General features: G+C 35.8%; 6 protein-coding genes, 2 long non-coding RNA genes and 1 pseudogene across 56 annotated transcripts in view; 4 read left to right on the top strand and 5 right to left on the bottom strand.

Annotated features, from left to right (window-relative positions):
* The window catches only part of mmd (mind-meld), a 1,228,927-nt gene extending 828,425 nt beyond the window's left edge, over positions 1 to 400,502 (top strand). For 17 of the 28 annotated variants that reach the window (XM_067784016.1, XM_067784007.1, XM_067784005.1 and 14 more), the window contains 19 exons: positions 56,615 to 56,688; positions 91,425 to 91,497; positions 101,123 to 101,269; positions 173,546 to 173,836; positions 193,291 to 193,460; positions 244,819 to 244,988; positions 281,559 to 281,722; positions 297,390 to 297,554; positions 300,405 to 300,549; positions 303,761 to 303,932; positions 304,383 to 304,505; positions 308,428 to 308,605; positions 316,687 to 316,837; positions 335,557 to 335,695; positions 359,439 to 359,600; positions 362,009 to 362,070; positions 375,557 to 376,289; positions 390,404 to 390,760; positions 398,775 to 400,502. In XM_067784016.1, the coding sequence (XP_067640117.1) occupies positions 56,615 to 56,688; positions 91,425 to 91,497; positions 101,123 to 101,269; positions 173,546 to 173,836; positions 193,291 to 193,460; positions 244,819 to 244,988; positions 281,559 to 281,722; positions 297,390 to 297,554; positions 300,405 to 300,549; positions 303,761 to 303,932; positions 304,383 to 304,505; positions 308,428 to 308,605; positions 316,687 to 316,837; positions 335,557 to 335,695; positions 359,439 to 359,600; positions 362,009 to 362,070; positions 375,557 to 376,289; positions 390,404 to 390,760; positions 398,775 to 399,366 (4,068 nt within the window). In that variant the 3' untranslated portion in view covers positions 399,367 to 400,502. Of the gene's footprint in view, positions 1 to 56,614; positions 56,689 to 91,424; positions 91,498 to 101,122; positions 101,270 to 173,545; positions 173,837 to 193,290; positions 193,461 to 244,818; positions 244,989 to 281,558; positions 281,723 to 297,389; positions 297,555 to 300,404; positions 300,550 to 303,760; positions 303,933 to 304,382; positions 304,506 to 308,427; positions 308,606 to 316,686; positions 316,838 to 323,056; positions 323,163 to 335,556; positions 335,696 to 359,438; positions 359,601 to 362,008; positions 362,071 to 375,556; positions 376,290 to 390,403; positions 390,761 to 398,774 lie in introns of all 28 variants that reach the window. The other 11 variants (XM_067784029.1, XM_067784025.1, XM_067784024.1 and 8 more) reach the window with 11 other exon arrangements.
* Positions 400,503 to 402,622: 2,120 nt separating this feature from the next.
* LOC137247759 (jerky protein homolog-like) lies at positions 402,623 to 424,055 on the bottom strand (annotated as a pseudogene).
* Positions 424,056 to 457,613: 33,558 nt separating this feature from the next.
* Positions 457,614 to 461,592, top strand: LOC137248356 (uncharacterized). Its single transcript, XR_010952161.1, has 6 exons — positions 457,614 to 457,755; positions 457,814 to 458,153; positions 458,207 to 458,736; positions 458,792 to 458,925; positions 460,655 to 461,038; positions 461,098 to 461,592. It is a non-coding gene; the product is annotated as an uncharacterized lncRNA (long non-coding RNA).
* A 59,626-nt stretch (positions 461,593 to 521,218) lies between these two features.
* LOC137248355 (vitelline membrane protein Vm26Ab) lies at positions 521,219 to 521,774 on the bottom strand. Its single transcript, XM_067779225.1, has 2 exons — positions 521,728 to 521,774; positions 521,219 to 521,589 (listed from the first exon to the last, which is right to left on the bottom strand). The coding sequence occupies exons 1-2, from the start codon at positions 521,731 to 521,733 to the stop codon at positions 521,293 to 521,295; spliced, it is 303 nt and encodes a 100-aa protein (XP_067635326.1). The 5' UTR covers positions 521,734 to 521,774; the 3' UTR covers positions 521,219 to 521,292.
* Positions 521,775 to 528,786: 7,012 nt separating this feature from the next.
* Positions 528,787 to 529,376, top strand: LOC137248354 (vitelline membrane protein Vm26Ab-like). Its single transcript, XM_067779224.1, has 2 exons — positions 528,787 to 528,860; positions 528,999 to 529,376. The coding sequence occupies exons 1-2, from the start codon at positions 528,855 to 528,857 to the stop codon at positions 529,314 to 529,316; spliced, it is 324 nt and encodes a 107-aa protein (XP_067635325.1). The 5' UTR covers positions 528,787 to 528,854; the 3' UTR covers positions 529,317 to 529,376.
* Positions 529,377 to 573,485: 44,109 nt separating this feature from the next.
* cac (cacophony) lies at positions 573,486 to 1,076,796 on the bottom strand. Of its 22 annotated transcripts, none has more exons than XM_067783979.1 (34): positions 1,076,066 to 1,076,796; positions 1,012,881 to 1,013,358; positions 955,199 to 955,438; positions 847,225 to 847,543; positions 846,259 to 846,398; positions 841,955 to 842,055; positions 828,120 to 828,275; positions 826,860 to 827,080; positions 814,958 to 815,061; positions 810,659 to 810,774; positions 810,212 to 810,271; positions 800,696 to 800,800; positions 797,989 to 798,012; positions 777,269 to 777,466; positions 772,286 to 772,799; positions 757,004 to 757,339; positions 746,134 to 746,697; positions 732,501 to 732,644; positions 731,471 to 731,672; positions 723,408 to 723,572; positions 720,550 to 720,660; positions 713,985 to 714,068; positions 675,190 to 675,372; positions 657,261 to 657,355; positions 651,882 to 652,160; positions 646,461 to 646,663; positions 644,654 to 644,862; positions 635,468 to 635,530; positions 610,780 to 610,904; positions 608,159 to 608,322; positions 595,975 to 596,175; positions 585,877 to 586,028; positions 585,556 to 585,782; positions 573,486 to 576,979 (listed from the first exon to the last, which is right to left on the bottom strand). In XM_067783979.1, the coding sequence occupies exons 3-34, from the start codon at positions 955,435 to 955,437 to the stop codon at positions 576,829 to 576,831; spliced, it is 5,955 nt and encodes a 1,984-aa protein (XP_067640080.1). In that variant the 5' UTR covers position 955,438; positions 1,012,881 to 1,013,358; positions 1,076,066 to 1,076,796; the 3' UTR covers positions 573,486 to 576,828. The 22 variants fall into 22 exon arrangements, with proteins under 22 accessions (XP_067640080.1, XP_067640081.1, XP_067640099.1 ...); XM_067783980.1 differs by lacking the exons at positions 810,659 to 810,774; positions 841,955 to 842,055 and adding exons at positions 814,006 to 814,121; positions 829,578 to 829,678; XM_067783998.1 differs by lacking the exons at positions 635,468 to 635,530; positions 797,989 to 798,012; positions 810,659 to 810,774; positions 841,955 to 842,055 and adding exons at positions 620,728 to 620,737; positions 624,289 to 624,506; positions 814,006 to 814,121; positions 829,578 to 829,678.
* LOC137250719 (uncharacterized) lies at positions 902,299 to 941,829 on the bottom strand. The gene is made up of 3 exons (XR_010953055.1): positions 941,745 to 941,829; positions 916,919 to 918,643; positions 902,299 to 902,436 (listed from the first exon to the last, which is right to left on the bottom strand). It is a non-coding gene; the product is annotated as an uncharacterized lncRNA (long non-coding RNA).
* Positions 1,076,797 to 1,121,507: 44,711 nt separating the features above from the next.
* On the bottom strand, positions 1,121,508 to 1,122,778 carry LOC137248737 (uncharacterized). Its single transcript, XM_067779646.1, has one exon. The coding sequence runs from the start codon at positions 1,122,776 to 1,122,778 to the stop codon at positions 1,121,855 to 1,121,857; it is 924 nt and encodes a 307-aa protein (XP_067635747.1). The 3' UTR covers positions 1,121,508 to 1,121,854.
* Positions 1,122,779 to 1,144,799: 22,021 nt separating this feature from the next.
* On the top strand, positions 1,144,800 to 1,150,004 carry gd (gastrulation-defective). The gene is made up of 5 exons (XM_067779223.1): positions 1,144,800 to 1,145,288; positions 1,145,379 to 1,145,529; positions 1,145,784 to 1,145,994; positions 1,148,644 to 1,149,294; positions 1,149,367 to 1,150,004. The coding sequence occupies exons 1-5, from the start codon at positions 1,145,076 to 1,145,078 to the stop codon at positions 1,149,866 to 1,149,868; spliced, it is 1,728 nt and encodes a 575-aa protein (XP_067635324.1). The 5' UTR covers positions 1,144,800 to 1,145,075; the 3' UTR covers positions 1,149,869 to 1,150,004.
* The last annotated feature ends 3,429 nt before the right edge of the window (positions 1,150,005 to 1,153,433 follow it).

Genomic DNA, 1,153,433 nt, shown 5'->3' with positions numbered 1-1,153,433 from the left:
GAAAAAGAAAGAAAAGTACCAAAACCGTGCCGAAAAAGAACCAAAATTGAGAAAAAGGGACCAGCGGACCATATAGGGTTGGAAGGAACCATTTTTGGTCCAAATGGACTGAATTGGCAACCGTGTTCTCAAATACAAGCTTCCACATCAAATACATATCCTTATAAGTACTTCGACATTACGAAATACATTGTCGCGTTGTGAGGCAAAGTATTGTTGCATAAAAGCTTTTTGACCACCACAATACCACAGACTAAGTATAAAATCTCACAAAAAATAATTGTTTTCGAAAAATCACACAGAATATACGCAGTCATTGTTTACGAATTTAGAAACAATGAGAATGGCAAATACGAACGTGATGAAATGTAATGTCAAAATGTATATGCACATGGTTGTATTTATATGCACGAAAATTCTAAAAGCGCATGAAATTGTTAAAATAAAGTTGAAAAAAAAAAAAAGATAAATATTTTAATGTAAATAAAAAGATTATGCTAATTGCTTAATTGTAAACATTTGATGTCGGATCGGTGCCCTGCTATTCTTGTTTTTAACTTATTTTTCGTTGTTCCAACATATTCTTTCGTACAAATATTATTTCCGTATCCTGCACATGGTATCTTGTATACAATATTGTTTTTCTCCATCGTTTCTAATTTAGTTTTCATATTCTTGAAAAATATTTGATTTGTGTACGCCGGTTTGTGTGCTATTCCGATTCTTTCTTTATCATAAATATTTGAGCATTGTAATCTTTCGGAAAAGCCAGGTATATATATTATAGATTTGTATGTGATCGGTTTTTTACCTTGGATTTTTGATTTGGTACCCTTATGATGCATGTTTATCAACCTACGTATTACACCGGACGGGAAATCGTTCATCTTGAGAATGTGTTCGATACGTTTTTTTATTTTCAGGGTGAAAAATTTAATCACTAGTATCTAATACTCGCCGGATAAAATTTTTCGTTGTATTAAAAATCTTTCAGCGCTAAATTTAAAGTAGATTAGTACCAAAAGCCTACATCTTCGGGACGTATTATAAATTATTTATCTAAACATCCGAAAAATATGATTTTTACTTTATACTTCGTTTATCATCGGTTTTACTTTGGCGCTGTATTCAGTTTTGTTTCGTGTACATCGTTCTGTTGCTACCGTCAGAAGACTGATATGACTTTATTCATTTTATTGCACTGTTGGTCTTACTTATCCCAATTAGTGTTTTCGTTTACCACAGTTGACTTTCTTGCTCAATAAGTTACTTGAGTACTGAACTGATTCGTGGCTTATGAGCGGTTATTCATTTTACGAAGCATGACTATGTAAATGCGTGTTAGTGGATATAAGTGCTTCATATTCTTTGTTTGCATACGCACTAATACTCATTTTTTGGTTAGTCCACTAATAACCTTAAAAGATGAATAATTGCAGCTCACTGGTGTGCACACATCTACCGCCAATTACTTGACTCGCGAAAAACAGCATCTCGAACTGATTAGACGCTGTTCACCTAACATCTGAACTCATGTATGTATGTTTGCAGAAATGCTAATATGTTTATACATACATATATATGTATATATATGCCTGTGATAAATTGTGTAAAATAAAGTGTTTGTTTATTTATTATTGTAGTCCCCGATGACGATCTCCGTTGGAGATCGAAATATATTGGAACAAAAACAACAACAACGTGTTTAATTTATTGACCTAGAACCAGTTTGAAGAAATAACTGTAAACTAAATTAAAATAAATTAAACTAAATTAAATTAAACGAAATAAAATAAAATTAAATTTAATTTAACTAAATCGATTTTTAATCGACAAGTTGTCCGTCTGTTATTGAAATGTTTTAAATTTATAATCGAAAAAATATCTATATAATATAAATATATTATCGATTTGTTATCGGATTGTTATATAGTTCTTATTGGAACGCTATCGATTTGTTGTCAAAAATGTATCGTTTACTAAGCGACAAGTTATCAATATGTTATGAAAAGAATATCAATTTGTTTTCATAAACTTGTAGATTTTTTATGGGAGTGTTACTATTTCGTTATCGGCGTGTTATCGAAAAGTCATCGATTTCGTTAACAAAAATGTATCGATACGCCATCGAGTTATAACTTCTCTCCAGCTCAAGAAACTTTTTTCACGACCATTCCGAGGGAAATGTACAAAGCTTAATTGGTTTCTTTTCTCCCGTTTTTCAATGTTTAGTTTATCATACTTCAAAAACATTGAGATTCAATACTTTTTTTTTTGACAACAAAGTTTTTCCATATACCCCCTATTGCGACGTTATTTGTCCATATGTTGTATACAAGTAGAGTTTGAGTTGTGGTAAAATTGTGCGAGTGATATGAGTTTATATCAATGTTTTCGTGTTGTTATTATTGTTTTGATAGTCTCTTAATAACCTCCGCTGAATTCTCTCTGGGTTAAGCAACTGGAATAAAAAATAATGCCATGTTCATACTAAAATGATTGTAAGAGTAAAAATTGCTTAGTTTTTTTTTGGCAATATCTTTCTTTAAATATACGTAAATAATAAATTTGCAAGGCTTATGTAATAAATAAGGTACACCTGCACACACAAATCCGGTGATCCTACAATTAATTAGATTTACCACAAATTAAAGTTTTTGGCGCTATTTAAGCCTTATTGGTTTTTTTTAAGTCGTGAACAAGTTTAATTGAGATTTATGACGAACGAAATATACCCTGACATCATAGGTATAAATGTCCATAACCAATTACAACGCTGTATAGGCTGAATATTAAGTCCTTCCGAAAGTATTCCTCGCTTAAAAAAAAAACAACAGTATGCAGTATATAACAATTAATATGATCCGGTTAACAATTTTAATTCCTCACAACTGGAGATTTTGATCAGCGGAAATCCCGCCTTCTTCTGCTGTTAAATTCTGAATTTTTTCTTGGACGGAGCATCTCCAACCAGTCCCACTGCAAGAACTTTTCAAGAAAGCCTTCATCGTTAAACTTCCTTCCATATGCATTGTTGGCATCACTGAGAGGATTTTTTTTTTTTTTTTACAGCTGCCATGATTACGAGGTTTCCATCACGACGAAAGGCTTTGCGGCCAGAAATTGTGGTTCACTCTTTGCCAGAGATTTGATCAGGTTTGTTGTTAATACAAAGGACCTTCCACAAAAACCAATGACAGGTTGACCCTGCTTACAATGATCACTCTAGGCTCTCCATGAACAAGTGGTATAACCATCAAATAAGCCCGCATTCTGTGATTTTCAGTAACGCAAGGTCGTGCTATATGGGAGAATACAGAATGTAAGCGTAAGTGTAGTCACTAAAATGTAGCGTCACGTGGAAACGATGTACGTGGTTAAGTTAATATGAGAGAAGCGGTTTGATAAGGGTTGGTTATCGCTGAGCACTCTGCCGGTAATGGGCGTGTTATCTATATCTTATTGACGAGTTGTCGACCAGCTATAGACTTGATACCGAAATGTTAAAAGTTTGCCAGGCTTATCGACCAGTTAACGTTTTTGTATCGATAAATCATTGGTTTGTTATCGAAAGTTTAAGGATTTATTATGGAAAAGTTTTCAAATAGTTATGGGAATTATAAGATATGATATAGAGAGATATTGATTTCTTACTGCGAAGTCAACAATCATGAATTTTTTTATCAAGTTAAAACCAATAACAAGCCGATAACATTGCGATATTGATTCACAATCGATAATAGGCCAAAAATAAAATAATAAGTTGTTGTCGCTATTGTTGTTGTGGTAGCACTGTTTCGTCCCATCAATTATTTTTGACCACTCGCAAATTGTCATCAATATCCTGTAACGGGAGTCCAAGGAAAATTTCAGTTTCAACAGGAGTGGACTAGAGAGAAAGGAGTGTTAAATACGTTGGTTCCACATTGCAGTTGAATGGATGGCTGGTGTGATGTGAGGACACTTTACAAGCAGAACATACACAATGTTGCCGGCGTTGATTCTAGATAGGTAAGAGTATAAGCTGCTACACCGTGCACATCCTCTAAAGCCGTCGATAACTGTAAGAGGGTGCTAGGTGAAGCAACCAACCAGGCAGCTGTCACTCTCAGCTGGGTACCCGGCCACAGGAACATTAACGGCAACGAAAAAGCGGATGACATAGCAAAGAAAGGAGCATCGCTAGTCGCACTGGTCGTTACGCACACACGCGAATAGAATGGATATCTCCTAAAATGGTGGTGGGAGGTGTAGGAGCTATAGACAGGAGGGTGCCGGGGAATCGGTTACTCAATTTCTCTTCGAGTGCCCATCCCTCGCGAATTTTCGGTCCCGAACTCTAGGCAGTTATGTGTTTCCGGACTTAATGGCGGTGTCAAACTGCCGAATCAAGGACATCAGTAGGTTTATTGATCTAACCAAGTGGTTTGAGGAAAACTATACCCAAGGTACATCAATCCAAAACGTAATTGGTTCCAGGAGGAAGTGTATCAAAATTGCGCCTAGAGCATTACTTGGACCCGGCTCCATAGCCGGGCAGCACAGCAACCAACCAACCATAAGCTGCTACAGTATTCAGATCGAAACTAAACTAGAGTGACTCTCGTCTCCCTTGGGAGGTTGCTTTCCTCTGCAGCGAGTTTATGGACTTTAAGAAGGGGATTCGCCAGGAAATTCATGCACAGAGATTTTATGGGTTTTGGTGGATTTCTCTGTCAGCACCGCTTGTTAACTATAAGGAATCGACGAAGGTCTTGCCCCTTTTGTGGTTTATTTCTAGCTCTAGTGTGCGAACTATTTATTTTAAAAATATTAGTATTCTAGACGTACACCTGTATGTTTACACTACGAATTTTACAAGTACCTGGTGCATTCTAATAAATTTTCCATAATTTTTTTTATACTAAATAATTAAATTCTGCATACAAGCACTCAAAATAGAGTATAAAATTTAAGGGTGTGAAGGTGTATGTACAAACATACTTACTTACTTGTGGCTGAGTGAGGATAGTCGTTAAACAAATTTGCTTGGGCGTCAGTTTTGACACAAAAAACCCGGATGTAATCAACTTTGTGCACCAAAAAAGATTAACATAATAACATTATTAAATTTCGTGTGCATACCCCAGTGAGTTATTTGGCGGATATTTAAAACGGATGCACCGACAAAGTGTGCTAGTTTTTCTTTTATAATTTTATAAATTCTTTGGGTTGTTAAATATACCTAAAGTACGAAAACAAGTGAATTTTTGTGCACATTTGTGTATGCTAGAGTTAGTTACGTGGTACAGTTATTTCAACATTTTCACGGCGTCAGGTTCGGTTTTTTTTTTTTTCTCGGACGTTGTGGCAGCGCACTACCCTCAAGTGGCCCAATGAAACGAGGCTAATCCTGTTTTTTTTTTTTTTTTTAATTCATACATCCTTTTTTTTTTTTTTTTTTTTTTCCTAATTCTTATTTATGTGTTATTTATAATTCTTTTGTTACCGAGTCTTTGAGAGGCAGTGGCTTCTTAAGCGTCGAGATCTAAAACCGCTCAGCTACAGAGAAACTCATCAGCTGAGAAATATAGATTCACAAAATACAATAGACTAAAAAAAAGTATAAATATAATTTTTTAATTATTAAGAGAAGAGCAAAGAGCGAGTCCGAAACATCAATTATTCTCGAGTGAGAGTTATAATCTTCACACAAACATAGAAAAGGTTCGTGTAGTTGGAAATTGCTTCTAAATTGTTTAGGAACTATAGGTTTATAATGCCTTGTAACTCGGCATGGAACATTCAAGTTTACTTCGTTCAAAAGAAATGGGCTTGAAATCGATCCATTTAAAAGTGTAGCCATAAATAGTACACCTAGCATTTCTCTACGACTTGCAAGTGTAGGAAGATTTATTAGTTTTATTCGATTAGTGTAAGGAGGAAGATTATACGGAGAGTCCCATTGAAGATTTCTAAAGGCGAAAAGTAAAAACTGTTTTTGAATTGATTCTAGTCTATCCACATGAACTCGATAACGCGGATTCCATATTATCGATCCATATTCTAATATCGGCCTCACCAATGATGTAAAAAGGGTTTTTGTAACATAAGGATCACTAAACTCCTTTGCCCATCTTTTCACAAGTGCTAAAACTCCTCTCGCTTTATTGAATGTGGCATTAATATGAGGGTTGAAACTAAGTTTGCAATTCATTGTAACTCCCAAGTCGACAAAAATATCAACGCTTTCCAGAGTTTGGCCATTAATTGTGTAGGAAGCTGGCTGTATGCTTCCACGTGAAAAACACATGGATTTACATTTTTCTATGTTGAGAGGCATAAAATTCGCATTACACCAAGTAACTGAACGATTTAAATCCGCCTGGAGTACAGAACGTTCTTCAACCGACGCGTATGACTTAAAAAGTTTTACGTCGTCGGCATACATTAAAATTTTAGAATATCTTATAGTTGTGGAAACATCGTTTATAAAGATCAAAAACAGAATAGGACCGAGATGGCTGCCCTGAGGCACACCGGAGGGAACATCGATGACATTCGACCAAACGTTTTTAAAAATGACTCTTTGAGTTCTACCGCAAATATAGGAGGAGATCCAGCGAGTTAGGCCAGGTTGAAAACCAAGCAATTCGAGTTTATAAACAAGTAATGAATGACGTACTTTGTCGAATGCTTTGCTGAAATCAGTGTATATAACGTCGGTATGATGATTGTTTCTAAATTCAAGAAATTGGTTGTGGTTGATTTGGCTCTACAAAAGCCATGCTGAGAACTATCTATCAATGTAGAAATCGAAAGTGTAAGTTGGTTAGTAACGATTGCTTCGAAAAGCTTAGGGATAGCGGAGAGCTTTGTTATTCCACGAAAGTTTTCAATAGACGACTTGCTTCCTTTTTTATGGAGTGGGATAAGAAGAGATTCCCTCCAAGCCGACGGGAAAATGCCATTTTTTAAAGAGAGGTTAGGCAGATCAGTAAGAGGCTGGTAAATGTATTCCGCACATTTTTTAAGTAAACATGTTGGGATCAAATCGGGACCATATTTGAAGGATTCTTTTAGGGTCTTTAGATGTAGTAGAACATCTTCAGGCAGCAAATGTGGGGCATATATTGAGTTACTAGAACGGAGCTCATACGGATAATTTGTAGGTGACGAATCAACCACAGCAGAGTAATTAGAGTGAAAGAATTGAGCGAAGAAGTTTGCAATCTCTTGATCGTCGCTGGAAATGCTATTTCTAAACTTCATGGCAGAAGGAAACCCGTTAGTTCTACGTTTAGAATTTACGAAATCATAAAAAGACTTCGGGTGGCAAATAATGTTTCTTTTAATTTTACATATGTAAGCTTTATAACACTTTTTATTAAGTTCAAAATACTTATGACGGAAAATAGCGTACTGTACATAATGAGAATGTAAACCGGTTATCTTATATAATTTGAATAAACGTGATTTCTTATTTTTTAAAGCTTTTAAATCTTTAGTAAACCAGGCTAGCACTGGTTCAATGTACGAGCATGTGCGTTTGGGCACATGTTTTTCAAATTAAGTATAAATGGTTTTATTAAAATGTAAAACGTTTTCCTCTACATCCTCTTTATATCGAGGCCACGTTATCTCAGGAAGCTCTTTATTTAAATTGTTGAAATTAGTTTTGGAAAAATCAAAGCATCTGACACGTGTTTTGTTAGTGCAGCCGACTTCGTTGCTTATGATTTCGTAATTGATCTCAAGAGAAGGATGGTATTGGATTGTTTTGCCAGAAACAAGAGGTTCACAGCGATTTATAGAGAATTTAGATATGTCGTCAACAAATACTAAGTCTAAGGATTTTCCATACTTATTCGGAAAGAAGTTGATCTGATTAAGGCAAAGATCAGTAATTCCATCCAAAAAGTCATTGTTATGCATCTTGGATGACACGGGGACAATATTGTGATCCACAGTATTCCAAGATATATGTGGCAGGTTAAAGTCGCCTAAAACAATCATTGAGTCCGTGGGCTTTATCATAGAATTGACTGATTGTAACAGTGAAATATGGTGCATATACACTGATAGATCAGAAGACGGTATATAGCAAACGGCTAAGTAAATATGACCCCGGCCTAGTAAGATTCGGATGCATTTAAACTCGATGGAGTAAACTTCGGCTAAACTAACATCTTCAGATGGAATTGAAGAATGTACAGCTAGCAAGACACCACCTCCGGTCCTATTTAAGCGATCATTTCTATAGATCTGATACTCAAAAAGTTCGGAATTTAAAACACTGGTCCTGTTTTGTATGAAACTGTGCTAATAATTGTTTTTGAGCTTAATTTCTCAGTATTTTGAAAATTTGAATTGTAGAGATGTGATGTAGTGATGTACTGATGTAGTGATACTATGATGTGTTATGTTGAGATGTAGATATAATGTCAACATATTGGTTGTAATGCTTGGTTTTCACTAGGTCAAATTTGACCATTAACTTTTGAACATTAATGAAAACAGCCTTTCATAGGTACAGCATTACTGCGTTTGCCGTCCGTTTTGACTATAAAGTGTAAATCAAATTGACCGATAAGTAAAACCGGCTATTGCTATATAGAAAATTTTACATTCAAATTTCATTTGCTAACATGTCGCCAATTTATTTTCGTTTGCTAACAGGCGTCCCATTAATAAATAATATCATTTAAAAAACGGGAAATATTAAAATGGTATATGAAATAAATGAACAATAATTTTAGCGTTAGTTTTGACTACGCACTGCTCTATCGACGTCGAATCAGTAATGTGGCATAATGGTAAAGCTTTTGTCCCCAATTGAGCAGCAGGTCATCTTGAAGCAGTTTCTGATGATATATCGACTTCGAGTAAGTAATGTGACATAATGTAAATGCTTTTTAACCCCAACTGAAAATAGTCATTACAGTATCTAAACGTTCATTGACAAAAAAACCTGGTAAAATCAATCGAATAGAGGGTAAACTCTCCTAAAATTTATCTAAATTTTTGTCCATCGGATAAGAATAACAGTGAAGAATGTTGATATGATGGAGATTTCACCATGTCTATAAGATCAAAATAGTGAGCGCCATGAGCGTAAGTTTCTCTTTATAATTAGCTGATGCATTTGCATAATATTGGCAGTTGCTCACTGTTGAAATAACCAATGAAATGAATCAGTTCTTTTAACGGAAAAGTCACTTAGATTAATTAAGAATCTGTAATTTTATTAGAATATTGTAAACTTCGGACGAACTATTTCTCTTCTGTTAAAATTACTTAAAAAATTTGTTCTCTTCACAAAAATCTCAGTTGAATTAATCACAATGCAATAAACTTACGTGAATGTCTCTTAATTAAACAACAACTAACTAGGTTTGTGGACTGAAATCAAACTATGAACTAAAATTAAATGTTTTTTATGTATACTAAACCACGCTTTTTGCTTTTAGAGCGCACGTGACAGTTATTAAATTCAAATTTTATTCATATTAGAATGCAGAAAGAAAATCAAAATAAAATAAATTTTAAAAGTATTAATTAATTTCGCTGTTTTAACCACACTAATTACATGCACATAATATCGCCTTCAAATTAACCACCTACTTGTCGGTCATAAGCTTAAATTTCAAAATTCACAAAATTTACTGCATTGCGTCGTTCGCATTGCAAATTCAGAGCAACAAACGCACATTACTCTTTTCTCACTTTTCATTATTCGTTTCGCAATTGCAATTTGCAAAATTTCCTTTTTGTATTTATTTCACATTATTTTATAATACGCTATTAAATCTGTGCTTGCATTAATCCGCTTGAAAAAATTTAATTTGACTTTTCGCTACGAATTAGCACGAAATTATTTGTATGCACATTGCGAAATATTTTTGCTCATGACATTTGTTTTTTTTTTTTTTTTGACATTAAGTCTCAGGTGATGTATGTATGCTGATAATTAAATAGTCGTAATATCAGAGATTTCTACCAAATTTGTATACGTTTGTTCGAATCCATTAAAAAAGGTCAACGAATAAATTTACTAACTTCTACCTGCCTGCAAGTACGCCACAACTGATTCTGATACATTAAAAAAAAATGCGGTCCAATTTACATTGCGATGTCCTAGACCAGTATCACTCCTTCAGAGTACTCCATGGAACGCCTACCGATGATAATTTTCTGATAAATCCCAATAAAAATACTTAATGGACCACACACAAGCAAAGCTGCAGCTGGTCTACCTACTTCATATTGGAGCACTAATATGACAAAAATTTTATACATGACAACTATTTATTCCAGAGTCGCGGAAATAATGGCACCAGACCTTTTACTATAAAAATAAAATACTTATCCCATGCTCAAAATTAAATAACTACCAAAGCAAAGCGCAATACTTCAAAACGATTTCAAATCAAAAGGAACTAAAAAAATGTTTCAAACCAAAACGCAATAATTATAAACAACTATATGTATTAACTTCAAATCTGGACCAGGATTACGTATTCCGTTAATTAAACACTCGCCTCTTAAAAATGCCCTTTTGGTATTACGTGATAAGTGAACGTAGCCAACAACTGTCACAAATTTCTATTCGATCACAAAAATATAATTTTATTTAAGCTTTAAATACTGGTTTTATTTGCTCAATGTAAAATAAAAAGGTAAAAAGTGGTAAAAAGGCGCTGCTCACTCGCATTTCACTCAATTGTCAAATAAAGTTCCTTTTATTGACAAATTTCTAAAATGTCATAGGTTTTAAATTATCCTTGCTACAACATTTTTTATTTCGCTTGCTTTTTTGGTATTTGTTTTACAGAATTTTGACTTTTAATTGTAAAATTTGCTTTTACAATCCGGTATGAACCTATTACAAACTGTGAGAAATTAAAATACGATACCAAAAGTACACCATAATAGTTCAACGAATTTTTGGTGATTTTATGATAATTATGCACATTCTCCTAATGTTCAAATCGCTGAACTGTCGAATAAATAACTCCAATATTCAGTATTGGAAAATGGTCTTTATTTGGACTACTTTACTACTTATACTTCAATATCACCTACTTCAAAAAAGCGTGCTTATATCAAACTGTTTACTGATTCCTCAGCTTTTGCTGCTTTTATACTCTCGGTTTTATCGTTCACCCATTTCTCTTAAGGTCTAGTCATTTCGCGAAAATGTGTTAGAGAGCAGTTGTATCTCATGCTTGGTTACCAGCTATATACATGTAGATTTATAGTTTGTGCTTTTATACTAGCTATATGCATGTGTATGTGTGAGTATTAACTTCTGCTCTTAGCTGATGACTACATATGTGTATGTGAGATATTCTTTGTCGCCTTCTATGCAAGTTTGGCTGCTTGCTGTTTTGTTGTTGTGATTATTTACTAATAGCATAGTGATGCTAATATTCGCCACAATACCTATATTGACATGCGTACGATTACTCACTTATTTTTTTTCATACGATGCCATTTCGATCACGGAACACGTAATTCGAGCCCTAATTGTCCGATAGATGTGATTTTTGCCCTGTATGTGTGTTCTTTCATAACTGCTTTAATATTATAAGTATTGTTTGAAAATGTGTTTCCATTCAAAACTAGGCATATTTCCTCATTTATCTAGGAACTTGTTATGAGTCACATATTGCTTTTTGATTTGGAAAGCTTCAGATCAGAAGGAAAAATAACACAAAAGATGGCTGGTTTGTCTCTAAACGAAATTTGACAAGGGTTGACATTTCAATATACGCCAAATGAATCATTTTTAGAAATCTTTAAAATCGCCACGGATATTTCTTTCCGGAAAATTTTTCCGCGAGCTCGTTTGAAAAAGATTAGTTTAGTTTGATGTCAAACATTGTCATACCAAACAAAATGGCTTGTGCTACTATATCAAATGCGTATGCCGACAGCTTGGAGCAAGAGATGTCAACAAAAATTACAAATACGCTGAAGTTAACCTGTCAATATAACCTACCGGCCAAGTCAGCACCGGGGGAAGCTGTATGGTTCTACTTTTTAGTTAGGCTGTTTATTTTGATTTTTAATTCGTTTTGTTAGTGAAGTCATTCGGTCAATGTTTAAGCGTTGAGCGTTACAGCCGCGCCTCATATTTTAACAAATATGTATGTGGTATGTATGTACGTTTGAGATTACACAACCATGCTGCTATAAATATATACAAATGTTCAGACATAAAAGTTTAATTGTTTTCATAATGGTTGGTTTTCATTAGATCAAAATGACTGCCGTCAGAAACTGCCTCAAGCTGACCCGCTGGTTAGTTTGGGGTCAAAAGAGTTTCCATTATGTCACATTACTAACTGAAAGTCGATAAAGCAGTGCGTGGTCAAAACCCGTGCTTAAATTGTGTGTTAATTTATTTCATACCCCATTTCATTAATTCCCGTTGTTTCACACGCTTTGACATTATTTATTGATGTGTCGTCTTCAGGCAGATGAAAATAAATTGCTAACATATTAGGAAATAAAATTTGAATGTCAAATCTGCCTTATCCTTGGGCATTTGCCGTTTTCACTTATTTGCTATCTTAATTATCACTTTGTTGTCAAAACGGACGGCAAACGCATTTGACGCTGTATGACAAGCCGTACTTATTGATATGGCCATGTCTGTGAATAAATTTGATGTAGTAAAAACCAAGCATTATTATGTAAGTACCCTTCCAAATGCTTAACATACCATTTTTATATTTCAAAGCAAAAGCCGTGCTGTTAATCTGAGGCTAATTAATTCCACTTCAATTTTAAATGATTTTTGGCTATTAGTGCAATGTTTTTCACTCTAATTTGTAATGCTGCTGCAACATGCTCAATGTTGTAGTAGCCCTTTACTTTATATTTTCATTTCGCCTATTATTTTTAAAAAATTTTTGTGAACTCTTTGCCTCTTGTGCATACCAATAAAATTTTGTATGTGAGTTGATTTGTGGCTTTGCAAAGCATTTGCTAAAATTGAGTGCTCTTTAAAATGTGTTGTGTTGTTTGCATTTAAGTTAAGAGAAAGCTGATTATAAAATTCAATTCAAAGAGTTAGTTGTAATAGAAAGTGAAATATTTGATTTTAAATTTTCTTTTTTTAGACTTGGTTATTTGTTATGTAAAGCTTTATATCTTTTTGTTGTAGATTATGAAAAAATTGTTAGGGTGGTTGTAGATCAAACTTTTAGTAAAGGTTGTTTTGAGGTGTGATGTTGATATTTTCTTATCACATCAAAACAAGCTGTTGGTAATTGATTTTGCTTATCTCCTAATGCCTGTTAGTATATCAAGAAAAGTTTGTAGCTGGAGTTTTTTTGTGCTCATTTGGATACGATGTATGATATATAGGACTTAAGCATGATTATGTTCAGCACAACATGCTTACATCCAAGGCAAGTTAGTTGATACTGCGTAGCATAGGGTGGTCATGAATATAGAGAAAGACCTGGAACACCAAGTATATGCCTTAGGTGGTTTTCTGGTCATTGTCGGGGCTGTCAATAATGTTTCGAAATGATAAATCATCGACATTCTAAGCTCGATGGAAGTAAATCCGGCCTTAACAAATTGGATCGGCTTCATGTAAGCTTCACATTGATCACCTCGCAATGGGGTCTATGCGAGACCACACAATCTGCAATTTCACCAACCAATTGCTGGGCGGTTCGAAAGAGGACCAGTCAAGCTGATGGCGTATGCAGATGACGTTTCAGTCATCATAAGTGTCTGATGTCTACCAACAATCAGCTCTCTGATGGATCAGGGAGACGGGTTAAACACCAACACCAAATTTTCTTTCGAGCTTATGACCATTTCAGGAAAAACATTACACAGTAGCAACTCAAGACCAGTACAAAAACATAAATTTTCCGCAGAGTGGATTAGACGTTTAGTTAAATATGCCTTTCATATTTTCATATAGACTTAACAAGAAAATAGTTGTTAAAATTGTAGTACGCGAATTGAAAATAACCTTACGGTCACTTTAGAAAAAAAGATTTGAATTTAGAATCGTTTCAGAAAAGCAGATGGTCTTATTGTCAATCACGTTTACATTGCAACCATTTCAATTGACGTTGTGGCCGTAGACCTTATGTCCTCTCTCCAAATTAATAGTTCCATTGGCGCACAATCAGTTTTTTTTTTTTTTTGTGTGAAAACATTGTAACTTTTTGAGTTTATCGCTGTTTTCATGTATGTGTTCGATATGCGAAGTGAACGAATGTGATAATTTCAGTAGAATTTTATTATTATTATTATTGATGATTATGTTTTTAAATTCCTGCGAATTCCCACGTTTAAGTATTAAAATAATGCCATGTTTTGTTTATGATATTTTGTGATGTCATATTAAGGGAATGGTATGAAAACTAATTTAATGTAACGAGACGCAAGATATGATGCCTTGTGATGTTTGAGTCTCATGATGCGATTCAATGTCATTTGATATACACTGATGTATAGATTTTGCAGTGTAAGGGCAATAATTTGTAGAATAAACTTTCATTTGTAACAAATAGTTAAAAACAAATAATTTTTTTTAAGTGAGGGGTATTTTCTCTCGGAGCATCACATATGAAGAACATGATATATGATGTGATATAATCCAAAAGGATGCATATGGAAGTGATTTTATGCTTTTTAAATAAATACTTTTAATGTTGAAGGTCTAATTTTTTGTGCTACACAGACTTTAAAAAAAATCGGAAATAAATTCCGTATAAATATGTAACATAACATCGTCTGATATGTACCGATTTCGCTGACTGCCGAAAGTTGCTCATTTAGTATATTTGTTATACAGATCACATCATATTAATCACATTGCAGCTGTTGCTTTGTAATCAACAAATTGTTATAATTTCTCACATTTTGCTATTACTATCAGTAATAACCTCAAATATATTTGTTTTAATCTCTCTTAGCATAAAAGCTTATTTAACAAATGACTGAGCATCATCGACGGATTGTTTTAATAATTAAAATCGGAATGTTTTATTGTGAATAAATTTTTCATTTGATAAGTATGTTTATCTACATACATCAGATGCATAAACAGCATACGTATTGTTTATTGCTCTGAACAAAATTATCAAAAGCAAATCATCAGCCAAATCATAATTTTCATATCTTCAAAGCCATTTGTGCAAAATTTCACTTTCTCTGCGAATTTTATTGCTTTTTTTACCTTTTATCATCTGGACTTGTGATTCAAAATTATTCAAAGAACATTGACCTTCAACATGATAATAAAAGTATGTGTTATATAAATGTTTTCATTAGGCTAAAAGCTTTTACTTACTTATGTTTTTACATACAAACATCATGAGGTATTTGAATACGTTCGTATATAGCTCATGTAAACCAAAACGCCTTACAAAACTAGTATCTCAATCAGTGCCTTTGGTTTTTACTTAACGTAGGTGTTTAAAGTTGTGTGTCCCTACTCATCGATAAAATTAATATATACAGGAAGAACAAATTTTAGTTTTATTCCCTTGACATATATCGAGGAATTTTCTCCACAGTGCTTCTGTCACATCGCTATTTTTTTAGTTGTTCGGTATATAATTAGGTCCGAGTTCTCAATGTTATCCGAACTGGAAATGAAAGGAATACAACTAGATGTATTGCAATCCTTCAAGCATTCTTGCACCACTGGGTGTATATAAGTATGCAAATTTGTATTTATTTATGCACTACAACGATACCTGCCGACCGCACAGATAAGTGGCAGTCCACATTTTTAAATTGGAACAGGATTCACCCTTTCCTCAAGGGCTTTTGGTAAGGATAGCGGTACGAGTACTGTTCCATGGTGGGGTTTTTACTTCAGTCTGCAATTTATTTTTGTGCTGAGCGCGGTTAGATGCTATACAATTTTCAAAAACAATGCTGATGATTGACAAGATTGGCAAGGCAACAGGATGAATACAAGTGTCTTGGCTACTGGCGATATTAGAGATATCGGACGTTATAAATCCACTACGTTAGCTGGTTTCCCAGGCGCTAGTAGCGGTTCCAACCTCGCAATTTTCCATTTTTTGGATAGAGACAGGTTGTAGACGATTTGCAGGTAATTTTAATCCTCATAACCAAGGTTTTCAAGCCTCGACATGGCAATCCCGTTCGTGCCTACTACTTTAGATGGTAAAGTATGTCCGCTGGCTACTTTAACCTCTGTGCCGGTGATGGTAATAGGAGACGCGCTGTGCTTATGCTTATGTGCGTGACGGCGCGCATATTTTTGTTTACAAGTTGTTCTGATGCGGAGGGTTATGTTCCTGATTTGAGGTCGCTACAATCTTGCTATTTTAGAGATCACGATCTCTCGCTAAAGTTGCGGGCACTGTTGGCAAGTATGGACGAATTTTCGGAGCTCTTCCAGCAGGAATACAACGAGCCCACGCTCGTTCAATGACCTTTTGGATAGCTCATTCGTCTTTATGGCCATTAAGCGGGATTGGAAGGGCAGCGGAAATATTAACTCAGATGTGATGAATTCGAGTGATCATTCAAACGAGAGAAGTATGGATAGTGGTCGGATGCTAATGTTAACATCGGCTGCCAGTTGCCGCAGCTCACAACACCTTTGCTTACGATAGAGATATCTGGAAGAGTATGACAATTTCATTTTAAAAGTGTGGCTAAGGTGCAGACTACGGAACGCCCTGGTGCGGCAACGGCATGATGCCACAAAAGTTTTGAAGAAATTACGGGGTGAACGAATATAAGGATCTATAGCTCGAAAGACGTATGTTCGAAACAACTAGCCTTTGTACGATACAAACTGACATGAGCAAGGCTGTTCTTAACAGACTCGTTTCCGGCACACGCAACAAACCTATTTCTCAGGGTCAGTGTTGAGCTGAGCAACTTTCCGAAGCAAGTGATTATGGAGTAGTCCCGCTGGAAGGATCTGCTCTAAGGACGACAATTTGTGAGACGGGCACAACAAATTAAATTGTGCTACACTGAAATTATATCCATTAATAAATAAATAAATGTAAGGCGCGATAACCTCCGAAGAGATCTAAGGCCGAGCTTCTCTTCCAATTTGCGTCGTGCTCCATTTGATTTTCTCTACAAATTGGCCGGACGGGACCTAAATGGTTTATGCCGACTCCGAATGGTATCTGCAAGGCAGATGAGTTTTCACTGAGAGCTTTTCATGGCAGAAATACACCCGGAATGCTTGCCAAACATTGTCGAGGGGCGACCCCGCTTAGAAAAATTGTCTTCTCTATTGTGAATTAGCAAATGAAATGTACATGCGAATTGCAAAGTAAGAAGGTGGAGGCAGTGTGACATATGTACATACAAACAAACACACACATTCCATGTATTTTTTTTTTATAATTTTCTGCTTTAGTGTCAAAAACGTACTGCGCCCAAACGTTGAAATGTCAAAGCAGCTATATAAAAGTAGCAATTAGCTGATTTGCTCACATCACCTGGTTGGCTCCTTGGCGGAACTGTTAAGCTAGTTGAGATGTTTTTTAAGCTCGCTTGCTTGAAAATGCAACTATGAAACCGGCTGTCGTGGAAGCTGCTTGGGTGATATCGTCATCAATCTAAATTACCCTGGTGATATCGTAGACGACAGTATCCCGTATATAACTCAGTAAGAGTTCGTAGATCCTGTCTCCTAATGCAGAAAAAGTAGTGAGCATTCTACAAAGAGAAGAGAATAAACAGAAAAAAGTGCAGTTAGTTGACGCTTAAATTTTGTATGAAAGTTAAGGAAAAGGAATATTTTGTTGTAAACCTTTGTGAATGTGGTGTGAGCATCCATTAGCACTTTTGTATAATTACTTTGGTACATCATGTAAAACATTTGCCTCATACACTTTTTGGTTCAATAACGACAAACTTAATTACAAATTGCCTGAAGCCTTTTTAGTTAAAATAAAAGTGAAAAAAGCAATTCCTGACATACATACATATGCACTTTCATTTGTCCATCATAACTCCATCAGTAATTAATATTAACGTCAGCTTATAATGTTTGCGTGTATGTATGAGTTTTAAGCTTAATTAATGAAATTATATTTCCTTTTTTTTCTCCCCTTTGTGTTTTATAAACGCAAAAAAATCATGGTTATTAAAAGAGAAACTGGGGAATAAGCAAATTATATTTATGTGGTACTGGTAATAATGAGTGTTAAAAAATGATTAAAAAAATATGTATGTATTTGCAAACAAAAAACTAAATCCTTTGGTGTATTTTTTATGCCTCAGTTAGTTAGGGTTGGCACTTCAGTTATAATTTGTGCGAGGAGAAATTATTTTATGTGACTGGCCATATGAAAGTGAATTGAAGAAAAAGAGCTGCATTCAAAAATAATTACATTTTATATTTTACATCATTTTTTTTTCAATGAAGTTGCAGAGCTTTTAGTTTAACAATTTTTTGGGAAGTTGATAAAAAAAATAGTAATACAATCAGCGGTTATCGCTGTAGACAGCGACATCAATAATATAATCAGGTTTTCAGCCTGGCCTAACTCGCTGGATCTCCTCCTATCTTTGCGGTAGAACTCAAAGAGTCCTTTTTAAAAACATTTGTTCGAATATCATCGATGTTCTCTCCGGTGTACCTCAGGGCAGCCATCTCGGTCTTATTCTGTTTTTGATCTTTATAAACGATGTTTCCACAACTATAAAATATTCTAAAATTTTAATGTATGCCGACGACGTAAAACTTTTTAAGTCATACGCGTCGGTTGAAGAACGTTCTGCACTCCAGGCGGATTTAAATTGTTTAGTTACTTAGTGTAATGCGAATTTTATGCCTCTCAACATAGAAAAATGTAAATCCATGTGTTTTTCACGTGGGAACATACAGCCAGCTTCCTACACAATTAATGGCCAAACTCTGGAAAGCGTTGATGTTTTTGTCGACTTGGGAATTCCAATGAATTGCAAACTTAGTTTCAACCCTCATATTAATGCCACAGTCAATAAAGCGAGAGGAGTTTTAGCATTTGTGAAAAGATGAGCAAAAGAGTTTAGTGATCTTTACGTTACAAAAACCCTTTTTACATCATTGGTGAGGCCGATATTAGAATATGTATCGATAATTTGGAATCCGCGTTATCAAGTTCATGTGGATAGACTAGAATCAATTCAAAAACAGTTTTTACTCTTCGCCTTGAGAAATCTTCAATGGGACTCTCCGTATAATCTTCCTCCTTACACTAATCGAATAAAACTAATAAATCTTCCTACACTTGCAAGTCGTAGAGAAATGCTAGGTGTACTATTTATGGCTACACTTTTAAATGGATCGATTTCAAGCCCATTTCTTTTGAACGAAGTAAACTTGAATGTTCCATGCCGAGTTACAAGGCATTATAAACCTATAATTCTTACACAATGCAGAAGCAATTTCCAACTACACGAACCCTTTCTATGTTTGTGTGAAGATTATAACTCTCACTCGAGAATAATTGATGTTTCGGACTCGCTCTTTGCCATAAAAAAGACGGTTCTATCTTCTCTTAATAATTAATAAATTATATTTATACTTTTAATCTATTGTATTTTGTGAATCTATATTTCTCCGCTGATGAGTTTCTCTGTAGCTGAACGGTTTTAGATCTCGGCGCTTAAGAAGCCACTGCATCTCAAAGACTCGGTAACAAAAAAAAAATATATAAATAACACATAAATAAAAATTAGGATACCAAAACCTGGTTTTATCGGGCTGCCCCAACGTCCGAGAAAAAAAAAAGTCTTGGAAACCTATAAATATTATGGCACTTTAAAGGTTCTTTTCTCAAGTAAATTTTAAATATCATGTGTCCCGTAATAACATTTTTTTTATTCAACATAATTTGTGTTTTTAGACGAGAAACACTTAAAACCTCACATGACAAAACGTCTAGACAACGGAAAGCAAAGCCTGCAGAGAAAAGTATAGTGATATGTTGAGTATTTGCAAGCGTGGAATTCGCAAGGATTAGAGACCATCCTGAAAAATTGTGTGCGGGCATCGAGTTCTCCAGGGAAACAGCGCCGTCGAGGAAAGTCCCAGCAAGGGGAAGTATAGTTCAGTGACTAATAAGGAAAGAGGACGGGGAATTGCCACGTAATAGTGAAAAGTCCCTTAAAAAACATCACGACGCACATTTCCCACCAAGATGTGATGCAGAAGAGCCAGTATACAACACTTAACTCCGATCGTGGAGCGGGCAGTGCCTGGCTTGGGGACTAATCCTAAGTTCGAAGGGGCAAGTCTTTTTCTAAGTTTTAATTGCCAGTCCCACATGATATTACTACAAACCTCGGGTAGAGCGATCGTTAAAAAGCTTAAAACAATATTCGACGGGTGCTTAAAACCAAATCATGTACCCAACTCTTTGAGAACTGCTTGTGCCATTGTCCTACCAAAGGCGGAGAAGTTCGGTCATATGTATCCCGAACACTACAGACCCATTAGTTTAACATAATTTTTGGTCAAAACATTTGGGAGGCTGATATATGTGTATATGAAGTCCAGCATGAATGTAAAACTGTTCTCCATAATACAACATGATAGACTCGGCACTAAATACGGTGGTTATAAAATTACATTAAATAAATGAACAATAATAACTTAAAAACCCAAACAAAGGAGAAGGAAATAGCGGTCAATCCATTCTAGTAGGAAGGAAGATACCTCGATCTCCAGAGGAGCGTGGCCCATCGGCTGGGGGCCTTAACAATACGAGAGCAGAGCTTCGCCAGCTGCTACACCGAAGCTGTGCAAAAAGAGCCCCAACAGCAAGGCTCAAACAGGCACACCAACATTGAGTGACTTAATTAAGCAGGCGTCAGCTGCGTTAAATCAAAACCCCCCTGGAGAAAAAAAGATGATCAAGCTAGGCAAGGCGATTGAGAACTTGATGCAGTTCTTCATAAAAAAAAATAAATGTAAGACGCGATAACCTCCGAAGAAATTTTAGGCCGAGCTTCTCTTGCAATTTGCGTCGTGCTCCTTTTTAATTTTTCCTACAAATTGGCGGGACGGGACCTACTTGTTTTTATACCGACTCCAAACGGCATCTGCGAGGCAGATGAGTTTTCACTGAGAGCTATTCATGGCAGAAATACACTTGGAGTGCTTGCCAAACAGCAGTTCTTCATAGGGCGTAATAATATACACCCGGAAATCAAGCGCTTGTCCTCCGTAATAAAATTGCTGAACATCGAGTCGGCCCTAGAGGTAAAGAACTTGGAACATAAATTTCGTGTAAGTGAAAGTGCCAAGGATCGAAGTCCATCATCCCCAGGAAAGCGACCGAGGAACAACTCGTACTCGACCAAGGAGAACAACGTTGTTAAACCCACTACCACACCAAAAGACGTCATGCCATGGCACGTGGGTAGTCACAATCGACGGCAAGTAACGCAAGAGAAGACGGAGTTAAAAAGGACACTGCTGCCCAAAAGACGGGAGAGTGGCAACTAGCTAAAAAGACGAACAAGAAAAAAGCACTTAAGGCTAGGCCGAACGCGATCATCATTTTCAAGCCGGGAGATGCAACGTACGCCGATATATTGCACAAAGTGAGAAGTTGCGACGAATTAAAATCCCTGGGTGGTAACGTCAAAAGTATTAGAAGAACGAAGAAGGGAGAGCTGTTACTAAAGCTGAAAAAAATTGCAAGATGGGAAAACAAGTGCTTGTCAAGCAGAAATTGAAGCGGTACTAAAAGGATCGGCTAAAGTTATAGAAAGGTCCCAAATGGTCACACTACAATGCAGAGATCTCGATCAGATTACTACGCCAGAGGATGCAACATCAAACGTCCAGATTTGACTGCCATAAAAAGCATACGCACAGGGTACAATGGCACGAAGTTGGCACTTATAAGCCTTACAGCGCATAATGCCAAGGCCAGTTCTTAGTACTCAAAGAATCCGGGTAGGATGGGTTTTCTGCCGAATTAGAGAGACCAAGCACGATAAACGCTGTTATAGGTGCTGGGGTTACAGCCATATAGCTCAGAAATGTAAGGAGACTGTAGATAGGTCTAGACTATGCAGGAAATGCGTTCAGGAAGGTCATAAGGCTGCAAGTTGCGAAAACGCACCGAAATGCGCTATGTGGGGGACAACATTCGACAGGCAAGGAGGTAGGCAAAACAAGTAGGTACCCTCCCACCAATTTGTAGGAAAAATTTAGTAACAAACGATTGGTTAGTAATTTGAAGTTGGGTTTATTGCTTCCGCGGGCATTTCTTTACTCCCAGGGCTTCAGCCTAAAAAAAAACGGTGTTTTGAGTTATTCTTTAATGAATGATTCCACATGGGTTCATACTTCTTGAACGGTTGGTTACCGTTTTAGCGAAAGGAGATTTTTACTATATTTTATATCCCTCTCTTCAGGCGTCTCGATCGACTTCTTCACAAAGAACTTTTCAACACCACTCAACGATAATTTCGCTATCGATGTTAACTCGATGATAAATTAATTACTTGTCAGTATCGTTTGTTACCGATAAGAAGCCTACGAAGCTCTTCTTAAATAGCCCGAAGTTATTTGTTTCTGGTAAACCTACCTCTAATGTTATTTCATTCCCTGAGGCTCTAGTTAATTTTAAAACACTAGTTTTTTTAGAAGTTCTTGCACCTCTTTTCTTGCACCTCAACATTGCCTTCTGGCTTTCCAAGTGCCTAATGCACTGTTGTTTTTGTTGGTGTAGTGATAGATACACTCCTCAAAGGTTTTTTGGAAGTGTTATCAGAGATGATGGTCATTTGCTGGATATAGATCTGGCACTTTGTGGTAAGACGCACCATTAAGGTACAAACCTGACCATCTCGGGAACGATTTGATATGACCACATTGAATATTCTAGGCCAAACCACACCCATCCCCTGCTTGGGATCACTAGAGTCTCGGAAGCTAAAGAAACAGGATTCACCATGGGTTAGAGAGTTTGACAATTGGGTTGGAGAAGCTATAAATTGCGCTGGCACCCAATTGAAAGGGTTGCGCTACATAACCCCTTGAATCAGTTGGTTATTGGAGTCGCTTATTACGACAGGCATACCTGCCGTGGGTACATTTTAAGTCGTCTAACCCACAGTCTTATGCACTGCTTTGGTACTTTTGGTTATCCCTCCGGCGGAAAACTGGCTGTGTATCATCTCAGTTTTTTATGAAATGATTATATAAATGTCACCCTCTTTTAAATTTTAAATTGCTGCTAAGTTCTACATACGTTACTTTTGTATAAAAAAAAGATTGCTTTTTTAGATAAATTGTCTATTGTAACCAGTAGCGCGAACAGCAATAATTTTTAACTACCTTGGAAAAATGGCCAGAAAATTTTAACCACGGGTTAAAAACTACACGTTTTACTTCAAAATATGTGTGTAGCATACGCATTTATTTTCTGCTCCATAAATTTTCTAAAGCAAGAGTTCCACATGCATTACTAAGGCACACCCAATAAAAAATACTGAAAGCTATAATGACAAATAAGGAGTTTGGAAACAGCAGTGCCTGCTCGCATTGTATTATATTTATATCAACTTATATCACACCCTTCATTATACACAGTTGACATCACTGGTGTTTTTTCTTGAACGCCCGAGTTAAGGCTAACTAATTTAGCAGCAGCCAAAATACGCACTGAGAGAAATCTTTCTCGCTAATTATTACTCCACTTGGCTCTTACACCTGCTCACTGAGAGAAATCTGCGACCTGACGATGAGTAAAGTTGCGTTGCCTCGGAAAAAGAGGACGCTGCCTATAGAACTGCGCTGCATACGGTCGGCGGAACGCGCGGTATATTGGGACGAAAAATTTCAAACCCGGGACATATTCCTGCATAAATAATAATGTTAACCTCGTACGGAGTGTACTTAAATTGTGGACCACTTCTCCTCACTGCTAACTAACGAGGCAGAAGACAAAATAAATACCCCAATCGCCGATAATGGAAAACACGTTACGGCACCCGACTATGACGAAATGAGAATGGCAATATCCCGACTAAAAAATCACAATGTGGCTGGTAGTACCGGGAAGATTTGGTAAGGAGCATGCATTAACTGCTATGCAAAATATGGTCGGATGAGCGCATGCCTAATACTCTGCCCAAACCACAAGAAAGGGGATCCCACAAACCGCGCGAACTACCGTAGAATCAGCCTGCTAAGCTCCTGTCCGAAGTACTGAAGCCCATAGTCAGCGAACTAATAGGATCTTACCACTGCGTCTTCATATCTTGTAGAAGATTCACGATAGGAGAAGCGACACTTACCATCTTTTTGACGACTACGAAGCAACCTGATTTTAGGGCATCATTTTATGATGGGCATGCGTAGGAGCATGTAGAATAACTTTCATCCTAGTTGCTAGCGTGACAATTCCTCATACCTACTCATTTACATATTTTTCAACTACGTAGTCTCTGTATTATCTAGTTATCTTTGGTTTATTACATATATTTTCTTCACGCCGCAGCAGTCATGATAAGCTCTAATGTGACCATATCTGTCTTAAAATCTTCTAGCGATTCAACTCTACAGTATACATGTGTATAAAAGGAAGAATACAAATACACAGAAACATTCCCAAGAAGCTTTGTTGGTTATATTATTGTCTCTAGAGTATGTGAAACGCAAACAAGAAGTTTGGAATTCGTTTCTTGAAACAACCTTTTTAAACTAAATTTTAAGCTTTCGAATTTGACAGCATTCTTTATAAAACTTTATTTTTTTAAATCCATAATTTTACAAAAAAATATAATAATGACTTGGCTAGAAGCTTGGCCCAAAACTTTGCTTATTAAAATTTCAGTTTAATTTGCAAACAAAAAACAAACGTCCCTTTCATTTGTTCCACATTTGACGCATACTTGACTCCAACCTTCATCTGTGGCACCAACGTTGTTATTGTTAATTTACCGAAAGCATGCTATATAAACAACGTCCACATTAGCTGAGTTCCAGTGAACAATGCAAATTCAACAACAGCGTTTTGGTCCCGAAATTTTTCGGTATATAATTTATAGACTTTTGATTATTTTTCGATAACATATCGATTATTTTTCGGTATAAAAACGGAAACTTTCTGATAAAAAAATCTATAATATTTTAATAAAATATCGACAAACTACCGACAACAGTTCGACAGATTTCCGATAAAAATCGATACACTATTTATAACAGATGGGTTACTTTCAGTTAACAAATGGGTAGCTTTGCGTTAACAAATCTGTATATTCTCGCACGGTGCGTGGTTGCACGGAGAATATATATATATATATAGCATTATATATCAGGTCAAATGAAACTTTTTTTCAGTCAAATGAAACATTTTTTATTTCAAATGAAATTTTTTCAAGTCAAATGAAATTTTTTCAAGGCAAATGAAACATTTTTCATTTCAAATGAAACTTTTTTCAAGTCAAATGAAACTTTTTTCAAGTCAAATGAAACTTTTTTCATTTCAAATGAAACTTTTTTAAAGTCAAATCAATTTTTTTTTCATTTCAAATGAAACTTTTTTCAAGTCAAATGGAACTCTTTTCATTTCAAATGAAACTTTTTTCAAGTCAAATGAAACTTTTTTCATTTCAAATGAAACTTTTTTCATTTCAAATGAAACTTGTTTCAAGTCAAATGAAACTTGTTTCAAGTCAAATGAAACTTTTTTCATTTCAAATGAAACTTTTTTCATTTGAAATAAAACCTTTTTCAAGTCAAATGAAACCATACTACTAAGGTAATTGTCAATATATTTATATCGTATTCTACAACGCTATTTATCAAATTTTTCTTTAAGATGACAACTATTTCTAATTAACCACATTCAAGGCAAAATTTTTGCCCAAATTTTCTTTGTGAATTAAAGCTGCAGTTAAGGTCAGATTAGTTTAACCTTGCCTTTTGATCATTTCAATTTTTTAGTAGATAAAGTAGCAGGGTTAAACGCTAGGCAACTTATATACTACAGTTTAATCACCCACTGAAAATAAGGAACTATATTTTCTACTTGAAAAAGGAACCAAAGAGCATGGTGTGAGCGTATTTTCTATTCACTGTCTGACACCAACTAACACATCGGTTGAATCCTCTGTATTATGCTTTGCTCTTTGACCAACGACTTACCAAACAACATAGAACGATAGCAAGGTATTGAGAGAAACATTACTTTTACCAACTATATATGTAGTAGAGCATGTGGACTGTGGAGAGATCTTTTTTAACTATGCTGAAAAACATAACCGTAAAAATGGATTTTTTCTACTCTGTGGCGCAGTCACATTGCACTTCACTCGTTTGGACCTTTGAAAACAAAAACAAATATTCCATTATTTTTCATTGTATATTGTACTAGCCTTACCCGGCGTACGTTGTAACGCCCGAGATCGAATTAATGTTGCATTATTTTTTCTGTTTCGTTTGTTGATAATTTAGTTTATTGTTCTGTGAATTGAATTGAATTTTGTACGCATATTTTGTGAAATTTTCTGTTAAAACATTTTATTATCGTTTTGGTTTATTCGTTCGGTGCAAAGATAAACAATTTTTTTGGCGTTCCAACTCTAGAGCAAGCAACATATAGCTGGCCATGGGAAAAGCACGGACTCTCTAAATTTAATCCTGCAACAGTAAGCGATTGTCCTTGTGCTTTGTTGATTGCAATTGCAAAAGCACGGCGTACAGGAAACTGTAAGAGCTTAAAATTGAATGGAAAATCTGTAGGAATCATTGGGATCCGTGGTATGAGCACATCTTCACCTTTGCTTTTACCGTTGATAATTGTTGCTTCTATTACATTCGGCATTAATTTCTTAACGCAAAGTCTGGTTCCATTGCACAATTTTGGTAGGTCTAAATTCCGAAGATGTTTGATTGGTGAGCCAATTTACAAAGTTAATATATGCGCCGGCATTCCAGAGTTTAGAAATTCAATTGGATAATTCACAATTTGATCTTCATCTGTAACTGTGTCGATCGAATTATATTTCGTTACTTCGGCAGGAATTTGGTTTTGAATGCGATCATTGATTTTGTTACATGATCTTTTTGGGAGCTAAGGTTGCCCGTTCGCATAGCCAAAAAAAAAAAATATATATATATATACTGAAAATTCTTAATTCTGAAATATGAAATATGAAAAACCTTCGTCTTTATCGAAGGAACTTATAGCCAACATTTGGTGATGATTGAAGTGTGGGAAATACGTTTCCATAGGAAACACACACACAGAATTTGATTTTTATAGAAGATGTAGATAGACTGAAGCTACCAATTTTTTTTAACGGCGGCAGATTACTAAATGTCCAAAAGAATTAACAGCCAAACTCAACAATGCAGTCAAACTTTAAGTGTTAAAATAACCTAAGTTTATACGGCAGCCATAGTTCTGAAAAATCCCATTTGTAGGGAAGATGCAACGCCCCTTTTTTTCCAATTCCACATTTTACTGGAGGTGTTAGGGCTTAACGTCATATAGCTCCTTACCAATTTTCACTATCCTACCATTACTACATCCAGAGATATGCAGTATGATGTATTCCATTTGTATGGGGGTTGCCACGTCCCCTTTTTCCTAATTCCACATTTTATTGGTGGTGTTAGGGATTGACCTCTTATAACTCCTTACTGAATTTCAATGTTCTGGCATGTATACTTTCAAAGTTATGCAGTACCAAAGATTTCATTTGTATGGGAGGTGCCTCGCCCCTTTTATATATCCAAATTGTTTTTAGCCTAAAACCTTCCCGTTGATCGAAGGAACCTATAGCAAAAATTTGGTGATGATTGAAGTGTAGGAAATTCGTTTCCATAGGTAATACACACACAGAATTTTATTTTTATGTATATAGATTTAAATGTAATACTTAGAATATCTATATTAGACTGGGTCGATTTATAAACCCATATCGCGCCGTCGATTTTTCGATAGGATTTGGGCTCAGGAAAAAAAGTTCCACTACGCATACCCAAAAAAATAATATTCGAGCCTGCGAAATTTCATTTTTTTTTTTACTTTTTTTCGACTTTGATTTTTAAGGTTTTTTTCATGACCTAGAAAAAAAATGTTTATATGTCGGACCCAAAAACGTCCGCTAAAAACGTTGGTATAGATGAAAATTATACAATCAGATGATGGCTAAACTGTAGTATACAAGTTGCCTAGCGTTTAACCCTGCTACTTTATCTATTAAAAATTGAAACGATCAAAATGCAAGATAAAACTAAGCTGACCTTAACTGCAGCTTAATTCTCAAAGAAAATTTGGCCAAAAATTTTGCCTTCAATGTGGTTAATTAGAAATAGTTGTCGTCTTAAAGAAAAATTTGGTAAATAGCGTTATAAAGTACGATATAAATATATTGACAATTACCTTAGAAGTAAGGTTTCATTTGACCTGAAAAAAGTTTCATTTGAAATGAAAAAGTTTCATTTGACTTGAAAAAAGTTTCATTTGACCTGAAAATGCTATATATAGAAAAAGAAGTAAAAAGGCAAATAGTTATACTAGTATAATGACAATAATTATTTTATTTGTATGCTAAGATGGTACAATATTTTACCTTTGATGTGTGATGTGGCGTGACAGCAGCAGCGACTTTCTTCCTCCGTGGTTGAAAAAGAACAGAATGCAAGAAAATGATCTCCGTTGTGTCGGACTGGAGATCGTGCGTGGGTTTTCCAAGGGATATTTGTTATCCTATGGAAAATTAAGTTACCCCTGTGATGTTGCTTATATATGTGTGTGACTATATAAGTGTGTATGCATACGTGTGAGCTATACATGGCAATGTGTTTATGTACATATATTTGTGCAACTAAATAAATTATGCTAGGATGGCCGTGTACAAAGGATATCAATATTTAGGTTCTGATCTAAACAAAATCAATAACTCATCTAAACCTCAAAACCACCCATGACAAACCGATTACTTCCTTTCACGGCAGCCGGTTCTGTGTACCGCAGCGACTCGGGTTTATTTCCAGACCAATGAGTGTTATTGCAACTAGCCCCATTTAATTTATTGCGTTCATCCCCCAAGTTTTCATACTAGGAATAGCTACCTGCAGCTTGACTGCTTCATACTCTTTTGTTGTTGTTGTTATTTTTGTGGCGATAAGGACTCTTCGCGAAGGCCTTGGGGAGTGTTATCGATGTTGATGGTCCTTTGTCGAATGCAGATCCGGTATGTTCCGGTAACAAAGCACCATTAAGGTACTAGCCCGACCATCTCGGGAACGATTTGGTATGACCACATGAAACCTTCCAGGCCATAACGCCCTCCCACCCCCTAGATATATCAGAAGTTCGGGGTCGCCAGAACCTCGGCTGCTAATGAAACAGCATTCGCCACGGGTAGGTGAGGTAGACAATTGGGTTGGAGAATCTATATATTGCGCTGGCAACCCCTTGAATCATTTTGGTATTTTAGTCGCCTCTTACGACAGGGATACCTACCGCGGGTATATTCTAAGCCCTGCTATAGGATGTTGTTGAACCCAACCCCTGTCCTAAGATATGAATCTACTCTATACACCGGAAAATTATTTACCTCAGACGGGCATACTCTTGTCAGCGTGTTGCGTGCAAAAAATTGTTTCATCATTGTTTCATCATTGTTTTTGTTAGCGTTCGTCGTTCTCGAAATTTCTACACAACTTTTGTGGCTCTCTGCTGTTTGAGTCTAAGGACGTCCTGCAGTTCACGCTCAAGCGTATCTCCGCCATCTTCTAGCATGTCGTCGTGTTTCGATTCCGTCTTCGGTTTTGACTGCCAAACTTCCCTTTACTTTCGCCATCTCTGCTTTTTTCTTTTCTTTTGCTTCAGCCAATGGTACCGGATATCTCAAACCAGTTAAGAATGAATTCTAAAGTTCAACAAAGAGAAGTTATTTCCATTTCATAGAACATCACACGATGGATGTTTAAATTGTGAGTTGAAAGCACTGCGAGGTTGTATAGATAGAACTAGTACCGCCTACTCTGGAATCAGTGCGATTAGCTGCAGGAATATAAAATTCTTATATATTCAGAATTAACCCCGATATATGCAAGATATAACTTACTTAATTGGCATTTAATCGTTTACTTGGTTATGGTCGTCCAACAAGGAGCGCCAGTCACTTCTTCTGAGGGTTAACTGGCGCTAATGTTTTCACAGAAGTTTTCCGATAAAAATTCTTTCGCATAACATGACCAGCTAACATAGCCGCTGTATTTTAATTTGCTGGACTATGTTGGTGTCATGAGTAAATCTTCTACGATACTTTTGAAAACTCCCAGAACCGTCTCAGCTGATGTTGTCGTGGTCCATGCTTCTGCGTCGTATAGAATTCATTGAACACTAAGGAGTTTAAATATGACTGAGGGAGTTGCGTTTTTCAAATACGCATAGCGCCTAAAAAGTTTTACATCATCAGCATATACTAAGATTTTGGACTTTTTTTGTTGTAGACATATTAGCGATAAATAGCGAAAACAGAATGTAACGAAAATGACTGTGTACTATGGAAAGCTCGTAAAAGTATATTTTTAAACTACTTTTTCTGTTCGACCACAAGGACAAGATAAGACTTATCGCATGTTCATACTAACCTTAGTTTACTGTGAATCAAACCCATCATACACTGACCATGCAATGACAGAATTATTTTTTTGGAAAAAATTAATAAGCATTTAAGGCAGCGGCACAATGAAATTTTCCATATAGATGCGTACCAGTAACATCGCCACAATCAACCGAGATTTTGTGTTTATAAATATGAAGGAACTTCAGACTTGGCAATTAAAGTTTATTACGCCTTGTCCATTCACATACAAAATTTCGCGAATCACTGTTATAAACTTTCTCCCTATATAACAAAAATACTTGCTAACATATTTTGTGTCGTATTCATTTGTTATATTGCAGTTTTTAATTGCGAAAAATATTAGAAAAGTTACCAACGAGTGGGAAAAACAATTTCACTTGTAAAGTGGGTCGCACCCTCAGCCAAAGCAAGTGTCAAATTCTTCTTCTTATGCTTTGCTTTGCAAAAGTTTGCTAGTTTTCTACTTTTTCATGTCAGATGGCGCCAGTGTAGCGCAATCTACCGTTCCCTATAAAAATACGTGCAATCTACTCATAATGCATAAGATTGAGTAAAACGCATCTATATGAAAAACTGCTTATGTGACGGTGCTTTTAAAAGCCATAACTTCGTCATTCAAATGTAATGTATGCTAACTGCTAACTAATTACGAGCAACGTAAAACATAATAATTACGAGCAACGTAAAATATACATAATATTCCATGGAAATGCCAATTAGAAATATTGCTTACATATGTTAAGTGCACTTGGGAATTATTGCACAATCTCAAGATATGTATAAACACACATAATACAAATTCTCAGAAATTTCATTAAATAGTTAGTATTGACTTTGTGAAAAGCTGATAGAGTTATTAAATAGAAAATTAATTAATTTTTGTAGATTCATAATGCTTTTGGAGGATACTTTATATAGTTTTAATATGTTAGTTTAAACATCAATCTATCAAGAGATAAAAACTTTTAAAGTGCAAACAATGCAGAATAACGTACACAAATCGATGAGAAAATAGCATTAGGAGCATTCCACGGATGATAGGAGAAAAATCGTACGCATTTTTTCAACTTACAACCTTAACTTAAGACAAAATATATATTTTCTATATATACAAATTATTTAGTGCGTTAATATTATGTGGTTCATGTCTAACTAAAAATTGTTATCTGCTTTAGAAACACTTATGTACAAATATAATCCAAATTAAGCATGCGTTTGTACGGGATAGCAAAAATTTGTGGTTAAATTGATTCAGTCGGAGTCTCAGCATAAACAACATTATTTAAAATAAACTTAAAACAGAATTTTAGTTAAAATTACCTATTTAAAAAACAAAACCAAAAAAGTTAGAGAGTGAATATAAAATGTGTTGTACGGGACGCTTACGAAATTCAGCCTTAAAACTTTTATTCTCATTTGCTATATAGAAAAATTGATGCAGTTATTATCTAATTGTTGATGAACTGCTCATGTCATTTTTCTTACGAAGGTGTGGAGGATCAGTGATATGTATCCCAAAGACTACAAACTAATTAGCTTTACATCATTTCTGCTCAAAAGCTTTGGGAGGCTAAAAGATGTGTATATAAAATCCAAAACGATTGAAAAACTGTTCTCCAAAATACACCATGTATACACCAAAGACAAGCGGTTGACATGGCACTGAAAAGAGTGGTTATAAACATACAGAAATCCTTGGAATATAAAGAGTACTTTTTCGGGGCCTTGTTATGCATTGCCGGTGCTATTGACAATTTCTCTGAACAGGCGATCATGGAGAGTTTAAATATATTGAAGTACATTCAACCATAACCAGATAGATTGGCTGCATGACAAGGCGAAGGAAGAAGACGTGGACATGCTTGAGGACATATTATTAACATCTCTGCTATGAACACATGTCATCAACCAACTACTCATGCGGTTTGAAGTGAGATCATATGATTTTGCAGTTGTAATAAGGGGAAAGTGCTTTCCAGCAATTAGACCGAACGCTGAAAAGACCGATAAGGTTTTGTATACTATGAGATATAAGGTTTCGAATCGGTCTAGCATAAGCTAGAAGGTGTGACCCTGCTGGAGAAACCTTGCACACGATGTCTAAGAATCATTCTAGAAAGTAGGTTGTCATGGAAGCTCAATGTTAAGGTGAGAGTGAAGAAGGCATCGACGGCACTTTATGCATGTAAAAGAATGCTGAGGTAAACGTGGGGTCTATCGCCATCTCTCTCTAATTGGATATTAACAGCGATTTGTAGAGACCGTCCCGTACTATGGAGTCCTTGTTTAGTGAACGATCCCTCAAAAATAACATATTTCAAAAAATTATAGAAAGTATTTTGTAGTGGGAGGAAAGCTCGGTCTCAAATCTCTTCGGAGGTTATCGCACCAAGTATTTATTTATTTGTAGTAACCGCGATTTAACCAGTGAACCACTGGAGAAAATAGCTTAAACTCAAGCAGCCGCGTAAATTTTCACATTTACAGCCAAGCAACAATTTAGGCTATGATACCGCATAGCACAACATCTAAAAGTATGCTAAAGTGTAAGCATTTCCTGGAAAGAATCGGGATAGATATAAGCATAGATCTATATTGGGTCCCAAAACATATGGGAAAAGATGGAAATGAAAAAGCGGATGAGCTAGCTAAACAGGGCACATCGCACCAAGCTTGTACCGTTGACATGTCAATCAGATTGGGCAAGATTAAAAGAAGACGAGAGCTCCATAGACCAAGCAGAAAAGGCATGGAACTAAGTGCGAGGCTACAAAGTGTCGAATATTATGTGCAGGTCTTAAAACCTTAGACTTACAAAGGTACTCGTATCATTGTAAAGAGAGACTGCAGGGCCATAATGGGTATTCTGACTGGAAACTGCTCTTCGGCGTCACATGCATTTAAAAAAGGCCTTGTCAATGATAGCAGATGTAGGATGTGCGATATGGAGGAGAAAACGGTAGGGCATGTTTTGTTCTCGTGCCTTACGCTCGCAAGGCTAAAACTGCAGCTACTAGGTATAGCACAGCTACCAGATCTAGCAGCAGCAAGTAGCATAGATCCTAGAACGCTTCACGTATTTGCCAAGAGGACTGAGTTATTTTATAACATATGTGTTGGTTTCTTGTAGGATTTTTTGTGAAGACCTTTTTTGTGAACACCTCACGGATCAGCCAGTTCAACCTAAGCTAAGCTTGCTACCTTGAGGTGTGATACATTTTAAATATATTTTAGTTGAAAATCAATAAGTAAAGCAAATCGAAAATTGCGTTTTTCGATGGATTGCTCGATAAGAATTGAGTGGACCTTCATTTGAACACAAAAAAGTGTATGCGCATTCCAAAGCGTGAATGGATATTAGTATCCAAATGAACAAAAACAAATAACAATTGAATTTTCATTTTTTTTTTTTGTGTTCATTACTTTGCACGCAACTCTCTTCGTCTTGTTATTTTTCCGACAGTGCGCTTTCCTCTCACTTCACGGCTTCTTCTCTAAAGCTAACAACAGTAATGCCAACATCAAACACATTTTAATTTGTTAAATGAGCATGTCAGGCAGACAATTGGATTTTTATACTTTTCAATTTCACTACTTGTATTTTACTCAAACAATGGCAGTCATTGTTGATAGAATGCGGCATTTACAAGGTTGCATTTTGAAGATTGTTTGGTGAGCCGCTTGGGTGTGCCATCATGGAAAGCTGTGTGGGCAGAGCCTTTTCCCACAATTAAAACAGGGCCTCAAAATCGCAGTTGGGTATAAATTAAAAAAAAAAAAAAATAAGCAGAAAAAGTTGTGTTTACGAAAGTGTATTTTTTATACCCAGCTGTACTTGTACACAGGGTATTATAACTTTTATTGGATAACGGTTGGTTGTACAGGTATAAACGAATCGTGATAGATATAGACTTCCATATATCAAAATCATCAGGAAGGGAAAAAAAGTTGATTGAGCCATGTCCGTGAGTCCGTCCGTTCATCCGTCTGTCCGCTAACACGATAACTTGAGTAAATATTGAGATATCTTCACCAAATTTGTTACACGAGCTTATCTGGAACCAGAATAGATTGGTATTGAAAATGAGCAAAATCGGATGATAACCACGCCCACTTTTTATATATATAACATTTTGGAAAACACAAAAGAACTGATCATTTAGTAAATAATACACCTAGAATGTTGAAATTTGATGTGTGGACTGATATTGAGACTCTTGATAAAAATTTTAAACAATTTTTTAAAACGGGCGAGGACTTGTGATAAAATCAATTTTACAAATATTATTAATCATAAATCAAAAACCGTTAAACCTATCGTAACAAAATTCGGCAGAGAGGTTGCCTTTACCATAAGGAATTTGAAGAATAATTAACGAAATCCGTTAAGGACCACCCCACTTTTATACAAAAGATTTTAAACAAGTAAAGAAGGCTAAGTTCGGGTGTAACCGAATATTACATACCCAGATGAGAGCTTTGGAGACAAAAAAGGGAAAATCACCATGTAGACAAGTGAAGCTAGGGTAACCCTGGAATATGTTTGTACGACATGGGTACCAAATGGAAGGTATTAAAGAGTATTTTAAAAGGGATTGAGCCATAGTTCTATAGGTGGACGCCATTTCGGGATCAAGGTGGACCAGGGGTGACTCTAGAATGTGTTTGTACGATATGGGTATCAAATGAAAGGTGTTAATGGGTATTTTAAAAGGAAGTGGGTCTTAGTTTTAAAGGTGGACGCCTTTTCGAGATATCGCCATAAAGGCGGACCAGGGGAGACTCTAGAAAGTGTGGCGTTTTCGAGATATCGACCAAAATGTGGACCAGGGTGACCGAGAATATCATCTGTCGGGTCCCACTAATTTATTTATATATATAATACCACGAACAGTATTCCTGACAAAATTCCAAGGGCTTTTGATTTCGCCCAGCAGAACTTTTTCATTTTCTTCTACCCATTTTGCAAAGTTTTTTCTAAAGTTATATTTTGCGTCAATAAACCAATCCAATTACCATGTTTCATTTCTTTTTTTCGTATTTGGTATATAATTATGGCACTTTTTTCATTTTTCGTAATTTTCGATATCGAAAAAGTGGGCGTGGTCATAGTCAGATTTCGGTCATTTTTTATACCAATAGAAAGTGAGTTCGGGTAATTATGTGAACTGAGTTTAGTAAAGATATATCGATTTTTGCTCAAGTTATCGTGTTAAGGGCCGAGCGGAAGGACAGACGGTCGACCGTGTATAAAAACTGGCCGTGGCTTAAACCGATTTCGCCCATTTTCACAGAAAGCAGTTACCGTCATAGAGTCTACGCCCCTACCAAATTTCAGAAGGATTGGTAAATTTTGTTCGACTTATGGCATTAGAAGTATTCTAGACAAACTAAATGAAAAAGGGCGGAGCCACGCACATTTTGAAATTTTCTTTTATTTTTGTCTTTTGTTGCACCATATCATTACTGGGGTTGAATGTTGACATAATTTACTTATATACTGTAAAGATATTAAATTTTTTGTTAAAATTTTACTTAAAAAAAAAAATTTTTTAAGTGGGCGTGTTCGTCATCCGATTTTGCTAATTTTTATTGAGCCCACATATAGTAATAGGAGTAACGTTCCTGCCAAATTCATTATGATATCTTCATCGACTGCCAAATTACAGCTTGAAAAACTTTTAAATTTCGTTCGTTTAAAAGTGGGCGGCGCCACGCCCATTGTCCAAAATTTTACTAATTTTCTATTCTGCGTCATAAGCTCAATCCACCTACCAAGTTTCATAGCTTTATCGGTCTTTGGTAAAGAATTATCGCACTTTTTCGGTTTTTCGAAATTTTCGATATCGAAAAAGTGGGCGTGGTTGTAGTCCGATTTCGTTCATTTTAAATAGCGATCTGAGATGAGTGCCCAGGAGCCCACTTACCAAATCATCATGATACCTCAAAATTTACTCAAGTTATCGTGTTAAGGGACAGACGGACAGACGGACGGACGGACGGACATGGCTCAATCAAATTTTTTTGATATTGATATATGGAAGTCTATATCTATCTAGATTCCTTTATACATGTTCCACCAACCGTTATCCAATCAAAGTTAATATACTCTGTGTGCAAAGCACGCTGAGAATAAAAAAGGTCGTGGACGAATAAAATAAGCTATATCTTTGCAAAAAAGAGCTTTATATCAATGGTATTTCATTTCCCAAGTGGATTTATAACAATAAATAGGAAAGAATTCAAATTTAAAAAAATGGGTATGGCACCGCCCCTTTTATGACTAAGCAATTTTCTATGTTTCGGGAGCCATAACTCGAAGAAAAATTAGTTCAGAATAGAACCATATGTATATACATATATTATTGCGTAGCCTTGTACACTATTAAGCACACAAAACAAGCAACAACAGCATTTCAAGTATACAGTGGGTATATAATGTTCGGTTTCACCCGAACTTAGACTTCCTTACTTGTTTCATTTTGATTTTGAATTGATGTTGGTATGTGTATGTGTGTCATTTAAAGGCGTACAATGTCATTAAGCGTTTATGTCATATAGATTTGGACGCCTTTTAAAATGCCCTCAAGCGCAACATTTTAATAAAGAATCGTCTATAAAGATTCGTCAAAATGTTTTTGGAAAACAAAATACATATGTATATGTAATAAAGAAAAAAGCGTAAGAAAAAATCTCACTTATTTTGCGCTGTGAAGCATGTCATTTGCTTGACATCATAGAAACTGTCTTTCCGTTTTATTTTTGCTTTTTCACTACGCGAATATTTCGTATTTGCTCTTAAAATTGCTTCATTTATTTTTCTATAAAGGTAAAAAGAACATTATACTATGTTCAAACAGAAAAATAAATTGAGGCTATTTCGATTTAAATTGAGTGGTGTTCATACAACTCTATTTAGCTTACACAATAGTAATTTGATAGCTGGTTGGCTCATCTCTACAGTAACAACATATCTTTGTTGAGACTGTCAAAATGTGCGTGTTGGTATTAGGTGAATAGAATGGAATGAAAACATAAAACTTTGAAATTTTTGTGTGTTGTAAGAAAATGTGTTCAGTGTTTTGTTTTCATTTTGATTTTGCCATCTTCTTTTGACAGTCCCTACTCCAGTGAAATGAAAGACATAAAATCAGCTGATGAAATGAGCCAACCATATAGTTCAGCCATGCGTAAGTGACGTTTAAATATACTCAATAAACACACTTTACAATGTTGCATTTGCAGGTTGACACAATTTATTACGCAATTTTCTTTAAATTGGCAATTTATTATTACAATTTATTATATGACAAATTGCGTAATAAATTGCCCAAAGAGTATAAATTGCCAATTTGGTGTGTGTTTGAACCTAGTATTAGCCTGACTTTGGTAAGAAAAAAAATTATCTCGACATCACAAGGAAATTCTGATTTTATATTTTTATTATAATTTTTTAATATAACTCATTCTTTTGAGTTCCGTCTTTAATCGGCTATATTAGTTTCACGTGTCTTCTACTGCCTGTAAGTGGTTAGAAAATATTCGCGGTAGTTATACTATTCGTAAAAGGCGACTTTTATACCATGGCTCATCCAATCCACTAGTGGCGTAGTATTCGAAAGGAAGCAGTGTAGACGCGGCGTATCACTTTCGCGATCCTATCACGATCTTTATTAAAAACTGGGAGCAGGAAATGTAATCTATGTAATCTATATATACTATATCATAGTTACTTGTATACAGGTCTCATCTCCTGTGCTTGTGATCTGATCCCTAGTGAGAGATTCTCAGGGGAGAGAGGAATTCACTTTTGGGGATCTTGACAGTATAGCATACTCAATGAAGCTATGCAGTATCTTCTCCCCTGTGATTAGGTTAAGTTGGATGGGCTGGTCGGTGAGGACCTCATATGGACTGAATGAATCCATAGTGTTGCCAAAAGTTTACTCAACGACCAAATTGAAAACCCCTATCATCTTGAAGTTGACCGTTAAGCATTCTCTACCGACTAATGTGTTGTTTTTATTAAAATGTTGACAATAATGCATTATATTCCGGGTAATGTGGTCTGTTCTTTAGAAAGTTTACAATTAATATTTATCTTCAGAGTAGGTGATCTCTTCGTTAGAAAGTTAACAGTACTCTCTTCGGAGCTATGCGGCATCTTCCGCCTTGTTGTTTATTTCACATTATTCTTGACCAGCTTAAACATTTCTTCCGGGGTCTCTTTGCTCACGACTTTTATGCGGTATTGATTCATATGTTTTTTTATGTTTCCCATATCCTTCTTCTTTCCAGTGCTCTGATTCTTTCTACGAAGTTTGTTTTCTCACAGCTTGAAGCCGTACAGTAACGTGGATTGGATGATATTCCTTCGCAGCTTCCTTTCTTATTCTTTCTGTTGGTTCCCGGATATTTGCCATCAACATGTTTAGCAACGATACCTGCTTAGATATCTTTTCATTCGCTTGTTAAGTCTGCGCCCAATATGTTGACAGCCTTCTTTGACGTTATATTTCCAGAGAAAGTTTCAAGGTCAACTTCTAGCGGTCTAGAGTATCAAATCGGTTTTTCCTGCTCCAGGCTGGTCTCCGTGAAAGTCAAGCGACTCTCTGCGTGCTTCCTTTGTGTTTCGGTCCGTAATGACTGCATCGTTATCGTCTGCATATCCGACTAAGAATAATTTGTCGACCATTTCAATATTGAAAATTTCATTGTAACTGACGTTGTACAGATCAGGATCGATATTTGATCCCTGTGCTGTTACGCATGTGGTTTCTATGGTCTGCGGACCCTCTGAAGTTTGATATGTAAGGATCCGACCACTGAGATAGTTTTTGGTGACGTGATATAAGTAGCATATGATTTGGAAATGACATCATCCTATCAGGAGACATTCGATTTTCAAAAGTGAAATATCATAATTTTGGTGTTGTGAAGCTAGATATTTTATAATAATGCCAGTATGACTACTAAAGTCGTTTTCATATAATTTTGGCTGTTCAGCCAGTGTTAGCAACTAAAAATTTCAAAAGAACATAAAAATTAACTACAGAGCTTCTCAAGACTAATAACTACGTATCTATTGTAAATAAAACGTCAAGTAAACATAACAGAAAAGCAAATTGTTCACCTGTTTTTGCACCGCTCTCTTCAGAACTAAAAATGTTGAATCATCAGTTTGTTCGTTATGATGCCGCAAATCCTCTCAACTTTATCTTAACTGCAAGAGTGAATTTTTGCAAATTTTTAACCGAGTCTAATGTTCGTACAAATGTACTTGAATATATATCTTTGTAAATGTATATTACCGTTTCAGTAATAAGATTTTTGTGATCGATTTCTAATCGTCTACTGATGCGATAGCAAACAATCTCCAAATTCCTGGGATTACAATAAACACTCATTATATTTGAAATAGCAATTGGTGAAAAGTACATAAATAGGTTTTTCTTTGAAGTGAAAGCTTCATTTTAAAAATGTGGTGCCATTTCCAATGCATATATTTTTTGGTTACTTATTGACATGCGAAAGATATTTAGGGTTAAGTTATTGTTTAGGTGTACATTTTATTTTCTAATGACCTCTGCATGCCAATAATTTGGTTGTCTAGAGAGAGCTCTACTAAATTTCAATGACCGTCTATAGCAGAGAACGCACGCATGGGACAGCCCATATACCCACCTTTTTATAATTATTACTAGGTGTCGATGTACTGCGACCTTTGTTTCGATCCATTGTGATTCACCCTCAAGCCTATCACTGTGTATGGATACTTTATGTTATTCAAGTACCACTTCAGGCTTTTTACTCCATATCACGTAGGGACTAAGAGTCACGCCACCTAGATGGGAGTGTATCTGCCTTGTCAGAGCGATGCGTTCTCAAAGAATGTGAACCGGCGTTTCATTCTCCAACTCACACGTTTGTGTATAAGATAGATTTAACTTTTTTAGATCATATCGTAGAATACAGTGTACCATAAAGTACCCAGTGACAGTTCTTAGGTCCTCTCTGCTTAGATTGATGAGTTTGATGGATACTCTCGTTGCTGGGAGTATAAACAATTTCCTCTGGTCATTCAATCCAATGTCGCCTGAACTGCTTTATTTTCCAGATACTTATGATTTCCTTAGTGTGTACCTTTCTGTGTCTGCAGATGTGGTGCGCGAACATAGAATCCTGCGCAAATACCCTGGTTAGGTAAATAGTCTGCGTATTCTTTACTTTCATGTCCCTGATACCCGAGAACCTGTCCTAACAAAACTTTGTTTTTGGCTCCAAGATAATTTAGGACTCTTATGGGTTCATCCACTAACTAAGCTTTAATTATGTAAGATTGCAAGGCACGTAAGGCTGCCTGGCTGTCTGACAAACTTCGGAGACAGATATACCCAGCTTACTCTGACATAACTTTGCTCTCGCTGCTATAACAGAAATATTCATCAAGATTTAAGAGTTATAAATTAATTAAAAATCATGTAATCCGTGACTTAAAAAACCAATATAAGAACACATAAAACCATATGGACCATGAATAATCCAACATTATTTCACGTTTGGAATCGATTATTAACATTAGAGCGTATCATGAAACAAAATTTGCAAATGCTTCCGCTGCTTTCGAATAATTAGCTTGTCATACATTTTTTTCCGAGCTCTTAGATTATGCCCACAAATGTACGTTGTGAGTTTTTTCAGTATCAAGACTTGAGAAAATACTATATGGGTCAAACCCTTGCAAAGAATTGACACCCCATCTGCATGGTGTCTTTTCAAGATGCAAACAAAATGTTTGTGTTGCCGAAGCCTGGAAAAGTGTATGGGTGGTGTTCACATCTAAAGCAGAAAAACTTAACCACCCGGAAGCCAAGAACTGCAGGCCAATAAGCCTCTCCTCATTTATCCTTAAAACACTTACATAAAAGAGACATAGCAATTTTTTAAATGATGGACGCAGCTCACATGCATACCGGAAAGGAGATTAGTTGAAATCACCCTTCAGGAGCTATTCAGTGTCATCGGGATATCATTGCTTTATATTGGTTTTTATTTTAATTAGAATCTCTTTTAATCGTGATATGATCTAGTGTTCATGTCTACATACATACATAGATTCAGAGAGGATTGCCTTGTAAAGAGTCAACAATCGGGGTGCAAAACATGCACTTCGTGCAATATTCGACAAAGAAAAGGATTTTATATTACAAAAATTGTAAGGGAGTCGGAGTTTGGGTGTAACAGTGCATTATTTACCAAGCTGTTAGCTAGATGGCATTGTAACAACAACACTTAAGCGTCTCATTTAAAAGGCAATAATCAGTCACGAACTGTCATCAAAATTCTTCAACGGAATTCTAATTAAAAAGTTTCAACAGAACTGAACCAAAAAACAGTGCTACAGACCATTCATTTGCTGAATATAGTACATCTGGTAAATTGGGCTTAAGTCTGGAAAAGTCAAAAATAAAATTGTTTTGCTATTTCTTTGCCCACAATATCCAGAATTACGTGGAACCCTCTGGGGAGTCTGACTCCCTATACGAAAAGGAAACGAAAAAACGACAGCGAAAGAAATTGCTAGCTGAAACCAGTTTATTTTTTCCATCTAAGAATAATTTATACATTACAACTTATAGCCTAACAAAATTTTAAAGCTCTTTGTGATTTGCACAGTTGAGTATAAAAATTAGGCATCGTCACAAACTTTTTCATATGAAGATTACTATGAAACAAATGAACGTAAATTTTTAATATTGGTAACAGGAACTTTTAATATCTCCTCGTTACATTGACTGCATTGTCTTTGCTGTATATCAAAACTTTTATCAGGAATCGCAAATATATTCTGATTGGTAACAGCATATAATACATTAGCGCCAAATAACATATCAGCTAGGTTAGGTGGTAGCTGTCCTGGTAGGGGAACCTCACTGGGGCAGCATGAAGGTTTGTTGCAATACGACATAAAATAACAGTGACGTAGCTATAGCTACTTAGAGATATAGTTTCGAATGATCCGAATGTCAACCAAGAAAGGGCTCATCTAAATGAGACGTCTCTAAATCCTTAAAGCCATCTTCATCTGGTTAAACTGTACCGATGCGGGGGAAGAGAAACGCTTGACAGCTGCCAGGGATATCACTATGGCCCGGGACCAGATAAAGTTTATCATAAAATAATTTGACCTAATCGCAAGCGAGGTCAGGCACTCTTAGATCGCCCTTGATCACACCAAAGGTGAACTCAAGGCCTTGGCCATCAGAGTAGGCCACTTGGCCATTAGAGTAGATGTTGTTGTTGCCGATAGCCTCCCTGCAGTAGTAAAAGGCAAGCCTTCGTGTCCCTATCTTTCACATTGGGTAACCAGGACAGTTCAGTTAAGTATGTAGTATATATGTACATATTGTGAGCCTACAATTTCTACGTCATGTTTTTTTTTTTCAAGAGCATTTCAAGCAGGTTAGAAATTTATATACAGTTTTAAATATACAGATCTGATGAAGCGCATATGTTTTGAGGATCTGCTAACCAGCTGGCTTTCCGGAAAATGTATTTTTAATAGTTAAAGAATTTATACTTAAGCTTTTTTGATCACTAGCTCTTAATTTGTTCGATATCTAGAACGGTTTTGAGGTATCCAAACTTATAATACTTTACTGAAAGCCATGATGATGTGACTTTGATAATCATACTCTCCCAAAATCAATTTTGAGCTATTTAGGCTACATTTGGATCAATATACTCAAGGTAATAACACATTGTCTATGTCTCAACTATGCCCTTAAAACAATGTATGCAAAATTGAGGTAAATATTTTTTACAGCCGTGGTGCTTCATTTACCACATCGAATGTCTTGGGTTCAAGACCCGGTCAAAGCAACGTCAAAAATTTAAAATAAGTCTTCTTCGTTGAGCAAACTCATTTAGTGTACGTAGGGTCTGCCAGTTCAACCTAACCTAACTGAAGTCACCCTTGGCAGTGGTTTGGCAATAACTCTCGAGTGTATTTCTGCCATTACAAGCTTCTCAATGAAGACTCATCTACCCTGCAGTTGACGTTAGGAGTCGGCATAAAACATGGGATCTACATGTCCCGTCAATTTCTAGGAAAATTTTAAAAGGAGCACGAAGCAATTTAAAGCTAAGTTAGATTTACTATTTCCGACATAATTTTCTTAACCATCTTCAATCGATAACAAAATGTATCCTTTGACTATGAGACTGCAAAAAATTATACACAAACACATACAAACAAAGATATGTAACTAAGCTGATGGTTTTGTTTAGCTTGGCTGCTGATATGCGTATGTGATAAATATTAATGAGTTGCACAGCAACGTTGACAGCATATTTCATTTAGACATTATCCAAAACAAAAACAATAAGATAGCAAAAGATTTAAATCAGGGACCCATTTTAATATATTTTTTTTCTTTTTGAGTCGATAAAGTCCGGGTCATAAAATTGTCATAGGTTAAAGAAACGAGTTTTGTACCAATCGATTCTCATAAATATCTGAATTTGAAACCTGGGGATACACTTCAAAGTGTTTGCTACTTATACTAAAAATTTGTCTGCGTTAAACCATAACCAACTCTTATACGGTTGCTATTTATATTTTGAGCCTAATAATGAAAAGACAGTAATTTATTATCGAAAATGGATTTATTGTTTTACGAAGTGTTCTCCATGATAATCAAAACACTTTTGTTCAAACAAATTTTCGTAGCACTTTTTCCACTCCGATTGAGGTATCTCCAAAACATGGTTTTTGAATGCATCAACGGCTTCTTCAGGCGCCGAAAATCGTTGGCCACGCAATTTATTCTTGATTTGTGGAAATAAAAAGAAGTCATTTGGCGCCAATTCAGGGCTGTACGCAGGGTGACTCATTAATTCGACGATTTGGCCAGTCAAATAGACGGTTGTTTCAGCCGTTGTGTGAGAGCTGGCATTGTTATGATGAAGAATGATCCTTGGTTGCCGCTTCTTCTTCCGTATTTCACCAAGCACTACTGGCAAACAAATGGTTTCGTACTATTCGGAACTCACCGCTCTTCGTTGCTCTAATGCCACGGTAGCCACATTTCCAGTTATTCCGAAGAAACAGGCGGTAATTTGCTTCGAAGTGCTTCGCGCACGACTCACTTTTGTCAGATTTGGTCCAACTTGGAAGACCCATACAGTGGATTGTTGTTTTGTTTCGGGCTCATACGCATAGATCCAAGATTCGTGACGTGTGTAGATGATATACAGCTTTTGATGCACCGCGATTGTATTTCTTGAGCATTTTTTTGCACCAATTGACACGAGCATCTTTTTGAGCGTTTATCAAATTATGCGGGATCCAACGCGAATAAATTTTTTTTCAGAGCTAAATATTCATGCAATATATAATTGATGCTCGTCATACTAATGCCCAGGGATGCATCAATTTCACGATAAGTCGTATGACGATCTTGCAATATAAGTTCGCGCACAGCGTCAATGTTTTGTTGCAAAACAACTTATTTTGGACGACATTCACGACTTTCGTCCCTGAGCGAACGGCGGCCACGATGGAATTCGTTATACCAGCGCTTCACACTGGCAAAGGATGGAACTTCATCACCAAAAGTGGAAGTAAATTGCTCAAAGTACTCCTGTCTTGATAATCCACGTCGAAAATCGTAAAAAATCATCGCTCGAAAATTTTCACGAGTTAATTACATTTTTTCGCTAAGATACAATTTTTAAGTTACTGTAAACAACACAAGTTGTGCTCAAATGTCAAAATTTTCTGAAGAAGGTTATGCTTAAAAACGTCAAATTTTCAAACTGAAAACGTCAGATGGCGCCGGCAAACAATTAGTGTTGACAAGGCTCAAAATATAAATAGCAATCCTCGTATTACTTTACTTATACTTTTCCATACTTAGTAAACTTGCATTTGTTTTTTTTCGCCATAAGATTTGATCCAATTGAGATATTGCGTTGAAATTACATTCACCGCATTCTTTTGAAACTAGAAGGATTCTGTATGAAAAAAAAAAAAAAACAAACAAACAAAAAATCGTTTCATTTGGATGAGCCGGACTTTAGGAGGACTTTTATTGCGTGTGTACAAATAAATAAAATAAATAAATTGTTTTATTTGCCCACAATATCCAGAATTACGTGGAACCCTCTAGGGAGTCTTACTCCCTTTACGAAAAAAAGACAGCGAAAGAAATTGCTAGCTGAAACCAGTTATTTTTGCAATCTAAGAATAATTTATACATTACAACTTACAGCCTAACTAAATTTTAAGCTCTTTGTGATTTGCACAGTCGAGTATAAAAATTAGACATCGCCACATACTTTTTCATATGAAGATGACTATGAAACAAATGAACGTAAATTTTTAATATTGGTAACAGGAACTTTTAATATCTCCTCGTTACATTGAATGCATTGTCTTTGCTGTATATCAAAACTTTTATCAGGAATCGCAAATATATTTTGATTGTCAACAGCATATAACACATTAGCGCCAAATAACACATCAGCTAGGTTAGATGGTAGCTGTCTTGGTGAGGGAAGCTCTCTAGGGCAGCATGAAGGTTCGTTGTGATAAGACATAAAATCACGGTGACACAGCTATAGCTACTTAGAGATATAGTTTCGAATGAGACCGATCTGAACCAAGGAAGAGCTCATCTAAATGAAACGAGTTTTTTACCAATCGATTCTCCTAAATATAGGAATTAGAAAATTCTAAATGTTTGCTACTTACATATATAGATATTTGTCTTCGTTAACCCCAACCAACTCTTATATTACTTTACTTATACTTCTCCATAGTAAACTTGCATTTGTTTTTTTTCGCCATAAAGTTTGATACGATTGAGATATTGCGTGGAAACTGGACTCACCGCATACTGCTGAATTTAGGAGGATTCTGTATGAAAAAAAAAAAAACGTTTCATTTGGATGAGCCGGGCTTTAGGACGACTTTAATTGCCCGTGTAAAAAATAAAAGTCCAGATTTAAATTTTTCTTCACGAAATAATTTTTTCTGAAGATTTTTGTTATAAAAGAAATAACATTTAAGGTCCCTGATTTAAATAACAACCATATCATAAGCAAAAGCATACTGGGTAAAATGTTAGATATTAACTTCTCCAATATTACTATATTGGATTTTTAGCATAAAAAGGTGCTTAGAATGTATTTTTGCAACATAAAAGCATTCGAGGCTTACACAGTTACAAGTCTAAATGTATTCACCCACTTAACATTTTTTCTTATTCCAGCGAGTTTTTTTGCAAATACATGGAAGCATATCCGAGATATTGGTATAGGCGTTAAGGACAATGCCACCGATGCACACATAAATGTAAATTAGTTCAGCTATCTAATTGTGACAGTAACGTACGTATTGATAGGTATAGTGATTGTTTACCTAGTTCATTACCTGGTTTTTCATTCTCCAACGTTGATTATTGTGCAGTTATTAAGTCCGTTCTTAGTATTAAGTCTAATGCTACTGGCCTAGATGGTACTCATCCCAAGTTTTTTAAGTGCATACTTCCCAAAATTTTACCATACGTTGCCCTCAATACTATCCTGTCCTCATCTATTTTCCCTCCATTTTGGAAGGTAGTTAAAGTAGTCCCAATTAAAAAAACAAATGGGGAATATAGGCCCATTGCAATACTGCCGTTTCTGTCCAAAATCCTCGAACGTTTAATGCATGTCCAAATAAGTTCTTTCTTAAGTCGTAGTTCCTTTATTAATTGGACAGAGTCTGGATTTAGAACCAACCGCAGCTCTACAACTGCTCTAATTAAGGTATATGACTATATTAGACTGAACATAAATAAAAACCTCGTAACGTTTTTGACGCTTTTGGATAATTCAAAAGCCTTCGACACTGTCAACCATACGATCCTGGCCATGAAGCTCAAAAACTTGTTCAATTTCTCACCACCAGCGTTACGTTTATTACTCTCATACCTTAGCGATCGATCGCAAGCTTTATGTGTCGCTAACAATATATCTGATTATTTAACGATTAGCAAGGTGGTTCTCCAAGGCTCGATTCTTGGTCAACTGCTCTTTGTGTTATATGTAAATGACATTCAAAGTGTATTAAAGTACTGTGATATTCACGTCTATGCGGATGAAGTTCAATTATATGTAAGTTGTCCCACGGTTTCCGTCAATAGCTGTATTAGTCTTCTAAACGCCGACCTTGAGAGCATAAACAAGTGGGCATGTGATAATGGGTTACTTTTGAATCCCAACAAATCACAGCGCATAATTATTTATAAGAATATTCTGAAATATGAAGACTATGACAAAGTTATATTAAATAATGCAGCTATAAAATGTGTAAATACTGCAAAAAACCTAGGAGTAATTTTTAATAGAACGTTTACTTGGAATAACCACATATATAGTGCAATAAGCGGGGTCTACGGCATGCTACGTTCACTTTGGATTATCCAAAATTTTACCCCAGTGCAAGTTCGACTGCTTTTAGCTAAACCATTCATGTTCCCAACCCTGTTCTATGAATGTGAACTGTATGCCAGTTGTGATAGTCTGTGCCGTAATAAACTTTATGTCCTATACAATAGCATCGCAAGATATGGGTACGGTGTTAAACGTCATGAACACATATCTGCTTATACCATACAACTATCTTCCATAAGCTTTGATAATCTGCTAAACTTAAAATGTCTAACTCTACTTCAGAAGGTCATTATCTCACAAGAGCCCAAATACCTCAGGGAACATCTTCAATTTATCAGATCGCCTTGTTCGCTAAACTTACTTAGTATGAAGTACACCAACCTTATAACTGAGCGCCAGTTCTTCGTTTGTGCTGTCCGCCTTTGGAATGCCCTGCCTGTGAAGCTTAAAGCTATACAAAACTCACTGCGCTTCAAAAACGAGCTGCGGCACTACTTTGCTCAATAAAAGACATGCATATATGGTCAGGTTGAGGTTAAGGTTGTGTGTTTGAAAAATAAATAAAAATGTTTAAGTCGGATGTGGGTCGCATGCAATCTGGTTTGTTCATAGTTTTGTTGTTGCTGTATCGATAAGGACACTCCTTGAAGATTTTGGGGAGTACTATCGATATTTGTGGTCCTTTGTAGGATAAAGATTCGGTACGTTCGGATTTCAAACAGCACTAAGGTGCTAGCCCGACCATCGCGGGAACAATTTAATATGACCACATTGAACCTTCAAGGCCACCTCCCCTCCTCTCCCCAGCAACCAGTTCAATAATGAGCTAAGGGCCGCCAGAGCCTCGCCTGCTAAGTATGTGTTTGATACATTCATATTTGTAACAGGATTCGCTACCGCGTAGGTGTCGTTGACAATTGGGTTGCGAAAGCTTTGAATTGCGCTTATCAACTCCTTGAATCCCATAGTTCTTCTCAGGGGTCAACAAAAATTACTAGACGCAATAGAGGACACGTTGTTCGAATTAAAACAATATAATCGAAAGGTTAATATTATAATCTGAACAAATATATAAACGAACTCAAACATTCAAATTCAAAGAAAATAAAAAGCTGCAAAGAGTTGCAAAATATTATTCGTTTGTGCTTCATAATGTTGACTGGACTTTTTATATACACTGAGAGAAATGCCTTGGCTCTTGTGTCCGCTGTCGACACGCTTGTGTCCAATTATGTATATGGGTAAAACATACAGCAGCGAATAGAAAACTAGCAGTGAAAAATTTCATCTAAATTTGGCAGTCAACTTCTTTTTGTTTTATTTTTGCTATTTTAGAAAAAAATATATTTGTATTTTGTAATTAAAACTGTGCAAACTAATTGCAAACATTTTTGGAAAACTCGATAAAAATTCACGAAATTTTCAGGCTTTGCTTTTGGAGTTCTCTGTGTTTTAATCAATAATGGCATTGCAAGCCCGATCAGTAACACCTTATGTTAGCTCCACCTGTATGTTTGTATATAACCGACCGAATTAAGATCAACGGACACAAACTCAACTGAACTTATGACCACTTCAAAAGGACAGTAAGTCAACTTTATGCGCGTATCAACGACAGATGACAATAAAATAATTTGATGGTTAGGTGACTTAAATTCAACGGATATAAGATCAATTCTCCTCATGAGTACTTCTAATTGCATTAAGATCAGTCGAAACTTTACACATTACACATGTATCAAGGAAAAATTAATTTAATGACTTGTGACCACTTAAAATTGCCATAAGGTCAATTAAAATTTTGCACACGTATCTAGGAGCGGAGCAAAAATTTTATGGTGGGGGACATAAAGTCAACGAAATTAAGGCCAGTTTAGCTTATGGCCATATGAACCGGTCATAAGGTCAATTGCCTATTTGAAGTTGTCATAAGGCCAACTGTTTTTGTGACTTTTCAAAATTTGGTGCAGTGGCCATTTGACCATGTGACTATTTCGGGGGAAAGGCCATAACCATATTTTTAATAAATTGACACCAGCGCAAACACACGAAGTAAAACATTTGAAATATATAATAATAATTAGAAAAAACGGAAAAAACCAACCAAGGTCTCGCAAAACTCGCATTGACTTTTGACAATTTTTTTTCGTATGTTGTTTAAGATTTTCCTCCATTCAAAATGTAAAATTTTTTTTCATATGGAAGAAAATCTGGACCACCCTTCCGAAAAAACTTGTCAAAAATCAGGCATCAATGGGCAGCAAATCCGCACACTCAAAAAAAAAATAAATTAAAAGATCTCCAAAAAAAAGTTCAAAATTTTTTTAAGACTTTCTCAAATTATTTTGAAAAGGTTTTTGAAATCGGTTTGCATAGTTTCGTTTACAAAATTCATGTTCTAAAATATCGAAAATAAATAAAGCAGTGCATAGAGGTCTGGCGGCCGCCGTGGTATGGTGGTAGCGTGCACTGCCTACCAAGTCGATGATTGTGGGTTCAACTTCCGGTCAAAGCAACATCGAAATTTTAGAAACAAGTTTTTTCAATTAAAAGAAATTTGTTTAACCGGGATCGCCCCTCGGCAGTGTTTGGCAAGCACTCCCAGTGTATTTCTGCCTTGCAGTGCCGTTCAGGGTCGATATAAAACAAATAGTTGCCGTCACATCAAAAGGTAAAATTAAAAGGAGCACGACGCAAAATGGAAGAGAAGCTCGGCCTAATATCTCTTCGAAGGTTACTAAGCCATTCGTTTTTTTTTTAATATATAAAGCAGTGTCTAATTGACGAAATTTGAAAAAAAAATTTCACACTGTTGTTGTGCTTTTGGCTGCTGAATATTTAGTACAAACTCAATTTGTTATTCACCTTTTCCACCTTTATTAAAAAAAATAAAAAAGGAGTATTTCAGAGAAATGAATTGTATTTCAAAAAACTGAAATGTATTTCAGATAGTCTGAGATTTTTGATAGAAATGCACCAAATATGAAAATTAACTCTAAATAAAAAATTGCGCAAGTTAAAAGGATGAAAAAAGCAGCAAATTAAACAAAATTCGAAAAACACTGGTATAACACTCCAACTGACTGACATCCAGAGGCATCTAAAAAAACTAGATGAATGTGGAAAGGTTAGGTTTAGTCAGCTGTTGCAACTGTGTTTTAAATGTGTCGAAGAACCCGCCTACATACATACATTACAAACGTTTTTACTCCTGGTCCATTCATGTTGGGAAGTGCCCTGTTGATTTTTACTAATTATTATATTTTTCTTATACATTTTTCATTGTATTGAGCATCGACGGGAGAGATCTAGATGTAAAAGAATTTCTGAGCTATAATAATTGACCTTTTACGACTCAGCATGAGTCGGGGCTCTGTGTCGCATAATGACGAAATCTGTCAAAACGTCGAGTAAGGTCGTCAACTTCATTAAAAGTTCTTGAACCATTTCTGCAGCCCTTACCCTTTTGAATAAGCAACGGCATGTTTCCATCGCTCGCATACTTTATGAGCTTATACCACAGATCTGCCGCTATTGTTCCTTATAATAATAATAATAATAATAATAATAATAATAATAATAATAATAATAATAATAATAATAATAATAATAATAATAATAATAATAATAATAATAATAATAATAATACCCAACGGACTAATACCCTCCAAAGCCCGCCCGACCGGCGCGAAGGCGCATCCGTATGACGCACGGATTTGTTTTTGTTTTTGCCGAGTTGTTGATAGGCGAAGATTTGTTAAGCGTGGAGATCTAAAACTGCTCAGCTACAGAATAAAAATCATCAGCTGAGTAATATACATAACAGTTAGAAATTATACTTATACTACAACATTGTTAATTTAGAGAACATATTTAGTTTATTCTATTGTTTTTTTTTTTTTTTGTTACGAATTAAGATAGGATAAGACAGTTTTCTTTATGGTAAAAAGTGAATCCGTTATATCAAATGAATTAGAATGGGTGTTAAAATCATGACACAAACACCGAAAAGGTTCTTTCAATTCGAAGTTAGTTCTACACTGCCTCAAAAGAAGAGGTTTGTAATGTCTTGACACTCGTGATGGGACGTTAAAGTTTACTTGGACTAGAAAACAATCCATTCAGGAGCTTAGTCATAAATATAACGACTAGCATTTCTCTTCGACTTGCAAGAGTTGGAAGATTGATAAGCTTCAACCGACTTGTATAAGGCGGTAGATTATACGCAGAGTCCCACTGAAAATTCCTTAAAGAAAAAAGTAGAAATTGCTTTTGTATTTATTCAAGTCTAGCTGCATGAACTCGATATTGTGGATTCCAGACTATTGATCCGTATTCTAGTATCGGTCGAACTAACGTGGTAAAAAGGGCTTTAGTTACATAAAGGTCACTAAATTCTTTAGACCATCGTTTCACGAATGATAGAACACCTCTAGTCTTATTGACAGTAGCATTAATATGAAGGTTGAAACTAAGTTTAGCATCTATCGTGACTCCCAAGTCCGCAAAATAGTTTACTGATAGAAGACAAAAATTATTAATTACGTAAGAGGCTGCTGGCAAAGATCTTCGGGAGAGGGACATGAGTTTGCATTTATTGAGGATCAGCGGCATTGAATTTACGTTGCACCAATTACCTAGGCAGTTTAAATCCTTTGTCAAATGCTTTACTGAAATCAGTATAAATAACATCGGTGTAAAGATTTTCTCTAAATCCATTAGAAACTTGAGTTATGAATTCAAGTAGATTTATAATGGTAGATTTACCTTTACAGAATCCGTGTTGCGGTTCTGCAATCAAAGTAGAAATGGAAAATGTTAGCTGATTGGTAACGATGGCTCCAACAACTCTGGGATGGCCGACAACTTTGCTATTCCTCGATAGTTTTCTACACATGGCCTACTACCACTTTTGTGCAGGGTATGAGAAAAGATTCCTTCCAAGCAGAAGGAAAAATTCCACGTTTTAGGGACAGATTAAATAAAACAGTTGGATTCTGTTAAATGTGTTCAGCGCATTTTTTAAGAAAACAAGTGGGAATTAAATCAAGACCGTACTTAAAATAATAATTAAATAAAAACTATTAATTTCGCTTAACACAAGTTATGGTAACAAATAATTTTTTTGTTGATTTGATAGAAATTTTAGTTTTCTAGACGAAGGTTTCTTTCCTTAAATACAATCGTGTTTTCTGAAAAATATTTGAGATTATGGGAAATACTATAATTTATTAAATTTTGATGAGCTCGAGGCAGTTTAAAAAATTGAAACACAGTTTAAATGTTTGTATTTCTAATTTTATTTGGTCGATATTTCGATCTCATTCTGAGATCATCTTCAGGAAACAATCGAATATGTTTTCCGACACGGAAGATGATCTCAGACTCAGATCGAAATATCGACCAAATAAAATTAGAAATACAAACATTTAAAATGTGTTTCAATTTTTTAAACTGCCTCGAGCTCATCAAAATTTAATAAATTATGGGAAATACATTCAAGCTTTACCGAAATACATACATTTACTGAAATACATTTGCACTTTTCTGACATGCACATGAGCTTTACTGAAATACAATCACCTTTTTCTAATATACAATTGGAAAGTGTGTAGTCATAGATTTCCCTCAGTGTAGCTATATTCACTAGATATAAAAGCACAAGTTTCGTTTAAAGTTGCGACTGATGGCATTTTCACGCTCAAGGGAAAACTGGGCATACTTTAATACTAAATGCAGTTTGTTGTAGTTTTCCGTTAATAGTTTTGTAATGACGAAGCTAAAATTATTTGATGTAAATTAAATTTTGTGCCTTGGTTATTTGAAAAAAATAAAAATTAAAAAAAAAACTTCATTTATCACATATGATGTATGACTGGACAGAAATGAGGAAATATTTTCTATGTACATATATACAAGCAAGTGAGCATTGAGCTTAGCAGCGGTTAGACCAATTAGCTGAAAATAAAAGCTTTAGTTCTGAACTGCTACACTTCTTAATAATTCAGAATTATTACTAGTCCATTTTTATAATTACCAGCATTTTACGAGGTGGGAACTTCGACCAATAATATCTTGGATAAGGGATATAAAAATTAACGCTTGCATGGGATTGCTAAACAGAGACATACAAATTCATCTTTATTTGAAATGAGCTAAAACCTTTGCCCCTCTTCTTTCGCAGGGTTCTGGCATATAGCAATTTTTTTCAACTGATTCAATATCGATGTCATGCATTTGCCCTAGGAAGTGAATTAGGAACTGACCTCTCCCAAAATAATTTTAATTATGGTGGGGGTCTCTTGAAATGCAATATCTATTTCATTAGATTAATATTTGAGCTACCATTTTTTACTGTATGTGCACCAAACTTCAACATCAAACTTTTCCAAACAAAATTATTTATAATGCAATTTCCTTGAAATTTGGAACGTTCGTAGCTTTCTGCCTAAACTTAAATTTTAAATTTTTGGTGTTGGCGAAGGACGTGAACAAAGATAGAGAGAGGTGAAGGGAAAGAAAGATTTACAGGGAAGGGAGAGGGACATTTTCTTACCTCAGCGGGTTAGGGGGCTTAGAATATATCCGCGGTAGGTATGCCTGTCGTAAGAGGCGATTAAAATACCAAATTGATTCAAGGGTTTGTGTAGCGCAACCCTCTCAAGGGGTTGCCAGCGCAATATATAGCTTCTCCAACCCAACTACCCGTGTTGAATTCTGTTTCAATGACAGCCGAGGCTCCTGCAACCACGAACTCCTGATGGGTCTAGCGGGTGGGAGGGCGATATGGCCTAGAAGAGTTCATGTGGTCATATCAAATCTTTCCCGAGATGGTCGGGCTAGTACCTTTATTGTGCTTGTTACCGGAACGTACAGGATCTGCATACGGCAAAGGACCATAAACATCGATGACACTCCCCGATGCCTTCGGGAGTATCCTTATCACTACAACAACAACAACATGGACATTTCTTGTTTGTACCATCTGTTTACAATACGCTTAATTTATATATATGTACATAAATACATATTTATGTTTGTTTATTTAATAGTGTGTTCAGTTTATACTTATATTTAAGAATTCATGAGCTCAACACCGGCTTATAATAACTGAATTTCAATTATTATGTTTTCTAAGGGAAACTGAAAAGAAAAAAACATTTACTGGCATATTGCGATGGAACCATTACGAAAACCACCAACGTAATCATCATCAGGCAATTTTGTACTGTTATCAAAGGTTTCACTGAGACTCGAACCGCGAATCACATGCTCAAACAGCAGCAGCCTTAACCACTAGGCTATCCAAATTGTATTATGGCTGTTAAGCTCATGAATTCTTAAATATTAAGAGTTCGTTTATGTATTTGAGAACCAACATTACCCTAAAAAACAATATCAGCCTTGAAATCCAGAGAAGAATCACTCTTGCCAATAAATTTTACATTGGACTGAGTTGGCAGTTGAAAAGAAAAGTCCTCTCTCGTCAAATGCAAATCATGCTCATAAGGTCACTTATCGTACCCGTCCTGCTATATGGTGCAGAAGCATGGACATTGACAACATCAGATTAGGCGGCTCTGGGAGTATTCGAAAGAAGATGTTCCGGCTAAGAAGGTGATCTAATCGGAATCCATCTACGGAGGCTGAAAAAAAGAGTGGCCCCCACCAGGGTGGATCTGCTATATACGAAAGCATATGGTGAAGTTTGGATCTGATAAACTGAGGAAGATATGAAAAAAATCCTCTTTTATGAAAAATCTGTTGTATGGGGGATATATGCTATAGTGCTCCGATCCGGCTGGTTCCGACAAATGTCTAATCACACACCTAAATATACAAGTTCACCAAATTTTATCAAGATATCTCCAAAATTGAGGGACCAGTTTGCATATAAACAGACAGACAAACAGACGGACATGGCTAAATGAACTCAGCTCCTGATCATTTCAGTATAGTTATTGGTGGGTCTAGCTATTTTCCTTTAAGGACTTACAATTTTGAGACTCGTGTCGAAGTTATTATACTATTTCATTTTCATGTAAGGTATAAAAAAGGATATTGACCGACTCAACGCAGATCTGAACGCTTTTACAACCGCAACGCAATTAACAGTCTTATTTCTCCCAGCCCCATTTTGCGTGGGCGCCATTAAATAATATAAAGTGAACTTAATTTAATTCACATTATTTCTCTTTCAGTTTCTGAATTGATGTCATTTATATTTATAATTTTCTTTCAAAAGCGAATTAATGTGAATTGACGTAAGCTCCATTGACACTACTACACGTCACCTTCTAGGAGATACATATATAGTTTCAATATGATATCATTGCACTCCTAGTAGTACATAAGATACTTTTTTATTATACTTCATTCCCGTTACGAAAATGTTCTAGCTCAGGAAACTCTTGAAAAATTCTCTAAATATTTCAGAGTTTGTCGAAGCCCTCGCCAACGTAGGGCGATATTACACTCACAAGTTGATAGTTTATTTAATTTCTATACATAAATATTTATAATGTTTATATATACATTTTCCAAAAACGCTTAATGTACTTAAACATTTTCGATTATCTCTTTTCAGAAACACTTTCATCGCACCTCACTGTTAATTAAGGCCTTTAATCATAAGTTTCGCTTAGACTTGGAATTAAATTCGTGAGTATTCAGACTAAATACATTTTACATATTGGAATTTGATGTACTATTATTTTAGTACTCTGTAAAGCAAAAAAAAAAGTTGAAAAATGTTTCAGTAATTTAGTTTCACTATGAAAAACCAATACGTAAATATTAATTTTTGTCATTATAAACGCCAATTACTTAATTTTGCTTTTACACAAATTTAAAAATATTTTCTATTCCCTCACACACACATTTGTTCTTTTATGTTTCTTAATGAGCTGACAATTTAACGAGCATACATACTTACATCAATATCTCTACATCTCTATAAAAGAAAGGGCGAATAAATTGCTTTAAAGTGGATTATCATTTGAATGAGCTTTGGTTATAATGTCATTGAAATGCAAAATTTTTTAGCTTTGAGATGGCGCTGACATTTCCAATTTGTCGCTGTCTTGTTCATATAAAATTTAGTAACGAAATTTTAATGGTAGTGAGAAGGCAGAAGGATTTAATGAAAAATTATGTGGAAAATATTTAATATATGTATATTAATTCAAACCTGTGGACAGTACATTGATAATGAATTATCTGATTAGTTGTTCTAGAAGTTTTTTATTGATTCATGTACGACTTCTTAGATCTGGGGCTTTATTATAAACAAGTAAGTAAGTCTAAGCTAAGGTCCCTTTTTCGCTCTTTTTTGGAATCCAAATCTTTGGGCATTATTGGTCTTAGTGCTTTTGTTTAGCTATATTTTATTAAAATAATTTGTTAAAAATAAACGATTGTGAGCACACAAAAAATCAATTTGTAAAAAAAAAATAAAAAAAAAATATTTGATTAGAACTAACACTGCATTACCAGCAGTTGCTAACATTCGCCAGATGGCAGCGCAAGCGCAAGTAAGTTTTTATTGATAGATGATTTATTGATAGTACAGCTGTTTCTGTTGATATTTGATATGAGACTTTTATATTTGTTGCGCACGGATCCGGCTAGTATATTTAAAAAGTGATGTAATTACCATTAAATAACATGGAAGCTAAAATATACTATTTTATAAGCTTTTATTTAGTTTCATGTATGTAATGAAATCTTGCAAGTTAAATTTGATACACTTCCCGGTGTCCCATTGAGCTGAAATTTTGCACACATGTATAACTCCGATGACAATGCAAGATTAATTAGTGAGAATTCGATAAATTAATCGATAACCGAGTTATCGGTAAAGTTTAGTATTCACAAGGGAATAACAGCCTAAGTCCTCAAGAACGTAGGTAACTTCGCTTTGGTTGTGTATGCTGTTATTCCTCAAAGTTGCATACTTTTTGTTGCATACTTTTCTGCGCACTTGATTTTGTAATACAGACTTTTGGCGATCAGGGTTGCCCCTTCGGTCCATTTGGACCAAAAATGGTCCCATCCAACCCCATTTGGTCCACTGGCCTATTTTCTTCAATTTTGGTCCTTTTTAGGCAGTTGCCACGATTTTGGTACTTTTCTTTCTTTTTCACTCAGGTAAAAATTTACAATATTGCCCAAAAAATTTGCAGCACATTATTTTTATTTATAATATTATATTATATTATATTATATTATATTATATTATATTATATTATATTATATTATATTATATATTCTCACCACAAAAATTGCTCATTCAATAAAAATTTACGAGAACAGTGACATTTCACCTAGGAAATAATTAGGCGAGGCATTAAAAAGAAAGGTGTCGTTAATGGTTGATGAAACAACCGACTTATGAAAAAAACTCTTGTTTAATACTTATAATAATAATGATTAAATATTATCATCGGTTATTAAACACTTAGTGAAAGATTTTTGTCACTAGTAGAGCTAAACCAGGTGCAGTCATAAGTTCCTGAAGATGACTTCAGATTGAAGTTGAAATATTGGCAAGACAAACCATTCGACAAATAAATATACATTGTTTAACACATTTGCTGTATTTTAATAAACATATGTATATATTGGCCTAGAGCTCAAACCTACTTTGAATATAAGAGCTAAAAATATGTATTTCAAATGCACTTGCGCCTCTAAGAAATTTGACAAGGCTTGCAACTGATGAAGCGTAGAGTTTAATGAATTGAAAACTAAGTAAAAGAATAAAACTAATTTATTTTATATTAAGTGTACTTGCCACTTACTTAATTCAAGCCTACCGAGAGATATTGAGAGTTTGTGAAGGCACGTCGATATTTAAATCTTTTTCACCCAGCACAAGAAATATTTTTACTGGATGGCAGACATACTTCTTGAAGGCGATAACTTTATAGATGTACAACGAATGCAATTAAAAAATTTTATTTTTATATTCAGCTTTTGAAGCAAATGCAAAAGAGATTTGATTTTGGAAGAAATATTTTGTGTAAAATTATCCCCGGTAGGTGCTAGCATTAACCCCTGATGCCAGGTATTAAACTCACACTTACTGAATCTAGGCTATGATATAAAGTTTAAACGTTAAGAGAAAAAGTAAGCATCTATAGAAATAGAACTAACAAAATTGCTTAGTTTCATTTATGCTCTACTGAGTTTTCCACATAGTTCGACCAGAACGCAAATTTTTGAACCCTTCCATACAAAAACTTAACTGCGCTATACATTTTATTTCATTGCAACCAACAACGTAATGTTGGAACTAAAAGCTTTGTGAGCAAATCTAGGTTAACAACGTTAGGTTGGTGAACGACATACACCTATTCTGGAAATGTGAAAATGTAATACCATGAACTACATTTTATTTTTGTTTGTTCCTTGAATTTAAGCAAAGTATTTATTATGTCCAGTAAAATTTTATATAAGGAACCATGGAAACGTCCTAAAGTTTTGTATTTTACAACGAATGCGACCTCTTTTTTTGAGATTTCGTCCTTTTTTCCGTGAATTTTGGTCCCAAATGAAACATGGTGTGGTACCGTGTTGGCGATGGAACAGAGCAGAGATCTGCAATGAGTAGTTGTAAATTGAACGCGACATAGGCAAAATCACAATAAAAAATGATTTTATGTTAGCTAAAACTCGAATAGAAGAACTTGCTGTTCAAAATTGACTTCGAAGAAACATTGTAATGTTGATGCATTAAAAGAAATGGCTAGGATGAGAAACGTTACAAATAACTAAGTAAAGATTACATAACTAATTTAAACAATATTTTACCCTATTAAAAAATAAAATAAATTCATATTTAATTTAAATTTAACAAAAAAGCTTTTCTAAGAACAAGCTTCTATTACTTGTTAATAAAACGAACTAAAAAGTAAAAAATAAAATTAAAGAAAAACAATTTTTTTTTTAAATAAACTTTTATTATTGGTTAATAATATTAACTAAAAAGTAAAAAATAAATTAACTGTAAAGAAAAATAACACTATAAGTTCATTGTAAATTTTAGCGATAATTAGGCCTTTTCGTCTGCGACAAAAAAATTACATATTGTACATAATTGTATATTTTTAACATTAAAACTTTACGATCATATGTATTTAATTAGCGAGCTTTGCTCATATTGCTTTATACAATGGTTTTTGTAATTGATATTAGAGAAAAATTGTAAGTTTACAAACGGCGATGGTTACTAGGATATGTTTCTGAATTTCACTTCTTCAGCAAAGCTCGCTAATTAAATACATATGATCATATTGATATAATAGTAACAGCGGAAGTATTAAAAACAAATACTGTAAAAATCCGAACAAATGTTACTAAGCTTTCAAAAGCACGCCTAAAAATCATATCCACACCATTAGGAATAAACTACATACAGAGTGTATGTGCCTACATGGTGATCAAAAGGAATATAAACAAAAAAGGCAACTCTTAGAGACCAATTGTACAGCGAACAACGGAACATTCATATGGCGTAGCAGCTAAAAAGGCTTGCACTGATATGAATGTTGGAGACTCGAGTTCAACGCTCAGCTCCCGAAAAGCTAGCTGATGAAGAAATGAAATTCAGAAACATGTCCTAGTAACCATCGCCGTTTGTAAACTTACAATTTTTCTCTAATATCAATTAAAACTTTACACCTAAATCTTACAGTTAATATCACGGTCCTAATTGTTCGAATAAAAGCGTGTTACATTGTGATAGCAAGAAAAGGAGGTCCTAAATGTTCTTACTTATATCATCAAAATATAACACGCCTTTTATTAGAATAAATAGGACTATGATATAAACTGTAAGGTTTAATAATTTAGGTGTAAAGTTTTAATGTTAAAAATATATAATTATGTAAAATATGAAATTTTTTTGTCGCAGACGAAAAAGCCTAATTATCGTTAAAGGTTACAATGAACTTATAAAGTGGGTTATTTCTTTACAGTCAATTTATTTTTTACTTTTTAGTTAATACTATTCACCAATAAAAAAAAAACTTATTTTTAAAAAAGTTTTTTTTTCTTTAATTTTATATATAAGTAAGCCTGTCGTGAGCAGCTGAAAAATAGATACTGTCACAGAAACAATGTTCCTATAGAATCTCGCTAAACTTTGCAACAGTTTGTTAGACTTTTCCAAAATTCTAGCAAGTTTCTATTTTTCGTCATAAAGTCAACCCACGTATCAAGTTTCATTAATTAATTATATCATTTATTCGTACCAAATTTCAACATTATGTCTTTTATGGCCTTTGAATTACGGCTTGAAAAACTTTACAATTTTCTTCTCATAAATGTAGGCTAGATAATTTTCAAAGATTTTACAAATTTTTTGTTTTCTTCATTAAGTCAACTAACATATTAAGTTTCGTTACTTTATCGGTCTTTGACAATGAATTACCGCATTTTTCCCTATAGAATTTGGACAAACGGACGAATGCGCTAAATCAAAATTTTTTGTCGATGCTGATAATTTTGTATATGTATATTTGTATATTGTGTGCCGAAAGTTTATAATACTTCGATAGCAACTGGATGGCTCATCTATACCTCGTCGAAAATATACTGATAACGAACCGATAAGAAGTGGATAACACGCCCACATTCAGTAGACAATAAACCGATAGCTGTTCGATAAGAAACCTTTAAGCCAGCAGCCTTGGCACACCATTCTCCAGATTACTTTGGGGTTTCTCTAGTGTGGCCCTTAGGTATCGTTTTCTCACCAAAAAGTTATCGATGCATTATAAAAAGGCTATCAATTTGTTTTCGGAAACTGATGGAGTTTTTTATTGTTACCAGTCCGAAAAGTCGTTGATTTAGTAATTAAAAGTGTTTCGATTAGTTAACGAAAAAAATCTATTTCTTATCGGAGTGTTACCAAATCGTTATCGGCATAGTATTTTAACGGCATCTCAACGGTTCGTTATTACTCAAATACCTTTAAAATTTCAACATAAACTCGATGACGTATGTGTAACCTCGATAACAAGCAGATAAGAAACGACAAGCTTATCCTAAATTAATATCTAATTGGGTTTTTTCGGCGGCGGTATGAAGTGTTTTGAAATATGCTTCCACTACTCCTGCATTCTGTCGGGTTTCTTTGTGCTCACAGAGAGCAGGCGTGAGAATCGAGTTGCGAAATCAATCTGTTGTTATTGCAGCTTTTCGACATCTAGCTTTCCTTGTGTGTTTTGTTCCTTGACTGTACACGCGCATAGGCGGGTCCATATTTTTGCTGCGACAAGATGGGGACCCGATAAGATATTAGGTCCTCAGATTGTGCGCACATCTAAAACAATGCAGGCGTACCGTCTGTCTTTCACAACTTGGTCGATCTGATTACGTATTTGGCTGTCCCATGTATCTTGATGTATATTTTATTCATGTACTTGTTCGAGCTCTAGTTAACTTAAAAACTTTTATTTCCTAAACCTTCACCTGTATGCTTACCCATCGAACTTTACGAGTAGTTGGTACTTAGGTCTTTTTATACAACTTTCTACGTTTTTCATAAAATGTTTCTTAAGTATAAGCAAAGAATAAAAAAGTTTTAGTTTTGAAGAAAGTTACCTACCTTTATTTAGGTTACGATTTCTATGTCGAATTATCATACACCATTTTTCCTTATTAGTGTATTCTTAATAGCGAATGTGTGAAATTCCGTATCCTGTACCGCGTACGTCCATGTTCTCCAAGCTTATACCAAATTAAGGTAAACACTTAATAAGATTATTTATTTATTAATTTATATATAGCCTATCGATTTATAATCAAAGAAGCTCTTGCTTCTATTTGTGTTACTCAAGATTTCGCAATTTTCCTTTCTCTTACACCTTTTCATGCTATTCTCTTCATGTGGCAAATGTAGAGCCTCAAACAAATACGCGCATATGCATAAAGAAATCAAGGCAAATAAAAACCAAAAAAGTTACAAAAAACAAAAAAAGCTGACAAATTTGTTCGTTCTACACGTGTGCAAAGAACGCTCGACGACCTTTTGCAGAAGTTAGAAAAATGAATAGGATTTGAATGATTTTCATACCAAGCAAATATTTATTTGTGTTGCACCTTAAGGGTAGCTCACTTCTTCAGTACTTGTATACATAGCTTCATACCAGCGGGTGTTGGTTGTCTCTGGATCATGGGCGAAAACTTCCGAAAAGAGACAATTATTCGATGGCCACCTACTGAGCTAATACAAGGCTTCCGCAGAGCGGCGTTCTATGTTGACCACAAAAACCAAAGTGTCGAAAGTGGCAATAGATTTTTATTGCTTTTATTTGTTTTTATTCTTCCTATCAACTTCTTCAAGCTCTAGCTTTTTATTGCCTAGATAAGATAATGGCACATTGTTGTTTTTTATTACTCTACCTTTAACCAAATGGTTTTTGCCAACTCGTAATTTCGTAAATGCAAGTTGAGGTAGTGGGTTCAGAGTAGAGGTTTACGCCGATCACTTTGTCGGCGGCGGCGGCGTAGGCTCTATTATATACCGGCTGCGTGGGCGGCGCGCCGGCGTACGCCGGTGTTCTTACTTTAAAAAGCTTGATTTTTTCTATTTAAAAAAATAATATTTAGTAAAGGTTTTGTTTGTATGTATTTCAGGAAATCAACTTATTGGCCATTTCGGAAAGATCTGGGGTTTTTGCTTCAAAACCTCGCAGATCGTTTAAAAATTTTCTGGAATAGCTCCTTGCGGAGGGACTGTCCCTCGTTCACTTACTCCAGAGAGGCTTCGAACTTAACCCCGGCCTTTGGAATTGGTACTGCTGCGTCTGCTTAAAAGAAATACAGATACATAAAATGGTCACACTTTTGTCTGTGTATCTCGTGCAAAGCGTAGTTTCATCTGGGGTTAACTCCTAATAATCGTCGCGAAAGCAATTTCTTTAAATCATTTGTGGCTCCTTGTGGGTCACGCACAAAGGCGACTTACGGTTGGTATCAATTATCTACTAATAGTCATGACTCTCGTGGCACAGGGCGCCTCCAGTTTTTCGGCCGTTTTTAGGAGCTCCAATTCCCGATGTGCGAACAGTAGTAATACAGACCACCAGTCGCTACCACGCCTCCTGACCCTCACACCACATGCCAGCACAGAAGCTATAGCACTGCGGCTTCGAAGTCATACCTTCGACGACGTCACTTCCTTAGAAGCTCTTGGTGTAGCTCCGGAGACTTTCTAACGGATGTTTTTGTCGCGCTATGCAGCCGACGAAACACCTTGAAACGTTAGAGAGTTACTATTCGGTCAAGGATGCCGCCCTCGAAATCATAAGCAGTCTAAGTGGGTGTCATTGCGTAATGGGTGAAAATCGTATAATCCTCGGCACATCTACATAATTAAAATTTTACAAGGACCCTGTATAAAATTTTTAAAATGTAGACCAAAATTTGCAGACGTTTGTGTTCAAAACATTGATTCAATAGTCTTCGTTAAATCAAAACGATATTTTAGAATTAAACTCGACCGATTTTTAGTTGAAAGACGTTGACTGCTGTTTCCGGCCTTATGATATAAGAGCTCATTATGGATGACCGCGTAGATTCAGTTTTCAGACTAGTTCGACTGTCCACTACGTTAGGGTAGTAACACAAACGGTCATTAGTTCAACTGTCTTGGGAAAGCTTTTGCTTCACCACTTTGAGTGTTCTTGCGAAGGACAAAGCCTCACCTGGTAAAAATATATGTGCTTAAGTATTCACATTTGTAAAAGTAACCGTAACGTGTAGGTGATATTTAAACTTGGTTGATAGGCTACAATCAATGTGATTGACTCCAAGGGACTAGTTTTGGATAGGGCCGCCGACTTTAGGAAATATCAAACCGGGAAACTTGGGTGTTGAATGATGAAGTGTGAAAATCTAAATTTACATTTCAGACCCTATTGTATAGTTTTGCAAATAGACAACAGATGTTTGAATGTAAGCCCAAGTCATTTTTCAAACCCTTATACGTACAAATATCCTCAACTTAAGTATGAGGTAAGAATCATTTCAGAGGATTGTGTATGCCCCTAGAACCTACTAAAGGATTTTGCATCACTGATTTCGCCTATTCTTTCAGCCAATCGCAATATAAAATTAAAAAAAAATCGGCACCTTTTTTGGGTAATTTGCTTTTCTTGACAACTTGAGGAAAATTTGAAAACATGTTCGCCTTGGGTCATTTCATTTGAATTCGTTGTTCATTATTTTAATAACTTGGTGAATTGGGTGATGCAAAGTCCGTTTTAAGCTGACGTCGAAAGCGCCTTTTTATACTCAGTTGAGCAGAGCTCACAGTGTATATTAACTTTGATTGGATAACGGTTGGTTGTACAGGTATAAAGGAATCGAGATAGATATAGACTTCCATATATCAAAATCATCAGTATCGAAAAAAAATTTGATTAAGCCATGTCCGTTCGTCCTTCCGTCTGTCCGTTAACACGATAACTTGAGTAAATTTTGAGATATCTTGACCAAATTTGGTATGTAGATTCCTGGGCGCTCATCTCAGATCGCTATTTAAAATGAACGATATCGGACTATAACCACGCCCACTTTTTCGATATCGAAAATTTCGAAAAATCGAAAAATTGCGATAATTCATTACCAAAGAGGGATTAAGCGATGAAACTTGGTAGGTGCGTTGAACTTATGACTCAGAGTAGAAAATAAGTAAAATTTTGAAGTTTTGAAAGCTGTAATTTGGCAGTCGTTGAAGATATCATGATGAAATTTGGCAGGAACGTTACTCCTGTTACTATATGTATGCTCAAAAAAAATTAGCAAATTCGGAGAACGACCACGCCCACTTAAAAAAATTTTTTTTTTTAAGTGAAATTTTTACAAAAAATTTAATATCTTTACAGTATATAAGTAAATTATGTCAACATTCAACTCCAGTAATGATATGGTGCAACTAAATACAAAAATAAAAGAAAATTTCAAAATGGGCGTGGCTCCGCCCTTTTTCATTTAATTTGTCTAGGATAATTTTAATGCCATAAGTCGAACAAAAATTTACCAATCCTTGTGAAATTTGGTAGAGGCTTAGATTCTAGGACGATAACTGTTTTCTGTGAAAAAGGGCGAAATAGGTTGAAGCCAAACCCAGTTTTTATACACAGTCGACCGTCTGTCCTTCCGCTCGGCCATTAACACGATAACTTGAGCAAAAATCGATATATCTTTACTAAACTCAGTTCACATAATTACCCGAACTCACTTTCTATTGGTATAAAAAATGACCGAAATCTGACTATGACCACGCCCACTTTTTCGATATCGAAAATTACGAAAAATGAAAAAAGTGCCATAATTCTATACCAAATACGAAAAAAGGGTTGAAACATGGTAATTGGATTGGTTTATTGACGCAAAATATAACTTTAGAAAAAAACTTTGTAAAATAGGTGTGACACCTACCATTTTAAGTAAAAGAAAATGAAAAAGTTCTGCAGGGCGAAATCAAAAGCCCTTGGAATCATGGAAGGATTACTGTTCGTGGTATTACATATATAAATAAATTAGCGGTACCCGACAGATGATGTTCTGGGTCACCCTGGTCCACATTTTGTTCGATATCTCGAAAACGCCTTCACATATACAACTAAGGGTCACTCCCTTTTAAAACCCTCATTAATACCTTTAATTTGATACCCATATTGTACAAAGACATTCTAGGGTCACCCCTGGTCCACGTTTATGGCGATATCTCGAAAAGGCGTCCACATATAGAACTAAGGCCCACTCCCTTTTAAAATACTCATTATCAGCTTTCGTTTGATACCCATAATGTATAAACGCATTCTAGAGTCAATCCTGGTCCACCTTTATAACGATATCCCGAAAAGGCGTCCACCTATAGAATTAAGGCTCACTCCCTTTTAAAATACTCGCTAACACCTTTCATTTGATACCCATATCGTACAAATTAATTCTAGAGTCACCCCTGGTCCACCTTTATGGTGATATCTCGAAAACGCGTCCACCCATAGAACTAAGGCCCACCCACTTTTAAAATACTCATTAACACCTTTTATTTGGTACCCATATCGTACAAACAAATTCTAGAGTCACCCCTGGTCCACCTTTATTGCAATATCTCGAAAAGGCGTCAACCCATAGAACTAAGGCCCACTCCCTTTTAAAACACTCATTAACACCTTTCATTTGATACCCATATCGTACAAATTAATTCTAGAGTCACCCCTGGTCCACCTTTATGGCGATATCTCGAAAAGGCGTCCACCTATAGAACTAAGACCCACTCCCTTTTAAAATACTCATTAACACCTTTCGTTTGATACCCATATTGTACAAACGCATTCTAGAATCATCTCTGGTCCACCTTTATGGCGATATCGCGAAAAGGCGTCCACCTATAGAACTAAGACCCACTCCCTTTTAAAATACTCATTAACACCTTTTATTTGGTACCCATATCGTACAAACAAATTCTAGAGTCACCCCTGGTCCACCTTTATGGCAATATCTCGAAAAGGCGTCAACCCATAGAACTAAGGCCCACTCCCTTTTAAAATACTCATTAACACCTTTCATTTGATACCCATATCGTACAAATTAATTCTATAGCCACCCCTGGTCCACCTTTATGGCAATATCTCGAAAAGGCGTCCACCCATAGAACTAAGGCCCACTCCCTTTTAAAATACTCATTAACACCTTTTATTTGGTAGCCATATCGTACAAACTAATTCTAGAGTCACCCCTGGTCCACCTTTATAACGATATCCCGAAAAGGCGTCAACCTATAGAACTAAGGCCCACTCCGTTTTAAAATACTCATTAACACCTTTCATTTGATACCCATATCGTACAAACAAATTCTAGAGTCAGCCCTGGTCCACCTTTATGGCGATATCTCGAAAAGGTGTCCATCTATAGAACTATGGCCCACTCCTTCTTAAAATACTCTTTAATACCTGCCATTTGATACGCATGTCATACAAACACATTCCAGGGTTACCCGAGGTTCATTTTCCTACATGGTGATTTTCCCTTATTTTGTCTCCATAGCTCTCAACTGAGTATGTAATGTTCGGTTACACCCGAACTTAGCCTTCCTTACTTGTTTTGAATAACTTTTGAACAGTTAGAAAGATTTAAATTTCGCAATTAGTTTCTTATAATTGGCCGTGATTCGAATCCGTTGATACCACTTTCGACCATATCTGACCAATTTTCGACATATAGTGGCCTAAACAGTCTTAAACGAGTAGAAAATATAGTAACGCGCCGGACGCCGCCGCCGCGCCGATATTTTTGAAATTCGGCGGCGGCGTGCGAATAACGACAAAAATCGGCGGCGTATACCTCTAGTTCAGAGCTAAGTGTATACGGCTCGATGGACACTTAAGTACTCTTCAGCTGATATTAATATTTTTATTATTCAAAATAAAAAAGTTTCTTCAAAATTAAAATAAATAATAAGCACACAAATAAACATAATTTTATGTCTGAAAATTATAAAAATATCTCTAGCAGATAAAACGACTTGTTTGCACAGGTTTGCCTGTACCTATAAGTGTGGGCAAGTCCATCGTAAAACATAAAGTTATCGAGCCCCGACAAGCATTCAGAATCATAAAAGTGTTAAAAATAAGTCTAAACGCTGTACTTGTTGTTGTTGTAGTGATAAAGACATTCCACTAAAGTTACAAGCTCAATAAGGTACAAGCCCGACAATTTGGGGATCGATTTAATATGACCAAATTGTACCTTCTAGGCGATACCCACTCGCCCCCCCCCCCCCCTGTAGTTCCATGAGTAGCTTGGTGTAGCCAGAGCCTCGCCTGATAAAGAAACAGATTTCGTCCCAGGTAGGTAAGGTTGACAGTTGGGTTGGAGAAGCTTTAAGTTGCACTGATATCCCCTTGAAAGTTTTGCACTAGACAAATTCCTAATCCCGTCGGGTCGTGTTTACATTGAGTGCTTACTGGCACTTGCGACGCCGTTGATCGCCTTTTGAAAGTAGTAAATATCACTTAAAGTAACCATTTTGTAGTTTTTTACATAGACTTCGGAAAGCACGTAAAATAGTTAAGTTACTATTTGACAAATGACGTTGCTACGACCTCTGTACGCATTAGCAAAAAATTATCCGCGTCTTTCAAGAAAAACAGAAAATTTCCAAACGACACTGGAGTTTTTATACTGCAATATCCTCAACTTGATGATGGAGAGGATGGTTCAATATACAAAATAAATTCATTTTGAAATAACCTAAGGTTAAGTTAGATTGAACTGGTCGGTCTTTGAGGACATCACATAGACTGAATGAGTCCGTAGTGTTACCAGAAGTTTGCTTTACAACCAAAATGATAAACCATATCAAAAACCAGGACCTGTGTTATAAGATAACTCCGTCCTCTTGGGAAAAACTGGATTTTCTAATAGCTGGAGTTTTAACCTGGCAAGTGCAGTACACGAGCACAAAATATTTTCTTTCTCCGAAACGCACTTCCTACATCTGCTATCACTGACCAAGCGTAATTTAAAGGCATGTTACACCAGAAAGCAATGTCCAGTCAGAATACCCGTTATAAGTCTACAGTCCTCTCTTTTTAATGATAGAAGTAACTTTGTTACTCTAACGGTGTAAGACCTACACATGATCTTCGAAACAGTCCCGCATTAGAGTCCATGCCTTCTCTTATTCTCCCCCATATGGGAATAAAAAGTCAGATTAACTAGCTGAATAAAATAATTAAAAAAAATTGTTTTAAGTTAAACGGTTTTATTGAAAACAATACTTACAAGAAGTAATAATAATACTAAAAGCTAGAAAATAATTAGGTAATTTCTAGGTACTAGTCATCACACTCCTCATCAATCTATGGCGTTGATCAGACAACTAAAAGCGTTGGGCGCGTGAAATTTCTAAAAATGTAAGGCGTACCATAACCTGATTAAGGTTCAGTTGGTCTTATATATGACGATCAATAGAAATTTGACGCATCCAACGCTTTTATTTAATTGTCTTATCAACGCCCTAGATTGATGAGGAGTGTGATGACTAGTACCTAGAACATACCTAATTACTTTCTAGCTTTTAGTATTATTATTACTTCATGTAAGTATTGTTTTCAATAAACCCGTTTAACTTAAAAAATTTTTTTTAATTATTTTACTTTCAAGTTTTTAGTCTTTATTTAATTGCCTATTATTTCTCATTCTATTTAGTTCATTTAGTGACTCATTATTACAAGGACTCTTTGCTGACAATTTGCTACAATCTAAGTCTTCAATACAAAATCCTTCCAAAGACTTTACTCGACTCTGCGCCACGTATGCTTGTCCCTCCTCCAACTCCAAAATATTTTGATGTCACTTCTACCGGACTGTATGTAATATTTGTTCCAAATATGAGCCAAATCGGACATCATAGGTCGCTTTCTATTCATATATATATTATGTGCTCCAAATATGGACCAAATCGGACCACAAATACGATTTTTGTGAATATCTCGATCCTTGCGCCACCTAGCGGCGATTTTTTTCTTATTATTGCATTGTCATCGGGTTCTGAACTATATTCCAAATTTCAAGCTTGCAGCTTATCGGGAAGTTACTTAAATTTCAATTACAAAATTCGTTCACAACGGCCGTGCATGCGGCCTGCCTGTCAAGTCAAGCTAAATAAAACCGTTTAATAAAAAGGGGCATCCGTAGACATCCCAATTTTATTGGGCGATATTAGGAGTAACCTTGCAAATGAAAGAATAAAGTGCATAAGAGATTGTTATTTCTTTTGTTTCTAATTAACATCAATTATCGAGAAAACCAAGCTACTAGTGAAGCGAAATTCAACCTATTAACAAACCATTCAACGGTGGGTTAGGGGCTTGAAATATTCCCGCACTACAACAACACCAAAATCTAGGGGCGGGTGCGATAAGGTCATATGAAATCGTTCACAAGTTGGTCTGGCTAGTATCTTTATGATGCTAATTTTCGGAATGTGCGGCATCTATATCCGCCAAATGTATCGATAATATTACCCAAAAAATCTTCGGAGTGTGTTTTTATTGCTACAGAAAAAAAGAAGCAGACAGAGATGGCGTATATTATTTTGGAGATTCTTCTGTTTTGTTTGTGTATCACAGCTCGGTGGATAGAACACTTAACTATGATGCTGAAATGATCGGTTCGTTGCCTGCCGCGGTGTTTTTCTTGTGTATATTTATACCTTTCATGAAAATGAAATGGTATATTAATTTCGTCACGAAACCGAAAATTGTAAGTCCTTAAAGGAAAATAGATAGACCCACCATTAAGTATACCGAAATAATCAGGTTGAAGAGCTGAGTTGATTTAGCCATGTCCGTCTGTCCGTCTTCCGTCTGTCTGTTTGTATGCAAACTAGTCCCTCAATTTTTGAGATATCTTAATAAAATTTGGTGAGCGGGTGTATTTGGGTGTCCGATTAGACATTTGTCGGAACCGACCGGATCGGACCACTATAGCATATATCCTCCATACAACCGATTTTTCAGAAAAAGAGGATTTTTGTAATATCTTACCCAATTTAACAGATTGAAGCTTCAAACTTCACCATATACTTTCGTATATTGCACATATTGTTGCCTGAAAAAATTGATGAGATCGGTCGTATATATAGTATATATCCCCCACAACCGATTGTTCAGATAAGGAACTTTTCGTAATTACTGCCCTATTTTAAGAGCTAGAGGCTTCAAATTTCAACGAATGCTTACGTATATAGCATATATTGGTGTCTGAAAAAATCATAAAGATCGGTGGTATATATACTATATATATGGTGGTATATATAGTATATATATATATATATATATATTTTCGCAAATTTTAGCCCCATTTTGACAGCTAGAAGCTTCAAATTTCATCGAGTACTTACGTATATAGCATATATTGTTTGTGAAAAAATCATAGAGATCGGTTGTATATATAGTATATATCTCATACAACCGATTGTTCAGATAAGAAACTTTTCGCAATTTCTACCCCATTTTAGCAGCTATAAGCTTCAAATTTCACCGATTGCTTACGTATATAGCATATATTGTTGTCTGAAAAAATCATAGAGATCGGTTGTATATATAGTATATATCTCATACAACCGATTGTTCAGATAAGAAACTTTTCGCAATTTCTACCCCATTTTAACAGCTATAAGCTTCAAATTTCACCGATTGCTTACGTATATAGCATATATTGTTGTCTGAAAAAATCATAGAGGTCGGTTGTATATATAGTATATATCTCATACAACCGATTGTTCAGATAAGAAACTTTTCGCAATTTCTACCCCATTTTTACAGCTATAAGCTTCAAATTTCACCGATTGCTTACGTATATAGCATATATTGTTGTCTGAAAAAATCATAGAGGTCGGTTGTATATATAGTATATATCTCATACAACCGATTGTTCAGATAAGAAACTTTTCGCAATTTCTACCCCATTTTAACAGCTATAAGCTTCAAATTTCATCGAGTACTTACGTATATAGCATATATTGTTGTCTGAGAAAATCATAGAGATCGGTTGTATATATAGTATATATCTCATACAACCGATTGTTCAGATAAGAAACTTTTCGCAATTTCTACCCCATTTTAACAGCTATAAGCTTCAAATTTCATCGAGTACTTACGTATATAGCATATATTGTTGTCTGAGAAAATCATAGAGATCGGTTGTATATATAGTATATATCTCATACAACCGATTGTTCAGATAAGAAACTTTTCGCAATTTATACCCCATTTTAACAGCTATAAGCTTCAAATTTCACCGATTGCTTACGTATATAGCATACATTGTTGTCTGAAAAAATCATAGAGATCGGTTGTATATATAGTATATATCTCATACAACCGATTGTTCAGATAAGAAACTTTTCGCAATTTCTACCCCATTTTAACAGCTATAAGCTTCAAATTTCATCGAGTACTTACGTATATAGCATATATTGTTGTCTGAAAAAATAATTGAGATCGGTGGTATACATAGTATATATCTCATACAACCGATTGTTCAGATAAGAAACTTTGCGCAATTTCTGCCCCGTTTTAACAGCTAGAAGCTTCAAATTTCACAAAATTCTTACGTATATAGCATATATTGTTGTCTGAAAAATCATAGAGATCGGTGGTATATATATTATATACTTCATATAAACTTTCATTTTTGCCCCTTTTTTACGGCTAGAAGCTTCAAAATTCATTAAATTTCATCAAATAGTTACGTTTACGTCATATATTTTTGAAATACGTGATTCGTAGTCATACTTTTTACATGCAGGTCACAAAAAACATGAAGCTTTGCATCCTCTCACAAAGTACCTACCTATTTTTTATTTTATATTTATATTAAAAATCGTTTAGGTATGTAGATCTGTTCACTAGATATTTCTTATCTTATACATCCGATTATTCGGAGATTACGAACGGGATAAGATTATTGTTCAGCCCCATTCATGAAAGGTATGAAGTCTTCGGCATAGCCGAAGACAGTCCCGTCCTTACTTGTTTTATTTGTTATTTTATTAAAGCTATTTGCACAGCACTTAAATTCGTTCTGTTTTATGCATACAAACAAGCAAATTGCTGTGTGCTTAAATGGTTTTGGGTAGGCTTTATTTGCTACTGTTATTTTTATAGTTTTTTTGTAAAAAATAACAACGTATCTAAATAAAGAAATATGCTCTTTAAAATAAATTTCTCTCAATTATATGCTCTCCTGTCCCTTTTCTGCATATCGATGTGTTTGCTTTGTTTATTATTATTATTTATGCCATTTATTTTCTGCCAGCCAAAATTATTTTTACCACAATTATTTTGTGGTTACATACCTTGTTTGATTTTAATTTATATGCTTTTACATTGGCCGATAGTCAACCCCAATATTTTTTAAAAGCGTCGTACTTAGAAGATATAAAAAATATTTTCAGTACTTTGCAATTACAAAAGCATTGTTCAATTAAAGAGTCTATGCAAATATATTTCTGAAAGTCTGTGTGTGTGTGTGTGTTTGTGTGTAAGAATGTTGCCAACTACACATTTTTCAGATTGAGTTCAGAAAAATACCAATCGTACTCAGAAAATTATATTTCAAAGTCAGAATTTTGAATTCAAATTCAGAAAGTTGAAATTGAGGTTCAAAATATGAGAACAAGAATTTCCAAATCAAGTTCAAAATTTGCAACTTAAGCTCAGAAAACTTCAAATCCAGTTCAAAGTTTCGAATTTAATTTCAAAAACTGCTGCTTATGTTCAGAAAATAACTTTCTGAATCTAAATTGGAAATTCTTAGTAAGAGTTCTAATTTTCTAAGCTTGAATTTGAATTTTCTGAATTTAAAATGGAATATCTGAACTTGAATTGTTACTTTCTGAATTTTAATTCTTTACTTGATTTCGAATTTTTCTGAACTAGAAATATAATTTTCTAAATTTTAATAGGAAACTCTGAGCATGAATTGTAATTTTCTGAATTTGAATTGTAATTTTCTGAATTTGAATTGACGCTTTCTGAGCTTGAGTTGTTATTTTCTGAATTTAAATTGGTATTTCCGAACTTGAATTCTATTTTTCTGAACTTTAATTTCAATGTTCTGAATTTGAATTGAAGCTTTCTGAGCTTGAGTTGTTATTTTCTGAATTTAAATTGGGATTTCCAAACTTGAATTGTACTTTTTTGAACTTTAATTTCAATTTTCTGAATTTGAATTGAAGCTTTCTGAGCTTGTGTTGTTAATTTCTGAATTTAAATTGGGATTTCCGAACTTGAATTGTACTTTTTTGAAGTTGAGTTGTTACCTCCTTATTTTAATTTGAAACTCTGAATTTAAATTAACATCTGTGAACTTTCTGAATTTAAATTGGAAACCCTAAACTAGAATTATAATTTTCCGAACTTTAAGTGCAACTTTCTGAATTTAAATTGGAAATTTTTAGTGAGAGTTCTAATTTTCCGAACTTGAGTTTTTATTTTCTGAATTTAAATGGAATATTTCAGCTTGAATTGTAACTTTCTGGTTTTAAATTCGAATTCTGAATTTCAGTTGTAACTTTTTGAACTTGAGTTGTAACTTTCTGCATTTAAATTGGAAACTTCGAACTAAAATTAAAATTTTCTGATCACAAATTTTAACTTTCTGAATTCTAGTTGGAATTTCTGAAATTGAATTGCGAATATCTGAACTTAAATTAAAAATTTTGAACTTGAATTGTCAAACAAAATTATTATTATTTTCAGGCCTCGATGCACTGCGACCTTTATTTAAATCTAATATGCTTGACCTTTTAGCTTATTACTGTATGTGGAGGCTTTTAATATATTTAAGTACCTCTTCAGGCTTTTTATTTCAAAGCACGAAGGGATAAAGTGTCACGCCACCTAAATGGGAATGTCTCTGATCTGCCAGACCGACCCATTCGCATAAAGTGTAAGCCAGTGTTTCATCCTTCACCTCACTTTTAACTTACTGAGGTGATATCGTAGACTACAGTGTTCAGTGTAAACTACCCAGCGAAAGTTCATAAGCCCTCTCTGCTTAGCTTAATGAGTTTGGCTGATACTCTCGTTGCTGAGAGTTACTTATGGCTTCTTTAGTCTGCCTTTGTGAATTCATAGATGGTCTCTGGTCCATAGCATGCTGCTATAGCACCTGTTTTGGCTTGGTAGTCTGTATGACTTTAATATCTTGACAAAACTTTATTTTTTACACCCAGTTCATTTATGGCTACTATATATTTATCCACTGGCTTAGAAGTAATTGCGTAAAACTTCGAATCACGTAAAGCTCCTTGGCTGTCCGACATATTTAGGAAACTTCTCGAGGATAAGCTTCGCCATAGTAATGCTCTACAACAAACTCTTATTGCACGAATTTTCCCCCGACTACTAGTCAGGTAGCATCAGATTGGTAATGATTTCTTGAAGTTCGACCCATAGATACCAGCCCACGTTGCTTTCCAGCCCGAACTTTTTCCCGAAGAGTTCTGTCCACAATATACACCTCAAAATTCCATAAGATTCTGATTGTGGGGGCCATTGCATCACGTAGCTGAAATCCGGCAGCAAGTGTTGCCTCTTTCTCTATTAGAATAGGGAAGGAAGGTATTCCCACTAAGGAACTAAATGCATCAGTAGGAGACGTTCTCATCGCATTCGTCATTTCAATACAAACTGGTCGATGCAGTTTGCTTAAACAAAATTTTTGTTCATTGTTCGATATAAACAATATTTCATTAAATTTTTGAATTTTATCAGGACTAGATGTAGTAACTAGTCAATCGTGTCTGTTCGAGCGTGAATTCCGGAAACGGGGAAACTTTGGGTAGCCGGTTCTTGAAACTTGCGATAATAAAAACTTACCAGCTGTACCTAGCTCTCCAACAAAAAGTAGACAAATTAAAAATGCAAAGCTGTATGTTGTAAGTATATATATATATATATATATATATATATATATATATATGATAGCCTGTCGCACAGGCCTTTATTAAAAATATGAAAAGATTAAACAAAATGTATGGTAAAACACTCACCTGGTGGTCACTGGTAAAAGAGTAAGTGAGAGTCTATAGCTGTTCGTCCCTTTTATAGGCCCCAAGGAGCTGGCGCCATTTAGCGGAACCATTTTTTGTAGAGCAAAGTCCAAAAAAGGAAAAGAAACGCAACGAGTGCTTGCAGCGAGTTTCTACAAGCGACCTCTCCAGGTGAGGTTCAGGGATGATAATGCAGGTTTTAACAGTGTCTAAAGAACTTATTTTTGCAACATCTAACTCAGAGACGACACTGCTGAGCGCACAAATTTTTTTACTAGCAACAGAAAATTAAACCTGTACTTCAGGCAGATCTCTAACGTAATGTCCAAAGTTTTTACTAAAAAATCAAATTTTCGATACAATAAGAAATAAGTCATTTATTCTACACTTTGTATGGTAATCATTTACGAGTTTCCCCATAAAACTCCATTATTGTATAATAGAAATTTTTCATTGCATAACAATTTAATTTAAATTTTTGTTATGGCCAATATTAAAGCACCACTTAAACAATAAATTAATTCATTCAGGGAGCCAAGCGTCGCTTGCAGCCTATTTTTATTTTGAATAAAAACAAAACAAAAAACAAAAACTAACTTTGAGTTGTGCGTATAAGTGGCAATTAAATTAGATTAAATCAACGTAGCATGACAATGATTAAAGAAAATAACCAAAGTGATTTTATTTATAGATTATTATGAGCTGAGATTTGATATAATTTTTTCACTGAAGCATAACAATATAATGAATTTCTACTGTTCAAAGTGTTATCAATATTTTTCTTAGTAAAATAGTTTGCGAAGGATGCGTGGAGAACGCATTCCTCATTTCGGTCTAGAGATTATAAATTTGGGGTGGGGACCCACAGCCCGTTTCACAAAACATACAGGTCTTGTCATATAAGCAACCTTCTACGAAATAGAATAAATTGTCAGAACAAATTCGCTTGTATTAAAAGATTTGTCTTTTTGAGAAACGGGCCCCAGACCTGCGCACCAGTTTGTTTAACCCAAATTCAGTAACATAGTTCTTAAGACTCTGAGGTATACATTTTTACCATGAATTGTAGTAGGAAGTAATATATAAAACCTACTGTAGTAATAGTAGGCGGGGCTTATCCCCTTACCTCACATGGGCTACTTATTTTCATCCAAAGTGCAAAAATTTGGTGCATGAGTGGGAAAAGAAACAAAAAATTTCAGGAAAATGAGAATCCATGAGGAACTTTAAATATGTGCGGAGCTATACGAAAATTTTGCCATTTTTACCAAATTTTTTCAAATATACTTATTATTAAGAATTCATGAGCTTAACACCGGCTTATAGTAATTGAATATTCAATAATTATATTTTTCTAAGGGAAACTGAAAAGAAAGAAAGAAACATTTACTGGCATATTGCGATGGTACCATTTCGAAAACCGCCACGTAATCATCATCAGGCAATTTCGTAATATTATCAAAGGTTTCACTGAGATTCGAACAGCGAATCACATGGTGAAACTGCAGTTGCCTTAACCACTAGGCTATCCTGCTTGTATTTGTTTCCTTGCTTAATTCAGTTTATCTCATTTCTACACTAACAACACAATTGAGACATTCTGGCTCTATTAATTTGCGTGCTGGGTAGATTTGTTTTTGTGAAGTTTCTTTTTCGTTGCGAATGAAAAGTTTTGTAAACTCGGGCTCAGTTTAGCGTATTTAAGTTTGTTTGTTTTAATGGTGTGTTCGATTTATACTTATTATTAAGAACTCATGAGCTTAACATCGACTTATAATAATTGAATATTCAATAAAATTATTTTTCTAAGAGAAACTTAAAAGAGAGAAAGAAACATTTACTGGCATATTGGTTAAGGCAACTGTAGTTTCACCGTGTGATTCACGGTTCGAATCTCGGTGAAACCTTTGATAACATTACGAAATTGCCTGATGATGATTACGTAGCGGTTTTCCAAATGGTACCATCGCAATATGCCAGTAAATTTCTTTTCAGTTTCTCTTAGAAAAATATAATAATTGAACATTCAACTTAGTATTATAAGCCGGTGCTAAGCTCATGAATGCTTAATAATAAGTATAAATTAACCACACCATTAAAACAAACAAACATAAATATGTAAAAAATTTTCAGATATATTTTTTTCAATAATTTAAGAAAAAGCGTTCATGAATTTTGTAATGTAAACTATGTTAGACTATTTAAATATCTTTTTCGAAGAAATTTGAAAATTTACGCAATTTTATAAAGGAATATGAGGCTGTCTAATTAAAAACATAAAAGTAATGTTGATATAATTGTGAACTGTGGAAGCATTGCTATTGTAACGAATTTAAGGAAATCGTGGTTATTATGTACCTTCTGCTAATGTTCGAATTGCTGGAATGTCGAACGAATAACTGCAATATTCAGTATTGCAAACTGGTCTTTATTTTGATTACTTTGGGAGCACTTCACAATTATACTTCACTTCATAATTAATAGCGTGTTTAAATCAAACTGATTAGTCATTCCTCAGCTTGCGCTGATTTTATACTCTCTGCTGCCTCATCCGCATATTTCTACTAAGGTCTAGACGTTTCGCCTTCTAGAACTGTTGTATCTTCTGTTTGGTAATTGAGTTATATGCGTCTGTATGTGTGAGTAACAACTTCGGCTGATGACTACATGTGTGTTTGTGTGTGAGCTATCTCTTCACTTGGAGCTGCTGGTTATGTGTGTGCATGTACATAAGTTTGGCTGCTTACTATATTTGTGTTGTGCTTATTTACTAACAGCATAGTGATGCTAATATTCGCCACAGTATTAATTAACTGCTAGAAAATCCATTGTCACTAATCAAGCTCTGTTGAACGGGCCTAAAAATATTCCATACAATTTGGATTAAAAAAATGTTATACACATATAGTATACATACAACTTAAAGGATCTTTGATGCTTTCACTAAAAAATTAAGGAGACAACTCGCTCCACACAAAATAAGGTTTAAAGTTTAATACAAGTATAGCTTTATTGAGTGATTAATTAATTAGCTTATAAAACAACTCGAATGACTTACATGCCTCCCGAACAGCAAATTCCCAAATGTTCTTGGCAGTTTGCCCGAGGAACCTCAGCGCCGACGGCAGCGGTGCAACCCTTATGCAAGTGTGTTTGAATGCCACAGGTGAGAATGGCTGTGGCTTTGATTTTCCACAAGCGTTGTGTTACGAAATTATTGTTATTGCGTTTCATGGCGAAATACAACTATGCGCTGCAGCGTCGTGCAACGATCGATGGTAAAAAAAATGTGCTGACGTTAAGACGCGTGTGTTGATCGAATTTGGGAATGATATGAGTGGGAAGTGACTAAGAGTATTAACTTACGTACCTAATTGTGTATAAAAGGAACAGAAACAGCAATCGTGTAAATATTGTTATTTTTTCTAATTTCAATAACAACACAATTTTACAAAGCAATACGAGCGTGCCTCGCTAATTAGATATATATAAATAATAATATTAATATAAAACTTAACAGCGGAAGCATGACTAAAAATGCACTGCTAAAAATGTAATGTCACTAAACAAGTTCTGTTGAACGCCCCTGAAAATATTTCACACAATTTGAATCAAAAACATATAGTACACATACATATGTACCTAATTGTGTATAAAAGGAATATCACCAAAAAGGCAAAACTTTGAGACAAATCGTGCAGGGGGATATTCACACGGCTGAGTAAATAGAGGCATCTGCCTTTACAGCAGTATGAATGCAGGAGATTTCGAATTCAAACTCAGCTCCCGAAAAGCTAATTGATGAAGAAAAGAAATTTAGAAACATGTCCTAGCAACCATCGCCGTGTGCAAATTTTGTCATTTTCCTCTAATACCAATAATGAAATATTGCCCTGTCTCGCTTATCCTTTTTCTCGTGTTCGCAACTATAACTGACCGTTCTAAGGCCACCTGCCTTTTGTACCGCTCAAATACCGCGAGCAAGCAAGAAATGTGATCCCATTGCTTCTTTCAAAATATCAAAAACAATTTTTTTTTTCTGTTTCAGTATTGCATGGTAATTCCGAAGATAGCTGTTTTATCCAGTCAGCCACTCAAAATAAAAATTTCAATTAAACCATAAATAAATGCACGTGTACTCGTAAAGAAAAAACACGAAATAGCGAAGGAAATAGAAGAATTTATGTATGTAGTCAAATTGTTAGCACTTTATAAGCATTGAGTGTATGCATATTTAAGGAGCAGATAAAGAGAAGTTTTTATTACAGGATTTATTTCCAATTTGCCGTCGTACAAAAAGTGAGATTGTCGAAGATCATAAAATCCAGAGAATGGGTGGCTGTTTTTGTTTTTCGTTCCTTTATTACGATTATAAAACTAAATCTTTCCCAGATGAATAGCCACTTAGATATTACACGACGATATTTTCTTACCGAGTTATGCTTTACACAAAAGACATTATGTATATATGTATGCGAAGCTACGTGGATGTTTGCACAGGCCGACAAATACCAGAATCTCTACTTTTATAAGATCTCGCGGTACGTTGAAACGAAAACTTTTTTATGTGTAAACATGAGGGAATTCTGAATGCAAGTGTAAGATGTAAGCACAAGCGTAAGCATTGTCTTCGTTAGTGATATGCTATATGGGGGATGTACAAAATTTTTATGCACGCAAGAGCACGAAGAGTTGTATACACTGCTGTATTAACAACGAAGTGTTAACAAAAACCAAGCACGTCAGTTAATGTTGAAGTTTGTTTACCTTTTTTATTTCTTTTTGTGGTTTTTTGGTTTTAACATCTTTTTACATTATTTGGTTCGATTAATATTAAAGAGTATTAACTAAATTTAATGTCTATATTTAACAAAATAACAAAAACTAAAATTAAAATAAATAAAACTTAGTAGAATAAATAAATAATTAATATAAAATGGAATAAAAAAATAACATATTTAATAATTTGGGAAAAATTTAAACAACGTGACATCAGGGCGGACAACTAAGGTATGACGTAGCTGAATGCGTTTATAACCATTTCAACTATCGTAGGAGTGCGGGTTCGACTCCCACTCCCGGGAGAAAAGGCTTTGAAGAGATTTACAAGGTATAATCGAAACAACTGTCGCCTTGTCCGTCCTGATGTCACGTTATTTAAATTTTTCCCAATTATTAAATAAATTATAAAATTAAAATTGCTTGAAATAACTGTTTTCATACATTTAAAGCGATACGGGCAATGCCCGGTTAACTCATATAAGTAAAAAAAATAACAGTTGTTTTTATTTTATCGGCCTATTGATAAAGAACTCCAGGTTCGACCTCGACCTCAAGGCTTGTAACAATAATATTTATAGTAATTATCGTTTTTTTACAATAATTGAAAAACAATTTTTTAATTTGAAGTAGAAGATAGAAAAGTTTTCAGACACCTTCCATAGCTGCGCAGATAGATCCATTTTGAAGGTAACTAAGGCTTCATCATCAGAAAAATTTAAAAACAATTTTTCAACTGTAGAAAAATTTAAAAAATGTTATCATCAAAATAATTGTTATATGCTCGAATTCGAACCTGGGTTAAAATGAAGAAAAAAAATTTAAATAAAATAAAATTAAAAAAGATAATAATTAAAATAAAATAAATTAAATTAAAAACACTAAAATAAAAAAAGTAAAATAAAACAAAAACAAAATTAAAGAAAATATCATGAAATAAAATGAAACTTTATGGAATAAAGTAAAAAAAATTTTAAACGAAATAAAATAAAGTAAAAAAAAATATAAAAATATAAAAACAAGTAAAAAACAAATAAATCAAAATAAAATAAATTAGAATATAATAAATAAAAACTATGCAAAATAACATAAATATTAATTAAATAAAAAAAAAACAAAATTAATAGAAATATAATGAAATGTTATAATATTAAAAAAAAATGTATTTATTTAAAAAATCAAAAACAAATAAAACTAATATAGTAAAATAAAACTAATTAAAATAACGGCCACCGTGGTGTGATGGTAGCGTGCTCCGCCTACCACACCGTATGCCCTGGGTTCACACCCCGGACAAAGCAACATCAAAATATTAGAAATAAGGTTTTTCAATTAGCAGAAATTTTTTCTAAGCGGGGTCGCCCCTCGGCAGTGTTTGGCAAGCGCTCCGGGTGTATTTCTGCCATAAAAAGCTCTCAGTGAAAACTCATCTGCCTTGCAGATGCCGTTCGGAGTCGGCATAAAACATGTAGGTCCCGTCCGGCCGATTTGTAGGGAAAATCAAGAGGAGCACGACGTAAGTTGGAAGAGAAGCTCGGCCTTAGATCTCTTCGGAGGTTATCGCGCCTTACATTTATTTATTTTTTTTTTTAAATAACTTAAACTAAATTATATCAAATATGATCGATTCTTAATCGACGAATTATCCGTTTGTTGTTATCAATATGCCATCGATTTGCTATCGAAAATGTATCTATTACTTGCCAAAAAATATATAGATATGTTATCACAATGATATTGTTGAAAACTTTGGTTTTAACTTTAAACATTTTCACTTTGGGGAGAGCATTTTTGACTAATAATACTCAAGCTATGTGTTTAGAATATTTCACAAACTGGTTGGGAACTTAAAGCGAGCCCAATAGCAAGTAAAAATAAAAGACAAAGGAAAAATGTTCAAAGCTTAAGTCATTCGAACAATTTGTTCTATCAAAGACTGTTATGACGGTGCAAAACTGAGCTTGCACTCTTAAAAACATTAAAGAGGTAATCGAAGCCGTCATAGTGGGAAAAGCACTTTCATAGAGGACAGTATCAGAGACTTGAGAGCTAGCGAAAGTTGGAAAAAACAAGGGGTTTGGTTTAAAGATCTGTTCAGGATCTACCAATGTGAAATATATAGGGCGAGCGATGTCTCATGAAAAAATGTCTGTGTGGCCAGTCCAGTGAAACAACAAATCTGAAGGAAAGTCATATATCGGTGTATATAGTCAAGAGACTAACCAAATCAGAGTTAAAAAGCGATGATAAAACATTACTCCAAACACATTAAAAATGCTAACATGCCTCTCCTGGTGTTTCTGTTATTTCCAGTATTTCTGGGGCTGTAGACGGTAAAAGGGGCCCGCTCTCCAATCCGTGCTTCTGCATTTACTACTTGTATAATTGAGGTGGGCATCACACGGACTTCCTTAGTTGCTCGGTTGAAGAAGCCTAGTCTCTACTACATGACTTTTCAACTACTACCTACGAAAGAAAGACGTGTCCACTACGATGTGTTGAGGAAAACTTGTCTCCAATCCTTACCTATAATATAGCTTGTTTCAATGTGCATTTTGCTCCTTTTATATTATTACCTAGTCAAAGCTTCTGCGTCGCAGCCTTTTCACGTGTCTTTACCACTTTATTATATTTGCAATCACATCGCATGCTTCTGTCCATTTATCGCTGGTTTGTAGCATGTATATGTCTTCGCCAAATATGCTGCGCAGTTTTTATCTTTAGCGATTACGATTTATATGTGATCTGCTTCGCCTCCACGGTAGTCAGATATGTTGTTTTTTTTTTTTGTGTTTGAACCGGTGAAGGTCATCCTTAGAACATCGGTGCCTGTTTAAGAGCTGCGTTAGATTTTTGTTAGCCACAGCTTCAAGACGGGTCCAAACTGATGTATCCAGCGACTCTTTGTACTTCGGAGCGTATATTAGATCTGAGAGTGTTTTAAAATCACAGTGCACTCTACGCGCACAAAGGCATTACGTTGACATCACGCTGCAGAAATGTCACGCATAATCTGTGGCCCGGTGCCAAACCGCAGCCTCGTCAAATTTTTGGCTTTTCACCGTGCCTACGAATAACTGGGGTAGACTTTGCTTTGACCCTCGTGCATATAGAGTAATTCTCTGTGCATAACTTCTTCAGACTTCTTGAGGATGTGGAATAATATACAGGTTTGTAAAAGACGAAAAACGTGGTAAAACCGTAGAAAGCGAGAAAGAGTTTATTGTCTCCTTTTGCCTTGTTTGATGGCATACGGACCAAAATCCTGTCTGCCTGCTGGTATTTTTTTTTTTAGTATATATTAAAGTAAATCACTGTAGGTTGCAAGCTTATATTCAATCTGTTTGCTTACATATTCGCAATATGCTGTTATGTCTGCTAGGCTTATGAGTTTGCCTTGTTTCCATCTTTTACTTGCTTTAGTTAATTAAAAACGTCTTTAGACCTTTTGGCTTGAAGGTCGATCATTCCGGTCGCTTTTTTTTTCTGTGCTTGAATAATAATATGTCTCTGCACTTGTAATATGTAATTGGAATTCGTTGGGGCAATAAGCATTTGTGTCTCTATATATTTTGGACAGTCGTTCATATACAAACATAAGTATGTACATATGTATATAACTGAATTTATAAATGATGGTGTGTTGATGGTGCTTTATTAGAAATGAACTTAAAACGAGCTGTAAGATCAGCCAAGTGTCATACATTTAATACTTAATCAAGTACTCTTTTAGACATTCATCTACATATGTTGTTTACATATGTTGGCATGTCCTTATTTGATGTAAGGCCATCCATCAGGTCTTGATATTCGCAAAGCATATTTAATTGAATTGGATTTCTGAAGGATACTAATGAACATTTATTTTGCAATTTAATTAATATTATTCTTCATTATTCTCAATTCCAAAATAGGTAAATAAAAATATACCAGCGCTATAGAAAATAAATTGGGAATTCAAGTGATCACCGAATTCAAGGTTTACGTAGTTTGTTGTTTCTAGGTAGGTAGGTTGAAGTATGTAGCTGCCCGAGAACACACACACATGGGCCAGTAGCATTGAGGCCTGTTTTGATACTAAAAAACACCATCATTACTTTTGCTCTTCAAACCATTTTAAGAACCTGACAAAGGTACCAAGTCCTTGATGTCATACTCCACGATGTGCTGCAAATTATCTGAAAAGAGAGCTCCCAAGAAGCACTGTCGCAGGTCACCTAGCGCCGGAAAGTTTCAAATGAGGTGAACCACCGTTTTTTTCTCTTCATCCTCCTAGCAACTCCTACAGCGCCACCGATAAGGCGCTTCTAGCCATTTTGCATGTCTTCATATAAGTCAGTGCGCAGTTAGTACTCCTACTGGTGTAGAGATTGTATCCCTAATTAGGGTGTATACGGGACGGACTTTTTAGGAACCAATATTAGCTAGGTTTTCTTAGATGTCCAAAACCCATGTGTTAGTATCAACTTTGCGTCAGCTTGACTGTCGCTGTGCTCATTTTGCAATAGCTTGCATGTGGAAAGCTACGCGTTCTTTATCGGGAAGAATGCGTCTGGTGGTTTCCAGTTTTCCCCGATGTGCCTGTACCATGGGACCCATGTGAGGTGTACATGCTTCTATTGGGCTATCCCAGTTTAATGCAATTTCAGAATTTAACGAGTGAGAGTGGGGAGATCTGAAAGCAGCCTGGCTGTCCATGAAAACTAAAATTTCGACGCCGATATTGTGTGTCTTATCTACGGTTTCCATAATGGTTGATACCTCTGCCTGGAGTACACATCAGTGGTTGAAAAGTCTGAACGATAATTTTAGGTCTAAGTCCATTGAAAAAACTCCTCCTCCTACTTTGCCTATTAGCTTAGAACCGTCGCTGTATATGATAATGATACCGTCAACAGCAAGGCACATATCCTACTCCGCCCAATCATCCTTACTGAGGATGTTTACCATAAAGTCGCTTTTCGTAATTGCTTTGTGCGCATAGCGATCTGTGCTAGGAGGAAGAGAACTGTATTTGTATAGTATTGTATCGATTTTTAAGTATTTCTGATTATTATGCACCTTCTGTTAACGTTCGAATCGCTGAACTCTCGAGTAAATAACTCCAATATGCAGTATGGCAAAATGGTCTTTATTTAGCACCTCATAATTACAATCAACGTGTTCTTCACGAATAGCGTGTTAAAATCAAACTGGTTCCTTATTCCTCAGATTGCGCTGCTTTTATACCCTCCGTTAACTCGTTCAGCCATTTCTGCTAAGGTCTATACTTTTCGCGAACAGCTGCTTATTTATGTTTCCTTTATGTATCTGATATTTACTTTTTTCTTCCAGTTATATGCATGTGTGTGCGAGTAATAGCGTCGTTCTCAACTGCTGCCAACATATATGTATGTGAAATATTCTCTTTGCTGTTAGCTTCACTGTTTACAGGTATATGTAGCTGCTTGCTTTATTGTTGTTGTCCATTTTTTTAGTAGCAGCATAGTGATGAATCGAAATGCTAATATTTTCCACAGTATGCTGGCGGCCACCGTGGTGTGATGGTAGCGTGCTCCGCCTACCACACCGTATGCCCTGGGTTCAAACCCCGGGCAAGCAACATCAACAATTTTAGAAATAAGGTTTTTCAATTAGAAGAAAATTTTTCTAAGCGGGGCGCCACTCGGCAGTGAAAACTCATCTGCCTTGCAGATGCCGTTCGGAGTCGGCATAAAACATGTAGGTCCCGTCCGGCCAATTTGTAGGGAAAATCAAGAGGAGCACGACGCAAATTGGAAGAGAAGCTCGGCCTTAGAGCTATCTCTTCAGAGGTTATTGCGCCTTACATTTTTTTGTGCTAGAATGCCATATGGTTTTATTATTCCACACTCTTAAAGGAACTGATAATATCCGCTGATTTATGGATATCTGCATAGAACCCAACTACGGTTTGCGAAGTGGTACTCGATATACTTCTTAATAGTTTCGATTTCATCCCAAAGGTAATTACTGTGCGTCATTCTGCCCTAGCTGTCACAAAACATTAACATGTCAGGGGTATGTGCTGCGCGCCACTCTTTTTAGGCAGATGCCTAGCAAACTTCTTTGCGAAGATAATACGAAGCATAACATATCTGCATTCAGCCCATCATCAATTTGCGGGGTTTCGCTGGTACGATCCGACAAACTTGATAAAAATCTGTCCCACTACTGCCGTGTGACCTTTGGGAATCTGCTTGTAACTAGAGGCTTCGAAACCGGGATTACACATTTCATACCAATATTAGCTCCAAAATGTTCACTAACTTCGATTTAAACGCTGCAAGGATTATTGTCTGCAATTTTCTGATGCGGCTGTTAATTTCACAACCGATATATCCTCGAGGAAGAAGTTGGGTAAGGTTATCCACTAGAGCAGTGCTCTGATAAACTCATTTATAGTTCTTTGCTTAATGTGATTGTTGTAGTAGTATTATGTGAAGAATAATAATCCCGCGCTAGATTAAGGCTGCCTTACCAAACCAAATTCACCGTTATCAAGAATGCGTTGGAGAATTTAAATAAAGGGTTTGTTGGCTCCAAAATGGCGCGGTTTACTCTACGACAAAAATTATGTGGGTTTCAAGGTATTGCCTTGCGGTGCATGCGAATGTAAGATAGCTGCCGCTAGGGACTTTTAATCACCTTAGTAAGCGGTAACGGGATATTTGTTGTTGTGGTGAAGCTCTCAGTGAAGTTACAAGGGTGCTCGATAGAACTCAATGCGGTGTGGCTCAATATTCTAAACAACTCCAGCTATGTTAGCTGCATAGAGGATGCAGGGTGGAAACAAATTTTGCTAGTGATCAGATTGATATTTCATATTATGCCTTGGAAAAGCTCATTCCCTCTTCCTCTTACTGCCGTTCTTTCATATCTATGAAATGAGAATATAACACTTTCATAACATCTATTTACAAATAAATATCTCTCAATTGTGCTATATTCATATATGTATATGTATATGTTTATTTAGTATTGGTTACGCGCATATACTCGTATGTAGATAAACTGAAGTTGTTGCGCATTTATAATCGACCCATACATTTTCTGCACACCATAGTATAATGTCAACCTTCAAAAAATAATGTATTTTCAAAATCATCAACTTTATTTAGCTACATACTTATACGAAATTTTGTTGGTATATTTAATCACTTCTGACTTAATTCCCATAGCTAATAATAATGTTGCGAATTTGATACTACACATGTCAACATCCCACATAGAGTATTCGTTTCAATTTCGTATTAAATATTTCTGATGTTAACACATATATGTATCGGTAAACTAAATACATTAATTTATACCCTGCATTAAAATTAACTAGTTTTTAGCAACTCACAGATGTGTATCTATTGCCTTCAATTACAATCCAAAATCACTTTTTTTCTAAATCGTTTTACCCTTAACATTGGTATGGAAGAATGACACTAATTTCAGTAAGAAAACTTAATACAAAAACAAGTAAGGAAGTCTAAGTTCGGGTGAAACCGAACATTACATACCCAGCTGTATACTTGCAATGCTGTTGTTGTTTGTTTTGTTTGCTTAATAGTGTTACAAGGCTGCACAAAAATACATATACTTATGGTTCTATTCTGAACTAATTTTTCTTCGAGTTATGGCTCCCGAAACATAGAAAATTGCTTAGTCATAAAAGGGCGGTGCAACGCCCATTTTTTTAAATTTGAAGATTTTCCTATTTATTGTTATAAATCCACTTGGGAAATGAAATATCATTGATATAAAGCTCTTTTATGCAAAGATATAGCTTATTTTATTCGTCCACGACCCTTTTAAAAATCTTTTATATAAAAGTGGGCGTGGTCCTTAACCGATTTCGTTAATTTTTCTTCAAAGCATTCCTTATAGTGAAGGCAACCCCTCTGCCGAATTTTGTTACTATAGATTTAACAATTTTTTATTTATGATAATTGGTAATTGATTATATCATAAGTGGGCGATACAAGGCCTATTTTAAAAAATTTTAAAAATTTTTTATCAAGAGTCTCAATATCAGTCCACACGTCAAATTTCAACATTCTAGGTGTATTATATACTAAATAATCAGGTTTGTTATGTTTTCCAAAATGTTATATATATAAACAGTGGGCGTGGTTATGATTCGATTGCACTCATTTTCAATACCAATCTATTCTGGGTCCAGATAAGCTCGTGTACCAAATTTGGTGAAGACATCTCAATATTTACCCAAGTTATCGTATTAGCGGACAGACGTACGGGCGGACAGACCGACGGACGGACATGGCTCAATCAAACTTTGTTCGATACTGATGATTTTGATATATGGAAGTCTATATCTATCTCGATTCCTTTATACCTGTACAACCAACCGTTATCCAATCAAAGTTATAATACCCTGTATACAAGTACAGCTGGGTATAAAAAAGGGAGTGGTAGTAGACGACTTTTCCTCATATCTATATCCGAGACCCTTAATTCTGCAAAATTATAAAAATTATGCTACGGCTGGCAAAAATTTAAAATTTTCAAGTACATAAAGTTCATCCTTTTGCCAAGTTTATCTACTTTACCATTATTTGTTAATGTGTTGTCCCATATTTTCCATTCTTCGTCGTTTCTGATATTAAAAAAGTGGGCGTGGTTATTATATGATTACTTTGATAACAAAATATGTTATGAGTTAAGATAAGCTCGTTTTCTAAATTTGGTGAATATATCTCAATTTTTGCTTAAGTTATTATGTTAACGGACGGAACAGCAACAGCGTTTTTGAAGTTAAAGCATTAATTTTATTCTAAACAGAATACATTAAAATGAGGCGGGGTCGTGTATATTTGCAACAATTTTTTTATAGTCGTGATTTGCTAAAAGATATCACTACTTTTCACCTTAGTTTAATTTAGTTTGTATGCTTGTTCGAGCTACAGAACTTTGGTTTACATTTTTTCTTTCTATATGTTTCAGTTAGTCCCCAGTAAACGTCTTCAGGGGTAATTACAAATTTATAATAAACATATTAAGTCCAAGAAAAAAAATATGTGCCTACATTAATTAACACGCCTGTACGCTTTTACGTGGCGCGGTGCCACCCCATTTTCCAAAATTTTACCAAATTTTTGCTTCTCGTCACAAAGTCAAGCCTCGTATTATATTTCATCACTTTATTGATGTTTCGTAATGAATTGTCCCTTTTTCCCTTTTTTCGAAATTTAAGCCTTTTTTTCACACAGTGCATATGTATATAATAGCGAGGTCAGCCACCATGTCGAATTTCAACATAATTACTTCAACGGCTTGATTCCCGGCCTGCAAAACTTTTAAATGTAGGCGGTGCCACGCCCAATTTCCAAAATTTCTATTTGGGGCCTTCAGATTAGCACATGTATCATGTTTCAGCACTCTAGCTATCTATCTTTCGTAATAAATTCACGCATGTTTTAAATTTTTGATATCAAAAAAAGGCACGTGGTTATCGTTCGATTTCGGCCATTTTAAATACTGTTGGCAACACTTGCCGCACTTATGACTTAAGCAGATACAATACGTCACTTATTTGGTCGCCAAGTAAGAAACTAACAGCAGAATTGGCTGTGCTTATATTTATGGTAAACGCCAGATAGGCAACGTATCAATCATCGCATCCGTCATATTTTGGCAATTTTTTACTTTTTTTTTCAGTATTTGGTGGTTAAGTATCGAAGGAATGCTATTAGTTGACCGGCTATGTACTTTCATTTTGATAATGGAATTAACAATTTTTTTGCTAAATAAAAGTTGTTACGTCAGTCGTTATATATCTCACATTTCACCACGTACGTGCTGTCAGTGAAAAATAACGCACGTCGTGACTGTGACGGATTGAATCTGCTGAGCTCGTTATGAATATATTCAACCTTTTAATATGAGTGTAGGGTGGTATTTTCTATAAATTAAGTTTGCGTATAATAAATCACAGCTTTTCTAGGAAAACCTATTTTTAGACTTTTAATATTTTCAATCTTTTTCATTTTGTTTTTTGCAGGCAACTTTTATCACCAAATATACAACAAAAACATTACCACGCGAGTGGCTATCTGGTAGATGGTAATCGGCATGTAAGTACATATCGATATTTATAAGTATGAAATAATCTCACAGATTTTCAGATACACATATGTACGTTAGGGTGCCTTACTAAAACAACGATACATTTTATTCACCGAAATAATAAAATTTAAGATGTTCCTAGAACATGATAGACGAAGTCCTTCACTGTATCCAGTTTATATCCGACAGTGCCGTAGTTGCCAAGGCGTGAATACGCCAAATCTTCCTTAGCTGACGGAAAGTACCTCGGTTTGTCGTCATTTACCGCAACATCCTACTTAGTTGCTTCATTATCAAATCTAGGGAAGGCAGAACTCACAGCGCGTTTGTTAATAATATCAATTTCATCAACATATTTAGGCCAGTATTTGTACGCTCTTGTAACAGATTGTCCCATCACGGTTTAATTCTGCTGCTAGAATTATCTTCTACAGTATTTTAATAAAGAAATCTCCCGCGAGAAGTCGCTCGGAGAGGTCTCTCCCAATTCTAACTGAGCTGGTGATGTTGCTCAGCGTCATCTGGCAGAGCCCTTTTAATTTAATAGCGAACTTAAATTCTGCAGCATACTTATACATAAGCAACTCTTTTTCGCGACTTCAAGTGCTGCTTTAAAGAGGTAGCAAGTAGTCATTAAAATGAATCATACATTTCTTTATTCTTCACTCACACTTATTTTAATTTTAGAACTTAACCTTAAACTCATACTTGGTACAACGGTTTTTTTTTTCGAATCACCATGATTAACTCAAAGCCATTATATGGTAAAAATCTGTTTGAATTTAGGTAATTCCTTTTTTTGGCATAAACCGGACGCTTGTTTACTTAACTCAAGAACTAAGTTGGAAATTTCATGAATATGAAATGACCTTCAGATACCTACATGCATTATCAATCACTCAAAAGTTTGGTTACATCAAATGCTTATTACATTTTTTTAAGGGCAAAATTGTAATAAGCCTAAAGGTATAGCAAGATTTGGAATACATCAAAGCACAAATACTTGCAAGCATTCATATTGTGGGGAATATTAGCATCACTATGCTGTTAGTAAATAATCACAACAACAAAAATAGCAAGTAGCCACTCTTATTTACATACATGTACACATTAAGGCAACCAGCACTTACGTACATAGAAGGCAACGAAGAATATCTCACATACACGTTATTAAATAAAGACACAACAACAGAAACATTAAGCAAGCTACATAAACACATTAATCATCATTTATCCACATACATACAAGGCAACGAAGAGATAACTCACATACAGATGTAGTCTTCGTTGGAATTAGTACTCTCATATACACGCGCATATAGCTATGCGAGATGCTATAAACGTGTATCTGTAGGTAACCAAGTAGAAAATTCTAGCAGAAGAAACGTCTAGACATTTGGGCGAAGAGTATAAAAGCAGCGAAAGCTGAGTAATCTGTAATTAGTTTGATTTAAGCAAGCTATTGGTTGCGAAGTATAAGTGTTATTGTGAAGTACTTTAAAAGTAGTCTAATAAATGCCATTTTGCATTATTGAATATTGGAGTTATTTATTCAACAATTTAGTGATTCGAACGTTGGTAGAAGGTGTAAAATAAGCGGAGTTCCCAGAAAATCGTTACAATATGATCGTGAAATGACTAGACCTTAGGAGAATTGGCGGATAAACACAATTCACAATTGTGAAGTACTCCTAAAGTAATCTAAATGAAGGCCCTTTTGCAATACTGACTATTGCAGTTATTTATCCGACAGTTCAGCGATTCGAACATTAGCAGAAGGTGCATAATAACCAGGATTTCCCTAAATTCGTTACAAGTGGTGTCAGAAGGGGGATTGTTGAATAAATTCCGAAGATTTCGAGGACATGGCCAAGTTGAGTAAATTAAATTTACCATGGGATACGTTAAATAATCTGTCGCCCTGCCGCTGCCGATTAAAACTGGCCTACGCTAGAGAGCCGTCGAGAGATGTTTGGTGTCTTGTTTGGAGTAAAACTCATAAGAGGGGTGATAGCGAGGCTGGTTTTGCTTTGCGAAATGAAGATGAATTTTCCAGTCATACCGTCTAGACTTTTTCAACATCTGCATATAGAGACGTTAAGTCTTGCAGCAGAACTAAACCGTGATGGTACAGTCTACTAAAAGAGCGTACATATACTGGCGTTATACGCTGTGAGTTCTGCCGTTTCTTGATTAGTTGATGAGGCAAAAAAAGTGAGCTTTACGGTAAATGTGAAAAAGGCGAAATACTTGCTGTCATCCAAGAAAGAATTCGCGCATTCGCGCCTTGACAGCCACGTCTCCTTTGCGAGTATAAATTCGAGACTATGAAGTATTTTGTCTATTTTGAAATCAGCAAAAATAAACAAATACAAGGCGCGATATACCTCCGACGAGGTTAAGGCGAGCTTCTTTTCCTAACTTATTTTCCAACACGCGTGCTTCGTTTTAATTTTTCCAACAAATTAGCTGAACGGGACATACATGTTTTAGGCTGACTCCAAAAGGCATATGCAACGCAGATCAGTTTTCAATGAGAAGAGTGTTTGCCAAATCGCTGCCGAGGGGCGTGTTTGGAGCGTGTGTTTGAAAAAACTTGTTTCTGAATTTTTGATGTTGCTTTGTCCACAGCAAAAATAATGTCAGATTAGAAATCAAATGGAAAATAGCTCTTGCCAACAATTCCTACTTTAGACTGAGTGGGCAATTGAAAACTTAAGGCCTCTCTCTATGAACAAAAATCACGCCCTAACAGATTGCTTATCATACCTGTCTTGCTGTATGTCTCGGAATCATTGACGGTGTCGAAAGAAGATGAGACAGCTCTTGGAGTGTTCGAGAGAAAAGTTTTCCGGAAGCTGTATGTCCCTGCCCGTTATGCCGAGGGGGAGTATCGAAGGAGGTATAATTATGAGGTGTATGACTAAAGGCTTTGCTAGCTTGGTCATGTTATCCGAATAGACGAAGACGCTCCGGCCAAGAAAGTATTTCAGTCTACACCGCAGTTTGGTAGCAAAAAAAGGGGAGACCTTCACTGAGTTTAGAGAGGCAGGTGGAGGAAGACCTGACCTCCCTTGGTGCTACCAATTGACGTAATTTATTCGCGAAACAGGAAGAGCTGATGAGACTTGTTACGAGACGGCCAAAATCGGCTAGTCTGATAAGCGCCAATTAATTATGATGTATCCAGAGAAAGGTGCGAAGATGTTGTTTGTTTCTTGGGCTTTCAATTTCATTTTGAAGAATGATTAATAAAGTACATAAGCTTTTGTGGTTAATATTAAGTAATTGCCTATCTGTGAGGACTGTGTTCTGTTCAAATATGTATGTATATACATATAAATAAATTAGATTGAATTGAATTTAGAAATCTGTAAATGCAAATAATATATTTCCTTGGTTTGATTTTTCCATAGCGGTAAGTACGGTAGAGGAAATGTATGAATATAAATGATGTTGGCTATGAAAAAGAGGTAGAGGAGTCCATTGAAAAAAATTTGTGGAAAGAAAATTGGGTAGATTTAAGGTGGCAAACTAAAAAAGGCAACAGAAAGAAAAGAGATAGAGATAAGAACCTGAAACCTTAGATATCAAAATGAATTTGAATAAAGATACATACGTGATTGGGTATCGGCATGTTATTCAGTTTTTGTTTTTTTCGATACATAAGTACCTCTCATGTCCTTCTTTTCACAAAAACCGAAAATACCACTTCACCACCGGCTGTGTTCATTCATTTAACCTTCCCTATCATATTTTTACTTTTCGTTAACTATCTCCATTTCCATTTCTTCCAATATATGTACATACATACACACCTGTATACATACCTGGCTACCTGTCTTTTCATATGTTGGGTATAAACTGGCTCTCTCAGACCTTTTGTGTAAATCGTTTAGTTGGCTGCAATAAATCTGTGCAGGTGACTTATAAACGTATAGAAGAACTGTATATATATGGTAATATATTATTTTTTTTTTTTGTTCTACTATTCCGACATTACATCGTATTAGGAATATTTTCGGTATGTGAAAAAAAAAAATAAAAAATATTTGGAATATAATTTAACATTGATAACACTTGGCGGCAGCCCCCTGGCAGTGCTTGGCAAGCACTCGAAGTGTATACCTGCCATGAAAAACTCTCAGTGAAAACTCATCTGCCTTGAAGATCCCGCTCAGAGTCGGCATAATTGTCGAATGTAATTCATCTGATGAAATTATATACTTAGGTTATTTTAATTTAAGTAATATTTCTTGGTCAAGTGATTGCAATACTTTACCCACAAATATTAGATCCAATATCGATATGCTAGTTGTAAGCACCTTGTTCTCATAGCTAAAATAATACAATACTAATCCTAATAGGAATGGCAAATTTCTTGATCTAATATTTGGATCTGCAGACCTAAAACTATCATGTGGAGAATCTCTATTTCCAATTTTGGAAAATAGCTTATACCACAGTTGGCTATAAATTTCGAGTTTTATAATTTTGATAAAAAACAGGCTACATCTACGTTGGAGTATAACTATTTTAAGACCGACCGTGTGGCTATAAATCAGTTTCTCTTAGCCACTGATTGGACTTTCTTGAACTCCTCCAATGAACCACAGTCTTCTTACGAAATATTCAAGGAAATACTTTTATCAGCCATTTCGAGTTTCGTACCTTTAAAACGTAATAGTTCTAGTAAGAGACCACCCTGGTATAATGCGAAACTTAATAATATTAAAAATAGAAAAAATAAAGCCTTCAAAAGATATAGAAATAGCTCTAATGAAACTTATCGACTTAATTACATTACACTTAAAAGGCAATTTGATCATCTTAATAAGTTTTTATTCAAGCAATATATGATTAAACTTGAATCGAAATTGAAAACAAAACCGTCTAGTTTTTGGTCGGTTATAAATTCCAAGAGACAGATTAATGGCTTCCCCATGACCATGGATTATGATGACGAAGTCTCCAGCAATATGCAAGATGCGTGCAACTTGTTTGCGAAATTATTTCAGAAGGTATATTCAAAGTTTACCTCTTCACCAATTCCGGTATTTCACTCTGGATACCAATCTCAAATTTCTTCTTTTGATATTACTGCAGATGATGTTCTTCTGTCGATCTCTAAGCTGCCAAATAGCACAAAATCAGATATTGAGGGATTTTCTCCGTTATTCTATAAAATTTGTTCGAACACCATTGCAGAGCCCCTGGCGCTTCTCTTTCGAGAATGCCTGAGCAATGGAAGTTTTTTCGACTCATGGAAATTATGCTCCGTAAATCCCATATATAAATCAGGTAGCCGCAATGATATATGCAACTACAGGCTAATTGTTAATCAGAGTACTCTGGCAAAAGTATGCGATCATATATTGCATAGTAAACTATTCGATTACATTGGTAATGCTATAGTTGAGTGCCAGCATGAATTCTTTCCTGGAAGGTCCACTTCCACTAATTTAGTTTTAGTCACCAATCAAATTGTCGGTGCTTTTGAGAGCCAAGAGCAACTTGATGTTATTTATACGGACTTCTCTTAAGCATTTGACAAGGTCGACCATTCTATACTGCTACGAAAGCTGGCGATGTACGGTATCAATGGTAAACTGTTGCAATTCTTCTCAAGTTTTTTGGAAAACAGGATGCTATATGTATCAATTGGAGCCGATATGTCCCTGCGGTCCTCTATTATTCCTATTTTTTTATCAATGATCTGCCTCAGCAATTTAAGTTCGCTACATGCCTAATGTTTGCAGACGACGTCAAGCTTTTTCTAAGAGTCCGTGATATTTCCGACCACTTAAACTTACAATCTGATCTCAAGTCTTTTCCCGAATGGTGCTCAAACAATAACTTGCTCCTAAACATAATCAAATTTTGTGTTATTTCATATTTTAAAAAGACAACCGCAACATATTTTAATTATAAACTAAATAACAGATCTCTGAATTGCTGTAATGAGATTAAAGATCTGGGTGTGATTTTTGACACTAAACTTTCTTTTTCAAGTCACATTGATTACGGTATTTAACAAAAAAGTAAGTACTTGGCGCGTTTTACCTTCGAGGAGATTTAGGCCAAGCTTCGCTTCCATTTTACGTCGTGATTCCTTTAATTTTTCCCACAAATCGGCGGGATGAGATCTACAGCTTTTATGCCGGCAGATGAATTTTCACTACGAATCTTAACATGGCAGAAAAATACACGGAGTGTTTGCCAAGCCACTGCCGCGAAGCAAGCCCCGCTTGGAAAAACTTGGTTTCTAAGAAGAAAGGGTGAGCACGTTCTGTGTTAGTGTCCTACGTACGCCAGGTAAAGGTTCCAGCTACTAGGGGCGGCAGAGCTGTCACATAAACTAGGACCTAGAAATCATTTAGCATTTGCCAAAAGGACGTATTTATTCTATTACATAGGTCCTGGTACCCAATCGAGAATTTTCCGTTTGGTTGTCAAACAAATTCTGGTAACATGTTCATAATACAGTCTATGTAAGGTCTTTACTGACCGGCCATTTCAATCTAACCTAGCATTTGAATCGAAATTAATTTATCTAAAATTCTAAAATGTGCTGCTGAATAACAGGCACGTTAAGCAGAAACCAAAATTAAATTTGTAATTCCCTGGAAATTTAGTGAGAAGACCCTTTACAACCTAAATTTTCTACCTCCATGATTTTGTACTATAAATTCGGTTTAGAAAATCTTGAGCCATGCAAATTAACTCGGTCTAATATACTTGAGTTTATATTCTGATCTACTTGTTTACCTTCGTTAGAAACCAAAATGGCATAGAAATTAAATTAAAAGAGAATTCGAAACGCTCCTTTCATTACCATTGCTGAATGCGATTTATTTTCGCATATTTACATTTGATATATTTGTTTAAGTTCATTTGAAATTTAGGTTTACTTTTTTTACCCATATCATTCGATATGTAAGTGACATCCTGAACGATTTTCACAGTCTAGTGTAAGTCTACATATGTACTTACATATGTGTGTTACTATGTGTATATCTATTCTAGTTTGATTTAGCGAATTTTCTTTATTTTTTTTTTTTTTTTCATATAAGAGTGAGCATATTTGAGCATAGCGCAATCAAAGACTCAATTGAAATTCGATAAAAATTCTTGGTAAATAATTCAATTTTATACGCTAATGTATGTGCGAACCTTGCATCAAAAGAACCCGCTTTTAGTATCCTACAAGTGAAAGAAACTTAAATTTTTAAATTGAAAATTCCAAAGCCTTCAGGCCAATAAGCATGGCATCCTTTGCTCTAAAAGCAATGGAGAAAATCATAGACCACGATATAAGATCAAACACTCTCGGAAGAATACCGCTATATCCCGGTCAGCATGCTTATAGGACAAGAACGTCGATAAACACCACACTTTTTTAGCAAACCACCGAAATTTTAAGTGCGCTCAATTACGGATATGTTGTGCTATGAACCTTTTTTGGATATAGAGTGGATCTTTGGCAACACCGCCCTGATATTGTGAATCGTGCGCTTGAGAAAACAGAAGTTCAGAGACTAATACGAATGTGGATAAACCCTTTACCCCGTACAATGATTGCCAAAACACCAGTTGAAAATAGCACTGTGTAGATTAAGACTACAAAGGGATGCCTGAAAGAGGCGTCCTGTCACCCCTGCTATGGAGCCTGGTAGTGGACGAACTTCTACAAAGGCTGACAGAGTAAAGAATACGCTGTCAGGGGAATGCTGACGATATTGTCATAATTGCAAGGGGAAAATTTTAGAATACCCTTTGAGACATAGTCTAAAGGGCGTTGAGGATAACAACTTACAGGTCTATCGTCCCCTTCAATGGGAGAAGAAAAGTGGACGGTATGAAATATTGTGAGTTACTTTCAACTCCAAGCTACAGTGGAGAGGCGTTACGACAACATCATTTCAAAAACGACAAGAGCAATAACAGGTTGCAGACGCATTGCAGCGCTACATCCCCAAGATCCTATGGTGGATGTACATGATGATAGCAGAAGTTGCGTGGGCGCCAAGAGCATTGATTATACAGAAATCACTGAAAAAGCTTAAGCGCACATTCCCAACCGCGGTATTGGAGGTGCTGCTGGCAACCAGGCACACGCTGGTCAATATTTCCTAGAGAGCTCTGGTAGGGGCAAAGTGATCAATTCCCGGTATATAGCTTCACAAAGATGTCAGCAGGAAACAGATTAGTTTTAAAAAGTGTTTTACTATAGAGCTGGCGAACAAAGTTAAAAGAAATACTTCTAAAGAAGGTGCTCTCCACCAGAAAGACACTTTCATATGGTGCACCGATTCCTTAAAGACCACAGAGGACATCGCAGCGGGAATCTACGGCCCGAAACTCAAAAAACAATCATATTAATACCACTCTGACATCATCCGAGCATTTTTCAGATCAAGGTTTTGATCATAAGTTGGTGTGCGACGATCAACCTGCAACGAGTTTTCACAAAAGAGATAATCGTTATAGTCAGTGTCAGATGAGATTGGATTATCAACTGTCATTGAGTGCGTGGAGAGTTTGAATCGTTTATGTGATAGTTTGGCTTGAACACCGGGCCCATAATGCCTGAGCTCATGATGGCGATAAAGTCTCACGTAATAAGGGCAGAATTCAGGGAGGAGGAGGCACGCCTCAGGGAACGACACTGGCATGAATTTCCAAGACTTTGTCAGGCAAAGGCACTGATAAGAAGATATAACACAAAGCGCTATAAAGCCATGATTAACCTCTCAAAAAGTAGCTTTAGAATATTGACAGGCATACTCACAGATCACTGCAGAATGAACAGCCACATGCACAAACTAGGTGTGTGGTTTAATAATCTCTGTCGTTTCTGCGACAGCGAAGATGAAACGGCAGAACGCATTCTTCTCGAATTTTATGCCGTCGCGAGAAGAAGAATAATGATCCTTGGATCGCTAAACTAGAAAATAAGCATATACACTCTCTAAAGGCAATTATCGTCCTGTGAAGGGAATGAAGGTATAACAAACCTATAGGGCGCATTACCTCACAACAATCTATCTGTCTATCTAGTCTCATTGGTATAAATTATTGAAGTAAAATTTAACGACATATGTCTGTTTTGTAAAACAAATATGTATATTAATACTTGTGTAGATATGCATTTAGATGCGCACATGTAAATTATTTATTTACTAGCGTGTTGATTTGCCTTTTCCCCACAATTAACTTGATATATTTGACCTGGAATTATGAAACGACCCTGTTGTACGAAAATACCGTTCTTCACTTTTTGAGTGATTCTTATAGGAAACTTAACGCTCTTTCTAATGGAATAAACCGCAGTTTTACGCATTTAAAGCCAAATCGGACCACATATACGATTTTTTGAAATCTTTCAATCCATGCGCCACCTATCGGAGTTTTTTTCTTATTATTGCATTATCATCAGGTTCTGAACTATATTCCAAGTTTCTAGCTTGTAGCTTATCGGGAAGCTATTTAAATTTTAATTACAAAATTCAATAAACAAAAACTTTAAACGCATTTTTCTCGAAAACTTGTTTTCGCACAATAGGGTCCTTCCATGATTCCAGGTAACATATATATTTTTATATGTAAATCTCCATTTGTCATTATTAACAGGATATTGAACATTGCTATTACCACGGCACCGTTAAGGACTATCCAGGTGCTAGCGCTGCCTTCCATACGTGCAACGGGGTGAGTGGAGTCATACACATTGGCAACGAAACGTTCGTTATACATCCCTTCTATGGAGGCGATCTTTCGGTACGTAATCGAGATCATATACCGTACACATTTAAAATTGCATGATATTGATTAAATCATTTACTTTAATAATTGCATTGCGTTAGTCTCATTCAAACACAAACACAGCCTTGACCGATTTCGAAATTTTGTTTATTTGTTTCGCTCTTTACGATTCAAGGATGATTCAGAAAAAAAAATTTAAAAAGTAGGCGATACCCAGCTCCTTATTAGTGGAAGTGAGAGTTGGAGCGAGATTCTGAGCAGGAGTGGTAGTGGAGTGGGATTACGAGTGAGAGTAGAAGTGAGAGTGGAAGTAAGAGTGGAAGTAAGAGTGAGAGTAAGAGTGAGAGTTGAGAGATAAACGGAACAATGGATGGACAAAAGTATGAAAAAAAATGGTGGATAAGGTAGAAGTGAATGGAATAGAGAGAGAAGAGATGATGCAACCTTGTAACTCAGTTAGCAGCTTTTACCGCCGGGGCAACGATAATCTGAATTTTAATGACAAAGTAAAATGAGACTATTTATCTTCTTCTTAATATATAAAAAACACGTGTCACTCAATTGAGCCCAATGGACTCCTAAACTACTGAACCGATTTTGAATTTGTTTTGCACCCCGTGTGTAGTTTGGTCTAACTTGAAATATAGGATAGGTCTCTAGGGTCTCTACGATCTCGAGATATATGCCAAAACGTGGACCCGGGTACCCCTAGAGTGTGTTTATAGAATATGAATATCAAATGAAAGCTGTTGATGGTTGCTTTAGTAGAGAGTAATTTTCATACCCTTGGGTGACTAGGGTCTCGAGATATAGGCCAAAACGTGGACCGGGTACCCCTAGATTGTGTTTATAGAATATGAATATCAAATGAAAGCTGTTGATGATTGCTTTAGTGGAGGGTCATTTTCATACCCCTGGGTGACTAGGGTCTCGAGCTATATGCCAAAACGTGGACCCGGGTACCCCTAGAGTGTGTTTATAGAATATGGATATCAAATGAAAGCTGTTGATGGTTGCTTTAGTGGAGGGTAATTTTCATACCCCTGGGTGACTAGGGTCTCGAGATATAGGCCAAAACATGGACCGGGTACCCCTAGAGTGTGTTTATAGAATATGAATATCAAATGAAAGCTGTTGATGGTTGCTTTAGTAGAGAGTAATTTTCATACCCCTGGGTGACTAGGGTCTCGAGATATAAGCCAAAACGTGGACCGGGTACCCCTAGAGTGTGTTTATAGAATATGAATATCAAATGAAAGCTGTTGATGATTGCCTTAGTGGAGGGTAATTTTCATACCCCTGGGTGACTAGGGTCTCGAGATATAGGGCAAAACGTGGGCCAGTGAATGCCTAGACAGTGTTTGTACAATATGGATATCAAATTAAAGCTGTTGATGAGTGCTTTAGTACAGAGTAATATATTATCCAGAGATGGACTGGGACTGGGATTAGGACTAGGACTGGGACTGAGACTCGGAGTGGGACTGGGACTGGGACTGGGATTGGAATATAATACATACCACCTACTGGGACAGGCAATAAGGGATGCAGAAGAATGAGAAGAAATTGAGAGAAGAGAAAAGAGAGACGGAGAAGGAGATAGAGAAAGAGATAGAATGAGAAGAAGATGGAGATAGATGAAGCTAAAAATACCGAGGGAGGAGTGAATAAAAGGATTAGGAAAAAGTTAAAAGGGGCGGAGGGCAGAATCAGTCGGAAAAACCTTATTTAAATGTATGCAGATTGGTCAAATTTAGGGCAGGACAAAGTCTGCCGGGTCTTCTAGTTTTACATAAAAATATGATTGCAAGAAATTTTATTGGCCTCTAAAAACGTACATGCAAATAATATAAGCGGATTAGAAATATGAGCATTTACAGCACATTCTGTGCATATTTTTCATGAATTTAGAATCAACCACTCCAATCATAATCTCCGCCACAAATATTTACTTATAAAGCACAAATATTTACAACACCTTGCGCATTGCAGACGTCATCATTACATTCTTAGCAAGTTACAGTCTGCAGTTATACATATGTAAGTAAGCTTATGTATGTGAGAAGTTAGACTACCCTGCAATAATTATGTACTTAACTCTAAATAGAGTAGTCTAGAAGTATTTTCAAATGAGAACCTGTGCACATATAATATTTTATGAGAAGTGACTTGAAACAATTTTCCCTCAAATAATAACTATGCAACTGTCAAACTATTTCTAAACAGTATCGAACTATCGAATAAATTACTCAGATATTCAGTGTAGCAAAATGTTCTTTATTTACAGCACTTCTACGGTAGTAGTACTTGACAATTAAATTACCTGCGTACTTCACTTACGACCTTTCAAAATTAATCTGTCTGATTATATTACTTAGCTTGCGCTGCTTTTATACTCTCATTTACCTCGTTCGCCTATTTCTCCCAAGGTTTAACACTGTCGCGAACAACTTTCTCGATTAGTTACTTGAAAATGGATTGAATGGATTTTTCCTTCTAACACGAAGTTTCTAAATATCTCGCTAAGAACTCACCTATCCGAATTTATCATTTTATTTAATGCATTTTTATCGGAATCTCATCTACTTATGAGGTCAAACAGCAGCAAATACGAAAGTTGCAGTGAAAATTTTTATCAAATTTTGGCAATTAGATTCTTTTTTTTATTCTTGATAATGTAAAAAACAATTCGATGAATTTTGTAACTGAAGCTATGGAAACCAATCGCAAAATCTTTTTGAAAGATTGCAAAATTCGAAAAAATTTTCCAAAATATCGAAATTTTTATTTGTAGTTTTCAAAATTTTTAGGAGTGTGCAATTTTGTAGCCCAATCAATTTAAGTCCAATAAAGTAAAAGTAATAGATCTGTAAAAATTTGCATTGATTTTTGAGATTTTTTTCCGTAGCACGTTTTAGATTTTCTTCCATATAAAAAAAAATTTGATATGCGCCATTCGCAAGAAAGCAAATCTTAAACACCTTTAGGAAAAAAAATTGTAAAAAATCAATGCAAATTTCGAGAGCTTATGACTTGTACTTTGTTGAACCCAACCTGATTGTTCAACAAAACAGCATACTCCAAAAATTTCTGCAGCTTTTCTGTTTTTTTTTTTTTTTTTTTTTTTTTTTGTGAAAACGTTTTTGAGAGTGGTTTGCGTAGTTTCAGTCATAAAGAATCATTGAAAATTTTTTTTAAATTATCGCAAATACAGAAAAGATTTTAATTGATGAAATTTTGTGAAAATAAATAGCAATAGGAATCGTGTTTGCAGCTGTAAGTATTATAGAACACTATAATTTTCATGAGTTTAATGGAAAGCTTTTATGGACTAGTAAAACTTTTGGTTATTACTTATAAGTAATTATGTTTTCTAGTTTGACGTTTGACTGCAGGGTTTTTTTGTGTAACTGCGCATTGATTTTCATCAGCCCTGTTCAAAGATAACTTACTCTCCTGAAATTTTAGATTTATTTATATATCATTAGTACGAATATGTCACAAATTTCGTATTCTCTACTCGAGCCGCTACCGTCACCTCATACTAACTACATAATAAGGCTCCATAACGATGACCTAGCATACCCTTGGCGCAAAGGTGTTCGTTTGCAAACAAACTGACATACGTAAACATATATATGCATTAGGGTGACCCAGAAATATTAAATAGCCCTAACTTTTTTATATGCGAAAATTAAGGTTAATCAAAAAAGATAAACCTCTACCCGGAAGTAGCGTGAAATCGTTGAAATTACTCAACTTTTTCAAGGTTCGATTCGAGCTCAAGGCCAGAACAATAATTTTTTTCTAATGATAATTATTATTATTTTTTAATCTTTCTAAATTTTGCCAGTCAAACAAACCACCGTTGTATAGCTAAATGGTTAGCGCAGCATGCCTAAAGCGTACTGATGATGAAGGCTTAGCACCCTTCGAAATGGATATATCTGCGCAGCTATGGCAGGTTGTCTGAAAAATTTTCTACTTACTATTCCAAAAACAAAATACAATTATTCAAATTTAGAAAAATTAAAAATAACAATAATTATCATTAGAAAAAAATTATTGTTCAATAGGCCGATAAAAACAAAAGTGATTATTTAACTTTTTATTATGAATTTTTTTGAGTAAGCGCTTTTGTAGCTAATTAAATTTAATGATATGCCAGCTTCAAAACGGTATCGACTTTTAATTTTTGTGACCGGTTTTCATTGTTGTTGTAGCAATAAAGACACTACCCGAAGGTTTTAGGGGGGTGTTATCGATGTTGATGGTCCTTTTCCGGATATACATAGGTACGTTCCGGTTATAGACACCATTTAGGTTTAACCTCTATTTAATATGACCACATGGCAAGTCTATGCTATCCCGACCCCCCCCCCCCCCTTCCCACCTCCTACTTCCATAAGGAACTTGTTGTCGTCAGTGCCTCGGCTGCTAAAGCAACAGCATTCACCACTGGTAGGTGAGACTGACAATCGGGTTGGAGAAGTTAACAAATTGCGCCTGTATCCATTTGAAAAGGTTGGGCTTCTTTGATCATTTAGGTATTTTAGCCGCCTCTTACGACAGGCATACCTGTCGCGGGTACCTTTTTAGTCTCCTAACTTGGGGGGGGGGGGGGGGGGGGGGGGGGTACGGTGTATGGAATTTTCTTCAATACAATAAATGAGTAAGATCATTTTCAATTTAAATTATATTTTGGTGTGTGGTTGTATTTTTAATTAACCGATTTCTAAAATTGTAGAAATTTTAAAAAGCACGGAGGTAAAGATATACAAATTGCTTTAAAAAGGACTAAACTTTACTAGGGTAAAGGAATATGAACATTTGAAATAGTTAAAATCCGTCCTTTTTCAGGCATTCAAGCGCTTTGCGCAACCTGTTAGTTTTTTTTAATCTGCATAATATTTTGCATGTATCAGTGTTTGCCCTATTCGAATAATTCTAAAGGATAAGACCAAAAATGTAAACACTTATTTTTTACATAGCACTAAGGGCCACCCTAATGTACTTATACCTACAATATAGTTTGCAGACATTCTTCCAAACTTAGATTGTATGTACCTACGTGTTTGCATTTATGTTTGTCACAAAAATATTTCGAATTCGAATTCGTATAAATTACAACACCAATAAGTCATAATTTTCCACACTCACTTTATGCGCTACGTCAATGTAAATTTTTTTTTCTTCTGAGGTTGAGGTGTTCAACTTTTAGTGTTGAAAATTTTCCTCGTTTTTACGCTTCAGCAGCCAAGTACGGTGAATGCTTTAGCGGTGTGGCCACACAAAATTGTTTCGCTAACATCGTTCAACTTTTAGTTTATTTATTGTTATCGTTTTTTATTCCTATTTGGTGATTTCTTACATAAACATGTTTGAGTGTATATATGATTGTACCTTTTTTCTCTTATAATTTATTGCTGTCGCTGACATAAAATTTCGCAGTTACCGCCAATGTAGCCACACATATTGAAAAATATTGCCTCAAGGGCAAATGTGCCACAGGTATGAAATAAAAAGAAGTAACAAAATCGTTATGAGTTGCTATGGTGCATTGCATACCCCTTCTAGGAAGTGCGGATAAAATCATAAATTATTACATCAAAAGGTGTGAGCACGGTTTTTTTTAGATTATTTGAAAGCTATATGGGGGAGAGTTAGCGAAAATGTGAAAACCAATTTGAAATATATAAATATGCTTTAATAGTAATAACCTTACTAAAAAATTATTGAAGTGAATCTTAATCTTTATTTGGCACTCGATAAATATACGATCATTGAAAGTTTTGTGTGCACAGGTTGTAGTATTATTGAAAGCACACAACAAAGGTGTATTTATGGGGAACGCCGAAGGCTTGCAAATCTTCTTTATCACTTCTCCGTTCAACACTTAAGGTGTGTGGTTTGGAAACGCATCCTTTCCAACCTCCCATGCAGCACAAACATAATTTCTGTTCGAAAATTGTACTCTGCTGCTCGAAATCAAAATTTTACACCACAACAAAAAAAATTTTTACATATTAAATGGAGAAAGAGCTTTACAAACCACAATAAACATCGTCCGCCTTTCGATCGCTCAATTATGACCTTATGCTTCTCCAAATTCCGTCCATTCCGACAACATGCTCAACAGTCGTTTATATATATAATTATATTTGCTATACTCGGCATGTCAAGAATTTTAAATTAAAATAAGACAATCCTTTCCAACCTTCTAAAAAGCCAAACTTTTGTGCTCGGAGTCCCGTTCATTTCGACACCATCAAAAATCGTTATGTATATGTATATTAAATGTGTATGTAAGAAAAAAAAAATTTTACAGTTTTTTTTATTTTTGTTATGAAAATTAAATCAAAATAAAAAATATAAATATGAGAACAGTAAGAATCATGGTGGAATAACCAGGTGAAGTAAGCCGTCAATTGTCTCGCTCTAAATTCTTCTTTGTTCTGTCATTCGGCTATCTGAAATTTTTTCACCAATGTTGTCCCCGCAAAAGTGTTGCTTTGCATTTTTCATGAGTAAAATATGCCATTTATAGTACTTTTTTCACATAAACTATTAGGTGAATATCGATGGACCTTTACTGGATTTAATTACAGAAATTAATCAATTAGGCTATCTTTGGTGTTCTCTTCCATAAGTAAGGCCGTGCTAAACTAATACTTCCATATTTTTACACTCAGTTGAGCAGAGCTCACAGAGTATATTAACTTTGATTGGATAACGGTTGGTTGTACAGGTATAAAGGAATCGAGATAGATATAGACTTCCTTATATCAAAATCATCAGTATCGAAAAAAAATTTGATTGAGCCATGTCCGTCCGTCCGTCCGTCCGTCCGTCCGTTAACACGATAACTTGAGTAAATTTTGAGGTATCTTTATGAAATTTGGTATGGAGGTTCCTGGGCACTCATCTCAGATCGTTATTAAAAATGAACAATATCGGACTATAACCAGCCCACTTTTTCGATATCGAAAATTTCGAAGAACCGAAAAAGTGCGATAATTCATTACCAAAGACGGGTAAAGCGATGAAACTTGGTAGGTGGGTTGAACTTATGCCGCAGAATATAAAATTAGTAAAATTTTGGACAAGGGCGTGGCACCGCCTATTTTTAAAAGAAGGTAATTTAAAAATTTTGCATGCTGTAATTTGGCAGTCGTTGATGATATTATAATGAAATTTGGCGGGAATGTTACTACTATTACTATATGTATGCTTAATGAAAATTAGCAAAATCGGAGAACGACCACGCCCACTTTTAAAAAAATTTTTGTTTAAGTCAATTTAAAAAAAAAATTTAATATCTGTACAGTATATAAGTAACTTATGTCAACATTCAACTCCATTAATGATATGGTGTAACAAAATACAAAAATAAAAGAAAATTTAAAAATGGACGTGGCTCCGCCTTTTTTCATTTCATTTGTCTAGGATACTTTTAATGTCATAAGTCGAACAAAAATTTACCAATCCTTGTGCAATTTGGTAGTGGCTTAGATTCTAGGACGATAATTGTTTTCTGTGAAAAAGGGCGAAATCGGTTGAAGCCGCGCCCAGTTTTTATACACAGTCGACCGTCTGTCCTTCCGCTCGGCCGTTAACACGATAACTTGAGCAAAAATCGATATATCTTTACTAAACTCAGTTCCCGTACTTATGTGAACTCGCTTTGTATTGGTATACCTAAATTTGACTGTGATCACGCCCACTTTTTCGATATCTAAAATTACGAAAAATGAAAAAAAAAATGCCACAATTCTATACGAAATACGAAAAAAGGGATGAAACATGGTAATTGGATTGTTTTATTGACGTAAAATATAACTTTAGAAAAAAACTTTCTAAAATGGTTGTGCCACCTACCATATTAAGTAGAAGAAAAGAAAAAGTTCTGCAGGGCGAAATCAAAAGCCCTTGGAATCTTGGCAGGAATACTATTCGTGGTATTATATATATAAATAAATTAGCGGTACCCGACCGATGATGTTCTGGGTCACCCTGGTCTACATTTTGATCGATATCCCGAAAACGCCTTCACATATACAACTACCACCTCTCCCTTTTAAAACCATTTATTCCTTTAATTTGATATCCATATCGTACAAACAAATTCTAGAGTCAGCCCTGGTAAACCTTTATGGCGATATCCCTAAATGGCGTCCACCTATAGAACTATGGCCCACTGCCTCTTTAAATACTCTTTAATACCCTCCATTTGATACACATGTCATACAAATCCATTCCAGGGTTACCCTAGGTTCATTTTCATACATGGTGATATTCCCTTATTTTGTCTCCATAGCTCTCAACTGAGTATGTAATGTTCGGTTACACCCGAATTTAGCCTTACTTACTTGTTGATATTATCATTATATACATATGTTTAATTTGTTCCCAAAAAAATTGAAAACGGACTTTGTTAAAACAAACTATTTGCATCCACGTCATATTCAACCATGGATTTTCCCCTGTACAGTACTAGAAAAGACTTTCGAAGGATGTTTTTCTCATTCCTACAAGAACTCCAAAATTGTCGTATTATACCTTATTTTGAAAAAACTTTGGCTAAACAGTGGTATTCTAAATATACAAAAAATTTTAACTCGCTGTTGCTGTTTGGCCTTTAAAATCAGAACACTAAGATGAGAGGAAGCACTACTACAACAACAACAGGAATGTTACACTTAAGGATTGTAATTTAGAATATATGAATCCAGCCCGCTTTCGATCAGCATCTTATCGTTCTAGGCCGAATGCAATTGGGCTCGCACTGGTCCTTTGTATGCAGTTTTGCACTGATATGCTGAAAACCGCAATTTCTGTAATGGCTTTCATAGCAAGGTATTTATTTTTCTACTCCTATTTCTTCAAAGCGGGTAAAAATGTTACCCTCTTCTGACCGTCGAAAATACATCACTACCGTTTCAGATAGCGTACATCTTCTGTCTTTTTTTATTTACTTCACCTGGTGATTCCACCATGGTGTGAATTTTAAAATTTTTTTAAACGTCATTTGCCTCTCACCGCTGTTACCTGGTAATATTTGTATCATGAGCATTGTGAATTCATATAATTTCTTGGGCCTTTGTTATTCAGTATTTTCGTAAACGATATTTTTTCGGTTTGTCAGCACAAGAAAATGCACGCATATGCAGATGACATACAATTATATTTGTCTGGTAATTTCACGGACGTAGCCAACCTCTGCCTTAAAGTAAATAATAATACGTTCGTCTTGCCAATTTCGAAGAATAGATCCGTTGATGCCATTGCCTCACCAATATGCATTGGTAACACGGCTTTACAAATTGTTTCTAGAATTACAAATTTGGGTTTTCTTATCAACTCTAATCTAACTTGTGAAGACCATATCAATACAGTCATGGGTAAAGTGTATACCACTTTGCGCAATCTTAGGCAATCTGCACCTTTCACACCTCCGCATATTAGAAGAAAACTGGCCCTACAGCTTCTTTTGCCAATAATAAACTATTCAGAGCTCGTTAATACAAGTTGGACTCATGTTCTGCACACAAAGTTGAGGTTGCCTATAATCATGTAACTCGTTACGTTTTCGGGTTGCGAAAGTTCGATCATATTTCGGTTTGGAGGTCCAAACTATTAGGATTTAACATATTTGATAACCAAAAAGCTAGAATAATAAACTACTCAGAGCTCGTTTATAACAAGTTGACTCATGATCTGCACACAAAGTTGAGGTCGCCTTTAATCATGTAAATCGTTACGTTTTCGGGTTACGAAAGTTCGATCATATTTCGGCTTGGAGGTTCAAACTATTAGGATGTAACATATTTGATTACCAAAAAGCTAGAAGTGTGATTTTTTTGTACCGCTTGATTATCACAAAATCAACAGCACATCTTTTCGAGAAATTGACATTCTCTAGGTATCCCAGGACGAGTAATCTAGCTGTGCCTCACTTTAACTTTGTTGCCTCGACAAGGCTTTTTTTCGTCAACACCGTACGTATTTGGAACTCTATCCCAGTTGCAATTAGGAATGATGTAAACCAAAGCAACTACAAACATATTTTTTCAGTTATTTTTCTGGTCAACAAACTTAAACTGGGCATTAATTTTATTTTTATTTTATCTTAATCTAATTTAACCAAAATTTAATTTAAAAAAAATGTAAAATTTAAAGTTTTGTAGTATTATTTTGATATGCTTGTTATCTAGCATCTTTTATTTATTTATTTATATACAAACATACATATTTATTTAATCATACATATTTTAATTCATATATTTATTTTTTCCATATCGGTAACATGTACTTAAATATTCTGACTTATTTTACGTTATATTGAGTTTTTGTAATATGATTCCCTTTAGTCATTATGAATTATGTTTGTTGTACTACAGAAGACAATTTTTCTTACTGTACTAATGTATATTCTCTTAGTAAATGAAATAGATTAAATGAAAAATCTTTCAGTTCCTCCGCCAGAGAATGGAGCAGAGGTTTGTTTTTGCTCGCGGTTATTAAATCGAAGTGCCATGAATTGCACATTTGTGTTTCAAATCAGCTTTTCATTAAATACGTATAGAGAAAATCAGACTACATATTCATATTCATTTCTAAAATCAAGTTAATAGATTAAATTTGAGTAGCTAGTTATGCAAGCATTTTAAAATGTGTAAATTATGCAATATACCAGTCGTGTACAAAAATGTTTTAAAAACACTATTGAGCAAATGATTTAAGTAATCGAACAGCGATTGAACAGGTGATCGAGTCTGTTTACTATTGTGAACGTTTTTATCAAACATTCGCCACTTGTATAAATTCACAATGATCATGAGCTATAATATCAGCCAACATGTTTAACTCCTTTCAGTTTTTCCATCATAATGAAATTACAATAATTTACTAATAGTAATTATTGTGAATACGTCTCAAACTCATTAAATTTACGAATGTTATAGGTATTCCCTATACGAGTATGTGTAAATTGAGGTGAGTGCAGGTTAGGTTAGGTGAAGAGGGCGTGCGTGAATTTTACCCACATTTTTTTCCATTGTGAGTGCCGTCAGTAAGTACGGCAAATTCGTTTAGCCCCACTAGCTTTTAGTGGTCCTCAACGAACCACTTGCTTTCCCTGATGAACCCAAGGAGAAGCGAGACGTCCACCTTCCCAACGTCTGTCAGGCTGTCGAAGAAGCGTGAGACCAGAAATTTGAGACTTCTTCTTTGAAGCGCCGGATATGGGCAGAGAAAGTGGTAGATCGACTCCTCCTCCTCCTCATCCTGACAGCTTCTGCAGAAGTAGCTTGTTGGTATTCGCACCGTCGGAGGATTGGTGCCATAGCACAATGGCCTGTGATGACACCCGTAAGTACCCTCACCGCATATTTGTTCAGTTTGAGAAGGAAGCTGGTGCCTTTTCTATCCAAGCATGGCCATAAGAAGCTTGAGCTTCGCAGTCAACCTTATTGGTCCATAGCAAGTCCGTTGCTCTGTTCTCATGTTCGTCGATTCTCACTAGGAGATTACTCAGCGGCGGTCGGAAGCAGCTGTCCACCTCACTGGTGGTGAGGTGAGTGTAAGTGGGAGTAGAAGTGAGTGTGGGAACAAGAATGGGAGTGGAAGTAGAAGTGGGGTGGGATTTTGAATAGGAGTGAAATGGTTTGGAGAGCGGGAGGAAGGTAAACGGAAAAGTGGATTTACAAGAATTAGAAGAAAAATGGAATCAAACGTAAGAAGATAGAATGGGATAGAGAATTCAGTGGAGAAGCGATGCTCTGCTTTGAAATGTAAGCAAACCAATTTTTGGGCAAAACAAAGTCTGCCCTTGCTTAAGGTAAAGTCTTTTATTATAGTTTCAACCGAAATCCCTAAATTATATGTACAGCCTTTAATCATCTTCTTAATTTTTGTTTTCACTTTCACTTTTTTTATATTACGCACTGTTCCAAACTGTTTACTGCATACTTCAATTGAATTAAACACCTTTGCTACATTGTTGACATAAATATTTAAATTTTATTACGTGCAGAACACGCGATAAATAGCAAAAGGACCAGATGTTTTTTATTCTGCATACAAATTCGATCAAGAGCCATGGTTACTTAATATTAATGACAGCAAGACATGCATACCTAATTTTTTCTTAAATATTGCTTCCGTTTTAGCATATTTTATCTCAATTACTTGATGCTATTCACCTTGATTTTATGTTTCTACCGATTTATACCTTTCATGAACATAAAATGGTATAATAAAGACCTCAAACAGACTGAATATTAAGATAGTAGATTTACATTATTGCATTTGAAATTTGGTGTAGAAATCGTTAATATCAATCCCATACAAAAGATATGTCCCATACAACTTTCTGTTTGTACAAATGTAAAAAAGAACAAGTAAGGAAGGCTAAGTTCGGGTGTAATCGAAAGTTACATACTCAGCTGAGAGCTTTGGAGACAAAATAAGGGAAAATCACCATTTAGCAAAATGAACCTAGGATAAACCTGGAATGTGTTTGTATGGCATGGGTTTCAAATGGAAGGTATTAAAGAGTATTTTAAAAGGGAGTAGGCCATAATTCTATAGGTGGACGCCACTTCAGGATATCGCCATAAAGGTGGACCAGGGGTGACTCTAGAATATCTGTTGTAGGATATGGGTATCAAATGAAAGGTGTTAATGAGTACTTTAAAAGAGAGTAGGCCTTAGTTCTATAGGTAAACGCCTTTTCGAGATATCGCCATAAAGGTGGACCAGGGGTGACTCTAGAATGTGTTTGTACGATATGGGTATCAAATGAAAGGTGTTAATGATTATTTAAAATGTAGTGGGCCTTAGTTCTATAGGTGAACGCCTTTTTGAGACATTGCCATAAGGGTGGACCAGGGGTGACTCTAAAATGTGTTTGTACGATATGGGTATCAAACTAAAGGTATTAATGAGGGTTTTAAAAGGGAGTGGCCCTTAGTTGTATATGTGAAGGCGAGATATCGACCAAAATGTGGACCAGGGTGACCCAGAACATCATATGTCGGGTACCGCTAATTTATTTATATATGTAGTACCAGGAATAGTATTCCTGCCAAGATTCCAAGGGCGTTTGATTTCGCCCTGCAGAACTTTTGTCATTTTCTTCTACTTAATATGGTAGGTGTCACACCCATTTTACGAAGTTTTTCTAAAGTTATATTTTACGTCAATAAGCCAATCCAATTACCATGTTTCATCCCTTTTTTCATATTTGGTATAGAATTATGGCATTTTTTTCATTTTTCGTAATTTTCGATATCGAAAAAGTGGGCGTGGTCATAGTCGGCTTTGGGCCATTTTTTATACCAACATAAAGTGAGCTCAGATAAGTACGTGAACTAAGTTTAGTAAAGATATACCCATTTTTGCTGAAGTTATCGTGCTAACGGCCGAGCTGAAGAACAGACGGACGACTGTGTATAAAAACTGGGCGTGGCTTCAACCGATTTCGCCCTTTTTCACAGAAAACAGTTAGCGTCATAAAATCTATGCCCCTACCAAATTTTAAAAGGATTGGTAAATTGGCCTTAAAAGTATTTTAGACGAATTAAATGAAAAAGGGCGAAGCTACGCCCATTTTGAAATTTTCTTTTATTTTTGTATTTTGTTGCACCATATCATTACTGGAGTTGAATGTTGACATAATTTACTTATATACTGTAAAGATACTCAATTTTTTGTTAGAATTTGACTTTAAAAAAAAATTTTTTTTTTTAAGTGGGCGTGTTCGTAATCCGATTTTGCTAATTTTTCCTTAGCACATATACAGTAATAGGAGTAACGTTCCTGCCAAATTTCATAATGATATCTTCAACGACTGCCAAATTAGAGCTTGCAAAACTTTGAAATTACCTTCTTTTAAAAGTGGGCGGTGCCACGCCTATTGTCCAAGATTTTACTAAATTTCTATTCTATATCATGAGGTCAACCCACCTACCAAGTTTCATCGCTTTAGCCATCTTCGGTAATGAATTATCGAACTTTTTCGGTTTTTCGAAATTTTCGATATCGAAAAAGTGGGCGTGGTTATGGTCCGATTTCGTTCATTTTAAACGGCGATCTGAGATGTATTCCCAGGAATCTACATACCAAATTTTATCAAGATACCGCAAAATTTACTCAAGTTATCCTGTTTACGGACGGACGGACGGACGTACGAACATGGCTAAATGAATTTCTTTTTTCCCCCTGATTATTTTGATATATAGAAGTCTATATCTATCTCGATTAGTTTTTGACATTACGGATTACCTTTATGCGAACAAAGTTAATATACTCTATGAGCTCTGCTCAGGTGAGTATAAGATACTCGTCTCTAGGCAGTGCCAAGCCCATGGGTATTAATTAATTATAATAACTAATTATAAAAATGTTTCAAGGAATTTCGTTCCTTCAGCTACTTGCCTCACCAAACTAAACGATTTTATAGTTTAGCTACATTCATAAGGGTATAAGTAAAATTGCGAGAATCATATCAAGGTATGACTGGAATACCATGCGTATATCAGCCTCAGCATCCCCCTAAAGAGGGTGGAGGTTCCTTAAGCAAACCTAGATCAACGAAATCGAGAAAACTCCAGAAGCATTTATATTATATTTCATAAATCATAAAAAACCTGGGACTAACCAAAGAAGTTGCACTATGAAAGATTTAGAGGAATCCAATAATTTCCTATAAAAGACGCTTATGACTGGATACAGCAGTGCTTGTCGCCTAAGAAGATTCAAAGAATAGTTAAAGCCGCCATGCTGAGTCTTCGTCGAGGACAGGTAAAATATTTAGGTTGCCTGCAGGGATGAGTTCAGGGGTATGTTAAGGATCTAAAAGCGCGCAATTCAAAGGCGAAGAGAGCTTCTTGGAAACAAATTGTGTGCGGATATCGAGTTTTCCAGCGAAACAGCGTTGTTGAAAAAATATCTAGCTAGGCGAAATATAGTCCAGGGAATAATAGATAAAGACAACGGGGAAGGGTAGTGAAAAGTTCCTTAAAGCGCTTCTCGACGCACATTTTCCATCGAGAGATGATGCATAAGAGGCAGTAAACAATACCTGCACTTCGATCACGGAACGGGTAGTGCCAGGCTAAGTGACTGTGACTGATACCAAGATCGAATGGGCGATTGTGGACTGGCTTGAAATAATATTCAACGGGTGCATTAGGCTTAATCATTAACCCTACTCTTGGAGATCTGCTTGAATTTTTTTCATACATTTCCTAAAAAAATCCATAAGCTTAACATCATTTCTGCTCAAAACGTTTGAGAGGCCGACAGTATATATATAAAGGCAAATATGAAAAACTGTTCTCCACAACACAATATGCGTACACCAAAAGCAAACCAATAGATACGGCACTGCTTAGGATGGTTATAAACGAGGAGAAAGTTTGGGAATATAAGAACCTTAGAAGTCTTCTTACACATTTCGGAGGCTTTCAAAAATGCCTTTAAGCGTGCGATCATGAGGACCTTAAGTGCATTGAAGTACATCCAGCCTTGACCAGGTGGATCGGTTGTAAATTTAATTTCAGATAGATTACTTCGCAGTGGGGGATGTATGAGCCTACAAAATCGGTAGACAGGGGCACGCCGCAGGGCGAGGTATTGTCACCCCTGCTGTGGACGCTGGCTATCAGCCTACTGCTCAGACGGTTCTATGTTGGACCCGTCAAATTTAAGGCGCACGGAGATGGTATTGCCGTTGTCATAAGTGGAAATTGCCTACCCACAATTATCTCTTCGTTGGATTGAGCTCTTTGGGATATACATACCTGGGCATCTTACGCCGGGTCCGGCTCCAAGGCGGAGAAGACAGACATGGTCTTGTTTACTAGGAAGTATAAGGTCCCGAAATGGTCTGAGCCTAAACTAGAAGGTATGACCCTGTGGGAAAAGCTTTGTGATAAGTAAATAGGAGTTATTCTAGGCCTAAGCTAGGATGTGTGACCCTCCAGGTGAAACCTTATACCAAATATGTAGGAATCATTCTAGGCAGTAAGTTGTGGTGGAAGCTCGACGTGGAACTCTCTTCTCTGCGGCATTTTATTCATGTAAAATATCTGCCTTCATAACTCTCTTCTCTGCGGCATTTTATTCATGTAAAATATCTACCGCCCAATCCTTGGATATTTACAGTTTTGTATATCCTATACTAGGGAGTCGTTGTTTTGTGGCCAGTTTTTGTGTACTAAGGGTTAGGCTCTAGTAAATTTTTTATAAAAACTTAAAAATGTCTCATACGATTTGTATGGAAAACTAAAGTCGCAATAAGCTACCTCTATAAATTAAAAAGGGGAGCTGAAATTTTTAGAGGCTATCTTTTTGATTCCTTGAATAATATTTTCACTATGCCTAGAGGATTTCTGTTGGGGCCACCCTAATAGCCATCTATATAGTTATGCAAATTAATAGATTTCGCACTGAAAGTATTCTCAACGGCATGCAATTTAAGCACAAAGCTAATCAAATACATGCATGTATGTGAAATCCGTCAGTGCGGTTAGGCCTGCAATGAAAAGCAGTGAGTGAAATGGAACATTGTATACCTAGGTGTAAGAGAATAGCCAAAAATATTTGTTTTAGTATATTTTTCTAAGCGTTGGTGATTCGACGGGTGAATAGTTTTTTTGTTATTATATTATTATATTATTTGTTATATATTATATTATTACAAGCACACTCAATGGCTAATGAAACAAACGAACAAAAAATGTTCATAGTTTAAGTCACTTAAACAATATTAATTATTTAAATTTGCCATATATGAATTGGTGCAGTGGGTGTGAAAGTTAGAGTTGCAACGAGAGCGATAGTGGGAGTGAAAGTGGGAGTTGGAGTGGAGATGTTTTGGGGGTTGAGAGTGGGAGTTGTAGTGCGAGTGGAAATGACAGCGAAATTAGGAGTGGGATGGACAATAATTAGCAGTGAAAGTTGTTTAAATGTTTCGTTAGACTCAAGCAGTAAAATGGTATTTGTATGGCATATTTACGAATTATTTTTTTTTGATGATCACTGAAGTAGACTATAATGTACAAAAAAGAGAAAAGAGGAAGCGAGGCTTACTTTTTTAATATAAGCAAAACAATTTTCGGGCAAAATCAAATCTGCCTTATACACTAGTTTTAAATAAACTGCTTTGAATACATCATCTACTGAGGTATCTTACTTAACCAACTGTACTCGAAATTGATTACTTTAAACCAATTTATTCTGCATTGCATCTCTATTCTCTCAGTTGAACACAGATGGATGGAAATTTGTTACAAAAATCTGTATTGTTTTACCCTATTACACGCCTCTATCACTAGCACCACTGGCTATATATATATTTATGTAACATATCTAAGAACGCTCAGGGCAATTACTGTTTTAAACCATGCCAACTGCTAAAGCAGCCGCCACCTTTGAATTCTAATAATTTTTTTTTATTATTTCTTTGATGTTCTCTGGTACTTGACATGTCGAAACGACCACGCTTTTCACCACAAGGATAATTATCCTTATAATATGCCGGTACTCTGTATAAGTAAGAGTATAACAATTGAAGACTACAATTTTAAATACATACATATATACAAGTATTTATTCAACTTGATCAAGTATTTAATGAAGAAGATAAAATATAAATGAAACGTGCATAATTAACTTGGTAGAAATTATTCATTTACTTTATAAAAAATTTATTTTCTTACTTTACTTAGAAATTGACTACCACAATTTATGCCTGACAACATCTAAGAACGCACACTTAACGTAACAAAAAATGTGTACCTTAATTTTATTTTTTGTTCACCGTTAATACCAACTTACACATATTTGCATTATCATTCAAAGAATTACAAAACACGTACCCACTTAAATAAAGTTCAAACAATAAAACGGGAAAAACAAATTTATAAGCCCGCTACTGGGCACCTTCCCAGTCGGAAATTTAATGACTTTAGCGGTTATGCACGCGAATGCTTGTATACATGTAAAAAATGTAAAGCTACGGTTTAATTGAGAGCCTCATTTTGAAATGGGCCTTTACTCGCGGCCCAGTTCGCACGAGAAAAATACATTATAAAATGATTGCGATATGCCCCAATAAGGTCCTGAAAACAGTCCTGAGACAATCCAGGAAATAATCTTAAAACAGTCCAAAATAGGTTACAACATTAAAGCGCACACAACCGCGAAATAGTCTGGAGTTAAACTCCGTAGTTAGAAGGAACTACTGCATTTCTTAAACGATGGGGTCCTATACTCCCCTGAAATCGTTTTTTACGAAGTGATCCATAAATGGTCTGGAAGTAGTTCTGAAAAGAAATAGTCTGTCGAAATAGTCCGGCCACAGTTATAAAATATTCCGCAGCAGTCCATCGCAATTGTCTACTTTGAAAACATTCCCGAAACGATCCGAAATATAAATAAATGGATTCAAACCTGAAAAAGCCAAGAAACTGATACAAAACAGTCCCAAGAAGATTTCAAACACAAACGATCCCGACATAGGCGTAAACAATCTTGAAATAGTCCCGATAAGGTTCGTAAAATAATAATAAAACAGTCCCCAAATAACGCAAAAGTAACCTAGAAATAATTTAGAAAGAACACCGCTAGAGGGTGCCAAAATAATCCTGAAGTAATCTGGAAATAGTCCCGAAAAGATTTTAAACACAGTTTCAAAATGACCCGAATAGTCCCGAATATATTCAAAAATAATCCAGAATAATTTCGAAATAATAAACAAAAAAATTGCATTAGATGACACACGCGTCGAGAAAATTAGAAAATTTTATAAGAGATTTGGAATATTTCTTCGATTTTTATGTAAACTCCTGGCAAGCCAGAGTCTTGCAATTTTAAACGTATTTCAGAAGCCTTATGGAGTGCAATATCTGTCACAAAATATTCCGCTGTCGTATAGATCGAAGTGTTTAGAAAAGGCGTACATAAGAGGAAATAATTTTAAGAGCATCGCGGTTGATCTACTAGCTTAACTTTTACACTTGGTTCAGAGCATCGGGATAAACAAATTTCTAAATACATTAAATATATTCTCAACTGCGAAGCTTTCAATATGGTGGTTAATTTAATATCGGTAGTTGAGCTCTACCTTGACAGTTTCTTTTGTGATAAGCTGTTTAAAATAGCTACTGTTAAAAGGACACATCTCCGCTCGCTTTTTGATCCATTTATATAAAGGAAGTGTTTACAATGTTTGTTCTACTTTTAATTTTCAGAAATAAATGTTTTGCTCTGAGTGTAAACCAAACATTATCTTATGAAGTTCAAGAGCTATTTTCGGACCGAAATATCGTATAACGCTTTTTCAATTTGTTGAAAGTTATCCGAAAAATTTCCTAAATTTCATAGCGACTTGTGTTATTCCCAAACCATTCATCAAGTTAAATTCTTCCTTAGTATTAAAATAAAAAAAATAAATGTAAGACGCGATAACCTCCGAAGAGATTTTAGGCCGAGCTTTTCTTTTCCAATTTGCGTCATGCTCCTTTTAATTTTTCTTACAAATTGGCGGGACGGCACCTATTTGTTTTAATGCCGACTCGGGACGGCATCTGCAAAGCAGATGAGTTTTCATTGTAAAACTTTGCATGGCAGAAATGCACTCGGAGTGCTTGCCAAACACTGGCCAGGGGCGACCGCTATTATACAGATTTTCTTCTAATTGAAAAAACTTGTTTCTGAAATTTTGATGTTGCTTTGCTTTTTTCGCTTTTGCCTTTTGCTTTTGCCCGGAGCGTGAATCCAAGATCTTCGTTGTGGTAGACGGAGCACGCTACCATCACCCCAGGTCGACCGCCACCTTGGTATTAAACGTTTTTTAAGCGAGTATCAAGTACTCAAGAAGTTCGATGTGTAAACATACAGGCGTAAGTCTAGGAAACTAAGGTGCTTGAGTTAATTAGAAATCGTCCAGTGATTGAAGTTGAACCACAACAGAGGCAACCTTACCAGAAACAAATAGTTTCGGGCTTCTTGATAAGATCTTCGTCGGCTTATTATTGGTTAGAATCGATACCGACAAGTTATTGCATTATTAATTGTTATTGATAGCTAATGCCTCGGGGCAGCTTGAGCGCCGACCATACGACCCTAGTAGTATAGCGTCATCAATCACAAGACGAGCATACTACCTGATTCCCTATCTGCGCTTCGAGGGTGATTTTAAGGCCACAATAGAGGTGGACGGTTGGCGCAAGGGTGATCAACAAGCGGACGTGGAGATACATGTGTACACAGATGATTCCAAAGTAATGGAAGGAGCAGGGTCTGTGGTATAATGTGCTGATTCGGAAATAAAGACTTCCTACAGGCTGCTGGATTACTGTAGCGTTTTCCAAGCGGAAATAGTAGTCGTAACCAAAGCGGTAGAAACCCTGGAAGAGAATAGCTTAAGCTGCAACCGTGTTAACTTTTATATTGACAGTCAAGCAGCAATTAAGGCAATAATCTCGCATAGCACAGCATCTAAATGCGTGTTAGAGTGTAAACAGTCCCTGGAGAAAATCCGGACAGGGAGAAGCATACATTTTTTTTGGGTCCCAGGGCATATGGGAATAGATGGGAATGAAAAAGCGGATGAACTAGCTAAAAAGGCCGCATCCCTTGAAACTTGCTCCGTAGACGTCCCAACTAGACTGGGCGAGATTAAGCGAAGGCGAGAGGTGCACATGATCGACCAAGCAGGAAAGGCGTGGCTTCAAGCGCGGGGTTGTAAAATGTCGAAGATTATGTGTAGGTCTTACAACCTTAGACTAACAAAGTTGCTTCTATCATTAAAAGGAGAGGACTATAGACTCATGATGGGTATTCTGACTGGAAACTGCCTTCTGCGGTCATGCCTTTAAATTATGCATGGTCAGTGAAAGCAGATGTAGGAAGTGCGGGCTGGAGGAGGAAACGGTCGAGCAGGTTCTGTGCTCGTGCCCTGCGCTTGCCAGGCTAAGACTCCAGCTATTAGGAGTGATACAGCTGTCAGATCCAGAAGCAGCAAGTGGCTTAAGTCCTAGGAAGCTTCTAGTATTTGCCAAGAGGACGCAGTTATTTTATAACATAGGTCCTGGTTTTTGATTGGGGGTTTCAGTTTGGTCGTTAAAACAAACTTCTGGTAACACTACGGACTCATTCAGTCTATGTGAGGTCCTCATGGACCGGCCAGTTCAACCATAGCTAATTATTATCGTTGAGTTCTCGATTTATTATAAGCTTGTCATCATCTTATTATTGGTTTTTATCAGCTTGTTATCGAAGAGTTACACATGCTTAATCGATTTGTTATTAAAGTTTGAAAGATATTGTCGCTATCCAATCGATAACATGCAGATAACAAATTGGTAACACTACTAAAAAAATCGATAACTTTTCCATAACAAATCGATACGTTTTATTCTGTTTTAATTTATTTGTACAAAGATATTAATACCAACGAAGTCCTGTAAAGAAACGAACTTCAATTTAAAACTGAATGCCTTGTTTCAGTAAACACTCTCTGGCTCTTTATCTCCACCAAAACAGCGGTGTATACATTTCTTCGTGCCCCTGCACGCGTTCAAATTTTGTATATAGTCAAATATCAGAATTAAAATATTCTTCCTCAATGTCAACTCAAGAACTAAAAACTTTACAGTTACATTCGAAATAAACGCTAATTTTATTTTCTATTTACTTAATTAATTTGATCTCTTACTTTATCACAATGTATTTAATTCAGGCATGCTTAACCAACGAAACGATATCATTTCGTTACGATAATCAACGTTAATAAACGAAACGAAGTCATTTCGTTTCGTTTATTAACGTTAAGATCGTCAAATTAACGAAATGATTTCGTTTCGTTTTCTGCCATATAAAAACGAAATCAAATAGTTTATGTTGATTATTAATTTCAAACCATGCTGGCAAAGCTGATTGATGGCGGAGTCATTAAAGGTGGAAGCATTAGCCAAGCTGATTGCAACTTTTCTCATGAATTTTGACAGTACGAACATTTCTCAGAGTATTTTTGACATTACCACCAACGAATTACACAAACAAATTACATAGAGTTTGTGTGTGTATGTGCGCTCGTTGTTGCCACCTTACGGCTTCAGCATGGCTATAGCATTGCCAGCACAATTCAAACATAAAGTATCACGTTTTTGTTAACGTTTTTAACGTAAACGAAAGCTTTTCGTTTCGGTTAAAAACGAGATACAATTTATCTTGATAATTTCTTTATCGATAATATTTCGAAGTGTTTCAACGGAAACGGTGGAAATTTTTTGATAAACGATTAGCTTAACGTTAAGGTGCATCCCTGATTTAATTTAACAAATGTATGTATGTTATAATGTATGTAACATAACATCAATTTTCGGTTATTAAAATTTGAGTAACATTGGTTACGCCTAACATAACATAAGGCTAACATAAACTGAAGTGTAACTACATATATCACTATATGCTCAAAGAATTTAATTTATATGTAGGTGACGTGCCGTATAATTTCGCTCATATCAACTTTACCATGCACATTTTTGTCCCATTCCGCTACATTGTAGTGGTTATTACTCTTACATTTTCTATTATTCCATACATAGTAATAATAGCACATACAACGCCTACGCTTACACATTCTCTAGTACTTCAAACATTATATCAATATCACGCAGTACGTCGGTATTCACATTCTGCTTATGTGCCCCATATAGCATACCACTTACAAATACTACGCTTACACCTTACGCTTACATTCAGGATTCCGCCATACCATTAGCAAAGATTTTTGCGCATCAATAACTAAACTGACGAAATTCGATGACAATTGCCACTGCTTTTTTCGTGTTCGCTGCTGTACACTCAAATAGCCACGTTTGCTTGCCATTATTCTCCATTTTTGTTCAATTTGTCTTTTCAATTGTCGAAAGTGAGAAGCGAAGCAAAGCCTATCAGCACAGTCAATGAATGAACTGTAACAATTATATTTAATTGGTTTCTTAAATTGGTATGCATTCAGCAGTTGCGTTTTTTTTTATACTCAGTTGAGCAGAGCTCACAGAGTATATTAACTTTGATTGGATAACGGTTGGTTGTACAGGTATAAAGGAATCGAGATAGATATAGACTTCCATATATCAAAATCATCAGTATCGAAAAAAAATTCGATTGAGCCATGTCCGTCCGTCCGCCCGTCCGTCCGTTCGTCAGCCTGTTAACACGATAACTTGAGTAAATTTTGAAGTATCTTGATGAAATTTGGTATGTAGGTTCCTGGGCACTCATCTCAGATCGCTATTTAAAATGAATATCGGAAATCGAAAATTTCGAAAAATCGAAAAAGTGCGATAATTCATTACCAAATGCGGATAAAGCGATGAAACTTGGTAGGTGAGTTGAACTTATGACGCAGAATAGAAAACTAGTGAAATTTTGGACAATGGGCGTGGCACCGCCAACTTTTAAAAGAAGGTAATTTAGAGGTTTTGCAAGCTGTAATTTGGCAGTCGTTGAAGATATCATGATGAAATTTGGCAGGAACGTTACCCTTATTACTATATGTACGCTTAATAAAAATTAGCAAAATCGGAGAACGACCACGCCCACTTTTAAAAAAAAAAATTTTTAAGTCAAATTTTAAAAGAAAAGTTAATATCTGTACAGTATATATAAGTAAATTATGTCAACATTCAACTCCAGTGGTGCAACAAAATACAAAAATAAAAGAAATTTTCAAAATGGGCGTGGCTCCGCCCTTTTTAATTTAATTTTTCTAGGATACTTTTAATGCCATATGTCGAACAAAACAATATAAATCCTTGTGAAATTTAGTAGAGGCTTAGATTCTAGGACGATAACTGTTTTCTGTGAAAAAGGGCGAAATCGGTTGAAACCACTCCCAGTTTTTATACACAGTCAACCGTCTGTCCTTCCGCTCGGCCGTTAATATCATAACTTGAGCAAAAATCGATATATCTTTACTAAACTCAGTTCACGTACTTATCTGAACTCACTTTGTATTGGTGTAAAAAATGGCCGAAATCCGACTATGGCCACGCCCACTTTTTCGATATCGAAAATTACTAAAAATGAAAAAAATGCCATAATAATATACCAAATAAGAAAAAAGGGATGAAACATGGTAATTGGATTGGTCTATTGACGCAAAATATAACTTTAGAAAAGAACTTTGTAAAATGGGTGTGACACCTACCATATTAAGTAGAAGAAAATGAAAAAGTTTTGCAGGGCGAAATCTAAAGCCCTTGGAATCTTGGAAGGATAACTGTTCGTAGTATTACATATATAAATAAATTAGCGGTACCCGACAGATGATGTTCTGGATCACCCTGGTCCACATTTTGGTCGATATCTCGAAAACGCCTTCACATATACAACTACCACCACTCCCTTTTAAAACCCTCATTAATACCTTTAATTTGATACCCATATCGTACAAACACATTATAGAGTCACCCCTGGTCCACCTTTATGGTGATATCTCGAAAAGGCGTCCACCTATAGAACTAAGGCCCACTCCCTTTTAAAATACTTATTAACACCTTTCGTTTGATACCCATATTGTACAAAACAAACGCATCCTAGAGTCACCCCTGGTCCACGTTTACGGCGATATCTCGAAAAGTCGTCCACCCATAGAACTAAGGCCCACTCCCTTTTAAGATACTCATTAACTCCTTTCATTTGATACCCATATCGTACAAACAAATTCTAGAGTCACCCCTGGTCCACCTTTATGGCGATATCTCGAAAAGGCGTCCTCCTATAGAACTTAGGCCCACTCCCTTTTAAAATACTCATTAACATTTTCATTTGATACCCATGTCATACAAACAAATTCTAGAGTCAGCCCTGGTCCACGGTTATGGCGATATCCCTAAATGGCGTCCATCTATAGAACTATGGCCCACTCCCTCTTAAAATACTCTTTAATACCTTCCATTTGATACACATGTCATACAAACACATGCCAGGGTTACCCTAGGTTCATTTTACTACCTGGTGAATTTCCCTTATTTTGTCTCCATAGCGCTCAACTGAGTATGTAATGTTCGGTTACACCCGAACTTAGCCTTCATTACTTGGTTTTTTTTTTTTTTTTTTTTTTTTTTTTTTGTTGGTAGTAATCTTCTTCTTATAGCTATGTTTATGCCCATGTAATTTAAATTTTCATTGTCTGACATTTATGGCCATTAGTTGTGTGTTGGTTGGCTTTCTTGTAGTCAGCCCATGTTTTGATTGTTGTTACTAAATATTGGTGTTGATATAATAAAGTAAGATTAACTAGTGAACTTGCTCATACTCTAAATATTTATATCTGGGTCAGCGAGGTTGATGGTCCTTTGCCGGATATAGTTTCTGTAGGTGTCGGTAACTAGCACCATTAAGTTACAATACCGATCATGTCGGGAACAATCACAAAATGACCAATTTGAATATTCTAGAACATCCCGCCCACTATCTCCTTGTTACACGAGAAACGAGGGGTCGTTAGAGCCTCGCCTGTTAAACGAACAGAATTAGCCACGGATAGGTGAGGTTGAAAATTATGCTAGAGGAGCTATAAATTGTACTGGCAAGCCCTTAAAACTGTTGCACTACACAGCCTTGCATGTTAGACCAAGTAAGCCACTGTTAATGTAAAGACAGAATTGTGCGAGAGCGTGAAAATGGGATAAAACTGAAATTAGCCAAGAAAGCAAATACAACACAATAGCCCAATGGTTAGGCGATTGTGATTTCAGCAGGTTGGCCGCGGTTCGATCCCCGGTGAAACTTGTTGAAATAAATAAACATTACGAAATTGCCTGACGATGATGACGTGTCGGTTTTCGAAATGCTACCATCGCAATATGCCAGTAAATGTTTCATTATTTTCAGTTTTTACCAACAAAACCAAAAATTATTATTGAATAACAATTATTATTTACCGGCGTTAAGGTCATTAATTCTTAAAGATCTTAACTAAGTCACTATGTTAAAGATATTTTTTTCTTTTCGCCTTGTAAAAGAGAACTTGCTAGTGAAATTATATTTCACTAAATCTTATAAGGAAAGGTAAGGCAAAATTTCTTTGATGAGTTAGGGCTTGGTTGCATTCCCCAAAGAAGAGTCAGTCACTACTTCGAAAAGTTCTCTAATTAAAACAGCAATATCTTGTTGCATTTATTTCAAAATCTGTTTCAATAATGGCGTGAATTAGTCTAAGGACTTGTACGTATGCTTTTTGAAGTCACCGGTCTTGCAGCAGTGCGACTCCACACTGAAATAAAAAGCTTGTAAAATCAACTGTATTATGTGTCATTTCAACCGAGATTTCTGTCAATTTTTATCCACCGCTAATAGCTGTAGAAACAACTCCGTTTATCTAAGAATCTCATGTGGAATCAACTCCGTTTTTCGAAAAATCTGATGTTGAATCAACTCCGTTTTTCTAAGAATCCGATGTTGCATTTTTCCAGGTTTTTTCTCAGGATTGTCGATGTGGTAGGAGTACCACACTGCCATCATATCATGGTGACCGCCTAGCTCTGGGGAGTTAGCTAACTATTATTAATGGCACCCTAAAAATACCAATGAAGATTGTCAATTTGACAGTTGCAGTTGATATAACAGAGATTTCATATTTTATATTTCTTTATTCAGTCTATGATTTACAAGAATCTTACAGACTATATTAAACATAAGGTTTATTTACAGTAAAGTTAATTTAAAATGGAAAATAACTTCGACGAGATATCGAAAAATCAATACAATAATTATTATTGATTGAGTTAATAGGAATTAGAGCGCCAGTGATCGGGCCATTAAGTGCGTAATTAGATCTAAACTGGTCAATTACAAAGATAGTATATTGGCGCAAAGTCCGTGATGGAACATAAATGTTCAAAGACTCTACAGTATCGGGCAATCAATATTGCCATTGGAAATATCATAAATAAACATTATAGATGTAATTAATCTTCGACTTTCTAATGTGTGAAGATTAATTAGCTTACACCTAGAAATATATGGATGAAGAGGCAGAGGGAAGTTTATATCGTATAAACAGTACTTCATGAATATTTTTTGCACACGTTCGACTCTCTTATTGTGTATCTCATAATAAGGACTCCATATTATGTAACCATACTCAAGCGTTGACCGTACAAAGGCATTGTATAATAGTTTTTTAGTATATGGGTCCTTGAACTCGGATTCATTTCTTTTAATAAAGGCCAGTATAGAATATGCTTTGGGGATAATACAATTTAAGTGCTCGGTGAATGTAAAAGACGAATCAAATACAACACCTAAATCCCGAATTTTATTCACCCTAAGTAACGGCTTATTAGAGACATAGTAAGACGAAATCAATTTATTACATAATTTGGAATAAGTTATGTAATAACATTTGTTGGCATTCAGCGCAAGCTTATTTTTACAGCACCACTCATTAAAATTATTTAACTTAGATTGTAGTATGAGAGTATCAGACTAGTTCTTGATCCTGAAAAAAATGTTCAAATCATCAGCGTAAAGGAGATAATTGCATTGCTTGAAACAAGCACTTACATCATTGATAAAGAGAATAAAGAAAAGTGGGCCAAGGATACTACCTTGGGGCACACCTGAGGTTGCTACGTAAGGCGATGACTTTACATTGTCAATAACAACAAAATTTATCCTATTGGATAAGTATGAATAAATCCATTGTACAAATGTTGAGTGGAAACCCATTTTTCGCAATTTAGCCAAGAGAGCTTTGTGCGAAACTCTGTCAAAAGCTTTGGATATGTCCGTATATATCCAGTCAACTTGACAACCATGAGTAAAAGACGAGATGCAGTAATTCGAAAAAACGACCAGATTAGTTACTGTTGAACGCCCCGGAACGAAGCCATGCTGACATGGGCAAATATAGCGCTTAAGTGTGGACGATAATTTAAACATCACCGTTTTCTCAAAAAGTTTTGAAATCACGATATTGGCCGATAGTTTGTAACGTCAATTTTACTACCACTTTTATGAATAGGTTGAATAAAAGTAGTTTTCCATTCATCCAAAAAGATACCAGACTTTAATGATAAATTAAATATATGCAACAAGGGCTCTGCAACGGAAGCTACACATTGCTTCAGGAAAAAGGATGAAAATTCTTGATAACCACATTGCTTGGAACTCTTGATCGTCTGAATACTTAAGATAATATCATCAATATCTAGAACTAATGAGGAGAAGTCGAAACAAGACGTTATCTCATTCAACATATCCCCGTCGTCATTCCACAGATCATCAATAGCAAAGTTTGCTTTAAAAAATTCTGCAAACAAATTTCTGTGGAACGGTGGTCATAAGAAGAAAATAGTGGGCGCCGTTAGCTTAAGTTTTTCTTTAAAATTAGTTGCCGTATTTGCGTTGAAACTTATTCGACGTTGATCAATTAAATCAGTTCTTTTAACAAAAAATCTGTTAGATTAATTGAAAATCTGTCATTTTTACAGAATATTGTTAACTTGAGACCCATAGTTTTTCCCCTGTTGGAATGATTATACAATTTTTTTCTCTTTACAACCAATTCCATTGAATAAACAATAATGTGCTCCATTTCAAGGAATAACTGTTAGTTCAAGAACAACAAACCTGATTTTTTAATTTTACTACCTTCATTTCTTTCAGTGATATAACAGTTGTTTTGCAACAAAGTAACAACGGTATTTTTTTTTTTTTGAAAGATGGTATCGCACAGATTAATTTACATTACAGATTAGTTTACTTTAAGGTGTTCTACAGCCATGTGCTCAAAATTTTTAAGAGTTAAAGCTTTGGTTCTTAAGTAATATTGTTCCTTATAAAATAAGTAATATTTCATGACAATGCTTGGAAATTCCAAAAGTTCTCCTTTCACAATTTTTTTACAATTTTCACGGAGGCATCGGGAAGTTGCTGCGTGTTGATGCAACACGTTGCTAAAGATTTTCTCGGCATTTTAACTTCTGAGTTAAAAATTGTGGAAAGACTTATCAAGGCGAGTTGGAGTGTTGTTATGAAATTTTTAGCTTTGTACAAAAACAATATTTTCTATGACACCAAAGTTGTAACACTTCCAGTTTTTTTATTATGTTTAGCGAAAATGATCTCTCAGTAATATGTTTTATAAAAAATTACAGAGTTTTTCTGTTGCAAGAAAAATTTTAAGTTTTTTTGTACTGTGTTATTTTCTGAGCATGAACTAGGTTAGGTTTTGTTGCACTGGCCAGTCCGTGAGAACCTCACAAAGACTGAATGAGTCCATAACCTTACCAGAAGTTTGTTTAACGGCCAAACTGAAAAACCTTACCATAAACCAGGACCTATGTTATAAAATAACTGCGTCCTTTTAGCAAAGACTAGAAGAAATCAAGGACCTATACCATTTGCTGCTTCTAGATCTGATAGCAATATCACTCTTAATAGCTACAGTCTCGCAGGAGCATGCACAAGCATAAAACGTGCTCAATAATTTCCTCCTCCTTCTTGCATCTGCTATCTTTGACAATGCCTCATAAAAAAGCAAGTCTCGCCGGAAGGCATTGTCCAGTCAGAATACCCGTTGTGAACTTACAGTCCTCTCTTTTTAATGATCAGAGTAACTTTGTAAGTCTAAGGTTGTAAGCCCTGCACATGATATTCGACACTTTACAGCCTGGCGCTTGAGTCCACGTATGTGAACTATATTTCATTTTTGGTTTAAATACTATTAAATTTTCATAGAAGCAACAACAGCAACATATAATAGCTTTTAGATCACTTAATTTAACAAATGCACTCCCAAATGTACGCTTTCACAAATGCCTTTTTAAATACACAAAACCACAACCAAACATACTTAATAATTTCATTAATGCCTTTGTATCTGGTAATGTTAGTTTGTGTGAGTGTTTATTAATGCAGCTGATAAATGTTTTATGCACAAATAAAGTGGCATTTAAGCATTTTAATGGCATTTGCCAGCATTTTGGGTGACATTGAGTTGTGGACGGCCCCCGCCACTCCACTTCCATTGTACTTTTGCTGTAGCACCAGTTGGCAGTCAGCAACCTATTTGTTTAGCACTTTCATTTTCTTTAGTCTTTTTTTGTGTTGTTGTTATGATACCAAAATAAAATCCCTTTTCAGCATAACGCCTACTACAATTCTTTGTTATTTGCAAAGTGAAAATTAAGATTTATGACACAAAAAACAAATCACTGCTTTGTGCGTATTTTCATGCACAACTCAGACATCTAAAAATAAACAACAAAATCAAGAGACTATTGATATCAACAGGAAATCAAAGCAGATATTTAAAGCGAATTAATGTTTAAATGATGAATGCTCGTAAATACTCGTTATGGGAATATCGAAAAGTTTTCACCCTTCATTTTGCACATTTTATTCTCTTTATGCGAAAAAGTTGTCATATGAGATTCTAAATTATGACACGTACGCAAAAATCTAAGCTTTCTCTGCATAATTTGATGTCGCATGCTCTTTAAATAAACTAATTGCAAACAGTAGCGAATACGAAATAAGCAGTGGAAATTTTGATCAAATTTTGTAAATTTATTTTTTTTATGACTATATGATGACAATTTTTTAAGCCTTTTGCCAAGGTTATTGAGCAAACAAAACAACTTCAGAACAGACATTCATATTTTAGTTTGAAAAAATTTTCATTCTAACTATATTTGAACATAAACATAACGTTTCTTGCTGTGCAAATTAGTATACAATATTCTTTTTTTCATTGACGCTTCGCTCAATCACTTCTTAATTGTCCGCATATTATAATGTATGTAAGCATTATGGACTTTTTTGCCTCAGCTGTATATCCCGGTTGATGTGCCGAGCCTTCGTGCGTCTTCGTTTAGCCCTGAACCCAAATAACATACTTCCCAAGAAGGCTTCACATTATGCTACCTTTTATTTAATGGCTAAAGTCAAAAATACGCCTCGAGGCAATCCTAGTCCTTTATTTAATGCATACAATTGACTATGGAACGAGTCGTGTAGGAATTCGATTAAGAGCGTTTTATGAGCGTTTTATGAGAGTGATTGGAGTCTGTCCGAACTCTCCTTCAGTAGTCTGGTCTTATTGAGACTTACATAATGAATGAAATGAGGCTCATATCGGACGACTATCGCAAGAAGGGAAATGCGTTTATTTCGGACTCAAAAATGAGCTCTTAAAAAACGCTCTCATTTAGGACACCTTTCTGACTCTTTTGGGTCTCCGAATGTTTGCTGGGCATCTATCTATGTACAAACATATGTAGACATATATAACGTTAGAATGTGTGAGCTATTTTATTAATTAAAAATTTCTAAGCAAATCCTTAGGCCGCACGCACAAAATATTTTTAACAAAAATGTATTTGTTTGAGCTGTTATTTGTAAGAACTACTTTTGAACTTCTTGAATACACAAAATTTTAAATCTCACTTATTTTCTTAAAACTCAATGTAAATAAATATACTTGAAGTAAACATTGTTCTAATCTGGTAATTTTGTGAAAGCAAACATTCAATCACGCAATCATACACGTAAGCGTAATTCTTCCTCTTAATTCTTAGCAACTTAAACTTTTCAAATATCTCAATCGAACTCTTAACAGCTTATGTTACTTAGTTGCTTGCCTGCTAGAGATAACTACATACTGGAATGAATAAGTATATGATATTTATGTACATTATCGTGGGTCGATTTGTATGGACGAAAGTTAACCGATATCGCGCCGTTGATTTTTCGGTAGGAATTAAAAAAAAAAAATTTCCTAACAAGTTTTTTTATTTACTCACTCGGTTTTTATTCTTTTTTTTTTCAAAATATTCGTTCAAATTAAAGAAGATGTGGACAAACTGTTTTTTTTTTTTTACCCAGTCTATTTTACATGGTCTCAAAACTGTGTCGAAATGATCCAGAAGCTTTTCTGAAATGACACTCAAAATAATCCCGAAGTTGCTCAGGAAAAAAAGTTCCACTACGCATACCAAAAAAAAATTTTTCGAGCCTGCGAATAAAAATGGTGAAAGGGTCAAATTTTCGACCAAAACACTCCAAAAAATATTTTTTTTTTTCAAAAAACCGTTGTAAAAACGTAGGCGATAACTAATGCCTAATATACATGTTCATAAAATTACATCTTCTATAAGACTTGTTCCGTTTGATCAAATGATTACAAATCAGAAAATTTAATTTGTAACGAAGTGATTTGTAATCAACTTCCTATACTTCAACATATTGTCATGTGCTGATCTGAAGCTTGTCCTTCATCGCTATAGCAGACGCCAAGTGGATTCTACAGCGGGTTAGGGAACTTAGAATAGACCGGCGACCAACTCAATTATCAACCTCAACTACCCGTGGCGAATCCTGTTTCTTTATCACCAGAGCGGGATGGCCTAGAGGGTTCCATGTGGTCATACTACATCGGTCCCTAGATGGTCGGGCTAGTACCCATCTGTGTCTCCCAATTCAGTGGAGGTCTCCATCCAAGGCCGAGTTGCTCTTTCGATTCGCATCTTGCTATTTTAAATGTTCTCTACAAATTGGCTGAACAAGACCTACATGTCATATGCCAACTCTGAACGCCAGCTGAAAGACAAAGGCATTTTCATTGAGAGGCTTTTCATGGCAGGAATAAACTGGGTTTGTTTGCTGCTTAGACAATTTTTTTCTAATTGAAACATTTTTTTTTATAAATTTTGGATGTTGCTTTGCACAGGACTTCTCAGAATGCAGAACCTTCGGCGTGGTAAGTGGCGCACGCTGTCACAACACCACGGTGGTCATATATTAAGATTATCCTAAATAATGGGTTATGATTGTCCTACTATTTATATTACGATTATCTTAATATTAGCATATCCGTCGAAGATATTGTGATGAATTTGATTTACTTATATAATTTTAAAACTTTTTCAATTATTTTTTATCTCTCACACCTGGCACCTCTATGTCTCCGTTTCCCTCTTTACAAGCTTCTCCCTCATCTTCCCGTGTCTTCTCCTCATACTTTTCCTTCTTGTTCTGATTCCGCTTTTGCTTCTCTTTCTCCTTCTTTAGCTCAATTTTCTTTTTCCTTATATTTGACCTCCTTATCCTTTTCGCCACTTCCTTCTTTCCCACTTTTCTCTTCCTTCTCATTTGCTCTTCCTTTTCCTTCTTCTTTTTCTACACTTTCTTCTCCTTTTCCACCTTCTTCTTCACCTTCATATCCTTATCCACATTTTTCCTCCTTTTCCATTTTCCCTTCCTTTTCGTTTTGCCTTTTCTTTTTTATTCTTTTCCACATCTTCCTTTTCCTTATACTCTTCCTTGTCCCTTCCTTTCCTTTGTCCTTTATTTTTCCTTTTCCTTATCCTCTTCCTTTTCCTTTTCTTTGTCCTTTATTTTTCCTCGTCCTTTTCCTTTACTCCTATCTATTTTATTTTCCGTTTTCACCTATCCCCCTTTTTCCTTTTCTTTCTATTTTACCTTTCCGTTTCATTTTAAATTTTCTTTTTTTCCTTTTTCCTTTCGCCTTTTATTTTCCTATTGCTTCTCCGTCTCCTTTTCCTTTTGCCTTTCATTTACCATTTCCCTTTCGTGTTACCTCTTTCCTTTTTTCTTTCCGTTTTTTTGTTATTTTTGATTTAATTTCTTCTTCGTTTTCTCTTCCTGCTTCTTTTTTCTTCTCCTTTTATCCTATCTTTCGTTCCCCTTCTCCTTCTCATTTCCTCTTCTTCTGCTTCTCCTTTCCTTTCTTCTTCTTTTCTAATTCACCCTTCCGTTATTCTTATTCTCCTTCCTATTCCGTAAGTATTTTTGAAAGCTATACGTTTCGCAGAAACCCAAATACACTTCTTTTTCTTCTTACTCAAAAGTAAAAGAAAACATTTTGTTGTCATCACACACCTCCCTTATTTCCCATTATTTCGTATACCATTTTATATTGTTATAATCATAATCAGACGGCTCCAAATCTCCATTTCGTTTACACGTCCACACATTTATTTTCAATATTAGACTCTTCTTGCCAATTAAATTTTTGAGACTCCAGTTTCGGGTTGTAATTTATGCCAAGTAAAAACCAAAAGCAAAAAAGCAAGCCAGATATGGAAAACAAACAATTCCAAGAACAATAATAACATGCAATTGAAACTGACTAACGATATTCTGAGAATTCTTTCAGTTTCCGTCGTTGAGCCCCCTCAGCCTCTTAAGTACATATACTACTATGTATATAGGTAAAAATATTTTTAACTGGAAGCACGCTTGAATGTGTATCTGGGTAGTCAAATAGTCAGGCGGTTAAGCTGCCATCATGACGTATGTATGTATGTGGGTTTAAATTGTTCATCTGACCCCTATATACTGTATATTGAGCTATCTTACTTTGTAATCCCCAAACAGCATTTCTCGGAATTGTTTTTAGAGTGCTTGCTGATTGTTGAGGGGTAAGTGTAGGAAGGTGCATTCATTTAAGTTTTTTCAGTTATTTTTGGAAAACTTTTAAACTTATACTTCATGGAGTCAACAGTAGGGTAATCGAAATTTAAATGAACTGAGCTGTTTTATTGAATAACATAAATTTATATAGTGTGCATGTATTTGTGTGTACACAAGATTTGTGTTAGCAACTTTTTATTAATTACTTAGGTGGTTCTTGAAACTTTATGATTATTTTATGGCACAATACTCTTACCTGTTCTTTCCCAGCGCTTTACGTATTTTCATTTCTTTATCCTATCGTGAAAGAGAAAAAATTATCACTCTTCTGATATATCTATTATCCTTCGTATAGGGTTGAAGAAACTACGCGATAGGGGGCGGCCCATTTCATGTTACTTAAGCGTAAAAATACTCACCGAAGGATAAAGGTGTGCTATGAGATTTGAAGTAGTCATAAGGCAAATTGATTTCATGACCATTTGAGCAGATCATCAAATTTATGCACGTTATTTCCGTTGACCTTGTATCATCCCACCATGTAAGCATTTAACGAACTCGTCTTGTTTATGAGAACTGTACAACGAACACATATCAATTTTTTATAAAATAAACCAGTCATGACCAAAATTGAAACTTTTAATGTATTGGTAAGAGTACTATCATTTTAGTGATGGTGGTTTAGTCGCTGACTAACGAGCAACGCGGCAAGAAATTTGCGCGCATATTAGTTCACTATAAGTAATTCTGCACATTTCACTGTAGACCTGGTGGCGAAACGATAGCGTTAACAACCGCAACGTAGGTCAGTGCCTCGGGACGGCTTGAGCGCAAACCATATAGTCATACTAATATAGCGTCATCGATTACTGAATAATAGAGGTGGGTGGTTGGCGCAGGGGTGCCCAAATGGCGGAAGCAGCCATACACGTGTACAACAAAACTTCCAAAGTTATGTAAAGAATAGAATCTGTGGTATACTGTGATAATCTTACAAGCTGCCAGATCACTGTATTGTTTTTATGTGGAAAAAATAGCTGAACCAAAGCAGTAGAAACATGCATCGCTCGAAAGTTGTACCTCAGACGTTCCAAACAGATCGGGCGAGAATAAACGAAGGCGAAAGCTGTACATGATCGACCAAGTTAAGTGTCGAAGATGATGTAAAAGTTTTAGAACCTTAGATTAAGAAAGTTACTCTTACCATTTAAAAGAGAGGAATGTAGGCTGATGATTGGTGTTCTACCTTTTGGCGTCACATGCTTTTAAATAAGGCCTTGTCGTGATAGCACATTAGACGGAGTTGTTCTGTAACTATGAACTCATTCAGTCTATGTGAGGACCTTACGAACCAGCCAGTTCAAGATAACCTTACGTATTTAACCAAACATACTTTTCTAGCATGAACACAGGCAGAAAAATTGCTGAACTGACTGTGTGTTCCTGTGGTATCACAAATGGTACTGGAATATGATGTTAAATATAGATAAAACTGGAGCTGCAGTTTATTAAGAAACGCTACGTAAAATTTTGCGATAAAGCAGATTGTACTACTTAACCAAAATCTTTCTTCGAAAAAATTTCACTACCTTTTTGGAGCACCCTTTGTATGCATGAACAAATATATGTAAATAAATCGGTCAGTAGAAGGCAACACACTCAAGTGAAAGGAGCTGAATACTACGTACCTACCACGTTGCTAAGCGGCGAAAAAGAAATGAAGCGTAACGGGATGTAGTTGCAATATACAATTTGAGATCAGCCATAAAATATTTCAATATTTTCCACAACGGCTGAATGGAGTGTGAGGGCGTGGCATACGCAATATACCGAAAAATCACTTGAGAGCCTTTGAATAGGCGTAACTATAGTGAGATATTTGCCGTACAGCATCAAGGATAGGAAAATGAGGGCGAGAACGTGAAAGATACTCAGTAGGGTGAATAAATGTGCAAATGAAGCGCTCCAATTGCAAGGCAACAGTTGCAAGGGCAACGTGAAGCAGGCAGAGTTTATACATTTTACTGGTCCGTTGACGGCTCATGGATAAATGGTGAACTATTGTAAACAAAAAAAGAAAAAAATAAAAAATATTTTAAACAAAAATACATACACAAACATAGACTTAAATGCGCACACATTCACTAGTGTGGATAGTCCCAATGCCATGGTTGGCTTAAATTGTAATTCCGGCCGATCTGTGTTGAAATTTTAATTACTTATGAAAGACAGGCAAATGGGATTTAGCGAGTGAGGCGTGAGTAAATGTATTTTCGACCGCTGCATAGAGGGGCAAATTGCATGCGAAGTTGTATTTGTGCATGGGAATATACTTATGCTTATGTATAGCTATGTTAGATGTGTTGAAACAGGAATTAAGTTATAAAACAAACTTTACAATATTGGTTAACGAAATTTGTTTGCAGAACCTGGCCAAATGTAAAATTAAAACATGTTTTGTTTTATTTGTTTACTAATATTTAAAATATGATGCTGAAGTAAAATGGTGCAAGCTAGCAATTTAAGCTTATTTGAATGAACTTACCGAAAGCTGCTTCAGTAATAGAATTATGAAAAAATTAACTAGGCTGTGACTCTCCTGCTTTCAATGATTAGTTTTATAAGGCAGATTAAGAAAAAGAGTGCCATCGAAAAGTTGCGACCACCCACAAGTTGTCATAATTATCCTCTAATGGGAGTTCGAGGAAACTTGCTCTTTAATCAGGGTTGGACCAAATAGTTAAGTGTGTTAGAGGCACTGTTTTCACATTGCAATTGAAAAAATTGTTAGTGACATGTGACGACACGTTACAACCAAGACTGGTTATGTCGGGGTTGATTCTGTATAAGTAAAAGTTTCACCTATTAGATCCAGTAGAACTAGAGTCATGCACGTCTCCCTGGGGAGGTTACTTTCCCCAACTGCGAGTTCAGGGTACTTGTCGTTGAGAACGGGGTTCACCGGGCAACTATTGGCATAGTGGTCCGACGACTTTTTTGTATGTCTCTGAAGCCCTTTATGCTCCTTTACTTCATATGGCTCTTAAGAGCCGGATATTTTCATAGGGATTGCCGAAATGAGTTCTTAAGTTCCTGGTAGGCGGAGCCTCTTCAATCAGATCGCAGTTGGGTTGCCTGGTTTCTCGGTATTCAGCAGAAACTGTTTGTTCAGTATTTCATTTCTCTCCTTTAAAGGGAGTATTCCTACTTCACAATGTAGATGGTGTTCTATAGAGATAAGATGACATCCGTGGCAGTTCTGAGCGCGGTGCTATGACAGGCCTACAGTTTCGTCTAGTGTCTTTCTTTTGACCTCGATGACCATATTCAGAATGTGTAGCACACAAGCGTGCCATCTTCTATATCTACGAGTATATATCTATACATTTATTATTTTTTGAAAGAGGTAATCTTGCAACTCTTTAGAATATACTCTTACATTTAGCTTTAAAAATATAGCTACTTAAAATACAAATTAACCCATCCACTTCTAAGTTATTTAAGAATTAGGTTTTGCTATTTTTTACACAACGGCCATCACTACTATGAACGAATGCAAGATCAAAGCTTTCGCGACAAGAAGTGTTATTGCGTGAGTCGTAAATCAACTGCCTTTCGTTTATTCGGCTAGAAGTTTTTTTTTTTGTCGTATGTATAATTGATGATTTTATCACACATTGAGCACTTTACACCTTTTCAAGAAGGTACCAGCACATATAGGGTTTACCCTGAGTTAAAAAGATAAATTGCCGATCTGCAAGTGTGCCTTTAAAGTGCTCATTCAGGCTTTTATCAAAATTGAATATTAATCTTTGATAGAGCCACCATGGATGAGCAGACAGCAATAAAGAGGCTGGAAGCATACACATGCATCAGTCGACACGAATATTCTCTGTTGATGACTGAAAATTGTGTATGCGAAGAACTGGGGTTGAGTTATGGCTTTAACTCTGTAGAGAGATGCACTCGTACGGAACCAGCACAAAACTAAGTATCTATTAAAGACGACAAAAGTTTTTATTCTGCTTCATCGCAGCACATTCAACGGGAACTTTCAGCATTTGTATTAGCCTGCTGCAAATCATATTAGTTTCGAACTATTCCAGATCTATCGCTTAAAGACACGGCACTACTTCTAACTGTGTTGCCTTAAAGGGCTTTCAATAGACACTTTTAACATTATAATGTCATACGACATATCAATTACCCCTTTCACAGAGATTTTGAATGCGTCTTTAACACGTTCAGTCGTATGTGGTTTTGAAATAGTAACAGCTTCTAAGTAACTAATTTAAATTCATATACCTTAAGCGCTCTTGGTACATGTGTGGCTACCAGCTGTCCCGCTCTGCATTTGATTAGCATTAGCTCCGAGGTAGTCATTAAACTTGTAGTGCGAAAGTTCCATTCTCCGAAAATGGTGACTGACATCTACATTGATGACACTCGCTTCAAAATATATAGTACATCTCATACATATTTTCGCTGGCTAGGCCTCGCATTCAAAGAAATGGGATGAGGATTTTTCTAGGCATCCAAGTATATTCAATCTTTGATAAATTTCAAACAGCATTTCGATTTTTGAGTAGAATATCATCCTATCTCAGCTGTCTTTTTGAAGCGTCATCTATCAGAAAACCCTTGATTGACATCCGATTTCAAAAATTGTTTGAAAACCATCTCAAAATTTCTAACCTTTCGTGAGAGTTATATGGTCTTCTCGCGGATTTAAAAATAATCCAAGGAATGTAAAGAGGACTGAACCCAGCAACTTCGTTGCCTCGGTCAAGCTATGAGACCGGCAGAAAATTTTTTTATCAACACCTGATTTTTAACAAGTTAAAAAAACTTCAATCAATATATTTTCGAATTGCGCCAGTTATTGCTAAGGAGGTTCATAGCAAAATGGTCGTAAAATGCACTTACTGCTTTTTATGAATTTTAATGCCAATAAATTTCTGCGATTACATTTTACTCATTAACTTAATACTTATTTAAAACTAATAATGAAAAATAAAACAATGTCTAAAATGTGAGGTTTAATTGAAAAATCTTAAATTCACCAGATGCTTAGATGTACAGCAGATGACATCAGTTGCCCATCAGTTTCCACACTGCTGAGTTGAGCGTTTGTGTGTTGTTTGTTTGTGTTTCAGTGACTATTGATAACAAACAGATAATACTTTGATAATCATCCGATAACTCGTCCATAAGCAATCAACGATGCACCGATCATCATTTGTTACCGATTAGAATTTTGACAACCTCGACGACCCTTCATGGATAAGTTAGAGATCTTTTTTTTGAAGTGTAAGCAGCATCAGATTAATGACAAAAGCCCTATAAAACTGCAATAGCAAATCAATAACTTGTCAGTAACGAATTGATAACATGTAAATTATAAATGGATAACTCATAGATAACAACTCGATAACAAATCGTTAACAAATCAATAAAGAATGACGCCGGTAACTTTTCGTTAGCCAATTTATACAGCTTCGATAAAAAATCGATACATTTTCAATAGCAAATTTATAACACTACGATAAGTAATTGATAACTCGTCTATACCCCCTCGACAAAAAATCGATGACAAATGGATAACAAACAGATCGGTTGCTATCGATAACAAATCGTTTAACCTTCAATCGCAAAAGGGTAACAGGCCATCTGGTTTTGAATAGAGTTTCAGTTTTTATTCCCCATTATTCCTATTTTCCTTGCCTTTCTGTACCACCCATTTCCTGCCTGTCATCTGGTGTTTTAATCTACACGCATAGAAGTTAAATATTCAATTAAAGTTCATATCGAAAGGGACCGAGCTTATAAACCACAAGCTAACTAATGGTGACACCTTCCAACAAACGCCAACGACAAATTCCAGCCGCTAACGCACCACAAGCGAATAGAGAAATAGAGAGAGAGAGTCAGTTGAACCAACTGTAACAACATGCTAAAGGTCACGTTGTGTACTAGAGTAAAGCTTAATGCCATTGCTAATCTTTTCCCAAAGCGCAATGACATAATTTGCATATGTATGTATGTATGCAAATCTATTGTATATCTGATAGTATGTCTTCACATTCGTACATATATCTACAGGTCGAAGGATCGTAATCACAGCATTTGCGCCAATGTAATCATGGTGAATGTTATTCATACGCCTTGGCGACGCATAATCAATATGCTATCTATGTACATGTATGTAAGTGTGTGCGTATTTGCGACTATTTGTATGAGCGTTAAGTTGCTTTAAATTATTTTGTTGCTTCACTCGTCGTGATTGCGAGACGGACAAAGTAAAGGTGATATGCACATATATTTGCCACAAATCGTTGTCATTGTTGGTATGCACGGTATGCTAGCTGGGTGAGTTGTTATTGTTGGAGCTGCAATTTAATAGAAGCCAAGTGATTTATATTTTCAGTTACAAAGACTACCTTGCAGTAATATTGAACTTTTGTGTCTTTTTACCTCTCATACATAGTGGTGTTTGGTTTGAACGTAGATTACGACTCACGCAGGGAATGGCAGATTATGTTTTTTCTTTTCGAAGAATTGAATTCTAAACCTATTATTCTGTTAAGACTGCTTCCTAAACATATGCACTCCTTAAATTCTCGAAACTAAAATTCTAAGCAATAGAGCAGTTGCTGTAAAGTTAATGCCTTATCTTGTTTTGTTGATTTTCCGACAGGGTGGGTAAATGATGTATATTGGAACGATTTTCCGTCATCCCATGTCAAATTTGGTTTTGAGACAAACCGATTTCGGCGTTGTGCCATCATCAGTGTCGCTTTTCGTTCTGATCTGTTGTTGTCGTTTGTCATATATTTATAGTTCGTAGGTACATGAGCAGGTATTGTCAAAATTGATGCCTGTGAATGTGCTGCGTGTTCATTCAGAACCGAGGGTGGTTTACTAATCGATTTTTGTGGCTGACTGGGGTAGGTAAAAATCCGTGTTTTAGCCGTTCGACCTTCTTTGTGGGTTTGTTGTTTTGGTGTGTTAATTTGATGTTGTGTGTTTGTATGTTGTACCTGTGTGATTACTTTGTTTCTTGTAAACAAGTTTTAAAGGCTCGAATGTTGTGTCAGAAATTGTGTTTATCTGCTCGTTTATTATTCTACCGTCGAATGTTTTCTGTTTGTAGATTTCCATGTTTTCGAGTACGTTGAGATGTCGGCCTATTTCTGGTATGTGAAGAACCCTAACTGTTTTATTGATGTTTGCTGGGGAACATTCATTCTCGACCATATGATTCGCGAAGTTAGATTCGGGTATAATGTTTGGATTCCGTATTTTTTTGTAATCTCCAATATACATCATAAAATTAATGCGTCGATAGTTTCTTCACCGACAAGAAGTACTTGTGGATTGTGCAGGCAAAGACTTACTTTCTTCTCCTATTTATCCAGATTATTTCATCAATACTATCAACATACCCGTTTAATGGCATAGCGTTAGTTTTTTTTCTTCTTTTAGCTAGAAACGGTGGTAAAGATTATATTTTATCCTTACGGACCAGATGGTTCTGCTCAACGTCATTTGGTATACTCATGTTAGCTAAGTAGTCAAAGATCTGATATCTCATCTTATTTCTCTGCTTACAAATTCTGGTTTGATTTTGAATTGAATTGATTTATGTATCATGGGTGTTATACGGTCCTTAGCTTAACATGAAAAACTGAAGGAATGCAATATACCGTCATAAAATAAAATAAAATAGTTAAAAAAAATGTTAAGTTAAACGGTTTTATTGAAAACAATACTTACATGAAGTAGTGAGGAGGTTGTAACTTCTCTTCCAATTTGCCTCGTGCTACTTTTTTCTACAACTAGCCGAGGCGGGACCTACATGTTTTGATCTGACTCCGAAAGGATGAAATATACTCCGAGTGTTTGTCAAACTACTGGCGAGGGGCGACCCCGCTTGGAAAAAAACGTTGCAAACGATCACAGTACAGTGACAAACATACCGTCATATGTGACATAAATTGACTTGCTTTTGCGGAAGGGTGCGCTGGCCGGAGGCTCGCCTTACCGTCAACTCTGTTCTTGTTTATTTGTTTAATGGTGTGTTCAATTTATACTTATTATTTAAGAATTCCTGAGCTTAACACCGGCTTATAATAATTGATTGTTTATTTGCTACAGAGGCATAGAACCATGTGATGTAAGAAGTATTTGCCTTCATAAACGTTGAACGTTATGCACATCAAGCAAAATGTCGCCTATTTGTTTCTGCAGGAACTTGATCCAATTTTGTGACCGTTCAACATCCGCTGGGAAGGTCGAAAAGTTTTCGAATATTTATAAAAAAAAGTTATCAAAATGTTATAATATGTTATCAAAAAGTTATCGATTTGTTATGGCGGTTCTATCGACATATTTCCAAAAAATTATCGGTTTGCTTTCGAAAAGTGGTCGAATTGTTATAGATAAAATATTTTCTTACTATCGATTATTTATCGAAATGTTATCGATTAGTTATGGGCTTATCTTTTGTTATCTACAATTCATCGGTTTTTTATGAAACAGATACCGGTAAAACTTTTATATGAACCCGACGACTGTGCGATAGCAAGCCGATAATAAGTCGAAAGTTCAACGATAATTTCGCTTTCAATAATAAGTAGATAATAAAAGGATATCTTTTCGGAGTCGTTTGTTAATAATGAGAAGCGGACGAAGCTCTTCTCTAATAGCGTGCAATTATTTCTTAGTTAGTAAAGTTACCTCTCTTATGGTTAGACTTCAACCACTGGGCGTGCTCTTCTTAATTTAAAATTTAATTTAAAAATATTAGTTTTCCAATGATAGTTATGGCTTGTACCATGTTCTTACATTATGGCTGAGGTAGAGAGTCAGATCCGAGTCAGATCTCCAGTCCAGCTCAAATCTCGGAATAAATATTGCTAAATAATAATAACAAACGTTGTAAACCTCAAAAAGCTCGAGTATGCCGGAGTGCATCCCCACTGTTCTTGTGTTGTTTTAACAACAAAAACGCGCCACACAGCCTTAGGTAGCGTCACGGATATGGGCAGTCTTCTGTAGCAGAGAACATGGCTACTCCGGCACTAAAACCTTTTCTTAACGCACTTCAGGGAGCGATTTTTTTTAACCAACTAGCCCTAATTTCTGCAACTTTTAGCCGCCTCTTACGACAGGCATTCTTACTACGGGAATATTTTAAGCCTCTAGCCCTCTGGGTTGCTAGCATACGGTTTCTGTACTTGGCTACGATGTGGTTTAGCTTCCCCGAAACTTGAGCATGCAACTTTAGTACAAAAGGCGGGCGAAGTCGAAAAGGACCTCAAAAGCCGAAGGGAAAAAAGACAGGTGGAGGTCCCCGACGTCACCACGAACGTGCTAGAAGAGGACCAACCGCTAAATGGTGCTGTGACTCGCACAGAGGAACACCCTGCACAACAGTCACGAGAGGCAGAAGGGGACTCGAATACTCTAAACCAAAAGGGCAAGGGGAGGACGACGAAGGTGCTGGAGGGGGACAAACAGCCCAATGGTGCTGCGATTCCTACAGATAAACCTCCAATACAGTAAAGTGGCGTCGAGTGAACTCCTCCTAACCCTTGAGGAGGGTTCGTTTGACGTGGCGCTGGTCCAGGAGCCGTGGCTCTCATCGGGAGGAAAGGTTTCTGGACTTAGCGCGCGCGGGTTAGGCGTTTACTACGCGCAAACGGAAGGACGGGTGCGAGCTGTAATAATGGTAAGGAAACAGCTGCATTCATATATGCTGCCTAATTACACCACTGAGGATCTCGTAACGGTGGCCGTTGAGCAAAAGAATAAGCAGGCATTTATCCTGGCATTCTGCTACATGGCCCATGCTGCGGAGGTCCCACCGATGGAGTGCAAAAGGCTAGTACAGGAGGAAGGACGCAAAGGGCGGTTGGTCATAGGCGCAGATGCAAATGCGCACCACAATGCATGGGGAAGAGCAGATACGAACGAGAGAGGCGAATCTCTATTTTGTTACATCCTGCAAACCAATTTGCAGATAGCCAACAGGGGAAATGTTCCTACATACATTGGTCCAACATCCAGCAATGTTCTGGATATTACATTGAGCTCCGAGCGTGATATATCAAGGTATGATTGGATGGTTCTCGATAGACCATCCTTCTCCGACCATGCGTATATCATCTTCAACATCCCACTAAAGAGGGTAGAGAAGGGAGGAACCTTTAGAAACCCTAGGTCAACGAACTGGACTAAATTCCAGAAACATGTGGAAACAAAACTGGGACAACCCAAAGAGGTTGCTAATGTAGAGGAACTGGAGGAGTCGAATGAATTCCTAACAAGGACGCTTATGACTGCGTATAAAAAAGCTTGCCCTCTAAGAAGATTCAGAGGAAAAGCAAAGCCGCCATGGTGGAGCAATGAGCTGAGTCTTCTAAGAAGACAGGTAGAAGAAATGTTTAAGCTCGCGTGAAATTACCAGGGCGAAGAGAAACTTATGGAAAAGTTTCTGTACGGACATAGAGTGCTCCAGCGAAACAGCACTGTTGAAAAAGTCTTAGCAAAGGGAAACATAGTCCAGGGACTAATAAAGAAAGAGAACGGGGAATGGTCACGTAATAGTGAGGAATCCCTTGAGGTACTTCTCGATACACATTTCCCATCGGGAGACGGTTTAGAGGAGCCAGCAGACATCACTCACACTTCGATTACGGAGCTAGTAGTGCCGGGCTTGGTGACCGATACCAAGATCGAGTGGGCAGTGAAGATGTTTTCTAAGTTTAAATCGCCGGGCCCAGATGGTATATTCCCGGCCATACTACAAGTCTCAAGTAGAGCGGTCGTGGAATGGCTTAAAATAATATTCGATGGGTACATACGACTGAATCATGTACCGCACTCTTGAAGAACAGTTCGTGTAGCTTTTCTACCAAAGGCGGAGAAGATCGATCACGTGTATCCCAAAGACTATAGACCCATTAGCTTGGAATATAAGGAGTATGCTCTAGGAGTCTTCTTGGACATTGCCGGGCTTTCAATAATGTTGCAAAATGGGCAATTATGGATGGTCTTAATTACATTAAAGTACATCCTGCCTTAATCAGATGGATCGGCTGCATGTTAAATTGCAGAAAGATTACATCACAATGGGGATTGTACGAGGCCACGAAATCAGTGGACAGGGGCACGCCGCAGGGAGGGGTGCTATCACCTCTGCTGTGGACGCTGGTCATCAACCAACTGCTCAGGCAATTCGATGAGAGACCCGTAAAACTTACGGCTTACGCAGATGACGTTGCAATTGTCATAAGTGGAAAGTGCCTTCCAACGATTAGTTCTTTGATGGATCGGGCGCTTTGCGATATTCATACCTGGGCATCTATTGTCGGATTGAAAGTCAATGCGGAGGAGACGGATATGGTCTTATTTACAAAGAGGTACAAGGTTCCAAATTGGACCAAGCCTAAGTTAGGAGGGGTGACCTTACAGGAGAAACCTTGCACAAAATATTTAGGAATCATCTTAGACAGTAAGCTGTCATGGAAGCTCAACGTGGAGGAGAGGCTCAAGAAGGTCTCAACGGCACTCTATGCATGTAAAAGAATGCTGGGGTGTACCTGTGGCCTATCGCCCTCTCTTTCTCATTGGGTTTTTACAGCGATTGTAAGCCCTATTCTATAATATGGAGTTCTTGTTTGGTGGAAAGCCACACAAAAAACAACATACCTCAAAAAATTAGAGGGGGTATGCAGACTATCGATGGTTAGCATTACGGGAGCCCTGAAAACAACCCCGATGGCTGCACTGTATGCCATTTTGCACATCCCACCTGTAGACCTGGTAGCAAAGAACAAAGCGTTAACGACCGCAACCAGGCTCGGTGATTCGGGGCAGTTTGAGCGCCGACCATATGGCCATAGTAGTATAGCGTCAGCAATTCCAAGACGAACAGACTACATGATTCCCTATATGCGCTTCGAGGGAGATCTTAAGGCCACAATAGAGGTGGACGGTTGGCGCAAGGGTGCGCAAATAGCGGACGAGGCGATACATGTGTACACCGATGGTTCCAAAGTAGTGGAAGGAGTAGGGTCTGCGGTATACTGCGCTGATCCGGAAATAAAGACATCCTACAGGCTGCCGGATTACTGTAGCGTTTTCCAAGCGGAAATATTAGCCGTAACCAAAGCAGTAGAAACCCTGGAATAGAATAGCTTAAGCTGCAACCGTGTTAACTTTTATATTGACAGTCAAGCAGCAATTAAGGCAATAATCTCGCATAGCACAGCATCCAAATGCGTGTTAGAGTGTAAGCAGTCTCTGGAGAGAATCGGTACAGGGAGAAGCATACATCTATATTGGGTCCCAGGGCATATGGGAATAGATGGGAATGAAAAAGCGGACGAACTAGCTAAAAAGGGCGCATCCCTTGAAGCTTGCTCCGTAGATGTCCCAATTAGATTGGGCGAGATTAAGCGAAGTCGAGAGGTGCACATGATCGACCAAGCGGGAAAGGCGTGGGTTCAAGCGCGGGGCTGTAAAGTGTCGAAGATTATGTGTAGGTCTTACAACCTTAGACTAACACAGTTGCTCCTATCATTAAAAAGAGAGGACTGTAGACTCATGGCGGGTATTCTGACTGGCCACTGCCTGCTGGCGTTACATGCCTTTAAACTAGGGTTGGTCAGTGATAGCAGATGTAGGAAGTGCGGGTTGGAGGAGGAAACGATCGAGCACGTTCTGTGCTCGTGTCCTGCACTTGCCAGGCTAAGACTCCAGCTATTAGGAGTGATACAGCTGTCAGATCTGGAAGCAGCAAGTGGCTTAAGTCCTAGGAAGCTTCTAGTATTTGACAAGAGGACGGAGTTATTTTATAACATAAGTCCTGGTTTTTGATAGGTTTTTTCAGTTTGGTCGTTAAAACTAGCTTTTGGTAACACTTCGGACTCAATCAGTCTATGTGAGGTCCTCATGGACCGGCCAGTTCAACCTACCTACCTAGTACAAAAGATAAGCACTCTATAAACCTCGGCGGTTGACGAGAATTCAAGGCTTGATGAGAATTCAATTTTCTATTAGGTAGACAAGTGGAAAAAAATTTGAAATATATACCTCCATATCTTGACCTAGGTATGGAACTTTTTTTAGGTAATATTTTCATATTTTTTCGAAATCGTAGTAAAAAGTTATATGCACTACATTACTCCTTACGTTTAAGGTTGATGGAAGTATGTCTAACAAACTACACAGGAAAAGCCAAAGGCGCTGAGCTCACACGATTGCCCTGAAGCTCTCTTTAGCTTTGAATTGTTGTCGGTTATACTATTTCAAACGTCTCTACCCATTGTTGGTTGGCACATCCGACCATTTAGCAGACAACTCATTCTTATATTAAGATAATGAAATGTGATAATTTATATGCATACATTAAGTATATATGTAGGTATTTATGCACTACTGTCGCTTGAAGGTCACTCAAGGGTACTTAAGAGAATTGAAAAAGCTATGCTTGGCTCTACATTTCGAAGTTTGATTTTACTCTGCATAAACAAGTGTACAAACATATCTACTTTTATACATATTGAAATACATATAAATATCTTTTTTATAGCCATTCTGCTATTTTTATTGAACTTTTGAAGAAGTTTAAGTATGGCAGTAGGGAAATAATTTCAAAGTCCATAAAATTTCAAATTAAAATATGCAAATTCCTTGATAAAAGTAAATCGTATTTGATTTAATTTAATAAACTTAAATCTGACTTAATTTGCATAATATTTGTTGTTTGCATTTGGGAGTTTAGTTGTATCTAATTCTATCAATTTCAAATAATTCTCAGGATCATGTGTTCTTAGAATTGAAATAATAAATATTTAAAATTGGATTTTTTATATGTGATGATATTGAAAAATATTTGTAGGTGTATAAAAACAAGCAGGGAAGTTCTAGTTCGGGCTAACTCGCATATTGTATAAACTGCTGTGTGTCGTTACAGGGGAACACAATTTACACCGATTTCACAAAAGCTTTCGTTTCACACGATACCATATCGTACGCATAGAATTCTATTTAGTTTTCCTTTCGTGGGCGAACTCATATCTTACCAAATCTTCCTCCTCTATCGCCTCTTCCGGTGTGCCTCAAGGCAGTATTCTTGGCCTGCTCTTGTTTGTTCTTTTTGTCAACGATATTAGAACATTTTGGGACATACTAAATTTCAGCTCTATGCCGATTACCTTGAAGTTGCTTAGCGAATTCTCTCTTTGTCTGGCGTTTATCGGCTGCAAAATGTCCTCGCAAATATACCCAAGTGGAACATCAAAAATAAACTGTCCCCGAATATGAATAAATGTTTTCATATCACCCTGTTGAAAACTCAAAATTGAAATAACTCAAGTAACTCGATTCTTCACAATCTAATTGTCTTCAGTTGAGGCACTCTCTCATCTAGTAGTGACTTTGGTTTCACTTTTGTTAATCTCGTAAATTATGTTATTCCCAAGACATATGCCAATTTAGCTTTTTAAATGTGATATGCGAAAGATATTCAAGATCCTTTTCCGAGGAAATCCTTTTATACTTGTCTTGTCCGGTCGAAGTTGGAGTACGTTTCTTTTTTCTGGAACCCTTTTTATACTTGTCATTCTGGAAGATAAACAAGTGTGCAACGCAATTCCACTAAATTTGCTCTCTTGCTGCTCCTTTCGCTGATACTTTTCCATCCTATAACGGCCAATGTTTACTCATGAACTTGATATCCTTTGCTAGTGGCCGCACAATTAAGTCCCTTATGTTCATCTATGACAATTATTAATGGTTTAGTTGACTGCCCAGCTTTGCTAGATCAGATAAGCTTAAACGTCGAGATGTGGCAATAAAAGTGTTTTGAAGTGGTTGTTATCGAAAATTTATCGATTATTTATCGTAAAGTTATCAAAATAGTAACAAAAAATTACAGATTTATTATTAAAAAGTTATCGATTTTTGATCGACTTTCTATCGAAAATTTATCGACTTCTTATCGGAGCATTATGATTTTTTATCGGCGTGTTATCGATTTAGCAACAACAACTCATCGGTTTGTTATGAAACAGATACCGATAAAAGTTGAATATAAAATCGATAACATATCTCCCCCGTGATAAAACAAGGTTAGGTTATGCTGGAGTGAATGCCCGTGAGCACACTAAGGCCAGTGACATAAGCCCCGTTGTGACACCAAAAAAAGACACCACTACCATTCCTCTTCGAACCATTTTGAGGACCTGATAAAGGCAACTAAGTTCTTGATGTCATACTCCACAATCTGGCGCAGATTAAATGGGGAGATACGAGAAAGTGCTGCCTTACACCACTTAGCGACGGACAGTTTCTGATGAGGTGAACCACCCTTTCTTACACTTCATCCTATTTACAACTCCTGCAGCAACGACAATAAGGCGCTCATTATATTTCTACATGCCTACCTATAAGACAGTGTTCAGTTAGTGCTCCTAAAAACGTTGAAATTTTATCCCTACTTAGGGTGTAAATGTTACGCGATCCTTTAGTATCTCATTTCGGCGAGGTTTCCTTCGATGTCCGAATCCCCGGTATTTTTAGTCATCTTTTATGGGCTTGATGGTGCATTTGCTCCCTAAGCATTAGCTTGCATGTGGAGAGGGTTATACCTACGCGTTCTTTGTCAGCAAGAGTCTGCCTGGCGGGTTCATCTGCAATGCAGTTTCCATCGATATTCCTGTGTGTACACTGCTGGGCCATCTCTTGAGGAGATTGGCGTCAGTTAGTGTTAGTTTAGAACTGAACGAATAAGAGTCAAGAGGTTTGAGAGCAGCCTGGCTGTCGCTGAAAATAAATATTTTGTAGCCGATATTGTTTCCCCTACCCTAACTTCGGCTTCTATGCTGTGTGATGAAAGACGTTACAGAGATCGGGTAGTCTGAAGGAGAACACCATTTATGCTTATCGTATTAGATTCATGGAGTTCACCCAACAAGTTTACGACTGGCCACCATACAACTATTCCATACAGCAGTAATTATAAGTAATCGCGGTATAAATTCTCCAGCATACATTGCGACTAAGTCCCCATTTTTTGCCAATGGCCCTTTTTCTCGTATATAATACAATATCCGCCTTCTTTTAGCTCTGAATGACGTTGTCCTTCAAAAAAATCTTACATCTATAATTTTTAGCAAAAATTACAGAATATGGTAACTAAACCTTAATTCTACAACATGTTTTTTGTTATCACAGATTTTTCGGTACTTTTATAGGTAGCTATTTCGGAGGAAAAAAACTACTATGAAAAAACCTCCGCTATAAATCTTAGAAGCTAGTTTGATTATCTTTACATAAAATACTAAACCTTAATTATAAAAATTTGAGATTAAAGTATTGTCAGACATACTACAGCGTATTTTAAACCGTTCAGTCATTTTTTGAATTTGTTCATTTATCATATTTACATTCCCTATGAAGTCTTCTAGTGGAAAAATCCCAAGGTAGCCCTAGCATCATTTTGAGAACTTTGTTTTGGCATATTTGCAATTTTTTAATATGCGAGTTTGCAGTTATGCCCCATGCTGGGCAAGCATATAATATTATAGATAGGAAAATGGAATTGTAGATTACTAATTTATTTTCCTTGCTCAAATTGGAGTTCCTATTAATAAGAGGGTATAGCATTTTGATAGCTATATAAACTTTTTCTGTTATATATTTAACATGATCGCTGTAAGTGAGTTTTTTATCAAAAATTACTCCGAGGTACTTAACAGATTTCTCCCATGATATTTGATGAGTGCCAACCTTAACCTGGTGCTAGGCAGATAACAAGGACTTCTTTTTCTGGTGAAAAAGATGGCTTGTATTTTTCCAGCATTCAGCTAAATGTTCCAATTATGCATATAGTCAGAAATACTACGTACCGCACGCTCCAGTTTTGCTACAATTTCATCGCCGATTTCATGCGAATAGAATATACCAATATCGTCAGCGTACATACCATATTGGCAATTTTCAACTTGTGGAAAATCTGAACAGTAAATAATATATAACAGGGGGCCAAGTACTGATCGCTGAGGAACTCCAGCGGGTAATTCAACGATTGGCCAAAAAACTTTTTATCAGCTTTACGATATGCAGAGGAAAGTTAAAGCTGATTAACTTATGAATCAATCCATCATGCCAGATTGAGTCAAAGGCCTTTTCAATGTCAAGTAATATTAAACCAGTAGACTTCCTGTCACCAAAACTATTTTTTACCTGATTGGATATGCATTTTACCAAATGCGTTGTACTGTGATACTGCCTAAATCCGAATTGTTCATATGGCAAAATTTGGTATAAGTCAATAAATAGACATTATTTGTGTTTTATGACTTTTTCAAAAATTTTAGATAGGGAACTTAGGAGGCTTATAGGTTTATAACTTTCAGCAATATTGTTTGGTTTACCTGGCTTCCAAATAGGTATAATTTTGGCTGTTTTCCAGGTCTTTGGGAAAATATTGCAATTTAAGGCAAGAATTTATAATATACGTGAAATACAGCACTGCTTCCCTAGGCAGATACCTTAACATAATATTTTTGACATCATCATGACCTGCTGATTTTCGTAATGGCACCTGGTGTATAAGGTCTTGAACCTGCTCTTCTGTTACGTATTCAGACTCGGGAGTGTCCAAAAACTGTGATTCACTTTGGTTTACTGATTGGGCTACTAAATTTTCTATCTGTGACGTACCTAAGTGAGCAGACGCTTTATGATTATTGAGAAATTTGTAAGCAAGAAGGTTTGCCTTTTCATCATCTGGGAAAACGATTTTATCATGGTCATGCAACGGTGGTATTTGTGTGTGCTTTTTTCGTAGCAATTTGCAAATATTCCAAAAAGTTTCGCTCCTTTTTTCGAGCGAGCTAAGCTTCTTTTTCCACGATTTATTTCTAAATTTGAAAATCTCACTTTGAATTTTTGCAGAATAGTATTCCACAAGGTCATTGTCTGACTTTTGCCTGTTTCGACTCCACTGTCGGCGATGTTAATTTCTGACCCTTATTATATTGACAATAAAATAAGGGAGTTTTAAAAAATTTGTTTTTGGCACTTTAAGCGGAACAGCACTTCTCATAGCAACATTTATACTATCATAGAAGACTTCTATATTTTTGTCAATCTCTTCAGTTAAGACAATATCATTGACATTTGTTGGTAAACTGTACAGTGCATTTTTGTGCTCTTTGTTTAGAACTTTGCCTAAGAATTTGGTGTTGTCTGGCAGGTTGACGCGCACCATTTTGTGGGGTGAGTTTAGCGGTGTTATTTTGTATCGCGTGTTACACTAGACAAGCTCACTTTTATCGGAGTTAATGCTGAGCCTGCATGAGGAGGGTTATAGGGAAACCCCTCGCAATACTATCTGCATCGTGTCGCATAAAGTTTGGCAAACTTGCCTCCGTAAGCAAAGCTAGTTCGTCAGAATATGCCACATTTTTTCCGCTCCTCTGCCTTGTATCTATTTAACACAAATTTACTGTAAGGTTCCATAAAAGCGGGGAAAGCACATTACCATGATGTGTGCCCATTGCGACGCAGCGTATTATATACTCATTCCCATTGAAGAGAATACTTTCCGAGTAGTTGATCAATCAATCCCACCAGGGGCTTATCCATATTAGATGTCAAATTATTCCAAAAACGTTTAAATTTCTTGTTAGCCTTAAGTCTAAAGTTTTTCATGCACGCTAACATTTTTGGATCGTAGTATACGCTGTTTTCATTCGTAATTTTTATTCAGCTATTTGCTCACTCTCAAATATAACGTACCTCCTGCCAGAGCCTTAGAACTTTTACCACTTTGTTAAGCTACAGCTCTACACTATGCTCTATTCATGTTCAGAGCTGGAGCTATTGTGGAGTATAAATTTCGTTGCAACTTCTCCTCTGGAGTAGCAAATGCAAACACTGGTACTATGTATATTCCTTCCTACTTACATGTACATATGTATGTGCTGCATTATTAAAATTTGTATAAATGCTATTTAAGTATACTGCATTCCTAACCAAATCCGACAAAAGTCAACCGCAGAATTTGCACTTCATGGAACAAAACAAAATAGTCGAAAGGAAAGCTTCAGGATATACGAAAATCTGATGCTATTGCTAGGTTGCTTGTGTTGATTTTTGTTGCCGTTGGCATATGTCGCATTCACACCAACTAACAACCGCTGCACAGCGATGCAACCACCGCTGCAATGACAACAATAACAACAATTGCAATAACATCTTGGTTGTATTAAAATCTCGCTAGCAACATACAAATTAACAATGACACTAACAACAATTACACGCATTAAATGCTTTGTTAGCAGCAGTCTCTCTGACCTTCTCACACCCTTCAGCGAACACGCTTGAGCAATATTTTAGTGCTAACTTTAGCTGCGCGATGAAGGACAAATATTTATAAAGCGAATACGGTTATATGACAGTGGAAAGGGTCCTAGAAAAGTGTAAGTTAGTTTTTGTTTTTGGGGTCTGGGTGGTTTAAGATGTGTGTAGTTGAAAACAGCAAAAGAGGTGCGTGTGTGCGTATCTTGTGCGTACTTTAATAACGGTGCCCAGATATCTGAATAAGGATTTTTATGATGAGGGCCGTTTGCACCACATCAAGGAGGGAAACATTGAACAACGTAATTATGTTACTTTAAGTTATGTTATGTCAAGTTATATTATGTTATTATAGGTTATTTTACATTGTTATATTATATTTTATTATGTTATGTTTGTTCTGTTGCTATGTTGTTTTATATTTTATTTTATTATATTATATTGGTTTATGTTACGTTATCTTATTTTATGTTTATGTTAATTTATACTGTTGTTACGTTATGTAATGTTATGTTATGATATTGTATGGTTTGTTATATTATGGTATATTCTGTTATGTTATTCACGTTGTGTTATACCATGTAAAATAAATAAATAAAAGGTGCGATAACCTGCGAAGGGATTTTAGGCCGAGCTCCTCCAATTCGTGTAGTGATCTTTTTAGTTTTTCCCACAAATTGGCGGGACGTGACCCATATATTTTAGGCCGACTCCGAATGGCATCTGCAAGCAGATGACCTTTCACAAAGAAGCCCTTCATGGCAAAGTTACATTCGGAGTGTTTGTATAAAACTTGTTCCAAAATTGTTGATGTTTTATCTTGTGTTATGTTGTGTAATGACAACCTTTGTTATTTCATATTATGTCTTGTTGTTTTATGCTATGTCAAGTTGTTTTATGTTATGTTATGGTGTCTTAAGTTATATAATTTTTATTGTTATGTAGTTTAATGTCATTTTTTTGTATAATGTTATATTATGTTATGTTACGTTTTGCTATGTACTGTTAACACAGCAACAACAATAACGTTATGTTTTATTAAGTGATGTTACGTTACGCTATGTTATGTTATGTTGCTATGTGGTGTTATGTTAAATTATGTCAAGTAATGGCATACTGTGTTCATAAATATAAGCACAAAACGATTGATTCGCTGTTGAAATGCTGGATTTAAGATCGCCATTTAGTGTTAAGTGCAATGTGATAAATACTGTCAAGCATATGAACGAAGTTGATGAAGTGGTCGGGAGACATTTTTACGCAGACATAAACAAACTGCAGCGAATAAAAGCTTAAAAGGTAAACAAATGTTAAGCAAATGTGTGATAACCTATGCCGTTGTTGTTCTAGCGATAAGGGCACTCCCCGAAGGCCTTGGGGAGTGTTATCGATGTTGATGGTCCTTTTCCGGATGCACTCACCCACCCCCTAGATCCAAGAGGGACTTGGGGTCGTCAGAGCCTCGGCTGTAAAAGAAACAGGATAGATGAGGTTGATAATTGGATTGGAGAAGCTATATATTGCGCTGGCAATGCCTTGAAACGGTTGCGCTGGGCAACCCCTTGATTCAATTTGGTATTTTAATTACCTCTGATACATCTGTCAGATCTAGAGCTTAAGCCCTAGGATGCTTCTATTATTTGACAAGAGGACGGAGTTATTTTATAACATAGGTCCTGGTTTTTGATAGGGATTTTCAGTTTGGTCGTTAAAACAAACTTCTGGTAAAACTACGGACTCATTCAGTCTATGTGAGGTCCTCACGGACTGGCCAGTTCACCTCGTATGACAAGCATACCTGCCGCGGGTATATTCTAAGCCCCCTAACCCACTGGGAGGTGTGATAACCTATCATATTAGAGGATACTGATATAGACTCCTGGGATTAGAAGAAAAATCAGTACCGATGGCCACCTTTATAATAGAACAAACACTGTCATACAAAACACATGCCGCACACGTTTAAGGTAGCTTCATCTACCAAAAGCATGTGGGCTCCTGCATTTTTGTCAAGTGTTTTCCGTAAGTATACATATGTATATTTATCTGTGTGAAAACACCTTTTTCATACACTTGTATGTAACGCTTCAGATTGATGTTCAAGTCACCTTGTCAACTCATCAGCATGTCAACACGCATCATATGATATAATATTCTGCCATACTCTCATAGCATTTGTTTTGTCACCACAGCAATGTTGCTAAGAAACTAGCGAACTAGGCATGTATGTTTGTATGTATATGCTTGACATACCATCATCTGGGATTCTTGGTGTTTTTCTTAGCTGTGGCTTAGCTTTGTAGTTACCTTTTACTATAGTAAACTATCGTTCGCATGCAAATGCGAAAGGCAACATATTAGAAGTGATATATTTAGATTTAAGTTATATATTTACATAAGAGGTTATATAGGTATGCGTTGTCGACTTAGGTTATATGATTATGCCAGCAGATATATATGCGTAACTCCTTACATAATATTTTACTAGAATAACATGCATAAAAATTATGTGGTGAATATTCGGTATGGTGAATGCAGGACTTTCCCACCAATATTTAAATTCGCATTCCATTTGTGTAATGAAAAATATTTGTAGAGCTTTGGACATTTTTTTTACAACTTACTAAAGTACTTGGCAGACTTTCTTCTGCCCGAAAATTGTTTGGCCTACATTTCGCTATCTATCCCCTTGTTTTTCACTTTATCTTCTCTTTTTTCTTATTCTTGTCTATTTCTTCTTCCAATTTATCTTCTTCCCGGAACACTTGCTTCGCCTGACTGGCTGATTTCAATATATTTGTTTTTATAAACCGCCACAAAGCTATACACAAGTAAAATATTCAAAATTGCATTCCTCTCTATAATAAAGATATAGAGAGATAATTGAGATGTTCTCCTGTCCGATAATATTCCTCCCTGTCATATATTTACTTTCTCAGTGAGCAGAGACATTTGTCCTTTCGAAGCTTCTGCAACAAAAAATTTATCTTCTTGCACTCCTCTCCATGCTTGATCCCTGTCTCTCCTCCGTATCTTCTCCATTCACATTCTCGATTTTCTTCTTTTCTACAACTGCTTAATTTCTCTACCTTAACTATCCTCTATATTTCTTCATCTCCCATCCTTCTCTTGGCTGCTCTCGCCATTTTCTTTTTCTTTCTCTTCGTCTCCAATTCCACCACTATCTCTTATTTTCCTTTTCTCTTTTTCAGCATCTGGATTTTTGAATACCTCTGCCTTTCCCCCTCGCTCTTCAACTTAACCCTTAAATGTTCTGGGATCACCCTGATTCACATTTTGTTCTAAATATTAGAAATGGGTCGACATATTACAAAAAACTTTATGAAACTGAGTTTTAAATTTGGATCTTCCGTTCTTTAGTTATATAAGATTAACTCATTTTACAGGCTGCCAACGGGCGCCAAGTGTTCACACCAAGGAAGTTTATGTCATCTCCCACCTGGTCCCTCCAGCGGAGTTGAGACGGCCCTCTTCCTCTGCTTCAATAGGCAGGTGCCGATAAAATTACTTTCTTAGCCGGAGCGTCATCTTTCATTCGGATAGCATGACCTAGTCAGCGTAGCCGCTGCGTTTAATTCGCTGGCCTGTGTTGATGTCTGCGTAAAGCTCGTACAGCTCATTATTAAATCTTCTTCGGTACTCGCCGTCGCCAAACGCGTAGAGGTACATAAACTTTTCGAAGAACTTTTCTCTCGAACACTCCCAGAGCCGCTTTTCTGATGTTGTCAAGGTTCATGCTTCTGCACCATATAGAAGGATGGGTACGATAAGTAATTTGTAGAGTATGATTTCCAATTGCCTACCTAGTCCAAAGTAGCATTTATTGGCAAGAGTGATTCTTCGCTGAATTTCAGAGCTGATGCTTTTGTTAGTGTTAATACTGGTTCTCAAATAAACGAAGTCTTTTACTCTTTCGAAATTATGGCTGCCAATAGTAGCGTCGTTGCCAAAGCGCATATGTGCTGACTCTTTGCTCGATGACAGCAGGTACTTCGTTTTGTTCTCATTCACCATCAAACCCATCTTTGCCGCTTTGATAAATCCTCCAGTTAAATTGTCCGATACGGGCTAAGAGTTCCACTTGACAGTTACCCGGGATATCACTATGGCGCGGGACCCAGATTCATAATCATAAAATAGTTCGATGCAATTTCAAGAATAGGTGTTAAATTTCCTAACCGTAGTAGAACTGGATAGCAATTCGGCCACCGCATCCTTAATCGTACAACTATCGCTTGGAAAACGCTGCAATGATAAGCCAACATAAACTTATGGCTTAGATTTAGCTCTTGACAAAAGACCCCCACCAACCATTCCATCGATTTACGTTAGTTTTTATTGAATAGAGAAATTTACTAAGCATGATCAGGCTTCATCTCTCATCAGCTTTACATATTAATGCGGTGAAGCTGGCAACCGGTACTTTATGTATGCATGCCTATTCTTATCCCTAGCCCTTGAAACATTCGTAGCAACTCTAATGCAAACGCTTGTGTTTATAAATATACAAAAACACTAAGTTTTTGCGCAAAGCATAATGAACACAAATATATGTTGACGTGCAAAAACTTTTCCTGTAACTAACATCATAATGCTTTCAATTATACTTCATTATTCTAAAATTTTGTTTAGACTTTCAGTTTAGCAGAATGGAAATTTCGAAGTGCAAAGATTTTTCATCAACATATTTTTATTGGTACTAAAAATATATTGTTCAGGGGGCCTACTCTGTATTGCGATGCGAAAGAAAAAATACGCGAAATCGCAAAATCGGTACTCTGTATCTTGACATTCGCATGTATATTTTGACTTTCGCATTCACATTTTGCCCATTCGCAATTTTTCTCCCTTTTTGCATTGCCGGCACTCTGTAAAGCGAAAGCGAATGTCAAACAGCATTCATTTTCGCATTTTTCTTGCTACAAGTAATAGGCATTCGCATTGTTCAAATATGTAAGTATTAATTGATGATTTTATAAATTGATATCTTTATATTCATTTAAAAATATATAGGACAACTCAAAAAACAAAACAAACACAAAAGCAACAATTTGTAATCCTAGTGGACTTAAAATACATAAATAAATAACAATTAAATCGAAAACACTTTTTTATAAAGCATTTCTATTTGAAATCATGTCATTTTTTATTTGTTCTCTGATACAACTAGCAATATTTCCCATTCTATGATTTTTCACGTTTTCTGCATTTATCACGTTCACTTCTTCCAGTTCAATTTCTGAACTGGGAGGATTTCTTCATTTAAATCAATCCTCTCTTCATTTAAATCGTTCCATAATGCTACAGAATCCTTTTTTTAATTTGTTCAACAAAAATTAATCGTTTGCCGAAATTGTAATCGCCTTGTTTCTTTTGTTATCTTTCTTTGAGTTTGGTCAGTGATGCATACTCAAGCAAAAAATTTGCGAAAAATAAAAAAGCGACATTGTTAGCGATGCGATAGCGCTACAGAGTTCCAATTACCTTTCGCATCGCAATTTATTTTCGCATCGCACTGCCTTTCGCATCGCAATACAGAGTAGGCCCCCAGTTGTTTTGCTAGCATTTTTTTTAGTGAAGAAGTAATTCTCAGAAATCATGGCAGTACTTGTAAGCTTAATTTAAGCAAAAAATTGAAGTACAACAAAATTTCGTTACGTATTTATTATTCCCAATATAAATATGCGGCAATTTTGCACAGAGATTTTAAAAATACTGGTAATGCGGCAGTTACTCACGAACGTACGTAGAAAAAACGTGTCAACTGACACGACCTAACTTATGAGTGTGCAATGTAAACGAAAACTCACCGACGTGCAACGCACATACGTTCGTAGCCCGGAACGTAGAAATCAAAACAATTTTGATTTTTGCCGTAAGAACGTGTCAGCTGATCGCTCTCTCACTAGACAGAGTTGCCTAGTAAACTTTTGTGCGCTAATTTTTGACCGGTTGCAGTTTTATGCAAAAACACCTAATTAAAATTTGAAAAATTGTGAAAATAATTCGAAATAATTATGTAAAAGTGCAGATTATAAATATGTGATCTATTTATATTTATTTAATATTAATTCCAGCCTTTTAACATCAAAAATTAAATTGGAAAAAGTTGACGTTTCCATAAGCATGCATGTAAAATGGTCAATGGCAACAGTGCTTATCTGTAAACAACCCTTCAAAAAACGCGAGTACTCTATAAATAATGTAAGGAATACTCCTTTGGGAGTATAGGACTGCTCCAAATCTAATCTGTATTCATACAAAAAATGTGCTCCAATTAACATTGCGATGTCCTAGGAGAGGAGTAAGTGATCCCACTCTCGCTTTGTTTGTGAGTATTCCATAGAGTACATACGTGAGAGTACTTTCCAAAGTACTTTCACTGTTGTACCCCATGGAGCACCCACAGAGGATCATATGCCAAAGTACTAAAGAGGAATTGTGTCGGAAAGAATTATCGAAGTGAATTTAATTTAAAATGCAAGTAAATGAAGAGGGGCAATACAACTTTTATATTTTATACTACGAATATTCTTATGTTATTTAGCATTTGCGTGAATAAAGAAACTAATATTTCTCTATACATACTTTAGTATGTATACATAAAACCAGTGCCTGTTGCATTTTATCAGAGTTGCCAAAGTAAAATTTTATTATTAGTTATTTGCATGCAATATTTTACTTTTGGCAACTCTGTTCGATCGTCATCGTGTCGTGATGACTGTCGTTAAAAAACGAGCAATGATCGGCTGATGGTGGTCCGCAAACGCATTGCAAAGGAGTATTGTTAGAGTACTCCAACATGAAGAAAATGGAACACGTAATCCAACAATTTTTGCAGGGAATACACACACAAATATGTTATGTACATGTACATAGACGCACACATTGATTCCTACGGGCTTAAGGGTTCGCTCAAACGTGTTTCGTACGACAAACGTGCATTCGTACGACAAACGTGCATACGTACGGCACACGTCGGTGGGTAATTGCCGCTTAAAACATAAATATCGAAAGGTATTAAACCGATAGGTCCTCTCAAAGATCAGCGCAGGCCATTACAAACATTTTAAAAAAGATAAAGTTTAGCGCTTAAATATCAAATTAAATCTGATACTAACACAGATGCCAAACTTGTATTGGTTGTGGATTGTTTAATGCTGCTGTGTTGCGAAAACGAGCAGTCCTACTGCAAACGAACTCAGATTTGATCTCGCGAGCAAACCAACGAAGAGCATGTAAATATGTTTGTACTTGTTTTGTTGCAAGTATATCTTGAGGTTCCGCAAATATGAGCTAATGTGTAATTTTCTTGGCTGATATTCAAAGTGTTTACAAAAAGAGAATACTATAACTTAAAAACCTAGGCAAAGAGGGATTTAATTATCTAGCGCATGTCTTCAACTTGTCCCTTTCCACCTTCTGCATCCCCAAAAAATGGAAAATGGTCAAAGTGGTTTCGTAACTAAAGCCTGGGAAACCAGCTAACATAGGAGATTCTTATCGTCCGATATCTCTCCTATCGCCAGTACCCAAGACACTCCAAGCCATTGTGCTTCCCAACTTTAATGCAAATGTGCAACTAGCCAATCATCAACATGGCTTTCGAAAATAGCATAGCACGACCACCGCGCTAAATGCCATTAGCACTCAGATAAATTGGGGATTAAATTAAAACCCCCACCATAGAACGGTACTCGTTGCGTTAGACCTGTCAAAAGATTTTGATACGGTCAACCATGGAACGCTACTGCAAGGCCTGGAAGGGTCTCCCCTTACTCCAAGTCTTAAAAGGTGGAATGCAAATTATCTGTCTGGTCAGCAAGCATCGGTGCAATTCAGGAACGTAACATCCAAACCAAGAAGAATTAAACAAGGGGTGCCACAGGGTGGTGTCCTGTCCCCACTTTTGTTTAACTTCTACATATCATATCATACCTTCACCACCAGAAGGACTCACAATCGTTTCTTCTCCGACGACCGCACAATAATGGCCTCAGACCAGGCCCACTAATCTCTCCAGTTTGTTCGCCTCGCTAAACCTGACACTGTCACCGACCAAATCATCGTCGACCTTATTTACAACATGGACGTCCCAAATATCGACCATTTTGAACATCTACTTCAATGGCACTACTACCCTAAAATCTTGGGTATGATGTTCGATTAGGATCTACATTTTGGAGAGCATGCAGTCGCAATTGTACCGCAAATCCGGAGCCGTAATAAAATCCTCAAATCTGTCGCCGGCAGCACTTGGAGTAAAAATAAAAAAACGCTCATTACCACTTACAAAGCAATTGGCCGGCCGATTGCATCCCGATATGGTATCCAAGCCTAAAGGTTACTCACTGGAAGAAAATACAGGCCTGCCAAAATATTGCCCTCAGAACCGCTACGGACTGTCTTCTTATGTCCTCAGAACACCATCTACCATCTCTCCCCGTTAGGGAGAGAAATGAAATTCTAACCAAACAGTTCCTGTTGGAACCTTGGCATCCCAACAGACACCTGATTGATGAGGCTACACCGCCCAGGGGCTTAAGAGGTCATCTCCGTAAGCATTATGAGGAAATACGGCATCTGATAACACAGCCATATGAAGCAAAAAGCACAAGCAGGTCATCAGTGTTACCCACGGGCAGACGTTGGACCTCTATGCCGTTACAGGACATTGATGACAATTTGTGATTGGTCGCACCTATTGGATGGAGCGAAGCACTGCTACAACAACAACAACATTACTGCTCGAAAATTTATTGGTTTTTTTGGTTGCAAGATTTGTGTGCACTACTTTGTTAGTTAAAATAGAATTTAAATTATTATAATAAAAATGGATGTTGCTTCGGTAGGGACTTTTATGCAATACAACGAGTCATTATGCAATACAACGAGCAACAGCGTTGACTACAAAATTAATTTTGATATGACTCTGAAAAGTGTAATATTGAACAATTACACCAAACTATGTAAACATTGCGCTGAGTTGTTGCTAAATTTGAAAGTATACCAAAATTAGTCTTGATATTACTTCGAACAATATTACCACTGCACTTCACTGGGAAGTGCAAGTGTGTTTTTTTTTTTTTTTTGCTTGTGAAAAACTTGAAGAAATTTTGATATATTTTTCCACTAAAAAATTGCTATTCAAAAATTTTAAAGACAGACAAATGGCCGCTGTGAAAACCGAATGTGTGGGCAAAACTTTGCCGATGAAGGAGTTGAGCTGCTCCCGATACTGATCTATCAAGAGCTATCCGTGATAAACTGACTATAAAAATTTTCTATGTTATACAAAACATTTAGCAGCGTGAGTCAAAGGAATTTGCATAGTGCAAAAGCGAATCCATTTCAACTCGACAATCAGTTCACCTCGTTGCTTTTGTCATGGTTTACGCTAAAAAAAAACTCATATGTAATAGCCACAATAATTCGCACAATAAACCAATTATTCAGCCGAATAAGACAAGGGCAGTTGATTTACGACTCACACAATGATACACCTTGCCGCTAGAGTAATCAGTTTGCAATGCTGTTTTTTAGTGTTAAAAAAAATCTATATGTAAGAATTTTTTAGAGAAACATATAGCAAAATACCGAAATTAACTCTTTTTCAAAATTTAAGACATTAATTTATAATATACTAGAAGACCTGGCAGACGTTGTCCTGCCCTAAATTTGACCTATCTGCATACATTTTTATAAGCTTTTTCCGTCTGACTGAATGTTACGTCAAACATTTATACTACAAGTTTTGTTCGAAACAATCAAGTGTGGCAACTACATGCGAGAGTAGAAATTGAGAATGAGCAGAGCTGCAACTGAAAGAATTGAGAATCAGTTTTGTGACTACTATTTTCATTTCTGTTTGCAAAGCGAAGTTCAAAACTATAAATTAAATAAATTACAAAATATAAAATTTGTGCGTTTAAAATAATAAAGTGTATAATGTTTAATGTGTGCCAGCATATTTGATGTAGCCCAATTGACGTTTGGTTAGTAAGTGCCACCGTGGGGTGATGGTAGCGTGCTCCGCCTGCCACACCGTATGCCCTGGGTTCGCACCCCGGGCAAAGCAACATCAACATTTTAGAAGTAAGGTTTTTCAATTAGAAGACACTTTTTCTAAGCGGGGTCGCCCCTAGGCAGTGTTTGGCAAGCGCTCCGAGTGTACTTCTGCCATGAAAAGCTCTCAGTGAAAACTCATCTTCCTTGCAGATGCGGTTCGGAGTTGGCCAATTTGTAGGGAAAATCAAGAGGAGCACGACGCAAATTGGAAGAGAAACTCGGCCTAAAGTCTCTTCGGATGTTATCGCGCCTTACATTTATTTACAACTTGTTTTGTTCATTTGACTGCTAAAATGGCCAATTACGAATCAACGATTTGTGCGCAGTTGATTCAACATCTTGTTGCGATGGATAAAAATTGACAGAAATTTCGGTTGAATTGACCCGTATTTCGGTTGATTTTACCAGCCTTTTTCTTTCAGTGTACATGTATATATTCAGTATTTCACAGGTATGAATTAAATATCAAATAAGGTTTTAATTTTTTATTTTTTTTGTGAATATTTTGTATGGCACGTTTACCGCTTTTACTCATTCAACAAAAAATTTAGTTTATATTGGCCCAGGGTCAAATGTAATACGCAAGTAAAAATATATATTTATTTACCTGCAAAGTTGCACAATAATTGAACAAATAAGAACATCCGAGTAAAAGCAAACACGACTGGCATTTTGCGCAATAAAAATTAATTAAAATTTGATTAAAATGTTAAAGTTTGGAGACACGGGACAAACATTTCAACGCCTATATACACATTAAACAAGATTTACACACAGGTGAAGAAGTAAGCTACGCAGTGCGGCAGCTGGCCTTCGATCAACGGTGGGCAGAAGAAGAACGAATAAATGTGCTTTTGCAAAAAAAAAACTTAACATTGTGTAAATGGATTTCATTAATATTCGAGGGACAACTATTCAGCAGCCACGTTTAGAGGGATGGATCAGAGGACAATTTTGATAGGGTAATCAAAAAAAAAATGTCAGGTTGTCATGGGTTTCAATGGGTTGTGTAGCGCAATTCTTTCGCAGGATTGGCAACTTAATTAACAGATTCACCAACTCAATTGTCTCCACTTGACCTACCCTAGGCGAACCCAATTTATTAAGCAAGTGGGGCTCTGTTGACTGAGATTTTGGGTGGTGCTATTTTCCGGAGCGTGCTGCATCAGTATCTGGCAAAGGACCATCAACATCGGAGAAACTCTCAAAAACTTTCGGCGAGTCTTATTATAAAGATCTTTTGCGGTCAGCTTACTTCAGCAAACATTAATGAGGGAAGACTAATGTCAATATGTTTCTTTACGCAAAGTTACGCTCAATCATTAAACTGAAGCACTTACGAAAACACGAAAAGATTATGAAACTCACGAGATCATAACATCAATAGAATAACTCGAAAGTATTTTGTAGATCTACACCTAAATACGTGGAGGAACAATAGCATGTAAAACTTTAAACTCACCACGGTAACCAAAAGTATGTTTCGAATGCTACCATGCAACTACACATTTTTCTCACAATAGCGGGCCTTAATATTTAAAGTTAACTTTAATGTGTTTGTACTATGATGTTGAGTTGTCTCAGTCCCCAAATAGGATTAAGTTCAATATTGTATCAGGGCATCCAGTTTCAAAGCCTTGGCAAATGAATTCAAAATCGATACTATGTGAGGCTCCGGGATGTTGTTGCTATAATGTCAACTGAGACTCTTATGTTTCTTAAAGTCATGCATTATGTTGTAGAGGACGCATGGAGAGGCAGAAGGTAAAAGCAGTTTGAAAAGCCTTCAACTAGTACCAAACATTCTGTGTAATCGATCATTTTTTGCGCAACTCGATGAATATGGCGAAAGTAGCATTGCTGCTGGGTTACACAATAGATACTAAGTATGACTAAGACAAATAATCATTTGGTCATCGTTAGATCTGTATAGCCTTTCCTAGCTCAAAACGGAACTTTTAAACTCCCTCCTTTGGCCTCCGTGACTGGAAAGCAAATATATGTTTTAAATTCATCATGTCATCAATATCACATGTTATATTAACGGCCGGGGCAGCAACAACAACATGTTGCAGTGTGGATTTTACAATTAATGCTCATCTCATGGTTCTGGCCTACAGAACGATATGACTTACTCACTTTAAAATATTGCGAGAACTATGATTTTTGGGTGAGTTTGCCATGCTTCTGCATTGATTTAGAAAAAATAAAATAAGTCGTATTTGCACCTATTTTTTAACGCCTATGGAACTACAACGTCAGCACATATATTTGTTCATGCGAGTGAATTCAATTATGCGTATGGAAAAACCACACATGTGATGATGATGTTAGTGTGTGTGTGTGTTGACAATGACAAAATAATTGTTGTTTTAGTGACGACTAAAATTTCGTTATGACAGCTGTTGCTTGTTCGTGAAGCATACCTCATTATGAAATCAACATGAGAAAGGCTGCCTAGCCTAGAAATCAGCAATAACAATTTGTGTGTATGTATTAGTGCCGACGACTACTGAACGTGAGTTACACCGAAAACAAAGCAAACAAGTAAGGAAGGCTAAGTTCGGGTGTAACCGAACATAACATACTCAGTTGAGAGCTATGGAGATAAAATAAGGAAAATCAATCTGGGGTAACCCTGGAATGTGGTTGTATAACATGTGTATCAAATGAAAGGTATTAAAGAGTATTTTAAGAGAGAATAGGCCATAGTTCTATGGATGAACGCCATTTAGGGATATCGCCATAAAGGTAGACCAGGGCTGACTCTAGAATTTGTTTGTACGATATGGGTATCAAATGAAAGGTGTTACTGAGCATTTTAAGAGGGAGTGGGCCTTAGGTCTATCGGTGGACGCCTTTTCGAGATGTCCCCATTAAGGTGGACCAGGGGTGATTCTATAATGTGTTTGTACGATATGGGTATCAAATGAAAGCTGTTAATGAGTATTTTGAAAAGGAGTGATCCTTAGTTCCATAGGTGGACGCCGTTTCGAGATATCGCCATAAAGGTGGACCAGGGGTGTCTCTAGAATGTGTTTGTACGATATGGGAATCAAATGAAAGGTGTTACTGAGCATTTTAAGAGGGAGTGGGCATTAGGTCTATAGGTGGACGCCTTTTCGAGATATCGCCATTAGGGTGGGCCAGGGGTGACTCTAGAATGTTTGTACGGTATGGGTATCAAACGAAAGGTGTTACTGAGCATTTTAAGAGGGAGTGGGCATGAGGTCTATAGGTGGACGCCTTTTCGAGATATCGTCATTAGGGTGGGCCAGGGGTGACTCTAGAATGTGTTTGTACGATATGTGCATCAAACGAAAGGTGTTACTGAGCATTTTAAGAGGGAGTGGGCATTAGGTCTATAGGTGGACGCCCTTTCGAGATATCGCCATTAGGGTGGGCCAGGGGTGACTCTAGAATGTTTGTACGATATGGGTATCAAACGAAAGGTGTTACTGAGCATTTTAAGAGGGAGTGGGCATTAGGTCTATAGGTGGACGCCTTTTCGAGATATCGCCATCAGGGTGGGCCAGGGGTGACTCTAGAATGTGTTTGTACGATATGGGTATCAAATGAAAGGTGGTAAGGAGTATTTTAAAAGGGAGTAATCCTTAGTTCTATAGGTGGACGCCTTTTCGAGATATCGCCATAAAGGTGGACCAAGGGTGACTCTAGAATGTTTGTACGATATGGGTATCAAACGAAAGGTGTTACTGAGCATTTTAAGAGGGAGTGAGCATTAGGTCTATAGGTGGACGCCTTTTCGAGATATCGCCATTAGGGTGGGCCAGGGTGACTCTAGAATGTGTTTGTACGATATGGGTATCAAATGAAAGGTGGTAATGAGTATTTTAAAAGGGAGTAATCCTTAGTTCTATAGGTGGACGCCTTTTCGAGATGTCGCCATAAAGCTGGACCAAGGGTGACTCTAGAATGTTTGTACGGTATGGGTATCAAACGAAAGTTGTTACTGAGCATTTTAAGAGGGAGTGGGCATTAGGTCTATAGGTGGACGCCTTTTCGAGATATCGCCATTAGGGTGGGCCAGGGTGACTCTAGAATGTGTTTGTACGATATGGGTATCAAATGAAAGGTGGTAATGAGTATTTTAAAAGGGAGTAATCCTTAGTTCTATAGGTGGACGCCTTTTCGAGATATCGCCATTAGGGTGGGCCAGGTGTGACTCTAGAATGTTTGTACGATATGGGTATCAAACGAAAGGTGTTACTGAGCATTTTAAGAGGGAGTGGGCATTAGGTCTATAGGTGGACGCCTTTTCGAGATATCGCCATTAGGGTGGGACAGGGGTGACTCTAGAATGTTTGTACGATATGGGTATCAAACGAAAGGTGTTACTGAGCATTTTAAGAGGGAGTGTACATTAGGTCTATAGGTGGACGCCTTTTCGAGATATCGCCATTAGGGTGGGCCAGGGGTGACTCTAGAATGTTTGTACGATATGGGTATCAAATGAAAGGTGTTACTGAGCATTTTAAGAGGGAGTGGACATTAGGTCTATAGGTGGACGCCTTTTCGAGATATCGCCATTAGGGTGGGCCAGGGTGACTCTAGAATGTGTTTGTACGATATGGGTATCAAATGAAAGGTGGTAATGAGTATTTTAAAGGGGAGTAATCCTTAGTTCTATAGGTGGACGCCTTTTCGAAATATCGCCATTAGGGTGGGCCAGGTGTGACTCTAGAATGTTTGTACGATATGGGTATCAAACGAAAGCTGTTACTGAGCATTTTAAGAGGGAGTGGGCATTAGGTCTATAGGTGGACGCCTTTTCGAGATATTGCCATTAGGGTGGGCCAGGGGTGACTCTAGAATGTTTGTACGATATGGGTATCAAACGAAAGGTGTTACTGAGCATTTTAAGAGGGAGTGGACACTAGGTCTATAGGTGGACGCCTTTTCGAGATATCGCCATTAGGGTGGGCCAGGGGTTACTCTAGAATGTTTGTACGATATGGGTATCAAACGAAAGGTGTTACTAGCATTTTAAGAGAGAGGGGGCATTAGTTCTATAGGTGGACGCCTTTTCGAGATATCGCCATTAGGGTGGGACAGGGGTGACTCTGGTATGTTTTTGTACGATATGGATATCAAATTAAAGGTATTAATGAGGGTTTTAAAAGCGAGGGGCCCTTAGATGTATATGTGAAGGCGTTCTCGTGATATCCACCAAAATGTGGACCAGGTGATCCAGAAAATCATCTGTCGGGTACTGCTAATTTATTTATATATGCAATACCACTAACAGTATTCCTGCCAAGATTCCAAGGGCTGTTGATTTCGCCTTGTAGAACTTTTTCATTTTCTTCTACTTAATATGGTAGGTGTCACACCCATTTTACAAAGATTTTTCCAAAGTTATATTTTGCGTCAACAAACCAATCCAGTTACCATGTTTCATCCCTTTTTTCGTATTTGGTATAGAATTATGGCATTTTTTTCATTTTTCGTAATTTTCGATATCGATAAAGTGGGCGTGGTTATGGTCAGATTTCGCCCATTTTTTATACCAAGAAAAAGTGAGCTCAGGTAAGTACGTGGGCTAAGTTTAGTAAAGATATATCGGATTTTGCTCAAGTTATTGTGTTAATGGCCGAGCGGAAGGACAGACGGTGGACTGTGTATAAAAACTGGGCGTGGCTTCCACCAATTTCGCCCATTTTCACAGAGAACAGTTACCGTCATAGAGTCTATGCTCCTACCAAATTTGAGAAGGATTGGTAAATTTTTGTTCGACTTATGGCAATAAAAGTATTCTAGACATACTAAATGAAAATGGGCGGAGCCACGCCCATTTTGAAATTTTCTTTTATTTTTGTATTTTGTTGCATCATATCATTACTGGAGTTGAATTTTGACTTAATTTACTTATATACAGTAAAGATATTAAATTTTTTGTTAAAATTTTAATTTAAAAAAATTTTTTTTTAAAAAGTGGGCGTGTTCTTAATCCAATTTTGCTAATTTTTATTTAGCACATATAGAGTAATAGTAGTAACGTTCCTGCCAAATTTCATCATGATATCTTCAACGACTGCCAAATTACAGCTTGCAAAACTTTTAAATTACCTTCTTGTAAAAGTGGGCGGGGCCACGCCCATTGTCCAAAATCTTACTAATTTTCTATTCTGCGTCATAACGTCAACCCATCTACCAAGTTTCGTCGCTTTATCTGTCTTTTGTAATGAGTTATCGCACTTTTTCGGTTTTTCGAAATTTTCGATATCGAAAAAGTGGGCGTGGTTATAGTCCGATATCGTTCATTTTAAATAGCGATCTGAGATGAGTGCTCAGGAACCTACATACCAAATTTCATCAAGATACCTCAAAATTTACTCAAGTTATCGTGTTAACGGACGGACGGACATGGCTCAATCAAATTTTTTTTCGATCCTGATTATTTTGATATATGGAAGTCTATATCTATCTCGATTCCTTTATATATGTACAACCAACCGTTATCCAATCAAACTTAATATACTCTGTGAGCTCTGCTCAACTGAGTATAAAAATTATACAGAAATGCTTTGATGAATCGGTTAAGGCAGCAAAAGACAATAAGAGATTGTGAAGTGCAGGAGGCAACTGTAGCGCTGGTGAACACCGATTAATTTCGCAATAACAAAAATAGCAAAAGTTTACTCTTTATTGTGCTTCGCACTTCGTTCGGTATGTGGGTCGCATGCCTTTAGGCCATTATATGTAAATATATGTATATAGATATATGAATGCATACTAGCGTGGGCGTTTTGCGCACATACATACATATTTATATGCTTTTACTGTCAAAATTGACACCAGGATTTCACACTTGGCGACCATGAACGTGCTTGCTAGCGTTGGGCCATCGACGCTTGATTCAGGGTGGATGCGTATAACTATATAGCTATTGATGTGACTGTGTGAAATTTTGGTCGTTTCACAAAAATGTTAGGGTTAATAGGCTCTTCAAAAACTAATTAGAAAACGATGCAAGAAGAATATATGTATGTAGCTAACGCAATACATAGTATTAAATATTCGGTTGGAATCTGGCTGTTATTTTGTTTGGATGTTAATAGCATAGGGATAGTATTACTGCTTTTGAAAGCTATTTAATCAACTTTCATTAGTGCTGCATTCCCAATAAAAACTAATCCGGCGCGAGAGGATTTCTAGGTTCGCTATCACCATAATACGAATAGTAATAACTCCACCACTCCCAAACAGATCGAATCTGGTTTACTGGTAACTGGACGGTGAACTGTGGAACTGTTTTGTATTAAGGCCGAGCTTCTCAAAGCATAAATATACTCATGCCTAACTACTGCCGAGGAGCCATCTTGATTAGAAACATTTTTTTCCAATTGAAATAACATTTTTCTAAATTGATGATGTTACTTTGCCCGTGATTTGAACCCAGGATCATCGGTCTGGTAGGGGTAGCACGCTAGCACCAAGCCACGATGGCCGCTGAACTGTTAGAAGTTCGAAGCCTTCGCATTAGTTTTTGACAATTTTATTTTTTTTTTTGAAGAGTGTTTCAGATTTTCTTGCACACACAAAAATTTGTTAACACCTTGTATGGAGGGAAATCTAAAACACTCTTTAGAAAAACAAATTGTCAAAAACTAATGCCAAATTTGAAGGAGCCATAATTTGTAGTCTCTTGGACTACAATTTTTTTTACTACATAGCTGCATTCCCAAAAAAAAATTCATAGAATCTTCGTAAAATTTTCTCAAATTTTCGAACTTTTTCGAAAACGATTTTGGGATTGATGACATTTGTTACAAAGAATTGCCACTGCTACTTATTTGTTCACTGCTGTATGTCAGACTATCAACAGAACACAGTTAACGAAAAAGTGTTATGATGGTGAAATAATACGGAGTTTTAAGGCAAGTTTCTCTTCCGATTTCCGTCGTGTTCCTTTTCGCTTTCCATACAAATTGGCGGAATGGGACGTACATGTTTTACGCCGACCTCGATTAGCATCTGCAATTTTCATGGAAGAAATGCACTCGGAGTGTTTGCCAAATCACTTCCGAGAGGCAATGCAGAATATTTAAATTTCATAGAACGACATTCAGTTTCATCATTTATATCGATTTATTAACATTTTTTGTTCGTTTAAAATCAAAACAAAACAAAAACAAATTTACACTTTAAGATAATGAAATATTATTTCTTTATTTATCTCATTTACGGCGAATTAATCGAATTTCCACACAGGCATACACAAATTAGTTTACGCTTATGTTTTATAATAACGTTTACATTTAACAAAAAACATATGTATGTATGTAACTTGTTTTGGCTCTCCTCTCATACCTTCTAACCAATTCGTTTCAGTAGAAGCATCCGCATGTGATATTTGAGGCACGCACTAAAGCCAATAAAGGATGCGCCAATTCCGGTAATTTGGATTCGTGGCGTTTGTCACGTCGTACGAAACATCTATCAGCCGGTGTCATCGATGAAATTCATCCGAATGGTGCGGGCCGTTATAAACGTGATGTACGCGAAGCAACAAAATACATTGAAACTGCAATTATTGTGGACAAAGCAATGTTCGAGAAGCGTAATGGCAGTACACGTGCCGAGGTTATACATGATGCTATACAAGTGGCGAATATCGCAGATTTGGTAAGTAAATAATTGATTTAGAAATTTTTATTAATTGAAAAAATATATCTACGACCATATTATAACATGTTAAACTATATTTATGATACTTCATCGATACTTAGTCAAAACACAAGATCTCCTGTTCGTCGTACTTATGTGAATCAATTTTTTAATTGCAAACTATGAAAAAAACTTTAATATTACTATTGAGATTACTCAAAATGTAGCAAAAATTCCTCCTCAAAGTTCCGATCCAAAAAACTTAATTTAATATCTTGCTTAAGCATTTACTATCAAAACGTTAAAGGCTTAAATACTAAATTAACTGACTTATATTTGAAAACCATTCACTGTAACTATAATATTATTGCTTTTACCGAAACATGGCTGAAACCCAATGTTTTAAATTCCGAAATTTTTTGTGGTGAGTATCAGACCTATAGAAATGATCGCTTAAATAGGCTCGCTGTACATTCTTCAATTCCATCTGAAGATGTTAATTTAGCCGAAGTTGATTCCATCGAGTTTAAATGCATCCGAATCTTACTAGACCGGGGTCATATTTACTTAGCCGTTTGCTATATTCCACCGTCTTCTGATCTATCAGTGTATATGCACCATATTTCACTGTTACAATCAGTCAATTCGATGATAAAGTCCACGGACTCAATGATTGTTTTAGGAGACTTTAACCTGCCACATATATCTTGGAATACCGTTGATCACAATATTGTCCCCGTATCATCCAAGATGCATAACAATGACTTTTTGGATGGAATTACTGATCTTTGCCTTAATCAGATCAACTTCTTTCCAAATAAGTATGGAAAATTCTTAGACTTAGCATTTGTTGACGACATATCTAAATTCTCTATAAATCGGTGTGAACCTCTTGTTTTGCCAGAAGACGCTTACCATCCTTCTCTTGAGATAACTTTCGAAATCATAAGCAACGAAGTCGGCTGCACTAACAAAACATGTGTCTCTACCAGATGCTTTGATTTTTCCAAAACTAATTTCAACAATTTAAATAAAGAGCTTTCTGGGATAACTTGGCCTCTATATAATGAGGATGTAGAGGAAAACGTTTTACATTTTAATAAAACCATTTATACTTAATTTGAAAAACATGTGCCCAAACGCACATGCTCGTACATTGAACCAGTGCTAGCCTGGTTTTCTAAAGACTTAAAAGCTTTAAAAAATAAGAAATCACCTTTATTCAAATTATATAAGAGAACCGGTTTACATTCTCATTATGCACAGTACGCTATTTTCCGTCATAAGTATTTTGAACTTAATAAAAAGTGTTATAAAGCTTACATATGTAAAATTAAAAGAAACATTATTTGTCACCCGAAGTCTTTTTATGATTTCGTAAATTCTAAGCGCAGATCTAACGGATTTCCTTCTGCCATGAAGTTTAGAAATAGCATTTCCAGCGACGATTAAGAGATTGCAAACTTCTTCGCTCAATTCTTTCACTCTAATTACCCTACTGTGGTTGATTCATCACCTACAAATTATCCGTATGAGCTCCATTCTAGTAACTCAATATATGCCCCACATTTGCTGCCTGAAGATGTTCTACTACATCTAAAGACCCTAAAAGAATCCTTCAAATACGGTCCCGATTTGATCCCAACATGTTTTCTTAAAAAATGTGCGGAATACATTTACCAGCCCCTTACTGATCTGTTTAACCTCTCTTTAAAAATGGCATTTTCCCGACGGCTAGGAAGGAATCTTTTCTTATCCCACTCCATAAAAAAGGAAGCAAGTCGTCTATTCAAAACTATCGTGGAATAGCAAAGCTCTCCGCTATCCCTAAGCTTTTCGAAGCAATCGTTACTAATCACCTTACATTTTCGATTTTTACATTGATAGATAGTTCTCAGCATGGCTTTTGTAGAGCCAAATCAACCACAAGCAATTTGCTTGAATTTACAACTCACGTCTTTAATGGGTTTAGAAACAATCATCATACCGACGTTATATACACTGATTTCAGCAAAGCATTCGACAAAGTACGTCATTCATTACTTGTTTATAAACTCGAATTGCTTGGTTTTCAACCTGGCCTAACTCGCTGGATCTCCTCCTATCTTTGCGGTAGAACTCAAAGAGTCATTTTTAAGAAAATTTGTTCGAATGTCATCGATGTTCCCTCTTTGATCTTTATAAACGATGTTTCCACAACTATAAAATATTCTAAAATTTTAATGTATGCCGACGACGTAAAACTTTTTAAGTCATACGCGTCGGTTGAAGAACGTTCTGTACTCCAGGCGGATTTAAATCGTTCAGTTACTTGGTGTAATGCGAATTTTATGCCTCTCAACATAGAAAAATGTAAATCCATGTGTTTTTCACGTGGAAGCATACAGCCAGCTTCCTACACAATTAATGGCCAAACTCTGGAAAGCGTTGATGTTTTTGTCGACTTGGGAGTTACAATGAATTGCAAACTTAGTTTCAACCCTCATATTAATGTCACATTCAATAAAGCGAGAGGAGTTTTAGCATTTGTGAAAAGATGGGCAAATGAGTTTAGTGATCCTTACGTTACAAAAACCCTTATTACATCATTGGTGAGGCCGATATTAGAATATGGATCGATAATTTGGAATCCGCGTTATCAAATTCATGTGGATAGACTAGAATCAATTCAAAAACAGTTTTTACTGTTCGCCTTTAGAAATCTTCAATTGGACTCTCCGTATAATCTTCCTCCTTACACTAATCGATTAAAACTAATAAATCTTCCTAGCCTTGCAAGTCGTAGAGAAATACTAGGTGTACTATTTATGGCTAGACTTTTAAATGGATCGATTTCAAGCCCATTTCTTTTGAACGAAGTAAACTTGAATGTTCCATGCCGAGTTACAAGGCATTATAAACCTATAATTCTTAAACAATGCAGAAGCAATTTCCAACTACACGAACCTTTTCTATGTTTGTGTGAAGATTATAACTCTCACTCGAGAATAATTGATATTTCGGACTCGCTCTTTGCCATAAAAAAGATGGTTCTATCTTCCCTTAATAATTAAAAAATTATATTTATTTTTAGTCTATTGTATTTTGTGAATCTATATTTCTCAGCTGATGAGTTTCTCTGTAGCTGAGCGGTTTTAGATCTCGGCGCTTAAGAAGCCACTGCCTCTCAAAGACTCGGTAACAAAAAAATTATAAGTAACACATAAATAAGAATTAGGATACAAAAAAAAAAAATAAAAAAAAGAAAATAAAAAATAAAAAAAAAAATATGTATGAATTCAAAAAAAAAAAAAAAAACACAGGATTAGCCTGGTTTCATCGGGTCACTTGAGGGCAGTGCGCTGCCACAACGTCCGAGAAAAAAAAAAAAAATTAGGGCTTCACAACGAACACAACATGGGTGTTTAACACAATCCCGACTTTAAAAATTCCGAAATATATAATCCCGACACGACGGAAGCACGACAGGTCATACTCATGACACGGCCAAATCCTGATGGTTCATAATCCCGACAATTCATAATCCCGACAGAATCAAATCCGACCATTCATAATCCCGACACGACCAAATCCCGAAAAAATCCCCACAAAATGTTAATTAAGAAATCACACATGATATCATAAAAAATACACAATTTCGGTAATGTTATACTATTTTAGTTATCTCTGCACGACAGCAGAAACCCGCCGACAGCGCACGGTAAATGTGCAATAACGAAATTTAAGTTAAATTGTACGGATTGTATGTTGCCGGGATTTTACCAAGAGGGGATATTATGTTGTCTGGGTTTCGGAAAATTGTGGAGATCATGTGTTGTGGGGATTTTGAAAGTCGGGATATATGTACATACATACCGTGATATTAGATAAAAGTTATACTTGCCTCTCCCTGTTCATTTCGCTCGCCCTTTTCATCCCCCTCTACCTCTGCCCATTTTCTTGCCCACCACCGCTCTCCAAGTCCTAACACTCCCTCTCTCCGTATTTCTCACCTTTCGCTCTTAAGTTTACACTACATTATCAATTCTATCGACATCTTCCTGTGCACTCTCTCTCAACGCTTTTCTTACTTTCTCACTCAATCAGGCTCTGCAACTGTCTTTTCTTGTCCTTCTGTAGAAGTGGAACTTTGCCAAGGTGTGTGATATTTAGATCGAAGGGAGCCACACAGGCGAGCGTCGTGCATACTAGGAACTTGAGATAACGGACAATATATGAACCGTTTGAGTTGTGCTTCAGTCTTCATTATTGAATTGACGTATCCGCCATTAAATTTGCATCAATTGCCTTACTATTTTTTTAAATATCCAACTATTGATTGGACTCTTGTTGAGACATATAAACGAATTTGTTTTTCACAAACTTGCGGTTACTCAACTGTTCCCCCTTTCTTTTTTGAACATTACGCAGAGGATCACAAACCTTTATGGATTTTTTAAAATTTATGATTCACGTTTGCAGCGTAATCATTCCAGATTATCAAAGTAAAGACCAAAAGCAAAAAAGTTTCAACACGCACAAATCTTCGAAAAAACAGTTTTGCAGTTAACCACAAATCTTGACAAACAAAGCACCAGCCCAACGAAATATTGGCATTTTCTTTTCAAGTACTACTTGCTTCTCTTTACATATGAATATGATGACGTTATTACTGCACATGCCAATTTTGACATTGTGCTTGGTCTGAGGGCATGGTGCTACATCTTGTTCTTGAACGTATGTACAAACTTTAGACCCATTTTTTTTTTTCCAAATAGGCTCCAAGTTTAGTTGTTTGGTATAAAACTTACTTAATAGTCCAACCCAACAACGCGCTAGTTGCTTCTTCATTGGGTTAAGTGGAAAACAAGGAAATTGAAATCGTTTTTCACCTGGTCCTACCAAAGGATTGGGGGTCGCCCCCTATCTCTGCTTCCATTAGCGAGTTCCGATAAAAATACCTTTGCAGCGTAGCCTCTGTGTTTAAATTTGTTGGACTATGTTGGTGTCTGCATAGAGCTCGCGCAGCTCATCATTAAATCTTCTTCACTGCCAGAGCCGCCTTACCTGATGTTGTCGTAGTCCATGCGTCTGCACCATATAGCAACTCGGGTACAATAGTAACGTTTAGGACATAGTTTTCGTTTGCCGAGAGAGGACTTTATTCTTCAATTGCCTACCTAGTCCAATGAAGCATTTATTGACCAAAGTAGCATTGTTTGTGTCAATGCTGGTTCTTAAATAAACGAAGGCTTCTACTATCTCGAACGTATGGCTGCCAACAGTAGCATGGTTACCAAGGCGTAAGTGTGCTGACTATTTGCTTGATGACAGCAGGTACTTCGTTTTGTCCACATTCACCATTCAATCACCATCAAACCCACCTTTTGCGCTTCCTTTTCTAGTTCTGCATTAGCCGAACCTACGGCGCTGCTATTTAGGCCGATGATGTTAATTCCATCAGCATACAGCATACTCTTATAGAATATTGTTCCAGTTCGGCTAAGTTCTCTAGCATCAAATCGCACCTGTATAAAACTACGTTTAATTTCGAACGGCTCGAAGTGGTCCTGGCCAGTTCCGATTGAGCTGATGGTGTTTAGCTCAACGTAACTTTGCACAGTCATAGTAGTTTTACAGGAAATCACATCCGTTCCGACAGCATTATTAATCAAATAAATGGGAATCAGTGTAGCTCGGCATCGCGTCCATTTCGACAAAATATTCAATAATATATAAACGAATGTAAAATTGAAGTTAGTTTTAAATATCGTGTGCTACTACCTGCAAGTTGTGAGTTTCCAACTACGAGAAAGGTGCGATGATTGAAAGCTAATATTTTAATAATGGTACAAAAGGTATTCCGTCCATCGCGACATCGTCAGCAATATAACTCGAAGTTTACTTTTATAAACTACATACTTAGTGTCTTAAAAATATATCTACTAACTCAAATTTGTTAGAGAGTAATGTGAGTTAAGGTTAAGTTGAACAAGCCGGTCAATAAAGACATAAACTGAATGTGTCAATAGTATTACCCGAATTTATTTGACGTCCAAACGAAAAACCCCAAAAAGGTACCAGAACTTATGGTATAGAATAAATCCGTCCTCTTGACAAGTACTAGAAGTTTTCTAGGACCTATCTCAATTGCTGACTCGAGATCTGCTAACTCTACCGCCCCTAGTAGCTGGAGCCATAAACTCGCGAGTGCAGGACACGAACACAGATCGTGCTCAACCGCTTCTTCCTGTAGCTCGCACGTCCTACATCTGATGCAGCTTATGAGCATGTGACGGCAGAAAGAAGTGTCAAGTTGGCATGCATATCGTGAGTCTTAAGTCTTCCCTCTTTAAAGATATGAGCAACTTGGTGAGTAAATCGTAATTCTTTGCCAATTCATCGGCCTTTTCAGTACCTTCTATCCCTTTATGACCGGAAACCCTATAAAGATGACGCGACTGCAGCCTAAGCTCGCTTCCTTCAGAATTTTTCCTGCTTTCTTCATGGCTACAAATTCCGCCTGAAAGACATTGCAGTGATCTGGCAGCCTGCAAGATCTACAGCAGACCCTAACCCTTTCATTATTTTTTATATGTATATTACGGTTTGCCATTTCCGCACCTCTGTGCCAACCCTCAGTCTCTGTCGTTGCCCCAATATCTCTTTCGAAGCTCAGGCAGGGGACCATATAGTCCGTTCGCCCTATATTGGATGACGCTATACTTCTAAAGCCATGGCCTACACTCAAACTGCCATTAGGCCAAAAGCCTTGTTGCATTTGCTATCGCTCTATTTTTGGCCATTAGCTCTGCAGGTGGTATGTGTGGATTGGCATGCAATGGTGCTGTCGGGATAGATTTTAGGGCTTCCATTATGCTAATCATTGATAATCTGGATACCTCTTGAAGTTTTTTGGTATACTTAATTTTTTCGCGTTGGTGGTTAACCCGACTCCAGATGCCCAGACATGCACATCCCGAAGCCCTTGATGTATCGGAAGGCTGATTGTTTATAGACAATTGTGCCGTGATTCTGACTGGTACACTTTCGAACCGCCTAAGCAATTAGTATTCAGGTAGTACGAAAAGATTACAGTATTTCAAAAACAATTCCAATATTTTTTTTTTAATCAGTCTAATTTGGAAACATACCTATGTCTGTGGCATCCCTACCAACTTTGCCATTTAAAAGTGGACAAACGGAGGTGTAGCACGTAATATTTTTTGCGCATTTCCCTCGTTATCTAAATATTGTGTACTTTTCTATACATTTCTACACTTCAGGTACATATTTACAAAAGTACCTTGTCTAGGATTTTCTTTTGCACTTTCAAAGCTAAGCTTTTTACTGCTTATATACAAACATTTTTGTTGTCCTCTTAGTGCAGAAAAAAAATTATTTCAAAATTGAAATAAGACAGTTGCTTTGAAGTTTAAGCAGGCGTACTTTGGTGGTATTAAATTTAGTTTCGAGTCTTGTGACTATTTGTTTGGCACAAAGTAAATTAGATGCACTGGCAGTTGGTACTTAAGTCACAAAGGAAGCGTTCTTCCAGAAAATTATTCTGAAGTACAGAAAATGGATTCAGCAATAAAATTAAATAAAGAGAACAAGCAATTTTCATAAATAAATATTACAGTACTTGAAGTACTTATGCAATTTCACGCTGACTTTAGTTTGCTTGACAAAAAAATAAAAATTGAAAAAATAAAGAGAAGCTAAACATTATAATGATTAATTCAGGTCTTTAATTGCGTACTTGCAAAATTAGTTTGCTTCTTTCGTTGTGATACACAAAGATACCTACACTGATACCTACAATTTCGTCTACTTATATCCATCACATATAGGCGTTAAATTTATTTCGCAAAAATTTTTGAATCTGAATTGAGTATTCCAACAGTGAAATCAACAAAACCATTTCATCAAATATAATCCACAGCTCTATTAGGTGTTAGGTTGAGCTAGCCGGTCTGTAAAGACCTTAGACTCAAACGGAAAAGCCTCAATTAGGTACCAGGACTCACATTATAAAATAATTCTGTGTGCTTGGCAAATACTTGAAGTTTTCTAGGAGCTAGCATTATTGCTGATCTCTTAAGATCTGGAAAACTCTGTCGCCCCTAGCAGCTGGAGCTTTGACCTCTCGTGGTCAAGAAAGAAGCACAGAAGGTACTCAAACGTGTCTCCCTTTAGCTCGCACTTCCTACAGCTGTTGTTATTGATGAGGCAGTGTCCAGTTAGTATGCCCATTGTGAGCCTTAAGTTTGTTCTACTTAGTTCTATGTGAGTCTCGCGACTTGCTCTTAAAAATATTTCTGTCCCGCGCTGCGGTCCACGCCTTTCCTGCTTGATGGATCGTATGCAATTCCTGTCCCGTTATAATGTTTCCCAAACGAATTGGAACGTCTACTGTCGATTTATTAAATGCTCTACTTTTCTCTGCCAACTCATCGGTATTTTTATTACGTTCCATCCTTTTGTAAATGAAAAGCCAGTATAGATGTATTGCCCGACCTGAGCGATGTCTCTCCAAAGCCTATTTGCACCCTAGTATACTTCTTGATGAAGTACTATCAAAATATGAATTGACACGACTGCAGCTTAAGACCGCTCCCTTCAGAATTTATGCAGCTTTCTTCAAATAAACAACTGCTGCCTGAAAGACAGCGCAGTAATCTGACAGCCGTAGGATCTATTTATTTCTGTATCGACACAGCAGTCTCCACGTCCTCCCAGTTATACCGAACATTCGGTATATACGGCTTACACTCAAGCTGCCCCGAGGCCTTAAGCCTTGCAGCAGTTGCCAGCGCCAGTTTATCACAGCTCTGTTAACAAAAAAACAATAAAAAATTGCTTTCTCAAGATTTTTGATTTACAGCTGTTCGCTGTTGATAATTTTCAATGAAATTAGTACTTTTAACACAAAAATCAGTTAGATTGGTTGAGAATCTGTTATATTTACAGAATATTATTCACTTGAACAACAGTTTTTCTTCTGTTAAAACGACCAAATAATCCAAGCATCCCTTTGTATGATGGATAGGCAGCGGTAAGCTTGATCACCACTTTGGAGAATTTCACGCCTGTTTTAACATCGTCTTCTGCTCTAACAGCGGCATCTAGCTACAAGGCAGCTCTCTCTTCCTTAATGAAAGTCTGGATATTTCAATTACATATCCAAGATCGTCAAGAGTAAAGTATTGCTCGGGAGACAAAGAAGCTGTGCAGCACATTCTTCGTTAACCCTCCTCTGTGCAGCTAAGTGACTTAAAATAATTTTACACGACAGGCAAGCCATTACTTTTAATTGAAATCAAAGAAAGTAAACTCAACATAAGATGTTATTAAAATATTTTTTTTTTTTTTTTTTTTTTTTTTTGAGAAAACGAAAAAAGTTTTAACTTATTCATACAGCTTCATTACTACAGCTTCCAATGAAAAGAAAATTAAGGCCTCGGATATTCTAGTAGAGCATGCAATTAGTTACTGGCATATGCTGACGACATTGACATCATCGGCCTGAACAACCGCGTCTTTCCCAATTCTGATTTTTCATGATTTGGCGCATGAAAATCTGGTCCATATAGATTCACCAGGTCTGAAGTTTCACTAATAAGGTACAACCATTCTTGGTGGTCGTTAATCTTTCGCACAATGCGCTTAATGGGATTTTACATGCATTTATTCCATGATCATGGATTGCGGAATCAGGTTCATTATCTTCCCTGGGCATTTTATAAATCTCTCCATTCAGGAGCACAGGGAATCGTTCCCTCCATAATCTTAGAACCCTCTGTACATCAGTGTACTAGGTTGCGTATGCGGCTTTACAGGTATTTGCCTCAGGGTTAACACCTTCTTTCTGCCGCCGGTTTTTTTGGTAAAATTTGCGGGAGTTAGTCCTCCCACTGCTCCTCCATTTCGTAGTATGAACTTATGCTCTCATAGAGCAGGTGTGAGAGTCGAGTTGTGAAATGATTGGCAGTCTGTTGCGAATGCAATCTTTCGATGTCTAGTTTTCCTTGAGTTTTTCGTTGTAAAATGGAATTCATTAAGATTAATTAAACCATAATAGAAGTTATTAACACATGACTCTAGAAGTAATATCTATGCAATTGAATTGATCAGCTTAAATGCTTTAAACGCGTTATGATCATCGTCGGCTGCGAGTTTAGTGTACCGTTGTTTAATTTCCATTCAACATCCACTTACGCTAATACCGTTAACCATAAAGTTTCAAGTTATATATATGTAAGTTTAAGAGTTTTTCTTGATGCAATCTTATATCGAAAGAAATATGTTAAACATCGAACCGTTAATAGATCGCCCATAATAATTGCATACGCTCATACATACAACGACAAATAGAGGTATGCTGTTGAAAATGTGAGGCGTAGCATAACCTTATTAAGGTTCAGTTTGTCTTACTTATGACTATCAATAAAAATTCGACTCGTCCAACGTTTTATTCAATTGCCTGAATAAAAGCCCTAGTTTGATGAGGAGTGTGATGACTAGTACCTAGGACCTACCTAATTATTTTTTAGCTTTTAGTATTATTATTACTTAATGTAAGTATTGCTTTCAATAAAACCGGTTAACTTAAATTTTTTTTAAATTTTTTTTTTCCAAGTTTTTAGTCTTTATTTAATTCCCTTTTATTTCTCATTCTATTTAGTTCATTTAGTGACTCAATATCGCAAGGACTCTTTCCTGACAATTTGTTACAATCTAAGTCCTCCATACATAATCCTTCCAAAGACTTTACTGGACTCTGCGCCACGTATGCTTGTCCCTCCTCGAACTCCAAAATATTTTGATGTCATTTCTACCGGACTGTATGTAATATTTGTTCCAAATATGAGCCAAATCAGACACCATAGGTCGCTTTCTATTCATGTATGTATTATGTGTTCCAAATATGGACCAAATCGGACGACAAGTTGGATTTTTTTGAATATCTCGATCTTTGCGCCACGTAGCTGCAATTTCATTGGTCGCTTTCTATTCTTGTATGTATTATGTGTTCCAAATATGAGCCAAATCGGACCACAAATGCGATTTTTTTCACAGGTCTCTTTCTATTCTTTTATGTATTATGTTTTCCAAATATGAGCCAAATCGGACCACAAATACGATTTTTTTTAATATCTTGATCCTTGCGCAACCTAGCGGCGATTTTTTTCATAGGTCGCTTTCTATTCATGTATGTATTATGTGTTACAATTATGAAAAATATCGGACCACAAATGCGATTTTTTGAAATATTTCGATCCATAGCGCCACCTATGGAGTTTTTTTTCTTATTTGCATTGTCATCGGGTTCTGAACTATATTCCAAGTTGCAAGCTTGTAGCTTATTGGGAAGTAACTTAAATTTTAATTGCAAAATTCGTGCCAGCCAGCCAGCTAGCCTATCAAGAATCGAAACAATACTTTGTGAAAAGTCTAAAAGTAAAATTTCCTCCAAAAGATAATTTTCAATTAAATTTTGTAAGCACAGTTATACTGGTTTCACACAGACGGCTTATTGAATAATAAAGACAGTTTTCTACATTAAGACGCTTATTGAGCTCAATCTTCCCTACAAAACTCGAATCTATAATTATTTCATTAGTAGCTAATCGAATGCCTAATGAAGTCAAAAGCACAATGCAACTCTGTTCGGAGCGTTCAGTTTCTTAGTTTTTGGTGTGTTCAGTGCTTAAAAATGTCATTTGTCAAAGTAAATGTCATTGTCTGCATGGCGGAACGATGCAAGGTGGCCGCATCGAACAGCTGATTATAACCTTTTTTTATTTGATTTGATACATCAACTTCCGGCGCAGTACGATTTTGACATTTGTCCATCGAATTTACAAAAACAAAATACATGGAATTCTTATTTATGCATGTAGGTATGTCACCATGCTGCCACCTTGTATCGTTCCGCCATGATTGGCTGTCATACAGCATTGTCATTTTATTCGCCTGACATTTCATCCTTCATACTAATCGAGCAGTTACTTCTGTGTGAAAGCACAAAATTTACGATTTCATTAGAAGGTGAAATGAGATCATTAAGTTTCTGTGTGAAAACAGGATTACTTCGCTCATAACGGCCTTTTAATTTTTCTCGGTGTTTTCTGTAATATAAATAATAAGCACGCTCTTGTGCTCTACGTCCTAGATCACATAAAACAAAAGCAGCCGAATATGGCAGGCGATTCTATTTACCGGAGCGACTTGGGGTTTTTTCCCCCGACCCAGGCCTGCCATTGCAGTGTAAACCCATTACCCCATAACGGCTTGTACGTAAGTAAAAACAATTTGCATTGGAAAGGCTCTAGGCGCAATCATTTTTAAATATTTTTCTGTTAAAAGAACTGATTTGAAATGCATCAACTAATTTTAAAGAGAAACTAACGCTTCCGGCGCTCACTACTTTGTTCTTGTGACCATCTTTGTCAGAATCAACAGGTGCACTGTTATTCTAGTGTTGACGAAAAACAGTTTTCATTGGTATCTTTAGAATAACAGTAAAAGTTGTTAAGTTAACAGAGCTAAAACTTAAGCATGATGCGATTTGTTTTTGTTGATTTACCTGTGAGTCCATCAATTCAGAACTATCAATTTTTGCGAAACTAATTCAACGGTTATTTGTGATAGATAAAAATTTACATAAATTTCGTCTGCATAAACCTATAATTTGTTTGATTTTACCAGCTTTTTCTTTCAATGTATTCGCATTGGTGTTACTGAATGATAACGGTCACATAGTTTCATGCTTAACCAAAGTGACCAAAAACCACATAGAGATTTTTGGTCATATTGTTGCCAAATGATTGCTTTATAAAACAATAAACGTTCGCAAAGCCTACGGCCGTTGAATGGTATTTATGAGATAAACTTGGGAGCAAAGAATTTGTTGTACGTGAACTTTCTCGTAGTCACAAGTGTATCTATGTATATACCAATTTGGAAAGCACTGGCATACATAAGTGTTTTTGTTTGTTATTGCACTAAACCAAGCATCAGTCATTCATGCTGCATACATGCATACATAAATTTGTATACGCCAGCTTACAGAAAATGAGTACAACCATTTATTTTGCCTTATCCCTCTATCAATTTCCCTCAGCGGTGAACAAAGTTAACCTCTTGGTCATTACTAACGCAGCTCACTCACTGTCTTTGTCTTCTCTCTTTATCCCTGCATTTCACCTACCACTTCCGTTAAATCCATTTTATTTATTGCCTCAGTCACTCTCAGTATTCATTAGGTCATTAGTTAAGCATCGTCGATATGACTTAGGTTCCCTTAAATCTCATCGGCATCTTTAGTATGCACTTTCCTGCTTTCTGTTGTTGAGTGCAAATCATTCCAGTAATAGTAGAGTGTTCATCTTTCTTTGGGCTAAACTGGCATCTTAAATTATAAGCTCCCTTGTGTATGGTTCTGCATTTATTTGCATGGTTTATCCTTAGCTTTTGTGTAACTTTTAAATAGTCTCTTGTGTCTGTACACTGAAAGAAAAAGTATGTTAAAATCAACCAAAGTTCTGTCAATTTGAATTAATGTGTTCTGAATTGACCGTTTCAACAGTCAAATCCTTAAAAAAAATAGCATCATATGTATGTAAGTCTGTTAAGCTCTGTTAGCTTTGCAGCTATTACTCATCTTTATAAAGCTATTAAAATAACAGATTTTCGTTAACATTAGAATAACTGTTAAAGTTGTTGATATGACAGAAATTTTTGCCGCACCATGGTCATAAAACAAGGTGTATGTTTATCTTTAAAATTATCTTAAGTATTTGCGTTGACACTGATTGACTTGCTCACTATTGATATTACCAATGAATTCAGTTCTTTTAACAGAAAAATAATATGACTGATTGAGAATCTTTCAGCTTTACGGAACATTATTAACGTGTGACCAATAGTTTCCCTTCTGTTGAAATTACTAAACAAATTTGTTCTCTTAACAGAATCCCCATTTGGTTTAAACAAATTTCGATCAATTTTACCGAATGTATGTATATTAATTCAAGATCTCCAATGCGACTTGTTGTTTTAAATAGCCACATTTCCCTCAGTGTATGACCGGCACGTGTACACGTGTGAGGTTATTGTATTTAATTTGAAATATGAGCACTTAGTAATTAGTTGGGGTATAAAGGAAATGGAGCGACATGTCGCCAGGGTGTGTTGTTACTTTTACAAGCCCTGCAAGTAAAAAAATATGGGTACTTCATAAAAGTGTAAAGAATACTCTTTTAAGCATGAAAAGAAGACTCCGGAACTAATTCTAAACTAATTATCGCTTTTGCTTTGTTTCTGAGTACTCCTCTACTCCCTGAGCATACCTACGCGTAGAGTATGCGCACAGTTCAACGCTACTTTTTAAACTTTTTTACCTACATTTAAAACTAGAGCGTACGATTTCTTTTCGAACACAAGCGAGATTTTTGAGACCCGAGAAATCGAGAACTGAACTTCTCGTGAGATTCTCGTGTCTCGAAGTACTCGTAAATCTCGCGAGTTTCTCGACATAAACTTAATTGCTGTATGGACAGTATTTATACACTCGGTGTTTTTTTACTTGTTAATTTTTTTTTGATTATATTGATTTTCAATGACACTTAACTCAAAACATATTTATTATACATAGAATTTTGTTCACAATATTTTATTTTTTTAACGAGACATCGAGAATACGGCTTCTCGCGAGATTCTCGAATCTCGAAATACTCGTAATATTCGCGAGCTTCTCGACTTTCAATTCATTCGCTGCATTGGCAGTATTCTATACATTTCGGTGTTTTTTAGATGTGGTTTTGTGAAAATTTTCGTTTGTGCTCCAAAAGAAATCGTAAGCTCTATATAAAGCAGCCAATGAATCGATTAAATTAAATGTCGAGAATCTCGCGAGCAGCCGAGACTCGCGAGAAATCTCTTCTCGAACAAGTTCGAAAAATCGTAAGCTCTATTTAAACCCTTTGCATTTACTACTCTATTTTTTTCATTCGGTTTAAAATTTTGGCTTAGCTGAAGAACAAGTCGAAAGTATCAAAATTGTTTTAAACCAACAGCGAAGAGATTCAAAAATTCGAAAATGTAATCTATGGTTTTAAAACAAATGCCAAAAGTTTAAATCTGAAACTAAAAAATTTCTGAAGAAGTGTTATATCTTTTTGTACTCAGCTGAGCAGAGCTCACAGAGTATATTAATTTTGTTCGCATAACGGTACCTCGTAACGGCATAAAGTAATCGAGATAGATATAGACTTCTGTATATCAAAATGAACTGGGCGACAAAATAAATTCATTTAGCCATGTCCGTCCGTCTGTCCGTAAACACGATAACTTTGAGGTATTTTGAGGTATCTTAATGAAATTTGGTATGAATGTTCCTGGGAACTCATCTCAGGTCGCTATTTAAAATTAACGAAATCTGACTATAACCACGCCCACTTTTTCGATATGAAATTTTCGAAAAACCGGAAAAGTGCGATAATTCATTACCAAAGACTGATAAAGCGATGAAACTAGGTAGGTGGGTTGACCTTATGACGCAGAATAGAAAATTAGTAAAATTTTGTACAATGGGGGTGACACCGCCCACTTTTAAAAGAAGGTAATTTAAAAGTTTTGAAAGTTGCAATTTGGCAGCTGAGTATGTAAATTTCGGTTACACCCGAACTTAGCCTTCCTTACTTATTTTATGTAGATTTATAGTTCAATTTGTGTCGTGCTCCTTTTAAGTTTTCCTACAAATTGGCCAGGCGAGACCTAAATCATTTCCGCCGACTCCGAGCGGCATATGCAAAGCAGATGAGTTTTTTTATTAAGAAGCTTTTCATTGCAGAAATACACTCGAAGTGCGTGCCAAATAACTATGCCGCTTGGAAAAACTTTTTTCTACACTTTTATTTTTTAATTTTTGATGTTGCTTTTCCCGGGGCTGGGACCCTGTATTCGGTGTGGTAAGCGGTGCATGCTACCACCGCACCACGCCGTATAAATTAAATCGTAAACCAAATATGGTTTGGTGATGTATGTAGTGTAAGAAAAGTTTCAGATTAAGATTCAAATTTATAACCGTTTAGCCTTAAACTCGGGAGGCTTTTTTGTTCTCCGAAATCACTCGATGTTGATGAAAATACTATTTATTCATAGCGCCTAATGAAGGCTATGATTTTATTTTTCATAAAACTTGAATCTCTTTCGAAACTCACACCTTGGCAATGTGCAAAGGTCTTATGTGTCAGTAGCTTCAAAAGCAATCCCATTCGCTGCTTTCAGTGTATGTGATTCTCTACTTTGTGAAGTATTCCGTCGAGTATCCAATGAGAGATATAGAGCATATTTACCTCCATCGCATGATAATTACCTTTATTCTCAATAACAATCTAAACCCAAAAAAAAACGGATCTTTGTAAACATAATGGATTTATGAGATGACATTATTTTTAAATGTTACTCCGGTTTACGGACAAACAAAATTCCTATGTCCTCCTCTACCCCTTCTATGACTACAAGTAGGCCTCATGGCAAACAGGAAAGAGTTATGAGCGCCATTAAGCTGCGCCTCATCTATGGATGGGGGATAACGAGCCGCTGTTGAATTGCATTTTCGCTACGAGAACTCTACTAAGTTGGAAGTGTCGGCGCTTAGGACTTCATTTATTTACTATTAAAAAAATTTAGGAATCAGCATTAACAGCGAAAGCAATATCATCCTTTAATTAAGTGGCCGTAGCCAAGAAGACTTATTTCAGGCCGATTAGGAAATTTAAAAGAAAAATCGAAGACTTTAAACTATTGTAACGAATTCACTGAAATTCCGCTTATTCTAAATCTCCCGCTAACGTTCGAATTGCTAAACTGTTGAATAAATAACTCCAATATTGAATAATGCAAAAATGGCCTTTATTAAAGTACTTCACAATAACACTTATACTTCGCAACTAATAGCTTGCTTAAACCAAACTGATTGTCGTGCCTCTACTGTTGCTGCCTTTTATATGCTGTGATTTCTCGTTCGCATACTTCAAGGCGCTTCCAGAGTTTACTTAGTTACTGCTATAAAACGATAACTATAGATGCACGTGTATAGCTTCTCATATGCGCGTGTATATGTGAGTGACACTTCCACAGATAATTGCCTACTTTTGGGAGCATCTCAGATAAGATATATGCATGTGTTTGTGACTCTTCTCCGCTGCTCGTATAGACATATGGTTAGACATAATTATTGATTTGTTGGTGTGCAGACGAGTCACTGCTTAGTATGGGCTTAGAGATGATAGTAACCCTTAGTGTTGCTAGTATTCGCCACACTATATAAGTATCTCTGTGGACAACAAGTCCTCCATTACAATCACAGAGAAGCACAAAGACGATAAATCTATTTAAGGCCATCAGTCCACGGCCATAAGTATATGAATGCCACTTGTAGGCTGCTATTTATCCGTGGAAATTTACTATGGCAGCTCAGCAGCTAGCTTTAGAGCTAGAGCACTTATTTCAAGAAAGCAATACACTACAGTTGATAGCACAACCAACAGGGCTCTCTGAGAGTTACAACAATATTATAAGTTACACGTGTACTTAGTAAGAGTGCTGGTGACTGGCTATTACCAGACGGACAAAAGCCCATTTAACGTGTTCAGACAAATATGGCGTCGCATAAGTTAGAGCCAATTATCATCATTAGTTAACCGCCTATTCTTTTGGCGGATTCGCTACAAGTAACCTCTGTTTTGCGATACCTCAAATCTAAGGAAAGCAGCAAGGTCGATCAAGTCTTCCTTCACCTGCTTCTCCCGACTCCGTGGAGGTCAAGTTAGACCTCCTTCCAAATATGGATTTCGATAAAGATACGTTTTTGATCGAAAAGTCTTTGTCCATTCATAAAAACTGCCGGCCAAGCCTGTGGGCTTTTATAAGCAGCACTATTTTAATATCCAAGTAAAGCTAGGACCAAAAGTCTTGTGGACAACTTTTCTCTTGAACATTTCAATGGCTATTTCATATTTTATCGACACCATCCATGATTTCGCGTCATACATCAGGACAGAGGAATTTTCTTTTCAATTGCTTACTCAGTTTAAAGTAGCACTTGCTGGCATTGTTTTCCCCGGTTAATGCTGGTTCTCAGATAGGCGAAGTCGTTCACATTCTCTAATTGGTGTATATCAGTTAACAGGGTTGTAGATGCAATAGAACAAGTGTGCCGATTCATTATTGGTCGGCAAGAAGCAAGCACTTCGTCTTGTCTTCATTTACCGCTAGATCCATTTTTTTTGTGCCTCTTTATATAGTCTAAAAAAGGCAGTTTTTTCGCGCGTTTCTTTAAATTTATGCTATCAATATCAACAGCATAGCATGGAAATTGTACACTCTTATCATGGATTTAACCATAGCATGATAAATCTTCTACTAGAATTATCTTCGCTAGCATTAGGTTAAAAAAGTCATTCGAGAGTTAGTCGCCTTGTATGAAGCCTCTTTTGGTTTCGGATGGCTTGCAGAGGTCCTACCTAGTCCTTATTACAACCTTGTACGCGGTAGGTTAGGCTGACACGGTAGTATACGCGATTTGTGGAATCGGCTTGCTTGTGGATTGGGCAGAGCACACTTAAATACCAATGCCGAAACATGCTTTTTACCAGTTCCTCGAATCCATGTTTGAGCACCTTTGCAGGTAGTCCATCTTATTATCATTTAGCATAGATAATGCTTTCCACACCTCGTCACAGACGGGGGGTGGAACGTATATACCGCTATCAGTGTTGGCGTATCGGATTCGTATTGTTCCTGTCTATCTTGAAATGAAGCTAAGTGCTCTCTCCACAATTTAAGCACATTATGTACATCGGTAACCTTGTCGCCGTTATCAGTCTTGCAAAAATCCGCCGCATTCTACTCTCAAATGATCGTTTCACCGGCTTCGTTACATAAGAACACCGAACCTTTGTTAACTTAAGAGAGGTTAGCATTCGACTGATTTCCAACCGCCTTGAACAATTCTGCTCATCTTATACTAGCAGATGATGGTTTATCATATCGAGCGATATCTTTTTGCCAATGGAGAACACAATTGAAAGTACAGAACCAGTGGTATGTCCAGGATGTGAAGTGCTTCCGCACGACCCAAACCATATCTTCCATTGTTATGTGAAACCAATGACCCTTTAATATACGAATGCACCCAATGCTTTCTTTCTCTTTTTCTTTATCGTTCTACATTTTGACAGCTCGTACTTTTATGATCGTTTGTCGCATTATTTGTGGGTCTGTCATCGTCGCTTCATTAAAAATACGAGTATGACACGATGCCGAGCCGATTCGTCTGCGGTGGATCTAAATCACAATAACAACTCTATCATTGCTCAAATATTTTTGTACAAAGTGATGAGTTTCAATATATATAAAAAAGTCGATATAAATAAAATGAACAAGCTGACCTTTTACTTTTAATTTTCCTATCTTTACAGTACTTTCGCACACTAAACACCCGCGTATCGGTGGTGTACATTGAAACGTGGGGCAAAAATCAGGCGGTCATCGATGGCAGTAAAGACATCAGTAAAGCTATATCGAATTTCAACGATTATACGTCGCGAAATCTCTTTCAGATTGAACGCGATACAACGCAATTGCTAACGTAAGTAAACACAAAAATTAATTTGCCTAAAAACTTGATTAAAAGCAAAACTAATTCGATTTCGCACACCAATCCATAAAGCATTAAACAAAATGTTCGAATAAAATTAATTGAAATAGTCTTAGCAGAGTCGAATTGATTTTCAGAGTCAAATTGAATTGTATGTGAAAGTGGTATTATGTGAAAGACTATTAACATGTATACGTATAAAGTTACATTTACATGCACATATATAATTAAGTGCATACATTAGACGGTTTCAGAAAAGAAACAAGTTTTTGTTTTTTTTTGTTGCGAATGTACTAATGCTTTAACTATAGCTGTTTTTCGTTGCTAACTAGTACAATTAAAATACTAGCTAGCTTACCGAATTGCATGGAAAGCAACAATAAAAAGTAATCGAGTTGAGTTGGCTAAGCGCTTTCAGTTGAAACCGCTTAGGTAATTGTCGACCTGATTGATAGTGTTGTATAGTGTTAGGATAGGATAGGTTAGGTGGTAGCTGCCCTGATAAGGATAGCTCACTTGGACAACACGAAGGTCCGTTGTGATACCACATACACCAAAAATAACGGTGACCTAGATCCAGCTACTTAGAGAATCGTTGGGTAGCAACGATAAAGCTCCGAATGATACCGATCTCAACTTTGGATATATCCTCGGGAGATCCAAGTGAGTCGCGACCGAAGTACTTTCGCCTAATTCTGGCAAAAGCTGGACAATCAAGCATAAAGTGATTTGGTGATTCCACCTCATCATCCTCCATACAGCTGCAGCAGGATGGAGTTTCCAGTATATTGAGACGTACCGCATGGATACCCATGGGACAGTGCCCTGTCAAAACCCCAATGACCATTGATAGGTGAGCCTTAGTGAACCCAATTATTTCAGCAGACCTCCTGCCATCCACTTTCGGCCAGAAAGATCTTGCTACCCTGCAAGACGTGGTATCCGCATAACGTTTGCTGAGCTGATTCGAGGCCCAGCTATGGAGGAGCAATCCACAGGTGGCCAGCGGGATCCCGAAGTCCCTACAGCCATCTTCATCCGGTTCAGTTGTACCGATGCGGGCTAAGAGATCCGCTTGACAGTTACCCGGGATATCACTATGGCCCGGGACCCAGATAATCTTAATTGTAAAATAATTCGATGCAATCACAAGCGAGGTCAGGCACTCCCAGACCACCCTCGATCGCACTGTAGTTGAGCTCAAGGCCTTGATAGCCGATTGGCTATCAGAGTAGATGTTAAATTCCCTAACCGTGGTAGCAATGGATAGCATTCCATCCACCGCATCCTTAATCGCAGCAATTTCCGCTTGGAATACACTGCAGTGATCAGCCAACTTAAACTTGCGGCTTAAATTTAGCTCTTGACAAAAGACCCCCCCACCAACCTTTCCATCCAGCTTTGACCCATCCGTGAACAAGTTAACCGGTCCCATGCCCCAGATAATTCCTCTTCCCCAATCCTCTCTCTCTGGAATAACTGGGGTGAAGGTTGTATAGGGAGCTGTTATCGGCATACAGTAGTCCGTTCTGTCCGGGATGAAGTCGAAACTGGTAAGAAGGCTAGAGTGTCCGCGGTCAGAAAGTCTATATCCCATATCACGAAGCCTGACCAACGACCTTGCCGCGGCCGCCTTTCCCGCAATATCTACTGGGTATATGTTCAGCATGACGTTCAGTGCCAAGGTAGGCGTTGTTCTGAGAGCGCCACTGATACCGATCAGCGCCGTCCGTTGCACTGACACTAACATTTTGGAGGTGCTCGCCGTGTCCAGTGCTTTCCACCAGACCAGCACCCCATATAGCAGAATCGGTTTGACCACCATCTCATAAAGCCAGTGTACTATTCTTGGCGAGAGTCCCCATCTCTTTCCGATAGCTCCTCTGCAGCAGTACAAGGCAATGGCGGCCTTCCTGGCCCGATCTTCCACATTGGGTCTCCAGGACAGTTTCTTGTCCAAAACAATCCCCAAATATTTAACCCTATCAGAAAGTACCAACGGTACCCCTCCAATCGAGGGAGTTCTGAAATCGGGCACCTTATATCTTCTTGTGAAAAGGACCAATTCCGTTTTTCCCGGGTTGACCGCCAATCCACATGATTCAGCCCACCTAGCCACAGTATCCAGGTAGCCCTGAAGAACATCGCGCAGGGCGCCCAGAAATTTGCCTCTGACTAGGATAGCGAGGTCATCTGCATAGGCAACCACCCGACAACCATTGGCTTCCAGCTCCACAAGAAGCTCGTTGACTACCACAACCCAGAGGAGAGGAGATAGGACACCCCCCTGTGGCGTGCCCCTGCACACCTTCCTCTTAATTATGGCTCCTCCGCACTCCGCTGCGACAATTCTGCCGCATAGAAGTTTGCTAATAAATTCAACCAGAGCCGCCTCGACTCCTAAACCCACCAGAGCTCTTTCGATTGACCCCGGTAAGACATTGTTAAAAGCTCCCTCGATGTCTAGAAAGGCACCCAGAGCATACTCTTTGTGTTCTAGGGACCCCTCTATTTGCTTTACAATCGAATGGAGAGCCGTTTCCGTCGATCTGCCCTTGCAGTACGCATGTTGTGAAGCCGACAGTAACCCCCGAGGTATCCTTTCCCGTAGGTACAGGTCAATCAACCGCTCAAACGTCTTAAGAAGAAACGACGAGAGACTGATTGGCCTGAAATCCTTAGGTGATACATGAGAGCTTCTGCCGGCCTTCGGAATGAAAATAACCCTAACCGTGTGCCAAGACTTCGGGATATAGTTAAGCCTGAGGCAGTTAGTATATATGATGGCCAACCAGCGGCAGGAAGTCCCCAAAGACCTTTGAAGCTGCGCAGGAATGATTCCATCCGGGCCCGGAGACTTATAGGGCTTGAACGACCCTATAGCCCAGGTTATCTGACTTTCCCGTATTGGAATGGCAGGCACTTCTGCATGGGCAACGACCGCCGACCATGCAGGCGAAGATCCCTGCGCAACTGGGACATCGGGAAAATGATTGTCCAGTAAAAGCCTTAGGGACTCCTCGCTACTCATCGACCAGTCCCCACCATCATCTCTCAGATACCCCAGAGGAGCGGGGTTCCTAGAGAGTATTTTTCTAAATCTCGCGGATTCATTGCAGCCTTCTACGTTTTCGCAGAAGCTTCGCCATGCATCTCGCTTGGCTATTTTTATTTCATATTTATAAATCCCCAGACTCACCTTATAGAGCTCCCAGTCCGAGGGTAATTTACTCCTCCTGGCTCTGTTGAAGAGCCGCCGACTGGACGCTCTTAGGTCGTCAAGAGAATCCTACCACCAGGGCGGCTTGCCCTTCCCTCTGTAAGTTTTCAATGGGCAGGACAGCTGAAAGGCGCTATTGCTTGCCGAGGTGAAGTTTTCCACCAGAACGTCTATCTCAGATTCGGACAGGCCCGAACTAATGATAGGCACCGCAGGCAGTAGCTCTCCCAGCTTCCTACAATACAAGTCCCAGTTAGTACTTTTAGGGTTCCTAAAAGGTATTTTACCGGGACGTTCTTCGTTCACTGAGAACTGAATATATCGGTGATCAGAGAAGGAGTGCTCGTTGCGAACCCTCCATCCAGATATCCGACCTTCCAGTTCTCTACTAACCAGGGTGAGGTCCAGGACCTCCTCCCTTAACGCAGTAATAAAAGTCGGGTCATTCCCCCTATTACATATACAAAGTCCCTCATCTACAATAAAAGTAAATAAAGACTCACCTCTAGTGTTGGTATCCGAGCTTCCCCAAATGCTATGATGGGCATTTGCATCGGCACCGATGATCACGCCAACACCTCTCCGCCTTGCTTCAGCGGTGATTTCACCCAGTATCGCAGGTGGTGGTCCCACTACGTCCCCGTGGGGCATGTACGCTGAGACCACCCACATTTCATTACTTCCTCGCTCGAGGCAGACCGTGGTTACGTCAGCATTGCTGAAATTAGAGAGAATAAAAGCTTTAATCTCTTTTTTAACAAGCACACAGGATCTAGGCCTACTTGCCTCCCCATGCACCAAGGTGTTGAATTTTCCAGTCCTTAATCCAGAAATCTTACTGCCGTTACTACTCAGCCACGGCTCCTGGACAAGGACTATATCCACTCCGCCTTTTTCAAGGCAGAGCACCAAATTTGCGGAAGCCGCCTTAGAGTGCTGAAGATTGATTTGACGGATTTCCATCAAAAGCGCTCTTCTTCCGCACCCCATCCTTGGCGGATTCGTATTAGTATTGTCCATTCTAAAAAAGTCCCCCCTCAAGGCCGCTATCCGGAGCCGATTGTGTAGTCGCCCTTTAACGATCTCGTGGTTATCTATGCTACGCAGGGAGGCCACGCGAGGGTTGACGCATTACCTTATGAGTAATGCGTTCAGAGCCAGACCGGACGCGAAGCGGGAAAATCTTCAACCGCACCTACACCACCAACTTAACGGCGACGGAGCCGGAACGTACCTTGAGGCCCGCCACGGCTTTAACGGGACGTGGGCAGGTGCAGCATTAGCCTACCAGCCATTTTGGTAGGGTTTCACCCCGACCTACTAAAGTGGCAGAATACCGCACCTACCAGCCCAATGTCATCAAGTCAAAATGTAATGTGAAATCAAAGTCTTAAAACAGTCCAGTTCGTCACCGTTGTGTACCGATCTTGACTCTCCCTCCCCTGAGCTCGGCACAATGACTCAAGGGGTGCGGGTTTTATCGAGTTGTCCTCTCTAGATCCGCCATTATCAGTAGAAGCAGGGGCACCTCGTGCAGGACGTGATAACTAATCACGCGTGACATTCGTCACTATGGCCGGTCTAAGACTGATATCAGTCCCTGATCCAGAGCCTGAAACCACTTATGATATCCAAGCCAAGTATCGTAGCCCCTTGTATAGTGTTGCATATTCAAAAATAGGGCACTATTGTGAACGAGCGAATGAAATGAACATACGAATGTGCAGATAAACAAAAATAACAAAATAACAGCGGGGCGGCAGGGTGACATACATACAAACAAACACACGCATTTCATGTATTTTGTTATTTTAATTCTCTGGTTGAGTGTCAAAAACATACTGCGCTAGAAGTAGAAATGTCATAGTAACAATTAGCTGATAAACTCCCACCATCTATATGGTTTTGGCATAATGAAACTGTTTAGCTAGTTAAAGCAAACTTGTCGTTTTGTGTCTATCAGGCCAGTTCTGAATTCCGACTCGTTTTGAAAAGTAAAACGAGGCTGATTCCGAGTCGATTTCTTTTTGGTGTTCGATTGAAACAAATCGATTTCGAACCGTTTTCATTTCGAGTCGATAATCAAGAGAAACAGCTGTTTTTATTTATTTTGGTTTTAGTTAAATTAAAATTGTGCAAAAATTTGAACAAAATGTCAGCACCAATGGTTTTCGGAAATGCAGAGGCAAGAAAACGTGCAACTGTGCATAAAAATCGGAAAAATCGATTGATCGAAAATGTGAACACGTCGGTTTCCTTTCGACCAGAATCGCTTTGCTTAGCTTGGAATATTTTTGATAGGAATTTTCAAACTAAGATTTGTTATACTAAATTAACAAATAGTCCAGCGAAAAGTTGTTATAAATCCTCCAAATAAAATGAATAATTTAATAAAACTTATTTGTGGGAAAAATAATGTAATTATCTGTGATTAATAGGTTAGTTACTTTCGATTCCGACTGCTCAGAGGCAAAACTTTTCAAATTCTGGTCGGAATCGATAATCAGAACACCAATCCATTTCGTTTCCGAATAAATTCGTCGGAATCGAAATCCAGAACAGGCCCATATATTCATTGCTCTGCCGCCATCGTTGTGTTTGTCTTGACGGCATTAAGACACATTTGTAACATGTCATTCTTTTGTCATCCTGAAACATCTTTCGACCTCGGATATTCAGTGTCATCTTTTCGCGAATTCTATAGCAGTTTGTGGCTGTGGTATTCTTGGAGGTTAAAAACCTTTTCCTACAAACTGTCTGACCTACATATCGAAGTTTTGGAACATAGTCAAAGTTACCTTCATTTCAAAGCTCTTAACGAGCCCTTACGTATCACCTTAATATTCCACACCAATCAGTGTCGCTACGTTTTTCCTGCAAACGTTGAAGCACCTGATGTTACTGTCGTCAACACAGCCTGCCAATTGCAAGGGCAGGTTAAAAAATACTTTCCTCTTTTCGATTTATTAGAAAATGGTGGGTCCCTTTAGCACCAGAGCTTATTCTGAATGTCGTCATATAATAAAAGACACTTCAAAAAGGACAGGAAATTGCTCTCAAGGAAAGACCTAAAGAGCCAGTCATTTGCCTTGGACTTTTACAGAGCAGCAGGATCTGAGAATTTGGGCAGCAGGATCTGTACGGTTAGTACATACGTTTTAGTACAATGGACAGCGCTTGCTGGTATCAACGGAGCTCTGTCGAGAGCTGGTCAATCACTGTAACATTTTCAGAATTCAGTGGCTGGGATGTCCTCCAGGTATGCTACAGTTAGACAATTTTGCATTTATTTTGATAAGTTAACGTATTTTAAAATCCTAGACTCAAATTTGGTAGGTGTGAGGGTAGTTTGAGATTTTCTGATTACTCTTGCGAATGCAACGAGCTATTTTAAGACCCGGATCAGCTATATGGAGGGTCATATTCAATCTATTATCTCACTTGGACGAAGAGGTATGTACGAAGTTTCAAGTTCTGCTGGCCCCTTTGGTCTGCTACTGTACAATGGGTTTCAGATCTGCTAAGCAAATGCTGGGTGGACATAAAAACAAACAAATGCAAGGTGCGATAACCTCCGATGAAATTTTAGGCCTAACTTCTCTTGCGATTTGCATCATGCACCTTTTAATTTTTTCTGCAAATTTTCGGGACACCAAACGGCATCTGCAAGGTAGATGAGTTTCCACGGAGAAACTTTTCATGGATAGCAGAGACACTTGAAGTGTTTGATAAATATCTTGCCAAGTGGCGACCCCGTTAGAAAAAAGAAGCGGGTGGTGGTAGCGCGCTCCAGCTACCACACCGAATATCCTTGGTTCGAGCTCCGGAAAAGCACAACCAAAAGTTCAGAAACACGTTTTTTTAGCTGAGCAGACATTACCTCTTGAAAAGTAACGAAATACTTCTGGAAGTGAATGACAGGATCGAGTCAATTGGAACTCCAAAATATATATCAAGGATCAATGTCATTCACCGGTTAGGAGACCAAATCTATATCCGCGCAACACACATTTACCCATAGTTTTTCTTGCGGGTATTACAATATCATCAGAGTTACAATAACCACATGAAAATTTTAAATTTTGTTTGCAAATATCTCTGAAAAGTAATAAAATTTCCAATTTCGCTTTCGGATTCGTGATCCCTTGTCCAAAGCGCGTCTTTTGACACCACCCCCGATATTTTTGGATTTGTTTTAGCAGTTGTGAGCTAAAGTAAATAATTACCCTTTTTCTCTCTGTTGATTTCGCAGTTATTCTTGTACCCCTTAATTAACCATCAAGTTGAGAAATAATATCATTAGCCAAGTCTGGGGTTAGTCGGTACAGCTTTCGAAACTCCATTGCATTCAAGTGGAATGTGTTATCTACTTCTCTAAGAAGGTGTCTGTCCACTGGCGATGGACTTAGTAATTCTTCATCTTGTGATAAAACGTACGCTAAATACTCAAATGCCATTTGATTTATAAATAAAGCTGACTTTCGTGCTTGAAAGTATTTAATTAAAGTTCAGATTTTCTTTTTTAACTAAAATTGCCAGAAATAATTTCGTGATTTTTGACGCAGCCAATTTACTTGCCGTTTATTTAACGAAACAGCTGATCGTCGTTAAACAAATATCGTTACAAAATAGTTACTGTATAAAGAAATCGTTATAATTATCGATTCGCAAATAAAACGATGGCGAATTTCGTTAAAAAAGTTAGTGAATTCCACTACAGAGTTGATTTGTAAACGGTAATAGGGGCATTAATTTAGTGACCTTTAATAAAGTACCTCTGAGTTAAGCTGGCTCGAGGTCAGGAGCATGTCCCAAACTTTGTTTTTTGCTATTTGTTCTGCTTTAAAATACGACGTAGCTCACAGCATAGGGCTCTTCTCTATGCTCTGTTCATGTTCAGAGCTGGAGCTGTATTGAAGCTTACTTTTCGTTGCTACTGCTGCTCTGGACTAGCAAATGCAAATACTGAGCAAAATTGATTAAGTGGCAAAGTGCAAATTAATAACATATATAAAAAAGCAAGAAGTAACAAGTATTTTGTAACGGTTTAATATCTCAAAGTACACGAACTGAACTAGTCCATCAGCTACATATTGCTTTTGTGGGCAGCAGTTTCCGCTAATGCACATAGAAATGGCAAGTAAATTTACGAATGTATAATTGACGCATAGTAATTGTACCAGCAATAAAAACAACAACTATATTTGATTACTTTTGCACAGTGTGTGAACTGCAAATGAAAATTTCAATTGGTTTTGTGGGGAGTCCAAGCTTAGTGGTCTCTACAGCTGCTGCGAGCTAACCGTTGCTATTCATTCGCGAGTGTTTTATTTATGAGTATTACAGCTAAAATGGCTTTGGGCGACTTTGTATGAAACAAAGATACAAGCACAGAAAAGTGCCGGTGGTGCCATATTTCTATTTTTTGTTCAAGAGTATAAGTCAAAAAAAAAAAAAAAAAATAAATACATGGCGCGATAAACTCCGCAGAAATTTTTGGCCGAGCTTCTCTTCCAATTTTGCGTCGTGCTCCTTTTAATGTTTCCGTAATTGAAAAAACTTGTTTCTAAATTTTTGATGTTGCTTTACCTGTGAACTGAACCCAGGACCATCGGTGCGGTAGGCGGAGCACGCTACAACCACACCACGGCGGCCACCGTATGAAGTATATGAGCCTTTTTCTTCATGCCCTGCTAAAATGGATGTCGATAGTAATTCTAACCGATTTGGTCTTGTTTAAACACGAAATACCAGTGATCAATGGATCGCAGTAGGCTAAAGCAGTTCATGACCGGTCATATAATCTTGGTAGCCTAGCACCTTCTTAGCTGTGTCAAAACGCATCAAAAGTCTGACATTTCTTTTGCTCCACATGTTTAGAGTACTAGCGATGACATTTCGTACATGAACCATTATCAAGTCGAGAAAGAGAACATTTATGAATCACTATCCACTCGCCAGTGTTGAGTTAAGACCTTTTTTTTTCGTTAAGCTGCTTAAGTACATTTTAATTTCTTTTATGCCATATATGAGTTATCTAGCTTCTGTCACCAGTCAGGTCTGATGACAATGCAGTAGTTAACTTAATTCTCAATTTATGGGCCTGTATAAGGAAGCATATTCAAACCCGGGAGGAGGAGGATGCCTAAAGTAGAAAGGCGCGTTACTTGAGACCAAAACTCACCATGGGAAAGCATTATCGTTCCTTCGTCGCTTTTCTTTTTGGCATCCAAATCTTTTGCATGGGAATCTGAATTCATTCGTGTCGTGTTGTTTTTTCGACCCGATTCGCTACTCTCATCTATTTCTTGGGCTCTTCGCGAAGACACATGCTGGCCCTTATGTCTTTGGACACGGTATGACAGTGAGCTTCTTACAGGCACTGTTTCCCCTGTACCAACGGATGTGGCTGAGTGTTTGAAGCGGCCGGTATCATTTCTGTCGATATGTTACCTTATAAGGGCACTACCGACATCTGATTGTATGTTTTGTTATGTTATTTTATTTTATGCTGTGTTATGTTATGGTATGTTATGTTATGTTATGTTATAGTAAGTTGTGTTATGCTTACATATTTAAGTTTTCATATTTTATACACTTGTACTTCGTGACTTACCATACATATACATATGTATGTACATCCCAGTTCTCAAATACACATTCTCAATCTATCTTATGTATGTCCACTTCACATCTGGCACCTCCATTCACTAGCCGCAATTTCACTTAACATTACCAAGCTAAGCCTTTAATAGATCGCCTTCAACGCACTCAATGTTACGGATTATCATAATGAGTAAAGTGTGCGAACTTAGCGCGCTAAGTTATATAATCCTTTTCGCACTCAAAAAAACAATGATAGCCCACAATAGCAATGGAATTACGTACGTAGTAGAGATATACGCCGCCGATTCGCGTTGTTTTTCGCACACCACCGCCGAATGTCAAACAAATCGGCGCGGCGGCGTCCGGCGCGTTACTGTATTTTTTACTCTGTTGTTCATCTCGAAAATTAGTCCGATATGGTCGAAAGGGGTATCAAGGTATGCGCATCACTGCCAGTTATAAAAATCCAATTGCGAAATTTAACACTTTCTAACCGCTCAACAGTTATTTGAGAAAACAAGCGCTTCCAATGCCAGCTTAACACAGATTTTGCATCACCGATTTCACCAAGTTATTAAAACAAAACACTTTCAAGAAAAGTTATATAATAAATTTAAATGCTCACTTCGCATAATTTTATCAAAAAATTAATAAAGAACAATGAATTTAAATAAAATATCCCAAAAAGTCGAACATATTTTCGAATTGTCCTCAAGTTGTTAAAAAAGCAAGTTACCCGAAAAAGATGCCGAGGTTTATATCCCGATTGGCTCAAAGAATAAGCAAAATGATGCAAACTCCTTTACTAGGCTGCAGTGGTTTAAATTCTCCTTTAAAATGATTCTCAGCTCACACTTAAGTTGCATATACATATCTTCAACACGGATAAGAAGGATTTGAAAAAACACTTTATTTGCTTAACTATAAAATAGCGTCTGAAATCTTTATTTTGATTTTCACACTTCATCATTCAACACCCAAGTATCCCGGTTTGACATTTCCTAAAGTTGGCGGCCCTTTCCCCCAACCATGTTTAAATGTGACCTACACGTGATGGCTCCTGTTACAAATGTGAATACGTAGGCACATTTTTTAATCAGGTTAGGCTATGTCCTTCGCAAGAATACTCAAAGTGATGAAGCAAAAGCTTTCTCAAGACAGTCGAACAAATGACCTGGTGTTCTGATACCCTAACGTAGGGGATAGTCGAGTTAGTCTGAAAACTGAAGACGGTCATCCATAATGAGCTCTTATATCATAAGGCCGCAAACGAAGACTATTGAAGTAAATTTATCGAACACAAACGTCTGCAAGTTTTGGTCTACATTTTAAAACGTTTATCCACGGTCCTTGTAAGTTTAAATTATGTAGATGCGCCAAGGATTATACTATTTTCACCCATGATTTACGCAATGATATCCACTTAGACTGCTTATGATGTCGAGGGCGGCAGCCTTGGCAGAATAGTTACTTTCTAATGTTTCAAGATGTTTTTTTTTTTTTGATGTAGGTCGGAAGCATAACGAACATCCGTCAGAAAGTGTTCGAGAGCTTCTAGGAAAGTGACGTCGGCGAAGGTTCCAGTTCAAAGTCGCAGTCCTATAGCTTCTGTGCTGGCATATGGTATAAGGGCCAGGATGCGTGGTAGCGACTGGTGGTCGGGATTGCTACTGTTCGCACGTCGGGAATTGTAGCTCTTAGAAACAGCCGAAAAAACTTAAGGCGCCCTTTGGCGCCATCAACAATAAGCCAGCATTGATGCTAATCGTTAAAACTGTGCCACGAGAGTCATGACTATTAGTAGATAATTGATAGCAACCATAAGTCGCATTTGTCCGTGACCAGCATGTAGCCACAAATGATTTAAAGAAATAGTGCCGACCCATCTTAGAGTCCAGAACATCTTCAGCGAAACTACGCTACAAAAGTGTTACCATTTTAAGTATTTCTCCCCCTCTCCGCAAGGAGCTAATCCCGAAATTTTCTGAACGATCCGCGAGATGTTGAGGCAAAAACCGCGGATCTTTCCAAAATGGCAGAAACGTCGATTTCCTTAAATACATATAAACAAAACCTTTCCAAATTATTATTTAAGTTTTCGCTTTACAAGCCTCCCAGATACTCATCCGCTAGTTAATGATGTTGTTACAGATCGTCAAACATACCATTGACGTCAGTAGTATGTTTCCATATTCATTAGTTGTGGACAATGTGATACTCTGAAGTCCAGCCATTCAATTCAGAGGTTTACGCCGATCACTTTGACGGCGCGCCGGATACGCCACCGCCGCCGCCGCCGATTAAGTGACCGGCGTAAACCTCTAGTACGTAGGCACTTTGAATGGGTTTGTGCACTAAATGCAAAGAGTCATCAACTTATCTGCCCCACTCTAGAACATAAAATTTTAATACGCATTTCTGATTATATTTGCATACCGTATTTGAAAGGATAATAAATTTTAATATTTAACAACCGTTACCCAAAACTATGCCTCACCACAACAATGAAATTATGTACGCACATCTGCCTTCACACCACCCGCACATATCGCTTGAATTTCATTTCGTAGAATTAATATTAGCATAAAATATCAGCAATAATTTGACTATTTTACTGTTTCTGGTGGTGGTGCTTCATTAATATTTTTGTCCCTCATTCTGTAATACTTTAGAGGGTCTTTAATAAATGACAAACGCATTTTGTTGGTAAATTGGTTACATCAACATTTCATTATGTCAAAATTTTTTGGGTTGAAATAAAATGTGTTGGGTCTGCTGATCATTTTACTATTATTTATGTGTAACAAAAGTGACAGATAAATCGTGTAAACTCGTCACACAATTTTGAGATAATAAATCCGGATGTAAACCGAAGTGTAACATTGGGCTCATTTTGATAGCATGAACACAGGCGCATGTAAATTGCGAATAGCCGCGTGAGTGATTGATGATCGAGTATTATGTGATAGTTGCAATTGTGGTGAACAACCATTTAATTTATCCTGTTGTGCTGTAGTTTGGGTTGGTGTCTGGAACAATTTTTTAACTAAACACAATTCGATCCAGGACAAAGGGTTCAGCACAACTACCAATAAAAAGCTAAGGATTTTTCACACATATACACATTAGGGTCGGTTTCTAGTCAGAGATTGCATTTAACGGTTACCTAGAAAAACTATTCGATTTATAACTGATAATCCTAAATCAAAAAAGGATTTTTTCAGTGAAATATCTTAATTTTTAAATTTTTTCGGCCTTTCTCATTTCTGGAGTGTACGGGATTATTATGGGACTATTTTGCGATCTTTTCGGGATTGTTTTTAATTTTTTTTGCGATTTTTTAGGTACTATTTTGAGATACTCATGAGATTAAGCATGAAAATCGTTTGGAACCGTTTTATAGAGTTCGGAAAATTCATTTATGAATACGAAAAGTTATTTGGCTATTATTATTAATGGATTATGATCGTCATATTAAAGACGTGGTGTCGACTTGTTATCGATAACAACTCTTATCGACGAGTTATTGGTGAATTATCGAAGTGTAATGGCAAGAATATGGTTTTCTTAACGAAAGGGTATTGATCTGTTATCAAAATAAATATTGAATCGTTTCATAATCGATGTTTTTACGGTAAATTTTCGATAGTAAATGGATGTTCCTTCGGCAACTTTTCTATAATAAATGGATACTAGCCGGACCCGTGCGCATCTTGCGCAACAAATATAAAGGTCTCATATCAAATATCAACAGAAATCAGCTGTTCTATCATTCAATCATCGATCAATAAAAACTTACATGCACTGGCGCTGCCATCTGGCGAATGTTAGCAACTGCTGGTAATGCATTGTTTGTTCTAATCAAATATTCACAATAGTGCCATAGTACAAATAGATTTCTTTGTGTGCTCATAATCCTTCACTTTTAACAAACTGCAATAATGCCCAAAGCTCGCTAGCAGCAAGAATCCCGATCTTTACAACCAAAACTTTATTTATTGATTTATTTTAGTTAAGAGCGAAAAAGGGACCTGCACATAAAAACAGAAATCAGAAATAATATATGAGATTTATTCGATAGTTAATCGATATTTTAAAAATAACCAATCGATACATTTTCGATAATGATTTGTTAGATACAAAATCAACAAATTTTCGATAACTGTTCGATATCAAATCAATATGTTTTCGATAAAAAATCGATTGCTTTTTCAAAAGATATCTGTATTTTTCGATAACTTTTCGATAATAAAATGATATTTTTTCGATTAAAAATCTATATTTATTCAAAAATATTTCGATACTAAATCAATCAAGTCATCAACAACATTTTTTGTCGATTACAAACTTATAACTCTTCGATTAAAAACTCCTATGCCTCTTCGATAACACGCCGATAACAGGCCGACAAAAAATGCATAATAAGCCGATTTAAATTTGTTCAGTAATCGGCTAGTATCGTTAACTAACCAAAACAGTCGTTCTCTGTGAAAAACTGAAACCAGCAGTACCGGCATTTAATAATGATTTTAAGAGTGTTCATTAAATAACTGTTTTATTCGAAAATATTGATGTCGGAAACTTTTATGGGCGATCTCTGCTTATATATCCATAAAAATTAGTGCAAAAGTAATAATTCTAACTATTTTTCGGCGATTGCCATACAAAAGAAGTAAGCTTTTTTCAAAAATAATTAAAACAGGTAATAGTGTCCGTGGGCTTATTAGAAATCTACTGGTAGGTAGCTCGAAAGTACCTTTTTTCCAGCTTATTTAATATCTTTTCAATGTCAATATATACATATATATTTTAATGAAATCAGTATGAAACTAAGTTATAGCTGTGTGCCTATTTGATAAAAATTCAAAAAGTTTTAAAAAGATTTTTTTTTTGGAAAAATTTTAAAACCTTCAAATAAACAACTTGAATTTAAAAATTTCTTTTATTGAACTCAAGGCCCGGTGTTTAAAATAAAACGCTTAAATGTGTATTTTATTTGGGTTTAATTTTTCAATATTTCGACTTCAGTCTGAGGTCATGCTCAGGAATCTTAAGACGCGCTTTGAAGACCTTAAAAAGCCGGCCTTGAGATCAATCAAAATTTTAGTTATTCTAGATACTAACGGCTAAAAACGAGACAACAAATATAAAAACCTTTATTCAAAATTAGTTGCTCAAATAAGAATTTTTTTATTAAAGCAGTTTATTTGAAAGTTTTGAAAATTTTTCAAGAATTTATCGACTTGTTTTTGAACTTTTTTAGTAGAATAAATAGGCTTTATTTTGAGAAACACTCAAAACAATCGAAACCGACCAGTAGTGCAATAAATTTTACAATTTTAACAAGTAAGGAAGGTTAAGTTCGGGTGTAACCGAACATTACATACTCAATTGAGAGCTATGGTGACAGCATAAGGGAAAATAACCATGTAGGAAAATGAACCGAGGGAAACCCTGGAATGTGATTCAAATGAAAGGCATTAAAGAGTATTTTATGAGGGAGTGGGCCATAGTTCTATAGGTGGACGCCATTTAGGGATATCGTCATAAAGTTGGATCAGGGTTGACTCTAGAATTTGTTTGTACGATATGGGTATCAAAAGAAAGGTGTTAATGAGTATTTTAAAAGGGAGTGGTGGTAGTTGTATATGTAAAGGCGTTTTCCAGATATCGACCAAAATGTAGACCAAGGTGACCCAGAACATCTTCTGTTGGATACCGCTAATTTATTTATATATGTAATACCTGCAAAGATTTCAAGGGATTTTTATTTCGCCCTGCAGAACTTTTTCATTTTCTTCTACTTAATATGGTAGGTGTCACAACCATTTTATAAAGTTTTTTCTAAAGTTATATTTCGCGTCAATAAACCAATCCAATTACCATGTTTCATCCCTTTTTTCGTATTTTGTATAGAATTATGGAATTTTTTTCATTTTTCGTAATTTTCGATATCGAAAAAGTGGGCGTGTTCATAGTCGGATTTCGTTCATTTTTTATACCAAGACAAAGTGAGTTCAGGTAAGTACGTGAACAAAGTTCAGTAAAGATATGTCGATTTTTGCTCAAGTTATCGTGTTAACGGCCATGCGGAAGGACAGACGGACGACTGTGTATAAAAACTGGGCGTGGCTTCAACCGATTTCGCCCATTTTCACAGAAAACTGTTACCGTCAAAAAATCTATGCCCCTACCAAATTTCAAAAGGATTGGTAAATTTTTGTTCGACTTATGGCATTAAAAGTATCCTTGACAAATTAAATGAAAAAGGGCGGAGCCACGCCCATTTTGAAATTTTCTTTTATTTTTGTATTTTTTTGCACCATATAATTACTGGAGTTGAATGTTGACATAATTTACTTATATACTGTAAAGATATTAAATTTTTTGTTAAAATTTTACTTTAAAAAATTTTTTTTTTAAGAGGGCGTGGTCCTTCTCCGATTTTGCTAATTTTTATTAAGCGTACATACAGTAACAGGAGTAACGTTCCTGCCAAATTTCATCATGATATCTCCAACGACTGCCAAATTACAGCTTGCAAAAGTTTTAAATTACCTTCTTTTAAGTGGGCGGTGCCACGCCCATTGTCCAAAATTTTACTAATTTTCTATTCTGCGTCATAAGTTCAACTCACCTACCAAGTTTCATCGCTTTATCTGTCTTTGGTAATGAATTATTGCACTTTTTCGGTTTTTCGAAATTTTCGATATCGAAAAAGTGAGCGTGGTTATTGTCCGATATCGTTCATTTTAAATAGCGATCTGAGATGAGTGCTCAGGAGCCTACATGCCAAATTTCATCAAGATACCTCAAAATTTACTCAAGTTATCGTGTTAAAGGGCGGACGGACGGACGGACGGGCGGACATGGCTCAATCAAATTTTTTTTCGATCCTGATGATTTTGATATATGGAAGTCTATATCTATATCGATTCCTTTATACCTGTACAACCAACCGTTATCCAATCAAACTTAATATACTCTGTGAGCTCTGCTCAACTGAGTATAAAAAGTATCAAAAATCGACTGCAAAAATTAATGATTTTTTTATATATCTTTTAATGAAAATTTCGAAAAAAGTTACACAAGATTTTTTATATTAATTTTGTTTGTTTGTAGAAACGTATTAGACTAAATATGTTTCAAAAATAACCTCAAGAATTAAGCTGCGATTTCGATCGCTCCTTTTTCACGGTTAATGTGACGTGAAATGCTCCGTATAACAAAATAATATATAAATACTCGCATCATCCTGTGATGTTTTAAACATTAACACGCCTGTTTACTTTTGCCCCAAAAAGGATTTCTCACTTGTCAAAAGAAATATACATTTCAGTCTTTTGTGCCCTAAGGAGTTTATCAATGTATGTATGTATGTATTTATACGCTAAGCGCCTTACAGTTGATTTGCCTATGTATTTTTAACTTAACATTTTTGTTTGTGAGAAGTTTTCACTTGAAGTCACTTACAAAGTGGTCTCACATAATGCCACCGGAATTGACGGCTTCGCTTCAAAAAACACAATACAAGTCAACATGGATTTAGGATTTTTTGGGCTTATTTCTGTTTTTAGATTTATGTCCGTGAAACTTTTCAGACATAGTACACAACATTTACAATTTGGTTAACTTGTGCTATTAAATGTTGCCGGCCGATGGACTTCGATACATAAGATCTGATATAATGTAAATTTTTTGGCAAGGTTTGAGGGGGTACCATGATTACTATTTGACATAGTTTGTTATTATTTAGCAACGACTGGATTATTTATCTTCAATTAAACTTCAACGAGCTTAGGTTAGGTTAAACTAGCTGGTTTGTGAAGACCTCAGATAGACTGAAGGAGTCCACAGTGTTACCAGAAGTTTGTTTAATGACCAAACTGAAAAACTAAACCAAAAACCAGAACCTATGTTATATAACAACTCTGCCACCATGGCAAATACTAAAAGCTTTATAGATCATATGCCACTTGCTGCTTTTAGATTTGATAGCTGTATTATTCCCAAAAGCTGGAGTCTTAGCCTGGCAAACGCAAGGCACGAGCAAAAAACGTGCAGTGTCCAGTCATAATGCCCGTCATTAGCCTACAGTCATCTCTTTTCAATGATAAGAGTAACTTTGTCAGTCTAAGGTTGTAAGACCTGGGCATGGTCTTCGACGCTGTACACTCACATGCTTAGGTATACGCCTTTCCCGCTTGGTCTGTCATGTGCGCCTTCTCTTAATCTCGCTCAACCTGACTGGCACGTCTACGAAGCAAGCTTCGAGGGATGCGCCCTGTTCAGCTAGCTGATCCGCTTTTATACTTTGGGGCCAAATATAGATGTATGTTTCTCTCTATCCCGATTTTTTCCAGGGATAGCTTACACTCTAACCCACCTTTAGATAATTAATGCTCTGTTCTTCGCCTCCAGGTCTAGTGATGGAATGTGCAGAATGAGATACAGTGAAGCTGTCGGGACTGTTTTCAAAGATCCCGTAACGCTAAGCATTTATAGCCTAAATACCCCATCCAATTTTTAGTTGCGCTCGTTTTAGGGTGGTTGTACACCAAACAAGGTCTCCATAGTACAGGATTGGCCTTGCAATCGCTGCAAACACCCAATTAGAAAGAAAAGCGACAGACTCCACGTACACCCAAGCATTATCTTACAGGCATAAAGTGCTGTCGACGTCTTCTAAATCCTCTCCTTCACGTTGAGCTTCCACAACTTATTGTATAAATTGATCCATCGATTACTAAATAGGACGATATCAGTCTCACCCGCGTTCGCGGTTAACCATATATTGAGTGCCCAGGTATGTGTATCCCAAAGCGCCCGATCCATCAAAAAGCAAATTGTGGGAGGGAACTTTTCACTTATGATAGCTGCAAAATCATCTGCGTACGTCGTAATTTTTACGGATTCCTCATCGAACGGCCTGTACAGTTGGTTAATGACCAGCGTGCACAGTAGAGGTGATAGCCTGTCCACCGATTTAGTGGCCTCACACAACCCACATTATGAAGTATTCTTTCTGCAATTTAACTACAGCCGATCCATCTGATTATCGCTGGATGTACTTCAATGTATTTAAGACGATCCATGATTGACTGCTTTGACACATCGTTGAAAGTCCCAGCAATCTCTAAGAAGACTCCTAAGGCATATCAGGCCTATGCAGTGGAATGGCTTATTGAAACTTTACAATTAAATTATGCCATAGAATATTCAGGGATTCACTTTGTTTAGTTCCTTTTCTGACAGCGTTAGTTGATGAATATTAGAACGATTTTCTGTCACCCATTGTCAAATTTAGTTTTATTTTGACATTGTCTTATATTATATATCATTTGTCTTGTATTTATAGTTCGTATGTGTATATGAGCACGTAACTGTTTTTTTTTTTTTTTTTTGATAAAGGATGTATCACTGAACAATTTGAGTGGTAAGCTGTGGCAGGTAGAAGTCAGTCAGTTAAATATTCTGACATTTTTTGTGTGTTTGTTCGTTTATTGGTTTGTTTTAATTGATTGAAGCGTACTTGCCGGTTGTACCTGTGTGATAGCCGAAGACATTGCCGTCCTTTCTCGTTATTTTATACCCAGCTGTACTTCTACACAGGGTATTATAACTTTTATTGGATAGCGGTTGGTTGCACAGGTATAAATAAATCAAGTAAGATATAGACTTCCATAATCAAAATCATCAGTATCGAAAAAAAATTTGATTGAGCCATGTCCGTCCGTCCGTATGTCCGTTAACACGATAACTTGAGTAAATACTGAGATATCTTCACCAAATTTGGTAATAAATGAGCGAAATATATATATATTGTAACAAATTTAGTGAAACTTCGCTTATTTTACACCTTCTACTAACGTTCGTATCGCTAAACGGTTGAATAAATAACTCTAATATTAAATAATGCAAAAATGGCCTTTATTAGACTACTTTGATAGTACTTCACAATAACACTTATGCTTCGCAACCAATAGCGTGGTTAAATCACATTGATTAAGGACAACTCAGCTTTTGCTGCTTTTATACTCTCTGCCCAAATGTCTAGGCGTTTCTTCTTCTAGAATCCTCTACTTGGTCGCGCGTGTATTTGGAATGTGTAACCATATGCGTGTGTATATGTGAGCGAAGTAGTAGCTGATGATTGCATACTTTTGTGAGTATCTCAGATATACTCATGTGAATTTTTTAGCTTGTAGTCTCCCGCATAGCCATATGCGTGCGCATATGTGAGTGCTACTTAGCTGATGATTGCATACTTTTGTGAGTATCTCTCCGCTGCTTTTAAGTACATATGCGTATACATAATGATTTATTTGTTTATGTACATACAAGTGACTGCTTAGTATCGGCTTAGAGATGATAGTATCCCTTAGTGTTGCTAATATACGTCACAATATATAACATTTTGGAAAACACAATAACCTGATTTTTTAGTAAATAATACACCTAGAATGTTGAAATTTGACGTGTGGACTCATGCGTAGCACCGCCCACTTGTGATAAAATCAATTTTACAAATATTATTAATCATAAATGAAAAATCGTTAATCCTATCATAACAAAATTCGGCAGAGAGGTTGCCTTTACTATAAGGAAGGTCGGGAAAAATTAACGAAATCGGTTAAGGACCACGCCCACTTTTATATAAAAGATTTTTAAAACGGTCGTGGACGAATAAAATAAGCTATATCTTTGCAAAAAAGAGCTTTATTTCAGTGATATTTCATTTCCCAAGTGGATTTATAACAATAAATAGGAAAAATTTCAAATTTAAAAAATGGGCGCGGCACTGCCCCTTTTATGACTAAGCAATTTTCTATGTTTTGGGAGCCATACCTGAAAGAAAAATTAGTTCAGAATAGAACCATTTGTATATGTATTATTGCGCAGCCGTGTAACACTATTAAGCACACAAAACAAACAACAACAGCATTTCAAGTGTACAGCAGGGTATGTATTGTTTGGTTTCACCCGAACTTAGACTTCCTAGCTTGTTTTTTTTTTTTTTTTGCCTATTCTATTTTTTTCGGAAATGCCTATTATTTTAAGCTAATACCTGTCTCTAATTTTTGCCCTTGGTACGTTGAGGTGAGATGTATTTTGTATATATTGACATTGAAAATAACAATGAGAGCAATTCGAAAGTGGGCGGAAATCTACGATTTTCCATGAAATGCTCGTACAATTCCTTAAACTAACACTCAAAGCAATACGAAAAAAATGGTTCTTCTAATTTATAATATTGTGACGAATACTAGCGACACTGAGGGGTACTATCATCTCTAAGCCGACACTAAGCAGCGACTCGTATGGACATCAACAAATCAATCATTATGTCTACCCATATGTCCATGCGAGCAGCGGAGAAGAGGCGCACAAACACATGCATATATCTTATCTGAAATGCTCATAAAAGAAGGCAATAATTTGTACAGGTATTACTCACACATACACACGCATATGAGAAGCTATAAACGTAATTATAGCTGGTAATTTTATAGCTGATAACTAACTAGTAAATTCTAGAATAGAAAAGCCTAGAAATATGCAGCGAGGAAACCAGACAGTATAAAAGGCTGCAACAGTAGAGGCACGACAATCAGTTTGATTTAAGACGCTATCTGGCGAGTAATAGAAGTGTTATTTTGAAAGTAGTCCAATAAAGGCCATTTTGCATTATTGAATAGTGGAGTTATTTATTCAACTGTTTAGTGATTCGAACGTTAGCAGAAGGTTGCAAATAAGAAGAACTGCACTAAATCCGTTACAATATATACATATGTATGTACATTTATATCACCACATACTTAGTTGTAGTTCATAACTTTCATGAAAGCTTGACAGCGAGTCATAAAAACTATTCGTGCATGAATTCTCAATTAGAGGCAAGGCAAAATAAAAAACATTCACAGCAATTGCAAATAGTAAAGCCACCCTTCATATAACTGTGCCTCATTCAAATATACACGTGACTATCATCGTTTGAGTCAGGCATGCTTAACCAACGAACCGATATCATTTCGTTACGATAATTAACGTTAATAGACGAAACAAATTCATTTCGTTTCGTTTATTAACGATAAAAACGTCAAATTAACGAAATGATTTTGCTTCGTTTTCTGCCATATCAAAACGAAATCAAATCGTTTATGTTGATTATTAATTTCAAACTATGCTGGCAAAGCTGATTGATGGCGGAGTCATTAAAGGTGAAAGCATTAGCCAAGCTGATTGCAACTTTGCTCACGAATTTTGACAGTACGAACATTTCTCAGAGTATTTTTGACATTACCACCAACGAATTACACAAACAAATTACATGGAGTTTGTGTGTGTATGTCCGCTCGCTGTTACCACCTTACGGCTTCACCATGGCTATAGCATTGCCAGCACAATTCAAACATAAAGTATCACGTTTTTGTTAACGTTTTTAACGTTAACGAAAGCTTTTCGTTTCGGCTAAAAACGAGATACAATTTATCTTGATAATTTCTTTATCGGTAATATTTCGAAGTGTTTCAACGGAAACGGTGGAAATTTTTTGATAAACGATTAGCTTAACGTTAAGATGCATCCCTGGTTTGAGTAAATAGAGTTTGTCAAATCTAGCGCTGTACTATCTTCTATATCTATGCATATTATAAATCAACGTCGTAAATTTTGGATAAAGGTAGTCTGCGGACACTACTGAAAATATTGAGTAACAACTTAAAAATATAAGTATGTTCATTTATCTCTGAAAAGAACGGTGCTATAGCGGCAAGAAATGTGATTATGTGGGTCGTAAATCAACTGCCGATTTTTTATTAGTCTAACGATTTAGTAATTTTTTTTTTTTGTGTGGTTTTCATTCCACCACACATTGAGCGTCTTAAATCTGTTCAAACAAGTACAAACTAAGTAACAAAATTAAAAATAAGGGGCGAATTGGCGCTATGTGTAAACTCAGTATCGAGTTCAAATGAATTCGCCTTTGAACTTTTAAAGTGAAATGGCAAGTGTATCATATGGCGTATAGTATTTTTCCTCTTCAGCGAAACGATTCACAATTTTTTCAGATTTATTTTATTTCTAATCTAGAAGATCAGTTCTCTACACGATGTTGTAATGCTGGGCAATCTTCAGACGATTCAGAAGTAAGGCAGTTGGAGTGCATATTCCGGATTTTTTGTGTTGCTATCCATGCTCATGGCGTGTCAGCTGACGAACGCCGTTATAATGCTCCTAGCACTACATAAGTAGAAGTTCTGATTTCCGGGCAGCAATTTAAAAGGCGAGACTTTTGTCTGTGCCAGTCTTATGATTATTTGTGTGGATGAAGATGGATACACGTTAAATATTCAAGAAATGTATCCCGTCACCGGAGGGTAGCCTTGCAAAACGGTCTCATCACTAAACTATTATGCGTATCGTAGCGCTGCGGGTACAAGTTTGACAACCAACTGTCCCGCTCATCATCCGATTCGCATCAGTTCAGAGGTAGTTATTCAACCTGCAGTGCCAAGCTATCGCTTTACTTGATTGTCTCTCATTTTCACCTGCAGAGTGCTTACAGTATACTTAGACACCAAACTCGATATTTTATGCCTACATTGGACTTGGTAAAAGAAAACAAAGAGCAATCCTTGATTTTAAGCTAATGCTGAGATCGTATTGGAACAGTTTTTTATTTCATATAACTTATAATTTTTGCTTCAAATTTTAAAAATTTTATGCGTCAATATTTTAGCCTTGAGGAGCGCTATAAGTATGTATGAGCTCTAAAGTCGTTTCGCATCAGTGTTTGTACCAAGATGTCACTGTTGTTGTTGTATCACACTCCACGAAGCTTTCATTGTTGATGGTTCTTTGCTAGGTTTAGATGCGGTACGTTCCGGTAATAAACATCATTACGGTACAAGCCCGAAAACCTCGAAAACTATTTAATATGTCCACATTAAATCTTCTATCTATCTATATCAAAAATTCCACGCGAGCATAACAGCATTTTTGGCAGGCTAGTGTAGGTTGAACTGATTACTTCGCGAATGAATTACTAGCGTTGCCAGAAGTTTGCTCAACGATCAAACTACAAAACCTAACCAAAAGTCGGGACCCATGTTATAAAATAGCCCCGTGCACTTGGAAAATAATAGAAGCTTTCTGGGACCTATGCTACTTGCTGCTTCTAGATCTGAAAGCTGTGTCACTCTTAATAGCTGGAGTCTTAGACTTGCTAGTGTGGGTCAAAAGCACAAAACTTGCTCGATCGTTTTCTCTACTAACCGCACAAGCACCTCCTGCATCTGCTATCACTGTGTTAATTAAAAATCATGTGTGTTTATAAGGCAGTATTTTAATAATAAAAGTTACTTTGTTAGCCTAAGGTTGTAAGACCTGCACATGATCTTCGCAGTTTCTCATAAATGTATAAACAAAAAAAAAAAAAAAATACCGAAACTGAAGTTGGCGCATTTTCTCACTGTTTTCAAACCCATACACGCTAGAACTGCTTCTTTAAGTTCTGAAAATAGAACAAAAGTATTTAAACAAAACTACCGTTAACACATCCAGCGTATACTTGGTAATATTTTTACTAAGCGCTTTAAGCGCCAACAAGGGAATTGTTTGCACTTGGTTATAGGGCAAAAATGCTCAATTAACGAAAGAGAAGTGAACATCCACGGTCACACACACAGACATAGCTAACAACACACGCACATGGAATGCCATCATCAAACTTTGGCCATCCGCTGCCGCACACCACCACATTTCCTTCGTTACTTTTGCGCGCATTTCCGCTTCCTTTAGCAAACTAATGTCAGAAAAGGCTTACGAATGTACAAAAAAAAATATGGTACATTTATATTTGAAATATATGCAAACGAATTTAAATTCCCTGCAAAAATGCGATTAGTCTAGGATGAGTCCAGTATGATTGGCAAAGGAATATGTGACTAAAGCTAGTTCTTATCTCTTTATATGGGTTGGAGTGATCTCTTTTCCTATAGAGAAACAATTAAAACTGTAAGCACCTGAACGTGTAGTGACGGACTGGTCCTCCTTAAATACCTGCGAGTACTTGGACTGGTCCGCTTCTTATCTCTATGGGCAGTGTCGGGCAAGTCCTATTTCTACTCGTGCGGGAACTTTTAACGATTTAATAACTTTTTTTGAACTCTAGTAGAATATTTTGAAATTTTTTTCCTATTGGTAATGCAGAAAAATAAAAGCAAAACCAATACCTTCATAATGGAACATGTGGTACTAGTATCTTAGGCTCGGTATAGGGCCTGGCATTATTCTTCAATACTTTTTTTCAATCCCATTTATTTATTTTTTTTTTACCTATTTCACTGCCGTTGTTTTTATACTCAGCTGAGCAGAGCTCACAGAGTATATTAATTTTTTTCGCATAACGGTACCCCGTAACGGCATAAACTAATCAAGATAGATATAGACTTCTATATATCGAAATAATTTGGGCGAAAAAGGAAATTCATTTAGCCATTTCCGTCCGTCCGTCTGCCCGTAAACACGATAACTTGAGGGAATTTTGAGGTATCTTAATAAAATTTGGTATGTAAGTTCCTGGGCACTCATCTCAGATCGCTATTTAAAATGAAAGAAATCGGACAAATAACCGCGCCCACTTCTTCAATATCGAAAATTTCGAAAAACCGAAAAAGTGCGATAATTCATTACCAAAGAAGGATAAAGCGATGAAACTTGGTAGGTGGGTTGACCTTATGACGCAGAATTGAAAATTAGTAAAATTTAGGACAACGGGTGTGGCACCGCGCACTTTTAAAAGAAGATAATTTAAAAGTTTTGCAAGCTGTAATTTGGCAGATGAGTATGTAAATTTCGGTTACAGCCGACCTCAGCCTTTCTTACTTGTTATTGTTAAAATTTGCAATCATCCGGTGGCAAAATCCTGAGCCAGATAAATAATTTTGCATGTAAATGCAACAACAACGATTTGAGCCAGATAAATCCAGATAGAAGTCTGGTTCAATTTGTTAGCCAAATAATTTGTTAATTACTTTTTTTAGTTTGGTAACGCTGCCTTTAGTAAACCTGCTTTTTCAAAAATAGATGTCGCTGCGTAGTCTTTCGCCGTATGAGTTAAATGAAAAACAGCGGCGGCATCTGCCTATCACATTTCACGTGGGCGAAAATTTCACGACATCTGCTTCTCAAGTCTCTCAATCATCCAGAGCATTCCCGTGAAAATTGAGCGTCAGCCGGAGCTGTAAAACTGACTGGAAGACGACAATTGGCCACATACATTTTAAACTCCCTAATGTCAGCTGGACCCCAGAAGGTCTACTGGTGGTCAACTATACCACAGAGTACACAAACAAGATCAATCGCAAATCTTTAGGTATTAGTCGCACGATTTTTTGCAGGGTATTTATTCATTCACGAACAAGTATTCATGTACGAGCAAATGCAAACTAGCACGAGAAAAGTAGGCTGTGGAAGTGGGCACGACTATGCATTGGTATTAGTATTAGCCGCGTTGAGCGGCTATTGAAAGAAGGCTGTTAGATGAGGGAAGAATGTGTATTGTGCAGTGTTTGCTGGAATAAAAGTAGCTGATGTGAATTTTTTTTTATTAAAATTTTACCGTCGCTACCCAATGGCTGCTGTAATGGCAGTTTATGCTTTTTACGCCTAGTAATTTAACAGCAGCATAACCCTTTAGCTGCCAAGTGTACATAAAAAGGATGCCAATTTTTTCGATTTTAATAATCACGGGATTTTTGAGATCTGCTTATTGCAATGAGGGGATCAGGCATAACTTGAAAAAGGTAAAACAATACTGCTTCTTTAGTTCCAAAACTGCAAAACAAATAATAAACAAAAATATATTTTAAATTATTTTTATCTATTTATTTATTTTTTTATTTATTTATTTATTTTTTGACTACTACTTCTTTAGTTACAAAACAAACAAATATGGTTCATTTTTCAGGTGGAAGGTGCTTTCAACAATGTAAAATCTTACGCGGTAGAATCAGCCCTCGGTAAGGCAGGGTTGGAGGAACCATAAAGGAATTGGATCCCGTCTATTCTTCTTACCCACGATATATCAGCTGAGGTGGGGTGCTCTCACCTCTGATATGGCTCATAACTTTAAACGATATTCTAGCAAAACTCAACACAAATAGTGTGAAAATTGTGCCGTATGCTGCCGATGTGGCGATCCCGATCCAGACCCGAAGGCCCATTCGCTTCAATGATTTGTAAAATCATGGAAAAACGTTAACAAAACTAAGTAGGTGGGCCCATAGATGTGGCTAAATTTGAAGAATATGGATCTACCTCTCTTCACGATTAAGTAAAAGTCATCCACCTTTGCATTACGACCAGAAATCAACTGTATCGAGTAGTACTACATATCTGAAAGTACAATCGATTTTAAACTCAACTGGAAAGCTTGAGGAACGGGTATAGAAGGTCTGCATCGTTTTCTATGGTGCAAGGCGATGTTCGGTAAGAAATGGGGTCTAAGGCCAAAGATAGGGCTATTGCTGCATGAGGCAGTAGTGAGACTAGTGCTGAAGTATGGCTCTATAGTGCGAGCTACAATCTCTCTAGCCTACTGAAAGTTCACCGCACTGCATGAGTTGGTGCCTACGGCTTCAGACGCCATCATAAACTTGCTTCCGATAGACATGCACATAATTTGTAAGTCGGCGCATACCGCACTGAGACTCATGGAATCTGGGTGCTGGAAGGATGCTATGAAAGCGCATATCAGTATTCCTAATTTACATCCGCCGAGAAATTTTAATTGCGAAATAGATTACTATTCCCGCAAACTGGTGTTTGAAGGCGGTATTAACGCTATCATGCCAAGTAGGCATGATTGGAGGAGGGGCACGGTTCCAGTTAAACTTATCTGCACTGATAGCTGTAGCCAAGGGAGGAAATTCGGAATTTTTTCATACACAAGGCACAGCAAAAGTAAAAGAGCGCCACGGGCTGTGCGATTTCAAGAGCTGCCATGTAGCAGATTACAATAAAAGAAGGACAAGAAGTCTACTTGGGTAGATCTATTGCCGACACTCATAAACTTATAGCGGTCCGCACTGTTTATTGAGCACGCATACGAAAAAGATGGATATTCCACATACTGATCACTGCAAAAGTTGTAAGGACACTGATAATTTTCCGTATAAATGCCTGGCTTTTGCTAGAACACATTAAGGATACGTCGGAAACCCTTTTTTGAAAAATCTTAAAAACTAGAAGTATGGAACGTCAACCTGAATAAGTGTCAAAGCGGTCCTGTAGTGGGCGTGGGTTTCAAAGGGGTTTTTTTTAGTCTATAGACACATAGTTGCTGCGACGGCGGAAGGTATGGGGAAGTACCATGAATGGATTCCATCTCAACCTGAAAAAAAAATATAACAAAATATAGCCTTGACTCCGAAACCGTGGGCTCTTATTCGCAGCACTATGTTCTTATTTGTGTCAATCTCTTACAAGTCGTTGTTAAATTTCTCGAATAGATTTTACAGCGCCCATAGTTCCGAACTACATTATTTTTCTTCTTCTTGTAGCTATAAATACACTCATTGAAGTTTTAGGGGCAACGCACCTTATTCTTCATTTCCCCCGTGGACGTTTAGTTACAGAACAAGCAATGCTTATAACTGATGTTTAATTCAGTACATAGTCGGACGTCCATTACATGGCTACTTCTTTCCCATTGATTGATTTTTCTCTAAAGATAACAACCTGATTGACATTGACACCTTTCCTATTGACAAAGTGGAAGGTCAAACTCTTTATAGTTTGTTATAGAAGCCATAAATATGTAATAAATACCTTTCGAGGCAGCTACCCAAAGAACCTGTGGAGGACCGCATCCAATTGTTTGAAGTAAATAGCACGCCAAATCTTTCATATTATATTCAAAGTTTTGTATTAATTTTTTGCACATCACTGTTAAAACTACATACATTGGCACAATCCAAATTCTAGTAAGTATTTATTTATGTTATAGTTTTTATTGGTTTACGTAATTGGAGCGAAAGCTTGACGCAAGCTTACAACAAATAAAACTGACACTGAAAGAAAATGGAATGAGAAAAACAATAATAATAACAAAAATAAAAAACAGTATGAAAACAAACTGGCAGTTTAGTCCAGTTGTGTTTATTGTTGTTGTTGGTAATATGCTTACTGTGTTTGGGTTTTGGCATAAATCCACTTCAATAAAGTTGGAAATTACGCAAAGCTTTCACGGTGATTTACTTTATTTGTGCCACTTAATATTTAGTACATCAGCTGCAACTGATTGTTTAGAGAGATTGTTTGTTACACTTCTATTATGTTCTTAGTTTGACTTTCAGCTTTTTCTATTGTAATAAAAATCACAGACTCACCCGTAAAAATTGAAAGCTGGTAACCTCTGCTGAAATGTTTCAATCATTCTTTGCTTAGAGTCAACGTTTACAGTGCACGCATGTGTCGATAATATCCAGTTATGCTCGTTGTGATTCCATCTTTCGCGATCACTTTCATCAGTCCCCAGTAGAGATATACGCCGCCGATAAACGCCGCCGCCGCCACCGATTAGGTCGTCTTGCGCACGCCGCCGCCGAAAGTCAAAAATATCGGCGCGGCGGCGGCGGCGGTTGCGTCCGGCACGTTACTGTATTTTCTACTCGTTTAAGACTGTTTATGCCATTTATTGTTCATGTCGAAAATTGTTCGGATATGGTCGAAAGTGATATCAGCGGATGCGCATAGCTGCCACTTATAAGAAACTAATTGCGAAATTTAACTCGTTATAAATGTTCAAAAGTTATTTAAAAAAAAGGCGTTTTCGATGTCAGCTTAACACGGACTTTCAATCACCCAATTCACCAAGTTATTAAAACAAACCACTAATAGAAAAGTTATATAATAAATTTATATGCTCACTTTGCATATTTTTTCAAAAAATTAATAATGAACAATGAATTCAAATAAAATGACCCAAGGCATTTCAAATTATTTTCAAATTGTCCTCAAGTTGTAAAAAAACCAAAATACCGAAGAAAGGTGCCGAGTTTTTTAAAAAATATTATATTGCAATTGGCTGAAAGAATAATCGAAATCAGTGATGCAAAATCCTTTAGTAGGTTCTAGGGGCATAAACAGTCCATTGAAATGATTCTTACCTCATACTTAAGTTGAGGATATATGTATGTCTGAGAAGGGTTTGAAAAGTCGCTTGGGCTTACATTCAAACATATGTTGTTTATTTGCGAAATTATACAAAAGCGTCTGAAATGTTAATTTTGATTTTCACACTTCATCGTTCAACACCCAAGTCTCCCGGTTTGACATTTCCTAAAGTTGGCAGCCCTATCCAAAACTAGTCCCTTGGAGTGAATTACCTTGATTATAGCCTATCAACCAAGTTTAAACATCAACTACACGTTACGGCTCCTTTTATAAATGTGAATACGTAGGCACATATATTTACCAGGTGAGGCTTTTACCTTCGCAAGAACACTCAAAGTGTTGAAGCAAAACTTTCCGAAGACAGTCGAACTAATGACCGTGTGTGCTACTACCCTAACGTAGTGGACATTCGAACAAGTCTGAAAACAGAAGCTACGCGGTCATCCATAATGAGCTCTTATATCATAAGGCCGGAAAACAGCAGGAAACATATTCAACTTAAAATCGGTCGACTTTCATTCTAAAATACCTTTTTGATTTAAGGAACACTATTGAAATCAATGTTGTGAACACAAACGTCTGCAAACTTTGGTCTACATTTTAAAAATTTTATCCAGGGTCCATGTAAAATTTTAATCATGCAGATGCGCCGAGGATTATACGATTTGCACCCATTACGCAATGACTTCCACTTAGATTGCTTTTGATTTCGAAGGCGGCATCCTTGGCCGAATAGTCACTCCCTAACGTTTCATGTCGTTTCTCTGGTGTAGCTCGGCAGCATAACGCGACAAAAGCATCCATTGGAAAGTCTTCAGGGCTACACCTAGAGCTTCTAGGATAGTGAAGTCGACGAAAGTATGAGTTCGAAGTCGCAGTCCTATAGCTTCTGTACTGGCATATGGTGTGAGGGTCAGGAGGCGCGGTAGCGACTGGTTGTAGGGATTGCTACTGTTTGCACATCGGGAATTGTAGCTCTTAAAAACAGCCGAAAACACTAGAGGCTCCCTGTGCTACGAGAGTCATGAGTATTAATAGACCATTAATAGCAACCGTAAGTCGCCTTTGTGCGTGACCGCTAAGGAGCCACAAATGATTTAAATAAATTGTTTTCGCGACGATTATTAGGAGTTAACCCTAGGTGAAACTACGCTTTGCACAAGATATGCAGACAAAAGTGTGGCTATTTTATGTATCTCTCTTTTCAGCAGACGCAGCAGTACCAATTCCAAAGACCGGGTTAGGTTCGAAGCCTCTCTGGAGTAAGTGAACGAGGGACAATCCCTCCGCAAGGAGCTACTCCTGAAAATTTTTGAACGGTCTGCGAGATCTTGAGGCAAAAACCCCGGATATTTCCGAAATGGCCAACACGTTGATTTCCATACATACGATTACATACAAACAAAACCTTTCCTAAATATTATTTTTTAAAAAGCTTTTTAAAGTAAGAACACCGGCGTACGCCGGCGCGCCGCCTACGCCGCCGCCGATAAAGCGATCGGCGTAAACCTCTAGTCCCCAGGGTCGCAGAAGCACAGCAGCGGCTACTTCTCCCACATCCATGTGGGTGTTAGATTTTGTTGCTTCCTCCTACCCAATAAACGAACATTGCATACTTATAGGCAGATGTTACGTGTTCCAACTACAACTGTTTCAACGAAAGTGCCTGCATTTTAGCTCTCCCAACAACAACCAAACTCAAGTTAACACCAGCAGCGTTTACTATACAATGCTCGCTAAAATAAACATACACACACGCACACGCGTAAACTCCAAGTATCGGCTTCTACAGCTTTACGAGCCTGGTGACTGATCATGGTGATCGTTGTAGATGTATGAGGATAAAAAACGCAAGACGCACTTAGATGGGTGGGTGGGCTTTTTGAATGAAGGATTTGATCCGAAAAAAAATAGAATGTACAAAAAATGAGGAAAGTTACATCTAAATTATGATCTTATTTATTTATGAGAAAATTTTCATACAATAAAGAACACAAACAACTACATATTGTTTTATTTTAATATCCTCTGGAGAGCCGCAAAGGCTAATATCGATCAACGACTTTGGTGCGGGTCAATTCTCTTATCGCGTTTTTCCAGGATTTACGTGTATTAAGATCTAGTCAATGTCTAATACGATGTACGAAGACACACTGATAAGGCGCACAATCCGATATTAAGGATCCTGATGCCGGAATATTTGATGCGATTTGCCATTACTGCTTTGAAATAATTGGCTCATCATCCGACTGATTTTCTGGTATAACTGTTGACCTGCAAGCAACCACGATCTTGCACTTCATACATTCATGAGTTTCAGTTTCCCAATTATATCTTTGTAAAAATCTCAGTTTCCCCCTGCACTTCAGTTTTTTCGTCTGGTAGTTTGTTTTATGTTTAAGGGCCAACTGACACGTTATTTGATAAAAAATGTTAGGTGATCTGTCAAATAAAGTTAATTTCCACAATTGTTTTTGTTTTTATCGGCCTATTGATAAATCATTCAAGGTTCGAATTTTCTGCTTACTATTCCAAAAACAAAATACAATTTTTCAAATTTAGAATAATTAAAAAAAAAATAACAATAATTATAATTAGAAAAATTTATTGTTCTGGCCTTGAGCTCGATTCGAACCTTGAATGATTTATCAATAGGCCGATAAAAACAAAAACAATTGTTAATAAACCATGAGCACTTGGGAATGTCAAACAAAGTAATTGACAATAAACAAAAATCCAGCATTATCAGTGATTTCGAGATGGCGCAACACTGAATAAATATATTTGGTAAAAAGGATTAGAAGTAGCAAATTTTCCAGTCAAACAAACCACCGCTGTATAGCTAAATCGTTAGCGCAGCATGCCTAAAGCGTCGTGATGATGAAGGCTTAGCACCCTTCGAAATGTGATCTGCGCAGCTATGGCAGGTTGTCTGAAAAATTTTCTACTTACTATTCCAAAAACAATATACAATTTTTCAAATTTAGAAAATTTAAAAAAAAAATAACAATAATTATTATTAGAAAAAATTATTGTTCTGGCCTTGAGCTCGATTCGGACCTTGAATGGTTAGTTTCCACATTTATTAAACGAGATGAATGACATCTACTCTAGACTTTAGCATGCTACCTTCGGATTTCGCATCTAAATTGCGGGATATTGCCGGTTTTAAGTTCATTATGTACGGAATATACTCGAACTGCTTGCAGAGAGGATTTTTCAGACTCTCCTCTTAGTCAGGAGAGATCAGCAGCTCGATGTTCGATCCACGGACATTGACTTTCCATATACCCCTTATGCGTTTCATCCTCTGCTTTTCCTTCGCGATAGGTAGAAATATTTTAGCTCCAGAAATCTATTTGAGGTTAAGACAATTCCAGGAACATATTTCATAAGATCATTTGCTCGATAGCCAGAATGAAGTTAGCTGATGAAGTTGGATATGGCGGAGCAGAATTTTTTTCCTTAGTAGCTTTTTTCCGATCTACAACGATCACCACGATCAATCACTAGGCTCGCAGAATTATAGGAGCGGATACTTGTCCCATATCCATGTGGGTGTAAGAATTTGTTGTTTCTTTCTACTCATTAAACGAACATAACATACTTATAGGCTGATGTTATTTGTTCCAACTGCAACTGTTTCAGCGCAGGTACTTGCCTATCAGCTTTTACAACAACAAAAAACAAGCTAAAATCGTTTAGTAAGTTGGAGGAAACACCAAATTTTTATATACGCATAAATTAAAAGTATCAACGGCTTCTAAACTTCTGCGAGCCTGGGGCCCTATTCGCTAACTATATAATATATATATAACTATATAATGGCACCTCCAGTTTTTCGGTTTTCTCAATATCCTTCAAAGAGTCTTGTCGCAAATTTTTTTTCGTACTCTCTTTTTTCCCATCTACAACGATCACCGTGATCAACTACCAGGCTCGCAGAACAATAGAAGTGGATACTTGTCCCATATCCGTGTGGGATCTCGTTGCTTCATTCCACTCGTTAAACATTTCAGTTCCACCCAACAACAAACATACTCAATTTTATATTAACGGCCTTGAAGTATGCAATGCTAAACTGACGAGTTTCAGAAAGCAACAAATTTTAGCAAACAAATATACACACATACACACGCATAAATTCCCAATACTTGCATTTCTGCGAGCCTGGTGATTGAACATGTGATCGCTGTTGATGCAAAAAAAAGAAAATTAGGAAAAAAACTTCAAGGGACAGACACCCTTAGTTGGGTGGGCTTTTTCAATGCGATCCGAAAAAAACAAGACTTTAAAAAAATAAAGAAAGTTGCGTCTAGTTTTTGATCTTATTTATTTATGAGGAAAGTTTCATTTAATAAAGAACATAAATAACCATATTTTGTTTTATTTAAAAATTTTCTGGTGAGATGCGAAGGCTAATGTTGATCAGCGACTTTGGTGCGGGTCAATTCTCTTATAGCGTTTTTCCAGGATGATCGTGTATAAAGATCTAGTCTATATAAGGCATACGAATTATGAAGGCGCACAGTCCGATATGAGGAATTCCGGTGCCGGAAAATTTGGTGCGGTTTTCATTTACTGCTCTTGAAGAAATATGATCATCCTGCGATGGATTTTTTGGTAGAACTTCTGAGTTGTCAGCAACGAGGACCTGGAACTCCATACATTTACGCGTTTCATTTTCCCTCTTATATCCATCAAAAAACTCAGTTCCCTCTTCCATCCACGATACCACTTACTGTCACCGCTCACAATGCAATTTCCACATTTATTAAACGAGATGAATGGCGTCTACTCCAAACTTTAGCATGGTATATGTGGATTTCGTACCTAAATTGCGAGTTTTACCGGTTTTAAATTTATTATGTCCGGAATATACCAAAACTGTTTGAATATAGGATTTTTCAGACTCTCTCCTTAAGGATCAGAACCTCTTATGTTCAATCCACAGACATTAATTTTCGAAATACCCCTTACGTGTTTCATCCTCTGGTTTTCCTTCTATCTATTTGTGGTTAGAACGATTCCAGGCACCTGCTTCATAAGAGCGTTTGCTCGATAGCCAAACTTAAGCCGCCACACTCTTATTAGCTAATGAAGTTGGATATGACGGAGGAGAGTCATGAGTTAAGCTAGTGTAGAATTGGTGAAGTGAATTCTTCTTCTGTAATAGAAGAAAAAATGGAAAGATCAGAATTTATCGTAAGATCATTGATGTATATAATATAAAGGTGCACCTCCAGTTTTGAAGTTTTTTCAAATTATTTATTAAGAGACCCAACCGAAAAATTCCACCTACCCTAGGCGAAATTTTTTTCCTTAGTCGCTTTTTTCCGATCTACAACGATCACCACGATCAATCACTAGGCTCGCAGAATTATAGAAGCGGATACCTGTCCCCACATCCATGTGGGTGTAAGAATTTGTTGTTTCCTTCTACTCATTAAACGAACACAGCATACTTATAGGCTGATGTTATTTGTTTCAACTGCAGCTGTTTCAGCGCAGGTACTTGCATATCAGCTTTTACAACAACAAAAAACAAGCTAAAAACGTTAAGTGAGTTGGAGGAAGCACCAAATTTTTACATACGCATAAATTACAAGTATCAGCGGCTTCTAAACTTCTGCGAGCCTGGGGCCCTATTCGCTAACTATACAATATGTATATAATATATAATATATTTTTCGGTTTTCTCAATATCCTTCAAAGAGCCTTGTCGCATTTTTTTTTCCTACTCTCTTTTTTTCCCATCTACAAAGAGCACCGTGATCAACTACCAGGCTCGCAGAACAATAGAAGTGGATACTTTTCCCACATTCGTGTGGAATTTCGTTGCTTCATTCCACTCATTAAACATTTCAGTTCCACCCAACAACAAACATACTCAATTTTATATTAACGGCCTTGAAGTATGCAATGCTAAACTGACGAGTTTCATAAAGCAACAAATTTTAGCAAACAAACATACACACATGCACACGCATAAATTCCAAATACCTGCATTTCTGCGAGCCTGGTGATTGAACATGTGATCGCTGTTGATGCAAAAAAAAGAAAATTAGGAAAAAAACTTCAAGGGACAGACACCCTTAGTTGGGTGGGCTTTTTCAATGTGATCCGAAAAAAAAATAAGACTGTAAAAAAATAAAGAAAGTTGCGTCTAGTTTTTGATCTTATTTATTTTTGAGGAAAGTTTCATTTAATAAAGAACATAAATAACCATATTTTGTTTTATTTACAAATTTTCTGTAGAGATGCAAAGGCTAATGTCGATCAACGACTTTGGTGTCAATTCTCTTATCGCGTTTTTTCATGATGATCGTGTATAAAGATCTAGTCGATATAAGACGTACAAATTATGAAGACACACTGATAAGGCCCACAATTCGATATGAGGAAGTCCGGTGCCGGAAAATTTGGTGCGGTTTTCATTTACTGCTCTTGAAGGAATATGTTCATCCTGCGATGGATTTTCTGGTAGTACTTCTGAGTTGTCAGCAACGAGGACCTGGAACTTCATACATTCACGCGATTCATTTTTCTTCTTTTATCCATCAAAAAATTCAGTTCCCTCTTCCATCCACGATACCACTTATTGTCACCGCTCACAATGCAATTTCCACATTCATTAAACGAGATGAATGGCGTCTACTCCAAATTATAGCATGGTATATCTGGATTTCTTATCTAAATTGAGAGTTTTACCGGTTTTAAATTTATTATGTCAGGAATATACTAGAACTGTTTGTAGATAGGATTTTTCAGACTTTCTTCTTAGGGATCAGCAGATCTATGTTCCATCCACCGACATTAATTTTTGAAATACCCCTTACGCGTTTCATCCTCTGGTTTTCCTTCTATCTATTTGTGGTTAGAACGATTCCAGGCATCTGTTTCATAAGATCGTTTGCTCGATAGCCAGACTGACTGCGCCACACTCTTATTAGCTAATGGAGTTGTATATGGCGGAGCAGAATCATGCGTTAAGCTAGTGTGGAATTGGCGAAGTGAATTCTTCTTCTGTAATAGAAGAAAAAATGGAAAGATCAGACTTTGTCGTAAGATCATCGTAATATATAAATACACCTCCAGTTTTGAGGCTTTTTCAAATTATTTATTAAGAGACCCTACCGACAAATTCCACCTACCCTAGGCGACATTTTTTTCCTTAGTCGCTTTTTGCCGATCTACAACTATCATCACTAGGATCGCAGAATTATAGAAGCGGATACTTGTCCCACATTCATGTTGTTCCTTCCTACTCATTAGACGAACATTGCATACTTATAGGCTGATTTTATTTGTTCCAACTGCAACTATTTCAGCGACTTGCATATCAGCTTTTATAACAACAAAAAACAAGCTAAAATCGTACCAAATTTTTACACACGCATAAATTACAAGTATCGACTGCTTCTAATGTTCTGCGAGCCTGATGATTGATTGTAGAAGCTAAGATTTAGGAAAAACATTTCGGTACATTTGTCGGGACTCAATGAGTCGGAAAAAAAACAAGACAGAAATGGAGAAAATTTCTCTACTTTGTGATCTTATTTATTTATGAGGAAGGTTTTAATTAATATGAACAACTATATTTTGTTTCATTTAAATATTTTCTACTTCCGACTTCAATTGTCACGGGATTACATCAACTAATTTGGTGCGTGTCAATTCTTTTATCATATTCTTTTCCAGGATTGCTCGTGTCGTAAACATCTAGTCTATATTAGACCACGAAGTATGGCGACACATTGGTAAAGCCCACAATCTGATTTTAAGGATACTGGAATTGCGATATTTGATGCCTTTCAGTGTCGGCATAACAGCTCTTGCTCTGGAATTTCTCATCATGGGATGAATGTTCTGATAGAACTTTCGAGCTGCCAGCAACCAGGACTTGGAGTTCATACATTCGTGCGCTAAATTTTTTCTTTTCTTAAATCTTTCTAGTAGTCTCAGCTCCCTCCTCGAGCCACGTTAGGACATTTTTAACCATATCTGTTTAACGCTAACTGGCGCGTTATTTGTCAGAAATAGAACGGTGACCTTTCAAATAAAGACCCTATTTGCGTTAACCGGAGATGGAGTTCACGGCCCTTAATGATGGAACCTAATACACCTTACCAAATTTTTAATCACAAGTACGGAACCTTGGCTTTAACTTTCATTTGAGATATTCTAAAAGCAGCGAGTCTTAAACCCAGCACAAAGAAGTAAGGAAGGCTAAGTTCGGGTGTAACCGAACATTACATACTCAGTTGAGAGCTATGGAGACAAAATAAGGAAAATCACCATGTAGGAAAATGAACCTAGGGTAAACCTGGAATGTGGTTGTATGACATGTGTATCAAATGGAAGGTATTAAAGAGTATTTTAAGAGAGAGTAGGCCATAGTTCTATGGATGGACGCCATTTAGGGATATCGCCATAAAGGTGGACCAGGGCTGACTCTAGAATGTGTTACGATATGGGTATCAAATGAAAGGTGATAATGAGTATTTTAAAAGGGAATGGGCTTTAGTTCTATAGGTGCACGCCTTTTCGAGAAATCGCCATAAAGGTGGACCAGGGGTGACTCTAGAATATGTTTGTACGATATGGGTATCAAATGAAAGCTGCTAATGAGTATTTTGAAAAGGAGTGATCCTTAGTTCCATAGGTGGACGCCGTTTCGAGATATCGCCATAAAGGTGGAACAGGGGTGTCTCTAGTTGTACGATATGGGAATCAAATGAAAGGTGTTACTGAGCATTTTAAGAGGGAGTGGGCATTAGGTCTATAGGTGGACGCCTTTTCGAAATGTCGCCATTAGGGTGGGTCAGGGGTGACTCTAGAATGTGTTTGTATGATATGGGTATCAAACGAAAGATGGTAATGAGTATTTTAAAAGGGAGTAATCCTTAGTTATATAGGTGGACGCCTTTTCGAGATATCGCCATAAAGGTGGACCAAGGGCGACTCTAGAATGTTTGTACGATATGGGTATCAAACGAAAGGTGTTACTGAGCATTTTAAGAGGGAGTGGACATTAGGTCTATAGGTGGACGCCTTTTCGAGATATCGCCATTAGGGTGGGCCAGGGGTGACTCTAGAATGTTTGTACGATATGGGTATCAAACGAAAGGTGTTACTGAGCATTTTAAGAGGGAGTGGGCATTAGGTCTATAGGTGGACGCCTTTTCGAGATATCGCCATTAGGGTGGGCCAGGGTGACTCTAGAATGTGTTTGTACGATATGGGTATCAAATGAAAGGTGGTAATGAGTATTTAAAAGGGAGTAATCCTTAGTTCTATAGGTGGACGACTTTTCGAGATATCGCCATAAAGGTGGACCAAGTGTGACTCTAGAATGTTTGTACGATATGGGTATCAAACGAAAGGTGTTACTGAGCATTTTAAGAGGGAGTGGGCATTAGGTCTATAGGTGGGACGCCTTTTCGAGATATCGCCATTAGGGTGGGCCAGGGGTGACTCAAGAATGTTTGTACGATATGGGTATCAAACGAAAGGTGTTACTGAGCATTTTAAGAGGGAGTGGGCATTAGGTCTATAGGTGGACGCCTTTTCGAGATATCGCCATTAGGGTGGGCCAGGGTGACTCTAGAATGTGTTTGTACGATATGGGTATCAAATGAAAGGTGGTAATGAGTATTTTAAAAGGGAGTAATCCTTAGTTCTATAGGTGGACGACTTTTCGAGATATCGCCATAAAGGTGGACCAAGTGTGACTCTAGAATGTTTGTACGATATGGGTATCAAACGAAAGGTGTTACTGAGCATTTTAAGAGGGAGTGGGCATTAGGTCTATAGGTGGACGCCTTTTCGAGATATCGCCATTAGGGTGGGCCAGGGGTGACTCTAGAATGTTTGTACGATATGGGTATCAAACGAAAGATGTTACTGAGAATTTTAAGAGGGAGTGGGCATTAGGTCTATAGGTGGACGCCTTTTCGAGATATCGCCATTAGGGTGGGCCAGGGTGACTCTAGAATGTGTTTGTACGATATGGGTATCAAATGAAAGGTGGTAATGAGTATTTTAAAAGGGAGTAATCCTTAGTTCTATAGGTGGACGACTTTTCGAGATATCGCCATAAAGGTGGACCAAGGGTGACTCTAGAATGTTTGTACGATATGGGTATCAAACGAAAGGTGTTACTGAGCATTTTAAGAGGGAGTGGGCATTAGGTCTATAGGTGGACGCCTTTTCGAGATATCGCCATTAGGGTGGGCCAGGGTGACTCTAGAATGTGTTTGTACGATATGGGTATCAAATGAAAGGTGGTAATGAGTATTTTAAAAGGGAGTAATCCTTAGTTCTATAGGTGGACGACTTTTCGAGATATCGCCATAAAGGTGGACCAAGGGTGACTCTAGAATGTTTGTACGATATGGGTATCAAACGAAAGGTGTTACTGAGCATTTTAAGAGGGAGTGAGCATTAGGTCTATAGGTGGACGCCTTTTCGAGATATCGCCAATAGGGTGGGCCAGGGGTGACTCTAGAATGTTTGTACGATATGGGTATCAAACGAAAGGTGTTACTGAGCATTTTAAGAGGGAGTGGGCATTAGGTCTAATAGGTGGACGCCTTTTCGAGATATCGCCATTAGGGCGGGCCAGGGGTGACTCTAGAATGTGTTTGTACGATATGGATATCAAATTAAAGGTATTAATGAGGGTTTTAAAAGCGAGTGGCCCTTAGATGTATATGTGAAGGCGTTCTCGCGATATCGACCAAAATGTGGACCAGGTGATCCAGAAAATCATCTGTCGGGTACTGTTAATTTATTTATATATGCAATACCTCTAACAGTATTCCTGCCAAGATTCCAAGGGCTGTTGATTTCGCCTTGTAGAACTTTTTCATTTTCTTCTACTTAATATGGTAGGTGTCACACCCATTTTACAAAGTTTTTTCCAAAGTTATATTTTGCGTCAACAAACCAATCCAGTTACCATGTTTCATCCCTTTTTTCGTAGTTGGTATAGAATTATGGCATTTTTTTCATTTTTCGTAATTTTCGATATCGATAAAGTGGGCGTGGTTATGGTCGGATTTCGGCCATTTTTTATACCAAGATAATGTGAGTTCAGATAAGTATGTGGGCTAAGTTTAGTAAAGATATATCGGTTTTTGCTCAAGTTATTGTGTTAACGGCCGAGCGAAAGGACAGACGGTGGACTGTGTATAAAAACTGGGCATGGCTTCCACCGATTTCGCCCATTTTCATAGAGAACAGTTACCGTAATAAAATCTATGCCCTACCAAATTTGAGAAGGATTGGTAAATTTTTGTTCGACTTATGGCATTAAAAGTATTCTAGACAAACTAAATGAAAATGGGCGGAGCCACGCCCATTTTGAAATTTTCTTTTATTTTTGTATTTTGTTGCATCATATCATTACTGGAGTTAAATTTTGACTTAATTTACTTATATACAGTAAAGATATTAAATTTTTTGTGAAAATTTGAATTTAAAAAAAAATTTTTTTTAAAAGTGGGCGTGTTCTTCATCCAATTTTGCTAATTTTATTTAGCACATATATAGTAATAGTAGTAACGTCCCTGCCAAATTTCATCATGATATCTTCAACGACTGCCAAATTACAGCTTGCAAAACTTTTAAATTACCTTCTTGTAAAAGTGGGCGGTGCCACGCCCATTGTCCAAAATATTACTAATTTTCTATTCTGCGTCATAACTTCAACCCATCTACCAAGTTTCATCGCTTTAACCGCCTTTGGCAATGAATTATCGCATTTTTTCGGTTTTTCGAAATTTTCGATATCGAAAAAGTGGGCGTGGTTATAGTCCGATATCGTTCATTTTAAATAGCGATCTGAGATGAGTACCCAGGAATCTACATACCAAATTTCATCAAGATACCTCAAAATTTACTCAAGTTATCGTGTTAACGGACAGACGGACGGACGGACGGACGGACATGGCTCAATCAAATTTTTTTTCGATACTGATGATTTTGATATATGGAAGTTTATATCTATCTCGATTCCTTTATACCTGTACAACCAACCGTTATCCAATCAAAGTTAATATACTCTGTGAGCTCTGCTCAACTGAGTATAAAAAGATAAACCCGACAGATCTGAAAGGGAGTCTTGCGAAATTTTTTTTCCTTATTCGCTTTGTCCCCATCTACAACGTTCACCAGGCTCGCAGAAGTAAAGAAGCCGTTGATACTTGTAATTTATGCGTGTTCGTGTGTAAAAATTTGTTGCTTCCTCCAACTCATTAAACGATATTAGCTTGTGTATGATTGGGTTGTAAGAGATAATATGCATGTACCTGCTCTGAAACAGTTGCAATTGAAACAAATAACATCAGCCTATAAGTATATAATTATCGTTTAATGAGTAGGAGGAAACAACAAATTCTTACACCCACAGGGATGAGGGATAAGTATACACTTCTATAATTCTGCGAGCCTGGTTATCGTTGTAGATGGGGAAAAAAACGAGAAGGAAAACGTTTAGTAGATCTGTAGTTGAGGATTTAATGAAGGATTTGAAAAAAAAACCTCAAAACTACAGGTGTCATTATATATTACGATGATCTTACGATAAAGTCTGATCTTTCCATTATTTGTTCTCTTGGAGAAATTGCAAACCAATTCCATACTACACGTTCGCATAATTCTGCTTCGTCATTTGTCGGGCCAATAAAGGATTTGAACAAACCACAAAACTGGAGGTGACATTATATAATACGATATATTTACATCTTCGCAAATTTACTTCACCGATTCCACACTACCCTTTCGCGATAATTCTGCTCCGTCAAATCCAACTCATCATCAAAGAGCGTGGTGTCGTCAGCAGTTGTTTCTGTATGACTCTCGAGCAAACGATCTGATGAAACAGATGCCGGGATTCGTCTTACCGTCAAATAGATTGGAGTTAATATTGCAACTATCGGGATGAAAAGTCAGAAGATGAAAGGTGTAAGGGGTATATTAAAAGTCGTCTTAGCCTTGCAAATCTTTTTTAATTCGTCTTCTGGTTTTAGCTCTACCTACATATACCTTTGATAAAAATGTGTTTATCTATCACATTTCGAGGAAAATAATATTCGTAATGAAAAATTTGCATTTTGGTTCATTATGGCAAGCTAAATGGGAGGTTATGAAAAAATAGCAAAGAACAAAAGTAATGAAAGTATTAATTGTCGCAAAAAAGTAATCAAAAATGAAAAGCAACATACCGAAAATTTGAAAAGAAAATGTGATATTAACTTGCCAAACATAAACGTGCATGCTTTAGTATGAATTAAAACAACAACCATAAGTGTATAGCCAACAAAAAACTGTCACAAAAAAATATAAACGATATTAGAAGAAGCATTACTTTCGAAACCTGAAAAGAAATGCTGAGAAAACAGTTTCTGCTGAATACCCGAAAATCTGAGCATCCCAACAGACATGTAATTGAAGAGGCCCCATAAGGAACTTAAGAATTTATCTCCGTAAGCGGAAGAAAAAATCCGGGACTTAAGGAGTTGATCCGTTTGAAGAAAAGGACCTTTCCTCAGAGACGTCCATAAAAAGTCGTCGGATTACATCGCCAGAGATTGTCTGGTGGACCCCGTTCTTGCAGTAAAGGAAAGCAAACTCTGCATGCAGACATGCGTCACGCTAGCTCCACTTCGATCTGGAAACTGCAATAGATAAAACTTGTACTTAATCGAAATCAGCTCCAACTTACACAATGTATGTCATGTTCGTAACGTGTCACCACATGGCACCAACCATTTTTTCAATTAAAAAAAAAAAAATAAATGTAAGGCGCGATAACCTCCGAAGAGATCTAAGGCCGAGCTTCTCTTCCAATTTGCGTCGTGCTCCTCTTGATTTTTCCCTACAAATTGGCCGGACGGGACCTACATGTTTTATGCCGACTCCGAACGGCATCTGCAAGGCAGATGAGTTTTCACTGAGAGCTTTTCATGGCAGAAATACAATCGGAGCGCTTGCCAGACACTGCCGAGGGGCGACCCCGCTTAGAAAAATTTTCTTCTAATTGAAAAATCTTATTTCTAAAATTTTGATGTTGCTTTGCCCGGGAGTTGAACCCAGGGCATACGGTGTGATAGGCGGAGCACGCTACCATCACACCACGGTGGCCGCCATGGAATTAACATATCTAGCAGCAACATCTCTATGGTCCTACCCTGTTGAAAATTTCCTCGGACTCCAATTAAAGTATATTGATACGAATTCACGTTCTTCACGTTCGTACGAGTTCACGTTATAAATAAATTGATTCCCTCAGATATTAGTGCATTTTACGTTCGCTGAACTGGTTTGCAATAATACAGACGCATTTAAGTTCTGTTACTTTCTTTAGAGGTTAACGTGTAAATAAAGCTTCTGTAGTTCCTTTTACTAAAGTTTTGCATGATGCACAATTAATTTATTTTAATGGCTTATCGTGTTCGAAAAAAAGTGTTTCAACTAACGCCATCGATTGATTATTTATACCTGATGACTTACACATTTTTTTTTGCACAGCTTAATCAACGATTACGCGAGCCGTATGAGTTACTGTCACATCCAAGCATTTGAGACAAAGACGTCAGCATTTGTGTGCACAATTTCTTTGATTTAAACAAGCCGGTTTAGCAAACAAAAAACAAAACAAACTAAAAAGTTTAAGACTAATAGCGAACGTTTTTTTAAATATTTGTTTTTTAAGTTAGGACATGAAGAGGGTTTGAAGCTGAAAGTTCCGATTATGAGAAATAAGCGCATTGTTTTATTGAAAAACAACCAAACCAAACCCAAAAAACTGATACTTTATAGGAAAGTACCTATGACGCCGATTCAGAATCCTTCTTTTCTCTAATCTTAATTCGTCTCTAATCTTCTCCGTCGTCCACCCCGGAACCGCTTTCGCATAACTTCGGGGTGGCTTTCCATATTACTCGTTTTTTTAAAGTCGTCTGTTGTTCCTGCGTACAGGTCCCGCTGTTATGCTCTGAATGTGGTTACTAGGAAAATTACTAATTTTTTGCCACTCATCTGGGCCGCTCAGAGTTTTTGCTGTAACAATATTGACAGTGATTTGGCCAAATTTTTCCTCAAGCATTTATCGGGTGTGGCTCTATCGCGAACATTTGAAGAAAGTTTGCAAAGCATCGCCCTCGTCAGCAACACCGTAAACGATCTTATTATCTGTGACATTTTTTATATTATGTAAATATTTTTTGAAGTAGCCGTGCCCGGAGAGCATTTTGGTAACGTAGTGGTTTACCAAGCCAAACCAGATGCTCCCTGTTTAACATTTGTTATTACATATCTTCGCTGTTCATCTGTTTCGTTGTTCATTTTCTCACCATTGTTGCCACATTCTGAAAGTTTCTTCCCTCCTCTCTTTGCTAACGGATCAAGCGTGTGCTTTTTTGTTTCACACAACCTTCCTCTTTCCAGCGCTAATAGGTCGATGGGGATTGTTTCACTAAACACTTGTACAGCTGGTGCTGAAATAATGCGATACGCGGAGGCTACTAAGTTCTGAATCATCCTTCGATAGTTTATGTGTGTTGGAAAGCGTTCTTTTCTTTCTTTATTAGTCCCTGGACTGTATTTCCCCTTGCTATGACTTTGCTCAACCGCGCTGCTTCGCTGGAGCACTCAATGTCCGCACAGGAATGTTTTCATAACAGTCTCTTTTCCCTGTAAATTTCACGCCTGTATATCCCCAACAGATCCCTGTCTCTGCACATTTCGCTTTCCGCGACCTTTACTAGCTTAGCCATTTTTTATACTCAGTTGAGCAGAGCTCACAGAGTATATTAAGTTTGATTGGATAACGGTTGGTTGTACATATATAAAGGAATCGAGATAGATATAGACTTCCATATATCAAAATAATCAGGATCGAAAAAAAATTTGATTGAGCCATGTCCGTCCGTCCGTCCGTTAACACGATAACTTGAGTAAATTTTGAGGTATCTTGATGAAATTTGGTACGTAGGTTCCTGAGCACTAATCTCAGATCGCTATTTAAAATGAACGATATCGGACTATAACCACGCCCACTTTTTCGATATCGAAAATTTCGAAAAACCGAAAAAGTGCGATAATTCATTACAAAAGACCGATAAAGCGACGAAACTTGGTAGATGAGTTGAACTTATGACGCAAAATAGAAAATTTGTAAAATTTTGGACAATGGGCGTGGCACCGCCCACTTTTAAAAGAAGGTAATTTAAAACTTTTGCAAGCTGTAATTTGGCAGTCGTTGAAGATATCATGATGAAATTTGGCAGGAACGTTACTCTTATTACTATATGTACGCTTAATAAAAATTTGCAAAATCGGAGAAGGACCACGCCCACTTTTAAAAAAAAAATTTTTTAAAGTAAAATTTTAACAAAAAATTTAATATCTTTACAGTATATAAGTAAATTATGTCAAGATTCAACTCCAGTAATGATATGGTGCAACAAAATACAAAAATAAAAGAAAATTTAAAAATGGGCGTGGCTCCGCCCTTTTTCATTTAATTTGTCTAGGATACTTTTAACGCCATAAGTCGAACAAAAATTAACCAATCCTTTTGAAATTTGGTAGGGGCATAGATTTTATGATGTTAACTGTTTTCTGTGAAAACGGGCGAAATCATTTAATGCCACGCCCAGTTTTTATACACAGTCCTCCGCCAGTCCTTCCGCATGGCCGTTAACACGATAACTTGAGCAAAAATCGATATATCTTTACTAAACTCAGTTCACGTACTTATCTGAACTCACTTTATCTTGGTATGAAAAATGAACGAAATCCGACTATGACCACGCCCACTTTTTCCATATCGAAAATTACGAAAAATGAAAAAAATACCATAATTCTATACCAAATATGAAAATAGGGATGAAATATGGTAAGGTAATTGGATTGTTTTATTGACGCGAAATATAACTTTAGAAAAAACTTTATAAAATGGTTGTGACACCTACCATATTGAGTAGAAGAAAATGAAAAAGTTCTGCAGGGCGAAATAAAAAACCCTTAAAATCTTGGCAGGTATTACATATATAAATAAATTAGCGGTATCCAACAGATGATGTTCTGGGTCACCCTGGTCCACATTTTGGTCGATATCTGGAAAACGCCTTCACATATACAACTACCACCACTCCCTTTTAAAACTCTCATTAACACCTTTCATTTGATACCCATATCGTACAAACGAATTCTAGAGTCACCCCTGGTCCACCTTTATGGCGATATCTCGAAAAGGGGTCCACCTATAGAACTAAGCCCCACGCCCTTTTGAAATAATCATTAACACCTTTCATTTGATACCCATATCATACAAACAAATTCTAAAGTCACCCCTGGTCCACCTTTATGGCGATATCTCGAAAAGGCGAACACCTATAAAACGAAGGCCCACTCCCTTTTAAAAATACTCATTAACACCTTTCATTTGATACCCCTATCGTACAAACAAAGTCTAGAGTCACCCCTGGTCCACCTTTATTGCGATACCTCGAAAATGCGTCCACCTATAGAACTAAGGCCCACTCCCTCTTAAAATACTCATTAACTCCTTTCGTTTGATACCCATATTGCACAAACGAATTCTAGAGTCACCCCTGGCCCACCTTTATGGCGATATCTGGAAACGGCGTCCACCTATAGAACTAAGGCCCACTCCCTTTTAAAATACTCATTAACACCTTTCGTTTGATGCCCATATTGTGCGAACAAATTCCAGGGTCACCTCTGGTCCACCTTTATGGCGATATCTCGAAACGGCGTCCACCTATGGAACTAAGGATTACTCCCTTTTAAAATGCTCATTAACACCTTTCATTTGATACCCCTATCGTACAAACGCATTCTAGAGTCACCCCTGGTCCATCTTTACGGCGATATCTCGAAAAGGCGTCCATCTATAGTACTTAGGTCCACGCCCTTTTAAAATGCTCATTAATACCTTTCATTTGATACCCATATCGTACAAACGCATTCTAGAGTCAACCCTGATCCACCTTTATGGCTATATCCCTAAATGGCGTCCACCTATAGAACTATGGCCCACTCCCTCATAAAATACTCTTTAATGCCTTTCATTTGATACACATGTCATACAAACACATTCCAGGGTTTCCCTCGGTTCATTTTCCTACATGGTTATTTTCCCTTATGTTGTCACCATAGCTCTCAACTGAGTATGTAATGTTCGGTTACACCCGAACTTAACCTTCCTTACTTGTTTTACTCGGCTTCCAAGAAAACTGAGCTCATTGCTCCGACATAGCAATGCTTTTCGCCAGCATATTCTTAGAGGATAATCTCTGTTATACGTAGTGATAAGCGTCGTTGATAGGAATTCATTGGATTTCTCCAGTTCCTCCACATCCACATTGGCAACTTCTTTGGGTTGTTTACCAAAGTTTGTTATCTATTCTTTGTTTGTTTGTTATTCATTTATTTCCAATAAATTTTCGATTTTTTATATCCTGTTTTGGTTTTTTCATTTTTCACTTCAACTGACATTTGGCGTGTTGCCAAAAGTTTTAATTTTATATGCCGTGATTGAGTTTATATTCAACCAGTTTGAGATACCCTTCTAAACACATACTTACAGTACAGTCGGAAAGTATTAGAACAAGATAAAAAAAAGATGTTGATGTTGAAATAGCCTCAGAATTGTATTTTTCCAGATTGGAAATGGTCAAACGAAAGGAAATATTCGTCGAAATACGAGCCCAAATCATTATTTTACAAAAAACAGGGAAAACCTATCGAGAAATAGCTAAACTTTTGAAAATATCTATGTGTTCAGTTCATACGGCCATTAGCAGATATCGGGAAACTGGACCAAATACTAACAGAAAACGACAAAGACAAATTAAAGAATCGACAACAAAATATATGCAATAAGTAAGGCCAATCGACGGAAATCTGCATTCGTGCTGAAATCAATGAAAACTTGGATTCACCAATATCGTTTACGACAGTCAGAGGCCGGCTTAAAGAAAAAGGTATGATTGGACGCATTGCTGTCAGAAAGCCACTTCAACGGCCAGTAAATAAACAAAAAAGACTGAAGTTCGCTCAAGAGTATACTGACTGAACGATTGATCAGTGGAAATCAGTTCTATGGTCAGACGAATAAAAATTCGAACTTTTGGGTAGCCATAGGCGTCAATATGTTCGCAGAAACGTCAATGAAAGATTCAAAGCAGATTGCATTGTGCGAACTGTGAAACATAACAGTGGCTCAGTGATGGTGTGAGGCTATTACAGCAACGCTGGCGTTGGTCAACTAAAAAAAATTGAAGGAATTATGAAAAAAGAGCAGTATCACAATGTACTCCGCCATGCAATACCATATGGCATTCATTTGATTGGCCGTGGATTCATTTACGAACAAGATAACGATCCGAAACATACACCAAAATATTTTACTTCTTGGTCAACTAAAAAAAATTGTAGGAATTATGAAAAAAGAGCAGTATCACAATGTACTCCGCCATGCAATACCATATGGCATTCATTTGATTGGTCGTGGATTCATTTACGAACAAGATAACGATCCGAAACATACACCAAAATATTTTACTTCTTATTTATAAAGAAAAAAGACGCAACTGACCTTGATACAATGGAGTGGCCACCAAAATCCCCCGATTTAAATCCCGTCGAGCTATTGTGGGAAGAATTGGATCGACGTGTGAGAGATCTAAAGCCAACAAGCCTTACTAACCTCTGGGATTGTTTGAACGAAGCGTGGAATAATATTCCACATCAAACACTTCAAAAACTCATCGAAAGAATGCCGAAATTATGCGCTGCAGTCACCAAAGCAAAAGGTGACCATTTTCAAGAAAATCTCTTAAAGTAACATACTCACTTTTTTCTTATAAATTTTGATGGAACTTTGAGGAAAATCGAGCACTTTCTGTGCCAGTGCCCTGCGCTTGCCAGGCTAGGACTCCAGCTATTAGGACTGTTGTCAGATCTAGAAGCAGCAAGTGGCTTAAGTCCTAGGAAGCTTCTAGTATTTGCCAAGAGAGCAGAGTTATTTTATAACATTGGCCCTGGGTTTTGATAGGGTTTTTCAGTTTGGTCGTTAACCTTCCTGACTATTTTCATTTTTGAGCGACACATTCACATTTCTCGGTCTCTTAGACCGATTTCAAGTATTTCTCGGTATCTCAAAACTATTATAAAATTTTCAAAACCTGTGCAGTGGACATATTTAACAAATTAATCTGTAATAACTGAAGTAAGAAAAAAACAAAATTAAGTTTTTTCTAACTGAAGTAAGAAAAAAAAACAAAATTAAGTTTTTTTAGCTCACAGCAGCAATTTATATTTCATTACAATACTTTGGCATTTTTGATCTTAGATCTAATATAAAAATAATTAAAAAATTCATTCGCAAAACACAACATTTATAAAATGTTGTTCGAAAGTAAACACAAAATGAAAATGAATTCAAGAAAAAACAGGAACACTAAAAAAAATTAATTACAAAATGCTTAATGACGAAAATGTTACACTTAACTGTCGGTCTCACAAACCGTCTTAGTAGCAATCACCAGTACAACACTTCAACTCAAATGCATTTGCTACACTAAAAGTTGTATAATGAGAAATAATGAAGATACTGAGAGAATGACGGAGTTGCCATTTTTTGTTTTCGTGAAATTAACACAAAACTTATTCAATGGTCTCACAGACCGACGAAATGGTCAGGAAGGTTAAAACAAACTTCTGGTAATACTACGGACTCATCCAGTCTATGCGAGGTCCTCATGGACTGGCCAGTTCAACCCAACCTAACCTTGAGTAAAATTCATTCAAAATGTCTTCGGATCATAGAACAACGTTGAATGTAAAAAACTACTGCGAATATTTGAATAATATTTTTATAAGTCATACGATAAACTGACAAAAACAACTTTTTTCATCTTGTTCTAATACTTTTCGACTATACTGTATGTATGCATATACAGCTATTATTTGTATATTCAACAACCTTGAACAATACTCATCGCCCTTCGGTGACCCAATGAATATTTAATAAACCCTCAGTTGATGATTGCGATAAGTAATTTCAACCATTCGTATTGAAATATTTTTTTAAGCTATACAGTTAAAATTGTTCAACACATCATCTACAATTCCACTCTCTCTGAACCTTTTCGAATTAAGGCTTACTTAAGGTTATAAAAAAAAGTAAAAAATAATAATAAATATTCTTAAATAGGAAACACGAAAAATCATCAAGCCACAAGCTATAACTCATAAACTATTAACATTTAATACTTGTTTTTTCTATTTTGTCGTATTTTACAGTGGCGAGACTTTTGCTGGTGGCGAAGCGGGTATGGCGGTACCAGAGACGGTGTGTACGCCGCGTGCAGTTGGCATTAGTGTCGATATCAATGTGTATGAGCCACATCTGTTAGCTGGTACAATGGCGCATATGATTGGTCATAATATTGGCATGGGTCACGATGATGGACGTAAGTAGTAGTGCAAGAGTAGATGAAAATTTGTATACAGTTTGATGCATGTTATGACGTTAATAGAGATTGAAACGGTTTATATCTCTCAGAAATAAAAGAAAATTTGATAAATTCAGGCCTTTCGCTGCGCAAATCATTTATAGCCTTACTCACTGACTTAATTGGCGATTAACTGTTTAAATGCTTATGGCCGTCCAACAAGTCCTTCCTAGTTGGATAAGATCTTGCTAATTGGTTACACCAAAGGAATTTAAATCGCCGCCCAAGTGGTCCTCTCTGCTTCCGTAGGCGGGTCAGATAAAAATACTTTCTTGGCCGGAGCATCATTTTTCATTTGCATAATTAGACCTAGCCAGCATAGTCACTGTATTTTAATTCGCTGGACTATGTTGATATCTGCGTAGAGCTCGTACAGCTCATCATTAAATGATATTTTACAAAAAAACGAGTCATCAATAAATCTTCTTTGGCACTCGTCGTCGCCAACGCTTAGAGGTCCGTACATTTTTCGGAGAACTTTTCTTTCAAACACTCCCAGAGCCGCATCATCTGATTTTTCATGGTACATGCTTCTGCACCATTTATCAGGACATGTACGATAAGTGACTTGTAGAGCATGACTTTCGTTTGCCGAGAGAGGACTTTGTTTTTCTATTACCTAGCTATTGGAAATTAGCTTTTATTGGCAAGACCAACTCTTTGCTGGACTTCTAGACTGATGTTGTTGTTTGATTAATGCTTATTCCCAAATAAACGAAATCTTTTACTATTTCGAAATTATGGCTTCCAACATTGATATGGTTGCCAAGGCGCAAATGCACTGACTCTTTGATTGATGACATCAGGTACATTGTTTTATCCTTATTCATCATCAAACTCATCTTTTCCGCTTCTTTTTCCAGTTTGGAGTAAGCAGAACTTACGACGCGGGTGTTTGAGCCCATTATTTCAATGTCGTTATAGAATATTGTTCCAGTTAAGTTCTGTAGCTTGCAACTTGTATCATTTTCTCCTGCATCAAATTTAAAACATTGCACAATCGGAGGTCATCCTGTCTAAAACCTCATTTAGTTTCAAACGTCTCAGAGAGCTCCTACCCAATTCTGACTTAGGTTATAGTGTTGCTCGGCGTCATTTCGCACAGTCGTATACGTTTTGCGGGGCAGCAGAGCTAAATCATGAACTTTCAATTAACTGCACTTTCTGGGTTTTTCGAAGCGTTTATTAATTTTGCTAGGCAGCTATCTCGAAAAAAGAACTCATCGGGTTTTCTTCAAAAATAAAATTTCTGAGTCAATAGAAGTAGCCTCTGGTCTGCCTCAAGGCAAGCATTTGAGTCCCTTACTTTTGGCGTTCTTCATTATTGCCTTAACAAAGATAGCTTCGCATTCCCGTACTCTAATGTAGGCAGATTACGCAAAATTATGCTGCACTTACTTGCCTTCTGAGTTGTCCTGTTTGGATCAGCTGCAGGCCGATTTGGACTCATTTCTATCATAGTGTACGGAAAATCGAGTCGCTTTGAATTACTGCAAATGTAAGCAAATGACATTGCACAGGGTCAACCCAGTTTGAAAATCTTATAACCTAGGTGGAGCCCCCTTGAAGTGTTTATTTGTAGTAAGTGATATAGGGGTCCTTTTTGATGCGAGTTTTAACATGCATGTTTCAGGTATCATAAACAAAGCAACGAGTGTACTCAGACTTATTAAAATATGGGCTAAAGAATTTAATGATCCTTATCCAACCAAGACCTTTACACATCATCTGTACACCCAATGCTTGAGTATTGTGCTTGGTATCCGGGATATAAGAACTTTATAGCTCGAATTTAATCGGTACGGAAGCAGCTTCTATTCTTTGCATTGCTAGGTCTTAACTGGGAATCAAGTCTTCATCTTCCGCCTGATAGTAAACGACTTCTTCTCTTTAGTTCTCCAACTTTAGAGAATTGAAGAATATTACTCAGAGTAAGGTCACTTCATAAAATAATTGTTGGAGAGTAGATTATTGTGACCTTGTGAGCGGACTAAATTCTTTTGGTTCCTACGAGAACGTCGAGACACTATGTACTCTTTCATTCGTTCCCCGCAAAATGTTTCTGTATTCGCAACTGGCACTCGTGTAACAACGAATTGTACAAATGTATTAGTTTTGATCATTCGCTTGCTGCTCTAAAATGTGTAGTTATAGTTTTAACATATGTCAACAGTCATGTCTTTAATTTTACTTTAATATTAATTCCGATTAATATTTTGGTTTAAATTTTAGTTCTTAATTTAAATTCTTATATTGATTTTATTTTAATTTTTATATTTTATTTCATTTTAAACTTATATTTGTGTTCTTGTTATTTATACTTTAATAAAGAAAACAAAACAAAAACAAATAAATGTTATTTATTTATTTATTTTTTACTAAAAAATTATAATTTTTTTGTAAAAACCAATTTCCCCATTACAAATCCCGGCATGAACAACAATTTAATATGAACTCCTTCCAGAACCTTTTGATGTGTATTTTGTTTTAACTAAAAAATGGATAAATTTTTACATTTAAAGCAGTGTTGCACTCGTGAGCTTCGTTAAGTGCCGGAAAACTATTCAGCGTTCACCGACATGTCGTGTGAGCGCAGCGACAGACTCGGTAAAGCAAGCTGTCAATCAGTTTTAGCTTGTACTTCAACCTGCAACCATCTCATTCGTCAGTTCTATGCTCAAACATTCTCCATGAATACACATACTACTACCAAAAAAATAGTCGCGTTTGATTTCGAAGATCTGCCGTTGTTGTGCACCACTGTTTTAAAACTGATCTTTTTTCACATATGTACTTTATTAGGAAGAATCTTCATATTTTTGAGAATAACAAGTAAATCAGTTGCGCCGAAGACTTCATACCTTTCATTAATGGAGCTGAGCAGTAATATAATTCCATTCATTATATTCGAATAATTGGCTGTATACTATGTGTAATATATAGAGAAGAAATGTATATAAGCGATATTTTTGATATAAAAAATAAATAACTGCAAGGGGCGATAACCTCCGAAAATATTTTAGGCCGAGCTTCACTTCCAATTTGTGTAGTGTTCCTTTTCAAGTTTTCCTATAAATTGGCGGGAAGGGACCTACGTGTTTTATGCAGGGTCCGAATAGCATCTGCAAGGCAAATGAATTTTCACTGAGAAGGTTTTGATGGGAGAAATACCACAATAGAAAACCTTTTTACTACCTTTATATTAAGTCCCTTTCATGTTTGTCTCCTCATTTCCATACGAATTTTTGACTCACAGAAAAGTCTTTTTCCGAAGCTTCCCGTTAAGCTAGACACTTGATACTTAGAACATAGTTTAGATCTGGGGGACATTACAATGCAAGTGAAAAAAATCCGCTAGGTGGCGCACGGATCGAGATATACAGAAAATTTATTTTAAAATGGAAATTTTGCGATCGACTTTTAACTAACTTCTCGGTGATCCAGAGACTTAAAACTTAGCACATAGTTTGCGAGTCGATGGCACTACAATTCGTGGAAAAAAAAATGCCACAAGGTGGCAGACGAATCGACATAAACGAAAATTTCTGAAAAAACGCAGGGAATTTTGCGATCGATTTTTAATTAACTTCCGGGTGAGGTAGAGACTTGAAGCTTGGGCCGTGAGTCAAAACCCGGTGACAATGCAATATTTGATCAACAAAATTTCGCTAAGTGGCGCATGGATCGAGATATTAAGAAAATTAGTTTTGATTTGGAAATTTTTCAATCCATTTTTAACTAACTTCCCGGTGACCTAGAGACTTGAAACTTGGCACACAGTTCGAGGCTTGGTGACAATACAATTTACAGAAAACAAAATTCCGCTAGGTGGCGCGCTAAGTGAGATAAATACAAATCCTTGAAAAACTGCCGGTGAGATAGAGACTTGAAATTTGGGCCGTGGGTCATAACCCGGTGACAATGCAATATTTTATCAAAAAAACCCGCTAGGTGGCGCTTGGATCGAGATATTAGGAAAATTAGTTTTAATTTGGGAATCTTTCAATCCATTTTTAACTAACTAGCTGGAGATATGAAACTTGAGCCGTAAGTCAGAACCCGGTGTCAATGCAATTGTCGTCGATGCGAAATAAAAATCTGTCGTCAATTACGACTTGCGAATTTAACTCCACGTATTAATTTATTTGCGGGTGTTTTGTGGGTTTATTTCTACATATTTAAAGGAAACTATTACAAATATGCTTAACATTCAACAAGCTAACAAACAGTACTTACCGCAGTGTTGTTCGCTCCAATTCTTCATCGACGACTAAAACGGTCACGAAATTCATAGCAACTTTGTATGCAAGAGTTAGAGCGACTAACATTGCGGTTTACAAATAAATATAATTGAACAGTTATGAAGTCAAATTTATGTACCTATGCGAAAGAGCGAGACATTTTCAAATATGTATTCATGTTTAGCGGACAATTTCCAGGTTTCAATAAAACAAACAGACTGTGACATATGTACGTACATATGTATGATGATAGAACAATAAATAAGGATGACAAAATATTTGAAACAGTTCATACAGTAAAAGGGCCGTGCTTTAACATCCCCGCCTCCGTGAATCAACCAGATTCACCACAATTTATGTCAAGGACGGCCAGATTCGACGCCGCTCTACGTTTTACGCCACCAGAAGTTCTAACGTCCGCTCGCCGAACTTCGCCGTCGTGCCCAGGGTAAATGCGTTCTATTTTACCGCGACACCAGTCGCGTCTAGGCACGTTCGGGTCGCAAATGAAGACAAGGTCCCCTTCCTGCAACTTCTTTGCTCGTTGGCACCACTTCACCCTACGCGTCAACGTGGGGAGGTATTCGTTAATCCAACGCTCCCAGAAGTGATCTCTCAACTGCCTGGCAATTCTCCACTGTTGGCGTAGACCAGATACCCTTTCGATGACGTCGCCCACAGCTGGCGTTTGTGCGTTATTAGATTCGGCTAGGATAAAGTCATTAGGTGTGAGTGGTTGTTCTTGATTCACTTCTACAGCTAAATGAGTGAGAGGCCTTGAGTTGACTATATGTTCTGCTTCAATTAAAAGGCAGTTGAGGGTGTGTTCCCGTGGTGCTACCTCTTTCAAAGTGTGCCGTAGGACACGCTTAACACATTGCACCAACATTTCCCAAGCACCCCCCTCTGCTGGATTAAATGGTGAATTAAACACCCAGTCAACTCCTCGTCGAGACAACTCATCTTGCACGCGAGTACAATCAAAAACTTCGCTAAATCTCTTGGCCTCTTTGTCAGCACCCACAAAATTTTTCCCGTTATCCGAACGCAAGTGTATAGGTACACCGCGACGGTTTACAAAATTTCGAATTGCAATGATACAGGAATCGGTGCTCAAATCGTGGGCCAACTCCAAATGAACCGCTCTCACAGTCAAACATGTGAAGAGTGCCACCCACCTCTTCTCCGTGCTGCGTCGTACAGTTACAGTTACCAGGCCGAAATAGTCCAGTCCTGTATAGCTAAATGGGCGGATATATGGTGTAAGCCTGTCAGGAGGCAGTGGTCCCATCAAAGGGGCCTTCGGCTGTGCTCTACTTATACGACAGACTAAACATCGTGCTATTACACCACGTAACAAATTTCTCAGCCGTGGAATCCAGTAAGTTCGACGAATTTCACATATGGTAGCTTCTGTATTTTGGTGATGCATGATACAGTGATAGTGCGTTACGACAAGCTTTGTGAATGCGTGTCTCGGCGGCAATATAATAGGGCGCCTAGAACTTATGGGCAGCCAACTGGCAGCGTCAATACGACCTTCCACACGGAGCACCTTTTCTTCATCAATGTACGGCGAGAGATGGACGAGCTCGCTATTATGGGCGATGTTCTGTCCACTTTCGATTTGCTGGATTTCCGTGGAGAACGTCTGACGTTGTACAAGTCGACATAGTAAGCGTTTTGCTAATTCAGTTTCTCTAGCGGACAGACCATGACATTCATTTGCTTGTGTTTGGCGGCGGCAAATAAAACGCCATACCCAGGCGGCGGTTCTGACCAGTTTCCTGAAGGTAGAAAAACGTTTAAATTCAAAGAGATTAGTGTCAATAATTACCAAATCATATTTAGATCGGAGCTCTTCATCAGGATCTGCATTCTCGCAAAACAAAGATTCACCAGTAGGCCAAGAAAGATGCGATGTTTTGAGAAATGGTGGGCCGGCTAACCAGGGCGTTGTCGAATCGAGTCGCACCTGATTATGTGTACGTGTGGCTACATCTGCAACGGTAAGATCAGTAGGAATCCACCTCTAATTTGTTGTTGTTGTTGTTGCCAATATTTCTGCAACCCTGTGTTGCACGAATGGCTTATATCGACGGTGCTCGCTATTGATCCACCTTAAAACCGTCATTGAGTCGCTCCACAAATAGCAGTTTTCACTGTCTATCGGATGATCTTCACGCACACAGTTAAGTAGGCGAGTTCCTAACACAGCCACCTGTAGTTCAAGTCGCGGCACAGTTAGTGGCTTTATAGGGGCGCATTTGGACTTGGCGCATATGAAAGATACTTCTATTTCTCCGCTCGAACTTACCGCATCTACAAATATGTGAAGCTGCAGCATTCGCGGAGTTCCACATCGAAAATAAAAACAGGGCATGGTGTACTCACTGACCGCAGCCAACTGGTTTCGCCACTTTACCCACGCGTCGTTGATGTCATTTGGCAGTGACTCATCCCATCGCATATTTCTTTTCCATACCTCTCGCATTATTAGTTTGGCGCTAACAATAAAATGAGCTAGAAAACCTAAGGGGTCGAAAATAGACATAACGACACTTAATAGCTCACGCTTAGTGGGGCATCTTGATCCGCTTATGACCGCGGGATCGACGTTATTAAATTTTAACTGAAACCCAAAGCAGTCGGTTGATGGTTTCCAAAATAGACCTAAAACCCTTTCAGTCAAAATGCCTTCTTTTTGGCCAATTAGGCGTGTGCACTCGTTACCACCTAGCATGTTAACTACCCTTTGTGAGTTCGATGAGAAATTTCTAAGCTCGAAGCCAGCTTTCAAATGGATTTCCCGTACTTTCTCTGAGATCGTGATTGCTTCTTGCTCCGTTGCGCAGCTGTCCACAAAGTCGTCTACGTAGTGATGATTTAAAATAGCATCTACGGCTCGGGATGTAATTTCGTCGGTATTTCCATATTCCATTGCGTTGATAGTTTTAACATAATTTGCAGAGCATGGTGAGCAAGCGGCACCAAACGTCATCACTCGCATTTCATAAACTTCAGGCTGTTTTGTGGAGTTACCATTGCGCCACAGGAATCGCTGCGCACATCTGTCGTCTGGTTGCACTAGCACTTGGTGAAACATTTCTCTTATGTTACCACATACTGCATAGGCACCTTTGCGAAAATGAAAGAGTATCGAGGGCAATGCTTTGTACTCCTGCGGTCCCTTCAGTAGGCACGAGTTAAGAGAGACACCTTCAACCTGAGCCGCGGCATCGAAGACTAAGCGTAATCTGCCTGGCTTATTGGGATTTCTGACGGCGAAGTGAGGTAAGTACCATGTTTTGGGCGACAATAAGGCTGCTTCTGTTGGTAGGAGCTTACGTGCGTATTTCTTCTCTATATATGAGTATATGATGCGTTCATATGCAGCGCCAAATTCAGCGTCGCGACTCATTTTCTTCTCTACACCAACCAACCTCTTCAGTGCTAGCGGGAAGCTATCTGGTAGTACTGTGTGGTCACTCTTCCAAATGAGCCCAGTCTGGAACCTTCCATCAATACGAAGTGTGGTTGAATGCAATATCTGTCGTGCTCGGCTGTCGGATTCACTTTCTATTGGCGGTGCGGATCTAACTCCGAAGGGTTCAGTATCGAAAAAGTTGGCCACCATATCATGGAGTGACTGATCGCTACAATTGTTCAGCAGCAAACATGACGCCATCATTGGGGCGGGCATGGGTATGGATATGCTCGATGTTGGGCCAAACAATACCCATCCTAGTTCGGTGTTCGCAGCGAAAGGACCACTCTCTCTAACTCTTACGGTAGTGGATGGCAATCCGAGGTGGCAATGGTCAAGACCGATCAGAAGTTTCGGTCTAACTTGCGGATATGTCTGTACTGGCAACTCACTTAGATGCGACCCATGGCAATTCAACTCGGACTTACTTAAACTTTGAGATGGCAACTTCAAATTTGAAACCCCATATACGTTTCGTAGCTTGTGCTTCTTGCGAACACTTACTCCACTTATTGACAGGTCAACAATGAGGGCTGGCTCCTGTGCTGCGCGACCAACGAACCATTGCAAGTTCAGACTGCTCACGTCCTCGTAGTCCAAGTTCGTTCAGAAGAGTATTGTCAATCATTGTTATTGAAGAGCCTTCATCTAATAGCGCATACGTCTCGACCGATCTGTTGATTCCATACAAAATGACTGGTAAAATTCTAAATAATAACTTACTTTCAGCGCCGTTACTGCAACTGAGCACAGCTGCTTCTGCGTCCTTTGGCTGTTGACTACCTACTGGCGGTTGTGTGTGCATTACGGTGTGATTCTTGGCTTGAACCATCGAAGTTTCGTGTCTTTTGGCTGAATTTACTGCTTTAGGCAAATTGGTCGTTGGACGTTCGACCTCATGTAGGAGTTTATGGTGCATTCTCCTACAACCCTCTATAGCGCATGGCTTGCGCCGTTGACAATCACGCATACCGTGCTAAGACACCCGAAGCAAAGGCGGCTCTGCTTTACTTGAGCCCACCTGTTTGCAACAGTCAGCTCAATAAATTGTTTGCACTCAGATATTTTATGTTGACCCTGGCAGATTGCGCAATTTGATTGACGGTAAGTTTGCGCAGTGTGAAGTACGATCCGGCGTTTGGATCACCATCCTGAACTGTACAGATGACACTCGCGAGATTCGTGAGCCACTCGCTAAACTGTTTCACGGTCGCATATGGTTGTACCATTGCCGCATAACTAGCCCACTCGATTCGTCTTCTCATTGGCAATTTCATGACAAGCTCGTCGAGTAGCGTAGGGTTGGCTAAATGTAGATCTCCTCCTCTCGCCGATTGTAGGAAAGTGCAGATATTGTTCACGTTGATGGCAAACGGGACAATTTTTACCATTGCATTTTCCGCTATGGGTGCAATTTCTTTTACGCGTGCTAGCTGGCTACGGATCAGCTGTTCTGGCCGGCCAAATATAAATTTAAGTTGCTCTATTATGTTGCTAACGTTGTTCGGGTGAATAAGTAGAGACTTTACCGATTTTCTAGCTTCGCCCTTCAAGCTTCTCTGTAGCCGCTGATTATTTTCGAAATTGCTGTACCCGTAGACTGCCGTAGATTCTGTAAAGGCAGTATAGAATATTGGCCAGTCTTCTGGTTTCCCACAGAAATCCTGCAAAGCTTGCATTTTTCTAGGTAAGCAAGACGACGGTGCAGCTACAGAACTCATTTGTGTATAGGCAGGAGTGCTGGCAGGGTTAAACCCTAGCGGAGTGGCCCTAACAGCTGGCAGCGGATTAGCATACATATTATTAAGCGAAATATATTGGCAATTTGCGGTAGACGTAGTACTACAGGCAGTGAAAAGTGGCGGCGAGTACCGAATGTCGGCTAGTAATGGAAAAGGAGGTGTATTAGCAGTCGTAGCTCTTATTTCTTGCGTTCCCGTCGGGTGCGCAGATGGCAATTGCGTCGTTGGTGGCTGGGGAGCTGCCGACGTAGCACCCATACCATTGTTTGCTGCATTTTGCGCTTCATGATCCCTCAACTTTGCTTGAGCAGCTCTGAGGTTACTTTCGAGTACGGCTATACGTTGTTGCATAGCGCTAACCACGCTTTCTTGACTTGCTGCTGAAGTTGTTGAGGAACCTAAAGTAATTATAGGCGAGGCTGGTTTTGTTGCAGGCATACTAAGTGTTGTGTTTGACATTGGCACGTCTTTTTCCATTAAAGGCATGGCTGTTCTTTGTGCTTACCACTGACTGGATTTAAACGAGTACTACGGCGTGGGGATTTATCCATAAAAAGGGCAATGCGCGGCTACTTATTTTTATCCCCAACGATTTGACGAGTTCCATAAATATGTAAATGTATTTACATTGCGAAATAAAAATGTGTCGTCGATGCGAAATAAAAATCTGTCGTCAATTACGATTTGCGAATTTAACTCCACGTATTAATTTATTTGCGGGTGTTTTGTGGGTTTATTTCTACATATTTAAAGGAAACTATTACAAATATGCTTAACATTCAACAAGCTAACAAACAGTACTTACCGCAGTGTTGTTCGCTCCAATTCTTCATCGACGACTAAAACGGTCACCAAATTCATAGCAACTTTGTATGCAAGAGTTAGAGCGACTAACATTGCGGTTTACAAATAAATATAATTGAACAGTTATGAAGTCAAATTTATGTACCTATGCGAAAGAGCGAGACATTTTCACATATGTATTCATGTTTAGCGGACAATTTCCAGGTTTCAATAAAACAAACAGACTGTGACATATGTACGTACATATGTATGATGACAGAACAATAAATAAGGATGACAAAATATTTGAAACAGTTCGCACAGTAAAAGGGCCGTGCTTTAACAGCAATATTTTATCAAAAAAATTCCGCTATGTGTCGCATGGATCGAGACATTTAAATTAGGATTCTTGCAATCTATTTTTAACTAACTTCCTAAATCTAGAGACTTCAAACCTGAAATATAGTTTAAAACTCGGTGACAGTGCAATGTTTGATCAAAAAATTTGAGCTACGTAACGCACAAGTCGAACTATTTAGAAGATTAGCCCATACCTTCATGGCTAGCCTCCTGAGTGTTGAAGGCGTTGTAGCATTCCATCTCGTAGAAGGCCCAACTCAATGCACGTCCTTGCATACTTTTAGGCGTACGCGACTTTCACCACAATTCTTTTAGAAATTCAGGCGTATGCGAATTTCACCACGATTTTCAGCCGTACAAATTAAGTAGCTGACAAACGAGGTGGAATTCTCTTGTTATGATGCACATTCACCAGCAGTGAAAATTCACCACATCATCAATTGTGTTGAACTTACTTCCTCAACAATTGTGATCATATTCATCAACAACGATTGCGTTGTACTATCCGGCTTCGCCAATTATGAGAATAATCGCCAACATGAATCATTCACCACATTCATCCTCTTTGTCCAACTCACCCGCTCCACCTATATCAAGAACATCGAACAGCTATAATAATTAACCGATTTATATGTAGCACACATACATCTTTCTACAGTGACCTAAGCCGAATATAGATAGAGACGTAGTACGTCCGAGCAACGCCAAAGAACGGGTAGCTCTTTTGAACCAATTAATAAAGATAAGAATTTTCACTTAGGAATTACTTAAATTACTAATCAAAGTTGCAATTGCCTTTTGGTAGGCAGTACTAAAAAAATGAAAATAAAAAGATGATAAAAATTTTAAGGACTACCTTTATATGAATGGACCAAAAAATTTAAGGCAATTTTTCCTTTAATACAGACATAGTCTTGTTGAATTTTGACTAAAAAACTTTAACAATAGCTCTTGTAAAAGAATTTTGGGATTTAAAACTATAAAGGTGGACAACAATTGTTTGTATGGGGTATATACTTTATATACGACCGATCTCTACCATTTTTTCAGACAACAATGTATGCCATTTCCGAATGCATTTGGTGAAATTTGAAGCTTGACTGATAAACTGGGCAAGATATCCCAAAAAAATTTTTTCTGAAAAATCGGGTGTATAATGGTCCGATCCGGTCGGTTCCCACAAATATTTATTCCGTCACCAAAATACATCCGCTAACAAAATATCAACAAGATATCCAGAAAACTGAGGGACCATTTCATTTCCTTGAAAAGTATAAAAATGCAAACGTTTTCCAGATATTTCAATTGTATTTCAGAAGACATCAACTTTACTTCAGAAAAACTCAAGTGTATTTCAGAAATAGTCAACTCTGTTTCAGATTTTCGAAATGTATTTGTGAAAACCACAAATTTATTTTAGAAGATACTAAACATTTTTCAGAAAAATTCAAATGTATTTCAGAAATTTCAAATGTATTTAAGAAAGTCTCAGATATTAAAAAAAAATACAATTAAAAAGTTAACCAAGGCAAAAGTTTGAAAAACGCAGCGAACTGAGTCTCTCAAATACTCCTCGTACATTGATGCTAGGAAGCGCTGTATTCGTTATTAAGTAACTTGGTGTTGCCGGTCCCAGACATAAAATACTTGCTTATCTGTTATAACAAACTTTCAAAAACTAAACGTGACACGGCGCTTTGGTGCACACAGTGGCTAAATCGTTCAAAACGTTGCTTAAAGTCGTCCACTTCATTACAGCTTCTTGAAAAGTTTCTGCAGATATCTGCTGTTTAAATGAGCGACTTCTCATGTACAACAATAGCACAAACCTGGGAAACCAGCCAACGTAGGAGACTCTTATCACCCAATACCTCTCCTACCGCCAGTAGCCAAGATTCTTCGCCAATCATCAGCATGGCTTCCGAAAATTACATATCACCACCATGGCTAAACGCCAGCAACACACAGGTAAACTGTTTACTGAATAAAGAATCCTGCAAAAGAATAGTACTCATAGCGTTAGTCTTATCGACCGCAGTCCGCAGCACGTTACTGCAAGATTTGGAAGGCCCCACCCTTCTTCCCAGTCTCAAAAAGTGGACTGCAAATTATCTAGGTGGTCGGCAGGCAATTCAAGAACGTTACGTCAAAACCCAAAATAATACAACAAGGGAAGACGCAAGATGTTGTGCTATCCCAACTGTTGTTTAACTTTTACATATCAAAGGTCCCTTCCCCACCGAAAGGAGTTAACATTGTGTCCTACGCCAATGGCAAATGTCGACCATATTGGACATCCACGAGGATGGCATTACGCCTCTTACTGTCATACATCCAAAAAATAAGCGGGAAAGGCGTGAACCCAAATATGGGGCTGTAATGTTTCGAATATCATGTGTAGGCCTTACAACCGAAGACTAACAAAGTTACCTCCCGGTGAGCTGGATATATGAAACTTGAGCCGTTAGTCAGAACCCGGTGACAATGCAAATAAATTAATTTTAATTTGGGAATCTTTCAATCCATTTTTAACTAACTTCCCTAAAAAGATAGGATTGTAAACTCATGACGTGTATTCTGACTAGACAGGGTCATATGCTTTTAAATTGGGTCTTGTTAGTGATAGCAGATGTAGGAAGCACGGATTATGCTCGTACCTGCGCTCGGCAGGCTGAGACTCCTGATATTAGCGGGTGATCACCAACTTCAGCGCTAGTCAAATACATATAATATTGTGGCGAATATTAGCTATTCCGCCACACCCTATGCCGGTATTAAATAAATGCTGCACAGCCACAACAGTAGTGTTAGCAGATGAAATAAGATAGAGCTACACATACATGTACATAGCAACAAAGACGCAGACTACATTACTTACATTTATAAAGAGAATATAAAAGCGAATATGAGGTGTAGACATACGAGAAAAGTAAATCAGAAACTAATCAAGAAAGCTGCTAGCAAAAAGTCTAGAACCTGGGAAAAAGAGGCGAACGAATCAATTGAGAGTATATCAGCAACGCAGTCTGTAAAAGAATCAATCAGTTTGATTACAAAACGTTGTAAGTGAAGTACGCGAACAATTTCAATTATGAAGTTCCACTTCCATAGTGGTACTGTTAATAAAGACCAATTTGATGTACTGACAGTTCAGTGATCGAACGTTAACAGAAGAGAACAAGTAATCTAGAATTCGTAAGATTCGTAACATTATGTTTATTTTTACTATCGTTCTAAGTATGGCAACCCAGACAGAAGAGTCCAACTAACAAAATTTAAAAAATTGTCATACGAATTTACAAAGTCTCTTTCGAGTGCAAATCTGAACAATATTTTAAAATATAAGGACTTTATTATTAAGAATTAATGTGCTTAACACCGGCTTATAATAATTGAATATTCAATTACTATGTTTTTTTCTAAGAGAAATTGAAAAGAAAGAAATAAACATTTACTGGCATATTGCGATGGTACCATTTCGAAAACCGCCACGAATTCATCACCAGGCAATTCCGTAGTGTTATCAAAGGTTTTCACCGAGATTCACACGGTGAACTGTAGTAGCCTTAACCACTAGGCTATTCTGCTTGTATTTGTTTCCTTGTTTAATTCAGTTTATCTCATTTCTACACTAAAAACACAACTGAGACATTCTGTCTCTATTAATTTGTGTGTATGCAGATTTGTTTTTGTAAAGTTTCTTTTTCGTAGCGAATGAGAAGCTTTGTAAACTCGGGCTCAGTTTTACATATTTATGTTTGCTTGTTTTAATGGTGTGTTCATGGTGAAGAATTCTTGGCGGTTTTCGAAATGGTACCATCGCAATATGCCAGTAAATGTTTCTCTCTTTCTTTTCAGTTTCTCTTAGAAAAAAACATAATAATTGAATATTCAATTATTATAAGCCGGCGTTGAGCTCATGAATTCTTAATAATAAGTACAAATTGAACACCCCATTAAAACAAACAAAAATAAATAAGGAGTTTACATAAACAAAAAACTTACAGCTGCGTTTGTTATATATTGAAACGAATATTAGCAGCACTAAGGGATACTATCATCTCTAAGCCGCTGCTAAGCAGTGACTTGTATGCACACTAATAGATCAATCATTATGTCTACACATATGTATGTATATGCAGCGGAGAAGAGACGCACAAACACATGCAGATATCTTATCTGAGATGCTCCCAAAAGTATGCAATTATAATTGTGGAAGTGTCGCTCACAAATACACGCGCATAAGAGAAGCTATAAACGTAGTAATCTTATAGCTGATGGCCAACTAGTAGATTCTGGAAATGGAAGCGCCTAGAAGATGCGAACGAGAAATCACAGAGTATAAAAGGCAGCAACAGTAGAGGCACGACAATCAGTTTTATGTAAGACGCTATGTTGCGAGCAATAGTAGTGTTATTTTGGAAGTACTTTAATAAAGGCCATTTTGCATTATTGAATAGTGGAGTTATAGAAGATTGCAAATAAGGGGAATTGCAGTAAATTCGTTCGTCGTATAAATTTTGCACGGAAATATTTAAATAAGACCCATTTAGACGTTTAAAGCGGTGATATTTGGCAATTAATTGCACCTTAACATATAAAAGCTTTTTACCAATCAATCATATACGTGTTATGCATATTTTCAAAAAGCTCACCAAACAGCTAAAATTAGCTCAATTTATAAATTTGCTTTGTCATTTATAATTGCGGTCCCTACTACACAACCTAAACTCACTCTCGCGTGTCACAAGTTACGTATTGACAGCGGATTTTTAGCCCTCACACAAAATTATGTTGAATATACTGTCATTAAAATATACACAAAGAAGAACTTTCCGTCCCTTGAGAGGATAGAGATATACTTTTCTCATATTGTTTAAACAACAATGCTTACTCAATATCAAGCAGCCTATCATATGTAAGTCTTAAGAAAGATACTTTTTTATACATTAAACACACAAAGACAATTTTTGATGAATGAGACATTTTGGTGTAAGTACAGAGAAGTCCCTCCTTACGGACACCTCGGTTAGGTGGACATATCTCTTAGCCGGACAGTGTTTCATGCACAAAGCTTAGGGTACAGTTTTTAGAACCGATTGCCCTCCGTTAGGCGGACACTCGCTTCGCCGGACACGTATTGTTAAACGGTTTTATTTAGCTTGACTTGACAGGTGGGACGGCACAAATTGTGTAATTCAAATTTAATTAACTTCCAGATAAGCTACAAGATTTAAACTTGGAATATAGTTCAGAATCCGATGACAATGCAATAATAAGAAAAAACTCCGATAGGTTGCGCATGGATCGAAATATTAAAAAAAATCGTATTTGTGGTCCGATTTGGTTCATATTTGGAACACATAATACATGCATAAATAGAAAGCGACCTATGAAAAAAAGCGCCGCTAGGTGGCGCAAGGATCGAGACATTCATAAAAATCGTATTTGTGGTCGATTTGGTTCATATTTGGAACACATAAAACATACAAGAATAGAAAGCGACCTATGAAAAAGATCGCCGCTAGGTGGCGCAAGGATCGAGATATTCAAAAAAATCGTATTTGTGGTCCGATTTGGTCCATATTTGGAACAAATATTACATACAGTCCGGTAGAAGTAATATCAAAATACATATTTTGGAGTTCGAGGAGTCTTTGGAAGGACTAAATAAACTAAATAGAATGGGAAATAATAGGCAATTAAATAAAGACTAAAAACTTGAAAATAAAATAATTATTAAAAAAAATTTAAGTTAAACCGTTTTATGGAAAACCATACTTCCATGAAGTAATAATAATACTAAAAGCTAGAAAATAATTAGGTAGGTCATAGGTACTAGTCATCACACTGCTCATCAAGCTAGGGCGTTGATCAGACAAATAAATAAAAGCGTTGGACGCGTCAAATTTCTATTGATAGTCATAAGTAAGACAACTGAACCTTAATAAGGTTATACTACGCCTCACATCTTTAGAAATTTCACGCTTCCAACGCTTTTATTTAATTGTCTGATCAACGCTCTAGATTGATGAGGAGTGTATTGACTAGTACTTAGGACCTACCGAATTATTTTCTAGCTTTTAGTATTATTATTACTTCATGTAAGTATTGTTTTCAGTAAAACCGTTTAACTTAAAAAAAATTGTTTAATTATTTTATTATTTACTTTAAAATGAGATGGAAACGCTGTACTCAGCGGGTAAGAACCTCTTATCTGTGGACACTGAGACCTCTTTTTGTAACAAATCAATCAAAAGCCTCTCTTGGGCGGACGCAAACTCCTCGTAATCGGACAAAGTGAAGGAATGAATATGAGCGTTTGGAAAACGTTGTACCGGTTTCGTACATATATATTTGCCAAATGAAAAAAGTAGGCTACCCGAATAAAATCAATTTTTCGTCAGAAAAATATGTACTCAACTTTAAGAAGTCTTACAGCCAGTCACTACTTAGTATCGCTTTTTTGCAAATGAAGAGTAATGCTTTCAGATTGCCGCTTCCGTAAGGGCTTTACATAAACTCAATGTGTCCATAGGTTTACCAGAAGCTTATTCGACGACCAAACTGGAATACCCCCTCAATAACATTGACCGTTGTTATGAAATAACTACGTCCTCTTGGAAAATACCAAAAGTTACCTAGGGCCTACCATACTAGCGGCATCTAGACCTTAAAATTTAGTTTGGCGTGATATTTGACACCCTGCAGCCATACGCTTGGTTTCACAACTATTCTACCTAGTTTATACCATCCAGCTGTTGTCTTTTTTTCTAGTTCATCTGCTTTTCGTTACCATACGGCACAATATACCATTACAGCATGCCGGTTTCCTTAGTAGTGTTTCCATTTTCGTATCGTGTATCGTGTCTTTCGACATTTCCGCCCTTGAACTCTATTGAAGCTCTAAGGTCACAAGGTTGTGAATACAACATATAAGATAGCTACCCACTACGTTGAGCGGACAACTATCTATGTAGGACAAAAGTTGGCTGACGGTGAGTGTTCGCCCAAGCGAAGCTTCACTGTATATGACTTTCCGTACTTGTGTATTAGACATTAACGAATCGATTTGTTTAAAATCTCACACGCTTCAAATGTCAAGTGATGAATCTATATCACTTTTGTTTTTTATTATGCATTTAAATTTTGTTTAATTTTTTTATATGCTTTTGAATGAAAGTTTACAGTCTTGAATTATGGTTAGTATAAATTCTCCATTCACTGTGATTTATGTACCTACCTGAGTAAATACATACAAACAGTTGTTACACATGATAGAAGGTAGCATTCCAGAACTGTACCTTTAGATATACTGTTGATTTATTTCTCAGCTTCAAATCACATGATCTGAATGCTATTCAGCCTTTTCTGTATTGTTAAAGGTTCCCTTTCGTTTTAAAAAAAAGTTGCCAGAGTGTACTCTTTGTAGAGTAGGGGCCTCTCTATTGTAGCGATTAGAACAAGGAGAGTAGTTTCGGTAAACCTTCCTTCATGTATGCATGTTGTGCCATATAATGATTCGGTCCGCTTAGGGCTGACATTATGTGGATGCCTAAGAGCCTTTTCAGATACCATCAGCGTATCGCTTATGGGGTATGTTGTCTTTAGCGTATTAGATCTTCTGTCTGCTTTGGGTAAGAAAATAAGTTTAACCCTTCTTCTGTCGAAACAAATTTTAGGCTCGCCAATTTTCTGGAGTTTCATCGGATTTATGCCTTCAGGGCACGGTGATTTGACGGGGAATAAGCTGTTAATAGCGAGTCTTATTTTTTCCTGCCATTGATCGTGCCCCGCAATATGTCCGAAGAAAGCGGCGGGCTCTGCATATCTCTGCTAGATGGGGTACTATCGCATTCAGGAGAAAGTGTTCAAAAATTGTGGTGATTTCGCAACATATTCCGTTTACACCCAATTATCTCCTCCCACGGAGTGATAGGTGCGGTGCTCTTTGAACAGAAGCTTTCTGATTCTTAACGACTCACGGCTGTTGTTAATCAAAAAGCAGAAGAACTGCCAAGACTTGGCATTAGCTATCCTTATTGCCTTTTATATTTCTTGAGTACCTCATTGTATTTGTTACCACAACTGTCTTATGAAATATTCGTTGTATAACTTACGTACCGCTCCACCAAGGCGAAGAAATCTTTATTATTTTTTATAATGATCAGAAAGTGAGGATTTGAGAGGCACCAGCCAATTTTCTACCAACGCTGAGACTAACGTTCCGACCAAGAACGTCTTTACAGGTACTGCCTATTATACACAGAGAATGTGGAGATCTAGCACATATTTTTTATCATCGCCTTATACCCATACGCGTAGAAGGCAGGTCGATGCTGCTTCAGACTTACCGATATGATTTCATTTTATTCCCAGGTCTGGAAGGATTCGTTGAGAATCACTTTGTTGCGCACACTTGGAAAGTGGGAAAATATTACGAAAGTACTCTTCGTAAATTGGTTTATTTGAGAGAGGATTTGGAGAGGGCAAATTTATGTGAAAAAAATGAGGGGGATGTTAAGCTTTTTCCTTCCGGAAAAAGGTTCAGGCACCGCCGACCTATTCTAAAACATCTAATTTTTCTTGCGATTTACTTGAGATTTGGTACAGGGTTACCATTTTTTTAATTTATATCCAAGACATTTTTTTTTCCGGGAAGCTAACCAATGGATGACCTATTCGAAAGGTCCTACTTATGGTGCGATTTGCTGAAAATTAAGTAAAAGGGTTCCTCTAAGACAAGCTTGAGATTTTATGTCCTTTCTTTCAGGAATGTAGACAAGACAGCCTTTCGTATTGGTTTGTTTTATATATAAAAGGGAATGCAAAATTTGTTGGAAACCTAACTCAAGATCGGGTGCACCAATTTATATTATCATAGCTACGTTAAATTGGATGTATTAATGAGTGTTTTAACAAGGGATGGGGTGGTGGTTTAGAAGAAGAGCGAAAGGGAAAGAGAATGTAGTACAAAAAGCCATAGGCTTAAAAAGATAGATAGTAGAATAATTGATTGGATTGGAAGTTGGATGCGGAAAAAATTAGAAGGATGATAGGAAGAAAATTAGAGAGGGGGTGAGGGAGATGGTAGAAAATGGAGATAAAAATGAAGAAAGTGAAAGGGGAAAATTGGAAGGTGTGAAACCTGAGGAAGGAAGGAGCTCAAGAAAGATAGAGAGAGGCTGAAGAGAGGAATTAAGTAGGACTAGAAAAGACGAAAAAGTGAAAGGGGAATATACGGAGGAGCGACAGGGATGAAACATAGAGTGAAGGAAGGAGAGCCAAGAGATACAATTTTGTTTGCCACAGTAGGTCAAATGCCTCTGTTTACTAAAAAAAAACTAAATACATCACACAGAAACGAGACGAGAACGTCTCAATTGCCTTTCTATACCTGCGTTAGTTACATATGGTTTTGTAGTGCTTTTTAAAAATGAGGATATTGAAAGCAGCCTGTCAGGTGAAGCAAGTTTTCTATATTTGGTATAGAAAATTAATATATGAGGAAATTAAGGTCAGAGAGGTAAATGGAGTGGGAGTGGGACTAGAAATGGAGAAGAGAGTGGTAATAGGAGTATTAAGTGAGTAGGATTGGCTATGGGAGTAGTAATGGGAGCGGAAGTGGGAATCGGAGATAGTTGGAGTGGTAATGGATTCGTGAGCGGAGGAAGATAAATGGAATAAGGTATGGACAAGAACAAAATTTGTCGGGTACTCTGAATAGGAATAGGCGGTATGTAGTGCAAGCACGGTTTTTCGCACAACTTACCATTTACAAAAATATAACTTTTGGGAGCCAAAACTAAATGCTCTTCTTTCGTCGTAAATGGGTGCGAAACAATTCACAATTTAAGAAATTTATGTGCATTGCCCAAATAATTTTGCGAAATGCCTATACTCTCTTTGTGTTATGACATTCACACAAATTGACAAATGGTGAAATAAAAATTTAAAAACAATAAAAATATCAAATTTATCATGAAACGTACAAACAAATCATTGCCATCAAGAGCCATCTATTCAACAATGTGGTGTGATTTTCGACACACTCCCACGCGCACATGAATTCCATGTGCACTCATTGTATAATAATCGACTGAATTGGTTGATTTATGATGGAACATTTAACGCCTCACCAACACACTAACAACGCCAATAAGAATTTTATAACAATAATATTTATTTATATTGGCTGTAAAACACCAAATTCAATTTATATAGACGAGATAAGCGAAGGTGAAATTTACAACATTATACTAAGACTTGACGATCATAAAAGCCCTGGAATTGATGGTATTAGACCTATAGACCTAAAACAAAATGTATCTGTGATAACACCAGTGATAACTAAACTTGTTAACCTTAGTTTGAGGCAGTCCTCTGTACCTGAAGCCTTAAAGATCTCAGTTATCAGACCCATATACAAGTCAGGGCCTAAATCAGATACGAAAAACTATCGCCCCATTGCAATCCTGCCTGTGATAGAAAAAATATTGGAAGAGGTTGTAGCAACGAGACTAACTAATTTTATAGAAAAATATAAAATAATCGACTATAATCAGTATGGCTTCCAAAAAGAAAAAAATATTAACCAGCTTCTAGGACTTTTTGCGAACAAAGTAAACGAGAATCTTGGAAAGAACTGTTTATAGATTTTTCCAAAGCATTCGACACCTTGTCCCATTCAAAGCTAATAGAAGCCTTAGAAAATGCTGGTATACGAGGAAATTGCCTAGAGTGGTTCCGAAGCTATCTGGAACATAGAGTGTACACGGTCAAAGTCTGCAGCGAATTAAGCGACGAAGTCTCGGTTTCGTATGGTGTTCCCCAAGGTTCAAAACTGGGACCGATTCTGTACCTGATTTATGCAAACAGCCTGATGAGGCATTTGAAAAATTGCGAAGTTTTTGCATATGCGGACGACACCACTATCGTAGTGTCGCACAAAAACCTAAAAGAAGCTGCAAATATTATGCAACGTAAACTGGACATCGTTGTCAAATGGTCGCATGACAATGGATTGCTACTTAATTCTTTGAAAACAAAATTAATGCATTTTAGACCCCCGCATTTACAAACGTCAAACATAAATCTGAAATTTCACAGTACCGAATGTCTGCATAAAACTCAAACAACTTGTCCCTGTGATATAACCATTGAAACAGTGCGAACGCATAAATACTTGGGAATCATCCTCGATGACCATTTTAAATGGAACGATCATCTTTTATACCTGCGAAATAAATTACGTAAATCGGCGTACTTTATAAAGCAGTTTAGCTATTGCAGCAATTACGCAGTCCTTTTGCAAGCCTACAGAGCATTATCGGAATCGTACACTCGATACGGCGTTACATCATGGGGAACCCCTTCCATCCTTAAAAAAGTTCAATTGAGCCAGAACTACTGTTTGAAGATATTAGCTAGAAAGCTGAATGTATACACAGTTAATACCTCGCTGAATAGGGAACTAGGGATTCTTGACATCAAGTCTATTTATAAAATAACGATAATCAATGAGTTCTATGACGAACAAAAATTTCAAACAAAGATTAACCATAATCTCGGGACACGAGCTCAGGTGCAAAACAAACTCAGAGTACCAAGCTTTTTAAATAATTACTCAAAAAATACCTTATCCGTTCTAGTACCCACCCTTTTAAATGAACTACCATCAAACTTGCTCAACCTGCCAAAAGTACCTAATAGAAAAAACTTATTTATAAATACATAAAAAGCTTATTGTAGAAATTTCATGCCCTAGTTTTAAGATTAATTTATCGCTTAAAATTGTCATTTCTAAAAAATTTTTATTTAATATCTAATTTCCTTACTACAAATACTTCGTCCAAATTTAATGCAACTCGCTAGCCGCCAAGTGCGATGAAAATATTTTAGTTTTTATCTAATCATCCGATATCCATTACTAAGTTATAATGTGGGCGATGGCCAAATTTTGGGAGCTGAAACGTTCAAGTTCGCTGTTGCCACTGAGGTCAGTTCAAAACAAAAGTTATCCTTTTGCTCAATTTTTTGTCCGCGAGTTCATATTTTCTGGTTTCTTCTCTTTCAGTGAATGTGTCAATGTAACCACTGCAATGGCTATACATATTCTTCCAAAAATCAGATATTTGAGTATATGGGCAATATATATTAATCCGAAGGGGCGGGAAGGAGAGTGGGAGTGGGAATAGGAATGAGAGTGCGAGTGGACTATGAATGGGAGTAGGAGTGGGACTGGGGTAGGAAGTTGAAGTGGGAGAAGGAACCAGGCGAGGATGGGACCATGAAGAAGAAATTAAGGACAAAATAGAAGAGGAGTGAAGACCATTTTTGGGCAGAACCGAGTATGGTAGTTGTTTATAAAATAAGAAGTAACAAGTAAGGGAATATGGATTAGGAAACATTGTATACAGATTCAATCTATATGAAGTATTTACGAAACCTCCCCCTCTAAAAAATAAAAAGCTTCCTTATAACGTTGAAAATGGGAATAAATTTTCGCCAAAAAAATTTGACCCTAAATTTAGTATATAAATATTGATACTCAGCTTACCAAACCGCAGATTGTAACCGCATATACTTATTGAAATACATATGGACTTCTATGAATCAAATGATCAAAAAAGAAAATTTAGTCATGTCCGCTCGTCCGCTCGACTATCTGTGAAGGCGATAACTTAAGTAAACTTTGAGACATCGTGCTGAAATTTTATACGTACGAGTTCTTGCTAGTCATCTCCCATCGCTAATTAATATCAGACGATAACTTTTGTCAACAAGTATATAAATAAAATTATGGAAAACTCGCTAAACGTGATTATTCAGTTAATAATGGAGCTGCAATAACCAAGCGATGAAGCGCCCAGGTAAGATGACGAACCTGAGCCGACTATGACGGAAATATAATAGCAATAACCAGATTAAAAAACAACAAAGGCGCGGGCGCTGATGGATTTCCTGCGGAGCTATTCAAATACGGTGGCGAGGAGTTGGTAAGGCGAATGCGTCAGCTTCTTTGTAATATATGGCTGGACAAGTGCACGACTGACGATTGGTATCTAAGTAATCTTTGCCCAGTCTACTAGAAGGGGTATCTAGCAAAATGCGCCAACTATCACGAAATCAGCCTTCAAAATATTGCATATAAGGTCCTGACAGATTTTTAGTATGCGCCAAATCTTGGAAAAAACCAGCGACAAAATAATTGACTTACATCATCTCTTCGTAGAATTTAACGCCGCCAACGACATCAGGAAAAGGAGCTGTCTATATGCCACTATGTCTGAATTTGCTTTCTCCGCAAAACTTGAACGACTGACAAAAAAAATTAGCACTGTCAGAACTGTGACGGATCTCTACGGGCCGTTCGAAACTAAATGAAGTTGGTTTCAGACAGGGTGACCCCCTATAGTGCAATTTCTTTTATTTAATGCTGGAAAAAATCAGACTAGCTGCAGAGCTTGGCCCCTTTGCAACAATATTCTATAAAAACCTGCAATTACTTTTCTCGCGACATGGAAATCATCGGCCTGAACACCTGCGCCGTAAAGTTCTGTTCACACTAAACTGAAAAAAGATACGGAAAAGATGTGTATGGCGGTGAATGAGGATAAAACGAAGTAGGGCATTTGCGCTTTGGCAACCGCGCCGCTGTTGGCAGCCATAACTTCGAAATAGTAAGACTTCGTTTACTTGGGAACCAGCATTAATATAAAGAACAACGTCAGCCTTGAAATCCCGCGAAGAATCATTCTTGCCAACAGATGCTACTTTGTACTGAGTTGGCAGTTGATAAGTAAAGTCCTCTCCTAGCAAACGAAGTCACTTATCGAAGCCGTTCTGCTATATGATGCAGCAACTTGGACTATTACAGCATCAGATGAGGCGGCTCTAGGTGTGTTCGGGAGAAAAGTTCTTCGGAAGATTTACAGACCTCGACGCGTTGGCGACGAAGAGTAGAAAAAGATTTAATAAAGAGCTGTACGAGCTTTGCGCAGTCCATCAACATAGTCCAGCGAATTAAAATTCAACGGCTACGCTGGCTGGGCCATATTGTACGAATGAAAGATGATGTTCTGGCCAAGTAAGTATTTTTATCGGAACCCGCTTATGGAAGCAGCGGAAGAAGGCTACCCTCACTACACGGGAAGGACCAGGTGGAAAGCAATTAAAATTTCATTGGGGGAGACGCGAATGGCGTGCTCTGTTAGATGGCCATAACCGTTTAAACGGTTAAGCGACAGTTGAGTAAAAAAAAGTTTAGTATTCTAAACACGGTCCCAAAAAAAACGAAGTGTGGCAACAATGATGATGATTATGGCAACTGAAGTGAGCGCATTGGATCTACATATCAATGATAAATTTTCTTTGTGTGTGTATGTGGCTTGATGGGCGCATTTATTGCCAACGATGTTTGCATTTTCTTAATCGAAATTCATAAATTTAAATTCAGCAAACTATTTGTGGGTATAAGCAGTGTTTCTTTTTCTCTGTTTTTATACTCAGTTGAGCAGAGCTAACAGAGTATATTAAGTTTGATTGGATAACGGTTGGTTGTACATATATAAAGGAATCGAGATAGATAAGACTTCAATATATATCAAAATAATTAGGATCGAAAAAAAATTTGATTGAGCCATGTCCGTCCGTCCTTCCGTTAACACGATAACTTGAGTAAATTTTGAGGTATCTTGATGAAATTCGGTATGTAGGTTCCTGAGCACACATCTCAGATCGCTATTTAAAATGAACGATATCGGACTATAACCACGCCCACTTTTTCGATATCGAAAATTTCGAAAAACCGAAAAAGTGCGATAATTCATTACAAAAGCCAGATAAAGCGACGAAACTTGGTAGATGAGTTGAACTTATGACGCAGAATAGAAAATTAGTAAAATTTTGGACAATGGGGGTGGCACCGCCCACTTTTAAAAGAAGGTAATTTAAAACTTTTGCAAGCTGTAATTTGGCAGTCGTTGAAGATATCATGATGAAATTTGGCAAGAACATTACTCCCATTACTATATATACGCTTAATAAAAATTAGCAAAATCGGAGAAGGACCACGCCCACTTTTAAAAAAAATTTTTTAAAGTAAAATTTTAACAAAAAATTTAATATCTTTACAGTAATAAGTAAATTATGTCAACATTCAACTCCAGTAATGATGTGGTGCAACAAAATACAAAAATAAAAGAAAATTTCAAAATGGGCGTGGCTCCGCCCTTTTTCATTTAATTTGTCTAGGATACTTTTAACGCCATAAGTCGAACAAAAATTAACCAATCCTTTTGAAATTTGGTAGGGGCATAGATTTTATGACGTTAACTGTTTTCTGTGAAAATGGGCGAAATCGGTTGATGCCACGCCAAGTTTTTATACACAGTCCGTCTGTCCTTCCGCATGGCCGTTAAAACGATAACTTGAGCAAAAATCGACATATCTTTAATGAACTTAGTTCACGTGCTTACTTGAACTCACTTTATCTTGGTAAAAAAAATGAACGAAATCCGACTATGACCACGCCCATTTTTTCGATATCGAAAATTACGAAAAATGAAAAATATACCATAATTCTATACCAAATACGAAAAAAGGGATGAAACATGGTAAGGTAATTGGATTGTTTTATTGACGCGAAATATAACTTTAGAAAAAACTTTATAAAATGGTTGTGACACCTACCATATTAAGTAGAAGAAAATGAAAAAGTTCTGCAGGGCGAAATAAAAAACCCTTAAAATCTTGGCAGGTATTACATATATAAATAAATTAGCGGTATCCAACAGATAATGTTCTGGGTCACCCTGGTCCACATTTTGGTCGATATTTGGAAAATCCCTTCACATATACAACTATCACCACTCCCTTTTAAAACTCTCATTAATACCTTTAATTTGATACCTATATCGTACAAACTCATTCTAGAGTCACCCCTGGTCCACCTTTATGGCGATATCTCGAAAAGGCGCCCACCTATAGAACTAAGCCCCACGCCCTTTTAAAATACTCATTAACACCTTTCTTTTGATACCCATATTGTACAAACAAATTCTAGGGTCACCCCTTTATGGCGATATCTCGAAACGGCGTCCACCTATGGAACTAAGGATTACTCCCTTTTAAAATACTCATTAACACCTTTCTTTTGATACCCATATTGTACAAACAAATTCTAGGGTCACCCCTGGTCCACCTTTATGGCGATATTTCGAAAATACGACCACCTATACAACAACCACCACTCCCTTTTAAAACCCTCATTAATACCTTTAATTTGATACCCATATCGTACAAACACATTCTAGAGTCACCCCTGGTCCATCTTTGTGGCGATATTTCGAAACGGCGTCCACCTATAGAACTAAGGCCCAATGCCTTTTAAAATACTCATTAACACCTTTCGTTTGATGCCCATATTGTACAAACCAATTCTAGGGTAACCCTGGTCCACTTTTATGGCGATATCTCGAAACGGCGTCCACCTATGGAACTAAGGTTTACTCCCTTTTAAAATACTCATTAACACCTTTCTTTTGATACCCATATTGTACAAACAAATTCTAGGGTCACCCCTCGTCCACCTTTATAGGCGATATCTCGAAACGGCGTCCACCTATGGAACTAAGGATTACTCCCTTTTAAAATACTCATTAACACCTTTCATTTGATACCCATATCGTACAAACGCATTCTAGAGTCACCCCTGGTCCACCTTTATGGCGATATCTCGAAAAGGCTACCACCTATACAACAACCACCACTCCCTTTTAAAACCCTCATTAATACCTTTAATTTGATACCCATATCGTACAAACACATTCTAGAGTCACCCCTGGTCCACTTTTATGGCGATATTTCGAAACGGCATCCACCTATAGATCTAAGGCCCACTCCCTTTTAAAATACTCATTAACACCATTCGTTTGATGCCCATATGTACAAACAAATTCTAGGGTCACCCCTTGTCCACCCTTATGGCGATATCTCGAAACGGCGTCCACCTATGGAACTAAGGATTACTCCCTTTTAAAATACTCATTAACACCTTTCATTTGATACCCATATCGTACAAGCGCATTCTAGAGTCACCCCTGGTCCACCTTTATGGCGATATCTCGAAAATGCGACCACCTATACAACAACCACCACTCCCTTTTAAAACCCTCATTAATACCTTTAATTTGATACCCATATCGTACAAACGCATTCTAGAGTCACCCCTGGTCCACCTTTATGGCGATATCTCGAAAAGGCGCCCACCTATAGAACTAAGCCCCACGCCCTTTTAAAATACTCATTAACACCTTTCTTTTGATACCCATATTGTACAAACAAATTCTAGGGTCACCCCTTTATGGCGATATCTCGAAACGGCGTCCACCTATGGAACTAAGGATTACTCCCTTTTAAAATACTCATTAACACCTTTCTTTTGATACCCATATTGTACAAACAAATTCTAGGGTCACCCCTGGTCCACCTTTATGGCGATATTTCGAAAATACGACCACCTATACAACAACCACCACTCCCTTTTAAAACCCTCATTAATACCTTTAATTTGATACCCATATCGTACAAACACATTCTAGAGTCACCCCTGGTCCATCTTTGTGGCGATATTTCGAAACGGCGTCCACCTATAGAACTAAGGCCCAATGCCTTTTAAAATACTCATTAACACCTTTCGTTTGATGCCCATATTGTACAAACCAATTCTAGGGTAACCCTGGTCCACTTTTATGGCGATATCTCGAAACGGCGTCCACCTATGGAACTAAGGTTTACTCCCTTTTAAAATACTCATTAACACCTTTCTTTTGATACCCATATTGTACAAACAAATTCTAGGGTCACCCCTCGTCCACCTTTATAGGCGATATCTCGAAACGGCGTCCACCTATGGAACTAAGGATTACTCCCTTTTAAAATACTCATTAACACCTTTCATTTGATACCCATATCGTACAAACGCATTCTAGAGTCACCCCTGGTCCACCTTTATGGCGATATCTCGAAAAGGCTACCACCTATACAACAACCACCACTCCCTTTTAAAACCCTCATTAATACCTTTAATTTGATACCCATATCGTACAAACGCATTCTAGAGTCAACCCTGATCCACCTTTATGGCTATATCCCTAAATGGCGTCCACCTATAGAACTATGGCCCACTCCCTCATAAAATACTCTTTAATGCCTTTCATTTGATACGCATGTCATACAAACACATTCCAGGGTTTCCCTCGGTTCATTTTCCTACATGGTTATTTTCCCTTATGTTGTCACCATAGCTCTCAACTGAGTATGTAATGTTCGGTTACACCCGAACTTAACCTTCCTTACTTGTTTTTTTTTCTTTTTTATACATCAGTCTATTAGAATGGCTGACACTTATTGTATTCGTGCATTTCTTTGTGTACATCAAATTCTAACCTCAGATTTTACTAATATATTTAGCTAAATTTACTTATTCCGAGGAAAATTAATACCAAACCAAGCGAAAATAAGTAAAAGCAAATTGAAATGAATGATTGGTATTTCTTTTATTTTGGCAGCAATCATAGAATAAAATGCCTATAATGAAAGCATGGGCGTGCACGAATTTTTCGAAAGAAAATAATTGATTCGGTAATAAATTCAGCTGTAAATACGTGTTTGGGAAATTAAAGCAACATGTTAAATAAACGCATTTATGCTAATATAGAAAATTGTATTTTAGGGATTTCAGTGCTGTCATCTATGATAATAAGTCTTTTATACAGGGTTTGAACATGATGCAATATACATACCGGACAGGTGAAGTTAATACTACAAAATGGAGTCACATTTGATAATACTCGCTCTCATGAATTTAACTTTTACTCCTTCACTTCTCTGCAGCAATGATTTTTTCAGTATCATAAAAAATACTACATTAATTCCTTTCTGAAATAAGAAGTAGCGCTAAGGAAAATAACTCCTGCGGTCTGTATTTAATTTTGTGGGAGGGTCCTGAGAAAAGATGGAGAAGTTTTAGTCAACGGAATTAAATGGCTCGATATTCAGAGTATCACATTGTTCACAACGAACGAATATGGGAACAGACTGTTGACATTAATGAGATGATTGGCGATCTGGAACAATATCATGAAACTGCGGATGCATATTCGAAAACTAGCAATTGACCCTATATGGTTTCAAGACCGAATATTTATCTATGTTAGCCAATCGTTACGAGCTAGGCTCATTGAGCAGAAAGAGCAGTAAAAATATATTACGACAGAGCTTCTAGCGATGCTTTAACAAAGCCAAGCTTATGGATTTACCTGATTGCAAAAAAAAAAAAAATATGTCGTCTTTCAGAATATTTTTCTGACTTTCGCTATCTATCCACCTTTCTCTTCTATGTCTAACCTTCTTCCTCTTTTATTTTCTCTCCCCTTTGAATTTTTAAGTCTACCTTAATCAGCTCGTTCAATTTCCCTATCCCTTCCATTCCCTCGGAAATTTACCAGTTTTTCCTTTTACCCTTCCTTCTCTTGCTTTTATATAAGTCTTACTCTCACTATTCCTCTTAATCTTATCCTGTTGTTATTCTTACTCTTCTTTTTAGTCTGTTATTCCTTCTTTTTCTCAATTCGTTACCCTTATTCTTACTTTTACTCTCACTCTCGCTCTCGCTTTTCTCGTTGCTTTGGTTTCCCTGTGGAGATGTATCGAAATTGATTTTTTCCGCTCATTGCACTACTAAAGTAGTATAAAAGTAGCAAATCAGTACCAAAAAATTGTGCCTTCTTACTAGTTTAAAATTCGTGACCTGATTAGAAGAGCCTTACATTTTTTGTCTGGTTTTATTTCATTATATTCGGACATAAATAATTAGACTCCCGGGATTTATCTAAGCAGTCAGCTTGAATTGACAACTGTGGATACCCTTAAGAAAAAAAAATTTATTTAAATATAAATAAACTAAAGTATCCGGCAGAATTGGTTTGGATTTAGTTAAAAACTGAGCCCGATTCTTCTCTTTCACAATCAATCCCATTCTATTCTACTTTATCTTCCAATTTTCTTCGTATTCCTGTTCTTCCCATTTTTCATTCAGCTCCTTCCCACTCCCAAACCCATTGGCTCATTTCTGGATCTAAAATAATCTCATACAAGAGCTTTTGCAAAAAGCAAGACTAGCTATTTTAATCAACAGCCGTATTTTTTTTAAATGTATATACATCTAGATTTGCGGCTAAAAAAATACTTATCATCATTTAGATAATATTTAGGAGACTCGCATTGCGGCAATAATTGAAGACAACGGGTTGTGCTTAATAGCGGACACACGCACTTTCCGGTCATGGAAGTGGAGATTAGTGTGGAGATAAAATGGAGAAACAGTTGCAACTGCGTATAATCTATACTGAAATTTAGCAGTACTAATTTTCGGTAATTTTTATAGCCTTATGCGTTTATGTTATGTTAATAATTATGAGCTTAAAGGCCGTGGATAAATAAAACACAATGTTTAAAATTTCATTGGTTTTTTTAATTTGACAATATCTCGTCTTCAGTCTGAATCCATCTTCAGGACTGTAAGTAAACACAAATGTATAAAAAGGGGACATTCATTTCAGATACATGAAAATTAAAATTTGCGTTATGCAACTAGGTATACATATAAACGAGACACAACTTACACTTGTAGTTATTCTTGATCGACTGATCATATGTTCGGAAAACAAAAGTCAAATAAACATCAAAAATGTATACAATCTTAAAGTACAGTAAGTGTAAACAAAAATATGAATAAACAAATATATAGGGATACAAACAATAGAACAAAGAATATGCCGTCATCCAACATTATGATTTGTTGATCCTAAATAGGCTGCTAGCGGAATAATTTCTGTACGCTGCTTTCTTTCATGTGCGCCGTGAGACTTGCATTTTGTGTTGTTGCTTAAGCAATAAATTGCGATATGCATATGCGCATTGGTTCATAATGTGGAGCATTTCCATGGTGATGCGCTTATTATATTGTTTCTCTATGTCAAATATAGTAGCATTCTGGAAATCGGGATTGTGGCCCGTATCCTTACAGTGGGCCGTTAAGGCCGTTTTATTTTCCGAAGCGTTGTTCCTAAGTTTAATATTGGACTTATGGCCGGAAATCCTTGTCTATAATTTTAATTTTGTTGTCCCCACATATACCTTCTCGCATAAGTGAGTCCCGTTCTGTATATTACGTTGGATTTCTCATCCTTTGGAATTCTGTCCTTTGTATTACTGTAAATTTGATTCAATGTATTGTTGTATGTGAACGCTATTTTGACCTTTTCTTTGTCATATAAATCTGATCTCTTAATCCTCTCTGCTATTCTTGGGACATAGGTTATCGCTTTGTATATTTGGTTATTTGCTTCTTCGGGTTTACGTTCATTACGTGCTCTGGTATAGACATTTTGGACCAGTTTATTGACCAAGCTACTTGGAAACTCATTTTCCTCTAGAGTTTTTTTGATGATCGTGATATTCTTCTTGTGGTACATTCTGTCTCTTATTGTAAGTACCCGTCTTATGAAGCTTTTGGCGGTATTTATTATTGTACTTTTTTCGTGTTTTGAATAATAGTTAAATAGTTTTCCCGAAGCTGTGGGTTTTCTGTACCAGTCAATATATAATTTGTTGTTTCTCCTATTGATTAACGTGTCCAAGTACGGTAGTTGACAATCATTCTCAGCCTCTATTGTAAATTTAATGCTTTTGCTGTAGCTGTTGAGTTGAGTGAGAACGTTTTCAATTTCTTCAGTTTTTACAATGGCAAATAAGTCATCTACATACTTTGTAAGTAGGCGTGGTTTGCTAGTAGTTTCATTTTCGAATCTTGTTAGCAGCTGCTCTATGACAATGTCAGCTATGACTGGGGAGGCTGGTGAGCCCATGGGCATTCCTGTACGTTGTTCGTATATTTTTTCATTGTATTTAAAATATCGATTCTCTTTTATGCAAAATTTCACCATTGTGATAAATAGTTCCCTTGTTAAGGATGTATATTCTTTTATGTTTTCCCACTTTGCGGATATGATTTCAATGGCTAAATCATTTCATTTTCATTTCATTTCAACCGGAATGCTTGGGAACAAGGAGACTACGTCCAAGGAAACAAGGCTTTAGTCATCATAAATATATGTGCCATTGACCTTACTTTTAAATTCTGTTGAGTCATCGACATTATATTTAGAAGAACAAGTGATATGTTTGAGTATTCTCACGACATACTTACAGAGGTTATATGACGGGGAGTCGATAGATGAACAAATAGGTCGGAGTGGTATACCTTCTTTATGAATTTTTGGTAATCCATAGATGCTGGGAGTAATAGCATTTTTACACAGTAGGTTGTTCTTTTCTTGGATATATATGGCACCGCTGTTGAACATTGTTTGAACAATCTCATTGTTTTTGTCTTGTAGCTTGTTCGTCGGATCGCGTTTTAAAACTCTGTAAGTAGCGATGTCGTTCACCAGTGTCTGAATATTTGTATCGTATTCGTTTTTGTCTATCACCACTGTAGCGTTGCCCTTGTCGGCATTGAGTACAAGTAATTGTTTGTTGTGTTTGAAGAACCGTTTTGTCTCTTCCAGTATTTTGCGTGTGAATTTGTCTCGTGTGGAAATCGTATTGTTCTTTAGATGGTCGTGTATCAGTGTCGTGAAGTTGTTTCTTGTCACTTCTTGTGATTCCTTATCTTTCGCCGTTTGTATAATGTTTTCCCCGTCTGCTATAAACTTAAATGGAGGGAATTTCTGTATATCATGTGGTATTTCAGTTTGTGTGGTATTTCGGAGCCATTGTGGTACCACCCTAATATTGAGTTTTTCTTTCTATTGTTGTCTTAGTTTTTCGTACTTTTTTGTTCTGTTTAATATTGCTTGTGAGGTTGTCCAACAGTATATTTTCACTTTCGTAGAATTTGGTTGAATGGTGAGAATTAAGAGTGTGATCGATTTCTGTTCTCAGTTTATTTGCCTCCCTTCTGTTTTATCTTAGGAGGTCATGCTTGATACATATTACCATATTTAAAAGCTTCGTCTGCACTTGATTAATGAATGTGATAGTTTTGTTTGTGTACTTACATGGAATTGTGCAATTATTGGTGTTGTTTTTTATGATGTACATAATATCTTTTGTTGCATCTCTTAAAAAATTTGGTGCTATTCCACTTCGCTTGAACCTCTCCAAAAATTTCGTCGACTCTGATATTTTAACAATTTGTTGTGTTTTTGCTGGTATCGTTTGGTGTCCCTGTTGGTCCGTGTATTATATTTGTGTTTGATGGTTTGGCACACCTTAAAGGTGTTTCCGTTCTTTTGGTGTGCTCTCCGTTTGAACATTTTTGGTAATTTTTATAGCTTTATGCGTTTATGTTATGTTAATAATAATGAGCTTAAAGGCCGTGGTTAAATAAAACATTGGTTTTTTTAATTTCATTGGTTTTTTTAATTTGTCAATATTTCGGCTTCAGTCTGAAGCCATATTCAGGACTGTATGTAAACGCAAATGTATAAAAAGGGGACATTCATTTCAGATACATGGTCATTAAAATTTACGTTATGCAACTAGGTATACATATACACGAGACACAACTTACACTTGTAGTTATTCTTGATCGACTGATCATATGTTCGGAAAACAAAAGTCAAATAAACATCAAAAATGTATACAATCTTAAAGTACAGTAAGTGTAAACAAAAATATGCATAAACAAATATATAGGGATACAAACAATAGAACAAAGAATATGTCGTCATGATTTAGCCATTGAAATCATATCCGCAAAGTGGGAAAACATAAAAGAGTATACATCCTTAACAAGGGAACTATTTATCACAATGGTGAAATTTTGCATAAGAGAGAATCGATATTTTAAATACAATGAAAAAATATACGAATAACGTACAGGAATGCCCATGGGCTCACCAGCCTCCCCAGTCATAGCTGACATTGTCATAGAGGAGCTGCTAACAAGATTCGAAAATGAAACTACTAGCAAACCACGCCTACTTACAAAGTACGTAGATGACTTATTTGCCATTGTAAAAACTGAAGAAATTTAGAACGTTCTCACTGAACTCAACAGCTACAGCAGAAGCATTAAATTTACAATAGAGGCTGAGAAAGATTGTCAACTACCGTACTTGGACACGTTAATCAATAGGAGAAACAACAAATTATATATTGACTGGTACAGGAAACCCACAGCTTCGGGAAGACTAATTAACTATTATTCAAAACACGAAAGAAGTACAATAATAAATACCGCCAAAAGCTTCATAAGACGGGTACTTACAATAAGCGACAGAATGTACCACAAGAAGAATATCACGAACATCAAAAAAGCTCTAGAGGAAAATGAGTTTCCAAGTAGCTTGGTCAATAAACTGGTCCGAAATGTCTATAGCAGAGCACGTAATGAACGTAAACCCGAAGAAGCAAATAACCAAATATACAAAGCGATAACCTATGTCCCAAGAATAGCAGAGAGGATCAAGAGATCGGATTTATATGACAAAGAAAAGGTCAAAATAGCGTTCACATACAACAATACATTGAAACAAATTTACAGTAATATAAAGGACAGAATTCCAAAGGATGAGAAATCCAACGTAATATAGAGAATCCCATGCAACGGTGACGGGTTCCACTTATGTGATAAGGTATATGTGGGGACAACAAAATTAAGATTAAAGACAGGATTTCCGGCCATAAGTCCAATATTAAACTTAGGAACAAAGCTTGGGAAAATAAAACGGCCTTAACGGCCCACTGTAAGGATACGGGCCACAATCCCGATTTCCAGAATGTTACTATATTGGACATAGAGAAACAATATAATAAGCGCTTCACCATGGAAATGCTCCACATTATGAACCAATGCGCATATGCATATCGCAATTTATTGCTTACGCAACAACACAAAATGCAAGTCTCACGGCGCACATGAAAGAAAGCAGCGTACAGAAATTATTCCGCTAGCAGCATATTTAGGATCAACAAATCATAATGTTGGATGACGACATATTCTTTGTTCTATTGTTTGTATCCCTATATATTTGTTTGTGCATATTTTTGTTTACACTTACTGTACTTTAAGATTGTATACATTTTTGATGTTTATTTGACTTTTGTTTTCCGAACATACATATGATCAGTCGATCAAGAATAACCACAAGTGTAAGTTGTGTCTCGTTTATATGTATACCTAGTTGCATAACGCAAATTTTAATTTTCATGTATCTGAAATGAATGTCCCCTTTTTATACATTTGTGCTTACTTACAGTCCTGAAGATGGCTTCAGTCTGAAATATTGTCAAATTAAAAAAAACCAATGAAATTTAAAAATTGTGTTTTATTTAACCACGGCCTTAAAGCTCATTATTATTAACATAGCAGTACTAATTTTCTGCGCACCAATTTCAGAAGTGTAGATAAAGTTATGCACTTTGCAGTGCATATAAAGTTTAAGTGCATATGTATATACATGTAAAAAGAAAACACAGTTATTATCACAATATATGTGTAGCTTAAGAATGTCACCACATGACGTAGTAAAATCTATTTACATGTATTTATTTATAAAAATTTTAAAATTTTTAAAATATTTCAAGCTCGCCTTAAATACTAATAACAAGCAAAACTTAGAAAAGTTCTAGAAACATACTTTGGTACTGTTACTTTTTGTTAAGCACAATAGATCTAAATCATGGTCGTAGTGCATCGAGGCCTAATAATAATATTGCTAGTTGTCACAGACAGATATACCTCCAATATGTAACATTATACTGAATATACTACAGTTACACAAACATTACCTTAAATATAATTTTGAAATAAAATTTTTTTCTTTAATCTTATCTTATGCAGGGGAGGAGTGCTTCTGCCGAGACTGGCATGGCTGTATAATGGCCCAATCGATTGTTGGCCAAGAAAACGTTCAGCCATATAAATTTTCCGAGTGCAGTAAAAAAGATTATATAGATGCGCTGCGTACCGGCCATGGGTTGTGTTTACTCAATAAGCCAAATGAGGTAAGTTTTGTGAAATATAATTTTAAGCAACTTATACAAATTTATTTTCATTTTAATATTGTTCTTAAAACAAAAAATGAAAAAAACCAGGCGCGATAACCTCCGAAGAAATTTTAGGCCGAGCTTCTCTTCTTCCTGGTAGGACGGGACCTACATGTTTCGTGCCGACTTCGAACGGCATCTACAAGGCAGATGAGTTTCCTCTGAGAAGCTTTTCATAGCAAAACTACACTCTTCTAATTTAAAAAAAAAAAAATGCTGCGGCCGCCGTTCTTAAAGAATTCATAAATTTACGAAAATAATCCAATGTTATCTGTAGCCACTATCGACTTGAGCGGTGGTAGCGCCTACTGATTTTTTTATATTATATCCTACTTAAGTGAACGGAAAAAAAATGTATATTACCATTGCTCATCCACTCATCGGTCTATGCGTCAGCCTATTTGTTCGAGGGTCATTATCACATGTATCTTTTTGCAATAACTGTAATTTAAAGAAATGTATTGTAATGAAACTCAACACACTACTTCTTCAGACCGCGACTACTACTCATGCAAAAAATTAATATAATTTCAAAAAGAAAAATAATTATGAGATAATTCAATACTTAACGGGATATATCTGTTATTTGTAAAGCTACAATACTAAAATTTTATATGATCAACTTCGTAGGGTTGACTTAAAAACTGTATTTAAATATCTTGAAAAAAGCGCATGGCTACGCCTGATAAGGCCGCTCGAATCTTTTGAAAACCTTTGCATCGACTTCAAAAATGGTTGCAGATGTGATATTATTTATAACTATCTTTCCTTTTTCAAAAAAATGTTCAGACAAGAATCGCAAATATTAATTAATGGACTGAGGACGAACGACTTCGCGGTTTCCGGAAATGTTTTCGTATCTAGTTCGAAGTTTAATCATTAAAAGATCCGTAAATCCCGTTTGAAAATATGGGACAATCGGAAAATTTATATGGTTGAACGTTTTCTTGGCCAACAATCGATTGGGCAATTATACAGCCATGCCAGTCTCGGCAGAAGCACTCCTCCCCTGCACAAGATAAGATTAAAGAAAACAAAAATTCAAAATTTTGCTAAACATTCAGCGAAAGGCGGAAGGTTTCAAGCCCGAGTCAGCGTTGAAGCACCCAGCGAAGGTGATAACGTTCCATCCGCTCTTCACAATAATTTCTCCTGGAGCACTCTACGGTTTATACGGGACAAATCGTACACATTTTTTTCGTTTGTTCGGAGTTGTCGTAAAACATGTAGGTCCCGCCCCTCCAATTCGTATGAAAAATTAAAAGGAGCACGACGCAAATCAGAAGAGAAGCTCGGAGCAAATTCTCTTCGGAGGTATATCACATGTTATGATTGATGCTGTGGTTATCTAAAGCAATGTTTATTCATGGAAATTTACTTCAGTTTACTTATATTAACATACGTATTCCTGGTAAAAGCTTAGTTTATTGAGCATTCTGAATTGGTCCAGCTTATTAATATGAAGGAGTACAATATGTTTGCTATGGAATTATCGAGAATTATTTGATTTTTCATTTCTTCCTCTTCGGAACATTGAAAACTAATAAGAAAAACAATTCGAAAATCGGCGAAAATTAACGTTTTGCCATGGAATGCTCATACTATAGACTTCGTAATTGTACTTCTAAGCCAGATTTTTATTCGCTACACGTAAGCAGAATACGTTCAAGCACTAGCGGTCGTGGCTACCAATGTGCCAAATATGAAATAAATACTCAAAATAACTTCTTCAAAAGAAAAAGATAAATTCCCGAGGGGTTTTTCGCAATAGGCAAAGATATTTTTTCCCCAATTTTTTATGCTTTTAGAAAAATGTTATTGTTTTGAGGAAGAAATTTCTATATACCGATGGCGAAAAATTATTCCCCTTTATATGAGTTCTCATTTGACAAAACTTTATCCTATGCCTTATCATACTAATTATCGGACAGCGAATATTTACCACATACAAAAACGAAGTCAGAGTTTTTAAAAGTGTGGCTTGCCTATTCCAGTAGCTGGGCCAGCACTCTCTTAATTTTTACCACGATGACTACAAAAGGCGCCGAATATTTTTCAGAATTTACTATTCAAAGGAAAAAAAATTGTATAGCGAAAAACAAAGAACGGCTTAAATTTCGGGAAACTAAAAGTCAACAAAAACTAAAATAAAAAAACCCATGCTACTACTAAGAAAAGAATAGTCAACAATAACAATTTCAAAAGAGAACACTTGAATATATTTTGCAATATTTATACTCAGCCGAGCAGAGCTCACAGATAATATTAACTTTGTTCGCATAACGGTAATCCGTAACGGCGTAAACTAATCGAGATAGATATAGACTTCTATATCAAAATGATCTGGGTGAAAAAAGAAATTCATTTAGCCATGTCCGTCCGTCCGTCCGCCTGTAAACACGATAACTTGAGTAAATTTTGAGGTATCTTGATGAAATTTGGCATGTAAGTTGCTGGGCACTCATCTCAGATCGCTATTTAAAATGAACGAAATCGGACTACAACCACGCCCACTTTTTCGATATCGAAAATTTCGAAAAACCAAAAAAGTGCGATAATTCATTACCAAAGACGGATAAAGCGATGAAACTTGGCAGGTGCGTTGACCTTATGACGCAAAATAGAAAATTTGTAGATATTTGGACAATGGTGGTGGCACCCTCCACTTTTAAAAGAAGGTAATTTAAAAGTTTTGCAAGCTGTAATTTGCCAGTCGTTGAAGATGTGATGATGAAATTTGGCACGTTACTCCTATTACTACATGTGTGCTAAATAAAAATTAGCAAAATTGGATGACGAACACGCCCACTTTTAAAAAAAATTTTTTTTAAGTCAAATTTTAACAAAAAATTTAAAATCTTTACAGTATGTAAGTAAATTATGCCAACATTCAACTCCAGTAATGATACGGTGCAACAAAATACAAAAATAAAAGAAAATTTCAAAATGGGTGTGGCTCCGCCCTTTTTAATTTAATTGTTCTAGAATACATTTGATGCCATAAGTCTCCAAAGCTGTCAGCTGAGTATGTAATGTTCGGTTACACCCGAACTTAGCCATCCTTACTTGTTTGTGACTGCACCTATTGCAATAACAAAGAAGCACGTTCAATAGTTTTGCCTCAAGATGAATGCAGAAGGCACGTGAATCAAACATTGCTACGTGCAACATGCAACTTGAGGCGAAATTACATTGTTTGTTGTAGCTACCACACCCCTCTAGCATCACCATGCATTGACGCATTACAATGTTTGGATTCTGTGCCCTTAGCTGTTGGCACTTTATACTTTTCTAGCCTACTGTAGCTTTTTGCTACACTTGAACAAATTTACACAAGCAGATGCATACAAAAAGAGTAACAAAAAAGTGCTCTAACAATAACGAGTACAACTGTAAAAAAAATGACAGTATTGAAGATATAATGACAATTTTTTGCATACACGAAGTGGCAGGATATGTCAAATAAACATATATGGCCAAATTCAAACATCACCGTTCGCTAGCACCACGTCTTTTAAGCGCCAAATTAGTAAGTTAGTAATTTGAAAAAGAATATCCAACGTGAAAAGATTTAATATCTCGAAAATTTTTTGAGGAATCGATTTTTTAAACACCCAACTAATAATATTTTTTTTTTAATTCCAGAGGCTATAAATTTATCTATGCTCTAGTGGTGCCTTTTCTGAGAAATTCATATTGAATCGCCTACAAGTCGGTCAACTATTCGCTAGGACGCTTAGTATCATCTTTGCAGGGGTCCGCTTCGGTTGTTCTTGTTGTCGTTGTAGCGATAAGGGCACTCCCCGAAGGTTTGAGAGAGTGTTATCGATGTTGATGGTCCTTTGCAGGATATAGATCCGGTTCGTTACGGTAACAACCATCTCTAAGATAGTATCCCGACCATCTCGGGAACGATTAAGTATGACCACATGAAACCTTCTTGGCCATACCCACCCCCTAGATATGTGAGGAGCTTAGGGTCGCCAGAGTCTCGGCTATTAAAGAAACAGGATTCGCCATGGATAGGTGAGGTTGACAATTGGGTAGAAGCTATAAATTGCGCTGGTAACCCCTGTGCAATGATCACCAGCTGTTAGTTTTGTGATCAGCTTCCCGAATCAAACATTCCTCGTGCAACTACATGGTCTTACGTTGCTGCATGTAATTGTGTGCGTATCTTGGCTGCCATATTATAGTGATCCGAGCTGATATATGGACCATGTCTTTAGGAAGTAGCCTTCAATCCCAACTTTTTAGATTGCGCTCATCACACTGAATGGACCCTATCAGTGCTGCCTCAGGGCTAGTAAATATGTCTCTTATCGAATTGTTTCGTAGTCCACGGCAAGTAGCGTGATACACACCACCGGATTCACGAATTTAAAGAAGATTTGGGCAGAGCATTTCATACAATTTGTATTGGGCTACATTTAAATTTTTCCTACAAATTGGCGGTAGGTCTCATATTTTATACCGACACCGAACTGAATCAGCAAGTCAGATGAATTTTGACTGAGAAGTTTTCGTGCTGAGGGACGACTTTGCTTAGAAGAATTTGTTCAAATGTATTTTGTTGTTGCTTTTTCCAACACTTGAACCCAAGACCGAGGCAGCAAACATGTTGGAAGCTTTTCACATTTCAGCATGAAATAAGTATCGACAAAGGTGAATCTCACAATAAATGAGGCTAAGTGGAAGTACCCATTGTCAGCGGAGAAATACATATGAGGCGTATTTGCTTATTTGAAGCCAACTTACTATTGACGGTATTACTGAAGTTGTAAGAACCAATTAAAATGGAGCCATGTCCTCCGTCCGTCCGTCCCTTAACACGATAACTTGAGTAAATTTGGAGGTATCTTGATGAAATTTGGTACGTAGGTTCCCGGGCACTCATCTCAGATCGCTATTTAAAATGAACGACATCGGACTATAACCACAACAATTTTTTCGATATCGAAAATTTCGAAACACCCAAAAAGTGCCATAATTCATTACCAAAGACGGATAAAGCGATGAATTTTTGTATGTGAGTTGAAATTATGATGCAGAATAGAAATTTAGTAAAATCTTGGACAATGGGCTTGGCGCCGCCCACTTTTAAAAGAAGGTAATTTAAAAGTTTTGCAAGCTGTAATTTGGCAGTAGTTGAAGATATCATGATGAAATATATGCTTAATAAAAATTAGCAAATCGGAGAACGACCACGCCCACTTTTAAAAATTTCTTTTTTTAAGTCTAATTTAAACAACTCCAGTAATGATATGGTGCAACAAAATACAAAAATAAAAGAAAATTTCAAAATGGGTGTGGCTCCGCCCTTTTTCATTTAATTTGTCCAGGATACTTTTAATGCCATAAGTCGGACAAAAATGTACCAATCCTTGTGAAATTTGGTAGGGGCTTAGACTCTAGGACAATAACTATTTTCTGCGAAAAAAGGCGAAATCGGCTGAAGCCACGCCCAGTTTTTATACAGAGTTTATCGTCTGTCCTTCCGCTCGGCCGTTAACACGATAAATTGAGCAGAAATCGATATATCTTTACTAAACTCAGTTCACGTACTTACCTGAACTCACTTTGTATTGGTATAAAAAATTACCGAAATCCGACTATGACCACGCCCACTTTTTCGATATCGAAAATTACGAAAAATTTAAAAAATGCCATAATTCTATACCAAATACGAAAAAAGGGATGAAAGGTGGTAATTGGATTGGTTTATTGACGCAAAATATAACTTTAGAAAAAAACTTTTTACTTACAACTCATTAACACCATTCATTTCATACCCATATCGTACAAACACATTATAGAGTCAACCCTGGTCCACCTTTATGGCGATATCTCGAAAAGGCGTGCACCTATAGAACTAAGGCCCACTCCATTTTAAAATACTCATTAACACCTTTCATTTGATACCCAAATCGTACAAACAAATTCTAGAGTCACCCCTGGTCCACCTTTATGGCGATATCTCGAAAAGGCGTGCACCTATAGAACTAAGGCCCACTCCATTTTAAAATACTCATTAACACCTTTCATTTGATACCCAAATCGTACAAACAAATTCTAGAGTCAGCCCTGGTCCACCTTTATGGCGATATCCTTAAATGGCGTCCACTTAGAGAACTTTGGTCCACTCCGTATTAAAACACTCTTTAATACCTTCCATTTGCTACACATGCCATACAAACACATTCCAGGGTTAACCTAGGTTCATTTTCCTACATTATGATTTCCCCTTATTTTGTCTCCATAGCTCTCAACTGAGTATGTAATGTTGGGTTACACCCGAACTTAGCCTTCCTTACTTGTTTTCAATTTGATTAGGTAAAGAGTTCCATAGTTTGACGGCGCTGACTAAGAATGGTCTGGAAGATGTAACATATTTATATCGAGGCACAATAAGATTACAGGTCCTGTCTGATTTTGAAAAGCATAACTTTGCATAGAGGTATTCTGGCTACCTGTTCTGAATTAATTGGTTTAAAAACACCACGTTTCGGTAATTTAGAAAGCTGACAAGACTGCAGTTGATTATTTTGGCGGAAAATTCCGATATGTGATCAAATTTACATTTAGAAAATATATATCTTGCGCAATTGTTCAAAGCATGTTGTAGCCTATTCTGTGACTCGCAATCCAGATTACCGAAAACAGCTGCTCCAAACGATATCAATGGAACTATGAGAGTTCGCACCAGATTCAATTTCACATTAGTTGGAATGAAATCGGCTGTGTACACAACTTCCTCAATACGAAATCGATTTTGCGTAAAATATAGCTAATATGGTCCTTACATCCCAGGTATTAGTTTAGTTTAAATCCAAGGCTGGTAACCACAGACTCATAACTAATGGTAGTGTCTTGCAACGATAAAGATGGCAATGATCGTACTAGCTGCAATGAGTAGGTAAAGCAGATGGCCTTAGTCTTTGTTGCATTTAAATTAAGTTTGTTATTATTTGCCCATAAAGAGATACTTTCAAGATCTTCATTCATTCTGAAAACTAGGTCCTCTGACAGGCCAATCGGACGAGACAAATATACCTGTGCGTCGTCTGCATACAAATGTATTGATACACTCTTGCAACAATGGGTCATATCGTTTATAAAGATTGAGAACAAAATTGGACCAAGTATAGATCCCTGTGGTGCCCCCGCATCCAGGAGCTTCATCTCAGAACAGCTATTATCAACCACTACTTTCTGCCACCGATTTCGTAGATAACTTTCTAGCAATTTCACAGCATTATTAGAGAATCCAAAATATTTACCAATCTTCAACAAAAGGATAGAATGATCCACCGTATCGAAAGCTTTGGAGAAATCCAAAAGCGTTAGAACGGTTAGATCAACGCTGTCATAAGCTGGCCGGATGTCTTCAATAATTTTAAGCAAGGCAGTATTACAGCTATGGAAGGCTCTGTATCCAGACTGATTTTCGTGCATAAGCTTATAGGTAGTACGGTAATCTGAAATTTGCACGACCATCATTTCCTCCCATACTTTTGATAAAACCAGCAGAATGCTTATTGGACGAAAATCAGTTGATAAAATTGCCGACGGTTTCTTAGCAACTGGAATAACTTAAGCTATTTTCCAAGAATCGGGAAAGGTTGAAGTTGTGATAGAAAAATTGATTATGTGAGTGAGAGACGAATCTATGTTGTGGATGATTAGTTTCAAAAATCTAGGACTGATACCATCCTCTCCAATGGCATTCGATTTAATTGAAAGCATGCTTCTTATTACATCATTCTCTGTCACTGCATTAAAGTGGAAGGCATTTACCGGATTATAAACCAAATTTTCATTGATTTTGAAATTACAACTATTTTTGAATTTACATGACTGTAAAAAGAAATCGTTCATGAAATCTAGGTCCAAGTTACAACCTGAGTTAGTTTTCCCTCCTATACCTATGGATTTTAAATTTTTCCACAGACTTTTATTCGGCAAGTCAGTATGAAGCTTTGACTGAAAAAATCGTCTTTTCGAAATTCTTATAAGTTCGAAACTTTGATAGCTGTATCCTTTTGCATGTCCCCCATATGCTGCAGTATATGCCCAGATGAACATTTTTCTTTGCTTGTTTTTTAAAGTGCCTTCAGATTCTGCATTTAGAAGAGCAACCAGTTGAGCAGCAGTAACCACTACTAAATTTCCGAGCTTTCCAATGCCATCTCTTCAAATTACTGAAAATGTTCACCAAAATCAACATCAAAATGGTGATTTCTTCTAAGGGGTTTTGCGAAGTTTCATAGAAAATAGTTACTGCATGCCGGATGCCAAGCCCAGCTCAAAACCTAGAACACATGATTGAAGAATCTATACCTTTTATTAGAAATATTGCTACTACAAAACAAAATGCCGCTTTTAGTTCTAGGCGTATGGATGTCGCTAACCTTACAGATCTTTTAAATCAAATGTGTCGAAATACCCACGGTGAAACAATCTCACATTTGGCCCAGTGGTGCATTCCGGTTGATAATGACTATGACTACCCCCAGAGTTTGAGCATGACCGTGCCACGTTGGCTGCTTAACCAGAAGTACAGTCGCATGGCATTACGCCCCACTTCTGTTAGCACCTATTATATGCAAATTTAAATGCATATACAAACACAAGCGCACTCATGTGTACTCGTATATAGTTTTGTTGGCAAATGCGTGTGCCTCTTCAATTTCCATTTGCAGCGCTGTCTTATAGCCGCAACCATGTGTGAAAGCGGCGACCTCGTTCGTGGCAATTTTGTTGCCTTTTTTTCTATTTATATTTATTTATTGTTCCAAACGCACTCATACATACACATACTTATATGAATTTGCATTCATACAAATACTGAGTAGTTTAGTTTAGGCAACACTTGACGCATTTGAGCTATTACAAAAGCTTTGTTGTACGGTGTGTATGTGTGTGTGCATTTGTATGTGTTTTTATTTATTTGTAGTAGTAGCATGCTGAGGTTAATTGTGCCCTGAATGCATTACTCGACACTCGTCGAGCAGCAACAAACTGCAACACCAAAAGTGATGCAACCACCCGTAGCCCCCCAACTAAACATTCAAATCAACCTAGATGCTATCACACAGTGTTAACTCATGCGCCCATCAACCAAATTTGGCATAGCGTCAATCTCAGCCTCAACCTCAACATTAGTAGTTAGTAGAATATCTTTTATGTTTTTCCTTTCGATTTCAGTCTCGTTTTTTGGTAAACATTTCTTAATTTTTTCTTTTTTTACTCTTTGTCATTTTTAGTTTATGTATGTATGTATGTATGTATATATGTATGTATATTGTATTGTTATGCTGCACCTTTGTCGCTGCTGCACTCGTTGTTGTTTGTCCTTCTTTTTAGCCGTTGGCACATTCAATGCTCCACCAGAGCCACCCTGACCTATGAGCGACTTTCACTGCAATTTAGTGCAGTTTCAACGTGAAACTGGTGACGGTAGCACGCGTGACAAGCGGCAGCGCTGCTGCTTCGTATTAAATTAATATAGTTTATATATAAAAAGCAGAAACTGTTTTTGACATTTGTGAGTTGCATTTTGGCATTCGAGTGAGACAGCAAGATATCTTGTGCGCGTGCTACTAGGCAACTTTTTAATTGGATTATGTAAGCGCTTGTGCACAAAGTGAATTAATTTTGTTAGCAAAAAAGTAAAAATAAAAGCAAAATCGAATATTTACTAAAGTAAATCGAAAGCGCTATTTATTATAAGTGACAACGTGACTCACTACGAAATCGGTATGATTTTTTTTCTCCTAAATATCAAATATTTTCCTAAATAATTTTTTTTTTTTTAATATCGATACACGGGAAGGACATTTTGAAAAAAAAAAAAAAAATCGAAGAAATATATAAATAACTCACACTTAGCACCTAAAATAGTTAGAGTAAAAATTGTATGCAAACGGTGTCCACCATGGTGTGGTGCGTGCTCCGCTTACCACACCGAAAGTCCTGGGTTCAACTAACGGGCACAGCAACTTCAAAAACGTTTCTAAGTTTTTCAATTAGAAAAAAGTTATTGTAAGCGGTGTCGCCCTTCGGCAGTGATTTTGCAAACACGCCGAGTATGTTTATGCTATGAAAAGCTTCTTAGTGAAAACTCATCTACTTGTAGATGCCGTTCGGTGTCGGCGTAAAACATGTAGGTTCTGTCCCGCTATTTTTTAGAAAAAATTCAATGAGAAGCTGTGGCTATATCTCTTCGAAGGTATTTCACGAACTATAGATATTTTTTTATTTAGCTGAAATTGTTTGAAGACTCTACGTCTAAAACTAACTCCTTACACAATTACACATTGTAATTAAATTCAGTTAAAAGACCCAAAGTGCTAGTGCAGTATTTTTCGAGGAAAGCAACATGCAAAAGAGAACCTATAGAACTATACTCATTAAACATTTCAGACATTGTGAACATCTGCGACGGACGGGATACATCATACGACGATTGCTATGCGTAAATACACTCAGAAAAACAAATATTAACCTAAAATGAGCAAAAAATTTTCTTACAAATTTTCTTTAAATTCAGAAAATTTTCAATTCAATAAGTAAGAAGAACTTCTAATTTTTGTATACAACTTTTCCGTAGTTTGAGGTACAACTTTTCTTAAATTTTTTCAATCAAGATTACTTATTTGAACATCTCTCACAATATTAACATTCCTTACTTGCTTAGTTGGCGCTTAACCGTTTAAACAGTTATGGCCGTCCAACATTCGCTCTGCTAACTGGCGCCAATTGCTAACACCAAGGGAACTCAAATCGTTTTCCACTTGGTCCGTCCAGGGAATAGGGGCCGCCCTCCTTCTTTAGAGTATGACATTTGTTTGCCGAAAGATGAACTTACTTTTTAATTGCTTTCTTAGTCCAAAGCAGCATTTGTTGGAATGAAAGCCTTTACTGGATATGCAGACTGACGTTGTTGTTTATGTTAATGCTGGTTCCCAAATAAACGAAGTCGTTTACTGTTTCGAATGTACGGCTGACAACAACAGTGACGTAGTTGTCAAGCCACAAATGCGCTGACTAGTTTGGAATAGGCAGAATTTATGGCGCGGGTCTTCAGGCCGATGATATCAATGTCGTCGGCACACGCCAGTAATTGCACGCCTTTATAGATGAAGAAGTGATTTGTGTCCAAAATCTCTCGCTCATCACTGAATGACAAAACCAGAAGTGTCACAATTTTAAATCGTCTTATTTTGTTTTGTCGATTTTCCGCCATCCCTTGCCAAATTTGGTTTCGAGACAAACCGGTTTCGGCGTTGTGCCATCATCAGTGTCGATTTCATTCTCGACATCATTTTAAATTGTCTTTTCCCTTTGCTTTGTGCATCGCTTTTTTTCTAATGGCGGTGATGTCGGCTTTTGCTTTTAAGAGGACATCAACCAGCGGTGTATCGGGAACGGACATTCCAGGTGTATCCCTTACATCCTAAGCCTTTAAATAATTCTTTATTCTTTATTTCAATTAGTCAATGGACTTCAATCCTTACAGACTATGATACAAACTAAAATTAAGAGATAGTTATTTGAAAAATAATACATGGTACTTAGAAAGCAGATTTTAACATATTTAACAGTTTCGCTTTTGGAGTAGAAAAGTCTAGAGTTACAACAGTACTGATAGAGTTAAACTCACGGAGAGCACGAGCAATGGGAGCATTACTGGAATAGTGGGTTTTAAAATTGTCACAATAAAATGGATAAAAACTGCGAAGACACCTCCGAGGAATATTAAATCGAATCCTATCCAATAAATATGGACAGTCAACGGACCCATTAATAATATCATACGTAAATGACAAGCAGAGTATTGATCTGCGATTTTCTAAAGACTTAAGGCTTAAAAGCATAAGTCGCGCAGAGTAGGCGGGTATAGGATCAGAGAAGTTTAAAGGACGTTTTGAGAAAAATTTTTTGTATTCTTTCAATTCTGGTAATAGCAGTTTGACTACTTGGTCTCCAAATAAATACGCCATATTCCAGATTAGATCTAACAAAAGACGTGTAAAGTAGCTTAAACGTGTAGAGATCAGAGAATTTGGCAGCATTGCGCCTCACAAAGCCAAGCATAGAATATGATTTAGAGGTTATGAAATTTATGTGCTTACTAAAAGAAAACTTATTGTCAAAGACAACACCAAGGTCCTTAATCTCATTAACACATTGAAGCTCACAATTAGAAATACTATAATTTGTAGTTAGAAGATTAATTGACTTCGAGTAGGTCATTTGAAAGCATATGGACGGATTCAAAGAGATACCGGAATTTAGGCACCATTGGTGCAACTTATTAATATCATTCTGCAACATTAAGGCATCATCTGGCGTCTTAATGGCAGAAAATAGCTTTAAGTCATCGGCGTATAGCAAATACTTCGCGAATGAAAAGCAACTACTTACATCATTAATAAATAAGATAAATAAAAGTGGACCTAATATACTCCCTTGGGGAACCCCAAAAGTGGCTACAAATGGACTAGGCGATTGTCCATCAATGGAAACAACACACTGTCTATTACTTTAATAAGACTTTATCCATAAAAGAAACGAAGAGTGGCAGCCTAATTTTTTAATTAAAACACTATGATGGATTTTGTCAAAAGCTTTTGAAAAGTCAGTATAAATGCAATCAACCTGAAAACCTGCAGAAAAAGATTCAACACAATATTCACTAAAAACAGCAAGATTAGAAACTGTTGATCTACCAGCGACAAAACCATGCTGGAAGGGAGATATTAAAGACTTAACCGCAAAACTCAACTTGGCATTAACAGCATGCTCAAAAATTTTGGAAATGGTAGAAAGCTTTGAAATAGGTCTGTAATTACGCACATCATTTTTGTTACCACTTTTAAAGAGGGGGTAATGGAGGTGAGCTTCCACTCGTCAGTGAACGTACCGGACGATAGAGATTTATTAAAAATTACTTTTAAAGGAAGAACTAGAGTCGGGCAGTTTTTTAACAGGACTGAAGAAAACCCATCAACGTCTGTTTGAGACGAAGATTTATGTTTGAGAATAACACTACTAATATCATCAGAAGAGAGGCAGAGGGCACCAAAGTTTAGAGCAGTGTTAAGATTCGAGGAGGCATCAAACGATTGATAACTATCGTCGGCAGAAAAATTTGATTTAAAAAACTCCACAAATAAGTTGGCTGTATCACCTGGTGTTCGCGCTGAGCGGCCATCAAGGAACACTCCAGACGGTATACTGTAATTGTATACTGTGTGGACTTGATATAGCTCCAAAATATTAGACTCGATTGTATGAATATCCAAATAATTAAATTTCTTCAAGTATTGCTTGTATTTAGTGAAGAACAAATGGTTCTTCGTATGTTTAAACTTACGCATATATTTATTTCTGAGATTCTTCAATTTTTTCAACTCTTCGTATACCACGGAAGTTTGTAAGGCCTCATTCTTCTCATAGGAATTTTATGCAGGCAGTGATTTAATAGAACAGATTTGAAAGTTAGGAAACTATTAGAAGTATTCAGTCCCTCAAGGACCACTTCCCAGTCTATTTCAGATAAAAAACTATTAAAACTGGGAAAATCAAACGAATTAAAGTTAAAAGTAAATCTGCTTTCAGAAGTATCCTGTGCATAACTATAAAAACTAAAATTAATAACCAAGGGTAGGTGATGCCTGTCCTTGTGAGCGATTGGATTTGTACATTCACTGATTTCACAATTAATATTAGCACTAATAAATATGAGATCGAGTAATCTATTTAAAGTATTCACACATTTGTTGATTTGCAACAAATTAAGACTAAGTAAATTATCAATGAAATATAATTCGTGATTTGCAGAGAGATTATTAGGTGTAAGACCAAAATTACAAACATTAGTTGACCAGTCAATATTGCATAAGTTGAAGTCACCAAGCAAACACAGATGATTATCACTTAGGTTATTAATAACTAGCGAAACAATGTTGTCAGCGTGTGCCTTGTATAGTTCAAATGAACTGCCTGGTGGCACGTATGATGCAAGGAGATATAGGGAGCCTTGTGAATCAGAACCAACAAACAGACACAAATTTGGTCGAGCAGAACGTCACCATTACTAAGCGGAAAGAAACAGGAGGATAATTGACGTTTGACCGCAATTAAGGTCCCACCGCCACGAAGACAACCAGTAGCGTTAGCATCTCGATCTTTGCGGAATACATTAAAAAGATTAGAGTCGAAAAAATCACTGTCAAAAAAACTTCCATTCAGCCACGTTTCGATGAAAACAAAGACGTCATAATCCAATTTTGAAGTGAAGGTGTGAACAAGATCGGCTTTGGTCCTCATCCCAGAAAGGTTTTGGAAATATACCTTTACCTCACTATTACCATAAATTGGAGGCAGAGCACTCACCACATTATTCAGTGATTGCTAATCGTCGCTTGACACTGGGTCCGAGCTTCTTGCTTGCTTGCGAATATTTTTAAACGGTTTAACTTTCACATTTGCTGGCCATAGCAAGGGATCCATAATTGCGTCCAGGAAGGTAGCTGACACGCCAATCTTAAAATTTACTCTGGAGTTTTGTAAAATATGTATCTTTTTTAACCAGAGGGAAGTAGGCAAGTTCATTGCCATCGATTTTCGTATTTTTAACCAAGTAGGAGATTATATTATCAGCAGTGACATTAGATTTGAATGACGATAGATGGATACATTTTTTTGCGAAAACTACATCAAGTTCAGTGTTAGTACTGACTCCAATCACTAGACTACGCGAACTGGTTTGGACTTGGGGGGTTTTCTTTTGATGGACTTGACTTCCCGTGTTATTAGAATCACTGATTTTATCATTGCCTACCACGTCAACGTTAGTACCAGAAGACAGAGATTTAGTCCTTTTTTTGTTTTTACGAGTTTTTCTCTGTACCTGAGTCCACTGTGAGGGAGATTCAATATTATTTGCAGTAGAAGAGCTGTGAGAGAGATGTGTTGAGCATGCTTGAACCAAAGTAGTAACATTCTGCTTAGTGGCACATAGTTGAATTTCACTCACAATGTTATCATTAGAAATTGGGCAAAAATCGGTGATAGCAGTAACAATTGGACTCTTGTTGTTGACATTAACATCAGCAAAAGTCATAGCAGCAGCAGAGATCGCAGTATCATTGCAGCGTCGACGTCGTCATCGAAAAAGGGGTTTCTCTTTTTTTCTTATGTGTTAAACTGTGACATTTTAAAGTTCAAGTCTCAGGTCACTGAGAAGTTACTTAATCTCCTAACGTAAATTTTTTGTACCTTTATAGCATTGGACTAGAGCCATGAAATTGGTGTGGGGACTCTCGGGGTCTCTAGTCTATAGCTTGATGAAAAGTTACTTAAAAATCGATCGCCACATTGCTCTTTATAGATTTTCTTAAGATCGCATTCTTGAAAATGAAAGATTCATAAATTTTGTATTGAAGTTTACGGATAAACAATGAATTGACCTAATATAAAGTACAAAATATAAAAAATAAATAAACAAAGGAATTTTTCAGTATGCAAAAATGTTACGGTTTCAGATTCGTTTCATGGTTATTATAATTTAGAACATTAAAAGTGGTTTTAATAGTTAATAATTTTTTTCTTACAGGTCGAAATGCGCCGCAATTGTGGCAATAAAATCGTCGAAGAGGACGAGGAATGTGACTGTGGCACTTTTGAAGAATGCGCTTTGGATTCGTGCTGCGATGGCATTACTTGCAAGCTGAAATCAGAGGCGCAATGTGCTAGCGGTGTTTGTTGTGATCAATGTCGCGTAAGTAGTTTATAGAAAAAGTTTCAAATTAATTTTTTTTTGTTACAAAGTGATGTTCGAAGCTAGAAGCAGTATCAGAGGATTGCAGCAATGAGTTAATGAGAAAACCAGATGATATATCTGTTTGGTTTCTGCAATCACACTCAAAGATTTTCATATCTCAAACAAATCATGAAATCCGGTTGCTCCTTATTCTTCTGAATCAAACCTGTTTGAAAGTGATTAACAATTTTCGCGTGTTCAAATTCCACTCCCATGAGAAGCGGCTTTTAAGAGATTTGCAAATTATAATCGAAACATATGTCGCCTTGTCTGTTCTGATGTTGGGTTTGCTTTTTTTCTTCAACAATTTCGTGATAAAGTTAATCCACACAAGTATTATTAGTTCACCTACATATATCTGGTAATGAATTTCGATACCGATTTTTTTTTTTTTAAATGGGCATGGTTGCTAACCGATTTCGTGTATTTTCACAACTTCTATATATATTAACAAGGTAAACCTCCGTGCCAAGTTTCTATATCGAAATCTCAACGGCTTTTGATTTACAGCTTAAGAACTTATAAAGTTTCTTCTTCTAAAAGTGGGTAGTGCCACGCCCATTTTCTATAATATTACATAATTCCATAAAGTAATGAAAGTAAAATAGCAAGTTTCAACAGATTATCTATCTTTGGTTATGAATTACCGCTATTTTTTTCAAGTGGGGGTGGTCACCAGCCGATTATGTTTATTTGCATAGAATGAATGTATAATGGCAAAAAAATCTCCATTCCAAATTTAAACAAGATATCTTTTACGGCTTAGAATTTACGGCTTGAAAGACTTTTAAATTTTCTTATTCGAAGATTAGGCGGTGCCACATTTTACAAAATTTCTATTTCCTATCACAAAGTTTCCGTTTTTTGAAATTTTCTATATCGAAAAAGTGGACGTGGTTATCGTTTGATTCCGCCCAGCCAGTATACCAAATTTCGTAAAGATATCTCAAGTTTTATTCAAGTTGCCCTGTTAACGTACGGACGAACGGACATGGTATGATCAGCATATCAGTCGATGTTGATAATTTTGATATACGGAAGCCTCTATCTAGCTCGATTTCTTTATGCCGTACTACCGTTACCCAATTAAAGTTATTATTATGTACGAGTACACGCTGGGCCTGAGTAGGTACCTGGTATGAATAATCGATGTGGAGGAGAAAACCAATGTTTTAATTTAACTTTATTTGGGGGTCTTTGAGAAGAGCTTCATCGGTTTCTAATCGATAGCGAGTTATTTACGTCGAGTTATTGGTTTGTTATCGGATTGTTATCGCTGACTTATCGGTTTCTAATTGGTTTCTTACAGATTTGTCAAAGGAAAGGTTGTGTTTTTTGCAACAGAGGTAAATTTACAAGAAGCATATAATTTGGGGGTCTTTGAGAAGAGCTTCTTCGGTTTTTAATCGATAGCGAGTCATTTACGTCGAGTTATCGGTTTGCTATCGGATTGTTATCGCTGAATTATCGGTTTCTTATTGGTTTCTTACAGGTTTGTCAAAGGAAAGCTTGTGGTTGTTTCCTCCATTTTATATTAAAGTTTTATAGGCCGATGAATCGTCGATAACAAATCGACTACACGCCGATAACAAATTGGTGACACTCTCAATAACTTGTCGATGTTAAATCTATAACTTTTTACACTAAATCAATAACTTTCGAAATTTCGATAAGAAGTCGGCATATTTTCGAAAACCTTGTGGTGAGATATCGATACCTTTCGATAACTTTAGATTACAAACCGCTAACTCGTCACTAAGCAACTCGTTTATTATATTTGCTATCGAAAGCATATCAATACCTCGCTAACACTTCAACAACTAATTGCTAACACGCCTTGTCTTAATTTAATATCTCATGTCGCTCATATCAAGTCTACGACGTATGTAAGTAGTTCCCACATTAAGCTACAGTGGAGTGACTACATTTACGCTGACCTTCTCTAATTACTCTGCCATGCAGCATCAAATAACACACACTGTGCCAACTTTTACATTTTTTAATTCTCCATATAGCATACCATTTCCAAAGACCTTGCTTACGTTTACATTCGGAATTTCTTCATAATATGGCCAAAGATGTTTACACATCAATATCGCCTCCAGTGGCAGTTGACCTGGCGAAAATTTGTGATCTTGTCTGCCCATCCAAATGAATTCTAAGTCAACTAAAATATCACAGAGAATGGATGAGGTTCTGAGATGAAAAAGCAAGAGGAGCCAACATATCTCCTCTGCAGACGAAACGATGAACTTGCCTTTCTCACGTACATGCGATTTATGATACAAAAGAAAGATGGCAGAATTAAGTTTCCCTAAATAAATCACCAACAACTTATGGAGGTTTCTTTCCATAACCTCTTCTTCTGATTCACTCGTAGAAGCTATTGCATTACCTTTCCATTCTGATGGCAAAGTCGTTCTCTAGCTGGCATTATGCAGGCAAAAATTTGAAAACGTGTGACTTATGCATCGACAAAGGGATATGTGGGTGCACCTCTACAAGAACTGCCGCGGTAGATCTCCTTATGAAGTTAGTCTTGAATATTCGGAACGAAATTTTTTTTTTTGCAAGATTCAACTCTAATTAACTCAAACAAATCAGATATAAAATCGTTTAGCGCTTTCTTCACCTCAGAGCTTCTATTATACCGAAGAGATCAACTTGCTATATTGTGTTTGGATTTACCCATGGTACATGGATTTACCCAAGCTCAGATAACGTTTTTTAAATTTATTTTCTCTCTTTTCTAATACCTAATCATTTAGCTAATTTCTTATTCTCAAAACGTTTTATGTTTCCAAACAGCTTCGTCCAAAGGACTATATCTGCCGTGATTCGCACAACGAATGCGATTTGCCGGAGTATTGTGATGGTGAAAATGGTCACTGTCCGTTGGATGTGTTCAAGAAAAATGGTTCACCGTGTGGCCATACTAAAGCGGGTATATCTGGTAAGATACTTGAATCTATTTATATATACAAAATTCAATATTCCAGGCATATATGTATATATGATATCGTCGCCATCTTGTTCACTGAGTTAGCCAATTGCTGTAATAAATTCCTGCGTATAGTACCTTGAAGGTAGAGATCTGTGATTGATCTCTTTTTTCTACATTGTGCTATAACCGAATCTCGCCGCACTTTTTGGGTACGGTTCGGAATAGCCAGTTTGAAATTTATGAAAAAAATTAAGTGAAATTTAAACAAATTATTTTACAAAAATTCCATTATCAAAGAAGTTTTGTTTTATTTTCCTACAATACCATGATACAAAAAATGGAGGTAGTTCCATTAAGTGTGACGGTAGCCACTTGACTTTTGCGGGGATAATGACACTTTCACGAAAAACAAGCTACCAGATTGTTGACGGATACGACTAAATTTCTTTCATAGTTATTTCATAGTTATTTTAAACTAAAAAGCAAACAAAACAAAAAAAAAAATGAGCCGCTTGCGTTGGAATTTTTTTAATACGAAATATCAGATTAGAAAATAACGCTTTTAATAAGTTTTTCGAGCTCCCGAAAATTGCTTGAGTGGAAGAAACATGGATGGAAGTATGCAAAGCAAGGGAATATAATATAGGCTTCTTAAGTGTCCGTACGTTTGCTCAGGACATGTTGACAAAACATACACGTTTGTCAATTGATTGCCCAAATGAAGTCCTTATAAACCGACGCCGCAATCTTTAAAGAATTTAGCATACTTAAACGCAATTTTTATGAAACTGAATGGCGTTAAATTGGCAACAAGTCCACGTTTTTATTTATTGTATAATTCAAGCGGAGCTCTTGAGGAGGAGATTGTTGAACCCCTTTTTTTAGGGAGAACGTTGCCCTGTAGCTCTGCAGTTTAACCTCTAGTCATGAGAGCTCTTCTGTACAAGGGGACTTTGGGGCAAGCCCCACCTATACACATACTGTGCCCTTTTAGCACTGACATGGATGTGGCGTCCCACAAACGTAACAAATTAAACACCTACCACTCACTGCAGACTTTGGAGGTACACGTTTTCTCAACATGCCTTGAGAAATATCCACTGTAGAGGATTTTTCGTGTATTTTTTTTCTGTCTAGGGGTGAAGTTGCCATACACATATGAGTCATTAACCAATGTATGAATCATTATCCACTAGGTTTCAATAAAATTCATGTTTTACTGTATTTTCAATAGATATTTATGTATATAAATCGTGCTAAAGCATATTATTATTGTCTCAAATGACCTTTGCGTTTTCATCCTGATGGAAATTTCCATCCCGAGAAACCACAATTTTGCCTTAAACAGTAACGGTAGGGCAACGCTTCTAGTAAAATAACAAACACTATGGAAGTTCAAAAATACCCAAATACGTCAAAAATTTTGAGTGGAACTATCTTCTTTTTTATACCATGTACAATACCAATACGAAAAAATTTTAAATTTTGTGTTCTAGTTTGAAAACATTATGAAATAAGTAAAAAATTCCGTACGGATAGGAGGAGGACTTGTCCGACAGTACCTGCGAACGAAAAAGGAGGAGTTGTTCGACAGTACCCGTAGGCGTATGAAGAGGATTTATCCGATACTACCCGTATGGGTACAAAGAGATCTGTCGAACAGTACCCTTAAGGTTTTAAAGGAGATTAGGAATAGGACAAGACCGACACTACCTGTTCAAGCATAAACTGTACCCATTGGTCCCTCTCCCATCTCTTTTTGTTTATTTCGTCTGCAGATTGATAAAATCTTACAGACTACTTATATGTGCATTAATATTTAGTTATATTCAGTAAACAAATTCTAGAAATGAAAATACAAAAAACTTTACACAATGAGTAAATTAAGTTAAAGATTTAAATAGTTCACCGAAGTAGATAATTTTTGAAATGTTGGTATTTTTTTCGTAGCTTTAATTCAATTACCGATAGAATATATCGAATACTTCTCTTATACCCTGAATCAAATTTAATTGATTGATAATGATGACAAAACAATTAGGGCTGCACCAAGCCAACCTACACAATTATTGTCTTAAATTAAATGAGGCTATAAGTATGAGTTTTTTTAATTCAGACAAGCCAGTCAGAGGTATCGAAATGCGTGTTATGTGCATGCATTTCAAGTTTTGATCTACAGTTACTTAAGAAAAGTGGTTGAAAGTGACTAGAGGTCCGGAAGGGACGTTGAACATAATCTATATAAGCAAAACAGGATTGTCCACCACGCCTTTGATTACTTACGCAATGAGTAAATCAACAAGAATTTCCCTGCGACTCTGTAACTCAGAAAGGCTTTATAGGTTTCAGACGGCTTAAATAGGGAGGAAGATTATATCCTGGATCCTATGGCAAGCTTCTAAACGCAAAGAGTAGAAATTGGTTTTGAACAGATTCCAATTGATCACAGCGAACCATACTACTGGAGCTAACGATGTAAAAAGAATTCTGGTACTATGAAGATCATTGAATTCTCAGGCCCATCACCTTATGAATGCTAAGGTTCCTTAAGCTTTATTTACACAACTTTCAATATGGGATTTAAAGTCAAGTTTAGGGTCCATGCTTACATCCAAGTCAATGAAGGTAGTGACTTGTTCAACTTTACAGTGACCTATGTATTGTGTAGTTATAAATATGCAACGATTTCATAGTAAAGCTTAAGGATTTGCATTTCTTCAGGTTGGGCAATAGGGCATTCACAGAGCACGAGCCAACCAGGCTATTCAGATCGTTCTGAGTTTATCCTCTGGCATACGATAAGCATCACCAGCTTAACATCATCGGCGTACATTAATGGCTTGGAAAAACTGAAGATGACAGGAAGATCGTTAATAAACAAGAAGAATAAAATAGGTGCAAGGTACTTTCCCTAGGGTATTACAGATGGGTCTTTGAAAAAGTTCAACGCGATATTCTTAAATATTACCTTTTGCTATCTTTCTCGTAAGTAGGAACATATCCAAATCAAAAACTTTGCTGGAAAGCATGCTAAAATGAAAGGGACCACTCCAACTCATAGTCGCATATTACATCCCTGATTCATTGTGCTATATTATTATGAAATTTCGAGAACCAAACATAAACCGCGTCCATTCATATCTATGGCAAGAGGGTGACGATGTTGTTTTCCACTACATTTTTCTAAAGTCATACCATTTTCTATTTTACCCACTTTTAGGTTATTGTTTTCAAGGCGATTGTCCCACTTTGAATCTACAATGCGAATCGATTTGGGGTTATGGTGGCTCTGCAGCAGATCGTCAATGCTATGAGCAATTTAACTCTAAGGGTTCCATTAGTGGTCATTGTGGGCGTGATGCAAATGAAGGTTACATCAAATGCGAGCCAGAGTAAGTACAAAATAATTGTATTCAAAAAATAAAATGTTTTTTGTTGTTTATTAATTAATTACTTAAAATCATATTATTGTGAAATCCTATTGATTGATTGAAAAATTCAAATCACAGCGCAATATTTTATTTAATTAAAAATATTTTTACACTTAAAGGATCATATGGGCTGTTTGATGGCTCTTTAAATGTTAAGTTTTTATTTTTGTTTGTAATTTTTTGTTTTTTGTTTACTCTGAAATCAATGCATTGCATATTTGTTTTGTTAATTTAACGCGCACTTTCATTTATCCACTCATGCTGAACGAGTTGTTGCTATTAAAGCTTTATGAACTAGTTCGTTGCGATTTATTTTATTGAGAGATTTAATTAAATTATTAACACAACTTTTTGTATCGCTGATTTCTAGTTTTCTAAAAAATATTATTTTGTATTAAATTTTTCTTTCAGAAATGTGCAGTGCGGTACGTTGCAGTGCAAAGAAGGTGAACGCCAGCCAGCTACCGAAGAAGGCAAGGATCAGCTTTATTCGAGAACAATAATCTCAATCAAGGGATTGGAATATGAATGCAAGTAAGTAAGAGAAATATAATAAGAAAGAAAATAAATTTATCTGCAACTTACGTTTAATGAAAATTGCCAAAAGCGTGAAATGCTAGGAAGAATGAAGAGATCTGTTGAAGATCTATAAAAGTGAAATCAGCAAGTTAAAGAGGGTTTCATGGAAAAATTTCTGTGCTGCCATAGAATGCTCCAGCAAAACGGCAAGGACCGAGGGAAGTCCTATCTAAGGCAGATGCAGTCCACATGAACATAAAGAAATTCAAGGAACACAAGGAATATTTCTGGACATTACCGGGTCTTTCAACAATGTCTCAAAACGAGCAATTATCGACAATCTCAACTCGATTGAAGTACATCTGGACTTAGCTATTTGGATCACCTCAATGTTAGGCTGAACCATGATCACATCGCAATGAGGTCTAAGCGAGGCCACAAAATCTGTTAACATAGGAACGCCGTAGGGTGGGATATCATTATCACCAATGCTGTGGACGTCGGTCATCAACAAATCGCTTGTAATGTTCGACAAATGACCAGTCAAACCCACGGCGTATGTAGATGACGTTTCAGTCAACATAAGCGGCAGACGTCTACCAACAATCAGCTCTCTGTTGTATCAGGCGTTTCGGGATGTACATGCTTGTGCATCTGGCGTCGACTTGGTTAACGAACGCCAACGCAGTAAAACCGATCTGGGAATATTTTCAAGAAAATATAAGGTCGCTTACTGTAATAAGTAAAAGATTGATGGGGTAACCCTACAAGAAAAATACGGCACAAAACATCTAGGAATTATACTAGAGAGAAAATTGTCGGGGAAACTTCATGTGGAAGAAAGAGCGAAAAAACCCTCCATGCAAGAGGATGCTAGAATCACGGGTACCACATTATGCTTTCATTTGGGACCAAAATTCATCGAAAAAAAGGACCAAATCTAAAAAAAAGGAGCAAAGTTTTGTTTTATTGTATTGGCATACAACTTTACTATAGTGTCGTATTCATTGTAAAATGTAAAAATTGTATGATGTTTCCATGGTTTCCTATATAATATTTTTATAAGTATATGAGGCACTTGGCTTTAATTCAAACTGCACAAACAAACAAACGTAGACCTAGTTTAGTAAGAAACGGTTCAAAAATTTGCCTTGTGGCAAACTCAGTAAATCGTAAATGAGCTAACTAAGCAATGAGCTTAATGCTATTTTATATGCTAAGTTTTTCCCTAAACGTTCAAACTTCATACCAGAGCCTAGATTCAGTAAATGTGAATTTTGAGCTCACATTTACTGAATCTAGCCCGAGGCCTCAGATTAAAAATCAAGCGTCTTAAAAGTTTCAGCTGTACAATAACGGAACCGGATTACATGTAATCAGGTACGGGAAACGTGGTGTGATGGTAGCGTGCTCCGCCAACCACACCGTATGCCCCGGGCAAAGCAACATCAAAATTTTAGAAATAAGGTTTTTCAATTAGAAGAACATTTTTCTAAGCGGGGTCGCCCCTCGGCAGTGTCTGGCAAGCGCTCCGAGTGTATTTCTGCCATGAAAAGCTCTCAGTGAAAACTCATCTGCCTTGTAGATGCCGTTCGGAGTCGGCATAAAACATGTAGGTCCCGTCCGCCCAATTTGTAGGGAAAATCAAGAGGAGCACGACGCAAACTGGAAGAGAAGCTCGGCCTTAGATCTCTTCGGAGGTTATCGCGCCTTACATTTATTTTTTTTATTTTTTAGGTACGGGAAACTAGCTAGTACTGTTGTTATTGAAGTTTGTGGGGTTCTGCAGGCACCTACCGGAATAACTTTACACAAAACACTTAGTCCGAAATCAAATCTCTTTTGGATTAGCTTTAAAAGCTGAATATAAAAATTCATTTTTTAATCGCAATTCGTTGAATATTTATAAAATTATCACTTTCAAAAAGTATTTAGTTTTCAAGTATCTTTCGTGGCTTTACAGCACAATAGTCCTGGAATTCCTTGACCAGGGTGAGAAAGATTAAATATCGACATTCCAAACGAGAAGAAACGAATTCAAAATTTTTGCATAGAATTTGTTTGTAAATAATGTTAAAGGTGTTACTTTATTTTTGGCACGTTCTACTTCACAAACGCTCAGTATCTCTCGATATGCTTGAAATATATTAAGTGAGTGGCAACTACACTTAATATAAAACAAATTAAGTTCATTCTTTTACTTAGTTTTCAGTTCACTGTCGTATTTCTTAGAGAAACACGTGTTTTTAAAATAAACTCTTTTAACTCAACTAGTGACAAAAATATAACACGAAAATTGTTTGATAACCAATCAAAATATCTAGCCACTTAAACAAGACTTATTTTCAGATAATTCTGTTGGTGCATCAAAAATTAAAGACAATGTGTTTGCCCAATTATCTAACACTTCTCTTTTTAATGCCTCCCTAAAATATCTCCTAGGTGAATGTCATGCTAAAATTTATTACCGTAGCAATTTTTGTGGTAAGAATTGAAGTAAATTGAAAATTATATGTTGGTTTGTGAATGTGTTGCAAATTCTGTGAGCAGAATTTTGAATTTTTTCCTCAGGTTCCCAGTTAGGTGGGGAGCCACACAAAAAACTATATTTCCTGAAAAAACTTGAAGGGCTATGCAGATTATCAATGATAAGCATAACAAGAGCCTTGAAAACTACACCGAATGCAGCATTCCATGCCATTCTGAACATCGCACCTGCAGAACTAATGGGCAGAAATCACGCGACAGCAACTTCAACAAGGCTTTAGGTCTCCGGTCAGCTTGAGGGCGGGCCGTATGGACATAGCAGTGTAGCGCCATTAACTATAGAGCAAACGGACTGCATGGTCCCATGTCTGAGCTTTGAAAGAGTTTGGGACCCAAAATATAGCCGGAGGGTTGGCGCAAAGCTGCGCAAATGACAAAACACACTATACATGTTTATACCGATGGTCCAAATTAACGGAGTGTCGATACAGAAATAAGTAGATCCTTCCAGATCACTGCAGCGTCTTTCAGGCAGAAATTTTAGCCATGAAGGAAGCAGCAGAAACTCTCGAGGAAGCGCGCAGTACTGTTAATACATATATTGATAGTCAGGCGGTGATCAAGGCAATTATCTCACACAGTACTTTATCATGAAGTGTTGTGGAATGCAAAGAAGCATGAAAGGGACTTCGCTCAGGCCGGACCAGACTTCTTTACTGACGAGTTGGTATAGGAAGACGCAGCACTCGAGGAATCGACGGTTGACATCCCAATATATTTGGGAGAAACAGGAATTGCAGATGATCCATTAAGCAGGTAGGTGTGGACAAACGCGCGTAGCTGCAAAATTTCTAAGATCATGTGCAGATCCTACGACATCAGACATCATATCTCTAGAGAGAGAACTTAAGGCATACTAACTGGTCACTGCCTTCTGGCATCACATGCCGATAATTTAGGTCTCGTCAATAATAACAGATGTAGAAAATGTGATCCGCAGAAAAAAACCGGTTGAGAACATTCTGGGCTCGTATCCTGCGCTCTCGAGGTCAAGGCTTCAGCTACTATAGGCGGCAGAGTTGCCAGATCTCGAGGCAGCTATTAAGCTAGGTGCTTGAAAACTTTTAGTATTTTCCAAGAGGACGGAGTTATTCTATAACATAAGTACTGGTACCTAATTCGGATCTTTCCGTTTGGTCGTCAAAATAATTGTGGTAACACCATGAACATATTCAGTCTATGTGTGATCTTTATTGGCCGGCCAGTTCAACCTAGCCCAGCCTAGTTATCTGAAGGGACATAGAAACTTCTTCCTTCTGGCACTAAAAATTACAACGTAGAAATTATACATGAATAGCAAAACCATACAAATTTAAAAGTAAAAAACTTTGCCTCTGTAAATAATTTAATTTATAACTAAATTATTGGTGTATTCGTTGTTTTATTTCAGAGCCACGACCGGTCAATTGGGCTCTAAAAAATTTCCGGAACATGGTTTAGTTAAGGATGGAACGCCATGCGGTGAAAATTTGATTTGTCTGAATCAGACATGCGTCAGCATTTTTCCACACATCGATCAAACAAAATGTCCAACAAATAAACAAGGCCAAGAGTGTTCAGAACGTGGGGTAAGTAGGAAAGGAAAAAACAATTATAACCACAATACATTTTAGGACACAGCAATTCAAAATTAACATGATCTTTTAAGCAAAAATGTATGTGAGTGTATGTGTGTATCTTATAGGCGTCCAAAGTACTCAACCGATCTTCACAAATTTTTCAAGGTAGATGTAAGAAAAAGTAGTAAAGTTGTAGTTTATTCGATGACATAGAGAATGATAGAGGGAAGTGTGGCTCACGTTTCAAATTAGGACACGACAACATCTGCCGGGTGCGCTAGTAATAGATAAATGAAAAAATAGCCTGAGTGTACATATATTATTTGTTGTATGCGGGCCAATGAGCTGCAAAAATTTTGCAGCGAAAGTACAATTAAATATACCAAGCTTAGTTGAGGTTAAGAGGACGTGCGTAGAAATTTCCCGCACTTCCACTCGGAGACATTTTTGTACATTATAATGACCCACATAGTCGCGGCACGCTCGCCCTGCCAGATTACTACCAAGTGAATATCAATGAAATATTTTCTTGCTTCTATGCACCTAGGTATAAGTGAAAGATCCACTTTCCCAACCTCTGTCAGACTGTCGAAAAGCCGTGCGCCCATTCCAACCGTGTGAATAGCGTAATAACCCGGATTCAAGGGGTTGATAAGCGCAGTAAAAAGCTTTAGAGCTTCAGAGCTTGCGCAACCCAATTTTCAACCTCACCTACGCGAGGGGAAGAAGGTTTTATGTGGTAATAATAATCATCCCCGATCGATCGAGCTAGTACCTAAGCATCGATAACACTTCCCAAAACCTTTTTGTAGTATATTTATCCTTAATACAAAGCAACAACAACAGTAACCTGTGATTACACCCGTAAGTATTCTCACTGCAAATTTATTTAGTTTGAGGGAGAAGCTAGTTGCTTTCAATGAGACCTCGTAATCATCCCGGTTAAACTCATTCCCTTCAATAACGCTGTGCCCTTGGACCCATCAAGGAAAAAGTTTAGGTGTCTTATGGACGCCAGCAAAGCTCGACACCTCCGCCCGATATCAAGCTTTATAACATTAGATTTTATTGCGTTTAGGGCCTGGCTGTTCACGAAGGACGTACCGTTGATATATAGGACCGTACTTCCTTTTAGCAGTGTGGCTGTTCTCCTTGTGGCATAGACATTCCAGCCCCAGTTCCCTTTTCCATTTTTGAGTCGTCTGTGTAGATTGTAATGCTCCTACCACCACCATACCTAATACACCAAACAAAATTACAAAAAAAGGCACGTCCCTGTGAAGATCTCCAATTTTACTTCCTTAAGTGTGCACTCATTTGACCACTAAAGCATTTAATAATGAGCCATGCCTGAAAAATTATTACGCAGCTGGATTTACCAATATCTGATTAATGTGCTCAGAAAAGTTAAAAAAAAAAATCCGAAACAAATTTAATAGAATTAAAAACTGCAATGGTATGCATGGAATTTCATCTGTAAAAAACATTTTTTATCAAGAATACTTGGTGGTTGACATTCGCAATGCAACCAAAACTGCTAAATGTTGCGCATACGCGATGGCGGTCTATAGATGTCAGCACCACTTGGCACCACTTATCATTAGGGACGTGTTAACTTTAAAAAAGGAGAGTGGATAAAATATAGAGCATACACTGATATTCTTTTCACTGCCCTTCCAATCCCGACTGAAATCTGTCTAGGGGAACGTGCTTTCTGCAAAGACATTGAAGCGTCGTCTCGTTTCATTTCCTCTGGAAGAATTCCAGGAATCCGGCCACACTTTCCTACGGAGACCGCAACTTAAGCGACAGAGCGTGATCTTGTAGGACTGTAAGAATTACTATGCCAAGAAATGACCGGTGAACCCCTTTCTCAAAGATAAATACCCTGAAATCTGAGTAGAGGAAAGCAACCTCCGCAGGGAGACGCGCGCCAATCTAGCTCAACTGTAATAAGTTAAACTCTTACTTTTCCAGAATCTACCCCGTTATACCCAATGTATGTCCTACTCGTAAAGTGTCTCCACATGGTAGCAACCATCTTCTCAGCTGCAATGTGGAACCAACATCTGTAACACCATTAACCTTATTCAAAGCCCAGTTTCCCCGGACTTCCGTGAGAGAATATTGATAACAATTTGTGAGTGATCGCACCTAATAGAGCGGGCAAACCACTGCTACAACAACAAAAACAAGGGCGTGTTAACAGAACTCATTTGTCTGAGCTGCTTAAACCTTTCTCTCTGATATTACTTAGCAAGCCCGCTTTCCTATCTTACAACAGTCCCAAGCAAATAAAAGTAAATTCAAGATGTATGTTCTTTCAGTCGCGGAAAGTATCCAACGAATCTTTATAAAATTCTGAGAGTAGGTCCAGTGGCTATGGGGCAGAGCGTAGGATGTATATATTTTTATAAAAGTGGGCGGAGTCATCCCCTCCCCCTCCAGTGAATAATTTTAATTTGTAATAATTCCGGCTTTAGGAAAAGGAAGAGAAGAAACTGGATATACTCCAACCACTATGTATGGTGCCGTAGGAATAATAGAGGAATGGCTGACGAATATGGGTTTGTGATGGCAAGCAATAAGACAGAAGCGGTCTTAATGAGCTCAAAGCAGACTGTGGATAAGTTAGTCTTTACCATAGGAGATTATCAAACAAATTGAAAGCCTTACGTGAAAAGCAACATCAAAAATTAAAAAAAAAAAGTTTTTTGAAATAAACTCATCTGCCTTGCAAATGTCGTTCGGAGGCGGCGTAAAACACGTAGGTCCGGTTCCGCCAGTATGTATGAAAAATTAGAATGAGCACAACGCAAATTGGAAGATAAGCTCACCACACATATCTTCGGAGGTATATCGCGCCCTGCATTTATTTTATTTACTTCATACATTTAGGAGTAAGCATTGACTCAAAACTAACTTTTAAGGAGCACTTAAGGGCGATAGGAGGGAAAGGCAAAGCTACCCATCAGCTATTGTCGAATGTAACCAACTCGATAATATTAAACGCAGGACCAGTGTGACATGGATCTAAACTGACCCACCAATCGGACGGTGTCTGACGGTGCAATTTTGCTCTATCTCGGAAAATCCCTGTTGGTCTGCTGTTAATTGAAATGGCTGATCTATATCACATTGGAATTGGGCGACCATTTGAAGATGCCATGAAAAGGGCAAGATTACGAACAATAGTTGTGTGGCAAAAACGGTGGGAAAATCGAGGAACAGGCGCTGAACCTTCACGTTAGTTCAGAATATATAGCAATGGTATAAGCGGAAGCACGGCGAAGTAAATAACAATCTGACGGTCCGCGGCGGTTTGAAGGACTATTTACATAAGCCTAGGATAAAATAGGATCCTTTCTATTCACACTATTTCACGCGAATTAGACAACGCAAAACACGTAATGTTTCATTGTCTTCGCGTTCTTGGCGAAACACACTCTGTCCACAGAGTTTACGAGAGTAACCTGCCATTAGGAATTTAGTTCTCCTTATGCGCAGATACAAAGATTGTTGGCCTTTCTTGTTATGACGCGATTGATGCACTCTGAAAGGGAGCGCAGATAAATGCGCACGCAAAGCAATGGCAATTAAATCGCCTCTCTCAGGACGTTATGCCTTACGGTGGTCCCACCGCGACCTTAAATTATGCTACACCGCTTTGGCGAAAATCGCTTTTTAGGACGGCATAGTGAAATCTATAAGCTTGACAAGGCAATTCAAAAATTATTATAGAAATATATTTTTGCTTGCCATTTAAAATTATTTTGGACCAATTTGAACCATTTTTCTGGAATGAATATTTTTGTTCAGTCTATGGACGCGCCACGGACCAACTTTCCAACTCTACTCCAACTCCTGTCTACCATTACTCTATAAAAATCCCAGCAGCAATAAAAACCAATTATGCAATACAAGCACATACATATATAAGTACATCATTTTATATGTTGTTGAGTGCGCATGTGTGTGTGTGCATGTTTGTTCTATTTGAAATAATCGTACAAAATGCGACCGTAAATTCCAACAGTGGCTCACTTATGGTCAACGTTGACGTACTATCAAACAATTTTAATGCATGCGCAATGCCATCAGCAACAACAGCAACATCAACAACAACAAAAATAGCACGATAGTCAAATATAATCAGTTATCGGCTTATCCATTCAGAATGTCGAAAGAGCTCATTATTGGGTCAACGTTGGTTGGGTTCAAACTCAACCACTTACTCGTATATGTAAATATATACGAGTATATAACCATGACATAAATAAGCTTAAGAGTAATTAAAAATTAAAAATATTTCCAAAAGCTTTTATACATACACACTTACATGCATAATCCATATAATGAGCGATATCCAAAAAATACTTTTTATTTGCACTTCTCGTTTGGTTGATTGCTGGGCTGATTTCGTGGATTGCTATGGTTAGCATGAATGAGTCGGCTCGTTGGTCTGTCTGTTGATCTGGTTTGCTGGCAGCAATGTCATTTTGCATTTATAATCCATATACCAATAGCTGCAAAAATTTTAATGGGAATATTGTTTTCAGTAAAGCTTTTATGTTGATTAAACTTTGTATTCGTTTGCTATATATAAACTTTATTGTGCAGTAATAATGTAATAGCTCAACTTAGAGAATCGATTTGCAAAGTTTATAACAAAAACTAATCTTTATATGACTACGCATCAAACTAAAACTACAGCAAAAAACTTTATCCAATAAATATGCGATTTTCAATTTTTGTTTGTCAGTCAAACAAACCACCGCTGTATAGCTAAATGGTTAGCGCAGCGTGCCTAAAGCGTACTGATGATGAAGGCTTAGCACCCTTCGAAATGGATTTATCTGCGCAGCTATGGCAGGATGTTTGAAAATTTTCTACCTACTATTCCAAAAACAATAATACAATTTTTCAAATTTAGAAAAATACCAAAAAAAAAAAAGTAAGGACGGGACTGTCTTCGGCTGTGCCGAAGACTTCATAACTTTCATAAATGGGGCTGAACAATAATCTTATCCCATTCGTAATCTCGTGAACAGATGTTCATACCTAAACGATTTTAAGATAAATATAAAAAAATGGCAAAAAAAACCCCTTTATCTGAACTATCGGTTGTGTGGGATATATATTATATATAGCTCCGATCAAATTGATTTTTATGATATATTAGAATATATATCACCAAGTTTCACGTTTTTATATTGGAAACTAAGGAAGAAATGGCCAAAAATCTTTCTATCTGAACGATCGGTTGTATGGGATAGGTATATACTATATACATATAGCTCCGATCAAAGTGATTTTATCATGAAATCTTCTGTGATATATTAGAATAAATATCACTAAATTTAACGTTTTTATATTGGAAATTAAGGGAGAAATTTCCAAAAAATGTTCTATCTGAACGACCGGTTGTATGTTATATATACTATATATAGCTCCGATCAAAGTGATTTTTTCAGAAAATCTTCTGTGATATATTAAAATATATATCACCAAGTTTCACGTTTATACTTTCTAAATTAATGGAGAAATAGCCAAAAATCTTTCTATCTGAACTATCGGTTGTATGGGATATAACTATACATAGCTCCGATCAAAGTGATTTTTTCAGGATATCTTCTATGATATATTAGAATATATATCATCGAGTTTCAGGTTTATAAATAAATAAATGTAAGGCGCGATAACCTCCGAAGAGATCTAAAGCCGAGCTTCTCTTCCAATTTGCGTCGTGCTCCACTTGATTTTCCCTACAAATTGGCCGGACGGGACCTACATGTTTTATGCCGACTCCGAACGGCATCTGCAAGGCAGATGAGTTTTCACTGAGAGCTTTTCATGGCAGAATTACACCCGGAGGGCTTGCCAAACACTGCCGAGGGGCGACCCCGCTTAGAAAAATTTTCTTCTAATTGAAAAACCTTATTTCTAAAATGTTGATGTTGCTTTGCCCGGGGTGTGAACCCAGGGCATACGGTGTGGTAGGCGGAGCACGCTGCCATCACACCACGGTGGCCGCTGGCAGGAATGACCAAAATCGTCTTATCTGAATGATCAGTTTATGGGAGATATATGTTATAGTGGTCCGATTCTACCGGATCCGACAAATGTCTAATATAATACAAAAATACATCCTTGTCCCAAACTTCATTGAGATATCTCAAAATTTGAGGGACTAGTTTGCGTTCAAATAGACAGACGGACGGACGGACAGACGGACATGGCTATATCAACTTAGTTCGTCGCCCTGATCAATTCGGTATACTTAATGGTGAGTCTATCTTCTATATTTCTCAACGTTGCAAACATCGGACCAAAGTTAATATACCATTTCATGTTCATGAAAGGTATAATAAGAATAATTATCATTAGAAAAAAATTATTGTTCTGGGCTTGAGCTCGAATCGAACCTTGAATCATTTAGCAATAGGCCGATAAAAACAAAAACAATTGATAGCGCATATATTTTATGCCTAAACCTCAAAGTTGTACATTAAACTATTTGCATTGAACGATTAAATCAATTTGGACTAAAGTGCATCTAACTCTAATGCTTTCTTAGCTTCTTTCTTCCTCCCTCTCTAGTTCTTCTCATTCTTCCCCATCCCTTAATCAAAGTCCAAGTCCCATTCTCAGTCGGAACCTGACCAAAAACATTTTAAACAAAAAAAATAAGGGGTGGTCCACCCTTACCATTTACAGGTATAAAAAATAGTTATTGGCCGATTCTCAGACCTACTAAATATGGTCACAAAGTTTCATAAGAATTGGTGGAGCCGTTTCGAAGGATTTAAACCACAAGCACTGTGACACAGGAAGTTTATATATTAGATATGTTTTTTACTCAAATTATGGGGAATATTTTTAGGCTCGTTCAACACAACTTGAGGGGTATGTCCCCTATGATAGTGCGTTGAATATACACGGCCATGGTTAGGCCAACATTGCTATACTGGGTGGCGGTATGGGGGCCCGCCCTGAATAAATCCTTGAGGGTTCTTGCTCTTCAAAAGGTGCAAAAATCTGCATTATTGTGCATAAGCGGCGCCATCCGCACAACTAAAACGGTGGCTATGAATGTAATACTGAACCTATTACCCGCGTATTTCAGGACGAGCTAAGGCAGCAGGCAGTCTCTCAGAGGCACATTTATATTTTCTCAGACAGTTAAGTAGCGCTGAAAGCCCTTGACTCTGTCACAACTAATTCTGAAACTGTAGCAGGCTGTCGCAGATCGCTTAACGTGATGGCTGAACAGTTTACTCTGCATCTGGCATGGGTTCTGGGGAATAGGGGCATACCGGGTAATGAGATGGCGGATGAAATTGTTGCAAAAAGGGTACCTCCCTTCCACTTTCGCCATCCTGGAAGAGGTTGGGCATGCCGCTCTTCACCTGCAAGCTCAAGATAAAGGAGGCTCTACTGATGAAATCGGGAGCTAGGTGGAAGCATCGTGATGGATGCCACACGGCAAAATGCACATGGCCGGAATGGAATGAGAAGAGATCGCGTGAGCTTCTCACCCTCCGTAAGAAGGATCTTTCCTTAGCTGTAGGTCTTCTCACTGGTCAAGTCTGTATTCGACCGCATGCGGAAAGGATTGGCGCTCCATTTAATGATTATTGTAGAAGTTGCGGCAACGAAGAGGAGCCTGAAACTGTCAGGCATCTACTTTGCGAATGGCGTGCGCTCGGTAGAAGAAGGCAACGTTTCATGGACAAGATGTTTCTCGAGGTTTCTCAAAGTGGTTTGATTAGGAGAGTATAAACAAATCCGTGTGGTTTCACAATGGGCTTATAAAGGCCTAGGTGTGCTGCTCCGATACGGACGGCTGCCACTTGATCCTAACCTAACCTAACATAACACAACTTGATTAGTGACATTGGATTTACTAGCAGCGCATTCTTATCAATGCCTGTTATTTTCCTTCAATTGAGGTTTTTCATTTTCCTTTTTCGCTAATTTCGTTCGACTTTATAGCAATTGCCCAACGTTCAATAAATTATTAACTTTACAATTTACATAATTTATTTTTCAAATTTCAATTTTTTTACCTATAATTGTTTGCTTTATAGGTCTGCACGAATACGAATCGCTGTTTTTGCGATATGGGTTGGGGCGGTATCGATTGTAGCCTTGTAGTTTTACTGACCACACCACTGCCAACGGAAGCGCTGCCAACTGCGGAAAATACTATCAAAATGGAGAAGAAGGAAACGCCATATGGTAAGATGATTTTGTGAAAAATTGCATATTGACTTATAGTAAATTATGCGCTCCATACATATTCATATGCAGGTAAACGCGTGCTAATTTTTAGGATTTGTATACGCTTATACTTTGGGCTGTTCCGTTTTAAGCGTAATATCTTATTACCTGTGCCATATGAAAATATGATTCTTTAAAAGAAAATAGTTATGCTTATAGTATTAAGTACAGTTTTATTGTTTATTTTCCTCTATTTGAACATCGAATTGGATGTTCATAATTTTTCCGATACATAATCGATAACGCTCTAGTATATACATTTTTTACCCCTTGCCTAGCACTTTGCGTAAATAATGTGGTAAACCAAACAGTTCTTAGAAATCTCCATCTATATAATAAACATAACTTAAGTGCAGATTGTTAACCCTTAAGGCCCAAACACATTCGAATTTTGTGTCGCTTTGGAGCTAGCGTCACTTTGAAGTAACGCACGTTGAAAGCTACCCTGCCAAAATGAACGCAAGAAAACTCAAATTTTAATTTGTGTTCATTGATTATATTTTTTTAAATATCAAATTTTTCAACGTGAAAGCGGAAATATTTTTCAAGAAAAACCAAATAAAAATAGGAATTGATGAATTTCGCATTCAAGTTAGGGACTTTGAAAAGCGGATTGTTTGAATATTTAAATTTTGAATTATTTTGGTATTTGTCTTTACGTTGCCTCCGGATTGAGAACACAGCATTTGGAACGTTTGTGCTCAAAGTCAGCTGTAGGCGCAGCGCAAGAGCCAAAATGATGCAAATGTAGGATGGGTTTGGTCCTTTAAACAGTTTTAAATGAAATTGTTATTTAAAATTTATTTTTTTTTTTTAAACAAATAGTTTTTTATTTTTATTTGATTGCGATACATTAAATAATTTTGGAATTTTTTCTCTCTTTCGACTATTTTTGTTCAGCAGTGTACAGCAACGAACAAGAAAATGACAATGTGGCAAGTTTTTTTTAATTTTGATAGTTTGCAAAAAATATTCCATAAATCGTTTAGCTGAAACTATACATAGAAATCCTATAAACGTTTTCGGAAAAATTGTAAATTTTACTCGAATTTCGAACTTTTTATTTAGACCTTTCAGGTAATTTTTTGGAGTATACAGTTTTGTAGCACAATCAATTTTAATCTACAAATGTACAAGTAATAGACTTGAAACTTGCAAAACTAAGGAACTAAAATTGACTGAGCTACAAAACTGGTTACTGAAAAAAGTCTGAACAATAAGTTCGATGTTTGCGTAGAATTTTCCGAGTTTGCAGGTTGCAGTTAAAAAATGCATATATTATATTTTTTTTTAAATATCGACAAATTGATCGAATTACAAAAAAATTACACTGCTTTTTTTGTTCGTTGCTGTATGTGCAAAACGAAAACGAACACTATGAATTAAAAAATTTTTTTGTAATTGCTATTAGAGAAATATTACAAAGTTTGCACATGGCAAGACATGTTTGTGCATTTCACTTCTTCATCAGCTGGCTTTTCGGGAGCTGAGGTTTGAGCTCGAAATCAACTGCATTTATACTGGTGTTATGGCATATGTCTCTATCGACGCAACCATTTGAGTGCACACTTTGTAATATCATTTTCCTTTTATACACAATTTGGTACATGTATTTGATATGTTTTTATTCGCAAATTGTAGGGAATATTTTTAGGCTAGTTCAACAGAGTTTGAACAGTGACAATGGATTTTTCTTTTAAATCAATAAAAGGCTTATTTAGAAATATGAGCCTGTCTCGCTAATCAGTTTTCATTTTGTTCTTATATTTATAGTTTGTTTTTTTTTTTTTTTTTTTAATAAAGAGTTAGCAATCTGCACTTATGCTTTATTTTTATTATTATGTGTTTTATATTATATAAATATTTAAGACCATCATTAGGTTCATGTCTGTCTACATCTAAAGTAATCATAATTTTAATTTCGCGTTTTTTGTTAAAAAATATGCAACGCAAATTTTTTTATAGAATATTATAATTATATAAGAGCTCAAGTTATATACAATAACGCACTTGAAGTATTTTCCTTAAGACTTTGTTAACCATTTGGCAAAAAATAAAGAACTTTTGATATAATGTAGTATTTTTGTTTCATAATATTTAATTGCTTATCGTTTAAAATCCCTCCCGAAAAACCAACCGTGACATGACAATGGTAATCGAAAATCAAAGCAAAAGTTATCTATTAAGAAATATTCAAAAAATATTTTGCTCGTTTTCTTAACTATAAATTATATATTTTAAACATCAGTCACACTCCAACCTAAAACACAAAACTAAATATTAGGCCGGGTCGATTTGTGGGGAGGCAAAAAAATCGCCCATTGCTCTATGAAAATCATATTCTAGGGATCAAAATAATAAACTCTGCCGAAGGAACGATACCTCTAAAACGAATTCTGATGTCCCCCCCTTTGGGTCGTGGGGGCAAATTTTGAAAAATCCCACTTTGAAATGCCTATGTTTTTTCTTTTTGGAGTTTATTTTTATCTTTAGAAATTTATTTATTCAGAACATATGTAAATGAAAAAATGAATTTAACTTAGTAATAGAAAATAAATAAATTTAAAAAAATTATTAGAAATTAGCGTTTTTACAACCCCCTTTTAAAACCAAGGCATCACTGTGATGCATTTGCATGTCGTAAACATAGTTGTGTGGGTTTTTTATTCAACCGTTTTAAAAAATGAAGGTATCACTGTGACACCATTGCAGATCGTAAAATTGCTTGTGTTGTTTTTTTTAAGCCACCACAAGATACAGCAGGTAGAATTGAAATTGCCCCTACCCAAAAATTCGACCCAAAGGGGGGACAACAGAATTCGTTATAGAGGTATGGTTCCTTCGGCAAAGTTTCTTACTTTGATCCCTAGAATACGATATTCACAGAGCAATGAGCGATTTTTAAATCGACCCGCTTTTTTTCTTGATCTATGATTTGAGAAAACTTCAAAAATTTGCAGCGCAGAAACAAGTTACATGATACTCACACTTGCATAGTTTCGATCTCAATATTATTTGCTCTCAGGAAGCCAAGGTAAACTCAATACCAGATGGTGTTATCGCATCAGCTGATTGTCAGTTAATAGAAATCAATGCTAAGATTTTTTTGACTTCACAATCTTCTCTACAGTGAATTGGGGAACTCTCTCCGACATCACCTTAAATACATTGGCCTTTGCGAAGATATTGTATAAATGTATGTACAGCAGCGAACACGAAAATAGCAGTGACAATTTTTATCAAATTTCTGTAGCTAAGGGCATCATTCTGTATCGCGAACGATAGCTCAGACGAACGATTAGCCTCCAAACGATTTCGTCTAGCAATGGTATTCTCTATCATTTTCGTTCCGCTTTTACGTTTCTTACTTTATGTCAAACAGGTAGGCGAAAGTAATTGTCAGCTGATATGTTGCCATCGTTTAACATAGTGCAAATACACTGGCAATTTGTCTCTGAAACGAAACGAACGTTCTTTTCGTAATAGAGAATGAGGCCCCAAATTCTTCTTTTTTATTTTCGTTTACTTAAGAAAAAAGCTATCACTTTGTAACTGAAACTAAAAAAAAAAGGTTTTAAAAAAATTGGAAAATTTGTGTAAGCTTTTACAAAATTTTAATTTTTATAGTTAGAGTTTCTTCAACTTTTTGAATATCCAGTTTTGTAGCCTAATTAATTTTTTTCTAATAAAGCACAAGTTATAGACTTTTAAAAGTTCGCATTGATTTTTGTAATTTTTTTTTTCGACGGGTGTTGTAGATTTGAATTTATAAGAAAGGTGAAAGCTCTAAACAAATAGTTAGAAATTTTCGTAAAATTATTTAACTTTTCAAATATTTTGGAAATTTTTTTTTCACATTTTTTTCACAGTTTCAAGTAAAGTATCTATGGAAGCGTTTTCTTAAATTATCTGAAACAAAAAAATAAGACTTTAATAATGACTGCTACTATTTTCGTGTTCGCTGCTGTATTTGTAACTCACCACACATTTACGGTGTTCCAATGAGCTATCCTTTTATGCATCACGATCAAATCACACTGAAACAATCCAGATCTGTTCTATGAGAATTGGCAGCACACAATCAATGTGTAATCAAAATAAGTTGCTTGTTTTTACACATTTTTTGTCCCCCCCCCCCCCCCCCCCCCCTAAAATTTTACTTCAAAATTCAAACCAATTTACCAAGCTAACAACTAGTTTTATTAGTGCTTCAAATCAAGCCATAAAAACGATACATTTTCCATATTAAATTTTATGGGATTTTGTACTTAAAAAAAAACTAGAGAACTAATACTTAGTAGCCAGGGTCGGCAGTTAAAACACGTCCAAAAATATCGAAAGAGGTGTTAAATGATGCGTTTTGAACCCACCCTGTAGGGAAAATTCCCCGTCATATTTTACTTGCTTTCAACTTTCCGAACAAGAATGTTGTCATTGTCTTATTGTACTATTTTCAAATTGCGAAATAATGCCCTTAGTTTAAACCTTTTTCTGGCAATTTGCTTACCTATGTACTATATAGTTTACGTAAGCTAAAATCTTAAAGCTTGTGGAAAAGGAACATACTCAAAGCTCCTTCAAGCCAATAGCAGTTGTTTTTGTAGATAGTATATTTATCAAATGTATGTAAAATATAAAAAGTAAAAACCCATTGTCGATTTTTGAACTAGAGAAATATAGTTACTATCGAACTAGTACTTATTTTATAATTCGGGTCTAGTTCTGAACCAGAAATTTGTATCACTAGTTACTGACTTTCCTACAGGGTAATAACAATCGTCTGAAGGCGGATATTAAATGCAATGCTTCTGTTAGGAGCTATGTGCCAAAAACCGATTGCGCATTTTGTTGTGGTTCTTGTATTTTTCATATTTTGTTGTAGTTACGCAAATGGAAAATGTATCGCTTTTTCACATTGCTTAAAATGTATATAATGTAAATATTTTATAGCCTTGAAATTTTGTTTTCGGAATTAAAGTAAAACATTATCCTCATCCTCGAGTGTAAAGAAGTTGATATATATCGACCACCGCGCCGGCATGTGTCTGCAAGTGCTACCAAGTAAAATAGGTTAGCTGTCAAAAATCTACCACATAAACGATATCAATAGAGCCACCCTGTGAATCCGAAAACGATCCAGATAAATATCTGAATCATAACCTTGTTGTTGAATTTGTATGCTAATTTTTTTTATGGATATGGATCAGTATTCATTGAAACTAAACTATTGTTTGTTTGGTTACAACAAGAACCAAATTGAGTATAATAATTTATTTATCAATGCTTTTGAAGCCCTTTTCTCTTCTCTGGTGCAGAATGTGCAGAACAGTGGTGCTAAAATTGTGCCACATGCGCAAAATTTTGATTGGTTTGATATTTATTTGTTATCTATTTCTAAGTTAGCGTGAGCGGAAATAAAATTGCAACCGAAATTACGCAAGTATGAATATAATATAAGTAAAGTATCCACATCGCAAGAAGTTAAATATTCCATTCAAAATAACGCTGAAGATATGCGCAAGAAAAATTTTGTTTGAGAAGTAGTGTACACCTTTCAGCGCAAGAGGTCCTTTTCTTTTGTTTAGTGTATTCTCTTTAACTTAAGTGCATTTCCTATTCAAAAATGGTTATTTTAAGAAATTTTCTTATAATGCATTGCTGAATCTGACATGAGTGTATTGGAAGGAAGTGACGCCGCTTCAAAGAGAACAGGGAAATAAAGAATATGTCAAAACTACTTGGCTGCTACTATTTTTCACACAAAAAATTTAAAAGAAATTTGTTTTGAGCATTTTCTAATGATATGGATGCCGCGCTTAAAAAACAAACTTTTTAACTTTAAAAACCCAAGAAGTGAAAAAGTAAACAAAATAATCAACGTACCAAGAGCTTTAACAATAGTTATATTTTATAAGTTTAAAAGTATTTGTGTTTTTTTTTTTTAATTTTAAACACAAACTGAGTTTAAATGAAGTAATTAAAATTAATTAATTAAAAGCAAAATTAATTAAATTTCTTATTTATGCGAAAACTCACATGCACGCAATCAATGCGCAACAGAAATTAAACAAAATTCAAAATTATTTAAATTTTATAAAAATTTAATATTGAATTGAAATAAATGATCGCTATTGAACGAATTGGAAACTATCCTACTCTTTATCCAACATTTTACAGGCACCTCAGATCAAAATAGGATCAGCACATTAACCATGGTCATCATATTAACCGTTATCGTGAAATGCGTCTTCATTAGTTTCGCAACTTTGGCGGTTTGTTACAGGTAGAGTACCAAGCAAAATTTAAATCGGAAAAACGACCAAAATATTAAGAAACAAACAAAACAGAAATGTACAAATACACAATAAGAGAGTTCAGAGTTGTGTACATTTATCTTGAAAATGTATCCCATAGCAAATATAAACTACAAGCACAATGTGTTGTGATATCATCAGCTGATTGTTTCGCAACAAGATGTCAGTAAATCGAGATCAATACTAATTTTCGTTTGACTTGAATTCTTCTGCACAGCTAATTGAGTTGAGTTCGTGTGCTGAGAATATCAGCCTTTCGAAACATTGCTTGGTATATTGCATTTCAAAAGCAATGGATTTTTATAAATTTTGTTGGTGCATATTTGCAATGGCGTAGTATATATAAATTTTAATTTTATATTGCTAATATAATTAAAATCAGTTTGCAAACGTAATGATGCTAGATCATTTGCACAAAATCCTGAACTCCTCTTATAACACAAAAAAAAACGTACAAGCTCAGAAACAATCGTAAATATAAAGGAGTATCGAAGAACCTAAAGGTTTGGCTTATACAAACTCACTCAAAATATATCATTTTAAATTCACACAAATGAGGACAGTACATATTATTTGGCTTATTTACTTTCGTCTAATTTCCAGTGATGACGCAACCTACAAACAGGCTTGCTAAAATTCCATTAGCATTATTAACCATTAATTTCCAAACTCATAGAAACTTTCATTGAAAGCTGGGGTAGATATTGAATATGTATGTATCTGATGCCATCTACTTAAGGGCCACCACGAGTCGACAGTCTTTTTAATGATAAGAGTAACTTTGTTAGTTAGGTTGAAAGACCTACACATGATCTTCGGCACTTTACAGCCCCGCGCGTGGGTCCGATCATGTAATATACTCGCCTTCTATTACTCTCACCCAAACTGATTGGGATGTCTACGAAGCAAGCTTCTCAGATGCGTCCTGTGTAGCTAGCTCATCCGCTTTTTCATTCTCATCCATTTCCTTATGCTCTGGGATCCAGTTAAGATATATGCTTCTCGCTAAACCGATTATGCAAACATTCTAACACAAAGTTAGATGTTGTTGTATGCGATATTATTTTCTTAATTGCTGCTTGGTTGTCAGTTTAAGCTGTTTCCTTCAAATGATTCACTGCTTTGGTTACGGCTACTACTTTCGCCTTAAAAGCACTACACTAATCTAGCAGCTTGCAGGATCTGTTTATTTCCGGATCAGCACAACATACCGCAGACCTACTCCTTCTATTACTTTGAAACCATCGTTGTACACGTGTACCGCCTCGTCTGTCATGTGGCACCCTTGCGCTGTAAGAGCCCCTTCGATAGTCTGTTCGTCCAGTAATTGATGACGCTTTACTACTATGGCCGTATGGTCTCCGATCAAGCTACCCTGAGAAACTGAGGCTTGTTGCAGTTGTTTACGGTATGTGAACAAGGACTCCATTGTATAAGATGGCCGTTGTTTAGCCTAAGGGTAGATAATGTTTATGATACAGGACTAACTTAAGCCGAGTTTATTTTAATTGAATCCGATTAATTTTCCAAAATTATATTCACAAGCAATAACAAATTGTTATTCTTTAATAATTATGAGCGAATCTTCTAAAGTGGTTTATCGAAGTATAGCCAAACCTTTGGTTGCCACAACACTAATGAGGCTTTTAAGTTATCCACAATTTTCTGAATTTATTTTTCTTAATTTTCATTCCACGAATTGAGTTTTGAAATTAATTTAACTTTTCTAACATTTATTTAAATGAATAATTAATAAGCCAAATTTCAACACAAAAATATATACGAATTAAAAAAAAAAAACATGACGAAAAAGAAAACAAGTAACCCACAAACACCCACAACCACAAGTGACAACGCCAATAACAACAATAAGAAACAAAACCTTTACAAAATTATAAACGATTGAGAACAAAATTGAAAATCAGATCAAAATAAAACTTTTGCTTGGTTTTCTGTCCTCCAATTAACGAAAAATGTTATGCTCTGCTTTAATTAATCCTAACCTAACATAAACAACAACATAATAACAATTCCATCTTTAAGTTTTATCTGTAAATACATACTTATACATGCATAGATTTACTAATAAAAATAATTAGTTATGTTATTGTGAATATGTATGTGTTTGGGATTTGAATATCGGTGTCTTTATATATAGTTAATCGCATAAATTTAATTAATCAGTGCTGTTTTACATAATTTCAAAATCAAGGTATATATATGTGTGTGTTATATGCTAACTGCAAAATAAAATAGGGGGTTCGCTTTGCCCTGCAAACGGTGCACGGATTGCACACGATGCATAGCTTGCACGGATTGTAAAGTCACTTCGTAAGGCAGCCGATTCCATGTACCGGAGCGAGTCGGGATTTTTCCCGACCAAGGGCTGTCATTTCAGTGTAACCCCATTTAATTTGTTGCGTCCCTCCCGCAAATTGTCACCCTCCTTCCGAGCAGAACCTTGCAGCAGCACTGCGCCATATTTTCCTGCTCCGGAAAGGTACCGAACTCAATCCGGGAAATGTACCTGATCCCGATCCAGAGAAATGGTTTTGCTGCATTTGCCGGAGAAGTATCTTTTTAGGTCGGTCACACTCTTGTCAGTGTGTCACGTGTAAAGGATGAACACTGCTACAACAAAATTGTTAAGTCACAACAACAATTTACACGCAAAAAATTATATGCAAACCGTGCAATTCATAGTTTGCGCAAAGTTATGTATATTTTGTGGAACGAATGGTAGGCTTTGAGTATCAAGCCTGCTTCAACGGTCTGCTCTGAATCCTCTCACTCCGCTCATGAAAAGACTGAGCATTTTTTTTTTTTTTTGGTGTATATCAATTTTTTACGCCTCGTACTGAAGCATGCTATATCTTTGCAATGGGGTGTTCTCGTTGTCTTGCATAATTTGTCGTAGGATATAATCAAGTCGTGCAATCTGTGCATCTTGCAAGACCAAGCAAATACCCCTAATATTTATGTACTTTTTTTTTGAATTTGTTTAAGTACACATTTCTAGGATGTATAAAATTTGTATTGTATGCTTTTTTGGTGTGTTGAATTTGTATGGCATCATGTATTATATTTGTACACAAATGCAAATATTTTTATTTCATAAACAATATTAAACACTACCTTGCAGTAAAACCAACTAGTTGTATACTAGAAGAATACTAGTTTGCCAAAAATCCCAACTAGTTAGAGTTCTGTCTTTTTTTCATATTAGCTACTGGTATTTTTAGCATGGCGATGTCCTACGAAATATTAATTACCAGTCTCTGCATCAGCATCATGAAATACTTACTGCTTTGAATAAACTATTCAAAAACTGACTATGACTGTATGAATAACCTCAGTGAACTATTCAAACACCAACTAGTGTGAATACCGCCACAAATTTCTAGTCAATGAACTAGAATGTTTGCTGACTACTTTGGCTTTTGACTGCAGGGTACCCATTCATACTAAGGCAGTCTTTCGTCGGTTCTTACCCAAATAAAGCGCTTTTATGGAAAGTTATCTACAATAATTCATGGAATCTTGCTAAAACTGATTTCGATAGCGCAATTTTTAAGAGGAAGTTAGATTGGTTTCTTGTATAAATTTTTATGCAGGAATTATTGTCGAAAACTTGCACTTTATTGTACTAAAATCATACAATCTAAAAACTGCAAAACTATTTACAATAGTAAAGGTGTAAGCATGAAGTACTCGTGAAGCTCGATGTGCAAACATAAAGGTGAAGGTCTAGCAAAACAACGTTTTTAAGTTAACTAGAGCTAGCCCAGGGTTGAAGTAAAACCAAAACAGAGGTAGCTTTATCAGAAACAAATAGTTCTGGAATTTTTGAGAAGATTTTCGTCGGCTTCTTATCGGGGACAAAGGATACCGACAAGTTATTGTTTTATTATTGGTTAGTTGTTGATGAACTATTATTATGTTGTTATAAACTTGTTATTATCTTCTTATTGGTTTCTTATCGGCTTGCTAGCGATGGGTAACATATGTGTCATCGCTTTTATATTGAAGTTTTATAGGTTTCATAACAAACCGATGAGGCGTCGTTAACAAATCGATACTCACCCAATTGGCCAAGGACTTAGTAGCCTTTATCAGGTCCTCAAAATTGTTCGAAGAGGAAAGGTTGTGGTGCTTTTCGTGGTATAACAATGGGCCCAATATAACTGGCCTAAGTTTGCTCTCGGTAAACCACTTCAACCTAACCTATTTAATTCGCGCTTAAGCATTTAAACGGGCTTAGCCGTACAACAAGGTCGCTTTTTTTGGGTTAACTGGCGCCAATTAGTCACATTAAGGGAAAGAAAATGGAGATAGCGATATAACGCCCAGAGATGATGACCCCAATCCCGCAATCGATGATGATTAAATTAATGTTCCCACCCGATTATGACGAAGTCAGAGAGAGAATGCCAGATTATAAAACAACAAAGCCGCGGGCGCTGATGAATTGCCTGCGGAGCAAACGAATCGATGACATTACGATAAAAAAAGTGGTCACACTCCGATAAGAAATCGATAACAAATTGATAACACTCCGGTAACAAATTTCCAAAAAGAATTGATAACCTTTTGATAACATATCGACAACTTTTCGGTAAATTATAAATAACTTTTCGATAGCATATCGATAGCTTTTCAACAACACTCCGATAGGAAATTGGTAACAATCCGATAACATATCGATAACTTTTCGATGATAAATCCAAAATCTTACGGTGACAAATAGATGAATCGTCGATAAAAAAACGTTTTTATTTAATTAGATTTAGTTTAAATTCACTTATTTTTATTATAATGTATTTTCTATATTATTTTATTCAACCAAGTTATTTTATTTTATTTCTTTTTTATTTTACTGTATTTATTTTTGAATATTTTTTATTTTTATTTGTTTTATATTTGTTTTTTTAGAAGTTATTAGTCTTATTTAATATGATGAAGTATGTTTAATGAGCTGAAGGCCGTACAAAAGATTAAAAACGCTATGTTTATTTATTTTTTTAAATCTATTCAATCCTGATAATGACTATAGGCTGAATAAGAAATATCGATGAAATACAGATTTTTAAATAAGATAAGCATCGCGTTTTTAATTTTTAACGGCCTCAAGCTCATTTAACATACTTCAAAATATATTTTTTTTGTTTTGTTTCACATCATTTTCTTTTATCTTATTTGCTTTAATTTAATTTTATTTTAATTTATTATATTTTATTATATTTTATTTTATTTTATATTTTGTTTTGTGTTGTTTTATTTTTTTTTTCTTTCATTTTATTTTATTTTGATTTATTGTATTTTATTCAATTAAATTTATTTTATTGATATTAGAGAAAAGCTATAAAGTTTACAAACGGCGATGGTTACTAGGTCATGTTTCTGAATTTCACTTCATCAACTAGCTGCTCGGGAGCTGAGTATTGAACTCAAAATCTTCAACATTCATACTATACTACTATACTAGTGTAAAGGCAAATACCTTTATCCACTTAGCCATACGCTTGCCCCGCTGCTCCATTTTCAATTGGCCTCCAAGTGTTGCCTTTTTGTTGCTATTCGTTTATTCGCCATTTAGGGGCATACTTATTCTATATGGTTTTAAATCCTAATTGTGTGGGATAATTATAGGAGCGCTAAGTACCATTGGGTTTATAGCATTGCCGCTGTTCACTATTATATCAATATTATTATTTGTATTTAATTAGCGAAAAGTGCTTATATTGCTGTATACAAATGATTTTGCTATTGATGTTTGAGAAAAATTACAAAAGTTTACAAACGGCAATGGTTACTGAGTATGTTTCTGAATTTCACTTCTTCATCACCTAACAAAACAATTAAATACAGATAAATTTATTTTATTGTATTTAAATTTACTTTATTTTATTTTGACTATATTTGATTTGTTTTAAAGTAATTTTATTTCATTTACATTTATTTATTTTTCTTTTTCCTTTATTCTTACCTTATTGTTTCATATAATCCAACCAAATAATGTGCAAATATGGTGTAACCAACAAAACCCTAAAAAGGAGAAAGCTTCAACTTAAACCCGAATACCTAACAAAGTGCTTTGGTTTTGTAAACACTTTGTGTATCGGTAATAAAAACCTCGCATGAGCCCATTTTTGCCAATATCTCTACCTTTTTGTTTTCAACAAAACAGCAGTGTATACATCTCTTCGTGCACTTGCACGCTCAAAAGTTGTGCATATAGTCAGAGGGAGGTGACGTGTTTGCCTTGAGTGGCTGTGTGATTTCGCTCATATCAACTCTATAACTTACCTTGCTTCCACATTACGCTACAGTGTAGTGCCTATACCAACGCTCTCGTTCTTTTTTACTCAACATAGTTCATATACCCATACTACACACTAAGCCTGCAATTAGGTATAAATTTATATATATTCCCCACATAGCATACCTCTTACAAATACTACGCTTACGCTTACACTTACATCTCACGCTTACATTCAGCATTCCCATATAACGTGAGCAAAGATGTTTGCGCATCAAAAATTCGTTTCATTTGGTTGAGCCGTTCCATAGTTATAGGGCCGGGCTTTTATTCTGTCCTTGAATATAAAAATCCGGATTTAACATTTATTTTCTGTTGCATGAAATAAAAGTCGGGAATTAATAATTTCTTTCGGTCTAAAAAATTAAAAGTCCGAAAAGAATTTTTTTAAAGGTTTCGAAAGGGTGAAAATACAAAACAAATTTTACTTAGTACGAAAAATTCACAGTAATTGCTGTTAAATGCATACCTTTATATACAACATTTGCATATTACAAAAACACAAGTTCGTACAAATATAAGTGTTCATAATATATGTATTTGTGTTACACCAACAACCCTTTGCTATGCTTAACATTTGCTATCTATGTATGTACATGCATATATTTAACATTTCATCACGCTATCCTCTACTATCAAATATTTGTATATGTGATGTGACCAAATATGTTTTAATGTATTGATCCTATGTCATATTTATCTTAACGTCTACGTATTTTTGTGTATAAATCGTATGGTAATTGATGAAGTGCTGCAAATTGAATAACAGAAAAGAATATGAAAAGTTTTAAAGATAATTGATGTAGGTTAGATACACATGTGCGTATCTAGAAAATATTTTTAATTTTTATTTGAAAAGAAAACAATTGAAATATTTAACACATTTTTATTTATTTTTCCAAAATTTTTTATTTTTTATGTTTTTTTTTTGTTCAATTAACATATAGATAAATGCAAAGTAGAAAGTTATGTGTTTGGTTTTGTTACTGAACACCATGGATGATTAAAATATGTTTTCTGTGCAATCTCGGAAAATATGCGTTGACATTTTCATAGATAAAACATTTATCCTTCTGACGCGTTTTAGACACAGATTTGGCTTATTGAAAGTTTAAAAATTAGAAATATTTAAAACAAAAAAATTATAATAATACCCAAATATAAATCAAGACTTTGCCAACAAATGAAATAAAAAATAATTAGCAAATTTATAATTTTTAAGTTGATATCCAAAATCAAAATTTAATATCATACTTTATATACCCAGATGTATGTTTTCAAATCTCTATGAGTTATTTTCAATTTTACAGATATGAATATCGATATGTTGTTCTATCAATACCACTATATGCGAACCAGGGGTTTTAATTACTTATTGCTCTAACATATCCCGAAACAGTCCTTAAAGCATTGGCTGTAAGCCCCGGAAATGATCGCAAAAGCAATCACTAATTATCCTAAAAAAACCTTTCCGAAATGATTTAATATCATCCAAAATAATCTAAAAATAGTGCCGAGATGGTTTCAAAATATACCCAAAATTATCCCTATAAAAATCCCGGTATGGACTCTTTTCAAAATGGCGTTCTTTAAAATAATTCGTAAATGTTCTCAGAATTACTTCGCTTACTCTCTCGAAATAGTCCAGAACGTAATCCCGAAATTAGTCCGACAAGTTATTTCGGAATCAATTTGGAATTGCCTTCGGAACTATTTTCGAGATGGTGTTCTATAAATAATTAGTTAATATTCCAGTAATAGCTGCGAAAATATCCTAAAGATGTCCGTCGTAATTCAGCGATAGTCTCGAAACAATCCTGAAATATGTAGTCCCGAAGTTATCCCAAAATAGTCCAAAATATTTTCCAAAATGGTACCAAATTGGCCAGAAATTATCCCCTAAATAACCATGAAGTGATCCTAAAACGAATTATTGCGACGTAATGCCGGAAAAAATCTCGGTTTCATACAAGTCCAAAATTTCATACAAGTACAAAGTTTCATACAAGTAGTAAATAATTTCATACAAGCACAAAGTTTCATGATGGGTTAATTATTCCCACAACAAAGACTACACCTTTTTCAGTTTTAGTTCAGAAAGTTGCAGTTAAAAGTATAACAATCGACGTTTAGAGAATAATTCAATTGAACTTAATTATAATTTTCTTAACCTCAATTCTAATTTTCTGAACTTCAATTTAATTTACTGAGCTTAAATTGAAAATTCTGATCACTTGTAATTTTTTGAGCTTCAATTGTAACTTTCTGAACTTCAATTGCAACTTTCTGAACTAAAACTGAAAAAGATTTGTAAACGTACTACAACGAAAATTTTTAGCCTGACAGCTGTTTAGTTTAGTTCACTGAAGACAATCTTCATATGTTAGGTTTTTTTTTTACACGTGCACATACCCGCACACAATTTTATATGCAAGGGCGCGCCTTAAAATTAGATTAAATTTAGTTAACCCTGAGTTTAACCTTTGCATTTTGAATTTTATGTAAACTGAGGCTAAGGATACTTTCATTGCCACTCTGCACACTTTTCACCTCTGAATTACTTATATCTCTTAGCTAAGAAAAATTTTTAAATTTTCTAAAAGATTACCATTGTCATAGTATTTGAGGTCTTACTGGTCATTTTGTTGTTGCTGAGCTCAAGTAGGCGAAAGTCATACAGCAAAGAGCAAGGGCAAGATGAGTCAGTTGCCTTAGTCAGCTGCGTTTAAACGGGAACATTTTTTCTATAATATATAAACATACAAATATACATTTTTATAATTAAACTAACGTTCTATAACATTTTTTTATTACAAGCTGACTCAAGGTTCTAAAAACTAAGCGTACTCGTAAAAATTGATAGTTTCATACCGACACAAAAGACTAAAATAAAAAAGTTTTCAAGTGAGCTATCCTTTTAACCATTCAGCTGCGAACCAACCTAACCTAGCAGACCGTGGTCGGCCATTGGTAGTGCGAATGTGTCTTGGCTGTGCTTGGTTAAATCGCCGAACATATTTCTGCAGCGGTAGAACTAAAAGTAGCTCGTCATAATTTGTGCGTGAAGTTTGGTATGAAACAGAGATTCACAGCATCAACAGAGCTTCAAATGCAAACACAATATTATTTGTAGTAGTGTGGAAAAAATGAGCATAAAATCTACGCATGAGATGTTAACCGCTTGAGGTACAAGCGATTCATGGCCGAGAAAGTACCATCAAGTGTAGAAAATAATTTCACTTGCAAAGTACGAAAGTACCCTTAGCTAAAGGAAATGTCGATTTCTTCTTCTTATGCTTTGCTGGTATTAACGACAAAGATACTCTTCGAAGGCTTTCGGGAGTGTTATCGATGTTGATGGTCCTTTGCCGGATATAGTTCCGGTACGTTCCGATAACAAAGCACCATTAAGGTACTAGCCCGACCATCTCGGGAACGATTAATATGACCACATTAAACCTTCTAGACCAACCCGCCCCCACCCCGCCGCTCACACAAGAAGGTGAAGGCCGAATAGTTTTCCGATGCTCTACGAAGTTCTTACAAACTCCTCGGGCATAAAAGTTCTTTACTTCGATTTATAAAAGAAATATAAATATAGAATTTCCTCCGTGAATATGCTACTCACGCGTAAACTCTACCTAGCTGTGGGTAACGAAGCTAACTCATAACCTCAAATTGATTTCTGCCCTCTGTTTGAATCAAATAAACAGATAAACAGATATTTATTTGGTTTAATCATGCAGAAGTGGACGAAACTTGGCAAGGCTATAATGATCACCTAAAAATTATATTTGAACGATTTTCCGTCATTTCTAGTCGAATTTGGCTGGTTTCATTTGTATGCTACCTCTTAAGTCCATTCTTCGTTCCCGAAACGAAACCAAATGGACACTCAAATTCTCCACGGAATTAGGAGGGAGATGTGAAGAGGACCTCACCTTATCGTTGCGAATAGGAGTTAGTTCTCATGATAAATAAAATAATTTAAAAAAAATGTTTAAGTTAAATGGTTTTATTGAAAACAATACTTACATTAAGTAGTAATAATACTAAAAGATAAAAAATAATTACGTAGGTCGTAGGTACTTGTTATCACACTCCTCATCAATCTAGGGCGTTGATCAGATAATTAAATAAAAGCGTTGGACGCGTAAAATTTCTATTGATAGTCATAAGTAGACCAACTTAACCTTAATAGGGTTATGCAACGCCTCACATTTTCAGAAATTTCAAGCGCTCAACGCTTTTATTTAATTGTCTGATCAACGCCCTAGATTGATGAGGAGTGTGATGACTAGTACCTAGGACCTACCTAATTATTTTCTATCTTTTAGTATTATTACTACTTAATGTAAGTATTGTTTTCAATAAAACCGTTTAACTTAAAAATTTTTTTATTTATTTTATTATACTAGCAAAATTTTAATTTATGTGCTCCAAAGTATTCTGACGTCACTTCTACCGGGAAATGAATTTTGTAATGAAATTTCACTAACAAAATTTGAACTTATGTGCTCCAAAGTACTTTGATGTTTCTTCTAACGGGACTAGAATTTTTATACTGAAATTTCACTAGCAAAATTTGAACTTATGTGCTCCAAAGTATTTTGATGTCACTTCTACTGGACTCTATATAATATTTGTTCCAAGCGCCAAATCGGACAGACAAGTACAAGTTTTTTGAATATCTCAATTTTTGCGACACTTAGCGTGAATTTTTTTTACTAAAGCGGTTTCTATTTCTGTATGTCAAATATGGTTTCCACATACGAGCCAAATCGGACCACAAATACGATTTTTGTGAATATCTCGATCCTTGCGCCACCTAGCAGCGATTTTTTTCATAGGTCAATTGCGATTCATGTATGTATTATGTGTTCCAAATATTAGCCAAATCGGACAACAAATACGATTTTTGTGAATATCTCGATCCATGCGCCACTAGCGGCGATTTTTTCATGGATCGCTTTCTGTTCTTGTATCTATTATGTGTTCCAAATATGAGCCAAATCGGACCACAAATACGATTTTCGTGAATATCTCGATCCTTGCGCCACCTAGCGGCGATTTGTTTTCATAGGTCGTTTTCTATTCTTGTATGTATTACGTGTTCCAAATATGAGGGAAATCAGACCACAAATACAATTTTTGTGAATATCTCGATCCATGCGCCACCTAGCGGCGATTTTTTCCCTATTATTGCACTGTCATCGGGTTCTGAACTATATTCCAAGTTTCAAGCTTGTAGCTTATCGGGAAGTTACTTAGATTTTAATTACAAAATTCGCGCTGGCCGGCCAGCCGTGTCAAGTAGGTAAGCGCCGAATAGTTTTACGAAACTCTCGAGTGCACCACTGCTGTATTTATAAACCATATTTCTTAATTAATTTCTTAGCTGTTTTATACTTGAAATGGAACTCTTGAGTCGGTTGGAATAAACAAAAAATCTTACACTTAAATACTTTTCTTTGATATTTAAAAGATTTCAAAATAATAAATATATATTATATAATTTCTTATATTAATACATATATTATATATTTTGATATAATATAAATTCTAAAATTTTACTTTTACATAAATTTCGTGCAACATACATGCGTTGACAACAAAAAAATAAAAAAACAATAACAACAACAACTAATCGTCAATTTACCGCTATATACAACGATTTGCGGTCAACGTCGGGCGTAAATGCAAAACAACAACAAAATAAATGTACTAAATGAAATGGATTTCTGACGATGTTTTTTTGTTTTCTTTTTTGTGAAAAAATAAACAAACAAAAAATAAATAATATAAATAAAAACAAAAAAACACACAAAATAAAAAAAAATTACAAAAAACACGCACGCAAATAAAAAATAAAAATAATAACTTTATAAAACTTAAATAACATAACCACAATGCATTTTTGTGCATCCACCTTCCAACAATCCTCTGCTCAATGCTTGTCGTTTTTGTTAATACCACAAAAAAAAACTAAAAACAATTTAAATACACAAATATGCAAAACTTATCATACGTTCACACTCGTATAGAGAACTACCACGGCTCAAATACAGTATTCCTGGTCGGCGTACTAATGTCAGTTGTTGGGTTCGTTTTTGTTACTTTCACCTTGATGGCACTGTGCTACAGGTCAGTTGTAGTACATAGAAACTTCTCCCTGTGTCTGAGGTTAGTTGAAAAGAAGTAATGAAAAACTTAAATCAAATTGAATGAAAAAAAAAAAACAATTAAGAAAAAACAAACAAAATACCAAACGCAAAACAGTTATTTTAAAAGTTCAAACAAATTTTCAAAGAAACTTATTTTATTTGTTGCTAATCTACTGTCTGCAAGCATTTCGCAAAGTTTTGAAATGCTTTCAATTTACGAAGACAAGTCAAATTTTTAGTTTCCCTATTTAAATTTTTTTTTTTTACAAAACCACTTTGTTCAAAATATGCAAAATTTATTTTTTTTTTTGTTTTAATAATATATTTGTTTAATTTTATTTATTTTCAAATGCAATCTGAATGTAATTTTATAGATTTATTTTAATTTTATTGTTGGTATTTGGTTTTGTATGCCTTTGAAAATACTTTCTGTGTATACACATGCATACTCACATACATTCATAAAATGTTTAGTTTTTTAATTCCATATATATATTTTTCACTGAAATTATAACAATATTTCTTTTACTACATATGTACACGAATACAGACATATCTTTACTAACAACATTAAAATACATTTTTAACTGGAGCGCAGCTTTCACAAAACCAACAAAAAAAAAATAATAATTATTTGGTTTTCTATTATATAATTTTTGACAAAGCTTCAATAAATAAGTACTTTCAAATTGAGAAAAGCTCAAGGCAAGAAAATTTTAAAATAAAATTTTTTAATCAGCCATTGAGCCTTTTCAAACCAGCAAAACAAATTGTTTACAAAAAGGTGAATTTTTTTTTTTTCAGCCAAAAGTAGAGGATAAAAACTAAATTAAATTTGTATTCTAGCGAAAATTGTTGGCTTTTATTTTTCAGTCAAATAATCATATTGTAGCTAAACTTAAAAAATTCTCAATAATTTTGCCCCTTCTGTTAACGTTCGAATTACTGAACTGTCGCATAAATACACTCATATTTCTCGTATATATAATGCTCTTTATTTACAGCACTACTCTGGCACTTAAACTTCACAATTTATGCGCCCACTTCACTTATAGCGTGATAAAATCAAACAGATTGACAATAAGTTGGACTGCGCCGCTTTTAAACTATCAGTTGTTTCGTTCGCCGATTCTTCCCAGCGTCTAGACTTTTCGCGAACAGCCTTCTCCATTAGTTGCTAGTTTACTTCTCTCATCGCTATTCACATCTATGTACATATGTATATGTGTTAATAATGTGATCGATTCTCTTTGTTACTGTTCATATTTGTGTGAGAAATGGCGTTTACGCATTTAGCTGCTATGTTCATGTGTACGTAGCTATTGTTTCTTTGTGCTGTTGTGGTTGTGCAGCGTTTATTTACTCGCAGCATAGCGGCGTGTCGAAGCTGCATATATTCGCCACAATATTTAAATTGCCGCCTACTGTTTAGGCCAATTGTGATCATGACAGCTTTTTAGAGCTTCGAAAATCCATTCAATGGTGACCTACATATGTATCGTGTGACCGCAGCGACGAAGATTCAGCAAAGCAAACAGTAAATGGGTTTTCGCTTGTACTTCAAGCGGTAAAGATCTCTTACGTGAGTTTTGTGCTTAATAATTCTCCTTTTAGACACACTTCTATTGCGTTTGTGTTCGAAGCTCTGCTGGCGTTTCGCAACACTGATTTAGATCAGTGATATTGGACCATAGATAAATTGCTGTTGAGGTTCCACATTACAATTGAAAAGATGGTTGCTGACTTGTGGAGACACGTCACATGCAGGAGACACATTACGCGTGCCGGGGTTGATTCTGGACGAGTAAGAGTTTAACCTGTAACAGTATCCAGAAAGGAGTTGGGCCAGAGTGACTAATGTCTCCCTTGGTAGTCTGCTTTCTTCTTCTGCTAGGTATGGATAGTTTATATTTAAAACTACTTTCACCGGGCGTGGCCTAGCAAAGGTGTTTACCGATTCTGTGTGGATTAGGCTTATCTGGATTAAACGGCTGCATAGGCAGGTGCCGGATCTCATCACAGTGCTTACGAAGATATTTCATTATTCCCCTAGGCATTTGTTTGCGGGGTGTTCCGGTTTATGACAACCTAGCGAAAACTAACGTTTTAGCATTTCTTTATGTTGAACTCTTTTGCCTTACTATATAGATGATTTTCGGGGGTCAATGGGAGACAGTGCAGCAATTTTGCAGGCCTGCAGTTCTTTCCAGTGTTTATTTTTAGACCAAGTGACTAGACTGGAGACCCGAAACACACGAGCGGTCGGCCAATTGCTTTGTAAGTTGTTAGCAGCGTTCTTTATATTTTCTAGTCTTTCTTCAAGGCTATCATTGATATATAGTAATATACGGCCAAGGCCTTTATCTGAGTTTTTTTTTCACGATAAAATAGAATAATATCGTAATGCAATGTAATGATTAAAAAAAAAACACACAAATCTAGGTTTTAATTAAAACTCGTAAATAACGAGGTAATGATTATGCATTAAATGAATTGATTAATTTTTTAAAATAGGAAAAAGTTTAATTGAAAGTACAATTATTGTGATAAAAAAGCTGATTGTAAACCATTTTTTTTTTAATAATTGCTGATTGTCTTAAAAAATATATATTAATTAAAAAGTAATTACAATCAATTGCATCTCACAAAATGCTGTTTGTACTTCAATCAATTCAGAACCATCACTTAATTTGGTTTACGTAACAAAATTATTACTATATAATCAATCGGTCCCGTGGTGTGATGGTAGCGTGCTCCGCCTACCACACCATATGCCCTGGGTGCACACCTCGGGCAAATCAACATCAAAATTTTAGAAATAAGGTTTTTCAATTAGAAGAAAATTTTTCTAAGCGGGGTCGCCCCTCGGCAGTGTTTGGCAAGCGCTCCGGGTGTATTTCTGTCATGAAAAGCTCTCAGTGAAACTCATCTGCCTAGCAGATGCCGTTCGGAGTCGGCATAAAACATGTAGGTCCCGTCCGGCCAATTTGTAGGGAAAATTAAGAGGAGCACGAAGCAAATTGGAAGAGAAGCTCGGCCTTAGATCTCTTCGGAGCTTATCGCGCCTTACATTTTTATTTTTTTTTATCAAACACGGGTGCCAATCTTAGTTAGAAAGTGATGGCAATCAACTGCATCTAAATAAGCGCTACTTGTACTTAAATCAATTTAGAACAATCAATAATTTTTGAATACAAAACATAATAATTTCAATACTTAGAAATTTTGTGATTGCAATCAAACACATTTGCCATTCTCTACAGCTCTGATTGATATGCTTGTCGGCATTTACACACGTTTCTGCTGCGCTCCGTTTTTGTTAATTTGTTTTCATTTTACTTTTAATTTGTAGTATTTATACTATACGTATCTTATTCGTAAGCTATTTCATTTAATAAAACAAGTTCTAACTACAAACTTCTCTTAATGTAAATAGTGTTGTGATAAAAAAAGAAAGTGTTTTGCTTGACTTTTTGTATACTTACTATTTGTAAATTATTATGAGCTTTCTGTTTTCACTTCTACTCACCAATATTTTAAATTTTCTCTCTGTATTCTATTTATGTAAATACAAATCTAAATGTGCTATTTGAAAAGGATAATTTTCACAAATTTTATACAACTAGCTTTTTTTAACTGTAAATAAATCTTCGCAAGCTAAACGGAAGTTAAAAAAATAACCTAAAGCAGAAAACTAAGAAAGTTTAGTTCAGCAGTATAAAAGAAAATAAAATAAACATTTTTGTAGGAAAATGATTTATACAAAATTTTTTTGAAAATAAACCTGTTAGTTTTTTTTTATTAATATTTACTTCAGTTTGAAAAACAAAAAGCAAACTTAAAGGTACTCACACTGCACGCAGTCGTGCTAAAAATTTGTGAAAATAAGTTTTTTTTAACTTTTTTCGCAAATTCTTAAATGCCCCTTCACTTTTAACCTACAATCGCCAGTAGCCTTCAAATATCAATGCAACATTTTCGTTAACTCAGCGTACTGACATTACAAAAAAATAAAAATTAAAAAATAAGCATGCTTTCATCGCTAAAACTGCAATATTACATAACTACATGCATTAACATAACTGCATTTGAGAAAAATTTTATAAGATAGTAAACATAAGACTGAAATTTTGCTGCTTTTGCAGATATATTTGTTTTTCTTATTTTTTTGTTTTAACTATTTTTTTTGTAATTTTTTTTTTAACTATAAAAACCAAATCACATTGAAAAAATACCAAGAATTATAAATTTTACAAACATTTTACCGTCAAAGTGCAATGAAAAAAGTTATTTAAAAGAATTTTTCATTACTACTTTTTGATGTCGATTTTTAATCGTCATTATTTAACAGTTTACTACATACAAGTATGTATACAAAAACAAAGAAACTTAAATAAAAAAAAATTATTAGTTGCAATTGTCAGTCAGCTCTTGCAAGCACGTTTTAGATATTAAACATCTAAATAACCCAAATGAAAATACAAAATCTTAAACCTTAAACAAAGTATAAGCTTTTATATAAATAAATAAATATTTAGCTGTTAGTGGCTTACATATACATATATAAAAAATATTTACAAAATTATATTCGTATTACTAAAATAAAAAGCGCGTTCGACAGGAGATAGAAATTTAGCAGAAAATAGTAGACAATAATTCAAAATAATAGACAATAATTTATAATTACAACACCAGAAAATGCAGACATATTTCTTACGTTTATTCTAAATATTGTTGGGAATCTTAAGAAATTATTTATTATCCTGCGCCATCTATTATCGTTCGAATCACTGAACTGACGTATAAAAAATTTAAATAATCTGTATATGGGGTATTCCATCCCATTTCGAACAATTTTGAACCCGACCCCTTTAGAATCGGCAGAAAGTTTTTCTTCGTTTTCTAGCTTACGAAAAACGTTTTTCAGAATTTTTTCAAATTTTTTATCCAACTCAAAAAAAGTTATGAATTTAAAAAAAAAAACACCGTCTTTGTTTTCAAAATGCTATAACTTTTTCAAAAATTGACCGTTTGGGATCTTTTTTTTTTTAATTTGTTTTTAAATTTACTTTTCGGAAAAAATACAAAAAAATACCCCATATATAAAATGATCTTTATTAACAGCACTACTATGGTAGTAGATCTTCAAAATTAAATGTATTCGCATACTTCACTTATAGAGTGTTAAAATTAAACTGCGCCGCTTTTATATGCTCATTTGCCTGGTTCACCTACTTATCACAGGGTCTAGACTTTTTGCGAACAGTATTTTCATTTAAAATAAAAAATAAGTGAGAGAGAGAGAGCCTTCTCCATTAGTTACTTATTTACTCCTTTGTTGATATATATATGTATATATGTGTGTAATGTCGTCTGCGCTTTTCGCTATTTTGTGATTGTGTGCGTAGCTACTTGTAATCTCATATGCTTACATTGCTGTTGTGCTTGTGCATGAAATAAAAGTCCGGAATTTAACATTTATTTTCGGTTTTATGAATTAAAAGTCGGGATTTAATAATTTTTTCGGACTAAAAAATTAAAAGTCCGAAAATGATTTTTTAAAGGAGTTTGGGTCCCTGGTTTCGAAAGGGTGAAAATACAAAAAAAAATTTTACTTAGTGGCACAATTGTGCACGCTCAATTCACGCGTATTCTTATTCTCTTTAGTTTAGTAGTCGCTGAGCATTTGGCGCAGCAACATCGAATGTGTGCGTCGCTCGCAATGTTGACGAATGTTGTCCATATGTATATTATGAGTACATATTTTGTAAACAAATATGTATTGTGTTTGCCCAACAACATAAAATATTTTCCGCTTGCTATTGTACGGAAGGCAAATTCAGTAGAGGTGATGTTATCCCAATTGCTGATTGCTTCTTCTTGATAATCTTCCATACAAAGCTTCGCTTTGCCACCACCTGGTATGGATTCGCCTTGTATTGTACGCATTAAAATAATAATAGCAAACGATCTTTACTTTTTGCTTGCTAATAAGCGAATGAAGAACGCAACACGATGCATGAAGTGATGTGCGCGATCATCGCGCTCTCACTAACACATCTGCATTTTGATTTTGCCGATGTCTGATTTATATACTAACGGCATAGTCATGTGTGGAATTGCTAATATTCACAACAATATATTTAACAAAGCTTACTTGAAAATAAGTGCACGGAATAAAAGTTGCTGCTGCTATTTTTGTGTTCGTTTCCGTAGATGACTTAGTAAGCTAAAGCCCGAAAAATTGCTGTTGAAAAACTATAAATCCAAATTTTTTTCCTTATTTATCCCTGTTTTCGTAGTCAAGGATGGCATTTATTTGCAAATCTCACTTAAAGGTGCATAGCAACCTGGCAATATAGTTGGCAATCTTCATTTTTAGCATGCCCAAAAAGTATCACAACATGTAATATTTTCATAAAGAATGGTAATTTTAATGACAGATATTTTCCTTGCTTTCGAAACATCACCTGAACTTTGTGTTCATTTTAGCTATATCTTTGGCCTTTTCTTCTTATTATTCTTTTTTAAGCAATATGCATACTATCCAAGCGTTTTGGGGAGTTTTATCGCTGTTGATGATCCTTTTTCGGATATTGAGCCGGAACGTTCCGGAAAATAGCACCATTAAAATAATATCCCGTTCATCTCTTGGTCTCCTCCAGGATTCGCTACGTGTATATGTGCTTCATAACTGCGATCAACTCTAAATTGCGCTACACAACCCGTTGAAATGGTTGCGCTGACAATCCCTGAATCTTTCAGCCTTTGCTTATCTAGTGCTCGTTACTCACACCCACTTCACACTTATGATTATTCTCTTTGCTTTAGAATTCGCTGAGCAAGCTTCGTAGCAACATCGGGGAAGGCTATTGTTATTTACGTGTTTCATAAAAGATATTTTGCCAACAAACTCTTGTCAGTTTTGGTAATCACTACATTATAACAACCAAGTTTGGTCTCACTCAGAGCGGAGCATTTGTAAAAGATATTCAATTATTGTGTTCTTCTCAGATACTGTGCAGCTTAAGTTATGACGAAACCGTCAATTTAGATGAAGACACCGAGAGTTCTACTATTGAGCCATTGGTGTGCAGTTTCTGTGATATATTTAGCATAGTGTTGTATGGTTTCTTCCTGTCCTACCTGCTGAGAAGACTTACTTACACAAAATTAAGCTTCTTGACATAAACAAAGAGATAAACTGAAACTTTCTGGTGTTATAATTAAGAAAATCAAATCACTATCTAGGCATCTTACTAGTGGTGTAGGTGATCATAGCTTCACATTTTAAATTATTTTTGACTAATTTAACAGGTTTGTACAAAAAATATATAACAACGATAAAAAGGCAACTAAATTCGGGACTTTCTTTTCAATACCAAACCTAAAAATATTGAATCTTCTTTTGGAATATAAATATCAATATAAGAAGAAACGTTATGGGTTTTTTTTCCTGGATTTGCAAATTCGATTCATCTTTTGCTCCATCTTAACCATTCTGTCACAATATTGCAGACAATTCTGAGGGCGCATCTCAACTCATTTAAAATAAAAGCGAAATCAATTTTGAAATAAAATTTATTTTTCAAAGTACTTTTTTACTAACCGCTGTATTATTATTATTATTAGGCTTTGATACACTGCGAAGTTTATTTAGATCTATTGTGCTCGGCCTTTTAGCCTCTTAATCTATTTAAGTACCCCTTCAGACCTTTTCCCTTATATCAGGAAGGGATAAAGAGTCACGCCAGCGATGAATATGGACGCACGCTTCATCTGTCAGCTCACAAAAGCGACAGCTTTATGTGTGAGATAGATTTAACTTACTTAGCGGATATCGAAGACTACAGTGTACCACATAGTACCCGGTGAGAATTCATGTGTTCTCTCTGCTTAGATTAATTAGTTTGTCTCATAACTGTGAGTATAAACAATTTGGCCTGTTTTTGTGCTGGACATTCAAGCCAGTGTTGTCTAAACTGGTGAGTCCATATATGGCTCTGGTCCATAGAATGCTGCTATAGCACGCTGCTTGGCTAGGTGGTCTGCATATTCATTCCCTTCATGTCCCTGATGCCTGGGAACCCGTCCTAACAAAACCTTGTTTCTTGCTCCCACATCATTAAGAACTCCTACGAATTTATCCACTAGCTTAGAAGTAATTGTGTACGATTGCAAGGTTTGCAAGGCTGCCTAGCTTTCGGACATAATGAGAATACTCCTATTTCTTGAAATTCGGGCCGTAGATGCCAGCTCCCACTTTTACGTCATCAAATTTGGATTCATCCGTGAACCAGACTTCTGAGTCAGATTGAGTATATGTAGTCCCTCTTTCACAATGGACACCTCAAAATTCCATGAGTTTTTAAGCGTAGGAGTTATTGCATTGCGTAGTTGCAATATGGGAACTGCTATGAATTTACTTATTACTTTCATATGCTCCTTGATGTTTCCGCTCTCTAGCTCAAAGTTGTTTCGAAGTCTTGGCGAACAATCTAAGGAAGGGAGGTATTCCCACTAAGTCACTAAGTGCATCAGCACTTAACCTCAATGCACCCGTTTTGCAAATACAAACGAATCGATGCAATTTGCTTAATTTTTTCTATTGCTATTCTTTGCGTAATCTTCGGTCACCAAAATAAGGAAGAACAGGTGCATATTGGCTTCACAACAGCATTAAATGCCGAGTATATCACTTTAGGAAATGGGAGCTCACATGTTTTGTCATAGAGTCGAATGCAGGCGAATAAAGCTCTTGTTGATTTGTTTAGGGTTGCATCCACATGAGCATTCCACGTAAAAGTTCTTTCCAGTGTAGCCCCTATGTAACTTGCTTCCATTAAAAATTTGATTTTGGTGCCACCCAGGGCTGCTTCTGGCATGGATAGTTCTCTTCTCCAGATAAAAGGCACTAGGGTCGTTTTATTAAGATTGATAGTCAGTCCTTTGGTATCACATCACCTTTCTATGATTCGCAGGGCTTGTTGAATGTTTTTGGATATTGTTTTCTCGTGCATCCCTTTGTTTCAGATTACAAAGTCAAGTGCATACTCGAAACGTATTACTCGTCCACTCCTATTGCAAATAATTCATTTTGTTCATCTCCTTCACTAACTCAAAGTGGGCTCGTTCGAGTTAAAAATATATTTATGCATGTCGCCGGTTTAGTTGCCTTTTATGGGGGGAGTTATTCCTAAGTGGTTGCAAAAACTCAATATTTTAACGTACGAAACCTTTACAAAAAATTATTTTTAATCGGCATAGATTGTTTACCACTTGCATCTTACTTAGAACACACCGATAATGAAAAGCCATAAGTAAAATCAAAAAATCATATTTTTTGTTTTTGAATAAACCTGACATTCCGTAAAATGTATCGCATTATTATTAATTCAAACCAATTTTTTGTCTTAAGACCAAATTTGTTTGGCCACCTCAGCAGCAGAGAAAACATTAAAATTACTGTTTCTCTATCAATCTAACTGATTTATCTGTTAAAAATACTGATTTTATTAGCGATTTCAACCACAAACAACTATTTACTTACGCTCACGGCGCTCACTACTCTGTTTGTATGACTATGGTGTCTCAGAAATTTCCATCATATCAACAGCCTTCACTGTTATTCCACTGTTGACGAAAATCTGTTATTTTAACAATTTTCATTTGTAATCTTATGTGACTTAACAACCATTACTGTTAAGTTGACAGAGCTATGACTTAAGTATGATGGATGTCGTGGGAAGCTGATGCAAGAGCTATTAGCGTTAGATGGAAATTTACAGAAACTTTGGATGAAACGACCTAAATTTTGGTAGATATGACTCCCTTAACATAAGCCTTAATTTTAAGAGCGGACTTTGGTAGCTTGCCTTGCGCATTTCTTGAAAATTCCTTGAACTCATGCAACTCTGAAAAAACCGCCTTTAAATGATAAGGGAAAGAGCGGATTTTTTAAGTAGGGTTAAAGTGGTATTTATCTTAAAACTAAACAAACAAAACATTATATTGACAAATATTGATTAAGACAACCGGCTAAAGTATTCTGAAATACAGCTACGCGCACGACTATAGCAGTGGCAAGTTTAATCAATTTACTGCAATACATTCTTCTTTTTTATTTCCAATAGTTTAAGAAAAAAGCTTCAGTGTATTTTGTTACTAAAATTTTGCAAATAGTCTCAAAAACGTTTTCGAAAAATTTGGAAATTTCGTGTAAAATGTTACGGAGGTTTCGAACTTGTTAAAATTACTGCGTATTTTGAGCAACCTACAACTTGCACTTTGTGAAACTATAATTAATTGAGCTACAAAACTGCATACTCAAAAAAATTCTAGAAACTTCAAATAAAAATATAAAAGTCTACGAAAGGTTTCTCGAATTTACGAATTTTTTCAAAAATGGTTTTGAGATTACTTTACATACTCAAAATACTCTCAAATTCTTAAATATAAAGTTAAAAATTTCCGAATTTTTTTTGAATTTTCGAATTTTTTCGAAAAAGCGTTTCAGATCATAAATTAAAGTTATAAAGTAAACATTTCCAAAAATTTTCTCGAATTTTTTTGAAAAGGTTTTTAGGTTTACTTTGCATACTCAAAAAAATAATAGAAACTTCAGGTATAAAATAAAAAATTTTCAAAAATTTTATCGATTATTCAAATTTTTTTTCAAAAGCGCTTTTGAGTTTACATTGCGTAGTTTTAGTTGCTAAATTTATGAAAGTGTTTCATTGAGTTATCAAAATTTCTTCTTTTTTATTTTCGATAATTTCTGTTTATCTATTTTGTTGACAAAATATGATATAACAAATTGCCCCTGCTATTTTTGTGTACGCAACTGTACATATAATTTTACATTAAGCACGCTTTAGAATACTTCCCCCTGCATATGTTTATCAAAAATATTAACCGTTCATACCTTTACGAGCTCCATCGGTAAGTACTCCGCTGAGAAGCTTAGTAAATTGCTTGAAATTTCATTGGCCTTGAATTTAAATTAAATCGTGTGTGTATTGTGTTACATAAATTTGTTTAGTGTAATTATTGTTAATACTTATTCAATGTTCTTGTTTAGTTGGACCGGGGAGCTAAAAAACATCAAATAGTAATTTAAGAAGACATAATACTTGAGTTTCTAGACGTTTGTGTTGTGCCTTTTATTTTTGGATTTTTTTTTTTTTGCTCACAGCACGTTTTGTATACAATTTCAGTTGCTGCTATGTGTGTGTATCTATATACATATGTATATACCCTCATGTACGTCTGTTAATAAGATGTAATATTTTATTAAGTGTTAGTGAACATTTTTAAACATGCCTACAAAAAACAACAAAACAAACACATAAGTAATATAATTCAGAGCATAAGTCAATCAAGAAAACAACAACAAAACCAGTAACACAAATTTGCAAATACAAGACAGAAAGCACACATGCACTTACTTAGACATTTGACAAACAGTTAAACACCTGCCTACGGGAAAAATTTACATATTTAAATAAATATGTATTTATACGTTACTTTTGCTAACAAAGAATATGAGAAAAAGGAAAGAAAAGAGATTAGCACATACACATATTAGACCGGCAGGTAAAAACAAAAACGAAATTTCTTATAGAGAAGAGTTTTTTTTTACTTATTTAAATTCCATGTAAAAACCAACACGTTGCTATATTAAAAACCAACCAACATACATAGGTATACGTACCACCTGAAAATACGGGTACCGGTGCGTATACGTAACATTTTTCTTTTTACTATTTGGTATGAAAGAGTCAAATACCTGCAAACATAAATATCAGCATGTTAATATTGACCTTTAGAGGTCCCACATGGAGCTGTTCTAATTTCTATATAACCTCTTAACCCATTCACAACCGTACCACACGTAACTGTCTGGCACATATTAGGCATATTTTTCCAGATAGCTGAAGTACACTTGGAAAAAAAAATTTGAAAAAGATCGAATGTCCTTGGAAATATATATTTTCTCCTGGGATAATATGTCCCACTGATTTTCTTAAAAGCCGTTGATTGGGACTCAATGACCTTTGTATCATTTTTGAATACCAGCGGGATAATATGTCAAATTTTTATGGCTTATTATCTTCAAATATTTATATAATCCCAATTTATTTTCACTCGTAAATGGATGCACTTTTAAATAACACGGTCACATTTCACAATAATAGTTATGGTAAAAAATAAAACTTTTAAAATGTATGGGCTTATTGAGCTACCCCAAAGCAGCTGATCGTGTAAGGCAAATACTCATAATAAACAATGGACCACTTGCCTATTCAAGGGGCGTAAATGAAATTTTTGACAATTTTTTAAATGTCTATTGAGATACATATCACACATTTTTCTCCTTGCCTTCGACCTTTCTGTAATCTTGTTGGTCAAGCTAAATTGAGTGGAGGTGTATTGGATTTTTTTATATATTTTTATGCATTTTTAAGGCCTTCAGGATGTATCGAGTGTGGATACATTCGTCCAATCCGCTACCAACTGCAACGAATCGCACTAGTTCCAAACTAACGCAAAACTATCTCACTTAGCGATGATATGACTCTTCGAAATGCTTTAAACTATCACTTTTAGCATTAATATGTCCTAAAAAGTGGCAATTGTCCCCCCATGCAGGCCCTTTTAAAAAGTTCTTAAGTGGCTGAGTCGTAAGTGGTTCTGAAATAGTCGCTTCCTTTAAGTAATTAATTTAAATTCGTATACGTTAGACTTAAGCGCTGTAAGTACAAGAGTGGCTACCAACTGTCCCGTTCTGTAACCGAATAGCTCCACTTCGGAGGTAGTCATTAAACCAATATTGCAAAACATGTGCTTTGCGTGACTATCTCCAATTTCGGCGGGCTAACTTTATTTCAACAAACTGGTTGTTTTTCCATATGAGCATAAGTGGGAGCGAAAGATCCGTCCTTTTTACCTCCACTTGTATATTGGTGAAGAACCTGGATATCGGCAGAAAAAACGAAGCATGGACTTACCCTTCTTCAACTTTTTCTTTCTGTCCTTGTACCTATAAGAGATCCCAAAGATTTTTTGGGTGTTTTGTCGATGTTGGCGGTACTTTGCACTGTGTCCAACTATGGGTACTAATCAAAAAAATTTTAAAATATATATTTTGCATACACTATGCAACATTTTCTCTACTTTCCTTTGTTCTTTAGTCATCTATGTATGTAAAACGATCTAAGCATAAGTAATTAATTTATGAGTCTCTAAAAGTGAAATGACTTAGCGTGTTTATTTTCTGGTTGGTCTAATATAATAAATGTGCAAAATCATTTGTGTGTGTGCTCCAATCTCTTTGGTATAGAAGAACAATTAAAATTCAATAAATAAAGATAAATAAAATAAAGCAAAAATCAGATCAAAGCAGTTTAACGAACAATAAACCTTAAGACCGTCGTTTTGAGTTGTGGTGGTGCTTTCTACTGAGCTATAGAAATTAGTATCGTAATGTTCGAAACGCATTACTAACAAACTGAACATCGTACCTTAATGTACAAACAAGTATTTATTAATTAGCAAATGTGTTAAACATTTTATGCATTTTGTTTGTATATTGATGTATGTACATTTTACCATAAATACTAATAATTAACAACAAAAACACACATTGAAGAAACACAATTGTTTTTGTTTTCTGTTAAACAAATAAATCAAAAAAATTGATTAATGTAAACATCACAAAATTAACAACACACAAGCAAACAAATGCAAGTAGGCTTTATCAAAAACAAAAACCACTCATTCAATTATGCTTATGATAATAAGGCACCCTGTATAGACACACTGTATACAAACTAACTAATCAACAAACTCATGATCCCGACTAAAATTTCTAACCAAACCTAACAAACGAAAAAATACTAATTTATGTATATCCATTCTACCCTATCCTATTCAATTATATCACAATTGCAACACTTTCAACAACAACAATGCAATAACTAAAAAAAATCAACAACAAAAACTACAACAATAACCACAAATACTACCAACCAAATAAACGTTATGCAAATTTTATGCCTTCGTGTATGAACTTCGTATGAACGTTGAACATTTTGTGTTGCATTTGAATTGATTTATATGTAAATATATATGTGAAATATATTTACTATGTGATAAAAACGACAATAATAATAATGTCATCATCATATAACAATTGCTCAAATGTGTATCTTCCAATATTTATTTTGTGTGGTACATGATTTGCTTTTGAAAACAATAATAATATTATAAATTGGAATAACAATAAATTCCAAAAATAATAAATACAAAAAAAAAACTATAAATCATAATAAAATCACGTCAAAATATCGCTCGCATATTCACTTGCAAAAAAAAAAAACAAAAAAATGCTATAATAAATCAAATCATCTTCTTCCAGGTATAAACAAGTGTTTAGTTTTAGATATTGCAGTATGTCACTAATTAAATATTTCTAAATTGTTATTCCTTTTATTCAAAATTGTATATGTGTATGAGATTTTTATTGAGCGTATTTCTTTTGACAGCAAACAAATTATTTTGCATGTTTTGAGCTCATTGCTTTATTTTTTTTAATATAAATGTGCCTTCTGTGTGTTTAGAAAGTATTAAAATTTTGCCAGCTTCAATAAGACGAACCAACCAGATATGCTTTTTGTATATATGAAACAGGGTTAAGAAAACCATTACACTTTTGCTAGGGTCTTTATTTATTTCAGTGATTGGAAATGTCATATTATTCCGGAGTTTTTTTTTTTGCTATTACTTCGGCTCTGATCATGAACAGAGCATGGGGCTGAACCGTAGCAGCTGCTACGAGCTACGCAGTGTTTCAGAGCGGAGCAAATAACCGATAGAAACCCCAAACGAACTGCATTTATAATGTAACAAGAGCAAAAAAAAAAGTAAGGACTTCATACCTTTCATGAATGGGACTGAACAATAAATAATCTTATCCCATTCGTAATATCCAAATAATCGGCTGTATAAGATATGAAATATATAGTGAACAGATGTACATACCTAAGCGATTTTTAAGATAATTACATATAAAATAAAATTAAAATTAAATAAAAACATTTTAAGCACTTCCAAAATTCAGCGAAAAGTGCCTCCTTATGTAAAGACATATTCTTGCTAAACTTTGATTTTTAAATTTTGACATAGAAATTGCAAAAATATTTATGAGAAGTAAAAATATAAAAGTGGAGCGCACATTACTTGGATGGGAAAGTTGATAGGAATGGAGATTATTAGTCAATCAATTGCGCTCCACCTTTATATATTTACTTCTCATAAATATTTTTGCAATTTCTATATCAAAATTTAAAAATCAAAATTCAGCAAGAATATGCTTTTATATAAGGAGAAATTTTCGCTGATTTTTGTCTATTTATATAAAGGAAGTGCTTAAGATTTTTTTATTTTATTTTTATTTTCTCCTTTTCTTACATTTTCTCGGTGTCTTAACCTATCTGTTAAGTTTTACGCTTGTAGCTCAATGAGAACTTACATAAAAATCAATCCCAAAATTCCCTCCGTTCCGTTTGATTTTTCTAAATATCTCAGTCCGTGCGCCCCTAGTTATTGTGTCATCGGCTGTCATCGACCTCTGAATCAAGTGTGAAATTTCAAATCTCTAGCTCATCGAGAAGTTACTTAAAAGCTGGTTTGAAAATTTTCAAATTAATGTCTAATTATTTCAATCCGTGCGCCACCTAACGGATTTTTTTTCCTTTTGTTGTCTTGTCACTCTGTTCTAACCTATGTGTAAAGTTTCACGTTTGTAGCTCAATGAGAAGTTACTTTAAAATCGATTCCAAGATTTTTATGAAAAGCGGACAAACATTCAACGGACGTAATATAAAGGAAGTACAATAGGTAGGTAGTTTGTGTGAGGATGCAAAGTTTCACGTTTTTCGTGGAGTGTGTGGAATAGCTATGACAATGAATCACTTATCTTAACAATATATAACGTAAACGTAAGTATTTAATGAAATTTAAAGCTTCTAGTCGTTAACAAGGGGGCAAAAAAATGTGTAAAGGTGCATAAAATATTGTAACGAATTTACTTGCAAATCCTCTTATTTGCAATCCTCTGCTAAGTTCGAATCACTAAACTGTTGAATAAATAACTCCAATATTGAATAATGGAAAAATGGCCTTTATTAAAGTACTTCACAATACCACTTATACTTTGCTACTCGCTGGCTTAATAACCAAACTGATTGATAACTCAAATTAAACTCAATTCTTCTTACTCGCCTGCACTGCTTTTATAGTTTACGCTGCATACTTCTAGGCTCTTCGATTTCCAGAAGTTACTAGTTGTTTCGGCTACCAAATCACCAGCCACAACTACGTGCACAAATTATTGCCCTCTCTTGTGACCATTGAGATAAGATATATGCATGTGTTTTGTGCATTGCCGCTCCGCTGCTCGTATACGTACATATGTGTAGATGCAATTATTTATTCGTTTATGTAAACACATAAAGATTGAATTATTGATGTGAATGTTTGTAGTTTACAGTCTCTCGCGCGCACATAGCCGTATAAGTAAATGCATCTGTGTGTGACATCTCTCTGGGCTGCCTTATATATGTGTATACTTGATTTAATTATTAACGTAAATACTGCTTGGCATGGCCTTAGCATCGCCTTAGTGATGGGATAATTTAGTGATGCTAATATCCGTGACAATATATATACCACTCTATAACTTTTCAGGAAACAATATATGCTATATACGTAAGAATTGTTGTAATTTGAAGCTTCTAGCTGTTCAAATGGTGTAGAAATTGTGAAAAGTTTCTTATCTGAACAATCGGTTGTGAGGCACATATGCTATTAATACGGCCGATCTCTTCGAATTTTTCAGACAACAATATCTGCTACATATTGTAACGAATTTTGGGAAGGTCCGCTTATTTTTCACCTTCCACTAACGTTCGTATCGCTAAATTGTTGAATAAATAACTCCAATATTCAATAATGCAAAATGGTCTTTATTAGACTTCTTTGATAGTACTTCACAATTATACTATACTCCGCAACCAATAGCGTGCTTAAATCAAACTTATCGCTGATTACTCAGCTTTCGCTGCTTTTATACTCTGTGCCCGAATGTCTAGACGTTTCTTTTGCTAGAATTTTCTACTTGGTTACCAGCTATAAACTTACCAGCTATAAACTACAGATGCACGTTTATAGCCTCTCGCATAGCCATATGCGCGTATATATGTGAGTAATACTTCAACCGATGATTGCATACTTTTGTGAGTATCTCAGATATATGCATGTGAATTTGTACTTTATAGTCTCTCGCATAGCCGTGTGCGTGTGTATATGTAAGAACTACTTCGCTGATGATTGCATACTTTTGTGAGTATCTCTCCGCTGCTTGTATGTACACATGTGTATACATAATGATTGATTTGTTTATGTACATACAACTGACTGCTGAGTATCGGCTTAGAGATGATAGTATCCCTTAGTGTTGCTAATATTCGTCACACTGCCCTTCACCTAAGTCTGATCGTCCCGATCAGAGAAATCTCTCGATCTAACCGCTGCTAGCCTCTCCAAATGAACCACCCTTCTATTTCGTGTTTTCCCAGTGGTTTGTATATGGTAGATAGTATCACTGATCCTCTTCACAACTTTGTACGAGCCTTCCCAACAGCACCGAAATTTGGATGGAACACCATTCCGCCGGTGAGGGTTGTATAACAGTACCAAATCTCCCTCCAAGAAACCTTCCGAATTGTTGTTCTTGTCAAACCTGTGTTTCATCTTACTACGCCTTATGCTAGACCATTCCATCAAATTCTGTCGTTTGGCCAATGAACTAATTCGTACTTCCGCTTGACGAATTGGCTTCGCATAATCAGTATCGTTCCGACGTTTCATGACAGTAGTGTGCCCTGGCTTGAAACCATCCTTGCATTCTTTCTTCGGTTTTGATTTATTTGGCCCATTCGTTCCATCAACCCTTGCTCGACCTGCTGCCTTTGACTTTTGTGGTTTTTGTCGAATCTCTTTCACCAGCACTCGCTTACTGCTGAACCTTTGCTCAAAACTGAAGTTAAGTGGCACATCCCCGTTCTTATAGCGCATAATCCTTCTCTGCATATCGATCTTGATGTCATGGTCAACTAAGAAGTCCACTCCCAACATGACTTCATCAACAATCTCCGCCCCCAACGAATTTGTGTAGAATCATGACCTTTCCAATTAAGATGTCACATACCACTTCTCCTTGGACTTGGTTATACTCGCCAGTAACCGTACGCACCCTTGCTCCAGGTAATGGCTTTACTCTCCTGTTGACCAAATCAGATCAGATTAAGGGATGAGATGCGCCGGTATCTACAGTCAGTACACGCTGCTTGCCATCCACATTTTCTTTGACGGTAAGACTGCTCGATTTTCTTCCAATTTGCGAGACAAATATCACAGGACATTCAATAGCTGTGGCAAGTTCTCGATCTTTAGATCTGACTCGCTCTTGCGTATCTCCTCCAGCTTTGCGTTTACGACCAGCCAAATTGGAACTACCAGGACCGGTACTGCAATGACGTGCAATGTGCCCTGACTTTCCACACTTAAAGCATTTGATTGCATCATTATTCTTCTGTTGCGTTCCCTTTAAAGCATCCAAAATTGCGTCTACCCACTCTGGCCTTTCTACTTCTACACGGCGTGCTTTGACCGCTGGCTTACACAGAAGCGATGCTGTTTCCTGAATCAGAGCATGTGATACCGTTTCTGTGAATGTAGGTTTTGGGTTTGCGTATATTGCTCGCTTCTTTTCAATACCCCGTATTCCATTAATAAAACTCTGGATTTTAAACTTTTAGGTGTATTCCACTGGTGCGTCCGCATTCGCTAAATGTGCCAACCTTTCAACATCCGACGCAAACTCTTGCAGTGTTTCACCAGGAAGCGGTTCAGTAACTCCATTTGGTATATCTTTCTCCTATGCTCGATTCGGTATAGCCTCTCTAGTGCGCCCATCAATTCTTCATAACTGTTCCGTTTGTGCTCTGGAATAGTCTGTAGGATTTCAGCACCAGATCCTTTCAGTGCTAGGAATAGTGCATCAACTTTATCTTCAGCACTCCAGTTGTTCACTGCTGCGGTCTTCTCAAACTGAATCTTTAACACCTGGAAAGGAACAGAACCGTCCAAGGATGGTGTCTTTATCTTTGTATTAGTCGCTGAAACAGCTGGGCGATTTAGTTGTAACTGCTCCATACGATCTTTAAAATCCTGTGATCCTGGTTGGGATGCCATATATGTCTTCGGTTCATTCAGCTGTTTTTCCATTTTGAATGGTATACGTGTCTCCTGCACTTCGAGCTGTGGTGACATATCGGTTGATATTTGTGACGATATTTGCTTCAGTACTGCTAGTATCGCGTTAGTGTCAACACTTGCGAATGGATTCGGAGTCTCCATCTTCTCCTCCAATTTAGTCGCTAACTCTTCCACATCAGGATGAAAAGTGTGTTCATCAACGTTGATTCCTTCCGATTCCATAGCTTCCCTTAGTCGTGTTTGTAGCTCGGATTTATTGCCAATAGTATTCAATCCACGGGCTTCCAGCTCCTTTTTCAATTGCTGAATCTTCAGTTCACTCAACTTGGCCATGTCCCTATTGTATTCGCAATTTTCGGAATTTATTCAACAATTCCTCTTCTGACACCAGTTGTTACGAATTTTAGGAAACTCCGCTTATTTTTTACCTTCTACTAACGTTCGTATCGCTAAGTTGTTGAAAAAATAACTCCAATATTCAATAATGCAAAATAATCTTTATTAGACTACTTTGATAGTACTTCAAAATAACACTTATAATTCGCAACCAATAGCGTGCTTAAATCAAACTGATCGCAAGATTACTCAGCTTTCGCTGCTTTTATACTCTGTGCCCAAATGTCTAGACGTTTCTTCAGCTTGAATTTTCTACTTGGTTACCAGCTATAAACTTACCAGCTATAAACTACAGATGCACGTTTATAGCCTCTCGCATAGCCATATGCGCGTATATATGTGAGTAATACTTCCACCTATGATTGCATACTTTTGTGGGTATCTCAGATATATGTATGTGAATTTGTATTTTATAGTCTCTCGTATAGCCATATGCGTGTGTATATGTGAGAACTACTTCGCTGATGATTGCATACATTTTTGAGTGTCTCTCCGCTGCTTGTAGGTACATATGTGTGTACACAATGTTTGATTTGGTTATGAACATCCAAGTGACTGCTTAGTATCGGCTTAGAGATGATAGTATCCCATAGTGTTGCTAATATTCGTCACAATATATACGAAGGCATATGGTGAAATTTTACGGTTCTAGCTGTTAAATGTGGCGGAAATTACGAAAAGTTTCTTATCTGAAAAATCGGTTGTATGGGATACATACCACATATGTAAGTATACGACCGATCTCTTTGATTTTTTCAGATAACAATATCTGCTACAAATGTACGTAAGCATTCGGTGAAATTTGAAGCCTCTGCTGTTAAAATGAGGCAGTAATTACGGAAAGCATCTTATCAGAACAATCGGTTGTGGGGGATATATGCTATATATACTACCGATCTCATCCAATTTTTAGACAACAATATGTGCAATATACGAAAGTATATGGTAAAGTTTGAAGCTTCAATCTGATAATTTGAGGAAGATATGACAAAAATCCTATTTTTCTGAAAAATCGATTGTATGGGGGATATATGCTATAGTGGTCCGATCCGGCCGGTTCCGACAAATGTCTAATCGGACACCTAAATATACCCGCTCACCAAATTTTTTTTTTATTGAGGGACTAGGTGGCATACAAACAGACAGACGGACAGACGGACATGACTCAATCAAATCAGCTTATTGGTGGGCCTAACTATTTTCCTTTGAGGATTTACAATTTTGAGATTCGTGACGAAGTCAATATACCATTTCCTTTTCACGAAATTTATAGAAATGTACTCTATTTGCTATATTGGGCATTGTTATGCAGAACTTTGCCTTTTCTCGCACTACTACTTGTCTACAACTTGCAATGCCACGTGGAAACAGAGATAAGTGTCCCAATGCAATAACAACGAAAATAAGAAGCCATAGCAACAACTTAAAGGCCGATAAAGTAGGTCACAAGTACAAAAACAAAAACTTTACAACGCTACATCAGCTCCAACAATAAAACCAAGAGAAAAGAGAAAGCTCTACATAACAATATCGAACAGAGCAAATAGCATTCAATTTTTTTGACTGCTCTCGCTCCACTACAAATGTTCTGCTATTTACTCCACTCTATAACACAACGTAGCTCGTAGCAGAACATGAAACATGCTGTTACTTTTTTATGCTGCGGCTCTGCTCTATGCGCTGTTCTTGTTAAGAGCAGAGCATATTTTTCGTTGCTACTACTGCTCTGCGGTGACAAGTGCAAGACCTGATTTATTTTAAAGAATGCTTATCCCTTAAAAACTATTGCCATACAACTTTTTTTTTACAATCTACTCCTCACTTATGTACATTTATGTCTCACTCATGAACGAGTATTTGAAGAGTTTTAAAGTGAGTACTATTATATTGATTTATCAGTTATATCTTTATCGATCGGACTTTACAAATGAAGCGAAGTTGAATCGCTCACTACTTTAAAGTACAGTAAGCAGGAAAAATTAAAAATCCAAATTAACAAAGAATAAACAATCGCGCCCATATTGTACCCAAAGAAGTGGAAGTTTAATTCCTAAATATGCACTCACCATTTTCCAAAGGGGATCTGCTCCAGGAAAAAAATGATTAAGAATCATTAGTTTGACCCGAAAACAACGCATGCGTAGGTTAGGTTGAACTGGCCTCACATAGACTGAATGTGCCCATAGTCTTACCAGAGTTTGTATGACGACCAAACTTAAGAACCATAATCAGGTGCCAGGACTTTTGTTATAGAATAACTCCGATGCTTTTATAAAAATCTCATACAAAACAAATCATAATTCATTAGTTGGCGGTATTCGCACTTTTAGGCAACACTCTAATCAATGCATACGTTTTTAATTTAAAATAGTTATAAGAGGAAACAAAATAAAAAATTTAAAATATTATTTAAAAATTTCGTCTCAATATAAAATGAACACAATTTTTATATTAACTGAGTTCGCTTCAGCTTTTTGTTAATAAATATGAATTTATGTTCATAACTGAAAATTTTTTATTTGCAATTTTTTTTCCATTTTCGCACAACTAATAATCGCACATCACAATAGATTTATTTTTTTTAATTTAGTCACAACATATACATACATACAAATACATACACACATATATATATATATACATGTTACATAGCCATTTGTATTATAGAAAACTTGTATTTACTCGCATTTACTTACTTACATACACACATCAGTGGTGCACTCGATAGCTCCATAGAGCTTCGGAAATCTATTCGGCGTTCATCTAAATGTCGTGTGAGCGCAGCGACAAAGTAAACCAAGCAGTCAATCAGTTTTAGCTAGAGTTGTACTTTTTCGTTCATTTCAGAGATTCGGTTCTTTCGTTCTTTTTTTGATGAACGAACAAGTTGTTCTTCACTGTTCACTGCTGCGCACACCCACGAAAAAAGTTAACAAGTATAGATGGGAGTGTGTATGCAGCAATGCTTTGTGTATGGATATTTTTAGTATAGGTGGCATCATCGACATTCGTGCTCGCTGTGAATTTCTATGTATGTATGTATGAATTTACAATGTTCGCGAACGAGCAGAGAGAAAGAATAACATTAGATAAAACGAACTAAAAGAACAAATAGAAGCGAAATCGAAGATCTAGTTCACTTGTTCAGTGGAGAGACCCGATCAATTAAGCAAGTTCAGAACGAAACGACCCAACTCTAGTTTTAGCTTATAGTTCAAGCAGTAAACATCGCATGCGTGAATTCTGCGCTCAAACATTCTCCAAGTAAACACATACTACTAAAAAAAGTTACGTTTGTATTCGAAGCTCTGCCTGCGTTGTGCACAACTGACGTACATACACATATACATAGAAAAAAATACACATTGACTGAACGAAAACCATATATATGCATATAAATGATCGATTCTAATCAAAAACATTTTTTTTTATTATTGTTTAAATTTTTCATAAATCCACAAACCAAAAAATAAAACGTGCATTCCTACTACGTACATATTATATACATATGTAACCAAACAACCAACCACCCGACAAATTCAAAAATTATTTTTTGCCAAAATTAATTCAACATCATCGCATCACCAACAAAATCCAATCAATCAATCAAAAAATAAACAACATAACGAAAAATAAACACTTTATTATCATGCCATTTATATTTTAATAATATCTAACCAAATAAAAAAAAAACAAAAAAATGGTGAACAATTTTAAAATAATATCCAAACTAATATAAATTCATTATTAAATATTATTATAATATGAAATGACAAAAATATTTACAAAAAATATACTAAATTATTTAAAACACAAAATGCTACTTTGCACTATTTTAAAATTAAAAAAAAAAATTTAAAAAATATTCGAAAAAAATGTTCAATTAAATGATTCAATGGATATGGATGTTGTGACTGCTTGCGATGGTATAATGATGACAACAACAACGACTACAACAACAATTATGGTCGTAATGACGACGATGATGTTTGTTATTATATAAATTGTTGAACGTATTGATATAGACGCAAGACTACTACACTCAAATATGATCCGCCATATTCGAAAAAGCCCATCGCCAAGGGCTATGCCAGCGCCGCAGCCACTGCCGCAAATCATCACTCAGTTGAGGAGGTTTCATTGGATGGTTCCAGCAAATTAGTGTACGCCAATCAAGCAGGATTCAGGTAAGTACATTAATACGACATTAATACTTATATAAATTAAATTGGCATGACATTAAAAATAAAGTCCCGTTATTGCTACAAGTCAACGGCTTAACCCTATTGTACCATCCAGCTGTTTACTGCAGACTAGTAGCGCTTTATTTGGTTTATTATGCATCAGTTTGACCAAGATACTAATCAGCTTCCTTCTACGGATCTCGACCTTTCGGTTGTTGCATCCTACTAGTGCAGGGACCGCTTCGCAACTTGGGTTACGTTCTTCTCGTTGAAAGCCGGAGTCTCAACTGTCTCACGGGTCCGTGTCAAACGCTTGCTTTTGTGGTTAGTTGGGCCGACCGCTCCGCCCAAGCGCTGTACAATTCTTAACACTGCCTGGCGTTATGAGAAAATCCCTCTTAACCCCCTGTCTCGTTCTTGTCCTAACGTTAGTTTTTTGTCCGGGTTGACAGCCCGCTCCTTTGCGGAGCGCAATGTTTGCGCACTAGCATCGCTATCCGCGTTCGAAAGAAAACTGAAAGCGATTTCCTCTATCCAAACCTGTGACGCCATCGCCTTTTCCGTTGAAGTTTTTGAGTTCGTCTCGGTCACACGACCACGTGCCCGACAAGGCGATCTCGGCGGTCCAAAAGTAAATGTGGTGATGAAAATCTGCGGTAAGGCCGTGGTAAGACCATCGTTACTGCCCGCGGCGTCCCGGTACCAAGCAGGCTCCATTCAAATACACTCCAAAAAACCCTGGCTGTAAATCGCCTCATCGGTCCGAGTAATACTCTCGATTAGGAGGCGGACAGTTCTTGGTGACCGACACTCCGCCGCCCTCCTTTGAAGCGAAACGGCGCAGGTGAAGGCCCTTAACTAGTCAGCTCTAAAGTCGGGTGCCATGGAGTTCGGCAAAGCCCTCACACCAACAACAAGGTGTGTGCGATAGTGAGGGCTATTAATACTGAAAGTATACGAATTTTGTGGCCGCTGTGGCGCGGTGTTAGCGTGCTCCGCCTACCACATCGAAGATCCAGGGTTCACGCTCTGGTTAGAGCAACATTAAAATTGTGGAAACAAGGTTTTGCAATTAGTAACTCTACAACGAGTTTATTTCTGCATTGAAAAAATTCTCAGTGAAATTCAAAAATGTTTGCTTATATATTACTCGTCTTCTCTCATAAGACAAATGTAATGAATTGGGTATCATATTTACTATAGGGCAGTAAACGAAAAGAAGTCAAAGTACTGGCGGCCATCGTCATCGTCATTCATAGTTGGGCATTGTACTGTTGGTACATCAAATGCATCACACTACTCCAAGACATAGAGGTAATGGAAGCATTTTCCTCGCCCTATACAAATAAAACACTTGGCGTGATTTTCCTGTTAGGAGGTTAAGGCCGGGCTTCTATTCCAATTTCTGCGATGCTCCTTTGTACTTTATCCTATGAATCGGCGGGCCGGGGCCTACATGTTTTATGCCGAATACGAACGGCGGCTGCAAACTGAAGGTTGTTATAATAGAAATACACTCAGGGTGCTTGTCAAACCAATACCAGTAGGCGACCCCGTATAGAGAAACTTTTTTCTAATTGAAAAAACTTTTTTAAAATTGTTTTATGTTGCTTTGTCCGGAACTTGAACCGAGGACCTTCGGTGTGGTAGGCGGAGCATGCTTCCACCACAGCACGGCGGCCGCGACTGCAGCTTAAGCACGGGTCCTCCAGAATATCTGCTGTTTTCTTCACTGCTACAATTTCTGCCTGAAAGAATCTGCAATGATCTGGCAGTATATTCTTATTTCCGGATAGGCGCAATGAAAAGCAGACCAACCTCTTCCGTTTATTCAGAAACTTCGGTATACACGTGTATAGTATGTTCTGCCATTTCCACACCCTTGCCCCACCCCTGCGACTCTATTGTGGCCCCAGGATGACTTTGTAAGCTTAGGTACTGGACCACGTAGTTCGTTCGTTCTCTATTAGATGGCGCTAGACTGCTTCATTGAGTCATATTCCTATGCTTTCATGGCTGTTTTGGATGGTTAGAATGGTTGATCGCCCAAAAGCATGCTATATGTTTTTATTTCGAATCTGATACCTGTTTTTCGCAATTAAAATTTGCGGATCCATTATAGCGTTGAGTTTTCCAAGTAATTTACGAAGTTATAAGAACATATACACCGAAGGTCTAAGATTCAATACATAGCGCAAGAAATGTATTTTTTGGTAGTCTAAAATCTGCTTTATTTACGTTTTCAGAAATGTTGTAAAAAAAACTGTTGGAATTATACAATAATATACATCCATGCCAATAACTTAACTTTGTTGCACAGTGTTAAAAGTGACCATCACTTCGCCATGTTCATAACCCTGTTAGTGTTGACCAGTTTAAGTAATATTTAAATTTTTTTTGTTTTATTTCAGGGATAAAAGTATACATGGTCGACGTTATACTGTCGGCGGAGATGATGATCAAGCTCATTCTGGTAGGTACCAAAAGCTTGAACAATTTCATGCATCTTCCACCTGACTATATGTACCTACACTTGAATAACAGCATTTTGTTGCATAACTAATTAAATAAACATTAACTTACATTCAACTTTTATACTCAACATATAGACACATACAACATAAGACACATACCCACATTAAGCCGTTCGTTACACATATATACTTTTTTGCGAATATTATGTTTTCGGGCGAAATGTAATCAATTATACTCTAAGAATAAACTGTGCAAAATTTCATTCGAATTGGGTGACTCTTAGAGCTGCCGTGCTGTAACTGAAAATTTGTAAAACCATGTGCATTCAGGGTACCCGGCAGACTTGCCTACATTTCAAAAGCCCCGCTTCCCTCCTCACCCTCTTTCCCACTATGTTCATTTTCCTTCTTATTTATTTCCATCTCTTATTTCATTCATCTTCTCCTCACAGCCATTCCCACTCCAACTACCACCACTACTTCTCAGTAGACAGAGGCTATGTGATACTGTAGTTTCTGCAAAAAACAAAAAAAAAATTGTTTCTTCTTGCCTTTTCTCCGCCGTACCTTCCACCTGTCACTCTCTCGATTTGTCTCTCTGCTACTTGCATTTAATTCCTCTCCCTCAACCTCCCGCTGTTTTGCTTCATCTCCTTGCCGTCCCTAGTTTCCTCTTCTTCCTATTTTCTCCTCGCGTTTTCTGCATTTGTATCTCCATTTCCTACTCCCACTTTTTTTCCACACACTTTGCCTCTGTCTTTTTTTCTTTCTCTCACCCTTCACTTTCTCTCCGTCTCCGATTCCAACTCCCATCTCTTATTTTCTTTTTTCTCTTTTTCAATCTGCGGCTTCTTTTATAACTCTCCATTTCCTGATCGCTCTTCTTCTTTATCACCACTCACCCCTTGTTGAAACCCTCATCCTATTTGATACCCATATGGTGAAAACACATTCTGAAATAACCGTGGTTCACATTTTGGTATATATCTTAGATTTGGGTCCACATATGGAACTAAATCCCCGCTTACAAACCATCTACGAAACTTTGAAAAACCGACGCAGCTATGATTTTTAAAATTGGGTCATCCGATTTTGAGCTTTTATAATTATTGAATTTCTACCTTCCTGGTCCACTTTATGGAAAGAAAGGATCCCAAATATTAAGATTGTCGAAGAGGAACCCCTATACTAAATTCCAAGCAAATCGAGTAGCATTTCAAATAGAAAAGTTTCTCAAACATGAAGCTTGACAAAGAGAATAGATCGGTCCACGGTCCTCTTCGCGGAAATAAAAGTTTCTCAAATTTTAACTTGGCCAACTCCAACCCGCACGTCCTTCATGTTATATCACTGACAAAGTAATTTGAAAGATTGTAACGCCAGAAGGCAGCATTCAGTCAGAATATACGTCATGAGTCTACAGTGCTCTATTTTTGATGATTTTTAGTCTAAGGTTGTAAGACACATGATCTTCGACAATTTACAGGCCCACGCTTGATCGATCATGTGCATCTCTCTCCTTCTTTTAATCTCGACCAACCGAATTGGGACATCTACGGTACAAGCTTCGAAAGATGTGCCCTGATTAGCTAGCTCATCCGCTTTTTCATTACCATCTACTCCCATATGCCCTGGTACTCAGTATAGATGTAGACTTTTTTCCGTCCCGATTCTTTCCAGGGATTGCTTACACTTTACAACACTTTTATATGATGCGCTATGCGAAATTATTGCCGTAATTGCTGCTTGGATGTCAATATATGGAAGATTTGGCGGGGCTGCAGTTCAAGCTATTTTATTCCAGTGTTGCCACTGTTTTAATAACGGCCCCCTAATTTTTAAACGGTTTTATTTAGCTTGACTCTGTGTTGCAAGCGAACGGCCGGCCGGCGAATTTACGAATTTTGTAATTAAAATTTAACTAACTTTCCGATAAGCTACAAGCTTGAAAGTTGGAATATAGTTCAGAACCCTATGACAATGCAATTATAAGAAAAAACTCCGATAGGTGGCGCATGGAGCGAAATATTTAAAAAAAATCGTATTTGTGGTCCGATTTGGTTCATATTTGGAACACATAATACATACATGAATAGAAAGCGACCTATGAAAAAACTCGCCGCTAGATGGCGCAAGGATCGAGATAATCAAAAAAATCGTATTTGTGGTCCGATTTGGCTCATATTTGGAATATATATTACATATAGTCCGGTAGAAGTAATATCAAAATACTCTGGAGTTCGAGGAGGGACAAGCATACATGGCACTGAGTCGAGTAAAGTCTTTCGAAGGATTATGTATTGGGGACTTAGATTGTAGCAAATTTTCAGGAAAGATTCCTTGTAATAATGAGTCACTAAATGAACTAAATAGAATGAGAAATAATGGGCAGTGAAATAAAGACTAAAAACTTGAAAATAAAATAATTTAAAAAAATTTTAAGTTAAACGGTTTTATTGAAAACAATACTTACATTAAGTAATAATAATACTAAAAGCTAGAAAATAATAAGGTAGGTCCAAGGTACTAGTCATCACACTCCTCATCAATCTAGGGCCCTATTTGAGGTAAATTCTATAATGTGTGGCTATCCACCAAACAAGGACTCCATAGTATAGGATAGGCTTTACAATCGCTGTAAATATAAAATGAGAGATAGAGGGCGATAGACCCCACGTAGACCCCAGTATTCTTTTACCTGGATAAAGTGCCTTCTACGACAACTGAGACTAGAACGATTTCTGGATATACTGTCTATTTCGAGTGAAATTTGTACACTTTATTTTTAGACCACAATGCATGATATTCCGCCTGATCAAGCAAATTTTTTAACGAACAGCTTCACCTACATACATACATTTAATTGCAGCTACTAAATAGCACATACATACATACCTACACGCATATTTGTTGACGTTCCACCTAATTGTGCTCAGCCCTGATTAGTGTTGTTAGTTGCAATAATACTCGTACAATAATAATTACATTATAAATAATCTTGGTTAAATGAGTCATGTATTTACTAAACTAATAAATGGGTATTTACATACATACATACATAAGTATGTATTAGCGGTGGGATTATTTTCGAATTATATTCGAATAAACGTTATTCAAATAAACGAATAAATTTATTCGTTTCAAATAATTCGAATAATATTTATTCGAACTTTTTATTCGTTTATTTGAAATCCTTTCCTTATTGCTCGAATAGTACTATTCGAATAATACTTTTCAAATAATACTATTCGAATACTAGAATAAAAAAAAATCTGTTTATCATACGCTCATCGCTTGTCCATATGAGCATGCACATGTATGTACACATACATATATTTATGTGTGTATAGATGCATATGTGCATATATTTTTGTTTGTTTGGGGTTACTTTGTTAATATTCATTTATTTAGTTATATATACGTAACCAAAGTTGTGCTTGAGCCTTAAGCTGGAAATATCGCGGTCGTTATCCACTGTACTGATTATATAACTCTATTTGTTAGTAAACAAGTGTGTAAATGTACATGTATTTTAATAGGATTAATATTGTGACGAATATGAATGACACTAAGTGATGCTCACATCCCTAGTCTGATGCTAAGTAAATGAAGTCACAATAACAATAAAGCAGACAGTCACTTGTATCTACATAAACGAATAAATCATTATGTCTGCACATATGTACGTACACGCACCAGAGAAGAGATGCACAAACACATGCAGATATCTAAGATGCTCCCAAAAGTATGCAATTGTAATTGTGGAAGTGTCGCTCACAAATACAAGCATATCAGAAGCTATATACGTGCATCTGAAGTTATAATTATATGGCGGTGACTAAGTAAATTCTGGAAGCGCCTAGAAGATGCCACAAGGAAATCACAGAGTATAAAAGCACCAGCGGTAGAGGCGCTACAAGCAGTTTCAGTTAAGCACGCTATCTATCTGGCAATAGTCAGTTTCATTTGAGCTATCATTCAGTTTGGTTATTAAGCAAGCTATTCGTTGCAAAGTAAAAGTGTTATTGTGAAGTACTTTAATAAAGGCCATTTTTTCATTATTCATTATTGGAGTTATTTATTCAACAGTTTAGCGATACGATCGTTGGCAAAGATTGCAAATAAGGGGAATTGCAGTAAATTCGTTACAATTGGTGTCAGAAGAGGAATTGTTGAATAAATTCCGAATACTTCGAATACAACTTGGACATGCCAAAGTTAAGTGAATTGAAGATCCAGCAACTGAAGAAGGAGTTGGAGAGCCGTAGATTGAATACAACCGGCATTAAACTAGAACTTAAGGAACGACTACGACAGGCAATGGAATTAGAAGGAATTGACGTGGAAGAGTATGACTTTCATCTTGATGGCGAGGAAACAACAAAAATGGAAGAAACATCGCAGACAGTTACGAGCACAGACTTGAACATGATTTTGGCTGCAATATCTGCTCAAACATCGACAGTGTCATCTCTACTGGAAGAACAGAAAACATATATGGCATCCCAACCGGAATCACAGGAAACACGTATTACATCAAAGATGGAAACTCAACTGGAAGAACAAAAGACAAAGGCAGAAAAGAAGACATATATGGTATCCCAAATGGAATCACAGGGGTACACGTATATCCGAAATGTCGTCACAAATAAAATCCAGGATTGGAACAGAGGAGGCACGTATATCCGAAATGTCGGGACAAATTTCAGCACAGGTATCATCGCAGATCTCTGCAAAACTAGAAGCCCCTATGGACGAAAAAATAATGCAGTTTGAGAACAAAATCGAGGCTGAGGTAGATGCTTTAAAAGGTCGTATACAGGAGCTGCAACTAAGTAGCCCAGTTATTTCAGCAAGCAATACGAAGGTAAAAACACCATCCTTTGACGGTTCTGTTCCTTTCCAGGTCTTCAAGCTACAATTTGAGAAGACCGCAGCAGTGAACAACTGGAATGCGGAAGATAAAGTTGCTGCACTGTTCGTGGCATTGAAGGGGCCAGCAGCCGAAATCCTACAGACGATTCCCGAAGGAGAGCGGAACAACTATGAAGCATTGATGGCTGCTGTAGAACGACGTTATGGAAGCGAGCATAGAAAACAGATATTCCAAATTGAGTTGCAAAACCGCTACCAAAAAGCAAATGAGACATTGCAGGAGTTTGCTTCAGATATTGAAAAATTGGCTCATCTTGCAAATGCGGACGTACCCGTGGAATATACTGAAAGGGTAAAAATCCAGAGCTTCATAAATGGCATACGAGATGTGGAAACGAAGCGGGCTACATATGCGAATCCAAAGCCCACATTCGCAGAAACGGTGTCACAAGCTCTGATTCAGGAAACAGCGTCGGTTCTATGTAAGCCAGTTTTCAAAGCACGCCGTGTGGAAGTAGAAAGGCCAGAGTGGGTAGACGCAATATTGGAGGCGCTGAAAGGATCGCAAAAGCGGAGTGAAAGAGTTATCAAATGCTTCAAATGCGCGAAGTCCGGTCACAATGCACGTCATTGCGATCTTGGTCCTAATAGTTCCAACAATGTGGGTGGCCGTAAACGCATAGTTGGGGGAGATGAATAAGAGCGTGTCAGATGTAAAGAACGAAAACTTGCCCCAGCTATTGAATGTCCTGTGATATCTGTGTCGCAAATTGGAAGAAAATCGAGCAGTCTTGCCGTCAAAGGAAAGCTGGATGGCAAGGAGCGTGTACTGACTGTAGATACAGGAGCATCTCATTCCTTAATCCGATCTGACTTGGTCAACAGGAGAGTAAAATCGTTACCTGCAGCAAGGTTTCCTACGGTCACTGGCGAGTATAACCAAGTCCAAGGAGAAGTTGTATGTGAGGTCTTAATTGGAAAGGTCATGGTTCTACACAAATTCATTGTGGCGGAGGTTGTTGATGAAGTCATTTTGGGAGTGGACTTCTTAGTTGACCACGACATCAGAATCGATATGTGGAGAAAGATTATGCGCTATAAGAACCATGATATACCACTTAACTTTAGTTTGTAGAAAGGGTTCAGCAGTAATCGGGTGCTGGTGGAGAAGACTCGACAAAGACCATGAAAGTCAAAGGTAAAGGTTGATGGATCGAATAAACCGAAATCAAAAGTACCTGCGAGAGAAACACTGGCATTGACAAGCCCTAAAGGACGCACAAAAACGAAGGAATGAATTTCCCAGGAAAAATGCGAGGTTAGTTTCAAGCCGGGCACACTACTGTTGTGAAACGTGGAATCGATACTGATTATGCGAAGCCAATCCGTCAAGCGCAAGCTCTACGAAGTAGTTCATTGGCCAAACCACAGAGTGCGAGAGAACGATCCAGGATAATGAGTAGTAAGATGAAACACAGGTACGACAAGGAAATTAATTCGGAAGGTTTCCGGGAGGGAGATGTGGTACTGCTATACAACCCTCACCGGCGGAATAGTGTTCCATTCAAATATCGGTGCAGTTGGGGAGGCCCGTACAGAGTTGTGAAGACGATCAGTGATGTCATCTACCGCATACAAGCGATTGGGAAACCACGAAATAGAAGAGTGGTACATTTGACGATGCTAGGAGCGTTTAGATCGAGAGATTTGTCTGATTGGGTCGATCAGACTTAGGTGGAGGGCAGTGTGACGAATATGAGTGACACTAAGTGATGCTCACATCCCTAGTCTGATGCTAAGTAAATGAAGTCACAACAACAATAAAGCAGACAGTCACTTGTATCTACATAAACGAATAAATCATTATGTCTACACATATGTACGTACACGCACCAGAGAAGAGATGCACAAACACATGCAGATATCTAAGATGCTCCCAAAAGTATGCAATTTTAATTGTGGAAGTGTCGCTCACAAATACAAGCATATGAGAAGCTATATACGTGCATCTGTAGTTATAATTATAAGGCGGTGACTAAGTAAATTCCGGAAGCGCCTAGAAGATGTCACGAGGAAATCAGAGAGTATAAAAGCACCAGCGGTAGAGACGCTACAAGCAGTTTCAGTTAAGCACGCTATCTGTCGGGCAATAGTCAGTTTCATTTGAGCTATCAATCAGTTTGGTTATTAAGCAAGCTATTCGTTGCAAAGTAAAAGTGCTATTGTGAAGTACTTTAATAAAAGCATTTTTTCATTATTCATTATTGTTGTTATTTATTCAACAGTTTAGCGATACGATCGTTGGCAGAAGATTGCAAATAAGGGGAATTGCAGTAAATTCGTTACAATATGGTAGGAATTTTTGTTTCGCATATACATACATACATATGTATGTAGGTTGTATGGAAAAATTTCGTTTTGATAACTTTTGGTTTGTATAAACATCTAATTGGTCACCATTAAAAAAAATATTTTTACATGTGATTGTCAACATTTTTTGCGAAGTCTGATGATTCAAAAGTTATCTAAGGTTAATGTTAACTTCATTGAAAACTTTGGAAAAAAATGTCATAAAATAAAGTTTCAAGCAATCCATTTTAAACGTAACAAAATTCTAGTGGAACTAGTGACTCGTTTCAAAAACGAATTCCTGTCTGTTTTTGCCGCTCCTTAAAATTTGGTTTGGCCTTGAACGCGTTAAACGCTGTAATATAAATACCCAAATATGCATATAAGCATTTTCTAACATATGTACATGTTGTATTCTTGCAGATTCCTTTGAAATTGGATTCATATACAAGTGCATGTGGGTATCTCTATATATACATAGATATGTAAATTCAAGAAACTGCGCAAAGGGTGATATGAAATAAAAATCCCACCTACTTACAACATATGTACTTACATACATATGGTAACGAATTTACTTCCCCTTATTTGCAATCTTCTGCTAACGTTCGAATCACTGAACTGTTGAATAAATAACTCCAATATTGAATAATGGAAAATGGCCTTTATTAAAGTACTTCACAATAAATAGTACTGCTATTGCTCGCCAGATAGCGTCTTAATCAAAACTGCTTATTGCGCCTCTACCGTGGTTGCTTTTATACTCTGTGATTTCCTCGTTGCATCTTCTAGGCGCTTTCAGAGTTTACTTAGTCACAGCCTTATAATTATAACTACAGATGCACGTGTATAGCTTCTTATATGCGCGTGTATTTGTGAGCGACACTTCCACAATTACAATTGCATACTTTTGGGAGCATCTCAGATAAGATATCCGCTGCGTGTACGTACATATGTGTAGACATAATGATTGAATTATTGATCTGCGTACAGTCACTGCTTAGCATCGGCTTAGAGATGGCAATACCCCTTAGTGTTGCTAATATTCGTAACAATATGTATGTATATGGGAAACAAAAATCCCTACCATATAATTTTTATTAAAATACATGTACATTTTTGTATGAAATTTACACACTTGTTTACTAATAAACAAAGTTCTATGATAGTACATTGGATAAAGACCCTGATATTTCTAGCTTAAGACTCAAGATTAACTTTGGTTACGTATATATAACTAAATAAATGAATATTAGCAAAGCAACCCTAAACCAACAAAAATATATGCACATATGCATCTATACACACGTAAATATATGTATGTATACATACATGTGCATGCTCATATGTACAAGCGATGAGCGGAGGATAAACAGTTTTTTTTTTTTTTATTCGAATAATAAGGAAAGGAATTCGAATAAACGAATAAAAAGTTCGAATAAATATTATTCGAATTACGAATACCTGGCGAATAAAAGAAATTAGGTATTATTCGAATAATTTTTATTCAAATAGTCCCACCCCTAGTATGTACCTTCTTAAATAGATATGTCAATGCATATTTATGTATGTAATTGCATTTTCGTTCTAACATATAAATACAAATAAACAAATACATACTCGTAATTGACAGTTAGTTAGTGCTTGTTGTGCCGTTAAAATATATACATAACATAAGCAAAAAGAAAATATAGCAGACATATTCGTCGCATTCAATGTTCAATTAAATAATTAGTCTAGTCCTTTAGTCTTTTTATTATATAAATTAATTGCGCTTCCAATTTCTGCTTACAGTTTTTTAGTGCAACATATCACATACATACAAACATACATGATCATTTAATGACCTTTAGTTTGAGGTATTATCAAATAGATTTATGAGAGGGTACTATTCCACAATTTATATAATGGATATTCCAGGCGAAAATAGGCACTCAAACATTCAACGAATAATTGTTTTACCATTTTCATAAGAAAAATAAAGGAATAGCAAGCCTTTACTGAAGCCTTTTCTCTAGTATATGTAAGGCTTTATTTAGTATGCGGGTAATTTCTATGACAATTCTTTAAATGAATCGGAACAAATTTCAATGTCTTGACTTTTCACTTCCACGCAAATTTCGGGCTTTTCTCAAAAAAAAAATGTTTCGTTAGCACCTTGCTAATCAGATTTTCAATATAAGCAAAACACCTTGTTCTGAAGCCAATAATCACCAATGCTTTATATTAGTGGCCGAAGACCACACACAGAACAGCGATAGCAAAATTAAGCCAATTGAATCGATTAGTTTGTATTGGCATCACAGGTGCGATTAGAACGTCTCCTGCTGATGCACTTAGTACCTTAGTGGGAATACCTCCATTCCCTATTCTAATAGGAAAAGAAGCAATACTTTCTGCACTATGAATTCAAAACATTTTCGGGCTAAAGAGTGGACACATGACAGAACATATGAAAGTACATAATAAGAAAATTCATAGGAAATCTCGTATTGCAACTGCGTGATGCAATGGCCCCAACGCTCAGAGTCACACGGAGTTCGGAGGTATCCATTGTGGAAAAACTCTTTGAGAAAGAGGGAATCTATATACCATCTCTGAATCATAGATCTGGTTCACGGATGGATCGACATTTGATGATGGAAAAATGGGAGCTGGAATCTATGTGTCGAACTTTAAGAACTCGATACTGATCGGATGCTACCACACTATATTTTAGGCAGAAATCCATGCAATATAAATTTTCTTTAGAGAATGCAAACGAAGAGGCTAATCCTCGAGAATTATCCTCATTATGTCAGACAGCCAGGCAGTCCTGCATAATTTGCACTCTGACACAATTACTTCTAGACTAGGAGATGAATCTGGGAGACAAAAACAACGTTTTGTTAAGCTGGGTTCCCGGGCATCAGGGACCTGAGGTATTGAACATGCAGATTTCCTAGCCAAGCAGTTTGCTACACTAGTGAAACCATAAGTAACTGGGAAACATAACAGTTCAGATAACACTGAACTGGATGACCAAGGCAAAGACAGGCTTAATTGTATACACTCCCAGCAACGTGAGTATCAGCTAAACTCATTGAAACGTCGGCTTATATTCCTGCGTATGCTCGCTCTGACAAGGCGGAGACTCTCCCATCTAGGTGGAGTGACTTTGAATCTCTTCGTGAAATGAAGTACAAACACAAAGCCTGAAGACGTAATCAAGTACATCAAATGCCTACACATATAGTAATAGGCTGAAAGGTCAAGTACAATAAATCAAAGGTCACAGAGTATCGAGGCCTAATAATGACTGTGTTTTTTTTTTTTGTACATATATATACACATGCACTTAAACTTTATATGGAATGCTAAGTGTTATAACTTTATCGACACTTGCGAAATTTGTGCGGTTAAAAGTTGTATGCGTCATACACTACGACCTAAAAGGTTTGTGTCTGCACTATTTCTCCACACACTACTATTATTTGTAATTTTCTATGAGCGTTTTCTTTAGTTGCAAGTGTAGATGTATATGCGTGTAATAAAACACGTCTTATAATAACAATAGCACCTTGCTAAATTTGCTTCTCGAATAGAAGCATAGAAAACACCCTCAATTACTCCCTGCCACAGGAGTTCTTATATTTCTTAGGAGCTATTCTAAAGATAAATAGAGATAAAAAAAAACTTTAAATATATCCGTTATAAACTCAGAACAGAGTTATTATTTTCCAATCAATTTTTGGATAAAACCTTAGCGGCCTGCGGTCGAATCTCAGTAAAATTTCCAACGAATGCGATTCAATAGGTGATTTTCAGGAGTATAAGAACTCTATGGGGAAATATAATGCAGCCATATACAGTTCAAGAATAAAATCATGGCCAACAGTCCACGAAGGACTCAGCAAGGCTAAGAAAGAGGCTAGCCAAAAATGATTCAAACTTTGACAAGCGCTCTGATGCAACATGGGCACGATCAGCTGCTGGAACCCTAGCATCCCCGGAAAGGTAGTGAAAATAGTAGAAATGACACACCAGAAAGCAACTGACGTGCTAATAGGAAACATTTTGTCAGAAGATAAAATTGCCTAGGCCATAAATAGCTGCTTGCCATATAAATCACCAAGTATAAATGGGTTTCTCTTTAGGATGGTATTGTCTTCTGGAGGAAAAATTTCAGGCTAATAAGTCTCATATATTTCATGTAAAAAACACTTGAGAGATTACTTGATATACACATAAGGGAACTTCTTGATAAGACTTCACGATTCCACATAACAACCTATCTAAGAGGAGTGAAAAGGTGGTTTGCTACCATTTGTTCGCGAGATCAAGTCTGAGAACTCCAGGCCAGGCTGCAATACAACAACATGTTATTAAGTAAAGCAAACACACATATAGCGTCCGTAGTGTGCGTGTCAACAGTGAAGTGGTGTCATTTCTATATTTATATTTTGGCGCTATATTTAACTTTTTTCAAAGTTCTTTTGAAGGATCATACCTTGGCAAATCAGCAGTAAGTTACTTAGATCAATAATTGGAAATCGCGTATGTTTTTACGCAGTAAATTCTATTCCGGTTGTTCTCATACAAGTTGTATGTGCATTAGGCCGGGTCGATTTGTGGGGAGGCAAAAAAAACGCCCATTGCTCTGTGAAAATCGTATTCTAGGGATCAAAATAAGAAACTCTGCCGAAGGAACCATACCTCTAAAACGAATTCTGATGTCCCCCCTTTGGGTCGTAGGGGAAAATTTTGAAAAATCCCACTTTGAAATGCCTATGTTTATTCTTTTTGGAGTTTATTTTTCTCTTTAGAAATTTATTTAGTCAGAACATATGTAAATGAAAAAATGAATTTAACTTAGTAATAGAAAAGAAATTAAAAGAAATTATTAGAAATTAGCGTTTTTACAACCCCCTTTTAAAACCAAGGCATCACTGTGATGCATTTGCATGTCGTAAACATAGTTGTGTGGGTTTTTTATTCAACCGTTTTAAAAAATGAAGGTATCACTGTGACACAATTGCAGATCGTAAAATTGCTTGTGTTGTTTTTTTAAAGCCACCACAAGACACAGCAGGTAGAATTGAAATTGCCCCTACCCAAAAGTTCGACCCAAATTCGTTTTAGAGGTATGGTTCCTTCGGTAAAGTTTCTTATTTTCATCCCTAGAATACGATTTTCACAGAGCAATGAGCGATTTTTAAATCGACCCGCCCTGATGTGCATGTAGCATTTTTGACAGAAAACTGCCGCAGTGCGTTTTATTGGGTTAGGGTGTTACTCCACGCATAGGAGCCACTGATATTAATTGAGAATACCAATAAATTGTATGACCTACTCCCTTGTTCTCATAATAGTAAATCACTATCGAAAAAGGAGGAACTCATAAGACCAACTTACAAAATGAAATATTATGTTTTTCTACAAAAATGTATGAGTTTTATGAGCAGCAAAGTATGGGTCTCTAAGGTAACCTGCCATTCTGAAAGTGGACCTTAGTAAGCAAAGGCGTTATAGGATGTATCCCCCCCTCCTAGAGAAAAGTCAAGGGTTCCAATTAATTTGCGTTGTTGATTTTCCGACAGGGTGGATCATTGATGTATATTTTAACGATTTTTCGTCATTCCTTGGCAAAATTGGTATAGAGACAAACCGGTTTCGGCGTTGCGCCATCATCAGTGACATTTTTCCTTTCATTAGAGAACTCAGCGCCGAAACAGATTTGTCTCCAAACCAAATTTTACAATGGAAATTGTTCTAATATACATATGTATGTACTACATCAGGGGTTCCAGTAAAGCGCCAGGGAATGTCCAGATATTCATAAACATAGCCCTAAACACATTTTCCTCATATTTTCCCTGGACTTAACTGTAAAGTTGAAGAAGATATATGTATATGATTATTATTCATCAAGAAAAACACGGCCCAACAGAATGCGCTTGTCAAAATATGTTTTTGATTCGCCGAATCGCCTGCACCATTGGCACTTTGTTATTGTACATACGTATATTTGATTTACTTGCGCACACCATTGCGAACGTCAGCAAAATTAATAACTGCACTCTCAGCACTTTCAATTGTACGCACCCGCACTCTCAATTGCACCATGAAAACTTACTTTTACTTAAGTAAAAGAAACAAAAATGTGAAAAAAATCAATGACATTTTTTATTATTCCCGATTTTCTCTTCCATTATTACAAAATGCAACAACACGCAATACAAACAACAACATTCTAATTATTAATAACAACAACAACACCAGCAGAGAAAGGCATACTTAAGAAGCACAGTTATGGTCTTGTGCATGGTGAACAATTGAAGGACAAATGGGGTGACGATGTACAATCCGATAATCTCGAGCTTATAACACAACAGGATGGTACACTCGGCGCCTCTACAAGCGGTGGTGCGGCGGTCTCCGAAGTAGAGCGCACCCTTAAATCCCTTAATGGGTATCACGAAGATATATTGGAAGCATTGCGTAATGCAGCCTCACATCGTGGCACCGCCACCGGCAACACGCCTGTCGGTAGCGGTAGCCTTAGCGAAGAAATGTTACGTAAAACGCTGCAAGACTGCCAAAATGCACAGCTTGGCTATAGTGTGGAACCGTATAAACGCGCTAGCGGTTCCAAATCAAGTTCACGTGAAAATATTGTATGCGATCCAGCGCAAGCGCATATGCTTCTCGAAAGTGCAGCTATTAGTGGGCATGCTGGCAACGTATTACACCATCATCGATCACAACATCAGCTGCATCAGCCGCCACCATCTTTACAGCAACAACAACAACAGCCGTTACAAGACGATGAGGATGCCCCATCGACAGGACCATTGCGTATACGCAATCTTGAGGATCTGATACGGCAATTAGAGCATCATTCGTCACGTCATATGAGTCCTAGCGGTTCCGAGGACATTCGAATGTCCGAAACGGAAGCCGATCGCCATTATAGATTAGATAGTTCCGCCGCTTGTAGTGAATCCTCGCAAGGGTTAGTAATGTTTTGAAAATTTACATAATACATAAAAACATATTTAATTTATTTTTATATACATTATAATTTCGATTTCAATTTCGATTTTGTTTATGTTTTTTGCTGATTTTTCTGATTCGTAAAGAGCGCTTATTGTTAAACATCCAATCTAAGCAGTATTGTAACGTAAAGCGTATTACCACATATCAAATATTTCCGTTAAACTAACATACAGGTCTAAAGGTGAGAGTACGTTATAGCCTTTTGCAAGCAATTTAAACGTTTTTCAAGCTAAATGAAACCTTTTGCATATCAAGTGATACCTTCTGTAGTTTTCGATGTCTTAAAAATATATTAAATAGCCCACTGTATACTAGACTGGGCCGAAATGAAAATTTTCGAAAGTTCGCTTATGATGAGAGGGACTCGATTTTTTTTTATCCCTGCAAATACACCAGGAATAGTTTTTTGACGTAACTTGCGTTATTTTACATAAGATTTTTAAATTTGAGATACCATAACTTTTGTCTTCAGCATCTCTATATGCCATACTAATTGTAGCCCCTAAGAGTATTATTTTCTTTTGACCAAATTATGAAAAAACGAGTATGTGAAAATTACTGCAGAGCTCCAAAAGGCATTGAAAGCAATTACAGAGCTTGTCAATAATCGGATGTTAAATAACAGAGTTACAGCATTGGCTGCAGATCAAAAAAAAAATTTGAAAAATTTTAGGGGCTGACTTTTATAACGTTCTTGTTTCGATGGGGACCAACCAGACCTGTTAATTTTCCCTTCGTATTGGTAGTCATTAATATCTTTGCCCTTTCTATATCTTTCATGAAAATAATATGTTACACGTAAGTGCTTAAAGGAGAAGAGATAGACCCACCAGCAGGCATAACGAAATGATCAGAATGATGAGCTGAGTTGATTAGGTCATGTCGGTCTGTCTTTTTGAATGCAAACTAGTCCCTCAATATTTAAGGTATCCTGGTGAAATTTGGTGAGCTAGTACATTTTGGTGGTTCAATAGATATTTGTCGGAATCGATAGGATGTGACTACTATAGCATATATCTCCCATACAACCGATTTTTCAGAAAATTCGCAATTTTCCGATTTTTTCAGCTAGAGACTTGAATTTTCACAAGATGCCTAAAATATCAAGATTGGTTAAATATAATATATATGTTCCATACAACCGATTGCTCAGATTTTATGAATTTTTCAAATTTCATTAAATTATTGTAAAGCTTCATTCATCAAAGTTATGAGGTCAGTCCCGTCCTTACTTGTGCTTTTTTTTTTTGTTCTTATGTGATGGTAGCGTGCTCCGCCTACCACACCGCATGCCCTGGGTTCACACCCCGGGCAAAGCACCATCAAAATTTTAGAAATAAGGTTTTTCAATTAGAAGAAATTTTTTCGAAGCGGGGTCGCCCTCGGAAGTGTTTGGCAAGCGCTCCGAGTGTATTTCTGACATGAATAGCTCTCAGTGAAAACTCATCTGCCTTGCAGAAGCCGTTCGGAGTCGGCATAAAACATGTAGGTCACGTCCGGCCAATTTGTAGGGAAAATCCAGAGGAGCACGCCGCAAATTGGAAGAGAAGCTCGGCCTTAGATCTCTTCGGAGGTTATCGCGCCTTAAATTTATTTATTTATTTTTCTTTTTTTGAAACGTCATGTGGTCAACAAACATAAATATTATTATTGCTTTCCATGTAATAACTGCTCAAAACATGCTACATTCCATTTAAAAAACATATAAATATAGTCACTGCTATTCCTGGTTTTTAACCGACTAGGTTCTTACAGGCTCATGGCTCAGCAATAATTATCATTTACATATATTTCTTAGCGAAACAAGTGCCGCTCTGTACTTGATTCCTAAAAAATCTTTACAAAAAGGTAGCAGAAAGCGTCTGAGTTTTCTTGAGAGATGGCTACTATTTGACTAATGAAACAATTTTTTGAGCATTTCTAGGGCGAATTTTTTTATTAAGTCGTTAGATTTTTTCGTTATATCGTTATGTCGGCATTTCTGTCCATACCTAGCAAGTAAAATAAATACAATGGCTCCGTTTTCCAAGTATACCTTCTATTCTGGTTAAGTCAAGAGTGATATCTAAAGCACGAGCGTCAAAAGACAAACAAAGAGGCACGCTCATTCTGCGTCTCTTTCTATCTACGCTGTTAAAACGCGATAAAACTGCTTATAGAATAGTGGTCACCAAAATTGAAACTGTATCTGTGTTAGTAAGACTAAAATCATCGTAGTGGTAATGGTTGAGTTTTTGATAAAGAAGCAATGAGATAGGACGTATGCACGCATGTCTGTTAATACCCAAAAAACAATTCCAAAATATGCCATATAAATACCACTTCATTGCTTGAGTCTAACGAAAAAATTTAAACAAAGAAAATATCAACATTAAACCATGAAAACATTCTGCGGATGAGCGTTTGTTTGCAAAATATCTTTGGCAAATACGCAAATAAACAATAGCCTCCTCCGAAGTTGCTATTCTGCTTGTTCAGCGACGACTAATGCGGCAGTTACTCACGAACGTACGCACCAAAAACGTGTCAGCTGACACGACCTGTCTTATGAGTGTGCAATGTAAACGAAAACTCACCGACGTGCAACGCCCGTACGTACGTAGCCCGGAACGTAGACATCAAAACAATTTTGATTTGTTCCGTAAGAACGTGTCAGCTGATCGCTCTCTCACTAAACAGAGTTGCCTAGTAAAGTTGTGTGCGCTAATTTTTGACCGTTTGCAGTTTTATGCAAAAACACCTGATTAAAGTTTGAAAAATTGTGAAAATAATTCGAAATAATAATGTAACAGTGCAGATTACAAATATGTAATCTATTTGTATTTATTTAATATTAATTCTAGCCTTTTACAACATCAAAAATGAAATTGGAAAAAGTTGATGTTTCCGTAAGCATGCATGAAAAATGGTCAATGGCAACAGTGCTTGTATGTAAACAATACACACACAAATATGTTATGTACATGTACACAGACGCACACATTGATTCCTACGGGCTTGAGGGTTCGGTCAAACGTATTTCGTACGACAAACGTCCGTACGTACGACATACGTCGGTGGGTAATTGCAGCTTAAACCAAACAGAATAATAATACGTGTGAAGTGAGCGCGAATAATTATTTCACTAGCTGACGACCACTGATAAAGAACATCTTGTCAGACAATTTGACAGATAAGATATCACACTTGTTTTGTTCACAACGATACTTCCAGTACGTTGACGTAAAAGAGTTAGATAATTAAACAATTATATTTTTTTTTTTGGAATATTGTTATGGCAAGGGCAACCCAAAGTATGCCACAGTATAATTTTTATGTGACTCATAACCACTAAACCAAAAAAAATATGCATACATTCCACAAAAATATATGAAGTTTGAACTACACTTTATATAGCATATTTTAAAATAAATGCATATCTGCATATTTTTATAACCAGCTGTATTTGTACAGAGGGTATTATAACTTTGATTGGATAATGGTTTGTTGTACAGGTATAAAGGAATCGAGATAGATATAGACTTCCATATATCAAAATCATCAGGAAGGGAAAAAAAAGTTGATTGAGCCATGTCAATTCGCTACACGAGCTTATCTGTATCCAGAATAGATTGGTACTGAAAATGAGCGAATTCGGATGATAACCACGCCCACTTTTTATATTTATAACCTTTTGGAAAACACAAATAACCTGATTATTTAGTAAATAATACACCTAGAATGTTGAAATTTGACGCGTGAACTGGTATTGAGACTGGATAAAAATTTGTAAAAAATTTTTATAATGGGCGTGGCACCGCCTACTTGCGGTAAAATCAATTTTACAAATATTATTAATCATAAATCAAAAATCGTTAAACCTATCGTAACAAAATTTGGCAGAGAGGTTGCCTTTACTATAAGGTATGAAGAACAAGTAAGGAAGTTTAAGTTCGGGTGTAACCGAACATTACATACTCAGTTGAGAGCTATGGTGGCAACATAAGGGAAAATCACCATGTAGGAAAATGAACCGATGGTAACCCTGGAATGTGTTTGTATGACATGTATATCAAGTGAAAGGTATTAAAGAGTATTTTATGAGGGAGTGGGCCATAGTTCTATAGGTGGACGCCATTTAGGGATATCACCATAAAGGTGGATCAGGGTTGACTCTAGAATTTGTTTGTACGATATGGGTATCAAATGAAAGGTGTTAATGAGTATTTTAAAAGGGAGTTATCCTTATTTCCATAGGTGGACGCCGTTTCGTGATATCGCCATAAAGGGGACCAGGGGTGACTCTAGAATGCGTTTGTACAATATGGGTGTCAAACGAAAGGTATTAATGAGTATTTTAAGAGGGCGTGGGCCTTAGTTCTATATGTGGACGCCTTTTCGAGATATCGCCATAAAGGTGGACCAGGGGTGACTCTAGAATTTGTTTGTACTATACGGGTATCAAATGAAAGGTGTTAATGAGTATTTTAAAATGGAGTGGGCCTTAGTTCTATAGGTGGACGCCTTTTCGGAATATCGTTATAAAAGTGGACCAGGGTTGACTCTAGAATGCGTTTGTACAATATGGGTATCAAACGAAAGGTGTTAATAGGTGTTTTAAAAGGGAGTGGGCCTTAGTTCTATGGGTGGACGCCTTTTCGGGATATCGCCATAAACGTGGACCAGGGGTGACTCTAGAATGCGTTTGTACAATAGGGGTATCAAATGAAAGGTGTTAATGAGTATTTTAAAAGGGCGTGGGCCTTAGTTCTATAGGTGGAGGCCTTTTCGAGTTATCGCCATAAAGGTGGACCAGGGGTGACTCTAGAATTTCTTTGTACGATATGGGTATCAAATGAAAATTGTTAATGAGTATTTTTAAAGGGAGTGGGCCTTAGTTACATAGGTGGATGCCTTTTCGAGATATCGCCATAAAGGTGGGCCAGGGGTGACTCTAGAATTTTTTTGTACGATATGGGTATCAAATGAAAGGTATTAATGAGTATTTTAAAAAGGAGTGGGCCTTAGTTCTATATGTGGACGCCTTTTCGAGATATCGCCATAAACGTGGACCAGGGGTGACTCTAGAATGTGTTTGTACGATATGGGTATCAAATGAAAGGTATTAATGAGTATTTTAAATGGGAGTGGGCCTTAGTTCTATAGGTGGACGCCTTTTCGAGATATCGAACAAAATGTGGACCAGGGTAATCCAGAACTTCATCTGTCGGGTACCGCTAATTTAGTTATATATATAATATCACTACAGTATTCTTTCCAAGATTCCAAGGGCTTTTGATTTCGCCATATAAAACTTTTTCATTTTCGTCTACTTAATATGGTAGATGTCACACCCATTTTACCAAGTTTATTTTTTAAGTTATATTTTGCGCCAATAGACCAATACAATTACCATGTTTCATCCCATTTTTCGTATTTGGTATATAATTATGGTATTTTTTTCATTTTTCGTAATTTTTGATATCGAAAAAGTGGGCTCATAGTCGGATTTCGGCCATTTTTTACACCAATACAAAGTGAGTTCAGATAAGTACGTGAACTGAGTTTAGTAAAGATAAATCGGTTTTTGCTCAAGTTATCGTGTTAAAGGCCGAGCGGAAGGACAGACGGCCGACTGTGTATAAAAACTGGGCGCGGCTTCAACCGATTTCGCCCTTTTTCACAGAAAACAGTTACCGTCCTAGGAGCTAAGCCTCTACCAAATTTCACAAGGATTGGTTAATTTTTGTTCGACTTATGGCATTAAAAGCATCCTAGACAAATTAAATGAAAAAGGGCGGAGCCACACCCATTTTGAAATTTTCTTTTATTTTTGTATTTTGTTGCACCATATCATTACTGGAGTTGAATGTTGGCATAATTTACTTATATACTGTAAAGATATTAACTTTTCTTTTAAAATTTGAATTAAAAAATTTTTTTTTTTAAAAAGTGGGCGTGGTCGTTCTCCGATTTTGCTAATTTTTAGTAAGCAGACATATAGTAATAAGAGTAACGTTCCTGCTAAATTTCATCATGATATCTTCAACGACTGCCAAATAACAGCTTGCAAAACTTCTAAACTACCTTCTTTTAAAAGTGGGCGGTGCCACGCCCATTGTCCAAACTTTTACTATTTTTCTATTCTGCGTCATAAGTTCAACTAACTTACCAAGTTTCATCACTCAATACGTTTTTGGTAATGAATTATCGCACTTTTTCGATTTTTCGAAATTTTCGATATCGAAAAAGTGGTCGTGGTTATTGTCCGATATTGTTCATTTTAAATAGCGATCTGAGATGAGTGCCCAGGAACCTACATACCAAATTTCATCAAGATACCTCAAAATTTACTCAAGTTATCGTGTTAACGGACAGACGGACGGACGGACGGACATGGCTCTATCGAATTTTTTTCGATACTGATGATTTTGATATATGGAAGTCTATATCTATCTAGATTCCTTTATACCTATACAACCAACCGTTACCCAATCAAAGTTAATATACTCTGTGAGCTCTGCTCAACTGAGTATAAAAATTACCGAAATCGGTTGAGGACCATGCCCACTTTTATATAAAAGATTTTTAAAAGGGTCGTGGGCTAATAAAATAAGCTATATCTTTGCAAAAAGGGCTTTATTACAATAGTATTTCACTTCCCAAGTGGATTTATAACAATAAATAGGAACAACTTCAAATTTTTAAAAATGGGCGTAACACCGCCCCTTTTATGACTAAGCAATTTTCTATGTTTCGGGAGCCACAACTCGAAGAAAAATTTGTTCAGAATAGAACCATATGTATATGTATTATTTCGCAGCCTTGTAACACTATTAAGCACAAAAAACAAACAACAACAGCATTTCAAGTGTGCAGCTGGGTATGGTAATGTTCGGTTTCACCCGAACTTAGACTTCCTTACTTCAATTACTTCAATTTGTACTTGTTTATAGGCATATTTTATTAAAATATGAGTTTAAGTAATGTAGCAATATGGCATTTATGCATTAAGGTAGACTGGGGTGAAAAAATGAAGGGAAGCTATAGAAATACTTTGATAGTGTATAACAAATATTTATATTGAGTTTTTATTCGCTGAAGCCAACGTACGTTTTTCGCCGCTTTGCCAAATTAGCATATACAGGATTCAGCTGATGATTTTTTACTTTTATATTTCGAATAAAAAACTTTGGTTCGGCTTGTGTAATGGTTTCATTTAATCCATTACAATTTATTCCATAAAGCCAATAAGATTACATCGGCTAAACGGTCACCATTAGACTTGAATACCCCTTGTTGTGTTAATTCTATCACCCTTACAAGAATGTAGGCCACAGTTCCTATCATCTCTGTCGAAGGACTTTAAGAGTCTGAGCTTTGTATTCACATACAAAAAAAAACATAAAAAGAAGTTTGCGTCGGTTGAAATTGGATGATCAGTGGAAACCACCAAAACAAGAGACTACGCGACGCGGAAATGCATCCTTCAGAATATTTCACGTGCTTGAAGAGGAAAACAGTTTATCCAGATTTTTAGTCTGTGTTTGTCCCCCTGGTTCTTTCGGAATATAAAAAATTCATACTTTATAGCTTATATATTTTTAAGTATAAATCAAGATTTTAATGTTGTTTTCAAATATAAAATGGGTATTTTTTGCATATTTTAGGTTGCCCTAGTTCAGACACAGAAAAAAAGGGTTTCATTTGCTTGAAACGAGCTTTTAAATGATCCTGAAACGCAACGTTACGTACATGCTATACGGCAACACGTTAAACGCTGCAATTCTGCTTCGATTTATATGGTTTCTACTTACAACTTTGTTGAATTGCTTGTTTGGTTTATCAAAAGTTATTTAATTTGTTCTCTTTTTTATTATGCATTTGAATCATTTTTTGTAAATTAGGACAGTAGGTGCCTATTTTTTTAGAAAACTAGTTATGAAGGTAAAAAAAAAAAAACTAGTGTACTTGTTACTAACTTTACATAAATGGTAGTATATAAACATTAAACAAATATTTATGAAATATATATGTATATGTGTGTATATCTAAACGTATGCTGTGAGATGCTGCAACCCGCTTTAACTGATGCCATTTTTTACCACCACTAAATATGCCTATGTATATTGAACAAATTACCGTGATTTCCAGTAGCACAGACAAAAGTCAATATAATAAACAAATTTTATAAAATTCCAAAAAAAATAAATATCTAAGTTAATTGATAAAACACATGGCACTTATATTATTTGCAACTTTTAATATTTTTGCAGGATTTAGGCTGGAATATCTGGTGTGATAAAGGTTGGTTCCTGTTTGGTATTCTTACAAACACATTTGCAACGTTAGAATTGATTTGAATGAATTAAACATCGGTTGAGTGTAAGATCGCGCTCTATATAAGCTGGCGTTTCGCAAACGGACTATCCTAGCAAATGCCAGAATTATCCCAGAATTTGCTTCAATAATGCCTCTTTTTTCAGAAGATACATATATTGTCGATCCCATGGAAGGCTAACACGTTTCGAATTTCCACACTAACACCGTTTATTATTTGCGTAGAAGACTACTAATTATCAATTGGTCGTGTGTAAGACTAACACAGTTCGTTCAGGTCCAGATTTGTAGGTTAGGTTAGGTTGAACTGGCTGGTTTGTGAGAACCTCATATATAATGAATCAGTTCATAGTGTTGCCAGAAGTTTGTTTTAACGACCAAACTGAAAAACCCTATCAAAAACCAGGACCTATGTTATAAAATAACTCCATCATTTTGATAGATACTAGAAGTTTTCTAGGACCTAAGCCACTTGATGCTTCTAGAACTGATGCCTATATCACTACTTATAGCTATAGTCTTAGCCTGACAAGTGCTCGATCGCTTTCTTCTCCAAACAGCCCTTCATACATCTAAAACAATTGACGCCCCTGCAGTTCAAGCTATTTTCTTCCAGTGTTTTTAGTACTTTGATTACGTCTACTTCTTCCGCACGAAAAACAATAAAGTGATCCGGCAGCTTGTTGAATCTGTTTATTTCTGAATCTCCACAGTATACCGCAGACCCTACTATATTTTATTACTTCGGAACCATCGGTGCACACATGTATCATCTCGTCTGCCATTTAGGCATCCCTGTGCCAACCATCCGCTTTTATTGTGGCTCTAAGAGCCTCTTCGAAGCGCTGGTACGGAATAAGTTAGCCTATTCACACTAATCGATGAATCGATGAATCGATGATCGATGGTGTTACCCCACCAAGCTTAGCCTTAGTCCAATTAGGAACCCTATATTTCCTAGTAAATAATCCAGATCGGTGTTTTCCGCATTGGCGGTTAATCCATTTTCAGATGCCCAATCATGTATATTCCGAAGCGCCTGATCCATCAGAGAGGTGATAGTTGGTTTAACTGCTCCCCTGTCGAGCTATTTAAGCAATTGGTTGATGACCAGTGCACACAGCTTTGGCGATAATACCCCACACTGCGGCGTTCCTCTGTTTATCGATTTTACGACGTGATGATTCTGCAGTTTAACATGCAGTCGTTCCAATTTATCAATGCTGAATGTACTTCAATCAGGTTGAGACTGCCAATTTTTGCTCGTTTTGATACATTGTTGAAAACCACGGCAATGTTGAGAAAAACGTCTGAGACATATTCCTGGTTTAGTGGAATCATGTCGTGCTGAAGAGAATAATGCTTCGTTCATATTCGATTTTATATATACATCTATTTATCTCTCTCGGGTTTTTAGGAGAAAAGATAACTGCTTCTTCACGCTTTCGGAATAAAGATTACTAGAGTCGTTCTCCAAGATTACAGGACGCGATTCAGTTTTATGCAACGCTAAAATATTAAACTAAGCATTTCTACAAATTTTTTATCGCCTATTTAATTTTGGTATTGGTCACCAATCCTAATAATGCTCGGTTCGTATTTGGAGTGTAGACAAAGTTATGCAATTCCTCTGCATTATCCCCTGATGGGAAGGGTGTGCTAAATAGCGTCTCAAGAGACTTTTCACTACTGTCGGACCATTCCCTGTCGTCTTTTTTTATTAGTCCCTGGACTGCATCTTCCTTAGAGAGGAATTTTCTCAGCCTCGCCGTTTCGCTGGATCATTCTATGTCCACACAGAAATGTTTCCATGAAATCCTCTTTGACCTGTTGATTTCACGTTTATAGATCCTCAACAGATTCCTGTATTCTGCCCAGCACTCCTCGCTTTCTGCAACTTTTGCAAGTTTAAAAAGTCGTCCTTTACCTGCCATTTAAGAAGCATCAACTCCTCACTCTACCCTGACTGATAAATGCATGGTTATGCTTACCTTCCATAACGAGCAGTGTTAGTTTTCCACGCGAGGTACCGAAAAGTGTTAGTCTTCCATGGGACCGACGATATCGCTCATTTGCTGCAACGTCGTCATAACTCAAAAAACACAATTTTCCAGGAGAGCCATCCAAAGATTTTAACTGTCATATGTTGCGCATATAAAGGCATATTTTCATTTTTATACCACGTGCTAAATTTTTACTGATCACGAAGATTTGTTTGTACAACATAGATCATGATATTGGGTACGTTTATGTGTTATTAACTCAAAAGTCATGTTTTTTGAGTTATGACGCCATTGCAGCAAATGAGCGATATGTACTTATATTGAAACGTGGTATTTTTCAAACAAATTTCGAGATATTTTGTCCTTCGAACGTATTCTGAAAATATACTGCGTTTTCCAAACGGCAGTCTTAACGGAGTGCTCTTCTATTCAGCCGTTGATAAGGTCCTCAACTCATAAGCCTGTAAACTTTTATATCAGCATAATTGGTATTTAGTAGTAGTTTTCATAACAAAAAAATAGGCACCTCTATGAATCCTCTTAGAAAATAGTATGCAATGAAAATTATTGTTAGAGGAATTCAATTTTTTTTTATTCGTGGATTACATGTGGATTCGTGGATTACATATTTCGGGATCCGACGATCCTTCATCACATGCTTTTCTTGTACTGGGATTCGGTCCCATGCATCAACATGTTAGTCATTTTTAAAAAGTACAGAACGGCTCTAAGAATAATTCATAAAAACTTCAACACAGACATATGATAGCCAAATTGTTACATGGAATCGAATCCCAGTTCGCGAAAAGGATCAAAAGTTTCTTGATTACTTGATTTTTTTTAAACGAAGTTTTTAAGTTTTTCTTAAAGCAAATTAAAGTAGATACAAGTGAAGCCATGAGAGCTGATCTTTTGTGTTACGCCTTGTCGCAGGCTACTACAACCAGAGCCGGACTAACATAAGGAGAGCTTAAGTGACTGAACAGGGGACCAGAACCAAAATTCAACATATTTTAACAAAAAATTCGTTAACGATAATTTTATCTAAATAAACTCATAATTGGTTGTTCATTGGAGACGTGCAATATTAGAAATTGGCATAGATCAGTACTCTAAGATAAAGTCCAGAAAAGACACGAAATTTTGTTAATAAAAAGTCACATTCTTAAAATATGTACTTATACCTTCATTATCGTTAACATCCCTATGCATAATAATAAAACCCAAAAGATTCGAAAGTGATTTGGAATCCTATCAATAAATATTAGTCTAGCATTCTCCGTAATTCCATTAAAGATTTCAAAAGAGGACGTAACCGCCTACTCTAACATTCGTATAATTTGCGTAGTAAGACCTAGCCAGCATGGATTTTAAAAAGCTCTCTACAGTAGACTAACCAGGCATTGTAGCCGTACTGATAGAGCAAAATCGTGTTATTGACCAGATCATCTCCTATTGACTTGAACAGCTTGGCGCATAATCCACTATACAAAACTCTCTATTCGACATAGTTGGGTGGTGGGACGTATTTGCCATCGTAAGGGATAGAGGCATCGGGTTCTTCATCTCCATTGTTATTTAGAGATGATGTTTTCCCTACATAAATTAAGTACTCCCACTACTTCAGTTACAAGGTCCGCATTATTTGAGAAATCTTCTGTCTTCTGCAAATTTTCTTTTGTGTTATTTTGGGCATTAATTTCTTTCGGAAAACATCTGCAACTCATGCATTTCAGCCCGTAATTTCTTTGGTTGAATCATGGCAGTGTAGAGCAGGGCACGAGAAACGATCTCAGATATAAACGGCTGCCTGTTATTTTGTTAACAGTGCTTCATACAATGGGTGCGACCACTCACAAATTGTCATCAAAGTACTTAACGGAAGCCCAAGGGAACTAACGGTTTCAACAGCGGTGGCCCATAGGGAAGTTGTTGTTAAAGGGGCAGGTTCCAAATTACGGTTGAAGCACTGTTAATACAACAACAAAAGCAGAAATCATGACTGATCAGAGCATGACACTGAGCGGAGAAAAGTTCAAATTTTGATGGAACCTGGTGCTGAACGCCGAATTTTCCGACTGTAGCAACAAAAACTACTTCATTTCCCACATGCTTCACAGTACCTTAAGACTGACTGCAGTTAAGAAAAGAATAACACTTTTTATCCTAAAATACTCACCCTCATAGCTTTTCGAAACTTTTTGATTTTATATAAGTTATGTAAGTAAGGTTGAATTGGCCAGTCCGTAAGCACCTCACATAGGCTGAATGAGTCCGTAGTGTTAGCAGAATTTTGTTTAATGACCAAACTGAAAACCCCTATCAAAAACCAGGACCTATGTTATAAAATAACTCCGTTCTCTTGGCAAATACTAGAAGCTTCCTAGGTCTTAAGCCACTTGCTGCTTCTAGATCTGACAGCTGTATCACTCCTAATAGCTGGAGTCTTAGCCTATCAAACGCACGACACGAGCACAAAACATGTTCGATTATTTCCTCCTCCAGCCCGTAATTCCTAAATCTACTATAACTGACAAATCCTAATTTAAAGGTATTTGATGCCAAAAGACAGTGTCAGAATACCCGTCATGAGTCTACAGTTCTCTCTTTTTAATGATAGAAGTAACATTGTTAGTCTAAGGTTGTAAGACTTACACATGATCATCGATACCTTACAGCCCTGCGCTTGGGTCCACGCCTTTCCTGCTTGGTCCATCATGTGCAGCTCTCGCCATAGTCTCGCCCAATATAATTGGGACGTCTACAGAGCAAGCTTCAAGGGATGGACCCTTTTTAGCTAGCTCATTCGCTTTTTCATTTCCATCTATTCCCATATGCCCTGGAACCCAATATAGATATACGCTTCTCTTTATCCCGGCTCTTTCCGGAGATTGCTTACACACTAACAAAATTTCAGATAATGTGCTATGGGATATTATTGCCTGAATTGCTGCTCGGCTGGCAATATAAAAGTTGACGCGGCTGCAGTTTAAGCTATTTGTATCCAGTGCCTCCACTGCTTTGGTTACAGCTACTACTTCCGCCTAAAAAACCTTACAGTGATCTGGCAACTTGAGGATACGTCTATTCCCGGATCAGTGCAGTATATCGCAGATCCTACTTCTTCCATTGATTCGGAACTAACGGTGTACACGTGCATCGCCTTGCGTCAACCATCCACCTCTACTATGGCTCTAAGAGCCCCTTCGAAGTGCAAATACGGTATCAGGTAGTCGTTCTGTGTTTGATGATGCTATACTATTATGGCCGTATGGTCTACGTTCAAGCTGACCAGAGGCACTTAGCCTCATTGTACTTAAGCTTAATTAAGTGACAGTTTTTTGTGTTGTTTGAAAGATTAATTTTCCGATTTTAGAGCAGCAGGACAAAATTATTTCAAAAAATAGATTCTGGTTTCCTAGTTGTCTTAACATGTTAAGTCCGGCTCTGAGTGCTTTTAATTCCATGCGATACCAGTACTTTTCGTTGCATCTAATTTTAAATACTAAATTAATTGTTAATTTTTGTATTCTTTTTCAATTTTTAATTTAAACAATTATTTTTTTGCATTACACCAATACTTAAGTAAAGTATGTGTGAGTGTGTGTATATCGCGTGTGTGAAATTTTATAGGTATCATTTGTATGAGAGCATATTTAATTAATATATGTACATATATATATGTTCATATATACATACATACATACATATGATGATGTTACAATACGTCTCTATAATTGAATCGCAGCTCAAATCAGCAATTAGCACAATCCCAGAAAACTGCAACAATACATCCGTCTTACAGCAGTCGTTGTCGTCCACGTTCCGATGAAGAGTCGCGCTTCGCTTACGGAAGGTATAGACATCCACAAGCAGCTAATAGACATCCATCGCATCAATCGCATTCACCTCATGCTTCTTTCGGACATCATACGCATCATTCGCATGCCCACGGTCATGCTACGCACGGCCCACACTCATCATATCACTCGTCGCATACACACTTGCATCAGGATGACGAGGGTATTTACGAGAGTGCCGATCACCATGATCGTTCGGTGGTTGATGCACGTATCGATCCGCGGGAAACACCCGATAGTGAGAGGTAGGTACTCGTAGCATTCAATTTCACTCACACGCTCTCTCTCTGTCTATCTCTCTTTATATATTTTCCTTTTCCTTTACCTTTGCCTCGCTCTATGTCCATATTCCTCTCACTTTTGTCACCTGTCACCCAGTATACCTTATACCCATATGTATGAGAAGTTAAGTAGTTCTCATATTACGTTTGCTTTTCCCATACCTGAATGCATATCCCAAATCAAGTAAAAAAAAACATATCAGATTAACCGAATATTCTACAATATGCAATTTAAATTAGCTCGAGATTCCCGCATATACTACCTTATTGAGCTTCTTTTCTTTCCTATTTTCCCAATGACCTAACCCTTAGCTAAACACTTAAGTAGATTCCCGCTGTCGCTTGCTTACTCAAAGGCTATCCAAATTCCAATTTGACTTAATTTGTGTATTTCATCCTTTAATCTTTCTGTACAGCCTTTGGCTTACATTATCCACCCTATTCCAGATTACCAGTGCCCTACACTGAATATCCACATCCAACTACCGCAATCAGTTCAAGCAAATCCCTTAAATCGTATTGTAATCCTATTTTATGATCACTTATTTAAGAAATATTTAAGTAATTATAATTTGATTGAATATCTAAATTTTATTCGATTTAATTCAATTTGTTTTGTAAAAAATTTAGGAGTTAAGTTGACTTTTCTATTTTAATTATTTAAATCGCTGTATTGTAATTGTAGTAGTAGTAGTGTTGTAAAGTAAAGAACCAAAAATATGCTGAAACAAAAAAGGGAAGATGCACACGTGGCGTAGCTTCATAGACGCGTACATTACGCAGCATGCGAAATCTGTACGCTTTGATGTCGAACACATATACATATTTGAATGGAGAGCTGCACACGAGGCGACGGCTGCGTGCAAACAACTAAGCATGTAAGGTTAATGTAGCTACGCGTACAGAACGACTGGCGGTGGGTGTCCGTACGCCTTGAAAAAAAGGAAGAACAAAAAGTTTGTTTACTTTTTATTGATGCTAATTTCTGTAGTTAGAAAATATTTTTTTATTCATGATTAGGGGTGGGCATGAGCTTAGCACCTGCTAAGCGGCAATATACGTATATGATGAGCGAGAGCACAACGACTCACTTACTTACTTTGCTGGCTTAACTGGCGCCAATTGGTTACAGCAAGGGAATTTAAATCGGTGTTCACCTGGTCCTTCCAGCGAAGTGGCGGCCACTCTCTTCCTCCGCTTCCATAGGTGGGTTCCAATAAAAATACTTTCTTAGCCGGAGCTTCATCATTCATTTGCATAACATGGTCTAGCCAGCGTAACCGCTGCATTTTATTTTGCTCGATTATGTTGATATCTGCGTAAAGCCCGTTCAGCTCATTATTAAATCTACTTCGGGACATGCTCTTTTCAACGCTTAGAGGCCAGTAAATTTTTAGAAGAGCTTTTATCCAAAACACTCACAGAGCCACCGTGGACTTGTAGAGCATGATTTCATATTGCCGAGAGAGGACGTTGCTTTTCATTTGCCTACCTAGTCACAACGACTACTCGGTAAAAATCTCGCTACGCTTTTGTGTATAACAGTGGTGCGCTCGAAAGCTTCGGGAAACTATTCGGCCTTCACTTAGATGTAATGTGAGCGCAGCGACGACGGTTGCCACACCATGTTTTCATTTGGGACCAAAATCCATCGAAAAAAAGGACCAAATCTCAGAAAAAGGGACCAAATTGTTGTTTTATTTGATTGTGATGCAAGCAGTTCACAAATGTGTCGTAGTCATTGTTAAATATAAATTTTCAGGATGTTTCCATGGTTTCCTAAACAAAACTTTAATAGACTTAGCGAATAGGAGACTTAATTCAAACTGCACAAACAAAAACACTACTCTTAGGTATTATATTTTCAAATTTCTAGGATAAGTCTATGCCTTCACTAACTATACGTTTTGAACGTAGTTTTGCTGACAAATCTCTTAGTTCCAGCATTATGTTGTTCATTGGAAAGAAATAAAATATGTAGCGCAGTTAGGTTTTAGTAAGAAAAGGCTCAAAAATTTGCGTTTTGTTCTAGCCGAACTATAAGCAAACTCAGTAAATCATAAATGATGCTTACTTTTTCCCCTGAACGTTGAGGTTAAAAATCAAACGTCTTAAAAGTTTCAACTGTGCAATAGCGGGACCTGATTACATTTAAGTATGTACTAGAAATTAGTTAACAGCGTTGTTATTGAAGTTTATGGGGTTCTGTATCTACGAGAATAAAACACAAAACACTTCTTTCGAAATCAAATCTTTTTTATACTTGCTTCAAAATCTGAATAAAATAGTAAATTTGTTCAATAGCGATTCGTTATTCATTTATAAAGTTACAGCTTTCAAGAAGTATTCCTGCTTTACTTACAGTTAAAATATTTCTTATTCCAAGCTACTTAGTTTTCAAGTATTCGGCGTGCCTTAACACCACAATACTTCTGCAACACCACAACATTCCTTCAATTTTTACATAGGGTTTCTTTGTAAAAAATTTTGAAAGTGTTACCAAACATAAAACCAATTGGTTTCATTATTTTAGTTAGTTTTCAATTCAAATTCATCCATCAGTGGAGAGCCCTGCCAAAGTTCTTAGAGGCGCACGTGCATTTGAGAAAAATTTTCTTAGCTCAACTAGTGAAAAAAATCTATCACGAAAAGTGTTTGATAACCGATCGAAATTCTGGATACTAAAACATGTTTTTTTCTGATAAGTCCGTGTAATGTGTTTGCCCTTAAATCCATGACTTTTCTTATTAATGCCTCGCCTAAAATATCTCCTATGAAATGTCATCGGTCTGCTATACTTTATTGACAGCAATTTTTGTGGTAAGATTTCCATATACATAAGTAAATTGAAAGTGTATCAAATGTTGTGGGCAGAGTTGTGAATTTTAACCTCAGTGAAAAAGGAAGAAAAGTACAAAAGCGTGGCTGCTGCGTAAAAAGGACCAAAATTGAAAAAAAGGGACCATCGGACCAAATGGGGTTGGAAGGGACCATTTTTGGGCCAAATGGACCAAACGTAGCAATCGTGGCAGCGACAGCGATTCAGTAAACAATCAAGCAGTCAATTAGTTTTAGCTTGTACTTCAAACAGTAAATATCTCCCTCGTGAATTCTATACTCTACTCATCTCCTTGTAAACACATATTACTACAATAAGTTGCGTTTGTATTCTAAGCTCTGTAGGCGTTGTGCACCACTGGTGTATACTTAGCCACTCTCAATTTGGTAATAGTGTATATGTGGTCCACCGCTGATCATAGACATTATTAAATAGATCAAAGAACTGTAACAGGTTCCAAACAAGAAATCCTTTTTCTCACTCATTCGCGTGGTGTAAAGTTGCTTTTCATAATTTTTAAATATGTACATGGAGATGTACACAACATTTCCTACTTATGGTGCATTTAGTTTCGATGACGAAAATAGCCTCCATAAATTAATTAATTATTTTTTTAACAAATTTTTGGTTTTTGTAGTGACGCTTAAAATTAGCTTCGTGCGCAGATCTTGCGACGTAGAGGAATCGTAGCTACATGATATATCTTGTACGCTTCTATGACGCTACTGAATACCGAAAATATTTAAAAAAAAATGATATCTTTGAACTGTATTGACATACGCCAGTCTTAACGAAATCTATCAAAAGTAACTATAATTTCGTATAATAATTTTAGATACCACAAATGAATGCATTCTAAACATAACATTATTTAAGTAGTATGTACATAAGTATGCCAAACCCTAATGCTAACGAAAAAAAAAAAATCGGATATTTTTTCATCGAAGCCACAAAATGTATTCTATGAACAAATTTAAAAACTTCAATAAATGTGCAATGGTTCTGCTTGCTTACTTACATAATTGGCGCTTAACCGTCTAAACGGTTATGGCCGTCCAACAAGGCGCGCCAGTCGCTCCTTCGCTCCGCCAACCGGCGCCATTTGGTCACACCAAGGGAGTTTAAATCGTTTTCCACCTGGTCCTTCCAACGGAGTGGGGGCCGCCCTCTACCTCTGCTTCCATTGGCAGGTTCCGATAGAAACACTTTCTTGGCCGGAGGATCATAGCATAACATGGCCTAGCCAGCGCAGCCGCTGCATTTTAATTCTCTGGACTATGTTAATGTCTGCGTATAGCTCGTACAGCTCATCATTAAATCTTCTTCGGTACTCACCATCGCCAACGCGTAAAGGTCCATAAATCTTTCGAAGAACTTTTCTCTCGAACACTCCCAAAGCCGCTTCATCTGCTGTTGTCATAGTCCATGCTTCTTCCCCATATAGCAGGACGGGTACGATAAGTTACTTGTGCGTATGATTTTCGTTCGCCGAGAGAGGACTTTACTTTTCAATTGCCTACCTAGTCCAAAGTAGAATTTATTGGCAAGATTGATTCTTCGCTGCATTTCAGTGCTGATGTTACTGCTAGTGTTGATGCTGGTTCCCAAATAAACGAAGTCTTTTACTATTTCGAAATTATGGCTGCCAACAGTAGCGTGGTTGCCAAGGCGCGTATGCGCTGACTCTTTGCTCGATGACAGCAGGTACTTCGCTTTGGTTCTGCTTGCAGTGCCGGTAATTTTGCTGTTGCTGTTTTGCTGGAAATGATCAAAAAAGGTTTATTTTTTTCTTTGCGGACAAACTTATGATTAGCGCTTACGCCGCTTTTCGCGATTACTCTTCATATATATTTATATAGTTTTTGTGCTGAGCTCTTTCTTATCATATCAAATGCACTCACGTCGCTAGCCTACCAGCCAGCATAAGACCTCATCAGTTAGTCACTGTCACCTCTTACATGAATTGGCAAAGCATTCGTAATGTTTCATGTTCATAAGTATTTTTAAGTTTAATTATTTGGTCCATACTATTGCAGAGTACACATACATAGTATATTTACTAATAAGTAAAAATATTTTTTCTCAGATTAACTCCCATAAGTATTTACCATACATGCATACCTAGATATATGTAACTAATTATTTTAATTAACTTCATTTTCAATTACATAATTGCTTTAACCCTCACATCTGCATTTCTCACCCATTTCTTTGCATATTCGCACATAAAGAATTTAGCATATATGTACCTATACATATGTACATACATACTAAAAACATACATTCATTCATGCATATACTTAATTCAGTGGTGCACGCGAGAGCTTTGTAGAGCTGTGGAAAACTATTCGGCGTTCAACTAAATGTCGGTGTGAGCGCAGTAAGTGAGATTTAGTAAAGCAAGCAATCAATCAGTTTTAGCTTGTACAGCAAGCAGTGAACATCTCATGCGGGACTTATATGCTCAAACATTCTCCACGTAAACACAGATTACAATGACAAAAAATTGTGTCTGAATTCAAAGCTCCGCCGGCGTTGTGCACCACTGATATAGTTATTTAAAATTTGGTCTATCATTATTCATCTACCAGTTAACATACTACCGTTATTAAATATTTGTGCTACTTAAATTAAGAATACCGACCACTTTCTACAGTGAAGCACTCGGCTAATTGGCGCCAATTGGTCACACCAAGATAATTTAAATCGTTTTACACCTGGTCACCCCAGCCGATCGAGGACCGTACTTTCGTTCGCATAACAAGGCCTAGCCAACGTAGCCACTGTGTTTTAGTTCGCTGGACTATGTTGATGTTTGCGTAAAGCTCGTACAACTCATCACTAAATATTCTTCGGCCGTCTCTGACGCTGAGGTCCGTAAATCTTTCGAAGAACCCTTATCTCCAACTTTCACAAAGATGGCAGAGTCCCTGCTTTTGCAGAGCAATGCATTCGCAGAAAATATAAACCCGCGTTTCATCCTCCAGCTCACAAAATTACAGAATTGATGACGCTAGATTTAACTTACTAAGGTGACATCGTAGACTACAGTCTATCGTCTAGTACGCAGTGAGAGTTCGTAGGTTCTCTCTGCTGAGATTATAAACAAGTTTGCATGTCTTTGCCCTGGGCAATCATTTCAGTGTTGTGGAAACTGCTTTGTTTCCCAGTTACCTATTGCTTCCCTAGTGTGTGCCTTTGTGAGTCCACACAAGAGATCTGAACTATAGAATGCTGCTGTAGTATCCTGTTTTGATAGGTAGTCTGCATATTCACTAACTTCATGTCCCTGATGATGGGTTAAAAACCCCTTGTTTTGAATCCCAAATCATTTAGAACTCTTCTGCATTCATACAGCAGCTTAGAAAATAGGGTTCAGATACTCGCTCTCTAAAAATATCTGTTTAGGCAGGTCTGGTCTTGGTCTTTATAAAATATTGTTATCCATCGGCAAATGTATTGCTGCTGTACTGTAAAGCATCCAAACTCGTCTGCCTACGTACTAGAAAATTGTGGGCATTATTAAAAAAGGAGAACAATAATTAAAGTTTTGATTGGCTTTTTGACAGGGAATGCCTTATGTATACTTACACATACATATGCACATATGTATACTCTACTTAATTGTTGTAAATATATACATAACAACACATAAGCACACTGATTTATGTTGGATATATATTAATAAATACTTATGCGGCAGTTACCCACCGACGTGTGCCGTACGTACGGACGTTTGTCGTACGAAGCACGTTTGACCGAACTCTCAAGCCCGTAGGAATCAATGTGTGCGTCTGTGTACATGTACATAACATATTTGTGTGTGTATTGTTTACAACAAAGCACTGTTGCCATTGGCCAGTTTGCATGCATGCTTATGGAAACATCAACTTTTTCCAATTTAATTTTTGATATTGGAAAAGGCCGGAATACATATTAAATAAGTATAAATAGATTAAATATTTATAATCAGCACTTTTACATAATAATTTCGAATTATTTTCGCCATTATTCAAACTTTAATTAGGTGTTTTTGCATAAAATTACAAACGGTCAAAAATTAACGCACAAAAGTTTACTAGGCAACTCTGTCTAGTGAGAGAGCGATCAGCTGACACGTTCTTACGGAAAAAATCCAAATTGTTTTGATTTCTACGTTCCGGGCTACGTACGTACGGGCGTTGCACGTCGGTGAGTTTTCGTTTACATTGCCCACTCATAAGATAGGTCGTGTCAGCTGACACGTTTTTTCTACGTACGTTCGTGGGTAACTGCCGCATAACATATGTACATACGTACACACATACACATAACATTAGGGGGACTCATGTAACCGTATAAATGCCTTATAAAGTGTGTAAACGTATAAATTTATCTAGTTTACGCACGAGCTGTCAAATTTTGTATGAAAAATCATTTACACAATTTGTATAAATTTACGCGCACATTTCATTGTGTAAACGCGGTAAACTCAAAGGAATGCAACCTTGCAGACATTACACCAGGCATTTTCATCAAAAATCTCCAACATCAGCAAGTAAAGGCGTTTTAGTTTTGATTTTTCACTTAGTCTTGGCATTTTTTAATTTGTATAACAATCAAAAAATGTTGTTCGGCAATAATACAGCTGATAAACAATCAAGTTTATCAAGAGTATTACTAGGTGCGTTCATATAACAGCGTGTGTAAATGGATATAATTTTACACCTTATAAGTTTATATGCTATCATGAGTCCCCCTATTATATCTATTTGAAGTATATATATATGAATGCTACTCATTCACGTTTGTTCGTTTGTGGATTGTGATAATCATTAATTGGTTTTGTTGTCGATTTCTTTTGTCTCGTTTCTTTCTTTCAAATTTTCAATGCTTTTGCAATACTTTCCTGCCTGCTAATCAATTGAAAAACTGTTGTTTGATTTTTATTTGTTTCTTTTTTTCAAACTAAATCATTTGGTTGCACTTTTTTACATTACATAATGATTTCTTTGTTTGGAAATTATTTTACTTTATTACGGTACGTTTCGCATTCACTTTTTTTTTTTATTATAATTTCGTTAAAAAATATCCTCCCATCCAATTTTTTTTTTGTTTTTTCCGTGTACCGCTGTTCCTGTTATGATTATTATTTTCTAGTGATGACTTTATTCAAGCTCAACAACAGTTAGCCCGATGGGCGAGTGAGGATGTGGTATCCGTCGTGGTATTGGATCAACCGCAATCCGGCACAATGTCGGATTCCCAACAATCCAGCGGCGTCGGACCAATGTCAACGGCTACAACGAGTACCGTTATACATCATCAACACCCGCACCAGCACCACGGCGATCATCAATCCTCGGCAACGGCAGCTGCGGTGGCGGCAGCAGCAGCGGCAGCCAACAGCAACTCTATAATGGGTTTGGGGGCAGTCGTGCCAAATGGTATAAATGTAAATCAGAGGGACTATTACCCCTCGCCACCCTCAACGGAGACGGAAAGCAGTGGAAGTGTTATCCAACCGCTCAGCCGTCGTTTGCCTATGTCAGCCGATACAGGCCAACAGCAGCAACAAACACAATTGCAGCTGCATCAACTGCATCAGCATCAGCATCAGCATCAATTACAGCATCAACAGCAGCAGCAAATGCAGCTGCAGCAGCAGCAAGGCGACACCACCAGCAGCAGCAACAACAGTCAATCAGGACAAATAATGGAGAATGGTCGATATCCGGAATATAAACACTGATCCTAGTGTCAATGCCAACAACAACAACAAAAAACTAAGACTCAGTAGCAAATATTAAGAAAATATAATGCTCTGTAAAACATAAGCAAACGTAACACATAAAAGCATAGCATAGATAATGAATGAAAGTATTGAAAAAAACCTTAGAGAAAAAATGTATGTATGCACATGGCAATAAATTGTTCTTGCGATTATTACAAATAACAAAAACGAGGACGTTGCATTGGCATTGACAGCAAAAAACATAAATATTTTAGTTACAGCACCAAATTAAAAATAAACAAAAAAATTTTAAAAAAAAATTGCGTTAACAATGCTAATAATTCTAAGCGTAATAAGGAAAATATATATATTAATTTAAAACGAGATATCGACCGAAACCCAGCAATGTGATTTTATACAAATTAGCATTTTAGATTATTTAACTAATTGAACAAATTGCCAACGTTAAAATTGGCAACAAAAAAAACCAAAAAAGACACTCACACAAATAATAAACTAATACTCGAAACAAGAAAACGCATAACCACAATTTGAAGCACACAATCGAATAAAAAAATATCGAATGAAAAAGGTAAATGTAACGTGAATTAATTTATTTAAGAAACAAACAAAAAACACAAAATCAGCATGTATGTGTGTTGGTATGTATGTTAATTTTGCATAAACTCAAATCAAATCGTTTCGCATACACAAAATTAAATCATATGCATACGCACATACCCTGCATACACTTTTGCGACAGAGCAATATAACACCCTTAGTTCTAAATTTAAATTAAAAACCATATAAAAAATATTTTCTTGAAAAAAAGGGGTTAACGGTTAAAGCGAGTAAGGTATGTACATTTTGAGGAAGTACCATTTTTTAATCCTTTTTTTTCTTTGTTTGTTAAGAAATAAGAATTCTGAGGGTTTATATATTAAAATAAACATTCTGATTGTTAATTTAATTTGGTCAACAAATTAGAGGCCTTTTTTTGTTCAAATAAAAAAATAACAAATCCGAGTATTGATTTCAGTTTTAGTCAAAAATTTAAGTGATTTCAGATTTGTATTTTCCTTTTTCGTTGAATAATAAAAATTAGAATTCCGAATGTATTTTAATTTATTTTTAAACAATTTCAGTGACTTCATTCTTTTATCTTAAAAATTAAAACATAAATTCCCAGAGTTAATTTATTTGTTGTTTTAAAATCTAAAATTTTCATTTGGTCAAAATCTAAGTGATTTGAGGCATTTTTTCGTTTGTTTTTTTCTTTTGTTAAAAAATTAAATTTCCGAGCATTGCCTTAATTTCTGGTCAAAAATTGAAGTAAATTATTATTATTTTTTTTTTTGTGATAAATTATAAAAATAAAAAATTATGCTTAGTAAAAATGTAAAAATAAAAATTCTGAGTGTTAATTTAAGTTTTGGTAAAAGCTTTACGTGATTGGAGATTTTTTCCTTTTTTTTTTTTTGTTATTCAATATAATAAACAAGGACTGCGAGTGTAAAATATTTAGAAATCTTAAATTTTTTCTACAAAAAAATTTAAATAAAAATACAAGCGGTTAATTTAATTTTAAGTCACAAATTTTAAGTGATTTGAGATTTTTTCTTTTTTTTTTTTGTTTAGAAATAAAAATAAGCATTCCGAATGTATTTGAAGTTTTGACAAACAATTTTTTTTCACAAATTTAAGTGTCTTAAATTTTTTCTGTTAAAAAATTAAAATAAAAATTCGAACAGTGAATTTATTATTTGATCAAAAATTTAAGTAAGTTGAAATTTTTTTTTGTTAACAAATAGAAAATAGAAATTACGAGTGTAACATAATTTTTGGTCAAATGTTTAAGTGAATTAAATTTTTATTTTTTTTGGTAAATTATTAAACTGAAAATTCTGTGAGTTAATTTAATTTTCGTTCAATAATTAAAGTTATAAATTTTTTTTAATAAAAGATAAGGGTTCCGAGTGTGTTTAAATTTTTAGAAAATTTTTTTTCGGTTAAAAAATTAAAATAAAAATGCCAATTGTGAATCAAAAAATTTTGCGAATTTGAATCAAATGAATGTAAATTTTATCCTTGGCAAACATTTAAGTGTATTGATATTTGTTTTGTTAAAAAACTAAAATTAAAATTCCGAGTGTCAATTTAATCTTTTGTCAAAAAATTAGATGATTTAAGACTTTTTTGTTAAAAAATAAAAACATTTCAAATATTAACTAGAATTCTAATTTAATTTTTGCACACATATTTAAGTGATTTGATATTTTTTTTTTGCTCAAAAATAAGAATTGCGAATGTAATTAAATTTTTGGTCAAAAATTTAAGTGAATTCAAATGTTTACTATTTTTTTTTTTGCTTATATATAAACATATAAACTCCAAATTTATTTTAATCTTTGTAAAAAATGTAAGTGTTTTTTGGTTTTTTTTTTTTTTTTTTTTGTTAAAAAATAAAAATTTATTATTTTGTTTTAATTAAATATGTAATTATTTTTAGTGACTTAAATTAGTGCTCCTTTTTGTGTGACTTCATTTTCTTTTGTTAAGCTAAGAAGTAAAAATTGAAATTCCGAATGTTTTCAATGCATATTTTTTAAATATATTTTTTTTACGTTTTCACATTTTTTTAAATACAAAATTGAATAAAAAATAAAAATTTGCCAAAAGTTATCACTAAATTGTTTTTGGTTTAATAACTAAAGTTTTTTAAGTTATTAGTCATATTTAAACCAAAATTAATTTTGATTAAAAAAAAAAAACAGGAGAAAATGAGTCATCTCTTTCGGTCAAGCATTATAACTCTTGATAATTTTTTTAATGTTCACAGTATCCAGGTTGTTCACTATATTAAGGTTGACATTTTCTTTAACTTGGTTTATTAGCTTTAAATTCATGTTTGTTTATGTAAACAAAACAGATTATTTATTTTGAAAGAATTTACGAATAGATGTTTGCTTTTTGTGTTTGGAAATTGACTTTTGGACCGCTTTTTCGCGTAGACTTTTCAGTACTATTATGCCAGCATAGTCAGTGGTGTTAGCTTCAGCCCATGCGATAGCTATATCGAAGCTTTTAATGACTTCAGTAGCTTTTATTGAATTTCCGGTCTGTCCTTCGCCTTGGCTGTCATCACCAGATTCTTCAGTATCCATGGCATAATTATCTAAATCAATTTCTTAGTCAACTTGGATTGAATTCCACTTCTCAGTATCTTGTTCAGTGTAGGTTTCCTAAAACTAATAATGTTCACATACAAACTTAATTAACAGGTGCTTGTCAAGAGGGTGAATAAAATTACCTCCGGTAATACAATTTACAGCAGCCCCTGTATATCATGAACTTCTTTACATTTTCCCTACAATATCTTTTGGCGAAGTAAACTCAAAGGAATATCATCGTCTTCATCCCCGCTTTCATTTTCTTCTGTAGTATTTAAGCATTATATAAAAAATTTCCAACATTTTACTATTACATTTTCCTGCAGCTGATTCCAAGCAAGCATAAAAATGATACAGCATCCTTTAAAGTTAAATATTTAAGAAATTGTGTGATGTCATCCTTTCGTACAGCTAAAAGCAGGAGATGCTTTTTGTAATACAGCTTAGTTAAGCGAATCACATTTTGATCCATAGGCTGAATTAAAGGAGTTACATTTGGAGGCATATAAATCACGAATATGGATCCATCAGCAGTTTTAAGTTCATCTTCTGGTGGATGGCAAGGGGCGTTATCAAGCAAAAGGATTGCTTTGGGTGGTAATCCTTTCTGTAGTAAATACTTTTGAACCTAATATCAATTAAAAACGAATAAATACTCTGCAAAACTGTCGAGAGTTGCATTATAAATGTACCTAAGGGACGAAGTAATGGTGAAACCATTCTCTGAAAATGTTGGCAGTCATCCATGCATTCTGAGAGTTCCGATAGTATACCGGGATGTCATACGCCTTAAAAGAGCGCGGTTTCTTGGCATGCCCAATTATTAACGGTTTGACTTTATGTTGACCAGTTGCATTTGTACATGCAAGAAAAGTAATTCTGACCTTTTCTTCTTTTCTCGCCAGAGCTGTTTCTTCTGTTTGGCTACCATTCGTTCTTTCAGGAAGCATTTTCCAAAACAAGCCGGTCTCGTCTGCGTTATATACTTGGTCATCGCAAAGCTTCAATTCGTAAATAATGTTTCTAAGTTTATGCTTAAAGAGAATAGTTGCCTGGATATCCGATGAAAGTTTCTCGCCACACACTTTTAAAAGTCATATTACAATGCGAGTTTTAAATCCAGATGACCAACCGGCGCTGGCATGAAAGCTACCTTCTTTTTCCTTAAAGTCAGCGTGCAGCTTCTTTGCTTTTTTCTTAAGCATTTCGCCAGTAACTGGACAATTTTTGTTTCGTTGAGCTATAAACCACTTGTATAACATCTTCTCCATGCGGGAGTCTTCCTTTTAGATGCTCCGACTGCCTCGTAGGATATAACACTACGAGCATTTTTTTATTCCCGAAACTGTTGATTTGGCCACACTATAAATCTTTGCTAAGGATGAAACACTAGCACCTTTCTCGAGTTTTTGAGCAATTTCAAATATTTGATTTAATGGAAGGAATTTCCTCACAGGTATGATAACACTTAATTTATTAGCACATACACACTTTTAAAAACAGATAAAACAGTACACATTCACTCAGAAGCATTTTGCACCCGACAAGAGACAAATAAAGACTGGCACCAAATACATAGCAGCAGCTTTTCCAATAGAAACATAAAATGAGAAATTTCGGGGAATACACGACTTTATTTCTGTTTAAGTTTTTTTTTTAACAGTTTATGCTTGCCGTTGCGTTTAAACCTTTGTCCACTATTTCGAGTTTTCTATAGTTCGCTATTTACAGTACTCAATGTAAATTTTTAAGCGTTCACTATATCGAGGTGTTCATTATACCGGGGGTTCACTATACCCAGACTCCACTGTAACTCATAACTGTTCCGCTCCCTGATTCTAAATCAGCGCATCATTTGTTTTGTCGCGTAGTGTATGTGTACACATATCGTCGCACAACAACAAGAAAAACATTTTGTAACTAAAATTCATGTCTCCATTTAAGTTGATCACGCCTCTTTGTAGATTCTAGCTAAACATTCACTGGCTAAAAAGAGCTCAACTAAATTTTGCTTAGCATAAAGCAAAATTCGAAAAAAAGAATTTTAATAAACAACCAAAAGAGAGCAAGCAAAGTAATTTTGTGTTATGCGCTTAATCAAAGGAACATATACATACATAGATATGAACTTAACCAGTTCAAACCCCCCCCCCCCCCCCCCCCCAACTGCCATCTCCCATTCACTCCTAATTATGCACACATACACTCATACAACCCATTAATGTACTATATCTGTGTACATGCAAAAATCAGTTTATTAGCATACAATTGTGTGTACATACCAATCGTACTTATTCGCCAATTACAATTAAGCTTCATTATATTTCTAACATCGCGTTGTAAATACGTTCATACATACGCACTCACACATCCTTATGTACATAGATACCTTGATTGTAGTTAGGGAATGCAAATGGAATTCAAAGGAAAGGAAAAGAACTTAAAGACTCCTTCTAAATTAGTGAATCACATGTACGTACATGAAATATCTCGTAAAAAAACATAAATTGAAATTGTGGGAACGAAATTTAGTTAAATAATGTTGTTGTGCGGATGAATTCAAAAGAAAACCTTAAAAGGCCAAAACAACTGTCAGATACGACATCATTCCTTTTCATTTCTTTTATTTTACTTTTCGCTGAAGGACGTCCTTCATAATATCTTCTGAGATTTTCCTTTCGGTTCTTGAATAGGTGCCACTGAGAGACTGGTTTGCGTTTTTCACTACCTTTGAGACACCAATGTTGTTTTGTTTATTTTTCAAATTCAATGGTTCGTCATATTACGATCTTTTAAAAAATTTTTTGCACTAGCATAAAAAAAAAAGTTGGTCACATCAATGAATATTTCTGTAAATTTCTATCCATCGCAAGTAGTTGTTGAAGCAACTTAGCACGAATTATTGACTCTCAATTACCTGTTTCAACAGTCAAATCAAGAAAAAAAAAGCATTATATATAAGCTATAGCTCTGTTAAATTAACAATCACCCTTAGAATACACACGAAAGTTGTTCAAAAAACATTAGAATAACAGTAAAATTGCAGTTGATATGACATATACTGTTGCGAAATCATGGTCATAAGAAAACAGTACTGAGCGCTGTGTACGTAAATTTCTCTTTAAAATTAGCGTGAAACTGAGTGTTGTTCGCTGTTGAAATTACCAATGTAATCAGTACTTTTAACAGAAATATCAGTTAGATTGATTGTGATTTCGTCGTTTTTACAGAATTGTATTAACTTGAATCCAACCGTTTTTATTCTATTGTAATGACTTAATAACAATATGCTGTTAACAAAAAAAAAATAGGTTGAATTAACCGAGCAACTCGAAACCAAACGAGCTTTCAGACAATGCCTGATCTTCAAAAATATAATTCTTGGAAAAGATCTAAACCTTATTAGCTGCAACTATGATAACAGCTTACAAATAAAGAAGGTCTTGCGGTGAACGAAGGTAGGGAAAAATAGTTGCTGTTATTAAAAAGTCTAACGGCACTTGCGCCTGGGCAGCCGCGTCACTTCTGACAGCTGTAAATTCGCATATCAGTCCAGGAATGAAAAAAAAACTATTCTTGACAACAGGTATAACTTTGGACTGAGAAGTAAAATCCACTCTCGATGAATAAAAACCACGCTTTGCTGACTCTTGGAAATGTTATACGAATTGGCGGAGACATCTGTTTCAGAAAGTATTCCTAACGACACTTACGCGCTTGGAATCAGAGAGAGGAGCACACCTCCATTGAGTTGGAAAACATAGGTAAATGAAAACTGATCTCCTTTGATGTTCAATTGGTATTCCCTGTTCACATCAATTATCGCAAAGCAAGGTTGACTAACGTCAAATCTGATAAACAGTTAAGTACCAATCAATGGCGAGGGACAAATGTATTTTACTTCCTTTGTATTAACTTTCAATAGAGCTACAATCTTGAAACTTGGAACATGCTTTAGAACTGTGTGACAATGCAACATGTGTGGAAAACTGCCGCTAGGTTACGCCGCGATCGTGATATTTAAAAAACTCGATCGAATTTGAACTTTGAGAAACTTGCCTATAACGTAAGGTCCCGAAACTTGGAACATAATTTAGAGTTTTACTAGAATGGGGAAAAAATTCGAATAGATGAGGCAAGGTTCGGGATACAGAGCGTACAAAGTATGTGGAATCGCGTGTTCGATTTTGAAGTAACTTCTCATTGAGCTAGCAACTAGAAATCTTTCACATTGTTCTTGACGTCGTGACAATGCATTAAAGGAAGACAAAATTTCCACTAGGTGGCGCAAGATTTGAGATAATTAGAAAATGCGTACCATATTTGAAATCTTGTGATCGATTTATAAATAACTACACGGTCAGCTTATTTAATTGGCACTTAACCGATTAAACGGTTATGGCCGTCCAGCAAGGCACGCCAGTCGCTTATTCTCTCTGCCACCCGCCTTAAATCGGTATCTACCTGGTCCTTCCAGCGGAGTGGAGACCGCCCTCTACCTCTGTTTCCATAGGCGGGTTCCGATAAAAACACTCTTCGTCGGAGCGTCATCTCTTATTCGCATAACATGACAGAGCCAGCGCAGCCGCTGCGTTTTAATTAGCTAGACTATGTTGATGTCTACGTAGAGCTCGTACAGCTGATCGTTAAATCTTCTTCGGTACACGCCATCTCCAACGCGTAGAGGTCCATAAATTTTTCGAAGATATTTTCTCTCGAACACTCCCAGAGCCGCTTCATCTGATGTTGTCATGGTCCATGCTTCTGCACCATATAGCAGGATAGGTACGATAAGTGACTTGTAGAGTATGATTTTCGTTTGCCGAGAGAGGACTTTACTTTTCAATTGCCTACCTAATCCAAAGTGGCATTTATTGACATGAGTGATTCAGCCAGTCAGCTACAGATCTAAAATTGAAAGTGTGATTCGCTGGGTGGTGCGTAGATCGATATCTTAGAAAATCGTAATTTTTTGAGAGACTTTTCATTAGGCAACAAATTTAGTTATTCAAAAATGATTGAGAGCCCAATGTAAGCCTAAATCAAACGGCAGTTCCGGAATTTTAGCATGGGAACCGTGACAACGTAACATCCCTAGTGTAAATTTATGTGTTCGATATAGCAGCAGCTATTTCTGAGTTAGGTTGAGCTGGTTAGATTGAACTGAAAGAGTTCATATGGTTACCGGAAGTTTGCTTTGACAAAATCAAAAACTGACCAAATTGAAAATAATATTTTATGTAATGTTCTCTTGGGCAACAATACAAGCTTCATTGCTGTCAACATGTTCAAAATAAAATTTATCAAAAAGCCCAGACCGCCTTAAAGACATTCGAATCCAACGTGATAAAGTCGAATATGGTGCAGAGGTGCATCCATAAGGCACCTAAATATCACCCTTTGCTGGGTGCTGAGTCACAGAGCGCAGCGATATTGAAGTGAATTAATTTGCAGATGAAATGGCCAGGAAAGGTTCTGAAATGGATATAAGCGAGGCGGGCATCTCGGTATGATCACCGCTGTGTTATATGAGATTAGGGCAATGGTCTTGATGTGGACCAACCGGGATGATTGCGAGCTCTCAAGGTCCTTGTGGCCATATTTGAACAGTGTGGGAAATGCCTACGCAACACCCTCCTAACTCAACCTAACTTAACTTCAAATGCGTCGATAATTAATTGGTTGTACGATTTGTTATTTCATAATAGAAGAAAAGCTAAAATTCTTTGTAGCTTGGATATTTCAAAGATAAAGGTAAAGGCCTCTCTTTGTTTACTTTCTCTATTGTAAGAAAATTTACAGTTATTTCTGTATATGTACTAGGGTGGGTAAAATTTTTTGTTGAAAAGGCACATCCAGTTTCTGAATCTATGGGTCATACTGAGTAATATTGCCCATGGGACCATAGGTCTGAAATAAATTTCGAGGCTCCCTAATTTTGTTAGAAAATAATTTTTTTTTAATTTTTATTATTATTTTTGTTAGAAAATATTTTGGGCTATTTAAAAATTGAATTTGCAATATGAAAAAGAAAATATTCGTCGCTATAGGGCGCTTTCCTACTATTTTTTGCATTTTATCGCTTCTTTTTGGAGAAAATCGACGAATTTGTTGCAAAAATCGACGAATATCTTACTTTTCCATATTGCAAATTCAATTTTTAAATAACCTGAAATATTTTCTAACAAAAATAATAATAAAATTTTCTAAAAAAAAAAAAATATTTTCTAACAAAATTAGGGAGGCTCGAAATTCATTTAAGACCTATAGTCCCATGGACAATATTACTCAGTATGACCCATAGATTTAGAAACTGGATGTGCACCTGAAGTTTTTTTTCCCATACAATTTGACCCGCCCTAATATGTACCCTTAAAAAATATATACATATAATGTGGGTACTAGGGACACAGAATAAAATTTTTAATAATTTTAATTTTATATTTTTTTTTTTTTTCAATAACATAAGCAAAAATTTTCTGAACTCCTTTGCCAAAGTTGTTTTGAAGACAAACGGGTTATGGTCGTCTTCTATTCTATATTTCTACATTTTCAGTGTAATATTTTGAAAACTTACACTGAAGATGATAATTTGGAAAAGTATGATCATTTAACACCAAAAGAAAGGAAGTTCGAAAAATAACAAATTAGGTCTGTTGTTCTTGAGTTTACCAAAAATCAGTAAAATGTGTCGCCTTACGGTTAATTCAACCGAGTTTTTTGTCAAGAAAACAAATATATTTGGTGGTTTCAACAGAAGAAAAAATATTGTTTTCAAGTTAACACTATTTTGCAAGAATGGCAGATTATCAACCAACCTCACTGATTTTTCTGTTAAAAGATTTCATTAGTAATTTCTACTTCGAACTACTGTCAATATTATGCAAATGCAAACACTATTTTTAGAGGGAAGCTTACACTCACAGCACTCACATCTTTGTTATCGTGTCTGTAGTACCACAGAAATCTCTGTTATATCAACAGTCACTGTTATTGTAATGTTGACCGAAATATGTTATTTTAACAGTTAACGTTGGTTTTCTTAGAGTGACGTTAAAAATTTTTAGTGAACATAGCAAAGCTATGCGATCAAGGCCTGGAAAAATCAGTATTCCAAAACCTTTAGAAACACATTTTTTATTCATATTTTTTTAACAAGGTCGTGGTGAATTTTTTCTTTTTACTTGATTGTTAAACGAGTAGTTCAGAATCAAAAATTTGTGCGGTTCGGTTGATTTTACAAGTTCTTTTCTTTCAGTGAACATGTATGTAAATAAATAAAATACAAAAGTATATTTTATTCATCATAAAAAAAAAAAAAAAAAAAAGACACATCTGATTGGCTCCCACAAAATATGTAGTAAGTGTGCAAGCGAGAGGCATTTATAAAATATAATCAGTAATAATCACTGAGTGAAATGAGATGTATATAGTAATCTATAAAATATAAAACAAAAATACTGAACGCAAACGAATAAAATTAGTTTTAGCAAAATAAACCTAAAATGTACTGTTACTTAATTTAAAAATGTCAATTTAAATACATACGCGCAACAATAAAAATGACGACCATTTGTGTTGCAAAAACAAAAAAACAAAAAAATTGTAAAAACAACAAATCCAAAACTTTGTTAATAAAACTGATTGTATGTATGTAATTGATAATTTATTGGAAAAGAAACAAGAATTTATAACAAATTTTTGCAATGAATGTTTGTACTTAATGTATGTATGAACTTTAAAGAAATAAGAAACAAAATAGATTTAAATACTAAACTTAAGTAGCAAAAAATTTGTATAAACCTTAACACTATACTAACTACATACAAAAGCAAATAATGCAATAGCATGGTATTCTAAAACAATAACATATTTATATTTAACATTGGTATGCATACATATATACTTTTACATATATATATATATATATATATATATATATTAGATATGTACAATGCCGGGTTAAGGATGTGAGGGCACCTGCACACTTCGAAAACATGTCTTACATCTTAGTATTTGGGCTTCGTGGGCCCCTGCGCTGTGGCTCATTCGGTCGTCCATCGCTAAAGACGGCCCTGCTCGTACATGCATATAAATTCTAGCTATTTTTTTTTTTAAGAGGAGTATGGGGTGGTTTCCAAAATGACGGGTAGGACATTTGGACTTGACTTTGAATCAAATTTTAACTAATTTCTCTCCAACTAGTTATTCAAGTAGTTTCAAAATGTTATCAAAGATGATTATATGTTAAATACAACACAAATGAAGTATAAAATATAGGTGGCTAGATTAGGTTAGGTTGAACTGGACACTTCGTGGGGACCTCATATACACTGAATGACCTATGTTATAAAATAAATTCATTCTCTTGGCAAATAGTAGGTCCTACAAAACCTTTGCCACTTGCTACTTCCAGATCTGATAGCTGTGCGTAGGTGGCAGGAGCAGAAAATGTGCTCGATCGTTTCTACATCTGCTATTACAGACCCAGCCTAATTTAAAACCATGTTACGCAAGAGGCCAGTCTCCAATCCGGATGCCCGTCATGAGTATACAGTCCTCTCTATTTAATGATAGGAGTAACTTTGTTAGTCTAAGTTTATAAGACCTACGCATGATTTTCGACCGTTTACAGCCCCGCGCTTGCGTTCACGCCTTTTCCGCTTGGTCGACCGTGTACAGCTCTTGCCTTTATTAATCTCATTGGAACATCTTGGGAGTAAGTATGGAGAGATGCGCCTTTTTTAGCTAGCTAATCCGCCTTTTCTTTCCCATCTATTCCCATATGCCTTGGGATCCAATATAGACGTAAGCTTCTACCTAACACGATTATTTTCAGGGACTGCTTATACCGTACAACACTTGCAGATACTGTGCTATGAGAGATTATTGCCTTATTTGCTGCTTGGCCTTGGTCTGCACGGCTGTAGTTCAAATTTGACAAGGGATAACGGAAAATCGTTCCAATATACATCACGTAGTTCAAGCTGTTTTCTTGCAGTGTTTTTACTGCTTTCATAGCGGCTACTATTTCCGCCTGAAAAACACTACAGTGATGTGGCAGCTTGCAGAATCTGTTTCAGATCAGCACAGTATACCGCAGATTTTACTTTTTTATATTACTTTGGAACCATTGGTGTTCACATGTAGCATCTCTTCTGTGGTTTGCGCCAATCTTGCGTCAACCAAGGCACTGGATCTCGCTGCATTTGTAAACGCTATGTTCTTTGTTCTTAGATTCTACGTACACCCCCACTGTCCTTTAACATGCATAGAGTGTCGTCGAAGCCTTCTTCACTTTCTCCCCTACGTTAATCTTCTACGACAACTCACTGTCTAGAATGATTCCTAAATATTTTGTGCACGGTTAAAATGCAACCGATTCATCTGGTTATAGCTAGATGTACTTCAATGTAATTAGGACCATCCATAATCGCCCGTTTAGATGCATTGTTGAAAGCTCCGGCAATATCTTAGAAGATTCCTAACGTATACTCCTTATGATCCAGGGCTTTCTCTATGTTTGTAAACACCCTATGCTGTACCGTATCTACCGATTTCCTTTGGTGTACGCATCTTATGTTGTGGAGAACAGGTTTTCACCCATGTTGGACTTTATGTACCCATCTATCAGCTTCTCAACGGTTTGGAGCAGATATGATGTTAAGCTAATGTGCCTATAGGGTTTGCGATACAAGTGACCCATCTTCTCCGCCATTTTTTTTAGCAAAATTTTTTGTTGGAAAATCTAACGAAATCCAGCGAATGTGGCATCACTGATACTAAGTACACAGAGGCAATTAAGTTCGTTTCTTAAATCTTTTGATATTTCCCAACCTAGGTATGTTTTAGTGAAATAGTTTTTAGAACTGTTTTTTTTTTATTCTTTTTTCTTAGAACATAAAAAATCAAAAAATTCGACCTGAAACCGCAATACAAATATTTGCACACATTGAGTGAATAATATAAAAATTAATACTTTTTAGACCAAATGCTTACGTTTTTGTTGCTCTGAAACAGTTTTATAGAGTATGTATATGTAAATGTATATAACTCGCAACCAATACACGCACAAGCACACCCACATACCGAAACAAAAGAATAAGTTAATATATTTCCACATATGCACAATATAAAATTATAGCTAAACCACAACACATACATATGTTCACACATATAAGAAAAGCACTCTAATTTGTTTGTTGCGAAGCACATACAAAAAAATAAAAAAAAATTAAAATATGTTTTATTATAATTGCAATTGAAAATGAAAAAAATTACAAAAAAATGGAAAAAAATGATATAGCAAAAAAAATGTATATTGAACTAATAAGTTGCATGGATTAAGCAAAATTGAGATAAAACGAAAGTGAAAGAACCATTTCTAAAGAACTGTTAACTGTTGTGAATTTAAAAAGTACTAAAATTAAACAAAAATTAGCTTAGAAATTAAATATAAAAAAAATAGCATGCAAACTAGTTAAAATTAGTTAATAAAATAAAATTGAATGTTGATGGTTGATAAGAAGGAACGTAAATGCAAATGCATGCAAAAAATACACTGACTTGTATACTTAGGTATAGACATTAGGGTGGTCACAAGAAATCAATTTTCGATTTTCCGCTGGGGCACCCCCATAAAATATACCAATAGATTAGAAAATGATACATACAAAGTTTCAGGCCAAACCGATAATGTAAACATGTGCCTCATTGAGGTCAAAGTTAGGAAAAACAGCGATTTTTCAGAATTGTTTGTGTTTCGTCAGTAAAAGTGAAACCATTTATGCCAGGAACTTGACTCGTACACCATTCGATAGGTATTTGATTTGTATTGATTTTGATCTTAATAATATTTTTATAAAAGGGTTATTTTTAGCGGTATTTAGCATTTATCAGATCAGGTCATAGTGGATATCCCTAATTTTTAATTTCCATAGAAACGTCTATGGACATTACAATATTCAGTGGCATACGAGTCAATTTCCTGGCATAAATGGTTTCACTTTTACTGACGAAACACTCAAAATTTTTCTTTGACATCAATCAGGAACCTTTTAACATTATCGGATTGGCCTGAAACTTTGCAATAATCATTTTCTGAACTATTAGCATATTTTAGGAGGGTGCCCCGAAAGATAGAACAAAAATTAAAATTCACCATATATCTTGTAACCATCCTAATAGGCATACATATACATGCCTATATATATGTATGTATATAAATCAGTGGTGCACTCGAGAGCTTCGTAGAGCAACGTAAAACTATTCGGTATTCATCTACACATGTCGTGTGAGCGCAGCGATTGAGTTACAGCAAAGCAAGCATTGAATCAGTTTTCGCTTGTGCTTCAAGCAGTAAACATGCCGTGCGAAAATGTTATGCTGAAACTTTATTTACTTATCCCCTTATACAGACACACGACTACAAAAAAAAACTCTGGCCTTTGTGCTAGAAGCTCTGCTGTGGTTGTGCATCTCTGATATAAATATATACGTTAGCTTTGTAAGTAAGTTAAATAGTAAATCATGAAAAAAATGTAAAATTCACAAAAATTGCAGGAAACAAACCGGATGAAACATGAGTGCATACAGATTTTGTATTCAATTTAATTTGATTGATGAACACGAATCTCACAATAAGGTCTAAATTAATTTTAGTTAATTGCATAAATTAAATTTGTAAGCAAAAAATAAAAAGAAAAAAATAAGTAAATATTACTAAAAACAAAAACATATAATGCTTAACTCACATTTGAATAGATATTAATACAATTATTAATTTTAATGTTTAAGTTAGGGACAAATGTTAAATTTATTTATGAAATTGTAAAATATAGATAAATAAAAACATATAGATAAGTATGTGTGCATAAAAGCGTGCAACCAAATTTGTTTTAAGTTTAAAAAAACTAAAAAAAATTATTCAATTAAAAATTCAAAAAACAAAACCTAGTTTACTTTAAAAGCAAAATAAAAATGAAAAGAAATTAAGAAATAAATAAAGTTTGGATTTAAGCAAACTAAATTGATTTGCAAAAAAATTTAACAATTTGGTTTACTTTTTCTTACTCGAAATACAAAATGCAAAATTCCTTTTGCGTCAAGCATATTGTGGTAAATTGGCAGTCGTTGAGAATTCATTACAGCTAAGTATAAATTGTGAATGTATGTAACTTATATGACACTTTCAAGCAATCCAAACAATTTACATATTTAGTTTTTAGCTTTAGCGCAATTTTTTTTATTTTTTTCATACATACATGCATACATATCTACATTATGGTTTGTATCCTCATATTCTCATTCATTTTCAGCATTTTGAATTGCATTTTGAAATTTTTATGGCTTAGCATTATAATAATGCTCGATTCACGTGAAAAATTTTTGTTTTATGAGAACTTAATTTTGTTTGTTCCCTCTTTCTAGGTGAAGATATAAGGTGTTTCCGTGGTTCCCAGAACGTTCTTAGGCCCTTTGTAGTTTTAGACCAGTGGTGCACTCGAGAGCTTCGGAAAACTATTCGGCACTCACCTACATGTCGTGTGAGCGCAGCTACAGAAATTCAGTAAAGCAAGCAGTCGATCAGTTTTAGCTTGTACTTTAAGCAGTAAACATTTAGACACATACTACTACAAAAAAACGTTTTGTATTCGAAGCTCTGCCGGCATTGCGCACCACTGTATTAGATATCGACCGCTGAGAAGCATAGTTGGTTAGCACTATATTGGAAAAATTTTAGTGCGCATTATTTTTTCCAGCTTAGTAATAGTGCCGTCTTTCTCCACTACGACTAACAAAATTAATTGAAGTCATATTATTTTATCACTACCACTCAGCTGTGTGACAAAAAAAAAAAATAAAATAAAATTATTGGAAGCTTTCTATGCTCTACTCAAATGAGTGAAGAAATACTTTTTTGCAGAAAGCTGACGTGGAAAATATTTTCACTACCAGCTTTTAAATTTTAGTAAACAACAAGTAAGGAAGGCTAAGTTCGGGTGTAACGCGAACATTACATACTCAGCTGAGAGCTTTGGACACAAAATAAGGGAAAATCACCAAGTAGGAAAATGAATCTAGGGTAACCCTGGAATGTGTTTGTATGACATGGGTATCAAATGGAAGGTATTAAAGAGTATTTTAAAAGGGAGTGGGCCATAGTTCTATAGGTAGACGCCATTTCGGGATATCGCCATAACGGTGGACCAGGCGTGACCCTAGAATGTGTTTGTACGGTATGAGTATCAAATAAAAGGTGGTAATGAGTATTTTAAGAGGGAGTGATCCTTAGTTCTATAGGTGGACGCCTTTTCCAAATACCGTCATAAAGGTGGACCAAGGGTGACTCTGGAATGTGTTTGTACGATAAGGGTATCAAATAAAAGGTGGTAATGAGTATTTTAAAAGGGAGTGGGCCTTAGTTCTATAAACGGACGCCTTTTCAAGATAACGCCATAAAGGTGGACCAGGGGTGACTCTAAAATGTGTTTGTACGATATGGGTATAAAATTAAAGGTATTAATGACGGTTTTAAAAGGGTGTGGCCCTTAGTTGAATGTGTGAAGGCGTTTTCGAGATATACATCCAAAATGTGGACCAGGGCGACCCAGAACATCATTTGCCGGGTACCGCTAATTTATTGATATATGTAATACCACGAACAGTATTCCTGCCAAGATTCCAAGGGCTTTTGATTTCGCCCTGCAGAACTTTTTGATTTTCTTCTACGTAATTTGGTAGATGTCAAACCCATTTTATAAAGTTTTTTCTAAAGTTATATTTTCCGTCAATAAACCAATTCAATTACCACGTTTCATCCTTTTTCGTATTTGGTATAGAATTATGGCATAGTGATAGTCGGATTTCGACCATTTTTTATACAAAGATAAAGTGAGTTGAGATAAATAAGTGAACTAAGTTTAGTAGAGATATATCAATTTTTGCTCAAGTTATCGTGTAACGGCCAAGCGGAAGGACAGACGGTCGACTGTGTATAAAACCTCGGCGTAGCTTCAACCAATTTCGCCCATTTTCACAGAAAACAGTTATCGTCCTAGAATCTAAGACCCTACCAAATTTCACAATGATTGGTAAATTTTTGTTCGACTTATGGCATTAAAAGTATTCTAGACAAATTAAATTAAAAAGGGCGGAGCCACGCCCATTTTGAAATTCTCTTTTTTTTTGTTTTTTGTTGCACCATATCGTTACTGGAGCTGAATGTTGACATAATTTACTTATATACTGTATTGAATTTTTTGTTAAAATTTGACTTTTAAAATTTTTTTTAAAATTGGGCGTGTTCTTCATCCGATTTTGCAAATTTTTATTTAGCACATATATAGTAACAGTAGTAACGTTCCTGCCAAATTTCATTATGATACCTTCAACAGCAAATTATAGCTTGCAAAACTTTTAAATTACCTTCTTTTAAAAGTGGGCGGTGCCACGCCCATTGTCCAAAATTTTACTAATTTTCTATTCTGCGTCACAAGGTCAACCCACCAACCAAGTTTCATCGCTTTATCCGTTTTTGGTAATGATCGCAATTTCGATATCGAAAAAGTCGGCATGGTTATAGTCTGATATCTTCATTTTAAATAGCGATCTGCGATGAGTGCCCAGGAACCTACATACCAAATTTCGTCAAGATACCTCAAAATTTACTCAAGTTATCGAGTTAACGGACAGAAGGACGGACCGACGGAAATGTCTCAATCAAATTTTTGTCGATACTGAAGATTTTAATATATGGAAGTCTATATCTATCTCGATTCCTTTATACCTGTACAACCAACCGTTATCCAATCAAAATTAATATACTCTTGTCAGTTTCACTATCACTATAGCTGAGTGAGGCTGATATTTTTTGTAATACCACTTAACTGTGAGTGAAGGTTGAGCATTAATACAGTACCCCAACTCTGCTGATGGAATGGTGATATCTCGGTTGGCGTTTCACAAACGTCCATCTTAGCAAACTTTTAAATAATGGCCAATTTCTGAGTTTGTTCCAAAAACGCCCTTACTCAGGACTCGGCCGAAGAACACCCTAACTCGGAGTTTCTTAGGTTAGGTTAGGTTAGGTTAAGAGGGCGTGCGTGGGTGTTACCCACATTTCCATTCGGAGACATTTTTGTCCATTGTGAGTGCCCTCAGTAAGTACAGGGTGGCGGCAAATTCGTTTAGCCCTATTACCTCTTAGTGGTCCTTAGCGAACCACTTGCTTTCCCTGATGAACCCAAGAAGAAGCGAGACGTCTACCTTTCCAACCTCTTCCAGGCTGTCGAAGAAGCGTGAGCCCAGAAATCTGAGCCTTCTTCTTTGAAGCGCCGGGCATCGGCAAAGAAAGTGGTATATCGAATCCTCTTTCTCCTCATCCTGACAGCTTCTGCAGAGGGAGCTTTTTGGTATTCGCCGCCGTCGGAGCATTGGTGCGATAGCACAATGACCTGTGATGACACCCGTGAGTACTCTCACCGCAGATTTGTTCAGTTTGAGAAGGAACCTGGTGCCTTTCCTATCCAAGCATGGCCATAGGGACCCTGAGACTTCGCAGTCAACCCTATTGGTACATAGCAAGTCCGTTGCCCAGTTCTCATATTCGTCGATTCTCCCTAGGAGATAACTCAGCGGCGGTCGGACGGACTTATGTCTAGATCGGAACCTTTCTCATCCGCGAGTTCATTCCCTTCAATGCCGCTGTGCCTAGGGACCCAGCAAAGGGAGACATTGAGATGACTTATAGAAGCCAGAGAGGCTCTACACCTCCGCACGATGTCCCATTTTATCATGTTGGACTCTAATGCCCTTACGCTGGATTGGCTGTCAACAAAGATTGTTACGTCGGTGTTGGAGACCGCACTATCTTGGAGCAGCTTTGCCGCTCTGTCTATGGCATAGACCTCGGCTTGGAATACACTGCATGCGTCAGGAAGTTGAAATGATTGCCTTAGCTGTAGATGTGTTGAGGACATCCCAGCTCGATTTCCCTTTTCCATTTTTGAGCCGTCGGTGTATATTGTGATGCCCTTGCCGTTGTCTAGGCCTATTTCCCATTCCTCTCTTGAAGGATATCGTATGTTCTGAACCTGGAAGTCTAAAACCCCTGTGATGTGGTCTGTTCTGGATGTTAGGTTGGTTATTATTCCGTTTAATTGTCTTAGTCGTAGAGCTCCTCTAGCGGCTAATCCCTACACAAAGACTTGTAGAGGCGTCAAGTGAAAGATTACATTTAGCGCTTCCTGAGGTGTGCTGCTCACGACGCTTGAGATTCCTAGGCATGCCAGCCTTTGTACCTTCCCGATCCCCTGTTGATTTCTCTTTTTGTCTAGCGTCTTCCACCAGACTAGAGCTCCATATGTTAGTATCGGTCGAATGACTGTGCTGTACGTGCCATGAATGCCATGTGGTGCCAGTCCCCAGTTCCGCCCAAAAGCCCTTTTGAAGGCGTAGTATGCTGCTATAGCTTTTTTTGATCTCAATTCAACGTTCCCTCTCCAGCTTAACTTGGAATCGAGTATAGTTCCAAGATATTTCGCGTCTGAAGATAGGTTTAACGTTGTGCCGTTTAGCCCCGGTAAGTTAAAGGAGGGTATCTTTATCTTTTTCGTGAACAGCACAAGTTCGGTTTTTGTTGGGTTTACCCCCAGCCCATTTTGCCCTGCCCATCGCGAAATGTCGCAAAGTGCCGATTTCATGAGTTCGCTGATAGTTGGCAAGAATTTGCTGTGATCAGAATCACTAAGTCATCGGCGTACGCAACTACCTTTCTTCCTTTTCTCCTACAGATTTCAAGAATTTCGTTGACTACCAATATCCAGAGAAGAGGCGATAACACCCCGCCTTGGGGGGTTCCTCTGGTGGAAAAACATACTGAGATATGATGTTTCTGAAGCAAATTCTGAGATAGAGTGTTTTGGGGAAAGTATTTTTAGAAAAGACGTTGTCGAACTAGCAGCCAAGATTGGAGATATGTTCCCACTCCACACTGAGCCTGGTCCATCCATCCGTCAGTTAATAGCATAACTTAAGAAAAATTTAGATTTAGAATTTACGAAATTTGGCACGCTGGTTTATCTAGACTCAGACACGAAATCGAACGATTACCCCGCCCACTTTTTCGATATCGAATATTGGAAAAAATGCGATATTTTAATACCACAGACGGATAAAGTTACGAAATTTGTTATGTGATTGATATTATGACGGGAAAAAGAAAAATGGAAAAATTCGTTCTGCTATTAATATACTCAAAATTAGCAAAATCGGTTTGCGACCACGCCCACTTAAACAATTTTTTTTTTTTTTCAAAGTCTAATGTTAGCAATTGAAAAGAAAATTCCTTTCTCGGCAAACGAAAATCTAGCTCTACAAGTCACTTTTCTTACTCGTCCTGCTATGTGGTAGAAGCATGGACCATGACAACATCAGATGAAGCGGCTCTGGGAGTGTTCGAGGGAAAAGTTCTTCCAGAGATTTATGGACCACTACGTGTTGGCGACGGAAAGATGACGCTCCGGCTAAGGAAGTATTTTTATCGGAATCCGCCTATGGAAGCATACGAAGAGGATGCCCCCTCCTTTGCTGGAAAGACCAGGTTATATTGCTTTTTCCAGATCTTAAACCCAAGGTTTTCTGTGTGTTACCTAACAGTTATTAGTAACACCCTTAAAATACCAACGAAAAACTCTTCAAATATAACAGTGGCTGTTGATATTACAGAGATTTTTATTTTAACAGTAAGATCAGCTAGATTGACTGAGATCCTGTCATTTTTACAGAATGTTGTTAACTATTGATCACAAAGTTTTTCTTCGGTTGAAATGACCAAACAATTTTGTCGTCGTCACACAATATTCCGTTGGATTAACCATAATGCTATCAATTTTACATAATAACTGTTAATTCAAGAACAACAACTCTGCTTTGTTGATTTTACCAGTTTTTTTCTTTCGGTGCACTCCCTCCTTTCTTTTTCGATCTTCACCTCCTTCTTCTATCTCTCTTTATTTTTCATCATCGCCTCCCTTTAACCTTTATAGTTGTCCTTTTCTTCGTCCTTGCTTTTCGGTCCTTTTTTATTTCGCCCTCCTTCTTTGAATCCCTCTTTTTATTATTCTTCTTTTCTTCCAAAAATTTGTTGTCTTTCTCATCCTCACCCCATCACTCTTTTACTACGTAATTAATTTCTGCCTAAGTAACTTCCGTTAAGACCCAAGTTTCGCAACCTTACTGTGCAAGGACCTTTTGCGGTGAAGTGAACTCTTATTTGTGTCCACATATTGGCCGACGTTTCCACACACAGTCAAAACTGCTTAAAGCTAATTACCACATATGGTTATAATTGGTATCGCTGTAAGGTTGATACCAAATCCCAAAACCACAATTCAATGTTACCCGTGTCCAAATTTTCGTTCATCGCCTAAGTCTTAGTAGCTATTTTGTAACTTTTTTTGTTGTTGCTGTTGTTGTAGCGATGACACTCCCAAAAGTTTTAAAGAGTATTATCGATATTGATTATCCTTTGCTGGATAAAGCAAAGCACCATTAAGTTTTACGCCCGACCATCTCAGGAACGATTTAATATGACCACATTTAGCCTTCTAGGCTATACCGCTCCCCACCCCATTGTTGCATAAAGAACATGGGGTCAGTAGACACTCGGCTGCTAAAGAAACAGGATTCGCCACTGGTAGGTGAGGTTGACAATTGAGTTGGAGAAGCTATAAATCACCCGTGAAAGGGTTGCACCGCACAACCCCTTGAATCAATTTGGTATTTTAGTCGCCTCTTACGACAGGCATACCTGCCGCGCGATTATTCTAAGCCCTCTTATTACGCTGGTACCAACACCTACTCTTTCTCTTTATTAGAACTGCCGACAATTGACTAAAGTTTTGTTATAAAACAGCTGCCAGTACAAGCCGAGAACATTTTCAACCACGACTCCTTCCTTCTTTGCTATATGTCGCGCCTTTGCCTTTCCACCACGTGCATCTGCCACTTTCAGCGGGTTCGGCGCGAAATTACGAAGTTCAAAGCCGACCCTTGCATAAATTGCTCTCACTTTTTAATCCAAATTGTGTGAGGTATTTTCAGTGCGTTATTAGCAATGCCTCCATCACCGTGTTCAAGTTTTGTTGTATAAAGTAATATGAGCCTGCCTCGCTAATTAAATACATATTGTGACGAATATTAGCAACACTAAGGGATACTATCATCTCTAAGGCGATGCTAAGCAGTGACTTGTATGCACATCAATAGATCAATCATTATGTCTACACATATATACGTACACGCAGCGGAAAAGAGACGCACAAACACATGCAGATATCTTATCTGAGATGCTCCCAAAAGTATGCAATTATAATTGTGGAGGTTTCGCTCACAAATAACCGCGCATATGAGAAGCTATATACGTGCATCTGTAGTTGTAATTTTATAGCAGTAGCGCCTAGAAGACGCAACGAGGAAATCACAGAGTATAAAAGGCTGCAACAGTAGAGGCGCGACAATCAGTTCCATTTAAGCAAGCTATTGGTTGTGAAGTATAAGTGTTATTGTGAAGTACTTTAATAAAGGCCATTTTGCATTAATAAATATTGGAGTTATTTATTTAACAGTTTAGCGATACGAATGTTAGTAGAAGGTTGCAAATAAGAGGAATTGCACTAAATTCGTTACAATATAAATAACATTGATAAACTAGTGAATAGCGGAAGCATTGCTAATAACGCACTGATAAAAGTCCAATGTTACCCATCAAGTTCTCTTGGACGCGCTTGAAAATATTCCACAAAATTTGGATTAAAAATATATAGAATGAGATTTCGTTTTGTTTTTATTTTTTAAATTTGCAAATATTGTGCTGTAAATAAAAATAAATTAAGCTGATGTGTGAAACGAGCATTATTAAACTATTTAAAAAAAAAGTAGTATAATTAGTAACATTTTCGTTAAAGCTACAATTTTTAAAAATACACAATATTTTTCTCTTTTTTGTTCTCTACTTTTATTACCTATTTGCAGACAACAACATTTTTAGCAAAAATAGATCTTCTGATAACTGCTTTACAGGTGATTTTCATTACAGACACAATTTCAAATAAAATAACCGAAATAACTTATTCATTGCTTCGAATATATAGAATTATGCATATAATTTTACGAATACTAAAAACATTTTAGACTTTCGGGATTTTTGTTTTTTTTTTTTTTTTGCATTTCATTTAATTTTTTTTTTTATATTACTAATTTGAATTTCAATTAAATATCGTAAGCCTCCGCCACCAAGTAATACAAAAAAAGGATTAAGGCGCTGAAACTAACCTCAGACACAAAATGTGCAAAGAGTCAACTCTCTTTTTCTCAAATAAAATATACCTCTTCCTGAAATTAAATATCTACATAATTGCGAAAAAAAAAAATTGAATAAGCCTTAGAATATTTTAGTTTTTAAATTAAGCATTAAATTAGTATGCCCTTTAGCTACTTAAGTAGTACATACTTAACTGACAATATTTTCATTCTTATTCTTTCGTTTTTGCTCTTTTCTGAACTTTATTTGCAGATATTATCGCTAATTTAGATTTAAACGCGAGAAAAATCAGTAAAATAACAAAACACCTACATTTCCTGCAACTGAAAGTATAGTTTATACCAAGACTAATTAAAACGAATAATATACATCCAGAAGCGATGTATATGTAGTTCTGCGCCTTATAGTTTTACATACACAAAATTATATATATGTATTCGTATTAGGGTGTCCCTTATTTCTCATGTTGATTTTAAACCCCTAGCATAAGTTGGACAGTGACTCGCTGATTCCACGTTATCATCATCGCTGAAACAGTCCAGTAGAGTAAGATTTTCTGCATACTCTCCTATTGGATAGCCCTTTCACAACCCGAATATCCACTGATAGATAATACTTTGTGAAGCCAATCATTTTAGCGAACCCCCTGCCCTGAAGAACCTATCCCCACTGGAAGAGGTAGTATCAACCTATCATTTGCTTAGTTGTTTTGAGACCCTAACTACGAATTCCATACAGCCCACTACATGACACTCAGTTATATATATGTGTGAGATCTCCGTGACAGATAGCGTGGATATTGCTTTTGTCCGGTACGTAAATCATTGCAATCATGAAACAGTTCAAATAAGTGAGAAAAGGTAACAGGCACAGATCGCCTTCGAACTCATCAAAATTGAGCTAAAAGCTTTAATAAATTCTTAACTATCCGATTAGATGTATCCGCAATAGCAAGGAATTGCATGCGATCCATCGCCTCCTCAATCGCAGTGAATTCATCAATGAAGGCTCTACAGTGAAGTGTATAATTTAAATTTGCGACCTACGTTGTCGAGCACACAATTCTTAGTCTATCGTACCTGCAAAAAGACCGCAGCTGGTAAAAATGGTGGTGTGCCATGGTCAGAAGGTCTATTACCAATATCACGAAGCCATACCACCAAACGCCCAGCAGCTTCCATTCCCATTGTGCCCACCAGTGCATAGCCGTCCATAGCATAAAGGCAGTAAAGTGTAAAAAGTGAAGTTGGGAAATATAAGATTTTTCAAGTAAACATTAAATTGATACCTTGATGGTTCTATCAGTGCTAATATAAAATGAGTATTTATTTAGTTATTAATTAAATTGTAATCACACATATTTATTGGCTTAAAGTTACTAAAAATGAGTATGTGAGCATTACTGTCTTTTCTCTGTGGACACCAGTGCAGTCCGTTGCAGAGACACTCACATTTGGTAATGCTCGCCATATCCAGTGTATTCCACCAGCCTATAGAAAAGCATCGGCTTAGCTACCATTTCATAAAATAGGTGTATGCAACCATTGGCAAGAGCCCCCAGCTCCAACTCCCTGCTGCAATAAAAGAAAGTAACCTAAGCTTTCTTAGTCCCACCCTTCACATTGTACATCTAGAAGCGCTGGTGCTGAAAATAAACCGTAGGTACATACATATTTAAGCCTATCGAATAGTATCAGCGTTACTTCCCAATGGAGGGAGACCTAAAAGCGAGAAACTTATATCTCCTCGTAAAACTAACTATCTGTGTTTGACCACTGCTGTCAGCCAGTCCACATGAGTCTGACCAAGGAGCTATCGTGTCCAAAAAGTCCTACAAAATATATGTAGTTAACAACTATGACAAAGTCAGAATATCAATAACCAGATTAAAAAATAAAAAGTCCGCGGGCGCTGATGGATTGCCTGCGTAGTTATTCAAATATGATGGCGAAAGATTGGTAAGGTGCATGCATCAACTTCTATGCCAACTTCGGTCGGATGAGTGCATGCCGGACGAGCGGCATCTAAGTGTTATCTTTCCAGTTCACAATAAAGAGGTTCCTGTAAGCGTATTGTGCGAAAGATTGAAGCCCATCATGAACTTTGGAACAACTTTGGAATCACTCTTGCTAATAAACGGAACTTTCAACTAAAACCTTGCTCTAAAAGTCACTTATCGGGAAGCCGATTTAAACTCACGTGGTGTTACCAATTGGCTGCAGTTAGCCCAACGAAACAGCGAGTGGCGCCACTTTTTGGCCAACGAAAGCATTGAAAAAGTAAAGTGCCAATTAAGTTAATAAGTAGTTAAGTTTATCACTGAGAAGGGTAAGCAAATTATCTGTTTAGGCAAGCACTGGCTTCGAGGACCATAAGAAACTCGTTAACTATTACCGCCTAGAGTAGAAGAGGGTCTTATCAATGACAATATTAAGCTTCATTTTGATCAAATGAGTCCCATTTCCTTGGATATTTTCTGACATGTTGTAATGTGTGAACGTTAAGCGACCAGCTAATGATCGGTCTGAAGTTCTTAGGTGATACGCGAGAGCTTTGAAAAGAAGATAACATTGACTGTAGTTCTAGACTTCTATATTTAGCAGTATGAATTCGTAAGAAATATAAACGGCTTTCATTGGTTGATGTACTAATGTAAAGTTGGTTACACTTCAATCGCCTAACCATGTAAAAAACATTAAAACAAAACATTGTTTTTTGTTTAGTTTGGATATGGTGTAACAGCGACCATTGCATTTACCACGAACTAGCCACATGTAAACTGAAATTAAAAGATGGAAGCACTTAAATTAAACCATCTGCTGAACTGGCGACAACGAGCGACTATAAGTCGACAGCTATGTATAGTTCTTTGCATGAAATTTAGCTTTTGCTGCTTATAAAAACAATACCAACTTAGGCCCGGTTTTTCAGTAGTTGTTTAAGAAAACTTAAACTAAGTTTGCTTAAATTCTAGTCAAATTTAAACTCCAGTTATACTACTGAGCAGTTTTTCAGTCACAGTTTAAGACCGGCTTTTGCGATGATATGCTTTTTTGTGCGGCAACATTGGTTGTTTTATTATCTATATAATTTGTAGATAAACAACAGCTGGATTTTGTTTACCCAACAAACATGCAAAAAAAGTTTTCCAGCGGAATATATATGTATCTAGTTCCGGAAGTTATACCCAACATCATTATTTAATTATTCTTAAACCAGATAGTTCCCGAGTTGATATTCAACTTCATTCTCCAATCACTATCCAACCTTTGAGAAATTTTGTAAAATTAAAAGTTTTCGATTTTTGTTGTTATATCGGCCTACTGATTTGTAAGATCGCGGGTTCGAATCGAGCTCAAGGCCTAACAATAATTTTTTATCATTGTTATTGTTATGATACATTTTTTCTTAATTGAAAAAATTTTTAAATTAGAATAGAAGAAAGAAAAAATTGTTAGACAACTGTCAAAGCTCGTTGTATAGATCGGCGCCTAAACGTTGCCGATGAAGGAATTTAGCAGTTCCCGAAATGGATCTATACAACGAGCTTTGACAGTTGTCTAAAAATTTTTTCTTTCTTCTATTCTAATTTAAAAATTTTTTCAATTAAGAAAAAATGTATCATAACAATAATAATGATAAAAAATTATTGTTAGGCCTTGAGCTCGATTCGAACCCGCGAAAAGTTTTCGCGTTGATCTCCACCGTCATTAATATTTTCCAATTATTATCCTAATTTCGAGAGATTTTGAGAAATGTACAGTTCTCAAATGAATATTCAACACATTTTCACAGTTGATATCCTACATTGCATATCGAGTTGAGGTGGAGTTGAAAAAAATCTCCAAGGTGGTACCACCCAAAACCAACAGCTGTTTATTGTGAGAAATAAACACCTGATTGATAGCAGTAATGAATCGCAATTAATCAAAAATTAATTATATATATGGCCGCCGTGGTGTGATGGTGCTCCGTCTACCACACCGAAGATCCTGGGTTCACGCCCCGGGCAAAGCAACATCAAAGTTTTAGAAACTAGTAGAAAATTTTTCTAAGCGGGGTCGCCCCTCGGCAGTGTTTGGCAAGCACTCCGAGAGTATTTCTGCCATGAAAAGCTCTTAGTGAAAACTCGTATGCCTTGCAGATGCCGTTCGGAGTTGGAATTAAAGAAGTAGGTCACGTCCCGCCAATTTGCAGGAAAAAATTATAAAGCAGCACGACGCAAATTGGAAGATAAGCTCAGCCTAAAATCTCTTCGGAGGTTATAACGCCTCACATTTATTTAATTTTTAAATTACATATATTTCATTTTATTTTCGTGAAAACACTGTAATATGGAATCTTACACTTGAGTCCAGTTAGAGAACCACAAGTTGGGAATTAAATTTTTTCAACTTAAGTAATAGCATTTTTTGCTTTATAAAAAAATTCCCTCTTTGCTGAGTACGCTGTGATTCTCGAATTGAACCACTGTTTTGAAACAACTCTTGAGATTTTAGAAGTATGCCTAGTTATCAATATGACATCTAATGGTACTCAAGCCCAAATGCTTGTTGGGTATATTCGTCGCCATTTCGAACGAACGAAAATCACTGATAGGTTAACTAGAGCTTAACCCTGCCAGATCGGCCGCTTAAGCTCAGGTTAAACTTGAGTTAAAGTAGACTGAAAAACTGCAAAATAAGTCTAAGCATAGTTTAACTGACAAACTGAGTTGAACTTGTACTGCAGAACCGGGCCTTAGTGTAATACGACGCATGTTGGTGTTATTGTTGTGTTATTGTTATAAGCAGCAACAGCTAAATTTCGTGCAAAAAGCTATGGCTGACGACTAACAGTCATTTATTGTACACAGTTCAGCAGTTGGTCTCATTTTGTTTGGTCTTTGCATATTTCATTTTCCTTTTGAATATGGTAACTTCGTTGTCAATGCCATAGTCGTCGTTATTCGTCGTCAGCAATGTGAAACATTATTTTTTCTCGATTTGAAAATTAAAACCTATGCTTAGAAGTTCAACGCCCTTGTTATTGTTGTTGTAGCGATAAAGTAAAACCGCGAAAGTTTTGGGCAGTGTTAACGATGCTGATGGTCGTTTGCCGGTACCTTCTGGTAACAAGCACCATTAGCCTTTGAATCATTTGAGTATTTTAGTCGCCTTCTACGACACGCATACCTGCCTCGGGTATATTCTAAGCCCCCTAACTCTACTTAAAATTATCATTTGTTACTCTTTTGATTTTGTTGTTTAATATCGGATATAACTTTTCACGCTCCGTTGTGAACTATAAAAACTTGTTTCTTTCGTTTGGGAATACCTGTGACTAGTGTCAACAGCAAGCTGTAAGAGAGATTCAGAGAAAAGTCTAAGTGTCAAATAACGGGCACCCTAATATAATTAGGTAGTTATCATAAGATTTTCGTTTTATTTAATAGGGAAATTTTATTTTAAATGTAGATAAATAAATTTCAAGTAATAATTATTAAATTAAGTTTAAAATAAATATATTAGTAGATAAGAGTTGAGCCTGTAAAATTTGTTAAAATTGTCTGTGTGTGTGTGTGTTTGTGGGAAAAAAGACATTTTATATTTAAATATAGTTATGCTTTGTAAGATTATACATTGAAGCCTTCTAGTAAGCAATCATATCACTAAAAACGTTTCTTTTATAATTTAAAGTTATTATTCGATGCAGGGGTTTTTTTTTTTTTTTGCAAGTGTCGTTAATTCGGTTTCGGGTTAAGCTTTTCTTCATTGTGGTTGTGGTATGTAAACACCGAGTTGGATGTATTTAGCCGTAAGATAAAACATTTTTTTATATCAAATTTGTTCTTTTTTTTCAGAGCACATGTTTTGAAAGGTTTGTATGAATAGAAGAACCGGCAACGCGTTTTTTTTTAAATTACTTTCTTTAAACTTTCATTCCGATCATCAGATCACTAAAGCGTATTATAGGTAATAAAAAATACCATATTTTTCATCCTCGGAGCAGCTCCTTGCAGCAGGACTACGCTCCAGATCCGGGAAAGTATTGAACCCAACCCCGGTCCTAGGATGCTGTGGCGGGGTTTATATTACCCCGAGAGTATATTTAATTATACTTTACTAACCTGCCTTGTTACAGATGTCCAATTTGTATCAAAACGCCTGTAGTTTTCTTAGTGAAGGAAAATTGTGTGTCTAACTGCACTTTATTAATAAATTATATTTTTTAGTTCTTTATGTATGGATGCTTAAAATGCCCAATCATACCAATGTGTATATATAATTGAATTGAATTAAATCTATCCGTCAACTCTCTCGAATTGTCAGCTTTTTAGTTAGCTCGAAAAATATCTATCTCTATGTAACACACGCATAAGCTGACGAATGTCCGATGTGATGAGTTTGAACTTAGGGTGCCATTACAATGCGGTTCTGCTACATATGGCGGAAAAAGATCTATCTCAGACGGTCATACTTCTGTCAGTGTGTCACGTGCAAAGGATGGTTGCATCAAACGGGGTGTTCTGGGCTAGAACCCAACATTCTTGGACCCCTAATTTTCTACAAAACGTTTGTGATTCCCTGCTGTTAGCATCCAAGGATGTTTAGCGATTCGCACTCAAGCGTACCCCGTCCACCTTCTAGCAGAAACTCTACCCAGCAGGCCGCATCAGCTGCAGCTCACACGGCGCCTCCAGCTCACACGGCCGCTCCAACACATCACAACAATCTACGTAACATGGATAGAAGCAATGCCGAGCACCAGGCTCTCGGGCGAGACGGGCCCTCCTTTTTCGGCCATCAACTCCTAGGCCACACACCACGTGCTACGCATGCCACCTAAGAATATTTATGGCTATCCAATGCAGTTCATGCCTTGGCCATTGCCACCATCATAGATGTTCCGGGCTCAACAAAGGCTACCCTTCGACCGGCGCATTCCGTGTTGCCAAAAGAAAAGTAACTACCCGTAAAAACCAGGATCGGGCCTCAGAGGGTGCGATGGCTGCAATATCCCTATGGTGGAGCTTCACAAAACATAACAATAGCAGAAAGAAAGATACAAAAAAGGATGAAAACCTTTTGTATATTTGGCACAATTAGACAATTTTGAAGCTTGGTATTTTAAAAATAAATGTTACTACATTTTTATTATTATTGTCTTTTTTACATCAGCTCTGACGCATCATTCACACAGAAGTGCCCCACAGCTAACAGCTGATCAGTCAGTTCTGATTAAAGATTTTTTCCGGCCTGACTACCCATTTAATAAGCTCTAACGTCAGCTCTCATTAAAGATTCGATATGCTCTGGCTACCCACTCATTCAGCTAATTTGTCAGCACTTATTTTACTTTCGGTCACGTCTATAACACTAGTTGAAAAGAGATGGGAGAGCATACATATACAGAACTTTCCGTCAGAATGTTCAACTTGGCCTTAAAGGTGATGTAAATTTTACATAACGACATGACAAAAATATTTCAGCAGTTCTGACAGGCAGATTACATATCATATCACCGTCAGTGTTCAAACAGGGTTGTTATTAAGACCGCGTCACTATGGACTTTTTTATATAGATGCGTTCAACGCAATCCTATGCATGACAGGTATATTGCACGTATTTTTATGGAGAACGGCACATCGAGCGACACTATCGCCATCTGACACGTTTGACTATTGGTTCTTTCACACTTTGCAAGTAAAACTATTTGTCCCACTCTTTGGTACTTTTCCAACGTTTTTCACAATTAAAAACTGCAGTTGAACAAAATAATAGGAGACAAAACATGTTATCAAGTATTTTTCTTGTTTAGTGAGAATGTTTATAGTAGTGCTTCACGAAATTTTGTATGTGGACAGGTAGTTTCAGTCTGCTGTTTATATTTACAACATCAACATATTGCCTTTTTGTGGCGATGTTGCTGTCATGCGTAAGATTGCGTCGAACGCAACTATAGTTCTAAATTGCATTGTAATGCGGCAAATGTTTTTTTTTTTTTTTGTAAGTTGAATCTACAACCAATGTATGCACAACGTGTATGTATGTATGGATAAATATGTGTTTATAAATATATGTATTAAAAAAAAAAAAAAAACAAAAGCAAATCATTTCAGTTAGGCATATTTTATTCTACTTTGTAGATCTCTAAAAATTGTACAAAGTAAGTGAAAAATTCTCATGCTCGTGCTAGACTTAATTTTCATAATAATTATAGATTTACATATAAAATAAATAATAATAACAATAAGCAAAATTATAGTTAGTGATTATGAACTAAAAAAATAAAAACAATAAATTTATAAAACAAAGTAATAAGAACAAAAATCAGATGAGGTCCCTATTTTTCAGTGCGAATTTTGACTAATGCCAACTTAATCCAAATTAAATTAATTGGTTATTTAAATGCCTGCTCAGCTGTAACTGTAGTTTAAACTCGCACTAAAGAACCGTTACCAATTCAATTGCAACACAGGATTACAGGTCAATAACTGAAAACCTAGTATAAGTAAATATATAAACAAACAGAGTACACATGGCAAATTGTATGAGATGACGACTAGTTTTTAACGCATACAATTTTTATGAAATTAAACAAAAAAAATTAAATTTAAATATCATTACTTGTATATGTAACGATCTTGCACTACTATTATACTATGCACACACGATGCCTTTCGTTCCCTATTCAGCCCTGAAACCAGCGCCGAACTGTCATATTCCATATAAAAATAATCGATTATTTTTCTAATTTTTGAGAGATGAAAAACTATGAATAATAATATACATACATCACAATCGATAGCTTACCACGATTTTTTGGCATAAATCGATTCATAAAAGTATTAATATTGTTTAAGCTTTGGTGGCTCGTAGGGCGAGTAGTTTTTTTCGAGTAAATTTTTTATTATTTGTTTCGAGTTTTGCCGAACACCGGTTGAACTAACCGGTCTGTGAGGACCTGACACAGACTGAATGAGTCCATAGTGTTCTGTTTACACTTAGATCGGCCTTATTTTAATTTAAGGTTATTTAAGTGAATTGAATATAATTTTTTTTTTTATTTACTTATTCTCTTAGAAGAACGGTTATCCGAAGCACCTGTTACAATTTATTAAATTAAATGCAAAGACAAAGAGATTTTAGGCTGAGCTTTTCTTTGCGTCGTGCTGTTTTTTATGTTTCCTACAACTTGACGGGACGGGACCTACATATTTTTACGCCGACTCCGAACGGCATCTGCAAGACAGATTGGTTTTCACTGAGAAGATTTTCATGGTTGAAATACACTCGGAGTGTTTGGTAAACACTTCCGAGGGGCGATCCCGAAAAAATTTTTTCTAAATTTTTGATGTTACTTTGCCCGGGAGTTGAACCCAGGACCCTCGGTGTGTGTGGAAGGCGGAACACGCTACCGCCATACCACGGCGTCCGCGAGATAGTGAAATTAAACCATATCTTAATAATATTTCAAAAACCTGTTGAGAATTACAAGGACACCCAATGGCTAATGAAAGAAACAAAAGAAAAATGTGCTTTCATTTGAACAACCATGAAAAAATTTTCATTTTTTTAATTTTTTTTTTTTTCGAAATTATATAATATTCCACTTATCTACGGCAAATTTATGGCAAATTCGTGTGCAAGAATTATTTTCCTAGCTGGTCTCTAGGTGGTTTTCTGAGGGTGGCACGCTAACTTCACGTAAAGTTGGCGTGCCACCCTGTATTTTCTAAAATATGGCCACGGCAAATTTTTTTGTTTCACGGATAAATTACGGCAAATTCACGGCAATTTTCCCAATAGGTAATTTTTTTCCACGTAAAAGTTGTCTTGCCAACTTCAGAGAGGTCATTTTTAGAAATTTCATGCGCCCAACGCTTTTATTTAATTGTCTGATCAACGCCTTAGATTGATGAGGGGTATGATGACTAGTACCTAGTAGAGGTTTACGCCGATCACTTTATCGGCGGCGTGGGTTCTATTATATACCGGCGGCGGCGTTGGCGGCGCGCCGGCGTACGCCGGTGTTCTTACTTTAAAAAACTTGATTTTTCTATTTAAAAAAATAATATTTACGAAAGGTTTTGTTTGTATGTATTTAAGGAAATCAACGTGTTGGCCATTTGGAAAGATCCGTAGTTTTTGCCTCAAGAACTTGCAGACCGTTCAAAAATGTTCAGGCGCAGCTCCTTGCGGAGGGATTGTCCCTCGTTCACTTACTCCATAGAGGCTTCGAACCTAACCCCGGTCTTTGAAATTGGTACTGCTGCGTCTTCATAAAAGAAACAGATATACATAAAATATGCTCACTTTTGTCTGTATATCTCGTACAAAGCGTAGTTTCACCTAGTGTTAACTCCTAATAATCGTTGCGAACACAATTTCTCTAAATCATTTGTGGCTCCTTGGCGGTTACGCACAAAGGCGACTTACGGTTGCTATTAATGGTCTGTTAATACTCATGACTCTCGTGGCACAGGGCGCCTCCAGTTTTTCGGCTGTTTTTAAGAGCTACAATTCCCGATGTGCGAACAGTAGCAATCCAGATCACCATTCGCTACCCCGCCTCCTGACCCTAACACCATATGCCAGCACAGAAGCTATAGGACTGCGACTTCGAACTCATACCTTCGTCGACTTCACTTTCCTAGAAGCTCTAGGTGTAGCTCCGAAGACTTTCCAACGGATGCTTTTGTCGCGCTATGCTGCCGAGCTACACCAGAGAAACACCTTGAAACGTTTGGGAGTGACTACACGGTCATTAGTTCGACTGTCTTGGGAAAGCTTTCACTTCACCACTTTGAGTGTTCTTGCGAAGGACAAAGCCTCACCTGGTAAATATATGTGGCTACGTATTCACATTTTCAAAAGGAGTCGTAACGTGTAGGTGATATTTAAACTTGGTTGATAGGGTATAATCAATGTGATTCATCCAAGGGACTAGTTTTGGATAGGGCCGCCAACTTTAGGAAAGGTCAAAGCGGGAGACTAGGGTGTTGAAGGATGAAGTGTGAAAATCAAAATTAACATTTCAGACGCCATTGTATAGTTTCGCAAATGAACAACAGATGTTTGAGTGTAAACCCAAGTGATTTTTTAAACCCTTCTCATACGTACATAAATCCTCAACTTAAGTATGAGGTAAGAATCCTTTCAAAAGAGTGTTTATGCCCCTAGAACCTAGTAAAGGATTTGGCATCACTGATTTCGCTTATTCTTTTAGCCAATCGCAATGTAAAATTTAAAAAAATCGGCACCTTTTTGTGTTATTTGGTTTTTTAACAACTTGAGGACAATTTTAAAACATGTTCGCCTTGGGTAATTTTATTTGAATTGATTGTTCATTATTAATTTTTTGAAAAAAATGTCTAAATTTATAATCTAACTCTTCTTTTAGTGTTTTGTTTAAACAAGTCCGTGTAAAGCTAGCATTGAAAGTGTCTGTTTTTTTAAATAACTTTTGAAAATTTAGAAAGAGTTAAATTTCGCAATTAGTTTCTTATAACTGGCAGCGATGCGCATCCGTTGATGCACTTTTGACCATATCCGACCAATTTTCGACATGAACAATAAATGGCCTAAACAGTCTTAAATTAGTAGAAAATATAGTACCGCGCTTGACGCCGCCGCCGCCGCGCCGATATTTTTGACATTCGGCGGCGGCGTGGGAAAAACGACCTAAATCGGTGGCGGCGGCGGCGGCGGCGTTTATCGGCGGCGTATATCTCTAGTACCTAGGACCTACCTAATTATTTTCTAGCTTTTAGTATTATTATTACTTCATGTAAGTATTGTTTTCAATAAAACCGTTTAACTTAAAATTTTTTAAATTATTTTTCTGATTGAACTCTTTAGTGCAGGCCGGAAATAAATACATATAAGCTTTTAATTCTGTAACTGATACTGAATTAGACAGTTGTATGGCAGAAACGCCATTTACTTAAAGGCAGAAAGATAGAAAAAAAACGAAGATACTTTCTAAAGTGAGCCAACGAGTAGAAATGTCTAGTAGTCTTGCGTGGCCTAACATCAGAGTTGTCTTGGAATCCCTTAAACTCATTAATTTGCTTTCGCCTGTGTGAGAAAAATTAAAATATCGACATCCCAAGCGAAAAGTAACACTTTCGAAATTTTTACATAGGATTTCTTTGTAAAAATTTTTTAAGGGTCACTTTTTTTGGGTACGTCTTTGCTTCACCAACTCTCAATATCTATCGGTATGCTTGCATGCATAATTTGAACATAAATCAAGGGGGTGGCAAGTGCACTTCAATTTAAGAATGGCTTCATCCGTGGCAAAACACCGCCAAATTTCTTTGAGGTGCACGAGCATTTGCAACAACTTTTCTTAAGCTCAAATAGTGACAGAAATCTATCACAAAAAGTGTTTGACAACCGATCATAATGTAACGAATTTACTTGCAAATCCTCTTATTTGCCCTTTTGCTAGGTTCGTATCGCTAAACTGTTGAATAAATAACTACAATATTGAATAATGGAAAAATTGCCTTTATTAAAGTACTTCACAATAACACTTATACTTTGCTACTCGCTGGCTTAATAACCAAACTGATTCATAACTCAAATGAAACTCTACTATTGGCCGCCAGATCGCGTGCTTAATCAATAACTGATTGATTGCTCAACTCAAACTGAATTACAGCGCCTCTACATCTGTTGCCTTTTATACCCTTTGGTTTCCTCGTTCGTATTTTTCCAGAATCTACTAGCATTGTCCATGAGCTCTCAAACTTCTCAGCTTTATGCATGTGTTTGCGCATTGACATCTGTGTGTGACATCTCTCAGCTGCCTTATATATGTGTATACATGACTTGATTATTGACGGAAATATCGCTTAGCATGGCCTTAGTGATGGTATAGCTTAGTGATGCTAATATCCGTGACAATAATATCTAGCCACAAAAACAAGGTTTTCTGGTTGGCGGATGGTTTATCAACAATTAACGAAAATTGGTTTGCTTCAAGATCCAAAACTTTTCTAAACTATCTGCTGGATGGGGTGCCATTATTCTGCTACAATTTAATGACAGCAATTTTACATATTTATGGAGAACAGCAAAAATCGAAAAATAAAGGCTTGTCTGCTAAGCACACAGACTAAAGAAACAAAAATATTCTAAAGTGAATTTTTCACAAATTTGTAAAAAAAAACACAAAACATAAAATAAAAATATAAAAGAACAAAACAAAGGAACAAAAAATTAGCGTTACGTTCATAGAGAATTAAAAATAAAATGTTAATATAACCAACAAAAAAAAAAACAAATAGATTTTTAAGCATATAGTTTTAAGCTAATTGTAAAAACAAATCAATAGAAAATAATTTAAAAAAAAATATATATAAAAACGTTAGAAGTTTAGATGTAACCAGAACTGAAGTTTAGACGTCAACCAATTGGAGAGCGAAATATGAAGATGAAACCTAAACCGCAGGAGTACAGAGGCATATATGACGAGGAGGTCGGTCTGTTGGCGCCGAGAGAAAGTGAAAGAAAGTTAAAGTCATAAACTTGATGAAATAATTTTTAACCCTTAAGATTCACTTGCAGAACGGCAAAATATTTTACTAGCTTAGTTAATTTAAAAAATTTATAAAAAGTGTATGAATTTAGCCCCTTATGTCAGGTTAGTTAAAAAGTTAAATTGCTGTTCTGCAAGTGAGCCTTAATGCCTGATATACAAACGAATGTGGATATTGAGCCTGTCTGGACCTGTGAGGACCTGACACAGACTGAATGAGTCCATAGTGTTCTGTTTACACTTAGATCGGCCTTATTTTAATTTAAGGTTATTTAAGTGAATTGAATATAATTTTTTTTTTATTTACTTATTCTCTTAGAAGAACGGTTATCCGAAGCACCTGTTACAATTTATTAAATTAAATGCAAAGACAAAGAGATTTTAGGCTGAGCTTTTCTTTGCGTCGTGCTGTTTTTTATGTTTCCTACAACTTGACGGGACGGGACCTACATATTTTTACGCCGACTCCGAACGGCATCTGCAAGACAGATTGGTTTTCACTGAGAAGATTTTCATGGTTGAAATACACTCGGAGTGTTTGGTAAACACTTCCGAGGGGCGATCCCGAAAAAATTTTTTCTAAATTTTTGATGTTACTTTGCCCGGGAGTTGAACCCAGGACCCTCGGTGTGTGTGGAAGGCGGAACACGCTACCGCCACACCACGGCGTCCGCGAGATAGTGAAATTAAACCATATCTTAATAATATTTCAAAAACCTGTTGAGAATTACAAGGACACCCAATGGCTAATGAAAGAAACAAAAGAAAAATGTGCTTTCATTTGAACAACCATGAAAAAATTTTCATTTTTTTAATTTTTTTTTTTTTTCGAAATTATATAATATTCCACTTATCTACGGCAAATTTATGGCAAATTCGTGTGCAAGAATTATTTTCCTAGCTGGTCTCTAGGTGGTTTTCTGAGGGTGGCACGCTAACTTCACGTAAAGTTGGCGTGCCACCCTGTATTTTCTAAAATATGGCCACGGCAAATTTTTTTGTTTCACGGATAAATTACGGCAAATTCACGGCAATTTTCCCAATAGGTAATTTTTTTCCACGTAAAAGTTGTCTTGCCAACTTCAGAGAGGTCATTTTTAGAAATTTCATGCGCCCAACGCTTTTATTTAATTGTCTGATCAACGCCTTAGATTGATGAGGGGTATGATGACTAGTACCTAGTAGAGGTTTACGCCGATCACTTTATCGGCGGCGTGGGTTCTATTATATACCGGCGGCGGCGTTGGCGGCGCGCCGGCGTACGCCGGTGTTCTTACTTTAAAAAACTTGATTTTTCTATTTAAAAAAATAATATTTACGAAAGGTTTTGTTTGTATGTATTTAAGGAAATCAACGTGTTGGCCATTTGGAAAGATCCGTAGTTTTTGCCTCAAGAACTTGCAGACCGTTCAAAAATGTTCAGGCGCAGCTCCTTGCGGAGGGATTGTCCCTCGTTCACTTACTCCATAGAGGCTTCGAACCTAACCCCGGTCTTTGAAATTGGTACTGCTGCGTCTTCATAAAAGAAACAGATATACATAAAATATGCTCACTTTTGTCTGTATATCTCGTACAAAGCGTAGTTTCACCTAGTGTTAACTCCTAATAATCGTTGCGAACACAATTTCTCTAAATCATTTGTGGCTCCTTGGCGGTTACGCACAAAGGCGACTTACGGTTGCTATTAATGGTCTGTTAATACTCATGACTCTCGTGGCACAGGGCGCCTCCAGTTTTTCGGCTGTTTTTAAGAGCTACAATTCCCGATGTGCGAACAGTAGCAATCCAGATCACCATTCGCTACCCCGCCTCCTGACCCTAACAACATATGCCAGCACAGAAGCTATAGGACTGCGACTTCGAACTCATACCTTCGTCGACTTCACTTTCCTAGAAGCTCTAGGTGTAGCTCCGAAGACTTTCCAACGGATGCTTTTGTCGCGCTATGCTGCCGAGCTACACCAGAGAAACACCTTGAAACGTTAGGGAGTGACTACACGGTCATTAGTTCGACTGTCTTGGGAAAGCTTTCACTTCACCACTTTGAGTGTTCTTGCGAAGGACAAAGCCTCACCTGGTAAATATATGTGGCTACGTATTCACATTTTCAAAAGGAGTCGTAACGTGTAGGTGATATTTAAACTTGGTTGATAGGGTATAATCAATGTGATTCATCCAAGGGACTAGTTTTGGATAGGGCCGCCAACTTTAGGAAAGGTCAAAGCGGGAGACTAGGGTGTTGAAGGATGAAGTGTGAAAATCAAAATTAACATTTCAGACGCCATTGTATAGTTTCGCAAATGAACAACAGATGTTTGAGTGTAAACCCAAGTGATTTTTTAAACCCTTCTCATACGTACATAAATCCTCAACTTAAGTATGAGGTAAGAATCCTTTCAAAAGAGTGTTTATGCCCCTAGAACCTAGTAAAGGATTTGGCATCACTGATTTCGCTTATTCTTTTAGCCAATCGCAATGTAAAATTTAAAAAAATCGGCACCTTTTTGTGTTATTTGGTTTTTTAACAACTTGAGGACAATTTTAAAACATGTTCGCCTTGGGTAATTTTATTTGAATTGATTGTTCATTATTAATTTTTTGAAAAAAATGTCTAAATTTATAATCTAACTCTTCTTTTAGTGTTTTGTTTAAACAAGTCCGTGTAAAGCTAGCATTGAAAGTGTCTGTTTTTTTAAATAACTTTTGAAAATTTAGAAAGAGTTAAATTTCGCAATTAGTTTCTTATAACTGGCAGCGATGCGCATCCGTTGATGCACTTTTGACCATATCCGACCAATTTTCGACATGAACAATAAATGGCCTAAACAGTCTTAAATTAGTAGAAAATATAGTACCGCGCTTGACGCCGCCGCCGCCGCGCCGATATTTTTGACATTCGGCGGCGGCGTGGGAAAAACGACCTAAATCGGTGGCGGCGGCGGCGGCGGCGTTTATCGGCGGCGTATATCTCTAGTACCTAGGACCTACCTAATTATTTTCTAGCTTTTAGTATTATTATTACTTCATGTAAGTATTGTTTTCAATAAAACCGTTTAACTTAAAATTTTTTAAATTATTTTTCTGATTGAACTCTTTAGTGCAGGCCGGAAATAAATACATATAAGCTTTTAATTCTGTAACTGATACTGAATTAGACAGTTGTATGGCAGAAACGCCATTTACTTAAAGGCAGAAAGATAGAAAAAAAACGAAGATACTTTCTAAAGTGAGCCAACGAGTAGAAATGTCTAGTAGTCTTGCGTGGCCTAACATCAGAGTTGTCTTGGAATCCCTTAAACTCATTAATTTGCTTTCGCCTGTGTGAGAAAAATTAAAATATCGACATCCCAAGCGAAAAGTAACACTTTCGAAATTTTTACATAGGATTTCTTTGTAAAAATTTTTTAAGGGTCACTTTTTTTGGGTACGTCTTTGCTTCACCAACTCTCAATATCTATCGGTATGCTTGCATGCATAATTTGAACATAAATCAAGGGGGTGGCAAGTGCACTTCAATTTAAGAATGGCTTCATCCGTGGCAAAACACCGCCAAATTTCTTTGAGGTGCACGAGCATTTGCAACAACTTTTCTTAAGCTCAAATAGTGACAGAAATCTATCACAAAAAGTGTTTGACAACCGATCATAATGTAACGAATTTACTTGCAAATCCTCTTATTTGCCCTTTTGCTAGGTTCGTATCGCTAAACTGTTGAATAAATAACTACAATATTGAATAATGGAAAAATTGCCTTTATTAAAGTACTTCACAATAACACTTATACTTTGCTACTCGCTGGCTTAATAACCAAACTGATTCATAACTCAAATGAAACTCTACTATTGGCCGCCAGATCGCGTGCTTAATCAATAACTGATTGATTGCTCAACTCAAACTGAATTACAGCGCCTCTACATCTGTTGCCTTTTATACCCTTTGGTTTCCTCGTTCGTATTTTTCCAGAATCTACTAGCATTGTCCATGAGCTCTCAAACTTCTCAGCTTTATGCATGTGTTTGCGCATTGACATCTGTGTGTGACATCTCTCAGCTGCCTTATATATGTGTATACATGACTTGATTATTGACGGAAATATCGCTTAGCATGGCCTTAGTGATGGTATAGCTTAGTGATGCTAATATCCGTGACAATAATATCTAGCCACAAAAACAAGGTTTTCTGGTTGGCGGATGGTTTATCAACAATTAACGAAAATTGGTTTGCTTCAAGATCCAAAACTTTTCTAAACTATCTGCTGGATGGGGTGCCATTATTCTGCTACAATTTAATGACAGCAATTTTACATATTTATGGAGAACAGCAAAAATCGAAAAATAAAGGCTTGTCTGCTAAGCACACAGACTAAAGAAACAAAAATATTCTAAAGTGAATTTTTCACAAATTTGTAAAAAAAAACACAAAACATAAAATAAAAATATAAAAGAACAAAACAAAGGAACAAAAAATTAGCGTTACGTTCATAGAGAATTAAAAATAAAATGTTAATATAACCAACAAAAAAAAAAACAAATAGATTTTTAAGCATATAGTTTTAAGCTAATTGTAAAAACAAATCAATAGAAAATAATTTAAAAAAAAATATATATAAAAACGTTAGAAGTTTAGATGTAACCAGAACTGAAGTTTAGACGTCAACCAATTGGAGAGCGAAATATGAAGATGAAACCTAAACCGCAGGAGTACAGAGGCATATATGACGAGGAGGTCGGTCTGTTGGCGCCGAGAGAAAGTGAAAGAAAGTTAAAGTCATAAACTTGATGAAATAATTTTTAACCCTTAAGATTCACTTGCAGAACGGCAAAATATTTTACTAGCTTAGTTAATTTAAAAAATTTATAAAAAGTGTATGAATTTAGCCCCTTATGTCAGGTTAGTTAAAAAGTTAAATTGCTGTTCTGCAAGTGAGCCTTAATGCCTGATATACAAACGAATGTGGATATTGAGCCTGTCTGGACCTGTGAGGACCTGACACAGACTGAATGAGTCCATAGTGTTCTGTTTACACTTAGATCGGCCTTATTTTAATTTAAGGTTATTTAAGTGAATTGAATATAATTTTTTTTTTATTTACTTATTCTCTTAGAAGAACGGTTATCCGAAGCACCTGTTACAATTTATTAAATTAAATGCAAAGACAAAGAGATTTTAGGCTGAGCTTTTCTTTGCGTCGTGCTGTTTTTTATGTTTCCTACAACTTGACGGGACGGGACCTACATATTTTTACGCCGACTCCGAACGGCATCTGCAAGACAGATTGGTTTTCACTGAGAAGATTTTCATGGTTGAAATACACTCGGAGTGTTTGGTAAACACTTCCGAGGGGCGATCCCGAAAAAATTTTTTCTAAATTTTTGATGTTACTTTGCCCGGGAGTTGAACCCAGGACCCTCGGTGTGTGTGGAAGGCGGAACACGCTACCGCCACACCACGGCGTCCGCGAGATAGTGAAATTAAACCATATCTTAATAATATTTCAAAAACCTGTTGAGAATTACAAGGACACCCAATGGCTAATGAAAGAAACAAAAGAAAAATGTGCTTTCATTTGAACAACCATGAAAAAATTTTCATTTTTTTAATTTTTTTTTTTTTTCGAAATTATATAATATTCCACTTATCTACGGCAAATTTATGGCAAATTCGTGTGCAAGAATTATTTTCCTAGCTGGTCTCTAGGTGGTTTTCTGAGGGTGGCACGCTAACTTCACGTAAAGTTGGCGTGCCACCCTGTATTTTCTAAAATATGGCCACGGCAAATTTTTTTGTTTCACGGATAAATTACGGCAAATTCACGGCAATTTTCCCAATAGGTAATTTTTTTCCACGTAAAAGTTGTCTTGCCAACTTCAGAGAGGTCATTTTTAGAAATTTCATGCGCCCAACGCTTTTATTTAATTGTCTGATCAACGCCTTAGATTGATGAGGGGTATGATGACTAGTACCTAGTAGAGGTTTACGCCGATCACTTTATCGGCGGCGTGGGTTCTATTATATACCGGCGGCGGCGTTGGCGGCGCGCCGGCGTACGCCGGTGTTCTTACTTTAAAAAACTTGATTTTTCTATTTAAAAAAATAATATTTACGAAAGGTTTTGTTTGTATGTATTTAAGGAAATCAACGTGTTGGCCATTTGGAAAGATCCGTAGTTTTTGCCTCAAGAACTTGCAGACCGTTCAAAAATGTTCAGGCGCAGCTCCTTGCGGAGGGATTGTCCCTCGTTCACTTACTCCATAGAGGCTTCGAACCTAACCCCGGTCTTTGAAATTGGTACTGCTGCGTCTTCATAAAAGAAACAGATATACATAAAATATGCTCACTTTTGTCTGTATATCTCGTACAAAGCGTAGTTTCACCTAGTGTTAACTCCTAATAATCGTTGCGAACACAATTTCTCTAAATCATTTGTGGCTCCTTGGCGGTTACGCACAAAGGCGACTTACGGTTGCTATTAATGGTCTGTTAATACTCATGACTCTCGTGGCACAGGGCGCCTCCAGTTTTTCGGCTGTTTTTAAGAGCTACAATTCCCGATGTGCGAACAGTAGCAATCCAGATCACCATTCGCTACCCCGCCTCCTGACCCTAACAACATATGCCAGCACAGAAGCTATAGGACTGCGACTTCGAACTCATACCTTCGTCGACTTCACTTTCCTAGAAGCTCTAGGTGTAGCTCCGAAGACTTTCCAACGGATGCTTTTGTCGCGCTATGCTGCCGAGCTACACCAGAGAAACACCTTGAAACGTTAGGGAGTGACTACACGGTCATTAGTTCGACTGTCTTGGGAAAGCTTTCACTTCACCACTTTGAGTGTTCTTGCGAAGGACAAAGCCTCACCTGGTAAATATATGTGGCTACGTATTCACATTTTCAAAAGGAGTCGTAACGTGTAGGTGATATTTAAACTTGGTTGATAGGCTATAATCAATGTGATTCATCCAAGGGACTAGTTTTGGATAGGGCCGCCAACTTTAGGAAAGGTCAAAGCGGGAGACTAGGGTGTTGAAGGATGAAGTGTGAAAATCAAAATTAACATTTCAGACGCCATTGTATAGTTTCGCAAATGAACAACAGATGTTTGAATGTAAACCCAAGTGATTTTTCAAACCCTTCTCATACGTACATAAATCCTCAACTTAAGTATGAGGTAAGAATCCTTTCAAAAGAGTGTTATGCCCCTAGAACCTAGTAAAGGATTTGGCATCACTGATTTCGCTTATACTTTTAGCCAATCGCAATGTAAAATTTAAAAAAATCGGCACCTTTTTGTGTTATTTGGTTTTTTAACAACTTGAGGACAATTTTAAAACATGTTCGCCTTGGGTAATTTTATTTGAATTGATTGTTCATTATTAATTTTTTGGAAAAAATGTCTAAATTTATAATCTAACTCTTCTTTTAGTGTTTTGTTTAAATAAGTCCGTGTAAAGCTAGCATTGAAAGTGTCTGTTTTTTTAAATAACTTTTGAAAATTTAGAAAGAGTTAAATTTCGCAATTAGTTTCTTATAACTGGCAGCGATGCGCATCCGTTGATACACTTTCGACCATATCCGACCAATTTTCGACATGAACAATAAATGGCCTAAACAGTCTCAAATTAGTAGAAAATATAGTACCGCGCTTGACGCCGCCGCCGCCGCGCCGATATTTTTGACATTCGGCGGCGGCGTGGGAAAAACGACCTAAATCGGTGGCGGCGGCGGCGGCGGCGTTTATCGGCGGCGTATATCTCTAGTACCTAGGACCTACCTAATTATTTTCTAGCTTTTAGTATTATTATTACTTCATGTAAGTATTGTTTTCAATAAAACCGTTTAACTTAAAATTTTTTAAATTATTTTTCTGATTGAACTCTTTAGTGCAGGCCGGAAATAAATACATATAAGCTTTTAATTCTGTAACTGATACTGAATTAGACAGTTGTATGGCAGAAACGCCATTTACTTAAAGGCAGAAAGATAGAAAAAAACGAAGATACTTTCTAAAGTGAGCCAACGAGTAGAAATGTCTAGTAGTCTTGCGTGGCCTAACATCAGAGTTGTCTTGGAATCCCTTAAACTCATTAATTTGCTTTCGCCTGTGTGAGAAAAATTCAAATATCGACATCCCAAGCGAAAAGTAACACTTTCGAAATTTTTACATAGGATTTCTTTGTAAAAAATTTTTTAAGGGTCACTTTTTTGGGTACGTCTTTGCTTCACCAACTCTCAATATCTATCGGTATGCTTGCATGCATAATTTGAACATAAATCAAGGGGGTGGCAAGTGCACTTCAATTCAAGAATGGCTTCATCCGTGGCAAAACACCGTCAAATTTCTTTGAGGTGCACGAGCATTTGCAACAACTTTTCTTAAGCTCAAATAGTGACAGAAATCTATCACAAAAAGTGTTTGACAACCGATCATAATGTAACGAATTTACTTGCAAATCCTCTTATTTGCCCTTTTGCTAGGTTCGTATCGCTAAACTGTTGAATAAATAACTACAATATTGAATAATGGAAAAATTGCCTTTATTAAAGTACTTCACAATAACACTTATACTTTGCTACTCGCTGGCTTAATAACCAAACTGATTGATAACTCAAATGAAACTCTACTATTGGCCGCCAGATCGCGTGCTTAATCAATAACTGATTGATTGCTCAACTCAAACTGAATTTTATACCCTTTGGTTTCCTCGTTCGTATTTTTCCAGAATCTACTAGCATTGTCCATGAGCTCTCAAACTTCTCAGCTATATGCATGTGTTTGCGCATTGACTCTCCGCTGCACGTATTCGTACATGCTACATATGTGTAGACGCAATTATTTATTCGTTTATGTAGATACATAAAGATTTAATTATTGATGTGAATCTTTGTAGTTTACAGTCTCTCGCGCGCACATAGGCGTATAAGTAAATGCATCTGTGTGTGACATCTCTCAGCTGCCTTATATATGTGTATACATGACTTGATTATTGACGGAAATATCGCTTAGCATGGCCTTAGTGATGGTATAGCTTAGTGATGCTAATATCCGTGACAATAATATCTAGCCACAAAAACAAGGTTTTCTGGTTGGCGGATGGTTTATCAACAATTAACGAAAATTGGTTTGCTTCAAGATCCAAAACTTTTCTAAACTATCTGCTGGATGGGGTGCCATTATTCTGCTACAATTTAATGACAGCAATTTTACATATTTATGGAGAACAGCAAAAATCGAAAAATAAAGGCTTGTCTGCTAAGCACACAGACTAAAGAAACAAAAATATTCTAAAGTGAATTTTTCACTAATTTGTAAAAAAAAACACAAAACATAAAATAAAAATATAAAAGAACAAAACAAATGAACAAAAAATTAGCGTTACGTTCATACAGAATTAAAAATAAAATGTTAATAAATAGATTTTTAAGCATATAGTTTTAAGCTAATTGTAAAAACAAATCAATAGAAAATAATTTAAAAAAAGTATATATAAAAACGTTAGAAGTTTAGATGTAACCAGAACTGAAGTTTAGACGTCAACCAATTGGAGAGCGAAATATGAAGATGAAACCTAAACCGCAGGAGTACAGAGGCATATATGACGAGGAGGTCGGTCTGTTGGCGCCGAGAGAAAGTGAAAGAAAGTTAAAGTCATAAACTTGATGAAATAATTTTTAACCCTTAAGATTCACTTGCAGAACGGCAAAATATTTTACTAGCTTAGTTAATTTAAAAAATTTATAAAAAGTGTATGAGTTTAGCCCCTTATGTCAGGTTAGTTAAAAAGTTAAATTGCTGTTCTGCAAGTGAGCCTTAATGCCTGATATACAAACGTATGTGGATATTGAGCCTGTACAAAATTTATACTACGAGCTCTTGCAAAATGTATGTATGAGGATTTAAGTGTCGTATGATCGATGTTCGCGTAGAAACCAGCGCGTGCATCGATGGGATAACACAGTGAATTTTGAAGACGGTCGTTAGTACTCTCATACTCGCCCGCAAGGAAGCGCATTTATTATTTTTTTTTTTTTATCCCCATTTTGCCATAGGGACGTTGAGACCCCACAACTCAATCGATTTTCCCAAGAGATATATGTCATAAATGTATACCTCTTCGTTATTGATATTCCCAGCGAGGATTGGTATTGGATTTCGTATATTGTTGAATGTTATTAAGCTGAATTCGAATGCCTTTTTTTTCGGAGTCGAAAAAGTCCTGGTCAAAAAATTGTCCTAAGTGAAAATGTTTGAGTTCCCAGGTATCCCTATAGCAATATCATGTCGAATCATGCAGCCTTTTTATTTTTTGAACTTTTTCCATAAAAGTCCACATATAAATGTAAAATCTGTATTTTTATTTTTTGAGTCCGATAGAACTCGTTAAACTCGGACTTTTAAAAATAAAAGTCCAGAAATAAAAGTTAAATCCGGACTTTTGTTTTTTAAGGCCAAAATAAAAGCCCGGCTTCATAACAAAGAAACGGCTTATCCGAATTAAAAAAAAAATTATTTCGGATAAGCCGATTCTTTGTTATCAAGCGGTACTTTTATTTTGGCCTTAAGAAATAAAAGTCCGGATTTAACTTTTATTTCCGGACTTTTATTTTTAAAAGTCCGAGTTCAACTAGTTCTATCGGACTCAAAAAATAAAAATCCGAAAATAATTTTTATCTTGATCCAAATATATTTAAGGTCCAATATTAATAGTATTGCAAGGAATTATATTATAAAAGGAATAACAGTTTCAGCCCCTGCCTTTTAGAGAGCTTGGCTGTCAACAAAAATCGGTATGTTGATCCCTGGAATTGTTCTGCCATGGAGCAATCTTACTGCACTTTCTATGGTATAGGCGCTCTCTACCTGGAATATACTGCCAGAGTGAGGAAGCCGTTGAGGTTTACTTGCTTCGTGTATCGCTAAACTGTATGCGAACAATATTAAGAACTAATCTATTTCAGATGCTAGTTAAATTTCTTCAGTTTTATAGTACTCCTATCAGGTATCTTATTGCACTTCCGTTGCTGTTGTTATTGTTGTAGCGATAAGGACACTCCCCGAAGGCCTTTCGGAGTGTTATTGAGTTGATGGTCTTTTGCCAGATTCAGATCTGGTACGTTCCGGTACCAAGCCCGACCAACTCGGGAACGATTTGTTATGACCACACGCGACCTTCTAGGCAATACCGCCCGTCCACCCCCTAGATCCATGAGGAGTTCGGGGTCGCCAGAGCCCCTGCTGTTAATGAAACAGGATTCGCCACGGACAGGTTGGGTTGGGTTTGGAGAAGCTATGTATTGCGCTGGCAACCTAAAAGGGCGGCGCTACACAAACCCCTTGAATCCGATATCTTAGTCGCCTCTTACGACGGGGTGGTTTTTCGCATGATCTAGATTCCAAAACAATCGAGAGTGAGGTAAAGCGCTTCCTGGGATATGCTGCTCAACGCACTTGATATTCTTATGACCTCTTCTTTTTCGCAAATAACGTCGCCCTGTTGATTCTTCTCATGCTCCAGAGCTTTTTTAATATTATTTTTCCAATTTAATTTGTTGTCGAGAATAAGGCCATGATATTTGACTTTATGAAGAATTTGTCGTTGTGTCGTTCAGGTCGTTCAGTTTCGTCAAGTTAAATGCAGGAGTTTTGGGTTTTCAACTAAACACGACAAGCTTCGTTTTTGTAGGACTCATCCACACAAAAAAAAATTTAGTGTAAAAACTGCGCTTTGTGGTTTTATTCTATATTAAAACCAAAATAGTGTGAATTGCATCCCTAAGTGCTGAAAAAACCTATTTTTATAGAATAGAATTTAAGTTATAATAATTACAAAAAAAAAATTGGATGTTCCTTCGACCGCGCCTTGAACCCAGGATGTTCGGTGTGAAAGGCGGATCATGCTAACATCACATAACTGAAGCTTGCTATTCACAGCTGTCCTTACTCAATACAACAAGCAATAGCGTTGACTTCAAAATTAGTTTTATTTTTTTGTGTATACTTAACCATTTCTGACCCATGTGATAATAAGACATGCGACTTTTTACCATCTTTTCTTAGTATAGGATTAATCTATGCAACTATAGGTTGCATATCGTACAAGTGTCCTGCACATTGCAGACGTTTTATTGTTGTTAAGAAAACCTTCAATGTTCGAAAAAGCCGGCCAAGATGTACTCCTTATAATTTAGAGATTTGTCTATAGTGTTTGCACCCCACTTGAGTGTCAGGTATGCGTGTTGAGCTGTGTCCATTCGGATTCTGAGTGATCGGTTATGTTTGTGTGCTCTCTTCGCTTCCTCTATCTTCTTGAAAAGGTTCCATTGTAGAAGTGGCTTGCAGATATGGCCGGTATCATCTTGTCCCGTACCAGGCCATTTGATATATCAAGTATATAAAATATATATCAAATATAAAAAATATCTATAGATACCTTATTCTGATCTACGATGCGCAAAATAAAATTTTCTTCAGTATATCCGAGTTTTCTGACTAAAGACGACCCATGAATTCTTTATGACATTTAATGAACCTTCTCGAGTGCCATCTAACATAAAGAAAAGCATACTCACACAAAATTAGTGCAGTTTTCACACTTTTCGGAGTGATATCAGAACTTATTTTGGAGTCAACGCTGTTGTTCGCGTAATGTCAAATAAGAACAGAAAGCCGCGGTGGTGTGTTGGGAGCGCGATCCGCCTTTCGCACTGAATTTTCTAAGTTCAAGTCCCGGCCGAAGTAACATCGACTGTTTTTATTGTTGTTATAATTTAAATTCTATTTTTTAAATAGTTTTTTTCAGCAGTTCTTGAGTACGAAATTCACACTATTTTGATTTTTATATAGAACAACACCACAAAGTGCAGTTTTTACGCCAACATTTTTTTGTGTGCACTGTCTTGAAACTGAAGTGCGTCTTATCCGTAGGAATCTTATTCGTAAATCAATAACTCAATGGGTTGCGATTTTCTTGAAAGCATTTTAAGCATGACAAAAATTCAAAAGCATTTAAGGGTTAATATTCTGAATGCTGAAATTGTTCATATAAACAAGATTTGTGACTTTTAATCACCGACCCCTGCTAGCGAAACCGTTAAAAGTAATCAAGCAAGAATGCCATACAAAAGTGTAAAGAGCAAAGCAAAATTAACAAATCAGTTTCGACTTACTTTAAAAAAAAATATATATAAAAATAATAAATAAGAAAAACAAAATAGCTAAAATGATTTTGAAAAATTAAATAACTGCCCGTAACGAAATTGTTATTGAAACAAATTAACAAACAAAAAAATGGATAGGTAATTAACATTTGCTCGCGTTTTTTACGAAAACAAAGCCAAAAAGAAATAAGCAAAGAAAAAACAGTTCATACACAACCATTGTGTATTCTTCAAGTGCCGAATATTTGAAAAAACGTTCACAATATAAAAATACCTTGATCAGCTGTTGAACAAAAAAGTTGGTTTGAAACATAAATGGGCAATTCATGGCAAATTGACTTATTTACCCCGAGCAAACAAACAATTCTTCCATTTCCAGGCCATTCGTGACAGCCATTCTCCCTGTCAGTTTTATTTGACAGTAGGTATGGCAATGAAGGAATAGAAAGATTCTCACTTGTAGGAATTCACAATGTATACAACATTGTATTAAAAATAGTTTAGAAAAGAAAAAATAAATAAAATGAATGAATTATAATAGATAAATATGTATGAATTTATGAAAGAGCGTCGAAGCTTTTTCTAGTAATTGATAAATAATAAAATGTAATGAAATTAAACAAAATGAATAAAAAGTGAATTAATTATTAAGTATAAATAAATAAAATTGCATGTAATTTAAAGAAATTTTAAATTTTTCGTTATTTACTTTGACAATGTGGAAAGCTGCTGTGCCTCTGTGGTAAGTCTCTAAGATAATCAAATATAAAAGCTATCCGGTTATAAGAACTGTCTAAATGAGCAGGGCTCGCAAAAATCAAAATATGTTTTTAGGTTAGGTTAAACTCGCTTGTACGTGAAGACCTCACATAAACTGAATGGATTCATAGTGTTACCAGAAGTTTGCTCAACGACCAAATTGAAAAAACACTATCAGAACAAGGACCTGACCTATGTTATAACAAAATGTGCATCCTCTTGGCAAATGCTAGAAGCTTTCTAGGACCTATGCAGCTTGCTGCTTCATGATCTAGTAGCTGTGATACTCCTAATAACTGGAGTATTAGCCTTGCCAGCGCAGGCACAAGCAAAAAAAACAACATGCGCTTCCCACGGCAACGGCTTCCATCGGGATTTTTCCCGACCAAGGGCTGTCATTGACCTCTCTGAAGTTAGCAAGACAACTTTTACGTGGAAAAAAAAATAACTATTGGGTAAATTACCGTGAATTTGCCGTAATTCATCCGTAAACAAAAAAATTTGCCGCGACTATATTTTAGAAAATATCGAGTGGCACGCCAACTTCACGTAAAGTTAGCGTGCCACTTTTCGATATCCACCTTAGAGACCAGTTAAGAAAATATTCCTGCACGTGTGTTTGCCGTAAATTTGTCGTAGATAAGTGGCATATTTAATAAATTCGAACAAAAAAATTTCATATCAAAAATTACATATACATGGGATTTTTATTTATGTGACATACGACATATGACATACCTATCACCATGCTGCCACCTTTTATCGTTCCGCCATGCAAGCAGACAAAAGAATTGAGAAGTTGGTGGATCAAATAGAGAACACGGCGTTCTACACAATAAACGAGGACGTCCCACACGAGTGGTAGTAAATTGTCATAGCTAGCTAGACATATCCATCGTAAAGGCCGCGGCACAATGAAATTTTTCATATATGTAGATGCGTTTAACACAAGGTTATGCATTCCAGTAACATTGCCACAATCAACCAAGATGTTGCGTTTATAAATATAAAGGAACTTCATGCAATTTCATGCAACTGAAGTTTATATCGCTTTGCTCATTCACATACAAAATTTTGCGAAGCACTGTTTAAACATTCTCCCTATACAACAGAAATATTGCTAATAAATTTTGTGTCGTATTCATTTGTTATATTGCAGTTTTTAATTGCGAAAAATTTTAGAAAAGTTACCAACGAGTGGGAAAAATTATTTCACATGCAAAGTGTGCCAGCACCCCTACCCAAAGCAAATGTCAAATTCTTCTTCTTATGCTTTGCTTGCAACAAAATTTGCAAGTTGGCTACTTTTTCATGCCCGATGGCGCTAGTGTAGCTCAATCTACCGTTCTCCATAAAAATACGTGCACTCTACCCATAATGCATAAGATTGAGTTAAACGCATATATTTGAAAAACTGGTTTTGTGACGATGCTTTAAGCGCAAGACTTGTAAACTGGTGAACTGGCATCTACCCATATTCCTCTCGCTTGAGCGTTCAACCGAATTCATCACATCCGATAAACACACTTTCATCAACTTTAAATAAAATAATTTAAAGAAATGTGTTAAGTTAAACGGTTTTATTGAAAACAATACTTACATTAAGTAGTAATAATACTTAAAGATAGAAAATAATTAGGTAGGTCCTAGGTACTAGTCATCACACTCCTCATCAGTCTAGGGCGTTGATCAGACAATTAAATAAAAGCGTTGGATGCGTCAAATTTCTATTGATAGTCATATACAAGACCAACTGAATCTTAATCAGGTTATGCTACGCCTCACATTTTTAGAAATTTCACGCGCCCAACGCTTTTATTTGTCTGCTCAACGCCCTAGACTGGTTAGGAGTGTGATGACTAGTACCTAGGACCTACCTAATTATTTTCTATCTTTAAGTATTATTACTACTTACGCCCCGATTCTAGTGTGGTAACAACATTCTTCACCGCGGCAACGAAATCATGTGGCAACTTTTACACCCTTTTAGTATTCTACCTGCGAAAGTAGCCGGATAATTTTTTACCCACAAAAGTAGGTGGTTACATCGAAATAACCACACAACAGCTGTTGTTTAGAAAAAGGCAAAACTGACAAATAAAGAATTGTAAGCGCAAATATAAAATAATAGCAAAAAAGTGTTGCCTCTTGCTATACATATTTGTTTACATTATGTACTTTCACAGAATAAATTACAATATACCTATGTAGAAACCTAACATGCATAATATGCATATACACATCGTCCCATTTATTCGTTAAGCTGGAGACATTGGTGCTTTATCGATAACCGTATCGGTAACCTTTTAACAGCTGATTCGACCAACCTTATGAGAATCAATGCAATCGAATATTGGTGCCGCTAAGGTCGTAACCGTATCGTAGCCAACCAATTGGGTTTTGGTTTACCGTCGTAACGATAAACAGCTGATTACGTTAGGGATACGACTACAGCGATACGACAAACGGCACCAATGACTCCAGCTTTAACCTCGTATCTACAAGTGAGGCATTTTCAGTAAAGCGAACACGGTTGCCACACCATTCCATTTGGGACCAAAATTCATCCAAAAAAGAACCAAATTTTTGTTTTATTTTATTAGTATAAAATACAAAACTTTAGGATGTTTCTATATAAAATTTGACTAAACATAGTGAAGACTTTCCTTTAATTCAAGCTGAACAAACAAATATATGGGCATGCAACCAAAAATGATATTATATTTTGACACAGCATTATGTTGTTGATTGCAATGAAATAAAATGTATGGTGCAGTTAGGGTTTAGTAAGGAACGGTTCAAAATTTGCGTTCTGGTGTTGCCGAACTATGTATGTGGAAAACTCAGTAAATCATAAATGAAACTAGGCAATTTTGTTAGTGCTATTTTTATAGATGCTTACCTTTTCTCTTAGCGTTTAAACTTAATATCTGAGCCTAGATTCAGTAAGTGTGAGTTTTGATCCCAGGACTCAGGGATTCTGCTAGCGCCTACGGGAATTATTTTATACAAAACATTTCTTCCGAAATCAAATCTCTTTTACATTTGCTTCCTTCTGTATTCGAGTTAAAATATTTCTTGTGCGAAGATACTTAGTTTTCAATTACCTTGCATGGCTTAACACCACAATAGTCCTGGAATTCCTTGAACTCATTGAGCTGGGTGAGAAAGATTTAAATATCAAAGTTCCAAACGAGAAGTAATGCATCGAATTTCTTTGTATAGGTTTTGAAAGTGTTAGGCTCACGACAGAGTGCTCGCTATAAGCTATGATAAGCGAGAAGAAATTTTTATTTTCATATATTTTACATAGTGCTGTATAACCGATCGAAATATCTAGCTGTTATTAATATTAAAACAAGAGTTTTTTTTTTTGATTAGTCGTTTATTTCATCAACAATTAACGACAATGTGTTTGCCAACACGTTTCCTTTTAATGCCTGGCTTAGTTATATCCTAGGTGAAATGTTATTGTTCTGGTACATTTTACTGACTGAGCAATTTTTTATGGTGAGAGTTCCATTGAAGTAAATTCAAAATTATATGGGGGCTAACGAAAGTGTGGCGAATTTGTGGGCAATATTGTGAATTTTTACCTGAGTGAAAAAGAAAAGTACCAATCGTGGCTACTGCCTAAAAAGGAACAAAATTGAAGAAAAGGGACCAGCGGAACAAATGGGTTTGGCAGGGACCATTTTTGGTCCAAATGGACCAAAGTGGCAACCGTGAAAGCGAAGAAAACTACCATTCAAATTTCTCCACAGACACTGGTGAGTTTCTTGGTGATGACAGCGTTACCACTTGGGCCAGAATCGCGAATAAAAGAACTGGTAACGATATTCGGTTACATAATGTTCTGGGAACTATTTTACCGGTAACATTCTGAGCACGTTAATGTAAGTATTGTTTTCAGTAAAACCGTTAACTTAAAAAATTTTTTTTAATTATTTTATTTTCAAGTTTTTAGTCTCTATTTAATTGCCTATTATTTCTCATTATATTTAGTTCATTTAGTGACTCATTATTACAAGGACTCGTTCCTGACAATTTGTTACAACTTCAGTCCTCATGACATAATCCTTCCAAAGACTTTACTCGACTCTGCGCCACGTATGCTTGTCCCTCCTCCAACTCCAAAATATTTTGATGACACTTCTACCGGACTGTATGCAATATTTGTTCCAAATATGAGCCAAATCGAGCATCATAAGTCGCTTTCTATTCTTGCATGTATTATGTGTTCCAAATATGAGCCAAATCGGATCACAAATACGAGTTTTATGAATATCTCGACCCATGCGCCACCTAGCGGCGATTTTTTTCACAGGCCGATTTCTATTCTTGCATGTATTATGTGTTCCAAATATGAGCCAAATCGGATCACAAATACGAGTTTTATGAATATCTCGATCCATGCGCCACCTAGCGGCGATTTTTTTACACAGGTCAATTTCTATTCTTTCATGTATTATGTGTTTCAAATATGAGCCAAATCGGGCCACAAATACGATTTTTGTGAATATCTCGATCCATGCGAATCCTAGCGGTGATTTTTTTCACAGGTCGATTTCTATTCTTGCATGTATTATGTGTTCCAAATATGACCCAAATCGGACCACAAATGCGAATTTTGCGAATATCTCGACCCTTGCGCCACCTAGAGGCGATTTTTTTCTTATTATTGCATTGTCATCGGGTTCTGAACTACATTCCAAGTTTCAAGCTTGTAGCTTATAGGGAAGTTACTTAAATTTTAATTACAAGATTCGTTTACAACGGCCGTGCAGCCTGTCAACTCAAGCTAAATAAAACCGTTTAAAAACAAGTCTTTTTGTTGGCCTCCTCATCGCGACTGATGTCCGTCAACGGAAACCTGATTTCCGCAAAGCCATTAAATCCGGCCACACTTTCCAACGAAGGCCGCACCTTGTAGGCAAACACAAGCTGGAGAAATGGAAGAAACACCCAAAGAACTGTAACCTCTCAACCGGTGTAGGTAAACTTTGGTCAACCGTAAGGTCCCTCTCAAACCAGACTTGGCAAAATAACAAAAAATGTATCGCCTTTGGCGATAAAATGCTTTCGGATTCGAAGAAATCTTCCAATATCTCTCCTATCGCCAGTAGCCAAGACACTTGAAGCTTTCCTGCTCCCTTATTTCACCTCAAACCATCGACTAGGCAATCATCAGCATGGCTTCCGAATATTACATAGCATATTAAGTCCTTGTCGGCATCTCTTGGGGCAAAGATAAAGAAACGCTTATAACCACTTATAAAGTAATTGTCCGAGCGCTTGTATGCTAAGCGACCCCAATATGGTCGCCGAGCCTAAAAGAAACACACAGGAGGAAATGGCAGGCCTATTAAACCACACTGCGCAGGAAAAACCAGGACTGGCATAGGATGTCTGCAAAAAATCATTTACGCAATGAAACGAGAATACTCCACATAAAAGAAAGAAATTAAATGCTAAACAAACAGTCCACAAAGTCATCGGATTATTTGCCAACAATTTTTCGGTGAATCCCACTCTCAAAGACAAACAGCCTTCAACCCATTTTTATGAAAGGTATACAAACTCACTTTATTTTAATCGACCCTGTTGAAGTTTTTGTCCACCTCACCACAATATATATTCACCTTTTGCAAATATCAATTCCAGTAAAGCACCACACCAATAACCACTACATGGACCTTGACTTAACGAAAAAAAACAGAATGTTGCACTGTCAAAGAGGATAGAAAAAATCTTTGGACATATTTGTTTTCTTCAAGACAGGGTGACCAGGACACGGTTAAATCCGCGAAAATCTATTGTGAATTAACAAAAACTGGCCAAACTGACTTTTCTTTACACTTTTTCCTCGAACTTAGACGCGAATTTTCAGTTAGCAAGAAAACGAATATTTCATAACTAGATAAGTGACAAACTGAAGATGGTGAAAAATTACCTTAATAGTTTGTCTAAAAATTTATAAGTTTGTCTACAGTGCGTACGATTTTTCTCGTCCAGTTATGCCAAACGTGGGAGTCTCTCCCATTAGTGGGTACCCTGCAAAAATCGTGTGACCAAAAACGCACACAGCCACACGCATTTTTGACAGGGGTGACGATTTGGAATAAAAAATTCTCCAAATGAAATAGCATATTGACAAATTTAGCTTTGCCACAATGAATCGTGCCCTCTCCCACCTACTATATTCATAGCTATTGTGAAATATGTCATTTTTGTGTGGAAAAAAATTTTCAGCGAGTCCGCCATTTTCCGCGAATTGAGCTGCAGGCCTGTGATAATTTTGGAGCATTAAATTAAATTAAAACAACAACCGAACAATAACTTTATAGCTGGTCAATATGGTGAAACAGCTAAGCCGCCGGCTCAAGACAATGCGCCAACTTCCATGGATTCGCCATCGGCTCCAGCAACGACACCGCCAGGGAAAGCTGTACCTGGTGGTCCCAATCAGATGACTATAAATAGGGCAAATATACATGGCTTGCCTCATACTTTGTGTTTAATAAATTTTGTTATTTTTCTAGACTGGTCAACCAGCAGTTTCAGCTACACCACCAACATCAAGTGCAGGCGGTGCTGCAGCTCCATACCAGCACACAGGTGAATAGCAAATGCCACCGCAATCGTGTCCAATGCCACGACAGTCTGGTCTAATGCAGTCACAATCCGGTCAAATGCCACCTCAACACCATATGCACCAGCCATTTGGTGGCCATGAGAAGCATGGTACTCCAGGTATGCCGCCCGCATCAACTGGGCCAGGTGGGGCAATGACACCACATCCAGCTATACCAAGGTATATACCAAAACAGCAACCGGGTTATGCAATGCCACGATAGCAGCAGCAACAACCTCCCCAGGCTGGATATCTGCCAATGCCACAAAATCCTGGCTATCCACCACAACCTCAACATCCAGGTTATCCTCTACAACAACCAGGTGCACCACGTGTTTACATGGGTCAAATCTTGCCACCAACACAACCTGGACAGACGCCAATGCTCAGTCAACCACCCAAGCCGGGTCAACCCCCAATACCCGGACACTAATGGTGGTGCTTTTATTACTAATGAACAGGGTTTTTACCACCATTGGTGACCACAAAATATGTGGTAGAAGATCAGGGTAACTCCTCGCCACGTTACGTTAGGTATCGATAATCGAAATTAATGTTTTGTTTGGCAATTACATTGATCTTACATTGATCTTTCTTCTTTGCAAGTCGTCTTTGTATTGCATACCTGCAACAGCTGATTTATTAAAAACAACAGCTTTGTCCATTACACTTACCGTCTCACCAATGGCACGCACGGTTGAGGGTGAATATGAGCCACACATTGTAAATTTTGGTGAATTGGGTGCAATTAGATGTAATCGTTGCAAGGCTCATATGCAACTTGTAGATGCTGGTCGTCGTTTCCAATGTCTAATGTGTAAAGTAACAAGAGATGGTAAAAATAAATCTTTCACTTTTACTTGTGTTCATTGATCCATATTTTTTCTCAACAGTGCCAACTGCATATTTCCAACATTTGGGCCACACCGGACAGCGTGTCGATAAATATGAACGTCCTGAACTTGTATTGGGTACAAGAGTATTTGTGTAAAAAATGTTTGGGTACCGATAGCTCTCAAGGTAAACCTCAACTCATATCCAACATCAATGCCTCGCATTCAATTGTGGACGCTGTACACACTACATTGGGTTCACGTAGTATTGACAAGCATATTGTTGATTCCAGTGGTAAGGCCACAATTTCAAATGATGGGGCAACCATTATGAAACTACTAGATATTGTGAATCCAGCCGTAAGCTCTAGGAGACATCGCCAAATATCAAAATGCTGAGGTAAGTTTTTTGTTATATTAGAATGTGTAGAATAAAAATGTTTCTCTTATCAGGTCGGCGATGGCACCACTTCAGTAATATTTTAAGCATGTGAAATCATAAAACAAGTTAAGCCATATGTTGAGGAAGGCGTGCATGCACGTATCATCATTAAAGCTATACGTAAAGCATTACAATTATGCATGATAAAATATGACATGACTGTACATGTCGAACCGCCAATCAAAGGAACAACAAAGTGCTTTATTGGAAAAATGCTCTGCCACAGCAAAGTCCTCCAATTTCCAAGAGTATCAGAAAATTGTTGATGCTGAATGGCGTCTCCTGTACAATAAACTAGCTAAGTAAGGCGCCAATGTTGTGTTTTCTAAACTACCAATTGGTGATGTTGCTACACAGTATTTTGCAGATCGTGATATGTTCTGTGCTGTTCATGTACCAGAAGAAGATTGGAAACGTAGAATGAAAGCTTGTGGTAGTGATGTTATGACTACAGCTAATGATATTAATTCAAGTGTTTTGGGTCAATGTGATTACTTTGAAGAACGTCAAATTGGTGGTGAGCGTTTCAACATTTTCCAAGGTTTGATAGTGGGTTTGACATTAATTTCATTTTTATAGTTTATAATTATTTAAAGGTTGCGTTAATGCTAGAACATGTACATTGATTTTACGTGGCGGTACCGAACAATTTTTGGAAGAAACTGAGCTTCGTTACATGATGCTATAATGATTGTGCGGCGTACAATTAAACATGATTCTGTTGTTGCTGGTAAGTCAAAATACAAATTGAAAAAAATGTCTAATCTTAAATTCTTAAGTAATATTATGAAAAGATTGTGTCCAACTCCGGAAGAAAAAACTATAAAATTTGTGTCAGTGAAATGATAATTATTGCTTTTGGTTGTAGTTTTGAGGCATCGTCTTCGAGTGCCTTCTGGTCGTATATGCCGTTTCTTTTGCCAACTACCTGTAAGGCGTTAAACTGATCAGTAACGTCGCCGTGGACTCGTTCAGTGTAATGTGTAATGGCGACCCCAAGTTCCTCGTGGAAATAGGGGGTTGGGCGGGATGGCTTAGAATGTTTAAAGTGATGATATTAATCGTTCCCGAGATGGTTGTTGTTGTTGTAGCAGTGCTTCGCCCCACCTAATAAGTGCGACCGATCACAAATTGTCATCAATATCCTCTAACGGGAGTCCAAGGAAACTTGCTGTTTTAACAGGGGTGGGGCAAAATGAAAGGGGTGCTAGAGGCGTTGTTTCCAAATTACAATTAAAGAGATGGTTGGTGTCATGTGGGGACACATCGCAAGCGGGGCATACATTTTGTATGTCGTGGTTGATTCTGGATATGTAAGAGTTTAACCTGTTACAGTATACAGAACGAAGTTGAGCCAGAGTGTCTCGCGTTTCCCTGGGGAGTATGCGGTCCTCGTCCGCAAGTTTTGGGTACTGTTCTTTGAGTACTGGATTCACCGGGCAATTCCTAGCATAAAGGTCCGACGCCTGTTTGTGGAGATCACTGAGGACCTGCTTGTGTTTTTTTGCTTCATACGGCTGAGTTCTCAGGTGCCGTATTTCCTCATAATGCTTGGGGGAGATGACTCTTTAAGCACCTAAGCGGTGTTGGATCAACAGTCAGATGTCTGTTGGGATGCCCAGGTTTCTGGGTATTCTACAGAAACTGTTTGGTTAGCATTTCATTTCTTTCCCTTATTGGGAGTTTTCTCGCTTCATTATGCAGGTGGTTTTCCGAGGACATAAGAAGGCAGCCCGTAGCGGTTTTGGGGGCAGCATTTTGGCAGGCCTGTATTTTCTTCCAGTGAGTAACATTTAGGCTTGGCGACCATATCGGAGACGCGTACCATGCAAACGTCTATTAATATTTACCCCAAGTACTGCCGATTTATCGAATTATATTAAATATTTGTTACAGATCTGGATTTTCGTTACAATTGCTAGTGCATGCTCTCCAAGATGTAGATCCTGATCGAAAGTCACACCCAAAATTGCTAGGTGTAAGACAGTCGGTAGGGTAATGTCATATGGTCGACATTTGGCGCGGTCATGTTTTAAATAAGGTCACCGATGATTGGTGACAATATCAGGTTTCGAGAGGCGACAAAACTGGAGAGATTGGGGAGATAGCTGTTTATTTTATTACAAAGCTCATCGATGTAGGAAACAATAGCACAGGCGTAGAAGGAATAGTGACTCCTGGTGGTAAAGGTAGCTATTGATATGTAGAAGTTAAGCAGAAGTTTGAATATGAGTTTTTTTAAGTTATTGCAAAAAAAGCGTTGAGGATTTTTAATATATTATCAGGTACCTTCGTACATGTTTCTAAGAATGAAGAATAAAACCTATTCAAACTCAATTTTCATCAGGACAAAGCCGCTGAGACTTCGCTATACTTTAACATACAATATGTTACCCCATTTAGCACAACTATCATTTTTTGATTTTATTAAATTTTATAAAATGTTTCTTCCTCTACAGTTCCATTTCGGTATTGGATGGTAAATATGGCTTTCGCATTTTCTCCATCAATAACTGTGACAAGGTGGAAGAAATTTATCGCGTAAATCGCAACATATTATCTTGGTCGAGCGTTTCTTCAATAGCTCTTTAGTGGTGATGATGACAGCAGAGAAACCCAACTGTTTACAAATGTTACATTTCAAAAAGAATCAAAAAGCTGCCATTGCGTCTACGGCTCAAATACCCACAGTATATGAATGAATCGAACGCACCTAATTGTCTGCCTAACGGATAGTATACATATTCATCAAATCGAAAATATTGCACCAAACGAGCTGGGTCTGAATACTGAATCAGTACACATATTCAAAATCGATGAGAAGGCTGTGATGATGGTATAGGGTGAGTTGTTGAATAACATACGAAAACCACTTTAACCCATCTATATATTTGCATTACAGCTAAAGCTTTACAAACAGCAAAAATTGCTGGCACCAAGCAATTGGAAAAGGAAGTGAAGCATTCATCACACTGTACGGATGGCGCAAAGTTAGAAACTGCTGTTCTAACTGCAGCCACCGACACAACGGTCATCTATACTTCGCCGAGTAGCCGCTCGTCCGACTATCTATCGAAGACAGTATAATCATATCTTTTGCCAACACAGGTTAGCGATGTGCTTGCACATGAAAAGATTTCAATTGGAAAACAAAAACCAATTAAGAGTTTATGTTATTATTAAAGTACTTACTTTTCTTTATATCAACTGTATTAATTTAAGTTGCAATTTCATGTGCATATATAATAAGGGATGTCGTGATACGATTGCTGTCGGAATTAGATTTGAAACCAATCAATACTCCTGCTAAGGGTTGCAGAATTAATGCTTGAATGATTAGATTTAGAACAATAATAAGTCTGACTCAATTACGAGTCGTACATTTTTAAGTTCACCAATTACGACAACAATCTGATTCCACGACACCTTTGAATATTCTTCATCTGAAAAAAAGTGAACCTAATCTGAATTTCTACTAAGCTTTAAGTTGTAGATTATTCAAATAATTGGAGTTTTTTCTAAAGCTTAAACTGGAAAACAAACCAATTAAGCGAGTTTATTTATTATTAAAGTACTTACTTCTTTTTTATATGAACTGTATTAATATATGTTCCAATTTAATGTACATATATAATAATGTTGAAAATTCAATTTTTTTGGTTCATATTTTATTGATATGGCTGCTCCAGGTAAAGTAAATCGGCAGGTAAAATTCAAGTTATATGGCGGTTATATAAATGGTAAAACCGCGGTAAAATTTATTGTCAAAAGACTGGAAAATGTAGAGTGAAATGACCGAAGAAATGACCGCCATTTGTCGAGCATTATGACGTGTGTGAGCAGAACAGTGCTATGCTCATATCCTATAAGTGGGAGCGGAACGCACGATCACATTAATAGGAACGAAACGGAAAATTTGGTCACAAAAGTGCATCGCCCCATGCAAAAATGACTATGAATATAACCGCTGCAGATAGTCACAATGACCTTAAAATGACTAGTCAATGACGTGGAGCGTTTTTGCAGGGTATTCACAAAACAAAAATTATCACAAAGTGTAAAAGGGACTTCTGCAAGCTTAAATAACATAAAGTAGGAAATTTCGAAATGAAAGCTTTTTAATTGGCTTGTTGAACTAAAATATGTGTAAAAATTGTATCATGTCCATTTTGCTTATAAAAGCATATGAATATTTTTTATACTCAGTTGAGCAGAGCTCACAGAGTATATTAAGTTTGATTGGATAACGGTTGGTTGTAAAGGAATCGAGATTGATATAGACTTCCATATATCAAAATCATCAGCATCGAAAAAAATTTGATTGAGCTATGTCCGTCCGTCCGTCCGTCCGTTAACACGATAACTTGAGTAAATTTTGAGGTATCTTGATGACATTTGGTATGTAGGTTCCTGAGCACTCATCTCAGATCGCTGTTTAAAATTAACTATATCGGACTATAACCACGTCCACTTTTTCGATATCGAAAATTTCGAAAAACCGAAAAAGTGCAATAATTCATTACCAAAGACAGATGAAGCGATGAAATTTGGTAGGTGAGTTGAACTTATGACGCAGAATAGAAAATTTGTAAAATTTTGGACAATGGGCTTGGCACCGGTCACTTTTAAAAGGTAACTTAAAATTTTTGCAAGCTGTAACTTGGCAGTCGTTGAAGATATCATGATGAAATTTGGCAGGAACGTTACTCCTATTACTATATGTGCTCTCTAAATATTATTATTAAATAAAATTAGCAAAATCGGAGAAGGACCACGCCCACTTTAAAAAAAAATTTTTTTAAGTAAAATTTTAACAAAAAATTTAATATATTTACAGTATATAAGTAAATTATGTCAACATTCAACTCCAGTAATGATATGGTGCAACAAAATAAAAAATAAAAGAAAATCTCAAAATGGGCGTGGCTCCGCCCTTTTAATGCCATAAGTCGAACAAAAATTTACCAATCATTTTGAAATTTGGTAGGGGTATAAATTTTATGACGCTGTTTCCTGTGAAAATGGCCGAAATCGGTTGAAGCCACGCCCAGTTTTTATACACAGTCGATCGTCCGTCCTTCCGCTTGGCCGTTAACACGATAACTTGAGCAACAATCTCTATATCTTTACTAAACTTAGTTCACGTACTTATCTGAACGTACTTTATCTTGGCATAAAAAATGAACAAAATCCGACTACTCTTTCGATATCGAAAATTACGAAAAATTAAAAAAATGCCATAATTCTATACCAAATACGAAAAAAGGGATGAAACATGGTAATTGGATTGGTTTATTGACGCGAAATATAACTTTAGAAAAAACTTTGTAAAATGGTTGTGACACCTACCATATTAAGTAGAAGAAAATGAAAAAGTTGTGCAGGGCGAAATAAAAAACCCTTGAAATCTTGGCAGGTATTACATATATAAATGAATTAGCGGCATTCAACAGATGATGTTCTGGATCACCATGCTCCACATTTTGGTCGATATCTGGTAAACACCTTCACATATACACCTACCACCACTCCCTTTTAAAGCTCTCATTAATACCTTTAATTTGATACCAATATCGTACAAACACATTCTAGAGTCACCCCTGGTCCACCTTTATGGCGATATATCGAAAAGGCGTCCACCTGTAGAACTAAGCGCCACGCCCTTTTAAAATACTCATTAACATCTTTCATTTGGTACCCATATCGTACAAACATATTCTAGAGTCACCCCTGGTTCACCTTTATGGCGATATCTCGAAAAATCTACCACCTATAGAACGAAGGCCCACTCCCTTTTAAAAATACTCATTAACACCTTTCATTTGATACCCACATCGTACAAACAAAGTCTAGAGTCACCCCTGGTCCACCTTTATTGCGATACCTCGAAAAAACGGCCACCCGTAGAACTAAGGCCCACTCCCTTTTAAAATACTCATTAACACCTTTCGTTTGATACCCATATTGTACAAACGTATTCTAGAGTCACCCATGGTCCACCTTTATGACGATATCTCGAAACGGCGTCCACCTATAGAACTAAGGCCCACTCCCTTTTAAAATACTCATTAACATCTTTCATTTGGTACCCATATCGTACAAACACATTCTATAGTCACCCCTGGTCCTTCTTTATGGCGATATTTCGAAACGGCGTCCACCTATAGAACTAAGGCCCACTCCCTTTTAAAATACTCATTAACATCTTTCATTTGGTACCCATATCGTACAAACAGATTCTAGAGTCACCCCTGGTCCACCTTTATGGCGATATTTCGAAAAGGCGACCACCTATAGAACGAAGGCCCACTCCCTTTTAAAAATACTCATTGACACCTTTCATTTGATACCCAAATCGTACCAAAAAAGTCTAGAGTCACCCCTGGTCCACCTTTATTGCGATACCTCGAAAAGGCGTCCACCTATAGAACTAAGCCCCACGCCCTTTTAAAATACTCATTAACATCTTTCATTTGGTACCCATATCGTACAATCAAATTCTAGGGTCACCCCTGGTCCTCGATATCTCGAAACGGCGTCCACCTATGGAACTAATGATCACTCCCTTTTAAAATACTCATTAGCACCTTTTGTTTTATACCCATTTTGTACAAACAAATTCTAGGGTCACCCCTGGTCCACCTTTATGGAGATATCTCGAAACGGCGTCCACCTATGGAACTAAGGATTACTCCCTTTTAAAATACTCATTAACACCTTTAATTTGATACCCATATCGTACAAACAAATTCTAGAGTCAACCCTGATCCACCTTTATGGCGATATCCCTAAATGGCGTCCACCTATAGAACTATGGCCCACTCCCTCATAAAATACTCTTTAATGCCTTTCATTTGATACACATGTCATACAAACACATTCCAGGATTTCCTTCGGTTCATTTTCCTCCATGGTTATTTTCCCTTATGTTGTCACCATAGCCTCAACTGAGTATGTAATGTTCGGTTACACCCGAACTTAACCTTCCTTACTTGTTTTGATTCAATCTGTGGTTCACATTCTACATTATTTTATAAAATTGATTTTATGTTTCGATCATGGAGGTTCTTAGTTAACAGGTGACGGCCGGAAGTCAGCTGATAGTTACTCTTTTATTTTAGTTGACACTTCAATTTCCAACGCAGTATGACTTTGACCTTTGTCCATCGATTTACAAAAACAAAGTACAATGTATATTAATTTTGTTCGCATAACGGTATCCCGTAACGGCATAGACTAATCGAGATAGATATAGACTTCTATATATCAAAATGATCTGAGCGAAATAGAAATTCATTTAGCCATGTCCGTCCGCCTGTCCGTAAACACGATAACTTGAGTAAATTTTGAGGTATCTTAATGAAATTTGGTATGTAAGTTCCTTTGCACTCGTCTGAGATCGCTATTTGAAATGAACGAAATCGGACTATAATCACGCCCACTTTTTCGATATCGAAAATTTCGAACCGAAAAAGTGCGATAATTCATTACCAAAGACGGATAAAGCGATGAAACTTGGTAGGTGGGTTCACCTTATGCAGCAGAATAGAAAGTTAGTAATATTCTGGGCAATGGGCGTGGCACCGCCCACTTTTAAAAGTGTAATTTGGCAGTCGTTGAAGATATCATGATAAAATTTTACAGGAACGTTACCCCTATTACTATATGTGCTCTCTAAATAAAAATTAGCAACATCGGATGACGAACACGCCAACTATACAAAAAAAACAGATTTTTTTAAGTCAAATTTCAACAAAAAATTTAATATCTTTACAGTATATAAATAAATTATGTAAACATTCAACTCCAGTAATGATATGGTGCAACAAAATACAAAAATAAATACAAATTTAAATGCCGAACAAAAATTTCCTAATCCTTGTGAAATTTGGTAAGGGCATAGCTTCTACGACGATAACTGTTTTCTGGGAAAATGGGCGAAATCGGTTGAAGCCACGCCTAGTTTTTATACACAGTCGATCGTCCGTCCTTCCGCTTGGCCGTTAACACGATAACTTGAGCAAAAATCGATATATCTTTACTAAACTTAGTTCACGTACTTATCTGAACTCACTTTATATTGGCATTAAAAATGGGCGAAATCCGACTATGACCCCGCCCACTTTTTCGATATCGAAAATTACGAAAAATGAAAAAATGCCATAATTCTATACCAAATACGAAAAAGGGATGAAACATGGTGATTGGATTGGTTTTTGACACAGAATATAACTTTAGAAAAAATATGTAAAATGGATGTGTCACCTACCATATTAAGTAGAAGAAAATGAAAAAGTTCTGCAGGGAGAAATCAAAATCCCTTGGAATCATCGAAGGAATACTGTTCGTGGTATTACATAAATAAATAAATTAGCGGCACCCGACAGATGATGTTCTGGGTCACCCAGGTCCACATTTTGGTCGATATCTAAAACGCCTTCACATATACAACTAAGGGCCACTCCCTTTTAAAACCCTCATTAATACCTTTAATTTGATACCCATATCGTACATACACATTATAGAGTCACCCCTGGTCCCCCTTTGTGGCGATATCTCGAAAAGCGTCCACCTATAGAACTAAGGCCCACTCCCTTTTAAAATACTCATTAACACCTTTCATTTGATACCCATATCATACAAACAAATTCCAGAGTCACCCCTGGTCCACCTTTATGGCGATATCTCGAAAAGGCGTCCACTTATAGAACTAAGGCCCACTCCCTGTTAAAATACTCATTAACACTTTTCATTTGATACCCATATCGTACAAACAAATTCTAGAGTCCCCCCTGGTCCACCTTTATGGCAATATCTCGAAAGGCGTCCGCCTATGGAACTAAGGATTACTCCATTTTAAAATACTCATTAACACCTTTCATTTGATACCCATATCGTACAAACAAATTCTAGAGTCACCCTTGGTCCACCTTTATGGCGATATCTCGAAAAGGCGTCCACCTATAGAACTAAGCCCACGCCCTTTTAAAATACTCTTTAATACCTTCCATTTGATACACATGTCATACAACCACATTCCAGGGTTACCCTAGGTTCATTTTCCTACATGGTGATTTTCCCTTATTTTATCTCCATAGCTCTCAGATGAGTATGTAATGTTCGGTTACACCCGAACTTAGCTTTCCTTACTTGTTTGTGAATAATTTTAAACGAAAATAAAAAAAGGTTTAAGTAAATACCAAAGTCGGTTATTTTGTGGCAGTATTCTTGGTACATTGGAAAAATGTTGTTGTAATTAGACGTTTCGGTAAATTTTCGTCAGTATTTCAAGCTCGAAATACAGCAAGCAAGTATCATATAGGCATAAGCTATGTATATACAAATTTACATGTATTTTTTTTATTTTCTTTACATGTTTTTTTAAAAGTGTTATTTCCGTGACATGTGCTTTATTTGTTTTACAATAAAATATGAATTGTGTTGTACAATTATAAACTGTAGATATTTTTTTCTTGGAAAAAAAATCTACCAACTTCTATCACTATTTTAGTTTTTCGTCTACCAACATTCTCTTTCTAAAAGTCCGTGCACTGTATAGAACTAAGACCCACTCACTTTTAAAACCGATTCTTAAAATCGAGATTGTTAACGTAGTCAGTTATTGGTTGCAATGTCGATTGAGTGATTCACTAACTTCGTTTTAACAACACATGTTAAGTATCAATTCATTTTGTGAGAAATTGATATATCTGGCTTTGAAATGTCAAAATTTAAAAAAAGATTAAACACGAATTGAGAAAAAACAAGTAAGCATTTGTTCGCTTCACATATTGTTTGCAAAGTTAAGTCCTTTTTATTTTATTTGAACATTTACTGCGCGTTTTTAATTAGCTTTTATTAGCTTGGGTGGAATGTATGTATGTATAGCCTGCAAAAATTGTTGGATTACGTAATCCATTTTCTTCATGTTGGAGTACTCTAACAATACTCCTTTGCAATGCGTTTGCGGACCACCATCAGCCGATCATTGCTCGTTTTTTAACGACCGTAATCACGACACGATGACGATCGAACAGAGTTGCCAAAAGTAAAATATTGCATACAAATAACTCATAATAAAATTTTACTATGGCAACTCTGATAAAATACAACCGCTCACTGGTTTTATGTATACATACTATAGTATAGAGAAATATTAGTTTCTTTATTCACGCAAATGCTAAAGAACATAAGAATATTCGTAGTAAAAAATATAAAAGTTGTATTGCCCCTCTCCATTTACCTTCATTTTAAATTAAATTCACTCCGATAATTCTTTCCGACACAATTCCTCTTTAGTACTTTGACATATGATCCTCTGTGGATGTCCCAAGGAGTACTACAGTGAAAGTACTTTGGAAAGTACTCTCACGTATGTACTCTATGGAATACTTACAAACAAAGCGAGAGTGGGATCACCTACTCCTCTCCTAGGACATTGCAGTGTTAATTGGAGCACATCTTTTGTATGAATACAGATTAGTTTTGGAATACTCCTATACTCCCAAAGGAGTATTCCTTACATTATTTATGGAGTACTCGCGTTTTTTGAAGGGTATATGTATGTATATAACGGAATCTTTGAGTATAATTTTTACCAACTTCCAGAAGTTTATTTAATTTCAAATTTTGCACACGTGTCAAAGACTGATTACAACGCAATAATTTGATGGTGGTGTGACATAAACTCAAGGGACATAAAGTCAATTGACCTTATACAAATTGGTCATAACGTCAATTGGCCATTTAAAGTGGACATAGGGCCAATCGACTTAAGGGCGCTTCAAAATTTTATGTAAAGGCCATTTGCGAAATTTTCGTTTGACCATGTGACCATTTTGGGAAAAAGACCGTAAGCACATTTTTTTATAAAAGTGGAACACAAAAGCAAACAAGCTCCGCAGGATCAAATTTACGTTAATTTGCAACAGTCAACGGAGTCAAATAAGAATATGTGACCCGGCCTATGAAAAGGTGGCTTATGACTCAAGAAAGAAATTTCGAGAAACAGCTGTTAAAGATAAACAATGCATTTCTTCAGTTTCTTAGTAGTTTTTTTTTTAAGTCATAAGCCACCTTTTCATAGGCCGGGTCACATATATAAAAATTAGCGCCGCAGAATTTTTTATTCCAAATTTGCTTTAGGTGCAAACATCAATCAAGCAAACAGTCAATGCATTGTGAATGAAACTAAGTGTGATATCTTGTCTGTCAACTGCCTGACAGGATGTTCAATATGGCTACTTTTTAGCGTTTTGAGAGGGTGTTCAATATGGCGGCGCCTATCTTCAGTTATAGTGATAGTGATGATTCAGGGTGATAGAAAGAGATACAGAATGAGAGAGCGATAGACAATTACAAATCAGGTGATCCAATCACTTTGGAATTTTGGCGTCTATGCAGAAGATATCACACTTAGTTTCATTAACAACGAGTCAAGGTACTTCACGTACAAGCAAATAGCCGATGTCTAAACGTACTCGAAAATATGGAAATCTACAAATAAAATACATCGAAATAAATAATTAATAGTAGCAGAGGATAAAAAATTGTTAAAATCTTTGATTTTTTCAGAATGTTGTCCACCAGCAAGGTCGACCACTCTTTCATTATTTGCAGTTGCATTACGCCACAAACTCAAATGCTAATTTCTAAAAAACAATTCACAAATGAAACTTCAAAACAATAAAAGGTAACAAGGGTATTTAAGTCAGTAAATAAATTTTAAAACTTTCTCGACACCTTAACCACACTAACTAAGACCACGATATTTGTCAATTGTCCAAGTTGACAGGGATTGTTGCTGAGTTTGTTTTGCCGAGTTTTTGGGTTTGGGAAAAAGTTATTGAATAGCAGAACTGTGAAAGTTATGGCTAAGCTTAGTTACCACTGTCGAATGTCGTTAAAAAAGTAAGTGAATCGCGCTACTGAGAACAGAAAATTGGAGAAATTTTTACAGCGATTAAGAAAACGATGTTCCAAAATTATTTTATAAGAGAAACAATTTCACAGATAATTATTTTGAAACTAACGGAGTAGTGGAAAAAAGTAGAAAAGTACCTATCTTAAAAAAAATTCCAACTCATTGCAAGCTAAAACTTATAAAATTAACGGATCTGCATATCATCACTTATAAGGGCCAACATCCCGGCCAACCGGCACGGGGGGTGTATCTGAACCGTGCCTTCTGGTGATTTAAAGAATTGCTCGAGTATCCGGTTCCATTTACTCGATTATATCACTCGTTGTACGTCAAACCGGAAGTTATTACTCACTTGGTTAGCTTGGCTTTGGGGTTTTATTTTTAAACACATCTTATTGTCAGGTCTTTAATGCGCAAAGGCGTTAACTTCGTGTGATATAATAAAATTACCAAATAAATCTCAAACACGGTATATATATGTATATGTATGTAGGTTTGTAAATAAGACGCTGATTTATTAGCGGAAGGGCTAAACCGCAAGTGCCGCGTAAAAATAAGTGGCTTGGAAAGATTGAAGTTGCATATAAATTAAACTGGATCGCAGCCGCATCTTTTACACAATATCGAACGCGCTGCATGTTCAGACCTAAACTGCAACAACATGCATGTAAGTTTTTAGTCGGTTGTTTGAGTTTAAATGCTTTTTTTCAATTTCATTCATTATATTAATATCATTTGTTTTTAGCTTATTAGACGCTTCTCGCTTTTGTTGTGCATTTTTTTGGTCTTCACTGATTTCAATTGCAATGGACAGATATTTTATCCTGCACTCAAAGTTCGTTCTATAGCTGCACTACCTAATGACCAAGTTCGGCTAGTGACAAATGTAGTGGAACTTGCTCCACCCTTAATCGCTACACGTGATTTTCTGGGGAGACCATTAGAAAAACGACCGGCGGTCAGGAGATAGCACGTCAAAAATTTAGTATAGAAGACCAGTATAGGCGACTAATGGACAAATGTTTAGTTTTCGTGCGAAAGTGTCGTGTACAGCAGCCGATATTATTTATAAACAAAATACAGTTTACTTTGAATATAGTAACTATGTAAATATATTATTTAAATAAAGAGAGATTTGTGCATAGCTCCAACTTGTGGTATATTAGTTTAAGCTATTGACTTATATTTTTGATTTCGATGCTAATTTTTTGCTTAGCATCACTCAATGGGGGCTTTACCGTCCACCGACTAATGGTGATGGTTGTCAGAGAAAGCTATGACGGATTCATGTGAGTTTTGAACCAAGGCCGACTAACAAAGTGCCAAGAAATCAGTTGAGTATTTTTGTTACCGCAGGAACGAGTCAAAAGCAGTGCTGCGGCGAACTTAGACAAATATGTATCAATTTCCAGTCAAATGCATTAACTGCAATTTAATCAATGCATTTTTTCTCCCAAAGTTAATAAAACCAAGTATTTAAACGTTTTTTACGTATTAATTTTAATTAAAATGCATTTATGTATGTATATATAGTCAACCTCTTGCCAGAAGCTTGTCCCCTTTTTTCGATTTTTAGTTATTGAGATCACTGGATTAACCATTAAATAATCTATATGATATTAAGGTCCCCAGTTTCAGATATTTGTAGCAGTGGGGGTTTAGTTAGCGAATGTTGGAATTCAGGTGCAAATTAATGCCATATGCGAGCGAGCGACAAATAATACTCGATGGATCCATAACCTATTATAATTTTCAGAAATACATAGTTGCATTGTTATCGCTTGAGTAAAAATGGGTTCCAGTCACTGATTTTTAGACGTAATACGCAGGGCCGAATTAACAGGTAGGCAGAATAGGCAGTTGCCTGGGGCCCCCGATTTTAAGGGCCCCCGAAAAATTAAAAAGACTTCTAAAATTTTCTTACAAACACAAAAAATTCTAGAGAGTGAAAGAAAAATATAGTCAGAACTGAAAATAAATAAAACTCAATTGACTGCATTCAAAAGGCGACGACCGACAAACTAGACAAGGTTCCTAAAAAGAACATTTCCGACTCATTTGACAAATTGTATGGGCTTGCAAAGAAGTGTATCGAAGTGAAAGGAGAGTATATTTAATAATAAAAAAGGTTTATAAGTTTTCTTCATTTGGAAGGTCATACTGGTGAAAGTCTAGCGAATCAAACTTTAAAGCTTATTACTGCAGACTGTGGTTTAGATATTCAAAATTGTAGAGGACAATAATATGACAACGCATTAAACATGTCCGGGAGGTATAAAGGTGTGCAAACAAGAATATTGAGTTCGAATGAGAATGCGATCTATGTTCCCTGTTCCGCGCATTCCCTTAAATTGGTTGGAGAGCATGCTGTGAAGTGCTGTTTTTATGCAGTAGATTTTTTCGCCATTATGCAGACATTATATAATTTTTTCCTCTTCCACCTATCCTTGGGGCGTATTACAAAATAAAATAAACAATAAGAAAACTTTGAAGACATTCTCAACTACACGCTGGGAAGCACATTCGAATGCAGTTTACGATTCATTTCATATCATATTAGAGGCTCTAGAAATCATTGCTAATGATGAATCACAAAATACTGATACTCGTTATGAGGCGACGTGTATCGCGAATAAAATGCAAAAATTTGAATTTGGTTTCATGTTGATTTTATGGAACTATATTTTGACTGCTATGCGTTCAGTGAGCAAGTCATTGCAAAGTGAAAAAGCAGATTTGCAAACGTGTGGTTTTTTGTACGGATTGTTAGAAGAGAGTTTAGTTTCATTTCGTGAAAAGTTCAATGATTTCGAGAAAAAATAAAACAATTATTACCTGGTGTAGATTATACAGAAATCGTAAAACGTACTCGTCGTAAAAAAAAACAACCTGTTGACGGAAATGCTCCAGAAGTAGAATTTTCGCCTCTCGGTGATTTTAGGACAAAAGGTTTCCTCGAAATCATCGACAATCTTCACAGTGAAATCAAACGACGTGCGAAAGTGTATATCGAAGTTTCAGAGAGATTTGCATTTCTCATCAACTTTTCTCTAAGTCATGGAGACCTACACTAAGCTATTGTAACGAGTTTAGTGAAATTCTGCTTATTTGCAACCTTCTGCTAACGTTGGAATCACTAAACTGTTGAATAAATAACTCCAATATTCAATAATGCAAAATGGTCTTTATTAGACTACTTTCACAATAAAACTTCTACTTCTCAACAGATAGCGTGCTTAAATCAAACTGATTCGTCGTGCCTCAGCTGGTGCTGCTTTTATAGTCTTTGGTTTCCTCGCATATTTCTAGGCGTTTCTATTTCTAGAATTTACTACCAGCTATAAACTTATCAGCTATAACACAGATGCACGATTATAGCTTCTCGCAGAGCCATATGCCCGTGTATATGTGAGTGATACTTCCACCGATGATTGTCTCGTTTTGAGAGTATCTCAGATATATGCATGTGTTTTTGCATTTCTCTCCGCTGCTTGTATGGACATATGTGAAGACATAATGATTGATTTGTTTATGTGCATACAAATGTGGCAGCTTTCTTTATTGCTGTTGTGGCTTTGTATACTTACTATCAGATTAGTGATATGAGTATCACTTAGTGTCACTAAAATACGTCACACTATAAATAACTTAGTTCGTTTTTATTCTAGAAATTTGAAAAAATGTTTCATTGAAATGAAAAAATTGCAAAGTTACGTGAACTCCAGATACACTGATGCACAAAAAACAAATAGTCATTTGTATAAAATTCCAATGGAAGATCAATTAGCCGATGTATTTGCTAGCACAGAAATAGCTCTTCGGATTTTTTTAACATTAATGATGACAAATTTTTTTGCCGAACGTTCCTTCTCGCAATTAAAAAAAAACAAAGCTGCTGAATAAGCTACCCCGCGACAAGAGCGACTCGAGATGTTAGGTATACTTTGCATTGAGCCAGATTTATTGAACAAAATCGATATTGATGAATTTGCCAAAAACAAATGTAGAAAACGACATGTTTAAAACGTAGACAGTAATTTTATTGATATTATTAAATTGTGACAATTATATTTTTATGAAAGATATAAGTTTGTATTTTTTAATCGAAAAGAGAAGGGAACGGACGTGAAAAAAGGGCCCCTAAATTGATGGTTGCCAAGGGCTCCGTTTAGGGTTAATCCGGTCCTGGTAATATGGACCCAGGGAGACGAGAAAGGACTGTTGTTGTTGTTGTAGCGATAAAGACACTCCCCGAAGGTTTTGGGGAGAGTTATCGATGTTGATAATGATGTAGATTCGGTCCGCTCCGGTCACAAGCACCATTAACGTATAAGCCCGACCATCTTGGGAACGTAATATATGAACACATTGAACCTCTTTGGCCATTCCGCCCTCCATCCCCTAACTCCAAGTGGAATTTGGGATCGCCAGAGCCTCGCCTGCTAACGAAACATGGGTAGGTGAGGTTGACAATTGTGATAAAGAAGCTATAAATTGCCCAGGACACTCCTTGAAAGGGTTGCGCTACACAACCCTTTAAGTAATTTTTGAGTTTACTATTTTATATAAAATGTAAAATAAATATGGTCGAGCCGCCAAATATTAGCAGCAGTATTTCTAAAGTGACACTTAATTTATGGAATGTTGCTGATTTTCTAGTGATAATGAACATTTCATTCAACGTACGCGCGAAATTGCCACATCTAACGTTATGTTGTCATAAAAAGTAACCCTGCTACAACCAGCGCATCTCCAACACACCCTATATCGAGTAAATATGGAAAATATAAAAAGTTTAGCTCTTCTACAAATCGTTTAGTTAAGATTCTTATTTATCAATTTAACTAAAGCTGTATTGCCACCAAACATCGTACAGGTTTACAAGTATGATATGTATGAGAAGGAAATAATTCCTTTCCCTGCCGTTTGACACTTCGGTCAGTGTCAAACTATTGTGGACTCAGCGGAACCTGCGTTTGACACTGAAAGAAGTCCCTGCAAAAATTGTTGGATTATGTGTTCCATTTTCTTCACGTTGGAGTACTCTAACAATACTCCTTTGCAATGCGTTTGCGGACCACCATCAGCCGATCGTAGCTCGTTTTTTACGACCGTGATCACGACACAATGACGATCGAACAGAATTGCCAAAAGTAAAATATGGCATACAAATAATTGATAATAAAATTTTACTATGGCAACTCTGATAAAATGCTACCGCGCACTGGTTTTATGTATACTTACTATAGTATATAGAAATATTACCCTTCAAAAAACGCAAGTACTCTATAAATAATGTAAGGAATACTCCTTTGGGAGAATAGGACTGCTCCAAATCTAATCTGTATTCATACAAAAAATGTGCTCCAATTAACATTGCGATGTCCTAGGAGAGGAGTAGGTGATCCCACTCTCGCTTTGTTTGTGAGTATTCCATAGAGTACATACGTGAGAGTACTTTCCAAAGTACTTTCACTGTAGTACTCCCTGGAACACCCACAGAGGATCATATGTCAAAGTACTAAAGAGGAATTGTGTCGGAAAGAATTATCGGAGTGAATTTAATTTAAAATGAAGGTAAATGGAGAGGGGCAATACAACTTTTATATTTTTTACTACGAATATTCTTATGTTATTTAGCATTTGCGTGAATAAAGAAACTAATATTTCTCTATACTATAGTATGTATACATAAAACCAGTGCGCGGTTGTATTTTATCAGAGTTGCCATAATAAAATTTTATTATCAGTTATTTGTATGCAATATTTTACTTTTGGCAACTCTGTTCGATCGCCATCGTGTCGTGATCACGGTCGTTAAAAAACGAGCAATGATCGGCTGATGGTGGTCCGCAAACGCATTGCAAAGGAGTATTGTTAGAGTACTCCAACATGAAGAAAATGGAACATGTAATCCACCAATTTTTGCAGGGTAGTTTATTCACGCAAATGCTAAATAACATCAGAATATTCGTAGTATAAAATATAAAAGTTGTATTGCCCCTCTTCATTTACTTTCATTTTAAATTAAATTCACTCCTATAATTCTTTCCGTCACAATTCCTCTTTAGTACTTTGGCATATGATCCTCTGTGGGTGCTCCATAGAGTACTACGGTGAAAGTACTTTGGAAATTACTCTCACGTATGTACTCTATGGAATACTCACAAACAAAGCGATAGTGGAATCACCTAATCCTCTACTAGGACATCGCAGTGTTAATTGGACCACATTTTTTGTATGAATACAGATTAGTTTTGGAACACTCCTATACTCCCAAAGCAGTATTCCTTACACTATTTATGGAGTACTCGCGTTTTTTGAAGGGGTGTGAAAATTACCGGGGTTGCTGTTGTGGAAAGCGACGCAAGGAAACAAAAAAGGAGCGGAATATCAGATATGGGTTGCTGTGATGGTAAATTTTTTTGAACGAATTTAGTATGAAAATGTAGTGCACCCATATGGTTCCTACAGAAAATTATACAAAAGTTTTGAATTGGGGTATCTGAGGACGCGTAGTTATTTCAGTATTAAGAATACAAACACGGGTGCGAAGTTTTTCTACCCGTTCAAAAGTTCTCCGCGAAAAAGCGTTTGAAACCGAGGTCGACTGCAGTAACCCGTCCAAAAATGTGGAAAGAGAAATGAAAAGACTCGTTTTGTCCTGTTATCAATAGTCCAGAGGCGAAAAAGTATTCGAATTATTGGAAGCGAGGCAAAAACGCGTCTATTAATACCTCCCCCGACGGTTTTGTTCGTGTTTTAGCAATCGTCCCCGGTAATAAAGTATCACAATTTGTTAATTAAAATCGTCCAAAACATATGGATTTTAAAGAGAGATGTAATTAAGTGCTCGTTTGAAAGTAAATAAAGATATTTCTTTGTAATTTTACAATAAACATTTTACGCAGCTTTCGTTAGCAGCTACTATAGTTTTCTTGGATCTAAGAAGTACAATCGTGCCAAATAGCATATACAAAAAAAAAACGAACAAGAACAAGCATTTTATCAGGTGAGCGTGGCTGTGTATGTGCGTGCTGCTACATATCCTACTTGTAGACCTTTACAATGGCCACCAAAGATTTTAAAAAATATAAGCAGAGATTTTTTGATTCTCCTCGGTGAGTTGTCAAAAAATAATATGAAAATATTACCAGAAGATGTCGCACAAGGCAGAATAGATAGCATCTACTGCCCTCTAGGTAGCACCATCTTCTGTTTCTACCTTATGCCATTAGATGCCACCCTTGATGCTATATTATTTTTTACTAAAATTACCCGCGGGAGACCGCCCTTAGCAAGGAAGTGCCCACTGTCAGTTTGACAACCGTCATTGCGCGGCATTGCAATTAAAAATTTTTAAAGAAGTGATGTGGTGTTATTTAATTCAGTGTATTGTATATGTATTTCAAGTGTTTAAGTTTTATTTGTTAATTTTTTTAAATAATGTGCTTTCTGTGTGTCAATATGTAAATATTCATGTGTATGCTAATTTTTTACAACTGAGCAAAGCTACGTGAACTGTCAATGAACTCTCATTGTGGAAAGTGGTGAAGTGTTTTTGATTTTCTTATTTTTATTTAACAAATAATGCTGGTTTTTAAGAAAAAAAAATCAAAAAGAATATTCGCAGAAACAAATTCATAAAGTAAGTACCTTTTTCATAGCACCAATTTGAACAATTTCAATTATTCAATTATTCAGTTAGATCTTCTTGTCCTGTGATTGCATTGGAATTTCGACTGAATAATATTCTGGACTCTTGCTTTTAAGTTCCAACAAGAAGATTTTTTATTAAGTTGAGTTTTAGATTAAACATTTGGTCTACTGGAAAATGTTTTTTGGAAAGTGGGTGGGACTAGAGATATACGCCACCGATTTTCGTCGTTTTTCGCAAGCCGCCGCCGAATGTCAAAAATATCGATGCGGCGTTCGGCGAGTTACTATATTTTCTACTTATTTAAGACTGTGTAGGCCATTTATTGTTCATGTCGAAAATTGGTCCGATATGGTCGAAAAGGGTATCAGCGGCATCACTTCCTTACACTATTTATGGAGTACATGCATTTTTGAAGGGGTGTCAAAATTACCGAAGTTTTTCTACCCGTTCAAAAGCTCTCCGCGAAAAAGAGTTTGAAACCGAGGTCAACTGCAATATCCCGTCCAAAAATGTGGAAAGAGAAATGAAAAGACTCGTTTTGTCCTGTTATCAATAGTCCAGAGGTGAAAAAGTATTGGAAGCGAGGCAAAAACGCGTATATTAATACCTCCCCGACGGTTTTAGTCGTATTTTAGCAATCGTCCCCGGTAATGAGTATCACAATTTGTTAATTAAAATTGTCCAAAACATATGGATTTTAAAGAGAGATATAAGTAAGTACTCATTTAAAAGAAAATAAGGATATTTTTTCGTAATTTTACAATAAAATTTTACGCAGTTTTCATTACCAGCTACTATACTTTACTTGGATCTAAGAAGTACAACAATGCCAAATAGCATATACAAAAAAACTAACAAGAACAAGCATTTTATCAGGTGAGCGTGGCTGTGTATGTGCGTGCTGGTACATATCCTACGTGTAGACCTTTACAATGGCCACCAAAGATTTTAAAAAATATAAGAAAAGATTTTTTTATGCTCGGTGATTTGTCAAAAAATAATATGAAAATATTACCAGAATATGTCGCACAAGGCAGAATATATAGCATCTACTGCCCTCTAGGTAACACCATCTTCTGTTTCTACCTTACGCCCTTAGATGCCACCCTTGATGCTATATTATTTTTTTCTAAAATTACCCGCGGGAGACCGCCCTTAGCAAGGAAGTGCCCACTGTCAGTTTGACAACCGTCATTGCGCGGCATTGCAATTAAAAATTGTTAAAGAAGTGATGTGGTGTTATTTAATTCAGTGTATTGTATATGTATTTCAAGTGTTTAAGTTTTATTTGTTAATTTTTTTAAATAATGTGCTTTCTGTGTGTCAATATATAAATATTCATGTGTATGCTAATTATTTACAACTGAGCAAAGCTACGTGAACTATGTCCATGAACTCTCATTGTGGAAAGTGGTGAAGTGTTTTTCATTTTCTTATTTTTATTTAACAAATAAAGCTGGTTTTAAGAAAAAATTCAAAAAGAATATTCGCAGAAACAAATTGGTAAAGTAAGTAGGTACCTTTTTCATAGCACCAATAGGAACAATTTCAATTAATCAGGTAGATCTTCTTGTCCTGTGATTGCATTGGAATTTCGACTTAATAATATTCTGGACTCTTGATTTTAAGTTCCAACAAGAAGATTTTTTATTAAGTTGAGTTTTAGATTAAACATTTGGTCTAGTGGAAAATGTTTTTTGGAAAGTGGGTGGGACTATAGATATACGCCACCGATTTTCGTCGTTTTTCCCAAGCCGCCGCCGAATGTCAAAAATATCGATGCGGCGTTCGGCGAGTTACTATATTTTCTACTTATTTAAGACTGTCTAGGCCATTTATTGTTCATGTCGAAAATTAGTTCGATATGATCGAACGGGATATCAACGGATGCGCATCACTGCCAGTTATAAGAATCCAATTGCAAAATTTAACTCTTTCCACCCATTCAAAATTTGTTAAAAACAGGCGCTTTCATTAATACCGAAGTCTCTTGGTTTGTTCTTAAACTAGGCGGCCATATCCCCAACTAGCTCAGTGGAGTGAATGACATTGATTATATCCTACCAACCAAGTTTAAATATAACCTACACGTTACGGCTCCTGTTACATATGATGAATTTCATATCAAATCCAATATGCGTTGAACCCGACCCCCTGAGAATTTGATGAAATTTTGCATGGGGTTACATCTTACCCACCCAAACACAACCTCATTTTTAGAAATTGCATTTTCGAAAAATTGTGCGCGTGGCAAGGTATCAAAATATCCGAAAATATTAGAAAAATGACGATAATAGGTACTTTTAAAGTGTGATTACTACGGAATGGCTTTACCGATTTCAAAGATCTTCATACCATTAGAAAGGTATTGAAATAAGCTTTCAAAAAGCTTTTTAAAATTTTTTTAAATAAAATTAAAACTGAAAAAACACTTCAAAGATCAAGCGATTTTGAAAAATAAAATTTTATTTTAGAAAGGTCTATTTAATATAAATAACATATCTGAAAACTAAAATTTTTTTTTTTAATTTATTTAAGTAAATACATCTCTTGGTTACTTTCTTATATTTGGATATCACGCGTAAATTAATCAACCAATTTGAAAAATTTTTATACCGTTAGAAAGGTATTAAAATCACCTTTGAAAACATATACTGTAAAGATTCTATATTACACTGAAAGAAAAAAAAAATTTTATTTTTTTCTACATTTTTTTTTTCAAAATGGGAAAACACTTCAAAGACCAAGCGATTTAAAAAAAAAATTTTTTAGAAAGGTCGATTTAGTATAAAAGCTAGAATGGTGTTTTTTTTCTTTTAAAAAAATTTATAAGTAAAACCATCTCTTGTTAACTTTTTTTTTATTTTGCTATTATTGTGTGACAAAAAAGGTACCTAGCTATACTTTGGAAGTTATAGAGATACAGATGCTATGACTAAGTATTCTAATAGATTCGAACAAGAATCGTATTATCAAAATTTTTAGACACGCACAATAAATAGACATACACTTAATAAAGTTAATTTTTTATTTTATTTAATGATTTGGGAAAAATTTAAACAACGTGACATCAGGACGGACATGGCGACAGCTGTTTCGATTATACCTTGTAAATCTCTTCAAAGCCTTTTCTCCCGGGAGTGGGAGTCGAACTCGCACTCCTACGATAGTTGAAATGGTTGTAAACGCATTCAGCTACGTCATGCCTGTTGTAAAGTTCTTCCCAATTGCCTTCTTTTTTGCATATTTTAATCTTTTACACATTGCATACTTCGTATGCAATTATGTGTTTAAGCTATGCTTGGTACGGCGGTTTTCAAAGAAACTTTGGTTTTTGTTGCTGTTTTCGTTCTATTTATAGAACTACAACGAATTAACCAATTTTGTCTGTTTGTATGATTTTAATAATCGGGGATTGCCCATATTGCTTTTCTAAATGTATGAAAACATTTATTTGAAGCAATTTTTTAATTTTATAATTTATTTAATAATTTGGGAAAAATTTAAACAACGTGACATCAGGACGGACAAGGCGACAGCTGTTTCGATTATACCTTGTAAATCTCTTCAAAGCCTTTTCTCCCGGGAGTGGGAGTCGAACTCGCACTCCTACGATAGTTGAAATGGTTGTAAACGCATTCAGCTACGTCATGCCTGTTGTAAAGTTCTTCCCAATTGCCTTCTTTTTTGCATATTTTAATCTTTTACACATTGCATACTTCGTATGCAATTATGTGTTAAAGCTATGCTTGGTACGGCGGTTTTCAAAGAAACTTTGGTTTTTGTTGCTGTTTTCGTTCTATTTATAGAACTACAACGAATTAACCAATTTTGTCTGTTTGTATGATTTTAATAATCGGGGATTACCCATATTGCTTTTCTAAATGTATGAAAACATTTATTTGAAGCAATTTTTTAATTTTATAATTTATTTAATAATTTGGGAAAAATTTAAACAACGTGACATCAGGACGGACAAGGCGACAGCTGTTTCGATTATACCTTGTAAATCTCTTCAAAGCCTTTTCTCCCGGGAGTGGGAGTCGAACTCGCACTCCTACGATAGTTGAAATGGTTGTAAACGCATTCAGCTACGTCATACCTGTTGTAAAGTTCTTCCCAATTGCCTTCTTTTTTGCATATTTTAATCTTTTACACATTGCATACTTCGTATGCAATTATGTGTTAAAGCTATGCTTGGTACGGCGGTTTTCAAAGAAACTTTGGTTTTTGTTGCTGTTTTCGTTCTATTTATAGAACTACAACGAATTAACCAATTTTGTCTGTTTGTATGATTTTAATAATCGGGGATTGCCCATATTGCTTTTCTAAATGTATGAAAACATTTATTTGAAGCAATTTTTTAATTTTATAATTTATTTAATAATTTGGGAAAAATTTAAACAACGTGACATCAGGACGGACAAGGCGACAGCTGTTTCGATTATACCTTGTAAATCTCTTCAAAGCCTTTTCTCCCGGGAGTGGGAGTCGAACTCGCACTCCTACGATAGTTGAAATGGTTGTAAACGCATTCAGCTACGTCATGCCTGTTGTAAAGTTCTTCCCAATTGCCTTCTTTTTTGCATATTTTAATCTTTTACACATTGCATTTAATTTTTTATTTTTATTTATTTAGATTTAATATACAACTTTGCGCAGCTCATACTGCTGACTTTCGGAATATTTGCTTACTTTTAGTGATGTTTCATCTAAAGGTACAAAAGAATGGAAGCTTTGAGTTCCCGTAATAGTTTTGGCATTTTTGTATCTTGAAAGTAGCTCTTCTTTTGTTTTGTTGTATTCATCAGCGTCTGCGTAAGCAACTTTTATGGAGGTGTTATACGTTTCTGAAGCCCAATGATAAAGGTCCTTCGCCGTTTGAATTTGATTTTTATTTGCCATGCTATAATTCCGAGCGCCTCTTTTTAATGTCCCACCTATACCATCACATGCAGATTTTCCATGGCTGGTTGCGTAAAAGTGCCACTCAGCGAATATTTCGAAATGAATTTATTTTATGATGACATAAATTAATTAAGTTGTATTTGTTTTTGTACTGTGCTCCTGCACCATCTGACACGTAGATAATTTTCGTAATTGAATTGCTTATATTAGTCTTAACAAAATTAATCATTTTTGAAATATATAGATGAACTGCTATGCTATCATGGATATTACAATCGGATATTATGGCAAAGGTTCTATGAATTAAATTATCGTTATCTTTGTAATAAATAACGAACGGATGTATGGTGGCTTGATTATTATGCCAATAATATCCTTGAATGGCATCTTGTATAACAAACGCATAGTTTTCAGCGGAATCCATTTGAATTAGCAGTTCTCCTGGCAGCAGTGTCATTTACGAAGCGGGACTGGCGCTTAGCTGTGAAATGATGTGACACCAGCTTATTGATGTGTTGTACAAAATCGTCAACAAATGTGTTTGTAGTAGAGGAAATGGTTTCGAGATTACATCTGAGTGTTGTGTTCCATTTTTTGTAAATAAATTCTTGAATCGAATTTTTTTCGTAATATTCCAACATCATCGTTCTAAGGTTCGTTAAATTATCGTAGCACCGACCACACATTGATACGCAACACTCGCTGTTTTCTATATTACCATTACAGACAACGAATTTAATAACATCTTTATAGCTTCTGAAATTATGTTGACCTTCCATCGATTTCAAACCGGATTTTTCGAACATCATCTGATGCAATGTGCACACACAAACATTTTGCTGGTTTCCAACCCCAAGTTTGATACAATTCTCTGGTCGCAACATGGTAAATTTTGTAAATCCTAATACAATTCTAAATTCAAAGTAAGTTTCACGAAGCGATGACAGCATTAGTCTTTTTTGAACTTTCTCGCGTATGTTTCCTTGTCTTAGTCCTGAGTCCTGTGACCCAGGCATGATTCGGCTGATTTCATCATCTTCATAAAACAATTTTACTGTGTTTAAAGTTTGTTGAGGTAAACTACGCCTGTCCATGCTAGAGCGTTTGACGTCCGAAAACTTTGTTTTATTTTTTTGTATATCTTTGCTAATTTTTATCAATTCGTAACATAAATCATGCCCAAAAATGTCTTTAATTTCCTTAGATGTCATGGTGTTTGGTAATAGAGATAATATTTTTTGCTTATCCAAATTATTTGAGCAGTTTTCGATTTGATATTTCATATTCTCCAAAATTTGTTCGTAGTAAGCTTTGATCTTCTTTAGGTCTTCTGATAAAGTTGACAGTGAACCACCTCCAAGTGAATCCGAAATACTTTGCGCAATTTGCTGTTTTTGTTTTTGCAGTATGAATCCCGTTCTAAATATTTTCGCTTCATTGGCGATGGATGGCTTCCAAGATGAGGAATAACATGCTTATTTATATTGTCGACGAGTTCGTTGCGTTCGAGTGATTTAGTATAGCTGCTGCATGTTGGAACTTCCTTATATTCTTGATACAATTCACCACTAGTCAAGATTTCTTGTGCCTCTTCACTCTCCGTTTCAGTAGAACGCTGATTATCAGCAATCTTGATAGCATCCTTAAGTTTAAAGCGACAACTTTCGCAAATACGGCAACGATGAATGTCGGAGACTGCTGGAAAATGCTCAGATATCAGCGCTGCTTCGTTTAAGCTAATGTTTCAAAGTTGAAAGGAACATTTTCTTGATAGCTGCACACATCTGTATTTATTAGTTGATTCCATATCAATGCCTAGTTTCGTTCTGGTCTGTGTCTATCCGTTGTGTTGTTTTTTATAGTCCATGGGTGCTGTGGCAGGTAATGTCAATCTATGTGTCCGTGGTAGGTAACGTTAATATGCGTGTGTGTGTGCGCGGTATTGATACGTCCGAATTGTTACCTTTTCCAAGGGTTGTTTTTGTAGGTATCTAGACATACCGCTTGTTAGCTAAGCGGTAGGTTGAGGTAGGTAGAAATCGGTGATTTTTGCCGTTTGGTAAATTTTTCGTTTTTGCTTGTTCATTGTTACGTGTTTGGTTGCTGTACCTACCTTCTGGCTTGTGCTGTTTTTTGTAAACTAGTTTTAAGGGTTCAAATATTTCGTCAGAGATAGTGTTGGTTTGTTCGTTTATTATCCTGCCGTCAAATGTTTTTAACTTGTATATCTCAATGTTCTCAAGTACATTGAGCTGCCCACCTTTTCCTTGTACGTGAAGTATTCCAGCCGTTGTTTTGATGTTAGCTGGGGTGCACCCCACTGGAATAAAAATTTTTTACAGTGTATTTTTTCAACAGGTGATTTTAATACCTTTTTGAAATCGGTTGATTAGTTTACGCGTGATATCAAAATATCAGAAAGTAACCAAGAGATGCATTTACTTAAATAAATTAAAAAAAAAAAAACCATTTTAGTTTTCAGATATGTTATATATATTAAATAGACTTTTCTAAAATAAAATTTTATTTTTCAAAATCGCTTGAGCTTTGAAGTGTTTTTTCAGTTTTAAATTTTATTTAAAAAAAATTTTTTTTTCAGTGTACTAAAAAATTTTTACAGTGAAAGCTTATTTCAATCCCTTTCTAATGGTATGAAGATCTTTGAAATTGGTAAAGCCATTCCGTAGTAATCACACTTTAAAAGTACCTATTATCGTCATTTTTCTAATATTTTCGGATATTTCGATACCTTGCCACGCCCACAATTTTTCGAAAATGCAATTTCTAAAAATGAGGTTGTGTTTGGGTGGGTAAGATGTAACCCCATGCAAAATTTCATCAAATTCTGAGGGTGTCGGGTTCATAATGTACGTTTTTTTCAACCTTTGATATGAAATTCATCATATGTGAATATGTATGCACATATATTTACCAGGTGAGGCTTTGCCCTTCGCAAGAATACTCAAAGTGGTGAAGCAAAAGCTTTCTCAAGACAGTCGAACAAATGACCGGGCTTGCTACTACCCTAACGTAGTGCACAGTCGAACTAGCCTGGAAACTGAAGCTATGCGGTTATTTATAATGAATTCTTGCATTAAAAGGCACGAAAACAACAGTTTGGACTGGGCATAACATTAACATCTTTCAACTTAAAATCGGTCGACTTTCATTCTTAAATATCGTTTTGGTTTAACGAGGATACCGAAATCAATGTTTCGAACACAAACGACTGCAAATTTTGGTCAACATATAAAAAAAAATGTATCCAGGATATTTGTAAAATTTAATTTATGTATGGTTATACTATTCTCACCTATAAGTTACGCAATAATATCCACTTGGACTGCTTATGATTTTGAGAGCGGCATACTTGGCCGAATAGTTACTCCCTAAAATAATAAGTGTAAGGCGCGATAACCTCCAAAGAGATTATAGGCCAATTTGCGTCGTGCTCCTTTTAATTTTTCTTACAAATTGGCGGGACGGGACCTACTTGCTTTATGCCGGCTCCGAACGGCATCTGCAAGGCAGATGAGTTTTCACTGAGAGCTTTTCATGGCAGATACTGGGATTGCTTTCAAGACACTGCCGAGTGGCGACCCCGTTACGCGCAGCACAGCGCGACCAAAAAAAATCAGTTAGAAAGTCTTCGGAGTTGCACCTAGAGCTTCTAGGAAAGTTACGTCGACGAAGGTATGTTTTCGAAGTTGCAGTCCTATAACTTCTGCGCTGGCATGTGGTGTGAGGGCCAGGAGGCGTTGTAGTGACTGGTGGTCGACAGGATTACTACTGTTCGCACATCGGGAATTAAATCTCTTAAAACTGCCTAAAAAACTAAAGGCGCCCCTTTGCCGGATCAACAATATGCCAGCGTTGGCGCTAATCGTTAAAACTATACCACGAGAGCCATGAGTATTAAAAGACCACTAATAGCAACCGTAAGTTGCCTTTGTGTGTTACCAGCAATGGGTCACAAAGAATTTAAAGAAATCGTCTCTACAATGAGTATTTGAAGTTAGACCAGAATATCTCCTTCGGTGAAACTACGCTTTGTACGAAACATACAGACAAAAGTGTGACCATTTTAAGTACTTTCATTTTTTTTCGCAGACGCCCTTAGACCGGGGTTAGGTTCAAAGCCTCCCTGGAGTAAGTGCTGCTCCTGAAATTTTTGTAACGATCCGCGAGACTTTGAGGCAAAAACCCCGGATCTTTCGGAAATGGCCAAAACGTTGATTTCCTTAAATATATACAAACAAAACCTTTCCTAAATATAATTTTTTTCAAGAGTAAGAACACCTGCATACGCCGGCGCGCCGCCGCCGCCGGTATATTATATTGCCTACACCGCCGCCGCCGATATAGTGATCGGCGTAAACCTCCAAGTGGGACCACACACAGCGGTTTAAATAATATTGCGTTGTACGCATCTATATGAAAAACTTCTTTGAACAGAGATTTGTATTGCGCGAATATAGTTTTGATCCATGTACTGGTGTTGGAACGCTCAGGGTTTTTTTTTTCTTTTTGTTTAAATTGCGGTCGAACGTCGCCAAATCAGAATGGTGTAGGTAAATCGTTACCAAAAATTCAAAATGGCGGACAAAAGTAACCCGATTAAACAGAAGTTTAGTATGTCGCAGATTAGTGGTCGCTTAACACTAATCAAAGAATTGTTTATAACGCTTAGCCGACAGCATGAAAAAATCACAGCACAGATATTTTGAAAAGTTATAAAATCTACCCTGATATCTAGCCAAATAACAATTACACTTTGTTATCCTAAAAAATTAGCGCGGCGCCCCCTAAAATCACCTCGTATATTACATAGTGAGCCTTAGTGCTCCTAGCGCAACCAAAAACTTATTTATGTTATTTTAGAGGTGCCTCGACGCGGTTTAACTTATTCATATCAACCGGACGAGAATTTCCAAGTTGTTATAAAAAGTGTACTAGAACTGACTCTGACCCTTATTACCCAAATAACTATCTACAGAAATTCTTATAGAAAATTGAAATGTCTACAAAAAAGGGCCAAAAGAAAGTTTTTGCAAGTTGACTAGTTTAGTTTTATGTTCGAGGTTCAAGTTCAACATCAACGCTTTGTATGGAAAAACTAAAGTCGCGATGAAGCACAACATTAAAATAAACAAGTAAGGAAGGCTAAGTTCGGGTGTAACCAAACATTACATACTCAGCTGAGAGCTTTGGAGGCAAAATAAGGGAAAATCACCATTTAGCAAAATGGAATGTGTTTGTATGACATGTGCATCAAATGAAAGGTGTTAATGATTATTTAAAACGTAGTGGGTCTTAGTTCTATAGGTGGACGCCTTTTCGAGATATCGCAATAAGGGTGGACCAGGGGTGACTCTAGAATGTGTTTGTACCATATGGGTATCAAATTAAATGTATTAATGAGGTTTTTAAAAGGGAGTAGCCCTTAGTTGTATATGTATGTGAAGGCGTTTTTGAGATATCGACCAAAATGTGGACCAGGGTGACGCAGAACATCTTCTGGCGGGTACCGCTAATTTATTTATATATGAAGGGCTTAGAACCAAAAGGATCTAAGTAACATCGACGTTGAACTGAGATAATTAAGGTTAATGTAAATTACTTATTGTAAATTCTGGGTAAATGAGTTTGAAATGATTCCTGTCTAAATGAATGCAGGTTAGTCAAATAATTCAAAGGATGTTTACTGCAGATGGAAAATAACTGTACATTTCCAAAAATTATTGCAATAAAATTTCGAACGTTGATTGCTCAGCCAAAAGAACATGTAGAATTTTTTCGAGTATGCAGTCTTGTAGCCCGTCTAATTTTAGTACAATAAAGTGCTAAACTTAAGATCGTAGGAAGTCTCGCTGATTTTTGATAATTTTTTTTCTGGATCCAAGCGCACTTAGACTCTTTTGGCTCCAAAAATTGTTGCAATAAAATTTCGAACGTTGATTGCTCGGCCAAAATAACAAATTTTCGCGAATTTGGCATAAATTAGGCATAGTGACATTATATTAAGTATTTACAGAAAATATACAACATAAAATACAACATACATGTAAGCCTGCTTTTACATTAGTCAAGTATTGAACCCAAGTCTGCGGCACAGACGAGAGAGGGGAGAGGCTTCTTCATTCAATTCAGCGAGACTTCCTACGAACTTAAGTTTAGCACTTTATTATGCTAAAATTAAACGGGCTACAAAACTGCATACTTGAAAAAATTCTGAATGTTCTTTTGGCCGAGCAATTAAATTTTATTGCTTGGAGGAGCGCACTTAGATCCTTTTGGCTCCAATCATTAATGCAATAAAATTTAGTACGTTTTTGGCCTGGCAAATATATGGGCACTAAAATGTCCAAAATGGCTTGGACCGCATTGCCAACAAATAGACACTATATTAAATATACATATATGGGTATAACTCAATTTAAAAAAAAAAATGTCACTTAGATCCTTTTGGTTCTGAGCCCTTTATATGTCATACCACGAACAGTATTCCTGTGTTGAACCAACGCCTCTAACACCCCTTTCATTATGGTCCACCCCTGTTGAAACAGCAAGTTTCCTTGGACTCCCGTTAGAGGATATTGATGACAATTTGTGATCGGTCGCGGCTGTTAGGTAGGGCGAAGCACTGCTACAACAACAACAACAGTATTCCTGCCAATATACCAAGGGCTTTTGATTTCGCCCTGCAGAACTTTTACATTTTCTTCTACTTAATATGATAGGTATCACACCCATTTTACAAAGTTTTTTCTAAGGTTATATTTTGCGTCAATAACCCAATCCAATTACCATATTTCATCTCTTTTTTCATATTTGGTACAGAATTATGTCATTTTTTTCATTTTTCGTAATTTTCGATATCGGAAAAGTGGGCGTGGTCATAGTCGAATTTCGGCCATATTTTGTACCAAGATAAAGTGACTTCAGATAAGTACGTGCACTAAGTTTAGTTAAGATATATCGTTTTTTGCGCAAATTATCGTGTTAACGGCCGAGCGGAAGGACAGACGGTCGACTGTGTATAAAAACTGGGCGTGGCTTCAACCGATTTCGCCCATTTTCACTGAGAACAGTTATCGTCATAGAATCTATTTTCGTACCAAATTTCACAAGGATTGGTAAATTTTTGTTCGACTTATGGCATTAAAAGTATTCTAGATGAATTAGATGAAAAAGGGCGGAGTTACGCCCATTTTGAAATTTTCTTTTATCTTTGTATTTTTTTGGACCATATCATTACTGGAGTCGAATGTTGACATAATTTACTTTTATACGGTAAAGATATTACATTTTTTGTTAAAATTTGACTTTAAAAAAATGTTTTTTAAAAGTGGACGTGTTCGTCATCCGATTTCGCTAATTTTTATTTAGCACACATATAGTAGTAGGAGTAACGTGCCTACCAAATTTGATCATATCTTCCACGACTGCCAAATTACAGCTTGCAAAACTTTTAAATTACCTTCTTTTAAAAGTGGGCGGGTCCACGCCCATTGTCCAAAATTTTTCTAGTTTTCTATTTTGCGTCATAAGGTCAAAGCACCTACCAAGTTTCATCGCTTTATCCGTCTTTGGTAATGAATTATGGCACTTTTTCGAAATTTTCGATATCGAAAAAGTGGGCGTGGTTGTAGTCCGATTTCGTTCATTTCAAATGAGATGAGCGCTCAGGAACCTACATACCAAATTTCATCAAGATACCTCAAAATTTACTCAAGTTATCGTGTTTACAGACGGACGGACATGGCAAAATGAATTTCTTTTTTCACCCAGATCATTTTGATATATAGAAGTCTATATCTATCTCGATTAGTTTATGCCGTTACGGATTACCGTTATGCGAACAAAGTTAATATACTCTGTGAACTCTGCTCAGCTGAGTATAAAAAGTAAAGGTGGCTAAGTTCGGGTGTAATCGAACATTATATACTCAGTCAGTTTCAAATGTACAGTTCATTTGAGATAAATTACTTTTTCGAATTTTGTTACGAGGGACTTATTTTTTTAGGCTTTGGAAATTTGTAGCGACGTGGCACCGCCTACTAAAAAACAAACTATCATCCAATTTCTTCTTACAATAGAACTTGGTCTATTACTATTTTTCGCTTAGATATACATACATAGCTTATTATTCTAGTCTTCGGCCCTTTTAAACATGTTTTATATATCTAAGTGAGTCTGGTCTTTAACCGATCCCGTACATTTTTATTAGAAATATTTTCCGCTATAAAGAAAGTATGTATTCCCAATTTTATTACGATATGTTAATTTTTCTTCGCGTATGGCCCCCGAAACATAGAAAATGGCTTAGTCAGGAAAGGGGCAGTGCCACGTCCATTTTAAATTTTTTTTTTAATTTTATAACTTTTTGTTATAATTCCATTTAGAAAGCAAAACACCATTGATATTCAACTCTTTTTCGCTAAGGTATAGCTTATTATATTCGTCAACAACCCTTTTAAAAGTCTTTATATAAATGCTGGCGTGGTCTTTAACCGATCTCGTCCATTTTATCTAGAAATATTTTTTGCTATTAGGAAAATATGTGTACCCAATCTTATTACGATCCGTTAATTTTTCTTCCAGTTATGGCTCCCGAAGCATAGAAAATTACGTGGTCATAAAACGGACGGTGCCACGCCCATTTCCAAAATTTTTCCTTTTTTGTTTTAATTCCACTTGAGAAATGAAACACCATTGATATAGAGCTCTTTTTTGCAAAGATAAAGCGTATTTTATTCATCCGCGACCCTTTTAAAAATCTTTTATGTAAAATTGGGCGTGGTCCTTAATCGATTTCGTTGATTTTACTTCCAAGCATTCTCTATAGTACAGGCAACTTCTCTGTCGAATTTTGTTAAGATATGTTTAACGGGTTTTGATGTGTGATAAATAATATTTGTAAAATTTATTTTATCACAAGTGGACGGTGCCACGCTGAGTACAAAAGGCCCAACAATTTTGGTTTCTTATCGCTAGCAACCGATACCGACAAGTTGTTGTTTTATAATCGGTTTATTATTGATAGCGAATTGTTATAGCTTTCTTATTGGTTTGTTATCGAAGGATTACACATTTGTCATCTATTTTGTAATGAAATTTTTTAGGTATCTGTGTCATGACAAGCAGATGAGTCGCCGTTAATAAATTGATAACCTTTCGAAAACAAATTTGTAGTACCTATATAAAAAATCTATAACTTTTTATTAAGAATTCATGAGCTTAACACCGCCTTATAATAATTGAATATTCAATTATTATGTTTTTCTAAGAGAAACTGAAATGAAAGAAAGAAACACTTACTGGCATATTGCGATGGTACCATTTCGAAAACCGCCACAAATTCATCGTCAGGCAATTTCGTAATGTTATCAAAGGTTTCACCGAGATTCGAACCGCGAATCACACGGTGAAACTGCAGTTGCCTTAACCACTAGGCCATCCTGCTTGTATTTGTCTCCTTGCTTAATTCATTTTATCTTATTTCTAAACTAACAACACAACTGAGACATTCTGCCTCTATTTTTTTTTTTCATTACAAAATGATACAAGTTTTGATAACGAAAACGATAAATTTTCTATAACTCGACGATAATTTATTGTAACATCCGATAAAAAATGTATAAGTTTCCGAAACCCAATATATATCCTTTTTATATCAAATGGCGGCCACCGTGGTGTGATGGTAGCGTGCTCCGCCTACCACACCGTTTGCCCTGGGTTCACACCCCGGGCAAAGCAACATCAAAATTTTAGAAATAAGGTTTTCAATTTAGAACAAAATTTTTCTAAGCGGGGTCGCCCTTCGGCAGTGTTTGGCAAGCGCTCCGGGTGTATTTCTGCCATGAAAAGCTCTCAGTGAAAACTCATCTGCCTTGCAGATGCCGTCCGGCCAATTTGTAGGGAAAATCAACAGGAGAACGACGCAAATTGGAAGAGAAGCTCGGCCTTAGATCTCTTCGGAGGTTATCGCGCCTTACATTTATTTATTTATTTATTTATAACAAATCGAAAATTTTCGGTTGGCGACTGAATAATTTTTTTACATACATAGATATATCTAAACATTTTTTGCAAGTTTTAATATTGCGTTTAAAATGTACATAACCTCGTACCATACGAAAACTAACACTTTTTGATGAGAAAAGAGATTAGTCTTTATTTGTTCCCAAAAGGGAACAGTTCAACGCATCAAAATATATCAAAACTGGCATTCGTCGCATACCTTTTTGGGACTCATCCTTGACTAATCACAATTTTTGCAGGGAAGAAATACTGGAGAATGTGTAAGCGTAGGTATTGGTATGATATTTGGAGTAATAGTGGGTGTATGAGCAATAAACACTACACTGTAGCGTAACGAGGGAGCAATATATGTAGAGAGTTGTCATTAGCAAAATCAAGTAGCACGTCACCCAAGTGTACATAAAAGTTGCATGCATGTACGCAAAGATATGTATACACTGCTATTGCGTTGGAAATTTTCATGTAAATCTTACCAAATAATGTACAAACAAAAGCGTATGAAGAAACAAACTTCAACTTAAAGCCGAATACCTAACCCGTGCTTTGCTTTTGTAAACATTCGCTGGCCCTTCATTTTCAACAAAACAGCGGTGTATACATTCTCTCGCGCACATCCATGCTTTTGGTTGACTCTTACTCGTACATTCGCTATTAATCCATACATGATACCAATACCTACTACTACAGTAATCCATACCGTATGCCTACATAAATCTCCCATATATCATAACACTTACACTTACGCTTATGTTTACCTATACCGTGAACCAAGATGTTTACGTATCAAAAAGCTGACATTTTTTGGCCTATCCTAATATACATGCATATATTATTATTAGTTTCTTTACAAAACATAGCAAAATGTTCACTTACTCCGATCTCACAATATTCTATTAAATTTATTTTTCTTGCACTTTCTATATTAAATTTTTATACACTTTCAAATTCAACTTAATTGACTTTTTACAATGTTTGTTTTACAAAAAACAATCTTCAACACACTTTTCACAATTATAATATACTATATCAATTGAAACGTTAGAAATAAATTATAACCGCGAAAAATACTTTGGTCAAGCGCACGTGTTTTAAGTTTCGCGGCGTATCCCGAACTGGCAATGGGGGAAACGAGCTTCACGAATATTGTGCGAGTCCATTGCGCTGTTGGCTTCGTTCGCCCACTTCATGCTGCTGCAAACGTCATAGATCATAAAAAAAAAAAAAAGTATTATCTGCGCAATTAGCCAAACTTCTTGTTAATTATAGCATACTTTTAGGCCGCCACTGTAGTAGATTAATATCGTGCTCGCCCCCAATAGCGTTACCGTTTTGATATAATTCGTTATTGATGTATTTTCACTGTGTAAACATCTTTGCTCAGGCTATGGGGGAATCATGAACGAAAGCGTAAGGTGTAAATGTAGGCGTCGTCTTTGTAAGAGTTGCGCTATATGGTTCATGTATGTATGTATATAGAATGTTAATACAGGCTCAGTGAGTAATACTGGAATATGTACTATATGGAGTATAAGAGAATGTGTTAGCATAGGCATATTTTGTGGCATTGGAATACTGTATGGAGTTACAAATAATGGGAGTTGCAGTGCAGTCACTACACTGTAGCGTAATATGGGAACATGGTTCGTGGTAGAGTTGATATGAGCGAAATCAAACAGCAACTCAATGCAAACACGTCACTTACATATGTATATATCAAACTCTGGACATGCACGTGCGAGAGATGTATTCACTGTTGTTTTGTTGGAAATAATGAGATAGAGCAAATATGAGTGTTCACGAAAAAAAGCACGTGGCTAGGTAATTAGGCTTAAGTTGATACCTATTTGCTTCTTTTCGGGGGTTTGTTGGTTGTTACATATTTGTAAATTTTTTAAATATAAACGAGCTCTAGGCCAAATATTTGTATATTCTTAATAAAACACAATACGTAAACTTTTGATATACAATTATATTATATATTTTGTCGATATTTCGACTTCAGTCTGAAGTCATCATCAGGAATTGTTGAATGGAATATGTCGACATATTGCTAGAGCTCGTTTATATTTAAAAAGTTATAATTCAAAGGCCGTAAACAACAAAAATATTTGTAAATTATTTGGTTGGATGTAATATATCTGCACAAAGAAAAAATAGAAAGTAATTAAAAAAATAAAATTAACTTAAATGAAATAAAAAAATCACATAAAATAAAGTTAAAAAAAAAAACAAGTAAGGAAGGCTAAGTTCGGGTGTAACCGAACATTACATACTCAGTTGAGAGCTGTGGAGACAAAGTAAGGGAAAATCACCATGTTGTAGAAAGAACCTAGGGTAACCCTGGAATGTGTTTGTATGACATGTCACATGTGTATCAAATGGAAGGTATTAAAGAGTATTTTAAGAGGAAGTGGGTCATAGTTCTATAGATGGACGCCAGTTAGGGATATCTCCATAAAGGTGGACCAGGCCTGACTCAAGAATTTGTTTGTACGATATGGGTATCAAATGAAATGTGTTAATGATAATTTTAAAACGGAGTGGGCCTAAGTTCTATAGGTGGAGACCTTTTCGAGATATCGCCATAAAGGTGGACCAGGGATGACTCTAGAATTTATTTTGTATGCTATGGGTATCAAATGAAAGGTATTAATGAGTATTTTAAAAGGGCGTGGGCCTAAGTTCTATAGATGGACGCCTTTTTTTGTACGATATGGGTATCAAATGAAATGTGTTAATGATAATTTTAAAAGGGAGTGGACCTAAGTTCTATAGGTGGACGCCTTTTCGAGATATCGCGATAAAGGTGGACCAGGGGTGACTCTAGAATTTATTTTGTACGATATGGGTATCAAATGAAAGGTATTAATGAGTATTTTAAAAGGGAGTGGGCCTAAGTTCTATAGGTGGTCGCCTGTTCGAGATATCGCCATAAAGGTGGACCAGGGGTGACTCTAGAATATGTTTGTACGATATTAGTATCAAATTAAAGGTTTTAATGAGAGCTTTAAAAGGGAGTGGTTTTAGTTGTATATGTGAAGGCGTTTTTCAGATATCGACCAAAATGTGGACCAGGGTGACCCAGGACATCATCTGTTGGATACCGCTAATTTATTTATGTATGTAATACCTGCCAAGATTTCAAGGGTTTTTTATTTCGCCCTGCAGAACTTTTTCATTTTCTTCTACTTAATATGGTAGGTGTCACAACCATTTTACAGAGTTTTTCTAAAGTTATATTTCGCTTCAATAAACCAATCCAATTACCATGTTTCATCCCTTCTTTTTTCGTATTTGGTATAGAATTATGGCATTTTTTTAATTTTTCGTAATTTTCGATATCGAAAAAGTTGGCGTGGTCATAGTCGGATTTCATTCATTTTTTATACCAAGATAAAGTGACTTCAGATAAGTACGTGAACTAAGTTCAGTAAAGATATGTCGATTTTTGCTCAAGTTATCGTGTTAACCGCCATGCGGAAGGACAGACGGACGACTGTGTATAAAAACTGGGCGTGGCCTCAACCGATTTTGCCCATTTTCACATAAAACAGTTAGCGTCATAAAATCTATGCCCGTACCAAATTTCAAAAGGATTGGTAAATTTTGGTTCGACTTATGGCATTAAAAGCATCCTAGACAAATTAAATGAAAAAGGGCGGAGCCACGCCCATTTTGAAATTTTCTTTTATTTTTGTATTTTTTTGCACCATATCATTACTGGAGTTGAATGTTGACATAATTTACTTATATACTGTAAAGATATAAAAATTTTTGTTACAATTTTACTTAAAAAAAATTTTTTTTTTAAAGTGGGCGTGGTCCTTCCCCGATTTTGCTAATTTTTATTAAGCGTACATATAGTAATAGGAGTAACGTTCCTGCCAAATTTCATCATAATATCTTCAACGACTGCCAAATTACAACTTGCAAAACTTTTAAATTACCTTCTTTTAAAAGTGGGCGGTGCCACGCTCATTGTCCAAAATTTAATAATTTTCTATTTTGCGTCATAAGTTCAACGCACCTACCAAGTTTCATCGCTTTATCTGCCTTTGGTAATTAATTATTGCACTTTTTCTGTTTTTCGAAATTTTCGATATCGAAAAAGTGGGCGTGGTTATAGTCCGATATCGTTCATTTTAAATAGCGATCTGAGACGAGTGCTCAGGAACCTACATACCAAATTTCATCAAGATATCTCAAAATTTACTCAAGTTATCGTGTTAACGGACGGACGGACGGACGGACATGGCTCAATCAAATTTTTTTTCGAACCTGATGATTTTGATATATGGAAGTCTATATCTATCTCGATTCCTTTATACCTGTACAACCAACCGTTATCCAATCAAAGTTAATATACTCTGTGAGCTCTGCTCAACTGAGTATAAAAACTGAAATAAAAAAGTCAAAAATAAATGAAATAAAATAAAGTAAAATAAAATACAATTAAATTAAATTAAGTTAAAAAAAATTTTGTAAAACAAAATTAAATTAAATGAAATAAAAAAAAAAATAAAATCCAATTTATATTTTAATTAAATTAAGTAAACATAAGTCAAATTAAGCTAAATTAAATTAAACTTAATTAAATGGGGCCGTGGTTTGATGGTAGCGTGCTCTGCCTACCACACCGAAGATCCTGGGTTCACGCCCCGGTTAAAGCAACATGAAAATTTTATAAACAAGTTTTTTCACTTAGAGGAAAATATTTCTAAGCGGGGTCGCCCCTCGGCAGTGTTTGGCAACCACTCCGAGTTTATATCTGCCATGAAAAGCTCTTAGTGAAAACTCATCTGCCTAGTAGATGCCGTTCGGAATCGGCATAAAACAAGTAGGTCCCGTCAATTTGTAGGAACAATTAATCTCCTCGAAGGTTGTCGCGCCTTACATTTATTTTATATAATTAAATTAAGCTAAATTAAATCATTTTAGAGGCAACGTTTTTTTATCGCAAAAATTATTCGATATCCACTATAAATTCCATTAAACTAAGGCTTCAAAATAGGCAGTCACTTTTCAGGGTTAACTGGGTTCGATAGGTTAGGTAGTAGTGGCTGCCCATGGGCAAATATAGGTCAGTATCAGTTGGTCCGTTGTGGTACTACAGAAAGACACCATTAGCCCTCTTCTTTGAACCATTTCGAGGACCTGATAAAAGCTACCAAGTCACTTATATCGTGCTCTCAGACCTGGCGGAGATTGCTCAGGAAGGGAGCTCCCAGACAGCGTTGTCTGGGGCCACTTAAAGCCGCGCAGTTGCAGATTAGGTGTATCACCGTTTCCTCTTCCTCGTCTTCTTTACAACTTCTGCAACATCGTCGAAAGGGCGCTGCTAGCCTTTCCGCATGCCGTCCGATGAGGCAGTGCCCAGTCAGAACTCTTACAAGTGAGGAGATTTCGTCCCTGCTTAGGGTGTAGACGTGTCGGGATCTCTTAGTATCCCATTTAAGCCAGGATTGCTTTGATGTTCTACACCCCGGAGTTAGTAGCCATATTTCGTTGGCTTGACTGTAGGTATACTCTCTTAGCATTAGCTTGCAAGTGGCAAAAGGCATACCTGGGCGTTCTTTGTCAGGAAGAATATGTCTGGTCGTACCCTGCCTAGAAAGTTCGTCTGCAGCGCAGTTTCCCTCTATGTCCCTGTGTCCCGGGACCCATGTGAGGTGTACACGCTTCTGTTGGGCCATCTCCTGAAGAGATCGACGACAGTTTAGTGTCAATTCGGAGTTGAATGAATAGGAACCAAGGAATTTTATTGCCGCTCGGCTATTATTGAAAATATAGATTTCCTTGCCGGTATTTTGTGTGCCTATTTGAGTCGCGGCTTCCATGATAGTTGATACTTCTGCTTGGAAGAAGTTGCTTTGAAAGAAAGTTGGAGATCTGGGTCCTTTGAAAAGACGCCCCCTCCAACCCTACCGTCCAGCTTAGAACCGTCGGTGAATATGGAAATTCTGTCTGTGGTATCCAGTAACTTCTGCTTGGAAGAAGTTGCTTTGAAAGAAAGTTGGAGATCTGGGTCCTTTGAAAAGACGCCCCCTCCAACCCTACCGTCCAGCTTAGAACCGCCGGTGAATATGGAAATTCTGTCTGTGGTATCCAGTAACCTGCCCGGCTCCACCTAATCTTCCCTGCTGGGAATTTTTACTATAAAGTTTCTGTCCGCAACTGTTGTGTTATTTCCCAAATAACTATCTACAGAAATTCTTATAGAAAATTGAAAGGTCTACAAAAAAGGGCCAAAAATTATTTTTTGTAAGTTAACTAATTTAGTTTTGTTTTCGAGGTTCAAGTTCAACATCAACGCTTTGTACAACATTAAAATAAAATAGTAAAGGTGTCTAAGTTCGGGTGTAATCGAACATTATATACTCAGTCAGTTTCAATTGTACAGTTCATTTCAGATAAAATACTTTTTCGTATTTTGTTACGAGGGACTTATTTTTTTTAGGCTTTATAATTGTATAGAGGCGTGGTAACGCCTATTAAAAAAAAACGATCATCCAATTTCTATTACAATAAAACTTGGTCATTGATACATAACTATTTTTCGCTTAGATATACATACTGTAACGAATATTAGCAGCACTAAAGGATATTATCATCTCTAAGCCGATGCAAGCAGTGACTTGTATGCACATCAATTCAATCATTATGTCTACGTACACGCAGCGGAGAAGCAACGCACAAACACATGCATATATCTTATCTGAGATGCTCCCAAAAGTATGCAATTATAATTGTAAAAGTGTCGCTCACAAATACACCCGCGTATGAGAAGCTATAAACGTAGTAATTTTATAGCTGATGGCCAACTAGTAGATTCTGGAAATGAAAGCGCCTAGAAGATGTGAACGAGGAAATCACAGAGTATAAAAGGCAGTAACAGTAGAGGCGCCACAATCAGTTTGACTTAAGACGTTATCTGGCGAGCAATATTAGTGTTATTGTGAAGAACTTTAATAAAGGCCATTTTGCATTATTGAACAGTAGAGTTATTTATTCAACAGTATAGTGATTCGAACCTTAGTAGAAGATTTGAAGTAAGCGGAATTTCAGTGAATTCGTTATAATACATAGCTTATTATTCTAGTCTTCGGCCCTTTTAAACATCTTTTATATATGTAAGTGGGTGTGGTCTTTAACCGATCCCGTACATTTTTACTAGAAATATTTTCTGCTATTAGGAAAATATGTGTACACAATTTCATTACGATATGTTAATTTTCTTCGAGTTATGGCTCCCGAAACATAGAAAATTGCTTAGTAATAAAAGGGGCGGTGCCACGCCCATTTTTTTAAATTTGAAGTTTTTCCTATTTATTTGTATAAATGCACTTGGGAAATAAATTACCATTGATATAAAGCTCTTTTTTGCAAAGATATAGCTTATTTTATTCGTCCACGACCCGTTTAAAAATATTTTATATGAAAGTGGGCGTGGTCCTTAACTGATTTCGTTAATTTTTCTACAAAGCATTCCTTATAGTAAAGGCAACCTCTCTGCCGAATTTTGTTACGATAGATTTAACGATTTTTGATTTATGATTAATAATATTTGTACAATTGTTTTTATCACAAGTGGAAGGTGCCACGCCCATTTGAATTTTTTTTTTTAAATTTTTATCAGTGCACACGTCAAATTTAAACATTCTAAGTGTATTATTTACTAAATAATCAGGTGTTTTGTGTTTTCCAAAATGTTATATATATAAAAAGTGGGCGTGGCTATCATGCGATTTCGCTCATTTTCAATACCGATCTATTCTGGGTCCAGATAAGATCGTGTACCAAATTTGGTGAAGCTATCCCAATATTTACTCAAGTTATCGTGCTAACGGACAGACGGACGGACGGACATGGCTCAATCAAAATTTTTTTCGATACTGATGATTTTGATATATGGAAGTCTATATCTATCTCGATTCCTTTATACTTGTACAACCAACCGTTATCCAATCAAAGTTAATATACTCTGTGTACAAAGCACTCTGAATATAACAAGAAAAAATGAAACACACTCAAACAAGACAAAATAAATAAAAACAAAATAAATTGAGTTAAAACGTCCGTTAAAACTTGAGTGAAAATTGAGATATCTTTAAGAAATTTGGTACACTGGCTTATCTGGGCGGCTCAGAATGGAGCTGGTTGGAAAATGATCGAAATCGCACTTTTTTGGTATCGAAAGTTTCGAAAAATGAAAAAAATGCGATAGTTCATTAAGAAAGACCGATTAACTGATAAAACTTGATATGTAGGTTGACTTTATGATGAACAAGTGGAAAATGGGCGTGTCGCCGCCTAAATTTAGAAGAAAAAAATGTGAAAGTTTTCTAAGCCATAAACCCTAAGCCGTGGAAGATATCATATCGAAATTGTGCTGGGAGGTTATTCTTACTATTACTTATTCACTTTAAACAATTTAACAAAATCCGTTGGCAACCACGCACACTTTTGAAAAATTCTATATCGAAATTTCAAACAATGGGAAAATATGGTAGTTCATTACCAAAGACAGATAAGGTGCTGGAACTTGATGACTAAAAATAGAAATTTTGCAAAATTATGAATAATGTGCGGTTAATCAAAATCTCTTGAAGATATCTCAAATAATGCGATAGTGAAAGCTTATTTTATTTTTTATTGAAACACTTTCATCAAATTTTCTCTGAACTATGTGTAATAACTTTTGAACAGCTTTTCTTACTTTTCCAAAATATTAAGTAGTATGTTCGTATACACATCAGATCGCTTCATATAATTATTTTAAAAGTAAATTATACATTTTTTTCATGAAAATACTGCAGTAGTGTAATCTTACATTTGAGTCCACATAGAAATTTACATAATGTTTAACTTCAGTTAAAGTTGACTGAAAAGCTGTATAATAAGTTTGAGCGTAGTTCAACTGACAAACCGAGTTGAACTTGCACTGAAAAATCGGCCCTTAGAATGTTAAGTACCTGGGCGACCGTGCTTTGCTCGGAAACGTTTCCCTGTGCTGGCAACGTTTCTTTTTTTTTAATTTCGAACAGGTGGCAAACTTAAATGGCAACCGTACTCCAAAATGTCCCTATTGTAATGCGGAGTGAAATACCTTTCGTTTGATACCCATATCGGCATATCTCATGCAATTTGTTTTAAATTTCGAATAGGTGGCAACCATAAATGGCAACCCTACTCATAAATGTCCCTGTTGTAATGCGGAGTGAAATACCTTTCGTTTGATACCCATATCGGCATAACTTATGCAATTTTTTTTTCATTTCGAATAGGTGGCAACCCTAAAAGGCAACCCTACTCAAAAATGTCGCTATTGTAATGCGGACTGAAATAACTTTCGTTTGATACCTATATCGGCATATCTCAGGAAATTTTTTTTATTTCGAATAGGTGGCAACCTTAAATGACAACCCTACTCAAAAATGTCCCTATTGTAATGCGGAGTGAAATACCTTTCGTTTGATACCAATATCGGCATATCTTATGCAATTTTTTAAAATTTCGAATAGGTGACAACTCCAAATGGCAACCCTACTCAAAAATATCCCTATTGTAATGCGGAGTGAAATACCTTTCGTTTGATGCAATTTTTTTTAATTTCGAAAATTGTGAAACATTTAGGTAGAAAGTCTTAGAAGGTGATACATTATCTCTGTGCCAAATTTCATTTAAATCGGGTGAGCCGTTCCCGAGATCGTTCGGCTATACAAACAAACAAGAATTGCTCGTTTAAAGTTAATGTTTTGTTTATTTTTCATTTAATTTCATTTTATTTTGTTTTACTTATTTTAATTGTTATTTATTTTTTTATTTAATTTTTTATTTTATTTTATTTTTATTTTATTTTTTATATTAAATGTTTTACTTTATGTCATTTAATTTTATTTTTTTATTTCGCTTAATTTAATTTTATTTTAATTATTTAAAATTTTTTACTTTGTGTAATAATTCTTTCATAGAAATCCAGCTAAATAATTTACAAATTCATACATATGTTGCAATCAATAAAACCATGAAAAGAAACGAGTTTCAACTTAAACCTAAAAACCTAACCAAGCGCTTTGCTTTCGTAAACACTCATGTTTGCTCTATCTCTTTATTTCCAACAAAACAGCAACGTATACATCTCTTGCACGTGCATGCCCAGAGACTGTAGTATACATATGTATGTATGTATATGGGGTATTCCATCCCATTTCGACCAATTTTGAACCCGACCCCTTTAGAATTGGCTGAAAGTTTTTCTTCTTTTTCAAGCTTACGAAAGACGTTTTTCAGAATTTTTTCAAATTTTTTCATCCAACTCAAAAAAGGTTATGAATTTTTAAAAAACACCGTTTTTGTTTTCAAAATGCTATAACTTTTTCAAAAATGGACCGTTTGGGATCTTTTTTGTTTTTTAAATATGTTTTTAAATGTACTTTTCGGAAAAAATACAAAAAAATTTTTAAAGTTTTTTTTTTTTTGTAATTTTTCAGTTTTTCGAGCTTTTTCGAATTTCACCATTTTTTTTTTTTTATTTCTCATAAAAAACTTCAATCAATTCTGCAATCATCCCCACTAATCCCGGAGTGGGACGATAATTTTTTTTTTTGTTATTTAATTCAAAAAAAAAAACTTTAAAAATTTTTTTGTATTTTTTCCGAAAAGTACATTTAAAAACATATTAAAAAAAAAAAGATCCCAAACGGTCAATTTTTAAAAAATTTTTTTTTTAAATATGTTTCTAAATGCACTTTTCGGAAAAAATACAAAAAAATTTTTAAAAGTTTTTTTTTTCAATTAAAAAACAAAAAAAAAATTATCGGCCCACTCCGGGATTAGTGGGGATTATTGCAGAATTGATTGAAGTTTTTTATGAGAAAAAAAAATGGCGAAATTCCAAAAATCTCGAAAAACTGAAAAATTACAAAAAAAAACTTTAAAAATTTTTTTGTACTTTTTCCGAAAAGTACATTTAAAAACATATTAAAAAAAAAAAGATCCCAAACGGTCAATTTTTTAAAAAGTTATAGCATTTTGAAAACAAAAACGGTGTTTTTTTTTAAAATTCATAACTTTTTTTGAGTTGGATGAAAAAATTAAAAAAAATTCTGGGAAACGTCTTTCGTAAGCTAGAAAGAGAAGAAAAACTTTCAGCCAATTCTAAAGGGGTCGGGTTCAAAATTGGTCGAAATGGGATGGAATACCCCATATGTAAGTAAACATTCTTTATAACTCCACACAGCATCTTAATACCACACCCTACGCCTATGCTTACACATTCTCTTGTACTTCATACCTTACATATACCAATATTACTTACTACGCCTGCTTTTACGTTCTACATACATATGTATATCCCTCCATATAGCATACCACTTACAAATACTACACTTACGCTTACATTAACACCTTACGTCTACGTTCAGGATTCTCCACTCACCGTGAGCAAAGATGTTTACATATCCAAAAATCTATCAAAAATTTTACCAAAACGGCAACGCTGAAAGAAACTGTTTTTTAAGGATCTATGACGTTTGCAGCAACATCAATTGGCCGAACGAAGCCAAAAGCGCAATGAATTCGCGCAAACAATTCGCGCAATATCGTGAAGCTCGTTTTCCCAATTGTCAGTTCGGGATACGCCGCGAAACCTAAAACACATGCGTTTAATAGAAGGATTTTTCGCGGTTTAATTGATATGTAGGTACATTTCCCATGTTTAAATTTATATAAATTATAATTGTGAAAAGAGTGTGGAAAATAGTTGCTGTTTTTCGTAAAATAAGCAGTGCAAAAAAAATAACTAAGTTAAATTAGAAAGCGTGTATAAATTAAAAATAATATTGTGCAACCGGAGTAAGTAAACATTTTGCTTGTGTATATACAAACATATGTCTATAAAGAAATGTATACTAGGCCACGCAAGTATATTAGGGTAGGCCGACAAAAATGTCATAAAAAAGTGTAAACATTTTTGCTCACGATATGTGGGAATCCCGAATGTAAGCGTGAGGTTTAAGCGTAAGTGTAAGTGTTGTGATATATGGGGAATTTATGTAGGCGTACTTTGTGGCATTCGTAAGTATATGAACGGTATGGAGTACTGGAGAATGTGTTAGCGTAGTGTTAGCGTAGGTGTTGGTATGATGTATGGAGTAATAGAGAGTGTTAGAGTAATGGTCACTACCCTGTAGCGTAATGAAGGAAGAGTATATGAACTTGGAGAGTTGATATGAGCGAAATCATACACCTCGTCACCTACATATAAAGCAAGCATGTGGGTGAAGAGAATGAATACACTGGAGCTAGAGAATGTTGCCAAAAACCGTGGTGTGGTGGTAGCGTGCCGTTGTTCAAGCCCCGGGCAAAGCAACATCGAAAATTTAGAGACAAGTTTTTATGTGTAAACATTTTTGCTCACGGTATGGGGGAATCATGGATGTTAAATGTAAGTGTAAGCGTAATATTTGTAAGATATCACTTTGTCGGTGCGCCGGCCCCACCGCCGCCGATAAAGTGATCGGCGTGAACCTCTGCTTCCATCTAAGTAAAACACTCATGCGCTTACAGCTTATATTAAAGGATATATGTACAACAAAAACTTCTATGGAGAGCCGTAGCTTAAGAAGTGATAGCAATAGTCTGGCTCTGCTATGAGCTACATATATTGGGATCTGTTTCAGGAATCTCCCAGGTCATATCTTGATCATTTGAGGGTCAGTTGGGTTCACTTCGTGGAAATTTCATGATAATTTTGGTGACTGTTTGTGGTCCTAACGAGGCCATTTCCTGATCTTTTGATCGTCCGAAATAGTCCTCATAATCATTACGAAATGACCCCGTCATTACATACTTAATTGGCCCTTAACCGTTTAAACGGTTATGGCCGTCCAACAAGGCGCGCCAGTCGCTCCTACTCTTTGCGAACCGGCGCCAATTGGTCACACCAAGGGTGTTTAAATTGTTTTCCACCTGGTCCTACCAACGGATTGGGGGCCGCCCTCTACCTCTGCTTCAATAGGCGGGTTCCGATAGAAACACGTTCTTGGCCGGAGCGTCATCTTTCATTCGCATAACATGGCCTAGCCAGCGCAGCCGCTGCGTTTTAATTCGCTGGACTATGTTGACGTCTGCGTATAGCTCGTACACCTCATCGTTAAATCTTCTTCGGTACTCGCCATCGCCAACCCGTAGAGGTCCATAAATATTTCGAAGAACTTTTCTCTGGAATACTCCCAGAGCCGCTTCATCTGCTATTGTCATGGTCCATGCTTCTGCCCCATATAGCAGGACGGGTACGATAAGTGACTGGTAGAGTATGATTTTCGTTTGCCGAGAATGATTGCCTACCTAGTCCAAAGTAGCATTTACTGGCAAGAGTGATTCTTCGCTGGATTTCAGAGCTGATGTTGTTGCTAGTGTTGATGCTGGTTCCAAATAAACGAAGTCTTTTACTATTTCGAAATTATGGCTGCCAACAGTAGCGTGGTTGCCAAGGTGCATATGCGCTGACTTTTTGCTCGATGACAGCAGGTACTTCGTTTTGTCCTAATTCACCATCAAACCCATCTTTACCGCTTCTTTTTCCAGTTTGGAGTAGGCAGAACTAACGGCGCGGGTGTTTAGGCCGATGATATCAATGTCATCAGCATACGCCAGTAATTGCACGCTTTTATAGAATATTATTCCAGAGCGGTTAAGTTCTGCAGCTAGTATAATTTTCTCCAGCATCAAATTAAAGAAATCGCACTATAGGGGGTCACCCTGTCTGAAACCTCGTTTAGTTTCGGAGAGGTCCTTCCCAATTCTGACTGAGCTGATGGTGTTGCTCAACGTCATTTTACACAGCCGTATAAGTTTAGCGGCGAATCCAAATTCAGACATAGCTGCATATAGGCAGCTCCTTTTCGTTCTATCGAAGACGGCTTTAAAATCTACGAAGAGGTGATGTGTGTCGATTCTTTTTTTGCGGGTTTTTTCCAAGATTTGGCGCATTGTGAAAATCTGGTCGATGGTAGATTTACCAGGTCTGAAGCCGCACTGCTAAGCTCCAATCAGTTGATTCACGGTGGGCTTCAATCTTTTGTACAATACATTTGACAGGACCTTATATGCGATATTAAGAAGGCTGATTCCACGATAGTTGGTGCAGTTTGCAATATACCCTTTCTTGTGGACTGGGCAAAGGACACTTAGATTCCAATCATCGGGCATGCACTCGTCCGCCCATATTTTGCGAAGAAGCTGATGCATGCGCCTTACCAACTCCTCGCCACCGTATTTGAATAGCTTCGCAGGCAATCCATCAGCGCCCGCGACCTTGTTGTTTTTCAATCTGGTTATTGAAATTCTGACTTCGTCATAATAAGTTTGGGGACATTTATTCCATCATCATCGATTGCGGAATCGGGTTCGTCATCTCTGTGCGGTAAGCCGTTGTCTCCATTTAGGAGAGCAGAAAAGTGCTCCCTCCATAATCAAAGTACTTTCTGGACATCAGTGACATGGTCGCCGTTTTCGTTCTTACAGGAGTTTGCCCCGGTCTTAAAACCTTCCGTCTGTCGCCAAATTTTTTGGTGAAATTTTCGGGCGTTATTCCTGGTGGCTAGCAGCTCAAGCTCCTAGCACTCACGCCTTTCAGCGTCTGCTTTTTTCTTCCTGAAAAGGCGGCTTTCTTCCCTTTTTAACTCGCGGTAGCGTTCACACACTCCTCTTGTTGCGCTCGCTTTTAACGTAGCCCTGTAGGCAGCGTATTTTCTTTCGGTTTGCAACGCGGCATTCTTCATCATACCAGTTATTTTTTCGTGGCCGCCGGTAAAATTTTTTCCTCGGCGGCAGTACGAAGTGCTTTGGAGATACGCTCCCACTGCTCCTGTATTCCTTCAGGCTGAGTTGTGCTCTCAGAGAGCAGGTGTGAGAGTCGAGTTGCGAAATCATTTACAGTCTGTTGCGATTGCAGACTTTCGACGTCTAGCTTTCCTTGTGTTTTTTGTTCCTTGGTTTTAGTCGCGCTGAGGCGGTTGCGTATTTTAGCTGTGACCAGATAATGGTCAGAGTCGATGTTAGGTCCTCGGATCGTGCGCACATCTAAAAAACTATAGATGCATACCGTCCGTCTATCACAACGTGATCGATTTGATTGCGAGTGTTTCGATCAGGGGAAAGCCATGTAGCTTTACGTATATTTTTATGCATGAACCTCGTGCTGGATATGACCATGTTTGACCTGGCGGTACCCCGTCATTAATGCAATACAATTTTATATTCTATTCATAGATTTCATTTTACTTGTTTTTTTTTTAATTTTGTTTAACTTTACTTTATCTTATTTTGTTTTATTCTATTTTATTTGTTTATTTCGTTTACTTTCTTTTTTATTTATTTGTAATTATTTTCTTGTTTTTCTTTGTGCAATAATTATTAATCATATAAAATCAACCAAATAATATATAAAAGGATCGTATTTCAACTGAAACCTAATTACCTAACCCGTGCTTTGTTTTGTAAAGACTATTTTATCAGCAATAAAAACCACACATTTGATCACGTTTGATTTATCTCTTTATATCCAACAAAACAGCTGTGTATACATCTCTTGCACGTGTATGCACAGAAACTTTAATTCTAGTACTCCGTACAGTTCATGCACCAATATTACATGTTACATGTCACGTGTATGCTAATATATTCTCTAGTACTCCGTACAAAACATATGCCAATGTTACATGTAGCTATATGCTTATACATTTTATATGTATCCTAGAGGTTTACTCCGATCACAAAATGATCGGCGTAAGCCTCTAAACTGAATGACTGGACTTCAGAGTATCATATTGTCCAAAACTAATGAATATGGAAACATCTGGTGACGTCAATGGTATGTTTGAAGATCAGGAACAATAGCATAAAGTTGCGGATGAGTATCTGGGAGGCTTGTAATACGAAATTTTAAAAAAATAATATTATAATAATAATAGGTTTTGTTTTTCTTATAACTTTAAACGAGTAATTCTTGTATATTCGTATATTTATATGTTTGTATAGCCGAACGATCTCGGGAACGGCTCAAACAATTTAAACGAAATTCGGCACAGATATATTGTGTCACCTTCTAAGACTTTCTACCTAGGTGTTTCCACTCAGAATGTTTCACAAGGTTGCCACCTATTCGAAATTAAAAAAAAATTACATAAGATATGCCGATATGGGTAGCAAACGAAAGGTATTTCACTCCGCATTACAATAGGGACATTCTTGAGTAGGGTTGCCAAAATGATCGGCGTAAGCCTCTAAACTGAATGACTGGACTTCAGATATCACATTCTCCAAAACTAATGAATATGGAAACATCTGGTGACGTCAATGGTATGTTTGACGATCTGGAACAATATCATAAAGTTGCGGATGAGTATCTGGGAGGCTTGTAATACGAAGATTTAAAAAAATAATATTTGGAAAGGTTTTGTTTTTCTTATAACTTTAAACGAGCAATTCTTGTATATTCGTATATTTGTATGTTTGTATAGCCGAACGATCTCGGGAACGGCTCAAACAATTTAAACGAAATTCGGCACAGATATAATGTGTCACCTTCTAAGACTTTCTACCTAGGTGTTTCCACTCAGAATGGTTCACAAGGTTGCCACCTATTCGAAATTAAAAAAAATTGCATAAGATATGCCGATATGGGTAGCAAACGAAAGGTATTTCACTCCGCATTACAGTAGGGACATTCTTGAGTAGGGTTGCCATTTAAGGTTGGGGTAGTTAGACGAAATAGTATTCGTATATTTGTATGTTCCTATAGCCGAACGATCTCGGGAAGGGCTCAACCGATTTAAATGAAATTTAGCACAGAGATAATGTATCACTTTCTAAGACTTTCTACCTAGGTGTTGCCACTCAGGTGTTTCACAAGGTTGCCACCTATTCGAAATAAAAAAAAATTGCATGACATATGCCGATATGGGCATCAAACGAAAGGTATTTCACTCCGCGTTATAATAGGGACATTCTTGCGTAGGATTGCCATTTACGGTTGGGGTAGTTAGACGAAATAGTTTTTGTATATTTGTATGTTTGTATAGCCGAACGATCTCGGGAAGGACTCAACCGATTTAAATGAAATTTGGCAGAGAGATAATGTATCACCTTCTAAGACTTTCTACCTAGGTGTTGCCACTCATAATGTTTCACAAGGTTGCCACCTATTCGAAATTAAAAAAATTCCATGGGATATGCTGATACCCATTATTAAACGAAAGGTATTTCACTCCGCATTACAATAGGGACAATTTTGAGTAGGGTTGCCATTTAGGGTTGGGGTAGTGAGACGAAATAGTACTCTACTTACTCAAATTCTATTAAAGATTTAAAGGAGAACATTAAAGTTAAAAACTTCGTAAAAACATCTTACACATGATTCGACTTAATTTTCTTAATTTCACACACGCTAATAAAATTGAAATGCAATATCAAAGCACAGCAAAATATATTTAAATGTATATTTTTGGCAAATATGAAATGAATAATTACAATTTCTCACAGATTACTATTAGAAAGATTTCTCACCATAGCCAAAAGATATCTGACCATGGTAATTTGCTACCGTTGAACACTAGAGGCATATGTTCAATATGAAAACGACATCTAACCATCTAACTACTTATCAACAGATGGCGCTTAGGGAAGTAAGCTGACATTTAGTTAAACTAACTCATAGTTGTCATTCGTGAAATTTACAAGTTTTTGGAATGTAATAAAATTGTGAGACGTTCATAGTGTATAACTAAAAAAATTTTTGAAATTAATAATTCGGCGATGATGACATGTAGAACAAAGTATGTTATGCGGCATACTCCAAGATTGCCGAGCAAAGCTCGGTCGCCCAGGTACTATGTATTTAAAGAAATAGACATTTCGGCCATTTCAGATCCGAGGGTTTTGCCTCAAAATCTCGCGGATCGTTCAAAAAATTTCAGGAGTAGCTCCTTGCGGAGGGACAGAGAAATACTTAACATGGTAACACCTTTGTAACATAGTTTCACCGAAGGAGATGTTCTGGCCTCACTCTAATACTCGTCATCGGCACGATTTCTTTAAATAATTTTTGGCTCCATGCTGCTCACGCACAAAGGCGACTTACGGTTGCTATCAATTATCTATTAATAGTCATGACTCATGACTCTCGTGGCACAGTTTTAACGATTAGCATCAATGCTGGCTTATTGTTGATCGTACCAAAGGGTTTTTTCGGCTGTTTCTAAGAGCTACAATTCACGACGTGCGAACAGTAGCAATCCCGACCACCAGTCGCTACCACACATCCCGGCTCTTGTACCATATGCCAGCACAGAAGCTAAAGGACTCCGACTTCGAACGTCGACGTCACTTTCCTAGAAGCTCTAGGTGTAGTTCCCAAGACTTTCTGACGGATGTTTTTCTCGCGCTATGCTGCCGAGCTACACCAAAGAAACACCTTGAAATGTTAGGGAGTAACTATTCGGCCAAGGATGCCGCCATCGTAATCATAAGCAGTCTAAGTGGATATCATTGCGTAACTCATGGGTCAAAATTGTATAATCCTTGGCGCATCTACACCGTCCGTGATAAAAGTTTTAAAATGTAGACCAAAATTTTCAGATCTTTGTGTTCGACGCATTGACTTCAATACTCTTCGGTTTCCGGCCTTATGATATAAGAGCTCATTATGGATGACCGCCTTCAGTTTTCAGACTTCTTCAACTATCCCCTACGTTAGGGTAATATAACACACGGTCATTTGTTCGAATGTCTTGGGAAAGCTTTTGCTTCATCACTTTGAGTTTTCTTGCAAAGGACAAAGCCTAACCTGGTTAAAATATGTGCCTACGTATTCAAAGTTGTAACAGGAGCTGTAACGTGTAGGTGATATTTAAACACGGTTGATAGGCTATATCAAATGTGATTCACTCCAAGGGACTAGTTGGTAGACTTGGGTGTTGAATGATGAAGTGTGAAAATCAAAATAAACATTTCAGACGCGTCAATATAAGGCCAAGTGTTTTTTAAACCCTTCTCATACGTATATATATCTTCAACTTAAGTATGAGGTTAGTGTTTTGTTTTAATAACTTAGTGAATTCGGTGATGCAAAATCCGTGTGAAGCTGGCATTGAAAGCACCTGTTTTTTCGAATAACTTTTGAACGGCTAGAAAGAGTAAACTTTCGCAGTGATGCGCATCCCTTGATATCCCTTTGGGACATATCGGACCAATTTTCGAAAAGAACAATAAATGGCCTAGACAGTCTTAAAAGAGTAGAAAATACAGTAACGCGCCGAACGCCGCCGCCGCCGCGCCGATATTTTTGACATTCGGCGGCAGCGCGCGAAATGACGAAAATCGGCGGCGTCGGCGTATATCTCTACTTCATACACAAGTTCAAGTTAACGAATGAACTTTTGAAATCCATTGGATGAAAGAAAAGCTATCGCGTTAATGGACGGACATGACTCAATCCAAATCATATATGCGCACTTCATAGTGTTTAGGTATTTTTGGCAATAGAGAATTAGCGTTAGTGAGGATTGGAATTTGGGGTCTGGTTGACTACTATGGTGGTAGAAGTCCGAACACGGCTTGCATTTGAAAATAACCCAATGCCGAAAAGTATGCAGATTCAAAACGTTACTACATGTAAACTAAACAAAACTGTTTTATAGGATTATAACGATCATATAAACATTTTCTTGAAGCTCGTTTCCCCGGTTTGGCTTACAAGGGGAACATTAAAAAATTGCTTGACTGTTTTCTTGTGATCTGGGCCCACGCCTATTGGATTATGCCCCTGAAAGAAAGTAATCCGTCTGTATACCTATAAAAGTTTTAAAGTGCCTTTAAAAGTGTTAAATCAATAATGCAGCTTCATTATTCGGAATGAAAAAATAAACTGGATGTAGTTAAGTAATTTACTAAATTAAATTAAACTTAAACCAAAACATGTCGAGACATTTTTTGAAAGTCATAAAAGATTTACACTGTGCAGCATTACGAATAGGTTTTTTTCATGGAAGGCATGAAGTCTATGGTCTCTAATAGATTTTGTGAGCTCTAATGAATATAATGAAAAGACAATAATACTAAATAAACATCTTGAATTATTTCTTTCGCATGAAAAAAGGAGCAACCAAGAATTTGATTTGTTTGACGTATAAAAATACCACTTTTTCTTCAAGGAACAATGCATAATCAATTTTTTCTTGGCAAAACCAGAGCTACCATGTGGGATTGCTCCTAAAAACCTTCAGACAGTCGTAGTCGAAATTTCTTTAGAGTTGCTTACTGCAAAAGAAAGTTTGACAGACGATTTTTTAGGTGTACTTTTTATGGATTTGGGTTTCTTTAGAGCTGCCTACGGTTCTTTATACATAACATTTTTGCTTGCACATATCATATTCATATTACCTACTTGAAGGTTAGCAAAAAAACGCGGTTTTTTCGTTAAAAGTTCACAAAAAACTTATTGAAAACGTTAAAAAAATAGTTGAGTTGTGATTATTACATCAAAATAAAGGTTTTCTAGCGTTGGAATTGACGAAATTCATGCCACATTTCCCCAATGCTGAATTACCTACCCGCGATTTGATTGTTTACTGTTTCCCATTATTCGTTCTGTTGGCGGTTCTCTATAGTTATACGTCTCTGAGTAGAACGCGTTTTAACACGCTTATATTAGCTTCACTTGAATGTATGCTTGTTTGTAACACTCTAGGCTAAGCCCGCAAAGGAGAGTTAGACCCATCTAGCGACAATTACACTGGTTTACAGCCAAAATGCACCAGAGACGCCATTATGAAATTCCTATGTAAAATCACTCCCTGAATCTGAAAATCAAGGTTATTTTTAATTCTATGGTAACGTTTTTGAGATATTTACGAATTACCGTTATTTCAAAAAAATAAAAAATTGGGTCCACTTAATCATATAAATGAACTAGAGTGCCATTCCCGTTTAGCGGTCAAAACAAATCTGAATCTTTATTGGTATTTCTATACATTTTTATGCATCTTTTGCTTACAAATTATTTACTTTATTTTCTTATTCAATTCTTAGCTTAATCTACGCCCTCTGTAATGCATGCAGATGTTCATATGGGAATTTGGCAACGTCATCATTTTCCGCGAATATTAGTTCACTAGCTTTGAGCAGTGAACAGAACATGTAGGAAGACCAACTTAAGTGTGGTCATGTTTCATTATGTCGAAACAGAAGCGCATACTCAAAAATGCATTGTTTAGTCTGGTGCCCGAGTGTGGATAAAATTATCCAGAATTTTGCTGGGGAATGTGGCACATGGTATTAGCGTTAACCGCTGTTAACTACTCCCCCTTAGAGAAAAGTCGGCTTTGGCTTTTTTAAGTTTTTGCTGAAGAGATTTAAGTGCTTCATTAAGGATTTTTTTCTCTTTATTTTTTTGCTTTCGAGATATGATTTTAAAAATTGTCAAAAAAATGCAATGACAATTACTGACGAGAAGAGTAAATTGAATATTGAGACATGCAATGTAATTTTCTTTCTAAGGCCTTCTATATGGATAAGGTTCTTGAAATTAAGTTCTTAAAGAACGGGCAAGGAAAGGTTTTTTATGTGCTCTGTGATATTAACTCTATGTGCCAATGGAGTTTCTGGGTTAACGAAAATTCGTTGTTCCTTGTTTATGAATAGCGTTTGGTTAATTGTGACAAAGTTTTTGAATGTTACAAGGTAGGTACCATTAATTTGGGTTGGTTGCTTGTTGGAAATTTTGATGGTTGTAATCGCGTTATTTATTTTAATGAGGACATCGTCATTGACCTCTGTTATTGGCTGTAAGTATGCCGTTACCTCGGAGCAGTTTGCTTCGTAAGTATTTAAAAGGTTTTTGAGACAGTGATTACCTGGTTTTTTAAGATCAATTTTTGAACACTTTATAATTATTTTGGCATTTTGCGGCTAAACCAGATTCGAAATTTATTATTTTGTTGTTATGGGAAACCGGATAGATGGAGGTTGCATTACAGAGGTCTCGAATAATAGGAAATCTGACATAGTAAATAATGATATTGTTTTGCTGAACTATCTTAAATTTACTGTTAATTAATATATCATTAATGCTTACATAAAAATTTTCATTATTAAAGATAAAGTTTATTTCATTATTGTGTAAAATTACTGGATTTATAATATTTGCCTTGGCTAGTGCTATTGACAGTGCCGTATTTTCTAAATCTTCAATAATTGCTCTTGTTCTGCTACTTGCTAGTTGAAATAGATTTAGTGCTTGACTTTCAGACAATTTCTTGGTGAAACTTAGTTTGTTTACTGCGTCCGTAGGTTTGTTTATTTGTTCTTCTATTTTTGTATTTATTACCATTTGGTCGTCATTATTTTGTAATATTATTTCCGTTTTAGTCCTAAGTTCGTTAAAGTCGTCGAAGTCAGGGGTACCGGCAATAACTTTTAATGCCGTGCCCAAAAAGTTTAGGCTGCGCGAGTGTCGGTGATGAATTGTAATTGTGTTCAAAAGTCGATCTATTTGTTCTAGGTCAACTTCCAAAATTTTCTTCAAGGAAGTCTGTGGGATATACGTCAGTAGATTTTCCGTCTCTTGTTGAAGTTTGTTTATATTTTGTTAAGTTGGTCAAGAGTGCCAAGGAGTGTAGTCCTCGAAAATCGCGACATGGCCTTCCGTAATGGGGATGTATTTTAATGTGGAATAGTTTATTATCTCACCGAAAGCCTCCGCAATAAACAAAACGCTGAAAAACAAAACGAAATAGGCTATGTTATTCTTCACACTTCTCCCTTTGCGTCTCTCCTTCTCTAACGTAAATTGTTTTTGTGAACCTTCCTACTGTCTATTAAGACCGCAGTCCCTAGGTCTTTTTGCACCATCTTCTCCACGAAAACCTTAACAACTTTATTACCCAATCTTTTGTTTCTTTTCACGAACACCTCCTCGCCCTCGTCAAAATTTCTTTTGTTTGCAGTAGTACGCCTTAACAGCTTCTCCTGAGCTGCCTTCAGTTAATCTTTTATTTTTTTAGTCTCGCGTGATCGAAGTAATTAATTATATCAATTGGTTTTGCCCCTGTGAAAGAATGATAAGTTTCATTATATTTTAGCGTGGCTATCAGAATCAAATCAATTGTATCCGAAATTTCCTGTTGAACCCTGACGCAACGCACAATCTCCATTAAGGTCGAATGGAACCGTTCCACTTGCCCATTGCTCTTGCTATGAAGAGGTGGTACAAAGAACTGCTCGGAATCAAAGTAATTTTTCAATAGACTTTGAATAGCATTTGCCTGAAAATCTTTTTCGTTGCCTGAAAGTATTAGTTTGGTTTTTTTGTACCTACTTAGCATCTGAAAGAGAGCATTTTTAATATCAATGAGATTTCTTTATGCAATCGGAATCACGGTTGCAAACTTTGAGAACTTATTGATAGAAGTCAAGAAATGTTGCTTGTCCGTGGAAAAAATATCAATATGCAATATTTGTCCGGGATATTCGGGAATAGGAGTTTCTCCAATAATAGTGTCAGCGGGTTTCCTATTGTATTTATTTTCCATACAAGTTTTGCAATCTTTAACAATAGAGTTAAGTAATTTTTTCATGTTTGGCAGTTGCTTAAAATTTTCGTTTACCGATCTATGTGCTCGGCTGTGTTCACGATTTGCTGCTTCAATCTGGTCATTTGGATTTGTGAGATCTATGACAATTTTGTTCGTATGAACAAATTTTACACTCGTTTTTAGAGCCGAAAATAAACTCTCCATACTGTTAAATTCGATTGTATGTCGAACATATTGCCGAAAAAAAATTTTTGTTTTTCTGCAATTTGCATTTCCCTCAGTAAGTATAATTTGACTCCTAAACTGATTCATAGATTTATAACATAGATTTTATAACATTGGAGGAAGATATTTAACTATGTGCTGTATTTTGCATAGATTCGCTGTCCGTTATATTATTCAAGTATTGACACGATAGGGCGTCGGCAACGACGTTCTCCTTTCCAGGCTTGTAACAAAATGTGGGGGAAAACTCCTCCAAGAAAGCGCTCCATCTCTTCATTTTTGAATTTGAACTCTTGTCCCCTATAGAAAAAGTCAGAGGCTGGTGATCCGTGAAGATCCTTATATTCTTCACTCCATAAAGGTAATTTCTTAGGGCCTTCAATGACGAGACAATAGCCAGAAGCTCCCGCTCATTTGCAGCGTAATTTTCCTCTGTCTTGCTTAATGTTCTGGAAATCATAGTTATTGGGCGTCCATTCTGAGATAAAACGGCTCCCAGTGCATAACTCGAAGCGTCTGTTGTTAATTCAAAAGGTTTCCAAAATCAGGACAGAGCAACAAAACATCTTCGGAGGCAAGAATTTGCTTAATTTTCTCGAATGCATTTATCGCGTCTTCGTCCAAATCAATGCGGACGTTTCTGGTCCTATTTGCCCTACGTTGGGCGCCAATGAACTAGAGTGCCATTCCCGTTTAGCGGTCAAAACAAATCTGAATCTTTATTGGTATTTCTATACATTTGTATGCGTCTTTTGCTTACAAATTATTTACTTTATTTTCTTATTCTATTCTTAGCTTAATCTACGCCCTCTGTAGTGCATGCAGATGTTCATATGGTAATTTGGCAACGTCATCATTTTCCGCGAATATTAGTTCACTAGCTTTGAGCAGTGAACAGAACATGTAGGAAGACCAACTTAAGTGTGGTCATGTTTCATTATGTCGAAACAGAAGCGCATACTCAAAAATGCATTGTTTAGTCTGGTGTCCGAGTGTGGATAAAATTATCCAGAATTTTGCTGTGGGAATGTGGCACATGGTATTAGCGTTAACCGCTGTTAACTTATAACGGTTTGAAGCTTTTAAAAGGTAATAATGCTATAAACTGTGCATACAACACTTTTTGCTAGGCCCTGCAGATTCAAAAATAACGAACAATCATTACAGATTTTTTCAATTTTTTTTGTAAAAATATAAAAAAATTTGTACTTTGCGAGGAAGGATCTCGAAAACTTTTTATTTTTTTGCAGATTTTTTTGTTTTCTCTCTAAGCTCTGTTTTATTACCAAAAAATAAGCTTTCATTCAACAAAATCGATGGACTAATACACAAGTTATAAGTATTCAAGTAAGTATATCCATTTAATAAGTGTTGTATGCACAGTTTATAGAAAATTTTATTACCTTTTCAAAACTTCAAACCGTTTTGGAATTGCTCAATTCGTTCTTGAGATATATATGATTAAGTTCACCCAATTTTTTTTTTTTTTTTTTTTTGAAATAAAGGTAATTCGTAAATATCTCAAAAACGTTACCATAGAATTAAAAATAACCTTGATTTTCGGAATCAGGGGTGATTTTACATAGGAATTTCATAATGGCGTCTCTGGTGCAGAAAAAAAGTTGGAATTTGTCATCCAGTGTTATTGAATACTCGTGGCAGTGGTTAAATAACTCGTTACAAAACGAGTTGTGCTTAATAGCGGAGACATGAACCTCTATGCGATGTTATCAACATCAAATATCTAATAGCGTTTTCTTTTCTGAAATAAATTGTTGCCTAAGTAAATGGTAAAGCCTTAAGAGAGGTACTCCTACCCCAGAAAATTTTGAACATTTATAGTGCATGCAAAGAACATAAATGGCTACCCCGTGTATTAGCTGATTTTCACAAACGCGCTGTCAATGATAATACAAATTCATTAGCATTTATTTTCTTCATTTCAATTTTCTTCGCCTAAAAATATGTGAAGTTATGAAAATAAATTGTCACGATCAGCTAGTTTAGCAGAGTTGCACTGCCATTCCGCCATTTTTTGCAGGGTAAAAGTGTAACGATTTTGCGTTGCGAGCAGGCAAACATTTTCGCAAAAGAACAAAATACTCCGTAAAGGCGTTACCTGATTTTTAGAACAGAACAAAATATATTTACAACCCTTGCGCGGCGCACAAAAAGCGTAACACTTTTGCCAGAAAAGAAAACGCTATAAGTGAATTGCAGATACTAAAACGGCACCACATTTGCGTGTTTTTTAGTTTTGTTAAACTGTATTTATATTATATGTACAAGCTTCAACAAATCGTCGGTAAAATATATATGAACTTAGTAAAATAATGAGATGAGGAGTTCCAAACCAAAACGCAATAAGTACACCCTTCAGTTTATAAACGGTTTTATTTAGCTTGACTTGACAGGCAGGCCGCATGCACGGTCGTTGTGAACGAACTTTGTAATTGAAATTTAAGTAACTTCCCGATAAGCTACAAGGTTGAAACTTGGAACATAGTTCAGAACCCGATGACAATGCAATAATAAGAAAAAAATCGCCGCTAGGTGGCGCAAGGATTGAGATATTCACAAAAATCGTATTTGTGGTCCGATTTGGCTCTTTTTGGAACACATAATACATACGAGAATAGAAAGCGACCTATGGAAAAAATTGGCCGCTAGGTGGCGCAAGGATCGAGATATTCACCAAAATCGTATTTGTGGTCCGATTTGGCTCATATTTGGAAAACATAATACATACAAGAATGGAAAGCGACCTATGAAAAAAATCGCCGCTAGGTGGCGCAAGGATCGAGATATTCACAAAAATCGTATTTGTGGTCCGATTTGGCTCATATTTGGAACACATAGTACATACAAGAATATAAAGCGACCTATGAAAAAAAATCGCCGCTAGGAGGCGCAAAGATCGAGATATTCAAAAATCGTATTTGTGGTTCGATTTGGCTCATATTTGGAACACAATACGTACAAGAGTAAAAAGCGACCTATAAAAAATCGCCGCTAGGTGGCGCAAGGATCGAGATGTTCAAAAAAAATCGTATTTGTGGTCCGATTTTGTCCATATTTGGAACACATAATACATACATACGGCGGCCACCGTGGTGTGATGGTAGCGTGCTCCGCCTACCACACCGTATGCCCTGGGTTCACACCGCGGGCAACAACATCAAAATTTTAGAAATAAGGTTTTCAATTAGAAGAAAATTTTTCTTAGCCGGGTCGCCCCTCGGCAGTGTTTGGCAAGCGCTCCGGGTGTATTTCTGCCATGAAAAGCTCTTAGTGAAAACTCATCTGCCTTGCAGATGCCGTTCGTAGTCGGCATAAAACATGTAGGTCCCATCCGGCCAATTTGTAGGGAAAATCAAGAGGAGCATGACGCAAATTGAAAGAGAAGCTCGGCCTTAGATCTCTTCGGAGGTTATCGCGCCTTACATTTATTTATTTTTTTAATACATACAAGAATAGAAAGCGACCTATGAAAAAAATCACGGCTAGGTGGCGCAAAGATCGAGATATTCAAAAAAATCGTATTTGTGGTCCGATTTGGTCCATATTTGGAACACATAATACATACGAGAATAGAAAGCGACCTATAAAAAATCGCCGCTAGGTGACACAAAGTTCGAGATATTCAAAAAAATTGTATTTGTGGTCCGATTTGGTCCATATTTGGAACACATAATACATACATGAATAGAAAGCGATCTATGATGTCCGATTTGGCTCATATTTGGAACAAATATTACATACAGTCCGGTAGAAGTGGCATCAAAATATTTTGGAGTTGGAGGAGGGACAAGCACATGTGGCGCAGAGTCGAGTAAAGTCTTTGGAAGGATTATGTATTGAGGACTTAGATTATAACAAATTGGCAGGAAAGAGTCCTTGTAATAATAAGTCACTAAATGTACTATATATAATGAGAAATAATAGGCAATTAAATAAAGACTAAAAACTTGAAAATAAAATAATTTAAAAAAATTTTCATGTTAAACGGTTTTATTGAAAACAATACTTATATGAAGTAATAATAGTAATAAAAGCTAGAAAATAATTACATAGGTCCTAGGTACTAGTCATCACACTCTTCATCAATATAGGGCGTTGATCAGACAATATAATAAAAGTGTTGGACGCGTCAAATTTCTATTGATAGTCATATATAAGCCGAACTGAACCTTAATAAGGTTATGCTACGCCTCACATTTTTAGAAATTTTACACGCCCAACGCTTTTATTTAATTGTCTGATCAACGTCCTAGATTGATGAGGAGTGTGATGACTAGTACCTAGGATCTACCTAATTATTTTCTAGCTTTTAGTATTATTATTACTTCATGTAAGTATTGTTTTCAATAAAACCGTTTAACTTAAAATTTTTTTTTTATTATTTTATTAACATCACAATCCTAGGGTAGTTCAACATTCATGGCTCTATTAAAATGTGGGCTATTGGCAACTCAAAAGAGATTAAATGCCTTTGTCAAATACATGTGAAGTTAAGACAATTGAAGTTTTCCCAAAAAGCTACCTTACTGATACTTGCCTCGCAGGGGGAGGAATTACAATATAACAGTGGTCAGAAGAGCACGCTTATCGAACTCTCTTGGTTATTAGCGGTCACATAAGTTTCGAAATATAGTTTGATATAAAACAATTTTAATTCTCACATTATCTTTTATTCTAAGCCATCAGTCATTCCAAATTCAATAATTAAGTAGCCATACATTTTTACTTCTTCTTCAACAAGGTGGAGACAACTGGAGCGCTGTAAACTGCTGGACCAACTGGATGTGAGTAAGTGGCAACTGCTGGAGAGGCATAAGCTGCGCGTGCATAGGTAGTGTAGGCGGGAGCCGAGTAAGTGGAGTAAGCAGCATAGGGAGCAGCAGCATATGGAGCTGCAGCATATGGAGCTGCAGCGTATGTGGTGTACGCGGGTACAGCAGCGGCGGAGTATGTGAATGGAGCCAATACACCAGGGTTGGCCTGAGCGACGGCGAAAAGGAGAGCTAAGCAGATGAGGAACTAAAAGTAGAAAAATGAAATTTTTATATTTGTGATTTATTCACAAGCGGAATCTATTATAGAATTAAGTACTAATATATGTATGTATTTCTTAAAATAAAATAATTGACATCAAATTTTTGACTTTATTTTACTTACTTTCATTTTGTTGTGTTGGTTTGTTGTTATTTGACTGCTGCAAGTTAACTGATGCCAATGACTACTTTTCAAGCATAATTTATACAAAAATCTAAAATTGAAATTTCTTAAAATCGTAAATTAGTTAGTAAACAAGTTGTAAGATTTGTCTCAATCGATAATTTCTTTTCTATGTACATATATATATATATATAAATATGTACTTTGTGACAGATTTTATCACAAACGGAAATATGTATGTGGTGTGAGACGTACTTTGATGCTCAGTCACTTTGCATGTCTTTGTTGAGATCCAGTTTTGGGGATTAGTTCCAATATTTCTTTGTTCTTAAATGAATGAAAAAATGCGGGTCACCATTTCGGTTCGCCAAACGCGGATGTACATTTGTTTAATTTCGAGAATTCAATTATTAACATAGGAAATTCCCGCCAACAAATTTTCATATCCACTCCCACAATTAGCTTGAAAATTTCTGAGGTTTTTAGCTTGCTCACTGTTATTAAAGGTAAAACGAGAATTTCTGTAAGTTTTTTATATTCAGCAAAAGTCCAAAAATACACGCATACATATGTGGGTATGTATGTAAGTGCGTGTCTGCTTATCAAAATAATGACAAGCAAATACACATTTCACATTGTCACATTTAAACCGACTCACTGAACTTGCGTACATTTACATTACGGCCGAACTTAAGGAGGGGGAAGCCATGATGTAAATTTGAATATTAACGCGCTTAATTGAAATATTATGGGTATAACCTATGGCCTATTATGCAAAATGAAAAACGCCGATCAAGGTCGAGTTAGAAGCAGGGCATGCTTCGGTAGGGCCACTCCGGCTTTAAGGCTCACTAGCTTACGGTTAGGTTTTAACCAAAATTTTAAACCCTCGTTGTTGCTGTTGTAGTAGAGACTGTGCTTCGCCCCATTCAATAAGTGCGACCACTCACTAATTGTCATCAATGTCCTCTAACGGGTGGAAAGCCACACAAAAAAGAACCTACCTCAAAAAATTAGAGGGGGTATGCAGCCTGCAATCAATGCTTCAATTACGGGAGCACTGAAAACAACGCCGCGACTGAGCTGTATGCCATTCTGCATTTTCCACCTGTAGACCGGGTATCAAAGAACATAGCTTTAACAACTGCAACGAGGCTCAGTGCCTCGGGGCAGCTTGAGCGCAGACCATACGGCCATAGGAGTATAGCGTTATCAATTACAGGACGAACATACTACCTGATTACCTAGCTGCTCTTCGAGGGGCTCTTAAGTCCACAATATAGGTGGATGGTTGGGAAAAGTGTGCTCAAATGGCGGAGAAGGCGAGACATGTGTACACAGATGGTTCCAAAAAGTGGAAGGAGTAGCGTCTGCGGTATATTGTACTGATCCGGAAATAAACAGATCCCGCAAGCTGCCAGATCACTGTAGTGTTCTCCAAGCTGAAGCATTAGCCCGAACCAAAACCGTAGAAACACTGGCTTTAACTGCAGCCATGCTAACTTTTATATTGACAGCTAAGTAGCAATTAAGGCAATAATCTCACATAGCACAGTATCTTAAAGTGAGTTATAGTATAAGCAACCCCTACAAAGAATCGGAACGGTATAGACGGAATAGATGGGAACGAAAAAGCGGATGAACCAGCTAAAAAGGATGCCTCTCTTTCTCTTGAAGCCTACACCGTAGACGTCCCAAAGGCGAGAAGTGCACATGATCGACCAAGCGGGTCCAAGGTCGTGGTTGTAAAATATCGAAGATTATGTGTATGTCTTACAACCTTAGACTAACAAACTTGCTTCTATCATTAGACTAATGACGGGTGTTCTGACTGGACACTGAGAGTTTAACCTCTTGCAGTATCCGAATCGAAGTTAAGCTAGAGTGACGTGCGTCTCCCTAGGAAGTTGCTTTCTTATTTTCTGGGTATTTTTTTTCTACAAAAAAAAATATTTTTGTTATTAATAATAGAGCTTACGATTTCTTGAACTTGCTCGAAAAGAGATTTCTCGCTAGTCTTGGCTTCTGGCGAAGTTCTCGAAAGAATCGTATCGCTCGCTAGCTTCTCTACATTCAATTTTATCGATGCAGTGGCTGTTTCCACAACACCACAATAAAAAGCACCGAAGTCCATAGAATACTGCCAAAACAGCAACTTAATTGAATGTCGAGAAGCTCCACCACAAGTAAAAAAAATGCCAATACAGTATTACGAGTATTTCGAGATCTCGCGAGAAGCCGATTTTCATTTTCTCGATAAAAATTTATAATATAAAGAAGAAAATTTTATAAATATGTATGTTTCGAGTGCAGTATCATTGGAAAGGCTGTATACATAATTAACAAAAAAAACCACAAGAAAAAAAAACGAGTGTAAAAATATTGCCAATACAGCGACTTAATTGAATGTCGGGAAGCTCGCAAGACTTACGAGTATTTCGAGATACGAGAATCTCGCAAGAAGACGAGTTCTCGATTTCTCTGGTCTGGGAAATCTTAAGCACTAATTAATAATGAAAATTCCGAAAAAGTGTATTTTCGGCCCACCTTAAGGCACATACAATATGCATCGCGAGGCATGTGGGTAATGGCTGATGATTGGAATTGTATGGCGATTACTTGTTGAGTGCCGGGTTGTGGTGGTGGGGATGATCCGAAATAACTTCCCGCTGATGGTAGCAGTACATGAACAATTTTTAGCGGTTCTCGGAAGGTCCAAAAAAGTAAATTTTGGTGATTCGCGGTATAAATATTAGCGGAAGATCCGAGAAAATCTTTTTTGGCGATTCTGTAAATAGATTTTGATGATTCGCGGAATAAATTTTGGCGATTCGGGGAAGGTCTGAGTAAATAAATTTTGATGATTTTTTTTTCTCGGACGTTGTGGCAGTGCACTGCCCTCAAGTGGCCCGATGAAACCAGGCTAATCCTGTTATTGTTTTTTTTTTTTTGTTTTTGGTTTTTTTAATTCATACAAATTTTTTCTTTTATTTGTATCCTAATTCTTATAATTATTATGTATTATTTTTTATAATTTATAATTTTTATTGTTACCGAGTCTTTGAAAGGCAGTGGCTTCTTAAGCGCCGAGATCTAAAACCGCTTAGCTACAGAGAAACTCATCAGCTGAGAAATATAGATTCACAAAATACAATAGATTAAAAGTATAAATATAATTTTTTAATTATTAAGAGAAGATAGAACCGTCTTTTTTATGGCAAAGAGCGAGTCCGAAAAATCAATTATTCTCGTGTGAGAGTTATAATCTTCACACAAACATAGAAAAGGTTGGTGTAGTTGGAAATTGCTTCTGCATTGTTTAAGAATTATAGGTTTATAATGCCTTGAAACTCGGCATGGAACATTCAAATTTACTTCGTTCAAAAGAAATGGGCTTGAAATCGATCCATTTAAAAGTCTAGCCATAAATAGTACACCTAGCATTTCTCTACGACTTGCAAGGGTAGGAAGATTTATTAGTTTTAACCGATTAGTGTAAGGAGGAAGATTATACGGAGAGTCCCATTGAAGATTTCTTAAGGTGAAAAGTAAAAACTGTTTTTGAATTGATTCTAGTCTATCCACATGAACTTAATAACGTGGATTCCAAGTTATCGATCCATATTCTAATATCGGCCTCACCAATGATGTAAAAAGCGTTTTTGTAACGTAAGGATCACTAAACTCCTTTGCCCATCTTTACACAAATGCTAAAACTCCTCTCGCTTTATTGACTGTGGCATTAATATGAGGGTTGAAACTAAGTTTGCAATTCATTGTAACTCCCAAGTCGCGGTATAAATATTGGAGATTAGCGGAAGATGCGAGAAAATCTTTTTTTGCTATTCGCGGAATAAATTTCGGCGATTCGCGGAAAATCCGGTAAAATGAATTTTTAAGATTCGCGGAATAAATTGTGGCTGTCGCCAATAGCCAAAATTTATTTTCTCGGACCTCTTACTTCGCATCGAGAGATGATTCGGATGAGCTGTGTAACAACGAGAAATATATTGCGGCCATTCGTGGAAGATCCGAGAAAAAAAATTCTGGCGACTCGTGGAAGATCCGAGAAAACAAATTTTGGCGATAGGGCCTAGAAGGCTCGATGTGGTCATATTAAATAGTTCCCGAAGATGGTCGGTCTAATACCTTAATGGTGCTTGTTACTAGAACGTACGGGATCTCTATCGGGCAAAGGACCATCAACATCGATAACACTTTGCACAACAACAACAACGGCAACAACGTCTGTTATTTCATGATTGCGAAACCATTCACCGGATCTTTAAGTGCAAAAGAGATATAGGAAATAGAGTATTGTTATAATTATCAATATATAATAGTTTATTAAAACTAAAAAAAAACACGCTTTTATAGCTATCCGAACTAAAAAATAGAAAATAATTTTCAATTAAAAAGAGTTTATATAACAGTAGTAGAAGGTCAAACAATCATTTATAGTTATTCACCTCAAAATAAAATTATAATAACATTTAAGTTATTAACAAAATAATTTAATTCACAGTAAAAAGCGTGGGGTGCATTTGACTACATTTCATATCTTTCCTCTCAGATAGTTGCCAATAGAATGATTGTAACATTCAATATCAAGCACCCCACGCTTTTCACAGTGAATTAAATTATTCTGTTAATAACTTAAATTTTTTTATAATTTTATTTTGAGGTGATTAACTATAAATGATTGTTTGATCTTCTACTACTGTTATATAAACTCTTTTTAATTGAAAATTATTTTCTATTTTTTAGTTCGCATAGCTATAAAAGCGTGTTTTTTTTTAGTTTTTTTAAACTATTATTTATTTTTAATTTTTTAGTTCAAGTAATTTTAAAAGTTTTAGTCGAGAGTGATGAAACCTCGAAACACCAGCGGTCCATGGATGAATCCAACCCCACGGCACCGAAAAGGACCATGACGCAGGGGGGCTGGACGCGGTCTTTCGCCGAAATTGCCAAGGGTCGGCAGATCATTGGCATTATAGACGAGAGCAGCGAAGATGGCAGGATCCCGAAACAACAGTGGAAGTGGATCGAGGCCGCGCTCGCTACGGTGGCCGTTAAGATTAAGAAAGACAACCCTGGTCCACCGCCATCTTACACCGATGCAGGGTGGTTCCAGGGCAATGTCAAGCTAATTGCCTGTGATGGCGCCAGGTCGGTAAACCTCTATAGGGCCGCCGTCACGCTGATAGGGGTGGTATATCCGGGCGCGCACCTCAAGGTTGTGGGGGCGCGTGATATCCCCTCACGACCAAGGGCTAGAGCCTGGGTTCCAGTGACGCCAACGGACCCAGCTGACATCCTGGAGCTGCTGTAGGAGTACAACCCGCCACAGGTTTGGAAGTCAACCCGGATAAAACCGAGCTTGTCCTCTTCACGAGGAAGTACAAAGTACCAAATCTTACACTGCCAAGAATTGGAGGTACGTTCTTAGCGTTTAGAGATCAAGTCAAGTATTTAGGAGGCATTCTGGATAGGAAGCTATTATGGAGCGACCATATAGTGGAGCGATCCAAGAAGGCAGCAGCAGACCTGTTCACCTGCAAGAGGGCAATTGGCACCTCCTGTGGATTCTCCCCTAAGGTGACCTACTGGATTTACACAGCCATTGTGCGCCCGATTCTTCTTTATGGTGTCTTGGTCTGGTGGCCTGCACCAGCTAAAAGTGCCTATCTTAAAATGCTTCAAAAGGTGCAACGGAGTTCGGAGCTCTGCATTACCGGAGCTCTCGGCTCCACTCCAGATTCCGTTACATACATACATGGATACATAGATAGATACAGGCCAAGCTAATAAAAGCGTGTTAAAAAGGGTTCCAGTATGCTCTTTCGTAGATGTGCCATGCATCCCCTTCTATCATTAATAAAGAAATGCGTTCTTCACATTATGTGCAAGGTTTCAAATCTATGGCCATTTGGGGTGGTCATAAGTTCAATTGACCTTATGTTCGTTAACATTAAGTCACCCCACCATCACATTATTGCATTATCATTGAGCCTTGATACGTGTGCAAAGTTTCAATTAAACTTATGGCCATTCAAAGTGGTAATAAGGCCGATTGACCTTGTGGCCGTTGACCTTGTGTCACCACACCATCACATTGTTGCATTGCCATCGAGCCCTGATACGTGTGCAAAGTTTCAATCAAACTTATGGCCATTAAAAGCGGTAATAACGCCAATTGACCTTGTGGCCGTTGACCTTATGTCACCGCACCATCACATTAATGCATTGTCATCGAGCCTTGATACGTGTGCAAAGTTTCAATCAAACTTATGGCCATTCAAAGTGATAATAAGGCCAATTGACATTATGTCCCCGCACCATCACATTAATGCATTGTCATCGAGCCTTGATACGTGTGCAAAGTTTCAATCAAACTTATGGCCATTCAAAGTGATAATAAGGCCAATTGACCTTATGGCCGTTGACCTTATGTCACCACGCCATCACGTTAATGCATTGCCATCGGGCCTTGATACGTGTGCAAAGTTTCAATCAAACTTATGGCCATTCAAAGTGATAATAAGGCCAATTGACCTTATGGCCGTTGACCTTATGTCACCACACCATCACATTAATGCATTGTCATCGAGCCTTGATACGTGTGCAAAGTTTCAGTCAAACTTATGGCCATTCAAAGTGGTAATAAGGCCAATTGACCTTATGGCCGTTCACCTTATGTCACCACACCACCACATTAATGCATTGTCATCGGTCCTTTATACGTATGCAAAGTTTCAAATTAATCAGACTTCTAGAAACTGGTGAAAATTAAGCTCAAAGATTCCGTTACATACAGGCCAAGCTAATAAAAGCGTGTTAATAAATACAAAATAATCTATCCAAAGACACCGAAGTTATAAAACTTGCAGAATATTTCAAAATCGAACTCAACATTACTGTTATTTTTTTTGTTTTGTTTATTGTTACTTCATACAACATACATAGATACGCAACCACACATACGCCTTCTTATGTCATTTATAAATTCAATTGTTTTCAGCGCCTTCCTCTAATAAATATTTCGCTATAAATAACGATCGCTAAGCATTGATTGCCATCAGTTAACTCACAGCAGCCAACGAAACACAAAAATTTATTACAAAATGAAAGTAAGTAAAATGGACGTACTGAGTTCATATTTAATTTAATGTATTAAACTATATGTACAGTAGAATCAAACATACAATGTCATGAAACAAGAACAAACTATACATTTGTTTATAAACTTTCTCTTTATCTACTTTCAGTTCCTCATCTGCTTAGCTCTTCTTTTTGCCTCCGCTAATGCTAACCCCGGTGTATTGGCTCCATTGACCTACTCCGCCGCTGCTGTACCAGCCTACGCTACATATACTGCCGCTCCTTATGCAGCTGCTCCTTATGCTGCTTACTCCACGTACTCGGCTCCTACATACGCTACCTATGCACGCGCTGCGTATGCTGCTCCCGCTGTATCCACCTACTCGCAAGCTTTTGGCCCAGCTGTTTACAGTGCACCAGTCGCTTCCTATGGTCCAGTCGCTTACAGTGCTCCAATCGTGTCCACTTTGTTGAAAAAGAAGTAAATTTGGTAGAACAGAAAGTTAATGATTAAATAAAATAAAGGAAAAAATAAACTAAGTAAATATTTTCAATTAATTTATTTTATAGATTATGCTTGATAGTTTTAGAACATTTAGGAGGGACTCCTCTACTTAGCTAAAAAATTTTTTGGTCATTTTGTCGAAATAGGCCAGGAAGGCGATCGCCTTGACTGCTAATAGTTAAATGTTTATTTCTCTAGCCGTTGGGAACTCGATTAAGTTCATAAAAACTAAGGTTTGTAAAACATTCTCGAAAGCGCTGTGGCTGAAAAGATCTTAACTTCATATAAAAAATATATATATTATATATATATATATATATTGTACCTCTTTATGCCTAAACGGGTAGTGTCGGAGTGATCCTCTTTATACCCCTAAGGATGTTGTTGGACAGATCCTTTTGCTACTCTTTTTAATGCCCTTACCGGTATTGTTTGACAAGTCCTTTTCCTACTCTTACGGGAATTTTTGCCAATTTTGTAATATTTTTCAACTCGTATACAATATTTTTATATAGATTTTTTGTTTTGTTTTATTACTATAGAACAATTAAACAAAAACAAATTCTGCGATGATGGAACATATGATGGTACTCCATACATTCCTTTTTAAATTTTATTCATTTTGTTCCCGTTTTTTTATTGTTTCTTATATTGGCTACATAAATTTCAAGCTGACTAATCCCAACCGTACTCACAGGGGACTAGAGGAAATCAATTATACGCCAATGAGGACAAACGAGATCAATCCCTCAACACCCTCTTTAAGAATTAATAATTAATTAATTAGCAGCGACTTTTCTTAAAAACCATAGCCGTGTGCAAATCTTTTAGGGATGACATAAGGCCAACGGTCATAAGTTTAATTGACCTTGTGACCATTTGAAGTGGTCAAACAGCAGATGAAGTGCTTGTTCAGACATGCCTGGCTAGAGCCGGACATCTGAAGAGGAAATGTTCAACACTTACATTTTGTCGAGACATCTTCTAACTGAGTTCCAGGGCCCACCTGACATTAGCTTTGGTAAATACAAGCATGAAGAAGCGTTTGCACGTGCTAAGAGGAGGATTGATGTGTCTTTGAATGCTGCTTTATTGCCGTAGTAACTTGCAAGGGACGACAGATTCTTAGATAGTAGCAATCGAATAGCCTGCGTTATCATTGCTAGTTCTGCGTGAAAGACAATGCAATGCGCCTAAGCTTAAGACTATTTGCGACGGTCACCGTGGTGTGGTGATAGCGTGGTTGCCTTTCAAATCGAATGTCCTTAGTACAATCCCCCGGAAAAGCAACACCAAAATCAATAGATGAAAGGCATTTAAAATTAAAAAAAAAAAAAAAATATTCCGAACGGAGTCGCCTCTCGGCAGTGGTTTGACAAACAGCCGATGAATTGCGTTTTCAGACTTTTCATAGTTGTCCTAGCTAGAGCCGAGTCTGCCCAACACTCCGAGTGTATTGCTGCTATGAAAAGCTTCTTAGCGAAAATTCATCTGCTTGCAAGTTCCGTTCGGAGTCGGTAAAAAACATGTATGTCCCGTCCCACCAATTTGTAGGAAAAATTAAAAAGGAGCACGACGCAAATTTGTAGCGAAGCTCGACCTGCTTTTTCTCGGAGGTATATATATCGCGGCTTGGGTTTATTTGTTTATTTTGTTTTGGAAATTAAGAAACCATTGCTTCTCGAGTTGTGGCTATTTTGAAAGGGGGTTCGAAATTTGTTTATGGTCTTCTTCAGGATTCGTATAGAATGTTTTCAGAAGGTTGCTTGACTTTGGTCTCATTCTGTATCAAATTGGAAACCATTTCGTAATGATATAGGTAGAACTTCGAGAAAAGTTTAAATATCTGCGTGGTCATTTCCTATCCACTTCGATATTATTTCGAAACTGTTTTCGGAAACTATTTCGAAATCATTTCGGAACTGCTTTGGGACTTTTCGGAAGCATGTCGAGAATAGCTATTTTAGAGCCATCTCGTGCTATTATCGGGGCTTTTTGAGAAGAGCTTCATCAAAAACCGATATTGAAGAGTTTGTTCCGTTTGTTATTGGCTTCTTATTGACAAAAACGTCATCGAAGAGTTATTGGTTTGTTTTTGTGTTATTATTGTTCCGTTATTGGCTTTTATTGGTTTCTTATCGGCTTGCTATGGACGGGTTATCGCAATGCTATCGATAACTGTCATCAGTTTCTTTGATAACAAAATCGATAACTCGTCGGTAAAAAATTGATAACACTTCGATAACACGACGAAAAAATAGATAGTTCGTCGAATAAATACCATTGAGTTGTCGATAGCATTACAAAAGATAACACTCCGATAACACTTCTATAACAAACCGATAACTCGTCGGTATGAACGTTACGTCGTTTACAAACAAATAACAGATCGATGAAAATTCTATTGTCCGTCGATTAAGAACCGTTACCGACAACGGTTGTTGGTGACTAAATATATAACGAGTTTGTAATGAGTCTGGGGCTCTATGACCTCAAACAGAAATAATCACTTGTATACGAATCCAACCTCCGCTAATCACATTTCGTCCTGGACCGACGGTAGACTTTATTGCCTCGATTTCAGCATCAGGTTCTTTATTACCACTTTCGATATTTAAGTACTAGTAAAAGTGTTCGGCTTATCTTTCATCACTCAACTGGCAAATTTCATAATGAAATGAGGTGCATACAATTCTTTTAAAATAAAGCACACATACAAATCTGGCCACCATTGCACATGCGTGGATATGCACATCAAGCGATAGACTATTTGTATTTATGTATATATAAATATGTATATCTAAATAAATAATAATAATAGAGCACTGAAAGAAAGTACTGGTAAAATCAACCGAAATACGGGCAATTCAACCGAAATTTCTATCAATTTTTATCCATCGCAACAAGATATTGAATCAACTGCGCACAAATCGTTGATTCGTAATTGACCGTTTTAGTAGCCAAATGAACAAAAAAAGTTGTTGCGACAGCTTTGTACGAAAGTACCTATGTTGCGGCATTTGCAAAGCAGATGAGTTTTCACTGAGATCTTTTCATGGCATAAATACACTCGGAGTGCTTGCCGAACAGTGCCGAGGGGCGACCCCGCTTAGGAAAATTTTTTTAATTGAAAAACCTTATTTCTAAACTTTTTATGTTGCCCAGGATCTTCGGTGTGGTAGGCGGAGCACGCTACAATCACACCACGGCGGCCGCCATATACATACATAAATATGTGCATACAAAGAGTACACAGCATACATAAGTATAAAGTAGAGAGCAGAGTGAGCGTCAAATTCTCTTTGCAATTTGCTCATGTATTGACTGTTGAGCGCTGTTGAAATGACCGGTATGATCAGTTGTGTTAACAAAAAGATTAGTTAGATTGATTATGAATCTGTCAATTTTACAGAATTTTGTTAACTTAAGAGCGCCAATTTCCCTCCTGCTGTTGAAATGATTAAACTAATTTGTTCGCTTGACAAAGAACTCGGTCGAATTAACCATAATTCGGTCGATTTCACCGAATCTCCATTAAGTCAAGAACAACAGAACCGATTTGTTGATTTTACTAAAACAACTTCTTTCAGCGTAATATACACACACATGTACTTGGACGTTTCTGTTCAAAAGCAAAATGGATGACTAGGTAATATTTTCTTTGTTTTTACTGTTTTGCGAATGAACAAATTAATGCGATTTAACTGATACAGATACATGGTAACTAATTCTGAGCCTTATCAAATTATAATAAATGAGTATTTTTAATTGTGTCGAAACTAAAGACAATGGCAATTGAACTCAGTTGCATAAACCGGCTAAGTATAACAAATTTAAAATACAAAATAAAATTGACCCTATGATGAGACTATTCAAAATTGGTGGTTATAAGAGGGCAGACCATCAAATTCCTCTATAGGCTTTGTACCTACTCAAGTCTTGGCTTTATGAAGTTATTAGCGCGTCACCACTGAGGGACTCCACCAAATACCTAGGAGTAATTTTGGATAGGAACTATCCTGGAGGGAAAACACTCAGGAGCGTGTGAGGAAAGCGACGGTAGCACTGTACAGCTGTAGGGGAGCTGTTGCACGAAGATGGGGACTATCGCCGAATATTACCCTGTGGCTCTACACTGCTGTGGTTAGACCAATCCTTCTATACGGAGCTTTGGTCTGGTAGAAGAGCTTAGATACAAAATCGAACCTAGGAGTATTCCAGAAGGTACAAAGAAGTGCTCTAGTCTATTCTTTCAGTCTATGTGCGGTCTTGATTGACCCGCCAGTTCAAGTTAACGTAACCGATAACAAGTCGATAACTTTTCGATGATAAATATATGATTTTTATAAAAAATCTATGACTTTTCAATAAAACTCCGATAACACGCCGATTGAAAACTGTTAAATCCCGATAACGAATCGATAATTTTTCGATAACAAACACTTTCCTATAAATAACTGATATTTTTTTAAACTAAATCGATAACTTTTCGGTACTAAATTGGTAAATTTCCAAAAATAAACCGATATCTCTCCGATTACAAATCTTTTAGATAAATAATCAACAACTTTTTGATAATAAATCAATATCTTTTCATAACAAAAGGACGACTTGGCCATATAATGTCGATAACTCATCGATAGCCGTTGTTATCGAAAACAAGTATATAGCATTCGAATAAAAAATCAATAACAATAACTCATCGGCGATAACAACCTGATAACAACCCGTTATAATTTCGATAACAACACGCCGTCCGATTCCGATTTCGGTTTTCACTTGTAATCTTTTCTTTCCGACTGCGAACGGCATCCATAAGGTAGATGAATATTCACTACAATCGGAGTGTTTGCAAAATCACTACTAATGGGCGACCCCGATTAGAAAAACTTTATTCTAATTAAAAAAAAAAAATGTTTGCTAAATTTTTGATGTTATTTCGCCCGGGAGTTGAACCCAAGACCTTCGGTGTGGTAGGCGGAGCACGGCGGCCGCCTGTTTCATTGTACTTCTTCTGCTCTTTCTCGCTCCTATTCTTCTGTTTCATCTTCTTTACACTTTCTTGTGCAAAAAGCGTGAGTGGATCTCAACATAGAATTCAAGGGGTCGTTTGCTAGCATTATATAGCTTAGTAGTTAACCCGACTCTCCAACCCATTTTTCAATTTCATCTACACAAGGCGAATGCTGTTACAAATATGAAAGCACATGCTTAGCAGGAGAGGTTCTGACCACAAGTTTCTTACGGAAGATGGAGATGGGACGTGAGTATATAAAATCTTTTCCGAAATGGCTGGACTAGTTTCTACTACTTTCTAAAACGTGACCGATGTATATCTGTCCGATAAAGGACTATCAACATCTTCAATACATTGGGGGAGTGGGGGTGTTTTTATCGCTCATACACCAATGGCGACTTAATTATTAATTACTAAAATAACTGAATTAAAAATACTTATATTTTTTTTTTACTTTCAACGTTTAATCAATAATTTTCCGTTCAACAAAATTTCTGAAATTTATTTATTTTTCAACAAAGTGGATACAATTGGATAGGCGACTGGACCAACGGAAGTGACTGGTGCACTGTAAACAGCTGGGGCAAAAGCTTTCGAGTAAATGGATACAGCGGGAGCCGCATAAGCAGCGCGCGCATAGGTAGCGTATGTAGGAGCCGAGTACGTGGAGTAAGCAGCATAAGAAGCAGCTGCATAAGGAGCGGCAGCATATGTAGCGTAGGCTGGTACAGCAGCGGCAGATTAGGTCAATGGAGCCAATACACCGGGGTTAGCCTGGGCGACGGTGAAAAGGAAAGCTAAGCAGATGAGGAACTAAAAGAAGAACGGTGATGTTTTTATAATCGATATTGATTAAGATAAAAGTGAAAGTAGATAAAAAAAATGGCTTATAAGAAATTTGTAAATTTTGTTATTCTTGTATATCTTTGGTAAGGACGTATTTTATTCTGCTGTACATATGTATTTATAATTTAAATTTGAACAAAACATTTTCCTGATACTTACGTTTATTTCGTTGGCTGCTGTAAGTTAACTGATGACAATTATTGTTTTTCCATCATAATTTATAACAAAGTTTTGTATACGATAAAGGCACTAAAATGAATTGAGGCAATATGTTATTGATTTTGGTACTCTTAGGTTAGTTAGGCTGTCAGTAGTCTTTCGTAGTATAGACTTGACTTGGCAACTTGTTAATACCACATAAAACTCCTTAGCCAATCATAAATCAATGGATTTCTAAGCCAATGAATATTTTGACTTTGAATGATGAGTTCAATGTAGTTGTGGTTTAGGTACGGTCCAGCCACCTAGAATTTGGGGAAGCTAAATCGAAACAAATAGTAGGCTCCAATAGCTTTCACATATGAGAATCCCTAGTCAAGGTCGAAGCTCTTGGCAAAGCTATGCTATGTGAGACTAATGGCAGCATTAACCTGGATTTTGAAAATGAACTGTTTTGTTAACTTGTAAATAGCATTCATAACTGCTAAGCACGACGGATTAACAATCATTTGTGTCATTATTATTACTATTCATTTTTTCTTTAAATAAGCTGAGCCTTGTCTTATGCAGGATCCAAGCGGCACCTGATGAACACATCGTTTTTAGCTGAGCAGCTTTTCCCGACAGAAGTTCACACGGAAATTTTGACACATTTAGAAAAACGAAATTAATATTAAGTATATCTACCCTATGTATTTACCTACATAGAATTTAAAAAAGTTGACAGTACCACGTCCCTATTACGAAAAATTTTAACTCGCTTTATCTTTGCAATTATGAAATCAGTAGTAGAGTGGATGTGGGGTAGGAATAGCTTGACTCTAATTATTAATGTATAGAATAAGAGAAAATGGGACGGTGATATGCCCCATATTAGGGAAAATTTCAATTCGCTATATCTCCTCAGAAAGTATCCGGTATTTGGTATAAAGATTCCATATATGTATGAGGAAATTGGAGTGATAGAGATACTGGTAGTGAGCATGAGAGTGAACGTTGATGTAGGAGTGGGAATTGGAGTTCCTGTGGTAGTGGAATTGGGAGTGGGATCGGATGTAAGAGCGTGAATGGGAGTGGAAGTGAGAGTGGGAGTCTGAGTGGCAGTGGGAATTTGTTTGGGAGTGGAGATAGAGAGAAGTGGAATGAGAAGGGAGTGGGCATAAAAGGAATATCTAAAGAGGAAGAAGAGTAATAAGGAGAAATGGCACAAAGTAGACAAAGATAGGATAGAAAAGATAAATAAATTTCATTTAAATTGAAGAAATTTTCAATTTAATGAGGAAGGATTTCTAATTTTTGTATAAAACTTTTCATTAATTTGAGGTCGAATTTTTGTTCAATGTTTACTATCAAGGAAACTTGATTGAATATTTCTCACATTATTTACATGTACGAGTTAGCTCAATGAATAAGAGCACTTGATTTAAAAGTTGAGCCCCTCGCCTGCATAGAAATCTATGGCCGTGTCTGCTACTTTATTTAGTTTTTCAATTTTTCTATACAACTATCTCTATTTTTAAGAAAATTACTACAATAGACAAGGAAAAAATAGTTTTAATTTTTAAGAAAATTAGTTGTTCAGATTTAGGGAAGGATTGCTATGTCGAAATATTTTATACCATTTTTAATTATTTTAATACCTATTTTCCTCGTTTTTATGAAACATTTTTTTTAGTGTACTGTTAACAGACGTTTTTAGTATTATTCATAATAATTCCGAATCTTATTGCACCTAACCAATTTGAAATAACTCTTGCAAGTCATTTTAACACAGACACACCGTACTACGACTATCGTTGGTTTGATATGATTAAAGGGATTACAACACCTATGGTGTTACTGAGTGGGTGACAAACATTGCCAAAAAGAACAATAGGAAATGTCCAATGCTTGAAGTTCAACTCAGTGTTATATAAGAGTGTACACACATCCGCATTCGTAAATCGATGGCATATTACAATTCTATAAGCAGCTTTTGAACAAACTCATAAAAACCCGTTCTTTGCTTAAGCTCCAAAGAATAGGTCTGATAACATTTAATACAGCGTCTACAGACCACAACGACAAAAATGCAAAGCTTGACGACAACCGTAGCATTGGCTACTTGATTACTTTGAACGCGGCAGCCACAAATATAAAATAAAACAATATGACACTCTGACCCTTGACAAAAGTTAGGATTAATCTGACGACAGCGGTATTCGTGATTGATTGTCGTGATGCTCTGTCGCGCCGAAAATAACGTCCGCCACAAGAACATATGTAAAAATAATCTAACAAATGTCACTTTGTAGCCGCCGTCGTAATTGTAATCAAGCCTAATAACTATTTTTCAATTGCAAATATGTATTTAGAGCGTTCCAACGAGCTATCCAGCTCTGGGTCACGATCGAATCTCACTGGAACGGTTCGGATCAGCATCATGAGAGTGGGCAGACATAAAGGTGGACCAGGGGTGACTCTAGAATGTGTTTGTACGATATGGGAATTATATGAGAGGTGTTAATGAGTATTTTAAAAGGGAGTGGGCCTTAGTTCTATAGGTGGAGAGATATCGCCATAGAAGTGGACCAGGGGTGAGTCTAGAATTTGTTTGTACGATATGGGTATCAAATGAAAGGTGTTAAGGAGTATTTTAAAAGAGAGTGAGCCTTAGTTCTATAGGTGGACGCCTTTTCGAGTTATCGCCATAAAGGTGAACCAGGGGTGACTCTAGAATGCGTTTGTACGATATGGGTATCAAATAAAAGGTATTAATGAGTATTTTAAAAGGGAGTGGGGCTTATTTCTATAGGTGGACACCTTTTCGCGATATCTCCATAAAGATGGATCAGGGTTGACTCTAGAATGTGTTTGTATGATATGGGTATCAGATGAAAGGTGTTAATAATGGTTTTAAAAGCGAGTGGCCCTAGTCGTATATGTGAAGGGTTTTCGAGATATCGACCAAAATGTGGACCAGGGTGACCCAGAACATCATTTGTCGGGTACCGCTAATTTATTTATATATGCAATACCACGAGCAGTATTCCTGCCAAGATTCCGAGGGCCTTTCATTTCGCCCTGCAGAACTTTTTCATTTTCTTCTACTTAATATGATAGGTGTCACATCCATTTTACAAAGTTTTTTTCTAAAGTTATATTTTGCGTCAATAAACCAATCCAGTTACCATATTTTATCCCTTTTTTGGTATTTGGTATAGAATTATGACATTTCTTTAATTTTTCGTAATTTTCTATATCGAAAACGTGGGCGTGGTCATAGCCGGTCATAGCCACGCCCATTGTCCAAAATTTCACTAATTTTTTTATTCTGCGTCATAAGGTCAACCCACCTACCAAGTTTCATCGCTTTATCCATCTTTGGTAATGAATTATCGTTTTTTTCGGTTTTTCGAATTTTTCGATATCCAAAAAGTGGGCGCGGTTATAGTCCGATATCGTTCATTTGAAATAGCGATCTGAGATGAGTGCCCAGGAACCTACATACCAAATTTCATCAAGATACCTCAAAATTTACTCAAGTTATCGTGTTGACGGACAGACGGACGGACGTGGCTCAATCAAATTTTTTTTCGATACTGATGATTTTGATATATGGAGGTCTATATCTATATCGATTCCTTTATACCTATTCAAGCAACTGTTATCCAATCAAGGTTAATATACTCTGTGTGCAAAGCACGCTGAGTATAAAAATGTCGGGATGGTATTATAAGGCGCGTTTTGATCGTAATAACAATCATCCGAAGGCTGATATCAAACAAATTTTTTTCAGGAGTTTTGTGCAAAATACAATTGCACATTTTGTGGTGGTTCTTGAATTATTCATATAATTTGTAGATTCGCCAATGGGAAACGTATCGATTTTCTAGCATGGTTTAAAATGCAGCAAAGTGAAAATACTTCGGGTTTCGGGGAGAAAAATTTCAATAAATATCGGACACCCTAGTGTGTATGTCTGTAAGTGCTACCAAGTAAATAGGCCTGGCGGTCAAAAATATACGACAAAAACCTTATATCCAAAGCTAACCCGTGGGTCCGGAATTGGCCCGGATAAATATCAGGATCACAGCGTTTTTGTTGCATTTGCATGTTAAATTTTTATCGTGATCTGGATCAGTGTTCATTGGGAGCTTTTAGCGATCACTGTTTTTGTATTACCGCAAGTTGAGTGACTTTTTTATTCTCTGATCGGCGAGTTGAGCCAACTGCCAAATGAAATAATTATCTTTAAATTTTAAGCAAAGGAATTTTTAAATTATTTTGTATGCTTCTCCATAATATTAACAGGAAAAAGTGTATCCATAACGAACGCTTTAAAATGTCAGAGCACTGTCAGACAGATGAATAAACACGTTGAGCGAATGTAGCGAAACAAATTTGTACTCAGTAGTTTGACGTAAAACTCCAACCGTTGAGTGGACCAATGGTTGAGTACTCAATCGTGCGTTCAGAATATTATCACTCAACGACTGAACAAAACTTGTGTTTGCTGAAAGCGCCTATCGGAACTCAGCTAATGATAAAAATCTACAAATCATACATATGTACGATGTATTGAGCCAATAAATGCGCACATATAAATTAACAAACATACGTATGTAGGTAGTATGTATACATGTTTCTAGATTTTATACGTTTTCAATATATTTAAATTTTGGTATTGTTACGAATATTAGCAACACTAAGGGGTAGTGCCATCTCTAAGCCGATGATAAGCAGTGACTTGATTCACATCAATAATTCAATCATTATGTCTACACATATGTACGTACACGCAGCGGAGAAGCAACGCACAAACACATACCGATATCTTATCTGAGATACGCAATATAATTGTGGAAGTGTCGCTCACAAATACACGCGCATGAGCTGTGCGAGAAGCTATATACATTGTGTATCTGTATTTATAGCTGAGAAACTTATAGCAGATAACCAACTAGTAGATTCTAGAACAGAACCGCCTACAAATGCCAACGAGTAAACCAAACAGTATAAAAGGCGACACCAGTAGAGGCGCGAGAATCAGTTTCGAGTAAGCACGCTATCCGTCGAGCAATAGTAGAGTTATTTATTGTGAAGTACTTGAATAAAGGCCATTTTGCATTATTAAATATTGGAGTTATTTATTCAACAGTTTAGTGATTCGAACTTAGCAGAAGGTTGCAAATAAGAGGATTCGCAGTAAATTCGTTACAGTATAAATTATGCTTGAGGTGTTCCAATTGACATCAGTTACTTCGCCGCAATTTACAATAAACCTATCACAAAATGAAAGTATGTAAGAAACTGAATTTTTATTAAGACTTCCCTCTGAAATATTTTGGGAAAATATTTATATGTACATACATATGAATATATATGAAAAGTTGGAAATAAAAATAAATAAAATAAATGGCAAAAAAAGCGGACACCGCATATAGCTTTTAATGGGTCCGGAACCTCCAGCGTTTTATATGTAAGAGTATACTTGTTTACCTTTCTGGTGTCTTTATCTTAATCGATATTGATTATAAAAACATCACCGTTCTTCTTTCAGTTCCTCATCTGCTTAGCTTTCCTTTTCGCCGTCGCCCAGGCTCGCCCTGCTGTATTGGCTCCTTTGACCTACTCCGCCGCTGCTGTACCTACCTACACTACATATGCTGCTGCTCCCTATGCTGCTTATTCTACTTATTCGGCTCCTGCATACGCTAGCTATGCACGTGCTGCCTACTCCGCTCCCGAAGTCACTACATGCTCGCATGCTGTTGCTCCAGCTGTTTACAGCGCTTCGTTTCTCCAGTCGCTTATAGTGCTCCCATTGTATGTACTTTGCTGAAGAAGAAGTAAGTTGTTAGAATTTTGTTGCAAACAAAAATGAATAGATAATGGAAAAATAAATAACTTTTTGATATCTCTAAACAGATTAAGGTAACCGACAGTCTTAATTTCTATATTTGAATACGATATCAACCACCCGTCGTTTTTATACTCAGCTGAGCAGAGCTCACAGAGTATATTAACTTTGTTCGCATAACGGTAATCCGTAACGGCATAAACTAATCGAGATAGATATAGACTTCTATATATCAAAATGATCTGGGTGAAAAAAGAAATTCATTTAGCCATATCCGTCCGTCCGTCCGTCTGTAAACACGATAACTTGAGTAAATTTTGAGGTATCTTGATGAAATTAGGTATGTAGGTTCCTGGGCGCTCATCTCAGATCGCTATTTAAAATGAACGAAATCGAACTACAACCACGCCCACTTTTTCGATATCGACAATTTCGAAAAACCGAAAAACTGTGATAATTCATTACCAAAGACGGATAAAGCGATGAAACTTCGTAGGTGCGTTGACCTTATAACGCAAAATAGAAAATTAGAAAAGTTTTGGACAATGGGCACCGCCCACTTTTAAGAGAAGGTAATTTAAAAGTTTTGCAAGCTGTAATTTGGCAGTCGTTGAAGATATCATGATGAAATTTGGTAGGCACGTTACTCCTATTACTATATGTGTGCTAAATAAAAATTAGCGAAATCGGATGACGAACACGTCCACTTTTAAAAAACATTTTTTTTAAAGGCAAATTTTAACAACAAATGTAATATCTTTACCGTATAAAAGTAAATTATGTCAACATTCGACTCCAGTAATGATATGGTGCAACAAAATACAAAGATAAAAGAAAATTTAAAAATGGGCGTAACTCCGCCCTTTTTCCTTTAATTCGTCTAGAATACTTTTAATGCCATAAGTCGAGCAAAAATTTACCAATCCTTGTGAAATTTGGTAGGGACATAGATTCTATGACGATAACTGTTTTCTGTGAAAATGGGCGAAATCGGTTGAAGCCATGCCCAGTTTTTATACACAGTCGACCGTCTGTCCTTCCGCTCGGCCGTTAACACGATAACTTGGGCAAAAAACGATATATCTTTACTAAACTTTGTTCACGTACTTATCTGAGGTCACTTTATCTTGGTATAAAATATGGCCGAAATCCGACTATGACCACGCCCACTTTTCCGATATCGAAAATTACGAAAAATGAAAAAAATTCCATAATTCTGTACCATATATGAAAAAAGAGATGAAACAAGGTAATTGGATTGGTTTATTGACGCAAAATATAACTTTAGAAAAAACTTTGTAAAATGGGTGTGACACCTACCATATTAAGTAGAAGAAAATGAAAAAGTTCAGCAGGGCGAAATTAAAAGCCCTTGGAATCTTGGCAGGAATACTGTTCGTCGTATGACATATATAAATAAATTAGCGGTACCCGACAGAAAATGTTCTGGGTCACCCTGGTCCACATTTTGGTCGATATCTCGAAAACGCCTTCACATATACAACTTAGGGCTACTCCCTTTTAAAACCCTCATTAATACTTTTAATTTGATACCCATATCGTACAAACACATTCTAGAGTCGCCCCTGGTCCACCCTTATTGCGATATCTCGAAAAGGCGTCCACCTATAGAACTAAGGCCCACTACGTTTTAAATAATCATTAACACCTTCCATTTGATACCCATGTCATGCAAACACATTCCAGGGTTACCCTAGGTTCATTTTGCCAAATGGTGATTTTCCCTTATTTTGCCTCCAAAGCTCTCAGCTGAGTATGTAATGTTTGGTTACACCCGAACTTAGCCTTCCTTACTTGTTGTTTTTAAACTCCTTAAATAATTACAAAAGCATTAAGATTAAATTACAATTGCGGCCGTCGTGGTGTGATGTTAGCGTGCTCCGCTTACCACACCGAAGATCCTGGGTTCACGCCCCGGGCAAAGCAACATCATAATTTTAGAAACAAGATTTTTAAGTTAGAAGAAATTTTTTCTAAGCGGGGTCACCCCTCGGCAATGTTTTTGCAAGCACTCCGAGTGTATTTCTGCCTTGAAAAGCTCTCAGTGAAAACTCATCTGCCTTGCAGATGGCGTTCGGAGTCGGCATAAAACAAGTATATACTGTCCTAAGAATTTGTAGGAAAAATTAATAGGAGCACGATGCAAATTGGAATTGAAGCTCGGACTAAAATCTCTTAGGAGGTTATCGCGCCTTACATTAATTTGTTTATTTTTATTAAAGTTTTTAACGTAGGTGTAGGCAATTGCAGAGTGAAAGTCATATTAACAGTTTCTATTGCCCTTTAGATATGACCCTCAAACGGAGGGATTCAAGGGGTTGCCAGCGCATTTTATATCTTCTCCAACCAAATTGTCAACCTTACCTACCCGCTGTGAATCTTGTTATTTAGCAGACGAGACTCTGGCGACCTCAAGTTCCTTATGGAACCAGGGGGTGGGGCGGTATGCTTAGGCTGTGATTGCGTCTGTATATATGCTACACAATTCAGATTTTCTCAGAGATTACATTTAACGGTTAACCAGTGAAACCAATTCGGTTTATCACGGATAACAGCACATATTCAAGAACAGAAAAGCCTTTCTCAGTGAGACATGTTTTTTTTTTAGAATTATTAATTTTATTTTCAATCTGAAACTGGAACCATACCAGAGTAACTCTTGGCAACGGAATCGTACTCGGTGACAAGTCTGGAACTGAGTCCGGAACCGAACGCGAAATTCAATTTTCACCTCTAAAAGCGTAGCGGAATGTTACGATGCCTTTCTTTTTAATATACTCGAAATTTTCTCTGATAATCTTCATTCATAAACTTCCGTGGCATTCGAAAAATCTAAAAAAGCTTAAGAATCTTAGAAATAAACATTTTAAACTCTATAAACTTCGAAGGATATCTTTCATAAAGAAAAATATATTTATTATAGTAAAAGCTTTAATGTCCTTGACAAATTTTTATACAAGCAATATATTTTTCGGTATGAAATAGAGATGGACGAAAACCCGAAGGCGTTCTGGAGATATATACGATCTAAAAAAGGTTGCTCTAATATACCAAATTGTATGTCGTATGGCGATATAGCTTCTGAGAGCTTATTGGATACTGTTAATCTTTTCGTAGATTTCTTTAAATCAAACTTCGTAACTAGCAACTCTGCTAGTAATTTTTCCGCCGATATCGAAAAAATTGTTGACTTCGGATCCATGTTAGTCTCAGAGGAAGACGTTATGAAAGGCATCCTAGCTCTAGAAACGTCAATAAAACGCGATAATGACGGCTTTCGTCGTTTATTCTAAAGAAATGTAGCACGTCGTTTTGCGTCCCATTAAGTTACATTTTCAGTTTTTCCCTAGCAATAGGTGAGTTTGTTGATAGGTGGAATATAGCCGCGACTACACTTATCTTTAGATCGGGCAACAAAAACATAGTAACTAACTACAGACCCATCTCTAATCTGTCCACTTGCTCTAAGCTCTTTGAAAAAGTGGTAAAAGAGAAGCTGTCCTTTGCAGTAAAAGGATCCATAGATGAGTGTCAACACGGGTTTCTCAGTGGTCGCTCCACAGTAGCCTCATTTTCTCATTTTTGCATTCCGTCGTTCAAAAATGGACATCAAGTTGATGTTGTATATACTGACTTCGCGAAGGCATTTGATACTGTCACCCACAGCATACAATTGCGCAGGCTTGAGCTATTGGGTTTCCATTCTACCTTTTGACGTTGGATTGGGTCCTATCTCACTAATAGAACCTCGTTCGTCGAAATTGAGAATATTAAGTCTTATTCATTCATTGCCACATCTGGGGTACCTCAGGGTAGTATTCTCGGGCCAATTTTATTTCTTCTTTTTTATTTTTATTACCTTCATATTAAGTCGCTTTCATGTTTGTCCCCTCATTTCCATGCGAATTTGTGACCCACGGAAAAGTCTTTTTCGGTAACTTCCCGTTGAGCTAGACACTTGATAGTTAGAACATAGTCAGATCTGAGAGACGTTACAATGCAAGTGAAAAAAATCTGCTGGGTGGCGCATGGATCGAGATATACATAAAATTAATTTTAAAATGGAAATTTTGCGATCGACTTTTAACTAACTTCTCGGTGATCCAGCGACTTGAAACTTAGCACATAGTTTGCGAGTCGATGGCGCTGCAATTCGTGGAAAACAAAATGCCGCCAGGTGGCCGACGAATCGAGATAAGCGAAAATCCCTGAAAAACCGCAGGGAATATTGCAATCGATTTTTGAGTAACTTCCCGGTGAGCTGGATATATGAAACTTGAGCCGTAAATCAGAACCCGGTGACAATGCAATGTTTTATCAAAAAAATTCTGCTAGGTGGCGCATGGATCGAGATATTATACAAATTAATTTTAATTTGGGAATCTTTCAATCCATTTTTAACTAACTTCCCGGTTACCTAGAGACTTGTAACTTAGCACATAGTTCGAGACCCGGTGACAATACAATTTATAGAAAACAAAGTTCCGCTAGGTGGAGTGCTAATTAAAATAAATACAAATCGCTGAAAAACGAGGGGAATCTTGCGATCGATTTTTGAGCAACTTACCGATAAGCTAGAGACTTGAAACTTGGGCCTTGGTCAGAACCCGGTGGCAATGCAATATTCTATCAAACTAATTTTATATTGGGAATCTTGCAATCGATTTTTAACTAACTTCCTGGATATCTAGAGACTTGAAACCTGAAATATAATTTAAAACTCGGTGACAGTGCAATGTTTGATCGCAAAATTTGAGCTATGTAACGCACAAGTCGAACAATTTAGAAGATTAGGCCATACCTTCATGGCTAGCCTCCTGAATGTTGCAGGCGTTGTAGAATTCCACCTCGTTGAACGCCCAACTCAATGTACGTCCTTGCATACGTTAAGTCCAAAAATTATTTTACAAGAGCTATTGTTAAAGTTTTTTATTCAAAATTCAACAAGACTATGTCTGTATTAAAAGAAAAATTTCCTTCTATTTTTTGGTCCATTTATATAAAGGTAGTCCTTAAGGTGTTTTATCATCTTTTTATTATAAATGATATAGGAACCTGTTTTAGGAGTTCAAAATACCTGCTCTACGCAGATGATCTAAAAGTTTTTAGAACAATTTCGAGGATGTCAGATGTGTGCCTTTTACAAAATGATCTAAATCGATGAAGTAATTGGAGCATTATAAATAATCTACGCCTTAATATAAAGAAATGCTTCTTTATGACGCTTTCGAAAAACATCAATACGATTAATACCGCGTATTCCATTGCTGATGATAATCTCTCTAGCGTCAGGGAATTCGTTGATCTTGGAGTAATGTTTGACTCTGGTTTTACCTTCGCGAATCATATTAGCTCCATTCTACCTAAAGCCTATTCCAATTTGGCTTTCCTGCGGCGATAAGGGCGAGCTTTCAAAGATCCATACACCAGAAAAATTTTATATAATTCTTTAGTTCTCTCAAAGCTGGAATATGCTTCCATAATTTGGAACCCAATTTATTCCTCTCATTCTCAAAGACTGGAAAGAGTACAGAAAAGTTTCACTCGATTCGCACTCCAACCGCTTAATTTTTTAGAGCAATTACTTTCTTACCGCTGCCGCTGTGCCCTCATAAACATGAAGTCGCTGGCGGCCAAACGTTATATACAATCTCTGCTGTTTGTGTATGATCTTATATGTGGTTGCCTGCTCGGAACTACTAGCGCAAATTGGCTTCAATGTCCCGAGAAGAACCCTTCGTGCCCAATATCCGCTAATTATCACAATTTTGATCCTATCTCTAGGGCCCTCAATGAATACAACAGGATCATTTTTAGCCTTGAGCTTGACTTCTCACCCCTGAGAGCGTCTTTTAGCGCTAAATTTTACTCGTATTATGTATAAAATAAATTTATTAGCATTTAAATTTTTTGAATGTAAATCTAGTCTGTAAGATTAATGAAATCATAGACTAATAAATTAAATGAAACATTGAAATCCAACGCGAAAGCGACTCGGCACCGAAAATGAAACCGCACTTTAACACGGAACCGGAACCAGATCCGAAGTTGTTGTTTTTGTAGTGACAAAGACACTCCTCCAAGGTTTTGGGAAGTGTTATCGTTTATGATACTACGCCGTAAATATGTATATCTGGTACATTCCGGTATCAAGGACCATTAGATTTAACAAGACCACATTGAACCTTCTAGACCGATCACATTGAAACTTCTAGAATTGAATCCATTAACGAAAACGGAACCCAAACCAAACCTGAAGCAAAAATTTAATCTAAACCAAACCTCAACCAAAACGGAAATTGTGGGTTGATCCAAGACTTAGCGAAAACTGCAAACTAATCTGAAACGATAATTGATGCCGAACCCGTATCGTGAACCTGAAACGACATCGGAACCTAATCTGACCGAACCCGGAATCGAGAACGCCACCCAAATAGGAAAGCTGACCGAAAAGGGAACGGAAACCGAAGCCGGCATCGAAAGCGAAGTTTCGAGCTATGCTTTCCAAATTATTAACATTTTGCTAAAGACTTTAGGGAATTCAGAATGTAAGCGTAGTTTGTGAGATAAACGGGTGATGGTATAGACGAGTGATCGAAGTGTTATAAATTGATATCGATTACAAAGGTTGTGGATGAGTTGTCGATATTTTTTCCAAGAGTTATCAGCTTATCGAATTATTACCGACTGCCGAGAAGTTATCGAATTGTTATCGGTGTGTTATACATTTTTTATAGAAGGGTTATCGATTTATTATTGAAAAGTTATAAATTTTTTTGGCGAAAAGCTGCCGATTTGCTATAGAAAAGTTATAGATTTATACTATTGGATTTTTGCAACCTGTGTTCTTGTAAATATTTGGCGATTCTGCTGGCTCAATGTCTTTTTAATAAATAAAACACATATGTTTTTTCCTTCCGATATATTTCGGTTACACTACGGTAACCATCCTCAGGGAACTACAAACATAAAAAATTTTTTTTTAATTAATAAATAAAACCAAAAACTTTACAGTAAAATTGATAAAAAATATCACATACATTATTTCACACGTCCTTCCGCCGTGACGTGGAGTTTGGTACTGTTCGTTTGTTTGTTAGTAAATATTTATAGTTGTGAGCGGAATGGTCAATGTCAGTTTTATAGCTCAGTCTAATATGTTCTGGCGTGTTTACGATATGTAGCATTCCCAATGTAAATCGCTTATTGTAGTGTTGCTCTTGTTGGAGAATGCTCGCGCTCTCGAAGCTCGGTATATGGCCGTTAGCTGCACAGTGAGACATTAGTGCTGTTTTTGATTATTAGACTGTTGGCAATATTTTAAATCTGATTTGTGTTGCGACAATCTGGTTTTTAATTTTGATTTTGTTGTTCCTACGTAAACGCTGTTACATGGTTCGTTGTTTTTGCCGTCGCATGGGATTTTATATATGACTTTGCTTTTTTCGGTTTCGGGTATCTTTGCTTTTGTTTTGTTAAAGAAACACCTTAATGTGTTGTTAGGTTTATGTGCAATTTTAACTTTTTCTCCGTCATAGCAATCAGACTTTGCGAGTCGTTCTGATAACCGCGGTATATATGTTACGGATCTAAAAATGGTAGGTTTTTCGAATTTTTGTTTTCCTTTGTTAGATTTTGCATTTTTAATTAATGTTTTAATAATGCTCTTCGGGAAATCATTGCTCTTCAATATATTTTCCGCTTCTCTTATTACCTCGTTGTGGTACGTGTCGTCCGATATACGCAGCATCCGTTGTATACAGCACATTGCTGTATTCATTATCATTGACTTCGGGTGTTTTGAGTGGAAGTTTATGATTCGTCCTGAAGATATTTGCTTCTTATACCACGATAACTTTAGTTGATTTCCTCTTTTTATCACAATGGAGTCTAGATACGGTAGTTTTTCATCTTCCTCTATTTCTAATGTAAATTTAATGTTTTTATGGAAAGTGTTGAGAGCGTTGAGTGTGTTATGTACTTCTTTTTCGGGGACAATCGCGAACAGATCATCGACGTACTTTGTTATCAATCTCGGTGGCTGTGCTAGTTTTTTTATTGTGGTGGTTAAAAGTTCTTCCATTATTATGTCCGCAATCACTGTGGACAACGGGGATCCCATAGGCATTCCCTTTAGTTGCGTGTATACCTGGTCGTTGAACTTGAAATAACGGTTCTTTTCAATACAGAATGTTACAATTTCCATAAATGTTTGTTTTGGTATCTTCGTGTAGTTTTTTATCAGCAGCCATTTACTTTGTATTATTTCGAGTGCTAACTGTGTTGGGATACTCGGAAACAGCCAGACCACATCGAAAGAAACCAATTTTTCATCGTCGCATATAAATGTGTTATTAATTCTCCAAGGATATATGGTCTCCCGAAAATACACAAAGAAGGAACCCCACTGAAACCAATATGCTCAGCCGTAGGATCACCTTCATATAGTTTATGCAAATTCATCACCAACATTTTAAGCAACATAACAGCGAACTCTGCATTTAATATCAAAAATACAATTGATTTTAAAGAGAGAATTAATAACACATTTATATGCGACGATGAAAAATTGGTTTCTTTGGATGTGGTCTCGGTGTTTCCGAGTATCCCAACACAGTTAGCACTCGAAATAATACAAAGTAAATGGCTGCTGATAAAAAACTACACGAAGATACCAAAACAGACATTTATGGAAATTGTAACATTCTGTATTGAAGAGAACCGTTATTTCAAGTTCAACGACCAGGTATACACGCAACTAAAGGGAATGCCTATGGGATCCCCGTTGTCCACAGTGATTGCGGACATAATAATGGAAGAACTTTTAACCACCACAATAAAAAACTAGCACAGTCACCGAGATTGCTAACAAAGTACGTTGATGATCTGTTCGCGATTGTCCCCGAAAAAGAAGTACATAGCACACTCAACGCTCTCAACACTTTCCATAAAAACATTAAATTTACATTAGAAATAGAGGAAGATGGAAAACTACCGTATCTAGACTCCATTGTGATAAAAAGAGGAAATCAACTAAAATTATCGTGGTATAAGAAGCAAATATCTTCAGGACGAATCATTAACTTCCACTCAAAACACCCGAAGTCAATGATAATGAATACAGCAATGTGCTGTATACAACGGATGCTGCGTATATCGGACGACACGTACCACAACGAGGTAATAAGAGAAGCGGAAAATATATTGAAGAGCAATGATTTCCCGAACAACATTATTGAAACATTAATTAAAAATGCAAAATATAACAAAGGAAAACAAAAATTCGAAAAACCTACCATTTTTAGATCCGTAACATATATACCGCGGTTATCAAAACGACTCGCAAAGTCTGATTCCTATGACGAAGAAAAAGTTACAATTGCACATAAACCTAACAACGCATTAAGGTGTTTCTTTAACAAAACAAAAGCAAAGATACCCGAAACCGAAAAAAGCAATGTCATATATAAAATCCCATGCGGCGGCAAAAACAACGAACCATGTAACAGCGTTTACGTAGGAACAACAAAATCAAAATTAAAAACCAGATTGTCGCAACACAAATCAGATTTAAAATATTGCCATCAGTCTAATAATCAAAAAACAGCGCTAATGTCTCACTGTGCAGCTAACGGCCATATACCGAGCTTCGAGAGCGCGAGCATTCTCCAACAAGAGCAACACTACAATAAGCGATTTACATTGGAAATGCTACATATCGTAAACACTCCAGAACACATTAGACTGAACTATAAAACTGACATTGACCATTCCGCTCACAACTATAAATATTTACTAACAAACAAACGAACAGTACCAAACTCCACGTCATGGCGGAAGGACGTGTAAAATAATGTATGTTATATTTTTTATCACTTTTATTGTAAAGTTTTTGGTTTTATTTATTAATTAAAAAAATTTTTTTTACGTTTGTAGTTCCCTGAGGACGGTTACCGTAGTGTAACCGAAATATATCGGAAGGAAAAAACCTATGTGTTTCATTTATTAAAAAGATCTTGAGCCAGCAGAATCGCCAAATGTTATAGATTTATAATCGGAAATATATATTTAAAAAAGTCATTGTTATGCTAATAAAAGTTTATCGATTAACTTACGATTTGTTACCGATTTTTTAACACTCTTTTGTTGACACTTAGAACCAATTATTTATCAGAAAGGTATCGAATTGTTATCGGTTTGTCATCAAATAGTAGTCGTTTTGTTATCGATTTCTTATCGGAGGGCTACGAATTTGTTATCGGCGTTTCATCGACCTGCTAGCAACGACTCATCAGTTTGTTATGAAGCAGATGGCGCTAAAGCTTCAATATGTAATCGATAACTCGACGAATAATCCGATAATGAAACAGTAACTTTCCGGTATCGGTCTTTACCGGTAAAAGGCTGCCAAGGGCTGGCACTCACACCTTTTTTTTTTTGTTGGGCACTACAACAAGGCTACGGCGCAAAAGCTACACTCAAAAAAAAAATTATCATCAAGGCGATGCCATCTAGGCATCAATGTGCAATTTTTGTTTATCTTTTTTTCGTCATCAAAGATCTTATGTTATTGACATTTTCGCAATATTAGTTTGATACTTGTATTTGTCAAGTCAATAGACTACATACAAATGTAATGCGTTTTATAATCAATCTAGTATTAAATGCTATAATGAAACTAGGAAATTTATACAGTTATCATTTTGATACATTTTAAGGGCGAAACAAATATTTTCCATGAGCAAATCAATAGTCAAGATAAAAAATTGATACTTTCAATTATACTTTTTATAATATTTATCGTTGCATTGATACCACGAAAATGATACCGTTTATAGTTTAATTTTTGCACATCGTGTATTAAAATGATAGTGATACTTTTTTTGAGTGTAGTGTAGCCCCAGCTCGGCACTTGTTATCGGAATCATCCTATTAAAAGACATTTCTAATAAAACGCTGAAAAAGTTTTAAATGGGATTTGCTTTTTTGATAATGATCCGGTCAAATGTACCATGTATGATTTAAGCGCGCTGATACTTAAATGAGAAAATATAAAGCAACGGACAAGTCAAAGCAATAAGCAAGTAAGGCTTTGTGATATCTAAGTAATACAAAGACCATAAAAAAGGTGGGAATACCTAGTACTTGTGAAGTTCGATGTAATAGAGCTAACCCAAGGGGTGAAGGTTAACCACAACCGATATAACATTACCAGAAGCAAGTCGTTTCGGACTTTTTGAGAAGAGCTTCATCGGGTTATTACCGGTAACAACCGATACCGACAAGTTATTGCAAAGCGATTTATTATCACTAGCTATAGGCATGTTATCGCTGAGTCATGGCAACACTCCGATAAGATTTCGATGGTAAACAGACAGATTTTTGAAAGCAAATCATTATAAAATCGATGATCGATAACTTTTCGATAACATTTTGATAAGTAATAAGAAAAAATATCAAATCGGTAACTTATCGATATCTTTTTGTTAATATATCGATAAATTTGCGATAAATATAGAATAAATTTTCGATAGAACACCGATTACTCGTCGATAAACAATCTATAACTCATCGACAACCTTTGTTACCGATAGCAAATTTATAACAATTTGATAAAAAGTCGATAATTTGTCTACACCTTGTTAAAAACACTTCTTTAACAAACCTCTCCTCTCCTCTATTTTCTCTTTCTTTCCTTTAATTTCTTTGCCCTCATTTCCTATCCTGTCTCTTCTTTCCTTTATTTGCTGTCTGATTTCGCTCATATTAACTCTGCTATGTACCTTTTCCAAAAACAGTTGATAAAATCTTCACGTTATCCTCATACCTATTCTCCGACGAAGTACGAATAGCAATACCTCAGGAAGCTACAATGCAAATAGATGTCTGTATTTAAGCTATAGAGATAGAGAGTACGGTAAATTCATCAGTGCATTTGTATAAACCGCCAATAATTGATTGGTTTGACGATAAATACTCTCCTCTAAGCTTATTGGGAGTGGTATCGTTGTAGGTTCCGGAAACTTACACCGCTACGGTAATAGTCCGACAATCACGAGCACGATTTGATATGATCACGTTGAACCTTCGTGATGCTGTCGGAATTAACAATCATATTGTAATGAATTTTGGGAAATTCCGCTTACTCCAAACCTTCTGATAACGTTCGAATCGCAAAAAAATAAATAAAAATAAAAAAATTGCTGAACTGTTGAATAAATCACTCCATTATTCAGTATTGCAATATGGTCTTTATTTAGTTCACTTGGCAGTAGTAAAATTATACTTCAATATCACGTACTTTACAACAGCGTGTTTAAATCAAACTGATTAGTCATTCCTCAGCTGGCAGTGCTTTTATACTCTCTGTTGCCACGTCCGCATATTTGTACTAAGGTCTAGACGTTTCGCCTTCTAGAACTGCTGTATCTCCTGCTTGGTAATTGAGCTACATATATGCGTGTGTATGTGCGAGTAAAAACTTCGGCTGATGACTACATCTGTGTGTGTTAAGTATCTCTTCGTTGCCTTGTACGTAAGAGTGGCTGCTTCATGTTTTTGTTGTTGCGTGATTATAAACTTGCCTAGTGATGTCAGCATTCGCCACAATATCGTGATTTCCGTTTCCTCTATTTTAAAGGTGAAGCTAGTGAAAATTATTCGCGTTCACTTCACACATATCTTTCATTTAGTAGTCGATGAACAAGCAGAGAACCAACATCCAACGAGGCTTTTGTTTATTTGCGCATATCAAAATACATATTTTGGAAACAAACGCTCATGCGCAGAATGTTTTAATTGTTTCATAGCAAATATTTTGCTTTAATTTTCTGTTAGACTCAAGCTATAAAATAATAGTTTTGGTGTGTGAACATAATTGCTCGCAGAATGGGCCATGCTCGGTGTAAGCAAAAGGTGTAAGCGTAAGCGTTATCTTTGTAAGTGGTGTGTCATATGGGGGTTATATGTTTGTTGAATATAAATGCAAGCGGCCTTGGTATATATCAAAGCAATTATATTGTATGGAGTAGTAAAGAATATGCGGTATTGAATTACTATATGGCGTAGTAGAGAATGTAATGATCATAACACTTTAGCATAATGTGGAAAAAATGCATGTGGCAGATTAGATATGAGCGAAATCATAATAGTCAAGGAAAACACGTCAACTACATATAAATTAGTGCCTCTGAGCATATACACTGTTTCTGTGTATGCAAGTGCACGAAGAGATATACACTGCTGTTTTGTTGAAAATTAAGAACCAGAGAGTGTTTACAAATACAAAGCACGTGGTAAAGTATCCAGGTTTAAGTTGATTTTTTTTCTTTTTAGAATATTGTTGGTGGTAACATCTTTGTAAATTATTTGGTTGGATTTATATGAAATATAAAAATACAAACAAGGAGGAAAACTAGAATAATTAATAAAATTGAATAAAATAAACAAAAAATAAAATTAAGTTAAACTAAAGTAAAATAAAATTAAGTTGATGAAATAAAATATACTACTGTACAATTATATTAAATATAAAATTACGATAAATAAAAAAAATTAATTAAATAAATTTAATATAATTTAATTTAACTGAATTATATTAAATCAATTTTAAATCTACGTGCTATAAGTTTGTTAAATATAAAATTACGATAAATAAAAATAAATTAATTAAGTATATTTAATTTAATTTAATTTAATTGAATTACATTAAATCAATTTTAAATCGACGAGTTATAAGTTTTTTATCGAAAAGTTTAGGATTAGTCATCCAAAAATTTTCGATATATTTCACTATATGTTATCGGATTGTTTCCCATATCTTTTTGGAGTTATACCAAAAATAAAAATATCGATAATTTGCCGAAAATTTAACGATACTTTATACAAAGGATATCAATTTGTTATCGGTGTATTATAGAAAAGTTATCGATTTTCCTTATCAAAAAATTATCGATTTACTATCGAAACTTTTCGATTTTCTATTTGGGTGTTAACAATTTGTTATCGTCATGTTGTTTATTTATTAAGAACGACTCCTACATCAACAATAAATCGATAATAAAATAATAGCTTGTCGGTATCGATTGCTATTGATAAGAAGCCGAAACTATATCTGTTGTAGTTTAACTTCAACCCCTGGGCGAGCTATAGTTAACTTAAAAAAAAAAAAATTGTTTCCAGACGTACACCTATATGTTCACACATCGAACTGCATGAATACTTGGTACTTAAGCCTTTTTTATAGCATACTTACGAACTAGTTTTTGAGTGTAAGCAAATATGCGGACATACAACTTGCCTCGTTGCTCGTTCAGTAACGAATAAACCACAACAAATACGCGGATTTCACTTTCACCAACACATCCGTTTCATTTTCGGATACCATATAGGCCGACCATAAATTAGGTCGAAGAAAGGTTAAGATAACTAAAACCAACAATGGGTTCTACACCGCTAATCACCAATTAAGAAGCAGTAGAAGGCGCAATAACCTATTCGGCTATAATAATAAATACATTTGTTTACTTTATATTTACAAACAAGATTTATTTATTATTTTAAATAAAAAGAAATTTGTATGTAAAATACGATATTGTACAGATATGTGCTTTTAAATAAACTATAACTGAATTTGGTTGAATTTTCTTTAAAAATAAAAATGAATTGATATATATATATATATAAATATGGCCAAGTTTAAAATTGCGCTACCCGTATAAATAATCATGTATGTAGCGATAAGTCTTCTCAAGAAGTAGTGCAGGTCACTTAAAGAAATATTGAAATATTTAAATATAGCGCTAAAATAATAATTTAAGAATGGCATCACTACCAATGCCAAACACTTATTAAACTATGATAATGCTTCACTCATGCTATTAACGTAACATATGTTTGATGTTGTGTCGAGAAAACCAGCAAGCCTCATGCAAAAGAAATCTGGTTTGATATCGCGGGCAAATGAACGAAGGAGCATTGTTGTTTTGTTGGAAGTATAGCGCGACACTCAGCAAATTTGAGTAAATGTGTGATTTTCTTTGCTGATATTCGAAGTGCACAAAACCAAATGAGAATGTTTCAGTTGAAGCATTTATTCGTTTTGTTGGTTTCAACAAGTTTGTGTTAATAAAATAAAATTAAATTGAATTAAGTGAAATAAAATAAAATAGAATAAAAAAAATAAAATAAAATAAAGTAAAATAAAATAAAGTAAAGAGAAATAAAATAAAATAAGTAAAACAGAATAAAAGAGAAAGAAAGAAAGCAAAGGACAGAAAAAGGAAGGAGAGGAAACTGCAGGAATAGAAATGAAAAGGAAAGGAAAGAAAAGAAAAGATGTAGTGCCGTCTGTAGAAATTGATTTTCAAGCACTGGGCAAAGTTATTAAAAAAAAGGAAAACATATATTGAGTGATTGACTAAGCTATCATACTATTGAGAGTTTTCTAATAGAACAGAAGTTAAAAAACGTTTAATTTCAACCCTAATTTGCCTACAGAAAAAATAGTAATTGCCGAAAACCACCTACTATTAGTTGACTACTTTACGGAAATACGTGAGAAATAACTGACTTTGAGTTACCTATAAAAAGGTCAGCTACTAAAATAGTTTTCTAGTCACGCAACGTTGCCATAGAAGTAACCATACTACTTTATGTTTATCAAGCCATGCAGGGGTTACCAGCTCAGATTTTTTTTTGGCCATCGCTATAGAAAATTAGTCAGTTGTATTCAAATAAAATAATCAAATAGTAAATCGCAGCGCCTCACCCTGTAGGTGCTTTCATTTACAAATTGCATCGATATCCTCTAACGGAAGTCCAAGGAAACTCGCAGTTTCAAGAGGGTTGAATCAAAGAGACATATGTAACGGTTATAGGCATTGGTTCTGAATTACAATTGATAACATGGTTGGAGACGATTCTAGGTAAGTAATGGTAGAGACACAATGAAGTTTTTCATATAGATGCGTTCAACGCAATCTAATGCATGCCAGTAACATCGCCACAATCACGCAAAATGTTCTATTTGTAAATATGAAGGAACTTCAGGCTTAGCAAGTTTATTTCGCCTTACTTACGTACAACATTTTATATATAGTTACTAACATATTTTGTGTCCTATTCATTTGTTAAATTTCAGTTTTTAATTTTGAAGAACGGTGGAAAAGTAACAAAGAGTGGGAGAAATAACTACACTTTCAACGTGTGAAAGCACCTTTAGCCAAAGCAAATGTCAAATTTTTCTTCTTGTACATTGCTTGCAACAAAAGTTGAAAGCTGGCTCCTTTTTCATGTTAGATGGCGCTGGTGTCGCTCGATCTGCCGTTCTCCATAAAAAATACGTCCAATCTATTCATAATGCATAAGATTGTGTTAAAAGCATTTATATGAAAAACTGCTTATGTGACTGGGCTTTAAGAGTTTATCCTATTACAGTATATCCTTGTTTTGTGTCAGTGAGTGACACGTGTCTTTATCGGCATAAGGCTTTGCCGAATGATTCAAACGATTGAATTCTTGTGTCAGATTTCTTTATAATTATATTTAATTTGTTAGTTGATTAATGTTGCGTTGTTGAGAACCAGTAATTTTTTGTGTGTCGTATTTAAAAGCACATATCTGTTTATGTATGTAACAAATTTATGTAAAACAAAATTAAGGATTAACAATAAATTTTTTTCAGGGAATTGAATAAATTCAATTGTATGTATGTAGATGCGTTGAAATTTAGTATTATTTCATTTTTAAATATATTTTGCGATAATCTGTTTTATAGTTGTACATGTTTTTGCTTTCTTTGGGTTTACTTTACGTTATAGCATTTGGTTTAATATTTCTTTTTGGTTTTTTTTTTTTTTTTCAATATGAAATGAGTGCAGTATTTCAGATTTATTTTTTTCATTTCAACGTTATAATTTTTAATATCTAAAAATAAAATGTAAGTTTCAGTTATTTATTTTTATTATTTATTTATTATTATTTTTTTAATTTACAATTGTAAAAGTTGGCTTGGTTTTACGTAAATTTACAATTATTTTTTGTTTTCTTTTGGGTTTTCTTTGAATTTATTGGTTTTTGTTTTTTCATTTATACTTTTTGAATTCCTAATAATAAAAAGTAATGAAAAAGTGAAAGACTTTGCTTCATATAATTTATTCATAAAATTTATTGAAGGCAGGTGTTATATTGTTATTACATATCCATAAATACATTACAGTATTAATCATTAAATATTTACCATTTGTTTTTTATATATATATTTTTTTTTTTGCTTATGTAGTTAAGATCAATTTATGTCTTAGACGCGCTAGTTTTATATTTATTTATTCATTACTTCTTTTAATTATTAATTAATGTTTTTTGCTGCTCAATATTAAACACTATATTTAATGCTTTTAATTATATTTTGTTATTAAATAATAACACAAGTAAGGGTAAGTTTTTTATAATTTTTGAATATTTTTTAAATTTTTTTGTAATTTTTAAATTTTTTTAAATCTGTTTTAGTTCTTTTTGTTTTTGTTTTCATACAAAATATTTTATACGGCTAGCTCAGTATTTCATTTTTTATATATATATATATATTTTTTTTTTAATTTCACACGCAGGCGGTTTATTCTCAAGGAATAAAGTACTAATTCAAAAATTTACATAATTTTATTTATTTATTTATATTTTTGTATTATTTAAAGTACAATATCTAACGTTATTTACGAAATTATTTTTTTTGGTTTAAATTTTTAAATATATTTCATTATACTAATAAATTATTTTTTTTTTTATTTCTTATAGCGTGTACTTAAGTACCTATTATTTTCAGTATTGCATATTTATCTATCTTTCGCGTATAACCTAAGGAACAGATCAAGATATTTGGATTTGGTTTTAGTTTTTTTTTCTTATTTTGTAAAATGTACAAATATACGCCATTTGGTATGATTGTATGCATGTAGGGTTACCATGTGTACATGTGGAGTAGGTGTTTGTGTGTGTGATTTTTTGAAATGACCTATGTGTGGCCTTTTGCGAGTCTTATACATTTTTTATTGTTTTTGTTTATTTTGCTTACATTTTAAGAAAAACCTTTATAGGTGGATATTTTGAAAACTAATTTTCAGTTAATTTTGTTTAGTAAAAAAGATGTATGTTTGAATGGTATGTTATGTAGATATACAAATTTATATACATAAGATATAGACGAACGATTTTAAAGCCAAAACGAAGTGATTTGGCATGGGTAAACGACTGGTTCTAAAATGAATACAAATAAATATACGATTGAACATGATAATTAATAAAAAAATGTATTAGTACTTTGAAAATTTGAGGAAGCAGTCGATAAAATTTGGAATTTATAGGCTGCCAACACTTTGCTGTTGTTTGGCGCTGTCATTTTTTTGAACTGATAAAATTGTCTCATGTTATTATTGTTGCTGTAGCAGTGCTTCGCTCCATTCAATAGATGCGACCACTGACTAATTTTAATCAATTGCTCTAACGGGAGTCCGAGAAACTGGCAGTTTCAACAGGGTTGAACCAGAGAGATAAGGGTGTTAGAGGCGTTGGTCCCACAATTCAATTGAAAAGATGGTTGGTGTCATGTGCGGACACGTTACAGGACACACATTAGGTATATCGGGGCCCATTCTGAATAAGTATGAATTTAAACTATTACAGCTCTAGTTTGTGTTGTATCTTTGAAAAATGATCAAAAAACTTTAAAAATTGACTTCTAAAGGAAAATATTCATTAAATTCTGAACCAATGTAAGTAATGAAAAAGTGAGTAAACGTGCAAACTAAAACAGCAAACAAAAGTAATGAATGGCAAGTGACATTTCCCGTAGCATACCGCCACATGGGAAGATCGATCTAATAATCTTTGAATTCAGTGGAAGGATGCCCTATAAATAAACGGCCGATATATTTTTCTAAATTAGCACTACTAGGCCAGCGAAAGCCTGGCTGAGAAGTAGTCGGTGTCTCTCCACAGTACGAACTTTACTGCAGTCAAAATGTTTCCAAATTTTCGTAATCATTTGTCGCTAACGCTAGCGCTCTTATCATTGAGAAAATTTATGCTATGCTCCTCATACCTCCATTCACCTTTTCTATTGATATTTCTACGTCGGCTAGTAGTCACGTGAGAATTAAGTAGTGTTGTAGGTATTTGGCAGATCACCAGCTCAGTATAATTGTGATATTTCCTGGGGCCTTGCAGACCTCATGTCAGCTACGTCGTTAAATTATCATACGTTTTTCAGACCTCGCCACAGTAAAATTGTATTTGGACTATTAAGCTGTCGTTGTTACTTTTTTGTCAATAAGTTTCTTTCCGCTGGAACATTTAGAAACAGCAAGGAGCAAATAATTGAATGGCTCGAATCAGAAGAAATAACACTTGACGACGACGACGAAATCTCTTTAGAATAAGAAGTTTTAAAAGAATGTAATCATTTTATGAAAGCATCGACTGCTGAGCAATTATATAAATGTAAAAACCTCAAGAAGCTCTGGAGTAAGAGATCATAATATCTTAAGGTTCCCCAACCTGGTAGCTATCTTGCTTTTGGATGACATTTTTGTATGGGTCACTGCTCTAGATTTAAGTAGTAAATTCAAACCAAAATATGTAAAATTCAGAAGGCGGTTCAAAAATAGCAACTAGTAGAATTTGTAAATATTGTAACGAATTTTGGGGAATCCTGGTTATTATGCACGTCCTGCTAACGTTCGTATCGCTGAACTGTTGAATAAATAACTCCAATATTCAGTATTGCAATGTGGTCTTTATTTCGTCTACTTTGGGAGTAGTACAATTATACTTCAATATCACGTACTTCACAAAAGCGTGTTTAAATCAAACTGATTACTAATGTGTTAGCTTTTGCTGATTTTATAGTCTCGGTTATTTCGTTCGCCAATTTCTCCTGGGCCATTGTAGAGCTATTGATTCGAATTGTTTTATTGCTTGGGTGCTAACAAACATGCGTATATACCTCTTGCTTCATTGCTCGTTGACCAACGACTAAATTACTGTAACCACGAAGAATTTACTCTTACCAACAAAAGCTAAAGTTTCAATATTGGTGACCGCTTGCGTAATATCAGTTAACTTGCCATTTTTGAAATCAACTCTTCCTCTTCTAAGTGCAAAATGTATGTGATTGTTGTTCAAATGTGTACTTATGATGTTAAATTTTTTAATCGTATTTTTATTTTTTTGATGAATTTTTTTTTGTTTTATTATATTTGTTTTTCGTTTTAATTTAAAATGCTTTTACTACATTTCAGGGTTTCATAATTTATTTGTGCGCTGTTTCATCCACCAAATTTGGTAAGTATTTGTTTCACTTATTATTCCAACATAAACAATTTTTTTATATGTAGTAGAAGTTTTTACATTCTCTTTTCAGTTTAGGAAATTATTTACAAAGTTTGAATGGATCAATTATTTTTACACTAACTACTTTCGAGATTTTTTAAAATTTTACTATTTATATACTTACACATGTATATATTTTTTTAAATTTATTTCTTAGTTTGCTACTGTACCTTGTAATGTTTTCGTATAGGCTTGCAGTATTTCTAATATTTTTGAAATGTTTTGTGAATGTGTAAGTAATTTCTTTTAGCGCATATGAGTGTGTGTGTTTGTGAGTATGTTAATTTTAGTAAGTTCTCGATGGAGTGCTTATTGCTGAGTGATTGATATGTGATGAATTGATTGTAATGCATGTATTTTATTTATGCACTTGTGTATGTATTTAAATCAGTGGTGCACTCGAGAGCTTCGTAGAACTGCGGAAAACTATTCGCCGTGCACCCACATGTCGTGTGAACGCAGCGGCAAAGATTAAATCAAGCATTCAATCAGTTTTAGCTTGTACGTCAAGCAGTAAACATCGCACGCTTGAGTACTAAGCGCAAAAAAATGTCCATATAAGCACATACTACTACAAAAAAAGTTACGTTTGTTTTCGAAGTTCTGCAGAAGTTATGCTCCATTTATTTAAATCTAGGGAAATATGCCAATAGACAGAATTCATTTGTGAGTAAACCACAGTTGAAATAGTAACGATAACCTGATAAATTACCTATTTGAAAAATATATGGTTTCACTCAAGTGAAGTCACAAAGAGCTATAGCTAGGTCCCATGAAACCTCACGTTCTTAATATGCAACATATGGATTTTTTCACTTGATAAACTGGTTGTGAGGGTAGTTAAGCTCAAATCGTTATCCTAATAAAATACTATACATATTTGCATGAAGACAAAGTTTCGTGGATGCATAATGTTTATAGATACATACAAATATTCGCAGTTCTGTAGTGTTTCTAGATTTAAAAAAATCTGGTCCGTAACCATATATGTATGTAATACTCCTATATTGTTACAAAAGACTAGGTACATTCCTAAACACCAGAGTGCCGATATACTTATTGCTGTTTGAACGTTTTTGTTTTTGTATTCAATAATCGAATGTACCTAAATTTTAATTTTTTCTTGTCACACTTATGCTCTTACAATCACAAAAATATTATAGGCTGTCTTGTTTTGATTTCGAATTCAAAACACATTGCGAGCATTTTCTATTAGCAATAACAGGAGTATTACATATACATATGTCCGTAATACATGCATGACAAGTTTCCAAATGCCTTAGAGGTGAGACGCTCGGTTCTGTTGTATTAGTCGTGGTATTCTTGGACGCACTTCTACTTTGAATAAAGTGCAACTTGCTCCTCATTTTCCTGCCTAGTGATTCCTGCAAAGAGCGCGAAAGAGAGAGGGAGAGAGTGAAATGGAAATAGTTGGTGTAGAATTAAGGCGGTGACACAATGACTTTTTTCATATAGATGCGTTTAGCACAAGCTTATGCATTCCAATAACATCGGCACAATCGACCAAGATGCTGCGTTTGTAAATATGAAGGAACTTCAGACTTGGCAATTGAAGTTTATTACGCCTTGCCCATTCACATACAAAATTTCGCGAAGCACTGTTGTAAACATTCTCCTTATATAACACAAATACTTGCTAACATATTTTGTGTTCTATTCGATTATTATATTGCAGTTTTTAGTTGTGAAAAATGTTAGAAAATTTACCAACCAGTGGGAAAAATAATTTCACTTGCAAATGTCAAATTCTTCTTATGATTTGCTTGGAACAAAATTGCGGAGTTGGCTACTTTTCAATATCAGATGGCGCCCGTGTCGCTCATTCTACCGTTTTCCGTAAAAATACGTGCAATCTATTCATAATGAATAAGCTTGTGTTAAACTCATCTATATGAAAAACTGCTTATGTGTCGGAGCTGTTACAAAAACTAACAGATGATCGCTCAAAATTAGTACACACACACAAACATCACTAATGACCTTATTACAAAATTTTCAAGGTAATTCAAGTTAATTTTTAAACAAACATTTATTGTGATAATTTTGGTGAAAATTGCATTTAGGACACCCAGTAATTAAGAGAAAATTTGTGCTTACTATGTAATAAGCAATGCTGCAAGCAGTGAATATTCCGTCCCCAAATTCTATTTATACTGAAACTTGTTTTCTAATGTGGCGTTTGGGCTGAAGCTGTGCAACTCGGATCTTAAGCAATTGGCATATTTCGTGTTTTTATTTTTTTTTTTTTTATTTTTTTGCAGCAACACCCCTGCAGTCAAAAGCCAAAGTAGTCAGCAAACATTCTAGTTCATTGACTACAATTTTGTGGAGATATTCATACTAGTTGGTGTTTGAATAGTTCACTGACTAGAATTTTTCGAGGTTATTCATAATAGTCAGTATTTGAATAGTTTATTGACTAGAATTTTGTGGGGTTATTGATATTAGTAAGTATTTGATTTGGATTTTGTCTGTCGAGCTCGATTGAATGCGATACTGCTTTCTGCCGGCAATTTGCAATACATATTTCAGTAAACAAGGCTAGATTGCGTACAAGTCAATGGTTACATAAACACAAACACGCGCACATACCACCTCACCGTTATTTCTGTAGATTAAAGATGTCATTAAAAGGGCCAAGCCTTTTAATTCGACAGGTCCAAACGAAATGGCTATGCCGATGCTAAGCACCTTGGGTATAAGGGCATCAGCTACCTAACGCATGTTTCGTACTTGTCGTTTAAACCCTTGTCGTTTCAGAGTAATAAAGAATGGTAAGAATAATCCCAATACCAAAGCCCGGAAACTCAGTTAACGATAGTGAGTCATATCTGGCGATGTCATTCATTTAAAGATAAATATTCTGTTAGCCAGCCAACAGCATTTCCCCAGGTATATTGCGGACTGCACCAACCAAAACTCCATCATAAGGCGGTCGTGACACTTGACCTGTCAAAAGCTTTTGACACAGTCAACCACCGCGCTCTACTCTAAGAGGAATTAGGCACTACGATGAGATATGGTACCTTCCAACTCATCCGGTTGATCCAGATTAACACAAGGAGGTCCTAATCCTAGTGCACACTAATTCGGCAAGTTGCATCGCGAGGTCGCGCTCGGAGAACGCTTTTACCAATAACTATTGCTTAAACTAAGGCTTATGCCATCTGGTATAATTCTGACGAGAGGCTGATTAGTGCATTAATTGTTATGACCCTGATGCATATACTGACAAGTATGTCATCTGGTTCGATTCTGGTGCATATAATGACTAGTTTGTAAACAGGTATGATGCTGATGCAGAGACTGTCAACTGATATTTCGTAGGACATCGTCGTGTTAAAAATACCAGTTGCTAATATGGAAAAAAGACAAAACTCTAACAAGTTGGATTTTTGGCAAACTAGTATTCTTCTAGTATACAACTAGTTGGTTTGACTGCAGGGAGAGTACATAAACATGTGTATGGTAAAATGTTCAAGTATGCAAGTATGTGTGTATTAAGTGTATGCCTGCCTTTCGCTATTCAGACTTCAACTTTTGCATTAAAAATGACTTTTTTGTTTTTCGTTATTAAGATATGCTATTCTAACTTAACTTGGCTTTAGTTTATAATTAAATGTAAAAATGTATTACCATTTTTTTTTTTCATTTTCATTTTATTACTTTCTACTTGCATCGTTCATATTTGTTATGTATATGCATTTAACGTGATGTGTTTGTATGTGTATGTAATTATGCTAGTGTATTAATATTAATAATTTTAGCTAGCTACGGTGTTGTTGCGTATTTGCTTGCGTTATATATGTATGTATGTATGCATTAATGCAAAAAAAATATTTTTAAATAAATTCCGTATACTCAATCAAATTACACTACTATTGTACCCCCCATTTGCTATTTTTACAAAATTCTATAGGAAATCTGGCACATTTGACTATTTTAATAAATTAACGCACTTTATGCAACTGATCCCCCTCTCCACATATGCTATGCATAGGTTTGTATGTATGTGCAAGTATTTATATGTTCATTGGTGCGTATGAGCTCAATCTGCAGATTTGATACTTACATGTGTATGTATTAGTATGTGTGTATGTAATTTATGTATGCTAATTTGTTTTATTATGTTTTAGGCTTTAATTGAAATCTTCTTTTCTGAATTTTAATCTCAACAAATCTCTTAATCTGAGCAAATACTAATTTAAAATTCGCGTTGAAAGATAAAACGGGGTTTTAAATTTGTGTTTACTTAAAAAAATATTGAATTTCCTAAAATAAAAATTCGTAAGAGAACCGGGGGGGGGGGGGGGGGGGGGGGGCTGAATATTACAAAGAAAAGTCGATGCAAAGCAATAAATATAAAATTAAATTAAAATAAATTACTTAAATGAAATTTAAATTCAATAAAAATCAGCTTAGCTGAATTAAATTACATTTAATTAAATCGAATTGAATTAAATTAAATACGACAAAAACAAAAAATATAACATAAAATAAAATTAAAAGAAAAAATGGAAAAAATAAAATAAAATACAATAAAAACAAATGAAATAAAGCAAAAACAATCACGCATTTTCACATGTTCCTGCAGAAATGCAATTTTAAACATTGTGTTTTATTTTACCCACAGTCTTTAAACTCATAACAGTAATACAACATAAAATAATAAAATAAAATAGAATTATAAATTGAAATAAAATAAACTTAAATAAACCAAAAATAAAATAAAGTAAAATAAAATAAAACAAAATAAACCAAAAATAAGAAAAAATTGATATATATTTAACTAAACCGACAAAATTCTAATTTAATAAATTAAAATAAGAAAAAAATTATTAGTATAATACTCCATTTCAGACGGTGCAAGCGTGAAAATAAATTTGTCCTGAGGACGATTACCGAAGGTAATCGAAATATATCGGTTTTACAAGAACTTCTTGTGTTTCTATTACACCAGAATTCGAGCCAGCTTAGATCAAATATAAATTAATAAAGGTCACCCAATTAACTTAAATTTAACAACATAAAATAAAATTAAAAGAAAAAATGCAAAAAATAAAATAAACTACAATAAAACCAAATGAAATAAAGCAAAAACGATCACGCATTATCACATGTTCCTGAAGATGGCTTCAGATGCAGAAATGCAGTTTTAAGCATTGTGTTTTATTTTATCCACAGCTTTTAAGCTCAATAACAGTAATACAACATAAAATAAAATAATAAAATAAAATAAAATAAGATAAAGTGATAAAATGAAATTAAAAAGAATGATAAAATGAAATAAAATAAAAAAAATAAAATAAACTAAAATAAATCAAAAATAAAATAAAAATAAAATAGAAGAATTGATTGTTGATTTCAGCAACCTTTCTATTATTTGTCTAAGGTATTCATTTATTTAGCCGGCTCAAGGTCAATTTTAATAAAACACTAGTTTATTTTTATACCCAATATATTTCGATTTCCTCCGGATTTCGTCATCAGAGGAATTTTTCATAAGTACATTATTTTGTTCTTAGCTAAACTACATACGTCCGTCCTGTTTGATATGCAGCCTCAAAGCTTCAAAGCTGCATATCAAACAGGACGGACGTATGTTGTTTGGCTGAGAACAAAATAGTGTACTTATGAAAAATTCCTCTGATGATGATATCCGAAGGAAATCGAAATATATTGGGAATAAAAACAAGCTAGTGTTTTATTAAAATTGACTTTGAGCTGGCTAAATAAATTAATACTTTAGTAAAATAGAATAAAATAAAACAAAATAAAGTAAAAATAAAATAAACTAAAACAAAAATAGGAAAAAATTTATATATATTTAACTAAACCGACAAAATTATAATTTTAAAAATTAAAATTAGAAAAAAATTATTAGTATAATACTCCATTTCAGGCGGTGCAAGCGTGAAAATAAATTTGCCCTTAGGCAAAGCTTCCTGTGTTTCTATTACATCTGTACTCGAGCCAGCTTAAATCGAAGATAAATTAATAAAGGTCACCAAATTAACTTAAAAAAATTTCAGTTTAACAGGTCATCTTGCTTTTAACGACCGATAATATTTGATGATAATTAAATCCCGCAGATAAGAATATTTGGATCCGGTATAAGTTTTTTTCAATTAATTTGCATCATATGTGTAAGAAAAATAGTCGAAGGTAGACAATATTACTTTCTTCTCAAATTAAAGAATTTATTAATCTTAATAACGAAAAGCATTTATTCTTTGACATTGTTATTTTAATTTTCTTCCTATACGCGTCTGTAATGGATTCAAAGGGCCACTTGAGGCTAAATAAAATAATATAAAAAAAATGTTTAAGTTAACCGGTTTTACTGAAAACAATTCTTACATGAAGTAATAATAATACTAAAAGCTAGAAAATAATTAGGTAGGTCTTAGGTACTAGTCATCACACTCCTCATCAATATAGGGTGTTGATAAGACAATTAAATAAAAGTGTTGGGGACGTGAAATTTCTAAAAGTGTGAGGCGTATCATAACCTTATTACGGTTCAGTTGGTCTTATACATGACTATCAATAGAAATTTGATGCGTCCAACGCTTTTATTTAATTGTCTGATCAGCGCCCTATATTGATAAGGAGTGTGATGACTAGTACCTAGGACCTACCTAATTATTTTCTAGCTTTTAGTATTATTATTACTTCATGTAAGTATTGTTTTCAATAAAACCGTTTAACTTAAAAATTTTTTTTGAATTATTTTATTTTCAAGTTTTTAATCTTTATTTAATTGCCTATTATTTCTCATTCTATATAGTTCATTTAGTGACTCATTATTACAAGGAGTCTTTCCTGACAATTTGTTACAATCTAAGGCCTGAATACATAATCCTTCCAAAGACTTTACTCGATTCTGCGCCACGTATGCTTGTTCCTCCTCCAACTCCAAAATATTTTGATGTCACTTCTACCGGACTGTATATAATATTTGTTCCAAATATGAGCCAAATCGGACATCATAGGTCGCTTCCCATTCATGTATGTATTATGTGATCCAAATATGGACCAAATCAGACCACAAATACGATTTTTTGAATATATCGACCTTTGCGCCACCTAGCGGAGATTTTTTGTCATTGGTCGCTTTCTATTCATGTATGTATTATGTGTTCCAAATATGGACCAAATCGGACCACAAATACGAAATTTGTGAATATCTCTATCCCTGCACCACCTAGCGGCGATTTTTTTCTTATTATTGCATTGTCATCGGGTTCTGAACTATACCCAAGTTTCAAGCCTGTACCTAATCGGGAAGTTACTTAAATTTGAATTACAAAATACGTGCCAGTCAACTCAACCTAAATAAAACCGTTTAAAAATTAAGGAAAAAAAACTTTAAAAAATAAGCTTTTATTATTGGTTAATAAAATTAACTAAAAAATAAAAAATAAATTGACTGTAATACTAGGTTCAAACACACACCAAATTGGCAATTTATACTATTTGGGCAATTTATTACGCAATTTGTCATATAATAAATTGTAATAATAAATTGCCAATTTAAAAAAAATTGCGTAATAAATTGTTTCAAACTGCAAATGCAACATTGTAAAGTGTGTTTATTGAGTATATTTTAACGTCAGCTACGCATGGCTGAACTATGTGGTTGGCTCATCTCATCAGCTGATTTTATGTCTTTCTTTTCACTGGAGTAGGGATTGTCAAAAGAAGATGGGAAACTCAAAATGAAACCAAAACATTGAACACATTTTCTTACAACACACAAAAATTTCAAAGTTTTATGTTTTCATTCCATTTCATTAGCCTAATAATGTGCGTGTTCATTTTGACAGTCTGAACAAAGGTATGTTCTTGCTGTAGAGATGAGCCAACCAGCTATCAAATTACTATTGTGTAAGCTAAATCGAGTTGTATGAACAGCACTCAATTCAAATCGAAATTTCCTCAATTTATTTTTCTGTTTGAACATAGTATAAAGAAATGTAACACTTTATAAGTTCATTGTAACCTTTATCGATAATTAGGCTTCTTCCTAATTGTTCTAATAAAAGGTGTGTTAAATTTTGATGGTATAATTAAGAACATTTAGGACCTCCTTTTCTTGCTATCATAATGTAACACGTTTTTATTAGAACAATTACGACTGTGATATAAACTGTAAGATTTAATAATTTAGGTGTAAAGTTTTAATGTTAAAAATATATAATTATGTACAATATGGAATTTTTTTGTCGCAGACGAAGAAGCCTAATTATCGTTAAAGGTTACAATGAACTTATAAAGTGTTATATTTCTTTACAGTCAATTTACTTTTTACTTTTTAGTTCATTTTATTAACCAATAATAAAAGATTATTTTAAAAAAAGTTTTTTTCTTTAATTTTATTTTTTACTTTTTAGTTCGTTTTATTAACAAGTAATAAAGCTTGTTCTTAGAAAAGCTTTTTTCTTAAACTTAATTTAAATATCAATTTTTTTAATTTTTAGTGGGGTAAAATATTGTTTAAATTAGTTATGTAATCTTTACTTAGTTATTTGTAACGTTTCTCATCCTATCCATTTCTTTTAATGCATCAACATTACAAGGTTTCTTCGAAGTCAACATTGAACAGTCAAGTTCTTCGATTCGAGTGTTAACTAACTTTAAATCATATTTTATTGTGGCTTTGCCTATGTCGCGTTCAGTTTACAACTACTGATTGCAGATCTCTGCTCTGTTTTAAAATAAGATTCCAACTTTCGCTTATCTTAAATTCCATCGCCAAAAATCTGTAAAACAAAATCAAGTGCGCAGAAAAGTATGCAACATTTAGCGATAACAGCAAAATTTGATTTCAGACAACAGTTAAGTGAAACTAAATAAAATCTTATAAGAAGCATGTTTGCGTAGGTGAATGTTGGTTATGAGCATGGTAGTCAATGTTGAGCACCTACGTTTAGGAAAGATTACATAAGATCTATGGTTTTTGTAATTTTAATCCAAAAATACCATCCTATCAATATTACTTTTTTGAAATCAAAAGTTGTATCAACACGACTAAACTTAATATCAAAATAAATAAGGGCTATTATTAGCAATAATCGGAAAAATTTAGCAGTGATCAAGGTGACAATATCATAAGAATAAATAATGCGATTATAATCACTTTCATTGTTATTATAACATGCCACGTATTCCGAAGTTTTCACACGCCAATGATCCAGACTTTATGTTCCTGCTCGGACACCACTCAGCAGTGGTTGGGCAAACGCTTCGGATGTATATTTGAGATGAACCTCAGAAATGCGTCAATCTTAGCGCATATGCCGTTCGAAGTCAGCCCAAACATAAAGGTCTCGCCAACCGCTGTAAGTTGTGGGGTAAACGGAATACCTTCAAATATGTGAGAAACTTTTGTGTTGAAAACTTTATGATCAAGTTCATTTAATTCCAAAAAAGTGCTACAATGATTAAGCTATTCGTATTAATAAATTTTTTGTGATAACATTTCAAATATAATCCGTCTTATAAATAACATCCTTCAAAAAAAAATATTTTTTTAACTATAATTATTTTCAGTAAACGCAATCATCAGTAATTAAAATAAAATTTTTTAACTCATTGTCTTACTCTTTGTGAATTATGCATGAGCTTACTTGAGTACATTTTTTTTTTTGTATTTAAAGCTTTAATGCAAAGTTTAGCTAAACAATTATATAAAAAAAAAAACAATTATTTATGAACAACTTTCCAGAAATATTAATGGTTATATGTTATATATATATGTTTGTTTCTAAATAGTTACAATAACGTTCTGGACCAAACTTCAACAAAAACAAGGCAGTATCTATGTATTCATTAATATATGTATATATAAATTCATATATCTAAGTATGGTATATGTTTTTATATTTTGCAGAAATATTTTGGCTATGACTTTATATATGATGTATGTATGTATGTATGGTTTGTGTATGCATGTATCTTTTTTTCAATAAATATATTTTACACTTGCTCACGAGAGGATCCGCTCAAAATTCGCATTATTACTTGTGTGTGCGTGTGTAAAGTGTGTACCCTTCAAGAAAAATCTATAGTTCTGAACAGTTGGCCTGCTAGTACACTCATATATCTACTTCTAGTTCGAAATAAATCAAGCTTTATAATTTTTATAGGTCCAACTACTTAGACCTGATCGATACAATACAGATCAAGTGCGTCTATCACAACTTTCAATATTTTTGAACCAATCCATTAACTCACAAATAATTTACTTGATTCCAATGCATTTCAATATTTTTCTAACATGGCGCTGTTTTGATGTACTTTTTCAAGGATCATTTTTATAATTCGCAAAGAAAAAAAATGTAATAAAAAATTTGAAAGCGTGAAAATAAAGCAGCCCCTTTGTTCTCGTCCTAATGTATGATTTTTACTTTGTTGAACTCTTTGACCCAACTCTTGTATATGTTGTTTAATGTAATCTCTATTGCGCGTATTATACACGCCAATATTCCATAATGCTTTCTTCAAATCGAAAACCACCCAACAGCTGCCTAATGCTCAGCAGAAAACCTTTGTCAAAGTAGAGGCTTTCAAACAAACTAGCCACACTCTTTTCCTACTACATTCTTTCCAAGACATTGGGTTTTGTGCTGGTTTGTCCACTCTCCGGTTAACGAACATTGTCGGGGCAAGTAATTTATAAAAATTGTGTTATGGAAACATACTAGTCTTTAAATTTTAGAGATATCACACCCTAAAACAAATATTTTAGAAGAGAGAGACAAGATTTTGTGTCTACCGTTTTCCAGAATTCTTAATCTTTATAAAGAGATCCGAATATTCCTCTTCGATTTTTATATTAGAAAAAAGTCTTTCAGCTAAGGAGAAGAGGGCGTTGAATGGTAATGGTAAAAGATAAGCTAGCTACTAAACTAACGTGCACTATTATCTGTTTATTTTCTTTGAAAAAAAAAAACTACTTTTGTATGGCAAGGGCATGGACGAAGTAGACAAAGCATTATTCATATGTTTTTACAAAAAAGAAAAAAACAATATGTAATGCCGCGTGAAAAACAAAATTTTTCTAATATTAAAAAATTTTTTTCACAAATATTAATTTTCTGACTGATATTCTGATTTTCAAAACTTTCTCAGTTACAATGGTTGTCATATCAACGCTGCATGAATTTATCAACTGTCAATAGCTAACTTTTTGTCAGTTACTTCTTGGAGTCCCGTAAAATAATCAATTGAGGGGATGTGTGGAATAATGGTATAAGTCGAGTTACACCGTTTTTCCATAAACCAACTAAATAAAAAGAGCACGATTACATACACATACCATATTAATCTTAGAAAATAAAGTGATATTTAAACAAAGATATTAGCTTCATTTATGGAAAAACGGTATAACTCTCTAATAAAATTTTGCAGTAGTGAAGCATCGAAATGGTATGAAAATATATTCAATGTCGTAGACCAGAAATAACTAAAAATAAAAGAATTGAAGTGGTTTCAAAAACGACTAAGCAGACAGAGAACTCCATTGTTAAAAATAGAAAAAAAGGTTAAAAATGATAAAAGTAGTAAAAAAAGATTGCTAAAAATAACAAAAAGATATAACAAATAGTTATAAGCATTTCTAAATAATAGAATATAATGTATTTAACAATGGTTATTAATGTATCTACTATTTTGTTCAATAAAGTATCTCAATCAAAATATTTGATATTCGATCTATGGAATAACGGTATAACTCAAAAAAATAATAAAATTATGTATATATAAAATTTATTACTTTTGCTTATCAAAGAATCATACTATCTAAAATCTTACCAAGTAGGATTATTATAAATTTATTTTTACCTGTATTGCTAAGTTTTTTTCACCTTTCTCAAAAGGTTGATTTTTGAGTTATACCGTTATTCCACACATCCCCTCAATTATCAGTTAGCTTCTATTTAAGCAAATTTAGCAAATTTAGCAGTACAAATACTATGCTCCGAATTAATTGGAGGCAGAATGTCTGAAATTGTGTTGTTAGCGTAAAAATGGGATACTCTGAAGTAAGCAAGAGAATAACGACAAGTACGATAGCCTAGTTGTGAGTTATCCCGGGTTCGAGTGCCGGTGAAACTTTTGAAAATATTTCAAAATTGCCTGACGATGAAATGGTATCATTGCAATGTGCCAATGAAAGTTTTTTCCTTTTCAATTTTTCTGTAATAAACAAAATTAATAACTGAATCACAGTAATTATAAAATAAGTAAGATTTCGATGAAACGAAATTCGAAATTTCTGATGAAATGAGTTTCTACAAAAATTGTTTAATTATATAAAAAATTAGAAATGTAAAATAAATAAATATATTCCATTTGGTCATTCATTTAGAAATAATATATATCAATAAGCATTGGAAATAAATTGAATAACATTTATTAATAAATAAAAAAAAAACTAGTTAGACCACAGATGCACAGAAAAGCTTCGTGGAGCTTCAAAAATCGGTTCGGCCTTCACATATATCCATTGTGAATTCATACAAGTGGCGAATGTTTGAAAAAACGTTCACAATAGTAAACAGTCTCGATCATTTGTTAAATCGCTGTTCTACTACCTAAATTATTTTCTCACTAGTGTTTTTCAGACATTTTCGTAAACGACTGGTATATTGCATTATTTACATTTTTTTAAAATAGTCTGCTCATATTTTCTCTATTAACTAGATTTTATAAATAATGCATCAATAGCGAATTCGAGAGCTTCGGAAACTATTCGGTGTTACATACAGAGAGCGCAGCGACGGGGATTCGGCCAAGCAAGTAGCAAACAGTGTTGCCATTTTGTTGCTTTAGGAGCTAAGATCTAGCCAGTATTTTTTGCGTTTAGCTCCAAAAATTCGCGATTAGCCCCCGGCTCTTTATCTCTAGTATAGGCCTAATGAAATAACGTGGTTAGAAATGAAGCGAAAAATATCTATGTCCACAATTTTAAAGATCTCTACTTAACTTTTAGTTTTTTGTTTGCGTTGAAACAGTACAAGAATGCGTTATATGAAAACCCTTTTACTGAGCTTGTCGATTTTATGCTTACATTCCTTGTGGTGCTACTCAGTAATGCCGAAGCTGAAAAAACATTTTCAAACACGAGTTTGATTAAGAGAAGAAAATATTCATAAATGTAATAATGAGGACGAAATCATAGTCATAGGCTAGTGTTGATGTGTATTTCGATATTTTTGGTGAACCCATAGGTGTGCCGTTATCGTAGCGGTGTGAAAAATACATGTCGCTCCGATGTTAAAGTTTAATTTGAAATAAAGATGAGAACTTACAATAAAAAATATATGCATATATGCTTTTAGTTCTTTTTGATTGCTTTTCTTAAAGAAATTTAGCTTTTTTTTTCTTGATTCTAGCCACAAACAAAATTTTTGTCTGTCAACACTAGGAGTCAATCAGTTTTCGCTTGTACTTCAAGCCATTCTGTACAGAACAAGTGTGATATCTTATCCGTCAACTGTCTAACAGGATGTTCAATGTGGCTACATTTTACCATTTGTCACAATTTTGACAGGATGTTCAATATAATTTTCTTTCACCATTCATCTTGAACACAAGTACCACAACAAAAAATGTTGCGTTTGCATTCGAATCGCTGCTGGTATAGTGCACCTCTGGACTAGATTAATACTTATTTAAATACCTTTTCATTTATACGAATCTTAGTTTCAAAAGCCATTGTTTACATGAAAAAAAAAATTATTCAAATCGAATGTGCAAATGATTTTATGAACTTTTGTTTCTGATAGTGAACCGCTGTGAGGTGAAGTCAAAAATGAAACCAATGAAGGTATCTTCCCATATCATTATATATTCAGATTTCGAATACAAATAAACCCTTCGAATTCCTATTCCTAATTTTTTATACATTTTTTTTAAATGCAATTTTTGCACTTATGGCTTTTCTTTAGAGAATTATCTCTTTAACTTTGTTGGTAGGTATATCGGCAAATCTGACTAAAAATTGGCAATCAGCGCCGATTAAATTTCCGATGCTCTACGAAGCGCTTAAGTGCAACTCTGGTCTGATTAAACGTGCATACCACTTTTTTGTTTATATAGCACTGACACATTAAATCTGTGAAATTTAAGTTTTAAACGAATACCTATTACTATATCTCAAGTCACTGGTGTCGATCTGATGAAAACATATTTCGTGCTTACTCGATTTTCCTGCAGGGTATGTCTATATGTATGTATGTATTTGTTTATACTTATGAATGCAATTGTCTACAGTTTCATTAGCTACAACTATTGCAGTCCCAATTTACATATTACAAATTTTTTTACAATACAAATTTCGTTTCGCTATTTTAATAAATTTTTTTTTTATTTTCAAATTCAATACATATTTTTCACGTTTTCACGTTTTGAAAACTTTAGCTCGTATATGTAGTGGTTCTCTTTTTTTTAATATTTTCTATGCACGTTCTGTGTTCTGTGTTTTATTTAACTTTTATTTTTGTATATTTGTATGTATACTTATAGCGTATGATACAAATGTTGTTCGGGTTGTGTTATTGTTGTTGGTGTTGTTGCTGATGTTGCATATTGTTGTTGCAAGTCCATATCAGATGATGGTGTTTGTTGTAGTTGTTTACTGGCTGCTCCATCATTATTTGCATGCTGTTGATACCGTTGATAAAGCTCATGATCAGAATAAATTCTTGTTGTTGCTATAGCGCATTCTGGCTCTCGTCTAGGTATAACCAATGATAACGGTCTTATAGTACCATCTGTGATCATCAATTTTTTTTGGTGTGGTCGTAATCGTCTCCCCACCGATTCTATTACATTTAATTCAAAAATAGTGGGTACGGTTGTGGCTCGTAGTACACCCTTACCTAAATAGTTAGGCGAGCTTACTATGCATGGATCAATGTTGTTGTTGTCTTCGTAATCGTAGTCGTTAACAGCAGCGGCGGCTGTAGTGGCAGTGTTAGCAGCAGCAGAGAAATGTAAATCACCATCTGTTAAATTTGTAGTATCTATGAATGTGGTTTCTATTAAATCGGTATCGGATGCAGCATAGAAATGTTGTAATGGTATTGTATCAAAATTATGGTCTAAATCCGGTGCAGAAAGTGATGAAAATATGGCTTGATGCTATACCCAGATCTGTTCCCTTCGATTACGCAATCGCAATCAAAGCCTTTGCTAGCACCAGTCCTCCTCATCCGAATCTGAATGTCGTGCGTTTAGTCCACCCTTCGGCTTATAGCCGTTTAGCACGGGTGATGGCAGTACACGCCCTGTTCTGCCCATAGCGAGCGCTTGTTCAAACGATAGCGGCGCTATGTATTCCAGTCTAAAAAACAATTATAGAAATTTTAAATATAATTAGCATGATACATACCAGGCTAGTTATGTCGTTAGGCTGACGACAGGTTGTAAGCGAGAAACTTTGCTATAACATAGTTTTTAGATTTGACTTGAGAAAGTTTATCATATGATGCAATAAACCAGACAAGTGAAGTCATTATTACAAAATGGAGTCGCATTTGACAATACTCGCTTTCATAAATTTAAGTGTTGCTTCTCGACTTTATGCAGCACTGATTTTTTTACTATCATAAAAAAATACAATATTAATGCCTTTCTGAAATATGAAGCAACGTACAGGAAAATAACGTCAGTGGTTTACATTTCCTTTTGAAGGTGGGTGTTATTTCCTTTATTTACAGCAACGATGCTTAAGAAACTCAGAGCTTATAGAAATTATGTATATTGGAACGATTTTCCGTCATCCCTTGCCAAATTTGGTTTTGAGACAAACCGGTTTCGGCATTGTGCCATCATCAGTGTCGATTTTCGTTCTGATCTGTTGTTGTCGATTGTTCTGTATTTATAGTTCGTAGGTATATGAGCAGGTATTGTCAGAATTGATGCTTGTGTGTATTTTGTTATGTGTATGTGCTGTGTGTTCATTCAGAACCGAGGGTGGTTTCTACTGATCGATTTGTGTGGCTGACTGAGGGAGGTAAAAATCTGTAATTTTAGTCGTTTGACCTTCTTTGTGAGTTTGTTGTTTTGGTGCGTTAATTGTTTTGAGTTTATTTCATGTTGTGTGTTTGTCTGTTGTACCTATGTGATTAATTTGTTCCTTGTAAACAAGTTTTAAAGGCTGGAATATTGTGTCAGAAATTGTGTTTATCTGTTCGTTTATTATTCTACCATGGAATGTTTTCTGTTTGTAGATTTCCATGTTTTCGAGTACGTTGAGACGTCGGCCTTTTTCTTGTATGTGAAGAACCCTAACTGTTTTATTTACTGGGGACATTCATTCTCGAACATGTGATTCGCGAAGTTAGATTCTGGTATAATGTTTGGATTCCGTATTTTTTAGTTGTAATCTCTAATATGTTCTCTGAACCTCGTTCTTACCTGTCGTCCTGTTTGTCCTATGTAACTATGTTGGCACCCGCAGGTAAACTTGTATACGCCGTGGTTGCTAAACGGATCCTATGAGTTAGTGCTAGTTTTTAGTTTTCGCCCTAGTTGTTCGATGCTTTGAATGCTGTGTTGTTGTTGTATTTTTTAAAGAAGTTTTGCAATTTATATGTTGCTTTTCCAGTATATGTCATAGTCGTCCAGCTATCATTTTCCTTTTCATTATTTCTTTTTGGTTCCCCATTTGTCCTTCTGAGCCTATCTACTAGCGCTTTTTTATATCCGTTGTTTGCAGCGATGTTATATATGATCTCAAGTTCTCTCTTATATGCCTCTTGTGTAAAAGGTGTTCTTTCAAGTTTATGTACCAAATGCCTTAATGCTGCGTTTTTATGCTGTTGGGGGTCATTTGAGGCATTATGTATTATTGTGTCGGTGGCCGTTGGCTTTCTATATATGTCATGGTTAAATCTTTTGGCTTCTTCATCAATATTTATCAAGAGGTCTAGATAGTTGATTCCTCCGTCTTTTTTGGTTGCCATGGTAAATTTTATATTTTCGTACTGTTTGTTGAGGTACTCCAGTACAAGCTCTTCGTTATTAGTAGTTAAAACGCATATTATGTCATCCACGTATCTAGCATAAAATAACACGTCTAATTTGGACTTCAGCTCCTGTATGTACTTTTCTTCCAGATTTTGCATGAAAACTTCCATAAGAATGGCTGATATGGGGCTTCCCATTCCAAGACCGTTTGTTTGTCTATATATTTTATTGTTGAATTGAAAATAGTTTTGATATACCATGACGCGTATTTGTGATTTGAATACTTTTCACTTTGTTTTTTGTATTATGAACTATTGTTGAGCTAACTATGTCCAAAGTCTCCGATAGTGGTATTGATGGGTATAAATCTTTTATTTCAAAAGATACCAATTTGCTGTTCTTTGTTAGCTCTACGGTCTCAAGTTTCTCTATTAGCTCTGTTGTGTTAGCTATTGCATATTCGTTCCTTAGCTCCAGAGTATCTTTCAATATCGTTTTTAAATATATGGACAGTTTGTAACATGGTGCCGATTTAAAATTAATGATGGGCCTCATTAGCGTGTCCGGCTTGTGGATTTTTGCTAGCGCAATCAGTGGAGGAGCCGAAGAGTTCATTTGGACCAATCTATGTGCCATGTTAGAATCTACTATATTTGTTGCATTTTTTATAGCAACTTTGATTTGTTTTTGGTATTCATCTGTGGGATCCTCTCTCGCTTTCGTTGTGACAATATTGTTTTTCCTTAGTTCATGCGGTAGATTCTTTATTGTTGTCTCCTCTGTATTAGATTTTTGTCCTTCCTGTGCTTTCACCTCCTTTTTTTTTGATTTCCCTTCACATGTGTCTTGCGTGCTCCTGTTCTTCCTGCGGTATCAATGATATTGCGATCTCCGCTCTCTTGCTGTATTTTGGTTCATGATATTGGATGAACACACAGCACATACACATAACTAAATATACACAAGCATCAATTCTGACAATACCTGCTCATGTACCTAAGAACTAGAAATACAGGACAAACGGCAACAACAGATCAGAACGAAAATCGACACTGATGACGGCACAATGCCGAAACCGGTTTGTCTCAAAATCAAATTTGACAAGGGATGACGGAAAATCGTTCCAATATACATCATTTATCCACCCTGTCGGAAAATCAACAAAACAAAATAAGTCAGTTATAGAAATTCATTGATGGCAAAAAATAAATATATGCCTCCTCAGAACTTTATTTTAAACAGCTCTGGCTGACCCTCGAAACGTTTAGACAAACGTGAAACAGCCGTGTGATCAATCCCGACAGATATGGTTCCGACATTCTCTATCTATCCACCTGCCACTCCTCTGGCTAACCCTCTTCCTTCCTCTCTTATTTCCTCTCCCCCCTGCATTTTCCAGTTTACCTTAAGCTTCCCATTTATTTTCCCCATCCATTTCATTCTTCCGTAAATCTTCTCGTTTTTCCTCCTACTCTTACTCTTACACTTGCTCTTATCTAACTATCACTACTACTCTTAGTCTTATCCTTGTGTTATTCTAACTCTTCCTGTTAACCTCTTTTTACTACTTTGTTTCAAACCATTACCTTTATTCCTATTTCTACTCTCACCCTCCCCCTTCATCTTGTTCTCTTTACTTGTCCACTTCCCTCCAACTTTCTCTACTTTTCCTTTCCATTTCCTCTGTTTTCTCTTCTCTTTTCTTTATGTCCCCAGTTCCGATTTGGAGATACATATATCGAGTTTGCCTTTTTTCTGCACCGTACATTATTAAGATAGTAGGTTAGCTTAGGTTAAGAGGGCGTGCGTGAGTGTTACCCACACTTCCACTCGGATACATTTTTGTCCATTGTGAGTGCCCTCAGTAAGTACAGGGTGGCGGAAAATTCGTTTAGCCCCATTACCTCCTAGTGGTCCTCAACGAACCACTTGCTTTCCCTGATGAACCCAAGAAGTAGTGAGACGTCCACCTTCCCAACCTCTGCCACGCTATCGAAGAAGCGTGTGCCCAGAAATCTGAGCCTTCTTCTTTGAAGCGCCGGACATCGGCAGAGAAAGTGGTAGATCGACTCCTCTTCCTCCTCATCCTGACAGCTTCTGCAGAGGGAGCTTGTTGGTATTCGCCACCGTCGGAGCATTGGTGCGATAGCACATTGACCTGTGATGACACCATAAATATCCTCACCTCAGATTTGTTCAGTTTGAGAAGGAAGCTGGTGTCTTTCCTACCAAGCATGGCCATAAGGACCTTGAGACTTTGCAGTCAACTCTATTGGTCCATAGCAAGTCCGTTGACTTGTTCTCATATTCGTCGATTCTCCCTAGGAGATAACTCAGCGGCGGTCGGACGGAGCTGGCCACCTCACTTATGTCTAAGTCGGAACCTTTCCTAGCCATCTCACCCGCGAGTTCATTCCCTTCAATGAACCGCAGAATGGAATCGAACGAAATTTTGCCATGACATACCCTGAGTGCGTCAATCTATGGTATCTATATAAAAAAAGTTTTCGACAAGGGGGCGTGGCACCTCCCATACAACTGGAATTTTTCGTAGTCAATATATCTGAAAGTATTAAGGCTATACGACTGAAATTAGGTGAGTGGTTATATGAGACCAATCCCTACGCCCTCTGGAAAAATTGGGGATAGCGAAAAAGGGGCGTGGCATCTCCCATACAAATGGGGGTTGGGATTAGTCTAATATATTAGTCTATATAGTGCTGCTTTTATTTATACACGAACGACGTCGGGTACTCTGCTAGTATATTATATATTAAGATAGTATTATATAGTGTTACGAATATTAGCAAAACTAAGGAGTGCTGCCATCTCCAGGCCGATGCTAAGCAGTGACGTGAATTCACATCAATAATTCAATCATTATGTATCTACATAAACGAATCAATAATTGCGTCTACACATATGTACACATTCCGACGATCAACATTTACATACAAGGCAGCGAGAGATGAGATGTCACACACAGATGAATTTACTTATACGCTTATGTGTGTGCGGGAGACTGTAAACTACAAACTCACATATGTATATCTGAGAAGCGCTAAAAAGTAGACAATTGTAAACAAGTAGAAACTATATGAGAACTATATACTGAGTTGTCACAAGAGAGAGCAATAATTTGTGCACGTAGTTGTGGCTGGCGATTTTGTAGCCGAAACAACTAGTAAGTTCTGGAAATCGAAGAGCCTAGAAGTATGCAGCGTAAACTATAAAAGCGGGACAAGCGAGTAAGAAGAATTCAGTTTGAGTTGAGCTATCAATCAGTTTGCTTAAGCACGCGATCTGGCGGCCAATAGTAGAGTTTCATTTGAGTTATTAATCAGTTTGGTTATTAAGCCAGCGAGTAGCAAAGTATAAGTGTTATTGTGAAGTACTTTAATAAAGGCCATTTTTCTATCATTCAATATTGAAGTTATTTATTCAACAGTTTAGTGATTCGAACTTAGCAGAGGATTGCAAATAAGAGGATTTGCAGCAAAATCGTTACAATTGGTGTCAGAAGAGGAATTGTTGAATAAATTCCAGAAGACAACAAGGATATGGCAAAGTTCAGTGAATTAAAGATCCAGCAACTGAAGGAGGAGTTGGAGAGCCGTGGATTGAATACAAGCGGCGTTAAACTCGAACTTCAAGCACGGCTACGAGAGGCAATGGAAGCAGAAGGAATTGATGTGGAAGAGTATGTCTTTCACCTTGATGGCGAGGAGACAACAAAAATTGAAGAGAAAAACGAAACATCGCAGACGGTTACCAGCACAGACTTGAACATGATTTTGGCTTCTCAACTGGAATCGCAAAAGACAGATATAACATCTCAACTGGCATCTCAACTAGAAGAACAGAAAACGTATATGTCATCACAGATGGAATCCCAAGAGACACGAATAACATCGAAGATTGAAGCACAAGAAACACGTATTTCAGAAATGTCGACACAAATTTCTTCACAACTTGAATCGCAGGAAACCCGTATAACATTAAAGATGGAAGAACGAGAGGAGCGCTTATCATTGCAGGTGGCACAAATGTCTTCACAGTTAGAAGCACAGGAAGCAAGGGTAACATCAAAGATGTAAGCGCAGGATGCAAAAATCGCTCAATTTCAGGCAGAAGTCGATGATTTGAAGGGTCGTATGGAGCAGTTACAATTAAATCGTCAAGCAGTTTCAGCGAGTAATCCAAAGGTAAAAACACCATCCTTTGACGGTTCTGTTCCTTTCCAGGTCTTTAAGCTACAGTTTGAGAAGACCGCAGCAGTGAACAACTGGAATGCGGAAGATAAAGTTGCTGCACTGTTCGTGACATTGAAAGGGCCTGCAGCGGAAATCTTACAGACGATTCCAGAGTACGAACGGAACAGTTATGAAACATTGATGGCTGCTGTAGAACGACGTTATGGAAGCGAGCATAGGAAACAGATATTCCAAATTGAGTTGCAAAACCGCTACCAAAAAGCAAATGAGACATTGCAGGAGTTTGCTTCAGATATTGAAAGATTGGCTCATCTTGCAAATGCGGACGCACCCGTGGAATACACTGAAAGGGTAAAAATCCAGAGCTTCATAAATGGCATACGAGATGTGGAAACGAAGCGGGCTACATATGCGAATCCAAAACTAACGTTTGCTGAAACGTTATCCCATGCATTGACCCAGGAAACGGCGTCATTATTGAGTAAACCAGTTTTCAAAGCACGCCGTGTGGAAGTAGACAGGCCAGAGTGGGTAGACGCAATATTGGAGGCACTGAAAGGATCGCAAAAGCGAAGTGAAAAAGTTATCAAATGCTTCAAATGCGGGAAGTCCGGTCACATAGCATATCATTGCGATCTTGGTCTTAATAGTTCCAACAATGTGGGTGGCCGTAAACGCAAAACTGGAGGAGATGAGAAAGAGCGAGTAAGAGGTAGAGAGCTAGATCCAGCTATTGAATGCCCTGTGATATCTGTGTCGCAAATTGGTAGAAAATCGAGCAGTATTACCATCAGAGGGAATGTGGATGGCAAAGAACGAGTACTGACTGTAGATACGGGCGCATCTCATTCCTTGATCTGATCTGACTTGGTCAACAGGAGAGTAAAACCGTTACCTGGAGCAAAGTTGCGTACGGTCACTGGCGAGTATAACCAAGTTCAAGGCGAAGTGGTATGTGAGGTATTAATTGGAAAAGTCATGGTTCTACACAAATTCGTTGTGGCGGAGATCGTTGATGAAGTCATATTGGGAGCGGACTTCTTGGTTGACCATGACGTCAGGATCGATATGCGGAGAAAAATTATGCGCTATAAGAACCAGGACATACCACTTAACTTTAGTTTGGAAAAAGGGTTCAGCAGTAATCGGGTACTGGTAGAAAAGACTCGACAAAGACCACGAAAGTCAAAGGCAAAGGTTGATAGATCGAATGGGCCAAATAAATCAAAATCAAAAGTACCTGCGAGAGAAACACTGGCATTGACAAAATCTAAAAGACGCAGGAAAACAAAGCAACGAATTTCCGAGAAAGAATGCGAGGGTAGTTTCAAGCCGGAGCGCACTACTGTTGTGAAATGTGGGAACGATACCGATTATGCAAAGCAAATCCGTCCAGCGCAAGCTCTACGAAGTGGTTCATTGACCAAACAACAGAGTGTGAAGGAACGGCCCAGGGTAACGAGCAGTAAGATGAAACACTGGCATGACAAGAACTTTAATTCGGAAGGTTTCTTGGCGGGAGATTTGGTACTGTTAAACAACCCTCACCGGCGGAAAGGTGTTCCAGTCAAATTACGGTGCAGTTGGGAAGGCCCGTACAAAGTTGTGAAGAAGATCAGTGATACCATCTACCGCATACAAACCACTGGGAAACCACAGATTAGAAGGGTCGTACATTTGGAGATGCTAGCGGCGTTTAGATTGGGAGATTTGTCTGATCGGGACGACTTAGGTGGAGGGCAGTGTTACGAATATTAGCAAAACTAAGGAGTGCTGCCATCTCCAGGCCGATGCTAAGCAGTGACGTTAATTCACATCAATAATTCAATCATTATGTATCTACATAAACGAATCAATAATTGCGTCTACACATATGTACACATTCCGACGATCAACATTTACATACAAGGCAGCGAGAGATGAGATGTCACACACAGATGAATTTACTTATACGCTTATGTGTGTGCGGGAGACTGTAAACTACAAACTCACATATGTACATCTGAGAAGCGCTAAAAAGTAGACAATTGTAAACAAGTAGAAACTATATGAGAACTATATACTGAGTTGTCACAAGAGAGAGCAATAATTTGTGCACGTAGTTGTGGCTGGCGATTTTGTAGCCGAAACAACTAGTAAGTTCTGGAAATCGAAGAGCCTAGAAGTATGCAGCGTAAACTATAAAAGCGGGGCAAGCGAGTAAGAAGAATTCAGTTTGAGTTGAGCTATCAATCAGTTTGCTTAAGCACGCGATCTGGCGGCCAATAGTAGAGTTTCATTTGAGTTATTAATCAGTTTGGTTATTAAGCCAGCGAGTAGCAAAGTATAAGTGTTATTGTGAAGTACTTTAATAAAGGCCATTTTTCTATCATTCAATATTGGAGTTATTTATTCAACAGTTTAGTGATTCGAACTTAGCAGAGGATTGCAAATAAGAGGATTTGCAGCAAAATCGTTACAATAGTATTATTATATAGTATTAGATAGTAAAAAAGTAGCAAAATAGTATCAAGAAAGTACCAAAAACGTTCCCTCCCTACTACTTAAAAATTCATGACCGGATTATGAGGGCCGTCAAATTTTTGTTGTTGTGCTAATGACTTCATCTGTTTGGTTTTATTGCGTCATGGTGTATCATATGTAAACATTAAAAAAGCCAGATATTGATACCAATGTACTTTGAGACCGGAAATATTAGAGAATTAAATCTTTTATAATATTCATTTTAAGTTACCTTTCTCTTTCGAAATCCCTCTGTCGATCACGCTCTCTCTCATAGAGTTCACGCTCATGATCCCGATACTCATATCGCATATCATAATCGCGTAAATGATCTCTATATCGCTCTCGATCGCGATCGCGTTCCCTACTGCTATATAAATCGCGGTACATCACACGATCTCTCAGCAGATCACGGTGGTGTGGCAAGGAATGAACACTATGAGGTGTCGAGTGATGCGTCTAAAAAAATTTTATTGTTATGGAATGAACTAGTTTAGTATAGGCACTTATATTAATATTATTATAATAATATTTTTTTTTGATAATAACTTACATGTGTTGGACTTGCGTTAAGCTTTGGAAAATTAATATTTGTTGGCTTCAGCTGCAGTGTTGATGGTTTACTTGGTGTCGGTGGTAGACGTCGACCCATACCAGCGCGTCGCGATGCCAGTGTTGGGTAACTATATTGTACGTGTGCACCACCTAAATATTTGGCATAAAGTGTACAACAAATAATAAAAAAAAAAAATAAAAATATTGTATTAGTAAGCATTATAATTGAGACAATAATATTTTTTTTTGACTTTGCAATTGTCAATGAGTATTTATTTTTTATCTTATTAATTTGATTAGGTAATGTAATGTTTGTAATAATGTTTTGCGATTGACAATCGATTAATAGCAATGACATTGAAGTGACACATTTAGAATGCTATGAAAAGACATTAATTAGAAAAAGTACGATGTTTGAAATATAGTACAAAAGTAAGACCAAAAGAAAACTTTTTGTGATTTAAAATAATGAAATGAAGGCAATGTGCAATTAGCTTATGGGTTAGTATGGGTTTTAGATGGAATCATGCATTAAATGTTTTGCTGCTGGTTTGTATGTGTTGTACATATATTAGAATGGTTGAGCGATACATATATAGTAATTTAGTCATACCATATATTTGTAATCACTTAAAATCATGTAAGGACACCTACAGCAGCGAACACGTAAAATAGCAGTGACATTTTTAATAAAATTAAATCAATTAAACTCTTTTTATTTTCGATAATTTAAGAAAAAACTTTTAAGACCATTTTCGAAAATTTCATACTGTTAATTGAGAATTTCTTGAATTTTTTGCTTAGGCTGCTTTGTGCCCTTAACCAAGTAGCACCCTTCGTGAAATATAATACACTGTTCGGAAGAAATTGTTAAAAATCAAAACGAATTTTTTGAGACTTATAACTTGTGGAATGCCCCTGTCAGTAGCATCACAAGTATTCAATAGCATGGACCAACCCACATTCATATTGTGACGAATATTAGCAACACTATGGGCTACTATCATCTATAAGCCAATACTAAGCAGTGACTTGTATGCAAATCAATAAGTCAATCATTATGTCTATACATATGTCCATACAAGCAGCGGAGAGCAACGCACAAACACATTCATATATCTGAGATACTCCCAAAAGTAGGCAATAATTTGTGTAATTTGTCACTCACAAATACACGCGCATACGAGAAGCTATAAACGTAGTTATAGCTGGTAATTTTATAGCTGCTAACTAACTAGTAAATTCTAGAAATAGAAGCGTCTAGAAATAAGTCAACGAGAACCCAAACAGTATAAAAGCAGCAACAGTTGAGGCAGGACAATTCAGTCTGATTTATGCACGCTATCTGTCGAGAAGTAGTAGTGTTATTTTGAAAGTAGTCTAATAAAGACCAATTTGCATTATCGAATATTTGAGTTATTTATTCAACATTTTAGTGATTCGAACGTTAGCAGAAGGTTGCAAATAAGAGGAATTGCACTAAATTCGTTACAATATAGTTAATACAATATACGATCACACTGTAATAGCGATCAGCAAGTGAATGCGAATGTACGAAATGCAAATAATCACTTGCAAGCATTTAATTCGCGTAAACGTCGCCTAACAGCGAGTGCGCAAACTTCTCAAACTGTTTATAAAAACGAATACTTAAGTATAAACAGTTTGCATTTGATAGATCATAATTTCATGGCGCGACCTACGATGATGGAAGTTTATACCGCAAACACTTTGGGTGAACATATGTAATGCGCAGTCCCGACACTTGTGATCAGTAGATGCCCTCGGTCTTGCACTACTTTTGATCTGTCCGGAAGGGCGTGAAGGAACTTATTTCCTACCCCCTACTTCTACCAGACACAGGTGAGTGCATCGCCCCCGTACCGACGGGGTCAGGCCACCATTTATGTAATTATCTCGCCGGGCATCGATTTCCACAACCACTGGTTGCTTGGGAGTCTATCAACCGATTCGTCACCAGCGAATCACCAATTCACCGGACCGTCATCTACGTTTCGCAGGGTATCTATTCAACCAATCACCGGTTTCTTGATAATCGTTCCACATATTCGTCATTGCGGGCACCAACCGCCTATCGAACCATCGTAGCCTCCCTCTACTGATCAATAAGACAGTAGTCCGCATCAAACCACATCCCCGTCAACAGATACACTGTTCACCGATCACACCAGTATCCGTAAGTAGACCGTCAACCGATAAACCATTCCGCGAAATCCGATCATCCTTCACTGATTATACCAGCAATCGTAAGGAGTCCGTCAATCGACACACCGTTCACCGACTACACCAGCAACCCTAAGGCGTTCGTCAATCGTTACACCGTTCACCCATTCCGTTGCCTGTCCACCAATTTCACCGAAAGCCGGACGCTATACATTGATCATGCGCATGTAACCCTTCCATTAATGAGTGGTTGGTTACAAATTCCCTCAATATTACAACTACATAGATACAATTCTCAGCTACGGTGCTTATGTGTTTACGTCGGAATCAAATACCATTAACAAAGTAAGTGAAGTTTCAAATTTTAGAAATTTTTCGAAAACGTTCTTAATACCTCTATGATAATATTTTATTTTCGTGTATTTTTCCTGTATTTTTTCTTTAATTTTTTGTCGCCCTCCCTCCTAATACGACTTCAGTATTGTAAACAATATTCCGAAAACCTAACGAAGTACAAGAAAAATACAACCGTGTTCATTAAAAACAAACGAACCAATTTATATTTCGTTAGGTTTCTGTGCTATTTTTTCTGACAAATGAAAATTTAGTTTTTCGTTTGAAAATTTGGTGCACAAATATACAAAGACAATCAACATTTTTGTGAAATATACAAAGCGAATTCAGTACCAGGTATTGTTATCCCAACAGCTGATTGTTTCTTCTTGATTATTTTCCATACAGGGCCTTGTACTTTAATATGTCAGTTAATCGAAATCAATTAAAATTTTCTTTTGACTTCTGCACGGCGAATTGGTTTAATTCGTTTTGCCACCACCTGGTATGGATTCGCCTTGCATCGCCTTGTACAAAAATATCAGAGACAATTTTAAGATAGAGATGTTGCAGAGATGAAAAATATTGTGAAACAAGCTTCACAAAACTCTAGTATGTCACATTCACCAGTTACCACATCAGAATTTGTTAAACAAACACTGTCTGTATTTATTATTTAACAATTATTTGTACATTTTTTATTCAGCTAATCTGTTCAGAATTTTAATTTTTACTCTCCAAAACTCAAATCAGTGTATTTTGCGTGCTTAAATTATGTTAAAAATTGTGTTAACTTTTTTGGTGTAGTGGAAGTGACCTACAAGAATTTTGTGAAGCACGGTTTATCAGGAACACTTCGACGAATACTTAACGGAAAAGAGCTTTCCGAAATTTCAGAATAAAAAGGTGAATACTCCCTGTGTAGTAGGATTGCACAAAAGTTTAACTCTTCTGTCAAAGTCAAAGCCGGAATATAAAGTTCTAACACAGCAAGCAATTTTCTTTTATTTTTTGATCAGTTCATTGCGGCTGCTGGGTAGAGTATCACCCCATGTCGGCTGCCTCTTCAAAATCGTCCTATCTCAAAATATTTTTCAAAAATTTTTCATTTCAGGATTTGTCACAAAAAAGCCCTATATTATTAATTAGATTGAAGAACGCCTTATCTCAGAATGCTTTTCATTAACTCCTTCTTATGTCAAAATGAACTTATGCTCAGATAGGGAGTTTTTGAAACAAATTTTGAGATAGTGAATTTGTTGTTCAAACAAATTCTGAGAGAAAGACCAAACCAACATAGCTCTTTATCAATTCACGAAATATTTAGTAGAAACTGAATTATTTTCCCCAAAACCTGTTGGAATTTACAAATTTATTACCGCTACTAAAGGTACTTTACTACTACAATTCTTACTGAAGGGGATTGAATTATTCTCCGTTTTCCTTACTTCGTAAAAGCAACCCGTCCAGATTTTTCAATTTGGGAGTGTCAAAGCTCTGTCATCATTGGAGAACAAACCTCTAGTGATTGAATCATGATCGAAATCAATGAACAATTTCTTTTGACCTGACATTCTTCTGCGCCGCGAATTGGTTGAATTCGCTTTGGAAATATATGAACTAAGAGAGCGCAATATATATCCTGTGTTATTTGCATTGTTTCTATTGTGGAAAAAAAAATTATGAAAAATAAAATTCTAAAAGTAAACAATAACATGCAAAAATCATTCATATTGGGGGAATATTGGTCTCGCTTTCTCTTGTGCAATATTGTTATTGTTATTTGCAAAGTTTCGTCAGTTTTTCAGTTTGGAATCCAAACTAGGTTTGCATAACTTCACTCAGAAAATTCATGTCAGTTTCTCTTGCACCACCGACAAAAAATTTAATTTACAAAGATGATAAACTTTGCGACGGTTATTTTGGTATTCGCTGCTGTATTTAAGAAACCGAAACAAAATACCTCGTTAGACCTCTCAATTCACGGTTGAGTTCAATCCCAATGCCCATTTAACCCTCCGATTAGCGGTGAATAAATTCAACACATCTTAGCGTTGTCGTCTGGCCAGACGAAATTTTACACTTTGAACTTTATCCACAAATATTTGAATTTTTATTTAAATTTTGAAGAAAACTCGTCGCACACTGTGACTACCCAGAAATAAGTTTGAATTTCTATTGATAAATTTTGAAATGAATACAAACTATGAGGGTCTTATAGGCTATGTTCGTCTAGCCAGACGACAATGCTAAAATGTGACATAATCAAATTTGGTACAAAAAAACAGATGAAATAAACAGAAAAAAATATCGATTTCGGAATTATTATAAAGACCGCCGCTAAACTTAAAAAGTCACTAAAGCTTTTCATGATCGGGTGGGTCGCAGTAAAGTTATTCAAGAACATAAATCCTTCTCGTCTGGCCAGACGCCACAATCTATCGGAGGGTTAACAGTCTACAAATATCCAATTTGGCTAAGATACTGCTGTTACATTAGTACTTTATAGTTTTCAGAAAAAATATTCTTTCATTACTATATTGCCATAAATAGCACATAAATTTGCAAAAAATGTCCCCTATAAAATTCCAATACAAAATTCCTACATAAAATTCATTAAGTCGTTTTTCTCATAGTTTGGCGAAAGAAGAAGAACGCTTCAGGGCGCTACAATAGGGTATTATCATATCATAACTTAACGCGATATAACTCCGTTGAGATTCATGCCGAGCTTCTCATACAACTTGCGTTGGGCTACCATTTAATTTATCCCACTAATTGACGGGAGGGAACATATGTACGTGTTTTATGCCGCCGATTCCGTTAGACATATGCTAGGCATATACATTTTCGCGGAGAAGCTTTTCCTAATAAAAATAAACTTGGAGTGCTTGCTAAACCATTGTCGTGGAGCGATTCTGTATACAAAACCTTTCTCTAGCATGTTTTGTTGTTGCCAAAGGTTAATATAGATACGTTATTTTTTTTTACGAATAGAAAGCTTCGAAAGCCTCAAAGTCAGCCCGAACTAAGCCTACTACCGTCTAAGTACCATTCCCTCCCGGCTCAACGTTCGTTGGGGTCACGTTGCAGTTTTATAAAAGTAGCACAGAATATGCGATAGGGTGAGGGGGAGTATAATGGTAAGTAATATAGAGAGGCGGATATGGAGATTGAGAGAAAGAGAGAGACCGAGATCGAGCGATTAGGCCTGAATCGAACTATTTTTTTATTATACTGTCGAACTAGATTTTTATTGCAGACAACCTAAAATCTGAAGTCAGATTTTCTAAACTAGCTTAGGTTTTCGAGTTATTTGTAATAATTTTTCTAACTAGAAACCGAACTGCATTTTCTCAAAGGTTTCGAAGTGGTGAACCCGAATCTGGAGTCAAAACAGTACCGGTGCTGCAAAGCTTTAAGCAATTCGAACCCAAAAGTTAAAAAAAATGTTTTTTGGTTCATTTGATGTTATTTCACTTCAATTTTTTTTTCAAGATCGTTATTTTATCTGAAAGTACAACTCCTACTTTTCATAATCCATTTCAAGATTTTAGAAAACCTTATTTTGCTTCTAAGATATCGTCTATTGAATTTAATGAGTTTGACGAATTCGTCATAATGTTGAAATTTTTGCCAAAAACTATAACTAAACAGCGAGGTGCTGGGCTTGTTGTGTGAGAACAGAAGCTGTTGAGAGAATAACAAGAGAGGGCAGAGATCAAAAATTATTAGAATAACTTTTTAAGTTCACTTAAACTTCAAGGTAGCGTGGTGCGCAGGTGGTGGGATCGCCTACCACACCGAAGGTGATGGCTTAAAGTTTCGTTATAAGCAACATTAATATATTTTTGAAACTCTTTTTTTTTAATCAAGATCGCCTTTTGGCAATGGTTTGACATACACTCCCCGTATATTTCAGCCATGAAAACCTTTTCTGCGAAATGTTAAGAGTCGCCATAAAACATAAGACACTTTGTAGGACAATTGGAAAGGTACCATGAAACAAATTAGAAGAGTAGTTTGGCCTAAATCGCCTCGGGGTTATACCGCGCCTTGCTTTTATTTTTCTTAAATTAATTTTATAGCTTCTACTAATATTAATAGATTTGAGTAAACAGTTTTGGATCGCGGAGTTATACCGCGCCTTGCTTTTATTTTTCTTAAATTAATTTTATAGCTTCTACTAATATTAATAGAATTGAGTAAACAGTTTTGGATTGCATCGAATTTTTCGACTCCTTTTGGATTTTGCCACCTATACAAATTTGACTATTTTTTCAACTTTTGTAATTTTAATCGCTTGCATATAGAAAATATTCAATATGTATTCGAATCTGTAATTTTTCTCCTTAAGCAGCTTCAGTTATCTTTTAAGCTACAGCAAGAAATATATTAATTAAACCAAATTAGTTAAATATATTATATAAATAACTAAAATTAGTTATAAAAGCTTAAATAACTTATTAAATATTACAAAAAAAAAGGTAGCTGGAGTTTGCTTCTACAACTTAATGCAGTCAAAGGGATTGACGCGCTTTGCAAGCTATAATAAAAAAATGTGCATCAAGCCCCATGACAACTCCCAAACTTTCCGAGTTTTTTAAATTTTTCGTTTTTGGCCAGCATCTCAAGTACTTAGCACTAACGCCTTTCTACCCTCTTTGCAATCTTAAATCAGGTATTTGCAAATAATTATTATTTGCAATATATATATATTGCAACCATTTCGGAATTTTCTTTAAGATTATTTCTTTATTATTTCGTTGACTACGAAATGATAATCCTGAAATTGTAACCTAATAGTGAGAAACAATCCCGAAATCATCCCTAAATTTTCCAGACTTATCTTAAAAGTCCACAATTTTTCGGGGACTAAAATATCGAAGAAATATATTTATGAAAAATATTCGACACATGAAAAGTGGGCATCCTTTATGTCCATTTTAGGTACAAATGTTCTTTGTGGCCAGATGAAGAACTGCACCGATGCACGAATGAATAACGATAATGTGGTTGGTAACCTTAATTTTTTTCGCTAAAGGCTACCAATTTTTTTGTTGAAGCCGGATTTATTTTCGGCAGCGTTCCAAAGAACTATTCCCGAAAATACCGTTGTGATCTCGAAATCGTCCTTAAAACGATTCAGATATTACTACCAATAGTGATTAGTAAGATACAGTTTTTTTCGTAAGCTAACATTTTTTCTGCCGATGCCGCGTTTGTTTTTGGAGCGTTCACGGAATTTGATTCCTATGGAAACAAGATGTTGCCCCGTCGTTGTTCCAAAAGACTCCCAATCATCCTAAAAACCACTTTTAAATAATCCCGAAATGAGCCAAGGAGAACCCCGAAATAGTTCTTAAAATCTTTACACAATGATATCTAAATGACAAGTTATAGATCCCGAGAAGGTCCCCATAATCATCTCGGTATGATCCCAAAATTATTCCCAAATGACATTGTTTCAAATGGTTCTTTAACACAATTAACCATTATTTGACTTAAAAAAAGCTAGATTTGTATTTAATACGGGTCTTGTTAAGATTTAATTTGTGCATTACAGAAATCAACCTATAAAACCAAAATTAATTACACATTGTAAGTGTAAGAACACAAGATTCGACTTTGGAAAAAGATGAAAAATTTTTTATTTCAAATTTCTATTCTCTTCTATATAGATATTGTATAAGCGTTACCGGAAATACTAGTGAAGTTCCTTAAATATATTTTTCAACATAGGACATTTTTTTCTTTTTTTATTCCTCAGCAGCAAACCAATTTTGTGAAACTGTGTATTTATTTTATTAATTTTCAATATACTTCTTTATACTTTTATAAAATTTCTTATTCTTGTTGCATATTAGCCGCTAATTAGTTGCGAAAAGGAAGATTGTGTCTCTCTTATTTAAACGATTTTGTTGGTGTTGAATGAACTTTACAGATTGAAATTCGACTTAGCTGGTATTTTTTGGAGTACCGCGGAAGGACAGCTGTGAAGAGTACCTTTTAAGAAACAGGTCACTACATTGCGATTGCCAGAAGGCATACCTATTGATTAGCCTACGACGATTTAAAAGCCAAATCCTATTTTGTAAAAGAAAATTCTAATTTAGGCCCCGAATTAAATAGTTATCCGAAATTATAATTCGGGCGCAAATATATATAATAAACCATTTACTTAGAAAAGAGCGACAATATTTTTCTCCTTTTTTGTCCTTACGAGAACGATTCGTTAGCTACACGTAAACTCAGCACAGCACAAAAAAAAAGTATATAGAAAAGCGCGGCAAAATTGTTCTCTTCGCAACTAATAAGCACATAATTTGCGACAAAATACCGTTCTTTTAATTTTTTCAACCGCCGAAGGTGCTTTGTTAACTTCAAGTTCTTTCTGTCTTTTAGAGACTTTTCTAAACATATACCGATAAATGTGTCAACCATAAGACGAAATATATTGATACTATATTACCTTGAATACAATAATGGCCGAGCCACAATGAAATTTTTCATATATGTAGGTGCCTTCAACGTAATCTTTTGCATTCCAATAACATCGCCACAATCAACCAAGATGTTGCCTTTGCAAATATACAGGAACTTCAGACTCGGCTATTCAAGTTTATTTCGCCTTGTTCATAAACTTTCTCACTATACAAGAAAAATACTTGCTAACATATTTTGTGTTCTATTCATTTGTTAAATTGCAGTTTTTAATTTAAAAATTAAATTTTAGGAAAGTACCAACAAGTGGGAAAAATAATTTCACTCGCAAAGTATGAAAGCACCTTTATCCAAATCAAATGCCAAATTCTACTTCTTATGCTTTGCTTGCAACAAAAGTTGGAAGATGTCTACTTTTTCATGTCAGATGGCGCTACTGTCGCTCTATCTGCCGTTCTCCGTAAAAATACGTGAAATCAACTCATAATGCATAAGATTGTGGTAAACGCATCGAAAAACTGCTTATTTGACGGCTATTAACACTCGTTCAATAACTACAAAGTATGAACCTATATGTATGTACATTTGTAGTGATTGTATATATGTAACAGTTTTTGCCTTATATGTACAGTGTATGAGAAGACATAATTCAAGGTGTGTTTTTTTAAGCCAGTGCACATGTATGTATTTATGGCTATGCTCATATTTGTGTTTTCTGCAAATAGTTGTTTCTTTGTAGATTTTTTTTCTAAAACAGAGTTTTAGGTGTATGTGTCTACTCTTACTTTAGGTGCATGTATTTGTGTTGTTTGATTCTGGCTATTAGTACATATTTTTGAAGATATTCTTTTAATGCACGCATATGACGAACGAATATGATTATGTGTGTATGTATGCATTTCACAGTTTGATTGACAAGTGAAAAAATAACGAACACATGAGAGATTGTAGATAAAACGCAACAGATGAGAAGATGCGATGAATGAGAGAACGGTAGTAAAGTTAGATATATATTAGTTTGTGTTATTATACTTTTTTGATCAATTGCATTTAGTTACTAATAATTTGTTTTTTCTTGTTTTTTTTTATTTTTGGAATAAAACACATTATTAATATTAATTTATTAGTTCTGTACCCATATCAATCCCATAACCAAGTCTATCTCGTTCACGCATCTCCTGTAGTCGAGCGGGACTCGGCGAACGCGATCTTTGACATAGACTTGTTGTCCCATATGTGGGAAAAGGCAGTTCTGTACGCCTACTGCGCGTATAATGGCCACCATAACGAGAAGGCGAAGGCGAACGGGCCGGACTTGTCGATGCTGACCATGAACCTATACAACAACAACAACAACAATACACAGGGGTTTTGGTAGTATCAAATCTCATTTTGCTTTTACATATAACATGTCCATAAAAAATAACAATAGAATTTATTAATTATATATGTATGTACATAAGCAGGTATTAACTGTTTTGGGTGCTATCTAGGTACATAAATATGTATATGTATGTATAAAAGATAAATATGTTCCATATGTTAATTAATATGTACAAAACGCATTCACAAATTGTATTTTTTTACGCTAGAAAGGCAGCATATTTGCTCTAAAAGGTTGTGTGTGTAAAATCAGCGTTGCCGTGTGTTTAGAAAAAAAAACATTTATAATTAAAAAAAAAACGATTTGCGGGCGGCGATGGTTACTGGTACTGAGCAGGTTCTGTTGAACGTGCCTAAAACTATTCCACATAATTTGGATAAAAAACATTGATTATATATGTACGAAATTAGTTAATAAAGCGAATAGGCAGTTCACAAAGCGTGCAGCGGGGCATTCATACGGCTGAGTGGATAAAGGCATCAGTCCTTAGACCAGTATGTATGTTGGAGATTTCAAGGTAAGATCCCAAAAAGCGAGCTGATGATGAAGTAAAATTCCGTAACATGTTCCAGTAACCCTCGCCGTGTGCAAAAATATAAATAAAAAAAAGAAATAAAATATATGGAAAAATTGTTAACAAACAAAATTGTACCGGTTAGTCCATATCTAGCACAAAAAACTCTACTAAAAATATACTCAAAATTTTACAAATATTTTTGCACCACTTTTGTCCATAATAGAAGAGCTGTAGAAATTAAAATAAATATAAGTTGATGTTCAATCTACATCTACATTACATAGTTTGTTACAATAAATTTATAAGAGCTTCAAAGCCGTATTATCTGTTTGTTCTAAAAAACCTATGTTAAGTATCTCTCCGCTTGCCTACATTCCAAAAAAGTGGCCAGAATTAAAGATAGTATTCATAACAAAGCCAGGGAAACCCGAGCAACTCACCTGGACGTGTCGACCAATTAGCCGCAGTTCGTTCTCCTAAAGGGTATGGTGAACATTTTGGATCAGCATTTTACGGAGGGCAACCTAAACCAAAAAAATCACTCTTGAGCTGGGACGGACAACCGAGTCAATTGTGGCCACTAGGGGATGCCTTCAAGCGCGTGTACTATCTTATTTCTTGTGAACCGTAGTCATAGATGTCCTCTTTCAGTAACGGAAATCCAATAGACTTGACACACAAGGGTTTGTAAATAAGATAATAAAACAGTATCCAATCACATGCAACAAGTCCTGCACATCAAAGAAAGATGATGTGATACCAAAGAACTGCCTATCAATCCTAAAAAAAATGCACCATCCCTAGGTGGCAACAAAATCACATTGAATGCAAGAAAAATACCAAAGGTTTACGCTGGACAGAATCCTCACGTGGAATGCTCATCTGGATGCTACCTCAAACAAAACAGCAAGAGCTTTCTTCGCCAGCACTCGAACCTATGGCAAAGTATGGGGGCTATCACCGAAAATGGTATACTGGACATTCAGTACTGTCAAGTTAAAGGGTACAATGAGAACACTGCCCGCTGATGCACTTATTGCCTTAGTGGGAATATTTCCTTTCCCTATTGTAATAGAGAAAGAGGCAACATTCGCTCTTTGAGCTAAAGAGCGGAAACTTGACAGGGTATATGCAAATAATAAGAAAACTCATAGGAAATCCCAGTCGGAATCCGTATACTGACCCTGGCGAAGATGTTTGATTCACGGATGGATCAAAATTTGAAACGGGAGTTGGCATTTATGAGCTGAACTTCAAGACATCGAACGGATGGGTTACAGGGCATCAAGGACATGAAGGTAATGAAAACTCAAACTACCTAGCCATGCAGGTTACTATTCTATAGTCCAGAGCCCTTCTGTATATTCATAAATCATCATCTTCCTCAACTCCTATTGGAGCATAGGGCCTCACTATTCATAAATACATAAACGAAAAAACCATAAGTAACTGGGAAACAAAGCAGTTCAGACAACACTGTATTGAATGTCCTGGATAATGACAGGCCAAATTGTTTATACTCCCAGCAACGAGAGTATCAGCCAAACACATTAATCTAAGCAGAGAGGACCTACGGACTCTCAGTGAGTACTATACGGCATACTGTAGTCTACGGTATCACCTAAGAAAGTTAAATATATTCGCCAGACACCGTTTCAATGAGATTTGATCGTGATCTGAGCCAGATAGCTCACTGGAACGCCCTTATTGTGTTTCCCTCGAATTTATAGCAGTGGTGGTCATATGAACGCATAATATTTTATATTGAGCGTTGACGGGCATATCTCGCTTGGGAGGCATATGGCATTTGGAATAAAACAAAAATAATTAAAAACAAATTAAACTAATGAGGTTTTAACTTGGCAACACTGTAGTCTAGTTTATATATGCATGAGTGCAATTTATTAATTGATATGTTTTGATTTATCGATGGCTTGAAAGATGTTTTAGTAAAAAAATATTTATGTTACTACTCAATGTTTAACTTAATATAAGAAATAAAAATATATAAAATATTTCCACTATTGTTAATTTGTTCCTGCATCAAGTTAATCCAAACTACTTTCCACTGATAGGGAGTTGAGGTATTTGATTAGCTTCCGAATGTATGTCCCGCAGCTTCACTAACTCCATTGACTCAGTTCAAAATAGAAATGCCAAAACGTGGGACTTTCTTCCATTCGTGGGATTTTTTTAAACAAAAAAACTAGACAAAAACCAACCAATTTCCAACAAACATATATGCACCACCTAAAACCACGGGTACCGGTGCGCATACGTAACAGTTTTTCTTATAATATTTCATATAAAAGAGTTATATGAATACATACAAACATGCAAGTTAAATTAATATAAGGCCCACTTGCAGAACGGTAAGTTATTTTTTTTTAGCTCAAAGTTATTAAAAAAATTGTGAAACATTTATGAGTTTAACCCTTTATGTCCAATTAACTCTGAGTTAAAAAGTTAACTTGCCGTTCTGTAAGTGGACCTAAGCGTATCAGGAATTATGTCATGCGAACACATCTTTATTGCTTGCAAAATCACATTGTTACGAATTTTGAAAATTCCTCGATAATCCTTCGCCTTATATTATCGTTGGAATCACTGAACTGGCGAATAAATAAACGCAAACGTTCTGAATAAAAAGCTCCTTATTATCAGTACTACTGAGGATTTAGATCTTCACAATTTCATGTATTCGCATACTTTATTTATGGCGTGTTAAAATCAAACTGATTAATTAGTCGTTAACTTGCGCTGTTTATATACTCTCAGTTGTCACGTTCGCCTTTTTCACCCAAGGCTTCGACTTTTCACGAATAGCTTTCTCGAATAGTTGGTTAATTATAGCTCGTTTCTGTGCCTCATAGTTGCTTATTTATTTCTCATATCTGTATCTCATATTGTCTCTTGCCTTCTATGTATATGAGTGTCTGACCGTTTTCTATTTCATCTGCTGGCCTTGCTGTTGTTGTTGTCCAGCATTTATTACTAGAGGCATAATGAGGTATCGAAACTGGTAGAACTAGGCAAACTAGGCAAACTGAGTATATAACAGCGGCGCAGCCAAGTGATGCTCAATCAGTTTAACTTTAAAACATGGTGAGTGAAGTAAACGAGTAATATAGTTGTGACGTAGTACTATATTACTACCATAGTAGTGTTAGAAATGAAGAAGAGTTTGCTAAACTGAATGTTTGACTTTTTGACTCGACAGAGTAGCGCTTCGAAAGATAACAGAATGTCAAGAATAATCAAGAATTTCTCAAAATTCATAACAGTCTTTCCCGAATTTGAGAAATTAAGTTTTTTATTTTTAACGCGCTTATCTTCACTTGCATTATTGCATATAAGAAATTATTTTATACCTAATAATAAATAACTTAATTAAAAAAAAAAATTTTAGTTAAGCGGTTTTATTGAAAACAATACTTACATGAATTAATAATAATAAAAGCTAGAAAATAATTAGGTAGGTCCCTTTAACTTAAATTATTTTATTTTCAAGTTTTTAGTCTTTATTTAATTGCCTATTATTTCTCATTCTATTTAGTTCATTTAGTGACTCATTATTACAAGGACTCTTTCCTGACAATTTGTTACAATCTAAGTCCTCAATACATACTACTTCCAAAGACTTTACTCGACTCTGCGCAACATATGCTTGTCCCTCCTCGGACTCCAAAATATTTTGATGTCACTTCTACCGGTATGTAATATTTGTTCTAAATATGAGCCGAATCGGACATCATAGGTCCCTTTCTATTCTTGTATGTATTATGTGTTCCAACTATCAGCCAAATCGGACCACAAATACGATTTTTTTTAATATATCGATCCTTGCGCCACCTAGCGGCGATTTTTTCATAGGTCGCTTTCTATTCATGTATGTATTATGTGTTCCAAATTTCAACAAAATCGGACCACAAATACGATTTTTTGAAATATTTCGATCAGTGCGCCACCTATCGGAGTTTTTTCTTATTATTGCCTTGTCATCGGGTTCAAAACTATATTCCAAGTTTCAAGCTTGTAGCTTATCGGGAAGTTATTTAAATTTCAATTACAAAATTCATGCCGGCCAGCCAGCTAGCCTGTCAAGTCAAGCTAAATAAAACCGTTTAGAAACAAAAATAATGTTATCCGTACACCCCGAGTACCCGTATTTTCAGGTGGTACGTATATGCTTGCATGTAATTGGGTGGTTTGTGATAACATCTCCCGCTTTTTGTTAGATATAAATTATATAACAAAGCAAACCACACAGATTATCGAATCCAGGTTCGATTTCATTAAGGTGATGAGCGGAACATTGTTACAATCTATTAAGTCTTATGGGACAAAAGCATAAATAGAATTGGAATCTTACAATGGAAAATTCTTTCAGGTAAGAACCGTACAAAATGGCATACCCATGCATAGCGATTTTTAGCTCAACTTTACAAAAAAAAATCGAAGAACAAATCAGCGACCATTGTAGTGCTTTTGTCTGATGATTCTGTACTGACATAAACGAGTGTGAATTATAGCTCTTGATATGCAAGGTTAGTGCTATGTTAATGGCTTTCAGGAATTTGGTCCAATGAGGAAGATGTCCTTATTAGAAACCGGTCGAAACCATGTTATTATTGGTTTAATAGAAACACTCAAACTTTAAGTTATTTGAGCCAAACTTTATAAAAGCCATTTACCTAGTGTGGTTTTATTCTAATTTACTACGTAATGTGTTCTAATGTATGTATAGCTATGTTTTTTATGTTTATATACAGATGCAGTCATGTATAGAAAACACCGTTAGTTAGCATGCATTGTAAAATTGTTTTTGTTAGAAAAGACAAAATTTAACAAAATACAAAATAATTTTCAAAGAAATAAGGTAAAGCGCATTCAATATTATATCGGCCAGCAATTTATTCATGATGCATTTATGTGTATAAGTATTTACAGATTCTAGTAAATAAAGTTTATATATTGGCATAATATTTTCATTATTTTAAATAACACAGGTCAAGAAATTTTAGCGTGAGACAAAAAAAAAATAATTTTTGCAATCGAATAATATTTTGTGTATTCAGTTTATGCTTAAAGCTTTTTTGGGTTACATACAGTATCGCACAGAAAAAACAGCAGTGGCAATTTTTATCAAATTTCGCCAGTTAAACTCTTATTTTTTATTCCGATATTTTAAGGAAATATTTCAATAGGGGTACTCTCTCAGTCTAGGAAGCGTAGTAAACGAAGAAAATATTCGAAGAGGTAAGGAAACAATTTTTATTTTATGCATACAAAATGTTTACAAATCTGCCGTGTTTTTTTCTAATAAAAAATTCCATTTCATCATATTTGTCATATTTATAAATTTTCTATTAAAGTGTACATGGGTTTGAGTATAGAAAATATAGGAACCGTAGACAATTTTTTATACTCGGCGTGTTTTTACACAGAGTATATAAACTTTGATTGGAAAACGGTTGGTTGAACAGGTATAAAGGAATCGAGATAGATATAGACTTCCATATATCAAAATCACCAGTATCGAACAAAAATTTGATTGAGCCATGTCCGTCCGTCCGTCCGTCAGTCTGTCTGTTAACACGATAACTTCAGTAAATATTGAGATATCATCACCAAATTTGGTACACGAGCTTATCTGGACCCAGAATAGATTGGTATTGAAAATGAATGAATGAATCATCCAAAATCGGATGATAACCACGCCCACTTTTTATATATATAACATTTTGGAAAAAACAAAAAATCTGATTATTTAGTAAATAATACACCTAGAATGTTGAAATTTGACTTGTGGTCTGATATTGAGACTGTTCATACAAATTTTAAAATTTTTTTTTAAAATGGGCGTAGCACCGCCCACTTGTGATAAAATCAATTTTACAAATATTATTAATCGTAAATCAAAAATCGTTAAACCTATCGTAACAAAATTCGGCAGAGAGATTACCTTTACTATGAGGAATGCTTTTAAAGAAAAATTTACGAAATGGGTTAAGGACCACGCCTACTTTTATATAAAAGATTATTAAAAGGATCGTGGACAAATAAAATAAGCTATATCTATGCAAAAAAGAGCTTTATATCAATAGTATTTCATTTCCCAAGTGGATTTATAACAGTAAGTAAGAAAAACTTCAAACTTAAAAAAATGGGCGTGGCACCGCCCTTTTTATGACTAAGCTATTTTCTGTGTTTTGGGAGCCATAACTCGAAGAAAAATTAACGGATCGTAATGAAATTGTGTACACATATTTTCCTTATAGCAGAAAATATTTTTAGTAAAAATGGCCGGGATCGGTTAAAGACCACGGCAACTTAGATATAAAACAAGTTTAAAAGGGTCGTAGACTAGAATAATTAGCTATATCTTAGCAAAAAATAGTTTTGAATCGATGATATTTCACTTATCAAGTTTTACTGTAAGAGGAAATGGGGAGACATTTTTCTTTTAAACGGGCGGTGCAACGTGTTATGTAGAAAAGTAATTTATCTGAAATGAAATGTACAATTGAAGCTCACGCTGAGTATATAATATTCGGTTACACCCGAACTTAGACGCCTTTACTTGTTTACAAATGTATTTTGCTGTTGCTTGTAGAAAACTTTTGACAGTAAAATGGAAAACTTTCTACGTTTTCTATGGATTCTAGACAGAGAGTATACCCTGAACCTATGAAAATCAATACCAAAAAAACTTTTTTGAGGTCTCGAAATATTTTTGAGTATGCAGTTTTTGTAGCCCAATCAATTTTAATCTTACACAGTACAGCTTATATGCCTCTCAAAATAGGCTTTGATTTTTAACAATTTTTTTTTTACTAAGGGTGTTTCAGATTTTCTTTCATATACAAAAAAAAAATGTTTTACGCTCTTGATGAAGGAAAATCTAAAACACCCTTGGAAGAAGATATTGTTAAAAATAAATGCATATTTCGAGAGACCTATAACTTCTTTTTAAGACTAAAAATGATTGGGCTACAAAACTGTATCTTAATATATAAAAAACACGTGTCACAACATTTTTGGGCGCGATGGACTCCTAAACTGCTGAACCGATTTTGAATTTGTTTTGCACCCCGTATGTAGCCTGATCTAACTTGAGAGATAGGATAGGTTATATCTCAGTTTATAGTCGCAATATTATTTTATTGCAATTTTTTTTATTTATTTTTATACGTAATAATAAAATGTTACGTATACGCAGTGGCACTCATATTTTCAGGTGGTGCGGATATACTTCCGTGTAATTGCTTGGTGTTTAATTAAACAACTTGCTTATCAATAAAAAAATTATAGCGAATGATATCAAGTATAGCACATCACCAGGCCCGCCGAGAGGGTTGGGCGGGGGGTTGGGGGCAGGGAGTTTCTGAGGGGGCCCGCGATTTCGAGGTACTATGACATTTTTTTTAATTCAGGAGAGTCTTTAGTTGTGCAGAGGGTAATTTTCATACCCCTGGGTGACTAGGGTTTCGAGATATAGGCCAAAACGTGGGCCAGTGAATGCCTCGACAGTGTTTATACAATATGGATATCAAATGAAAGCTGTTGATGAGTGCTTTGGTACAGAGTAATATATTATCCAGAGACGGACTGGGACTGGGATTAGGACTAGGACTGGGACTGAGACTCGGAGTGGGACTGGGACTGGAATAAAATACATACCACCCTCTGGGACAGGCAATAAGGGATGCAGAAGAATGAGAAGAAATTTAGAGAAGAGAAAAGAGAGAAGGAGATTGAGAAAGAGATAGAATGAGACGAAGATGGAGATAGATGAAGCGAAAAAGACGGAGGGAGTAGTGAATAAAAGGATTAGGAAAAAGTGAAGAGGGGGGGAGGGCAGAGTCAGACGGAAAAAGCTTATTAAAATGTATGCAGATAGGCAAAATTTAGGGCAGGACAACGTCTGCCGGGTCTTCTAATACTCATATAAAAAGTTGCAAATTATCGTAAAAATCTCTCGAATTTTCGGTTTTAATTTGCATAGTTTCAGTTTCAAAGTTCAGATTTTTCTTAAAATGTCGAATGTAAAAAAAGATTTTAATTTATCAAATTTGATAAAAGTTGCTACTGAAATTTTTCTGTTCGCTGCTGTGATATGTGACAAAACAAAGTTAGTTTAGTTTAAAATCTATAAAATTGTGCTTTCGTGAAAATTACGGCGTAGAGGTTGGTTTAAATTTTAAGGCAAACGAGTAAGGACCGGACTGTCTTCGGATGTGCCGAAGGCCTAATAACATTCATTAATGGAGCTGAACAATAACGTTTTGAAATTTCAAAAATTCATAAAATCTGAACAATCGGTTGATGGGATATATTTTATAAATACGACCGATCTCAATGATTTTTTTTAGACAAATGCATGCCTTATATATGCACATTCTGTAAAATTTCAAGTTTCTAGCTGTTAAAATGATGCAGAAATTACGAAACCTTTTATCTGAAAAATCGGTTGTATGGGATATATATTATATGCATAATCGCTCTTTACAATTTCTCCCGAAAACAATGTATGTTTTATATGTAATCTCAGGCGGAATTTTAATCTTCCAGCTGTTAAAATAAAGAAAAATGACAAAAATCTCTCTTTTTCGAAAAATGCTATATTGGTCCGAAATGTGGGCAGCCCACCAAATATCACCAAGATATCTGAAAAATTGAGGAATTAGTTTGCGTTTAAATAGACACACGGACCGACGTATAAACAGACATGGCTAAATCAACACAGCTCCTCATCCTGATCATTTCGGTATACTTATTGGTGGGTCAATTCTCTTCTCTTTTAAGTACTTACAATTTTGAAATTCGTGACTAACCTACTATACCATTTCATTTTCAAGAAAGGTATAAAAAATGTCTACACTACCATTTAACTGCAGTAGTAAATAGAACGTTTGAAATTGTGTACAAAAAAAGTTTTAAAAATGTCTTAAGCCATGAGTGGTTTCAATCAAACTAAAATTTTTAGTCTTGTAGTCTTGCTAGGCCTATGAAGCACTCTGCTTGTGGACTTGTAGCTGTGACAGTTAGAACGGACTATCTAAAGCACAGCAATTTGTTTGTTACATGCTTCGGCACCCGCCGATTCTTCATCAGATACTTTTTGAGTACTGGAGAACGATGCGCTGTGGCAGCGAACAGGAAAAAAGCAGTGGCAAATTTAATAAAATTTCGTTGTAATTGAGAGAAGACTTCTATGAATTTTGTAACTGAAATACAAATTAATTTAAAAAACGTTTTTGAAAAAATTTTTAAATTCGAGAAAAATTTATTAAAAAATTATTTTTCAACTATGAAAAAATTTAAAAATAATAATTATAACAAAAATTATTGTCAAAAGCCCGGAGCTCGAAATCGTACCAAGAAGCCTTTATATATTACAAGCTTATATCCGTGGGTTCCACCCCACGTTTCTATAAAAATATGCAAAATAAATGACACAAATTTTAAAGTTATTTTAAGGATGTGTATTTGCGAATTTAGGTACTGCTGAAACAATAGGATATACAATATTTTTTGTAAATTATTTGGAGTATAAATAAAAAGATTTTTTGATGAGCCAACTCTGGAGTAGGCTACCTATAATTGGCCATGGGTGAAACATGAGTTGGCAAGATTGACTCCTACTACAGCTAATGACTGTCCTTGAGCTTTATTGATAGACATTGCGAAAGCTAACCTAATAGGAAATTTGAAAAATAAAATAAATGTAAGGCGCGATAACCTCCGAAGAGATCTAAGGCCGAGTTTCTCTTCCAATTTGCGTCATGCTCCTCTTGATTTTCCCTACAAATTGACCGGACGGGACCTACATGTTTTATATCGACTCCGAACGGCATCTGCTAGGCAGATGAGTTTTCACTGAGAGCTTTTCATGGCAGAAATACACTCGGAGCGCTTGCCAAACACTGTCGAGGGGCGACCCCGCTTAGAAAAATTGTCTTCTAATTGAAAAACCTTATTTCTAAAATTTTGATGTTGCTTTGCCCGGGTGTGAACCCAGGGCATTCGGTGTGGTAGGCGGAGCACGCTATCATCACACCACGGTGGCCGCAAAGGAAATTTGAGGCGTTTGCAATTTAAAAGCATATCTGTCGGTATTAATTGAATCCTTGGTATGAAAATTTTGTTGTTTTCGAAATTTCCCGGTCAAATCATTGCTTCAGTGACATTGGAAGTTTTGTGATGATAAGCCTTGTCGCATTAAGCATAATATTATGTACCCTTTTTTAAGGATCAATCGATGAGGAGGAATTCCTGGTGGCTGCAAGGAGTTAAGAAACTTAGCCGGACAATGCACAGCTTGCGATTCCTCAACGACTGTGTCAATGGATTGATAAGTAGTATCGTTTGTTTGAATTTTATATAGATATAGAAGATGTATACAGACTGAAATTAACAAAAAATTTTAACGGCGGCAGATTACTAAACGTCCAAACGGAATAACAGCCAAACTCAAGTCTGTAGTTAAACTTTAGCTGTTAGAATAACCTAAGTTTGTACGGCAGCCATAGTTCTCAAAAATCCCATTTGCAGGGAAGGTGCCACGCCTGCTTTTCCCCAATTTCACATTTTACTGGAGGTGTTAGGGATTGACCTCATATAACTCCTTACTGAATTTCAATGTTCTAGAATGAATACCTTCAGAGTTATGTAGTATCAAAGATACCATTTGTATGACAGGTGCCAGGCCCCTTTTATATATCGAAATTATTTTTAGCCTATGACCATCCCTGGAAGGTTTCAAGTGGGTTATGCAAATTTGGTTGTGATCGGTCGATCCGTTTAGGACGCAACCCGATCTATACCACATACATACATATATACATACATAAATTGAATTTTATATATGTATATAGATGTACAGATACTGTAATTTGAATCAAACATATCAGGTTTTCGTAGACCTGTGTTAGTTAAAATTGCAAACAAGACCACACATAGATATTTACATATTTAACCCTAAACGTACAAAGGTAATGAAATACAATTTTATTAGTTTCCTCTAGACCGCTTTTCAAATAATGTCAAAAATGAACTACAAGCATAATTACAAAATATTTTAATTTATTTTGTTTTTAAACCCAAAATTTTAAGTAAGCTCTGGCATTTTGCTAGACCAGGGGCCCTATTCAGTAAATGTGAGTTTTAAAATGTACACTTTTTCTTCATATAATTTTTATGAAAGAAAAATGTACATTTCAAAACTCATACTTACTGAATAGGGCCTCAGCACTAAGTAAGTTCAGGGTTAAATAAATTCTATTAAAATTTAGTAAAAATAAATTAAAGGTTTTTATCAGTGTAATTGAAAAATTGAAACTTTTAAAACATAAAACAAAATAATAAATAGGCATATTTTACTGCTCTACAAATATGGTAAATATTTATATCTACCTCTTGGATAACGCGGATGCCCATATCCGTGCCTAGGATGACGGGTCTCCTTAACCATCTCTACAACATTAGATACGGTATCGGAGAACCCAATATCATGATGTATGTATTGATGGCCTCGCCGTCTAGGACTTGGAGATCTGGCCAATGGAGATCCGTTATGTCTGATTTAGTATGATTATTGCAATAATAATTTATAATTGTTAGAACAATTTTAAACTCAGACAGCAGATATTATACACAAATAATTTTCATATCTAAATATAAAGACTTAGAATTGTAACAAGAGAGTATGGATAATTTGATTTTTCCTTAATTATTGATAAATGTCTGGATTGATTTTCACACTTTTACAGAAAAACAGTTTTCTCTTTTTTTATTAATTTCCTTCTTTAACCAGACGGTTCTTTCGACATTTTTCGGACGTGCTGAGTCCCATCCTAGGATGAATTCAGCTCTTACCGTATTTATAATTCAGAGAAAGCGAATAAATTTGCATTTTTTTTTTGGAAAAAAGTCGATTATTAAGAGGGAAAATTTACAAATAGTCATATTTAATCATTCAAAGAAAAGCGAAATAAGACCAAATTTATTAAAAAATTTGGGAAAAATTTAAACAACACGACGTGAGGACATACAAGACGACAGCTGTTTCGATTATATCTTGTATGTCTCTTCAAAGCTTTTTATCCCGGGAGTGGGATTTGAACCCGCACTCCTGCGTTGATTAAACTGTTGACAAACACATTCAGTCAAAGCCATGCCTTTGTTGTTTTGCAACTTCTCCCAATTGCCTTCTAAGGGCATATATTTATTCTTTGGACAGTACATACTTTGTGTGTTTCCTTGAACCAAAGCTTATTTTGCTTTGCGCTATTTAAGAAAGCTCAAACTAATTAACGATTGGATTAGTTTTTCAAACTCTTTGGTTTTGTTTTAAAACAAGAAGTGTATACAAGTTACTATATCCAGATTTTTTATTTTTTTTTGGGTCCGTTTTAGAATAATTTTCGAATTTTAACTTATCGTTCAGAAAAGTTTAAAATTTAAACCGCATAAAATAAAAAAAACAACAGTAAATTGAATGACTCCCAATTTAGGTGAATAAAGTTTGAAAAATTGCTTAAACCGATTAATGGCTTAAAATTTAGGCTGAAATTGGCTGAATCGTGTAGTTATAATGTGAGTCAAATATTATTTAACTGATATGCTTACAAATTCAAAATCATTTTTGAATATGATCCATACTCTTTCATTAACAATTCAAGTAATTATGTGTAATTTGTTTGACTTAAAGTGTGATTTTGTCTGTTGAAGTATGCCGAAAATCATTTATTTACGAATTTAACAAAATTCCTGCCTTACCAAAGAAATTCAAAGATTGTATGATGAAAATGTGCATGGACAAAATTTCGATATCGTGCCAGTTCCACTAAAAAATTAAGGAGTTTAATTTAAATATTATTGCTGTCGTGTTAACAGTGCTTCGCCCCATTCAATGGGTGCGACCACTCACAAATTGTTAGCGAAGGCCATACTTAACATCAAATTTAAGACCTTGTTATATCTTTCATTTGTATTTATTTAGTTAATGGTAAATTTTAATTTAAGAAATTTATTGGCATTAAAATTTCCTAAAAAGTCTTTTTGCCTATGGACGGAAATATAGTAGTATAGCGCCATCAATCCTAAAAGCTGCCGGACAACTGTTATGTTTTACAGGCGGAAGTACAAACCGTAACAAAAGCAGTAGAAACACTGGAAGAAAATAGCTTAAACTGCAGCGCGTCAAGTTTTATAGAGACAGCTAAGCAGCAGTTAAGGCAATAATCTCGTATAGCACAGCTCTAAAAGTGTGTTCGGGAATAGATAGCAATGAAAAAGTGGATGGTTTAGAAGGCACGAGCTACACTTGATCGACTAAAAAGGAAAACCAAGGGCAGGGCTGTAAAGTGCCGAAGATCATATGCGCAGGTCTTACAACCTTAGACTAACAAAATTAATCGTATCATTGAAAGGACTGTGGGCTCATGACGGGCACCGCTTTCTTGTGTCACATGTTTTAATTTAGGTCTAGACAGTGATAGCAGATGCAGGAAGTGCGGATTGGAGGAGGAAACGATCGAGCACGTTTTTGCTCATGCCCTGCGTTTGCCGAGTCAAGACTCCACCTTTTAGGAGCTATAAGATCTAGAAGCAACACGTAGCATAGGCCTTAGAAAGCTTCTAGCATTTGCCGAGAGAACGGTGATATTGTATAACATAGGTCCTGGTTTCTGATAGGCGTTTTCAGTTTGGTCGTTTGGACTCATTCAGTCTATTTAACCTCACCTAACCTAGATCAAATTTTCTTCACTTATGGCATTATTTCTAGCGATTGCTAAAAGCTGTCATTCTAGATTCACTATTAATTATACGAACTTTGTCTGGCTTGTGTGAACCTAGAATGTTGTTCACTCTACCTACGCTAGATCTTATGTAGATCATTTTCTATTTATCATACTATGGTTATTTGGAAAAGTTATACTAAAATAACTAGATTTTCGGCACAGCCAAATTTTTACGCATTCATGTATGTATGTATGTTTGTATAATATAAAATTAAACAAAATTTCACTCACCTTAAACTTGGCGAACGACGATGATGACCGTTATGATACACGTGACCAGGATGTAAATGACCAGCATCGGCACCGGTTAACGATTCCTGAGAAGGATGTCTCGACGCATCCTGTAACTCCAGCATCTAATAGATATTATTTGTAAATGAGCATATGTTAGTTTAATTTTATTTTACGATAAAACCAGTAAAAAACAGTTATAAGTAAAACAAATAATTCTGCTACAACAGCCGATACAGTAAGTCAATACTTTTGGCAGGAAGGATTTACAATTATATATTTATGTATGTATGTAGCTATGTTACACATTAATCAATAAATGCACATGAATGAATTCGTTAATTTAATAAATGAGTATGCATATAAGCCAAAAGTTAAATTGTTAAGTATGACGTTGGTAATTTTCGACAAATTTTTTTTTTTTGGTAATAGGGCATAAAACTAATAATGCAGGGTAGGTTTATACATCATATATATGTATATATAAGTAAAATATATAATAGTAAATTACAGTAGTACATATGTAACACTTATGCATATATCTAAATTTATGTATATAACTATTTTCTACTTAAGGCGCTATTATGTGGAATTGCACATTTGCTTGTACTAACTAAATTGTACGGAAGGGTTTTTACTATCGAGATTTTTTTGTATTTTTTTTTTTTTTGGATTTTCACTAAATTTTGTCTAGTTTTGTTTGTGAGAGACTTATTTATTTATTTTCTAATATCGCTCTGTCCTATATTTATATTTTTCTAAATATATAAACAAATAATGATCATCTAAAATCATTTATAAAAGCAAATCAACTAAAAATTAAAATGTTTAAATTAAATAAAAAGTTATTGAATGCATTTTGGCGTACAAAAAAACACTACAACATGTACATACTAAATATATAAATGTTGATTATGCTAATAATTAACTAATCTAATAGCCATAAATTGATTGAAACGCATGCAGCTAATTTCTGCGATAATTAATGAAACAATTATTAAAAAAAAATTGGTTAAGCATTTGCAAGGTAATGTAAGAAAATCATAAATTCATTTGTCCTGAGCAAGTCGATAAGGTGAGTAAAGTGCTCAGCAGATACAATCCGTCGCCTTCATGACGCACGCCGGTTTCGATTCACAGCTCGTAGGCTTAATAGGAGACAAATAACAAATAAATTGTGCATTTTCTCCACGAAATCATATTAATATGTCAAATAGCATTACTTAATTTTGAGCACCATTTTTACATGAACAAATACTAAAAATACCAGAAAAATCAATACGACGTATGCAACGTGACACACGTACTTCAAAAGTAGCAAATTGGCAAAGTATTACGGGTGCGACAAACTGATACAGCCAGCTCAGCTGTCCGATCCAGCGTATTCCGCCACGTACGTGACGTTTTGTATCTGCTTAAGCCATAATGCGTTCAAATTAGATTCCCTTTTTTTTAAATATTAGAACCAAGTTGTTTGACAAAATCGGCTATTCGAAAATATGTACATTAAAGCGATTCACTAAAAATGCTAGAAATGTGCTCTCCCAGTTCTAATACTTCATGAAGATTGCAAGACTTCAGAATACATCTTTTCGGTGACCCCTAATATCAGCGAAATTAATTTTTTCTTTATAACTTTCCTATATTTTGTCAATGTATTCACTCAGTTCACAATTTGTCTTACGAAGTCATTCGCCTAACCGACTACATTCAGCTTTTATGGACGTTTTTATAAATTCGAGCCATATACCATCAAACAAGATTGAGAATAAATACGAATAGATCCAGATATCCGTTGTATGTCATTATCTGATTAAATCTGCTGTACCTATACTGTGCTGATCCTGAAATAAACAGATCCTGCAAACTGTCAGATTACTGTAGTGTTTTTCAGGCGGAATTAGTAGCCGTAACGAAAGCAGTAGAAACACTGGAAGATAAAAGCTTAATCTGCAGCCGAGTTATTTTTTATATTGACAGCCAAGCAGAAATTAAGGTAATAACCTCCACAACACAACGTTTAGAAGTGTGTGAGAGTTTAAGCAAACCCATGGAAAGAATTAGGATAGGATGAAGCATATATCCAAATTGGGTCCCAGGGCATATGAATCAAAACAACGGATGAGATAGCTACGAAGCTTGCTCCGTAGGTGTCCTTATCAGATGGGCAAGAAAAAGAGAAAGCGAGAGTTGCACATGCTCAACCACAGCGGGAAAGGCGTGTACTCATGCGCAAGACTGTAAAGTGTCGAAGATCATGAGTAGGTATTACAACCTTAGACTAAAAAAGTCATTTTTATCATTAAAAAAAAAAAACGACTGTAGGCCCACGATAGATATTCTGACTGAACACTGCCTTCTGGGTTCACATGCTTTTAAAATAGGCAGATGTTAGAGAAGCGGGTTGGAGGAGGATACGATCGAGCACGCTTGGCAGGCTAAGATTACAGCTATTAGGAGTGATACAGCTATCAGATCTAGAAGCAGCAATAAGACGGAGTTATTTTACAACATAGACCCTGGCTTTTTATAGGGCTTTCAGTTTGCTCGTTGAGCAATATTCTGATAATACTATGGATTCATTGAGACAATGTAAATCCTCACGGACCGACCAGTTAAACCTAACCTTATTTTAACAAGAACGATGGAGTTTACTTTACTCCAACTGACTGAAGAATTGCTAACTCGTCAAATTTGAAGCCGATATATACAAACGAATCATCTTTTTGTCTAAGGTACATATGTTGCTGTTGGATCTGTATTTGACTTCAATGCAAAAGTTGGTATTTGAATGGACTGATGTCAGGGGGTATTATTTGCATAAAAACAGTTGGGAGGTAATGGAAAAAATAATAGCGAGACTGCGCGTTGCTATTTTATTTATTTTTTATAAAAGGTAAAATCTGGCTCGAAATAACGTATCAAATAGCCGTCTCAGCTGTAAATGAAATTGCGAAAAAAAATTACTTAAAAAAATCAATCATCCCAGTTTGTACGCGCTATGTTTTGCTTTTGAGTTGAGTATGAATGTTACTTTTTCTGACATGTGCACGTGCGATTTTTTGAGACGGTTATGTGCGACCAGATTCGATAGGTGCTATTAGGGTTTACTTACCAAAAATTCTTTATTTAAGTTAATTTCCTATATTAAGTAAAGAGGACAGATATAATAAAAGCCGTCACTCGTTATTTTTTAGTCATTACTCGCTGTAAACTGTGAGGTAGTCGCGACTTTTTTTTTTTGGGCGAGATGTTTATAAATGTCTTCTATACATTTTCACGGGGTATTTGTGCTTATTTTTCCAACTGTATTTAATTAGATATTTAATTCTCTTTCTAAAAATCATGTTTGCATAAAGTGACAACACCGAATGGATAAATGGGAGGCAATTCAAAAATGTCCTTCATAGAAAATATTCGGCATGAATTTTTTGATTTCCAGCGGGTTACTCGCCACAAAATAACGAGTGACGGCTCTTATTATACATATCTATCCTCTTTGTATTAAGTTGATATACTTTAAAGTGTTTATCGAGAACAGGAGAGATAACTCGAGCTCTTCATAATTGACTATGCCAATAATCGATTAGCCGATTAGGAAAAATTGTTTGTAAAATAGTCGTGCTAGTTGTTTTTATTCGATTAGTCACAAAGTCGACTGCTTGAATATTTTTTTCTTAAATTTGAATGAATTCTGCTTGTTTGGCATCCTCGAAAAAAAAATTCAGTACGTTTCCGGAAACTCATTTTCCAGCAAATAATTTTTCTTAACTTTTATGACAAAAAATTTTATTTATGAAACCCTCAGAACTCGAAGAACAACAGTTAGTTGATTATGTTAAAATCGAATACTAGCTAGTCGATTTTCAATCAAAGGAAAAGTTAATACTAGAAAAGTTTACAATCGATTTTACACAAGATCCCGAGTGATAACTTGGTATCACCTTAATTACGTAAGGGTACTGTAGATTTTTTGTATTAAACGTCTGCATTTGAGTATGTGTATTCAAAAACTGCACTAATTCTGCTTCTTTACTCTTAAATTTATTTACAGCAAACATAGGTGATCATGCTGCAGCGAAAATTATTGCTTTATAAAAATAGTCAAATTCACCCAAGTATTAGTAAAAATTAATTTAATAAATTTGACTGATAGTGAAATTACATTAAAGATATAGCTTATCATGAGTTCGACCCTTCGCTTGATTGAATTTTTTATATTCTATTAAATGATTACATTAGGCGAACAATTTCCAACATTTTTTTCAGAAATAATAAAGGGGCCGACAATAGACTGGCAATTTTAAAGAGGTACTCCTTAAAATGCTTTTAAGACTGCGAACTGGATGCGGATAATGACAGCGCTAGGAAAATTTGGCACACCTGCTAACCTGCGCAGAATAATTGGTAGTTATTTTAGAGACAAAGTACTCCTCTTATCCCTTAGGGATCTGTTCTAGGGCCAACGCTAGGGAATGCGATGTGTAACGGGTTAGGGGGTTTAGAATATACCCGCAGTAGATATGCCTGTCGTAAGGGGCAACTAAAATACCAAATTGATTCAAGGGGTTGTGTAGCGCAACCCTTTCAAGGAGTTGCTAGCGCAATATATAGCTTCTCCAACCCAATTTCAACTTCACCTACCTGTGGCGAAACCTGTTTCTTTAACACCGGAGGTCCTGGCGGCTCCAATATGGATCTAGGGGATGGGAGGACGATATGGCCAAGAAGGTCTCATGTGCTCATACCAAATCGTTCCCGAGACAGTCGGTCTAGTACCCTAATGGTGCTTGTTACCGGAACGTACCGGATCTGCATCCGGCAAAGGACCGTCAAAATCGATAACACTCCCCGAGGTCTTCGGCCCAAAATCTCTTCAGGGGTTATAGCGCCTTACATTTATATTATTTATTTATGACATTGGAACCGGGCAACCATCTGAAGATGCCAAAAAAAGCATAAGGTCACGAACAATACTTAGTTGGCAAGAACGTTAGAAGTAATCAAGAAAAAGGCACGGGACCTTCACGTTAGTTCGTAATATAGAGGAATGATATGAGAGGAAGCACGGCGAACTAAACTACCACCTCACGCAGATATTGAGTGAGCTCGGCGGTTTCAAGTAGTATTTACATAAGCGTAGGATAGAGGAGGATCCTCTCTGTCCAGACTGTTCCACCGAATTGGAAAAAGCAATGTTTCATTGCCCTCATTTTCTCAGCGAAATACTCTTTGTACACAGAGTTTCTGGAGAGAAACCTTCCATAAGGAATTCAGTTCCCCTAATATGCAGACACATGTGTTACCCGTCCTATGAAAAGGTGCCTTATGACTCAAAAAAAAAAAAACAAGAAAACTACTAAGAAAGTGAAGAAATGCATTGTTCATCTTTAACAGCTGTTTCTCGCAATTTTTTTTTTGAGTCATAAGCCACCTTTTCCTAGGCCGGGTCACATATGTAGATGTTTGGACTGTTGTGAGCAAAATGCCGTTCCTACTGATGACGCGATTAATGCATGCCGAAAGAGAGCGCAAAGAAATGCGCATGCGAAACAGTGCCGATTAAATCGCCTTATCGATATCATGAAAAATTTTCTATTTTAATAAATCCTCGGATATGTGTCGAATTGATTGTTGGAAAGAGCGGATACCCTATTACATACATCCGCTGTTAAAAAAATAAACCACTTGAAAATTTTAAAAAGTCGTTTTTTTTTTGTCAAATTAAAACGAGGATTTAGCCGGACTAAAAGTGATCAAACATTTCGTTTCGGCCGAATTTAAACTATTTTAAATTTTTATATAATGGTTTGGTCTTCACTCAGAAAAAAACAATGACCTAAAATGGTGAAAACATTTCCTTTACAAAATTTCTTTTAGTTGATAAAAATTTCAAATTATTGAGTAAGAATTTATAATTTTTGTATAAAGTTTTCATTAACTTCAGGAAAAATCTCTCTTAAATTTTATCTCCATTCTTAAGAATGTTATTTTTATGACCACAAAAAAATAGTTTTAATGTTTAAGAAAACTAGTTGTCCAGATTTAGGTAAGTATTTCTATGACGAAATATCATATACCATTTTTCCTTGTTTCAGTAGCTTTTTTTTTTTGAGTATTTCAAAATGTATTCTTCAGCGAGCAGTGGAGCAGTGGATAAATTTTAAAAAATATAATATAATTTAAAATTGTGTGGTATTTTCAGTGCAGAGTGCCTATCTATGATTTATGACAATTTGGGAATTTTTTTTTTAACCTTATTTTTTTACGTGCGCTTGTGGGCTGCGTGAGGACTCACGTGTTTTGTGTTTAAATATTTTAATATTTACACGTGTGCAAAAAAATTCTGAATTTATAAATTTCAAAGAAAGAGACTATTGAACCTTTGCCAAACTGATATGGAATTTTTGGCAGAAAAAAATTTAAAACTTAAAAAAAGTTATTATTATCTAACTCATTTTGTTTTGTTGATTTTCCGACAGCGTAGATGATTGATGTACATTGGAACGTTTTTCCGACATTCCATGTCAAATTTGGTTTGAAGAAAAACCAATTTCGGCGACGTGTCATCAAGATGGTACAACGCTGAATCCGGTTTCTCCACGAACGACATTTAACAAGGGGTGACGGAAAATTGTTGCAATATACATAAAGTTAAATATGTTAAATAATTGGTTATAGTTCAAAAGTCTCATTTTTTACATACAATAAATAATATAACTACTTACTCTTAAAACTATATTCATCTAATTTGAGTTTGTTTTCTAAGTAGTCAAAATAGGAAAATTATTCAAAAACCTGCTAACTGTAATCAACAAAACGTTAAGGTATTTATGTATCTAATATATTTTATTTAATTATTGTGCAGCAATTCAAATAGAAATAATTTCATCTAAACAATGACTTTTTATAGTCAGTTAATTTAAATTAAGTAGTCATTGACGTTTACTTGAACTTAGTACAAATTATAATAACATAATCTGCATATTTTTTTAAATGGATACTATAATACCCAGTATGAGATTTTTTCCAATATTACAAGGTTTCAGAGCTGTACACTCTACCACTGTACACTCAACCCTAGACTGACGTGCAGTCACAGTTTTATGAAAATTGGGTTCTGTAAAAATGTTTGCCCTGCGGATTCCTCTAATTTTAGAGAAGAAAAGATTTTTGTTGAATCAAAACTGACAGTTTTGCTTTACCAACCGAGAGGCAACTTATACCGCAAATTGAAAAAAATATATTCTTCCTCAATACAGAGTTGCTAAAGAAAGCATTCCATAATTATTCGATCAATTTTTGCCCCAGAGGATTGCAAATCTTTTTTATTTGCTCGGAATAATGTATAACAAGTTTGAGTAAATATTTATTTTTGTTATGCCTTTTTAGTCCATGGATTGCAGTACTGAGAGGAATGCATTCAGCAAATCCTTTGCATTAAACTTATGTGTGTCTTGTTTAATGATGAAATTTGTTCAGTAAATTAAAAGAGTTACTATATTTGTTTGTACTAAAAGATGCATTAAAGCATAGTTTTTTTTGACATCTTACCTACTTATAAGAGGTCATTATAATTTGATGAGAAATACTTGAAAATTATATATTTGCTTTTCCGGTTTCTAGCAAAAGCACACCACCTTCTCTACAAATCTATAGCATTTCTGAAATGACAAACAATTACAGTCGAATGCGCTCTTTGTGAGATTTTCTTACAAGTATATAACTCTGCTTCTTTTAATAATGAAATAACAAAATGTAAAATAAAGTCGCGTTACCAAACTGGGAAAGTAGGTGTTTAATATTGCCACCATGGCCTACTTTACATTCGTTTGCATTAGTATAAAAGCCCAAACTGGCAAAGTACTTTATATAAAAATATATGATTATAATACAATTTTACACATAGGGAATACTTTTGAATTTTATTGTTTTATTCGAGGAATGATTTTGTATGTTAATATTCCCAATTAAGGATGCAAAAGAAGTAGGTATTTAGTCTGGACTAACAAAAAGGAATAATGGCTAAAAAAATTATTCATTATTCCAAGCAATGGACTAATGGCTGCAATCTGAAAGTGTTATTCCATGAATGGGAATGCATTTCGTTATGATAAGATTCATTAGCAACTCTGCCTCAATATTCCGAAACGATTGAATTCCCGAACAACTCTACCTCAATATTCCGGGGTGATTCATTCCTTAACAACTCTACCCCAATGTTATTACAAAATGAAAACTTTTCTAAACATTCATAGTTAATTTAAAAATTTTTCGATTCGACTACCTCGAAAAAAAAATTGCAATTATTTTGTTGGGTATTTAATTTAAGTAGTGAGTTCTAAAATCGATCATACGCACATAATAAAAATACAATTAAATAATTGCGAATGTTCCTTATGCTAAATTCATTGTGCACAATTTCAATAGCGTAGTTATTAAAAAATGCATTCATATCTGATTATGAGCATTCAATTTATTACAGTTTCCAAATATTTGGTTGGAAAATTTATTTAAGTGTTTCTAAGTGTGGACTTTAACGATTAAATTCAGTCCTTATAATAATTAATGAGTAATCGACAAAAAATATATATTATTAATATTGATAACCTAGAGCAGCGGTGCGCAACGGCCGCAGGTCTTCGATTAAAGACGCAACTTTTTTGTTGTAGTATGTGTCTGTATGGATGTGAATGTTTGATCGCAGAATTCACGAATGAGATGTTTACTTACAAGCGTCGAATGGCAAGGTGCTTAAGAGAGCCCTTAAAATGCCGAGTTGTCTTAATTTTATTCAAAGTCAATTAGTCGTTTCATTTCACCATGTTCCTTCGTTATTCACAGTAGCTTCGTTATTCAATTCTATTATTTCCCGAAATGTTAATTTTTTGGTTTTTAAATGGCACCACCCCAAGCACAAAGTTCATAGTAATTTGGTTTTTTAATGGCACCACGCCAGGCACAAAATCAGTAATATGTATTTCAGGATCCGATATGTGGTTTGTTTCCATGTTTTTTCCACTGCCCTGTTATGTTTCGTTACGTATATAAAAAGCGTTTGGTTTTTCAATGGCACCACGCCAGATTTTAGTTTTCACTGATTCCTGTTAGGAGTGCAAAAAACCACCCTAACTCCAGGTCAGGGAAGCATTGCATCTCCCAACTCCGCCAAAACGCCAGAATGGAGCACAGAAGCCAACCTTCAGGCCTATTTTAAATTTCGGTTCAACTAAAAAAGTCCAAAAATATTGCAGTTGAACCGAGGATGACTCTGCGGAAAAGACAAGATATGAATGATACTGGATCTTTGTTGATGCGCTCACACGACATGTAGGCGAACGCCGAGTAGTTTTACGAAGCTCTAGAGAGCAGCACTGACAAAGAGCTAAATGATACACATTTTCTCGCAAGTAAAATTTATAATGTTTAAGAATTTCGTTATCGGCGCAAAGATTACATTCAAGTTATTTCATAATTTAAATGATTCTTATTTCATTATTTAATAAATTTAATAGAATTTTGTACTTTTTGGTAAAAAAAGAAAAAAAGTAAAGGCAGAAATCGTAGATAACTAAGCATCAATTCTATTGTGTTTTTATATGAATGCATTCTTAAACAACTCCAGTCATCAGTATGACCAAAAATAAAATTAAATAAAAATTATAAACATAATTTTTGCAACAACTGTACACTAGACAAAAATACGTTAAAGCGTACAGAATACGAATAACTCTTAAAAGAAAATATTTCGGTGACACATATACATTTATAGGTACTTATATACAATTCGAGACTTTTCAATACATACGTCATTAATTTATATATATAGAAAGGAGAGAGAGATTGCACACATATTTCATATAACATACATACAAGTGCACAGTACGAGTATAATTTAATTAAAATTTGAATTTCTTTTACCACTGGTAGTGTGTCAAATTTATTCACCTTTTTGTTTCTGAAATTATTTAAAATTGAAAAAAAAAGAGTATGTATTTGAGCATATACAGAGTATATAGATATATGTATATGTAGAGTATTTAGATGTGATGATTACATGAAGTAATGTATGATTTAATGTATGTACACACACTTTGTAGTGATGATATGAAAAAATGTTTTTATTTTTCATTATAAACTTTATGTAATACAAAAATCGCTATCTCGCAATCTGTACTGAGATTACTTGCGCTACACAGAAAAATATTTCAAAGATAACATATTGTGCCAATAATATGAAAGGAATGCATGCTAGAGAAAGCTCAATTCGTTCCAATTTGAATCCTTTACGAAATCTTCAACTTATTCACCTCCAAAAATTTATAAACGAGTTAGAAACGGCGCCCAACATAGGGTGCACTAATGTGGCTTTTATAGCGCAGTGGGCTTTTAAACGATAATTGTGTAGATGAGAATATCTTAGTCAGTAAACAGTACGTGTGAGCACAGATATTTCGAATAGAAACGGGGATGAGATCATTTGTAACTCAAAATGCGCGAGGCTGGTTGTGAGGAATAAAGAAGGTCCAGCTAAATAGAAGAAACGGGCAAGAAAGTCATTCAAGAATTTCATCTGTTCTTTTGTGGTGATTCCTTCGAAAAGAAAATGAAGCCTTTATTTCTCAAATAATTATACATACAACCAATTTTGTTCAATAGTTTTTGAAAAAATTACCATGATATTATTCATGGGGCTCGCTAATTTGTGTCTTTATATTAACGATTACCGCACTAACGAATCGTGAATTACGTCGATTTTGCATTGAAATTTTATTGGCACCTCTTTCATAAAAAAACCGATGAGTTGTCGATAGCAAATCGATAGCACGCCGATAACAAATTGGTAACACTTCACTAACAAGTCGTTAATATTTAGAAAACTGATAACATATCGGTATCCTTTCGATAACAAAAAGATAGCATGACGATATTATAATCGCTAACTTTACGATAGCAAATCGATGACTTTTTGATAATATATCGATAATTTTTTAGTAAATCATCAAGCACTTTTCAATACTTAATTGATAACTTTTGATCTCATATCGATAACTTTTTGATAGCAAATCGATAGCTATGTAAAGGGATATATCCATAATTCACTCTTTTAATTCATTCATTTGCGTCTTTAACATGCTGATATCTCATTGATAACAAACCACTAATACTACAATAACAACTTGATAGCACGCCGTGCAGTTTCACTTCCACCCTCGAATTTGATTTCTAATTTTACCATTCCTCCTTTCCTTATGTCTTTCATACAAGCTGTATTCCCAATATAGCATATCACTTCCAAAGCCTACGCTTATAGAACCCTTTTTTAGTCGGAACCTTAGAAAGGTTTACCAACGATTAGCTACATGTTTTTGCGAGTATCAAGTTTTGGGGAACATAATTATTAAGTATTAAGTAGACGAAATCTAATTTTTACAAAAATATTTCAATGGTGTGTTCCTAATAAGCTTACCCAGCAAACATTTAAGTGAGAGAACGATTAGAAAACAAATTGAATTCTAACGTAGGTAATGAAGGTTACAGCACGATATCCGAAACTGTGGAGAATTATTGCATTTTTGAAAAAAAGTGGACTTCGTTTTCGATATTGAGAAATGGGTTAAAATTCTAATCTAATTGTAACGTCAATTTCTAACTGGTTTCTAATGTAAATTTAAAATTGAGTTCTTATTGTTTTATTACTTCAAATACTTTTAATTAGTTATAAGCTTACATACTTAATATGAATATAATTAAAAGGCTTCCTAAAATAGTTCAAAACCTAACTTAATCGAAATTTCCGCTGCAAGAATCACTAAAGGAATATTCAGTATTTAGTTCTGCCTTGATTTGAGGCATGAATGAGGGCACGTTTTCTTCAAAATTCCAGCCAAAGAGCGCATCTATAGTTTGCCCAATTTACCTCTTTACTTTTTTAAATTTATTTTCACTTGCTAATTTTAACTATAACAAAAAACTGATCAAGTCATATAAAAAGCCGTTAATTGTGACAACATCGCATTTCAAATGTTTCTCAAATCGTTCTCTAATCGAATTCTAACATTTTCTCTAATCAAGCTTTTGATTAGAAACGCATCAGAGAAATACATTAGAGTTATTCTGTTCAATCACAATACTTCTGTAACGTTAGAAACTCTGTTTGCTGCATAGCGGATTTCAAGTGGAATCAAAAGAGAGTATTTTTTAAATTTTATTCCATTTAAATTTTAAACTTAGTCTGAAATCTCAAATTTGTTTTAAAACATAATACATAAATATTAAAACATTTCAGCTGTTAGACGCTTCTGGTTTTAGCACAAAACCAAAAAAAGTACAAAATATAAATATAGAAACTTGAAGACACTTCTGGTTTAAAAAAACCCAAAATTTAAATTTGGTGATGAAAATCTAAAGATAAATAATATAACAATTTTTGTTCTTATATCGGTCTACTGATTTGTAAGTTCGCGGGTTTGAATCGAGTTAAGGCCTAACAATAATTATTTTATCATTATTATTGTTACGATACATTTTTTCTTAATTGAAAAAATTATTAAATTAGAATATAGATCCATTTCGGGAACTGCTAAATTCCTTCATCGGATACGTTTAGGCGCCGCCGCTATAACCATTCAGCCATCACAGCGGTTTTTTGTTTGTCTTCATTATTCCTATTTCTATTCTGGTTCTTGCCAATTGATATTCACAGCACTGCGACATCTGTTGCAGAATGGATGTGAAAATTGGACTTGTTTGATGGCAATGATGCCAAAGTTCATATTTTATTGACACTTTTTCCCCGTGCTAAACGTTACCGATTAAGTAATTTAGTAGTTCCCGAAATAGATCTATACAACGAGCTTTAGCAGTTTTCTAAATTTTTTCTTTCTTCTTTTCTAATTTAATAATTTTTTGAATTAAGAAAAAATTTATCATAACAATAATAATGATAAAATAATTATTGTTAGACCTTGAGCTCGATTCAAACCCGCGATCTGATAAATAATTTAGTTGAAAAGTGTTATAAGTCAAAGATTCTTTTTCATAATATTTTGTTATACATTTGAACTGTTATGGCAAATTTGGTTATACTAGTTTAATAGCTCGAAGGTAGAGGAAACGTCGTGCGCTCATCTTCACGAGAACCGGTATAATTCACATTTTAAACCAAATTTGGTTTCGTTATATATGACGTACAACAAAAGGTTTCAGATTTAGGTTCAAACCTTCAACTTTGTAGCTATTCATTATTTTAGAATTAAAACTGGAATTTACCACCAGATATTTAATATATTTCGGGAAACGGACGCTAATTTGTAAAAACCCGTATGCGATTCGATGATTTAATGAATATGCCAGTGAAATGTAAATGACTTTACTAATGTAAATGTACATACTTGTATATGTGTGAGTATGCGATTGAGTGTGTTTTTTTTATTAGTTCAAATATAAATCGCACACTTAATTCAAGAAGTATGTAGTAAACACATATTTGGATAGATATTAATTTACCTAACGGAGGGACGTTTTCTGATCGTAGTCCGTCGTGCCAGTGATGCCAAACTATTATGCTCGGCATCACCGTTTAGATGATGATTTGTGTTAGCTAATAAATGCGTTTGTGAATTGGCACCACCATCACCATTAGCCTCATAGCTAATGGAGCCCTGCCTTGATCCGCCTTTGTCGAGCGCAGCCATATCGAGCAGGCAGTTGAAGAATGATTGTTTCTGTTTTTTTTTTTTTTTGGTTTTGCGGTCGTTTTTATTATTGGTTACGATTGTTTTACGTTGCGAAATAATTTACGTACACAAAAAGTTTATTGTTTGTAGTTGTTTTAGGTGATGTGTGTTTTTTATATTCAAATTTGTATGTACGGTTTTGAATTTAAAATAATTGTTTTTTCAAGAATTCGAATTGAAGGCAATTGCAAGCAGTAGGAGTAATGTAAGTTTTGTTTTGTTTTTGTTTAACAGTTTTTTTTTAGTTTAATTTTTGATTTGTACAGTGCATTGTTGGTGTGGTATTCCATGCGATTTTAAACAGCATTGCAGATTGATTTGTTGTTGTTTGATTGGTTTACAGGTTTTTTCGCATTTTGTACATAATTTACAGATATATATGTATATTTTTTTTGTTGGTGATGCGTTATAATAAAAAGAGAATTTTGCGTTGTGACATGTGTGGGTGAATAATCGTAAAAAAATGGTGAAATAGCAATAAGAGAAGTATTTAAGTTTTTTTTATTATTATTTAGTTTGCATGATAAGAAGAATTTAAAAAATTTTTGAATAATTTAAATTGTTTGAAATAGCATTCAAGAAATAAGACTTGTAAAATAGCTTAAATAAGTAGATATGTATGCATAGTGATGTAAATAAAGCTATAATAAATTTTGATTATGACGGATTTTTTTTTTGTTTTATAGCAATGACCTTATTCTGTAAATCCGTTTGAAAGAAACTGCATTCGAATTTGAAAAATGAAAATTATGTACGTGGTTTTTTTTAGGGGCAGTGTATAATTTTTAATAATTTTGTTTTAAGAAGATTTTCGGCAGATATAAAAAAGATAAAAACTACAGCTTTTTTATTTTTCTACGCGTTTCCATACTTCTTACATCTTCATCAGTGAGTTAGACTTTTCTGGGTAAAACATTGTTGTATAATTTACTGAAATAAATCAGACTCCCTGATGAAGATGTATAAAAAGCATCGAAACGCGTAGGAGAATAAAAAAAACTGTAGTTTTTGTCTCTTATTACATTGGCCGAAATGCGCCTGAAAAAATAAAGAATTATGTAATTTTACTGCGTATCAATCGATTTACAGAAAAGATTTCAGTATTTAAAAAAATCGCAAAGTTTTGATATATATTTATGATATGCAAAAAATATCTACATTTGTTTTTATAATATAAAATAAGTGTAATAATAAAACTAATTTCTATGCGTCTTACGCTCTACGCAATACCAGTTAAATTCTAAAATGCATTTTGATGTGTTGCGCAAGCACGTAAATTTTGTTTTACTAGCCTTTTTTAAAGTTATATGTATAGTAGATATGTATATATTTAAAGACTTTTATAGCAAAACGCAATAACTGCGCCTATTTTGACGTCAATGTTTTTTTTAGTTTTAAATATGATAATTCTTAGAATATTCAACCATCATTCACCTAAGTAGTTTACTTATAGCATTTGCATATCAAGTGAAAGTTTTATCAAGTCAAATTAAGCTTTTTTTTAAATCAAATGCAACTTTCTCAGATCAAATGAAACTTTTTTTCAAGTCAAAATAACCTTTTTTACAAATCGAATTAAGGATTTTTCATATGAAATGAAAATTTTCTCAAACTAAGTGAAACTTTTTTTAAATTATACTAAATTTTTTACAAATCAAATGAAAATTTTCTCAAACTAAGTGAAACTTTTTTTAAATTATACTAAATTTTTTACAAATCAAATGAAAATTTTTTCAAATCGAACCTCCCTTTTTTCATATCAAATGTAACTTTTTTCATATAAGATGATATTTCTTACAAATTAGATGAAACTTTAAATCAAATGAAACTTTCTCAGATCAAATGAAACTTTTTTTCAAGTCAAAAGAAACTTCTTTACAAAACGAATTAAGGATTTTTCACATGAAATGAAAATTTTCTCAAACTAAGTGAAACTTTTTTTAAATTATACTAAATTTTTTAAAAATCAAATGAAAATTTTCTCAAACTAAGTGAAACTTTTTTTAAATTATACTAAATTTTTTACAAATCAAATGAAAATTTTTTCAAATCGAACCTCCCTTTTTTCATATCAAATGTAATTTTTTTCATATAAGATGATATTTCTTACAAATTAGATGAAAATTTTTTGAAATTAAGTGAAACTTTTTTCAAATACAATTAAAATTTTTCCATATCAAATTAAACTTTTTTCAAATCAAGTTAAGGTTTTTTAAATCAAATTAAACTGTTTTCCAACCAAACGCACCTTTTTTCAAGTCAAAACAAACCTTTTTCAATTAAATTAAATTTCTTTCAAATCGAACTAAACTTTTTCATATCAAATGAAACTTTTTTCAAATTAAGTGAAATTTTTTTCAAATGAAAAGAATTTTTTTCAAGTCAAATCAAACATTTTCCAAATCAGACCAAACTTTTTTCAAATACAAACTAAACTTTTTTCAAATCAAATTGAATTTTTTTCAAATTAAATAAAACTTTTTCAAAGCAAATGAAAATTTTTTCAAATAAAATGAAATCAGTTGAAATTTTTTAAATCAAATGAAATCTTTTTCAAATCAAATTAAACAATTTTCAAATCAAAATTTTTTTCATATCAAAAGAAATTTTTTTAAATCAAATGAAACTTTTTTTAAATCAAATGAAACTTAATACAAACCAATTTCATTTTCTAAAAACCAAATTAAACTTGTTTTCTTTAATAATTTTATTTTCGCAATAGTCTCTTAATGCTTCACATATAATTGCTGCGTTTTGTTATAAAGCTTCTTATTTAAGTACTTTAATTTGCAGTTGGATTTACTTTGCTTTAAAATTCGTTTTATTTTCTATTTTATATTATTTATTATTTATATTTTACCACTAAATTTTATAGAGTAGGAAATACATGCTGAGAGCACTAAAATAACGTTTTCAAACTGCACTCATACTATTTTTAGGTGTACTTGAGGGACAAACAATGTGAATTTTATTTTCTGGTCATAAATACGAAATTGTAAAAACCTTAAAAAAGTGCATGCCAAAATAGTTTTTAATAATAACTAAACACCTATACAAAAAATTATAGCATAAAGAAAATCACTTAAGTCAAACTTAAAAAAAAAAAATTAAAAATTTTAAATGAGGTAATTTTTAAGTCTCTTAAAATTAAGGTAATTTTTAAATCTTAACTAAATATAGGACATATTGGTTTAAATTTTTGCGCAGCTAAACACAAAGATCGCCAATTGTTTGCCAAATTGTTTGATTTCTAGCATCAATATTTCTTTCGCCTATCTATGTATGTGTGTGTAATATTTTAATATTTATTGATAATGGGTATTTATTATAATTGACATATAAGTAATAACTTAATTAGTATGTGAGTAAATATTAAGATTTATCTGATAATAGAATAAACTACACAACATTATAAATAACTTTTAAAATTGACCATAGCATTTTCTACAGTTTTTTAACTAAGTGTACTGAAATTTTTTAAAACCTTAAGTTTTAAATTTGTGAAAAGTTGTGTGCTAAAGTTGTCATCTAATTCATGAAAATTTAATTTGTAGGTATGTATTATTTTCATTTGTGTCATTTAGGTGCTTTAAAAAAAAGAAGAATAATGTAAATTTAACTGAGTTTCTTTAATAATTTGGGAAAAATTTAAACAACGTGACATCAAGACGGACAAGGCGACAGCTGTTTCGATTATAACTTGTAAATCTCTTCAAAGCCTTTTCTCCCGGCAGTGGGAGTCGAACCCGCACTCCTACGATAGTTGAAATGGTTACAAACGCATTCAGCTACGTCATACCTTAGTTGTTGTAAAGTTTTTCCCAATTGCCTTCTTTTGCATATTTTAATCTTTTACACATTGCATACTTCGTATGCAATTATGTGTTAAAGCTATGCTTGGTACGGCGGTTTTCCAAGAAATTTTGGTATTTGTTGCTGTTTTTGTTCTATTTATAGAACTACAACGAATTAACCAATTTTGTCTGTTTGTATGATTTAATCGGGGATTGCCCGTATTGCTTTTTTAAATGTATGAAAACATTTATTTGAAGCAATTTTTTAATTGTATATGTATGTAATTGATGTCACGTTGTTTAAATTTTTCCCAAATTATTAAATAAATTATACAATTAAAAAATTGCTTCAAATAAATGTTTTCATACATTTATAAAAGCAATACGGGCATTCCCATACATCACTATTCCGCTTGTAAATAAATGCTCTACAACAACAACAGGAACAAAGAGCGCAGAAAACATTGCACACACATGTAAACAGTAACAAAGAGCGCAGACGATATTTCACTCACAGCATAAAGAGCGCATATGCTATGATTCACATAAGCATGCATATAGCAGATATACAGCAATGAGATATAAACAAGGAACTATTCGAGAAGGCTGTTCGCTAAGTGTACACGATGGGAGAAAATAATGACGAGTCCACCGAGAGTACAAAAGCAGCGTAATTTATAATTATAGGAATAGAAATTATAGGAATAATCAATCAGTCTCATTTTAAAACGTTGTAAGTGAAGTACGCGAATATTTTGAATTGTAAATTTCTACTTCCACTCTAAATAAAATACGACAATTCAGTGATTCGAACAACAACAAAAGGTTCCTAGGATACCCAACAATAAATGTCAGAAGAGAATATACTGAATAAATTCTAGACTTTCTGGGGACAAAGGACTTAATGAAGACGGAAGCAGAGCTATAAGAAATTATGGATTTGGAAAGGAATTAATGCAAAGGGGTATGTCTTTCATCCTGTTGTGGAAGAGGCAACAACAAAAATTGAAGACGAAAACGAAACACTCCATACAATGCTGAAAACAGAGACTCGAACATGATATTGGCAGCAATATCTGCACAAATGTTCACAATGGCATCTTAAATGGATTCGCAGGAAACACGTATAACATCCAAGATTAAAGCACAGGAGATACATATGTTAGAAACGTCGGCACTAATTACATAGAAGATGAAAGAACAGCAGACATACATATCTGGCATGTCAACTGGAAGCGCAAGAGACACGTATGTATATACCAATTGTCATTGCAAAATTTCAGGACAAAATAGAGGCCGAGGTGGATGTTTTGAAGACGAATCCAACAGTTGCAACTAAATCTCCCAACTGTCGCATGGAGCAACACGAATGTAAAATCCCCAAATGTTGAGGGTTCTGTTCTTTCTAAGTATTTAATTTCTAATTTGAGAAGACGTCAGTAGTGGAAAACTGGAGTGCTGAAGATAAAGTTGCTGCACTGTTCGCGGTATTTAAAGATTACGCTCTTGAAATCTTAGAGATCATTTCAGATAGAGAACGGAAAAATTATGAAGCATTGATGGTCGCAGTAGGAAGACGTTGCGGAAGCGAGTATTGGAACCATAAGAGCAAATTTGGGGAGATGCAAAGAGGCTAAGAAAACATTTCAACTAGCACGATTGATCTATCAGATGACATCACTACCAGTAAAACAACTTATTTTAGGGTGGCTCTAAACCAGGCAGCACCAACGTTGTGAAAAATAAAATTGGCACTAGTTTTGCGGGGCCAATTCGTTAAGCTTTTCGTAGTGTTCCCCTGGACAAGTGAATAGAGCTGATGGGCGACTTATGGAGGTATAGGAAGGAAGTAACGTGGAAATCTTTTCAGTTCCTACAACACAGTTGCATAGGTGGAAATATCCTTATTCGAACAAGTCATGAGAAGAAAGAACTATTAGCCATTAATGGCCTGTTCACAACTTAAAATCGATCCAGTCGAAATATGTTCAACTAAAAGTATCATAGTGAATCCGGTATGTTTAACTTGTCGCGAGATAAAATAACGTATCTTGCAACTCTTTGTACTTTTATATGAACGGTCGGCCGTCAAGAGGGGATTCATATTAAGAATGAATAAAAGCGAGACTTTGAAATATGCTCGTAAAAGTGCGGTAGAAGAAAAAAATGTCATTAGAAGCGGCCTTTATCGAGGACACATCGATTTTTAGAATAAATAGAAGACTCATCGTTAGGACGAAAAGCTGATATGGTATCATAAAATTAAAGTCATATATTCTTGGACAATTTTATGATCACTTCGGTGTATTTTACGATCATTTCAAGACTATATCGAAATCTTTTTAGAACTGTTATACTTCAGGATTGTTTTAAGAATTATTTCGAGTCTACTTGGGGACAAATTTGGAACAATTTCAGTACCACTCTACATTATTTTAGGTTTTTTTTCGGGACAACTTTTGGAGCTCGACGGTTCATATAAACTTCGAATCAAAAGTAGTTTAGACCTAATTTCAGTTTTTAATGTATAATAATATTTTGGTAATATGTGTGTAGTAGGTGTTTAAAAAAAAAATTAAAAGATTTTATAATACATAAATTAAGGGTTAAACGTGTGAATTTACAAGTGCTTTTCGGTTAAAAATCCTAACGCAAAATTGTATTTCTTTGGCCAGTTGCGAGTTTCGTAGCAAATATTAATTTATTCAAACCAGCAAATCTTACGTTATCAAGGAATGAATTTCTATAAAAGTAACTAAATCAGGTTGTTCTCGACTTTGAGTGAAATGCACCATAGGTTGTTACCATTTACGAAAACACTTAAAAAACAACATTAAAAAAATCTTCCTAATATGCAAGAAAATTTCGAAAACATGTCATCCCTAGGGCAAGAAACGTATACTCTGAGTGTTATTTCTGCTGTGAAAGTCAACAGCGCCTTTCCCATCGCGGTTGCTGTGGTTAGTCACCATAAAAACAAAAATTCGTGCGCCAATCTCAAGGAAGACTTGCAATAATATTTTTGCAAGGTTCACAGTTAACACATTGGTGTACAGGACGATAAATTGGAACAACGAGTTGTTGTTCACCAACGGACCAAACATTAATTAAAACATAAATACTTATGTTAAAATTTTACAATATTCTTACATTGGCAAGTCTGGTTTTTTGTTCTTGAATTCGGCATTCGGTAAAATGTACCGAGTTTTTTGTCAAGCGAAAAAATTTGTTTAGTCTTTTTAACACTCTAGAAAGTGTTCATCTCAAGTTAAGAATATTTTTTAAAAAATAGATTTTTTATCAGTGTAATTAATTCTTCTGTCAAAAGAGGTGATTTCATTTGTCCTTTCAACAACGAACAACTACTATTATTATGCAAAAGCATCAGCTAATTTTAAACAGAAACTTACCAGAAAACTCTGTCATATTAACAACCTTCTTTATTACTATGCTAATTGATTAAAATCTGTTATTTTAATAGTTTTCATTACTATTCTTAGGGTGACAGTAATAACTGTAAAGTTAAGAGAGTTATGGCTTACGTATGATGACCATTTTTTTGCGGATATAACAGAATCAACAATTTGTGAAAGAAGTTGATTCAGCAGCTATTTGTAATGGATAAAAATTACCAGCAATTTCGGTTGAGCTGACCTGTAGTTCCGTTGATTTTACTAGCTTTCTTTCAATGTAAGCAGACCTAGGGTTATGACCGTCTACATATGAGCCACGAATACCGTAAGCTCTGAGAAGCTCTAAAATTTAGTCTATTTTGCGTTGGAAAATTTTAACAAAGGTTTTTTTACAAATAATTTTTTTTTTTAACATGGAATTAAGAAAGTGTATATATAATATTATGTATATGATTATCTATACAAAGAATATGTGGAAATTATTTAACATTATTTGTGTATGGGTTATTATATATGTATATACTTTTTATGTATGCATGTTTCATATGGACGCACAATCCCCCAATCATATTGTCAAAATTTATGCAGCGATTTTCTATGAAATGGAGCCAGGCACTTTCAAAATTATCTCATTAAAAACGTTCAGCAAGCGGTAGACTAAATTTTATTTTATTTTATTAGGTAGGTAAGGTACATTTATGGGTTGAAACTTCTATGATGTATTGTTTGAACCATTACGCGGCACGTTGTGATGTAAGTTCTTTATCCTGCTTGGATAGCCAGCGAAGCAGTATATTAAACTCCGCAAACCACCACCGTGGTTTCACTCAAGATTGGTGAGACGACATCAAAGCCGAAATCCTTCAACGTGGACCACTTTATGTAGAATACTTTCAAAAGGATAAAACCTAGCGACTGGACGGTTAAGGTATGATACGTATAAACTAGAATTTTGAAAGAAATCACGCTATGATACTCAAACTTTGCTATGAAGTTTCTAAGAATATATCAGCAAAATACCGAGCTAAAACCCATAAGTCTATGGATGCGTAGTTGTTTAAGTCACTCTCGCAGTCAGATATTTGGGGGTCCGACAAGAAAGGCAAACCACGCCAACAATTGCGGAATCAGCCTGCTGAATATAGCGTATGAGGTTGTATCTAGGGTAATGTGCAAAATTCTGAAGCCCATAGTCAACAAACTAATCGGACTTTATCAGTGCGTCTTCAGACCTAGTAAATCTACTATCAACCAGATCTTCACGATGCGTTAGATACTAGAGAAGACTCACGATAAAAGAATCGACACTCACCATCTTTTCGTCGGCTTCAAAGCAGCATTTGACAGCGCGAAAAGAAGTTGGTTGTATGCTACTAAGTCTGAATTTAAGTTCCCTGCGAAGTTGATAAAGCTCTGCCAACTGACGTTGAGCAACACCACCAGCTCAGTAAGGATTGGAAAGGACCTCTCCGAGGCATTCGAAGCCAAACGAAGCGATTTCTTTAACATGATGCTGGAGAAGATAATTCTAGCAGCAGAACAAACCCGTACAATCTATTATAAGAGCGTTCAATTACTGGCGTATGCTGATGATATTGATAGAACTGGTCTGACCAAACACACCTTCACGAGGATTACATAAAGAAGCAAAAAAGTGGTTCTTGCGGTAGATGAGGACAAGACGAAGTAATTGCAGTCACCCAAGAAAGAATCGGTGCATTCGTGCTTTGACAGCCACGTCACTGCTGACGAACTTAAATTCGAGACTGTGAAGGATTTCGTTTATTTGGGAACCAACATTCATAGCAAAAAAATCACAGCTTAGAAATGGACTGTGTAGGCAATTTAACATTAAAGTTTTCTGTCGACGGAAAATCATCGCTCATCATACCTGTCCTGATGTATGGCTCGGAATTATGGACGGTGTCGAGAGAAGATGAGACGGCTCTTGGATAGTTCAAGAGAAAAGTCCTCCGGAAGGTTTATGGTCCTGTCCGTAATCCCGTCGACGAGTATCGAACGAGCTATAACGATGAGCTGTATGAAATTTACGCTGATATGAGGATAGTGCTGCGAATAAAAACCCAAAGTCTTAGCTTGCTAGGTCATGTTATGGTAATTGACGAAGACGCTCCGGCCAAGAAAGTATTTCTGTCGACATCGCTGTTTGGAAGCAGAGGAAGGGGGCGCTGTCCACTGAGTTGGGAGAGCTAGATGGAGGAAGAATTGACCTCCCTTGGTGCTCCCAATTGGCATCAGTTATCGCGAAAAATGGATAGTTGGCGTGACTTGTTACCAAACGGCCAAAATTGCTTAGGCCGATAAGAACCAATTAATAATGATGATTCCTGTCAGCAACAGGTGGATCATAGAGTCAGTCATAGCTCTACAGTCAGCAATAATGGTGAACCTCATCAAGTGCCTTCCATCAGTTTCTATTAACAGTTGAGTGGAATTTCAAGCAGTCACATAACAGATCTCGCCCGGCTTTATTTTTCATAATTGGACTCTGCAATAAATTTCTAATTTTTGGGACAATAGTTTAAACTATATAAGCTGAATTGATGTATGAATGTGAAGCCTACTTACATACGATTTCTAAATTTTAGTAAAAAAAATCTTTGAATCCATAGATTGCGCAGTTTTACTATTTATAGGATTTCGATGGTGCGTCGCTCTATTTCATGGAAATTACTGTATATGAAATGAGTAAGTAGGTAGAAGTTTTTATTTACGTAATAGGAATCAGGACACCATTCAATGCATTTTTGTCACATTTCTTTATTAATTATGGAATATAAAATTAAGTGTTTTAAGAAGCATTTCATAAGCATGGAACAAAGCAGAATCTAATCATAAAAAAAAGTTGATTGTTCATTAATTGTATTTAGCATTAGTAGTGAATAAACGGACAAAGGGGGAATTTATTATTCAAAAAAACCATCGAATAAATTTATGTTGCTGGCATATACATAGCACATACGTTTGTATAAGAAATTAACAGTAAGTAGACAGATCTGTTGATATGACGTATCAGCCAAAAGGTTAAGTATATACTAAATGGCTTACGTATCTAGCATGGTTGTAAGCATACATTTACGTAAGTTAGAAATATTAGTAGGAAATATTAAGTTGAAAAGAAGAATGTATTTGTATATACTTATGTATATATAAAATGAATATTTGTAACTGTTTAATGGGCCAAAATGTTGGTGTTTATATACTGAGTTGGAGCTTTGGCGGCGGTAATTAGAAGGCAAAATTTAAAATTTCCTTTTCTCTCCTAGTGTTTCGATGCTACCGTATCTTCTTCAGGGAGTCTAGTTTTTATTAAAAAATAGAATAGCTAGATAACAATAATACACATAACAAGCAATAATTTCAGAATTTTTTACACTTACTTGTTGTATGTTAGGTGTAATATTGTTTACTAGTTGTTTTCTATTCAAACAAAAACAAGACTCCCTCAAGAAGAGGCAAAAGCGTCGAAACGCGTAGCAGGAAAACGAAAATTTTAAGTTTTCCTAATAATTACCGGCTGCCACTCCGCTCCAACTCAGTATATGAATTTTAAAAATTTTTTTAAAAGGAGTTAAGTCAAAAAAGGAATACATGTATACACACAGGCTTGACTAAGAAAATGCATATGTATGTAGCTCTAAATAGGTATAAAGTTTGAATATTTTTTTGGGATGTGCGTAAAGTAATGGTGTTTGAAAAGACGATTGAAAAATAATAATACCGGCTGATCGTCGGCTGTCGGACTGGGAACGCCTTCTTCGTCTTCTATGTGGCGTTTTCTCGGCTGATCATTTGAGAAGATTTTGCAGTTATGTTATAAATTGTAAATTGTTTAGGTAAGCAATTTGATTCAGTTAAGTTTTTTTTTTTTTGTTTTTTTTTAATGATATTCGGTTGTTTTTGATTTAAATTTATTATTGTTTTATTGATTTTGACGATGAATGTGATATTGTTTTTATATTTAAATTTGATTAAAGAACACACAAAACAATTTGCAATTAATTCAACGCTCAACTTATTCTAAATATTTAAGTTGGTTATAAATAAAAATAAATATTTGGTATTTCTAAATATAGTGTGGTCGCAAAAATATAGCATTTGAAGAAAAACCCGTTTTATATCGCAAATAAAATGCATGTTTGCAACGCTTGCACAAAAGTTTTGCTTTCTTTAAAAAAATTTATAAATTTATACTACACCCCTCCCTGCAGTTCCGCAGGCTTGCCACTAGGCATACGAATTTTCGTACCCGCGGCAGGGCTAGCCCCCATCTATACACATCCCTTTTAACATCGTAGTAGGGGTATGAGAATGTGCTTGTCGAATTGGGTATCTTGCTACCACTAGAACAACAAGGTGGCTTCTCTTAATTAGGTGAAATGTTTCAGGTATATTGCTAAGATATCAGTAATATCCTTGAATTTATGTAATTTTCTTGACCATTACAATGTCTGACATATTTTAATCGCAACATCTGTTTTTTCGTGGCTTAAGTATACTCATATTTCATCGAATATCGTCAAGCAAATTCTTTTTTCATTAGTGATTTTGGGCCAGAGTATAGTTTTTATTAATTTTTCCAAAAGGAGCTTTTTGGCCGATAAATAAAAAGACAAAAACTTTTGTTTTTTCTTATTCTCCTACGCGTTTCGATGTTTTTTATAACATCTTCATCAGGGAGTCTGGTTTATTCTAATAAAACATAAAACGAAAAAACAAACATTAAAAAGTTATTAATAACTAACATCAAGCATTAACATATTTTCCAACAGTTCACTTAAATTTAACATAATACAATAACATTTGAACTGCAATTTAGTCTTTAGACGTAACATTTAACATAAAACGTTTACCTTTAACATAAAATGTTTCCTTTTTACATGTAACCTTTATTAACAAAAACGCTCATTCAACAACATACATACATATATTTACAAACTAGCACAATTAAAATTTTCGACTGCGTCCATTGCCTCGTCCATTGCATTTGATGGCAGTTGTGTATGCGCCGTTTATATTATTTACGTCTTCTTTGAAGTTTACCGTCTTCTCTATTTTTTGTTGTATGCGTAACCCTTCGAGTGCTAGTCGCGTCCTCTCTCTCCTCTCTATATCTAAAATCTTAACATTATCGAAGTCCGCTGTATGGCATTTGCTGGTTAGTTGCTCAGCAATAGCAGTAGTCGTTTTCATATTTTTCGCATCTGATTTGTGCTCACTAATTCGGATGCCCAATGATCTCTTGAGATCTCTTGAGATCATTGGGCATCCGAATTAGTGAGCACAAATCAGATGCGAAAAATATGAAAACGAGATCTCAAGAGATCATTGGGCATCCGAATTAGTGAGCACAAATCAGATGCGAAAAATATGAAAACGACTACTGCTATTGCTGAGCACCTAACCAGCAAATGCCATACAGCGGACTTCGATAATCTTAAGATTTTAGATATAGAGAGTAGAGAGAGGACGCGACTAGCACTCGAAGGGTTACGCATACAACAAAAAATAGAGAAGACGGTAAACTTCAAAGAAGACGTAAATAATATAAACGGCGCATACACAACTGCCATCAAATGCAATGGACGAGGTAATGGACGCAGTCGAAAATTTTAATTGTGCTAGTTTGTACATATATGTATGTTGTTGAATGAACGTTTTTGTTAATAAATGTTACATGTAAAAATGAAACATTTTATGTTAAAGGTAAACGTTTTATGTTAAATTTTACGTCTAAAGACTAAATTGCAATTCAAATGTTATTGTATTATGTTAAATTTAAGTGAACTGTTGGAAAATATGTTATTGCTTGATGTTAGTTATTAATAACTTTTTAATGTTTGTTTTTTCGTTTTATGTTTTATTAGAATAAACCAGACTCCCTGATGAAGATGTTATAAAAAACATCGAAACGCGTAGGAGAATAAGAAAAAACAAAAGTTTTTGTCTTTTTATTTATAGGCCGAAAAGCTCCTTTTGGAAAAATTAATAAATTCTTTTTTCTTTTATTTTCGAAAACTTTTGAAAAAACCTATTTGAATTATATAACTGAAGCTATGCAAATCAATCTTTAGAACGTTTTTGAAAAAACAAGAGAAATTTGAATGAAAAGTCCGAGCTTTTTTTTCCAGTTAGCTTAATTTTTTTGAGTATGCAGTTTTGTAACCGAATAAATTTTAGTCTAAACAAGTAAGGAAGCCTAAGTTCGGGTGTAACCGAACATTACATACTCAGCTGAGAGCTTTGGAGACAAAATTAGGGAAAATCACCATGTAGGAAAATGAACCTAGAGTAACCTTGGAATGTGTTTGTATGACATGGGTATCAAATGGAAGGTATTAAAGAGTATTTTAAAAGGGAGTGGGCCTTAGTTCTATAGATGGACGCCTTTTCGAGATATCGCCATAGAGGTGGACCAGGGGTGAATCTAGAATTTCTTTGTACGATATGGGTATCAAATGAAAGGTGTTAATGAGTATTTTAAAAGGGAGTGGGCCTTAGTTCTATGGGTGGACGGCTTTTTGGAGATATCGCCATAAAGGTTGACCAGGGGCGACTCTAGAATGTGTTTGTACGATATGGGTATCAAATGAAAGGTGTTAATAAGTAGTTTAAAGGGAGTGGGCCTTAGTTCAATAGGTGGACGCCTTTTCGAAATATCGCCATAAAGGTTGACCAGGGGTGACTCTAGAATGTGTTTGTACGATATGGTTATCAAATGAAAGGTATTAATAGGTAGTTTAAAGGGAGTGGGCATTAGTTCTATAGGTGGACGCCTTTTCGAGATATCGCTATAAAGGTTGACCAGGGGTGACTCTAGAATGTGTTTGTACGATATGGGTATCAAATGAAAAGTGTTAATGAGTATTTTTAAAGGGAGTGGGCCTTAGTTCTATGGGTGGACGGCTTTTTCGAGATATCGCCATAAAGGTTGACCAGGGGCGACTCTAGAATGTGTTTGTACGATATGGGTATCAAATGAAAGGTGTTAATAAGTAGTTTAAAGGGAGTGGGCCTTAGTTCTATAGGTGGACACCTTTTCGAGATATCGCCATAAAGGTTGACCAGGGGTGACTCTAGAATGTGTTTGTACGATATGGTTATAAAATGAAAGGTGTTAATGAGTATTTTAACCAAAATGTGGCCAGGGTAACCCAGAACATCATCTGTCGGGTACCGCTAATTTATTTATATATGTAATACCACGAACAGTATTCCTGCCAAGATTCCAATGGGTTTTGCATTTGGCCCTGATTATTTTTTCATTTTCTTTTACTTAATATGGTAGGTGTCACACCCATTTTAAAAAGTCTTTTTCTAAAGTTATATTTTGCGTCCATAAACCAATCCAATTGTTTCATCCCTTTTTTCGTATTTGGTATAGAATTATGGCATTTTTTTCATTTTTCGTAATTTTCGATATCGAAAAAGTGTGCGTGGTCATAGTCGGATTTCGGCCATTTTTTATACCAAGATAAAGTGAGTTCAGATAAGTACGTGAACTACATTTAGTAAACATATATCGATTTTTGCTCAAGTTATCGTGTTATCGGCCGAGCGGAAGGACAGACGGTCGACTGTGTATAAAAACTGGGCGTGGCTTCAACCGATTCGCCAATTTTCACAGAAAACAGTTACCGTCATACAAACTATGCCCCTACCAAATTTCACAAGGATTGGTAGATTTTATTTCGACTTATGGCATTAAAACTAGTCTAGACAAATTAAATGAAAAAGGGCGTAGCCACGCCCATTTTGAAATTTTCTTTAATTTTTGTATTTTGTTGCACCATATCATTACTGGAGTTGAATGTTGACATAATTTACTTATACAGTGTAAAGATATTAAATTTTTTGTTAAAAAATTTTTTTTTTGAAGTGGGCGTGTTCGTCATCCGATTTCGCTAATTTTTATTTAGCACACATATAGTGATAGGAGTAACGTTCCTGCCAAATTTCATTATATCTTCAACGACTGCCAAATTATAGCTTGCAAAGCTTTTAAATTACCTTCTTTTAAAAGTGGGCGCTGCCACGCCCATTGTCCAAAATTTTATTAATTTTCTATTCTGCGTCATAAGGTTAACCCATTACCAATTTGTATCGCTTTATCCGTGGTTGGTAATGAATTATCGCATTTTTTCCGTTTTTCGAAATTTTAGATATAGCAAAAGTGGGCGTGGTTATAGTCCAATTTCGTTCATTTTAAATAGCGATCTGATATGAGTGCCCAGGAACCTACGTACCAAATTTCATCATGATATCTCAAAATTCACTCAAGTTATCGTGTTTACGGACGGACGGACGGACGGACATGGCTAAATGAATTTCTTTTTTCGTCCAGATCATTTTGGTATATAGAAGTCTATACCTATCTCGATTAGTTATGCCGTTACGGATTACCGTTATGCGAACGAAATTAATATACTCTGTGATCTTTGCTAAGCTGAGTATAAAAAGTTCAAGTTATGAGTCTCTCAAAATTCATATTGTGTGTACTTGAAGCTTATTACCCTTCCTCTTTCTTTGGGTATTTACAGCGATTTAAAAGCTTATTCTATACTATACGTGGCTTTGTTTAGTGAACAGCCACACTAGATGGGTCTCCTAAGCATTATCTAAGCGAGGAGAGGCGTTTTCTTTCACGCGCAAACGAAACGTATACGCGTGTAAAAAAAAAAACACAGCTATTATAACAGAAGCCGTGAAAGCGACTCCGACATTCTGTACATCCCACCTGTAGACGTTGTGGCAGGGAATATAGCGGTAACAACAGAAATCTTCTAGTATTTTCCAATAGAACGGAGTTATTTGATAATATGGGTCCTGGTTATTGATATGGGTTCTCAGTTTGGCCATTAAATAAACCTCTGGTAGCAACATGTAAGACGGATTTGATTCACATATCTTTTCCACTGTTCACTCATGTAATAACATTTATGAACGAGTTTTTTTTTTAACCACAGTGCTCTCAAGAAAAAGCCCATTTTTAAGAGAAATATGCTGGATAAAATTATATAATCATAAATTACTCAAAATCTCAATAAGGTTGGAGAATTAGGTTGGAGATTAACTCGAGAACTATAAGTGTCAAAAAGTTTATTAAATTTTAGAGAATAATTGGAGAAAAGTGCTGGATAACAACTTGAGTACTAGAAGATTAGAGAGTATTTAGTGAATGATACTGAATATCAGCTTAAGAATTATGATTTGTTTAAAGGCTGAAGAAATATTAGTTCGATGTTTAATGGGATGTGTGTATATGGAGAAAAGCGAAAAAAGTTTTACCATTAAATATGCGCAAGAGATATTCACTGCTTAAAGTACAAGCGAAAACTAATTCACTGCTTGCTAATTACATTCAACACGGCGTCTACAGACCACAACCAGAATGAAGCAAAGCTTGACGACAACCGTAGCCAAGTATTGGCTACTTGAATACTTTGAACGCTGTAGACACAAATATAAATTATAGCAAACCGTAGCGAAAAATTTAGAAACAAATTTCAATTATTTTTAAAAAATGCCGAAAATAATTATTTTAGCTTTTATTATCTGTCATTTACTTTTATTTTAGTTTTATTGACAAAACAAAAAGGACACCACTCACTGTCGCTACACAAAAATAAAATTAGAATTAATCTGTCTACAACGGCTTTAGTGATTGAATGTCGGTGCTGTTCTGTCGCGCCATTAATAACGTCCCTCATAAGAAAATGTGTAAAAATAATTTGACAGATGTCGCTTTGTAGCCGCCGTCTTGAACTTAATCAGATATTAGGTCAACTTTGCTATATCTGCGGAAAATTTAAAAATATGTGCATATCCATAAAAGAGCAGTTTTTTTCTTCAAATCATAAAATTTACTATACAACTTTTGGCATTCCAAAATTTAATATTCAAAATATTTTGCTATGGTCATTTATGTTAAACATATGTACATCCATATCAATTCGAATCACAAAAGATATACCTACAAAATTAAGTTTTTGTAACTTCAACAGTGAAAATATTAACCTTTACCGTTACAAAAAAAAATATATATACATATAAATTATTAGAACTCCTAAACGTTACATATAAATAACATAAATAAAATCAACATGTATGGTGTTGAATTTTTTAGGACATTTAATTATACAAATATTTTTTATTATTATTTTTTTTAAACCAACAACTTTATAAGCGGAAATGTTATAAGGATTTGGAATTATTAACGTTTAACTAAAAGATGCATATTTGTATTTATATACCTCCTTCCAATTCTGCATATATTTTTAAAACGTGTTTTTAAACATAATTCACATACAAACAAGTGAGAAGAAATGATTGGCATTATAAACTTATCAATAAGAGTACAGCTGCTTTTACATATATAAAAACTTCTTGTGTTTATTTATAGAAAAAATCTAAATTTATATAACCTAGTGCATCAGTACATATATGTCTATATTTACATATATATATATATATATACTAAATTTGTGTGTCTTTATATCTTTGCAAATATAATTTGGCTTTGTTTTGTTTTAATTATTTTATTATATAGGCTAATATTTGTTACCCAGGGATAGAAGAAGTACCTACACTTACAGTGATGGGCAAACGTCAGTTGGTGACTTAATATAAGGAAACTAAGTATCATGTGCAGATGTTGGCTGACATTGTGCTCTTCAAATATCAAGTAAAAAGTTAAAAAAATTTACTGAAACAGTAGATACTTCGTTTAATAAAACTCTTTAAATAAACCTAAAAGAGAATTCTCGATGTGTGAAACGATGAAGTGGAAAAAAACTTGCATATACATATGTATTCGAGTAAATTTTACATTGAAATTTGTTTTCAAAAACAAGAATGCCCCCGCTGTTGTGTTGTTTGAAGATTTCTTGATATCGCCCATGGGTTGAAGTTAAACCCCAACAGAGTTTACTTTAACAGAAACAAATCGTTCCCAGCTTTTGGAGAAGAGCTTCGTCGGCTTCTTTTCAGTAACAACCGATAGAGACAACTTATTTTTTTATCTTTTTATATTATTATATATATGTTATTGATAGGGAATCATTATCGTCGAGTGTTCGATTTATTATCAGCTTGTCATCGTCTTCTTATCGGCTTGTTATCGAAGGGTTACACATATGTCATCGATTTTATATTGAAGTTTTATAGGTATCTGTTTTTTAATAACATGAGTTGTCATTAACTAATCGTTAACCTGCCGATAACAAATTGGTACCCTGCAAAAGTTGTTGGATTACGTGTTCCATTTTCTTCATGTTGGAGTACTCTAACAATACTCCTTTGCAATGCGTTTGTGGACCACCATCAGCCGATCATTGCTCGTTTTTTAACGACCGTCATCACGACAGGATGACGATCGAACAGAGTTGCCAAAACTAAAATATTGCATACAAATAACTGATAATAAAATTTTACTATGGCAAATCTGATAAAATGCGAACTGGTTTTATGTATACATACTATAGTTTAGAGAAATATTAGTTTCTTTATTCACGCAAATGCTAAATAACATAAGAATATTCGTAGTAGAAAATATAAAAGTTGTATTGCCCCTCTTCATTTACTTTCATTTTAAATTAAATTCACTCCGATAATTCTTTCCGACGCAATTCCTCTTTAGTACTTTGGCATATGTTCCTCTGTGGGTGCTCCATGGAGTACAACAGTGAAAGTACTTTGGAAAGTACTCTCACGTATGTACTCTATGGAATACTCACAAACAAAGCGGCATCGCAATGTTAATTGGAACACATTTTTTGTATGAATACAGATTAGTTTTGGAACACTCCTATACTCCCAAAGGAGTATTCCTTACATTATTTATGGAGTACTCGCGTTTTTTGAAGGGTAACACTCCAATAAGAAATCGATAACTATGGCACGCCGATAGCGATATCCCGATATCAAATAATTAGTATCCTAAAACATATTGATGCTACTTTTGTAACATATCAATAACTTTTCGGTACGTAAGCGATGACTTTTTGATATGGAGGAGTCACCCTGCAGGAGAAACCTTGTTCCAAATATCTAGAAATCGATCTAGTTAGTAAGCAGTCGTGGCAGCTCAACGTGGTGTAGAGAGTGAAGAAGGCTACGACGGTAGTTTATCCTCGTATTGGGTATATACAGCGATGGTAAAGCATTACCCCTAGTATGGTGTCCTTGTTTGGTTGACAGTCACCAAATATTAGAGGGGGCATGCAGGCAATCAATGCTTAACATTATGGCAACCTTGAAAACAACCCCGACGGCTGCTCTTTATGCCACTCTGCACATTCCACCTGTAGACCTGGTGGCAAATAACATAACGTTTAAAATTACTCAGTGTCTCGAGACAGCTTGAGCGTAGACCATGCGACCACAGTAGTATAGTATCACCAAATTAAAATTTTTGTAAGTTTTTATATAACAATTGAAATTGAAAAGCACAATTGTCACCATTTTCTACAAAAAAAAAAAAAAAAAAAAAAAAACAAAAACGAAAAAAATGTATTTCTAAAAAAATAAATTAAGTTTCCTTATTTCAAATTGAAACATATTTGTTGCATCTAAATGAAGTTTTAACGAAACTGTGCTAAAACTTCCTTTTTATTTACAAGAAATAATTTATAACATAATAAAAAAACCAAAATTTGCAAATAACGACCTGTCTGTGATGACGTCATCACTTCGAAATTGATGTGTATTGATCTTGATCCTTATATAATAGTTAACACGTAATTTTCGATTTTTCTTATTTATAATGTACGTAAGTATATTTATTTTGCAATACATACCTACATAAAAATGTGTTTATACATAAGTACTTTTATATATGCAATAGTAATTTGCATATTTTAATTTGTATGGTATGATATATATTAAAATTGAAATCGCAAAGACTTACCGGCATGCCAGAATCGATTTGTCCAAATCGCGTCGTACGCCATGACTCCAATATTAGAAGACCGGCGTACACTTTACCAACTGATAATTTACTTTTATTCAATTGGTCAATGGGTGGTACAAGCAAATCCAACATTTTTTTCGCTTGCAAAGGCCATATATTTGTTATGGTATCCCTAAGTTCGCTATCCGCTTGATCCATTTCCTCCGCTAAAAAAATATGATAAAAGTGTGTGAGAGTGAGTATGAGTGTTTTCAATCAAAAGAAAATCTATATATAATTATATTTTCCATCGTCTTTCAAGATAATGAAAAATACTTGTTTACCCTCCCTGACTACTTTCGTTTTCCGTGATAAATTTTCTCGCGGTTACTAGCAGATTTAAATTTGTTTTACAATTTCCGTTGTTTCAGTCATTGTTTACAGATAAGTTGTTGAAGTTCATATAAGAAGACAGCAAGAAAAAAAAACACACATTATTCTCTTTCGTTTATTGAGCGCTGAACAAGCCTAGTAGTAATATCGAAAGAGACTTCTATTTATTTGCGCATTTCAAAAAACATGCGTGCATATACCAGGCCTCGTGGCTCGTCAATCAACGACTAACCCACTACCACTATGAAAACTTCATTCTTACCAACACAACCACAGTTTAAATTGTGGCGACCACTGATATACAAAATTTGTGTGTATAAAGGCACAAGAATGAAAAGTGCATACTTTAGGCGTAAATTATTTCGTGTGGCTGTTGGTAAAAAACCCTCTACAGAAAACACATACGAACACTAAAAAACAGTTAGAACTAACCAAGAGCGAAATCATTGCAAATAGCAGAATAAATCGTAGTTAAAATCAAAATCCGGTAGTAGATTTCTTAAATATATATTTAAAGAAAACGTGTTATCAACGAAGTACCTGCTGTCATCAAGCAAAGAGTCGGCGCATTGCAATAATGCCACTGTTGGCAGCCGTAATTTCGAAATAATAAAATACTTCATTTATTTGGGAACCAGTATTAGCACAAACAACATCAGCTTTGAAATCTAGTGAAGGATCAATATTGCCAATAAATACTATGTACTTTGGAATTAGTACGTAATTGAAAAGTAAAGTGCTCTCTCGGCAAATGAAAATCACACTTTACAAGTCACTTATCGTGCCCGTCCTGCTATATGGTGCAGAAGCATGGACCATAACAACAACAGATCAGGCAGCTCTGTTAGGTTTCGAGAGAACATTTTTTCGAAAGATTTCAACGCGGTGGCGAAGTCACCCGATGAGCTGTACGAGCTTTACACACACATCAACATATTCCAACGAACTAAACATAGGGGCTACTCTGGCTAGGCCATGTTATGCGAATGAAAGATGATGCTTCGCCTAAGAAAGTATTTTAATCAGAACCTGCCTATGGAAGCAGAGGAAGGTGGTGTCGCCCCACTTCGCTGGAAGGACCAGGTGGAGCACGATTCTTCAATTTTTTTTAGAAAGTCTTAAAGAAATATTGCGAAAAGTTATAGTTTTTCTGTAAATCGCAGTATCCACAAGCCAAATAATTTTGACATTTCTTTATTTTCTCTGTTCTCTCTGTTGAGGCTTGCTTCCAGAGTTTCTGGGCAGTTTCATAACAACTTATCTTGATAATTCAATAAATGATCTAGGCTCAAATTTTTAATTTCAAATTATAACCAACAAAATTATGAATCGTTCTTTTAATTCGAAAATGGACAAGAGGATCAGTTGATAAAAACTTTAATAAATACACATAGATATGCATACATACATGCATTTTTCTTCAAATACTTACCAGTTCTCATTTTTATGCTCAGATTTTCACGTATTAACGCAAACAGCGTCGTTGTAAACTGTACACGCATTTCATCATCTAACGGCATATTCATACGTATCAGCTTCTTGTAGGCGAGGCGATTGGGACATTTGTTACCGAACCCCAACGGAGGATCCATATTTTTTAACATATCATACATTTCCGTATAATGTATTCTACCACTAAGATTTTGATTTCATAATTTCGTTTCGGGAAGATTTTACGTAATTTTCAAATTGTAATTTTTGTCGTTTTAACATTTTTGTTTATCGTAGAACATAAATATGAAAAAATAATGATTAATTTCTTGGAAAAACTCAATTAAGTTGTGATTAACACAACGACACAACGAGTACGACAAAATTATAAAAAAATTAAAAAATTGAGCAATAAGCTACTAAGGTTTAGCTGAAGCATATAGATGGGAGAGTTGAAGAAAACTTAAACGAAAAGCAATACATTTTTACAAAATACAACTACGAAGCGCAAAATAAACTTGCATATTATAAACAATATATTAAAAAAAAAAACATAAAAATATTTATACAAAATAATGACTAAAAATTTAAAAAGTAGATTAATTTTTTTTAGTAAAATAGGTGGAAGATTTTTATATGGGATATTCCATCCCATTTCGACCAATTTTGAACCCGACCCCTTTAGAATTGGCTGAAAGTCTTTCTTCTTTTTCTAGCTTACGAAAGACGTTTTTCAGAATTTTTTCAAATTTTTTCATCCAACTCAAAAAAAGTTATGAATTTAAAAAAAACACCGTTTTTGTTTTCAAAATGCTATAACTTTTTCAAAAATTGACCGTTTGGGATTTTTTTTTTTTTTAAATTTGTTTTTAAATGTACTTTTCGGAAAAAATACAAAAAAATTTTTAAAGTCTTTTTTTGTAATTTTTCAGTTTTTCGAGATTTTTCGAATTTCGCCATTTTTTTTCTCATAAAAAACTTCAATCAGTTCTGCAATCATCCCCACTAATCCCGGAGTGCGCCGATGATTTTTTTTTTATTTAATTGAAAAAAAAAACTTTAAAAATTTTTTGTATATTTTCCGAAAAGTACATTTAAAAACAAATTTTTTAAAAAAAAGATCCCAAACGGTCAATTTTTGAAAAAGTTATAGCATTTTGAAAACAAAAACGGTGTCCAACTCAAAATAAGTTATGAATTTAAAAAAAAAAACGGTGTTTTTTTCTAAATGCTATAACTTTTTCAAAAATTGTCCGTTTGGGATCTTTTTTTTTTTGTAATTTGTTTTTAAATGTACTTTTCGGAAAAAATACAAAAAAAATGTTTATAGTTTTTTTTTTTTCAATTAAATAAAAAAAAATCATCGGCCCACTCCGGGATTAATGGGGTGATTGCAGAATTGATTGAAGTTTTTTACGAGAAAAAAAAAATGGCGAAATTCGAAAAATCTCCAAAAACTGAAAAATTAAAAAGTACATTTAAAAACAAATTTAAAACAATTTTTGAAAAAGTTATAGCATTTTGAAAACAAAAACGGTGTTTTTTTAAAAATTCATAACTTTTTTTGAGTTGGATCAAAAAATTTGAAAAAATTCTGAAAAACGTCTTTCGTAAGCTAGAAAAAGAAGAAAAACTTTCAGCCAATTCTAAAGGGGTCGGGTTCAAAATTGGTCGAAATGGGATGGAATACCCCATATATATCATATAGGCTTTTCATTATTTGAATGTAATAGAGCGCATAATTTATTTGCTGGCTATTAAGATTATCTTTGAAAGCTATCTTAAGCGTATAATATCGCATAGCACAGCATCTAAAAGTATGTTAATGTGTAAGCAGTCCTGGAAAGAATGGGGATAAGGAGAAGAGGGCGTATGGCACTGAAAAAGCGAAATAGCTAGCTAGAAAGGGCGCATCCCTCAAAGCTTGCTTAGTAGACGTCCCAATCAGATGGGGCCAAATTAGGAGGAGACTAGAATTATACAAGCGCGAAAAGCGTGGACCCCAGCAAGGAGATCGTCGAAGATCAGGTTTAGGTCTTAAAACCTTAGACTATCAAGGTTTTGCTTATCATAAAAAAGAAAAGACTCATGACGGGTATTCTGATGGACACTGTCCTCTGGCGTCACATGCTTTTATTTAAGGCCTAGTCAGTGAGAGCAGATGGATTTGACAAGAGGACAGAGTAACTTTTGGTAACACTATGAACTCATTCAGTTTATGTGAGATACTTACGGACCGGCCAGCTCAACCTAACGGACCCTAATCAACATTAGAAAGTACATAGACTGACAGAGCTAAGCCAATAGTGGGGCATAGAGGCAAAACTTACTGCAAGTATACAAAAAATAGCAGGGATGGACTAAATCCTTTTGTTACATAACTAGTTTGTAACGTGTTCTGGGGTTTCTAAGAACAAAACGTACGAATGCGACCTTCGGTCATAAGAAAATTTTCCAGAAATTTGGTATATTCACCTTGTCAGCCAAATTTGGAGTTTTTTTACTTGAAAATTTATATTTTCTTTATGAATTTTTTTATGCCTACAGTGTAGGTAAATATAAATATATCTGGGATCACTAAGGATTAAAATAGCTTTATTACTATATTGATAAATGCCAGCCATTAAGCCGAAGCCCTTAATCCAAATTCATCAAATAAAGTTGGGAAATTAAGTCTTAAAGTTAATAGCGTTATATAAATTATAAAGCACAACATAATAAGCGAAGTAAATTTATATTACAAATTTAAAATAAGTGAATATGATAGCATGTTTCGTTCTTGAGCTTAATTTCTAGTTATGTTAATATTTTTAAGAATTACATTTTTTTATTCAATAAATGTTTATATTTTATTTAAAACAATTTTTATGTGCATTTATTAGGGTTGTGTCGGTTAGAGATTTTGCCCGACAATCTGTTTCCAGTAGTGGAATTCACTAAATTTTTAAACGATTTTCGTGATCGACATATCGACAAATCGTTAAATATAACGATTTTGGTATATAGTAACCACTTTTTATTGATAATAAATTATTATTAAATTATCAAAATCAAGTATCGACAATAAGGTCCAAAAAAAGTATATCTTATAGACTTTATATTTTATCCTTAAAGTGTTCAAATATTTTTTTCTCATTAACTTCAATATTTGTTCGGTTTAAATTTTTGAAAATCAATCTCCTGCTTTTATACTGATGTAGAGACAGATAACTCTGTCAACTCAACCGTATGAGTGCCCCTCTGCATGCTTTGTAATTTGTCTCTAAGTATTGCCTTTTTCGTTTTATTTTTATACACAACTAAGTGTTTTTAATCCAGATTGTTTGGAATATTTTCAGGCGCGTTCAACAAAACTTGATTACTAGCATATAATTTTTAACAGTTTCTTAAGTTCGTTTAATTTAAATTATTTGAATTGTATTTTATTTTATTAAATTTTATTTTATATAATTTTACTTATTCAATTTTCGGAAGTTTTTCTTTAAAAATTTTGGTATACAGATTTGTTCAATATGAAACAAATACGAACATATAATAATCATTTAATATAGATAGGAGCTTTTGTATAAGCCCTAAGTAAGATTTATTTACATGAAATAAATTAAATAAATGATAAATTGGTTAGAAAAATGATAATGGAAAATGTTTATGTAAAAACAAAGAAATTACGTTCAAGTTGTTATATCCAACACAATGGATACTAAAATATCGCCACTGGTCACTTTTTCAAAATTTCTTATACCCTATATCTGTATGAACCATATACCATATAAGTTTAGTCTAGGACAAATATCCATAAGGTTTGCACGATTTATAAAAACTTTTAAAAGGGGGTGAAAAGGGGGATTCTGGGAATATACATGACGAATACTGTTAGAGCAATAGTAAGTAATGCACCCGCATCCCCTTTTTCGAATATAAATAACCAACATTCAGTAAACATTTAGGCTTGAGTCACATTAAAACTCAAGTTGAAAATTAATGAACAAGTCTCAAGCGTTGTTTTTAAAACAAAGAGGGCATTTTTATATATGAAAAACTATCATATTCTCAACTTGCTCCCAAACGTGATTCACTTATTGATGTGTTATAAAATAACTCAGTCGCCTAGGCGCATGCCAGAAGCTTTCTAGGACCTATGACACTTGCTGTTTCTAGATATGATTGCTGCATCACTCTTTATAGTTGGAGTCTGAGCCTGGCAAGCGCAGGGCACGACCACAACACATGCCCAATTCTTCCTCCTCCAACCCGTACTTCGCACATGTGATATTACTGACAAGGCCTAATTTAAAAGCATGTGACGGCAGAGTACCTGTTATGAGCCTACAGTGTTTTCTTTTAATGATAAGAGTAACTTTGTTGGTCTAAGGTTGTAAAACCTACCCATGAAATCGACATTTTATAGCCCCGCGCTTGGGTCCACGGCCATGTATACTAGTTTCTTTAAAATATAATTTCCTCAATTTCATTTGTTCTTTTTCATACATACATATGTATGTAAGTACGTGTAATTACTAAAACATAAAATATTTGTTCCTAAAAGATGTATCTAGGAGATGTATAGGAGAAATATGCTGGATATAAATTTTAAAACCATGAATTTCTGTAAGGTTGGCGAATAATTGAAATGATGTTAGAGATCAACTTGAGAGACAAAGAAAAATGACGAATATCAACTTGAGAACAAGAAGGTTGGATAGTACAAGTATTTATATATATAATCTTCTAAATGTTTGCAGAAATATTGTTTAGATGTAAAATGGGTTTGATCCTTTCAAACTATTGTCTATCTCTGTGTTAAATTCGTCAAAATCCGTGCAGCTGCGTGATTGAGTCACAAAACGATTACAAAATTATTCAAAAGTAATTATTAACAGCGCGTTCAAGACCCTTCCTTTTCAGAAAAAACAAACAAAAAATAGCCAGTACACCAGTCAGTTTAAGTGGATAGTTTTGGGACATTAAATTAATCATTGTGTTGGACAACATATGTATACTCAAATCAATTAAAAACCAATGAACGTAAAAATGTTCAAGTGTTTAATATAATGAAAACAACAACAATTGATCTAAGAACATAATAACGAATTTTACGAAAAATAAAACTTAATCATGATACTGAAAAAAAAAAAATCAATTAGATACAACATCAATGTGAAAATATTTAATATACAAAACGTAAATGAAGTGACTTACAATGTTATAAGAAAGCACGCACAGAAAAAATAGATGGATGCACAATTAATATGTAACCAAACATGTAGATGCAGAAACGAACAAATGTGGATCTTTTTTTTAACTCATATTTTTTGTGATTTTAAATTTTGAACTATACAACATGAAAAAACGGAAAACACATAACATGAACTATTTTTTGTTTTTTTTTTTTTAATATGTAGTATATTAAATTGATAATTACGTCGCATTTGGATCATATTCCGCCCATATCCGAACGAACTCGTCCAAATGATGGGCACCCAATATACTGGAGTCTCTTGTTAGATAATCAAAATTATCCATAATAACGGCAACGAATAAATTCAACATGAGAAATGAGCAAAAGAATATAAACGATACAAAATATGCATATGCCAACGTTGAACCGCATGTTTCATCGCCCTTTTCGGCTTCTTCATCGCATGGCCTCCCCTTAAGGCACGCCAGCATAATGTTCGGCCACGCCTCGCCAGTTGCGCATCTATAAAGATTTTTCATAAATTATTAGTAGAAATAAAAAAAGAAACTATGAAAATTTTAAATGTACGTATATACATATACTTATATGTATATATTACAGACATTTATTATACTAGAACTAGCGTACTATTTTTTATATATGTCTATGTTTGTATATACATAGATATGCATGTGTTATTTGTAAGTTTTAGCATTTTCAAAACAAACTCAGTAAATATGTAATATATGTTTATTTTATGTATAATATAAGCGGCATCAATTCTAATTGAAAGCATGTGTATAAATTATGTATATAAATTATGTATATAAATAAATTTTGCATGAACCGATTACTACTACTTTTTTTTGTTTAATTTATAAAAAAGTCAGGAATAAATGTTTAGTTAAATTCGCAAAGGCCCTAACTAACAGATTTTCCGAAACTGCATTGTTTGCAGATTTTGGTATGATATAGTAAAAATATTAAAGAATTAGAACTGTTTACAACGGAGTTCTGTTGCTTTTAAAATGCGATTTCTGCATATAACTAGTGAGAATAAAAATACATTTTTTTTAGCTACTCTTGTAAAATTTTAAGTTTGTTGGTTAGGTCCTAATAGAGTAATTTATTCAAAACAAATCGAGATTTGTTTGCTATCGTTTGTAATTATCCCATTTTTGTTATACGAATGACGTATGACATAGTTTTCTTTCGTATATCATTCGATCCGTGATCGTCCGCCCCATACACTCAGAAAAAAATCGTTCTTAAACGACCGAAACAAGTTCAAAATTAAGAACATTCGTTGAAAAAAGTCTGCTAAGTAGTGCTGTGTGATCCTTCCGTGCTCATTTCAAGCACTACTTGGGCTTGATTTAAGACTTTTCGTTCTCACGCTTCGAGAACGATTTGTGGTCGATTTAACAGTTTTCTGTGTCAATTCAAGAACGATTTGTGCTTGATCATTGGTGAGAGTGGAAAGATAATTTTTTCAATTGGTACCCATTTATTTATTTTTTTTATTAGTAATAATTTTTTTGTCATTAATAAAAAATATTAATTATAAAAAACTATATTAAAATCCAAAAATTGAGAAAAATATGCATTTTTTCATATACATATTTCTCCTTTTGGGAAATTCTTCTTATTTGATGATGCAATCTGAATATATACTTAAAACATTTCATAACAAGTTTGGAATTACCTGTGCATATGTGCATGGAACTGGACGAAAAATTAGAGTTAAAAAAATAGAAGATAAAAAAATTGTTTTAAAAAACTTCAGAGTTTGACGGTGATCGAACTCGTGCCACACGATCGGAATCGCAACATCATAGCCGCTGGGCCACTACAACTGCTTGATAGCTAGCCAAATGTTGTATTTAACATTGTAGTGCACACGAATTGTACCACTTCTTTTTCTTGAACTTAATTTAAGAACATCTTTCTCATTAATAGATTAATAGAATATTTGTTCACATTTTAAGACCAGCCGTTCTCTTTTCAAGAAAATGGTGTCAGTTCGCGAACAAGGTTGTTGTTTTAAGAACAGGTCGTTCATTTTTCAAGAACAAAAAAGTAAGAACATGAAAAGCTTGAATTGAGTCCGGTGGTGCTGGATTTTAGAACGGCGTTTTTCTCCGAGTGTATATAAACCTAGCTCCAGAAGTTTTACCTTAATCAAAAACCAGAACATGATTGATAGTTTCACAATAATCGAACAAATTCATTTACGATGAAAAAAATGTCCTTTTCTTCTGTTAAATTTCGCACGCTTATAAAATTAAATTTATAGAGGTCTAGCTCAACCTTTCCAGCCTAAACAAAAAAACGGGACCGTACTAAATTGCACAATATTTAATTCTAATTGAATACGGGTTAATTTAATTTATTACGCTGCTTTTTTTTTCTAAATATCGAGGGTTAGACTAACTCAAACTTAAGCTAGCCTAACCCCTATGCCCAACCCTCGATATTTTTTAAATAACCAGTGTCATAAATTTAATTAACCTGTATTAAATTAGCATTAAATATTGTGCAATTTAGTACGGCTCTCGTTTTTTGATTGGGCTGGAATGTTAGGCTAGCTTAAGAGACCTTTACAGCTACGCTCAAGCGTACTTTTTTTCCTATAAAGTATTGTAGAATGTGAATGAAAGAAATTTTTCGCACTAATAACTAATGTGTTCTTTCAATTGAGGGTTGCAAAAGTAGTAACCGGTAGTAACTAAACGGGCTATATACACACAAAAAAATTTTGTGCAGCGGTAACACTTTTCGGTGTGATATCAAAGCCAATGCTGCTCCTTGTTGTCCCCATACAAACACATCCAGTCAACTCATGTCAGCGCACGATGCTGCAGTTGACTGCATGGGTTTGTATGGAAATCGTCAAATAGGTTATTCTTATGTGTTCGGGCCTTAATGGCAGTTGTGAACAGCAAGCCGCAGTGGTGTTGTGGTGGCCTGATCCGCTATGCACCCTGAACGTCTTGGGTTCAAATCCCAGCCAAAGGAACGACCCGTTTTTTTTGTTTTATTATTATTTATTATAACTTAAATTTTATTTTCAAATTAGCACTTTTTGGCGAAGGAACTGACAGCATTTTGGTTTTTATTTAGCACAACACCACAAAGTGCGATTTTTACACCTAAATATTTTTGTGTGTATTAATACTTAAAAAATATGTACAAGAAAGTACTTATTGTGTGTGTGTATTCATGTATTTATATAAATATTTAACGTATATTTTTTTTTTGTGAAAATTAAAAAAGAAAAACTTTAGCATGAAATTTGCATATAGCTGTGTAAATGTGTATTTTATGCATATTTTGTATTTAATTTAAATACTTTTAACAAACACTAGTGCACTAAAAATTAGTTAACTGGGAACTGGTAGGATTAAATTCTTCAATTAACTGCAAGCACAAGAAAATGTTAAAAATAAGACTAAAAACAAAAAAAAAACGTTTTTAAATGAGCGTGTGCTTACGTGTATAGAATGTGAGATAGTTATGAAGTAGATTTTATGAATTATATATGTATGTAGAGTACCAGCTATTTAGTCTATATGAATTAAAGAAAAAAGTAAAGAGCAAAGTGGCCTTATTTTATTTTGGACAAAATCCCGTTGCTGGGTTTTCACATTCACTTTAACAATATTCTGTAAAAACTACAAATTCTTAATGACTGTAACTGATTTTTCTCTTAAAATTACTGCTTTCATTGGTCATTTCAAAAGCGAAAAGCTGTCAATATTTTGCAAACGCATCAGCTTTCAATATTGTTCAAACGCTCACTACTTTGTTCTCTATCATACCAACAGGCACTGTTCCAATGTTTTTGAAAATCTGTTAATCGTGTTGAAGAAAATCTGTTATTTTAAAAGTTTACATTGGTGTTTTAACGAATTTTTGGAAATTCGTGATTATCATGCACCTTCTGTTAACGTTCGAATCGCTGAACTGTCGAATAAATAACTCCAATATTCAGTATAACAAAACGTTCTTAAATACCTGGAAAGGAACAGAGTCATCAAACGTTGGGGATTTTACCTTCAGAGAAGACTTTGATGTGATTGGACGTTTCTAATTCTAACTCCTGCATTCGATCTTTCAAATCATCCATCTCGGCCTCAATTTTATCCTGTCGTTCACTAAAAACCTCCAGCTTTGATGAGATATGCTCTTATAGTGCTTCGAGTTGTATTGTTAGGCGTGTCTCTTGTTCTTTCAGTTATTCTGCAATCTGTTCATCCAATTGAGATACCATATATGTACGTCTTTTGGTCTCCCAGTTGAGATGACATGTCGGTTGATATTTGTGAAGACATTTGGTTCAGCACTGCTAGGCTTGCATTACTGTCCACACTTGCCAATCGATTCGGCGTCTCTATCTTCTCCTCCATTTTAGCCGCTGACTTCCTTTCGATTTCATAGCTTCCCTTAGTCGAGATTGTAGCTCGGATTTATTGCCAGTAGTGTTCAATCCACGGGCTTCTAACGCCTTTTTAGTTGCAAAATCTTCAATTCACTCAACTTGGCCATGTCCTTGTTGTGCTCTGGAATTTATTCAACAATTCCTCTTCTGGCACCAGTTGTAACGAAATTTCGCGAATTCGTGACTATTATGCATCTTCTGTTCGTTCGAATAGATGAACTGTCAAATAAATAACTCCAATATACAGTATAACAAAACGTTCTTTATTTAGACTACTTTGGAAGTGCTTCACGATTACAATTATCGCGTACTTCACGTGTTAAAATCAAATTGACTCAGTATAGCTTGCACCACGCTGCTTTTATGCTCCCAGTTATCCTCGTTCATCTATTTCTCCTAAGGTCTAGACTTTTCGCGAACATGCCTTCTGGAATAGTTGTATCTCATACTTGGTGATTGAGTACATACACGTATATTAAAAAAAAAATTCTGCGCGCGTCGCCACGAAAATTTTGTTTTTTCTTTTTTAACAGAGCTGTGGCTTATATCTGAAGAATTTTTTTCGGTTGATTTGAAAGTTGAAACAGTCAATTCAGAATAAACAATTTGTGCGAAGTTGACTGAACAACTGTTCGCGATGAATCAAAATTTACAGAAATATCGGCTGAATTGACCCGTAACTCGTTTGCTTTTACTAGCTATATTCTTTCAGTATTAATAATTTTTTCATTGAAAATTCGACTTTTCAACTAAAACTAAAATACTTAGATACGCTCATTTCTTTTCGGGATTTTGTCCAAATGCTAAATGACTATGATGTAGGAAGATACATAAGACACTAGTTTAAGTCATGACATTAAAAAAAAAATTGGATAAAACGTTTGAGATTATGTCTTCTCCTAGTTTCTAAAGCTAACATTGAAAAAAAAAAAAAAAATAAATTCCCTGGAATAGAAAACATTCATTTTTTATATTTTGTATTTCATATATGCTTGTAACTAGATCTGAAAGTATATATATGTTGTATATCTAAGAAATCTCTAGAGGCACTAATAGTCTTATAAGAAAATAGTTTTTTTTTTGTTTATAATTATTATTTTTTGAATATTTTTTGTTGTTTTTTTTGTAGTCATTAAAACGTTTAGAAAAGAAAAAGGTCCAGTGAAACTAGATTTACATACCTGAATAGCAACATGACGCCTTGTATAAATGATTGGAAGTTGTTGTGCCTAGTAATGGTATTTTCCATTGTGTCTAGTTTGATATTCCCAAACACCTATGCATGTAGCGAATGTGATTTAATTTGAATTAAAAATCAGTTTTCGTACTACTTTCGAATTTTTTTTTGTATAGAATTTTAGTAACTTTCATTACTTAATTTAAATTTTTTTTTTTTAAATTTCATTGTACATAATTAGAATAAAGAAAATAATATTTTTGGTGGAGGTGATGATGGTTTTAATGATAAAAAAAAATAAAAATTTTTCCAATTTTAGTTTTATATAATTTCATTTAAATAACAAACAAAAAATGAAGTTCTAAAATTAATACAAACATTTTATTATGAAATTTGTTCTCATGTACGTGTTTGTATGCTGCTGATCGTAAATTTGTACGAATAACTAAATAATCAAGAGAAAATTATTCCAAAAGCCTTCTACGGTATCAAACTACAAACTCTAAAAAAAACTGCTCACAATTGGTACAAACTTATGGGGTTTTTAATTTATATATATTTTATAATATTTTTTTTTAGTGTTTTTTTGGTGGAGGATAGAAAAACGCAACTAAAAATTAGGTGAAAAGTGGGGTGGGGTAATGTGCGTACGGTAAGTAAGCACAAATTGTGTTTACGTTCGTGACACAGCCCCTGTGAGAAATATGCAAACAGCATTAAATTTCAACGCTTACTACAAATACTTGTGATGATTGATTTTATGGTTTTTGTTTTGTTGATTACAATGGAGTTTAACAACTTTTATTTAATTAATTTTTATAAACATTAAAAATGGTGGCAGTATTTTGTAATGAGGAAAGTGTTCAAGTAAGAGTCTGTGTGTAAAGGCGTGGCGTGCCTTACAAATAGGGGCATATTAATTTTTTCGAAGTTTTTAATTTAATATTAGTTTATAGGTAACTTTTTTGCTGTATATTAAGTGTCAATGTATGTGCGGTGCATTTTATTTGTTTCGTTTTTTTTTTTGAAATATCATGAATTTGATTGAAGTTTTTTGTTATATGTACACTTACGGAAAAAAGTATTGGCACAAGGATATTTTGGTTCCTTTATCCTGATTTTGCTTCGGCAAATTAATTTTCGCAATTTAGTTTTTTAAATGCATATAAAAATATATAGTAAAATCGATTTAAAGTAGAGTTGAAGGACTCAAGCGAAATCCGCGAAAACTCGTATACGAAAAACTAATAACCGGTAAAATTAAAAAAAATTTCAGTAAGTATTTTTTGGATTTTCTGCATACTCTGTAGCTCATTGAATTTTAGTATAAAAATGTGTGTCTTAATCCGCTAAAAAATGTCCATATTTTTCGCATATTTTTTTGTCATCCGAGCTAAGCAATTTCTTGCTTATAAAAAAATTACGTTTAAAAGCTGACAAGAAAAATTTCCAAAAATCAGTGAAAATAACACTTTATTATACTCAAAGTCGATGAGTTATAAATCTGCATACTCGGACATTTTTTTTTAATTTTAGTGAAAATTTTAAATTATTTTGTCTCGTTATTGGCCGTTAGCGTTTAGAAAAACTGAAATTTTTGGTTGAGCTCAAGGCCGGGTTTTCTTAAATAAAACACTTGGATGTGTATTTTATTTTGTTTTTATTTTAAATTTAAATTTTAAATTTTGCATAAGATATTAAAACTCTATTTATATTGATTTTATTATATATTTGTGCATGTTTTTATAAAAAAATCGTGAACATTGTTTTCTTACAAATCAACATGCCGAAAAAAAAATTGTAAGTACATCCCAGAGCACGGGAAAAAAGTGTCAATAAATATCACACTATGGCAAATTGCCATAAAACAAGCTCAATATTCACATCGTTTCTTCGTCAGATGAAGCAGCATTGTGAAAAACTAATTGTAAGAAGTAGAAAATATGAATACAAACAAACAACCGCTGTGGTAGCTGATTGGTGCCTGAACGTTGCCAATGAAGGACTATAGCAATTCCCGAAATGGATCTGTGCAACGAGCTTTGGCAGTTGTCTAAAATTTCTTTTTTCTTCTGCTCTGATTTAAAAATTTATTCAATTAAAAAAAATATATTATAACAATAATTATTATTAGGCCTTCAACTCGATTCTAACCCGCGATCTTAAAAATTATTTTGCTTGGCCAAAACTAGCAAAAATTTTCAAGTTCCAATACTCTTTTCAGTAAGTGAATGCCCATTGTGCCTTAAGTGTCAATTATTATTACCTTCAGCGTTAATAAGGTTATTCATAGCACCGGGAGTTACATACATAAAGCCAAATTTTCACGTTTTAGTCTTTAATGAATTTTCTCATTAATGTTTGTTATTTCATTGGATGTAATAAAACTCAATGCCCTTATGGCTTGCATTTAAATTTTCAAGCAGGGTCGTTTCACGGAAGTGGTTTGGCCAACACTCCGAGTATTTTTCTGCCATGAAAAGCTTCCCAGCGAAAATTCATCTACCTTGTAGATGCCGTTCGGAGTGGGCATAATACATGCATGTACCGCCGCCTTGTATGAAACAATAATAAGGTAGCACGATGCAAATTGGGAGAGATGCTCGGCTTAGGTCCGCTCCGAGGTATATCGTGCCTTGTATTTACTTTGTTTATAAGTATACTGTGTATACTAGACCATTGGTGCAAAACGCCAACAGAGCTTCGCATGCAAACGGACATATTTCACTAGTGAGATATTTACTGCTTGAAGCAGAGCTTAAGCTGATTGACTGCTTGTTTTACTGAATCTCTGTCGCTGCGCCCACACGCATGTAGGTGAACGCCAAATAGTTTTCCAAAGCTCTCGAGTGCACCACTGTATAACACTGATTACTTGTTAACCAAGCTGATGAGTAAACCGCATTAATTGTAATTCAAGAGAAAGCGAGAGAAAAAGGAATAACTTAATCACTAAATTTTAATAAACCCGGTGCTATAACTATACCATTTTCTCGACACCACTTTTAATCGTGTTAGTGGTAATAGGGATATTGTCAAATCTATATACATAATGTACGCATATGTATGAGATTAGGTTTAAAATGTAACTGTTTCCAAAACACCTTCAATAAATTTGAAACTCTATGAATTAATATATTTATTTATAAGTAAACAAATTAATTTAACTACATTCCTCAAACACAACTCGTTAATGGACAGCAACAAAAAAAATTAACGCTATTCAAAAGAAATATATATTTAGTTATTAGACCGTATCAAAATATAAAACTAAGCTTTGCAACACTAAATATTAAGTATTCCTGCAAACAATGTTTAAATTAAGAAAACGTTTAGTATAAAAAAAAAATAAAAAAAATGATTGTTAAAGATTTGAGAACGATTCCGCACTCAAACTCCCTCCATAAATTAAGTGCACCTTAACGTCGGTTATCAGGTCATATGCCAGAAAAAAGATACATTATTTCTTTAGCCTATATACGATGACTAGAATCGAGCAAAGCTCAAGTTCATCGCTCTACAATGTTGGAAAACTATTAGGGTACTGAGTGAGTAGTATCGCCGTTTTTCATAAAATACTCTAGTAATTTGTACTCCATGTATTTTGGTAAATCTGAGTCAAACATCGGTTACTTTCTAAGCATCATATCACCTACGGCTAACGTTCAGATCAAAAACAGCGATAAACTCGAAAACTAAGTTGTTCGTATTCAAGCCTACAGCCATTTCTCGGCGTGTAGAATAACTTTTACAGAATCGAATGAGAAGATTTGTCTTTAAGAACGGAGTTCACCGGGCAATTCTGACATAGTGGTCCTTTATTTATACATCTGAGTTCTTATGTGCCGGATTTTCTTATAGTGCTTTTGGATATGAGCTCCTGGGAGGCGGCGCTTCCTTAATTAGATGTCTGTTGGGATTTTTAGATTTCAGGATATTCAGCAGAAACTGTTTGCTCAGCATTTCTTTTCTCTCATTTATGGTCTGTATTCTTGTGTCACAGTGTATTTAATGTTCTGCGGACATAAGAAGACATCCCTAGGCAGTTTTGAGCGAGGTGTTTTGACAGGTATGCACTTTTCTTTAGTATGTTTCTTTTGGGCAAGGCGACCATGTTGGGGACGCGCAGCATACAAGCGACCGGCGTTGAAATGGTCTTTATAAAATAAAGTAAAATTAAAAATAATTGTAAGGTGCAATAGCCTCCGAAGAGATTTTAGGCCGAGCTTCTCTTCCGATTTGCGTCATGCTCCTTTTAATTTTTCCTACAAATTGGCTGGACTGGACCTACTTGTTTTTGTACCGATCCCGAATGGCATCTCCGAGTATTTTTCTGCTATTAGGGTACTGAGGTAGTACTGAGTGAGTAGTATCGCCGTTTTTCATAAAATACTCTAGTAATTTGTACTCCATGTATTTTGGTAAATCTGAGTCAAACATCGGTTACTTTCTAAGCATCATATCACCTACGGCTAACGTTCAGATCAAAAACAGCGATAAACTCGAAAACTAAGTTGTTCGTATTCAAGCCTACAGCCATTTCTCGGCGTGTAGAATAACTTTTACAGAATCGAATGAGAAGATTTGTCTTTAAGAACGGAGTTCACCGGGCAATTCTGACATAGTGGTCCTTTATTTATACATCTGAGTTCTTATGTGCCGGATTTTCTTATAGTGCTTTTGGATATGAGCTCCTGGGAGGCGGCGCTTCCTTAATTAGATGTCTGTTGGGATTTTTAGATTTCAGGATATTCAGCAGAAACTGTTTGCTCAGCATTTCTTTTCTCTCATTTATGGTCTGTATTCTTGTGTCACAGTGTATTTAATGTTCTGCGGACATAAGAAGACATCCCTAGGCAGTTTTGAGCGAGGTGTTTTGACAGGTATGCACTTTTCTTTAGTATGTTTCTTTTGGGCAAGGCGACCATGTTGGGGACGCGCAGCATACAAGCGACCGGCGTTGAAATGGTCTTTATAAAATAAAGTAAAATTAAAAATAATTGTAAGGTGCAATAGCCTCCGAAGAGATTTTAGGCCGAGCTTCTCTTCCGATTTGCGTCATGCTCCTTTTAATTTTTCCTACAAATTGGCTGGACTGGACCTACTTGTTTTTGTACCGATCCCGAATGGCATCTGCAACGCAGATGAGTTTTTACTGAGAGCTCTTCATGGCCGAAATACGCTCCGAGTGCTTGTCAAACACTGCCGAGGGGCGTCCCCGCTTAGAAAAAAATATTGTAATCGAAAAAACTTGTTTCTAAAATTTTGATGCTGCTTTGTCCGGAGTGTGAACCCAGGATCTTCGGTGTGATATGCGGATCACGCTATTATCACACCACGGCGGTCGCCATAAAATAAAATATAATATAATATATTATTATTTTCTGTTTGCCGACTTTTAAACTGAGTGTAGACCAGACGTCGGCAAATAGTGAAACAATTGTTCGCACTCAATTCACACGTATTCTTATTCTCTTTAGTTTAGTAGTCGCTGAGCATTTGGCGCAGTAACATCGATTGTGTGCTTCGCAGACAATGTTGGCGAATGTTGTCCATATGTATATTGAGTACATATTTTGTAAACAAAAATATGCATTAGGGGTTGTATATTTATATTCTGCAAAAAAATGTATCTTAGGATAAACCGGAGTAGAATTGGCAAAATTGAAGAAAAAGAATGATAATAAACGAGTTTGTCTTGTTGCTTGCTAATAAGCGAATGAACGACGCATCAAATGATGTGCGCCATCATCGCGCTCTCACTAACACGTCTGCATTTTCATTTTGCCGACGCCTGGTATAGACCAAACTGCTGTTGAGAACTGAGAATAAATTTTTTACACATATTAAGGATTTTTAGACACCGTTTTTGTCTTTTGATACGGTCTAATGTACATTTAGGAAATTACATAATAATTCTAATATATGTATATTTGTATACTAACTACCAAGTAAACTTCAAGCTAACCCCCAAATGGCTTAATTTAAATTCGTAGTAGTAATATTTTTTGCTTTATTTTTATAAGTATGTACTATGTATGTATGTTGTATACCCGTGTAAGCAAAGAGGATAAATATAATAAGAGACGTCACTCGTTACTTTGCGTAATTTTATTCGCTAGGGTATTCGCAGGATTTTTTTTTGGGCGAGATGTGCATAAATGTCTTTATACCTTTTCGTGGGGTATTTGTTGTTTATTTTACCGACTGTTCATTAATTAATTAATTCTCTTTCCAAAAATCACATTTGCATAAGGTGCCTACACGACATAGATAAATGCGAGACGATTGAAAATGTCCCTCATGGAAAACATTAGGCATCAATTTTTTTAATTTCCAGCGAGTTACTCGCCACACGTAGCAGACTGGTGGCTCTTATTCTATTTATCCTCTTTGGTGTAAGTATGTAAAAATAGAAACGGATATATTGTTGGTTGTTAAAAAAAAAAGTAGATAATTTACTTTCAAAAACAACGCCAAAACTATTCAAAAGAGCAACGCCAAGAAATATGTATATTTCCATATACGAATAAAATAATTAAGTAGTGTTTTTGTACTTTTATGTAGAGTAGTAGTAAAGTAGATATATATATATATATATCATAAATGTTTCTATGTATGCATGTTATATGTACGTGGCTATATGTATATACGTTATATACGAATTTGTACTAACTAATTTTAACTTTTTTTGTTTGAAATATTACTTGTAATAAATAATTACTTTGTTTGGCAATACTTGTTTTAAGTCAACATTGTTTTTGTTTACCGAAAGAGCAGCATGATTCCACCGGAGAATGATTGAAAATTATTGTGACGGTTGAGTTGTGTATCCGGATCGTATTTTATATTTCCAAAAACCTTTCAATTACGCACAATAATTTGTTTTTTTTTATATATTTTTTGTAAAAATATGTTTTTTTTTAATATTTTTTATTTTCATTTTAATCAATATTCATTCGAATTTGAATTTGTATTTTAATCATTGATATATCGTTATTAGTTTCATAATCGTTAGTTAGTATTTGGTACAACATATAAACGTAAATATATACCAAAAGTTTATTAATCATTTTATCAATTATTGATTAATATTAACAATGTGAGAAATCTATGGACTAAATTTTATAGCTGAACTACTTGCTTTTCTATTATTATTTGTATGTTAGTATTAGAGGTTTACGCCGATCATACATATTATAAGGCCAACGCGTTGTTGATCAAATTGTGTGGTCAAATATTTCCGAAAGTCGCATTTATTTTTAGTACGAAATATATTTTGCTCTACACTGTAGCTATGAGTTGGTTATGAGCAGCGGTGGGCATAATTTTAGCATATGCTAAGCGACTTTAAAAGGGAGCACAACGTTTGCTTCGTAAAAATCAACGACAAAGCACATTGAGATGCATTTCAACGCTCGTATATTGAGCAATTGTCTCACGCACTCTCAATACAGAGGAAACTCGAATAATACGTACATATGAATGAACAATTTTTCAGGTTAATACGAAGTTGAGCTCCTTTTTGTTATAAACAACAACTATAAGCCAAAATGTTAGATTTGCGGAAAATATTGAAATACGTTTGCAAACAAATCCTAAGTCATAATTTTACTTTACTTCACAGAATGGTAAACATTCTAAGCACTGAGGAAATATGATTAAGTTCTTTTTAGTAATATTTTTTGACGGCTACAGCCAAATCATAAAATCTTCGAGTCGCTTTCTTTTTTTCTTTTGCTAAAGTACAGCTAACTACGAAATTAGAAGCCAACAATTTTGCTTGATCAAAATTTTCTTCCATGTCATCAACTTTTGAACTTTTCAGATAAGTAAGCTTATATTAGAAAAACCTAATCATTTTTGCCACAGAGGTAAGGGTATTAACGCACGTGCGAATAGTAATGATATGCAAATGTTATTTAACATTTTAAGCATATTGGCTTATTGTCATTCAACCAGAAACATTTTGGATTAATATGTACGTACTTCACGACCGACCACTGTACTAAAGAGTGTATATGACAAGGGCTTCTTGTACAGGCCTTAAAATCAAACAAAATAACTCTGAGGTCATACTGAGCTGTACTACATTATGCGGCAAAATGTTCTTTGCATAAAATAGGCAAAAAACTGTCGAGCCGCTGCCGCTTTATGCCGCCTCGCTTAGCGTGCACGCACTTTAAGAGTTCGTGTTAAGCTCGTATCGTCGCAAAGATGCCATATCCATATCCATATAAAACAGCTGATCGGACCAACCTTAAGGACATGTAGACTCGCACCAAATAATTAACACGTTTTATGCTAAATTAAACTATATTTATTTTGCGATAACAATAGGGAAAATGTAAATTTTATGAATTCGATGTCTCAACGCGCACTTCTCGGTCTGACGAAAACGAATAGAAGAATAACGAGAAAATGCGAAGAAAAAGAATAAAAGCAAAGTCTTATCGCAGTGCTGTATTTTCGATGTACTATTTTTATTATACTTATTTGCTGAGCTTGTTCGGCTGAGTGCGCCACATCACTCCCCCCTTAACGGAAAGCGAAATTTAACTCTACGTCCGGATCGTGTCCGATACTCTTCGGGTGCCGGTAGTGACGGCGGTGTCTCATTTTCATTGATAACATATGCTGCTTTCAGTCGATCGATGCTGACGTTCACATGTTTGCCATGAACATTGACTTTAAAATACTTTTCGTATCGTTTTATTACCGGAAAAGGGCCTTCATATGGTGGTTGAAGTGGTCGACGAACAGAATCTGTTCTTATAAAAACAGCTGACGTAGTAGTCAAATCAGTCTCGATGAATGGAGATGATCGCGTATGATTTGTCGTTTGCGAAGGCCTTAGCATTTTGCAACGAAGGTGGTTTGTAAACTCATGTTCGGAAGTCATCTCATTGCTTCCCTGAGATGGTTGCAAATATTCTCCTGGTAGACGAAGAGAGTCTCCATAGACCATTTCCGCTGGTGTAGATTTTAAATCTTCTTTGTGTGCCGATCGATAACCTAGTAGGATTATGGGCAAAACATCGACCCATTTTTCCGTCTGGTGAGATTTGATGCTTGCCTTTAGCCTTCTGTGCCAACGTTCTATTATGCCGTTTGCTATCGGATGGTACGCCGTGGTTCTTAGATGTTGTATTCCCAAAATATTGTTGAGTTCACGGAATAAGGAAGATTCGAATTGCCGCCCTTGATCCGTAGTGACTCGGAGGGAACACCAAATCTGCTGATCCAATTCGAATAAAATGTATGGGCTATAGATTCACCCGAAATATTTTCAATAGGATACGCTTCTACCCATCTCGTATAACGATCGATGCACGTAAGGCAATAACGGAATCCTCTGCAAGGTGGTAAAGGTCCGACTATGTCGATGTTCACATGTTCGAAACGCTTATTTGCAAGTACGTACGTAGATAATGAGCTTTATTATGTCGAAATACTTTTTCTTTTTGGCATGCGATGCACGCTTTGGTCCACTGGCGGCAGTCTTTTCTGAGGTTAGGCCATATGAACTTTTCCGCGACGAGTTTGATGGTTTTTGCCGCTCCACTATGACATATGTTGTGCATCGACAAAAAACCTATTTTGCGAAATGGCTGTGTTAGAAATGGTCGAATCTTACCTGTGCTAACGTCGCAATAAATTTCGGTCTTTACATCAAATGATGAAAATGGCTTAAGAACCAAGCCTGACGTATTATGGTGAAGTAGCTTCTGTAGCTCTTTATCGTTACGTTGACTTTCTGCCAATTTATGGTAATCTATGTGACTATTGACATGTACTGCTTCAATGCGTGATAAGGCATCGGCGACGACGTTGTCTTTTCCTGGTAGATGCCGAATATCTGTAGTAAATTGGCTTAAAAAAGCGAGATATCGTATTTGTCTTGGCGATGCTTTTTCCAGCTTTTGCTGGAATACGAACTGGAGCGGCTTATGATCCGTGAATAAACAAAAACTTTGACCTTTAAGCATGTTTCGAAAATATCTGACTGCTTTGTACGCGCCTAATAATTCACGGTCATATGTACTGTAGCGTTGCTGCGTCGCTGTAAGGCGTTCAGAATAGAACCCGAGTGGCTGCCATTCGTTGCCATTTTTTTGTTGTAAAACGGCGCCGATAGCGTGGCTAGAGGCGTCTACTGTAAGTGATAGAGGTGCACCTGGCTTCGGAAAAACTAACGAAGTTGCTTCCGAAAGCTCTTTTTTGCACTGCTCAAAAGCACTAAATGTGGTTTTATTCCATATAATTTTCGTAGTGTAATTTTTTCTGTTGCCTTTTATTAGCCCTGAAAGTACGCCTTGGCTTACTGCTGCATTTGGCAAAAAACGTCGAAAGTAGTTGAGCATACCCAAAAATCGCCTAAGATCGCAGATTCGTTTGGGCAACTCAAACTCATTGATAGCCTTCACTCTCTCAGCTGGTGGCGTAACCCCGTGTTTGCTGACAACGTAACCCAAAAATAATATTTCTGGCTTGCCCCAAATGCATTTAGATGGGTTTATTATAACATTATACTCACGCAATCTTTTAAGGACGGTACAAAGGTGTTGCCGATGCTGCTCTTCGTCCTTAGATGCAACTAAGATGTCGTCTAAGTAAGCCCATGCAAAATACAAGTCTCTTAGTATGTGGTCCATAAACCGTTGAAACGTTTGACTTGCGTTGCGAAGCTCAAAGCACATGAAAACAAATTCGAATAACCCAAAAGGTGTCGTGATCGCCGTTTTGGGAATGTCTGCTGGCTCCACTGGTAGTTGATGGTATGCACGGCGTAAGTCTATGGTCGAAAAAATAGTGCAAACGTGCAAGTTGTGCGTGAAATCGTGCAGATGCGGAACTGGGTAACGATCAGGCTCCGTTATACTGTTCAACCGCCTAAAGTCTCCACACGGCCTCCACTCGCCATTCTTCTTTCGCACCATATGGAGCGGACTTGCCCAGGGGCTTCTTGATGGGCGACAAATACCAGCGTCCATGAGCGACTGGATTTCAGCTTTAGCAGCCTTAAGTTTATCTGGTGCTAAACGTCGAGGTTTGGAAAACACTGAGGGTCCTTTAGTTACAATATGATGCGTGACGTCGTGTTTTATGTTCATAGGCGTTCTACTTGCATGCGCAAGGTCTTTAAATTCTGCCAATATGTCCTGAAAAGGCATATCGCTTTTGATGAATGATAACCGGCCTGTGTACCCGTTTAATATTTTGACGGAGCAAAGTTGCGACACGTTCGTTGTGCTGTCGATAAGTTTACGCTGATGCAAATCGACGAGAAGCTTAAAATGTGCTAGAATATCAGCTCCTAATATGGGCTGAGAAATGTCAGCTACAATAAAATTCCATTGAAATGTCCTCCGTAAACCTAGATTTAAACATACAATACGTTCACCAAAAGTTTTTATTGCCGTATTGTTGGCTGCGTATAGAAACGTTTTATCGTGCGGATTTTTACGTTGCAAAGATGTTGGAGGTATTACGCTAACTTCTGCCCCGGTGTCTACCAAAAATTGCAGTTTACTCTCTCGGTCGACAATTAAAAGGCGACGGTTTTTCGAAGGGGCCCTGTCACATACCGCCGTTTGTGCCAGGGTTTTCAGTTTAACGACTGCGAACAAGGTGCTCGGCATTTGGTTGCTTTTTCGCCGAATGTTTTATGGCACCAGCAAATCGTTTCGCCTTTGTGAGGGCTACTCGAGCGCTTACGCGAGACCGACCGTCATGTTTGCCTGCCACGTTGCTTTATCTGAACCTTCAATTCAGCAACTTCTTTTGTTAATGCCGCCATTTTGCGGGTCATGTCCGAGCGGCCATCATTGTTATGTTCTGCGACTGCATGTATTTGCGGGCCGTCGCTAACCTCAATTATTTTGTCGGCTAACAGAGCGACTTTGTCGAGTGGCTCGCTGCTAATTGAAATGATAGAGCGCACATTCTGTGGTAACCTGTTCAGCCAAATTGATCTCAACATGCTGTCATTCATTTCAGATCCTGCCAAATGGCGCATTTCACGTAGCAAATGTGACGGTTTCATGTCGCCAAGCTCAATATCTTGTAATAATTTTTTGATTCGTTTTTGTTCCGAATCGGCAAACTGCTCAAGAATGCGCGTTTTTAATGTTTGGTACATATCATTAGCCGGTGGGCGCAAGATTAAATCGCTTACTTGTGCGAGTACATTACTCTCGATAGCGGCTACCACGGTATGATATTTTGATCTATCGCTGCTGATTCCCGCTGCAGCAAATTGTGATTCCACCTGTGCTAACCACAACTCGGGCTTTGCATGCCAGAATGGTGGAATTTTCACAGTAACACATGATATTTCGTTTCCATTAGCTACAGGGGGTGCCGTTGCCGAGGAGAGTGGCGAGTTTTGGGATGTCGTCTGTTCGGTGCTCTCCTTTGATTAATCAGTAGGCATTTTGATTGTCGGGGTCACCAATATGTAGACTCGCACCAAATAATTAACACGTTTTATGCTAAATTAAACTATATTTATTTTGCGATAACAATGGGGAAAATGTAAATTTTATGAATTCGATGTCTCAATGCGCACTTCTCGGTCTGACGAAAACGAATAGAAGAATAATGAGAAAGTGCGAAGAAAAAGAATAAAAGCAATGTCAAATCGCAGTGCTGTATTTTCGATGTACTATTTTTATTATACTTATTTGCTGAGCTTGTTCGGCTGAGTGCGCCACAGACACAATGTAATTGGTCAATGGTGCTATACCATAACGCCCTAGCCATAACCATACCATATTAACCAATTCTTTTTTGGTTTTTCGCCGTATCGATGACCTATAAATATTTCATTTGGTTTATTTATTAGTTTTATGGATATTTTATATTTTGTTTTGGTTGAAGAACTGACTTATTATTTGTGTAATTTGTTCGTTTTTTTTGCACTGTCTTATGAAATTTACTAGCACATTTTCAATTTGGTAACTATCGTTGCCCACCGCTGCTTATGAATGGAAACTTATCATCATGAGCTTTCCGAACAGCCAGACGTTCCCAGAAGCGTAGTGAGGTGCGTCAAGGGGGGCATCATGCACCGGGCGCTACTCACAGGGGGGCGCGAAATAGTCCGCAAATCAGAACTTCCTGGATAATTTGTATTTTTATTATAACTGATTTCTGGAAAAAATGTTCCATACTAAAAAATTCATGCATATATAAAGAACAATTGCGACAGGTTGTGGAATAATTGAAAGCATATACCTTTTTTCTCATGTTCAACATTGCGATGGGAATTATTAAAAAATGCTTTAACAAAAACTGTCAAAGTGAATCCGAAATTCGAGACTGTCTGTGAAGAAGCAATAGAAAAAGCGAAGTATCTTTGTGATAAATTGGATATCGACATAGTAAAACGTGTAAGATGGCGCCGCAAAATGCCAGGAGAATAGTATAGAGTCTTTGAAATGTGAAGTTTCTCGCGTCATGAAAAGTGTTCTCGATCGTCTCTAACAAAAAATACGTACAAGGCTTACACGACTAAATTACCTTCATTTTATATTTTGATTTCTCTTAGAAGTTGGAAATTTGTTAAACAGGGATAATACGACGAAATTGTAAGGACTTGGGTGCATTTTATAATACAGATTTCGGTGGAACAGAACTTTTTATCGAAATATGGAGAAGATGTTTTTCCAAACTTGACTATCTCAGTATTACTAAGTTATTTTATTACTACTGTACTATAATCATATTATTATTAAATATGTATTTGAGTCTACTCATAGATGATATTTTCAGCCTATGATAAAAATATAAGAAGGTAAAACCATTCTTTCTTCTCGGCGGCCATAATGATTTTATGATTTAAAAAAAAATTTTAAATCTCTCTCAAAAGCTTTGTGGAAATGCCAAACCAAAGGATACAAACAAAAATTTTACCATATTTGACATTTACAAATGCCCGATAAAAAATAATAATAAAATAATCGAAAATTTGGTATGAATTTTTTTAGTTCGGTTTTATAGTTTGTTAAATTTTTTTTTTATTTGTACGAATTAACCATGCATGGTCATAATTTGCACATACCAGCATTTAGCTTACTTCCATCATTAGAGATGTTGCAGGTCTTCGCAGATGGACGATTCACCTAGTCCAACTGGGGAATATTAATTTGTGGAAGTAGAATTTTTCCGACACCTTTTTCTCCCACTTTGGCGTTAAGTGGGACATTCCGATTTTATTTTGATGACATACAGAGAGCAGCGCATATATACATTTTCCTGTTTATCATCTACAGAACTAGGCGGCGTAGTCTTTTTCCCGTCCGTCCATGTATGGTTCTTATTTTTTGTTGTACAAATCCCTCGCCTGGGTTAATAGAACACTCAAGAAACTCTAAATAAAACCCTGTAACGGAGGTCTAAGGAATCGAGCAGTTTCAATATGGTTTTAGCAAACAAAAGTTGCAATTATAGATTTTTTTGCCAGATTACAGACGAATACATGAAAGGTGCTATACACCAGGCTGGGCCATACACAGAGATAGAAGTTGTGCAGAGTAACGCGCATATCTTTGGGAAGTGTGCATTCTTCTTCGGTGATGTCTGCAAAGGCGGGAGCCTGTGTTTGAAGGAAATCACAGGCTCTGCCTTCGTGTTTCTCTGGATCATGGTATACCAGATCTCGTCGTAGCGCTTATGCAGATGTCTTCTTATCTACCTTGGAGGCGCAACTCCATCAATCAATTTTCTTTTGGTATGCCTCAGTGGTCAGACGTCTTAAGAAGATATTCCGTGGCAGTTCTAAGTGGGAAATTTGGCAGCCCTGCAACTCTCTCCGTTGCGGCGATTTGAGGATTTTGATGCATCTTTGTACATTGTAGGTAATTTCGAATGACTCACAATCACAATGATAACGTTATGCCATCGAAGTGGCTGTCCAGTTGTAGTGTTATGTGCAAGGTCCACGTCGTGAACAATATGGCCGTATTAACATTAAATCAGTGCCATTTTACGACTTCATTGGTTTATACATTTTTTAATATATAAAATTATATTGTTTGGGTAATATAGGAAGGGGTGGGGGGGAGGTGCACCAAATAATATTTCCCCCGGCGCAAGAAAACCTAGCTACGCCACTGGGCCTTCCATTAGTTTTTGGTACTTAGCAGGTTCCAGCACTAGCTGTAAAAAACTTGGTATCGCTAAGGTCTCATCTGTATATGTGTAAGGCTGATACTTGAACTTCAAAGACAACAATCATTTGAATTCCCTAGAATAGATATTCACAAATCTTCAACTCTACCAGAAAGAGGTTATCGCCATTCTGCTTTTAAAAATATCACAACGCAGAACTTGTTCATAAAGAAGTTGCACAAAACAAAATCATGACTATGGTACAAGCAAGTATACAAAGTATGTACTGTAATAAAACGTCAATTCTGTTTGCCAACAAACCTATCTTGATCCCGGAAGAAAATGCTTTAAAGAGATTTACAAGGTTTATTCGAAATAGGCGTCACCTTATTCGTTATGATGTAGCGTTTTTTTCCAATCCCCGTTTAACAAAATCAAGTAAGTTCAAAACATTGAAACGCGGCAAAAGTCGCAGCCATCCCAATGACATTCATAACACCGCAAATTACAAAATTGGCAGCAATCCCGATATTCATCTGCGGCGTAAACTTCTAGTATGTAAATACATATGTATGTACGCATGAACGCCTTCGACTTTCCATCATCATTTTGCATGATTTTAATTTTCGAAATATGTATTTATATTGTTGCTGTACTAATTGTGGCCGAATTCATATTTAAATGATGATGAACTTCTTCGAATAGCGTTTTTGGAAAGTAATGATGGCTACAGGAATGATTCCCTATGGGATATATTAAGGCTAGTAAGAATTGAAACTAACTATATAAAGGCTTTATTATGATTGGAAAGTTTTAAGTAAGTAAATAAATAAATGTCAGAATATCGTTTACTTAGTGGTATAGATCAACACCAATTTCACTGCTTGTAAAGTGAAGAAACTCTCCGGTTTTTTCAAGAATGTGGGTCCATATCGTGCGATTTTCTTTATATGATGCTTGAGTAAAATATAATCAGGTACAGGTACAATCTATGCGCATGAAGAGCGTGCTATTCTTGGCCCTAAAAACGCATAATGGTTGACAGATATAAATTTGAACTGAATTTTCAACTTGAGGACTATATATTTTCTCGTATCTTGGAGAATAATTAGCGACCGGTGTTAGATATCAACTTTACTCATAGATTTGAGAATAATTAGCGAATTATATTGGATATCAACTTCCCCTAGCTTGAAGAATAATTGGAGAACGATGTTCGATATTAGCTTAAGAACTATGACATTCTCTTGGATTGGAGAATAATCAGCGAATGATGCTGGATATCAATTTGAGAACTATCAATTTCTCTAAAGCTGGAAAAAAATTAATGTGGGTATCAACTTGAAAACTATTAGCGAATGCTGTTGGATATAAACTTGGAAGTTATCAATTTCTCAAAATTTCTCTAAGGGTACAGACTAGATAGTTGGAGAACGATTTGAGAACTCCAAATCCTTATAGGTTAGAGAATAATTAGCAAATTATATTGGATATCAACCTGCGGGCTAAAAAGTTCCCATATTTTGAATGATAACTAGAGAAGGATGTTCGATATTAACTGGAGACTTTCAAATTTTTTTAGGTTGTAGAATAATTAGCGAATGGTGTTCGATGTCAATTTGAGAACTTTCAATTTCTCTACGGCTGGAGAATAATTAGCGAATGATGTTGGATATCAATTTGAGAACTATAAAATTCTCGTAGCTTGGAGAATAATCAGCGAACAATTTTGGATATCATTTTGGGAACTGTAAAAATCACCCAGCTGGAAGAATAATTAGAAAATAGTTTTTCAATATCAACTTGAGAACTATTATATTCTCATAGGTTGGAGAATAATTAGCGAACTATGTTGGATGTCAACTTAAGAAGTAAATAATTCTCTCAGCTCGAAGAATAATTAGAGAATGTTGTTCGATATCAATTTGAGAACTATAAATTCCTCATAGGTTGAATAGTTAATTCGCGAAAGATTTTGTATATCAACTTGAGAACTAAAAAAATGACATAAGTTGGAGATAAATAGCGAAAGATGCTGAATATCATCTCTAAATTCCTCGGAGGTTGAAAAATATTTTTTCCATGTTTATGGGTGAAGAAAAATTTGATCTCATGATATGCTTACTTTCTAATCGGAGCAATTAATGCTGATGACCTTTGCATGACATTGCGGTAACTTCTTTCGTTGTGCAGCGCAGTTTCGGTTTGAAGAAATTAACATTTATTTTAACTTTAAACTTGACTTAGATGGTTTCATTTCAAATCATGTTTGTACGGAATCACCAGTATTTAGTTTAGATAACTATTTGAACACAAAGTGCGTTCTTCGTAATCAATAAAGCCTTTATATATATAAAGGTGTATACGTAGCTAGAAATATGCTATGCTAGTTAACTTTCCTAAGCGTTATAGCATCCATGATCTATAACGTATGTATATGATCAAACGAAAAACCAACAATATCCTAATCCACCACACTATAGAAATATTTTAAAATAAAATAAGCTAACGAACGAACCACCCATATAATATTTTTATTTATTAAAAATAAAAAAAAAAACCTTAAAAAATTTGAAATGTTAATAAAAAAAAAATGAATGAGGATGATCAAAATGTGAAATGTTTTAAACATTTATTAAATTTACTTTATATATATGTTAATAAAAAAAATAATGAAACTTCAATATCAAATCAGTTGTATAGAATTTATAAACAATATTGTGTTTTTTTTTTTTAATTATTATTATTATTTTTTTTTTGTGTTACAAATTTATGCATATAGTGATAATATATTTAAATATTTATAATTAGACACTTACCTGCATGCCAATAATAGCATAAATAAAAAATAGCATGGCTATTAACAAACAGACATATGGAAGTGCTTTGAAGGATTGTACAAAAGTCCACAATAGAATTCGTATTGTATAACCTTGACGTAGCAATTTTATGAGACGCGCCGCACGAAATAAACGTAGAAAACCAACGTTGATGGAGCTTGACTGTAAAACATTTTTTTGTTTAAAGAAATGAGAGAAATAAATAAAAAAATTTAATTAGCGTAGATATCTTTTTAATTGTTCTTGCACTAGTGCATTGATTTTTTATACAATGTCAAGCAGTGTTGTAGATTAGTTGTTGTTTTGGTCAGTTGTGTTTTTTTCCTAGTTTCAGTTGGTTAGTTAAGTAGATAATTTTAATATGTATGCAGTTTAGTAACTGTAAGTACAGTTTTTACACAGTAATTAAAAAATATAATAAAACATAAGGTGTTATGCTATTTTTACAATAAGACAACTCAGAGCCTTGTGCATTTGGTAATGGAAACATTGCAATAGCAAATATAAGCTACAGATTAGGAAAAACTTTTCTAATATTAAATATTTTTGGAAAATTTTTTTGGAATTGATAGTTTCAGTTTTGCTATTCTATGTTGGAAAATGTACTACAGTTTTTGGTGTTGCTTATTTGCAATGACGTAGCAAATGCATAGTCCAATATTTTATTGGTGTATGGTGTAAATATACTACACCAGTTTTCGAATGCAATGATGCTAGAACATTCGCACAAAGTTCTGAACTCCCCTATTTTTTTTAAATTAATTTTAAATTGCGACAAAATGCATGAAGTACAAAGACATAATAATGAAGTATGAAAATAAGAAGTGCATACGGCTTCTTCAATATTTAAGCACTCACAATTTCTCACTATCTTTGTACAGGTTACATATTGAATACTGTCGATTGCGAGCATTATTTCCTCAGCTGAAGCTGAAGCTCTCGTTTATTTGGTCATATGGGCGGACTGATTGATCAACTTTTTGGCTTATAAGACAGATCCACCTATGCTTCGTTAGGGCAGAAATCGGGGCAACCTACATGTCCGATACTAATTAGAAGAATCGTCGAAATCGTCTTTTTCCGAGACACAACTTCTGGTCTTAGCAAAGCTAGGAACTCGAAGGTATAGAAATCCCACTAATAACAGAGCAATGGGTACTGAAGGCCACACATAGAGTTGCCGATAATAAGTCCCCGATTCTCAATGGAGTGCCAGATTTAGGTCAAGAACATCAGTTTTTACCGAATCTCACTAACGCACGTATCCAGAAAGGCATCTTCTCCCGCTCATAAAAAGGCCAAAGACCGGTTCTCTGGTTCTTATACAGGCCACTTTGTATATTGGATGCAATAGGAAAGATTCTCGAGCTTTTTATTAGTGAATGTGTAGAGCAGACCTTGGGAAGCTGAGATTGCTTGAGTTTGGATCTCTAAAAAGGTTGCCAGTTCGAAAGAGTACCCTGCTCTAAAATAGTAAAGAGCAAAATGCTAGTCAAATGTTGTACAGCGTTTTCATTTCCCTAGTTTTCGTACTGCGTTAGTTCTTGTTTTTCTTCTCATTTTGTCGCACACTTTAATTATAATTAATAATTAGTAACTTAAAAAAAATAAAATTTTTGCTATACAAAAGTTTTAATGTAATCAATGGTTGGTTAAGTAAATGCAATGATAATAAGTAATTTAAATTTTAATTTACGTGAGAAATATGGAGAAAAATTGTTATATTAAATTTACAAATTTACGGACCAAATAAGCATAATTACGTACAATGTAAAAATTGGCAAAAGTAAAAATGGAGATGGCTTGTTAGTAGAAAATTTTTAAAAACAATATACTAATAATGTTTTTTTTACAAATGTAAAGTTAAATGAAATTTTTTGTGAAGTAAAAAGGGGGAACATTATTTAAATAAATAAGAAAATGCTTGTTGTAGTGCTATTAGAAAAATTTCAGGAACGATGCGTAGCCAATAGAGTTACAGTGATAAAAAAATTTAGAGGGTGTTAAAGAAAAAGCATTGAAAAATTACAGAAATGTAAGGAGATAATTGACAAAGGATGGAAATTAAAAATAAGACATGTAATAACTAAACTACGGAACGAGGATGAAAGCCGTTCTTAAGTGTACATTCGCGAGCAGCTACCCTGGAGGTAAGTGAGTAACTAGTAATAGAAATTTCTAGCTCACAACTGCACCTAAAGGACCAAATAAGAACTAGTTCGATAGTAAGTATATAGAGAAGGTAATGCAGCGGGAACTATTTCTACCGCCTAGGACATTGATACGTAAAATTTGTACTAGTAATCGTTCTAAATTCACTAGAAGCTCACCAGTTCAAAACTGGTTATTTTTCCTACACGTTAGCTACGAAATAATAAATCAATGCACACAAACGAACGACGGTCATGCTCGCTACGTAGTATGTTTCATCATACATTTAATTTTTTGTTTGATACACACATTCACGAATCGAATGTTGTTTGTACATGTATTAATTGTAAAAATTTGTGTTTAAAAAATGAAAATTCATATACTTGTACCACTACGAACAAAAATCAATATAAATTTCTCTGTAGTCGTTATAGTAAATATTGTCATATACCGATAAACATGTCCATTAGTCAGGAACAATAAAATGGTTTTTTGTCACGCAAATGCAATCACAAGTTATAGGTACGTAAGTAGTGATATGCATTATGCTTTCGACCAAAATATTTTACGCATACCACACAAGCGAATACATCTCACGATTCTTAAATTGAGGTAATGTGCTAGTGAAAGTAGGCCACAAATACGAAATCGATCAAAGTTATCTTTTGAAACTCTTTTGTTACACACTAGCGAAACCGTTGACGTTGAGCGCATTCAGAACACAATGCTTGAAACAATTTGGGCGGAGTATATAAGCCTCTGTATATGGCTATATTCGGCCGTCATCGAACCCATACTAATATTTGTCGCCGACCACGAACTATATTATATTAAAAGGATGATGCTGCCTAAAGAAGGGTAAGGTGTGCACTAAGATCGTGTTAAGCTGAAGTAATAAAAGTACTCTTAAACCAACTACATATGGATCTGAAAAGCAACTTGTTCGGCTGCAAGGCTTTCTGAGTCTGACTGTTAGAACTCGAGGCAGTATGGTCACAGTGCTATCCTTGGAAGGTATACTGGTATTGTTCCGTCATCAGACTATCACATGCTATCGCTAAACATTGACAGGTGTCGTATGATCCCCTTCAAGAGGGGACTGCACAGGAAGAACGAAACGCCGCTTTTCAACGATGGGTCTAGAGTGGGCTGCGGCGTAGTAGCTGGTGCTTTCTCTGAGCAATTTAAGGTATGGTTTTAAGTCTGTTTTCCCGACTCGAATCGTAACTTGCAAGTTGAGATCTGGGCATAAAGAGGGTCTGAGAGCTTGAGGTATGAATTTTTTACAGATATTAATAGCGCTTAACTCCCCCATCACTTTGTTTAAGACCGTCAGCAGCTGCAAGAGGTCACCTCGTGATGCAGTTAACTACGTAAACATAGCGCTAATACATGTTGTGGTCACGGAAAATTGCGGGCAAAGGAAAGGCAAGGAAAATGGAAAGGCAGGGACACTGCGAAGCCATTCGAGGTGCATCATCCACTCACATCTATTGTTTTTGATATATAGTCGTTTTCAGGAGATAGCGGTCCACAGCTGGTACCACCCGAACAACGGCAAGATAACCAAGCAAAGAAGCCTTATTTACAATAGCAGGAGAACAGAAAACCTGTTAAATAGGTGGAGAAAAGAAATTCTTAGGATCACTGCCACAATCACGGGGCACTGGCTGCTTGACCTGCATGCTGAGGGAATGGCGATCCCTTTTAATATCATCTAAAGGAGCTTTGACGAGGCGGACAGCAATGAAACAGTGATGCACCAACTGTACGAATGCCTAGCTGCAGCTCACGCTGGGTTTGAAACTTCGGGCAGTTATATACTGTCAAAAATTCAGGAAGTTGGTAAGTTGCTACGCAACAGATATCAGGAGGTTCATTGAACTGCACTAAATAATCAACAACATACGTACCCAACGTTGGGCGCAATTTTGACCTCGTTTTAATTTTTCGAAAGTGGCAAAAGCGAAGAGTCAGCAGATTTCCTCAATTTGTTGAGGTTTTTGTGGTCTTGTTCCAGTACCAAAGTATGTGTGCGCATGTGTGGTAGAATGTAAAAGTAACTGTGACAATGGCTTCGCTTGCGTCACTACTACTTGTATGCAACATTGACTGATCAAATCTGCAAATATTTAGTACACATTTTGCATGCTACGCAGAGTGGTGATGCAGCGAAGTTACTTTTCTAGCGGTAATATACATCATTTAAATTATTTAAATATACATATATATGTATTATAAATTTATTGTTACGTAACAGCATACCAAGTAGGTTAGTTAGTAATATTTGAAATACGGAAACATTTAGGGAAAATAAGCTTAGAATCAATGCAGATAAGCGTTACTATGGATTCTAACTAACATTAGATATAGATACATAAAATGGAAATAAACTAAGTAAGTTAAGAAAAAAGGGTCTATACTATACATATAGGTTTTTTGTGGAATATACACTGCGCGTCAAATAAATACGACAACCTTACTTAAACTATAATGACAGAGAAAGTAAAATGTAAAATTGACATTAAAGATCGCTCCATCTTATAGTTTTAAGAAAATTATAGTTATGCAGTGCTGTAAACAGATTTCTTTATTGGTCACAGCACGGCATAATTCAGGATACAGTTAAACGCGCTTGAGGCATAAATATTGAATACCAGGTGTCATGAAGGTTTAAAAGCAGTTGTTATTCTAACATGCAGCGAACATCAGCTTGGTTTCCTCTTAGACTTTAGTGGTTCTGTATCAGAACTAAACGGAATAATAAACTCTTAAGTGCTTTGGCATTAACAATGAAGAGAAAGTTGAATGTTAAAATAGTCAAGAGAAATTTGTAGGTTTAGATATGTGCTTCAATGTGTATCAAATTAGTTTTAATTAATTACCATAAACGCAAATATATACACTCACGGAAAAAAGTATCGACACAAGCACTTTTTGCAGTTTTCACCTAGCTTTGCTCATTCTCGCAATTTTTTTTTTTTTTTTGTAAAAACATTTACAAATCTATACATATTATAAATCAAAGTCTTAAATTTCGGAAATTGGTAATCTCCGATACCACAGAACGTAGTAGGCTGCAACCGTGGTATATGCATGCATGGTGGAACTCGCCTTGGTGGAATTGGCACTGCCATTCTCAAATAAAAAACTTTGTGATTATTCTCCCGTGAAAATAAAAGGAAGTGCCAAGGCAGGTACAACAAAAAAGTTGTTCGATACATACGCTCAGAGTGTGGTGTGCAACAGATAATTCTCTCTTTTTCATTTTGCATTGGTTTTGTTTAATTACACAAGTGTAAGGCGAAATGTCAAAATTTACCAAACTGCTAGATGTTCGTTTTCTCGTTTTGTTTTAGATGGATAAAACAAATCAGGATAGAGTTACTTTATATCGTAAGTCCTGGTTGGTAATTGTAGCTTTTTTCAGTTTGGTTATCAAACAACCTCTGATAACACTATGAACACCTGGATGTGCTATGTGAGGTCTTTGTTGGCCGGTCAGTTCAACGAAACCTAACCTGAGTGATAATAATTTTTATGCTGGATAAATTTTAGGTAACTACATAGAATGTTGTCTATACTATAAAGATGTGAAGTCATCTAGTTTTAAGGTGCATTTGTAGGATTTTTGTGTGATTCAGGTTGAGTATCTCAAATTTACTAATCTTATGTTTATTTCTAAAAATTAAGCAAATACTAAAAATACCCGTTTTCCACTTCTTACTTAAGTTAACGTAATGACTGATCATTGTATGGGTGTGAAAATTGTCGGAGTTTTCATACACGACCGATGTTCAGCTTTACACTGAAAAAAAAAACCTGACAAAATCAACCGAAGTACTGATCAATTTAAAAGATATTTCTGTAAATGTTTAGACATTGCAAATAGCTTTTGAATAAGCTGCGTACAAATTGTTGAAATTATTGACCGTTTTAACTGATCAAAAAAAAAAATCTGTTCATACGATAGCCATAGCTCTGTTGACTTAACAGTTATTACTGTCACGCTAAAAATACCGTTAGAAAATATCAATTTAACAGATTTTCATCAACATTACAATAGCCGCGAAGGCTGTTGATACTGGAGAGATGTCTATGGCACGGTTGTCATAAGAACAAATTAGTGAGCACCGTGAACGTAAGTTTCTCTTTAAAACTAGCTTATGCATTTGCATTATATTGACTGTTGTTCTCTGTTGAAATGACCAATGAAATCAGTTCTTTTAATAGAAAAATCATTTAGATTGATTGAGAATCTGTAAAATTTACAGAATATTGTTAACTTGCGGTTAAAAGTTTATCTTCAGTTGAAATAACTAAACAAATTTTTATTCTTGACAAAAAACTAGGTTGAAATAACCACAATGCGATCAATTTTATGGAATAAGTGTTAATTCAAGAGCAGCAAACCTGATTGGTTGATTTTACTACCTTCACATATTTCGGCGTATGCATAACTTAAGCGCGAATTATCTGGCATAAGACAAAAATATTCAGAACTTTATATAAGCTACCTCTATATTAAATTTACCAGGATGTGTAGAAATTTCGAGGTAAATTAGGGAAGGGATTTTTGAACAAAATGTTAAGTTATTTTTAACAAAACAATATTCATCATAAAACTATTATCTTAGCTAATTGACAGCTGACGAAAACACAATACAGGACGTCTATAGCAGGTATTGGGTATGGGAAGTTAGTTTGAAAATTTTTGTAACTATTTTTTTGAGTTAAAGTAACTTTGTTTTTATTTTACTTACATCCTGTAGAATATATATAGAAAGGAATTTGTATTTCCAGATATTTGACGGAGTGTTCATCGATTAAGTTTGCATATATATATTTTTTTAATATTCCAAATTAGTGTTTTTCGTTAAAGATATATATGAATATATATACCAGTTTCGCAAGTTGTTATGGTTGTTGCAGATGTAGTAAGTTGATAAGTTGAGATTGCAAGTTCAATTTATTGGTGCAAATTTTAGTACAATATATATTGTTCAAGTTTTCAAAAATATTTACTCAAATGTTTGTGTTTTTGTTGATGGTATTGTTTTTTTTTTAATTATTCATATTGCAAATTTTTCGTTTTTGTGTGTAAATTTAGTTTGTTTGTTTTATTTTGTTGCAATGAATGTTACATAACAGCATTCACATAGCATTCACATTATATTAAAACATATTCGTTTATATGTATTGAGTAAATATATATTTTCGTGTATGCATGTGTGTATGTAAGTAAGTTTATATAATATTCAATATGATGGCATACATATTTTGCGTACGTTTTTTGTTTTTGTTTTGGTGTTTGTAGATTGTTGAGTTTAATATTATATACCAAGTTGCCACAAAACAGTATAAAAATACAGAACGTTTACAACGGTTGCAGTTGCAGTTGGTTTTGGAGTTTAGTGTGGATGATGCAGCGTAGCAGCGATATTTATGAGTTTGGTATATTGATAGGTTGATCATTTTGTTATAATACATATATAATATATATATATATATATATTTATATATATGTGTTATTGTAGATATATATGGTGGGTGATCATATCGTTCACACATGCACATTGTGTATATAATTTATATGTATATATTCAATTTATTATTTTTATTTATTTATTATTTGCGCGTTATGACAGATTTTCACAGACAGTTTTGTTGTTGTTGCAAAAAAGAAGAAAATTAAATGAAAAATTTGTTCATTAATAATATTCAAATGTTAACCAAACTTTTGTGTTATGTTACGATATCATAAATTTTTTTATTGTTTTTTCTTTTCTGCTTATGCGATTTTGTTAACACAAAAAAATCTTTTTTTACGTGGAACACAAACACAGTTACATAAGCGTTATAAGTATAACAGGTATATTTGTATTTTCATTTTGGGGCGATGGCAAGCAATACTCATACGATGTAACTTTTATGATGCACGGGTACATATACAGCGGACTGTAAGTTTTCATGTGGATACATACATATACATATTTATTCAGGTGTCCGTTATATTATGGTTAATTTTCTTAAAGTACTTTAAATTTTAGTAAAGGTATAAAATTAAAATGGTTAATATATATTTTAAAATATAAATAAATAAAATTGTAAATTTTATTAAAAAAAAAGCGTGAGTACAAAGTACTCGTGAGTTCGGTGTGTAAACATACAGGTGTGTGTCTGGTATAAAAAATTGGAAACACTCCGATAAAACATCGATAACGTTTCGATAGCAAATTTTTAAATTTTTTATTAAAAAAGGCGATAACACGCTGATAATATAATACTAAGACTCCGATATCAAATATATAAGCTTGCGAAAACAAATTAATATCCTTTTGATACCATATCGATAACCTTCCTATAAGAAATTGGTATCAATCCGATAGCAAAACCATAACATTTTGATAGTATACCTATATTTTTCGTTCATAAATGGGTAACTCTATGATAACAAATCGCTTACTTGCGGATTGAAAATCGATTTAATTTAATTTAATTTAATTTATTTTGTTTCCTTTTGTATTGATTTTATTTTATGTTATTTATTTAGTTACATTTTTTTATTTTACTTTATTTTATTTTATTTTATTTTTAATTTAATTTTGTAAATTTTTTTTATTATATTATATCATATTTTATTTTATTTTTACTTTACTTCATATTTTATATTAATAAATTTTTTTTTATTTTATTGTATTTTATTTTGTTTTAATTAATTTAATTTAATTTTGTTTTTTTTTTTCATTTTATTATATTTTATTTTATTGTTTTAATTTATTTTTATTGTATTTTATTTTGTTTTATTATATTCCATTCCATATTATTTTATTTTATTTTATTTTATGTTATTTGTTTTTATTTTATTAAATTTGTTTTATTTGTTTTCATTATTTTGATTTTTTTTAATTATATATTCATTCACTTCATATATTATTTGGTTTTGATTCAATTTTACTATCAGCCCTATTCTGCACTTCGAACTGAACTGAAATTTTCTCAGTTTAGTAACTTTGCTATTCTGCGTTCCGTGTTCATTCAGACCAACTTCGAAAGTCTCGGTTTGACGTATCCTACACTTCGAGCGGAGTTCCGTTTTTCTCAGTTGCAAACTAGTTGACGGAGATTGTTTGATTTTTATTTTCGCGGGCTTTAAGGCGCAATTTTTTTTAAAAATATGTAAGTAAAATATACATTGATGTTTATAAAAATTATTTTAAAACGAACTTTTTATTTTTTTGTGGCTTTGCAGGGCAACAAGTACAACACCAGAGCAATATGAAAAATTTTTGGAAATGCTGTCAACAAAAAGAGACATTGCACAAGGTTTCTCAAAAAGGTCTAAAGAAGAAGTGCAGGTGTCTTGAAAAGAGGTTGCATCGTTTTCAACATCATTAAAATGTTATCCTTTCCACCATAGTATTGATGCTATAAAATCCTTTTCTGTTATAGTAAAGGAAATCTTCTTAATGTGGCTTCGTTATTTTAATATGTGTTCCATCTACGCACATTACTACGCCTGGAATTTTTAAATTAAAATAGAAGAAAGAAAAAAATTTTTCAATTAAGAAAAAATATATTATAACAATAATAATGATAAAATAATTATAGTTTGGCATTGAGCTCGATTCAAACTCGCGATCTTACAAATCAGTAGGCCGATATAACAACCAAAATTGTTAATACATCCCAGAGCACGGGGAAAAAGTGTCAATAAAATATGACACTTTGGCATCATCGCCATAAACAAAGTCCAAGTTTCACAACTATTCTGTAACAGATGTCGCAGTGCTGTGAATATCAATTGGCAAACCCCAGAATTGAAGTAGGAATAATGAAGACAAACAAAAAACCGCTGTGGTGGCTGAATGGTTATAGCAGCGGCGCCTAAACGTTGCCGATGAAGGAATTTAGCAGTTCCCGAAATGGATCTATACAACAAGCTTTGGCAGTTGTCTAAATTTTTTCTTTCTTCTATTCTAATTTAACAATTTTTTCAATTAAGAAAAAATATATTATAACAATAATAATGATAAAATTTTTTTTATTTTATTCAATGGTATTTTATTTTTATTTTTATATTTCTATTTTATATGATTTCATGTTTTTTATTTTATTTCCTTTTTTATTTAATTTTATTTTACTATGTTCTATTTTGTTAATTTTTTAAATTGTATTTCATTTTATTTTTAATTGTTTTTTCAATTTTATTTTATATTCACTTTATATTTTATCTTATTTCGTTTTATATTATCTTCTTTCATGTGTTTTATTTTATTTTACTATATCTTTTTTTACTATAATTTATTTAATTTTATTTGATTTGAGTTTGTTTTATTTTACTTTTTTTATTTTATTTTACTTTAATTTATTTTATTTTATTTTATTTAATTTTCTTAATTTCATTTCATCTACTTACTTACTTTTTTCAATTTAATTTTATATACATTTTATATTTTATTTCATCTTTTTTTATTTTAAGTAATCTTATATTATTTTGTTTTCTTTTTTATTTTATTAATCTAATTTTTTTATAAATTTTTCCTTTTTATTTTAACATACTCTCTTTTATTTTAGTTTATTTAAGTGTTTTTTTATTTAACTATTTAATTTTATTTTAATTTATTGTATTTTATTTTATTTTAGAGCGGCTTTCTATCCACATCTGCTAAAACGCACCACAAGAGGCAACAGCGTTGACTCCAAAGCCAATATAATTTTTCAATAACAAGCTTTTATGTATATCGCTGGCTTAAATTAAAAACTACTTCAGTTTGCAATATAACGGACGCCTTTATTTATACATTAATGTATATATGTATATATGTGACAAATCGCAAATGCAGGTGAGCTTTAGAATGCACATTAAAGTAATATGATTTCTATTGTTGCGAATATCCTTGTATGTATATGTATCTATGTGCGCACTTCAATGGAACGGTAAGTGAAAGTAGGACACGATGCAATATGCAACTTCAAAACGCATCAACTCATCAATATATATTGAATTAGTTAATATTCAGTAAATGCAAATTTAACCAGATTAATATATTTGTTATATTTGTGATGTATAAAAATTGCATACACTAATTGACTACATCTTTAACAAACCAAACTTGCAAGCAATTTCTAATTTACTGTATATGAATTTTCAAATTAAATATAAGCAAAACCTACGCATAAAATGCAATTACCAAAATAATTTTGTGCTGCTTTCGGGTATATTTGTGTAGGTGTATAAGTGATAATAATATTATTATAATATGCTATACATAAAGTTATATATTTTATTTATAATTATTTAAGTATATTACTATACATACATACTGAGTATTATATCAACTTATGTATATATGTCTATTAATATAAGGTTTAAATTTAGGGGTACCGGATGAACAGAAATATTTACACTAGCCCTGCTCACAATAAAAATTTCATTTACACCTGCAAAATTCTCAAATCTTTTTCGCCCAGGAGTGGGACTAGAACTCGCACTCCTGCGACTAACGCCCTTTAACAAACAAACTCGACCAATGTCAGACTCGTTGCTGTTGTAGTAGAGCCTCGCCCCATATAATTTTTACGACCACTCACTAATAGTCATCAATGTCCTCTAACGGGATCCAGAGAAAACTTGCAGTTTGAAAAGGGTTAGCCAAAGGGATAGGGGTGTTAGAGGTGTTGGTTCCATATTGAAAAGATAGTTGCTATCATGTGGCGACACATTACATGCGCCACATACCGTGGATATGTCGGGGTTTATTCTTTAACTTAACTATTATAGTATCCAGATCGAGAATTGCTTTACTCAACTGTGAGTTTAGGGTATTTCCCTTTAAGATCGACGTTCGCAGGACAATCCCTGTCGTAATAGTCTATGCCTTTTTATGGATGCTTCTGAGAGTCCTCTATTGCTCTTTTTTTCATACGGGAGGCTTCACAATCCCTGACATAATATTCTGATGTTTTTTTTTTTTGATATTTCTGGGGGTCCTCTTCAACCAGTTGTTTTTGGGATGCCCTGAATTCTGGGTATCTTAGCTTTGGTGCTTTAAAGGGTGAGTCGTTTTTTATCATTCTATTATTTTTTCGGCGGCCACCGTAGTGTGATGGTAGCGTGCTCCGCCTACCTTACCGGATGGTTCAAACCCCGAGCAAAGCAACATAAAAAATTTTAGAAATAACGTTTTTCAATTAGAAGAAAATTTTTCTAGGCGGGGTCTCCCCTCGGCAGTGTTTGGCGAGCGCTCCGGGTGTATTTCTGCCATGAAAAGCTTTCAGTGAAAACTCATCTGCCTTGCAGATGCCGTTCGGAGTCGGCATAAAATCGTGTAGGTCCCGTCCGGCCAATTTGTAGGGAAAATCAAGAGGAGCACGACGCAAATTGGAAGAGAAGTTCGGCCTTAGATCTCTTCGGAGGTTACCGCGCCTTACATTTATTTTTTTTTTTTATTTATTATTTTTTATTTTAGTGTTCTGTATGTTATTTTTTTCTTTATTTTATTTGTTTCTTCCTGTAGAAGAACAGAGGATGTCAAGCACCTGTTACTGCTTTGGAAGTATTTGATTGGGGGGCGAGCACTTGGGCTTTTGCTATGGAAACCCCGCTTTCGTACCTTATATGTATTTATTGGGGGCGAGCACTCCGGCTCTAAGCTATTGGCTGCATTTTGAGCGACCTTATTTTGCTAAATGTAGCTATGTCTTTAACAAAACACTTATAGCCAAAACAAATGTCAAATTCTTCTTCCTGTGCTTTGCTTGCAACAAAAGTTGAAAGATGGCTACTTTTGCACATCAGAGGGCGCTGGTGATGCCATAGCACACGATGCTGCATTAAAAATCGTATGTGCCAGGCATTTGAGTTTCTCTTTAAAATTAGATAATAAGTTTGCATAATACTGAGAGGTGTTCGCAGTTGAAATTAGCATTGAAATCAGATCTTTTAACAGAAAAACCAACTAGGTTTATTGAAAATCTGTAATTTTTACAGAATATTTTTACCTTGAGACCAACAATTTTTCATCTGTTGAAATGATTATTCAATTGTATCATTTTGACGAAAAACTGCGTTGTATTAAGCATCAATGATCGATCAGTTTTACTGAATAACTGTTAACAAAAAAACCTGATTTGTTGATTTTACTATCTTAATTTCTTTCGATGTTCATTTTATTGAGTATTAGGATTTGCAGCGTAATTGATTTTAGTCTTACAAGTTAAATTCGCATTGATATTTGATAATTTTTGTTCCAAATGGTATTTGAGATTAGAGAATTTTGGTAGAACTGTAATTTGGACTTGAACTAAGATGGATCAGGCTACGAAACTGCATACTCAAAAAAATTCAAAAAACTCTAAAAAAATTTTTGAAATTTTCGTAAAGTTTTCTTGAATTTTCGAACTCTTTTGCAAATATTTTTTAGATAGTTTTTTTAAGTTTCAGTAATAAAATTTATAAAACTTGTTTAATTATTTGTTGCCAATCAGTTTAATTCATATAATTTGTTTATTCATAAGAAGCTGGTCTGATCTAGTTTATGTGGAGTGCGAATAAAACAAAGTTTTTTCCACCTTGCAGCCCTTTTTTAACGTTTCGCTAAGATTTTCTTAACATCTTCTGGGGCGGGACTGTGAAATTTATTTGAGGAAAAAATTACAAAAACAACAATAATAATCAATCACCATAATGTGTAAATATTTACATGTACTTACATTTAAGATGGTGGATTATTACAATAATAAATAAAAACAATTTTAAACAAAAGATACTTAAAAGCAAACACTGTCGATACCATCATTAGTGGTACACTTGTCATCATCAACTAAATCTATAAACATAAAAGGTATGTCGCGGCTATTTCGTCTGTATCTTCTTTTTTGTTGATTGTTTTATCCCTTTTTTGCATAATCCGTAGGCTCTCTAACGTGTATCTGGTTTTCTCCTTTCTCTTTATATCTATTATTTTCGCATTTTTAAAGTCAGCTACATGGTTATTTGTTATTACATGTTGTGATAATGCTGTACCTTGTCTTTGTTTTCTTATATCAGCTTCGTGTTCTGCTAGCCGAGTGCATAAAGCTCGTTTGGTAGTTCCGATATATATTTTGTTGCATTCTTCTTTGTTATTACCCTTGCATGCTATTTCATATACGACGTTGCTTTGTTGTTGTTGGTCAATCGCACTTTTTGTATGCGAGGCTTATATTAGGATTTTTGATAATGTCATGTGCGAAATTTTCTGAGAGCCTGGTAATGTGTGTGACACATATTTCTTGGCTTCATTGCATCTATTTTGGGTTGAGATTGGTTCGGGATACTATTTATTTCTGTTATTTTTTGTTTTAATATATTGTAAGTTAAGTGATCAGGGTAATTATTTTTCTTTAGGGTTCTTTTAACGATTTCAATATTTGTGTCATGAAATTTTGGATGGCTTAAAGTTAATACTTTCTTAAAAAATTAAAATTCTTAGCCGTATTTACTTTATATTTAAATGGCTGTGAGGAAAGATAATTGATTAGGCGCCCAGAAGTTGTTGGTTTGAGTACCAGTTAAGTAATAATTTGTTGCTGCTTCTATATATTCTGACGTCTAAAAATGGTATGTTTTCATTTTCTTCTAATTCCATGGTAAATTTTAGCCTGTCATGGTGTTTGTTGAGTGTGTCTAAGATTAGTTTCGCGTCCTTTCTTTAAATAACTGGGAATATATCATCCACTTACTTAATTAAAAATTATATGTCTACATTGTGTAGTTGTTGCAGCTCTAAAAGGGTATTGTTAATAAAAGAGAGGGGATTTTCCATGGGCATACCAAACGTTTGGGTAAAGCTTTTGTTATTGCAAACAAAATAGTTATTGTCTTTTAAACAAATCTCTAACATTCTCTGAAATATGCTTTGCGATATATTAGTCATATGTTGGATTTTTTCCCATTTCTTCATAATTAACTTAGACGCTAAAGTGGTCGGTATATTCGAAAAAAGAGACACCACATACAACTACACCAACACATCTTCGTCACATATATTTGTATTAGCAAGTCTTTCTTTTAGTTCATATGCATTCTTTATGTTGTATTTTTCTGATATTAAACCTCTCAGAATTTTTCCAATATGTTTAGACAAGTAATAGCACGGGACATTAGTGGACGATACGATCGGACGAAGCGGACATTCGGGCTTGTGTATTTTGGGTAGTCCATACAGTCTGGGAACTATGCCAGCTGAGCACGTCAATTGTTGTTTTTCTCTTATATTTATATGTTTCGCTTTGTAGAGCTCGTCTACAATTTTATTGTTTTTCTTTAGAAGTGTACTGGTTGGATCGTTTTGAATTTCCCTGTATGTTTTCTTATCCCCTAGTAGTTGGTTGATCTTATCAGTGTATTCCGTTTTATAAAGAGCAACTGTTTTGTTCCCTTTGTCCGCGTCCGTAATAATTATTTCATCTTTATATTGTTTAAGGAAAGTTTTGGTTTTCTTATACGTCTCTAAAATGATTTTTTCGGCCGGACTGTGACGTATATTTCTTTTGTGAAGTAGAATTCTATTGCTCAACTTATTTCTGGCAACTTCTTTCTCCTTTTCATCCTCTATTGTTTGAAAATCCTGTTCCATTTCAGCTATCGTATGTATTGGTGAGAAACTATAATTGGTTGTTGGTAAAGTGAATTTTCTCCCCAGAGAAACTCAATATCTGTTTTGTTGACAAACCAATCGCTGTTTATGTTAATACCTAGTTTTCGTAATTTTTCGTTTTCCAGATTGTTTAATTTTGATCTTAATTTTGCTTCCTTCTCTTTCCCGATCTTCGTACTCAGAAAATTTTTTTTTGTTATGACCGCATTTAATTCTTGTTCGGTGAGTGCCCGTTGTAATTGTTGTTGTACATAGTGTATATTGTTTTTCGCGGTTTTGATATTGATGTTTGTTTGTGTTATTTATATATTTAAAACTTTCTGAAGAAAAATTTGTTTGGCTTTTTCTATTTGTTGTCTCACTCTTTCGGATTTTGTATTTGTAGTTAAATTTTTTAATGTGTAAGATAAGTAGTTTGAAGTTAACTCGTATCTCTTGCATTCTAACAGATATTTAAGCTGCTCGTTTTGTTTGGAAAGTTTAATTTTTTCCTTACTGTAATGCTTTAAATACTTGCAAATATTTTCACCATGCTTATACTTCATATGTTTATAAAAATTCTTCATCTTTGATTTCTTGTTATTGGTTGTTTTTGTAGTTTATGTAGATGGAAAAAGGGGGCTTTATTTGGTATTCCGTTTTCTTAAAACCTAAGATTGGTTAGTTTAGTTTCAGTAATAAAATTTATGGAAATTGTTTTCTAAAAACCTCAAAATTAAAAAAAGAAGATTTTATTGACGAAACTTGATAAATATTGCCATTGCTGTTGTCATGTTGCTTCATATGTATGTAAATAATAATTATACCTCATAGTGTTGGAGTTCTTAAAACCTTCCATAATGGTCATGAAAGATTGAAAACTAGTTGTATGTACATAATTTTGTTTAAACCTTGAGATTTTCCGTCCTTTCTTCACTTACTGAAAACTGTTGAATAAACTGCCTTATAGTATGCAATTTATTTAAAAATATGTTAGTGTTCAACAGGTATTGTTACAGAACATTTTCAGCGCCAAGAGAATAAGAGAGTCGGAAAATCAGCAAGCTAATTACAGCGAAACCTTAAGCTGATAGAAATAGATATATTAAAGGCGCACCAAACACGAATGGTATTTTATAGACCGATTGCGAGAACGATTGTTTTTGCTCACAAACCATTAGCGATTATGTGATAGGCGGGAAGAAATGTGTATTTTTTTGCTGTACCTCTGTGTTTATTTTCAGAAGTTGTGTCTAACTTTAACTGTTTGTTTTTTTTTTTTTTGTGATTAAAGTTACAATCACCAGAAACTTTCTCCTCGTCGCAATCATTTAATCGCTTACATAAATATTATATGCAAGTAGTTTTGTTTTTGGTAGACTTTGGAATAATTAATATTTTTAAAGAAAATTATTTCGAAAATCATCAGCCCTATGCCATAACAACTATGCGCAAGGCTGTAAAAGCTTTAAAATTCAAGCTATGAAAATATACTAAATAAAAAAAATTTTTTTTGAAACAAAATAAGCGCATACTATACTATATGGAGCATTCCACGGTTGGTATGGAACGAATCGTACACAGACAAAGTGCGTTACAATTATCAACATATACTTATATATATCTTCTGTACATGTGTTTGTGACTGAGCTTCTCCTAAAAGATTTTGGTGAAATTTTGTGTGTTCAAAGGGATCTCAGGATGCTTTAGATCAGGGGTCTTCACTCCATAGAACAATGGTGCTCGCACTGCGTATGCGAAAGGCAATCTCTTTAAATGTTTAGATATTCATGCTTTATAATCACAATGTACGTTTTCTCTCTTATATTTCCGGAAAGTTAACCAAGAACCGACCTATCCCACAAAATTTAATTTATGGTGCGATTTACTCGAAATTCGGTAAAGGAACCAAGTTAATATTTGAGAAACATTTTTTCCGGTAAGAGGATCAGTGGACGACTTATTAAAAAAATCTAACTTATAGTGCGATTTACTTGAAATTCAGTAAATAGGGTTCTCTTCTGCAAGCTTAGTATTTGGGACCCTTTTTCGGAAAGTGGACCAGGAAGACAGCCTTTCGAATAGGTTAATCTTAAAGATAAAAGCGAATGAAAAATTTGTTGATAACTTTATAAATCAAGACCGGATGAACCAATTTTAAAAACCATAGCTGTGTTAGTTTCTTAAAGTTTCGTAGATGGTTTGTAAGTGGGTTTTAGTTCCAAATGTGAACCCATTTTCGAGATATAGACCAAAATTTATCACATTAGGATGTGTAATTGAGGGTTTTGACAAAGAGTGAGAGGGAAAGGGAGGGTTATAAAAAAGGGCATAAGATGAAAAAGGGAATATGGAAAATAAGAGATAGGTGTGGAAATTGCAGACGGAGAGAAATAGAAGGATAGATGAAGACCAATTGAGGGAGTAGGGGAGAGGAAAGTAAGAACGAATAGGAAGTGGAGATAAAAAGGGTAAGAGTGGGAGTAGAAGAGAAAAAAATCGAGAAATTTGAAAGGGCGAAGATACGTTAGAGAGGCAGGAAACAAACATTTACAGTAAGAGTGAGTGGCAAAAAGATAAAAAATTTTTTTTTATTTTTATACTCAGTTGAGCAGAGCTCACAGAGTATATTAACTTTGATTGGATAACGGTTGGTTGTACAGGTATAAAGGAATCGAGATAGATATAGACTTCCATATATCAAACTCATCAGTATCGAAAAAAAATTTGATTGAGCCATGTCCGTCCGTCCGTCCGTCCGTCCATCTGTTCTTTAACACGATAACTTGAGTAAATTTTGAGGTATCTTGATGAAATTGTAGATTCCTGGGCACTCATCTCAGATCGCTATTTAAAATGAACGATATCGGACTATAACCACGCCCACTTTTTCGATATCGAAAATTTCGAAAAACCGAAAAAATGCGATAATTCATTGCCAAAGGCGGTTAAAGCGATGAAACTTGGTAGATGGGTTGACGTTATGACGCAGAATAGAAAATTAGTAAGATTTTGGACAATGGGCGTGGCACCGCCCACTTTTACAAGAAGGAAATTTAAAAGTTTTGCAAGCTGTAATTTAGCAGTCGTTCAAGATATCATGATGAAATTTGGCAGGAACGTTACTACTATTACTATATATATATATATTTTTTTAAATTCAAATTTTAACAAAAAATTTCAAATCTTACTTTATATAAGTAAATTAAGTCAAAATTCAACTCCAGTAATGATATGATGCAACAAAATACAAAAAAAAAGAAAATTTCAAAATTGGTGTGGCTCCGCCCATTTTCATTTAGTTTGTCTAGAATACTTTTAATGCCATAAGTCGAACAAAAATTTACCAATCCTTCTCAAATTTGGCATGGGCATAGATTCTTTGACGGTAACTGTTCTCTGTGAAAATGGGCGAAATCGGTGAAAGCCACGCCCAGTTTTTATACATAGCCCACCGTCTGTCCTTCCGCTCGGCCGTTAACACAATAACTTGAGCAAAAACCGATATATCTTTACTAAACTTAGCCCACGTACTTATATGAACTCACTTTATCTTGGTATAAAAAATGGCCGAAATCCGACCATAACTACGCCCACTTTATCGATATCGAAAATTACGAAAAATGAAAAAAATGCCATAATTCTATACCAAATACGAAAAAAGGGATGAAACATGGTAACTGGATTGGTTTATTGACGCAAAATATAACTTTGGAAAAAACTTTGTAAAATGGGTGTGACACCTACCATATTAAGTAGAAGAAAATGAAAAAGTTCTACAAGGCGAAATCAACAGCCCTTGGAATCTTGGCAGGAATACTGTTAGTGGTATTGCATATATAAATAAATTAGCAGTACCCGGCAGATGATTTTCTGGATCCCCTGGTCCACATTTTGGTCGATATCGCGAGAACGCCTTCACATGTAAGGGCCACTCGCTTTTAAAACCCTCATTAATACCTTTAATTTGATATCCATATCGTACAAACACATTCTAGAGTCACCCCTGGCCCTCCCTAATGGCGATATCTCGAAAAGGCGTCCACCTATAGACCTAATGTCCACTCCCTTTTAAAATGCTCAGTAACACGTTTCGTTTGATACCTATATCGTACAAACATTCTAGAGTCACCCCTGGCCCACCCTAATGGCGATATCTCGAAAAGGCGTCCACCTATAGACCTAATGTCCACTCCCTCTTAAAATGCTCAGTAACACCTTTCGTTTGATACCCATATCGTACAAACATTCTAGAGTCACCCTTGGCCCACCCTAGTGGCGATATTTCGAAAAGGCGTCCACCTATAGACCTAATGCCCACTCCCTCTTAAAATGCTCAGTAACACCTTTCGTTTGATACCCATATCGTACAAACATTCTAGAGTCACCCCTGGCCCACCCTAATGGCATTATCTCGAAAAGGCGTCCACCTATAGACCTAATGCCCACTCCCTCTTAAAATGCTCAGTAACACCTTTCGTTTGATACCCATATCGTACAAACATTCTAGAGTCACCCTTGGTCCACCTTTATGGCGATATCTCGAAAAGGCGTCCACCTAGAGAACTAAGGATTACTCCCTTTTAAAATACTCATTACCACCTTTCATTTGATACCCATATCGTACAAACACATTCTAGAGTCACCCTGGCCCACCCTAATGGCGATATCTCGAAAAGACGTTCACCTATAGGCCTAATGCCCACTCCCTCTTAAAATGCTCAGTAACACCTTTCGTTTGATACCCATATCGTACAAACATTCTAGAGTCACCCTTGGTCCACCTTTATGGCGATATCTCGAAAAGGCGTCCACCTATATAACTAAGGATTACTCCCTTTTATAATACTCATTACCACCTTTCATTTGATATCCATATCGTACAAACACATTCTAGAGTCACCCCTGGCCCACCCTAATGGCGATATCTCGAAAAGGCGTCCACCTATAGATCTAATGCCCACTCCCTCTTAAAATGCTCAGTAACACCTTTCGTTTGATACCCATATCGTACAAACATTCTAGAGTCACCCTTGGTCCACCTTTATGGCGATATCTCGAAAAGGCGTCCACCTATATAACTAAGGATTACTCCCTTTTAAAATACCCATTACCACCTTTCATTTGATATCCATATCGTACAAACACATTCTAGAGTCACCCCTGGCCCACCCTAATGGCGATATCTCGAAAAGGCGTCCACCTATAGACCTAATGCCCACTCCCTCTTAAAATGCTCAGTAACACCTTTCGTTTGATACCCATATCGTACAAACATTCTAGAGTCACCCTTGGTCCACCTTTATGGCGATATCTCGAAAAGGCGTCCACCTATAGAACTAAGGATTACTCCCTTTTAAAATACTCATTACCACCTTTCATTTGATACCCATATCGTACAAACACATTCTAGAGTCACCCTGGCCCACCCTAATGGCGATATCTCGAAAAGGCGTTCACCTATAGGCCTAATGCCCACTCCCTCTTAAAATGCTCAGTAACACCTTTCGTTTGATACCCATATCGTACAAACATTCTAGAGTCACCCCTGGCCCACCCTAATGGCGATTTCTCGAAAAGGCGTCCACCTATAGACCTAATGCCCACTCCCTCTTAAAATGCTCAGTAACACCTTTCGTTTGATACCCATATCGTACAAACACATTCTAGAGTCACCCCTGCCCACCCTAATGACGATATCTCGAAAAGGCGTCCACCTATAGACCTCATGCCCACTCCCTCTTAAAATCCTCAGTAACACCTTTCGTTTGATATGGCGATATCTCGAAACGGCGTCGACCTATGGAACTAAGGATCACCCCTTTTCAAAATACTCATTAACAGCTTTCATTCGATACCCATATCGTACAAACATATTCTAGAGTCACCCCTGGTCCACCTTTATGGCGATTTCTCGAAAAGGCGTTCACCTATAGAACTAAAGCCCATTCCCTTTTAAAATAATCATTACCACCTTTCATTTGATACCCATATCGTACAAACACATTCTAGAGTCACCCCTAGTCCACCTTAATGGCGATATCTCGAAAAGGCGTCCACCGATAGACCTAAGGCCCACTCCCTCTTAAAATGCTCAGTAACACCTTTCATTTGATACCCATATCGTACAAACAAATTCTAGAGTCAGCCCTGGTCCACCTTTATGGCGATATCCCTAAATGGCGTCCATCAATAGAACTATGGCCTACTCTCTCTTAAAATACTCTTTAATACCTTCCATTTGATACACATGTCATACAACCACATTCCAGGGTTACCCTAGGTCCATTTTCCTACATGGTGATTTCCCTTATTTTGTCTCCATAGCTCTCAACTGAGTATGTAATGTTCGGTTACACCCGAACTTAGCCTTCCTTACTTGTTTCTCCTTAACATTATAGACAGTCAAAATAAATTACGGCCAACGAAGTGTGTACCTGTTTTTAAAAAAGCCACCTTTTCTTTTGCTAAAAATGCTGCAAAAATAAAATTTAGTATTTTTTCGTTTTTCAAGCCAATCCGGCTAGATTTTTGACTTTAATGAGATAATTAAGAACTTGTATTTCGTATGGAGGATTCAATTCAATAAGGGCTTTACTGTACAAATTTTGTATAATTTTTTCATTATTTCTCTGTGTGAAATTGTTATATCAAAAATTAAAGTGGAGTGTTCAAAGTTTGTTCTACCCTAGAAAGTAAATAAATAAAACCATTTTTTTTCTAACGCAAAACCCGCTACGTAAATACATCTAAAATTATTGTGAAGAGCAAAATAAAAGTTTGTTAATTGGCTAGACCTTAGAATTATTTGTGTATAATTATCAAATTAGCAGTGAATTAGTAAAAGTTTGACTTGTAGATAGAATTTTTCGACATTGTCTGAAACAAATTTGTCTTAGATTATAATTAATGAAAACTGGAAAGCATGAATGAAATTCTTGCATAAATTTGAGTGCAGAAGTGATTGAATGAATAAGTGAGGGTGTGTACTTAAAGAAGGTAAAATTTTCTTTTTTTGTTATTTAAAACTAGCAAATTACATAAGACGCAAAACATATGCAAATTTTTAGAAAGGCGGCAAAAAAATTCAATACGTGATTGTTTGAAAGACGAGACGGCAATCAAAGTAGCAAATTGACTGTAAGGTATAGTTCATTTAGGAAGCTATTTTTGAATCTTAGTTAAACATTAACTATTTTATTTCAAGCAATCAATTTTGTACAGCTTGTAAACGGGAAAAAAGCTATGTACATTAATGTAAGCTCTGAAATAAAATTGAAAAATAAGTAAATTATTCACTGCTGTTTTGTTTAAATTTTGTTTTGTTTTTTTTTTTACAGTAATATTTCAAACATTATACTAAAGCAGATAATTAGAAAATTGGTATGAAGAACTTCTATAAATTTAGCAATTTAACCCTTGAATGCACAATTTGGTTTTTGAATTGAACAAAAAATTCTTTGAGAAAGTTACAGACATACATACATCGAATAAATTTGAGAAAAAAGTTCAAAAAAATGCTAAGCTTAGAAGCACTCATAAATACCGAACACAATTCTCTTTTATCAGCCAGATTACTAGGTCTGTTGTTTACAATCGATGAATTGACTAATCGATTTTAGTTTAGAATAGTCGATTAGTCGAGTAGTATTTTTTGTATTGATTCAAAATTGACTAGCTGGTATTTCGTTTCATTACTCGATTTCTGATAGCTTCATAACAATTAAATTTTTTGTCATAAATATTTAAAAAAGATTTAATTGTTTGCTGCAAAATGAGCTTCTGGAAACGCAGCTGGATGTGGAATTTCTTTTCCAGATTCGAGCATGCCAAAGACTATCGATTAAACAGTTTTAACAAAAAAGACAAAAGTGGAATTACCTGGCAGATCATACCATTTCTGTTTTGTTAGTAAATCTCGAGGCTTTGAGAATGACTGCGTACAGTATTTTTCCCGGACACCCCCAAAATCGTGAGTTACGGGAAATAAGTCGATTTTTCGTACCATTGGACGCTTGCAAGTCTATATTTTTTGTTGGCTATATCCTGATTTTCAGTGTCTCTACGGATCTTATAAGAACCGGTTTAGACCTTTCCAACGAAATACAACTGGGAAAACATAACTCATCTGTGAGAATCTTACAATGAAAAAATTCCTTTACACTTCTTTTCGGGTGTCGTCAACTTTGGTGCTATCTTTGTGCTTTAACTTATAGGAAGGCTATACCAACCCTGAGTTGTGTAAAAACTAGAAATTAATTACAAGTGCAATGAGTATTATTTTCTTATATACTCTAAAATCTGACTGAGTTATTAAAAGAATGAAATCAAAATTTGAAAAAAAAAGAAATACAAATTTTCATCAAAACGACTAATAAATGTTTACTTTGCCCATTGTTGTTCAAGTTTAGAATCACCATTTTCAGACTTATATGACTAACTTTTGTAGTTACCAAACGATTTTCAACCTTTTACCCGTTTTGGACATAACTTAATTTTTTAAAATGGCGAGTGCCCAGCGGTTGAGGAAAGTCCTACCAATGGGAAATATAGTCCAGGTACTAACAAAGAGGGCGAACGGGAGATTGGTCACGTCATAGTGAAGAGTCCCTTGAGGCGCTTTTCGACACACATTTCCCAACGAGAGACGGTGCAGAAGAGCCAGCAGAGAATGCTCATAATTCGATTACGTAGAAGCTAGTGCCGGGCTTGTTGAACGAAGGCTTCCTCTAAGCATAAATCGTCGGGCCCAGGTGGTATATTCCCCGCCATGCTAAAACATTTCGAGTATAGAGATCGTGGACTAGCTTAAAATATCATTCGATGAGTGCATAAGACTGCATCATGTACCCCACTCTTGGAGAACTGCTCGTTCAGTTTTCCTACCAAAAGCGGGGAAGATAGGTCGTATGTATCCCTTAGCACAAGTGGAAATCGCCCTCCAACAATTAGCCCTTTGGTGGATTGGGATATATATACCTGGGCATCTAATGTCGGGTTAACCGCCAACGCGGAGAAAGAACATGGATATGGTCTTGTTTAGTTCGAGGTAAAAGGTCCAAAGTTGGACTAGGCCTGAGCAATGCGCAGTGACCTTGCAGGAGAAACCTTGCACTAAATTTCTAGGAATCATTCTAGACAGTAAGTTGTAGTGATAGCTCAACTTGGAGGAGAGTGTGAAGATGTATTGGCTATTTACAGCGATAGTAAAGCACGTCCTATACAATGGAGTATTTAGTTGCTGGATAACCACACACGCGGCACTGTATGCCATTATGCACATTACACCTGTTGACCTGGTGGCGAAAAACATATCTTTAACAACTGGAACGAAGCTGAGTGGCTCGGGACAGTTCGAGTGCAGACCATACGGTCATGGTAGTATACCGTCATGATTTTTGATGACAAACAAACTACCTAGTTCCGTATCTGCACTTGGGAGGGGCTCTTAGAGTCACCCCAGAGGTCGATGGTTGGTGCAAGGGTGCCCAAATTGCAGACCAGCCGATATACGTTTACAGGCATGGCTCCAAAGAAATCAAAAGAGTATGGTGTGCCGTATACTGTGCTTATACGAAAACAAGCAGATCCTTAAAGCTGGAGACTCTGTAGTAGCCGTAACTAAAACAGTAGAAACACTGGAATAAAATTGCCTAAACTGCAGCCGCGTCAACTTTTGTATTGGCAGTTAAGGCAATAATCTCGCATATCACAACATCTAAAAGTGTGTTAAATTATAAGAAATACCTGGAAAGAATCGGGATAGGAAGTAGCATACATCTTAATTGGACCCCAGGCCCTGAAGACATAGATGGGAATGAAAAAATCGGATGGCGTAGATAAAAAGGGCGCATCACTCGAAGCTTGCTCCGTAGACGTCGCAATAAAATTGGGCGAGATTAAGAGTGGGCGAGAGTTGCACATGATCGACCAAGTTGGGATGTAAAGTGTCGAAGAGTGTGTGTAGTTCTTACAAACGTAGACTAACAAAGCTCTTATCATGATGCGCAGGTTTGAGGAAGAAACGATCCAGTTCGTGCCCTGCGCTTGCCATACTGAGACTCCAACTATTATCTAGAAGCAGCAAGTAGCCAGAAAGCTTCTACTTAGTATTTGCCTAGAGAACTGAGTTATTTTACTATATGAAGGATATAGTTTCTGATGGGGTTCTTCAATTTGGTCGTCCTCACGGACCGGCCAGTTTAATTTAAACTAACTAGGTGGTGAAAACGGCGCTTACAGTGTAAACCTGTAATGTACCATGTTAAACAAATATTTATATCTTAGGCTGGGTCGATTTATGAACCGATATCGCGCCATCGATTTCTCAATAGGATTTGGGCTCAGGAAAAAACTTCCACTACGCATACCCAAAACAATAATTTTCGAGCCTGCGAAAAAAAATATATTTTTTTTAAACTGTTATCGCCAACATTTTTAAAAAAGTTTTTTGAAAAAAAAAAAAAAAATATTTTTTGGGTTTTGGGGAGTTTTTTGGTCGAAAAATTGACCCTTCGCCATTTTTTTCACAGGTTCGAAAATAATTTTTTTGGGTATGGGTAGTGGAACTTTTTCCTGAGCCCAAATCCTATCGAAAAATCGATGGCGAGATATCGGTTAATAAATCGACCAAGTCTAATATATTTATATACCTTAATGTCGAATTATAAATAATAAATAAATTATTTTTTGTGTAAATATATTTCTCTTTTTAACACTATTTATTCGCGTATTTTGTAATGTTGTAACAATATGCATTTAAGGGTTAAACCAAATAAAAATAAGACAGAGAGCGACAGAGCAAGATATAATTATACAAATAAATCTAACGGCAATTTAGCTTTGGATATATATAGGAAAGTAACAATTCATAATTATAATTTTTATTTTTTTTTTCAATACAAATTTTTCATTGTATAAAAATTTATTAAAAATTTATTAATAATTGAAAAAATTTTATTTTAGTAAAAAAATGTTGCCGACTACTTACAGTTGCGTCAGTTGCCTGTGATATTTGATAATCAATTGCGTTGTTGTTGCGTTAGTGATTGTGACAAGTGGCAGTGGATATGGCGGTCATGGTGGCAAATGTGGTGTCGGTGGAATTTTTAGAGGTGGTGGTATTGGTGGTGGTAGAGGAGTGATTGACAATATATGTATGAGCATTACATTATCGGTTTATGTGAGTTTTGGAGCGACGACATTTACATATGTGTTGTTGTTATTTTTGAAATATTTTTTATTGTGATCAATTTTTGGTTTTAATTTAGCAATATTCAAATCGTTTCATTTTCCATTGGCATGTATGTAATGTAAGTGTATGAATTTGTTATTTTTTGTTGTTGTTAGTTATCCCAACAGTATTGTCGATAGCGCAATTTTCATTTATTGTATATATGAAAATATATGCCAGATGGGTGTTGTATCGTGCGGTGCAGAATTTGTTTATTGAGTTGCAGTTTTAAGCAAATCATAGGCAATTTTTTTTTTTTTTTTTTTTTTAATTGGTTTTGTTGTTTCGATGAATGATTTGTAAGAATTTTGGTGACGTTGGTGAGAGGTATGCATGTTTAGCGAAAGCAATTAAAAATTGTTAAAAAAATCGATTAATTTTAAATATATTGTTTACAAAAGCATACAAAACAAAAAAAAACTCAGCTTAATGTATATACATATCAGATTTAATAATTAGTAGCTCTTCACATAGTTTTAAATTTCGAAAACTAAAATTTTTTGAATATCCGCTGTGGGTTTAATTGATTACTCGATAATTTATAAAATCATCACTGCAATCACCAAATTAATCGATTAATTCTAATATCTGATTAATGACTAATCTAGTTTACTCAAGTAACCAATGTTAAGTTTAATCAAAATAAATTAATTCCTGGTAATCAGCTTTTTGATCAATTACAGCTCTTGCATACATATAATCGATTCAGTGTCATTAAACGATTAGTAAAATAGTGATACCCCAGCGCATACATGGACTTAGAATATTCTCGCGGTAGGCATCCTCAAGTCCCATAGACATGTTTAAGGCCGGGACAAAATTCTGTAAGACAAAAACGGCGACCTTGTAGCAGGTGTCCAGGCATAAATAAAAAATAAATGTAAGGCGCGATAACCTCCGAAGAGATTTTAGGCCGAGCTTCTCTTCCAATTTGCATGTACTCCTTTTTAATTTTTCCTACAAATTGGCCGGACGAGACCTACATGATTTATGCCGACTCTGAACGGCATCTGCAAGGGACATGAGTTTTCACTGAAAAGTTTTTCATGGTAGAAGTACACTCGGAGTGCTTGTTTAGATTATGGAGGGAACACTTATCTGCTCTCCAAATGAAACACCACTGTGTGCTAATCGAAAAAGTGGAATGTATAACCAAAACCGAAGAACTCATAGAGGAAATGAAATTTCTGAGAATAAGAGAGAATTATACGGATGAATACCAGGAAGAAATCAAAGTTGCTATAAAAAAATGGAACAAATATAGTAGGTTCTAACATGGCACATAGAGTGGTCCAAATGAAACCTTCGGCTCCTCCACTGATTGCGCTACCAAAAATCCACAAGCCGGAAACTCAAATGAGCCCATCATTAATTTTAAAAGGGCGCCATGTTACAAACTGTCCAAATATTTAAAAACGATAATGAAAGATAATCTGGAGCTAAAGAACGAATATGCAATAGCGAACACAACAGTACTAATAGCGAAAAGTGAGACCATAGAGCTGACAAAGAACAGAAATTTGGTATCTTTGACATAAAAGATTTATACCCATCAATACCACTATCGGAGACTTTGGACATAGTTAGCTCAACGATAGTTCATAATACAAAAAACTAAGTGAAAACTATTCAAATCACAGATACGCTAAGAACCACTTTACGTCAAAACTATTTTCAATTCAACAATAAAATATATAGACAAACAAACGGTCTTGGAATGGTAAGCCCCACATCAGCCATTCTTATGGAAGTGTTCATGCAAAATCTGGAAGAAAAGTACATACAGGAGCTGAAGTCTAAATTAGGCGTGTCATTTTATGCTAGATACGTGGATGACATAATATGCATTTTAACTACTTATAACGAAGAGCTTGTACTGGAGTACCTCAACAAGTAGCACGGGAATATAAAATTCACAATGGAAACCGAAAAAGACGGAGGAATCAACTACCTATACCTGAAGATAAATATTGATAAAGTTGCCAAAAAATTTAACTACGGCATATATAGAAAGCCAACGGCCACCGACACAATAATACATAATACCTCAAATCACCTCCAACAGCTTAAAAATGCACTACGCTGATCACCAATAATTCTATTATTCAAGTGTTTGAATGATGAGATTAGTGAGGTCCAGGTAGCATATCACTTAGCAATTATTTTTAATTTGGATTATTTCAGTTAATATGCATTTAATCAAATAACTAGTTTAGTTAACTAAATTTTGATTAGTATATTATTCAATTAATCAAATTAAAATTTGGGTTATATAAAAAATTTGTATATTGCAGTAAATATGCAACTAATCACATATTTGATTCAGTTAACTATATTTTGATTAATCAATTGATCGATGAGTTACGCAATATATTATTCAATTATATCGAGTGATAAAATTTAAATTTGTATTAGTTCAGTTAAATAAATTTTGATTGATCAATTATTCAATGAGTTAAGGAATATATTATTCAATTAAGTGGATTAATAAATTAAACTTTGGATTATTTCAAACATTTTCATTTTGCAGTGAAAATACAACTTATTAGATAATTAGTTTAGTTAACTTAATTTTGATTAGTCAATGCGTTAGCCAATATATTATTCAATTAAGTCGGGTAATCAAATTTACCCACAGTCTTCTTAATAATTTTTATTAACTTAAATAATAATTCCGAACTTAATTAAATTAATTCGCAGTTTATATTCGCTGATCTCAATTTTGAAACACTCGAAAAAAATGAGCATAAATCAAAATTAATCGAATAAATTGTTTAGGATTTCTGTTTAATGTCAGTCTTTTGCTTGTTTCTTACTACTTACAGGACCAGTTTAGACAGTTATCAACTTTAGTTTTAAGAAAAACGCAAATATAGAATAAGTTAGTAGTAGTTAAGTAAGTCTTAAAGAATTTTAAGTAAGTAGTAATTTTATTAAGAGAGCATTCCATAGAGTATTCATTAAAACAAATTACAAAATTAACAGATATTTATATTCTATGTATATAGTTACTATAGAATTGAAATGTATAAAATAGTTTAAATACTGTTTGAATTTATAGCGAATGGATTGTGTTAATGCATATAATTACGAAAAAAATGCTGTGGATGGAATAATTTTGAAATAACCAAACGCAACAGGTAGAACACAAAATTAAGAAAGCATTTCAAATCTTACAAAAATATTAAATTCAATTCTGAGGGATCCTTAGAGTTCGATACCAGCTTTTATAGGTACAGTTCTCCAAAACTATATCATTTTGCAGGGTTCATTTCAGGGTTGGGTGATGATGATGACGCGAAGGAGGCAACTGTAAACGTAGCAAGTCCATAATTTTAAGACTTGCAGCTGGAATGTGCCGAACTCATAAAGACAAAACCAATTTCGCATAGGACCAAACAATAGTAGTAGCATAAAGAAAGTTACTAAGGAAATATTACACCTCATTGTTAGATAGCGGCGAGATAAAAATTCCGATACCTCCATGCCTGCCGTAAAAATATATGTTCCGCCATCCTTCGGTTACGAAGTGAAAATGGCAATATTTTGGCTTAATATTAGAACTCGCTGGGAAATGACGGGTTATAGAAGGCAAATAGTTGGTAAATGGCTTACTTAACTCTCTCGCCGGTCAACAATAAGATCATTGTCAACTAGCGCAACATAGCTGTGCGCTCAAAATTAGGACAAACACACCAGCATTATTCGACTCCTTATACAAAAATATTTTAGATAATTTAAGTTAAATTTTAAACATGGCAAATTCCAGCATGATATCTTCAACGGCATACGATTTAATTAGCGCTTAACCGCCAAATCGATTTTGGTCGGATTTATGGCTTAAAATTATTATTTATTATTATTGAGTTCAAAATTGTCTTCTTCTAAATGTAGGCGATGCCACGCACATTTTACAAAATTTCACGAAGTTTATTTCGTCATAAAGTCAACCCACACATTAAGTTTTATTACTTTGTCTATCTTTGCATTTTTCCATTTTTTCGAACGCGCTACAATTATCCAATTATAGTTGTTACGAGACAAATTGAAATTTGTTTGATTTCTACGTTCCGTTGGAACGTGAGTGAGTTCATTTGTTTTGAATTCTCATGAGATGGGTCGTATCAACTGTCACGTACTACCTACATCCGTTGGTGAGCATTCGCACCATAAGAGGATGAACGCAAAATGGTTTTCCGAAGGTATCCGAAGCAATAATGTTAAAGTTACACATCATAAAAAGCTCAGCTATAACTTCTCGACATACATTGATTATACTATACATACATGGATGATGATATGATATGATATGATGGTAATATTATACAATCACTGCTTCGGTATCGGTAGTACAATTGCCATGACATTTGTGTGTTTGTTCGCGCCCAATTTTCGATATCGAAATTTTAAGAAAGTAGAAAAAATGCGAAAATTCATTATCAAAGACCGATTAATGAAACTTTATAGAAATATAAATTTAGTAAAATTTTGGAAAATGGACATGGCACCGCCCACATTAAGAAGAAGAAAATTTAAACGTTTTGCAAGCCTTAAATCAAAAGCCATAGAAGATATATTGAAACCAGGCATGGAGAATGTTTTGTTATTGCATGTAGACCTTGTGAGATTCAAAGTAGTTGGTTAACGACCGCGTCAACCTAACAAAAAACTTCGAAGTCTAATGGTGAGAAAAAAAAATTTTTGCGGTTTACATTGAACTAAACTGATATTTCACCTCAATAGTGATATCGTGTAGCAATTAAAATATTTTAAAATGGGCGTTGCCCCGCCCGTTTTTAGTTAATCTCTCTATAATACTAATGAAGCAATTACAAAAAAATTTAAATACCATTAAGGAATTTGGCATTTTTTTATTTTTTTTAACTACATTGCAATTATGGATATGTAAACATGAAAAAAAAATAGAAAAGGTCCTTCACAAAACTTTTAATATTCAAGTTGAGCTAAAAGCGACCAAGTTTGGAGATATTTGGAAGAACATTGGTTATATGACAGTTATTGATTTTCGTGGCATTCTCTTTATCGATAATATATGTATATGTATAAGGGAGCGCACGCTGGGTATATAATATTCGGTTTCATCCGAACTAAATTTCTTACTTATTGATTGTATTTCTGTTAGCTCTTAGTTTAATGTTGAAACTAAATTATTTTGGCATTGAAGAAAATCACAATTTCTACCTAAACTAAATTAAGCATGGTTTCTAGCAGGGGGTTAGTTTTACTTCCATAGCATTTCGCTTAGGTAAAGCCTTACTACTTTCACGACTGGTCTACATTTCTAACTTTAATAAATATAAAAAAAGACAAAACAGTAAAGGAAATGCCAACCAATATATATATATAATAAGCTTTTTTAGGGAGGTTAATAAACGAAATATTTAGATAACTATCAAGGCGATTCCAGTACAAGGTGGTGTTATTCCATCAGCTGATTGCTTCTTCTTAATATTTTTCATACAACACATTAGTACAACAAGATGTCAGTTAATCGAAATTAATGCTTATTTTATTTTTGCTAGACATTCTCCTGCGCGGCGAATTGGATTGAATTTGCTTTGCCCAGCACCTTGTATAGATTTGCCTTCATAAATAGTTGAAATACAACAAAATATGATTTAAAAATTAATTTACTATAAACATATAGAACAACGTAAACACACCGAAAGAAAATTTACAATAAAAATAAATTAAGTAACATTATGATTATTGTATCTGGTGTTTTAAGTGTTTTTGTACTTACATCGTGCTGGTGTTGTTAATTTAGTAGTAATTTTGGTTGTAGTAGATGAGTATATATTTTGTTGTAGAGGAGAATAGTTCAAATTGGTATTTTTTATTGATTGATTGATTTAGAAATGTTGTTGTGATTGCGAATATTGGTAATTTTCAACGATTTTTTTTTTGTTTGGTATCATATTTTGTTTAACGGTTGATGAAAAAAGATTTTTGAAACGACAGCAATAAGTTTTAAAATTGACATTACACAAAAGTTTAAATAAAATCATGAAATTGTTTAATGATGAATATTTTTGTTACGTGAAGTAATATAGAAATTTGTATACACAGACAGAGGAGTAAGTTGTTTAAATAACGTAAGTTCAAAAAAAAAAATTTTTTTTATATATATAAATATATATAAGATAAAATTATAACAGACATTTTGTTAAGTGTTTTTCGTATATTATAAAACGTGATAATAATTTGTGTATTGAAATTATGTGCAGGTTTGAAAGCGTTTTTTTTTTGTTATAAAAATGAGTGTAGAGATATTTTAAAACGTTTAATTTTGTTATAAATGTTAAAGTGTTTAAATTAGTGTTTTTTTTTTTTTGTAATTGGGAGTTGGTGTATTGGTTTTTGTGGCAAGGCATTGTTTTGTATTTTTATTGGTTGTTTATATATTTTTTTTTTGCGTCAAAATTTGTTTTTTTGTGCAGATGACCCCATTTCGTATTTGATTTTTGTTATATTTATGTGTATGGTGTTATTTAAATAAATTATGAAAAAGGAAAATTTGAAAAAACATACACATATGATTATTATATATTTGGGGCTGATTCATTGCATTATAAGTATGTGTAAATTTATAAGAGCGGGTTAATTTGCATGGATTAATTTTTTTTTAATTGCTACTTGCACCACCTCGGATTCGACGTGAAACTCTATGGAAAGATGTGTACTAGAGCTCAGAGTAAAGTTCGGGTAGCCCCACATTTTTTGTTACAATATAAATAAACAATAAAGCAATAAACCTGTGGTATACACAGAAAAAATTAACGAAACATTTCCTTAACAAACTTTCTTTCAATTGAGGAAACTTTCAATTTTATCAGTAAGATTTTTTTTTTTTTGATTTTGTATAAAAATTTTAATTAATTTTTTTTTAAATTTCAAATTAAATTTTTTAAAACAAGAATAATTGATTGAATATAACTCATAATATTTACATATACGATTTAGCGCAGTGAGGAGGAGCATTGGACTGTAAAGTTGAACAATTTAACTTCATAGAAATTCACTGCCGCTATAGTTACACAATTTAATTTTAAAAATTTTCTTTACAATTTCTTCCACTTCTTCTTCTTGATCGCCATTGCTCCCATTGACATAAACTATATTTTGATATTCCCTTTTGAAACAGCGCTACCAAATCTTTGAAAAAAAAACTCCCAAAGTGATATATTTTTGCGATTCTACTTCCCTTTTACTTGTATTGATACGAAGCCGAAAAATCTGAAATATAAATAGATTGTGTGAAACATAGTGAAAGTTACTACGTAAGACCTAGTGTCTCTCTACACGAGATAATCTTTTGGCATATTTTTGGACGTTTAAAAAGCTGTTCCGGTCATGTATTGAAATCAACAACGAGAACATACATCCACTGCATCCCGGACTTGACACCACAGCAAACAATCATCATAGTTAATTTTCCACTATTGGATCTTAACCCTTTTCTAGCACAGGCGAGAGCCGTTGAGTCGCTTGCGAAGCAACGGTGACCTTGTTACAGCAAAGTTAAGTCACACAGAAACGAAGCAGTTCCTGACTTTGACACTAATAGATCGTAGGAATTCCTATATACAGATCCCTATCGAGACTTCCAGGTCTCAAGCAATTGAGCTGTTTAATTTCATCGTTAGAATTATTCGAGAGGAACCAAATAAACTTCTGCATCTACTCGATTCATCAGATACAGGGAAATTTTTTAAATTTTTGGCTATGAATACCAATATATATCATTGATAGTTGTGTTAAAATACCCCGCAAAAAGATAAACATTTCCAAAATTAATTTTGTTGAAATGGCAAGGCTTTTTCAGCATTTAACAAATTGTATCTCTGACAACTAACCTAGCATGGTTCAATTATATGGTTGGCTCATCTCATCAGCTGATTTTATTTATTTCATTGCATGGCCGAAGGGATTGTCAAAAGGAGATGGAAAACTCAAAATGAAACCAACACATTGGCAACATTTTCTTACACGTACAAAAACTGCTAAGTTTTATGTTTCCATTTCATATAATTCGCACTAACACCAATACACAGATTTCGACAATTTGAACAGACATATTTTGTTGCTTTACAGATGAGCCAACCATATAATTGAACCATGTAACATAGTTTATGTCAAATAAGTCAAAGTGGAACTACCTTTTTTTGTATCATGATTATTCCGATTGTCAAGGAAAAATAGTTTTAATTTTTAGAAAAGAAGGAAAGCATTTCTATGGCCAAATATCATTAACAATTTTTCCCTATTTTCGTTGCTCTTTTTGCTCAGTTGCTCAGTGATAATTATAAATATATGGAAGCGCTTCAATTCTATTCCAGTGTGACTGAAGGTACTTCGGATAATTTCTCGGTGCACAAAAAGCTAGCCGTTGAAGAATTAGTAATATCTGTCCTAGAAAAATAACTTAATATTTTTTCATTGTAAGGTTAAATCAGGAGTTCAAATTAAAACACAACAGAGCTAACTTTAATTTCTTATAATAATATAATATAATAAATTATTTCAGGTTTTTTTGATAAGGGGTTTGTCGGATTCTTATCGGTAACAACCCTTACCGAGGAACTATTGTTTTAGTATCGGCTTATTATCGAATTAACGGTTTGTTAACTTCTTGTTACCGACGAGTCATCGACTTCTGTTTGCTTTCTTATAGAATTATAGATGTGTATTCGATGTTTTACTATAGTTATATTTCTATTTTTAAGCCAAACCGGTGAGTCGATAAAACGCCGACGGTAAATCGACAGCTTTTTGATATCAAATCGTAAAATTGTTGATAACCAATGTAAAACTTTTCTCTAACAAATCGATAAATTTTCCATAACAAATCGATAGATTTTCGAGAACAAATTAATAACTTTCATATAGTAATTCGATAGCACTCCTATTAACAATTGGTAACACTCCGATATCAAGTCGTCGATCGATAACTTTGATAACATATCGATAGCTTTTCAATAACAATTCCATGACAGTTGATAAAATACCGATGACTCGAACGATAAACTGACAACTCCTCGATAAAAATAATTTTTCATTTAAAGAAAAAACTATGCTTCATCCTGATGAAAAATTAAGATTGAAATCACTAAATTTTAATTTTGAACCACACTGAGCCGGAGCCGAAAGTTAAACCAATATCGTTCGCTTCACATTAAAAAAAATACAAAGTGCGATAACCTCCGAAGAGTTTTTGGGCCGAGCTTCTCTGCGAATTTGCGTCTTGCTCCTTTTTAATTTTTCCTACTAATTGGCGGAACGGTACCTACATGTTTTACATGTACTTCGAACGGCATCAACAAGGCATATGCCCTTTTGCTGAGAAGCTTTTCATGGCATACACTCGGTGTGTTTGTCAAATCGCTGCCGAGGGGCGACCCCGCTTTTTTCTAACTGAAAAACCTTGTTTCCAAATTTTTGATGTTGCTTTTCCCGGGGCGTGAATCCAGGATCTACGGTGTGGTAGGCGGAGGATGCTATTTTCCTCTTTATAAAATCGGAGTTCGAATTCTATACTCAGAAAATCTAAACACACCAAAAATTCCCTTAGTTTATTGGGACAATTTTAAGTTTTATTTTTGCAGTTTTTCTACTTACGACTTTTATCTGGAAATATCTCGAGACTCTGAGGATGTATTGGCAAATTTGACCAAAAATAACAAATCAGCTCCCCAAAATACATATTGGTATAAGGTGGCACCTTAAAAAAGCTTCTGGCAACACACGCAGCAACTCCTTTCAAATTATGGGGTTATATGCAGTTATACAGTAACCGCTTAAGAAATATTTCGACTTATTTCTTATGCATGCGGGAGAAGCCAAAAAATTTTGAGGTTTGACAACGTATGGTGATTCACATAGATGATTCACATGGAATATTGAATTTTAATTGATTTTAATAAATGTTTAACTTTGGTTATTTGTTCGCAGTCCGAAGTGGACCTTTTCTTTAAGAAACAACGCACAATCAATTATTTCTTAGGAAAACCAGAGTTACCGGGTGAACTTTCTCTGAAAAATCTTTAAAAAATGGTAGTAGAAATTTGATGTTTATTGGAACGATTTCCGCCATGTATTGAGGGCGCAACTCCGAAACCGGGTTGTCTCCAAACCAAATTTGACAAGTGATGACGGAAAATCGTTCCAATATACATCAATTATTCACTCTGTCGGAAAATCAACAAAACAAAACGAATCATCAAGAATATCTTTAAAGCTACGTACTGTAAAAGAAAATTTGATATTTTACTTTTCCTTAGAACTGCATACCGCTCATAAAACTTTTGATGACGTCGTTGAGTTTCGAACTCTATTTATCGCTGCTTATTCATTTTGATGCATGATTGTGCTTTCTTATTTTGTTACTTTAGTAATAAACTTGTCACTCTCTGACGTGACTGTTTTAAAAAACATTTTAAGCATGAGTGCTACTCTTCTTTAACTTATCAAATTTTCATTTAATATGTGTATACATAAATAGCTTTAAATTTTAAATGTGGGAGCTCGAAAATTACTTTTGTTCTATTCTTTATTGTGCCTTCTTTAATAGAATGTTTGGAATCCGAATATGTTGAGCAAACAAAAAAAAAATTACCCGCTCTTATGTATGAAATATTAAAACCTTAAAAACTATTACGAATGTAAATACATAATTTAACATCAAATGCATTTGTTTATATATAAAATGTGATTAAAAAATAATAAACTCAATATTTAAATATAATATTTTGTAGATAATATTATGCTTGACCTTTAGTTGCCTTCCTATCCGCTTTTATTTTCTGAGCACTAATATTTTTTTTGTACTTACATATATAAGTTTACTATAAATTATTTAAAAACTCTGTAAGCTTTTGCAAGCAACGCAGGAAAAAAAACAAAAAAAAACCAGTTTGAACTTATAAAAATTGGAGCTAATCAAATTGACTGCTGATTGGATTATCGTTTCGAAAATGCCATATCTCGGAAAGGGTTGGAAAAACGCCCTATTTCCAGATTTTGTGCAAAAACACCCCAGCTAATGTAAAAATGTATTGAGTTTGAGCTCAGATAGGGCGTTTTTGAAACAAAATCTAAGATCGGGCGTTCTTTAACCGAATTATAAGATAGAGCTTTTTTGAAAAAAAAATATCTGAAATAAGGTGTTGTTTAAACGTTTTCTGAAATAGCCGAGATAAGTTGATATTTCACTCAACAGTCGATATATTTTCGATATGCTCGTATGCATTTATGTACATCGCTGAATCAAATTACATATATATATAAGCCAATGCAAGAATCATTCAGTAACTGCGCAAATATCACAAATAACTATCGTTATTATCACAAGAATGTAATCAGTAACCAGCCTAACAGCGTAATACAATCATTCGTTAATAAGTAAAGACTTTTTACCGCATAACATAAATAGGTACTGTAAATGCTAAACTGTAAATAATGACGTAAAAAAATTTAAGCTATAAGGCACATGTGTTCATATTAATTTGAATATATATTATTACTTATTTTAATATCCCAAACTTTCTTAATAACAATATCGAAAACTTAAATCATAGCATCTGCTTCTGAAAGCGTAATTCATTTTCTGCAGTTATAATTTTTTTTCTTATATTGATCTTTTTTCTGAGCAATCAAAACTCAACTTTTAATATATCAACTTAAAAGTGTTAAAGTGCTAAAGCATAAGTATATATGTGTGCCCAAATAAATAAATAAGCAATAATTACCCCGAATTCCATCCATAGAGCATCTACGATACTGCCCACAACTGTGATAAGATCAAAAATATTCCAAGGATCCTTGAAAAAATTCTGCAACAAGTGAAATGGAATTGAAATAGTATAGTGGTGGTATTTAGCATAGTTAGAATATACACGTAGCAATTTTAGGCTAAATGAAACTTTTTTCAAGTCGAATTGAAATTTTTTCAAATCATATTAGATTTTTTGCAAGTCAAAACACACATTTGTCGAATCAAATAAAATGCAACTTGTTTTAAAACAATTGAAAAAATGTTTCAAATAAAATGATTTTTTTTTAAATTAAATGAAATCAGATGAAACCTATTTCAAATCAAATACAACTTTTTCAAATCAAATGACACTTTTTTAATGAAAAGAAACTTTTTTTAAATGAAATGAAATTTTTCTCAATAAAAAATGAAATTTTTTAAATTTAAATTGATAAACTTTTTAATATGAAAGGCAAATTTTTTCAAATCAAACGAAACATTTTCAAATTAAATGAAACTTTTTTCAAATAAAATGAAACTTTTTTAAGTTTATTTATTTAATGTTCTACAAATTTAACAATTAATCAGACTAAATATATCTACGGCTTTACAGTACAAATGGAAGGTGATTATTAGTGCTGTCGAAATGGACATGAATTTGCGCAGCTCATGTATGTATATATACGCCCACTGGTTAAGGCTGCGTTCTCTGGAAGGTTGGAAAGAACGTGATTCCAAGCCACCCACCCGAACAACGGAATTGATTATTAGTGCTGTCCGAATGGACGTGATTTCAGGCAGCTGATGTATATTTAATATTTAAGTAGGGCTCAGATGAGTGGGAGGTTGGAAATGACGTGATTCCAAGCCACCCGCCCAAAATTACTGGAGCTGGCGATAAGAGGTTAAGAGTATAAGAGCTTCGCGCATTTCAAAATTCGATCTACATGTGCTTATATGAAGCCGTTGGAAATGTCTAAATAGTTTAAAGGGAACATTAAATAAAATTTCACCAAGCAGAAATGGGATATTTAATAAGTTTTAACATACCTATCATCTCCCTACGACTCTGTAATGTAAAGACCTGGCTAAGTTTTAAATTGATAAACTTTTTAAAATCAAATGCAACTTTTTTCAAATCAAATAAAATATTTTTCAAATAACATGAAACTCATTTTAAATCAAATGAAACTTTTTTCAAATAAATTGAAACTTTTTCCAAATCAATATAAACTTTTTTCAAATGAAATGGAACTTTCTACAAATCAATTGAAATGTTATTTAAGACAAATGAAACTTTTTTGAAACCAAACTGCTGAGCAGGGCTCACAGATTATATTAATTTTGTTCGCATAACGGTACCTTGTAACGGCATAACTAATCGAGATAGATATAGACTTCTATTCTAGGCGAAAAAAGAAATTCATTTAGCCATGTCCGTCCGTCCGTCCGTAAACACGATAACTTGAGTAAATTTCGAGGTATCTTGATGAAATTTGGAATGTAAGTTCCTGGGCACTCATCTTAGATCTGCTGTTTAAAATGAAAAAAATCGGACTATAACCACGCCCACTTTTTCGATATCGAAAATTTCGAAAAGCCGGAAAAGTGCGATAATTCATTACCAAAGGCGGATACAGCGATGAAACTTGGTAGGTGGGTTGACCTTATGACGCAGAATAGAAAACTAGTAAAATTTTGGACAATGGGTGTGGCACCCCTCACTTTAAAATAAAGTAATTTAAAAGTTTTGCAAGCTGTAATTTCGCAGTCTTTGAAGATATCATGATGAAATTTGGCAGGAACATTACTTCTATTACCATATGTGTTCTAAATAAGAATTAGCAAAATCGGATGACGAACACGCCCACTCTTTAAAAAAAATTTTTTTAAGTAAAATTTTAACAAAAATTTAATATCTTTACAGTATATAAGTAAATTATGTCAACATTCAACGCCAGTAATGATATGGTGCAACAAAATACAAAAAGAAATGAAAATTTCAAAATGGGCGGACGCCGCCCTTTTTCATTTAATTTGTCTAGAATACTTTTAATGCCATAAGTCGAACAAAAATTTACCAATCCTTAGGAAATTTGGTAAGCGCATAGCTTCTATGACGATAACTGTTTTCTGTGAAAATGGGCGAAATCGGTTGAAGCAACACCCAGTTTTTATACAGAGTCGACCGTCTGTCCTTCCGCTCGGCCGTTAACACGATAACTTGAGCAAAAATCGATATATCTTTACTGAACTTAGTTCACGTACTTATCTGAACTCACTTTATCTTGGTAGTAAAAATGGGCGAAATCCGACTATGACCACGCCCACTTTTTCGATATGGAAAATTTCGAAAAATTTAAAAATTGCCATAATTCTATACCAAATAAGAAATATAAAGATGATAAAAAAATTTTAGGGACTACCTTTATATAAATGGACCAAAAAATAGAAAGCAATTCCTTGAATACAGACATAGTCTTGTTGAATTTTGACTAACAAACTTTAACAATAGCTCTTGTAAAAGAATTTTGGGACTTAAAACTATAAAGGTGGAGCGCAATCTTTCAATTTAAGGCAAACCATGTACTTGGGATTAACTAATTGCTTATTTAAAAATTAAACACGCACTCTACCTTTATAATTAGTCAAAATTCAACAAGACTATGTCTGTATTAAAAGAAAAATTGCTTTCTATTTTTTGGTTCATTTATATAAAGGTAGTCCTTAATATTTTTTTATCATCTTTTTATTTTCAATTTTTTAGTACTGCCTACAAAAAGGCAATTGCAACTTTGATTAGTAATTTAAGTAATTCCTAAGCGAAAATTCTTATCTTTATATATTTGTCCAAAACAGCAAGATTTAAGAGAATTAGTGGAATTTTCGCTGACAACACTGGCGAAAACAACAGAATTCCACCTCGCATCATAACAAGAGATTTCCACCTCGTTTGTCAGCTAATTAATTTGCACAGCTGAAAATCGTGGTGAGATTCGCATACGCCCGAAAGTCTAAAAGAATCGTGGTGAAAGTCGCGTATGTCTAAAAGTATGGAAGGGCGTGCATTGAGTTGGGCCTTCGACGAGGTGGAATTCTACAACGCTTGCAACACTCAGGAGGCTAGCCATGAAGGTATGGCCTAATCTTCTAAATAATTCGACTTGTGCGTTACGTAGCTCAAATTATTTGATAAAACATTGCACTGTTACCTAGTCTTAAACTATATTTCAGGTTTCAAGTCTCTAGATATCCTGGAAGTTAGTTACAAATCGATTGCAAGATTCCCAATTTAAAACTATTTTTCTCAATATCTCGATCCATGCGTTACCTAGCGGAATTTTTTGATAAAATATTGCATTGTCACCGGGTTCTGACCCACGGCCCAAGTTTCAAGTCTCTAGCTCACCGGCAAGTTACTCAAAAATCGATCGCAAGATTCCCCTCGCTTGAAAGGGATTTGTAGTTATCTCAATTAGCACGCCACCTAGCGGAACTTTGTTTTCTATAAATTGTATTGTCACCGGGTCTCGAACTATGTGCTAAGTTACAAGTCCTAGGTAACCGGGAAGTTAGTTAAAAATGGATTGAAAGATTCCCAAATTAAAATAAATTTTCCTAGTATCTCGATCCATGCGCCACCTAGCGGAATTTTTTTGATAAAACATTGCATGGTCACCGGGTTCTGACTTACGTCTCAAGTTTCATATCTCCAGCTCACCGCGAAGTTACTCAAAAATCTATTGCAAGATTCCCTGCGTTTTTTCAGGGATTTTCGTCCACCGGCATTTTGTTTTCCACGAATTGTAGTGCCATCGACTCGCAAACTATGTGCTAAATTTCAAGTCTCTGTATCACCGAGAAGTTAGTTAAAACTCGATCGCAAAATTTCCATTTTAAAATTAATTTTCTGTATATCTCGATCCGTGCGCCACCTAGCGGATTTTTTTTACTTGCATTGTAATGTCTCTCAGATCTGAACTATGTTCTAAGTATCAAGTGTCTCGCTCAACGGGAAGTTGCCGGAAAAGGCTTTTCCGTGGATCAAAAATTCGTATGGAAATGAGGGGACAAACATGAAAGCGACTTAATATAACGGAAATAATAATAAAATAACAAGTAAGGAAGGCTAAGTTCGTGTGTAGCCGAACATTACATACTCAGCTGAGAGATTTGGAGACAAAATAAGAAAAAATTACCAGGAAAATGAACCTAGGGTAACCCTGGAATGTGTTTGTATGACATGTGTATCAAATGGAAGGTATTAAAGAGTATTTTAAAAGGGAGTTGCCTTAGTTCTATAGGTGGACGCCATTTCGGGATATCGCCATAAAGGTGGACCAGGGGTGACTCTAGAATGCGTCTGTACGATATGGGTATCAAATGAAAGGTATTAATGAGTATTTTAAAAGGTAGTGGGCCTTAGTTCTATAGGTGGACGCCTTTTCGAGATAACGCCATAAAGGTGGACCAGGGGTGACTCTGGAATGTGTTTGTATGATATGGGTATCAAATGAAAGGTGTTAATGAGTATTTTAAAAGGGAGTCCGGCCTTAGTTTTATAGGTGGACGCCTTTTCGAGATAACGCCTTAAACGTGGACCAGGGGTGACTCTAGAATTTGTTTGTACGATATGGGTATCAAATTAAAGGTATTAATGAGGGTTTTAAAAGGAAGTGCCCCTTAGTTGTATATTTGAAGGCTTTTTCGAGATATCGACCAAAATGTGTCGGGTACCGCTAATTTATTTATATATGCAATACCACGAACAGTATTCCTTCCAAGATTCCAAGGGCTTTTGATTTCGCCCTGCAAAACTTTTTCATTTTCTTCTACTTAATATGGTAGGTGTCACACCCATTTTACACAGTTTTTTCTAAAGTTATATTTTGTGTCAATAAACCAATATAATTGCCATGTTTCATCCCTATTTTCACATTTGGTATAGAATTATGGCACTAATTACCATGTTTCATCCCTATTTTCATATTTGGTATAGAATTATGGCACTTTTTTCATTTTTTCGTAATTTTCGATATCAAAAAAGTAGGCGTGGTCATAGTCAGATTTCGGCCATTTTTCATACCAAGATAAAGTGAGTTCAGATAAGTACGTGAACTAAGTTTAGTAAAGATGTATCGATTTTTGCTCAAGTTATCGTGTTAACGGCTGAACGGAAGGATAGACGGTCCACTGTGTATAAAAACTGGGCGTGGCTTCAACCGATTTCGCCCATTTTCACAGAAAACAGTTATCGTCATAGAATCTATGCCCTTACCAAATTTCACGAGGATTGGTAAATTTTGGTCGACTTATGGCATTAAAAGTATTCTAGACAAATTAAATGAATAAGGGCGGAGCCACGCCCATTTTGAAATTTTCTTTTATTTTTGTATTTTGTTGCACCATATCATTACTGGAGTTGAATGTTGACATAATTTACTTATATACTGTAAAATTATAAAATTTTTTGTTAAAATTTGACTTTTAAAATTTTTTTTTTTTAAATGGGCGTGTTCGTTTGCTAATTTTTATTTGGCCCACATATAGTGATGTGAGTAACGTTCCTACCAAATTTCATCATGACATCTTCAACGACTATCAAATTACAGCTTGCAAAACTTATAAATTACCTTCTTTTAAAAGTTGGTGCCATGCCCATTGTCCAAAATTTTACTAGTTTTCTATTTTGCGTCAAAGGGTGAACCCATCTACCATGTTTCATCGCTTTATCCGTCTTTGGTAATGAATTATCGCAATTTGCGGACATGGCTCAATCAAATTTTTTTCGATACTGATGATTTTGGTATATGGAAGTCTATATCTATCTCGATTCCTTTATACCTGTACAACCAACCTTTTTCCAATCAAAGTTAATATACTCTGTGAGCTCTGCTCAACTGAGTATAAAAAGGGATGAAACATGGTGATTGGATTGATTTTTTGACGCAAAATATAACTTTAGAAAAAACTTTGTAAAATGGGTGTGACACCTACCATATTAAGCAGAAGAAAATGAAAAAGTTCTGCAGGGCGAAAAGCCCTTGGAATCATGGCAGGAATACTATTCGTGGTATTACATATGTAAATAAATTAGCGATACCCGACAGATGGTGTTCTGGGTCACCCTGGTCCACAATTTGGTCGATATCTGGAGAACGCCTTCACATATACAACTGAGGGCCACTCCTTTTTAAAACCCGCATTAATACATTTAATTTGATACCCATATCGTGCAAACACATTCTGCAGTCACCCCCGGTCCACATTTATGGTGATATCTCTAAAAGGCGTCCTATGGCCTACTCCCTTTTAAAGTACTCTTTAATGCCTTCCATTTGATATCCATGTCATACAAACACAATCCAGAGTTAGCCTAGGTTCATTTTCCTAAATGGTGATTTTCCCTTATTTTGCCGAGTATGTAATGTTCGGTTACGCCCGAACTTAGCCTGTTTTTTTATTGCAGTGTTTGATAGCTATACTAAAGTAACTACGAGTAAATTTATGGAATATAAAAAAAGACAATTTCATTTGATTTGAAAAATTTATTTACTTACCTTCACACCAAATCCAATTATTTTCAGTACTGTTTCAACGCTGAACATCCCCGTAAATCCCATGTTGATGTATTTTAATGATTTTTCATACATTTCACCTTGGTTATGATACTGCGGAAATTGTTAAGTACAAAATGTATTTGTTGTTTTAAACATATTATATCATATATAATTCAGTGTGACTAAGATACATTTTTAATAAGGGCACTAGCATAAGAAGGGAGTGGGCGAATATACGGATTTTTAGATAAAAGAAAAATTGCTTTAATAGCCGAGGCAATAGCGTAGACATATTTCACGCCGCACAGTTGGCAAAATATTTGTTAAACATTTTTTTAGTGCCTAAAAAATTCCCGTACCGGTCAAAATATGCGTTCGCCAAGACAGTGAAACTATTATTTTTAAAACATAAAATAAACCAAGTAAAGGTGTCTAAGTTCGGATGTAACCGAACATAATATACTCAGCGTGAGCTTCAATTGCACAATTGCACATAAACAGTCTCATAATAGTTACTTAAAATCCCTCACGGACATATGTTTACGTTCCATTATTTTCACACTAGTCCCTGTAGGAAATCATATACCAAGATAATAAAGAGAATCGTATGAATTTTGGTCTGCTACTTCTAATTTCATTCACACATTAATATAGTAATGTGAAGCATATGTAAGGAAAGATGTCTCCTCATTTCCTCTTACAATAGAACTTGATAAGTGAAATATCATTGATTCAAAACTATTTTTTGCTAAGTTATAGCTTATTATTCTAGTCTACTACCCTTTTAAATTTGTTTTATATCTAAGTTGCCGTGGTCTATAACCAATCCCGTCCATTTTTACCAGAAATATTTTCCACTATAGGGAAAATTTGTGTACCCAATTTTATTACGATATGTAAATTTTTCTTCGGGTTATGGCTCCCGAAACATAGTAAATTGTTAGCCCTAAAAGCAGCGGCGCCACGCCCATTCTTTCAAATTTGAAGTTTTTCTTATTTATTGTTATAAATCCACTTGAGAAATGAAATAGCATTGATTAAAGCTCTTTTTTGCAAAGATATAGCTGATTTTATTCGTCCACGACCCTTTTAAAAATCTTGTATATAAAAGTGGGCGTGGCCCTTAACCGATTTCGTTAATTTTTCTTCAAAGCATACCTTATAGTAAAGGCAACCTCTCTGCCGAATTTTGTTACGATAGGTTCAACGATTTTTGATTTATGATTAATAATATTTGTAAAATTTATTTTATCACAAGTGGGCGGTGCCACGCCCATTGTAAAAATTTTTTTCAAATTTTTATCGAGAGTCCCAATATCAGTCCACGCATCAAATTTCAACATTCTAGGTGTATTATTTACTAAATAATCAGGTTTTTTGTGTTTTCCAAAATGTTATATATATAAAAATGGGCGCGGTTATCACTCGATTTCGCTCATTTTCAATATCAATCTATTCTGGGCCCAGATAAGCTCGTGTACCAAATTTGGACGGACATGGCTCAATAAATTTTTTTTTCGACGCTGATGATTTTGATATATGGAAGTCTATATCTATCTCGATTCCTTTATGCCTGTACAACCAACCTTTAATATTCTCTATGTGCAAAGCACGCTGAGTATAAAGACAGCGAAGTATTCATATGGCTGAGTCGATAGAGGCAGTTGCCGTTAACCAGCATGAAGTATGAAAGTTGGGGATTTGCAGTTCAAAGCTAGCTGATGAAGGAGCAAATTCAGAAACATCTTCTATTAACCAACGCCGTTTGGTAAATTTTGTAATTTTGCTCTAATATCAATAACAAAAAGATATGTTTATAAAATTTAGTCAGCTAAATTCTTCTTTTTCTATTTTCGCTAATTTAAGAATTTTGTAACTGACACTGTGCAAGCCAATCTCAAAAATGTTTTCGAAAAATCAAGAAAATCGTACGAAAAATTTGAACTTTTTGTTTAGGGATTTCTGAGTTTTTTTTTTTTTGGTATACAGTCTTTTGCCCAATTGCCCACCAATTGGTGTCTCACAAAGTATAGGGCCCTTCAAAATTCACATTTGTTAATGATAATTTTTTCCCGAAGGTTGTCTCAGATTTTCTTCCATATAAAAAAATGTTCACACTTTGAGGGGCCTATAACACATTCTTTGTTAAACTAAAATTAATGGAAAATTAATTAATTAATTAAAAATGAGAACAAGGAGACAAATATAAGCAGGATAGCCTAGTGGTTAAGGCAACTTCAGTTTCATCGTGTGATTCGCGGTTCGAGTCTCGGTGAAACCTTTGATAACTTTACGAAATTGCCTGACGATTAATTCGTGGCGGTTTTCGAAATAGTACTATCGCAATATGCCAGTAAATGTTTCTTTCTTTCTTGAATATCCAATTATTATAATCCGGTGTTAAGCTCATGAATTCTTAATAATAAGTAAAAATGAGAACGCTGTAAATAAAACAAATTCGAACTTTTCCTAAAAATTTCAAATTTTTTCCAAAATGTTTTTCAGATTGGCTTGAATGGTTTTTTCTTAAATTATAGAAAAAAGTAGAATAAATTTTTATTGGCGAAATATCATAGAAAATTTTACTGCTATTTTCGTGTTCCCTGTTGTATAACCTCTTGAGTTAAAGCAGTTTCAACTAGTTTTTTAGAGCAAAACTGAAAATCCTGAACTGTTTTGAATTTTTGATATAACGTCAGTGCATTGTCTTACTATTGTGATTGGTTTTCTCGCAGTCGAGTCTTGAAGGGAAGGTTAAGCGAGATGCGAATGAGGCCAATGTTAACGCTTTCAAAAGACTCATTAGAAAGTACGCATTTGAGGTCAGTGTAAATGTAGTATTAAGTTAGAATACTTACCTTCATCATAAGTAGTAATGTATTGAACACAATTAGCATCATTATAAAATATTCGAATGGCGTCGACACGACTATACGCCACACTTTGTATTTGAATGTGTTACGATTTTTGGGCATATATCGTTCGAGCGGACGCGCTCCTATCGTGAAATCGATGCATGATTTCTGTAATTGTAAAAATGTTTTCTGTTAGTTTGAGAGCTTGAAGAAAAAACACTGATTCGTGACATGTATATTAAAAAAGCTAGGGAATTGTTATACCACTCATCATGCTTAGTTTTTGCTTTAAGATTTTTTTGGTTTTGTTGCTACAAATCAGACAAAACAACAATGTGATTATTTCCATATAAATATTTTTTGGTGAGAATGAACAAATCTACAAACATAGTTATGTAGTGCAAACAAGTTTGTCTAGCGGTAAATCAACTAACCAAAGATGAAAAATACGCTATTTGAAAGCTAGAAATGTTCTGAGTTTCAGCCGCGGACAAAAAAAATACCAGTGGTCATTTTTATCAAATTTCGTCAATTGAATTGTACTTCTTTATTTTTCCATATTTTAAGAGAATACTTCTATAAAATTTATAGCTGAAACTACGCAAACCAATCTCGAAAACGATTACGAAAAAAATTTGAAAATACGAAAAAACTTGAAATTTTTTATTTGAAGTTTTCCAGTTTTTTTGTATGTAGTTTTCATAGTTCAATTATATGGTTGGCTCATCTCATCAGCTGGTTTTATTTATTTCATTGCATGACAGAAGGGATTGTCAAAAGGAGATGGCAAACTCAAAATGAAACCAACTCATTGGCAACATTTTCTTACACGTACAAAAACTGCCAAGTTTTATCGTTTCCATTCCATACCATTCGCACCAACACCAATACACAGATTTTGACAATTTGAACAGACATATTTTGTTGCTTTACAGATGAGCCAACCATATAATTGAACCATGTTAGTTTTGTAGCCCGATCAATTTTAGTGTGACAAAGTACAAGTTATAGTCTGTCAGAATTTTCGAAAATTTTTTTTCCTAAGAGTGTTTAAGATATTTTTTTTTTTTCCACACAAAGTATGAATTTTTTTTTTATATCGAAGAAAGTCTGAAATACCCTTCGGAAAAAATTATCTTAAAGCAATGAGAATTTTGAAGGACCCATACTTTATAGTTTGTGAGACTAAAATTGAATGGGCTACAAATTTGCGTTATTAAAAAGAAAGGGAAAACTATAACTAAAACGTTTAATTAAAAATTTTCGTAAAACTTGCGAGTTTTCTCGACAAGGTTTTTAAAATTGGTTTTCCTAGTTTCACTTTCAAAATTCTTAAAAGGTTTTTCTTAAGAAATCGAAATAAGAAAAAGGGCGAGCTAAATTGACGAAATTTTAAAAGAATGACCAATGTATATAAAAATATACATTTAAAGCGATACGGGCAATCCCCGGTTAACTCATATAAGTAGACAACATTTGGTTAATTCGTTGTAGTTCTATAAATAGAACAAAAACAACAATAAAAACCAAGTTTCTCTGAAAACCGCCTTACAAGCAGGCATAACTTCAACACATAACTACATACGAATTATGTAATGTGTGGAAGATAATATATGCGAAGAAGGCAATTGGGAAAAACTTTACAACAACTAAGGCATGACGTAGCTGAATGCGTTTATAACCATTTCAACTATCGTAGGAGTGCGGGTTCGACGCCCACTCCCGGGAGAAAAGGCTTTCAAGAGATTAACAAGGTATAATCGAAACAGCTGTCGCCTTATCCGTCCTGATGTCACGTTGTTTACATTTTTCCCAAATTATTAAATATAGTATATAAAAATGTTCTTATATAGGACGGTTCAGAACAGAATGGAAAAAAAACGAGCTTAAGCAGTTTTGATTAAATTTCTTACATCGGAGGTGAATTGACTCAGAACCATCAACACTAATTTGACTGCTATCTATTCTGAATTTGAAACATTTATATATATGTATATTAGGCCGGGTCGATTTGTGGGGAGGCAAAAAAATCGCCCATTGCTCTGTGAAAATCATATTCTAGGGATCAAAATAAGAAACTTTGCCGAAGGAACCATACCTCTAAAACAAATTCTGGTGTCCCCCCCTTTGGGTCGTAGGGGCAAATTTTGAAAAATCCCACTTTGAAATGCCTATGTTTTTTCTTTTTGGAGTTTATTTTTCTCGTTAGAAATTTATTTAGTCAGAACATATGTAAATGAAAAAATGAATTTAACTTAGTAATTGAAAAGAAATTAAAAAAAATTATTAGAAATTGGCGTTTTTACAACCCCCTTTTAAAACCAAGGCATCACTGTGATGCATTTGCATGTCGTAAACATAGTTGTGTGGGTTTTTATTCAACCATTTTAAAAAATGAAGGTATCACTGTGACACAATTGCAGATCGTAAAATTGCTTGTGTGGTTTTTTTTAAGCCACCACTAGATACAGCAGGTAGAATTGAAATTGCCCCTACCCAAAATTTCGACCCAAAGGGGGGGACACCAGAATTTGTTTTAGAGGTATGGTTCCTTCGGCAAAGTTTCTTATTTTGATCCCCAGAATACGATTTTCACAGAGCAATGAGCGATTTTTAAATCGACCCGCCCTAATGTATATATATATCAGGGCGCCTCAAAACTGAAACTGTGACTGTGTTAGTAAGAGTATTATGAATGTGGTGGTAAGTTTAGTCGTTGATCAGCCAACAATGAAGCAAGACGAATGCGTGTATTATTTGCTAACTTTTGAAAAATATTTCGTATATAATGCTAACATTTAAAACAACGAAGCAATCCTCTGGCAACACTCTGGATTCATTCGGTCTTTGTGAGGTCCTCACGGCCCAGCCAGTTCAGCCTAACCTTGGTACTTTTATGTAATAAAATACTATTTTGTATGGCATATTTACGAAATATTTTTTTAATGTTAACAAATAATGCGTGCTTCATTGTGCGTTGATCAACGACTTAACCTTCACCACTACGATCATAATACTCCTGTTAACACAGTCATGGCTTCAGTTTTGAAGAGCCCTGATTTAAATGCACCAGAATATAATTGATCAATAGGTGACACTAATATTTGCGTGACCAGTATGTGATTAAACATTTATCTACACCATTCATAGCAGATCAGATTTTATACAATATTTTATGAAATCAAAGTATCATTTCTAAAGTCAATTCCTAGTCTGATTGGTCTTTACAAAAACTTTGCTTGACTAGGGACTTTTTCGCTTAATATAATTCATTCTACATAGATTTTAGACATAAGTTACAAAATTTACAAAGGACGATGGAATTCAGTTCTTCATAAGCTAGCTTTTCGGATGCTAGTTTTAAACTTGATATTACGTGCATTCATACTGGTGTTATGGCGGATGGCTCTATCTACTTAGCCATTTGAATGCTCCGCTGAACCCTTTGTAATTTGTCTCTAAGTATTGCCTTTTTGTTGCTATTGCTTTTATTGGTACATATTGGTACATTTTATTTGGTACATACATAGATACATATATACTATATGTTCATATTCTCAAATTGTTGGGAATATTTTTAGGCTCGTTCAAAAGAACTTTAATTTTTTAGCAATGCTTTCGCTGGTGGTAGCTCAAATGGAGTTTTATACGGATTAAACATTGCGTTAACTCAAATTTTTTTCAAGATAACGAGCCAGTTACCTCCTTCAAGTATTGGTTTTAGAACCATGTTTTATTAATTTTTTTTATTTTTTATTTTATATAGGATCCGATTCTGTTGGGAATGATGTCAACAAAAATAGCCACCCATAGAAAAAACATAAAAATTTCTCTCAATTATATTCGAGTACATACATTAGCTGATCAAGTACTTTTAACGAAATGAAAATAAGTTAAAATATATATATTTACAAATACAACAAAGATAAATTCTTTAATATCTTGTGTGGTGTTAATATACATAATATATTTACACATATATATACATATATGCATTTGTATATATACGAACTATATTTGAGTTTTTGCCAAAACTTTTAAATCATTTGATTTTAAAAGCATAGCAATACTCGCACTAAAATTTCTAATTTCCGGTAAATGTACAACATTTATATATAGTCATTATAACCACTTTACCTAAGTTACCTAAATGTATAGGGGACTCGACTTGCAAGGTGCATGGATTGCAGATATTGTATATGCTACGACAAAATATGCAAGATTACGAGAGCGTCCCATTGCGGGGTACTAGCATGCATCAGTAACAAGCGTCAGAATATTAGTATAGAAAATAAAAAAGTAGGATGTAAAATCATGAAAAACAATTGCTCAATTTTTTTCGTGAGCGAATGGAGAGGATCAAGAGGAATACCGTTGAAGCAGGGTTGCATTTTCATTTCCTACAACTCGGTGCACGAAAATATACATACATACTAAAAGTTGTAAGGATTGCATTTAAGTTTTTGCTTATATTTGTTGTTAAGGCTTTATTCGTGAAATCCATGCACCGTTTGTAACACAAACCGATTTTTCTTTATGTCTGCAATACATGAAAACATCGAGAGCATGCCTGTTTACAAGTAATAGTGCTTCGTTTAAAATTAAACTGAGAATTTCCTTCAAGCGCTTCTTAAACTTAATATTTTTTACTGTACTCATAACGCTCGTTTTAAAAACTTCATATTTTTCTGCATTTATGACTGAATTAAGCTGGGTATTTTTATTATTCACTACTGTGAACTGAATTTAAGTGATAGTGTAAACACTGGGGCTCTTGTTTTCAATGGATCGGTCATTCGGATAATAACTTTTGCATTGATTAAAAATCGACTAGCTGGTAATTGATTTCAACATAGCATGCAATGGACTGACTGCCATTATTCGAAGACTGACTCTTTCATAAATTAAATATGTTATTAAAAAATATAGATTTAAAATTAAATAAATTCAATCGCTTGTCACAAATTAAAAAAAAATGTAATTGTTTGCTTCGAAATGAGATTCTTGAAGCTGGGTGTGAAACTTCTTTTCTAGTAACGAGAATGCCAAAATGATACGCATCAAGGCGAGATTCTTTACACTAAAGGAATACCTGGGCTAAGAGCTATCAGATTTTATGATATATCAAAAAAGATTTACAATCGGTTAATGCACTCCAACTCCAGGTTAGACAAGAATAGGTAATTGGTTCCACTGTCGGAAAATGTAGTCTCCACGACTTAAAATTTTTCAATGCATTCGGTGCAAACATTTTACTACCAACCACCGTTGGTTACATTGGAGGGCCAGAGCCAGCCAGATAAAGCGCTATGTGACGCGAAGAGAGCAAATATACGCCTAGTTAGAAGAAAGAAAGACGAGGGCGAATGGGAAATAACGTATATAAAACTCTATCTAATTCAGAGGTCGTCAGCTAAAAAATATATTATTCGTGCTAACTTCACACATATTATTATTAGCAACACTCGAAGAGGCTGCTATTTGTTCTCAAATTAAAAAAAAATATATGTATATGTAGTGTACATACATATGTATCTTCTTTGCTTAGCAAGCAATAAAATATAATTTTTATAGAATACTAGCAGACCCGGCAGACGTTGTTCTGCCCTAAATTTTTTGTTCCAGTCCCATTCCGATTCTCAGTCCCAGTCCCACTCCGAGTCTCAGTCTCAGTCCTAGTCCTAGTCCTAATCCCAGTCCGAGTCCGTCTCAGGTATACTTCGCAGAAAAAAGCATCGTAAATACTAATATAGGCAAATTTAGATACGAAATTTTAGGCAATTCGAATAGGACGTATGTAAATAGGTATGTGGGTATTATTAATTCTTGTCTTTATTTCGGCTTCGCATGCATATTTATCAGTTTTGCCAGGTTGATGCGATTAAATCGAATATCACAATGAACTTTACAGCTCTCAGCAACAGCTTTCATTTGATATCCATATTGTATAAACGCATTCTAGTGGTACCCGGGTGCACGTTTTGAGCTATATCTCGAGACCCTAGCCTCCCAGTTGTACGAAAATTATCCTGTACTATAGCACTCATCAACAGTTTTCATTTGATATCCATATTGTATAAATACATTTCAGGGGTACCCGGGTCCACGTTTTGGGCTATATCTCGAGTCCCTAGCCTCCCAGTTGTATGAAAATTATCCTGTACTATAGCACTCATCAACAGCCGTCATTTGATATCCATATTGTATAAACACATTCTAGGGGTACCCGGGTCCACGTTTTGGGCTATATCTCGAGACCCTAGCCTCCCAGTTGTATGAAAATTATCCTGTACTATAGCACTCAGCAACAGCTTTCATTTGATATACATATTGTATAAACACATTCTAGGGGTACCCGGGTCCACGTTTTGGGCTATATCTCGAGATCCTAGCCTCCCAGTTGTACGAAAATTATCCTGTACTATAGGACTCATCAACAGTTTTCATTTGATATCCGTATTGTATAAACACATTTCAGGGGTACCCGGGTCCACGTTTTGGGCTATATCTCGAGTCCATAGCCTCCCAGTTGTATGAAAATTATCCTGTACTATAGCGCTCATCAACAGCCGTCATTTGATATCCATATTGTATAAGCACATTCTAGGGGTACCCGGTTCCACGTTTTGGGCTATATCTCGAGACCCTAGTCTCCCAGTTGTACGAAAATTATCCTGTACTATAGCACTCATCAACAGTTTTCATTTGATGCCCATATTGTATGAACAGATTTCAGAGGTACCCGGGTCCACGTTTTGGGCTATATCTCGAGACCCTAACCTCCCAGTTGTATGAAAATTATCCTGTACTATAGCACTCATCAACAGTCGTCATTTGATATCCATATTGTATAAACACATTCTAGGGGTACCCGGGTCCACGTTTTGGGCTATATCTCGAGACCCTAGCCTCCTAGTTGTATGAAAATTATCCTGTACTATAGCACTCATCAACAGTTTTCATTTGATATACATATTGTATAAGCACATTCTAGGGGTACCCGGGTCCACGTTTTGGCCTATATCTCGAGACCCTAGTCAACCGTAGGTATGAAAGTTATCCTGTACTATAAAACACATAAACAGCTTTCATTTGATATCCATATTGTAGAAACACATTCTAGGGGTACCCGGTTCCACGTTTTGATCTCAAGACCCTAGGCACGTAGCGAAAAAAAGGTAGATGTGGCCGATTCTCAGACCTACCCAATATGCTCACAAAATTTCATGAGAATCGGTTCAGCCGTTTCGAGGAGTTAAGCCTCTAAAACCGTGACAGAAGAATTTTATATATTAGATTTGCAAATCGTTTTTTGAGTGTAAGCAAGCATGCGTGCACACGTCTTGCCTTGTTGTTTGTTGATCAACGACTAAACTACTACCACTACGAAGATTTTACTCTTACGAACACGTCCAAAGTTTAAAATTTAGTGACCAGAGTCTAGTTTCTGGCGATGAAGTACACGTTGTATGACCCCACTATGACAAAGTGAGAATGGCAATATCAGCACGAATGACTGCCTGTACCTTCAGGAAACAACCAAAACCGCATAGACTGTTAAGTGGCAAATAATGTTGGTCTTGACTTCATAACAAAAACTATAACTTAAACCACTTTCCAAAAGAACAGGCTCATATCTATATACATTTTTTTTATGCAATACGCATATCAATTAAATGTTGCTGCTAAGTTTACTTTTTAAAATCTATTCTATTGTTCTGCTATGATTTTCAGACTGAAAACCTCCAAGGAAACGAAAAATTAGCTCTAAAAAATATGTTTTTTTTTTTGAAATACATTAAGCAACCAGGTAATGCAAAACATAAATAAAAATTGTGAAATTTTAAGGAAAGCTGTAGCGATGAATGCTAGCATTCGGGCTAGGTGTGAACACATTACGTCATACAAGTCTAAAAAGAAACGCATGAAATAAAAAATATTGGCACTACTTTCTAGGTAGAAATAGCATTTGTAGGATAACACTTTACAGACAGACACAGAGACACACATAATATAATTTTGTTTATTAAAAAAACACAAGAGGAGATTAAATTAGTGCTGCTCACCTGATTCTTATCAATTTCACCATCTTGTAACTCAGCTTCGCCTTGTTCTTGAAATGTAATGATAATCAAGGCCACGAATATGTTCACGAAGAAGAATGGAAATACAATGAAATACACAATATAAAATATGGACATTTCGATCCGGAAATTTTGTATAGGACCCCTATCTTCATATGTGGCAGCCATGGAGTGTTGTAGAACTCTATCAAATTTTGAATATTCAATATGTTGTAGATAAATTTCATTCAATACAATTTTTTTTTTACACTGAAAGAAAAGAGCTGTAAAAAAGTTGTTGAATCAACTACGCACAAATTGCTGATTTTGAATTGAAGGCTTCAACAGGCAAATCGATTTTTTTTTTCTAATTGAAAAAACTCTTTTCTAAAGATTTTGCTATTACCTTTTCCTGGACTTGATCCCAGGATTTCGGTGTGGTAGGCATAGCACGCTACCACCACACTACGGTTGCCGCCTAGCTCTGCTCTGTTAACTAACAATTATTGATGTTACCCTATCAATACCAAATGTTAATATAACGATTTTCATCAACATTAGAACAGTGGCTGTTGATATGACATAGACTTCTGTGGCACAATAGTCTTAAAACAAAGTAGTACGCGCTGATGCTGTTTGCTGTTCAAATAACCAATGAAATCAGTTCTTTAAATAGAAATATCAGTTAGATTAATTGATAATTTTTTAATTTTTACAGAATAATTTTATGATAATAATGTTATGTTGGTATTAACAGTTTCTGTTCCGTTAAACTGACCACGCAAATTTGTTAAACTAACTATAGTACGTTCACTTTGCCCGAATTTTCGTTTATTCAAAATTTGTTGATTTTACTAGCTTCATTTCTTTCGGTGTAATAAAAAAAAATTCTTAAATATTTATACTAAGTACGTATAAAGTTATAAAATAAGCAAAAAAAAATTGTAAATTAAAAAAAATTTAAATACTAACTACACAGTAAATACGTTACATAAGAACATTGTAATTAATATTTAAAAATTGATTTGCTTACTGTGGCCATCCCTCGCCTGTTTGCACCGCAAAAAGCGTCAGCATTGCCGCCGCTACGTTGTCGTAGTGAAAACTACGCGGCCGCCAAATACGCGCCTCCTGTCTTGGAAGTAATTCATCCTCCTCATATTTAAAATATGAGCCCCTTGATTGAGCGGAAATAATTGTTTTTTGTTTTTTTTTTTTGTTTTGGGAAGTGGTGATTAGGTTGAGAAAAGGTTTGTATTTTGTTTTGGTTCTCTAAAAATTTTGTAGCAATAAAAAAAAAAAACAAAAATTGGACAAAAACTAAAAGTAAACTGAAAATACGAATGAAAATAAAATAACTCAAATGAAAATATTTTATAAAAGTAGTAAAAGTGAACGTAATATTGAAGATAGAAATGTGAATAGTGATAGCGATAAGTGATAGCAATAAGTGATAGCAGTAAGTGAGAGCGATAGTTGATATAATAACAGCTATGTGCCAGTGAGCTAGTGACAAGTGAAATATAATGATACGAACAAACATGAACAGTACAGCGTTTTGAGCGTTCTTACGAAAGCTTTGAAAGCTCATTTTGCCACGATGAAGCTCTAGCTAGCACAATAGCGTATAGCATAATGTGAGGAGTGTTTTTGTGTTTCCAAATAATGTAATAAGTGGAAAGTGTAAATGTTTTGTTTTATGTGTCAGAAAAGTTTGTTGTTTTGTATGTGTTCCTGTCTTTTAACTTTAATTTGTTATTTTGTTTTACAAACTTTGTTAGCATATAGTTTTTGTATGTACACAAATATGTGGTCAATCTTTAACGACCATACGATAAAACAAAAAAAAAATACACAAATTCATTTAGGCGTAGAAAAATAGTAAATGTTACAAAATTGATACTAGCAACATAGGAAAAGTAGAAAATACCTAAAATAAGAAATCTATAGTATTTAAAGGTATCCAAAAGCTACCATTTTATCAAACTACCTAATATTTAGTTACTGGGATGACAAAAAAAGTTGATAAAGAGACAGTTTTTTTTTAAGACTACTTGGAAATATCTCAGAGAATGACAACAACCTTAATAAAGTGCCTTACTTTTCACCTTCAGAAGAAACCTTGCACTAAATATCTAGGAAGCATTCTAGACAGTAATTTTTCACGGAAGCTCAATGTGGAGGAGAGTGTGAAGAAGACCTCTGCGGCGCGTATGCATGTATTGGGTATTTAAAGCTATAGTAAAGCATATTCTATACTATGGAGTCTTTATTTGGTGGACAGCCACACAGAAAAGGATCTACCGCAAAGAATTACAGGTATACCCCCTTGCTTAGCATTCCGGGAGCCCTGAAAATAACCGCGACTGCTGCACTGTATGGCGTTTCGCAAATTCCACCTGTGTGACTGGTGGCAAAGAACAAACCGTTATCAACTACATAAATGCCTCGGAGCAACTTGGACGCAGACCATACGGCCATTGTTGTATATGTTCATCAACTACTGAACGAACAGACTACCTAATTACGTACCTGCGCTTCGAAGGGGCTGTTAGAGTTACAATAGAGAAGGACGGTCGGCGCAAAAGTGTCCAAATGGCATATGAGGCGATTTACGTGTACATCGATGGTTTCAAAATAATGTAGGGCGTAGGGTTTGCGATATACTGTGCTAATCCGGATATAAACGGATCATACAAGCTACAAGATCATTGTAGTTTTTTTAGGCAGAAGTTGTAGCTGTAACCAGAGCAGTAGAAACAATTGAAGATTAAAGCTTAAAGCGCAGCTTTGTCAACTTTTATATTGACAGCCAAGCACAATTAAGTGTGTTAGAGTATATGCAATCCCCGGAAAGAAATGGGCTAGGGAGAAAAACGGATGAGCTAGCTAAAAAAACGCATCCCTGGAAGCTGGCTCCGTAGGAGTCTCAATCAGACTGAGCAAGATAAAGAGAAGGCGAAAGTTGCACTTGATCGACCAAGGGGCGGGAAAGACGTTGGTCTAAGCGTGGCGCTGTTTAGTGTCTAAGATCATGTGTAGGTCTTACATCGGCCAGTTCAACCTTACCTAACCTAGTAACTATACAACTTATCGAGCTTGTTCCTCTTTGAAATATTAAAAAATTTTTTATAATTTTTGACGTAGTAGAATTTGGAACTGTCAAAATATCTTATTTGTACACCCATTGGGAGGCTAGCAGATATGATTGCTTAACGAGGAGAGCTGCTTTTAGAGTTTTATCCTTTTTACCTAGATTTTTACAATAAAGAAATTTGTTGTGTGCAAAATGTCTCATTACTATCTATCGTGAGTAGGAACTCAAGGTCTAGTTAGCTATGAAAATATGACTTGTTGTTTACCTATCTATGTCCTAAATATGTATGTACTTATGTAGCTACCTAAAGATAAACATATAAAAGAGAAAAGTAAGAAATCATAATAATAAGAAGCTAATAATTTTTACAAAAATTAGAAATTTATTTACAATTATGGTTCGTTAACGCAATTTTCTTTTTTCTTCTTCATCCGCATTTTGTAGATCTCTCTTTTTTTTACTGAGAGAAAAGTATATTTTGCATGAATAGCATTGAAAACTTAAATGCATCATAATGGCCATTTGATATTGTAGAAGATCTTTAGAAAAAGATCTTGTTCAAAAACTTAGCATACACATACACACGCAAATATATATTTTTCCCCTGCCAGTTCATTGCACACGAAGGCAAACAGTTAAAACAACAAGATAAGAAAATCCATTGTGTTTTACATTGATAGGAGTGTGTACGTAAGATTAACAACAACAGCAAGAACATAAAAACGAAGGATTAAAATTTGAGAAAACATTGTTTTCAAGTTCAATTTATGTATTTAAAAAAAGTATGTGTTTTTGAAGGGTTTAAGTTACTAAACATTTTTCTAACGCTGATATAAGAACAAAATTTTCTAAATATGACTTACTAGTTTTTTTGGTATCGATCGTCCCCCACAAAACATCACAAATATTGCGCAATCCACATATGCATATGTATTAATTCCTCTAAACATTTGAATGTTTCAAATGTATATTTATTTTCGTTTTAATTTCAATATATTTTCACAAACAACCATAACCGTTTAAATCTACCTTCAGTGCTCATCGTATTATTTGCTTTCAAATGTTTATAAAAAAATGTAGGCCTTTCAAACAAAAAAACCGAATGTATTGTAAGAATTTTATTTTCATAAAAGGCTTTGCAGAGATTTACAAGGCATAACTATCAGGTCAGGTGATCTTAACATAGAAATAATAAACATGTATATTCATCCGGCCACGTGCTGTCCAAGAGGATATCGGCCTGATATCAGTGAGTGACAAGATGGCGATTTTAACGCACACCACGACTTCTGGTATGCTAGCCGACATTAGAGGCAGGGAGTACAACTTTCTGCACGAAAAATGGCGATGTCACTCGAATCGCAGGAAACTATCACAGATTGCCATACATTTTCATCATCAGCGCAGGACTTATAAACTGCGAGTAATAGCAGCCGATGCTTACCTTAGCATCTGACCACCTGCCTCTCAAAACAACGATCAACAAATTTCATCACTTCCGAAATTTCATCACCACGAGACAGCTCTAACCCCAAATAAAGAATCTTAACTAGCGTCTTGTAAATAAACACAAGCGTGCCAAATGGCAAGAGCATCTAAAAAACGGTAACCTCTCTGCGTGTGTCGGTAAATTGTGGTCAACCCTCAAATCTTTGCCTAACCCGACAAAATACAATCATATAATATCTGTCGGACTTGCAAAAATGCGCGAGCGCTTTCTCTCGACAATTTGTAACGCATTCTTCAGTAGACAAGCCTGGACGTCTTGCAAACAGACGGGCACATACACACAACACTACTACCCATTACTATCACACCTACAACGGTACGGTATAGCCATGCCGATGCTAAAAAACACTTAGCCGACGAGGAAGTAAGTTACCTAACGTACGATTTCAAGTTGTTGTTGAAGTCCTTTCTCATTCCCGTACAATGGAAAATGGCAAGGTTAATTCCACTACTAAAGCCGGGAAAACAAGCTAACGAAGGTTAGTTGTTGTTGTTGTTATCACTCCTCTCGCCAATAGCTAACGCGTTGGAAATCGCCCTGCTCCCTCATTTCACTTCGAATCTATGCTGCAATGTGCAACCTACGCCTTTAACAGCAACATTCCTATTGTCCAACTTTGTTGAAACCCTTTGTTTCCTTGGACTCCCGTTAGAACGCTATGGCGCGTATTTGTAACTGGTAGCACATATTGAATGGGGTGAAGCACTGTTAACACAACAATAACATGTGTGTACAAGATTGCCAACCACTTGAAATTTTAAAAATTAAAGGAGATATGCTTTTAAGCGGCAGAAGTTTTACGTGGTATGTTAACAAAATATTTAAAAGTAATATTTAATATATTTGTTTATTTTCGTATGCACTACTAAGTATGCATGTATATAGAAAACTTATTGGGAAATTATTGAAATTAAAACGAAGCTACATAAATTGTCAAAAAATGGAAACCACATGTGTTTTATATATATGAAATGCACTATAAATGTGTATAGGTAAAAGCATGTATATTTTAATGGCTCAAATTGGTTTACTGTTTCTACTGTTTCTATAAGCCCCATGATCCATTTTCTGTAAATTCAGGAAAAGATGTATTTAATAAGCAAGAATTTCTATAATTTTTGCATAAAACCTTGCATTACTTTAAGGGACTATTTTACTACATTTTTTAAACCAGGAATACTTTAATGAATATTTCTCACAACAATTACATTTACCAGTGAGCGCAGTGACTAAGAGCACTCGACACTAAAATTGAGCACCAAAATTAGAAATCCACTACCGTGACAGTGACGGCAGAAGTTTTTTTAATTTTCTCCTTTTTTGTTTTTTAAATTTGTTGCTATAACCAAGCAAAAAATAGTTAACTTTTGTTTTCTAGTCCAAATTTTTTAGAAAAATCCTGTCGAAAAATTATATAAAATTTTTTTCTAATTTTAATAGCTGTTTTCCTCGCTTTTGGCACATTTTTTTATAAGTGTGGACTATCGGTAAGATTTATCATTAGCGCTTGGTTAACAAAACTAACTCATTGTTTCAAGGCCTTCTATGCCTTCAAAAAAGCGTGGAGCTTCGTCTGCAAGCGAGCTTTTGTATTTGTATTTCCATATCTCAGTTAGAGTCCTCAGTAGTTTAATAATGCTTAAAACGTTTCATCACACAGGAGAAAAAGGTATCGCTAACCAGTATATTAAAACTGAGAGAAATCGGACGACGACATCAGGAGTTATGTAGAAAAGCTTAAATTCTTCAGCAAAACCAAAAAAGCTATTACTTCGAAAAAAAAATCGAATTTCGAAAAAATATCAGCGCAGTATTTTTATTTTATTTATGTAAACTAAACATATAGATAATATTTGATTAGCAAGACAAGCAATTATTGCTTTATAAATTTTTTGTTTGTTTTGTTATTGATAAAATTACAAAATCAAGTTCTGGTGAACGCGTCGAAAAGTATTCTACACAATTTGGGATAAAAACATACAGAATAAATGTTTGTATCAAACTGTATTTGAAAGGAATATCAATAATAAAATAATTAAAAAAAAATGTAAGTTAAACGGTTTTTTTGAAAACAATACTTACATTAAGCAATAATAATACTAAAATTATTAGAAAATAATTAAGTAGGTCCTAGATACTAGTCATCACACTCCTCGTCATGAATAGAGCCTAATCGGACCACATATACGATTTTTTTTAATATATCGATCCTTGCGCCACTTGGCAGCGATTTAATATGTGTTCAAAATATGAGCCTAATCGGGGACCACATATACGATTTTTTTGAATATATCGATCCTTGCGCCACTTGGCGGCGATTTTTTTCATGTGTAGCTTTCTATTCATGTATGTAATATATACTAGACATATGAGACAAATCGGACCACAAATACGATTTTTTTGAATATCTCGATCCTTGTGCAACCTGAAGGCTATTTTTTCATATGTCGCTTTCTATTCATGTATGTATTATGTTTTCCAAATATGAGCCAAATCGTACCACAAATACGATTTTTTGAAATATTTCGAACCATGCGCCACCTATCGGAGTTTTTTTCATATTATTGCATTGTCATCGGGTTCTGAACTATATTCCAAGTTTCAATCTTGTAGCTTATCGGGAAGTTACTTAAATTTTAACTACAAAATTCATTCACAACGGCCGTGCGGCCGGCCTGTCAAGTCAAGCTATATAGAACCGTTTAAAAAGGCAATACTTAGAGAGACAGTTTACAAAATAACAAAGCGTGCAGCGGGGCATGCAAATTACTGAATGGATAGAGACATTTGGCTTAACAACTGTATGGATGTAGATGAACTCGAGTTCAAAACTTAGCACCCGAAAAGATAGCTGATGAAGAACTGAAATTCAGAAACATGTTTTAGTAGCCGTCGCCGTGTGTTAATTCTGTAATTTTTCTCTAATATCAACAGCGAAAGAAAAGTTAACTAATACAAAAATTCCAAACCCCAGCGGGTTAGGTGGTCAGAATATAACCGCGGTAGGTATGCCTGTCGTAAGAGGCGACTAAAATACCAGATTCAAGAGGCGCAACCCTTTCACGTTGCCAGGGCAATATATAGCTTCTCCAAACCGAATTGTCAACCTCACCTATCCGTGGCGAATCCTGTTTCACTAACAGACGAGGCTCTCCTCATGGAACTTGAGGGTGGGGAGGGAGGAATGGCCCGAAGGTTTAATGTGGCCACATAAATCGTTCCCGAGATGGTCGGGTTAGCACCTTAATGGTTCTGTGTTACCGGAGCGTACCGGACATGTATCCGGCAAATGGTCATCACATCGATAACACTCCCAAACCCCTCGGGGAGTAACCTTATCGCTACAACAACAACAACAAAAATCCTAACGTCCAAAAATTCTAATATACTTTAGAAAATTTAACCCAATAATTTTTGAAAACGAATCGTAATACGATATGAACCCAGATTGAATAGAAAAACTCAGTTACCACAAATTGAGCCAGTTAAATGTACAGTGCTTAAATACATTTTTGATACCTTCAAAAAAAATTGATATAGAAAAAAAAAAAAACACCGAACTTTCAACAGAACTTAAAACTTACTAGAACTGGCTAATACGTCTGACTAAAACAATTAGAGATCTTTACATAATTTGTTTTGCTTTTTTTTTTGTATGTTTATCAGTTTATCAAGACTTTATTTTTTAGTCCGTTGCTTGTAACCTATTTAACCTCGAAAACCTAATCACTTTTTTATTTCTTCACGACGTATGTATGTGTTAACTTTTCGACAGCGACAGTGTATGCGTGTTCGAGCGTGTGTCTTTTTTTTTTGTGTTGCTGTGAGCTGAGATTTTTTCTCTTTTTTTTTTGGTAAGCACGCGTGCTACAACAATAAACATTTATTTAAGCTTATTAAGAAATCTTCTGGCAGTAATATGGACTCTTTGGTTAAAAGTTGAGTTACCCAATTGTAATAAGTAATTTTGTATGATTTTAAATTTCGAAAAAAAAGTTTATATATTTTTTTTTAATATTTATGAAGCTTTAATTTTTTCTTGTTCAATGGTCTTTAGTCTGTCGTTTTTTTGAAAATATATTTTTAATAAAAGTTCTAAAATATGGATTTATCTACTAATGGTTACACGTTCGATTATAAATATTTAAGCAAGTAAATATGTATGCAATTATATATTATTTAATATAAATATTTATGTATGACGCAATCTTCGTTTTTCTTTGGTATTATGTTTGATCTAAATTCATTTTTTATAAATTGTTGCCCTGCTTCGTGATAAATAAACTAAACTACAAGCGCGAAGTTTTTGTTTTTAAGTTCTTGGATTATTTGCTCCCTACCTTTTTTAATTTTCTCTTTATATTAGAGCTCTGTTCCATATTTTTTGTTTTGCACTTGTTTACTTATATGATTTACTATAACCCCCTGCGAAGGTATAGAATCAAATAAAAAAACAAGCCGAGAAACTTTAAAATGCTACTCTTACATTCTGTTTAATCAGTGCACGCTTTTAAATTAAAATGAAAATATGTAATAATAATAATCAGAGACCAAAATAAACATAGTTTTTTTTCGTTTTTTGTTTTTTGCAACATGTTGTTGAAAAAACTCTAGAAATATTCAAATCGAAACACTAAATGTTAGTATAATCAAGTTGATGCCATTTATATTTTACGGAACATAAAACTGTTTCAATGGGCAAATATTGTTAACGAGCACAACTCTCAAAAATTAAAAATTACTTGGCGTGCTTTACCTCCAAGGTTTAGACCGTGCTTCTCTTCAAACTTGCGTCGAGCGCAATTTCCTGGAGGAACGAGAACGAGAAATGCAAAGCAGATGAATTTTCACTGAGAAGCACTCGGAGTGTTTGCGGCGTGGAGCTACCCCGCTTGAAACACTTTTTTTCTGTAATTAATTAGACAGACCATATCTGCTTACAATATTTGTTTTGTTATATTGATACAATAGTGAAAAGCGGAAGACTTGCAAATCATGCAATGTCTCAAGTTCTGTTGAATGAGCCTAAAAATATTCCCTACTATTCGGATAAAAAACCTATAGTATACATATGTATCTAATTAGGTATTAAAAAAATAGCAACAAAAGCCAATACTTGCTGAGTAGATCGATGCATCTGCCTTTACATCAGCTTGAATCTTGGAGATTTCGAGTTCAAAACTCAACTCCCGAAAAAGCCGATGACTGGCTTAAAATTTAGCTCAAATTTCTAACCGTATACCAATCTTAAACGAACTTTACAAGTCTTTACAAAATTGGCTTTTTACGGCTTGACTATAATTTAATTCCAATTTCTTACTCGAGTTGTCTTTTTCGCTGACCCATTGAAACCACAAACTATTGTTAATCCCGTTTGAGATATTCAATATTATTTATATTTTTTATGTTTAACTACAAAACAATGACTATATCTCGATCTTTTTTATCATAATTATTAAAATCTTTGAATGAAAAGTTTTATCTGGTGTAGACCTTTTGGGTTAAACATAAAAATGAGTGAACTTAATCCAATTTATTGATACAAAATCAATAAATTCTGTTGAGTAAACTATCTTTTGCTCAGAGCTGGTAGGTAAAGATTATTTCGTTAAACCTTTCTTATTTATATTACCGCAAGGGGTTTTTTTGGGGGAAACCTGAGTTACAATAGCAACAATCGCAATTGCAAACAAAAAACGCACTTACTTTTAGAGATAAATTTCTTCGATTGAGAATTTAAGCAGCGATTACGTATTTAGGGATGGCCAAAATATAGAAAACAAGCCATTAATTAGTGATATGATTAACCGTGAGCCAATAACAATTAGTTGCGATTAATTGGATTTTTTTTGAAGCTATCGATTAGTCGAATACTCAAAGGCGACTTATTTTGAGTCATTGTCGAGCCGTGTTTGAAAAGCAAAAGGCTTCACAAGAGAGGCTACGCAGGATGAGTAAATAGTTCTTTTCCCTGCAGTCTTCTTTAATTCTAGAACTTGACAGTTATACTCTATTTTTTTGAATGAATTAAATCGTCATATTTTGCCTTTGTTTGTGAAAGATTTTTTTGAAGTGGACGAGTGTCAAATTATTTTCCCACGTGAACTAAAAGTTCAATCTGCAGTGCATGCATGGAGATGAGCAATTAAATCAATTTACTCGACGAGCGGTCTCTTAAAATATGTTTATGATATGATTTTTGATAATTTTTTGGCGCTCTTTAATAATTATTGAAAATATTTTTAAGACTAAATTTCAATTAATCGATTTACTAAATATAAAATAACTATACAATTAAATCGTAAATTGTAAAAAAAATAATCGACTTATATAATATGAAGTGATTAATTGAGTTGACATACCAAAACGTAATCGTAATGGGTTTGTTTTCGTAATCTCTATCGTCCAGCTCTGTTTCTAATTTCCTTTACATTACATAATTTGTTCCTGTCATTGAATTTTTTGGGAAATTTTAACTTTTATTGCACGTTTGATTTTATTCGGTATACATCTGAATGTTTGGTTTTGCATCATTAGTTCAGTGTTTATTTGAATAGTGTGCCTACATCGTTATTAATAATTTAATTGGTCTTAAGGCTTTAAAAGTATTCAAATATATCCTTTGGTTTTCACATTAAACTCGTATTTTCAATAACTTTAAGTTACTCAAATGAATTTCTATACTCAAAACTTGAATAATTTTCCTATAGTTAGATCACTTTTTACCCTAAATATTCATACTTGACTAATATTAGCCGGTTTTTTTAATTTTAATAAAGTTTAGATAATTTCGTACTCTTTGCTGAGACGAAGGTAACTTTAAATTATAGAAATATTGCATTGAATCAGTAGGGTGGTTTAGATTAAAAAATTATATAAACGCATTGGTTGTTTCAATGGAATTTTTAAAGCCATAAATATAGGGAAATTAAGCCTTTGAGGCTAATAAATCAAATTAAAGGGCTATTTTCTTTAAACGAATATACTCGCCTTATTCAGAAGTTAGAAGATACACTTAATTTGGGAACTCGACAGAAGCTCTATAAAAAAAGAAATAATAACTTTAAAAAAGAGATTCGGCGAAGTAGTTCCGCAGACGAACAGCTAACGCAACAGATAAAGGAAAGGAGCGTAAAAATATTGTATGAAGGTTTAAAATATTAATAAAGTCAGTAAGAATACCTGTTCGGATAGTATTGTAGAGGTACGAAAAGGATCTCTCCGACATTATTCGTAAGGGCACAAGCAGCCCTTTTCGAACATTACTTGTAAGGGTATAAAAAAGAGTAGGAAAGGGACGTATTCGACGAAGTGTAGGTAAAAACAGAATAATCTTTATTCTCAAAATCAACAGTTCCTTGAATAGAATTTATGCAGGCTTCGTTGCTTAGAATGACGTCTTTCACTAATTTTATGACGAACGCATAAACTAAGCAAATCGTTTCTGTCTAATTCTTTATTATTTTACTATATAATATTTGAATATGAGCGTTTGTACAGATTTCATTCATAATGAGTCTCTAGAGGAAGAATTCGGTTGCTATCCGCACTCATTAAGGGCATGCATAATATATTTTACTGCCTACATTATTTTGACGCCTTCACTAAAGAATCACATTGCGGCACATTTTAGCATTTTCGATATATCGGTAAGTAAATTCTGCGCAACCGCAACAGCATTATTAGCATACGAGACAGCTATGCATACAAGTACATATCAGCTAAGAGCATAGAGAAATGTTAACCACAATAAAGATAAACTATACACATGTGCATAAAATGCAACCGCGAATATCAGATGCAGAGATACGAGAGAAACAAACAAGCAACCAATTGAGCAGGCTGTTTGCGTAAAGTTTAGACAATTGGAGAAATAGGCGAACGATGCAACTGAGTGTACAAAAGCAGCGCAGCTAAGGATTCAATGAGTTTGATTTTAAAACGCTATAAGTGAAGTACGCGAATACATTGTGAAGTTCTACTAACATAGTAGTACTGCAAATTAAGCGCATATATACAGAACATTTGAGTGCATTTATTCGATAGTTCTGTAATTCGAATGATAACAAAAGGCGGAGAGTTATCGAGAACTTGTTAAATTCGCAACGATACTTGCTGAATCAATGCAATATAAAATTTTCAAAAAAGTACTTTATATATGTATATTTAACCTTGAATTGAAATATGAAGATTGAATCATTTCTAGCTGAATACTAATAATTAATGTAATAAAAACTGAAGTCTTTACATCTAACAGTTTTTATTGAACTAACCATAGAAAGATCTATTGAAAACACATAATTAATTACAATAACAAAACTATGGCTATTTGATTTCAAGAACAGCTAGAAGGGATTTAGCAACATAATAAAATCGGAATGTGTGCAGTTTTTTCAAACTAAATTGTATATTTTCTATGGAACACGTTGAAAATTTAATATTGTACTTTATGTACATAAGTAATTTCAGAAAAAATTTCAGAAATAGTCAATGCAATAGATGGGTACATTTCTAGCTTTTCTTAGGCGTACATTAATATAAGGAACTATGAGCAACACGACTACATAGAATATACATTTAATACTAAACTATTTTTTGAAAACATAGCAATTTCAAATTTTTTAACCGTATCTCTTTTCAATTTTAGTGAAATGAATAACTGAAAACTACTTATGCTAGTCATAAGGTGGTAAAGGAGAGTATGTAGTATAGAAAAAGGTTGAACTAAAAAAAAATATTCTGTTGGTAAGTCACTAATTATTTGAATTTATTAGTGTTAGAGTATATTTCTGTGTTATAAGGCATGTTGATATATATATTCTTCTAAGTATGGGTGATTGTAGACATACTACTATATTAAAACACATATATTGTTTTTCTATATTTTTTGTTTGTTTTAAAAATATGCAAAAACATTAAGAATCTTTTTGACGCACATAACAAACTGAATTTACGATAGTATAAGAATAACACAAATAGGTTTAAACATTTCAAACTAACTAGAAACTAAAAAAAAAAAATTTTTGAAAAAATTTAAAAAATAAACAACTAATAATAAAAAAATTAAAACAATTTCTTTGAAATAAAGAAATAGTATGTAATAACCAGTGCTTGCATTTGCTACACCAGAGTAGCAGTAGCAACGAAAATTATGCTCTGCTACAGCTCCGACTCTGAATATGAACAGAGCATAAAGCAGAACGGGAGCATAAAAAATTGTTACAACAATAACAACAACAGCATTTCTTAGACTCTGCTGTGAGCTGCGTCGTGTTTAAGATCGGAGAAAATGAGAGAACCAAAGCTTTATACGAAATTCTATTTGTAGCGATAGTAAAAATAAAATTTGGTTCTTGTTTTTGTTGTTATTATTATTGCCACAATCACATCTGCTCCCACGTTGCTTTGCAAGTTGTTGTAGTGTAAATAGCAATACATTTTAATTTATTTTATATATTTATCGCTCGACTGTAAATAGCACAACGTTCGCAGTTTTTATTTTGCTTTTTGCTCCGATTTAAAACACGATGTAGCTCAATGCGCAGGGAGCATAAGCAATGCTGCTGTAGAGTTATCTACTTATAACAAATATACTTGTTATATTTTAAATTTATTCTTATTATATTAGTTATTTTTTATTATCAAAAAATGAAAATATTTGAGTCATCAAAAATATCTTTTTAAAAAATAAATTTTAAATTTATTCTTATTATATTAGTTATTTTTTATTATCAAAAAATGAAAATATTTGAGTCATCAAAAATATCTTTTTAAAAAATAAATTTAAATTACTTATTAATTTATAATTAAATAAATTATTCTAAATTATATAGAAAATTATTATTTTCTATACTGCCACTTTTTTATGCTATGGCTCTGCTCTGTGCTCTGTTGTGTTCAGGGCCAGAGCAAGAGCAAAAAAGCTCCAGAGTAATTAGTATTTTTAAACACTGGTAATTATACATATTTTTTTTTCTAAAAGTTAAAATGAAGAATTAACAAACTTTTAAGTGGAAAAAAATTAAAATATATTTTTATAATCTCAGTTTGTGTACTTACTGGCACTCTTCGGAAGTATGTTTACTTTCGTCCGTACAATGAAAAAATTTCCCATTGAATAATTGTACACCAATTACGGAAAATATAAATTGAAATAATATGTACACGATTAGAATGTTAACAACATTTTTTAATGAATTCACTACGCAATCGAAGACGGCTTTCAATTTTGGTACACGTTTAATTGTTTTTAATGGTCGTAGGACGCGTAATACGCGCAATGATTTGATTGTTGATAAATTTTGTCCAGCGCTGCTACCGCTCATATCGAAACCGAAACTAACAGCAGCGCATACAACGACCACAGCATCCATAATATTCCAGAATTCTCTTAAATAGCTGCCTGGATGTAATATAACGCCTAAATCTACAATTTTTAGTAACATTTCTATTGTGAATACGCCGGTAAATGCATAATCGAAATAATTTAAGATTTTATTTCGTGGCGAATGCTCACGAACAGGATCTTCGGCTGCTAACGCTATCGATGACAATGAGATGACGATCATTATGAAAAAATCAAAATATCGCAAATTGACAACCCAATGTGCGCCTTGGCGTATACTATATATATATATGTATATATAGATTGTTTATTTTAGGTTTTTGTTTTTTATTTGTTTTGCAAATTAAAAAATTTTGTTTGTTGACATATTTTCGAAAAAAATACAAACAAAACGTTTCCATTTTCCAAATACGCAAAAGCATTTGATATTTTGCATTTTGCGCAAATATATTTTTTTGTTATCAATATTATTTTCGGTTGATGTTCCAATATTTTTTATGTTATTATTATTATTTTTTTTTTTGTGGGTAACAGTACAAAGTTTGTTCATAATTTTTTTTTTTTTTAATTAATTTCAAATTAAATTTTTGTTTTGCATAATTTTGTTGAATCCATATTTTGTTAGAATTTTTTTTTGCATATTGTGCGTTTTTCCAAATTTATCATTTAAAATTGATTTTATTTTTTTTATTTTTTGGTTTCAATTGATGGTTTGTTGCATAAGCGCAGTGCAGTGAAGTTTTGTAGTTGTTTTTGGTGGCCATATTTTTTTTTTTTGAGCATTTGGTTGAATTGCGTTGTTGATGATTTGCGTATTTTTTTTTATCGTATGACATGATTTTGATGGTTGTTGTGAATGTTAAGCGTTTTGCAATGCGTTACATGCGTTTTGTAATTGCGTGAAATGTATAATAAAATAAATTCGTAAAAATTAAAAATAAAACGAAATGAAAGAAAAAAGTAAGAGAAAAAATTTTGTATGGGTATTTGTTAGAAATATGTTGTTAATTGGTGGAAAATAGATAATTATTAAAATTTATTGGTACATAAAACTTTTGATTATGAATCAGTGGTGCACAACGCTGGCAGAGCTTCGAATAAAGACACAACTTTTTTTGGTACATCATGTGTTTACATGGTGAATGTTTGAGCATATAATTCACTCCTGAGATGTTTAATGCTTAATATATAAAAACTGATTGACTGTTTGCTTTATTGAATCTGCTGCGCTCACTCGACGTGTAGATGAACGCCGAATAGTTTTTCGAAGCTCTACGAAGCTCTCGAGTGCTCCACTGTTATAAATACTTATATGTATGTAGATATCTTTAAAGCATAACTTAATAATAACATAAGCAAAAAAAAAAAAAAAACAGTTTCCTTTGCTTTTAAATTTTTTTTTTTTGAAAAAGTTCCAGTTTCCTCTAAACAAGTTCATACATATATTCTTTGTTTTGAGGAAATTGTTTTTTTTTTTGCGATGTTTTTGTTTGCCATAATATAGTGCTTTTCATAATTGTAGCAACATATAAACGGGGGTTTTGTTACATTGCAAAATACCATATAAAATCCAACTACCACTATATTTACAAAAGGTACGAAATATGTAAGAAAATTTGGAAAGTTTAATAAAGCTAAATTAAAAAAAATCGTTTTTCTTTTAATTTTTTACCACTTCGCGAATTAGATACACACAAAAGTAAACTATAGTGTTAACACTTTTCGGAGTAATACAAAAACAAATTTTTGTTTACTTTCAAATTTAACACCAAAATAGTGCAATGTGAAGAATTTAGTGTAAGTGTACAGTAATACACTTTACAGATTGTTATCAAAACAAATTTTGGAGTCAACGCTGTTGTTCGGTGTATTGACAGATGTGAATAGCAAGTCGCAGTGGTGTGATGGGTTCAAGTCCTGACCGAAGCAACATCCATTTTTTATATTTTTTATTATTATTATTAAAATTTAAATTCAATTTTTGGAATAGTTTTCTTCACCACTACTTCGAGATGAAATTTACATAAGTTTAGCCAAAAATCATTGCAAATTTTGAGGGAATTCTATCACTTTTACTTTGTTGGACAGAAATTGTTTAGGATATATGCCATGGAACTTTCGAATTTTTCGAAAACGCTTTTAAGTTTGGTTGGCATAGTTTCAGTTAGAAAACTCAAATAATTTTTTTTTCAAAAAATATCAAAAAGAAATTGTTTGCACCTTTGTACAATGCTCATAAAGAGTACTGAACAGCTTTTGAGATTAAACTTTTTAAGCTGCGACGAGCTGCTCAGATTGATCGTGAAATTCGAAGACGAAACTAATGCAACCGAAATATTACAAACGCAAAACATATAATTACAGATACAAACCGTTTTCTGAGACCCAGTGTTTTTAGGACCCTAAAGGCTACTGGTACACTATCTGTACATATTATAAAATACCAAAGTCTTAAATTTTGGAAAAAAACCAATCTCAAATTTACTGAACTGATAAAATTTCTTGAAACAACTTCAATACTTAGCTGCGTAAATAGCTACACAAAATAAGAATTACCTTCTCCATTTCCGAAATATTTAAGAACTAAGTTTTAACCGCTTTCACGCTACGTGCAGCATTCTTACGAACAAATAGTAATTTCAGTGATGTAGCAAAAAGATGTGTAATGCTGTGAATAGTAAATCATTTGCTCTTCGTTTATTCGCGTAAAGAATTAATTTGTCATATACCGAGTAGGTACAAGCTTAATAAAAACCTGAAACAAGCGCTAATAGGGCTATCATTTATGCATATATATTTTAAAATTTGAATTTTGAAACCACGATTTACACAGTTTAGTTAGAGAGTGTTGGCGGTGTTCTTTGTTTTAATTAAGACTTATCAACTGTACGAAAATAAGCTAAAATTTATTATGTTCTTTGTTGTTATAATTATGAAAAGCACATAAGTAACTTGCGTATATAATACTTAGCTATAATATCTAAAAGTATACATTAGCTTTGGGCAAACCAGGCGATATCAAAGACTTTTGTTAAAAAAAAAAAAAAAAAAATTGTGTCCAACGCCAGGAAATGTTATAAAAAAACTATCTCTGTTTCAAATTTGGAAGACTGTTACTATTACTAACTTAAGGCATATGGATCAATTCTATAATTAAGAGCACCATGTCGTTATCAACACTATTTTTCAAGAGCAATCAGATATTGTGATTTTTGGACTGTCACTTGGCAATAGCGATGATTTTCAATCGTCACCGTAACGAAACTGTAATCTGACATTTATACCCAATTTTTTTTTCGAGTTAACCTTTCGCAAGTTTAGAGAGGATATATAACAAAAGAAACCCATGCTTTTTACCTTATGGAGTAGAATCAGTAGAAAACTCTCAATAGCGAACACAAAAATAGTTGTAGTAGTTTTTATTGAACTTCGTTGTTTCGAAACATTGCCGCCGTATTTGAGATTTTTTCTTTAATGCATTTTTAGACTGCTTGGTTTAAAATTGAAGCCCAATTTCGCGCAACCATTTTCACGAAGACTGGTATATATACTCTAAATTTTAACCAAATTTGGTTTCGTCCTATACATCCGTAGTAAAAAAAGTTTTATATTTAAGCTCACTTTAACCATAGGCAACCTAAGAATATTAGGGAAAACTGTTAAAATAACAGATTTCCGTTAAGATTAAAATAACACTGAAGACTGTTAATATAAAAGAAATTTCTGTAGTGCCAAAATTAGCTGATGCATTTGCATAATAATGACAGTTGTTCGCTGACCAATAAAGTCGGTTCTTTTAAAATAAAAATCAGTAGGATTGTTTGAGAATCTGTCATTTTTACTGAGTTCAGACCAACAGCTTGAGATGACAAAACATATTTGTTCTCTTGACCACGAACTTAGTTGAACTGACCACAATACTACCCAATATTTGTTAATTTACAGAACACCAAATCCAATTTGTAGATTTTGCTGGATACATTTTTTTTCGGTGTTTTTTTTTACTAATTGAGTGGTCCAATGCTAATGCAAAAATCCACCAACGAGTTTTGTCCAAATGCTATTATTTGTGTTAAATATGATCAGTAATATTTTCTATATATAACAATAAATTTAAATTTATAAAAAGAACTAATTCTTTAAAGTATACCATAATGAGCATATTTAATTATTTCATACCTACTTGTTAAAATTTAGCCTAGTAAAATATCTGACATTTATTTCGTTACACTCATCCACGCACACATGCAACTCTGCAGTAAAAGCCTGAAGGACTTCAATACATCATACAACTATTGATCTTATATTAGGGACGAGTTTAACTAAAGTTAGAATGGTATGTAGTCTACCCTTGATTGGTAGAGTAACTGCGGGTATTGTGGTATAGGCGGGTAATGTGGTACACCAGCTTTTCTCGGAAACTATAAATGTGAACTTAGCGGGACCTATCCAAATAGCTCGGCGTTCTCAGAATAAAAGCAAAGCATGATTGTGCTCGTGCTTTGTAGGCATTGTTGTGAGTCAGTTGTAATGAATGTGCGTGGTTGTGCGGTTGACTTTTTTTCTTGATCAGATAAAACGATTTTTTACAAAAACTTTAACAATTTTAAACTACATTCGTTAATCGGTAAGTAATGTGTGAGTATTGAATTAGTGAACTGTTAATGCAATATTTTGCATATATTTGTGTTTAATTATTTATTTAAAAATTATATGATACAACTCGACGTCGGCTATTGTGGAATAGTTTACCAAATAACCCTTCCGATAACAAACATGCCGAAAAAAGGTGAAATACGAAAACGGAGAGCAGAGGATATGAAAAAAGCTATACAAACAGTAAGGAAAGGAGAAATGGGTATTCTTTTGTCTTCAAAATCTTCAATGTCCCTCATACTACTTTGCAGCGCATGTCAAGAAGTGAGAAACCCATCGATGAATTATTGGAGATAAACTGGGGCGGGCTCCAATTTCAACTGCAGAAATTGAGGTAGACTTGGTCAAATATTTGTTAGAGATGGCAGCGGAGTGTTGGAGACTAACACGTGCAGATGTCAGGTCTTTGGGCTATTTGGAACTTGGACGAAACCGGAATATCAGTGCCTTCACATACCTTATAAAAATAATTTGCAACAAAGCATGCTACGATTAACAAAAAGCGGAAGGCCTCAGTTAATCAACCTGCTAAAAAAATACAACAAAAAAGCATTCCTGCTATATCGTTTGCAGATTCAAGTGGTAGTGAAGAGTTTCCAAACATTCCACCAAGAAACCTCATGCAACTATTGCCGAAAAGTTTTTGGAGATGATGCTATTATTTGGCCATGGATATCTTGCCTACAGTGCGAACAAATTTGGGCCCATGAAAAGTGTATTCCCAACCGTAGTGCTATTTTTCTTTGTGTTTCATGTAAATAAGACTATGATACTTTTCTGAAACAGTCCAGCTTATTTAATTTTAAATTTGAAATGAACTAAAATTTTTATTTGCGTTTCCTTGTAATTAGTTATCTGACAGGCTTAATTAATTGAATTTATCTAAAAGTCAAGACGATTTTTTGAGGTTTAAAAACATTTCGTTTTTAGTTTTTCAGTTTTTTAAATAAATTGTTGCTTTTCAATGTAAAACTGCTTTCTTATTATCTAAGGGTACGATGTGTGGGTATTGTGGTATACTATACCACATTAACCGACACGGTATACCATATTACCCGCCAATTTTTCCAAGAGCTGATTTATTACTTTTAAGATATATTTTAAAATATCTCTTAACTTTTCAACTGTAAGACTATTGCTTCTTGCTTCTTTTGTTTGTAATCCTTGTAGTATCATATTAACTAATAATATTGAACAATCGATAGTATCAATATGATATTTTGTACATTATATGTTCTCCACACGGCATCTAATTAAGGCTCACAAACATTTGTATTTTTGTTTTTCGTGCGAGTAGAATGGAATTTGAGAAACTGTCACGCTCTACAATTATTTCGTATTTAGAATGATTTTGAATTTAAGCTCCTAGTATCAGTTATCAGAACTAATAAGTAAGAAATACACTTGAAAGTAAAATATGTGTAGGTCAAGAATAATTTTTGATTTTTAGTCTTGTCAGTTGTTGTTTACTTACTTTACCCAAGGGCGAATTTTCACAAACAGTGGGCGATTATAATTTCTATAAGATGTTTTACATTTCCATATTTGGATTTATTTTTTTGGTCCAATGTTTCAAATTTATCTTATGTATTCTTTAAAATAGGGACAAAAACAAAGTTTTCGTTTTCTTTTTACGCGTTTTGCTTCTTTGAGTGCCATCTTTCAGCGATCTTCATATTTATTTAAAATTAGAATAAAATAATTTTAAAAAAATTTTAAGTAAAACGGTTTTAATGAAAACAATACTTACATGAAGTAATAATAATACTAAAAGCTAGAAAATAATTAGGTAGGTCCTAGCTACTAGTCATCACACTCCTCACCAATCTAGGGCGTTGATCAGACAATTAAATAAAAGCGTTGGACGAGTCAAATTTCTATTGATAGTCATACATAAGACTAACTGAACCTTAATAAGGTTATGCTACGCCTCACATTTTTAGAAATTTCACGCGCCCAACGCTTTTATTTAGTTGTCTGATTGACGCCCTAGATTGATGACGAGTGTGATGACTAGGACCTACCTAATTATTTTCTAGCTTTTAGTATTATTATTACTTTAGGTAAGTATTGTTTTCAATAAAACCGTTTAACTTAATAAATTTGTTTGAATTATTTTATTTTCCAGTTTTTAGTCTTTATTTAATTGCCTATTATTTCTCATTCTATTTAGTTCATTTAGTGACTCATTATTACAAGGACTCTTTCCTGACTATTTGTTACAATCTAAGTCCTCAATACATAATCCTCCGAAAGACTTTACTCGACTCTGCGCCACGTATGCTTGTCCCTCCTCGAACTACAAAATATTTTGATGTCACTTCTACCGGACTGTATGTAATATTTGTTCCCAATATGAGCCAAATCGGACATCATAAGTCGCCTTCTATTCATGTATGTATTATGTGTTCCAAATATGGACCAAATCGGACCACAAATACGATTTTTTGAATATCTCGATCCTTGCGCCACCTAGCGGCGATTTTTCACAGACCGTTTTCTATTCATGTATGTATTATGTGTTCCAAATATGAGCCAAATCGGAAAACAAATACGATTTTTTGCATATCTCGATCCTTGCGCCACCTATCGGTGATATTTTCATAGCTCGCTTTCTATTCATGTATGTATTATGTGTTCCAAATATGAGCCAAATCGGCCCACAAATACGATTTTTTGAAATATTTCGATCCATGCGCCACCTATCGGAGTTTTTTCTTCTTATTATTGCATTGTCATCGGGTTCTGAACCATATTCCAAGTTTCAACCTTGTAGCTTATCAGGAAGTTACTTAAATTTCAATTACAAATTCGTGCCGGCCAGCCAAGTCAAGGCAAGCTAAATAAAACCGTTTAAAAAACGTTAACCTCAAAACTGTATTGATGACTTTTATGGCTTAGAAGTTTGTTTTAAAGCGAATCTACTGTAAAATATTTGTTGGAATATTTTCTTCATATGTTAGATTGATAAAGCTACATACACGTCGCGGAAAGTAACTCGTCTCTCTCTCCTACTGATCGAAAGCATAATAAAAAGATGATACAAAAATATTAAGGACTAAAAAAAAAAAATAAATGTAAGGCGCGATAACCTCCGAAGAGATATAAGGCCGAGCTTCTCTTCCAATTTGCGTCGTGCTCCTCTTCATTTTCCCTACAAATTGGCCGGACCGGACCTACATGTTTTATGCCGACTCCGAACGGCATCTGCAAGGCAGATGAGTTTTCACTGAGAGCTTTTCATGGCAGAAATACACCCGGAGCGCTTGCCAAACACTGCCGAGGGGCGACCCCGCTTAGAAAAATTTTCTTCTAATTGAAAAACCTTATTTCTAAAATTTTGATGTTACTTTGCTCGGGGTGTGAACCCAGGGCATACGGTGTGGCAGGCGGAGCACGCTACCACCACACCACGGTGGCGGTGGCCCAAAATTCTTTTACCAGACCTATTGATAAGGTTTTTAGTCATAATTCAACAAGACTATGTCTGTATTAAAGGAAAAATTACCTTCTATTTTTTGGTCCATTTATATAAAGTTAGTCCTTAAAATTTGTTTATTATGTTTTTATTTTAAATTTCTAGTACTGCCTACAAAAAGGCAATTGCAACTTTGATTAGAAATTTAAGTAATTCCTAAGTGAAAATTCTTATCCATATTTATTTGTTCAAAATAGCTACCTGTTCTTTGGCGTTGCTCGGACGTACTACGTCTATATCTATATTCAGCTTAGATGACTGTAGAAAGATGTATGTGTGCTACATATAAATCGGTGAATTATTATAGCTGTTCGATGTTCTTGATATTGGAAGAGCAGGTGAGTTGGACAAAAAGGATGAATGTTGTGAATTATTCTTGTTGGCAATTATGCTACTTAATTTGCACAGCTGAAAATCGTGGGGAAATTCGCATACGCCTGAAAGTCTAAAAGAATCGTGGTGAAAGTTGCGTACGCCTAAAAGTATGCAAGGACGTGCATTGAGATGAACCTTCAATGAGGTGGAATTCTATAACGCCTGCAACACTCAGTAGGCTAGCCATTAAGGTATGGCCCAATCTTCTGAATAGTTCGACTTGTGCGTTACGTAGCTCAAATTTGTTGATCAAACATTGCACTGTCACCGAGTTTTAAACTATATTTCAGGTTTCAAGTCTCTAGATATCCAGGGCATTAGTTAAAAATCGATTGCAAAATTCCCAATTTAAAATTAGTTTTCTCAATATCTCGATCCATCCGCCACCCAGCGGAATTTTTTGATATAATATTGCATTGTCACCGGGTTCTGACTTATGGCCCTAGTTTCATGTCCTAGCTCATCGGGAAGTTACTCGAAAATCGATCGCAAGATTCACACCGTTTTTAAAGGATTTGCAGTTATCTTGACTAGCGCTCCACCTAGCGGAACTTTGTTTTCTATAAGTTGTATTGTCACCAGGCCTCTAACAAAGTGCCAAGTTTCAAGTCTCTAGGTAACCGGGAAGTTAGTTAAAAATGGAATGAAAGATTCCCAAATTAAAATTTGTTTTCTTACTATCTCGAAGTGTTGCACTGTCACCGGGTTTCCATAAATTGTATCGTCACCGGGTCTCGAACTATGTGCTAAGCTACAAGCCTCTAGGTAACCGGGAAGTTACTTAAAAATGGATAGAAGGATACCCAAATTGAAATTAATTTTCCTAATTACTCGATCCATGCGCCACCTAGCGGAGTTTTTTTTTTATAAAATATTGCATTGTCGCCGGGCTCTGACTTAAGGCTCAAGTTTCCTATATCCAGCTCACTGGGAAGTAACTCAAAAATCGAGTGCAAAATTCCCCTCGTTTTTGAAGGATTTGTAGGTATCTCAATTAGCACGCCACCTAGCGGAACTTTGTTTTCTACAAATTCTATTGTCACCGGGTCTCGAACTATGTGCTAAGTTACAAGTCTCTAGGTAACCGGTAAGCTAGTTAAAATGGATTAAAAGATTCCCAAATTAAAATTAAATTTCCTAATATCTCGATCCATGCGCCACCTAGCGGAATTTGTTTGATCAAATGTTGCATTGTTACTCAAAAATCGAACGCAAAATTCCCCTCGTTTTTCAGGGATTTGTAGTTATCTCAATTAGCACGCAACTTAACGGAACTTTGTTTTCTATGAATTGTATTGTCACCGGGTCTCGAACTATGTGCTAAGTTACAAGTCTCTAGGCAAACGGGAAATTAGTTAAATATGGATTGAAAGATTCCCAAATTAAAATTAATTTTTCTTATATCTCGATCCATGCGCCACCTATCGCAATTTTTTTGATCAAATATTGCATTGTCACAGAGTTCTGACTCACGGCCCAAGTTCCAAGTCTCTAGCTCACCAGGAAGTTACTTAAAAATCGATCGCAAGGTTCCCTGCGTTTTATCAGTGATTTTCAGGGATTTTCGTTTATCTCGATTCGTCTGCCACCTGGCGGTAGTTTGCTTTCCTCGAATTGTAGTGCCATCGACTCGCAAGTGCTAATTTTCAAGTTTCTGGATCACCGAGAAGTTAGTTAAAAGTCGATCGCAAAATTTCCATTTTAAAATAAATTTTCTATATATCTCTAATTTTCAAGTTTCTGGATCACCGAGAAGTTAGTTAAAAGTCGATCGCAAAATTTCCATTTTAAAATAAATTTTCTATATATCTCGATCCGTTCTAAGTATCAAGAGTCTATCTCAACGGGAAGTTACCGAAAAATACTTTCCCGTGGGTCAAAAATTCGTATGGAAATGAGGGGACAAACGTGAAAGGGACTTAATATAAGGGTAATAAAATAGGTTTACTGGTAAATTTTCCCTTAATATTACTGCATGCAGGCTATGCTCAGTCATTCAAAATCTATACTCCAACCACCCACGCATACACAAACATTTAGTAAACAATGCAGAAAAAAAATAATCTTGTATTTACGGGTTCGTCGGTGATAGTATAAACATTGATGAATATGGCAACATTGGTTTTGGACCCTCCGTCACTTCTTCGTCCTCCTTTTTTTCCTCTTCTTTCTTTTTACTTTTCGCCTTACTCGGCGCCGATCCACCATCACCGTTCTCCACGTGAACACCATCAGCTTGAAGTGCTTCCATTTCTTTTTCAAGCTCTTGCAATTGTTTCTCCTTATCTTCCTCGACTTGCTCCTCTTCGGCAGCTGTAAGTTCTTGAGCATTCGCTAAATTATCGACAGCGATAGCCAAGAAAACGTTTAACAGTGTATAATTACCGAATAGTACCAAAACGATAAAGTATCTGCAGCATTTTAGAAGAAAAAAAACGAAATATAACGTAGAAAGTATTAAATGGTTTTTCTTTGATAAATTATATTCCATATTTTGTTTAATAAAGTATATATAGAAACGTGGAGTACAGTACATATGGTATTTAACGTATTTTAATTGTGCCTGTTTTGAAAGATAGCTTAGGGAGTGGGCTTAAAATAAAGTAAATAAAGTAAAATTTTTGAGAGGAAACGTTATAAAATAAAATATTCATTAAATATGCAATTCATACAAATTGTTTAGTTAGATAAGTTATTAAATAAAGGTGTAACAGGAAATGTTTTTTACGTATACGATATTATATGAGTGAAGATATGAAATTTTTGTATATTTTTTGTATATACATACATATACGTATACATATGATACGGTGCATAACTAAGTAAATGTAAGATTTAAATAAAAAAATAAAAATGATGATTTATGTGATAGTGATACCGCAGTAAAACTGTAATTCCGTTCGCCATACTCCAATCATCTAACGGATTTTTTTATACACATTTTCAAACAGTTCTACCGAAAGAAAGTTTTCAAGTTTTACTGCTGCGTCGGCATATACGTATGTAAGTACATACATATGTATTGTAGGTGCAAATATAGATAACATATATGCCTGTGAAAAATTGACATGTATACGAAATTGAGTACTCTCCTTATACTGTTTTCACACAGAAACTTAATGATCTCATTTCACCTGCTAATGAAATCGTAAATTTTTTGCTTTCACACAGAAGTAACTGCTTGTAAATTCGATGGACAAATGTCAAAATCGTACTGCGCCGGTAGTTGATGTATCAAATCAAATAAAAAAGGTTATAATCAGCTGTTCGATGCGGCGACCTTGTATCGTTCCGCCATGCAGACAATGACATTTGCTTTGAAAACTAAGAAACGGAAACTGAAGCGGAACGCTGCCAACAGAGTTGCATTGTGCTTTTGACTTCATTAGGCATTCGATTAGCTACTAATGAAATAATAATAGATTCGAATTTTGTAGGGAAGATTGAGCGTATTAATGTAGAAAATTGCCTTTATTATTCAATAAGCCGTCTGTGTGAAATGAGTATTAGTTCGTTAGCGTTAAATACGTCAAAAACTCCTGTTCAATATGGGATTTCAAAAATATATCGCTCGGCGACGAACTTCAGACTTTAGCATTATATAATAAACTGAAATTTATTAAAGGCCTTCAACTATTTAAATATTTGCATACAATTCAGATTGACTTTGAAGATTGTCGAAGTACTTAACATTTAGATCATTAATGACATATTATAATTTGTATATACAAATATCTATGTAAATTTTTTAAAACTGCAAAAAGAGTTGAATTATTTAGCTTATTAGCATATATAGATTTGTTTTAAAATATTTCTTTACGTTCTTAAAAAAAAAAATAAATAATTGATACATGATCTAGTTAGGCTCAGCCAGCTTTCAAACTAATATTTTGTTTTTTATCAATTGCAATTAACATCATAATAAATTGAATGAAAACACCTTAGTCGCATATCCTCTTATTTAAAATGAATTTTTTGTGGGGCGTTATTGGATGTGATGCCTTTCAATACGATGTGATGATATTGTTTGAAGAGATGTAATATGTGATTTGCTTTAAGTGTGGTGTTATGAATTGATGGGATATGTGATGTTATATGATTTAATTTGATGGAAAATGACTTGATGTAAACTGATGTGATGTGAGATCATTAGATGTGATATGATTTAATTTGATGGGTCATGTATTGATTTAAACTGTCACGTCACAATATTTTAATGAGATGATGAGATATAAATAATATATATGTGATGTTAAATGATTTGATGTGATATGATTTGGGTTGATGAACCTTGATTTGTGATTGTGTGAATCGATATGACGCTCCGCCAAGTTAGTCCTTTATGGTTATGGTGTTCGACTAATGCTATGGGGGGTAGGGGGGATCGACCCGCTACAAAATCGTTGTGGAATTGAGATTTAAAATTGGAATTTATTTGGATTGAGAATTCAATTGAATTTTTACCAAATGAAATAAAACACCGAGTTTAGTTGCAGAGGAGGGGGGGGGGGGGGGGGGGGGGGAGAGATACGTGGAGGAAAACTAGATTTTTCTTGGCACTCCCATTTGACGTAAGTTATCGCGAAACAGGGATAGCTGATTAATGATGATGATAATGATGCGATGAGATGTGATGTGATATGATGTGATAAGATATAAAAGGATTATTATTTGATGAAATTTTGTGTGATGAATAGTGATATCATGTGATGTTGTGTCAGGTGATATGCTCTAAGTTAATGTGTTGTGCTGCGATATGATGTGGTATGCTATAAATTCATGTGACGCGATGTATTTGTTATGGTTTACCAAGACTTGGTTTGATTTAATTTGATTTTATGTAATATGATCTAAAAAGAATTGATGTGCATATGATTTGATGTGGAAAGAAACCAGTGAAAGAAGATTTGCACTCCTTTGGTGCTTCTTACTGGCGTCAATTATCGCTGAGCAGTGATGACTGGCGTTACACAACGAACGAAACCAACCAGTCGATTAAGCGCCAAATAATATTAATAATATTGATTACGTTGACGCTGATGATGATGATTTTGATAAGTACTAAATATGTAACGTGATATAAACCAATAACGATTTTAAGCTTCTCTTGATGTTAAATTGAGAGCTAGGGTGCCCAATCTTTAATCTCTGATGTTGCTTCTCACCTGTACTTCCTTTGGAGAACCATATCGTTCTTAAAAAAAAAAAAGGATTTTGTGTATGGCATTAATTATGAAATTCGACCAAGTTGTATTTTTTTCAACTCAGTCTATGCATCCAGTGTTGGGGGAGTGCAATAATGCGTTAATAGTTAAGCAGTGAGTGGAAATATAGCAAACTGGTCTAACTTACTTAAATTTTTTATTAAAATTTTGAATTTGATCTAAGACGTTGTACTTTTTGATTGTATTTTCTTTAAATTTCTACAAACTTTTCAAATGTAATTATATAAAAAATATAAAATATATGTAAAATCAAATGAAAATTATATAGAATTATGGTGAAATTACTTGAAATTGAATTGAAAAATAGCTTTTTCCACACCACCCGGGAGGTCCCCGTTGGCGCGCCCATTTACTTCAATAGTATCATAATTCAAAAAACACGAACTTTTAGTTAAAAACGAAGAAATCTGCTAAAGGAATTTAGCATATTTCACGCCACCCATTAGTATGCAATTGACGCTTTACCGAGTTTAATTTTGTATAAATACATATGTAATATGTAAGTGTGACACATAACGAAAATTTCGAACAAAATAGAGGATACCTTCATAAAAAATAAAATAAAAATATAAAAAAAATATGTAATGAGAAAGAATGGGTGCAGTGAAATAACTCCCAAATGCAATAACTCCCAAATGCAATAACTCCCAATAAAAAAATGAAATAACTCCCACATATTTTCAATACAAATTGGGACTTATTTCATTATGAAATAGCTCCCAATTCATTGGGACTTATTTCATAATTTTTGCTGGTAATTATTTCATAATGAAATAACTCCCAAATGAAATAATCCCCAATAAAATTTTTTTGGGAGTTATTTCATTTTTATTGGGACTTCATTGTTTGTAATTCAGGCATTGGGAGTTATTTCATTTTTATTGGGAGTTATTTCATTTTCTTAAAAATACAATTTCATCAAACTTTGACGTTCTTTTAACAGTTTCTATGGGTCGGCTATACATTAAGGGACCAATTGGTTTTATTCGTAAGCCAAAGGGGTTGGAACTTTGAAATTTTGCACATAGGTTATCAGGGAGTTCCGCAACGAGAATCAGTAAGTAATTTTTAATTGTTATTAACAATTTACTAGTAATTAGTAGTTAAAGTTACCATGGTATAACTATCACTTTTTATCTACATACGAACACTTTCACAAGAATTTTATACATAAGTACACTTTATAATGTTTATAAAACCACAATCAACTATTTTCATTTGTTTAAATTTGCGTATTATTGTAAAATTTAATGATTTATTTGTTTACTTTCCGCGAACACAAGCATACAGCCATTTTATCTAATTCACTGCTTGCTTGGTGGTACCAGATGTTATAAATAGTTGCAACGAATGAAAAATGTTGAAATAGTACCAACGAGGAAAATGGACCTTTTTCATTCAACTCTATGTATTTATTTTACAAAAAAATAGAAAATTTGGAATAAAAAATCGCGCGATGCACAGTAATTCTGCCTTCGGCCGCTTAAGCAGGAAGGTGTTCTACGCAGACTTGTTCCTTTTATTTTTTACTTTTAATAAATTATGTTAATTTCATAATAAATGCGATTTTTTAAAATAAATTACGTTTACTTCATACAAAAAAAAAATAGAAAATCTGGAATAAAAAAGGCGTGATTACAATAGATTGAGTCGTTTTTTATAAATACCTATTTTGAAGTCTGGTAGCACCATTTTTGCTCAATTCACTGTATTTTCTTGCATTTGTTGGTAACTTTAATATTAAATTGTAATCAAACTATAAGCTGTATTTTTCAAATCTCACTGTAACTAATTATATAGTATAAAGATACCATTTGAAATTTTGATTTGGGACTTATTTCATTTTTTTGGGACTTTTTTCATTTGGGAGTTATTTAATTTTTTTTTGGGATTTGTGGTTTCATTATGAAATAACTGGCAAATATTGGGAGTTATTTCATTTCCTTCTTTGGGAGTTATTTCATTTATTAAAGTTGGGAGTTATTTCATTTTTATTGGGACTTATTTCATTGGGAGTTATTTCGTTTGGGAGTTATTTCACACCGAAAGAATGCAGAGTTTCCTAACCAAATTTTAAATGAAAGAAAAAAGATAAAGTACTTAAAGTGCGAAAAAAATAAGTGAAGTGAATAAACAGTACCATATAAAAACGCAATAAGTGCACTTAGACTTTTTCCGGATGAGAAACAAATATACAAATTAGCTTTTTTTACAAATCGCTTGGTTGAGATTTCCAATTGTTGATTTAACTTACGCTGTTATGCCGCTATTTTTCAGTCGGCTTATTTTTTTTTTTTTTTCAAATAGGTAATTTTTCCAAAAGCAAGATATGTTACAGAGTTAGACAGCCTTAAAAATCAGAACTCAGCGGGGTTACATATGTTGGTTTGTGTCTTAGAGCACTAACATAATTGGTCCTACTGATGCTGCACTTTTGGGCACTAAAGTAAATTTCGTTATTGTAGAGCTTGTTCGAATTTACAAAAAACTTTTTCTATTAATTATAAACAAATTTGTTAACAAAAATAGGCCTATGCACTGCGGCTGATCCATACGAATCGATTCATATAACTTTTATATGATTTTACGTATGCTAACTATGCGAAACAGCCTGTCAATTGATTGTATGGAAATTTTGTTAGCTATTTATATATAGATAGTAGATAATACACTGCCTATGCAATACGGCCGCTATGATGCCGGTTGCCGTTTTGACCTAAAATCAAAAACGGTTTTGGGACGTTTTTTACGTTTAATATACAACGTGAAATTTTCCGATTCAGTGAAGTTGCATTTAAACAATAATATACTAAGTTGAAATAAAAGAATATACATATAATAAAATAAGAAATAAAATAAATTAGAGCATAAATTTATTTATTATTATTATTTTTTTTTTTTTCAATATAAGACGCACTTTATCTAAAATGAGGATTAGATCTGCAAATGCAAAAACTTGTCCGGCAAATTTGCAATTAATTGTTATAAATAAATTTAGTCAGTTTCAACAAAAGTTAAACTCATTATTTGTGATTTCATGTTTTTTTAAAGGAACTAAAATAAAAAAAAAGAATCTGTTAAATAAAGACCTATACATTTACGTATAATTAAAATTTGTCCAAAAAATGGGCCGGTGAAAAATTACTTCTCTTCAAAGTATTTTTGTGCGCTAACAATTATTTTGGAACAATTATTTTAGGATTTTGGTACAGAAGTTTTTTATGCGCTAACAATTATTTCGGAACAATTATTTTAGGATTTTAGTACAGACTTATATAGGTAAGTGGCAACAATGGGAAACCATGTTTTATTCTTTCACCGTCTGGCGCGTACATATATGTATATATGTAGGTGAAACATTTGGGCAACAAGACTACGCAGCTTTTCGAATTCTACATAATATGTAGGTTTGTGTCTTAGAGCACTAACATAATTGGTCCTACAGATGGTGCACTTTTGGGCACGAAAGTAAATTTCGATATTTGCAGAGATTGTTCGAATTTACAAAAAATTTTTCTATTAATTATAAACAAATAGAGTAATATTTGTTAACAAAAAAAGGCCTATGCACTGCGGCTGATCCATACGAATCGATTCATATAACTTTTATATTATTTTACGTATGCTAACTATGCGAAACAGCCTTTCAGTTGATTGTATGGAAATTTTGTTAGCGTATAAATATATAAATAAATTCTCTGCATACGAGCTACATCAAGATGTTTTGTAATGTATTATAAGAGGGAATATTTTGTGATGCCTCTTTATTTCACAAATTGGCTAATTGGTGACGTATATTGATTGATGGTTTATTTTTGAAAATACCAGAGGTTTGTTCTCCAATGATGACAGATCTTTGACACTCCCAAATTGAAAATCTGGACAGGTTGCTTTTGCGAAGGGGAATAATTCAATCCCCTTCAGTGAAAATTGTATTAGAAAAGTATCTTTGGTAGTATATTAGTAGTGATAATAAATTTGTAAATACCAAAAGTTTTTGGGGAAATAATTCATTGTCTACTAAATATTTCGTGAATTGATAAAGTTATGTTGGTTTGGCCATTCTTTCAGAAATTGTTTGAAGAATGCCGTACGTTATAATTTTGTTCAAAAATGCACTATCTCAAAATTTGTTTCAAAAGCTCCCTATATGAGCATAAGTTCAATGCATTTTGTCATAAGAGGGAGTTAGTCAGGGCTGGCATGGAATCCAAGTCAGTTTTGCGTTTTGTCGGAATTACAAACCAATATTGATTTAAATTGGTGCCATAAAACCGTATTGGTTTTGCTCTTTTCGAATGTAAATAAAAGCAATGTTCGAATCAGCTGTTTTGCAGTGTTATCGGTGCACCGGCAATTTTGATGCAAATTTTTTTTTTGGCAGAATTTTATAAAATAATTGTTTTGTACATCTAAACAGATTAAACAAATTTATTGAGATCAAAATGGCATCAGCATTTGTAGCATTTATGTTATTCGAAGAAGAGAGTTGCGAGAAGGTCAAAAGGAAAATTTTGAGTGATCGCAGCAATCCATTTGAGTTGCCAGAGACAGCGTAATTAAAAATATTTCTTAATGTGGGTTTCTAAATATTAATAGAGTATTTGCAGTTTCATTTCATACTATCGCATAAACAAAGATGCTTTCTGAATGCTATTGGGCACCATAGAAGGACACCTAACTCGCTCGAAACTTCTGCCAGTGCTGCAACTAGCAGCTACGTTACGATTTTTAGCTGAAGGATCCTATCAAAGACCAGTTGGCAATAAATGTAGGTAGAAACACGGTGTCAACGATTTTAGATGATGGGCTTTGTGAAGCCCTTCGCTATATCTCCATAAATTCAATCAAAATACTGTTTTGCATTGAATTTTTATGTTTTCCCCTATTATGAATGAAAATATATGCAAATTTACATCTATTTTTATAAAATAATTATATTTTTTAGAAAATATTCAACTGCAAGAGAAAAACAAAAAGAAATCCAACGGCATTTAACTGATTGGTTTGCTTCCGATAGCAAAATCGATATTATCGGATTTTGTGACACCTAAAACCGACACTGATTCCAATTCGAACAATAAACCGATAACATTGGATCTCATAACACCAAAGTAATTTTTTTATCGTTTTTAATCCGATTACGACCACAATTGGATTCCATGACAGCCCTGAATGAAAAGCATTCTGAGATGAAGCGTTCTTCAATATAACTCTAATATAGGGCGGTTTTGTGACAAATCCTGAATTGGGAAATTTTTGAAAAATATTTTGAGATAGCACGATTTTGAACAGGCAGCCGACATGGGGTGATACGCTACTCAGCAGCCGAATTGAACTGACAAAAACAAAAATAAAAGAAAATGGCTTATTGTCTTAGAACTTTATATTCCTACCTTGACTTTGACAGAAGAGTTAAGCTTTTGTGCGGTTCTGCTACACAGGGAGTATTCACCTTTTTATTCGGAAATTTCGTAAAGCTCTTTTCCGTTAAGTATTCATGGAAGCGTTCCGGATAAACCGTTAATTTAGAATATTCGGAATACGTTCATTTGATACTACCTAACGAGATCCGAAATAATCAAATAAGTATATACAAAATATTCCAAACATAAACCGATTCCCCAAATTCTTAAATGGAGACGAATGTTCCGAACATACGGAATTAATATAACAAAAGGTCGACTTTTAGTACGCACCCAAAAATATCGAGAGAAGTGTCAAAGAACGCGTATTGACCTCGATAACAATAATTCGAAGGCGGGAATAAAAATTTTAGCTCGTTCAAAAGATATTGACGAAAACCCGAAAAATGACCCCGGGTTGCGTTGGCGGCCCTCAGCCGAGCTTACAAAGAATTACCCTGGCCGGTCCACCAATGAGGTGGGATCTAAATTAAATGCATGCAAAATCCCTTTGTACGCAAACTCTTTTTCAGTGCACAAAAACATTACAACAATCACATGAAAATTGCCAACTTCAACTGCAAATATCTCCGGACAGAGATACAATTTTTCTTTTACGCCTTCGGATTGTTGTTGTCGAGGTCACCTCTCTCGATATTTTTGGACGCGTATTACCAGTAGACTCCTGTTCTAGACTTTTACCTGAATAAGTCAACATTCCCAATGAGTACATTTCGTTATGGCATCTCCATTATTTACTAATGTCATTTTTACGTGAATCGATTTAATAGTGAGGTTTTGACGTTGAACGATGAATTTTGAATTGGTTTAGGTTTCGTATATTCATAGGTTTACGAAAGTGCACGATTTCTTGGTGTCCTCACTTTGCATAAAATTACATATGTTCAATGTTCAGCGATACTAATGGATCGAGGCATAGTTAATAAATTCACTATAAAATTAAAAAAAAAATGTTCTAAGGAATTATGCAGTGCAGCTTATCCGGTATTTGTAAACTGATTGCTTCCTATTTCTACTACTAATATTTTTCGAAAATTGGCAAAGAAACAACACAGTTAACGGATGTCAATTCGATTTGGGAGCAAACTGCCCGCAATTGTCAAAAAATTTGTCTGTCGAGCAAACCTCTTGTGATTGAATCATATGAAAATACGTGATAGGATATGCTACCGATTTTTTCCTGATATCTTGGAGCGTCCTTTTGATAGTTACAGATTTGAAACTATAAATTGCTTAGTATAGAGGTTTAAAGGAAATTTTCTTTTGCAAACTTTTGCTCCTTTCAACTAAGTAAACAATTGAGATGCAAAGCTCTAGGATCACGTCTTCCAAGTCTTGATGATATGTGGCATAGAAACGTTTACTATTAAAGCTACTGCGGTGTGTATTTAGAAGGATTTAGTGATGAGCTGTAAGAATGATATAGTTTTAATACAACAAATATGCAAAGCAGCGAGGCAAAGGGCGGCAGTCGCTCTATTGGTAAGGTTGGGCGACAGTACCCTGAGGCATCGGCCTCGAAAGGTACTTTGTTGAACTCGAAAAAAAAAAAATTGCAGAGGTGGTTCGTATCTTTTAAATAAGATGTTGGTGATGCAAATGACTGTGTACATTTGACGTGATGTGCTACAAGGTGATGAAATGCGACGCGGGTGATACGTTCTATATTATGATGTTATTTTTAATTTGCAGTTCCGTTCGATTAACTGATATTATTGCTTTGTCTTTCTGACGAAAGTCTTGTGTATCGCCTTGTAAAAAAACCAACAAAATTGTAAGAAAGGTTTTTCTATTTTTTTGAAATTTGAAGTAAACGCCGTACCAGTTTTCCTTATACCTCCTTAGTTCCTAAAAGTAAACGCTCTCATAATAACAAAGATACCACAAATAAAACTTTTCAAAATCTTAGTACGATCACTCAAAGGAGTTCCTTTAAATTTTGTTATAAAATTTTATTGGTTTATCTGAAATAGAAAATAAAAAAGAGATTTAAAAAAGCTTAAAGAATTAATATTTTCATACCTTTTAAAACTTGGCGGCTCCCAAAATTTTTTGTACCATATAATGTGAGTTTTTCGAAGTTATCTCATATCATAAATTAAATGTCTTTACTCAGAGTCTCAGTTTTAACGGCAAGTGTATTAAGTGATATATATCTTTACTGAAAGTACTAGCAAACATTTTATAAAGAATTGAAATAAGTGAATGTATATATTAGTAATTATTTATTATTACGTTTCATTTTTTAACGTTTCTGTATCTACTTACTTTACAAAATTTTGTTTGAAAGCTGACCACACTGAACGCTTGGTTGACGTACAAGCCGAATCCATACCAGGTGGTGGCAAAGCGAATTCAACCAATTCGCAGTGCTGAAGAATGTCAAGTCAAAAGAAAATTGTCATTGATTTCGATTAACTGGCATATTGTAGTACAAGGCGTTGTATGGAAAATAATCAAGAAGAAGCAATCAGCTGTTGGGATAACAACACCTGGTACTGAATTCGCATTGGTTGACTACTAAAGTGTTCATTTTTAAGCATGTTTTTACAATTCTTGCAGTCGATGACATAACAGTGCATTTTTCTTAATAAAAACTTAAAAAATAATAAGGTGAGCGATCACTTAGAGGAAAGGTGCATTACGGCGGCAGAGCTTCGAATGCAACAGCAGCTTTTTTGCGGTAGAATGTGTTTGCAATGGATGTTTAATCATAGAATTTACGCATGAGATGCTTACTGTTTTAAGCAGTATATAGTTTTACAAAAAAGATATGTTCCTTCTCTTTCTAACACACTGCCGTTGGACAGTGACACTGAGTGTCAAAACAGTGTGGAACGACCGTTTGACACTGAATGAAGTGTCAAAATTACGGGGGTTATTGCCATCGGGAACGACGCAGGGATGCAATAATTAGCGAAAAAAGAGTGGAATATGGGTTGCTGTGTTGAAAAAATTTGTTAGACAAATTTAGTATGAAATACATAGTTCACTAAATGGAACTTATCGAAAATTTTACAAATGGGTATCCAAAGGCGAGTAGTTATATCAAAATTAAGAATTCAAACACGGAAGTAAAAGTTTTCTATCCGTTCCAAAGTAATACGAGAAAAACATTTACTACAGCTATAACACACACTACCACCAAAGTAGTGCAACGCTGCCGGGTGACTTGCACCAAGAAGGAGATAGAACAAGCATTATGGTTAGGTGAGCGCAGCTGTGAACAAACAGTTGATACATAACTCACTTGTAAACCTTTACAATGGCTTGAAGTACAAGCTAAAACTGATTGGCTGTTTGCTTTAAAGCGGAGTCATTGGTGCCGTTTGTCGTATCGCTGTAGTCGTATCCCTAACGTAATCCTATACGATACATGGTGATCGATTAATGGTGCCTTAACATAAAAATCGTGAAAATTTCATAAAAATTAAGAAAACTCAAAAAATTACAAACACATTCCATAAAAAATAAGTCTCTTAGTCATTACGTATCCAAAACAATGAATAAAATCTACAAAAAGTTATTGAATTCACCAACTCAAATATTATGGATATGGCGGAAAACAAAAAACCAATTGGTTGGCTACGATACGGTTCCGACCTTAGCGTTACGGTATGGCACCAATAATCGATTACATTCATTCCCATAAGGTTGGTCGAATCAGCTGTTATAAGGTTACCGATAACGCACCAATGTCTGCAGCTTTACTGAATCTCCGTCGCTATGCTCACACGACATAAGGGTGTACGCCGAATGGTTTTCCCAAGCTCTACAAAGCTATCGAGTGCACCACTGATTTAAACTATAAATGTGAATATGTACATATATGTATGTAACTGTTTTTGTTAGCAAGTAAGAAGTAATAAATATATATAAAAATATGAGTCTAATATGAAAAGTGAAGAAATGTTAAAGATTTTAATTAGTGCAGCCGTAGTGTTTGTTAAGAGCTACAAATACAGGGTGTTCTTTTTGTGATCATATATAACTTTTAGAAAATTTTTAGATGTGTCTTATTTTGAGGTGTTGAATTTTTGAAAGTTTTTGCATAATTCGTAATTTTTGAAATATTTAGAAAGATGCACAAACTTTCGCAAACTCAATTTATATATAATTCATAAAAGCTTTCAAAAGCTTCTATGTGATGATTGCACACATTAATGGTTCGACGTTCAACAACGGGATTTTGATGGGAGAAAAAGATACGAGAAAAATTGGTGCTACAACACAAATTAAGGACGAATTGACATATTATTATGTGCACAGCAAATACACACATACATAAATGTATGTTTAAATATACATATCGCTCATTTGCTGCAACGTCGTCATAACTCAAAAAACACAGTTTTCCAGGAGAGCCATTCAAAGATTTTAACTGCCATATGTTGCGCATATAAAGGCATATTTTCCTTTTTATACCACGTGCTAAATTTTTAACTGATCACGAAGATTTTTTTATGCAACATAGATCATGATATTGGGTACGTTTATATGTTATTAACTCAAAAGTCATGTTTTTTGAGTTATGACGACGTTGCAGCAAATGAGCGATATTTATGTATATCTGCATATGTATGTATATATTTATGCTGTTAACAGGATTCCTAACTATAAGGTACTCGTAATAGATTCAAACGTTTTTACCTGAGCTTTGTTCGGATACTATTATTGAATTTGCGGAACTTTAAACTTTAATAAATTTTTTTCTTAATTATACAAATTTTTTTTTTAACAAATTTTCGTTTTGCGAAGCAATAATAATTTTGAAAGCTCGATATCCCACCGTATTGATAAATAATATCATTTCATTGTGTATTGACTAACACTTCCTTACAAACTAAAAAATTTAGAATTGCAATGAAGTATTAGTGAATACTAGTGTATGTGTGTGTGTGTGTGTATATCGTCTTTTTCTCTGCGGTATGAGCATTAAGGAACTGGAATATGTCCTAATATAAACCAAACAAAGAGTAGGCTCTATGAGTCTGTAAAAAAAAAATTATTTTATAAAAGTGCGCAATGCTGACTGAGAAGACAAAAAATTTCAGAAAGAGTAGAATTATTTGCACTTTAAAATACATACCATACTATGTATATAGTTATGAACATAAAGAGATATGTATGTAGTGCACAAAATTTTAGTATTATTATATATTATGTTTTGTCTATAAGGAAGCGACATTTTATATGGCAATAGATAAACGAATAGAAAAAATCTAAAATATGTGTTGCAATAGGAATTATTTCGAGTAAGAAGCATATTGCTTTGATAGTAAGGCATCACAAATAGACATTATGAGAAAAAAGTAGGCATTGAAAAATTATTTGCATAGTACACTTTAGTGGGTTATTTATATACGCATGTATGTATATACAAAACAGATTTAATTTTTTTTTTTTGGAAAAAAATGCAAATGAAAGTTAAAATGCGCCCAGGTTTATATGTAATACTGAAAAATATTTTTACAGGGTGATACATAGAGTGTTTTGTTACATCACATTTTTCTCCATATAATGACACCAATAATGGCTGTGACACATGCCGAACTTTGACAGGCCGTATCTGTTATAAAAAGTTGTTTGCCTCTGGCCTATAGCCTACTAATACGGAGAATTTCGCTTGAAAATTCGGAATCAATGCAGCGAACGCTGAAGATGTATGTATGAAAACAGAGATTTCTGTAGCGTAGCGCGAAGTAAAGGTACTACACTGCAACAAAAAGTTGATAATATCAACCGAATGACGATTCCATTCAACCGAAATGTCTGTCAATTTTTGTCTTAATTGTTAATACTGAATTGACCGCTTCAATTGTTAAACAATAACCCCTTTATACGTAAACTATGGCTTAACAGCTATTACTGTCACGCTTAGAATATCATTGGAGAATGTTAATATAACAGCTGTTGATCAACATTATAATAAAAGTGAAGGCTGTTGAAATAGCAGAGATATCTGTGGCACCATATTCTTAAGAAGAAACTAGTGAGTGCCGTGCACGTAAATTTCTCTTTTAAATTAGCTAATGCATTTGCATAATATTGACAGTTGTTCGCTGTTGAAATGACTGACAAAATGTGTTTTTTTTAACAGAAAAATTAGTTAAATTGAGTATGAATCTACTGTTGAAATGGCTTAACCAGTTTGTGCTCTTGAAAAAAGCAAGTTTGTATTAAACATAATAAGATTTATTTTAGCGAAAGTCTTTTAATTCAAGTAGAAAAAAATACCATGGTGGCTTGATTTTACTAGCATCGGTGTTTTGAAGAGAACTGTTGAGAACTCAGGCAGTTAAGACGAAAATTCTCAGAAACTGACAGAAATTTCGCTTAAGCTTTTGGTAGGCTTAGTTAAGAGAAGAAGTCAAAATTTTGAAAAATCCAATTTAATATCTCAAAAATTTATTTTTCTCAACTGGTTTATAAATTTTCTAACCAAAACACTAAATGAACCACCCAACACACGTCTAATGGGATTTGCAATACTTTTTACAACTTTCGGGTATTGTTTTTGGTTTTTTGATAAGCTAAGAACAGAAAAACTATAATATTTACCTAGTTCAGGATGAAGTAAGAAGAGATTTAATAAAATAAAAAAACTGAATATGTACTGCGAATATACATATGTATATGCATACTCCTATGTAAGTCTTTTGTACTCCACCGAATAGGAATCTTCACTTTTTTTAATTGAACTTACACAGAATAAATCATTCCTTTTTTAGCGCCACCTTGTGATTTTATACCCTGATACATGACTTCATTCCAATCTTCACCGGTTAGAATTTGAAATACTGTAAGTAAGGCTATGGGAAATGTGTTGAAATTTGTTTCGGGGGTACCGCTTTTAAAACTAAATTGCCCGCCAAACAATTGCATGCCAAGTAATGCAAATATAAGAATGAACAAGAAGAGCAGGAACAATAGAGATATGATGGATCTCATCGAGTTCAATAATGAAATGACAAGATTTCGCAATGACGACCAATATTTGGTCACTTTAAAAATACGTAGTAAACGTAATGCGCGCAATACGGATAAACCGAATGAGCCACCCTTCACCTTAGACCATATAACCTCGAATATCGAACCACTAATGACGACACAATCGAAACGATTAAACGACGATTCGAAGTAGGTGCGCGGTCCAAGCGCATACATTTTGATAAACATTTCCGACATGAATAAACCCAAAAACACAAATTCCGCATAGTCTGTAATGAAATAAAAAAAATATTATTTAATTATTAATTGTTATAAAATACATAAATTTGTATTAGCTTCAGCTAAAGGGATCTTCAAATAACTTTTACGAACACGAAAATAGCCGTGGCAGTCAGTGATGCCAGGTAAAGATAACATAACAAAAAGTGACAAATTTCGAAATTAATAATTTTTAATTGCTCAGTTGAGGGAAATCTGTGTGAAAATTGTGCCGCACCCTGTTTGCTTAAAAAATCATATGATTAATGAGAACGAAAATCGACACTGATGATGGCACAACGCCGTAACCGGTTTGTCTCGAAACAAGGGATGACGCAAAATCGTTCCCATATACATCACTAATGTTTCATTCAATTGGGCCACTCTGTTTCGAAACGTTATTTTTGCTTTTAAACTAAATAGTGACGGAGCCTGAAATTTTCGAAACCTTGCTTGAGAAGATGACTTAATATTAATGGCAAAAGTTTCAAAAGATTAGAAAGTTGCATAAAAACAAATACAAAAATTTACAATTTTTTTTTGTAGTTATTTTTCTTTGAAACGTGTGGAATGTAAGGAATACAGGTGACATCTAAAATTTTTTATGCTATTATAAATTTGTTTGGCTTAATAATAAGAAAGAGCGAAATTTCGAGATCCATTATCATCACAATCCGTACAATTTTGGGTCCCGCCTTTTTCACAGCTAGTAGGCTTTTTTGACCAGTCGTTTTTAATTGCAAACAAAAATATTTATTTAAATTTTCCCACCTAACGTTTCGCTAGACTTCCTAGCATCTTCAGAGGTGATCTAATTTATTAACAACAATAATGATAAAAATATTACATTAATTTGTGGTATAAAGATTACATTAATTTATATATATAAGTTTATTTTATATATATAACAAGAACAGCACTAACATTGATTTACATACGTACAAACATCGACAACACTTACGTGATATATTCATTATTTAACTATTAAAACTAAAAACATTAGTACCATTTAACATTGGTATCATTGTCATACTGATTCTTAACTATAAACATTAAAGGTAAACAGCTGCTATGTTTTGTGTGAAAAGGAAAAGAAAATGAAAGCTGCAGCAGGGTATATATAGGGACTGCCTTAGCGCAGCATATCACAAGTGGACACTCAGCTGATCTGGCAAATACAAAAATAATAGATATGTAGGAACAAACACGGGAGAGCCAGATATACATTGGAAAGTCTGAGAATATTGGGAAAAAAGGGGAAATACGGTAAACAAGAAAGAGGACACACAAAACATAACAGCTGTTTACGTTTTATGTTTATAGTTAAGAATCAGTATGACAATAGCTATAATCCGGAGGCAAAATCCTGATCCAGATAAATAATGTTGCATGTAAATGCAACAACAACGATTTGAGCCAGATAAATCCAGATAGAAGTCTGGTTCAATTTGTGAGCCAGATAATTTGTTAATTACTTCTTTTTAGGTTAGCAACGCGGCCTTTAATATACCTACTTTTTCAAAAATAGATGTCGCTGCTTAGCCTTTCGCCGTATGAGTTAAATAAAAAATAGCGGCGACATCTGCCTATAACATTTCACGTGTGTGAAAATTTCACGACATCTGCTTCTCAAGTCTCTCAATGATCCAGAGCATTCCCGTGAGAATTGAGTGTGAGCCGGAGCTGTAAAACTCACTGAAAGACGGCAAATGATTCCAGTGTTAAATGGTACTAATGTTTTTAGATTTAAAAGTTAAATAATAAATATATTACGTAAGTGTTGTCTATGTTTGTACGTATATAAATCAATGTTAGTGCTGTTCTTGTGACCTACAAAAATTTCAAAATTCGCGTTGAACTTTTTTCCGAAAGGTGTTTGTATTCCCTCCCATATAAAAAATAAAGCTATGCACACTTCGTGTGACAGATAATCTGAAACACGCTTCGCAAGCAAAATTTTCAAAAATCAATACGAGTTTTTCAGAAACTTTTAACTTGAGCTTTGCAGGCTAAAAATGATTGGGCTACAAAGCCGCATACAAAACAAAAATAAAAATAAAAAAACGGGAAACAAAAAGGTTCCAATTTTTGTAAAACTTTACACGAATTTTCGACTTTTTTCGTAAATGTTTGTGAGATTGGTTTATAAAACTCAGTTATAAAATTATGCACTGCAATTTTTGTGTTCGCTGCTGTAACGATTCAATACCAGTTAAATTCTTCTGAAATCAGCTACATTTGGAAATGCTGCCACACCATGTTTTTATTTGGGACCAAAATTCATCGAAAAAAGGTCCAAATCTCAAAAAAATTACCAAATTTTTGTTTTATTTTATTGGTATATAAAGATGTATTCGTTGTAATATATAAAACTTTAGTATGTTTCCATGGTTTCCTATATACAATTTTACTAGACATAGTAAATGATTTGCTTTAATTCAAGGAACAAACAAAAATAAAATGTAGTTCATGGTATTATAAAAAAAAAAATAATAATAAATGTAAGGCGCGATAACCTCCGAAGAGATCTAAGGCCGAGCTTCTCTTCATGGTATTATATTTTCACATTTATAGGATGAGACTATGTCGTTCACCAACCCAACGTTGTGAACCTAGTTTTGCTCACAAAGCTCTTATTTCTAGCACTATGTTATTGATTGCAATGAAATAAAATGTATAGCGTAGTTAGGATTTAGTAAGGAACATGAAACTAAGCAATTTTGTTAGAGCTATTTCTATAGATGCTTACTTTTTCTCTTAACGTTTATACTTTATATCATACATAGCCTAGGTTCAGTAAAAGTGAGTTTTGATACCAGGCCTCAGGGGTTAATGGGGTTCTGCTTGCACCTACGGGGATAATTTTACACAAAATATTTCTTCCAATATCAAATCTCTTTTGCGTTTGCTTCAAAACCTGAATATAAAGATAAAATTTTTTAATAGCATTCGTTGTACATTTATAAAGTTATCGCCTTCAAGAAGTATTTCTGCCTTCCATTTAAAATATTTATTGTGCAAAGATACTTAGTTTTAAAGTATCTTGCGTGGCTTAACACCACAAAAGTCCTGGAATTCCTTTAACTGATTGAGCTGGGTGAGAAAGATTTAAATATCGACGTGCCTTCACATAACTACTCTCAGTATGCTTGAATTAAGTAAGTGGCAAGTACAATCAATGTAAAATAAATTTGTTTCATTCTTGTACATAGTTTTCAATTCATTAAACTTCAAGCTTCATCAGTTGCAAGCCCTGTAAAATTTCTTAGAGGCGCACGTACATTTGAAATACATGCTTTTAGCTCTACTAGTGACAAAAATCTTTTACTGAGTGTTTTATAACCGATGGAAATATTTAGCCATTATTATTATAATTATTAAACAAGAGTTTTTTTTTCATAAGTCCGTTGTTTCATCAACAATTAACGACAGTGCGTTTACCAACACTTTTCTTTATAATGCCTCGCCTAAATTATTTCCTAGGTGAAATGTCACTGTTCTCGTACATTTTTATTGACTAGGCAATTTTTTGTGGTGAGAAATCCATTGAAGTGAATTCAAAATTATATGTGGGTTAACAAATGTGCTGCAAATTTTTTGGGCAATACTGTGAATTATACATGAGCGAAAAAGAAAAAAAAGTACCAAAATCGTGGCAACTGCCTAAAACGGACCAAATTCACAAAAAGGCCAATTACCTTTTAATAATAAAATAAAATAACTTGTTGATAGAAAGTATGCTAGTTTTTGACGAATGACGTGCTTTAGTGCAAGTTAATCTTCGCTATCATGGCCCAATGTTTCGTTAAGTCCTTAGTTTCATCAGTGGTAAAAATACATTAGTATGTACACGCGTCAAACCACACGCAGATGGTATAAACGATATCAAGTTCAAATTAAAAATGTGATGTTATTAGTTTAACAACTTAATGTATTTTACTCCTGGTGAAGCTAAGGAGCTTAGTGAAATCTTGGCTCATAATAGTGTAGATTCTCTTGCACTTAGGCACCTCATTGGTCAAAAACTAAACGAATCGAGCTCAAGGCCTAACAATAATTTTTTATCATTATTATTGTTATGATACATTTTTTTTTAATTGAAAAAATTTTTAAATTAGAATAGAAGAATAAAAAGTGTTGTGATATCAATTGGCACGAACCAGAATATAAGTAGGATTAATGAAGACAAACAAAAACCCGCTGGGATGGCTGAATGGTTATAGCAGCGGCGCCTAAACGTTGCAGATGAAGGAATTTAGCAGTTCCCGAAATGGATCTATACAACGAGCTTTGACAGTTGTCTAAATTTTTTCTTTCTTCTATTCTAATTTAAACATTTTTTCAATTAAGAAAAAATTTAACATAACAATAATAATGATAAAAAATTATTGTTAGGCCTTGAGCTCGATTCGAACCCGCGATCTTACAAATCAGTAGGCCGATATAAAAACTAAAATAATTTTTATTGCTAAGTACTTACATAAAAATAGTGTTAAAAATTTTGGTTGACCATAATGCTCTACAGCGACACACATAGTATTCAGGAATACGAGTACGATCACAAACCAATAGAACCATTGCGTTTTCACCGTGTGCCGCATCCAAAAGCGAAAACGTTTCTCGGCACGCCAAAAGCCCGTACATCTTCCTTGAGGTTTCGGGCGTGATTTAAGGTATCCTATTATCAAAATTATAAAGAGAAATCAATCAGAAAATTTTAAATATAAATTGCATAAGTAGCTAAGGGAATAAATCGTTTAGATAATACTAGTAGTTTATGTAGGTGTGTAAATATAATGCGTTATAGTATATTAAATAATGTGCGAGCATATCTCGAAAACGCTTTGTATATGTTTTGTATTTTGATTAATATACATTTAACAAAATATGAAAATATATATTGTGTATCGATGCATATGGTTACTTTAAATGCTTGCATTTATGAATGTATTATATTTTTAAAATGAAAATTCAAAACGAAATTTTTTTACTGAAACACGCAAGTTGCGCGTCGTTACTATTATTATTATTATTATATATTTAGGCTTAAAAAAATTTTTAAGACTAACAAAAAAGGGCACTAACTGCTATGGCGATCAGCTCAGCGCATCGTTACTATAATGCAAAATCACTAAAGAAAATCTATAAACGAAAAGAACCCTACAGAAAAATCTGTCTGACTGTGAAAATATCCTGTTTGTGAGACAAAGATCAAACAAAAATATAATGAAGATATTCTTCATTGTTAGAGCATTTTTTTTGCTGAGTTAAGTTCTTGTCAGTTAGTTCTTTGATGGATCGGGCGCTTCGGGATATTCATACCTGGGCATTTAATGTCGGGTTGAAACTCAATGCGGAGAAGACGGATATGGTCTTGTTTACAAAGAGGTACAAGGTCCCAAATTGGACCAGGCCTAAGTTAGGAGGGATGGCCTTACAGGAGAAACCTTGCACAAAATATCTAGGAATCATCCTAGACAGTAAGCTGTCATGGAAGCTCAACGTGGAGGAGAGGGTGAAGAAGGCGTCGACGGCACTTTATACATGTAAAAGATTGTAAGTCCTATTCTATACTATGGAGTTCTTGTTTGGTGGAAAGCCACACAAAAAACACCATACCTCAAAAAATTAGAGGGGGTATGCAGACAATCGATGCTTAGCATTACGGGAGCCCTGAAAACAACCCCGACGGCTGCACTGTATGCCATTCTGCACATTCCACCTGTAGACCTGGTAGCAAAGACCATAGTAGTATAGCGTCATCAATCACAAGACGAACAGACTACCTGATTCCCTATCTGGGCTTCGAGGCAGATCTTAAGGCCACAATGGAGGTGGACAGGTGGTTCGAAAGTAGCGGAAGGAGTAGGGTCTGCGGTATACTGTGCTGATCCGGAAATAAGCAGATCCTACAGGCTGCCGGATTACTGCAGCGTTTTCCAAGTGGAAATATTAGCCGTAACCAAAGCAGTAGACACCCTGGAAGAGAATAACTTAAGCTGCAACCGTGTTAACTATTATATTGACAGTCAAGCAGCGATTAAGGCAATAATATCGCATAGCACAGCATCTAAATGCGTGTTAGAGTGTAAGCAGTCTCTGGAGAGAATCGGGACAGGGAGAAGCATACATCTATATTGGGTCCCAGGGCATATGGGAATAGATGGGAATGAAAAAGCGGATGAACTAGCTAAAAAGGGCACATCCCTTGAAGTTTGCCCCGTAGATGTCCCAATTAGACTGGGCGAGATTAAGCGAAGGCGAGAGGTGCACATGATCGACCAAGCGGGAAAGGCGTGGGTTAAAGCGCGGGGTTGTAAAGTGTCGAAGATTATGTGTAGGTCTTATAACCTTAGACTAACAAAGTTGCTTCTATCATTAAAAAGAGAGGACTGTATTCTGACTGGACACTGCCTTCTGGCGTCACATGCCTTTACATTAGGCTTGGTCAGTGATAGCAGATGTAGGAAGTGCGGGTTGGAGGAGGAAACGATCGAGCACGTTCTATGCTCGTGCCCTGCACTTGCCAGGCTAAGACTCCAGCTATTAGGAGAGATACAGCTGTCAGATCTAGAAGCAGCAAATGGCTTAAGTCCTAGGAAGCTTCTTGTATTTGCCAAGATGGCGGAGTTATTTTATAACATAGGTCCTGGTTTTTGATAGGGTTTTTCAGTTTGGTCGTTAAAACAAACTTCTGGTAACACTACGGACTCAATCAGTCTATGTGAGGTCCTCATGGACCGGCCAGTTCAACCTAACCTAAGTTCTTGTCAGAGAGTTGGTAAACGCACCTGTAGCAACACTTTAAAAACCTTATATCATATAGACTTCGTTTATATGTAAATGAGTATTTTCATGTCATATCTTAACATGACAAATTTTTCTTCGTTGCTTCGCTTTTTTTATTACCCCTTTCTTTAAGCTTTACATTTTTTTTCTTGATTTAGTTAGATTTTCACTTATGAAATTATTGACCTTCCCAGAAAAGTATCCTAGTAAGTTCTTTGCACGGTTTGTACTTTGTATATGTGCTTTTACCAAAGCTACACTTTTTTGCTTTTAGAAAGTTCTTTTATGAACAGGCTATTGCAATGTGTTATAGCTGTAAACTGATGAACGGAGTTGGCAGTGAAATATTTTCAAGGAAGCTCAATATAAATCATAGCCTGCGTTTACCAACCCATGGCATTTTTTTTTCAAGCTGAGCTTAAAGATATCTACTAAGCTGCTCCCTATTTAATTAACTTGCCGGTGACGGCCACTATTTCCATTTTTACCTACAGCCAAGCTGTCATGAAATCCCTACACTGTAGTGATTCATCGTCACTAGTGTCGTTAAAGTGCAGAGAAGCTCAAAAGAAGCTTACTGATAAGTGCAACCTGAACATAATATGGGTCCTAGGCCACAGTTACAACACGGGAAACTGCGCTGGTGATGAGCTAGCAAGAGAAGCACCACCTTGCAAGCTCTCACCACTACTGGCTGGGTGAATCCTCATCTAAATACTTGCAAGCACTGGCTGCGATCTCAGTTCACGGAACAAGCTTACGCGAGACGGGCGATGGAACCCACGTGCAAGGTATACCAAGCAAATCTGGCCCAAGCTGCATGTAAAGACATCGCAATCGGTCATACTTCTCAATCGTTTCTCTATTAGCCCATTAGTTGGAATTCTAACAAGTCACTACATTATGGGTACCCATGTAGAAAGAGACAGAAAGTGTAGAGAAATATCTATGCCATTGTCCAGCCTTGTCGAAGACCAATTACCGATGTCACCGCAGACACTTCTTTGGGTGCCTTGCGGCGCTAGAATCTGCAAATATAAGCGAAATTCTGCACTGGTAAACGCGCTGGTTTAGCTTTATGGGTGTATGAACCACGTTGAGAGAGAAGTCCAGTTGGTTCCACTATATATAGTTTATTGGCCTGTTGTTTTATGAGCCTGTTAACAAAAATAAGTTAAAATGTTCAAGTCCGAGAAAAATTTCCCTGTTAAAATTTAATGTAATAATTGGGTGCAACAACTTTTGAATAGTTTCGCATGTATTTTATGCTGATTGTTTTTAACGTTAAAAAGGAAACGGTTGCTATCCGTTTTAACGACTGTCTTTATTGAACAGGATACTGCTTGTCTTCCACTGCTGTAGGGGGTCATCGGCAAGAGTCCTGCAGTGGTTTTTCGAAATGGTAGTCAAGTCGATACTCCTATGGGGGAATGCACTGGACGCAGCGAGCAGTGATACTTGGTATGAGAAGCGCTCTGGGAAAAACGCACTTTCTTTACTATGCATGCATTTTAATAGTTCATAACCGCAATAAAAAAATAACATTGTTGGATCGCGACCTAAGACCCTTTTATTACACTTGTAACGAATTTACTGCAAATCCTCTTATTTGCAATCCTCTGCTAAGTTCGAATCACTAAACTGTTGAATAAATAACTCCAATTTGTAATAATGCAAAATGGCCTTTATTAAAGTACTTCACAATAACAAACTGTGCAACGAATAGCTTGCTTAATAACCACACTGATTGATAGCTCAATGAAACTCTACTATTCAAAATAACACTGCTATTGCTCGCTAGATATCGTCTTAATCAAACTGCTTGACATCTCAAATCAAACTGAGTTCCTTCTTACTCGCTTGCCCCGCTTTTATAGTTTACGCTGCATACTTCTAGGCTCTTCGGTTTCCAGAACTTACTAGTTGTTTCGGCTACAAAATCGCCAGCCACAACTACGTGCACAAATTATTGCTCTCTCTTGTGACAACTCAGATAAGATATATGCATGTGTTTGTAGTTTACAGTCTCCCGCACACACATAAGCGTATAAGTAAATTCATCGGTGTGTGATATCTCATCTCTCGCTACCTTGTATGTAAATGTTGCTCGTCGGAATGTGTACATATGTGTAGACGCAATTATTGATTCGTTTATGTAGATACATAATGATTGAATTATTGATGTGAATTCACGTCACTGCTTAGCATCGGCCTGGAGATGGCAGCACTCCTCAGTTTTGCTAATATTCGTAACACACTGATAGCGGTGCTCAAATTGCAGTTCTCATTAGTCCCGCCTGGTCACTATTTTACTGAGAAAGACCGGAAAGACTTTCTTATAATTTAAAAACTTGTTTCTAGAATTTTTATGTTGCTTTGACAGGGGTGTGAACCCAGGCTCTTCGGTGTGGTAGGCGGAGCACGCTACCACCACACCACGGCGGCCGCCAGAAATACCGTTATTCCGGGTATAAAATTTGATATCCCTACAGGCAGATATGATTTCCATACATATGTATATCAAATATCGGCCTTAAATGGGCAAACATATTTTTCTTACCAAAGCCTGACTAAGCTTTATATAATGAGAACAAATACAGAATATGTAAAACTCTGCAATAAAAAAAAATGGAATTCCTGATATTGTTAGCTATCATAGGGCATAACTAGACAGATTCGATTTTATCAGATTATTTTCTGGCCGGGCTGTTCCTCCATTAAATTTTACTTTGGAACTATTAAGGATTTTGGGCATATGTCAGGTAATAATTAAATCTGAGTAAATGCTCGGTATAAGGTGGTGTGATATAGCAGCTTCATAAATATGCACTCAAGACCATATCGGACTAGTTACCTTCTACAAAAGAGTTTTAGTGTTACTTGATTTTTCCCCCGATAAAAAGAAAACAACATAATTTAAGCAAAGATAATGTACTTGTTCGTCAGTAGGGAACTCTCCGGATGTATGTATCTACGAGAACCAGCAATTAAGGCAAATTTTTAAGAGGCATTAATGTAGCTTACAGTAAAAGCTGCTAAATCTTTGAATAAGCGTAATACTATTTTGAATGGCATTTAGAATGATAGCGCTGTAGTGTGTTTTCTTGTTTGCAGAAAAAAGATTAAAAAAAATAATAAGTGAAGAAGAGAAACTTAAGCAGAAATAAAATTAGATTTATAAATTTTTGTGCTAGTATTAATAGTTAAAAATATATCAAAGAAAGCGCTGAAAAATACAAATTGAAAAAATTTATAATTCTTTGTATAATACAGATTTTCATTAGGTCAAATTTGACTACAAACTTGGCAATATCATAGAAAACGGCTTTTTATACAACGTCAAATGCGTTTGCCGTCTGTTTTGACTGAAAAACGGCTATTTCTCAACGATATGGCAAATTTGATATTCAGATTTCCTCTTCCACATGTTGGCAGTTTACATATTGTAAACCATTATTTGGCCCCATAGGTTGCTTTAAGTACATTTATTTCTTGTGGATGGCAACCACACACATTTTTGTAATACTTATGTACAATCTTCGAAACGAAAAGGGGAAAATCAGAATTGTGAGAAAGAGAAAAGATGCTTCGTTAAAATTTGGCATAACTGATTTCATTTTTCATTTACATTTATATGTATGTTTGTATGTTGATATGCAAAAGCATACTTCTTCATTGCCTTCGGTGGTATTTTGATCAAAAATAAATATTTGTACGCAATTTATATTTGTGGTGCGCCATGTGTTTTTATTGATTACCCCTTTGTTTTCATCAGGGGTGGGGTCTGAACATGACTCGCCTAAATAAAAATGAGTTACAACCCGCTTTAGAAAAAGCAGGATTTGTATATCCTGCTACAGCTACCGTGTCGCAATAGCGTGCTCTTCTGAATGGTGGCGAATGGATGATAGTTTCGATGCTGATTCTGGTGTTGCTACTGTTGTTGTAGGGGAACCTCAAAACAGCGATGTTAATGGCGAAGAAACTGGCGATACCGAAATCCTTGGTGCACAAATAGCTGTACTTGAAAAGCGAAAAAAATTGTTGATGTTGCAAAAAGAGTTACAAGCATTGGAGGGCCCTAGATCACGCCAGCGTATCTCTGTAATGGATATAGAGGGCATGGTGCCAAAATTGTCAGGGGATAATGCATACCCAATTGAAAATGAATCAATGATTTCGAGAACGCGGTGAAAGTTGGCTACAAGGACGATCATTTCAAATATATGTGTATGCGCCGCTTGCTGTCGGGTACAGCTGCCATATTTCTACGTACCTCATCGGCATCAAACTTTGGCGATTTGAAAGCAGCGCTCTATAAGCAGTTCAAGCGAAATGTTTCGACCAACGATGTATATAAGGAGCTGTCCCGACGCCGGCGCGCATCTAATGAAGGCATTATATCATACATGCTGCCCATAAAGGAGATTGCGGCCCAAAAAAATCTGAGTGAGGACGAGATAATTAGTGCGGTGATTGAGCGACTGCGTGATAACACCGCATACTATACACAGCAAAAAATTTGGATGAGCTGCAGAAGCTACTCTTAAAATATGAAAAAAGCGAGCAAACGACACTGCAGCAAGAAACACGCAACAGCGTTCCGAAGTTGGAAGCAAACCAGGATCAACAATCAGATGCTTTAATTGCTCAGAATACGGGCATATTTCGAACCAATGCAAGCAACCAAAGCGGATCAAGGGATCATGTTTTCGTTGTGGAAGCAAGGACCATGTGCTGAAGCAGTGCAACCAGCCGTCAACGAAAATGGAAAACGCTGTGAACGAGGAGTCGATTGATCATGATGATATGTCCAATCTTGAGCCTTATCAAACCGTAAGTATTGCCTTTTTTAATGGGAACATGAACAATAAAAACTTTAAGACATGAATTTCTTTGATTGACAGAAGTAGTACTGCCAGCTTTGTGAGCAAAAGTATTTTGGCTTTTGATATAAGTGACGACGAACTAATCGTAACAAATTTTTGCAGTCTCGGCGGCTATAAACTAAGAACTGTTGGAAAAATTGACTGTGAGATTTCGCTAAATGGCAAATCTAAAATAATTTCATTATATATAGTTTCTGACAGGGATGCACCTTAACGTTAAGCTAATCGTTTATCAAAAAATTTCCACCGTTTCCGTTGAAACACTTCGAAATATTATCGATAAAGAAATTATCAAGATAAATTGTATCTCGTTTTTAACCGAAACGAAAAGCTTTCGTTAACGTTAAAAACGTTAACAAAAACGTGATACTTTATGTTTGAATTGTGCTGGCAATGCTATAGCCATGGTGAAGCCGTAAGGTGGCAACAACGAGCGCACATACACACACAAACTCTGTGTAATTTGTTTGTGTAATTCGTTGGTGGTAATGTCAAAAATACTCTGAGAAATGTTTGTACTGTCAAAATTCATGAGAAAAGTTGCAATCAGCTTGGCTAATGCTTTCACCTTTAATGACTCCGCCATCAATCAGCTTTGCCAGCATAGTTTGAAATTAATAATCAACAAAAACGATTTGATTTCGTTTTGATATGGCAGAAAACGAAACGAAATCATTTCGTTAATTTGACGATCTTAACGAAGTCATTTCGTTTCGTTTATTAACGTTGATTATCGTAACGAAATGATATCGTTTCGTTGGTTAAGCATGCCTGGTTTCTGATGACCTTTTATCTCAGCCATTGCTTCTTGGAAGAGATTTTTTTAAATTATTCAATATTAAACTTTTCATGTTAAACTGTAAAGATCTGAAATTTGAATTAAATGGACTAAACTCAAACGTGTCTTTAATTGAAAATATTGTTCAGGTTCCAGGAAATTTGCAACTTTGTCCTAGTGAAATTTACAACTTTGTCCGATGAATGGTCATTGTGCCGGTGGGTCCAGTATTGCTGACAAAGTGAATAGTGAAATTTTTGGTGCAGAGCAAAAATAAGATTGGTTTTATTTTAGTGAAGGGAAGTTTACATGTGCGATAGATGTTGAAGCCCTCTTTGAAAGTAGTGTTAGTGATTTTGATATTGATTCCTCTTTGCAAGTGAAAGAATAGAAAGCATTATTCGTGATTGTTATTTGAACTATTCTCAAGAGAGCATCGTAAAACCCTACGAAATGTTTATTAGGTTAACCTTAGATCAATCTGTTTATTCACATCCTCGAAGACTATCTTATAAAGATAAATTTGAAGATCAAATAATTGTTCAAGATCTTTTAGATAAAGGTATAATTCGGCATAGTGATTCCCCATATCCATCACCAATAGTGTTAGTAAAAAAGAAAAACAGGGAAACTAGAATGTGTGTTGACTACAGGGATTTAAATAAAATCACTCTAAGAGATAATTATCCTCTTCCTCTTATTGAAGACTGTTTGGAGTATTTAGGAGGAAAAAAGTATTTTATATTATTAGATCTAAAAAATGGCTTTCACCAAGTAAAAGTAACTGAAGAATCAATCAAATACACCGCATTTGTTACACCAAGTGACGATTTTGAATATGTAATGATGCCATTTGGCCTCAAAAATGCCCACTCTGTATTTCAAAGATTTATATCTTTTATTTTAAAAGATTTTATTTCAAAGGGTCTCTTGATTGTTTATATGGATGATATATTTCTAGCCACAGCAGGATTAGATGAACATCTGATCTTATTGGAATCAGTATTGAAGCAGATCGCTAAGCATGGTCTTGAATAAAAGTTGCCAAAATGTAAGTTTTGTCAAAATAGTATTCAGTACTTGGGGTATGATGTGAGTTATATGTGCATAAAGCCAAACCAAGAACACAAATAATCTGTTGCCAAATTTCCTTTACCGAAAATTCTTAAACAATTGCACTCATTTATTGGATTATGCTCCTACTTTAGAAAGTTTGTCCCACTGTTTTAAAAAATTGCGAAACCAATGTACGATTTACTAAATAAAAATTCCAAATTTGAGCTTGACGGAGCTTGCTTGAATGCCATTGTTGAACTAAAAGCAAGGCTCACAGATCCTCCGGTTTTGTCAATATATAATCCGAATAATGAGACAGAATTGCATTGTGACGCCAGTGCCCAGGGTTATGGTGCTGTTTTGTTACAGCGTCAATCAGATGGAAAGTTTCACCTAGTTTTTTACTTTTCGCAACCAACCACAAGCACTGAAAGCAAATATCATAGCTTTGAGCTAGAAACTCCATCTATCATCTATGCGATGCGACGATTTAGGGTTTATCTTGAAGGAATACCCTTTAAGATCATCACTGATTGTAATTCACTTACACTAACGTTAAGCAAAAGGACTCTTAACCCGCGTATTGCGAGATGGGTTCTTGAACTACAAAACTATGACTATTCTGTTCAACACAGGGGAGGTGCTAATATGGGGCATGTTGCTCTCAGCCGAAGTGAGGTAGTTCTAGCTGTTAACGAAGATGATTTAGAGTTCCAGCTTCAGGCAACTCAAAGCCGTGACCATGAAACTTTATGATCTAAAATATGGGTTAGTTTACAGAAAAGATATGAGGGCCAGCTGTATTTTTATGTCCCTCGAGAAATGGAAGATAATATTATCCGTTGTATACACGAAAAGGTCGCCCATTTGGGGGTTGGTGAAACGTATAACCAGATAAAACTACATTATTGGTTTCCGGAAATGAGACTTAAGGTTGGAAAGTTTGTAAAGAATTGTTTAAAATGTATTGTATATTCGGCACCTGCCCGAGTAAGCGAAAGGAACCCCTACAGCATCCCCAAGAAGCCGATACCTTTTCACACCATTCACATTGATCATCTGGGACCATTGCCTGCTTTAAAATCAAAGAGAAAACATTTGCTAGTGGTAATTGATGCTTTCACTAAATTTGTGAAACTATACCCAGCTAACTCAACTAGTACTAAAGAGGTCTCTAAAAAAGTATTTTCAGTATTATAGTCGACCTTCTGGATAATGTCAGATAGATGCACCTGTTTTACATCCCTTGAGTTCAGTGAGCTCCTAGTAAAAAACATAACTAAAACAACATAACTAAATCATATCACAATCTCCACAGGATCGCCGCAAGCTAATGGCTAGGTTGAAAGGGTTAATAGAGTATTAACCCCGATGCTTAGTAAACTAAGTAATCCACTTCAACATGTCGATTGGGTTTCTAAATTGAGCATGATTGAGTTTGCTATTAATAACATAGTACATAGCTCAACTGGTAAAACTCCGGCTAGTCTACTTTTTGGCATTAGCCAAAGAGGACCCATCGTTGATGAATTTACTGAATTTTTTTATGAACAACAGGATATAGAACAATGTAATCTAACAGGTTGTAGACAGTAGGCGAGTGAGGCAATACTGGCATCCCAGCGGCGCAACGAAGAATATTTCTTTAGAAATAATACACCTGCTAGGGAATTTGAAGTTGGCAATTATGTCATGATAAAGAAAAGGAGAAAAGCCCCCATTACTGATACTTAGCATAGACTTGACTTGACTTGGCGTAAACTTGGCAACTTAGCCACGATTATACTCCACTTGGCACATACAATCTGGCATCATAATCAGCGTTGAGATTTATTTTTAAATAAATGTCAATTTGTATGACAAAATGTCAAAATGAAATGGAAACAAACAAATGACATCTCAAAATGTAAACGTCACTTAGAACTTTCATAGAAAATCAAAATTCAACAGACTTCTAAGTAAAGTTAAGTGTTGCCAAGTTTTGAGTAATCAGTAACATGCAATGTTCATTTAACAGAACTGTAAGTGACAGTTCTCAAGTCAAGTCTATGCTAAGTATCAGTAATGGAGCCTAAAAGATGCTTCGTTAAAATTTGGCATAACTGATTTAATTTTTCCGTTATTCGAATAAAGCACTTATAGGTGTTTGTCTTTTGCATATATATGTATGTATGTATGTATGTTGGTATGCGAAAGCACACTTCTTCATTGTTTCGAGAAGGAAATTCAGTTGCTATTGAACTACTAAATTGTGCGGTTGTCTTTTGCCTTCGGTGGCATTTTCATCGAAAAATAAATATTTGTACGCAATTTATATTTGCGGTGCACCGGGTGTTTTTATATTACCCCTTTGTTTTCAATATTTTCGTTTGACAACAGGCATCAATTAAGAGCGCCAAAACAAGCGTGTGAATTAACTTAGAAGTTGTAAAATGGGTTTTGAAATAAATGAACATAAAATTTTAGCGTGGGTTTTGATCATTCACTGCTTTATCGACTTCGTGTCAGTAATGTGACATAATAGAAACGCTTTTGACCGCGACTGACCTACCCCAGCGGGTTAGGGGGTCAGAATATTCCCGCGGTAGGTATGCCTGTCGTAAGCGGCGACTAAAATACCAGATTCAAAGGGCTGTGTAGCGCAACCCTTCAGGTTGCCAGCGCAATATATAGCTTCTCCAAACACAATTGTCAACCTCACCTATCTGCGGCGAATCCTGTTTCACTAACAGGCGAGGCTCTGGCGACCCCAAGCTCCTCATGTAACTTGGGGGTGTGGAGGGAGGGAATGGCCTGAAGGTTTAATGTGGCCACATAAATCGTTCCCGAGATGGTCGGGCTAGCACCTTAATGGTGCTGTGGTACCGGAGCGTACCGGATCTGTATCCGGCAAAGGATCATTACATCGATAACACTCCTCAAAGCCTTCGGGGAGCAACCTTATCGCTACAACAACAACAACAACAACCCCAACTTACCAGCCGATCGGCTTGTGGCAGTCTTTGATGCCAGTCATTTTGAACTAATGAAAACCCAAAAAAATTGTTAGAAAACGACACTAGTAATCAATTCACAGGATTCTATTAGAGAAATGTATTAGAGCTCACTTAGAGAAAAATATTTTTCCTCGATTTGATAGCAAGTTTCACTTTTTTTGAGAACGTTATGTTTCTCCAGTGTTTCTCGAGCCGTCCTCTAACATAAGAGATAGTTAATTAATCTTCCTCTAATCTTTATCTAACTTCAGCGTTTGTTGGAACGAGCAGCTGCTGTGAAAACTAAAACAAAGTGTCAGAAGCAAAGAAAGAAAACAAATTTGACAGGTGCTTTCGTGCAGTTGACGAATAACATTAAGCTAGATGATAAAAGACAACGTAAGCTTCAGAGTATAATTATTTGACGATATCGCTACAGCAGGCAACGTTCGTTAAGTGTCTTGTTCGCCAAATATAATGAGGCTGTAAAATTCACAGCAAAAAGTGGTAAATACTTAGGGACCCAGTGAACGCTCTTCTAAATCGTAATTGATTTTTAAATTCTTACAGCTCCTGATTAAGGCGCACACTTTGGAAGTCTACATGTGCATTTTAAATTATTTTATTTATTTTTTTATTGTCCCTTATTCTAAGCTTGAATATGATAACATTTCACTGCACTCTAAATATTTGTTTTCTCAAACTTTTCAAAAAGTAAGTAAGTAATTTAACTAACATGACATTCGAAATATGATTTGTTTTATGAATAACTATGGAATGGATTTTATTTATGAAAAATTTATAAGACTTTAAGAAATTACATAAAGGTGGAAAAAATATATATTTGCACTAAATGGATTAGGGTGTTGATATATATTTTCTTTCAATAACGTGAAGGGTGAATTATATTACATACTGAGACAGAAGAGATTCGATATTGAATCATGTGTAGAAATAAAATCCAGTTTCATTTTACTTACACATTGTATTTGTTTTCATAAAATAATTGATTTTCGTTTCATAATTTTTTATTTTTTTTTTTTTTTGTTGAGCAAAATAATGAAATATAAAAATATATATTTTCAGCATTAATAATATATCAAATTAATTATCATATCAAATAAATATTTAAGTTAAAATTAATAAAAATAAACAAATGTAATTAAAAAAAATCAACGAAGTAGAATTTAAAATTTTCTGACTAAAAGAAAACTTTCAATTACGATTTTCTATTGCATTGAACGGTGAAATAAATATCGTACATAGAATATGATTCTTTCTTGCTAAAGACATAGATAACACAACTATAATGTGTATGAGAGAGAGAGAGGATAGATACTACATATGATGTGTGATACTAATAAAGTTACACATAAATATAAACACATTTACTAATTTGCGAGTTGGCAGAAGTAAAATTTTGATGTATTCTATAAAAAAGAGTAGGGTAGAAGGGGGAGGCTTCGACATGAGGGAGGCTTCGACTTTTTCAAATTTGACCGCCGTTATTACTGCCATTGTTCTTATTCCACCAATAAACAGTAACCAAATTGAGTGTGACGCTGTCAGGAAAGCTATTCAGTGCTTGTTCAACGGCGATAGTATGCAGACGAGATTTTTTATTTTTGAAAAGTGTTGATGTAAAAATTGCTGGTAATCATTCGCGTGTAAAGTGTACAATGTAGAATATATAACATGAGTTTTCTGCCCATTAATATTGCAATAAAATTAAGATTTATTGCTTTTAAAGACTTTTTCAATAACACTAAGATGTATATTTTGGAGCGAAAAGTCTGAAATAAGTGCACGGGGAGGGTTCGACAATATGTTTTGGGAGGCTTCGACAAAGTTTTTACTTAGCAAGTAATATTTTACAGCCATCAAGATGCCAAATATCTACAAAAGAAAGTTCCCTGAAAAGATCATCAACGAAGACAAAATGAAAAAAGCCATCGAGGAGATAAAACAAAAAAAAAAAGAAACCCCATCAAGCGCTGCTCGGAAATATAACTTGAAGCGGACAACACTAATATCTCGAATTTCAAAAGAGCAAACAAATATGGGAACTGTTAAAGATTTTCAGTCGAAGTTTTCTTCCAATCAAGTACTTACAGCTGCCCAGGAAAAAGGCTTAACGGTTTACTTCAAGAAATGTTCAAATCTTCATCACGGATTGACGTATGACTTGGCTAGACGATTCGTTTTTGCTTTGTTATTATGTTCACTGACAAAACAAATTTCTTTTACACTGGTGTAGTCGTGGAAGTTGAAAATTCGACGTGCGTCGCGAAATTCCTCAGACATCAAAATAAAACCCAATATTTCTATAAACCGATTGTAGAAGACAGAAACTTGGTTTCAAAGCAGGATATAATAAGTATATTGCCCACAACTGAACATCCACCAGGAACTTCACGTGCGCAAAGCAAGTTTATTTTTAACTTTGATTTTTCAAATTTAGATGTTCGTTAAAAGTGCAGTTATACTTAATTTTTCGCTTAAATTTTTTATGTTTTTGTTCGAAAAATTTGTTACTGTATTAAAATAAATAACATCAAATATGAATTAAAAATCGTATTTAGAGTTTTTTCCAACATCCTTTTTTTATTTTGCTGGTTAAATTGCTATATTTGATAAATGTCGAAACCTCCCACCCATTGTCGAAGCCACCCAGATGACTGACGAAGCCTCCCCGAAAAAGGGAGGTTTCGTCATATTTTTTGTTTTTGGTTATTTGATTATAACTTAGAAAAAAAAGCATGTGGAATATTAACCACAAATCCGAAGTATCATAAACATACATGGCATCAGTAATTATGAAAGGATTTATCTATTTCTCATTCTAGTTTCTCTAAAAAAATCATTTCCTCTTAACCTGTCGAAGCCTCCCCCCTCTACCCTATTCGGATTTTGCTTGCTTTTTCTTCTTATTTTCCAGTACTCGTAATTGCAGAGTATAAAAGGGAGATTCGCTTTGTCTTGCAAACGGTGCACGAAATGCATGGATTACACAGATTCTAAAGTTACAACAACAAAAAACACTCAAAAAATTATAAGAAATCTGTACAATATGCTCAAGACAATGTATGTTTTCGTGCAACGAATGGTAGGATGTGAAAATCAACCGTGCTTCAGATGGTATTTATCTCAAATCTCTGATTTCGAAAATATTGAGAAATTGCTTTTCTAAGACAAAGCGAATCCCCCTTATTCTTTTTTCCTAATAAATATTAAATTGAATGCTTTATAAACTTAGACCGACCTTTATCTGTTAAGGATGGGCCTGATTTTTTATAAGAAATTATTGCTTAAGTCAAAGTGCATTTATAGTTAGTAGACGGGGTATAGAAAACGCTTTGCTTAGAACCATAGTGGAAAAAAAAATGTGCTCTGATATCAGCTAGAATAAAACGTTGGCTTATATTCAAAAACTTCTATTAGCAAAAACCCAATTTTTTAGGAGAGCAAAACATAATTTTGGAGATCGCGGGTTTTGGTAACTATATTGTGAGTTGGTTAAGAAAGGGTATTTACCCGTGCTTTTTCTGAATAAATCCTGAAAACTGTCAAAAACCAGAATTCGCTCAGAGTGGGGACGTAAAACTGCACAGTATGGGATTGATTTCTAATTAAAAATGTAGCAGTAATGCAAATATGCAAATCTACTTACTACTATTACATTTACACTGTACCAAACGCATCTTTTTTTTTCAAAAATTCTAAGTGCGAAGTATTCCCTCATACAAATCGTATTTCAGAAATGACGCATAACATCGCAATTGGCCTGCAAATACAATCCGCACATATAATCGACAAACGCATTTGAAATTTTCTTACTTAAAACATTCCGGCAAGAACACCTGTAATAATCTTAGTGCTGTACGAAAGTTATAAACATGTAGCAGTTTCTAGCAGTTTTTTAAACCCAACCTGACATTTCTACCAGAACGTGCTTTGTATTTTTGACATCTTTTATATTTATTGTACTATTGTTTAATCAATACGTCAGTGCATATACTTGCGATGGATTGGTGTACTCGCAGTCGAGTATTTTCAGAGTAACCTTCCCTGCGGAATGCGAATGAGGCCAATGCAAACTCTATCAAATAACTCATTTGGAAGTAACCATTTGAAGTCAGTGGAAATGTAATGACATCATTCTTCACAAGTAAATATTTAGTGTTGTTGTTGTTGTAGCAGTGCTTCGCCCCATCCAATAGGTGCGACCGATCACAAATTGTCATCAATGTCCTCTAACGGGAGTCCAAGAAAGCTTGCTATTTCAACAGCGGTGAGCCATAATGAGAGGGGTGTTAGAGGCGTTGGTTCCACATTACAATTGAAGAGGTGGTTGGTGTCATGAGGGGACACATTGCAAGCAGGACATACATTTTGTATGTCGGGTTGATTCCGGATAGGTAAGAGTTTAACCTGTTACAGTGCCCAGATCGAAGTTGAGCGAGAAGGGCGCGCTTTTCCCTAGGAAGAGGGCGTTCCTCTTCTGATAGTTCTGGGTATTTTTCGCCGGCAATACGGAGATGACCCCTTAAGCTCATGGGAGGTATAGCCTCATCAATCAGATGTCTGTTGGGATGCCCATGTTTCTGGGTATTCAACAGAAACAGTTTGTTTAGCATTTCATTTCTCTCCCTAATGGGGAGTACTCTCGCCTCATTGTGTAGCTGGTGTTCTGGGGACATAAAAAGACAGCCCGTAGCGGTTCTGAGGGCAGTATTTTGGTAGGCCTGTATTTTCTTCCAGTGAGTAACCTTTAGGCTTGGCGACCATATCGGGGACGCTTAGCATGCAATCGGCCGGCCAATTGCTTTATAAGTAGAAATGGGCGTTTCTTTTTCTTTACCCCAAGTGCTGCCGGCAAGAGATTTGAGGATTTTATTACGTCCCTGGATTTTCGGTAGAATTGCGGTTGCATGACCTCCAAAATGTAGATCCTGATCGAACGTCACGCCCAAGATTTTAGGGTGTAAGACAGTCGGTAGCGCGATGCCATCGCGTCCATGTTGTAAATAAGGTTGCCGATGATTTGGTCGGTGACAATGTCAGATTTCGCGAGGCGAAGAAACTGGAGAGATCAAGGAGATATCTGTTTATTTTGTTACAAAGCTCATCGATCATTTTGCAGTCATCGACATAGGAAACTATAGTGACTCCTTCTGGTGGTGAAGGTAGCTTTGATATGTAGAAGTCAAACAGAAGTCGGGATAGGATACCACCTTGTGCACCCCTTGTTTTTTGAATTCTTCTTGGTCTATGCGCAATAAAAGCATTTATGTCCTGACCTCACTCAACTCAGGAGTAGTCATGCGTCACTTATCCCCAGAGTGAGGACGTCGCCGACGTTGCACTTCAGAATACTGCAGTTAAACTGTAATGGGTTAACTGGGAAGATCACGGAGATAGTTGATTTCATGAAGTAAATATTTATAAAGTATTTTGTTGATTCCACATATGTGAATTCACCAGTACAGGGAAGATGTCAATAGATAGGTACTATGTAAAATATTGATGGTTAATCTCACACTAGCCTATGCCCTTGCACTTCGTTTAGCTGCTATTATACGCATCTATACATAAAACGACAGCCTAGCGAAAGATGGAGAGAGAGATAGCGAGCGAAAAGAGAGAACTGCGCATTGTTTTTGCGCAGATAGAGGAGACCTCACTAATACGAAGTAAACAAATGAGCTATAGGCCCAGTAGGAGCTAAATTACCGTTTAACGTGTGCATGGGTCTAAAGCTCTCGACATAGGTTGTTATAACTTATTAAGGCATTTGATTTCAAATTACACGAATATCTGCACGGTTACGATTTTATGAGTTGGGGAAATTATGAGAAATTGTATGCGTTAAATTCTTTTTTTTTTTTTAAATGTATGTTGTAGCTAGAACACACTTCCAGAAGGATTCGAGGAGTGTTGCTAATTTTTCAGTCTTTAACTGGATATCAAGAGAAGAGATCGCGTAAGCTTCGCACCCTCCGTAAGAAGGAGCTTTCCTTAGTTGTGGGTCTTCTCACTGGTCACGTCTGAATTGGACCGCATTCGGAAAGGATTAGCGCTCCATTAAATGATTATTGTGGAACCTGCGGCAACGAACTAGAACCTGAAACTGTTAGACATCTACTTTGCGAATGTCCAGCGCTCGCTAGAAGAAGGCAACGTTTAATGGGCAAAATATTTCTCGTAGATCTGACTGATATAGCTGAGGTCAATACACGACGCTTAGTTAGCTTCAGCGAAGTGGTTTGATTAGGAGAGTAGGAATAAATCCGTGTGGTTTTACAATAGGCCTATAAAGGCCTAGGTGCGCCACTCCGATGTGAACGGCAGCCACTTGAACCTAACCTAACCTAATCTACTGGATATCAATCCTTACCGGAATAGGTGAAAGATGTGTAGGATTTGATAGTGAGGGGTCACAAGCGTCAAACCATAAAAATCATTCAAAAGTTTAACTGTTCGAAGGGGTTCTAAAAAAAAAAAAAATACAATTTACATATTGTTCGAGGGTGTCAAAGCAACAGCCCATTAAGGCCATTTAACCCAAAGTCGCACTATTCTAATTGAAAGACTTTTATCTAAACTGTTGATGATTTGATTACTTTCGGTGTGGTAGGCGGGGCACACTACCGCCACACCACGGCTGCCGTCTGTGAAGTTTACAGTAAAGGGAAATCCTACATCAATCTACATAATTTGCTATAAAAACTAGTTAATCTACTGCTTCCAAGAAAACAAAAAAATTGAGAATAAGAAACACAACATTAATAAATTAAAATAAGAGATTTTAGAAAAAATTAGGACATAAAAGCTACAAAGATACTACAAAGTTTTTGAGAGAATAAGAATAGTTTTCAGCGAGATTTGTATTGCAGGCTAGCTCTATAAAATTCGCTTTACCATAGGTCTTCTATTTGGGTTCGAACCCTGCCGAAGAAATGAGATAGTGATGCAAAGCGACGGTTTTCTACAACAGGTTTAAGACTACCTTCAAACTAGTGGAAGCAAGGCGGCATAGTTGGCAGCCACATATTTGTATGAATAGCGCTTAAATCTGAGCTCCATGTGTTTAAATTTTAGTGCCCTCTGCGCAGTCCCAAAGAACCGCGCAAATTACCGCATAATCAACCTGCTTAATATCGCGTATAAGGACCTATTTAGCGTACTGTGCGAAAGATTGAAGCCCATAGTCAACAAACTGAGATCGGGTAAATCTACTATCGACCAGATCTTCACGATGCGCCAGATCCTGCAGAAGACTCACGGTAAGAGAATCGACACTCATCATCTGTTTGTCGATTTCAAAGTAGCCTTTGACGGTGCGACAAGAAGTTACTTGTATGCTGATAAAACTTAAGTTCCTAGCAAAGTTAATAAAGCTCTGCCAAATGACATCGATCAACACCACCAGCTCTGTAAACATCTCCGAGCCAATCGAAACCAAACGAGGCTTCAGTCAATGCGACTGTCTTTCGTGCGACTTTTGACCAAGTGTTACTTTGGTTTGAGTAGGCAATTGAAAAATCAAGTCCTTTCTAGACGAACTGAAACTTCGCTCTACACGTCGCTCATCATACCTCTCCTGATGTGTGGCTCGGAATCAAAGACGGTGTTGAGAGAAGATCAGATGGCTCTTGGAGTGTTCGAGAGAAAAGTTCTCCGGAAGATTTATGGTCTTGGCCATGATGCCGACGGCGAGTATCGAAGGACGTATATTAATGAGTTTTATGAGCTTAACGCAGATATGACGGTAGTGCAGCGAATTCGGAGCACGTTTTGTGACTCTATCTATAAGAAGTGATACAGCTAACAGATCTAAAGGAGGAAGTGGCATAGGTCCTAGAAAGCGTCTAGTATTTGCCAAGAGGATGGAGTTATGTTATAACATAGGTCCTGGTTTAGGTAGGGTTTATTATTATTATTATATTATCTAGTTCGGAACTGAAAAAGAGATAACGTAAAAGAGAAAGAGGGCAAACGAGAGATTTGCCCTATAGGGTAGATAGCGTCCTGTGAGAAATACTGAAGACCGGCGTCAACAAACTTATTTGTTTGTTTAAATTCGTATTGACTGGATTTACGTAATGCTAGATATTCTGGAGAAGACCAGTAAGAAAATAGACAACATATTATAGTCGACTTCAAAGCAGTTTTGGACAAGTAGCATAGGAGCTGGTATAACTAACTGTTTTTGTTTCTGTTACTTGCTGCCCATGTGGTTCAAAGTCTGCCTGTGGAGGTTTATGACGGAATTCCATATTATTTAGATGCGTTATAACTTTAAATAAGAAATGGGATAAGTTTAGCAAAGATGTTCATAAAAGTATGTTAATGAAAATCCCAAGGAGCTTGCAATAATATATATGAATACAGATTTATAAATATAGGTACATCGCTAAGCAATGAAAGTTCATTTGTTCTAGTATTCTGAAGTAAAAGTTATAAATAGTTAGCTTTAAAGCATTTATTAGGGAGAAATCTAAGCTTGTACTATTTACAACACGAAAATGATTGATGAATAATAATTAAAAAAAAAAAAAAGATTAAAAAGGACTAAAACAGTAGAAAGAATGTTTACAAGAAATTTATTTAAAATTTGAAAGAAATATACAATTTATACATTAAAAAAATTCTACATTGACTGTGGGCTAAATAAATGAATAAAAAAAAAGAAAATAAACAATAGATTTACCTTCATCTCCTTTTTCACCACCCTCTGTTGTTATTATATAAAAAGAAATTTTATGGTGACACAAATTAAATAAATAATGCGTGTATATAATATTTTTTTTATTTGGCGTAATTTGAAGAATACACAAAACAACACAAAAAGAGAAAGATAAAAAACACAATATATAATTAAAGTATATGGGTAATATTTAAAACAGGAAAAGCAACACACAAGAATTATAATAAACAAAAAAAAAATGAATTGACATATTTATGGTGGAGCGCTTAGTGTTAGTGCAAGTGTGTTTTATTTTAGGGTAGTGGTGCAAAACAATGCAGGCAACTTTGTTTGTGGTAGTATGTGTTTACATGAAGGATTTTTGAGCATAGATCCAACGCATAAGATTTTAACTGATTGAAGCAAGGATAACTTGATACGAAACTCTCTCATTTGTTGCTCTCTGACCATAAGCATGCATGCAAAATAGTCAATGGCAACAGTGCTTATCTGTAAACAAAACACACAAATATGTTATGTACATGTACACAGGCGCACACATTGATTCCTACGGGCTTGAGAGTTCGGTCAAACGTGTTTCGTACGACAAACGTCCGTACCATAGATTAGATTGATACGAATCTTTTGTTTACGCTCTCATATTTTCGCTCTCACGAGGGATTTATCTTCTAGTTGTTGCTGGCAACAATCACAGATAAATCCCTCGCGCCAGCTGAAGCGGGTGCCAGAACAAAAAATGTGCCAGCCAAAACGAAAAACGTGCCAAAATTTTTGGTAAACTTTAGTTTGACCTACAACTGTAGACTAGCGTTCAAAAATTATAGGAAAAAGGATAAAAATACTTGTTTAAGTGTAAGTATTATTAGTTCGAAGGCGGAGGGTAAATACTATTTCCCATTCAAAAGTTATCACTAAAAACAGGTTTTGTAAATATGAACTCCCGATGCAACCAGTCCATTTTGATCACAGAACCTGGAACGCCAGACATGTAGGATAAACCCTATCCATTAAATAATGTTAACTATTATATCAGGTCCGATTTACTGAAATTTCAAAAGAATATATGGTTTTCACTGCGAGTTAAATGCGTTACAATATTTGACTAATTAATTTAATCGAAATGTTAGTTTTACTTAGATTCGTTTATATCTAACTCTAACTAGTTGTATTATTTTAAAATAACTTTAAGGATATAAATATTTTATGACTATAATTTTATTAAATGATTGAAACTATAATCGTCGAAATGTATGTCAAAAATCCCCATTTTCAGATCTATTCATTTTTGTTTGGAGTGGCATCATTGATAAATGTTATAAAAAATGTGCATTTTGACAGCGCTCTCTCGAAACGAAGAGTTGCAAATCCATTCATATATGCTGCCGCATAACTGCCGCTTCAGTAAAAAAGCAAGTCATAGATGAATGGATTTGCGACTCTTTGTTTCGAGAGAGCGCTGTCAAAATGTACATTTTTGTCAATGATGCCACTCGAAACAAAAATGAATAGATCTGAATATGGGGATTTTGGACATACATTTCGGCAATTTTATAGTTACAATCATTTAATAAAATAATTAAAAAAATATTTATTTCTTTAAACTTATTTTACAATAATACGACTAGTTAGGGTCAAATATAAATAAATCTAAGTAAAATTTACATTTTTATTAAATTAATTAGTCAAGTATTGTAACGCATTTAACTCACAGTGAAAACCAAACATTCTGTTGAAATTTGAGTAAATCGGACCAAGGATATAATAGTTAACATCATTTAGTGGATAGGGCTTAACTTACATGTCTGACGTTCCAGTTTCTGTGATCAAAATGGACTGGTTGCATCGGGACTTCATTTTTACAAAACCTGTTTTTAGTGATAACTTTTTCATGAGAAATAATATTTACCCTCCGCCTTCGAATATTTACACTAAAACAAGTATTTTTATCTTTTTTCCCATAATTTTTGAACGCTTTTCTACAGTGTTAGGACAAACTAAATTTTACCGAAATTTTTGGGCGGTTTTTCGTTTTAGCTGGTACATTTTTTGTTCTGGCACCCGCTTCAGCTGGCGCGAGGGATTTATATGTGATTGTTGCATGGCGGAACGATACAAGGTGGCAGCAAAGTGACATACCTACAAAAACAAAAATAAAAGTTCATTGTACTTTGTTTTTGTAAATTCGATGGACAGATGTCAAAATCGTACTGCGCCGGAAGTTGATGTATCCCATCAAATAAAAAAAGTTTGTTTCAAGCAGTAAACATCTCATGCATGGGTTCTATGTTCAAACATCCTCCATGTAAACAAATAATTCTACAAAAAAAGTTACTTTTGTATTCGAACCTCTGCCGACGTTGTGCACCACTGTTTTAGGGTTAACAACATGAGTTGCCTGCACATATGGCTGCTCATGCGCATTAAATAAAAATTTTGCAAACATTTTTTTTTTAGATTTTTGTGTGAGAATTTTAAAAAATATATTTTTTTAATGTATTATTTGTAAAACGTGCTTTAGGTATTCTTTGATAACACGCAACATTCGAATTTTCCACTGTATTTGATTAACACATTTTTAATAATTATATATAAAATTTTTTTTGTATAGTAAATATTTAATTTTTGTGCATTTTTTGATGTGCGCTTGCGTTATAATCATATGATTATAACGTTAACTTGAAATTTTTTTCATATTTAAAGAGTTACGTACCATCGTCCCCGTAATCTTCATCGCCTTCCTCTTCTTCTGTGTCTGTGGACTTGGATTTGCCTAAACTTTTCAGTTTTTTCCGTTTCGCCGCATTTCTTCTTCGTGCTGCAAATAAGATATAGTAATGTTATTACTGGTAAATATTTTCAACTTTTTTCTTTATTCTGTATTATTTAATGGCTTAAGTTTAAATTGTGACGGCTCAGTACAATATCAAGCCAACTCGTATAATAGTTCAAAAACACCCTTTCTCTGAATTTGATTTGAGGAAGTTCCATCTCAATTTCGTTTGGGAACCAGCATTAACACAAACAACAACATCAGCTCTGACATCCAGCGAAGAATCACTCTTTCCAATAAATGATATTTTGAAATAAATAGGCAATTGAAAGTAAAGTAATCTCTCGGGAAATGAAAATCATGCTCTAAATGTCACTTATTGTTCCTGCTATATGCTGCAGAAGCATGGACCATGAGAACATGAGATGAGGCGGCTCTATTAGTATTAGAAATAAACGCTCTTTAAAAGATTTATGGACGTCTACGCGTTGGGTACGGAAGAATATTTAATGATGAGCTCTATGAGCTTCACGCAGACACCAACATAAAATAAAAACAAATAAGGAAGGCTAAGTTCGGGTGTAGCCGAACCTTACATACTCAGCTGCCAAATTACAGCTTGCAAAACTCTTAAATTACCTTCTTTTGAAAGTGGGCGGTGCCACACCCATTGTCCAAAATTTTACTAATTTTAAATTCTGCGTCATAAGGCCAACCCACCTACCAAGTTTCATATCTTTATCCGTCTTTGGTAATGAATTATCGCACCTTTTAGAAATTTTCGATATCGAAAAAGTCGGCGTGGTTATAGTCCGATTTCGTTCATTTTAAATAGCGATCTGAGATGCCCAGAAACTTACATGCAAATATCATTAAGATACCTCAAAAATTACTCAAGCTATCGTGTTCACGGACAGACGGACGGACGGACGGACGGACGGGCATGGCTAAATGAATTTCTTTTTTCGCCCAGATCTTTGTGATACATAGAAGTCTATATCTATCTCGATTAGTTTATGCCGTTACGGGGTACCGTTATGCGAACAAAATTAATATACTGTGTGAGCTCTGCTCAGCTAAGTATAATAAAATAAATGTAAGGCGCGGTAACCTCCGAAGAGATTTTAGGCCGAGCTTCTCTCCAATTTGCATCGTGCTCCTTTTTCAATTTTCCCTACAAATTGGCGGGATGGACTTACTTGTTTTAATGCCGACTCCGAATGGCATCTGCAAGGCAGATGTATTTTCGCTGAGAAGCTTTTCATGACAGAAATATACTCGGAGTGCTTGCCAGAACACTACCGAGGGACGACCCCGCTTAGAAAAATTGTCTTCTATTGAAGAAATTTGTTTCTAAAATTTTGATGTTGTTTTGCCCGGGGCGTGAACCCAGAATCTTCGGTGTGGTATGCGGAGCACGCTACAATCACAACACGGCGGCAACATAGTCTAGCGTTTAAACGCAGTGGCTACGCTGGCTAGACCATGTTATGCGAATGAAAGATGATGCGCCGGCTAAAAAAAATATTTACATCGGAAGTCGCCTACGGAAGCAGAGGATGAGGGCAGTCTCACATCGCTGAAAGGACCATATGGAACACAATTTAAATTCTTTTTTGTGACCTTTTAGTTTAGCTCTTCACAAATCTTTTAATACTGTAACGAATCGAATTTATTGAAACTCCGCTTATTTCACACCTTCTACTAACGTTCGTATCGCTAAACTGTTGAATAAATAACTCCAATATTCAATAATGCAAAATGGCCTTTATTAAAGTACTTCAAAATAACACTGATACTTCACAACCAATAGCTTGCTTAAATAAAACTGATTCGTCGTGCCTCAGCTGGTGCTGCTTTTATACTCTTAGGATTCCTCGTTGGCATATTTCTAGTCATTTCTATTTCTAGAATTTACTACTTGTTTACCAGCTATAAATTTATCAGCTATAACTACAGATGTACGATTATAGCTTCTCGTATAGCCATATGCCCGTGTATATGTGAGTGATACTACCACTGATGATTGCCTACTTTTGGGAGTATCTCAGATATATGCATGTGCTTGTGCGTTTTTCTCCGTTAGTATCGGCTTAGAGATGATAGTATCCCTTAGTGATACTAATATTCGTCACAATACCAAAGTCGAACGAAAAACGACCAAATTTAAGCCGCTAGTAAAAAATGATGCACAACAACAACGACAAAGCAAGCAAACGAAATAGAGCAGCGTTCGTCACCCCATAAGCGCTTTCACGCAATTGTTTTTGTGAAACGCAGGCCAGCGCACCGCTTAGGCAAGCGCACCACACATCCCGCGCGCATGCATTCTATCCTCTCGCCTACAACCGAAGGTAGTCTGTTGTGCCCATTAGGAACTAAAATGCTATAATTTCGTGTAAAATGACTTTTGAAGTAATATTTTTGGGTATATTTTTGGTTTACCTGTACTAAAGCTTTGTTTGATTTATTTAACTGAACGTATGTATTTTTAAATGCATTCAAGAAAACAATGCGATACGTTAATTTTGAAAGTTACCAGGTCCGACTGTGTGCGTGTCAGCGCCATCTCTGCTCGCTGATTGGTTGTCGTTATTTTTTTGAGAAATCATGAAGAATAGACATGCACGGACAAAAATATAATACAATATAATAAATAATATAATATAATTTGCTTAAGCGTTGATTGCTTTTTCGTATTTTTTATTAGTGCGTAAATGCGCAGAACGTAAACTATTTCGTCCCTCTGTTGGCCAAATCCCGTGACGTACATGCCCAGACCGTATTTTTTGAATTTTGAAGTAATAAAATAAATTTTGGATATTTCTAAAAAATAAAATATATCTTTAAATTTGTTTACAGTGTACTTTTTACTAGGTCCGTCTCCATTTTTTTATTTTTGCATATCAATTTTGTTTCAAAGTATGTGTGGTCACGCTTCCATAAGAAGTTTCTAGCGGTCGCTGAAATAGAGAATATGAGATGCAGAGATGTACGGCGCATGCACTCAGACATATACACATATATCCATAATACACAAGACAACAGTTAATATGGGGTGCAGGTATATGAGAGAGGCAAATAAGCAACTAATCGAGAAGGCCGTTCGCGACAAGTCTAGACCAGTGATTGGCAAAAATTAATTTTAAAATTTAAGTGAGAGCGTGAGATTCCTTGCAGATAATAAAAGTTAAAATTGCAACATGCAGATGGTCTTTTTTTATAAACTTTTATATCAAAAAAGTTTGTATTTTGACTCAGAAATAGTTTGAGATATTCTCAAATCCCTTTATTCAGCAAGTTGTTTTCGCTTCGAAGGATAACCGATATCATAACATGTAAATGCATATGAAACTTGGTTTGTCAAACAGCTTAGCATTGCAAATGGCGCAAAAATAGTGGCGATCATTCGCTTAAAAAATCATATCACCGAAACTAATACAGGAGCTAGAACCAGCGAGGTACAAAATGTTTAAAAAATATATGACTGACTATATTCAGGTAATTTTGTTGACTATTTCGCTCAGTTAACAGAAAGAAGAAATTGTTACAACTGTTGCTAAAATAATTTAAAAAAAACTCCAGTTGATTTCAGGGGTTATTACCTATAAAATATCCAAAAAGTAAAAATCCAAACATAAATACGTTTGTTTGTATGATGAGTTAATTATGGAAAAGCCGTTTTACGAGTTGCGTTTCCCCATCATAATATTTCCCACAGGAAATCTTAACATTTTGCGATAGTCTCGCGCAGTGTTTATTCGTTGCTGTTATAGATGAATGGATTTGTGACTCTTTGTTTCGAGAAAGCGCTGTCAAAATGCACATTTTTTATAACATTTGTCAACGATGCGATTCAAAACAAAACGAATAGATCTGAATATGTGGATTTTCGAAATACATTTCGGTGATTTTATAGTTAGTGTTGAAAAATATTGATTTCTTTAAATTTATTTTACAATAATACGACTAGTTAGAGCTAATATGAACAAATCCAAGTAAAATTTACATTTTAATTAGATAAATTTTTTTTTTTATAATTAGTCAAATATTGTAACGCACTTAACTCACAATGAAAACCAAACATTCTGTTGAAATTTGAGTAAATGTGACCTAGGATATAATAGTTAACATCATTTAGTGGATAGGACTTATCTCACATGTCTGACGTTCCAGGTTCTGTGATCAAAATTACCAGTCCATCGGGACTTCATATTTACAAAACCTGTTTTTAGTGATAACTTTTGAATGGGAAATAATATTTACTCTCCGCCTTCGAACTAAATATATTTACACTAAAACAAGTATTTTATCTTTATCATAATTTTTGAATGCGTTTCTACAGTTGTAGGTCAAACTGAAGTTTACCGACATTTTTCGCCTGTTTTTCGTTTTAGCTGGCACTTTTTTTATTTTGGCACCCGCTTCAGCTGGCGCGAGGGATATATCTGGGATTGTTGCCAGGAAATTGGAGATAAATCCCTCGTGAGAGCGAAAAAAATGAGAGCGTAAACAAATGTTTCGTATCAAGTAATCTTTGGTTACTGTCCCGCTAACGACTGAACAATGAACGTGAAATGGAAGTTTGGCTCACTTGAGCTATGGCGCGCCGACAAGTAGTCTGAAACAGTTGTCACCAAAATTTAAACTGTAGCTGTGTTAGCAAGAGTAAAATGATTATTCTGGTAGTAGTTAACCATAAAAAAACTATGTGCGTGGGCGTTTGTTTGCAAAATATCTGTTTGGAAACCTCCAAATAAACATTAGCTGTTGCTACTCTGCTTGTTCAACAAATACTAAACGAAAGAGAATAATAAGGTGTGAAGTGAGCGCGAATAATTATTTCACTAGCTCGCGACCACTGGTCTAGTACAGGGATGATAAATGGATTTTTTCATTTTGTACCAAACGAGGAAAAAAAAATGTACCAAATCATCCAAAAATTTACCAAAAGTCTTCGGATATGAATTTGAACCAAACTAGAGCTATATTCTGCTTCTTTATCCAAAAACTGTTTTATCCGGGGAAACTTTCTAACAAAATTAAAGGTAGTATAACAGGGAAATATGATTTATGAAGAAATACTTTTCCAGTAAAAATAATAAAAAAAGTTTATCGATTGAAGCGTACAATTATGTACATATATGTATAAAAACATTATTGAGTACCAGTAAGGAACATAAAATTAACATTTTAAAAAAATAACACCTGCATTCAATTCAAAAATATTTCATAAAAACATTTTAGGTACAAAAGATTTAGATTCAGGTATAAAAGTTGACAAATTGTCGCCTATATCTATATTAAAAACTCGTGTTTCAATGACTACATTAACAGTTCTTCTTTGAGTTCTTTAAATACCTCAATTGACAAAAAGCCTTTTTTCGTATCTATATTATGACAACTATTGTTAGTTGATTTCATCAAGTTTTTAGTTTTTAATAATTTCGAAACTGTGTTTGTTTGAATTCTATTTCTACATTTAGTTTTAATTAAATTTTGCATAGAAAATATCCTTTCTACGTTTGTGGATCATTGTGGAAGCGACATATGCCTTGAACTATTCTATAAATATTGGAAAACATTTGCGCATTTAATTTATTTTTAACTGATCTTAATTCTTCCCTAAAGCTGCATATATTTAAATTCTTGAATTAAGGCTCTCATGCTCTGCTAAAGCTCTAAATTCAGAATTAATTGTCTCTATTTTATCAAATGCAGATTTCGGAAACAAGTCCATAACTAACGGCACAATACTATTTGTTTCACTGCTTAAAATAAATTCTGGTGAAAGCTTTGCAGCCCACAATAAAGTTCTATCATTAAAATTTACTTTCTTTAATAAAATACTACAAAATTGTTTAGCACAGCTCTTAAATATGTGTACGTAATTTTTTTCGAAAAGGTTGTTTGATAGAATAATATCCACATTAACACCGCAGTAAACTTCATCTGGGGTTAAATGATTTTCGTCTGAATCAGTATTTGACATCCAAATAGGACTGGAGCCTAAATAAGATTTTTTTATAAAATTTTTAATTTGGCAATAAGTAAATGTATGCGAATATCTTCAGACTGCATTTCTATATTCACATTATTTATTTCATTTTAAAATATAAGAAAGAAATGTAAAATATACTTTATAAAAGGGGCTATGAAAAATTTCAGACATAAGATTAATATTTTGATTTTTGCTTTTATTTTTAAATACGTAAAGATTAAAATAATACTTGAGGGCATCCCATTGCTCAAGAGTTCTATCTATGACTGCTTGTGTAGAAAGCCGCCTTGTGGGAGCGTACTTTAATATAACATGTGTTTCTGTACCGAAATATTCTTGAAAACTCTGAAAGTCTGCCTTCATAAGGGGCTGATACAAAAATGATAGTTTACGTCTTTTAAAAATGTATCAATTTTGTTTGGAAATACATCACAAGCGGCCATTGAAGCTAAATTTAACTCCGCTTTTTGCTCCCATCATAACCGAGCAATTGTCGGCAGTGAAACCAATCATTTTTTCAAGTGGTTTGAATGGTCTTTCAAAGATACCCCCATTAAAAATACCCCCGTGCCACTATCGGTCAAAGGCATCAAATCTATCAATGCACTTTTTATCAAAAATTCGAATCCAAACTGCAAAATTTTTTGATATACATTTGTATATCAGTCGTTTCATCTATTATAAGAGAGTAATAATTCTTCTGACAAAATGCAATTATGGATTTATAATGTTCTGGCCCTCTTATTTGAGTTATTAATTTCTGTGCTTCAATTCTATTGATGCAAAATTTGTTCACAATTTTAGAATCAGTTAGGTATGCTATTTTTGATAAGCATATTTAAATGATCCATAATTGCAAATGGCAAATTGTGCTCGGCAACAAAACAACTTAACTATATATTTTGTTGGAAAAATTTTTAATTTTTTTGTACATTCAGAGCTGCTTTGCAAAAATGTACCAAATATGTCAATGTTGTACCAACGTACTTTCGGGAAGCGAAATGTACCAAAAAGAGTACAAATGTACCATGATTATCATCACTGGTCTAGAACGTGGGAGAAATAGGCGAACGAGGCAAAGTGAGAGTATAAAAGAGGCGCAGTCCAAGAGATAGTAAAATTCCCGTCACATTAGCAGTTCTTCATATAGATGCGTTTAACACAATCTTATGCATTATGAGTAAATTGCATGTATTTTTATAGTGAACGCCAGATCGAGCGACACTAGCGCAATCTGACATGAAAAAATAGCCATCTTCCAACTTTTTCTGCTAGTAAAGCATAAGAAGAAGAACTTTCATTTGATTTGGCTAAGGGTACTTTCACACTTTGCAAGTGGAATTATTTTTTCCCAACTTTTTGGTACTTTTCTAAAATTTTTCTCCACTAAAACCTGCAATTTAACAAATTAATAGCACACAAAATATGTAAGCATGTATATTTTTTCTTGTATAGTCAGAATATGGGCAAGGCGAAATAAACTTCAATTCAAGTCTGAAGTTCCTTAATATTTATAAACGAATATTTGTTTGATTGTGGCGATATTCCTGGAATGCATAAGATAGCGTTGAACGCATCTATATGAAAAACTTCATTGTGACTCGGCCATATATCAGTTTTATTTTAACACCCTATAAGTGAAGTACATCGCGGCCACCGTGGTGTGATGGTAGCGTGCTCCGCCTATCACACCGTATGCCCTGGGTTCAACTCCCGGGCAAAGCAACATCAAAATTTTAGAAATAAGATTTTTCAATTAGAAGAAAATTTTTCTAAGCGGGGTCGCCCCTCGGCAGTGTCTGGCAAGCGCTCCGATTGTATTTCTGCCATGAAAAGCTCTCAGTGAAAACTCATCTGCCTTGCAGATGCCGTTCGGAGTCGGCATAAAACATGTAGGTCCCGTCCGGCCAATTTGTAGGGAAAAATCAAGAGGAGCACGACGCAAATTGGAAGAGAAGCTTGGCCTTAGATCTCTTCGGAGGTTATCGCGCCTTACATTTATTTATTTTTTATTTTTATAAGTGAATTACGCGCATACATTTAGTTGTTAAGATCTGCTATCATAGTAGAGCTGTTAATAAAGATCACTTTATATATAGAACATTTGCGTTTATTTATTCGACAAAACAGAGAATTTACCAAGATACGTCACAGTATTATTGTCCAATTCTATATAAAAAAACTATCAAATTCAATCACGTTTTGTTCAGTGCACTTTCTAAAACCGGTTTAATATTAGGAAAACAAACTTTTTATACCTTTCATGAAAATGAAATGGTATATTAACTTTGGCACGAATCTCAAAATTGTAAGTCCTTAAAGGAAAATAGATAGTCCCACCATTAAGTATACCGAAATAATCAGGATGAAGAGCTGAGTTGATTTAGCCATGTCCGTCTGTCTGTTTGTATGCAAACTAGTTCCACAATTTTTGAGATATCTTGATAAAATTTGGTGAGCAGGTGTATTTAGGTGCCCGATTAGACATTTGTCGGAAGCAGCCGGATCGGACCACTATAGCATATATCCTCCATACAACCGATTTTTCAGAAAAAAAAGGATTTTTGTCATATCTTCCTCAATTTATCAGATTAAAGCTTCAAACTTCGCCATATACTTTCGTATATTGCACATATTGTTGTCTGAAAAAATGGATGGGATCGGTCGTATATATAGTATATATCCCCGTAACCGATTGTTCAGATAAGAAACTTTGCACAATTTCTGCCCCATTTTAACAGCTAGAAGCTTAAAATTTCACCAATTGCTTACGTGTATAGCATATATTGTTGTCTGAAAAAATCATTGAGATCGGTGGTATGTATAGTATATATCTCATACAACCGATTGTTCAGACAAGAAACTTTGCGCAATTTCTGCCCCATTTTAACAGCTAGAAGCTTAAAATTTCACCAATTGCTTACGTGTATAGCATATATTGTTGTCTGAAAAAATCATAGGGATCGGTGGTATATATATTATATACCTACATATAAACTGTCATTTTTGCCCCTTTTTTACGGCTAGAAGCTTCAAATTTCAACAAATTTCATCAAATACTTACGTTTACGTCATATATTGTTGAAATACGTGATTCGTATTCATAGTTTTTACATGCAGACCACAAAAAACGTGAAACTTACACAAAGTACCTACATATTTTTTATTTTATATTTATCTTAAATATCATATAGGTATGTATGTACATCTGTTCACTATATATTTCTTATCTTATACATCCGATTATTGGGAGATTACGAACGGGATAAGATTATTGTTCAGCCCCATTCATGAAAGTATAAAGTCTTCGGCACAGCCCAAGACAGTCCCGTCCTTACTTGTTTGAAGTTTGTAAAGTTTTAAATTTTCTTAGGGACTTAACTTGTTAGAATAGAAAAAGGCTGCCTTAAAAGCCCATGACCCTCTATTTTGTATACTTTTTCGGCATTACTCACCCTCCATTATGTGCATCTTTTCTGCCTCTGTTGTACGTTCTTCGGCTAATATGACTTCCTCTGCAAGAACATAAATGCAATTAGTAAAGCAGCAATGAAATTAAGGTTCAAAATACTTAATTTAAAGAAATAAAACGGATTTATTTGGAAAATTTGAATTTTTGAAGTTGTGAAGGGTTAAGTATTAGAATAATACGGTACATATGTATGTATTAAGTGTCTTTATGTTTTGCATAAACATGTATGTGTTTCTGAATAGTTTTTAACGTGGCATGTGTATTTGTTGTAATAGATTAGGTGAGTTATATTAGTTTGCGTATTGTGTTTCAAATAATTTACACAAAAATATGCATTAAATATAACAGTTATAGTAAATAGTACAAATACATAGATGAAGAAGATATATATATATAGATATAAATATTTAGGTGTAACGCAATACTATACCAGCTTTACAAATCCATTCAACATAGCCGTTCAATTCTCTTTCTAGCTGATGTTGTCTTCTAAGTTTAAGAAACTCTTGTCTATTTTCTACTTTTTCACGTTCTTTTGCGAATTCACTACAAAAAATAATCACACAAAAAATAATATACATACAGGAATTGTAAGTTGTATTTTTGAGTGGCTTTCTGCGAATTTTTGTTTTTCAATTTAAATTTTTTAAAAATTAAAAAAATCGAATCTGTGAAAAGTTTGAATGCCATTGTAGTTGTATGTTTTCTTTTTTTTAATTAACAGAATAACAGAAAAATGAGAAACTGAAATTTAAAGGGAAATAAATCAACATACACAAATTATATCGAATAATAATATAAATAATTAGTCCATAATCAATATGATTTTAATAACATCCTTTTTTTTGATTCTTTAAGTATCCACGAGCATTTTATCTTACATTTATGCAATAGAATTGTAGTAGATATATATGTGTGTATTATTGTTAAAATGTATTAACTAGTTTAGGTGCTGTAACAGTCTGCGGTGTTTTTTTTTAAAGAGCTATGCCATATGTTTGTGTGTGGATATATGTATGTATTTATATATGTATATATGTATGCATGTATATACTTGATTTTCAGTGATGTAATGAAAACTTGCGGAGTTCCACACCTAAACGAAACATTAACAACAACAGTAATTTTATTTGAATATACTAGAGCTTAAGATTTCTAGAAGTTGTTCGAGAAGAAATTTCTTGCGAGTGTCGGCTTTTGCCGATATGCTGTTGTTGTCGTGTTAACAGTGCTTCGACTGCTTTTTTCTTCTGCAAGGGAAGGATATTATACATATGTTGATGACGGGGTTCATCGAGCGCGACCCAGCAAAGGTGTTAACCGATTCTGTGTGGATTTTGCTTAGGGCCTCCTTATGATTATTTGGATCAAACGGATGCGTAGGCAGGAACGAAAATCATACTCTACAAGTCACTTATCGTACCCGTCCTACTATATGGGGCAGAAGCATGGACCATGACAACAGCAGATGAAGCGGCTTTGGGAGTGTTCGAGAGAAAAGTTCTTCGAAAGATTTATGGACCTCTACGCGTTGGTGATGGCGAGTACCGAAGAAGATCTAATGATGAGCTGTACGAGCTATACGCAGACATCAACATATTCCAGCGAATTAAGACGCAGCGGCTGCGCTGGCTAGGGCATGTTATGCGAATGATAGATGATGCTCCGGCCAAGAAAGTGTTTCTATCGGAACCCGCCTATGGAAGCAGAGGTAGAGGGAGGCCTCCACTCGGTTGGCGGAGCAAAGGAGCGACTGGCCCGCTTTGTTGGACGGCCATAACCGTTTAGACGGTTAAGCGCCAATTAAGTAAGTAAGTAAGGATGCGTAGGGGTTAGTTAGAAGAAGCCAATAATTATTTTTCTAGCTGCTTCAGCTTCCTTTGAAAAGCCCAATATAGCTATTAGAACAGGGCTAAAGTTATACAATTTTCAAATAAATGAATGTCCGACAGTTCTTTATTAGTCATTTGATTGGGCAAAATTTTCATTTGATTTGAATAAAGTTTCATTTATTTTGAATAAAATTTTGTTTGATTTTAAAAGTTTTTTAATTTTTTTTGAAGAAAAGTTTCATTTTACTTGAAAAAAGTTTCATCTGATAAGAAAAAAAGTTTGATTTCATTTGACTTAAACAAATTTTTATTTCACTTGAAACAAGTTTCGTTTGATTTGAAAAAAGTTGCATCTGTTTCGAAAAAAAAACATTCATTTGATTTGAAAAAAAAAAGAAAATCATTTCTTTAGAAGAAGTTTAATCTGATATGCAACAAGTTTCATTTGATTCAAAAAAAGTTTCATGCGATTTTGAAAAAAGGTTAAATGCAACCTAAAATAATTTATTATATCCAATTCAGGTTATTCAAGACTGTCAAAAAGTGTCCCTTGCATCCACTAACGGCCTTATTCCCTACCTTGCCGTTAAATTTGTTACCGCAGTATTATGTAACCAAATCGTTACAGGTCATGTTCTTCTGGCTTATACGGTTATACTGTAAATTTTGCAAGGTAGCAAACCGTTACCACCTGTTTTGTTTTTAACGTTGTTATCCGCAATTAGAATACGTTGTTTGTCATTTTCGTAGCCGGTAAGAAGATAGTTGTTACCAGCTTAGAATCAAGGTGGTAATACACTGTTTGGATTTCTGCATCGAAGATTTAAGAAAAAACGAACACCATCCTAATAAACGATGCCGACAATGGATTAATGTGTAAAGAGGTTTTGGTGATATTCTTGTGTATTTCGATTACTTGTAATAAAATAATTGGAGGAAAAGGAAATAAGTGTTTTAGTTTAGAATAATAGTGTGCCTAGCTAAATTTTGTATTAACTAGAATTAAACGTGTACAGAAACGAAAATGGGGGTATTCAAGTTATATCATAAACATAAAACTCTTGTATATTTAGTGTGAATACATGTAATGTGAAGGTTTTTGTTTCCATCATTAAATTCATTTCATAAAAACAAAATGCATAAACCACGTTCACATCGCAACATGAACAAACAGCACAACTTTCTCAAACTTTGTTTATGTATTTCGATAGTTTTTGTTTATTCATTTTTTTTTTTCAATACTCATACCGCATCTCAAACATATTAGCAATTGGGTAACACTAATCTTATTTTCTAACAAGAGTTAACAATTGCAGGGAGCGACTATATACTAATTGGGATTTTCATATATATTTCTTATATATATATGAGAACTCATAGACATACATACAAACAAGTAGCGGGCAAGGCGAGTTTTATTTTTTGTTTTTTTTTTTTTTTTTTTTGAAGAATGAAGAACTTCTAGAGTTCACTGTAGCAATTTGACGAAATATGCGCCTGTATTGTACTTATAATTTAAGATTAATGTTTAAAGGTGGTTGCATATATGTATTACTTAGCATACACTTGGGACACTCTAATAATATATGTATGTAATTAGCATGAATATTTTTGTAATTCATGTAAGTTTAAAAGGTTCATAACATATATATGTATGATAAGTTGGATTGGAAAATTTGTTGATTATAATTGGTTTCATGTAATGCACTGTTGGTACAATTATTTGTGGTGGATTAGGTAGCACTTCATTTATTTTTGCTAAATTGTGAATATATATTTTGTTTTTGTTTTCTAGCACTTTTTCTATATTGAGGTACTACTTGGTGGTAGCATTTGTGGTATTTGGTGGTGGTATTTCTCACTCATAACTGTATAAATGTTGTATATTTATATAAATCTTTTATTTGTTACACAAAAAAAAAAAAGAAAGGGGTATGTCAAAAACCTGCTTGTGTTATCCAATCGAGATAGGAAACCATGGCAGTTTGAAACATGGTGCGGAAACGGCATTTTTGAAACTCCATGCGACGTTCGACACGATTACGTTCATTCGAAAACTCTCTGTACAAAACATATGCGGGGTATTTTAGATTGATTTGATGTTTTTTTTTTATTCAAATCAGTAATTTAGGAAAAGAACGAATAAATCAAAAAATAATTTGTTAAATTAAAGCAACATATTTTTAAAACTATAATACCAACTAACTAATGACAAAAAATTATTAACTTAGTTAAAAAATTTAATACTAAATAATAGTAATATTCAGTGTTTGCCTTTACAACTCTAGAGTTGCAATAGCAACGAAATATATATGCTTTACTACTGCTCCGGCTCTGCACATGAACAGAGCATAGAGCAGTGCCGTAGTCTAATAAAGTTATAGCCCGTCCTAGTCTCTGATGTGAGTTATTTGCTCTGTAAAGCATAGTTATGCAGAACTTTTGTCTTTTCATTTGGTTTTGTTGTTGGAAATAACGTAGCGTTGTGATTTTGTTGCTTTGGTGCATGTGGTTTTAATAGTCGGTCTTTAAGTTGTTGTTTTGGCTTCTTTGTTGTATTATTATTATAATTGCATCGGGACACTCAGCTCTGTTCCCACGTTACATTGCAAGTTATTTCAGAAAAGTAGTAGCGCGAGAAAAGGCAAAGTTCTGCGTAATAATGTCCAACAGAGCAATTAGCATAACATTTCTGTTTCCGCTTTAAGAACGACGTAGCTCATAGCAGAGCCTTAGAAATGCTATACATTTTTAGGCTATCGCTCTGCTCTATACTCTGTTCGTATTCAAAGCCGGAGCAATAGAAAAACAACCTCCAAAGTGGCATAGCATTTTCAATCACTGATAATATTAAACCAGTTTTATTAATCATAAATATTTTGTAAAAACCAACTTACCCGCTAAGTACACCGAGAACTAAGTTGAGCATAAAAAATGAGCCTATAACTATAAGAGGCACGAAATATATCCAGTTAAATGTTGAACCTAAAGCATCGTTGGTCTGCAAAAATAGGTTTTTAAAAATACGTTAAATATTAAAAATCCATTTAAATACAAGATTAAAAAAAAAATTAAAATACAACAATATTACTTAGCAGTCACGTACGTCAAAACATTTACAGAAAGCATACAGTGGTGTGTTTTTTTTTCTTTTTCGTACCTACACATGTTCATAAGTACAAACACATACAAATTACGTTTGCATATGCTATGAAGAGAAGAAAAGTATTAAGTTATAGAGAGAGTTCACCAGAACAAAACTGCAAAACAATATTTATTAACAAGTATGTAAAAAAATGTTATTATTATGGCGTATCGTATAGATAAAAGACCGACGAACATCTACAAATATGAAATATCTTTGTCTAATCTCAATAGCAGTCGCCTTTTTAAGGTTGTGTGTTATTGAAAGAGAAGGAGAGAAAAAAAAAGGAGGTAAGGAAAGAAAAAGAAAATAAAAAAGCAAATGAGGAGAGAGAAAAGGAAAGACTGTAAGTCAAAACCGAAGCCAAAATAAAAACCGGAAGGCGTTCTATCGATTTATCGAAGTGTTAACGGTTCACTATCGATGTGTTATCGTTTGTTATCGGCGGGTTTTGGGAGTATTATCAGAGGTATTAGCTAATAATCAATTTATTATCGAGAAGTTAGCGATTCGCTATCACAAAGTTGTCGATATGTTTTTCAAAAGTACTCGATTTGAATCGGAAAATTATCGATTTGCGTAATTGACATGTTATTAAAAAGTTGTTGGTTTTTTATGGAAAAATTATCGATTTGTCTTCAAAAAGTGATCGCTTTGTTGTCGATTTCTTTTCAGAGTGTTACCAGTTTGTTATGGGCGTTTTATCGATTTCTATTGGACTACTCATCGATTTGTTATGAAACAGACATCGAAAAAACTTTAATACGAAATTGATGACACATTCGTATTCCATCGATAACAAGCCGATATAAAACCAATAAGAAGTCGATGACTCAGCGACAACAAAACCGATGACTCAATTATAATAATTCGCTAAAAAAGTTATAATACCAGCTTAACTAAAATTATATAATGAAAACATAACCCGAGCAGGATCAGACTTTGTTTCATAATTTTTCACATAACCGCCGTCAATTACTGGCAAAAATATATAGTGGTTTTGATTTTCTTTTAACAAAAATATTTCATATTATAAGATGCGAGTAGAACTTTTTCGGAACATTCAAATTCTTATGAAATATTATTGAAATGAGGATACACGGCAGTTAAAAAGCATTTAAAATTTAAGCAATTTCGAATATCGTATCTATTCGTTGGCACATTTTATTAAATCTCAAATTTTCGTCTTCGACTTCTCCAATTAAATGTATATGAAGATAGGAAAGCTGATAAGCCAATATTCATGCAAACAAAATGTATAGCAAATAAAAATTAAAATGCGCATGGAGGTTAAATGATAACAAATAACACACCAAGAAATCCATTTCTGATGCATTCCACTCGTCAAAAATAATAAAATTTGTAAATTAAATAAAATCAAATGAATTTTCTAACTAAGTAAATGTTAGCAGACTTTTGAAATGATTGACTGTGCTGAATTGGACATAAATACGATAAGACGAAAAACCGCTACTAAGCGGATACGAACCTCTTATTGGCGGACACTGAGACATGGTTTCATAACAAATAGAACAAACTCTCTTGAAGAAGCTAAGGTGCTTAGCGAAACCGTGAGCCGAAATAGTGGAGTTTAATTTAGCTTTGCACTAAGCAAATAATGGTCAAAAAGCCTATTTATACTGCTGTGAAGCAATTTTTTGCTTATTACTTGAAAATATACGTTGTTTTTGAAAATTTTTTTCTAAATTCGAAAAAAGAAAAATTGTCTGAATGAAAGCTGTTGGAAATATTTTGAACATATATTAGATGTAAAGAAAACAGAAATTTTCCATAAGAAATATAAAAATGATAATATATTAGTTAAAAGTTAATTTTAACCTAATTTCTCAAAATTTAAGCCTGATAGCTCTACTAAAATTCAAAAACCCTATAGATATTTTTTTTATAATTCTATCAGAAGCTATGAAGATTTTTTGGCCAAACCCTACATTCAAATGCAAAATATCTATTTTGCAAAAGTGGGGACCTCGAAGTCGGACTTAGAGCTTTGGTGTCTTCAGCAATGTTTCTTAGAATCATCTGTAGATTACGTTTTGCTATACTCCTGATGGGAAAATATCCATCCATACAATTTGACCCGCTCTAATATATACACAAAAAAAAGAATACTTGGTCCTATTTATTTCCAACGAGATTAAGGCCGAGTTTTTACCCAATATACCTCGAGCTCCTTTTAATTTTGTTTTACAAATTATTTTATTTTCTTCTTCTTACAAATTATTTTATTTTCTTTATTTTGTTGTATTTTATTTTATCTTATTTTATTTTTTTAATTTTATTTTGGTTTTTTACTTTTATGATTTTAATTTTATTTAATTTTTAAATAATTTCTTTTAATTTTATTTTGTGTTATTTTATTTTATTTTATTTTGTGTTACTTCATTTAATTTTATTTCTATTTATTTCAAGATCGCTGGTTTGAATCGAGCTAACAATAATTATTTTACCATTATTATTGTTATGATAAATTTTTTTTTAATTGAAAAAATTATTAAATTAGAATAGAAGAAAGAAAATATTTTATTGACACTTTTTCCCGTGCTCTAGGATGTATTAACAATTTTTATTGTTATTTCGGCCTACTGATTTTTAAGATCGTGGGTTTTGAATCGAGCTCAAGGCCTAACAATAATTATTTTATCATCATTATTGTTATGAAAAATTTTTTCTTTCTTCTATTCTAATTAAATAATTTTTTCAATTAAGAAAGAATTTATCATAACAATAATAATGATAAAATAATTATTGTTAGGCCTTGAGCTCGATTCAATCCCGCGATCTTACAAATCAGTAGGCCGATATAACAGCAAAAATTGTTAATTTATTTTGTTTTATTTTATTTTATTTTTATTTTAATTTTATCATATTTAATTTTATTTCGTTTTATTTTGTTTCAGTTTAACTAATTTTATTTTCTTTGTTTTATATTATTTTATTTTGTTTTACTTTATTTTTAGTTATTTTATTATATTACATTTTGTTTTATTATACTCAATTTAATTTGATTTTGCTTTATCTTATTTTATTTACATTTTATTCACTTTTTTCTCGTTTTATTTTATTTTATTGTGCTTTTTTATTTTAATTTAATTTTATTTTATTTTACTTAATTTTATCTAACTTTAATATATTTTATTTTACTTTACTTTCTTTCAGTTTATTTTATTATTTTTAATTCACTAACAAAGTCGTACACAATATTGTTGCAACCAACAAAACGAATAAATACTCCAACTTGCATATTCTCGTTTATTTTTGTAAACACTTTGAATATTAGCAATGAAAATTAGCAATGAAAATTACCAATCTACTTATATTTGCTGAATGTCCCACTATGATTCCAACAGAATAATTTTGTTCGCGAGGTTGAATGGAACGCAGGCCTGCCAGTTTTCTAAAAAAAAAACATCATACACACGTAGCTTAGTATGCGTGACAGCAGTCTCATAGATTGAATATTTTTTTGGCATCTGTGTCGGAGTCGTTTTTAAATTGATATTTAAGCGCTATATTTCATTTTTGGCCTGCACTGCTCCTTGAAAAGGTCTATCCATACATCTGTAATTGATTATACCTTAGAACAATAGTTTGGCCGTAAAGGGTGCACAAAAATTCGACATGCCTATTGCGAATGTGCGAACTATTTCGATCAATTTTTTTTTTTTAGTTTACTTGCAGTGTTTTACAGAGATAAGGGCAAACGGATCATTAGTATGAATTTCGTACATAAATATTTTCACTCCTACTTAGCCTAAGGAAATTCTCTCACTTCATGTTGTTGTTGTTAGTTTGTGAACTTTATTATGTTAGTTTGGAGTGTTTCCCTTACAGGTAAGGACCTAAGAGACTGAAACGGTTAAATGGAATAGGTTCAATGTGCACGTCGCAAAAACATGACATAAAAAAATTTAACTCAAAAGTTGTCTATTTAAATAATTTAATTCAGATGAAAACCAATCCGAAAGGCATGCATATTTTTAAAATATTTGACATTATTTGGAAATACATCAAAATGAAAATCTTTGACAAATAATGTGTATTTTTTAAGGAAAATAAATCTGTTAAGATGCACAACAGGATGAATACAAAACGAAATCTGTATTCACCTTCATCCATAGAACACTATCATAAATGATAGGCAATTCTGTATTAGGTAAATCAGTATTTTTAAATCAAATATTGGGCACTTTATAAAGGGTTGCCAGTTTTAAGGGAACGAAGTGTTTTAAAAGGGGTATTTATGAAACTAAAAAACACCCTAAATAATCTTCAAACAAGTGAAAAATTAAAGACATGCTTGGACAGTCTAAACAAAATTGCCTGAAACATGAAAAAAGGGTTATTTTTTGCATTAAGTACATATCATGTGCCCAACATACATTTTCCAACTGAAAAGGAATCTATTGAAAAACAGCTTAATTACCCCACAGAACATTGAAATATAATAGTTTGGAATATCAACAGTTAGTTATATTACATTAAGGACCGGCTTTTCCATAGGAGTTAAACTCCTTTTGTGAGTTAAACTACGCTTGAAGTTATTATGCAGTTCATCAGTCAACTTTAGCTGAAGTTTAAGCTGAGCTTAAGCGGCCGACCTGGCAGAACTCTATTTATTGTTTGTTTTGATTGCTGTCACTTTTTATAGCGTAAATTATACATAAAAAATATTTCCGCTACTTCAGTTGACATTTTGGAACAAAATCTTTTAGAAATTCTACTTCGCTTTTTTAAAGATCTGCTACGGTATTTTTTTAAATGTACCACCAAATTGGTTTTCGAAGTGGCAACGATGCAGCAATGGCGTCGAATATAAATCCAAAAAGCGTTTGGGCTTGAGTAGCATTAGAGGTCATATTGATAACTACATACTTACAGTGAATCATGGCGCTCTAAACAAAAAGAGAATTTTCTTACTCAAGTTGAGAAAAATATTGTTTTTAACTTGTACTCAATGGTGATTCTCTAACTGGACTCCGAGTTAGAATTCCAATACGGCAGTATTTTCATTAAAAAGAAAATGGTGGTGCCACTTTGGAGAAGATCTTTTTGCTACTCTTCCTTAAATAGATATCCAATATAGGATATCAACTGGAGGAATGTGCTGAATATTCATTGGAGAACTATAAATTACTCGAAATCTCTTCGTGGATGGAGAAAAATTTGATAAGTAATGATGTTGGAGATCAAATTGAGAATCATAAAATTTACAACATTTTTCAAAGAATGATGTTAGATATCAACCTGAGAACTATCAGGTTTGAGAATATGAAAGGAATAATTGCATATCAACTTCAGAACTAGATACTATATATTTCCCGAAGGCTGGAGAAATATTACTTCCATGTTTATTCGGTAAACGGAATCCAGCTGTTGACGTATCTACAAATCATTAAGATAATGAAAAGCCGATGTTGCCGTTTCAAATAGCCCACCCCAAAGACAGCTTTAAACTGTCACTGAAAAACTGCTCTGCATTTTGTCTGGAGTTTAAATTTAACTAGAAATTAAGCAAACTTAGTTGAGGCTTAGCTTAACCAACTAGTAAAAAACCGGGCTTAATTAACTAGTACTAAGTCTTTGTGAAGCAGTAAAGTTGATATTAGATTGTAAGAGATAGTAGAAATAACCAAAAAGAAAAGAAGATATTTATGAAAAGAGCAGAATTTTATTGTTCTCTCAGCGTACAAAGGTAGTACTAAACAATTTACAAAAAAAGTCGTATATCTTATTTTTCTGCAAACCGCCAACATGAACAGTAGGGTGGCCCTGCGTTGTATGGAAGGAAAAAAAGTGTTTGGATTCTTGATCTCAACCCCTAAAAATGTGCGAATAGCTCAAAAACGAATATATACATAATTTTAGACTAATCAAAAAAGATTTAGAGGTGGCGCAAAGGGCTTGAAAACCTGAAAAATTACGAATTTTTACAATTTCGTGTTTCAGGCTTCCATATTTGTAAACCCTACGAAAATTTACTGCTTTTCCATACCGTAATAAGATCTGCATTTACTTACTTTTCTAAAATGGCCACAGTCTTCAAAATCGGTCGATCAATAACAGAGTTACAGGGCATAATATATATAGCTTTCGACAAACAAATATGAAAAGTAAATTAAGTCTGTGAAATGTGTTTATCAGTGAATCGTGGTATTCGGATAAAAAACGCTCAAATAAACTTTTTTATACACAAACGCATATAACCCTTGATGACAAACTTTTGAAGTTTATTTATTTAAAAAAGTATACACATATATTTTTTTATAAGATTTCTTTCGAAATGCGTGATGCCACAACAAATTTAAGTCTGCACTGCAACTTGTTCTTACAACAAGCATGTCAAAAAAAAAGTATAAAGAAATGAAAATATATATTTTAAAACTGCAAACAACTACAAAAAATTTCTTTAACGTTTTCTTATTAAAACTATACTGCTCTTGAATGAACAAATTTTGAATAGTAGGTTTTTTTTTTAAATAGATAAATTGCGGCACTTTGCATTGGGATGGAAAACCACTTGCAGAAATAACAGGTCGTGAAAAGGTGAAACGACTTCTTGTTGTTACTTAGAGAAATGGCGAACAGTTAATAGAAGCTCCAAAATATATGCTGCAACAGGCTCGGAAATAGCTGATACGTTGTATGATCTATTTAACACAGGCGTTATAAAAGGAGAAAATTGCAAAAACTTCGACAAAAATAGTTGTAAAGATTTGCTACAAAATAATGAATTGAAATTACTTTTAAGCGATAACAAAGATACTACTTTAAAAAACTCTCTAAGGAATATTTGAAAAAGAAAATAGTAAGATATGACTATAGGGAATTATTGGAATTAACGTCTATATGTCTAGGAGCAAGTGATGGCATAAAGTTTCGTGTACCAAAGCCCACTCATCATGCTCGGTGGATGTCTAAGGCATTGTATTGCTTAAAAATCTATTTATTTCGTGAACAGTTTAAACTAACGGAGTATGAAGAGAATTCGATAGCAAGTATATGCGCGTTTATTATACAATAATATGTTAAGCTTTGGTTTTACTGTACCAATCCTCATAGAGCACCCCTTCAAGACTTATCTTTTATTAAAGAAATTTATAAATACAGAAATGTTAATAAAAAAATATCTGAAATTGCAATAAAAAAGTTTGGTAACCACCTATGGTACATGTCTGAAGAATGTATTGCATTGACATTGTTCGATGATAACGTCTCTTGTACCATGAAAAAAAAAAGATTGTGAAAAAAACCAAAAGCATAGACAACTGCGACAAGGAAACAGAAAATTTAAAGAGGTTACACTTAAGGCGCAGTGAAATCAACAACTTCATAGAAAAATAACTACACGATTTTGTAACAGGAAATACAATAAATTTTTTTGGTCGGTTTGGGACATCATCTGAATTTCTGGAGGTATATCCACTATACTGGGGGGATACAGGAACCTAAAAAAAAGCTAAGGATACTGTTATATATATAAAAGTAGTTAACGACACAGCAGAACGGGGAGTAAAGCTTATGGAAGAATATAATTGAATAATTACAAATGACGAACAAGAAAAGCAATATTTTTTACAAGTTGCAACTGATTACAAAAAACAATTTCAATCACATACTAAATCATCCTTAATTAGATCCTAGGAAATAATATGATATTATATACGTGTCAGCTAAAGTTTCACAAGATATATGTATATGTTTTAAAAAAGTATTTTCAAAAAAAATTTATAATAAAAAAATTTTAAACAAACTCATTTACGTATACTCATTATATACACATTCTTGAAGTAATGACACCGTGTTTAAGACATAATTTATTTTATAACTTTATTATTATTTGACCAATTTTTGTTGTTTTAGATTTATTTGAAAGTAAAATATATCTAGAACTTACTAATAAAACGATAAATTCCGTTTCGCCCATAACAAATGAAGTAGGGTTGACCAAATTTAAGAAATTGTAAAAATTCGTCATTTTTCAGGATTTCAAGCCCTTTGCGCCACCTCTAACCCTTTTTCGATTGACCTAAAACTTTGTATATTCTAGTTTTTAGGCTATGGCGCATATTTCTAGGGGGTAAGATCGAAAATTGGAACTCTTTGGAAAATAAGGGCCACCCTAATGAGCAGTCTCACGCAATGAAAACTGCGTGAACTAGCGTTTCAGCTTTGTTATTTATTGGGATATTTGCGTTGCTTCATTTAGAGTGAATGCAGTATTGTAAATTTCAGTTAGTAATCAGACGTAAACTTCAACTTCACATCTATGTAGGTTAATCGGAAAAAGTCAATGATGGACTTTGTATATCATAACGAAACAGTTGGACAACAATTTAGGTCTGGACCAGTCGGCCCGTCATCTTAATCGTATTTTTTATAAAGCGACTACGACGATATGCTTACAGATGCGCAGCCAAAGTAAACGATTGTCAAAATACAGTTTGTCAAAATTTCGAGTGCTTGTTCCACTTTTTATATTCATACCGGTTGCTGTTGTATGCGTCGGTTACAAGTATGGAGAGTCGTATGTTAAAACTGTTACAATATCCAGATCTATAGCAATGACACTTGTCTCCCTGGAAGTTCGGTTTTAATTTTCCGCAGGGGACCGGTTAACTTGTTCACGGATGGGTCGATGCTGGACGGAAAAGTTGGTGGAGGGGAGGGTCTTTTGTCAAGAGCTTAATGTAAGCCGCAATTTTAAGTTGGCTGAGCACTGCAGCGTGTTCCAAGCTGAAGTTGCTGCGACTAGGAATGCGGTGGATGAAAAGCTATAAACTGCTAGTACGGTTAGGGAATTTAAAATTTACTCTGAGAGCCAAGCGGATATTAATGCGTTGAATTAGTTCAACTATAGGGCGATCGAGGGTGGTCTGAGAGTGGCTGGCCACGATTGTGATAGCATCGAACTATTTTATGATTAAGTTTATCTGGGTCCAGGGCGATAGTGATATCCCGAGCAACTGTCAAGCGGATCTCTTAGCCCGCATCTGTACAATGTCTGCTCCTGCTTAGATAGGTCTCGAGTCAATGCAGCAAGCGTTGGGCGGACACCACCCCTTGCAGTATAGCAAGATCCTTCTGACCGGAAGTGGATGGCAGGAGGTCTGCGAAATGATTGCGTTCACTAAGGCTCATCTATCAATGCTCATCTGGTGATACGGAACGCTAATATTTTCATGAATAATTTTGCTGTTCACTATTCGGTCAGCAAGCGAAGCCTAGCGAATACAGACCTCAGTACCAGCGAAAATTCCAGAAACAGTAATCTTTACCGACGACGATGTACAGATATGGGTGCTGCCCATATACATACATGAAATTTTTTATAAATATGAGGAAATGTACTTTAACTATATCCGATATATGTATACATACTTATAACAAGAGTATCTACCGGTTTCCATAGGATGATTGCACTAGAAGTGACCACACGAAAACGTTGAAATCTGTAGGCTCGGCATGCATCGCTAAGGGATGTCTAGAATTGATGAGTTCAACCGCCAAGTACGTTCGGTCATGCTATGATTTTTCAAACAAAGGTCCTTCACCAAACTTCACAAACTGGCAATAATAAATGCAAAGCAAAGCAATTAAGCAACATTCCCTTGTTTTTGTTTTTTATATTCAGCGTGCTTTGCACACAGGGTATATTAACTTTGATTGGATAACGGTTAGTTGTACAGGTATAAAGGAATCCATATAGATATAGACTTCCATATATCAAAACCATATGTATCGAAAAAAAATTTGATTGAGCCATGTCCGTCCGTCCGTCTGTCCGTTAACACGATAACTTGAGTAAGTATTGAGATATGGTCACCAAATTTGGTACACGACCTTATCTGGACCTAGAATAGATTGGTATTGAAAATTAGCGAAATCGGATGATAACCACGCCCACTTTTTATATATATAACATTTTGGAAAACACAAAAAACCTGACTATTTAGTAAATAATACACCTAGAATGTTCAAATTTGACATGTGGACTGATATTGGGACTCTTGATAAAATTTTTAAACATTTTTTTAAAATGGGCGTGGCAGCGCCCACTTGTGATAAAATCAATTTTACAAATATTATTAATCATAAATCAAAAATCGTTAAACCTATCGTAACAAAATGCGGCAGAGAGATTGCCTTTACTATAAAGAATGTTTTGAAGAAAAATTAACGAAATCGGTTAAGGACCACGCCCAGTTTTATATAAAAGATTTTTAAAAGGGTCGTGGACGAATAAAATAGGCTATATCTTTGCAAAAAAGGGCTTTATATCAATAGTATTTCATTTCCCAAGGGGATTTATAACAATAAATAGGAAAAACTTCAAATTTAAAAAAACGGGAGTAGCAACGCCCTGTGATGACTAAGCAATTTTCTATGTTTCGGGAGCCATAACTCGAAGAAAAATTAACGGATCTTAATAAAATTGGGTACACAAATTTTCCCTATAGCACGAAATATTTCTAGAAAAAATAGATGAGATCGGTTAAAGACCACGCCCACTTTTGTATAAAATATTTTTAAAAGGGTCGTAGACGAATATAATAAGATATATCTTAGCGAAAAAGAGCTTTGTATCAATAGAATTTTATTTTCTAAATGGAATTATAACACTAAGTTGGAAAACACTAAAATTTTTGAAAATGGGTGTGGTACCGCCCCTTTTATTACTAAGCAATTTTCTATTATTCGGGAGCCATAACTCGAAGAAAAATTAACATATCGTAATGAAATTGTATACAGATATTTTGCTTATAGCAGAAAATATTTCTAGTAAAAATGGACGGGATCGGTTAAAAACCACGGCAACTTAGATGTGAAACAAATTTAAAAGGGTCGTAGACTAGAACAATAAACTATAACTTAGCAAAAAATAGTTTTGAATAAATGATGTTTCACTTATGAAGTTTTATTGTAAGAGAAAATGGGGAGACATTTTTTTAAACGGGCGGTGCCACGTGTAATGTAGAAAAGTAATTTATCTGAAATGAAATGTACAATTGAAGCTCACGCTGAGTATATAATGTTCGGTTACACCCGAACTTAGACACCTTTACTTGTGACATTTTTTATGAGAACGATACGATGACGAGCCGACTCGTCTGCAGAGCACCTTAGAAAATTTGTTAATATTTTGAATATTTTCTGAGCGACTGAGTTTCGAGATATCCTAATGACTTGTTTTATTGGATATGTAGGCAAACATCTGTTTGTGGTTACGACGTACCGGCAATTTTTAAATCGAAACATGGGGATGCAATGTTATGTGGGCCTAGTTATAAAATTTTTGTTAGGGTAAACATGAAATTCAATTGGATAAATATATTAAATCATCGGCTATACTGCGTACAAAAACGCTTTGTAATTGAAAAATCACGCACTTGTCATAACGTAAGAAAAATGGTATACCTATAAATATGGAAGTATACAACATTTCTGTAGACAGCGAAATTTTATAAAGCTTGTTTCACAAAGCCTTACGAACAGCAATTAACACAAATGTAGCTTTAGACACTTAGTATGTACATAGACGGGCCGTATTTTTTCTAGCAGTACAAACTAGCAGTGCACATTTCTTGTTTAGCAAAACTATATTTTTGTTTGTTTTTAATTTCGTTTTAATTTACCCAATACAGTATTGCTGTCCAGCCCTCCATGGTGATACATTGGAACACAGTCAACATGGCAAACCCGATATTATCAAAACTAGTTATGCCCCAATTTGGCCCTTCCCATTTTTCCAGACACATACTCGTTGTATAATTACATACAAATGAACCACTCGCTCTCTCCGTCACATTATCCGTATAGCATGGTGTCTCTGATTCTCCTTCCTTTACTGATTTATCTGAAAAAAAAGGAATTAAAATATGTGGAAATCAATGAATTCACTTAAGCATTATTAGTTGAATAACTTGAGAAAAGGCTTTCATCCTGATAAAATAAAATTGAGCTTTTCCTCTCAGCAATTAATGGAAGCAACTGTTAAATATTTGGTATAGTATCATTATATACATACATATGTATGAAAAAGCGCAAAATATAGAAAAACGAAGAGAAAAGGAGGATGAAGGTGGAGACGAAGAAAAAAGGGAATTATGCCAAGGAAGAGCTATTTTTCAGGTGTATGCATTATTATCAATATTAAGGTTTTTAAAATCAACTTAACTACTAATGAATCGAGACCTTTCCAGAGACTTATAGTCTACCAAAAAAAAAAGCTCTATTCGATTTTTATTTCAACCAACAATTTTTTTTTTTTGCTTCAAAAACCTTCGTAGAGCCGTTATCACCATCTTCAGTATGTCTGTTATCTTACAACTTATCGAAATCGTCATTCTTTGTCATCTGGTCGTAATGATCCGGCGCCAGTTAAACAATTTTGCACGTAAATGCAACAAAAATGATCTGAGCCAGATAGATCCAGTATATGTATAGTTTAGGCCCAATTTTTCAGTACAAGTTAAACACAGTTTGTCAGTTGAAGGAGGCTTACGCAGTTTTAAGTCAACTGTAAGTGAAGTTTAAGCTGAGCTTAAGCGCCCCATCCGGCAGGGTCAAACTCTAGTTAATCTATCAGTTATTTTCGTTATTTTTATACTCAGCTGAGCAGAGCTCGCAAAGTATATTAATTTTGTTCGCATAACGGCCCTTTAAAAAAAAAAAAAGAACTCAATCAGAACGTCGAAAATGGGATTGATTTTATCCGCAATTTGGTTTACCGTTGTTTTAAATAACCCATTAATACATCTAAGACACAATTCCTTGTTTTTTTTTTTTTTAATTTTTCCTTTTGAGTAAAACAAATGCTTATGGCGAAAAATCATTCCCATTTTGAAAGAAATAGAAGTTTTTTGAGTGTAGATATATTAAAGAATGTTACTTACTTGGATCTTCTAAACTATAACAAGTCTTATGCAATGCGCCCGAATAGAACTCGAGCCCAATGATTGCAAATATAACGATCGCAAACAAGACCAAAAGTCCAATTTGGAGTAATGGCGCCATTGCCTTGATTATGGATTTTAAAACTACTTGTAAACCTGGATTGTGCAAGGTTTTCCATCATTGAGCAGCAAAAACCACAGCAAGATAGTTAGCGCACGTGTTGAGTATAAGAAATCGCAAATGTTTCGTAATGTTGAAAAAAAGATATATTAGTAAAGGAAATAGGTAAATATTTTATTTAAAAGATATTAAGCTAAACAAAAATAAATAAATAAAATTTCTAGCGCAACTAAAAGACAAGATAGCTATTATTTATTTATAAAGTAAAGTGAAATATTGAAATACGGTCAGGTATTATTAATGACGGTAAGGCGAAGGAGTCGCTGAACAATATCATAACACTCCGGCTTTTCCCGAAATCCAACTGTTTTCGACACTTTCTTTTACTACTGTGTTCTAGCAAGCACAAACAACTGTTGCGAACAGAGAATTTATGTACGCTATGTTAAAATATTAAGAGAAGTGACCCAGATAACAGAGTCAGTTATCGTGGAACCGTTTTGCTAGAAAAATGAAGTCTATCACCAGCGAGCGGTTTAAACCGTTCGAGGTTTCCGACATTGTCACCACTACACGTCAAGCGCTTTCCTCGAAGTTATGCTGAAAAAGACAGCGCGATCAGTAAAATCAGTCCATAAGCGCAGAAGGAACGAAATAATTTTTGCCGAAAAGCAATTAAGAATTTAATATGGCCTAGAATCTAAATCTTCCCAAAGGTTCCTCATAAAGTACATAACGAGAAAACATAACTGCACCTTATCACACCTAACCTGAGATAGAATCATGTACTTAAAAAGCGTCATATAGGAACTTTGAATTTTTGAAAAAAAGGTTACTTATTAAAAAATTGTATTGCAGTCAGAAGCAAAAATATTTTCTTACTAATTGCAATAAATAATTATCGATTAATTTTCGATTAACTTTTGTAATCACAGTAAGGGCAATACTTTTGTATGCAGTCAAAACAGATTGCAATACTATTTGTTACAATAAATCACAGCCGTCGATATAGAAATTGGCGTTATTTACATGACATTAAAATCTTATTTTATGAAATGTTTCAGAGTTTTGTACACCAAACGTATTTCATTATTTCTTAATGATAATAATTGAACTCAACTAAGACGAACTAAAACTAATATTTGAAAAGGTTTAGTCTAAAACTCGATTAGCTTTCTAAAAAAGCTTATTGTATTGAAAAAAGAGAGTAAACTATAAGCATATAAACATTCAGCTATATTAAATAAATAAAAAATTATTTAAAATAATATTTCTACATATTAATTTAACTAATATTTATAGCTTTTTAAGCGCTTAAATCTGATTCAACTACTCACTAGGAATTCCAGAGACTAATTTCAAGGGCCTTAGCACACGAATAGCCCTTAATGTTTTTAGATCTACCTCAATCCATTTTTGTGGGAGCAGTGCCATAAATCTGATGTTGTTTCCAATATGCAAGTGTTTTGAATTTTTATGAATTTTTAATTATTATGTAATATTAAAAAATTGTCAAAATTTTTTTTGGTTTTTCATTAGTTAAATTTTTGACCTGAATGTATGTAATTAGAGTTCTTTGTTATGTAATTTTGCAAAAAAAAAGTTATAATTTTTATTTGGCAAAATATTGTAATGGTTTGGCACAACACAGTGGTGCACAACGCTGGTACAGCTTCGAATACAAACGCAAGTTTTTTGTAGTAGTAATATTAACATGGAGAATGTTTGAGCATGAGATGTTTACTGCTTCAAGTAAAAGCTTGAATTGCTTGCTTTAATGAATATGTAGATGAACGCCGAATAGTATTCTAAAGGTCTCGAGTGCACCACTGGCATAGAATTATCTTGTTAAATTTTGTGTTGTTTTATGTTTTCCTTTGTATTTTTGTGTATAATTTTCAATAGCAATGATTTATGACTAGAATATATGTATGTGTTTTGCAAAGTATCATATAAAATAATAACAAGTATGAAATTAATAGCAATTGTAAATATGTTTGCATAGACGAATACGATTACGGTCAATTTTTACATAGCGATTTTTGTTATTCCCGGTTTCATTTAAATCGGAATTAGAGTGGGTTTTATATATATTGAGGAAATAACAGACAACTCCTTATAGTAAATCTCTGTATTAGAAAACAAGGAAAAAATAATAATAAATATATGATCATTACAAAAATACAAATACAATACAGTTTTGTGCAGCTAATTTAATATGGCCTATAACTGTGCTTTTATCTGCCCAGTATGTTTAGAACTGCTTGGTTGTCATTGCAGATAAAAGTACTGTTGCCAAGGATGTACGTGGCTTTGAGTACATCAGCGCGGTGGGGCTAAATCATACACTTTTTCCAAAAGAAAAGTAAAGCTCTTCACTGATGTCTTCAACAAACATTCCAGCGCCTGACTCAAATTTAATTAGTGTGCCATCAATAAAGATCATAGCATGTGGAAGTACGATCTCAGTATTGAGGTTATAATATCACTGATCGTCAGGAAATTCAAGATCGTAGCAGTAAACGCAATGGTCTCGTGGAATCCTGTGGAACGGAAAGGATAGGGGTGTCTGTCTATATGACAATTCTCCTCAAATTCAGTTTAGCTCACTTGGCTTACCACAAAGATACATTCTGGGTAGCCTTAAGATACTATATAATGACCGAAATGTAGGTATAGCAAAGCATCCATATCGTTTTCAGGTTTTGTAAAGAAAGTTCCCGTTCAGCACATTACGATAGGGTTTTAAAGTTTATATAATGCTGGAAATACATTACGTATTTGGACGTGGATTCTGGATAAATTAGAGTTTAACCTATTAGAGTATTGAGAACGAAGTTGTGTCAGCGTGACGCGCATCTCCTTGTAAAGTCTGGTTTCCTCAACTACTAGTTCCGGGTGTTTGATAGTGGGAACGGGACTCGCCGGGCATTTATCGGCGTGTGACTTTTCCCTTTATGCTCTTTTGGTTCTGGTGCTTGGGAAGAGCCTATATTAAGAAAAATCACATAAACTACATAAACTGCAGCATGGATACCCGACTCTAAGAGTTATCAGAAAGGATTCATTCCCAAGCAACAACGTTAGAGAGAAACCGTGTCAGCGTTCTTGACTGAGCCTTTTATGCGTTGACCTTATACGTTGAACTGGCTAAAATGTTTGTATTCGGATTTCCATTGTGGTTGCCAACAACAGATATGTACATGTCTCCGCTTTTTGTAGACTCAGTTTTTAATCACAATTCACCTCACTCCGCAATTTTTGCTGTTTTCGCCTAGTTTTGCTTAATCAAAATATTGTCACTATTTTTTTTTTAGGAGAGTTTTCTTATTCATATAAAAAAAGTTACGATAAAAAGCTTGTATTGTAATAAAGTCAAAAGCAGCTGGCAAAGAAAAATTGCCAAAAATCAGTTAATTTGTTTAAGGGATTAAGGTTAACACTTTGTCATACTAAAATTCAATGAGCTACAAAACTACATATGTACCTACTCAGAAAAATTCTGATAATTTAGCAAAAAGTCATTGTGCAAATACCTTTTTCGGGAGTGTGACTACTAGAGCTCGAACTAACTGTTTAATCGATTAACCGTTTTATTCGATTCTAACATCAGTCGACTATCTACTGTTAGTCGTTTAGCAATATTCGAATATTTCTGTCGCCTAATCAATTAACCATTAATTACCGATTATTCAGTTAACCGTTAATTTTCGGTTAGTGGAATATATGTACTAAGTTTTATTATATTTAAGAATCTATGTGAACTACAATTAAATGATTTCCTTATTAAACCTGTCATAATATCTGTTACATATTGCAATAGAACCTTGGGGGACAGAATTATTACAACTGATTCAAATGGATTTCAGAGGGTATTCGTGGTTATCGTGTTCCAGAAACTCCCCACATAAAATTTGATAAAGATATTTAATGGCAGAATAAATTATTTTAAGTAAACTCGCGGGTCGACCAGGCATTTTCTTAATTTGGGGCATCGCAACATAGGCGGACATGGCTGATGCTGCAAGCTCGGATTTGGGATTTTATCAAAATTCTCAAGTCCGTGATCCAGAGCATTCCCGTGAGAGTTGAGCACTGGATGATGGCTAATGTAACACTGATCAATCTCTCATTATAAGAAACGGCAACTCCAAAAAGTGCACATACGCGCACGGTAAATAATGACGCGTATATAATAACAAATGCGATACAAACCATATGAACATCTTTGCGTACAAGGTATGATTGTAGAGATGAGGATTTTACTCAGAAATTTGACAACTCAGATTACGTGGAAAGATCTGAAATGACTTGTGTTGTGGAAACAGGAGTGTCTTTGCGTCATCACTAATCCCATCAGCTGATGGCTTTTTGATTATTTTTCATATAACGCCTTGTACAATAATATGCCTGTTAATCGAAATCAATGAAAATTGTATTTTGGCTTGACGTTCTTCTGCACGGCGAATTGGTTGAATTCGCTTGCCCATCACCTTGTATAGATTCGCCATGCTTCTTATTGATAATTTCCAAGCAACGTCTTGGCACAGCAAGAAGTCAGTAGATACAAATTATCTTTTGATTTGACATTATTCCGTACGGCGATTTGGACTGAGTTCGATTTGCCTTTATCTTGCATAGATTCGCCCTCGACGTACTTAAAATTTTTGCATTTGTTACAGAAATATCAAAGACAAGTCGGCTTTATAAATTCGATTGGCTATAGTATAGTTAATCAACGCCAGGCGACTATTTGAATGCTGTGAACAGATTACTAAGCAAGCTAACGGTTTCATAGCGAATAATACGTTAACCGGTTGCTCGATTAATCGAATAATCATATTCCGAGCCCTATTAACTACATTTGTATTTAATAAGAAGCATTCGATCGTAATTGATTTATTTGCCAAATGAAAATTATTTCTACAACAATATATACTTGTTTACACATGTGTAGATATGTATGTATGTACTTTGTATATAAGTTTAGGGCGGAATTACAACATCTACGAATACAACAATTTTGTGAAAATGAATGATAGAATATACATATTTGCATAAGGAAACATGGGTTTTGTTGTTGTTTTTTCTTTGTTCTTTTTTTGTTTTTTTTTTTTTTGTTGTTTAACATTTGGTTGGTATCCCACACACACGAAAAGGAACCAAAGCAGTGGCAATTGTGTCAAGTTGCTTTATTTCATAAGCAAAATTATTCCATTTCTTTTTAATAAATTACTTTGCCAAATTGTGAGTTTAAAATCGAATAATTTTGCTTCTGAACATTTAAAGCAACCTGACGACAGTAATTATCAATAGTAAATTTTTAACATTTAATTTTATTATGTAAATAATTTTTTTTCTTTCTCAAGCAGCTTTGCAGGCATAGCATTATTATTTAATTACATATATTTATTTGAAATATCATTAGTGTATATTTAGTATTGTGTAAAGTGTATTTCGTAAATGTGTAAAAATGAGCATGCAAACTGTAAAGGGTTAAATGATGCTAATAGCGCCATTTATTTACAGATATACATACGTATATTACAAATTTTAAAGAAACTCCAAAAGAAAAAAAAAAAATACTCCAACAACAACTAGCGAACTTAAGATCGTGAAAGCATAATATCCCTTTACTCATAAAAAAAAGCTTTATAATAGGGCTCTCGACTTTGTTTTACATTTTAGAGCAGCACCCAACATTCTTCTGCGCGGCGAATTGTGTTGAATTCGCTTTGCTATCACTTTGTATAGATTCGCTTTGGATAATATGTTACGATTCGGTCACAGATTTCTTTCAGGGAGAAAACTATAATCGTAAGCGTTCGTCGTCGTAAGAGGTCATCTTTCAGTTAGTTTTGATATACTCTTTCACTGCTTTCTGTTGTAAAATGAGGCTCTTGCCCAGGACAATGAACCTCGATCAACACCGAACGTCGAAGTTTTTTATAATGAAGCTAGTTATCTCCACCAAATTACCTTTGATATAAATGATGGTAATTCAAGCCAATTCGCCGTGCAGAAGAATGTCAAGCCAAAAGAAAATTAGCATTGATTTCGATTAATTGACATATCGTCGTATCAAGGCATTGCTTGGAAATTAAGAAGACGAAGCAATCAGCTGTTGGTATAGCACCACCAGTTACTGAATTCGCCTTGGCTAGAGTTGTTCAAAATCTCACACATTTGAGCAGTTGAGCAACGAACGAGTAGCGAGCTACTCGAAGTGCTCTATAACCGGTTATCTCGAACTCTAGCTTATAAAGCTTTTTAAAATAACTTTTTAATGCCTTCCAATTAGAAACCAATTGAATTTTTTATAAATAAGGGGGATGAAATAAACGAGTACTCTTTTTTATTTGTATGTATAAATAGTTATAAAAATAACTAGACACACTCACACACGCATACATACATTCATCTATAATTGCACGTTTTATCTAAATTCGCGTGCTTTGTTACACGTTTTCATCTACGTACGAGTGTTTTGTGGGTTATATGGTCAGCCTAGAACTGCCTCTAGAATAAGTGTGTTTTTTATATAATTAGATCTGTAATAATTATATACCTAAGAACTAAAATCTCTGATCTGTGCCTATGACAAATTTCAAACCTTTGTTATATACCAAAATTTAACCTTTATATGTATTTATAAATATCATACATTTTTTACAATTTTTATTGTAAAAATTTCAAATTCCAAACTGAAGCTTAAAATTTGAAACCTAGAGCATCCTTCAGTTTGAAGTTTTGTGTTAGAAATTGTCTTTGCTTCAGAGTTTTTGCCTTGCAATTAAGTTTCTCAAAAATCGATTGCTATATTCCCGAGATTACGGAAATTGGTTTGTTGTCCAGTTCTGCCCCATATACCCAGTTCCAAGTCTCTAGATCAAAGATAAGTTATTCAAAAATCGATTTTGAAGATTTCCAGTTATTATAGTAAAGTAAGCTAGGATCATGGTATGTATAGGTTGTCGGTCGCCATATTAACTACCTGTCGGTTAAACAGATTATGATATTTCGTTGTAACATCTCAACAAAGAAAAAATCGTTTACATTTTTATTGGTTTCAAAAATTATTGCAATTTTTTTGAGCGCTTGAAATATTTAGAAATTTTTCGGAAAAAATAGTTTTTATAATACAAATTATCAGTTGCTTATTTCATGTGGGATACTAGTCAGTAAAAGTAAAACAAACAAAAAATATTAAAATAAAAATACTTAGTATTCAAGGTTTTTATAATTTTTCTATAGTTGAAAAATTGTATTTTAGAACAGTAAATAGACAATTTTTCAGACAACCTGCCATAGCTGCGCAGATAGATCCATTTCGAAGGGTGCTAAGCCCTCATCATCAGTACGCTTTAGGCACGCTGCGCTAACCATTTAGCTATACAAATTAATTACTGTAATTATTAATAAAATTATTGTCTGGCCTTGAGCTCGAATCGAACCTTGAATCCTTTGTCAATAGGCTGACTTTTGTTGGCGGTTTATTTTTAAGGAGTGGTTTGCTTTGCTCTATTAATATAAATACAAAGAAATAACCAACGATTTCTATTTGTATTTATAGCATTTAATGTTTCATACATTTTCTTTATAAAGCAATATTTTATTTTTAAGTTATTTAGTAATTTGACTTATACCTATAGTTTCGAAATTGTTTTCGAGAGTACTTCAGGACTATTTTATACTGTTTCGGGAATGTTTTCAAAGTCATTTGGATGCTGTTCGAGAATCATGTCGGAATAACTGTCACTGAATATTTTTCAACTACGACCAGGCCATTTAGCGATCACTTCGTAGAAAGGATTTCAGGGGAGTATTACACCCCACCTTCTTAAGAAGTCTAACATATCCTTTTTCTATGGATCAATCTTCAGAGTATTTCACGACTGTGTACTCTATAATGTTAGGATGTTTTTGGGATTGTTTCAAAATTAATTTCTAAACTCTTTCGGAACTGTTTACAGCATCATACCTTTGTGTATCAAGTACACTTGATGGAATATTTCTCACAATATTTACGTGTACGAGTTAGCTCACTGAATAAGAGCGCTCGAATTAAAAGTTGAGCACCTCCACAGTTGCACAATTAAATTTATTAATATTCTTATGCAACTTTGGCCGTTTTTAAGAAATTTATTACTATAGACTAGGAAAGAAATAGTTTTAATTTAAAAAAAAATTACTTGTCCTGACTTAGAGAAGAATTTCTTTGTCGAAATATCATACACTATTTTTTCTTATTTTTATTTTCCTAGTTATTAAGAAATTTTTTAACGTAATGAACGAGCTCATCGAGTTAAGGTTATATAAAAAAATAGGTTATAACACTATGTTTATTTGTCAAAGGCACAGATAGACCCATGGCGGAACCATACAAGGTGGCAGAACGGCAACATGCACACAAAGATAAAAAAAAATCCGCGTAATTTGTTTAAGTAATTCGATGAACCAATGTCAAAAACGTATTTCACCGGAAGTTGAAGTGTCGAATCATATTAAAAAAGAACCTATCAGCTGATTTGCCACATTCACCTGTATGCTACGTCATGAGTAAACGTCTCAACTGAATCTATCCAACAATATTATTTGCTTACCCGCTATCGAGCACGTTTGTAAATTTAGCAAAATTTTAATTATGAATAAATAACAATAACGTTTTATGTAAGTTAAATGCACAGCTAATAAAAATGTGTCGCACTAGTTGCTGATTGTTATAGAGTTGACATACAACAACTGGAACTAACTAGTTGATTAGAATTAACTGTCGATAATCTAAATAAGTAAGGTTTGAAGGAAATTTTCGATAACAAAAACTTTAACTAATATGGCATTCACATTGCGCCATAAACTCGAGCTTATGGGCCATTTTGGAGTTTAAAACACGAAAATACCCCATACATGCCATATAAGGAATTGAGTATTTAATGGATACATTCAAAAAATATAATGAGCAACAACTTAGTGTAACCAGCAATAATAAAGTTTTATTGGAGAAGGTTTTCAAGGGAGAAATTCTAAGAAAAGGTTGGGATTATCTCACCTCTAGTATAGTAATATATTACCAACTAATTTCCTTTGAATTAAGCCACTTGCAACTATAACTTTCAATAACTTCCACTGTATAATTTATTTATGTTGGATACACTAAAATTGCTGTTAGGAATCGATAAATACATTGTTTCTGAATGAACTGCTAATTTTTGCATTGGCAATGGTTGGAATGTTTCGCTAATGTTTGCCAAGTTTATAAAAAAATATATAGCGTTATTTTCCCTTTCTGTTTAATGAATAAAAAGTGATACTTTATTAGTTTTTCTCTGTGATTCATCACCGCCTGTCGATGCCGAACTTTTATTGGAATAAGTGCTCCGTTCATTAGTTCTAAGTGGTGCTGTATGTCAACACTTTTAATCTATTTTTCTATTCTTTTAATATATTTGTTGTACATCAAAGTTAGATCGGAACTAAAAGTACGTTACTTATTTAATCGGTTTACATGTCCGGAAATAGTTAGATGGTATTAGTTTTATTATAAACATAATATAACTATAATTATAATGATAAGAGCCTTCGAGCAGTGAGCACAAGATAGTTTCAAGTATTCGTGATAATTTGAATTCGCTTGGCGCGCGAACAATTTAATTATTAAGTTTTCTTTTTTTTTCAGAAAATGGAATAATCTGATTAATTTTTGACATTCAACCGACTGGATATATTAAATATCGAACATCGAATATTATCAGGTATGTTTGAAAAAATCATAAATTATAATATATTTAATTTCCGTGCCTTTATTAACTAAATTGATTACTGAAATTTGCAATTACCACTAGTTGAAAGTGTCTTCCAACAATTAGCTCTTTGACGGATCAGGCGCCTGGGGATATACATATGTACACTCCTAAGCATAAAATAAGGGGTTGACAGCCAACGCGGAGAATGTTTATATGGTCTTGTTTACTAAGAGGTTCATGAGCCCGAATCGGACCAGGCCTAAGCTAGAAGGGGTAACCCTGCGGACAAAATCTTGCACAAAATATTTAGAAATCATTTTAGACAGTAAGTTGTCATGGAAACTTAGCGTAGAGGAAAGAGTGAAAAGGACCTCTTCAGCACTTATGCATGTAAAAGAATGTTGGGTGTAATTGGTGTCTATCGCCCTCACTCTATCATTGAGTATTTACAGCAATTTTAAAGCCTACCCTATGCTATGGAGTCCTTGTGTGTTTAAGAGCCCCATAAAAAAGCAACCTAGCTACTCAAAAAATTGTGTAGGGGTATGCAGGCTATCATTGCTTAGCTTTACGGGGGCCATAAAAACAACCCCAAGGGCTGTACGGTAGCTATTCTGCACATTCCATCTATAGACTTGGTGGGGGAGAACATAACGTTAAAAACTGCAACGACGCTAAGTGCCTCGGGCAGCTTGAGCGCAGACCGTACGACCATAGTAATAGGACGCCATCAATTACAGGACGAACAGACTATCTGATTCCGTATTTGCGCTTCGAAGGAGTTTGTAGAGCCGCAAAATGTGTGGATGTTTGGCGCAAGTGTGCCCAAATGGCGCACGAAGCGATACACGTATACACCGATGGTTCCAAAGTAGTAGAAGGTGTAGGGTCTGCGGTATAATGTGCTGATCCGGAAATAAACAAATCCTATAAGATGTCTGATCACTATAGCGTTTTCCAGGCGGCAGTAGCGGCCGTAACCAAACTCGAAACAATAGCTTAAACGGCAGCCGCGTCAACTGTTATATTGACAGCTAAGCATCAATTAAGCTAAACTCGACTAGCACAACATATAAACCTGGACAGAATCAAGATAGGGAGAAGTATGCATCTTTATGGGGCCCAAGGCATATGGGAATAGATAGGAATGGAAAATCGGATGAACTAGCTCGAATCGTATCTGTAGACGTACCAAATAGGTTGAGCAAGATGAAGTGAAGGCGAGAGTGTCACGTGATCGGCCAACTGGGAAAGGCGTCCACTTAAACGTGGGGCTGTAAAACGTCGAAAACAGGTATAACAAACGTAGACTAACAAAGTTACTTTTATTACTGAAAGGAGAGGACTGTAGACTAATGGCGGGTATTCTGACTGGACACAGCCTTCTATCGTCAGATGGCTTTAAATTATCCCTAGACAGTGATAGTAGATGTGGGAAGTGTGTGTTGGAGAAGGAAACGATTGAGCACGTGTTGTGCGCTTTCCAGGCTAAGACTCCAGCTATTAGGAATGAAACAATTGGCCGTGAGAGTTACACAATTTATTTCTTTATATAATTTACTCCATTTATTTATTTAGTCTACAGCTTGGTAAATCTTTAAGACTATAAACGTAAGATCAAAGATATTCATGAATATTTTTTTACATATTGTGAAGTTTAATTCAGTTTAGAGTAACGTTGTTGTTGAAGTCGGAAAGGACGAAAATGCAAGCCATAGTGTGAAGTCGTGGTTGTAGGAAATATAATTTATGTATTAATGAGTATTGCTGTTGGCATGGCCGTGATTTCTAGACACAATCGATCATACTTGAGTGATGAACGAGCAGCAGAAGTCCATTGAGGATTGGTGGACTTGTATTCCACCAATCCCCATTTTTTTTATTCCTTAACAAATTGCTTTCATACCTTATCATCAGTACAACTAGCTTATAGTGGCTTTAAAATTTTTTGTGTTTTGTATTGTATATGATGTTGTCAGAATGAACTCCATTTAGAGCAGCAGAATACATCTTTAATACTGCAAGTAAGGCTTTGATGCCTGGGAGGTTGCAACGAACGTGGTTCAAAGCCCCCCGCCCGAATTACTGTTTTTAATTACTTAGGATAAAAAGTATATGCTTTTTAATTAGGAAAAGCGAATCAGAGGCATCAAAATTATTGTAATGAAATCTTGACACAGACAACAGAGAGATTAATGAAGTTCAAAATTAGATCTGTAAGTACATAAGGAAACTAGTTGAAAATATCTCGAGAGCCTAAACGTAACATTACACCAAATCTCACTGAGCAAAAAGCTGTTTATTATTATCATCCCTCTTGTAAGTTTTACCACAAATAAGATACCAAGCATCTCTCTGCGACTCTGTAATATGGGAGCTGATTATGTTTTGAGAGGGCTGCAGTAAGAAGGAAGATTTCTTTCTGAATCTCATGGGAAGCCTCTTAAGGCAAAAAGGAAAAGTTGTGTTTGCACCGATTCTAGTTTATCGCGATGAACTTGAATCGACGCTTTTCATACAACTGATGCATATTCCACGAGTGGTCTAACTAACAAGGTGTTAAAGCGTGTTGGTAAGGTACAGATCTTTGAACTCCTTAGGCCAACGTTTAACAAAGGTCAGAGCCCGTTTCCTTTCTACAATGAGGTTCAAAATTAAGCTTAGCATCCATTGTAACACCTACATAAATCTTTGAAGCTCGTTGTTTACTCAGTTCTGGCAGTAGGAAGTGATGTGTCTTTTAACTGGAACTGGTTTTCTAGTGAAGCAAATTCACTTGATTTTTTCAGGTTAAACTCCATGCTGTTAGCATTACACCGGTTAAAAAAGTTATTGAGATCAGATTGAAGACACAGTCACTACAGAAGAAAGATAGGCATAAAGAGCTCGATGATAGCAGGACGGGTACGATAAGTGACTTGATAAATCATGATTTCGTTTGCCGAGGAAGGACTTTACTTTTCAATTGCCTTCTTAATCCAAAGTAGCATAGTATTGGAAAGAGTGCTGTTTGTGTTAATGCTGGTTCCCCTATAAACAAAGTCTTTTACTATTTGGAAATTACGACCGCTAACAGTGGACTCTTACTCTTTTATAAAAGGGTATAATGGATGATTCCTTCCATTTTGCAGGGAACACTTTCTGCTTTAGAGATGCATTATAACTAAGGAAAAAAAAATAGTTGTAATTTTGAATAAAATTGTTTGTCCACATTCAGGGAAGGAATTCTATGACGAATTATCAGCTGTTTTCGTCGTTTTTAAGTTTTTTTTCGTATAGGCTTTCTTATGTTAAATTATTATTTTAATTAATTATAATAAAAGAAATCCCGTAGTTCACAGACAGACTCCACAAGCAAGTAGTAGATATTCCTCTCAATATATTCTTGTGTCGACTCACTGCTCTTAGGTTTTCGTTAAGCCACCAGCTTTGACTAGAATATTAATAATTTTACTAGCTTTGGTTAGTTAACTAGCCACGTTACCTTAAAAAACATGGTTTGAGTACTTTATTTGTTAAATCTATTTCCCATTTTAAAATATAAATATCTAATTCATCTAATCAGTTATTTATTTAGACTGGCCTATAAAACAATGAAAAAAGTTATAAGCAGGGCAATCCAAAGTATGCAAAAACACATTTTTTATTAAACACCCAAACAAAACTAATCAAATATTTATACGTGTGTGTTTCGTGGAGCATATTTTTGTATAAAAACATAATATTGTTGCATTATTATTATTATTATTATTATTATTATTATTATTAGCTATTCACATATGTAGATAGATTAAAAGCAGAAGGCAAAAAAAAATTGTTTATATATTTTAAATTTTTTCGCTAGTATTATAAATTAATAAATGTAACTGTTTTTTAGCATATTTTGTGTTGCCCTAGTTATAGGTCATTCTACTTAAATTTTTTTAAATTTGAATTTAATATATTATGTACACGTACGCTGGAAATCTTACTTGGAATTCTTGAAACTAGTTTGAGCGGCCGGAGTACACGAAACGAGCGCAACATGCGCAAATCGACATCTATATTGGCCTCGGCAAAGATCGTCATAGCGCTAATGCCCACCATATCAGACGAGGGCCCACCGAACAGGCATACGTACGCACACGTACACACCCACATACAAAATAGTGGCCATGCATGTTTTGATAAATATTTGTTTTTTTTTTTTTGTTTTCATTTATATTTAAATTTGAATAGTATATATAAAGCGTGCAAAAGTTGTTGTTGTTTAGTACGTAGATTTGATATCAATCATCAATAAGATTACGTGTGTGCATTTGACAAGTTAGATAATGTTTTAATTTTTGGCATGTCAGGTTGTTTCGTTTTTGCAAATTTAAATAAAAATTAAATTAGCAAATAAAATTTAAAAGAAATATATTTGATATATGCATAAATAAATATATCATTGTACAAATAGCGTTAAAGAAATTGCTATGTACATATATAGAGATAGAAGTATAAAAGTGAGTATATTTCGTGATTATTTACGTTATTGTTTTTATGATAATTTAAATTAGAGAATGTATGAAACATGTAAAACATGTCAAAATAGTTAATTTTATGTGTTCAATACACTACTCAATTTTTTTGATATATCATCGATATGTCAAAAAAAAAAGTTCGCGGCAACAACCTAATCCTCCCAGCACTAGAGCCAATTTATGTTTGCCATTAATACCGATATCCAATGGAATTATTCAAGCCTAACTTAAAAAGTTCTTGGAGGATATCCTGTTGCTTGTTGGTTTTGATTTACACAATTTACCCCAAATAACACTATATTGCAAAGTCTTAGAACTTGGTCAGAGTCACATACAATACATTGCAAAAGCCGGTAGGAGCTCTTATTTTATACCAAATGACTTCAGAATAATTAGTCTGTCATTGTTTCTACAAAAGCGTAGGAGTTTCTGATTGATATGTACATATGAGAGGGAAGCTTTGTTAGGAGCTCCATGTTAGCTACAGGTTCAAGCTGCTTGGAAGTTGACACGATTCAGAATGCGTTGGGCTTGAATAACCAAGTGTCAACGAAGCGGTGAATTCAACTGTGGTGGGATCGAGGATGGACAGGAGTGCCTCACCATCCTTGCCATTGCATCGAACTGTTTTAATATTAGAATAATTTATGTAGGACCCGGCACACAGCAGTATCACGGTTTATGAATGGATAATGCCGATATTTATTATTGGGGGTTAGCTTACAGAACTTTTCTTCGTATACAGAACTAATGGACAGTTCAAAGCGAGGAAATCGAAGGTAGAAACTACTGAGCAGAATGTGCTGAATGCAACACACACAGTTGCTGATAATAAATTCTGAGCTACCGATGAAGTGCCAAAAATAGCACACAAGTTAAGATTCTCGATAGATAACACTTGTCAGTATAGCTCGTGAAGTCATAACCGGAGGTCACAGTAAACTCGAAGTAAAAGCAAATTTAGAAATGCTTTTGACATTGAAAACTGAATTGAAATAATGTGAGCGCTCCGAAACTTTGGCACCTTATTGTTATTTAGTGTATTGAACACAACAGCCCGTTATTTGATAACATGAATTATGAAGTTTCTTTTGAGATATTGCAAGCAATGCAGAGTTGAGCAAAATGCATTATGTTTCAAGTTTAAGCAAATATTATTAGTATATTGTAGAAACGCATTTGAAATACTTAGAGTTGAACTTGTGACGCGTTATTTCATTTTCATTATAACCGATTTTATCAAGCGAGAGTTCCGAGAGTGGAAAAATTTAGCACTTGACTTCTCGCGAGGCTCCCTTATTTCGGAAAGCTCCCGATCTTTTTGACATTCGATTTAGTCGCTGAATTGGCAGTACATACTATATGTAGAGCTTACGATTTTTGTTTGAATTTCGCTTGTGTTCATGTAGAAATCGTAAATTCTGTAAAATATTGCAACTAAGGCCCTCCCCAAACGAGTCGTCTCGTCATCATATCTTACTCACATTTTTCATAAAGTGACGATGACGATACGAGTTGTCAAAATATAGAGTGATGAAAAATTTATTTAAATTTACTTTATAAAAGAGAAGCGAATCAACTGTACCTTAAAGGGGCATTTGTCCCACATTAGAATGGAAATGATGGGTTGAGTCATGTGAAGACAGTTCACGTCCAGGACATACCGCTCTTTAATGCGGAGGTCTATGCCATAATATTAACATCATAAGGGAACGTACCGTGGAAGTGCAAACTGCCGGGTTTGTCAAGCACGAGGACTACTTCAGTATTCTAACCTAACGAAGCCGTTTCACCTATAAATTGAGGGAAGACCGGGGCAGATTCCTGCAGAAGTAGTAGCGGCGACCTTGAACATGACGAACCCGTTACCACAGGCACTCATGCCGGAATATACTTTCCGCCACCTGAATGTGAAGAAGGGAGAATAGCATTATCTCGGCTTAAGGATAACCGGTTGGAGGTTAACGACAGATAACCCGCCGAGCTTTTAAAACAATTAAGCAAAGAGCTGTTAATACCCATTAATCAACTCCTATGCATTGGATTAGAACTTAAGTGTGCTCGACACTTCACAAGCCGCGTAGCCTACCAAGGTATCCGCCTACATAATACCTAGTAAAGGGTTCAAGCCTATTGTGCGAAAGACTGCGCCATAAAGTCAGTGGATAGGCTGGACCATATCAGTGCGGCTTCAGATAAATGTGGTAAATCTACTATCCACCACGATCGCCAAATCCTGGAGAAGAGAAATTTGCCGTTACCGATGAGCAACACTAGCAACTCCGTTTGGATGAGGACGAACCTATATGAGGACGAAGCATTTGATACCGACGGCCGACTTGATAGTATTTGCGATCGGAACGTAATGTGAGGTTGGGCTTATCAGTTGTTACACAAACACGTGCACGTTTAGAGTACGGCAACGCGAAGGCAAGCAAAGCAAGAGCTGCTTGAAAACGTTTAGTTTTATGTGAAATCATACCTCGTACAGCTGGTAGAAACTCCTAGATGGAGGAAGGAAGTAATAAGTATCACGAGCTGGACTGATGTTCTACCGTTTCTGCAAATATTCCAAATATCTAATTTTGTTTTTATAGAAGAGTCCAGATAGATTCAACTGTTCGCATCGCACCACAGCAACTTTTCCACCTTTTACCAAGTAGTTGGCAATCACGGACTCCAAACGGCCAACGGCCTCGACCATATAACAAGGGATCTAGTTGTCAAACCAGTCATGTTTAAGAGCTTCACGAAAAGAATAAATAAAAACGACACTGATAATGGCACAACGCCGAAACCGGTTTGTCTCTAAACCAAATTTGACAAGGGATGACGGAAAATCATTGCAATATTCATCATTTATCCACCCTGTCGGAAAATCAACAAAAAAAAAAAAATATTTCTTTATTTATCTTTTAAAAAATATAAACAATTAAGAAATGGGCTCTCGTTCATGAGAAAAATTACGATCATGCTGTACGATAGTCCTATAGAAGCAACGATATTTGTACGAGTACGAGAAGCATACAAGTCGTATGACGTTCTCCATTTAAAAAACATGTCTGTCTTTCCGACGCTTCTTACGAGTACGATACGCCGACGAGCCGATTCGTCTGCTGAAGGCCTAAATTGAGTGTCAAAAAGCGTGAGCCTTACGATTATTTCGAGATTCGGGAATCTCGCGAGAAGCCGATACACGCGAAATCGTGAGCTCTGATTTTTATTTCTCTAAAACCAGTGATTGCTGATTTCGAATGCTAGGAACGTGTTTTTTATTTGTAAATTTTAGTTTACTAAAAAGTTGAGATAGAGAAATCTAAGTTCATTCCGTTATTTATTGCACTATGCCCAACTATGGCGCAATGCTAGCTTTTTATTGAAATAAAAAATATGTTTTTTGTTTACCTTTCTGTTAGTAATATAATGAAAATAAGTGTTTAAGGAATGTGTGTTTATGTATATGAGGTATATATTTTTCGTTTAAATATGAAAGATTTTTACTGTTCTGCTTGGAAAATCAAAGTATTTGATTTCATTTGAGATAGCTCCAAAAAAATGCATAGCTGGGTAAAAAGGTAATGAAAAATTAGTTCCAGTAATTTTTTCACTAAATTTGAAAATTGTAGAAAACAATATCAACATAGATAAACTAGGAACTAATTTTCCACTACCAAAACTATTATCGCAAATTCTTTTAGTGACATTGAAATATTCAATACACTAAAAAATATTTGTTCTATGCCACAAAAAAATGAAAAAAGTCTATTTACCCCGTTACTACGACGACAAAATCCATGATGTTCCAAATATTCCTGAGATAGGAGTGTTTATGCAGAACAAGCCCTAAGGCAAGGATCTTGAGCGATGCTTCTACACAGAAAATGCATAAAAAATAGGTCTCCGTTTTTTCCTAAATGCATTAAAGAATTACAACAAATTGAAACAAAGACAAAAAAATATGAATATATAAATTAATTTCACGCTCTGATGATAGATATTTAATAAATATAATATACGTACATTAGAGCCGGTCAAATTGTTTTCCCATCAGGAGTATAGCAAAAACGTAATCTACAGATGATCTTAAGAAACATTGCTGAAGACTCCATAGCTCTGAGTCGAATTTTTGCTTATTACTTGAAAATATAGGTTTTATTTTGAAATTTTTTTTCTAATAAAACGAATTCGAAAAAAGAAAAACTGTCTGAATAAAAGTTGTTGGAAATGTTCAGAACTTATTTTAGCTGTAAAAAAAAAATAGTTCTCCATAAAAAATTTGTTAGAAATGATAATATAATAGTTAAAAGTTCATTTTCGGCTAACTTCTCATAATTTAAGTCTGATATCTCTACTAAAATTCTAAAACACTATAGATATTAATACAGGTTCTGAAATGTACTTAAAATACCTTTAAAGCAAGCCCAATATGATATTTTTCCTATAATTCTATCAGAAGCTATGAAGATTTTTTGGCCAAACCCTACATTCAAATGCAAAATATCTACTTTGCAGAAGTGGGGACCTCGAAATCGGACCTAGAGCTATGGTGTCTTCCGCAATGTTTCTTAGAATCATCTGTAGATTACGTTTTTGCTATACTCCTGATGGGAAAAAATCCGTCCATACAATTTGACCCGCTCTAACGTACATATATCAATATCATACGTACAGTTGATACAAAACTACTTTATATTTAATAACTTCCTTCATTTACTTTAAAAAAAATATTGACTTACCAATGACAGAGCCAGTACTGTTTTATCACCCTCAGGTAAATGTTCTTCTAAAGCCAACACAACACAGTTGGCAATGATTGTCGTTAACACAGCGTACTCGAAGGGCGGCCATTCTATTATGAATTTCATGATTCTTCTTATTCGATTATCCTCGGCAAGGATAAATAATGATGTTGGACCACCACCAGGTGGTGTGTCGTCTTTCTTTGGGCCACCCATTCTATCAGCTAAGCGATGGGCTCCCCTTCGACCCGAGTGCCCCCCGCTTGTGGAGCCCTGTTGATGCCCTGCTAGCGCCGCTTCCTGAGCCGCCGCCAACCTAAAATTGGAATAAAAAAAATAAGAAAATGGTTAAGAAATATTGAGCTTAAATTCGAGTAAATTTAATAAATACAGAAATCATAAATGTTTAATAAAGATAATAGAAAAATTAAGAGATTTTAAGTATATCGATTGCTATGAGGAATTTAAATTTATCTCGGTTGCTGTTTTCATATTTTATATTACTTGATTCAGTCTGCACTCAAAAAAAAAAAAAACTTATCTAAAAATTCCTAATTACGAAGAAAAACTGGAATTGATTTTGCGCTATAGGAACGCTTCCCTTTATCTAGGCAAGTAATTTTCTCAACAACTAAGATGTTTTTTTCCTTGGTTATAGTATAGGAATAAGTCTCTTAAAATTGGAGAAAATTTTGTAAAAAAAAAATTTTTTAAATTTCATTCTGTAACTGTCGAGTACTCTTATTCAATGAGCTAACTCGTACATGTCAATATTGTTAGAAAAGTTCAATCAACTATCTTGTTTAAAAAAAAAAAGTGAAGAAAAATGTATCCCTTAAAATTTGTGAAAAGTTGTATACAAAAATAAGAAATTTTTTTTTTGGAATTTTTTTTTCATTTTAGGCATATGCGCTTTTCTGAGTATATGACTTGCAGCAGAGGTCGTCAGATAGTGAAGTAATAAACACTTTATTATTCTCTTAGCAAGTAGAGCAACTAACAGCTGTAGCTCAAAATTAGCACACAGACACAAACAACACTAATGGCCATGTTATGAAAATTTTCTAGAAAATTCAAGTTAAATATTTAAATGGACATAAACTTTGCCAGTTTTAGAATATATAGCAATTAGGTCACCTTATTTGCAGTAATTAAGAGAAATGTTTTGCTAATATTTAAATATTTAGTTATATCAATAATGTTATCTGTAATATTGATAAAAAGATTGAAGGTATATTGATGCAATGCAACTCTGTTCTTCGTCCCACACCATTCGACTGACTTCTTTTACTGCCTTCCACTTATTTCGCTACATAACCTCAATTTAAGCTGTCAAACCAGGCATGCTTAACGAACGAAACGATATCATTTCGTTACGATAATCAACGTTAATAAACGAAACGAAGTCACTTCGTTTCGTTTATTAACGTTAAGATCGTCAAATTAACGTTATTTGGCGTTCTTAACGTTAATAAACGAAACGAAATGACTTCGTTTCGTTTATTAACGTTGATTATCGTAACGAAATGATATCGTTTCGTTCGTTAAGCATGCCTGTGCCAAACTATGTAGTAAACAATGGTAGCAACATCGGGAGAGGAGAGAGCAAACGCTCATCAGCAGAATGTTTGAATTGCTTAGTGCTAGCAATATCTTTTTTTAATTCTTGTTAGACTGAAGTAATAAAGTACTAATATTATTTTATATTTACGAATTATTTTTTGGGTGTAAATAAACGTGCTGCCTCCTTGCTCGTTAATCAACGACTAAACCACCGTCACAACGATTATTTTGCTCCTACCATCACAGCCACAGTTTCGGTTGGTGACCCCGCTTTTCAATGATATTACATACCAGACCTTTGGTTCAGAAGTTATAAAATTCAATCATTTGCCATTTGGTCCTTCAAGCGGAGTAGGGCCGCGCGGTGCCTCTACTTCCCTAGGCGAGTTCCGATAAGAACGCCTTCTTGGCCGGATCATCATCTAACATTTGCATAACATGGCCTAGTCAGACTATGTACATAGATATCTGCGTAAAGCTCTTATAGCTAAGCACTAAATCTTCTTCGGTACTCATTGTCGCAAACGGTAAAAGCGCGTGCATGCTTTAAGCACCTATTCTCCCGAACAACACCAGAGCGAACTCATCAAGTATTGTCACTATCCACGCTTATGTGCCTTATATTAGTGCAGGTGCGATAAGAGCATGATTTTTCATTGCCGAGAGAGCACTTCAGTTTTCAATTGCCTCCCAAGTCCTAAATAGCATTTATTGGCAAGAGCGATTTGTAGCTGGGTTTCAAGGCTGGTGTTGTTGTTTGCGTTAACGATGCTTACCAAGTAAACGAATTCTTTTACTATTTCAATATAATGGCTGCCAACATTAGCATGGATGACAGGACGCATATGCGTCGACTCTTTCATTGATGGCAGCAGGTACTTCGTTTTGTCCTCACTTAACATCAAACCTATTTTTCCGCTTGTTTTTCCAGTTTGGATTAAGAAGGACGCACGGCGCGGGTGTTCAGGCCAATTATATCAATGTCGTCAGCATATGCCAGTAATTGCAGGCTTTTACAGAACATAATGTTAAGTTCTGCAGCTTGTAATATTTCCTCCATCATCAGGTTAAAGAAATCGCACCATGTCATGACTTTTTTCGCGGTTTTTTCATTTCTCATCTTTGAATAATCAAAACACACAAAACGTAAGTTCCTAAATTCCTTTATTGTGATATTAAATTAATACGTACTGACGAATTAAAGACATATTTTAATTATTCTACATATTCCTATGTACAATTACTAATAATTGTGTTTTTATTTCTTTTCGCAAAACACAATTGGTTTCATTCCTGCCAGTTGTGTCGACAAAGATTAGGCGCACAGTTAAACTCGGTTCTAAGAAGGCTGGTTCCGCGACAGGCGACTAAATTTGCACGGTCCCCTTTCTTGTGGACCGGCTCGAAGAGGTCACTCTGGGGACACCAAATTCAGACGAAGCGGCAAAAACGCGGCTCCTTTTCATTCTGTCGAAGGCGGTTTTAAAGTCGGTGAAGAGGTGATGTGTGTCATGTTTTTTCGCTTTTTTTCAAATATTAGGCGCATAGTTAAATTCTGGTCGTGGCTAGATTTACCAGGCCTAAAGACGCACTTTTAATTTTTTATACCTTTATACTCTTGACAGACCTTACATCCGATTTTAAAAAGGCTGATTCCGCGACAGTTGACTCAATTTTCAGGGTTCCCCTTTCTTGTGGATTTGGCAACCCCTTCTGAAACCTCATTTAGTTTCGACTAGCTCGAAGAGATTCTCCCCAAATCCGACGGGGAAGCCAAATTCAGACGAAGTGGCAAAAAGTCAGCTCCTTTCCGCGCTGTCGAAGGCGGCTTTAAAGTCGACGAAGAGGTGATGTGTGTCATGTGTTTTTTGGTTTTTTTTTTTAAAAGAGTAAGCGAATAGTGAAATTCTGGTCGTTCTAGATTTACCAGGCCTACAGCCGCCAGTTTTTGTTTGTACTTTTATGCTATTCACAGGACCTTATATCCGTTTCTAAGAAGGCTGATTCCGCGACAGTTGACTAAATTTGCAGGGTTCCCTTTCTTGTGGACTTGGCAAAGAACGCTTAGATTCCAATCGTTCGCCTTACTAACTTCTTTGAATAGCTCCGCAGACAATTCATCAGCGGCCGCGGCATTGTTGATTTTTTATCAGGTTATTATAGCGTTTAATCTCTGACGATAATTTTACCATCACAGTTTCTCGAAAAGTTTTGGCATAGGATTATTTGGACGATAATTTGAAACATCATGATTATTTATACTCTTACTAGAAGACCCGGCAGACGTTGTCCTGCCCTAAATTTGGCCTATCTGCATACATTTTAATACATTTTTTCCGTCTGACTCTGCCCTCCTCCCTCTTCACTTTTTCCTAATCCTTTTGTTCACTCCTCCCTCCGTCTTTTTCGCTTCATCTGTCTCCATCTTCGTCTCATTCTATCTCTTTCTCAATCTCCTTCTCTCTTTTCTCTTCTCTCAATTTCTTCTCATTATTCTATATCCCTTATTGCCTGTCCCAGAGGGTGGTATGTATTTTATTCCAGTCCAAGTCTCAGTCCCACTCCGAGTCTCAGTCCCAGTCCCACTCCGAGTCTTGGTCACAGTCCTAGTCCTAATCCCAGTCCCAGTCCGTCTCTGGATAATATATTACTCTGTACTAAAGCACTCATCAACAGCTTTCATTTGATATCCATATTGTATAAGCCCCCTCAGAACCCCTGAAGGGGGTCAGTCAGAAGACTGATATGACTATATTCATTTTATTGTACTGTTAGTCATACTGATTCAAATTAGTGTTTTCGTATAACACAGTTGACTTTCTTGCTCAATAAGACAATTGAATACTGAACTGCTTCGTGGCTTATGAGCGGTTATTCATTTTATGAAGCATGACTATGTAAATGTGTTTTAGTGGATATAAGTGCTTGATATTCTTTGTTTGTGTACGCACTAATACTAATTTTTTGGTTAGTCCACTAATAACCTTAAAACATGAATAATTGCAGCTCACTGATCCGCACCACCTGAAAATATGAGTGCCACTGCGTATACGTAACATTTTATTATTACGTAAGACGAATAAAAAAAAATTGCAATAAAATAATATTGTGCCTATAAAAGTTTCCTATCTTATGTTTCAAGTTAGATCAAACTACTCACGGGGTGCAAAACAAATTAAAAATCGGTTCAGTAGTTTAGGAGTCCATCGCGGCCGAAAAGGTTGTGACACGTGTTTTTTATATATTAAGATGAATGGCTTAAACAAAAGTAGACGTTCATCTAAACAAAATACCTGACCTTAATGATAAGTTAAGTATATGCAACAGCGGCTTGGCAACAGAAGCCATATATTAGGCTAGGTTTGGCTGAAATGGCCGGTCTGTGAGGATCTCACATAGACTGAATGAGTTTTTTGTTTAACGACCACACTGAAAAACCCATTCAAAACCGACGACATCTGTTATAAAAACTTCATCCTCTCGGAAAATACCGGAAGCTTTCTGGTACCTAGGCCAATTACCGCTTCTAGATCTAATAGCTGAATTATTCCTAACAGCAAGGTACGAATTCAAAATGTGCTCAATTGTTTCGTCTTCTAACCCGCACTTCCTACATCTGCTGGCGCTGACAAGAGATTCGCTGGCTAAGTCATGTTATGCGAACTGAGGAGGTCCCGCCGAGAAAGTATTTCAATCGACACTCGTATTTGGAAACAGAGAAACGGTAGACCTCCACTGAGTTGAGAGATACAGACGGAGGTAGACTTAATCTGCACTGGTTCTCCCAATTGGCATCAGTTATCGCCAAACAGGGAAGGTTGTCATGACTTGACTAAAATTGCTTAGGCAGTTAAGCGCCTATAATGATGAAGACATTTACCAAATGTTATACTGCAATACAAATTGACATAAATAAGTTGTTTGGAAATATATTTTTCCTCTAATTAAAATTTCCATAATATTCAATTTCTTGGCACATGATTGTCTCATCGTAGTAAAAACATTTTCATTACTCTTTATTAAGCATTACTCTGGGTTTTTGTTCATGGAAAAAATGCACAGGTTGGTAATCACTTTAATATACATTTTGTTCATTTTTTTTTAATTTATTCTCACATTATCAACTATGTATGTACATATAGTTATTCACTTGGCAAGGTTTATTTTAGAAGTTGTATATATACATACACATATCTTTATGAGCACAGAGATATACCCAGCGTACATATTTAGTATACCATTATAGATACAACTGCAATTTGGCAACTACTTTTCTGGAAGGCGGTACCGCGCAGAACTTTTTTCTGAACAAATTCATAGTCTGGCAGGTATTGTTCCTTTCAATTTACATTTAAATGTTAATCTGGCCACAAAGTGACCATACATATAGAATCCTTAACAGATTAAGCTCTGGTGCCGAATTACATGTTGATTGTTGAAGCCAAAAGGCTTGCAATGGTTGGGAATCGCTGGTGTTCTCCCAATTCAGCAGTTCCCTACAAAGCAACTCTGTCATTGGAAAATCACCGGTGATCACTTGCATACTAGGAGAGAAGTAACTAATGATTGGCTGGAACGTAGATTCTTTTGATAACTTTCGTCAGAATCGCATCCAGCCATCATTGTGTCCTATAGTTAATCTCTATGTTTTTCTATTGTGATTAACTTCATATTGTAACTACAAATCCATATATTTACTTTGTTTGTATACCTATGTATTTATCGTTTTAAATACACTTTTATAACTTTATTCTATTTCGTTGGTTTTTATTACTTGTTGTATCAAATCTGTCGTGAGTTCGTACCGGCATTTTCTTCGTTCGACCCCCCTCCCGCCTCCTCATTGATCCTTATTTATTTGAAATTGCGCCATTTCTTCTTCCACAATTTTTTTACATGCACTCAAAAAAAGTTTCCAAATAACGTGGCAAATAGCTATTAAAAATAATGGTATCTGGCATTTCGTCATAGAAAGTAGAAACGGCGAATAGTTTTCTTAAAAATTAACATTATATCTTTCCTTGTATCATGGATCGATAACCAATTTCACTCAAACGATAAATATGATGCTGTCAACGTATTTGTCCAACGATTACGCATGATCACTAGATCAAATATGTCACTGATCCGATTCATTATTTCAGAGCTATTGTAATTTAAAAAAATAGATTTTGACCCCGAATTGTTTTAGAAGAAGAACAATTTTCCATCAAATTAATGAAAAGTTTATACAAAAATAAAAGATTCTTACTTATTAAATCGAAATCTTCCTTTAAATTTAAAGTCAATTTTTTAAGAAATGTTTTCCTTATTTTAGGTAAATATTTTTTCGAGTGTGTTTCCCAAAGACACAACAAATGTGGTGAGTGTTGATGCAACATGGTCCGAAGTTTTACACTCGGAATATTATTTTTTTTTTCGGATAGAAAAGCTTACGAAGTACCAATGGTAGAGAGTTGGAGTCTATTCTCGCCTGCCAATTCGAAAAAAGTTTATCTCAAACAAATCGTATATTAATTTTGTTCGCCTAAAGGTACACCGTAACGGCATAAACTAATCGAGATAGATATGGAATTCTATATATCAAAATGATCTGGGCGAAAAAAGAAATTCATTTAGCCATGTTCGTCTGTCCGTAAACACAATAACTTGAGTAAATTTTGAGGTATCTTAATGAAGTTTGGTATGCAAGTTCCTGGGCACTCATCTCAGATCGCTATTTAAATGAACGAAATCGGACTATAACCACGCTCACTTTTTCGATATCGAAAATTTCGCAAAACCGAAAAAGTGCGATAATTCATTACCAAAGATAGTTAAAGCGATGAAACGTGGATTGATCTTATGACGCAGAATAGAAAACTAGTAAAATTTTGGACAACGGTCATGGCACCGCCTACTTTAAAAGTTTTGCAAGCTGTAATTTGGCAGTCGTTGAAGATATTATAATGAAATTTGGCAGGAACGTTAGTCCTGTTACTATATGTGTGCTAAATAAAAATTAGCAAAATCGGATAACGAACACACCCACTTAAAAAAAAAATATTTAAGTCATATTTTAACAAAAAATTTAATACCTTTACAGTATATAAGTAAAGTATGTCAAAATTCAACCCCAGTAATGATATGGTGCAACAAAATGCAAAAATAAAGGAAAAATTAAAAATGGGCGTGGATCCGCCCTTTTTCATTTAATTTTTCTAGAATGCTTTTAATGCCATAAGTCGAACAAAAATTTACCAATCCATGTGAAATTTGGTAAGGCCATAGCTTCTATGACGATAACGGTTTTCTGTGAAAATGGGCGAAAGCGGTTGAAGCCACGCCCAGTTTTTATATACAGTCCACCGTTTGTCCTTCCGCTCGGCCGGTAACACGGTAACTTGAGCTAAAATCGATATATTTTTGCTAAATTTAGTTCACGTACTTATCTGAACTCACTTTATCTTGGTATTAAAAATGTGCGAAATCTGAGTATGACCACGCCCATTTTTTCGATATCGAAAATTTCTTAATTCTATACCGAATACGAAAAAACTTTGTAAAATGGGTGTGACACCTACCATATTAAGTAGAAGAAAATGAAAAAGTTCTGCAGGGCGAAATCAAAAGCCCTTGTAATCATGGCAGAAATACTCTTCGTGGTATTACATATATAAATAAAGTAGCGGTGCCAGACAGATGCAGTTCTGGGTCACCCTGGTCCACATTTTGGTCGATATCTCGAACCACATACACAACCCTTTTATAACCCGCATTAATACTTTTAATTTGATACCCATATCGTACACGCTCATTATAAAGTCACCCCTGGTCCACCTTTATGGCGATATCCCGAAAAGGCGTCCACCTATCGAACTAAGGCCCACCCCTTTTAATACCTTTCATTTGATACCCATGTCATAAAAACACATTCCAGGGTTACCCTAGGCTCATTTTCCTACATGGTGATTTGCTCTTATTTGACAAAGGATGAAGGAACATCTTTCCAAAAAAGTCACCCTTGGTCTACAATTTGGTCGATATTTCACAAATGTATGTGATATGGATTTAAAAACCACTTATAAACCATCTACGAAACCCTACGAAACCAACGCAGCTAAGCTCTCCGCTTAGTATGTAATGTTCGCTTATACCCAAACTTAGCCTTCCTTACTTGTTTTGTTATTTAAGCTGACGAGAGAGTGTTGTTGTATTACCGAGAAAGACACTCCCCGAAGGTTTTAGGGTGTGTTATTGATGTTGATGGTCCTTTGCTGGATATAGTTCCTCGCCTATCATAACTTATAGCGAGCACTCTGTCGCCAACCCTAGTAAACGGTCCGATTTATGACTTTCTTTTAAAAAATTGTTAGGTCGTTTGCATGTTTGGTGGGTAAACTCGTTTTTAAATCTTCATTGAAGAGAGTATAACTACGTACAGACCATATTTATGTACGAACTTATCTATATGAGAATAAACCGGATACGTCTACTGAAAAAAGGCTTGAAAGCATCAAGACGTCTGCCATGGTGCTTGACATTTGTATGTTCGTAAACACTTATGCATACAATCACACATGTATGCTTGTACAAATAAATTTCACAATTAACTATTTAGGTATTAGGAACTTTGCGAGATTTTATGTTTTAATTAAAATACTGACTTTATAAGCGATGAAACTTAGTAGGTGGAATGACTTTATCACACAGAATAGAAGATTAGTAAAATTTTGGACAATGGACGTGGCACCGTCCACTTTGAAAATAAGGTAACTTAAAAGTTTTGCAAGCTGTAATTTGGCAGCCGTTGAAAATATCATGATGAAATGTGGCAGAAATGTTACTCCTATTACTATATATATTCTAAATAAAAATTAGCAAAATAGGATGCAAACACGCCCACTTAAAAAAAAAATTGAAAAGTCAAATTTTAACAAAAAATTGAATATCTTTACAGTATATAAGTAAATTATGTCAGCATTAAACTCCAGTAATGATATGGTACAACAAAATACAAAAATAATAGAAAATATCAAAATGGGCGTGGCTCCGCCATTTTTCATTTAATTTGTCTAGAATACTTTTAATGCCGTAAGTCGAACAAAAATTTACCAATCCTTGTGAAATTTGGTGAAGGCATAGCTTCTATGACGATAACTGTTTTCTGTGAAAGTGGGCGAAATCGGCTGAAGATACGCCCAGTTTTTATACACAGTCGACTGTCTGTCCTTCCGCTCGGCCATTAACACGATAACTTGAGCAAAAATCGATATATCTTCACTAAATTTAGTTCACGTACTTATCTGAACTCGCTTTATCTTGGTATTAAAAATGGGCGAAATCCGACTATGACCAGGCCCACTTTGTCGATATCAAAAATTTCGAAAAATGAAATAAATGCCATAATTCTATACCAAAAAGGGATGAAATATGGTGATTGGATTGGTTTTTTGACGCGAAATATAACATTGGAAAAAACATTATAAAATGGGTGTGACCATATGAAGTAGTAGAAAATGAAAAAGTTCTGCAGGGCGAAATCAAAAGCCCTTGGAATCATGGAAGGAATACTGTTCGTGGTATTACATGTGTGTATAAATAAATTAGCGGTACCTGACAGATGATGTTCTGGGTAACCCTGGTCCACATTTTGGTCGATATCTCGCAAACTCTTTCACATATACAACTAAGGGCCGCTCCCTTTTAAAACCCTAAGTAATAGCTTTGATTTGATACCCATATCGTACAAACACATTCTAGAGTCACCCCTGGTCAACCTTTATGTCCATATATCGAAAAGGCGTCCACCTATAGAACTATGACCCACTCCCATTTAAAATACTCTTTAATACCTTCCATTTAATACCCATGTCATACAAACACATTCCAGGGCTACCCTAGGGTAATTTTCCAACATGGTGATTTTCCCTTATTAACACGCTTTTATTTTGCCTCCAAAGCTCTCAGCTGAGTATGTAATGTTCGGTTACACCCGAACTTAGCCTTCCTTACTTGTTGTATTTAAGTTCCTCTTCAGACTTCTTCTACATATCACGAAGGCATTAAGAGTCACACCACCTAGATAGGAGTGTCTCTGCCTTGCCCGAACGACGCTTTCGCTCACAAAAGCGACTGATTTGTATGTGTTGAATATATTTTTTTTTTTCGGACGTTGTGGCAGCGCACTCCCTCAAGTGGCCCGCCCGATGAAACCAGGCTAATCCTGTTATTTTTTGTTTTTTTTTTTTTTAATCCATACATAGTTCATATTCAATCCCGTGTTGTCTGAATTGCTTTGTATCTCAAATACCTAGTTTGTGCTTTTGTGAGTGCACAGAAGAGCTCTGAACCGTAGAGTGCTGCTATCGCACCCTGCCTGACTAGGTAATCGGCATGTTCATTACCTTCATGTCCCTATGCCCGGGAGCCCATCCCACCAAAACCTTGTTTTTAGCTCGCAGATCATTTAGGACTTCTTTGCATTCATACAGAAGCAAAGTACCAATTGTGTAAGACTGCAATGCACGCAAGACTGTCTGACTGTCCGTCATAATGAGGAAGCTCCTCGGAGATAAGCCCCATCGTAGACATTCTCTACTGCAAACATATACTGCAGTTTGTGATAAGCAGAGGCCTTAAATAATTATAATTCAGACTTATGTTCTAAATAAAAAAAAGGGGAATTTCACTAAATACAATTTTTGTTACGTCTTAAACTTGAAAGAAAAACACAACTAAAAAATCACAGAATTCAAGGATCATGACAAGACCTAACAGCTTTACGCAGAATGAATATAGCCAAAATTCTTCTTTAACTAAGCATTTGTATGCACATAGATCCCAAACATTTGGCTTTCCACAGGAAGGGTCGCTATTCTTGGGCTTCTTCGGTATCAGAGGCAAAAAAGGTCGTAACTGAATTTTAGAAAATATCAGGAAATTAACTTGACATACTTTACTGTTATCGATTGACATCAGTTTTGGGTAACGACTCACATGCTTTGCACCGAGACAGCCAACAGGCTACCGCAGCTGCTTCTATGTGCCGAGAGACTCGTGAAATTTCTCGACCAATTGTCGTAAAACATTCACATTTGCAAAAATTCTGCTAACATTTTTGCGAATGCGGATCCGAATGATAAAATTGATGCGAATTTCCGTGTTTGCCATTGAGTTGTACTTATATGTATAAGTAACAAAGGCTAAGACAAACAAGCAATTCATGTAAAAGCTTACAAGAGTGCATTACTTAAAGGTGCACTGCTCTTTGTGCTTTTGTTTTTTGTTTGTATGTATGCAATCTACTACCTTTGGTTAAGGTAGCTGTTATGCTTGTATATTTATACTAGCCAATTAATTTCTACACCCCTCACCGCTCCTTCGGACAATATATTATATCGTTATAGTTTTAATATTTTACTTATACAAATCTTATCTCAGAACAGTATAAACCTCAGTGTTAAACTATGTGTTCATCTTATAAAATTTCGAAACCGTTTCGAAAAAATTCTTAACATTCTCCCATTATTCGATTAAAACCAAAAATAACGCAGTGTTATAGATAGCCCTGTTAAATGGTGATTAAGAATTTTAAGGACTATTAACTATCGTTCACGCAGCGGGCAAAGCCGGGCTTGGTGACCGATATCATGGGCGGCCGAACGAGCGCTACAAATTTCGTGTAGGGCGATCGTGGAATTGCTATTCGATGGGTGCATAAGACTGAGCCCCTCTTTGGTATAACTGCATGTTTAGTTTTCCTACCAGAGGCGGCAAAGGTCGGTCATACGTATCGCTGTTCTCCACAACCCAACATGCGTTTACCATAGGCAAGTCGGTAGATACGACACTGCATAAAGTTACTAGAAACATAGACAAAGCCCTCGTGTATATGGAATATGCCTTAGGATTCGTTTAAGGCATTGCCGGGCTTTCAACAATGTCTATAACTGAGAGATAATTGATGGTCTTAATAACATTGAAGTATGCATGGTAAATTGTAGTAAGCTGACTTAACATTGGGCAGGGTATTATCAACAGCCAACTGCCTAGGCTTTTTGATGAGGGACCGGCCAAACTTACGGGCGTTACACTTGTCATGAGTGGGAATGTGATACGACGCCTCGGGATATACGAACCTTTGCATCTAATGATGGGTTGACCGCCAACGCGTAGAAGACGGATATGGCCTTGTTTACAAAGAGGTACATGTTCCCGTACAAAATCGATAGTTTTTCGGCGAAAAATCGATAACACGCCTATACGAAATTGGCAGTACATCAGTTACTAATCGAGAAATTTTAGAGAAAAAAATGGACAAATTTCTGATAACATATCGCTGATTTTTCGATAATTCGCCGGTTACTTTTCGATAATGAATCTGTCATACAAAATTTAATATGAAGCATACTTAATACAAATTGACTTTTTAATAAGGTCCGATTTCGCTCATTTTCGATAACAAAAAAACAAACACTTCGATAACAAATCAACAAGAGCTTGTTTACACTGCGTCGATAACACACTTATCATAACATCTTTTCTTTCCTTTTCTTGTCTTGGATTACGTTGCTCGAACGTTATGCAATGAGGTTGTGGCTACCTACCCTTACGCTTACACTCTCTTCTCTCCCTTACAGTATACCAATCTCACATATTACCCCTATGTTACACACTACGCCTACATTCTATATTCTACCATATAGCATATCACTTCCAAAACTACGCGTGCGCTCGCGCTTCGATTACGTTTACAATCTAGATTGTCCAATACCATGAACAAAGATGTTAAGACACCAACAAGTACAGTAACCATTAAAGGACTGTGTCGCATAAAAATTCTATAACCGACACCTTACTCATTTCATATACCCCACACCTATATCAGAATAGCGATTAACTCAAAAAATCTCAATGTTCAAAAAAGCTGGCTACCAATGCAATTTAAATATTTTACCAAATATTTGTCTGATTGCCAGAAGTATTAGTTAATCGAGTATACAGTTATTTTATTTACAGGTATTGAATTTGGAAGCCAGCAGATCTTTATAACTTGGGAATTTCATATTTTTGACTTACATAGCTCCATCTTGATTTAGGTGCGCGAGATGTTCATGCATCTAAGTGCATATATTTGCATGCTTAAATTTAACTACTTACATACTTTCCTCTACACACAAGCTTTGGCCTATTTCTTTTGTTCTTGCAATTCTGCAGCATCAACAAAATTTCGTTGTACCATTTAGTGATGAACGATACAGCGATTTTGAGCTATCAGTGAAAATAGATATGGCGCTTTTTGAATTACGGCTATTTTTTATAGCTATAGCGATCGCTTTAATTTATTTTTAACAAGCGAATCTGCAATTTGTATACTTGGATATAAAAAATGAATGTTTAAGTTTGTTTAGCGGAGTAGATTGAATGTTGTACATTAATTTAATTTAGTATACAGAATATATGAACCAAAATTGGAATGAAAAGAAAAAAATATGTACCTTTTATTGTAAACTGATGTAATGTGAAATTATAATTTACTGAGATATCTTAATATATAAAAATCATGTGTCACTATGTTTGTTACCGATGGACTCCTAAACAACTGAACCGATTTTGAATTTGTTTTGCACCCGTGTGTAGTTCGATCTAACTTGAAATATAGGATAGGTTATATCTCAGTTTATAGTCGCAATATTATTTTATTGCAAATTTTTTTATTTGTTTATACGTAATAATAAAATGTTACGTGGTGCGGATATACTTTCGTGTAATTGGTTGGTGTTTAATTAAACAACGTGCTTATCAATAAAAAATATTATAGCGAATGATATCAAGTATCGCACATCACCAGGCCCGCCGAGAAGGTGGAGGGCGGGGGAGGGGGGGATTAGCCCCGGGTCCGGGGTTTCTGAGGGGGCCCGCGATTTAGGGGTACTATGACATTTTTTTAATTCAGGAGAGTCTTTAGTTGTTTCATGTGCGTTTTTTAAGCCGAATTTCAAAAGCAACGAAAATCTGCATTTAGGTTTAATATTATAGTGAAGTGTGAAAAATACAAATCTATATATATATATAAAAGGAAACGCTAAAATGTGTGTTGGTTGGTCGCCGGTGTTTGAAGAGATGCGTCGGTCGATTTTGTTCAAACTTTCACACAAGTTGCGTAAACCTCACGCGGTTGTTACTACATTTGGTTGCGATCGACGTACAGTGTCTCGAGATATAGGCCGAAACGTGGACCCGAGTACCCCTAGAATGTGTTTATAGAATATGGGTAACAATTGAAAGTCAGACGGAAAAAGCTTATTAAAATGTAGGCAGATAGGCCAAATTTAGGGCAGAACAACGTCTGCCGGGTCTTCTAGTTATTATATATATTATTAACTGGCTGACGACATTATGTTCAGTCTCGTATTACACTCAATGAGATGAAACTAGCTGAAATAGATGTCTTTGCATCTTTGTTTTTTAAATTTTGCTAATTGAAAATGCTTTGATTTTTAAATGTAGGATGAATCAACCCGAAATAAATCCGTATATGTGACACCATAAAAACATGATTTATTACTATTACTTTTATACTACACCAATGTATCCAGAAATACTCCATATGAATATATTCTGAAATTTGTATTTGGCTGCATAATGTTTTTATAGTAAAGTGAATTAATTTTTAATGAAAAGTGCAGAGGAAAAATATAACAAATTCTTCAAACTATTATAAAAATATTCTTTGACCGAAAATTAGCCACCCACTTCAGTGCCCTAGAAATTAGCCGGAGAATTCAACCATATAATATGACAAAACTTGAATTGCATTCTCCCAAAAAAACCTAAAGTTTGTGTTAATCTGTTCATAATAAGACGAATGTTATATCGTTAGCTTAATACGAAAATGTGCTAAGCAACTTTTATGAACTTAACAGGAGACGAAGAAAATGAATAATTTTTGAAATAACCTTATTTTTTCAAAACTATGAATAAGGATACCTTAATTGCAATACTTTTGACTGTAGAAGTTTTGAAAAAGATTAATAAAAATCATGAATGCTAACCCAGCAGCTATTTTATGAATTAGCACAGTTTCCGCACTCAAAACGAATTTTTTCTCCTGACTAAGCACTTTTTACTCAATATGTTTCCCCATCACTCCTCCCTTTAATGATTGAAATATAAAACTAAAACTATATATTTCACAAAAAATACTATTTATTTGTCAAACTATTTCTAACGGTTCTGATCTGGACTCTTTTTCCGGATGGTGCGCAGACAACAATTTATTTTTAAATTCGAACAAATTTTGTGTCTCATTCCAAAAAGACAACTGCCACATACTTTATCTACAAACGAAATGCTAAATCTATTAACCGTTGTCAAGAGAGTAAAGACTTGGGTGTAATTTTTGACTCCAAACTCTCTTTTTCAAGTGACATTGACTTCGTTGTTTCAAAATTTGTTGCAATGGTTGGGTTCAGTAGAGGTGACACCAGTGACTTTAAGGACCCTATGATATTGAAAGCACTTTATATATTCTTGGACAGAAGTCGTCTTGAATATTGCTCAATAATATGAAATCCTTTCCATTAATCTAACTCCTACAAAATTGCGAGAGTTCAAAAAATGTTCACAAAAATTGCTTTACGTATGCTTCACTGGCCAGACGGCCTTTCATCATATACCAGCAAGCACAAATTGCTTGGTTTTCAGGCTTTGCATGACAGAAGAACTTTTATCTCACTCTTGTTTGCCTATAATGTAATAAACTCTAGCACGAATTGCTCTGATTTGTCTAATTTGTTCATTCCATATATTTTACTGCGTGATCTTCGGCATAATAGATTATTTATCGAAATAACTTATAAAACGAAGTATGCTATGAATGAGCCTATAACTAGGACTATATATCTAGCAAATCTATTCCGTAGTGTTCTTAATTTTAATAACAGTTTTTATAAATTTAAGCTTGAATTGTTTTCTATTTTTAACTAGTCTGTAAGAAAGTATGTAGTTATAGATATGTAAGAATTGAAGTAGATTATAGTCAGGGCAAAGCATTTATCAAACACCAAAGGCATGTCTCAATTGGGTGAATCCACTTTCAAGGGGTTGTGTAGCACAACCCTCTCAAGGGGTTGCCAGCCCAATATATAGCATCTCCAACCCAATTGTCAACCTCACCTACCCGTGGCGAATCCTGTTTCATTGACAGCCGAGGCTCTTGCGACCCCAAGTTCCTCATGGAACTAGAGGGTGGGGAGGGCGGTATATCCCGTGTTTAATGTTGGCGTATAAATCGTTCCCGAGATGGTCGGGCTAGTACCTTAATAGCGCTTTGTTACCGGAACCTACCGGATCTATATCCGGCAAAGGGCCATAAACATCGGTAACACTCCCCAAAGCATGTACATTTAGACTGAATGAATTAAATAAATAAATAAAATGCGCCTACAAAGAAACGACTAGTAATTCAGATTGATATTATCGACAGGCTGACTTAGCACATTCTTTTTAACAGCTGACGACTTAGCACATTTACTCATCATTGAGATTGTATAGCGCACCCCTTTCAAGAAGTTGGCAGCGCAAATTTAACTTCTCCAACCCAATTGTCAACATCATTTATACGTGGCGAATCTTGTTTCTTTATCAGGCGGTGACCCCAATTTCCGCATATAACTAGGAGGTGGAGGCAGAATGGCCTAAAAGGTTCAACGGGATCATATTAAATCGTTCCTGAGATGATCGGGCTTGTACCATACACTCCAAAAGAAAGCTATACATTTTAGGACTCGTTAAATATAGAAAAGATTTGCCGTTTAAACAATCCACAAAACCTTGTGTTTATTATAACGATGCGAAAATTTATCACATTCATTTGTTTATAAGCGGAAAGTTTTTGAGGAATCTTTTCCTTTTTAAATACTTCGTCAGTGGTGTTGAGCAAAAAACAAAAAATAAATTCTTGTCTCAAACGAAGCACCCTTATATGCACACATGTTTATGTACTTATTTGTGCATGTGTGAACCTTTATGTGTGCTATTTAATGCAACTGAAATTGTGCCAACTTTAGCTAAGCTGTTTTTCAGCTTTTTAAAATGTCCAAAACTAGAGAATGTTCGAAGAGAAGAGTGGTGAATATATTTAGCATATACTTACAAATAAACTTTAATGGTAAACTCAATTGTAATGTCTACCATATACATTAACCTGGGTCGATTTGTATGGACGAAAGTTAACCGATGTCGCGCCATCGATTTTCCAATAAGATTTCGGCTCGGGAAAAAAAGCTCCACTACGCATACCAAAAAAAATAATTTTCGAGCCTGCGAAAAAAAAAAATGGAGAAAGGGTAAATTTTTCGACCAAAACACTCCCCAAAACCCAAAAAATATTTTTATTTTTTTTTTCAAAAAACTATTGTAAAAACGTTGGTGATAACAGTTTTGTGAAAAAAAATTTTTTTTTGGTTTTGGGGACTGTTTTGGTCGAAAAATTGACCATTTCGCCATTTTTTCCCAGGCTCGAAAATTATTTTTTTGGGTATGCGTAGTGGAACTTTTTTTTCCTCAGCCCAAATCCTATCAAAAAATCGATGGCGCGATATCGGTTAATAAATCGACCCAGTCTAATATACATACATATAGGTATGTTTATATTCACAGAGAACGGAAGTAATGGTTGGTTGCTAAAAACGTTGATTTTAAGCTGGTCAGTAATTTAACCGTCCTGTGCATAGATGGGTACCCGGGTACCTTTTGCATATTGAAAAGCCATTTTTAAATAATCTACAAATAGAAACGAGTTAAAATTTTGTAGCATCGTATGGGAATAAGTTTTCTACAAAAGGAGAGACAATTTTTTCAAATATACTTTCATAAAGATGGGTTTTTAATAAATTAGTTTTTTATTACTAAAATTAGTTTTTTATTACTAGTTCTCATGGCTGGGATACCCAGGTACCACTGTAGTAGTTCTCACGTATGAACTGCCTTCTGGCACCCGAGTACCCAGCCATGCGAACTAAGAAGAAAAATTATTCATGAACGGTTAAACTGGACGGTTAAACTGGTCATGTAACCAAAAGTTTATGGGGCTAAACTAAAACTCATATTTATGTAATAAGATAACTCTGTTCTCTTTGAAAATATCAGAAGCTCTCTAAAGACTACCATACTTGCTATCGCGTCATACTTATAGCGTTTTTCTGGCAAAAGTGTACGTTTGCAAATGTAATTTGTTCTATTCTAAAAAACACCCAACGCCTTTACAGGTAGTTGTTGTTGTTGTTGTTGCAGCGATAAGGTTGCTCCCCGAAGGCTTTGGGGAGTGTTATCGATGTGATGGTCCTTTGCCGGATACAAATCCGGTACGCTCCGGTACCATAGCACCATTAAGGTGCTAGCCCGACCATCTCGGGAACGATTTATGTGGCCACATTAAACCTTCAGGCAATTCCCTCCCTCCCTACCCCCAAGTTCCATGAGGAGTTTGGGGTCGCCAGACCCTCGTCTGTTAGTGAAACAGGATTCGCCGCGGATAGGTGAGGTTGACAATTGGGTTTGGAGAAGCTAAATATTGCTCTGGCAACCTGAAATGTTGCGCTACACAGCCCCTTAAATCTGGTATTTTAGTCGCCTCTTACGACAGGCATACCTACCGCGGGTATATTCTGATCCCCTAACCCGCTGGGGTGCAGGTCATTTCGTTCTATTGTGAAAATTGTTAACTGCTCGCAATGCAAAAGCGTTCAAATGACGGCGTGGCAGTTTAAGCCTGCCAAACCAGCTCATCGTGACAATTTATTTTCGTAACTTCACAAAGCGAAGAAAACTGAAATGAAGGCAATAAGTGCTAATAAGTTTGTATTATTATTGACAACGCGCTTGTGAGAATCAGCTGATACACCGCTCCATTAAGGTTTTACCATTTATTTAGGCAACTATTTTTATCAGAAAAGAAAACGCCATTAGTATCTGTAGTCTTAGTCGGGCGCATAGCACGGAATAGAACACAGAACTTCCTTGACTTCAAACCGCTATTCTTTGATTTGCTACCGCCAACCAGATCTAACCTATAGGGACGTGTTGGTAATGAGCAGTGTCTGGTTATTAGGTATTCAAGAGCCGACACTCCTTTGCCTATGAAGTGTGGGAATCCACAATATAACCGTACATGTTAAGGTTTGGTATCGATAAGTTATGAACGTTTTTATGTAGATCTCTAATCGAGGAAGTTTGTTATAGTTGTTATCGAAGTGTTTAGAATTTTCTATGCAAAACAAAGGTAATAAAATGAGTTAGAGATTTTTGATCTGTGAACATTTTTGCTCACGGTATGGAGGAATCCTTAATGTGAGGGTAAAATGTAAGCGTAAGACGTAAGTGGTATGCCTTGAGTACTAGAGAATGTGTAAGCGAAAGTGTAGTGTGTGGTATTGGTATACTGCTAGAATTAATACGCATAGAGATAGGGAAAGAGAGAGACAGAGATTACGGAAAATGTGGGACCAAGGTACTTGGTAGAGTTGATATGAGCGAAATCGCGCAGTAAATTAAGGCAAACACGTCAACTACATACAAATTAAAGTCTATGTACATATACACAACTTTTATAGATGCAAGTTCATGAAGAGCTGTTAACACTGCGTTGTTAAAAATAAAGAGCAAAAAAGTGTTTGCAAAGACAAAGCGCTTATAAGAGTATTCGGTTAAAGTTGAAATTTGTTCCTTTCTTTGGAACGTCTACGGAGCAAGTTTCGAGGGACACGCCTTTTTTAGCTAGGTCATCCGCTTTTTCATTCCCATCTATTCCCATATGTCCTGAGTCCTAATACAGACGTATGCTTCTCCCTTTTCACATTTTTCCATGTATTACTTACACTCTTAAGAGTGTATTACTTTAAGATGTTGTGCTATACAAGATTATTGCCTGAATAGCTGCCTGGCTATGAATTTAAAAGTAAAGGCGACTGCTGTCCGAACTATTTTCTTCCAGTATTTCTACTGCTTTGGTTACGGCTACTCCTTCCACCTGAAAGACACTACAGTGATCTGGTTGCTTGTGGTCAGCTAATTTCCGGATCAGCACAGTATACCCCAGACACTACCCCTTCGGTTACTTTAAACCATCAGTTAACACGTGTATGACCACCTCTTTGTGGCTTTGAAAGCTCTTTCGAAGCGCAAGTACGGAATAAGGTAGGCTGTTCGTCCAGTGATCGATATCGCTGTACTATTGTGGCCGTATGGTCTGCGCTCAAGCTGCACGGGGCACTGAGCCGGTTTAGCGCTCTTAGTTAACAAGACCATATCCATCTTTTTCCCGCTGGCGGTCAGCCCGACCGATGCCCAGGTATGTATATCCCTAAGAGCCCGATCCATTAGAGATATATGTTAGAAGGCACTTTCCTCTTACGACAACTGCAATATAATCTGGGAATGCCCTCATCGAACCGCTTGCTGATCAGTGTCCACAGCAGTGGTAATAATACCAAGCCCTGCAGCGTGCTCCTGTTTACTAATTTCGTGGCCATACTTGTTAAATAATAATTAAGAATCCAAAAAATCGTTTCTCCTCTGTTCTATAAAAAAGTTCCATATCTGTCGCGATCCCTGACTTCGGCTATTCAAGCAAAAAAATTAATATTGGTTGTATACTAGTTAAGCGCTTATAACGTAAATTACAAGAACTACAAGAACAAATTAGTGGCGCCTTTTGATACATGTCGTCAACACTTTGTTTAACCCATTTGAAGTTTGAAATATTTATTGCTTCTGACATAGCAAATTCTGCATTTATGAATACAGATAAGTTTGGAACATACATACACACAGAAGTATACACATATGTCTTAGCTAGAGACATAAATATTTCTTTTTGTATCTAAGCGCAGGCTAGCCTAGCTGTAGTTGTTTATACCAACACGCTTTAATGGGATGATGCAGACAGACAAGCAGACTCCGACTTTATATACCAAAATATATTTATCGATATATAAATTTTAGAGAATGCGCTTAAGACAAGTTTTTATTATTATTTTGTTAAAAATCTAGTAGTTTTTCCAGCTTTCAGTAACTCATCAACTCGAAGTGATTGTGCTTTTCCCTCAACTCATTACTTTTTTCTGATTAAAAAAATAGAACGTTTTTTTTTCTTCTAATGTTCTTTTTTTCATATAACTAATTATATTAAATTCTCCTTCCACTATAAAAAAAGTTTAGGAAATTGGTTGAAAGTTGTCAATCTCAATGGAATGCTAGAGATAAGTGACTATAAGCAGCGAATTCGACGGCGTATAAGTAACATTTTAACTTTTGAGAAGAAACAAACTGAAAATCAAAATTTTGTTGTTTGGTTTAAGTTTATAATAAGATTTATAAAAAAAAAAAAAAACTAGAGCACGCTGCAGACTTTCTTCTTTCCGAAAATGGATTTGCCTACATTTACAAATTGAGCCTCGCTTCCCCCTTCATTATCTATCACCATTCTCTTCTACCCGATCTTCCATTTTTCTTATAATTTTTGTCCATACCTTTTTCGTTTGTCTGCCTCTCACTTCTGCGCCCACTCACAATTTCACCTTCACTCCCAATCCCACACCCATTCCTACTTTCGCTAAACTTCACATTCCCATTCCCACATCCAGTCCTGGTTCGACTCCACTAAAACTCCCCCTCGCACTCCCATTCCCTCTACCCCTCTGACTTCAATTTCCTCATACATGGAATCTCTATACGAAATATCGAATACATTTTTCACCTGGCCTACCAATTTCAATATCTTTGTTTGTATAAAGCTTTACGAAACTATATGAAATTAATGCATTTTTTAAAATGGCTTTCTTTTTATAAATAAAATATAAATGGATATTTGGCCCATTCTCTTACCCGGTAAGATTCCCCCTGCGAGATTATTAGTCTACCAATAAACATTGCATTTGTCATATTGTAGCTTCTGCAAATAAACAAATTTGACCTTTCCCCCTTTTCTCCATATTTGATACCTGTGCCTTCTCCGTATCCTCTTCCTTTACGTTCTCGACTATTCCCTCTTCTACTCCCACTTTCTCTCCTATCCCTCGACCTTTATCGATTATTCTTCATTTCTTTCTGTGCACATGCATAAAGTTTTCCAAGCATATAGCTTGTCCTGTTATAAATTTCAAGCAAATCGCAACATAAATAAGTTGGTAATTGGTCCACTTGCCGAAAAGAAGTCTCTCAAATAATAAGCTAGTCACGAAAGTAACCCTATATCAAATTTCAAGCAAATAGCAATGGCTATTGAATTTAGAATAGGCCCCGGTCCACTTCCCGTAATGAAAAGTTTCTCAAATATTATCATTGTCAACGGTACCCCTGAACCGAAATTTTCAGTGAATCTCGCCATAAATGAGATTTTTTGGAATAGGTCGGCCCTAACCCACAACCTGAGCCAAATATTGAATCTTGAGCATACTCAAATTCCCTTGAATGTGTATTCAAGAATTTCATCAAAATTGGTTCAGTAGTTTAGGGGGAGTTTAGTCACAAACACATGTAACGAAGATATATATATAACACTTTTATACCATCGCAGGGGAGCTCTACTGAAGGTAATGACTGGTGAAGTTTTTCGGGTATGAGTATAAGTAAAACGCTAGGAAGTGGCTACCAGATAAGTTCATAGTAGCCTAAACTGAGATATTTTCTTTAAACCACGTAGTGCTCAATAAGTTCTATCTACGCGATATATATAAATTGCAGAGTGGTGGTCGGATAGAATATGTCGTCAGGTATAATATCTTTATCTAGAAGAAATATATTCTTTAAAGAACATGCTTTTTGGTAAAATGTTCTTCATATAGTTTTCAAGGCCTATGTAAATAGCTATCATTAATAAAATTTTGAAACTAGCCAAAACGGATTAGAACTCCAAGTGGACCTCAAGTAATCGCTGGGCTTACTCTTTTCCGGTGGTCAGATTTTTTTCTCATGTATAGTAAAATACTAATATTAATAAGTTTTGACATAGAAACTACATTTTAACTTTTGCAGAAACCAGCTTACGCTTCCTAGACATGAATATGGTTTGTCCAGGGTAGCATGGGTGTTTTCAACTCTCTTCAGCCTTTCAGTCTTGGTATCAACCTGATACTGCGGATATATATGTGCCTTTCTAAAGCCCTTGATAAAAAAATGTTCCGTCTTTCTCAGTGAAAACTTTTTTAATACTATCACAGGTGTCGGGAATGGCATATCTCACGTCTGCTCTGTTAGAATTAATATAATGCAAATTTAACAACATGTTATTACAAGGATCAGCAAAGAATTGTTATTTCTCAAAATTTATACCAATTTATCGGTATTGTTTAAGGTACTATTGTGGGATCAATTTGGTAATGGCTAAGGGTATATTTCGGCACTATTTCAGTTATTAGTTGCTTTTTTTTCGCGTCTATATACGTTTACGCTTAGACTTTATATGGACTGTTAAGCGACAAATACACCTCTGAAATTACTACACATAAAATTAGTACTACTAAATTTGAATACGCATTATACTCAGATGTAACTGAAATATGTGCCCACTTTTAACCCTCTGCACTAATTCCATGTATTCTATGCGCTTCCACTATCTATCACAACTGATTCAGCTATAAGTTATTCACAGAAATACAACAGAGGGTTGTGTCTCCGCTTTTCGGTACACCCTGTAGCTGTAGCTAGTTGATGGGTCTCCTAAGCATTATCTAAGCGAGGATAGGCGTTTTTTTTCACGCGCAAACAAAACGTATATGCGCGTAAGAAAAAAACATAGCTATTGTTTCGGAATTATTTAGATTCTGTTTTGAGATCGTTTTGGAATCACGTTGGGATCATTCTGGAGCCATTTCGTAATATTTATTGGACTTTATTACCGATTTCAGGATCATTTTGAAGATGTTTCGGAATCATTCAGCAGCGGTCGGAAGAATTCTTTTATGAATACGAAAAATTATACGGCAGTTTTTATTTTGGGATTGTTATCGGCATGTTAGTCGTTTGTTAGGGACGAGTTACCGTATTGTTATCAAAAACAACTGTTCTCGAAGAGTTGTCGGTATATTGTCAGTGAATTATCGATGCCAGTTTTTTATCTGAAATTTATCGAAAAATATCGATGTGGTATCCAAATTCTTATTGATTTGTTGTGGAAAAAATATCGATTTTTTCTCGAAAAGTTATCAGTTTGTTATCGAAGGGTAAACGAAAAAAATATCGGTCTGTTATTGTTAATTTTTCGATAGCAAATCGATATTTTCCTTTTTATTTTATTATTATACTCAGCGTGATTTGATTGGATAACGGTTGGTTGTACAGGTATATAGGAATCGAGATAGATATAGACTTCCATATATCAAAATCATCAGCGTCGAAAAGAAATTTGATTGAGCCATGTCCGTCCGTCCGTCTGTTCGTTTGCCCGTTAACACGATAACTTGAGTAAATATTGAGATATCTTCACCAAATTCGGTACACGAGCTTATCTGGACCCAGAATAGATTTGTATTGAAAATGAGCAAAATCGGATGATAACCACGCCCACTTTTTATATATAAAACATTTTGGAAAAAACAAAAAACCTGATTATTTAGTAAATAATACACCTAGAATGTTGAAATTTTACGTGTGGACTGATATCGAGACTTTTGATAAAAATTTGAAAAAATTTTTTACAATGGGAGTGGCGCGGCCCCTTGTGATAAAATCAATTTTACAAATATTATTAATCATAAATCAAAAATCTTTAAACCTATCGTAACAAAATTCGGCAGAGAGGTCGCATTTACTATAAGGAATGCTTTGAAGAAAAATTAACGAAATCGGTTAAGGACCACGCCCACTCTTATATAAAAGATTTTTAAAAGGGTCGTGGACGAATAGAATATAGCTTATTATGCAAAAAAGAGATTTATATCAATGCTATTTCATTTCCCAAGTGGATTTATAACAGTAAATAGGAAAAAATTAAAATTTAAAGAAATGGGCGTGCACCGCCCCTTTTATGAATAAGAAAAATTCTATGTTCCGGGAGCCATAACTCGAAGAAAAATTAACGGATCGTAATAAAATTGGGTACACAGATTTTGCCTATAGCAAGAAATATTTCTAATAAAAATGGACGAGATGGCTTAAAGACCACGCCCACCTTTATGTAAAAGATTTTTAGAAGGGTTGCAGACGAAAATAATATGCTATACGTAGCGAAAAAGAGCTTTGTATCAATAAAATTTTACTTTTTAAATTGAGTTATAACATTAAATTGGAAAACACTAAAATTTTTGAAAATGGGTGTGGCACCGCCCCTTTTATGACTAAGCAATTTTCTATGTTCCGGGAGCCATAACTCGAAGAAAAATTTACATATTGTAATAAAATTGGGTACACAAATTTTCCCTATAGAAGAAAATATTTGTGGTAAAAATGGACGGGATCGGTTATAGACCATGGCAACTTAGATATAAAACAAATTTAAAAGGGTCGTAGACTAGAATAATAAGCTATAACTTAGCAAAAAATAGTTTTGAATCAATGATATTTCACTTATCAAGTTTTATTGTAAGATGAAATGAGGAGACAATTTTCTTTACATATATTTCACATTACTATAATGTGTGAATGAAATTAAAAGTAGCAGTCTAAAATTCATACGATTCTCTTTATTATCTTGGCTTGGTATATGATTTCCTACAGGGACTAGTTTGAAAATAATGGAACGTAAACGTATGTCCGTGAGGGATTTATTATGAGACTCTTTAGTAATGTAGACAAGTAATTTATCTGAAATTAAATGTGCAATTGAAGCTCACTCTGAGTATATAATGTTCGGTTACAACCGAACTTAGACACCTTTACTTGTTTTTCCTTGCTTTTCTTATCTCTTTCTCATGAACCAAAACATTTAGCCGTATTTGCGCAAGCATATAAATAACTCACAGGTGTGGTATTCGTTCACAGCAACCCTGTAAGCTAACATATAACAAACAGATACTTGGCGTGATTTACCTCCGAAGAGATTTAGGCCGACCTTCTCTTCCCATTTGCATCGTGCTCCTTTAAATTTCCTTACAAATTGGCGGAACAGAAGGTACACTTTATAAGCGGCATTTCCAGGGCAGAGAAATTTTAAAGACAAGTTGAACCCTGTACCCTCTGTGTGATAGGCGGAGCACCCTACCAGCACAGTGCGGCGACCGCCAGCCAATTTGACATTCATCTTCGTTTTAATAAAACGTGATGATTTATGGTTTTGGTAATGCATTTTTCTCATTCCCTGGCCACTCTCTTTTGTTTGCTTACAAAGTCGTCCAGCATTACCAAGAGATATTTCCTCAAACAAAATAGGAGTCAATATTGTGCGCTACTCGCTACAAGTTTTGGATACAAAACTTACGTCGCCTCGTTCAAACTATGGTGCCAAGTATGTAAGATTGTTAGAGTGGTTCCGCAACCTCCTTTAGAACGGTAGTAACACAGACTTTATTCGAATATGAAAAAAGAATGCCAACAAAAAAGTATCGAGTGGGTTTTTAACACTCCTCTACGCCCATTAGCATATAGGAATGCACGGTTCAAGCTGTAAAGAAGGTGGTGCCACTTACCCAAAAATTTAAAGCTCCGCAAATAGAAACGTTACAGAGTATGCTGATCGAGGCAGAAAATCTCATAAGTTCGCGACCTCTCACACACGCACCAATCAAGAATGAAAATGCACAACCAAACGTATTCCAAATTTCATTCAGATCCCCGCAGGTGCAAAAGGGGCGGCCTGAGAAAGCAGTGATCTAAAATGCAGCAGTTTAAACAAACATTTTGGAGGCGGTGGGTGTTAGAATACCTTCTGGCGTTGAACTGTAGAGCAAAATGGTTTTGTAGAGTTGAATCGATCAAGGCTGGGAATGTGGTACTCATTTGTGACGACATCGAGAAACAAGGCATGATGGTAGAGGTTCTAACCGCAGCAGGTGGCCAAGTGCGATCAGCTGCGGTGGTAACAGCGCAGGGAAACTTTCTTCAACCGGCCTCGAATAGCGGCGGGCGGAATGTTGCGAAATAAAGAGACTTTTTATAATAACGAGACTTTTTATAAGTTTATTCCCCTTTTTCTCCCCATTGTGCAACCCGGAAATTAAATGATTCGTGGTTCATCCCTATGTCAATATATTTCCTTAGGGCTTTTTCCCGCTTAATACGATTATTTAAGTTTCAGGAAGACACGAGTTAAGGAGACAATTAAATTATTATGTTGTAAAATATTGAATATATCTACATATGTAAATTTAAATCTAGCACCGGCAGTACATTCATACACACATATGCTATAGGGTCGGTTTGATTTGGCACCTAACATATTTCAGCCCTAAAGACTTGTAACTTGAAGACCGATAACGGCAGCACTCTGGCGAAAAGCTAGTTAAAGATTCTAGTAAAATTCATAATATTTTAGAGGCTTGCATTTACATTTTATAATTTTTTTCAATTTGAATACGAATGCTTCGGCAGATGATACCTTATAGAAAACCAAGTGTATATCACGCACTTGATTTTCCCCATGGTTGCATACTAACTTTACACTTCGGAATTCATTTAAAAATACCAACAAATATTCCTACTTATATACGTAATACAATATTGTTTGCCATATTGTCCTCTTCGCATAATTGCGAAAAAAGGTTAAATTCTTCAATTGCGCATATAAGGACCGGTTTATCAGTGGTTGGTTAAGCTAAGCTTAAACTAAGTTTTCTTAAACTTTAGTCAAATTTAAACTCCAGTTAAACTACTGAGCAGTTTTTCAGTCACAGTTTAAGGCCGCATTTGGGGTATGCGGTTTTGTGCGGCAACATTGGTTTTTTTATTATCTAGATAATTTGTAGATACGGCAACAGCTGGATTTTGTTTACAAACATGGAAAAAAATTCTTCGGCGAAATATATATCTAGTTCCGGAAGTAATATCCAACATCATTATTTAATTATTCTTAAGCCAGATAGTTCTCGAGTTGAAATCCAACTTCATTCGCCAGTCACTATCCAACCTTTGAGAAATTTTGTAAAATTACAAGTTTTCCAGTTGATCTCCAACGTCATTAATATTTTCTAATTATTATCCTAATTTCGAGAGATTTTGAGAAATGTACAATTCTCAAATGAATATTCAACCCATTTCTCCAGTTGACATCTTACATTATATATCGAGTTGAAGTGGAGTTGAAAAAAATCTCCAAGGTGGTACCACCAAAACCAACAGCAGTTTATTGTGAGAAATAAACACCTGGTTGATAGCAGTAATGAAGCGTAATTAATCAAGAATAAATTATATAGGCGGCCGCCTTAGTGTGATGGTAGCGTGCTTGGCCTACGACACCGAAGATCCAACATCAACATCATGGAATCTTACAATTGAGTCCAGTTAGAGAACAAAGTTGTTAATTACATTTTTTCAACTTAAGTAATAGCATATTTTGCTTTATAAAATATTCCCTCCCTTGCTGAGTACGCTATGATTCTCGAGTTGAGCCACTGTTTCGAAACAACTCTTGAGATTTTAGAGGTATGCTAGTTATCAACATGAGCTCTAATGGTACTCAAGCCCAAATGCTTGTTGGGTATATTCGACGCCATTTCGTACAAACGCAAATAACTGATAGGTTAACTAGAGTTTAACCCTGGCAGATCGGCCGCTTAAGCTTAGCTTAAACTTCAGTTAAAGTAGACTGCAGAATAAGTTTAAGCGTAGTTTAACTGACAAACTGAGTTGAACTTGTACTGAAAAACCGGGCCTAAATATGTATGTACATTAGGATGGCCTATATTTCCCATAGTATTCCGTCTCTCAATCTTACATACCAAAAATATTGGAATAGCCCTTAAAATTGTATGTTAAAACTTTCAGGCCAATCAAAAAAGATTTTGTAGTTGCGCAGGGAGCTTAAAATCGTAAAAAGGGAGAATTGTTAATTTCTTTTGGTCCACCAAAATCCATTTATTGTAAACGGAATTACCGCTCACTTGTTATAAATAGCCTCAACAGATTTTTCTTTCAAACATATCTAAAATTAAAAACTTGGTCAAATAATAAGAGAGTTATACAAAAACTTTTTGCTACGAACTAGCGTTCTCCGGAGACATTGTCTTGCGTCAAAATTGTTTTGCGATAAATTTTTTTTACCTTTCATGAAAATTAAATGGTATATTAAGTTTGTCACGAATTTCAAAACTGTAAGTCCCTAAAGGAGAAGAGATAGACCTACCAATAAGTATGCCGAATTGATGTGGTTGACAATCTTGTTTGATTAAGCCATGTCAGTCTTTCTGACTGCAAGCAAAATAGTCCCTCAATTTTTGAGATACATATATTGATAAAATTTGGTGAGCCAGTTTATTTAGATGTCCTGTAAGAGATTTATCGGAACCGACTTCCTCAATTTATGTGATATAAGCTTCAAATTTCACCAAATGCTTACGTATATGGCACATATTCTATAAGCTTCAAATGCTTACTTACAAATACGTCATATATATGTAGTTCAGATAAGTGATTAATTGTGATATCTAAGTTTGTCATGCAGACAACATTAAACGTGATATACAAATACTTATTCTTCTTATTCTTGTTCTTCGTATTTATGTTCATCAATTCCATTTATTTTCCTCTCACACCCTCTGCCACTCCCACTCCTCCCACTCTAACTTCCACTCCAACTCTGCATTCTACTCCACCTCCCCACTTCCACCCCAACTGTCACTTCCTACTCTCACTCCCCACCCAACTCTCACTCCACCTTCCATTCTCACGTCCACTCCTACTTTCACTTCTACTCCAGCTCACACATCTACTCCCACTCGAACACTCACTTCGATTGCCACACATATTTCCAATCCAACTCTCATTCCCACTACCACTGCACCCCACTTATATACATATGATGTCTGTGTAATAAAGGTTTCAAATAATTGCGGAGATAAAGCTATCTTATATTTTTGTTCAAAACAATAATTGAACCATTACTAATGAAACAAAAAAAAAAAAAATTTTTCGAAATCAACCGATTTGTTATTTTTAGCGAGACTAACGTACCGAATGAAATTTTTCGAGTACGCAGTTTGTAACTCATTCAATTTGACTTTAACGAAGGAGTAAAGTCGAAAAGCTTTCTTTGTTTTCTACTATACAACTTAAGGTCACCCTAATGTACACAGCCATATCGTTAGCTTAATGTGAAACTGTGCTAAGTTGCTTTTTACGAATCTTACAGGAGACGAAAAAAAATTAATAACTTTTGAAATAACCTTTTTTTTCAAAACTGTGAATGAGGATACCTTAGTTGCAATAATTTTGAGTGTAGAAGCTTTGAAAAAGATAAATAAAAATCATTTATGCTAACCCAGCAGCTATTTTATGACTTAGCATAGTTTCGCACTCAAAACAATTTTTTTCTCCTGACTTTTACTCAATATGTTTCCCCATCACTCCTCCCCTTTAATGATTGAAATATAACACTAAAATACGAAATATCTATAATATAAATATAAGTCGGGTTTTCCTTCCTGACACTATAACTCCAGATCGCACGAACCGATTTCCACGGTTTTGTATTCGTTGGAAGAGTCTCGGGCTCCGTGAGGTTTATAGCAAAGAAAATTCAGGATCGACGCAAGGGTCTCGAGATATAGGCCAAAACGTGGACCCGGGTACCCCTAGAATGTGTTTATAGAATATGGATAACAAATGAAAGCTGTTGATGAGTGCTTTAGTAGAGGGTAATTTTCATACCTCTGGGTGACTGAGGTTTCGAGATATAGGCCAAAACGTGGACCCGGGTACTCCTGGAATGTGTTTATAGAATATGGATAACAGATGAAAGCTTTTAGTGAGTGCTTTAGTAGAGGGTAATTTTCATACCCCTGGGTGACTAGGGTCTAGAGATATAGGCCAAACCATGGACCCGGGTACCCCTAGAATTAAGGTGTGTTTTATGGATATCAAAAGAAAGCTGTTGCTGAGAGCTTTAAAGTGATTTTCATTGTGATATTCGATTTAGTCGCATCAACCTGGCAAAACTGATAAATATACATGCGAAGCCGAAATAAAGACTTGAATTAATAATACCTGCATACCTATTTACATACGTCCTATTCGATTTGCCTGAAATTTGGTATATAAATTTGCCTATATTAGTATTTACGATGCTTTTTTCCGGGAAGTAGACCAGAGGCGGACTGGCACCGGGATTATGACTAGGACTAGGACTGAGATTGAGACTCGGAGTGGGACTGGGACTGAGACTCGGAATGGGACTGGAACAAAATACATACCACCCTGTGTGACTGGCAATAAGATATGAAGAAGAATAAGAAAAACTTGAGAGAAGAGAGAAAGAGAAGGAGAAAGAGACTGAGAAAGAGATAGAATGAGACGAAGATGGAGATAGATGAAGCGAAAAATACGGAGGGAGGAGTGAATACAAAGATTAGGAAAAAGTGTAGAGGGGCGAGGGCAGAGTTAGACGGAAAAAGCTTATTTAAATGTATGCAGATAGACCAAACTTAGGGCAGAACAACGTCTGCCGGGTCTGCTAGTATATTAATTATTTATTTTTAAATTAAAACAAATGCTGTGTTGTGTCTTATTCCATAAAGACAACTGCCACATACTTTATCTAAAAGCTAAATGCTAAATTTCTTAATCGTCAATATGTCAAGAGAGTAAAGACTTGGGTGTAATTTTGGCTCCAAACTCTCTTTTTCTAGTCACATTGACTTCAATGTTTCAAAATTTGTTGCAATGTTTGGGTTCAGTAGAACCAGTGACTTTAAGGACCCTATGACTTTGAAGGCACTTTATGTATCCTTGGTCAGAAGTGGTCTTGAATATTGCTCAATAATATGGAATCCTTTCTTTGAATCTAACTCCTATAAAAGTGAGAAAGTTCAAAAAATTTAAAAAAAAATTGCTTTACGTGTGCTTCACTGGCCAGACGGCCTCCCATCATATACCAGCAGGCACAAATTGTTTGGTCTTCAGGCTTTGGCATGACAGAAGAACTTTTATCTCACTCATGCTTGCCTATAATGTAATAAACCTTAGCACAAATTGCTCTGATTTATCTAATTTGTTCAATCCATATATTCCACTGCGTGATCTTCGGCATAATAGATTATTTATCGAAATAACTTATAAAACGAAGTATGCTATGAATGAGCCTATAACTAGGACTATACATCTAGCAAATCGATTCAGTAGTGTTATTAATTTTAACTACAGCTTATATAAGTTTTAGCTTGACTTGTTTTCTATTTTTAACTAGTCTGTAAGAAAGCATGTAGTTATGACATGTAAGAATTGAAGTAGATTATGGTCATCGCAAAGCAATGATATTATTGACAGGTTGACTTACCACATTCTTTTTACCGGCTGACGACTTAGCACATTTACACATCATTGCCCACAACACGTAAAAATGAAAATATATTTTTTTTGTGATCGATGTATTTTGAATTCAGTTTTAAAACTGCATTAAAATAAAATTTTTCAAAAAAGGTGACTTAGCACATTTTCACATTAAGCTAACGATATGTATAAATATTTGTTTATTCGTACATATTTTTTATTATGCGACATATTAGGGGGACTCATGTAACCGTATAAATGCCTTATAAAGTGTGTAAACGTATAAATTTATCTAGTGCGTAAACGAGCTGTCAAATTTTGTATGAAAAATCATTTACACAATTTGTATAAATTTACGCGCATATTTCATTGTGTAAACGCGATAAACTAAAAGGAATGCAACCTTGCAGACATTACAGCAGGCATTTTCATCAGAAATCTCCAACATCAGCAAGTAAAGGTGTTTTAGTTTTGATTTTTCACTTAATCTTGGCATTTTTTAATTTGTATAACAATCAAAAAAATTTTGTTTGGCAATAATACAGCTGATAAACAATCAAGTTTATCAAGAGTATTACTAGGTGCGTTCATATAACAGCATGTGTAAATGGATATAATTTTACACCTTATAAGTTTATATGCTTTCATGAGTCCCCCTAATACTGTTGTTGCATCGTGTTTATGTTTTGTAGTTCATTATGTTTTTCGTGTGTTACTTTCGTTCGTTTCTTTGATTGCTTTATTTTTTTTGCTACGGAAACTTCACTCTGCAATGACTACATAAGTGAGTACATATTTATGGTGCACCAATTGCACGAAGCATTGTCCTTAATGGCAAACAATATTGAAAGCAAAAAACAAATATGAAATATGGTCAATTGCTATAGTACTAGGGCTCACAGACCATGTGTCGGCACCATGCTAAGCTCACCAATCTCTTTAAACGAACTACTAACGAATATTTTTGTCCTCTTAGTACATTGTACAAGTTCGCCGTTCATTAAGGTACTAAAGTATGAAACTGAAAACATATTTTACACGGTGGGAAATGCTTTAAATTTGGTACATACATATCTAGGAAGTTTAGTGTCTTAGCCCTTCGATCCTAGATTGTCAGAGTATATGGATCGGTTGGTTGGGGCATATAGTACATTGGTATCCAAAGGTATATACCGTTGGTCTCGAAAATATTACGGTGATTGCTCACTCGAATATAGAAGAATTGAGCGAAGGGGTCTCCATTTATATAGCATTCAAAAAGCTTATTATTTTTGAAAGCGGTTAGGAACAAAGTTAGAAGATACCTGGAATACTTCCAGGTCCATCAGAACCACACTCTCTTATGGCATATAAAAGGCTTTATTAAGGACAAAGCTAGCATTGCGAATTTGTTACCATGAGGCTATTCGAATAAGATCAGTTATGACAAAAATAAAATAAAACATATACAACTAGCAATATGTCCGGAGTTTGTGAAAAGTCTGAAATGCTCATGAGGTCTAGTAATGTCAGTCGTTTAACATAGGTCCCGGGGCGCAGGGGAATATATCGTAACGAATAAGGAGGTAGCTGCTAAAAGATCCAGGCAAGAGGAGTTGTATCTCAGAAAACATTCAGCGCAATTCTAAACAAAAATTCCTTGCGAGCTTGTTTCCTTCTCCCATTCCTCGTATTCTAAATAAAAATTCCTTGTGAGTTTTTTCACTTCCCCTTTCCTCTTATTCTGATCAATGTTACGGGAGAAAAGTAGGTATTATGAATGTGAGGGAGAGGGAGCGACTTTTTCACTTGTTAAATTAAAGGGAATGCATCATCAATATACTTAAAGTAAATTGGTTATTTTAAGAAAGAATACTTATTTGTACATATTAAATAAAATAGCTGGGTTTTTTTTACATCTATCTACGTTTACGCTTAAACTTTATATGGACTGCTAAGCGTTAAAATTTATCTACTCTTCTGAAATTGCTGCGCATAAAATTAGTACTCTTAAATTTCAATACGTATTATACTCAGACGCAACTGAAATATGTGTCTATGTTTCACCTCTGCAATAATTATATGTATCGCCTCTACAAATGATGTGTTTCCACTATTCATCGCAACCGATTTAGCTATATGTTATACACTATGGCCACCAGGGTTTGTGTCTGCGCTTTTCGGTACAACATGTTCGGTAGCTAGTTATTTAACCACTGCCGATAGATGGGTCCCCTAAACATTATCTATGCGAGGATAAGCGTTTTTTACGCGCAAACGTAAACATATACGTGTGTAAAAAAAAAAAAAAAAACACGGCTAATATGTATATTATACCACAATATTCTTTATTTTAAGTCCAAAAGTATATCATAAGCAACGGAAGAGCTCTTGGTATATTTGATGCAGCCATCCAGAAATTGCGCAGGGATTTTTTATGAAGGCTTAAATAGATTTTGGGATATGACGAAAGACGAATTAAACTCGACTTGGCAGCCAGAAACTTGCTTTGCTGAATGGAAGCAGGCGGCAACTCCAGTGGTTTTGTGTTATCCCGCCACCTTCTTCTTCTTATGCTCCTCTGTTGATGTTGCTGTGGCACAGATTCATTACTCATTTCAGTGAATACGATATGAAATGCAATACTGTGCATTGTTTATACTTTATTACATAATTTTAAACAAATTCGCAACAGCGACTTCAAAAATTCGAAATTCCTATTCCCCAGTTATTTTTTTCCATGGGAGAAAAGAATTAGAGAAATTTTCCGCGAGAACGAAATTCCGAGGGAATATTTAGAATTGGGCTGCCTTAGGTTATGATATTAACCTGGCAAAGAGAAGCCTGGAAATTTTAACAAGCATATTCACAGTACCAAGTACTCGTAAAGTTATATATGTAAACATGCAGGTGTAAGGCTAGAAGGCTAATGATGTAAGTTAACACTAGAGCTGGTCCAGGGACTGAAGTAAAATTCCTACCTTACTAACCTAATAAAAGTAACTTTTTTAAAAACAAATAGCTTGGGCTTTTTTAGAAAAGCTTCGGCCATTTTTTTCCGTCGACAAATCGGTAACACGTCGAAAATACATTAGTACCGCTCCGATAACAAATCGATCACTTTCCTATAGCACATGGATAACTTTTCAATAACAAGTCATTAATTTTTCGATAACGACAGATTATTGGTATTTTTTCGATACCAAACTGATGATGGCCTTACAGTTTAAAAGCAAATTTATAACACATCGATAACAAATCGACAAGTCCATACTTCGTCGATAACACACCTATTATAAACCCTTCCTTTCCCACCCACCCCTTTCCCTTCCTTATTTTTACTCTACTTTCCATTCTTTTTTCCATTCCTTTCCATTCCTGTCCTGTCCTTTCCTTTCCTTTCCTTTCCTTTCCTATCTTTTCTATTTCTTTCCTGTTTTTTCCTTTCCGGTCCATTCCTTTCCATTCTTTTAATTTACTTTACTTTGCTTTTTCCTTTTATTTAATCTCCTCTTGTTTCTTTTCCTTCTTCCTTTTCTTTTCTTTCCCATCCCTTCCTTTCGATTTTTTCCTGATTATACCTTTCCGTTCCATTCCTTTCATTTTCTTTCCCTACCCCTCCTTTCTTTCCCTTCTCGTCCTTTCCATTACTTTTTTATGTTTGTATAATTTGGTCTTTACTTTACTTTTCTTTTCTTGTTTGTTCTCTTCTCTTCTCTTTGTGAGCTATGCGAACAAACCCGTTTACACATCGAAAATTCCTTGGAACAAACCCAACTATCTTGGGACACTCTAATGCAGATCCATTGGAGGGAATGTAAATTCTTATGTATATACTTATGTATACGCATGTATATAAGTACATTTGTGAGTTATTTTTGTTACTATTAAAAACTAGCACATTTCTGCGTTTTGTGCTAATTTTACGGACAACAGTTTTGTGGGTTAACTTCTGAACTCAACTGAGGTGGTTTGGTGTTTCGATTACTTCGTTCGTTTATTTGTTTTGAGAACGGAAATTCACAAACTTGCAAATGTTTACATCTGCAATTGAATTACTTGCAGGTTAATATACAAACATACATACATACATAGAGGGGCAGATGTTAATGTATTTATGCGCATACATATGAATATATATGTATGTACATATGTATGTATGCATAATCAGGTTACAGAAAATATTTATAATCATATGTATGTAATTAGCGAGACTGGCTCATATTACTTTATACAATGGTGTTTGTTATTAATATTAGAGAAATATTTCAAAGTTCTTTTTCAAAGTAATTTTTCTCTAACATCAATAGAAAATATTTATGTTAACAAGTCGACTAAATGCACGCATATTTTCATGGTGAAACTTAAACTGCTTCATGAAAGAAATCTTTGACAAAAGTGTTGATACATACATACGTATGTAGACGTTAAGCATAAATCTAAATCACGTGGAAACTTACTCCAATGTAGTGCACTGCGTAGCTTGAAAATTTATATTCGAAGGACATTTTTATAATATCTGCATTGTTCGGCTTCTATTACGGGCTCTGGTAGAATAAAACAGTAATGACATTCAATACTGCATTTAGAATTGCGACCTAAAATTCAAATCTCGGGAGCTCCCGTTTTTTAAACTAAATAAAAATACAGAATTTGGCTAACTAGCCGTGGTAGGTCCATAAAGTCGTCAGTAACTTCTTTCAGGTTTTTTGATGTGTAAACATTTTTGTTCACAGTATGAGGGGATTCTGAATGTAAGTGCAAGGAGTAAGCGTAAGAGTTGGTGTTGTAAGTGGTATGATATATGGGAGATATTCATCTTAATAAATATAAATTTCGTGTGACGTTGCTTGCCCGCGATGGACTCCTAAGCTACTTAACCGATTTCAATCAAATTTGCACACCGTGTGCAGTTTAATCCAACTTGAAAGATAAGATAGCTTTCCTGTGAAGTTTCTTTCCGGGAAGTAGAACCAGGAACCGATCTATTCGACCTAATTCTATTCAAACTTCGATTTGCCATAAATTTGGTATACAGGTAGCCCTTTACCTAGTTTAATATTTACGATCCTTTTTTTTTGGGAAGAGGACCAGGAACCGATCTTTTCGAACATATTCTCTTCTTGGTTCGATTTACATGAAATTGGGCATATAGGTAGGCCTTTGCCTAGATTAGTATTTATGACACTTTTTGGAAAATGGAGCAGGGACCAACTATTATTGGGACTCGACTAGGATTGGGACTGCGACTGGGAATGGGACTTAGACTAAGACTGGGAGGGGTACTCAGACTGGGACTTGGACTTGGGGTGGGACTGGGACTGGGAAAAAGGGATGGAGCAGAACCAGAGAGAAGAGAAAAGAAGGAAGCATAAAGAGATAAAGTTAAATAGGGAGATTTGGAGCGGAAAAGAAGTAAGGGAAAAGACGGAGAGAAAGAAAGAGACGCAGAAAAATAGAAAGCAGTTTGGAGAGTGAATAAAAAGATAAACAAAGGGGGGGGGGGGGGGGAGAGAAAGGGAGAGTAAGAGGTAAAAACTGCTTAAAAGTGATTAGGGCAGAGCAACGGGTCTGCTAGTACCTATGTAGAATATAAATGCAGACGTAGTGTGTAGTATTGGTATATGTACTGTATGGTGTTACTGCGATTTATGTAAGTATATGTACGTGGGAACGAGATGCATATGTGCAAATACATAAATAAGGGTTGTTTTAAAGGATATTTACATACTAAGGCGACGAGGTTATGCGCAAACAGACTAGACACGAAACGAATTGGACGATGCAAAAATCTGACGCCAACGTACATATATAACGAACACGTGAAGGCGGTGATACAATGACATTTTTCCTATAGATGCGTTTAACACAAGCTTATGCATTTCAATAACATCCCCAAAATCAACCAAGATGTTGCGTTTGTTTATTACGCCTTAGCCAATCACATACAAAATTTCGCGACGCACTGTTATAAACATTCTCCCTATACAACAAAAATACTTGCTAACATATTTTGTGTCGTAATCGATTTTATATTGCAGTTTTTAATTGCGAAAATTGTTAGAAAATTTACCAACCAGTGGGAAAAATAATTTCACTTGCAAAGTGTGCCAACACCCTTAGCCAAAACAATGTCAAATTCCTCTTCTTATGATTTGCTTGGAAAAAAATTTGGGTGTTGGCTACTTTTCAATATAAGATGGCGCTAGTGTCGCTCATTCTACCATTGTCCATAAAAATACGTGCAATCTACTCATAATGCATAAGCATGTGTTAAACTCATCTATATAAAAAGCTGCTTATGTGTCGGAACTGTGAATTACGAATGCAGTATATGACACTACATACTAACGGGAATAAGAATGTACGCCAATCGAGATAGCATGAACCAAACTGGCTGATGCAATAATCTAAGTATATAAAGAGTGCCACGCGTTACGAATACAGTACACGCCAGTAAAGCAGGACCTTACCTTACAGTGGGCACTGCTATACAGCATACACTGCTATAAAAGGTACCTACTGGAGTTGACATGAGCGTAATGACACAGCAACTCAAGACAAACATGTCACCATAATCCAGCGGGTTAGGAGGTCTTCAATATACCCGCGGCAAATATGCTTGTCGTAATAGGCGACTAAAATATCCAAATGATTTAAAGGGCCGTGTAGTGCAATTTATAGCTTCTCCAGACCAAATATACACCTCGCCTACCCGTGGTTAATCCTGTTTCTTCAGCAGCCGAGGCTCTGGCGACCCCAAGTTCCTCATGGAAATAGGGGCTAGGTGGCGGGACGGCCTAGAAAGTTGAACATAGTAATTTAAAATTGTTCTGGAGATGTTCAGGCTTGTACTTAAATTGTGTTTTATAACAGAACGGTAAACGTGGTGCGATGGTAGCGTGCTCTGCCTACCACACCGAATATCCTGGGTTCACGCCCAGGGCAAAGCAACATAAAAATTTTAGAAACAAATGTTTTCAATTAAAAGAAAATATGTATAATCGGGGTGGCCCCTCCGAGTGTATTTCTGCCATGAAAAGTTCTCAGTGAAAACTCATCTGCCTTGCAGATGCCGTTCGGAGTCGGCATAAAACAAGTAGGTCGCTAAATTGTAGGCAAAATAAAAAAGGATCACGACGCAAATTGGAAGAGAAGCTGGGCTTAAAATCTCTTCGGCGGTAATTGCGCCTTATGTTGTTGTTGTTGTAGCAGTGCTTCGCCCCACCCAATAGGAGCGACCGATCACAAATTGTCATCAATATTCTCTAACGGGAGTCCAAGGAAACTTGCAGTTTCAACAGGGGTGAACCATAATGAGAGGCGTGTTAGAGGTGTTGGTTCTACATTACAATTAAAGAGATGGTTGGTGTCATGTGGGGACACATTGGAAGCAGAGCATACATTTTGTATATCGGGGTTGATTCAGGATATATAAGAGTTTAACCTGTTACAGTATCCAGATCGAAGTTGAGCTAGAGTGACTCGTGTTTCCCTGGGGAGTATGCGGTCCTCTTCCGGTAGTCTTCGGTACTGTTCTTTGAGTACTGGATTCATGGGGCAATTCCTGGCATAAAGGTCCGACGCCTGTTTGCGGAGTTCGCTGAGAACCTGCTTGTGTTTCTTGGCTTCATACGGCTGAGTTCTCAGGTGCCGTATTTCCTCATAATGCTTACGGAGATGACTCCTTAAGCCCCTGGGCGGTGTTGGCTCATCAATCAGATGCCTGTTGGGATGCCCAGGTTTCTGGGTATTCAACAGTAACTGTTTGGTTAGCATCTCATTTCTCTCCCTGATGGGGAGTATTCGCGCCTCATTATGTAGGTGGTGTTCTGGGGATATAAGAAGACAGCCCGTGGCGGTTCTGAGAGCAGTATTTTGGCAGGCCTGTAGCTTCTTCAAGTGATTAGTTTTTAGGCTTGGCGACCATATGGGGGACGCGTAGCATGCAACCGGCTGGCCAATTGCTTTGTTTGTAGTAATGAGCGTTTCTTTGTCTTTTCCTCAAGTACTGCCAGCAAGAGATTTGAAGATTTTATTACGGCTCTGGATTTCACGGGGTGCAAAACAAATTCAAAATCGGTTCAGTAGTTTAGGAGTCCATCGCGCCCAAAAATGTTGTTACACGTGTTTTTTATATATTAAAATTTAAGTTTCTGAGCATATATATTGTGCATGCAGCTGCACGAGCAGATGCATACACTGCTGTTATGTTGAAAATAAAGAACCATATATATTGTGGCAAATATGAGTAATGCAAGTTTTTTATTTCTGATACATACAAAAACAAAGCAAGTAGGTAATAAGGTTTAGTTTTAGATTTGTTTATTTTTAGAGTTTCCCTTATTGTCTTATTTGGTTAGCTCTTTATAAAATAACAATTTTTTTTATTTAAAAAATAATAATAAAAAATAAAAAAATAAATGAAACAAAATAAGAAAAAATCAAATGAAATAAAGTAAAACAAAATAGAATAAAATAAAGACATGCAATAAAATAAAATTTTATTTAAATAAAATTAATTAAATCAAATTAGTTAAATTAAAATAATTAAATTGAATTAAATTAGTATAAATAAAATTAAATCGATAGGGTTATCCTTTTGTTATCGAACGGATATCAATATGTTTTCGGAAATTTATAGATTTGTTATCGGAGTGTTTTAGATTTTATTATCAAAAATTTATCTATCTTTTATCGGACTGCTCTTATTAGAAAGCCCGAAACTATTTCTTTCTGTTATAAATACCTCCGTTGTGATTTTACTTCAACCCCTTGGTGAGCTCTAGTTAACTTAAAAATATTATTTTCTTAAAAATACACCTCTTTTTTACGCATAGTATTTCACGAGTATTTGGTACACACTTCGTTAGTTCATATTTGAAAGTTCTATGTGTTTTGTTTGCTATAGAATTCGTTTTGAACATAAAAAAACGCTCTTAGCAGTTCGCCTCATATAGAACTATAGTAGTCATTCCAATCATTAAGAAAAAAATTATCGGAATGAATACTGTACGCTCGTACTGCATATTGCTCATTTTAATTTTTGCTACAAATTGGCGGGTGGTACCACATGTTTTACGCCGACTTCGAATTGCTTCGTCAGGCCAGATGAGTTTTCACTGAGAAGCTTTTCATTGCAGAAATACACTCGGAGTGTTTGCGAAATCAATGCCTAAGGGCGAGAACCCGCTTACAGTTTTTTTTTAATTGGAAAAACTTGTTTCTAACTGAAAGATAACTTAATTCGAAGATCTTGGGTGTGATAGGCGGAGCATGCTAGCTACCACCGCACAATGGCGGCCGCCAATTGATCAATTTCAAATGGAAAAATCTATAAGTAATAATTTAAAACTATTTACATAAAGATATAAACTTATAAATGCATACAAATAAATTTAAGTATGTAGTTATTATTGTATTAGAATATAGTTCTTTTAACTCTTTAAATTTTATTAATTAAAATTTTTTTACAGGGATCGTAATCGCAACAGACTGCCCTTTATTCGCAACTCGCCTCTCACGCATGCTTTCTGAGAGCACAAGTCAAGCCGACGGATCACAGGAGAAGTGGAAGCATATCTCTAAAGCACTTCGTGCCACCACCGAGAAGAGTGTTTGAAAACTACTGCGAGCTTAGACACATTTAAATAAATGTAAGGCGCGATAACCTACGAAGAGATTTTAGGCATAACTTCTCTTCAAATTTATGTCGTAGCCCTTTTAAATTTTTCCTACAAGTTGGTAGGACACCTTTTAGGCCGATTCCGAACGGCATCCGCAAGGCAGAGGAGTTCTCAATGAGAAGCTTTTCATGGCAGAAATACACTGGGAGTGGTTGCCAAATCACTGCCGAGGGGCGACCCCGCTTAGAGAAACTTTCTTCTAATTGAAAAAACTTGTTTCTAAAATTGTTATGTTGCTTTGCCCGGGGCGTGACGCAGGATTTTCGGTTTGGTAGGCGGAGCAAGCTACCACCATACCACGCCGGCCGCCGACAAACTGCTGAGACGCCTTTACATGAACAAAAAAGCAGTGCGATTAACTTTAACTGCTAAACACCAGGAATAACGCCGCGAATTTTACCAAAAAATTCGACGACAGATAGAAGCTTTTTAGCCCGAGGCAAACTCCTGTAAAAACGAAAACGACGACCTTGAAACGGATATCCAGAAAGTGCTTATATTATGGAGGAAACATTTCACTGTGCTTCTAAAAGGAGAGACCGATGAAATGCTCACGAAAGATGATGAACACGAGCCCGCATGCGCTGACGGATATCCCACGGAGCTATTCAAATACGGCTGTGAAGAGCTGGTGGACAAATGCATCAACTTCTATAAAAAATATGGTGGAACGAGTGCATGCCTGACGATTGGTATTTAAGTGTTTTTTGCAGTCCACAGCAAAAGGGGGAATCCTGCAAACTGCGTCAAACATCGCATAATAACCCACCTTAATATCGCATTTTATTATTATTGAATTTGTTGAGCAACGTCATCAGCGCAGCCAGAACTGGAAAGGACCTCTCCGAGCCGTTCGAAACTAAGCGAGGCTTCAAACGCTCTGGAACAATGTTTTAATAAAGCGTGCAATTACTGGCGTATTCTAACGACATTGATATAATCGGCATTAACACCCGTGCCGTAAGTTATGGAAACTGGAAAAATAAACGAAAAGGATGGGTTTGATAGTGCATGAGGACAAAACGAAGTATCTCCTGTAGTACCTGTAGTAATCAAGAGGCAATTGCATGTAAACGTAAATTTATCTAGTGGCTAAGCAGTAACTAATTAAATTTATCTTATTAAAATTAAAATAAAAAAAAAGATACCGAATTTTATTATTTCAATTTCGGTTTTTTATTTTTGTGTGTTTTTAAAACAAACGTAGCAAGGCGGATTTATCAAAAGATTGGTTTCAGTTTAGCTGCAAAAGTTAGTAATTACGGTTTCGGTTTAGCTCCTTTTTAACCGTACTCTCGAGAATCATCAATAATCCTAACGGGTTTGATTTATCACCGCTTTTAAAGAAGCCTGGACAGCTGGTTAAATTAATGCTATAAAAAATGTGTGCCTGGATATGTTTGGTAAACTTATCAGTCACGCAGTAGGCCAGGGTTTAGGCGTCGATTGTTGTACAGTTGAGCTATGCCCTATTTAGATAGGATATATTTCACAATAAGAATATATATTTGCCAACAAAACAGATTGAGTAGGGTTGATTTTATCCAGGTCACGGCCTCCCAGCATAAGTATTAAAGAAATTGCTTCCGGTACATTATGTACATTGCCGCCGAATAGCTGTGCTCAAAATACATTTCGGGAGTTGATACTGAATGTTAAAAAATATTTTGTTCAAACTACGTGGGGTTGGTTAACTTAGAAGATTGTGGAAAATATTGCAAACCTTGTGTATTCTACTAGGGGCCCAGAAATTAATCACAAGCGGCAGCGGAAGTAATTGCATTATAAAATGTTCCTTACAGTAAGCTACAAATTAACATATCTGTATAACAAATGATATACCCTCTTGCAGGCGCTGAATAAAATTTGTTTGATCTTGCTATACAAAAAATGTGATATCTTTTGCTTCATTAACAGCAAGTTCGAAGGGTCTTCAATCTTAAAAATATTTTGTTATATCCCAAACTGTAATGGCGTTTGCTTCTTTTTGACAGTGACAGCAAGCCTGACCGATCAAAATTTTACTTAGAAGTTTAAAGAAGTCGGAACTTTTAAACATTGCATACTCTAACAGGAGCTCAGAAATTAAACACAAGCGGCCGTGGAAGCAAGTATGCCACAAATTTACTTATCAGTGTGACGCATGATATACCCTATTGCAAGGGATGAATATGATTTATTTGATCATGCTATACAAGAATCTTCTATTATTTGTTTGTGTGAATATACTACTATAATGGTTCGACAAAAGTGAACCTTCTAAGTCACCTTAACTTATAAATTTATTATCACAATCTCTGGATGTTACAACTGATGTTTCAAACCTATATATAAATACGCATCTATGTTTCGTTTTATATTTCGAGAAAGGGCCAATCTCTTGCTTAAGTTAATGATATAACAAGTCGATGGGTTCTTTCCATGTTTTCGTAATTAGAACCTGCTTTCCGTGCTCCATTCCAAATAGACGTGACTTCAAATTGATTTTAATCAAAGCTATAACGAAACTATCATATTCGTTTTAAAATCGTATCCACACGGCACCAAATTGAGCGTCTAAATAGTTCGCGTGGTGTATGGTACCACGGTGTTCTTGCAATTATTTCGATTCAATGACTGACACAAACTAAACACATAAAAAAATGACCTTGACGACAGATTAACTAACCTTAAATATTTAGCATTTTAATAGGTGCTCAGAATAAAAAGACCGGCGACATAGGAAGTACATGACTTATATATGGCCCTTAAATATATGCTACAAAATCTCAAATAAGGCATTTTCTACCTGCGGTTATACACCCAGCGCACAAAAAAATTTAACGTGCAAATGCAACAACAAATTGATCCATCACTGTCTATTGGAACGCGAGAAAAGTATACAAGTAAGTTGAATATAGTAAAGTATACCCTACTGCAGGTTCTCTGAAAAATAAACTTTCTTAATAATTAAATTACTTATACGCCAATTACACAAGGATTTGCCCGATTTGTGCACTGGTAGTGCTATTTGCGCAGACAACTGCGCTATAATCAAAACGAATTTGATACGATTCTCATTTGCACAAAATTCGTCGTTTTGTATTTGCACATGGCTTTTGTGTCATGTATGGGCCATGTTAGCTTCCACCACAGCCGCGTCAACTGCCAAGCAGCAAAAAAGACAACAATCTAGCCAAGCACCAAATCTTAAAATGAAGGGAGAGAGGTACTTCCACATTGCATTACCGGGCATATGAGAATATATGCGAATGGAAAAAATAAGGACGCATCCCTCGAAGCGTCCCAATCAGATGGGACATAATTAAAAGAAGGCAAGAGTTGCACATGATCGACCAGAAAAGAAAGTCGTGGAACCAAGTGTGGAAAATCGTGATACGTTTATCTTATCCCAAAAAAGACAGGGCTGTAGGCTCACTATAGCTATTCTGACTGCTGCAGGTGTCACGTGCTTTCAAATTCGGTCTCGTTAGTGATGAAAAATATAGAAAGTGCGCTGCCAGGCCGATACTCTAGCTATTTGGATTGACACAGGTATCGGATCTATGAGGTCCACAAGACCGGTCCAGTTCCATGTACTCCCAAGCTGTGCCAGATATTTTTCAAATCTTGTATATTCTACTAGGCGCTCAGAAATTGAACGCAAGCTGCAGCGAACGCTTTGCATTATACAGCGCTCCTAAATGTATGCTATATTTTATCAACGTACAGAGCAGTCCATTCCGTTGCTTGTATTGTAGCTGAATATAATATAAATAACCTTGCTTTGATAGGATTGGAATCTTCATTTGTTTGCTTCTGTAAATGAGCTGTCCTTTTTGTACTACCTTGTTTGATTTCTTGTCATATAATTAAATTTATTTTTTGTGTTTGTCTCCAACTATTTACTAGACTTCGATAAATTGCCAATAAAAATTAGAAAAAGCATCAATTAAAACTATAAAGTTCCCATATACTTGTTTAACAAAACAGGCAACTGATTGATGCGGCCTCGACTCACACGTAAATAAGGAGACATGTCCGCAAACACTACGAGAAAGTTCGGCATCCAAGAACTCATCCTGTTATTCTTAAAGAAAACGAAAATACCCTCCAAAAGTATCCCCCTCAAGGACACGCGCGTCACCCTGGCCCAACTTCGATCTTAATATTGGCATTAGTTAAACTCTTACTTATCCAGAATCAACCTCGACATACGTAACGAATTTCATTTAAATGTGTGTCTCCACCAACAATATTCTATTATTGTAGAACAGAAATGCCTCCATGCTCCAACTCTGTTCAAACTGCCAGTTTCCTTGGACCTCAGGTAGATGCTATCGATGGAAATTCATGAGTTACCAAGCTTTGAAACAGGTTCAAGCACGGAAGATGAAGATAATTAATTAAATAAGGCACCGAATAAGATGGTTCCTCCTCAAAATTTAGTATGGAATTTGGCGTAGTTGAGGCAATGTTTACCCAAGGCTTCTTGACGTAGATCCGTGGATATTCCATGTTCTCGAAGGGAAAATTGATTCCTGGCTTGTCTCCCCATTCCTAATCAGAATCAGCAATTTAAGGTGCTCGTTGTCTGTCCGTCCGACTGCACTGTCATTATTAATGAATTGCGGACGCGCCTTTTAGTAAAATACTGAACATTTTAACAGGTCCTCAGAAACGAACGACAAGCGACACCGGAAACAGTTTGTGATAGTGTGCCCCTAAAAGTATGCTACGTTATTCCAAAATGTTGCATTGCATTTTACCGGTGCGTATAATGGGTCCTACGTATAAAAATAAAAAATGTTCTCAGATATTTCGTTTGCGTAGCAAAAACCACCATTTCCAGTCAGAGAAAATGAAGGCTTTTGATACTTAAGACACAATGTGTGTGATGGTAGAAGTTGAGGTAAATTGAGGTATTGTTAGCACGAGGTATTGTTGGACAACGTGATAATTTTTTCAACAGCTTCATTAAACTACTTAAATACCCAACATAAATTCGGTAATTGGAAGTTCTTTTAAATTTTTATTTTTATTTTGACTGAGGTGAATATATTTTCTTTATTGAACTTAAAATCTCTGATGTATAAAAGAATTTTGTAAGAAGTTGCTGTTATGTCACGTAAGGACCGTTTTGTGAAAAATGGCCTTTCGAGTAACAATTAGACACTTTTCTTGAGATATTTTGAACCCTTGGTTCTTAGCATTTGGCAGCAATGTGGGCAGTTTCTTATAGTTTTCTCTACAATTAAAATTAGGCTTTAATCAAAGTGCTAAGTTAATGTGCTTTATAAGTTATAGCCGTACGGTAAGGAGATCGGTTGTGTTGGCAGTCGCAAATCAACGCCTCTGCCGAACAAAATACATTCTGACTGAAACTGAAATAGAGGAGGGCATAATATCTCTTTACTTATTGAAAATCATTCAGACGACTACACGTTATTGAGACCACCTTATCGGAGACTGAGTGGAGGATCATCTATCTCCACTGCAAGATGGAAAACGCCCTGTCTTACAATTATTTCAAAAACGCCCTATTTCAGAATATGTTTTGGTTTTGCTCAGATTGAGCGTTTTTCGAAACGACAGTGGAAATAGGGTTATATTCCACTCAGGAATAGTTATGTAATACAATGCCTTAACTGCCAGTTTTCAAGTTGATAAAAAAGAATATCAAATATATTATATTTCTGTTGAGTCTACGTCCAAAGAAATTCTCTATTTTCACTTCCAATTGAACTTCGAGGAACATTATATTTTTTGATAATAATTTAACAAAACAAAAGTTGTTTCTAAAACTTCTAAGATTAATGTAAACATTTCTTAATTAAAGAAGTTAAAGGTCAAAGTTTAAGAAGCCTCTCATTATTATCTATTTACTAAATTTTATTATCAAAGAAAACACTGAAAGGTTTTAGGACACAGGCTGAAATTATATCCTCTCCGAGTGAAGATGACTGAATGTAAGATGCTTTATTTAGTCTTTAATGCTGTTGTTATTGTATAAGTATGCTTATTTCATGCAGGACTATAAGTCTCAGTCGAGAATGTGTTTTATACTATAGACTCGACTTTTTAAGTGAAAAGTGGTTTTTCCTACTCAAATACCCAGAAACCAGTGTGAGAAAATGTTTGATTTTCATGCGTAAGGCCCATTATACGCACGATAAAATGATATGCAACATTTTGCAATAACGAAACATACTCTAAGGTGCAAATTATAATACATTATTTACGGTGCCACTTGTCGAATTGCTGATTCTATAGGAATGGTAAAAGAAGCCATGAATCAATTTTCCCTTCGAGAACATTGAATATTACGGCGCGCTTCATTCTGCGTTATGATAATTTGTCCTAACCTCTTTTTATATACGTCTACATCTATGTCAAGAAGCCTTGAGTAAACATTTCCTAGGAAATTTTTCAACTAAATTTTAGAACGAATGTGATAATTTCGTTATAGTTTTGATTAAAGCAATGCTTTCTTACCGAGCGTACCGGATCGACATCCGGCAAATTACCATCAACATGGATAACACTCCCCAAAACTTTCGAGGAGCATCTTTGTCGTTAATACAACAACTAAAACCTCGTGCTCAAGAATACGTAAATCTACCTCAACTTTTACCTTCACACACATTGTGTCTTAAGCATCAAATGCTTGCATTTTTTCATACTATAGTTTTTAAGTAAAATGTGGTTTTTGCTACACAACCGAAATATGCACCTTTTGCTAGTGTCTGAGAACATTTTTTATTTTTATACGTAGGGCCCATTATATGCACGGTAAAATCAAATGCAACATTTTGGAATAACGTAGCATGCTTTTAGGTGCACACTATCACAAATTATTTCCGTTGTCGCTTGTCGTCCGTTTCTGAGGACCTGTTAAAATGTTCAGTATTTTACTAAAAGGCGCGTCCGCAATTCATTGATAATGACAGTGCAGTCGGATGGACAGACAACGTGCACCTTAAATTGCTGATTCTGATTAGGAATGGGGAGGAGACAAGCCATGAATCAATTTTCCCTTCGAGAACATGCAATATGACGGTGCGCTTCATACAGCGTTATGATAATAAGTCCCGACTTATTTCTATAGAGTTTTTGAGTCCAAGGATCTACGTCAAGAAGCCGTGGGTAAACATTGCCTCAACTACGCCAAAGACCATACTAAATTTTGAGGAGGAACCATCTTATTCGGTGCCTTATTTAATTAATTATCTTCATCTTCCGTGCTTGAACCTGTTTCAAAGCTTGGTAACTCATGAATTTCCATCGATAGCCTCTACCTGAGGTCCAAGGGAACTGGCAGTTTGAACAGAGTTGGAGCATGGAGGCATTTCTGTTCTACAATAATAGAATATTGTTGGTGGAGACACACATTTAAATGAAATTCGTTACGTATGTCGAGGTTGATTCTGGATAAGTAAGAGTTTAACTAATGCCAATATTAAGATCGAAGTTGGGCCAGGGTGACGCGCGTGTCCTTGAGGGGGATACTTTTGGAGGGTATTTTCGTTTTCTTTAAGAATAACAGGATGAGTTCTTGGATGCCGAACTTTCTCGTAGTGTTTGCGGACATGTCTCCTTATTTACGTGTGAGTCGAGGCCGCATCAATCAGTTGCCTGTTTTGTTAAACAAGTATATGGGAACTTTATAGTTTTAATTGATGCTTTTTCTAATTTTTATTGGCAATTTATCGAAGTCTAGTAAATAGTTGGAGACAAACACAAAAAATAAATTTAATTATATGACAAGAAATCAAACAAGGTAGTACAAAAAGGACAGCTCATTTACAGAAGCAAACAAATGAAGATTCCAATCCTATCAAAGCAAGATTATTTATATTATATTCAGCTACAATACAAGCAACGGAATGGACTGCTCTGTACGTTGATAAAATATAGCATACATTTAGGAGCGCTGTATAATGCAAAGCGTTCGCTGCAGCTTGCGTTCAATTTCTGAGCGCCTAGTAGAATATACAAGATTTGAAAAATATCTGGCACAGCTTGGGAGTACATGGAACTGGACCGGTCTTGTGGACCTCATAGATCCGATACCTGTGTCAATCCAAATAGCTAGAGTATCGGCCTGGTAGCGCACTTTCTATATTTTTCATCACTAACGAGACCGAATTTGAAAGCACGTGACACCTACAGTAGTCAGAATAGCTATAGTGAGCCTACAGCCCTGTCTTTTTTGTGATAAGGTAAACGTATCACGATTTTCCACACTTGGTTCCACGACTTTCTTTTCTGGTCGATCATGTGCAACTCTTGCTTTCTTTTAACTATTAATGATTGGGACGCTTCGAGGGATGCGTCCTTATTTTTTCCATTCGCATATATTCTCATATGCCCGGGAATGCAATGTGGAAGTACCTCTCTCCCTTCATTTTAAGATGTGGTGCTTGGCTGGATTGTTGTCTTTTTTGCTGCTTTGCAGTTGACGCGGCTGTGGTTGAAGCTAACATGGCCCATACATGACACAAAAGCCATGTGCAAATACAAAACGATGAATTTTGTGCAAATGAGAATCGTATCAAATTCGTTTTGTTTATAGGGCAGTTGTCTTCGCAAATAGCGCTACCAGCGCACAAATCGGGCAAATCCTTGTGTAATTGGCGTATAAGTAATTTAATTATTAAGAAAATTTGTTTTTCAGAGAACCTGCAGTAGGGTATACTTTACTATATTCAACTTACTTGTATACTTTTCTCGCGTTCCAATAGACAGTGATGGATCAATTTGTTGTTGCATTTGCACGTTAAATTTTTTTGTGCGCTGGGTGTATAACCGCAGGTAGAAAATGCCTTATTTGAGATTTTGTAGCATATATTTAAGGGCCATATATAAGTCATGTACTTCCTATGTCGCCGGTCTTTTTATTCTGAGCACCTATTAAAATGCTAAATATTTAAGGTTAGTTAATCTGTCGTCAAGGTAATTTTTTTATGTGTTTAGTTTGTGTCAGTCATTGAATCGAAATAATTGCAAGAACTCCGTGGTACCATACACCACGCGAACTATTTAGACGCTCAATTTGGTGCCGTGTGGATACGATTTTAAAACGAATATGATAGTTTCGTTATAGCTTTGATTAAAATCAATTTGAAGTCACGTCTATTTGGAATGGAGCACGGAAAGCAGGTTCTAATTACGAAAACATGGAAAGAACCCATCGACTTGTTATATCATTAACTTAAGGAGATTGGCCCTTTCTCGAAATATAAAACGAAACATAGATGCGTATTTATATATAGGTTTGAAACATCAGTTGTAACATCCAGAGATTATGATAATAAATTTATAGGTTAGGAAGACTTAGAAGGTTCACTTTTGTCGAACCATTATAGTAGTATATTCACACAAACAAACAATAGAAGATATAACACTTTCTTGTATAGCATGATCAAAGAAATCATATTCCGCCCTGCAATAGAGTATATCATGCGTCACACAGATAAGTAAATTCGTGGCATACTTTTAAGAGCATTTTATAATTCAATTGCTTCTACGGTCGCTTGTGTGTAATTTCTGAGCTCCTGTTAGAGTATGCAATGTTTAAAAGTTCCGACTTTTTTACACTTCTAAGTAAAATTTTGATCGGTCAGGCTTGCTGTCACTGTCACAAAGAAACAAAAGCCATTACAGTTTGGGTTATAACAAAATATTTTTAACATTGAATATCCTTCGAATTTGCTATTAATGAAGCATGTATGATGAGTCCATTTAGCCTACAAACTATTAATCTCTATAAGGATTTCAGAAAGCAGCTTTACTGTTTTTTTTTGGACAGACGTAGGTTCGAAGGCTTCAGCTACACATTTTTTAATAGTGCTCTGGGTTTCACCTAAATAAATGGACATTAGGCGTGGGTAATTTAGATGATGAATCTGCAAGTAAAGCACATAGTTTTTTATAGTCTTAGTGTAGAGCCTTCAGAAAACCTCTAGACCATTGTAATCGTTTTCGAGATCGGCTCACGTTAGGCCCAGGGAGCACAACATTTCAAATATATATTTGTGAAGGAGTATGGTAAGGCGTATTTCACACGATACAGGGAATTTTTTTAGGCGCTTTATTATATCACGGTTTAATCAAGATCCATGACGGTATTTGGATCAAAGTAATGCGAGTCTCGCAGGTTTCACGAGTCTCACAGGGCAGTTTGGATGGACTTTGATTGTGCTCCAATCTTCCACAAGGGCATCTAATCGCACGTATCTTATCTCAAGTTCTGTTCACGAAGATGTCCGTCCCCTTATCTGTGTGGGAAGAAACTCTGCGACTGTTGCATACGTAAAAAGCCATTGTGTGTAATTTTTATTTCTAGGTACAACCAATATGACGGTCCCACGTCCTAACAATAGTGTCGGCAACTGCGTAAATTGGAGTTTTGACACGGTCTCCGAGATAAATGGAATATTTCACAAAAATAATCACATGTTGCATTATGTATAGGGTTTTGAGTAAGAATAAAATGTCTAATTACATAGTCGATACTTACATCTAGGCGATTTAAATAAAATATTTTTAAACTTTTACTGTTCTCAATTTGTTGATTTGTTTTAATTTTGTTTTCATGAAATACATTTTTTATTTCTTTAACTTTATTACATAAAATATTTTCCCGACACTTTCGCTTTTTTGTATAAGTTTTGCATTGTGTGTAATAAATCAACCACCTGGAAGAAGTTAAATTCTTGCCAACAACCGGCATTCCTGCAGAGTTAGCGTCCGGTCACATACCATGTACAAAACAACCAAATGAGGAGCTAGCTAGCAAATGTATAAATGCAAAGTCGCAGGCTTCCTTCAAATAGGCAACCCTGTTACAAAAATCGCATTTCCGCAGAGAAAGGTAGTACACTTTCCAGTGCGGATCACCACCGCATGACACAAAGGATCTATTCAGCTACGAGTTGAAGGCAAACCTTTAAAAATAAATATATTTATCTATCGTCGTTGTAACTGCTAGATTTCTTGAACTTTCATTAGATAACTTTAATGAAAGCTTTGTTTTGAGACCATTGAGGGGGCGAAGCACTGCGGCCGCTAAGGACTCCCGTATATGATAAGCTTCAAGTTATTTGACCGCTGCTATCTGTTTAACATCAAAATAAGATTTTACAACTGAACGCCTAGCGGGTAAAGGGGGCTTAGAATATACGCGCGGCAGGTATGCCTGTCTCAAGAGGCTACTAAAATACCAAATGATTCGAGGGGTTCTACATGCAACCCTTTCAAGGGGTTGCCCTCCCAATTTTTAGCTTATCCAAGCCAATTGTCAACCTCGCCTATATGTAGCTGTTTTTGTAGCAGACGAGGCTCTGGCGATCCCAAGTTCCTCATGAAACTCGTTCACTAGATGATTGGGCTTGTACGGAGCTTGTTACCGGAACGTATCGGATCTATTTTCGGCAAAGCACCGTCGGACCGTCAACATCGATAACACTCCCCAAAACCTTTGGGGAGTGTCCTTATCACTACAAAAATAACAACAACAACATGGAGAAAGCTTGATCATGGTATCAAAGTGTGTTTATAATTGTAAGTACGCTGCCTCTGATGGAGTGCGCAAGTTATGCCTAACCGGGAAGACCATATAACCTGCTTAAGCCAGGCAGAAGGTTATGCCCTCCAACAATAAAACTGAATAGTTAAAATTTAAAAGTAATTTTCTTAGCTGAAACATTCAATCAAAAAATAAATAAAAAATGTGAAAGAATCAAAAAAAAAAAAAAAACAAATTAAAAGGACAAAAGCGTGATAGTAACTGGACAGAGGAGATCTGTAAAATTTTAATTCGTTTTCAGAGCACTACAGAAACAGACGCAAACAAAAGGCTAAACGTCCATTTCACCGGACAACACGATTTATATTAACTATTATGCGCTCTCACGAAAGAAGATAGTTTATTCCGGCCAAGGGATGCAGTTTCAAAAGTTTATATCCTTAGAGCACCTACAGGCAACTGAAAAGAGTAGCACTATCCTAAGATCTTTCAATGTTTTTTCTTGGCTGTACTATTTACGCCCAAGAGTGTTAACCGCCTGGAATTAGCGCGTCGCCACAATATTCAACCCAGCTACTAAGTTCGTTGCATTGCCTCAACGACTGGAATCACTGATGCGCAGATAGTCATGTTACAATAACATAGAGGTTGTGGTTACCCACAAGAATACCCCTCAGGGTTTAGGGGAGTGTGCGGATGTGGGCAGACCGTTCCCGAGCATGAACTCGGCGCAAGCTCCGTAACTTTTCTAAGCCCCTAAACCCCCTGCGGTCTTCGGCTTCCTCTTGCAATTATTCTCCTCAGATAATAGGTGCGACCACTCAAAAACTTTCATTTATATACACTAATGGAAGTCCTAGGAAACTTGCAGTTTCAATAGGGTTTGACCAACGAAACATGGATGTTCATATTACATGCAGCACATGCCTTGGGTGTGTCGAAGTTGTGCCAGAGTAACGAACATCTTCTTGGGGAGTATGCTTCTCTGTTGCTAGTATAAATTTGTATACACTGAGAACGGGGTGCGCAGGGCATTTATCGCAATAAGACTCTTCCGACCATGGTGTTTTGACAGGCCTGAAAATAAAGAATAATTTTAAAATAAATAAAAATATAATAAAATAAAATTAAATAAAATAAAATTTAAATTAAAAAATTTAGTTAAAAAAAATTCTTGGAGCAAATAAAAAATAAAATAAAATAAAATAAAATAAAATAAAGTAAAATATAATACAATAAAATAAAAAACGATAAAGTAAAATAAAGCAAAATGAAATGAAATTGATTTTTAATCGACAAGTTATTGGTTCGTTGTCGAAAAGGTTTCGATATGCTATCAAAATGTTATCGATTTGTTATCAGATTGTTACCAATTTATTATCGGAGTAATATCGAAAAGTTATCGATTTGCTATCGATTAACTACGGAAAAGTTATTGATATGTTATCAAAATAATATTAACTTGAAAAAAAAACCATTATTTTCAGTATATGGTATAATGAAGTGAAGCAGCGAATAATAATAAAAAAAGAATAAATAATTTCGAATATCTTTGTTCAGAAGGCAGGCAAAAAAGAACATTGTTTTTTTTTTTAACTTGGAAGCAACCCCCCATATAACTTTTAGTTTTAGAGACGGTTTTATTTCTGACCTAGTGTAGACCTAAGACTAAGAACATGAAACAAAACTAAGACTGAATACCATAACCATAAATAGCGATTGGTTGTGTATAACAATTATAAAGAGAACTATTTTATTTAGGTCATGATAACCAATAAATATGATTAAATAATTATTTTGGTTACGAACAACCATTACAACCATCAACATTTTTTTTTTATTTATCAGTCACCAACAAATCTTAATTTGTGTTATTTTTTGGTTATTATTTATTAAAAAATGTACATACACATATACTTCCAGCTTATGCTTAGACCTTGTCAGTACCTAATTTTCTTGCCTAGCGTATATTTTCTACGTTAAAAAATAAATACAGCTATCTTCTTGAGATGTCTTAATATTTTCCCAGCTGGTATATAAATTCGCATCTTATTTTCTCAAGTTCATTAAGCAATTTGTTTTGCTGTAGTCAACATAGGGAGGCCTTTGGAATCAAGCTTCGAGAGTGTGGGACCAAAAGTCATATCACACGGGCTAAAATAAATTTTTGCCAATTTTTCTATGTCCTAATCTTATAACTTTAAACGAGCAATCTATATATATAAAAAGAAGTGTACATTTTGATTGTCACTCCATAACTCAAGAACGGATAGAAAGATTGCCATGAAATTTTTAGGAAAAATACAGGAAGGAGAGATGATGGTTAGTTGATTTTGAAATCCCAAATCGGTTTAGCCATTCTTGAGTTATGATTTTTTTTAGAAAAAATTCAAAATTTGAAAAAATCTATATACAATGGCCTTTTACCGATACAAATGTACAGCAGAGAGCAGCACAACCACCAGCAACAACATTAACTGCATTCTTTCAATTGTGCGAAAGCGATAACTTTGCCAGAACGTTGCTGTATTCAGATGTAACGCATTATTTTACTTGGACTGCAAAGAAATGGCAACGACGTAAACAAGGAACACCTCTTGATGGCCATCCGGGTGTTTTTTTTTGCAGATACCATGGGAAGATTGTACACAGTTCATCCAAACAATGCAGAATGTTATTATTTGCAATTGTTGTTAGTAAATGTTGTTGGGCCACGTTCATTTCAACATTTGCGAAGAGTGAACGGTAATTTATGTATGACGTATCGTGAAGCATGCGAGCAATTAGGTTTGCTTGAAAATGATGCGCATTGGGATTTAACGCTTCACGATGCATCGATTGCTTCTTCTCCACATCAAATACGTATCTTATATGCCATAATCGTGTCAACATGTTTTCCATCAAATCCTCTTGAATTGTCGAATAAATACAAAGATTTTATGGCAGAAGACTATTTGATTCGAAAGCGTCATCACACAAGAAACACTGATTTGCTGATTTCATTGGACATGTATAATGAGGCATTGATAGAGATTGAAGATATGTGCCTTACGATTGCAAATAAAGGATTAGGGCAATTAGGTTTGTCACCACCCAATCGTCCAATGCATAATTTATTTGATCGAGAATTGCAACGTGAACAACGTATGATCCCAATGAATTGCAAACATTTGTGAATTTGAATGTTCCTAAATTAAATGACCATCAAAAACATGTCTATGATACCATCATCCAAGCGGTACAAAATGAAGTCGGTGGATTATATTTTTTGGATGCGCCTGGTGGCACGGGAAAAACATTTGTGATATCACTCATTTTGGCAGCCATTCGATCGCAACGAAAAATTGCATTGGTACTTGCTTCATCGGGAATCGCTGCTACTCTATTGAATGGTGGACGAACAGTGCACTCTGCATTAAAATTGCCGCTGAATATGCAGGTATGCTTATATTTATTGATTGATCACTTTAAAATTTAATCGATATTAATTAAAATGTAATTATTTTCAAATTAACAGGTGATTGAACATCCCACGTGCAATATTTCAACAAATTCTGCGATGGCAAAACTTTGCAACAAGCAGCAATTATTCTATTGGATGAATGTACAATGATGAATAAAAAATCGCTGGAAGCATTACACCGTACAATGCAAGATCTACGTCAGAATCAAGAAATTTTTGGTGGTGCATTAATATTATTCTCAGGGGATTTTCGACAAATATTGCCTGTGGTTCCACGATCAACACCGGCGGATGAGATCAACGCATGTTTAAAGTCTTCTCTTCTGTGGCGACATGTGCAAAAATTGACATTGAACATAAATATGCGCGTTCAATTCCAATCTGAAGATCGGTTCTCGAAGCAATTGTTAGATATTAGCAATGGAAAAGTTCGAGTCGATAATACAAATGAATTGATTACATTGCCGAACAATTTTTGTACCATTCTCCAATCAACAGAAGAGTTGATTGAATGTGTGTTTCCAAATATTGTTCAAAATTACAGGAATCACAATTGGTTGAGAGAACGCGCAATACTGGCACCAAAAAATGTACACGTCAATGCAATCAATTATCAGATTGAAGAAAAATTGCCAGAGTCAGTGACATCATATAAATCTGTTGATAGCGCAATGAATGCAGATGATGCAGTGAATTATCCAATTGAATTTTTGAATTCATTGGAACCACCTGGTATGCCACCGCATTATTTAAATTTAAAGGTTGGCTCATCAATTATTTTACTGCGGAATTTAAATGCACCAAAACTGTGCAATGGCACAAGATTAGTAGTAAAAAAATTGATGCCGAATTAATTGAAGCGACAATATTGACCTGAACAGCGAAAAATGAAATTGTACTCATACCACGTATTCCACTGATTCCAACAGACATGCCATTTGAATTTAAGCGTTTGCAATTCCCAGTGCGTCTATCATTTGTCATGTCCATCAATAAGGCACAAGGACAAACGCTTCAAATATGCGGATTAAATTTGGAGAAGCCGTGCTTTTCACATGGAAAGCTATACGTGGCCTGCTCAAGAGTTGGAACTCCAAATTGTTTGTTTGTGCTCGCTTCCAATGGGCAAACTAAAAATATTGTATATCCAAATGTTTTGGATTGACATTAATAATTTTGAAATACAATGCATTCATTTCATAAAAAAAATTTATAATCTTTAATTTCTTTTTTTGGTTGGTTGCTACGAAGTGCAACGGGGTCCGTTAGTTCTTGTATATTTGTATAGCCGAACGATCTAGGAAACGGCTTAACCGATTTAAATGAATTTTGGCACGGAGATAATGTAGGTGTTGCCACTCAGAATGTTTCACAAGGTTGCCGCCTATTCGAAATTAAAAAAATTGCATGAGATATGCCGATATGGGTATCAAACGAAAGGTATTTCACTCCGCATTACAACAGGGACATTTTTGAGTAGGGTTGCCATGTAGGCCTGCAACCTGTTCGAAATTAAAAAAAAAATTGCATGAGATATGCCGATATGGGTATCAAACGAAAGGTACTTCACTCCGAATTACAATAAGGATATATTTGGGTTGCAATTTAGGGTTGCCACCTATTCGAAATTAAAAAAAAATTGCATGAGATATGCCGATATGGGTATCAAATGAAAGGTATTTCAATTCGCATTACAATAGGGACATTTTTGAATAGGGTTGCCATTTAGGGTTGCCACCTATTCGAAATTAAAAAAAAATTGCATTAGATATGCCGATATGGGTATCAAACGAAAGGTATTCCACTCCGCATTACAACAGAGACATTTTTGAGTAGGGTTGCAATTTAGGGTTGCCACCTATTCGAAATTAACAAAAAAATGCATGAGATATGCCGACATGGGTATCAAACGAAATGTATTTCACTCCGCATTACAATAGGGACATTTTTAAGTAGGGTTGCCATTAGGGTTGCCACCTATTTGAAATTAAAAAAATTGCATGAGATATGCCGATATGGGTATCAAACGAAAGGTATTTCACTCCGCATTACGATAGGGACATTTTTGAGTAGAGTCGCCATTTAGGGTTGCCACCTTTCGAAATTAAAAAAAATGGCATGAGATATGCCGATATGGCTATCAAACGAAGGGTATTTCACTCCGCATTACAATAGGAACATTTTTGAGAAGGGTTGCCAACTATTCGAAATTAAAAAAAATTTGATGGGATATGCCGACATGGGTATCAAACGAAAGGTATTTCACTCCGCATTACAATAGGGAAATTTTTTAGTAGGGTTGCCACCTATTTGAAATTAAAAAAAATTTATGAGATAATGAGCCTATATGGGTGTCAAACGGTAGGTATTTCACTCCGCATTACGATAGGGATATTTTTGAGTAGAGTCGCCATTTAGGGTTGCCACCTATTCGAAATTAGAAAAAATTGCATGGGATATGCCGACATGGGTATCAAACAAAAGGTATTTCACTACGCATTACAATAGGGAAATTTTTTAGAAGGGTTGCCTTTTAGGGTTGCCACCTATTCGAAATTTAAAAAAAATTTAATGAGATAATGAGCCTATATGGGTATCAAACGGAAGGTATTCCACTCCGCATTACAATAGGGACATTTTTGAGTAGGCCACTTAGGGTTGGGGTAGTTAGATAAAATAGTACTCTACTTACTCATAATCTATCAAAAGCTTTAAAGGAGAACATTAAAGTTAAAAATCTTCGAAAGAATCTTACACATGATTCGACTTAATTTTCATAATTTCACACAAGTTAATAAAATTGAAATGCAATATCAAGGCACCGTGGCAAATTCTAGCAAAATATATTTAAATGCATACTTTTGGCAAATATGAAATAAATAATTGTAATTTCTCACAGATTACTATTAGAAAGATTTCTCACCATAGCAAAAATATATCGCACCTTGGTAATTTGTTACCTTTGAACACTAGAGGCATATATATGTTCAATTTGAAAACGACATCTAACCATTTAACTACTTACCAACAGATGGCGCTTAGGGAAGTAAGTTGACATTTAATTAAACTAACTGATAGTTGTCATTCGTGAAATTTGCAAGTTTTTGTAATGTAATAAAAGTGTGAGACTTTCATAGTGTATAACTAAAAAAATGTTTGAAATTAATAATTCGGCGCATGAAATACTCGACCTAAATAACTTAGTTCTCGATTTCACTAATTGTCATAACAATCCCTTATACTATAGGCTGGAATTACCCATTTCAAATTTTTGATTCCAGTACATTTTGCGGTTAGTATTTGATATGTTTTTGAAATCCATTTTTAAAGAAATCAAATATTGGTAAGTAAAAATATCTAATATACGTGCATATAAAAAATTATAGTTTGATTAATGATGAAATGTAGAACAAAGTATGTTATGTGGCATACTCGAAGATTGGCGAACAAAGCTCGGTCGTCCAGGTACTTTCAATTAACGGAGTTAAAAGGCAAGAAGAGTTTTGATATATTCTGCTATCTCTGAATTTTAGTTCCCTGCAAGGCGTCTACGTCGGACCATATGATATCTATCAAAGTAACCACACAAGGCGATATTTCTAGCTGTAGATCTAAAGCGCAGTTATAAAACCTATTGAAAAGCCGTACATTTCCTGGCATACTCTGATGATATTGATATCATTAACCGTAGAAATGCGCCATAAGTTCTGCCTTCTCGGGCATGCATGGAGAGGTAGAAACAGTCGGTAAATGAGGGCAAAACTGAGTAGCTACTGTCGGACTCTTTGACCCTTAGTGATTTTAATAGGTTTTCGTATACCCGCGCGGCTGCCAATCTGAAGTCGAAAGATGTCTGAGACTATTTGAACTCAATTGCAGTGATTTTTTGAAACAAATTTGTTTGATTGGCCAGGGAAAACGATATTCCAGCTAACTGTAACTGATTGATTATAGCTAACACCCCTATTATGAATTTTCATACGATAGACGATAAACGCTTGCTAGCATATCGGAAAAATCAGCTTTTATATTGCGATTTCCACACGCCCGATAGATGTACTATTGTGAATGACAGCAGAGTTTTGTTTACAAATTTTTGTGAATCTATACGAAACAGATAGCAAAACAAAACGTAAATACTAACAGTTCAATTGTTTTGTACGTAAAAGTGGCAAAAGTTTTTAAAACCTGTAATAATAAAATGTTTCTGCAACCTCTGTTGCCTTTTTTATTAACTCAAATGAACAAATTGACGATACTTGCATAGAGGTCATAGAAAGAAGAAAATTGAGAGATGCTTCCATTCTTCTTGAAATGAACTTTACACTGTAAGTACCTGACATACTAAAAGTAAAAAAAAAAGTTGAATAAAAGAAATAGATTTCAAAGTATGTCTTAACAGAAGTAGAAGGCAATTTGCGCGACCGTAAAAATAGGTCATCCATCCCAAATATTTTGAAGGTTTGTGTCACTTTAAGGTTTCTTGCCCAGGGTGTTGCAACAGAGTGTTGAGGCTTTAGTTGGATTCTTTTGGATTTTTTAATAATTAACTTTTATTTAAATAGCTCCCAACGTATCGTGCAAAAATTTATCAACGATAGCTAGCGTAGAAAATTGAACAGCTGGTGCGGTAGTTAGCGTATGGCAATACCACGATAAACGATAAACGCTAACGATCGGATCTCACACGCCAGAATTTATTTCATAATACGGTACAACAGATTGCAAGCGTTTATCGTGTATCGTATGAGTTCATAATAGGGGTGTAACTTAAGTTCATATATGCTTTCGCCCTGCATATAATTTTTCAATATTCAGACGGAAATATCCAAAACTGACGTAAGTACATGCCGACAAGCTCATCATAGCTGTATTATACTAAGAGATCTTGCCAAACCAGTGCGATGTGCAACCCATTTGAAAAAAACCTTTCTAAAGTATTATACAAAGATGTTACGTGTTTTGGAGTTAAGTCTAGGATCTTTTTAATAGTAGGTCAAACAACTAGAATTACTGAATTTTACCTGCCGCAGTCGGCCACACAAATCGATCAGTAAAAACAACCCTCGGCTCTGAATGAACACACAGCGCCATACACATAAATATATACAAACCCCCCTTTTAACAATACCCGCTCATGTACCTAGGAACTATAAATACAAGACAAACGACAACAACAGATCAGAAAGAAAATCGACACTGATGGTGGCACAACGCCGAAGCCGGTTTGTCTCGAAACCAAATTTGACAAGAGATGACGGAAAATCGTTGCAATATATGTGACCCGGTGTATGAAAAAGTGGCTTATGGGTCAAAAAAGAAATTGCGTGAAACAGCTGTTTTTTTTTTTGCGAGAAACAGATGTTTTTTTTTTTGGAGTCATAAGCCACCTTTTCATAGAGCGGGTCACATATATCATTTATCCACCCTGTCGAAAAATCAAAAAAACTAAATAAATCAGTATAATACGAAAATGTTTGATGTTTTTGTTGTAGGAATGAGAAAAACATTACTCGAAAGTTTTCAGTAGCGCTGCTCAGGGGAAAATCCTTGTTTTAACAAAGACCTGTTTAAATTTTTTGGAAACAAATTAAATTTGTATATATAATGGAGACATTAACAGTATGGACGTTAAGGGCCCATCACATAAACAGTTTTTCATATAGATGCGTTTACCACAATCATTTGCATGATGAGTAGATTGCAGGAATTTTTTTGGAGAACGGCAGTTCGAGCAACAATGGCACCATTTGACATGAAAAAGTAGCCAACTTCCAACCTTTGTTGCAAGCAAAGCATAAGAAGAAGAATTTGTCGCTTGCTTTGGCTGAGGGTGCTTCCACACGTTTCAAGTGAAATTATTTTTCCCACTTGTTGGTACTTTTCTAACATTATTCACAGGTAAAAAGAAATTAATAGTACACAGAATATGTAGGGAACTATTTTTATTGTATAGTGTTTTATAACAGTGCTTTCCGAAATTTTGTATGAGAGTGAGCAGAGCGAAACAAACTTCAATTGCCAAGTCTGAAGTTCCTTTATATTTACAAAAGCAACGTCTTGCGCGATTACTTCATTGTGGCTCGGCCTTTATATTTAAGAACCCAAATAGTGAAGTTCTGCATTTAAATCCAGTAAAGGTCCATCGATATTCACCTAATAGTTAATGTGAAAAAAGTTATAAAAGTAGCATATTTTACTCCTGAAAAATGCAGAAAGAACACATTCGGGGTCCACATTGGTTAAAAATTGTCAGAAAGCCGAATGACAGAAAAAATAAGAACTTAGAGCAAGACAATTGACAACTTACTTCACCTGGTTATTCCACCAAGCTTCCGACTACCTTGCGAAATTATCGAGTAAAATTTGCCAAAGAATCGGCTCTTAACAAATAACAACTCTCTGATTTAACTAAGACGTTTTCAGTTTATATTGATCGTAAACACATATAACATTTTGTACGAAATTTTATCCAAATCTGTGTTTTTCTTATGATAACGCCTAAAAACATTCCAGAAAGTGTAAAGTTTGTTCCCAGTAAACTTTGTGGCAATGCCACAATATTTACATACCCATCCCTCACACCACATATATTCCCATACCAACATATGAACGCACTAACTGTTAACTATAGCGCACACATATCAACACACATATACATACAAATGTCCACTGCATACATGTCAAAACAACAGCCTCCGTATAAGTGCAGTGCATTCCGGCGATCATGCACAAGCAACAGGTTTAGAGTTTCATTCGCTGTCATGCAATAGGAAACAATTCTCAACATATTCATAGGCGGCAATGTACCTAACATCAAATTAAAACTCAATAAGAACACTTCCACGTTGGTGAGTGAAGTGGCCGCCAGCTGCTTTGGTGGCTGGCAAGGGATTCCCTTTTGGTCATAGGGAAATCCTACTTTTTCCCACATTTCTTCTGAGTAGGAATAGATTTGCTTTCCCTATTATTCAGAACAAAGGTAATGCACGGGCATTCTGCTCATGTGAGAGGGGAACACGTCCCGATGCCTGTGCCGGGGTGGACTTCCCTACTAGCTTGGTAGAATGCCAGCGCCAATATATTGTGTTAAAATCTCGTCCCGTTACTACTTGTACTCAGCCATTACTATCCGAAGCATCATCGTTACTAATTCCGCTATCGTCATTCTCTGGTGAGGACCAACGTTGCTAATATCCTCTCTCCCAGTTTCACCGTTACTAATATTACTCCGACATCGCTATTCGAAACTTCACCGTAACTATTTCCGTCACTCGTATTCACTCTCTGGTGAGGACCACTGTCGTTAATATCCTCTCTCGGAGTGTCAGCGTTATTAATACTACTCCGTCATCTGTCTCCGAGTGTCACTTCTAATAGTACTCCGCCATTACTCCCTGAGCTTCATTGTTACTAAAACCACCGTAAACCACTAGTACTATATATCTCTCTGTGGAAAACCGTATTTGGATCGCAACTGCTTCGGCAAAATTCCCCACGACAAACCGCCGCCCTCCTACTCTGTCTCTCTCTTTTTCAGCTGGACTCAAGGTTGAGGGGGTTCTGGTCTAAAAGCCGTTGTGCGCGAGTGCTGGAAATCAATATAATAATTTACTGTAAATTTATTTAGGTGGGGGACCTCCACCCGACTCTGGATCGACTGAGCATACCTTAGCCTTCGACCAAACCCACCTCGTATTTTTCATGCACATGAAAAAAAAAAAAACCATTAACTTATACCCGGTAGCATATCCAGGATAGCGTTAGCTGAGTTCAAAAGTCATAAAATTTGCACATATGTAGTTTGTTGTTATAGTATTTGATAACCATAGAGCTGTAAATGCTGCTTATGTAAATACAATTATTATGTTTGTTAAAAATAATTTTCGAGCTCTACGCCACACAGATATATGAGTAACTAGCAGAGGCGGCAGACGTTGTTCTGCCCTAAATTTGGTCTATCTGCATACATTTTAATAAGCTTTTTCCGTCTAACTCTGCCCCTGCCCCTCTACAGTTTTTCTTAATCTTTGTATTCACTCCTCCCTCCGTATTTTTCGCTTCATCTATCTCCATCTTCGTCTCATTCTATCTCTTTCTCAGTGTCCTTCTCCTTCTCTCTTTTCCGTTCTCTCTAGTTTGTCTCATGTTTCTTCATATATTATTGCCAGTCTAGAGGGTGGCATGTATTTTGTTGCAGTTCCACTCCGAGTCTCAGTCTCAGTCTCAGTCCCAGTCCTAGTCCTAATCCCAGTCCCAGTAAGTCTGTGGTCTACTTCCCGGAAAAAAGCATCTTAAATACTAATATAGGTAAATTTATATGCCAAATTTCAGGCAAATCGAATAGGACGTATGTAAATAGGTATGTGGGTATTATTAATTCATCTTTCATTTTATATCCATAATACACACACATTCTTCTTGTATCCCGCTCCATGTTTTGGCCTATACCTCGAGACCCTAGTCACCAAGCCTCATAAAACTTACTCTGTACTAAAGCACACATCAACAGCTTCAATTTGATATCCATAATGTAAAAACACATCCTAGTGTTACACAGATCCACGTTTTGGCCTATATCTCGAGACCCTAATCACCAATAGGTATGAAAACTACCCTGTACTAAAGCACTCATCAACAACACTATATAAAAACACTAACATGTAAAACACTATCTAGGCGTTGACAGGCCCATGTTTTGGCCTATATCTCGAGACCCTAGTTACCCAGGGGTATGAAAATTACCCTCTACTAATGCACTTATCAACAGCTTTCATTTGATATCCATATTATATGAACATATTCTAGGGGTACCCGGGTCCACGTTTTGGCCTATATCTCGAGACCCTAGTTACCCAGGGGTATGAAAATTACCCTCTACTAATGCACTTATCAACAGCTTTCATTTGATATCCATATTATATAAACATATTCTAGGGGTACCCGGGTCCACGTTTTGGCCTATATCTCGAGACCCTAGTTACCCAGGGGTATGAAAATTACCCTCTACTAAAGCACTCATCAACAGCTTTTATTTGTTATCCATATTCTATAAACACATTCCAGGGGTACCCGGGTCCACGTTTTGGCCTATATCTCGAGACCCTGGTCACCCAGGGGTATGAAAATTACCCTCTACTAAAGCACTCATCAACAGCTTTCATTTGATATCCATATTATATAAACATATTCTAGGGGTACCCGGGTCCACGTTTTGGCCTATATCTCGAGACCCTAGTCAACCAGGGGTATTAAAATTACCCTCTACTAAAGCACTCATCAACAGCTTTCATTTGTTATCTATATTCCAGGGGTACCCGGGTCCACGTTTTGGCCTATATCTCGAGACCCTAGTCACCCAGGGGTATGAAAATTACCCTCTACTAAAGCACTCATCAACAGCTTTTATTTGTTATCCATATTCTATAAACACATTCCAGGGGTACCCGGGACCACGTTTTGGCCTATATCTCGAGACCCTGGTCACCCAGGGGTATGAAAATTACCCTCTACTAAAGCACTCATCAACAGCTTTCATTTGATATCCATATTCTATAAACATATTCTAGGGATACACGGGTCCACGTTTTGGCCTATATCTCGAGACCCTGTGCGTCGATGCAGAATTTTCTTTGCTATAAACCTCACGGAGTCCGAGACCTTTTCAACGAATGCAAAACCGTGGAAATCGGTTAGTGCGTTCTGGAGTTATAGCGTCAGGAAGGGAAACCCGACTTATTTTTATATTATAGCTAAAAATTCAATGAATTATACCATATATTGTCGAATATATTTTGTCGATATTTCGATTTCAATTAGAAATCATCTTCAGTGCTATAAATAATATATTTTTGTATATATGTATACCATAAAAAAGCTAAATACAAAAAAAAACCACAAAAAAAAATGTATTATTTACAGCCCTGAAGATGATTTCTAATTGAAATCGAAATATCGATAAAATATATTCGACAATATATGGTATAATTCATTGAACTTTTATTACCCATATATCTGTGTGGCCTAGAGCTCAAAAATTCCTTTTAATATAACGTTTGAAAGGCCGAAAATAAAAATATTATTCAGCCCAATTCTAAACGAAAATTCCGAGAGAGTTTTTCCCTTCTCCCATTCCTCGTATTCTAAATAAAAATTCCTTGTGAGTTTTTTCACTTCTCCCTTTCCTCCTATTCTGAACAATGTTCGAAAAAGAGGAAACCGGTTATGGGAGAAAAGTAGGTATTATGAATGTGAGGGAGAGGGAGATTTCTTTGCCATTTCATAGGAGTTTTTTCACTTGTTAAATTAAAGGGAATGCATCAAAATAAATAAATAAAAATAAAAAAGGAAATTCGTTCTTTTAAGAAAGAACACTTATTTGCACAAATTTGTCCTAAAATATGTATTTACATTCTACCACAATTTTCTCACTGTTAATACAACAACAACATCAACCACTATTCTTTATTTTAAGTCGAAAAGTATATCATAAGCAACGGAAGAGCTCTTTGTATATTTGATGCAGCCATCCAGAAATTGCGCAAGTATTTTTTAGGAAGGCTTAAGTAGATTTTGGCATATGGCGAAAGGCGAACTCAACTCGACGTGGCCGCCAGAAAATTGCTTTGCAGAATGAAAGCAGGCAACTCCGGCGGATTTGTGTTATCCCGCCGTCTTCTTCTTATGCTCCTCTGTTGATGTTGCTGTGGCACCAATTCATTACTCATTTCAGTGAATACCACATGAAATGCAATGCTGTGCATGGTTTATATTTTATTTCTTAATTTCAAACAAATTCGCAACAATAATTAAACTTTTCAATTATTTAAACAAAATAAGAAATGCGCAATGAAATTTCAAATGACATACCATAAAAAAGCTAAATACAAAAAAAAAACCACAAAAAAAAATGTATTATTTACAGCCCTGAAGATGATTTCTAATTGAAATCGAAATATCGATAAAATATATTCGACAATATATGGTATAATTCATTGAATTTTTATTACCCATATATCTGTGTGGCCTAGAGCTCAAAAATTCCTTTTAATATAACGTTTGAAAGGCCGAAAATAAAAATATTATTCAGCCCAATTCTAAACGAAAATTCCGAGAGAGTTTTTCCCTTCTCCCATTCCTCGTATTCTAAATAAAAATTCCTTGTGAGTTTTTTCACTTCTCCCTTTCCTCCTATTCTGAACAATGTTCGAAAAAGAGGAAACCGGTTATGGGAGAAAAGTAGGTATTATGAATGTGAGGGAGAGGGAGATTTCTTTGCCATTTCATAGGAGTTTTTTCACTTGTTAAATTAAAGGGAATGCATCAAAATAAATAAATAAAAATAAAAAAGGAAATTCGTTCTTTTAAGAAAGAACACTTATTTGCACAAATTTGTCCTAAAATATGTATTTACATTCTACCACAATTTTCTCACTGTTAATACAACAACAACATCAACCACTATTCTTTATTTTAAGTCGAAAAGTATATCATAAGCAACGGAAGAGCTCTTTGTATATTTGATGCAGCCATCCAGAAATTGCGCAAGTATTTTTTAGGAAGGCTTAAGTAGATTTTGGCATATGGCGAAAGGCGAACTCAACTCGACGTGGCCGCCAGAAAATTGCTTTGCAGAATGAAAGCAGGCAACTCCGGCGGATTTGTGTTATCCCGCCGTCTTCTTCTTATGCTCCTCTGTTGATGTTGCTGTGGCACCAATTCATTACTCATTTCAGTGAATACCACATGAAATGCAATGCTGTGCATGGTTTATATTTTATTTCTTAATTTCAAACAAATTCGCAACAATAATTAAACTTTTCAATTATTTAAACAAAATAAGAAATGCGCAATGAAATTTCAAATGACAAAACAGCAGACTTCGAAAATTCGAAATTCCTATTCCCCAATTTTTCTTCTCCCTTGGAGAAAAGAATTGGAGGAATTTTTCCGCGGGAATAAAAAAATCCGCGAGAACAAAATTCCGCGAGAATATTTAGAATTGGTCTGATTATGTTGGTATACATAAATATCAGATACGTAGCATATATGTATGTACTTAGATATTTTGATTATGTGTCATTATGTACAACCTACCGTCAATGTATCCAATTTCTTATAGTTTATAGACGACCGCTTGGCCATAATTCTGCTACACCTGATGCACGACTACGCTCATTTCACCGCATTGACACGCCAATCACGTGGCATGCAATCGACTATCTAATATTTCACAATAACGATGACACGAACTGGTTTTTTAAGTCGAAGAAGAAGATGCAGATGCCAATAAAAATATGTTATATATATGTATGTATATATAAAATCAGGAAAACTTGAAGCAGTAGATTGAAGCTAAGTATGAATTTATTTGGTGATTTAGATTTTTTAATGTAACACGTTTACGTATTTAAGTTGTTTTTGCAATAAACGTAAAATCGCTGTAAGTAGCAGCAATTATTAGAAATTTGTTGTAGCTATTTGCTTTTGTTGTTTGACTATTGATATTTTTATGTATTTTTTTTTCATGCTTTGACTAATTCAGTAGAGAATGAATATAACAAATTTACAGGCGTTACAAGGAATTTAATTACAAAAAATTCACTGTGATTTGCATTTGATATTTATTTAATTTGCTTGATTTTTTGTTTTAATTTTATAAACATTGAATTTTTTTTCTTACGTTTTTTATTTGTATAGATATTATTTATATATGATTTAAAATTTTGGTATTTTTATTATATTATATTATTTTATTTATATTATTATATTTCTTCACTAATTTATGAGTTGACTTTTGTTTGTAGATTATTAAATATAAGCATGTAGTAATTTTTATTTTTTTTATTTTTTTATGCTAACTTCTTGCACTTGCTTCTGCCTGTTCTACGGTTCAATACTTTGCCTTTCTTTAGGCCAAGCGGCGCAAGCTAAATGCTGCTGTAGAAACCCTTCTACACTGTAAGCTTTTAGGTTTGCAAAAATTGTTGATTTTTTTTGTTTGTTTGCAAAATTTAATGCGCGCCAAAATTATAAATCACAGAAATCACAGATTAATAAGAAATTTTTTTTTTACGTACAAATTTATCTTTGAAATATTTTTTTAGATTTTTAAATTTATTTATGTTAGCGCTGGAAATATCAAATGTTTACGAAATTTTTTTGACTTGCAATTGCCTGCAATAATTTCTTTTGTTTTGTTAGTTTTGACTAAATTTATTTTTGTATGCTATGCATAGCATTTTTACAATTTTATTAAATATTTTTAAATTAAAATTTTAATTGAGTGATTTTTACGAACATTTGCCGTTTAGATCAGCCTTAATGACTGCATATGTTGTTGTTTTTTGTTTAGCTGGTTTCTGATTTTTGTTGTAGTTTAGTTATGTTTGGATATCACTTTAAAGTTTATTTACAGTTGTTGATTGCTGATTATGATGAGTTTGAGTTGGATTTTTGCAGATGAGAATTATGTTGAGTTGGCGTTTGGCAAACAAACAATACACGCGCACACACACAGACACAAAAGAGAACTTGCAGACTTTTGCTTTTGCTTTTTTTTATATAAGTAACAAATTTTGCTTTTTTTGATGGGGAGGCAGTGGTGTGCGTGTTACGCCTAGTTAGAGAATGGTGTGCAACTCCTTTTTCTTCACTACTCTTATCTTGCAAAGCTAATGCTACTACTAACTTTATTAACTTTTTGCACTGTATAAAATTTTTGTTTTTATTGTTTTTTTTTTTAATAACTTATTTGCTTTTTCATAGTCTTTAATTCCTTATTTTTGGTTGCTGCTGCTGTTAACACAATTATACCTGCCACTAACAAAAAAAAAAAAATTTATAAATAAAATAGTGAACATATTTGCTTTTTTGTTAAAAAAAACAAAGATTGATTAAAACCTTTATTTATCAAAAAACCTTTATTTTTTAATTCACTTTTAACACATGTTGTATATTTTTTGTTGCTGCTGCTATCACATTGATATCCTGCAGCTAAATAAAAAGGAAATAATAAACATAATTTGGTTTATGTTAAACAATTTTTTAATTAATTTTTGATATTAAAATTCAAGACTTAAAAAATGTATTTAAATATTTGGTTTTCATTTTTAAATAAAATAAAAATAAATGTAAGGCGCGATAACCTCCGAAGAGATCTAAGGCCGAGCTTCTCTTCCAATTTGCGTCGTGATCCTCTTGAATTTCCCTACAAATTGGCCGGACGGGACCTACATGTTTTATGCCGACTCCGAACGGCATCTGCAAGGCAGATGAGTTTTCACTGAGAGCTTTTCATGGCAGAAATACACCCGGAGCGCTTGCCAAACACTGCCGAGGGGCGACTTCGCTTAGAAAAATTTTCTTCTAATTGAAAAATCTTATTTCTAAAATTTTGATGTTGCTTTGCCCGGGGTTTGAACCCAGGGCATACGGTGTGGTAGGCGGAGCACGCTACCATCACACCACGGTGGTCGCGATTTTTATTTTTAATTCAGTTTAACCTTCATGTACCCGGTAGTCTACATTTGTAGCAATTTGGGGGAAAAAGTCAAATAAAACAAAAAGTTCCGAAACAGGAATGCCCGAGGTTTACAGTAGCTTATTAAATATCAATTCTAAGTCGATTAAGAGCATAATATCACTCGAACTATTATTTGCCTGACGCCCAGACCCTACTTGAAAAAAACATCATCTTTCAGCCGGTAGTCTACATTTGCAGTCACCATATAAAAGTTATGCAAAATATCATTATATAGTTGACTTCAGCTTGTCGCAACATGATTATTTGCAACTGCCACTACGCTAGCCTTACCCAAGTACATTTTGTGTGTGCGCATATGTACATGCATGTAAAATTTTAACGCGTTTTCGCAATTTATGATTGGAATACCGGCGATCATACGAGTTCCAACCGAAACGATATTGGCGCAGGTGGTCTGATTTGTATCAATACTGAAGAATTCGACGCTAAAAGTGAATTAGTTACTGAAGAAGATGACATTCGCGATGATGAGCAGGAAGAGGGCGCAAAATACGAAGCAGATTTCGAGGATGATTTTGATTCAGGAGAACCATCCATTACCCAACGACATGATGCGTTGATCGCTAAAGATCAAATTGTATGGCAATCTGTTTGCGTAAATGACCATAATGAATTTCGGAGCAATGGTGTGAGCCTAACTCGGGCTACCCGCGGTCTAATTGAGTCTGACGTCTTTGAGTTGATATTCACTCCATTAATGCTTCAACAAATACTTGTAGATGCGAATGAAAAAGGGCGAAAAGCCTATGCGACTTGGAATGAAAAAAACTCCACCACAAATGAAAAATAGCATTTATAGGCCTTTTGTTACTAGCAGGTGTGAATAAATCGAATGGCGAAGATGTGGATGTGCTATGTAGCCAATACAGCGTTTGCTATAACCGTGCAACAATGCCCAAGTCACGTTTCAAAGAAATTTTTCGATTTATTAGATTTGGCAGCGAGCTTACAAGAGCAGCGAGACTAGAAGGCGATAAGGATGCTCCAATATGTGCATTGTAGATGCAAATGAACGCAAATCTTACCAACCGTCTGGAGAAATAACTGTGGATGAGCAATTATTTGCTTATCGCGGCAGAACTAGGTTTACCCAGTACATACCCTCTAAGCCTGCCAAGTATGGGATAAAGGTGTGGTTTGCGTGCGATGCTAAATCGTTCTATCTGCTCAAAAGTGAGATATATACGGGAAAGAACTCAAATGCTAGTCGAGCAACCAACACAGGAGAAGGTGTTGTGCAAAGGTTAGTATACCATTGGGAGAACACCGGAAGGACTATAATTCGTGAAAATTTTTTTACATCGCTAAACGTTGGCAAGAACTTAATGTTCAAAGGTCTTGCTCTTCTTGGTACTGTTCGCCAAAATAAGACTTTTTTACCAAATGAAATGAAAGCTGACCGCAATCGAGGAGAAGAGTCTACCCTTTTCGGGTTTCTCGATGGAAAGTTTTCTTTGGTATCTTATGTTCCAAAAAGAGGCAGAGCAGTCACAATACTTGCCAGTACACCTTTGACAGATTCAATTGTAGTTGAAAATAAAAACAAGTCACAATATATCTTTGATTACAATGCAAACAAAGGAGGCATCGACGTCATGGATAAAATGATTTCTGCATATTCAACGAAACGCAAAACTTTGCGTTGGCCCGTGGCCATGTTTTATAACATGCTAGATATAAGTGCACATGCATCATTCGTCATTTACTCGGAAAACAATCCATATAACCGTCTAGATGGATCCCTTGCTGCCACTTCTAAAGGTGATTCATCCATATTACCTGATATTTCCAGCGACAAACAACCAGCTTATCCTGTACGTTGTCAGCACTTTGAAATGGGAAATCGTGAAGGTACACGTAAAATCTGTAGATGGTGTAAAAAAGCAATGTGCGATGCTCATGCCGAAACATATACTTTGGGAAAATGCTGTTCAATTCCTGAAAACTAATACATTTTTTGACTTAAAATTATTACTTGAATTCAATATTTTTAAATAAAAACGTGAGTACACACGTACATGTCAAATAATCACCATACAAGCCTTTTTTTTATTTTCTAAACATTATCGTGGTTTTACATACAGTTACATGCCTGCTACAAATGTAGACTTCCGACCGTGTACGTAAGTTTTATATCCCGGGCACATGAAGGTTAAATAAGCCATATATGTATATTTTTTTGTTTGCTGTCATCGTTACCACAATGATACTTGCCACTAAAAAAAAAAAAACAAAATAATAAACATAATTCCGATTTTGTTAAAAAAAAAACTGTAAACAAAATTTATTAAAAAACTTTATTTATTAAAATTTTTTATTTTAATTCACTTTAAGCACGCCATGCATATTTTTTTGTTGTTGCAGCTACCACATTGATATACTTCAGCTAAATCAAAACGAAATAATAAACATGATTTGGTTTTAGTTAAAAAATTTTTTAATTAAAAAAAATTTATTAAATAGGTATTCTTATTTTTCAAATTCACTTTAAACACGCCGTATGTAGTTCTTTTTTTGTTTTGATGTTGTTACCACAATGATATCCTGTCGCTAGCATAGCAAAATAATGAACATAATTTATTTTTTGAAAAAAAAAAACCAATTTATTTTATTTAAAAGAAATTTATAATTCACTTTTAACACTTTGTGTTTATGCAACAAAACGCCATACTCCGTTGACTGATCTAATAATAACTTAAGCGCTCAACTTGCCAGTTGTGTTCTTCTTTTACATTTATTTTCATCCTACAATTAAAATGTTGTTTCTCTTAAAGTCACCAATAAATAAACACCGCTATGAATATCGATTTCGTTGCTAATTTCGCTGCCACAAAGTATCTTTCGCAGCTTCAGCGGGCGCAATGGTAGCTAACGTCATCGTCGCTGTCGCGCAACTTTTACCATCAATCAACTTCACCATGCAGCGCAGTCGCTCGCACTGCCATAACGCGAAGGCATCATCGTCGCCGCATTGCCACCGTCATCACATATTAATCTTTTTCTTTTATTTTCTATTTCTTGCTCACGCACGCACACTTAACTAAAGTTTTTTGCGACAATGTCTCATGCGCTCGCCTACTTCGTGTAGATGTGCATGTGTGATGTCGTCATAAATACACCACACTTTGGTTTCCAATGGAGCCACTTTCCATATCGCTCTCCAAATAAATTCCTCCCTTAAAGTTAAACTTACACTAACATTTGTGTCTCTAAGTTCCAGCATTATTGTGTTTGTGTGTGTATGTTATTGTGCGTGTATTTGTAAGCCAGCACGTGCACAATTTTTTGTTAAGTTTTATTCCAGTTGTGCACAATCCTCCATACCTATGTATATCTTTTATCAACTGAACTAAATTTTGTATTTTTTCCTTGCATTCTCATTTACACTCAAACACATATGCATGTGCTCGAAACTTTTGTCAAAAGGAGATTTTAGAGCCTTTTAAGTTAAGTTTCATACTTTCAGGCGGACGAATTTTTTCCTTCACCCCAAGCATTTTGATATATTGAAGGCAGTGGATCTTATGCATAAAAATCGAGCATTTGTGCAGAGTCGATTTTTGTTTAGTACAGCTCAGTATGTCCTTAGCTTAAATCTTTCTCGAATACTACAAAACTGTTTAACGGGCAACAGAGAGACCTAACTTAGTGAGTGTACGCTTTTTATGACGATCATCCGCTGAAGGCCAATGTTGCACTTCATTTCAAGTGAAATATGAGATTAATATAACAAATATTATGCTTATGCTGATAGGAATAATGCCAGAAAATTCTTTACGATGCGTTCGATCCTTGAGAAGATCCGTGTTAAGAGAATCCACACTATCAGCCCAATTCTAAACAAAAATTCCGTGCGAGTTTTTTCCCTTCTCCCATTCCTCGTATTCTTAATAAAAATTCTTTGTGAGTTTTTTCACTTCTCCCTTTCCTCCTATTCTGAACAATGTTCGAAAATGCGGAAACCGGTTATGGGAGAATAGTATGTAGGTATTATGAATGTGGGGTAGAGGGAGGTTTCTTTGCAAAATAGTTAAAGGAAATTGCTTCTTTTAAGAAAGAACACTTATTTGTACAAATTTGTGCTAAAATATGTATATACATTCATCCACAACGTTCTTTATTTTAAGTCGAAAAGTATATATATCATAAGCAACGGAAGAGCTCTTTGTATATTTGATGCAGCCATCCAGAAATTGTGCAAGGATTTTTTAAGAAGGCTTAAATATATTTTGGCTTATGATGAAACACGAATTCAACTCGACTTGGCCGCCAGAAAATTGCATTGCTGAATGGAAGCAGGCAACTCCGGCGGATTTGTGTTATCCCGCCGTCTTCTTCTTGTTATGCTCATCTGTTGATGTTGCTGTGGCACCAATTCATTCCTCATTTCAGTGAATACCACATGAAATGCAATGCTGTGCATGGTTTATATTTTATTTCTTAATTTCAAACAAATTCGCCACAATAATTAAAATTTTTAATTTTTTAAACAAAATAGGAAATGCGCAACCAAATGGCAATTGACAAAACAAAATTCGAAACTCATATTCCCCAATTATTGTTCTCCCTAGGAGAAAAGAATTAGAGGAATTTTTCCGCCGGAATAAAAAATGCGCGAGAACAAAATTCCGAGGGAATATTTAGAAAATGGGCTGTATATTTTTTTTGTCGAGTTAAAATCAGGCTTTGACAGGCCGGAAGGAAGTTATTAATAACGCTCTGCCACACAACGTTGCTCCGGAAAGATTGGGAGCGACAACTACTTTATTCAAGCCAACACCCTTTCGTGCGACTTCTGACCAAGTGTTAATTTGGTACCAGCAGAGAATTTAAAAGTTTAGTCCTCTCGACGATCAGAAATCACGCTCTACAAGTCGTTTATCATACCTGTCCTGATGCATGGCTCGGAATAATAAACGGTGTCAAGAGCAGATAAAATAACTCTTGGAGTGTTCAAAAGAAAATTTCTCCAGGAGATTTATGGTCCTGTACGTGATGGTGACGACCAGTTTCACAGGAGGTTTAATGATGAGCTAAACGCAGGTATGAAGATAGTGTGGCGAATAAAACCCAAAGGCTTCGCTGGCTAGGTCATGTTATGCGAATGGAGGAAGACGACAGGAAATTCCTTCAGACGACAACGCAGTTTGGAGGCAAATAAAGAGGGCGATTTCCACTGAGTTGGAAGAGGCAGCTGAAGCAAGATTTAGCCTTCCTTTTTGCCCCATAAAATGCTGGAATTATTGATATCCATTTTAATAATTTAAAATTTGTTTTGCCATTATCCCTGTTTCAAGGGAAAAATAAGTATTACACTAGGGAACTAACATATTGGGAGCAGTTTCAATATACCACTGAGGAGACATCTAAGCTAAGGTGCCAAGCAGGCTGATGGCATACATCGGAGGACTAACAGAAAGCAAACGGTATCTGCTGGTGGACATAACCCTATCCATGTTACTGGACCGTTGTAATGAAAAACAAATGGACAGCGAAACTAACAACATATTTTGAAGCATGGAGAAGATCCTAAATGCGTTTACGGCGATGCAGAGCAGGAGGATGCTGTAAACACATCGCGAACCGAGAAATGCTCGAGCAGAGAGTTAGGCACATCTCTGTCGATAGTGTTACAACAAAAACACTGAGCGGTCAAGAAGAGTAGCAACAAATCAGTCACTTCGTAGAAACCACACTCCGAACAAAAAAGCGCGACCTGGAGGCAGGAACAATAGAAGGCTATTAAAAAAAGACAGAGAAATATGGAACGCCACTCTGGACTTATGTGAAGGCGGCCCCAAAGTGGGCGACGGTTTCAAATTTGGTGGTTTTTAACCTACGGACCTACGGTTGCTGTAATGGCAGCAATTACGGTGCATTTGGCCTCCACCCCAAACCGCACTAAAAAAAAAAATTGCTTTCCAACATACTATGGAGCAGGGCTCTCTAAAACTGAAACTGTAACGGACTTAGTAAGATTATTATAATCGTATTGGTTGTGGTTCTTGATCAACGAGCAACATAAAAAAATATTTCGTAAATGTGCCCTTTATTACGAAAGTCGTATGAGTAATTTCATGTCGTTTTAGTTCATTGTTAATCTCTTTGTATCTTTCCACGTCTCCTGTTTTTTAGAGTCAAATAGTCAAAAGATACAATCTTATTATTATCAGGGTTTTCGCACCCGCTGCGCATTGCATGTTATCCTATTAGCAATTATTTGTTATTCGCATATACTCGGCATTAGATGATATGGTCAGTTGTAGATCTCTTAAAACTTTTCGATAAATCGAGTATTCTATTATTCGATTTTAGATTTTTTTCATTTATTAAACGAATTTCACTTTTCGAATAATTGATTTGTTTTGATAATTCGAATAGTCGCTTGGTTGCGGTAAAATCGAATCTTCGAATTATTACGTATACGGCACGTATGGACCACATAAATAGCCATCATTCCGTCGCAAAGATCCAGAGCCAGATAAATAATTTTGCAAGTAAATGTAACAACAACTATTTGAGCCAGATAAATCCAGATATAAGTCTGGTTCAATTTGTGAGCCAGATCATTTTTTAATTACTTTTCTTTAGTTTGGCAACGCCACCTTTAAAAAACCTACTTTTTCGAAAATAGATGTCACTGCTTACCCTTTCGCCCTATGAGTTAAATGAAAAACAGCGGCGACATCTGCCTATCACGTTTGACGTGTGCAAAAATATCACGACCTCTGCTTCTCAAGTCTCTCAATGATCCAGCATTCCCGGGAAAATTGAGAGTGATACGAAGCTAGAAAATTCACTGGATGATGGCTAATGTCTTCTTTGGTTGCACCTCATAACACCGACTTTCAGAAATACGGGCCAGACACAATTCATCCCGACAAGACACTCCCGACAACACAAAATTCAAACAAATTTACCAATATATCTTGCAGGGTAGCAAGATCTTTCTGGCCGAAAGTGGATGGCAGGAGGTCTGCTGAAATAATTGTGTTCACTAAGGCTCACCTATCAATGGTCGTTGGGGTTTTGACAGGGCACTGTCCCATGGGTATCCATGCGGTACGTCTCAATATAATGGAAACTCCATCCTGTTGCAGCTGTATGGAGGATGATGAGGTGGAATCACCAAATCACTTTATGCTTGATTGCCCAGCTTTTGCCAGAACTAGGCGAAAGTACTTCGGTTGCGACTCAATTGGATCTCCCGAGGATTTATCCAAAGTTGAGATCGGTATCCTTCCGAGCTTTATCGTTGCTACCCAACGATTCTCTAAGTAGCTAGATCTAAGTCACCGTTATTTTTGGTGTTGTGGTATCACAACGGACCTTCGTGTTGTCCAAGTGAGCTATCCTTATCAGGGCAACTACCACCTAACCTATCCTATTCTATCCTACCAATATATCATTCTTTCACATTACGCCTGCGCAGACTGGTGTTATGCGCTGAAATATTTTCAACCGCGTAGCCGTTGTTGCCGTTGAGCCGTAGTCAAAAGCCCCCTAAGCAGAGAGGTAATCGGTAAGTATTGATGTGTAGAGATGTTTAAAATAATTGAGCAATATCGCTCAGCGGGTTGAGGGGCTTATAAAATCACAGGTGTCGTAAGAGGCAGCTAAGGCTGTGTGCGAGCTAGCCTAAATTGCTACCTAAATTGAGAAACACCTAAATCACTGGAAATTGTCGGCAAGGCAGTGCAAAAGAAAAAATTTAGAATTTTTGAGTATACTTTTCAACCTAAATTGAAATGTCAAATTTGAAGAACAAAATAAAATTGATATTTTTATTTTATTCAGTTTTTTTTTTATTTCTACATACATATATATATATATATATGCCAATCAAATGCGTGTGCACTAATTATAGCTACTTTATTGACTAGAGGATGATGATTCGACTGCGGTGGTGTCCGATCAATAGTTGAAAGGTGCAGTGATGGTTCTAAATAGATTGGCGTTAATGCTGGCGGAATAAAAATTAGACCCTTTTTCAACGCTGGTTCGGCAGTTATGTATGTGGTTCTCAACGCCTGCACCGCTTCCCTAAAATTAGTTACTTGGGGCATTCCCAATGTACCTGTGTTCAACTTAAGATGGAAACAAGCGTCCAATTAGGCGGAGGCGCTGCATTTTCTTGTTCTGTGATCTATGGATACTTTTTCTCCCATGACCTCTGTCCTGCAGAGGCATGTGCTCCTGAGTAAACTAAAGTTTTGTGTTGTTTGTATAAACAAACAACAATTAGTTGTCAAATGAACTCGCACAGTTTTGACAGTTTTTTTTCCCAAATTGTTGCAGTGCTGGAAAGTTCCAGTGGAATATTAGTTGAGGTACCTAAAACTTAGGTCAACTAGCACCCAGCATAAAATACCCAAATTATTCAAGAGTTGTGGAACGCAACTTTTTTAAGAGGATTGTCAGCACAATTTATAGCTTTTTCAACCCAATTGTGAACATCACCTACCCGTGGCGAATCCTGTTTCTTTAACAGACGAGGCACTGTCGACCCCAAGTTCCGCATGAAACAAGCGGGTGGGGGCGGGATGGCCTAGAAGGTTCAATATGAACATATTAAATCGTTACCGATATGGTCGGGCTCGTACCTTAAATATGCGGAACTTACTGGGTCTATATCCGGCAAACGACCATAGCATCGATTACAATCCCCAATACCTTCGGGGAATGTCTTTATCGCTACAATAACAAAAACAACATGTGTAGTTTCTTTGAACATCATGCGTATTTTCCTTATTTAAATCTAGTCAGGATTTGGCTGTGTTGGGATTATGAGTGGTCGGGATGATGAATTGTCGGGATGTGGTCGTGTGGGGGTTATGTGATTATGGATTTTGTAAGTCGGGATTATGTTATACATCCGTCTTCTTTGTTGAAACGACGTTAGTTTGATCGCTTAATAAATGTTGTAATATTTTAATTGTAAGTCTCAAAATTGGTGTCCTCTTGTAAAATTTCCTAAAATTTCCGGTTTCGGCGAGAAAGACGTAAGTAGGCAGGCATACAAATATGTCGAGAAAAATCAATGTCGCTCCTGCTATTAAATATTTTATAAAAAAAAACCCAGATCAGCAGGTGCGGATATGCCAATAATAAAATGTGGGATGGAGTTGGAAGGCAGCTTTTACTGCGGCGTCGTCAGTTTCTATTATAAATTGCGAAAGGTTATTTTGAGCGATTATGTGTGCTTAAACTACTGAACCAATCGTCTTGTAATTTTGTTCAATTTTTTATTTATTTTTTCGAAAGTTTTTAAAAATTTATTAACAAATACAAGAAATCGATTTACCAAAAAAAAATATCAATTCTCTGATACCCATATTGGCATTAGTTATCATATAATATAAAAAAATTTGAAAGACATCCTTTGTGGCAACATCTAGGCAGAAAGCTTCATAATGTAGTAGACTACTATATTTATCTAAATCGATTAAGCCGAAAGGTATTTTACCACATGGAGTTGGCACTTACTTTATATATCCGTTTCTATCTCGGAAACGGCTGAACCAATTTATTATGCTCATCTACAGAGGCTTGGAAAAGGACACTCGCAACATGAAATTTCAATATATCATATGGTTTCGGAGATACAGACAGAAATGTGACCTATTTAGTACTAAAATTGGTTATTTTTGATTTTCATTGGTAGTAATGAAGAAGGATTGGGATTATACCTGACCCATTTTGCAATCATACAAAGATTGTAAGCGTGATTAATCCGTGGTCACTTTGCTAATTTTTCGGAAACAATTGGGTATGATTTCGCAAAAATAAATATCAATAATAAAATTTTGATCCATCCGTGAACCAGATCTCTGAGTCGGGGTCAGTACATAAATTCCCGGTTTCCCAAAATGTTCCGTCCGCAATGGAGACCTCAAAATTCCTTGAGATTTAGAACGTAGGATACATTGCATCACGTAGTTACAATATGGCATTTTCTACGAATTACCTTCATATGCCCCGTCATGTTTCCGATCTTTAGCTCAGAAATTACACAACTAAAGATTTAGTCTCGCATTGGGTGTTTGCGATAATTTTCAAGCCCCACTTTAGTACGAGGTTCTACTTTGATGGACAGTCGCACAAAATAGTACGGTTGCCAAAAAACTTGAAGGGGTTTGTAGGTTATCAATTAAAACCATAACGGCAGCTCTGAAAACTACGTCGGCAGCTGCACTTCATGCCATTCGGCTCATCCCACCTGCAAACGCAAAGGTTGAAAATATAGCGCTACCACAACAAAGTTTAAGCCTCAGGGCAACTTGAGTGCAGGCCGCATAAACGCGGCAGTAAAACGCCATTAAATATAGGACGCTTGAGCTTCGAAAGAGATCTTGGGGCTACAATAGCGTCGAAGGGTTGGCGCAATGGAGAAAAAACGGCAGAACATATTGTACATGTGTTTATCGATGGTTCGAAAGTAATGGAAAGGGTCAGTTCTGCAGAAGCGTGGGGCTGCAAATTTCTAAGAACATATGCAAATCCTACGACGGTAGACTCACAACGTTGCTCATATTTCAAAAGAGACTAGATTAAAGGCTCACGATACGCTTACTAACAGTACACTGCTGTCATACACCACATGCTTATAAGTTAGGCCTGATCAGTAACAGTAGATGTATGAAGTGCGAGCTGCAGGAAAAAGGTTTGAGCACGTTCTGTGTGCGGGTCCCTAAGAACGTCTAGTATCTGCTAAGTTCGTAAGAACGTCTAGTATCTGTCAAGAGGACGGAGTTATTCTATAATATAATAATTGGTGCCTAATTGGGGTTTTTTTAGATTGGTCGTCAAAGAAATTCTGGTCACTCTATGGACATATTCAGTCTATGTGAGGTTTTTCTGATAAAGTTTTAATTTGTCTTTTTTTAATTGCGCACGATTTGTTCTGTACCAACAGTGGAATGCTAAAATATATATAACTCACAAATATGTAGATCAGCTGTGAGGTTACAACGACCTGTCAAGTTACGGCCACTACCAACAGTTAATGCAAAAATAACAAAGACAGAAAAAACAGCACAACTACAACAACTGTAAAGAAAAAACAAAGTGCTGTAAAATTCAGCCTGGAAGATTTAAGCGGAATTATCTCGATTTTCGCATTTGTTTTGGTTTCGAGTATTTTTTTTGCATTGTCTGAAGAAATCCTCCACGTGGTAAGTTGTTCGTCGTGTAAACATGCATGTTGGAGTATTTGTTAAAGAAAATTGTGTGATAGTATTAGTATGTGTTAGCAACGGGAGGTGGATGAAAGAGAGTAATCAGGCAGTACTGCCAACAAGAAATAATGACGTTAACGTTGATATCCCTTTGCCACCGAAGAAGTGAGACAAATATAATATAACGCTGCTTGTTCTATTACAAATTAACAGAGTGCCGAATGATTTGTTAAAGAAAATCCAAAACTCATTTAAGTACAATCGCACTTAGTTGGAACCATACCATACATTAACAACAACAACACGCGCACGCACATTTCAAAGCGCTGAAACTTCATTGACCGAATTTTCACCCATTGCTTACATACATACATACATGCATGTATCTAAGGGTCAACAATAAAATGCGTGTGCGATGTATAAGTCAGCGGGTTACGAAGGCAGCTGCTCCAAAAATGGCAGCGTACCAATTACATACTTACTACTGGCGGCACTAAGGGGTACGACGCTACGAGACGAGAACAACAGAAATGTTAGTTATGGCGACTTTATGACTGGGTCGCTCCTTATTCATCTTATTATATCTTTAAGGCGGTGACACAATGACATTTTTCATATAGATGCGTTTAATACAAGCTTATGCATTCCAATAACATCGCCACAATCAACCAAGATGTTGCGTTTGTAAATATGAAGGAACTTCAGACTTGGCAATTGAAGTTTATATATTATGCCTTGCCCATTCACATACAAAATTTCGTGAAGCACTGTTGTAAACATTCTCCCTATACAACAAAAATACTTGCTACCATATTTTGTGTCGTAATCGATTGTTATATTGCAGTTTTTAATTGTGAAAATTGTTAGAAAATTTACCAACCAGTGGGAAAAATAATTTCACTTGCAACGTGTGCCAGCACCCTTAGCCAAAGCAAATGTCAAATTCTTCTTATGATTTGCTTGGAACAAAATTGGGGAGTTGGCTACTTTTCAATATCAGATGGCGCTAGTGTCGCTCTTTCTACCATTCTCCATAAAAATACATGAAATCTACTCATAATGCATAAGCATGTGTTAAACTCATCTATATGAAAAACTGCTTATGTGTCGGAGCTGTTAGTATCTTTAGTATCGGCGATGGGTTTTGTAGAGCCAGTATTGCGGTGTATCAGTAGGAGGTATGGCAAAGGCCAGAAATACAAACATGATTACATACGTACATATATGAATGATATGAAAGCGCGTGTGACGGTGTGAGTAGCGCTAATTTATGGCGCTAGATATTCAGCAGCATTCATTTAAGCGAGACCTAATATAAGGCTTACATAGCATATACCAGCCGATACATATAAAAGTCGGCTAAGGCTGTCATATTATGTTATTTATTTGAAAAACTGGCAAGATATTTGTTAAGTATGTCAATATAAAAGCTGGCGCGGCTGCAGTTTAACATATTTTCTTCCTATGTTTCTACTGCTTTGGTTGCGGCTACTACTTCTCTTTGAAAAAAAAATACAGTTTTCTTCCGAATCAGCACGGTATACCACAGATCCTACGCCTTCCATTACTTTCGAACCATCGGGGTACACGTGTACCACCACGTCTTCTATTTGGGCACCCTTGCGCCAACTATCCACCTATATTGTGGCTCTTCGAAGAGAAGGTACGGAGTTAGATAGTATGTGCATCCAGTAATTGATGACGCTATACTACTACGGCCATATGGTCTGCGCTCAAACTGCCCCGAGGAAGTAAGTCTCGTTGCAGTTGTTAACGCTTTGTTCTTTGCCGCCAGGTCTACAGTACATTCGTGCAGATAGCATACAGTGCATCCACAAATTTAAATATTTATTAGTTCCATGAACGTGAAGATAGCGAATTAAAAAAAGGCTGTATTTGGCCGTAAATTTTCCGCTAAATAGTTGGGAAGAGAAAACATGTGTCGGCTTTCTTTGGGGGCCCTAGCTAAGTTCACATGAAGTCAGCGAAACACCTTTGTAAAAACTGATTTACACTTCTCTAATCGAAATACAACTCGGCTAGTATTTTAGTGCATATTAGTCGCTAATTAGTTGTAAAAAGAAATATAGTGTCAGTCTTTTTAAATCTTTTTTTAGTGATTCGTGAACTTAGCAAATACCCTAATATTTGACTCTGAAAACAGGGTTTTCCAGGCATATTGGCTTAAAACTTCGAAACTGAGGCTAAGGCTGATGACCTTGGCATGCCCTTTTGTTTCAAATAACTGGAAAATGTACCGCATCCTGTATAATGCTTACGGATATGCCAATTTTTAACCCTGCGAAACGCCCCACATCAATCAGTTGTCCATTGGGATGCCAAGGTTTCTGAGAATTTAACAGAAATGGGTTTTCCAGCATTTCGAGTATTCCCGCCTCATTCAAGAAATAATATTCTGCTATGAGAAAAAGACCAGTTTTGATCGATCGCGTTGTTTCGACTGGCCATCTTCTTCCATCGTCGACAATATCGGACACGCGTAGCACACAATTGGTTGCTTAATTCCTTTATATGTAGCTACCGGCATTTATTTGTTTTTAGTGCAAGTGCTACCTGTAAGAGGCTGGAAGATTATGTTCCGGATGTGAACTTTAGGCAAGATTACAGCTTCATGCTTATTAAATTACAGGTCTTTATACAACGTCACGTCTCTCGCCACCCTCAATTTTCATATATATGAATCCCTCAGTGCCAATGTTAATTATTTTCGCACTACAATATAGTGCGTGACTATTTTCAGCTCACTTTGCTTCTTTTGAAGTTAATGCGGTCCAATAGGAGTATGAGCAGCTGATCAGATTTTATAGTTAAAATCGGCTTCTAATGACCGCAGTTGGCAAGTCCTGCGCTGACAATGCAAATGTCTACAAATCTCTGACAATTTCCAACAACACGCGTGATCTATTTAATACAGTAGCATCTTTTCCCGCTATCCGCCTCAGCTTTAGAATGGGATGGTTCGTGAAGAATATTGAAATCATCTCAAATAATAATTGGGGCAGTAGAATGTATATATTGCTTCAAAGATTTGCATATTCCACTAGACAGATAGGCTTTGGCTACTAAAGGATACAGTACCTGTCGTCAAAATCTGAGCAAAATATCTATTTGCACGACAAATGAGTCACAAATGCGAGGCTGCATCCACTTCCTCTCACGCGATCTTTTCTGTGGAAATATAGCCGAGGAGTTTAACACTAAGCCTTTGAACTCAGGTATGGTAAGCGGGGCACGCTACCACCGCACAACGGCGGAATCGACAGGAACTAGGGGCATATATATCCTTGTGTTACTCGTGTGCTTGTGCCGGAAAGAGGAGCAGGAGACGGGGCAAAGTCCTGAGCTTGGCGTTGCTCCCATATAAAGACCTTAGATTGTAGCGATGAGGGCAATAGGGTCACCTAAAAGAGCAGTTTGGAGCGAACAGCAGCGGAAACTTGTTGTTAGGTACGCCCAGGAGCGGACTAAAGGACGCCCTAAAGCGGGAGCAGAAAGGTGCTACACAAGTTTTGTAGATATAACGGGGCCCTGCGCTGGCCATGGTATGACTCCAGCTTTAAAAGACCACAGCAATTACCATTGTCAGGCAGTTCAACCTAACTTAACGGAGTCGACGGTAACAGAGATCTAGCCCAGAATATCCCGCCCGATGCACATGACATGTGTATTAGAGGTTTACGCCCATCACTTTATCGGCGGCGGCGTAGGCTCTATTATATACCGGCGGCGGCGGCGTGGGCGGCGCGCCGGCGTTCGCCGGTATTCTTAATTTAAAAACCTTGATTTTTCTATTTAAAAAAATTATATTTAGGAAAGGTTTTGTTTGTATGTATTTAAGGAGATCAACGTTTTGGCCATTTCGGTTCGAAACTAACCGCGGTCTTTGGTATTGATACTGCTGCGTCTGCTGAAAAGAAATAGGGATACATAAAATGGTCACACTTTTGTCTGTATATGTCGTGCAAAGCGTAGTTTCACCTGGGGTTAACTCCTAATAATCGTCGCGAACACAATTTCCTTAAATAATTTGTGGCTCCATGGCGGTCACGCACAAAGGCGACTTACGGTTGCTATTAATGGTCCATTAATACTCATGACTCTCGTTGCACACTGCAGTTTTCCGGCCTTATGATATAAGAGATCAATATGGATGACCGCGTAGCTTCAGTTTTCAGACTAGTTCGACTGTCCACTACGTTACGGTAGTAGCACACACGGTCATTAGTTCAACTGTCTTGGAAAAAGCTTTTGCTTCACTATTTTGAGTGGTGAATATATGTGCCTACGTGATAGGCTATAATCAATGTGAATCACTCCAAGGGACTAGTTTTGGATAGGGCCGCCAACTTTAGGAAATGTCGAACCGGGAAACTTGAGTGTTGAAGGATGAAGTGTGAAAATCAAAATTAACATTTCAGACGCTGTTGTATAGTTTCGCAAATAAACAACAGATGTTTGAATGTAAGCTCAAGTGATTTTTCAAACCCTTCTCATGCCTACATATATCCTCAACTTAAGTATGAGGTAAGAATCATTTAAAAGGAGTGTTTATGCCCCTAGAACCTATGAAAACATTTTGCATCACTGATTTCGCTTATTCTTTCAGCTAATCGCAATATAAAATTTTATTAAAAATCGGCACCTTTTTTGAGTATTTTGCGTTTTTAACAACTTGAGGACAATTTGAAAACATGTTCGCCTTGGGTCATTTCATTTGAATTCTTTGTTCATTATTAATTTTTTGAAAAAAAAAAAAATATGCAAAGTGAGCATATACTTTACTGGACAGTGGTTAGATTTAACACCTTGCCGGAGAGAGAAAGAGAGAGTGGACCAGCTGCTAGCTAGGAAGATTATTTGTGAGATGGACCCAACAAATTAAATGGGGTTACACTGAAATGATAGCACTTGGTCGGAGAAAATTCTGACTGCTTTCGGTGTATAGAATCGGCTGCCGTCGGAAGCGTTGCGATTTGGTATTGTTATGGAGCTTATATCAAAACTATTTCCGAGTCTCTCCGAATAATTCCCTTTAAGTTCAGAAAGGGTTTTTTGGCATCCTTCGGTCCATTAACTGGATAACTTAAGCAGAATTGCGATAGCTTTATGAAATTTCGTATCCCGACTTATCTTAGTCCAGAAACTATGAGTATTGAAAATAGGCGCGATCGAACGATATAAATTTTGAATTATTAAATAATGAAAAAAACTTGTCACCAAAATGTATTCGTTTTTTTTTTTTGCCGAGCCATTGACGAGCAGTGGTTCGTCAAGCGTCGAGATCTAAAACTGCTCAGCTACAGAAGAACTATCATCAGTTGTGTGTTAAACTAAATTAATAGAATAGAAACAGACATATACAGCATTAACTATTAAGAGAGGTTAGAACAATATTTTGTGTGAACTGAGCCAACACAGAACAAGGAAGTGTTTCTATCGGAACCCGCCTATGGAAGCAGAAGTAGACGACGGTCCCTACTCCGCTGGAAGGACAAGGTGGAAAACGATTAAACTCCTTTGGTGTGACCAATTTACGCCGGTAGACAGAGAAAAGGAGCGACTGGCGCGCCTTGCTGGACGGCCACAACCGCTTAAACGGTAAAGCGCCAATTAAGTAAGTAAGTGCCAACACAGTATAATAAACCATCGTAAGATTTCCTCTGTTCCGTACGACTTTTCTAAATATATCGATCCATGCGCCACTAGCGAAGCTTTTTGTTATGTGTTTTATACTGTCACCGGCTTCTGAATTAAGTTGGAAATTTCAAGTCTCTAGCTCACCGAGAAGTTACTTAAAAACCGATCTCAAAATTCCAAATTTCCAAATTCTTATCTAATTATTTCGAACCGTGCCTCACCTAACGGAATTTTTTTCTCCTTTTGTTCCTTTGCCACGTTGTCTTAACATACCTGTGAAGTTCACATTTGTAGCTCAATGAGAAGTTACTTAAAAATAGATTGAACGATTTGTTTTGAAAATGCGGACAAATATTCAACCGACCTAATATAAAGGAAAATAAAAATAACAAGTAAGGAAGGTTAAGTTCGGGTGTAACTGAACATTACACACTCAGCTGAGAGCTTTGGAGACAAAATAAGGGAAAATCACCATTTAGCAAAATTTACCTAGGGTAACCCTGGATTGTGTTTCTATGACATGAGTTTCGAATGGAAGGTATTAAAGAGTATTTTAAAAGGGAGTGGGCCATAGTTCTATAGGTGGACGCCATTTAGGGATATCGCCATAAAGGTGGACCAGGGGGACTCTAGAATGTGTTTGTGCGATATGGGTATCAAACGGAAGGTGTTAATGAGTATTTTAAAAGAGAGTGGGCCTTAGCGCTATAGATGGACGAGTTTTCGAGATATCGCCATAAAGGTGGACCAGGGGTGACTATAGAATGTGTTTGTACGATATGGGTATCAAACTAAAGGTATTAATGAGGGTTTTAAAAGGGAGTGGCCATTAGTTGTATATGTGAAGGCGTTTTCGAGATATCGAACAAAATGTGGACCAGGAGATCATCTGTCGCTGTATCGCTAATTTATTTATGTATGTCATACCACGAACAGTATTCCTGCCAAGACTCCAAGGGCGTTTGATTTCGCCCTGCAGAACTTTTTCATTTTCTTCTACTTAATATGGTAGATGTCACATCCATTTTACAAAGTTTTTTCTATAGTTATATTTTGCGTCAATAAACCAATCCAATTACCATGTTTCATCTCTTTTTTCATATTTGGTACATAATTTTGGCATTTTTTTCATTTTTCGTAATTTTCGATATCGAAAAAGTGGGCGTGGTCATAGTCGGATTTCGGACATTTCTTATACTAAGATAAAGTGAGTTCAGATAAGTACGTGAACTGAGTTTAGTAAAGATATATGGATTTTTGCTCAAGTTATCATGTTAACGGCCGAGCGGAAGGACAGATGGACGACTCTGTATAAAAAAACAGTTAACGTCATAAATTCTATGCCACTACCAAATTTCACAAGGATTGGTAAATTTTTGTTCGACTTATGGCATTAAAAGTATTGTAGACGAATTAAATAAAAAAGGGCGGAGCCACGCCCATTTTGAAATTTTCTTTTATTTTTGTATTTTGTTGCACCATATCATTACTACAGTTGAATGTTGACATAATTTACTTATATACTGTAAAGATATTAAATTTTTTGTTAAAATTCGTGTTCGTAATCCGATTTTGCTAATTTTAACTTAACACACATATAGTAATAGGAGTAACGTTCCTGCCAAATTTCAGCGTGATATCTTCAACGACTGCCAAAATACAGCTTACAAAACTTTGAAATTACCTTCTTTTAAAAGTGGGCAGTGCCACGCCCATTGTCCAAAATTTTACTAATTTTCTATTCTGCGTCATAAGGTCAACCCACCTACCAAGTTTCATCGCTTTAGCCGTCTTTGGTAATGAATTATCGCACTTTTTCGGTTTTTCGAAATTTTCGATATCGAAAAAGTGGGCGCGGTTATGGTCCGATTTCGTTCATTTTAAATAGCGATCTGAGATGAGTGCTATATACCAAATTTTATCAAGATACCTCAAAATTTACTCAAGTTATCATGTTTACGGACGGAGGGACATGGCTAAATTAATTTCTTTTTTCGCCCAGATCATTTTGATATATAGAAGTCTATATCTATCTCGATTAGTTTATGCCGTTATGGATTACCGTTATGCGAACAAAGTTAATATACTCTGTGAGCTCTGTTCTGCTGTGTATAAAAAGGCGTATTATAATTGAAAGCGGTGCCGCTATAGCGTTGCCAAAAATGTTGCCATGTAAAATAATTTTGTCGAAATTAAGAAGACAGCAGAGCTTTAACATTCCCAAGTCAGGATGGGTTGCTTTTACGAATGAAGAAAAACGGGAAATATTTCAATCCTCTCCACGAAAACTGTTGTAGAATGTTGGTAGTGTTAGCAATTTTGTAAATACCAAGATGTTTTGGGGAAATGAATAATTTTTTACTAAATATTTGGTGAAATGATGAAGACTGATATCGCTTCTTCATTATTTTAAAACTTGTTTGAAGGTAGGTGTGAGGTAGGCAGTGAGAATTCTATTCAAATACGCACTATTTGAGCATAAATTAAATTTTGACATGAGCTAAGGCTTTTATGAAAAAAATTCAGAGATAGTGCATTCTGCAACCTGATTCTAATATAGTTCATCTACTTATAGAATCCTGAAATGGGGAATTTTTGAAGAATATTTTGAGATAGCGGGGTTATCGAGATATGGTGATACTCCATTCAGCAGTCGAAATGACCTCATAAAAAATGTTTGATTTTCTAACAACTTTAAATTCAGGGTTTGACTTTCACACAAGAGTTTTTGTCATAAGTGCGCTCTTCCAAAACAGGGAAAACTCTTTTCTGTTTAACCATTCATGCCGCTATGCCGGTGAAAACGGCGCGTAAAACAGCCGCTCTTTAGTGGTCCTAGTATAGTTGCACCGCTATTGGAGATTATATATATTTATATGCTTTTGATAATATATATTTGAGTAATCTTTTCTGGTGTGAACCAAAATTCGTATAATATAAAAGCGTTCATTCACCTCAGTGAGTGTCAGTAAACCTGAGTGCCTGTGTGAAATTGTTGGCATTGAATGTGAGTTACTTTGATGCAAAGTGTCATGGCGTCATACATAACATGACCATAAAAGAAATGCTGAGCAAGCAGTTTCTGTTGAATATCCATAAATCAGGGCATCCTAACAGACATCTGATTAATGGGGCCTCCCAGGAACTTAAGAAGTCATCTCCGTAAGCACTAAGAAGAAATCCGGCACTTAAGTGTTCAGCCATATGAAAAAAGAAGCATGACAAGGCCCTCAGAGACATCCATGAAAATGCGTCATACTATAGCGCCACAGATTGCCCGTTGAGACGCGCGTCACTCTAACTCAACTTCGATCAGGGTACTGTAATAGTTAAAACTCTTACTTATCCAGAATCAACCCCGGCATACCCAACGTATATCCCGTTTGTAATGTGTTCCTACATAATACCAACCATCTTTTCAATTGCAATGTAGAACCAACGCCTCTAACACTCTTATCTCTCTGATCAAACTCTGTTGAAACTGCAGGTTTCCCCGGACGCCCGTTAGAGGACATTGATGACAATTAGTGAGTGGTCGCACCTATTGGATGGGAAGAAGCACTGCTTTAACAATTGTAACAACTTTACCCAAAAAAAAAAAAAAAAATTACAGTTATGATAACAGCAACTTCGGTGACGATGACTATGACGATAGCAACAACACAACGACAACAATGACGCCGATGAGCGAAGCGTGCGATAGTAAAGACGACATTGTGACTGGGTCGCTGTGCGGCCATTACGTTTATTGCTTGAGTTGACAGACAATTATGAGATCGAAAAAAAAAAACAAAAATAGATGCGAGTTAAAAGGTGTGGGCTGCTTCGATGAGATATGTGAAATTGAAAGCTTTAGAGGCAGTTTTGTTATAATTTTCTTTTATTGAAACTTGATCTGCTTTTAGGCGTTAGATATGGTTTTTTGGCAACTAGTAGTACTTCGTGTAGGTTATAGCGATTTCGCCTTTATTTGGTTTTTGTTTTTTTTTTTTGTATGGTCATGACAGCAGCTTTTAATTCATGCTGCGGCCGAAACACCAAAAGTACAATTTTCTTTTGTATTCTTTAGTGCAAGCAAGACAACTTCACTGTTTCGCTTCAACACTTTACAAGGTTCGTTAGCTTGAAACAGCAAATACTATTTTTTAAGGTTTTTGTTGTATATAATTGTATTTATTATTTTGTATGTTTTATTTGCATTTTCGTATATATTTTTTCTTCAAAGAAAAAAAAAAATCAAAATCAAATAAATAATAAATTAAACCCATTTTTCCACTTAGAAACTTTTTTTGGTATTCTAATTACAGCTTTGTAAATGTATGGCGTTCTCTTTTTCTTGCAGGCATTTACTGATTTCAAAATCCGTACATACATATATCTCTCCATTTTGCGCAAACTTTGATTTTTTCGTATTCATTGCTTTCAATTTCAATTTTAAATTGAATTTAATAAAATTTCGATTTTATTTCAATGAAAAATTCGAGCTGTTATTTTATATTCGCTGTTTTTTTTACACTCGCAATTTTTTGCACTGTATAAAATTTGAATTCAGTTTGATTTATACAATTGTTTTTTGTCATTTGATTTTATTCATCTATTTCACTTTCACCTCGCATTTTTTTAGTTTTAGTTGCAATTTGGAACTTTTTTTTAATTATAATTTGTTTTTGTTCTTTTGCTTCATTTTGCCATGCAGTTATTAAATCTTACTTTTTTCACGTTTTCGCCGCAAAAAAAATATTTTTTATATATTCTGAACTTTTAATATTTATTTAATAGTTGTGTTTTTCAACTACATATGTATGTAATAAATTTCCATGCTTTATTTAGTAGAAGCACAGCACCTGTCACAAATTTTATCATTTTCGCACGCACACACATACGCAAATACATTGACATACTTTTTGGCTTCATGCAATACACAGCCTTTTCTTAGAATTTTCTATGCTTTCATATTTAATAAATAACTTTTCTTTGTTACGTATTTGACGTTTTTCCATGCCAATTTTGCACTCATTTTATTGTTGTATTGCGAAATTTTAATAAAAATTTGATAGAATAATAATTTTCACACTTGCTCCACATTTTCAATATTTTTCATGTAGGCATAAGTTTTTACATATCCGCCGTCGTTAACGTCTACTTCACCCTCTTGCACACGCACAAAAACTCACACAAACAATTACACCTAATTGCTGCTGCCACCACTACGAATTTCTGCTGCTCGTGCTTTGACTACCCACACTATGCTTTTACACAGCGCAGGCCACAAACTTGCTACGAGTATAGTCAGCAGCAAGCAAACCAACCATATGACCCCCCAAACACCCGCGTTGTTCCACTAACACGCTCTACGTGTATATTGAATTTTCCTAAAATGACATAGAAAAAAAATTTTTCCTCTTCTTTCTATGGCACAATTTTCATTTGCATTTTTTCACAACTAATTTATGTTTCGTTAATAAATTCTATTATATAAAGTTGCTTTATTATTTGCTTTAATAATATTTGTATAAAATTTTCACTTTTATTGCAATTTTACCCAATTTTCTTAAGAATTTTCCTGGAGCTATCAACGATTTTGTCTAACCATTCGGAGGAAAATTCAACGAACCTTTACACTTCAATTTGTTCACAATGTAGTATTACATCCCTAGCTATTAGTATGTGCGTGTGTCCTGGTCAGCGTTTCATATGTATGTGTGTGTTAGATAGGCAAGCTTTTTAGGTGTTGGTGTGTTTGTGTGTTGCGCGCGCCTGAGCGACCTGGAACAGTCCCAAACAGAATGAAACAAATATATGTCACATACTGGTGCAGCCAAGTAGTTAGCCCACTGGTTAAAATGCACAAAACATATAAATACCGTTATTTTTTGTAATTATGCTTGTCTCTGTTACGTGCTAAGGTGTCATCCCTATCACCCACATGTTATAAAGCATAATTAGATACTATTTGCCAAAAGTTTCTGTGTGTTCAGCATTTATTGTTGAATAAGCATTGCCAACATTGCGGAGCACAACTGTCAGGTTTGACATATTATCTGTCAAATAGCATCCATGCGCGTATGTGTATATGTACATATGTATTGACATATCGAAACGTATGACGTTACATTGCGTTGAATGCGACTACGACCACGCCATGTAACGGTATGTGAGCGCACAGTTGCCGTCGTTGATTTTTTCCACTAAAGTAGGTAGTTTTTCATGGTATGGGGAAATCCTGAATGGAAGCGTAAGTTGTAAAGTGCAAGCTTAAGCGTAAGCGTAGACTTTTAAAGTGGTATGCAAATAGGGAGATATATCGCCAGATGTAATTCAAAACCATACAACTTCATTACAAAAATTTAATGCAAAGACCTCTGGGCTGGTTATCTTTGTCCATAGGAGTATTCAATGCACGTGAACATAATCTCACCAGTCGATTCTGCTAAATAAACTCGAAATACTAAAATTTTTTATTTCATCTGTTAACAATAAAACGGGCGATATGTATAATATAAATGCAGCCGTAGTGTGGGGTGTACTTTACACTGAACCAAGAAATTGCATGCATACTAAGAAAAAGTGCGTATATTTTAAGAAATTTTCATTGAAAACCTCTCCAAACCCCGTATTCATAGAATTTAAGAATATAAATACAAGCAACAAATTTAGTAAAGCAGCTTAATGAATATGGTTCTTATATTATAAGAACAAAATTTTGTCATAAATATAACTTTACGAATTTTTTCTTCGATCATACGCTAATTTTCTAAATTATATGCAATTTTTCTTAAATTTTAAGAAAAAATCGGAGTGAATTTCTATTAAAATTTTTCTTAAGAAAACATGTACGTGTTTGGTTCAGTGTACTAAAAAATGTGTAAGCTAGGCGTTTTAATTGCTATTTTTGGAACAATATATATAATATAAAAAGAAGGAAGAGAAGGGAGGGAAATAATGGTTTGAAATAGGTACAATCTCCGAGGTATGGAAGAGTTATCGAAGTTTTATCAAATTGGTTTCGATTACTTAAATTACCAATGAGTTATCGATATTTTATAGACGAATTTTCGGATTCGAAAAAGTAACGACTATAAATCGAAAAGCTGTCGATATACATATCACCGAAAAGTTCTCGGGCTTTATCGAAAAGTTATCGATATGCCATCGAAAACTAATAAGATTTGTATAAAAATTTTCGAAATTTAATCGATTTGTTATTGGAGTTTAATAAATTTTTTATCGGTATGTACTCGATAACGACAATTCAGCATTTTTTTTTTGATACATATACCGATAAAGCCTCAATATAAAATCTTATTCGATAAGCCGATAACTAACTGATGATTCGACGAAAAGTGTATGTTTACACATCGAACTTCACAAGTATTTGGTGCTAATGCCTTGTTTTGTGCGCGATATTAGAAACTTATTTATAAAAGGTACATTTTAACGGAGCAAAATATTGAACTTAGTATTAAAACCTATACCTTATATTAAAATTATGTCGAGAAGGGGAACCTATTTCACCATATCCATCTAGTGCTCAGTCAATCATTGTATTTGCGTAGAAACTGCGATACTTTGCAAATTGGAGAATTCAACTCAAGAAAGGCATCCATTTGCGGCCTTATTCTGAGCGTAACTGGTAACATTGCAAAAATGTAGTGTCAATATGTATTGAAATAAAATCAAAATATGATTGATACTTTGTATGGAAAAGTAAAAGTATAGTTTGTAAATTCTAATAAATTGGTTGGTTGCAAAACCTCTTGATTATATCAATTAACTTTCCTATGTCTTCTATAAAGCTGCCTAGAGTTCGGAACCTCGTGTTCACAGGACTTGGGAGGAATTGAGTGACTGTTTCCTTGAAACGTTCACACTGCAGCTCTTGCACCTCTCGCGAAAAGGGGTTTTCCATTCTCTCCACGTATGGGCCAAGCGGCCAGTGAGCCATTATGGCGAATGTGATTCTCAATATTTTTTCCCTAGACTCATTCAGTAAAGACTCTGCTACTAACTAACTATGCTCTGACATTTGCCGGTTCATCCGCTTTTCATTGCCGGCAATGTACCTATGAAGGGCTCACTTATTGAGCGCAATGGACGCAAGATTTACTGCTTCTCGTAACGCTCTCCTAAAATTTTCGACTGCCTTAGACAACGTATATGGTGAATCTAAAGCTTTGAGCGTTACTTGTCTGTACGAGTATATGCGTATCTCACTGTCGCTAACCCTGCTAATTTTTGATGGGGTACTTTTTAAGAATGGGATACTTTTCTGAACAGAATAACTTTTAAACCGAGTACTTTTAAAAACTGGATAATTTTTTGCACCTAGTAATTTTTAAGAGCTGGGTGCTTTTTGAAGTGGGTTATTTTTTAGAACTAGGTACATTTCAGAACCAGGTATTTTCGCAGCCGGGGTATTTTTTTAAACTATGAACTTTTTAGAGCCTGGTCCTTTTCAGAACTATGAACTTTTTAGAACAGGGCACTTATAGTACAATGTACTTTATATTTTCAGGGCCGGGTACCTTCTGTAAAGCCCGCTATGTTTTAGAACAGGGTACTTTTTACAACTGGGCACTATTCTACAATTCTTTAAGGACCTAGTACTTTTTTAAATTGTACATTTTTTAAGGCAGTGTAATATTTAAGAACCGGTACTTTCTTAGAACCTATTATTTATTGAACTAGGTACTATTTAAGAGTCGGATACTTTTAAGAACGGGGAATTTTCAGAACCGGTTACTTTTCAAAAACCGGATACTTTTTAAGAACCGCGTACTTTTCAGGACAGGGAACTTATTCAAAACAGGATACTTTTTTGAACCGAGTACTTTTTCAGAATCGGCTGCTTTTTAGAATAGGTTACTTTTTTGGAAACGGATACTTTTTTGAACCGAGTACTTTTTTAGAGCCAGGTAAGCTACTCGGAGAACGAATGCAATTGAAATGGTGTGATATACCAACAGTAATAAGCTTCTAGTTCAAGGTTGAGCTGGCTAGTCCGTGAGTAACTCCCACGAACTGAAAGAGTCCTTAGTGTTTCTTAGTCAAACATACAAATAAAGCTATTAAAAGTGTTTTATAAGTCATAGAAATGGCACTCGGAAGTAAAATATTTACAGTAAGTATTTATTCCTAATCTCTAATAACATTAAAGTCTCTATATTACTATTTCCCCGTACTATCTCCCCGTGCTAGTAATTTAGTCGACATTAGCCATTAAAACTATATACCCTTTTTTGGAGGGCTCAAGGAGTTGGGCAGTGCTATTGTGGACCTCACCTACCCATGGTGAATCACGTTTCTTTACCACGCGAGGCTCTGGCGAACAAAATTTTCTAATGAAATTAGCAAGAGGGGGCTGACGGTCTAGGTTCAATGTGGTCTTACTAAATCGTTCCCAAGATAGTCTGGTGCTTGTTACCGAAACGCTCCGGATCTATGTCCGGCAAAGAACCATCAACATCGATAGCAGTCCCCAAAACCTTCGTGGAGTGTCCTTACCGCTACAACTACAACAACCCTTTTGGATATATTTTCGAATTTTTTGTTAAAACAGCATTAAATTATTGCACTTTATATGTGCACTTTTATTTTGAGTTTTTTTATGCACAGTCTCTTAGAAAATGTGTTTTGTGTTAAAAAATTTTAATTTTTAGAGTTTTTTTTGTGGTACTCAAGTAGATGTTTTTTTAGATTTTGCTTTGTCACATAGTATTTTAATATATGGCAACCATGTTTGTGAGGTGAAAAGTAAGTCTATGTATATTGTACATATACATACATATACATATAGGACATCACAAAATCCTATGACCCTTCCAATACGTACATACACTACTATCCTTAAACATATTAACTTGTTTTTTATAAGATTTCACTTAGATCTATATATAATGCACGTTATCAGCTCACTGCATTTTTATTTCATATCACTTCATTTTCGCTACCACTTTATCATTAATACATTATAAGTTGAATTTTTAAATACTCTAACTTGCGCGAGTTTATTATATTTACCTTTTCTCTGGTACGACTAGCAGATAACTGTTTATTCTTACCTCGCGTACGTAGCTGCAAATGCTTTCCAGAGGTTGTGTGAACTTCCAGTAAAATTTTCCATTTCACCATAAAGCAACGCGTGGAGTTAAATGTTTGTTATCACAGATGGGGCTGTTCGTAGTTTGACATTAACTGTTAATTTTGATTAAATAAACAGTAATAGCAAAATATGCTAACAGATGTCGCCGCGGTATATTGAAATGTCTGAATCGTAGACAATACCGGCGCAGGAACAATTAAAACTAGACTGTAGATGTATTTGACCAGATTAATTTAATCATCTTTCTAAAAACTCTTACTCGTTCAATTCTGAACTAGAACTTAACTGTCGCCAATCTATTCTACAGAATCGTGTACACCTCACATGGTTGTTTTGGCGCAGGGACATCGAGGAAAACTGCATTGCAGATGAACACGCTTGGCAGGGTACGACCATATAGATTGTTTCTGCCCAGCAAACGGTTAGAAATGTGCCACACCACATGCAGGTGTATGCTTAAGGTGCACATCCACCGTCAAGCCGACGAAAGATGGCTACAGAACACCGGTGTGTCGGACATCAAAGGAAACCTGTCCAAAGCGGGATCCTAAAAGATCGCGCCACGTGTACATTCTTGGTTAGGTCAGGTTGAACTGGCCGGTCAATAAAGACCTCACATAGACTGAATGTGTCCATAGTGTTACCAGAATGTGTTTGACGACCAAACGGAAGAACCCCAATCAGGTGCCTGGATATATGTTATAGAATAACTCCGTCCTCTTGGAAAATACTAGAAGCTTTCTAGGACCCAGCTTAATTTCTCAGAGATATGAGCCACTTTGTCTAATATCGTAGGCTTTGCACATAATCTTAGAAATTTTGTAGCTGCTCGATTTTGTACACGCCTTTCCTGCTTGATGGATCATATGCAACTCCTCTCATCTTTTGATTTCTCCCAAACGGGTTTTGGACGTCTATCGTCGACTCAGCGAGTGTTGCACCCTCCTTTGGCAACTCATCGGCCTTTTCGTTACCTTCTATCCCTTCATGGCCAGGAACCCATTAAAGATGTATGGTCAGGCCTGAGCGAAGTGTTTGCAATGTTTCTATGCGTTCCAAAACACTTCTTGATGAAGCAGTGTGTGAGATTATTGTCTTAATCCCAGCCTGACTATCAATATATAAATTGACGCGACTGCAGCTTAAGCACGCTACCTTCAAAATTTCTGCTGCTTCCTTCACTGCTATAATTTTCACTTGAAAAACGCTGCAGTAATCTGGCAGCCTATAGGATCTACTTATTTCTGGGTCAACGCAGTAAACAGCAGACCCAACCCCTTCCATTAATTTGGACCCATTCGTATAGACGTGTATAGCATGTTCTGCCGTTTCTGCACCGCGCCACCAACCCTCCGGCTCAATTGTGGCCCCAATATTTCTTTCGAAGCTCAGGCACGGGACCTTATATTCCGTTTGCCCGATATCAGATGGAGCTATACTGCTGTGACAATAAGCCCTGCACTCAAGCTGCCCGAAGCCTTAAGCCTTGTTGCCGTTGCTAACGCGATGTTTTTGACCGTTAGGTCTGCAGGCGGGATGTGTATAATGGCATGCTATGCTGCTGTCGGGGTAGTTTTTAAGGCTCAACTTTTTTTGGGCCTTTTAAAGCTACGAACAATGCAGCAACTTTATCTTCAGCATTCCAGTTGTCGACTGTTGCGGTCTCCTCAAACTGAATGTTAAAAACCTGGAAAGAAACAGAACCGTCAAAGGATGGTGTTTTTACCTTTGGATTACTCGCTGAAACTGCTGGGCGATTTATTTGCAGCTCCTGTATACGAACTCTCAAAGCTTCTATCTTGGCATCCATTTTGCCCTCGAGCTGTACAATTTTTGTCTTCTGTGCTTCTAACTGCGAAGATATTTGTGCCACCTGCAACAATAAGCGCTCCTCTTGTGCTTCTTGGATGTAATCTGTGCTGACATTTCCGAAATACGCGTTTCTTGTGCTTCAATCTGCGATCTTATTTGTGACGACATTTCTGAAAAACGTGCTTCTTGTCGTGTTTCCCGTGATTCCAGTTGGGAGACCATATATGTCTTCTATTCTGCCAGTTGAGATGACACTGTCGATGTTTGAGCAGATATTGCAGCCAAAATCGGGTTCAAGTCTGTGCTCGTAACTGTCTGCGATGTTTCGCTTTTCTCTTAAATTTTTGTTGTTACCTCGTTCCTTCCGACTCCATTACCTCTAGTAGCCGTATTTGAAGTTCGATCTTATTGCCAGTTGTATTCAATCCACGGTTCTCCAACTCCTATTTCAGTTGCTGGATCCTTAATTCACTTAACTTTGTCATATCCAAATTGTATTCGAAATCTTCGGAATTTATTCAACAATTCCTCTTCTGACACCAATTGTATCGAATTTAGTGAAATTCCGCCTATTTGCAACCTTGCTAACGTTCGAATCGCTAAATTGTTGAATAAATAACTCCAATATTCAATAATGTAAAATGGTCTTTCTTAAAATACTTTGAAAGTACTTCACAATAACACTTAACTCCACAACCAATAGCGTGCTTAAATCAAACTGAATACTGACTACTCAGCTTTCCTGCTTTTATACTCTTTGTTGCCTCGTTCACCCATTTCTCCTAAAGTCTAGTAATTCGCGGACTTCACACCAGCCATATATGTACATATATATTTGTAGTTTAGAGTCTCTCCCATAGCCATATGCGTGTGTATATGTGAGTACTACTTCGCTGATGGTGAGTATCTCTCTGCTGCCTTGTATGTTCATGTGCAAATGATGATTGATTTGTTTACGTATATACTGCTTAGTACTGGCTTAGTGATGGTACACAGTAACGCTTAGTGATGCTAATATTCGTCACAATACGACATCAGTATTCTGAGGTAGCAATATGTAGCTTCCCCAACACAATTGTCAACCACACCTACCTGTGGCGAATCCTGTTTCATTAACAACCCAGGCTCTGGCCACCCCGAACTTCTGATGGATCTAGGGGGTGGGAGGGCGGAATGGCCTAGAAGTTATCGCGCCAAATCGTTCCAGAGATGGTCGGGCTAGTACCTTCATGGTGCTTGTTACTGGAACGTACCGATAACAATCCCCAAGACCTTTGGGGAGTGTCCCTATTGCTACAACAACAACAAGAACAACTAGGCTTATAACTATGGCAGTAGTATACTGCCGGAAGCTAAATGCTCTGTAAAAGATATCAGCAGGCGCCCAATGTGCTACTTAGCTATCTACGCGGCACAGCAAACAACCATCAAAATGAAGCTGGACACATACGCATTTCAGTAAAGCAAACACGTGCTTGCACACCGCAACCAATTTTTCTTTCTCGAGATGCTCAGACACCCGCTTTATAAATTGTGATGGGTCTGACTATCATTGTTTACACACACCGTCGGACAATGTGGCCACAGTACAACGATTTGCCTGCGAACACCACCATTACATTTGTAGCCTTAGATATTGCGTTATCTACATGTTTGCTCCACTGTTACGCAACGTCGCAATTATTAAGTGACCTGCAATTCGAGGAATGATTTTCGATTGTGCCATCTTTTAATTCCCAAGCAAGGTACATAAGCAATGTCACGGGATTAAAATATTTGAGAAGTCAACAAATCTCTCCCGCGGCGGTCGGGCTTTGATCAGAAGATGAAAAACTAAAGCGTACCGGAGTCATTACCCACAAAGAACTGCCCAAAGGAATATCACTACAATAAAAATTATCGTTAAAACTAAAAGAACAGAAGCAAGAGCATCTATAAGGTGGATTTTGCTGACTATTGGGGTATCGCTCAGCTAATCCAGATTCAAGTGAACAACTGAATACACATATATACATACATATAGAAAGACGAGGAATTGGTACCAACGAAGTATTGTCGGCTTTTGGTAATGGAGCTACCGTCGGGTGTTAATGAAACAGATGAATGATGCTAACGCCACCAATGGAATCGGCGAACGGGTTCGCGTTAAACTATTATCTGATAGGAAGTGTGAATGGTGATTGGGCGACGTATACCCGGTGAATGAGTGACATATTAACGGTGAAATTGATAAGTGATAACCCTTTCGCTGTTCTTTTAAATCACCAGTGAACCGGCGCTTGAGGGTAAACAAGGAACGATAGCGGGCCAATTAATGGTAAGACAGTGAGTGGTTGCACGCTGCCAAAATTTGCTGCGTATTTTGCACGGATAATCAGGTGATAAAATTACTGATGGCGGTAGAATGGTGGAAAGAAATTATAATGCGATGATCTACTGAATATAACATGTCTTAATGATCTGCTTGGTAGTTCACAGAACCAAAACAAATACAAATATCCTGGCGGTTTTAAGCTGGCACCCCTATATGCGAATTTATTTAATAAAAACGACGTGGTTCGTTTGCACAAGGTAAGCCCAGAAAAGAGATCGGAAAAACAAATTTTAAAGCTGCCTGAAGGTTTCACCCTGAAATGCGGTTGATTTTATATAACCTATGTAGTTCTCTTACCCAAGGTTAGCCCAGGATAGTCTTCCCTTTCTTTTCGTAAGCTAAGCCTTGAAACAAAAAAATTAGTATAATAATGTGTTTTATTTGCCCAAGGTTAGCCCATGCCTCTCTCACCATTAAAGAGAAAGTAGTCCAAGCAACTAAATCCTTCTTACCCATGAAAACGGAAGTCCCAAACTCAAGAGGGCTATTGAATAAGGAATGCCAACGACTAACTGAATAGTAATACGTGTACTGGAAATGGCGGTTACACCTAGACTAACAGTCATAAACTCTGGCTCATCGACAAATTTCAGGAGACCAGGCAGCGAATATCAGGATGGCATCGGAGAGCATATCTAGAGCTACACAAAAGTTAAAAGTGCTTGACTGACAGCGATCACCAATACATTGCTTTCCTGGAAGGTCCAAAATAAGCGTCAGTAAAGTTTAACATTGCAGTCCTTATTATTGCCATTGACGCATGCCCGTTAAATATCCTCGTCTCATCAAATGCTGAAGAGCATATTAAAGTATCTGCTGTCATCGAGCAAAGAGTCAGCGCATATGCGCCTTGACAACCACGCATAAAACACTACGTTTATTTGGGAACTAGCATTAACACAAACAACAAAATCAACTCTGAAATCCAGCGTAGAGTCACTCATGCAAATCAACGCTACTTTGACCTAGGTAGGCAGTTGGAAGGTAAAGTCATTTTTACAAGTCATTTTTCGTACCCGTCCTGCTATATGGTGCAGAAGAATGGACCATGACAACAACAGATGAAGCGGCTCTAGGATTGTTCGAGAGAAGAGTGCTTGGAAAAAGTTGGAAAGGGATGGAAAGAAATATAAATTCCGTTGCTAACAATTGACAACAGTAAACCCAAAGAAAAATCGACGGGCCTGCCTTTTTGGACGGCCATAACCGCTTAAACGGTTAAGCGCCGATTAAGCAAGTAAGCTTGGTCAAACAGGAAAGCAAAAATCTGTGCCAATGCTACAAAATAAATAGCGCAAAAAATTCGTTTTCTGGCAGAGAGTAGAAATGGCAGAGAAAAGGGTCAGACGCTTGGATGAAGCTATGGAAAGATGTCAACTAGGACACTTGAGGCATGTGTTACAAAAAAGCACCAAAAAAGGTTAGAAACATGATGCCTAAACCCGGGTAAAAGCACTGTTCCCTACTAATGAAATAAGGGAAGATAGTGGTTTCCACATAAGCATACTTGAAGAAATTCCGTCATTTACTTCGAGTTTGACCTTTACATGGACAGATTTAATTCAAACTTTGTACACTTATCAAAGACCGGTGGGAATTAAATAATTTGATGGTGGAGTACATGAGGTCAATGCACACAAGGTCAATTAACCCTATGAAGACTTCAGATGGCAATAAGGTATATTTTATCTTTGCGTACGTATCCAGGACCGATAGCAATAAAATAATTTGATGATGGTGTGTCTTAAATTCAAGGGACATAAGATCAATTGACATCATGAACATTAAGGTTAGTCGCCACTTAACCCATGCATCAAGGACCAATGAAAACACAATAATTTAATGCCGGAGTGTCAAAAGATCAACGGATATTACTACTTAAAATTGCCATAAAGTCAATTGACACTTTGCTCCAGTATCAAGGACTGATGCAATAATTTAATGGTGGGGTGATATAAAGTCAACGGACATAAGACCAATTTAGCTTATGGGCATATGATTTGACTTTTCAAAATTTAGTGCAGTGGTGATTTAGGAAATTTGGAATTGACCAACTGACTATTTCAGAGAGAAGGCCATAACGATAATTTTAACGAACTGAGACCAGCACAACAACAAGAACCAAAAATTTCAAAATAAAAACAGTTTCAAAAACTAAAAAATACATTAAAAATTATTTTTAAAATACGTTTAAAATAATAATGAATGAAAAATTTAAAAGTGGGAATAATTTTACTCTCTTTTCATAACTCTTTTTTTATAGATAGTTGAAAATGGAATAATTGTAACATTTAATATATGTATCAAGAAATGCACGCTTTTTATGCCGAGTTTGAATTTCTCATTGAATATTCTTTTAAGCGTATTTTGAAAATTATTTTTAAGTTTTAGTTTCAAGTGCTTTATAAGCATGTTTTTTAGTTTTTTTAACTATATTTATTACAAAAGCAACAAAGAAGACGAAAGAGATAATAAAATATAAATAGATAATAATAAAGCAAAATGAAATAAAACAAGTAAGGAAGGATAAGTTCGGGTGTAACCGAACATTACATAGTGGGCGGTGCCACGCCCAATGTCCAAAATTTTACTAATTTATATTCTGTATCATTAGGTGAAGTTTCATCGCTTTATCCGTCTTTGGTAATGAATTATCGCACTTTTTCGGTTTTTCGAAGTTTTCGATATCGAAAAAGTGGGCGGGGGTTAAAGTCCGATTTCGTTAATTTTAAATAGCGATCTGAGATGAGTGCCCAGGAATTTACATACCAAATTTCATTAAGATACTTCAAAATTTACTCAATTTATCGTGTTTACGGACAGACGGACGGACATGGCTAAATAATTTTTTTTTTCGCCCAGATCATTTTGATATATACGTTACGGGGTGCCATTATGCGAACAAAATTAATACACTCTGTGAGCTCTGCTCAGCTGAGTATAACAATATAAGATAAAGTAAGGCAAGGAAAAGGAGGGAAAAGAAAGCAAAGGTATAGAGACATCTGTAGAGGTGGGCGAACTATAGTAATTTATATAATGACTAGCAGACCCGGCAGACGTTGTCTGCATACATTTTAGTAAGCTTTTTCCGTCTAACTCAGCTCTACCCCTCTACACTTTTTCCTAATCTTTTTATTCATTCCTCCCTCTGTCTTTTTCGCTTCATCTATCTCCATCTTCGTCTCATTCTATCTCTTTCTCAGTCTCCTTCTCTCTTTTCTCTTCTCTTAATTTTTTTCTCATTCTTCTTCATCTCTTATTGCCAGTCCCACAGGTGGTATGTATTTTGTTCCAGTCCCATTCCGAGTCTCAGTCCCAGTCCCACTCCGAGTCTTAGTCTCAGTTCCAGTCCTAGTCCTAATCCCAGTCCCAGTCCGTCTCTGGTATACTTCCCGGAAAAAAGCATCGTAAATACTAATATAAGCAAATTTATATAAGAAATTTCAGGCAAATCGAATAGCACGTATGTAATTAGGTATGTGGGTATTATCAATTCTTGTCTTGTATTTTTGCCAGGTTGATGCACCTAAATCGAATATGACAATGATAATTATTTTAAAGCTCCCAGCAACAGGTTTCATTTGATATCCATATTACACACACATGCCAGGAGTATCCGGGTCCACGTTTTGGCCTATATCTCGAGACCCTAGTCACTCAGCGGTGTAAAACTTACTCTGTATTATAGCACACATCAACAGCTTACTATTAACTAAAGCATACATCAGCAGCTTCAATTTGATACCCATAATGTAAAAACACATTCTAGGTGTATCCGGGTCCACGTTTTGGCCTACATCTCCAGACGCTAGTCACCCAGCGGCATAAAACTTACTCTGTACTAAAGCACACATCAACAGCTTCAATTTGATACCCATAATATAAAAACACATCCTAGTGTTACCCTGATCCACGTTTTGGCCTCTATCTCGAGACCCTAGTCACCAATAGGTATAAAAACTACCCTTTACTAAAGCACTCATCAACAGCTTCAATTTGATACCCACAATGTAAAAACATTGTCTAGGCGTTCACGGGCCCACGTCTGGCCTATATCTCCAGACCCTAGTCACCCAGGGGTATGAAATTTATCCTCTACTAAATCACTCATCAACAGCTTTCATTTGTTATCCATGTTGTATAAACACATTCTAGGGGTACCCGGGTCCACGTTTTGGCCTATATCTCGAGACCCTAGTCACCCAGGGGTATGAAATTTATCCTCTACTAAATCACTCATCAACAGCTTTCATTTGATATCCATATTGTATAAACACATTCTAGTGGTACCCGGGTCTACGTTTTAATCTCAAGACCCTAGGCACGTAGCGAAAAAAAGGTAGGCGTTGGCCGATTCTCAGACCTACCCAATATGGTCACAAAGTTTCATGGGGATCGGTTGAGCCATTTCGGAGGAGTTAAGCCTCTAACACCGTGACACAAGAATTTTATATATTAGATAATTCCCAATGAATTAATAAATCTGATTCACAACTTTATGGCCTAAAATATAATCCATGCATCACAATTTTTTATCCGTGATATCTTTTTTGCAGAAGTAAGCAATATTGTAAGAGTTATGTGCATAACTTCATACTGTGGTAATACTAAATCGAATTATTATACGGTTATTGTATGTCACCACAGCTATGCTTATACAATACCTAAATAATACTTAGATACGTATTTGTTAAATTGTACTTACATTATATCCCCTAATTTCAGTCTCGTATGTATAAGTGCACAGCTTTTGTGATCACTAGTTGTAACGGCACGTCTACGCCTCGGTGGGATTTTTGGCACATATTGGGTACCAATGCTACCGGGTCCGCCACCCCCGCTGTCTTCTAGGCTTGATGCTAACATGCCTCCACTTATGCGAACCATTGGCGAAGATCCTCTGCGTCGATTCGACATGTGACGTCCGGCTACACCTCCCAACATTCTGCAAATGAATTTAAAAAAATACATCTAATTTAATTATATTAAACCACTGCAAACCATCTAAATGTATTTTAGTTTATTAAAACAATTTTAGGGGCTTATTTTTGCTAATATTAAGACCAGCTGCAAAAACAAAAAATCTCTCAGTTTTGTTTTATCATAAACAAAAACGAAGAGAAAATACCTTTTTTCTGTATAAAGTTTCCTTTCGTAATAGTTATAGTAACAATACTCATGGCACTAGAATGATAACTAAACAACGATCAGGTGTTTTGTAAAATGTCGCCGCGAAAGTGCAAATATGAAGCTAAAGCTTTTTTTTATATACGTGCGCAATTTATTAAAGTTCGAGATATAAAATATGAATTAAAAACATCTCTCATCCTCTGTGAAGCCTACGAAGCATATTTTGGCTGTCCTGTTTGGAATCAAGACAAGACATGGGCTCCACATGTTGCTTGTAGTTATTGTAAAAGATGTTTGGAAGGTAAGCAAATTTTATTTAAATAGTAAATTATATAAAAAATACATACTGATTTCTGTTTCTATATTTTAGGTTGGTATCGAGGTGAGAAAAGATCTATGAAATTTGCAATACCAAGAATTTGGCGAGGCCACGTTAAAGACTGCTAATTTTGTATTGTCATTCTGAGTGAAAGACGTAGAGGTAAAAATGCAAAATCTGTCGGATATCCTGATGTTGAATCTTCTTCTGCTCCAGCCGCACACGATCTGAAACGACCAGTACCAGAGCCAAAGAAAAAATTATCGCAGAGGAGTGGCTCATCTCTTAGTTCTTATAAAAGCAATGTCGATAAGGAATTTTTACCGACACCAGAATATCCATAAATATCATTGCATCAATACTGAAGATTTTAATGAATTGACTAGAGATTTAAATTGACCAAAAAGTAAAGCAGAGCTCTTGGGCTCTTCTTCGAACAACGTTATCAAGGCCAATATAATAAAAACATGATGGGAGATTATATTTGGGGTTTATTGAGGGATAGTACCTATGAACATAAAAGAAAAAGTAGAAGTGTACACTTTTAAATCATTTTCCACTATTTTTTAAGCTATTTCGATATTAAAACTTAATAAAAATATTTATTTGAATTGTTCCATTTTCAAGTAAAAATTCAAACCACTTATTTTGAAAAATTTCGTTGAAACACCCCCATCCAAAAATACGAAATTTGCACCAAACCAAAACTTTCTTATAGCCTGATCTCCTTATTTTGTTCACAATTGAACATATATATAAATGTATATATATACATTTAAATTTCTTATCTTTTTCAAGCCATGAAGCAAACTTTCCAAGAAAATTTACTTTGGTGTAATTCACTTGAATCCAACTCATACGAAGCTTTAATAAAACAAGTAAAGGTGTCTAAGTTCGGGTGTAACCGAAAATTATATACTCAGCGTGAGCTTCAATTGTATTTTTCATTTCAGATAAATTACTTTTCTACATAACACGTGACAACGCCCGTTTAAAAACGAAATGTCTCCCCATTTCCTCTTACAATAAAACTTGATAAGTGAAATATCATTGATTCAAAACTATTCTTTGCTAAGTTATAGCTTATTATTCTAGTCCACGACCCTTTTAAAAATCTTTTATTTAAAAGTAGGCGTGGTCTTCAACCGATCTCGTTCATTTTTCCTAGAAATATACGAAATATTAGGGAAAATTTGTGTACCCAATTTTTTACGATCCGTTAATTTTTCTTCGAGTTATGGCTCCCAACATAGAAAATTGCTTAGTCGAAAAAGGGGCGGTGCCACGCCCGTTTTTTAATTTGAAGTTTTTCCTATTTATTGTTATAAATCCACTTGGGAAATGAAATACCATTGATATAAAACTCCTTTTTTGCAAAGATATAGCTTATTTTATTCGTCCACGACCCTTTTAAAACTCTTTTATATAAAAGTGGGCGTGGTCCTTAACCGATTTCGTTAATTTTTCATCAAAGCATTCCTTATAGTAAAGGCAACCTCTCTGCTGAATTTTTTTACGATAGGTTTAACGATTTTTGATTAATAATATTTGTAAAATTGACGCCCATTTTAACCAATTTTTCCAAATTTTTATCAAGAGTCTCGATATCAGTCCACGTGTCAAATTTCAACAGTCTAGGTATATTATTTACTAAATTATCAGGTTTTTTGTGTTTTCCAAAATTCTATATATATAAAAAGTGGACGTGGTTATCATCCGATTTCGCTCATTTTCAATACCAATCTATTCTGGATCCAGATAAGCTAGTGTACCAAATTTGGTGAAGATATCTCAATATTTACTCAAGTTATCTTGCTAACGGACGGACGGACGTACATGGCTCAATCAATTTTTTTGTTCGATACTAATGATTTTGATATATAGAAGTCTTTTTTTATCTATCTCGATTCCTTTATACCTGTACAACCAACCGTTATCCAATCAAAGTTAATATACTCTGTGTGCAAAGCACGCGGAGCATACAAATTCGGACTTTACTGCAGCATTCATCATACAATCCCTTGTCTCTATTTACTCCCTCCTAAAACAATACACACGTGGTCTAAAACGGCTTAATCTTTTAGCTTTTGGCCACGTTCTGCAACCCACACCTCATACAACTCCCACTTTGTTATCGTCATTACATCAAAACGGGGACCTACGGGGATGAAGAATCATTTGAGTTATATGTAACAATATTGTTTTATAGCGGAAATACAAAAATTATTGTGCTCCATGACTGGACATCGCAACTTTTCTTCCGATTGCGCATAGTAAACGCCAGACCTTTACTCCCGAATTGTACCACGGCTTCTGGACCTTACTTACTTACTTAATTGGCGCTTAACCGTTTAAACGGTTATGGCCGTCCAACAAGGCGCGCCAGTCGCTCCTTCTCTCTGCCAACTGACGCCAATTGGTCACACCAAGGGAGTTTAAATCGTTTTCCACCTGGTCCTTCCAACGGAGTGGGGGCCGCCCTCTACCTCTGCTTCCATAGGCGGGTTCCGATAGAAACACTTTCTTGGGCGAAGCGTCATCTTTCATTCGGATAACATGGCCCAGCCAGCGCAGCCGCTGCGTTTTAATTCGCTGCACTATGTTGATGTCTGCGTATAGCTCGTACAGCTCATCGTTTAATGTTTTTCAGTATTCGCCATCGCCAACGCGTAGGGGTCCATAAATCTTTCAAAGAACTTTTCTCTCGAACACTCCCAGAATCGCTTCATCTGCTGTTGTGATGGTCCATGCTTCTGCCCCATATAGCAGGACGGGTACGATGGGTGACTTGTAGAGTATGATTTTCGTTTGCCGAGAGAGGACTTTACTTTTCAATTGCCTACCTAGTCCAAAGTAGCATTTGTTGGCAAGAGTGACAAGGCGCATATGCGCTGACTCTTTGCTCGATGACAGCAGGTACTTCGTTTTGTCCTCATTCACCATGGATCAGCGCTACTTCAAACAAACCCTCGTCAAGGGAAGAAACTTCGCCGACGCCACTTTAATATGTTGAATGTTTATCTGTAAGACTCGCAGCACCATAGGGCTGTTCATGCCCCTGCAACACCTTCACCGGGACACTTACGTCTTCCTCTCGCCCTTTTGGCTTAAGCCTTTTCTACCCCTATTTAACCTCGGCCACTTTATACACGTGGATTTTTCCAAGCGAGGCGTAAATGCCGAATTGACGTTCCTTTGTAAGCACCCTTCTAATGTTTTTCCCTTCTGACATCACCGTCGTGACGTCTCGGTGATCCTCCCGTCCACTTATTTTAAGGCTTTCGAGGCCTCTTTTAACCTTGCCCGCTTCTAGAGTGCTAGGATTGTTATCCTTGGGACTTCTTACTGTAAGTCACAGATAAATTTCGAGATACCAAATGTAAATTCCAAACCTGTTTGTTATAATCGGGTGCTGACTATGCAGAAGGCGCAGCGTATCCTCCGTCTACATCACTCACGGTATCCATACTTTGACTTTTGGTATCGTGGGGATCTTAGTATAAAAATTATATACAAATGCACCAATCCTCCGATTTACAAGGAAGATTGGTTCCAGACAAAACCGTGTAAAGTGAAATCTTCGTTTTTATATATAAAACCGTGTAAAGCGAAAAAATTACCCAATTCAGTAATTTATTTAAATAAAACAAAACTAAAACATCTTAAAAACTTAAAACTAAGTATACTTTGACCAAAAAATAACTAACTTCCCTAGTTTTCTTCGAAGTTTTTGGCATTTTAGAAACTTGAAAAATTAACACAAATCACATATGTACTCATGAAGGTTCACGAAAAGATAATTCAATCGATAACTTACCAGTTCAAACCAAAAAAAATCCTAATAATAGTAAAAATTATGGCTTTTTGTTCAAATTTTCATCAAATTATTTTCCTTCCACATGAACTAAATACATATGTACTCTGCGTTTGGTTATGTACATACATATTCACAATAACGGGAATCCCTCAATATTGCAATCAGTGTTGCCAAGGGGACTCGAAAAGTTTTTAATGATTTGTGAATCTTCGGAGTTTTTCAAATTTTGCTGATTTATGAACCGTGTAAAAGCGAAATCGTGTAAAATAGGTAACGTGTAAATCGGGGGATAGGTGTATTCTATTTCATTTTGTATAAAGCATTCGAGTTTTTATTTTTAAAGATATTTTCGTTCAATATCATTTTTTTATAATTAATACTGAACAACATAATAATAAAATTTTAGTATTAATAAAGGGTATTTTGTGCAAGTAAATAACCCTACACTGGGCTGCATCCACCACTCTAATCCGCGCGTTTATGCTTTGTTTTTGGAGGTTTGGAACAACTTCCTCCAGACATCGCAAGTACGCGATGTTGTGGTACGCTGTCATCTTCACACCATTGTACCACCCCGCTGACTCTAAGTTTGAAAGGGGCTTACTTGGATCCTCCTGCGCCATATTGAGCATTAAGTTAATAAACAACAAAACTCTTGAACTGCCCTTGACCTACTTCTACCGTTTTTTCGCTCTATTTCACCGATTGGATTCACCTTCCTTTCTATCACGGAGCTTGTTGACTCTTCACTACTTTCGCTCTCCGCGTACGAAGCAACGCTTTTAGCGCTTTTGTCTTCCTTGACTTGTGACCCCTTTCTCCCGATATCATTATTACAATAAGATCTTAAGTAATACAGCTTGGTCGTACAAAACACCTGCTCGAGAAGGTGGGGTCAGCGGTCTTATATTGAATATGAGGAAGAAACCGTCCATCACAGTAGCACCCTTTACTGTGTTAAGATCATATTTGCTTCTCGAGGCGGTCGGGTATCTGGAAGGCTACGTTGGAATACAACCGAATATATCAACTAGCTGCGAATTATTTAATGAGCATGGTCCTCATAACACCATGGATTGTCTGTGTTGGCAATTTTTGGTCAACGGCATCCCGCCACCCTCATAGGAGGCGGAACGGCGGAGACGCAAGTCTAAGCCGTCCAACTATATAGTTGGGCGCTATGGAGTTCGGCTAAACTCTCAAACCATCGAAAAAGTGCCTATTCTTGTGAGGGATGGGGGAAATTTACGATTTTCAATAGAATGCTCGAAACACATCTATCAAAAAGGCATACTAACCTAGTGATTCCCCAGAACGTATATCATACAAATCACGAATTTGTCGCTTGTTTTACTGGGATACAAAATATAACAGTAGGGTGCAACAAGCGAGACAATTTGAAGACAATAGAATCCATCTGATGCTCAAATGTAAAAGTTGTTGATAATATTCATATATAATTAATGTGATTAATTTAAATTAAATAGAAACTTTTTTTTTCTCACACAACAAACTTTTATGTTGACTCATGAGAAAGTTGTATATATGCAGTTATTTATGTGCATACACATATGCTTTGTATGTCTATTAGGACACAAGAAACTACTACCATCTTATATAAGTAATTTTATAATTTTTTTGGCGTATCAGATCCATAAAACACTTAATTTCAGATTAAATAATAATAAGTTTATGTGGCTTTAGGTAAAATAAAATTAACGGCGCAACAGTTCAATCCAATTCATTATTGTACTTACTTAATTTTTTATTGGGTTCTTGAAATGCTCAAAAAAAAAAAATACAATGACCAACACACACACGCCAAACATTAGCCGGAGGGAGAAATCAACTAAAGGCGCCGATATCAAGCATGGATATTACTACACCACATAAGCAAAAACATACATACATACATACATACAGACACGTGCAATGATGCCCTGTGTGTGTTTGGCGCCATCATGTGGTGTTATGTGGCAACTTTGTTCGCCCAACTAGGAAAATTAAGTTTACGCAAAATGGTTTTATATGCCACACAGTGACGCTTACCAAATATACACTCATCATTTGCAAATTTGCATGTATTGTAATTTCACATCTATGTATATATGCCAATGTTGCTAAGTAGTAATGCTTGTGTATATATCATATACATACGTAACAAGTAAGGAAGGCTAAGTTCGGCTGTAACCGAACATTACATACTCAGCTGAGAGCTTTGGAGACAAAATAAGGGAAAATCAACATTTGTCAAAATGAACCTAAGGTATTAAAGAGTATTTAAAGAGGGAGTGGGCCATAGTTCTATAGGTGGACGCCATTTCGGGATATCGCCATAAAGGTGGACCAGAGGTGACTCTAGAATGTGTTTATAAGATATGGGTATCAAATTAAAGTATTAATGAGGGTTTTAAAAGGAAGTGGCCCTAAGTTGTATATGTGAAGGAGTTTTCGAGATATCGACCAAAATGTCGGGTACCGCTAATTTATTTATATATGTACATATGTCATACGACGAACAGTTTCCTGCCAAGATTCCAAGGGCTTTTGATTTCATCCTGCAGAACTTTTTCATTTTCTTCTACTTAATATGGTAGGTGTCACACCCATTTTACAAAGTTTTTTCTAAAGTTATATTTTGCGTCAATAAACCAATCCAATTACCATATTTCATCTCTCTTTCATATTTGGTACAGAATTATGGCATTTTTTCATTTTTCGTAATTTTCGATATCGAAAAAGTGGGCGTGGTCACAGTCGAATTTCGGCTATTTTTTATACCAAGATAAAGTGGGTTCAGATAAGTACGTGAACTAAGTTTAGTAAAGATATATCGATTTTTGCTCAAGTTATCATGTTAACGGCCGAGCGGAAGGACAGACGGTCGACTGTGTATAAAAACTGGTCGATTTCGCCGATTTTCAGAGAAAACAGTTATCGTCATAGAATCTATGCACGTACCAAATTTCACAAGGATTGGTAAATTTTTGGTTCGAATTATGGCCTTGAAAGTATTCTAGACGAATTAAATGAAAAAGGGCGGAGTCACGCCCATTTTAAAATTTTCTTTTATTTTTGTATTTTGTTGCACCATGTCATTACTAGAGTTGAATGTTGACCAAATTTACTTATATACTGTAAAAATATTAAAATTTTTGTTAAAATTTGACTTAAACTAAATTTTTTTTTTTTAAAAGTGGGCGTGTTCGTCATCCGATTTCGCAAATTTTTATATAGCGCTCATATAGTAATAAGAGTAACGTATCTGCCAAGTTTCATTATGATATCTTCAACGACTGCGAAATTTCAGCTTGCAAAACTTTTAAACTACCTTCTTTTAAAAGTGGCGGTGCCACGCCCATTGTCCAAAATGCTACTAATTTTCTATTTTGTGTCATAAGTTTAACGTACCTACCAAGTTTCATCGCTTTATCCGTCTTTGGCAATGAATTATCGCACTTTTTCGGTTTTTCGAAATTTTCGATATCGAAAAAGTGGGCGTGGTTGTAGTCCGATTTCGTTAATTTTAAATAGCGATCTCAGATGAGCGCTCAGGAACATACATACCAAATTTCATCAAGATACCTCAAAATTTACTCAAGTTATCGTGTTTACGGAAGGACGGACGGACATGCTTAAATGAATTCCTTTTCGCCCAGATCATTTTGTTATATAGAAGTCTATATCTATCTCGATTAGTTTATGTCTTTACGGATTACCGTTATGCGAAAAAAATTAATATACTCTGTGAGCTCTGCTCAGCTGAGTATAAAAATAACAGTTGATATGCCAGCGTGTCTCTCTCTTAACGCTAATAAATCGAATCAGCAGATGTGTAAGAATCGAGTCTCACTACATCAAAGACCGATTATATACATATATGTATGTATGAATGCAGAGTGTGTTATTATGGGAATCCTTTCTAATGCTGGACTTTTTCAACTAGAGTTCGCCCAGTGGTTGAAATTCAGCCTAACAGACTAAGCTATACTTCTACTTTGCTTTCCATTCATTTCCTTTCCTTTGCTTTTCTGTATATTGCTTTCCTTTCGTTCACTTTTCATTGCCTTTTTTCCTTTACATTGCCTTCCTTTTCTTTCCTTTCCTTATATTTTATTTTATTTTACTGTACATATTGGTTTATACAATTGCTTTTATACCTTTCATGGAAATGAAATAGAATTTTAACTTCGCCACGAATTTCAAAATTGTAAGTCCTTAAAGGAAAATGGTAACCCATTAAGTATACCGAAATTATCTGGATGAAGGAATGAGTTTATTTAGCCATATCCGTCTGTCCGTCTGTCTGTTTGTATGCAAACTAGTCCCTCAATTTTTGGGATATCTTGATAAAATTTGGTGAGCGGGTATATTTAGGTGTCCGATTAGACATTTGCCGAAACCGGCCGGATCGGACCACTAAAGCATATATCTCCCATATAACCGATTTTTCAGAAAAGAGGATTTTTGTCATATCTTTATCAGATTGAAGCTTCAAACTTCACCATATACTTTCGTATATTGCGCATATTATTTTCTGAAAAAATGGATGAGATCGGCCGTATATACAGCATATATCTCCCACAACCGATTGTTCAGATTAGAAACTTTTAGTAATTTCTGCTCCATTTTAAGATCTAGAAGCTTCAACTTTCACCGAATGCTTACGTATAGAGCATTCTTTGTTATCTGAAAAAATTTTATAGATCGGTGGTATTGTGGCGTTCTGTGTAAATAAAGTCTAATAGTTTAAATACGTGTGTTTAATTTATAACGTGCCATTTGTAGTGCTATAATTTTAACGTGATATTTTTGCATTACATTAAACTTTTTTAAAATATTTTTTTTTTTGTGGCCTGCGATGCTCCTTCAAAAGAACAATCGATAAATAAAACTGTATACAAGAGGAGCAGTTTGATATTACCTGTTAAGGCATAAACTGGTACAACTGCTCTTTATAGGACCTGCTCAAAAAAGGGATCACGTCAACCCACATAGAGGTTAAAAACTGGCTTTAATCACATACTCCTTTGCCAAACATCTCGGACTCATAATAGACTAATCGAATTCTATGCAGGGTATGTACATGCGCATATTGAAAAATTTGTATAAAGTATATAACAACTTATACGTATACTTGTAAATAAATATACCATACATACATACATACCTATATGTAGAAATACAAGTTCATTGCTTTTCAATATTCTGCACTCAAAACTTTTCTTATTCTCTTTTGTTGTAAAACTCACAGAAGCGATTTATTTTCTTATCTGTGGTGTATCTGTTTGAACTTTCGATCTGGAATCAAATGACGAAATATTGAATGCCAAAGGAGCTATTAAAATTTATACTTGCAGTGCAACAAGTTGGTGCGAATGACGCAAAAGTTTAAATTGTTAAGTTCTTCTTACTTTGCAAATCTATTGGCCTGTAATCATAGTCGCTGACTAAAATACTCTTTAGTTAAATTCTTGCCTAAATTAAAAATGTGATTTGAAATTTTGGTCTTTCATAGACATATTAAACACATTTCAGCTAAAATAAGCATGGACAGGGTAACCGCATGAAAAAAAGGCATTGATTGGCGCTATGAAGAATTTTTTTAGAAATTTTAAAAGTTCACTCTCTTCCTTACAACCGTGGTAACTTGATTCCACGTATAAAAATGATAATTTTTTACTTGACAAAAATTCTTACAATACCACAAAAATTGTTAAAGGAGTACCTGAAAATGCGTTTTGATCATAATCTGGTGGCGGATAATTATCATTCAATTCGATTTAAAAGCTTTTAGCAAACGTTTTGTAAAAATTCGCTGTTTTTTATCAGCCGTCAATTTAAAATTGAGTACACAATCTTTTAATTGAACATGAAAATACTCATTTAAAGAAAATTTACTTAATTTCGTTCTTAAAAAATTATATAAATCTCGCACCATAAACGAATAAGTAGTTAAAGCGGATTTGGGCTCCTTAAAACAAAGGAATCAACAAGGCTATCCACTCATACACTCATACTCATGTTGAATAGTTTATATAGTTTGTAAGAATGTTGCAAAGAAAAGTTGTTTTCATTAAGACAGATGTGACGGCCAAAATGAGGAAAATCTTAAATGTTAGGTGGTCCTAACCGTTAAAGCCATTTAATTTAATAGACCCGAAACCGAATAGGGATATCTCTAACCTCGATACTAATAAGTATGCAAGATATTCAATGATAATAAAGTTAAATGAAATTTTAGCTTTGTCTTCGCAAAATCAGCATAAATAAAGGGAGTTTAGTATAGTATATTATAGCCATTGTACATGGACCTGCAAAGTGTAAATCCCTTTTATTAGAAAATAATTGAAATCAAGTCGGTCATGACATAGAAGGGGTGAAAAAGGAGGGAAGTAGTACAATAGCGCCCGTACCAAGCATATCTTAAAATTTTTTGTTGTTAGTTCTTGTTGTATTTCGTGTTTTATTTCATGCTTTCTTTTAAGATGAATTGGCAAATTTAAATGGAAATGTAAGACACAAAAGAAAATCCCAGCAGAATTCAAGAATTCTGTAATAATAATTCAATCATCAGAAGTCGGCAATAAGAAATTGGTCCTTTATTAGTAGATATTCACAAAAAAAATTGTATATATTTACCCTCAAACGACTCCGAAACTGGTGAAAATTGTATCAGCGCAAAACATCTTTTTAGCTAATTCCTTTCTGTGTACAACAATATCACCAAAATTACACCAACAACATGAAGATTTTAAACTTTTTTTTTGTAAAAATCTCTTGACAGAGTAAAAGCATTACTTTGTCGCCTTCGGATTATTGCTTCCAAAATTAAAACGCGTCACCTGAAATTTTTGGACATATATTAAAAATCGTCGCCTGGGGTAAATAATTCCTTCCATTGAATACTTATTTCTATATTTAATGCCAAAATCAATATAGGATGCTACTTTTTCCTCAAAAGATACTAAAATATCAAAACGCACAAATAGCTATGAATGCGGAATAATCTTAATTAAAGATCTCGCATATGTGGAGGCAAGTAACCATCGCATATTTTAAAATTGTGTAATTTTCGTCACAAATATAATAATATGCATTCAAGCTATAATAAATTAGTTCCTGGCGTACATTTGCTTGTCGGGGAAGCCTTTTTTCACTTCCATTTAAGTTCATCGCGTTTAAATAGCAAATTGTTTAATTTCTCGCAACTTTTGACAGCAGACCACCAACTTAAAACCTATCTTAAAAAATTGAAATCGGCCTCATGTCATTTTAAATTTAAAATACCTTTTTAGAGATAAAATAGTATGTAAGTGGACTATAACAGACTTAAAATGATATTTAATTTAGAACCATGTTTAAACCAATTAAACTCTATTTTATTTCGACTATGATTACGGGCCATTGAAATTTGCTAGATTTGCCTTGCAAAATATTCTTTCGTTTTTGTTTTTTTGTTAAAAAAAACGTACATAATAAATAATACCGGAAACAAAAATGACAACAAAAAAATAATCGTTTGATTATGTGGCGATAATTTCGTGAATGGTTGAGATAGCGCTATGGCAACTCCAGAAAAAGAGGTCTCACAACCCCTTTAAATAAAAATTAAGTGTGCTAAGGGTCTGAGGTGTTAAGCTAACAACAGCTTTCTTCACCATGATAATAGCTGTTTCCCTATTAGAGAGGAAAGTATGTTCCGGGTCAGGAGGCTTAGAATATACCAACGGCAGATATGCCTGTCGTAAGAGGCGACTATAATACTAAATTGATTCAAGCGGTTGTGTAACGCAACCCTTTCATGGTGTTGCTAGCGCAAAATATAGATTCTCAATACAATTGTCAACCTCACCTACCCGTGGCGAATCCTGTTACTTTAACAGCCGATGGTCTGGCGACCCCAAGTTCCTCACAGATCTAGGGGGTGGGAGGGCGTGATGGCCTTGAAGGTTTCATATGGTCATACGAAATCGTTCTCGAGATGGTCGGGCTGGTGCTTGTTACCGGAATGTATGGGATCTGCATCCGGCAAAGGACCATCAACATCGATAGCACTCCCCAAGACCTTCAGGGAGTGTCCTTATCGCTACAACAACAACAACAGACGATAGAGGATGTTTGGACATTTCACTTTGATCCATAATTCATTCCAATTCAGCTCCCTACTACCCTTGTGAGTTGGGATATCCGCGTGACCATTGCCGGGGATTTTGCTATGGCCTGTGACCTAGATTATTTTAATCTCAGAATAGCTTGTAGTCTGTCACTCCCATAAACCCCTCAATCACACCGCCATTGATCTCAATGGCTTTATTCACCATTTGATTATACTGAACGTAAGTAATCTAACCATAGTAGCTCTGTATAGCATGCCATATACCACATCCTTCGAAGACACTACAGGAAACCCCTCCAACCCTCTCATCCAATTTTGAAGCATATGTCGACCAGTTAACCAGACGAGTGATCACTTTCATTTCTCCTCTCATGAAGGCATGGCTTTTCTGAAGCTTGCACAGGGAGCAGTGATCGGCATACAATAGCTTGTCTGCGATGAAGTTAACGTTGAAGAAAGCCTATAGCCTATGTCTCCTATGTCTTGAAGTCTGACCAGCGGTCAGGCCGCAACTGACTTGTCGCGGAAAATTTGTTCGTCTTTATATTCAATACTAAAGTAAATGTTGTTCTAGGGGCGCCTCTGATAACAAACTGCGCTTTTTGGTGCACGGACATTAACATTTTGGTAATACTCGTCCTGTTATTTGCGTCGCAACAGACCCTTACCCCATATAGCAAGATCGGCTTTATTACTCCTTTATAAAGACTTTATACTACCGTCGGCTAGAGCTGCCAGCTCATACTAAGGCTTTCCAAGCCCTATCTGCCACAATAACGCTCCAGGACAGCTTCCCGTCCAATATAATCCCTTAGTGTTTAAACCTATCAGAAAGTATCAACTGTATAATTTTCCGTTGAACTTCCTTTAAAATAGGCATGTTGCGATGCCAAATGTAATACCAAAGGAATCCTGCCCCGTATGCACAGTTTAATAAGTGAATCCAAAGTGTGAGGAGAAAAGATAAGATACTGATTGGTCTGTAATATTTAGGTGATCCGTGAGAGCTCCTACCGGTATTTAGCGTAAAGAAACCTTGACCTTGTTCCAAGACTTCGGTATGTAGCCACGTTTTTCAAAATTAGTACAATTTATGGCCCAAAGTGGTAGGAAATGCCCAAGATATTTTAAGGTTGAAGAGGAATAATGTCGTTCGGATACTTGCGTGGCATGAAAGAGTTAATAGGTCACACAAATCGGTTTTCTGACAGAGTGGTAACAGGTATTACTGTAGAGCCAGCATTCACCGGCGGTGCGTAGAGGTTCCTGCGTAACCAGGTCATCAAGAAATGACTACTTAACAGAAGCTTCAGCGATTCCCCGCTTGTCATCGTCTAGCTGCCATTAACATCCCTCAGGCATCCAAAAGGGAGAGGATTCCTAAAGAGAATAATTTTAAGCCTCGAGAAATCATCATTCATTTTCGCTGAAGCTACTACACGAATCCCGCTAGACAACCTCACTTAGTAAAGCTCCCAGTTTGATGGTAATTTGCGCCTTCTAACTCAATTACTCTTCGAGAGAACCCGACCACCAATCAGTATGAATGTATTACCAAGGATAAAACCTCGAATTTCGAAAGTCCATCGCTAAGTTTTAGAGATCAACTTAGAAAAAGGGAGATATACATTTTTGCTTAAGGTTCAATGTTGTGAAAAAATTGGTTTGCTCCAAAAACTAGGGATGTTCTGTACAGTGTAATAATAAGTAGGGAACAAAATTAGTGTTCGATCATTAGGGTGTAAATAGTCGAGGTATGAACTCATCGTCATGAAATTTGGGGTGGGTGTGTCAATGAGGTACGCTAATTTTTATCGCCGACTAAATTGAGGTTATGTTAGAAATAACTCTAGATGAGAAAGCACTAAAAAGTTCAGTGCGTCTTTCACACTGAGCCGTGCTGTAATAGACTGTGTTGCTAAAAATTTTATGAACTTAGAATTGGATTCATTCAATATATGTGAGGTCCATATGAACGGCTAGTTCAACCTTATCCGAAACTGCGAATGAGGTAAGAAGTAAAAGAAAGCTCCACCAAATTGACCCACTCTAGTATATGTACGCATAAGAAAAAAAAAGAAAAAAATGTCCCTACTAAGCAAGAATCATTCGTTAATAGAAAATATTAAGTAGCAAAAAAAAAACTGATTAGTTACATTAGATAATCGATGACACTCCGTCATTGTGTAATTTTGTTGTAAGCTTTGCACACCAGATGGTGGTGTGAGAGCTTAATCATGTTACAAACGTCAACATATAACCGAATGAAATGAACTGTCACTTAAACAAACACAGAGCGGGACAGTTAACAGAATGGGGTGGGCTGAGAAGAATGGTGAGCATACATTAATTTATCAACTAAGTTCCATACCTATTTGGCGCCTAGATATTTGCCGTTCCCACAGCTTGTCAACTGAAAGCAATAAGGAAAAAGAAGCTATTAAAAACCATTATCCATTCCATTCTTGCAACAGAGTGGGAGTAATTCTTTTCTTCTGTATTCAACATTGGGTACTAATAAGAATATCTTCTCATAGCAACTTCGCTCATTGTTCGACTTGAAAAAAGGCCAATCTCAGTAAATCTATAAGTCCAGATGGAATAGATATTCCAACTCTAAAAAACCTACGTGCTGAGGGAATAAAAAATCTAACGCTCATTTTTAAACTATCGTTGAAGTCTCTTGTCATTCCCAAACAATTGCCAATGGCAAGGGGGATTCCACTACTAAAGTCTGTGAAACCACCTAACCAAGGCGAGTCATATCAGCCGATATCTTCCCTTTCGCCAGTAGGGAATACATTGGATACCTCGCCTAGCCACCCATTAACATGGCTTCCGCAAAATGCATGGCACTACCACCGCGCCATAAACACTCAGGTAAATTGGGAACTAAATCATGAAAAACCATATCACAGGACAGAGCTCGTGGCACTCATCCTATAAAAGCTTTTGACGCAGTAAACCACGGATCACTATTCCAAGATATAGAAGGCTCGCCCCTTCCTCCTTGTCTAAAAATATGAACCGCAAATTATCTGAATGCTCTACAAGCGTGCGTTAAATTTACGAACGGAACCTCTAATCTTACGAGAATTAAACAGAGGGTATCACAGTGTAGTGTCCTATTCCCGCCTCTGTTTAATTTCTACATGTCAAAGCGGCTTTGCACATCAGAAGGAGTTTCAATCATTTCCTATGTCGGCGACTGCAAGATAATGGCAAAGGGACCTGGCTCTCCAAACGACGAATTAGTTTCTAAAAGAAACAGCTATCTCCTCTGTCTTTCTAGTTTCTTCACCTCACCCAACTTAGCATTATTACCGACAAAATCCATGGTCATTCTTTTTACGACGTGGAAGAAACAAATATTGGACTTTCACGACGACGGTGTTATGCCACCGACTGTCAGTCACCCAAAAATCTTAGGGGTAACATTCGATAATACTCTCAACTTGAAGGCGCATGCCACCAAAATTTTATCTAAAGTACAAAGCTGTAAAAAATCCTCAAGTCGCTTACCGAGCGCACTTGGGGAAAAGGTAAAGAAACGTTGCTAACCACGTATAAAGCAATTGGTTGGCCGCTCATATGTCACGCGTCACCAGTTTGACCGCCTGGTCCTAAAAACATATACTGGAAAAGGCTGCAGGCCTCTCCTTATGCCCCCTTAACATCACATACGTAGCAAGTCCAAAGAACTCAACATCAAAGAGCACAACGAAATGTTAAAAGACAGTTTTTGCTAAGTTCACAAACCAGGACACCCTAGCAAACAACTGCTTGATCAATCCCCAACTCCAAGATGGTTAAGGGGACATAGCATTTAGCACTACGATGGGATCCGACATCTCTTGTCGTTTCATGCAAACGACATAACGAGGCCCTTGGCAAAATGCACACCGAATCTGTAAACGCCTTTGCTAGGACGTGCCCGCTGAATCATTTCATCAATATACACTATCCTACTCTTTCAGGAGAAGAAAGCACACTATCAAGGGAGGCACGGCCCAATTCCTTTTGGTTAAACTCTTACTTGCCCAGAATTAAACCCGACATAGGTAGTGTATATCCTTCATGCGATGTGTCTCCACATCACACCAACCATCTTTTCAATTGTAATGTGAAACTGCCAGTTTCGTTGGACTTCCGTTAGACGACTTTTATGAAAATTTGTGAGTTGTCGCACCCGTTCAATGGGGCGAAGGACTGTTAACCCAAGAACAAACATTATTGACTTATAAAGCAGTATTTTCATTTATCGCTCGGGAACCTTTCTTTAGGTGCTCAAGGTGATTTGAGGATGCTATATATTCAAAAATAGTATACAAAAAGCCATAAGCAGGGAGAGAGAAATATGAAAATAAGGTATGGGAGTGTTATACAGATGAAGCAAAATAATGGGAGGTTCAGCGAAAGGAATTAGAAGAGCAAAAATCAAAAAAGTGAGGGGGGGCGGCGGTGAGATAGGGAGGAGATAAAGGGAACGAACATGGAGCGCAGGAGGTAGCGGCAATGAGATACACCATTGTTTATTTTGCGGAAGGTGCAATATGACAAATGCCTCTGTTTACTGAGAAGAGGAATATTATAACGCAGAAGAAAGTCTCAGTTATCCATAGCTCAGGCATTGCGGCAATTAACATTCGACTGAAGTTGCGGGTTGGGCCTATTTAAATTTGCCGGGAGCAATACCTAATTTATTTCGAAAGTATTTCCGCAAAATTTTTGTAAATGAAAATTTAAATTAATTGCGAAATATTTTTTTTTATTCTTTGGCATAATAAAAGAAATGCAAGGCGCGATAACCTCCGAAGAGATTTTAGGCCGAGCTTCCTTTTCAATTTGCGTCGTGCTCCTTTTTAATTTGTCCCACAAATTGGCAGGACGGTACCTACATGTTTTATGCCGACTCCGAACAGCATTGGCAAGGCAGATGAATTTTCACTGAGAAGCTTTTCATGGCAGAAATAGACTTTTCCAAATCACTGCAGAGGAGCGGCCCGCTTAGAAAAACGTTTTTTCTAATTAAAACATTTTTATTTCTAAATTTTCGATGTTGCTTTGACCGCGAGTTGAACCCACAATTCTCGACGTGGTAGGCGTAGTGCGCTACAATTTATTACATGTCAATATGTCTTTCATATGCCACAGGCCTGCCATTAGGCATGATAACTCTTGTAGTAGCAGGGGCTACTCACGATTATATACGCTCTATGCCCTTTTAACGTTGAAATATCATTGTAAGTATTGTCCTCCCTCACGAAGCAAAACAAAGACCTTGAAAAATGTCACACGAATAGGTAAGGGCGAAGGTGTCCTGCCTGACACCGTAGACTTAAGGGTGCACAATTTCTCAACATGCCACTCACTGAACACACCCAACATTGCAGATAAAATTCTCTGAGAAATATCTACCGAAGAGGGTTGGTAATGGGCATGGTAAAAGCGTCATGAGAAAGTGCTTACCGAATTGGGCATCTTGTGACTGCTAGAAAAACAGGAGTATTTTGTGTAAATGGTCAGATGTATTCCCGAAAATTTTCAGTGAAAGATTTGATAGATGGACATTTCTTAGTCAAAAAAAAAAAACAGAAATGCTGATCAGTAGCGACCCAAACTATTACTGATTTTATAATAAAATTCCTTGAAAAAGCTATTTCCGGACTTTTACTTTTTTAATCCGAAAATAAAAGTTAAATCAGGACTTTTATTTTTCAAGGACATAACAAAAGTCCGGCCCTATAACTATGGAATGATTTATCTGAACTAATCAAATTCTTTTAAGAATCGATGTTTTAAATATCTAGATTTGAAACATATATGGTCTTTGCGAAAAATTTGTGTTACAAATACTAGAGATTTTTTTACAGAAAAATTAAAACAAACTCTCATTGTACTGTACATTTACCGGTGTCCTTCTTGTTTCAACAGAAAGCGGCATATCCTATTGCGTTGCAATTGGATCAATCTATACAGCGAAGAAACAGGTGCAAGTTTTCTATGGGAAAAGTATGTTACGATTCTCTAGAAACTCGATAATTCTGCGCCACCAGTTATCGTCCGAATCGCTGAACTGCCGAAAAAATAAACGCAAATGTTCTGTATATAATGCTTTTTATCAACAGCTCTACTATGGCAGTAGATCTTCACAATTTAATGTATTCGTGTACTGCACTTATAGCGTGTTAAAATCAAACTAATTGATTATTCCTTAGCTTGCGCTGCTTTTATACTATTTGTCTCGTTTACCTATTTCTCCCAGGGTCAAGACTTTTCGCGAACAGCCTACTCGATTAGTTGCTTACATACTTCACTCGCGGTCGGTGGGCTCATGATGGGTTTTTGACTGGACACTGCCTTCTGGTATCACATGCTTTTACATTAGGCCTTGTCAGTGATAACAGATGTAGGAATTGCTGATTGGAGAAGGAAACGATTGAGTACGTTTTGTGCTCCTGTCCTGCTCTTGCCAGGCTAATACTCCAGATATTAGGAGTGGTATATCTGTCAGATCTAGAAGCATTGGCCCTAGTATTTGCCAAGCGTACGGAGTTATTTTATTACATAGGTCCAAATTTTCGATAAGGTTTTTCAGTTTGGTCATTAAACAAACTTCTGGTAAGACTACGGATTCATTCAGTCTATGTGAGATCCTCGTGGACCGGTTAGTTTAACTTAACATTACAACATATATTCTACCACTTACAGAGACTGCGCTTACGCTTATAATCAGGATTCCCCCATGAGCAAAGATGCTTACGCATCAAAAATTCATAAAACTGTTCTCTGAGCTCAAGACCATATTTTCCGCTGCGTTTTGATCCATTTATATAAGGGAAGTGTTTAAAACTTTGTGTCTTGTTTTATTTTTATCTAATCCTCTGTTGGATCAAATTAAGCTTTTACTCTATCGTGTTATATTGAATATGCATAAATACGTTAACTTAAAAGCATAAATAACACTTTTCTTGATAAAGAAATGATTTGGTTTATGTTACCGCACGTCTTTGCAATTTATATGAATAAATTTATTAAGCTCGCATTTAGGTATGTAGGAACTTAAATGCATTTACGGCGTTTATCATTGATATCAGATATACACAAGGTAGGTGTTGCCATCTTGTTGGTAGTGGAGATTCTAAAAATAACATTCTATTTATAGACTTTTGTTTAAAAAGCAAAACAACATTGGCATTGCTATATCAACTGCATTTGTTTACACAACTAGAATGAAAGAAAAAACAAAAAACAAAATGGATGGAAATATAATGAACATAGAGTTTTTAGCGCAAATAGGATTGCCAGTGAATATATAATAGATAAAGTTTGCATAAAACAAGAGCTTGGAAAATGGAGTTCACCGAGAAATGCCCACACTTTAAATACTGTGGCGAGTATAAGCAGTTTCCATACGTCAATATGCCGTTAGTAATAAATGCTGAACAACAACACCAGCAAAGCAAGCAGCTGAAAGAGAAAACATCTACATGTACGTGTGCATAGCAATGAAGATTGAATATTACTCAGGCATATAAACCCATATACAAAAGAGGCAACGGAGAATATGAGATGCAGAATTTCTATAAGAGAAGTGAAACAGCAACTAATCGAGAATGCAGTTCACAAAAAGTATAGACTCTGCGAGAAACATGCGAACGAGGCAAATGATAGTATAAAAGCAGCGCAATCTAATATTCAATCAATTTGATTTTAATATATAAAAGTACGAAGATCTACTTCCATAGTAGTGCTGAAAATAAAAGCATTTTATATGCAGAACATTTGCGTTTTTTATTCGACAGTTCAGTGATTCAAACGATAAGAGAAGGGCAGAAGTGTCAAAAATTGTCTAAGATTCACTATAAATGGCGTCAGAGGAGAAATTTTTGAATGATTTCCAGAGAAGAGGACAACAAGGACTTGGCAAAGTTAAGCTAATCGACGATCCAGCAGCTCAAAATGTAGTTGGAGAACCGTGGGTTGAATACAACCTGCAATAAATTCGAGCTACAATCACGACTACGAGATGTTATGGAGTCCAAAGGAATTAACCTTGAAGGTTGTGTCTTTCATCCTGATAGCGACGAGCAACGAGTAACAAATAGCAACGAATATGTATAATCACAGCTAGAAGAACGGAAGACATACGTACATATATGACATCCCTAATGGAATCGAAGGAGACACGTATAGCATCCAAAATGGAGACAGAACTGGAAGAACAGAAGAGATATATGACATCTCAGTTGGCCGTGCAGTTGAAAGTACAAAAGGTTCGAATATCTTCGCAGCTGAAAACACAGGATATAAGGGTATCAGTGAAATTGGAGGCATGAGATACGAAAATTGCACGATTTCAGAACAAAGTAGAGAATTCGACTTCACACATGGGATCAGCTCTTGCTTTAACAGTTCGGAAAAACTCATTTCAACTATTCCATAGCGCTAATATTGCTCAGCCCCATCCATTGTACAAGCTAAAGCGAAGAATGGTTGCGGCTTATTTGGTTAATTTCAAAATTGTTTGACTTTTCTGCAGAGATCCAAGTTTCAGTAGATATATTCTAATAGGAATACCTGTGATCTGTCAGCGCCACAGTCAAAGATGGACAACTACTCCGTCGCTTCATTCATATTCTTATTCTTTTGGAAACTATGAGTAAACTGGACTTTCTTTTTTACCTCACTTTATTTTACCAATCACTTCATGGCAGCAGCGCGCCTGCTTCGGTAAGGCCACCGTTACTTCGCATGGTGAGGGCTCTGTTCAAATACCACACCTATTGAAGGTGCCAAGCTACAAAGTAGGGCGCTCTGGAGTTAGGCTTAGCCCTCACACAAGTGACGGCCCGAGCAATGGCTTAAGATCCCCTAGTTGAAAAGAAACTTTGATGTATGTTTTTGGCAGGGTGAAGTTCAGAACATCCGTTAAGTTGAACCAGGTCCGAATGATCTAGATACATATTTTCCGGCAGATGCTGTATAGAATTGCCAACAAAATTTTTTTTGGCACGTTTATTTTTTAAGGATATGGTAGCGCCGCTCCAGAAGGTAGTGCAAAAATATAGTCAAATAGAGGCAATGGCGGAGAAGAAGAAGAAGTGGAACAGCCTGTCTATGTTTGTATTATGAACCGAAATAATTCTAGTTCAGAAAATTATTCGTAGACGAAAATTTTACATGTTTGAAATTGTATGCCTTCAAGAAGATTTTCAGATAGTGTTTTGGACATATGCAATTTCTAAATTGAAAAGAGTTCACAATTAGTTAGTTAGCAAGTTATGCAGAAATTGATACCTCTAGCTATTTTTCGGCCATGTTCAAAGAAAAGTACTTATTAAGTATTTTTTTGGATTTTCAAAAGAAAATTGAAAAGATGTTTTCGAACAGGAATCTAAGTTGATTACATCGCCGCTATAATAACAAAGCCGCAACAACCCAGATTATTTTGAATTCGGAGTAAACCACTCCATCACAGGAATCATAATAGCCACTACTACTAAATTGATTTTACTCTTACCAACTTGCTATCAATAACCAAGGTTTTTGATAAGTTCTCGGTTTTTTATCGTAAAGCTATCGATTTAGTATCGTAAAGTTGTCGATTATCTATCGAAAAATCATCGATATATTATCGAAAAGTTATCGATCTCTTATCGGAGTGTCAGCAATTTCTATCGGTGTAATATCTATTTGTTATGGACGAGTCATACATTTTTTTTTAAATAGATGTCAATAAAACTTTAAATTGGACAAATCTCCAAATGCCTTCAAGACCTATCACGCAGAACCATTTTTTCTTCGTACCAGAAATAGAAAACATAACTTCGACGGCGCGGTATGGATTGAAAAAACGGCCAAGAGTAATATATGTATTAGACTGGGTCGATTTATTAACCGATATCGCGCCATCGATATTTCGATAGGATTTGGCTCAGGAAAAAAGTTCCACTACGTATACCCAAACAAAAATAATTTTCGAGCCTGCGAAAAAAATGGCGAAAGGGTAAATTTTTCGATCAAAACCCTCCCCAAAACCTCAAAAATATTTTTTTTGTTTTCAAAAAACTGTTATAAAAACATTGGCGATAACAGTTTTTTGTTTAAAAAAAAAATATTTTTTTGGGTTTTGGGGAGTAGTTTGGTCGAAAAATTGCCCCTTCCTCAATTTTTTTCGCAGGCTCGAAAATTATTTTTTTTTTGGGTATATGTAGTGAAACTTTTTTCCTGAGCCAAATCCTATCGAAAAATCGATGGCGCGATATCGGTTAACTTTCATCTATACAAATCGACCCAGGTTAATATGTATCTATGTATGTAATAATGCGCTAACAAAATTTCCATACAATCAATTAACAGTCAATTACGCGAAACTAGTTAGCGTACGTGAAATCATATAAAAGTTATATGAATCGATTCGTATGGATCAGCCTATGCACTGCGGCCTATTTTTGTTAACAAATATTACTCTATTTGTTCATAATTGATAGAAAAAGTTTTTTGTAAATTCGAACAATATGTGCAAATCTCGAAACCATCTGTAGGACCCATTATGTTAGTGCTCTAAGACACGAACCCCGCTGAATTCGAAATTCCAAAAGCTGCATTGTCGCGTTGCTCAAATGTTTCACCTACATATGTATGTACATATTCGTACGCGCCACTCATTTTCAATTCAAATTAAATATTGTTTCCCATTGTTGCCACTTACCTATATTGGTCTGTACCAAAATCGTTTAAACATTGTTCTAAAATAATTGCTAGCGCACAAAAAAAGTGAAGTACTAACTTAACCGGCCCATTTTTTTGGACAAATTTTACTTATACGTAAATGCATAGGTCTTTATTTAACAGTTTCTTTGTTTTTTATTTTAGGTGCTTTAAAAAAAAACATAAAATCATAAATATTGAGTTAACTTTTGTTGAAACTAACTAAATTTATTTATAACAATTAATGGCAAATTTGCTCTAAAATGTTTTTGTATTTGCAGATTTAATCCTCATTTTAGATAAAGTACGTGTTATACTGAACAAAAAATAAAAAAAAAATTTTCTACAAAAATATAACATTCAATTTTTTATATTGTCTTTTGTGCTAATTTATTTTATTATAAATTCTTTTATTTCAACTTAGTTAATTATTATTTAAATGCAACTTGACTGAATCGGAAAATTTCACGTTGTATATTAAACGAAAAAAAATGTGCCAAAAACGTTTTTGATTTTAGGTCAAAACGGCAACCGGCATCATAGCGGCCGTATTCCATATATACATTTATTATATATTTATTGTTAGGCTAACTTTATTGGATTATATGCCCATTAATCGGATGTTTAGATCCCATAACCCTAATTTGTTTATGTCGCTTAAAGTTATGAAATCAATTTTATTTTAGTAAATATGTTTACGTGAATAATTTCAATGTTTTTGTTTGTTTTTCTTTTCTTTCTAATTTATTCTGCTTTGTTATATCTTAGTATTATATCGTTCACAGACGATATTTTATGATAGCTAACCATGAGTTACTTATTCATAAACTTGATTAACTGGGCTTTCCGTTTGACCTATTAATGTGGCTGAAAAGCTATCTTTCTAATCGGACCCAAAAAGTTCGTTTCAAGTGTAATCTCTCGGAATCGTTTGGAGTTTCCTCCGGGGTACCCCAGGGAAGTCACCTAGGCCCTTTGCTCTTAACCCTATTCATAAACGACTTGCCACAGATAATATTACATTCCCATATTATAATGTATGCGGATGATGTAAAACTTTGCTACACTTACTGTCCTACCGATTTGAGTTCCTTGGATGATCTTCAAGCCGACTTAGACTCGTTCCATTGTTGGTGCACAACAAATTTACTATCTTTAAATTGCTCTAAATGTAAGCATATGACATTTCACCAAGTGAAACCAGTTTTGAAACCGTATGTAATAGATGGTACCCCTTTGGAGCGTATATCTAGTGTAAATGATCTAGGTGTTCTTTTTGATCCGAAACTGAGTTTCAACGTGCATATTTCATCTATTGCCAACAAAGCATTGGGAGTTCGTTAAAAGATGGGCTGAAGAGTTCGATGATCCGTATCTCACTAAGATTCTTTACACATCGCTGGTCCGTCCAATACTTGACTATTGCTCATGCATTTGGTCCCCTGTTTCTCAAAATCATATAAAGCGTCTTGAGTCAGTTCAAAAGCAATTTTTGATATTCGCATTACGTGGCCTTAACTGGGACTCAAATCTCCACCTTCCACCATACAGAAATAGACTTCTTCTTATTAGCTTACCCACTATGGAAAGCCGAAGAATATTACTGGGGGTATTGTTCATCCATAAGCTCATTATTGGAGAAATTGATTCTGCTGACCTTCTCAGCTGATTGTTTTTTGCAGTTCCTCCTAGGGTTTCCAGACACTACGTTCCTTTTTATTTACCCCTTTGTCGTCGAAACTTTGCTAAAAATAATCCTCTGCTTATCTGGTGCTCGCACTATAATGACTTGTATAGCTGTATCAGTCTTGAATGTACTTTTGCCACTATACGTAATGCAATACTCGCCTATCTTAACTAAGAGGTACAAGATAATTTATTTTTTAAAAAAGCTGGAATTATTATTTCTTCCGTAGAAAACAGGCACGATCGTATAAGGATGTATTGGATACATCGGTACTTCAACCGGTTCGCGCGTTCCCCCTACTGGGCATCGGGCTCCTTTATGAGCACGCCGCGTCAGCCCCCTTATGGGCACCAAGCTCCTTTCTGAGCACCTCGCGTAAGCTCCCTTCTGAGCTCATCACGATGACCCGCCACTGGGGACACTTATATTAATCATATATATACTATATATATATTATACTTTAAATTTTTTGCAGTCGACCGCTCTGTTTTTGAGTCGACTATAATTTTAAATAAATAAATAAAATAAAATATGATCATATATATTCATGAAATGGAGTGTTTACACATTTAATACAAATTAATTACGTACACAGATCTCAATGGGAATCTCAACATTAAATATCCGAACATTAGAATCTTCATATTTCCACAATGATAACATTAAAACCTAGAAAAAAGTCTAAGTGCACTTATTGCGTTTTTATATGGAACTGTTTATTCACTTCACTTAATTTTTTCACGCTTTAAGTACTTTATTTTTTTTCTTTCATTTAAATTTTGTTTAGTAAACTCTTTCTTTCTCATTACATAATTTTTTTTTTTTTATATTTTTATTTTATTTTTTATGAAGGTATCCTATATTCTATTCGAAATTTTCGTTTTGTGTCGCACTTATATATGTATATATACAAAGTTAAGCTCGGTAAAGCGCCAATTGCATACCTAACGGGTGGCGTGAAATAGGCTAAATTCCTTTAGCACAGTTCTTCGTTTATATATGTATATATATATAGGCCTTCTGGGTAACCGAGAAACCAAAACTAACTTCGGTAGCGCGCCAAAGGGGACCACAAGGGTGATGAGTAAAAAGCTATTTTTCAATTCAATTTCAAGTAATTTCACCATAATTCTATGTAAATTTCATTTGATTTTTTATATTTTTGTTTAAGGAGCCCCATACCAAAACGTTATAATTACATTTGAAAAGTTGTAGAAAATAAGAAGATACAATCAAAAAGTACAACGTCTTAGATCAAATGCACAATTTTAATGCAAAATGTAAGTAAGTTAAACTAGTTTGCTATATTTCCACTCACTGCTTAACTATTACCGCATTATTGCACTACCTCCAACACTGGATGCATAAACTGAATTGAAGGAAATACAAGTTGGTCGAATTTCGACCACAGACGATACTAGTATATCATTAATATAAGTAATTCTAGATGTACAATATAAGAGGACAACACTTTTTTTTTTCAACATAGAAAATACGAAAATTGAATATATTTAAATGCAACAGTTGAACTTTGTCATGTTTATTTAATCTTTCCAATCCATGGAAAAATGTTAATCATACGCCACGGCACAGAGTTGCCATCATAAACATGCACATCAGACTGGGTCAATTTATTAACCGATATCGCGCCATCGATTTTTCGATAGGATTTGGGCTCTGGAAAAAAAGTTGCACTACGAGTATCCAAAAAAATAATTTTCGAGCCTGCGAAAAAAAAATGGCGAAAGGGTTAATTTTTCGATCAAAACACTCCCCAGAACCCAAAAAATATTTTTTTTTCAAAACTTTTATCGCAAACCTTTTTACAACAGTTTTTTGAAAAAAAAAATATTTTTTGGGTTTTGGAAAGTGCTTTGGTTGAAAAATTGACCCTATCGCCATTTTTTTTTCGCAGGCTCGAAAATAATTTTTTTGGGTATGCGTGGTGGAACTTTTTTTCCTGAGACCAAATCCTATCGAAAAATCGATGGCGCGATATCAGTTAAATTTCGTCTATACAAATCGACCAAGGTTAATGCACATACATAGTTACTTAGTAGTGATTTGGCAAACACTCTGGGTGTACTTCTGCCATAAAAGCTGCCCAGTGAAATTCATCTGCTATGCAGGAGAAAAACGAAAATTTGAAGAAAAGTTCGGCCTAAATCTCCTCGAAGATAAATCGCGCAAAAACTTCATTTATTTATTTAAATTTTTTTTTTATTATTTCTTTTTATTTTAAATTTGAGGTTGTGAATTTGAAAAACGTTTAATGGTTAACGGTAATATTTGCTTGATCATTCAAGTATCAGAAACAGGAACAAACTATTTCCAGCAACATGTTTTTGTTATATTTCTAATCAAATGACAAGTAATCATTGTACTATGAGAAACTAACCAAAAAACAAGTTTTACACAAATTTTGCTGCATTTATTAGGTAAAACAAAAGATATGTGTAACTTTAAAAGAAACAAAATTTTTCGCAATTTTTGAGAAGAGCTTCGTTGGCTAGCGGGTGTATTTCTGCCAAGCAATTTTATTTGATTTTGTTAAGTTAAATTTTATTTTTTAATCATTTTCGTTTCTTCGTGCAATTATAATTTCAAATAAATGTATAAAATAATGTACAAAGATGCTTTCAAAGCTCTAAAGAAACAATCTTCAACTTAAATCTAAGTACCTAACCACGTGCTTTGGTTTTGTAGGCACAATCAAGACTATTCCTATAAATAACTGAGCAATACTACCAGCTGATGGTATCACCTTGGCTTTAGGGAGACTTGGTGGCATTTCTTCCATTTTTTATAAAAATCCACAATTAAAAAAGTTTTTGATTTTTCAAGTAATTTTTTTTTTATTTAGGAAATGTCGTGATGTTCCCCACATTTTCGTAATATAAATTTTATTTATATTTAATTTGTTTTATGGTTATCAGTTAAATGAAGGTCAGACTTATCAATTTACCTTTTCTCTGATATAAGCCTTTGCACTTATGCTGTTATATAAATGCTACCATATGCATATCAGCAAATGATTCATGACATAAACTTTCCAGTGATAAGAAAATACGTATTTTTGTAGTTACGCAAAATGAGAACACAATTTTGTAGATATCAAATTATTTAATCTCATACACAAACACAATTTGCTCGTGCGCCCAAAAGCTTTGGGCCAAAAGATTGAGATAACAGCAAATACTATTTTAGAGCGCAAATATTTGTACTGGATTTAACATCAACAGATTATACACAACAGAAACATGCACACTAAATATGATACTTACTTAATAAATTTTATTGAGCTTGCTGTGTCGACTTTTGGAAATACCTAGTTATATATGCAGGCTTGGTGCAACGTTGGCGTAAATAAATATCGGTGAGAGATTTGTTTTTTTTTTTTTTTTTCAAGCGGGGGAATGAAGGGGCAACGTTCGGCGAAAGTCGACAAGCCCACTTTCAAGAGGCAGATATGACCAAATCACAGTGATGCGAGACAGCCAGCCATATAGCCAAGACAAATGGGTTTTAGGCAGCTAGACAGATGCACCCCAACAGCGTGGCAGCAACCGCCTTGAGTGGCTAGACGGATATGGCCAATATTTGGTAAAGCATAATCAGTTGCGCGGAAGGATCTACCGGCTATGTTTATTTGAAAAAGGTAAAGGGGTACCGCGACTCCTGAAAACAGTAAAATCTAAATGAATACTCTAAGATTATTGATATAATTTATGATACTAAGTTTAATAGTTTTTTTCTAAACTATTTTGAATAGTTGAAAATGGCACCCCCCACCCCCTCGTTGGAACCATATTTTTACCAGAGCTGTACAACTCCGAAATTATGTGACTTAGATCAATAATATTTGTTATTATTATGAGTTCGACCATAGGTCTCCAAAAAATAGTAGTGATGGCATGTTCGCATACGAAAGATAGCACAATAGTGTTCGTTCCATGTGAACATTATAACACTGCGCCTATTCGGCTTAGGCCAATGTTATTTAGTTAGTGGGTCATATAGATTGAAATTTAAGCTACCTTGGAAGTGTGTGCGGTATCGACGCTACTCCCCCCTAGGAACAGATCGAGTTCTAAGCAAATGTGGAAACTTGGCAGTGAAACCCTCACATAATTTTGGTATATTTGCGAGAGTATTTTGGAATATTTTTTAGATGAGTTTCGGAATATTTCAAACAATTTCGGAATGATTTCATAACTTTGTATGTCAGAATCATTTTGAGATTGTTTTCGAAATAATTTCGAAGCTATTGCGATTTCATTTCGGTACTGCCTATGGATCATGGGTTTAATATTTCGGGATTGCTTGAGGATTGTTTTGTAGATTTTTATTAAGGTTTGTATGTAGGAATCAGGAGCGAAGCTTAATCGCAACATCAGGGTTGACACTTTCTTCCGCCAAATTGTTTTTTTATTCGAACATTAAAATACAACATAATTAATAAATATCGAATTTCACTCACCCCCATATTTCGTTATCATATGTATTTAAAATAAGTCTGTTTTTGCTTTTCATAAACCGATAAAGATCTCTCGTAACAAGAGTTGTGTCCTAGTGCAACTTGGCCTTCTAGACCTCTTTTTCTGTGGTGGCGTGAAAATCCTTATCTTGTCACTATATCATGCCATAATCTGCCATGTCTAGTCCAATTAACCTACATTTTCAAAATGATAGCTTTCTCAGTGGTTTCTAACTAATTTTCGGCGAGTTGTTTTTTTTTTCTGCAGCATTTCATTATCGAGTTGCTTCGCAAAGCCATCATAGTTCGTACAATTTTGGCAAAAGTACAATAAAAGGGTTAACTTTATACGCTTGGCAGAAACTCTAAAAGTACGCAATACAGTGAGTACTAAACTTAATTTTGTGTTAAGTGAAACAAGACCTACCAAAAAGAATGAATATTAAATTGACTATCAAAAAGCCATTTAAAAGTCACCATACTTTCGCAGTTAACAAGGCTAATCAAACTCTAATACGAAGCTGTACGAAGTCCGAGTGACGCTTTTGTGCGATTTTTATACCCACCTGTACACATGGTATTATAACTTTGATTGGATAACGGTTGGTTGTACAGGTATAAAGGAACCGATATAGATATAGACTTCCATAAATCAAAATCATCAGTATCGAAACAAAAATTGATTGAGCCATGTCCGTCCGTGCGTCTGTCCGTTAACACGATAACATGAGTAAATATTGAGATATCTTCACCAAATTTGGTGCACGAGCTTGTCTGGATCCAGAATAGATTGGTGTTGAAAATTAGCGAAATCGGATGATAACCACGCCCACTTTTTATATATATAACATTTTGGAAAACACAAAAAACCTGATTATTTAGTAAATAATACACCTATAATGTTGAAGTTTAGCGCGTGGAGTGATATTGAGACTCTTGATAAAATTGTTTAAAATTTGTTTAAAATGGGCGTGGCACCGCCCACTTGTGATAAAATTAATTTTACAAATATTATTAATAATAATTCAAAAATTGTTAAACCTATCGTAACAAAATTCGACAGGGAGGTTGCCTTTACTATAAGGAATGCTTTGAAGAAAAATTAACGAAATCGGTTAAGGACCACGCCCACTTTTATATAAAATATTTTTAAAAGGGTCGCGGACGAATAAAATAAGCTATATCTGTGTAAAAAGAGCTTTTTATCATTAAAACTTTACTTTGTAAATTGAATTATAACAATAAATTGGAAAACACTAAAATTTTTGAAAATGGGTGCAGCACCGCCCCTTTTTTAAGCGATTTTATTTAGGTTGACATGACATGCTGCACGGCTGAACGGCCGTTGTGAACGAATTTTGTAATTGAAATTTAAGTAACTTCCCGATAAGCTACAAGCTTGTAACTTGGAATATAATTCAGAAACCGATAACAATGCAATAATAAGAAAAAATCGCCGCTAGGTGGCGCAAGGACGGAGATATTGACAAAAAGTGTATTTGTGGTCCCATTTGGCTCATATTCGGAACACATAATACATACAAGAATAGAAAGCGACCTATGAAAAAAATCGCCGCAAGGTAGCGCAAGGTTCGAGATATTCACAAAAATTGTATTTGGGGTGCGATTTGGCTCATATTTGAAACACATAATACATACAAGAATATAAAGCGACCCATGCTGTCCGATTTGGCAAATATTTGGAATAAATATTGCATACAGTCCGGTAGAAGTGACATCAAAATCTTTTGGATTTGGAGGAGGGACGGGCATACGTGGCGCAGAGTCCAGTAAAGTCTTTGGAAGGATTATGTATTGAGGACGTAGATTGTAACAAGTTGTCAGGAAAGAGTCCTTGTAATAATGAGTCACTAAATGAACTAAATACAATGGGAAATAATAGGCAATTAAATAAAGACTAAAAACTTGAAAATAAAATAATTAAAAAAAAAAAATTTAGTTAAACGGTTTTATTGAAAACAATACTTACATGAAGTAATAATATTACTAAAAGCTAAAAATAATTAGGTAGATCCTAGGTACTAGTCATCACACTCCCTATCAATCTAGGGCGTTGATCAGACAATTAAATAAAAGCGTTGGACGCGTAAACCTTCTATTGATAGTCATATATAAGACCTACTGAACCTTAATCAGGTTATGCTACGCCTCACATTTTTAGGAATTTCACTTTCACAATTCATTTTATTTAATTGTCTGATCAACGCCCTAGATTGGTGAGGAGCGTGATGACTAGTACTTAGGACCTACCTAATTATTTTCTAGCTTTTAATATTATTATTATTTCATGTAAGTATTGTTTTCATTAAAACCGTTTAACTTAAAATTTGTTTTTTAATTATTTTATTGTCTAATCAATTTTCAATGTTTCGGGAGCCATAACTCAAAGAAAAATTTACATATCGAACAAACTTGTGTACACATATAATATAGCAGGAAATTTTTCTAGTAAAAATGGATAAGATTGGTTAAGGACCACGCCCACTTTTATATAAATGACTTTAATAAGGCTCGTGGGCTAAAATAATAAGTTAAATCTTAGCGCAAAATAGATTTCAAAGTTCGATGCGAGCTCAAGGCCAGAACTGTAATTTTTTTCTAATGATAATTATTGTTATTTTTTAATTTTTCTAAATTTGAAAGGTTGTGTTTTGTTTTTATAATAGTAGGTAGAAAATTTGTCAGACAAACTGCCATAGCTGCGCAGATAGATCCCTTACGAAGGGTTGATGAAGGCTTAGCACCCTTTCGAAATGGATCTATCTGCGCACCTATTGCAGGTTGTTTAAAAAAAAATTTTCTATTTACTATTCCAAAACCAAAACACAATTTTTAAAAAAATTTAAAAATAACAATAATTATCATTAGGAAAAAATTATTGTTCTGGCCTTGAGCTCGCATCGAAACCTTGAATCATTTATCAATAGGCCGATAAAAACAAAAACAATTGTTGAAAAATAGTTTTGTATCAATCGTATTTTGTGCCATTATAACAAGAAATGGAAAAAAATTCAAATCTTGAAAAATGGGCGTGGTACTGCCCCTTTCTTACAATGCAATCCCCAACGTTTCTGGAGCCATAACTCGACGAAAAATTTTGTGCCTTTTAACAGGAAATATTTTCAGTAAAAATGGACTAAATCGGTTAGATCGCCTTCTTTTATATAAAAGATTTTGTAAAATTGCGTAGATGCAGGTAATAATCTATTTTTTGTAAAAGTTGGAAAATTTCGTTAATAACCCTGCCCTGTTTTTGTAGTAACGCTTTTTAGTACAACGACACTTGTGTGTTTATGATTATTGTTCTGTTATATCTTTATTTTAAAATAAACAGTGGGGAAATCCCCATATCTGAAGGAAAACTGCATTACTACGCGCTCAAGGTCATTGGTGTTAGCCTCTGTATCCTTTTTGCACCTGGGTATGTATTGTTCGGTTTCACCCGAACTTAGACTTCCTTACTTGTTGAATATCACATTCATCACATCAAGGCATACTATACTTTATAGCATACGTACAATTTATATGTATACATATACATATGTCGTCGGGCCCATGGAATACTAACACCGTTCGGTCTTTCGCGTGAAAGACTAGCACATTTCAGTTGTTCGTGCTAGTTTTCCATGCGAACATGAGCTTTGTTAGTCTTTTATAGTTAGAAACAAGTAACGGTGTCTAAGTTCGGGTGTAACCGAACATTTAATACTCAGCGTGATTTTCAATTGTACATTTCATTTCAGATAAATTACTTTTCTACATAACACGTGGCACCGCCCGTTTAGAAAAAATGTCTCCCCATTTCCTCTTACAATAAAACTTGATAAGTGAAATATCATTGATTCAAAACTATTTTTTGCTAAGTCATAGCTGATTATTCTAGCCTACGAGCCTTTTAAACTTGTTTTATACCTAAGTTGCCATGGTATTTAACCGATCCCGTCCATTTTTACTAGAAATATTTCCTACTATAGGGAAAATTTGTGTACCCAATTTTATTACGATCCGTTAATTTTTCTTCGAATTATGGGGCCGTGCCACACCCAATTTCAAAAATTTTAGTGTTTTCCAATTTAATGTTATAATTCAATTTAGACAGTAAAATTCCCTCGATACAAAGCTCTCTTTCGCTAAGATATAGCTTATTATTTTCGCCTACGACGCTTTTAAAAATCTTTTTTATATAAATGTGGGCGTGGTCTTTAACCGATCTCGTCCCTTTTTCTAGAAATATTTCCTGCTATAGGGAAAATCTGTGTACCCAATTTTATTACGATCCGTTAATTTTCTTTGAGTTATGGCTCCCGAGACTTAGAAAATTGCTTAGTCATAAAAGGGGCGGTTCCACGCCCATTTTTTTTTAATTTGAAAGTTTTCCTATTTATTGTTATAAAAGCATTCCTTATAATAAATGCAACCTCTCTGCCGAATTTTTTACGATGGGTTTACCGATTTTTATTTATAATTAATAATATTTGTAGAATTGAATTTATCAGTAGTGGGCGGTGCCACGCCCATTTTAAATTATTATTATTTTTTAATTTTTATCAAGAGTCTCAATATCAGTCCATACGTCAAATTTCAACATTCTAGGCGTATTATTTACTAAATAATCAGGTTTTTCGTGCTTTCCAAAATTTTATATATATATATAAAGTGGGCGTGGTTATCATCCGATTTCGCTCATTTTCAATAGCAATCTATTCTGGGTCCAGATAAACTCGTGCGCCAAATTTGGTAAAGATATCTCAATATTTACTCAAGTTATCGTGCTAACGGACAGACAGACGGACGGACATGGCTCAATCTTTTGTTCGATACTGATTATTTTGATATATGGAAGTCTATATCTATCTTGGTTCCTTTATACCTGTACAACCAACCGTTATGCAATCAAAAATGTCTGTTAATGTGACAATGTATGTGTAAATGTGTTATGGAAAAAGAAATCCTTTTAGTAGCTTTTGTAAAAAATGATGACTAGAATAATATTTTATGGACAGCACTCAATACGTATACCGAATTATAATGTATGGTACATTAAATTCTGCAACCAACTTTATAAGTGTCCATAACTAAAATTTATACATACTGTAGAAGAATGGAAACACAAACAACTTATATATACTTCGGATATAGAGCTGAAAAAATATCGATGATGGTATCGGTATATCGACTATCTGTGTAGGTTATGTCAGGTTAAACTGGCTGATCAAAAAAATTACTCACATACATAGACTGAATGTGTCCATTGTGTTACCAGAATTTGTTCAACGACCAAACGAAAAATCCCAAATCAGGCACCAGGATTTATGTTATATAATAACTCCGTCCTCTTGGCAGGTTGGGTTAGATAGAACTGGCTGGTCAATTAACACTTTACATATTTTAAAAATGTCCATAGTGTTACCGGAATTTAATTGACGACTAAACGTAGGAACCCCAATCAAGGGCCAGGACTTATGTTATAGATTAATTCCGTCCTCTTGGTAATTACTAGAGGTTTTCTAGGACCCTGCTTAATTGCTGACTCGAGACCTGAGAACTCTGAAGCCCCTAGCAGTTAGAGGCTTGACCTCGCGAGCGCCGGACACGAGCATAGAAACTGCTAAACCATTTTTTCCTGCAGCTCGCACTTCCTACATCTGCTATTACTAACGAGGCCTAACGTATAAGCATGTGACGCCAGAAGGCAGTGTCTGGTTAATATGCTCATCGTGAGCCTTAGTCTTCTCTCTTTAGAAATATGAGTATTTGCAGATGATCTTTAAAATTTTGCAGCACCGCTGTCCTTTCCTGCTTTATGGATCATATGCAAATCCTGTATCCTTTTGATTTCTCCCAAATAGATCGGGACATTTACCGTTGATTCGGAGAATTTGCACCCACCTTTGCCAACTCATCGACCTTCTCGTTACCTTCAATTTAGGTTTCACTTGGATAGGTATCGAAACTTAAAAAAGTAACGATATAGTTTTTTAGGTTCCATTCCTTTTCAAGTGCCAAAAAAAATCGATGAAAGTGTATATCAATATCTTTACAGCAGTTACAATTATAATCATAAGTAAGTATGTATATGTGATGGTATTTTCGAACGTTCGACGCATAATTCCGCTCATATTAATTTTCTTTTGTTAGTTATCACTTTATATCGTAAATATGTGTGCCCTAAAATCCTTTCAGCACAGTAATCTGTGTAGTGGCTTGATTTTTTGTTTCACCACTTACAACTGCTTGCGTTTTCCCCCTACTTCAGTTTTCCCTTTCTGTCAAGAATTATATTTTGCTTCGTGATTAAACACATTTGAACTAAGTGAAGATATTCAGTAAATATAAAGATTTTTGTATTCAATAGATTTAGAGTTAATCTCATAAAGTTACACTGTTTTTGAAAATAACTTTTCAAAATATTTCTAAGTTACTTCCTCCGGGACCTGGACCTTGTGTCTTTAATGAGGAAACCAGATTGGTAGAAACCGAACACCATGCACTAAGCTACGAGTTTTATATATTAAGTTGGACTTACGACAACCATAGTTATCTACGTTTTTCGTGACAAATAAAAAAATTTTCATTTCAAACTAATCTTTTTTAAGTCAAAATAAATTTCTCTCAAATGAAATGAGATTTTTTTCAAATCGAATGACATTTTTTTTTTTTTTCAAACTAGAGAGACTTTTTTTTATTCCAAACGAAACTTTTTCAAATCAACTGAAATTTGTTTAAAATCAAAGTTAGTTATCTTGAACGAAAACTCGGTTGAATTAAAAATACTATCTATTATTATAATATTATCTATTAGTGGAGAACAGATTTTACCCAAAAGAAGAATGCAATTATTTGGGCTTTTTGAGAAGAGCTTCGTCGGCCTTTTATTGGTAACAACCCGTATAGTTTTATAATGTACGATAACGAAAAATTATCCTCGACTTGACAGTTTTTAATCGGCTTATAATTTCAGAGTAACCGGCCTCTTATTGGTTTCTTATCAGCTTTTCATAGAAAGTTAGATATTTGTCACCGATTTTATATTAAAGTTTTATAGTAGATATTTGTGTCATAACAAGCCGTTGAGACTCCGATTAGAAATAATAATAACGTTTCGATAAATTTTTCATGACGATATCGATAACTTTTCCATAACACGCCCATAAGAAATTGGTAACACTGAAATAAGAAATCGATACATTTCCTAATGAAAGCGATTAAATTTAATTGTTATTTACTTTATTCTATTTCATGTGATTATATTCAGCTGAGCAGAGCTCACAGAGTGAATTAATTTTGTTCGCATAACAGTACCACGTAACGGCATAAACTAATCGAGATAGATATAAACTTATATATATAAAAATCATCTGGGCGAAAAAAGAAGTTAATTTAGCCATGTCCGTCTGTCCGCCCGTCTGTCCGTAAACACAATAACTTGAGTAAATTTTGAGTTATCTTAATGAAATTTGGTATGTAAGTTCCTGGGCACTCATCTCAGATCGCTATAAAAGTGAGCGAAATCACACGCCCAATTTTTTGATATCGAAAATTTCGAAAAACCGAAAAAGTGCGATAATTCATTACCAACCACGGATAAAGCGATGAAACTTGGTAGGTGGGTTGACCTTATGACGCAGAATAGAAAATCGTTGAAGTCTTTGAAGATATCATGATGAAAGTTGGCAGGAACGTTACTCCTATTACTTTATCTGTTCTAAATAAAAATTAGCAAAATCGGATGACGAAAACGCCCATTTTTTAAAAACCAACATTTGTCTCCAAAGCTCTCAGCTGAGTATGTAATGTTCGGTTAGACCGGAACTTATCCTTCCTTACTTGTTCTATTTTCGTTCATTTTATTTTATTTCATTTTAATTCATTTGATATTTTAATTTAATCTTATTTATTTATTTGCATTTTATTATTTCATATAAATCTAATCAATAATATACAAAGATTTTGCAACCGGCAAAACCTTAAAAAATAACCAATTTCCACTTAAACCTGAATAACTACCCACGTATTTTCGTTTAGTAATCACTCTCTGGCTAAATATATTTCCAAAAAATAGTGCAGTGTATACAGCTATTCTAGCACTTGCAGGTACGAAAATTGTGTATGTGCTCTGAAATTTTAATTTGAATGTAGGTGATGTGTATGCCTTAAAAGTAAAAGTGAAGTTCCCTCTCGATGAACAAAAATCACGCTCTACAAATCGCGGATCACACCTTTTCTGATGTATGGATCGTAATCATGGATTATGCAGAGAGAAGATGAGATGGCTCTTGGAATGCTTGAGAAGATTTATAAGCCATGATGCCCAAGGCGAGTATCGAAAGAGATATAATGATGAGATAATTTACGTAAACATGATGATAGAGTAGCGAATAAAAACCCAAAGGTTTCGCTGGCTAGATCATGTTATGCGAATGGATGAAGACGCTCCGGCCATTAAAGTATTTCCGTTTGCAGTTTGAAAGCATATGAAGGGGAGGACTCTCCCACTGAGTTGGGTCAGGCAGGTGGAGGAAGACTTGACCTCTCTTGGTGTTCCCAATCGGCGTCAGTTACCTATGGCGAAACAGGGATAGCTGGCGTGCATTGTTAACTAACGACCAAAATTGCGAAGGCTATTAAGCACCAATTAATAATGATAATGACCTATATGCCTTGAAATTGCTGTGTGATTATACTCATATCAAATCTACCACGTACTTTGTTCACACATTACGCTATAGTGTAGTGACTATATTTACGCTATCATTTTCTATTACACACTATACCTACAGGTACACATTCTCTAGTGATCCATACATTACATATACCAATGTTACACGTTACGCCTGTATTTACATTTTACATGTATCCTCATATAGCATACCTCTTACAGAGACTACACTTATACCTTACGCCTACATTTAGGATTCCCCCATACCGTAAGCAAAAATGTTTACATGTCAGTTAGGTCTTGAGGCACTTTGACCTCAGTAAAAAGAAATGCTATTTACTTAGATTTCAAATTTATCATGCCTGCAAACAGACATGGCTTTATCAGTTACCTGCATGATTCTGAGTCTTTAATTTAAGTCATTATTTATCTACTCTCTTTTATGTTGTTACAATTTACCACTAGGAAAATCAAATTAGTTTACTCTGTCTGCTATACATAGATGGGTATAAAAGCATTGTAAATCTCACACGCACACTTCATGCTTTTATTCGAGCTTACCAGAAGTTAACTAACAGACAAAAGATAAGATGGACAGACAGGAAAAAATACAAAAAAGTCCTTTCTTAGAAAGATTCTTATAATTGTTTCCATGCGCATACACAAACGAACGCACTTCTATTTGAATTTGTGGAATTTGACAAAGGTTTCACTCTCAATATACAGAATTCCTTATTTGTTCATTGATTTATTTTTCTGAATTTATTGTAAAGTTATGCATATCTCTTTTTGGATTTTTATGTGGCCTAGCTGAAATCTGAAAGCGTTTAGCCCTAAATTTGATTATCCATTTATGACGCCATTTAGTTGCAACGACTTGCTACAATCAGTTAATTTTTTGTTTATTTCATTACTAGAGTTATAAAAGATGTATGTTGGAACGATTTTCCGTCATCCCTTGTCAAATTTGGTTTTGAGACAAACCGATTTCGGCGTTGTGCCATCATCAATGTCGATTTTCGTTCTGATCTGTTGTTGTCGTTTGTCCTGTATTTATAGTTTGTAGGTGCATGAGCAGGTATTGTCAAAATTGATGCTTGTGTATATTTAGTTATGTGTATTTGCTGTGTGTTCATTCAGAACCGAGGATGATTTTTACTGATCGGTTTGTGTGGCTGACTGGGGCAGGTAAAAATCCGTAATTTTAGTCGATTGGCCTTCTTTGTGAGTTTGTTGTTTTGGTGCGTTAATTGTTTTGTGTTTATTTGTTGTTGTCAGTTTGTCTCTTGTACCTGTGTGATTACTTTGTTTCTTGTAAACAAGTTTTAAAGACTCGAATACTGTGTCAGAAATTGTGTTTATCTGTTCGTTTATTATTCTACCGTCGAATGTTTTCTGTTTGTAGATCCATGTTTTCGAGTACGTTTGGATGTATGTGAAGAACCATAACTGCTTTATTGATGCTTGCTGGGGAATATTCATTATCGACCCTGTGATTCGCGAAGTTAGGCTCGGGTATAATGTTTGGATTCCGTATTTTTTTGTTGTAATCTCTAATATGTTCTCTGAACCTCGTTGTAAAAGTTTCATGTAACTATGGGCAATATGGAGATAATTCGGTAAGTGGTATGCAATGAAATAAAGGCTGCTTTTCTACCGCTTTACTGTTTCCCAACTGTTTAGTGATGACTGGAAATGCCACTTTGGGTGTTTCGTATTTGAGGCACTCGCGCCTTGGCAATCACCTCACTGTGGATGGATATAAATTTGTGACTGTGGACCATGGACGGTGTCGATAGAAGATGAGAAGGCTCTTGGAGTGTTCGAGAGAAAAGAGAGAAAAGTTCTCCGGAAAATATATGGTCTTGTCCGTGATGCCAACGACGAGTATCTAAGGATTCACTAAATAACTGGAAGCTTGTTACACAGTTAGAGTATGTGGTGAAACAACGTATCAATATACAAGTTTTCAAGTGAATTGTTCCTTAGCCAGACAGCTGCTACACCACCTAAAAAAACGCAGCATTGTTGGGGTTCAACATGCGAGTTCTTGATAAGTTAAGAACATTCGTTTTCTATACCTGCGTATTAACAAATCGGTCTTCACGAGCACTTGGTGCTCGCGCCTCTTTTCAATAATTTTACACTAATACCACAAAGAAAGTGCGAAATGTGAAGGAATGCGAAATATTCGAATCAGCAAGATGTGTGGATGTAACGATACCCTGCCCAGTATAGTAATGCTTACCACATAGGCTTCCAATTGGAAGTGCCCTGTTAACAATCCAGTTACCACGAATAGCTCCTCGGAGCCCCTGGACTCTACGACAGGCCGGAGGAACCTCGAAACATGACAAAAATGTGGTGTCAGCTCAGTTAAGCTGACCCGAGGCCAACCTGTTTAGCAGCAGAGCTCAAGTGGCCAACAAAATCTGAAAGTATCCACTGACATTCAACTCGTACATGCCTGCCTGGAGCAAGGGATAGGCCTTACAGTTGTCAGGGAAACCCTTATATCCTGCAATCATATAATTTTTATCAAAAAGTGGTTTGATGCTACCGCAATTGAGGTCAAAAATCCCTCACAGCCCTCGAGCTTAGTACTTTTATAGCTGCCTGACTTTGTGAGGATGTGCTTAACTCTCTGTTAAAGTGTGGGATAGCATCCCATATACCGCATCGATAGCACATTACTATCGTCGAGTAATCGATTCGTTATCTTATTGGCTTCTTAATGGGCGGGTTATTGAAGTTTAATCTATTTTATATCAAGCCGATGTGTCGCCGGTAACAATCCGATAAGAAGTCGATAACTTTTCGATATGAAATCGACAATTTTTTGATATATAATCGATAGTTTATCGATAAGTCGACAACTTTTTGATAAAAAAGCGATACGTTTTCGATAGTAAATAGATAACTTTTAAATAAAAAATAGATAGTATTTGATATCATATCGGTAACTTTTCGATAACAAACCAATCCGTTATCGTTGAAAAGCGGAAACTCATCTCTAACCCTTCCCTGTAGTTCTGCAGGTCTACCGCTAATCATGAGAATTCTCTTACCCATTGTAGCAGGGGCAGCCACAGTCCATACACAGTACATGCCCTTTTAAAATTGGCACTGAAGGTAGCGTTCTACCACACGTAGGAAACTTAAGGCCTTCCGAAATATCTCATTCTTGCCGTTACAATAAGGGCTTCCTGCCACACAATGCATTTTCTAAATGCATGTATTCTATTCTACCCCATACCGCCGGCAGGGATGTTTACACAACAACGATGTAATTGTGAGCCAGTGACCCAAACAAGCAATCCCTTGTATATAATAGTCTTTGCAAACGATGTAAAAAGCCAACGGGAGAAAGAATTCGATGTGTTCCAACCCCAGTATTCTTTCACATATAAGTAGGAAAGATTAACCTCAAAGTTTACTTGAGAAAAAGATCCGCAGTTTAAGAAGAAACCACTTGCTGCTTTTTTTAACAAAAAACTTTAGTTTAGTCCATTATTTCAAAAGCGTTACAGTTTGCATTCCCAAATCACATTCAGTTAGACGACGTCACAAAAATTCCGTTAGACACATTGGATACTCACATATTTGCATTAGTAATACTCATGACTATTTTTAAGCTAACTATAGGCGGCCATTAAATTATTTGTATTTATAGATCAATGACTTCGTGTATGCCGCGCATAGAAGCAGACGTGTCTGCCTGAACTGAAGTTAGAATTACAGTCCCCTTTCCATTTTGTTCATTTCCACCACCCCAAAGCGCATTATTTGCTTTCACTGCCACAGATAAACAATTATTTTGCCTTATAACAGCTTACGCCATCTAATGCCAAAAGTATACATTTTGATTCCAATGCAAAAAAACTCGTACAAGGCACAACGCTTCAAAGTGCCAAAAGCAGATACGCATATAATATCATCAGTGTAGGCTTTATAGCTTATTTAATCTACTGGAAATTGACTATTTAAATGTTTTGCAATACATTCAATTTCATATATACTGTAGTCCTAGGCTTAGAAAAATCGACTTGCTATCGCCGATATCGTTAGGTTTTCGACAAGAAATCGATACATTTTTGATAACAAATCAATAACTTTACGACAATAAATAAGCAACTTTATGGTAACAAATCTATAACTAATTTAAAAAATTTGACAAATTTTCAATTCAAAATCGATAACTTTTCGAACAAAAAATCGGTAACACTTCGATAATAAATCGATAACAAACTGATACATTTTGATAATAAATCGATACATTTTTGAAAACTAATTCGTAATTTATAACAAACTTGTACTACTCCGATAACAAATCGAAAAAGTTTTGATAACAGCCTGATAACTCTTGATTTCAAGTTTAAAAATTTCGGAAACATACTACGATAACCAATGGACAACTGTGCGATAGCGAGTTGGAAAATTTTCAATATGAAATTGATGCTTTTCCATAACAAATTGGTAAAACTACTAGAACAATTCGATGACAACCTTATAAGTTTTGATAACAGATCGATACATTATCGAAAAAAAGTGTATGTTATTCCAATAACAAATTGAAAATGTTGCAATAACAACCTGATAACTTTTAATTTTAAGTTGATAACATACTCCCATTAAAAAGCGATATCTTTTCGATCATCAATCGAAAAATTTTCAACGTTAAGTCGATAACAGATTGTTAACACTGCGATATTTAATCAATAACTTTTCGTTAACAACCCTTTTAACTATTGATACATCGATAAGTTTTCCATAACAAATTTATAACACTCCAATAGCAAATCGATAGTTTTTGGATAACAATCGATAACTTTACAAAAACCTTTGTTATCAACAGCAAGTTTATAACACTTCGATAGCATGTCGGTAACTTCTCTTGGGAAGAGTACCATGAATTTATTCCGTCGATAGCAACTCAATAGACCATCGACAACAATCCGCTAACGCTCGGATTTACCTAGGTGCCAGCTTAGGTATTGATTTCAGTGTTTCCTTTTCCTCTGGGTTTTCGGTCATTCGGGAGATGTAGGGTAGCGAGAAGGCCGATTAGTTGGCATGCGAGGGTGCAGCAATTGATGAATCGACGCTGAACGTCCCAGTTCGTTTGACGAAAGTCATGAGGAGACGGGAGTTGCATATGATTCATAAAGCAGAAAAGGCATGAAAAAAAGCACCGGGTGTGCACAATTTCTAATATCGTATGCAAGTCCTACAACGATAGAATTACAAAATTGTTGATGTCTCTAAAGAAACGAGACTGATCATGCGCTCCCGAGGTCGGGGTTCCGTTCGCCAGGAGGACGGAGGTATTCTAGATGTGGTTTTCCAGTTTTGTAGTCAAACAGATTCTGGTAACACTGTTGACACACTCCTTCTATGTGAGGCCAGTTCAACGTAACCCAAACTTTTCTGTCCCTTTTTTAATTTACTTTCCCCCTACTCCCTCCTTGTTTTTCCTTTCTTTGAATTTCCTCTCTTTTCCTTTTCTTACCGTGCCTTTTATTGCTTTGCGTTGGCTTCGCAATCGTGAGGAAAACCCAAAGCATCAAAATTAGATATCATCCGCATTATTATCGACATTGATACTGTGGCGAATGTTAGCATCACTATGCTGTTAATAATTAAATACAAAAAAAAAAAACAAAACAGCAAGCAGCCACACTTGTGTACATGTACACATTAAAGCAAGCAGCCACACTTATGTACAAGGCAACGAATATCAGGTGTATTTTTTTTTTCAAGCGAGATTGAAGAAAACGCTTCAACTAGCTAAACAGTTTCATTATGCCAAAACCATACAGATGGTGGAGGTTTATCAGCTAATTGTTACTTTTTTTCGCTGCAATGACATTTCTACTTCTAGCGCAGTATGTTTTTGACACTTAGCCAGAGAATTACAAAAACAAAATACATGAAATGCGCGTGTTTCTTTGTACGTATGTCACCCTGCCGCCACGCTGTTATTTTGTTATTTTTGTTTATCTGCACATTCGTATTTTCATTTCATTAGCTCGTTCACTATAGTGCCCTTTTTATGAATACGCAATACTATACAACACTATCAATCAGGCCGACAATTACCTAAGCGGTTTCAACTGAAAGTGCTTAGCCAACTCAACTCGATTACTTTTTATACACAGTTGAGCAGAGCTCACAGAGTATATTAACCTTGATTGGATAACGGTTGGTTGTACAGGTATAAAGGAATCGAGATAGATATAGACTTCCATATATCAAAATCATCAGGATCGAAAAAAAATTTGATTGACCCATGTCCGTCCGTCTGTCCGTTAACACGATAACTTGAGTAAATTTTGAGGTATCTTGATGAAATTTGGTATGTAGGTTCCTGAGCACTCATCTCAGATCGCTATTTAAAATGAACAATATCGGACTATAACCACGCCCACTTTTTCGATATCGAAAATTTCGAAAAACCGAAAAAGTGCGATAATTCATTACCAAAGACGAATGAAGCGATGAAACTTGGTAGGTGAGTTGAACTTATGACGCAGAATACAAAATTAGTAAAATTTTGGACAATCGTGGCACCGCCTACTTTTAAAAGAAGGTAATTTAAAAGTTTTACAAGCTGTAATTTGGCAGTCGTTGAAGATATTATGATAAAATTTGGCAAGAACGTTATTCCTATTACTGTATGTATGCTTATTAAAAATTAGCAAAATCGGAGAACGACCACGCCCACTTTTAAAAAAAAAATTTGTTTAAAGTCAAATTTTAACAAAAAAATAATATTTTTACAGTATATAAGTAAATTATGTCAACATTCAACTGCAGTAATGATATGGTGAAACAAAATGCAAAAATAAAAGAAAATTTCAAAATGGGCGTGGCTCCGCCCTTTTTCGTTTAATTTGTCTAGGATACTTTTAATGCCATAAGTCGAACAAAAATTTACCAATCCTTGTGAAATTTGATAGGGGCTTAGATTCTGGGACGATAACTTATTTCTGTGAAAAAGGGCGAAATCGGCTGAAGGCACGCACAGTTTTTATACACAGTCGACCGTCTGTCCTTCCGCTCGGCCGTTAACACGATAACTTGAGCAAAGATCGATATATGTTTACTAAACTCAGTTCACGTACTTATCTGAACTCACTTTGTATTGGTGTAAAAAATGGCAGAAATCGGACTATGACCACGCCCACTTTTTCGATATCGAAAATTACGAAAATCGAAAAAATGCCATAATTCTATACCAAATACGAAAAAAGGGATGAAACATGGTAATTGGATTGGTTTATTAACGCAAAATGTAACTTTAGAAAAAAACTTTGTAAAATAGGTGTGACACCTACCATATTAAGTAGAATGAAATGAAAAAGTTCTGCAGGGCGAAATAAAAAACCCTTGAAATCTTGGCAGGAATACTATTCGTGGTATTATATATATAAATAAATTAGCGGTATCCAACAGATGATGTTCTGGGTTACCCTGGTCTACATTTTGTTCCATATCTGGAAAACGCCTTCACATATACAACTACCACCACTCCCTTTTAAAACCCTCATTAATACCTTTAGTTTGATACCCATATCGTACAAACACATTCTAGAGTCCCTGGTCCACCTTTATGGCGATATCTCGAAAAGGCGTCCACCTATAGAACTAAGCCCCACGCCCTTTTAAAATAATCATTAACATCTTTCGTTTGATACCCATATTGTACAAACGCATTCTAGAGTCACCCCTGGTCCACCTTTATGGCGATATCTCGAAAAGGCGACCACCTATACAACTACCACCACTCCCTTTTAAAACCTTCATTAATACCTTTAATTTGATACCCATAACGTACAAACAAATTCTAGAGTCAACCCTGATCCACCTTTATGGCGATATCCCTAAATGGCGTCCACCTATAGAACTATGGCCCACTCCCTCTTCAAATACTCTTTAGTACCTTTCATTTGATACACTTGTCATACAAACACATTCCAGGGTTACCCTCGGTTCATTTTCCTACATGGTTATTTTCCCTTATGCTGCCACCATAGCTCTCAACTGAGTATAAACTTATGTTACTTGTTATTGTTGCTTTCCATGCAATTCGGTAAGCAAGCTAGTGTTTTAATTGTACTAGTTAGCAACGAAATACAGCTATTGTATACATATAACTAGCAGCTTGAAGCAGAGAGATTATTTCACATACATATATATAGTCGACAGCGTAGAGCACTTGTTACTAACACATACACACGCATATGGCTAGAAGGAAAACATAAACTACAGAGATACATATACATTAGGCCGGGTCGATTTGCGGGGAGGCAAAAAAATCGCCCATTGCTCTGTGAAAATCATATTCTAGGGATCAAAATAAGAAACTTTGCCGAAGGAACCATACCTCTAAAACGAATTCTGATGCCCCCCTTTGGGTCGTAGGGGCAAATTTTGAAAAATCCCACTTTGAAATGCCTATGTTTTTTCTTTTTGGAGTTTATTTTTATACTCAGTTGAGCAGAGCTCACAGAGTATATTAAGTTTGATTGGATAACGATTGGTTGTACATATATAAAGGAATCGAGATAGATATAGACTTCCATATATCAAAATAATCAGGATCGACAAAAAATTTGATTGAGCCATGTCCGTCCGTCCGTTAACACGATAACTTGAGTAAATTTTTAGGTATCTTGATGAAGTTTGATATGTAGGTTCCTGAGCACTCATCTCAGATCGCTATTTAAAATGAACGATATCGGACTATAACCACGCCCACTTTTTCGATACCGAAAATTTCGAAAAACCGAAAAAGTGCGATAATTCATTACAAAAGACAGGTAAAGCTACGAAACTTGGTAGATGAGTTGAACTTATGACGCAGAATAGAAAATTTGTAAAATTTTGGACAATGGGCGTGGCACCGCCCACTTTTAAAAGAAGGTAATTTAAAATTTTTGCAAGCTGTAATTTGGCAGTAGTTGAAGATATCATGACGAAATTTGGCAGGAACGTTACTCCTATTACTATATGTACGCTTAAAAAAAATTAGCAAAATCGGAGAAGGACCACGCACACTTAAAAAAAAAAATTTTTTTTTTAAAGTAAAATTTTAACAAAAATTTAATATCTTTACATTATATAAGTAAATTATGTCAACATTCAACGCCAGTAATGATATGGTGCAACAAAATACAAAAATAAAAGAAAATTTCAAAATGGGCGTGGCTCCGCCCTTTTTCATTTAATTTGTCTAGGATACTTTTAACGCCATAAGTCGAACAAAAATTAACCAATCCTTTTGAAATTTGGTAGGGGCATAGATTTTACGACGTTAACTTTTTTCTGTGAAAATGGGCGGAATCGGTTGATGCCACGCCCAGTTTTTATACACAGTCGTCTGTTTGTCCTTCCGCATGCCCGTTAAAACGATAACTTCAGCAAAAATCGACATATCTTTAATGAACTTAGTTCACGTGCTTACTTGAACTCATTTTATCTTGGTATGAAAAATGAACGAAATCCGACTATGACCACGCCCACTTTTTCGATATAGAAAATTACGAAAAATGAAAAAAATGCCATAATTCTATACCAAATACGAAAAAAGGGATGAAACATGGTAAGGTAATTGGATTGTTTTATTGACGCGAAATATAACTTTAGAAAAAACTTTATAAAATGGTTGTGACACCTACCATATTAAGTAGAAGAAAATGAAAAGTTCTGCAGGGCGAAATAAAAACCCTTAAAATCTTGGCAGGTACTACATATATAAATAAATTAGCGGTATCCAACAGATAATGTTCTGGGTCACCTTGGTCCACATTTTGGTCGATATCTGGAAAACGCCTTCACATATACAACTACCACCACTCCCTTTTAAGACTCTCATTAATACCTTTAATTTGATACCCATATCGTACAAACTCATTCTAGAGTCACCCCTGGTCCACCTTTATGGCGATATCTCGAAAAGGCGTCCACCTATAGAACTAAGCCCCACGCCATTTTAAAATACTCATTAACACCTTTCATTTGATACCCATATCGTACAAACATATTCTAAAGTCACCCCTGGCCCACCTTTATGGCGATATCTCGAAAAGGCGAACACCTATAGAACGAAGGCCCACTCCCTTTTAAAAATACTCATTAACTCCTTTCATTTGATACCCATATAGCACAAACAAAGTCTAGAGTAACCCGTGGTCCACCTTTATTGCGATACCTCGAAAAGGCGTCCACCTATAGAACTAAGGCCCACTCCCTTTTAAAATACTCATTAACTCCTTTCGTTTGATACCCATATTGCACAAACGAATTCTAGAGTCACCCCTGGCTCACCTTTATGGCGATATCTCGACACGGCGTCCACCTATGGAACTAAGGATTACTCCCTTTTAAAACACTCATTAACACCTTTCATTTGATACCCATATCGTACAAACCCATTCTAGAGTCACCCCTGGTCCACCTTTATGGCGATATCTCGAAAAGGTGACCACCTATGGAACTAAGGATTACTCCCTTTTAAAACATTCACTAACACCTTTAATTTGATACCCATATCGTACAAACTCATTATAGACTCACCCCTGGTCCACCTTTATGGCGATATCTCGAAAAGGCGTCCACCTATAGAACTAAGCCATACGCCATTTTAAAATACTCATTAACACCTTTCATTTGAGACCCATAATGTACAAACATATTCTAAAGTCATCCCTGGTCCACCTTTATGGCGATATCTCGAAAAGGCGAACACCTATAGAACGAAGGCCCACTCCCTTTTAAAAATACTCATTAACACCTTTCATTTGATACCCATATCGCACAAACAAAGTCTAGAGTCACCCCTGGCCCACCTTTATGGCGATATCTCGAAACGGCGTCCACCAATGGAACTAAGGATTACTCCCTCTTAAAATACTCATTAACACCATTCATTTGATACCCATATCGTACAAACGCATTCTAGAGTCAACCCTGATCCACCTTTATGGCTATATCCCTAAATGGCGTCCACCTGTAGAACTATGGCCCACTCCCTCACAAAATACTCTTTAATGCCTTTCATTTGATACGCATGTCATACAAACACATTCCAGGGTTTCCCTCGGTTCATTTTCCTACATGGTTATTTTCCCTTATGTTGTCACCATAGCTCTCAACTGAGTATGTAATGTTCGGTTACACCCGAACTTAACCTTCCTTACTTGTTCTCTTTAGAAATTTATTTAGTAAGAACATATTTAAATGAAAAAATGAATTTAACTTAGTAATAGAAAAGAAATTAAAAAAAAAATATTAGAAATATGCGTTTTTACAACCCCCTTTTAAAACCAAGGCATCACTGTGGTGCATTTGCATATCGTAAACATAGTTGTGTGGGTTTTTTATTCAACCGTTTTAAAAAATGAAGGTATCACTGTGACACAATTGCAGATCTTAAAATTGCTTGTGTTGTTTTTTTTAAGCCACCACAAGACACAGCAGGTAGAATTGAATTTCCCCTACCCAAAAGTTCGACCCAAAGGGAGGGACATCAGAATTCGTTTTAGAGGTATGGTTCCTTCGGCAAAGTTTCTTATTTTGATCGCTAGAATAGGATTTTCATAGAGCAATGAGCGATTTTTAAATCGACCCGCCCGTATCTACAAATTATCTAGGTAATAAAAAACCAATGTTGCCTCACAAAAAAGCCTACATCAAAGGCGGCCTTGAACTGTGACTGAAAAACTACCCAGTAGTTTAACTGGAGTTTAAATTTGACTAGAGTTTAAGCAAACTTAGTTTAAGCTTAGCTCCACCAACTACTGAAAAACCGGGCCTAAGATTGTTGAATTTGTTTCCCTTTAAAGTTATTTTTCTTTTATCTCCCTACTTTATGTCAACGGTCTGTGTTGGCTTATTTTGGGTTTTGTTGAAATAAACTTCGTAATTTGTTTACATAGTTTTTTCATCTTTTTGTGAATGTCAGCCTAAAAATGCCGAAGTCAAAGAACGAGAAAACAAATCAGTAGCGTTTGGCTTTCCGGCAGATGACGCGCAACTTGAAAAGACGTAACAAATACCAGATGAGTGAATATTAGTTGATCGAAAGATACGAAATAAACAGCAGTAGGCCACATAAACGAAAAAATAAATGAAATGTTAGCAATTGTAGTGAATGACATGAACTAATAAAATTGTATCAAACTGTTTTATGATAAAGCAAACGTGTGGGTACAAAAGTTGTACACGTCAGCACTGAATGGCAATTGTTTGTTTGTATAAAGATTGATGAAATGATAAACTTCTACAAAGTTGCTCACGTGCGAATCCATAACGTTCTGCTGTGGTAAATTTCTTTAGCAAAAATTAGGGCGATGTAGCTCCAATAGATTTTTGTGCAGTTTGAATTTTATGTACTTCATTGAGCTCTTGTTGTTTGTTGGCTTAGATAAATGAGAAGCATAATACTGTACTTATTTTTGGCTTGTACCGTAGTCACACGTTTCAAGTTTGCAGCTTACCTCTGTTTTATTTTCGGAACTTGAACTTATTAATTGTTTTTACCTTTCTTGTGCTGCGTGAGAAGCATACAAAATTTTAAATAAGATAACTTTTAATGTTTTCAAAAGAATAAATGTCAAAAAGGTCGAAGGGTTTTATGCTGCGAATTACACAAACATACTGTGAAGATTGGAATACAATTCAAAACCTATAGATCAACCATAAGATGAAATATTTACCTTTATACAAAGTTTTATACTTAATAAATGCAACTTCACTACGTTGCGTACGTTGATGATGTGGCGATCCTGATTTCGGCTTCACTCCCTTTAGGGATGAGTGAAATAATTGAAACAACATCGGCAAAACTAATTAGGTGGGCAAAGGGATGTGGCTATAGGCTGAATCCGGAGAAGAAGGATCTACTACTCTTCGCTGCGAAGTACAAACCAGGCACCTTTGAATTACCAAGGCCATCAATTAGGTAGTACAAAATATCTGGGACGAACAATCGATTTTAAACTCAACTAAAGTGCAACGCGGACCGCGTGCGGAAGGCCTGCACCGCCTTCTACACCTGCAGGCAATGTTTGGTAAATAGTGGGGTCTCAAGCCAAAGATGCTGATATGACAGAATGAAGCAGTGGTGCGACCAGTGACGAGTGTGGTGGGAAGCTCTTAATAAGAACTAAATTCTCATATGCTTGAAGAAATTTAAACGCACCGAACCCTGCCGTAAAGACACCTGAAAAATATAATTTTTGATTTAAAACTAAAACCAAAAAGTTTTACACGTACCACTTTTTTAGACTATATTACAAACTATTATTCTTAATATATTTGGGTTAAAATTTTAGTACAAAAAGTTTAAAAATATTATACCCAATGAGTGGTTTGAAATTAAAACGTTAAATCCAAACTATTTTTAATAGTTTTGGGTTTTTAGCCCAATGAATGGTTTAAAATTTGAACCAACAAGTAAGGAAAGCTAAGTTCGGGTGTAACCGAACATTACATACTCAGTTGAGAGCTTTGGAGACAAAATAAGGGAAAATCACCATGTAGGAAAATGAACCTAGGGTAACCCTGGAATGTGTTTGTATGACATGGGTATCAAATGGAAGGTATTAAATAGTATTTTAAAAGGGAGTCGGCCATAGTTCTAAAGGTGGACCAGGGGTGACTCTATAATGCGTTTGTACGATGTGGGTATCAAATTAAAGGTATTAATGAGGGTTTTAAAAGGAAGTGGCCCTTAGTTATATATGTGAAGGTGTTTTCGAGATATTAACCAAAATGTGGACCAGGGTGACCCAGAACATCATCTGTCGGGTACCGCTAATTTATTTGTATATGTCATACCACGAACAGTATTCCTGCCAAGATTCCAAGGGCTTTTGATTGCGCCCTGCAGAACTTTTTCATTTTTTTTCTAAAGTTATTTTTTGCGTCAATAAACCAATCAAATTACCATGTTGCATCCCTTTTTTCATATTTGATATAGAATTATGGAATTTTTTTCATTTTTGTAATTTTTGATTTCGAAAAAGTGGGCGCGGTTATATTCGGATTTCGGCCATTTTTTGTGCCAAGATAAAGAGAGTTCAGATAAGTACGCGAACTGAGTTTAGTAAAGATATATCGGTTTTTGCTCAAGTTATCGTTTTAAGGGCCGAGCGGAAGGACAGACGGTCGACTGTGTATACAAACTGGGCGCGGCTTCAACCGATTTCGCCCATTTTCACAGAAAACAGTTACCGTCATAGATTCTATGCCTCTACCAAATTTTAGAAGGATTGGTAAATCTTTGTTCGACTTATGGCATTAAAAGTATTCTAGACAAACTAAATGAAAAAGGGCGCAACCACGCCCATTTTGAAATTTTCTTTTATTTTTGTATTTTGTTGCACCATATCATTACTGGAGTTGAATGTTGACATAATTTACTTATATACTGTAAAGATATTAAATCTTTTGTAAAAATTTCACTTTAAAAAAATTTTTTTTAAAAGTGGGCGTGGTCGTTCTCCGATTTTGCTAATTTTTATTAGGCATACATATAGTAATAGGAGTAACGTTCCTGCCAAATTTCATCATGATATCTTCAACGACTGCCAAATTTCAGCTTGCAAAACTTCTAAATTACCTTCTTTTAAAAGTGGGCGGTGCCACGTCCATTGTCCAAAGTTTTACTTATTTTCTATTCTGCGTCATAAGTTCAACCCACCTACCAAGTTTCATCGCTTTATCCATCTTTGGCAATGAATTATCGCATTTTTTCGGTTTTTCGAAATTTTCTATATCGAAAAAGTGGGCGTGGTTATAGTCCGATATCGTTCATTTTAAATAGCGATCTGAGATGAGTGCCCAGGAACCTACATACCAAATTTCATCAAGAAACCTCACAATTTACTCAAGTTATCGTGTTAACGGACAGACGGACGGACCGACCGACGGACGGACATGGCTCAATCAAATTTTTTTTCGATACTGATGATTTTGATATATGGAAGTCTATAATTTGTGAGCTCTGCTCAACTGAGTATAAAAAGTTCTACCTTTATTCCCTATATGGCAATATTACAAGTATAAACACAAATTTCGTGAAAAATGGAGCGCAGCGAAGATGTTTTAGTTGTTGAAACTAAATTTTCAGGAAATTACCAATTAATTTCTTTTGAGAAAAGCAATTTGAATAAAAAAGCAACAAATTGAGCTAACTGGTAAGTAGCATGATTTTGTATTCTTCAAAATACATACTTGCAATAACATCTGCATTTCATTTTAGGGGCAGATGCTTTTAGCACTCAAAGTGAAGGAATAGCTTTGGCGCTGCCGCGTGGCAGCAAGTTTCCAAAAGAAAGCACCACTGCCATTTTTATTTTGCAATTTTACGGCTTTACTTCTTTCCTGCTGATAGTAATAGATCCCTACTTCGAAGAACAGGCTTCAATAAAAAGACGAGGCGATCAAAGCTACAAAATCAGCATCGAGGTAAATACCTTTGATATTGGTATTGTGGCATTTTGTCAAAAGAACCTCAACTCGTTGTAATTACAACTATTTTTAATTAAAATATAATAAACGAATTCATAAAATAGAAATCAAAATGTTTTAATTCTAGGTTTTTATACTCAGTTGAGCAGAGCTCACAGAGTATATTAAGTTTGATTGGATAACGGTTGGTTGTACATATATAAAGGAATCGAGATAGATATAGACTTCCATATATCAAAATAATCAGGATCGAAAAAAAATTTTATTGAGCCATGTCCGTCCGTCCGTCCGTCCGTCCGTTAACACGATAACTTGAGTAAATTTTGAGGTATCTTGATGAAATTTGGTACGCAGGTTCCTGAGTACACATCTCAGATCGCTATTTAAAATGAACGATATCGGACTATAACCACGCCCACTTTTTCGATATCGAAAATTTCGAAAAACCGAAAAAGTGCGATAATTCATTACAAAAGACAGCTAAAGCGACGAAACTTGGTAGATGAGTTGAACTTATGACGCAGAATAGAAAATTAGTAAAATTTTGGACAATGGACGTGGCACCGCCCACTTTTAAAAGAAGGTAATTTAAAAGTTTTGCAAGCTGTAATTTGGCAGTCGTTGAAGATATCTTGATGAAGTTTGGCAGGAACGTTACTTCTATTACTATATGTACGCCTAATAAAAATTAGCAAAATCGGAGAAGGACCACGCCCACTTTAAAAAAAAAAATGTTTTTAAAGTAAAATTTTAACAAAAAATTTAATATCTTTACAGTATATAAGTAAATTATGTCAACATTCAACTCCAGTAATGATATGGTGCAATAAAATACAAAAATAAAAGAAAATTTCAAAATGGGCGTGGCTCCGCCCTTTTTCATTTAATTTGTCTAGGATACTTTTAACGCCATAAGTCGAACAAAAATTAACCAATCCTTTTGAAATTTGGTAGGGGCAGAGATTTTATGACATTAACTGTTTTCTGTGAAAATGGGCGAAATCGGTTGATGCCACGCCCAGTTTTTATACACAGGCGTCCGTCTGTCCTTCCGCATGGCCGTTAACACGATAACTTGGGCAAAAATTGACATATCTTTAATGAACTTAGTTCACGTGCTTACTTGAACTCACTTTATCTTGGTATGAAAAATGAACGAAATCCGACTATGACCACGCCCGCTTTTTCGATATCGAAAATTACGAAAAATGAAAAAATGCCATAATTCTATACCAAATACGAAAAAAAGCATTAAACATGGTAAGGTAATTGGATTGTTTTATTGACGCGAAATATAACTTTAGAAAAAACTTTATAAAATGGTTGTGACACCTACCATATTAAGTAGAAGAAAATGAAAAAGTTCTACAGGGCGAAATAAAAAACCCTTAAAATCTTGGCAGGTATTACATATATAAATAAATTAGCTGTATCCAACAGATGATGTTCTGGGTCACCCTGGTCCACATTTTGGTCGATATCTGGAAAACGCCTTCACACCATTCCCTTTTAAAACTCTCTTTAATACCTTTAATTTGATACCCATATCGTACAAACTCATTCTAGAGTCACCCCTGCTCCACCTTTATGGCGATATCTCGAAAAGGCGTCAACCTATAGGACTAAGCCCCACGCCCTTTTAAAATACTCATTAACACCTTTCATTTGATACCCATATCGTAAAAACATATTCTAAAGTCACCCCTGGTCCACCTTTATGGCGATATCTCGAAAAGGCGAACACCTATAGAACGAAGGCCCACTCCCTTTTAAAATACTCATTAACAACTTTCTTTCGATACCCATATTGTACAAACAAATTCTAGGGTCACCCCTGGTCCACCTTTATGGCGATATATCGAAACCGCGTCCACCTATGGAACTGAAGATTACTCCCTTTTAAAATACTCATTAGCACCTTTCATTTGATACCCATACATTAACACCTTTCATTAACACTCTTTAACGCCTTTCATTTGATACACATTCCAGGGTTTCCCTCGGTTCATTTTCCTACATGGTTATTTTCCCTTATGTTGTCACCATAGCTCTCAACTGAGTATGTAATGTTCGGTTACACCCGAACTTAACCTTCCTTACTTGTTTTTTATTAATTTAAACCGAAAAGTTTTAACTACAGATTCTGTGGCTTGAACTATGAACCATTTTTGGTCTTAAATTGAAACTGCATTGTTTTAGTCGTAGTTTTTGAAGGTTATAAATATAAAATCAGAGCTTTGAAAAGCAAACAGAAATGTTTTTTTTCTAGCAAATTTTTGTTGTATTATTTAGAATTTTTGTTGTTATATCGGCCTACTGATTTGTAAGTTCGCGGGTTTGAATCGAGCTCAAGGCCTACCAATAATTATTTTATCGTTATTATTGTTACGATAAATTTTTTCTTAATTGAAAAAATTATTAAATTAGAATAGAATAAAGAAAAAATTTAGACAACTGCCAAAGCTCGCTGTATAGATCCATTTCGGCAACTGCTAAATTCCTTCATCGGCAACGTTTAGGCGCCGGTGCAATAACCATTCAGCCAACACAGCAGTTTTTTATTTGTCTTCATTATTCCTACTTCTATTCTGGTTCTTGCCAATTGATATTCACAGCACTGCGACATCTTTTGCAATATGGATGTGAAAATAGGAATGTTTGATGGCAATGATGCCATAGTGTCATATTTTATTGACACTTTTTCCCCGTGCTAAACGTTACCGATTAAGGAATTCAGCAGTTCCCGAAATGGATTTATACAACGAGCTTTTGGCAGTTGTCTAAATTTTTTCTTTCCTCTATTCTAATTTAATAATTTTTTGAATTAAGAAAAAATTTATCATAACAATAATAATGATAAAATAATTATTGTTAGGCCTTGAGCTCGATTCAAACCCGCGATTTTATTATTTAGGTTTTGGATCCAAACCGCAAAATTTTATTATTAGTGTTTCTTGGTTTGAAAAATGTAAGTTTTCCGGACTAAAATTTAAATCAAAATGTTTTAATTCATGTTAACTGGTTTATTTTTAAAATTTGCAAAGTCGGAATTTAAACCCAAAATAAGTTGGGTCATATATTTCGACAGTGGCGGATCCAGGGGCGATTGACCCCCCCCGTTCTGATCTGGAATTTATGAAAATTATAAAAGTTTGGTTCAATTACATATACAATTTAAAAATTTTTAGCTTTTATGTATGTATAATCTATAAGATCGTCCTAATCGCCTATATTTCTTTGGCCAGCTCTTAATAATTGATGGAACCTATCTTCCTCCGGTCCGAAATTTGGTTAATGCAGCAGAAATTCTTTGAAAGTCCAGGTACTTTATGAACAATGTGGAGAGTTGCTTAAATGTGGATAAACTTTTAGTATTTTTCAGCTAAGAAAACTAATAAAAATAGTCGTGAATTTGCCTAATTGACACATTTGTAATGTTTCAAAACTTGTATAAGAGCTTTCAATACATGACCCGAAAAAAACGGAATAATAAGATATCCTTTCCAACAGGTTGTTTAGGGTTCACAATAAGCGTAAATGTTTCATGAAATATAAACTTTCTCATCAAGATCAATAAAAAATGATGGTTTTCCCAAAACAAAGTGAAAACTTGTTATTTTCATCTTATAATTATTTAACCGCAATTTAAGCTTAACTAATTGCTTTTGCTGGTTCAAGAGTCTGGCGGCGCCGTGTTGTAGTGGTAGCATATGAAATACGCATAAAAGCAGATATAAATAAAAACAAAAATTTTAATAAGCCTGATGTATGTGCATAGGTACTTACATATCTACCCTCATCTACAAAAGTCATCATCACTCAGATTTTTCCAGTTTTTACTAAGTTTTTCTTCGACCTTCATTATTTTCGATATTTTTATATAAATATGTATTGTCATATAACACAAAAAATCCAAATAGAAACTTAAGACTTTTTAGAAAATTATATTTAAAAACTTCTTAACTCACCTTTTTTTGTATAGTTTCAGAGTTGTCCAGATTATAACCGTTTGTCAACTAACAACTGCAGTATTCACATTATTGTTCAGCCACTTGTATAACATTTTGTAGTAAAATATAGTTTGTTTATTTTATGCATTAGGTATTTTAGTAGATTTGGTAAATAAATATAAAATATAGTTTTGACTATTTTTGAACACTACACTTTTTTATATGAAAACCATTTTTTTGTACGTATATTTTACTTATTCGTTATTCGTTTAGTATTATTTTACAAAAAGCATTGTTTAGTTGTTGTATAAATATTTATGTGCCAGAGAGTTTTTTGTAAATTTCTATGATTGAACACATACATATAAGTAAACGTCGAAAGCTCAGGAAATTTTGTTTTGTTGTACATATTTTATTTTTATTTTTTATTTTTTTTGTATTGGATAATGCAGCCTTAATTAGATAGTAAGCAGTTGTTAGTCCATAATTGAGCTCCCTATAAAAAAATAAAGAGATTGATGACATTTTATAAAAAAATTAAATTTTGGCAGTTTTTTTTGTTTCGAGCGTACGTTAAATATTGAATAAAATTTTTAATGTTTAATCAATTAACTAACCTTTACTCGTGGCCCAGTACGCAAATACAACATAAACAATTTGCGATGTACGCCGATATGACCCCAAACGCTGTTCCGAGATAGTCCAGAAAATACTTTTGGAACAGTCCCAAAAAGATTCCGACACTATAGCGCACACAATTTAAGATAAACCCACCTTGATCCATACAACGAAGCATACGTTGGATTTATAAAAAAGTCGAGTTATAATACCCCCTAAAATACGTTTTCTCGAACTGATCCCTAAATCTCTGGTCGGGCCATAGTTAAAAATATTCCGTAGCAGTCCTTCCAAATTGCTTCTCAAATAGCCTCGAAATGACTTTGAAAAGTTTGCCGAAACTGTCCGAAATAGTCCCGAAATAATCTGGAAACTATAAAGAGATAATCCCGAGATAATCTAAAAATGATTTTGTTGATTTCATAACGGAAAACAGCCTAGAAAATTATCCCAAACAAACGGTCGCGGAAAAGTTGTGAAAAGTGTTTAAATAATTCCGAAAAAGTTGCTCAAATAATCCCGGAACAGTCCCTTTATATTTCAAAAGTAATCTAGAAATTATTCCGAACACCATTCCGAATACAACCCGAAACGGTCACCAAATAATCCTAAAGTAATCTGGAAACAGTCCCCAAATGATTCCGAAATTTCCCAAATAGTGTCGAGTTTATTCCGAAGATCATCCCAGGCAGTTCCGCAGTAATGGCGAAATGACACCGGTATGATTCGAAAATTAGTCCGAAAACTATCATTAAATGGTCAAAAAATGATCGCAAGAAGTCCTGGCGTGGTCCAAAAATAGCTTCAAAATTACCCCAAGGAATCCGTGGTCACAAAATATGTCCGAAATCACCCTGCAGTCAACCGCAGAACTGACTTTTTTCACAATCATTTAGACCAAAATCTATATAAACCATGAATCATGCATACTGATAAATACGAATGTTTTGATGGCTGAATTACCCAGGACTTGCCGATTTAGGGGAACCGTTTATGTGGGAGTTCCATAATTTAAGGGAGCATCACTGTCCCTTACTCGTAATATATTGATTCTAGGTTTATATGGGCCTTAAACCAAATATCATTGGAATAGGTCATTTCAATCTAGAGGTATGAAAGCTTATAACAGAAGGTGAGGCCACTGCTCACTTTCCAAAATTGCTAAGAATTCTATCTTTGAGTCTTAGATATATTATATTACACTGTAGCGAATTTTGGGGATTTCTAATTATTATGCACGTTCAAATCGCTGAACAAGTGGGCCACTTTAAAATTTGATTGTCTCAGTTATCTTTGATTAATACGGTTTTCAATCTGTTTGGAGGTATAAATGATCTCCCCAAAATATTTTTACAGACACATTTTTTTTACATTAGTTATTAACAGTTAGGTTTTGATCATGCTATTTAAAAATTAATAACTCGTGAACGGTTTGTCGAAACACAACGTTTTCTAAATCAAACTTTTCTTCAATTAATATACTTTCCACAAAAAATAGTTTTTAATAACAAATATTATTTTGCTAATAAAATCCTGTTTGTATTAAATAATTAAAAATTTATAAAACTTCTCCGCCTGCGAGAAAATTTTGACACATTTCATTTAATTCTACAATCCCTTAAAAAAATGTCGGTGAAAAAAAGTCATTATTTTGCATTATGTCAAAAGTTATATATGTTTTTGTGAACGTGCTCCTACCTCCAGCGCTAAACGAGCACGTTTTTTTCCGTAAAAATCATCCACAAAATTTCAGTCACACGATGACTTAGCGCGCGAGCGTCAAAACGTGCTCGCCTAGCGCTGGAGGTAGGAGCGCAGTCACAGAAACATGTATAACTTTTGACCTTGATCTAATGCAAAATAATGACTTTTTTCACCAACATTTTTTTAAGGGATTGTAGAATTGAATGAAGTGTGTCAAAATTATCTCGCAGGCGGAGAAGTTTTATTAATTTTAAATTATTTAAAAGAGGATGCACCCATTTTTTTAGCAAAAAAATAATTTGTAATTAAAAACGGTTTTTTATGGCAAAGAATATTAATTGAGGAAAATTTTGGTGTAGAAAACGTTGAGTTTCGTTTATTTACAACTCCACTTCAGAATTACAATTATCGCGTACTTCACTGATAGCGTATTTAAATCAAACTGTTTCCTTATTCCTCAGCTTGCGCTGCTTTTATACTCTCATACACCTCGTTCACCCATTTGTCCTAAGATTTAGACTTTTCGCGAACAGCTGCTTAATAATATGTAGTATTAACTTCTAGTTATATACGTGTGGATGTGTGATTAAAAACTTCCGCTCTTAGTTGCCGACTACATATATTAGCGGTTTACATGTGTGTGTAGCTGCTTACTTTGCTGTTGTTATGCATTTATTTACTAGTAGAATAAATAAATAAATAAATGTAAGGCGCGATAACCTCCGAAGAGATCTAAGGCCGAGCTTCTCTTCCAATTTGCGTCGTGCTCCTCTTGATTTTCCCTACAAATTGGCCGGACGGGACCTACATGTTTTATGCCGACTCCGAACGGCATCTGCAAAGCAGATGAGTTTTCACTGAGAGCTTTTCATGGCAGAAATACACCCGGAGTGCTTGCCAAACACTGCCGAGGGGCGACCCCGCTTAGAAAAATTTTCTTCTAATTACTAGTAGAATAGAACTGCTAATATTCGCCATAATACTAATATTATTGGTCTAAGATAAATTCATGTAGAATTGAAGCAATTTAAATATACTGTTCCAGACAACTCATCACGATAAAAAAAAACATATTTCATAATCATTCATTCATATGTCAAATTAACCCCGAAAACTATCCCGAAATAGTCCGTAGTTATCCCTAAATGATCCGAACACGATCCCGAAAAGGGTCAACTAAAGAGATATTTCAGATGAGATCCTTAAAACAGACACTTCATTATTCTATAAGAGCATCCAAATAATCCTTAAATCATATAAATAACACTGATCACTCTTTCCAATTGTTGTGGCATCAAGCTTCTAAAAATTATTTTTAATATTTTTCTTATTTTAAAGTAACTAACCATAAAATAAACCAACAATATTTTCCTAAATTGATTATTTTTTTGACACCTCGAATTTGGAGCAGGTTTATACAGAAAAATGTTACTCAAATTTTAGTAACAAAAATTAAAAAATTTTTTCAGGCGAAATTCAATTTTTGAAATAATACAATCTCATGGTTTAACTGTACATTGCTTCACTCAAAATGAGACAGTAGTGATATGGCATCACGCAATGGGTGCTTTCAGCGACACAACTGTTGATCAATCATTTATTGATAACTTTCTGAACGCACCGTTGAGTATTTTTGATCCACTCAAAGATTGGGATTTTACGTCAAACTACTGAAAATAAAATTTTTTTGTTACCTTCGCTCAAAGTGTTTTATTCGACTGTCTGACAGTCCTTTGAAGTTTAAAAAAGTTTGTTATAAATAAATGTTTTCTTCCTTATATTATAGTGAACTGATAAAAAGAATTTAAGCAGTAGTTTTTCTTAAAATTTAAAGTCTCTAATTTAATTTGGCAGTTGGATCAACTCGCTGTTCAAAGAACAAATTCTCTATCACTCAACAGATGGAAACATGCTTGCAACATATCTTCTCACGAAATATGAATTATGTTAGATTTGCTCATTACAGCATTTTATATGTATTTTATTATACTTTACCTAAGTCGTTTTTAATTATCTTTTAAAGAAGTATACAGTGTACTCTCTCCTAATGGACACCTCTCTTAAGCGGACACCTCTCATAAACGGACAGTTTTTTCAGTACCAAAAAAATCCTTAAGCATTTTTTAAGTTTTTCCCTTTTGAGCGGACAACCCTCCCATAACAGGACGCGGACACTTGCTTTTTACCCCAAAGGGCTTTTTAATTTCCCATAACCGGACAACTTACAACACTTTTTTTTCATTTACTCTTTACAATATTCGCACATTTGTTGCTTATTCACTAATACGTGTATGGATGTAGGGGAATCCCCTAAATACGAAGAACCTGTTTTCAATACAGTAAAAAAAATAAAAATGTATGTACCTATTGCATACACGTAGTTAGTATATTCTTGTGTGTGTACGTACGTGAATCGCAATGCCTAAAGTAGTGGTGAGCATTAAAGACAAAGTCAATGTCATTGAAATTCATAAGAAAGAAAAACTAAGTGTAAGTTGGCAAAGAAATGTAAGATCAGCAAAGCGCAAGCTGCTAGCATTATCAAAAACAAAGATCAAATTTTAAGTTTGTGGGACACTGACGTCAACCCGGAGAGAAAAAGGAGTCAGCTGAAGCTCAAAGGCCTTAATATTGATAAATTGTGCTACGAATAGTTTGTGAAGGCTCGAAATAAGAGCATTCCTCTGTCAGGAACACTTATAGGGAGCAAAGCTACAGAAATTGCTGTGAGACTCAATTACGACGATTTTAGTGCATCATCCGGCTGGCTGGAAAGGTTCAAAAAACGTCACAACATAACTTTCTGTACAATTATTTTGAATATTTTGTACACAAAACTTTGTTCTTTAATTTATGAACAAAGCTTTATAACCTCCAAACTCAGTCTTATTTGTATGTATTAATATTCTTGTTTTAGAAATAAAACTGTTTAAACATTCAGCAATAATATTTTTCTCATAAGCGGACACCTCTCATAAGCGGACAAATTTGGCAGTCTCTCAGGTGTCCGTTTAAGAGAGAGTACACTGTACATAAATCTAATATCTAGCCACTTCTTTACACTACTTAGCTTTATGTCGTTTGCTCTTTATTTGATTAGTTTCGTTTTTTTACCGCAACTACTTATATCAGATTCGTGCTTACGTATGTATGTCCATAAGGGTGGCTCATACTTGTATGGAGAAAACGAAAGTGTTTGGATTTTCGATTCCACCCCTTAGAAATATGCGAATTGCGCAAAAACAAATATAAGCAAAGGTTTAGGCCAATCTAAAAAGATTTAGGGATTGCGCAAGGAGCTTGAAGTCCTGAAAATAGGCGAATTATAACCATTTCAAAAGTCTGTGGTCTTTTAACATAGAAATGTTTACTTCTTTTCAAAGCAGTTTATATATATTTACTTCCTTGCTTTTTTCAAATTACAATCATAGAAATGGGCCCATCAATAAAAGCAACAGACCGAAAATTTCCAATTGCAATTTTTTTCATTCTTTGTATGAAAAAAATCACCAGCACTGATCACAAAAAAGTTCTCAAAATTACGACGTAAAAATTTTTTTATGCCAAGAAAAATATTTTTGGTATAATAGGGTAAATTCAGCAAACGTGGATTTTGGGCCCTCCCTAATATACGTATGTATGCATTGATATATGGTTAGCTTAATGTGAAAATGTGCCAAGTCACTTTTTTGAAAAGTTTTATTTTAATGCAGTTTTAAAACTGAATTCAAAATACATCGATCACAAAAAAAAATATTTTAATTTTTCAATTTTACATGCTGTGGGCAATGATGTGTAAATAATGTGCTAAGTCGTCAGGTGTTAAAAATAACGTGCAAAGCATTTATTTATTTATTTAATTCATTCAGTCTAAAAGTACATGCTTTGTTGTTGTTGTATTAACGATAGAGATACTCCCCGAAGGCTTTAGGGAGTGTTATCGATGTTGATGGTCATTTGCCGAATATAGATCCGGTGCGTTACGGTAATAAAGCACTATTAAGGTAGTAGCCCGACCATCTCGGGAACGATTTATATGACCACACTAAACCTTCTAGGCCATTCCGCCCTCCCCAACCCCTAGTTCCACGAGGAACTTGGGGTCGCCAGACCCTCTGCTGTCAATGAAACAGGATTCGCCACGGATAGGTGAGGTTGACAACTTGGTTGGAGAAGCTAAATATTGCGCTGGTAACCCCTTGAAATTGGATTCACCCAATTGAGGCATGCCTTTGGTGTTTGATAAATCTTTGCGCTGACTATAATCTACTTCAATTCTTACATGTCGATAAATACAAGCTTTCTTACAGACTAGTTAAAAATAGAAAACAATTCAAGCTTAAACTTATATAAGCTGTTATTAAAATTAATAACATTACTGAATCGATTTGCTAGATGTATAGTCTTAGTTATAGGTTCATTTATACCATAATTCGTTTCAGGAGTTATTTCGATAAATAATCTATTATGCGGAAGATCACACAGTGGAATATATGGAAGGAACAAGTTTGATAAATCAGAGTAATTCGTGCTAAAGTTTATTACATTATAGGCAAGCATGAGTGAGATAAAAGTTCTTCTGTCGCGCAAAGCCTGAAGACCAAGCAGCCAGTAAAGCATCCGTAAAGCAAAGTTTGTAAAAAATTTTTGAACTTTCTCAATTTTATAGGAGTTAGATTCATAGAAAAGATTCCATATTATTGAGCAATATTCAAGATCACTTCTGACCAAGGATATATAAGTGCCTTCCACGTCATAGGGTCCTTAAAGTCACTGGTGTTACGTCTACTGAACCCAGCCATTGCAACAAATTTTGAAACAATAAAGTCAAGGCAAAAGAGTCCAGATCAGAACCGTTAGAAATAGTTTTACAAATATATAGTATTTTTTGTGAAATATATAGTTTTAGTATTATATTTCAAACACTAAAGAGGAGGAGTAATGGGGAAACATATTGGGTAAAAAGAGCTAAGTCAGGAAAAAATTTTGTTTTGAGTGCGGAAATTGTGCTAAGTCATAAAATAGCTGCTGGGTTAGCATACATGATTTTTATTTATCTTTTTCAAAGCTTCTACACTCAAAAGTATTGCACCTAAGGTATCCTCATTCACAGTTTTAAAAAAAAAAGATTATTTCAAAAATTATTCATTTTTTTCGTCTCCTGTAAACACACTTAGCACATTTTCGCATTAAGCTAACGATATACTTCTTTAATGCTCCTCTATAAGCTTCACAACAATTCCGCTTAACTTATTATTATAAGCTTTTATTTACTTTCACTTGGCTGTTGTCTGTAATCAAATCTTGCAAGTTAAATTTGATACACTTCCCGGTGTCCGATTGTGCTGAAATTTTGCACACATGTACAACTCCCATGACAATGCAATATTACTTTGCGAGAATTCGATAAAGTAATCGATAACAGAGTTATCGGTAAAGATTTGTGTTCTCAAGGGAATAAAATCCAAAGTCCTTTGTTTAGAGGGATGGTGAATAACCTACAGCGGCTCAAGAACGAGGTAACTTCGCTTTGTTTGTGTATACAACGAACGTAGAAGTTAGGCTGTTATTCCTCAATGGTGCATACCTTTCTGCGCACTTGATTTTGTTTTGCAGATTTAACCCACAGAGCAGAGATCTGCAATAAGTAGTTTTAAACTGAACGCGACATAGGCAAAGTCACAATGAAATATGATTTTAAGTTAGTTAACACTCGAATAGAAGAACTTTCAATGTTGACTTCGAAGAAACCTTGTAATATTGATGCATTAAAAGAAATGGATATGATGAGAAACGTTACATATAACTAAGTAAAGATTACATAACTAATTTAAACAATATTTTACCCTACTAAAAAAAATGATATTTAAATTAAATTTAAGAAAAAAGCTTTTCTAAGAATATATAAAAAAAGGCGTGTTAAATTTTGATGGTATAATTAAGAAAATTTAGGACCTCCTTTTCTTGCTATCATAATGTAACATGCTTTTATTAGAACAATTAGGACTGTGATATAAACTGTAAGATTTGATAATTTAGGTGTAAAGTTTTAATGTTAAAAATATATAATTATGTACAATATGGATTTTTTTTTTTGTCGCAGACGAAAAAGCCTAATTATCGTAAAAGGTTACAATGAACTTATAAAGTGTTATATTTCTTTACAGTCAATTTATTTTTTACATTTTAGTTAATTTTATTAACCAATAATAAAAGCTTATTTTTAAAAAAGTTTTTTGTTTCTTTAATTTTATTTTTAATTTTAAGCAAGACGTTTATTTAATATTGACTGTGTTGCCATTAGCCTAGATATTAACATGTTAGAGCTGACGATTTGCGAGATTTTTAGCCTTCCGGGATTTATAGATTTGTTTATGGTTTTTACAAAAAATGCAACACAATGATGAATTAGCAAAACTCAATAATTTTCATAGAAGCAAAGAAAGGTTTTCCAAAATCTCGAAATGGATTTTAAAAATTAGGAGTGGTACTATCAGGCACAAAAAAAAATTAAAACAAAAAAAAAAAAGTCTAGAAGTTAAATGATCTCAAATGTACCTTAAAATCGTGTTTTTATGCTTTGGGTTCGAAAAACTTAAAAGCTTGAAGTGCCGAGCCTATTTTGACTCTGAGGGGGCCCGCGATTTAGAGGTACTGTAACATTTTTTTTAATTCAGGAGAGTCTTTAGTTGTTCCATGTGCAATTTTTAAGCCGAATTTCAAAAGCCACGAAAATCTGCATTTCGTTTTAATATTATAGTGAAGTGTGAAAAATAAAAATTTATATATATTAAGAGAAAGGCTAAAATGTGTGTTAGTTGGTCACCGGTGTTTGGAGAGATGCGTCGGTCGATTTTGTTCAAGCTTTCACACTAGTTGCGTAAACCTCACCCGGTGGTTACTACATAGGCTTGGTTGCGATCGACGTACAGGGTCTCGAGATATAGGCCAAAACGTGGACCCGAGTACCCCTAGAATGTGTTTATAGAATATGGATAACAAATGAAAGCTGTTGATGAGTGCTTCAGTACAGAGTAATATATTATCCAGAGACGGACTGGAACTGGGATTAGGACTAGGACTGGGACTGGGACTGAGACTCGGCTTGGGACTGGGACTGGGACTGGAATAAAATACATACCACCCTCTTGGAGAGGCAATAAGGGATGCAGAAGAAGGAGAAGGAATTGAGAGAAGAGAAAAGAGAGAAAGAGATTGAGAAAGAGATAGAATGAGACGAAGATGGAGATAGATGAAGCTAAAAAGACGGAGGGAGGAGTGAACAAAAGGATTAGGAAAAAGTGAAGAGGGGGGAGGGAAGATTCAAACGGAAAAACATATATGCCAAATTTAGGGCAGGACAACGTCTGCCGGGTCTTCTAGTAATAATATATAAGTCCCAACGTAAGCATCGGTGAGGAGCCAAACTAAAACTTTAGCTGAAATTGAAATGTTTATGCAAATTAACACTAATAAAGGCACTGGAGAAATTTTAAATAACAAAAAACACAACAAGCTAGAGACACTATAGTTATTTCAAAATAAAGTAAATATCTTTAAATTCAATATTAATTTTTATCTGTTTCAATACAATGATATTTTATGTATTTTTAAATAGCTTAAACTTGCGCTTTATTTTTAAGTTGCTCACACTGCAAAAACCAACTAATACCAAAACCTCAATCTTGAAGCTATTCTTAAAGAGCACAGTTCGATATATCTTTCAAAAGGCTGTTCTAATAAGAGATACTAACGGCATATTTGGTGACAAACTTTTCACAATGCCATAACATTTACTGAATAACTAATAATTCAAAAACATTTGTTGTTGTTAGTTGCTGATTTAACTAGCTTCATTTCTTTCGTTGTACGTATACTTTGTTCAAGGTTGTACGAGAATTGCCAGGGGTCAAATTTAATACACTTCTATGGAAGCACATACAATTTTACTTTTTTAGCATCTAATACTCAGAACTGATAAAACGAATAGCTGATTGTATCACAAATAAACGTTGGGCAACGATGGGAACGGTTAAGGCTTGTCAATATGGATTTTCACAAAAAACAGGGTTTCATAGTGACTATGTGGCAACCTTTGTATTTTTTTGAGAAGCCATCAATCATTTGTTTCTTCACTTTAATCTGTAGGTTATGCAATTTGCTTTCCCTATGTAAGACAATATTTGCTTTCAGTGAACCCAACTTTTATTGATAGGTCGCAAACATGTTTATGTTAGGTGGGTGATAGAAATGTGGCGCAAGGATCGAAATGCAACATAAGAGCAAAAAAGATCGGGTAGGAAGCGCTTTTCTTCTTCTCTAGGTATTTTTAAAAGGTTCTGTTCTGGTTTTATTATGCGGTTTTAGCTGTTGATGAGAAGTATTAGTGTGATAATATTTTAGTTATTTTATCGTACAATTCACTGGTATAAGCATTGCTTTTGAAGAAAATAATTAAACAATATTTAATATTTAAATTTATGCTGACAAATAAAATAAAAATAAATGTCCTCCGGCAAATAAGAAACTCTACTTCTATAAACAAGAACAAGTTAAAATGAATTTGCAATTCCAGTCACATTATTTGGCACACAACTGTATGGGTTCGAAACTTTAACACTTATATTTGTGTGCTAAAAGAAAATGTACAATAATTAAATGCAATATTCTCAGTTAGGCCGCGAAGTATCGACGGTAGACAACTCAATGCGTTTGGAAAAAATCAAAAGAGAAACAGAAATTGCGTGATCAGCAACGCGGGGCTGCAAAATTTGTAAGATCATGTGCAAATCCGACGACGTTAGACAAACAAAGTTGCTCATATCTCTTTAGAGATAAAACACAGCCTTCTGGCGTCACATGCCTAGAAGTCAGGCCTCGTCAGTAACAACAGCTGTAGGAAGTGCGAGCTGTAGAAGGAAACGGTTGAGCACGTTCTGTGCCAGATAGCGAGACAGCAATTGAGCTAGGTCCTAGAAAACGAACGTCTAGTATTTTGCAAAGGGATGGAGTTATTCTATAACATAAGTGCTGGTGTCCAATTACGATTTTGACCTTTGGTCGTCAAAAATTCTGGTAGCACATTCAGTCTATGTAACATCTTTATTGACCGGCCAGTTAAATATAACATAACCGTGACTTAAAATCCAAAACTGCACAAATTGCTTTGATCTGGCAATGACGTGGTTAGATTGGTTCAAACCTATTGGTTTTGTGTTTTAGTTTTTGAAGTAAGTGACATAGAACCACTGTGCAGTAGTGCAGTTTAGATCCATAGGATATTTTTAAAGTTTAGGAGTACTGTGCTGGTCTTATGAAACAAAGATTCCCGACTAAAGAGAGAGGACAACTATCATCATATACTTTGTATATATAAAAATATTTCTAAATCGGATGACTCGGCAATGGTCTTGGATTCCCTTAGAGTGTATTTCTGACATGAAAAGCTTTGCCGCTCGGAATCGGCATAAGACGTGTTGGTCCGCCAACTTGTAGAAAATTTGCAGTCAAAGCGCTAAGTGTTTGTTTGGCGAAATCGAAATAGCAAAATTAACCGATTTGCAGAACGATCGAAAGCGAAGATGCCTAGATATCACGTTCTTTAAAGTACTTTGCATTTAAGATAGTCTTCATAAACGTGTAGGTACGGGAGGATTATAAACACTTCCTAAAATTTGTGGCAGAAATGTATGAAAAAATTTGAAACTTCTCGAAATTTAATTTCCGTTGCTGTATGTAATACAAATACATATCCGATTTCTTAAATTTGTTTTAGGGTTTCTCAGACAAAGTAGCCAAATTAGACACACCTTAGTGTGAGTGCAAGCACATGTGTGTATACATATGTATGTGTATGCATGAAAAAACATAACAGCTCCCGAAATAGGCAAAAGTCACGCACTGAAGGAATTAGAATGCATGAACATATCAGCATATGTATTTAAGTTTGAAGAAAGGTTTTTTGCACGTTTCATGCACGTGTCCTCCTAGCAAACAGATTTCTTTATTCGTGATTTTTTCATTTCTCCTTCTTATTACGAATTGCCCATTACACTGGCCATCGAGCAGCAAAGACTTTTTTGCTTGAAAAAATAAAAGTATAGGAAGATCATCTAAGACTAACAAATGCTCCAAGCCGGAAGTCATCAGCATAATTATTCGTTCTAACTTCACACATATTAGTATTCTCTGTCGCTTAGGAGCAACAAGAACATCGGAGGGGGCTGTTGTTTATTTGCGTTGAGTGTTAACAAATTTGCGTGCTTATGTCTTATCTCGTTATTGGTTAATCAACGACTAAACCACCACCCCTTTGAAACCAATCCTCGTACCAACACAGTCACAGTTTCAATTTTGGTGATCTCTGCTCCAAACAATGTGAATCCCAATCTTATGATGTCTTTAACCCATACATAGCACATACACGTCTTTCTGGAATTTGACCGAGAAATGTAGACAAAATTGTCGTCAAAGCATTCTGAGATTTTCAATTTGCATTTGTATTTTATTATAACACTTTCTTAGGCAAAAATGGGTAACATTTGCCAAATGGCAATCGGCTGTACAAATAAGAGGTTCTCTTACCAACTCACTCAGGGACTCGAAGCTTCAGTTTTTATGAATGGACTTTCAACAGTCCTATTAAATTTCCATTAACATTTAAAATCTTTAATTTTTTTTTGATTATTTAGTTTTGATTTCGCAGCTCGACTCCCGCACCTGCTTTCTGAGAGCACAAGTCAACCCAACGGAATGCAGGAGCCGTCAGAGCATTTTAAATATATACACTTCGTAAATTAATGGTAAAATGAAGAATGCCGCGTTTCAACAAAAGAAAAAGAAGAGTGAACGCTACCCCGAGTAAAAAAGGTAAGCAAGGGGCTCTTACAAGCAGAAAGGAGCAGAAGCTGAAAGCCGTGAGTGCGAGGAGTTCGAGCTGCGAGATTATGGGTCAGAAACTTCTCTGCCCTCCTAAATGGAGACAGCGATGTACGGCACAGACATGATAATATGATTGATGGAATTATTGTCCGGCACCCACGATGTGGTTAAAGCATGCTCCGTCCACAGCGGAGGTCCTGGCTTCAAGTTACGGGCGAAGCAACATCAAAATATTAGAAAAACATTTTTTCAATTAGAAAAAAGTTTTTCTAAGCAAACAGCAGTTTTGGCAAATACTACGAGTGCATTTCTGCCATGAAAAGCTTCTCAGTAAAAGCTGATATTCCTTGCAGATTCCGTTCAGTGCCAGCGTAAAATATTTAGATCCCGCTACGCCAATTTGTAGGAAAAATAAGAGGAGCACAACTCAGTGCCAATGGGTTGCCTGCGGAGCTATTCAAATACATGCATCAACTTTATTGCAAACTACGGTCGAACGAATGTATGCCCGACTATTGGAATTTAAGTGTTCATTGCACAGTCCAAAAAAGGGGGGATCCTGCAAACTGCGCCAACTAACACGGGATCAGCCTTATTAGTTTCGCAAATAAAGCCCTTTCAAGCGTTAAGTGAAGTGTCGAATATTATCCATTCCGTCCGCCGCATACCACTGAGCTAGTTCACTTCGTTCTCTCCCTCCCCACTACCTTAGTACGGAAAATATGGAACATAATTTTATGGCGTCCTTCTTTGGTACGTGCACTTTTGTCGATATTAATTGGCGCTTAACTGCCTATTCGATTTTGAGGTCGTAGTAGTGAAAGACGCCCTTTGCTTTTCAAGCTGCGCATCTCTCAGCAATGGCGTAAAGAAGGGCGTAATGAAGGTATTAAAATTATTTGGACCATTGTTGTGCTTTTTCTAATCCCCAATAAAATTCTACGATATACTGGTTATATTCCCAGATATTTAAATTAGCAGAGTAGGTTCAGTGGAACAGGATATATAGATAGATAGATGTTGCGTGGTTAAGCACTGCGACCTATTGGTGTATTGTGCCCTCATTCTCTTTACAACACTTCATCCAAGCCGAGTTCTCTGAGAAAATCCAGAATGGTTCTCGGCTTCAGAGAGTGCACGTGACCATTTTCTAGTTTGGATGATCCTAGGATCCTAAGTCTTCGCCTCGCGACTGCCTCACATTCCTTCAGGATGTGTTCTGCAGACTCATCTTCGACATCACAGAATCGACATAGGCTACTAGCTGATATGCCCAATTTATGCATATGGCTCTTTAACCTACAGTGTCCTGTGAGTATACCTGTTAAAATCCTAAGGCTACTTTTTTGGAGGTTAATCATAGCCTTATATCGCTTCGAGTTGTACCCTCCTATTAGTGCCTTTACCTGCCGAAGTCCTGTACTTTCCCGCCAGTGTTGTTCTCTGAGGCACGCCTCCTTTTGTCTAAAGTCCTCCCTTATTGTATGTGACCCTATTGGCACCATAGGCTCGGGTCCTATTAGCTCTCCGGCCGCTGCCAACCTGGCAAGCTCGTCCGCTCGCTCGTTACCATCTACTCCTCTGTGTCCAGGTACCCATGCCAGACGGATGGTGTTATTGACTCCAAGATTGTTTAACCTCTCCACGCACTCAAGAACTGTTGATGATTTAATCTCAACTGAAGATAATGCCTTGAGTGCAGCTTGACTGTCGCTGAGTATAGCGATTTTCTCGTTGGTATATACCCGTAACCGGCTTATCTCTGCACACCGGCTTATGGCGACAACTTCGGCTTGGAGGATGCTCGGATATTTTCCAAGTGGTAGGGATATTTTGATTCGTGTGCCAAAGATCCCCGCTCCTATGCCCTCCGGTGTCTGCGAGCCATCGGTGTACCATATTATAGTGTGTTCCTGGTGAAGCGCTTCAATCCTGGAGGTGTCCCACGTACATTTGTTCCCCAGCTCAATTTTGAAGCGTTTCTGAAACTTAATTATCTTCCTCGTATCATCTCTGGGAAGTTGGATAAGTGGAATCTGCTCCTGCAGCTTCGCCATGCTCCGTGACTGTATCAATTTGCCTCTTCCACATCCCTCTTTAGTTATGTTTACTAAAGTACTTCTGGCTGCCTGCTCAATTATTATATGTAGAGGCGTTAACTCAAGCAGCACTTCTATTGCTGCCGTCGGGCATGTTCGCATGGCTCCCGTAATGCAGACACACGCTAAGCGTTGAAGCTTCGTGAGCGATTTTTGTACGGTCACCATGGTTGTTCTTGATGCTCACGAAATTGCTCCGTACACTATGATAGGTCTCACTATCATAGTATACATCCATCTTAGGATCTTTGGGCTGCATCCACAGGATCTTCCTGCAATACGTCTGTACACCATTATTGCTCTTGTGGCCTTTGATATGGTGCTGTCGACGTGTTTATTCCATAAGAGCTTAGAGTCAAACGTGACTCCCAAGTATTTCACCTCAGACGTGTACTCCATCTGTACTCCATCCACTGTGATTTGCCTAATCCCTTCCAGTTTTCTTTTCCTGGTGAAGGGTACAATGGATGTCTTGTTAGGATTGATGCTTAGCCCTACCTCAGTACACTATTCTTTCGTTAACCTCAATGCCCTTTGCATTATGTCGCAAAGGATGCTCTCAAATTTGCCCCTTACAATGATAACAATATCATCCGCCTACCCCTGACATCGGATTCCGTTCTCTGAGAGCCTCTGTAGAAGTTCATCTACTACCACGCTCCACAGCAGGGGTGACAGGACGCCCCCTTGCGGACATCCTTTCATTGTTTTAATCACTACTGTACCGTCCCCACTTGAGATTTCGGCAATCCTCGTACGCAATAAGGCGTTTATCCACATACGGATTGGACGTTGTATCTCTCTTCTCTCGAGTACCCAATTCACACTTTCGTGTATCGTGTTGTCGAAAGCCCCCTCTATGTCCAAAAATGCGCATAGAGTTATCTCCCCGCACTCGAACGCACTTTGGATTTCTGTGGACAGCTGATACTGTGCAGTTTCTGTCGACCTGCCTGTTCTGTATGCATGCTGATCTTTATGTAGTGGCACTCCGTCGAGAGCCTTTGATCTAATCTCGTGGTCTACAGTCTTCTCCATTGCTTTGAGAGCAAAGGATGTCAGGCTTATAGGCCTAAAGGACTTAGGACTGGAGTAGGCCTTTTTAGCCACCTTAGGTATAAAGACCACTTTTGCTCTTCTCCACACCGTCGGGATGTATGCCAGTGCGAGGCTATCCCTCATAATCTTTCCAGGTGTGGGATCAATTCCTCGCCCTGCTGCCGAAAGTCTGGATATATACCATCCAGTCCCGGATATTTGTAACTCTGGAAAGGCTTTACTGCCCACTTACTTTACTAACACTTAACATCGTTGAAGAGTTCTTTGGCGAGGTTCCAATCTGTGAACGTGCTCTTTCTTCCTCCGTCCTTGAGTAGGTTCCATCAGGGAGCTTAATCGATAGTCGTGTCTCCCTTTGGTCCTTGGCTAAGGCTTTGTAAAGCCTTGCCGCTTCTGGAACCTCCGAAACACCCAAATTTTCCTAAAGCTCTCTCTTTTAGCTTTTCTAATCTCTTTGTTATATGTTGTTAGATTCGCTGTGTATTGCTCCCAGTTTCCCGTGCGCCTCGCTTGGTTGAAGAGTATGCGCGCGGTTTTCCTCATTTCCGAGAGTTTCCTCGACCTCCAGGGGGTTTTATTTCCTGGGCCCCTGGATTCTCGACAGCTAGAGTTAAACGCTCCAATAATGACACGGTTGAAGTTATTAACTCTGGTCTCTAATTCCACATAACTTGTTCCTCTATTGCTACTATCTATAATAGAAAGATTTTCCTGTATTATATTCCTGAACATGTCCCAGTTTGTGTTCCTGGGGTTTCGCCTTGGTGGTCCTTCTATGGGTATAGCTCCGATGACGAACTGGATAATAAGATGGTCTGATATTGAGGGTTCAGAGGAAACCCCCCATCCAGAGACCAGCTCGTCAGCTAGATCGTTACCTAGGGTAATGTCCAGGACTCCTTCTCTAGACCTAGTGATGAAGGTTGGTGAATTCCCAACGTTGTATATGCTTAGGTCATTACTAATAATAAATTCAAGAACGGACTCACACCTCGAATTGGTGTCTGTGCTGTTCCATACCTCGTGGTGCGCATTCGCGTCGCATCCCATGATCAACGGTAATTTTTCCCATCTGCAATATTCCGTCAGTTTCTTCACACCTTCTGGAGGGACCTCGTAGTTGTCTCCCGCAAAGTAGGCCGCTGCGAAGACGATGTTCGTTGACTCTCCTTGTATTACCATCGCCTGAACTGCTACGAGGTCTTGATATATGATTAATGCAGAAATAGTTAATGGAGTTATTAAGCACAACACACGCTCTTGGTCTTTCTTGAGAAAGATCCCAAATTACCTTATTATTTCTCTCTTTTAGGCCTCTTACCTGACCCTTATACACCCAAGGTTCTTGGATGAGTGCTATGCCCAGATCTTCCGAGGCAAACCTGCGTGCTATTACTGCCGAAGCAGCCTTAGCATGGTGCAGGTTGATCTGGGCAACCTTTGTGTATGGGCCGGTCAGTGCTGAAGCCTTAACGGCTCGTCCTCACCGGACAGCCGCAGGTTCTCTTCTCCTCTGTCCTCCAACCCTAGGTCTTCTAAGTTTAGACCTTTCGAGCTACTGTTGATGGAGCTTACGTAGGATCTTGACCGGTGATTAACCCGGTTGTTGACCCTGTGGCTGACGAGACACTGGATGGGCACTGGTTGGATGTTGCTGCTCTGGATGTTGTTGCTGCCTCCTCGAGTGGAACAGGATACGCACCTAGTTGCTAGGCCTACTACAGGATATACATACATACTTATATACGTATGTATGTACATATATGACTACAAATTCTGCGAAACCGCAATATCACAGCTAACACTATTAAAATTGTAATTGACATAGAAAGGCTTCATTTTTACCACAATTTAATTAGTTAGCATAGTATGCCCACTTGAGGAAATACATAGTGATAACGATGAAAGTGCAAAACCGTTATTTTACATTTTCAATACCACGCAATCAATCGACAGCAGCAACTAATTGAAATTTCTTTATTTTGTTTCTATCTAACTTTTTATTCGCTCCAATGCGCCTGCTGCCTTATTAACATGGTTTTATAATTAGCTTCACCTTATTTGTAATCCCGTAAGGGTCATATCGAGACCCTTCCGGGATCATTTCTGGATGGTTTTCGGGATCGGTCCGGGATTACACCGGGGTAATTTCGGGACTTTTTCGGGACTATTTCGGGATCATTTTGGGACCCTTCCGGGATCATTTCTGTATAGTTTACGGGATCCGTCCGGGATCCCGTCGGGGTTATTTTGGAACATTTTCGGGACTATTCCGGAATCATTTCGGGACTATTTCGCGATCATTTGGGGACCCTTCCGGCATCATTTCTGGATGGTTTTCGGGATCCGTGCGGGATCTCGTCGGGGTCATATGGGGACTTTTTCGGGATCATTTGAGGGTTCTTCCGGCATCATTTCTGGATGGTTTTCGGGATCCGTCCGGGATATCGTCGGGGTCATTTGGGGACTTTTTCGGGATAATTTGGGGGCTCTTCCGGCATCATTTCTGGATGGTATTCGGGATCCGTCCGGGATCTCGTCGGGGTCATTTGGGGACTTTTTCGGGATCATTTTGGGGCTCATCCGGCATCATTTCTGGATGGTTTTCGGGATCCGTCCGGGATCCCGTCGGGGTCATTTCGGGACTTTTTCGCGACTAATACGGGATCATTTGGGAACCCTTTCGGCATCATTTCTGGATGGTTTTCGGGATCCGTCCGGGATCCCATTAGGGTAATTTCGGGACTATTAGGGGATCATTTGGGAACCTTTCCGGCATCATTTCTGGACAATTTTCGGAATCCGTGCGGGATGCCGACGAGGTCATTTCGGGACTATTTCGGGATCATTTGGGATACCTACCGGCATCATTTCTGGATGGTTTTTGGGATTCGTCCGGGATCCCGTCGTGGTCCTTTCGGGACTTTTTTCGACTAATACGGGATCATTTGCGGACCCTTTCGGCATCATTTCTGGATAATTGTCGGGATCCCGTCACGGTCATTTCGGGACTATTAGGGGATCATTTGAGGACCTTTCCGGCATCATTTCTGTATTGTTTTCGGAATCCTTTCGGGATCCCGTCAGGGTCATTTTGGGACTTTTTTGGGGCTAATACGGGATCATTTGGGGATCCTCTAGGGGTCGTTTCGTGACTTTTTCTGTTTTATTTCGGGATCATTTGGGGACCCTTCCGGCATAATTTCTTGTTGGTTTGCCGGATCCATCAGGGTCATTTCGGGACCATTTTGGGATCATTTGGGGACCCTTCCGAGATCATTTCTGGATCCGTCCGGGATGCCGTAGGAGCCATTTCGGGATTTTTTGTTACTTTTCCGGGAAAGCTTTTGGACCCTTCCGGGATCATTTCTGGATCTGTGCGGGATCCCATCTGGGTCATTTCCGGACTATTTCGGGATCATTTTGGGATCCTTCCGGAATCATTTCTGTATGGTTTTCGCGATCCGTCGTTGATTCCCTCGGAGCTATTTCGGAATCTTTTCTGGAGTATGTCGGGGTCATTTGGGGACTTTTTCGGGATCATTTGGGGCTCTTCCGGCATCATTTCTGGATGGTTTTCGGGATCCGTGCGGGATCTCGTCGGGGTCTTTTGGGGACTTTTTCGGGATCATTTGGGGGCTCTTCCGGCATAATTTCTGGATGGTTTTCGGGATCCGTCCGGGATATCGTCGGGGTCATTTGGGGACTTTTTCGGGATCATTTGGGGGCTCTTCCGGCATCATTTCTGGATGGTTTTCGGGATCCGTCCGGGATCCCATCAGGGTAATTTCGGGACTATTAGGGGATCATTTGTGGACCTTTCCGGCATCATTTCTGGATAATTTTCGGTATCCGTCCGGGATGCCGACGAGGTCATTTCGGGATTATTTCGGGATCATTTGGGATACCTACCGGCATCATTTCTGGATGGTTTTTGGGATTCGTCCGGGATCCCGTCGGGGTCATTTCGGGACTTTTTCTCGACTAATACGGGATCATTTGCGGACCCTTTCGGCATAATTTCTGGATAGTTGTCGGGATCCGTTCGGGATCCCGTCACGGTCATTTCGGAACTATTAGGGGATCATTTGAGGACCTTTCCGGCATCATTTCTGGATAGTTTTTGGAATCCTTTCGGGATCCCGTCAGGGACATTTCGGGGCTTTTTCGGGATCATTTAAGGATGGCTTTCAGGATTCGTCCGGGAACCCGTCAGGGTAATTTCTGGACTTTTCCGAGACTATTTCGGGATCATTTTGGGACCTTCCCAAGATCATTTCTGGATGGATTTCGGGATTTGTCCGGGATGCCCTCAGGGTCATTTTGGGACTATTAGGTGAGCATTTGAGGACCGTTCCGGCATCACTTCTGGATGGTTTTCGGTATCCGTTCAGATTCCCGTCGGAATAATTGCGGGACTTTTTCGGGATCATTGGGGTCCCTTCCAAAATCATTTCTGGATGGTTTTTGGGATTCGTCCGGCATCCCGTCCGGGTCATTTCGGGACTTTTTCTCGACTAATACGGGATCATTTGCGGGCCCTTTCGGTATCATTTCTGGATAGTTGTCGGGATCCGTTCGGGATCCCGTCAGGGTCTTTTCGGAACTATTGGGAGATCATTTGAGGACCTTTCCGGCATTATTTCTGGTTAGTTTTCGGGATCCTTTCCGGATCCCTTCAGGGTCATTTCGGGACTTTTTCGGCATCATTTAAGATTGGTTTTCAGGATTCGTCCGGTATCCGTCAGGGTAATTTCTGGACTTTTCCCAGACTATTTCGGGATAATTTTGGGACCCTCCCAAGATCATTTCTGGATGGATTTCGGGATCTGTCCGGGATGCCGTCCGGGTCATTTTGGGACTATTAGGTGATCATTTGAGGACCTTTTCGGCATCACTTCTGGATGGTTTTCGGTATCCGCTCAGGATCCCGTCGGAATTATTGCGGGACTTTTTCGGGATCATTTGGTGTCCCTTCCGGCATCATTTCTGGCTGGTTTTTGGGATTCGTCCGGCATCCCGTCGGGTTCATTTCGGGACTTTTTCTCGACTAATACGGGATCATTTGCGGGCCCTTTCGGCATCATTTCTAGATAGTTGTCGGGATCCGTTCGGGATCCCGTCAGGGTCTTTTCGGAACTATTAGGTGATTATTTGAGGACATTTCCGGCATCATTTCTGGATAGTTTTCGGGATTCTTTCGGGGTCCAGTCAGGGTCATTTCGGGACTTTTTCGGGATCATTTAGAGATGGCTTTCAGGATTCGTCCGGGAACCCGTCAGGGTAATTTCTGAACCTTTCCGAGACTATTTCGGGATAATTTTGGGACCTTCCCAAGATCATTTCTGGATGGATTTCGGGATCTGTCCGGGATCCCGTCAGGGTCATTTAGGGGTGCGTTCGAGATCCCGTCAGGGTCATTTCGGGACTTCTTCGGGAATATATCGGGATCATTTCTGGATGGTTTATGGATCCGTCCATGACCCCTTAAGGGTCATTTCGGGACTATTAGGTGATCATTTGAGGACCTTTCCGGCGTCACTTCTGGATGATTTTCGGTATCCGTTCGGGATCCCGTCGGAACCAATGCGGGACTTTTACGGAATCATTTGGGATTCCTTCCGGCATCATTTCTGGATGGTTTTCGGGATTTGTCCGCGATCCCGTCGGGGTTATTTCGGGACCTTTTCGGGGCTAATACGGGATCATTTGGGGATCCTCTAGGGGTCGTTTCGTGACTTTTTCTGTATTATTTCGGGATCATTTTGGGACCCTTTCGGCATAATTTCTTGATGGTTTGCCGGATCCATCAGGGTCATTTCGGGACCATTTTGGGATCATTTGGGGACCCTTCCGAGATCATTTCTGGATCCGTCCGGGATGCCGTAGGAGCCATTTCGGGATTTTTTGTTACTTTTCCGGGATAGTTTTTGCACCCTTCCGGGATCATTTCTGGATCTGTGCGGGATCCCATCTGGGTCAATTCCGGACTATTTCGGGATCATTTTGGAATCCTTCCGGAATCATTTCTGTATGGTTTTCGCGATCCATCGTGGATCCCCTCGGAGCCATTTCGGAACTTTTTCTGGAGTTAGTCGTCATAATTTAGGGACCCTTCCTGGATATTTTCTGGATGGTTTCTGAGATCCGTCCGGGAGCCCGTCAGGGTAATTTCGGAAATTTTTCGGGACTATTTCGGGATCAATTTGGTACCCTTCAGGCATCATTTCTGTGTGGTTATCTGGATAAGTCTAGAATCGTGTCGTTGTCATTTCGGGTTTTTTTGGGACTACTTCGGGAACTTTTGGAAACACTTCCGGGGCTTTTCTGGATGGTTTTCGGGATCCGTCCGCGATAGCGTCGGGGTCATTTCGTGGCTTTTTCTGGATAATTTCGTTATCATTTTGGGATCCTATCAGGTTATCAGCTCATAAAGTTCTTTTTTTTACTCAATTACAAAAATAAAATGCATTAGACAGAAAAAAATTTTAAACAGATAACTTTATAAGCAGGCTAACGTGAATAGCCCACATATTTCATTTTCTCCTTGCGGACGGGGCCGCGGGTAAAGGCTAGTATCTATATATATAAAAAGAAAGGCTAAAATGTGTGTTAGTTGGTCGCCGGTGTGTGAAGAGATGCGTCAGTCGATTTTGTTCAAACTTTCACACAAGTTGCGTAAACCTCACGCGGTGATTACTACATAGGTTTGGTTGCGATCGACATACAGGGTTTCGAGATATAGGCCAAAACGTGGACCCGAGTACCCCTAGAATGTGTTTATAGAATATGGAAAACAAGTGAAAGCTGTTGATGAGTGCTTTAGCAGAGGATAATTTCCATACCCCTGGGTGAATAGGGTCTCGAGATATAGGCCAAAACGTGGGCCAGTGAATGCCTAGACAGTGTTTATACAATACGGAGTATTGTACAGGGTACAGAGTAATATATTATCCGGAGATGGACTGGGACTGGGATTAGGACTAGGACTGACACTGAGACTCCTAGTGGGGCTGGGACTGGGACTGGACTAAAATACATGCTACCCTATGGGACAGGCAATAAGGGATGCAGAAGAATGAGAAGAAATTGGGAGAAGAGAAAAGATAGAAGGAGATTGGGGAAGAGATAGAATGAGACGAATATGGAGATAGATGAAGCGAAGAAGACAGAGGGAGGAGTGAATAAAAGGATTGGGAAAAAGTGAAGAGGGGGAGAGGGCAGAGTTAGACGGAAAAAGCTTATTAAAATGTATGCAGATAGGCCAAATTTAGGGCAGAACAACGTCTGTCGGGTCTTCTAGTATACTATAGGTTTTAACGAAGACGTTCTTTGGCGAGCAGTAGTCAGTGCGCACCGGTATTGGGACTGGTGCGTTCGTAGATTGTTGCGTGTCCACTAGATCCATTTGAGCTGAGACCTGTTTCCCTTGTGCGTAGAGCGCCGATGACCGCTATTTCCTTCGCCACCAGGTCAAGAGGTGGAAGGTATAGCATTGTGTTGAGTGCTTCAGACGAAGTGGAGCCGAGAGCCCCGGTAATGCAGAGCTTCGAACTAATTTGCACCTTTTGAATTATTTTAAGATAGGTACTTCTAGCTAGTGCAGGCCACCAGACCAAGGCACCATAAAGAAGAATCGGGCGCACAATGGCTGTGTAAATCCAGTAGGCCACCTTAAGGAAGAATCCCCAGGTGTGCCAATTGCCCTTTGCAGGTGAACAGCGCTGCTGCTGCTTTCTTGGATCGCTCCAGTCTATGGTCACTCCATAATAGCTTCCTATCCAGAATAACTCCCAAATACTTGACTTGATCGCTAAACGCTAAAAACGCGCCCCAATTCTTGGCGGTGTTAGATTTGGTACTTTGTACCTCCTCGTGAAGAGGACAAGCTCCGTTTTATCCTGGTTGACTTCCAAACCTGTGGCTGTGGCCCAGTGCGAAATTTTGGATAGTGCCCCCCTTCCATTAGGTTGCAAAGAGTTTGCGCAAATTTCCCCCGCAGATGTAATCTGCATACCCGATCAATTGGTGACCTTCTCATTCCATGAGGCGTAGTAGTTGGTTCACGGTAATCACCCAAAGTAGCGGAGAGAGAACGCCTCCCTGCGCAGTGGCTCTGCCGACCGGTCTGCGGATTACGCATCCACCTAGCTCAGTTTTAATCTGCCTACGCGTAAGCAGATTGTATATAAACTCCACCAGGCACGCGTCGACCCCCAGATCGGTCAGCGCCGAGGTGATGGCCTCCGGGAGTACGTTGTTGAAGGCACCCGCTATATCTAGAAATACCACCAGTGTGTATTCCTTGAGGTTAAGTGACCTTTCGATAACGGATACCAGTGAGTGCAAGGTCGTGTCAGTTGACCTACTCTTAGTATAGGCATAGGTTTTCCCTGCCTTGGGGATAAAGACCACGTTTACTTCCCTTACTGGTAAGTGGTAAGCAATTGAGCCTAAGACAACCTATAAACATCCCTTTTATCCAGGGCCTTTAAGTTCGGCAGCATACTGTAGCTGAGCCGGAAAAATTCCAACCGGCCCAATCTACACTTTTATCATCTGTGATTTCGCTTATTAGCTGATCATTAGGTGACCCTCCGCTGACAATATTTGTAGACACGCCCGCGCTTGCTGGGAAATTTGTATCCATAAGCAAGTTTATGGTTTCAGCGCTGGATTCCGTCCAGTGCCCATCCGGGTTTTGGACGTAACGTAGCTGAGTTGGAGATTTCGATAGCAGCTTCCTTAACCGGGAGGCCGCGGATGTGGATTCAATCCTGCCGCAGAAATCCCTCCAGGAGGATCGCCTTTCATTTCGGATTGCTTTTTTATATATATATTTATTTTCGTTTTATAGGCAGACCATGAGGATTCATGTCCATCATGCTTTGCTTTATTAAAGGCCGCCCTACATGACTTCCTAAGCTTATCAAGATCGGACACGCACCATGGTGGTTTGTGTGTTTTCATAACCTTTTTAGTCGGGCAAGCCCTATCTAAAGCATTCCTACATTTTTGACTGAAATTATTTACATGCACGTCCAGCTCCTCCTCGCTTTCTGGGGCGCTTGAGGAGGTAGAATTATTTTTTCCTTCTTTATAAGTGGGGAGTATTTTATGTTATCCAGCCCAACTTGAAACTTGATTTGTTCTGGTCAATCCTTTATGATGTAGTGGTCTTGACGAGCTCGGCTATCCCATTTGCATAGAAAGCAACAGTATTATGTGCATCCACTTTGTAGACCACATATCATTCCAACGACTTTAAGATCGGCACATATTTTCCAATTATGTTCTTCGTATTTGATTAATTTGAGCACTTTTTGCATTATTTCATACGTTTCCTTCGTATTTACTGCATGCGCGATCGGGATAGATGGCTTTTGGTTGCCAATATGCAATAACACGGCCTTTAAACCTAATTTATTGCCGTCTATGAACAATCGCCACTCTTTTCAAACCTATGGTCTTTGCAGTAACAAACACTGTCCTCCTTCGTATAGTACTTGGAAATTTGCTCCGATGAAACAAATTTAAATTGTTGCATACGAAAGGCGTGTAGTTCGGCCTTTTCCTTTGACAATTCCAAATCCCTTATCCAATCATTGAGTTGTGGTTGTGACAAAGTTTCTTTCGTTATCCGTTTGAAATCCAATACAACATGATGGCGCGTAATTAGATACTGCGGTTGACAATGAAACTGGAGCCGGGACTAAAGTTAAATTTGATTCTGGCAATGTAGCTTCTGTTGAATTTAGTTCTGGTAATGACACTGTAGATACGCTCGCATAGGCTACTTTTCTTGACTTTCCAACCCCAAGTAATTTTGTAGTACAAACAAAGCAGTCCGTTTAATGGCAAATTGGTTCCCTCCACTTCATTGGTATAATAAATTTCATATGTCGCCTAAATAGATAGTTTCAGAAATTAGTCAGCTATGCATTAAAAGGGAGCAAATTCTTAATTTTTACAACGCACCTTTTTGTTCCGGTTTCCGAAAAAATCAATTCGACTCGATATGTGGTGCACACAGTATTCGGTGTCCATGATTATACTCAGTTGAGCAGAGCTCACAGAGTATATTAACTTTGATTGGATAACGGTTGGTTGTATAGGTATAAAGGAATCGAGATAGATATAGACTTCCATATATCAAAATCATCAGTATCGAAAAAAAATTTGATTAAGCCATGTCCGTCCGTCCGTCCGTTCATCCGTCTGTCCGTTAACACGATAACTTGAGTAAATTTTGAGATATCTTGACGAAATTTGGTACGTAGGTTCCTGGGTGCTCATCCCAGATCGCTATTTAAAATGAACGATATCGGACTATAACCACGCCCACTTTTTCGATATCGAAAATTTCGAAAAATCGAAAAATTGCGATAATTCATTACCAAAGAGGGATAAAGCGATGAAACTTGGTAGGTGGGTTGAACTTATGACGCAGAATAGAAAATAAGTAAAACTTTGGACAATGGACGTGGCACCGCCCACTTTTAAAAGAAGGTAATTTAGAAGTTTTGCAAGCTGAAATTTGGCAGTCGTTGAAGATATCATGATGAAATTTGGCAGGAACGTTACTCCTATTACTATATGTATGCCTAATAAAAATTAGCAAAATCGGAGAACGACCACGCCCACTTTTAAAAAAAATTTTTTTAAAGTGAAATTTTTACAAAAGATTTAATATCTTTACAGTATATAAGTAAATTATGTCAACATTCAACTCCAGTAATGATATGGTGCAGCAAAATACAAAAATAAAAGAAAATTTCAAAATGGGCGTGGCTCCGCGCTTTTTCATTTAATTTGTCTAGGATACATTTAATGCCATAAGTCGAACAAAAATTTACCAATCCTTGTGAAATTTGGTAGCGGCTTAGACTCTAGGACGATAACTGTTTTCTGTGAAAAAGGGCGAAATCGGTTGAAGCTCCGCCCAGTTTTTATACACAGTCGGCCATCTGTCCTTCCGCTCGGCCATTAACCCCATAACTTGAGCAAAAATCGATATATCTTTACTAAACTCAGTTCACATAATTATATGAACTCACTTTCTATTGGTATACAAAATGGCCGAAATCTGACTATGACGACGCCCACTTTTTCGATATCGAAAATTACGAAAAATGAAAAAAGTGCCATAATTCTATACCAAATACAAAAAAAGGGTTGGAACTTGGTAATTGGATTGGTTTATTGACCCAAAATATAACTTTAGAAAAAAACTTTGTAAAACAGGTGTGACACCTACCATATTAAGTAGAAGAAAATGAAAAAGTTCTGCAGGGCGAAATCAAAAGCCCTTGGAATCATGGCAGGAATACTGTTCGTGGTATTACATATATAAATAAATTAGCGGTACCCGACAGATGATGTTCTGGGTCACCCTGGTCCACATTTTGGTCGATATCTCGAAAACGCCATCACATATACAACTACCACCACTCCCTTTTAAAATTCTTATTAATACCTTTAATTTGACACCCATATTGTACAAACACATTATAGAGTCACCCCTGGTCCACCTTTATGGCGATATCTCGAAAAGGCGTCCACCTATAGAACTAAGACCCACTCCCTTTTAAAATACTCATTAACACCTTTCATTTGATACCCATAACGTACAAACAAATTCCAGAGTCACCCCTGCGCCACCTTTATGGCGATATCTCGAAAAGGCGTCCACCTATAGAACTAAGCCCCACTCCCTTTTAAAATACTCATTAACACCTTTCATTTGATACCCATATCGTACAAACAAATTCCAGAGTCACCCCTGGTCCACCTTTATAACGATATCCCGAAAAGGCCTCCACCTATAGAACCAAGGCCCACTCCCTTTTAAAATACTCATTAACACCTTTCATTTGATACCCATATCGTACAAACAAATTCTGGGGTCACCCCTCGTCCACCTTTATGGCGATATCTCGAAAAGGCGTCAACCCTTTAGAACTAAGGCCTACTCCCTTTCAAAATACTCATTAATACCTTTAATTTGATACCCATATCGTACAAACAAATTCTAGGGCCACCCATGGTCCACCTTTATGACGATATCTGGAAAAGGCGAGCACCTATGGAACTAAGCCCACGCCCTTTCAAAATACTCATTGACACCTTTCATTTGATACCCATATCGTACAACAAATTCTGGGGTCACGCCTGGTCCACCTTTATGGCGATATCTCGAAAAGGCGTCCACCTATAGAACTAAGCCCCACAACCTTTTAAAATACTCATTAATACCTTTCGTTTGATACCCATATCGTACAAACAAATTCTAGGGTCACCCCTGGTCCACCTTTATGACGATATCTGGAAAAGGCGTCCACCTATAGAACTAAGCCCACACCCTTTTAAAATACTCATTAACACCTTTCATCTGATACCCATATCGTACAAACAAATTCTGGGGTCACCCCTCGTCCACCTTTATGGCGATATCTCGAAAAGGCGTCAACCTATAGAACTAAGGCCTAATCCCTTTCAAAATACTCATTAACCCCTTTCATTTGATACCAATATCGTACAAACAAATTCTAGGGTCACCCCTGGTCCACCTTTATGACGATATCTGGAAAAGGCGTCCACCTATAGAACTAAGACCACACCCTTTTAAAATACTCATTAACACCTTTCATTTGATACCAATATCGTACAAACAAATTCTAGGGTCACCCCTGCTCCACCTTTATGACGATATCTCGAAACGGCGTCCACCTATAGAACTAAGGCCTACTCCCTTTTAAAATACTCATTAACCCCTTTCATTTGATACCAATAATGTACAAACAAATTCTAGGGTCACCCCTGCTCCACCTTTATGGCGATATCTCGAAACGGCGTCCACTTGTAGAACTATGGCCCACTCCCTCATAAAATACTCTTTAATACCTTTCATTTGATACACGTGTCATACAAACACATTCGAGGGTTTCCCTCGGTTCATTTTCCTATATGTTTATTTTCCCTAATGTTGTCACCATAGCTCTCAACTGAGTATGTAATGTTCGGTTACATCCGAACTTAACCTTCCTTACTTGTTCTCTACTAAATTCTGTTTCGACAAAGTAATTAGCGGACCCCGTTCGTTAATTTTAAACCATCTGTAAACAGATTAATAGTTTATTCTGCTACTTACGCATTCCTACACCAATCCGCTGACTATATAGTGGCCCAAATATCTCTTTAGAAGCTCAGACACGAACCATGTAGTCTGCGCGCTAGACCCGAGCAGGAGAAAAATACTTTCAACAAGGGGTGTGTAACGTCCTCAATAATTGAAATTTTTTATTCAAGTTTATATGGTTATGCCTAACAAAATTGCGACAGTAACAAAAGGGGATACCCTCAAACGCATACTGAGAGGAAATCGTAGCCTAAGCCGCGAGTTCTTCTGAATTCTAGTCTTCTGTCCCAACATATACATATGTCAATATAATATAAAGCATAAAAATTCAAATTTTTGGCGTGCTCCTTTAAAATTGTTTCTATAAATTTGTTGGACCGAGATGTTGAATCCCTACATCGAACGGAGCTCGAGAGAAAATGAATTTTCACTGAAAAACTTTCCATAGGAAGTAGGAATGCATTTGAACTATTTGCCAAACTACCGCCTAGGACTGGTTCCGTCTAGAAAACTTTTCGAAAGTATTATGATGTTTCTTTGGTAGGAACCCAGAATTTTCTGTCTAGTGGCGATCACACTACCTGCATAAGACGGCGACCGCAAGTTCAGATATTCAAACGTATGGTTGGTTGGTTGGTTGGTTGGAGTGGCGAGTCCCAATTGACTCAAATTAGCGCTTATGCGCCGTTTTGATACCACAACTCGTGAGTTAACCAAAGCAGGGGTGTTGTAAGCAGACTAGTAAGAATGTTTAGCGCATCCGGGAAACCCGTCCCCCTATATCCATCCCGTGGAGTTTATAAATTTGAGAAGCTCTCCCGGCCTAACATCCTTGAGTTCTGTGAAAAAGAGCTTTCCAAGAAACTTTATTCCGCTTCGACAATGTGCTGGGCATTCGCGCAGCAGATGCTCCACCGTTTCCTCCGCATCCGGACGCTTGCAGCTGCGACAGGAGTTATTGTGTTCCAACGCTTTACACGCCTCTTGGATAGCAAAAATCTCAGCTTGAAGCACGTTTGCCGAATCCGGAAGCGTAATACATAATGACGTGGGAGGGAAAGTCGCAAATACTCCCGCTCCCACACCGCCTATTTAGATCCGTCCTTGAAAACCGAGATGTCGAATCTCTGAGTGATCCCCCATCTTTCAAATTTTTCCTTGTGGGGAAGAGAATTGTGTAGTTTGTGTCGAAGACTGCGCTTGAAACGTATGGTAGACACTCTTTTTATTTTCAACTAATATTCAATGAATTAAATTGACACCGGTTCTGAAATACTCAAATTATTCTCATTTTACAATCAGTAGAGTCCTGTTTTTCTATTAAAGCCAACGCACACCACACATGCTTACTTACAGGCCAACCTAATAAAACTGCACTGCGTTTTTTTAGCGCACGCAAACAACCGGCGTTTTTTGCCCTAACCCAAATAAGCATGCGTTGCGACAATGTAAAACACGTGTGCAAACGTCACACCGAAATGTCACGCAGAACAAAAATTGGAAATCGAGTTAGGTTTTCACGCAGCAAATTCAATTTCGGTTGCTCTCATACAAGTTTGAGACATTTTTGACAGAAAATGACTAGCGTGCGTTTATATTAGGTTGGCCTGTCAAAAATGTCTCATGCACATACAACTAGTATGAGAGCAACCGAAATCGAAATTACTGCGTAAAAAGCTAACTCGATTTCTAATTCATTTTCTGCGTGAAATTTCAGTTGGACGTTTGCACGCATGCCTTACATTGTCGCAACGCATGTTTATTAGTTGAAAATAAAAGGAGAATACGTTTCAAGCGCAGTCTTCGACACAAACCACACAATTCTCTTCTCCACAAGGAAAAATTGGAAAGATGGGGGAATCACTCAGATATTCCACATCTCGGTTTTCAAGGACGTATCTAAGTTGGCTTGCGGAGTGGGAGCGGGAGTATTTGCGTGCGCTAAAAAAACGCAGTGCGGTTTTATTAGGTTGGCTTGTTAGGCATGAGCTCGTTGAATTTGTATACCTTTCATGAACATGAAATGGTATATTAACTTTGGTACGATGTTTGTAACGTTGAGAAATATAGAAGATAGACTCACCATTAAGTATACCCAATGATCAGGGCGACGAACTTAGTTGATATAGCCATGTCCGTCTGTCCGTCCGTCCGTCTGTCCGTCCGTCTGTCTGTTTGAACGCAAACTAGTCCCTCAAATTTTGAGATATCTCAATGAAATTTGGCACAAGGATGTATTTTTGTATTATATTAGACATTTGTCGGATCCGGTAGGATCGGACCACTATAACATATATCTCCCATACAAACGATCGTTCATATAAGAAGATTTTGGTCATTCCTGCCGCAATATAGAAATAATAAACGTGAAACTCGGTGACATATGTTCGACTATATCATAGAAAATATCCTGAAAAAATCACTTTGATCGGAGCTATATATAGTTATATCCCATACAACCGATCGTTCAGATATAAAGATTTTTTGCCATTTTTCCCTTAATTTAGAAAGTATAAACGTGAAACTCGGTGATATATATTTTAATATATCATAGAAGATTTTCTGAAGTATACACTTTGATCGGAGCTATATATAGTATATATCCCATGCAACCGATCGTTCAGATAGAAAGATTTTTGGCAATTTCTCCCTTAATTTCCAATATAAAAACGTTAAACTTGGTGATATTTATTCTAATAAATCACAGAAGATTTCCTGAAAAAATCACTTTGATCGGAGCTATATGTATATAGTATATACCTACCCCATACAACGGATCGTTCAGATTTTTGGCCATTTCTCCCTTAGTAGCCAATATAAAAACGTGAAACTTGGTGATATATGTTCTAATATATCATAGAAGATTTCCTGTAAAAATCTTTTCGATCGGAGCTATATACTATATATATCCCATACAACCGATCGTTCAGATAGTTGGGTTTTTGCAATTTTTTTATATTTATCTTAAAATCGTTTAGGTATTTACATCGTTCACTATATATTTCTTACCTTACCATCCGATTATTTGGAGATTACGAACGGGATAACATTATTGTTCATCCCCATTCATGAAAGGTATGAAGTTTTTGGCACAGCCGAAGACAGTCCCGTCCTTACTTGTTTTTTTTTTTCACTTTGCCCCTTTTCCACTTTTTACTTATGTATGTAGCATTGAAAAAATATGTATGCTATTGTTATAATAAATGCTATTGCTTTAGTCATGCACTTCATTCGCTGATTGCTTTTTTTTTTGCACTCGAAAACACTTGTTGGGCTTTTGGTTGAAAAGAACAATAAAAACAAGTAAGGAAGTCTAAGTTCGAGTGAAACCGAATATCACATACCAAGCTGTACACTTGAAATGCTGTTGTTGTTTGTTTTGTGTGCTTAATAGTGTTACAAGGCAGCGCAATAATACATATGCATATGGTTCTATTCTGAACTAATTTTCGTTTATTTTATTTATTTATTTATTATTTAAATCAGTCTACTGATCACAAATCTTACAGACTAGAACAATTATTTGTTTAATAATACTTCAGCTTCTTATGAATTTATGAATTTAACATTCTCAATTAAATATTGTAAATAAAACAAGCTTGAACATATAAAAACTAAAAGAAGCAAAAAGGATACAGAGGCTAACATCAATGACCTTGAGCGGATAATAATGCAGTTTTCCTTCAGGTATGGGGATTTCCCCACTGTTTATTTTAAAATAAAGATATAACAGAACAATAAACATAAGAACACAAGTGCCATTGTATTAAAAAGAGTTATTACAAAAAAAGGGCAGGATTTTTAACGAAATTTTCCAACCTTTCCTAGAAATAGCTTATTACCTGCATCTGCGCACTTTTACAAAATCTTTTATATAAAATTAATAATAGTTTAAAAAAACTAAAAAAACACGCTTTTGTACCAAACCGAACTAAAAAATAGAAAATAATTTTCAATTAAAAAGAGTTTATATAACAATAGTAGAAGGTCAAACAATCGTTTATAGTTAATCACCTCAAAATAAAATTATAATAAAATTTAAGTTATTAACAGAATAATTTAATTCAGAGTAGAAAGCGTGGGGTGCATTTGACTACATTTCATATTTTCCTCTCAGATAGTTGCCAATAGAATGATTGTAACATTCAATATCAAGCACCCCACGCTTTTTACTGTGAATTAAATAATTCTGTTAATAACTTAAATTTTATTATAATTTTATTTTGAGGTGATTAACTATAAACGATTGTCTGACCTTCTACTACTGTTATATAAACTCTTTTTAATTGAAAATTATTTTCTATTTTTTAGTTCGGTTTGGTACAAAAGCGTGTTTTGTAGTTTTTTTAAACTATTATTTATTTTTAATTTTTTAGTTCAAGTAATTTTAACAGTTTTAGTCGAGAGTGATGAAACCTCGAAACGCCAGTGGTCCATGAATGAATCCAACCCCACGGCACCGAAAAGGGCCAAGACGCAGGGAGGCTGGACGCGGTCTATCGCCGAAATTGCCAAGGGTCAGCAAATCATTGGCATTATAGATGAGAGCAGCGAAGATGGCAGCATCCCGAAACAACAGTGGAAGTGGATCAAGGCCGCGCTCGCTACGGTGCATTCAAAGTGGTAATAAGGCCAATTGACCTTATGGCCGTTGACCTTATGTCACCACACCATCACATTAATGCATTGCTATCGAGCCTTGATATGTGTGCAAAGTTTCAATCAAACTTATGGCTATTCAAAGTGGTAATAAGGCCAATTGACCTTATGGCCGTTGACCTTATGTCACCACACCATCACATTAATGCATTGTCATCGGTCCTTGATACGTATGCAAACTTTAAAATTAATCAGACTTCTAGAAAACGGTGAAAGTTAAGCACAAAATTCCGTTACATACAGGCCAAGCTAATAAAAGCTCGTTAAGAAGGCGACTTAACCGATTTAGTATATCTTTACTGAAAATATTTCCTGTTAAACACCAAATTTTTCGTCGAGTTATGGTTCCCGAAACACTGAAAATTGCTTAGACAAAAAAGGGGTGGTGCCACACCCATTTTCAAAAATTTTAGTGTTTTCCAATTTACTGTTGTAATTCAATTTAGAAAGTAAAATTCCATTGATACAAAGCCCTTTTTCGCTAAGATATAGCTTATTTTATTCGTCCACGACCCTTCTAAAAATCCCTTATATAAAAGTGGGCGTCGTCCATAACCGATTTCGTTAGTTTTTCTTCAAAGCATTCCTTATAGTAAAGGTAACCTCGCTGCCGAATTTTGTTACGATAGGTTTAACGATTTTTGATTTATGATTAATAATATTTGTAAAATTGATTTTATCACAAGTGGGCGGTGCCATGCCCATTTAAAAAATTGTTTTTCAAATTTTTAGCGCGAGTCTCAATATCAGCCCACACGTCAAATATCAACATTCTAGTAGAGCCTACGATTGTTCGAGAAGAGATTTTTCGCGAGTCTCAGCTTCTCGCGAGATTCTCGAATATCGAATTACTCGTAAGGTTCGCGAGATTCTCGAATCTCGAATTACTCGTAAGGCCTGCGAACTTCTCGACATTCAACTTAATCGATTCGTTGACTGTTTTATATAGATCTTACGATTTGTTCTGGAGCACAAATGTCCGCAAAACCACATGTAAAACCCCCGAAATGTATAGAATATTGTCAATGCAGTGATTGAATGGAAAGTCGATAAGATCGCGAGTATTACGAGTAATTCGAAATTCGAGATTCTCGCTAGAAGCCGTGTCCTTGGGGTCTCGTTGAAAAATAAAATATTGCCAACAAAATTATATGTATAATAAATATGTTTTGAGTTAAATGTCATAGGAAGCAATATAATCAACAAAAAAGTCACATGTAAAAAAAAACAAAAACCAAGTGTATAAATACTGTCCAGTGTCCATACAGCGATTAAGTAAGAATATCGAGAAGCTCGCGAGATTTACGAGTACTTCGAGACACGGGAATCTCGCGAGAAGTCGAGTTCTCGAAAATCTCGCTTGTGTTCGAGAAGAAATCGTAAGCTCTACATTCTAGGTGTATTATTTACTAAATAATCAGGTTTTTTGTCTTTTCCAAAATGTTATATATGTATATAAAAAGTGGGCGTGGTTATCATTCGATTTCGCTCATTTTCAATACCAATCTATTCTGGGTCCAGATAAGCTTGTGTACCAAATTTTGTGAAGATATCTCAATATTTACTCAAGTTATCATGTTAATGGACAGGCGGACGGACGGACGGACGGACATGGCTAAATCAATTTTTTTTTTTCAATACTGATGATTTTGATACATGGAAGTCTATATTAGAGTTGTCACGAATATTCGGCAACTATTCGGTATTCGGCCTATTCGGCCACTTTTTTTGCTATTCGGTATTATTATAATATCGAATACCATATCATGTAAAAAAGACACGCTATATTACTCAAAATTATGTACTTATTTCTAATTACAACACTTTAGTATTTAAAATTGATCAATGGTAAGTTATGTTAGACAAAAATAAGCTTTTTATCATTTTTGGGTAGTAAACGATTATGCTTTTCATTGTAAATGTTACCAGCATCAGAAAATAAGGTCTCACTATACACGCTACTTCCAGGAGAAGAAACAAAAACTTTAGCAAACTTTTAAACTTTGCCACATCATTCTTATCCACGTCCACCTCATCATTAGCATTTCGCATATTATCTGTAGCGACTTCCTCAAAGCAGTTCCAGAAACTGTCGTGTATTTCAGTAGTCCTATCATTTTCATTCAGGTTTCTTTTCTTACGAATTGGAGAAGAATCGTCATCGGTACTATTTTCAGAGCTTCTAGAAGAATTTTTTGTCTTGCTCTTTTTGCTTGAACCAATCTTAGGAAACACGGTTTGAAGCGAGGATCCAAAAAAGCAGCAACCAGATATTTGTTTTTTTCATCGAAGCTGAATCCCCTTTCAAACTCGCCTTGCAGTGAAGATCTCATTGTTACTAAATTTGGTACTTTCTCAGCTGTCTCTGCTTTTCCCAGATATTTTAATAAATTCACTGCATGTGGAATCACTTCAGAGATGCAACAGATACCTGAGCTCGTTATTTTTGTAATCTCTTCGAATGGTTTGAGGAGTTTGATACATTGTTCCAATAGTTCCCATTGTCAGATTTATTAAAGTTGCATGATCTGTTATGTACAAGCAGGAAAACAGGTGTCCACTTGTCCAGCATGTATTTCGAGCCGAATATTCGGCGGGCGAATATTCGGCGCTTCGGCCGACAGCGTTGCCGAATATTCGGTATTCGGTATTCGGCCAATTCACTATTCGTGGCATCTCTAGTCTATATCTATCTCGATTCCTTTATACCTGTACAACCAACCGTTATCCAATCAAAGTTATAATACCCTGTGTACAGGTACAGCTGGGTAAAAAAAGAAATGAAAAATATTTTTGAAATGAAACAAACCACAAAGTGCTTGTTAAATAGTGAAAAACAGCATAACGACTGTCAGAAAAAAAATTAATAAATAACTTCTAAAATGACATGTTTGACTTTGAAATGTCATTTAAGACTTTGTGTTTACATTTGCAATTGATTTATTTTCGTCTTTTCCCACCCCCATTATGCGCAAAATGTAACAAATTGCTGAAAGTTCTATGCGAATTTCTTTTTATTAATAATAATCTGTTCAACTTTTTAATAAGGATTGTGAAAGCTCTTAGAAAAGCACTTGCCTCTATAAATTTTAATAATTAGGAAGGTACTAAAGATACCCGCGGATTTAGTAGAAATGATGAAATGAGTCACTTATTTTAAAACGACACCATTGCCAGAAGTGAAACCTACATTTTATTCCATCAGTTCTTGTGTGATGCTCGTAAAGGCATACAAATTAGGGTTATTTCGAATGATCGAAACTTTGAAATGAATCGTTTATGGAAAGTTTTTGCTAATGTGGATGTTGCGGTAATGCTGCTTGGCAGAATATATGCCCAAATTTCGTGCGAAAAGACTACAGGCCCATTATGCTTAACATGCTCAAAATATTTAAGAGGCTTATAGATTTGCATATAAAGGCCAACATGGATGAAAAACTATTTTTCAAAACACAACATAAGCGCACAAGGGTCAATTCGCTGCACACGGCACTGCACAGGGTGGTTATAAACATAGAGAAAGCCTTGGAATAAAAAGGAGTACTCTTTAAGAGTATCCTTAGACATTGTCGTGGCTTTCAGCAATGTCTTTAAACGCGCAATGGGGTTTTGTCTTCATTACATTGAAGTACATCCAGCCATAATTAGATGGATCGGCTGCATGTTAAATTGCAGGAAAACTATTTCACAATGGTGGTTGTATGAGGCTACGAAATCAGTAGGCAGGAGCACACCACAGGGCTAGGTTTTATCACATTTGCTGTTAACACAGGTCATTACCCCACTTCTAAAGTGGTTCGATATGGGACCCGTCAAACTTACTGCGTACGTAGTTGTCATGAGTGGAAAGTGCATTACGTCAGTCTGCTTTTTTAGAAATCAGCTGCTAAGGGGTATCCATACCCGCACATCTAATGTCGGGATAAGCGCCAACGCGGATAAGAGGGTTATTGCCTTGTTTAGTGGAATATTTAAGGTCCCGGATTCGTCTAGGCCTAAGCTGTGAGTTGTAACTCTGCAGGAGAATCCTTTGGCCAAATGGCTAGGAATGATTTTAGACAGTAAGTTCAACGTGGAGGAGATGGCCCGATGACACTTTATGCATGTTAAAGAATGTTGGGGTATACGAGGGGTCTATAGACCTTATCTTTTATTGGATATTTGTAGCGATTGTAAAAACTATTTTATGCAATGGAGTCCTAACTTTGTGGACGACCACTCAAAATAGGATCTAACTCAAAAAATTAGAGAGAGTATACAGGCTGTCAATGATTAGCATAACTGGAGCTCTGAAAACAACAACAACCGCTACACTGTATCACATTCATTTCAACAGTGGACCTGATGGCGAAGACCTAGCTTTAACAAGTGCAGAATATGCGCTCATAATAGAAAATTGTCATCAAATATAAAAGATCTGCGCCTAGATAGGTCTCTTAGAGCCACAATATAGGTGGAAGATTAGTGTGACGGCTCTCAAATGGCAAACGAGGCGATACATGACTATACCTTTGGCTCCAAAATAATGAGTTGCTCAGTATAATGCGCAGATCCGAAAATGGACAAATCATAGAAGCCAGAAAGCATCGTGATAGGTAGAAATATAGATCTATATAGGGTTTCTAGGCATATGGCAATAGATGGAAACAAAAAAGCGGATGAGCTAGCTAAAAAGGGCGCATCCCTTGAAGCAGCTTGCTCCGTATACGTCCCAATTAGATTGGGCGAGATTAAAAGAAAGGTAAAGTTGCACATGATCGATCAAGCGGGAAAGGCATGGACGCAAAGCGGGGCTGTAAAGTCGAAAATCAGGTTTTACAATCTTAGACTAACAAGGTTATTTCTATAATTAAAAACAAAATGACTGTAGACGGATAGTCTGACTGCCTTTTGCCAAAAAATTCCGAACATCGCCATCCCTACGAGATACATATATTCTTCCAGAGCACTAAAATATAAAACTCTTTTATATCTACCATTATTAATAAACGCGTTTAAGGTCTTTTCTGAACACTCTAAATAGAAAAGAGGAATTGTGGTCAACAACCAGAATATAATGAGGACATTTTCCTATTATGACAATATAAATATGTTAATTCGGAATTTCATTGTAGGCACAATTAGTTGAAGGAATTCATTAAGTTTTATTTCTTCTTGAAACTGTTATTCTACAGAATTTTACCCACTTCACTGAAGTTGAGGATATGAATCACGCATGAATAATAAATATTAGTTCTGTTTTCGAAATGGAGCACATAGATACAAACAGAGACGACAACTTTGTTAGTTATACACACACATACCATCGCAAATATAGAGCTATGATATGAGTATTATATTTACCCAGTGTATGTACTCGGTAGCGGAAAATGCTTTTAAAGAAGTTATTAGCTTACCAGGTTGTGCTACGAGTTGGCAATGGGATTCTAGAGGTTTATAAATGCAATTCAAAGCTTCCGCTATCCAATTTGCAAGCTCATCCAAAGGAGGCGAATGCTGTTACAAATATGAATGTATTATACACATATTTAGCATGCGAGACCCTAATTTCCTCATGAAATAAGAAGGTAAGGGGGGATGGCCTAGAAGGTTTAATGTGATTATATTAAATCGTTCCCGATATGGTCGGGCTAGTACATTAACGCCAAAGGACCATCAACATCGACAACACTTCCCAAAACATACGGCGAGTGTGTTAATTGCTACAACAACAACAACCACATTGGGTTCGCAGTAAACGTCACCTCCGTATATGTATACATATAAATATGTATATATGTATGTATTTTACGGTTTATATTAAACGCGTTTTTTTACACGTATATACGTCTACGTTTACGCGTAAAAAAACGCTTATCCTCACTTAGATAATGCATAGGAGACCCATCTAACGGCAACTAGCTACAGAACCTGTTGTACCGAAAGCGGAGACACAAACCTCTGTTGTATGTCTGCGTATAGCTGAAAAATGCCTAATGCACCATAATTGCTGCCCTCGCAGCAACCGTGTGTCCTTAGACTAAAAAACAGCCCCGTTCTGGAACCGTCGCCCACCCCGGCACCACTTTCGCATTACTTCAGGGTGGCGTTCCATATTTCTCATTTTTTAAGAGCCTACTGTTGTCCCTGCGTCCAGGTTCCCGCTATTTGCTCTGAGTGTCCATTTAATCGCCACTGCTTTGCATGCGCATTTCTCTGCGCTCCCTCTCAGCATCCATCAGGCGTGTCATTACTATAAATGCCATTTTGCTCACTGCAGTCCAGCACTCTTTCCTGTTGCACATATGTGATACTAAATTTCTCTGTGTATAGCCTATAGCCATTTGTAGCGGTAATACATAGAGGTGAAACATAGACACATGTTTATGCGCACCAATTTCAGAAGAGTAGATAAAGTTTAACGCTTAGCAGTCCATATAAAGTTTAAGCGTAAACGTATATAGATGTAAAAAAGCAAAGCTATTATTTAGACACAAAGTTTTTTTTTGTTTTCAATAACTTTTTTTTCTGGAAAGTTATTGATCGACTCCTTCGACTTATACTAAACCCTTTGCACTACCTCCGTAACTAGTGTCCAAGGCAACGTCTACAGGATTTCTACACATAGAAATAAATGTAAGTGTATGTATGTAGCTTCAATTCTTTTATTTCATCATGAGTTTTTGACTTCCTATGAAATTTGTCCCGGTGGGAGAACCAATATTTGTTAATGAATAAAGTTTTAACAAAACAGTTACTAACATATCAACTACATAAAGATATCTACACATGCACACATATACATTTTCAAACATGTTAACGCATCCAGGGATCAACACGCGCAAATAGACTCGACAACTTAGTATAGTCTCTGTGAGTGTGTTTCTTGTTTGGTTTGAAGAACTTCTATATTTTGGGTAAATATCCTTGAAAGTCTGTAAAAAGTTTGTTGACATTAGTCAAACGGTAGGTGAGCACATAAACTGCGATTTTTACAAGCATAAGACTGATGGAAAAGATATAATTTTGTTTCTTGTCATAACTGGTAGTATTCGATGGCTAGTAAAATTCAACAAAGAAATAATAAATTTTGTTTGAAAAGCACCAGCACTGGCAGAAAATTGTGATCGTGTTGGGGCTACGATCAGATAATAAACTTTGGTGAGAAGCGTAGAAGATCGAAAGTCGTGTGCTCTTACTAAGAATTTTTAGTGCAAATACCTCACCCTCAATACGAACTGCTATGAGGTTTCTGCCTTTCCTTGGTCAGAATGAGATGGCGGTTCACTTTTTGAACATCCGCAATGCTTTTGAAAAAAGTTAAGCGGATAAATGCTTGAGATAGCATAAAGAAGTATGATGATGTATCTTCCCCAGTTAGGGTCTTTTGTAAGTGCTGATTTAGACACACTTTTCGGTATGTACCACCAGCGGATTAGGGGGTCAGAATATACCCGCGGTAGGTATGCCTATCGTAAGAGGCGACTAAAATACCAGATTCAAAGGGTTGTGTCCGTGGCGAATCCTGTTTCATTAACAGCCGAGGCTCTGGCTCTGGGTCGAAATTCTCATGGATATAGGGGATGGGAGAGCGGGATGGCCAAGAAGGTCGCATGTGGTTATAACAAATCGTTCCCGAGATGGTCGGGCTTGGTACCGGAATGTACCGGATCTGCATCCGGCAAAGAACCATCAATATCGATAACACTTCCCAAGGCCTTCGGGGAGTGTCCTTATTGCTACAATAATAACGACAACAACGAGCATTCTTATGTCAGAAAGTAGCGCCTATCTCCGGAAACCGATGTCACACACGCTGTAGACCAGGATAAGATTCTATGGGCTATCAATGGGTTCGAACCCCTTGTTGTATATGGTATCCTTACAAGATGGTTATATTCCCGAAGCCTGTAGAGGGGTAAGGATGTTGTTCACTTCTAAAGCAGGGAAACCAAATCACTTGGAATCCTACGACTACAGGCCAATAAGCCTCCTACTCCTTTATTCTTAAAAGACTGAAGGAGACTTATTGACCTACATATAAAACAACGCGAATTTATGCAAAATGGACGCAGCTCGACACACATACCGGAAAGGTAAATCTGTTTAAAGCGGCCTTCACGAAGTCCTCAGCGTACTCGAAAAATCATTAAACTGCAAAGAGTAAACCTTGGCACGTTTCCCCGACATTGAGAGTGCCTTCCACACAATTCAAACGTAGGCTATCTCCATAGCATTCTATGCTCAGCAGAAGGATCCTTAACGCAACCTTAGGAGCATGCTCAGTAATTAAAAAGACAGGGCGGGTGGTTATCGCATCTTCTTTGGATACTGCGTATTAATGTAATTTAAGAAAATTTTACCTTTGCTAGTCACATATGCCGACGGGTTAATGATTCTGATCGCAGGTTAATTTCTACCAATGATTGGTAGGTCAGGATAACGGAATTTTGCGATGGGCAGTGTAAAATAGGATTGGGTTAAGCCCGATCAAAAACGGAGGTTATACTGTGCACAAAAAAATAAAATAATCCCCTTCCTCAAATTACCGAGGCTTACGGCACAATGATAAGTCTCTCTTTCGAGATCAAATTTCTTGAAATGATACTCAATCAAAATTAAGCTGGAAGAAGAATATTTAGGGAGAGATCAAAGAAAGCTATGGCAGCATGCTACACCTAAAGAGGGTTACCGGAGGGAACCGCATTTCATCCATGTCATGTACAATACAGTCAATCCACCGATACTAACGTATGCAGCTCTTATCTTGTGGAAGGTGTTAAACAAGAAGAGCAGTCAACATACGGTTGGGAAGGTGCGAAAGCTAGAATGCCTGGGTGTATCAGGCACAGTGACCAGGAATAGTTAAACGTATTTTTTTATTTGATGACTCTACATGCGTTGGTGTGGGTATTGGCAGCGAAAGGGGCTTGTTTTTTTAGTACTGTTTTGCGCATGTTTGCTGTGCAGTAGTTCCGATAAAGAAAATAGAAAAGCAAACAGCAACAATACAACACCAACAATAAGGATCAAAACTTTAAAAATAGTATAAAGTTCAGCACCAAAGAAACAACAGGATGCCCTTGGGCGTGAACAGCAGGGAGCCACAAAAGATTTATAAAGGTTACGATGACGTCGGGTTTTGGGATCTAGCCCATAACAACCTGTCCGATGCAACCATCCCTTGCACGTGACAGACTGATAGGAGTAAGACTGTCCTAAAAAGCGTTTGGCAAAGTATGTCACTCGTTGCTTATTCATAAACTGGATATTCTGAGCTCTAACCAGGTCTCACGCAATGGATATCGTCTTATCTTCTTGGTAGAATCCAAAGATCTTTAAAAATGTATTATTTTCTTGCCGTTTATAAACGACATTACTACAACAATAAAATTTTCTAAAATTTTGATGTACGCTGATGATGCAAAAATTTGTTTATCCTATGCGTCAAGCGAAGAAAGGTCTCTTTTACCATCAGATCTGGACGCATTGCACAATTGGTGCACCATCAACTATATGCCACTTGATCTTAAAAAATGCAAATTTATATGCTTTTCTCGTAGATTGGTCCAGCCAGCTTCCTACACTCTCAAAAATTATAATCTTGAACAGGTACACAGTTTTATAGACCTTGGTGTTAATATGGACAGTAAATTTAACTTCAACCTTCAAATTACTGCAACTGTTAATAAGGTTAGAGGTGTTCTGGCGTTTGTAAAGCGACGTTCTAAATAATTTAGCGAGCCGTACGTTACTAAAGCTCTTTATACAACAATATGGTGCAATAATTTGGAACCCCAGATACCAGGTTTATATTGATCGGCTAGAATCAGTCCAAAAACAATTCTTACTTTTCTCCTTAAGAGATTTCCATTGGGATACTACATATAATCTGCCACTTTATACTAATCGCCTGAAACTTATTAATCTTCCCACTCTTGTTGGAGTCTTCCTGGACATTGCCGGGGCTTTCAATAATGTTTCAAAATGGGCGATTATGGATGGTCCTAATTACATTAAAGTACATTCTGCCTTAATCAGATGGATCGGCTGCATGTTAAATTGCAGAAAGATTACATCACAATGGGGATTGTACGCGGCCACGTAATCAGTGGACAGGGGACGCTCGTCATCAACCAACTGCTGAGGCGATTCGACAAGGGACCCGTAAAACTTACGGCTTACGCAGATGACGTTGCAATTTTCATAAGTGGAAAGTGCCTTCCAACGATTAGTTCTTTGATGGATCGGGCGCTTCGGGATATTCATACCCGGGCATCTAATGTCGGGTTGCAAGTCAATGCGGAGAAGACGGGTATGGTCTTATTTACAAAGGTGTACAAGGTCCCAAATTGGACCAGGCTTAACTTAGGAGGGGTGACCTTACAGGAGAAACCTTGCACAAATGCACATGGAAGCTCAACGTGGAGGAAAGGGTCAAGAAGGCCTCAACGGCACTCTATGCATGTAAAAGAATGCTGGGGTGTACGTGGGGCTTATCGCCCTCTCTTTCTCATTGGGTTTTTACAGCGATTGTAAGCCCTATTCTATACTAGGGAGTTCTTGTTTGGTGGAAAGCCACACAAAAAACAACATACCTCAAAAAATTGGCATTACGGGAGCCCTGAAAACAACCCCGACAGCTGCACTGTATGCCATTCTGCATATTCCGCGTGTAGACCTGGTAGCAAAGAACATAGCATTAACAACCGCAACAAGGCTCGGTGCCTCGGGGCAGCTTGTGCGCCGACCATATGGCCATAGTAGTATAGCGTCATCAATCACAAGACGAACAGACTACCTGATTCCCTATCTGCGCTTCGAGGGAGATCTTAAAACCACAATAGAGGTGGACGGTTGGGGCAAGGGTGCGCAAATGGCAGACGAGGCGATACATGTGTACACAGATGGTTCCAAAGTAGTGGAAGGAGTAGGGTCTGCGGTATAGTGTGCTGATCCGGAAATAAGCAGATCCTACAGGCTTCCGGATTACTGTAGCGTTTTTCAAGCGGAAATATTAGCCGTAACCAAAGGGGTAGAAACCCTGGAAGAGAATAGCTTAAGCTGCAACCGTGTTAACTTTTATATTGACAGTAAAGCAGCAATTAAGGCAATAATCTCGCATAGCACAGGATCTAAATGCGTGTTAGAGTGTAAGCAGTCTCTAGAGAGAATCGGGACAGAGAAAAGCATACATCTATATTGGGTCCCAGGACATATGGGAATAGATGGGAATGAAAAAGCGGACGAACTAGCGAAAAAGGACGCTTCCCTTGATGCTTGCTCCGTAAACGTCCCAATTAGACTGGGCGAGATTAAGCGAAGGCAAGAGGTGCACATGATCGACCAAGCGGGAAAGGCGTGGGTTCAAGCGCGGGGCTGTAAAGTGTCGAAGATTATGTGGAGGTCTTACAACCTTAGACTAACAAAGTTGCTTCTATCATTAAAAAGAGAGGACTGTAGACTCATGACGGGTATTCTGACTGGGCACTGCCTTCTGGCGTCACATGCCTATAAATTAGGCTTGGTCATTGATAGCAGATGTAGGAAGTGCGGGTTGGAGGAGGAAACGATCGAGCATGTTCTGTGCTCGTGCCCTGCACTTTCCAGGCTAAGACTCCAGCTATTAAGAGTGATACAGCTGTCAGATCTAGAAGCAGCAAGTGGCTTAAGTCCTAGGAAGCTTCAAGTACTTGCCAATAGGACGGAGTTATTTTATAACATAGGTCCTGGTTTTTGATAGGGTTTTTCAGTTTGGTCGTTAAAACAAACTTCTGGTAACACTACGGACTCAATCAGTCTCTGTGAGGTCCTCATGGACCGGCCAGTTCAACCTAACCTCCCACTCTTGTTAGTCGTAGGGAAATGCTTATAATAGCATTTATGATTAAACTACTGAATGGTTCGGTCTCTAGCTCATTTCTGTTGAGCGAAGTAAACTTTAATGCCCCTTGCCGGTCTTCAAGACATTTTAAACCTCTCTATCTAAAACATTGTAGAACAAATCTTGAATTAATTGAGCCCTTCCGCTGTTTGTGTCAGAACTACAACTCTCACTCTAGCACATTTAATGTTTCAGGCTCAGTTTTTTGCATTAAAAAATCTGTTCTTTCCTCTCTTAATAGTAACTAACTGTATTCATTAGCATATTGAATTCATTTTCTACTAACTCTATCCATTATATGTATGTATAGCTGATGAGGTTTCTTCTGTAGCTGGGCAGTTTTACATTTCGACGGTTAACAAACCACTGCTTTACTACGACTCGGCATGAACAGGATTGGCCTGGTTTCATTGGACCACTTGAGGGCAGTGTGCTGTCACAATGTCCATACAAAAAAAAAAACAAAACAAAAAGATTATTTTCCGACAAACGCAGCAAACCCATTTCGGAGGACTGGGGTCAGGAGACCAACCCGGATTGGGTTTCATACTTTCCCGGAACAGGGGAGTATAGCGCAGTCTCGCTGCAAGAAGCTGCTGGAAGGATGATCATTTTTGTGGGAGGGACGCAACAAATTAAATGGGGTTAGATGGTTTAAAACAACCTAACCAAACAGTTCCTGTTGAATACCCAGAAACCTGAGCATCCCAACAGACATCTGATTGATGAGCGAACACCGCAAAGGGGCTTAAGAAGTCATCTCCGTAAACATTCCTCATAAATACGGCACCTGAGAATACAGCCGTATGAATCCAAGAAACACAAGCAGGTTCTCAGTGAAATGCAGGCGTCGGATCTCTATACCAGGAATTGCCCGGTGAACTCTGTACTCAAATAACAATACCAAAACTTGCAGAAGAGGAACGCACACTCCTTAGGGAAACGCGAGTCACTCTAGCTCAACTTCGATCTGGACACTGCAACAGGTTAAACTCTTACCTATCCAGAATCAACCCCGACATACAAAACATATATCCTGCTTGTAACGTGTCCCCACATGACACCAACTATCTCTTCAACTGTATTGTGGAACCAACGCCTCTAACACCCCGCTCATTATGGTCCAACCCTGTTGAAACAGCAAGTTTCCTTGGACTCCCGTTAGAGGATATCGATGACAATTTGTGATCGGTCGTAGGTGCGATTCACTGCTACAACAACAACAGCAACAAAGGAACAACTACAAAAAGAGGCAAAAGATTGAGTTTTATTATTTGCAAATAGAGTGAATGCAGGCGGCCACCGTGGTGTGATGGTAGCGTGCTCGGCCTACCACACCGTATGCTCTGGGTTCGAACCCCGGGCAAAGCAACATCAAAATTTTAGAAATAAGGTTTTTCAATTAAAAGAAAATTTTTCTAAGCAGGGTCGCCCCTCGGCAGTGTTTGGCAAGCACTCCGAGTGTATTTGCGCCATGAAAAGCTCTCAGTGAAAACTCATCTGCCTTGCAGATGCCGTTCGGAGTCGGCATAAAACATGTAGGTTCCGTCCGGCCAATTTGTAGGGAGAATCAAGAGGAGCACGACGCAAATTGGAAGAGAAGCTCGGCCTTAGATCTCTTCGGAGGTTATCGCGCCTTACATTTATTTTATTTTTTAGTGGATGCAGGCATCCCAATAAACACTTAGGCTTAAGCTTACTTAGCTAGCATACCTTTCAAATCTCAAGCATTGTTGGCCAGCGGAATAATCATGTTTCTCAAATTGAGAAAAAAAGATAGTTCTCAACTTGTCCTCAACTGTTTTTGACGGAACGGTTCTTTTATTGATATCCAATATTAGATTCCAATGCATTAGTGTTTTCATGAAAACATAATGAAACATATATATAAGTTATTTTAAATATATAGTGCTTCATTGTTGCTTACCAATAGGTAGGCTAGATAAATAATTTTTCGACGTTTGCTTGGATCTGTCTAGTCTCAAGGCAGGTCCTAGATTTCGAAGTTCGGCAACTCCAAAGCTAGTTAATCTCTGTGTGCACTTTTGTAATGTTTCTCTTATGTTAATAACATGAAAAATTATATAAAACAATGAGCGTTCACCGCAAATAAAATAAACAAAACGATAGTTTATGATGAAATAAAAAATGTAAGAGTATTGGTTATAGTTAAAAAAATAAAATAAAAATTAGAACAAAATAAAAATTTAAATGAAATAAAATAAAGAAATTAAACGTAACCAAGATAAAATTGAAATATGAAAAATTGTATAAAATAAACAAAACTCAAATTGAAAACATAAGATAAACTAAAATAAAATATGATAAACTAAAATAAAAAAAAAGAAAGGTTTTTAATTAAATAGAGTTAGGGAAAAAAAAATAAAATGAAATAATGTAAAACAAAATAACATCAAATTTGAAATATCTAATAAAATAAAGCAAAATCTAATTAAAACATTTTAAAAACATTTTTGTAAAATAAAAAAAAATTAATTAAGTTAGGTGAAATTAATTTAATTAAAATGAAATATAACAAAGTTAAATGAAATAAAATAAAATAATATAAGGTTTAATGCAATAAATAAAAAAACGTAATTAATGAAATAAAGTAAGGTAAACTAAAATCAAAACAAAAAGATTTAAAAAATTAGATTTAGTAAGGTAAAATAAAATATAATAGAATGAAATAAAATAAAATAAAATAAAATAAAATAAAATAGAATAAAATAAAATAAAGAAATGAGGGCGGTAGGAATGGAAAGGAAAGAAAGGGAAAGGGAAGGAAGGGAAAGGAAAGGAAGAGATGAGAGGAAAAGAAAAGAAAAGAAAAGAAAAGAAAAGGAAAGGAATGGAAAGGAAAGAAAATGAAAAGGAAAGTAAATAAAATGGCCGTCGGTAGTGGTTGAATTTCAATTACTCGGCGAACTCTAGTGAAGTTTAAATTGCCGTGCAAAATACATCGTCTGCTTTGGCAGTCTACATCTTCGAGTACATTTATCCCGACCTTTTTTCCAATTTGTGATGTACAGCTTTAGTATTTTACTAAATATGTTTTTCATGAAAGAAACCAAACTGCATTAATAAAACACACGCACAAAAAAAATAAAGAAATATGGAATACGAAGAAAAAATTGGATTGATTTTCGCCATAGGAAAGTAATTTTCACGTAAACTAAGATGTTCTTGTCCTTGGTTATAGGAATAAGTTTCTTAAAAATGGAGAAAATTGTATTAAAAAATTTAAGAATTTAATTGTCTGCGGTTACGAACCACGTAGTCAAGTCCGCAAATCGAGTATTCTTGTTCACTCAGCTAACTCGTACTTGTAAATATTGTGAGAAATATTCAATCAAGCATTCTCGATTGAAAATTTCTATTCAAAAATAAATACTTCTTACTCATTACATTGAGATTCTCCTCAATTCGAAGAAAAATGGTTTCATCATTTTAGTTAAGTACTCTTTGTGCGTGAATAGATTTCTACACGTCAATAAAATGTAAAATCTCAGTTAACAGTAAATGAAGTCAGTATATTCCGGACACGGTTGTTGACAACCGCATACAGTTTGCAAATCAATATAATTCATTAATTTTGCCAAGCGCTTTAATTTTTACTTTTCAGCAATTCTCTTTTACTAGAAACAATAAATCGCTTCTGAAACACTATAAACGAATTTTCGTATCAATTAAATACGCATACATACCATGTACATATGTATTATGAAAGTGTGTACACAATTTTATACCCGGAATCACTAGCACTTCCATTCTGCTTGTACATATACCAAGACGGTCGTGGCATAGCGGAAAGCTCAGCGTACTGAAAGTCACAAGTGCAAGTCCTCAAACAAGTAACATAATTGCACTATAACTGTGATCCGTGAGGTCTCAAAAACGGCTTAACCAATTTCGGTAACTCTTTTTTTTTTGGTTTCCGTCGTTATAGTTAAAGGATGGTTTAAGAAACACTTGTTTTTATTAAAGGTAAGCGGAATATCCAAACTTTATAATAGAGGTTCCATATATGAGTGGGAGTGTAAGTTAGAATGAGAGTGGGAGATTTAGTGAGAGTTGGAGCCGTAGCGGGAGTAGTAGTGGGATTTAGAGTGGTGCGAGAGTTGACACGGGAGTGTGAGGTGGAGTACGAATAGGAAATAGAGCCAGTGCGAGCGAAGTGCGAAGGGGAGCGTGAGTCAGAGTTGGATTGGTAGTGGTAAATGGAGTGGTAATGGTAGTGGTAGTGAAAGCGGGAGTGAGAGTGAGACCGGGAATGGCTTTCGACGTGAGAAGGAGATATGCAAATGGAACAAATGATGGATATGAATAAGCAGGAAAAAGGAATTAAAATGGAGGTTAAAGTACACGAGAATGATATAGAGAGAGAAGAGAGGAAACGAAGCTGAATTTTTGAATTTAAGCAAACCAATTTTCGGGCAGAACAAAATCTGCCGGGTACACAATTAGTTTGAAGAAAAGTGTTAATGCTTTTGAATTAACATTGGGTATTTAATGGTCAATAGCTATGCATAGATATGTATATCACATACATATTTATTCCAATATATTGCAACAAGTTGCTGTATGTCGTTCATGAAAGGAAATATTTAATAAAATGTATTTGCTCATTAACGACGTGAACGGTTTAATTGATGTTTAATAAATAAGCAATAATTTACATATATAAGTCGAAACTATATATCATATCTCATCACATCACCATAGCAAGAACGCTCAAGACTTGGGGCAGATGGAACGCAGCACGTATAGCCATATTATCAAAGTGTCACTTAATTTGGCAGACCACAGAGTTGAGTGTCAGAAAAATACTAAGATATGATACATCTGGATAACGTTAGTTTTAAAATATCCGACAGATCACAGACTGCATTTATGGGGAACTATCTTCTGGTGCCAAAGGCTTTTAAATTAGGTTTCGTCAAATTTGAAAATAGGTTGGGTGAGGTTGACGTAAGGATCTACTTTCTAAAGTAGGAATAAAGGAAAGAGGCACTGGAATTGAGCTCTGCAATCGAATATCATTGACAAGAAAATAAGCGTGTTGAAGAAATAAGATTGAACCACTTTAGATAAGGCAGGCAGGAACATTAAGAGGAAAACTGGATGTTTTGAAGCAATGATCTGTTATATGAGTTTGAGTTGGTAAGATAATTTAGAAACTTTATAGAAATACCATCATCTCCAACAGCATTGAAACTTATCTTTAAAAGACATCTTGCTACGTCAAGGTCAGACACTGCAATTAATTCGAATCTTAAGTCATCTGTACAAGGAGATGATTGACGTAGATTGGAGGCATAACGAGAAAATGCTTGACTAACAAAGGAATTTTAAGAACATCAATTTCTAGGGCGCAGTCTTGGTTATCACTGGTATGGACATGAAGGCTTTTCATGTATTTCCACAAAACATTTGGTGGCAGCTTAGAGTTCAACCTTTTTAGAATGAACTTACGCTTTTTTCGCCTATCAATTAGATATGCATAGTTCCTGGCAATTTTAAAAGCACACTAAATTTCATCCGTTGTATTTTCCATCCAAGCATAGTATAGTTTATTATACTGTACAAAACTGTTAATAAGTTTGTACGCAGAATCATGCACTTGACTGCTTTGTATTACCGAGCTATTCAAAATTCCTAGAAAACCGTTGTGCTTTATAGGAGGGGTATCGTCATAGATGAGTACGAGGGTTGCTATTTATATTTTCAGCTTAATAAATTTTCGAAGTATTCTCCATGATAATCAATACACTTTTGCATGCGTTCAAACCAATTTTCGTAGCACTTTTTCCATTCCGATTGAGGTATTGAGGATTGAGCTTTTGTCAGATTATGCGGGATCCAACGCGAACAAATTTTTTTCATGCAATATCTTATTGATGCTCGTCATACTAATGCCCAGGGATGCCTCAATCTCACGGTAACTCATATGACGATCTTGCAATATAAGTTCGCGCACAGCGTCAATGTTTTGTTGCACAGCAACTGATTTTGTACGACTTTCACGACTTCCGTCCCTGAGCGAACGGCGGCCACGATGGAATTCGTTATACCAGCGTTTCACAGTGGCAAAGGATGGGGTTTCATCTCCAAAAGTGGAAGGAAGTGGTTCAAAGTACTCATGTCTTGATAATCAACGTCGAAAGTCGTAAAAAATCATCGCACGAAAATTTTCACGAGTTAATTCCATTTTTTCGTTGAGATACAATTTTTAAGTTACTGTAAACAAAACAAGTTGTGCTCAAATGTCAAAATTTTTAGAAGAAGGTTATGCTTGAAAACGTCAAGCTTTCATTTGAAAACGTCAGATGGCGCCGGCAAACAATTAATGTTGCCAAGGCTCAAAATATAAATAGCAATCCTCGTACAAGGTAGGTCCTGTAGCAACGATTCCTTTACTCCTCAAGAACCGCACATGAAGCTGCTTTAAATTGTCGCTAGGAAAAGCAAAAATTTGATTTAAAAAAATAATAAGGAAGTTTAGGTTTTCGTGCAAATGATCTAGCTTCATTGCATTGCAAACTTCTGAAGCATATTTTTAGAATACACTAACAAAATACCCGGCTATGCATTTGCTACGTCCTTGCAAAATCGCAACTTCAAAACCTTTATTAGTTTATTTTTAAATGGTTTTATTAAGCGGTTTTATTTAGCTTGACTCTGTATAGCGAACAGAATTGCGTAATTGAAAGTGACACTTGGAATATGGTTCAGAACCCGATGACAATGTAATAATAAGAAAAAAGGGGGAGTCCCTATCGGATCGAAATATTTCAAAAAATCGTATTTGTGTTCCGACTTGTTTCATATTTGGAGCACATAATACATACCTGAATAGCAAGCGACCTATGAAAAATTCGCCGGCAGGTGGCGCAAGGATCAAGATATTCAAAAAAATTGTATTAGTGGTCCGATTTGGCTCATATTTGGAACACATGTTACATACAGGAATACGAATCGCTTTATGAAAAAAATTCCAGCTAGGTGCTGCAAGGATAGAGATATTAAAAAAATCGTATTAGTGGTCCGATTTGACTCATATTTGGAACACATATTACATACAGTCCGGTAGAAGTAACATCAAAATGGTTTGGAGTTCGAGGGAGGACAAGCATACGTGGCACTAAGTCGTGTACAGTTTTTGCAAGGATTATGTATTGAGGAGTTAGATTGTAACAAATTGTCAGGAAAGAGTCCTTGTAACGATGAGTCACTAAATGAACTAAATAGAATGAAAAATAATAGACAATTAAATAAAAACTAAACTCCTGAAAATAAAACAATTAGAAAAAAAATTTTAAGTTAAATGGTTTTATTGAAAAAATACTTACATTGAGTAATAATAATATTGAAAGCTTGAAAATAATTAGGTAGGTCCTAGGTACTAGCCAGCACACTCCTCATCAATCTAGGACGTTCATGACAAAAATAAATAAAAGCGTTGGGCGCGTGAAATTTCTAAAAACGTGAGGCGTAGCATAACCTGATTAAGGTTCAGTTGGTCTGACTTATACATATATGAAAATATAGTATATTACTTAATGTAAGTATTGTTTTCAACAAATTGTCAAAACATAACAAAAAGTGCTAAGAAAAAATTTAAAATGGAAAAAGGTGCTCACAATTCGTTGCTTATATTTGATATAGCAACGTTTTCAACGTCAAATATACAAAATTCTGAACTCCCTTAATTAATTTATTCACATTTTTGTCATCGAAACAAAGGGTAATAAATGGGAAAAGTTGTGTGCATTCCCATGCATTTCAATCTAATGTAAATGAACTTAACAATACCGCAGATTTGTGAAAAATTTAAACAACGTGACATCAGGACGGACAAGGCGACAGCTGTTTCGATTATACCTTGTAAATCTCTTCAAAGCCTTTTCTCCCGGGAGGGGGAGTCGAACCCGCACTCCTACGATAGTTGAAATGGTTATAAACGCATTCAGCTACGTCATGCCTTAGTTGTTGTAAAGTTTTTCCCAATTGCCTTCTTCGCATATATTATCTTCCACACATGACATAATTCATGTGATGAAGTTATGCCTGTTTGTAAGGCGGTTTTCAGAGAAACTTGGTATTTGTTGTTGTTTTTGTTCTATTTATAGAACTACAACGAATTAGCCAAATGTTGTCTACTTATATGAGTTAACCGGGGATTGCCCGTATCGCTTTAAATGTATGAAAACATTTATTTCAAGCAATTTTTAATTTTATAATTTATTTAATAATTTGGGAAAAATTTAAACAACGTGACATCAGGACGGACAAGGCTGTTTCGATTATACCTTGTAAATCTCTTCAAAGCCTTTCCTCCCGGGAGTGGGAGTCGAACCCGCACTCCTATGATAGTTGAAATGGTTATAAACACATTCAGCTACGTCATGCCTTAGTTGTTTTTTTAGTTTGAAACACTTTACATCTAATTAGTCACTTCGATAAGCCTAACCAAGCTTTTTTTGTCTTAAACACTTTTTTTCACTTCGAAAATTTACATTTCAAAATTTTGTCTTGACTAAAAAGCATTTTCTAACCTACTACAGACATTTGCTTACAAAAAAATATGAAAAAAATTCTTGTTCTTCTTCTTTTCCAAGCGTGCGTAGTCCTAACGACCAGCATGCTGTACGCTTAGCTACATGAAGCTTTAATGCTTCGCAGTTTGAATGCAGCCGACGCCTTTAGTGCAGCTCTCCATTCAAATACATGTGTTCGACATCAAAGCGTACAGATTTCATAAGAAGCGTCTACTACGTTTCTATGAAGCTACGCCTCATGTGCATCATCCCTAACACATTTTTTTTACGTTCCTCTTTAAGCGCGTGCCTACACTTAAACACTTAAAAGTATCGACAAATCTAGAATTTTTTCTTAATTACTAATTATCGAGGCAGAGATCTAGTTATTTAATTGCCGTTTAGCACTTAGGTACGAAAAATAAGAAAATCTCGTTACATGTAAACTGGGTGTTAAGTTCTACTCACCTCTCACCGATAGATAACACCCAAATAAAATATTACTCATACGCCATGTGGCACACTCAATTCCATTACGAATTCTTTGCACAAAGCAAACACATAACATCACAGGAAATGTATTTACTTTTTCTTCCAAATTAGCGGAAAATTTTCTGTTATGTGCAAACAAACAACTTATAAAATATTATGTAGCTATGTGTGTTATGTCAATATGAATTACGTCCGAAACAAAATTTCAACCAATAATATGTCTAATGTGATTTTTATTCATACTGAGTTTTATAACTAAATTGCATTTGAGAGATTTGAAAAAAGTACTTGTAAGCTTATTATTTAATTATTTATGCTGAATGAATGTGAAGCAACTATACAAAAAATGCTATTAGTCTAGGATGAATCCGGAATGAGTCGCAAAGGAGTGTGCGACCAATGCCAGTGTTGATGCCTTTGTATGAGTTGAACTGTTCCCTTTTGTTTTAGCATTTCATATGAAGAGACTAACTGTACCCCTTTATACCCGAAAGGGATCGATAAGACCAATCCCTTTTGTAACCAAATGGGAACATATCGATTCAGCAAGGACTCAAATAAAGCACAGTCGAATTTTTCATGGCAGAAACACATTCGAAGAGTTTGCCAAGCCACCAAATCTATTTGATGTAAGTTCGCCCACTTTTCAAAAAGGAATAAAAAATATTATCCGAAATTTCAACCCCAACTCCGGCGTAGTCGTTAAGTCCTAGTAATTTAGGCGCGGTATAGGGCTCCGCATTTTTCTTAAACAACTCGATACAATCACCTGTAATCTTGTTTATTTTACTCCCTTCGTTGCCGTTTTTTTAATATTTCCTAAAATGGGCTACATAGATTTCAAACTGACTAATCCCAACTTTACCCGAAAGGAACTAAAGGGGATCAATTATACCTAAATGTAGACAAAAGAGATCAATCAGAGACCAATCTTTTTAGAGATTGATCGCACAATTTTTTGCAGGAAAGTGTTGGTTATGCCAGTAGAGTTAACTGAGACAGCAATCGCGTTGATGCTTTCGGGAATATGTTTCTCCAAAAAAATTTAGCTTATAGCGAGATTTAATCACAACCGCTTAAGAACGTGCGGGTTTTTATTAAAAATTTTAAGCTGCAAGCTATTAACAATGGTCCCAAATATTGAGGCAGTATGAAGAATTTCGTAGTGAAATTATTTTATTTAATTCCCTTAAGGCATTTTGCTTTCACTTGAAACAGTCTCCGGCTGTATTTTCGATCGGATATTATAGAGTATTTGAGTAATCATCAGAAAAAGGTTAAAAAAAGCAAAAAAATATCTTTTGAAATAACATACGTCGTTGTTATAGAAAAATCCAAAAGGAATATGTTAGTAAAATAGTTCAAATCCACACTCATAATCGATTTTGTGAGGTGTGGATGTTTTGTTGGTCACTAAATGGTTAAGAAGTTTTAAATAATAAGTAAAACATTTTTTTTTAATGTTATTTAACTAAATTTTTTATATGGAAGAAAACACCCTTCGGAAAAGATTGTCAAAAATCGATGCGAATTTTAAGAGACCTATTACTTATGCTTCGTTAGACTAAAATTGATTGAGCTACAACTGCATACACAAAAAAAAAATGAAAACTTTAAATAAATTTTCATAAAGTTTTTTCGAATTTTAGAAAACGTTTTTCGGGTTGGCTTGTATAGTTTCAAGTTTTTTTTCTAAATTATGGAAAACAATAAGAAGAAGGATTTAATTGCAATTGATTCTCAAAACCTTTTCGAAAAAACTCAAAATCTCGAGAAAATGTTGAGCTTTTTAGTTAACGCTTTATGAACTTTTTTGGGTACGCAGTCTTGTAGCCCAATCAACTTTTGAGAAGCAAAGTACAAGTTATAAGTCTCCCAAATTCAATTCATTTGCAAATAAAATTTCCAAAAATCAGTTCGAATTTTAAGAGACTTATTTGTGCTTTGCTTGACTTAAATTGGTAAGACTACAAAACAGAATAATAAAAAAAAAAATCAGAAAACTCTAAATAAATACTTTGTAATTTTCGTAATATTACTTCGAATTTTCGAAGATTTTCGAAAATATTGCGGTTACAAAATATAGACATTTTTTTTAAATTATGGAAAATACTTAAGATTTTTTAAGAATTAATGAGCTTAACGCCGATAAATGATAATTGTTATTCAATTATTATTTTTGGTTTTATTGGGAAAAAACTGAAAAGAAGCAAACATTTACTGGCATATTGCAACGGTACCGCCACGTCATCATCGTCAGGCAAATTGTGCGAAAGCGCGAAAATAGGATAAAACTGAAATAAGCCAAGAAAGCAAATACAACACCACAATAGCCCAATGGTTAGGCGATTGTGATTTCAGCAGTCTGACCGCGGTTCGATTCCCGGTGAAACCTGTTGAAATAAATAAACATTACGAAATTACCTGACGACGATGACGCGGCGGTTTTCGAAATGGTACCATCACAATATGCCAGTAAATGTTTACCTCTTTTCAGTTTTTCCCAATAAAACCAAAAATAATAATTGAATAACAACTATCATTCATCTTAAGCATTTTCCATAACAACAAAATTTCTATATTTTGTAAATACATCGTTTACGAAAATCTTCGGAAACATTTGTTGGCATATTGCGATGGTACCATTACGAAAACCGCCACGTCATCGTCGTCAGGCAAATTTTGTGAGAGCGTGACAATGGGATAAAACTGAAACAAGGGAAGAAAGCAAATACAACACAATAGCCCAATAGTTAGGCGATTGTGATTTCAGCAGTTTGACCACGGTTCGATACCCGGTGAACCTGTTGAAATAAGTAAACATTACGAAATCACCTGACGACGATGACGAGGCGGTTTTCGAAATGGTACCATCGCAATATACCAGTAAATGTTTCCTCCTTTTCAGTTTTTCCCAATAAAACCAAAATAAAATAATTGAATAACAGCTACCATTAATCGGTGTTAAGCTCATTAATTCTTAAAAAATCTTAAGCATTTTCCATAACAAAAAAAATTTCTATATTTTGTAACCGCAATGTTTTCGAAAATCTTCGGAAACATTTATTGGCATATAGCGATGGTACCATTTCGAAAACCGCCACGTCATAGTCGTCAGCAGGCAAATCGCGTGAGAGCATGAAAATGGGAAAAAACTGAAATAAGTCAAGAAAGCAAATACAACACAATATCCCAACGGTTAGGCGATTGTGATTTCAGCAGTTTGACCGCGGTTCGATTCCCGGTGAAACCTGTTGAAATAAATAAACATTACGAAATTACCTGAAGACGATGATGCAGCGGTTTTCGAAATGGTACCATCGCAATATGCCAGTAAATGTTTCCTTCTTTTCAGTTTTTCCCAACAAAACCAAAAATAATAATTTAATAACAATTATCATTTATCGGTGTTAAGCTCATTAATCCTTAAAAAATCTTAAGTAAAGTTGAACACACCATTAAACATACAAACATTATGGAAAATAATTAAAAGGAATTTAATTTAAACTGAATTTCTAAAATGTTTTCGAAAAAATTCTTAATCTTAAGAAAACTAATAGAAAATTTAGAACTTTCTATTTCGAGTTTAATGAAACTTTTCGAATATACTTCAAACCTGCAATCAAGTTTAATCTAGCAAAGTACAACTTATAAGTGTCTCGAAACTCGTATTGGTTCCCAACAGCTTTATTTTTTATTTGAAAGAAAATCTGTCGCAAAAAATTTTTCGAAAATCGAACTTTAGAAGACCTTTAACTTGGGCTTTGTGAGACTTACAATTGATGGGTCGAAAAAATTGCATACACAAAAAAAATTAAGAAACCTCTAAATAAAAAGTACGAAGTTAACGTAGCATTGTTTCCAATTTTCGAAATTTTTTCGCAGATATTTCTGAAGTTGTTTTGCATAGTCTCGGTTACAAAATTCATAGAAGTTTTTTGTTAGCTTATGGAAAACAATAAGAAGTGGAATTCAATTGTAAACGAAATCTCGAGAAAATTTTGGAAAAATTTGGTGCTTTTTATTTCGAGTTTTATGGATTTTTTGGAGCATGCAATTTTTAGCCCAATCAAGTTTAGTCTAGCAGAATACAAGTTGTAAGTCTATCAATATTTGTAGTGATTTCTGAAAATTTTTTCCCGAAGGGTGCTTAATAAAGCTAAAGTTTTTATATGAAAGGAAATCTGGAATATCCCCGGAAAAAAAATTGTCAAAAATCGGTGCGAATTTTAAGAGGCATTTGTGAGGCCAAAACCAAGCCGAATACACAGATGGTGATATCAAAACGAATGCTGAAAATTTGCCGGGCAGAATAATGTCAAGTAAAAAAAAAATTTTCATTCATTTCGATTAACTGACATATTTTTTATTTAATAATTTGGGAAAATTTTAAACAACGTGACATGAAGAGGGACTAGGCGACAGCTGTTTCAATTATACCTGTAAATCCTTTCAAAGCCTTTTCTCCCAGGAGCGGAAAAAAGGCTTTGAAGAGATTTACAAGGTATAATCGAAACGGCTGTCGCCTTGTCCGTCCTGAGGTCAGGCTTTTAAATTTTTTTCAAATTATTAAACAAATTATAAAAATTCATTAATTTTCATACATTTAAAAGCAATAAGGGCAACCCCCACTTAATTCATACTAACTGACACATTGTTGTACAAGGCGTTGTATGGAAAATAATCAAGAATACCTGGTACTGAATTCACCTTGCTAAAAATTCTAAATAATAACTTCGAAATTTACGTAAAATTTTTTTAAATTTTCGAAAACTTTTCTACAATTTATGTATATTGGAACGATTTTCCGTCATCCCTTGTCAAATTTGGGTTCGAGACAAACCGATTTCGGCGTTGTGCCATTATCAGTGTCGATTTTCGTTCAATTTTGAGATTGTAATGCATTGCCCCGGCTACAAAAGTCATAGAAATTTTTTCCTAAATTACACAAAAGAAAAAGAAACATGGAAGGCTGAGTTCGGGTATAACCGAACATTACATACACAGCTGAGAGCTTTGGAGACAAAATAAGGCAAAATCACCAGGTAGGACATGGGTATCAAATGGATGGTATTAAAGAGTATTTTAAAATGGAGTGGACCATAGTTCTATAGGTATACGCCTTTTCGAGATATGGCCATAAAGGTGGATCAGGGGTGACTCTAGAATGCGTTTGTACGATATGGGTATCAAATGAAAGGTGTTAGTGAGTATTTGAAAAAGGAGTGGGCCTTAGTTCTATAGGTGGACACCTTTTCGAGATATCGCCATAAAGGTGGACCAGGGGTGACTTCGTACAATATGGCTATCAAATTAATGGTATTAATTAGGGTTTTAAAAGGGAGTGGTGGTAGTTGTATATGTGAAGGCGTTTTCGAGATACCGACCAGAATGTGGACCAGGGTGACCCAGAACATCATCTGTCGGGTACCGCTTATTTATTTGTATATGTAATACAACGAACAGTACCAATATTCCAAGGGCTTTTGATTTCGCCCTGCAGAACTTTTTCATTTTCTTCTACTTGATATGGTAGGTGTCACACCCATTTTACAAAGTTTTTTCTAAAGTTATATTTTGCGTCAATAAACCAATCCAATTACCATGTTTCATCCCTTGTTTCGTATTTGGTATAGAATTATGGCATTTTTTTAATTTTTCGCAATTTTCGATATCGAAAAAGTGGGCGTGGTCATAGTCGGATTTTTTATACCAAGATAAAGTGGGTTCAGATAAGTGCGTGAACTTAGTTTAGTAAAGATATATCGATTTTTGCTCACGTTATCGTGTTAAGGGCCGAGCGGAAGGACAGACGGTCGACTGTTTATAAAAACTGGGCGTGGCTTCAGCCGATTTTGCCCTTTTTCACAGAAAACAGTTATCGTCCTAGAATCTAAGCCCCTACCAAATTTCACAGGGATTGATAAATTTTTGTTCGACTTATGGCATTAAAAGTATTCTAGACAAATTAAATGAAAAGGTCGGAGCCACGCCCATTTTGAAATTTTGTGTTATTTTTGTATTTTGTTGCACCATATCATTACTGGAGTTGAATGTTGACATAATTTACTTATATACTGTAAAGATATTAAATTTTTTGTTAAAATTTGACTTAAGAAAAATTTTTTTAAAAGTGGGCGTGGTCGTTCTCCGATTTTGCTAATGCTTTTTAAGCATACATATAGTAATAGGAGTAACGTTCCTGCCAAATTTCATCATGTTATCTTTAACGACTGCCAATTTACAGCCTGCGGAGCTTTTAAATTACCTTCTTTTAGAAGTGGGCGGTGCCACGCCCGTTGTCCAAAACTTTACTAATTTTCTATTCTACGTCATAAGGTCAACCCACCTACCAAGTTTCATCGCTTCATCCGTCTTTGGTAATGAATTACCGCACTTTTTCTGTTTTTCGAAATTTTCGATATCGAAACAGTGGGCGTGGTTATAGTCCGATATTGTTCCTTTTAAATAGCGATCTGAGATGAGTGCCCAGGAACCTACATACCAAATTTCATCAAGATACCTCAAAACTTACTCAAGTTATCGTGTTAACGGACAGACGGGCGGACGGACGGACATGGCTCAATCAAATTTTTGATCAATACTGATGATTTTGATATATGGAAGTCTATATCTATCTCGAATCCTTTATACCTGTACAACCAACCGTTATCCAATCAAAGTTAATATACTCTGTGAGCAAATCACGCTGAGTATAAAAATAATTAACTCACGAGACTTGATACAAATTGCGACTCCTGTATGTATATTATGGCCAATAAGGGACAATTATTTAAAAGTTTTACCGAAAAGTGGTCGATCTCTCACTAAGATTAAGAATTAATGCTTTAAAAATAGTGTTGCATAGTGTAATTTGCTTCATAATTTGGGAAGTTTGCAGAAAACGTATCCGTTAAACTGGAGTTCCTAATTTTCTATATTTTTGTTTCTTTTTATAAAAAAAAAAATTATATCTTGACATTTATTCCGAAAGAAATTATGAAAAGAATAAAAGTCCAGCCCTTTAGCTATGGAGGGGACCCTCCATATAAAACGATTCTTCTAAATATCTGGGGTTGAAACTTCTGTGATCATATCAAAATTTTTGTTACTAATGTCATAAATTCGTCAAAGAAAACCCAAAACCAAATCTCAGGTTAATATTGCCAGTTTCGATACGTCACAATAAGAGATATAAAAACGAGCAATAAATGAGCAACTATTCAAAAAGACTGTTCGTAAAAAGTTTACACGCTGGGTGAAATAAGCGAACGAGTCAATTGAGCAGCGCATAATCAATCAGTTCGATTTTAACACGTTATAAGTGCAGTACGCGAATTCATTAAATTATGAAGATCTACTAGCGAAATAGTGCTTTTAATAAAATGAATTTTATACACAGAACAATTGCGTTTGCTCATTCGATAGTTCAGTGATTCGAACGATGACAGGTGGCACAGAATTATGGAATTTCTGAAAATTCGTAACAGTACTAATACTTTTCCGCATACACTTTGGGCCAATTGCGATATTACCTTGAAATTTTATACAACGTCTTCAGTTAATACAAGAAGGATTCAGCATGAAAATGGACATAATTGGTCAGTAACAACTATTTGCATATAGGATATCACATGAAACATAGAGAGAAGCTAAAACAACTAAGACTTGGCCCGTTTATTGCTGGCATTGTATTAAGTACAGTAACATGAAATATTTTTGGAATAGGCCTGACACTGCGCACTTATTAAGTTATGGTTATGCTTTTTTTACAATTATTAAACAAAAATGTTCCTATAGGTTTTAAATACAGATATTTAGGAGAATGTATTGGTAAAAAACCTTATTTCATTTGTACAAGCCGTTCCTTGGTTATCGGGTTGTTCTGCTCTTAACAAATAAAAGTGCGAATTTCACCATTATTTGCGAACTTTTATTAAAAAATGTTCAAAAACAAAAAAGGATGCGTGATTTGTCATGAAAAAGCAATGGGGATCCCCGATATTCCATAAATTTACAACTAGTAAAATTCTTCGGCCCAGACTTTTTCGACTCAAAAAACAAAAAAGACAAAATACAAATGGGTTCCTGCTTGCTTCTAGTATACGTACCAAGTAACACTGACATAAATTTTTTACGTCATCACTTACGTTTAAAAAAGTTTTTCAAATTCTGGATACAAAAACGGGTGTAAGGAAGCAAACTTAAAATTTACACCCACATAATCATATTTATTTTATATGTATCTCGAGGTAAACATATGAGAACATATTCAGTGGCCACCTGTATTTTTGTATTTTTTTTTTTTAATTTTTTTAAATTTCAGGTTTTTTCAATACGAAACCGTTATACACAATTGAAATACTTTTAACTAACACAATTTGGACAAAATTGATTTGAAAACTTTTATTTCATGCATTTTCTGCAAACATATTTTTATTTTTTTTTTTTATTTTTTTTTTATTTGCTCAATCGTGCTCAACAATTGGCTCATGCTTCTTCGACATTCATTTTATTTGAAAATTTTGCATGCCTGAAACGCATTTACACATTTACGCTTATAAGATTTCGCACTTTAACACTTCTTTTGCTGCTACAAAGTTGAGACGCAAAAGAAAAAAAAAACACCGTCGGCAAACTTAGATGCAGAGCCTTAAAACACCACCATCAACAACACAACACAGCACAGCACTCATCAGTACTGCAACAGTCTTCTGCAGCAGCAAAAAGAAAACCTCAAATCACACAAAGAACTTTAAGGCCAAAAGCAAAAACACTTATACAGACACAAGAAACAAGTGTATCCAAAATTTGTACGCACGCATTACGCACACTCACCGATTGTTACGTACACGCACACGAACGTAAAAAGCACAATACATGCGACTATTGACTACACTATCACCGTTAGATGCGTGCTTTTGCAACTTACTACGCGAACTGATAAAATATTCCCAAGCGTGTAGAAATGTATTAAAGTAGATAAATACAACAAGACTGTGTTATAATGATAACAGTGGTAAGCCGACTGCTATGGTATGTGTGGCAATTTAAACAGAGTAGCGCAACGACACACACACATACGCTAATGTGAATCAACTAACATGAAATACGCACATTAATTTCCAATTCGCCGTATTGGATTGATAAGAGAGTGCGTTTTTTTTTTTTGGGGATTTCATGTCGCCATAGTTTGATGCAACAAATGGTTGGACAAAACACTGAGAAAAATTGTATTTATAGTTCATCATTGTAATATACGTAGCTGCAGCAATTAGAGATAAACTTTTAGGAGCTATCTACGGTTGCGTACCATTTGACGCATTTGTACAGTTTTTTTTCATTTAACTAGAGACAAATCATAACTTTATCAGAAAAAGTATTTAATGCATTACTTAATGTTGTGAGGAACATGGACGAGTTGATGTAGTGGTAGCGTGCTTCGACTACCACAACGAAGATCATGGGTTCATTTTTCGCGCAATCCAGCATCAAAAATTTACAAAATTTTTTTTTTTTTCAATTAGGGAAAAGATGTTTCTCTTGCCAGTGATTTGGCAAACACTTCGAGTGTTCTTCTTCCATGAAAAGCTTCTCAGCGAAAACTTATCTACCTTGCAGATGCTGTTCGAAGTCGAATCGAAATTAGGTCACGTCCCCTCAACTTGTAGAAAAAATTGGAAGGAGCACGACGCAAATGGAAGAGAAGCTCGGCTTAAAACCCTTATGGAGTTAATTTTGTTCGGCGCAGCGCCGATTCGGCCCATGGTGAAATTGGATTTTTGATATGCGTGTGAGCTGTCAGTCTGCAACGACTGCATTCTTTTAGGAGCAAATTACCACCTGAACGACAATATACAGTGCGCCACACCGTCCATAAAAGCCCAAAAAATGTGAAAATGGAAAAATTTTTTTTTAGAATTTTTAAAGGAAACCATAAATAATTGTTGTAACATAATTTACCGTTATTTCCATCCTTTTGTTTTGCAAAAACTGTAGAAATATTTTAAATTCCGCAAAATTGTGCGAAAAATTATATTGTGGCAGCTAGTTTGTTTCACTGTTATAATATTTATTTTTATTATTCTCCAAATAATTTTATGCACATATGAAGTTTGTCAAAAAGTAACTAAGTGTGTGTCTTGAAAGTGGCAAAAAGTTGGTAGCTTTGGTTGGCAGCGTGGAAATTTGCTTTGAGGGAAAACCCAAAAAAGCATGCGTTTGTACGGGACAGCTAGCATTCAACTGATTCTTGGTTATATTAGGTTAGGTTAGGTTGGGTGGCAACTTCCCTGATAGGGGAAGCTCACTTGGAGAACATGAAGGTCCGTTGTGATACCACATATTACTTACTTACTTAATTGGCGCTTAACGTCTAAACGGTTATGGCCGTCCAACAAGGTGCGCCAGTCGCTCCTTCGCTCCGCCAACTGGCGCCAATTGGTCACACCAAGGGAGTTTAAATCGTTTTCCACCTAGTCCTTCCAACGAAGTGGTGGCCGCCCTCTACCTCTGCTTCCATAGGCGGGTACCGATAGAAACACTTTCTTAGCCGGATCATCAACTTTCATTTGCATAACATGGCCCAGCCAGCGCAGCCGCTGCGTTTTAATTCGCTGGACTATGTTGATGTCTGCATATAGCTCTTACAGCTCATCATTAAATCTTCTTCGGTACTCGCCATCGCCAACGCGTAGAGGTCCATAAATCTTTCGAAGAACTTTTCTCTCGAACACTCCCAAAGCCGCTTCATCTGTTGATGTCATGGTCCATGCTTCTGCCCCATATAGCAAGACGGGTACGATAAGTGACTTGTAGAGTATGATTTTCGTTCGCCGAGAGAGGACTTTACTTTTCAATTGCCTACTTAGTCCAAAGTAGCATTTATTGGCAAGATTGATTCTTCGCTGGATTTCAGTGCTGATGTTGTTGCTGGTGTTGATGCTGGTTCCCAAATAAACGAACTCTTTTACTATTTCGAAATTATGGCTGCCAACAGTAGCGTAGTTGCCAAGGCACATATGCTCTGACTCTTTGCTCGATGACAGCAGGTACTTCGTTTTGTCCTCATTCACCATCAAACCCATCTTTACCGCTTCTTTTTCCAGTTTGGAATAAGCAGAACTAACAGCGCGGGTGTTTAGGCCGATGATATCAATGTTATCAGCTTATGCCAGTAATTGCATATGCCAGTAATGATACCACATATAATAAACTAAAATAACGGTGACGTAGATATAACTACTTAGAGAATCGTTGGGTAGCAACGATAAAGTTCCGAATGATCCAGATCTCAACCTTGGATAGCTCCTCGGGGGATCCAAGTGAGTCGCGACCGAAATACTTTCGCCAAGTTCTGGCAAAAGCTGAGCAATCAAGCATAAAGTGATTTGGTGATTCCACCTCATCATCCTCCATACAGCTGCAGCAGGATGGATTTTGCAATATATTGAGACGTACCGCATGGATACCCATGGGACAGTGCCCTGTCAAAACCCCAATGACCATTGATAAATGAGCCTTAGAGAACCCAATTATTTCTGCAGACCTCCTGTCATCCACTTTCGTCCACAAAGATCTTGCTACCCTGCAAGACGTAGTGTCCGCCCAACGTTTGCTGAGCTGACTCGAGGCCCAGATATGGAGGAGCAATCCACAGGTGGCTAGCGGAATCCCGAAATTCCTACAGCCATCTTCATTCGGTTCAGTTGTACCGATTCGGGTTAAGAGATCCGCTTGACAGTTATCCGTAATATAACTATGGCCCGGGACTCAGATAATCTTAATTGTAAAATAGTTCGAGGCAATCGCAAGTGAGGTCAGGCCGCTTGGCTATCAGAGTAGATGTTAAATTCCCTAACCGTAGTAACACTGTTCTGGGACGAGTCATGTTCTTTGATTAGCACAAAAATGTATATATTCAATTAAGTTTTGTAACACGTGGTTAGCCCCAAAAATAAAAAAAATATATATACCCAGCTGAGTTCAGATTACGGTGCTTGACCCACACATAGAAGCGGCTTTTCTCTTGCCTTGGGCCGTCGAATAACTTTTCCTCAAGAGACGCTGTACCGTTGCGATTCTTATTTCCACGTTTATACTATCCTTAAACTCCATGGCATTTTTTTTTAGCGGTTTTAAATGTGTTCAGAGGAGCTAACTTGATGATATTCCTTTCATCACGTTCAGTGGCCTTTCGTGGTAACCCCCTTTCAGAACGACGGGATAAAGTCAGTGATTCTATATATTTCATCCTCCTACGGGATGATATGTTGCAATGAACATCACCAACGCTATTCACCTTTCGGGTAATTTGCAGTTTTTAGACATTTTTAAGGATAACACTATTAATTTTATTAAATATCGTTGCTTTTACGAAAACTGCTAGGGACTTACGAACTTTCTCATCTTAACATATCAACGAGCTGACTTATTATCCAATATTGACCACAGGAACTAAAAACTTTCCTTGCGTAGCTGTAGTGACCGTGTAAATACTATAATGTTCTTTAAAATACATATGTTTTTAATAACTGCATGTGGGTGGGTTTGGAAAACCATGGAATTCGAAGCAAATTTATATTAATTTAATAAAACAAAACATTTAGGAACTATATCGACTACTTCATCTGCTACACAATTCCACAACTAAGATGCCTGCATGAAAGTGGATTGTTGATTAAGTTTGTAGTTGAACAATATTCGATGTTGATGTTCTATCAGGTTGATGTATCAGCTCCTGCCCTATAAAACTAAATCAATAGAAAATGCTTAGAAAAAATTGTACTTAGCAGGTTTGCACTCTAAGCCAACAATATATAAATTTTTAACGAAATTTTGTTTTCATGGAAAAATTGCGTATAGAATGCTGGCAAAAATTTGATTTTTATTCTTTTATCTAAGAATATCCCTAAAACCAGAACCAAATTAATTTGGTGCAGTTCCTCTTATTATTATGGAGTATCACTTGGTGTCACTAATATTCGTCACAATATACATATGATTCTATTCTGAACTAATTTTTCTTCGAGGAATGGCTCCCGAAACATAGAAAATTGCTTAGTCATAAAAGGCCCATTTTTATAATTTGAAGTACTTCCTAGTTATTGTTATAAACCCACTTGAGAAATAAAATACCATTGATATAAAGCTCTTTTTTGCAGAGATATAGCTTACCTTCTTCGTCCACGACCCTTTTAAAAATCTTTTATATAAAGTGGGCGTGTTCCTTAACCGATTTTGTTAATTTTTGTTCCAAGCATTCACTATAGTAAAGGCAACCTTTTTGTTACGATAGGTTTAACGATTTTTGACTTATGATGAATAATATATGCAAAATTGATTTAATCACAAGTGGGCGGTGCCACGCCCATTTTAAAATATCTTTCCAATTTTTATCAAGAGTGTCAAGGTGTATTATTTACTAAATAAACAGGATTTTTGTGTTTTCCAAAATGTTATATATATAAAAAGTGGGTCAAGATAAGCTCGTGTACCAAATTTGGTAAAGATATCTCAATATTTACTCAAGTTATCGTGTTAACGGACAGACGGACGGACGGACATGGCTAATAATTTTTTTTTCGATACTGATGATTTTGATATATGAAAGTCTATATCTATCTCGATTCCTTTACACCTGTACAACCAACCGTTATCCAATCAAAGTTATAATACCCTGTGTACAAGTACAGCTGGGTATAAAAATCTGATTCGGAGTTCAGATTAAGCAAACCAACAACCTTTTGAGAAGTGTTACTTCATTACTGGATCTGGTCTTTTTTCAATTTTTATCGGGCTACGTAAAAAGAGGCTGTATTGATCTTGTCTCATAAGCGAATATGTTAAGGAATTGCTAGTAGCTTTTAATTTGTGGATTACAAATACATCTTTTACCTTACAAATGTAAAAGCATTTTAACAACATCAACAGACAAAATAGGCATTGCACATCTATATAAAAAAGAAGTAGGGAAATTTTGAAATGATAACATGCAGTTGCTAAGAAAATTTTCCGGCAGCTGTTAAAATTTCCCTTAAGCCTTTTCCGATATAAAAACTATTTATTTGCTGTTATCTTATCAGTAGACACGCCATTATCGAGCAGCTGCATACACATCTATCAAATACCTGCCGATTCTCAATAGCTTTACGCTGCATAATGATTCTACGACACAAACATATATTACATATGTATACAGCAAAATACTGTACTATATTTGCATGCGTATGTAGCAGTCCAAATTTCTATGAAAACTGTTGCATATAGGAGAGAGTGATATGAGCAGCTGATTGCACAGCTACATAAGGGCATTGATGTGCAGAGTACTAAGTAATAATTTTACACACACAAACATGTGATATAGGTAGCTTTAACCACAGCCGGTTCTTTCATAAATAGATATATACATTAACCTGGGTCGGTTTGTATGGACGAAAGTTAACCGATATCGCGCCATCGATTTTTCAATAGGATTTGGGCTCAGAAAAAAAGTTCCACTACGCATACCCAAAAAAATAATTTTCCATACTGCGAAATTTCATTTTTTTTACTTTTTTCGACTTTGATTTTTAAGGTTTTTTTTTCATGACCTACTAATCAAAGTCGAAAAAAAGTCAAAAAAATTAAAAATTTCGCAGTCTCGAAAATTATTTTTTTGGGTATGCGTAGTGGAACTCTTTTTCCTGAGCCCAAAGCCTATCGAAAATTCGATGGCGGGATATCAGTTAATAACTCGACCCAGTCTAAAATACATCGATTATCAACAACATTTCTATGTACTTATACATACGAAAAGCGAATTATATTACTGTTGGTTATCAAATGTGGAAATTGTCATTGTAGACTTGTCCTTTTTATGTTCAATATCCTTTTAAATTATTATACTCAGCTGAGCAGAGCTCAATATATTAACTTTGTTCGCATAACTGTAATCCGTAACGGTATACACTAATCGAGATAGATATAGACTTTTATATGTATATCAAAATGATCTGGGCCAAAAAAGAAATTTATTTAGCCATGTCCGTCCGTCCGTCCGTAAACACGATAACTTAAGTACATTTTGAGGTGTCTTGATGAAATTTGGTATGTAGGTTCCTGGGCACTCATCTCAGATCGCTATTTAAAATGAACGAAATCGGACCAAAACCACGTCCACTTTTTCGATATCGAAAATTTCAAAAACCCCAAAAAGTGCGATAATTCATTACCCAAGATGGATAAAGCGATGAAACTTGGGAGGTGGGTTGATCTTATGACGTAGAATAGAAAACTAGTAAAATTTTGGACAATGGACGTGACTTTGAAAATAAGGTAATTTAAAAGTTTTGCAAGCTGTAATTTGGCGTAAACGTTACTCCTATTACTATATATTACTATTACAAAAAATTGAATATCTTTACAGTATATAAGTAAATTATGTCAACATTCAACTCCAGTAATGATATCGTGCAACAAAATACAAAAATAAAAGAAAATTTCAAAATGGGCGTGGCTCCGCCCTTTTTCATTTAATTTGTCTAGAATACTTTTAATGCCTTAAGTCGAAAAAAATTAACCAATCCTTGTGAAATTTGGTAGGGGCGTAGATTCTATGACGATAACTGTTTTCTGTGAAAATGGACGAAATCGGTTGAAGCCACGCCCAGTTTTTATACACAGTCTACCGTCAGTCCTTCCGCTCGGCCGTTAACACGATAACTTGAGCAAAAACCGATATATCTTTACTAAACTTTGTTCACGTACTTATCTGAACTCACTTTATCTTGGTATAAAAAATGACCGAAATCCGACTATGACCACGCCCACTTTTTCGATATCGAAAATTACGAAAAATGAAAAAAAATGCCATAATTCTATACCAAATATGAAAAAAGAGATGAAACATGGTAACTGGATTGGTTTATTGACGCAAAATATAACTTTAGAAAAAACTTTATAAAATGGGTGTGACACCCTCCATATTAAGTAGAATAAAGTTGAAAAGTTCTGCAGGGCGAAATCAAAATCTCTTCGAATCTTGGAAGGAATACTGCTCGTTGTATTATATATATAAATAAATTAGCGGTACCCGACAAATGATGTTCTGGGTCGCCCTGGTCCACCATTATGCCGATATCTCGAAAAGGTGCCCACCTACCGAACTAAGGCCCGCTCCCTTTTAAAATACTCATTAACACCTTTCATTTCATACCCATATCGTTCAACCACATTCTAGAGTCACCCCTGGTCAACCTTTATGGCGATATCCCATAATAGCGTACACCTATAGAACTATGGCCCACTCCCTTTTAAAATACTCTTTCATACCCTCCATTTGATACCCATGTCATATAAACACATTCCAGCGTTACCCTAGGTTCATTTTCCTACATGGTGATTTTCCCTTATTTTGTCTCCAAAGCTCTCAGCTGAGTATGTAATGTTCGGCTACACCCGAACTTAGCCTTCCTTACTTGTTGAAATTATGAAATTTGAAACCACAAAGAGCCAATTGGCAATAAGCAATAATAAACATTTCACGAGTGTCTATCGACCGTTGAGTGTTATATTATTTCTCTACGTCTATGTCTCTTACCCATTTTTTACATCGCTTATTGATATTGCATTCGTATGTATCTGTGTATATGTAGGTGGCTACTTATACGCATTGTAAATATGACTATTCGTACGTTTGAAAATTAATTGCCCATATTCATCAAATTCACAAGGGACAAAATCACGCCTAGAATATTTAAAATGTATAAATGTATGTACATATGTATGCAAATATGTGCCAACAGCTGAGACTAAACAAATTATAGACATATGTCTATTCACAGACATAATATAATACGATTTGTTGAAAGCCATAAATTTGCAGTTATGAAAAACATAACTTCAATGCTCAGAGTATAATTAATCGTTAAGGAAATTTTCACAATCATTGAGCTTTTTTTTCGAACAGTTTTATAATCAGGCAAAATAGTTGTGTTCGAGAAAAAAGTTCTTCGAAATATTTACGGACCTCTATGATTTGACGATGACTACTACCGAAGAAGATTTAATGATGAGCTGTACGAGCTTTACGGCCTTTACAATAACATAGTCCAGCGAATTAAATTGCAGCAGCAACTCTAGATAGGCCATGTTATGCGAATGAAAGACGACGCAGAGAAATTATTTTTATCGGAACCCGCCTATGGAAGCAGAGGAAGAGGGCGGCTCCTACTCCGCTGGAAGGACCAGGTGGAAAACGATTGAAAATTCCTTGGTGTGACCAATTGGCGCTAGTTGGCAGAGCGAAGAACCTACTGGCACGCCTTGTTGGACGGCCGTAACCGTTTAAACGGTTAAGCGCCAATTAAGTAAGTAAGTTGTTTTTCCAGGTGTCAGGTTAATTCAAATCTATTTAGGAATCACCACTCATGCCAGAAATAATATCAGCCTTGTTTTGTATCATAGGAGCTCTGACTGATAATTTCACTTTGTAATTTCTTTTCTCGACAAATAGAATCGGTAGAGTGACATAAGGTCAACTCAATTTATGACAACTTTAAATATTTGTTTAGGGTATAACGGCCATTTAGGGTAAAGTCATGTTACTACCATGTCGATACCACCACATTAGCCAAAAAGCGGGACAAGATAAATAAGAAATTCAATTGAAACAGTTTTTGGGTATCAAGATATCCTCTCCGAATTTGAAACTAAAATTTAAAAATAGATTTATATATGTAAGGCTCGTAATACATCCGAGGAGAATTGTGCCGAGTTTCGCTTCAAAATGTTCCTTTGCAACTTTTCCACAAATGGGCGGAACGGGACCTGAATGTTTACGTTGACTTCGAACGGCATCTGCAAGCATAAGAGTTCTCGCTGGAAAGTATTTCATGACAGAAATACACTCGGAGTGTTTGCCAAATCACTGCGGAGCGGCGGCTCCTCTTAGAAATATTTTTTTTTTTATTAAATTCAAATAAAGTCGATTTGAACGCACTTAAATATCAAAGGTACACATTTGAATAATAATCTGGTTTTTCATATTCTAAATTGATGGAGGATGGAGCCGTGTGCAGAAGTCCACGAAAGTGGGGAAAGCTTCTGACCGCCATTCACCTGGGAATGGCCAGAGCGATTCTTTTGCATGCGCTTCAAGCAGGGTAGCCACTAAACATCCGTTAAGAGGCGAGCTAATATGAGAAGGTGACAACCTGGCTAGGCCACTCTGACATAATCGGTTTAAGGGCTAGCCGGGGGATCTCCCATCGGCAGCGTCTGTTCACCACTAGGTGTGGCAGCAAGCGGGCGTTTGTCTTGGAGCAAGCGGATCGCTATATATACGTGCAAGTAATATTTTCACCCCCGTTGAGCGGGTTATGTGCTGGGCTACATGGATGTCCCCCGATCTAGATGCTCGCAATCAGATCGATCACGTTGTGATAAACGGACGGGATGCCTCCAGTGTTTTAGATGTACGCACGATGCTCGGATATAACATCGACTCCGACCATTATCTCGTCGCATCCAAAATACTCACCCACCTCAGCGCGACTAAAACCAAGGAACAAAAAACACAAGGAAAGCTAGACGTCGAAAGGCTGCAATCGCTACAGACTGCCAATGATTTCGCAACTCGACTCTCACCCCTGCTCTCTGACAGTACAACTCAGCCTGAAGGAATACAGGAGCAGTGGGAGCATACCTCCAAAGCACTTCGTACTGCTGCCGAAGAAAAAATTGGTTACCGGCGGCCACGGAAAACCCCTACAGGGCTACGTTAAACGCGAGCGCAACAAGAGGGTTGTGTGAACGCTACCGCGAGTTAAAAAGAGAAGCGAGACGCCTTTTCAGGAAGAAAAAAGCAGAGGCAGAAAGGCGTGAGTGCAAGGAGCTTGAGCTGCTAGCCACCAGGAATAACTCCCGAAAATTTTACCAAAAAATTCGGCGACAGACGGAAGGTTTTAAGACAGGGGCAAACTCCTGTAGGAACGAAAATGGCGACCATGTAACTGATGTCCAGAAAGTACTTAGATTATGGAGGGAGCACTTCTCTGCTCTCCTAAATGGAGACAACGGCTTACCGCACAGAGGTGACGAACCTGATCCTACTATCGATAATGATGGAATAAATGTCCCACACCTGATTATGACGAAGTCAGAATAGCAATAACCAGATTGAAAAGCAACAAGACCACGGGCGCTGATGAATTGCCTGCGGAGCTATTCAAATACGGTGGCGAAGAGTTGGTAAGGCGCATGCATCAGCTTCTTCGCAAAATATGGGCGGACGAGTGCATGCCCGATGATTGAAATCTAATTGTTCTTTGCCCAGTTCACAAGAAAGGGGATACTGCAAACTGCACCAACTATCGCGGAATCAGCCTTCTTAATATCGCATATAAGGTCTTGTCAGCGCGGCTTCAGACTAGGTAAATCTACCATCGACCAGATTTTCACAATGCGCCAAATCTTGAAAAAAAAAACTGCGAAAAAAGAATCGACACACATCACATCTTCGTCGATTTTAAAGCCGCCTTCTATATCTGAATTTGGTTACCCCGCAAAACTTACACGGCTGTACAAAATGACGTTGAGCAACAACATCAGCTCAGTCAGAATTGGGAAGGACCTCTCCGAGCCGTTCGAAACTAAACGAGGTTCCTGACAGGGTGACCCCTTATCGTGAGATTTCTTTAATTTGATGCTGGAGAAAATTATACTAGCTGCAGAACTTAACCGCTCTGGAATAATCTATATATATAACAAGTAAGGAAGGCTAAGTTCGGGTGTAACCGAACATTACATACTCAGTTGAGAGCTGTGGAGACAAAGTAAGGGAAATCACCATGTTGTAAAAGGAACCCAGGGTAACCCTGGAATGTGTTTGTATGACATGTGTATCAAATGGAAGGTATTAAAGAGTATTTTAAGAGGAAGTGGGCCATAGATCTATAGATGGACGCCATTTAGGGATATCGCCATAAAGGTGGACCAGGCCTGACTCTAGAATTTGTTTGTACTATATGGGTATCAAATGAAAGGTGTTAATGAGTATTTTGAAAGGGAGTGGGCCTTAGTTCTACAGGTGGACGCCTTTTCGGAATATGGTTATAAAAGTGGACCTGGGTTGACTCTAGAATGCGTTTGTACAATATGGGTGTCAAACGAAAAGTGTAATAAGTGTTTTAAAAGGGAGTGGGCCTTTGTTCTATGGGTGGACGCCTTTTCGGAATATCGCCATAAACGTGGACCAGGGGTGACTCTAGAATTTGTTTGTACGATATTGGTATCAAATGAAAGGTGTTAATGAGTATTTTAAAAGGCAGTGGGCCTTAGTTCTATAGGTGGATGCCTTTTCGAGATATCGCCATAAAGGTGGGCCAGGGGTGACTCTAGAATTTGTTTGTACGATATGGGTATCAAATGAAAGGTGTTAATGAGTATTTTAAAAGGGCGTGGGTCTTAGTTCTCTAGGTGGACGCCTTTTCGAGATATCGCCATAACGGTAGACCAGGGGTGACTCTAGAATTTGTTTGTACGATATGGGTATCAAATGAAAGGTGTTAATGAGTATTTTAAAAGGCAGTGGGCCTTAGTTCTATAGGTGGATGCCTTTTCGAGATATCGCCATAAAGGTGGGCCAGGGGTGACTCTAGAATTTGTTTGTACGATATGGGTATCAAATGAAAGGTGTTAATGAGTATTTTAAAAAGGCGTGGGCCTTAGTTCTATAGGTGGATGCCTTTTCGAGATATCGACATAAAGGTGGACCAGGGGTGACTCTATAATTTGTTTATACGATATGGGTATCAAATGAAAGGTGTTAATGAGTATTTTAAAAGGGAGTGGGCCTTAGTTCTATAGGTGGATGCCTTTTCGAGATATCGCCATAAAGGTGGACCAGGGGTGACTCTAGAATTTGTTTATACGATATTGGTATCAAATGAAAGGTGTTAATGAGTATTTTAAAAGGCAGTGGGCCTTAGTTCTATAGGTGGATGCCTTTTCGAGATATCGCCATAAAGGTGGGCCAGGGGTGACTCTAGAACTTTTGTGTACGATATGGGTATCAAATGAAAGGTGTTAATGAGTATTTTTAAAGGGTGTGGGCCTTAGTTCTATAGGTGGACGCCTTTTCGAGATATCGCCATAAAGGTGGACCAGGGGTGACTCTAGAATTTGTTTGTACGATATGGATATCAAATGAAAGGTGTTAATGAGTATTTTAAAAGGGAGTGGGCCTTAGTTCTATAGGTGGATGCCTTTTCGAGATATCTCCATAAAGGTAGACCAGAGGTGACTTTAGAATTTGTTTGTACGATATGGGTATCAAATGAAAGGTGTTAATGAGTATTTTAAAAGGCAGTGGGCCTTAGTTCTATAGGTGGATGCCTTTTCGAGATATCGCCATAAAGGTGGGCCAGGGGTGACTCTAGAATTTGTTTGTACGATATGGGTATCAAATGAAAGGTGTTAATGAGTATTTTAAAAGGGCGTGGGTCTTAGTTCTCTAGGTGGACGCCTTTTCGAGATATCGCCATAAAGGTAGACCAGGGGTGACTCTAGAATTTGTTTGTACGATATGGGTATCAAATGAAAGGTGTTAATGAGTATTTTAAAAGGCAGTGGGCCTTAGTTCTATAGGTGGATGCCTTTTCGAGATATCGCCATAAAGGTGGGCCAGGGGTGACTCTAGAATTTGTTTGTACGATATGGGTATCAAATGAAAGGTGTTAATGAGTATTTTAAAAAGGCGTGGGCCTTAGTTCTATAGGTGGATGCCTTTTCGAGATATCGACATAAAGGTGGACCAGGGGTGACTCTATAATTTGTTTATACGATATGGGTATCAAATGAAAGGTGTTAATGAGTATTTTAAAAGGGAGTGGGCCTTAGTTCTATAGGTGGATGCCTTTTCGAGATATCGCCATAAAGGTGGACCAGGGGTGACTCTAGAATTTGTTTATACGATATTGGTATCAAATGAAAGGTGTTAATGAGTATTTTAAAAGGCAGTGGGCCTTAGTTCTATAGGTGGATGCCTTTTCGAGATATCGCCATAAAGGTGGGCCAGGGGTGACTCTAGAACTTTTGTGTACGATATGGGTATCAAATGAAAGGTGTTAATGAGTATTTTTAAAGGGTGTGGGCCTTAGTTCTATAGGTGGACGCCTTTTCGAGATATCGCCATAAAGGTGGACCAGGGGTGACTCTAGAATTTGTTTGTACGATATGGATATCAAATGAAAGGTGTTAATGAGTATTTTAAAAGGGAGTGGGCCTTAGTTCTATAGGTGGATGCCTTTTCGAGATATCTCCATAAAGGTAGACCAGAGGTGACTTTAGAATTTGTTTGTACGATATGGGTATCAAATGAAAGGTGTTAATGAGTATTTTAAAAGGCAGTGGGCCTTAGTTCTATAGGTGGATGCCTTTTCGAGATATCGCCATAAAGGTGGACCAGGGGTGACCCTAGAATTTGTTTGTACGATATGGGTATCAAATGAAAGGTGTTAATGAGTATTTTAAAAAGGCGTGGGCCTTAGTTCTATAGGTGGATGCCTTTTCGAGATATCGCCATAAAGGTGGACCAGGGGTGACTCTAGAATTTGTTTGTACGATATGGGTATCAAATGAAAGGTGTTAATGAGTATTTTAAAACGCAGTGGGCCTTAGTTCTATAGGTGGATGCCTTTTCGAGATATCGCCATAAAGGTGGGCCAGGGGTGACTCTAGAACTTTTGTGTACGATATGGGTATCAAATGAAATGTGTTAATGAGTATTTTAAAAGGGTGTGGGCCTTAGTTCTATAGGTGGACGCCTTTTCGAGATATCGCCATAAAGGTGGACCAGGGGTGACTCTAGAATTTGTTTGTACGATATGGGTATCAAATGAAAGGTGTTAATGAGTATTTTAAAAAGGCGTGGGCCTTAGTTCTATAGGTGGATGCCTTTTCGAGATATCGACATAAAGGTGGACCAGGGGTGATTCTAGAATTTGTTTATACGATATGGGTATCAGATGAAAGGTGTTAATGAGTATTTTAAAAGGGAGTGGGCCTTAGTTCTATAGGTGGATGCCTTTTCGAGATATCGACATAAAGGTGGACCAGGGGTGACTCTAGAATTTGTTTATACGATATGGGTATCAAATGAAAGGTGTTAATGAGTATTTTAAAAGGGTGTGGGCCTTAGTTCTATAGGTGGACGCCTTTTCGAGATATCGCCATAAAGGTGGACCAGGGGTGACTCTAGAATTTGTTTGTACGATATTGGTATCAAATGAAAGGTGTTAATGAGTATTTTAAAAAGGCGTGGGCCTTAGTTCTATAGGTGGATGCCTTTTCGAGATATCGACATAAAGGTGGACCAGGGTTGACTCTAGAATTTGTTTATACGATATGGGTATCAAATGAAAGGTGTTAATGAGTATTTTAAAAGGGAGTGGGCCTTAGTTCTATAGGTGGATGCCTTTTCGAGATATCGCCATAAAGGTAGGCCAGAGGTGACTCTAGAATTTGTTTATACGATATGGGTATCAAATGAAAGGTGTTAATGAGTATTTTAAAAGGGAGTGGGCCTTAGTTCTATAGGTGGACGCCTTTTCGAGATATCGCCATAAAGGTGGACCAGGGGTGACTCTAGAATTTGTTTGTACGATATGGGTATCAAATGAAAGGTGTTAATGAGTATTTTAAAAAGGCGTGGGCCTTAGTTCTATAGGTGGATGCCTTTTCGAGATATCGACATAAAGGTGGACCAGGGGTGACTCTAGAATTTGTTTATACGATATGGGTATCAAATGAAAGGTGTTAATGAGTATTTTAAAAGGGAGTGGGCCTTAGTTCTATAGGTGGATGCCTTTTCGAGATATCGCCATAAAGGTGGGCCAGAGGTGACTCTAGAATTTGTTTGTACGATATGGGTATCAAATGAAAGGTGTTAATGAGTATTTTAAAAGGGAGTGGGCCTTAGTTCTATAGGTGGATGCCTTTTCGAGATATCGCCATAAAGGTGGACCAGGGGTGACTCTAGAATTTGTTTGTACGATATGGGTATCAAATGAAAGGTGTTAATGAGTATTTTAAAACGCAGTGGGCCTTAGTTCTATAGGTGGATGCCTTTTCGAGATATCGCCATAAACGTGGGCCAGGGGTGACTCTAGAATTTGTTTGTACGATATGGGTATCAAATGAAAGGTGTTAATGAGTATTTTAAAAAGGCGTGGGCCTTAGTTCTATAGGTGGATGCCTTTTCGAGATATCGACATACAGGTGGACCAGGGGTGACTCTAGAATTTGTTTGTACGATATGGGTATCAAATGAAAGGTGTTAATGAGTATTTTAAAAAGGCGTGGGCCTTAGTTCTATAGGTGGATGCCTTTTCGAGATATCGACATACAGGTGGACCAGGGGTGACTCTAGAATTTGTTTGTGCGATATGGGTATCAAATGAAAGGTGTTAATGAGTATTTTAAAAAGGCGTGGGCCTTAGTTCTATAGGTGGATGCCTTTTCGAGATATCGACATACAGGTGGACCAGGGGTGACTCTAGAATTTGTTTGTACGATATGGGTATCAAATGAAAGGTGTTAATGAGTATTTTAAAAAGGCGTGGGCCTTAGTTCTATAGGTGGATGCCTTTTCGAGATATCGACATAAAGGTGGACCAGGGGTGACTCTACAATTTGTTTATACGATATGGGTATCAAATGAAAGGTGTTAATGAGTATTTTAAAAGGCAGTGGGCCTTAGTTCTATAGGTGGATGCCTTGTCGAGATATCGCCATAAAGGTGGACCAGGGGTGACTCTAGAATTTGTTTGTATGATATGGGTATCAAATGAAAGGTGTTAATGAGTATTTTAAAAAGGCGTGGGCCTTAGTTCTATAGGTGGATGCCTTTTCGAGATATCGACATAAAGGTGGACCAGGGGTGACTCTAGAATTTGTTTGTATGATATGGGTATCAAATGAAAGGTGTTAATGAGTATTTTAAAAAGGCGTGGGCCTTAGTTCTATAGGTGGATGCCTTTTCGAGATATCGACATACAGGTGGACCAGAGGTGACTCTAGAATTTGTTTGTACGATATGGGTATCAAATGAAAGGTGTTAATGAGTATTTTAAAAAGGCGTGGGCCTTAGTTCTATAGGTGGATGCCTTTTCGAGATATCGACATAAAGGTGGACCAGGGGTGACTCTAGAATTTGTTTATACGATATGGGTATCAAATGAAAGGTGTTAATGAGTATTTGAAAAGGGAGTGGGCCTTAGTTCTATAGGTGAATGCCTTTTCGAGATATCGCCATAAAGGTAGGCCAGAGGTGACTCTAGAATTTGTTTATACGATATGGGTATCAAATGAAAGGTGTTAATGAGTATTTTAAAAGGGTGTGGGCCTTAGTTCTATAGGTGGACGCCTTTTCGAGATATCGCCATAAAGGTGGACCAGGGGTGACTCTAGAATTTGTTTGTACGATATGGGTATCAAATGAAAGGTGTTAATGAGTATTTTAAAAAGGCGTGGGACCTAGTTCTATAGGTGGATGCCTTTTCGAGATATCGACATAAAGGTGGACCAGGGGTGACTCTAGAATTTGTTTATACGATATGGGTATCAAATGAAAGGTGTTAATGAGTATTTTAAAAGGGAGTGGGCCTTAGTTCTATAGGTGGATGCATTTCGAGATATCGCCATAAAGGTGGGCCAGAGGTGACTCTAGAATTTGTTTGTACGATATGGGTATCAAATGAAAGGTGTTAATGAGTATTTTAAAAGGGTGTGGGCCTCAGTTCTATAGGTGGACTCCTTTTCGAGATATCGACATAAAGGTGGACCAGGGGTGACTCTAGAATTTGTTTGTACGATATGGGTATCAAATGAAAGGTGTTAATGAGTATTTTAAAAAGGCGTGGGCCTTAGTTCTATAGGTGGATGCCTTTTCGAGATATCGACATAAAGGTGGACCAGGGGTGACTCTAGAATTTGTTTATACGATATGGGTATCAAATGAAAGGTGTTGATGAGTATTTTAAAAGGGAGTGGGCCTTAGTTCTATAGGTGGATGCCTTTTCGAGATATCTCCATAAAGGTAGGCCAGAGGTGACTCTAGAATTTGTTTGTACGATATGGGTATCAAATGAAAGGTGTTAATGAGTATTTTAAAACGGAGTGGGCCTTAGTTCTATAGGTGGATGCCTTTTCGAGATATCGCCATAAAGGTGGGCCAGGGGTGACTCTAGAATTTTTTTGTACGATTTGGATATCAAATGACAGGTGTTAATGAGTATTTTAAAAAGGCGTGGGCCTTAGTTCTATAGGTGGACGCCTTTTCGAGATATCGACATAAAGGTGGACCAGGGGTGACTCCAGAATTTGTCTGTACGATTGCAATGGCTGGGCTCAGTAGACATTAGACCAGTGATTTTAAGGACCCTATAATGTTGAAGGCACTTTATATATCCTTGGTCAGAAGTGGTCTTGAATATTGCTCAATAATATGGAATCCGTTCTATGAATCTAACTCCTATAAAATTGGGAAGGTTCAAACATTTTTTACAAAAATTTCTTTACGTATGCTTCACTGGCCAGACGGCCTCCCATGATATACCAGCGGGTACAAATTGCTTGGTCTTCAGGCTTTGCATAACAGAAGAACTTTTAACTCACTCATGCATGCGTGATGTTCGGCATAATAGAATATTTATCGAAATAACTCATAAAACGAATTATGCTTTGAATGAACATATAACTAGGTCTATACATCTAGCAAATCGATTCAGTAGTGTTATTAATTTTAATAAGAACTTATATAAGTTTGAGCTTGAACTGTTTTCTATTTTTAACTAGTCTGTAAGAAAGCTTGTATTTATCGACATGTAAGAATTGAAGTAGATTATAGTCAGCGCAAAGCATTTATCAAACGCCAAAGGGTTGGGTGAATCCAATTTCAATGGACTGTGTTGCGCAACCCCTCTCAGGGGGTTGTCAACGCAATATATAGCTGCTCCAACCCAATTGTCAACCTCACCTACCCTTGGCGAATCCTGTTTCCGAGGCTCCGGCGACCCCAAGTTCCTCATGGAACTCGGGGTGGGAGGGCGGCATGGCCTAGAAGGTTTAATGTGGTCATATAAATCGTTCCCGAGATGGTCGGGCTAGTACCTTAATAGTGCTTTATCCGGCAAAGGACCATCAACATCGGTAACACTCCCCAAAGCCTTCGGGGAGTGTCTTTATCATTAATACAACAACAACAACAAAGCATGTACTTTTAGACTGAATGAATTAAATAAATAAATAAAAAGCGCGCACAAAGGAATGACTAGTAAGTCAGATTGCTATTATTGACAGGTTGACTTAACACATTTTTTTCAACAGCGGCACATTTACACATCATTGCCCACAGCACGTAAAAATGAAAAAGAAAAATATTTTTTTTTTGTGATCGATGTATTTTGAATTCAGTTTTAAAACTGCGTTAAAATACAATTTTTCAAAAAAAGTGACTTAGCACATTTTCACATTAAGCTAACGTTATGTATATCTACGCATACATGCATATTTGTCTATTGTGTAAGATTGTGACAGATGTTATCAAAGCAAAATTCATGCACTTCTCATGGTTACTTTGACTACGGAAATACACTGGACTGTATATACATATATGAATGTGTGACACAGCTGCAATACGATGGCATAATAACAAACGCACGAATGCTGAATATCCTTAGATGCCGTTGTTAATGGGATGTGATTTTACACAAAAGCATAACCTTTCTATCGTAGCACTAATTTGTTGGTTTAACTGCAAACTTGCAGTTGGATATTTCCCTAAGTAATGTAACTACGAGTAGTAAAATTGTTAAATATTTTCGAAGTTGTTTTATTATTTTAAATGAAAGAGCAAAAATCTCCCGTGATATAACAAATAAACGTTAATATTTTTTAGAACATTCTGGAAAATTAGGGATTTGCGTAAAAGTTCATATTCCCTCAAAGATCAACGTTTTCTAAACACATTAATACTTCGATGTAGGTTAAGCTCTAAAGTTCTTTGTGCCTAAGGGGCTATTATTTTTGATGATGATGAGTATTTTAATTAATTTTGATTATTTCTTATTACAAAACTATTGGATTAATGTCAATTACTTTTGATTATTTCAACTACCAAATGATTATTTTTGATTAAATTCAATTACCTCTGAGCTTTTCAATATTCTAATGCCTGGTTTTTCAGTGCGAGTTTAAACTCTAGTTAAAGTTGACTAGATTTTAACCTTGCCACTTTGTTCAATAACATAAAATTTTGCTGCAAATCTAAGCTTAAGCGGACGAAGTGGCAGGGTTAAACTCTAATCAATTTTAACTAGGGTTTAAACTCGCGCCTAATACTACTTTCACACACACAGCTTCTGGAATAATAAAGGCAGTTTTCTATATTAAGACGCTTATTGAACTCAATCTTCCATACAAGATTCGAATCTATAATTATTTCATTAGTGACTAATCGAATCCCTACTGCAATAAAAAGCCCAATTCAACTCTGTTCGGAGGGTTCAGTTTCTTAGTTTTTGGTGTGTTCAGTGCTTAAAAATGTCATTTGTCAAAGTAAATGTCATTGTCTGTCATATAGCATTGTCATTTTATTCGCTTGACATTTCATCCTTCATACTAATCGAGCAGTTACTTCTGTGTGAAAGCAAAAAATTTACGATTTCATTAGAATGTGAAATGAGATCATTAAGTTTCTTCAGCATAAGATGTTTAACAGTCTGTCTGAGCAGGTTCATAACAGTAACAGGAAATCCCTACAGACATAATAATATCAAAAACGATAAGTAGAGTTATTATTAATTTTTTTTATGTTTATGATATTTTTGCTTAAACCAAAAAATGTTAATGAATTTAAACTTGCCTCGTTTTTGTAAGCTTCATATTCCCCTTCAAAGTTAACTTTTAACCAATTCTCGTTTAGCTGTATCATCAACTAAAGGCCAGCCAAATGTACATAACTGCATTGCCATGAACCATATCAATTAGACAGAGTATAGTATATCGTAGAAATATAGTACAGATAAATTCAATTATCACGGCTTGTTTGGTGACTTGGCGCAATTCTGTGCCATGAATCACACAAGCGTTTGCCTATATTTACCAAGCATTTCATCATATTTTTATAAATGGTTCGCCACTCACATAAATTTTAGCAGATATTTATGTATGTACATAGAAACCAATGCAACAATATTCTCACTGCGTCGACAATTAATGTAAACTTATTTCGCTTTTAATTAAATGGCAGATATTGTTTAGCGCCAAGTTTCGCAAATCCACTTCTTCTGAAGTGCAATTTCTTTCGTAGGGAAGAAATATAGTGAAAATGCAGTTCCCAGCGGGCAAGGAACGACATAAACTAAATCATTGGCAAACATACAACAAATTGCTATAAATATGAATACTTCTTTTGCAATACAAGAAGCGCGGAGTAAATGAAGCTCAATTGATGGAGGTGCTAAGGAAGTCATACTTATCTCCTTTTGTATGAATTTATGTGAGCCTGTCAGTGTCATTAACGGTATTTGTAGGTATTTAAGAATGGGCAACTTCAACGCGACACAGTTTTTGGTAAATTTCACCACTGCAAGAAGTGACATGGCATTAGAGCATAGGAGAGGAGAGGAGAGGAGAGGAGAGGAGAGGAGAGGAGAGGAGAGGAGAGGAGAGGAGAGGAGAGGAGAGGAGAGGAGAGGAGAGGAGAGGAGTGGAGAGGAGAGGATAGGAGAGGAGAGGAGAGGAGAGGAGAGGAGAGGAGGGGAGAGGAGAGGAGAGGAGAGGAGAGGAGAGGAGAGGAGAGGAGAGGAGAGGAGAGGAGAAGAGAGGAGAGGGGAGGAGAGGAGAGGAGAGGAGAGGAGAGGAGAGGAGAGGAGAGGAGAGGAGAAGAGAGGAGAAGAGAGGAGAAGAGAGGAGAGGAGAGGAGAGGAGAGGAGAGGAGAGGAGAGGAGAGGAGAGGAGAGGAGAGGAGAGGAGAGGAGAGGAGAGGAGAGGAGAGGAGAAGAGAGGAGAGGAGAGGAGAGGAGAGGAGAGGAGAGGAGAGGAGAGGAGAGGAGAGGAGAGGAGAGGAGAGGAGAGGAGAGGAGAGGAGAGGAGAGGAGAGGAGAGGAGAGGAGAGGAGAGGAGAGGAGAGGAGAGGAGAGGAGAGGAGAGGAGAGGAGAGGAGAGGAGAGGAGAGGAGAGGAGAGGAGAGGAGAGGAGAGGAGATGAAGGAGTTTAAAAAGGGGGGAGAAATTAAGCTTGTAACAATCCATCTAATTGAAAGGCCCCAAAATCCAAGTTGAAATAAATCGTTTCCTTCAAAAAATCATAACTCCTTAGCAAATACGATTTTGAAAAAAAAAATCCATATATTTTCGAAAAAGAAAATTAAGATAAACAAGTAAGGAAGGCTAAGTTCGGGTGTAACCGAACATTACATACTCAACTGAGAGCTTTGGAGACAAAATAAGGGAAAATTACCATTTAGGAAAATGAGCCTAGGGTAACCCTGGAATGTGTTTGTACGACATGGGTATCAAATGGAGGGTATTAAAGAGCATTTTAAAAGGGAGTGGGCCATAGTTCTATAGGTGGACGCCTTTTCAAGATAACGCTATAAAGGTGGACCAGGGGTGACTCTGCAATGTGTTTCTACGATATGGGTATCAAAGGTATTAATGAGGGTTTTAAAAAGGAGTGAAGGCGTTTTCGAGATATCGACCAAAATGTGGACCAGGGTGACCCAGAATTTCGAGGATTTGTTAAATTTTGTTCGACTTATGGCATTAAAAGTATTCTAGACAAATTAAATGAAAAAGGGGGGAGCCACGCCCATTTTGAAATTTTCTTTTATTTTTGTATTTTGTTGCACAATATCATTACTGGAGTTGAGTGTTGACATAATTTATTTATATACTGTAAAGATATTAAATTTTTTGTTATAATTTGACTTAAAAATTTTTTTTTTAAAGTGGGCGTGTTCGTCATCCAATTTTGCCAATTTTTTTTTAGTACTCATATAGGAATAGGGGTAACGCTCTTGCCAAATTTCATCATGATGTCTTCAACGACTGCCAAATTACGGCTTTCAAAACTTTCAAATTACCTTCTTTCAAAAGTGGGCGGCATGAATTCACAATGAACGGGATGAAAATTTGTTTTTTAAATAATATGTTTTCTAAGAGTTGGCTATGCTTGGGTAAACAGCTACAGTGTGAAATCAAACATTTAGAATTTTTCTGGATTTTTGGGGGTTTACAACTTGAAACAGTTTTTTTACGATAACTTTTTTTAAAAAATGGTGGGCTATTTAGCGCTGATCTTGGTCAAAGAAGCTACATAGTTTTAATTAAAAATTTGCTTTTAGTGGCGCCAGCTGAAGTTGAATTTTCTTGAGAACTACTTAAATTATTCGGGGACTAGAAGTTTTTATATGCCATCATGAAGGTAATTTGAGTCCTGTATATTCTTCTAATATCCACTTGCTCTACACGGTCTAATAGTGGGTATATATGTATCTTAATTGTGCATGCATACATACGTATATACATATGCCAATATTCGCATACTACATGTTATAGTATATTGAAGCTAAAGGTACAGGTAATTAAATTGAGCAAATATAATTGAAATCAAATTAATTGTAGTTGCATTACTGCAAATACACTGAAACTATAAATGTTATATATGTATGTGTACGTATACATATATTCACATTTAGGAGAATCATATGTTTAATACAAGTTAACTATAGATAATAAGAAACCAGTAGTGAAATTCACTAAGTATTCACGATACGGTTTGTATTTTATTAACGATTTTTCGCTTACGATAACGATTGTTCTATTCCTAACTAAGTTAGGTTTTAAGGAGCTGTTCCTTATTATTAGTTTAAATTGAAAAATAATGGAACTACAGGAACCGTTGATAATGATAAAATTATCTTCAATAAATAAGCGACAATAGCTGATATAAGTTTAATGAATATCTATAATAAGCGATTACTTTATATCAATACATCGATCACGAAAATCGTTCTAAAAATTGGTGAATTCCACTACAGAGTGCACAATGATTTGATTAAGTACTTTCTTTCGATAAAGCTAACTATCTATTTTTTTAATGGCGAAACACAAGTCGGAGCTATTTAGTTTTTCCATTACTTGTTGACCAACCATAATTCAACTACGTTCGGTCGATTAAAATTAGCATATGAAAGTAACAAAAAATATCCCTACGATATCATTGTCTTGTTGCGAAACACAATCGTGAGCGCTGTTGCCAAATGTGATTCAATTGAACTGGGACTAAAAATCCCACGAAATTGTATTCATTTCCCCATTTTTTCCCTTACTCGAGTGAGAAAATGCCTCACTTTTTTTCACCAAGCCAAATGTTCCTTATATGTATATATATGTATGTGTTCACGTAGCCTAATCCCAGCAAAAAATTTAAAACTTATATATGGCTTATTTCAAATGGCTGGAAGGTTTATGGCATCATTCCTTAATTCTATAAGAAATATTAGTTGTATGACGTTTTCCTTAATTTTCTGTACTTATGTGATCCGGCCTAATGTTTATCGAAAGATAACGTTAAACATAAGGCTTATAGCCCATATAAAATGAAGCTTACATGAGGATTATTTACGAACCATAAAGTAGATTATAACAACCTTATTATAAGGCTTATAGATCAAATAAAAAGAGTCTTACGTAAGGCGTTATTATAAGGTTCTACTTGCTATACTAGGACTTTTATATAAGGTTTATAACCCACGAAAAATGAGGCTTAAAAAGGCGTTGTAATTAGAGATAATACATAGAGAGAATATATCGAAACTAAGGTTTATGAGCCAAATAGAATAAGGAATATTATGCCATATTTTAACCTAATTATAAGTCTAATTTCACTTATAAAATCATGTTTATAATAAGACTATGACATTAAATTCCTTGATTCATCTCATTTATGTATAGATTGGTAAACTATAAATCTAAAATTCATTTTCAGTTCCTTCGTGACAAATAGCATTAAAAATAGTTTTGCGAGTATTTTTAACAGACGGACTTCTCAGCAGCGGCCAGCCCAAAACGTATGTATCAGCCATGAAAATATTTTCTTCAAAAATTAATTTGCCGGATGTTATTTCTCAAATGTCTCTCCCGCCAATGTGTAGGAAATATAAAAAATGAAGTATACCGAAAACTTTAAATAGAGCTGCTCAGAGGTTGGGTTCTTTGAAAGAACAAAAAGTTCATTTACTTATTGAAACTAGTTTTATCGGCGTTATAATTTTTCAAATAAAAATAAAATCCAATTCCCTTAAAAATATTACGAAAATGTATAATGTTCTATTTATCATGTATTCTATAACTTTGGGCAGCATTTATTTACAATTTTTATACCCAGCTGCACTTGTACACAGGGTATTATAACTTTGATTGGATAACGTTTGGTTGTACAGGTACAAAGGAATCGAAATAGATATAGACTTCCATATGTCTAAATAATCGGTATCGAAAAAAATTTGATTGAATCCTGTCCGTCCGTCCGTCCGTTAACGATACTTGAGTAAATATTGAGATATGTTCACCAAATTTGGTACACGAGCTTATCTGGACCCAGAATAGATTGATATTGAAAATGAGCGAAATCGGATGATAACCACGCCCACTTTTTATATCTATAACACAAAAAACTGAGTATTTAGCACCTAAAATGTTGAAATTTGACGTGTGGACTGATATTGAGACTCTTGATAAATATTTTTTAAGAATAGTTTAAATAGGCGTGGCACCGCACACTTGTGATAAAATCAATTTTACAAATATTAAGCATAAATCAAAACTCGTTAAACCTATCGTAGCAAAATTCGGCAGAGAGGTTGCTTCTAATATAACGAATGCTTCGAAGAAAAATTAACGAAACCTTTACAAAAAAGATCTTTGTATGAATGGTACTTCATTTCCCAAGTGGATTTGTAACAGTAAAAAGGAAAAACTTTAAATTTAACAAAATGGGCGTGGCACCGCCCCTTTTATGGCAGAGCAATTTTCTGTGTTTCTGAATCCTTAACTCGAAGAAAAATTAATGGATCGTAATAAAATTGGGTACACATATTTATCACTATAGCAGGAAATATTTCTAGAATAAATGGACGAGATCGGTTAAAAACCACGCCCACTTTTATATGAAAGATTTTTAAAGGGGCCGTAGACGAAAATAATAAGCTATATCTTAATTATAACATTAAGTAGATCCAACAAAAATATTTCTATAAGTTGTGAATATATAGAGAGAGTAGACCAAATTAAGTATCTAGGAGTTATTATTGATGACAAACTTAAGTTTAATCTGCATATAGATTATGTTTGCAAAAAAATAGCTAAAAAGATTAATTTCGTTAAAAGAATACAGAAACAAGTTTCAACTATGTGTGCAATAAATATTTACAACACGATCGTTAAACCACATTTTGAATATTGTTCCACTATCCTTTTCTTAATCACAATGTCAAGTATAGATAGAATGCAGAAACTCCAAAATAAAGCTATGAGATCTATTCTTAAATGTAGTGTAATGACATCGATTTCAACGCTGAATTGGATGTATGTAAATCAGCGTGTTATGTTTAACGCGTTATGCTTTATGTTTAAAATTAAATATAATATTTTGCCAAGATATTTAACGTCCGAGATATGCTATGTAGCTGATATACAACCATATCACCTTAGGAACAATATTGATTTTAGAAGACCACCTCTAATGTCAAGTGCGGCACAAAATAGTTTGTTTTATAAAGGAGCTAGCTTATTTAATTCATTGCCGATGGAAATAAAGTCTGAATATAATATGTACATATTTAAAAGAAAATTGATTGATTTTGTTAAAGTTAATTATGATTAAGATTTGAAATGTAATTATGAATTACTACATTTAATTTATAATTCAAAAAGTAGCTAAATTGCTAAATAAATAAACTCTACTACTACTACATATAGTATAGTATATATATTTGGTAGTATTTATCTAGCAGGAGTGAAACCTTATTGCTTACAACCGCTTATGCCAGTTTTTTCTGGGATTTTTAGCACGCTTATATGAACTTTCTAATCTAAATTGCTTCTAATGAAATCCAAAGGGTGGCTCAAATGCTATATGCATTTTACTTGTATGCAATTCTTGTATACCAAATAATAAATAAAAGTGTTACCGATACGTGATTTTTTTTCAACAGAGCAATCACAAAGTGTTCACTCCATCAAACCTCCCATTTTTTGCTAGCTTGCGGAAATCCCAGCTCATTCTTGTTAAAAAAATTCTACAGATGTTACATTCTGGCAACGCTGCTATACAAGAAACCCCTGCGAATTCCTTTCACAGAGTAATAACATGCAAAATTACAATGTTATCTATGTATGTCAATTTCATAAGCTTTAACAAAGGTAAAACAAAAAAAAATATATCAAAAAACAAGATACCAACAACCCCAATCACCAAACAAACCAAAATAACGATGTTTATTTGTAATAATAACATTGCTAGTGCTGATATTTTCCAAAAAAAAAAAAATTAGTCGATAACAATATGAATTTAGCAGTAAGCGGATTTGAATAAAATAAAATATGAACAAACCGCAGTGATGGGAAATGTAGAAGAAAGCAAAAATAAGATAACGCACCGACTTTGTTTGAGTAATAACGGTTGTACACAGGTACGCAATAGTGATATCCTCCTCCGGGTATTTAAAGAATCTGTTGTATAGTAATAGGTTGCAAAATAAAATGGGTTGTTTGGGACGGCAAGGGTTCTGAAAGTACAGTTCTAGCAGTAACATCAAACCATTTGAACAAAGTGTCAAGTACTCGTGAAGTTCGACGGACATACATGTAAACGTCTAGAAAATGAATGTTTTAAAATTGAAGTTAAAGGATAACAGAGTTAACATTAACAGGATGAAATATTTCCCAGCTTTTTAAGACGAGCTTAGCAGTCTTTTTATCGGTAACACGCGATACTCGTATCAACACGTTTTTGGGTTATTATAAATGGCGAAGCTTTATCGATGAATTATAGGTTTGCTATCGGTTATTTATCGTCGAAGCATCGGCTTCTCATTGGCTTAATATTCGCTTTCTATCGACGGGTTAAACATTTGTGATCGTTATAAAATTTGTTTCACAACAAACCGATAAGTCGTTTTCGGTAACAAATTTGATAACATTCCGATAAGAAATCATTAAGATAAAAATAAATCGATAGCAATTTGACAATTTTTTAAAACAAGCCAATAAATTATCCATACAAAAAATCAATAATTTTTCGAGAACAAATAGATACACTCCGTTAACAAATTGTTAACCCGCTATCGATACCAAATTTATAACATCTCGATAACATACCGATAACTCGTCTGCACGTGACACGAATTTAATCACCATAGCTCTGTCTTTAAAACTAAACTTTTCTAGAATTTGAATAGCATCTGCGAAAGTTATTTAAATAATTAACGCCAACTCATATTTTTCTCAGTAAATTTACACAGCTAATAAAAAAACTCAGCTCTTACGACCCGGTTGCATGCATCACTCGATAGGCAATCAGCAAACATTTGACTCAGTGCTTTATAGTAACACAATCTTTTTGAGGGGAGAAAATACCGAACACCGTGATTGTGAATAGGAATTTTTGCGCAATTTCCATACTCATTTCCGTTGCTTTCTGAAGTGAAGTAACAAAGCTTATTTCCAATTGTTGTTTATATATACAACGATTAGTTAATAAAATGTTAACGCACCATCTGCTTTTGCTTGACTAGCCACCGTACAAATTGCACTTTGAAATGGGACTCCATTTTGCTACGATACTAACAGTCAATCTACCCATAAGTGAAATTTACACATTTCAATATACCAAGCGAAGAACCCTATTTTTTATTATTAAACTATTTTTTTTAAATTTAGGGACTAAATAAACATGAGGAAGAAAGAGGGAGTCGTTATTTGTTGTATTTAGTTTGGATATTTGATAACTGTATATGTGCGCTCGAAACATATAAAATATTGTAATAGTGACCTTGACAGATCTCTCTATTCTCTAGGAGATCTTGCTTCAGATGAAAAACTAAAACCTGCTGTGTTAAATATTTTGAAAGTTAGAGAAATTTCAAGTACAACAAAAATTTAAAGTGGTGCATGCATCAGGCTCATCAAAGTAGAAGTGCTGATAATATTTGGCCTGAACTTACAGCGCTTTAGTGAGATACTGTATGGAGGAGATATAAGTAGCTTGAGACAAGATAGAGAGTGGGGGAAATGAGAGCGAGTTGACTGTAATAAACCTTCGCGAGGAAGAGGAATAAAGCGATAAGGAGAGTAGCACTTTTAAATTCAGACAAGCCAAATCTTGGACCACAAAAAAATTTATACCTTATATTAACCTTCTATGTTTGCGTATGAGTGGCTTAAATCCATGGTTGTTACAATAAATTATTACTAGTATCGCCTGTGGTCGAAATTCGACCAACTTGTATTTTTTTCAACTCAGTCTATGCATCAAGTGTTGGAAACGTAGCAAACTGGTCTAACTTACTTAAATTTTTCATTAAAATTTTGAATTTGGTCTAAGACGTTGTACTTTTTGATTGTATTTTCTTAAATTTTCTACAAACTTTTCAAATGTAATTATAACGTTTTGGTATGGAGCTCCTTAAACAAAAATATAAATAAAAAGATGATAAAAAAATTTTAAGCACTACCTTTATATAAATGGACCAAAAAATAGAAGGGAATTTTTCCTTTAATACAGACATAGTCTTGTTGAATTTTGACTAAAAACATTTAACAATAGCTCTTGTAAAATAATTTTTGGACTTAGAACTATAAAGGTTGAGCGCAATCTTTCAATTTAAGGCAAACTATGTACTTGGGATTAACTAATTGATTATTTAAAATTTAAACACGCACTCTACCTTTATAATGTTAAATATCAAAATCTTTTACAAGAGCTATTGCTAAAGTTTTTTAGTCAAAATTCAACAAGACTATGTCTGTATTAAAGGAAAAATTGCCTTCTATTTTTTGGTTCATTTATATAAAGTTTGTCCTTAAAATTTTTTATCACCTTTTTATTTAAAATTTTTTAGTACTGCCTACAAAAAGGCAATTGCAACTTTGATTAGTAATTGAAGTAATTCCCAAGTAAAAATTCTTATCTTTATTTATTTGTTCAAAATAGCAAGTTTTAAGAGAATTAGTGGAATTTTCGCTGACAACACTGGCGAAAACAACAGAATTCCACCTCGTTTGTCAGCTACTTAATTTGCACAGCAAAAAATCGTGGGGAAATTCGCATACGCCTGAAAGTCTAAAAGAATCGTGGTGAAAGTCGCGTATGTCTAAAAGTATGGAAGGGCGTGCATTGAGTTGGGCCTTCGACGAGCTGGAATTCCACAACACCTGCAACACTCAGGAGACTAACCATGAAGGTATGGCCTAATCTTCTAAATAGTTCGACTTGTGCGTTACGTAGCTCAAATTTTTTGATTAAACATTACACTGTCACCGAGTTTTAAACTATATTTCAGGTTTCAAGTCTCTAGATATCCAGGAAGTTAGTTAAAAATCGATTGCAAGATTCCCAATTTAAAACTAGTTTTCTCAATATATCGATCCATGCGCCACCCAGCGGATTTTTTTGATATAATATTGCATTGTCACCGGGTTCTGACTTACGGCCCAAGTTTCATATCTCTATAGCTCATCGAGAAGTTACTCGAAAATCGATCGCAAGATTCCCCCGTTTTTAAAGGATTTGCAGTTATCTTGACTATCTTTTTTTCATCAAATGTTACATTGTCACCGGGTTCTGCCCACGGCCCAAGTTTCAAGTCTCTAGCTCACCCTCAAGTTACTCAAAAATCGATCGCAAGATTCCCCTCGTTTTTTCAGGGATTTGCAGCATTCCTATGGTTGGTTGGACGTTTGTTTAGTTGGTAAGTTGGCTTGCTTACGGTAACAACATTGATAGCTGACGAAAATGCAAATGGGTAAGCTGATTTTAATTTTTATATAGCAGGTACATTTCGCGATTGGTGCGGGGCAAATCGTGCGAAGTTTTTCTGTTTTCAACCTTAATCAAAGACAAACTATAACTTTTTCAGACATCTGGTATCTACATGTCTAAATGTGACTAAAAACCTTTTTGCGAAATATTTGTGGTGAAAAACCCAAACTAAGCATGTACGAGACGGTGTAACACAAAAAAAAATTTACCAGACTTCGTGGTTATGGTGAGTTAGGTGAAGTTTCTGCGAAATGTATAATATCTAAAAAACTACAATAGCTGCCTTTGGTAACACTTGTAGCAAAGTTATAAAAAATATTATTGAATTACGCATGATACAAAAAAGAAGGTAGTTCCACTCAAAAATGTTTGACGTATTTGGAGATTTTTGAAGTTTCATAATGTTTGTTGTTTTGCCAGAAGCGTTGCCATACCGTTACTGTTTAAGGCGAAATTGTGGTTTTTCAGGATGGAAATTTCCTTTAGGATGAAAAAGCAATTGTCATCTGAGACAATAATAATATGCTTTAGCACGATTTATGTGCATATATGTATATCCATTGAGAATACAGTAAAACAAGCAATTTTATTGAAAAATAGTGGATAATTCTCCCTAAAAAATGGTTTAACAATTCCCTCCTAAAGCGCAACGCTTTAAAAAATGTGGACCTTTAGCCAATTTATCAAGAAATTGCTGTGTCGATTTATAAGGGACCTGCTTTGAGCAAGTAATTGACAAACGTGTATGTTTTGTCAAAATGTTCTGAGCAAACGTACGGGCTATATTCCCTTGCTTTGCATACTTCGATCCACGTTTCTTCCACCAAAAAAATTTTCGGGAGCTCGAAAAACTTATTAAAAACATTCTTTTCTAGGCTGATATTTCGTATTAAAATATTTCTAATGCATGGGGCTCATTGTTTTTTCTTTTTTAATTAAAATAACTATGAAAGTAATTTAGTCCTATTCGTTAATATGAAATCCATCAATTTTAGAAAAATGTGTAACATTTTTCAACCTGGTACCTTGTTTTTGGTGAAATTGTCATTGCCCCGCAAAAGTCAAGTGGCTAACGTCACGCTAAATGGAACTACCTCCATTTTTTGTATCATGGAATTACGTTTATTCAACAAAAAAAAAAATGTCTGTGTAATAATTTGATGGTTTATACGGTACATTCGTGTTTGTCGCGTTTTGAAATTTCAATTCTTATTCTTATTCATGTCCTACATGAAAGAATTGATGCAGTGGTTTTCTAAAGCACTGTTAAAACATATAAATTTCCACTCGTTTGCTATTTTAGGTACAGGCTCCGTCAATTTCCTCAAATAAGCATTCTGAATTTTTTTAGCTATTAAATATGCAGGAATTAGAAAGATGGTTGCTAAGGACACTACGGCTGGATCTTATTTAAGTTTTCAATTTTTTTTTAAGGTGATACTAATTTTAAAATGTTTTCCTTAGTAATGTAATATATTTAAAATATATTGAAATTGACAGATAATAAGTATAGCAGTTTGAAAATCGGCAAAAATTTAGAATTTTCCAGGGAATGCTTGACCAACAGCTTTTCAGAAACTGATGGAGATAATAGAACTATCGAAACTTAATCGTTGAATCAGCAGTCACGCTTAACTTATTTTGCACAAATAGCCAAATGTGGCGAAGTGCAGGGATGCGCAAAATAAAAATGCATTAAGAACGAATAAAATAAATTATTTCAAAGAACAAGCTGTGTGAACTCTGTCTGTTATTATCCTTCTATTGTTTTGTGTGTTCGTTTTTCTACTCTAAAATATAAATTCCATCAAGGGATGTGAGTAACTAGCGATAAAAATTGCTGGCTCTGAACTAGACATAAATTACCAAATAAATACTAGTTCGTTTGAAATTATATGTTTAGGGTTTCATATTTTATATTTGGAATTTATTTCATAAATAGATAGCCAATACAAAAAAACGTCTACTGCTTGAAGGAGCTTCGAATATGAGTGTGCCCTCCAGTGAGCTGTAATTATTCATCTTTTAATGTTATTAGTGGACTAACCAAAAAATGAGTATTAGTGCGTACACAAACAAAGAATAGGGGGACTCATGATAGCATATAAACTTATAAGGTGTAAAATTATATCCATTTACACACGCTGTTATATGAACGCACCTAGTAATACTCTTGATAAACTTGATTGTTTATCAGCTGTATTATTGCCGAACAACATTTTTTGATTGTTATACAAATTAAAAAATGCCAAGACTAAGTGAAAAATCAAAACTAAAACGCCTTTACTTGCTGATGTTGGAGGTTTTTGATGAAAATGCCTGCTGTAATGTCTGCAAGGTTGCATTCCTTTGAGTTTACCGCGTTTACACAATGAAATGTGCGCGTAAATTTATACAAATTGTGTAAATGATTTTTCATACAAAATTTGACAGCTCGTGCGTAAACTAGATAAATTTATATGTTTACACACTTTATAAGGCATTTATACGGTTACATGAGTCCCCCAAATATCAAACACTTATATCCACTAAAACACATTTACATAGTCATGCTTCTTAAAATGAATAAAGGGCACATTACTCATACTTAGCATAGACTTGACTTGACTTGAGAACTGTCACTTACAGTTCTGTTAAATGAACATTGTATGTTACTGATTACTCCAAACTTAGCAACACTTAACTTGACTTTAGAAGTCTGTTAAATTTTGATTTTCTGTGTAAGTTCTAAGTGACGTTTACATTTTGAGATGCCATTTGTTTGTTTCTATTTCATTTTGACATTTTGTCATACAAATTGACATTTATTTTTATTTCATTTATTAATTTTTACACTCATAAATTAATTGTAGTACTCAAGATTAACTTTTGTTTAAAAACCACTACATTTTGTAGCAAATATTTCACAATAAAATGACAGCTGATTATGATGCCAGATTGTATGCACTAAGTGGAGTATAATCGTGGCTAAGTAGCCAAGTTTACGCCAAGTCAAGTCAAGTCTATGCTAAGTATCAGAAGCATTTCAGTACTCAATTTTCTTATTGAGCAAGAAAGTCAACTGTGTTATACAAAAACACCAATTGGAATAAGTAAGACTAGCAGTGCAATAAAATGAATATAGTCATATCAGTCTTCTGACGCTAGTAACACAACGATGTACACGAAACTAAACTGAATACAGCGCTAAAGAAAGGCCGATAATAAACGAAGTATATAGTGTATTATACACGAAACCAACGTGCTACTGAGTTAAAGCTACTATGATTTCAGTTTATACTCAACAATGTCATATATGTATATATGTATGGGACATATGTGTTGCGGGGCACTCGTATGTATTTTCTATTTTATGTGCTAGTCACTCATAGTATTTTTCTGTACTTGACTAAGTACACATTTAGACAAAATTTTTTGGCTCATGACTAAGTGCACTAATTCTATTAGTACCCAAAGCAGATCTCTGGTGCCTTCTTTTCCTACACTGTAAAACAAAAAGGGCATAAAGTAGTACTAGTAGAAACAGTATATAGAATTTCGGTCTGGTTCGGAAATAACCCAATACAATCAACAAAAGAATAGAATATTAACTGTAATTTTATACACTAGTTCGGAACAATTGGAATAGTGCCAATAAACTATCTAGTTCGAAACTGGAAATATTTACATATTTCGGAGCTATAGAAAATGTAATGAAACGGGCACAATTTGCACAGCCTAGGACATCGTTATCTTAAATTCGCCAGTTGAAAGCATGTAAAAGGAATAGAGAGAGAATAAGTGTAAGAATAAAGTGCATCAGCTTTGATCGAGAAATTTTTCCTTCAGGACCGACCTTATAAGTCTTGGCAAATGGCAACTACGGTATACAATTTTTTTTATCTAATTAACAAATTAGTTTTTCTTAAGATTTAGATGTTGATTTTACCGGATTCTAATAAAATTTAAAAGTTTGAACTTAAATCTGAAATTTGTCTGTAAATGTAAATCTTTTCAAAAAATTTTAATTTTGACTGCAAGATCCAACATTGAGTTCATAATGAGTTTGCAACTTTCGACAAAACCTACAAAAGCTGTAAGGCTGGTTTCATCGAAAACAGACGTTACAGTATTTTTCGGTTATGCCAGAAAGTATATTTACATATAACCATGTATAACCGAACCAAATTTGGTTCAAAATCTAAATTAAATCGGTTTTTGTGAAAATGATTATCACACATTAGCTGAATAAGTCCATAGTGCTACCAGGAGTTTGTTTAACAAAAGAACTGAATAACCATATCAAACACCAAGGATCTATGTTCTAAAATACCCTCAGCGAGTTAGGGGGTCAGAATACACCCGCGGTAGGTATGCCTGTCGTAAGGGGGCTGAGATATTTGGCTTGGATATCATACGTGGTTCCAGGCTCTGGATCAGGGACTGTTGTCAGTCTTAGATCGGCCATAGTAACGAACTGTCACGCGTGATTAGTTATCACGTGCTGCACGAGATGCCCCTGCTTTTACTGATAATGGCGGATCTAGAGAGGACAACTCGATAAAACCCGCACCCCTGAGTCATTGTGCAGAGGTCAGGGGAGGGAGGACTCTGTTAAATGTCAAGATCGTAACCCAACGGTGACGAACTGGATTATTAGGGCTTTTGATTATTGACTTAGATTTTTGACTTGATGACTTTGGGCTGGTAGGTCCGGTATTCTGATACCTTAGTAGGTCGGGGTGAAACCCTACCGAAATGGCTGGTAGGCTAATGTTGCAGCCGTGGCCGTTAAGTTGGTGGTGTAGGTGCGGTTGAAAATGTTCCACCTTTGCGTCCAGTCTGGCTCTGAACGCATTACCCATAAGGTAATGCGTCAAACCTCGCGTGGCCTCACTGCGTAGCATAGATAACCACGAGACCGTTGAAGGGCGACTACACAATCGACTCCGGATAGCGGCTTATAGGGGGAACTTTATAGAATGGACACGACTAACACGAATCCGCCAAGAATGGGGTGCGGAAGAAGAGTGGTTTTGATGAAAATCCGTCAAATTTGTTGCTCTGCCTTGAAAAAGGCGGAGTGAATATAGTCCTTGTCCAGGAGCCGTGGCTGAGTAGTAACGGCAGAAAGATTTCTGGATTAAGGACTGGAAAATTCAACACCTTGGTGCATGGGGAGGCAGGTAGGCCTGCCACCTGCGATACTAGGCGCAATCACCGCTGAAGCAAGGCGGAGAGGTGTTGGCGTGATCATCGTTGCCTTATGCTAATGCCCATCATAGCATCTGAGGAACCTCGGATACCAACACTAGAGGTGAGTCTTTATTTACTTTTATAGTAGATGAGGGCCTTTGTATACGTAATAGGGGGAATGACCCGACTTTTATTAATGCGGTAAGGGAGGAGATCCTGGACCTCACCCTGGTTAGTAGAGAATTGGATGGTCGGATATCTGGCTAGAGGGTTCTCAACGAGCACTCCTTCTCTGGTCACCGATATATTCAGTTCTCGCTGAACGAAGAACGTCCCGGTAAAATATCTTTTAGGAACCCTAAAAGTCTAACTGGGACTTGTATTGTAGGAAGCTGGGAGAGCTATTACCTGCGGCGCCTACCGTTAGTTCGCACTTGTCCGAATCTGAGATAGACCTTCTGGTGGAAAACTTAACCTCAGCAAGCAACAGCGCCTTTCAACTGTCCTGTCCATTGAAAACTTACGGGGGGAAGGGCAAGCCGCCCTGGTGGTCGGATACTCTTGACGACCTAAGATCGTCCAGTCGGCGGCTCTTTAACAGAGCCAAGAGTAAATTACCCTCGGACTGGGAGCTCTATAAGGTGAGTCTGGGCATTTATAAATATGAAATAAGGATAGCCAAGCGAGATTCATGGCGAAGCTTATGCGAAAACGTAGAAGGCTGGAATGAATCCGCGAGGCTTAGAAAAATACTGTCTAGGAAACCCGCTCCTCTGGGGTATCTGAGAGATGATGTTGGGGACTGGTAGAAGAGTAGCGAGGAGTCCCTAAAGCTTTTACTAGACAATCATTTACCCGATGTCCCAGTTGCACAGGGATCTTCGCCTACATGGTCGGCGGTCGTTGGCCATGCAGAAGTGCCTGCCATTCCACTACGGGAAAGTCAAATAACCTGGGCTATAGGGGCGTTCAAGCCCTATAAGTCTCCGGGCTCGGATGGAATTATTCCTGCCCAACTTCAAATGTCTTTACGGATTTCGTGCCGCTAGTAGGCCATCATCTACGCTAACTGCCTCAGACTTAACTATATTCCCAAGTCTTGGCACACGGTTAGGGTTATCTTCATTCCGAAGGCCGGCAGAAGCTCTCATGTATCACCTAAGGATTTCAGGCGAATCAGTCTCTCCTCGTTTCTTCTTAAGACGTTTGAGCGGTTGATTGACCTGTACCTACGGGAAAGGATACCTCGGAGGTTACTGTCGGCTTCACAGCATGCGCACTGCAAGGGCAGATCGAAGGAAACGGCTCTCTATTCGATTGTAAAGCAAATAGAGGGGTCCCTAGAATACAAAAGGTTTGCTCTGGGTGCCTCTAGACATCGAGAGGGCTTTAACAATGTCTTACCAGGGGCAATAGGAAGAACTCTGGTGGGTTAAGGAGTCGAGGCGGCTGTGGTTGAATTTATTAGCAAACTTCTATGCGGCCGAACTTTCGCAGCGGAGTGGGTAAGGGCCATATTTGAAAGGAAGGTGTGCAGGGGCACGCCACAGGGGTATCCTATCTAATCTGCTCTGGGTTGTGGTAGTCAACGAGCTTCTTGTGGAGCTGGAAGCCAATGGTTGTCGGGTGGTTGCCTATGCAGATGACCTCGCTATCTTAGTCAGAGGCAAATTTCTGGGCACCCTGCGCGATGATCTGCAGGGCTACCTGGATACTGTGGCTAGGTGGGCTGAATCAAGTGGATTGGCGGTCAACCCGGGAAAAACGGAATTGGTTCTTTTTACAAGGAGATATAGATGGCCGATTTCAGAACTCCCTCGATTGGAGGGGTACCTCTTGTACTTTCTGATAGGGTTAAATATTTCGCGATTGGTTTGGACAAGAGACTATCCTGGAGACTAAATGTAGAAGATAGGGCCAGGAAGGACGCGGTTTTGTTAAGAGCTAAATATAAGCCGCAAGTTTAAGTTGGCTGATCACTGCAGTGTATTCCAAGCGGAAGTTGCTGGTATTAAGGATGCGGTGGATGAAATGCTATCCAGTGCTACTACGGTTAGGGAATTTAACATCTACTCTGATAGTCAAGTGGCTATCAAGGCCTTCAGCTCAACTACACTGCGAACGAGGGTGGTCTGGGATTGCCTGACCTCGCTTGCGATTGCATCCAATTATTTTACAATTAATATTATCTGGGTCCCGGGCCATAGTGATATCCCGGATAACTGAAGGTTTAATATGGCCATATAAATCGTTTCCGAGATGGCCGGGCTAGCACCTTAATGGTTCTGTGTTACGGGAGCGTACCGGATCTGTATCCGTTAAAGGACCATCACATCGATAACACTCCCCAAAGCCTTTGGGGAGTATCCCTATCGCTACAACAACAACAACATGTTCTAAAATAACTCCGTGCTTTTGGCAAACGCTAGAATATTTCTAGCACCTATGACAGTTGCTGCTTTTACATTTGATAGCTGAACCACTTCAATAGCTTTCAATAGCTGGAGTCTTAGCGTGCCAAGCGTAGCACATGAGCACAAATAATGCTCGATCGTTTTCTTCTCCATCTTACACTCCAACATCTGCTTTTACTAACTACGCCCAATTTAAAAGCATGAGACGCCAAAAGGGCGTGTCAGTAAGAATACTAAACAAGAGCATACAGTTCTCTCTTTTCAATGATAACAGTAACTGATCTTCGACAGCTTGCAATCCCGCGTTTGGTTCCACGCCTTTCCCGCTTGTCTTTAAATCTCTCCCAATCTGATTGGAACGTTTATGATACAATGCAATGCGTCCTGTTTAGCTAACTCAAACGCTTTTTCATTTCCTTCTATTCCCATACGGCCAGGGACCCAGCATAAATGTATATTTTTCCCTAACTCGATTCTTTACAGAGATTGCTTGGCTGTCAATATTAAGGTTGACACGGCTGAAGTTTAACCTATTTTCGTCGAGTATTTCTACTGCTTTACTCACGGCTACTACTTCCGCCTGAAAAAAAAAACACTACAATGATCTGGCAGCTGTAAGACCTGTTTATTTCTGGATCAGTACAGTATACGACAGACCTTACTCCTTCCATTACTTTGGATCGCCTCGTCTGCCATATGGGCAGACTACCCCTGTTATGACTCTAAGAGTCCCGTCGAAGCGCAGATATGGAATTGGGTAGTCTGTTAGCCCAGTAACTGATGATGCACTGAGCCTCGTTGCAGTTGTTAACGCTATGTTCTTCGCCATCAGGTCTACAGGTTGAATACGCAGAATGGCATTCAGTGCAGTAGCCACCCCAGCATTCTTTTGCATGCAAAAATTGCCGTCGAGGCCTTCCTCTTTCTCTTCTCCACGTTTAGCTTCGACGACAATTGACTATCTAGAATGATTCCTAGATTTTTTTGTGTATGGATTCTCCTGCAGGGTCACCCCTCCTAACTTAGATGTAGTCCAATTTGGGATATTGCACCTCTGTCTTATTAGCGTGAACCCGGTTAGATCTGGCTAAGGAGAAGAAAAAGTTTTTCAAAGTGGTAAAAAAAATTTACTTGCACTTTTAATTAATCCCTGAAAGTAATAATTCATAAAGAATAGTTAAAGAGAAGATTCGTTCCAGGCTTCCCTCTGAATTAATGCGAGTAGCATTTTTTTCTACACATCTCCAGATTTGTTTACAGACCTTCTTTTTATGCCAAAAGGACTATGTTCATGTTCATACACCTTATTAACCCTTCCTCAAAGCTAGTCTCACAATCATGAACTTTTGCAAAACTTAATAACTTATATTGTGTTTGAAGTTCGGCGTGTCAATCAATGCTGACACCATTTGTTCATCCAAGATCATCAAGTGGATTTCGGCTGACACTTAAGGGTCTATATGCGAGCGAAATAGCTCAAATCCACTTTGTCAGACTTATACGCCGTTTGGAAAGGATACAAGCTAACATAGATATGTATATAAATATTAAATATATTCATTTCCATATGTACGTACTAGGGATACCAATCCCGGGATCTTGGTTGTTATTGTGTTGTAGGAGTGCTTCGCGCCATCCAATAGGTGCGACCGATCACAAATTGTTATTAATATCCTCTAACGGGAGTTCAAGGAAACTTGCTGTTTCAACAGGGGTGGACCCTAATGAGAGGGGTGTTACAAGCGTTGGTTAAACAGATGGTTGCTGTCATGTGGGACACATTACAAACAGGAGGGAGAAGGTGGTAGATCGACTCCTCTACCTCCTCACCCTGACAGCTTCTGCAGAGGTAGCTTGTTGATGTTCGCCACCATCGGAGCATTGGTGCGATAGCACAATGACCTGTGATGAAACCCGTAATTACCCTAACCGCAGATTTGTTCAGTTTGAGAAGGAAGCTTGTGCCTTACCTATCCAAGCATGGCCATAAGGACCTTGAGTCTTCGCAGTCAACCCTTTTGGTCCATAGCAAGTCCGTTTCCCTGCTCTCATATTCTTCGATTCTACCCAGGAGATAACTGATTACATTCCAGCTCCAGTTCACGTTACCATTTTCGCGCCGTCGGTGTAGATTGTAATATCCTGCCATTGTCTAGGCCTAATTCCCATTCCTCGTATCGTATGTTCTGAACCTGGAAGTCCAAAACCGCTGTAATGTGGTCGGTTTTGGATGTTAGGTCGGTTATTATTCCGCTTAGTTACCCTTCGTCATATCGTTCACGATCGTCGAGTGTCCACGCTTAGCTGATCTCCGCATGTTGTGTTCTATTAGTTGTAAAGCTCCTCTTGCGGCTAATCCCTGCACGAAGACTTGTAGAGGCGTCAAGTGAAAGTTTACACTTAGCGCTTCCTGAGTTGAGCGTTTAGGTTGTGGCAAAAATGAACAAAACGGCAGATTGATGGACAGCGAAACTAAAAGCAAAAATGTTGAAGCATGGATCACCAGAAACTTTGGCGAGATAAATTAACACGTTACCCAAATGCGTCCCGGGCACAGGATAAAAAACGTCACGAGGACGATGTTGAACACACTTCCTGCAAGTACTCACGATGGAACCAGAACCGACAAATGCTCGAGAAACGAATAGGCCAATCAGTCACTTCGTGGAAACCACAGTCAAAATAAAAAAGCGGGATCTGCCCCCAAATTCCAACCTTCGCTAACGCTAAAACTCGATAGCTCGAAAAGTATGCTTCATTTAGTACCATATGGTGACAAGGAATAAGGGTCTAGCACCTATCCTTTTACGCAGGACTTAAGCAGTTATTCCTTATGACCACATGGTATTAAATGTTGCATGTTTTTATACGCACTTGATACGTGTTTTTTAATTTTTGGTGATTGAGCGTTAGCGCTAGTGAAATCGAGAAATGTGGAAAGCCAGCCCCAAATCGGGTGGTTTGTATGCGGTTAGGGGATCCCGAGAATTCCGGAATTGTAAAAATCAAAAATATTGGCATACCTAGTACAATGTATGTAGTAAAATTATGTACTCATACATATGTACATATGCGGGTGTAAGTTGCCTGTAGGAGGACCGGCAAAGCTTTCAGTCGTTTCCTCTTCTCCATAACTCACGAATTGTACAAACGACTTCATTGCGGTTTAAATCAAACTCATTTAAATTCATTTTCCCATACAGTGTAGATCTTCGCCTTCAAAAGCTATCAACGTCATGCTTCCAAAGGAATAATTTCTCTGCTGGAATATGCAGGGTAGCAAATTCTATCGACTCCGTAGTTTAAAACTATTTTTGCTTAAATCAGCTTGTCTGACAATATTTCCGGTGTGAGATCTTTTTCGAAACTCGCTATTTTCCCTCCTTTTTCAGCGCCATACCAATTTTTGTTTTTTTTTTTATGAAGGCGAGAGAAGACAAAACTATCGGATTATTATTCCTTCATATTTGTTTTATCGCGGCGAAGTTTGGCCAGTTAGGATAGTTTGCATTGTGTGGCTGCTGCTCTAGAACCTGAGAAGCAAACTTCGAAGGTACAGAGGTCCCTCGTGATATCACATGAAGTGACTATCATATCAGCTCGATTTCAAATATAACCCTTATACTCATTTGATTCGACGGCATTGCTGCCGTCTTTGCACCGTAGAGCATCCCAGCCACCATAACCTTTATCGTGACCACCGCGAAATTCATAACTTCTTCGCTAAAGGCGAAAAAATTGTTTAAAGAGCTAGCTACTCGATAATTGATGTAATTTACGGAACGCCTTTTTATAGCAGGAATGCACTCGTTCGGCCAAAATAAATGTATGGGCTGATGCATTTACTGTACCAACTACTCACTACCAGATGTTTTAATGATTTTCATCCGTTACATTCCTCCTGGGATTTTTAATGGTCGTTCTCAAAGCAAATTCGGTTAACTAAGTTCAATATACACGACTTTGTTTTTGGACATCGGCATTAGAAATTCATTAGCTTTTATTCAAAATTGGGTTTAAGTAAGCTTAATTTTCTGGTAGGTTATATAAATATACATTCAAATGTGTATGTATACCAGAACACCAACAGGAGATAAGCAGCCTAGAATCTACTTGTATTGCATTAATTTACCCTGTACACCTAAAACTTAAAATTGCTTTGTAGCATTCAGCCAGAAACCTGTTGAATGTCTTAATTATAAAAAAAAATAAATATAAGGCGCGATAACCTCCGAAGAGATCTAAGGCCGAGCTTCTCTTCCAATTTGCGTCGTGCTCCTCTTGATTTTCCCTACAAATTGGCCGGACGGGACCTACATGATTTTATGCCGACTCCGAACGGCATCTGCAAGGCAGATGAGTTTTCACTGAGAGCTTTTCATGGCAGAAATACACCCGGAGCGCTTGCCAAACACTGCCGAGGGGCGACCCCGCTTAGAAAAATTTTCTTCTAATTGAAAAACCTTATTTCTAAAATTTTTGATGTTGCTTTGCCCGGGGTTTGAACCCAGGGCATCCGGTGTGGTAGGCGGAGCACGCTACCATCACACCACGGTGGCCGCCAATGTCTTAATTATCTCTTGTAAATAAACAGAAATGTGTGTTTAGATAAGCAGCTATGTATGTATGTATAAAAGTTACGGTATGCATTATTTTCTAAACTTTTTCACACAACAAGTGGTCTTGTTAATCTTCAAAAAAAAAATTATTTAATACAATAGGAGGCTGCATCAACAACGGTAAAGGTAGCAAATAATAAAAGAACCCGGCAGCGAATATGTGAGACAGGTACGCAACGCTACAGTCTCGCATTACTGGTTTCATGACTATCGCCGAACTGTTGCCTATCGGATGCAGGGCGGGAAAGTTGGCAGCAATCATTATACCAATGGTGCTTAGGTCGAAGCAATGTGAATTTTGAAGCAGAGCTCTTCAAAACTAAATCATTGACTGTGTTTGTAAGAGTATTATTATCGTAGTGGCAGTGGTAGAGTCATTGATCAACGAGTAATGCACGCATTGTTTGCTTACATTAAACAAATACTTCGTAAATATGCTGTGGAAATATTATTTTATTAAAATAAAACGTAATGCTAATACTTGAAAGCTTTAAATTATGCGCATGAGCGTTTGTTTGCAAATATGTTATTTGGAAATGCGTAAACAAACAATATATATATATATATATATATATATATATATATATATATATATATATATATATTCTCCTCCGATGTTGGTACTTTTCTTGTTTAGCGACGACTGACACATTCATAGAAATAGCGTAACAATTCGTGGGAATCGAGTCTGCACAATTTTACTATGAAGTGACGAGCCTTGAATTAAAGTAACCAATCAAAAGCAACGACAATTTCAGAAAATACGACTCAATAAGTTACGAACGCATTTAAAAGGACTGCAAGGAGAAGCAATTACCTTCTCGTAGAACATCAAAATGTTAAAGTATCAGTTGAAAGGACTGCGAGGGAACTGAACTAGAACCACTACCGCCCCTTAATATAATGGTCTGCGCTTGTCAGAGACTAGTGCGATTCACTTCAAGGAATTAGAGCACACTCTTTTGTAGTTCTCTACAGATCTTATTAGGCCTTAAACAGCAATACCAATGGGAATGAATGTACTGGGTTATCTTTAGGATCAAAGAATACACTATGAGGGCAAAGAGCTTTCTGTGTACCAGCCGAGTTGATTCTGAAGTCCTAAAGGACAAGCTACCCCCTCAAACTAAAAAAAAAAGTTCGATAAGTAAAAATACAGGTGTGTACGTCTAGCTAACTGATGTTTTTAATTAACGAAACTCGCTCAGGGGTCGAAGTTGAATCACAACAGGGGGCACTTTACCAGAACAAACAAAAAAATAATGGGGTTATTTGAGGAGCGCTTTTTATCGGTAATAACCGTAGCGCAAGTCATTGTTTTAATATTGAGTAACTATCGGTTTATTATCGATAGCAAATTAGTGTCTTCGAGCCAGCGGTTTTTATCGGCTTGTTATTGCCGAGTCACTGGCTTCTTATGGATTTCTTATCGGTTTGTTACAGATATGTCATCGATTTTATATTCAAGTTTTATCCGTATATGTTTCATAACATAGGTAAATAGGCCAATAACAAATTTTTAATATTTCGGCCACAAAGCGGTAACTTTTCGATATCCCATTGGAAACTTTTTCATAGCATATCGATAACTTTTTTAAAAATGATTGACAAATTTTCGATCGAAGATAGATAACTTTTTGATAACAAATAAATTACTCGTACATAAAAAACTGATAGCACGTTAATAGCCTTTTGCACTGATGGCAAACATATAACACCTCGATAACAAATCGATAACACATCTATAACATACCTTTCATTTCCTTTCCTTTACTTTTCTTCCCTTTCCTTCAAAACATTTCTTACGAGCGTCATCACAGGACGCTGTGCTATTGCACCGATTCTTCGACGATGGCATATAGTTACAAACAGCGCTCATTGCAGATTCTCTCAGGCAGCTTTCGAGCACACTATGTTTGCTGAGGATTAGTAAGAGAGTATTGTGTTGGACGAATGTGCTCCCACCAGTCACTTAACGAAAGCGCTCACAATTGGCAAAATGTCTTGAAGTGAAGGTGTGAGAAAATCCCCATGCACGCCTTCTCAACTTAACCTAACATTGATTTAAAATGAAGCTTTACAGCTTAAGTTCTGGACAAAATGCTTGAAAATAACTATCATCGTTTCGCCTTTGCATTGAATCGCTTATCGTGCTAAACCATATTGGCTATAGGACACCTTACCTTAACTCACAATTTTAGGACTCTTGTTTCGTAGCTTATCAAAAAAATTTCTAAAGTTAAATAAGAAATGCCCTAATGTACATATTTGGTGATATTTTATTGTAAATTCGAAAGAGTATGCGCTTAAGGCTGCGGAGTTTTCTTACTTACTTTCGTAATTTTATATACCTACATACATTTTTACATAAAATGTTTAGAAACATTATCAAAATACCAACATACATATATTCACAAATATATAAAAAAATGTACAAAGCTCTTTTTGTACGGGTTTTGCTTTCTTTGTTATGAAGCTTTTTATTATTTCTTTCATTCCATTTTTATCTTTTTTGACATTTTCTGTTTTAGAGGTTTTGTCCATGAAATTGAAATTTTAACTTCTTGATTTTTAGTTACGGCTTTATGTTTTTTGGACGAAATTATATTCTTTAAGCCCTTCTTTGCTTTTTAATATAAGTTCTTTATCTTGCTTGGTATTTCACAAATCCATCTATTACTTCCTGGTTGTCCTCTATCGCCGCATTTGCTTCTAGCTGAAGACTTTTAATATTTCTAGATGTTACATTATCCATCTCAGTCGATGCTATTGTCAGTTGTGATTGTATTCTTATATATCTGTCGTCCATTATTTTATCTAGTTGGTAATTCACCACATCAAGGCTGGACGCAAACATCACATTTAAAAGAGTCTTTACCCATCCTATTTTTCCCAGTTCTTCATGCTTTATGGGATTAGATAGTCGACCAGTGCCAATGGACAGCAGCACTATTTGTGCATTAGGGAAAAGTTGTTTGCTATTTGCATACGCACAAGCCGCTGGGTTATGCGCAAACACTCCTCCATCCACTAACACTCTTTTCTCTTGCTTAACATTTAAGTGCTTAGGTTCGAAGTATGTTGGTGCTGCTGTTGTGGCTCTGAGTGCATCTTTCAACTTGATAAAATTCCTGTCTTCTTTCCAGCTTTTGAAAAAAAATGGACAGTTATTGTGAATATCATAACTTGGAATCAACACGTTATTTAAAGTGTTTTTTAGAATATCGTCACCAAAATACTTCTCTAATATAAACTCGATGTTTTCGTATGGGTATTGTGTACCGCTAAACCACGATAGTATTTTTCGCCTAAAAAATGAAGACTTGAAGATATGTGGCCCATCTTCCTTATAGAGTTCAACTAAGTCATTTGCAGAGTATTGAGGATTTCCTCGCCTATCTTTTTTACATAATCCAGCAACAACAATACCACCTGTCGAAGTACCAGCCACTAGATCAAAAATTTGAGAAATAGGTTTTTTTGCTCTCTTTTCTATTTCTGCTAATATCATCGCTGGTATGATGCCTCTTATGCCTCCGCCGTCTACTGAAAGGATGTATTTTGCCATATTTATTAATATTATTAATTTGTTCGTTTTTATCAAAGTTGCCCAAAAAGTTGCAAAGAAACACAATTTTTCTTTTGTTTCCAACGTTCACTAAAATATTAACTTTTCATTAATAACTAGGAAATTCCCTGATATTGATTTCAAATATGACTAGATAAACTCCTTAAACTCCTTCCCAAATAACAGTAAAATGCGTGCTTATTTTTTAAACAATATTTTTTATATGAACTTTTTTCCTTTTACCTTGTTCAGTATGATGCAAAGTAGGATTAAGATAAATATATTAATGTATTTTCAGATTTCGTGGGTCAGAAATATCTGGTTCTTTGTTTGACCAATTTTTTCTTTTATATTTGTTTTATTGGATATGTTGATTTTTTTTTTATCAAATTGTTTTTAAATAAAAAAAAAACAAATTTTAACTACGAAGAGATTTAAGGCGAGCTTCTTTCCAAATAGCGTGGTTTTTTTTTTAATTTTGTCCCAAAATTTGCCGGGTAGTTCTCCTATCTATGCAGATGAACTGAGTAGTACTTTATGGCAGAAATACACTGGAAGTGTTTGCCAAATCATTGCCGTGCGGCGACCCCCTTAGAAAAGCACCGCACTACAAATGTACCCCTTTCTTTACCTTGCATAGCAGGATGCTCCTGCTTTGAATAATAATAGTACGAAAGAAAGGCAATTGAGAAAGTACTGCGCTCACCACTATATGAATTTTCATAGTCCAAAAATTTCAATCATTCTTTCTTAATAAAACTCAGTCCAAGTCATTTAAACTAGGATGATATTTTTTACAAATACTTAATGGTCCGTTCCCCAGAAATCAACACAACAGCTGTTATATCTTTATGTTATTACAACAACAATTATACTAAATATATGGCAATATTAAAACCTATACTAAATACCCGAAAAATGTAAGCTATAAGTTTCCTGTTTTCAGGAGATCTCTGCGTGGTGTTAATTTGTACAGTGGTGGTCACTTAAATAGTACACTTTTATTTTACACAGTATTCACAACTACTGAAAGAGTTACAAAACTGTGTTACCGAAAACGCTATAAAAATTTCTGAAAAGTAGTTGAAAACTTTGATGTAAAATTTTATAAAGTAAAAGACTAAATCGTTATCTTATCAAAATCAGTTCGGAACTATTTTAGAACCACTCTCAAATTTGAAATGAAATTTTTCCTTTTAATGCTTTCATATATTAGTCTGGGAATGGACCTAAATATGATCGGCCAACATCACACCAAATTTTATTTAGTTTCATGTGAGCTTTTGAGATGACTTACCATAACCGAAATAAACATAACAACTCTTTTTTTTAGAACAATGGTCAAGATATCCGTTGTTTTTTTGGAATTGTAAACTTTTTTTCAATCGTTTATTTCTCATAATGGAGTGGTACATTTTTTTGGAAAGGGACGTTTTTTGCACCTGACCTCTTTTTGGAACTAGCTACCTACTGGTAATTTTTTTGAAATGCTTAGATGTTTAAAATCCGTTCATTTAGTGTAACTTACATTAATCGGTTTCTTTTGGAACATGAATTTTTGAAGCTCTTTCTTGTATTGTTACCACTTAGTATTTAAAAAACGGTAACTGGTTTGAAAACGGCAAATTTTTTTTGAGGCGCTTACTTTTTTTTGGAACTGCTTAGTTTTTAACCGGTTTTATTTAGCTTGACTTGACAGGCCGGCCGCACGGCTGCACGACCGTTGTGAACGAATTGTGTACTTGAAATTTAAGTAACTTCTCGATAAGCTACAATCTTGAAATTCGGAATATAGTTCAGAACCCGATGACAATGCAATAATAAGGAAAAATCGCGGCTAGGTGGCGCAAGGATCGGGATATCCAAAAAAATCGCATTTGTGGTACGATTTGGCTCATATCTGGAACATATAATACATACAAGAATAGAAAGCGACCTATGAAAAAAATCGCCGCTAGGTGGCGCAAGGATCGAGACATTCAAAAAAGTCGTATTTGTAGACCGATTTGGCACATATTTGGAACAAATATTACATACAGTCCGGTAGAAGTGACATCAAAATTTTTGGAGTTGGAGGAGGGACAAGCATACGTGGCGCAGAGTCGAGTAAAGTCTTTGGAAGGATTATGTATTGCGGACTTAGATTGTAACAAATTGTCGGGAAACAGTTCTTGTAATAATGAGTCACTAAATAAAATAAAAAAGGACGTGTGGCACTCGGGGACTGCCGCGGTAAAGCTATTGCATATTATCAACTTATGCAATTATAATATTTATGCAACATTTTATTTTTTTTTATATTAATTCAAGTTAACCTTTTTAAGCGTGGTGACCGATAAGAAAACACATTTTTTACTTTTATTGAATAAATGAGAAGTTAATATTTAACTTTCACTTTAACTTTAACTTTATTTTTAACTTTAACTATCACTTTAACTTTAACTTTATTTTTAACTTTAACTATCACTTTAACTTTAACATTCACTTTAACTTTAACTTTTTTTTTAACTTTAACTTTAACATTCACTTTAACTTTAACTTTAACTTTAACTTTAACTGTAACTTTAACTTTAAGTTTAACTTTAACTTTAAATTTAACTTTAACTTTAACTTTCACTTTAGCTTTAACTTTAACTGTAACTTTAACTTTAAATTTAACTTTAACTTTAACTTTAACCTTTTCTTTAACTTTAACTTTGACTTTAACTTTACTTTAACTTTAACTTTAACTTTAACTTAAACTTTAACTTTAGCTTCAACTTTAACCTTAACTTTAACTTTAACTTTAACTATGACTTTAACTTTAGCTTTCATTTTAACTTTAACTTTAACTTTATTTTTAACTTTAGCTTTAACTTTTGCTTCAATTTTACCATTCACTTTAACTTTAACTTTAATTTTAACTTTAAATTTAACTTTAACTTTAACTTTAACATTCAGTTTAACTTTAACTTTAATTTTAACTTTAACTTTAACTTTAACTGTAACTTTTACTTTAACTTTATCTTCAACTTTAACTTTAACTTTACATTTAACTTCAACTTTAACTTTAACTTCAACTTTAACTTTAACTTTAATTTTAACTTTAACTTTAACTTTATTTTTAACTTTAACTTTAACTTTAATTTTAACTTTAACGTTAGCTTTAACTTTAACTTTAATTTTAACTTTAACTTTAAGTTTAAGTTTAAGTTTAATTTAACTTTAACTATAACTATAACTTTAACTTTAACTTTAACTTTAACTTTAACTTTAACTTTAACTTTAACTTTAACTTTAACTTCAACTTTAACTTTAACTTTAACTTTACTTTAACTTTAACTTTAACTTCAACTTTAACTTTAACTTTAACTTTCGTTTTAACTTTAACATTCACTTCAACTTTAACTTTATGATCCGGGGTGGGCGTGAGCTTAGCACCTGCTAACAAGCCAACCTAATATAAACACACGCAAGTCATTTTCTCTCAAAAATGTCTCATACACATACAACTTGTATGAGAGCAACTCAAATTGAATTTGCTGCGTGAAAACCTAACTCGATTTCCAATTTTTGTTCTGCGTGACATTTAGATTTGACGTTTGCACACATGCTTTACATTGTCGCAACGCATGCTTATTTGGGTAAGGGCAAAAAACGACGGTTGTTTGCGTGCGCTAAAAAAACGCAGTGCGGTTTTATTAGGTTGGCTTGTAAGCGACCATATATGTATACGATAAGCGATAGCACAATGGCTACTTCGTGAAAATCAACGACAGCTCTTTTAGTTTGATTTTGATGGTCGTACGGTGAAAAAGTGTCGCAAGCGCTTAAAACATAGTACCAAAGAGTGCGTGTGACACATGTTTATCGTTCAAGCATTGAAATCAAACTAAATAAATAATTGATTTTGCTTTCGTGCTCACTACGCGTTCGTGTTTACTAACACATTCTCAATTTGGTAACCGTGTAAATGGTGTGGTGCCCACCGCTGTTTATGATAGAGATCCAATTTTATGTATTTGGCCTGTTGCTAACACCGAAACTTTACGAACCTTTTCGAACCTTTTCGAGCCTTTTCGGATCTTTTTTGACAAATATCCGTTACGGTTTTTTTTGACTTAGTCGCCAAGCCCGCGATAAAATCTATGCAATAGCTTAATATTTCACGCGCCCAATGCTTTTATTTAATTGTCTGATCAACGCCCTAGATTGACGAGGAGTGTGATGACTAATACCTAGGACCTATCTAATTATTTCCTAGCTTTTAGTATTATTATTACATCATGTAAGTATTGTTTTCAATAAAACCGTTTAACTAAAAATTTTTTTTTTAATTATTTTATTTGTGTCTGAAGTTATCATCGTAAAGTTCCATGAACCCTGGAATCATTTCGAAAAGACTCCGAAGAGTTCCGAAGAATTTCAAAAAGTAATTTTAAAGTTAATTAGAAATATCCAGCTGCTTTGTTTAGAGCGCGATGAATATAAATTTCGCAAATGTTTCGAAAATATTTTCAATATTCCGAGCTAATTCCGAAAGAGCGCTGGAATTTTTGTTAAAATGCCCTAAATTGGTTCCATAGGTCTTAACAAAAAACAAAAAAATAAAGCCCTCGAATAACCTTGGATCCCGAGGAAATCCTGCAATTATCTATGAAAGAAAAAAGTACAAAAGATTTCGAAAATTTTTTGAGTTGTTTATTGGTTTTTTGCACAAAGCAGCATACAGTAAATATATCATACGGTTTGCGAAAAACCACTCAACTAAAACAAGTAAGAAAGGCTAAGTTCGGGTGTAACCGAACACTAAATACCCAGCTGCCAAATTACACTTAGCAAACCTTTTAAATTACCTTCTATTAAAAGTGGGCGGTGCCACGCCCATTGTCCAAAGTTTTACTAGTTTTCTCTTCTGCGTCATAAGATCAACCCACCTACCAAGTCTCATCGCTTTATCCGTCTTTGGTAATGAATTATCGCATTTTTTCGGTTTTTCAAAATTTTCGATATCGAAAAAATGGGCGTGGTTATAGTCCGATTTTGTTCATTTTAAATATAGATCTGAGATGAGTATCCAGGAACGTACATACCAAATTTCATTAAGACACCTCAAAATTTATTTATTTATTTATTTCAAAGTAAATCTAGGACAAATTAAAATATCCTTACAAATCATTTAGTAGAAGTTTAAACTTTGATTTATTTACTGAAAAATAAATTTCTCTGGAATTAGTAAGAATATTGAATTCCTGCAATGCCCTAGCAATAGGCGAATTAGCGACATATGTTGTTCTGGCTCTATCCAATAAAAAAATATCATGATTTCGAAGTGTTCTAGATGGTATATTGAACCGAATACGCTCCAAAAGAAATGACGAGTCAATCGTGCCCCCTATCAAATCATAAATAAATGTCAGCGCTAGAATGGATCTTCTACTATCCAGGGACTTCAGTCTTATAAGTAGACATCTAGAGTAGTAAGAAGGTAAGGGATCCTGAAAACGTAATGACCCGAGCACAAAACGCAAAATTGTTTTCTGGATCATTTCAAGTCGCTGTATATGACAAGCGTGGTATGGTCTCCAAACGGAGGAAGCATATTCCAGTTTAGACCGTACAAGCGATGTATGTAGTAGCTTTAACGTATATGGATCATGGAAATCCGAGCTATAGCGGCGAATGAACGCAAGCATTGAATATGACTTAGCAATAACACAGTTAAGTTGACTTTGAAAGAGAAATTTAGCATCGAAGACAACTCCAAGATCTGATAATTCATCAACAGTTTTCAAAACAGAAACACCAATATGATACGAGGTGTTATAACCATTACGGGATTTTGCAAATGAGATGTGAAAGCACTTATTAATATTTAAATGTAAGCAATTCCTACTACACCAATCTATTACTCTGTCAAAATCTGACTGCAGCCGAACGGAATCTGCCTGTTTTGTGACTGATATAAAAATTTTCAAGTCATCTGCGTACAACAAAAAATTCGAGTAAATGAAGCAATGACGTATGTCATTAATAAAAATTACGAATAGGAGAGGTCTAGGACACTACCTTGAGGAACACCAGATGTCGCGGTAAAAGAATGAGAACTGACACCATCGACCACAACAGCACAACTCCGATCCGCCAGGTAAGACTTCACCCATGATAGAATATTGGAGTGAAATCTCAGATCAGTAAGTTTTAAAAGTAGTAATTTATGGCTGGCTTTATCGAAGGCCTTAGAAAAATCAGTGTAGATGGTATCTACTTGTGCTCTATAATTAAAGACAGAGAGACAATATTCAGAAAAACAGCAAGATTAGTCACAGTCGACCTACCGGACATAAAACCATGCTGGTTGGGTGAAATAATACTTTATACCGCAAACGATATCTTTTCCTTAATTATAATTTCGAAAAGTTTCGATATTGTGGAAAGTTTTGATATTGGGCGGTAGTTGCCAATATTGCCACTCTTGAAAGTTGGAGTAATGGAGGTTACTTTCCAGGCATTAATAAAATCTCCCCGCTTTATAGATTTATTGAAAATTAATAAAAATCGGATCAGCAATTGCAACGGCATTTTTTTTAGCAAAAAAGAACACAGTCCATCCACATCAAATTGTTTTGAGGACTTTAACACCAAAATTCCCCGAATAACATCATCAAGTGATATGGAAAGTTCATCAAAATTTATTTGAGTATCAACATCAGTATGTTCAACCACATCAGGCAAAACAGTATCAGACTCGAAGTTTGAACTGAAGAAATCTGCAAAAAGGTTGACGGCATCAGTAAGAGAGTATGCAGAGGTTTCATTGTAAAAAACATGAGATGGGATGCTAGAGCATGACTTTTTAGCTCTAACGTAGCACCATAAAGATTTCGGATTATACTTAATGTCGCATTCAAATTTCTCAACATATTTTTTATGGAGCCGATTTCTTAGGGATTTAAATTGATTTGAATAATATACATATTTTTCTTTAAAAGCAGGCGAGTTAGACAGTTTGTGCTTTTTTTAAACTCATAAAATTCTAATTGCAAAACTAGTGGAACATGATGTAAGCCATGGCAAGAGAGAGGATCAAGACATTCGGGGAGTGAAAAAGTCATGTTATCACTAATAAAAATTTGATCCAACGTCCTAGACAAGTTATTAATAAAGGTATTTACGTGGGTAAGATTCGCGTTCAGTAAGTTATCAACAACATATGTTTCAGAAAAATTATTAACGTTATTCGGATACAACAGGAATGAGCGTTCCGAAATACACTCAATTGAGGCCGGGGTGCCCCAAGGTAGTGTGCTGGGACTTGTCGTTTATACGATATACACTTTGACTTTCTAACGACTGACGAGGTTATGATTGCAACTTTTTCTGATGACACTGCTTTATTGTCACTGGGCGAAACTCCAACAAGTGCTACATCACATATTCAGCCCGAGCTGATGAAAATAGAAACATGGATGAAAAAATGGAATGTTAAAGTGAATACCGACAAATCTGTTCATGTGACTTTCACTACCAGAAGAGAAAACTGTCCTCAAGTAAACATAAATGCCACACCTATTCCACAGAAGAACTCAGTAAGATATCTTGGAATGCACCTAGATCGAAGACTTACGTGGAAAGACCATATTAAAGCAAAGCGCCAACAACTTAAAATAAAGACAAACAAAATGTACTGGCTCCTTGGAGCAAAGTCTGAACTAAGCCTTGAGAACAAAATCCGATTATACAAAGCGATTTTAAAACCAGTCTGGACATACGGTATACAGCTGTAAGGCACGGCTGCCAATTCTAATATCGAAATTCTACAGCGATACCAATCAAAGACACTTATAATGATACTAAATGCGCCATGGCTTATTACAAACGAAAGCATACATAGTGACCTTGAAATTCCCTATGTCAAAGAAGAAGTGCGGAGGCTATCCAATAGATACTTGAACCTCGAACTAAGCGATCACAGCAATACCCTTGCAATATGCTTATTAGATTATAGTGAAGAAACAAAACGACTTAAAAGGTTTCACGTCCTTGATTTGCCTTTTAGAAATTAAGTATTTATGCTCATACGTACATATGTACACATGTACACCAAATATATATGCCATAATTGTTAAGAAAACCAAAAATTGAATTGAAGTAATACTGCAATGAAATATGTTTTATATTTATTTTTATAATCTGCTACTTTTAAAAAAGTATCACATTTGATGAATGTTAACATGACAGATTGCAAATAAAGTAATATTATAAAAAAAAAAAAAAAAAAAATTCGGATACAAGACTAAACTATCATCCACGGCTGCCCAGCCTAGATTCCCTAAGTTGAAATCACCTAAAATACAAACGTTATTCTCATGTCTCTTAGATACTAAATCTACAATATTATCTACATACATGCGCCATGTACACATGATCTTCACGTCCTGGCGGAATGTATGAGGCATTTACTCAAGTTATCGTGTTTACGGAGAGACGGATGGACGGACGGAACATCGCTAAAGGAATTTCTTTTCTTGCCCAGATAATTTTGATATATAGAAGTCTATATCTATATCGTTTAGTTTATGCCGTTACGTGGTACCGTTATGCGTACAAAATTAATATACTCTGTGAGCTCTGCTCAGCTGAGTATAATTAACTGCAATTATTGAAATGAGAATTTCGTTTTCGTCTGTTTTAAAATGATTCTTGCAAATAGTATACAGAAAAAAGCATACAACGGCAAATTTAGATTCACATAACTCGCCAAATAAGATTGGTTTTTATATGAAAAAAACATATGAAGATCCATCATTACGTAAAAAGGCTATTGACAGCACCCTACTAGGGTTTAGTCACCGCAGACGTTCGACTTTTTTCCATAGTGGATGAAAAAGGGTGTCATAACTTTGTATATACCCTCGTTTCGTTGTATAAGCCACAATCGCGAACAACTTTGCAAAATGTGTTTTATGATCGTTTCCCAGTTATGAAGACAATATTACACATACACATATTGAGTAAGCGCTTTTCACTATAAAAAAAATCGATATATATCGATACCCTCCCTCTTAAATATCGAGTAAGCGGAATATCGATACCTTTAAAGGACTAGAAAAGCTTTGTTTTGTTTCTATGCACACTCTGATGAGTCACGCAAATGTTAAATATCTAACAGCTGTTTTAACAGTACCAAATTCGCCATATATTGGAATGAAGGAAATTTTCTCACGCCTGCGTATTTCGCAAAAGAAATGGTGGAGTAAGGGAAATATTTTTATCAGCATTTTCCAATAGTGATAAAACTATCAGCGAAAGGGTTGTTGTAGCAACAAAGACCAACATGTTTTACAGAAAACGGAATTTTTTTTATACTCAGTTGAGCAGAGCTCACACAGTATATTAAGTTTGATTGGATAACGGTTGGTTGTACATATATAAAGGAATCGAGATAGATATAGACTTCCATATATCAAACTAATCAGGATCGAAAAAAAATTTGATTGAGCCATGTCCGTCCGTCCGTCCGTCCGTTAACACGATAACTTGAGTAAATTTTGAGGTATCTTGATGAAATTTGGTATGCAGGTTCCTGAGTACACATCTCAGATCGCTATTTAAAATGAACGATATCGGACTATAACCACGCCCACTTTTTCGATATCGAAAATTTCGAAAAACCGAAAAAGTGTGATAATTCATTACAAAAGACAGATAAAGCCACGAAACTTGGTAGATGGGTTGAATTTATGACGCAGAATAGAAAATTAGTAAAATTTTGGACAATGGGCGTGGCACCGCCCACTTTTAAAAGAAGGTAATTGAAAATTTTTGCAAGCTGTAATGTGGCAGTCGTTGAAGATATCATGATGAAATTTGGCAGGAACGTTACTCCTATTACTACATGTACGCTTAATAAAAATTAGCAAAATCGGAGAAGGACCACGCCCACTTTAAAAAAAAATTTTTTTTAAAGTAAAATTTTAACAAAAAATTTAATATCTTTACAGTATATATGTAAATTATGTCAACATTCAACTCCAGTAATGATATGGTGCAACAAAATACAAAAATAAAAGAAAATTTCAAAATGGGCGTGGCTCCGCCCTTTTTCATTTAATTTATCTAGGATACTTTTAACGCCATAAGTCGAACAAAAATTAACGCCCGCTTTTTCGATATCGAAAATAACGAAAAATGAAAAAAATGCCATAATTCTATACCGAATACGAAAAAAGGGATGAAACATGGTAAGGTAATTTGATTGTTTTACTGACGCGAAATATAACTTTAGAAAACACTTTATAAAATGGTTGTAACACCTACCATATTAAGTAGAAGAAAATGAAAAAGTTCTGCAGGGCGAAATAAAAAACCCTTAAAATCTTTGCAGATATTACATATATAAATAAATTAGCGGTATCCAACAGATGATGTCCTGGGTCACCCTGGTCCACATTTTGGCCGATATCTGGAAAACGCCTTCACATATACAACTACCACCACTCCCTTTTAAAACTCTCATTAATACCTTTAATTTGATACCCTTATCGTACAAACTCATTCTAGAGTCACCCCTGGTCCACCTTTATGGCGATATCTCGAAAAGGCGAACACCTATAGAACGAAGGCCCACCCCCTTATAAAAATACCCATTAGCACCTTTTATTTGATAGCCATATCGTACAGACAAAGTCTAGACTCACCCCTGGTCCACCTTTATTGCGGTTCCTCGAAAAGGCGTCCACCTATAGAACTAAGGCCCACTCCCTTTTAAAATACACATTAACTCCTTTCGTTTGATTCCCATATTGCACAAACGAATTCTAGAGTCGCCCCTGGCCCACCTTTATGGCGATATCTTGAAACGGCGTCCACCTATGGATCTAAGGATTACTCCGTTTTAAAATACTCATTAACACCTTTCTTTTGATACCCATATTGTACAAACAAATTCTAGGGTCAGCCCTGGTCCACCTTTATGGCGATATCTCGAAACAGCGTCCACCTATGGAACTAATGATTACTCCCTTTTAAAATACCCATTAGCACCTTTCATTTGATACCCATATCGTCCAAACGCATTCTAGAGTCACCCCTGGTCCACCTTTATGGCGACATTTCGAAACGGCATCCACCTATAGAACTAAGGCCCACTCCCCTTTAAAATACTCATTAACACCATTCGTTTGATGCCCATATTGTACAAACAAATTCTAGGGTCACCCCTGGTCCACCTTTGTGGCGATATCTCGGAACGGCGTCCACCTATGGAACTAAGGATTGCTCCCTTTTAAAATACTCATTAACACATTTCATTTGATACCCATATCGTACAAAGGCATTCTAGAGTGAACCCTGTTCCACCTTTATGGCTATATCCCTAAATGGCATCCACCTATAGAACTATGGCCCACTCCCTCATAAAATACTCTTTAATGCCTTTCATTTGATACGCATGTCATATAAACACATTCCAGGGTTTCCCTCGGTTTATTTTCCTACATGGTTATTTTCCCTTATGTTGTCACCATAGCTCTCAACTGAGTATATAATGTTCGGTTACACCCGAACTTAACCTTCCTTACTTGTTCTTCTTAATTTTATGTACATACATATTCATGTTCGGTTCGTTTTGGGTAGCCACAGCAAATCAGCGAGCGTGGTTAAAAGGATATATCTACATACATTAGGATGTTTAATTATAAGGTGCAAACTATTTTCTCGATTCACGGTGGCTGCAGTGATTTGGTGGCGGTCTGCTCGCTCCGAACCAAACCGCCTGGGTTCAAGTCATCCCTAAGATCTTCCTTAGATGTACTGAAGAATGTCCCAAACAAAAACTGATAGTCTTCAAGGGACTAGTGAAACGTTTAAGTGATGCAAAGCGGGACAGCTAAATCGCGGGTCTGAGCAAATCATGGCGCAAAATGCTAACATCAGCAGCTACGAATGTGGCTGTCAGGCTATTGAAAAGGCGCACGAGATACGGATTCGAAGAAAACTCTCCGAGCCGCGAAGAAACAAAACAAACTAAAGTTAAACCAGTTTGACTACTTTCGGCGCAAGGTATTTTTTTTTCTAACTACTTCTATTTTTCAAAGAGGGTAAACAGTTTACCGAAAAGGCGTCCACCTAAAGAACTAAGGCCCACACCCTTTTAAAAAACTTATTAACACCTTTCATTTAATACCGATATCGTACAAACAAATTCTAGAGTCGTCCCTGGTCCACCTTTATGGCGATATCTCGAAAAGGCGTCCACCTATAGAACTAAGGCCCACGCCCTTTTAAAATACTCATTAACACCTTTCATTTGATACCCATGTTGTACAAACGCATTCTAGATTCAACCCAGGTCCACCTTTATAACAATATCCCGAAAAGGCGTCCACCTATAGAACTAAGGCCCACTCCCTTTTAAAATACTCATTAACACCTTTCGTTTGATACCAATATTGTACAAACGCATTCTAGAGTCACCCCTGATCCACCTTTATGGCGATATCTCGAAAAGGCGTCCACCTACAGAACGAAGGCCCACTCCCTTTTAAAATATTTAATACCTTCCATTTGATACCCATGTCATACAAACACATTCCAGGGTTTCCCTCGGTTCATTTTCCTACATGGTGATTTTCCCTTATTTTGTCTCCATAGCTCTCAACTGAGTATGTAATGTTCGGTTACACCCGAACTTAGCCTTCCTTACTTGTTAATAATTATATACGAGCAGGACCCGTGCGCATCTTGCGCAACCAATATAAAAGCATCTTTTCAAATATAAACAGAAATGAGCTGTTCTATCAATCAATTAAAACTTACAGCTTGCGCCGGTAATGCAGTGCAAATAATAATAATACCCAACGGATTAATATCCGCCAACGCCCGACCGACCGGCGCGAGGGGCGCATCCGCATGACGCACGGGTTTGTTATTGCCGAGTTGTTGATAGGCGGAGGTTTGTTAAGCGTCGAGATCTAAAACTGCTCAGCTACAAAAAATAAAAATCATCAGCTGAGTACTATACATAACAGTTAGAAATTACATAACAGGTAGAAATTATACATATACATACTACATTGTTAAATAAGTGAACATTTTTAATATATTTGATTTTTTTTTACTAAGAGTTAAGATAGGATAAGACAGTTTTCTTTATGGTAAAAAGTGAATCCGTTATATCAAATGAATTAGAATGAGTGTTAAAATCATAACACAAATACCGAAAAGGTTCCTTTAATTCGAAATTAGTTCTACACTGCCTCAAAAGAAGAGGTTTGTAATGTCTTGACACCCGTGATGGGACGTTAAAGTTTACTTCGTTCAAAAGAATTGGACTAGAAATCAGTCCATTCAGGAGTTTAGCCATAAATATAACGCCTAACATTTCTCTACGACTTGCAAGAGTTAGAAGATTGATAAGCTTCAACCGACTAATATAAGGTGGAAGATTATACGCAGAGTCGCACTGAAAATTCCTTAAAGAGAAAAGTAGAAATTGCTTTTGTATTGATTCAAGTCTATCTGCGTGAACTCGATATTGGGGATTTCAGACTATTGATCCGTATTTTAGTATCGGTCTAACTAAAGTGATGAAAAGAGCTTTAGTTACATAAGGGTCACTAAATTCTTTGGACCACCGTTTCACGAATGAAAGAACACTTCTAGCCTTATTGACAGTAGCATTAATATGAAGGTTGAAACTAAGTTTAGCATCTATCGTGACTCCCAAGTCCTCAAAGTAGTTTACTGATAGAAGACAAAAATTATTAATTACGTAAGAGGCTGCTGGCAAAGATCTTCGAGAGAGGCACATGCATTTACATTTATTGAGGTTCAGCGGCATGGAGCTTGCGTTCCACCAAAAAACTAAGCAGTTTAAATCCGCTTGAAGCAAGGGGAGTTCTTCGATAGACGCATAAGACCTAACAAGTTTTACATCATCAGCATACATTAAGATTTTGGAATATTTTATAGTGGTACAGATATCATTTATAAATAGCAAGAACAGAATTGGGCTACATTGTGGGACGCCAGAGGGAACATCGATGACATTTGAAAAAGTATTTTAAAAATAACTTTTTGCGTTCGACCGCAGAGATACGAAGATACTGGGTGAGACCAGGTTGGAAGCCAAGCCGATCCAGCTTGTAGATAGGTAAGGAGTGGGATACTTTGTCAAATGCTTTACTGAAATCAGTATAAATAACATCTGTGTGAAGATTTTCTCTAAATCCCTTAGAAACATGAGTTGTGAATTCAATATGATTAGTAATGGTAGATTTGCCTTTACAGAATCAGTGTTGCAGTTCTGCAAGCAAAGTAGAAACGGAAAATGTTAGCTGATTGGTAACGATAGCTTCAACCAACTTTGGGATGGCCGACAACTTTGCTATTCCTCGATAGTTCTCTACACACGACCTACTACCACTTTTGTGAAGTGGTATGAGAAAAGATTCCTTCCAAGCAGAAGGAAAGAATCCGCGTTTTAGGGACATATTGAGTAAATCAGTTACAGGCTGATAAATGTGTTCAGCGCATTTTTTAAGAAAACAAGTGGGAATTAAATCAGGACCGTACTTGTAAGATTCTTTCTTTAAATATGAAAAAACTTCATTTGGGGATATTTCTGGAACATTAATTGTGTTAAGTGAGTTAAGTTGAAATGAATATTCATTTGAAAACGTATTAAATTCAGTGGAATAGTTTGACTTGAAAAACTGTGCAAAGAAGTTAGCAATATCTTGATCGTCGCTAGACAAATCATCCTTGTATTTTAAAGCAGAGGGAAACCCTTTAATCCTACGTTTAGAGTTCACGAAATCATAGAAGACTTTCGGATTGCAAGTTATTTTCCTTTTCATCTTACAGATGTACGTATTATAGCACTTTTTGTTTAATTCAAAATATTTATGACGCAAAATAGAGTAATGCGAGTAATCGGAGTGAGAGCCCGACCTTTTGAATAATTTGAAGAAGCGCGATTTTCTGTTTTTTAAAGACCTCAGCTCTTTAGTGAACCATATTTTGACTGGTTTGGTAGACACACGTTTTCGCTTAGCTACGTGTTTTTCCAAAATACCGTAAATGGTGGTATAAAAGTCAGAAACATTTTTGTCAATATCTACACCATATTTTGGCCAAGCCACTGTAGATATTCACAATAGTGCCATAGTACAAATAAATTTTTTTGTGTGCTCACAATCGTTTATTTTTAACAAATTATTTTAATAAGATATTGCTAAACAAAAGCACTACGACCAAAGCTCGCTCTTTACAACCAAAACTTTATATATAGATTTGGATTCCAAGTAAGAGCGAAAAAGGGACCCGTACATAAAAACAGCATTTAGAAATAATATGTATGATTATACGCTCTGTTAGCTTTGTGAACCACTGAAATAGATGGATTGCTGGTCATTGCCTTTACTTGGTAACAGAAAGACGCACCAAGAATAGTTTTCCTATCACCAGCGATATGACTGTTGAGAATCAACAAATAGGAATACTACTAACAACGAATAACTTGGAGTGTATAAGCCTAAGTGATGATAGGCTAGGATAAGGCCGACTAATCTGCAGCCAGTAACTTCAATCATTGTCTGTTCGAAGACGTATTTCGTACAAAACAGGTTAGTTCAGGCTTACGCCTTTCGGGGGCTATATAACCAAAACTTGATTTTCATAATACGCGTGGAAATCGGAAGCAGTGACAGCAGATTTGAAAGCTCAAAGCACATCGATCATAAAAAGCTGTTTGATTTCCATTTTTTAAGACCCTAGACGGTGGTAGTTTCAATTCTATCCTCTCGTAGTGCTTCTAAGTGCCACTTTTAACATTGTGATGTCTTGGCAATTGCCCCCTAGGTAATTCTAAAACAGTCACAGCCTTTGGTTAAATATTTTAAATACATATTGCCATGTTGTCACAAGTTTAATTAATAATTGCCCTGCTCTGCAAAGGCCTAGCTCCAGATCAGAGTTAGTCATGAAACCTGTAGCGCGGAACTATCCCTTTGCGCGTCTGTCTCCCATATTAACTGCAGAGTAGTAATACTTTTTTTTGCCTTCCCGATATAGCGCGGTGATGGTCAGCTCGAATACAAGAGATAGTGATGAATGCGCCTTAAATTATTTGATAGCGTATACCTAAAGCGGCTGCGTAACCCTCTAAAGCTAGTACTTAGTCCAAGTATAGAGTAATTCAGTGGCACACAGCGCTGACAGAGCTTCGAAAACAAACGCAACTTTTTTGGTGTGTTTACATAGAGAACGTTTGAGCATTTAATTCACGCATGAGAAGTTTACAGCTTGCTAACTCTGATTAAGTCTGATTACATTCACGATGGCGGCTACGAAACGAAATCTGTCAAATTATTTTTACACATCTTCTTATGAGTGTCGTTATTTTCAGCGCGTCAGAGCAGCACGACAATCAAGGCTGCGGCACAATGGTATTTTTCATATAGATTGGTTTAACAAGCAAAAACATCGCCACAATCAACCAAGATGTTGCGTTTGTAAATATAAAGGAACTTCAGACTTCGCAATTGAAGTTTATTACGCCTTACACATTCACACACAAAATTTCGGGAAGCACTGTTATAAACATTCTTCGTGTACAACAAAAATACTTGGTAACTAATTTTGTATTCCATTGTTATATTGCAGTTTTTAATTGCGAACAATTTTAGAAAATTTACCAACCAGTGGAAAAAATAATTTTACTTACAAAGTGTGCAAACACCCTTAGCCAAAGCAAACGTCAAATTCTTCTTCTTATGTTGGCTACTCTTCAATATCAGATGGCGCCAGTGTCGCTCATTCTACCGTTCTCTATAAAAATACGTGCATCCACTCATAATGCATAAGCTTGTGTTAAACTCGTCTATGGGTCGAATTTTCTCAAGTGGGCCACTTTAAAATCGATGGTCCCAGTTTTCATTAATTAATACGGTTTCTAATTGGCCTGGAGGTAAAGACGATCTCCCGAAAATATTTTTGCAAAAAATTTTTTTTTACATTAGTTATTAACCGTTAGAGTTTTTGATCATGTCATTATCATGTTATTTTAAAAAATTGATAACTCGTGAACGGTTTATCGAAACTTAACGTTTTATACATTAAAATGTTCGTCATTTAACATACTTTGCCATAAAAGAATTGAATTTTATAACAAATTATTATTTTGCTAAAAAAAATCCTGTTTGTTTTAAATAATTAAAAATTAATAAAACTTTTTCGCCTGCGAAAAATTTTAAAACATTTCATTCAATTCTACAATCCATTAAAAAAATCTTGGTGAAAAAAAAATTCATTATTTTGCATTAGGTCAAAAGTTATACGTGTTTTTGTGACCGCGCTCCTACCTCCAGCGCTAGACGAGCACGTTATGACACCCGCGATAAACATACCTACTTTAATAAGTATTAAAGAAGAACGATTGATTTTTAATGCGGCGTCCTTTTTATTTTGTCAGTAAAAACTGAAATATAAGTAAACAGCAGATAATAAAAGCTAAAATAAATATTTTGATAGTTTTTTAAACATTAGTTAATTTTTTTTTCTAATTTTCGCTACTGTTTTCTATAATTTATATTGGTGGCTGCCCTTTCAAAGTAATAAAAAAGCTAATGCTTGGCTAAGGTTGTTGTCAAGCTTTTCTTTCTTTTCCTTGTTGTAGCGATAAGGACACTCCCCGAAGACCTTACGGAGTGTTATCGAATTGATGGTCCTTTGCCGTATGGAAATCCGGTACGTTCCGGTACCAAGCCCGACCATCTCGGGAATTATTTGTTGTGACCACATGCGACCTTCTAGGCTATACCGCCCTCCCACCCCCTAGATCCATGAAGATTTCGTAGTCGCAAAAGCTTCGGCTGGTAATGAAACAGGATTCGCCACGGATAGGTAAGGTTGACAATTGGGTTTGGAGAAGCTATATATTGCGCTGGCAACCTGAAAGAGTTGCGCTACACAGCCCCTTGAATCTGGTATTTTAGTCGCCTCCTACGATAGGCATACCTACTGCGGGTATATTCTATCCCCCTAACCCGCTCTGGTTGTGGTGTGTAGACGCCGCCGTGTTGAATGTAATCAACCCTATAGACTGCTTGTTTTACTGAGTCTCTGTAGGTGCGCTCAAACGTCATATACGTGAAGGCCGTACAATTTTCCGAAGCTGCCGACTGCACCAATGTAGGAATTGAATGAGCGAAGTAGCAACTGCACAAAAATTGCAATTCATTATATATTCCTTGTGGTCAAATACAAAAAAAGAACAAGGAGCATTAACACTTCAAACGTTGTTGTTTCGAACGAAGAGAAAAAAAAATTGGAAAATAGAAGTACCTGAGTAATAACTATTATAAGACAAAACAATAAAGGTATTAGCAACCATAATGGCACCGACAGATTTAATGAGTAGATTAAGATGGGTCACGGTGTACTTACACACATTAGGGTGGTCAAAAGAAAGTTGTAATTTTTTCAATCATTTTAAAATCTTAAAACTTTTTTACTCTTAAAATTTTCATAAAAATAGTATGATCTATCAACTGTAGACCGATATTAATTAGTAGAAAAGGAAAAGAGGAGATCGGCAAATAAATTACTATATTCAGATTGTCAGGGCTATGAGCTGCATCGATGTACTCATTTTCTTCTATTTTTCCAAAATACAAAAGAAGTATGTACGTGTATTCAAATTTTATGTTAGTTTTACAATAATCAATATGTATTTTTTCCTAGTAAGTTGAAGCCTTGAAGTACCAAATGTTGCGTTTCTTTGACCACCCTATATGTATACAGATTACGAGTATTTCAAAAAGAGTTTACAAAGGCTTCAATCCTTTTAAGTACTTCCCAGGTATAAACCTATATATAAGTATTTAGGAAAGTATGTACATATGTACAAATGGGTGCTTATCTTAGGGATGATGAGACCATCCACACTCACAATGCGAATACTTCGCATAATTTTAACACATTCGTATTGAACCGCAAAAGAAATTTAAAGGAAAGACAGCGCCGTTTGGAAGGTTTTTTTTTGTGTATTCCTGTGTGCGGCTCAAACTAACATTAAAACTTAAATAGTTATTTCTGTTATTTTTTCAAGTCTATAGATTTCTGAGATTTATAAACACATTTATTCGCTTCCATAACTCTAAGGTTAAGGAAGAAGACTTTTTTTGATTAACGTGCACCAAAGGAAACCAAGGTGGTGCTAGCAGCCAAAAAAATGTGACCTCAGTTTTTTATATGCAGGCGGTATTATTCACATCGATTACTTAGAAATGAGTAAAACAACCCCGGGAAGGAAACACCAAGTGTAACAAGGATTTCAACAGAGTTTTGTGAGAAAACAATGATGTTCAATCACAACATTGCTTATCCCGCTGTGGAAGTTTTATGTGTTGAAATACTATTCACGTATTTCTCCAAAAATGTATCTCTTATGCAAATGTTACACAAGTTTCGAACAGCCCTAGTATTTTTAAATTATATCAATAAAAACAAATTGTAAGATAAGAAGGTTTGCATATTTCGTCTTTTGGGATTTATCAACCTTCATAACTGTTTAATGTATTTAGTTTTATACACACCCTGTATTTTGATTGGCTGACGGTTTAACAAGCCAACCTAATAAAACCGCACTGCGGCGTTTTTTGCCCTAACCGAAAGAAGCATGCGTTGCATGCTTACAATGTAAAGCATGTGTGCAAACGTCAAACTGAAATGTCACGCAGAACAAAAATTGGAAATCGAGTTAGGTTTTCACGCAGCAAATTCAATTTCGGTTGCTCTCATACAAGTTGTATGTGCATGAGACATTTTTGACAGAAAATGACTTGCGTGCGTTTTTATTAGGTTGGCATGTAAGGTACTGGCACTAAGCAATCGAGATAGATATAGAATTCGTTATATTAAAATTATCAGCATCGAAGAAAGATTTTCATAGGGTCATGGTCATTTGTTACCACGATAGCTTGATATACCTTTACGAAATTTAATATACTGCAATCGAAATAGATTGAATAATCGGATGAAATCTAGCGATAACGAAAAATGGAAAACATGCGATAATTTATTACCAAGTGGTGAAACTTGATATGTTGGATGTTTTTGCGACGCGAAATAGAAATATATTAAACATTTTGAAAAATTAGCGTGGTACCGCTTTCATTTTAAAAATATGTATTTAATTATGTAATGCCTTCTTTTACTTGAATACAATTTTGGGCTCCGAAAAACTAAATGCTAAGCTAGTGAGCACAATACTTAGGTAGGTCTTCGTGATACAAAACGTGGTAATTCAAAGCTCCTGCACGAAAAAGGGGCGCTTGAGAGTGCGTCAATTTCACCAGCAAAACTTACTGGACTTACTGCGGAACTATACAACTTCTGCCAGGATGAGTTGGTAGGACACATGCATCCACCTCTATGCAAAATAAGGACAAACGAGTGCATGCCAGACGATTGGAATCTAAGAGCTTTTTACCCAGTTCACAAGAAGGAGGAGCCTATAAACTACGCCAACTATCGCCGAATCAGCCTTTTTAGTATCGCATATAAGGAACTGTCAAGCTTATTGTGCAAAAGATTGAAGCCCACCCGCATTGCCCCATTTTGCTTTATAAGTGCGGCTTCAGACCTGGCAAGTCTACCATCGACCAGTTTTTTACTATTCACCAAACTTTAGAAAAACCTCGTGAAAAAAAATTATGCACATCTCCTCTTAGTCGGTTTTAAAGCAACCTGCGACGGCGAAAAAGAGCTGCCTGTATGCCGCTATGTCTGAATATCGTTTCACCGTAAAACTTATACGGCTGTGCCAAATTACGTTGAGCAACACCATCAGCTCAGTCAGAATTGGGAAGTGCCTCTCCGAGCCGTTCGAAATAAATCGAGGTTTCAAACAGTATGACCCCCTATCGTGCGATTTCTTCAATTTTATGGCGGAGAAAGTAATACTAGCTGTAGAACTTAACCGCTCTGGAACAATATATTATAAGATGCAATTACTGGCGTATGCTACTGATATAGATATCATAGGCCTGAACCCCCGCGCCGTAATATCTGCTTGTTCCGAACTGGAAAAAGAAGCAGAAAATATGCGTCGAAGTACCTGCTATCAGCAAGTAAAGAGCGCCTTGGAAACCACGCCGCTGTTGGCAGCCATGATTTCGAAATAGTGAAAGACTTCGTTTATTGGGGAACCACCGTTAACACAAGCAAAAACATCAGCTTCGAAACCCAACGAACAGTTACTCTTGCCAATAAATGCTACTTTGGGCTAGATAGACCATTGAAAAGTAAAGTTCTCGCTCATGCTAGCTGTGTTTTTTGTTAAATGTATATACATATGCACTTAAACTTTATATGGACTGCCAAGTGCATAGCTTTATCTGCACTTATGAAATTCTTGCGCAGAAAATGAGTACCGCTAAATTTCAGTATGCATTACACTCAGTTGGAACTGAAATGTGTCTCTCCATTTTATCTCTAAACTATTATCCACTTCTATTACCGAAAAGTGTGCGTGTCTACGATTCAGCTATAGGTTATACACTATGACCACCAGAGGTCGTGTCTCTGCTATTAAGCAAAACGCGTTTTGTAGCGAGTTATATAACCACAGACGCGAGTCTTCAATAACTGATGCTAGATGGGTCTCCTAACCATTGTCTAAGTTATGATAAGCGCTTTTATTTATCCGAAAATGTAGATGTATATACATACGGTTTTTTTTTTTATTATATTATTACTTCGCCTCCAAATGTTCAAGTTTTTCATGGACTACTCGTATGGTAACTCAAAAAATACCGCTTTCGCAATCGTTAATTTCAATTCAATTCGCAGCATCCCTAATACGCGCATACGAAAGTACAACAATTGTATACAAATCCATTCATTGTGAGAAAAATGCTTGCACTTGTTGCACTAGTGCAATAACAACAATGATCAGCCCAAAAATGCACTGGCTCTAAGTTCTGCAAAGAATTGCCTTCGTCTTAGTAACATTTCAATATTTGAAAGAGAGAAACGCATTAAGTGAGGATGAAATAATAATTCTTTGTGCAGTTATTTAAGAATAAATGCAAGTGTCAAAATTAGAAAGATGTGCAAAAATACAAATCAATGAAAAAATTGTGAATAAATAACACAAGAGCAAAATAGGAATGCCGGAAGGGCTAAAATTTTTTTGTTAAATTTATGCGTGTTAAAATACAATAACAATACAAATTTCAGAATGCACTTTTCTTATTTTAATTTGCTTAAAAATAGATTTAATAAATAAATACATCGCAATTATTTCGCAATGCACTTTCACATCACCACCGCAATCATTATTATATTGCAGCATATTAATCGTATTTTCACACAAGGCATACCCATAAGTCCTTGTCCGAAGGTGTTTCAGTATCGTTTCGACGGCACTGACTGGTTCGGTTTGCTATCCGTACGTAATCCAAATCCTAGCGTAGCACTACAAATCAAAGTTACGCTCTCCATGCGCGGCAAACCTACGACGGTGAGTGTCAACTACAAACCAATTTTTTTTTATAATATTTAGTAAATATAAACTTAATAATATAATTTAGTATGCAAACTATATTCACAGAATTATCTTGGTGAAATTGAATTATTATCGCGTGGTCAAATACAAATTGATGCACCGGTCGTCTACAAAATCAAATTCCCTAAAACTCATTTTCCACCCAAATTGCTGCAAGTGACTGCCAACAACGGAATTATTTGTGTGGGTCAAGCAGGCAAGTACGACAATGTTACCTTTAACATAAAAGTGTAGACTACAAACTTTCATAACTAAATACTACAGTTAACAATATGGAATTATTCAATCTATTTGAGGTCCTCACGAACTTGCCAGTTCAACCTAATACACTACAGTTCATACATACATATGTTAATTGAAAATGTATACACCAGTTGCTAGGCAATCTACAATGCTAATTGAGTTGTCTTCCATTTCACTCGTCTCATGCAAATGTATTGTTACTTACAGATCAAGGCATATTCTTGACACAAATTCAGCTGGAACATACTAGAAAATTTACATTCATCGATGATGATGAGCCGTCAGGCATACTTCCGGAACACACATCATTTCCCGCTACACTAAAAGCTGGTGGTGAGGATGTTGGTGAAACCGACTTTTCGTCGTCGATCGATACAAAATTTACTGCAGTGCAAATGCCAGTTAGAAAAGTGGAAATGTAAGTTGAAAGAAACTAGTTAAGAATATTTTAAAATATCTATTAAGGTCTGTGTGAGATATGAATACAGAGCAGATCTATTAGAGTGGCCCAATGGAAAGTAAGGTGGAAATGGGCATGCTATTACATACCAACTAAAAAAAAAAAGAAATAATTTATTCAAGGTGCGATAATCTCCGAAGAGATTTTAGGCTGAGCTTCTCTTCAAATTTGCGTCATACTCCTTTTAGTTTTTTTCATCCAAATTGGATAGACGGGACCGGGACCTACATGTTTTACATCGACTCCGAACGGCAGTGTTGTCACTGAGTAGCTTTTCATGACAGAAGTAAACTCGGAGTGTCACTGCCGAGGGGCGTCCCCGCTTAGAAAAACTTTTTTCTAATTGAAAAAGCGTGTTTCGAAATTTTTGATGTTACTTTCCCCATGGCTTGAACCCAGGACGCTACCCCCACACCACGGCGGTCGCTGTTACCCATTCGGATTATTTTATACGACGCGATATAAATTATTTTGTCAGCCAGCCGTTGTTGGTTGGTTGGTTGCTGTGCTGCCCGGATACTAAAAATCCCAAGTATAGTGCGTGGCGCCATTTTAATGCACCGTGCGTATACCATATATCCGATACCAAGTACGAAGCGCCATTTTAATGCACATTTCTTCTGGAGCCAATTGCTGCTAGTTTAGTGTTTTAGTATGGCTAGTCGGCACTCCGTTCGTGCTGATGTCTCTTACATGTAGTTAATTCCTTAAGTTAAGACACTTAGTAGCTGCAAATAGTTAGACACCTAGTGGCTGCTAGAGCTACTCATTCGCTCCGGTAGTGCGCGACTGTTTTTTTGCTGCTCTACTCCCCGCAACTCCTGTAAATGCTATTAAAAGGGATCTCCATTCTCTCAGTATGCAGGCCAAGCGGCTAGTGTGCCGTGATTGCAAGTTCGTTTGCCTTCGTGGTGCCCTCGATGCTCCTGTGACCTGGTACCCATATAATGGCGAAGTTAAATGCGGGTAGAAGCGACATTTTCTAGCTGCTCGAAGAAGTTAAGCGCCATGAGCGCTGCTTGGGTGTCTGAGTAAATTCAGACCTTGCGCACCTGTTACTACTCCGAGGGACGCCCGCTGCACTCTATTCATCTTTTTAATGTTGTACTGTTTGTCCATAGTGGGCCACCATGGTATAGCTCTCTATGTTAGTATGGGTCTCACGACCCCGGAAGGGTTTACGTTCTGCGTCAAGCTCTTTTACGGATGTAAGCAATTAAGTGTCACTATTTGTGACGTAGGGGAAGAGTGGGGTCGAACAGCAGCTAAATATGCATGGGCCCAATCTATCCTAGCTGGGATGCCATTAAAGTTTTTTCATATTGCGAGTAGTTTTAGAGAAATGAATACCTGATCGTAGACAACCTTGGTAGAACTGAAAGTCTATTGTGATAGTCTAGTTATACACCCCTAGGTTCTATAGAAGTGACAAATGGTACCATGCAATTTGAAAAGTTTGGATTTATAACTTTCACAAATTTGTCCCATCCACTCATAAGTACACATTCACATATTAGGGTTGACGATACCGGGATCTCGGTTTTTTTTCAAGTCCCTAAATTCAGGAGTTTTAGAAGATAGAATTTTAATATACATTTAAATAATATAAAATTTGTTCCACAAATATCCCAATTTAAAAAGCAAAATAAGCATTACACTGTGAAACAAAAAATAAAAATCTGTAGCAAAAGTTTGGAAATGGCTTCTTAAGGATTTTATTGCACAGAACCTATATTTGAAGTCAGATTTTCCAAAGTTGTTCGGATTTTCGAAACCTGTGAAAACGGCCAACTATACTTCCTCGAAGATTTTGAACCGAAATTTGGAGTCGAAGATGTCCCAGTACTTCAAATTTTTGACATATTTAAACCAAAAAGTGCAAAAAGCACGTTTTTAGGAACATCTGAGGTCGTGTGACTTCTTGGACCTTTTTCTTTTAAGATCGTTATTGTACCTGAAAGAACCACGCCTACACTTCAAAAATAATTTTGAGTGTTTGGAAATCTTGTTTAAAAAAAAAAATATAAATGTAAGGCGCGATAACCTCCGAAGATATCTAAGGCCGAGTTTCTCTTCCAATTTGCGTCGATCTCCTCTTCATTTTCCCTACAAATTGGCCGGACAGGACCTACATGTTTTATGCCTACTCCGAACGGCATCTGCAGGGCATACGAGTTTTCACTGAGAGATTTTTAAGGCAGAAATATACCCGGAGCGCTTGCCAAACACTGCCGAGGGGCGACCCCGCTTAAAAAAATTGTCTTCTAATTGAAAAAAATTATTTCTAAAATTTTGATGTTGCTCGGGGTGTGAACCCAGGGCATACGTTGTGATAGGCGGAGCACGCTACCAGCACACCACGGTGGCGGAAGTCTTGTTTTGCTTCTGAGAAGTTGTCTATTGAATTTACTGAGTTTGGCTAACTCATCAATGTGTTGCAATTTTTTTCAAAAACCGTAATCAAATCCATACAGGCCAAAGTTCGGGACAATCTCGGGATCCCGTAATTGAACTTTCAGATCCCGAAAATCTTCATCCTTAGTACATATGCATACAGATGCAACATTCATACAATATTTGCTCATGACTACTCAAACTAAATTTCAGTAAACACAAACCTCAAGCGCTACAGGACATTTGCGGCAAAATAGACAAACACCTACGTTCACGAAAATCATCGTCACAGCTAACCGCTTCAGTGCCAACAAATGCCAAAGCATCAGAGCTACATAGTAGAGAACATACAGCAGATGGCAAAATCCATATATTCGCCTCATCCGCAGGCGACACACGCACCAAAATCAATGACAGCGACAGTCAACGCACCGCTAGCCCACCACCGCTTACATTCATTGACAAGCAATCTGTGCTCTTATCAAATACCCAAAATAGCACACATTTCATTGACTTGAAAAACTCAGCGAACTCCTTACCAGTAAGCACGCTTACGCGTGGCTCATGGCCGTGGTTGGCCGCTATATACGTGAACAATATGACATCACTGGCTTATCAGTGTGCTGGCACTTTGGTGTCCACACGTGTAATAATAAGTTCGGCACATTGTTTTCACATGCACAAACAACACTACACAGCTAACGATGTACTGGCTTTTCTGGGACGACATAATTTACGAAATTGGAATGAGGAACACTCGGTGGCAGCGCCGGTCAATGACATTTTCATACATCCTGACTACGATGCGTTGCTTGGCACCTACGATGCTGACATAGCGATAGTGGTGTTGAAACATCAAATACGGTAAGTAAGCGGAATATTTTAAAAGAATTGTGCAAATTGAAATATGTATTTGATGTCTTGTTCTGTTCATAGCTTTAACTCGTACATACGTCCCGCCTGTTTATGGAGTGGTGATACTCAACTCGAATATGTAGTCGGCGAACGTGGCTTTATTGTTGGATGGGATCTTTCGCATGCAAACAGCCAAAGTTTTATGGCAGCGCATAGATTCACTACTGCGGCAGGGCCACGCCTCATCAATGCACCAATTGTTTCGAACGAAGTGTGCTTTGCCGCAAATCCACAACTGCATAGTCTTACCTCTAATCGTACTTTTTGTGCTGGCATGATGTTATCCGCTAATCCACCACGTGATCGTTTGACTTTAAAATCAACTGGAAAAACAATGCTAAATGGTCCTTGCACTGGCAATTCAGGCGCTGGATTGTTGTTGCTGCGAAATAAGCAATGGATATTGCGTGGAACTCTCTCAGCCACGCTGCCTTCTAAGCAGAAGAAATGTATTAGTAATCAATATGTCATTTATGCAGATGTGGCAAAATTTCTGGACTGGATTATAGCATTCATCATTTAGTGGCTGGCGGAGCTGATGAGATGCAGAAAACGGAAGGGTGGGTGTGGAAGAAGAGAACCTAGTCGAAAATGTTATTTGAGTTATATTTTATTTATTAATAATATTAAATAAATTATCTGTTTATCGAGGAATATAATTTTTGACTACTGTATTGACTTAAGGGTGATTCCGTCAAAAAAGGGATCAAAGATAAAAACAAAAACTTGAATAAGCGATTGTCATTTAAGGCATGGAAAACATGAAGCAGGTACACCAATCCTCTAGATGTTTGCAGCTAAGCAATCAGTTGAAATTTATGCGCACATTATGTACTTCCAATGAATTTGTCCCACCCGTTAAAAGCTAAAATCCGCTTCGACCTCTTCCTTGTAAAATATAAAAGTTACGTTAGGGTATTATTTGGATCATAGTTTCTCACGTAAACATATGGTACAGAAATTTTAAAAAGATATTTACAGTTCGTCCTAAACTTGAATGTTAAGTCATACATTTACATAGGCGGGTGATTTCGTGGGCTCACATGTCACTCTTAAAAAGTGGTAATTTCTTTGTGTGTATTACACAACAATTTTCTAGACTTTTAATTATTAGAATTTCCAAACTTCTATAATTATTACTGAACAAAAAATTACCTAAAGCTCGAGTTAAAGCCGGGTCAAAATATCCGACCTGCCACTATGAAGAAAGTTTATTTAAAAACGGTTAACAAATGTGGTTTTGATACCGAATAAGCAATAAAACCCGATATTCCATCTTAATCAAAAATTGCTCACCGTAATAAATAGCATAAAAATCGAAGTTCATTTTTGGGGAAAAGTGCATTAGCATACAAAAATATTAATGGAATTCACAAAGTATAATAATATACATATATTGTGAATAATTTACTGCAATTCCCGTTATTTGCAATCTTCTGCCAGCGTTCGTATCGCTAAACTGTTGAATAAATAACTCCAATATTGAATAATGGAAAAATGGCCTTTATTAAAGTACTTCACAATAACACTTATACTTTGCAACAAATAGCTTGCTTAATAACCAAACTGATTGATAGCTCAAATGAAACTGATTTTTCGCCTCTACTATTGTCGCCTTTTTATACTGTCCGACCTACCCGTTGCATATTTCTAGGCTTTTCTATTTCCAGAACTTACTAGTTAGTTATACATTTCTCAGCTACAACTACAGATGTACAATTTTTATAGCTTCTCTCATACCCCATGCGCTTGTATGTGTGTGAGCGACACTTCCACAATCACAATTGCATACCTTTAGGAGCATTTCAGATAAGATATCTGCATGTGCTTGTGCGTTGCTCCTCCGCCGCGTGCACGCGTATGTGTAGACATAATGATTGAATTATTATTGTGAATTCACGTCACTGCTTAGCATCGGCCTAGAGATGGCAGTAACCCTTAGTGTTGCTAATATTCGTAACAATATGTTAGGTTAGGTTGAACTGGCCGGTCAATAAAAACCTAACATAGGCTGAATATGTCCACTGTGTTACCGAAATTTGTTTCACGACAAAACGGAATGGTCTTACTTATGTTATGGAATAACTCTGTCCTCTTGGCAAAAACTTAAAGTTTTATAGGACCTAACTTAATTACTGCCCCCCGATCTGACAATTCTGCCGCACCTAGTAGCTGATGCTTTAACATCGCAAGCGCAGTACACTTACACAGAACGTGCTCAACCGTTTCTTACTGCAGCTCGCACTTCTTACATCTGTCACTTTACATGTGTCCACTTAATATATTCATCTTGAGCCTGAAGTATTCGCTTTTTAGAGGTAACGCCCTTCTGTCAACGCCTTTCCTGCTTTATAGATCATAGTTGCATACTTCTGTCTTTTTTTTTTTTATTTTTCCCCAACGGATTGGGACGTCTACCGTCGCTTCATCGGAGGCAAGATGCTCCCTTGCCAACTTATCGGCTTTTTTGTTACATTCTATTCGGTTATGACCGGAAAGCTAGTTTAGATGCAGGGAAAGAATTGCCAATGATTCTTTGCAATCCAGGGCACTTCTTGATGAAGATTATGTCTTTGATCGCTGCCTGACTATCAATATATGTATGCACTGATACGACTGCAGCTTAAGCATGCTACCTCTACTTCTGCTGCTTTCTTCAAAGCTACAATATCCGCCTGAAAGACATTGGTAGCTTGTAGGATTTACTCATTTCTGGAGGTACAGATGAGTAAGCGGTTTGTTATATAAGAATTTTAAATTTGTTATCGTTAGCAAACTTTATCTATGACCTCCTGGTTTAATATCGAAAAGTTATCGAAAATATATCGATTTGTTATTAAAAGAATACCGGCTTTTATCGAAAAGTTATGTATATATTATATTTATCGAACAAATATTGACTTGATATCGAAAAAATATCGACCTGTTATTGAAAAAATATGGATTTTTTATCGAATTAAATCCACTTGTTGTCCAAAGAACCGAAAAAACTTCGATTTCGAAAACATATCGATATTTTTTTTGATAACATATCTAAACTTATCTTAAAATGGTACCGGAATGATTCCAAGATGATTCCATAACATCTCCAAATAGTCCCGAAATGTTCCCAGACGCCTTTTCAAAATCATCTCGATATAAAATAAATGAATAACTGCAGGGCGCGGAAACCTCGAAGAGATTTCAGGCCGAGCTTCTCCTCCAATTTGCATCGTGATGAATTTTGACTGAGTAGCTTATCATGACAGAAATATACTCGGGGTGTTTGCCAAATCAGTTCTTGGTTTTTCTAATAGACATTTTTTTTTTTTAATTTGGTGTTACTTTGCCTGGGAGTTCAACCCAGGACCCTCGGTGTGGTAGGCGGGGTACCCTATCACCACACCACGGCGGCCGCCTAATAGTAACTTAAAAATTCCGAAAAAATCCAAAATCATCCCGAACTGTTCAAAATAGTCGCGGAATGATTACTACAAAAAAGTGTCGTAATAATTCCAAAATTATCCCCGAACGATCCAAAAATGATTTAAAAAAATATGTTCTAGTTCTCGCATGACCTCAAAAATATACAATCGAGACGTAGAACGGTGCTTGGAGTTTGAATTTTGTGGAATAACAATTATTTGCGGACCCCTTATAGCAACCTATCATTCCCGAAACCTATTTAGTTGCAAACTGACAGTTTCAAAAAAACCTTAGGAAATAAGTCACACTGCACGATCGCACTGAGAAAGCATTTGGAAATATAAATTTATCACTGAGAAAGTAAAGTAGACAGATGAGCTATTAAAATATTTTCTGGCATAACAAATGGAAATGCTTCTGCCTTCAAAGAGTTTCGATGGTCATCTGACATTAAAAGCTGAGGAAGGCTTGTTGCTCACGAATGGAAAGTGTGGAATGACTAAGACTCCACGTGGTTATATCAAGTCATTCCCTAAGTGGTGCTGGTTTTTGTAACGTACCAAATCAATATCCTGCGAAGGACCACTAATATCGATAAGACTCCTCAAAACCCTCAGGTTTAACGTAATTGTATATCAATATCTTCATCTGTTCGTTTATATGGCGTCAGTATTTCCCCAGCT

The sequence above is a fragment of the Eurosta solidaginis genome, chromosome 4 (genome assembly GCF_040869045.1).
Source record: "Eurosta solidaginis isolate ZX-2024a chromosome 4, ASM4086904v1, whole genome shotgun sequence".
NCBI classification, from domain to species: Eukaryota; Metazoa; Arthropoda; class Insecta; order Diptera; family Tephritidae; genus Eurosta; species Eurosta solidaginis.
Note: the sequence above shows the minus strand (reverse complement) of the source record. Positions and strands in the feature narration are given on the sequence as shown.

Bases quoted from the DNA above. Each gene is read 5' to 3' on its own strand.
- cac (XM_067783998.1), bottom strand. From the start codon at position 955,437: ATGTTGGGAGGTGTAGCCGGACGTCACATGTCGAATCGACGCAGAGGA. The intron at 800,801-810,211 runs GTGAGTAATGCC...TCTTATTTGCAG, and splicing joins AAAGATGCACATAATGGAGG to CACGAAGAAGAAATGCGGCG. The intron at 646,664-651,881 runs GTAATTATCAAT...TCAAAATCTTAG, and splicing joins GAATATGATCCAAATGCGAC to TGGTAGAATACATTATACGG.
- LOC137248737 (XM_067779646.1), bottom strand. From the start codon at position 1,122,778: ATGGCAAAATACATCCTTTCAGTAGACGGCGGAGGCATAAGAGGCATC.
- gd (XM_067779223.1), top strand. From the start codon at position 1,145,076: ATGCACTTTCACATCACCACCGCAATCATTATTATATTGCAGCATATT. The intron at 1,145,530-1,145,783 runs GCAAGTACGACA...TGTTACTTACAG, and splicing joins TATTTGTGTGGGTCAAGCAG to ATCAAGGCATATTCTTGACA. The intron at 1,145,995-1,148,643 runs GTAAGTTGAAAG...ACTAAATTTCAG, and splicing joins CCAGTTAGAAAAGTGGAAAT to TAAACACAAACCTCAAGCGC.